This window comes from Mauremys reevesii, linkage group 3 (assembly GCF_016161935.1).
Source record: "Mauremys reevesii isolate NIE-2019 linkage group 3, ASM1616193v1, whole genome shotgun sequence".
Taxonomy (NCBI): domain Eukaryota; kingdom Metazoa; phylum Chordata; order Testudines; family Geoemydidae; genus Mauremys; species Mauremys reevesii.
The window spans coordinates 102,122,609-103,230,476 of NC_052625.1; the positions used below are offsets into that span (position 1 = coordinate 102,122,609).

At 41.7% G+C, this 1,107,868-nt stretch overlaps 4 protein-coding genes, 4 long non-coding RNA genes and 2 other non-coding genes across 24 annotated transcripts; 5 read left to right on the top strand and 5 right to left on the bottom strand.

Moving 5' to 3' along the window:
• Nucleotides 1–31,765: 31,765 nt before the first annotated feature.
• Nucleotides 31,766–64,753, bottom strand: LOC120401579. Its single transcript, XR_005596565.1, has 4 exons — nt 64,593–64,753; nt 50,129–50,287; nt 33,460–33,528; nt 31,766–31,968 (listed from the first exon to the last, which is right to left on the bottom strand). It is a non-coding gene; the product is annotated as an uncharacterized LOC120401579 (long non-coding RNA).
• On the top strand, nt 43,323–53,935 carry LOC120401580. Of its 2 annotated transcripts, none has more exons than XR_005596567.1 (3): nt 43,323–43,784; nt 45,463–45,518; nt 53,495–53,935. It is a non-coding gene; the product is annotated as an uncharacterized LOC120401580 (long non-coding RNA). The 2 variants fall into 2 exon arrangements; XR_005596566.1 differs by having other exon boundaries at nt 43,323–43,583.
• A 260,212-nt stretch (nt 64,754–324,965) lies between the features above and the next one.
• UTRN (utrophin) lies at nt 324,966–901,137 on the bottom strand. Of its 6 annotated transcripts, none has more exons than XM_039528635.1 (77): nt 900,722–901,137; nt 898,863–899,029; nt 811,069–811,130; nt 788,336–788,428; nt 787,459–787,536; nt 780,687–780,779; nt 778,779–778,951; nt 776,681–776,796; nt 775,252–775,412; nt 774,368–774,568; nt 773,152–773,333; nt 772,261–772,411; nt 768,908–769,027; nt 767,528–767,629; nt 761,989–762,096; nt 761,231–761,410; nt 759,691–759,860; nt 756,226–756,349; nt 753,067–753,154; nt 741,143–741,381; nt 740,716–740,896; nt 730,117–730,262; nt 727,723–727,923; nt 720,778–720,891; nt 719,716–719,871; nt 712,232–712,402; nt 709,905–710,084; nt 709,023–709,157; nt 708,366–708,515; nt 706,182–706,343; nt 705,769–705,897; nt 705,098–705,271; nt 704,271–704,426; nt 702,415–702,585; nt 699,699–699,878; nt 696,877–697,005; nt 696,575–696,745; nt 695,361–695,522; nt 694,711–694,848; nt 694,161–694,313; nt 682,066–682,242; nt 677,987–678,175; nt 675,739–675,911; nt 671,873–672,023; nt 670,362–670,537; nt 668,846–668,981; nt 666,690–666,839; nt 665,480–665,564; nt 659,187–659,401; nt 657,819–657,936; nt 649,495–649,700; nt 648,007–648,161; nt 634,124–634,313; nt 521,967–522,139; nt 512,198–512,354; nt 472,513–472,642; nt 462,500–462,768; nt 460,361–460,507; nt 458,888–458,966; nt 454,897–454,957; nt 433,579–433,640; nt 432,094–432,168; nt 423,932–424,133; nt 413,954–414,039; nt 407,707–407,864; nt 401,836–402,002; nt 395,954–396,065; nt 375,185–375,321; nt 373,210–373,248; nt 372,909–372,974; nt 363,844–363,909; nt 349,633–349,791; nt 348,963–349,206; nt 338,977–339,085; nt 337,113–337,199; nt 328,337–328,359; nt 324,966–327,190 (listed from the first exon to the last, which is right to left on the bottom strand). In XM_039528635.1, the coding sequence occupies exons 2-77, from the start codon at nt 898,939–898,941 to the stop codon at nt 327,182–327,184; spliced, it is 10,617 nt and encodes a 3,538-aa protein (XP_039384569.1). In that variant the 5' UTR covers nt 898,942–899,029; nt 900,722–901,137; the 3' UTR covers nt 324,966–327,181. The 6 variants fall into 6 exon arrangements, with proteins under 6 accessions (XP_039384569.1, XP_039384568.1, XP_039384570.1 ...); XM_039528634.1 differs by having other exon boundaries at nt 900,530–901,137; XM_039528636.1 differs by lacking the exon at nt 900,722–901,137 and adding an exon at nt 899,539–899,639.
• LOC120400217 lies at nt 368,772–375,360 on the top strand. Its single transcript, XR_005595608.1, has 2 exons — nt 368,772–369,353; nt 375,131–375,360. It is a non-coding gene; the product is annotated as an uncharacterized LOC120400217 (long non-coding RNA).
• Nucleotides 901,138–901,948: 811 nt separating the features above from the next.
• TRNAL-UAA lies at nt 901,949–902,031 on the top strand. The gene has a single exon. It is a non-coding gene; the product is annotated as a tRNA-Leu (tRNA).
• Nucleotides 902,032–942,146: 40,115 nt separating this feature from the next.
• Nucleotides 942,147–942,229, bottom strand: TRNAL-UAA. Its single transcript has one exon. It is a non-coding gene; the product is annotated as a tRNA-Leu (tRNA).
• A 12,757-nt stretch (nt 942,230–954,986) lies between these two features.
• On the bottom strand, nt 954,987–978,334 carry STX11 (syntaxin 11). 4 transcript variants are annotated; one of them, XM_039532827.1, is made up of 3 exons: nt 977,728–977,863; nt 962,280–962,386; nt 954,987–958,520 (listed from the first exon to the last, which is right to left on the bottom strand). In XM_039532827.1, exon 3 carries the CDS (start codon nt 958,513–958,515, stop codon nt 957,649–957,651), a length of 867 nt encoding a protein of 288 aa, XP_039388761.1. In that variant the 5' UTR covers nt 958,516–958,520; nt 962,280–962,386; nt 977,728–977,863; the 3' UTR covers nt 954,987–957,648. The 4 variants fall into 4 exon arrangements, with proteins under 4 accessions (XP_039388761.1, XP_039388762.1, XP_039388760.1 ...); XM_039532828.1 differs by lacking the exon at nt 977,728–977,863 and adding an exon at nt 977,195–977,329; XM_039532826.1 differs by lacking the exon at nt 962,280–962,386 and having other exon boundaries at nt 977,728–978,334.
• A 33,887-nt stretch (nt 978,335–1,012,221) lies between these two features.
• Nucleotides 1,012,222–1,013,341, top strand: SF3B5 (splicing factor 3b subunit 5). The gene has a single exon (XM_039532931.1). It carries the CDS (start codon nt 1,012,546–1,012,548, stop codon nt 1,012,804–1,012,806), a length of 261 nt encoding a protein of 86 aa, XP_039388865.1. The 5' UTR covers nt 1,012,222–1,012,545; the 3' UTR covers nt 1,012,807–1,013,341.
• Nucleotides 1,013,342–1,022,243: 8,902 nt separating this feature from the next.
• PLAGL1 (PLAG1 like zinc finger 1) lies at nt 1,022,244–1,100,594 on the top strand. Of its 6 annotated transcripts, XM_039529986.1 has the most exons (9): nt 1,022,290–1,022,374; nt 1,023,625–1,023,663; nt 1,049,176–1,049,218; nt 1,086,702–1,086,857; nt 1,088,187–1,088,299; nt 1,090,664–1,090,813; nt 1,096,711–1,096,836; nt 1,097,776–1,098,272; nt 1,098,933–1,100,594. In XM_039529986.1, exons 3-9 carry the CDS (start codon nt 1,049,200–1,049,202, stop codon nt 1,100,197–1,100,199), a joined length of 2,328 nt encoding a protein of 775 aa, XP_039385920.1. In that variant the 5' UTR covers nt 1,022,290–1,022,374; nt 1,023,625–1,023,663; nt 1,049,176–1,049,199; the 3' UTR covers nt 1,100,200–1,100,594. The 6 variants fall into 6 exon arrangements, with proteins under 6 accessions (XP_039385919.1, XP_039385920.1, XP_039385918.1 ...); XM_039529985.1 differs by lacking the exon at nt 1,023,625–1,023,663 and having other exon boundaries at nt 1,022,244–1,022,374; XM_039529984.1 differs by lacking the exons at nt 1,022,290–1,022,374; nt 1,023,625–1,023,663 and adding an exon at nt 1,024,303–1,024,834.
• A 1,520-nt stretch (nt 1,100,595–1,102,114) lies between these two features.
• On the bottom strand, nt 1,102,115–1,103,783 carry LOC120400846. Its single transcript, XR_005596109.1, has 2 exons — nt 1,103,701–1,103,783; nt 1,102,115–1,102,328 (listed from the first exon to the last, which is right to left on the bottom strand). It is a non-coding gene; the product is annotated as an uncharacterized LOC120400846 (long non-coding RNA).
• Nucleotides 1,103,784–1,107,868: the final 4,085 nt, after the last annotated feature.

Below are 1,107,868 nucleotides of genomic sequence, written 5' to 3' on the forward strand. Positions count from 1 at the left end.
CTAGTTTTTCCAGATGCTCTGATCTTTAAAATAAGTGATATCACAACTGACATTTCTTTGTTTAATACTCCTAGGTCCTAACCTTCTCCCATAGATTCAACGATAAAACTCCTATTTTTACCTTGTCCTCCCATTTTGTAGAATCTGCTTCAGGGTACATTTTACCTAAATATTAAATTCCTCCAGCTACAGACTTTTCGGTCTCTCATATTGAGTGTCTTAGGCCCTAAACCCTTTGACTGAATTACAGAAAAGATTTAAGGCTCCCAAATAATGAGATTGCATTACAATATGTCGGATTCAGCAGATTTCATTGACTGTACTAACGGCACATTGATATCTTTTGCCAATAAATAGTCTCACAAAATAACATCCTGTAATAATAGAGAGGATCTTATAAAATCCCCTAATGTTGTGTAGAAATGCATTAGGATTAATTATTCTTCATTCAATAAGAATTGACAGATAAACTAATTCACAGATTAATGCCTTAGAGAAGGAAATTAAACTTCTTCAGGCAGAACACACTAAACCTAGAAAATTGAGTTATCTTTCAAGAACTGTCCTTTAAGAAACTTTCTCTCAATGATCTTTGTACTAAATAGGCATTTCCTTCCAACGTGACAGAAAATTGGGGATAAAGACATTAAGCTGGATGCAAATTAAGCAAGAAGATAGTTCAAGAACACTCCCATCGATCAACAGTCACTGTGTGCAGCACTAGAATATACAACAAAGGAGGAGATAAATAATGAGTAATTGCTATAGGAATTATATGTCTGATATGCATCTAAACAAAACCAAAAACCACGAAAGGAAATTTGGATCATTAACTTTCTGTACTTTTGTGTGAGAGTGTGGGAGAAGCTGACAAAATGATTTTGCATTTGTGATCTCGCTGAACTAGGGTTGAACTTAGTTAAACAGAAATTATAAATGGGCTTTAGGTGAAGTTTCATAAGACCTTGAGTCCCTAAAGGACAGATACTCTGATTAAGATGTATCAAATCATTATTTATTCAGTACAGGACAATTAAGTTCTTCTTGCTATAAATTCAAGTAAAATACTTCATCTTTGATGTTCATATAGATGGAGTTTTCCTTTTCAATGTGAAAATCTTCACTAAAACCAATCTTCAGTCACCCTTCAGCTACAGACCCTATTGCTAAAATATTCAGGATGGTAAGACAGACGTTATAATGAAATCTTTCAACTGCACTGGGCTGTTTGGACCAAATTCATCCCTGCTGTAAATAGACATGTCTCCACTGAAATCAATGGTTCCTTCCACATACTCCAGGGCTGAATTTGGTCTATTTTACATTTATTGGAGAAATCCTCCAAGCATTAATTTAATGCTCTTTCTAGATAAGGAGAAGATTTTTGATGTATTTAGTATTTTAAAATTGCATGATATTAGAAAATGTGAATGTAGGTCTCTGGTTTCTCACATGGCTTACATATGTGGTTCTGTCGCAGTCTCACTCTTTATCATTAGGAACTAGACAAGTGTGTCCTCTCTCATTTGCTATGATGATAGAACCCTTATCTACAGCAGGCAGAGAACAGCTGTCTAGTGATGGGTCACAGTAGGAATAGAGGAATAAAAATATCTCTTTGCCAGAAGATGTTTCATTATTGCAGAACTGGTTTTTTCCCCTAGCATTTTGTCTTGCTGTTGTAGATGGTAGGGTGAAAAAGTGAGAATAATAACCAGGCAATAGCTCTCTTTCTCTGCATAGGGATTAAAATTTCAAGGCATATTATCAATTCATGCACTCTCAGATACGTACAGCTGTGGTTTATTGAATAAAGAGAGTGAAAAATAGAAAAAAAAAGGCTGGATTTACTTCTCTCATTAATCAGAGGAACAAATTGCATTAAGATGTTGATGTTTTTCTGGAACAGGAAACTAATGATTCTGTGAAAGACTTATAGGAAATAATATTGAACCGCTGCAAGTCTTCTACTAACTACCGCCAAGAGCAGCAAACATCAGACATAAATGAATAATCACAAACCGAGTAGAACAGCCATTAGACACAATGATAGAAAACCTCCTTTCACAATCCCTGGCATTAACCTTTCTATGCAATTATAAATTGGCAGAAACAAACAATCGGCTTTGAAACAAGACAAAGAACGATGGGGAAGCCTGACTTGTTGCTGTAAGTGAATGAACCTCTATCTTGCAAAGCCACTTTCAAAAAGTGAATAAATGAGAGCATATTACTTTGTCGCTTGTGCCCTTCAGAAGAATCACTTTAAAAGATCAGCCTACTTTAGATTTCTTCTACTATTAAATCAAGGAAGAGCTACTTGAAGAGCCATTAGAAATGGGTCAAAACAAAAACCTGGGATCTTTGGAATTTTCCCTGACTAGCCAGTCCATCCATTTCCCCTGTTTGGAGAGGATTCTCTCACAGTAACATTTTAAAAAGAAGGAAAGCTGATTGTAAGATCCCAGAAAATTGGCCAGAAGACACAGGGGCAATAGTACCTGAAATTACTTCAAACTATGTTTCAAAAAATTGACTAGATCTCAAGCTGGAAGTGTCCTTTTAAGGTAAGTGCACTCGTTCCAGGCTGTTGCCACAGATGAAGCTTTCATTACAGTCCCCAGGTTGATGAGTTTGGTATTGGTCAATCTTTCTTTCATATCTTTTGGGTTGGGCGGAGAGAATGAGGTGGCATCACTTCTTACAGGTTAACAGCAAGTACACAGTATAATGATGGACTCTGATCCTGATTCTTCTTTCATTTACACCTGTTTTACACAGGTGTAACTCCATTGACTTCAACTGAATTCCTCCTAGTAAGAGGAGAATCAGGCCCTATCTTCTCCCAAGTCATCCCTATTTAACTCATGCTTTCTTTAAACAACCTTTGGCATGGTGTACCATTATTATGTACATTTTGGTAGCACCTAGTGGCCCCGACTGAAACTGGGGACCCACTGTGCTAGGTGCTCTATAGATTCATAGTAAGAGAGAGTGCCTAACCTGTAGGGTTTACAAACTAACTAGAGAAGGAAAGACAAGAGAGGCACAGAGCAGTGAAGTGATTTGCCTAAGGTCACACACGAGGTTAGTGGCAGAGCTGGAAATAGCCCAGTGCCCTACCTGCTAGAGTATATTGCCTCTCAAATGCATGTTGCTGAACTTTGGCAAATAGCAATATTGGACTTTGGGGCTTGCCTGTTTATTCTAAACTTGTTTGAATGTCTGTTTAGCTCTCAGTTATATATGCTGAACCTGTCCCACTGAACATGTATAGGAGCATTTCTGTGATCACCAGTCTAAACTGACTCTGGCTAATCCAAAGCGGAAACTATGGAGAAACAAAAAAAATGTACATATCAGGACTCAGCAAAAGGACCATGAAATCGTAGGAATGCAATTTTATTGTGGTCTTAAACTACCTTGGTTTATTGGAAAGAAAGAAAGACTTTTAATTTAAGTTCTCTGAAAACAGAAGATTGAGCATACCCATAATTTCAGATGAGGGGCAAGCAAATTACATGTTACCATCAAGAACCAGTTGCTCATTGTTGAAATGATGGTGTTGGAAATCTGAAGCTTTAGAGAATTGAATGTATGATTATAAACCTTTCTACCACTCTACCTCTCTACCATAGCAAAGCGTGCAAATCGCTAGGAAAAAGGGACTGTAGGAAAACAAGCTACTGTACTGACCCCCCCTCAGAAGTCAAAAGAGAATAAAAAATTGCTCTACATAATAAAAAAGTGCTCTAAAAATTCCAAATGCATTGTGAGACCTTTCTGCTTATTAGAATCGGCATGTTAATGCCTATGAAGTTAAGAGCCAGTGAGCATTATCATTATAGACCCAAATTGTTAGTAATTTAAACCATTCACTCTAAGATGAGACTTGCTATGAAGTGTCTCAGTTCAGAAACACATTATTTTTTAACCATTTCAAAGAAAAAAAACTCATGTTCTCCCCAGGTAAGTGGATTATTATATTGTAATTGATCCATGCCCTTGGGATTTAACCTCCATTGAGCTTTAATTTTAATAGTTCAATAAGGTTATAAATTGCCCAAATGCTCTTTCACTTCTGTTTGCATTATAATACATTATTTATGGTAAACCCTCAGTCACACCAATTAACTCAGTGGAATAGCACAGGTATAAATGAGGACAGAATTTGGCCTTTAGATACATAAAAATCCTTGTCAAGTAATTACCTCTAGAATGTGGTTTAGATACTCATCGGTATTTTTCGATACCCAAAATACTGAGTTTTAAAAACACAGCAAACTGGCGGACATGAGATCCCCTTTCAACAGAAATGCAATCAATATTTCTACCCAAGAGACCAATTAGTATGATAGACCAAAACAACTCAGACTTGTACAAGCATGTGATAAATGAAGGAGAGAGATAGCTCCCTTTTATGGACACCCGGCCAGCCAGTAGCTATAAAATCCCTCTTAGTGGCTGTTCTCCAATTGCTCTACCTGTAAAGGGGTTAAAAAGTCTCACTGCTATGCATAGGTTAAAGGAAGTGAGTGGGCACCTGGTCAAAAGAGCCAATGGGAACAGGGCCGGCTCCAGACCCCAGCGCGCCAAGCGTGCGCTTGGGGCGGCGTCCTGCGGGGAGGGCGGCAGGCGGCTCCAGTGGACCTCCCGCAGGCATGCCTGCGGAAGGTCCGCTGGTCCCGTGGTTCCGGTGAACCTCCCGCAGACCTGCCTGCGGAGGGGCCTCTGGTCCCGCGGCTTCGGTGGAGTATCCGCAGGCATGCCTGTGGGAGGTCCACCGGAGCCGCGGGACCAGCGGACCCTCTGCAGGCACGTCTGCAGAAGGCCCACCAGAGCCGCAGGACCGACGACCGGCAGAGCGCCCCCCGCAGCGCGCCACCCTGCTTGGGGCAGCGAAATTACTAGAGCCGCCCCTGAATGGGAAGGCTAGAACATTTTAAAAGTGAAAAATGACTTCCCTTTTGTCTGCCTGTTGTTGTTCTCCCGGGGAGAGGCGGACAGGGCAACAGCTATGCTGTTGGCCCAGGTATGAAAAAATCATCAGTATCATACCTAGAAACTACCATTTAAAACCCCAGATATGTAAGTAGATCAGGAAATGTCTAGGAAGACGTGATTAGGTTTATCTCTTTTATTTCTTTACGGTTTGTGGATTCCTCTGTGCTAACCCCAAATGCTTTTGTTTTGCTTGTAACCTTTAAACTAGACCTCAAGAAAGCTATTCTTGGTGCTTAATCCTTACAGTTGCTCTTTTAAAATCTAGCAATGGCCTGGGTTCCCAGATGTATTTTCTTCCTTTTTAAAAAAAATAAAATTTACCTTTTTTAAGAACAGAATTGTTTTTTTGTGTCTTAAGAGGTTTGTGCACATGTTGTTTAATTGACTGGTGGCAACAGTTGATTTCCTTTTTTTCTTTCTCAGCTCTTTCCCAGGGCTGGGGTGGGAGGGAGAAAGGGCTTGAGAGTACCCCACAGGAAGGAATTCCCAAGTGCACCTTCCTGGGCTCTCAAAGGGGTTTTTTACACTTGGGTGGTGGCAGCATCTACCCCTCCAAGGTCAGAGAAAAGCTGTAACCTTGGGAGTTTAATACCAGCCTGGAGTGGCCAGTATTAAATTTTAGAATCCTTGCGGGCCCCCACCTTCTGCACTCTAAGTGCCAGAGTGGGGAATCAGCCTTGACAAAGCATTGGAGTGAATAATATGCATTCTTGAAATTACTTTACGTACCAAACTACATGTTCACCAGATAAGCTATAATGGCTTTAGAAGAAGTTATTACAGACTGTCAGGTTACGTAGTTATCTTCACCCTAACCTCATCTCTAAGCTGGACCAAACACTGTCTTGTTAGCCAAATAAATGGAATCAGAAGATGCCATAAAGTTCTTTGGAAGATGATTGGAAGACGTTATGGGCATTTGTATCAAAGAAATAACCATTCAGTATAATTCTCTCAGAAGAATTCCTCATTTTAAAAAATTGTATCTTGGGCCAAATTTTATGATGGTTTAAAACCAGGCGGTGCCATTGAAGTGAATAAGGTTGCTCAGATTTTATGTTAGCACAGTGGTTCTCAACCAGGGGTGCGTGTACCCCTGGGGGTATGGAGAGGTCTTCCAGGGGCTGCATCAACTCATCTAGATATTTGCCTAGTTTTACAACAGGCTACATAAAAAGCACTAGCCAAGTCAGTACAAACTAAAATTTCATACAGACAATAACTTGTTTATACTATACACTGAAATGTAAGTACACTATTTATATTCCAAATAATTATATGGTAAAAATGAGAAAGTCCGCAATGTTTCAGTAATAGTGGGCTGTGACACTTTTGTATTCCTATGTCTGATTTTTGTAAGCAGGTGGTTTTTAAGTGAGGTGAAACTTGGGATATGCAATACAAATCAGACTCCTAAAAGGGGTACAGTAGCCTGGAAAGGTTGAGAGTCACTGTGTTAGCACACACTTTGACCCTTTCATCTCCAGTTCTGAGGGCAATTCTGTCAATGTCTGAAATAGACAATGAACTATGACGTTCTTGCAACAGTCAGAGCTATAGATAGATTAGAAATAAATAGAAACTGGCATGCAGATTTCCAAGATGACAACCTCTAGGCTTGTGTAGACAAGGAAAAGTTTCTCTGGTGTGAAAAAAGCAACATAATATGCTATTTTCTTACTTGTTCTGTATCTGGAGAGTCCGAGAACAGAGTGCCCAATCCTGCAGTGCTTACTCAGGAGCGTGATCCTGACTCATGTGAGTAGTCCTATTGAAGGGAGGATTGCTTGCCTGAGAAAGGGTTGCAGGCAGTCTGTACTGGGTACAGAGATTAATCTGTAGGTGGGAAAACTGGGAAAATTGTATCCGGTATACATGTGACCTTAACTCTGCCCCTTGTGTGCGTGCATTATGAATCAGTTTTTAATTGAATGATCATGTATTTTTTTCTCAAATAAAATATGCCAGTGTGACATTACCCAGGGTACAATTGGAACCGATGAACAGCTGTGTCCCCTCAGTTCTCCAACCTCGGGTGCCTTTTACACTGCTTCCCTGTGAGAGCCACCACTCCTGGTCTGTTCACACATAGTATCTAGCATGTAAATTATTCCCAGTTGTATGAGTGCTATGGCCTGCCACTCTTGAATTATACTGCAGAGTAACACCAGAAAATTCCCAGTCCCAGACTTTCCTCAAAAATGTACGTCTTTTACTGCCCAGCCCTCTCCTGAACAATGCAAGCTCATATAAACTCCATCATTTTATTAATAGAAAATGATATGCACAAATCCTGTTATCGCAAATGGAATTTCCCAAACATGTCAATCCAAACACATTGGTTTAGATAAAATAATAAAACAAGTTTATTAAGTACAGAAGGATAGATTTTAAGTGATTACAAGTAATGAGGCACAAAAGTCAGAATTTGTTACAAGAAAATAAAAGAAAAACACAACTAATGCCTAAATTAACAAGCTAAGTGAATTCAAAGCAATACTTCTCTCTCACCACATGTTTCAGCAGTCTTACTAGCTGAATTTCTTTCAGTCAAGATCCCTCCCCCAGTCCAATGCTGCTTCCTTGTTCTTCAGGTATTGTCAATGCCATGGGTAGAAAGAAAGGGAGAAATAATTTGAAGCATCTGCTCTCTCATCTTGTAGTTCTTTCCGTTCTTTGAGAACCATCTCCAGCAGAGGTTCAAGAGACAGAAACTCTGTGTGGCCAGGAACCCAAAGCTATTTCTTTGTCAAGATGTAAATTTTTTACTCATACCCTCTTTCCTGCCAAAGAATGGCCACTTAACCAGGTGATGGTCCATTGGATTTTGTTGACACCTGGCTGAGGCGTCAGCTAGCCTTTTGTCTCTGGGGAACTGTTTTGTGTGCTCAAAGCTCGGAAAATATCTTAGGCCTTGTCTACACTACAAGACTATTTCGAATCTATTTAAGTCGAATTTGTGGATTCGACCGTATGAAGTCGAATTTGTGTATCCACACTAAGGACACTAATTCGAATTTCTGAATCCACATTAACAGGGCCGGCATCGATTTTGGAAGCGGTGCACTGTGGGAAGCTATCCCACAGTTCCCGCAGTCCCCGCTGCCCATTGGAATGCTGGGTAGAGCTCCCAATGCCTGCTGGGGGAAAAAATGTGTCGAGGATGGTTTTGGGTAACTGTCGTCATCGAACCGTCAATCACGCCCTCCCTCCCTGAAAGCGCCGGCGGGAAATCTGTTCGCGCACTTTTCTGGTCAGTGACAGCGCCGACGCCACAGCACTGCGATCATGGAGCCCGCTGCGATCATCACTGCACTTATGGCCGTTGTCAACTCCTCGCACCTTATCGTCCACCTCTTCCACGGTCAGCTGCTGAGAAATCGGGCGAGGAGGCTCCGGCAGCGCGGTGAGGAGAGTGGCACAGACCTCTCAGAAAGCAGGGTACACCGGGCAGTGGAGATCATGGTGGCAATGGGTCAAGTTCATGGTGTGGAATGGCGATTCTGGGCCCGGGAAACAAGCACGGACTGGTGGGACCGCATAGTGCTGCAGGTCTGGGATGAAACAGAGTGGCTGCGAAACTTCAGGATGCGTAAGGGCACGTTCCTTGAACTCTGTGACTTGCTGGCCCCTGCCCTGAAGCGGCAGGACACACGGATGCGAGCAGCCCTGAGTGTGCAGAAGCGAGTGGCCATAGCCCTCTGGAAACTTGCCACGCCAGACAGCTACCGGTCAGTAGCGAACCACTTTGGCGTGGGCAAATCTACCGTGGGGGTTGCTGTGATTCAAGTAGCCCACGCAATCGTTGAGCAACTGCTCTCAAAGGTAGTGACTCTCGGAAACGTCCAGGTCATCATAGATGGCTTCGCCGCGATGGGATTCCCAAACTGCGGTGGGGCTATAGATGGGACTCACATCCCTATCCTGGCACCAGCCCACCAGGCCAGCCAGTATATTAACCGAAAGGGCTACTTTTCAATGGTGCTGCAAGCACTGGTGGACCATAGCGGACGTTTTACCAACATCTTCATCGGGTGGGCGGGCAAGGTTCATGATGCGCGTGTGTTCAGGAACTCTGGTCTGTTTAGACGCCTCCAGGCAGGAACTTTCTTCCCGGACCACAAAATAATGGTTGGGGATGTGCAGATGCCTACAGTGATCCTCGGGGACCCAGCCTACCCGCTAATGCCCTGGCTCATGAAGCCCTATACAGGCGCCTTGGACAGTGAGAAGGAACTCTTCAACTACCGGCTGAGCAAGTGCAGAATGGTGGTGGAGTGTGCTTTTGGACGTCTCAAGGGGAGGTGGCGGAGCTTACCGACTCGCTCGGACATCAGCGAAAAGAATATCCCCGTAGTTATTGCTGCTTGCTGTGTGCTCCACAATGTCTGTGAGAGCAAGGGCGAGACCTTTTTGGCCGGATGGGAGGTTGAGGCAAATCGCCTGGCTGCTGTTTACGCTCAGCCAGACACCCGTGCCGAAAGAATATCCCAGCGGGAAGCGCTGTGTATCCGGGAGGCTTTGAAAGCAAGTTTCCTTGGAGAGCAGGCTAACCTATGACTCTCCACTTGATTTTAAGAGACGCTGATCCTGGGCCTGTGTCTCTATGTGTTGAGTGAGATCTGCAGTTACATACCCCGTTCTCCAAGTTTCCCCCACTTCCCAAACACGTTTTAAAACAAATTAAACGGAACAGTTATTGTTAATAAATCTTTCTTTTACTTTGCATTTCTGTTCTGGGTTTGAAACATGGATGCATACTGTGCTGGGTACGGTGTGCACTGATGTACAGACCGCTTGTACAATACAGGACGGGCAGCCTCCTGCTCCTACATAGGTCTCTGGGGTGGGGGACAGTTTCAAGTGGTTGTGCATGTAGGGGTGGGTTTGCTGGAAGGGGCGAGTGGGGCCGTCTTTGGATAGGGATTTGGATGCAGGCTCTGGGCTGTGGGTTTGGGCGTAGGAAGGGGTGATGGGTGTGGGGGAAGGGTGAGTATCTTTCCGTGGATGAGGGCTCTTGTTGGGGCTCAGGGCAGCGGAGAGGATCGCGCCTACGGTGGAAGTGCATGGTAAGGGCAGCATGCCTTAACATTAGGGGGTGGCAGGCGCTAGGACCGTGGACAAGCGTACACATCACAGAATGACCTGGGGCAGCATACACCACACAGAGTGACCCTGGTGACTACTGACTGCAGTCTGTGTGTGCCCTGCAGTTGATCCTGCCCCCGATACTCTGTACCCTGCTAATGTAGGCTATCCCGTGCAATTATAAATCCCCTGCCCCCCCCTACATACACACAGTCTTGTGACACGAAAGACGTGACGGAAAGAGTGAACAACAGCAAACAGCTTTTATTAATCTACTACATAGTGGGGTGATGAAACTTGGATTTTGGACTGGGTGATCCTGTAAGGGAAGCGCTTCTACACAGTTATAGCGTCAGAGGTGTGTGGTACATTAGCGCTCAGCTGTGGTGCAGTGACAGTTCTCACGGCCCCTACCGCCCCTCCGTCTTGTAATTTTAGGTGAGGGGGGGACAGGACTTCTTGGCGTTGGAGGGTGGTTGCAGATACAGTGCAGGGGGGCTCTCTCCTCCTGCCTGCGGTCCTGCAGAACATCAACAAGGCGCCGGAGCGTGTCCGTTTGCTCCCTCATTAGCCCAAGCAGCGTTTGAGTCGCCTGCTGGTCTTCCTGCCGCCACCTGTCCTCCCGTTCACTGTGTGAACGCTGCTGCTGAGAGCGGGTCTCCCTCCAGTGGCTCTGCTGGGCCGCCTCGGCTCTGGAGCAGGCCATCAGTTCCACGAACATCTCGTCCCGAGTCTTTTTCTTTCGCCGCCTAATCTGAGCCAGCCTCTGCGAGGGGGATGCCGGGGCAGTCCGGGAAAGAGCAGAAGCTGTGTGATGGGAAACAGTAAGTGATTTCCTTGAACAGATACATGTTTGCGAACAGTGAACACAGTGTAGTCAGTTTCTCTGAACAAGACCATATAGGGCACCAAGTTCCACGAGATCTCAGGACAAGTTCGTGATTTCGGAATACGCTCTCATTGGCGGCGCCATTACACAGGAGAGCGGACAAGCGGGGAGAGACAGCTGAATCCGTCTTGCAGACAGTCCTGGTAAGCCTTAAAGTAGATAATGCTTATCATTTAGTGGATAGCTGTGCTCTCCTGCTAAAGGCAATCTGTAAAGCAGAAAGGCTGAGCCTTTTCCAGCCCCTCCCGCCAGTGCACGGGAAAGATCAATGTATGTTTGTTCTCTGTGGCCTCCAGCACGTGGCTGTTAAGCGAGGGTCGTTGTTATGCAACCTAATTTAAAACCATTAACAGTAGTAACAATACACTAATTGCCCTACTTAGATGCAGCCTGTCCAGAACGACATCACCCTGAGGCGGGTCACTCGGAGTCAGAGAGAGCGGATGCTAAGGGAAGCCCTGCACAGACCAGGACCATATGCAGCAATGCTGGTGGAGGCGATGGTTCCTATGTACATTAGGATGTCCTGGCGCGGAAGAGTGTGCTTCCACGGAGCACCCAACAAGGCACCTCTCCCCAGGAACCTCCTGCGGAGGCTATTCGAGCTGCTCTCTGAGACCTTTTTTGAACTGTCCCAAGAGGATTATTGCTCTATTCCTATATGTGTGGACCTTTTTGTATAGTTTGAGATTTTAAATTTTTTATATAGTATTTCTATTTTTTATATACCTGTTTTTTAAAAAATAAATGTTTCCCTGTTTGTAGCACTTACCGCCTGATCCTTCCCCTGATTCTGAGTCCGGGTTAACGGGCGGGGAGGGTTGGTAGGGGATCTCTGTGAGGGTGATGAAGAGATCCTGGCTGTCAGGGCAAGCGGTATTGTGTTCGCTGTCGCCTGCGCCGTCCTCCACAAACCCTTCCTCATCTTCCCCATCGGCGAACATCGCCGAGGAACTGTCCAGGTACACTATGCCATCGTCAGAGTCCACGGTCACTGGTGGGGCAGTGGTGGCAGACCCACCGAGAATGGCATGCAGTGCCTCGTAGAAGCGGCATGTCTGGGGCTGTGCTCTGGAGCGTCCGTTTGCCGCTCTGACTTTTTGGTAACCTTGTCTCAGGTCCTTGACTTTCACGCGGCACTGCATCGCATCCCGGCTGTATCCTTTGTCTATCATGGCTTTGGAGACCTTCTCGAAGGTCTTTGCATTCCGCTTGTTGGAGCGCAGCTCCGAGAGCACAGACTCATCGCCCCACACAGCGATCAGATCCATGACTTCCCTGTCAGTCCATGCTGGGGACCTCTTTCTATTCTTGGATTGCCCGGACTCCTCTGCTGGAGAGCTCTGCATCGTTGCAGGTGCTGCGGAGCTCGCCCCGATGTCCAACCAGGACGTCAGATTCAAAGTGCCCAGACAGGAAAAGGAATTCAAATTTTCCCGGGTCGTTTCCTGTGTGGCTGGTCAGAGCATCGAAGCTTGAACTGCTGTCCAGAGCGTCAACAGAGTGGTGCAGTGTGGGATAGCTCCCGGAGCTACTAAGTTCGATTAGCATCCACACCTAGCCTAATTCGAGCTAGCCATGTCGAATTTAGCATTACTCCACCTGTCGGGGTGGAGTACCAAATTCGAACTAAAGAGCCCTCTAGTTCGAATTAAATGGCTTCCTGGTGTGGACGGTTGAGCGGTTAGTTCGAATTAACGCTGCTAAATTCGAATTAAAGTCCTAGTGTAGACCAGGCCTTAGTAGCAGCATACAGTAGAAGCTTATAACTTTACATACAGTGTTGCTACACATATCTTACCAGGACAATAGTGATCAGCAAATGATGAGTTTTCAAATGATACCTCATAAGGCATACTTTGCACAAAATTTACCAAAGGGGTGAACATAGGGGTAGATAGTCACAGCCAGACAATTATTTTCTACAACCTCAGCTACACAGGTAGCATCTAGAATTTTTTGGATACTTATTCTGTCATGCACAGTTTAATTGTCTTAATGGACCAGTATCTTTATGGATATAATTTTTTATTTTGTATGAAGGTTTATGTAGTTAATAATTTTGTCAGCCCACATATGTTGTAATTTAAAAAAAAAAGATAATAAAGGAGTACAGAGATACATCTCTTAGCATTATTGTGTCTCAAAAGCTGGTTCTCAGAGAAAATCAGGTTGCATTAGATATGTTTTTAAACTGTCTTGTTCTATTCTGTTTTTTGTAGAACTTTACCTTATTAAGTTCACCTGAATTATTATTCATTGAAAAAATATTATTTCTCCCAATTACTGGATGTACTGTGTTTAAAGTATCATGAACTTTTTTTTAATTTCATGTAAGAATTTATTATGTACATAATTTATTAGAGTCTAAAGTTGATCTGAAAGATGGCAATATAATAAATAAACAGTACAATTAATCTGAAAATGCAGTTTTCCTTAAATATAAAAATGTCTTTCCATGTGCAAAATATTTTATTGCATTAAGTAGTAGCAGTGTAAGAATTTCCACTGGTAGTGACAGTTATTTTAAAAAATGATGATTGTTATGCTTTTCACTATTACATTTATTATTATACTTTGCTTTATAATATGTTTAAGTACATTTTATGATATACTTTAATAGAAATTACTTATATGGAGTCAGTTTGTCTGAGTGAGCAAAGCCTTAAGCACATACTTAACTTTAAGCCCGTGCTTAAGGGCTTTACTGAAGAGGAATGGAATTGAGCACGGGCTTAAGTCAATTGTTTTGCCAAATTTGGGCCCACCAGAGTAATGCAGTACTACAGATGTATCTAAGCCTGTAGAGAACAAAAATGTTAGGGGAGGTATTTCACTGAAGAACCATCAAAAGTTTATATAAAATTCTTCTTCTTCTTCTCCTTTTTTTTGAGGGGTGGGGGAGAGAAGTAAAAAAGCAGTCAGAATACAAAAAGAAATGCTAACTCCACATCTCAATACAGAGTGTTAGGCTCAAAGGTACTTTAGAATTATCTTTGCATTGTTACAACATTAAACACTGCATTGTGGTTTGTGGGTTTTTGGCAAAGGGACTCCAATCTGCTTTTACTGTCACCACTACACCTTAGTTAAAACACATATTAAAAATTAAATAATTGGCTTTCAAAAGTGAAATAACCATTCATTCTGGGAAAGTTCCCCTTTTTTTCTTATACATTCAGTAAAATCGTTCAGAGGGAAAATGTTTAAATGTTTCTATGTTTCTTACCAGACCTAAGAGTCTTGCTTGGTGGGTGGGAGGAGGAGGGGAGAAAAGCTCAATCATTAGGTGGATTTTGGTTCAAATATTCTGGGTCAGATTATTCCTGCTCTTTAGACAAACACCCATGAGAGGCAAAGAGAAAGGACAGAAAAGAAAAGAAAACTTGTGTGTCTGATACTGGCTTCACTGAGGCACTGCAGGCAGGAAACCAGTGCATTGGGTCAGTCATGAAAAGGTATGCTTTTAACTCTGGACCCCAGCTCAGATTTCTAGTCTGGTGTGACATCTGTTTGGCATTCTCTGGCTTCCTCCCATCACTTCTCCTTCATGCCGTGGCACAGCTCCTTGTGCTGTCTCAGCCTATCATGCTAGTTATGGTGATGACATCATGAATCTGAATTAATTCCCAGCAGAAGTGAAGCCTGGAATTGAACTGAAGACAAAAAGATCGGAAAGAGAGAGAACATAAAATGGGGACAAAGCAAAACACAAGGAAAGGGAATAGCAAGAATGTGAAGGTTGCTTAGGATTCCACTGGCATATTCACAGGTCATTCTGTGATCTAGATATGTTGGAGAATTACCTTGGAGTACATGGATAAAAGTGAGATGGCCTTGAATGTGATCTCCAGATGTGAGGACCCCTAGGAACTCCCCTTTGCCATGTGTCTCTCTCTCTCTAAAATGTAAAGAAAACACATGGTCAATCAACATCTTGTCAACTTGTACAGTCAATGTTTCAGATGCCCCTCTAACATCACGATTTCTTTACAATTCAAGGGATTTCTTCTCCATTGTTGTGCTGTGTTGTGTTGTGACCTCAATAGTCCTTGGAGGTCTATTTCACCATTGCATTTCATCCTAAACATACTAATTTCTTGTAATTACTTTGGCTTCATCTTGTACTTCATCTTGGTTTTTATAAACAATGTTATATGACATCTTTACCGGACAAGATGATCATCTGTTACCTTTCACCCACCTGGTTTCGGCAAGGCATTTGAAAATCTAGCAAATGTTTGAAACCCTCACAATTATAATTTTAACACTCACCCTCAGTCCAGGGAGTTATCTGCTAATTTACAGCACAATCAATACAATTCCTGGCTAGAACCTCTGTTGTGAAACCGAGCCTGTTCTTCTACTCTTGCACTGTAGTTAGCAGTACCTAAGCTCGACTCTGAGAGATTTCCTGTGGGTAGTGAGTTCAGTCCTCTTTATAGGAGGAGAAATACCCCCAATCTTCAGACAACTGAATTAAAATCTCTATTTTTTAAAAAACATCTCCATTGAATTCCTACATGTTGCAAGCAGATCTGCTAATTCATCTCCCCCTTTTAATGCAATAATTCCTTTATTAAAAATACATTTTAATTTAACTAGCAGAACAACAAGACCCACAGCAAAACAGCCACTCAGTTACTAAACTACATTTTCTAAAAAGCCAATATGCTTAAGGTCAAAAGGTCACACCACTTTCCTGAGTATAAAATGTTTCAGCTTCTGCCTGTGTCTCTATTAGATACTGCATATTACTTCAACAAGAACACTATGGGAAAGTAGCAGCTTTTTTATATCCTTAGTTCTTTTGTTGCAGAAGAAATCCTGCAATTTACAAACAAATGAGGGACCTTTAACAGTGTAAATCTCTGCATTATACAACACCTCCTTCTTGGTTGCATAATAGACTACGGTAATTACAAAGTTAGTATTTTTATTTACTTTCCCCCAGAAAGAACAAAACTGTGTCCATGTATAAAATCTTCTTAACGGTTCAGAGCTCTTTAAATACATCTTTTACGTAATACACGCCTTACTACAGGGAAAGACTTGCATATGTCTGGGTTACTTTAGGACATGTCAGAAGGTTAATAAAAAGGCTGCTGACCAAAAAGCAAAAATCATTCAGATCCTTAAAAAAATATAAAAATTAAAGTCTTCTCTATTTTAAAAAAACCCAAACCTCCTACATGTTGCACACAGTTCCAGTAATTCATCTCTTCCTTTTAATTCAATAATTCCTTTATTTAAAGTACATTTTAATTAAACCAACAAAATGACAAGGCCTGCAGCAAAACTGCCACTTGGTTACTAAATTACATTTCCTAAAAGCCTGTACACTTAAGCTTACACCACTCTCCCAGATAGAAACAAAAAAACATTAAAACAAACCCATCCACATATTGGCAGATCCCTGTGTTCCCTTGCTGATTCATTTCTGTATTTCAGGACTGAGGCTTTGGTGCTGTAGAGAGTCACCTTGTCTAATTCCATGTTTCAATTGAGTGTCTATCCCTGCCAAGCTTATATGTCTTGAACTGTTGGTAGAGAAGTAGTTCAGGATTCTTATGAATAAATTTAATTTGAATGTGTCATACACCAGTATCTTAGAGAGATTTGATAATGAGGCATTGGTGTAGTATATCTAATCATTCTCAGGGGGGTAAAATGGCTTTTTTAACATCTGCTGTAAAAGAACTGAGACATGGAGGATTTTGATGTTTTACCTCTCTCTCTTTTTTGTTAATGTTTTTAAAACACAAATTTCTTCTAACTTCATTTATCAACATTAACATACTGTGTGACTTTGAAGGTTCTTCTTCCCTGGCAGACACTTTGTCTGTCATTGCCATTGTGCTGCATTGTCACCAGCATTGAGAACTCATTTGTAGTCCAGACACCAACAAACTTTAGCAGCGTAAGTTCCCTACGGTGAAGCAGTTATTCCATCAGAGGGCTCTTATTGTCCTCATCATGCCATTAATTTCTGTATGATTTAAACATGTATTTGCCAGTATCTGTTAGCTATATCGCACTGACATGCTGGGTGTAATTCTTGAAGAACATCTTAACTTCTGTTTCCAAGTTCTGAATGCTATTAAGCTTATATTCTCAGACCTTCTTTTACAACTGGGGATGATTGTACACTTAGAGGTCAGTTCTTCGGATGTGTATGCATTACCCTCATAACTCCCCATAAAGGAGTTGAAGTATAATGGGAAGTTTCAGGCAACCTGAGTTATAAACAGCGCTGCCAGCTGTAGCTGTACCAGCTGTGCCTATAATTAGGGCATTTCTTGCACACTCAGAACTCTCATTTACCTCAGTGGACACTTTGGATTTGCCAGGAGTGCAGGATTGGGGTCTATATGGGTACAAGGCATAGCCTATTATTTTTGGCCGGAAGAGTTTGCACACTGAGGACAAAAGATTTAAATGACTTTGATTCTAGCCTCATGCTTCAGTTATTCTTTCCATTGATGTCAGTGGGAGTTTTCTGATAAGTGAGGGTTGTAGGATCTGATTGATATTTTGCAAAAAAATATTAACTAGAGTAGTCATTAAGGCTAGATTTTGATATCCTTACTTACATTAAGTAGCAACCTTATTCCACAAGTAGTCCCATTGACTTCAACAAGGGTAGAGCCCTAAATATTTGATCTGAAGATATTTGGCCTGCTAAACCCAGGGTTGTGAGTTCAATCCTTGAGGGGGACACTTAGGGATCTAGGGCAAAATCAGTCCTTGGTCCTGCTAGTGAAGGCAGGGGGCTGGACTCAATGACCCCTCAGGGTCCCTTCCAGTTCTAGGAGATAGAAATATCTCCATTATAAGGAAAAAAAATCTAGTGATGACCTGAGGAGCAAATACTTCAGGCACAAACCATATTTGCATAAACACACCTACTCTGGCGAGGTACTCAGCAGAGGGAGCTGCTTTGCCAAAGTGATCAATTGTGTCTGTGTTGGGTTACAAATCACTTTAATATTGAGTGCAGGGGTAATGAAGCATTGTTATCCCTGTTGTATGAGGAAAGGGCAACAGAGCTGTGCTTAGTCTGCCCTCATTGAGAGGTTCCCCCTAAACAACCTCACTCCCTAAACAGGGGTGGGGATGTCACAGCTCAGTGAAAGAAAGTGAGAGAGTAGGGATGGTTATTCCTACCTGGTTGTGTGGGCTCCGCCTAGGGAATGCTAGACATCATTTGACTCTCCCTCTCCACAGTTTATAGACAGAGCTGATTAGACTCAGTTCAGATTCCTTGTATTGTTCAGTGATCACTAGAGCTGAAATCACTGATAACCAGGTACTGAGCCTGAGATCGGGGTGGGACAGTGTTGCAGTGAAAGAGACTGCAAAACCTGCACTAGTAGTGAGGTTCCCCACTATCCTCTGAAATTACCAAGAGCTGAAATCACTGAGAGCTGGGTGGTCAGACCTCGGTACTTGATGTCACAGCAGCGAGACAGCGGAGTGCGGTGCCAGTGGTAACAGAGTGAATGAAAGCTGGCACAATGGCCAATGGCGGCAGCAGCAGCATGAACAGCAACAGAAGTGGGCAGTGACAGCAGAGTGAATGGTGGCAACTGTGAGGCAGAGGCAGCTGAAGTGATGGTGCATCAGCCAAGGTGTTGCTTGATGCTTCCAATGCCCCCACCACTTGCGTGGGAGGTGAGCTCACGTGAATGCCCCTCAGAATTGTGGGTCTTCGCTGACCAAGAACAGCAACTCTGAGTGGAGTGAGAGAGAAGTGATGTGTTAAAGGAACATTTGTTGTTGGACTTCCACAACTCAAGGTCAGAAACTGAGGCAAAGGGCACTGCCCAGAATACTCTGGGGAGGGTGGTTGCTCATGGTCATATGCTTTCAAATCATGGTTGTGGTATTTTCCCAAATTAATGCTGGGTTCTTTTTCCCTTTCAAAGTTTTCTTTGCTATACACAGACTCAGTATTTGTATTGCCTCTTAGAGGTGCCCCCAGGTGGTGTTAAATTTTTCCAGATTACTGGGTGGGGACTCAAGCCAGTTCTGTTTTGTACTGTTAAGAGGAACCCCGAGATATTGAACTTAGCCCTTGCTGCTGCTGACTCCACTGGGCAGAAGGGTTACAAAGAGAATATTAATAACCAGACAAAATAGTAAATCAAGTGTTTACAAATATAGTATGATGTATCACAGCTCTGCTTTGAAACAAATGTTTATTTCCTTAAGGTCAATTAATATTGCACCAAACGCTAAAAGAAACGTACCAGATTAGAAGTGTCTCACACGTGTTCAGGTCTGTAGGCAATAAATCCAGGCAAATATTAAAGAATGTAGTGCTACTTTCACATGAAGGTACAATGAAAGTGTAGTTTCAAAAGCTTGCTAGTTTATCTAGTCATGTATAAATTCCAAGCAGGACAAAATTATTTTAACTGGTCACAGTTTTCATCTCCCAGAATTATTATTATAGTAATTTATTTGTAGTTTATGTGCACTGAGCTGGACTGACTTTGTTAATAGGAATGAAAAGCAGTTTCTGCAACAGGTAATGAACTGGTAGCAAATAAATTTGGGATGGTCAGTGATAGGCAATGTCAAAAGCACAAGAAGTTTGGTCGCATATTCCAACTGTATACAGACATATCCAAAACACATTGGTTGAAAAACCAGCCTGAAAATGTAATGTAAAGGCTTTCCTGCCAAAATTTAGGGCTTTTTGGTTTCTCTCAGGTTGGAAAGATCACAATAGCTTTTACCTAGTTCAATAGTAGCCTGACTTTCCAAGGAGCTGAGCACCTTTACCCCCGTTGAAGTCAACGGAAATTAAGGGTGTTCAGCACCTCACATAATTGGGCTCTGTGTCTGCCTCTGGACCCAGCCCAAACTAGAAAGTGCAGAGACACATTGGCATTTTAAAAAATGATGATAAAAGAATTTAAGTGCATATTTCAAGCTCAAAGACATTTGGATTGGGTTTCAGGTTTTACAGCAGGTTCAGCTAATTTATTATAATGTTCAAACTAGTTCGTTCTTCCCTGCAGATTCTCTGCTTCTGACAAGAAGCATGAAAAGGGGCCAGCACCATCATAGCAGGAGAATTGTTTGACACAGCTCTCTAGTCAATAAGAAGAATTTCACTTCCTTCCAGAAATGTGTGAAGGTTTAATGGGAAATATCTATATCATGCTTCATGTCACAGTTTTCATGCACTGCTCAGGTTTATGGACAGGATGAGCAGGACAAAATTTTGTACTGGACTATCAGTCTATTTAGATGTTTTCCAAGGGGGAAAAAACCTCTCCCTCTCTCTCCTTCTAATCTTTTCTGTAATATCACTATAGTATCTAAGCACCAGATGAAAGTGGTCTTGTTCTGCTTCAAGATAGATGATAACTACCATTCAGGTAACAGAATAAGGAATTCTGCTTATACATCCTTATTCAATAATCACCTATATTCTTCTATGTAAAGGTTCCTTTTAGGGGCTGGTGTTATCATATTTTTTTCACTTGCAACCTAAAGACACCCACTGTTTTCATTGTTACCTGAGATCTATTATCTGGCCATATATAGCCAAAGTAGGCATTTATATTCAGTGCACGTACACTGGATAATTTATCTTTTAAAAATAAAATAGATTAATAGAATATATTGGATTGTAGGTTAAGTGTACAGCTACGCATTCAATCCAGAGAAGAGGGAATGCAGCTTCCCAGAAAGAAGGAAATTACTGGCCGTGGGAGAAAGAGGAAAAGGGAAGAGAAGCGGAAGGTAGAAGAGGTAGTTCATGGGGTGTTCAGTGAATGAAGAGCATGTGAAGTGGAAGGGTAATAGAGGCTTGCAGCATGCAACGATTGATCACTAGGTGACGGTGATGGGTGAACGCATTCAGGCTCAAGGATATTTTCAGTATGTACTACAGGAATGCAGCTGGTTTACCTCCCTGTGCCACCTTGGATCCTCAGATTGCAGCCCTGCCATTTGTCCTGTAGGTCCAGCACTTTTTCCTGCAGGTCTTTGCTCAGGCCCCCTTGTCGCCTGTGCAGCCCAAGATTAGTCCTCCAAAGCTATATCCAGTCTTCCACCCCTGCCATCCAGCAGTCAGTCACTGCAGGCACAGACCTGCACCCAGAGTTGGTTTCAAGTTAACCATGACTTCTGACATACTTTAAGCCCTGAGAATATTTGCTCCTCATCCTCTTGGCTCATGCCTGGCCAGCTGAGATTCCCTTCTCAATGCAGAGGGCACTATTTGGCTCTACTTTTTCAGCAGACTTTGCTCTGAGATATGTGAGAGGAATTTTTTGACCTCTTTGTGAGCTTTGAAACCTTTTAGAGCACCCTCCATGCTTTGGGGTTAGGATCAATTAAGTAAAATCTTTTTTGTAAGGGCTTGGTGACAAGAATTCAGAATATGGCAGCCATGTGATGCACAAACAATTTCACATTTACAACACAGCATTTTTACATTGTTGTTAAAAATCATGAATTGCATATGCCATGAGGTGATCTATATTCAATAAATCTACTTGCTGCATCTGTTTATATTTGGAAGATGAGCGTAGCAACAAGAAGATTATTATATATACATATAAAATAATAAACTTACTCTGCAGAAAATGTTGTGATCCTCCGTGCTTCCCCACAGTAAACAGCTTAGGCTGAGAACCCCTGTTATAGGAATTAGGCAAAACTAACACAATAATTATATAACAAAAATATCTATTTATGCCAGTGACTACAAAATACTACAGTACTTATATAAGAGTATTGCAAAATCCACAATTTTTATAAAATTCCACTTTGAAATTGAGAACATTCTAATTTTTACAGTGTTGCTTTCCTACTATACCGCACAATTAAACAGTCTGACTGTAGGTCTTTGAAGAACTATTCATCTCTGTGGAATCCTTTAGATTCTGACCCAGGAACTGCACAAACTCTGCAATGTAATAAAAGATGAATGTGAGAGATACTGGATGTTGTACTGGCTACCCGTGATGCCTTACATAAACAATGCCATAGTCGGAGAATGGAGATGTAGACTCAGTGTTACAAATACAAAAAGGATGAAATCAGGAGGAAAGGGTTTGAATCTTTGGGCTTCTGAAAAACTATGACAAACAGTATCATACTTTTAAAACTAGAAATAAGTGCTTGTCTTTGTCCTTTTAATAATGCAGTATTTAGCTTGGCTATTTAATGATCTGTTCCAATCTGTCCTCTATTAAAGACTCTCCATTTGAAGGTGTTTTAATGGCCCAAGGGCTTGCCTTACATAAATATTTAATACCAAATACAATTGAAGTAGAATGTTCGTAATCCCTCATCTTCATACTTAATGTGTATAAGGCACCACTTAAATAAAAGGAAGCACAGGGCTGCAGGGCAATAGTATTAATTAAGACTTCTACTCTCCTTTATATACATGCCTACAGTATTAGGTTTGCCTGTCCTACACTAAGTTTCAAAGCCTGTCATGAGAAGCATATGTTTTACTGTTCGACATCAGTACAGAAAGTTGCTGATTACAAATAACACACAGCAGAGACTGACATGTTCCACCTGCCTAAACCAAAAGATTTCTCTTACTTCCGCAAAGACTTTGGCAAACTGCAGACCTAAAACAAGGAGCAGATGTTGGTATGTGTGCAACACTGATAAAGTAACTAGCCTTGGGGAGGTGAGGGGCTTGGAGGTAGGTTCCTCATTTTCCCAGTAGTATTCCCCCTTTCATGATAGAGTGTTGACTTTCCCATTTTAGCTTCCCAGGCAGTAGGTGATTATAATTTCAAATCAAGAGAAGAACAAGGCCCACCGTAACAGTCTCTGGTTCAAAGCTTGGGCCTTGTGGCGGTACTAGAGGTTCTTATGGTGATGCCATTCTTCAAAAGCAATTTTTATTATGAGGAGCTCCTTGGCCAGTATTTCATAGTTAAGAACATAAGAATGGCCATATTGTGTCAGACCACTGGTCCATCTAGTCCCGTATCCTATCTTCCAACAGTGGCTAGAGCCAGGTGCTTCAGAGGGAATGAATAGAACAGATCAATCCTCAAGTGACCCATCCCCTGTCATCCATTCCCAGCTTCTGGTAACCAGAGGCTAGGGAAACACAGAGTGTGTGGTTGCATCCCTGACCATCTTGGCTAATAACCATTGATGGACCTATCCTCCAGAACTTATCTAATTCTTTTTTGAACCTTGTTATAATTTTGGCCTTCACAACATCCCCTGGCAACTCGTTCCACAGGTTGACTGTGCGTTGTATGAAGAAGTACTTCCTTGTGTTGGTTTAAAACCAGCTGCCTATTAATTTCATCAGGTGATACCTAGGTCTTGTGTTATGTGAAGAAGTAAATAGCATTTCCTTATTCACTTTGTCCACACCATTCACAATTTTTTAGACCTCTATCATATTCCCTCTTAGTCATCTCTTTTTCAAGATGAAAAGTCTGTCTTTTTAATCTCTTCTCAGATGGAAGCTGTTTCACATGCTTAATCATTTTGTTGCCCTTCTGTGTCCCTTTTCCAATTCGAATACATCTTTTGTAGATGGGGTGACCAGAACTGCACACAGTATTCAAGGTGTGGGCATACCATAAGAGCTGCAGGATTGGGCCCTAAGTGATAAATGCTTGATCTGGTTTTGTTGTCAACAATTACCTAGGGGAAAAACCCCTCAATGCCCAGTAAATCTCACAAAATCTTCAAAATGTTCTGTTCAAAACTGTTCAGGCCTGTGTGCTACGAACATCATTAGTAGAAGTCTGGCTAGTACACTGATCATATATGGAGAGAGAGAGAGCGATAGGCCCTGACTTTGCAAACACCCACACCCCTGAATATCTTTCTGCATGTGAGCTGTCTCACTGAGCCCAATTCACCATCGCCCTGTACCACGTGTAGCCATTTACACCAGTGCAAAATAGGTATAAAATGCTCCCAAATCACAGCAGTGGAATCTTGCACTCACTTTACACCAGTGTAAATGACAACATGATGACAGGAGCATGGTGAATCAGGGCCACCAAGTTCAAATGTTTGCAATATGAGGGCCAGAGTTTGTTAAATACCCCAACCTGTGGGTTACGTTTTTTTAATTGATAAAATATTGTCCCATCAACCCTCTTTGTTGGGAGGATTGTGGGTGGATAGGAAGCACAATCCTCCTCTCTCCTCTTCCCCCACCCTGCTGCACTGCTCTGGTGCCTGATTTTACTAAGGTTATCAATTTAGCAGCTTTGAGTTTCAATGATGCAATATACCCTTACGCCTGAGATGTTAAATCAATTCACAGTTCGGCTTCCTGAATGTGCGCTTCCAATTATTTCAGGCAGAACCCTACTGAATTTAAATAAACTCCCTACATAAAACAGTTCCCATCCCAGAAAGAATAGAACACTGAGGCTATACAATCATTTTTGTTTCTAACTCTGCAAAAACAGGACCATTTTTTAAAATTTTATGACATACAAGCTTGTAAATTTTAACAAGAAATAAGGATTGAATTTGGAATATAATTGCTTTCTGTCGTCTCTACATTTGATAGATTGACAGAAATCAGCACTCTAAAAGGGCATGGGGGGAAGTAACTGACAGGCCTTTAAAATTTATTGTGAGCACAGTAGAATTTTGCATACAGGTATAATCACCATCTCTGAATGTTTGTATATAATCTGTCTTTTAAGAAATATAAAAACCCAAGATCCAGGCTTTTTTTAATCATTAAAGATCCTGTGACACTTCCTTCAAGTTAAGTTTTAGCCCTACTGTTCTGGCCAAATTCCAGTTTGACTAATTAATTTGACCTCCCTCTACAATTTCAGCTAGATATAGCATTCTACTTCACTCCCTCTCCTAAACTCTGTGACTCCATATTGTTGCTGTGTGCTGCTAATTAGGTATTTCCAACTCTAGGTACCTCTTCATCCCACAGCTTCCTGCTGCTCTTTATAAGGGAATCAGCTCTTCCATACACAGCTGGGTCTATGAATTAAGCCTCACCCCAGTTGAGGCAGGCAGGGCTAATTGGAGGGGTTGGTCAGACCCAGGTCTCTACCCCTCTACCTTTCCACTCTTTATTATATCTTGGAGTCTACCAGTGGACTGCACAGCCCTCATTGTTAGGTAGTATAGCCTCAGAGTCACTGTAATGTAGGCTCTGCTTCCCAGGGCCTCTACAGAATGTGGGAAACAGAGAACAACAGGAGCATGGCCGGGACAGTTTGTTTACTTGCTGCGTTGGCAGGTTCGTCCGATCACGGCTCCCACTGGCTGTGGTTCGCCGTCCCAGGCCAATGGGGGTGGCAGGAAGTGCCGCGGGCTGAGGGACATACTGGCCACAGCTTCCCGCCACCCCCATTGGCCTGAGAGGGTGAACCGCGGCCAGTGGGAGCCGCGGTTGGCCGAACCTGCCGATGCAGCAGATAAACACTCTGGCCCAGCCCGCTAGCGTGTTTACCCTGGGGAGCCATGTGCCAGAGGTTGCCGACCCCTGTTTTAAACAATGCTCCATATACTAGCTGACAACTTCTTTAAGTAAAAATATAAAACCAAGTTGTTTCCTTGACATATTTCCCCATCTGTAGAAGGAGAGTGCTCAGCCATTGGAAAAAAAGATAGCATAGCCCCCTAGGAGGGCAATCATTATTGGATTTAGTAGCTGTTTACTCTGACTACATGTGTATATTACAACCAGTGTATTTTCCACTGTTCTCCACACCACACTGGTGGAGGTGTGATTTTGAGGGCGATTGAGCACACTCAATTTTTCAAATATATAACAATTATAGAAACATGTGCTAAATTGTGCTGTGCTTAACCAAGGTGAAGATTTACAGTGTTCAATAGCAATCATCATTCCTAATTGCTTAGCTGTGGTCATGTGGGTATAGTCTATTGTAAGCTGCCATGTAACGCAGCACTTTTGTATTTGCTGTATAATTCCATCCTGAATAGAAGGGAAACAGGTTCATTGTAGCTTACATGAAAGTCTTGTTGCTGTTCTTGACATTAGTGTGGTAAAGTGATATTAAATATACTGTGAGTGCTCTATGATGCTCCGGCATTCTGCCCAAGTACACAGATCCCTTCGCTGTGAAGCAGAGTACTGAAATGTAACCGTGTTGTCATGGCCCCCTTCAAGCACCCTTCGTCCTTTCCCAGCTCCTGTACTATAAATACACGGCTCTCCTAATCTTTCTTGTCTTAGAAACAACTTGAAAAAGTTTCAAGTAACAAACAAAAAAAAAATAAGGTGGAGGAGTTACAGTGTCATCACCTTTATTGCTGTGAGTTTCACATATTCTGGAGATGATCCCATGGTAAATGCCATTCTGATTCTATTAAAGTTAAATTTCAAATAGACAGTGAAGGGCAAAGCCAGAGCTGAAATTAATTACAGAGAACAGTGCACATCTGCTTCCTGACACCTGCTTGAAGTCACTGATGCTGACACCAAAACGGGTTAATCCTTCTTCAGAGTCCAGTGAGCAGCTTGAGAGCTGGATGTTGTTAAATGACAAGATAAGTCCATTTTGAAATAGAAGGGTAGGGGTGAGGGAAGAAATTAAAGTACAAATTGTAAATCACGCCTAACAGCACAGAGATTATTCTTCTGTCATCACCCAGTTTCCCGTTGGCTTATAGCAAACAAAATAGCTCAGTACAGATGCACCACAAATTAATGGCCTTGAATAAGGTAGTAAAGAGTGTATAATGAGACACTTATTCTTCTAGTAATTGACATCTAATTTTATCCCTGTGTTGTGGTTTAAACCCTCCCCTCCCCCAGTCTTCATGCTCATGGAAAGCGAAACATTATCAGCCCTCGTCGGTCTCTATGCTTGCATTTATTTTCAAATTTCCAGCCATTGGACTAATATTGGTGCCACTCCATTGATGCTGGGAGTGCTAGTGGAGACAGGTTGCTGGTGTTCTAGCCACAGCACCGCCTAACCTGTTGACCTACACACACGGAAGAGGAGATTTACAAGAATCTCTAGATTTCTATAAAAGGTTCTTTCATGCAAAGGGAAATATCTTGCATATTATTTTACCACTCAATTGATTAATTGCATGGCCGTGATTATCTTTCAAACATAACTGTGGGTTTCTTGCATTATTTTTATAAAGCCATATTCCATCCATGGTACATCTCTGGGCACTCATACAGGCATTGACGGTAGACAATCAAGAGGAAACACTAGTTGCCAATAACCATAACCTCTCTCCAGCAAATCAAAGTAGTCATCTGAAGAACAGGGTGTGAGTGTTCACAGGGTGAAATTAACCCCTTTGCAGTGGTTCAGTTCAAGGCTTCTTCACACAAAAGAAGTGCATTGGTAGCCTTGTGCTGAGGGAGGGAAGGCATGGTTATTGTGGACTTGTAATGGGGCTTCAAAACCCATGATGTGCTAGCAAAGCAGTCTCTCAGCTTGCCCCAAATACATTGGCATGGAGTGTTGCATTTTGGGGGTGGGGAATGTGACTGCAGGGACCACTACATTTATACTTACATAGATCCATAGGTTGGAGACCATCATACACATGTGTAGAGGTAGCAGCTGCTGTATCATAGGCTACAGTAGTGGCCTGTCCTTGGTTAGGATGAATATTTTCCCCATCTATGACCTCACCCTCACAGAATGCATGACTTAAAAAGTTCAACTTTTGTCACTCTGCCATGATTCTAGTGACATTGCAGGTCTGAGGGGGCAAGCAATGGTCAGTTTTTATTAGTGTGTGTGCATGCACCCCATAAGTGAGGTCCATGTGACAAATTATAGATTCATTTAATAAAATCCTTTTATCATTGCCCTTCACCTACTCACTGGCATTCGACCTCATCTTTCCACTTCAACATTCCAAACCTTTGCACAGCTTTTTATTGTAAAAAATGAATGAAAAATCACCCTACTACCATAAAAAAAGTCTCCTTACCCCACTCCCCTTCTCAAATTGCACTGGGCCAGGACCGAGGATGGGGAGTATGCAGTGCTGCCCCAAGGATGTGTTGAAGGTCTTATATATCTGCAGAACTGGGGAAATGGAAGCTCTTTATACCATTGGAAAAGGGATTTTCCAGTCAGATACACACCACTTAGTGCTTCCCCGTGGGACAGGTGCCATGATATTGTACCTTAAATTCACCACATTATTGTTATTAAAAAAGAAGATATTTAGGTCATTTAGAGGTGGTTTAAATTTATTAGCTTTGATTTTCTCTTCTTCAGAGTCTTGTTCATTCGGGCTCATGGTGCTAAGTGACTCATCTCTTTAATGGCAGATAAGACAAACAGCCCCAATATAAATGTTTAAAAACTCTCTCAAACACATTTCTCAAGTAATTTTTCCTCTCTCTATGCAGCATAGGCAGGACACTTGATGGTGCAATGTGGTGTAGAGGTGGTTGTAGTATGAATCTTAGAGCTGTTATGGGGGGGGGCTGCTTAGTGCAAGAGTCTGTAGTGACATCTTGGGATCAGACATTTTGGTTTCACTGCTCAGACTGCTGAGCAGGATCTATTTATATGCCAGACTAAGCTACTGTACTGTACCTGCCACCTCCTGTTTAATCAGCAGGAGAAAGACAAAAGCTTTGCTTTCGAAACATTGCGAAACAACTAATGGAAGCAAACAGGAGGGGAAAAAATCCCATTTAAAATACCTCCTTAACCTAAAAGTGCAGACTTGCCGAAGCCTCTCAATGAAATGCAGTAAAAACACTCTAAAATAAATGTTAATGGGAGAGCTCCCAGGTGTTTTATAATCATATCGCTACTTGTTACTTAATTAGTACAGGTGTTCCGTTGAGTGGGGAGGATGTAACGACCAAATTGTTGCCAAGTGTAGAACTAAACACCAGTGCTTATCAAACTAAGAAAAATGCACCTGGATCTAAAGTCCCTGTAATATGTTTGATTCCTTTAGAAAAACAAGCAAACAACAATGAACACATTTCCTTACACAAAATTTTATATTTATAGTCAAAAGCCAAAACATACAGTAAAAATAATTTCATATCATACCCAGCACTTCCATGATGCTTTTCATCTGAGTATCTCTGGATGCCTTTTTACGTTCATGTCCAACTAATATATGTTATCTCAACTCTCCCCCAACCCCCTTCAGTCAGGAGGTAAGCATTATAATGCAAATCAGCACCGAAAAGAGGATGAGCCGTATAATCCCATAGGCTTCTTCAACTTGTAGTTTCTATATTATCCATTTTATAGATGGGTAAAGTGAGACACTGAGGAGTTTCTGTTTTGCTTAAGTTAATGGATGAGGCAGGAGCAGGTGATGCTGGCTCCCAGTTCTGAGCTTTGACCACTAGATGTCACTCTCGCAAGCGAGAACAATCAGGCACTGGCTTGTAGTCAATGGGTTTGGGTGTGAGCGCAGTGACTTGCAAGATCAGAGGCTGTTTGACTATGAAGTGTGGTTGCCTCCCTCCTTGGTCTGTTTAGGAGGAAACATTTTTCTTTAAATGGGAAAACAAAAGTTTCCATTTCCCCCACTCTCTCCCTTCTCCCTGTGACTGTGCATACCCCTGGGTCTTGAGGGTTTATTGCAAGCGAAGAGGCAATCTTAGATGACAGCCTCTTGTTAAAATATTCACTGTGGATTCATCTGTGGTGATGTCAATATACTGACCGGATACTGCACACGGTGGAGTGAGATTTCCATATGGGCAGATTCTGGTTTATTTCTCTTTTAAAAAGAAGAGATTTCATTTCTGGCAAGAGATGGCATGTGGTACGTAACAGTTCTGTCTGGGGTGCAGGTGTGGGGAGTGAGGGTCTGTGTCATCTGGTGAGAGGCCACTGCCAAGAAAGCAGTGAAGGGTTTGGATATTCTGTCTTTATTTTCTTTTAAATTCTGAAATTCCCTTTTGCTCTCAGGATCCAAACTCCCCTGTTCCTCCCCCTACCCCACCCTGAGTCCCCACCCTAAACAAACACCCTCTGTGACATTCTGCTCATCAGCGCAGATGAGTTTCTCTGGCACCCGACTGACCTAGTTCAAAGTACCCTAAGTGGTTCTGAAATGAACTCAGCACTGGGCCGTGTTTATGCAGCACCACATACTTCATTAGATTTGACCACAAAACTTTTATGGTTTTCATGTGAGATCCATTTCAAGAGGTAATTACTGCTCATTGTGGTCTGTACTGCCAAACACACTGTGTCACGCAGGGCCAGGCACCAGCCGACCAAGCACGTGCTTGGGGTGGCACCTGGGGGCAGGGTGGTGCTTGGGTTTTTTTTTTGTTTTTTTGAGTTTTTTTGGTTCGTCGGGGCAGCGCTGGAGGGTTTTTTTTTGTTTCGGTGGTGTGGCACTTGGGGGGGTGAGGCTTCGGGTGGCGTGGTGCTGGGGGGGCGGGGGCTTCAGGCGGTGCGGCGCTGGGGGGCGGGGGCTTGGAGCGGCACTCGGGGGGGCAGGGGCTTCGGGCGGCGCTCGGAGGTGGGGCAGGGGTTTTGGTGGCGCGGTGCTTACCGGGGGTGGGGGTATGGTGGGCGGCACTCTTCTTTTTTGCTAGGGGTGGCAAAAAAGTTAGACCTGGCCCTGGTGTCATGGCACTGGCAGGCTCAGAGACCTTTTTCCAAAGAAAGCTGCTGCCTTATCAGGTAGGATCATAAGTGAGCCATTGGGTCTGAGCCATTCACTGCTAAAAGTTTAATACCCCTTAGGAAGGGGCACAGCCAGCAGCGGTTAATGGCTGATCTGGAGCTCCTGCTGATCCTACTAAAATCTACCACCATCTGCTATACTGAGCCCACAGGTTTTGTTTCTGGATGCTCGTCCTGCTCCTTAACATGTTAGTAGCAGATGGATCTGGTTTTGAAGTCCCCTGTGTCTCTAGACTCCCCAAAAATCACAAAGAAGCAGAGGCTCTGTGTCAGCCCTGCACATGGCACCACTCAAGCCAAGGCTGGAAACTCACTGACCAAAAACCGATCAATGAATAATTCTCTAAATTCTGCCAATGCTTGTATTTAGAGTAAGATCTCCCCCTCTCCCCTCCCCGATTATCAAATTCTTGAGGAATACAGCCAAAATCTGCATCTCCCTCAGATAACAGAAGAATGACAAATTTGGCTGGATTCCTTGTTACATAGCTCTGAAATTATGGCTGCCTTAGGTGACATGACATTGGGTAAAGCCGCAGGCATAGACTGCTTTCCTGCTAAATTTTATGCCCGATTCAGACACCCTGGGTTCTGAAGTAGACATCGAGGCTTTGAGTAGAGACACTACGGCTGCTTCAGTGAATGAAGCCCTAATCTCAGTCATGCTTAAGTCAGACAAAATTGCCCAAGAATGTGTCATCAACCAATATCAACTCTGATATTAAAGTATTATCTAAAATCCTAGCTGGGCCATTAGAAAAAGTAATGAGGAATACAATACACCCAGACCAGGTGGGTTTTTTACAAAAGAGACATGTCCTACTTTCAAAACTCCTCAGAACCGATGGCTATTTTGTCACTGGACATGGAAAAAGCCTTGACGGAGTTAATTGGAAATATGTATTCCTCATTCTACAAAAATTTGGATTTGGTCCCTCTTTTCATTTCCTGTATTAGGCTTTTCTACTCCAATTCTAGCGCCTGTGTTGTCATTAATAACTAAATCTCCCCTCTGTTCAGTCTTCATCATGGTACTATACAGGCTATCCCCCCCTCCCCATTTTATCTGGCCTTAGAGAAACTGTCAATACAAATCAGACTGATCCAGGGTGCAAAAATAGGATCCCAAGAGATGATAATATGCTTACATGCTGCTGATATACTTTTATTCATTGCCTGCCCCTTCAGGCCATTCCCAACATATTACAAACTATTGAATTGTTTGGAAAAATCTCAGGGTACAAATTAATTGGCACAAGTCGGAGGATCTTAGTATCTCTCAAGGTGTGCATAATGTCACCCTCTTAGATAATACTTTTCGCTTGCAGCAGGTGGAAATCAGGTACTTGATAGTCTTCTTTCCTAGGAATAAAAAAGAAATAGTAAAGATTTATTTCAATCCCCTTCTCACACATAGTTTTGCATTTACATTGATGGCAGGCCTTCCCTTTGTCCCTTTGGGGCAGAGTTAATATATCAAATATGAATGTCCTCCCAAGTCATCTCTTTGTCCTTGACTCCTTGCCAATTTATATTCCCACTTCTGGGGGAGGAGAGTTGTTTCTTCAGAATTAACAACATTTTTCAGACTACCTTCTAGGGTTTGGGTGACAAGCCCAGATTATCCTTTGAAAAATGCAGCTACCTATCAGATCAGGAGGTTTTGGTCTACCCATCATTAGGCTTAAGTATATATCCTCAATCTAGAGCCAAGTGACACAGTGGTTGACCCCAGCACTCAAGTTCTCGGTGCTAACTGTACATGGAGGAAGGAATTGTTGCCCCACTGCTACTAGAATCAGTCCTAAACCCAGACTTCTACTAGAAAAGCCTGCTATCCGGTTGCTTCTAAGTTTAAATTTTATCCTTCATTACATTCAGAGTCTTCAATTTGGGATAATGCAAATTTAAATTGCACATAGACCTGTTCTATGGCCCAGCTGGATTAAGACAGATATTTTGAGCATAAACCACATAATTGAAAATGATTCCTTCAAACCCTTTCCTTGCATTAGGGAGAAATTCCAAATAGACCCAAAGAGGGATCATTTTAAATGTGGTCTGCAACAAAAATTTGGTCCGGATGCCTTTGCAGCACCAGAGCCTCATGACATTTCTGCATAGGCCGTTGTCTAGTCTGTATTCCTACCTATCAGGCAAACTGGCAATCAGCAGTGACAATGTTAGAAAGAAATGGGAACATGAGCTGTCAATTTCACTTACCAACATTCAGTGAAATCAGATTTGTTCCAAGATATAGCATTGCACACTCAATTTGGGAATCCAGCAGAAAATTCTTTTCAGGTCTGGAGCAGCCAGGTCTGACAAGTACTGACACTGGAGTGCTGCTGGAGCTAATTTATATCCTTTGGGATTGCCCTGTGATCCATCCTTTCTGGACAGAGGTAAATATTTGGGCCAATTTCTGTCCTTCCACCAAGGTGGAACTGCAAGCTGGCCACACTGTCTTAAGCCTAACCAATCCATCATGGAAATTCAAATTCTTTGAAAAACTATGGTTTAACAGAGCGCTGATCATAGCCAAACACCCAAATTTACAACATGGAAGTTACAAGTATGCCCATCTATCGAAGAATAGTGCCCTGACTTGGGGAGCCTGGCAGTAATGGGATGAATAATTTTTCACAACAAAAAAAACCCAAATAATTTTTTAGATATATGGTCCCCATTTTTGGAAGAATCAGTTAAATTTCCCATCAGGCAACCTTTCTTTTTCAGTGCCTCCCCCATAGACATCTCCCATCTCCTCCACCCATCTCCTCCCTCTCTACCTTTGCCCCCCGCCCCTCTCTTCGCTGTCCTATCATTCTTCTCCTATCCTCTTTTACTTACCTTTCAGGCTTTTCTTTGGTCCTCTTTTTAAGGTCAATGCTCCTTTGTGTCCTCTACTTATCTCTTTTTCTGAAAGGAAATAATTCTGGAGATTAGTTTATGATCTTACTTTACTAAGAATTTCAGACTAGGGCTGAATCACCAAATGACTATTATTACATAATTGTACAGGCAAATCTCTTTGACCAGTCAAAAATTATCCTTAATAATGAAGATATTTGGTCTAACTTTCCTTGTGAAATCTGATATTGACTCTCTGTTCCAGGTTAGATACTGTTCTTCTCTTTGTTATTTTTTTAATTTCTGTTAGCTATGTTAAAATAAACAATAAAGAATTAAACAAAACAAAGCCCCTCACTTTAGGTTCTGATTCAGGAAAGTTCTTATACATGTGCTTAAAATTATATACATGCTTAAGTCTCACTGAAGTGCTTTCCTGAACCAGGATCTTAGTAAGTGGACAATTTGACACTAATGTCTTGTGCATTTTAATAGTTTTGCCATTCTAACAATTCCAAATGTTATCTAAACCTTCCAACTCTTCCCAATGCTCTATGGAGTATTCTTTAACAATGTCATTTTTTTCCTGTTTAAAAGGGGGCTTTGAAATCAGGGGCTTTTTGAACTTTTCCCATTGTGTGTTTGGCAGCATGAAGTGAATAGAAAGTTTTACATATTAGAAATGGCCATTGATTTTTCGGTGTTGATTTGTGTTCTCACCATGTAGAAATTTGAATGATGAAGGGCAACGTCTTTCAATGTAAGCTCATGAAAAGGAAATGAGTGAAGGTATGATGTTCAAAGAGATGTTAGGTGAAACTAATGAATGAACTCACACATTTGGTCCAATGCCCTTTAGCACAGAGTCTGCTTCTTTGAAAATAAATGCAAAAGATATCTTTCTCTCTTTTCCTCAGCTTCCCCCATGCTTTCTCTGGGTCTCAGTCACATCTTAGAACTACAGTTGCAGTAGTGCCTAGAAGGAAGTTCTATGAAGAAAGCTATTACTGGACATAAGTACAATAGAAGTTTGTAAGTGGTTGATTGATCATGATGCAAGGTGGAAGGGCAGGAAATTTAAATGAGAGAAAAGAAGTCGATTAAAGCTCTGTTGCCTGTAGGATGGTCTCTGTTTAAGGTGTGCCATGAAAATGTTACCTGTCATTACAGGCAACTTCTGAGTGATGTAGAACTACCCAGGAGATGTGATCCACTAATTAAACTGATGTGAAAAATTAGAGAGGACATGTGCTATGAAACATAGTGGCAGGCACAGATACAGCTCTGACAGGGGTACAGCTTCTGGGTACCAGGAAGGGTAGTCCAGAACCACAAGCACACACTGATGACCTGGGCTGACTTCCCATATCATGTCCATTGCTATCCTCTCAAACAGGACTTTGATAATAGGTAGGGGTACTACATGGATCTTTAAATGAGGTCATGGGCTATGCAACCGGCATTCAGGGCAAGAGGTGCAATAGCTCTGAACCTCCATATAGATTCCTGTCCAAAAGAACCTTTGTAGGATTCTATCTAGTGTTTTATCCACCTCTAAAATATCTCTTCAACAAATGACTATGGGGCAAGGTCTAATATTGCCTTTCTGTGTCCTCAGGGTAGTAAAAGCTGGTCCAGTTCTTGCTTTCGAGCCAGACTATTCTATATAATAGGTCCTTTTTAATCACTTCTATACTGATCCCTTCTCTTTTGGCCTCAGGGATCTGGTATGGTTTAACCTTCACCTTTACTCTTGAATCTGTGATGATGTGGTGATGAGCTTCTGTGGCTCTACCTGGCTTCTCTGACGACACATTGTGATTTTGCTCGATCATCTTGAAGACTTTTGTACATTGTTCAGGGGTCAATTCAGGAATTTGTACTTGTCCCTAGTTTATCTTCCTGGAGTGGTGTCTCTAGGGTGACCATATAAGCTCCTCTGTCTTGCCAGGAATTGGTTGATGTGGTAGATTGGCTTCTGCTGTCAATGATCGAGTTGTCAGTTCTTATAGTGAATTTACCCAATGGCCTCTATGACTTCATATGGTCCCTGACATCTGTTCAAGAATTTGTTTTCTGCTATGGACACCAGCACCATTACCCAATCCCCTGGCTGGAGTTCCCAAACCTTCACTTGATGATTATAATAGGCTTGTTGGGCCTGTTGTGCTTTTTTCAGATGTCCCTGCACTAAGAGGGTTACTTGGATGACTCTATCCTGCATCTGTGTCACATACTTAATGACATTCATTCTTGGCTAGGCTCTTCCTTCCAGCCCTCCTTGGCAATGCCCCATATGCTGCCAAAGTGGCGACTATATAGCTACTCAAAGGGGGAAACCCCCATGGAAGCCTGGGGAATATCCCTTATAGCAAACATCAGATAGGGTAGCAAGGTATCCCGATTCTTCCCATTTCGACTCACTACTTTCCATATCACACCCTTCATCATTCTGTTAAAACTTTCAACCAGGCCACCAGTCTGTGGATGGTAAACCGAGGTTCATAGGGTCTGCATTTGAAGCCTCACACACAGGTCCTTCATCAACTTTGACATGAAGGGAGTCACTTGATCCATCAGATTCTCTTGGATATTCCTACCCAAGAGAAAATTTGGATTAACTCCTTTGCTATCATCTACTTAGAAACCCACAGTTTTAGTGAAAGAAAGAGAGAAATAAAGGAGAAATTACCTCTAAGACAGTAATTATGACTTTGTCCCTCCTGTGAGTGACACATTTTTATTTACAGAGTTCCTATGCCCAGGAGCACATACCTATATATAAACCCTGTCTTTAGCAGCATCCATCACCATATTTTCACCTACCAAATATAATTAAAATGTTACCTGTTCAAAAAAAAATGAGGCTATGATTTTTGTGTTTTAAGTGGAATTGTAGCTGTGGCTAGTACCCAGATTAGGTCTGACTTTTGATCCCAGATGTGGTGTTAGAAAGGGCCTTACATCATAATGAAAACATAGTGAAGCATAAACTAAACTTTGTTGAACATGTCTGCACTGTATGAGTATGTGTATAGTGCTACCAAGGCCTTGTCCCAACATGCATTGGGTTCTCTGGGGACACTCTTCTCTGGCAGTTCCAAAGTCCTGGTCTGGAGTTTGGAGGGATTATTCCAAGGATCTTGCAAATACATAACACATTTGAAAGTTTTAACAAAAGCTCTGATTTTGATCACGATCCTTGATGACAAGCTGCTAAGAGACAATGTTGAATCTGCCTTGATAGAAGCTGTCTAAACTATGAGTAATCTGGAAATAAAATAAGCTTCTTGGGAGCTATAGGGATCAAGAATTAGCATCTATCCTGTTGTTCAAGTTTTGAAAATAGCTGATTCTGCAACTGCTGAATGCCAGGGAGAGACATGAGCTTCTCTCAGTTTGCCCTATGATTCTGCTTCCAGTTTTGATGAGCTAACATTTATCTCTTGGTTTTTCAGAAAGCAGCCTCCCCACTCTAACTAAAATGAAGGGTGTTCAGATGCTTTTCTCTGTCACAGACTGTGAAGCCAAGTGGTTCCTTGAAATAAATGGGAGCACAGGGTTGTGATGTCAGTGATAACTTTTACTACGCCTTTTAAAAAGAAATTGGCACCCAACTTCCTTAAAGACTCTAATGGCACCAGGGTAAATAAGCAGCTGTCTCCTCTACTTCAGGAAACTAGGATACTTAACTCTCCTAAGGAAAACGATCCCTTGCTGTGATGAAGCAATACATCTTCTAGCTAAAATGTGTACTTTCAGATTGAAGCAGTTGTTATTATTCTCCTCCTAATCAAGGATGTAGTGCAGACAGGACACATAAAAATGAGCAGCTCCTTCGCAGGACGCCTGCATATTCTTTCATATAATGCTAGCTCTAGAATTGCTAAACTCCTGAGCAGCTGCCAATTTTCATCACACTGCAAAAGCCTTTTCATCACTGCACTGGAAGCATTTATGAGATATGGTCACAAAATTGGCATTGGGCTCCTCATTCTGGGACTGGATCTGATTTTGGTCTGTATGAGAGTGCCTGTCCTGCGGTAGTTATAATTGCTCTCATTTACATAGATATCTCCTCTTTCAACTGGCCCAAAGTCTTTTTATATCTGTTGCTTTTTAAAAGGCCTTTTCATCACCCATCTTCAGCAACACAAATTAGAACTGGTAAGGAGAGTGAACTTTGTTACACGGTCTGCCTGTCTCAGAATCTGAAACTTCTTCTATAGGTGGGTACTGAATATAGGACTTGAGTGAAGAATTATAGAGAGAAGTAATATACTGAGTCATTACAAAGATTGAATCTATTTCCCCATGTTAAGTATCCTCACACTTCTTGTCAACTGTCTGAAATGGGCCATCTTGATTATCACTACAAAAGTTTTTTTTCTCCTGCTGATTATAGCTCATCTTAATTAATTAGCCTTTTAGCGTTGATATGGCTGCTCCCACTTTTTCATGCTCTCTGTATGTATATAAATCTCCTTACTATATGTTCCATTCTGTGCATCTGAAGAAGTGAGCTGTAGCCCATGAAAGCTTATGTTCAAATAAATTTGTTAGTATCTAAGGTGCCACAAGTACTCCTGTTCTCTCTGCCCTATTACTGCCTAACTTTGGCTATAGCTGCAATCTGAGAATATATCTGAGCTCCTTCCAGTAGTGCATTAAGCAACATGACTAACATCTATCATTTGTGGTTCATTCTCTCTCTCTCACCCTCTCCCCGGGGGGAAAACTCTCTCTGTGTGTAGTGTATTGTTATTTTTGGTAAGGTTTTTATTAGAGGGATTTTTATTAAAATGTACACATTGTTGTATGTTTGATAGAGACGGAAGGTTGAAGAAGTAGGCCTTGCACTTGGAGCAGGAGGTGGTGTGATTTTGTGACAGTCTTTAGTTTCTTCAGTTATATGTTCCACGGTCTCAGACTGGTCCTGACAAAGTTCTGCACAGACAAGCTTTATCCTTATAGTAAAAATTCTATTGTGCTTGAGGAGCAGAGTTATTGACCCTGGTCCTTATCCCAGGTGATATTATAGATATGCTTGGCCTAGGCCATTGAGCACCTTCAAGATAAGTACCGAGACTTTAAACTTGGCTTGATATTCTATGGGAAGCAAGAGGAGCGGGCAGAGGACAGGTCTGATATGCTTGTGGTAGCCCATGTTGCTGAGGAGCCCTATGAATATGAGTTCATATTCCCTAGAAAGGGGTATTTTAATTTAACCTTCAAGCTTTTAAATTTTAAAATAAAATCTGCAAACACTGATTTGTATCCTTAAAGAAACTAGCTTTAATTGTCTTGTGCCCCTTTTATGTTCTCGTTTTAAGCTCAAACATTTGCAAAGAGCAAATATCAAATAGTAAAATTAATCAACAAAGCAAATGGTGAATTTCAAAGTTTGTACTCAAATTTGTGATTGAATGTTTTCACTGTTGTTGGTTAGTTGCTCGAAATGGATAAAAAATTTTCACTGATGAAAATTGGCCTTTTGAAGTAACAGAAACTTTAATGAGAATTTACATTTTTGTCAAAATTTTGTGGGTTTTCATCAAAAACTGAAATGGTTTTTTTGGTATTTTTGACAACTGAAAAATCAAAAAAGTTTGGTTTTAGGGTCTGGGGTTTTTGTTGTTGAAAACCCCAAAAACTCCACAGACAATGTGGACAAAAATAATTTTTGTTGTTCAAAATATTTTTACAGTAAATAAAATACATTTTTGACCACCTCTGTTAGTTACACAAGGCTAAATAGTGTTTACTAGACACAGCCCATTGCAATGGGAGGCATTCTATATCAGAGAGCTGGCTGCCTGAGGAGCCCCCTGGCTGTGCTTGGGGAGGCGGGAATAAGAACCTAAGGAGTGTAGCATACTGCCCCCTGCATGGTGAGCCAGTTCCACAGGATGGAGCCATGGTTCTGTCTAGTCCCTCCCTCTTCTTGGCAAGTTACTCCAGGGGCTGTGGGGACAGGAGAAGCAACTCAAAAGCAGTCCCTTCTCTATTCCTCCTCCAAGTGCATGGGTTGTGATTCTGAAGGTACGTCTATACTACCCGCCGCATTGGCGGGTAGTGTTTGATGTATCGGGGATCGATCCCCAAATCGATGCCTGTACACCACCTCAGCAGGAGTAAGCGGAGTCAACAGAGGAGCCGCGGCGGTCGACTCGCCACCGTGAGGACGGCCAGGTAAGTCAAACTAAGATATTTCGACTTGAAGTTGGGTATTTTAGTTTGAACACCCCACCCCCCAACCCCGCTAGTGTAGCCCAGGCCTTACACTGGCTGTGCTACTGAGAGAATGTCCTTACTTCCTGCCCACAATTGCATGGCTATGGAAAGGACAGTCATAATGTGTCTTCTACTCCTCCACTTGGGAAGAGAAACAATACTTATGGTTTATGTAATTAGCCAACACAGCATACATCTTAACCCTTAGCAATGAGCTGCTTGCATGTGATTTGAAGACCAAGGATTATACACTAAGGAAATTTCCAAATAATTTCAAACAATAAATAAAATCAGATAATTTTTCCCATTTGTTTGTGGAAAATTTGCAAATAGAATCAGGAGAAATTGATCAAATACATTTATCCTTTATTATTTGACCAACATTAGTATTTGAAAAAATATGTGTACTTGTTTAAAAATATATGTTGCTGTGCAAATCTTTTCTTCTTTTACCCATATACATTAGGGTTGGAAAAGATTTATTAGCTCACAGGTTTTCAGCCTTGGGATCCTGGACTTCTGCTAGAGGATTGCAAATAGGTTTCCAGAGGTCATGACCATCCTTCTTTTAAGAATATAGGACTGGAGGGCCTTTTAGGTCATCAAGTCTAAACCCTTGATATTTCAGGCATATAATCCCATTCATAAACGTATTAAGCTCCAGCCATCTTAAAACTAGTTAAATGGTTTACCTCATTATTCCTAGTGTGAGGTTGTTCCAGAGCCTCACTCTGATGCTTCTTTCAATTTCCAGATTAAATTTATTCATGGTCAGTTTATACCCATTTGTTCTTTTCTTTATGGTTAGATGTAATGTATGAGAAGATCCTGAGCTTTTTTTTTCTTTTTCTTTTTTTATGGCATGGACCAAAACTTGGGAAAGGCTGAAAAACATTCTTACATCATTTTCCATTATTAATGCAGAATTCTTCCTTACACTATGTTGTTCACCAGTGGTTTATTCAATTTTAAATAGTATAGTTCTCCCCTGAAAGAACATTCATAGACCATATTCATGGACCATATTCATGGACCATATTATGACCTCCTGCATCACACAGGTTATAAAATTTCATCCAGTGATTCCATAGTCTAACACTCTGTCAGAGTGAATAAATCTTGGGTAGAGTTTATTTCTTTATTGACTGGTAAATCTCTTCTGCTCTAACATGGACATTTCAAAGGGCTCTCACCCTGACCTGCCATTTAAATCAATTTTGATAAAATTAGATCAGTCTGTCCGAAATAATTACTCCTTTTCATTTTGAAGGATGACAGCTTGCTTTTATTCTTTGCTTTTAAAAGCTGTGCCAATACCAGCCCTGTGCTTATTTGATTCCTTCATAAAGTTTGGATTCTGAAATTAGAGGAGATTATAGCCTCTTGAATTAGTTGCCTAGACCCCATCCTTCAAAATGTACAAAGCTGGCAAATGAGCCAAAGGTCAGCCTCTGTTTAGCAAATGAGAGGGTGTTGCGGTTCCCTTCACATACACTGGGTATATAGCAATAGTCATAACAAAACTACTCTCTACCCAGTCTTTGCTGCTGAGCAATAAATGTATAGAGTATCAAGATGGTCAATGGATTTTTTACTATAAGAGATACAAACCTTTGTCCCCCTTCTCCACTGAATTTAGACTCCTGCTTATATTCTACCATGATAGGGGCTGCTACTACCTTTTGAACAATGTGAGAGGAAAGGTGGCTGGTGACATCACATACAAATGATTTCTTCTGGCCATAGGAATGTTCAATAAGAGTTCTCTACAGGTAGCATCCTGGTTTTTGTGGTTCTTGTCTCTTGGTGCTTGCAACCACAAAAGAATGTCCTTGTTCCATAGAAAGCATCCCCTGTGCTCTAAGTCCATGTCATATGACCTCTTTTGGAGATCACAGAGCTGCACTTAGCAATCATATTGTGGTTTCCCTGGATCTGTATGGTATTCACTCTCTACTGTATTTCAGGCAAGTGACTGGTTCCTGATGTGATATGAAAGTAGCCGCTTATTTCTTTTCTGCAACATTTCTTTTGCACCCAGCCTGAGCTTGCATAATATGAGTGGAGGGAAGGTTTGTCCATACACATCTGAGTAGCCTTTGCACTTCTGATGTCATAGGTTTCCTGGGTTTGTGGGTTCTTCCTTTACCCAGTGGTCACCACATAGGTGTGGCATGGCTTCCTGCCGAGTATCTGAGGTCCCCACCCAGGATGGAAGTGATGGAATATTTGGTAACAAGTGTTCTGAGTGGTGGCTGGGTAGCATAGCCTCACGTGACAGCTGATTTTGAAAATTCTGTCTCATGAGTGTGTAGCTTGAGCCAGAGTCCCATATTTCCAAAACTCCAGCACTGCCCACCTTATTTTTTTTTTTTTGAAATTTCACTTGTGTCCAGAGCTACTAAAATAGAGCACACAAATTCCCTGCGGTGCACACAGATCATCCCCTTTGAAAATTCCCCTGTACATTTTCCACTCATCTTTTGAAATTACATAGGTATCTTTACACACGATCTGTTAAGTATGTTCATTAAGCAGCATTTCCTATTTAAATTTAAAACACACATTATTACAACAGTATGTGAATATGTAACAGAACTTCCTCTAACACTGGCCCTTATGATTTCAAGGGTGTTGGAGAACTTCAAATATATCCTCTTAGAGAGAGAGAAACTTTCACTTAATTCCTTTCTTCATGCATAAAAAAAGTTTAGAATAGCTTCTAAATCTCCTGATGACTGCATCATATAAAATAGCACTTTAAAATAAAATTACTAAATCACTTATTCCATATTTTCTCTTAACAGGAGAAAATTACTTAATTTTAGCCAACCACAGAAAAAGGAATTTTAGTGGCATGCTTATGTTTTGGCAAATTGTTTCTTAATCTGAAAATATATTTTCCATGAAGCCTTGAAACTATTTCTGGTCGCTGCATCAGGGTTTCAGGCCTGCAATCACCAGTGATATGCATAACATTATTATTAATAAAATACATATTTTATGAACCTCATTCTCCTAATGTATTCAGGCAATACAAAGCAAAACTCCACAATTTCCCTGCTTAAGAAAAATACAGATATTGAGCCATTGTGAAACGTTTCAAAAATAACTAGGTTTGAGGAGCAAATTAGACCCTCGAAAGACTTGAAATGCATTAGCAAGGAAAGCTCTGGATGCTTGTGGTTAAGACACTAGCTGGGGACTCAGGAGGTCCAGTTTCTAGCTCTGTGATAGAGCTCCTGTGTAACCATGGACAAGTCACATAATCTCTGCAATTCACAAATCTATAGGGTCTAATGGGTCTAATCATACTTAATTTTTCCCACTCTTTGTCTTGTCTATCTAAACTGTAAGATTTTTGTGGCAGGTACCGTCTCTTAGTCTGTATGGTGCTTATAGCAATGGGGCTCTGATCTCAGTTGGGGTCTGTAGTGGGGTGCTCACCCCGCTCCGGCCCTGAAGGGGTTAAAGCAGCCTGGAGAGGTCCACAGCTGAGAAAAGGTAGACTGATGGGGAAAGCAGCCACAGCTGTGGCCAGCTTAATCAGGGCCCAGCTGGCCCTTATAAGCGGGTAGTGGGCCAGAACCTAACACAAACTCTTTCTCTAGCTTCTTGAGAGAGAGGGACTGGGCTGCCTGGGAGTTGAGAAGGATACCTGAGGTGGGGCAGTGCTGGGGAAGGACAGAGGGAGCTCCAGCCAGGAAAAACCTCAGGCTGCAGGCCTTGCTAAAAAGGCCAAATCGGTACCGAGGCTGTAGAGGGGCAGCCCAGAGATAGGCAAAGGCAGCAGCTCCTAAACCCCTTGCTGATGATGAGTGGTTTACAGACTGCAGTTGGCCCCAAGGAGCAGGGGACAGATGATGACTGGCAGTAGCCACTGAGTCAAGGTGGGTATAGAGGGTTGGGGGTTCCCCTGGGAGGGGAGACCCAGACAGAGGGGATACTGTGGATGGGCCGAACCTCTGGGCAAAGGGCACCAGGGTCTGGGAGGGACACAGGGCCAGTGGCAGGCAAGACACTGGCCTACAGAGGGTGCCCTGGGCTGGAAGTGCTAATTCCTGAGATGGCCAGCAGGAGGCGCCGTGCTGGTGAGTTGTCACCCTGCCACAGGGTCTCTAGCTGTTACTGTAGTATAAATAATAAATGCTATTTATAACAAACTTTTCTTTTGCAGGGTGGGGTGCATGCAACACACAGGGAGTGTGGCTTCAGAAGGTTACAATAAGTATAGGGGAAGTCTGGAGCAATCCTCAAAGAGTTATGAACCATATCTCAATGCCATATCTGAGACCTATCTCAACCCCAAATGCAAACCAAGTCTTGTTGCTGAACTTTGGGCACTGCACATTATTGGGTGCACTGGTATCCGCACTCTTCCTCGTGGAAGTCTAGGGTTTTAAAGGAGGTTTTGGACAGAATGCTGTTACATTGTGAGGAAGAAGGGAACTTAGCCCAATTAGTTTCTGTTTCCGTCATTGCTGGGCAGGCACATTGTAGGGCTACACATGAGACTTTGTCCTAATAGATGGATTTTAAAAATCCAATACATGACTAGAAAATCAAAAGGAGTGATTTCACTTGAGCTATCCACTCCCTCCCTGTGATGGGGCATATAGACCTCACATGGCGGGAACTCCCAGGGTAAGCCAGACAGACTAAGCCTTACTCAGAAGCCCAGCCAGGGAGACTTCTTGAAACCCACTATGTATGGGAAGCACTGTGGACTTTCCCCCACTTTGAGAGACTCTGTGTTGGGGTTTGTGATTATCATTTTGATCCCCCATCTGGAGAGACTTAAGAAGGCCCACAAAGGGCAGGACCCCCTTGCAAGTAGAAAGGAGCTAGGGCCCTGTTCTGGAGCCACCCAGTGTAAATAATGAGGTGCAGTCAGGTTCTCCCACTATCTGGGGAAAGAACTGCAGGGAACTCTGTTATGCTCCCCAACCACTCTGATTAGACAAAATACAACAAACTTCTGTGTGGGTCCTTCTATCCTCTCAGTGAGCTGTTCACCCTTCTGGGTTCTGGTGTGAAATTTTGTCCCAAAGTTACATGCCTGCCACAGTTGCTTTTTGAGAATGAATTGCTATAGGCTCCCTGTAAGTCTTCAGTGTAGACTCCATCTGCAACCAACTTCATTAAACAAGTGTGGGATTGCTCACTAAAGAGACAACAAATGCCGTACTGTGACACATTCTGATGATCACTGTGTTTTGACTTTGTCGTTTGAGGTTTTTCTCCTGCTCACTGTTCTTACTATTGATTCTCTATCTATAATAAATAACACAAATGTGAATGACCTTTTAAATCTTCTTTTCCTTTTATACTTTTTTGTACATTACATTTCTAACGACCTGCCTAAATGACCTGAATTTAATAAGATAATACTTTAAAAAAGAAGAAAATCATAAAATATTTATGTCCTTGTTCTGCTGATGCCTAAGTGGCCAGTAATCAAATTTACCTTCTATTTCCTTTTATGTGGAAAAAGATACATTTATGTGACTTTCCCATTTAAATGACCCAGCCTAGTTATTCTTCTCTATAAATTAGCACAAGAAACTTGGATAAAGTTACAGTAACATGAGAAATAAGTTCATTGTATAACATCATTTTTTTTCATAGGCAGTTTGTAGTGGTGACCTCTTGCCATGCAACTCTTTGCTGCCTTGCAGTTTTCTGTCATTGGCATTTCATGACATTGATACTCTCAGATACAATTATTACTCCTGGTAAGATTTCAAATTGAATTCTTTCTTTGTATAGGGATCACTATTGTGTGGTGTGGCCTTGATCCTTTCTTTATAACCTCCATTTGAGAGGTAAGTCAAGAAAAATAAAATTAGGAGGATATAAGGCTCTCTCTTTCCTTCTCCCTGTTTGTATTTTTTTCCTCCTCCAAAATATATTACCTGTTGTCATCATGTACATCAGCTGAGCATTCATACTCTATGTACAGCTGTATTCACTGCTTCACAGTTTAAATGGCAGTCTGTTCATTTGCTCAGTGAGCAAGGATATTTAGGGTGTGTCTACGCTACAGACTTACATTGAACTAGGCTAGGTCAACTTTGGGGGGAGGGATAGCTCAGTGGTTTGAGCATTGGCCTGCTAAACCCAGGGTTGTGAGTTCAATCCTTGACGGGGCCACTTAGGGATCTGGGGCAAAAATTGGTCCTGCTAGTGAAGGCAGGGGGCTGGACTCAATGACCTTTCAAGGTCCCTTCCAGTTCTAGGAGATTGGTATATCTCCAATAAAAAAATAAAATAAAAAACAAACAAACAGCCAGTACAGTAATTAGTGGGGTGGTTGATGTCCACACTGCCCTCCTTCTGTTGGTGGTGCACATCCACACCAACAGTGCCTACATCTCCTGAAGAGGGGCAATGTGGAGGGCTGAGAGTCAGGGCTCTCAGCTCTATGCATCTCCCAGTTGGGAGCCCACTACTCTCCGGGCTCTCAGCTCCCCATTCCCAGATGGAGCCATGAAATTGACAAGACAGTCAAAAGCCAACATAAGTAACGCAGTGTCTACACAGATACTAGGTCACTCAAACTACACTGACCTAAGCCCTACACCTCTCATGGAGATGGAGTTATGTCAGTGTTGTAGGGTACATGCATCAGCGAGAGCAGAGTGTACTGCCTTACATTGACCTAACTGTGTAGTGTAGACCAGGCTTTAGAGGATTCAGGGAAAGGATCTTTTCCTCTTTACTGTGTATTCCACCAAAACCCCCTCTCACATTTTATCAGGATATAGCCATAAAAATGGGCTCTTTCAGGAGCAAATGTACAATTCCCAGAGGGAGGGAGATTGTAAAAACTGGTGTGATGGGCTAATTAGACTTTAGGACCCTATCTGTGTCTGAACAATGGCCCTGATTCTGATCTGATCACTTTCACACCACTATGACTTCAGTGGAGTTGTTCATGATTTATGGCAGTGTGAGATCAGAATCAAGCTTCACACCTTCAGAATGACATCATGTCAAATCATAACACATACAAATAGATCATGTGAAAATTAGATTCTATTAAATTTCATATCTTCTTAAAGATACATATATTGAATATGACTCATTAGTTCACATCCTATTTTGAAGCTCCTTTTGCATATACTGTTTGTAACTCTGTAGATAGTCTTGTTGTTAAAGCAGTGGCCTGAGAGTCCTAAAATCTGGCTTCAATTCCTGGCTCTGCTACTTACTTCCTATGTGACTTTTAGCAAGACCATCAGTGAAATAAAGATAACATCTTGTCTATTTAGATTATAAGCTCTTCAGGGCAGGGACTGTCTTTTACTTTAGGTATGTACAGTACCTAGCACAATGGGACCCGCATCTTGGTGGATGCCTGTAGAAGTTACTGTGATTCAAATGACAGAGATAAAAATAAGCTCTTGTGTTCCTATTTTAAGAGACTGGTACATTGACATGGTGGAAATTGCTTCATAACTATCTTATTTATTGTATAACATTAATTACACTGGAGAATTTCACGTAATATGAGAGGAGTTTGTCTCATATAAAGGAAAACACAGATGTTCAAGGAAGAGGTACATGAGGCTGATAGATGCTGTGGGAAGAGAAAGAGACAAGGAAGGCAGACATCGTGTCTCTGATCCTGCAAAGACTTACGTGCTTGCTTAACTTGAAGTCACTTCATTGGGTCTCCTCATAATGCATAAACTTAAGCATGTGCATGAGGCCTATTTTTAAGAGTTTTGTTTACCTATAGTTTATTTTTAAGTGTAGTTTAAAATCGATAGAAACCCAATAAATGGAAAATAAGGGAAGATAGGAAATCACTAAGCTATGGAAGGAATATCTCGTGCTAATGGGAATGAAGTCTCTTCACTTTTGTTTTTGAGGGCAAAATGATTAATAGTTTTTAGGGTGACTGCCTGCCATATTAGTTGGGCATGCACCAGAAAATACTTCTGATTATTTTTGACCTCTCATCACACCACAACATGGCTGAATTGGAGTTCCTCATTTGCACATGTTAGTATGCATTAACAGCCCAAGGAAACCATCTCTAAACATCAAACTCAGAATTTTCCAATATGCTGCATAAGCAAATCACTGCTACAATTAAAAATTTTGCATTTAAATCAGCTATATGCTACCTCCTCTCAGTGAAAAGCTTCTATAACTCCACCTGAATGCATTCAGTAAACTTTTGTATACACACTTACAATATGTTGTGCTGAATATATTTATGAAGTTTCTTTTTATAGAAAAAGTAATTACATTAATTCTCCAAGCTATCACAATATCATTATGACCTGGATTCCCAAGGGGTGTCTTTTGGAATTAAAAGAGATTCTGCCAAAGATTACATGTGGCATAATCTTCCCAACTAAAACTGAGTATGTAAATGTATCTGGGGAATCATAGCCCAACTAATAGCTTCATCATCTTCCTTTTGAAGCGCTATCCCTGGAAGTGTCAGTGCAGAACCTAAAACGGTGAGATGATTCACCAGCATTTCCTTTTGGTCACACCATGCAAAACTTGGCCAGGCCCTCAACTGATGTAAATCAACACTGATGTCGTGGGAGCTGTGCTGACTTATAGTGGCTAAAGGCCTGACCTGTTCTATGCATTTGTTTCTCTGCCAAACCCTCTTCCAACAATATCATGTGCTAGTTGTTTCTTCAAGGAAGAAGCATACCGAGAATGATGAAGTAACCATGTGTAGTATAGTTAATAGCAGACTCTTGGGTGACTGCTACTTCATAAGTAATTGAACATTTTCTGAAGTATGTTTGTATGATCATTAATGTTATATTTACCTCTTCGTATCTTACACTTTTGACTTCTATAGCATGTTCCAGTTCAGGATTTTGAAGTGGTTTACAAACATTAGTAAATTAAACCTCACAATGCTCCAGTGAGGTAGGTAAATTACATTGCCTCAAATTTACAGAACATAAGTGACTTGCCTATGACAAATGGCAGTGATTGCAATAAAATTCAAGTCCTAATTTCCATTCCTCTGTTTGAATGTCAGGGCTATCATTTTCCCCTAAGACATATGGATAGTCCTGTGTGTGTGTGTGTGTGTGTGTGTGTGTGTGTGTGTGTATACACACCCAGTTAATACATTTTTATTTATATTACAGTAGCATCTAGAAGGCTCGATCAGGATCAAGCCCCATTTTGCTAGGTGCTGTCCAAACACATAGAAGATACAGTCCTTGCCCCCAAAGAGATTATTTGATTCTTTTGCAAGCAAATGTGTATACTCTTTAACATTTGCAAATGTTTTAAGATTACAAATAGAATTGCTAGTTCCATTTCCTATCCAGTGACATGGCAGCACACCCCACTTCTCTCAGTTCTGCCTTTTCATATTGTACCATATCAGAAAGCATCATGTGACACCATCACACAATGAAACACAACTGATCCAATTGGAGCTGTGGAGCTAGTTAGAGAGCACTGGATGGAGGTTTCCTGTTAAAGAGGAGTGGGACCATACAACGTACTCCAGTGAAGGCCACATACAGAGGGAGACGTATAGCTTTCCAGAGGCACTTGAATTATTATCAGTATGGAGTTCTCAGGAAACATGAAGTGGCTCAAGCTTCACGCTGTCTTAGGACACAAATATTAAACATCCCACTAGTATTGGTGGAGCATGGCACCCTGAACTGGTGCTGAATCTGACAGCCTACAGCCATCAAAGTCTATGGGTACATCTACCATGCACATGAACTCCAGGCTGTGACTCAGGTTTGAGCCCAAGTCCCACTTCCATCCATACACAAATCAGTCTGACTCAGACCAGCAAGAACTCAGGACCTGGGTCCTAAGACCCGAGTGGGTGAGGGCATGGGTCCTTCTCTGACTTGGGCCCAAGCCTTGTCATTTTGCAGTGGAGATGCAGGTCACGTTGCAGATCCAAGTCAGAAGATTTGCATAGTGCAGTATTGATGCGTTAGCACAGCTGTGTGACCCAGCTCTAGCAACTGTAAACCTAGGTTTGCAATGCTGTGTGGGTGCTCAAGTGTGGGCTTGCAAACACCAAGTCCACAAGCCTGGGTCCCACAGATCCAGGTTTGCAATGCAGTTACTTTATGATATTCCCACTCCTTATAAGCCCGGATTCAAAGTCATTGCAATAGAAGCTACTCCGGTGTCTGTCTGAGACAGACCAAACCTTGTTTAGAAAAGAACTAGTGTGACACTCTTAAGTTTACAGAGCCAGAGTCTACCATCAGATATCTGGCTCTCATTGATTTCAGCAGGAGCACATCTGAGGGCAGAATCTGACCCATATAATTAGCCATTGGACTGCTTATGCTGAGGGTTTTCATTGATTGGCACCTCAGGATGGAACAAGCCTAATTATCTTGTATCATTAACAACAGTGGGAAAACTGCTGCAGGAAACTTTGTAGTATTTCTCCACACAAACACACCTTCAAGTCCCCCTTGTGTTAAATTTTCTTCTCCCATGGCATTTTGCTTGACTGGTATTTATCTTGAGAAGTTATTTTCTTCTGAAGTGCTTTCCAAATACTTTTTCTACCTCACTTAACTGTGTTCCCAATCCTTCCAGTAATCAGAAAATGTCAGGCCTGAAAGTAAAAATGTCAGACATATAAGGAGAAATCCCTCTAAATGACATTGAATTCACTTTGTAGAGCTTCAAAGAGTTTAAAAATAGCTTTTAGATGTATAAATATTCTGCATTCTATCTCTTCTGTTATTCTTAAGGAATTAAATGTTTCCATGTTTTATTTGCTATAGTAGGTCTAATGCTTTTTTTGGTGGTTTGTCTCTAAGACCTGGAGCTTTTAGAAAGTCTTTAGGTTACTTTTTTGCCCAGAATACAATTATCTATGGAAGGCTATAAATGCTTGTGTGATTTCTACCACCCCATAATATCTTATCACAGTTCTGTCTACCTGCTTTTCCCCCTCCACTGGCATCCTCACCTTGGACTTGATGTTACTGTATTCTTAGTGTTTTTTGTTTCATCATTCTCAGTTGCTTGTTTCTCTGTTGGGCTACTCGATCACTGATTCATTTCTTTTCAAAGAATCTAATTTTCTCTGTCTTTCTTTACCACCCACTTTTCTAACTTTGCTTTTTGTAACTCCAGTTCTTTATTTTCAGTATAATGCTCCTTTGGGGCTCTATTACATGTGCTATTCTCCTCCTCCTCCTGAAAACCACCTTAATCATTTCCCACAGCAGGGTTGATGGGATTCCTTTCCTCCCTCTTCTCAATCTATGTAGATTGAAAATACTTTTATATTCCCAGGCTCCTGGATTTTTGCAATATTTATCTGTTAACTTTTGAAGACCAGGTTTGTCTGTTGCTGAATGAGGTTTTCTGATGCAGGGTCATATAAGATTTCACCTATTTATTAACTGGGGAGAAAGACGGGGGAATAATTCCTGGAATAGGAAATGAGGATGTGTCTATATCTCTTCCCATCCCTCCCTTGAACAAGATATTCTCTACTGTTATACTTCTGGCTTTAAACTTCCATTGAATGGTCACCTCAAAATCTGTTTAAATATCTTCAAACTTCCTCTGTCATTGTTAGACATGCTTGTGCTTTTGTCAACGAATCAGTGTATTGTGCAATCACAGCCCCACCATCTCTTCCAAGCCCTACACTGTTGGTTTCTCTAGGAATGTCTTTGTAACTTTCTCAAAGAAAATATTTTTGGAGCATAGCTGTCCCAAGAGGATTTCAGAGTTAGTTTTTGCTCAGAGAGGGTGAAATTCAATCCTGGGTAGAGGGCCACCGCAAGGTCTAAGCAACACTTAAGCCCTATTTTGAATGCTTAAGTGGTACATAGAGCTTGAAGTTATGAATTATTATTGAACATGTTTATTACAGTAGAACCTAAGGACCAACCAGAATAGGGAGCCCATTGTGTTATGCGCCAAACAAACAGTGCCCCGAAGAGCTTGCAATCCAAATAGACACCACAGACAGGGAAGGGGTGTAACGCAGAGAATGAACAATGTGATGGCAGCTAACTGCATATTAATGCCCCATTTTTGAAGGAGAAGGGGGGCTAGGTAGGTGATAAGCTAAAAGGAGAGAAGTGAAAGGAGTGGGGACAGTGATGGGCAGGGGAGAAGAGCATAAGAGGTACAGGTGTGGAGTGAAGCTGAGGTGAAGACAGAGAGAGAAGGGGTTGGAGCAAACAGTCAATCAGCACAAGGCAGAGAAAATCCAGTCCAGACTCTAAAAAGTTCCCTGAATGTCCAAAGGTCCCTGCTTTGGCTGCTTCTGCAGCTGCTCCTACTAGCTGGAGTCTCACTGTTTTACTCTAATGCCACATTAGTCCTGGAGCCTCCAGAGTGTGTGGGAGCTGTCACGCATACACAGTTCTGGATATCAGGGTGGGGATCCAGGCTATAATGGTGGACCCAACTGGCTGGGCCTCAATTTATCCTCTCCTCCTGAGTGGAACAGTCCCTACTGCATTGGGTGTTTCAGCCAGAGCAATTTTCAGCAATATTCTTCTCTCTGTGACCACTTGCCTTAATAAGAATCTGTGCCCAGCAGCACTGCTTGTGAATTTAAATGGCCACCACCCTCTTCCCTCATCCTTTTTTCTCCTGTTTAGTTTTTCAATAAAAAAGGGGCAATCACACAGTTTTAGTCTGAATTGCTTTTATTTTAGATAAAGGGAAAGAAGAATAAACCAACAAAGAACAGTGCATTTCTTCTGATACAGGCTCTGTCAGCTGCCGCACAAGGACAACTGTCTCTGCTGACAGCAAGCTCACAGAGATGTAAAGGTGCAGTACCCAAAACATAAGCACCGTGACTACATGACACACCACGCTTTCCTAGCCCTTCGATGTGTGGAAGCAAAAATCTTGCTGACCCAACCTCTTTACACGTTTCTTGGAGTGAAATGCTACTAGAATAATCAGTGCCTAGCCGATTGACTTCAATTGTAAGCCCAATTGTTGGAAAATGGGGGCAAGTTCATAAAATGTTACAATAACCTGTAACAATGAATACTGATAGAAAAGATATGAAAAGGAAACAGGCTGAATTAGCCCAAATAAAAAGGGTTACTGATGCTACCCAAGCACTGACTGATAAAGCAGAAGAGAACAGGACTAGCAATCATTGGGCCAAAATTAGTTTGTTTGAAAGTTAAGCCTAATCAGTGAACAAAATAAATGTGGGAATGGCCTATGCCAGTGGCTTTCAAAGCTGGTCAGCTGCTTGTGCAGGAAAAGCCCCTGGTGGGCCGGGCCAGTTTGTTTACCTGCCGCGTCCATAGGTTCGGCCGATTGTGGCCACGGTTTGCCGCTCCAGGCCAATGGGGGCTGCAGGAAGGGTGGCCAGCACATCCCTCGGCCTGCGCCACTTCCCGCAGCCCCCATTGGCCTGGAGCAGCGAACCGCAGCCAGTGGGAGCCGCAGTCGGCCGAACCTATGGACGCGGCAGGTAAACAAACCGGCCCGGCCCTCCAGGGGCTTTCCCTGAAGAAGCAGTGGACTGGCTTTGAGAACCACTGGCCTATGCCATTCATCATTCCCCCTTGAAGTTTTAAAGAGAGAAACTTTGGGACCAAAGTGGCCAACAGGGATCTTCATTCCAGAACTTCTGCCATTCACGGGTGAGCCTCAATTATTGGGGTGTCCTGACCCACACTGGTGAGGATGCCTGAAAAATCACGAAATAACCAGTGAGTACGCCAGCCTGATACATGTGAGATCCTGTTGTGTCTTCCATTTCTTCACGTATTCCTTTCTGTCCCCCACTAGTTTTCTCCTGTGTTCTCGTTCTCTCTCTCAGCTTTTCATCTTATCCTAAGACCAACTGCACCACACAGCACCAACAAACCGGAATGAGGCTGCCCATTCAGCTCTGCCCTGTCTGAGAAGGACCAGTGAAAGCGAGGGACCCGACCAGATCAGTCGAGTGGCATCCCACAGCAAGTAATTAAGTCAGGATCCAGAACAACTGTTATCACCAAATTTCCAGCTCACAGTATCCATCCATGATTGACCCAGGGACCTTGTATCCTGAGATCATCAACAAAAGCCATATTTCCCCCCCACCATTACTGTCCTATCTCTTTTCCCTCTTGCATCTCTCTGTTTTGTCAAAAGACAGAAAAAGTAAACACTGTTCTCAGTGATCAGTTCAAAATCCAACAGGGTTAATCCTTTCTTCCCCACTCAGAAGGATTGTGTGACAGAACGGGAGGTCTAACTGGTATCCCCTCTCTCAAAAAGGGACTTGATCTGTTTTGATTGTTTGCTTTGTAGGACAATTTAAGTTTCAGAATGCTTTGTTTTATTGTTGATTCTTTTGCACTTGTGTATCCCAGTCAATATATGTTCAAATTTTGGCATGAATTTTTGTGTTTGTGCCTTGGAACTAACCAGACCAAGATCTCTGTGCTCAAAACCTTGAACCTTGATTAACTGTTGAGTGTTGCATGGTGACAGGGTCATGTTAATACCTTTGATCCTCTGGGCCCATTTAGCCCATCCACATTAACACGACTTTGTTTCCCCTGTCCCTCTTACTGTGATCTTTCCTCTCCTGGTTCTATTGGTGTCCATTTTTAAGGATGTAACTCCGTCAGGCCTTAAGTTGGCCTCCTGCTCCTGGATGAATTTCACCAATTGTGAACAGCTGCTCAACTTGCTGTTCTGATGCTCATCAAGTGCCTCCTCATGTTGTTGCTGGGCCGTCCCCAGTTCCCATTCAGGATACCTGCACCTAGTTTCTGCAGCCTCTCTCTTTTGACATTATTGTGCTCCGTTATAGCCTTTCCTAAACATACATTAATGCCTAGAAGCAGATTACTTCAATTGTAAGGTCTTTGAGGCAAGGACTGTCTTTTTGTTCTGCATTTATTTAAGCTCTGGAACACATTGCCTAGGGAGGTTGTGGAATCTCCGTCATTGGAGGTTTTTAAGACAAATACCTGTCAGAAATGGTCTAGTTATTACATAGTCCTGCCTTGAGTGCAGGGGACTGGACTAGATGATCTACTGAGGTTCTTTTCATTCCTACACTTCTATGATTTGTACAACACCTAGCACAATGGGTCCTAGGGCATCTGGGCACTCCTGTGATATGTATAATAAATAATATGCTACGTTAGGCTCAGCTTCTGAATTACCACCTTGAGTCCTAATGTCTCCAAAAGCCTATGCTCTAAACCCTTTAAGACTTGTAGTCAGGAAAAGGAGGAAGATAAAACCAAGAAGATTCCATCTGAGTGCATTTTGACAATTAAATGGAAATTAACTCAGACTAGATGGCTCTGGAAATTGAGATTGGAGTCGTCAGCATTTCACTTTGAGATCGCTGGTTCAAATTCAGTCCAATTTGTCACTGAATGAAATTCTTTACTATCTAATGACAGCTCAGTGGTTCATGGGAAACGTTGTTTAGCTCAGTCTAGTGCCTCCTAGTGGACAGGAATCTATATCGCAAACACCTATATCACAACTGCTACTACCTGACATCCTGATCAGCAGCCTCAGAGGCCCTAAGGACCAAAGGGCTATTAACACAGAAATACCCACTCACGCCTAGAGGTGCTCCAAGAAGTCTAGGTTTATGGTGTATTGGTAAGACAAAGTGAGGAAGCTTAAGAGTGGTTGCCTTGGTTATATCTGTGCTATGAGCAGAAAACATCAGCCTCCACTGGTCTCCATCTGGCACCTTTTACCAGAATTAAATGCACACTGAGAAAGCAAACTAAAAGCATCCTATTAGGTTAAAACTGGCATAGTGTGTAACTCTAGGAAGTCCTAGTCTTTTTTATTTGTGTGGATACACACATTCAACCAGCGACAGAGAGTCCTGTGGCACCTTGGAGACTAACAGCTGTATTGGAGCATAAGCTTTCGTGGGTGAATACCCACTGCATCAGACAACTGGGTAGAAACAGAGCAATTCCCATCAAGGGACATAACTGGGACTGAGATAAGAGACGTTTCTGGTTGAGAACGTGTTCACAGGCCATTGAATTAAATGGAAAGACTCCCCTTAGATCTCAATGGACTTTAAGGCCTAAATGGAGGGTGGATAAATGAGATTGTATTGTATTTAATGGCCTACCTTTTCTAATATTAGTCCTTGCTCTTCCTTACTACTCTCCCTGGGATATTATTCATGATGTGTCTGTGTAAGCCAGTTCCAATGCATTGTTTCCATTCCACTTGCTGCCTCCCTCTTTAGGTAAGCAATCAAGTTGCTCTGTATGCAGGATTGTAATAGAACTATCATGGGAGGTTTTTGTGCAAGGCAAAATTTTTTGGGGAAAAACCACTGTATAATTTTCCTCATTAGTGTGTAAATTAGTATTTTTCCTCATTATTTTAAAAGAAAATATTCCCAAGAGTAAACAGGAAAAGAAGTTCAATTTTGGATCTATTTACTCTGGCAATATTTTTTTTATGCAAGAAGCATCAATGATTTTGTGTTGCATAGAAGAATGATGTAGAACCACTAATGAAACCCATTAGAACTTTTGTCACAGCTAGAGGGCTTATAAAGTATTTGAGTTAATTAGGATAGAACTGCTTATATTTTTTTTCCAAATCAAAAGATTTAAGAACAGAGAAACAAGGTGCCTAGTGTTATTTCAGGCAATGTAAATAAAGTATAAAGTAAGTGTCAAGAATGTTTCACTTATTGAAAATTTCTGGTCCATCAAAAATAAATTTGGATATTTTAATAATATGGAATCTAAAATATAATGCCAGTTTTATCTACATGTTAAGATGAGGCTGGGGGTTTGTGAATTGATCCCTAGGAGATATTTGATTTCTCTATTCGTGTTGAGAGAATGTGATGTACAATTACTTTTTCAGTAGTAGGGCAATCTTTTTCTCCAACCAAATCTCTATTTCTAGGCCATGTCTACACAAGGGAAACTTTCTAATGATTCACACACTGGCCCACCTCCACCAGCATTACCAACATGGGAAGTCCTAGTGTAGATGGGCTTCCAGATTGGCATTGTTAACAACTGTGTCATGTGACCTTGTTCAGAGTAGAGCTGAGTGATATTTTTTGTTTTGTTTGTTTCAGTAAGAAGCTGAAAAAAATCAGTTTGGGTTCAAAATGAAGCTTTTTTGGGTTCTGCAAACTGAAAAATCAATCTCTAGTTCCAAGTAGTTAGTATTAGAATATAAAAACACTGGTGGCCTATCTACATTATGGTTCCCAATCTTGCTAATTCTGGTGGAGCAGAGCAGCTGTTAGCAGCAATGGGAAATTTTTAGAAAACGTCTGTAGTGCAGACATCACTATAGTTGTGGGAGGATAGCTCTGTCCCCTGACTTCTCTATGTCTTACTATCATTTTCAGCTGTCCCAACCTACTGACTCAGCTCATGTTAGATGTCCTGGTGGTATGGGTAGGGTCTACCAAGTTCCACATACACTTTAACAATTGTGGACTACCTCTCAATCTAACATGGATAGGGGAACCCATGTTTTAGATCACTTATCTAACTCCTACTATACACAAGGCCTCTATTGACAAGCTGCTGATAGTGGTGATGGGTTTTTTGCAATGTGGACAGTAATTCAATATAGTAACCATATGGTAACGACTTTGTCACTGCCAACCTGCCTGCATTTGAACTGGTGAAGTAGAAATGAAAGGTTCTTTATCTCATTACATATTTTTAAAGAACATCAATATCTGCACCAGAAAAATGAAAATGGACTAGTTCTCTACACATTAGTGTCATAGAATTTAAGGCCAGATGGGACTGGCTCATAATTTAGTCTGACCTCCTATATATCATTGGTCAGCCAACAACTGAAATTAGACCAAGGTATTACAACCCACAGGAGACTTACCTATTATGTGCCAGGGGCAGAGAATAGACAGAGTTAAGGTGTACCAGTGCCTAAGGCCCTTGTAATGGGAGAGTATTAATTAAGAGACATATATGCAGATGATCCTGGCAAGCAGCCTGCACCTCATGCTGCATAGGAAGGCAAAAAATCTCCAAGATGACTGCCAACATGATCTGGGGGAAAATTCCCCACATTTGGTCACCAGTTAGACCCTGAGCATGTGAGCAACAACCAGCTAACCAAGCACCCAAGAGAGAATGCTCAGTGCCCCCTCAGACAGGGGCGGCTCTAGCAATTGCGCCGCCCCAAGCAGGGCGGCACCCTGCGGGGGGCGCTCTGCCGGTCACCGGTCCCGTGGCTCCGGTGGACCTCCTGCAGACGTGCCTGTGGAGGGTCTGCTGGTCCCGCGGCTCCGGTGGAGCATCCGCAGGCACGCCTGCGGGAGGTCCACCTGAGCCGCGGGACCAGCGGACCCTCCGCAGGCATGCCTGCGGCAGGTCCACCGGAGCTGCCGGATGACCGGACTCTCCGCAGGCATGCCTGCGGGAGGTCCACCGGAGCAGCCTGCCGCCCTCCCGGCGGCATGCTGCCCCAAGCGCGCACTTGGCGCGCTGGGGTCTAGAGCCGGCTCTGCCCTCAGAGCCCAGACCCACCCCCGTCCAATATCTCATCTCCAGCCATAGCCATCTCTGATGCTTCAGGGGAAGAAGACTAACCCCTTCCCCACCCAGGATACATGGGGGATAAAGGTGGAATCCCTTCCTGACCCTGCATGTGACTGGCTGAAAACCTGAAGCATGAGCTTTTAAGAACATAAGACATAAACCAGAAGTGAGCTCTGGGGCTGTTGAGCCCTGGCCCCTACTATCACAAGCAACCTTGTCATACAATCACACTCATGAATTTATCTAGCTCTCTCTTAAAATTAATTGTTTGCCCCCACGACTTCTACTGAGAGACTGTTCCAGAACCTCACCCACTGATGGTTAGAAACCTTCTTCTAATTTCTAGCCTGAATTTGTTCATGCTTATACCCATTTGTTCTTGGGACAACATTAAATAGCTCCTCATTCTCCCTAGTATTTACCTCTGTGGTGTATTTACAGAGCACAATCATATCCCCTCTCAGCCTTCTTTTTGCTAGACTAATCAAGCTAAGCTCTTCCAGTCTCCTCTCATAAGACAGGCCTTCCATTACCCTGATCATCCTAGTAGCTCTTCTCTGTACCCATTCCAGCTGAAATTCATCTTTCTTGAACAGAACTGAACACTGTTCCAAATGAGATCTAAGCAGTGCCTTGTACAAGAGCATTAACAAACTTCTCTATCTTTACTGGAAATGCCATGCCTGATGCATCTTAGGTTTGCATTTGCCTTTTCAACAGCTGCATCACATTGATGGCTCAGTCATCCTGTTATTGACAAACCCTGATCTCACGCCTTTTCTGTTGCTTCCAACTAATGTGACCCAAGCTTGTAGCAGAAATTCTTATTATTAGACCCCAAGTGGATGATCGTGTACTTTGTACTAATGAATTTCATCCCACTTCTGTCACGCCAGGCTTGAAAGCCATCCAGATCTTCCTCTAGATTATTTCGATCCTTCTTTGTATTGATAATGCCTCTCAACTTTGTATCATTAGCAAACTTCATTAGCACATTCCTACTCTTTGTGTCCAGGTGTGACAGGGTTGGGGAAAACACTGTCCAGTGTGGGGCGAGTGCGCACCGTCACACTCCTAAGCCTAGTCTATATACTCATCCTTCTTATCAGGGGAGTGCGTCCCAATGGCCAGAGTCAATAAATTGGCCCCAGTCAGCAGGGCAGTAAGGCCCAGTGGCTACAGTCAATAAGTTCACCCTAATGAGACAGGGCAATGCGGCCCAATGGCCAGCAACAATAGACTCGCCCCCTTAGTAGGTCTAGTAGCCCTAATCACTACATTCACCCCAGGAAGACAGGGCAGTAAGGCCTAACGGCCAAAGTTCATAGATTCACCCTCCTCGGAAGGGCAATGAGACCTAGTGGCCAAAGTCAGTAAATTCAGCTCGGTTTGCAGGTTTGTGTGGCCCACTGGCCAATGTCAATAGATCTGCCTCAGTTAGCGGGGCTGTAAGGCCTAGCAGCCAAAGTCCATAGATTTGCCTTCTCAGGGGTTAGTGATGCCTAATGGCTAGAGTCCATGTATTCACCCCTAATAGCTAGGCAGTGTGGCCCGATGGCCAAAGTCAATAGGTTTGCTCCTCTTAGAGGGGCAGTGAGACCCAGTAGCCACAATCAGTACATTCGCCTCAGGAAGACAGGGCAGTAAGGCTTAGTGGCCAAAGTCCATAGATTCGCCCTTCTTGGCAGGGCAGGGAGGCCTAGTGGCCAAAGTCAGGAAGGGGGCCACCACACACAAGTGGGGGAGTGGCAGCCCTAGTAGCGGGGTCCAGGCCCTTCCTCTCCACTGGACCCCAACCCAGGGCCCTGGTAGTGGCAGGGGTGTGTGCCACTGAGTCAGCCAGGGGGTTCCGACCGAAACACGCTGACTCAAAATTCCGGTTCACTAACCAAGCCACTATCTAATTCCCCTGGGCTGCTTCCTACTGTAGTTTCCATTGCTGCAGTCTGGGCATCTCTGCTGTCTCTGGGTTCTCCAGTCTGCGCTGTCCCCAGTGACTCCTGATGCAGCGGGGTCTCAGTAGTGTCTGCTTGGGTTGCAGTGTCTCCGGCCTCCACAGCCTCAGGTTTTGGCTGATCCTCAACTAGAACCAGTGGAGCACTTCCTTCCTCCCCAGCAGTCAGTCCCAACTGAGCTGAGCTGCTCTCTTTTATATCAGTGCACCTGAAACATGCCCAGTAGAGTAAAGGGGGGTGGGGGCATGGCTTCGTCAACCCACAATGTAGGGTTAACCCTTCCCCATCCAGTGTGGGATGAGTGTGCCCCATCACACCAGGTCATTAATAAAAATACTAAATAAAATCAGGCTTGTGACTGATCCTTGAGGAACTACACTAGTAACCTCCCTCCAGTCCAATAGTTCAATAGTTTCAAATATCAAAAAAGGGATAAACATCCCAAGGCTGACAAGTAATCAAACAAGTATGTTTGTTCTATCATTAAAGAACAGGGAAGTCACACAACTGTTGATGAGAGAAAAAAGCCCCCCTCCCAATAGTAACTAGTTTTATGCCCCAAATATCAAACATATATAAGGAATATGGAATTAAATATAGAGCACAGTGAATATTAAATCATTTTTTACTGTAATTCTCTCTATAAGACTCAATCTGTAGGTTGATGATTTACAAATCTAGCATTAAAATAAAAAGGACTTGGCATTCACTCCTTGAGATATGGAGATGAGGTCATTGTACTCCCCTGCTCATTAGTGGGAGAACAGACATGTTGTGTTTGATTACTACTCTGCCTTGGGGTTTCTATTCCTTTCTCGTTGATTAAAATGTATAGAGAACCAGCCAGTTTGGTGATGTTTTCCCGGTATGGCAAGCAATATAAGATTGCTAAATCCATGTTTAGCTAAAATATATTACCCTAAAATAAAAGTGTCTATGAGCTCCTCATCAGAGATTGGAACTTCAGTGAACAGTTTCTTCTAACCTTTTATACCCCTCCTTTCTAAAAACTGCTTGAGATAGAGCAGAAAAGTGACTTACAAAGTTCTGAAATTCACTTCAGTGGTTCCTAATATGCTTATGATCTAATCTGTAGTTGGTGCAACACAGTTCATCGCTCTTCTTGTGCTGTATTGGAGTTTTATTAATTAATTTTAGTCTTTCTCCTTCCTCTGTCTTGGGACACTGTTTTTACTATGCAGGATAGAATAACTCTCACTGAAGTCAATGGGATTTTTATATATTCCATTGGGGGTATAATTAGGTACCCAGAAGAAGATGTTGAAAAGTCCAACCCCATCCCAATGCAAGATTCTTCACTACATTACATTCCATAATGCTCTATCCACTAAAGTACATCTACACTACCTGCCAGATCGGCAGGTAGTGATCGATCTATCAGGGATTGATTTATGACATCTAGCGTCGACGCGATAAATTGATCCCTGATTGCTCTGCCATCGACTCCTGTACTCCACTGCAGCAAGAGGCGGAAGCAGAGTCGATGGAGAAGTGGTGGCAGTCGACCCTGCACCATGAGGATGTGAGGTAAGTCGACCTAAAATACGTTGACTTCAGCTACGCTATTCTCGTAGCTGAAGTTGTGTATCTTAAGTCGATTTCCTCCCCCCCTCGTGTAGACCATGCCCAAGTTGAAATGACCCTTGTAATAGTTACCCCCACTTTACAGAAAGGGCTTTCATGTAACAAATTCATAGATCTGATTGGTGACTTATTAGTGAAGTTAACATCTGGGGTTTTTTTTATTTGGGTACTAATATTTAACCTTCACTTTTTCTGCACTAGCTTAACTGGCAATGTCAGTTCTGACCTCACTGGCTGTGCAGAATAATTGAGTCCTGTTCTCTTTGTAACATCCCTTTAGATATTTGTCAACATTATGTTTACTCTGTCATCTTTTCTCCGGACTGAATGTGTCTAGTTCTCAAAATCTTTTTTGAAAGTTCTCACTGTCCAAACTTTTCATCATTTCTCTTACCCTCCAATGATCTTGTTTCAAATTGTTTGCCTGTGTTTGTTCTGGAGTTGCTGATTAATGCTTGCCATCAGCTAAACAATTCTTTAATGAGAATCTTAAAATGAACTATCAGAGAGGAAAGGGAAGAGCGGGATAAGTAAAGGAGAATGGAGGAACAAAAAACACATGAAAAGAAGAGATAAAGAAAAGATAGCCATATTTTAATGGCTTAGCTATTTTGCTAAAGACATCCTCAAATGCCCCTTTTCCTTCATTACAAGTTTCAATTTTTTGTTTTTTTGTTTTTTTGTTTTCATAGATTCCAAGGCCAGAAAGGACCATTGTGACCATCTAGTCTGACCTAGTGTATAACACAAAGCCTAGAACTGCCTTCCCATAATTCCCAGAGCAGCTCTTTCTGAAAAACATCCAGTTTTGATTTTAAAATTGCCAGTGATGGAGAATCTACCATGACCCTTCGTAAATTATTCCAATGATTAATTACTCTCAGTGTCAAAAATGTACACCTTATTTCTTGTCTGAATGTGTCTAGTTTCAACTTCCAGCCTTTGGATCATGTTATAACTTTCTCTGCTACATTTTGAAAAGTCTACTATTAAATGTTTGTTTCCCATCTAGACACTTATAGACTATAATCAAGTCACCCTTTAACCTTCTCTTTGTTAAGATAAATAGATTGAGCTCTGACTGTATCACTATAAGGCATATTTTCTAATCCTTTAGTAGTTCTCACGGCTCTTCTGTGACCCCTCTCCAATTATCACCATCCTTCTTGATATTAAAAGCATTTTAGTGGATTTTTTAAGCTATGGCCATCATCCCAGAATAACTTTGGAGATCAGGGAGGCACAGCAAGCTATTTTTTGTACGGCACAGTTCATGTTTCGTAACTCGTCTTACTTAACCTGCTTGCCCATTTACTAGTTATGATGCTGAGCCTACAAACCCCTAAGCCTCTTTGGGAAAGGGAATAAGAAGGGGCAGAAAAGCAAACAGGGAGATGTAAATGAGGATAGCAAAGAAGGCCCAGTCTGTAGTTAGGTTTAAATCATGATGCTAGCAGTAGCTCTATGCTATCAGTTTGCCTGCCCAGTGGTGGCACAACTGATTGCTTTGTGCAGGGCTGGCTCTGGCTTTTTGGGCACCCCAAGCAAAAAAAACAACAAAAACAACAAAGGGTGGGGCCACCGGAGCAGCAAAGCAGGGGGAAAAAAACCAACCCCCCCCCAAAACGGCACAGCTGGAGCAGCAGAGCGGGCGGGGGTGGGGGGGGAACACTGCGCGGCTGGAGCAGCAAAGCGGGGGGGGGGAGCACGGCGCAGCTGGAGCGGCAAAGCGGGTGTCGGGGGGGAAAACAAAACAAAAAACCCTACAGGGCGGCCGGAGCCAGGGGACTCTCTGTGCTGCAGAGTGCGCGCCCGGTCTAATGCGGGGGAAGGGAGTGGGGGGGAGAGAGAGAAGAGGGGCGGCCAGCGCTTCAGCGGGGCGCTCGCCACGCGTCCCCGACCGCCACGCCACATGCTGGGAGGGCTTCGCTCCGGTCGGCGGGGAGAGAAGGTCGTGGGCTGCCCTGCCAAGTTTGCTGTCCTCCCTGCCAGATTTCAAGTCCTTGCTCCAAAGCATGGGAGCACTAGAGCTTGTCACAAAAAAGGTCACCAGAATTTTTTTTAATGGGCAAAACCCCATATTTTCCCTAGTCTTGTTCTTGAAAATGGCTGAACTGTTTTGGCTGAAGTTTTCCAAAAAATTCTTCATACTCAGGCAGACACCTGGTATGGAAAATGGATAAAGTCTGGCAAAGCTTAAAGTAACTGAAACAGGGTCTTCTAATGGGAAATGTCGAATAGCCTTATTAATAGGTGGTGCTTATACTTTATACATATACAAAAAAACAACCAAATATAGTACAGTACTGTGTATAATGTGAACTACTAAAAAATAAAGAGAGAGCAGCATTTTTCTTCTGCATGGTAAAGTTTCAAGGCTGTATTAAGTCATTGTTCACTTGTAAACTCTTGAAAGAACAGCCACAATGTTTTGTTCAGACATTTCAGATTTACAAACAACTTCTCTCCTCGAGATGTTCGTAACTCTGAGGTTCTACTGTATTTATCTCCTAGCTAAAATGACAGAGTCCCAGGTAAAATATCATGTACACTGGCATTGCAAAATCCTTCTCATTGATTCACCGAGGAGAAATGAAAGAGTGCATAGAGTAAATGCTGGTATAGATGTATAGAGTGAATGCATTGATTAGGTGTGAGTACAACAAAGAGACATTGTGTCTGCAAATTTATGTAAATATACATACATGCATGCCGTGCATATAAATATATAAAATAGTTTAAAATATAAATTAGTAAAATATTTGCTTTTTTTCCATCATAATCATCAGACTGTAGTATCCCAGGAGCAAAAAAAACTTTGTTTCCTTACATGTCTGTCAAATGCTCAGCACCTCTTGATGCTATGTACATAATGATGACAGTAATCAATTATCCTGGTAAAGATGAGCTGAGTAGATTTTGTGCCTGAGTTGGTCATTTCATGATGGTTTGGCTGGGCTGCTACACAGACAGATGCCCTCCTGATGAAATGCCAAGGATGTTCAAACAGGGTTGTCAGTTGGGATAGGCAGTTGATTAGAACCAGGGGTGCTGGAACAATTTGTACATTGGGGGTGCTGAAAGCCATTGAACCAAACTGTAAACCCTGTATCTGATGGAAACCTCTTCAAGACAGGGGGTGCTGCCGCACACTCAGCACCCCTAGTTCCAGCACCTATGATGGGAACCACAAATAAATAGCACACAACCTAAAAAAACACATGACAACTCTCATGACTAAAACATTTACTAACAAAGGACAAGTGGTCTACACCCACAAGGGCTAGAAGCCTCTGTCCACACACAAAACTATTTCATGTGTCCTTCTCCCCTGCCTTGCCACTGTCCCCTTGCAGAAATGAAGATGTAATGTAAACTGTCCTCCTGCCTCACCTAGAAAAGAGGATGTCATAGAGATCTGCTAGGGGGTATTTGTACAAAGTTGGACTTGGTTCTTTTACCACCACAGATAAAGGAATAATACAGAGGTAAGTCCATTGACGCTGATGGAGACACATTGGTGTAACAGTGAGAGAGGAGACTCTCACCCTAAGTATCTTAAGGTTAACTGTACACTCTAGGCTAACTGAGGTTATGTACTATTAGTTAGGAGATAAATCAAGGTAACTAAGCAGATTTCATGAATTTTGAGTCACAGAAATCTCCTGTGTATTTTTTCTTACATTTTATTTATCTAAAATCCCTAAGTTAGACTTGGCCTCCTGCATTGATATCTTAGCTATTAATATAGAGTAACATAGTGTGTTCCTGAGGAAAAGGGATCTGTACACATTCTCTTCAGAGCTAGATTATCTATTACATTCCCCTTGGTGCTAGGTTTAGGGGCAAGAGAGAGGGTGCATTGAGGGATGGGTGGTTTATACTATGGTTGAAACGGTTATGTACCCAAACAGATGTTATTCCACACTCACAAGGTACTTCTCTCTCCCAGAAACTGCTTAGGATAAGGGATAGTGATTGCTTTCTATTGGCATACCCTGCAAAAGAATGTTACTGTGATCTCATTCTCATTACTCTTCTGTAGCTTATTTCACTGTGGTTTCTCTTTCATTCTAACCTCAGTTTCCTCATGATCTCAGAATTCCCCAGAACCCCCCATTTGCCACTTTGAGCCATGGGAATAAAGTGATGATTCTAAAAAGATAAAACAAAAGTAAATTCTCCCACGCAAGTGGTTGCCATGGAACTCACTCCCTGAGTGAAGGAAAAAAGCCTGTGGTAGAGTCCCTTTGTCTGTCCTCATTAATACCCACTGACAGATAGTTGCTCAATTACTCTAATTCTTAATTTTCCTCCTACCCTGCAAAGCTCCAGAACATTCTCTGTTCAGACTTGCCACTCATCACATTTTCAGCCCCTCTAACCACAGCTTTTGCAGCAATTAAAAATCAATGTACTTCTGAGCTGATACCCCAAACTGTGATACTTCTGAAGCCCTCATTTACAGAGCCACAGCTGTGGGTTTCAATACGGACAGCTTTACGTTTTCACCTTTTCCTTTTCTAATTAACTCCTGCTTGCACTATAGTGTACATGAGGATTCTCTTTCACCCTCTTCCTGTTAACAATAAGCTTCTCAGTTTTATAAGAAGTGAGATGAGATTGTAGTCAAGAGAAGTTTCAAAATGGAGATCCACAAAGCAAAAAACGCTGCCATCTTCAAATATTAAACTTTTAGGTCTCCGTAAGATACAGGTCCTACCAAATCTTTATTGTTCCCCTGGACACTTTTGAAAATAACTTGTCTTGCTCTCTTTGCTCTTTGCTGGGAATTGTACCCTCTGACATAACTGGAAAACAGAGGGTTGTACACAATCATTTACCTTTATTTGTCTTCAGGTTCAATATCCTGCCCAGATGCATTATCACACAGACTGTTTTTAAAATTAATTTCAACTAATTGTTGACAGCAGCCTGTAAAATGAAAGGGTTGTTTCTCTGTTCCTGAGTCAGTGGGCCGCCATTAGAGGCTGCTGATTTTGCAATGCATTTGCACAACTTTCTTTAAAATCACACAATATTGTAACAGGCCACAAGCAGATTGCAACAGTTTATGCTCATCTGAAACCAACAGAAATAATGCTTTGCACTTACAATAATAATACTTTAAAATGTACAGTGTGTGGTACAAACAAATTACTTACTAGATGCGGCATCCTGCCTTTAAACATCTCAAAGCACTTTACAAACATTCACCACTCTGTTACAGCAGTTTAATAGAGTGGTGACTCATATCCAATGTTTGTAAAGTGCTTTGAGAATTGACTATTCTTGTAGCTGAAGTTGCGTATCTTAGATCAATTCCGTGTGTCTCCCCCCGCCCCCAGTGTACACCAGGTCTTAGCCTGGCCCTGGGCTTACAGTAGTCATGTTATAAACCATGCTTACCCAGAAGGTACGACTGAGTTCAGATACCTGCAGTTCTTCCCTTTGGGAATGTGTGACTAGTGATATCCAGTGATTATAAAGCCTTCTCGTGACAAAGTACTGTTTATTTTGCAATACGAGCACAGCATTTAGCAAAAAAGGATTTTAAAACAATCAACAGTCTACACACGTCCATCTTCCCGAAAGGCTCACCATTCCCTGATGGTAACCTAAGTAGGCCTAACTTCTTCAGCCCCCCCTATGCCCCACTTCTCAATTAGGGTCTTGTGTCTCAGTCTAGTTCCCCTGAATGACTCTCTCTCTTCCTTGAGAGAATGGTCCTTTTTTAACCTGCCACGGTTCTTTTGATTTCCTGGCCTTTTCCTGTCCTGGCTTCGTCTCTTAACAACACTTCATTGTTTACTGAGGAGGCTGATACTGAGCCACTCTTTTTTTTTCCTGTTTATCTCGACAGCCTCCTATTAAACAAAGCCAATATATTTAAACATTCGAATAAACAGGTCAACAAACACTATTCATAAATTATTACAGAGCAGCTCCAAATTCATCACAGCAGCTTCTTGAGTTTCTTCAATATTATGAACTGATTCTAAATTGAGACTGCACTCTGCAAATAAGATTTTCAGCTGAGAATTACAGCATGACTTCAGATTTATACAGTTTGGGGATAATTTTTATGCAACAGCCACTTGTCATATTTGGATCAATCTGTTTGTGGGATGGTATTGAACAAAAATTCTAGTATAGGTGCATGTAACGTAGCATGAGAGATCATCATTACTAAAAGGAATACCACAAATGAGTAACAGCTGGTTAATATTTAAGCTCCTGTTGTATTCTCTATATAAAAAAAGCATAGAAGGATACTATGTAAATTATGTCTCAATGTCTTCAGAGAAAATGTCCTCACTTTTCTAGTTAAAATAAGTCTGTTCCATCAGTGCTGCAGCCTAACTCTGGAATTGAAGAGTCAAGCTATTCCATTTCAGGCTTGTGCACTATCACTGGGACTAAGGATTTTGCCATAGGAATTTAGTTAAAAATTCTGATAATGATGCACAAACTGGAATAGAATCTGCTTTGTTTTCCTAGAATTGTGATAGCTCTGTGGTGCTCAGGAATGTAAAAGTAGTGAAAAGTTCTTTTTGTTGCAAAGTAAATATGGTTGAAAATATAAATAGGGAGCTGATCTCTGCAATGGTGCCATTTTCACAAACTTTTCTGTCAATGATCTAACTTTAAAATGTAAGGCTTTGATCCTGCAAAGACTTAGGCACATGTGTAACTTTATGCACAGTGAGTAGTCCCAGTGACTTCAGTGAACTACTCCATAGTGTGTATATTTTAACCACATTTAAAGTGTCTGCAGGATCTGGCCCAATGTTTGCACTTGAGGGAGAAATCTTCAAGCTGTTATGGCTGTCAATACTCCATTAGTGGATTGGATGTAGCAGGAGTTTTCAGTGCACTACTGTTCTACAGAAATCAGGCTTCTTTTGGGAAGATTGTGTGGAAAAAATAAGAACAGTATATTTATTATTCTTTCCTCATTTTCATTTTCTACTTTTTTTTTAATCTTTTTAATGTTTCTGTATCTCCTCCCTCCATTTTTCTTCCTTCTCCCCTTTCCCTGTACTTTTTTCTCCCCCTTTCTGTGTTGCAACTAGAAAAGGGGTAGGGGATGGAAGATAAAAAGGGGAGGAAGAAAAACTGATTAAATGAAAAATCCAAAACTTAAATATTATTTTAAAAGGCTACATTGTTTTGAATATTTTTTTAAAAGTCCATGAAAAAATATTTTCAAAATGTTCCAATTCAAATAAAACAATCTGGTCAGCCTTAACTGGGTATCTGGTAAAAAGCCAAAGTAGTTTTGTCATGACCAAAATGAGGTATATCATTCACATTTCCCTGTGCAAGATGCTGGACTATTAAAAGGAAAGTCCTGGGGATGAGATTGACAATAGCACTTCCCCGTTTTCACCATCCTCTATTGGCTATAACAGTACTGGGTTTGTGTACTTGTTTTTTCATTCTTTTTACTGATTTTTCTCACTCACATAAAGGGAATAAATGATTGCTCCAGAAATTTTCACAATCTCATAAAATGCTTCTGTATTATATTGCCCACTACCCTCTGCATGTTCTCAGAGCTCATGTTATATAGGAAAGCTATGAAAAATTTAAAACACAATTGCCATGTAAGCACTCTGTTCTTTTCCTTGGGAGGCATTGCTTCTAGTATTTAGGTCAGGGGACTTGAGTCACACTGTTAAGATCTATTTCCAATTCTGTCAATGACTCAGTCTGTAACTTTTGGCACGACATCTCTGTGTCTCAGGTTTCCCATTTGCAATATGAGGATAAAAATACCTGTCTCTTTGGGAGTATTATGAGGCTTAATTAATTAACACCTGTAGAATGCTGTGACACGCTTGAAGTGCTATAGAAGTGCAAAGTGACTGTGTTGTTTTTCACCCAGTGTATGCACATGGTATGTACAGAATCTTCTGTAAGCCTTATCCTGGGAGCAAGGGGTGGCATAACCTAGGCTATAAATGTGTTTCATGTATTTTCTTTTCTTTTCTAGCAATTGCGTGCACAAGAATAGACAACCATTAGAGTCGAATTAGCTCATTCATGCGGTTTCATAAACAAGTGGAGAATCAAGAAGAGAGAGTGGCCTAATATCACCACCCTAGGCCCCACTTGGTTGGACTCACTTTGTCAAAGCCAGAATATATGGGTTCCCTGCTGAGCCAGCATTGATCCAGTATAATGCTTTGACGGCTCTCCCCTGACTCTGTTAGGAGGAACACTGTTAGTGAAAAGAAGCTTCACACCATGACGCTGTTTTTCTGTGTGACACCCAGCAGGGGTCGGGGGAGGGGGAAGAGAGAATAAAGGACAAATGAAGGGCAAGGGCAAATAGGATTATAGTTCTTTGGCTGCTGTCAGTGCGTTTCATGTGTCTAATATTTTACTGTATAAATGGAGGACATTACTGGTATCACAGAAGCCTTATATCAAAGAAGAAACAAAAGCTGGCTGAAGGGACCTCCAGTGGGATTCATTAAAAGACACCTCAAGTAATCAACTGCCTTTTTCTCAGGCCTATTGGAAAATTAGTTATCTAATAATCTGTAGGTGGTAGCCAAAGACAGCCATCCATCTAGTAGTCTGTCTCTCTCTAGCTAAACCTCCCAGTGCACATGCTGTCAATTATTGCTAGATAACAGCTTCCAGCAGAAATTGCATAAGCATGTTGGAAGTGGTCTGCAGTCTGTGCTAGTGTTATCTGCACACGTAATGGCTATATGTCCTGTCCTTTGAGTTTTACATCATAACTTCATTAGTACTGATTGATGTACGTACATATATGCGTGTGTGTGTATACATACAAACATAAATAAGTGTGTCTGTACATTTATGTGTATTTGTGTAATTTAATCTTATGCATTCAATCTATTGACATGGTAACCTTTGTCAAGGGCAAACATTTCAAGACCTAATTTAGATGATATTCTAAACTAGTACTTTAGCTTGTGTTGCTAAAATCTGGGAAATGCTCATAATTTACCACACTTACTGGGAAGCCTGTGATTTACTCACATTTTGCATGGGATTTACAGCAAATACACATTGCTAGTGTAGGGCTTTTATAGCTTGCCTTCATTATGTCATTGTGACAAAATAAAAGTTCTTAGTTACGCAATTAGATCATATTTTGCTACAGACAGGTACTTTTCCTAATGTATTGCAAATGCCCAAAACTGACCTGATTAAACTAAATGTTTTAAGCAAATCTTAATCCACAAACTGCTGCCAGCTACATTGTGATGCTAGATTTATACATTACACTTCATCAGAGTGCAATTTAGAATACACCTCACCATTTATGTCAGAAACAGTATCCTTTTTTTCTTTTTAAATTTAGGTAAATGATATTATTTGTGAAGATGAAGGCCTGCTAAACTCAGACTAGAACCAAGACAGGGTTTATTTGCTGAAAATTTTTCCAGAAATCTCTGCCAAGACACACCAGTTTTAGCATGCAGAACTTCTATTCCCCTTCTCACAAACATGCTTCCCAGTGGCACGCCATGACAGTTTTAGTAAGTGAGTAGGTGCTCACTTACTAAACCTAGGGTGCTCCATGCGATGCAAGGCCACACAGTGCACACAGTGCAGAGAATGTCATTTTGCGTGAGCGCCAGACAGAATCATCCTGTTGGCCAGATTTGTGCCATTTGGACAATGCACAGCCAGTGAGGTATGCAGGGCATGCAATGCATGCCTTGCATACATAGACTGCACACCACTGATGCTTCCTCAGGCTCCAATGGTGTCTGCTGGTCTCATTCTGCCTCTGCAGGCCCCATTAAAGTCTCCATTCCAATTATTTGCACCCCCAGACACTATTCCTTTCTACAGCCCTGTAAACTCTGCTCTTGCTTATGTTCTCCTATAACATCCTCCTCTGGACTCAGTATTAGTGTCTCTTCTTTGCCTTCAACACCCCTCGAGACACCCCGCTCTCTTCCAGCTCTCTGTAAAATCTACTATTCCCATCAATCTGTCAGAGACCAGACAACTTGAGCATTAATATTTATACACAGAAGTAAACAAAGTGATTAACAGATCATAATGGTCATGCATAATCAATCAAGATTCTACAGGATAAAACAGGTTAAAATGTAAATTTAAAAAGGTCAGAGCTTTGATTAAAAGTTTCAGACAGAGACATCAAATCTGGGTTAAGTTTAAGTTCATCAAAAGTTCAGACTCAACACCATCACTTGCCTCATCACCTCCTACCCCAAAATATGTCAATCATGACAGATATGGCAACTTCCTGCAATATCCTTGGAAGGCATTGTTGTATTAAATGTATGTATCATTGTGAGCCAGGATTGTACATAACCTCTCTAGAGGGGAGATGTGACAGATATTGCAACCCCATGCAGTATCTTTTGGATTCATTGCTCTAAATGAATGGCTTAAATATGATTGTGTTCTACCCCATAGGGGACAACTCCCACAGCTCCTCCAGGAACTAAAAACAGTGGGTGGTGATTAAGGCAAATTAACCTGGTTGCACTCCCCTCCCATCCCCCTGAGGTACCACCTTCTGGAGAGGCTCACATATACTCTCTTGAGACCAACAGACAAAGATAGGACTTTTGGATAGATAGCCTGAGTTTAAACTGGCTCAGGGCCTTCTGTCTGAGCCAGCAAACAGAAATGGGGGCTCCCAACCCTTGCAGCAGGGTTAGAAGGACTTGACCTACTAGGGCTCCATAAGACAGAAGGGTGACCTCTGGTAAGCGATGAGTATGCGTACAAGTTCTTCTATTGTTTTTAAAGTTTTCTCTTGCAATGCTTTCACCTTATGATTTATGAATGAATGTGCTTGAGTATAAGGGACTGTGTGGTAACTGCGGGCAATTGTGCTGTTTCAGAGCCATGGGAGAGAAAGCAAAGTGCAGGGCTGGCCTGTTTGGACAGTCTGGCTCACTGGGGAAATCACAGTGTAAGACAGGGAACTGTGCAGCCTTCAAAACCCTGGTCAGGCGGGACAGAGAGGTGGGTCTCTGCCCAAAAGAGGTGATGGCTGAGAGCTAGAAAGCTACAAGTGGTTGCCCTTGGTGGACCATGGAGGGGTAATACAGGTACAGCTGCCCTGAACAGTGGCAGCGTTCTCTCTCCCACGGGGAAAAAGGAAGAAAACCACAAATCCAGATAGAAAAAGAAAAGTGTACAAAGAGCAGAAATGTTTCTTTCAAACACCAATCTTAAATTCCTCTTACATGTACGGACTGTTACTTAAACTGAGGAAATGAAAAAAAAATCTGATAGTGTTTCATTTGAAATAGCCGACTCCTCACGCTGAAGGAATCTGAAATGAGCCAACATGAGCTTTGCATTCTACTTTCTCTCCTTCTCTTTTTTTTTCAAGAAACTGACATTATTTCAAGCCTGTCATGTCTCATTCTAAATAATTTAAGAATTTGTTCACTGCTGCTGCCAATTTTGTTTGTCTCGACGAGCAGGCCCCTCAGGACAAGGTGTTTATAGGTTAAAAAAATAAATGTTATAACTGAATAAATAATACTTTCAACTGTTCCGCTGGCATTCTCATAGCTGAGGCTTGTGGCCAGTGAAACAGAAGTTGGGAGGCATTGGTGAGCTAAGGGGAGGCAGCAAAAAACAGAAATGGCGAATCTGAGGGCTTTCTTTGAAATATGAAATGCCAGGTAGAAATTCCTCATTTTAGACAAATTTAAGGCAATTCAGCCTCTCATTCCAGTTAAACTCATCTGAAAATAATTATGCTCACTGGACCTATTAAACACCCTCTTCCTCATACACACACTCATGCATCACCATCTCCAGGCATCAGCCATTCTCTCATGGACTCACTTTTGCTTGTTCCCTCTCTCTCATTTCTCTGTCACACAAACATATGCACGCTCATCCTCTCTCAAGTGGAGGGGAGCGGGCAGAAAGCGGGGGAGAGTAGAGGGTGGGGTCCTGTGAGGCAGCATGTGTAAGAGGCACAGGGCAGGGAGTGGGGGAGGGGTGGGAAGGGGCAGAGGATTGTGCAGGGATGAGGTGCAGCGTGGGGTTCTGGAGGAGGGGATTCTCAACACACTTGGTGTGTGGGGCCCACAGGAGAAAGAAGAGCTGTTGGAAGTGGGGCATGAGGTGGAGTCCAGGTGGCAGGCAGTGGGTAGAGTTCCATAAGAGAAGGAGGAGCTGCTGGTTGTTATAGAGGTGGAGCTCCTGGATAACAAGAACATCCAGTTACAATCATAAAAATTTCAAAACACAAAAACATCAACATTTGTAAAAAAATATAAAACCTCATGCATCAGGGTATAAACCAATCTATAATGCAAAGGGTGGGGAATGGTGTTAAGGAGGGGTGCGAGGTAAAAAATGTGCAGACCACTACTGTACAATGTAGGTTGATTTATGTCCTGATGCATGAGGTTTTATATCCTTTACAAAGTTTTTATGGTATTTATTTATTTATTTATTTATACCCTTATGGTTGTAACTGGGCATTTTTGTTATTCATACGAAAATTCAATCCTTTTTTAATCCTGATAAGCTCTTGGCCTTAATGATATCTTGTGGCAATGAATTCCATGACTTAATTATGTATTGTGTGGGAAAATACTTCCTTTCAGTAGTTTTAATTTGCTGCCTTTCAATTTCATGGAGAGTCCCCTTGTTCTTATGTTATTGGCCTATGTGACCAGAAGCTCTCGATTTCCCCTCTCTATTCCATTCATTATTTTGTATGCTTTAATCAGATCTTCTCCATAAGGGAAATATCCCAGTTAGAGCTGGTCAAAATATAGAAATAGTTCTGAAGGAAATTTTGAAGCTCTTTCCAATTTGCAGGGTTCAGAATGGATCCATTTTCCTTTTTGGGTACATTAGCATGACATTTTTATTGATATTTTATTGAAATTGTGTTCCAAATCATTACTGAACATTTTCATTTACCGAAAAATTCGGTTAACAAATATTTTCAACAATGATTTCTGCTGCATCCTTTTTGAGATAAGGTGACAGGAACAATATCTTAGGAGAAGGTGAACTCTCTAATATTTGCAGCATTTTTTGCATCCTTTTCCTTAAGCATCCTAACAACTTGTTTGTTTGAGGACGTTCCTGGGCTGCAGGAGGTGAGTAGGAGGAAATGCTATGGGGCTGAGTGCTCAGAGCAGCATTGTTTGGAAACTCAGAGTGCTGCCATTGAGCTGTTGCCAGCTCAGCCAAGGACAGGGGACGGAGGTCCCATGTAGCAATGGGCCTAACAAGGCCTGTAGCTTAAAGGCACATGCAGTGCAAGGAAGCCCTTTACCAAGGCTTCAGCCAGCCACTTTTTTACATGTGTTACCTGGGGGTTGAGTATACTACCATCCCTCAGGGGAAAGGGGTATAAATTGGAATATCACTGACCACCGTGATATTTTTCTGGTATACTGTTTTATCCTAGTGACAGAAATACTTGTGCAAAACAATTATGTGGTGACCCACTGGGAAAATGCATAGGCTCAAATTTTAAAGAAGTCACTTAAAATTGTACTTCTTTTAGTGTGTAGGTGCTACAATAAAGGCTGAACGCCTGCTTCCTATCAAAATTAAGCTTAGGCTTCTTGTTGGCATACATCCCTCAATGAAAAACATCTCACCCTTAAATCAACAGACCAACTACCTATAGCCTTGCAATCAAGACACAATACCAGAGTCACTTCAATCATGAAGTTCTACCGTATGAGCCCGTGTGGAGAAAAGGCTCTTGTAGGCAAAGGGTTGACTATGAATTCCCATGTGTTTGTCCAACCTCTAAATCAAATTACATTTCTGGAAGAGGTGCATGCCAAGAGACCCAAGTTATAAACACTTGCAAATTGAGATCCAGCAACATCTTATGAGGTGCAATACTGCAAGCTGTGGTTTTCTGATGTTGTCAGCAGCTTTTCAGTTCAGCGCAGCAGCAATCCAATTTAAATGTCCATCAAAGCAGAGCTGAATGCATTAAATGGGTCTCATTAATGTCATATTTAATTTAGTGGTTCAGTGTTGAAGATGTTCATCACTGTCCTTTGCTAAATTCTGAACTTGTGGCCAACAAGCTTTATAAATTATATTTACATCTTAGGCAAGATAAACATTGGACAGTTTACATTTCCAAAACTGCTTCGTGGTCTGTTCTCTTATTATTATTTTTTAAACCTGCTGCAATTGGATGACCAGCTTTACCTTGGTTACTTGTCTAGAGTACCCTAGGAAATCTTGATGGGGAGAAAACTGCAACAAGGCAAATAACACTTACTTAAGAGGTTTTTGTTCTCTCGCTGTCTTGCTGCACAGGACAATCCAGTCTTTTCCCACTCTGTAGACCTCCTGAGATGATTGGGACTTCCCACTAGCCATAGAGATCTGGTAAGACTTGAGAGAGATCAAGGAGACTTGTATTAGAAGTTCTGTGAAGGTAATTCTTTCTCTTCTCAGGGACATGTGAAGTACAGATGGAAGTTCTCACCTATGGGCACTATACAGCTACTTCACCCTTTCCAGAACTGGCCTTTGGGCCCTTGATTTGGGAGATGCAGAAATGTAAATGAGGATCTTAGCTTTCATCTTCTTAAAAATAAAAAGAAGTAAAATTGCTAGTCCTGTTCCTTTTGAGGACAGCCTATATGAACCAATTGCTAGGCTTGAAAAGAACAAGCATCTAGACACTTTATTTCTGCAGCAGGAAGTGGCAGTGGGTTGTGGCAGGGAGAAACCTAAAGGAAATTATGACAATAATCTTTTACTAAGCTTTGAGCCAATCCACATTCCATATGACTGTAATATTAGCCATCAGGATATGTAATATACTAAACAGGAGTATTAGACCCAAAGGGCAAGTGTACACTTTGTGCACTGTTGAACTTTCCAACATATGTCAGAATTGCAAAAAAAAATTGTGCTAAATAATTTCATATTAAAGCCATTCTGAAAATTCAAAATTTAACAGACTGGAAATATTTGGAAGGCAGCAATGCCAAAAGTGGCCTAGAAATGACCGTGGACAGCACAGTAGATAGGATGCAATATGGCAGAAAAAAATTAATATGTGATTTTGAGCTAAATGTGCAAAGGCATCCTCTCCTCATCCTAACACCAAGGAACTGATAACCCTTCTTTATGTGTGGAAGCATAGACCATGCCTAAATAAATGAGTTCAGTTTGTTAACTCAGTACCGGAAAGATGTCCATAAATTGGAGATAATTCAATTTGAAGAACAGCAACAGAAATAATTGTTATATAATGGTTTGAGATATGAGAAAGATAATAAGAATTGATCAAATCATGGCCAATTGTGCATGTGGGAAGGAATAAGATATCCATTTGCAAGTATTTGAAGAGTGGGAATATTAAGGAACAAGAGGTGTTGTTTAACATCAGCAGCACAGGAAAATTTAGGGTGAATATCAGGAAACATCCTAATCTTAAAATGTATTAGATTGTAGAAAAATCACCCAAAGGGTACCTCATTGCTTGAGTCATTTAAAACTAGACTAGGCAAAACATGCTTTTGAAAAATCCTACCTAGAATGTGTAATTGACCATTTTCATTATTAGTGAATTCTTATGGTTATTCAGGTTTGGAAAATACTAAGGGTCAAATCCTGAAAGATGCTGAGCAGCTGCATTTGTAAGTCTGTATCTTCACTAAGAAAGGTGTGGTTTTGATATGAGGTAAAATCTTTGTGAAGACAAGGCAGTTAGTAATTCTCACACAAGTTAGCAGGTCTAGTGAAAGACTGCCTAGTCGCAGGGATTTGTCTGTTTGTGTTTATCTTTAATAGCTAATACAAATCTCACCTATCAAGGGGTGTCTCTGCAATTCAGATTGCAATGGCTGTACAGTTTGAAAGCTTTGGTTCCAGATAACAGGAGGCTCTGGGGAAAACAGAAGAGATGGTGATAACAATAGACAGACACAATGCTGTTCTGACTGACTAATGACAGTAAAGCACAGAAATTCTAATAATAATAACTCAAGAAGACTAAATGTAATATCAAAGAATCTCCCATGATTGAATTTTGAGTGGTATTTCCAAAGGTGGAGAGACTGGGTAACACAAAGATTTTTTTTTTAAATTGCAATGAATTATGAAAATCTTTTTGTTTCAAGTAATTTTAAAGTGACCATGCTGTATACTTACTGGAAACAGTCACAGTAGTACATTAATTTAGCTCCTCCTACAATCCCCAACAGATACAGTCAGAATGATCATCAGTGGAAAAAAATGATAATGCTGAGAAATTTATTGTTAGACTTCAAGGATTACCCCTGTTAAGGTGATTGGGACAGTCCACTCCTCTCTTAAAACTGTTGTTTCAGGTTGTCTGTTTGCAGATTCAAGAGGACAGCATTGCATTAGTTCACATTCAGATGGTTTTCTTCACAATCAGAAGTGCTTATTTTATCTACGGGACTTGAGGATACTCAGCACCTGACGGGAAGCATTCAGCAACTTACCTGATTTGACTCTTCAACAGTAAGCTCTTTGGGAAAGGCACTATGTCTTTCCATATGCTTAGTAAAGTTCTATGCATATCTATGATGGTGAAGAATATTCAGTGACCAAGTGGAATAATAGCATGCAATTTATTCTCTTGTGCAGAAGTGGCTCCTTTTTAGTGATGGGTAAGTGATATCAATACACTTTTTTGTGCAAGTGGATTGGGATCCTTTGGGTCAAAAAGTGCTCTACAAATGTACAAATGAGAAAGAACTGGTTGTGTACACACACCAGAAAGAGTGCAAGTTGAGCTTATTCACAAATGTAGCATTAGAGTTTAGCTTCTTTGGAACAAGAAAAAAGCAAAGTGGTCGGAATGTATTTTGCATATGTAGCAGAGTGCCTGCAGGGCCCTCCTGACTCCTGCCCCCACTGGGCTGAGAAAGTCGCACAGAAACCTTTAGGTGCAGTGCCCACCTGGTGCTTTTATTTACAGGCTGTGCTCCTACCACCTTTCCACCATACAAGTAGTCCCCTTCTTGCAGTCCACCGGCAGGAGAAAGGGGGAAAGCTATCTCTGCTTCCCCTCACTGCCTTTCCTCTACTGCAGCTTTCCTCTTTCCAGTTCCCCCCTGGCTTCCTTCCCCTGGGGCTCTTATTTAGCCCCAGCCTGATGAGGCAGCAGCGGGTCAAGCTTCCCCAATCAGGGCCAGGTAGTCTACCTAGCTCCAATGCACTTCCCTTAATTGGAGCTGGAGTGACAGAGGGTTGGCTAAGCAGTTTTCTGCTTAGCACCCTGTCACGGCATATTAGTGTTGTATATTAATATATGTTATATTTTCTCATCCTTTTTAATTCATCCTGTTATAATGGCATGGGTTGCATTAGTTGGTGCCAGTCTAAGTGCAATGCTTTGATAGAACATGACATGGCATAAGATGGATGTTCAGCTCCATAACATACTTTTTCAAAGCTTGTGTTTTAAATTTTTCAAATAATTGGCTGTTCACAATGAGATTTTGGTGTCCTATCAACATATCTTTGGTGTCTTATGACCTAGTGAACAGAATGCCACAGCAAAACTCAGTATTTTCAGCAACCTCTGGGTATAATGGCAACCACTGCATGAATTAGGTCGTTGTTACAAGAAATAGCTCATATGATTTTGGTTAAGCTCTCACAGTGTGTTGTGTTAATGGAACTATTCATAATGAGAACAATCTTCTGGCAGATTTGAGTTAATGCCATTGGGTGAGTTATGGTTCTATAGTACACCATGTTCTTAGTGCATTTTGAACAATTTAAATATTAGATCATGATTAGTTCTGGTTGGGATAATGTTTTTTTTTGTGGGTTTTTTTTTTTGGTGGAAAATGTGGTTTCTTCAGTCATCAAATTAATACAATTTTGCCACAAAATATTTTCAATTTTCTGCTGGGAAAATTGAAACAAAATGGTTAATTTGGGATTGAGTTGACCTGAATTAAAACCTTTAATTTGGGGTTAATTCACCGTTGATCTGCATCTGCCTGAACCATCTTAGTACTTCATGGGAACTGCCTTTGAGGTGCCTCATCCCCTATTTACTCCTATGGACCAGGCCAGATCTCCATGCTACACCATGGTCTCCCTCTGGCTGACCACTGAGGTGCATCATGGGAACTATAGTCTGGCTGGGAAGCCTGGCCCTTAGGGGAGAATAGGGGCAAGAGGCATCATGACAGAGCAGGCAGATGCAGTTAAATGTTGAACCAACATGTAGCACAACATTTTGATTCGGGAATATCACAACATTTTATTTTGATAGAAAAAGCTGAAATAAAACATTTGGTTATTTCCAAATCAAAATTCTCCCGAACTTTTTGTTTTGTGAAAAATTTTGATATTTCAGCTTTTCAGCAGGATGAAAACAATGTGAAAATATCAGAATTTCCCAGAGCACAGAAATTCTGACCTTTGATCAGCTGTATTCATGAGCCAGATTTCCGAGCTGCCTCACTGGCTTGGAGAGAGGACTGTGGAAAGGAGAAAGAGACCTATTTCAGGGAAGTGGTGGAGGAATTTGGGAGCTCTTCAGAGCTTCTTGTTAAAATTCTGCAGCCAGGTTGAAGGCAAAGGCAGAAAAGATTTTCCTGTGTCTGATTTGAGTCACCTCCTTGCTACACAGAGTTTGATTATCCTTTCCAGATATAACTCTTCTCTCTGAGCTCATAAACTACTTCTGAAGAGCAAACTTTTGCCTTTGGAATACACAAGATTTCATCACATGTAAGCTATGCTTCAGAAATTGTCCTTGTAGAGTATAAGCCTAGTCCCCTATAAGGTCTTCAGCCTTCCAGCACCAATTACTTTTCAGGGTAAATTATAAACATTTTCAATCAGTGCTGCTTAATATAATTTTGTCTGCCTTTTGTGTAGTGGTGCTGCCTGACTGCCTCCTTGCTTGTTGTCATTATGTTTCAGTGGGAAAAGAAGTGAATAGATTCCCCTGCCTCTTTCCCTTCCACTATGCAATCTCAGTGAAGTAGAAGAAAGGGAGACATGAATGAGAGGGCTTTGTCCTCTCTCTGTAAGAGACTGTTGTTAAATATGTCACCTTTGGGCAAGTTTTATCAAATAAATAAGTCTCGTAGTGTTCTCTAAAATTTGTTTGCAGTGTTGCTGTATGAGAGAGACCAAGCTGGTGGAAAAGGTTTTGAACTACACCGAGTTCTTCTCTGCAGAACAGCTTTAAAAGATGAGCCTGGGAACTTAAATTCATAACACTGCTGGACACTAATAGTCATGGACTTAACAGGGACATTGGCTTCATGACTCATTACAATAATCTGTAACATACACCTGCCTGTCAACAGTTAATGGCCCACTTGAAACCCCTTATATGTACCAATCCAATCTTTATTGCCCACTACATCTCAAGTAATGTCCTACAACATATGTTAACCCTTATGCTTAACTATCTGTCCCAACTTGTATTTAGCTCAGACAGACACTCTCATTTCTTTCCCCAGACCTGAAGAAAAACTCCAAGTAGTTCAAAAGCTTGTACCTTACACCAACAGAAGTTGGTCCAGTAAAATATATGACCTTGCCTACCTTGTCTCGCTCTAAAATTTGTCAGACTTCGGATCATTCTAATTTCCTTTAGTAGTTCCTTGTGCCTCAGCCATGAATACTTTATCTCAGGTCTCCTGCATCTCGTCCTGGGCTTGGTTAGCTTTATTGTTCCAGGGGGCATTAGTTAGCTCTATTGTTCCAGAGGAATGCCCTTGTCTTGAGTAATGGATGAAGAATCACTCTCTACAGTAACTATTTCCTGATCTGTTGATGGCTTTGAAGTCAGAAGTGAGCAGCAAGTTGAAAGTGTTGTGCACAGAATTGATTTGCTCTTGGTGGCCTGTCCCACAGGGGAGGCATATCACCATGGTCTGCACCAGCTATCATTGCTGTGTTGTTTCCACCTGTCACTCCAGACATAGTGAATTTATAGCAAAACCATCTGAAATATCGCCAGATCCTTACCCCAAAGGAGGTGAAGACAACATTTCTCACTGTAACCATCTGGGCACCTAGGTTAGTGGTTTAGGTTCACCACAGTTTAGTGAATCACTCTTTTTCCTTCTCTCTTGATGTTGATTCTGAATCAATGATGTTTCCCATCAGTGATTCCCTTCCTATCATTTTTCCCCACTTCCCTTTCAGTAGAGTCCTGGATTCCAGGGCCAGAAGGCACCTTTCAGTAGTCTTTCCTCTCTGTATAACACCACCCAACAATATAACTCAAAATCCTATAATATATAAATTAATATTTAAAAGAATATTTAAAATAAAAAAAAAAAATTGTCACAATGTTAAAGAGAAAAAACCACAAGAAAATTAAAATAAAATTAAAAAAATTAAAATGTCAAATTAAAAATGTTTACATTATGTCTGTCTTTATTCTGTGTATGTCTAGATGTTGGATCATATCATACCTTCATTAGATTCATTGAGATTTATTAAATATTTATTTCCCATGTAGATATGTGTACAGACTGTAATCAGAATCAAGTCACCTTCTAACCTTCTATTTGTTAAACTTATTGAGCTTCTTTTCTTGAATCTATACTATGTTTTTTGTTTTCTAATCTTTTTCATCTTAATCATTCTCTTCTCCTCTTCCTCCAATCTATATCTAATAAATTTTGTTTGTGGGTACAGCAGTGTATTACAGCAGCAGTCACATCATCATCAAACACAGGGGTAAAATAACCTCTCTACACCTACTGGAAATTCCCTTGTTTATGTATCCAAGGATTGGCCACAGTGTCACACTGAGAACTCCACTGTGACTCCCCCTGCCCATTGCAAATCTTTTTTCAGAGTCATTGCGTCTCTGGATAGAGTCCCCCATGCTGAAAGTATGGTCTACATTTTCTGTTCCTATATGTATACATTTACATTTGCCCATATTAAAATGAACATTGTGTGCTTGAGCCCAGCTTACCAAATGATCCACATCGCTCTGTATCAGTGACCCATCCTCATCATTATTTACCACTCCCCCAATTTTTGTATCATCTGCAAACTATATCAGTGATGATTTTATGTTTTCTGCCAGGAATTTAATAAAAATGTTAAATATCATAGTACCAAGAACCAATCCTTGAGGGACCCCACTAGAAACACACCAATTTGATGAAGGTTCCCCATTTAAAATTACATTTTGTGACCTAACAATTATCCAGCTTTTAATTCATTTAATGGATGCCATGTTAATTTTATATCTTTCTAGTTTTCTGATCAAAATGTCACATGCTACCAAGTCAAATGCCTTGCAGAAATCTAAGTATATTACATCAACACTGTTACCTGCAATCTCATAAAAAAGATAAGTTAATTTGATGGGATCCATTTACCATAAACCCATGATGATTGGCATTAATTATGGTACCTTCCTTTAATTCTTTATTAATCAGGTCCCAGTATCATTCATTTGGTGATTTCTTCCAAGCCTGTAATGTATATTTGTTTAAGGCAAAGGTCTTGGAATCAGAAAACCTGAGTTCCATTTTGATGAGTCTGACACACACTTCCAATTTGACCTTTTATTATGCTATACAAAGCACACAGGATCTTTATAGAGGAGAAGGCAAAAGCACTGCATTTATTGAAAATACAACAGTTAGCATATGCTTTTTAGTCACACACACACATACACACACACATACACACACACACACACACAGAGTCCTACCAGTTGATGTTCATAGTTACCAGTCTGTTGTAGCTCGAGTCAATCTAATGGCCAGTTAGATTGAGCACGAGTGAGGAGCTGGGCTCTTGTTGGTCACGATCCGATGCTCCTGGAATGTGGCAAGACGAACCCAAAGCCCCATGGCAGAGCACCCTGTTCTTATAGTCTTTTTTCTCTGTTGAAGTCTATGGATTTTGCTGTGTCAGTTTGTCACTGGGTTACTTCTTAATTGGTGTATCTTTTGATGTTAACATTCCAATACACCTCCGAAAGGGTCATCCTGTCCTGGTTTAGATTTAATCAATTGTCATTAGGGGTGCCAGCCTTCACCTCAGGGTTGTCAATCCGCCCTCTCTTCATTATGGATGCACATTGATGATGTCAAGTTAAGTCTCTTCACTCCTTCTTCCTTGACCATTTGGCTATAACAATGGCCTTCACACCTTACCTTTTCCTGATGCATGCATTTCTCATTCACACAAACAATCTCTTACAGAAATCTTCAAAGGTAAACAAACAGCAGTATTGTATATTTAGCAGAATACATTGTAAATCAAGCCTTGCTAAATCTTATAACTTAAACAATTCACATTGGGGCTTCAGGCCCTCAACATTCCTCTTATCTCCTTAACATAGACACAATACAAGATCATGTCTCTGACTTACTAAAACCTTAAAACAAATGAATGTATATTTAACTAGAGTGCCTAATTTGCAATACATATAGGAAACCATAGTAGACATTATAACTTATCCTAAAACAAAAAGGTGACCATAATCAGTCAGAAGGATTGTTCTGGTCTGTCATTCCTTTCTGCTATTCAAAAAGGGTGGCTGACAGAATAAAATCAAATCATACATTAATTCTCATGGGACATTATAAAATCCTGCTCCTACACTTTGGTAAGTCACTTAACTTCTCTGTGTTTCAGTTTCCTCATCTGTAAAATGGAAATAATATTGCTCACCAATCCTATCTCAGCAAGGAGTTGTGAAGTTAAATCCACTGGCATTTGTAAAGTGTTTAGATATGGTCTGATGGAAGGGGCTGCTAATGTCCAAAGTACTGTATTTTTATTATAAAACTGAAATCACAAGAAAAAGATAAAATATGTTTTAAGTTTTCAAAATTTCATGGCCTGGAAGTGAAGCTGTTCAAACCTTATGAAAATCACACCATTTTTGCCCTCCCAAATGAAGAAGATGACTTCTTGTGCACTTAAATAACTCTCTTTCCTCTGAGGAACTCAAAGCACTTTATAAATATTAATAATAAATTAAGCCCCACAGTGGAATAAATCCATGTGGGCACAGTTACAATAGAGGCCCCCATGGAGCTGGTACTACAAACCTTGTTCTTTCAACTCCAGCATATAACATTAGGAGCTATCTGCTAGTAGTACTAGAAGTAGTAGGTCATTCTATCCCTTATGTTGGCCAAATGCTTGAGACTGACATTATCACACACTTCACCAGTACATTACAACATCACTTAAAGAAAGGCACATATTATAATAATCATTTAACAAATGAGCAAAGTAGGCATGATGGCCCAGATCTTCAAAGGAGTTTATTTAGACTCTTAACTCCCATCTATTACCTTTGAGGATCTGGGCCATTGCACCTACTTTATCCATTTGTGAAATGGTTGTTATATGTGTCATGATTTCAATGGGAGTAAATACCTTTGAGGATTTGGGCCAATGCGCTGAAATGATTTTTTTTCCCCAAGGTCAACCGGAGTCAGTGGCAGAGCCAAGACCAGTATCAAAAAGGCCTGACAGATACTTGGTTGTTCTCACCCCTCACTTTCCCTTTCTGTCTCACACACTTTCTTTTGCAGAGCACATTGAAATGAGAGGGGAGAAGTTATTGTGGCTAGTCACTTTCTAGCCAAATAGTGGTTAAAAAAAAATTCTGTACAAGGGCTGGAACTATGTTTAAATTTATTTTAGATTTCTACATAATTAGTTCCACGGTGCTGAGTCAAGATTTTATATGGAAGACTACGCTGCTACTCCAGAGATAACCAAACCAATGTATGACACTCCTTTCCCAACCAGACTGGCCATCAGCTGTAGCAATTCAGAAAACCACAAGGCAATGTAATTAAACAATAAGCCACAGAATGACATGCATTAGTAAGCTAGTGGAGCAAGCCTCAGATACGCTGCAGGGCACAAAGTCTAATAATGGACATCCAGAAATAGCTGATTACTATTAAAACATGTGTGGAAAACATCATTTGTACCTTATTTTTTCTTAATCATACGATAATTTGGAGGAAATTTATATGGATAATCAGAATATCCAGAGTTATAACAGTAAGAATTAAATATTTGATCCTGTAAGGTGCTAAGCACCCTGGCACTGATCCAGCAAAGCACTTAAGTATGACTAGAAGTTAGTGCATGCATGTGACATTATCAAAAAGATCCCCCCACCCCTGTTCAAAGCCAGTCTCCCACTTTTAACATGAAAAACCTCTTTAATGGGGCACCTATGCATTATCAAATTAAACCCAACTTCCAGAAAGTTTCTACTTGTTAGTCTCAACGGCCTAAACCTACTCAAAATGGGAATAATTATGTATAGTGAGATGCAGCTCGTTTAGAGGTAATTATGGTATATCATATCAATTTATGAATGAGACAATAAATCTCTCCCAAAGGGCTAGTAGCTCTTCAGCCTCTTGGGTTCATGCACTATTGGAAAATGTAATATCTACTCCTCTCCATTATAATTAGAATAATTACTAATGATTCCCTCCAATGTAATTATGGAACTATTTTCCAGTTTTTTTTAAATAAACATGATTAACTATATCATTTCCCATCTTCTCATATAGTAAAGTAGAGAAATACAGCATTTTTTTCAAAGAATTCAGAAATTTTTCAAATAATTTCTTGGTTTAGGGTCCAACCCATGATTTATGGTATTTTACTCTATAAATGTTTCTGCCTTTTTGAAAAGCAGCCTGCTTGCCCGAAAGTTATTTAATTTTGCAAATTATTTTGGTTCTGTTTAATAATGTTCAATCCTGTGTTCTGTAGCACTGAAGTGAAGAACATAAAAACATTTGAAAAGGGAAGAATTACAGCTTTTCTGGAAGCAGAGAAAAAGGCAAAGCCACCTCAGAAACACAGAAGGAAGGGGAACTGCACTGAAGTGTTTGTAGGTTGGGGCAGGAGAACCCAAATAGTGCCATGAGATATTTTTTCACAATTGTTGTGAAATTTCACAACAATGAACATAAATATTTATTTGATGGGCCCAAAGAAACATTGAAGAGAGGTTTACTGAGGTGTCATGCCATGCCTAAATCCTGAATTAATTATATTCTTGGCCTTTGAGTCTTTCATGGGCTAATGTTGTGTCTTGAGGCATCATTCAATCTAGTGACAGACATGGGAAAGGGTTATGCTATACAATATCCAGTAGCTTCCATGTTCTGCCTTCAGCCTTAACTGCAAAACCTGCATAACACAGCTGTAACATATTCCCTAACTTCCCAATAGAAACTGCCTTTTGCAATGACATAATGTTCAGGTGAAGGCATGAAATGATTAAGAATTCAGCAAAAACATGAATTTTCATGAGCAGTATACATTTTTATTTTCTCATAGCTCTTTATCCACCAGGTGCTCAGGGACATTTCTCAAACGCCTGAGGACAGACTATTTAGTGAAAACAAAAGTAACAGGCAAACAAAATGAAAGAGACAACTCAGTTCTGCCCAAAGTACTAAATGCATTAAAAATGTCTACTACTATCACCACCATCATAAATTCATGGATAAGTGCATCAATGACTATTAGTCAAGATGGTCAGGGATGCATCCCCCTGCTCTGGTTATCCCTACGCCTCTGACTGCCAGATACTAGGACTAGACAACAGGGGATGGATTACTCAATAATTGCCCTGTTCTGTTCATTCCCTCTGTCATAAACATACAGCTAAGGGTAGCATAAAATCCCTCTTTACCTTGTAAAGTCAGGGGACAAGGAGCAAGGGGGTTGGGAGTTCTGAGGGGGGCAGTCACTCAGCCCTTTCCCCTGAACCCTGACCCACCCCAACACACACACCATGCCATCTGCCCTGAGCCCCGCACCACCCCCAGGCCTCTACCCTGAGCCCTGTACTCCCTCATACACACCCAGTCCTCAGCTTGACTCCTTCACCCCCCTCAACCCTAACCCTGACTCTGGCACCACCACCCATACCCAGCCCCCCCCCCCCCCTGCCCTGACACCTACACACACCCCCACTCGGTTAGACCTCAGCGAAACCAATATTCCCATCATTATTACTGCTTGCTGTGGGCTCCACAATATCTGTGAGACTAAGGGGGAGATGTTTATGGTGGGGTGGGAGGTTGAGGCAAATCACTTGGCCACTGATTACGCACAGCCAGACACCAGGGCAGTTAGAAAAGCACAGCAGGGCGCGCTGCGCATCAGAGAAGCTTTGAAAACCAGTTTCGTGATTGGCCAGGCTACCGTGTGAAAGTTCTGTTTGATGAAAACCCACCCCTTGGTTCACTCTACTTCCCTGTAAGCCAACCACCCTCCCCTCCCCACTTTGCTCACCACTTGCAGAGGCAATAAAGTCATTGTTGTTTCAAATTCATGCATTCTTTAATAATTCGTCACACAAATGGGGGGATAACTGCCAAGATAGCCTGGGAGGGGTGGTGGAGGAGGGAAGCACTGGGAGGGGTGGTGGAGGAGGGAAGGACAAGGCCACACTGTACTTAAAAACTTATTGAATGCCAGCTTTCTGTTGCTTGGGCAATCTTCCGGGGTGGAGTTCTGATAGCACGGAATCCTCTCCCCATACAGCGATCAGATCCAATACCTCCCGTTCAGTCAATGCTGGAGCTCTTTTGTGATTCTGGGACTCCATGGTCACCTCTGCTGATGAGATCTGCATGGTCACCTCTGAGCTCGCCACACTGGCCAAACAGGAAATGAAATTCAAAAGTTTGCGGAGCTTTTCCTGTCTACCTGGCCAGTTCATCTGAGTTGAGAGTGCTGTCCAGAGCGGTCACAATGGAGCACTCTGGGATAGCTCCCGGAGGCCAATACTGTCAAATTGCGTCCACACTACCCCAAATTCGACCCAGCAAAGTCAATTTCAGCGCTAATCCTCTCATCGGGGAGGAGTACAGAAATCGATTTTAAGAGCCCTTTAAGTCGACAAAATGGCTTCGTCGTGTGGACGAGTGCAGGGTTAAATCGATCTAACACTGCTAAATTGGACCTAAACTCATAGTGTAGACCAGGGCTTACATAGAACTTTAAGATGCATTTCCCATTGGCAAGTTCAGGCAACAGCATTCTAGCACTGTGGGTCACAGTTTAGAGAGCACAATATCAGAGTGTGCTTAAGGAATAAGAACAACCATAATGGGTCAGACATATGGTTCATCTAGCCTAATATCTGGTGTTCTGACAGCGGCCAATGCCGGCCGCTTCAAAGGGAATGAACAGTATAGGGCAACTTATGATACTGGAGTCATCTTGTAGTTTTCAGGACAAAGAAAGCGTCTGGGTGGGAGGGTTTGGATGATTTCTTATTGTATCTGGGATTTATTCTGATTGTGACTGTAATTTCCGGGTTTTTATGTTGAAGCTTTCATTTCAATAAACATGAACAAAGAGTTCATCAGTTCAACAACAATAACAGCAACAGTTCAATAATAAACATGAGTGCAAACAGGAGAATTTCTCAAATAACCTGCTATTAGGAAAGAAAAACAGTAAACAGCCTAGTGAGATGAAGGAACAATATTTAGGGATAGCTAGGAAGTTATATAATACATTTACTTGAAAACTGAATAAACGTTACCAGTTTTCATGACTAAAATGGCTTAAATTAAAGTAGTTTCATTGAATAAATGCTATTAAACTTTTATGTATTCTGCCTCTGAAAATAATATTTTAAGGTGGGAGGAAAAATATGTTAAATAAGTAATCCTGTGGGAATAGTATTTACATTATGATTGCTTTTAATTACAGCAAAGTTGGAAATTATGCACAGAGAGGTTGAGGGCTGATTTAATACTCAGGGCAGTGAGCATAGAATGTAATTTATGAATTAAGGGGATTTGCAGTGATAACTTACTGAAAGAAAAGAGGCAAAAGGAACAAAGTTTACAGCGCAATGGCTGGGAAAGGGAAGTTAGGAAGAGGGGAAATGGGGTGGGAAAGAAAGAGGAAAAAAGCAGCAGGAGGGAAAGTGAAGCAGTGTAAAAGCAAGAAGGGAAGGAGTGGGAAATGGAAGGGGGCAAGGCCCTGAGGCAGCAAGGTGCTTAAGTACATGCCTAACTTTAAACATATGTGGGAGAAAAAGGAGAAGGGGTATTGCCAGGTATGTGAATGAGAGATGCACAGGATTTCTATGTATGGAGCTGGAAACAGTCTATCAATGGAAGGATATTGCTACTCAGGATTTCTGTCTATAATGGGTCAGTTATTCCACAAAATAAATCATGTGTTTTGGGAAAGGAAAAGACAGAATTAATCGGGGGAGAGGGGGTTGATTATGTGGAAATGTTGAACACATAGGGACATGGTGGTGGGTGGGCAGGGAGAACCCAAAGGTTCACCAGGGATGGAGATACACAAAAGGAGATGGGGGGAAACCCCAAACCTTCCCAACTCTCATGATACAGATGAACAGGAGAGAGGTATGGAGGCTCTCTGAGGGATAGAGTGGGGAAGATGCCCCACGACTCCCACCATAACCCTCCTGCTGCAGCTTCCCACATCCTGCCTTCCTCTTAGCATTGTTACAAGAAAATGGTAGTAATGATGCAAACACCAGTTTTTCAAGGGTGTAACTCATTAGAGTTTTTGCTGATTTACAACAGTGTGTCTGACAGGTGACTTGAGCTCAATCTTCCATAAACGTGTGATGGGAGATGCAAGATGAAGACACAAGGTCTTACTGTTTTGAAGCAGATTTAGGGCAAATAATGTCCCTGTCTCATTGGCTGTGGAAGATCTTCTGGCAGTGGAAAATGATGCATCATAGTAAGGGAACACCTGATTTAGGGGAATGCACAGTGGGTATGCATCTACAGTGAGATGCAGGGGTTTGCTTTGCAATGGCTCATTGCACACCATGAGGGTTGGTGTGGGTAGAGCATGTGTGGGAGAAGGCAGGGCTGGAAAATATGCTGCTATGCAGCTCTGCCTCCTGCATAGGAGTGATGTTAAAGACATGATAGCTACTGCAGCTAAAACTGTAGAACAGGTCCCTGCACACTCCATGGCATAGGATCAAAGGATTCCTTTCCTCACTTATCCTCCTAGTCTCAGCTCAAATGCTTGAGTTGGTCACTGTGGAGTGGATTTGCCCCTTATTGGTATTTTAACAAAATGTAACTTGCCATGCTGGCAAGTAGAGAATTCCAAATAAACACCAAGTGGACATTTTTGATGTTGTTGCCATAAATGTTGCGTCTTGAAATGTTTTAAAATGTTCTAAAAAGCTACATATTGCACCTGAAATTTCAAACTGTTCCATCTCTAAGGAAGCTGCTGCCTACTCTGTTAGCAAAAACACATAAATGTGCCTATGGGCTTGCGCAGTACTGGATGTGTGCGCACAAGTACCCGATTGAGTTGCATACACATGTGACTAGATAGCTGTCTAGCTAACCATGTGCCTGGGCAGGCAGAAGATGTGGGTGTACACTTCTAGAAGTGTGTGCACCACACATGACTGCATATACAGTAACTCCTCACTTAACGTTGTAGTTATGTTCCTGAAAAATGTGACTTTAAGCGAAACGATGTTAAGCGAATCCAATTTCCCCATAAGAATTAATGTAAATGAAGGGGTTAGGTTTCAGGGAAATGTTTTTCACTAGACAAAAGACTATATTGTATATATAAGACTATATTGTGTGTGTGTGTATATATATATACACACACACACACACAGTATAAGTTTTAAACAAACAATTTAATACTGGTACACAGTGATGATGATTGTGAAGCTTGGTTGAGGTGGAGGAGTCAGAGGGTGGGATATTTTCCTTACTGCTAAATGATGAACTAGCAATTGGCTGAGCCCTCAACGGTTAACTCTCTCACTCTACAAGGCAGCAGGAATGGAGGGAGATATGTGCATTTCCCCTTTAAGTACACTGCCTTGTTAATTAGATCAGCTTGCTGAGACCGCAGCCCTGGTGTGTCCCCCCTGCTCTATAGAATATGGGGTAAGTGGGGTGCAGGAGCAGGGGGGAGGGGGACACCCTGACATTAGCTCCCCTCTTCCTTCCCTCCCCCCAGCACAGCAAGCAGGAGTCTCGGGGAGCAGCTCCAAGGCAGAGGGCAGGAGCAGCACATGGCAGTGGAGGGAGGGACAGCTGCAGTTGCTAGCCTGCTGGTTGGCCACAGCACAGGGAACTTAGGGTAGCAGGGAGCTGATGGGGGGGCTGCCGGTCCACCCTGGTTCCAAGCCTCCACCAGCCAGCTGCAACGGGCTGCTCTTCCTGCAAGCAGTAGACAAAGCAGGTGGCTGACAAACGACGTTAGAAGGGAGCATTGCACAACTTTAAACGAGCATGTTCCCTAATTGATCAGCAACGTAACAACAAAACAACGTTAACTGGGATGACTTTAAGTGGGGAGTTACTGTACATGCATGGCAATGTGTGCCTACAGATTGACTGAAAAAAGTCCAAGAGACTAAGATAGATTAATAGGCTAAAAGCGATGAGCTCTCTTTATCCACAGATCTGGTGCAGCCTGGGAAATGGCAGTGCAAGATTCCTTATACCGAATCCTTGCACAGAAACTACAACTTGGGTTCTGGGCATGTAAATAACTCATTCTCTGTATTCCTTCAGTCCTTGGCTTCTCTGTCAAATAGAACTAATCATGTTGGTGGATTCAGTGAAGTGGAGTCCTGTCAAATAGGAAATAGATTGAAATCAACCCATTTTACATATGATATCCAACAGCCATCAGATGGTAATGACTTTCTTTCACTACCGAGGTTTAGTGGATTCACACCAGCAACTTAGAGGAGAAGAGTTCTATACCCCATTATCAATCCCCTGAGCAACTCAGTCTACCACTGTTAAATTGTTTTCAAGATGAGTTTTGGCTTCAGAGCAAAATTCAAGTTTCCCCCGCTCTGAGCTGTATTGATTTATGGCACTAGATATTCAATTCTTTACTTGTGACTCAGAAACTGAATTTCCATAAATAAAAAGGGTTAGTGAAATATTGAAATAGATGGCTGTCTGAAAAATGCTTGCAACTCATTTTTCATTATAAAAAAACAAAAGCTCAGCTTGGCTTGCATTTATAGTGGAATGAAGAGAATCTGTAGCCATGTGAAATGGGGTTTCAGGAAAGGTTTTAAGGACCAATTACCTTAAAATAACTTGGCTTTGCTTTAAATGCAGGGATATCAATAACAGACCGAATGTTTTCTCAATGTTGTTGTTCTTGAAGCCAATGATACTGGGGTAATGTAGCTGCAGTGGTGCCTTTCAGCTTTTTGTTCAGCTATAAAAAGCAGCAGGGGCATCAAATATTGAAGAGCACCTCAGGCATCCTTCTGAATTTTTGTATGTTTGCTCAAGGTCTGCAACATTGTAAATACTACTGGGATATCACTCCGGTAAAAGCCTTCAGCACATTCATGTAGGTCAAATTTTAGGGCAGCTTTTACTAAGTAGTCCTAAGGGATTACGGGTACAGAAACACTAGAGGGGACAAGTCCCGTTCTTTTGAGTTTTTTAATGCAGAGATCTCATCACTTTTCCATATCTCTAGGACATCTCAAAATAAGCATTCTGGAGGTAGGGAATAGGGATATCACTGAAGCAGAGTTTTAGGGGCTTAAGTTTTAGAAAGACTTAAGGATGTTAAACAAACAGTAATGTAGGGAGTCACATCATCGTCTTCTGAGGACATCTGTAACACTGAATTGCTTTAAGGTATTATCTCTTCACAGAGGGTTTTGCCATGATATTAATTTAACAGACTTTTCAGGAACTTTGCCCCCAAAGTCCTTTCTTGAAATCTTCAAAGCTCTCTACAACTCAAATCAGATTTAAAGAACTAGATAGAGTCTGATTTTAGAGATAAGGGTTCACTGGGGTGAGTTTATATATAATCTATGTGCCTTCCATTAGAATGCTAGAAATTTCCAGGTTGCCAAGGGAATGAATGCTTTAAAAAGTAGATTTAAACAAGAGGAGATGCTGTATAATATATAAGCCCATACAAAGAAATGTATTAAGGTGAAGTTAAGGTTTTGAGCAAATACCAGCATATTGCATGAGCAGCAAGTTAAAAACATACAGAAATAAAAAAATTACAAACCCAAGCAACTCAGGCTTAAGGTGTACTTCCACAACAAGACACAGACACACTCAAACAACAACTGCACACCTAGCTCATCTCCATTATACTGGTAACCTTGTAGTATTCTCAGAAAGAAGCAGAAAGTATTGTACTATTTTATTTTTTATAGTTAGGTTCAGAAAGTGTATTTTCTTTGAAATTGTAAAAGTGTATTCATTTGAATAACTTTAATTGTGATAATTCAATCTGCCATCTATTAAAAAAGGATGAATAAGCATCCTTTGAACATCCAACTCTTTAAAAAGCAACAAAGCATTTGTCTTTTTGAAAATGGTTTCCTCTATCACCACTATGACAATATAAACCTTGTTTTTGGATTACTGAATGAAAACTGAATTTGTAATGGAATGCATTGAGAAGTTACATTTAACAGAGCCAGTAGCATTGCAAACTCTTTAGCTACCTTTGATGATGACTGTTCCGTGTAATGAAACCCATGCAAATCTGAGACTTTGTTTCTGATGCCTCTACTGATGTGTGGTCTGTAGTAGATGGTGGTTGTGCATCTCTGGGTGGAAGAGTAGAGGATATGCAGAGATAAACAGCTGAACTGGTTTATTTCCTTTGCATTAGATCTCATGGAATGGATAGTCAGCTATTTTCAATGGATCTATGATTATTTACACCAGCTGAGGCTCTGACCTGTTTTGTGCAACCTACCTTAGCTGATGCACAGTGTAGTGTTTTATATATGGACATACATCCGTCCTCAATCTACAAATCATTAAAGTGAAATTATAGTTAGAAAGGTGACTAAAAAGGATATTGCGACATTCTATACTTTTTCTCGTGCTGACTTCCCTATCAGGTACTGTGTGCTTAGTTTACAATGCTTGCAAAGTCTTAATTTTTGTAATGCATCAGCCTAACAAATTCAGCCAGAGACCTAAAGCTCAAATGGTTTTCTGTTTCTTACATCAAAACTTCTGCAATCATAATTTAACTATCAGCCGTGTTAGTCTGGATCTGTAAAAGCAGCAAAGAGTCTTGTGGCACCTTATAGACTAACAGACGTTTGGGAGCATGAGCTTTCATGGGTGAATACCATCAGATGAAGTGGGTATTCACCCACGAAAGCTCATGCTCCCAAACGTCTGTTAGTCTATAAGGTGCCACAAGACTCTTTGCTGCTTTTACATAATTTAACTGAAGGTTTCCTGGATGATTCACAAGATAGTTTAGACTCCAGTTCACATTTGTATACCTTTGTTGGCTCTCTAATACTAAGAGGAGTAAACAGTTAGGGTCAAAATTTTCACACCTGGATGCCTGAAGTTAGGTTGCTAAATGCAAGTGACCTGATGTTGAGCACCCACAAATCCCATTGAAAGAGGCACATGGCTATCTCACCATACACTGTCATTTTATCTCACGTGTGTTTTAAGGTCATGGTTGTTGCAATCAAGATCTCTTCTGAACAAGGCATACTAATGTTCCTTACTTTTACTCATAAAGCCTATTTTTTGACTAGAAATAAACTATGAAACATTATGCATATTATATATATGTATAATATATATAATGCATATTATATATATGTATATATAATATGCACAATGTTTCATAGTTTATTTCTAGTAAAAAAATAACACATTTTTCTCTGTGCAATATCTACATGTCCTGTAAATGGCCCTCTCTCAGGCACAGCCTCCTTTGTTAGCTTTTTTTTTTTTTTTTTTTTTGGTGTATGGAAGAGGGCAGAGTCTGCTTTTGAAAGGTTAGTGACATTACCTTTTGATAAATATTGTTACATTGATTTTTTGTGCTAGTGAGTGGCAAACAGAAACTTCATTTACTGCTTGTCACATCTGTACTTAGAAATCATTTTGCACCTGTAGTATGTCATTCTTCACAATGGGGAAAAATGATGCTTAGAAATAGAGAAATTGAAAGATTTTTGTATTTTTTTTTTGCTTCCTTATGCAACAAGTCCCTAATCTGAATAAGGTTAAAATCACATTGCAGCAGGGCACCAATACTCTGTTTTAAATACCTTATGGCTATTAATGGACTTGAAGTTTACATTTGCTGTTTCTGTTACCTTCACCGAATAAAATCGTAAGTAATCATCATTTGCCCTTCCCTGCCTTTCAATCAAGCATCTCAAAGCACTTGACAAACATTAATTACACCTCAGAGCAAGCAGCTGTGGTAGTTAGTATTATTATGTCTAAGTAGCAAACCTGTTGTCTCCAGTTCTGTGTGCAGCCACTGTTGCATTTTTTTACATTTACCATACTGGCATTTCTCTAGCAGTTAATGACCATATCAGTACCAGTGGGAATGCAGGAGTTCATTCTCAATATTTAGCTGAGGTTTTAATGAAAAAATGTCACATTCAGGAAGAATCCTGGGTAATGATTGGCTGAAAACAGCCATGTGATGACTCTGTAGAAAGTCCATAATCCTAAAGTGTGGAACAATGTTAACCAGTTCAATTTCATATCCAAATGGTTGCAAACAATTGGCTTCAAAGAATTCTGCGAAAACTTAGCACCTAACATTGATCATGGTTTTATGTTGGTGTAGCGCCATTGACTTATTTGGAGCTATTCCTCATTAATCATAGCGCCAAACAAAATCAGGCTGTAAACTTTTTCTGGAGCTCCAGTTTCATCACCCCCTTAGATCATTAGTTTAAAAATAAGCACTTTCCGGAGGTTTACATATCTAGATGGATGTCTAAGCTAGGTGCTTGAATGAATGTAATAATGAGTATATGCAATAACATATACATTGTCTCGCAAAGTAAATTAAACCTCAGTCAGACTTTAGCTTAAAAGGTTAAATCGCTTATCCCAACCTACATAGTGAGTGGGAGAAATAGAATAGAACCCAGGATGCTTCAATTCTTGATCTTTTCCTGCTTATTCCAAAATTATTAAAATGTAGCAGTTATAAATACAATTGAGTATGTATTTTACATTAGCAATGTGACCATATCACCTCTGTTATTTCAGTATTGTGCCATTCTGGAGTATTCTCTATAAAGACAAAGACTGAATGAAGATAATCCTCACTCTTCAAAATTTTCATGTGAGTAACAGCTTTTGTTTGACTGGACTCTTCCGTTTGGATTGCCAAATGGCAGAAGACACAAATACTACATTTGCCTGGATCCAAGAGACTGATTTAAAAAACGAAGCTGAAGATTATGCACTGCATGTCCTAGAAAGTAATTTGTCTTTTGCAGGTGCACTTATGGGAAGAAGTGGTTTCTGGAGTAAGGCAGAGCATGGAGAAGTTTGGTTTAAAATATACATCTGTTTCTACAGATCCAGATTAGTAAAAGCAACAAAGAATCCTGTGGCACCTTATAGACTAACAGATCCAGATTGTATAACTTGGTGAATATCACATTATGGGCATTGCAGTTATTGTACATTTTGTTTTTTAAACAAAGTTTTCTAAGTAAATTTTTAAGGTTGTAAATGAGTACTTTGTTGTCATATGCTTAACGTTTATGTACTTGTCTGGTTTTACTCTTCCAAACATTGATGGGGCCTGATTCTCCACTCCATCTCTCCAATGTAAGACTAGTCTCAGAGAATAGATCTACATTCCAATAAAAGAACCTCAGTACCAAGTCTCAGACACAGGGTCAATTGACTCAGATTCACGGTGCTCAAGCTGCAGAGCTAAAAATGGCAGTGTAGCTATTCGGGCTTGGGTTGGAGCCAACGTCCGAGACCCTCCACCCTTGCAAGGTTTCAGAGGCCAGGCTCCAGATCACATCCCAATATCTACACTGTTATTTTTAGCTCTGCAGCCCAAGCCCCACAAGCCCAACTTAGTTGACCAGGGCTCTGACACTCAGTGATAGAGTGGAGAATTGGGTCCCTGGGGTGGGATTTTTCAAAAGCAAAATTCCCAGTTACATCAATACTAGTCACTGCTGATGTCCACTATTAATTTTCTGTGTTGAATACATGCACTATAAATGAGAAAACAAACTGTTTAACATTCACAAACTTAGAGGAAAGGACAGTGCTATAGAAAACTCAGACAAATAGGTTTGAATAACAATTTCCAGTGATTCTAATAGATATTAACTGCATTATAATGCCTGGAGATGCTTTACATATTGTAACCACCCCATGGCAGAATCTCAGTGTATGTGCTGTGGTATACTAGTCCGCTGTAAGGGTACATCAACATTAGAGCTAGGAGTGTAATTTCCCGCCAGACATATACTAGCTTTGATAAAGACAGCATGCTAAAATACTAGTGTTAGCCACGGTGGTTCAGGTGGAGGAACAGGCTAGCCAACCCAAGTACAATCCCACCAGTACTCTAGGCATATACTCAAGTTGGTTAGCCTGTCCCACTGCCCATGCTGGTGCTGCACTTCTGTGTTTAGCTCGATGAAAGCTAGAATGTGTATGGTCACCTGAGCTGGGAATTATACCCTCAGCTCACATGTAGACATATCCTAGATGTCTGGTGATGTGCTCGGTGTATTATGAGCTCGAAGGCAAACGCTGTAGGTGCTGCAAGCACTAGGCTCTACAGGCTCTAGGCCTCCTATGAATACACACTTTGAGTAAACAAGGACTTCTTTACTACAGCTTCCAGAAACATAAAGTGCAAACACCATAGGCCCAACTGCTTTTAACAGTTACAACAAAAAGATCAACACAGATCATAACCCATCCCTAAGGGCAGCCCAGTACAGGGAGCTAATGACAAACATCTCGCTATCCTCTTGCCACCAACACACTCCACTGTATCCTCTTGCTGCACCTACGGCGAGCTATGGGTGTGGGGGATGTCTGCCAAGTTCTTAGACTGCCTAGTCTTTCCTCCACAGCCAGCTTCTCAAGTCTCTGGCTGATGCTCCTCCTCCAGTGCAGCCTCTGGCTCTCTTGGGCCTGGTCCCTTCTGACCTCAAGGTATATTTCCATTTCCTGTACTCTGGGGATTATGCAATCCTCCACTGGCTGTTGAACTGGGGCATAGCACAGTGCAGGTTCATTATAATACAAGTGCTTCTTAGGTCACAGGATCTCAAAGCACCTGGAGGCCTGGGTCAGGCAGAGTTTGGCTGAGGGAGCCCAGGACTGGTACTGAACCTTTCACTTTCTGTCTCTGCCAGCACACCCACTCCTGTTCCTGCTGCCACCATCGACACAGCCCCCCACTCCGTCATGCTTCTCTGCAGCAGCCAAGGGTGCCCCCAGAAATTTTTCACATGGTACATACATGTAGTACATGAGCCGGGGAGATCCCACAAGTCACCACCAATCCCTGTGGAGTCATCCCCACAGCAGCCACTGGCCCCAGCGCCTCACCCGCCAAGTCCGTGCCATGCTCAGCTCCTGTTGGGTTGGAGGGCAAGCCCGCCATGCACACACCTCACAGTGGGAGCTCCTGGAGACAGGTGTGACCGGGCCAACCTGAATGACACTGCAACCCCCATGCACCAGGTTCCAATGCCACTTGGTGTGGGAGCCTCTCAAACAGGGGTCTAGGGGCAAAGTGCACCTTTTGCTCCCCTCCCCACTCTGAGCATCCCTACTGCCAATGGTACATAATGTGTACGCAGCTGCAGCAGCTGCTACCCCATTCAGATCCAGCAGTGCCTTGAGCATAGCTGGAGGAGAGACAGGTCGCTGTCTGAAGTGAGGCTCCACAGTGGCCTCTACTGGCTGTGAGAGAAACTGCAATTTCTGCCCACAGTATTACCCTCAGTCCCAGCTGCAGGGGTGTGTGACTGATATGTCTGCTACATGTGAGTGTCACACACATTGCATGACACTTGGCAGTCCTGCCATCAAGGGATCCTTTCAAAAGTTTGTCAACTAGTTAGATCATGAAGCTTTAGGCTTTCAGGCCCAGATCCTCGGAGTATTCACTAACGTTAATTGGTTTTAAGTACTTCATGTAGCTAAAGAAAAAGGGCCAGGAGGAAGTGCTGTGCAACTAATAATACCACAGGATCAAAGGCATTGTATTACCTGAACATCTTTAATCTATTCCTGACTAAAGTACCATTGCTATACATAAAGGCCTTTTCAAATGATGTTGGAAGTGCTGTTGTAGCCGTGCTGGCCCCAGGATATTAGCAAGAAAAGATAATATCTTTTACTGGCGCCAGTCTATGGCTCTTGAAAAGAACCCTACAGACAACAATATACAAGAAACCAGGGATCACCACACTTCCCTTCACAGAGCCAGTAACCACCTCAAACACACCAATAAATTTGTAATCTACAGCCATGCCCTCAGATACTACAGAATATGCTTCGAGGAGAAAGTCTGGTATACGTAACTTAAAACCGCCTTCACCAAATAAGTACACTCCGCCAGAGAAATAGATTGCCTCATGGACTGGGCCACCCAAATACCCAGAGAAGCTGCTTCAATTCGGGGCGGGGGAAGACCCACCAACCATAAATGCCTAGTTGTCACCTACCATCCCACAATGTATACTCAGTGAGGACCACAGCCTGAAAGAAATCTTTCCCAGACTCTCTCTTCTGGCCTTTAAACAACCCTCCAACCTTGCCAAGCCAAACATCAGAAGCAAATTACCCACAGACCAGGATGTACCAACACAAAGCGGCACCAGACCCTGCCAGAACAACAGATGCAACTGCTACGATGATCAATATCCCCACAACACACCTGTCAAGATCCCTGGGTCCTACACATGCCTATCACAACAGGTGGTGTATCTCTAGTGCACTAAATGCCCCTATAACAACTGTGTGGATGAAAAAAGACAATCCCTATGCTCTCGAATAAGCTCAATTGGGGTAGGGATCAGGGTCAGCAAAGGGACTCATCATGTGAGTAAGAACTACTCTCATGAGTAAAGATTTGCAAGTGTGAGCCCTCAACTTTGACTCTAATGTTGGAGAGACATAAATTATTAAATCAGACCCATTTACCACAGAAACTGTGTTTTATAAATATACCTCTCCAAGGATGGCATGCTCATCACTGGGATGGACACCATAATCTCCTCCTACATCTATCAACACAGAAAGAGGCTCTGGGTAAGCACTGGGTGGTAATAGGCAGACTGAAAAAATGGCACTCCATTTACTTCTTATGCATCTTGGTATAAGTAACATAGCAAAGAAAAAGCATTAATCCTCAAGATGTGTGCACCAACATCTTCGGCACCCTCACATTACTTTATCGCTGTTGCTTTTCTCCTTCTCTCCCCCCAGTGTTTGTTCACATCCTTCATGCATCTTGACTCTGTAGGCTTGGTAGATGTGTTATGGTAATTACTGAAGCACATTAAATATGAAGCTGTTGTTGGGACTGAGGCCACATCTTTTATTTATCTGTAATGCATAATTTATTGAGCTACAGAAATAATAACAAAATAAATGCTGCAGATGAGTTATGAACATTATTCGTGTACATCGATTATGCAACTCTAACGTGTGTAACCCTTCTGCCAGATGGTATTGGCAACAAGGGGTTTAATATGCAGGGGTTCCTCTTAACCAGGACTGGCCTTACAGGTGGGCGACCGCCCTGGGCGCTGTGGTCAGGAGGCTGCAGAAGGGTTGTGCCCACCCGGAAGGCAAGCGGAGGAGATAAACGGGGCTGCAGTGCGGGAGCCACGCACTCACACACATCCCCACTCCACCCTCCAGGCAGTATGACACCTGCAGCACCATCGCTGCTCCACTTGCTACTGTTCTGCCTGCTGAGTGGCCTCCCGCTGCTCGGGGAGCGGTACTTAAAGGGGGCCAAGGAAAGTTCACCCAGGGTGCCATTTTCCCTAGGGCCAGCCCTGCTCTTAATAGTACAAAACAGAACCAGCTCATGCCCCCAGCCAGAAATCTGGGAAAACTAAACACCACCCCTATGTCTACATGGGGATAAAAACCCACAGCTGTCCTGGGTCAGCAGACTTGAGCTCACAGGGTTTAGGCACTGGGGCTGAAAAATTTCTGTGTAGACATTTGGACTCAGGCACCTGTCATTGCAATCTGCCCCTATACCAGTTCTAAACTTCAGCCCCTGGACTAGCGACTTCAGCCCCAGTAATCACTGAGAAGAAAGGAGAGTTCTTAATTGAGTCTGATCTGCTCTGTCTTTAAACACTGAAAAGAGGAAGGTGACACAGTATGTCAGTCTCTTTAAATAGCAGCCACACCACCACAGAAGTGTACATGTCCCTACCCGCTCTGGCTTTCATTTGGACATGGCATTACTACCCCTGCTTAGCAAGTGAGGTTGAATTTAGGGTTATCCTGCTCACACAAAGTAAAACTAGTTCCCCATGTTTATTCCCTCCCTACAGTTCCTTACATCTCCTTGTCAATTACTGGAAATGGGCCATTTTCATTACCACTACAAACAGTTCTTTTTCTCTCCTGCTGATAATAGCTCACCTTAACTGATCACTCTCCTTATAATGTGTATGGTAACACCCATTGTTCCATGTTCTCTGGAGTATATATATATCTTCCTACTGTATTTTCCGCTACATGCATCCGATGAAGTGGGCTGTAGCCCACGAAAACTTATGCTCAAATAAATTTGTTAGTCTCTAAGGTGCCACAAGTACTCCTGTTCTTTCTGCGGATACAGACTAACACGGCTGCTACTCTGAAACCTGCTTAAATGGGTTATGTTAAGTATAGTTCACCTGCCTTTTAGTCAGATGATAAGGATAACAACATTCCATTACCCCTGCAGCCAAGACTAAAGTGAATTTTAACCCCGAACAGCCAAGATTGATTACTTTCACAAAGCAGCTCTGTCCCATGATCAACTAGGCAAATTATGTGCGTCTATGCAACTACGGTTAGCTCCTGAGGTCTTTCCCTGCCCCTCTGCCCCAGTTCATCAATAGCTGGCAGGGGAGCGCTCATCCAGACCCTGGCTCACACATGTCAGTTTTAGGTAACTGTCTAACCATAACAGGGTGACCAGACAGCAAGTGTGAAAAACCGGGATGGGGGTGGGGAGTAATAGGCACCTATAGAAGAAAAAGCCCCAAATATCGGGACTGTCCCTATAAAATAGGGACATCTGGTCACCCTAAACCGTAACCACACTGGAAGTAAGGCACTGGAACTGTCTATAAGGGTAAAAGTGACCAGAAATTACAGGAGGACAATCTTTAGCTTTATTCCTCATAAGCTGTTACCATCCATATGAATGTTTGTAGTGGGGGCAGTTGCCTCACTTTGGCAGACAAAGGGTTAATAGCAGCTCTTGGAGTAGCTGCGCAGAACCCAGCCAATCAGAGAAGGCTTAGAAGCAGCCAATCAGGGTCAGCTGGGGCCTATAAGAAAGGCTGCAGGGCAGAGAGGAGTGAAGTCTCTCCCTGACAAGTGAGCAGAGCAGAGCAGAGCAGAGCAGAGCAGAGCAGAGCAGAGCAGAGCAGAGCGGAGCGGGGCAGGGCAGGGGGAAAGCTCCAGCTGAGACCCCTGAAAGAAAGGGCTGAGAAGGTTCAAGGCCAAAGGAACGTGGCCCAGGGAGCGTGAGCAGTAGAGGGGAGAGAAGGAGGGCAAGACATAGCTGCTGCCCGAGTGCCACTGGGCCGGGACCCAGAGTAGTAGGTGGGCCTCGGCTCCCCCCTTACACCGCACCTGGCCATGGAGGAGCATGGCCCAATACAGACTGTGGCTTGCCCCTGAGGCAAGGGGCTAGACTCTGGGGCTGCAGTTGGCCACGAGGGCAGGTGCAGACTGAGGACTGCGGATACCCCTGGAAGGGGAGAGAACAGAGTGGGGCACAGCAGGAGGGCTGTGGCCAGAAGAGGACACCACAAACCAGGGAGCAATGTGGGCCTCAGACAGCACAGCAGAGCAGGCAATGGGCAGGACACCAGATAATAATACTTCCTTTGTCTGCTGTGACTACTTAGATTGTAAATTCTTTGGAACCAGGACTGTGTTTTACTAGGTGTATATACGCAATACCTAGCCAAAGAAGGCTCAAGTTTTGGTGGGGTTCTCTAGGTGTTACTCAAATACAAATAATGATGATGTAATAAAATAATAAGCTAAAATATAGAATCCAGAAACGTATTAAACTTTTTTTTAAGGTAATAAAACTTTTTCAAACTGCACAAATATTCTGGGTTTGATTCATTTTGATTTTCATGAGTTGGTTCATTAGATTGAACTGAAGCTACTTTGTTCAATGCTATTTAGAAAATCGCACTAGAGCATGTTTCATTGGGTATCTTTGCTGGTCCTTTCCTGCAAGTATTTAGTAATCTGATTGTTGTCAAGTACTATATGGCAAACTCCATCCAACTTTCCTGATTTAGGTTCCCCCTCCCTCTTTTTTCCCCCCCAGAAAGTACCTAATCTGCTCCAAAGCCAATAGCTGGATAGATAAGCAAATAAGTGAATCTTTATTTTTTCCCTGATGCATGCCATCTCTACAGACCTAGTACCAGCTGACAGAGTGATTAGTAGGTTATGCACAGACTTGATTAGCACCAAGAATATTTTAATAGACAAGTCAAAAGCAATCTGGAAATGTTTATTGATAAAAATAATTGGGAAGATAAATTCAAGCATGACTAGGGAGAACATATGAATATCAAAATTATTCTTCATTTAGTCAGTTTTAAATGAGTTCATTCCAAATACACTTCTGAAACTAATCAGGGCTGAGTAATGCCCAGATCAGGTTTACACGCATGACCTACAAATCCACAGGCACCTACAATAAGTTTAATCCTCTAGTTAGGGGACTGTCATTTGAAAATGCCTGGAGAATGGGAAGTTGGCTGCCTGAAGTAAAGCCTGGTATATAGCTGACAAATTTTTTAGTGCTCCACTGCCTTTGTAAATCTACTCAACTGCATGACAATATAGTTTTGATCTTACTCATTTGCTGTTCAGGCTACTGCTAACTGAACACCAGTCTTACACAACACACTCTCAGAAGTTCCCCAGAGGTAACAGAAAGTGGACCATTGTGTGCTCCAGAAAACCATGCTCTACCCAAGACAGTGAAAATTTACTTCTCAACCTCTGCTAAGCTCCATGTTAATACCTTTGTTGGATCAGGTGCTGTTTGTTCCCCATTTAGGCATTCTTGCAGAGAACAGAATCCACATTTTACAGTCTCTCACTCCCAGGATCCACCATTAGCCTCCCTCCTGTCACCGGGAGTGGGCGGGTAGGTTATATAAAAAGTTCCATTTATAGAGCTGCTTTCAGTTGCTGTTGCAAACTGCTTTACAGTAATTAACAAAGCTTCACAACACCCCTGACTTGTAGGTAAATATTGTTAAAGCCATTCTACAACTGTGAAAACTGAGAAATGACAAGGTTCAGAGACTTGAGGAAGGTCATTCAAACAGCAAATCAGCAGCAGAACTACTCATACAACACAGTGACTAGAGTTTAAAAAATAGGAGACTAAAATTAAGGGTTTAATTCTGTATTTTGGCACCTAAATAAATGACCTGATTTTCAGAGGTGCTGCTGAGGTGCAACTGTTCCTGTTGATTTAAATGGGAGCTGTTGGGCACTCAGCACTTTTGAAAACTCAGGCAGGTACCTAAATAAGAGAGCAACTTTAGCCTCCTGGGCTGGGTTTTGGGTTTTTCATTATTGGGAAGTTCAGGACAAAACAAAACAAAAATACAAGTCTTATCACATGACATTTTTAACTTCCCCTCACCCGCTTCCTTTTTCTGTTTTAAAGAACTGTCTGAAAAGCCAGGAATGGCTGAAAGAATAATCAGGTAGAGATTTGGAAAAAATATCTTTACTTCAGTGTCAAAATGTGGAAAACTACCCTACCACTGGGTGGCACATGGATGCATTAATGTGAGTGTGATATAGCATAGCTTGTACATAATTTATAAAATTGTTTTGGTCAATAACATTGCTGCCAACTTACCCTTTAAAACAGGTGATATTTAAAAAAATTGGTGCTGATTCTTCTCTCGCTTGCATTGGTGTAAATCAGGACTGACTTCACTGAAGTCAATGATGTGACACTGGTGAACGTGAAAGGAGAATTATGCCGGTTGTTCACAGGAATATTTTAGTTAGGGCACCCTGAGAAGAAGCTGGGAGGCATTTCACACTCTAACAAACTCTTCATTAACTACAGCTCTGGAGGCTGTTAATACTTCAGTAAAATATTTTCAGCTGTTTATCTCAGCAGTATTATTTCATTCTGAAAGGAAAAAAGTTATGGCTTTAGGTAAATATATTGTGATCTCCATCTGAATGCGATTACAAAGCGTCTCTAATGGATAAGCTTTCTAGAGGTAAAATAGGAAAGTAAGTAATGACCTATTTAAAACCACTAATCAAAATGAAAAACAATGCGAGTCAAAAGAGAAGAGCACAAGTATTCGTTACATTGTCTGACTTATGAATTGAGTCTATGGATCTATAATTTTTTGCAATATGTCTCATTCAGGCATAGCTCCAGTGGTTCTAAGGACACATCTCTTCCCACACCACAAGAACAAATATCAATTCAAACATCCATTGCTGAGGTAGTGACTGACTATGATTTTTATGTAGAGGTTCCTCATTTCCATTAACCCTCTGAGAGCTGACAGTTGGCAAGTAGCTATCTGGGTTTTCAGGAGCCTGCTTGGGGCCTCTTGATGAGCAGTTGAGAAGAGTTTCCTGAAGCGGTGATATTAGACACACTGGATCTCTTGCAGTCCCAAACTGCTTCTCAGCTCTTGGCTGCTAGCACCTCTCCTTGACCTCCATGTTGCACAGCACACCACATATGCTCACCTCTCCACTGTCGGTTATCAATATGACCCACAAACCAGTGACCAGCAGGGCGGAAAATGGGAGTGCGTACCTGGGGCAAGAGAGACAACCGGCTACAAGCCAGAACAGGTGCCAATGGCAACAGGAAGAGCAGCATGGGTGAGATGGGGAAGTAATGCGAGTGCATACACTGTGGAGAGGGGCTATTATTGTACAGAATCCTATCCTGGGGTGAAGTCTCAAGCGGTCGAAAAGTGCCAGGAAGGTTATTTTAACCAACAAAACCATAAAGCAAAACTCCTGTTGAAAGAAAGCACAGCACCGAACCAAAGGAAAGATGCAAACTGAGTTTAGCCTGAAGGATGAGAACTGATTAGGGTACAGTATTGTTTTAGTAACAGACTACAGTGTCCCTAGGCTGAGAGAAAGTGTGCAAATATGGGCCATTGGAAAATATTCTTGAGTCGTTAAGTTGGACATAGCTTTTCGGGGAGCACGTGGCAACTTCCTCAGAGTGAGGCAGGGAGCTGTGAGCATGGCAGGGCACATTAGTCAGCGTCATCTGGAGCTCAAGCTGTTGGTTTTGACCTATAAAGCCCTAAGGGTGACATTTTCTAAAGCACCTATGTGACTTAGCAGCCTAAGCCCCATTCTTAAAAGTGACGTAGGCAGTTAGGACTGGGCAACTTAAGACACTTCAGCGCTTTTAAAATGTTTACCCCAAATGTAAATCACAAGTGAGGCGAGGCAAAGGAGCATCTGGGTATGTCTACATGGCAAAAAAAAAAAAAACACTGTGGCAGGGAGACTAGAGCCTGGGTCTACAGACTGGGCTCACACTACAGTGCTAAAAATAGCCACAGAGGGTACATCTACTCAGGGATAAAAGCCCAGTGGCATGACTGCAGCTGGCCTTGGTCAGCTGAGTCAGGCTCACAGGGCTAAAAATTGCTGTGTAGATGTTCGGGCTCGGGATGGAGCCTGGGCTCTCAGACCCTCCACCCTTCTAGGGTCCCAGAGCTTGGGCTCCAGCCTGAGCCTAAACATCTACACAGCAATTTTTCAGCCCCAACATCCCAAGCCCTGCGAGCCCAAGTCGGCTGACCCAGGCCAGCCATGGGTTTTTTATCCCCATATAGACATATCCATAGACACCCAGACTTGGGCTCTGAAGCCTGAGAAAGGGGGGAGGTTTCAGACCCCAAGCGCCAGTCTAATCACAAATGTCTACACAGCTGCTTTTAGTGCCATAGCACAAACCCCAAAGCCCAGGTCTGTAGATCCAGGCTCTGGGACTCGCTGCCATGTGGTTTTTGTGTGTGTGTGTGTAGTTTTTTTGGGTTTTTTTTTTTTTGCCTTATAGCTATACCCTCTTGGGTCAGTTGCTAGAACCCACAGCTACAGCATATAGTGGGCACACTCAAAATGTTTACTTTGGTGCTAGAGAGATTATCAGTTGTAGTGTTCTCCATTTTAACTACAAGGAATATTTCTGAAACCTTTTCAGATCTGGCCCTTAGGCACTTTAGAAAATGTTACCTAGATGACCACTGTATTTATTCTGTCAGTGTGTCCATGAACAGAGAGGTAAAGAGTGTGCCACACCATTTAGCATCTGAAGAGACTCAATATGAAGATTCCAAGCTTTCTAGAGGAATCATTTAAATTAAAGAGAGAGAGATTTATTGAAAAGATGTACAGATACGAGTCAGTGCTTATGCAACTGCTTAACAGCAGAGTCAGCAATACAGCTATGGCATAATCTCCTTTGACACATTGTACAGTATATATCATTATCCATGGATAATTAGTAAATCTTTAGTTCCTAAAGAGCTTCTTTTTAATACTTTAATAGTTGTAACTATTTCATAGCTTAGAGAGCAACAATTATTTCTATACAATGAGAACAGAAAATATTACCCATGGGTCTTGAAACAGAAATTTAATTACAAACTAAACAAGTGCATCACTTCATACCTGAAAAAGATAACATTAGGTCTTGTCTACCCACAGATTTTGTACTAATATAGCTATATCTGTGAAGGGTGTGATTTTTCTCATCAAAATAGTTATACCACGACAACTCCTAGTGTCAGTGGAGTTATACAAGTACAAAGTTGCCTTATATCCATGCAGCTTTATCCCTCTTCCCATAAAGGACGAAGTTATACTGGGCTAAGTATCTTTGTACCAATATAACAGTGTAACTAGGGAGATTGTAATGTACTCTACTGGTACACAAGGCATTGTACACAAGGCCTGAATGACACTGGAAAGCAGAATCAAATGGTCTCTGGTAACAAATCAGGGTTTCACTAGTGCAGCTTTTCTGTATATTTAATACCATTTTGTCCGTCATGCTGCAGTTATGGGTCTTAGAGGAGTTTTTTAAATATGGATTTTTCTATTCTGCTGAATTTCAAATAACTATTGTTTGCCAAGGGTCAAAAGTGGAAGGAGAAACTTTATGCTGCTCTTGATCCTTGCCATGCAAAAAGTTATATGGCACATTAGTTCTCATTCAGCCCACAACAGCATGCTATACTGTGTGCTGGGAACTGTGTGAGCCTGTCATCTATTGTGTGCAGGCCAGAGTAAGCATGTGGTCATATTTTTCCCTGCCTGGTGCCTAGTTTCTCATCTGCCTGCAACTGTAACACTGGCAGTGAGGCAAAAGGGGTTGGAAACATATGGGTGCAAACATGTATTCCACTACACTCATTTTGTCTTTATGTGACTGAATATAGTTTGAAGGTTTCTTTCTTGGCCAGAATTAATTCACTGATTCTGTTCTAAGGGAAGGAAGCACAGACTACCTTCCTGTCCATTACCTGTCCATTACTTTTTACCTCCAGAAAGGAGGTGAAGAACTGGTAGGGAAGCTCCACAGACTTTTTCTTCATTTCAGGTATAATGAGAAGATTCCAGAAGACTCGAGAAACACTAACCTTGTTACAATCTTTAAGGAAGGAGATAAGTCAGAGTGTGGAAACTATTGAGGCAGTGTCTTGCGATCTGCAGCAGGGAAAATTCTTGCCTGTATCCCCTTAAACCGATTACTTCCCCTTGCTGGGGAAATATTGCTGAAATCTCAGTGCGGTTTTAGACTATCCCACGGGACAACCAACATGATCTTCGTTGCCGGCCAAATCTAGGAAAAGTCTCAGGAACAAAATCAGGACCTGTACATGGCTTTCATCAATTTGACAAAGGCCTTTGATTCTTTCAATCGCGAAGCCCTGTGGAAGGTGCTGGCCAGATTTGGCTGCCCTCCAAAATTTATTAAGGTCCTAAGGCATCTCCATGATCAGATGACAGCCACGGTTCTCTGTAATGGCCTTGAGACAGAACCTTTCATTATCAAACTGTGGTTAAGCAAGGATGCATTATTGCCCCAACCCTGTTCTCCATCAATTTAGCAGTCATTTTGGTCCCCATTAAAGATCACCTCCCCACGCAGTTGACATTCAATACAGAACGGATGGGCGGCTCTTTAATCTTTGACATCTCCACTCGAAGTCTAAAGTTCTCAGCGCGTCCATTACTGAGCTTCATTATGCTGATGAATTGTGTCATCCTCACGCACACCGAGAATGACCTTCAGTCCACACTTGATTTTTTTGCACAAGCTTACTGAAGCCTAGGACTCTCACTCAATATTGAGAAGACTAAAGTGTTCTATCAACCTGCTTCAGGCCTTGAACATAACCCACCACAAATCACCATTGAGGGTCAGACTTTGGAGACAGTTGAGCACTTTTGCTACCTCAGTGCCAACTGTCTCAAAATGCAAAAATAGATAGTGAGATCCAGCACAGGATCCAGCGTGCAAGTGCTTCCTTTAGGAAATTGCGCCAATGCATTTTCATGGACCGTGACCTATGACAGGACATCAAGATCCAGGTCTATAAGACAATTGTTGTTCCTACACTCCTCTATGGATGTGACCTATCAACAGCACCTCAAGAGTCTGGAGAGGTACCACCAACGATGCTTCTGGAAGATCCTTCACATCAAGTGGCAAGATCACCGCACTAACACCAGCATCCTTGCTGGAGCCAATGTCACCAGCACTGAACCAATGATCCTCATGCACCAACTTCGCTGGGCTGGACATTGTGTGCAGATGCCAGACTCTCACCTCCTCTACTCAGCTCACCCATGGTCAGAGATCCTGTGGAGGTCAGAGGAAACACTACAAAGACACACTCAAAGCACATCTTAATAAAACTGATGTGGATGTCACAAGCTGGGAGGAGCAAGCCACCAACCGACCTCAATGGCACCACATCCTCCATCAGGCAGTGGCTCACTTCGAGGAGAAGTGCCTTGCCTTCGAAGCTCAAAAGAGAGAGAAAGAAGGAAAAAGAAATAACTTTCTCCCAGCAGACCACTGGCCTGCCACAAAATGTCTGTACTACTGTGGGCAGATTTGTGGTTCTAGGCTCGGACTCTTAAGTCATCTCAGGACCCATATGTAAATCTGTGGTAGAGATTATCCTCGAATCAAGGGGTCGGCAATCAATCAATCAATCACTTTTTTTTCCTGAGGTATATGTGCAGGCATTGTGTTGTATGTGAATGACACAACATTCAACAAATTGCAGTTGAGGGTATTAGTTTTCAACTGGATTTTAAATGGTGGTATTACGGAGGCAGTGGAATGCAAACATAGTGTAGCTTACACTTTGCCGGCTCAAGCTGTCACAAATGTTTGTGCAATATATTTGCACAAGAATGACTATTGCACTCAGGTGTGTGCACTATCAGCAACACCCCCATCAAACCCCTCTTGCCAGGAGTAACTTTTTGTATATATGCCACTTGTGACGTTCCTTTGAAAAATCTCAGTTGGCACACACACCACTTATGCCTGTTACTGCATATACTAAAGCCTGATGATGTGCTCCAAACACTTTGAAAAGGTAGCCCACGGGGATGGTTCCATCTTTTAATATCCACTCTTAGATCGTGTCATGGTTTTTTGTATGTGGTTTTGTGGTATGAGGTTTTTTTAAGGGGGAGGGATATGTGTGCATAGGGATTCCATCGACAATCAGACAGCAAACATGTGCACTGGAGGAAAATGTTCATATGTAGCTAGTTCTCATTTGTACAACCTGTTTGTCCAAAAAATTAATAGAATCTTATTTAAACCCTTCAACATTTACTAGCATTGTAGTTAAGTACAACCTAATTCCAGTCTAAGCAAGTGTGCCTCCAGTTTCCAAGCAATAATGTCAGTATGACACAATAGGACAAAAGTGGTGTAAGTCATAGCAGACTCCTTGGTTTAGACTGATTTAGTCAGTACTTACAGCATGCACTAAAAGGATAACTAGGTTCAAAAAGGAATTTGGAAGATAGGTTCATTGATAGCTATTTGGTCAGGGACACAACATGCTCCAGGTATCCCTAAACTTCCACCTGCCAGAAGCTAGGACAGGATGACAGGGGATGGTTCATTCAAAATTGCCCTGTTCTGTACACTCGCTCTGAAGCATCCGGCACTGGCCATTGTCAGAAAGAGGATACTGGGCTAAATAGACCATTGGTCTGACCCAGTATGGCCGTTCTTACGTCCAAAAGGAATATTGAGAGGAAAAGGGCAGGAATAAAATTCTAGAAAGAGAGTATAATAATGCCTGCATCTGTAATTTTCATTCCATGCATCTGAAGAACTGGGGTTTTTACCCACGAAAGCTTATGCCCAAATAAATCTGTTAGTCTTTAAGGGGCCACCGGACTCCTCATTGTTTTTGTGGATACAGACTAACACAGCTACCCTTCTGATTCTAGAAAGAGAAACTCTTTTTGTCTTCAGAGGATATTTCCTATGAGGGTGAAATGCCTAATTTTGCTAATGCTGGCAGGACTATCAGACTCATCCACTTAAACTGAAACCTGGTGCAAGCAATAGCTCACTCAGACACTGGAGTTTCTGAGGTCTGGTTCTGTGCATCTCACTGACTGAGTTGATGTGATATAACGAGGGCATGTTAGATGAGATTCACGTTATTAGAAGTGATGGTCCCCATCACTGGGTGCAGAATTATTATTAGGCACTGACAATGCTATGAAGAACATCTAGATGACGCAAAGCATTCATAAATTCTTTGTCTCCCTCTTCTTTTCTTCTGCTGCGGGATTGAAAGCAGTTTTCTCTGGACCATTTAATTAGCCTGTCAGTATATGTTTGGAGGCCCACTAACTCATGAGCCCATATGACTGATTTACGGTGCGTGATGTCACTACTGCCAGATGGAAGAAGAGAATGAAGAGAAATTTCAAATCAAAATCTCATCATAGTAGAACCATAAGAATGTAAGGCTCGACAGGACCTCTAGTCCTTTACACACACACCCCCACACTGTGGCAAGATTAAATCTATCTAGATCATCCCTGTCAAAATTAATACTGAGATGTTTCTTTGTATAATTTTTTTTACTGTACTGCCATGCTAGTGCGGCTTCTTCATTTTGTACAGGACCAAAAAAAAAAAAAAGCCAAAAGATTGGAGAAAGAATAGAAACCATGCCACTGCCCTGTGATCATAGTACTACAGGTGTCGCCTGCTCTAGTTATAGGTAGAGTTCACAGAATTATTGCAGAATTCTGAGTCAATGAATTTTCATAGAGTCAAAGACATAAAGGTCAAAAGAGGCTATTACAATTATCTACCCTGACTTTCTGCATAACCCAGTCCATAGACTTTCAGCCGGTAATTCCTGCATGGAGAGCTTAACTTCTGGTTGAGCTAAAGCATCGCTTTTAGAAAAAAAACATATATTTTAGTAATCTTTTAATTGGGCCCACACTCTCCCTTGCCAAAAAAGAAATTGCTATTCAAAAAACCCCATTAGCCAAGTTTTGATTTTTAAAACTAGAAGCTAAAGTTGGGCCCCAAAGAGGGAAATCTTCAAAACACCTAAGTGATTTAGGAACCACAGGTGCCAGCTTCCTTCTTGCCCTGAGGGTGCTCAGCCCGTGCTCCACCCAGGCCATGCCCCCACCCCACCCCTTCCCCCAATCCCTCACCCCAGCACCACCTCTTCCCATCCCCTCCCCACCTCTTCCCAGCCAGTTCTGTGTTAGGAACCCAAGACCCACTGAAAGTCAATGGAACTTGCATGCCTCAATTCATTAGACATCTAAAAATCACCCAACATCTAATTTAGGGGTGGGATCTTAACACATGTGTGTGCATGTGCACACACACACACACACAAAGGCTCTTAGCTCACATTAGCTTTCAATGGAAATTGGGTGCCTACTTCCTTTAGGCACTTCTGAAAATCCCACATTAGGCTTCTAAGTGACCTGATTTTCAAAAGTGTTGAGTACCCTAGAGCTCCCATTGAACTCAATAGGTGTTGGAAGTACTGGGCACTTTGGAAAACCAGTCCCCTTATTTAGAAGCCCAACTTCAGGCTCCTATGTTTGGTCACTATGTTTTCCCTGTAAATGGCACTTGCAATAAGTACTTTGTACAAGTGTTTTAACTTTTTGCAATGTGGGGAGCCTAGGTGCTGTGGCTTCTTCCTCATCTACCTTTCCAGTTAGCAAAAGAAACTGTGCCAATAACCTCTGGAGGCACTCCACTCCTGCAGCTGTGTTCTACACACAGGGAATGCAGGAGATTATTTTCCTACAGTTACTGTTTGTTGGCTCTCAGACAATATTCCAGTAAACTGAAGTTTTAGTTTTCCTTTGATATTCCCAGCTCCCTGCCAATCTCGGGGCAAGAGAAGAAGAGACTGGGACCCTCCTACCACTTCCAGCTGAGCTCCCAGGTATTAGGGTCACATTTTCCAAGGGGCAGTGGAAACTCCTTGCCACAGGACGTTGTGAAGCCCAAGACCATAACAGTGTTCAAAAAAGAACTAGATACATTCATGGAGGATAGGTCCATCAAGGGCTATTAGCCAGGATGGGCAGGCATGGTGTCCTTAGCCTCTGTTTGCCAGAAGCTGGGAATGGATCACTTGATGATTACCTGTTCTGTTCATTCCCTCTGGGGCACCTGCACTGGCCACTATCGGAAGACAGTGCTAGATGGACCTTTTGTCTGACCCAGTAGGGCCATTCTTATGTTCTTATGTAAAGAGGACCAATATTATGTAGAACTCCGCATCAGTATGTCTATATATAGCAGATGGGATGAAAGAATACATAGAATTGAATGTGTCAAAATGCCTTTGGTACTTATTTAACAATAAGTTATTAAGGAATCGAGGGACAGGGGCCTGGAGTTGGGGGCTGATAGCACATCAGCTCTTTTTTAGGGTTTACTATACATATTATAAAAATCAGGTGCTGTCTATAATCTTCCCTCAGCTCATTCCTCCTCTCCTGTTTTCAGAAATATTTCCTCACTACTGAGCACCACTGAAAAAACCATGTTCTACTTCCCAAAGAGCAATGGGGCCCAATTATTTTATACACACAGAGAGAGATTCCCCAAAAGGGTAGTCATCTTACCCAGATGATCTGTCAGTCATATGGAAATAAAATGACCTTTTCCAGCTTCCTTTAATTCCACATTATTGAATTGAATGGAATAACTAAAAGTGTTCCTGTATCTGAGTGGCATTCAAAGTTAGGGATGGGTTCTGACACTTACTGAAAGATGGAGTCTGGTTTTATCCAAGATCTTTTACAAAATGGTGAAGTGCACCCTAGTACAGAGCCCATTGTGCTCTTGGATGTTTCTCTAACAGATCTGCTCTAGGAATTATTTTTGGGGTGTTCTATGGCCTGTGTTTACAGGAGGTCAGACTAGATGACCACATTGGTTCCTTCTGGCCTGCCAATCCTCTCTTTTACATTGGGGTGGAGGGAGTTCCAATTTTCTCCCTCCGTAGGGTGCTTAATATTTTCCATGCAGTCCCAGTACATCCAGGAAATGTGCTCATCCATAGGGATGCTTCTGGTACATTCTGATGGAAACTGTGGCCTGAGCACTTACAGAATCCAGCAGGGGACCTGAGGGAAAACAAGGCTTCTTCCTTGGGCATAAATACCTGAATACACTATAAAATTTTCTGAAAAATTCATATCAAATAGTAGAGTTGATAACTGAGAGCCCAGCTTTTAGCATCACATGTGTAGGGCCATTTCACAAGGATTTAACTTCTATTTACAGTGTTTAGGCACAGCAGGTCAGCTCAATTTTATGCCACAGCAACTTTACTCAGTACAGGTGTTCAGCTTTTGTTAAAATTCTGAATCAGTCTGTCCATGTAAAAACCCATTCCATAAAATAATGTCTGGTTAGCATTACATGTACAGTAGCCAAGTAGATGCTGCACTTCAATTATTCAGACCCTCCCCCCCCCCGCCGCCCCTTTTCCCTACATACTATACAAGTCACTATTTTTCCCCATAAGTTTGCCCAACTCAGAAAGGGACAAGAGGTTGTGAAGACACAGCACAATGCTTCACTGTAAAATATGCCACTGAAACAAAAAGTAATTGAAAAAGTGGACAAGTAAAGCAAATGTATCAACTGCAGCAGCCTGAAGATGATTTTATCAGGTCCTCCAGTGCCAATTTTGGAAGTGAGCAGTACTGAATGTTAGGAATACAGTGTATTGTGACATTACTCTGGGTACAATCTGGACTGTTGAACAGCTATGCCCCCTTAATTCTCTGACCTGGGGTGCCCTTTACACTGCTCTGCTGTCAGAATATCCATTTCTGGCTTGCTTAGCTTTCAACATGCAAATTCACTCCCAGCTAAAAACATGAGCACTCTAACCAGTCGTCACTCATGAATTACATACAGAATGACACCCACAAATTCGTAGTCTCAGCCTTGTTCCCCCAGAAATGCGTATCTTGTTCAGTAGTGTGCTGGACAGTACAATGCAAGCTCATAAAAAGTCCATCATTTAGAGGAAAATGAAAATGCACTGGTTTTGTTATCCCAAATTGAGTTTCCCCACAGACTTTAATCCAAATACACTGGTTAAGATAAAACAATAAGATAAGTTTACTAACTACAGAAAGATCGATTTTAAGTGATTACAAGTGATGATGCATGAAAGTCAGGATTGGTTACAAAAGAAAATAAAGAGTAATACACATACTAATACCTAATGTAACAAGCTAAGTGAATTTAAAAGCAAAGGTTTTGCCTCACCATATGCTGCTGTAAATTTCATAGGCTGGCTCTCCTTTGAGCCTGGGACCACTCCCCTTAGTTTAATTTTTTTCAGAGTCCTTGATGTCACGAACAGAGAGAAGGGAAATCAAGTGTTTTCCTCCCTCTTTATAATTCAATTCCTTGTGCTAGAAACATCTGTGTTGAGTCATGGTGAAACACAGTCCATTGTGGACATGAGGTTTGGATTGCCCTTGTGATTAAATGTAAATTTCTTGTTTACACCTTCCCCTGCTGGAGGATGGCCACTTAAGTAGTTAGTGGCCTATTAACACCTGTCTGAGATGCTAGTATGTCTTTGTCTCTGAAAAACTGGTTTGTGGGTATTATCCAGAATTACAACATATTTCAGTAATAATCATACAGTAGAATATTATAACTTCACATACAGTGTTGCTACACATATTTTAACAGGATAATGATATTCAGCAGATTCTGATTTTTCAATAAGGCTGTACAATAAGGCATGCGTCATAGTCTTGTAAAAGGAGTGACCATAATAGTATAGACTGTCACATGTATATTTGGGCTTTGTAGAAGAAGGGAGAGACTGAAAGACTCTTGGCTATTATAGACTCACTTCTGGGAACAATTTGTGTGTGTGGTGTGTGAGAGAGAGAGAGACTAACCATTAGTAATAATAAAAGTCAGATCCTCAGACGATGTATTCTGGCACAGTTCCATAGATTTTAATAGAAGTATGCTCATTTACCCCAGCTGAGAACCTGGCCCTTGGACCTTACATAGCACTGTGGATGCTTTAGATGGGCAAGAATCACTTTTCCACCACTAAAACACAATCACCTGTGGGGCAGGATCTGGCAGTTGTTTCACAGCTCCCGGTAATGTTACAAAATAGTTTAGAGCAGGATATTACAAAAAATATTACATGCCATTGAAACTGCAGTGGAAATTCAGATATAGAATATTCACCTAATAAACTAACCACACTTACTACCAAAGCTTGGCTCTAAAGCTAGGGATGTATGAGCCCGTTGATCAACGAATTGTTGTCTGGTCTCTGACAGATCTCTGAGCCTTATACCAACTCGCGCAAACTCGGTGCTGGAGAGAGGAGTAGGACTTGCTTTTACGATAAACGTTAGTTAGAGGGCTCCTGTCAGACACCCATGGTCAAGGACTAGCGTGTGCTTGAGAGTCCCTGGGGGGATTGTATAAGTTTATGAATGAAGGGAAACTCCCAGTACACACAGGTTAAGAGAGTAAGAGCAGCCAGAAAAAAACCATCCGGGGACAGTGTTACTACTTTTTTTTTTGGGACACAGCAGCAGAGCTGGAAATCTTTAAAAATTATGGCATGTTATTTGGGTGTAAACCACGGCGTGTTTTTTTAACTCGTCAGTTGGTCCCCACTGCCCCTGCCCCTCCTCCACCTCTGGGACTCTCAGAGTGCAGAGGGGAATCTGCAGGACTCAGGATTGGAATCTCTCAGAGGGATAAGAGGAAATGGAGGCACACACACGGAGAGAAGTAATTACTAGCAAAGATCAAGCAGCTGCAGCAGGATGCATACTACTCTTATTTCGTTTTAGGTGAGTCACTTCAGTGTTGGACGTGCTGATTTTGCATGGGGAGAAAAAAAGGAAAGTAAAAAAAAAAGAAAAAGGTAGAATATAAGTTGGGACTACCCCCTGCCACCAGCAGCCAGCCGTTCCTCAGGTCTGGATCAAACTACAGCAACAGCAGCAGCTGCAGCAAACTCAGCCTTCTCAATGACGGTGTGTTTTTTTTTTTTTCCTTAATCTCTTCTCTTTTTCTCTTCTCCCCCTCCCAAGAGCCCTCATCCCCCCCTTTTCAGTCCAGGGCCTGTCTGTCCCTCATTGATACTGAGCTACTTTCTCTCTTTTTTTATCATGCCCCCCCTCTCCCTGGCTATCCTCTGAGGTTAAACTGCAACTGGGGTGGAAGGCAATCCACAGTCTCTGGGACTCACTTTGCCTCTAAATTGTTTCTCTCGTTTTTTTTTTTTTTTTCTTGTGATCCCCCTTTGATGGGGGATTTTTTACTCTAAGCTTGAGGCTACTACTTTAACTGCACCTGAAGGGGTAGGATTATTGATGACAGTGTTAGACCTGACTTGCCTTCAACCCTCTGGGGAATTTTTGACACTGATGTTGGCCTGCTCCTTTCAGCAGAGCCAGTAAGGATTTCAAGTGAAGCCTCCTAGCCCCCCGTCAGTCCCCAATACCCCCGCTTACAGGATCTACTTTTTATTTATAAAGTCCCTCTTCCTCATCATGCAGTAGTTCTGATCCAGCTACTATCATCAGCCAAATGGGGATGCTGCTGAGTTCACTGTTATGACTTAAAAATCAGCCTTTTTCAGCATTCCTGTGCCCCAGCTCTCTCTCTCTCTCTTTGTTTCACCTGGGAGGGGAAAGTTATGTCTGGCAACGACTTCCTCAAGGCTAGAGACAGCCCCCACGATTTTCAGCCAATGCCTATCGATGGTAGGCACTTTTATTATACTACACACCCAGAGGCACAAGGTAGACCCTAACAAGATTCAGTGGGTCTCACAGAAGGTACTGCTAACCTTGCTCCTGACCCTTTGCAGTGTCCCCCCACACCACAATCCAAAGCCTTTCAGTCTCAAGGACAGTGTGGCCTCCTCCATGTCTCTCGCCCCCAATTACAGCAAACCCTTTCACCTTTTACCATTTCCTTGCTTTACTCCCAGCAGATCAAACTCTGTCACTCAACCCCCCCCTGCCTGCACCAGGACTCTGCAGCAGCAGCTGCTGCTGATCAAACAAAAAAGAGCCTGACCCTGGGTCATTTACCACGGTCTGGACCTCTCATGCCTTGTCAGCCAGCAGCTAGGCCGAACTCCTAAAAGACACTGGCACCGATAAGGGGGTTAGGGCATTCAACCCTACTGCCTGTCAATAGTGAAAGCATGCAGCAGCAGCAGCGTATATAAACCTCTCCTCTCTTTACAAAAAATTAAGGGTAAAAGACTCCGCCTGCTGCTCCATTTTTCAACATCTTCAAATTGACTGCAAAATGCAAAGGGCTTTTGGAAAAAAAACACCCTTTTTTTTTTTTGCCCTGACTGACATGGGGTCAAAGCTTTCTACTGCTAAATTGTACTGCTGCCACAGTGGCGAAGATCCTCCTACTTTGGTAATGTTGTGTTGGCCATTTAGAACAAGGACTGGGCTCACACTCCTTTTCATACACCCTACACCCCCAGTCTAGCGGGAAAGTTGAGCGTATGAATTTATCCCCCTGAACTGCTCTATGGACATCCCCCCTTTCAAGGCGGGCGCTACCACGTGCTGGTTTTCCCAGACCGTGCCGCTGGAAGAACAGTGGAAGACGCAATCCTGATCCCACACCTCCCACGTCAAGCCAGCCGTAGTGGACACCAGCTTACCTCTTTCAGACATCATTAGATATTCCCGAGTTAAAATCGTATTTTAGGAAATAGAAGTAATTGCTGGGTATGTACATCTAAAATGGCTAAGAACTACTCTCCTCTGGCAGCCACCCTTATGATTGGTGGGAGCCTTATAGAATTATTGTTGGGGCCCATGGTTCAGTTTTTTTTTTCTTTTCTTCAGCCAGGCCTTACTCTCTCTCGTTGGCCCAGGGCTGAAAAATTAAAGAGCCCTGGGCTCCTTAAAATGGGGTGTAGCTGTTGGTAAATAGTTATCGCTCACCCAATAATAATAACACACTTACTCCAAAGCTTGGCTCTTAAGCTAAGGATGGTGTGAGCCCGTTGATCAACGAATTGTTGTCTGTGCTGGAGAGGTGAGTAGGACTTGCTTTTTACCTAACAATTATAATTATTTCCTGATTGAGATCACCAGCTGCATGGCCATCTTTTATACTATAGTCATGTTGCCAGTCTGCTTCAACCAATATTTGCCTAGCCCCTCAGCCCAACTCTTCTCTCACACTGATTTCACAGATGTATAAATCCACTGAACTCCATCCTGTTTGTGGAAGTAGATCCAAGATCAGTGAGGAGGGTGTCCTGTTAGACACATCATGTCATCTTCCTCAGAAATGAGGAAATGTGATAATCTCACCCCACCCCCGCAACCAGAACACAAAATCCTTCTCAAAAGTAACCAGACAACCATTTAAAAGCCTCCAGAACACATCTCTTTACAAGGGGGAAAAACATTAAAAGAAAAGAAACTGTCAATCACAGTACTAAATTATAACTGGATATAATGCCCCTTGCTTGTTGAAATCCTGTAGTGCACATATTGCATGCACCAAATTAGACTTCTAGGAAAAATCTTAAAAGCATTGTTGTTTCTCTCTATAGAGTCAAGTTGTCCTTCATGATGCTTCTCTTAAGAATGAAGAGTGGTGTTTTGTCAGCTCTTCAGCTCCATCCCATGTACAGGGTGATTCTTTTCTCTCTCTGAGTGGTAGATATAGGAAGATTTTTTTCCCTGTAACAATTTACTTTTAATTAAAATGTGTATTTCTGGACAATCCAGTTAGCTTGGAGTTTTTCCTATGTATGCAAATTAATTTCCTTCACATTTTTAGCCTTTCCAAAAATACACACTGCCTTCTCTATTTCCATTAGCAATAAGAGTAGGGAATCCAGGTCAGGGACAGTGTTAATTTTGTGCCATGTACAAAGCAAAGAGCATTGTCTATGCTTAGCAAACAAACAAACAAACAAACAATTATAATAAATCCTATTCCCTCATTTGATTTCTGGGAATGCAACAAGAATGTGGGCATTGTCAGTGCAGTATGGAACACAATAAGCCCACCCCACACCAATGTATGCTTTTCATTTGGAGCCACACTTCTTCATATTACTCCTTCCAACTCCTGCATTAAAGACTCTCAGCACTGAAACTGTTTCCTCTATCCATCATTCAGAAAAATAGTACAGGTAAGACTGACAAAGAATACAAAATCATTTTATAACCAACTGGAGTTGGAAACCATCTCTAACTAAATTAAAGATTAGCCACTGGGAATCACTCCCATTATTTACAATCTCTAGCTAAATTAAAGTGAGCTGTGGTTTTGCAAGGACCTTCAGCTAACCTGCCATGGGTCTCTTTCCGACTATAAAGCTCAGAATTGTCTTTAGATCTGATGGGGGGCGGGAGGGAGTTAATCTTGAAATAAAGAAGGATTTTTTTGTGCAGGGTGGAGGAAGCATCTGTTACATTTATTAACTGAAGTCTACACTTGTCAATTGAAATGGTTGCAGAATATCTATCCTCACAGCTGGAGAATGTTTACTTTGACAACTTCATCCCCAGAACCAGCTATGCAAATGTTGACTTATTCAAACAATAAGGAGAAAGGGAGACTTACAAAAATCTTAGAGAAAGTCCTCTCCACAGGAAAAACCACACACATTCTAATTACCTCATTTTATAGATCCTCTTCTGGGCCAGCAACCCTTCACAATTTCACCTGCCAGTCTATTCAGCACAGAAGGAAAAGAAAAGCTGTTATCAAAATATAACACTCCTTCAAAAACTAAGGATTTGTCTACTCAGAGGAATTAATTTGGAATTAAGTAGGGTGTGACATTAAAGCAGAATAGTCACCCTTGATCAGCTCCCTGTGTACATGTTCTTATTCCAAAATAAGAGTTCATTGTCCTGAATTAGCTTAATCTACTTCCAAAATGGATTAAACTCATTCAGAAGAAGGCACTTTTATCCCAGAATAAGAATGTCCACACAGGGAGATAATCAGGAATAGTTAATTAGGAACAGCTATTCTGGAATAACTCTCCATGTAGACAATCCTTGCCATGGAATTTACACACCAACCCCTGCACTCGGTATGATGCAGACTGTTCTTTGGAGGCTGCTTCAGAGATTACAGGTGTTGTTGCAGTGTTAAAACATGGGACTATTTTCCCAAAGTTATACATAATTGTACAGACACAGTTTATATACATGTGATGCAATTTTCTTCAGTTTCTTAAGATGTCTCCTAAAAGCAATCCACACAGCAGTGATAGTTGGGATACTGCTGGCATAAGAAATATTAATTCTGCGTTAGTTTCCTTCTCTATGGACACTAACTGTTCCATATAGTACTTAAGGCTGAAGCTAGATTCCCTACAGGATCCATGATGGATTTGGAAAACAAGGATGTGAAAACACTAGCTATAAGCTGACACCCATGTAAAAAAAGTTTTCTGGCCTTTCCCAGAGCCAGCTCCTTAGGGGCAGCATGCTGGAATATTTTCCAAAGAGAAAGTCTTAGATATACACCTCTACCCCAATATAACGCTGTTCTCAGGAGTCAAAAAATCTTACCGCATTATAGGTGAAACCGCGTTATATTGAACATGCTTTGATCTGAGGAGTGTGCAGCGTTCCCGCCCCCCCTCCGGAGCACTAGTTTACCGTATTATATCCAAATTCGCGTTATATCTGGGTAGAGGTGTATTACAATTACTTTTAGCAAGGTTTCCCAAAAGCTAAAGGTTACTTGAACAGATGAGGGAGGGACAGACACCATATGCACAGAGACAGATTTATGTGTTTTTCTTTCTGCCATTCCTCATATTTTGTCATATGCCTTCAATGAAATTTTAGTAACATTTTTCCTCTGCTGGCGAGCTGTAACAATACAGTCCTTGGTACTCTGACATTGTAATTTGTTGCCATGACAATGACAGTGATATAATAAATTAAACTACTGCAAGGTCTCTGTGCCTCCAGACAGAGGTTGCAGGAGAGGGGGGCATAGAAATTTGATTTAAAACTTATGAGAAAATATGATTTCCCCCGCAAAACGAGCAGCAAATATAGAGTAGCTGCTGCTCCCATTGAAATTAATGGCAGTCCTTCCATGTACATCAATAGGAGCAGCATAAGGCAGAGTTTGTCGTGGAGATTATTATGCAGAAACAAGAGCTTGTGAGAAATAAAAACTGCTTTGCAATCCCATATTAAAAATCCTTTCTTGCTTTTGGGATTTTTTCTCTCCATGAAAGTGAGAAGAGTTAAACGTCTGAGCAATGAGACTGGGTGGTAATCTCTAAAGTATAACATTTTGTTTTTTAAAAGGACGTGTTTGGCTATTTTCCTTGCTCAGGGAAGACAACCCCTCCTAAATAGGCTTTGTCAGTGATTATGGACCCAGTGATCACGACACAGTGATACACAAGATGAGTGCCAAGTCAAACTGATCACTTACCAAGCAAAGGCCTTAAGACTGGATCCTTCAGCCCTCACTCACATGCATAGTCTTAAATCACCTGAATAGGTCCATTGAAATCAAGGATTAATATAAGTGAGAACTGGTTCCATGGTTGAGGATTGGGCCCTAAAAGAAACTTATCTCTGTCACCAATTATTTTCCTTTTCCATTATGTTAGTGAAAAGCCACGTCTTTCATTGTTTGTCTAGGTGTGACAGATGGATGGTCTTGGTCCAAATATCAAGAGAATGTCTGAATGATCATCAAAATCATCAAAATCAACACTAATTATCATTCTTCATAGCAGTTTCAGTGGAGGGACTGAAGACTACATATCTAAGGAGACCAAACTACCATTTCATTCTTAGATGTGAGCCCCTCTGTCTCTCCAGTTCAGGATTCAGTCACACTGTCAGGGTGGGTAGAGAAACTTGACCCCTGCGAACTCAAACAACAGCAACATTTTCAAAAGTGCTTAAGAGACATGTAGGCACTTCCAAAAAGTTTTCCATTGCTTGTGTTTGCAGAGCTAGCTGGTTTGTGTCCCTGTAAGCTGAGCACATTTGATATGGAAATAATTGAGGCCCAGATCCACAAAGGTACTTAGGCGCCTAAGTCTCAGTTTTAGGCTTCACTGTGGTCTACAGAACTTCTGTTCAGCTGCTTTCTCATCTTGTAGGCACCTAAACTCACTCAGCAGCTAAATTTTCACATATAAGTTCCTTAAGTGCCTTTGTTTCTGACTCTGGGCATGTGCACTGCTGCCTCTCTCTAGGCACCCAGATGCCCATCTTCTGCCTTAGCCCCAGCACAAACCACAAACTGAGGGAAGATAGGCAGAGAAGCACCTCTCTCACCTGCCGGGCCTGATCTGGTAGGCATGCTCCGAGGCTGCCTACTGCCTCAGACTCCATTCAACATCTGCCTGTGGAAGAGATGGTGGTGATGGTGCCCACCTTATAACTTTTAGTCCTATGGTTAGAGCACTCACCTGGCATATGAGAAAGCCAGGTTTAATTCTCCCCTCTGTCTGATGGGGAGAAAGGAGTCTTGTCACCTCTCAGGAGAGTGCCATAACCTTTAGGATATGTGATATTCTCATGTGAGGTTCCCTCTGTCACTCCTGTTGAAGTTGTTCCACTTTGGATGAATACTTTAACAGCCAGAGAAAAGAATCGGAATCACTCTATGGCCTGATGGTTAAGGCTCCCACCTGGGATGGGGAAGACACAGGGTGTAGTCCCTGTGCTTCAATGGCTCACTAATTAGTTATACAAAGTAGAACAGCTTCAACAGGAAACACTGACAGAGCCTATATCATAGCTCTATAGTTAGAGCACTCCCCTGTAGAGGTGGGAGATCCCTGTTCAAATCCTCTCCTCCCATCAAGCAGGGGGGAATTGAACCTGGCTCTCCCACATCCCTGGTGAGTGATCTAACCACTGGCCACTTTGCATGGAATGGGGCAAGGTGCCTAACTCACTGTTACGAGAAACAACTTAGATGCCTAAGATGTCTTAACTGCAGGTGGCAGATTCCCAGTGGTGGATCATTAAGCAGGATTAGGCTCATCCCCTCAGCCTAGATTTAGGTGCCCAACTCTGTGAGAGAGGCAGGGCTTAGGATACACCCCTCTTGTTGGCATCTCCCTTTGCCTAGCTTAGGCGACTCCCTGCCTAGCATGCTGGCTTTTGTGGATTGCACTTTTGGGCACCTCTCTCTCCCCAAGTACTGTATAGGGAGAAGTGGGGTTGAAAGGGCTAGTTTAAAATTGTGGGATGCCAAATAATTTTATTTAGTCATGGGGATTTTCTTACATACCTCAGGGGACACCATGATCAAAACCAAGCAACAAATCACAATTACTAACCACAGCTATTTTATTATTAAAGAAAGAAAACATTAAACAAAACATGCAAATGACTGAACACAAACAATAAAGGGTTACTTACATTACAATCTCTTCTGTACATGTCTCTATGGAGAGGGCTTTTAACGGGGATTATACCCCTGAGAGAGTGAACTGCCTCGAGACGGGGAGCACTTTTCTCTTGGTAAATCAAGACTAAAGTATATCGTTTCCCAAATTACTGTGAATTCAGTTTTAGAATCTTATCAGACAATTGAAACTCCTTTAAGTATGGGCAAAACAATTTATTTAAGGGCAAGTAAAGTCTGTTTATTATTAATAATAATAATATTCTAAACAGTTGATTGCCTACTTTGCCTGGCTATCTTAACTAAATCCAATGGAATCAAAGAAAATATTTAAACCAGTTTCTTAGAAAAAGCCATTTACAGAACTGTTTTAAAGAACAGGCTTATTATGAATATTAACAATCCTCAATCCAAGTCCCACCTGCTTTCTGTTTCCTGGAGTTTAGCTCTGTCTCTTCTCCAGGAATACATGGTCTGACCACTCGGTGATTAACAGCAGAAACATTTAGTAAATTAAGTTACAACATTCTTTCAATATTCCAGTAGGGGTTTTAAACCTAATTCCCTGGCAGTGTTAGTTAATTTTCTCTCACCAATCCATGTTGAAGCTTAGGCAGAGGTGAAAGTAAGCCGGTCCGGTCCAGTACAGCATACCGGCAAGATCCAGAAGGCTGTGCCGGACTGGACCGGCTTCCACGGCAGTGATTTAAAGGGCCCAGAGCTCCAGCCGCTGCAGGGAGCCCCGGGCCCTTTAAATCCCTGCTGGAGCTCTGGCAGCCAGGCTCGGGCGGGGATTAAAAGGGCCCGGTGCTCTCGCTGCTGCGGGGATCCCCGGGCCCTTTAAATCCCCGCCGGAGCTCCGGCAGCCTGGCTTCTGTGGTTATTTAAAGGGCCCGGAGCTCCGCGGTGGCCAAAGCCCCGGGCCCTTTAATTCACATCGGGGCTCCTAGCCACCTCTGCAGCTGGTAGCTCTGGGGTGATTTAAAGGCCCTGGGGCTCCCAGCCATAGCCGGAGCCCCAGGGCCTTTAAATTTTGAAAGGCCCCCCCTCTTCTGGTTGAGGCCACGCCCCAACTCAGGACTCCGGTGTACCGTTAAGTCCTTTAAGTTACTTTCACCCCTGAGGTTAGGGGAGGTTTTACATGGGCTGGTTTCTTCTGGAGACTTCTGTTTTCTTAGCTGTTTGAGGCAGCTTGCTTCTAGAGTGCTTGTTTAAGCAAGGTAGAGGGTGGGAGGGAAGCAGTGCTCACTTCAGAGTTTTTATGCCCTCTCCTTCCTAGTGTCATGAAATTAAAGAAAAACACACTCCTTCTGGCTTGTTTAGATTCAGAATTGGTTGCTGTCACCCTTTCATTGGCTTTATGCCTTCAGGGTTGGCTTAGGTGACTTCTGAATAAGAAGCTTGTTTAATGAATATGCCACATTTCTTTAATTGCTTTTGTTTTTTCTTGGGGGGCAGGAAAGCATGAGATAAAGAGCTAAAAATAACGTTGAAAGTTCTTTTGTTCATCCATTCTCTGAGATATTCTTTCAATGAATTAGAGTTTGACAGGAAATGAAATTCTGTTTTCAAAGAGTCCAAACAGTCCTGTTCTTTAGAGAAAAGTTCTTAGTTCTCAGAACAGTCTTTTAAAACTAAATAACTCTTACAAAGCCTTTAGCTTAAATAATTAAAATCTTATAACAATTTTTGGAGAGATGATTCTTGCCTTTCGGAGTTGGTTTAGGGCTAGCATGAGCACTGCCAGTAATTAATCAATTTCCTATTAATATACATTTTCTATAATTAAATGGCTACTTACACTAGTAATTAGTTTAGCATCAAATGACCTTGTGCTATTTGTACATAAAACATCTTACTATTCACATAACAATATCAGACAGCTACTATATGAAGACTTGCATTTAGATAAAAATATAAATTTTAAAAGACATTTATGCTATCTTCAGCATTTGAAAAAAACAACGAAGTTTTCAAACTTCAGTGGACACATGAGTTGGAAGTAACCAATGTCTTCTATAAGAGATTTCCCACAATAAATATTCTCCAGGTTTGAATAATGAAGACGTTAGTGTGTTTACAAAAGAAATCAATTTCAATAACATTTCTAGAATCCTTTGGTGAATTTAAACTAAGGTTTCTCTTTGCAAAGATGTGGGCCAGAACCACTTTGATGCTGTGGTTTAGGGGTTTGATAATACATCCTAAGCCTTCCTCCTCTTGGAGTTTTCTAAATAAAAATAAAAACATCTTCACATTTTGACACAACCAGAACTCAAACACAAATAACTTACAAAATCTGTTTGTTTAGACTAAGCTATCCCAATTAGTATAAATATTATCTCTTACAAGAGGGATGTATCCTATCCTTTGATAAGACTGATAGGTTTGGTTGCCTTTTGACCAAATGGTTTCCAGATTTACTACCTAACATTGTAACTATCTTGCAATTTGTAGTTGTCACAGATCAGTGCAACTGCACCTATATTTCCCCTCTATGGTCTCTGGGCTCCCAGTTCCTCAGCTATCACCTCTCTTGATTGAACACCTGTATCTATCTCCCTCCTGACTGGGTTTTTCAGACTGTACAGTTCCCTGGGCCCACACTGTAATATCCTCAGCAAGCCAGGCTGCCTAAACAGGCCAGCGTCTGCACTTTGCTTTCTCTATGAAGAGTATGAACAACTTTTGCCAAATACCACATAGAAAGTACATGTAAGGTGAAATAATTGCAGAGAAAACATTAAAAACAATAACATTTCCTATGTGCATGCTAAAAGCTTATCAGACGTCACTCATCAATCTTATGGTGCCTCAGTAGGCCAAAGTCCTTCCAAGCTGTGATGAGTGGTATGTGTTTCACCTTCCTGTTCTTGTTCTGTTTCCTGCCTCCTGAACTCAGTGTTCCTGATCCTGTTCAAGGCTGTGTGTGAGCATAGCATTGGGTGTGTGCATGAACTCAGGGCCCGCTGCTATGTATCTGCTCTTTGGACTGTTAACATGTTTTGTGCTGACCTACCCAATTCATGGTTATTACATGTTTTGATTGACAACCTACAAGTGCATCTTACTACTTGTGTGTGTTTGGTTTTGGATTACACTCTGATGTACCCCGGAATTGTAACAGAACACTTCCAAGAAGAACTGGGATCCTGTGGGACAAAAGGTCCTGTCCATTTGCTGGAGCAGAAAGAAGGCCCTGAATCAGTTTAAAATTAGGCTACTTATCCAAAAGTCCTTTCCTTATCTGTTGGTCTCTGGAGCATCCAAACTAAACTAGTATATATAAGCCTCTCCAGGTGATGATTCTGGAGGTGTTACAATGTGAGTGAATTTGCCTAATCACCCACACTGTTCTTAGTTCCTGGAAAATCTGTGGTCACCTCCACCTTAGAATTACATGCAGTCCCTGTCCCACAATGATACATTAACTCAATATAGTACAATCTACTACAGATATTGCAGGGAAATTGCCATATCTGTCCCAGTAATTACAAACTCATAATATTCTATACAAAGCACAGATCACAATAACTAACACTTATATACATCTTTCAAAACATAGTATAAAAGAAAGTAGTGTAGAACATTAAAGCAAAACAGGAGTTATAACGTTGGATTCCGAAGTATGTGTAAATTCACTCGGAGGTAATAAAGGCCATAAAGCCATGTTTAACTTTAACATTTGCTTGTTCTTTGAAGAGAAGGTAGAAACCTCCTGAGACTCCTTTGGTTAGCTTGAATATTTCCTATAATTAATCAAATAGATATGCATATGAGGTACTTTCCTCCAAGCATACATATACATATATATGACAGTCATGATAAATATATTGTGAGCTTCAGTAAAGGCACAGTCATGTTTAATGAACTGATATTAAAATTATAATAATTTTATTAATACAATTGTGCTTCAATATTGAAGTATCTCACTGACAGAGCCTAGGTGCCTAACTCAGGCTTTGTTGTTCCAGTGATTTCTGGTTGCCTAGAAGTTAGGCACCACAATGCTGACCACCGCAATCCTTAAGTCCCTTTGTGGACATGGGCCTCAGCCAGTAAACATGGAATCCAAAAAGGCTATTTTTGCAGCCACTTTGCAGAGTTATTTGCACCCAAATCAACTCCTGCTTTTCCCACTAAGTACTGTGAATACACAGAAGTCTATGGAAAAAACATGGATGTTCTACTACAGCATTGGAACAATGACTGTCTGACTGAGTTACAACCTGAAGCCAAGATACTCTGGCTGCATCTACACAATGTTGGATCCAGAACTAGCTGCTCTACATTCCTGTCTTCAGGAGAATCTGGGCAATGGGTTTAGCCCCTGTTCTTTTTGCCAAAAAGAGGGGGACCCTGCACCTATGCTTGGATTATGGGACTCTCAATCAAGTAACTGTCAGAAACCAGAACCCCTCTTGCTCAACCTGGAATTGTTTGGCTATGTGCCAACAGCCCAGGTATTCACTAAGCTTGACTTGCAAGGAGCCTACAACTGGTCAGGCTAGTTGCAGGAATGGAAGATGGCTTTTCAAACCAAGCATGGCCATTATGAATACTTGGTAACACCAGCTGGTCTCACAAATGCCTGCCTTTGAAGTGACGCCACTACCTGAAACAGCCCCAGCACCCAATAAAGCTGTACATGGATCATAAACATTTATGATATCTTCACAAGGCTAAACAACTCTGGGCCCTGTCCTGCACATGTTTTAACTTCACCATCACTTACCATCCCAGAACACAGAACAAGGGCGCCAAGGGTCACTCAGGGTGACTCTTCTACAGATCCACCATGCATAATTATGCCTCGCAATTTTCTGCACAGCACCATTTCCCAGGCCCTCACAAGTCTTTAATCCGATCAGTGAAGGGGGAGGAGCATCCTCCCAGGAATTCGAGGTAGGAAGCAAGAGGTAACATCAGATATGGGATGGCTTCATCTCAGCCTCCAGTCACCTGTATGTTCTGCTAGGACGCCCCCAACTGGAGGTACTGAGACTCAGCCACAACCCCTGCTAGCAGGCTTCAGCCACCTCAAGACCCTTCTCCAGATTGGTGCCCCTGGATGTGTGCAACTGTGCACTCTTAGGTAGATTCTTGCAAGGTATGCACTCATACCAAGAGGCTACACATGAGATCCCTTGGCACTCTGCAAGACCCTTGCTAGACCTTGGGAGGCCATCACCTTCAATTTTATAGTGGAGCTCCCTGTATCTGACAGTTATACCATCATCTTCGCCATGGTCAAACAGTTAACCAAAATGGCCCACTTTGTCCCTGTTGCATACCTGCCCACCAGAGAAGAGATGGCTCAACTCCTGGTGATGCACACTGTCTCCATGGACTCCCCAAACTGGACTGAGGTCTGCAGTTTGTTTTGCAATTCTTGTGCAAAACCCTGTGGTTGCTTGGGGTCTGTGCCTACACATGCTCACCTATTACCCCAGATCATCAGCCAGTCAATCAGGTCTTAGAACAGAATCTATGGCACTTTACAAATTGTCACCAGAATGACTGGTTAAGCTTTCATGCTCCAGGCAGAACTTGCTACAATAATGCTGACCATGTTTCCAGCAGACAGAGTCCATTCTATTTGAACTTCAGGTTCCATCCCCATTTCCATCCACATTTCTGTACCTGCCATGGCTGTACCTGCCATCTCCACAAACCCTGCAACCATCAGCTGGGACTGGCACAACCACAAAGTCCAGGAGGAGCTTAAGATGCAGCTTTAAAATGCAAAGAGGAAGTACTAGTGATACACTGACCAGAAAGGCCCAATGTTTGCAGCTGTACAGAAGGTCTGGCTCTCAGCACAACACATGGACTGGTTTTGTTGCAAACTAGCCAGGTGATCAACCTGAGGCTCCGACTGTCCAGATCCAGCAGGGTTCACTCAGTGTTCCATGTATCACTGCTGAAACTGCATGTCAATAACTCCTTTACTCACTGACAACTGCTCCCTCCTCCAGTACAGGCCCACGGTCATCATGAATATGAGGTCCATGAGATTTTTGGATTCTAAAAAAACCCCAAAAACCATGGTTCCCTCTGCTACCTCATTGATTGGGAAGGTTACAGCCCCAAGGAGCACTTCTGAGAATGGTCATCCAGCTCCATGCACCTGACTTTGTAACAGCCTTCCATGCATTCCCCCCAGTTAAACCTGGCCTGGTATGTATGTGGGGTGCCCCTGGATAAAGGAGTCACATAAAGAATAGCAGGACTCAAACCCAGGTCAGTAGAGCCACAAAGCAACAGGCACCTCCGCACCACTACTTGACAGCAGCAATGCACAAACCACTGCAGATATACACTACAGGAAGTCCCTCCCATGGGACTTGATTAGCAGCTGCCTTGTAGGCTCCCGATTGACCCCTTGACCTCATAAGCTCATGGGGCACACCAGGAAATGTGTAGGCAACAATGTGAATCCATGGTGAATGGTCACAACCAATTCTGCTCCCAAACATCTGGCATCAGCTTTGACTTGGTCTCTGACCCTCTCTCTGGACCTGAAATCTTGACACAAGTTCTAGCCTATGGTACTGACCTCGGCCCAGAAATTTGACCTTGAGCAACTCATGCCCTGACACCTGTTCCAGGACCCTGACAGTCCTTATCCCTTTATACCAATATTCCACCCATGAGATTTAACTCATCAAGTCTCAGTGATGTCAATTAAGTCACAATTTAGCTTGTGTACTAACACTTCCAGTTCTTCCTATTTATTCCCCATGATCCTTGTATTTGTGTATGGACATCTACGATTCCCCGATTTTTGCCTCTTGTTGCTTCTGTGACCCTTGTCATGCTGTCTGGCGTGGCTTACAACTGAGTGTGCCAAAATCAGGTCAAACTGTCAGAAAACAGGGCAGACACTCTAAATTGGTGGTATTTCTATAATTAGATTTTACCAAGCCAGTAACAAATATGTACTCCTGGGTCACTATATTAGTCTTACCAGGAAGTCACAGACAGTCCCGTAGGCTCTCCAGCTCCTCTTTACTGCCCAGACAAACTGAACTTTGTAATGAAAGGTTATTAAAACCAAAAATAATCTCACCATAGGTTACTCCCAACCAAGGGGTGAGTCACTTACCCCAGGTCAGTGGATACTCTGGATCTCACCCCAAAGACAATACTAAGAAAAAGAAAGGCAAGATACTGAGACATTAAACCAGATAAAATACATTAACTGGTGAATCCAAGTTTGTAGGCCCAAAGTGGCGATAGAGATGTAATGATCTGCTAGTTTTCCATAAGTCTCTCAGGGTCACCCAACATAATTTTGGAGTTCTGTCCAATTGCTCATTGTTTCATCCTGTCAGAATCCATCAGTCCAGAGATACAGGATCACTCCCAGGGTTCATTCTTATAGCGGTTTTCCCCAGAAAACAGTCTGGCAAAGGTTCCCACCACACCATGAGTCTCTAGATTTCCCATTGTTGAACACAATGACCTATGTTTGCAGTTAGCATGCTTCTCCATTTACAGTTCTAAGGCTTCAATCCCATTTCATGGGCAATTAGATTACAGATATATGCATAATGCATTTAGTTACAGTAATGATCGTTCATTACTTTTCATGAACAATGTGATAGCCAGAAACTATCCTTCATTAGTTTCCATGCAGTTTTACACATTAAGTAAATTATCATCCCAATACGATCACACACTTTTGATTTGGGGTTATCTAATTACAGGATATACATATATAACAAATTGTAATGCAATAGCATTCAACAATACCATCACATTTCCTTTGAACTATGCCAACACAAAAGTGAAGTGGCCTGATCACATTACAATGCCTTTTTTTATTTCTATTAGCGTGCAAGTGAATTAGCGTGCTGCCTTGATCTGAGCTGGCAACCTGCAAGGCAGCATCACAACCCTATTGTAATTGCCCTCCTAACATGTAGCCCTCTGTTAAGTTTCAGAGTAGCAGCTGTGTTAGGCCTGCTCTACACTAAGGTGGGGGGGGGTCAAACTAGGGTCGTGAATAGCCTAGCTGAATTCGAAGTACCCTAGTTCGACTGACTTACCTGTCCAGACGCGGCGGGGTCGAACTCCGCGGCTCCAAGGTCAACTCCGCCACCACCACGAACGGAGTTCTGGAGTCGACCAGAGCTTTCAGCTCCCCACCCATCTCAGCACTGGTGCCTGTGACATCCACTAGACCTGTTCATCCACATGCCGGTCTTAGCACTCTGGAAACACATTTTGACATGGAGACAGAAATGGGGGTATAGAAGTGGTTGGGTTTGGGGGGCAGAGATGAAGCTCCTTACATTCCCCCACTGCACAGTTCTGACCCCTTCCTTTCTACACTCCTGCACTGCTCTGGCCTCCCCTCTTATCCGAGAAGTAGCACCAACTGGGGGAAGGGTAAGCACCACTTCCCTTTCTTGAAAGGGGAGATGCCCAACTTTCCTCCTTTATGGCTCTGCTCTGTCAGCGCTTTTGAGCTGCCAGCCAGCAAAGGTCCCTTTGGGAATGACTCTATTTGCAGAGGGATCACAGAAAACTACTTATTTTGGAAACCCAACTCTTCATCAAAGCCCTAGTCATCAAACCAGGCTTTCAAAACACAATGGGATGATCTGTCATCAAGGGGTGTGCTGACACCTTAGCAGCTGTGCCAAAGCACAGTCTTAAGGGATGAAGGTTGGCAAAAAGGCAGAGGTCCCACTCTGCACCCTTGCAGCCCCCACACTCTGAACTGCTCCAGCATGTCTTCCCCACCCCATTTCACCCTTACTGCTGTAACACACTCCCCACATTCCCTAGATCTGCTCCAGAAAAGTTATACGAATCTGAAAGTGTTATGAGCAACTCCTGAAAGGGTACATTGTGTTTCCAGAGCCCCTTGACCAAATGATCCAGCCATTTGCTTTCATCTGATCACACTCAGTTCCATTGTTCAGGAAATTACTATAATAATTATGACTCATGCTTTTCATATACCCTAACTACTTACTAGAGTCAGTCATCTTCCCTTTATTTAATTAATGCTGATTTCCATGACAATACTTTTGGTCGTAGGAAACAATTTCTAAAAGCAGCCCCTGTGGAATGTAAGGACCATGTAGAACACATGTTCTCTGAAAGCTGCCAAGAGGAAGGCACGTGAATATAGTTCAGATTCAATGACCACAGCATGTCAACTTGAGCCACCCCAGGCACAGTTACGACAGAGCTTCTGCAAACTTTTTGGCTTCATCAGAGCCCTAATCTTCGCTGCATGTCTACAATTTGTTCTCTTAGTTGCATCAGTTTAACATGTTCTTACCTAGAGTCCCCAACTTTACTCTCAATATCTTTTTGTATATTACTTCCTCAAAGGAGCAATGGGACTGTGCATTAGCGGAGATCAATCCCAAGTGGGTAGCTTACAGTGATAGTATGTGCACAAAAAGTTATAAGAACCAAGTGATTTTGTAAATATATGATTTTTATGAGGGGTTGTTTTCATGGAACGTCTTGCGCAAGTGACCTCACATTGAGCCAACCAACTGTACCCTTCAGCCCCATGAGACACAGCAAATTGCAAGACTATCTGAATCAGCATATGGATTTTAGAGCGCTTAGAATAGTTGTCTTGCATCCGACGAAGTGGGTATTCACCCACGAAAGCTCATGCTCCAAAACGTCTGTTAGTCTATAAGGTGCCACAGGATTCTTTGCTGCTTGTCCTTTACAGTAAGTGATTCTCAACCTGGACCATAGCAGAGCCTCTCTGATATACTACATGCAAATACCATGGATGCCAAAGCATCTCTGCTCCTTCAACCTCCGAAACACTATCAATAATCAAATGCACCATCTTTTGCTACTAAACCACCAGCTCTCCCTTATGAGCTGAAGTAGACAATCCAGTACTAGAGAACTATCATATAAATAGCTCTGAAAAAGTTCCATATATATATTTCAGTAGTGGGCAGTTATGCACATGCACAAACACACACCTACTTCAAGGTGCTCTTTAATGTCTTCATTTTACTACACACTTTCAGATTCATTCATAGAGCAAATTTGTTGCTCTCAGATCTCTATGGCAGTATTCAACTTTGATCTCCCACTCTCCCTAGATCTGTGGCTCTCTGCTTGACGTCAATGGGAGAGCTGCACATGGAATGAAAGCATAATACCAAAGCAGAGCAGTATGCTGTGTAGATCTGAGAGAAGAATTTTGCCTTTATTGTTTTAATCAAGTTACAAGTGAAGATACGTCTCCCAGCTTGTGCAGACAGATACTCTACATAGATTTACAAACCATTTTTCCATTGTCCTGTCCATTTCTCACATTTTATATTTCCATATATCATTCTGATTGCAGTCAAGTTTCTATGCTGCTTGTATTCTTGGAAAGGGTGGAAGAAATTTAAATTTCCTAGAATTAAGGATAGAAGACAGTGACAGGAGAGGAAAAAAAACAAACACTTTTACATGGCAATAGAACCAGCCTTGAAGGAGAGAAAAATTATAACTAATATATTTAGAAACCTCTAAAATGCCTAAAATTGCTTTTCCTTATAAAATAATATTCAACATTTAAAATCCAATATCTTACTGTGTACCTAGATTAGAATCAGATGCCAAATGCTAATATGGAGATAGCCAGAATTCCTCCTGTAAGTATGAAGCTTCCATTTCTAACTCTGATGGCCTTAAAAAAATAAATAAGTATTATATATACAGGATTTAAATTAGGGCTGTCAATTAATCGCAGTTAACTCATGCAATTAACTCAAAAAATTAATTGGGCAATTAATTTCACTGTTAAACAATAATAGAATACTATTTATTTAAATATTTTTGATGTTTTCTACATTTTCAAATATATTGATTTCAATTACAACACAAATACAAAGTGTACAGTGCTCAGTTTATATTTATTTTTGATTACAAGTATTTGCACTGTAAAAAAAACAAAAGAGATAGTATTTTTCAGTTCACCTAGTACAAGTACTGTAGTGCAATCTCTTTAACATGAAAGTTGAATTTACAAATGTAGAATTATGTTAAAAACCTGCATTCAAAAATAAAACAATGTAAACTTTAGAGTCTACAAGTCCACTCAATCCTACTTCAGCCAATCGCTCAGACAAACAAGTGTGGTTAAAATTTGCAGGAGATAATGCTGCCCACTTCTTGTTTACAATGGTCACCTGAAAGTGAGAACAGGCATTCAAATGGCACTTTTGTAACCGGCGTTGCAAGGTATTTACATACCAGATATGCTAAACATTCATATGCCCCTTCATTCTTCGACCACCATTCCAGAGGACATGCTTCCATGCAAATGATGCTCCTTAAAAAAAAAAAGTGTTAATTACATTTGTGACTGAACTCCTTGGGGGAGAATTGTATATCTCCTGTTCTATCTGCATTCTGCCATATATTTCATTTCATAGCGGTCTTGGATGATGACCCAGAATGTGTTCATTTTAAGAACACTTTCACTGCAGATTTGACAAAATGCAAAGACGGTACCAATGTGAGATTTCTAAAGATAGCTACAGCACTCAACCCAAGATTTAAGAATCTGAAGTGCCGTCCAAAATCTGAGAGGGACGAGATGTGGAGCATGTTTTCAGAAGACTTAAATGAGCAACACTCAGATACGGAAACTACAGAACCCAAACCACCAAGAAAGAAAATCAACCTTCTGTTGATGGCATCTGACTCAGATGATGAAAATGAACATGCGCTGGCCTGCTCTGATTTGGATTGTTATCGAGCAGAACCCATCGTCAGCATGGATGCATGTCCTCTGGAATGGTGGTTGAAGCGTGAAGGGACATATGAATCTAGCACATTTGGCACGTAAATATCTTGATCCTCAACTAGTATAAATTGATGTAACATCAGAATGGCCATACTGGGTCAGACCAATGATCCATCTAGCCCAGTATCCAGTCTTCTGACAGTGGCCAATGCCAGATACTTCAGAGGGAAAGAACAGAACAGATAATCATCAAATGATCTATCCCCTGTCGCCCATTCTCAGCTTCTGGCATCTTAAAGGGGTCTGATTTTCTGAGGGCAGGATGCTCAGAACTTTCTAAAAATCAGTCCTCCTTGCAGTATGTCAAATTGGGGATCCATAAACAGAGGCACCACAAATGACGAATCACTTTGGAAAAATTAAGTCCATGCGTAAAACTTTCAAAAGTGCAAAAGTCACTTAGGAGCCAAAGTTCCATTGAAAGTCATTGATTTAGGTGCTGTTAAAAATGGGACTTACGTGCTTTTGACCCCTAGTCTTTTATTTTCCCAAACAAAGGCTATTAGACATATTTCATAGGTTGATGGGGAGGCACAATGTCAAGTGGTTGGAGTAAGAGACTGGGAGTGAGCAGACCTGGGCTCTGTTTCCAGTATTGTTGCTGTCAATAAGAAGTCTGTAAGAGGCTCTGTTTCCAGATTCAGAGCACCTATAAGACCTATGGATACAAGAGGGCAGGGGCCTACCTTGCCAACTCTGTCAAAAAGATACCAGCCAATCTGGAATATCCTGGAATGGGAGAACAGGCCAGTCTTTACATCTGATAATTTAGTGGAGTGAGTGAGATAAAAGAAACTGCACTTTTTTTTTTTAAGAGGAGATGCCTAATGGTAACTGCAGGGGAGGTCAAAGTCTGCTGTGGGGAAGTGTTTGCATGGGAAATGGAGGATGATCAGAGGTGGTTTGGGGGTGGGGAGGACATTCCCAAGGGCCTGTTGAAGGGCAAAGGCAGCTCCCCAGATCCTATATGGGAAAGGGATCTTTTAGGGGGACCAGTGGAGGAAATCACTGGATTTGTATGAAAGCCTTGAGGGCAGAGATAAGGGGAGGCAGGGGTGGCTCCAGGCATTTTGCTGCCCCAAGCACGGCAGGCAGGCTGCCTTCAGCGGCTTGCCTGAGGAGGATCTGCTGGTCCCGCGACTTTGGCGGACCTCCCGCAGGCACGCCTGCGGGAGGTCCGCTGAAGCCACGGAACCAGCAGACCCTCCGCAGGCAAGCCGCCGAAGGAAGCCTGCCTGCCACCCTCATGGCGACCAGCAGAGCGCCCCCAGAGGCTTGCCGCCCCAAGCACGGAGCCTGGAGCTGCCCCTGAGGGGAGGATACTGCTGCTCTTGTGCCGGGAGGATGGAGTAGGAGACCCAAAAGTTCCTGCTTTCCAAGCCCTGTGAAAAAATTCTAGTGAAGAAATGGGCTTTGCCTGCGCTGTAGAAGCCACAAGCAGAGGAATCATTTTACATCTTTAAAAAAAACACCTTTTATCATTCAATAATAGAATAGAATCATAATATCAGGGTTGGAATGTCATCTAGTCCAACCCCCTGCTCAAAGCATCATCCCTGATGTGAATCAAGTAGTCTGTCTGATCGTCATGTATTGCCCACCTTCAGTGCCACCTCTCTTTATCAGAGCCTTTCCCTTTTACTGTGAAAGCCTTTGTGAATCCAGCCAACAAAAACAATAAATATTTTATGCCTTTTCTGTAATAAAAAAAATTCTGCATCTGTCTTAAAATGCTTATTCATGATCAAACTACAGTAGCTACAAGCTCAAAGAATGTGCTCAATGGTGGGACATCTGATGGGTATCCTGATTTTCCAATGGGTCTCTAAATATATTCAGCAATGTGTTTAAATATTCACACTTGTTTGCTTATAAGCAAGCTTTTAATGTATTTAATTTTGGAGGGTACTCAAACTCCGGCACTCTCTCCTGGCCCCCTCAACACCTGTGGTATGCCATTAATGTGTCCTCCTAAGGTATTGTTAGCAGCTCCATGCTGTCATTCTGCAAGATATATTACACAGAGGTAAGTTAATTGTTAGTTAGAATAAAATTTATGATGTGCTGTGAAGTGTCACATGAAGTGTTGCATGGAGCAGCAAAATAAAAAAGCAGGGAGAACAAGTAACTGCTAAGCCTTCAGGCATTACATATACATTTATGAGATCCTCTACAATTCACTTCTCCAGCTTGTTTTCCTAAAGTTGCCATGGGTTTATTTTCAACTAAAATACAAGATAGTACCTCTAACATTCATTTGTTTAGAGTGGACTTCACTCTGTGATTAGTAAAGTACTAACACTGATGCCTATATTTACAAACATGTCCCTCATGGCAAACCCAGACCCATGGTAATGGCTCAGAGCTATCTCAACACTGTTGTAAAAATCTTCTATTTTCAATTCCACACACCCCGATTCAACAGGAACCACATTAAGCCTTTTATTTGACCAAAGTTACTAAGTTTTCCTACTCACTGCCTGGAGATGTTGCCTGAAGTATTATAGGGATTCCTTTGTAAGAGGGAAATGTGTCTCTATAGAAGATTTCAACACTCGCTAGATGTTTTCATGATGTCCATACTTCTCTTCTACAGTATTTTACATGAAGAAAGTGCTATACTAACATTAACTAAGTCGTATAACACCTCTTATAAAGGAAGTAACTGTGCCTCAGTTGTCCCATTTATACAATAGTCATAGCATAGGTAAAAATGACTTACCTAGAGTTAACACTGTGCTTAGAACTCAAGAGTTCTTGACTGTCTAACCCATGCGTATTCCTATTCATCAAAGTTACTCTTATATAGTGACTGTTTGCAAGTGCTGACTTTGATGGTGAGCACTCCCTCTACCAATTTCTAATGTACCCAATTACTGTGTTAATTACCGAGATCCAGCTCCAGGATTATTGCACTATATAAATCAGAACTGCAGATATGCAGCCAGCTTGGTTCAGTGGAAGCTCACAAGAAACGTGCTGAGGATTCTCCTACCCCTTCACAGACTGGATTAAACTGAGGTGAGCAGAAGGATGAAAGAGAAGTTTGCATTTCCTGTGTCAGAAAAACAAAAGTTCTCTTATCTTTTGAGGTGGAGGCCCATTGTCTCAGAGAATCACTGCAACCTTGGCTTTCACAGGCCCCTAGTGATGCCCTTCTGATTGCCTGTAATACAGAATGAAGTGGTAGCCATTATAATAATGAACAGAGGATAAGCTATCTTAGAGTACCATTCCACTATCTGGTTTGCTTTTAGGGCTGGGTTGAGAGTGGTTCAGAATCAACTGAACACTTTTTCCCCAGAGATGAACTCTTCCTCGTTCTGAGGATCTGGAGTGTATATAATTGTTTTCATAACAGGATGTTGCAACAGAAATGTCTAAATAGGGTCTGGCAAAATCAGCTCCCTACATTCAGGTTTGCTGCAGAAGGTTACATAATGTTCTGATTTACTCCCAGTTTGCTGAGCACTATTTTTTTTTTTTTACAAACCACCAGGGCTGAATTACAGAAAACTCATTTTAGAGAAATCATTTTCAGGGTATTGCTCTTTCCTGGGGATTTAAAGTATGGAAATTTGGGCCCTGGCATATGTTATAAGCACAAAGATGTAGGTGAAGAATGGAGAACAAGGCAGAGCTGTCTTCGTAAAGCAAGGGTCCTAGAGTGCAGGCAGGGCTGGGCTGGTAAAATGCTGCCACACCACAAAATTACTTTATTGAGGTAGTTAACAGGAGTAACAGTAACCTGGAAAATTGAGCGGGAGCAGTGCCATCTGTTGGCCATACCTAACATATACCATTTCCCTCAGCATGACTAATGAATCACCATTCAGTAGCCCACCTTGATCATCACTCTATATTCAAACAGCCAATGCACAGCAGTGTTGCTGTCAGTCCACTGGTCTGTGATGAAAGATACTGAAGGGCCAACAGTTCTCAGCAAGCAATTTGTCTAAATTAGCACTTTTTCCTTCATTCCCTAGATTGTGATTTTTACTAATTTGTTCACCACTTGAAATGTTTGACAAAAGTTGTGTGCAAACAAATTCCACCCTGTGGATTTGCTACAAGTATCAATAGTGAAGCTGTGTAATTGTTCATCTAAAACATGGCATTGCGTCTGTTCCCTGACAGCTTTTTCAAGATGGCCTTGTGAGTGCTTCTGTTGTGAATATTTGCACAGATATATATTTGTATGAATGTTCGAAGGATTTTTTCATGGGACATTCTTGCAAATGTAAAGGTATGTTACTTGCATTAATGTTCGTGAGAAGCTAATAAATAAGGATGTAAATTAGTAGAGCTGGTCAAAAATGTGATTCTATTTTCCATGACAAATTTCAAAGAACATAAATTGTTAATTTTAATTGAAATTTGAATATTTTTTGGGTGAACCCCCCCCCCCCCACACACACACACACACACACCAGGGTTTTTGACAATAAAAAATGGAAAGCTGATTTTGTTGTCAGATTTCAAGCCCCTCCCCCTCAATGACTTGTGTGTTCAGTTTTTCAGTAAAAATAAATAAAAACAGAAAAACAGAAAAATTTACAGAAAAGAAGAATGAAGGGGGATGAATCAATTTGAGAAAAAAAGACGTACCTCTAGAGAAATAAGAAAAGAAGGTGCTTACTCAGGAAATGGTAGTAAGCAACAGGCACAAGAATGTCTATGATCTGTTGGGAAAGGAAGGGGTAATTCAGGCAGAGTATTTTGTTTTTAGGTATTTTCTGAAAAAAGGCTGCAAACCATTGGTGGTGGAATAATACAGGTATTCCCAAAGGATTTGTTTCTGTGGGTGATTTTATAAACTGTGAACTGATAGCAGGAGCAAAATTATAAAGAAAGACATTTGGAAAGTGGTGCCTTGGGAGCTACAAACCCCCACTTGCAATGTTACAGAATATGTCCTGAAAAGATTAGACTAGTTCCAGTGTTGCTTTTTTTAATCTGCTCATTTTTATTCCTTTATTTCTCTTTACTACTCAAGGTGACATCATATTCCCAGCAAGAGGGAAAGTTTGCCTAGGGTGCGGCACTTGCCGGCTGCATTGGTATGGGAATTAAACTATGTAATTTCATACCCTGAGAGCCAAATTCTGCTCTCTGTTTCACTGCACACTGGAGTAACTCTGAATTCCAGAGTCACTCTGGATTTACAATGGTACAACTAAGGGGGAAAAAAGTAAGTCCTCAGAAGCCACTGTGAGTAAAGTTCCAAGAGTCCTGACTTTTCACTGGCACGTAAAAAAAATAATCTTTTCTAGCACACTTAAATGTGCAGGGTGATTAGGAGCAAGGAAACAGTCATTTCTTATATTCCCTGAAGACTGTGGGCCTATTCTCCTCTAATGTAAATTGGTGTAAATCAGGAGCAACCCCATTGAAGTCAATGAAACTATCATGGTGTAAAACCAGTGTGCTAAGAGAATCCAGCTCTGTGTTGAATCACATTTTGCTTCATCCTAATAAGATAAAAGAAATTCTTCCTACCATCTCATTTGAGTGCTGTTAAGGGAGATAAAAAATAGGTGCCAACACCCCTTTCTACAAAATGTCTATCTTAAGATACATGTCTTTGATGGTGGGTTTGCGTAGGTGTTGCCACAACCAAAAATAAAACATTCAATTATTGAAATGTAACTTTTTCATTACTTTGGAATGAAAATTTAGCTCAAATGATTTGTTTAGTAGCTCATCCTACTATTAATTTTTAAATAAATTACAAGACCCCTGTCCATAGCTCTAGATGCTGTAGAATAACTGAAGAAAGCAACTTACAAATCTGATTCAAAATACAAACAGAAGGGTGAAATTCACCCCTGTGCCAAGAGCCAGCACAAGGCCAATGCAACTCTTAAAATCTCAAAATAAGCTTACATGGCTTCATGCTGGCCCTCCCCACAGGGGTGAATTTCATCCCAAGTGAAACTTTAAGCCCAATCAAAATCATTCACACTGAAAAACATCACCTTTGAAACTGAATAATAAAATAACCCCTTTGTTATCTAAGAGAAAAAAGGGAGAAGCACCTTGCCACACATCACTGGGAAAAACAGAAGCCACTGCTAGTACCTCTGGGAGTGAAGTCTCCAGGGAGCTATTCAGACAGAAGCTGCCATTGGCCCAAGAGTTACAGTGTCACATGAGCTCAGAGGAAGAAGCCGTGCTCCAAGCTGGAAGCATCTCTTCACATCTCCTTTTTCTGTAATCATGCTGGACTGTCTGAAATGTGATCCATATCTATTCAGTCATTCAATAAAAAAAATTAGAAGTCCCTTTCGAAACAACATCAAATTTGTACCCACTGCAGTTGATTGTGGAAATATTCCTGACAATTTGGTGGAATAATCTGGATTGTGCTTCACCCTAGAGATGCAGATATATAGTCATCTTGCATATTACATCCCAGTTCATCACTGCCTTGAACCTTGTGTAGTCATTTCCATGAGTGTAAAGTGGATGTAAAATAGTATCATTCTGGTCTGATAGCATTTGACATCCCCTTGGCACTGGTATAAATGACTGTACAAGGAACAGGGCAACTGAAAATCAAGCAACTGAGCATCTTAGAAAATAGTATCACTAGATACCAAGGACCAAGTCAAGGCTATGAAACGGGTGTGTCTGTAAATGTTTCATCTTATTTGCGTAGGCATTCAATATTAGTAGCTTGTATCTCCATTTGTGTTTATATGTTTTTCCACAGAAGCTGTTAAGGAGAGAGAGAGAGAAAGATTATGCTTCAGAGGAGATGGGGAGAATTTCTTTATCTGCATCTATTGAATTAGATATATTTTGTGGGGTGGCAGCTGGTTCTATTCAGTGTATATTGGTCATTTTAAAAATAAATTTGAGGTTCTTATAAAGCCATGCTAAGTATATAAATATTAGATCTTTCAATTGGTTCCAAACCTAACTAGAGCTGCTAAAAAATGACATTCTAAGTCAGGACTCAGAATAAGTCTTGTGAATGGGGGGAAGTGGTAGACATGGCATATCTTGACTTTAGTGAAGCTTTTGATACTGTCTCGCATGACCTTCTCATAAACAAACTAGGGAAATACCACCTGGATGGAGCTACTATAAGGTAGGTTCAAAACTGGTTGGAAAACCATTCCCAAAGAGTAGTTATCAATGGTTCAGTGTCATGCTGGAAGGACATAATGAGTGGGGTCCCACAGGGATCAATTCTGGGTCCGGTTCTGTTGACAATCTTCATTAGTTATTTAGATAATGCCATAGAGAGTACACTTATAAAGTTTGCGTATGATACCAAGCTGGGAGGGGTTGCAAGTGCTTTGGAGGATAGGATTAAAATTCAAAATGATCTGGACAAACTGGAGAAATGGTCTGAAGTAAATAGGATGAAATTAAAGGAGGACAAATGCAAAGTACTCCATTTAGGAAGGAACAATCAGTTGCACACATACAAAATGGGAAATGACTGCATAGGAAGGAGTACTGCAGAAAGAGATCTGGGGGTCATAGTGGATCACAAACTAAATATGAGTGAACAATGCAATGCTGTTTCAAAAAAAGCAAACATCATTCTAGGATATATTAGCAGGAGTATTATAAGCAAGACATGAGAAGTAATTCTTCCGCTTTACTCCATGCTGATTAGGCCTCAACTAGAATATTGTGTCCAGCTCTGGGCACAATATTTCAGGAAAGATGTGGACAAATTGAAGAAAGTCCAGAGAAGAGCAACAAAAATGATTAAAGGTCTAGAAAACATGACCTATGAGGGAAGATAAAAAAAAATTGGTTTGTTTAGTCTAGAGAAGAGAAGAAGGCTGAGGGGGGACATGATAACAGTTTTCAAGTACATAAAAGGTTGTTACAAGGAAGAAGGAGAAAAATTGTTCTTAACCTCTGAGGATAGGACAAGAAGCAATTGGCTTAAATTGCAGCAATGAAGGCTTAGGTTGGACATTGGGAAAAGCTTCCTAACTGTCAGGGTGGTTAAGCACTGGAATAAACTGGAGGTTGTGGAATCTCCATTGTTGGAGATTTTTAAGAGCAGTTTAGACAAACACTGTCAGGAATGGTCTAGATCAGTGGTGGGCAACCTGCGGCCCACGGGCCACAGTCCATCCATCAGGGTAATCCGCTGGCAGGCCATGAGACAGTGTTTACATTGACCGTCTGCAAGCAAAGCTGCCTGCAGCTCCCGGTAGCCACGGTTCGCCATTCCCGGCCAATGGGAAGCTCCATGGCTAGTGGGAGCTGCAGACGGCCGTGCCTGCGGACAATCAATATAAACACTGTCTCGCAACCCACCAGCGGATTATCCCGACGGACCATGGGCAGCCCACCACTGGTCTAGACAATACTTAGTCCTGCCATGAGTGCAGGGGACTGGACTAGATGACCTCTCGAGGTCCCTTCCAGTCCTATGATTCTGTGATACTATGTGGGCTTAATTCCATGCTCTGGCATGGATTTCCTGTGTGACCTTGGGCAAGTCTCTTAGCGCTAGACCTACAAAGGGATTTAGGCACCTACTGCCATTTCAGGCCCCTAAGTCCAAAATTTCAATCCTCAAAACCCCTTGTTCATCAACTCTATAGATGCCTAAATTCCCTTGGCAACCAAATTTCTACTGGCAAAGTTCCTATAGCGACTAAACTTTTGCACATGTGCAAAGTTCCCTAAATCCTGATGATGCAGAGCTGCTCAGTGCCTAGCTCATGCCTCAGCCCCAGCAGGATTCACAGATTAGACATTCCCTGAACTATCATGCCTGCAGGTCCCAATCTAGTAGGCGAGCTCTGAAAATGCTTAACTCCATGTGAAAGATAACAATAATAGTACTCCACTTTCCTTTCCCCTGTGTACAATAGCCCGTGATTAGAGCACTCACCCAGGATGTGGGAGAGCCAAATTCAAATCCCCACTCTGCCTGATGTGGAGCAGGGACGTGAACCCTGGTCTCCTAGCAGAGTGCTCTAACCCAGGGGCTATTCTGGTGTGGGTCTCCTTCAATCTCTCCAGCTGAAGCTGTTCCACATTGTATAAATAATTACGTAGTCATTGGAGTAGGTGTACTCTACCCAGAAGGCTACAGTTATTCACTGGCCCAATGATGATTTAAGTATTTCATACGAAGTGGAATGACAACTACACCTGTATTCCCCCTCCGTGATCCCTCAAGGGCACACACTCCATAGCCGTCACGCCTCTTGGGTAGATACACATGTCTCTCTCCCTACTGATAAGGGTTTTTCCAAGCTGCACAGTTCCCTGACTACACTGTGATATCCCCAGCAAGTCGGGCTGCCTAGACAGGCCACTGTCTGAGCTTTGCTTTCTTGCTGAAGGCTATGAACAGCTGAATAGGGCTGTATTAAGGGCAGGCAACTGTGCAGGACTTGGGAGGTACCAGGCTTAAGGGGCTGTTTTTTGTTTTGAGAGACAAAAGGAAAAAGAGAATGATGAAGTAACAAGTTTCAGGTATTCCGTATGTGGATTCATTTTTCACTAAACGCCTAGAATGTTCCGACCTTTTGTAGAAGCTCATGGAACCTTCCAGACTTTGTGAGAACTATATTTTCCTCAGACCTCCTAGAATGTTGCCATCCATGCCCTCATGAATATATAAGGGGCAGGGCATCACTAGTCAGTCAGTGAGATACAAGAATGAATTTAAGTGAAGTGAGAGCCCACATGCGATATTGTGAACCCTATTTTATTGTGTAATTGTGAACATGTACTTGTATTTTAATGAGCTCAGGCTCATTTAAGGATGCTGCAGAAAACCGCCATATCTGTCCAACATACAATGGAAAGATAGATAGATATCCTACTTGTCCCCCCTTCTGACTGCATTTACAGACTGCTGGTACAATCCTCTACATGCTGACAAGGAACATGTTCAGTGGCAAACTATATCGATTATATACCAATGAGTGCAATGTTACATATCTGAGTCTCAATGCTGAGCACTTTTGCTGACAGAGGAAAAGCCAATCTCCAACGGGGATTGCGTACTCAGAGAGACGGAGGAGGAGGAGGAGACCAGCAGCTCAAATGAAACAAAGGTGGCAGCATTAATCACAGCTGTGGTGCAGCATGAACGTTAGGTATTAATAGAAACATGTAAACTATGAGAAATGAAGAGCTTTGAAGTCAGTTCTCGATGGCTGTGTTCAGACCATTAGAAAGAGATCAATAGGATGTGAGATGCATTACCAATCAAGTCAGCAGTCTCAAAGATCTGAAAACTAATGTGTATTTGCCACAAGAGTAAACAGTCTCCACTGTAAAATTAAATATATAGGACTGTGACACAGCAGGGCACATGACTCACCACCTCGGCACCGCCTGCTGGCCATCTTGGGGATTAGCTCTTAGCCCTTCCAGTCCACCTTCAACTAGTGGTGTCACACCTTCATCTTCACTCTTTGGACCACAGCATCCTCTTCAGTCTCTCCCCCTTCTGGGGGACTGGCAATCCTTAGTCCCGCCACTTGCCTCAGCAGCCAACTGCAGTCCAAGGTCCAGCCCTTCACCTCAGGGGCAAACTTCAGTCTGGATACCAGCCGCTCTCCTCATTAGCAAGTGGAGTGTAAGGGGGGGTGGACCCAGGCCCTCCCGCTACTCTGGATCCCAACCGAGGGACCCTATAGCCAGCAGCCACCTACTGCCCGCCTCCAACCCGCTGCCTATTTTCAGGGCTGCCCAGAGTGGGGGGCAAGTGGGGCAATTTGCCCCAGGCCCCAGGTCCTGCAGGGGCCCCCACGAGAATATAGTGTTCTATAGTATTGCAACTTTTTCTTATGGAAGGGGCCCCTGAAATTGCTTTGCCCCAGGCCCCCTACATCCTCTGGACGGCCCTGCCTATTTTCCCTAGGCCACTTCCCCTGTAGCCCTAGCACCCTCTCAGTCCTTGTAGCAAGGCCCCAGCCTGGCAGTGGTCAGCCAGCAGCTCACCTTCACAATCTGCTGCTCCTTTCCAGCATTGCTCTATCTATTGTACATCTTCAGGCAGTCAGTCCTCCTACCTCGCCTTCTAGGGAGAAATTCCCTTCTGTGCTGCTGAGCAGCCCTTTGTATATGGCCCTTGCTGGCCCTGATTTGCTGTTCCAGCAAGCCTTCCTCCTATTGGGTTCTGCGCAGTCTCCCTGGTGCTGCTTTTAACCCCTTCTTCTCTATGTGTGGAGCAGCCACCCCACCACAAGGACCCTTAAAAACACATTCTGGAAGACCTGATTCTTAAAATCAGCCTCCCCACTTTCACCTGTGAATTATGTAGTTGTCTGCCTGCTTCCGATTTTGTCCACAATTATTTCCAAGCAAAAAAAAAAAAAAAAGAGAGAGAGAGGGCCCATAGTGTGTATGAAGTACAATAATGTGCTTCTTAGCTTGGAGACCTGGCTTGTAACAGCTTTGCTACAACAGATAGAAACATAATTGGCTGGCACAAACAAAAAATATCTAGAGCCAGAACAACATAACAATTGTTTATAGCCACTGGGTGAACTTGATATGGTTTAGTGGCTCAAATACCATTGAAAACTGCAAATGCTCATTTGAAACTGGCCCACACTTCTTTATCTGTCACATTATGCCTGGAAATCTCACTAAAACGTGCTCTGTTTTTAGATTTCTGGTATTATGTTGTGCCATGCAGATTAGAAATGCCCCTCTCCTGCAGTGTATTGACACTTCTGTATTCTGTCCTGTCTCATTCTAGGATGTGTAGATGGAAAATCAAAACAGGTGAACAATTTCAGAAGTCAAACTGAGGTCTAGGTTTGGTTTGAGTTAGTTCCTATTTTATCAGAACCAGCTTTCCCCATCCCATTACCACCCAAGGACCTAATGAATTAAGGCCAATTTTTCAAAACCTTTACTTTGTGCATATGTACAATTATTACATTCAACCTGTTGCTTGCTCACTACCATAATTAGCTACAGAGTCACCTGTTCCGCAAACACAAATGTGGGATCTGGGTGTGAATATGTTGCATACAGAAAACAAAGGCCACTTGAAAAGCTGTTCCTAAACGTGAAAAGCAGTGGTTAAACACCAAGCAATGATTATTGCAGCTGGTTGGCAATGTCAGGACATGGTACAATATACCATGGTATGGTGTCAACATCCTAAGAAAGTTAAGCTTTCCTTTGCACTCCTTGCCTCAGAGAACTATGCACAACTTCCATAAATAGGACAGGCAAGAGTACAAAAGCCTCACAAGGAAAAGTGACAGGAGACAGGTCACCTTGCAAAAGGAACTCAAAGTCATGATCTTATATCATGACAGTCTGAGGAACAATATTCATAAGCACTTGACATTTCAATTATGGTGGACACTAGGAATGCCTGAGTGATTAAAAATAAAAGTAAATGGAGTCAAGCACTGCATCCATGCTCTCTATATGAGACCTTAAGCCAAGTGCATCAGTGCACAAGACTGAGCAAGAGACAAGAGGTTTATGAGATGTAGTTTCAGAAAGATGCACCTGAGTGGAGTCCCTCTGCAGCTTCTATTCTGGTTTATAAACTCAGACATCTTTCAGTTTAAATTTTAAAAATTATATAAATTAAAGATTGAAAAGACCTGTTTATTCATCTAGCTCTCACTCATTTTTCATGGAACACAAAATGCACCCCTGGCTTCACCATGACCCATCAAAAGCCCACAAGGATTATTCAGCTGGGGTCACATAGCAAGAACCCCTGGCTGGGTTTGGTTGTGGGGGACTGATGTTTGGTGGGATAATGGTTGGGGGTGGGGCTTCTTCCTTCTCCCTGCCGTCATGGCTCTCAGTGCTGCAGGTAGCACTGGTTGAAGCGGCAGTTTGCTCTTAACCTGCTCTTGCCCAAGCCCCCTAGGTTCTAGTGTCTGTAGTATTCTGTCTCTTCCTCACCACCCCTCCCTGACCCAAACCTGTGGGAGGTAACCTAACAGACATTGCTCACCACCTGCTTGTGGACCATACCATACAGTTTGTCTTATTGCTCTAGTTTTAGTTGTCCCAGGCAGTTTAATGCTAAATACACAACATATTTCTCCCCCTAATAGAACATCCCCTAAATAAAACACACACTAGACTAGAGAAGGAGGTCTTCTGTCTCTAGGTGGATTACGGTGAACCACTGGTGAAACAGATGACTGATTCGATCCTCCTCCTCAGAAGAGGGAAAGTCAGACCCCCTCAACTGCAGATGGGGAGAGGACTGGCATGACCTGGCAACAGCTGATCTACTTCAGAAGATTTCAGCAGATCAAAGCAAGTGCGCAGCTGTCGTCCCATCATTAGAACAAATCTTCAGCTAAATCCATGGTGTGACGGATGATATGTGTGCTGATGTGATGGTGTGTATCCATTTGCTTTCATAAAATTTTGAAACTCCTGAGAGACCAAAAACTAAAAAGAGTCCTCGTTTTTTTTTGAGTACTCTCTGCAGAAGTGGACTGCATTATAGAGACTTCTGGCCATTTAGAAATTCACAGTGACCGGAATGTAGCTGTTCTAACATCTGTGATCTCAGTGGTGGTGGAATAATGCACGTCTCCCCACAACAAACAAACAGATTGATGAGACGAGAGAGGTTTTGAGAGATGTCATGCATCACCAGGTCCATAATGTGGGACAATACTGGGTCAAGATTTCATATGTGTGTGTTAAGTAACAATGCATGCGTTGCATACGCGACTAGCAGCTAATGGGGAATGCCTGTGTAGTCCAAAATTGATGTCAGAGGAGTGATGGTCTGTGAGAAGAGTAAATTTTCGCCCAAACCTAATGCCTCACTTCTGATTTGGGCATAGTTAGTTTTGCTTTGCTTTAGAGTGCGTGAAGAAAGCAAATAGGTCTCTCTTCTCCTGAAGGCATAATCGGATCAAAGCGTTAGGAACTTCAGAATTTAGCAATGCATCCTTAGCTTTGTCAGTCCTTCCAGGGCTTTGTTCTGCCCAAGGAGCTCATGAAGTGGTTTTAGCAGTGTGGCTAACTGTGAGATGAACTTTCCATAATAGTTCAGAGCCTCACAATAGCTTTAACTTTGCAGGGGCCTTATGAAGACCTGCAGAATCAATGATGTGTCCCAAATATTCAACAGAGCTCTTCCAGTCTTTGTAGGGTATCCTCTAAATTCTTTAAGTGATCCTCTTCATTTCTTCCAGTGACCAGGATATCATCCAGATAGCACTGAACTCCTGACAAGCCACACAAGATCTGGTCCATAGCCCTCTGGAAACAGGGCGGAGCAGACTCAGATCAATCTTACTGAACTTTCATCGATGCGGGAAGTGGGTATTGCTCTGCACACCATCTTTCTTCACGATTGGAGCGATGCGGAGGGCCCATGAGCTATGGGTACTGGTATTAGGGGACCATTGGTGACCAGGGCGCTCCAGGTCTGCTTCAACTTTTGGCCTGATGGCATATGCTTTCAGATATTTTGGTGGACTGCCAGGTTTAATGTTCAATGTCACAGTGATTCCCTTCATACTTCCCAAATCATCTCCAAACACTTCTGCCCAGTTCAGTTGAATCTTCCAAGCCAAGACCTACCCATTAAGGCTGATGCTGTAGCTTTCTTTATACACAGTCTCGGAGAGATCAGTGGGGGGCTGCCGGTGTCCCAGTTCCATGCGTATCGTTTGCCATCTGACTCTGCACAGTTTCACTGTACAGGCCACACTAACCTGTCACGCAGGGCATCATGTAACATTTCTTTAAATTCACAGTGTTCTGATTTAGTCTCAGGCGGCACCTTCTTCTTTCTGTAATGTCATTGCAATACCAAAAAGCTCAAAACGCTCAGTATAAACATGCCACTGCTCTGTATTCTCCAATCACTTGAGGCCAGAGAACAGGCAGCTAAAAAAACTCATTTTATTTACATATATACAGAGCTCCTCAACCGGTTGAAACCAGTTGAGCTAACCCATAATAATCTAACTCAGTTGCCATAGCAACAAAACCATGACAACCAAATACACAACAAATGCTCCATCACTTCCCTTGGGAGACTACTCCACAGTCTAGCAATTCACCATCAGACAATCAACTATACCAGGGGTCGGCAACCTTTCAGAAGGTTTTCATTTATTCACTCTAATTTAAGGTTTCGCGTGCCAGTAATACATTTTAACGTTTTTAGAAGGTCTCTTTCTATAAGTCTATAATATAGAACTAAACTATTGTTGTATGTAAAGTAAATAAGGTTTTTTAAGTGTTTAAGAAGCTTCATTTAAAATTAAATTAAAATGCAGAGCCCCCCGGACCGGTGGCCCAGGACCAGCGTGAGTGCCACTGAAAATCAGTTTGCGTGCTGCCTTCGGCACCCGTGCCATAGGTTGCCTACCCCTGAACTATACCAACTGCTTTTTACAAGCTACTGCTGGTTTGGGTATAACCTTCTCAGAAACAATCTCTCTGCTCTCAGATTGCTTTGAGATTAGAAAAGTAAGGAAGAGACTATAGCAGTCTGTATACAAAAAAAATCTTCCTGGGATTCCCATCAGAGGGTAGCCAGATTTACATCTGGAAAAAAGATGTTGTAATTAGAGCTGTGCAAAATGTTCCTGCCAGTACATAAAAGCACCAAAAAAATAGCCCCGGGATTTCATTCAAAACACAAAAAATCAGACTAGGGTGAGTTGATTATAGGTTTGTTACCAAACTGACCACTGGGCAATTGTGTCTGAAGGGGAGAAACCCTGATGAACTGAGTAAATGCTTGTATCATCCTCCTGAGGTTAGCACACTGCATTATATGAAGCTTGAATATCCCAAAACATTGGATGGGAATGTGGAATCTGAACCCAGCTCAGAACTTCAGTTAGCCTCTCTTTTTCTAATGGGATGCATGAAAACCTGGGATTAGAAACACCCCAGTATTGTTCAGGATTAAAAACCTATATCCAAATGCTGGTGCTTGGGTCCATCTCAAGTTACAATAAAGCAGAGTATGTTGCATAAGAAAAGTGATAAAGATGTGAAAATAAATTAATTGAAATATGTCATGTTTGAGATGGTCCATCCCTTCATGGTTCAGGCTTAATGACTTCGGTCCTCAAGATACTCATTACCACTATTATCTTAAAGACAGGAGTTCCTTTCAAATGTCATAGGGCAAAATGGCTCCCTTTTTGTCAAAAAAGGAACCTCTGATAGATTAGTCTTGTTTTGACAACTGAGGTTATTCTGAAGGGTTTTTTACACTTGAAACCAAAGCTGTTTCGCTAGGCTCTGAAAGGGTTGCGACAGCTGTTAGTTATAAACTGTCGTTTGCATTTGCGATTGATATCCCATTTCAATAACTTGCCATTAAACTGGACTAGGAGTTCAATATCTTTTGCTTTTTTCAACTCACTTATCTCCCAACAAGAACTAACCCACTTTGGAGCCCAAACTGTCCTTGATCATTTGGAAAGCCAGGACAATCTGAAGAGATGCACCTGGCTTGTGTTTGACAACTGGTGACCCCGTGCAAGAATAGATGTAATCAGTCAGCAGAACCCCTCCACCACCTGGCATCTGGACTTGCAGTGTGTGTCCATCACATTTCTACAGATACCACTTGAACTGGAACCCTGAAGGTGCATGAGCAGCTTCCAAGCCCACTAGAGGGACGGTATAACACTGATGACATCGCCGCATGTGTTAGAACACCATCAAAGTTTTACTTTGGATGCTAGAGAACCACTCTTTTCACTTGTGTTTTGTTGTCAGTCAATTGACAATGATGCTAATTGCAAGAGAAGTGTTGTCAGATGTATTTATTAATATACTGTGCTTTTAAATGTGGCAGGTTCCCAAGAGCAGCTTTGACTCCCCTTGGCATACACAACCAGCTTCAAGGCTTGTATTTCTATACTATAAGAGATGGCCTCCGCAAGAAAAGTTCACATGAAATTAAATATAAATACTGATCTTGTAGCAAGTTAATAGAGTTCACGAATTAATTATATCATGGTCATTGAGTATTAGCTTTAAATTATGCACAGATACGAATGTTATATTTATTGTCATTTAATCAGACAAAGACACATCTGTTATAACATTAAAAAACTAACAAACTCTTTCCATATAACAAAGAGCCACAGCTAATTTGCAGAATGTAAGGTAATTATTTTCCTTTTTTTTTTAATGAAGGTACAGAAAATTCTGAATGACCACGACATTAACTGCATGCCTAATGCTTTATTTTAGGCCACATTCCAAGCATCACGCAGAATAGTGTGCACAGACCTTAATGATCATAGTTTTGTATTGAACAACTGGCCCCTTGGCACGCATACCTTTCCTGTATGCATGAAAGGTCTTTATCATTTGAGATGCAACATCTTACTCCTGCATCTGCCTACTTACATGGGAATTGAGATGGGAGAAAGCCAAGTGAATTGCCCAAGGTCACAGTGTGAGTCAGTAATAGATCTGAAATTGGAATTCAGGACCTATCCTTCTCCATTGTTCAATTGTCTGCTGTCATCTTTCACAAAAGATGAAATTTAAATAATGTTAGGACTCAGCTACCACCACAAAAGCCCACCATTTCCAAGCAAATCCCAAAACTCCACCTTTAACTCAGCCCATTGTCTGTAAGTATTGTGAAGTCTTAAAGATGAGAGATTTTAAACACCTAACAATACTACTTAGGCATAATCTGGCAGGAGAAACAGGGAAATGGCTGCCTTAACTCTAAACTTCCTTACTTTTGTGTGCATAATTCAAATTCTTATCATGATCTGAACATTTAAATAAGGATTATAGCATCCTGGTTTGCATGTTTATGCATAAAGTTCTGGTACCATTTTAATCAGAATCTCTAAATTCTGAGCTCAACAGAGAAAATTTTTGGCTTGTATCAAACTTGATAGTGCCTGATCACACTAATAGGGACTGGAAATATTTGTATTTATTTGTTATAGATCAAAGGCCTGTTTCTCCTCACTGCTTTACATCATTGTAACCCCGCTGACTTCAATGCAGCTAGTCACAGTTTACATGGGACATGATGGAAAGGGGCCATGACTGGGACACGCTGCAGTGCAGGGTTAAAGTGAAGGAGCTGGGGAGTGTCTATTGCAAAGCCCGCAAGGCAAACTGCTGCTCTGGTGGTGCCCCCGCGACCTGCCGTTTCTACAAAGAGCTAGGCGCGATACTTGGAGGCAACCCCATCTCCATGGACACTGTGGAACAAGGAAGGAGGAGGAGGAGGAGCAAAATGGAAGTGAGGGTATGGAGGAAGACACCCCGCAATCCCTAGATGCGTGGAGCCAGGAGCTGTTCTCAAGCCAGGAGGAAGGTAGCCAGTCGCGGCAGCTGGTGCTTGCGAAAGGACAAACACCAGAGGAGGTTCCCGGTAAGCAGCTTTTATTTTGGGAAGGAAGTTATTCGGTGCAGGCTCTTGGGGCGAGGAGGGTTAGGGCTGCATGCATGCCTAGATGCGGAATAGGGCGTTGATGTGCTCTCTCACATCGTAATAATCTGCCTCAGTGATTTCTTCAAAGGTCTCATCCAGAACTTGGGAAATGCGTTTGTGCAGGTTTCTTGGGAGAGCCACTGTGGTCCTTGTTCCAGTCAGGCTAACTTGTCCGCACCACTGTGCCATGAGGGGCAGGGAGACCATTGCTGCACACAGGCAAGCTGCAGGGTGGAAGCCGCATTGCAGTAAAAGACCCTCCCTTGCTTCTCAGGTCACCCTCAGCAGCAAGATACCTTCCAGGACGAACTCCTGTGGAAAATGTAGGGACAATGTTCAGTATAGAGGGCCCCTGCAGCTGTTAACTCTCCCCAAGGCACAGAAACCCAGAGGACAGTAGAGCCATGAAACAATCAGTCCCCCTTGACCCTGTGCTTACTCACTATTTTGGGGCTCCCGTGGGTTATGTCCTCTCGCTTTGGGATGGGCAAATTATGCTATTGTGTAGACTGTGCATGCCCTTAAGTACAGGGGAATCATTGCTCTGTCTGGTGTGAGCAATGCTGCCTCTGTTAAATGTTGCCTTTTGCCTTTACAGATGCAACCTTGAGTTCTCAGCCATCCATGTAATCACTGGACGGAAGAATTAGGAAGAATGCGGATCGCTGGCTCAAAAGCGCAGAGCTCCGACAGCAAAGCACAGAGCAGCTGATCAGCATTATGGAGCGCCAAGCGGACTCGATCCAGGTGCTCGTAGCCATGCAGACGGAGCACTACTGCCCCCCCCTCCCCTGCAGCCCTTGTCCCAAAACTCTTTCCCTTGTGCCCCCATGTCACCTCCAACCCACTTTCCCCAACATCCGGGTTCTTATCGCCACCAGCTGCCTCCAACACCTGTAGCTTCACCACCCAGCCCTGAAAACTATGACCCTTACCCACTGCACTCAACCCCCATCACCATACTTTATAGCCATCCTGAAGTGCAGCACTCATTACACAGCACTCCAGACAGGACGGCTGAGTATGACATATGCAAATCTGTGATTGTACCGATCACCACCCCACCTCCTTGTCCTTTTCTGTTTCCCAAGCAGTTGTGTTTCTTTTCAATAAATGGATTTTTTGGCTTTGAAAACATTCTTTATTATTGCATAAAGTAAAAGATACCTTAGCCCAGGAAAGCAACAGGCACTGCAAGTCAGCGTAGCAAACACAGGTTCCTACTAACATTGGAACAACTGCATTTCACTACAGTGCAGGGCACCAGACATTACTGGTGGCTTTTGGCCTCAAATTGCTCCCTCAAGGCATCTCTAATCCTTGCAGCCCCATGCTGGGCCCTTCTAATAGCCTCCAGGTGTTGCACCTCCAAGTTCCATGCCTGAGTGAATCTTTCACCCTTCCCTCCACAAATGATATGGAGGGTACAGCATGTGGCTATAACTGCGGGAATGTTGCCATCGGCCAGTTCCAGCTTCCCACACAGAGAGCACCAGCAGCCCTTTAAACTGCCAAAAGCACTCTCCACAGTCATTCTGCTTTATTCTTTTTTCCCTGCTTACCTAGACATTCCTCTTTAATGGATGGCTGGCAACCCATCGGTTGTTCCTATTTCTTCTCCCTCTCCCTTGTAGCAAAGGTCCCTAATACAAATATCTAGACTTCTTATTTGCAGCTGTCTTTATGGCCTTCCCAATAAGTCTTTGCAATTCAGAGCCAGCCTCCCACTACAAACATCCCACAGGACTTTTCTTGGCTTGGCCCATGTATTGTGCTCATGTCTGTTCCAATATGATGCATACTAAATGCTTTCTTTAAGAGTGTGGTTTAACCCATTCAGCATTGCCCATTATAAAACATAATTGCATCTTCTATCTTGAATATTGGATGGTGCTATTTTTACCAAAGAACTGGGAGTGAGGCTTTTTGGAAGTGGAATGTTCTTTTAATCTAATGTAATTTCTAGTTTGGGTCTTCTAATGTTTTGCTTGAGATGGTACCAGAAGTTCAATTTCCCTTGTTTTTTTCTTTTGGTATATTGATTAGCAGAGCCATCCTAGTCCTTACATACCTCAGACTGTATGTTCTATGATATTTAGACATTTACTAAGAAAGTTCTGACATCAATTGGAATTCATTTATTAAAAAAAAAGTAAGAGCAGCAAATGATATTGGTTAGCTGTAGCATTTATTGAAGATAAAAAAGCCATGCTGGAATCAGTGGGCAACAAACAACAGTGTTGTAAAAATAAAGTATTTTACTGTAACAGCATATTGATTTGCCACAATATTTAGTAAGGTATATTGATATCCTATCATGAAACCCCTGCAGTTAGCAACTATTCGCATGCTCAATATATTCAGAGTATTTTGGTTTTGTTTGAGAGAGGAAGCCAGATGAACGAATCCTAAAATGGAAACAAATTTCAATTTTTTAATATATTTTTAATGAATATTTTACTAATGCTTTCAATAATATAAGAAACATACAACTAATCATGGCCAATCCAATCCAGTCTTGAGTGACAGAACATTGAAGAGGCCTAACAAACTGAAGTGTTTGAGACAGAGTTATGCAGCAAGTAATTCGTACTAACCCCCTAATCACTGGATCTAAACACCCCTTTTTCAGCTCTGGGTCAATATATGAATTTTGCATCTGGCCTCTTTATAAAGGTCAAAACCAAAACCTCAAATCCAAACATTCCCAAACTATGGGAAAGTTCAGATCCTAACTATGCAGCTAACGCCCATAACAAATACCAGAGAAAAAAGGCAGACACTGACAGGAAACCTACATTATTCATTACTCTGTCAGATGTTTTGAAGTATTGCTCATATAAATGAACTTCTTTAAATAAAATGGCATGGTGATTTGGTCTTCCCATTAAAGAGTGATAGTGACATTTGGTGGCCATCTGTCCATAGTGCTAAGAAAGAGAAAAATCACTTTTCAACAGAAAATCACCAGAAAAATCTCTGGTGTTTCTCATGTCTCAACTGCATCGGAGAAAAGCCAAAATTTACAATATAGAACTAGAAAAACCAAATCAGTGTATACATGATGGATAGTGATTTGTGATGATTGCAATACAATATTAAGAATTCTTCACAGACTGTCCTATTGGGGCAACTCTTCCATTTCTATTTTTAATAACTATCTATTTAGGAAGCTTTAATAGGCTTACAAATCATTAATATTGTGATGGGGCAAGGCCCCAGGCTAACCAAATCTCTAGGACCATGATAACCAAATGGCAGTTGCTCCAGGTTAATCAAGACACCTGGGGACAATTAAGATCTTTCTAGAAGGCAGTGGAGATAGCTACATTGATTGGGCCACCTGAAGCCAATCAAGGGCTGGCTGGAACTAGTTAAAAGCCTCCCAGTTAGTCAGTGAGATTCGTGTATGAGGAGCTGGGAGGAAGAGGTGCAAGGAGCTGAGAGTGAGAGAGTACTGCTGGAGGACTGAGGAGTACAAGCATTATCAAACACCAGGAGGAAGGTCCTGTGGGGAGGATAAAGAAGGTGTTTGGAGGAGGCCATGGAGAAGTAGCCCAGGGAGTTGTAGCTGTCATGCTACAGGAGACACTATAAAAACAGCCGCGATCCACAGGGCCCTGGGCTGGAACTCGGAGTAGAGGGCAGGTCCGGGTTCCCCCCAAACCTCCCAACTCCTGATCAGACACAGGAGGAGTTGACCCAGACTGTGGGTTCCACCAGAGGGGAAGATCACTGAGGTGAGCAAATCCGCCAATAAGCGCAGGACCCACCAAGGTAGAGGAGGAACTTTGTCACAATATGTAAACATCAGAAATAAAACGTCAGTCATTACAACACTGAGCTTATTTTTTTGTTTGTTTAGAGAAACATTATGCAGTAATCATCAAATTTCTCTGCCTAGCAGGGTGTTATCATATTACAGAGCGAGCCTCTTTACACCACCCAGGATGTGTTCTTTCAGGGGATTTTATTAAATTGAATACTGACTCTGTACATATTTATACAAAAATGTATGTTTATTGAACCATTAATATCAACAAAATTGGGCAGGTGAGCTGGATTCTGTTTTGCAAGTGAAGGTACTTTTGAATATTGAATAAATAATAACCAAATATCTAAGTATCTATTTGTCTTCTGCCTATTTTGCTGGGGAGGTAATTGATGCTTTAATTTTTCCATAACCATCCCCCACCCCCCATATTTTTGGACCATTCCTCTAATTTGGGGCTATTTTTCTTTTTACAATGAGAGGCTATCAATAGCCTAGTTGCTACTAGCAGCTGTGAGATAAATTTTTCAGTTCTTTGCACATGGCCATTTCCACTAAGAAAGCCTAGGAGGATATGACTTACCCATCAGTTTGAAGCAATGGCACACATGCACCCTTTTGACATGAATACTTTCATAGATTGGAACGAGTGTCACAAGCATAAAGATTACACATCATTTTGATCAGGGAGACGTTAACATCAAGAGCCATATTGATGAGTATTCGTCTGCTGTGTGATAAGGAAAGGATCTAGTGGGGGAAGAATTTCTATATTTGATTGTATACATATAATTAGAAATTCTAATCATAAATCCTCATCTGTGATGCCTTCTCCCTGCTGTTGCCCTCTATTTTTACTCCCTGTAAACAAGGTCCTTACAAATCTCAGTATGGGGTAGAATTTTAAATCTTCAGCTCCAATTATTTTCTCTCTTTCTGACACCTCAGCAGGAAACTGGAAACCTTATCAGCAGAGACAGAGGGGAAAAAAACCAAAATAGTTATGCTTCTTTCCTCTGAGAAATACATTGAGTGTGCCTGTGGAATCAATAATCTGTGACTGTAATAGAGAAATGGGGCAATGGACTTTTCACTCCTGAGTCTCAAAGACCACTGAATCCCCAGACAGACTATACTCAGGGAAGAGCATGGCTAGGAAGTCAGAGGGTGAAAATTCAGGCCCCAATCCCATTAAATTTAAAGGGACAACTGACACATGAGTTATTAGGATAGCAGGGCCAAAATATGCATTTTGTATATGCGTTACCATTGGAAGTCAGACCAGTCCCTACAGGATGTGAGAAACATGGATCAGTTTAGGACTTTACATAAGACAACCTCATTGTTCAAGCCTTACCTTAACACTTCTACCGTGTTGCTACAGCAAATCCATTGCTATATTTTTCACTGTGTGGGATATATCATTTTCCAGCCCTAAATCTGAATAGTTTAAGTCACTGATGGATGTCCAAGATTAAATTGTGGTGAACTGGTAGCTATTTAAATGGCTTCTATGAAAATAAATGACTATTGCTAGAAGCCCAGCAATAATCTCAAAGCAGTTTACTAACAATGAATTAAGCCTCTTAAAACCCCAGTGAGATGTTACTTTCTCCATTTTGCAGATGATGACACCAAAGCCCAGAGAGATTTAATTGGCCTTCTCTAGGATACCCAATGAGTCCGGGGCACAGTCCCAAATGTTCTCATTCCCATTTCCATGCATTAACCAGTACACCAGGCCTGCTGTAATTTTCATTTGCACTTCATTTGATTTTCACAAAAAGTTCTCCCAGGTTACTACCTCCTATAGAGAAACAAAAGTATCAAAACTTTAGCCACACTTTTCCTAATGGGAATGACATATTAAAGTGCAAATAGCTAATGCAGCTTCCTCCAGTGTCCCCAAATATATGCTTTGAAAAACATACATTGTGGGAGGGATAGCTTGGTGGTTTGCACATTGGTCTGCTAAACCCAGGGTTGTGAGTTCAATCCTTGAGGGGGCCACTTAGGGATCTGGAGCAAAATCAGTACTTGGTCCTGCTAGTGAAGGCAGGGGACTGGACACAATGACCTTTCAGAGTTCCTTCCAGTTCTATGAGATAGGTATATCTCCATATATTATTATTAATAATGGGGGTGAATAGAAAAAGCTCTTTTTTAACAATGTTTTCTTTAATTCTCACAAGAGAATTAAGTTGAGGTATTGATATTTGAATCCAAGAGCAGTGCCAGCCTCTTCCCAGTGGGGGGTGGGTTGAGGTGGGCTAGACAGAAAATCAGGAGGGCTGTGCTATTCATCTCAAACTGGGTGTAAAATATACTCAGGGGTGGGGAGCATGAGCTGCCCAGCTTTGAAGGCAATACCATGCCATGACAGCTTTACTTCTGTGTAATGTTTGACGTTTGCACTGGCTACAGAAGGGCTAAGGCAAATTTTAGACTGGCTATAGCTCCCACAATCCCTCTCCCTGCCCCTCCTTCCCGCACCACACCTGTTTGAATCTTCTGAAGAATAGATGAGAGAGGGAGTGAGTGGAAGTCACCACATTTGGAAAAGCAGAGAGGGACAAACATTTGCAATAACACCCAAGCTCTTTTCAGCGACTCCTTATCTCCCCAGGTTCAAAGGGACTGAAAAACAGCAGAGCCCCTTTTGTTCTGCCATGTATGAGCATGTAGAAGGGTGGCTGAACCTCTGTCCACAATGGACTTTGCACAACCTGCTCAGCTGTCTCTGGCAGCATAAAGGGTGTGAAGGCAGAGTCAGTGACGTGGCTGGTGGGTCTACACAGAGGGTCTGTACCAGGCCAGTGCTACTACTGCAGTACAGACCAGTGGCTGCATAGCAGTTATGTGCCTGCCAGAGAGGAAGATTTAGTTATCCAATCGAGTAGGTCCCTGCATGAATCCCAGGAACCCTGGTTTTACGTGAGAGATGAAAATTTGGCTGAGTACTCAAATGCAAGTTTAACTATATTTCTTTTTTTAATGATGTCAGTTTAGTCCTGGTGAAAAGTGTCTGATTGGCAGCCCTAGAGACTGAAGCCCTCTGCTTTTTCACAGAACAAGCAGAGGCAGTGAAAGCTTTCCTACACTTCCCAGTCCAGTGCACCATAGCCCGATTTGGAGGAACCCCCTAGAACAGTAGTTCAATTTCCATGCCCCTTTCAGTCTTTGGCCTCTTTAGCAAGCTAAGAAGTCAGCCAACTAACCATGGGTATGTTCGGGGTAGTCAACATTTATGACTTGGAGTCATTTATTGTGCACATGGCTAACCCATGTATCTGCGTGAACTTAATACTGTTACTCTTGGCCTCTTTTCTCCCTCTTCCCATCTATCATGTGTTATGCTCTCTTGTTCTCTCTTAGATTGGCAGCTCTCCAGGGCAAGAATTAGGTCTTCCTCTGTATTTGTACAACACCTAACAAAGGGGGTCCCAATGTTAAGTGGGGCTTGTAGACACTTCTGCAATACCAAATTGCATGTCTTGGCAGCTTAGTGGCCAACATCTTAAGTGCACATGTCATGCAGTTGTCTTCCTCAATAGTTCTAGCCCACTAGGTTACCTTGGAATTCTTCTCTCAGGCCTTGTACCTACAGAACTGGTTCTTTCAGCTGAGCTTGATGACTAGCCAGGCTGGTTAATGAACTCAGCTAGGTTGCATTAGGATGGCCTAATTGGATAGCCTGGCTGATTGGCTGAACGGAGCCTGCAGACCTGCTTTTTAAGCTCAGCAGAAGCAATGTTGCTGATTGTTCCCACCCTGGTCCCTAAGTTTCTGCCTCTGGCTCCTGGCTCCCTCACTCCAGTTCGAACCACTAAGATGGGTCACTGGTGTGTGGGCTCCTGACAAGAAGTAACCTGGGTTCATCTCCCTAACCCTCAAGATTACTTCCTCTTTCTTGCAACCACCACATCACCTGTTCCCTAGAGAATACTCCTGAATTCAGCTACATTTTAAGAAGTTTTGCACAACCAGAGGACCTGTGCAAAGTACAGTAGGAGAAAAGCTCCAGACATGAAAAAAACAATCCACCATCAGTGCCAAGAAATGCTCGCTAGTAAAGAATATTGTTGAAAACAGCAAGAGGATGAATTCTAAATTGTACTGGTTACTGTCAATAGATGAAGAAAGGAAATAGGATGCTCAGTGAAGCAGAGCCAGACCTCCATAACCAGATAGATAATCCAAAAAAATATGAGAGAAGCAGAAATGGTGGGAGTGAGGGAGAAGCCCAAGAAAATGAAAGTTGTTCTTTACAGGCTGCAGGGATGATTAAATGAAAAGTGTGGGGTGGGGGGCGGGGAAGAAGCAACAGTAGCTCTTTGCATCTCCTGAGTGAAGGAAGAAGTGCTTTAACACCCAGAATGCTGGCATTTTTCACACTGCTAGCTAAGTTCACCTAAACCTACCCCAGAAGTTGCTATAAAAATGCATAATCTGTTATTTTTCTCTTTTTGAAGACTTTCTTATGCACTCTAACCTTTCTCAGAAATATTCTGCTACAAAATTGCAGCATGTTCACATAAATTGTCTTAAAACTGTCTCCATCAATATCCAAAGACATTCTGACTATCTACTGACTGAGTCAGTTGATACACGCTGGTACAATCAACATAAACTGAGCTGTTTATTTGCAGGCTGTGTTGCTACATGTCTATAAAAGTATGTAAAGCTATTAAGTAAGTAGTCCACACAACACCCCTGGATGAACTACCAGAAACAAAGGCCTTTTTTCCTAAATGGGTGGGGCTAATCAAATAATGGGGGGAAATATATTTGTGAATAATTATTCCAAAATCCCAAATTAATTGCCATTAATATTTTACACAAAGATTGGGTTGACCAGTTCTAGTTGTGAGTTAAAGCAAGGGATTCTCTTTAAGGATGCCTCTCAGAAAAAGAATAGCAGTACTTCTCGTTCTGACTGACCACTAAATAGCAGAATAAAATACATGCTAAACATCAAGGATATTTTAGTAAATGTAAAAGGTTTACATGGGATCAGTAAATTTTACAGTAACCAAGCAAATGTTAAAAAAAAAGTAAGATTTAAAGGACTTGGCAGAATGAGGCAGGCTAAAAATAACTCTGTTCAACATCATATAGAGAAAGGAATTGTATCATGCAGTTAAAAACACCTCTTTATAAAGTCTATAAAAAACAGAAAAACAACATAATAAACAATACTAGAGGATATAGAGGAAGACAAGTAAAGTAAGGAAAATAGACCATAGTTTTCACAGAAGGTTTGAAGAGTGAAAGATAAATCAAATGAATAAGATAAAGCACAAACAAACATCAAAGGGAGGAGACATAGGTAGCGCAGAGAACTACAGCATAAGCATAGCCATAGGATTAAATGCAATGAAGTTTATAGTGGAAATGAGTGAGGTGGTTGCCTCCTAGCCGTTAGTGGGTGTTTGTCCACCCAGGACAAAGCTGTTAGTCAATTTGACATGATTGGCCAAAGAAGCCTTGAAGCAGAACAACATTCCTGCAGTAGTTTCTTTCTATCGGTGGTTGCTAAACTGGCCCATGGGCTATTAGTGGACAACAAAAAGCTGGCTGGTCACAGCTGTCTGTCTGTCTGGTGCTAACTTTTCCTTTTTTCTAGCTGGTAAATTTAATGAAAAGACAGCTAGAATATGTATTAATTACTTTTCCTAATATTACCTGTCTACATAAGCAATTGCTGTAGTTTCCATAGGGATGTAACAAAAGGGAGAGGAAATGCTCCTCACAGTTGTGAATGAGCTAGGAGGTAGCCTATGTGATTGAAAATGAAAGGGGGCGTGAATCAACAATACAAATATATTACCTTGTGGTCCACACTACAAATAATTTTTTGTGAGGAATTCTTGCTTTTTAGCATTGTATTTAGCAGGGGCGGCTCCAGGCCCCAGCACACCAAGTGCGTGCTTGGGGCGGCAAGCTGCGGGGGGCGCTCTGCCGGTGCCGCGAGGGCGGCAGGCAGGCTGCCCTCGGCGGCGTGCCTGCGGAGGGTCCGCTGGTCCCGCGGCTTCGGTGAACCTCCCGCGGGACTAGCGGACCCTCCGCAGGCAAACCGCCGAAGGCAGCCTGCTTGGGGCGGCAAAAACCCTAGAGCCGCCCCTGGTATTTAGGATGTTGTCAACTGTCTACCAGAATGTCCATTTTAAGCTCCCCTTTTCAAAGGAAAATACATTGGAATCCACTTAATAAGAATTAATGTCCCAATCAATGGCCATTCTTCCCCATTAAGTTAAATTCTCAACTAACAGAATATACTATTTTATACCTTAAATGGTTCTCCATTGCTCCAAAATAGCTTCACTTCACTACATGAGTCTGTTGACTCACTGAAGATTTAAAGGTAATTAGGTCTGTCATTAGGAAAGGCAGAAAGTGATTTTTCCCCATACTGAGCTAAGTGCTATACCAGAGGGATACAATGCCAAGTTTTGGAGAAGGCTTGTGATACTGCTCAGCAGAAAGAAAGAGGGCTTTAAATAGGGCTTTGAAAGGGCCTTTACTGAACTACCACTGCAGAAGTCACTTGAGGAAATCAGAATTTGCATCCAGGTATCTCTCTGAGTCTTACATTATCACACAAATACAGATATAAAAAATAAGAGACAGTATGTCCAGGTTCACTTTCTTGGGGTAGGAAACAGAGTGAGGTAGGAGGAGCAAATATTAGCAGAGAGCAGGAGTTTTAGTTTCATAGGAACTTTATTATGATAATTAAAAATATCCACAGATTTGAATGATTTGATCTTATTATTGCTACTGCTGTTCTCCCCTCCACCTTACCTCCTGTTGTTTGCCATCCTGATTTCTTGCCTCTGCATTGGGACTTGTTGTTTGACTAACCAAGGCTCAGAGCAAGAGAATTTTCAGGTGAGAGCCCCTCCTGTCTGAAACTTACCCTGTCATAAAATTCACAAGAGAATGGGCTTAGAGCAGGCCTGCACAACATGCTTCCCGCGTAGGCTCACTGTGCGGCCCTCAGGGGGGCGTGAGTAGGCAAGCGGCGGGTGAGGGAGGGGGCTGAGGAGGTGAGCGGGCGGGCAGTGGCAGGGGGGCAGGTGAGCCGGCGGCAGAGGAGGGGGGCTGAGGAAGCGAGCGGGGGGGGGGGTAGGTGAACCAGCAGCTGGCCCCAGCTCACTGCCGCTCCGCCTCCATCTCCTCCCCTGAATGCCCTCAGCAGTTTTCTTTGGAGTAATATGGCCCTTGCCGCTTTACGAGTTGTGCAGGCCTGGCTTAGAGTTTCAGGGCACAATGAAGACCTTTATCTAACTATTGTCAGACTCTACAAGTTTTTAATTTAAACAGGTTCATAAACTTATTTGTTATTTTAATCTGCTTCTAAGTTTCCCAGACATCACAGCAATGGGCACTGCACAGAATATGAGACATTTTTAAGAAATGCATAAATGTCAACACTAGACAACACAAGTTGTCAAAATATGTCTTCTCCTATTCTACCAAAGCTTTAGAATAATCAGAGAATGCATCCTGTGGCAGTGGCAGAGGACTGAAATAGAATAAAATATTAGTTTGGTAGTGGCAAGAGCAGCAAATATTTAAAGCTAAGGATATGAAAGTGAATCCACGGTCATTGACATAAGCAAAAAGGCATCATTTGCAAGGCCAGGTCTATGTATAATACTATTGCTGGCATATTTAGGATTTGAACTAGTGACTAGCCGACATAAAAGTCAATAGTTCAATTGAAATAGAGAATGCTTTTTTTCATCTGCTGGTCAGCCGTAACAGTCAGCTGGAAGAGGATAGAAAAGATGCGTTGACAAGACTGTATTATTATTCTTCATTATTTAGTACTGACAATCTGATCAGCACTATGTAATAGACAAAAATAGTCTGCTTGCCTCAAAGAGTGTATAGCATAGACTAAAAGATTAATAGATTCTAGGGCTGGAAGGGATCTCGAGAGGTCATCAAGTCCAGTCCCCTGCCCTCATGGCAGAACCAAATACAGTCTAGACCATCCCTGATAGACATTTATCTAACCTACCCTTAAATATCTCCAGAGATGGAGATTCCACAACCTCCCTAGGCAATTTATTCCAATGTTTAACCACCCTGACAGTTAGGAACTTTTTCCTAATGTCCAACCTAAGCCTCCCTTGCTGCAGTTTAAGCCCATTGCGCTTCTTGTTCTATCCTTAGAGGCTAAGATGAACAAGGTTTCTCCCTCCTCCTTGTGACACCCTTTTAGATACCAGAAAACTGCTATCATGTCCCCTCTCAGTCTTCTCTTTTCCAAACTAAACAAACCCAGTTCTTTCAGCCTTCCTTCATAGGTCATGTTCTCTAGACCTTTAATCATTCTTGTTGCTCTTCTCTGGACCCTCTCCAATTTCTCCACATCTTTCTTGAAATGCGGTGCCCAGAACTGGACACAATATTCCAGCTGAGGCCTAACCAGCACAGAGTAGAACGGAAGAACGACTTCTTGTGTCTTGCTCACAACACACCTGTTAATGTATCCCAGAATCACGTTTGCTTTTTTTGCAACAGCATCACACTGTTGACTCATATTTAGCTTGTGGTCCACTATAACCCCTAGATCCCTTTCTGCCATAATCCTTCCTAGACAGTCTCTTCCCTTTCTGTGTGCATGAAACTGATTGTTCCTTCCTAAGTGGAACACTTTGCATTTGTCTTTATTAAACTTCATCCTGTTTACCTCCGACCATTTCTCCAATTTGTCCAGACTGTTTTGAATTATGACCCTATCCTCCAAAGCAGTTGCAATCCCTCCCAGTTTGATATCATCTGCAAACTTAATAAGTGTACTTTCTATGCCAATATCTAAGTCATTGATGAAGATATTGAACAGAGCCAGTCCCAAAACAGACCCCTGCAGAACCCCACTTGTTATACCTTTCCAGCAGGATTGAGAACCATTAATAATTACTCTTTGTATGGTTATCCAGCCAGTTATGCACCCACCCTATAGTAGCCCCATCTAAGTTGTATTTGCCTAGTTTATTGATAAGAATATCATGCGAGACCGTATGAAATGCCTTACTAAAGTCTAGGTATACCACATCCACCGCTTCTTCCTTATCCACAAGACTCATTATCCTATCAAAGAAAGCTATCAGATTGGTTTGACGTGATTCGTTCTTTACAAATCCATGCTGGCTATTCCCTATCACCTTACCACCTTCCAAGTGTTTGCAGATGATTTCCTTAATCACTTGCTCGATTATCTTCCCTGTCACAGAAGTTAAATTAGCTGGTCTGTAGTTTCTTGGGTTGTTTTTATTTCCCTTTTTATAGAAGGGCACTATATTTGCCCTTTTCCAGTCTTCTGGAATCTCTCCTGTCTCCCATGATTTTCCAAAGATAATAGCTAGAGGCTCAGATACCTCCTCTATTAGTGCCTTGAGTATTCTAGGATGCATTTCATCAGGCCCTGGTGACTTGCAGGCATCTAACTTTTCTAAGTGATTTTTAACTTGTTCCTTTTTTATTTTATCTTCTAAACCTACCCCCTTCCCATTAGCATTCACTATGTTAGGCATTCCTTCAGACTTCTTGTTGAAGACCGAAACAAAGAAGTCATTGAGCATCTCTGCCATTTCCAAGTTTCCTGTTACTGTTTCTTCCTCCTCACTGAGCAGGGGGCCTACCCTGTCCTTGGTCTTCCTCTTGCTTCTAATGTATTAATAAAAAGTCTTCTTGTTTCCCTTTATTCCTGTAGCTAGTTTGAGCTCATTTGTGCATTAGCAGACCCATAGCAGACAGGATGCACTGGAAATTCCACAAATGGGGAAAACTTAACGTTTAACGACAAACTCCCTTCTTGTGAAACAGAGGGCTTTCAAGATTTACCTAATTACAGCTTCATGATTCAAAGGAAAGGAATGAATGACAGTAGCAGAATAAGGACAATAAACTTTAAAAAAGCGGACTCAGATAACTGATATTTAGCTAGGTAGGATGTATTCAAGTTGACAGGGACTGACAAAATTCAAGCTGGGTATGTAAGAAACTAGCTGAGGAAATCTCAAAACCATTAACAATTCTCTTGGAGAACTCATGAGGTCCCAGAGAAGGGCAAACATAGTACCTGTCTTAAAAATGGGGAACAAAGAGGACCCTGGGAATTACAGATCAGTCAGCCTACCGTCAATATCTGGAAAGACACTGGAACAAATTATTAACTAATCAATTGGTAAGCACCCAGAGGACAATAGGGGGATAAATAATAGCCAAAATATAGATTCATAGATTCCAAGGCCAGAAGGTACCACTGTGATCATTTAACCTGACTTCCTGTATAACATAGGCCATAGAACTTCCCCAAAATAATTCCTAGACAGAGCTTTTAGGAAAACATCCAACCTTGATTTAAAAGTTCTCAGCGATGGAGAGAATCCATCATAAACCTAAGTTATTCCAATGGTCAACTACCCTCACTGTTTAAAATGCACACCTTATTTCCAGTCAGGTTTAGTGGTGACTATAGCTAGAAGGAAAAAACTCTTATTACTGAAATGCTTTATTGCTCTCAGAGAGCAGTGGCTAGCCTACCAGCAGCAATCTGACCTTCCATCCCTAATAATGGCACACACACACAGGCAGCTACTTTTACAGGGCATTGGGAACAGTATGTCATGAGTTTCTGAGTAATGAAAGACTTCAAGGGCATTTTATATGAAATGGTGCTATGTACTTTCACTGCCCTAGCAAAGGTCCACTACTTATCACTCTCATCAAGTCAGTGCATTAGTCTTCAAGACGAACTTGCACATTGGCATTCCTGGGAGGCTATGGAATGCACAGGAACAAAAGACAAGAAAGTCTGTACTGTCTGAAGTGTTGTCAATATAATTTACTGTAGGTCTTGCTCTAATATCTAGTATGGCAGCTCACCATAAGATAAATATGTCTCCTCTATTCACCTTGACAGGAAGGTGGGGTATCCTTTTTTCCTTATTGACTAGATGTTCAACTGGTGTAAAATAGCATTGCTTCATTGACTTCAACAGAGCTACAGTGATTTACAAATGTTGATGATCTAGCCTTACCATTATTTTGTTCTTCCTTCACTTAGTTTCCTGTATATATCTAGTGTTTTAATGTCCCATTTCACTGTCACTATCAAAGAATTATCTACTGTTTTATTAAAATTTTAAGTGAACTCAGTGTGGGTGAAAAGTGCCAGATTGACAGCCCTAGAAACTAATTCCTCTAATTCTATCCACGGAGTTACAGCATGGGGAGCAGGAGTATGTGTTTTCCCCCAACAGTACCTTGAAAAACTGCTTCAATCTTTGCCTGGGGTTCTAACTTACAAAGGTTTGAGGGCACTGCAACATCCATGCCCATTCAACGCTTGGCCTCACTGTTGATGCTAATAGTGATGCTCATAATTAATGGGTAATTCTTGGACTGTACATTGTGTTCTGGAAGACACTTGAAGAGTTAATACAAAGCCAGAAGTAGTATTGATTGCCTCTGTCAAGTCCAGTTTTTGGTGATAAAGCAATTACCGCCTTTGCAGCTGTTCTTGTGCTTTTTGATCCTGCCTGCCCCGCAACGGTGACATTGAGTCAGGACTGGCTGGATCCCACAGAGAGAAAACAAAGGGACAGGAAGAAAGGCAGAAAGGGTAAGAAAGAAGAGGCTTTGTTTCCATCACTCTAAAACACAGGAGTAGCTGGATGAAGAGGGTGTGCTGCTAGGCTACATTGAAAGACAGATAGTGGAGAGAGAGCAATTAAAACTGTGGAGGGCAGGAGAAGCAACAGCCAGATGAGAAGGCAAAGAGAAAAGCAACCAGAGCAGAGAAAAATAAGCTCTGCTGTAAGTTTGTGCCTCTCTACATTCCCTGCACTACAAAATGACACATTGTTTATGTGCACTTCATACAGTGCAGCCAACTCGTGCTATTTTATTGAGAGTCTGGCAATAGATCATGTTTTACTTAAAGCCCCAGTTCCTGGAAACAAGTGATTATATGGAAATCTCGGCTTTTATTTTCTGAAAAAAGTACATTTCTAGTCCTCGTGATTGCAGTGGAAAGCTTGAAAATGTGACTGGGTGCACCCAAAAAGCTCAAAAACCAGAAGGCAAATAAAAAGAACCCCACATTTGCTGTTGTTTTTAAATCTCAAGATTGGGAGTGCGGGGGCTAACTCCTGAGCTTTGAACATCTGAGGTTGGCAATACTTTGAAATTTGAGCTGTTTAGATTGGACACAAAATCATACAGTATGTTGCTATTCTGTAATTGGATGAGAACAAATGTTAAAATCTATTTCCTAATATTAATCCTTATGAATGTGAGTTTGAAATATGCTCTTTGTTAACTAGTCTACAATGTTCTTCTAAAATTCACTGTTTTGGTGAATGCTAAACTAATTTGCTCAAATATTGATGGGAAAGCAAAACACAAACAGGACACAGACATGGCTGACGCAAATGTATATAAAAACTTGAACAAGTAATAGAGGAGGAGTTTTGAAGGATTGTCCAAGCAGTAGTCTACTAGATCATGGTAATGATCCTGACTGTCACCGCAAAAGGTTCAATCAGCTACCTGACCACCTAAAATATGTTTGCCAATTTTGTGCTGCTGGCAGCCAAATTCTAAAGTGGACCACTAGTTGGCTATACTCATGGTATGGGCATCAAACCAAGAATCAGCTTTTTTAGAAGAACCAATAGAAATCTTCAATTCTGACTAACCAGAAGGAGTAGTGCAAAACTTTTCTCAGTAGCTCTAGGAAACTTTCCAGTAGGCAGGAGAAAGGAACTGTACATCTGCTGAGAAACATCCTGTGAAAATAAACACATAGCCTATCACCATTAGACAAGCTTTCCACACAAGGGAAAAAAATCTCCTTGGACATTTTCATTCTGCATACTATTACAATCAGAAAACAAAACAATCAACCCTGTAAGCATGAGATGAAAGTATAATTCCAGAAAAAAGTACATTTGAAATAAATCAGCATCATAAAGCTAAACTGCCTAGAATCAAAACATGCACACACACAGAGCTGGAATTGAAAAATCATATGCTTAAGCGAAACCAAATCAAAGCACAGCTTAGTGAGGAAAATCTACAATAATCAGACTGAGGAATATAAACATGAATACCACTAATCAAAAACCTTATACCTGAAATGACTGTCACGTCCACCAGCCACACATTTTTTTTCATATCAGTCAACCCACACTTAAAAATAATGAATACCAATTAAGAACTCTATAATAAAGATAACAATAAAAAAAACGCTGTTACCCACAGTTAAGAAAGGCATGAAGTGAAGGAGCATTTAAACAGAGGTGTTTCCAATAAAAACAAAAGATAAAAAAGAATCTGTTGGGAGTGTAGAGTTGGAAACTGAGCCATATTTCCACCCAATTTAGGGTTAATTGGTTTTTGTCTTTGTTTAATACTTTTCAGACAGAATTATTGTCATTTATAGTGTCTGGACACATATTTATGACAGATGAGTAGTAACACACAAGATGGATTAGGTAAATGGGCCCAAATTACTGTATTCTGAAGTGCCAAGAAGTTCTTTTTTCCTCCACCGTGGTCATCACCTCCCCTCAGCTCCTGGTCTGGTCTTCAGTCTCATTCTTCAGTTTCTGATCTGGGATTTCTCCAGATCAGAGCCCATTTTCACATGTATTCTAATACATTTTCACTTTCTCCATAGGGCTGTCAAGCGATTAAAAAAATTAATCATGCTGTTAAACAATAGAATACCATTTATTTAAATATTTTGGATATTTTCTACATTTTCAAATATATTTATTTCAATTACAACACAGAATACAAAATGTACAGTGCTCACTTTATATTTATTTTTATTACAAATATTTGCCCTGTAAATAAACAAAAAAATTGTATTTTTAAATCCCCCCATCCCAAGTACTGTAGTGCAATCTCTTTATCATGAAAGTTGAACTTACAAATGTAGAATTATGTAAAAAAAAAAAACTAAATAAAAAAAAGCGTAAAACTTTAGAGCCTACAAGTCCACTCATTCCTACTTCTTGTTCAGCCAGTCGCTAAGACAAACAAGTTTGTTTACATTTGCAGGCAATAATGCAGCCTGCTTCTTATTTACAATGTCACTGAAAGAGAGAACAAGTATTTGCATAGCACTGTTGTAGCCAGTGTCACAAGATATTTACGTAACAGATGCGTTAAAGATTCATATGTCCCTTCATGCTTCAACCACCATTTCTGAGGATGTGTGTCCATGCTGATGATGGGTTCTGCTTGATAATTATTCAAAACAGTGCGGACCAATGCATGTTCATTTTCATCGTTTGAATCAGATGCCGCCCACAGAAGACTGATTTTCTTTTTTGATGTTTCGGGTTCTGTAGTTTCTGCATCAGAGTTTTGCTCTTTTAAGACTTTTTTGCAGTTATGTAGCAAAAAAAAAATCTACATTTTAAGTTGCACTTTCACAATAAAGAGATTGCACTTCAATATTTGTATGAGGTGAATTGAAAAATACTATTTCATTTGTAATAAAAATAATAATATAAAGTGAGCACTGTACAATTTGTATTCTGTGTTGTAACTGAAGTCAACATATTTGAAAATGTAGAAAACATCAAAAATATTTAATAAATTTCTATTGGGATTCTATTGTTTAACAGTGCAATTAAAACTGCGATTAATCCGATTCATTTTTTGTTAATCATGAGTTAACTGTGATTAATCAACAGCCCTAATTCTCCATTACCTAATTTTCCTCAAATCACCATTCAACGCATTACCACCCATTGATTTTTACATACCCATACATGATCCATGTACAACTGTTAATCACCTAATGTCTACAATTTTCCTGCCAAATTTACAGTTTCTGGGTTGTATTGCCTGGGTCACCCTGTATCTTAGTTTCCCAGAAACAGGAGAAGGGTGTTTTTAATAATTACATGTCTGTACCTCTTACTTACATCTTCCAACACTTCACATTATTTATATTGCCAACAATATTATTTTAAACAAATCAGCAAATTATATCAAAGAGAAATTAATGAAAATACACTTATGCCAGGCAAACCTTGCCCTGCATGTTATCTTAGCTATACTTACTTAATATCCATAATTACAATTTATTAAAAATATAGTTAACAATGCTTGTAATCTTAGCATTAGCAAGCCTCCATTTTAATGTTATAGATCAGTACATGTTTTTATATTATCCTCCCTTCCCCTCAATCCCCCTCAAAATTAGAAGCGGGATTTTGGAGAGCATACTATGATTGATTCTTTAATGTCAACATTTCTTATGTTCTACAAACACAAATTTGTCAGGGGATTTTTACTCAAAGTCAAAAAAACTTGGTACTTTTGTATAGCTAAATCTCATCAGTATTTTTCATATTAAAAAAATCTTAGGTTTCTGGGTTTTAGGCATCAGTTTTTGCCAGTTTTAATGATTCTTCAACAAGTGGTAGAAAAAATTCCTACCAAAAATTACAAACAGTATTAAAAATAAGCATTTTTATCCAGCCTCAATGGAATTTCCCTAAGAAAACTCAATATGTGTCTATAAAAACTGCTCAGATCAAGTAATGGTGATAGCAAATTTCATAACTTTACCCACAAGCCCGGCATTTTAAAAACCATTATTTTTTTTGGCAGTCACTGCTAATTTAAATGGGCCAAAGATTTTAACATAATCCAGTCACTGTCCAACATTAAACAAGATTAGGTGTTTGGTCTACAGAGACCTCAGCTTGCTTAAGTACCATGGCAAACACACAGTTAAAAATCCTTTTACCTTTTATTAAAATACAAAAAAAGAAGGAAAAACAGTTGAAGCATTTGAAATGTAAGGTATTAAATAAGGTTCTGTGTGACCGTTGTTGCATGGAGGGGCCGCGCTGAGATTGCTCAGACAGGGCAAACTGCAAAAAATGGGGCAAATGATCCCCCAAACTGGTGGTTATTCTAATAAATATTAGAATATTGCACCCAAGTTTCATCTAAATGTTAATATTCCCTTTTGATCTCTGAATCAATAGAACAGGGGTCGGCAACCTACGGCACACGTGCCAAAGGTGGTATGCGAGCTAATTTTTAATGGCACCCTGCTGCCAGCCAAGGTCCTGGACACCGGCTCCGCTCAGCCCACTGCCATCCTGAGTGAAAGAAACCTCAGGCCGGCAGCAGGCTGAGTGGGGCCAGTGGCCGGGACCCCAGGCCAGCAGTGGGCTGAGTGGGGCCAGCGACCGGGACCCCAGAGCGGCGGCGGGCTGAGTGGTTCAGCCTGCTGCGGGTCTGGGGTCCCGGCTGCCAGCCCCACTCAGGCTGCTGCTCTCCAACAGGGAGTTCCCTCAGGAAGGTCAGGCAGCCACCGGCCAGGGATTCTTCCCCGCGGGGCAGCGGAAAGGCACCTTGGTGATCTTGGATGTGAGTTCCGAAGCCTCTACCCACGGGACTCGGGAGCACTGGGGGAACTGAGCTCTGGGAAGCAGCTGCGTTAGGGCTTCCAGATGCTGCATGAGCAGCTTGTGCAACTCTCTCCTGGCCCCTGGACTTTAAAGGGGGAGCCTGGACTGGTGCAAGGTGCCGTGAGTCGCAACTGGCCACCGCTTTGCATGGTCCCGCTGCCGCCTCATGCTCCCACTCTCCTCTCCCCTTCTCTGGCACTGCATCAGCCCAGGAGGGGGCCGTGCCCCTGGCCCCCTGAGCCAGCTGGGCAGTGGTGGGGTTGGAGAGGTTTTGCAGCCTCTGGAAAGAGCAGATGGAGACAGAGAGGCGCTTGCTGTGTCTGTGCATCCTAACACAGTGGCACTTCAGCTCAGGCGAGAGTGGCCCCCAGTCTGGGCAGCTTTCAACCCCCATGAGAGTTCAGGTTTAAAATGCGCAAACTGCAGAGTGATCTGGGTAGGTCTTGCATCACAGGGGATCTGCATCTTAAAGGGGAAGGCAGTGGGGAGCTCAGTGGTCCCTAGAAGTGGCCATATGAGTTTTTTGGGCAGCCGGGACCTGGGTCCTAGGGGCCACTTCTGAGAGCTCCAGTCCCTGCTGTGTCAGTTTCATGTCAGGAGTTGCAGCTGAGCTGCTTCTCTGAGCTATTGGCATCACTGAAAGGGAGAAGCTGAAACTCCCCCAGGCACTGCGTTAATAAGAGTATTCAGTGCACAGGTTCATTTGAAAGAACCTCCTAATGCTCCTTTATGTGGTAGCAGTGTCCCCCATCCCCCTGCCCCCCCCCATTGGTGGTACAGTCACTGCTTTTTCCTCTTAAGTGCATATGCTACCGTCTTCTGAACTTGAAAAGTATCTGGGATGTTTGTGTGGATCAATATTGCAGGGAGAGATGGGAGCCAGAAAGGGTGAAATCTATATGGACTGTCCATTTAGATCAGCGGCACAGGAGCTGATTTTCAGTGGCACTGCCCGGGTCCTGGCCATCGGTCTGGGGGGCTCTGAATTTTAATTTAATTTTAAATGAAGCTTCTTAAACACTTTTAAAACCTTATTTACTTTACATACAACAACAGTTTAGTTATATATTATAGACTTATAGAAAGCGACCTTCTAAAAATGTTAAAATGTATTACTGGCACGCAAAACCTTAAATTAAAGTGAATAAATGAAGACTCAGCACATCACTTCTGAAAGGATGCCAACTCCTGAAATAGAATATAGTAACAGACAGGAACCCTCTGGTTACATGGTTAACATCTAACAAGATATAAGTAAACAGATACCATTAGTATTTACCTCTACTTCTCTAACAATATAGGTTTACATTTCAAAGCGCTAATCTATCTAACGTGGTTTTGTTAGCTATTTATAAGGAATGGCCCTAATTACCATTTATATACTTTTCTACAGGGGCGGCTCTACGTTTTTGGCCGCCCCAAGCAGTCATGCGCGGGAGGCGCCCCGGAGCCGCGGGAGCAGCGGACCTCCCGCAGGCATGACTGCAGAGGGACCGCTGGTCCCGCGTGGCTCGGCTGGACCTCCCGCGGCTGCGGACGGTTTGCGGGTCCGGCGGCTCCGCTTGAGCTGCCGCAGTCATGCCTGCGGCAGGTCCAGCCGAGCCGCGGGACGAGCGCCCCGTCCGCAGTCATGCCTGCGGCAGGTCCACTCGTCCCGGGGCTCCGGTGGACCTCCCGCAGGCATGACTGCGGCAGGTCCGCCGGCCCAGCCTGACGCCCCCCCCCGGCGGCAGGGGACGCCCCCTAGATTTTGCCGCCCTAGGCACCAGCTTGTTTTGCTGGTGCCTAGAGCCGCCCCTGCTTTTCTAATATGTCTTTAAAGGTTGGGTCATTTAGCCCTCTAGTCACCTAAACATTTCTGGCTCAGTGTCATACTTTCATTTTAAGAACATCCTTTATTCCCTTTTCCTTTAGTTGGAGATAGATTTTAGAATAAAGCCCCCTTGTTTGACAATCTCTTAGATGGCATCAAAGATAGCAATAACTGTCCTTTTGGAAAGAAGAGAAAAGTCAGCTGAGATGGCCTAGAGCTGTTGCTGCTATTATTAAAGTCCAATCCCATTTCATTCAGGTGGTTTTTGGGATTCAGCTGAAGCCCGGGTAGGTACCAATGTCATCTGGATCCCTTTTTGCCCAAGTCTGGTCAGAACATCTCTCAGGATCAAGATGATGAAGGCCTAGGGTCCCAAGAGGTGGTGAGGGGACAGCCATAATGGTGAAGCTAGATCATTTTTCTCCATAAAGTCTCTTTCCTTAAGTACCCACAGAGGGTGGGCAGATTAGCATTTTGTCCATAAATTAGGCCTAGTTTTCAACACACCCATTTTGGTTCACTCATTTCTGGTTCCAAACTTTTCTTGTTTATTAGCATGATCTTAATATGACTGTATTGCGTTATATCAGTAGGCCTTCTTGTTTGTTGTAACTCAGTCTGTCTCCCTTTTGTACCTTTTCCCATCAACATTTGTGCTATTACATTATTGTATCATATTACACATTTTCAAATATATTTTACATGAGCTCACAATTAGCGGAAATTTGTAGGCCCAATTACGATGACAAAATCGTAATCTGATTATCTATCTGTTATATCATTTCTATCTCCGTATTATCCTTTTTTACACACACACACACACACACACACACACACACACACACAAAACAAGACAATCAGTCAATTTCATAACAATGAAGTGCAATTAATCCACTTATGTTATGTTGTTTGTTTTGTAATATTGCATAATTTGGGTCCTGATTTAGCTGAATAAAACACTGCATAAGCCCATATTTAACTTTGAGACTAGGTGGCAAATTATGTTTAAAGACAGAAAATAGCACTTTGGTTCAAACAGATATCAGCTGCATATCTATTAGCTATTTTAAAGAGAATAAAAGAAAATTCAGTTTCAAGAGAGAAAAGAAAATGAGAATGAAAATTCTTCTCTATAGTTTTTACACTATAATTTGCCCTTCTTGTGTCCAAAAGGATGTGAAGAAAACCAGAGCATATTGTCTGAGTAACAATGACTAATGAAAATAATAGTAAAGTAGTGACAGCTTTTTCTAATACAAAAAGGACCATTAGTAACAAAAATGCTGCTGCTGCTACTGCTGCTGCACACATTGCTACAGGACTCTGTTTTTTTCATGTGTTTATAATCAGTGGTTGGCTAATACTGCAAAAAGTTTTACATTAATAACCCTATGAAGCAAATTCATTACAAATTTTTAACTGAGTTTAGTGGAAGGAATATCCGATGACATAGCAAAATTTAAGCATATTCAGAATACTGACAGATTTTTTTTTGCACTGAATTATATAATGATGCGATTTGTTTTCAATAACAAGGAAGCATCCGCGCAGTTTCTGCGTGGCAAACAAATGTTTGTCTAAAGTAAATGGTACTATACTCTGTCATGATATCAACTGGCAGTTAAACCAAACAGCCCACCAGGAGAGTCATACATCTCTAGTATGAAATTGCTGCGAGTGTTACCCTCTCACCACCGTTGCTGAATTAGAACAACATTTCTAACAGGTGAGCTAAAGAGAAACTTCCCAATGGCCAAGTCAGTCAGAGCAGACATGAATTTTCTCAGCTTGAAGTCAGTCATATATCACAAAATCCTATTCCTGTAGATTTTAACTTCTTTGTTTTTATCAGATATTCTTACTTGAGTGAGAATTACTGTATTTTTTAATATAAAGGCTGCTGGGAAAGAATTCAAATACTGTTCATTTGCATTATTTTTCTGAATCTTCATAATTGACTGAAGAGGTAATTGACTGCAGCTTGTGCTTAAAATGACATCTGGGCACACCGGTCTCTTTTAGAATACTGAAAACTTCTAAATGTTTGTTACCATTAGCAGAGATCTAATTTTTGACCCTGGGATATGAGGTTTTATTGATGTTATTAGGCCTATACCTGCCAAAATGTTCTGTTGCTGTAGAAATCACTGTGGAACCCTAGAGGTCTTGCTTGCCTGAGCACATCCTGATTCAGCAATCAAAAGATGCTTCTTTTTCCATCCAACCCTGAGCTCAACACATGCCTCTAAATCAAAAGCCTGGACCCATCTCTCTGGGGGTTTGAAATCCATTCCCTACATCCCCACACAGGACAACAGGTTTTACAAATCTTCCTGGTCAGTTTTTTAGCTGTCTTGTGGGCAGAGCAACTACTGACAGCATGTGCTTGCCTTCCTATACAAACGTTCTAAGAAGAAGAAAGAGGATTTACCTGAAGCCTTTGGTGAGCTTTTCAAAGCTGCCTTGGGCACACAATTCCCATTGAATCCCAGTCTTCATTTTGATTCCCTCTGCACCAGATGCAAGTGGAACTTGGAAAACATGGTTGGCCTGCTTTGCTTAGTTGATGTCTTACCCAGTTTCAATGTCAGCTGCAAAAAGCTACTGCTGAGTCTTCTCTTGTCAGGCTGAGGTTAAAGTCCCCATGATTTTCCATTAACTTGTGCTAGGGGCTACAAATATTTGAGATATCCATTCTGGGATGAAGCAATATAATTAAGGCTAATTTCCTGAGCACAAACTGAGGGACAACGGCAATTATTTTGGAATTTCTATTTGTCAGCAGGCTTCTTAAATTCCCTCTTCTGCTTTCTCTCCTTTGTTCCCTCCTGTATTTGCCTATTTAAAAATAGTTTCTCTGAAATACATTCACAATCAGAGTAACCATAATATAGCTGTGATTCGAAAGAAAAAAAGAAAAACATTCTAAAAAATTCAGATTTTTAAAAGAAGACACACACTGTGTTTTTGTTGTACCCTGAAAACTCTGTTCTTGCATACACAAACCAATATTTTTGCACAAACATTGGGTAACTGTGCACTTAATTATTTACATGTGCCAATTACCCAAATTATGAACACAAATACCACTTTGTGCATGCAAATGCAAGTTTTTGATGGTGCAAGGGAAGTGTGTAAATCCATAATCTTTAAGCACTCTGAAAATTTGGACCAAAGTTGCCTCCTGTTTTTCCAAACCCCAGAAGCAGAAATTTCCATTGGTGAGTTTTGAAGATACACCTCTACCCCGATATAACGTGACCCGATATAATATGAATTTGGATATAACACGGTAAAGCAGTGCCCCGGGGGGGCAGGGCTGCCCACTCTGGTGGATCAAAGCAAGTTCGATATAACACGGTTTCACCTATAACGCAGTAAGATTTTTTGGCTCCCGAGGACAGCGTTCTATCGAGGTAGAGGTGTAGTTCGACAAGCCAGGAGATTGGATCTGGAACACCTGATCCAGTTCAGTCACTATCTAGATTAGAAGATGTTTACCTCTTTTTCAAGTCATGTGAATTTCAGGGTTAGTTTAAGTTTGTACAAAGTTTTAGTTCATTTTTCAGTGTTTTAGAATCTGCTCATTTCTAGTCACTAATTGTTAAGTCCTTGGGGCAGCTGGTGTAGGAAGCAATCACTTGAGGCCAGAGAGCAGGCAGCTAACCAAAACCTCCATTTTATTTACAGATATACAGAGAGCTCACTCAGCCGGTTGAAACCGGTTGAGCTAACCCATAATAATCTAACTCAGTTGCCATAGCAACAAAAACCATGACAACCAAATACACAACATATTCCTCCCCCCCTAATAAGAACATCCCCTAAATAAAACACACACTAGACTAGAGAAGGAGGGTAGACTGCCTCCATTCCCGGCTAAACCCTGGGGATTATTTTGCCCCATAACCGTGGGTTCGCCCTAGCTAAAGATCCAGCCGATGAGGAGGCCTTCTGTCTCTAGGTGGATTACGGTGAACTTCTGGTGTTATTGCACCCGAAAGCACCAGGGGCTCAGGGTCGAACAGGTGAGGAGGTGGTATCAGCTCGTGCTGGGCAAGGGGTATCTCAGCTGGAGGAGAACAGTCAGAAACAGGTGACTCGTGATTCGGTCCTCACCAGAAGAGGTGAAGTCAGACCCCTCAACTGCAGATGGGTCCTGAGGACTGGCATGACCTGGCAACAGCTGATCTACATGTCGCCGCCAGGTAAGATTCTCTGCAGTCCGGACTGTGTAGGAAACAGGTCCTGTTTGAGTGATGACTGTGGCCGGAACCCATTTAGCTCTGGAAGTATAATTCTGAGCCAAAACTGGCTGTCCCGGGCTAAAGGTTCGGTCTTTTGCTCTGGGTGCCCGTCTGATGATTTGATATTGCTGCTGATGTTGCACAATTTGTCGGGGTTCAGAAGGTTTCAGCAGATCAAAGCAAGTGCGCAGCTGTCGTCCCATCATTAGAAAGGCCGGAGATGCGTGAGGTGTGTTTCTGTAGGAAAGTAAAGGTATCCAGACGCTTTTGAATGGAGTGTTGTCCCCTTGCTGATTTCAAAGCGTTTTTCATTGTCTGCACAAATCTTTCAGCTAATCCGTTGGTGGACGGACGTGATGTGGTGTATCCCATTTGCCTTCATAAAATTTTGAAACTCCTGAGAAACGAACTGCGGTCCGTTGTTGCTCACAAGTTGTTCTGGCAGACCAAAACGACTAAAGAGTCCTCGTAGTTTTTGGATAGTACTCTCTGCAGAAGTTGACTGCATTATAGAGACTTCTGGCCATTTAGAATGGGCATCTATTGCCACCAAGAACATGCTTCCTTCAGCAAAGTCAACGTGAATACGTTGCCACGGGTTTTCAGGCCAGTCCCATGGGTGACTGGGGTGCATTCCTCACACCCTGACATGACATACAAGCTTTTGCCTTCTCTTCAATAGCGCTGTCCAGTCCAGGCCACCAAACAATTTCCTTCATGCGCACTATTCCACAGTGACCGGAATGTAACTGTTCTAACATCTGTGATCTCAGTGGTGGTGGAATAATGACACGTCTCCCCCACAACAAACAACCAGATTGGACCGATAACTCCGTCCGCTTGGACATGTAGGGAACAAGGTCGGATGAGACCGGAGAGGTTTGTCGAGATTTTCCATGCATCACCAGGTCCATAACGTGGGACAATACTGCGTCTTTATCTGAGTAGCAGTGATGGGTGTATTCTCTACCCGTTCAAAGTAGAAGATTTCCTTTTGGGCACTATCTTGGTGTTTGACCGGCAAAGGCAACCTTGAGAGGCCATCTGCATTGCCGTGCAGAGTGGATTTCCGATATTTGATTTCATATGTGTGTGCTGAAAGTAACAATGCCCAACGTTGCATACGACTAGCAGCTAATGGGGGAATGCCTGTGTAGGGTCCAAAAATTGATGTCAGAGGTCGATGGTCTGTGAGAAGAGTAAATTTTCGCCCAAACAGGTACTGATGAAACTTCTGAATTCCAAAAACAATTCCTAATGCCTCACGTTCGATTTGGGCGTAGTTAGTTTCTGCTTTGCTTAGAGTGCGTGAAGCAAAAGCAATAGGTCTCTCTTCTCCTGAAGGCATAATATGTGACACGACTGCTCCCACTCCATAAGGGGAGGCATCGCAGGCCAATTGCAGTGGTAAGGATGGATCAAATTGCGTTTCAACTTCAGAATTTAGCAGTGCATCCTTAGCTTTGTTAAACGCAACATCACAGGCTTCAGTCCACTTCCAGGCCTTGTTCTGCCCAAGGAGCTCATGAAGTGGTTTTAGCAGTGTGGCTAACTGTGAGATGAACTTTCCATAATAGTTCAGGAGTCCTAGAAACGAGCGCAACTGGCTTGCATTTCGAGGTGGGGGAGCCTCCACAATAGCTTTAACTTTTGCAGGGGCCTTATGAAGACCTGCAGAATCAATGATGTGTCCCAAATATTCAACAGAGGGCTTGAAGAATTCACACTTGTCTTTGCGAACTCGTAGGCCATACTCTTCCAGTCTTTGTAGGGTAGCCTCTAAATTCTTTAAGTGATCCTCTTCATTTCTTCCAGTGACCAGGATATCATCCAGATAGCACTGAACTCCTGACAAGCCACACAAGATCTGGTCCATAGCCCTCTGGAACAGGGCGGGAGCAGATGTTATTCCGAAGGGTAGGCGACAGTATCGATAAAGCCTCTTATGAGTCACAATAGTCAAAAGCTCTTGGGACTTTTCATCGACATGCATCTGTAAATATGCTTGACTCAGATCAATCTTACTGAACTTTTGTCCCCCAGCCAGGCCTGCGAAGAGGTCATCGATGCGGGAAGCGCTCTGCACACAACACTGGGTTGACAGTGACTTTAAAATCACCGCAAATCCGGAGAGAGCCATCTTTCTTCACGATTGGAACGATAGGAGTGGCCCATGAGCTATGGGTAACTGGTATTAGGACTCCATTGGTGACCAGGCGCTCCAGGTCTGCTTCAACTTTTGGCCTGATGGCATATGGCACAGTTCGGGCTTTCAGATATTTTGGTGGACTGTCAGGTTTAATGTTCAATGTCACAGTGATTCCCTTCATACTTCCCAAATCATCTCCAAAAACAGCAGCATGTTTCCTTAGAATAGGGGTTAGACTGGTTTCTTCTTTAGTCATCCGGTGCACTTCTGCCCAGTTCAACTGAATCTTCCCAAGCCAAGACCTACCCATTAAGGCTGGGTAGTCACCTCTCACCACAAACAGTGGCAATTTAGCTGCCTGTCCATTGAGCTCCACCTTAACATCAATAGTGCCCAACATGGGCACAGCTTCACCTGTATACGTCTTCAGAACAGTTTTTGTTGCCTTAAGCGGAAGATGCTGTAGCTTTTCCTTATACACAGTCTCAGGAACCAGCGAGACAGCTGCACCGGTGTCTAGTTCCATGCGTATAGGTTTGCCCTCCAATAAAGGGGTTACCCAGTATTCATGTGAGCCCGCTGCCAAAGACAAAACATGCAGTGGCACTTCCTCTTGTGAGGAGGTGTCACCTTGATCATCCTGGGTCTGCTCTAGGGTATGCAAGGTTCCTCTTTTTGTCGGCCAGACCACAGGCCTCTTTTTCTTTTGTTTACAGGCATACTCAATGTGTCCCTTTTTGCCACAGTGTCGACACACCAGGTCCTTACACCAGCATTCTGATGCCTGGTGACCCAGCTACCACAGCGGTAACATTCTTGACTCTGCACCGTTTTGTGGGTCAGTTCTTGTGACACTTTTTGCACCCTAGGGGATGCACCGATGTATTGTGCCTCCCTTGTAGCCAGTTCCATGGAGACAGCAATATCAACAGCCTTCTGTAATGTAAGCTGAGCCTCTGTCAGTAGGCACTGCTTCACTGCAGAGGCCACACACTAACCTGTCACGCAGGGCATCATTTAACATCTCTTTAAATTCACAGTGTTCTGCTAGCTTTTTAAAATGGCTACAAATTGTACAACTGTTTCATCTTCCTTTGGTCTCTTTTGTGGAACCTATATCTTTCAGCAATTACCAGTGGTTTTGGGGAGAAATGAGACCCCAGGATTTCCACAATGTCACTGTAAGATTTAGTCTCAGGCTTAACAGGGTGCAGGTTTTAGCCCTACAACAGTTAAGAATATTGGCACCTTCTTCGCTTCTGTAATGTCATTTGCAATACCAAAAAGCTCAAAACGCTCAGTATACACATGCCACTGCTCTGTATTCTCATCAAAAGGCTCCAGGGGCCTGGTCAGAGTAGCCATGATTTTTAGTTTCACTTTCACAGTCAGTGCAAACAAGCAGCTTTTTTTGTTTGTTTGTTCTTTACCTTGACTTCTACTTCCTTCTGTTACTGGAGCAGCACCAGGATCCCACCCTCATCGCCAGTGTTAAGTCCTTGGGGCAGCTGGTGTAGGAAGCAATCACTTGAGGCCAGAGAGCAGGCAGCTAACCAAAACCTCCATTTTATTTACAGATATACAGAGAGCTCACTCAGCCGGTTGAAACCGGTTGAGCTAACCCATAATAATCTAACTCAGTTGCCATAGCAACAAAAACCATGACAACCAAATACACAACACTAATGAACTGGACTATCTTCAGATCATGGGTGGAAATCTTAATATAAAAATATAAGTCACCTTCCCCTTGACAAAACAAAAAACTTGAAAGTAAATAACTTGGTGCATTCTTGAGAACATTATAGAAATTATTATCAATTCATCATTCTGCTTCGAAAATGAGAACAGGAGCTAAAGTCATTTTTTATGTAAAATTTCTAATTTGCTTCATCTCTTTCTGAGTTTTGGGTTCTTGTGTGTTATCATTCTGAATGCTAAGAAATAAGAAGTGTTACACTGCAACCTTCCAGCAAGAGTATTTTATGTATTTATCCAAATTCCTTGTGTGTGTGCCAAAAACAAAGGACGTAGAGGTGCTGGGGTGCTGCAGCATCCCATGTTTTATGTAGGGTCCCAGCCACTGGTCTCAGCTCCTGACCCCGCACATGGGCCCAGATGCAGGTCCCACGCCCAGCCCCACACCCGGGATCCTGGCTACCGGCCCCGTGCCCAGGCGTCCCAGCTGCCAGGCCCACATGCAGGGCTCCGCACCTGCCCCCAGCCATGGCCCCAGCCTTGGCCCTCTTACCCCTGTCCGTGTCTCAGCTCTGGGGTGAGGAGGGGGCGTGAGGTAAAAAGTTTGGGGATAGTTTTGCTGACATGTTCATAAATAGAGGTTAAGGATATTACTGTGTAAGGCTCTTTCTGGTAAAAGACCACGCAAACCCACAGAGTGTAAGGTTATACCCTGACTCCTCAGAAAGGTACTGGTGGGTGCCTAAATTAACAGGGTTACACCTTGAGCCCATGGAAGCTCAAGTGTGCAGGTAACAAGGGAGCAAGATATGTCGTTTTAGAGGGATATGTTCAAGAGACTGTTTATGCTTATGAACTAGTCATCACCAAGTTCTCCTACCCAAACCACCAGCCCATTGGTTCCCAGTCCTGTGGCTTCATTTTAACATTATCTTCATGTCCTACAAACAAAAACTCCACAGCTGTGCCCACGTGGGAAAATGAGAACATATATCAGAACAGTCTTCTGCCCAGTTGTCATAAATCAGGAAATGCCTTCATAATCCAGGGCACCAGATGTTAGAGCTGTTTGCCAGTTCCAGGCTGATTGCCAACAGATTGGTAACAGCACAGGGTGATAGCAACATGCACCTGTAGTGGATTTGTCTTTCTCATCTGGATGTTCTGAGGCTCACAAGCTGGGCAAGTTCCTCACACAGCTCCAGGAATGTGGCTTTCCACATTTGATAGTTTTTTGCTGTAACAAACCCACTTTAAAGTCATTCCATGTTTCCATAATGACATGTTCTCACCATTGTGTTTTGCATGGCGGGAGTAGGGAGAGACTACTGTGAAAAATAGCATCAGCTCTGTCCACTCCACCATGTCCTGATCCACTGTTGTAGGGGTGCTGGAACAAGTTGTATAGAATGAATCATAGAATATCAGGGTTGAAAGAGACCTCAGGAGATCATCTAGTCCAACCCTCTGCTCAAAGCAGGACCAATCCTCAACTGAATCAGCCCACTCAGGGCTTTGTCAAGCCTGACCTTAAAAACCTCTAAGGAAGGAGATTCCACCACCTCCCTAGGTAACCCATTCCAGTGCTTCACCACCCTCCTAGTGAAAAAGTTTCTCCTAATATCCAACCTAAACCTCCCCCACTGCAACTTGAGACCGTTACTGCTTGTTCTGTCATCTGCTACCACTGAGAATAGTCTAGATCCATCCTCTTTGGAACCCCTTTCAGGTAGTTGAAAGCAGCTATCAAATTCCCCCACCCCCATTTTTCTCTTCTGCAGACTAAATAATCCCAGTTCCTTCAGCCTCTCCTCATAAGTCATGTGCTTCAGCCCCCTAATCATTTTTGTTGCCCTCCGCTGGACACTTTCCAATTTTTCCACATCCTTCTTGTAGTGTGGGGCCCAAAACTGGACACAGTACTCCAGATGAGGCCTCACCAATGCAGAATAGAGAGGAATGATAATGTCCCTTGATCTGCTGACAATGCCCCTACTTATACAGCCCAAAATGCTATTAGCCTTCTTGACAACAAGGGTATACTGTTGACTCATATCCAGCTTCTCGTCCACTGTAACCCCTAGGTCCTTTTCTGCAGAACTGCTGCCTAGTCATTCGGTCTCTAGTCTGTAGCAGTGCATGGGATTCTTCCATCCTAACTGCAGGACTCTGCACTTGTCCTTGTTGAACCTCATCAGATTTCTTTTGGCTCAATCCTCTAATTTGTCTATGTCCCTCTGTATCCTCTCTCTACCCTCCAGTGAATCTACAACTCCTCCCAGTTTAGTGTCATCTGCAAACTTCCTGAAGGTGCAAGCCACGCCATCCTCCAGATCATTAATGAAGATATTGAACAAAACCGGCCCCAGGACCAACCCTTGGGGCACTCCACTTGATACCAGCTGCCATGGAGCCATTGATCACTACCCACTGAGCCCGACGATCTAGCCAGCTTTCTATCCACCTTATAGTCCATTCATCCAGCCCATACTTATTTAACTTGCTGGCAAGAATACTGTGGGGGTGCTGAGAGCCATTGAACCAAACTGTAAACCCTGTATATAATGGAAACCACATCAATTCAGGGGGGTGTGGCAGAACCCCCGCACCTCTAGTTCCAGCACCGATGCACTGTTGTACTTCCTGTAAGCTGCTGCCTCTGTCTTCTCCAAGCAAAAAGCTGCTCCTGAAACACCTGTCACCATCTCTTGGCAGCAGCTTCTGCAGAGACACATCAAAGAACCATTGCTTGTATAAAGAGCATCCGCCATCAGTCCCAGTAATTAGAATAAGCACAATCCATACCTTCAGCATTAGGAGGTAACAGTACATCATCACACCAGCTTCAATCCTGCCAGAAAAATAAATTCTTGGTCCTAGATCAGTTTCTCCCACAAGTTCTTGTTGGCTACAGGCAATAAAATACATCAGATGGGGAAATATATGTTTCATGTACTTTTCAACAACTCTTCATGATATTTAAAATATTTTTACATACTAGCACATATATGCTAACAAAATTTTGCTGAAATACAGTATATGTAATAAGATGAGGCATTATTATCAAATCTATAATGCTAATACAATTATTTTCTTTCTTCTTTATGAAACCAAATATTTCACTGTCTGATAGAATTGGTCTACTGTTGTAGTTAACCCCGACTATAACTTTACAGAACACAAATATTTCCAGGCTTGTTTGTATTCAGTAAGGTAATTAATTTAACATGTCCCCTTATGTTTGTGAACAATCAGCACTGCCTTGAGAAATATTTTGAGGCATGTATCTGTTATCACTGAAACTGTAAAACATATTGCTTCCTTGAGATTCTGACTAAAGAGTGGAACTCCAAATTATAGAGAATTATTTCAGCAAGGCATCAATTCACCATCCATTTGTATGCATGCAGCTTAGTTCACACAAATCATTGTACACAGTGGTAGAGCCAGGTTTTGCAAACAGGGAGGGTGCCACTTTCAATTATTCATAGATTCTAAGGCCTGAAGGGACCATAATGATCATCTAGTCTGACTGTCTGCATATCACAGGCCATAGAATTTCCCCAAAATAATTCCTAGACCAGATCTTTTAGAAAAACAGCCAATCTTGATTTAAAAATGGTCAGTGATGGAGCATCCACCACAACCCTTGTTACATTGTTCTAGTTACTCTCTCTATTAAAAAAAGTACACCTATTTCAGTCTAATTTGTCTAGCTTTAACTTCTAGCTATTGGATCAGGTTATACATTTCATTGCTACAATGAAGAGTCCATTATTAAATATTTGTTCCCCATGTAGATACTGATAGACTGTGATCAATCATTCTCTAACCTTTATTTGGTTAAGCGAAATTTAGTTTAGCTCCTTGAGTCTATCACTATAAGGCATGTTGTCTAATCCTTTAAACAGTCTCATGGCTTTTCTCTGAATACTCTCCAATTTATCAACATTCTGCTTGAATTTTGGGCACCAGAATTGGACACAGTATTCCACAGCAGCAGTGGTCGCACCACTACCAAATACAGAGGTAAAATTATGTCTCTGCTCCTATTTGATATTCCTGTTTATACATCCCAGGATTGCATTAGCTCTTTTGGCCACAGTGTTACACTGAGAGCTCATGTTCAGCTGATTATCCACCACAACCCTTTTCAGAGTCACTACTTTCCAGGATAGAGTCCCCCATCCTGTAAGTATGGCCCTCTATTCTTTGCTCCTAAATGTATACATTTATATTTAATTATATTAAAGCACATATTGTTATAGCTATCGGCTTGCTAATTTCACACCTTATCATGCCTGTGTATTTTACACATTATCATACCTGGCACTGCAACACCAATCTCAGCCTGGTTTCAAGGGGCAGTCCTGGGGGGAAAAGGGGTTGGAAAGCACGTCCTCCCAGCATACACTTGGCAGCGGCAGCTCCTGTCTCATTTAGTTGCAACACCTTTCAGGTTTGGCCCAGCCAATGGAGGGTCAGACAGGCCAAATTTCAGTGAGTCCCATTGCAACTCAGTTGCACGAGGTCTCAGTGCCACACGACCCCATGCGCCATGTCACAACGCCCATAGTGGGAAGCCAGGGCCAGCTCCATGGGAAACAAGTTACTGCTGCTGGGTGAGTGCAGGGTGGGCTCGATCTTCAGCCCCAGCTGAAAATTTGTGTCATACACCCAGTGCAAGACTGTCTTCTGCCCTCTGCCTTTGCCTCCTCTGCTACCCTTAATTGCCCCTTGGCCTTTACCTGTTAACCCTTGTCTTCTGGCCCTGCCTCCTCCCTTCCCCCAACTGTCCCTGATATACATATACCTTTGGTGTCCTATCTCTTTACACACCAATGACAGATTTACATGAGTGTAGCCCATTTACATGGGTGCATGTAGTAAAATCTACCATTCATGTGCAGCATGATACGGAGCAAGTGACGCGAAGCAACAGATGCACCAAGTGCGGCCATACGTTGACAATTCTGCCCCAAAAGGTAAACTACATATTTTTTATATTTTGGTCTTGTTGTGGTCATTTTTAACTACTCTTTAAGTAGCTTAGCTCGATAGAATGTCTTGATTTGGGAAGTAAATTATCTTCACAGCAGATCAAGCCTGAATTTTCCTTTATATATTTCACCTAGTCTATCTGTTAGTTGAGCATGGATTTAAAAATTGAAGTTAGTGACTTAGTTTGGAGATAAACAAAAAAACTACAGAATTGCATAAGATAAAATAGTAACATAATTGGAGACCCAAATCTGTACCAGCTAATTGGCTCTTAGTGCGTGCAAGAATAAAAAGTTTAAAGATTTTTTATTGACAATGACGATAGACAATACTAAAACATCCATGCATTAAACAAACTACTCCTGAAAACACTTAGAAAGAGCTGTTTCAACATAATATCTTTGCTAAAGAAGTCGAGCACCTAATTAAAAGGAGACCAACTGCATGTCAGAGTTGACAAATCATGTCATCAGCCAATTAGGGGAAGCAGCAATTTCATAGGGAGATTACAAAATCCATGAAGGGGGAGCACAATCGTTTTGATTTAAAGTGGTTTTAACTTTAATCATGAAAGGCACATCTGTCATTAGCTGTATAATGTAAAATGGCTCTTTTTAGTTCCCTTCAGCCACTGTACAAGTAGAGCACAAAACAGTCACTTTGGCTTCTTCTTCAAAAACGTGATGAGGTGATTAAAATGAAGAGAGACCAGTGAGTGCCTTCCTATCCTCTTGGCTGCATTGTTTCCATCTCATTAACACTGTGGGCTAAATCTTCAAAACTTTTCATGCCACATCTCATCTAGCACGCTGAAAGGAGATGGGAGGGGTGAACTTTTCTCTCTGTGCTGACTTTTGAGTTGAAAATTCAAAATTGTTTTCTTTTATCTCTAATTGTATCCAAATGCTGTAGCACTGAGTGCCCTAGGGACTTGATCCTACACAGACCAGGTACAGATTATTTTACCTATAGGGCCAAACCCAACTATGACTGCTTTGTGCCACTGAGGCGAGGCAACTTAAAGTCAGCTTAATCAACTTCCTAAGGATACCTCCTGCACTGGAGGCCTGCCCTTAAGTGGCACAAAGCTACTGAAGCAGTTCCTAGGCCACCACTGGAGTAGGGAGTGTATCTGGGGTGTTCTTATGCTCCAGCAATTTCTGGCAGTTTGAATAGGCCATGAGCAGTTGCTGTATGCTAGCGCTGCCTTCAGACTGCATCAGTTTGCACTGGGCATTCAAGACAGTGCACGTTGGATCCACGACTGTCCAAGTTTGTATATGGCTTGGGTGGGTGCATACTTGACTCATTGTGTTAACACCATGCATAATTACCAGGAGTGCTTGCATTAATGTAAGGTGCAGTGCACCATTAGCAGGTAGCCCCGTATGCCACACACCATTATCCAACACAATGTCTTGTGGGAAATTTTTGCAATGTATTGTGAAATAGCAATTACTTGCCCAGGAATCTTTAGGATTTAGGGATCAAGTACCCAGCATGCAACTTTCTCCATCCCATAATGCCATCCATATCGCATAATTTTTTTAAAAAAATCCCACAAACCCATGTGGCATTTTTCAATGTCCGCCAGCTCTGGCAGAAGAAGGGAACTCATAGAGCCTTGCATTATTCTCATGAATGCTGCCAATACAGGACCCACAATTCTCCTGTATTTGCAAACCCACAGGAAGTATTGCAGCAAAAGGGGACATGATGATTTCTTTGAGGAAAGGTTGCTGAGGGACATAGCAAAAAACAATTCAAGGTGGTTCATGACATTTTATGGAGCAGCTGCAGAAGGCGGAACGCCGCTTCTGGGGCTGAGGACCAAGCACTGACTCTGGGGATTACATTGTAATGCAGGTTTGGGATCACAAGCAGAGGTGGCAAAAGGCCACATTATTGGATCAGTGTGCCAGGCTTGCCCCAGCCCCAGTGGTGGATTACCACATGGGCCGACAGGACCTGTGCCAGGGACCCCAACCAATTTGCCCCCCACCCACAGGAGCACGGGAACTTCCTCCCCCCCCCCACCACCACCACCTGGGGCTCTGCCCCTCCTCTTCCCCCTGAGGCCATCCAGCAATGGTGGGCAACCTGTGAGCTGCATGCAGCCCATCAGGGTAATCTGCTGGCCAGCTGCAAGACAGTTTGTTTACATTTGTACGGCTGCCCGCAGCTCCCATTGGCCGCGGTTCACCGTTCCCGACCAATGGGAACTGCGGGAAGCATCCAGCACCGTGCCACAGAGAAGAGAGACCAAGGATTGCAAAGGGTGGAAAGTCTGGGGCTTTTTGACCTGTAGGCCAACCAGGGTCTGCAGTATTTGGGTTTACTGTCTGAGAACACCCTTTATGTCCTGGTGCATTTCCCTCTACTTGTCCTGTTGTGACTCCTGGGCATTCTTGCTGTCCTCTCTGTCTTTCACCATGCTGTCAGTTATATTGGCCCTCCAAGTCCTTTGTTCATGGTCCAATGCAGCACTGACTTGTAGGATCTCACAGACAACGTCCTCTCTTGCCCTCTTCTTTTTCCTCCTCATCTGGGTCAGGCTTCCTGTGAGCATGGATGAACATACCTCAAGGCCACCATGCCAGAAGTTGTGCATAAAAATAGACAGATGTACCATTGAATTTAAGTCACAATGGAAAGGGAAAGATGCATTTAATATCCTTCCCTTATTCCCATGAACATTTTTAACCAGAAATTCTTATTGACACTTCAACTTTGGAAGGCCTCAGCAAAGCATCGCTCTTCAGCCCCAGCTATGGTGAGGACATCTTGCCAGGCATGAGGGAAGGAAGGATTTTCTGTTGCATTCAGCTATACAATTTCAGTACCTATTCCTTGGGTGCGCACACAGGGCAATGGCTATAACTATTGGCACTATTTCCACAGGTGGTGGTGATTTTTAGCTGATCTCTCACTTCTGAAGGTCACAAGGGCACAGAGAACACAGCTGCTATTGGTGTCACCAAGCTGCCCAGGCCCATATGTTTACTGCAACACCAGCCAAATTCATCACAGAGTGGCATGGGAAAGTGTCCTTGGAGGCAGAAATAAGGCAGCCATCCCTAGAGCCCTCCAGGAGAGGATTGCAGAGTATCTCTCAGAAAGTGACCCACTTTCCCCTGCCCCCCCCCACACACACACTTGTTCAATAGCTGTAAGTTAGCTCCAATAGGGATTTTTTTCTTCTGTTTCTCTCACACACACTTTTTTTTTAGCCAGATTATTTTAAGAGTCCAATTATTTTTTTTACCCATGCTCAGCCTTTCAAAAAAATCATAAAGGGATTTTTACCACAAAAATTACAACTCTGCAGTCTGTTTTTGGAAACAATTGCACAAGCTGTTGCAGTCTTAGAGAGCAGAGCCAATTTTCTTCATGCACGGAAAAGTGTGATTTGGGACTATACTTCTCATACCACATAGTCTTGCCTACACAAACTTATGAAAATTTAGCACCACTCTCTCAGATGTTGTTTACTGCACGCAAGGCAGCAAATTAAGTAGGTACAGTTCAAAGTGTGGCATGGCCATTTACTGTGCAGATATATTATCGGAAATAGGTCTTTGCACTGTTAATCACTCATGCTATAATGAAGGCTGAATGAGAAATTAGATGTCAAACAAGGCAGTATTTCTTTTGTGGAGAACTCACCATATCATAAATGACTATAGAAAATATTCTTGCTCTCTGATATTTTCTTCCTTCCCTTGATTGTTTGGAAATAGCTTTCTTTGTACTTGGATTACCAGTCTCCCAGCATTTCTTTAATGTCTGCACTAAGCAGATTTCAAACAATATAGTGACAGTAAATAATCATGCTGTACTTGACATTATATCTCCTTTATTTCTTGAAATGCAGAACAATATTTGAAGGGAGACCTGGAAACACAGTGCTGAGAAAGCTGAGAGAACAGCGCAACCAGGAGTGTCAGAACATAGATAAAAGACAGGGTCTAGTATCTCTTCAGTTTAATCAGTCATCTCAAAATGTTGATGAAGAAACCAAAGTGACTGTTTTGTGCTCCACTTCCACAGTGAGTGAAAGGAAACAATAAGAACAGTTTTATATGGCACAACTAATGACAGATGTGCCCTTTGTGATTAATGTTAGAACCCTTTTAAATCAAAAAGGATTATGTTCTCCTGGAGTTTGGGGATTTTTTTTACCCTTCCCCACTGCAACTTCATAATCCCTTAATTGGCTGGCTGGCTAATTGTTAGAGTCAGACCTACATCATTCCTTTTAACTAGGCATGCTCTGACTGACAGCTCTCTGGGTGTCATTTATTTTACATCGCCACTTTTTTAAACAAAGATATGTCTAAAGGTTGTATTAAAGACTCTACTTTAAATAATAAAAACTAATTTTTGCATAGGAGTTATTACTGATTTCTTTAATCATAAAATAAAGCCAAGGGTGGAAAGCAGATGTTGCATATAATTTGAATGGAAAGTTGATGTCTTTTGGGGCCTTGCTGCAGCTAAATAGTGACAAAAGCTATGTGCTGAATTTGTGCAAGAAAGGATGCATCAAAGGAACTGCATGGTCCAGGGAACTGGAAATGAGAGAGTAACAATTTCCAGTCACTATCAATCAGGTATTCATTCCAAAATGGTGACTATCTGATTTAGTATGAAATGAAATATTGTGTTAGTCCAGTTCCTAATGTGCAGGTGTCCACATCACAAAACAAACAAAAAAGCTCTGTGGGATTAGCTTGGAATCTTTCTTAGCACTCTCAGTGGTGTGCTATTGAGTGGGCAGAGGGGCTGAATTGTGAAACAATCCCTTCAGTCCAGGACTGGGGAACATTAGCAGGCAGGTGTGTGGGAAAGCTTGCACTGCTGCTGCCTCAGGATGAGAAGACTTCACTCTTCAGGGCTGACATTCCAACATTTTCATCAGCCCTATATTTCCTACCGGAAAAGATGAGAGTAGCTATTCTACCTATGTATCTCTGGGTTTTATACTTCTACCCATCACCACAGTATCTGATCATCTTCAGCATAAAATCAATAGCAATAATGAAGTGCCTAATGGCCTTCATGGAGTCTCTGGCATGTCTCCCTTTTCAGGTCAAAACTCTGCTTGGGATTATGTGTTGGTTGGGAGTTTGGAGTAGAGGGCATGTCAGTATTGTGAATGCCATTCTTGGGGTGGATAGGCTTTCTAAAGAGGAAGGTTTTGGAAGCCTTGCACCCTTGGCTTCAGTGACAACAGGATGAGGCCCTTAAGACCTGATTTTGAGAGGTGCTGAAAACCCAGAAGTCCAATGGGAGCTATGGGTGCTGAGCACCTCTGAACATCAGGACCTTAGTGACTAGAACCTGAACACTAATGTATGTGTGTTCATCCACCTCTAGTTATAACATTTCCTCTACCGCCCCAGCCCTGCCAACACTTGTGCACATGCTTAATCTTATGCACTGTGCATAGTCCCAGTCCTCTACACAATACCACACACCTCATGCTATGGAATAAATGGTAAGAGAGCAGTTGGGGTGAAATATTAGATGGCAGTTTAACCCCTCATGATTAAAAGATTTCTCATTCTAAAACGTATGCAGATTTATATTTAGGATTTTTATTTTCTTTTGACACAACACTAATTCCAGTCATGTTAACATAAAAATGTATGGGCATTCTTCAAAGCCACAGTGAGAGGCCGGGTAATAAGTTATGCATTGGCAAAAAACTAAGTTATGATTACACAGAGGGAAATGAAAACTTGTCTGCCAATTAAAAAGCCCTGAAACGAAACACAAGAGACCCCAGTCACCTAAATTATATCCCCAAATTTGCCGACTATCCTGTAATTGAAAAATATATGATAATAAAGGAGACTGCATTTTACAAAATAGGGAATTTGGCTGGAAGGATATTAACTGCAAAATAACACAGCAGCAACTAAAGGAAGTAATTATTGTTCCTCATAAAGATGATGCCTGCAGGAATACTAACTACCTCGCCAAACCAAATAAAAATGGGATTCTTATAATTTCTATCAGCCATTTATGCCTCAGATGCAATAGAAAGGAGAGAATACATGGACAGAGTCCCATTAGTACAACTCACATTAGACAAAACAATATGCTAAATGCTGCCATAATGGGAGAGGAAATGGAATTTGCTATTTAAAACCCAATGAAGGGAAACCTCCAGGGGAGGATGGCTTGTTATTGAACTTTACACTATAATCCAGGAAGACATTGGACTGTTTCAGCAGCAATTGTAAAATGAGTGTCTCTTTTCAGGTACCTGTTTTATATGATAAGGTTTGCTCTAATAACTTGTGCGCCCAAACAAGGTCAGGAAATGGCCTTCATCATGCACAGAACTGACTCATGTCACTGATAGAGATGGATTCGAAAAAATCCTTGAAAAAGAAAAATCACCCAGACTGGAACAAACCCTGCATAAAATGCACTTAGGCCCTGAGAAGTGGGGAAGTAAGAAGGGTTTTGTAACAGGGAGATTAACTGCTGACAATGTAAAGAAAAACAAATGCAGACAACAATATAATTCAAGTGACATATACATTGCACATTGTTGATGCAGTGTTGTAGCCATGTAGGTTCTAGGAAAGCTTGTCCCTCTCACCAGTTGGTTCAATAAAAATATATTACCTCACCCACCTTGTCTCTGTAATATGCATCTCAGGCCCTTGCAATTGTGGTTTCTATCAATGCACACAAATCCTTTGGCAGGGATGAGTCAGATTATGAATGTATGCAACAGATTAAGCACTCAGAGCCAGAAAATGGTACAGCTAAATGCTGCATGTACAACCTTAACTCTCTTCAGCCCCTTGGGTGCATGCATTACAACAGTTTTTAATTAAATGCATGATTGCACACTATTTCTCAACTAATTCAACAATAATATGTTTTCCTGCAAGCTAAGATACATGTATAACAATACTTTTTTTCATTCTTTTATGCTTGCACTAATTTCATCGTTTAGATAGATAGATACTTTTGAGATGGTAAATTCTCGCCTCTCTAGGGTATATATTTTAACAATTTCTTGCCAGACTGTGGTTGGCCTCTGAGCACGTGTGCATGGTGGTTGGGTACAAGGTACTGCTGTTGGATCATGAAACAATGGAAAAGTTTCACAGAAGGGGATGCTTTCTTCTCACAGTTAAAAAAAAAATTACTAGCACATGGAATATAGTGTCATCCCTAAAGAATGCAAGGACTGCCAGTATGGCTGGCCAAGCATTCTGAATTCTAAAATATCCATCAATAGACACCGACTGGAGATATCTAAGTGGTGGTGATGGATGGGAAGTGAGAAAAATGAAAATCTAGCATGAAATGAAGAGTGATTTGGTTTTCCAGAAATAGGCAGTATAACATAACTCTACAGACATCATGATGTTTTTTATAGGAACTAAAGGAAAATTCCACTGCATTCATTATTTTTCCTCACTAAATATGAAATCAAGCAGGTCTGCAGAATGCTTACATTTCCAAAGAATGTATATATCTGTTTCACTACAAGAGAATCCAGATGTAGAGAATCTTTGCCAACACCAGACAAAGTATGGATCTGTCTGGAGAACACACTGGAACATAGTCGGGAGGACTTTTCCTTTAAGAAGTCAAAACACACCAATATTCTTCACAACCAGATTTTTTCCCCACTCCATATAGATCAAAATCATATTGGGAAATTTAAATGGCCCAGGAGAATTTATTTCAGATAAAGCTGAGCTAAAGATGTCCCATATCTAAAGATTAAATATTGAAATAACTTCTCAGCTCTGTTCAATTTTGCAAGATGTTGACACTGATAAACTGTATGATGAAGTGGGAGTTCAGTTCAAGACAGAAATGATTCCTCCCAGAGGGGATGCGAGAGCTGCTAGTAGTGTGAAGGTGTAAGAGAAAGAAGTTAGAATTAACATAACCAGTTGCATCCTGATACACAGGCATTGGTCGGATAGTACTCCTGTCTGCTTTGGGTAGTTAATGGCATCTTTATGTGTATGAGTGATTGCTGCACAAAAATAATGGAGAGTGGTTTTTTGTAAAACTTCCTTTATGATGTGACCAACCACTGTCACGATATAAACAAGGATTAAATTTAAATAAAAAGAGATTGGAAACAAATAGCTGTTGCCTTGGGGGGTGGGAAGAGATTTTACCCACCAAGAATTTTCCAAATGAAGCAGCCTCTACCACTGCAGCAGTTAGCTCCATGCAAAGAGCTGACATGAAAGAAAGTCATTAGTCTGGAAGCATGTGTAATTCCTTGGGCATATTAGTGATAGAAAGATAAGGGAGCTGGCATTTGATTCATAAAAATTGACAGAATCGTAATTTCAATTATGTCATCCTCTGAGGTGGAGCAGGGGGATTCGCTCCCAGCTCTAGGTTCTCTGGTTGCTGGAAATTTTCATAATACAATATCATAAATGAGTCAAGTTGGGTATCGTTTGAAAGCCCTTTCTTCCATGAACACAATGGTACCAAACATGACAAACCTAGTAGATGACAGATAGATAGGTAGATAGATAGATCGAATTCTATGCCAACAAATTAAAAATTCTGCAACAAAAAAATTAAAATTCTGTGCACAATATTTTAAAATTCTGCTTATTTTATTTCTCAAAATAACATAATATAATCACACCAGTTTCAATTATTTTTGGTAATTTATTGCAAAATACCTGTCAGTAAGTATGTCCATAATAACACAGACAACAAAAGATTCAGGAAATGTTTTTTGACAAATAGATTCCTTACTAGGCATATTAATAGAGAACTCTGAGTAATAATTCATTTAAACTACAATACAGAACTGTATTTCCCTTCCCCCCGCCCCGTGGCCCTGTGCCTCCACTTCCATTCAGCCCCTGACCCAGTCTGTCCTCTCCCACTAGCCCTTATGAGCCCCTGTCTGACCCCCCTTCATTCCCCCCAAGCAGCCCTACACTGTCTGTCTCCCCATATCCCCTGTCTCCTGACTTGGCACTACAGCCGCTGTGAAGAAGGCACTGCAGGTTCTTCCTCTTTCTTAGCTGGCTGGGAGCTGCTGCTCTGTTCTATTGCCACAGCATCCTCTGGTGGACAAAAGGCAGAACTGCACCAACTTTCAAGCTGAAGCTCTTTTCTGCACAAAAAATTAAAAATATGCATGGCACATTAATTATTCACATGCACAGTGGCACAGAATTGCCCCATGAGTATATAGTTTACAAATAAATGTTTGGTTAATTATTAGAGCTGTCAAGCGATTAAAAAAATTAATCGTGATTAATCACACAATTCATTGTGCTATTAAACAATAATAGAATACCATTTAAGTATTTTAGGATGTTTTCTACATTTTCAAATATAATGATTTCAGTTACAATAAAGCTCCTAAACTCAGCATGACTCAGCCATGCCTCCACTGCTACCCATGTTACGGTGGCTATACCGTTGTTTATACCTATGCTAGCTTGATGAGAGCTAGTGCAAGTATGCTTATACTAGCTAACAGTGTAGACATAGGCCCAATCCCCTAGAATGTTTTGAGTATCTGGACTTTAAATTGGATTTTATGTTCAATGGGGAGTCAGTGGTATGAGTGGAGCACCAGGCTGAGGGTTCTCAGTGTCCTGTGCTGCTGAGCAGGCAGGCAGGCTATGTTTTCTATCAGTTGGAGTGTCACAGGGTAGATAAACCCTGTCCTGGGGTGTCAGGTCACATGTGGCCAAAAGAAAAGGCAGAGACGGTACCACAGCTGGTTAGGTCCTATGCCAATGACCCTTGTTATAAAGCATGGTAGTATTGCTTAGTGACTGGAGTCAATAAAGTCGCCCTTCCACACAGGGCTGTGTGGCCCAATGGCCAGTCAATAGAGTGGCCCTTTAATTCAGGGCAGCATAACCTAAAAGCCGGAGTCAATAAAGCGGCCCTTCCACTCAGGGCGGTGTGGCCTAATGGCCACAGTCAGTAAAGCATCCCCTTCCATTCAGGGTAGCATGGCCTAATGGCCAAAGTCAATAAAGTTGCCCACTTCTAGGGTATTTTGTGGCCTATTGGCTCATTGGGGACACCTAGGGGTGTCTGGCACCTAGGGTAGGGGGACTCAGGCCCTCCCTATTCCTCCAATTCCCAGCCCAGGACCCTGGCAGTGGTGGGGGTGCTCACCACCAAGTCAGCGGGGATCCTCCCAAAACACACTGACTGGTTCCCTCACCAGAGAAAAGTCAAAGTCCCCTGGGTAGCTTCCTACCTTTTCTCCCTCAGTGATGCTCCACAGTCCTCCTGGGTCTCTGGGATCCTCAAGTGACATAGCTCCTGCCGTCGTGGTCTCTTCTCTGGGCTCAGCTGGTAGCCTGGAGTCCATCTGGAGCTCTATGTGCTGTGGCTCTGTAGTCAGGGTCTGTAGCAGCTCCCTGGAGAGAGCCTGCAATCTGCATCCGCCCTTTTTCAGCAGCCTGCCCTGACAGGGTTGGGCTGCTTCCTTTTATACTCTGCCTCCCGGCTGAGCATGCCCAGCAGAGTTGGAGGGGTGGGGCTTCCTCAGCCTGCAAAGCACAGTTAACCCTTTCAGGGCTGGTGCTCGGTAGGTACACCCCGTCACATGGAGCTTTTTCTAGGATGCCTGGGAAGTTGAAGTGTATAGTTATTGCTGCCATATCTACTTCAGCACCCAATTGCATTTGTTCCTGGAATTCCCAAATATCTGCGTTATACACATATTTGATTACATTCTGTCTATTTTCATCTATTTATACCTCACTAAGTTATGGGAAAGAGGTAGCTTCCTTCAATATTAATGATGTTAAGCCTAGTTAAACTTGTACTATGCTTCTGTACAACCTGTTTATGCTATTAAAGTTTCAGCTTCTGTTCCACATGTGCCTTAATCTTTATATCTTAAGATCTCGTTCAAAATAATCAATTACAGGAGGTAAATCTTGCTTAAATAGGATCGGGGAAGCAGTAGAATGTTTCACATGAGGGATTTAGAGCGCTCAACTGACACTAGAATTTAAAGTCACAGTTGATTACCAATGATGAAAATAATGTGTAATTATTCTCCTGAAGTAACCAGAACTACCTGTTCTTAAATTTTAAAGCAAATTCTTTTCCCCTGTAGGGCAGGCAACAAGAGTCTTACACAGTCTAGAAAATCCTTCAGGCAATCCATTTTTTCCATTACAATGCACGGTGTCTCTTGCAGAAATGGTATCCTGCCACAGATAAATGTACCACACAGTGGCTGAATACAACTGATCACTAACCCACCATTTATAATAAAATGTTCTCATTAAGCATCTTTTAATGTAAGATCCTTGCTGCAAAATACCATGCTATGACTGCCTGAAAATTCTCACTGCAGGCAGCTGTTCCAGTAGCAACTGCTTATTGATGATGCTTCAGATTTGAGTAGGGTATAAGGAAAAGTCACTCAGGTGATGACTATAACTGTTTGACTTAGGTTGTAAGTTCTTTGAGGCAGCGACTGTTTTTTTGTTTTGTGTTTATACAGCCCCTCGCACAGTGGGGCCTGGTCCATGATTAGTATTACCACAATACAAAAAACAAATAATAATAATAATACAAGAAGAATAAACTGGATACAGTGTGCCCTCAGTGTACCTGAGCAACCATATTTAACTAACTGTAGTCAGTATGGTCTTGTGGGTAAACTGAAGGAAGAATCTGGCCTTTTATTTAACAGTGTAGTAAACTACAGGAACTCCTCACTTAAGGTTTTCGTTATGTTCCTGAAAAATGCAACTTTTAGCAAAATGATGTTAATTGAATCCAATTTCCCCATAAGAATTAATGTAAATGAGGGGGTTAGCTTCCAGGAAAAAAATTTTCACCAGACAAAAGACTATATTTTTTATACACACACACACACACACACACACACACACACAGTATAAGTTTAAAACAAACAATTTAATACTGGTACATAGTGATGATGATTGTGAAGCTTCGTTGAGGTGGAGGAGTCAGAGGGTGGGATATCCCCAAATATGGCGATCAGTTAAACCCTGAGCATGTGGGCAAGACTCACCAGCCAGCACCCAGGAAAGAATTCTCTGTAGTAACTCAGATCCCACCCCATCTAACATCCCATCACAAACCACTGGGCATACTTACTTACTGATAATCAAAGATCAGTTGCCAAATTAATTGCCAAAATTAGGCTATACCCTCATACCATCCCATCCATAAACTTATCTGGCTTTAAGACTAAGCTTGATATGTCTTTTGTCCCCACTACTCCACTTGGAAGGCTGTTCCAGAATTTCACTCCTCTAATGGTTAGAAACCTTCATCTAATTTCAAGTCTAAACTTCCTAGTGTCCAGTTTATATCCATTTGTTCTTGTGTCTACATTGGTACTAAGCTTAAATAATTCCTCTCCCTCCCTAATATTTATCCCTCTGATATATTTATAAAGAGCAATCATATCCCCGCCTCAATCTTCTTTTGGTTAGGCTAAACAAGCCAAGCTCTTTGAGTCTCCTTTCATAAGATAGGTTTTCCATTCCTCGGATCAGCCTAGTAGCCCTTCTCTGTACCTGTTCCAGTTTGAATTCATCCTTCTTAAACATGGGAGACCAGAACTGCACACAGTATTCCAGATGAGGTCTCACCAGTGCCTTGTATAAGGGTACTAACACCTCCTTATCTTTGCTGGAAATACCTCGCCTGATGCATCCTAAAACCGCATTAGCTTTTTTAATGGCCATATCACATTGGCAGTTCATAGTCATCCTGTGATCAACCAATACTTCAAGGTCCTTCTCCTCCTCTGTTACTTCCAACTGATGTGTCCCCAATTTATAACTAAAATTCTTGTTATTACTCCCTAAATGCATGACCTTGCACTTTTCACTATTAAATTTAATCCTATTACTATTACTCCAGTTTACAAGGTCATCCAGATCTTCCTGTATGATATCCCGGTCCTTCTCTGTGTTAGCAATACCTCCCAGCTTTGTGTCATCTGCAAACTCTATTAGCACATTCTCGCTTTTTGTGCCAAGGTCAGTAATAAAAAGATTAAAGTCCCAAAACTGATCCCTGAGGAACTCCACTAGTAACCTCCTTCCAGCCTGACAATTCACCTTTCAGTACGACACATTGTAGTCTCCCCTTTAACCAGTTCCTTATCCACCTTTCAATTTTCATATTGATCCCCATCTTTTCCAATTTAACTTATAATTCCCCATGTGGAACCGTATCAAATGCCTCACTGAAATCGAGGTAAATTAGATCCACTGCATTTCCTTTGTCTAAAAAATCAGTTACCTTCTCAAAGAAGGAGATCAGGTTGGTTTGGCATGATCTACCTTTTGTAAAACCATGTTGTATTTTGTCCCAATTACCATTGACCTCAATGTCCTTAACTACTTTCTCCTTCAACATTTTTTACAAGACCTTACATACTCCAGATTTCAAACTAACAGGCCTATAGTTACTTGGATCACCCTTTTTCCCTTTCTTAAAAATAGGAACTATGTTAGCAATTGTCCAGTCGTACGGTACAACCCCTGAGTTTACTGATTCATTAAAAATTCTTGCTAATGGGCTTGCAATTTCATGTGCCAGTTCCTTTAATATTCTTAGATGAAGATTATCTGGACTCTCCGATTTTGTCCCATTAAGCTGTTCAAGTTTGGCTTCTACCTCGGATGTGGTAATATCTACCTCCATAGCCTCATTCCCATTTGTCATCCTACCATTATCCCTAAGCTCCTCATTAGCCTCATTAAAGACTGAGGCAAAGTATTTGTTTAGATATTGGGCCATGCCTAGATTATCCTTAACCTCCATTCCATCCTCAGTGTTTAGCAGTCCCACTTCTTCTTTCTTTGTTTTCTTCTTATTTATATGGCTATAGAACCTTTTACTATTGGTTTTAATTCCCTTTGTAAGGTCCAACTCCACATGGCTTTTGGCCTTTCTCACTTTATCCCTACATGTTCTAACCTCAATAAGGTAGCTTTCCTTGCAAATCCCTCCCATCTTCCACTCCTTGTGCTTTTTTCTGCTTTTTCTTAATTACCTCTCTAAGATGCTTCTCATCCAGCTTGGTCTACAACTCCTGCCTATGATTTTTTTCCCCCTTTCTTGGGATGCAGGCTTCTGATAGTTTCTGCAACTTTGACTTGAAGTAATTCCAGGCCTCCTCTGCCTTTAGATCCACAAGTGCTTCAGTCCAATTCATTTCCATAACTAATTTCCTTAATTCTTTAAAGTTAGCCCTTTTGAAATAAAAAACCCTAGTCCCAGATCTATTTTTGTTTATCCTTCCATCTAGTTTGAACTGAATTAGCTCATGATCACTCGAACCAAGGTTGTCCCCTACAACCATTTCTTCTATGAGGTCCTCACTACTCACCAAAACCAAATCTAAAATGGCATCCCCTCTTGTTGGTTCTTCAACTACTTGGTGAAGAAATCCATCAGCTATCACATCCAGGAAAATCTGAGCCCTATTATTATTACTAGCACTTGTCCTCCAGTCTATATCTGGGAAGTTAAAGTCTCCCATGATCACACAATTCCCATTAGTGTTTACTTCATTAAAAACATTAAAGAGGTCTCTATCCATATCCAGATTGGATCCCGGAGGTCTGTAGCACACCCCAAGCACTCTCTCAGGAGAGGCTCTAGTAGCTTTCTTTCCCAGTGTGATTTTTGCCCAGACAGACTCTATCTTATCTATTCCATCAGTTCTTATTTCTTTACAGTTAACCTCATCATTGATATACAATGCTACTCCACCACCTTTGCCTTTATTTCTGTCTTTCCTAAACAGCACATAGCCTTCAATACCTGTACTCCAGTTATGACTACTATTCCACCATGTTTCTGTTACCCCTATAATAGCCGGTTTCACTTCCTGCACCAGTAGCTCAAGTGCCTCCATTTTGTTACCTAGGCTCCTCGCATTAGTGTACAAACATCTTAATTTTTGCCGTTTGGTTTCACTGACGTTCTTTACCTGGTTAGGCACAGACATTCTACCACCAGTATCACCAATTGGTATCTATACTACCCTTCCTCCTTATGTTCATTCTCCTGCCCATGGCTGCATCCTCTCTTAGTTTGTTTTCTTCTCTCTCAATGTTGAATTCCGGCGTGGAGATTACCTGGACATCTCCCAACCATCTCCCCCCAAATTCCTAGTTTAAAGCTCTCTTAATCAGTTGTGCCAGCCTCCATCCTAGATGTCTATTTCCCGCCTTACTCAGGTGAAGTCCATCCCGAGAGAACAGTCCTCTGTCCATGAATGCTTCCCAGTGGCCGTACATCCCAAAGCCCTCCTTATAGCACCACTACCTGAGCCATCTGTTGATTGCCATAATCTTGTCACACCTTTGTTGCCCTTCTCTAGTCACTAGATGGGAAGGAGAGACAAACACTTTGCCACTGGACAGAGGACTGTAGAGACTATGGACTCCTGGGTTCAATTCCAGGTTCTGTAGGGGAATGTGCACTAGTAGTTATAGACTCTCTGCCCCGTGCGTCTCTGTCCATTTTTGCTGCTACCTTCCCTTTGCTCATACCTTGTCTCTGGGCCCTTATTATCTCTTTCCCCCAGCTCCTGCCTGCCTTTTGTTCCTGTCCAGCTCCTCAGTTCCTGCCCCCATCCCACTCTGCCCCATCCCCTCCTCCCCATTCCTATCCATCCACACCAGTTCCTGTACTACAGTGTCCTTATAGTCTGGTAATAATTGGAGATATACCAATCTCCTAGAACTGGAAGGGACCTTGAAAGGTCATTGAGTCCAGCCCCCTGCCTTCACTAGCAGGACCAATTTTTGCCCCAGATCCCTAAGTGGCTCCCTCAAGGATTGAACTCACAACCCTGGGTTTAGCAGGCCAATGCTTAAACCACTGAGCTATCCATCCCCCATATTCTAAAGTCACTGTATTCTAAAGTGTAATTGGATCACTTTGTTCTTCAGCTTTAGCAAACAACTTTCTTTACTATTGCAAAAGTAGTTGAAACTACATTGCAGGGTGAGGGGAAGAAAAATGTAGGTTACATACCTGTAAGCTGGAAGTTCTTTAAGATGTGTGGTCCCTGTGTATATTCCACATGTGGGTAGACAAGCACATCGTTCACCTGACATTGGTATTTAGTGTTCATTGGTCTGCACCTACATGTTGCTTTCCTCATGCTCCGAACCAAAGGTGTAAGTTTAAAATAGCAGGGATTTCTACAGATTCTGGAGATGACTGGCTACTTTGCACCAAGGAAGAGAAAATTCTCCATTTAGCCAGGTAACATTTTTCTGGTGAAGTCTTCAACGGTGAATAGATTGAACAGCCTCCCAGCATGAACATTCTAGATATGGTGCCCATCCAAATAGCAGGCCATGAAGTGAAGGGGGCCTGTGTTGGGATGTCTGGTCTTGCCATTCTCCAGAGATAGTAGACCCAGGAAGTGTTGGATGCTGATGGGCAGATGGGTTAGCAGAAGGTCCAGAAACCAGTTGGGTGCTATCGGGTGCATGATGCACATGTGTACCCACGTGTGGAATACACATAGGGAGTAGTACTCGAAGAAGAATCAATTACTTTTTTCACTTGGGGTGCTTTACTGAAAAAAAAGAAAAGCAAATTTAGGCAGTTTCCTCTTCACAAGCACATTTTTTTGCACACTGTGTTTGTAAGATTCATTTCATGCAGTTTCATGGATGCCAACAGGGAACATTCTATCACAAAACCTCTGCGGTTTCACCGGTTGCATCATTTAACTGAATATGGACACAGAGTGAAATGAACAGGCATGGTCTAAAACAGGGTAATAGGAAAAAAACTGTTTCAATAGCATTTGGCAGCCTCATAGCAAAATATTTAAAGTGAGAGCACCATTTAACAATGTGTACCATTCCCCTTACGTATTATGTATTTTCAGTCTTTTCATTATCCTTTTTGATATACATTAGCCTCATCCTAGCACTTTAAACTCATCCTCGGTTATATTTAAATGTGTTACCACTCTCTTGGCAGTTGTGAACCATTAAGTCTAGATAGGTTTAGCTATTATTTACCTGATAAATGAGTCCAATCATCCATCCAGGAGTGCAACTAACCTTACATATAATTGCATGGTTTTAAAGGGAGCAATTTAAGATGTTTGCAGAACAGGGGTTGTATCTAGTTCAATGGCTAAATTTATTCTATAACTAAGGCAAAAAGTGGAATTAGAAAATGTCACCTGGCTGCGTTAAACAATTGTCCATGTGATCACTTTTCACGGCGATGAGGCTCTGCCTTATCTTGGGTTCAAACTACAGAGCACAACAGTGGCAGCAGACACCTCATTTTTGAAAATCACTTGTGATACTTTGCTAGAGTCTTCAGCGATGTATCACAGATGTCTATTTTTCAGGGAAGAATGAAGTGGCCAGCACTGCTGACATTCTTTTTTCATATTATTGCCCTCTGCTGTCAAGTACGGAGAAGGAATCTAGCAAAAGCTAAAGGGCTGTGGGGTTTGGAACATCTGTTAATAATATCATACATGGGAATCTTATAACTTCACATGCCATATGTAACGGTATTCGACTCACCACTGTGGCACCTCCTGCTGGCCATCCTGGGAATTAGCTCTCCTTTCACCAGAGCGCCCTCATCTAGTGGTGTCTCACCCATCATCGCTTTTGCCTCCAGGACCCATGTCACTCCCCAGACTGCGGCATCCTCTTCTGGACACAACCGCCCAGCTGTGCCCCACTAGGTTCTCTCCTCCCTTCCGGGGGACCTGAAAGTCCTCAGTCCAGCCACTTGCCTCAGTGGCAAACTGCAGTCTCTGGTCTAGCTACTCACCTCACTTGAAAACTTCAGTCCATGCACTGGTCACTCCCCTCAGTGGCAAGGCACGAGGTGGGGACCCAGGCCTGCCCGCTACTCCGGGTCCCAGTCCAGGGACCCTATAGCCGGCAGCCACGTACTGCCCCTCCTCCTACTCCACCATCTGTTTCCCTGGGCCACTTCCCCACAGCCCTAGCACCTTCAGGGCCTCAGGGCTTGTCTACACTACTACACGGGGTCGATCTAAGATATGTAACTTCAGCTATGTGAATAGCGTAGCTGAAGTCGATGTACTTAGAGCTACTTACCATGGTGTCTTCACTGTGGTAAGTTGATAGCCCATGCTCTCCCGTCAACTCCGCTTGCGCTCCTTGTTCTGGTGAAGTACCAGAGTCAACGGGAGAGCATTCAGCAGTCAATTTATCATGTCTATACTAGCACAATGGGGTCCTGGTCCATGAGTGGTGCTTCTAGGTACTATGGTACTACACATATTAAATAAATGAAAATACAACTGGATACCACAAATATCACTGATAATCTGAGAGATAAGATAAGTGAGGTAATATTTTAACTACTTGTGTAAATCTTAGGTACTTATATGCCTCTCTCCCTCCCACACACACCGTAGTATCTGATCTCTCAAAATTTAATGTGTTATCATCACAAAAAAACCTTGAGGTAGGGAAGCGCTATTATCCCCCTTTTAAAAATGGAGAACTGAAACACTAAGTGGCTTGACCAAGGTCACAGGATTTTAGTAGCAAAGCATGAAATCGAACTACTTGAGCTAGTTTCCTAACCTCTGGACTGTCACTGCTTCTCTTCATTGCCTGATTTTCAAATTGCAACATTTCCCATTCATTCAGCACTTTCTAAGAGCAGGACATTTATTTAAGCACCTAAAAACAAGATACGAGCCTTCCCCATTTTTAAAAATATTGATCTTCATGTACATTTAGGCCCTTCTCCTAACTGATTAAATTGAGAGGAAGGGATTGCCTGTGTGGAGCAGTTTGCAGGATTGAGATTGTGGCTGTTATTGTTGCAATATATGTCTCTTAGAATTTAGATTTCCATAGTATTATTTTATGTATTTTTATCTTTACATAAATTTTATTCTATATGAAGGTCAACAGCCATATCTAGACCAGCTTTCTGTTAGTGTACCTGACTGGCCCATGCCAGGACTTTCATCTCATACCCATTTGGTTGGGCATCCTTTGCTCACAGGTTTGGTATCTTCTCTCAATCAGCCCTGACAGACTGAAGTCCCATGTTTATTCACCGAAGGGGTATACTGTAAACAGAGAGATGCCCCACACAATCCTGCCAATGTGCATCACTGACTTGGACATACACCGAGGTAAAAGAGTAGGCGGTAGAAAGTTTGTTCAGTCTCTACATTCATTTGGTCCTTGGCATCTCTACCTACAGTGGCGTTAAGTATGTCTCATTTTTGTCATGTGGATGCCTTAATGCTGGATCAAGACGTCTGCCTCTTTTCCAACAAGTATATAAAATTCAGATGGTAGTGGCTGGCTTTTTGTCACTACCATCCTGAGCTTGGTTCAAACAAATGTCAACTAGAACTTTATTTCCCCTTACCAATCCCCCATGCCATACAGCCTCCCCATCCCCTAATTCCACCATATTAGGTAATACATTCATATGGTTTATACACTTGCTGCATAAAGGCCTTGAAAGTGAAGCATAAATGTAGTGCTGAAAGGCAAATCCACCAGAGCCCGGCAGGTCCTAGCAGATTATATTAAAATGATCAGCTTGATGAATGTTCAGGTTCTGCTTCTTTTCTTTTTTAAAAAAAAATCATCTTGTCTCCATTAAGACTTTTTTTATTGTGATTGAAAGATGAAAGAGCCTCATGACCTTTAAGAAATCTTTCCCCCTCCCCTCTGCCCGCTTCCTCCTACAGCACTCTTCCATTAAAGATATAAAAAAAGTTTATACTTTTCTTTTTAATTAAAATGTACTGAACAAGACCAGATCCAGTTCCTGCCAGGCATCACTCTGATTATTGGTACTTGCAATTTATCATCTGAGTCACTTGCTAGCAGGGACAGAAGTCCCTGAAACTGAATTCTCCACAGCAAGCTGGATTTTATTATGTTCCTTTTCTATTAAATATCTGCTTTTAAAGAGTAGAGGAAGAAACTGTGAATACGTCAGACATACCTGTGACGGGTCCCCTCCAGGGTCCACTTGAAACTGGGGTTTCACTGAGCCTGCCTGACCCACCAGCCTGCGCTCCCTTCACACTGTATTTCTGAGGCAAGCCACCCAAGCCCTCCCTCAGGCTTCAGACTGCACTTTACCAGCACACAGACAGGTAGGGACACGCCCAGCTGCAACTTTGCACACAGATGCTGAGATCAGCTCTGCATGGGAAGACTCGGGCTATGTCTATACTACCGTAGTAAGTCGACCTACGCTACACAACTCCAGCAACATGAATAACGTAGCTGGAGTCGACGTACCTTAGGTCGAGTTACTGCGGGGCGTGGACGGGAGAAACTCTCCCATTGACTTACCTTACTCTTCTCATCGGGGGTAGAGTATAGGGGTCAACTGGAGAGCGGTCTGCTGTCAATTTGGCGGGTCTCAGAGCGTCGATCCTGGCTGTAGTGTAGACATAGCCTCAGCTAAAGAATTACTCAAGTGGGTAGACCCAAAATTGTACAGCATAAGCTCATGAAATTCGCCCTCTCCCTCAATGTAGAGCGAGATATGCAACAGCTTTTTGCCTCCCAGTTATGAGTTCCACACATTGGGTTTTAGACAAAACAAAAGCAAGTTTATTAACTACAAAAGATAGGTTTTAAGTGATTATAAGGGATAGCAAACAGATCAAAGCAGATTACCCAGCAAATGAAGCAAAAGCACAATCTAAGTTTAAGATACCAAAGAAACTGGTTACAAGTAGTAATTTCTCATCCTAAATGTTGTTTTAGGCAGATTGCAGAGATTCTGGACTTGCCTGCAGCTTAGAACTTCAGATATTTCATTCACAGGCTAGACAACCTTCCAGCCTGTGCTCAGTCCTTCTCACCTCCTCCAGTCTTTTTCTTAGATTTTTACTGCAGTCATCTTGGGCAGGGATTCAGTGAAGAACAAACCACTATTAAGTCACTCCCCTGCCTTAAATAGGTTTTACATATGGCAGGAATCCTTTGTCTTCCAGTGTGATTCCCACCCCTAGTCAGTGGAAATGTACTAATTTTATCATGGAGTCCAGTATCAGGTGACATGACCACATGACCCTGCAGCCATAACTCAAAGTCTATTTGCAGCTCTAAAGGAAGGCTTTCCAGGAAGGTGGGACATTAACATCTTCAAAGACCTATTGTTTTTCCTAATGGTCCTTTCCAGCCAACCAGCTAGACTGATTGCATTCTGTCTAGTGAGAGTTCCCCAGGTGTAAACACATTTATAATAAGTACATAGACAATATTCCTAACTTAAGATACAAAAATGATACATGCATACAAATATGCTAATCATATTCAGTAAATCATAACCTTTCCAATGATATCTCACATGACTCATCTTGCATAGAATACATCTTAGATATGTTATAATCATATCATAACAATATCTCCATGAAGAATATGGGGCATAGTGACACAATAACTATAAGTTCCCAGGGTCCATTATCACAAGTTGGCTTTTTCCTTTGAAATGCCTAATAAATATTATCATTCCTTATACTTTTGTATTTTTAGCTATTATAAGACTAGATTCGCTCACTCACAGGGAGTAGTCCCATTGAAAGGTAGCTGATCATATTTTGTTACATCAAGTACTAACATTATTATTGCTGTCAAGTATCAGAGGGGTAGCCGTGTTAGTCTGGATCTGTAAAAGCAGCAAAGAATCCTGTGGCACCTTATAGACTAACAGACATTTTGCAGCATGAGCTTTCGTGGGTGAATACCCACTTCTTCGGATGCAAGTAGTGGAAATTTCCAGGGGCAGGTTTATATATGCAAGCAAGAAGCAAGCTAGAGATAACGAGGTTAGTTCAATCAGGGAGGCCCTGTTCTAGCAGTTGAGTGAAAACCAAGGGAGGAGAAATTGGTTCTGTAGTTGGCAAGCCATTCACAGTCTTTGTTTAATCCTGAGCTGATGGTGTCAAATTTGCAGATGAACTGGAGCTCAGCAGTTTCTCTTTGAAGTCTGGTCCTGAAGTTTTTTTGCTGCAGGATGGCCACCTTAAGATCTGCTATTGTGTGGCCAGGGAGGTTGAAGTGTTCTCCTACAGGTTTTTGTATATTGCCATTCCTAATATCTGATTTGTGTCCATTTATCCTTTTCCTTAGAGACTGTCCAGTTTGGCCGATGTACATAGCAGAGGGGCATTGCTGGCATATGATGGCATATATTACATTGGTGGACGTGCAGGTGAATGAACCGGTGATGGTGTGGCTGATCTGGTTAGGTCCTGTGATGGTGTCGCTGGTGTAGATATGTGGGCAGAGTTGGCATCGAGGTTTGTTGCATGGATTGGTTCCTGAGCTAGAGTTACTTGTTGGGAAATATTTTGGAGTATAAAGATGTATGCTGGAGAGAAATAAATGACTTTTGCTGCTAATCAAACTGACTGAAAAGCTTTGTTCATATACGCCTGCGATGCAACAGTTACTATGGTGCGGTGTGCAGTTACTGGTGAGAATATGCTTCAGGTTGGCAGGTTGTCTGTGGGCGAGGACTGGCCTGCCACCCAAGGCCTGTGAAAGTGTGGGATCATTGTCCAGGATGGGTTGTAGATCCCTGATGATGCGCTGGAGGGGTTTTAGCTGGGGACTGTATGTGATGGCCAGTGGAGTTCTGTTGGTTTCTTTCTTGGGTTTGTCTTGCAGTAGGATGCTTCTGGGTACATGTCTGGCTCTGTTGATCTGTCTCCTTATTTCCTCGTGCGGGTACTGTAGTTTTGAGAATGCTTGGTGGAGATTTTGTAGGTGTTGGTCTCTGTCTGTGGGGTTAGAGCAGATGCGGTTGTACCTCATGCTTGGCTGTAGACAATGGATCTTGTGGTGTGCCCGGGATGGAAGCTGGAGGCATGAAGGTAGGCATAGCAGTCGGTAGGTTTTCGGTATAGGGTGGTGTTAATGTGACCATCAATTATTTGCACCGTAGTGTCTAGGAAGTGGACCTCCCATGTAGATTGGTCCAGGCTGAGGTTGATGGTGGGGTGGAAGCCGTTGAAATCGTGGTGGAATTTTTCCAGAGTCTCCTTCCCATGGGTCCAGATGATGAAGATGTCATCAATGTAGCATAGGTAGAGAAGGGGCGTGAGTGGACGGGAGCTGAGGAAGCGTTGTTCCAGGTCAGCCATAAAAATATTGGCATATTGTGGGGCCATGCGGGTGCCCATAGCGGTGCCACTGATCTGGAGATATATATTGTCATCAAATTTGAAATAGTTGTGGGTGAGGATAAAGGCACAGAGCTCAGCAACCAGTTGTGCTGTGGCATCATCAGGGATACTGTTCCTGACAGCTTGTATTCCATCAGCGTGTGGGATGTTTGTGTAGAGAGCCTCTACATCCATGGTGGCCAGGATGGTGTTTTCTGGAAGGTCACCAATGCATTGTAGTTTCCTCAGGAAATCAGTGGTGTCACGGAGATAGCTGGGAGTGCTGGTGGCATAGGGTCTGAGTAGAGAGTCCACATATCCAGACAGTCCTTCAGTGAGAGTTCCAATGCCCGAGATGATGGGGCGTCCAGGATTTCCAGGTTTGTGGATTTTGGGCAGTAGATAGAATAGCCCTGGTCGGGGCTCTAAGGGTATGTTGATTTGTTAAGGTGTTAGTGTAGGGAGTGTCCTGAGTAGATGGTTCCGTTTCTTAGTGTATTCCTCAGTGGGATCTGAGGGAAGTGGCCTGTAGAATTTGGTGTTGGAGAGTTGTCTGGCGGCCTCCTTTTGGTAGTCAGACCTGTTCATGATGACAACAGCACCTCCTTTATCAGCCTCTTTGATTATAATGTCAGGATGGTTTCTGAGACTGTGGATGGCATTGCGTTCTGCACGACTTAGGTTATGAGGCAAGCGATGTTGTTTTTCCACAATTTCTGCCTGTGCACGTCGGCGGAAGCATTCAATGTATAGATCCAGACTGTCATTTCGACCCTCAGGAGGAGTCCATGTGGAGTTCTTCTTCTTGTGCTGTTGGTGGGAGGGTAACTGTGTATCAGTGCGCTGTTCAGTGTTGTCCTGGAAGTATTCTTTGAGTCGGAGACGGCGAAAGTAGGCTTCCAGATCGCCGCAGAACTGTATCATGTTGGTGGGGGTGGCAGGGCAGAAAGAAAGAGAGTCTCCGAGATAGGACAGACTGTTCTTCTGGGCTGAGTGTGTGGTTGGATAGATTGACGATATTGCTGGGTGGGTTAGGGGTACCACGGTTGTGGCCCCATGTGGCAGGTAGGAGTTTAGACAGCTTACAGTCCTTTTTCCTTTGTACAGAGGTGAAGTGAGTGATGTAGATCTCCTGTCTTATTTTAGTGAAGTCCGTTTGTATAGAAGTTTGGTTATTAATGAGAGTCTCCAGGTTGGAGAGCTCTTTTTTGATGTTTTCCTGTTTGCTGTATAGGAGGCTGATCAGGTGGTTCCTCAGTTTCTTTGATAGAGTATGGCATAATCTCTCACTGTGGTCTGTGTAGTATGTAGATAGCAGTGGATTTTTTACCTTTAGTCCATTTGGTATGATGTCCATCCGTTTGCATTTGGAAAAGAAGATGATGTCTGTCTGTATTTGTGCAAGTTTCTTCATGAGGTTGATGGATTTCCACTCCATACGGCTAAATGCAGTGCCTTGCATGGTGTCAAGTATCAGAGGGGTAGCCGTGTTAGTCTGGATCTGTAAAAGCAGCAAAGAATCCTGTGGCACCTTATAGACTAACAGACGTTTTGCAGCATGAGCTTTCGTGGGTGAATACTTCTTGCTTGCATATATAAACCTGCCCCTGGAAATTTCCACTACTTGCATCCGAAGAAGTGGGTATTCACCCACGAAAGCTCATGCTGCAAAACGTCTGTTAGTCTATAAGGTGCCACAGCATTATTATTGCTGTTAATTATTAAGTGTAAATCATGTGAAATATTCCATGCTGACAGTAATAACTGATGATGAGGAAATCTAAATTGATAAAGTACAGGTAGGAACTGAAAAGAAACAGTCAAATGAAAAAGAGTCTCATTCAACTGCATCACTTGAAGACAGACAACTAAATATTGACAAATTTTATACATGCTCGTATACAAATGCCAGATGTCTAAATACTAAGATGGATGAACTTGAGTGCCTGATATTAAATGAGGATATTGGATATAATAAGTATCACAAAAAGTTGGTGGAACTATGATAATTAGTGGGACACAGCAATTCCAGGGTACAAAATATATAGGGATGACAGAATAGATTGTGCTGGTGGGGGAGTGGCACTATATGTGAATGAAAGCATAGAGACAAATATAGTAAAAAATCGTAAATGACTCAAACAGTACCACAGAATCTGAATGGATAGAAATTCCATGCTTGAAACATAAGAGTAGGAATATACAACAGACCACCTGACCACGATGGTGACAGGGATTGTGAAATGCTCAGGGACATTAGAGAGGCTAAAAAACAGAAAACCCAAAATAATGGGGGGATTTCAACTATCCCCATACTGACAGGGTACATGTCACTTCAGGATGGGATACAGAAATAAAATTTCTAGACACCATTAGTGACTGCTTCTTGGAGCACCTAGTCCTGGACCCACAAGGAGAGAGACAATTCTTGATTTGGTTCTAAGTGGAGTCAAGCATCTGCCCAAGACATGAATATAGAGGAACAGCTCGGTAATAGTGACTATAACAGAAACTACATAAAAATGCAGAAGCTAGTTAAAATGGACATTAAAAGGAACAGTCACAAAAACGAAATGCCTGCAAGCTGCCTGCAACTATTTAAAAATGCCATAACAGAGGCTCAAATTAAATGTATACCCCTTATAAAAAAAGGTTGTTTTATTCCTGTTTGTTATTTGTAATACTCCCCCACTATGGCTAAACAACAGAGTAAAAGAGGCAGTTAGAGGCAGAATGGCATTCTTTAAAAACTGGAAGTCAAATCCTAGTGAGAAAAGCAGAAAAGAGCATAAACTCTGGCAAGTCAAGTGTAAAAGTATAATTAGGAGGCCAAGAAAGCATTTGAAGAGCACCTAGTAAAAGGCTTAAAAACTAAGAAAAATATTTTCTCAGTACATCGGAGGCAGGAAGCCTGCCAAACAACCAGTGGGGCAACTAGACAATTGAGTTGCTGCTAAAGAGGCATTCAAGGAAGCCAAAGCCGTTGTGGTTATGCTAAATGAATTATTTGTATCGGTCTTCACTGAGAGGCTGTGGGGGAAATCCCCACACCCAAGCTGTTCTTTTTAGGGGACAAGTCTGAGGAACTGTCCCAGATTGAGGTGTTGCTATAAGAGATTTTTGAACAAATTGATAAATTTAACAGTAATAAGTCACCAGGACCAGACGGTATTTACCCATGTGTTCTGAAGGAACTCAAATGTGAAACTGCAGAACTATACTAACTGTGTTATGTAACCTATCACTTAAAATATGCTTCTGTACCAGATCATAGAACAACAGGGTTGGATGGGATCTCAGGAGGTCATCTAGTCCAACCCCCTGGTCAAAGCAGGACCAATCCCTAACTAAATCCCCAAATCCCTAAATGGCCCCCTCAATGATTGAACTCAGAATCTTGGGTTTAGGAGACCAGCGCTCAAACCACTGAGCTATTCCTCCCCTCAGCAAGTGTAATGCCAATTTTTTTTTAAAAAAAGGTTCCAGATCTGGTCCTGGCAATTACAGGCTAGGAAGACTAACTTCAGTACCAGGCACATTTGTTGAAACTATGGGAAAAAAACAGAATTATCAGACTCACAGAGGAAGTGTCAGCATGGCATTTGTCAAGGGAGAGAATACCTCATCAATCTATTAGAATTCTCTGATGGCATCAACAAGCATGTAGGCAAGAGTGAGCCAGTTGGTATAGGGTATATGGACTTTCAGAAAGTCTTTGACAAGATCTCTCACCAAAAGCTCTCAAGCAAAATAAGCAATACAATGATTAAGGATAAGAGAGAAGGTCCTCTCATGGATAAGTAATTAGTTAAAGGTAGGAAACAAAGGATAGTAATAAGGGGTCGGTTTTCACAGTGGATAGAGGTAAATACCATGGTCCACCAAGGACCTGTACTGGGACCAGTGCTGTTCAACGTATTCATAAATGATCTGGAAAAACACGTACACAGTGAGGTGGCAATGTTTGCAGATGATACAAAATTATTCAAGATAGGTAAGTACAAAGCTAATTGCGAAGATTTAAAATAGGATCTCACAAAACTGGGTTACTGGACAACAGAACGGCATATGAAATTCAATGTTGATAAATGCAAAGTAATGCGCATTGGAAAACATAATCCCAACTATACATACAAAATGATGGGCTGTAAATTAGGTACTACCACTCAAGAAGGAGATCTTGGAGTCATTGTGGATAGTTCTCTGAAAACATCCACTCTATGTGAAGCAGCAGTCAAAAAAAGCTGTTCTAGAAATTTCAGAAGAGTAGGCATGTTTCAGCAATTTTTAGTCATTTCAGCTCAGGAGAAAATAGCAACTCTTGTGGCATTTTGTCATTTCTGTGCCAGGTACCAGCTGGAACTAGGAAGTAGAGCATATAATGAAAAGAGAAAAAATTATATTATAGAGAAAAAAGTTCATTGACATTTTTCAAGTGAATTCTTAATTACCTGAACTGACTCATTAATCCTAATTATATATGTCAAATGTGACAGACTAAACCTTCAAGTCATTAGTCAGGCAAAACTACCACTGAACTGACCCATGGCCATGGAATTCCCTTTCACAAGGATGTCAGAATGGTCATGAATCCTATTACATCTAGGCAAGATAGATATAAGATCCACTTCTTCACCTATAATAAAAATACCAGTCTGAGGGTGAGGGTGAGAGAGTCCATCTATGTATATGCAGAGAAGGAAGAGAGAATCAAAGAGAAAACTATAGGCACAACCTGCAGCAGGTCAGAAAACTGGGCTTTTTACTGTGGAAAGTTTCAGTAAAAATGAAAACATGTTTTCTTCTAAAATTTCCACAGAAAAAATGATTTGTTGACAAAAATGTGAATACCCAAATATTTTAGCTAAAAGCTGAAATACTTTGATTTGGAAATGTTGCTCTGGGACATTTTCCCATTCTCCTCTGTAGCTTTGGATCCCTGGTCAGACTACATTCCCCAGGGTGTACCAAGGTCTCCCCCTCCTGGAAGGGGAGGCAGAACATCATGGTAGTCCCTTGACATAGTGTATGTATCATGGGAGATGTAGACTGGAGGGGCCCGGGCCCCTTTCTTTTTCTTTTTTCTTTCCTTTACACAAAAAATGACATTTTCTGCAGAAGCAGACATTATTCGCAAAAAAAATGTGGTTAGTTGAAAACCCGATTTTCTGTCAAAAACAGTTTTGATAGAAAAATTTCAGATAGCCCTAATAAAACCGGAACAGATTTCCAGACTACCATTTTATACATAACATTGTAAGGCGCTCAGATACCAAGATAACAAGCATGGTATAGATGCCTAGACTGAAAGACTTCATAGGGATTCTTGCTTGAGTAAGGCTTAGGAAATGAGTAAGGACTTGAGCATTTGGCCCCAGGTAATTGTAGCACTATTACTACAAAGCACTGTGTAACCTTGCAGTATATCGTGCAGAGTTTTGCAGGACTCAAATGAGCCTCAGCATCTTAGGCACCATTTTGGATTACTGATCTTTAAAAGCTTTGTTTTCAGTTGTGACAGGGTCCTTGAAAACAGACCATGGTCAAATATTCTCTGCTGGAAATGAAGGCTTTAAAACTAGAAAAGTAAGTGAGGGGCTCACTTCTCAAAGGAGCAAATCTAATTGATGTCTCTGAGTGATACAGCAGGGTTCATTAGTTCCACCATGCAGGTCCTTTTTGACATAATGGAAATGTGTAAAGTAATTGCATGTTCTGTGCTGTACTAGGATATTCCACCGAGCATAGGGTGACCAGATGTCCTGGATTAGAAGGACAGTCCAGTGCCCCAGCTAATTATGTTGAAACTGGTCTTTCACATTTACTACAAAAGATCTTGAAAGATTTATGTCGAAAACTCACAATCTCTTTGTATGCTACTATAATGACTGCTTCCAATTTGTGCTTTATTACTCTCTTGACGTATACCTGAGATTTGTTTGCTTTGCTGATCTTTGCCAGATGATGAGCTGACAGTTTTCAATGTCCACAGCAATCATTTCTAGTCTCATGTGGACCTAATTTTGACCTGTTGAGCATAAAGGCAGCTATACTGCAACATCGCATGATAACTGCTATAACAGGTGTTAAATCACTGTATATTGTATACCTATGTAATTATCAGGGGCAAACTTCACATATAAGTGAACAGCCATTACAAATAAGTCAACTTCTGTGTTAGGACAGTAAGATTTTGCCTCATGTAATTCTATGATAAAAATTATGTAAATAAAGCTTATTTACTGTATTTCTATGCTCTGCAAAACAAAATGTTATAGTCTGTAGAAGTAGAGAGGATATTTGGGATTGTCTTTATTTATACTATTACTGCACTATAACTAATAAGTACCTATGGTAAAGCATAATTGTATATGCCATAAGAATGGCCATATTGGGTCAGATCATTGGTCCATCTAGCCCAGTATCCTGTCTTCCAACGATAGCTGGCACACAATGCATCAGAAAACATGAACAGGACAGATCCATCCCCTGTCATCCAGTCCCAGTTTCTAGCAATCAGAGGTTTAGGGACATCCAGAGCATGTGGTTGTGTCTTTGACCATCTTGGCTAATAGCCATTGATGTTCTGTGCTGTACTAGGATATTCCAAAATATTCCAATATTCCGAAAGTAGGCTTCCAGATCGCCACAGAACTGTATCATGTTGGTGGGGGTGGCAGGGCAGAAAGAGAGTCCCCGAGATAGGACAGACGTTTCTTCTGGGCTGAGTGTGTGGTTGGATAGATTGACGATATTGCTGGGTGGGTTAGGGGTACCACGGATCCTCCATAAACTTATCCAATTCTTTTTTTACCCCAGTTATACTTTTGGTCTTCATAACATCCCCTGGCAACAAGTTCCACAGGTTGACTGTGCATTGTGTAAAGAAGTACTTCCTTATGCTTGATTTAAACCTGATTCCTCTTAATTTCATTGGGTGACCCCTGATTCTTGTGCTATGTGAATGAGTAAATAACACTTCCTTATTCACTTTTTCTACACCATTCATGGTTTTATAGTCCTCTATCATATTGCCCTTTAGTCATCTTTGCTCAAAGCTGAACAGTCCAAGGCTTTTTAATCTCTCCTCACATGTAAGATGTTCCATACCCTTAATCATTTTTGTAGTCCTTCTCTGTACTTTTTCCAATTCTTTCTTGAGATAGGACAACTATAACTGCATGCAGTATTCAGGGGTGTGGATGTACCATGCATTTATATAATGGTGTTATAATATTCTCTCTCTTATTATCTATCCTTTCCTAAGGGTTCCCAACATTCTGTTAGCTTTTTTGACTGCCACAGCACATTGAGCAGATGTTTTCAGAGAACTATCCACAATGACCTGCTTGAGCGGTAGCAGCCAATTTAGAGTGGTAGAGCCATTTTGTATGGATAGTTGGGATTATGTTTTCCAATGTGCATTACTTTCCATTTATCGTCACTGAATTTCATCTGCCATTTTCTTGCCCAGTCACCCAGTTTTGTGAGATACCTTGGTAACTCCTCACAGTCATCTTTGGCCTCAGGGCCCAGACATATAAACAACAAGCTTTTCAGAATTTAATCTCTATACTTATTTTTTCCTCTAGGTGGCCCTGCTAAAATCTGCAGTAAGTAGTTCATTTAACACTAATGATTGCATGGCTTTTGCCAGGTGCTCTCAGAGAGTAGCAGATTAGTTGTTGTCCCTCACAAATCTCACCTAAAGATCAGAGAAATAGTCTGACTCATGTCATGGTCACTGGTGATCCTCAAAAGTGATATGACCAATGATTTGAAGTTGAGTCTTCTATTTTCATTCAGGAAGACAAGAAATAAATGAGGGAGGGGAATTATGTATTCTATTGTTAATTTAATCAAAAATATATTCTAATAAAACAATGAATTGTTGAAAAGATTATTCACAACAGTGAAATTTCAGAAGGGTTATTTTTCTCTAACTTGTCATGATCTTTTTTTATCTAACCTTTTACTGAAAAATGTCAATAGCCATTCTGGTAACATTTTCAATAATATTATTGAATATTGCAATAAAATAATTTTAAAGGCACAAATATTTTTGTAAAAAACAAAAATGTCAATATTTTAAAAAGGTCATTTTTCAGCTAAAAATACTTAGTTTGAAAAATTTTGACCAACTTTATTTACAATATTGGTGAATTTATTTGTGGGAAATTGAGGACCTCTTTGTGGATATTTTGAGATATTTGCTACACATTTTTCAAATCATTTAGGCCTTGTCTACACTGGCGCTTTACAGCGCTGCAACTTTCTCGCTCAGGAGTGTGAAAAAAACACCCCCCTGAGCGCAGAAAGTTACAGCGCTGTAAAGCACCAGTGTAAACAGTGCCCCAGCGCTGGGAGTGTGCGGCTCCCAGCGCTGTAAGCTAATCCCCTCGGGGAGGTGGAGTACCTGCAGCACTGGGAGAGCTCTCTCCCAGCGCTGGCGCCGCGACCACACTTGCACTTCAAAGCACTGCCGCGGGAGCGGCTGCAAGTGTAGCCATACCCTCTGTTAAATGAATAACATCATCCTTTATATAAAACAAACTACATGCCAACTGTCTGAGTCACCTCCCGCTTGGTTTGAAGAACTATAATTATTTGGGATCTCAGCATATTAAATCCATCATCATATTTTCTGATAATACTTATGCAAATATTTTTCAAGTTGCTACTACAGTACTTAGTTTTTTCCTCAGTGGGTGGAAGTTTTCTACTCACATTGCGGTGCCAACTTAAATTAGAAGATTTTGCACCAGCAAAACAGGTGGTGAGATACAGTATCTAGTTTAGTTCCATCTGGATATATCTCAATACCCCAAGCCCTGTTTTATTTTTCACATCAAAAACTTGGCTTAGTTCACTTGTGCATCTCTAAGGACTTAAAAGAAATATAACCTCACAATGCAGCAGTTCTGTTCACAACATATAGCAAATATATGTAAACAGAGTCAGGATGAGCCCTACCCTGACATCTGGTGGTAAATTATGAGGAGTGGGCAAAGGAATTTCAAGAATGTGCATTTGCATTGGTAAACCCACTCCACTTAGCATAACACACAGCAGCCTGGGATGGTTATTTTCACAGCTGTGGGATCCCCAATTTCTTTTTTATTGGGGCAGGAAGAAAAAAAAAGTGCTGTCACCTTAATTATGTGAATGAGGAACTATGAGACTGCTTTATGACAGAAATGACTCAACCTACATTAAATAGTACTTGCTAGACAAGGGACATGGGTTCCAAAACCCAGTGAATGAGAGAGGTTGGGGACTGGTGTGTGTACCTGATGGTATGGGCCCCTTTTGAGGGCCTGGAACACCAATTGCACATCCTCCTCTCTCCACTGTTAAAGAGCAGAGCTAATTTTGAATCCTTTAGGAGGCCATCTAAAGGCTGCTGACCTGAATTCACGTTGGGCCAATGTGGCACTGGGGCTCCCCTACTACAAGCTGAAACCACTAAGAGCTGAAATCACTAAAAGAGCTAAGCTTACTGAGCTGACATCACTGAGTGCTGTGTTAACTAGTGGGGGAGCCTGAAGATCTATCGCTAAGCGGCTGACAGAGCGGAGCAGTTTGCAGCATGTTGGAGCAGCCCATGGAACAGTGAGCGGAGTGGAGCGGTTCACGGGTCGGCTGGAGGAGCGGCACAGCTGGTGGAGTGGAGCCAGTCGTGGTGAAGGCTGCAGCAGAACTCCACTCAGAGGCGGGGCAGTTGGCCCCAGCCCACGTAAGGTGCCCCTTAACACCCTGTGTGTACCCCCCCCATTTCCACCCAGGCTGGGAGGTAAAACTCTGCAGATAAACTTTTGAACTCTGGGGTGGCACTGACCAGAGACAGAGACTTTTGGGTTGTTGGACTTTGGGGTGATTGGACTTAAGACCCTAAGGGGGAAAGGACATTGCCAAACGTACTTGGAGGTGGATTGTTGTTTGGTTTTTTTTGCTTATGGTTTGTGTTATAATCCGGTTTGTGGTGTTTCTCCAATGGTGATGCCACATTGTTTCCCTCCTTTATTAAAAGGATTTTGCTACACTCGGACTCCGTGCTTGCAAGTGGGGAAGTATTGCCTCCTAGAGGCGCCCGTGGGGTGGTATGTAATTGTCCCAGGACACTGGGTGGGGGCTTGAGCCAGTTTTGCATTGTGTTATTGAAACGGAACCCTTGGATACTGAACCCGGCCCTTGTTGCTGCCAACTCAGAGGGGCAGAAGGGTTACATATATAACAAAGTTACTGTAGGCTAATCTGTCAGTGGGAATTTGATTCTCTCTACCATACAGTGGTTTGAGAGAATTCAGCCTCTAGATCAGCTACAGTAGTGAAACTGTCATTAGACTGAGGACTTTGTTTAGCTAATAAAATGTATAACGTTACTAGTCAGATAAAAAGTAGTGAATTGTTTCTCATGTGCTTCTCAAACAATCCCAAACACTATGATGTAGCAAAGGAGATAGAGCCAATACATACTGTCCAGCGCTTGCATTACTCATGTCATCCTTTGTGGGGGCCCCCAAAGTAGGTGCTCCAGGCATGGTCATCAGGTCAGCATGTTCCATTGTATGCCAGAGCACACAGGCTTTTAAAAGGGGGTTACACTATTGCCCACCATGCCTCAATATGTATTCAATAATGATTTCAGCCTCTTTTCCTAATACATACTTCAACACCTCAATAATATTGGGATCCCAAACTTAGAAAGGTCAATTAGCCATTTATGTTATATTCATTAGCATTTATGTCAATTAGTTGCCATGGTATACCTGCAGTTAGTACATGAAAGTTTCAGTTAAACTCAACATCCATTACATTTTCCCTAAAATTCCAACAATATATTCTTGTGGATTTGTACTTCACCTTTTCCCAGGACATAACACTTTTGTTTACAGTCATACTTATCTTGAGACTCAAGGTCACGAGTCAGTTAGTTCCTTATTGCAAACTACTCATGTCGAGCTAGGCTGGGTTATTTTAGGCTAATTGTCAGATAGGCCTGAGGCCTGGTGTTATTATAATATTTATGCCTTATCTATAAAACCTAGATGTGGCTCTTATACAAATGGTTGCTACACTACTTTAGATATTCTGGTGAAAAAGGCAGTGTAAGAACCTATATAGAACTGAATAGAACTAAACTGAAATACTGGTCTTGCTGATGACATGGTTTGCAGGATCTTATCGGATAGTCCTACATAAAATATATGTATGGGACATGAATTCTGCAGTGCTCTAGGTAGCTCTATATGTTATATACAAAAATATATTAAAAGACTTTCAAAGTTACAAAATCAAATACTACATAGTTAGGAATTGCCAGAACATAGGTCATCCATGCAACCTTAATTTGGTCCCTTTGGGCATATGTCTGATAGTCTTACCTCACATCATACAGGGAAGTATGTGGTGGTATCTTAATTTCAATGGAATAAATGGTCTGAGAGAGTCAAAAGTGTTAACATGACCCTGTCACTGCACACATTTAACAGTTTTAAACAAGGTTTGGGGTTCTGGAATACAGAGACATTGGCCAGCTTAATACCATGGCAAACACACCATTAACAATCATTTTAACTGTTTATTAAAGATACAGAAAAAGAAGGGGAAACAGTTAAAGCATTTGAAATGTGAAGTACTAGGTAAGGCTTTCAATATTCCTTCTTCCCTTTAGCTGTAGAATTTTTAGACTGTCTTTGGAGCGGGGCTTGGGGGGGGGGAGGGAACATTAGCTGAGATCATTGTTAAAGTCTAATCCCATTTCCCAAAAGACAAAACAAGACAAAAAACACAAGAGGGGAAAGAACAGAACAGACCAGCAAAGATAGAAAATGCAGCTTTTGTCTCTGCTATTGATTCTGACTTGCAATCTGACTGCTCCTCTCTGGCTATGTCTACACAGCAATGTTAAGTCCAGACTCAGCTTCAGGCTTGAGCCCAAATCCCACTTCCAGCTACACACAAATCTCTCAGACTCAAACTCAGACCCAGGATCCAAGGACTGCATGATGGTGAAAGGTTTGAACCCAAGTCATGCAAGGAGCCAGTGTTCAAACAGTGTAGACGCAGTTCGACTCCCCAGCCAAAAGTATCCCACAATCTCGTGGGCCAATTTCTTTGTCCTCTCTCTCCCAAGAATCACCAATCAACTCTAGGGAAACAAAAGCGACCCCCTTGTTCTAGTACAGCAGACCAGCAAGTTGGTGTTTAACCCTTCCATTTTATTGTGACTGCCAAGCCACAAACACACCTTTAGTGAACTTTCTGCAGTGGACACAGACCAGACGAATTCCTTTCCTAAGTGCTCTATTTCATGGCTGCAGGTGTACAGCCAGATTTTGGTGAATCTCTGGTCTCTGGTTGGTTGGCAATGGCAGTCTGAGTTAGCCAGCTCGCAGATGGTTATAGCCACCCACTTCTGGACTGGCATGACCACCTTCATGCATGTGTCTTCATGCTTGAGGGTCTGGATCAGTTTCTCACAAAGCTCCAGAAATGTAGGTTTCTTCATGTGAAAGTTCTGGACTCACTGCTGGTCATCCCAAGTCTACAAGATGATGTGGTCCCACCAGTCTGTGCTTGTGGCCCTGCTCCAGAAGCACTGGTCTACATAGGGGTATCAGCAGCCATACCAAGTTCCATAAGCAGCATCTGCCAGTTTGAGCATGCCATGTCTGTATCCTCCTGTTTCATCATTAGATGCATCAGTTGCCAGAAAACACCACTGAAATGTCCACTGGTGTCTCACAGAAGCACTGCCCGTTTCCTGGCACAGGAGTGAAAGTGCAAGTGAGAGAAGTTCTCCAAATGGTGCCTCCTCCATGTGGCTGACTCCAGTCACTGGGCATTTACAGACCAAAATAACAGCTCAGCAGGATATGTGGGCAGGCTGTTGAAACTTGCTATAATGTGCAGGGATGGACAGCCAAGTTTTCCCACACTGTCCCATGAATAAAAGTCTAGAATGGTCACATTTCAGCAGGGTGCTAAGAAGTCAGGGATATGGTTGGTTGGAGTACGGTCTGCATACTGCAGTGTGGATGCTGGAGCCCTGGGTTCAGGCCTGGTTTAGAAAATTCTTAACCTAGAGTTGACAGTCAGTATAGATACTCAAGTCCTGGGTTCTCTAACCCAGGGTCTGCCGACTTGAGTTCCACTAACCCTGGGCTTACATCACAGTGTAAACATACCCTCAGAGACCCGGCAAACCTGCACCCACTTCAAGCTGTTTAGGACATTACTGTCATCTGTCACTTTGTTCATAGGGTTACAAACTTAGGGTGTTGCAAAATATACAGTCTTGGCTGGTTAAGCCATACTTTTATTAGAAGAAGGAAAAAGGAGAGGGATAGGAAAAAGAAATAAGATGGGGAAGGGAAAAGACCAACTATGGGATAGGGAGATAACAAAATCTTACATCCAAGGTGGTGTATGGGATTTAGCTAGAACCACTGGAGGTGGAGAAGTTATCTGGGTCCATCTCTTTGGCCCAGATTGTTCTAATTCCAAAAGATGTCCTGACCACTGTATGTGAAAGAAAGCATAGTGGCATTCTCTTCTCTATCGTCTGTCTCCCCCAGGACCATAATTAATCTCAAGTAAACACCTTGGACATACAAAGTGACAACAAGCTGTATTTGCAAAAGAGAAAAAGAATTTACCAGAAAAAAGACTGGTAATCTCTAGACAGACATTGAGAAAGTGAGAAAAACTAACCTATATTCAAGCAAATATAATGAATATTATAGGCTTTAATAGCCTATAAATCATATATATGCACATCATTTAAAATAGCTTGCTCACCAAGTACTCAGAATATTTTGATATATATGTATATCTTCCTTCAAGTCTTTCTAAACCCTTTATTTATCCTTTTGTCAGCTCTCTTATATTTACTGTGAAGGTTCCAGAAACTGACGGAGGGAAACCAACATAAATTTATCCTCCTCAAGATCCACTCGACCCAAGTCCATCAGACAATCATCTGCAAACTCAATCTTGTGAAACATGGATAGAGCATGAAGCAGAAAGCAGTGTGGGCACTACAATACACAATTGTACATATGTATAGATCAAAAGAAGAAAGAACACTAACACTTAAGACAACGAAGAAAAACAGGAGTGAAGGCACTATACAACTGAGTCTGCTGGACCATAAACAAAGATGATGGCCTTCCAGCTATAACCAGCAAAGGCGGATGCTATACATGACATCACTCCTAGGATGAGTCCCCTACAAGTCTGAGTTTGGCAGGATTGCTTCACGACACTGACGTCTCCGACCTCACATTATTCCCAATTTTATTGGCAGTGAGATAATTCATTTATTTAAATAAATTATGAAGGCATAGTCAGAATTTTACGAGTAGCAGCTGGCCAACAAAATGCTGCCTTAGGAGGCTGATAGCAGACTTACTCGTAGAAATACTAATTTTACAAGAGCAATTATCATTTTTTCTCAGCCCTGGCCTCCCGCCTGTCAAAAATGAACAATTAGTGAAGGGTAAAGGTAGGGTAAGACATTTTTATTCAAATATGACAAAAATATACACATTTGGCTACACAAATGCTCTAACAAGGCTCTCTTTGTAATCATACTTCACCCTATTCTCCTCCCACACATACACACACAAAATGCACTTTGACTAATAAAAGTAGTCTGGCCTGAAAATTGCAAGGTTTATCCTGAAGACTAAGGAGAATTTTTCAAACAGATTATGAAACACATCGATTGAAAGGTTTCTGAGTTGCAGCTCATGGAAAAAATTACCCAGTTTGAATATTTAAAAAAAATATAGCTATAAAGATGAAAAACAGCTCTCAAACTTGTGTGTAGCTCAGGGAATCACCAAAAGGAAGGAGAAATAGAAATAACAGGACCTAAATGAGGACTGTTCTTTGTAGGGCAGATAGTGTTGAGCTTCCCAGTATAGTAATTAACCATTGAAATAACTTACCAAAGGTCGTGGTGGATTCTTCATCACTGACAATTTTTTAATCAATATTGGATGTATTTCTAACAGTTATACTCTAGGAATTATCTTGGGGAAGTTGTCTGGCTTGTGTTATACAGGACAGACTAGATTATCACAATAGTCCCATTGGGCTTGGAATCTATGAATCCACAGAAATGACAAAACCCAAATTATTAACCACCAACCAAACCACAATCAGCAAAAAATGATGTGCAAATCACTGAAGCTGTACAGTATATTAAAATTAACCTCGTGATATAACGCGTCTAGTTCTCTACTGTTGTGCACTTTGTGTAGTTATTTACATCTGCAGAAAGTGAGTGTGAAATGCTACCATTGGTGTAAAGTATGGGAGAATTGTGATTTAGCGAGATCTGTGTCTATGTAACTAGATGTGAACTAGGAGCCAAAGCTTCCTATTTTGGGGAAAATGCATGTAGGAGGCAGGAAGGATCATTAATTTCCTTACTACCATCACATCAGGATACAGTTTTCCCCACAGAGGAGCACACAGGGGTTTCAAGCCCCTAAATTGAAGATTTGGAACATCTAGTGAGATCCAGGGCATCCACACAGCCCTTCCCCCATTGGGCCTTTCCCTCTCCCACTACCAACTGGCAGCCAGAGTCTTAAGGTTCAATCTCACAGAACTCTGGCAGAGGATCTTCCAATGTGCCTGCAGGATGGAGGTAGCATGCACCAGAGCATGCAGCACTCAGTGCATTCTGGCCTTAGCTGTCAGGGTAGGCCCCACTACATTCAAGAAAAAGCAGAGAATCTGGTAATTACTTTGTTTGAACCCTGTGGTGCCAGTACAAAAAATATCAATTACATTTTCTCCATCATTTTCAATATGACTTTATTTCACTGCATGGGGCTCCTTTTTCAAAATCAATGATGTTGTGACAATGTAAGTGACAGAAATGCTTTCAAAATCTGTGTGTTTTCATTCAGATTGTGATTAATAGTTTGAGAAAGGGTTCAGTATGATATGGATGAATTAATCATTTCCTCTTAGTTATTCCAGCTTTCTACAATGAACGGAAAAAAAAGTGACATCCTATCAAAGATATTTAACTCTCACAAAAGAACCCAAGTTAAAAGAATAATAATTTAAATTGAGATCTGTTTTAGTAACTAAGCGATTAATATTACAAAATTGGAAATCCTCCTTATTCTAAAAGAGACCCAATTTATGAGAGGATATAAGTGAATTACCAAACAGGAGCAGGAGGAGGAAATTTCAGCCAAAAGTAATGTCTTCTAGGGTACATAGTTCCTACTTATACCATTATTCTGATCGGTTCTGGTGACGCAAATTACGTCAGCATACCACTGCCGCAGTTATGTCGTTCGGGCAGGTGTAGACTTGTCTGATTGCGTCAGTGCTGTGTATGCTCACCAGGAGTGCTTGTGTCAATGTAAAGTGAGGTGCACCATGGGTAGAGATCCCAATGTGCCATGCGCCGTTGTCTAGCACAGTGTCTTTTGGGAAATTTGTGCAATCTGCTGCGGGATCGAAATGACTGGAAACTAGAAGTCAACTTTCTCCATCCCATAATGCCATTCATAGCCCATAATTTTCATGCCTTTTTAAAAATCCTATAAACCTGTGTGGTGCTCTGACAGAACCATGGAGCCTGCAGAGCTATGCGCTATTCTCAAGAATGTTGAAAATACAGGACACATGATTCTCCTGTATTTGCAAACCCCCAGAAAGTAGCACAACAACAGGGGACATGATAGTTTCTTAAAGGAAAGTTTGTTGTGGGACACAGGGGAAAAACAATTCCAGGTTGCTGGTGGTATTCACAGTGGTGCAAATGGTGGGGCACCACTTCTGGGCTGAAGAAACAAGCACTGACTGGTGGGATTGTATCATAATGCAGGTCTGGGAGAATGAGCAGCCGCTGCGGAACTTTCACATGCAAAAGGCCACATTGCTGAATCTGTGTGCTGAGCTCACCCCAGCCCTCAAGCAAGGGAACCAGAATGAGAGCTGCATTGACAGCGAAGAAATAAATGGCAATCACACTGTGGAAGCTTGCAATGCTGGATGGCTACTGGTGAGTGGGAAATCATTTTGGAGTTGGAAAATCCACAGTGGGAGCTGTTGTCTTTAAGTGCATAGGGCCATTAATCATCTTCTGCTATGCAGGACTGTGAGTCTCAGCAAGGTGCAGTGGATGGATTTGGAGCACTGGGTTTCCCAAACTGGGGACGGGGCAGAGACACAGTACGCATATCCCTATTTTGGCACCAGACCACCTTGCCACAGATAGCATCAACAGAAAGGCTTTTTCTATGGTTACTTTTCCACATTGCCTATTTACTGCAATGGTGCCAGCTGAACCCATTGCTGAGTAGAATGGGAAAGTGTCCTACCATGGAGGAAGAAAAAAGGCAGCAATCCCTATAAACATTCAGGAGAAGATTGCGGAGTACCTCCATGAAAGTTTAATCTCTCAGCAGGATAAAAGGGACATCCCTACACACATAAACAAACTGTTCTGTATGCTGCCCATCCCCTGTCCTAACCCAACAGGGGAATGAAAAGCAGGTGCCAGCTCCACCTCTATTTGTTGTATTTCCACTTCTTCTCATGTGAGTAAAACAATGAACAGTTGAAACCTCTCTCTTGTTAACTTAGGGATGGTCCAGGCTCAATCTTTAAACTTAAACATTGTAAGGAAAAATGCATGCACACACTTACCCAAGTTCCCTTCCCCTTTGTCAGGCTCATCTGGGACTGGTTGGACTGTGGCAGTCTTACACAGGTCCTGACTCTCTGCCTGGCTGCAGTCCCTTGCCATGTCTTTCTTCCCCTCCTGTTCTTGGGGGTTGGAGGTGTGACAGAGTCTGTCTTAGACTCCCCTGAGGTATCCAAAGTGGCCTAAAGGGTGCTAGTGGGGTCTTCACCAAGTATGGCACAGATCTCCTTATACAAGCAGCAGGTCTGTGGCAAAGCACTGGATCTATTGTTGCAGTCCCTGGGCCTTGTAGTATTCCTAGAAAAATTCCTTCACATGGCACAGCTTCTGATCCCTGTCATATCCCGTGGCCTGCATCCCCCATGCAATCTGCTCATGGATATCCATGTTTGTACAGCTAGTAGCTGCGATTCCTCAGCCTCTTCTCTTCACAGGTCCTGGACAATCAATAATTCCTGTCTACTCCAGGCAGGAGCAAATCTAGCGTTTGGAGCCAAAATGGTCAACTAGGCAGTTGCACACAACAAGGGTGAGCTGCTAAGTGTGCTCAGCAAGGTAGGCAATCAGGAAAAGCCATTTCAAAAACATGCAGGAGATTTAAAGGAGCAGGTAGCTTCCATTCTCTGTGATCCCTGAGCAGTGGAGTTTAAACTGATGACCAGAGCGTTGTCACAGGGAACAGGGCATTATTATTATGAGACAGCTGCTGGAGGAACGTTAGATTCAACACAGATCATGGAATGTCTACACTCGCGCTGTGTTAACCTTAATAGGTCGACCATGGCTCTATGCCATTCAGGGAGATGGTTTTACTGTGTCATTGTAATGGGGCGCTGTAGGCTGCATGGCCATCCCTTCCGGTCACTCTCTGCGGGGGGGCCATTCCTCCTCGCTCTCGTATACCTGTAGGTGAGCTCAAAGGGGGGAATTAGCTGCACCTAGTTCTCCAGCCCTATAGCCAGGCAGAACAATACAACCGTTTATGAGCCCCGGGACAGCAAACAGGTAGTAGGCTCTGGCCTGCAATCCGGGCAGAGCAGCTAAGCAGTCTATGATCACCAGGCCAGTGGTGAGCTGGAGCCAGTTGGCAAGAACCAGTTGTTAAATTTAGAAGCTGGTATAGAACCGGTTATTAAAGGGGCAGGCGAGTGGACAAACTCCGGTCCGCAGGCCGGATGTGGCCTGCGGGACCGTCCTGTCCGGCCCACTGAGTTCCCAACTGGGGAGGCTCCCTTGCTCCCCGCCCCGCACAGCCCCAGCATGCTGCACCACCAGCACCAGTGCTCTCGGCAGCTCTGCAGCTCCTGCTGCTTTGAGCAGCATGGTAAGTGGGCCAGGCCGGGGCTGGATAAGGGGCAGGGAGCAGTTGGAGGGATGGGAGGTTCTGCGGGGGCAGTCAGAGGATGGGGAATGGGGGGGTTGGGTAGGCATGGGAGTTCCAGGGGTCTGTCAGGGTGGTGGTGGTGGATGGGGGCAGTCAGGGGACAGGGAGCAGGGTGGGTTGGGTAGGGGGTTTGCTCCGGCGGATATTTAAAGGGCTGGGGCAGTAGAAGCAGGGGAGCCCCAGGCCCTTTAAATAGCCCCCAGAGCCCTGGAATAGCGGGGGGCTCCAGGGGCGATTTAAAGGGCCCGGGGCTCCAGCTGCCTCTGCCGCCCCAGACCTTTAAATAGCCGCTGGAGCCCCGCCGCTTTGCCAGGGCTCCCTCGGCTATTTACAGGGCTGAGGCAGTAGAAGCAGGGGATCCCCGGGCCCTTTAAATAGCCCCCGAGCCCCTGGCTGCTGCTGCTGCTGCTACCTCAGTGTGTGTGGGGGAAACTTACCTTACAGGGTGGGCTGGGACTGGCTCTGACTCCCTCAGCCACACCCCTTCCACCCTAGGCCCCGCCCCTTCTGGGGGCCAGAGCTGGCCCCAGCGTACTGGTAAGTCACTAGACTTACTTTCACCCCTGGTCTCGGGAAGGGGTGGTCAGGGACAAGGAGCGGGGGTGGGGGAGTTGATGGGTTGCGGGTTCTGAGGGGGGCAGTTGGGGGCAGGACGTGGGTTGGGTTGGGGTCAGAGGTCGGGGGGAGACAGGCACGTGGGGTTTATACTCACCGCACGGTTCCCTACCGGGTCTTCGGCGGTGGGGTGGGGTCTTCACTCACTCCAGGCTCCGCCTCATCCTGGCTCAGGGCCCTAACAGTGGCCGAGCGGTGCACCACTGGGTCAGCGCAGATCAGCCACTGGGTCAGCAGGGATCCACCCACAACATGCTGACCTTTTATCAGGCCAACATGCAACCAGACAGTCATCTAGTTCCCCATGGCTACTTCCTACCTCCCTGGAGTTTGATATCTCTATATCGTGAGAGTCGTCTGTCATCTCAGGTATCTCTGGCCAGTCCTCAGGAGGCAGTCCCAGCAGCTCTTCTGCAGGCTCCAGCAGCAGACGGGATGCATCTGTCTCCTGTGGCAGCTCCACCCTAACAGAGCTGCAGAGCCTGCCTCTTGTACTTCTGCTTCCCGTCTCATCCTTCTGCTTCCATCGGGGCAGGGGTGGCTCTCCTGGTTCTGTCCACGAGGGGGCTTGTTATGGTCCCTCCCAGTCACTCTCTGAGGTGGGGGGGGAACACCTCCTCGTTACAGGTGCTTATGTCTGTCAGAGACAAATTTTAGTGTACACACACACACACACACACACACACACACACACACACACACACACACACGTCAACTAAAGGTTTCTTTTAGATCATAAACTTCTTTGAGATGGAAGGGTGTGTTCACACATTACCTCTTCCTGACAGTAATGTGACAGTAATCAGAAACCTGCCCACTTAAGACAAAAAGGAGTTGTCTATCTGCCCAGGAGTTTGGACGGAGTGAGCAGAGGGCTTTTGCTGAGTATTGTTAGTGTTTTGAGAAAGAGAGAGAGGCAGAGGCAAAAAACAAGAAAACCAAGAAGTGCATCAAAATAAAAAGACCGCATCAAAGAAAAAAACAGAGTCCATCAATTTCTACTTCCAATTGGAACATCCTCAGGGCCCCAAACTTTGACTAGCCACTCGGGTCAAGAAGGGGCAGCGGGACAGTACTCATTGTGATTTCCCTCGCACAGCCATATAAAAGCAACGATGAGACAACATAGTCCATAGCGATGAGCTACAGCCCTTGTCCCAAGCAGCTTATATAAAGAAACACAACACACATGGTAACATTTCAGTAGACGGAGGATTTGGGGAGTATTGATGAGGAGAAGAAGTGTGGAAGGATTGCATGGGTTTGAAAAAGAGCATGCAAGCTTGGTTGATGAGGACAGGATGATAATTCCAGGAAGAAGAGGCAGTGTTTCAGACAGAATATATCTAGAATGAGGGAGAAATGAGGTCAGGAATAAGGCAAGCTGATTGAGAACAGCAGCTGAGGTGGGAGCAGGTATATTGGGAAATGAGAACAGAGCAGTAGGAAGGACACGATTACAAAACAAGGAGCTTGAGTTTGAAATGTTGTTAGGAACAGGAAGCCAATGGAGGTACAGTATTCAAAGTGGGGTTAATTTTAGATAGATAGATAGATAGATAGATAGATAGATAGATAGATAGATAGATAGATAGATAGATAGATATAGGTGCTGCATATAGAAACATACACATTCATATACAATGTATAAAACACCACACAAGTTGTTTATCTCATATCTGAAGACTGCAAGAGACCAAACATTTTTGTATGTATGAGCTGTTTTTAGATCTATACAAACAGCCTATCCTATGAAAGGAACCTGCAGTCTGCACTGCAACGACAGTATAATGTTTAGTAGAAAATTGTCTCTTTTATATGATACTTATTGATGGCCACAGTATTTGTTTAATGACTGGTTTGCCATTTTTTCGCTGTATTCCTATGACAGCAATTATCTCATAGTTGCAGGTATTGTGACTGGGCATGGTATTTTTGAATAGTGTAATTTCCTTCTGATTACTATATTGTGCCACATGAATGCTGCACTTCATCATGCTATACAATATTATTGCAAGTGCGCGTGGCTGCTGCCTTGCCTGTGGCCCCTGTGGATAAGGAAATGAAATATTACATTGAAGGAAGACTTCTGGTTAAACACAATTATTTGCTTACTGCACTGCACTTACAAATGATCAGTATGCATAAAAGATAGAAGAAAACTGGAAAGAATAAGAAATTACACAATTTATCTTCATCAAGATATTCTAAAAATCATTAAAAAGCAGAAATGAATTCATATAGGTTCCTGTTACTAATGCTGACTTGGCTTTGGAAGCAACCAGAGTAATATCTATTTATTTATATAATGTAATTAATGCAATACTGCATAACTAGGGGTTATTTGTGGTTTATTTGAAGCGTCAAGTTATTTTATTAGTGTTTTTTATTCCACCCTGCATCCCAAATAGCATCATAAAACCACTCATCCATAACCTATTGTACCCTAGCCTGACAAGAATCTAGAAGAGGGATCTCAAACTCAAATCACCACGAGGGCCACATGAGGACTAGTACATTGGCCTGAGGGCTGCATCACTGAAACCTTTTCATACAACGATACAAAAGTATAGTAAAAAATGAAGAGTAATATAGTATGCTATTAAAAGTCAGTATATTCACTTTTTAAAAACTGTAATGTGAAAAGTCAGTGCTAATTTTGACAGTCATTTCATTTTTAGCCACTTATCTGGCAGCGTTAATTTGTTAATTGTACAAGTTAAAAAAATGTCAGTCTGTGATGGGGTGTCCATCCCCCACAAGCCCTGAGTGGGTAAATGTGGGCCAGAAAGGGCCAATTAACCTTATATGTTGCACCTGGAGGGAAGCCAGGGATTGATAAGAACTAATGGAAGATGAAGCCCAGCATGGGGAAGACCTGGGCTAGGATGATAAAGCCAGGAAGTGACAACAGAAAGGAGGTCTGCAGCCACACCCTAGAAGGAAAGGGAATTGGCTAGAGACAAGGAGGTGGTCAGGAGGAGAGTAATCCCTGTGGTTCTGTCCTGGATTAGGGATTCTTGCAAGGGGCCTAAAAGGGTGGAGTACCCACAAGGCGGTGCGCCTGCGGTGAGTGGACCCCTTTACACTATATTCTGCAACTGGAATTTAGGGTCTTGTCTAACTCCCATTGAAATCAATGGAAAGAATGTCATTGACTTCAATGGGGGTTGGATTAGACTCAGTCAAAAGTTCTGTTGATGATGCATAAGCTAGAATAGCATACAGCTCATGCTCCCACTCCCTGCCCCTATTCCAACCCCTTCCCCAAATCCCCGCCCCGGCCCTGCCTCTTCTCCACCTCCTCCCCTTCAGCACACTGCATCCCCATTCCTCCCCCCTCCTTCCTGGAAAGTCCTAAGTGCTGCCAAACAGCTGTTTGGCAGCAGGAAACACTGGGAGGTAGGCAGAGGAGTGGGGATGCGGCATGCTGGGGAGGAGGAGTGGGGGTAGTTGAGGGGCAGAGGAGGGGAGTCGGTGCCTACGGCAGGCCCCAGGAAATAGCTCCACGGGTCGCATGCAGCCCGCATGTTTGAGACCCCTGATCTAGAACATTTTATACACTACATTACACCAGTGCCGTAGGTACAGTAAAGGTAAGTAAGTGATTTATCAGGTAATTATTGTGCTAGTCTCACAGCAGTCTCTTCACTTGATATTGCCTTATTGGACTTACTCCAGATTTTTGCCAGGGTAACATAGCAGAATTTGTCCCTGCGTATTTAACCTTGTAGAGGTGGTGAGATGGGGAGGAAGACATGGATATAAAATCCATTCATTTATTTTCCCTACCTAGGACCTGGAAGAGTTAAAAACAGTTAAATCCCCAGTAATTTTCCTGAGGCCTTGATGTGCTATTGCATGAAGGTTGTGCCCTTTAAACTACAGAATAATTACCTGAGTAATGATTCACTTACTGCAGTGACAGTGCTGCATAATAACAACGTCCTGTGTTCCTCTTGGCCTAGTATGCTGTGAGTCTAGCCTTATGACTTCAGTGAAACTATTCCAGAGTTCCACCAATATAACAGAGTGTGGACCACCCTGCTGTCAAAAAAGAAAGGCACCTTTTTGTTTGACTCTTTAACCTTTGAGGACAGTAAAGCTGACGATGAGCTGCTACGTGTGTGAGCTGCCATGAATGTGTAGGGTTGATTCTTGGAGATTAAAATCATTGAAGGTCACAAAGCTGCTCAAACTTTCAGAGATAATCAGGCAGGTAATGCACTAAAGATTAAAAACGATCTATAGTTTCTAAGACTTGCTGTCCCTCTTTCTGACTCACACAGCTGTTTGAAATGCAGTTGTGTCAGTATCTGATTGCCTGGTGAACTGCTCCAAAAAACTTCCACACGGGAAACTGCTGACCTACAAGTAAATGCTATTTCTGGGAGAACCTCCACTAGGATCTAGTGCTTCCAGCAGTGACAGACAGAAGTATGAGATCACACTCTGAGGACATAGAACGGTACAAGTGTAAAAAACACCTGACCTTTTCACTGATCAAATTATAATTGTGAAAAGATTACACAGCTGTGTGCAAAAGGGCTGACTGTAACTCTCTGATATTTTAAGTTCAAGGAGGGGGGAAATATTAGTTTCTGGCATAAGCAGTTTTGTACAGTTGACTCAGAGAGAGAGGCAGGGTTTTTTTTTTGTTTTTGTTTTTGTTTTTTTACAAAGGAAAATCTGCTCTTGACTTCCTAAAAAAAAAAAGTGAAATATACATCATGGTAAAAACAGAAGCAAGGGACAAAAGTGAAATTCAGCTTGCCACAGGTGCCGACTTTTAGTTTTCCCCAGGGGTTCTCCACCCCGGCTCCGCCCTGAGGCCTTGCCCCCACTCTGCCCCTTCCCCCAAGGCTCTGTCCTGGCTCTGCCTCTTCCCACCCCTGCTCTACCCCCACCCCCAGGGCCCTGCCATCACTCTGCCCACTCTCCCCCAAGGTCCTTCCCCCACTCCGCCCCCTCCCTGATGCTCGCCGCCCTCTCCCAAGCTGCCAAACAGCTGTGGCTGGTGGGTACTGAGTTGTTGTTTTTTTTTTTCTGTGCGTGCTCCAGCATATGCAGCTTGCATTGATATTTGCTCAGGACCACAATGATACCTGTGCTATCACCAGAGACTATAATGACAATGAATAAGGCAGACATGGAAAGAAGGTCTGTCAGAAGTTCCATCCGCTTCTTAAAATTCTTCCACTTTCTATTATATTCTAATTACTGAGTGCAGCCAATTAGCTCCACCGAGGCAATGGAGAAGTAATACATAGAAAGAAAAAAGGGCTCTGAAAAATCAGAAAGGTAAAGTAAAACAAACCAAAATGGAAAACCTAATTAATTAGCTGTGTCAGCAATGAGAGAGATTAAAAAATGTAAGAAATTCCCATTATCTCTGTAAGAAGGAATAAGACAAAGAAGCTATTGCGAAATCTCTTTTCCCATGGTACTTGTGATGGGAATTAAATTGAGTCCAGTTAAAATCCAATAATTACAGTCATAGGTGAGGCTGTTTTGAGACTAGCTCCTAAAGGGGTGATTAATTGACAATCTAAGGGAATAATTAGCCCCTGAAGCATCCACCACTGGGGCATAATATTTCTTAGATCTTCATGCCAGGCCATGTCTACACCCTTTGGATGAACTTCTTATGTGCCCATCATTTCTCTTGCAGAAACAAATGACTCGGAGTGGATTCTTCTGCTTTCAAAGCCCCATCTGAGCTTTGGCCATGAAGACCTAGTAATCCACAATGAGACAGCTTGTAACTGCGAATGGAAAATCCCTGCAGCCAAATAAAACCCAGAAAGTTCAGGATTCTGCAGCACAGTGTCATAAGTGTGACCTCTCTTCCTCTTGCCATAGCTGCTTCCTCCTCAGGGGATTGCGGGGAAAGTGGGAGATTTGCTCAGTGGCAGCCTTGGGCAAGATGTACTATTTTTCAACTGCCCATAAGACTAGCACAGAGATGTGAGGGGCCTGCCACACTTTCTTCACCTTCTGATCCAAAATTAGGGTTCCAGGACATGGGAACCCTATTGGTCAGGTACCTTTTGATTATGACCCCTATAAGATTCCCGGGTTGGTTTTAACAGATGGATACCTTATGTAAAAACAGGGAAAGGTAGGAGTCACTGCCCTGGTCTCCTCTGTAGTGGAAAGACATTTGTCCTTAAAAGAGTCATCTGTGTCAAGCAACAGCCTTCATCAATCCCTGATCCTTAGCCTCCCTCATTCAAGCAGCTGGAATTGTCCAAGTTATGAGAGTCAGGAGCATTGTAAGTGCCCTGGAAAGCACAGATACAGGTTGTGCTAGAGTCCATGGTGTCAGGGGTGTACTGTGCATTGAGGCCACAGCTCCCTGTGCCAGGAGTGCTGGCTCTCAGAGTGCTAACATCAACCTTGATGCAAAAAGCTCTCCAACTGTGCCAAAACATCCTGTGCCTGCTGATACAGGATAAAACGAATGCATCAAAGCTGGTACATTGACCTTCAATGGTAAACTAGCAAGAATCAGACTGATGAGCACCTACTGATATTCAGAATCACCATCTCTCTGTCCTCTTCAAGCACACAAATACAGGGATGAGGAAATCTACTGGCCTCATTTCTAAGCTGCGTGGAGGCAGGCATGTTGGGAAGCTGCTTAACTCTGTCTCTCAGCACCTACTGCCTCAGCCTCTTGTGTGGCGGCTCTGAATCATCTGGTGACTCAGGGTTCAATACCAAAGCTCCCAGTGCATCAAGGAGCCATTGCTTGGTGGAGACCCCTATTTTACTAATCATGCTTCTGGGATTGAGTGTGAGGCCAGGTCTTTATTGACATGAATGATACTGCCACTGAGTCCCAGTGATCAGAGTCTCAAGTTCTATCTTTCGTGGTTTACTGGTCCATTCTTATGCTGGATTTCTAGGAGTCTCCTTGGAGCATGTCTAGGAAGACTAGGAGGTGTACGTACATTGCCTGTTCCAAAAAGGATTGTACATACCATCAGTTCTGGAGGAAGGGGCTGATTGCTGGGCTTCATTAGGAAGTAAGATTTTTAAAATGAAGGTTTTGGAGCATGAGAAACACCTGTGCGCTTTCAGGAAGTAACACACGGGGCTCCAGGCTAAGAGAACTCATTCCTGACGGCTCGGTGCCACGCAGCACTGAGTGGAGCTTAAGCTGTCTTGAGACACATGGGATTCTTGTTGCAGAGTTCCTGGGAGAGCCAGGGATATTTGGCTGAGCATTAACCTCACCAGTGGAACTGAAATAAAACTCTATTTAAGACTTACAATGGAGCTATACATCACTGTTCGAACCACAACCTCGTCCGAACCCCAATGACACTGCCAGGGCTGTCGCAGTGGGAAAATAATAAATAATGTGAGAAAGAGAAGCCCCAAATAGGGGGCAAAGGGGCAGTTTGTTTTTCAAATTGTCTAACAGCTTAGAAATCAATTTGTTTTTCAAATTAGGAAGAAATGCTGGGGGGGATTTAAAGAATGAATGTAATACATACATGAAAAGATAGTAAAATAACATGAAATAAATCAGGATTCATAGGCCAATAAATAAAAAAGGCCTTTAAGGACTGATTTTTTTTTAAAGCACACAAACTTTTAAATAAAACTGTTATCCCTGGCTGAGTCTTTTTCCAATGAGGACTGACTTAGCAAACTGACTGGAGAGCAATCATATGCTTTTAACTGCATATGTACTTTCTACCTGGAGTTCGTGCCTTCCTTCTTACATGATGATTGTTTAAAAGCCACAGTCCTTTGTTGAAGAATGGTATTGCCCCTGCAGTTTTTACAAGCACAAATGATATTCTAGGCAATGCAGTTTAATTTCTACCTTAAGATGGTTTTGAACTGATATGTGAGTTCTGTTTGACATCATTCCAGTTTCAATGGGCTTTGACACACATTCTGCACAGCTCAGAGGAAATGCTCTTTTTCATGAAATGTAGGTGGAAACTGGGCTAGTAACAATATTATTTATTTGTTTTGTGGTAGTGCCAAGAGACCTCAATAAGAGTCAGGGCCACATAGTGCCAAGCACTGTATGCACATGTAATAAAAAACTCAAGAGAGTTTATAATCCATATGCATGATGAGAAACAAGAAGTAGATAAAACAAACAAATGAGGGAGGAAGGGAAGATAAGGTAACTGTTCTTGTGTTCTGTGATGACTAATTGTTTAAGGTGTTTATTCTGCGTCTGATTCCAGCTGGCTTTATTAGAACAACAAGAGTTTCACGGTCTGCGAATTTCAGCCCTCAAAATCACAGTTCCGACAACCGTGAAACAATCATGTCTAATACAAGTAGCAGTCACAGCACACCAGGTTTCTAAGGCCTGGTCTACACTACGATTTTAGGTCTGATTTAGCAGCGTTACCTCAATTTAACACGAGGAGAGGAGTTGGGCTGAAGAGATTAAGTGGCAGGCTGAAGATGATAGGTGGCATCAGCTTGCTGACAGAAGGCAGGAGTCAATGCTCAGGCTGCTGGAGCATCAAACTCAGGAAAGGCAGCAGGAGCACAGACCATCACTACAGTCCCTGTGTAACCAACCACCCTCCTCCCCAAGTTCCATAGCCTCCTCACCCAGACGCCCAAGAACCTGGTGGGTGGGCCTCCGGCCACCCAGCCACTCCACCCTCAGAGGATTGCCCAAGCACCTGAAGGCTGGCATTCAATAAGTTTTAAAGTGCAGTGTGGCCTTGTCCTTCCCTCCTCCTCCAGCCCACCCGGTGCTTCCCTCCTCCCTCACCCCTCCTGGGTTACCTTGGCAGCTATCCCTCTATTTGTGAGATGAATTAAGAAAGAATGCATGAATGTAAAGCAACAATGACTTTATTGCCTCTGCAAGTGGTGATCAAAGGGGGAGGGGAGGGTGGTTATCTTACAGGGAAGTAGAGTGAACCAAGGGGGTGGGGGTTCATCAAGGAGAAACAAACAGAACTTTCACACCATAGCCTAGCCAGTCATGAAACTGGTTTTCAAAGCTTCTCTGATGTGCACCGCACCCTCCTGTACTCTTCTAATCTCCCTGATGTCTGGCTGCACGTAATCAGCAGCCAAGCAATTTGCCTCAACTTCGCACCCTGCCATAAACGTCTCCCCCTTACTCTCACAGAGATTGTGGAGTGCACAGCAAGCAGTAATAACAATGGGAATATTAGTTTCACTGAGGTCTATCCGAGTCAGTAAACTGCGCCAGCGCGCTTTTAAACATCCAAATGCACATTCTACCACCATTCTGCACTTGCTCAGCCTATAATTGAACAGCTCCTGACTACTGTCCAGGCTGCCTGTATTAAGGGGTAGGCTGGGTCCCCAAGGATAACTATAGGCATTTCAACATTCCCAATTGTTATTTTCTGGTCTGGGAAAAAAGTCCCTTCCTGCAGCTTTTGAAACAGACCAGAGTTCCTGAAAATGCGAGCATCATGTACCTTTCCTGGCCATCCCACATTGATGTTGGTGAAACGTCCCTTGTGATCCACCAGTGCTTGCAGCACCACTGAAAAGTACCCCTTTCGGTTTATGTACTCACTGGCTTCGTGCTCCGGTGCCAAGATAGGGATATGAGTTCCGTCTATCGCCCCACCACAGTTAGGGAATCCCATTGCAGCAAAGCCATCCACTATGGCCTGCACATTTCCCAGAGTCACTACCCTTGATATCAACAGCTCTTTGATTGCATTGGCTATTTGGATCACAACTGCCCCCACTGTAGATTTGCCTACTCCAAACTGATGCCCGACTGACTGGTAGCTGTCAAGCTATCACAGGGCTATCGCCACTTGCTTCTCAACTGTGAGGGCTGCTCTCATCTTCGTATTCTGGTGCTTCAGGGCAGGAGAAATCAAGTCACAAAGTTCCATGAAAGTGCCCTTACGCGTGCGAAAGTTTCACAGCCACTGGGAATTGTCCCAGATCCGCAACACTATGTGGTCCCACCAGTCTGTGCTTGTTTCCCAGGCCCAGAATCAGCGTTCGACAGCATGAACCTGCCCCATTAACACCATGATGTGCACGTTGCCGGGGCCCATACTTTCTGAGAAGTCTATGACCATGTCTATGTCCTCATCACTCTCATCAGCACGCTGCCATCGCCTCCTCACCTAGTTTTGTTTTTGAAGGTTCTGGTTCTGCATATACTGCAAAATATTGCACATGGTGTTTACAGTGCTCATAATTGTCACGGTGATCTGAGCGGGCTCCATGTTCCCAGTGCTATGGCATCTGCTGAAAAAAGGCGCTAAATGATTGTCTGCCGTTGCTCTGATGGAGGGAGGGTCGACTGACTACATGGCTTACAGGGAATTAAAATCAACAAAGGGGGTGGCTTTGCATCAAGGAGAAACACAAACAACTGTCACACAGAATGGCCCCTTCAAGGATTGAACTCAAAACCCTGGGTTTAGCAGGCCGTGTATTTCACAGAGGGAGGGGGGAGGAAATCAATACAAAACAAATCTGGTCTATTTCTTGTTTTGATCCACTCCATCTATCTTATACATCTTAGGCTGGCAGCAGATGGTGCAGTACAACTGCTAGCCATCATCATATCCTGGGTGCTTACCAAAAGTAATGCAGTACGACTGGGGAATGACCTGGCTGAGTCACTCCCATGTCTACCCAAGCACCCCTGACCAACTTCACCAAGGTCGGCTAAAAGAGCACCCAAGAATACGACAAGGATGGCTACCAGTCGTAATGCACCATCTGCAGCCAAAAGGCAATGAGCTGCTGCTGTGTAGCAATATAGTCCCATGTCTGCCGGCACCCAGGAGACATACGGTGATGGTGAGCTGAGCGGGCTCCATGCTTGCCGTGGTATGGTGTCTACACAGGTAACCCAGGAAAAAAGGCGTGAAACAATTGTCTGCTGTTGCTTTCACGGAGGGAGGGAGGAAGAGGGGGGCCTGACAACATGTACCCAGAACCATCCATGACACTGTTTTTGCCCCATCAGGCATTGGGATCTCAACCCAGAATTCCAATGGGCAGCAGAGACTGCGGGAACTGTGGGATAGCTACCCACAGCGCAACGCTCCAGAAGTCAATGCTAGCCTCAGTACTGTGGACGCAGTCCGCCGAGTTAATGTACTTAGAGCATTTTGTGTGGGGACACACACACAATCGACTGTATAAAAACGATTTCTAAAAAACATACTTCTATAAATTCGACCTAATTTCGTAGTGTAGACATACCCTAAGTCAGCTGCATAACTAGTCTCTCTTCAACCAGAGCTGAAACAGTTATCACTAGCTTGGTTTCAAGTGCTTCCTGGGCAGGGCCTATATTATTTATTTGTTTATTTACTTCCCTCTGGCTGAAATTACTTTTATGTCAGCTTCATTCCAAGGATCTTTTCTTCTTCCCCTTGTCATGCAATTCAGGCAGGAAAACCGCTTGTAATCCTCACTGAATGGGCCTTTTTCAGTTTGTCTAAAAACAAGCCAAAACAGTGGAAAAGAAAATCACTCACCAGACCTTTGAAAACTAAGCAATATAATTAAAATTAATATTATCTACTTGGACATATTCTTGGCAGGCATGTAATTTTGCCTAATAAAAATAAGTTATTCTATACACACACAAAAAAAGAAGAGTGGAAAGTCCCAAGGAACTTAATGGTGTGCACTTTAATTGTGTTCCATTAGTCTTTTTTCCTTCAGGTGATGCTAAGTGGCCTTAGTAGTAAAAGATTACAGTGACTCAGATTTTTACATTTCAATTAAGGCCTATGATTAATTAATATGTTATCTTAGTATTAATGGACTGGCAGTTTGTGACAAGCTGAGGACATAATGGCTTCCACCATTACTTCTATGATAATATATGTCAGCACTTTAATATTAATATTTCTCACATCACATCAGTGCTGCAGAAATCACCTACTAAATAAGAAATGATTAGAAAAGGGTCTCTAGGGGAAGGACTTTCAGAAAAGAAAATACTCATTAAAGTATAAAGGAGAAAAGGGAGGAAACAGCTGGCAGGCCTCCAGGTTCTATACTTTGCTGAAATTCCTGCTTGCAGCCACTGTTTCTCCATAAACTTGCCTAACTTGTGGAAGGAAGGTGGTACAGGTTTACTGTGACATTTTGGGGTTCACCCAGGCTAGTAATGGGTTCAGTCACTATCTGACCTATAACCCTGGGATTCTTGTGGCTGTGAAGCTTTGGTCCAGAGCTCTGACCCAACAGCCTACCAGCAGCTCACATGCCTCACCCTGGCTTTGCCCAACCTGGGTATTGCTTGCAGGCTGACCTTAGTGCCCTTCCAGCCCTGAATTCACCCCCAAATCATCCTAGTGCAATGAGCAGTCCCTCTCTCTGGACCCTCATAGAGAAAGTCTTAGTTGACTGCCTTTACAGAGACAGAAAACTACTCTAAACCTTCTAGAATCACACACTTTACTGAATTTACCCAGCGCTGATGATCGATAATGAAAGCAAAACAAGTTTATAAACACAGAACCCCACAGAGAGGCAGGGCAGTCGGCCCCGGACCACGTAAGGTGCCCCTTTCTACCCAGACTGGGGTCAGGGGGAGAAACCCTGCAGATAGACTCTTGAACTCTGGGGCTGCACTGACCCGGGACAGAGACTTTTGGGATTGTGGGTGATCTTTGCGTTGCTGGACTCTAGGGACATTTGGGGTATTGGACTTTGGAGTCTTGGGGTGATTTTGGGGTTGCTGGACTCAAGAGCCCAGGGAAGAGGACATGGCCCAATTTCCCGGGGTGAGTCGTTGCTCAGGGTTTGGTCTGTGAACTCTAGTTGAGGTGTTTTCCCAATTTAATACCATGTTGTTTATCTCATGTTATTAAATATTTTCTGCTACACCGAGTCTCTGTGCTTGCGAGAGGGGAAGTATTGCCTCTTCGAGGTGCCCAGGGGTGTGTGTAAGATTTTCTCAGGTCACTGGGTGGGGGCTCGAGCTGGTTTTGCATTACATTGTAGGGAAGGGACCCCTATGTACTGAACCCGGCCCTTGCTGCTATCAATTCGGCCTGGCAGAGGGTTACACAAGAAAAAAAGATAAAGATAGAGATGGTTATAAGCAAATACAAGTGAAAATATGCATCTAAAATTGAATCTAGCAAGATGCAGTCTTTGTTCAAGATGGTTTCTCTCACTCCCAGTCTCCTTTCCAGCTTTTTACTGGCAGGCGTGGCCAGGACCCATCACAGAGATCAAATCACTTGATTTCTTTGTTTCCTAAGGTGAAGGATAAAGATGAAGTCTCTCTCTGTTCCTTATATCCCCAAAGGGGTGTCTGTCTTACCAGTCAGGAAGGCCCCCGAGGATTCTGTCTCCCTCTCTCTCTCTCTGAGATGCAGGAACCATATTAATTCTCTGTCTTTCAAGATCAGGATAACACCCAGCCCCCACCAACCCCCCACCCCGCCAGTTTAGCTCAGTGGCTTTGTTTACTGATAATACATGAATTAAGGTAAACCCAGATTCCTCTGTCTAGGACAGAGCGGTTTCTCTCTTTCTCCTAGGCTAGGCTGCCTGGTCTCAAATATGTTCTAGTAACATCATACATAACTAATAACCTCACACATAACTAACACATGCATTTTACAGTGATATTAGTAACCAGCATGTTGTTAGCTTTCATGTGATACCTCACAAGGCATATTTTGTACAAATATTATTGTGGTAGTGTATAGGGTGTGAATATAGGGATGCCTGGTCACAATCGCTTAGTAACAAACCGCATTGCATTTAATGTCCTTGAGACACTTGCTGCATCAATACTCCGATTCATATTTTAGTAACATTGAGGAACATACTAAAACATATTGTTTTAATTCAGAATCTACATATTTGTATAAGTATCTTATCTTATCCTTTTATACACACCTGCTTGCTCTTTGTGGCTTCCTTTTGATTTATGGACTAACTCAACAGAACAAAAAAAAAACCATGTAGTATCATAGAGAGGAGCCCAGTGGAGGATTAAATCAGCTAAATAGTGACCCTGTTTCTAGGCAACTTCTGTTCATTACATAGGTTCTGTCACATTCAGCAAAACCACTCAAGAAACTCACGCACAGCCAAGTGAGTCACAACAAATCCCCTGAAGAAATTAGACTGGGCTTCTGTTTGTTTCTGGATCTTAGTGACACTTAGGGTATGGCTACACTTACAAATCTGCGGCGCTGGTAGTTTGCAGCGCTGGTCGTCCAGCTGTGCAGGGCCAGCGCTGGTGTGTGGCCACACTCACAGCTACCAGCGCTGCAGTGTGGCCACATTTGCAGCATTTGCAGCGCTGTTGGGAGTGATGAATTATGGGCAGCTATCCCAGCGTTCAAGTGGCAGCAACGTGCTTTTCAAAAGAGGGGGGTGTGGGTCAGTGTGACAGGGACCGGGGGGGGGGGAAGAGAGAGTGGATTTTTTGAACTGACACTGTGCAAAATCAGAAAATTTTCCCACCCCCTTACTGTTAACTGCAAACAGCCTGCATTCAACATACTCTCTTTCCCCTCTCTGCCCGCTCCCCCCGTTTCTCTCAAGCAAAGCAAACACTCAACCCCTGTGAATGACTCCTTTTCTCGCTGCTGGTCAAGCAAAACGCAAACACTCAACCCCTGTGAATCACGCAGGGAGGAGGATCTCATTTGATTGTTCACAGATTGATCACAGCAAACAGGAGCTGATAAGCAGCTCCGGTAGCAACGGCGCTCCGGAGGTTCACAACAAAACAAAGAGAGGCTGCATAACAAAACAAAGGGAGTCATTTAGTTAAAAGCATTCTGGGATACACCCTTATACCCTGGAGGCCAATAACAGCGCTGGTGTGTGGCCACACTTGATGACCAGCGCTGCAGCACCAGCTATTGATAGAAGCCCAAAATGATGTGTCAGGTTTCTAGAACTACTTGTGATCATTCCTGCCTCTCTCATTTTGAATTATTTTAGTACAGAAAGTTGTAATTTTAGCCAAAGCTTTTATGGCTAGTCTTGCAAGATTCCTGAAGATTCCCTTCACCCCCACAGATTTCTACAGAAAGTCCTGTAGATATGGGTACTTTTTCAATAGAGATTTATTTCTAGTTTACAAAATCTGTCCACAATTACCTCTCCTGGGCTACTGGACTAACTAAAGGATTTAAGAAAGGCTTTTGTTTATTATGTTTAGGTAGTTAGTCAGAGAGTGTTTCTTTTCCAACAAATGTACGCCCTCTCTCAACAGAAAAGACATTTACAAAAACAAAAGTCTGTATTAAATTCCCAAGTGCCCACTCTCTTGTAGGTTGTATCCTGCCCATTAAATAAGGCTCTACAAGGAATTTCTTTTAAGAACTGCGCTTTTTGTCCCCCACAAAAATAGCTCAAACTATAAGGATCCCTCTCTGGAACGTTTATAGAAAACCTCACCACTGTTGCAAAATCTTATTGTTATCCACTGCAGCATCTCAATGGTGAAACTGCACCCATATTTTAGTTAACATTACAAATTTTTCCTTCCTCCTTTTAATGTTGCTGGAATTTTCCTGAAATTCCTCTCTCCCCACCCCCTGAAAAACTCAACTTTAAAACCAATGGTTATTTAAAAATGAAAAATTGTTAGATGTAAAAGGTTTTCAGTTCCTGGTATTATATTGAATACAGGTGGTTGAAACAAGGGCCTTGCATATAGATGTTCCATAGCATAGCAGGGAAGAAAGAAAAAAATCAGCTTTGATGAAGATGAGCTAATGCAAATGGGTGTGAACAAGGGTGTTTTTATAAATGAGTGAAGGTGCTGAATGCCAAGTAATGTTATCTCTAAGTGACTAAACATCATGACTGGAGAAACAGAGACCTTTGTTGGCTAAATTAATAATAATAATTCTTTCCTGTGCTTTATATTCAGAAGTGTGATCCAAATTGTCACAAAAGGGTGCTTCTCACCTCAAGGGAGTCTATGATTCAGAAAACCAAAAAACCTCCAGCCAGTAATTTAGGTCCAGGATTGAGATACTCTTACTCATGTTGGGAAGTAACTTTACACCACAAATAGCCACACAGAAGCCAATGGACTACAAAGAGAATAATAAATAAGAACAAGCAAAGAAAAACAATATGGTAGTTCAGCCCAATTACAATCACTCTGTCTCTCTCTTTGAGAACTTCCATCTGAAGTTACACTTTCTAGCAGAAAGAGATCCTCTTCCTGTTGAGGCATGCTCACTAGAAGAGAAGCTGAAATAGATGCTGATTATCCAGAATCAACAGGTTGATCCCATCTGTTTATGACAGACAATCCCAGGCAATTTACTAATGGGCCAAAGATGTTGTGTTCCCCAAAGTCTGATCTTAACTTAAGTCCCATACCCATATGATTACCACCTGTCACACTATCCATACTATTATCAAGAATTATACAAGTGGAAGAATACTTTAATTCTATTTCTTGAAGAAAATATTTAAAGAGTATTCACTTAAGATTTTAGCATGTATTTTTTAACCCATAGAGTTGCTTAAAGACTGGCTTTCAAAAGTCTGGTAAACAGAAATCAGGAGTCAAATTCAAGTTAAATCCCACAAAATCTGTTTTAGCTAAACCAGGGGTTCTCAAGTTAGGCATATTGACACCTAGAAGGACACAAGCAGGTGTCAAGGGGTCATTTCCAACCATACCTTCTCATAGCCCAGAATGAAAGAAGAGTCACACCAGGATTTGGGTATGGAAAAGGGAGTCTCATTATGGAAAAAGTTGAGAATCACCATGACCTAAGTGATCTCCTTGTTTGCTCACCAGGAACATGAATAATGTTCAAGAATTAACATGAGAAACTGCTAATACAATATAAGATCATATGTCATTATCCCCAGTTAAAATCAACTTCAGTACTACTGACCTTTGCCTGAGGCACAGCTTATGCTTTAACTTTAAATGATAAACTCTGCATGCTAGCAATGACACCTTTTTTCGGGGTAACGCCACCTGAAGAATTCTTCAAAATGAAGCTTTCTGCACTTCCTTTCAGAGGGCCTGAATCTTCACTGCCTTGCACTTTGGGAAATCACTTGCACCTTTGCAAATGGCTGTAAAACATAACTATTCAGATTTGGTAGCATGTTTACACCTCTCTTTCGCTCACTGGGCACAGATGTAAATGATTACAAAATTGCAAGGCAGTGGCGAATCCGATCCCGTACATCTCTGGCAAGTCTACACTACAAAATTAAGTCTACGTAAGTTATTTTGACATACAGCCACTGTAGTAATTAAATTGATTGTTTATGTCCACACTACATTCCTTCTGTTGGCAGAGCACATCCTCAAAATGAATGCTTCCTCTGATCTAACTGTCAGTGGGGGTCACTGTGGGGCACTGACAGTCTGCAGAGCCCCACCCCGTGTGGCTGACACCCCAGGCACCTTCTGTTCTAAAAGAGGACTCTAAAGTGCCTTTAAAATTTTATTTTTAAACCTCCTCATATTCAGTTCCGTGTCTGAGATATCATTCTCAGTTCCATGACTGTTTAAAACATAGTTGGTCAAATAATTTTAAAAATTGGAGTTTAAAATGCAAAGATTTGGGCTTTAAGAGCACTCAAAATAAAGATGCTGCATCATTAATTTGGCATCAACCAAATCTACATTTTTCTTTTAACTTACTGTTCTTTGATGGATGAGTGTTGAAAAGGTAAGCAGCAGGGGACAAATTCTCCATTACAGTTAATGGACACTATATGCAGACCATGGGTAGAGAGCGGGAATGGGTAGACAGCTAAAGAACTAATGAGTCAAAATAAATAATGAATAATCAAAACATTTTTTCAGTTCTGAGACTAGCCAAGATTAAATGCAAATAGCATTAAAAGCTGGTAACAATCAATTATGCTGTTTAAATTCCCCTCCTATCTACCCCATAAGCCTATGTTGTACTTTGCAGGTCCTGGAATGATAAATGAAAATTCAGCTGAATGCTTTCATGGCTACCATCATTCTCTGGATGGCAGCCCCTGAACTGCATATTATGCAGCCCACAAAGATTTAGTGGAAATCAACCATTAATATAAATGTACCCAAGATCCCAACAGTCTGGAGGGATGGTTCCCGGCACATATCAACACGCTGCAGCCCAGGTGTATGATGAGGTGATCTGCTTTTCAAAATGAAAAGTGAGCAGAACACTAGAAGTGAGACGTGAGTTTGGAACACTCCAAACACTAAAGTGTAACTCTTCTGCCTGGTGTCAGTCACTAGGGCCCAGTTCAGCAACAGGTCTCAGGGACCTCTCTTCAAATAAATATAATGTATGGCTCAAGTACCCACCTAAAATGTTAGCCACTCCCAAGATTTAGGAATTTAAAAATATGGCATCCCTTCCAGGTGTCTCTTCCCCATTCACAAGTGCACAGGAGTCCTTGGGAATATGAAGCCACAAACACCTTTTATCTGGGAAACACAAAATAACCATATATTTACATAAAAATAAAACTAAGCAAATCCCAATATATCACAAGAATGGCTGACCCCACAGTTACAATTATTAGTTGTCCTGTTTATTGAGGCCTAGAACTCTTATGCACAAGAACGTTCCCACCCACTTACAGACTCATTCGCAAAGCCAAAATGGCATCAAGGTCTCTTTAGACCTAAAATGGTTAGAGTGAAAGAAAGCAGAACCATGAAAGGAACAACTGCTGGAGCCAGTGGTAGTTAGTTGCAGCCTATAACATAATAAAGCTGCATCTGCTACTAAAGCTGAAACTTTCCAGCTGCAGCAAGGGTCAAATACCAGTTTTCTGAATTAAGCTGCATACAGAGGGATGTCCAGGAAAGGATGGAAGAAAAGAAAAAGTCCACAGCTCAGCTAAGAAATATTTACCCCTCTTCCCTCTTTTCATTGCTTTCTTTCCATGTTTATCCTTCACGCTATGACAATGATGTTGTATGGTAATAGCCAACACCAGATGTATACCTAGACAGACGTTTCTGGATGATTTTTCCAGCTACTGAATACCTAAGGTCTGATTCTCCATTGCCCTACATATTGTGTAGCCATTTACTTATGTGCAGAGTGGGTATAAAATGCTACCACCATCACATGAAGGAATGAAGAATTCTGATTTGATAGTATTTTACATCCATTTTGCACAGTTGTAAATACATGACTACACAAAAGGCATGGCAGTGGAAAATTGAGTCCACTAAATTTGGTTGTTGGTTTTGTTTGTTTGTTTGTTGGCGATATAATTTTTTGGGCAGAGTACAAGGAGGGTTGGGTTACCCCAGTATACTGGCACCTTGGCTATCAATGTAAGGATTTCAAGCCCAGGCCAAATCTGATCATAAGCCAAAGAGATGTACTGACAGCTTTAATATAATGGGAATTAGATACCCCATTGGGGTACTGAGATGTTGAGCTACTGAGATTGCAATGTAATTTTTTTTTATCTGACATATCCGTTAGCTGAAGTTCAGACTTATAGCCTTTGACAATAGGATCAATATAAAGCATGAAAATTTTCAAAACTCCAGTATCTATTGCCTGTCTATCTTTATTTTTTTAATAAGTGGCTCGATTTCCCTTAAAGCTGTTAACAATCAAGAGAAACAAATTGTGTTGCCTTTGAAGTGCCTAAAAATGATCACTGTTATTAACATCTCCAAGACATGGACACTTTTAATACCATTTCCCAATTTGTGCCTGAAAGCTTAGGCCTGGTCTACACTGTGGGGGAGGATCGATCTAAGATACGCAACTTCATCTACGAGAATAGCGTAGCTGAAGTTAACGTATCTTAGATCGACTTAGAATCACTTACTTCACGTCCCTATGGCACGGGATCGACGGCCGCTGCTCCACTGTCAACTTTGCTTCCGCCTCTCGCCGAGCTGGAGTTCAGCAGTTGATGGGAGAGCGATCGGGGATCGATTTATCGCGTCTACACTACACGTGATAAATCGATCCCTGATAGATTGATCACTACCCGCTGATCCAGCGTGTACTATAGACGTACTGTGAGTGGTGGTCAGGTATGTGTCAAGGGTGGCTTCTCTCCACTTGTCTTCTCCAGTCCAACAGCAAAGCCCACACTATAGTTTTGTTCCAACATGCATCTACTTGGTCTGGCTCCACCAGCTCAGCTGCTGCCTACTCCAGATGAGGAACTCAACTCCTCCACCACTGGTCCAATCCACAAAGTAATCTGTACATCGGGTTCACAGTCTATGGGAAGGAAACCCAGAGCAAAGAAGAACCCCTAAGGATCTTAGACAGAGTCCTCTTGTCTCCTCTGTTTCTGGCACAGAGGGCTGGGCTGGCTTGGCTCTACCAACTCTGGGGTCTGAGGTGGCTCCTCTCCAACAGGCTCAGAGGGAGGCCAATCTGCCTAACTACACTACACTAACATTCAGTTCATCAAATGGTTCATAAAATATGGCATCTGCTGCTAATTTCCATCATCTTATGCTTATGCTCAGAAAAGAAAATGAAGCTTGGCACAAAAGAATGTAAGATCAAAAGCAAGCTGGTATCAAAATCTCTGTGGACCAGTTGTCAAATGACCTTTAGTGTATCAGTCACTGATAGATATCTCTTGGAGTAATTTACAGTAATAGCATAGAATGTATTTACCTCACAAATCTCTAAAAGCCCCAGATTCATTTAGATCTACAAACCACTATATTCTCTTGATGCTGAATATCTGATTGAGATCTTTAAGCCACCAAATTCTTTAGGTTCTGGATATCTGTTCCCCCCATTAAGAATGACTTCACTTACTTTCATGCATCACTTTGATGGCTTCACCCAGAAGCAGCTTGATCGTGTTGCCATTAGTAGGGACTTGAGAAGATAACTGTTGGACAGCAGGGTGTATACAAATGCTGATGTCAGAAGTGACCACCATCTTGTTCTTGGGACAATCAAAATAAACTAAAGAAGGTGGGTATGTATGATATTAGAAAGTTAGAAGATCCAGCAGTGAAGGTGCACTTCAAACTACAACTAATCAATAAATGTGAAAAATTTAATACATTAATGGATGACATCGAAGAACAATGGCAGTTTTTCAAAGAAGCAAGTGTGGATGCAGCCCAGATTACAGTGGGCGCAAGAATATCTAAGAAAGAAAAATGGCTCCAACCAAACATATGGAGAATTGTGGAAGAGAGGAAAGAATTAAAGAAGAGAATTCAACAAGAACAAGATAGCAGTAAAAAAGCTATTCTGCAGACAAAGACAAGGAAGTTAAAAGATCAGCTAGAAGAAAAGGAGAGAATGGATGGAAAATAAAGAAAGAGAAGTTGAGGAGGTATATAAGACAGGGGATTCTAAAAAGCTCTAGTGTCTAAACAACTGACATCACAATTCTTAAACTACTGTGGCATTGTGAAGGCTTGATATGGTATTATTTTAACCACAGAGGCAGGACATAGAGCCCATTGGATGGAGAATTTCCAGGCTGTGGTTAACCAGCCAGATCCATTAACAACACATTGAGAGTTGTGAAGAAATAGCAGACTTGCCTACATCACTAGAATTAATTGCCTTTGAGGAAATAACTAAAAGGCTATAAGCCATCTGAAGTGAGGTAAAGGATCAGGCTATGATAAGATAGATGTTGAAATGTTAAAGCTGGGGAGGAAGTGATGGTGAGTTACATATACAGTAGTACAGAATTGTTTGTGGAAAGATCTGTCCTAAAGATTAGAAAAGAAGTGTTATTTGCAAAATCCCTAAAAAATGGGGAATCAATTATTTGTGATAACTGGAGAGGTGCGACACTGCTATTGTTACTCTGGGTTTTCTGAACCTGAAACTATGGTAACTAGTCTTTGTGTTCCAGGCAGTATCAGGACATAAATCAATGGGGACACAGCTCCTCCATCTGATGAATGAAAGCACTCGGGTGTACCAATCACCAAAAATCCTTGTTTTTATTGAGTCTACAGCACACATCCAAAATAACAATAGTGTACAACACCCTAGGTATAGTTACCCAAAGTTTGAGATGGTGTTGAGTAGTCAGCAGCAGGTTTCCAGTGGCCTGCCTTCCTCCTAACCACTGAGGAGTTGGATGACAGTCTCCTGGCTCCTCTCCAATTTCTTCTCCAAATTACACAATCTCTTTTATAAATTTCTCAAAACAGAGCACACAACTCACAATACCCCTAGTGGATTAACAATGTCCCTAGCAACAGCAAAAAATAACTACTTATCAGTACAGCAACTCCAAGTAAGAAACTCATAGACCCAGATATCCAGATCCAAGATGAGCTATCTACCTTCCCTTCCCTTCACATGAATATGTCACTTTATCTATTCTTATTAGCAACACTGTGCAGCTGTTTTGTCTGCCTAAGCAAACACCAAATCATTCCTGACTATGTAGTGTCCTCGCTTCCAGCTTACGGTGACAGAGTACACAAAATGGCTGCAGTTATGTCAAGTCCAGGTTACATCAGGTCCAGTTCTCTCATATCACTACCTCTTCCTCTTTGCATTCTCATTTTGAATAGGATGAAAACTGCTATTCATAAAGTACTCAGGGAAGGACAGGCTGGATTTCAGTCTGGTAGGTCATATTATGACCATATTTTCATCTTGAGAAGACTTTTTAGAGAAAAGCTTAAAATACCAGCAGAAGATGGTTTTTAACTTCCTTGATTTTACAAAAGCATTTGATAGTGTCCACAGACAAGCCCTCTGGACAATCTTGAGACACTATGGAATTCCAGCAACGACTGTCAATTTGATAAAAGTTTTATACGGCAAGTCTGTGTGCTGCATTAGGACAGCGAATGGAGACACCGAGGAGTTTAAGATTGTTATTGGTGTAAGGCAAGGTTGAGTATTATCTCTCCCCTTCTCTTCTGCATTGCTATAGACAGTGTGATGAGAAGAGTGACAGCTGCTGCAGAGGACACTGGTATTATTTGGGCAAGAGCTAAGCTTTAAGATTTAGCTTTTGCAGATGGTATAGTCATACTGGATACCTGAGCAAAAAAGCAGAAGTGGACAAAGTGGGTCTTCATATCAGTACACAGAAGACTAAGATCATGGAGACAGAAGAGAATTCTGTCCATAATGCTGAATATCTTGATTGATGGAGAAGAGTATGAAAGAGCTGCGGACTTCATCTATCCTGAAAATACAATAAATGCTAATGGCCAGCACACTTAAAAAAAAATGAAGACAAGCATCGGCAGAGCCAGTGGATCATTTTCCCATTTGTCAAACATTTGGAAGAGTAAAAACATACATCTATACACTAAAATGAGATTTCACAACCCTATTGTCCTCCCAACACTATTTGACAGCTCGGAAATGTGGCACACAACAGAAAGCTGACTGCACTCCAATAGCAGTGTTTAAGAATAAGCATGGGAATTCATTGGAGAGATCATATAACCAATGTGGAAGTGTTGCATTGCAAAGGTCAGCAGACTGCAGACTCAATAATCAGACAGAGACAGCTATTATGGTTTGGCCATGCCATCAGGCTACGACATAGAAGCAGCCCAAGGTGTCACACCCCAGTGGCTCCCTCCCTGTAGGGAGTCCCCCAGGAAGGTAGATCAGCACTGTATATTGCTAATGCTGTTGCAAGCATTGCAAAGCATTTTGGGGAGGGTCAAAAGTGTGTGAGTGGAGGGTTTCTTTGTAGGTCACAAGAGGCTGAAAAGGGGGGGGAGAAGAAAAAAAGAGCAGAGAATGGGTAACTCCACTTCAGATAACAAGCTCAGTTCAAAGCTAAGACTCTGGCCGCCGCCCAAGGACACTGCTCGCAGCTGAGACTGGCTAACAGCCAAGAAAGACGGGGGCCTGAAAGTTGCCCCAGCAGACGTGAAAAACCGACTACACAGACCTGCACCTGCAGGACAGCAAAACCAGCTGAGAGGAAAACAAAGACCAGGGCTGCAGAGGCTGAAAACACAAACAAAACAACAAGAGTAGGAGCCAGCCAGGCTCCTAAAGTTGGGATGTTTTGGGAAAAGGAAAAAGACCGTAGCAAGCATGTTTGGACTAGAACAAAAAGCACCAGGAACAGAGGGCCCTGGATGAAACCACTCCCAAAGGAGCCCAGGACTTAAAATCCTCCTGAAAACTAAAGCAAGTCGGAGATTACAGAAGATCCCCCGGACGACCTGGGCCCAGGGCAAGAATTTCCGTCCACCGCTCCCCCACTCTTCTTACGTTACACCCAGGCCTGGCCAGCTGTGGATCGGGTGTGTGTAAGTATGAAAGTGGGTTAGGGCTTGGGGCTCTAATGCTTTCTTTCTTTCCCTGAGTGATGTGGGAGCATTCCCAGCCCATGCTGCTGTTATTTTATTATTTTATCAATAAAGCTTTAAAATTCAGACACGTGGTGTGCCTCGTCATCTCCTCCCCAAAAAGATCCTGTGGTCCCAGCCTAATCAACTGTGAGCCTAGGCAGATTGGTAACAAAAATCTGTCACACAGGTAGGTCTGAGACTGGATCCCACCTGGAGGGAACAGAAAGCCTGGAGGACAAAAAATGACCTAATCAAAAAGGATGTTGCCATTAGGAAGATAACTTATGAAGTCCAACGTCTTGCTCTGGACAGGGAGCAATGGGAAAAATTGGTTGTCTCATTGCCACTAGGTACAGGAGAGCCTAAAGCTAAAAAGCTTTATTAGGCCTGAACAAATTAATCTCCATGAGCAATCAGGTTCTATTCAACAGCCTTGGCCAAGGGTCCGATAACTGAAGAACCTAAAGTCTCTTCACTCCAGGTATGTTTACATTCATTGCCAAGACTAACAGAAATCACAAAGTGACACATCCCTTCACTCCATGGAAGTTTATACTATTGACGGACACAGCATACTCAAAGAGAAAAGTTTTTAGGAAATAGATTGATCTCACACCCTCAGTCGTTCACTCAAAAAGGAACACACATCTATACTGTGTCTTTTTGACCAGTATGGAAATTAAACTACTGTCACTACCTAGAAGTGTTGCCTCCATGTAAGGTTTAAGGCCTCCTGGTGGGTGGATGAAAGCAGCTTGCATTCCTGCTGCCCACACTGTACTCATTCCGTGGATGTTGTGACATTTTCACAAGCATTAAAATCAGTGCAAAAAATCGTGTCTAATAGAACACTGTACCGCAGCATAGAAAATAATAGAAGTGGCATGCATTAAATATGCTACACAGCCTACAATGGTGACATATCTGCCGATTAGCTTGTTTTACTATGGGTTAAAATTAATTCTCAGTAAAAGTCCTTTGAACATAGTATTTTTCTTGAACTGCTTTTCATCATTTTAAGCCATGTAGATCCCACCATGAATTTGTTTTATCTCCTAACAGTTTACTGAATTGCACCCTGGCACTGTTCTGTCATTTTGCCTTTTTGTGGGGGGTGGGGTGGGGAGGAGGGAGGTTTTGTATGCCCTGCAGAGCATTATCATGGTTCTCAGTGGAAAGCTGCAATCTAATCTTACATAGCGATGAACATCGCATTGAATTCCTGGCACTGTAATACCTACAGTGTTCATTTGCCTAATTTTTATGTTGATCTCAAGCTCATCCTCTTATAAAAAATGAAGAGATCAGCAAATATTCAAGATATTTTTATCAGCATTAAACAGTCATTGTATTCAATTTTCTCTTTCATTATGCATACAGCATTACCCATTTAATCCCAAACAAATACACTCATATATATATACACACATAAGATTTGCCAAGAAGTTATTGTGGAGTGAGAGTTTATGGAGATCCTGAATTTCCTGTACCTACCTATAGAATGCATAATACATCAGGGAGGACATACCAATGAGTGCTTTGTTCTATGGATAAATTACAAGTAGGGATGAGTCTATGCCTGACCCAGACTTGAACATTCCAAAACACTGGGAAATTATCACTGGATGAGGATCCAAATTTTGCATCTGGCCTCTCTGTACAATAGGTGAAATCAGAAGCCCATATCGGAACACCTGAAACTTTGGGAAAGTTGGAATCTAGATCCAGTTCTGAACTTTGCAGAAAGTGCCACTTTCTACTTGGATCCAATAAGCTCCAATTAAATTACCTCACTAAGAGGCTTAAATTAGGCATAAATGTTTTATTACGAGGGACTTTAAAAACTCTCGCTTGTTTTGCTCTTATATTTTAAATCACATCGATTCAAAGGTTGAAATGTTAGAGAACTGAGAATCAATGAATAAGTTATGAAACACACTGAGGAGAAGAAAGTGCAGATATACAAATCAGAATTCCGGTTCTTACTGTGAAGGACATTTCATGTTGCACTCACCCTGTCTCTGCGGATATATTTTAAATAGGCCATCAACACAAGTTTTTCTTAAAAGACTGTTCCCTCCCCCTTTTATCATAACTAAGCATTGAGTTAATATTTTGAGTCCTGTGTTCAAATCCAATTTAAAAAGGTGATTGCCCTGTCAGTTCATTGAGCCTCATTTGTTTAAAAAATTGGCCTTCCCTTGAAGAAAGACAGGCAGGCAGGGGGGCCAGGGACCAGCAATTAGGGATTTGCATCTCTAAGTGGATGCAGTCGGGACAGGCACCCTCCCAAATGCCAGAGTTGCAGAGAAGGAACAGGGAGAGGCAGAGTTGGTTTCATTGCCTCTGTAAATGACTACTTGGGTCTGATCTCCTCCACACCCTTCTTCATTATAAGCAGGACTGCCACCATTATTCTTCTCAATGCTCAGAAAGCCTTTTGAACGACCAAGAGCAGGAGAGGAAACTGGAGCTGTTTCAGGTCAATCGCTCTTTACCCTTTCTGGATCTGGGTGAGCTGCAGTATTGCATCCCCGAAGAATTCAAAAAACACAAGCCTGGTCCCAAAATTAATCAATGGCTGGGATTTTAAATAAATAAATAAATTTGGGACCCTTTTTCTTTGCCTTTTAGCACTGGAGCATTTGGAGTTTACATATGTAAGTTTTTCCTTACAACAGTGATGCTAGAAACTTACATTTATATAGAAAGCTGAACTTTTCAGCTAATCACAGATATGCAAGAGCTGGGGATTAAAGAAATACATCAAATATCATGAAAGTCACAATAAACATGAGAGTTAGCAACACTGGCGCTTAATCTTTTGCTCTGGGATGGGCCAAGGAGTGAGCATCATTTCCGCTACCCTCCAGGAAATTAAGTAAAAGGTTGTCATGTCAGGGAGCAGGGAGCCTGGCAGCAGCTCTATTACAAACTAGAGTTTGTAGAGCAGATCAGAACACAAGGAACTGCTCCCCTGCCTCAACTCCCCGGCATCTGTGGAATTTTGGGATAGTTCTACTCCCCCAACCCCCACAGCTCTCTCTGCCCCTAGCCAGAAAGATCTCTCTGGGGAAGAGCCATTATCTGCTTTCCTACCTGCCTACCTCTGAAGTGAGCCTGTCCTGCCCCCCAATTACTAATGTGACTTGGAATGAAACATAGCTTGGATACTGTTCCCGATCTCCAGCTGCCTGTAGGAATTCCTGGTGCTGTTCCTCTGCCTGATAGTTGCTAAAGAATGTCACTCTTCATCAGCCAGGCTACATTCTCCAGTCTTCCTCCTTGCTGTAGTCACAAGGGCTTAGGATACAGCAACTCTTTAAGGTCATAAGTGAAAATGTATTTGATTGTCCCTCTGTGACGTTCCCCTCTGGTGTTATCGGGACCGATGATCTGCTAGGTCAGTCCAGTCCTTGACTCTGGGAGCCAGCCTTACCCTGCTCTGCTGTGAGAACCCCCACTCCTGGGCTGTTCACGCACAGCCTCTGGCATGTAAGCTGCTCCCAGCTACTTGCAACCGAATGACTCTAGCCAATAGCTCCAGTTCCAGGAACCTCCATCTTGCTGTGTGCAGTTATGCCTGCTGGATGCTGCAAGCTTATGAGTTTGTCAATTTAACAGTGAAATTGATATGCACTAGGCTTGTTATCCCAAGGGGAGTCTCTGACATGCTTGTAACTGCTTCAGATAGAATAAACAAACAGCTAAGGGGGAGGGATAGTTCAGTGGTTTGACCATTAGCCTGCTAAACCCAGGGTTGTGAGTTCAATCCTTGAGGGCGCCATTTAGGAATGTGGGGTAAAAAACAGTCTGGAGATTAGTCCTGCTTTGAGCAGAGGGTTGGACTAGATGACCTTCTGAGGTCCCTTCTAACCCTGATATTATATGATTTATTAACTACAAAGATAGATTTTAAGTGATTATAAGTCAAAGCATAACAAGTCGGATTTGGTCAAATGAAATAAAAGCAAAACGCATTCTAAGCTGATCTTAACACTTTCAGTGCCCTTACAGACTTAGATGCTTCTCACCACAGGCTGGCTGGTTGCCCTTCAGCCAGGCTCTCCCCTTTGATCTGCACTTCAGTTGCTTGGTGGTGATATCTGTAGATGTAGGTGGAAGAGAGAGAGAGCATGGCAAATGTCTCTCCCTTTTATCATGTCTTTTCTACCCTTTTGGCTCCCCCCCTCTCCCCGCTCCCATCAGAGTCAGGTGAGCATTACCTCATTGCAGTCCCAAACTGACCAAAGGAAGGGGGGTGACTCACTCAAGTGTCCAACAGATCATTTGTTGCTGCCTAGGTCAGTGTCCTTTGTTCCTGTGAGGCTGGGTTGGGTTTGTCCCATACATGCCCTGATGAGGTGTGAATTGGCCCTCTGCTTCTGGAGAGTTTTTGCCTGGGCTTGCTTTAAGCCACGAGGACACATTTTCAGCCTCAATACTATATACATGAAATTACAATCTATTACATTATTATAACAACTATTACTATAACATTACCATAACAACAATGCTCAGTACATCATGAGCATTCTGAAGACACCCAACATGACAAACTTTGCATAAGATAGCACACCATCGTATTATAAGGATAAACATGGGGGTGCTGGATGTTCCCCCAAGGTAAAGAACATCACACCCACCCTAATTTAAATATACAATAACACAGACACAACACACACTGCTCCAGAGAGGCAATGGACTGCAGTAATGGACTCCACTGCAGTGAGAGTTGTAGGGGTCAAAACTTGTGAAGTACTTGCTCAAATATTATGCATAGTTCTGGCCAATACTTTCTCACACACTCTCTTTCCTGAGCAAGAAATTCACTGACACATTTTGATAAAAAAAAACAAAAAAAACACAGATTCAGCTGTAAGAAGTAATTTGTCATGGAATCATCACAGCTCCCCAGCTGCAGTTTAAATGTCTCACTTTGAGAGAGGAAAAAAAGCAGCAGCAGCAGTCAGGCTATGAACCCAACATTACTTAAAAGATCATCCCTTTTTAATCTTAATTACAGCATGTTGATATTTCTATGCATCAGCAAGAAAGTACACAAAAAGATTCATGGCCATTAGCATGTTCCCACTTCACCAAAATAACTTATGTTTCAAAACCAAAGCTTATCTTCATTCACAAGTGATACCACAGCAAACAAACGTTAAATAAATGTAATTGATTGGAAACATTTTACATCAGTTACTTTCCCTAATAGAGGAATCTTTTAAGAACACTTTACTAGATGCCCAAAAAGCCACAATTGAGAAACCAACCTGGTTTAGAGGGGAAGTGAAGACAGCTATTAAAAAAATAATATATAACAAAATGGAAGAACGTGGAAGTTGATAGTAATGAATATAAATCAGAAGCTAGGGATTGTAGAAAATTGCATGGGGACACAACGAGAACTCTATAGCCAGTGGAGTTAAGGACAATAAGGAGTTTTAAAAAATATATTAGGAACAAAAAGAATCCTGACAATGGTATTGGTCCAGTGCTAGATGGAAATGGTAGAATTATCAAGAACAATGCAGAAGTATTCAATAAATATTTCTGTTCTGTATTTAGGGAAAAACATGAGAGCGTCTTATCATACGGTGATGACAACACTCTCCATTCTGCTCGTATCTCTGGGGATGTTAAACAGAAACTACTGAAGTTACACATTTTAAAATCAGGAGGTCCAGTTAACTTGCATCCAAGCTCGCTGAGGAGCTGAGGAGCTCGCTGGACCATTATTGCTGGTTTTCAATCAGTCTTGGAGCACTGTGGAAAATCCAGAAGACTGGAAGAAAACTAATGTGCCAATTTTTAAAAGAGTAAATGGGATTACCTGGGTAATTATAGGCCGGTAAACTTGACATTGAATTTTATTCAATGGTACCTTCTGGCCTTGGACTCTATGAACCTATGAAAATTAATATTTTATAAAATGTGTATCGTTTTCCAATTAGGGGGTAAACTTTTCCAAAATTGTATGTCAGCTAGCAAAAGACAAGCCTCAAAAAGTTGAGTTCTGTTCTGATAAGCACCCAGAATTTTGGATCCTTACCTTTCTCTAGGTGTTTTTACCCATCCTATAGAATTTCATAGTGTAGATATAATTCTTTATTAAAGTCAATAGGCTGGCTCAAAAATTCTATAGAATAGTTATTTTGTATGATATTGTAGAGGATTTTCCATAATGGTTGAAGTTTGACCAACTAATTCTCCCATCCCTCAAGTTAAAATGTCAAGTTTTGTGAAGAAATATAAATGACACAATGACAAAGGAAATTGCTAAACATTTCCTGTCTCCCTGATGGCATCACATACAACCTGTGCTGGCAAAGCTAGTCACTCAGTGCTTAGTGGAGGTGTACACAGCCATCTGGCCACTGTGTTTTTTTAAAGCTATTTTTACATGATTACTTCAAATAACGACTCACATCTCCTAAAAGTGAACATCAGTTAGAAAAAGAAAAAAATCTCCCAGCAGATTTAGTAGCATATCACAGATTACTAATGAGGAACCAAAGTTGGCAAGGAGAATGGTCCCATCTCAGAGGTCACTTTTGATAAATAGCTTTAAGTAAAGATGCCTGCAACAGGAACCTCCTGTCTCAGTGAAAACTTAGTTTCTGTGATAATCCAAGCCCTTGATTCCCTTGTAATGAACTAAGAAGCCAATTTCAAATTCTTCACAAAAGACAGTGTCACTGATTATTTCATACCCAAATTTCCCCCATCACTTCATTGTTCAAACATGGATATTTTGCGTCAGATTCTCAGCTGGTGTCAATCAATGTAGCTTCACAACAGTCAACAGAGCTATGCCATTTTATACCAACTGAAGATGTGACCCTTTATTTTTAGATTGTAGGCAGTTTGGAGCAGGGATTACATCTTCTGTGTTTGAAAAACACCTCGCATGTTTTGGGTACTATTGCAATATACATTAAACAACATCATGATGGGAATAAATTTTGGAAAGTAGCTTTTCCCCTTTTTAATGCCTAAAGATCTTGTACACTGTGAAGCCTATTTGTTTAAAAAAAGAATCCCCATGATGTAATACTGATGGATAATAATAATAAATACCATTATAACAACAAAACCAGTTGTGATTTACTAAAAGCTGTATCCATTCCCCTAAGTGTTTTTAAAACACTATTTGTGGGAGCTAAAGAAAATCTATTGTGTTTCCCCTGTGGAATACAGAGAACAATAAAACATGTTTATTTCAGGTTAATAAAACCAGAATTGTGAAGCCTCCCATCTTGTGTGCTTGAGAATGGAAACCGAAGACCCCGGATGACAAGTCAGGATACCTCACCAAGAGTCTGGCAGTGGTCACACAAGAGTTTTATATCAGTGTAACTCCATTGACTATAAGAGTTACTCCTGATTAATACTAGTGCAAGAAAGAAGAAACCTGAACTATTATAGCATAGGGAGTCATCAGTGGCAGCCAGATGGTTGGCGTTTGTGTGTAACTAAGTGATATTCAGAAAGATTGCTGTTACTTAGACTAGTTTTAGTCATCAAAAGAAGGCCAGGATGGAGGCAGACAGCTAGTATAGTTGGAAGAGCTTGCTCTGCCAGTCCTCTAAATGTACCAGACACATCAGATCATTTACATAAACATTCACACAAAAAAAAAAAAAAATTTAAAAAATCAGATTTAATTACATAACAGGAAGGTCTTTACCAAAGAAACGAGATACAACAATCCACTCTTCTACCTGCTTTTATAATAGTACTGAGGTAAAATTACCTTCTGATGGAAGAGGGGCTTTTTATTAAATTGTAAATACACGACACAACAAACACATGTGACAATGAATTAAGAGAGAAAACAGATGAGGAGAAGAGGAAAGATTCTTCATGAATTGTGGGATTCTCATTTCCAGTTAGTCTGTAGAAAGATAAAGCTTAGTAAACGTAAAACTAATACTAAGGATGACAAAGAGAAAAGTAAATATAGCTGGATTGTTAGGAAGGTCTGTATAGATGCATAGATTATACACCAACAATTAACATTCAAACTAAACAGACAAAAAATGCTTATACTCTACAATCTGTTCAATTCAGTCTTTAACTCCTTCCCCCCACCCCCCACCCCCACATCTCTGAACAAAGAAGAGCAATGATTTCAAAAGACCTAAAGATGAGGTAGATGGAGGAGAAAGCCTCCAATCAACATAAGAGAATTTAATAGCAGTGTAGACACACCCGTCATGACTAAAGACTATTGGGAGGCTCCAGCCTGAGCCCAAACATCTACACACAATTTTACAGCCCTGCAGCCCAAGCCCCATGAGCCCAAGTCAGCTGCTGCAGGTGTTTAATTGCAGTGTAGGCACACAAATGGTGGATCCTTTTGTATCAGCGATTCAATGTATTTAGGAAACTCAGACTAAAGAGTTTTTTGCACTATTAATGAACTCATACCCTTCAATTGAGACATACAACGTATTAATCTATAGTTCACTAATTTGAAAATATTAGTGTGAGAAAGGCATTTCAGATTACCTAAGTAAGGCTGAAGATGTCAGTTTCACCAAAAGATAGTGTGTGAGAAGGCATTTCAGATTACCTAAGTAAGGCTGAAGATGTCAGTTTCACCAAAAGACAGAGGAGGAGATAGTCTTTTTAGGAATTAAATAGAGAGTCACATAACAAAGATATGTGACAACTTGGCAGTAATTTCAATAGATTGAAGTGTGACCCCAATTATCCCAAACAAATGAAAAATGCTCCTATACATAATAGCTATACGTATAATAAAACAATACCATGTGTACTAGAGGCTTTATAGACAAATAAAAGGACCAAATCCCTAATTTAGACTAAAGAGAGCAATAAATAACGATGAACAAGTATGTGGATGGGGAAAGAATCAGGAGGACATGGGATATTACGGAATGATCATGAGATATGTTTCTGTTGCATATACTTCATCTCTCAAGCTTCTTGATTCAGCAGCAGTGGAAGGCTTGTCAAAATTCTTGCTGTGACCAGAGTCCTGGTGGGGAGCCAGCTATGATCACTCAATTAGGGTGAACTGCAAAGAATGGGGCAGACAATCCCCATAAAGGTGGTGGATATTCAACTACTTAGAGTCAACAAACCAGTATAAAACAGTTTCTTTATTACCTTACTGGTTACTCAGATGTCCAAACAAGACAGTTCCCTTAAAATGATCCAGCCTCAGGCCTCTATGTCAGCCTACTCATGTCAAATATGATGAAAATTTCTGTAAACCTTATTTCATCATATAAAAGAAAAGGGTCTACCAATCCCAAAGGATCGGACACATTAACTCCCAGGTTAATGAATGTTTCAGATCTTACCCAAATACACGCTACAGCCAGTTCTTATTAACTAAACTAAAATTTATTACAAAACAAAAGAGAGAGGATGGTTAAAAGATCAATATACATACAGACATGAGTACAATCCATTGAGGCTCAGATTCAGAGCAGAGATGGTGAGCTTTGTAGTTGCAAAGAGTTCCTTTAGACTTCAGTTCATAGGTTATAGTCCAATGTCCAAATATCATATTCTCCGTGTACCAGCATAACTGGAACCTCAGTCTTGCGACTCAAACTTCCCCTGATGAAGCCTAAACAGATCTGAGATGACAGAATCAGGACTCAAGGATCTTTTATACAACTTCATGTCTTTTGACACGTTGGGGTTCAAAAGGTAATTAGTACGACTTTGAAGGAGGTCCATCACTGGTACTAAGCTATAGAATTAACATAAGGCAATTTGCTTGTTCCTCCACCATTCACAGATTATTTGCTATACACCTCAAAGAGAGATGAATACAGGGATATCCTGTGTTTACAATTCATTTTTATGATAGGATGTTCTTTTGACCTCTGAATTAACAGAATACAGCATAGATAGGGACTGTTGATTACATTGTTGACCCTATTCATACATACGTAAATACACAAAAACACAAACATTATCTCCCCACATGTCTTTTGAGGGTTATTTATTTTGCAGGATATTTAATCCTTTCTGGCCATTCACCACAGTTGCAAAGGGTTTTGAAGGTGGTAGGAGAAATTGCATGACATACAAGACCAGGGAGGATGTTCCAGGCATAGAAGGCAGCATGAAGAATAGCATATAGTGCTGATACAAAACTGCAAACTGTACCAAGTTCATAAAGCATGGTTGGGCCCATTTACTTATCAGGGTCCCAACGCCTTGCCTATGCCTTCATAGATGTGGGAATTAGAGGTGTTGGGGATGCTGCCAAACCCCTTGGCTTGAAGTGGTTTCTATTATATACGGAGTTTACAGTTCGGTTCAATGCCTCTCAGCACCCTACTATATAGATTTGTTCCAGCACCCTTGCCTTTCTACTGCAATGAAAGGGAATTCACTGACACTGAAGGCCCAATAACCTCCGGCAGTCATATTGTAGCCTAGCAATTCTTGTAGGATGATATACTCACATCATGCAGGAAAGACACAAGGGCTGCACAGAATACCAGGATTGAGGCCAAAAGTTAGTTTGGTGGCCCCAATTAGGGCAGAACCTAAACCTCAATGTGAAATCATACAAGTCTTTCAGAGTAAGCAGAAAGACACAACTCAAAGAACTTTGTCACCTGTAGCCATAGGTGCTGGAACTAGGGGGGCTGCCGCACCCCCTGGCTTGAAGTGGTTTCCATCATATGGTTCACTGGCTCTCAGTACCCCCACTATACAGATTATTCCAGCACCACTGCCTATAACATTAGACTATGACAAAGAATATCCATAGGCTGGCGTGAGAAAGACAGATGTTCCCATCTGGTAACCAATGATCATTTTTATAGATTTTTTAGACATTCTGCTACTCTATTGCCCCCACTGTACAATGGACATAGGAAAACTGAAAGGCATTTTTTTCTTACTGCAACATTGTGGAAGAAAGTCACCCCTCTACGTTACACAATTTTTGGATACAATATGATTTTAATGACATTATTTCCATCCTTCATTATACAGAGAGGAACAGACTGGTGGCGATCTTTGCAACAAAGAGATCCTGCATTAGTTCTGCTGGTGTATAGCGCAATCTCCATATCAGTCATCAGAGCAAACCCAGTTCAGCTGCTTATGAATTGACTGAGCAGAAGTATTGAACACAAGCTGCTGGCATTAGAAGTAGTTACACTCAGAGATCCATCCTACATGGTTGAGTGTGACCAAGGCATTCAGTACAAAGGAAACAGTAAACATCTTCATCAGGCTTCAAACCCAAATTAATTGCTGTGTGACCCTAGTGGCAACAGTGTTTATAGCACAGCCTTAATAAAAAGAGAACTCTTAGTGAAAATAAATCTTTGAAAAGAGTCCTATTTACTGAGTTTATATACTTTTGGGATTTTGATAATCAGATGTGACTCAACTAGGCAAAACCATGCTCAAATGCCAGACGATGACTAGCTCTGGATGAGGATGAAGCTGACGACTCATCTAGATCTATTCATTCTTATTAAAGTATATACAGAAAAAGGAGTGGAGTGGCAGGGCTGGGGAAGGGAGTGAGATAATATTAGGCTAGCTGTTTAACTCTATAGAGCACAAAGCCAGACGGATGCTGGGGACAGTTCTATGCAGAAGATCTAAACTGAATCAGAGAGAGAGGCAAAAAGAGGCAGTGTATCTTCACAAATAATAATGTTTTCTAGAGCTGGTCAAAAATTGGAAAGGAATGTTACAAAAATAATTTAAATTTCTAAAGTTGTTTCAATTTCTCAGGGTTCAAAACAGAATGATTTTCAGTTTTATGCAAAATACATTTTTTGTTATTTCATAATTTTGAATTTTAAATTTTTTCAAATGTCATTGTTTTTCATTTTTCTTCTTTTTGCTACTGAATGCAATAGAAAGAATGATGTCCAGAGGTTTGTTTTTCACTTTTTTTCCCCCTACTCTAACTTTTCAAAAGTTAAAAAGTTAGAGTGGCAAAAGGAAAAATTAAAATTGGGAAATGAGAAATGATCTGGGGATCATTCATTTTGCTACATTTGTGGGTTGGGGGTTCCAAAACAAGACACAAATTTTGAAAATTTCTATTTCAAACAAAGAAAACCCAGAAAACTTCTGGGGGAAAAACAACAACAAAGCTTTTTGGAAAAGATTTTGGTTTTGAAAAAGGTAATTTTCCTTTATAAATAATAAACTGAATGAAAGATTTCAGCCACCTCTACTGTTCACCTTATTCTAATAAAGTTCCTTTTTCAGTGTTAAACTATTAGTGATTCTCTATCACTGTCATAAAACCAGCTATTCCTGTGAATTAAAATAATTATCTAGCATCAATGGTTATGTGTGTGTTTTCTTTAAAAAATACACAGAATAAATTATTTGCATATAATTTTCCAGATAAATTTCCCATGATCTAAGTACAGAGTTTTGTAAAAAAAAAAAAAAAAAACTCCTCTAAATCCCTTATATTTGTAAGTATCTTGTAATTTTCAATATCTTACTAATGCATTCAGAAAACAAAATGGGAGCCCTCCAGTGGGTAATTTAACACCAGTATGTTTGCATGACTTCTTACCAAAGACTATTTCATTTATTAAACAAAGTGCCTCATATTTCAAAGCCATTGAGTTCAAATCCTGTAAGGGTTGTAATTTTTATGAAATATTAATCAGACATTTTCTCTCAGAATTAAATTACTAAAAATTATATCATTAATTAGTTTTATCTTTCAAGTAATATTTGCCACCGAAATTTGGATTATTGTTATTAGCTGTTCCCTAAGGCAGCTTTTAGAATTAACTAAGAAACGTGCTTTTAGGGCTCTTTTAGAGGTTTTATTTAAATTGTATTATTAAAATATTGATATGGTCAGAAAGAGGTCATGCAAAAATGGCATCTTCTTACTCAGCAGATTGGCTCCAAAGATGTACCTTATTACTATACAAATGGATAGAAATCTGGCTAGCTTGTCGGGCTCAACGGGTAGTGATCAACGGCTCGATGTCTAGTTGGCAGCTGGTATCAAGCAGAGTGCCCCAGGGGTCAGTCCTGGGGCCGGTTTTGTTCAACATCTTTATTAATGATCTGGATGATGGGATTAATTGCACCCTCAGCAAGTTCACAGATCACACTAAACTGGCGGGAGAGGTAGATATGCTAGAGGGTAGGGATAGGGTCCAGAGTGACCTAGACAAATTGGAGGATTAGGCCAAAAGAAATCTTATGAGGTTCAACAAGGGGATTACAGTGGACGAGAAGCTCGATATGAGTCAGCAGTGTGCCCTCATTGCCAAGAAGGCCAACTGCATATTGGGCTGTATTAGTAGGAGCATTGCCAGCAGATCAAGAGAAGTGATTATTCCCCTCTATTCAACACTGGTGAGGCCACACCTGGAGTATTGCATTTCGTTTTGGTCCCCCCACTACAGAAGGGATGTGGACAAATTGGAGAGAGACCAGCAGAGGGCAACGAAAATTATTAGGGGGCTGGGACACATGACTTACAAGGAGAGGCTGAGGGAACTGGGCTTATTTAGTCTGCAGAAGAGAAGAGTGAGGGGGGATTTGATAGCAGCCTTCAACTACCTGAAGGGGTTCCATAGAGGATAAAGCGAGGCTGTTCTCAGTGGCGGCAGATGACAGAAGCAGCAGCAATGGTCTCAAGTTGCAGTGGGGGAGGTCTAGGTTGGATATTAGGAAACACTATTTCACTAGGAGGGTGGTGAAGCACTGGAATGGGTTACCTAGGGAGGTGGTGGAATTTCCATCCTCAGAGGTTTTTAAGGCCCAGCTTGACAAAGCCTTGGCTGGGATGATTTAGTTGGTGTTGGTCCTGCTTTGAGCAGGGGATTGGACTAGAGGACCTCCTGAGGTCTCTTCCAACCCTAATATTCTATGATTCTATGAAAAATAAATAAAGTGTACTGCTTTTCACTTATGTTAGCACTGAAAAGCTAATTTAGCTCTGGCAGAGTAAGCTAAATTCTCTTTTGTCTTATGCATCATCAGCAGAATTGTTACATAACTTCCAACTGCAAAATATTTACCACTGGTGATGAAGTGTGAGGTAGAACGAACACAGACTGACTTACAGTTTCTGGGTACAGTTTACAGGACCAGCAATTAGAAAAATAACAGCATCTTTTGACTTGTAAATTGAGCAAATTTTATATGGAGACTCTGAGAGAGAAACACAGAGCATCACAAGTTCATTGTTACAGAGTCACATTTCATTGTAGAACCACATTTCTACTGCATTAGTGGAAAAATATGGGCACCCTCTACTGGTTAAATTAATAAATAAGTCCAGATGAATATTAGCGTTTGCTGCAAAGATACGGTGTGAAATGTTGCCTCTAATTAAGTCAATGGGAATTTTGTCATTGACTTCTGTGGGACCAGGATTATTTATAGAAGAAAACAGTAAGAAATCTATATGCACAATTCAGGCTATTTCCTATGGTTGAGAGGGTACTGCATTCGAACAGAGGCAGAACCCCACTTGCTCTGCTTTGGCTCACTTTCCCTGAGATCCCAGTGAGGTTATGATCCTTCCACTTACAATAGCAGAAGACAATGAAGAAAAAAAAAGGAATTCACACAAATGGAGGGGACATGTTTTGATTGTTAAGACCATTACATAAATTGCTTCAAATAATAAACATTTATTTTATTTGGGACTCAAGTCTTTATTTTTATTTCTATTTATCTGGAAGGATCATTGAACCAAAGGCTAACACGTGGAACACTGGCAGAGTTGGTGTTTTGCTACGTTTGGGCTGGAAACTGAAATCCATCCTCATCCACATGGTGCCCACAGAAAAATCCCCAGACATTCCAGTCTGACGAAGCAATCATGATTAAAAATGAACAATGGGCTTCTGCCCACTCAAGCTGTGATGTTTAGTAAGTATTCAGGAGTTTGTAGAGAAACCACAGCACTTAGGAAGGCAGTGTGGCCTCCAGTGGATAGCATGTTGGCCTGAGACTCAGGAAACCTGGGTTCTAGTACCGGCTCTGCTGCTGGCTGACTTACAGCAAGTCACTTCACTACTTTGTGCCTTCATTTCTCTATCTGTAAAATGGGCTAATGATACTTTGTTCCTTTGTAGAGATTTACTGATATAGAGGACCATATCAGAGTTAGGGATCATTATTATTTATTAACTGCCTGAGTATTCAGATCAGCCTGAGATTGCTTAGAGTCTGGAAACATCTAGTTGCCATGGGTTGTGGTCAGATGCTTAAAAAGGTATTAGCACAGAGAGGAGAAAACAAGCTCTTATAAATCGCATGATTAAGGCTAACTCAAAAAAAGAAAACTCAGTCAGGGCCAGAAGTGAGGCTGCAGCTAATAGCACATGGCTAAATCTCAATATGAGACGCTGAGAACATCTTAGACTCACAAGCTACATTCACTGGCCAGTTTCTGCCAGTTCAAGTTAGCAGAACACAAACTGAAGAGCTGATCACCACAAAGTAGGTGAGCCTAGCCTGGAAAATGTGGATGGGACAGGGACACCCATAAGATGCACTGATTTGGCATAGCCTACCTATAAAATCTTCTCCCAGGGCTGCTAGAGAGACACAGCCAGAGTGTAAAGCTGCTTCGCTGGTGGGACCACTGTAGGAGGGCACTTTTAGCAGATTCTGACTGAGGGTTAAGAGGGAGAAAAAGTCGGGAGTTTTAAAAAGGCAGCAGGTCTTTTCAGTCCTTAAAAAGCTTTTTAGAAAATGCTGGTGGTAGCTTCTCTGATTGAGCTAATCAGAACCATTAAAAAGGTTTACATTGAAAAGAGAGAGCCCCTCTTGCAGGTATCCATATTTACTGCTGCTTTTACAAAACAAACCATTATTTTTAATGCCTCTGATTGGCTCAGTTGGAGGAGTCATAACCACCATTTTGGGAATGAGTCTAGCATCACAGGTGCTCATGGCTTCCATGAGGCAAGATCATGAGGGAGACTGGGCTTCTGTCACAGTATTTCAGCGCTGTATACGGTGGGGGGGAATCAATATTTATAAACTTTTAGTTTTCCACAGATATAGAAATCTGATAATCACTAGCCCTTCTTTGCATTTCAAAAAAAATAAAATAAAGGACAAATAGGCAATGCCTTTCATACATGAATATTTCAAAAGTGAAGCAAAATCTACCCTTTAATCCTTTTGATGACTCCAGTCCAGGGTTTGCTCTGAGTTGCCCCTGAGACTCAATTGGAAGGCTATTTTAAGCCATGCTTCATGTAGATTGAAGCAATAGAGAGAGTAGTCATTACACCAGCTATGAATAGAGATAGCAAGCGAAAGTAGAGGGGATGCTCTCCCATTGCTTTCTGTATATGAAAGGGATTTGCATTCCTTCCTACTCCTCCTTACTCCGACTCCTGACTTTAAGTATATCTTTCTTACTTGGAATACTGCAGTGCTGATTCACTGTCAGCATCACGTTACTCCTCTATAAAAAGGCAAGGCGTGGGTCAGTAGCTCCAGCAGCTGGTTTAAATGATAAAAACTAAATAGAGTATGAGTGCAGTTGCAACACACAAATAAGCTCCTCCCAACGCTGTCTAGGGTGACCAGATGTCCCGATTTTATAGGGACAGTCCTGATTTTGGGGTCTTTTTCTTATATAGGCTCCTATTACCCCTCACCCCCTGCCCCAATTTTTCACATTTGCTGTCTGGTCACCCTAACACTGTCATTGTTATGCCTGAGAGGTGACAAACCTTAAGCAAGCCCAGATTTGCCAAAACCAACACTTTAGTTGGTGCTTTTCCATTCTAACATCACACATCGTCCCAGAAGTATAGTAAATGACAGTTATTTATTCCTAGGAACAAATCAGAATGCTGAATAAGGGCTTATTGGTTGGAGCGGGGGACATCATCTTTGGCTGTGGACAAAGTACATTTGAGAACCAATTGCCACTGAGGCTAATAGAAGAATTCCCATTGGCTTCAATGGAGATGGAATGGGCCAATGATCATCTGCAGGGGCAGCTCCAGGCACCAGCATGCCAAACGCGTGCCTGGGGCGGCAAGCCACAGGGGGCGCTCTGCCAGTCGCCACAAGGGCGGCAGGCAGGTTGCCTTCGGCGGCATGCCTGCAAAGGGTCCGCTGGTCTCGCAGCTTTGGCGGACCTCCTGCAATCAGTTCCCACACAGTACGGTTTTGATCATGAAGAAGGTAACAGTTTCCTACCCCCGGAGATGAAAACCACACATGGATCCTATCTCTGCCTCTTAGGGATATGATCCCTATCATGAACGTCCTCCCTTCCCTCACTGCTCCAGTACAACTGCTTGGCTCCTGCCCCCTCTGCTCCAACTTCCCCAATCCCATGCCTCTTATCCCCCTTCTTTTCTGTGCCTATCAAACCCACCAGTGGTCCTGTCCCCCTAGGGTTGCTGCCACCTCTGAGGTACAAAAAAAACAGATATCCAGGATGACCCATAAGTCTTCTCATGATCATCCCTTTTTTGAGCTGTCCCAGGAAATCTGTAAGTACATCCCTGACACCAGGGCAACACCTTCCTCTCATTCCTCCCCATATTCCAGCAAATTTCAAGTCCCTGCTCCAAAGTATGAAGGAGCAAGAGCTTCTCAAAGTGGTTGTAAGAATTTAATATGGGAGAAACAACCTATTTTCCCTAATCTCATTATCAGAAATGTCTGAACTGTTTTTGCTGAATCTTTCCAAAAAAGCCTTCAGCACAAGGCAGACTCTCAACATAGAAAATTTCAACCCAAACAGCTTAAGTATGACAAAGTCAAAGCAGGGCCTTATAGTGGGAAGTGTCAGGCAACCTTAACTACAGTCAGCAGTTCCAGTTCCAGCTATAGTAGTTGTATTAAAAATATCTACTAGCTCTAATACAAAATTAAATTCTGTACATCTTGAGGAGTCATAACTATTAGGTTTTAAGCTAGGGAATGTCTTTTTTTATTATTGTTATGTGTGTGTACAATACTTGCCAGAATTAGCCTGTAGGGCTGCAATACAAGTAAATATGAATTAATAAACTAATAAACCTCATGATAATGTCATACTATGAACCTATAGACATTGTATCTACGATACACATTTGATGAGGGATAAGGTTCAGGAATTTTTTCCTCCAAAGAAATTGATTCATCCCTAATAAAACTCCAAAGCTCTCTGTAGCTATAGCATTGCTTACTGCACCTCCGCAATGGAGGCTGTTTAAATGAAGATTTTCTTAACAGCACCTGTGGCTGAGATGAGGAAATTAGCTATTGAAAAAGAAATGTGTGTCATTAATGGTATATTGTGCATTCAGGGATGATGGGAGCTATTGCAACCAGAGCTCAGGAAGACAGAAATATCCATTTTTTAAAAAAAGCCTGTTTTAAATTCAACTTATAAAGCCCAAACTGGGTTGACAGTAAAACCAAATCCTACTGAGCTGTTTACCACCTTGGCTCACATGCTGAGCCTCCTAAAGACCACCAGAGATTCAGTCCATAGACTATAAACTTCCTCACTTAGTTTGTCTTGTTTTCCACTTGTTTGACTTCCATTCCTCTGCTGTCTATTTCCTTTCTTGCCCTACTCAGTCTCTACTTAAATTTCAGGATAATGTGATTTGCTTGCTGTATGGTTTAATATAATTGAAAGTGTTTCCAGCCTCAAATGGTCTAAAACCATGACTCAGGTCCCAACAAATCATAAAATTGGCTTAAAGAATCCAAGTTTTTTTCAAAGGATACATTCTAGGTTTTATTTGCTTTGGGGTTTTTTTTTTAGTAGTTAGGGTACACACAGGGCACATTTTCAGGCCCCTCTCTTCAACACTGAGGGCTAGAAACTTACTTTGAAAAAAAAAAAGGAAAACCAAGATTGCCACTTAATCGGAGGATTCCAGGAGCTGGGGCTTTATGATATACATCAAATATCCCAAGATTTATGATAAAAATCCCAAGAGCTGGTGACACTGCTGACATTTCTTTTATGTTCTCTTTAATTATGTCCTTTTTTAGCCTCTTCTTTTTTCTAGCTTCAAAGTCAATTGTATCTGGTTTAGGGCCAGATTATGATCCCTTATTCACACTGAATAGTACCTTACACCACAAACAGTCCCACTGAATTCAGTGCAGTTAGGTATTACTCCATGTGAGTAGGAGAATACTATGTAAGGGAGAGGAATGAAATGATGTTATGGAATGATGATGGTATATAAAGATTTATTAATACTAATAATGCAAGAGACATAACATTCAGGTGAAAAGACAAACATTCAACATGCCAGACCTCTCTGCTAAACTAGGATATGCAACTGGGATTTGTTTTAAGCAGCTGTAAACTTTTCTGACATCTGGTTCCATTGCTACCTCATTGGTATGGCTGCTACTGAATATCAACAGCACAGGCTACCAACACAGGATGAGAGCTGAGTTAAATCTCATCTCGTGAATTTCTGTCCCATTCTACAGTTAGGGAAAGTGAAGCTCTGATTTGCTAATGGCCAGGCAGGAAGTACATAAAAGAGCAGGAACAGAGTCCAGATCTTGTGATTCGTAACCTTAATATTTCTTCATGAGCCCTCAGCAGCTCCGGCATATTGCACAACAATGTCAGCCTTTAAGAGGACTCAGCTAAAGGGAGAGTGTTCTGACACCAGGATGCTGAAATAGTATAGGGAGAGGATTAAAGAAATCTCGGGGGAAAGGGCCTAGAATCAATGACATTGATAGTCATCTATCCTGGGTGTGCTGTTCTTGCAGCAAACAAAGCAAAAGAAAAGAGTCTGTTAACTCCAAAGCACATTTAAAGAAAGTGATTTTGGCCAAACAAGATTAACAGCAAATCATTTGAAGTAATTTAAATTGGTTGCTTACACTTTGAGTTTGGATGATTTCTTTAACTCACCCGAACTTTCACCACTTTCACTCCTAGCTTCAATTAATCTTGTGTTCTCCAAGCATTGCTGGAAATTTAATTTAGAGTACGATATTATGAAGCTTGCACAGCATTCATGCTCTACACATATTTTCCTGGACAGGTTTCACAGCAAACAAGTCATGCTTTGCTGTCCAGTTAATCCTCTTAAAAGAAGTGATTGAGAGCCAGGAGAAACAGCACGTTCAATTTCCTCTTTGTTGTAACAAGTGGCTATACACAGGGGCGGCTCCGCGGGGGGCGCTCTGCCGGCGCCCCGAGGGCGGCAGGCAGGCTACCTCCGGCCGCATGCCTGCGGAGGGTCCGCTGGTCCCGTGGCTTCGGAGGACCCTCCGCTGGCAAACCGCCGGAGGCAGCCTGCCTGCCGTGCTTGGGGCAGCAAAATCCCTAGAGCCGCCCCTGGCTATACAAAGAAACAGCAGAGACCCAGCCCCTTCCCCAAACTCTATACACACTGGGGGAAGTATTTAACTATTTATGGATATATTTTAACATTAGAAGCAAGACAAAAACACATCATATTCTGGGCTTTCCTAGGTCCTGGTCTTTTCATCCACAGGCTGGCAGTTCCGTGTTTGCTACGCAGGCATGTTACTCTGTGCCTGGGGAAACAGAGAAAGGAGCTTCTTTCAACAGTAATAACTCCCCCACATAACTCAAGAATGGTGTTTCTAGATTCATAGATTCCAAGGCCAGAAGGGACCATTAGATTGCCTAGTCTGACCTGTATATCACAGACCATTAAATTCCACCCAGTCACTCCTATATTGAGACCAATAACTTGTATTTGACTAAACATAACTTGTGTTTGGTGAAAACACATCTTCCAGAAAGGCACTCCACCTTGATTTGAAGACATCAAGTGATGGAGAATCCATCACTTTCCTTGGCACTTTCTTCCAATGATTAATCAACCTCACTTTTAAAAAGTTGTACCTTATTTCCAATTAGAATGTGCCAAACTTCAGGTTCCAGCCTGATGGTTCATGTGGTTCACAGGTTCACGTGATGCCTATTATGTTATAATATGATACCTCAGATCATAATATATATCATGTCATAATATAACATATCAGTAGCAGTAGTGCAGATGAGATATCATGGCATAACTTGACATGCAACATGTCATATTATGCACTAATATTACTGACATAAGAACATAAGAATGGCGTAACAGGTCAGACCAATGGCCCATGTATCCCAGTGTCCTGTCTTTAGACACTGGCCAATCCCAGATGCTTCAAAGGGAATGAACAGAACAGGGCAATCATCAAGTGACCCATGCACATCATGAAACAATGTAAAAATAATAAAACATGAAACTGCAAAAATATAAAAAATAAATTTGAAAACAAAAGTTTAGTTTTAAAATAAACATTCAAAATGTTACCAAGACAACATTTCTGAAATGAAATATTTTGGAATTTCCATTGGATGGGAAATTTTAAAAAATATTTGTTTTTGATCGAAATCATAATAAAAACATACTTTGAAATGTGGAAACTTCCCACAAAATGGAGATTCTGAATTGTGACCTGCTCTACACACAGCTTTTCAGGAGCACATAACTGTGAATACATTTTCTAAAACTCATTGTAGATGTCTAACTATAGGAGTTTAAATTGTAAATCTAGCACTTAGATGTCTAAGTAATATAAAATGCACCCAGATTGATTAGTACCTACAAAACTATACTTGCAGTTATTTGTGGATACAAAGATTCAGCCCAATTTGAAAAGTACCAAGTTGAATCTCACATTAAAATCAGGGCCTCGGTCTCCTGAATCAGCAAAATGGGGTGAGTGTACCAGTTTAGAGCCCATGGAGTGTTTGTGTGTGGTAACCAGAAGTCTATTTCCGTTGGAGATTATGGTAAACAGAGACATCAACTGCTATAATACCACTGGATCCAGGAATGCTGCTTTTACTGTAACCAGAGCTCTTAAAGAAAGATCCAGACTCAGGTCTACATTACATGCCAAGTCAGTTGTAAGGCAGGCTTGCAGCCTTTTATTGTGGTGAATGAATGGTAGAGGAAGGACTATGGTGGGAAGTTAGGCATAAGCATCAAGCTGGAGACCACAGGGGAATTCATAAACTAAATTGTGTTCTGGCATCTCAGGTGACTCAGGCAGTTAGTAACACTCTGAAATTTGGTCCGGCCCTGGAGCAATGGACAAGACAGATGAAAGAATCTACTTGATCAAAAAACTGTGGTGAGGCCATGTGATTAAAATTAGTGCATCTTAGTGATTGTGGTCCCAGTTTAGATTAAACAGATTTTTAAAACTATCTTTTTCATTCTATTTCCTCTCCTCTCCATGGAATCACTACATTATTTGAGTGCCTTCACTGTGTATTTTCACACCTCAACATGCTTAGATTTATTTTTATTTAAACCATACTGCTGAATTTCCTGGCTCTATAATACTTGGTTTGGGGAATACATATAATGTTCTTGTGATTTTTTAAAAATCTTTTTAGATACTGATAGGTACCCTCAGCCTTAACTCTTTCGTAGCGTAGTTTTGTGTCCAGTACACGGCGAGCTCTCTCCATCACCAGGGTCACTGCCATGCCAAGTTTGTATGCAAATAGATAGGCTAGAGCCACAACATAGCATGCCTGGTTAGTAGGTAGCTCATCTTCAAACCTGCCAATTATTCCCTTCAAGCACCCTTAGCTTTTCTCCCATCTTTCTTCAGCTCCAGCAGCAGGCTTTTTTCTTCTTCATTTCAAAGTGTTCTCTGCTTTGAGAAAACAGTTTATTCCTTCCCACCATCACAGTGGGTTAATTCTGTTCTGAGAGGATTCTGTGTTAGTAGTGATTAGGGTGACCAGATTCCCTGATTTTATAGGGACAATCCCAATTTTGGGGTCTTTTTCTTATATAGGCTCCTATTACCCCCAGCCCTCGGTCCCGATTTTTCACACTGGCTGTCTGGTTACCCTAGTAGTGATATATGTTGACATATGAGACTTGATAGCATCATTTAATGTGATGTTTCAAACATGCCACTGAATATGCATTGAGACCGTACTGCAGGAAACAACCAGGCTGCTTTGGAATTAGGAGTGGAATATGGGAATCCATAGAGAATGTAGATTCATTACTGGGGGCTTACAGGTTCTCTGTTTGCACTAGAAGATTTCTTGTCAGCTGTCCAGATGTCTGGCTATTTTAACATCCACAGTGTACAGCGCCTTAGAAATGTCTACAAAAAATTAAGAGGTTTTTACTTTTAAATTAAATTATATTTAACATTTAAAAGGCCATATTCATTTAACAAGTCTAAATGGTCCTGGAACACATGCACCTTTATGCTGCAAATGAAGAACACACTTGTATTCTGAGTGATAGCAATTCCCTTTTCCTGAGCCTTCCCACCAACCACTACATACAATATACTCCAGAGCAGTGTGTGTTTGTATAGTGGAACTCTACATGGTTAGGTCAAAAGGCATAAATATGTAAACATGCAGATCTCATTCCCTGATAACAGACCCTGCCCCAGTACACTCCTGCATGGCTTCAGTGTTGGAAGGCCAGTGGAAACTGTGAAGACTGGCAACCAATTTCCACAATGCCCGAATTTGACCTTAAATGTTTTCCCTCATCTCCTTCCCTTCCCAGAGGCAACAAATCTGCTGGGTAGTATTCTTGGGGCGGTACTTATTCCATTGCATGAAATGTGCATTTATAGTTTTTACTAAGTCATTTGTTCTTTACCCCAATCCAAAATTGGCCTTCTGAAACGGGATATTGACATATACACTGAAGTGCAGATATTAGTGACACCCAGCCTATAGCAGACTGGGACCAGGTCAGTCAGAGCCATTTCCAACCTAAACCACATAGCAATGGCAAATATACCAGTTTGTTCATTATTTTCTTCCTAGATACAAGAGAGAGAATGTTAAAGCTAAAAATAAACCCCAACACCTGTACATTTTTCTTGTTTGGAGAACTGGCATCCAACAGATCAAGATGACTAACTAGCCCCTGGTGATGAATATTCCTCCCACAGACAGAAATCTTACCTCACCTGTCTCTCTCCACTGAACTCTGATTGTGCCTGTTCACATCAGGCAAGCATCTGCAGGGCAAGACTGCAGGCTCTGGGAACGTGCTGAGACACCTTATGCATTTTCCTCCAGCTCCTTGTACAGCCATGCAGGTGCAGCCTGAGTTTAAAAATGACACACAACTTTGATGCGTAGCTGTAACTAGATTTTAAAATGCATAATTTGCTACATTAATTTTTATGTTTTTAATCATCATCATCATCTGCTGTTTAGTGCAGCTGCAAAAGTTGCAGGCATCCAAACATAAGTTAATGCTTGATTGCTTTTATAGGAAATAACCTCCCTCCCTCACAACAACTTCCTCTGTTTCATTTATGTTTCAGATGCAACGCTATTTAAATTTCATTGCCAGTTGCATCTCATTTACAAAGGTAACAGAGCAATGGGAGGGGAGTATGAAATCGAGATTGAGTTGGTTGAACTTTATGGCTAGAACCTAGCTCCATATTTCTTCTGTTGTCCCTACTTCTTCTAACAAATAAATGCTCCCATGTAATGCAAAGGAATTAATGTCTTTGTGCACACTCATAGGTGGAGCCAAATGAATTGAAACCAGAAGCAAGCGTGGAATGTTTTATTGTGAGACCCCAGTGTATGGTTTCAGTAATTATCTCGGCCATGGAAAGATCACATTACAGTATCATATTACAGCAGCGGGTGCAATTTTCTGATAGCTAGTGGCATTATTAATGTTGTATTGTGGTCATGCAAGACGTGAAAGCGTCACTTAATATGAAATTTGAGCTGTACCAGCACATATGCATTGAGACCAGGAAAGAAATTAAAGGGAAAAAAGAACCCTACACCTTGCTTTCCTTTTGAGTGTCTAAATGAAACTGGAGTGGTGGACAGAATGTTGGAGGCTGTAGAAATTGGAAGTAAGATGAAGAACAGCACAAGGAAACTTTCAGTTTAACCAGTTCTGTTATTAAATTTAGTTTCACTCATTCTTACACCATCCAGCACCATCAGGAATAAGCTAATCTCCCCATCCTTTGAATTACACAGGTGTGCCTTCCAGTGCACTGCATGTTCCAGAGGTTGTCTGCCTTTAATGACCATGTGAAAGCATAGTGCTGCAGCTGCACACTGTACATTTCAACCAGACAGAAGGTAATGTCCTATCATTTTTTTTCAAGAGTAAAATTTTCCTTCTTACCCAAAGGGGACTCTTCTCTCCAAGATCAGAGGAACATTCACAGGCACATAAAAACTTTCACAATGTGACTTCTTTTGCAACACAGACAAAAAAAAATCCTCCCCAAATGTCATTCTATGATCAGAATAAAAACAAAAGGCTATTCGGTGATCAGGCTGAACTCTGTGTCTGGAAGTTAAGTTACTCACACTCCACTGGGCCCATGCATTATTAGTTCCAGAGATCCTGCCACCCTTCTTGGGATAAAAGAAAAAATGACCACATATCCCCCAGTTTAAAATGTCTATGCCATCAAATCTGGTGAACTAGAGAGTGCCAGCCCATGAGGCCAGCTTAAAAAAACCCCAGCATGCAGAAAAACAGAGAGCTGGACACCTTACTACAATGGAGAAGGAACCATCCTTGAGGAGCCTGCAGGCCATACCTCATGTCCTGCATTACACAGGACATTGTATATTATTATGATGCTACCATACTCCCAAGGTCTTCCTTATTTGCCTCTCCCCCTGTTGTGACATTGCACTCCATATGTTTTATGGAAATATGCTTATGAGTGTGAATATGATGTAACTATAATATGCTTTACGCAAAAGGTCTCTTGTAAGATATCATTACAAAGATTATAACCTACTGAATATATTCCTTCTATTTGTATGCATGTATCATTCTTGTATCTGAAGCTAGAAATATAAAGTATAACTGTGAGGTCCTATTGTAATTATGCAAAGTGTGGGCCATTAATGGTGGTTTAGAATCTTGATGGCTCCCATTGACTAGAACAATTGGTTGTAAATGGTTTATTTACCTGCAAGCCTTCCTGTGTTCATGTGAGCCAGCCCAGGAAGAATGGAGGCTGAGGTCTCACAGGACATGTGAACATGTCACCTCATACTGGAATCCATTTTAAACCTGGTACTTTTCCATTTAGAAGGAGGGATGGGGACCCAGAGAGACAAAAGATTTGCACCTTGTGCCAAAGCTATAAAAGGGAGTGGAACAGAACAAAGGGGGCTGCCAATCATGAGAACACCCCTGCTTTCCACCTAAGATGTCTGCTGGAACTAGCAAGGACTGTACCAGGGGAAAGGATTGGGTCCAGACTAGGAAGGAGTCTAGTTTGTGAAAGAACATCTCTGAGGGTGAGATTTTTTACCTGTAAACAGTTTCTTAATGTATTAGGCTTAGACCTGCATGTTTTTGCTTTATTTTGCTTTGTGACTTACTTTGTTCTCTCTGTTATTACCTGAAACCACTTAAATCCCACTTTTTATTCTTAATAAAATCACTTTTGTTTATTATTGAACCCAAAGTGATTAATACCTGGGGGAGCAAACAGCTGTGCATCTCTCTCTAGCAGTGTCATAGAGGGTGGACAATTTATGCGTTTACCCTGTATGAGCTTTATACAGAGTAAAACGGATTGATTCGGTGTCTGGATCCCATTGGGAACTGGGTGTCTGGGTGCTGGAGATAGGAGACCTGCTGAGCAGTTTTTGGTTTAAGGCTGCAGCTTTGGGGGCATGGACCAAACCTAGGTCTGTGTTGCAGCAGGCTAGTGTGTCTGGCTCAACAAGGCAGGGTTCTGGAATCCCAAGCTGTCAGGAAAAACGGGCTCAGAGATAATCTCAGCATGTCAGGCGACAGTCCCAAAGGGGTCTCTGTGACCGAACCTGTCACACCTATGACTTCAGAGTTTAGGCCACTGTGCGATGTCCCTAATGATGCCCTTCATTTCAGGATCAGCATCCCTCATTGTCACTAATCTTGTGATTTAGTATGTCCCATGTTGTGGCATTATATTTTCATGGCACCTTAGGCAACTGCCTATGTCACCTGTCCCTAAGATTGGCCCTGGGCCTAGGCAGAGCATGGCTCAGAGATCAAAGTATAAGGTTACATACCATGAACACCGCAAATATATAGGCACAAGTTCAGGATGCAGCAAACCTCCAATGTAAGCTCTAAACTCTGAATTCTCCTACTTCCATCACTGTGTGTCAAAATCTCATGTGTAGCTTGGCTTTGTTCATTTTAAAATAAAACATGTTAAAATAATAAAATAATCTGTCAGGGAAAGTGCCTGAGAGTTGACCCAAAAGACTAAAGCAGCTGTAGTGATGGAAGCTGTTCTGCTGTCTCTGGTAAACACATATCAGTACTTAGACCCAGATCATTTCAGATTAATATTATAAGCATTTTGTTTACCAGTTAGACTCTGACCTAAGGACAACCACATTATTTTGTATGCCCAGTAATTACCCATCCATTAACAGTCCTCCAGCTATCCCACTCAATCCAATAAATCCATATGAAAGCACTATCTAAAGCAGGGATCTTTGTTATATAGGCCCAGAAATCCATTTTAAAGCTCTACTGAAGAAAAGCTAAACAAAAATGTATATGTCAAGTGATCATTCAATACTATTCACTAGTATTGTTGGCCTGCCATGGGAGCACTAGTAGATTTAAAAATTGATAGAAACTAACGCCCAAACCCATAGAACCACATAGGAGGTGCCTGCTTCCCCCCCACCCCATCCTTCCAGCCCACAACGTGCCATTCACTCTACATTTAACCTATCCACCAATGGCTGCTATACTATACCTAAGAGTTACTTGTGTGAAACAGAAAATGAAGTCATCAACTAAGTACAACCTCCAACTATCTCTGATTTTAATACTCATTAACCTTGATAAATCACCAACCAGCAGCTCATCTTCGTGTGAATTAGAAAGAAGTGTTGAACATATTTGGAATATGTCCTCCAGATGCCAACACTGACTCCCACATGAAACTGTCACATGGAAATCAACTGGTGTGAGGAAATGTGGGTGTCTACAAGAAACCTTAAGAACCACCCATGGCAGAGAGGGCAGAACAGTCAATCTCCACAGCACAGAGTAATGGAAATAACAGCAAATGACAGAGAGGGATAGAAAAGATTAGTTTCCACCTGTGCACCACAATTAGCTTGAGAAGATGTAATAATAATGCATAATTCCTTCATGGCTTTCCATTGGCTGGCAGGTTGACTCCATAGGCCAGACAGAGAGAAATGCTGTTTATGATATGTATTACTTTCTACCTACTCATCAGTACTAGGGAACACAGAGGGTGACAAGTGGTTGGCATATGCAGCAGCTCACTTTGGCTGGCTCAAGAATGGACCTACTGGCCATTTGGCAGTTATGTCTGCTATCCGAGGGTGGCAGAAAGGGAGAACTTATTTCCACTAGGTTTTCCCAGAAGAAAGCTAAGCATTCCCAAAATTATCCACCCACACTATCCACAGCACAGAAAACAGTAGTAACAACAGACTTTGATCTACAGCTACAATGCATTCCAGAAAAAAATATTGGCCTCAAATGCTACTGCAGCATAATGCACCAAGTTATTCTCTCTGATGCAGAAAGAGCAGTCTGTGTTGTATTATGACAGCTTACTGATCAAAGTAAGACAGGCTCTTGGATGAGTACACTATATGTCTTACACCTTACTAGTGGTATGTGAACAAGCAGCCAAATGAAGACATTCTTTTTCTAACAGGATATTGGGATAGCTCTGGAGACTCAGTGAGCAGGTGGGATTCCTATTTCCTGCATTGCCACTGGGCATTGCACTTCTGCTGTTACCAATACATAGAGGCAGCAGCAAGCAAACACACAAGAAAACAGCTGTGCTCCAAATTGCTCATTTCCCTCATACATGCACAGACCATACAAAAACAGCTGGATTGTCCAGTCACAAAGTATCACACCTGGCTTCTTCACTCGAGGCAATGATAGCCAATGTAAAAAATACTTGGGGATTCTGGTTCACACATCTGCTGCTTCACCTGTTAATTTCATTTGATCATGCAGGATTTTCTTGACAGTGAACAACAGACAACAACCACGCTGGAGCTGGTGTGCAAGATTTGGAACCATTTAAGCCACTCTAAGAATGGTCATGACACTTTTGCCCAAATCCATTATCATTAAAAAGGCACACACCCTTGCAGTGCTTTAGGTAATCAGGCCTGATGCCATGCTACTGTAACACTGACAGAACCCAGTTGAGAGCAGGCAGGATTGAACCTGGAGCCTCTGGAGCTTAGTGCATGAGCCTCTACTGCATGAGCTAAAAGCCAAATCGCTGTTAGTTAAGGCTGCAGAGTAGACTCATTTTCACTCTCTTTCTCTAAGTGGTCTTGGTGCAACTCGATAGGACACACCACCACACCCAGAAGGTGTGTGAGTTACACTACCTCCTACATAATTAAACTACCATCACTGTGCTCTTATAACTCCTGCACTGGGGGTTTGGGGGCCAGGGAAATAAGGCCGCGCACGGGCAGTTGAGTGTAAGGAGTGAATTCAACCTTTGATTGAAATTCAACTCCACCATCAGCTTCTTCTAACATCACTCACACAGAGCTAGTGGAGAACTAGTATCCTATCTGATAACGGTCAGGACAGCTGATAGTATGAGAATAAGTGGCAGTGACGCTGATCTCTAGGGTCATTGAACTAAAACTTAAATAGCTAAAGTGAGCTCCTCATCAACTACCTTAGTGCTCTGTTATTTAATACTGGGATAAAGGATGATCATTCAGTGTTCAAAGAAAAGCATCTGACCAGAACTTGCACCAACCCCCGCTCACTCTTCTTCAATTGCTTCAGTCTCCTGTGGCTCACCTTGGAACACCCTGCCCCAGGACCCCTTGCCATTCTCTCTTCACTTTGGAGAGTTATGCAGCCACTGTGGGATGAGTGCAGGATGGACTTACTTTCCAAGTCCCCCATTCCTTCCCTCTACAGCAGGCTGAGATAGAAACAGCAATCCTCACACATATGCCTGACCACAGGGCCTGACAGGTTTACTCAGCCCCTCTCAAGAATATTTTCACCATCCACCTATGGCCAGAGGTGATGCTGGTGGTCAGAGGAAAGCAATCTGAAGAGTTTGCAGTCACAGGGAAGTCTCATGGGGTTGAAGACACACACTCACAATTGGTCAGTTTGGTCTGTGGTACAAGTGCTCCTAGATACTTCTCGAACACTAAGCTCTTACATAGCAGTAACTGTAAGTAATACAAGGAGACATTGTCCCATCCCAGTGGACAATGACCCAGCCTCAGCTCTTCCAGGTTTCTTCATCTCCCATCTGGTTTCTGGCAATGTGATATACCTCGGTATGAAGATACCATCCCTTAAGAAACTCCAACTAGTATAGTATGCTGTGGTGCAGTGTTCTCAACCAGGGTACATGTACCCCTGGGGGTACACAGAGGTCTTCCAGGGGGTACATCAACTCATCTAGATATTTGCCTAGTTTTACAACAGGCTACATAAAAAGCACAAGCGAAGTCAGTACAAACTAAAATTTTATATGGACAATGACTTGCTTATACTGTGCTATATACTATACCAGTGGTTCTCAAACTGTGGGAGAGTTCATTTCAATGCAGTCGCCAGAGCTAGCAATAGATTCTCTAGGGCCCAGGACAGAAAGCTGAACCCCGAGCCCTGCTGTGCAGTCCGAAAGCCAAAGACTGAGTTTTTAAGTGAGGTGGAACTTGGGGCATGCAAGACAAATCAGACTCCTGAAGGGGCTGTCATAAACAGATAGTTAAGGGCTAACAAGCTCAGTGAACCTGGCAAACACCTGACCAGAGGACCAATCAGGGGACAAGATACTTTCAAACCTCGGTGGAGGGAAGCTTTTGTTTGGGTTCTTTGTTTTGGGGGGTGTTCTCTCTTGGGATTAAGAGAGGCCAGATGTACATCCAGGCTCTCCAAGCTTCCTGAAATATTCTCTTCTATTCAATATAGTAAGTATTAGAAAAGGCGGATTAGTCTTTTAATTGATTTCTGTATTTGCAAATGTGTGTTTGCTGGAGAAATATTTTATTTTTGTTTGCTGTTACTTGTGCTTATGCAAAAAAGGGGTGAGTCCCTTTAGTTTTTATAAGGTGTATACCCTGTAAGCATTTCCATCCTGATTTTACAGAGATAGTTTTACTTTTTCTTTCTTTAATTAAAAGCTTTTCTTTTAAGAACCTGAGTGATTTTTCCCCTTGTTTGAGACCCCAGGGGATTAGTCTGACTCACCAGGAACAGGTGGGGGGGGGGAAAGGAGGGGGAAGGTGAATCCCTCTTTGTTTTAAATTCAAGGAGTTTGAATCAGTGTGGAGCCTTTCAAGGCAACCCAGGGAGGGGAAAGTCAGGGAGGGGAAAGGAGGGGGGAATGGTTAATTTCTCCTTGTGTTAAGATCCAAGGAGTTTGGATCTGTGTTCCCCAGGGAAGGTTTGTGGGAACAGAAAGTGTACCAAAACACTATATTTTGGGTTGGTGGCAGCAGTACCAGATCTAAACTAGGATTTAAGTTTAGAAGGATCCATGCAGGTCCCCATCTTTTGGATGCTAAAGTTCAAAGTGGGGAACAAACCTATGACAGGGGCACAGTAGTCTGGAAAGGTTGAGAGCACTGCTGTAGTCGGGGTGGCTCCAGGCACCAGCGTAGCAAGCATGTGCCTGGGGTGGCAAGCCGTGAGGGGCAGCCTGCCGGTCACTGTGAGGACGGCAGTCACGCAGCCTTCGGCAGCGCTTCTGCCGGAGGTCCACCGGTCCCGCGGCTTCAGCAGCGGGTATGCCGAAGGCGCGGGACCACCACATCACCTGCAGAACCGCCACCGAATCTGCATGACCAGCAGACCTCCTGCAGAAACACTGCTGAAGGCTGCCTGACTGCTGTGCTTGGGGCAGCAAAAAACATAGAGCTGCAACACAGCTCAGCAACACAGGCTACCACAAGCCCAAAAAAAACCTGTCCTCTGATCTCTATACCACTTTCTCATAGAATACTGAATCAACTCAAAATCTTGGTCCTTATCTTTAGAGCCCTCGGCAGATGCAAAAAATTGGATCCGCATCTGATCCGTGTACACGATAAATAACTTGTATCCGACCCATGATCCACACTCCACCTTTTATATGTATCCACATCTGCACCAGCACTGTAAGAGCCCTGCGCAGAAACAAAAATTTGGATCTGCATCTAAACCACAAGCCGCAAAGATGGTAAACAATACGACGGCATCTGTGGATGCAGATATAAAGCAGTTATCCATGGGTTTGCATGGCTCTATTTATCTTCACAGAGTTTAATGGCCTGGGACAAAAATACCTAAAAGATCATCTAAAGCTCAGGATGAAGACCATGGTTGATAACGCCTCTCCTCTGGCACAATGGAATTCTCTACAATGAGGACAAAGCTCATCTGTGCAGGAGACAGAGCTTTCTTGGAGGCTGGTCCAAGAATGCAGAATGAACGCCCAGGAGCTATGGACCACCACAATCCTCACCACCTTCCATTCCAAGTGCAAGATAGATTTTTTTTAACCTTGCCTTCTTTACAATAAACATTTAAAAAAAACATGTATTTAAAAAAAAATCAAAAAGCCTACAAGAACAAAACACTCAATTGCGCATACAATTCTCCCTCAGAGGAGAAGCGAAGAGAGAGAATGAACCACAAATGAATAATAGTAGTCACATCACTTAATGTGCTACTGGAAGGTGCTCAGATACTACAGTGACGAGGGTGGTGTAAGAACCTATATAGACTAGAAATGCTGGAGAGAGAGAGAGAGATCTGTGATTGCAAGTAAAATTATGAGTTAATTGCAAAGATTTTGTACTGCAAATATTTTTCAGAACTGTGTGCTAAATCAGAGACCTGATAAATCTGTACATCCATAGATTTCAAATATGTAAAACAGCTGAAAATCTGTTGCTTCACTTTACTTGCCAAGACCCAAGTGCTGTGTTTGTCCTCCAACAGCTGATGATATCACAATTGCAAAGCTTTGTAATGTTCTGTTTGCTTGGGTGGGTTATAAACTAATCTGTAGGCGGCAGCAGCTGCACCTAACAATTTTTAGTCAGAGGGAGAGAGAAAAAGATTCAGGGGAAGACAGACGTTACTCAGGCTCAGTATCTGAAAGGAAGGGCATCAAAGCCAACGGTAAGTAATTCTGTCAGGCTGAGTTCCTATACATTCAGAGAAACACAAATTAAACCACTATTTGTCATAGCACCTTTTAGTGACACTCAGTGGTTTCAGAAGCCAGCCTGTGAGGTGCATTAATGTTGATGGATGCTCCGGGTGCTCAGCACCTTTTACCAGTCACACAGCATTTTTCAGGATAAGTCCATGAAAGTGCAAGAAGGTTGCAGTGTTGTGTCTTGAAGAGATTATCTGCTGTTGCAGGACAAACACCAGTTCCTGAACTCAGGTCTGGGCAGATCATAGAACCAGGCTGAAGAGGCAGTGTTTTGATCAAAATCATATTAGATTTAGGTGTGGGGATTTAATGACAAATCAGGGGGTGAGGACACTGAAATTTGTTTTGAGGAAATTTTGGTTCAAAATGACAATCTCCTGAGACCAGCTATTCTCCCAAGAGTCCCATGTTCTTGGGCTGAAGACTACTGAGAATATCTGTTCCTGCAAATTTTTGGCTGCATACAAACCAGAACCATATAGTACGTTCCTTCCAGGTCTGAAACCAACCTACAACACTGAAGAAGGAAATTCAGATCCAAGGACTTGAACCTAGGTCTTCCCTGAAATAGGAAGGGGGGTGGATTAGGGGATGCGATTTTGGCCAATCTCAGGCCAAAATTATTTGCAATTTTTAAGTTTACACATGCTGTATATGCCATCAGATGCATGCCCACAGCTCCCATTAACGTCAATGGGAGCTGCATTTTTTCACATATCCTTTTACTTATTTGGGATCTTTACACCTATTAAGTGAACATTGCAGTTTATATTTAAGAATATTTAAGAAATTGGCATGCTGTAAGGGTATGTTAACGTTCTAATTTCCCCAAGAGCAATACATAGATACAATCTTATGGACCAAATGTTAACAATCCTTTGTGGCTGGAAAATGCAATGCAGCTGAAAGGACCTAGCCCAGGAACAACTCGGGAGGCGGGTGAGGGGAAGTGTGAAGATGGTCAGTCCTTATAATAGATTAATTGCATCCCGGCTGTTCACCTGTACCATCCTGTGATAAGGGCATGTTGTTATAATCTTCTGAAAAATAACAACAACTCGACATGCAAAGTAGTTACAGTACTTTCCATGCTGTTTTAATGGGAGTTATGTTCCAAATGGCACATTAGTCACAGATTATTGATAGGACATTAAATTCCAGCAGAGCCAGAGCGAGTTTTCACAGTAAGGTTTACTTCATAACTGTCCCACTGACTGCATGAAGTCAGGATGAAGGGAAGGGGAGCATCACACCAGTGTACTGTTCTTGGCAACTCGATATTATGCAAAACACAATTTATTTCACTGGGTGTTTGCATCAAAAGAGTTCCACTGCTATAACAGGGGATCTGGAGGAGCAGCACAGCAGACAGTGTCAATTGTTTTTCACAGTGCTGGTGTCCAAAGCAGTAATTTTGACTGTGGGAAGTGGTTCCTTTGCACTATCTGTGTATGTCTCATTATGAAGTCATGGAGTGATTTTCCTCCCCTTTGTTTTTTACACTGCAATTAAAAATAAGAAAATCAAATGCCAAATAGTATGTTAAGGGCATTACTTAAAGCAAATAAAGACAAGACAATGGCTCCTTAACTTGTCCCTAATTGTCCATGTTATACCACCTGTGAGGTCTCTCACTCTTCTGAGACTCTAACAGAGCTACTCTGAGATCACAAGGAACTCCCTGCAAACATCAAAAGACAGGCCTTTTCTCCCTCATAAACTAAAGTATACTACAGCCACTTTAATCCCTGCTTCTTTTGAAGTCTAAAAGCCTAGAGCAGATAGTTGACTGCAAAATAAAACTTTCCTTGGCCCCACGTAGTAAGTGAAACACAAAATGACAATCAAATGAATTTCCTGAAGCCTGACATTTACTCGTTCTTTATACAGCACCTAATATCCAAAACCTCAGGGGATGAGGAGTGGAGGAGCATACTTTCAGAAGTCTTAAAAGAGCAACACTCCGATGCAAAAACTACACAATTCAAACCACCAAAACAGAAAATCAAACTTCTGCTGGTGGCATCTGACTCAGATGATGAAAACGAACATGCATCAGTCTATACTGCATATACAGAACCCGTCATCAGCATGGACGCATGTCCTCTGGAACGGTGGTTGAAACATCAAGGGACATATGAATCTTTAGTGAATCTGGCATGTAAATATCTTTCCACGCCGGCTACAACAGTGCCATGCAAACGCCTGTTCTCACTTTCAGGTGACACTGTAAACAAGAAGTAGGCAGTATTATCTTCTGCAAATGTAAACAAACTTGTTTGTCTGAGCGATTGGCTGAACAAGAAGTAGGACTGTTTGGACTTGTAAGCTTTAAAGTTTTACATTGTTTTATTTTTGAATGCAGGTTTTTTTGGTACATAATTCTCCATATGTATGGTTCAACTTTCACGATAAAGAGATTGCACTAAAGTACTTGTATTAGGTGAATTGAAAAATACTACTACTTGTGTTTTTCACAGTGCAAATATTTGTAATAAAAAATAAATATAAAGTGAGCACTGTACTTTGTATTCTGTTGTAATTGAAATCAATATATTTGAAAATGTAGAAAACATCCAAAAATATTTAAATAAATGGTATTCTCTTATTGTTTAGCAGCGTGATTTGACGCCGTTTGTGACGGGAAAGGCCTCTGAAGCTTCTCCGTCATCCAGAACACGAGCCGTCATGCCGTCGTGGAACTGACGTACCATCAGGATGAATCTGTCAGGGCACCCAAACTTCGACATGATGCGCCAGAGACCTTCGCAACTGACAGTGTCAAAAGCCTTGGTAAGATCCACGAAGATGGTATACAGTTCACGATTCTGCTCTTGACACTTCTCTTGGAGCTGTCGAGCTGCGAAGTTCATGTCCACAGTGCCACGCTCTTTGCGGAAGCCGCACTGTGTCTCGGATAGTAAACCCTGTTCCAGGTGGTCAATCAGGCGATTCAGCAACACTCGTGCAAGGATCTTACCTGCGCTAGAAAGCAGTGATATTCCTCTATGATTATCACAGACTTTTCGATTTCCTTTCCTCTTGTAGAGGTGTACGATGGACGTGTCTTTCAATTCCTGAGGCGTGGACCCTTGATTCCAGAAGGACTGGAACAGCTGAGTGAGTTTGTCAACAAGCATTGCACCACCATCCTTATAGATTTCCGCTGGAATCGCATCAGATCCTGAGGCCTTGCCACTAGACAGCTGACTGATGGCCTGTAGAGTTTCAGTCTCTGATGGTGGAATGTCCAGGCTGTAATTAATATCCGCCTGGGGCATTCTGTCAATCGCCTCATTATTGATGGAAGATGGGCGGTTCAGTACGGATTGGAAATGCTCAGCCCAACGCTGTAAAATCAGTCTCTTCTCAGTAATGAAGCTTCAGAGGCCTTTCCCATCACAAACGGCGTCAAGCAAGGGTGTGTGTTGGCACCAACCCTGTTCAGCATAATGTTTTCAGCTATGCTGTCAGACGCCTTTCAGAACAGTTCCTTGGGAATCAGCCTGAGATACAGGACTGATGGGAAACTGTTCAACCTGCGAAGACTCCAGGCTGTCACCAAAATAAAGGAGACTGTGCTAAGAGACCTTCTTTTTGCTGACGACTGTGCCCTGAATGCTGGATCAGAGCAGGAAATGCAAGCTAGCATGGATAAATTTGCAGCAGCATGCGATAACTTCGGCCGCCTCATCAACATAAAGAAAACCGAAGTGATGCACCAGCCAGCTCCGAAAGCCCAACACCAAGAGCCCACCATCATAGTGAAGGGACAAAAGCTGCAAGCAGTGGACCAATTTACATACCTTGGCAGCACCCTTTCTCACGCAGTGACAATTGACATCGAGGTCAACTGCAGAATCGCTAAGACAAGTTCTGCATTTGGCAGACTGTTGACCAACGTGTGGGACCGCCGTGGAATAAGCCTTGCTACAAAGCTTAAAGTCTACCGAGCAGTAGTGCTAACTACCCTGATGTATGCCAGTGAGACTTGGACCGTATACAGGAGGCACGCTAGGCAACTGAACCACTTCCACATGACTTGCCTCCGCAGACTTCTGAGGATCCGGTGGCAGGATAAGGTGCCAGATACAGAAGTCCTCTCCAGAGCAGGCCTGCTGTCAATTTATACTCTGCTTATGAAAGCCCAGACACGCTGGGCAGGCCATGTTGTAAGGATGCCAGACCACCGCATCCCCAAACAGCTCTTTTATGGTGAGCTGTCTCAAGGGAAGCGATCGCACAGGGGACAAAAGAAGCGATACAAAGACACGCTGAAAGCCTCTCTTAAGTCCCTGGATATTGACAATCACCTGCTGGGAAACCCTGCACAAGACCGATCGACATGGCGTATGCTGATCCATCAAGGCTGCCAGACATCTGAAGCCAGAAGGATAACTATAGCACAAGAGAAGCGAGCACTCTGTAAAGCCAGAGCTGTAAATGTAGTAACAGTGGTGCCCACACATGTCTGCCCGACATGTGGCAGAACATTTAGTGCCCATATTGGCCTTATCAGCCACCTGCGGATGCACTGTGGACAGCTCACAACCTGCTAGATGTCAAGGTCTTCTTTGAAAATGATGGACGATCATCATCATCAGCAGCGTGATTAATTACGATTCATTTTTTAAATGGCTTGACAGCCCTAGTTTTTACTCCCACTTATCCTCAGTCTCCCTACATCACAATAACTATCTCTGCAGAGGAGGTGCAGTCACTTCAGTGTAACTGCTGAATCAAAAATGGCTTAATGAGAAACTATGGAGTGACCCAAAGGTACCTTCTGCACTTCAGGGACATAAGAACGGCCGTACCGGGTCAGACCAAAGGTCCATCTAGCCCAGTATCCTGTCTATCTGCAGTGGCCAATGCCAGGTGCCCCAGAGGGAGTGAACCTAACAGGTAATGATCAAGTGATCTCTCTCCTACCATCATCTCCATCCTCTGACAAACAGAGGCTAGAGACACCATTCCTTACCCATCCTGGCTAATAGCCATTTATGGACTTAACCACCATGAATTTATCCAGTTCTCTTTTAAATGCTGTTATAGTCCTAGCCTTCACAACCTCCTCAGGTAAGGAGTTCCACAAGTTGACTGTGCGCTGAGTGAAGAAGAACTTCCTTTTATTTGTTTTAAACCTGCAGCCTATTAATTTCATTTGGTTACCCCTAGTTCTTGTATTATGGGAATAAGTAAATAACTTTTCCTTATCCACTTTCTCCACATCACTCATGATTGTATATACCTCTATCATATCCCCCCTTAGTCTCCTCTTTTCCAAGCTGAAGAGTCCAATTTCTTTAATCTTTCCTCATATGGGACCCTCTCCAAACCCCTAATCATTTTAGTTCCCCTTTTCTGAACCTGCCTCCCGCAGGACTCCTCTTGGACAAAGAGTGAAGGACTGATCATGACACACAGCAATTTATCTCGGCAGTCTTCAAAAAGGGAGAAGAATCAAGTGACTCAGAAGTCTTTGCTTGCTGGTGTGTATTCTTCACATGGCTTAATAGTTATATAGAATGCTGGCAATATTGTTACAATTCAGCATGGTATTTGTGAACCCATGGTTATGTTCATCCTGTCTGTACTGATGTTTGGGATTTATATAACAGGTACAAGAGGAGAAGACCTAACTGGGAATAAAGAAACAGGAAGGTAAGTCCTTGCTGAAAGGAGACAGCCAGGAGACTAAGAACTAGGAATTTGCTCTGTTTGTGTATGTTGTGCTGTGTTTGATTAATCAAACGGGGAGAGGACAATTAATCCTGTTGTATAAAGCAATCTGAAGAGCAGGCTGTCGACACAACTGGTACCATGACTCAGAACACGAGAGGGAAGCTTGTTCTGGTTTCTGATGATGGGGGACATTATATTAAAGCATTCATTTGTGGGAACAAGACCTTCAGTTGTCTGAACAAGACATGTTTACCTCAGGGTAACGGATCTGTTAATTCACTCAAGGTACTTACCACACTTGTAAAAAGCTAGTGTGTTCCAACATGTTTGATACAGGCTATGGATGTAAACCACAAAATTGATAAGCAATTAATGCAAGGCCAAAAATTCTACTGAGGACAAGTGCAGAACTAATGTGAAGAACTATATAATTTACCTTACAAAAAACAAGTAATTATATTGTGAACACTACGAAGTCTCCGAGTTGAAATGGCATCTATTACTCCAAGAATCCCTCACAGACATTATCAAAGACTCCTAGCCATGTCCCCTTTTTGACTCTCTGATTCTATGAATATTCCTTGGCCTTGGCTCTTCAGTGAAGTGTTCTTAATGAACTGGTGCGGCTCTAGTCCCTTCATAGACAGATATTTCTGCTGAAGCAGGTCCCTGATAGCTGCTGACACGTACACACATAATGCAGATTGGTGAAGTTTCCTATTATCTGCTAGTTACATGACAGGAAATCAATTTAACCTCCATTACAATATTAAACCAACAGAAATTACATTTAAATTATCTTACAAAGTCTGACTCAAAGAAATTAAAGCTGAACCTTTAAGTTTGAGTTAAACCTCCACTAAGTTGTTTAAGTCACTATACAGCCATAATAGTGACTCACTCCATGCAAATGCTTTCATCCCGCAAACACTTAAGCACATTGTATTGCCTACCCCAAATGTTCAAAAATCATGAGTCAGATCTCAAAATGTAATGAGAATGGCTTAAAAATAAGATATTTTAAAGTAATAAATTGTGGGGAGGTTACTTGCCTTTTGTTTTTTCAGCCTTTAGAGTTTACATTTTCCAACTTTTCTCTGCTACCATGAAGCCTAGAAACTTTCTTATTTTAAAAATGAAAGCTGAGATTGATTCCCGTGACTCCAGGAGCTGGAGCTTTAAGACCACCATCTAATATCACAAAAGTTGACAACATTTCCCAGGTGAATAGTCCCATTGAACTCAATGGAAATCCCACACATGTAACTGTTTGCAGGATCAATGCCTAAGGCTGCTACTAGCTTTCCATTATAAGTACAATATTTATGCATATATCAACTTCCTTTAAGAAATCTGTTCCACTTTATTTTTCCCATGTCTCCTGCCAGAGATCATGTGTGTAAGAAAACTGAGATTATTTGAAAAACGAAGGTATAGCAGACATGGTAGAATTTTACTTAGTTTTGTTTTTTCAGTTTTACATCTTTCATGTATATTTTAAAATAGAATTGTGTAGAAACTCCAGTTTTGTTTTATTCCTTTGTCTGCAATAAAGACAGTGCCTTTGAGAATTTTAGGAAAGGATTAGTGGTTAATTTCCCAAATATTTCTCTCTAACTCTGCATTATGAACACCGCTGCTCTCAGGTTGATGTATTATAGGTAAGGCTCCATGTTTGTCATGGAGGTCATGGAAGCCACGGATTCCTTGACTTTCCGTGACCTCTGTGACTTCTGCAGCAGCTTGTGTGCCTGGCCCGGGGGCCACCTGAGCAGCTCGGGGAGTCCCCGGGCCAGACGCACCAGCTGCTGCTGGGGCAGTCTCGTCCCACGCTGGCCCCCAGCAGCAGGAGTTTGGGTGTGGGGGAGCTCAGGGCCAGGGATTGGGGTGTGGGGCGGTGCTTACATGTGGGGGGGCTCTCCTCCCTCAGCTCCTAGCTCCACATGCTGCCTCTGCCGGCAGGCACTGCCCCCATAGCTCCCATTGGCCATGGTTCCCAGCCAATGGGAGCTGCAGAACTGGGGCTTGGGATGGAGTAGAGGCAGTATGTGGCGCTCAGGAGCCAGGTAGGGAGCCTGCCCCAGTCCCACCAACCCTCCCCTGGGCTGTGCCCGCACACCTCCCTCCCCCTGCCATCTCGAGTCCTTCCACAAGTTTTAGTCAGGGGTATATAGTAAAAGTCATGGACAGATCACAGGCCATGAATTTTTGATTACTGCCCATGACCTGTCCATGACTTTTACTAAAAATACCCATCACTAAAATGTAGCCTTAACCATAGGACATTTACAGCCACAGACTGCAGGTTCTTAAAATCTATAGATGGACCATCAGGATTAAAATACAAAGAAACTGTGGTTCTACTCTTTAAAAAGACTAAGTGTAGATTATGAAGATTTACATTTGTTGTCTCTCAGTGATGCCTGATCAAATGTGTTTAGTTTACAAATACAAGAAACTTATTATTGGCTTTAAAAATCAACCTGAGTTCTTTCCTTCTTGTATATTGCCAACAACAATAAAGGCCAGATAATGCCCAAGGTTACACATCTGTATCTGTCACTGCATTTCTTCAAATTCTGTCTTCACTGTGAAACTCCATTAGTTTCATTAGGGATAGCTCAGTGGTTTGAGCATTGACCTGCTAAACCCAAGGTTGTGAATTCAATCCTTGAAGTGGCCACTTAGAGATCTGGGGCAAAATCAGTACTTGGTCCTGCTAGTGAAGGCAGGGGGCTGGACTCGATGACCTTTTAAGGTCCCTTCCAGTTCCAGGAGATAGAAATTAATGGAGATATCCTTTCTTTTCTTTACACAGATGTAAAGCACACCGGAGTAGAGCAGAGGTTTCAGAATCTATGGCTTGATTCATAATACCAAAAAAAAAAAAACACCCTGCTAAAATATGCAATTTATCTATTATGAGATTTCCTAGTGGGAACATTCACTGATTTGCTGGACCATCTGTCATGCTGCCTTTCATGCTCAGAAAAAAAGATTATACAGCCAAAGATGCATATAACATTACTACAGGCTCTTTGTAGGGTAAATTGCAAACAGAATAGATCTCCCAAGGAAGTATGAAAAAAAGCGATGAAGTAGTATTGCACACAGGAAAAACATGGGAACTGACTCTGACATTACCATACAGCAATCAAAGGATATAATCTGAGCAGGCCTGTCTGACCTACACTGAACAACCAGGCATCTGGCTCACTAAAATCCCAATCTTCCAATTGGGTCCATGTAGACAGTTCCTTATGCCCAGGCAAAACTCCATTGAAAGGTCTGCCAATGCAGACCTGACTGCAGGGCTGGAACCTAGCAGAGTTGGTAGACTAATATGGTATATTTAATATTTTCCCATCAGTTGCAAATAGATTATTCAATAAAGTATTATTCCCACTATTCAAGCAGCTCGCTAGATAAATACATCAGCAAATACAACTATTCTCTTCTCTAGCCTATTAGCAAATAATATATTCATAAATTATTTCTTTCACTATCCTACCTGCTCTACTGAGTAGTGTTCACAGTGCAATGCACGTAGACAGCATGATTACCACTTAGTGGCCACCAACAGAACTACAGACTTAGAGAATGGAAAAAAATTACCATTTTTTCTAACTATGATAACCTGGCTGAACATGTAGGCCCTGATCCTGTAATTGGCTCCTCATGTGCAGACCCCACTACCTACGTGAAACCTGATTATCAGTGGGGCAGATCCTCAGCTGGTGAAAAAGGTCATAGCTCCATTGAAGATCTGCCCCAATGGATCTCCATGCAGGCTCAGGGTTCATGGGGTCAATTTCGGGATCAGAGCCTTAGAGAGCAATTAAGTTAATAATTTGGCATCTACTATCTTAACAGCATGCAATACATTAACAACAAATTCCATATACACAAAAACGTTTTTAGGTCATGTGCATGAAGGCATGAATTCAAAAGCCCAGTATCAATATTAAGAAGTAGTTTGCTATGCTGGGCTAAGCAGTGATCCATAAATGAACACAGTGGCACTCTCGAAATTAACCTGAAGGACAGTAATAAATAATTCTTCATCATCCCCAACCTCCTGAAATTTCAATAGGGATGCAACAAAATATAACTGACCACATCCTCAGAGGGCTTAATTTCTGGCTTAAATCTCTCTCACACAAACACACACACAGAGACCCACACACACGCCGAGCTATCCTGCACTGAAATCCATGGAGTTATATCACAAGACAACGACCCCGTTTTTTCCCTAGGGTTTCTCTCCCTGTGCAGGGTAGGATTGTGAGCTGCAGTTTCCTGGTCCATTTCCAACTAAGGCAATTATTCTTGGAAAAGTGTTGCTGGGGCTGTTAACTGTCTGATGCATTCTGTCTGAGAGGTGTCTGCCTTTCAACGGTGGCTGAAGCAGTGTCTATATATGATCCATATAGCACTTCACAATCTTTCTGAATGAAAGGTCCTTTACTGGTTGTTTAACCTGTGGGACTGAGTGAAGCCATTTTAAACACTATGTAAGCATGAGGTATTATTAATACTCCCCCTTCCTGCCAGTCTAGGGTAAAATCTCACTTGGGATTATCAGAGATGTTAAAAATTTTCTATTATGGCTTTGTATAGAAGTTCAACGCTTGACTCAAAGTAAAAATAAGTTTGATTTTTAAAAACAGCTTTTGTAGCCTGTGTCTTGGTGAGGTAGTTTTAAAATGTTTAATTACTAATTTCAAAAGGCAAAAGAAGTGGCTATTCCTAAAGTTTACCTCTTTTCTCACTGCTTTCTTCTATCCAGTACTCCACAATACTTAAATGTCTAAAATATACTTTGGAAGAAAAATGTTATCACTTTGAGTAGGGACTCAGTGTTCAGAGATTGAAATTTGATCAGAAACTTTACTGGCAATTGTGTCATTGGTGGTATACTAATCTATGGAGGTATGCTTGTAATTGACAGGGACAAATCCTTCTCACTTAATTCTACAGTGGGAGAGGGGAAAATACCTATTTTCTTTGTAAATTCATATTTTCATGGTTTGATAGAAATGGATATAATCTCCTCCAATTGGAGAAAAGGTACTGGGAGAAATTACAAGAAGCATGCATATTCATGAGTGTCCCTGTATATAAACTGCTCTTGAAAAGTGAATTAAAAGAATCAGACTATACTTCTGTTTAAGAAGTCTGTTGTGTTACCTAAAATACTACATTATTAGCATAAATCCATATGCAATATGACATTGCTGTTCATATTCACTTTACAACTGCTTTAGTAATTGTAATGAAAAGAAATGCAACAACGACAAACCAACAAGCAAAAGTTAGATTCCCAAATAGCTAATCCTGCTTTTATGTTTAGTTTTCTTTGAACCAAATATAAAGCTATCATCATCAGTGTCACCAAGAGGCAACATTCAAGGGAACATTTTTTAATCACTGCAAAAAATGTTGATACTTCATCATCTGGCAAAGTTATTCTTTAAAACAATCTTTTGCCAGCAACTTCCCATACAAACATTACTTTATAAGGCAAAGGAATACTAGGAGTCAATTTATATACCATGGTAGTCACATGCAAGCCAATGGGAATGTCCAGAAGGAAACAATGTCACTAATTGGCCAGGCAGCAGCTGCACTGACCATCTTAAACAAGATTTAGTCATTGAAAATCTACAACTTAAAGACTAAATTATGAAACTTCCATGTAACGGTTATTTCCATTTTAACATATGGATGGGAAAGCTGGAAATCCACCAGATGTTTATACAGGCATTTAAATGCCTTCAAAAGTAAATCCCTTAGGAAAGTACTAGGTGTTAATGAATTTATAACCAATACTGAGCTTCATCAGAGAATTCAATAAACCTGAAGCTCTAATGTTATCCAGAAAAGGAGAGAGAGATATCTTGGATAAGTGTTCAGCATGAAGCCAGAGAACTCTGCTGCCTCTGATTATGTGGGTATTGGTTCATGCTTTTGCTGTGACAATGCACAGGTTCCTCACACCCCAAGTCCTGTATCGAAGATTCACTAACTGGGCAAATCAATTCCGGTGGCTGCCTGGCTACCAGCTGGCAGACAAAACAATAAACCCATTGTGACTCTCAACACTTCATGAAGGCATTTCAAATACTGCACCATGTCAACTCTTTTCCCTTATAAACTTAAAAAAGCCGCCTCTGGGAGGTGAACATCTATGTCACAGCAGTGTGCCTAGAACAGTTCACATTTCAGATTGCTTTCATTAGTCGGAGCTCTGATATGTCTGAGTCTATGCTGAGGAATAATCTTTGAACAAGACTCACACACTGCTGCAAACATTTCCCAGTCTTCTCAGTGACTAGCTGCAGCCTGTGTGCAGCGGGGAGAGCTATGTGAGCCTCATTACTTTCTTCTGGTATTTTTCCACTCCAAAAAGCAATTCACACATGTGATGTTTACCCCTTGAGGAATGCATCTGCTGTATTTCATTGTACACTTTTTAGGGGTGCAGCCATGTAAATATAAAACTTGGTGAAATAACTACTGAAAATAGGTGATATATTTGGAAATTGATATCTGCCCTGATTATTCCAGTAGCTTCTGAGTGCTGAACCTGGGGGTGGGGGGAGTGCTGAGTCTTACACGCCTCAATTATCTATTATGTTACTGCTGTGAAAGACAGGAAAGAGATGCTGAATCTCTATAGAAATATCTAATAAGGCAGAGGTAGGCAACCTATGGCAGCCACCGGTCCGGGGGGCTCTGCATTTTAATTTAATTTTAAATGAAGCTTCTTAAACATTTTTAAAACTTTATTTACTTTACATACAACAATAGTTTAGTTATATATTATAGACTTATAGAAAGAGACCTTCTAAAAACGTTAAAATGTATTACTGGCATGCAAAACCTTAAATTAGAGTGAATAAGAGAAGACTCAGCACACCACTTCTGAAAGGTTGCCGACCCCTGTAATAAACTACTGATCACATTACTATGCCTTAACATTTTTACCAAATGTACTTGATTCATTAAAGCTTTTTGGGTGTGTTTGGGGAGGGATGATCCCTTGATTCCTCCAGGACTTTGAAGAGATGCCCCCTTCATCTACCCTCCTGATGCTCACAAGCATCACGATACCACACATTGAATGCAAACACATTGCAAGTGGCCACAGGGCAGAGGGTAATTTAGCAGAGTTGTTAGATAATGCTTAGTATGAATGTGTGACAGGTTTGTATTCTAGTTACAATGCAACATTGTGACACTAAATTCAATTAGGGTAGTTGTTCAACCCTGAGTAGAGACTGTTCACCTCAGTAAGGGTTTGCAGGGCTGGGGCCTCAAAGGGTGGCTTTTCGAGAGGCTGGCTATGGTCAGGGTTCCTGTTTAATTAAGAAATGGCAATGTGGGTGGGGAGCTTTCTGAGGATATGGAACTGATTCCCCCCTGGTGTGACTCCATTGCCTTCAATCCTGATTTACTCCTGCATAAGTGAAGGCGAATTGGCTCCTATAAATTCCCCACTTCGGCCTCTTGGAGCTCAGTGCTAGAGCTTTCCTTGTGCAAGATGGAATAAAACTGTTCTCTCTTTGATTTTAAATGCTGTTTCTCACCAGCTTTGTTTCAGGGCCCTGCCACAGGTCCTCAATTCATGGAACACAGCTCCAAGCCAGCACAGCCTGCGGTCTTGTGATTGCAATTCGGGAAACAAAATGAATGTACAAAATCAAAAGCGTCCTTCATTCCAGTAAGGCTAATGTTAATTTCAGTTCTTAATCAAGCAGGCTTACTGATCTGTGGAGAAAGAGACTGTCAAACAGATGGATCCCAGGATACCTCTTGTTTGTCTACAAAGCCTGATTCATAATTTTTCATAACAAAATGAAACAATGGTTGATGTTTCCTTTCAACAAGTCTTAGTTTTCAACCTCTGACTGAATGAATTCATTACAGGAACGGGGCCTAGGATTTGGGGGAGGAAGTGACATTCTTATTCAAGTCCATGTTTTATCCAGTCAAGGTTTCATTTGTTCACATCTGTCTTTATGGAAAATTGATAGGGGCTGTAATTACAGCCTGTTGGAAGCAAGTAGGTAAGAACCATACTTGTCATTACCGCGGGGCCACTGGGATTAGCGAGAGGGATAGACATCTGGGCAGAGATTCTTTTTCCCTCTCTCTCTGCCATCTATTAAAACCTCATCACCATCACCCACCAATACACACTAAGAGGCATCTAGCAAAATCAACTGAAGCCTCTCATGTGCCTCAAGGCTTCTGTCAAGAAAAGGGCAACAGATGAGTAGGAGGGGGCTATCTTCTCTTTCAAAGAACTGCCTTGACTGAGTGTTACACTTGTATGCAGAGTCAGGATGAGCTCTACCCTGACATCTGGTGGTGAAGTATGGGGAGTGTGGAAAGGAATTTCAGGTATTTGCATTGGCACACCCACCCCACCTAGCATAGCCCATGGTTATTTTGACAGCTCTGGGATCCCCAATTTCTTTGTTATTGGGGCAGGAGGAATAAAGTGTTGTCACCCTGATTATGTGAATGAGGAACTATGAGACTGCGTTAGGACAAAGATGTCTCACTATCCATTAAGTAGCACTTGCTAGACCAGGGACATGGGTGCCAAAACCCAGTGAATTGAGAGAGGTTGGGGACTGGTGTGTGTACCTGATGGTATGGGCCTGGAACACCAATTGCACTTCCTCCTCTCTCCACTGTTGAAGAGCAGAGCTAATTTTGAATCCTTTAGGAGTCCATCTAAAGGCTGCTGACCTGAATTCACGTTGGGCCAATGGTGCACCAGCACTGGGGCTCCCCTACTACAGCTGAAATCACTAAAAGAGCTAAACTTACTGAGCTGAGATCACTGAGTGCTGTGTTAACTAGTGGGGGAGCCTGAAGATCTATCGCTAAGCGGCTGACAGAGCGGAGCAGTTTGCAGCATGTTGGAGCTGCCCATGGACCAGTGAGCGGAGTGGAGCGGTTCACGGGTCGGCTGGAGGAGCGGCACAGCTGGTGGAGTGGAGCCAGTCGTGGTGAAGGCTGCAGCAGAACTCCACTCAGAGGCAGGGCAGTTGGCCCCAGCCCACGTAAGGTGCCCCTTAACACCCTGTGTGTACCCCCCCCCCATTTCCACCCAGGCTGGGGGGGTAAAACTCTGCAGATAAACTTTTGAACTCTGGGGTGGCACTGACCAGAGACAGAGACTTTTGGGTTGTTGGACTTTGGGGTGATTGGACTTAAGACCCTAAGGGGGAAAGGACATTGCCAAACGTACTTGGAGGTGGATTGTTGGGGTTTTTTTGCTTATGGTTTGTGTTATAATCCGGTTTGTGGTGTTTCTCCAATGGTGGTGCCACATTGTTTCCCTCCTTTATTAAAAGGATTTTGCTACACTCGGACTCCGTGCTTGCGAGTGGGGAAGTATTGCCTCCTAGAGGCGCCCGGGGGGTGGTATGTAATTGTCCCAGGTCACTGGGTGGGGGCTCGAGCCAGTTTTGCATTGTGTTATTGAAACGGAACCCCTGGATACTGAACCCGGCCCTTGTTGCTGCCAACTCAGAGGGGCAGAAGGGTTACATACTAATATTTCAACTCTGCCATGTTGGGAAGGAAAGTTTCCCCAGTGGCTACAGAGAAGCACTTGAGTCTCTTCATGTTCTAGGAAAGTGAGGGGGGGGAGGTTGTTTGACTTATTTGTAACTTAAGATAACATGCCAGCTGTGCACACTACACTCCAGTATACAGACAGGTTACTGAGACAGGCTGGGCTTTGGTTCTTGTATTTTGGGCTGTGATGTCATCATGGTTAGTGCTCTAGTTGGGTGGTGTAACAATGGGGACCACAGCAAGATTTACTACTGACTTGACATGGATGCTCCCTTCAGGCTGCTAGGTTTTGGGTTCAGAGACAGATGATTTCACAGGCTTTCCTGCCACCATCACTTCCTTTTCTACAGCTTGAATTCCTTACTGAAACAAGATACCACAGGGATGAGCACCTTATAAATGAGAACGCTCTATTAGCAGTGCAACAAGGAATCGTTTGTCTGATAGAAATAACCTGACCTTTCTGTAGTAGCTAGTTCTTTCAAAGCTTCATTCATACTAATTTAATTCTTGCCACAAGTTTGGCCATAGGAAATATTATGATGGCTATAAAGCATTCATTTCCCCCCAGTGATAAGAAAGAATTACTAACCTGTTCCCTAATTGTTGTTCTTCAAGAGGTGTTGCCCATGATCATTCCAATTGGAGATTTTTCCCTCACTGGTACCCATCATGGTGGTGTACGTGCCCTCTGCTACCTCACACTACTGCACGATGGGATAAAGGGCAAAGCCAACCCTCGCCCACCCCCAGTCCCTTCTTACCAAACAGACTTCTACACCCAGGGGAAGGAGGGTGGGTTGTGGAATGGACACGTGCAACACATCTCAGATAGGTCAGTAACCGTTCCTTCTTCTCTGAGTGCAAGCACATGCCCATTCTGCTTAAGGTGACTCGGGAGCAGTTTGGTCTCAAGTTGGGATCACAGTTTACCTGAACAAGCAGAATAGTAATGCTCTCCTGACATCCGAAGTCTGGAATCTCTCTTAATCCTTATGAGCATGAGGCTTTGGGTAGAAAGAAGGTAGATATGCTGCCTGCTTGACTGTTAGTGAGACCACATTTGTAAGACATGTCAGAGGGGCCACAGGTGAATCTTGTCATTGAAGAAGGCTGTATATAGAAGTCCATACAATTGAGCACATAGTTCACCTGCTTTCCTGGCTGAGGTGATTGCCACTGTAAAGTCTACATTCATTGAACGATTTAGCAAGTAACAGGTAGATAAAGATAAATAGAACAATTATCAATCAGAGGGTGGGGAGAAGCCAAGATAGCTGCCAGATGGACCTTGATGGAACTAATGACCAGACACTGTTGTTTTAGGAATAAGAGATAGTCCAGAATACAGTGCATTAGAGCCTAGACCAGGGAAACCCTGGGACCAGATGGAAAACCTCTTCTACTTCGCCAGGTCGGTATATCTATATCTAGTAGATATCTTTCTACTTCTTAAAAAGTACATCATGAACTCCCTTTGAACAAACCTCTTCCTGAGAGGTTAGCCATGGAGCATCCAGCTGTCAGGTGGAGGCCCTGCAGGTTGGGGTGGAGTAGGTGATCATGATCCTGTGAGATTAGGGCTGGGTCTGGTGGCAGTGTCAGTGCTCGATTTTCAACAACAATCTAGTTAGGAGTGGAACTGAAGGAAATACATATAGGAACTTGTCTCTTTAGGGCAACAGGAAAGCATCTGAGAGAGGCCCTGGGCTGTGACCTCCTCAAGAACAAAACTGATAACACTTTCTATTGACTTTCATTGCAAACAGGTTATATGGGGAGTCCCCCAGAACTGGAAAACGCATCAGGCCATGTCTGGAAGGAGAGACCACTCATGGTGACTGGTGAAAGATCTGCTAAATTGTTCTGTACGCCCATAAAGTGAGAGGCTTTGAGGTTGATTGAACTGGTGATGCAAAAGTCCCATAGCCTGAATGGCTCTCTGCGTAGCAGAGTCGACCAGGCTCCTCCTTGCCTGTTCACATAGAACATGGCTGCTGTATTGTCTGTAAATACAAGCATATTTCTTCTCTTGAAAAGCCAGTCAACTAGCCCTCAACTCCATTACATTTATCCACATTTAAATACTGTAAAAACAACAAGGAGTCCAGTGGCACCTTAAAGACCAATAGATTTATTTGGGCATAAGCTTTCGTGGGTAAAAATACCTCATTTCTTCAGATGCCTGGAGTGAAAGTTACAGATGCAGGCATTATATAATGACACATGAAGAGAAGGGAGTATTCCTTGTTGTTTTTGTGGATACAGACTAACACAGCTACCCCCTGATATTTAAATACTGTGTAGACCATAAACCTTGTGTCTGTAGGAAACCCAGGTGAGCCCCTCCCCCCCCAACCTAGGGCAGAAGTGTCTGTAAGCAGAGTTAAAGCGGGCTGAGGGGGAGCAAATGGAAACACACACACACACACACACACACACACAGAGGAAGGATTTGTCCACCAGTTTACAGAGGCCAAGATCTGAGTGGGCACTAGCACCACCATTTCTAGAGGATAATGAACTAGAAAGTACACCAAAGCTAGCCACCTGTACCATTTCCTGAGATGGTGCCTGGCATATCAGACAACATAAGTGCATGAAGCCATATGCTCCCAAAGCCTGAGTCAATGCTGTGCTATCATGGTAGGTTAAGCCTTCAGGTCTACAGCAATGGCAAGTATTGTCTGAAATCTTGACTGAGGAATAAAAGCCTTGGTTTCTGTAGAGTCCTATAAACTCTGTGTTTTGTACAGGAGAGACTTCTCTGCGTAGATAAGTTCTAGTGCATTGAAGATGGACTGGAGGAAAGACAGGCTGGACAGCACTTGAGCTTGGATTGGCTTTTCACCAGCCAGTCATCCAAGTAGGTAAACACGTGTATTCCTGACCTCAAGAACATCGCTACAACTCCTATCTACTTTGTGAAAACTCAGGAAGTTATGGACAGTTCAAATGGTAGCATTATGAACTGGTAATGGAATTGATGGACCATGAATATGAGGAATTCTTCAGATGTTTGTTGAGCTGTCACAGGTCTAGTATAAGGACTGAGAGCTCCTTTTGCTTTCGGGATTAGGAAATAGTGGGATTAGAACTCCTTCCCCCTGTATAATGGAGGAACTTTCTCCATGGCTCCCTGCTGGAGGAGAGGTTGCACCTCCCAAAGAACAGCTTAATTGTGAGAGTGGTCCCTGAAAGGGATGAGGAAGGAGGAGTGTGAAGCAGGGATTAAAAATAAATTGAAGGGTGTATCCCAATTCCACTGTGCTTTAGGGCCAACTGGTCTGAAGTGAAGCAGGACCAACCATTTAGGCAGTGGGACAGCCAGCTGGCAAACAGAGTAGGAGGAGAGGCTGGCACCATGGAAGCCGGTATGCTGTCCTTGATAAAGACATCAGAATATTTGTTTTGCACTCCGAGATTGGCGACGAACTAGGAGTTGCAAAAGCAGGAGGGATGGTCTTCTTCTATAACCTCTACTCTTTTTTTTTCCTTGCTAGGTCCTGGTGTCAAGGCATGAAAGTAGGAAAGCAGGGTGGCTGCTGAGGACAGAACGGCTTTTTCCTTTGGGGCAGGTGTATAAATGCCTAGTGACTTTGGCATTACCCTGAACCCCTTCAGCCTATGCAGTTTGTCAGAGCAGACCCCTCAATGGGCAGATCCCATATGGTCTGTTGGACCTCTTGAGGGAAACCTAGTGACTGGAGCCATGAACATCTATGCATTGTAATGGCTGACGCCATGCTGCAGGGTCAGCAGTATCCAGACCTGTCTGAAGTCTTTAACCTCTAGTACAGTTCTAGCCACTAATTTACCCTCATCCCCCGCTGTGAGAAATCTTTGTCTCATGGCCTCTGGCAGTCTGTCCTGTAATATACTGTACTAGAGGCTAAAGTCATAGCGTCCCAGCAACGCCTGCTGGTTAGCAATCCTGAGCTGCAGGCCAGCCATTCAATAAAGCTTTCTGCCAAACTGAGTTTTTTAGCATCCTTTGATTTCAGGCAGATGCCTGATTGACCCCTTGCCCCCCCCACACACACACCCATACACTCTCTCTCTGCTTAGCAGCTGAGACCAACAGCAACCCCAACAGGAGGGGTGTAAAAATGCTCGTACCCCTTCAGAGGGTACAAAATACCTCATTTAATGTGGGTGAAAGGAACACCAGAGTCTGCTATAGTACTACGGTGGGCTCCAGAATAGCTTTATTATTTGGAAGTGCCATCCAAGAAGGTCCTACAGCAGCCAAAATGTCAATCAGACCCACAAATCTCTTCCACCTGGATATCCAAGGTAGAAGTCACCCTCATTGGGGGGAGAGTAACCTTCTGACACCACTGCCTTGTCAGGTGAAGAGGAGGATTGGGTATAGTGGAGCCTCCTTTGGCACAACCAAGGAGGGGATTTAGCGGAGTAACATCCTCCTGTTCAGTACTAAGTGCAGTACTGGGCAAGGGCTTCCCACTGTACTAGATTGGTCTTGACACCTACTTGAGGAAGCAGAGCTGGTAGGACAACATGAAGACGACGACCTGTTGGAAGGCAGAAACCCCCAAAAGGTTCCAAAATAGGCATTGGTAAGGACCCAGAACCCAATTCCTTCAAGACCATAGATCCATAATGGCAAGCCAAGATGGGCCCATCAGTAGATACCATTGGGTTAAGCCCTTGGAGGGGAATGGTGAGGTACAAGACATGACTACAATACATACGGTCCAACCTCCGAGTCCAAAGATGAATCAGCTTCTTCTGATCAATGGAAGGGCTGTTCCTATCAGTGCCAGTGAACAGTGCTGAGAGCCCAGAAAAGACGGCTCGGGAGAGATTGTTGCTGGTTTCCCTCTGGATGGCACCAAATGATGAAGCAATTAAAGATCTGGAAGTGACCACGGTACTGAAAGCTGGGTGGTAGTGATGAGTTGACGGCACCAGGATAGCCGCTTGCTGGTGTGACAACATAGAGAGCACCATTAAATTCAGTGGTACAACTTCAGGGACCTGTTGCAATGGGGTCTGTGCTGGTGCTGGCGCTGGCATCAACAGTCTCACATGAGCAGATGACTGCTACAGGAAGTGCCTCAGCTTTAGTGCGCTCTACTTCCTTTGTCCACATGCTTGCTGGATTTTGGTGACAGGGATCTCCCTCTCCCAGAAGCTGAGTCATTCCAGGACAACTTGTAGTACTTCTTCCTCAGCACTGGAAAAGGAGACTGGTGCTAGGATCCAGCCAACACAGGAGGAGTGCTCCTGAGGGAAGCAGGAGTGCTTGGCAGCCATTCTGAGTAGGAAGACTCTGAACGTGGACACAGAGCTGCCTCCATCTGTAGAAATTTAAAGTCTGGCCTCCATGTCTCTTTTGGGCCATGGTGTAAAGTCCCTACAAATTTACACCAATCCCTGATCAGAGACTCTCAGAAACACTTTAGGCAACTACAGTGAGGGTCACTTACCAGCATTGGCTTTCTGCAGGAATGACAGAGTTTGAAGCCCAGTGACCAGGGCATGCTTCAGCCCTGGTATCAAAACCCAACAAAGGGAACCAAAGTGCATAACAACACTCGGAAAAGGAGACAATACTAAAAACCACCCAACGCTAAAACTATGGCTAAAGCAGTACCAACTATGTACAGAATAGGCAAACCGGGAAAACTTGCGAAGGCAGGACAAGATGCTACAAGAAATGTCACAGACGCTAAGAAGGAACTGAGTGGGGATGGTCTGTCATTTATACAATTGTGCAGTGGCACGAGGTGGGTACATGCACCAACCCAGCTGGTAGTGCAGAAGGAAAAAATCTCCACCATACACACCTGAATGGCATGGACATGTTCAATCACTCGAAGAAGAATTGTTTGCATGTCCATCAGCTGTTCAAATATTTTTAAACAAGTGTGTTGTGATAGTTTATAGTATAGGTGTAACAAGGGTGACTGAGAGGAAGAAAAGAAGGCTCGAAAAGCTGCCTGCCCTAGCGTGTGCATAGTTTATAGTACTCAATGGAACTGACACTGTCACAAACACTTGGAATTCACCAGCTCATGTGTGAATGTGGCATGACGAATTCTTGGCTTCCCATTTATCAAGGGTTATTGGATTCAAGACAAAGTTAAAATGGATCTTTAAAGCGCAATGGGTTAAAAAACATGTAAGTTAAAGTCCAAAGGAATTTCTAAACCTCATGGCTTTGGAAGATGGGCCAGATTCTGGCATTAAACTTAAGTGGTGATTCATGTTCTTATTACTTACTGTGACACTTAATTGCCCTAGCAGATGGTTTCACACACTCCCAGACAGAGCTCTGTCCAGATTAAAAACTACAGATTATTAAAGCAGAAATATTGCCCACCCTAAGCATTTTCAACATGTTCCCCAGTCAGTCTTTGAATTAACTACTGATCAGATCTCATACAGATAGGATAGATATTCTGTTTTACAGAAAATATCTGGCGTGGCTTATTTTAGCAACTTCCTTGTGATTTATTCATTAAATGAAGCATTGAGATCCATCCAAGAAGCTGCCCGGTGATTCACACTTACAGGTGTAAAACCACCAGGCTCAGTGAACTAAGTGTAGCCAGGCCCTTCAAACTGGGAATTGCTCTGTCTTTCTCCTCCTGACACTATCTCAGTTTCAGCTTTCAAATTTCATCTCAGACTGTACCTGTTTGACATGCCATATTCCAAAGCACAATGAAGTCCTAATTTACTTTTCACTGAAGTACCTTGGCATACAGCATCTGGAAGCGGGATGGCTTGATGTGATCCATCTATCTTTGACAGACTGATTCTGTATTAGTAACTTCAAACCTAATGACTTTTATAAAGGTAAACAACAGGAGGAGAAGGTGGAGATATTGATAATACATGGCACTTCTACAGAGTCTTTTACCTAAGAAGCTCAAAGTTCTTAAACAACTGATGGAGCCTCAACACCCTGGTGAAGCAGGCATTATCCTCATTTTGTAGATATGTAAAGTGAAGCAAGAGAAATGATATAAATCACTCAAGGTTAGACAGGGAGTGACTTTCAGACGAGGATTAGAAACCATGGATGAAATCCTGGATCCATTGAAGTCAGAGGGAGTTTTGCCATTGACTTCAGTGCAGCTTGGATTTCATCCCAAACCTCCTGACCCATAGACCCATGAGCTATCCGCTAGGCCATGCTTCCTTCCTCTAATTGAGGAACATTATCTCATCAAGAGCATGTTAAAATGCCTATCTGTTGCATTTTTAAAGGGTCATCCTAATTTTATTGTGGCCTCTTTCAAGTCCAGCAAGCCTAGTTTGCAGGATATCAGAGTATCTCAAAATAAATGTTGGTAAAAGTATGGAAAGAGAGTCATAGGCGAGAGGTGCCAGCCACTTTGTTTAATTCAGTGTTGGAAGATGCTTAGATGTTACACTGATGGGTGTGGTATAAGTAGGTGAACAGAATAAAATCCTAAACTAAGGCTGATAAAACCTTTATATTTCATCACTTATTCTTTCAATAGCCATATATGTAATGATTCTCGCTGACCCTGAACCCTTTAAACCTCCCTCCATTTTTTGCCATCTTACATTGCTTTAGACCTTAGCCGATGTGTTTTCAAATCATAGAATTCAGAGGGACCTCAGACCTCAGAGTAGTCCAACCCAACCAACCCCTGCTGACCAAACACCAACTAAATCATCTCATCCCAGGCCCAGTCAAGCCTGACCTAAAAAAAAAAAAAAAGAAGGAAGGAGATTCCACTACCTCCCTAGGTAACCCATTCCAGTTCTTCACCACCCTACTAGTGAAAAAGTTTTTCCTAATATCCAACCTAAATCAAATTGCAGGAGTTAGCATCTAAGAATCCCATGCCACTTCTCCTCACAAGGCCTTGTTCATCACTTTTAAAAATTTTTGCCCTAAGCTAGTATGGTTCTTAAAATGAAATATCAAAGTGTTGTAGTTTTCTGTTGTTTTAGCTGTTTGATAAAAGATTAGACAAGTCTATTCCTTAGAACACTGATCAACACACACCGAGACTCCCCAGTGAAAACAACCAAAAGATGGCAACTTCTATCTTGTTTTGTTCCCAACATTTAGCAGAATGACTAATCATGTCTCAGTGCTCTGAAAGCTGGGCAAGACTCATTCCTGTATGGTGGGTATTGTCAAATGCAAAGAATTGCAGGGAGAATGGGAGTCTCCCTTCAAACTGTGGATTAATCGATGCAGCTATGACACTGTAAGCTCTGTAGCACAGCCAGAACCCAAGACTGAATCCCATTTGTGAATCTGCCCCAGCTGGTGCATGGGTTGTAATTGGAAGCTAGCCAACTCTCTAAATTCTGCCCCAACACCATGGAATTGCTAGTAGCACCATATATGAGAGAAGCTCATCCCCGCCACCCAGAATGCAGAAGCCAAGGCAGTTTTCAGCTCTGGTAGACTCCATCACTGTGCTTCGTGTGCATGATTTTCTCTGCCAAGGAACTTTTCATATTGCTGATGATTCCTGGGAGCTCTTTGCCTGTGAAACAGACGTGAGCTTTTCAAGCTCTTCACTCCAGGGTGCTTTGCAAAAACTAAAACCATACAGTGAAACATCACCACATACACCAAGGTTACAAATCCAGCCAAGCTTATAAACTGATGCCATTAACATTGCTTTTGTTATTAGGAATGAACATACGCAAATCCCCTGCTTTGTGATTTTGCCCTTTCATCTTTTGATGGTGATAGAGTCAAGATATATTCATTAGCTTTAGCTACATCTCCCTTATGTAGTAGCCCTCTCTGTTCTAGGGCCACTCTGTTTTAAGGTATAAAACAAATAGATATCACCTGCAAAACCTCACCTGCTGCCAACTGGGTGCTTGTGAAGAGAATATCTTCAGGCATCATATACCTCCAGCCCTAAACTGTCATTAATCACAGCACATCAAGGATATGTAACTATAGCTCCTCCTGGGTCTGTCCCTCCTAGGCTTGGACAGGTTCTCGGCTGCTTCACTATGTGAGGGTCTGCTCGCTGTAGCCCTCTTGTCTGGAGCTCAGACAAACACCCCGTCACACTCCTTCTCTCCACATCCCTGGAACAACCAGCGTTTCCTCTTCCCGGAACAATTAGCACGTCCTTCCCCTTAGGACAAGGTTTTAAAGGGGCCATGCTGTACTCTATAAGGGGTTACAAATATACCTATTTCTATTACTGACAAAAACAAAACTGTAGAGAGGATTCCAATTACTGATTCAAGAAGAATTTAGTGCCCACTGGGTCATAGAGGATGGGGATTTCTGAGGTGTGTATATATAGTGTTCACCCTTAGTTGCCATGTCTCTGATGACTTCATGTCAATGCCATCCTGTAGGGCTAAAATCCCAGTAAGTTGAAAGTTAGGAATCAGAAAAAACTTTGTCCAGAGAAAGGCCCCAGAAGATTGCCACCAACTTCATCACCCAGAGCTTTAGGAAGTCTAGCTAAAGTTTGGCTTTCTCCTTTTTAATCCAAAGCAGAAATGCTTCTGTCCTCCAGGACCAGTCATATAAATCAATATTACACCCTGTTTAATACGCACACTGATTTGCTGGTAATGTTTCAGCTCACAGAGCTTTTGTCAAAATGATTTAAGCAGACAAGACATCAGCCGCCCCATCCATAATAGGGTTTTTCATGCTTAGCTTGTCCTAAATGCACATGTATAGGATCAAGGATCTTGCTCCTGGAAACATTGAAATGTTCAGTTGAAAAATGCCAGTCTTTCAATAGTCCATATCCTAGTGCTCTCTCTCTCTCTCTCTCTCTCTCTCTCTCATTGCAATGGGTATGCCAAGTAGGTAAAAGAACAAAACATTTATTTTATATCTTATTTTATAAAATGTGTCCTATTACAAGAAGCCTCAGGGTAAACGTACACAATTGAAAACAATTACTGTTTAAAATCACAAGATTCCACCTCTCTCAATTTAAAAACATAGTTGTACATCCTGCTAAACCTGCCTGCACCCTTCCTCAGGCACAACCTGGGGGCAAGAAGAGATCCACAATGCCTACAAGGTCAGGAAATTAAATTCCAGAGTTGATCAGCCTCCACTAATAGCATCCAATCACCTGCCTCCTTATACTTGGCTCTGGGAATGGAATTGCTTGAGGGCACCATCTGTAGAGCCCTGAGCCAATAAAAATGTATATCCGCAGATGCAGATATCCGCGGATATAAATCGGTATCCACAGAACAGCAGGGTTCTCCCGGAACTGCAGCAGTGAAAGGAGCAGAATGTGGGGCCAGCTCTCCATGTCAGCAGCTCCTCCGGCGCAGCTGTACCACCCCAGCCCTGCCCCACTAGCAGCTGTCCCTGGTTGCGTGCTCGTGTTCAAGTGGCACACACACCCCCAGACAGGAGATGCAGACAGCTGCGTGGAAGGGATGGCAGGGAGAACTGGAGGTGGGGCTGCAGGCGGTACAGGAGGGGGGCTGCACTGGAGGAGTTGCCAGCGTGGGGCACTAGCTCCTGGGAGTGGCAGCCCCACGTTCTGCTCCTTTTGCTGCTGTGGTTCCCGTGAGAGCCCTGAAGTTCCACAGATACCGATTTATATCCACAGATGTATATTTGTATCCACGCCGGGCTCTAACCATCTGAACGCAAATGTCCTGGCAGTACATGAGGAAAGACGTGGTCTCTTAAATAACCAAGACCCATTAAAATCAAAACCTTGAACTGAACATGTAACTGAATAGTAATCCAGAGTCTTTCTGTTGTGATATACTGTTGGCAGCCAGTAACACCAGAGGCTCTAGGGAGGACCCAGACAGAACACATTCCAGTAAGCCAATATGGAGGTCTCAAATGCACGTCACCGTGTTTGCAGAAAATGGTGTGTTCTAGCCTGAGAAAAGGGGAGACAACTATCCTGGGAAGGGGTTGGATGATTTGAAGCAGGTACCCCCAGGAGATAAGAAAGGACTCAAATCCAAAACTGCTTCTCGTTTGTAAACCACCAGCTTGAACTAAAGCACCAGGTCCACTAGCTGGAAGCTGTAACAGGTTTAAAGGTTCATAAGAGAGAGAGAGAGAGAGAGAGTGTGTGTGTGTGTGTGTGTGTGTGTGAGAGTGAGTGAGTGTTTATCCATTGTGTGCTTGCTTGAAGATTACAGTGTGGTCTGTTTTGGGGGCTATGTGCTGAGCCAAGCAGGCTAGGCTGAGAGCTTGCTATCAAGGCTCTCGTCTGCTATACCTTGATCCCTAACCCCTTTAGGATCTCCTGACAAGAGGGCCAGGCTAACTCAGGGAGAAGAGGGGGGTTAAAAAGCCAGCTCCTAAACAACCAGTGGATCAAGAGAGACGTTTTGCAACAGAGTTTAGAGAGGGAGCGTGAGAAGCAGCAAATGTTCTCTAAACTTAGGCCAGTGAACATACCTCACCCCCTCAAAAAAACCAAACAAAAATACCCAAACAAACAAAACCCTGCAAGAGTAAAAATAATGCAGGCAGAAGGCCAGCAGCAGAGTGGGGCTGCTCCAGTTTATTGCACTGAATGCGGCACATATGACTAAGATGTATGTATGCATTTAGTGCTAGTAGCTCATGGCCACAGAGACAGAGTATGGGTTCTTGAGGCCAGAGTGGCTGAATTGGAGGAGCTAAGGGAGACAGAAAGGTACATAGGGGCACAATAGAGCAGTCCCACCCCCAGTCTGACAGCCTCTGTGCTGTTAAGGAGGATGAAAATCTCAAAGGAGAACATCAAGCTGGATCGTAGTGATAAAGTCCCATAGTTGAGACCCTCCTTCCAGATAATGTCATTGTATCCTCTCACACTGAGGATATCCCTCTTAAAGAGGGAATACCAGTTACTAGGAGGAGCAAGGTAATAGTGGTGGGAGATTCAATTATTACAGATACAAATGCTTGAAGTCTTAATACTAACATGGATGACCTAGAGTGCCTGGCATTAAATGAGGAAATTGATATAATAGGCATTACAGAAACTTGTTGGAATGCAGATAATCAATTGGACATGGTAATACCGGAGTACAAATATATAGACATAACAGAGTAGATTGTCTGGTGGGGAAGTGGCAAATACAGTAAAAATCTTAAATGAACCAAACTGTAACATGGACTCTCTATGGATAGAAATTCTCTGCTTGAACAATGAGTATAGCAGTAGGAATATACTACCAATTACCTGACTGGAATGATGATGGTGATTGTGAAATGCTCAGGGAGATTAGAGAGGATACAAAGGCAGAAAACACTATAATAATGGGAGATTTCAAATATCCTCATATTGACTGGATATATCTCATCTCATGAAGGGATGCAGAGATAAAATACTTAGACACTGACTGTTTCTTGAAGCAGGTTGTCCTGGAACCCACAAGGGGAGAGGCAATCCTTGATTTAGTCATAAGTGGAGCACGGGATCTGGTCCAAGAGGTGACTATAGCTGAACCACTTGGTAGCAGAGACCATAATGTAATTCAATGTATCATCTCTGTAGGGGGGGAAATGCCAAAGAAATCCACCACTGTAGCATTTAACTTTAAAAATGGGAACTACATACAAATGAGGAAGCTAGTTAAATGGAAATTAAAAAGAAGTCACAAGGATGAAATGCCTGCAAACTGCATGTAGACTTTGTAAAAATATCATAATAGCAGCTCAAACTATATGTGTACCCACATCAGGGCCGGCTCCAGCTTTTTTGCTGCCCCCAGTGGCTAAGCAAGGGGGGGGCGGAGAAAAAGATAAAGCTGCGATCGGCAGCACTTTGGCGGCAGCTCTACCACACCACTTCATTCTTCAGTGGCAATTTGGCGGCGGGTCCTTCGCTCCAAGAGGAACTGAGGGACCCGCCGCCAAATTGCCACTGAAGACCCGGACGTGCCGCCCCTTTCTATGGGCCGCCCCAAGCACCTGCTTCCTTCGCTGACCCACATGAAAACTAAAAAGCAGTAAGAAGACACCCCCTGCCCCCCAAAAAAGCCACTAGGGCTAAACATCAGATTAAAAGAGGTGGTTAGAGGCAAAAAGGCATCCTTTAAAAATTGGAAGTCAAATTCTACTGAGGAAAAGAAAAAGGAGTAAAAATTCTGGCAAGTCAAGTGTAAAAGTGTAACTAGACAGACTAAGAAAGAAAGTGAAGAGCAACTAGCAAAAGACACAAACTAATAGCAAAATAAATGTTCGTGTAATCTGAAGAAGGAAGCCTGCCAAACAGTCAGTAGGGGCACTGACAACGCCATTGCAGAGAAGCGAAATGAATACTTTGTATCGGTCTTCACGGCAGAGAATATGAGGGAGAGCCACACACCCAAGCCATTCTTTTTAGATGACAATCTGAGAAACCGTCCCAGATTGGTGTTAGGTATCAGAAGGGTAGCCGTGTTAGTCTGTATCCACAAAAACAACAAAGAGTCCAGTGGCACCTTAAAGACTAACAGATTTATTTGGGCATAAGCTTTCGTGGGTAAAAAAACCACTTCTTCAGATGCATGGCATCTGTTTTGTCCCAGATTGAGGTGTAAGTAGAGGTGGTTTTCGAACAAATTAAACAATAAGTCACCAGGACCAGATAGTATTCACCCAAGAGTTCTGAAAGAACTCAAATATGAAATTGCAAAACTATTAACTGTGTTATATAATCTATTGCTTAAATAAGACTGTGTACAAGATGACTAGAGGGTAGCAAAAGTAACATCAATTTTTAAAAAAGGCTCCAGAGACAATCCTTGCAATTAACAAGTCAGTAAGCCTAACTTCAGACCAGGCAAATGGGATGAAACCATAGTAAAGAATGGAATGATCAGAGACACAGATAAAAACAATATTTTGGGGAAGTGTCAACCCAGCTTTTATAACGGGAAATTACATCTCACCAAGTACAATTCTTTGAGGGGGTCACCAAGCATCTGGACAGGGGTGATTCTGTAGATATAGTGTACTTGGACTTTCAGAAAGCCTTTGACAAGGTCCCCTCCCAGGCTCTTAAGTAAAGTAAGCAGTCCTGGAATAAGAGGGAAGGCCCTCTCATAGATCAGTAACTGGTTAAAAGTTAGGAAAAAAGGATCAGAACAAATGGTCAGTTTTCACAATGGAAAGGGGGAAATAGCTGGGGTTCCCCAGAGTTCTGTACAGGGACTTGTGCTGCTCAACAAATTGATAAACAATCTGGAAAAAGGAATAAACAGTTAGGTGGCAATGTTTGCAAACAATATAAAATTAAACAAGATAGTTAAGTTCAAAGCTGACTCTGATCACAGAACAGGGCAACAAAATATCAACATTGATTTTCATCTGCCAAGTGCAAAGTACTGCACATTGGGAAGCATAATTCCAAGTATATTCACAAAATGATGGGAGCCTAAATTAGCTGTTACCCCTCAAGGAAGTGATCTCAGAACCATCATGGATAGCTCTTAAAAACATCCGCTCAATGTGCAATTAGAAACCATTAAGAAAGGGATAGATAATAATAATGTCACTATATAAATTGATACTATGGCCATACCTTGAATAATGTATTCAGGTCTCCTCACATAAAATATATATATTAGAATTGGAAAAGATACAGAGAAGGGCAACAGAAATTATTAGGGGGTATGGAATAGCTTCCATACATGGAGCAATTAAAAAGCCTGGGATCATTCTGCTTTAAAAAGCAATGACTAAGGGAGAATATGATAGAGGTCTATAAAATTATAAATGGTGTGAAGAAAGTATTATTTACCCCTCCACATAACACATGAACTAGGGGGCACCCGATGACATTAAAACAAAAAAGCAGATTTAAAACAAACATAAGGACTTCTTCACACAACTCACACTCAACCTGTGGAACTGGGATGTTGTGAAGGCCAAAAATATAGCTAGGTTTAAAAAAAGAATTAGGTAAGTTCATGGAAGCTAGACCTATCACTGACTATTAGCTAAAATGGTCAGGAATGCAACCCCATGCTCTGGTTGTCCCTAAACCTCTAACTATGAGAAACTGGGTCACTCGAAATTGCTCTGTTCGGTTCATCTGTCACTGGCCACTGTCAGAAGACAGGATACTGGGCTAGATGGACCATTGGTCTCACCCAGTAGGGCTGGTTTTATATTTGCCAGCATTTTGCACATGGGGATGAAAAAAAATGTGAAAAGCTGTTCCTCTCTTCTGAGAAACCTCCCAAAGAAAGTTTGGGTTTAATAATGTTAGATGTCTAACCTCTGAGAAAGGGTGGGTGGGGTGTACTTGGGTGTGTTTTCCTACTGAAAGGGAGTTTTCACTGAAGAAGAGCGATTAGGCTGCCTTTCTGGGAGGCTGGCCTAGCCTGTGGTTTTCTTACCTGGCAAATCCGATAAGGAGGAATTTCAGATTGTCCTGTAATCCTATCCCTTTCATTGGACCCTACCCTTCATTCTAAACTGGGAGAAGAAATCCCACCTCCTTCACCATGTTTTACCCCATAATACTCCATGCACAGGCACACAGTTCAAGATACACACATGCACATTTTCTCTTTTTGACTGCTCCACTTCCCTATCCAGGGTCCTTTTGTAGTGTTGGATTCCATAGGGATCTCTTTCTGCTTTGAGTATGACTCAAGAATTTTTTTTTAGTTGATAGAAAGAGGCTTACTCTTAAAAACAAGTTCAGCAGTTTCTTTTGGGAGACTTAATTTCATGACTCTGAAAATATGCTTCAGCAAACACTTGTAGTCCTCACATGCAACCCAAAGTAATGGGGCCAGAGCCTGCCTCTTTAAGCCAAAGAATACCTCTCCTTTTCCTGGTTCGGAGCCAGAGCCCACTTCGATGGCTACCAAATCCCAAGTTGGTGAAGGGTGAGGGACAGTGCCCATCTTATAGATTTTGTTTCTAGAAAAAGACTGAGTTTGTAGCAAACATGCCCCTGGAAGTAGGTGAGGATGCTAGGAACACATCAGCTTTGTGTGTGTATATGTGCGCGAAGAGGGGAGAATTTTCTGGAAGGAGAGGTAAAGTCAGATTCAGTCACCAGGAAAGGCATCTCAGGAGAATTGTGGGTTTGACCACTGACACCCTTTATCTACAGAAGTCATGACATCTGAGGCTGCTTCATGGAGACTTTTGCCCCCCACAATCTTCTCTCCCCCTTTAGGGAAACCGCATGGACTTGTTTTGTCCATCACAGCTCAAGAACTGCTTCAACCACTGCCTTGCTCTATTGTGGAAAGGGGATTTCATGGTGAAAGCCAAAATGGCCCCACAGGTAAAGGGCTAGTGCAAGAAGCACAGCTATGGTGTTTTTCATTTATTTCCTGACCAACTGAGATATAGAATTGTGTGTTAGTACTGGGATGTGGATACTCTTCCTCAGGAGTGGCGCCAGGGTTTCTGGCGCCCTAGGCAGAATTCGGGGGGCAGCATTTTGAGCGCTTCCCACGGGGCGTGCGGGAGCTTCCAGTTCCACTCCCATCGTGCCGCCGAAGGACCCTCCGCCGAAATGCCGCAGGCAACAGTGTCAGTCATTGAGCTGCTCAATTGCCTGCCGCTGTTTTCCGCAGCACGTCGCCAGAAGGTCCTCCTTCGGCAGCGTGACGGGAGTGGAACCGGAAGCTCCCGTGCGCCCCGTGGGGAGCGCACAAAATGCTGCCCCCCAAATCCTGGCACCCTAGGCGACCGCCTAGGGTCGACTAATGGAAGCGCCGGCCCTGCTCATCCTAGAATGAGCTCTAACACCCTTTTCCTCTTATGAAATGAACATTTATTTTGCATAAGGAATTAGTTATCCTAGGCCAGATTCTCAGCTGATATAACTTGGATTAGCACCACTGACTTCAAAGGAGCTAGACCAATTTATGCCAGCTGAGGATCTGAATGTCACCAAGGAACTAATTAATTTCCTAAAGTCAAGAGGTGATCATCAATGGGCACAGTGTTGGGGAGGAGGGATGGAAGGTTTCTACACCTGGGAAATGGTGCCAGAACTACTCCTTCAGGCCAAGAGCCAGCATAGGAAAGCCAGCCTGCACTGTGCGGTATAAGAACTGACTTGGAACCCAGCGTGGCTCCCCACAGGGAAGCAAAGAAGCAGCATAAGAGAAGGCAGGTTGGGAACATGAAGCCAGCCCACCTGTGGTACATGTTCCAGCACTCAGCAGGAGATTGTAGGGTAGCTTAGCAAAGGGATCCTTTTGCTGAAGGCAGTGGAAAAAAGGCAGAGCTCTTGCTGGAAGGGCTATGGAGAGAGAGGCACTAAAGGGCTAGGCAGGAGAAACATAAAAATAAATACATTTGTCTTTAAAGTGTAAGGGTTAAGTGTGATCTCCAAAGTGTGACTGAGTACACCTAGGGTCTGATTTTCAGAGGTGCTAAGTGCATCTGTAAATCATGTCCTAGACCACTGCTCCAATCTCTCCTATTCCCCTTCCACTCTGCAAACTTACATTATAAAGGCTATGCTTGATTGTGTTTCTTTCTTTAAAATTTTCTAGTAAATGTAGCAATTTTAAAGCAGTTCAATTCCTATTTCAAACAATCACATTTTTTATTGAGTATTGAATCATTTGCAAATAAGTAGATTTTCCCCGTAGTTTGTTTTTTAAATTAAAAAATGTATATAAGTAGTATCAACCAACCATGTTCGGAAACTACAGCAAATTGTTTAAAATATGTTTTTAAAAGAGTCATATCACCTAGGAACTGGTTAACACGACTGTATAACAGCACATTTAAAACCTGAAAGTGATAAAATACCACCAGTTACAAAATATGTGTTTTTTGATTGAATAAACAAGGATGTATTTGAACTGAAGGACTGAATTCCAATGAAACTGGGAAATTAATTTGTGACTCCAATGTTCAACGCGGTATTCACATATTATTTGTAATATATACAGTACACTTTTTTTTTTCCTTATAGCAAGCAGTTAATTGCTTGGTTGTTTAAATGTAAATCTGTCACACAGCAGAGAAGGATTGCATAGTGTCTATGTCACCAAGGAAGGAAAATTGCAGAAGAATATGCACAGATTTGTTATTTTCCCCCCATATGTTGTTTTCATAAATGTACCTTGAAGCCTGAAATGCTATCCCACGGGAATAGTTTTTAAAATGTGGTATACTTCTGAGCTGAGGAATATCAAAGCAATCTTGTGTTAAAATTAATTTTATTCCAAATGAAATGTATAATATGTATCCAGATTAGAAGAGAGAGGTGTGATCATTCTCTATCACAAAACTCAAAAGAATGCCATACTTTTTCTCAATGTTACTGCAATATATTCCTTTTATTTATTATTATGTCAGAGGAAGAATGTTACAATGTAGTGTTTTAAGTAGCTTTTACTTTGCAGCAGAGTAGAGGACATAGCTTGCATACAAACACAGGCAGAAAAACAATTTTATACATAACCTTTCACAGTCAGAACAAAAAAGCCACCAAATTGACTACTGAGACCTTTTCAATTCAGGGAATTTTTTTAAAGGATTTCTTGCTTTGATATGATGTGGCCTGGTAAAAACAAAAATACCTTGGAGAGAACAGAGCATAAAGCTATTTTCAATACTACTCACAAAGATGGGTCTGAGGTAGAAAGGCGGTCATGGCTTTTCCTCTCCTGTAAAACTATTTTCCTTCTCAAAATAACTCTACTAAAATATATTTTTTCCTAGATGAAGGAATCCTATAACAGCCAGTCTCTCCCCTTCCCACCTTGACAATTCCTCCATTCCCCCATCCAAAAATAATAATACTTATTTATATAGCACTTTTAATCTTCAAAGCACTTTATAGACACTAGCTAATTAAGCCTCGCAACACCTCTGAGAGGTAGGTACGTATTATCATCCCATTTTACAGATGGGGAAACTGAGGCAGAATGGTTAAATTCCTTGCCCACGGCTTCAGATAGAATCCACATCAGAGTCAGGATTAGAACCTGTGCTCAGACCATGCCTTAAGCATACACTGGTGAGTGAAAATTATGAATGTAGGACATTCTGGTAGGTACAACCTCAGTGAAGATAATCAGGTATTAACAAATCCTGATGTTTTACCTGCATAACCTCTAGAATCAGTATCAATAGAATTACCCAATTTGTAGGTTTTTCCAAGACCAGAGATTTTTCTTCAACAACATTTTAGGATACGAATTTGTTTCCTCTCATTATATCTGAAAATTGATTATTGCATGCCATTTACCAATCAGATATGTGTTCTGAAATTAAAGCAAGTGTCCATGCAACACTGTAAACTCAACAGTGAAGGCAGCAGAACCCATCACCCAATTACTAATTTGAATATTTGTATCACAAATCAGTGACACAACCTTCCCAAAATTATCCCTACCTTAAGCACATAAATAAATGAACAACAAATTAGCTTTTCAAAAATAAAGAGCAAGACTGAATGAAAATGCCCAGGTGCCCTGAACTGGTTTAAAGAAAATGCTCCAGCCCTGATATTATTGGAGAGGGCTTCTTAATTTATTAGATATTTCCAAAAGGAATAAAAAAAAAAGTGTGTGTACGTTCAGATCTTATGTATAAGATCCCTGGTAACTGGTCTTTACTTTCTAAACTGGAGAATCAAGGCTTTAAAAAAATGTTTGGCACAACTTGGAAGCACAAAGCTTTGTCTCTGGGGGAAAATAAAACTGCATTTAGTTAGAGAGATCTTATTAAAACAACTTAAAATATTGTTAAGTCTTTATGTAGCTATCGCCTGATTTCTGAGTTGAAATAAATCCTAAAAACAAAAAACAAAACAAAAAAGCCCTATTAGACAATATAAAATCTAGAAATGCCCTTTTGGTGCATAGCACTTATTATTGTAATTTTAAAAGAGGGTCTACAATTGTTAAATGGAGCTTAGCCTTCACACGTTGCCAATGTGATTTTTTTTGTTAAATAATAATTGTGAACTTGTTATTTTGCCAATCTTGGAGACAACTGAAGGGTCTTCAGAAATCTATCTGGTTAGATGACTGACACAATTATAAATAACCTGTACAGAACAGCAAGTGTGTCAGAAAATAAATGTTTCTGCAATGTAAATGCAAAGAACTGAAAGGAATGTATAAATGTAACATTTTGCTCCAAACTCTATGCAGTTCTCTTTACTGTTATTAAAAAGAATGTATATAAAGCCCCCCGCCCCCTTTCCCAATGCTATATATTTATACAAATCAATGATAAATGTATAATCATTTCCAAATACTGCACTATTCATTAATTTACAGTTGCATAGAAAGGGAAGAAAAAGAAGAAGAAGAAGAAAAAAAGAACATAATATAAAAACACAACTTCCTCATCTTTGGGTATTCAGTGTTTTACTATTTCAAGTAGAACACACAATCAGAGCTGAACAGCATGTTCCAAGGTCCCATGCAGTCTTCTGACTAAGCAGAACTTGTGATTGGCATTTGTAGAAAAGGGCCATACTGCAGGTCAGGAAGTGTCGGTTGCCTTCCAAATGAGTACTTCACATTGCCTATAGTGATGAGAAATAAATGTCACATACACAGCGCAGTGCCCTGAACACCCATGACAGAGTGCAAATACGAAATTTTGAGGTAATTTAAAATAAATGGAGTATTCCAAGTTTTAGGCTTATAGGCTCTGGATTCAGCAAAACACTTGTCCTGGTTTAACTATAAGCACATGCTAAAAATAAGCCTTTTAAAGTGCTTTGTGCTAAGTTCTTTAACAATTTTAGCAATTTACCATTTAAATTCTTGCTGAATCTCTGAATCTGGGCCAAAGATGGGCCACAGAAAATGTGTGGGCCTCCTGAGTATTAGAACCACAGATGATAATGCTTAGCATTTATACAGGGAAGTGCCTTGTCCAAGCCTTATAGTGAGTCAGTGGCGGAGCTGGAATTAACACAGAGCTTCTAGCTTCATGCTCAATCCACTAGGCTGGGATACTTGCTTCCAAGGTCTGGAGCTAGGCTACTTCCTGTACTCAAGGAATAGCACCCCTTCTCCAATGGGTGTGGAAATTGTGGAGTGACAGATTTGTAAGTCTGGCCATCTTCTTACCATACTGTATCTCTACAAAAACTGGGGGTGTGGAACTTTCATCAGAGAACTCACGGGGCATGTTTAAAGTCCTCCAAAAGCCTGTTAAAAAGTAAGGTTCTTCTATGGAAAACCATGCAAGTTAAACTACGGAGGGGGGGGGGAATTAAAGGGACTGCAGCCCCAAGTTATTTAGTCATTGACTGTAAGTCACAATTTAATTTATCCCCTTCAGAAATGATGATAATTTGGGAGAAGCCATGAAAACTAGACTATTTCTGTTATTTATAGACATATGGTATTACTTTCTCATATATTTAGTATATATATTTACAGCATATGCTATTTTTGTTATGTTTCTGCAATTTATAACAGGAATTACTGAAGTTTTATTAGCAAACATTCCATCCAAGAAAAAAAGTGCCATCTATTTTTGAATTACCTTTTTTGACTTACTGATACAAAAGATCAGTAGCATTTAAATCAAACTAGTTTGCTTTGTTTTTGTCAGCCGAATGTGTATACCTGAAAGCCAATAATTTGTTACAAAACCAAAGGAGCTCTTCTGCCTTTATTACATTAGCACTACTGAAAGACTGCACCATGTACCATACCTGCGGTCTGCCCGTGAGACTTGCTGTGAAAAAAAAAAAAAAGTTAAAATACAAAAGTACAGAATAGTGTGAGAATTAAATATTATTGTATTCAGAGAATATCTGCAACACAAGGAGAGGAAAATTTCATATTTGAACTTCATAAAATATAAAAGAGCTGAATGGCGCTTTGACGGCCAAGGCATAATTTTCTTAGCATCATAATTAGTCTAATTTATCACATCATTGTAAACAATGAGCATCTGAGTTGCTGACAGTTAACACTTTGTGTCATATATCTATACAATATTTAAGATTGCTGCATTACAGTAGTGTGAACGATAAATGTGAGTCATTCTAGAGCAATCTGGATTCAGTTAAGAGTAATAATATAAATATTATAAATATTGTGTTAACTATGTGGATAACTCATAGCTCATTATGAGTGCAACTATAACAACAACTGATGATCATCCCTTAGGAATCAAAGGCTATATGGACTTGTACACTAACTTCCTTAGGGTTATGCTAATGGTATGTTATGCTAATGCTCTCTCTGTTAAGTTCCACAATATTTTTTTCCAATTGATTTTCTTTGGATACATTTTAACAGACGAGCCAGTGCTCTATTTAGCAAGACTTACAAAGCATATTAATGAAGGACAGTGAGAGACTCAACAGCGTAGGAGAAAGAGTAAAGGTCAGGGTGTGGGAGGGAAAGCAGCACACAAACAAACACACAAATAAACACTGTGAAATATCCTTGGCAAATATGCAGTTAGCTATATTCCACGGCTAACCCCAGGTATTTACTTCATTAAACTGAATGCATTTCAGGAAGCCTTTTAGAAATTGCTAGAGAACAAACAGCCAAAATGAAATGGGGTGGGGGGGAGAAATCTCAGTGGTGTTTTCATAAAAACTGTTTAGCAGCACGTCAATAAGGTTACACGTCAAAGGTTAATAAGTAAGCGTCATTAAAATCTCTAGCTACCCCTTTGGCTGTAACATATTGGAACAGACTGTATTCACCAACTTCCCCTCTTTGGTACATGCTAGTAAACTCAAGTGTTAAGCCAGAGGTTGTGGCTAAACTGCACCCTCTTCGGTCTCTTTGTATTTATCTATTTTAAAGATACTGGTCTATCACAGATGTATATACAGGCCTGTGCTCCTGTGTAACACATCAGTGTACTAGTACAGAGCACACTTCATACCAACATGGGCATTTCACAAAACTAGATAGCCAATAAAAACAGAATGCTCTACCAAGAGTGAGGATAGTCCAGTGGTTATGGCACGAGCCTAGGACTTGGGAGACCTGAGGTCAATTCCCTGATCTGCCACAGACTTCCTGGTGATCTTGTGCTAGTTGCTTAGGCTCTCTGTGCCTCAGCTCCCCATTTGTAACACTGGGATAACAGCACTTTCCTATCTCACAGAGGTTTTGTGAAAATAAATGCTATCTCTATACTAGAGAGCTTACAGCAGCACAACTTAACCTATGCTGATGGGTGAGGCAGCAGTGCACATGCCCAGCAGTGGAAATGTAGGCACGTAGGGGACTTTAACAGTGTAAATTTAGGCACCATGGGATTTTTAGGAACATCTAGGGTTAGACAGCAGCTTAGTAGGGGTTTTGAGCATGTCAAGGTATCTAGACTTTGCATCTAGGTACCTAAAGTGAGAATTAGGCCCCTAAATCCTGTGGTTCTGGGCCTAAGGGCCCTCAATTCCCAGTGAAGTTACAGGAAAGTGGTGGCATTGAGCAACTTGTAGGAGATGTTCAATACCTCATAGAAGCAGACTTGGTGGCAGTTAGTGCAGAAGATATTTAATACCCCACATTACTGAAAGGATGGGATTGCTGAAGCATCGTGTACATTCAGTCCACGTAAGCAATGTCGATTCAACTTTGTAAAGCACAAAGGACTTCGAGCTGGGCTAGTAACACACTATTACAAGGCTCCCATTAGTTATAGTAGGTTGGGGAATCTGCTTTAGTCTGGAGGAACTCAATTCTTGCTTGCTGCAATAAATCCTCCAGTAGTGGTCATGGTCTATATACCTTTATGAAATGGTTATTAAAGAGGTATGTTACCTGACATTCTTTTGTCATAAAAAGCCCTCTAACTTGAGCTCTAATTATATGAAACCCGATCCAGGAGACCAAAGAAAAAAATGGTGGTAGAATACACAATAGAACATCTTCCCACCTCTAAAAAACAAAAAAACCTGGATATTTTTATCTGCTTTCAGCAGCAGAGAGCCTCCCTTTCCCAGAGGGAAAACACAGTTATCAGGGCCACCCAGAGGCGGGGGGGAGGGGGAAGAAGTGGGGCAATTTGCCCCAGGTCCTGCAAGGGCCCCCACAAGAATATAGTATTCTATAGTATTGCAACTTTTTTTTTATGGAAGGGGCCCCCAAAATTGCTTTGCCCCAGGCCACTTGAATCCTCTGGGTGGCCCTGCCAGTTACCTATCTTTCTGTTACATGCGATTCTCTCGAGCACTTCAGGCAGCTGCCTTGGAGGTCACTAACAGGCATAGGCCTGTTACAGTCAGCCCGGGGCTTCAAACCAAGAGACCAGGGCATGCCCCGCCTGGCCCCTAACTTACTAATTACAGTGCTTAACAGATACTTCACTAACTAACTACAGTAAACAAAACTATTTACAGCTATAATACACAAAGTGAAGAAGGAAACCGCTGACCACTTGCAGAGCAAGGGAGAGAGGTGCTCTGGGGCAGCAAGAAGGAACTGAAAGGGCGTAGGGCTGGCAGCACCTGATATACTGATGCATGAGTGCAGGACTCCAGAGGACACCACAACCGGCCCTACAGATACTGCTAAGGCAAATGTGCATGTGGGCGCGCACACACCTAGAACTGAATAGATATGAGCAAACACTCGAGGAAGAATTCTTATTTTTCATAGTTAATTTTCCTCCTGTACAGCTAGTCTGGGGAAAAAAACAAAACAAATGTTTTTCTGACTCCAGAAAAAGGTCAAAAGCATTGTATCTGTTGAGGATAATGGACCCTTATTATAGTCCCATGGACCAGTTAATGTCATTACAACATACAAAGCTTTTCCAACAGATTATATTTTGGATTGTAAGATTTCACTACAGAAGGCCTTCTGAGGGACCGTACTTCCATTAGCTGCAGTTTCAAAAAAATAAAACCTATCATGAATTTGCTCCCAGGCTCCTCATTGAGTCTTTAACTCAGGGAAATTACAAATTAAAAACTGGCTGTACTCTAACATTACACTCTTACAAAATGACAGAAGGTTGTCTTATCTCATTCTACAATAGTGCCTCATCTCACATGCTGAAATACTCAGCCACAACAAATTGAGTTAAGGAATGACAACAATACCTGTACTATTAGTAAATATCTTATTTAGGGCTGTCAATTAGTCACAGTTAACTCATACGATTAACTAAAAAAATATTTGAGATTAAAAAATTAATCGCAATTAATCGCACTGTTAAACAATAGAATACTAATTGAAATTTATTAAATATTTGTGGATGCTGTTCTGCATTTTCAAATATATTCATTTCAATTACAACACAGAATACAAAATGTACAGTGATCACTTTATATTATTTTTATTACAAATATTTGCACTGTAAAAATGATAAAATAGTATTTTTCAATTCAGCTCATGCAAGTACTGTAATGCAATCTCTATCATGAAAGTGTAACTTATAAATGTAGATTTTTTTTTTTGGTTACATAACTGCACTCAAAAACAAAACAATGTAAAACTTTAGAGCCTACAATTCCACTCAGTCCTACTTCTTGTTCAGCCAAATTGCTAAGACAAACAAGCAAAGAAAGAAGAATCCTGTGGCAGACTAAGAAGTTTTTTTTTTTGCAGCTGAGTGGGTGTGAATACACTTCTTTTGGATGCAAGCAGTGGCAAAGTTTGTTTACATTTAAAGAGATAATGCTGCCCACTTCTTATTTACAATGTCACCTGAAAGTGAGAACAGGCTTTTGCATGGCACTTTTGTAGCCAGCATTGCAAGGTATTTACGTGCCAGATATGTTAAACATTCATAGGCCCCTTCATGCTTCAGCCACCATTCCAGAGGACATGCTTCTATGGTGATGATGCTCGTTAAAAAAAAAATACATTAATACATTTGTGACTGAACTCCTTGGGGGAGAATTGTATGTCTCTGACTCTATTTTACCTGCATTCTGCCATATATTTCATGTTATAGCAGTCGCAGATGATGACCCCCCACATGTTGTTCGATTTAAGAACACTTTCGCTGCAGATTTAACAAAACGCAAAAAAGGTACCAATGTGAGATTTCTAAAGATACCTTGGGTTGAGTGCTGTAGCTTTAAAAATCTGAAGTGCCTTCCAAAATCGGAGAGGGATGGGGTGTGGAGCATGCTTTCAGAAGTCTTAAAAAGAGCAACACTCCGATGTGGAGACTATAGAACCCGAACTACCAAAAAGAAAATCAACCTTTTGTTGGTGGCATCTGACTCAGATGATGAAAATGAATATACGTCAGTCTGCACTGCTTTGGATTATCATCAAGCAGAACCCATCATCAGCATGGATGCATGTCCTCTGAACGGTGGTCAAAGAATGAAGGGACATATGAATCTTTAGTGCATCTGGCATGTAAATATCTTGTAACATCAGCTACCACAATGCCAGCCGAACGCCTGTTTTTACTTTCAGGTGACACTAAACAAGAGGCGGGCAGCATTATCTCCTGCAAATGTAAACAAACTTGTTTGTCTGAGTGATTGGCTGAACAAGAACTAGAACTGAGTGGACCTCTAGGCGCTAAAGTTTTACATTGTTTTATTTTTGAATGCAGTGTTTTTTGTACATAATTCTATATTTGTAATTTCAACATTCATGATAAAGAGATTGCACTACAGTACTTGTATTAGCAGAACTGAAAAATACTATTTCTTTTGGTTTTTACAGTGCAAATATTTGTAATAAAAAATATAAAGCAAGTGCTGTACACTTTGTATTCTGTGTTGTAACTGAAATCAATATATTTTAAAATGTAGAAAACATCCAAAAATATTTAAATAAATGGTATTCTATTATTGTTTAATATTCGATTAATCTTGATTAATTTTTTAAAATCACTTGATAGCCCTAATCTTAAATCCTAGAAAGTAAGCTCCCTGAGGGAGGTCCTGCTTCCGTGCTAATTGTCTGCACAATGCCTACCACAATGGAGCCCTAATCCATGTTTGGGATTCTTAGAAATTGCCATAACAATAATGAATAAGAAATAATTAGCACTTATATGTTTTGACTGCGAAGTTCAAAGCACTATAAATAACTAATTATATTAATTGCCGGGCAGTTGAAGAGCACAATTAAGGTGTAAGAGGAAAGACAGAGGGGTCCTGGAAGAACAACTACTTTGCTCATTTGGATGCAAGGGAGCAGGGCAAGTGTTCCCCCTCTCCCTTGGGTCCTCCCTCACCAGGATTAGCAAGGGGAGGAAAAGAGGGCATCAGTTCATAATCAATTGAACTGTTATGATTCATAGACAGTTTCACAGCTGACATCCCAACAGAACAGCAAAATAAGCCATTACAGTTCACCCATTGCTGTCATTAATGGCTGTAAGAGACAATGCAACTCATCAAATGTGCACACAGCCCCCATATACTTTTATCATAAGTAGAACTCATCATCCAACATTTATAGCAGAAGTTATTCTGGAACACACACTGAACAACACACATTAGATGTGTTTCAACATTAAATTACCTGCCCTCTTGATCTGACCCCTTCTCCCCCAACTAGCAGAAGAAACCAAACTCCTTAATGAGGATGAATATTTTACTAAGCTTCAATTTTTAAAACTGAACACTACTTTACACTTAGAATGGTCTTAAACCTCTCTCTCCCACAACTTATTTGAATCTGCTCCAAACTTTTTGATTACTCAGTATTTAAGAACCACAACATAACCATTTTGCACTGTTGAGCAAAATAATTAGCGTTTACCTCTCAGAAACCAAATCTTAGCCTGATATACTTTTAAATGAGTGAGATAGAGACCTAAAATAAGGTTTATAAATAAAACAGCAGGTGTAAAGTTTAATGTAAGTGGGGCTACTCTAGCTTCATGAAAGGGGAACATAAAAAGGCACATCTGATTGGGCTGCAGTGAAGGAATTTCTCAAAGTGAATTTCTCAAAGGAAATTCTATTTTGAGCTACCAGCACTAGTTTGCAATGGTTACTGGTGAGACTTTGGCAAAAGTGGCTGACATTACCATTAGTAAAGCCCAGGAGTTATATTGTGACTAACAGCATCCTGCATTTGGGGGAGGGGCGAGGGGGATGTGGGGGACAACAGGAAGGGATCACATCAGCTGGAAGGACTGTGGCTAACTCTGTGAGGAATGCTCTGGTGGTGCTAGGGAAACTCTCATCAGAGGTGGGGCTGAGGGCACCCTTTAATAGGATGCAGAACCACTATTACAAGCTCAGTACCACTCCCCAAGGTAGAAAGGGCATGGAGTTTAGAGTTGCTGTGGGCAGTAGATTCTTCCACTCCTGTTTAGGGAAAGCACAGAGTGGGATTATGGCTGTCTCTAGAACAGGAATGCAAGGGAGCTGAAGAACCTTCCATTCCCTGTGGATCTGAGCATGTCCAACCATGATCTAACCCCATATTGCTTTCACCATTGCATTACAGGCCTTCACAAAATAAAAAACATGGGAGGAGGGGATACTTTTTCTTTGCATTTTCCATTCACTGCAGTGACAAAGAAACAGTCTTATGGCCAAATCTGAGCAGCGCTGAGCACCAGCACTACCGACTGACTTCAGTGAGAGTTCCTGGAGCACAGCACCTCTCAGAATTAGGCCCTTAACATGCACTATAGTGGCCAGGAATCTAGCATTAACTCAGGACCTCAGGGGACTGTTGAAACAAGCCATGTTTTGCAAGATACTAATTTGCTTTCTCAAAAATGTGTAAAATGTATTTTCTCTGATGCAATGCTTCAAAGATACGCAAAGTGTGTAGGAGAGATAAAGGAAGTGTTTTAATAGGGTTCAGTAGAGTTTGGGAAACAGAATACAACAGTGAGCAAATAGCTGACTTCTTTGGCAGGGATAAGAGACAAAAAGCCCTCAATGTTTTTTTTTGTGGACATTAAAAACAAAGCTTTACAAAGACACTATTGAACACCAGAGCTTTCAAGTGTTTATGGATGTTTTTGCTCTTGCTTAGCTAATACTGAAAACAAATTTGTTACATATTATAAACACAAGCTCCCTGCAACATCCCACTGCTAGGAACAATAGCATATACAAAATGCTGGCAGAACCAAAGCGATTCAATCTTGTGTGAATAGAGAATGCATCAACACTCAATAGGAAGAGAGGTCAGCAGATACATGTATTAATTGCTGTAAAGCGCTCACAGATGTCTGAGGTACCTCCAGCTGTATAATCTTTTCTAGGGAGCCTTCACAGCATTGGAAGAGAGAGACCATAATTCTCTCTCCGTCCCCAACCCTTTGTACTTCTCTCCATGGCTGGTCCAGTCTCCATGCCTTTCCTGCATGTCAACAGAGTGTCTTTTCTATGGGCATGGGGGAAGGCATTCCAATAAGGCAACCGAGCCTCACCCCTCGATGCTGAAAAGCCATCCCCAAAGGGTGCTCTCACTGGGTGAATTTAAGTGGGTCAATCTGGTCAGGCTCAGGAGGCAATGCCTGATGTGTGTGTCTCAATATTTTATATAGTTATATTTGATCTATTTGAAGATATTTTAATTGATGCTGGTTATATTTTAATTGCCTGTGAATTAAAGCAGGGAGGTGCTGGGTATTAACATGTTCATTTCTTGTGGGCAAGTACAATGTAAGGTTGGTGTTCCCCTGATCAGGAGGAGTCACTGCCTAGAAAATTGCACAGATTCCTGATCTGGGAGGCAGGGGAGGCTCTAGGATTTCCGCCGCCCCAAGCACGGCGGCACGCCGCGGGGGGCGCTCTAGCGGTCACCGGTCTGGTGGCTCCGGTGGACCTCCCGCAGACGTGCCTGTGGATGCTCCACCGGAGCCGCGGGACCAGAGGCCCCTCCGCAGGCACGTCTGCGGGAGGTCTACCGGAGCCGCAGTCCCAGCGGACCTTCCGCAGGCATGCCTGCGGGAGGTCCGCTGGAGCCGCCTGCCACCCTCCCGCTGGGACGCCGCCCCAAGCGCGCGCTTGGGTCTAGGGCCGGCCCTGCTGGGAGGTCAGTGGTGTGGTGAAGGAGCCAATCCTGCAGCTCCTATTTTCCCCCAACTCTCACTAAATTCAATCACTGGCACCCAGAATTCCAGGGGCTACATTTACTGCTGGTATAAGTGAGCATAACTCTATTTACATCAGCAGAGACTCTCCATTTCTTCTAGACACAAATGAAGATCCTGTTTGAAGCAATGTGCTTTTCTTAAAGTAGGCCACATTAGAGTGAATATTTTTTCTTTTTTAAACACAAGATGACTATGATTTCATTTGGCCTCCATTTTATCACTCGCTATGTATGTTAAACAGTTTCAAAGAACAGGATTACACAGCCATCACATCTTGGGAAACATTCTTATCAGAGTTAAGCTTCATTTTTTGGGGTCAATATTCTGCGTATGACTTATTTGCAAATAAGCTTCAGTCTCATATCTATACTGCTGTGCGTTAAGTTTCCAGAGAACGAAAAGGAGAAAGACACAATGGGAGGTGGGGCAGGGGAGGGAAGAGGGAGACAGATTTCATTATACTTAACACTTACAGCAGCAAGTAGGAAATGTGCTGTTGATTTGTTCCATAACATCTGTTAGATCTGTGCTTGTATCATGAGGTGGGCCTAACAAGTCATCTGCAGATATGAAAACAAGATGAGCAATGAATTTAATAAGGAAAAAAAAAAAAGACAGTAGATTCTGAAAGTCATTCTCATCTAACCTACTGGCTAAATGGACTTTTATATTTAAACTGAAACCCCCTACTTGAAGCATTTGTAATGTAATGTGCAGGAATTGCTCATTAATAATTGCCAGGCTTAGGAGGGGAGGTGGAAGTTCAATTATCAATTAACGATTAATCTCATTTTTCTATTATTAAGGCTTAGCCACTGTTCCTGAGATTTAACCAAAGGAAATTGCTCACATGAAGCAGAATGTAAGAACTTACTGATAAAATAAATAAATTATTCTCTCATCTTGTTAAGCATATTTGGCAGCTGCACATTTGATATTCTGCTCTATTTTCAAACAATTTGTCATGTCATTTCCAAACCAAACAAATCTGAGATTTTTCAAAAAACATTTATCTTCCAGATAGTCTTTGTTCAATATGCATCAGCAAGCCCATCAGTGCAAATGTTTTTCAGGCCATTTGCTTGCTTGTTTCTTAAAGGGCTTGTTAAATTCAGCCAATGAAATGATTAGGGAAATCTGTTTGCTTCACTTTTGGCAGTGTTATTACAAAGCATCATATATAAATCTATCAATTCATGAAAACAGCATGACAAAAGTTCCATATCACATTTACATTTTTATGCCAATACTGAGAGAAAATGCCTTAGTATGAAAAACAAAAATCAATATATTTTTTTAAATCGTTTCCATTGCATTGGAATCAGATTATCCATAGTTCAATGATTTGCACACAAGGAGTGGTGGTTTCTCCCCTCTTAGCAAAGATTTAATCACTGAGGCCTTGAGTCAAGAGTTTAACCCTATTAAGGGCTTTAAGCTCGTGCTTAAGTTCAACTGAAGTCAATGTGAATTTGAATTAAGTGTTGTCCTAGTACTGATGGATTTAAGCATGTGCTTCGGTGCTGTCCTGAACTGGACCCATAGTCCTGTAGTAGTATAGCTCCATTACTTTTACAAAACACTATGTAGTACTACATCTATATAATATTATGGTAATTAAAATGTACATCAACGGTTAAAATACATGAATAAAGTATGTTGATGGAACAAAGTATGATGCATTAGTCTTGTTTTTTAGTGTTTATCTGCAAAGGTTTTCCCAGGCATTGGTGCAAATTACTGAGGTTCCAATAGAGTAAGGTTTAAAATACCCATTTAGGGTAAGATTCACCCCTGTGCAGAGGGCCTGCATATCTTAAGTCCCACTGAAGTCCTAACAAATAAAAGTCTTTTTTCATCAGAATGTCACTATGAGACGAAGAGGTTTATGATGCCCAGAATTGCATTTAGACCCAGGGAATGATACTACTTGCTGTCTTTAAAGAAAGAGTGCTTTGCAGCCGATCCATATAATGTGAGATGCACACCACTGCTATAGGTTCCTTCAGTCCGATGGGATTTAATTCTTCCCTCGGTGCATTAAGGGATTGTGTCAGTAATTCCCCTTCCCAGAAGGGACAGGAGACCAAGTAGTATAGACTGTCATCCATTACTGATAAAAAACCAAGTTCTCTTTCCCCAAATCACACTATATTTTTCTTCTTATGATGCCCAGTTCTGAAAACTCTTACTGTCAATTGCAGTGAGCGTTGCACCCAGCAGTGTTAGCTACAAATTTATAATGGGACTGATATGGCTACTTTAGGCACATATCAGTAAAACTGATTCCAACCATTTGTAGACAAACATGGCATAATATTTGACCAAAGTACTAACCCGTCTGATGAAACTGTGAGCTGGCGTCCTGATCAAGTGAGTAGCTGTGAGCAGAATACTGGGGTGAAGCACAGGAAGAGACTCCATTAACTCTGGAATCCGATTCAGGCTGAAAGAGGTTTAAGAAACAAAAATTCCATCATTATAGTAATGCAGAAATTTATGTAAATTACAGATACCAAGTTTTGTGTGTGTGTGTGTACGTTGCTCCCCTTTTAATCATTGTCATCCATTTTTCTTGCTTTTCTCTTCTCATGTTATTTCTTGTTTCCTTTTAATTCTCCTCCACTCATCTTTGTTCAAATGTGGATTGATCTTAGGAAGATAATAGCTTTTAGGAAAATAATTTATAAAAAAGATTTGACTTTTCAATGTTGTCATAATCAGCCTCCAATTAGCTCCCTCACATTAAGGCAGTGTTTGGCTGTGCATGTGTTCCATAGAGAAACAATCTCCATTACACAAAACAATTCACTCTTCTTGCCCAAACCCGTAGGTCAGGCTAGGAAGGGATAATATAAAAGGATCTTACAAAGGGGTTTGGGTCTTCCATTAGACTATCCTGGAAACCTTATGAGAGGTTAACTCCGAACTGCTCAGTCTCGTATAACTTTATAAAATTCTCCCTATACACCACGTCAAACACACACTAGTTTTCAATAAGAATTATGTCCAAATGAAGTTTCAAACTTCAGCTGCTTGTTATAGCCTGTTCTAAAATGCATGGAGTGTGCATTTTTAAAAATGTGTGTGTGTGTAGATATGAATATAGCTGAACGGCTTAGTAATAGCGACCATAATGTAGTTAAATGTAACCTCTCTGTAGCGGGAGAAATACCATAGAAATTCAAAACAATAGCATTTAACATCAAAAAGGGGAATCACTCAAAAATGAGAAACAAGCTAAATGGAAATTAAAAGGATCAGTCACAAGAATGAAAGGCCTACAATTTGCAGGGAAACATTTTTAAACAATCATCATAGAGGCTCAAACTAAAGATATATTCCAAATTAAAAATACAACAACATTAGGAGGACCAAAAAAATGCCACCATGGCTAAACAGAAGAGTAAAAGAAGCAGTTAGAGACAAAAAGGCATCCTTTAAAAATGGAAGTCATATCCTAGTGAGGAAAATAGGAAGAAGCATAAATCTCTGGCAAGTGTAAAAGTATACTTAGACAGGCCAAAAAAGAATTTGAAGAGCAACTAGCAAAAGACAAAAACTAACAGCAAAAATGTTTTGAAGTACTTCAGAAGCAGGGAGCCTGCCAAGCAATCCGTGGTGGCACTGGACAACTGAGGTGCCAAAGGAGCACTAAAGGAAGACAAGACCATTTGGAGAAGTTAAATGAAGTCTTTGCATCGGTCTTCAATGCAGAGGCTGTAGGGGAGATTTCCCATACCTGAGCCATTCTTTTTAGAGGACAAATCTGAAGAACTGTCCCAGACCGAGGGGTCAACATAGGGTGGTCTTGGAACAAATTGATACATTAAACAGTAATAAATCACCAGCACCTGATGATATTCACCCAAGAGTTCTGAAGGAACTCAAATATGAAATTGCACAACTAACAACTGTGGTATGTAACCTATCGCTTAAAATAGGCCTCTGTATCAGACGCCTCATGCAACTGTCTTCCCTCCAGAGGGAGTTGGCAGGGTTTAGAGGCTAGGACGTGGATAAGAAACACTCTCTTCTTCCCTTGTCAGCTGCTGTTGCTTTTCCACCCACTGGTGGGAAAGACAAGGAGTCACAGGAAACCTCAGCCAGGCATCAGCTTCCTTCTCCTGCACCCACCTCAGCTGTCTCTGCTAGGTACATTCTTACTCCACTATTAAGAGAATGAGGGAAGCTAGCTCTCTGCTTTTAGCAAAAAGAGGGGGAGCTGTACTCTACCCCTGCTCCTCCTTATGGTCTAATCCTGTGCCCAGTGAAGTAACTGGCAAGCTCCCATTGACTTTAATAGTGCAGAATCAGGCTCTGAATGAAACCTCTGTTCAGTAGATTAGTCAAGTAGGAAAGAACCACCACAGATTTGTAATGTCCCTAGTAATAGGGTCTTGTTTTTGTGTGGCATGGAACCTGTAGTTTCTAAAGGAGATGAAGAAGGAAAAGAAAATAGCCTTTTTATTTCTCTTCTTTACAATTAGCATGTTGGTGTCAAAACTGTCACATGCCAGTACTGTTTCACCTCCATGTTTGGCACTATAATCAGACAGACAAACATGACAATGTTGTGTGACAGCTACCAATCGTTTGGGCTTGCTAAAATAAAAACCAGCACGCTCACCTCTGAATTGTGGCCTGGGATCTATATGAGTGATGCATATTTCTGCTACATTTGTTCCCCAAAGAATTTCCTTCAACACTCTCAAATACAGATCAGACTGTTATGGCAGGACGGTTTTTAAGTTTCATTAGTTTTCTCCCCACACATCTGTGTGTAGAGATACTCACTCTGCATCTACTGGAGAAAAAAGTACCAGTGCTTTCATTGACAGGTTATTAACCCAAACAGCGATCACGAGGCTACCCGCTGTAACTAGGCAGCTGAGTGAGAAAAGACAGTCTTGCAGCTGACAGAAGCCAGGAACAAACAGATCATGAGAACTGCCAGTGATGGCAAAAAAAATTACTGTAAATAGGACAGTCTATTTTCAGACTAATACTAGTGATTATTATAAAGAAACATTGTGACAGTCAGCTAACCATCCATCTCATCAGTGGTGAAAAATGATCTCTTAAATCATATATTTTAAAAACAGATTTCTTTAAGGAAGTCAATAAAATTAAAGGAAAAGCAATAAATAAATTTTATTTGGACTTTCAAAAAGCTTTGATAAAATCCCTCACAAGAAAACAAAAAAGGGACTGCGTTGAAGGTAAAGGTTTGTCATGGATTAGAAACTGGCTAAGAGACAGAAAAAGTAGGAATAAATGGTCAGTATGGAAGAAGGTTAATAGTGGGGTGTCCCAAGAATCCACACTAGGATCAGTGGTGATAATCAATGCATTAATGATCTTTCACATAAAACAAAGCAAAGTAATGCGCCCTTGAAAGTACAACTGGAATTATTCATAAACACTGATGTGTTCTAAGTGAATCATCGAGGAAAAAGACCAAGATGTCATTGTAGACAACTCACTAAAAACCACCTGTTTAGTGTGTAGTAGTGGGTAAAAAACCAAAGAAGATATTAGGCGTTTGTTTAGAAAGGCATACCAAAACTATGGAAAATCTAAACCAGTGGTACACCCTCACCTTGAATATGGCACTCAGTTCTGACCACCCCACCTCAAGAAGGCTAAGAGCAGAAAGAGAAATGGTTTGGAAAAGGGCAGCCACGATGATTAGAAGCATCAAATGACTCCCATATGAAGACAGAGGGAATTTAGATCTATTTAGGTCAGAGAAGAGGTGACATGATAGATGAGTTTAAAATAATGAACTGTAGAGTGAAGGTGAATTGTGCTCTTCCATTTACCCAGTCAGAAAGACCCAGGGAGGACACAATAAAATTAAAAGGCAAACCTGCTACAAGTAATTGTTTTTGTTGTTGCACGACACAGAATTCACCTTAACTGCCAAATGATATTATTGAGAAAAAGAGCTTATGAGGATTCCAAAAGGATTACACAATTATATGAAGAAGAAGAATATCCACAGATATATTGGACAGAATAAAGAGTCTTAAGGAATGTAAACCCTCATACTTTATGATGCAGGCTAATTACTAACTATCTGCAATTCAATAGAAATTTCCCTGATGAGCATGTTACTGCACAATCATCTATAAAGGAAGTTTAAAAAAATCTTCCCCTGAAACACCAGGTAATGGCCACTGTCATCTCAAGATACTGGAATAGATGGATCACTGATAGTTGATGGTTACTCACCTTCTCGTAACTGTTATTCTTCGAGATGTGTTGCTCATATCTATTCCAATTAGATGTGCGCGCCATGTGCACAGTCGTCTGAAAGTTTTTCCCCTAGCAGCACCCATTGGGTCAGCTGTGGAGCCCCCTGGAGTGGCACCTCTACGGCACTCAATATATGACCCTGCTGACCTGGCGCTTCCTCAGTTCTTTCTTGCGGGCTACTCCAACAGAGGGGAAGGCGGGTGGGTCTGGAATGGATATGAGCAACACATCTCCAAGAACAACAGAAGTTGAGTAACCGTTTCTTCATCAAGTGCTTGCTCATATCAATTTCAGTTAGGTGACTCCCAAGCCCTACCGAGGAGGTGGGGTTGTAATTATGGAACGACAGACTGGAGCGCACTGCTCTGCCAAAGGCTGCATCGTCTCTAGCATGCTGGGTTATGGCATAATGAGCGGCAAATGTGTGCAATGAGGACCATGTTGCCGCCCTACAAATTTCTTGAATTGGCACAATGCAGAACTCCCACAGCTGAAGGGCTTCCTAACAGAGGGGGAGAAGAATGGGTGTCACCCTGTTTGTTTATGCAAAACATTGCAGTTGTGTTGTCTGTCATGACTCCTGCACATTGACCACTCAAGTGGACCTGGAAGGTCTGTCACGCTAATTGAACCACTCTCAGCTCCTTGATGTTGATGTGGAGTGAGAGCTCATCTTGAGACCAGAAGCCCTGCGTCTGAAGGTCCCCCAGGTGAGGGTCCCACCCCAGCCCCGACATGTCCATTATCAGGGACATGTCTTGTTGGTTGAGCCACCAGCCCATGGATTGGAGGACGTGACCCGGAAGAGTGACCACAGAGTCCAGACTGTCGCATCCTGGGCGATATGCTGATGCAAGCCAAATCTGGAGAGTCTGAGATGCATCCTGGCATGTTGCACCATGTATGTCATGTGACTGAGTAGTCTCAGGCAGGCTCTTGCTGTGGTGGTAGGGTACTGTTGGAAACCTTGAATGGAGTCTGAGAGTTAGAAAACGGGTCTCCGGCAGGAATGCTCCGGCACAACCTGAGTCCAGCACTGCCCTGATAAACTCTACCCTTGGAGTTGATATCAGCATCGACTTGCTCTCATTGAGAAGGCGGCCCAACCTGATGAACGTGGACCTCACGATACGTATCTGCGCTTCTACCTGGTCCCTGGAGTGCCCCCAGAGCAGCCAGTTGTTGAGTTACGGATACACCTGCACCTGCCTCCGATGAAGGAAGGTGGCAACAACTGATATGCACTTGGTGAATACCTGAGGGGCTGTGGACAGGCCGAAGGGGAGAAGCATAAACTGGAAGTGGTTGTTATTGACCACAAACCTGAGGTATTGTCTGTGAGCAGGACGTATGGTTATATGAAACTGCGTGTCCTGGAGATCGAAGGCAGCGAACCAGTCTCCTGGATCCAGAGAGGGGATGATCGAGTTCAGGGAGACAATGCAGAACTCCAGCTTCACCATGAATCTGTTGAGACCCCACAGATCTAGAATGGGTCTGAGACCCCCTTTGGGCTTTGGGGATTGGGAAATAACAGGAGTAGAATCCCTCTGTCCCTTAGCTCCTGAGGAACCTCCTCCACTGCCCCTGCGGCGAGGAGCACCTGCATCTTCTGGATAAGGAGTTGATCGTGAGAAGGGTCGCTGAAGATGGATGGGGAAGGGAGGGGAGAAGCAAAATTGAAGAGAATAGTCCACTTCTACCGTGTGAAGAACCCAGCGGTCTGATGTTATTTGGGAACAAGCACAGTACAAGTGGGATAGATGGTTCAGAAAACACAGAGTTGAGGATCTGGTTCATAGTCTGACATACTGTCCCTGGGCGCACCTTCAAAAGGCCTGCTTGGAGCCCAAAGAGGTGCACACCTGGCCCTGAATGGACGAGAGCTGGGATGGCTTCCGCCTGCCATTCCTCCCGTGCTTCCTAGAAAAATCCTGTCTAGGACAAGGTCGGTAGGGACGTTGAGGGGGCTGTGGTTTAAAATATTTCCTCTGAGTAACCGGGGTGTGCACCCACAGCGACTTCAGCGTAGCCCTTGAGTCTTTTAGGCTATGCAGCCTGGAGTCAGTTTGTGCCTCAAATAATCCCGCCCCATCAAAGGGCAGGTCCTGGAGGGTCTGCTGAAGCTTGGACGGCAGACCCGAGGCCTGCAGCTATGAGCTCCTCCTCATGTCTATGCTGGAGGACAAGGTGCACGCTGCTGAGTCTGCAGTGTCCAGTGAGGCCTGTAAAGAGGTCCATGCCATCGCCTTGCCCTCCTCAACAATAGTCCGAAACTCCTTTCTGGACGCTGAGAAAGAGAACTAGATAAATTCATGGAGGTTAAGGCCATTAATGGTTATTAGACAGGATGGGTAAAGAATGGTGTCCCTAGTCTCTGTTTGTCAGAGGGTGGAGATGGATGGCAGGAGAGAGATCACTTGATCATTACCTGTTAGGTTTACTCCCTCTGGCACCTGGCATTGGCCACTGTAGGTAGACAGGATACTGGGCTGGATAGACCTTTGGTCTGACCCAGTATGGCTGTTATTATGAGGGTGACAGCTCCCTAAATTTTAGTATGGAGTTCCAGGAGTTGAAACTGTACCTGCTCAGGATGCCTACTGATTAGCAATCCTAGTGCTGTAAGCCCCTGGTGGAATAGACCTTCCTGCCGAAAAGGTTGAGATCTTGACCGGTGCCAAGAACGGGACCTCTGTCAAGACGGGGATTGGTGCTGGGATGGTGAGCGGTGCCACGAGACCAACCGGTGCCGCGAGTTCAAGCAGCATGGTAAGATGGATCGGTGCCGCAACTCAGAGTGGTACCTCCTTGTCGATACTGGCGAGCGGTGCCTTGGAGATGCAGGCGGACACAACATCGCCAGCTTGCCTTGGGATGGTGCTGCCTTTAGTGGCACTGGAGGCTTGTCGTGGAGGGCCAGGGACCATGGTGCCATCACGGCAATGAGATCCCTCGCGGCCTCAAAGATGTCTGGTAGCCCCACCTCTGCCATCACATGGCTTGGGAAGTCCCATGGCACCGGACTCAACAGTCCCGCCAATGTTGACGGTGCTGGCTTCAAAGCTCTCAGTGCCAGGTGCTCCTCTCTGGGACACGCCCCATTGGCCAGCTCTGAAGGAGTGGGTCTCGAAGGCGGAGATCTGCTCCTACCCTGCTTCCATGGCGCCAGGGAATGGGACCGGTGCCAGACAGTTCCCACTGACTTTGGCACTGGAGAGTGGCGGTGCCACTGGTCTCTGTGCCCAGCATCTTTCCATGGTGCTGCTTCTGCCACGGAAGCTGGAGCACTATGCACCAATTAACTTTGTGCTGGGTCTTGCTGCGCCGAGGTGGATTGCAGTCTCAGCGCCGCCTCCATAAGGAGCTGCTTTAAATGGAAGTCCTGCTCCTTTTTTGTTCTAGGGCAAAATCCTTTACAAATCCTGCACCTATTGGGCTTGGTGCGCCTCCCCCAGACACTTTAGACAAGCGTCGTGGGGGTCGTCCAGTGGCTTGGGCTTACTGCAGGACTTGCAGGGTTTCAGCCCTTGGGACTGAGGCTTGCCCAGAGTCCCCAAGGGGAGATAAGCAGTCGGGGTGGAGGGGAAAACCCCATTCCCAACAGCTAAACTCTATAACACCAATAACTAACTAGAACTACAACTAACACTAAAACTACAGTATCAGAGGGGTAGCCCTGTTAGTCTGGATCTGTAAAAGCAGCAGAGAGTCCTGTGGCACCTTACAGACTAACAGACGTATTGGAGCATGAGCTTTCGTGGGTGAATATCCACTTCGTCGGATGCATGTAGTGGAAATATCCAGGGGCAGGTATACATATATGCAAGCAAGAAGCAGGCTAGAGATAACGAGGTTCGTTCAATCAGGGAGGATGAGGCCCTCTTCTAGCAGTTGAGGGGTGTGAAAACCAAGGGAGGAGAAATTGCTTTTGTAGTTGGCTAGCCATTCACAGTCTTTGAGCTGATGGTGTCAAATTTGCAGATGAACTGGAGCTCAGCAGTTTCTCTTTGAAGTCTGGTTCTGAAGTTTTTTTGCAGCAGGATGGCTACCTTTAAATCTGCTATTGTGTGTCCAGGGAGGTTGAAGTGTTCTCCTACAGGTTTTTGTATATTGCCATTCCTAATATCTGATTTGTGTCTATTTATCCTTTTCCGTAGGGACTGTCTGATTTGGCCAATGTACATAGCAGAGGGGCATTGCTGAAATATGATGGTGTACATTACAGCAAACTGAAAGGCTAGGAGAATGAGAGGAGAACTTGCTAAGCAAGCCACCACAGTTTCAATGACCATCACTGGCAGCAAGAAGTAACTGAGGCAGCGCCGGGTCGGCATGGTCATATATTGAGTGCCATAGAGGCACCACTGCAAGGGGCTCCACAGCCGACCTGATGGGTGCTGCTAGGGGGAAAAACCTTCTGATGACAGTGCACACAGTGTGCACACACCTAACTGGAATCGATATGAGCAATCACTCGAAGAAGAACCACTGTATCAATTCCCATTTTCCTATCTAAATATTTAAGTCACTTGAGTCTTGGTGAAAAATGCCCAAATAATAGCAACAGCGAATGAAGCTGTAACAGTAAATGGAGTTTACCCACTTCTCAGTTGGGGAATATGCACTGTCCAGCCTGGAATACCAAAAAGTTAAGTTTACCCACTTTTTTTTTTTACCACTACACCACTGAACTGAAGTCCTCTGCTAGCAGAATAGATACACCACTGTGGCAGGTGCATCCTAATACTGTTCTGCCAGGACTACCTGCAGAGATGAGAGAGTTCAGTCTTTGGAACTGTTCATTTCTTGACCTTTCTTCTAGGACTGCCAACAAGGGTACGAATTAGTGCTTAGGTGCTGACAATAGAATAGAATAGAATAGAATAGAATGCCAAGTGTGATGTCTGTTTTATCTGATGTGGCCAACTGGTTCATTTGGAATGGGACTAAGACCACTCACTAGGCCCACCTAGGCCAGGGAATATTTGTCACATGGAACTAGGATTGATCTGAACTGGTTATCTAGAAGGGAAAGGTGATGTATCGTCTCTGCAAGTTTCTTAAGTCTCCAGATCCAAAACAGTGCAATCAAAACAATGCTTAAAAGCTTTTACAGCTTTTTCTGTACCTAGACAAGACTTGCAATCCATAGAAGCTGTGTGCACACATTTCAAGAATCAAAAAACCCATCCCATAGTTATTGGCACTTTTAAGAAAGTGGTAGGTTTCTGTACTGCAACATTCAGTTGTAGCTACACCATCATTTTACTACACATACCAGATGTATATATGTGCTACTCAAAAGAGCTAGTGAAGGAATTGTCTAGTTTTCCCCACTTTCCTTAGGAATTAATTTCTTCACTGCCTGTGAAACAAATCTCTTGGTCCTCTCTATCATTGTAATTCTGAGCAATGGTGCAGTGCCCAACTTTAACAGCCAGACCAAGAATCGGGGAAAGGAGTGATAAGGATAAGAGAGAGAAGGGCTAGGCAGGTGCATTGTGTGGCTAGGGCCCACTGGCTGGAGGGGGAGAGGGATATTTTTTCCTCACTTTTTATTTGTTTTGAGAAAATTGCTGCACTTATTTTTGTTATTTAAGTAGTTCTGAAACATTCATAGATGTCAAAAGTGCCTTGAGCTCTTGGAAAGACATTGTAAATCGATCAATCAAGCCAGCCAGCCATATTATTAGCATGTTGAACATGCCGGATTATTATGTGGCTATTGGCAGGAGGGTGCCAAAACTGGCAGTTTTAGGGATAGAAAATGTTTTATTTGCCTCATGTGACAGGCTTCATCGATGGGGGATTTTTGAAGCATCATTTTGCTTCAAGTTTTGTTTTTTGCTATAGCGAATATATTTATAACTGAAGGTAGAAAAATATACACCCTTTTCCACCCCATCAATAAAACTGAAGGCAACAGAGTAAGATAATTAAGAGAGAAAAGTCCACAAAACATTCAATGCATTTGCATTTGATGCAAAAAAATTCAACGCTGACATGAATGCCACCTCACAAGCATGAGAGTTGCGGAAGGGCACTGCTACTTATTGTACCTGCTCAAGCAGCTGTCGTAGCCGGTGAAGCTGAGACTCCAGCTGTTTATTGTGATCTTCCAATATTTGCATTCTGGCCTCCAAACGACCTTTGTGCTGCCTTAGGAGTTTGGCCTCAGCAATGAGCTCAGCATCTTCAGAAGTGTGCTGGGGAGATACAATAGAGTCTGGAGGGGAGGCAAGAGGGTTTATTCCTCTCCGAAGATGCTGTTCCTTTAGCTGCTCATATTCCACCTGGAGGCTCCTAATACAATTATAAAGAGAAAAAGGAGATTACATTTTATGACAGCATACATGACAACATAATTTAATATAGTTCCCCTAATTCAGTGAATCTTTTCATTATCTATATCTGTGGAGTCTAACTACCCTACACCAAGATAAAGTCTATGCTCCAAGTGTATGATAAATTAGACAGCTGCAGCACAAACAAGTAGGAGTGAAATTGCTACTTTGTTAGACTGTCTGATCACAGGCCCAACAACTTAACTTACAAAGGGCCATTGTGAAGAGCTAACGCTCTGATCCAGTTTTCACCAGAAACTGACTCCAGTGCCCATTTTAGGCCCTTTTCTCATTTTGTCCGAACAACGATTATGCAGTATGGTGCATGATTAAAACACAGTTAATGAAATGCCAGTTCAGACGCTGCATGGGAAGATGACAAAACCTTTGCTCTTCCTCGAGGTCGGCAATGATGCGCTCCAACTCTCCCCGTTCTTCCTTTTCCACTGACTTCAGGATTTGTGCAGGACTCTGCGGTTGACTCACAGGTGATTCTCCTCCCAGAGTTTGACAGTACTGCTGGATGAGGGCATGTTCATCCTCTCTAGAGTAACAAAGCAACACAGATGGAAATAGCTCATGTAAATGTACTTGATACTACTGGAAATATAAATTAGCCAATGATCTAACAGCTTTGCTAAGTGTATCTTTTAAAAAAAGGCTTGCACAGAGGTAAGTTAGTCTCCAAGAGTTTGGGACAGAGCTGTCAGTTATGTGTGGGTGAACTATACATATCAATATTTGTTCTGACTTGCTCCTGGCATAAATATCCTGCAGGATTAAAAAATCCACATGAAAAAGAAAGATGTTCTCTATTAGTGTAAGGCCAGTTTATTTTAAATGCACACACACAGCACAATGGCTGGTGATACCTCTAAAAGAAACCAAAAATCCAAGAAGCTGAAATGGTGTAAGTCAGTAATGACTGATTTCAAGTACTTTTTTTTTTTGTTTAAAAAAAAATCAGCTACTACCTGGTGTCTTTTGCAGCAGTTGTGCATTTTCAGAACAAACACCTGACATTTAGTGTACTTTGAGAGATGGGAGAGAAAATGCTAGACATTCATTTTACATGCTCAATACACCTAGTAAAAATTATACATGGGAATGTTCACAGATATCTTAGCATGGTCATAGGTTTAACAAAATCAGAGATACAGAAAGATCAGTATGCTTAACAAAGTGGATTGCTTGTGACATTAAAGAGGAAACATGTTCTGCTTATAAAAGATTCCGTGAAGTTTTTTTAAGTATAACACACACAGGTTACAAATTGGTCTTTTTGCCCATTTCTTAAGATTGTGGTTCTCACATAGGCAACGTGCTTAGGTTCTTTGAGGGAAGTAGCTAGATTCTTCTGGCCAGAGCAGAAATTATCTTGTGGTAGGAGGTATCGAGGACCTGAGGGATCCAGTAATGGCTATTACTGTTCAGCTGAACCTGCTTTTCTAGACGCATCATCCTTTCCCACCCCTTTCTGAGTCTATTAAATGATCCTGCCTTTTCTCCCTAACAGTCTTCAGATGGATAGGAGGTAGAAGATACAGTCTCTAAATTCATTCTCTTCTTTAAAGAGAAACTGCTGAATCACAACAGCTGGAATGCTAGAGAACATTCTTGATAAATTCCAATCTTTACGCATCTGCTTACAAACAAAAGCTGCAATACTTTATTCTGTACAGCATCTGTCAGACAAACTGTACCCCAAAATGCTCTAGAATTAAAGAATGAATAATCACATAGGGAGAAACACATTAACAGTTACAGATATGTTGTGAGATAACATTTGGCAAAGTCAAAGTGAGTGAAAGAGAGAGATGGAAAGAAAATTCTAGATGGGAACTAATCACAGAGGAGAGAGTTCCTGCACCAGATGTTCTGAGAATGTGGGAGGGTACAGTGCTAGATGTTGAATAGGAAGAAGAAAGAGAAGGGACAGGGAACAAGAGAGGACAAGACTTGTGAGGTAGGCTGGATCTAATCTGACAGTGGATGGAAAGAGGGCTGTTTTGACACTAGGCATGAAAGCCTAGCCCATTGAAGTCAATGAGTACTTTGCCACTTCAGTGGGGCCTAGGATTTCATGCTAGGAGGATAGTTTGGAATCAGCAGAGGGTGTTCTTTGTTTGCTTGTTTTGGTGTTCTTCCATGAGAATGGGAGTGATACGGCTAACTTCTTTGTACATGGGAGAAGATGGGCAGCAGCAAAAAGATATGATGACAGTTCTGTGTGTGAAAATAAAAACCAATTCCTTTAAAAATAATCCATACTTCTAAAAGATAAAAAGATAATCCATAAACTATTTAGTATTGAATTTATAGCCATCTCCTTCCGTTATCCATGTCTCCAACATTCTTTAGTTTAAAGGTTGCATTTTGGACATTTATTAGGAATAATAAATTCTCTGCCTTTTTTTTTTATTGAAACAGTTAAAATTCACCCAGCATAACTCTACAGCTGGGAGTATTCTTATGCTAATATCTGTCTTAGGCTATTACACAAAAACCTCTGCAAAATGTTCCTAGTATTGACCTCTGCCTTCCCAAAGAGGGAAGTCCTTGTCCCACTCAGACACCTATTTTGGAATAAACTTACTGGAAGTCTTTTCATGAAACAATAAAAATACTAATTGGAGTTAAAACAGATATTTGCTGTTCTGAGGAACTTGGAAGTTTTCTTTTCTTAAAAATGAACATACAACTTTGTTGGGTTTAATTTAGATAAACAGTAGCATCCTGATACACAAACTATTTCTCATCTATAATGTTTATCTCTTGTTCTGACTTTTTCGTCAACGAACTAACCAATAACTCCTTGATCCAATCAATGGTGCAATGAACTTAACCAAAAGTAACCTGAGCCAGTGCCCTATAATGGACAGACTTAACATGACAACTGGTTATATGGAAAATATTTATTTTTGAAATCAAATGTAATGGAACATTTGAAGAGGCCTTTTTTACAGAATATGGCAAATAAACACCACACTTACTTATGTAACATCATTCATCCCAGAATATTCAAATGTACAGTCACATTTTAATGATTTGAAAAAATAGCTGCTTAAAAGCAAACTGCTTTGATGAGAGACAAACTACAGTTGTGGTGGTTGGTAATCAAGAGGTGTTAAACACTCATATATGTGAATTACAAGCCACCTTTATGGATAGCAATAACTTCTCAAAGATACATTAAGTCATCATCATGAAAGGCATCCTCTATTCTTACCAATGCATTTTGGTAATGTATATAAGTGCTAATGAGAATTGCGAACATAAATTGAGTGTGTATGTATGTTAAATCTTTTTCAACTGGGTACACTGCTGAGGCAAGGGCGTTTCTTGATAGCTCACTGCATACGCAGCAAAATCTGTACAAAAGACCATTGCTATTAGGTAACCTCCTAGAGACAATGCCAAAATATCCACAAACATATGCAGTAGTTTTCTGCTCTTTATTAGAGGATCGCTTCTACTAAGAACTAACTGGTGTAAGCTTATTGAATAGTTGCTTCCAGCACCTCTTCGGGCACACTGGCTCCTATGTTAGAGTAAAATGGAAATATCTCCGATATTTCTTTGCTTGAGTATAAGTAAACTACTCACTATAAACCCCGTTACGCGGGCTTCCACTTCTTGACTCTAGCTTGATTTACTCCTTGTTGATAAGATATGAAAGTCTGGGGTTTTTAATCAAATACTTTTATGTCAAGTAACACAAAGTGAAAAACCACCAATTCCACCTATATCATGTGACAGTCCTGGCCACTGTTTCAATTCATGCTGTTTCTGTCCACATGCAGTCATTTACCTTACAAGAATTAAAAACTGAGTAGAGATGAGAAACTCCTCCACGCTCCTGTTTTGTGTAACAGTCTCTCAGCAGGTGCAGGGATGCCCCAAAGCTCTTGAACATTGTGGGCAGCGGGGCCCCCAGGAGCTCCCAGCTGCTGCGGGTGGCAGGGGTGCCCCGGAACTTGGAGCCGCCATGGGTGGCGACAGTGCCCTGAGCTCGACCCACGGGTGGTGGGGGGACCCTGCAAGCTCAGAGCCGGGGCCCCTGGGGTGGTGTGGGGACCCCACAGTTCTCCATTTTGTCCCCCATATTTGTAGTAAAAGTCACAGATAGTTCACAGGGTCCAGTGAATTTTTCTTTATTGCTCATGACCTGTATTGTCCGTGACTTAGCCTTATTGATGAATAGTGCTGTCAGGTGTAGAAAGAGATCAATGTGCAGGTTGTTTTTTCTTTCTCTTATACCAACAAAAACAAGCCTCTCGCTCCTTTCTGCTCCAGCTACTCTCTCTCTCAGTGAAACTCATAATTGCTTGTTTTTCAGTAGCCTAGTTACAAACTAAAGGCCTGATTCAAAAACCAGTAGGAATCTTTCTATTGACCTCAATAGGGCATCAGATCCTAAAACATTAGTGAAAAACTGCAGTAACTTGCCCATGTTCTTCCTTTATCCACCTTAAAAATATTCTCTAGTTATAACTAAGATTATTGCTTAAGTATATTTCAAATTATGATGTTGCATAAAGCCCTAGAATATTTGTAGGGCTTCTTAAAATCCTGGAAGCCATACAGAATCACCCCCACTCAAACCGACATGTTCTTGGACATGCTGAGAAATATTGGCAATTCTAGCCTCAGACCTCAAGTGAGCAGTGAGTGCCACAAGACAGCACTGAACCAGACCGAAGAGACAGAACATTGTGAAATCAGGTTTGGGGTTTTTTTAAAAAAGATTGTCTAAAATATTCATTTAACTGATAAGTGCAACATTTAACTGATAAGTGTGAACAAATGGCATCATTTTGAAGTGCAGAGATATCCTTATGGTAAGAGAGAGACATTTTTGTGAAAAGTTCAGGTGATACACTAAGTCAAATATTTCCATTTGGCTACTTTAATTAGTTTTAAATAAATAGATATCAAAAAGGCACTGTCTAAATTACAAGTTTATTCATTAAGCACTGACATCTAAATTAGAACTTTTAAAAAAAGTGCTTCCAAAGTTGAGTTTTTATACGTTAAAGTCCTGTTCTGTCATTTCTGGTATGACTTGATAATCTGTGTAATCTGTGAATTTTTACATAACATTTATAAGACACTGAAAAATGAAATTTAAAAATGATAATTGTTGACAGAACCCTCACAGTACTGCTACTAGCTGGTGTGACTGCAACAGATAAACACAAACTGGCCAAAAAAAAAAAATCTAGTAGTTTTTTTATTTCAAACTCCACAATCATATTCATTCAGGACAGAGGAGATTTGCTCCACTTCTCTCTCACTGTGGCTACTCCACACGGAATATAGAGGACAAAGATTGGAAGTATTGATTTGTCCATTATAAGCAGCATACTCTTACAGATAACATTCCTGTTCAATGAACACCAGACAAAGGAAGAAATCTAGTTAAGGAAAAGATGAATCTTTGCTATGTATCTCTCCCTCAACCTTCTGTCTGCCTTGCTAAATTATTGGTCTGAAAGGCAGGACCTTGTGTCTGCACTAACAAATCTCCTGACAGTAATTAAGATAGATCTATTAGTGGCACTGGAGTTTTAATTCAGGGTTTCATGATGACAGAATGGCCTACAAGACAAGGAAGCAGCAAATGCACTCTGGCAAACAAACCTTTTGATATTGAGAATCCATTCCACTTTCCTCTCCAGAACTGATAGGGGATGGTAGGCAACAACCAGAATAAAAGCAAAGCATCAAAATTAACTCCTCGGCCTTTTTCAGTAGTTATTCCACTGAAGATTTTCAGCTTACTTTGATTCAAAATCAGGATCATGAAGATGGAGAAGTTATCAGACTGCACTGTAATTTTAGTGCCTGCGCCATTTAGCAGAATGACAGCACTAAGATGTAAAAATGAGCTGCAGGAAGGTCAAACTTAAGAGAGGTGCATCTCACATAACAAGCCATGGAAATCTGCACTTGAAACATGCTATTCTCTGTGTGTGTGTGTGTGTATCAATGTCTTTAAATAGGTATGTATAAGTATATGGAGAATAAGGGGCAAATGGGTGTAGTTTCCCATGTCTTTCAGAGCATTCAGTCTAAGCTCTAAAAAAAGATCAAGTCTTTCTGACAGAATCATTCTGAGCTCTGGTGTATTCATGATTCTATTTGATTGAGAAAACCAGATAATAAATTAAATCTTATGCACTAACCTGAATGTGCTGTTGATAATTATATTTTCCCCTTTGACCTAGCATTGCTGTGAGAAATAGTAAAATCCTGAAGGTTCAAAAGCATTGTCAAAAATTTTCTCTCCTTCTTTCACTGTTTGAGCAATTGGCTGAACAAAGAAGTAGGACTGATTGGACTTGTAGGCTCTAAAGTTTTATATTGTTTTATTTTTGAATGTAGAATTATGTACAAAAAAACCCCTGCATTCAAAAATAAAATAATGGAAAATTTTAGAGCCTACAAGTCCAATCAGTCCTACTTCTTTGTTCAGCCAATCGCTCAAACAAACAAGTTAGTTTGCATTTCCAGAAGACAATGCTGCCTGCTACTTGTTTACAATGGCACCTGAAAGTGAGAACAGGCATTTGCATGGCACTGTTGTAGCTGGCATCGCAAGATATTTACATGCCAGATGTGCTAAAGATTCATATGTCTCTTGATGCTTCCACCATTCCAGAGGACGTGCCCATGCCGATGACAGGTTCTGCTAGATAACGATCCAAAGCAGTGCGGACTGATGCATGTTCATTTTCATTATTTGAGTCAGATGCCACCAGCAGAAGGTTGATGTTCTTTTTCTGGCAGTTTGGGTTCTGTAATTTCTGCATCAGAGTGTTGCTCTTTTAAGACTTCTCCACTCCTCATCCCTCTCAGATTTTGGAAGGCACTTCAGATTCTTAACTCGTGGGTCAAGTGCTGTAGCTATCTTTTGAAATTTTACATTGGTATCTTCTTTGCATTTTGTCAAATTTACAGTGAAAATGTTCTTAAAACAAACAACATGTACTGGGTCACCATCTGAGACTGCTATAACATGAAATATATGGCAGAATGTGGTAAAAAAGAGCAGGAGACATACAATTCTCCCCTAAGGAGTTCAGTCACAAATTTAATAACACATTTTTTTTAATGAGTGTCATCAGCATGGAGGCATGTCCTCTGGAACAACGTCCAAAGCATGAAGTGGCATATGAATTTTTAGCGCATCTGGTACGTAAATATCTTGGGATGTCAGCTACAACAGTGCCACGTGAATGCCTGTTCTCACTTTCAGATGACATTCTAATTAAGAAGTGGGCAGCATTATCTCCCGTAAATGTAAACAAACTTGTTTCGCTTAGCTATTGGCTTAACAAGCAGTAGGACTCAGTGGTCTTGTAGGCTCTAAAGATTTACATTGTTTTGTTTTTGAGTGCAGTTATGTAACAAAAAATGATATTTGTAAGTTGCACTTTCATGATAAAGAGATTGCACTACAGTATTCGTAGGAGGTGAATTGAAATTTGATACAATTTATCATTTTTACAGTGCAAATATTTGTAATAAAAATAATATAAAGAGTACTGTATGCTTTGGATTCTGTGTTGTAATTGAAATCAATATATTTGAAAATGTAGAAAAACATCCAAAAATATTTAATACATTTCAATTGGTATTCTATTGTTTAACAGTGTGATTAATTGTGATTAATTTTTCTCACTGCAATTAATTTTTTTTAATCACATGAATTAACTGTGATTAATCGACAGCCCTAGCTAAAACCAAATTAACCTAGAAGAAAAATTAACAGGACCCCCTTGTCCAAATGCTTAGAATATTCTTCCAGAATGTACTGTAGCAAAGGCTATGAAGGAAAAAAATTCTCCTCTCCTTTACATCAGGAAGATCCTAATATTTTGCTTGTTTTAGGGACACTTTGGACGCTCTGTACTGGACACTTTCCATGCTTTCTAAAACTTTCTAATATGGCTTTAAATGAGGAAAATGTTTATATTTTAGTGAACTTCATGTTATATTGTCAGGTTATGAGAACTGAGTTTCAGGCAAAAGAGAAATTATAGTGAAGTCCAGGATAAGACAGAGAAGAAAAAGCAAATTCTCTGAAAAATGACCTCTGAACCATACAACATGTTCCAGAATTTTCCAATGTTAAAAGTGACTTTGCCCCTATTACAAGTTTGCAATAAACTGAAGGACTCTCAGGGACCAATAAAATAATATCAAAGAACAGAGCTCTGATTATGAGAAGTACAGAATTTGATTTACAAATCAGTAATTATCTCCTGAGGCCCAGCAGAATGCACTAAGATAGAGAGATTTTGCCCAGATATGTTTATATTAGATGAGCCTGAGATGAAAATTTTTTACCTAAATTTCAGCCACCCCATAAAGTTCAGGTTATTCACATCCAGAGATTTCGTTTCTATGGTATATTGTAACTAAAAAAAACCTACAGATGGGCCTGAACCAAAATTCCAGGTATTACAGAAGTTCAGGACATGAACTGGGGTCTGGAGCTGAATTTCACAGACGTCTTCTATATCTACAATGGGCCTGCGACAGAGGCCCATTCACCACTCTGTGTCATCAAGTCTTGTCAAGCCTGACATACTCACTATACCCAACACACTATTGTCATAATCTGAATCTAAAAGATTTCATATAAGGTATCATATAAAAACTGGTTAAGATGCTGATACTGATAATCATTGAGTGGTATATGTATGGGGTGTGTACAAAGAGTAATAAACATGTACTAGGATTATGTTCTTAAAATGTGTTTGGAAAGCAATGCACAAGCCCAATCTGCCTTAGACAAAGGGAGGGTACAAGGCACCGACTCCACGCACTTCAACCGTCCACACACCACCTCCGAATTTGCTAAATTTAGAGGGCTGTGGAGGACTACTTAGCAACGCTCCAGCTCATGCCCTAGCACTTAGTAGCCCGGCAGCCATCTAGGCTTGGTGTGGATGCTGGAGTGCTCTGGCTAAAGGAGATTCTGGCCAGATCCCTGGGAAAACCTGATTCCTGACAGCACGATCATTTTGAGCTCTCTGGCCAGCCACACAGATGCACCACCCGTTGAAATCAAAATTCGGTGACAGAATCTGGATTCTCTGAATGCCCACAACGAATCGCAGCTTCCGCGAATCCCGCGAGCACTCCAGAGAGGGAAGCTCTTGGATCTGATCGCGGCCAGGGGCCAGGAGTCTGTGGAGAGAGAGGAGTCTGCAAGCCGGGACTGCGCTCACCAAGCCGAAGGTCCAACCAGGAGCGCAGGAAGAGAAGCCATGAAAGGAAAAGGGAACGCGAAGGATGGGGGAGGTAAGAGCGTGCAAAAGAGTGCAAAGTGACAAAAGAGAAGCAAAAAGTCAGAGCGACATGATGCCGGAGAAACGCGGCAACCCATGCCAGACCCGGGGTTCACGCCGCCCGGCCCCCCATGCCCCCTGGCGCTTCCTCGCGCAGTGTGGGTCCACCAGAGGACGGTCCTAGCCCGTGGGTGGGATGTGAGTGGACACTCAGGACGGAGGTGGAGCAGGACAGTTCCTCTCCTAGGGGGGCGAGTTCGAGCGAAACCCCCACCTGAGACCCACTCTGACATCGAACCCACTCAGGATCACCCTGCTCACCTCCGGAGATCGGGAAGCCATAAATCCCCTCCAACCGGACATCACTCATCAGGGTAAGACTCAGGATGACTGGAAAAAGAGGAAACATTATATAAATAATTTTTAAAATAGAAATAGTAATAAATATAAAAGAAATCACATATATAAAAAATTAAAAACCTATCAAATATAAACAAAAAAATAGTCTAGAGCAGCTGGAATGGAAAGCTCTAAGACCTGGGAAAGGAGCTGGAAAAGCCTCAGAAAAGGGTTACTGGGAGGTCTGGAAAGAGCAGCTGGCAGAGGTGCTTTAGAGGTGCCCTTCTCAGCGCACTCGGTCCATCCGCCTCCATGCCTGCGCTGCAGGACCACTCGCCTCTAGGGCTCTGTGGCACATTCCTGGCGGGCCATCCGCTCTCTGTGTGCCCATCCGCCTCTCAGGGTTTATGCCTGTGGATTAAGTGTGATGATGTAGTAGTGGATGTCTAATTAGTTTACTTAGCATAAGAATACTTTACTTTTTGGTTACTTTACTTCACTTTTACTTTTACTAAAGAATTTTTTACTTTTGACTTAAGAATTTGCAGTTAATTTTTTTTTTTATAAGAATTTTTACTTTGCATAAGAATGACCTTGCTCAGACAGCCACATAAAGCAGGAGAGACCTTTTCACGCCTCACTGGCAGGCCTCAGACTTCAGCATACAGAGTCTTTTCACCTTGCAACTTGAGATGCCGCTCGTGCGGGAGCTGGACTGATAGCCAGCTTGTTCTGTAACAGCTGCACAGCTAAGCTCGCCACAGTAAGCAGCAGTACTGTTTATGCAGCTATTGCGCTTGTGCTTACCAGCAATGGCGCTTCTCTGCATCTCTCGCGCTTCTAAAGTTCAATGGCTCTTCTTGACTTATCTCCTCTCCTTCCTGTTGGTCTTGTTCCCTGGACTGTAGTGTCTCTGTTCTGTTCACTGAAACAAACATTCTGTCACCAACTGGACTGCCTTTTATCACTGTTGGCCCTACTCAAGGCTTTCCACGCCACTTCGCTTCGCCCTCGGAATGACATATCCCCGAAGAGGCAAGACACGATTTACAACTGCGGATTAAGAGGGCCAGAGAAGAGATGGAGAGAGCCAGCAGGCGACAGGCAGAGGAGAGGGCAGAGCAGCAGCACGCACAGGGGGAGAGAGGGAGAGCACCTGGAACCACAGGATAGGCGGAGGCTAGCAAGCGCAGCAGGCTTGTCTAATGAGGAGCAAACGGACACGCGATGATGTTTGAGCCAGCAGGGGAGCAAGTCGCGAGGAGAGAGAGCCCCTTCTTGCAGGAGAGCCCCCTGCAGTGCATCTGCAACCGCCTGACCGCCCCACCAAGGTGACCAACGCCCTGAAGGGCGGTCAGAAGGAGTCCAGGGTAAAGAACTGCACCGCTGCCTGTCGGTACGACAAGAACCAACTGCTACTGTAAATTTGTACACGCTCTTGTTTTTACAAGCATCAGCAGCTCCAAGTTCAAACCAAACCCCTCCGTACATTAACTAATCACACAATTTTGGTGTGGTCTTTTACTTTGGTGTTACTGACTGTTGTCAGAAGACTTTCTGTGTGGTTTTGGGTGGGTGTCACTGTGTCTGCACAGACTGGTGTCAGTGCCATGCTACAGACTTCTGCTACAGTCACACTGCACACACTGCAGCAGTCAGGGTCACCATAGGACACACACAGACTGCAGTCACTAGGCACTGACAGTATGCTGCCCAGGGTGTGCTTGTGCAGTTCCTTGAGGTGTAAATTTCTGCAGGGTCTTTGTGGCTTGACACAGGCACAAAGTCAGGCTCCCCCCCCTCCCCAAAGCCCCGAGCCCTCATCCAGGGAGATCATCCAGACTCCCCACACCACCCCCCCCCCACAACGCCCACCCCCCACCACCCCACTCCCCCCACCCTACCCTCCCCCCCCCCCCACGCCCCTGCCGCCCAAACCCCATCATCAGTGCAACCCCCACACACACCTGCAACCCTTCCTCAGTGCACTCTTCAACCAGCACAGAATGCTTCAATGTTTCATAAACAGAAATAAAAAGTCATATTAATTTTTTTTTTTATTTCCTTAAAAAAACCTGGGAGTTTGGTTTATGATCAGGCTCTCTTAAAATCAGTTTTAAAGATCAGGCTTACCCTGCTCTGTGGAAGGAAGGAGTCAAGGAACTCTGAAAAAGCTGTCGCTTCGCGCTTTCAAAGCCTCTGCAGATCGCTGGCTGATGCACTGGGATAACAGCAGCACCACGGGTATTTGACTCTCCTCAGCCAGCCCTCCCTAACTTGCTCTCACTCTAGAGATGGCAGGCACAGCAAGCAGCAAGCAGCTAGGGATAAGCCATATTCATTCTTTCGCTGATGTCCGATATTCTTTCGCTGATGTCCCCACGGTCAGTAAAGTCGTCTCTCCATCACCAGACGTCACACTCCAGCACCCTCAGGCATTCTGCACTTGCTCAGCGGAAGTGTCCCTTTTTCCTGTCCAGTGTCGCGCGTGGTATTAAACTTCAGGAGCCAGGGCATTTGTAGGGTGAGCCGGGTCCCTGCACATCCTGTGAGCATCGTTCACATCCCCCCCGCCTGGAAAGTGAAGAGAGCAGCTGCCCTGAGGCGCCCCTGAAACAGGAAAGTTCCTGAACACACCTGCCTTGGCGCCCACCCCACGTTGCCCAAACGCCGTATGTTCCCCGCCACCCCCCTATGGTCAGCACCATTGAAAACCTGGCTTCGGTACCGTGGTGCGCTGGCCTGTGCGGCTGGTGCCAGGATAGGTGGTATAGGGATAGGGCCCCCCGCCATCCCCTATTTATCGCGGCGGAATCCATCGGCGATGATCTGGACATTGGCCTGGACATTTCCGACAGTTGAGAGCAGTTGAGACGTTGATAGGTATACTTGAATGACAGCAATCCCCACTGAACCGCCCCACGCCAGCGGCCCCCGCCAAAGTGGGCCCGCAAGTTCGGTGTGGGGCCTGGAGCGTAGGGCACTGGGCCACTTGGCAGTCAGGGCTGCTGCTGCGCTGTGTCCTGGCGCTTCAGGGCAGGGGAGGGCAAGTCACACACACAGTTCGGCAAAAAACACAGTCCTTGAAGTTTGATGAGCCACTGTGAAGTCCCCCACTGTGTGCAGCATGATGCGTCCCCACCAGTCTGTGCCCAGAAGTTTCCCCAGATCGCCTCTCCACACCATGAACTTGACCATTGCCCACCTTGACCTCCTGCTGCCAGGCTCTCTGCACGGCGTACCCTGTCTGCTGAGAGGTCCTCACTCTCTCGCCTCCTCCTGAGCCTCCGCCTGCTCTGACTCCCTGACTGGTGGACGATAATGTGCGGAGTTGACAGTGGAGCCATAAGCAGCGATGTGATGCAGCGCGGGCTCCATGCTCAGGCGTGCTCGGCATGCGCTCCACGGCGTCCCACGCTGAAACCAGACAGAGCAGATTTTCGGGCTGGCGCAAGGAAGACAGGAGAGGAGGCGATGACGGTTCAATGAGACACATTTTTTCCCATCAGCATGCATTGGAAACTCACAATCAAATGGGCAGGCGGGAGTGCGGTGAACTGTGGGATAGGTTCCCGCTGCACACGCCAAGTCTCGTTGCTGGTGTGAATGAATGTGGAGAAAAGTTCAATTTAGTATTTAGTATGGGATACACACAAATTTATTAAGGTCGAATCCACAAATTCGACTTAAGTAGATTCGAAATAGTCCTGTAGTGTAGACAAGCCCAAAGAATGTGCTCTTGCTTGTCAGTGGAGACAATGAAGGTACATTTACGTAGAAGGTAAATAAAGCTAGCAAGTGGGGAAGAAGACAGCATGCTGCTCATACCCCAGCAAAAGAGAGAAACTTTATCTGGGGAAATGCTACAGAAGAATACATTTCAAAGGTTTACAGGGCTATACAAAGAGGGTCTGAATCTCAAATGATAAGCAATTGAATCAACTAATTGTATATTATATTACTGTATTATAAAAGTGTATTCAGTAAACCTGTGACACACTGTTGATTAATACCATTGTGAAATATATGCATTAACATTATATAATGAGAGTGAGAGAGCGCCAAGCATGCAGGAGTATGGAGAAGACGTCAAGTTAAACTTAAATGTTTCTTTGAAACAAACTTTTTGCAATCTCTAATCACTAATGAAATTCATACTTAAACTTAATACATGATTAGGTTTTAAAATAATAAATACATTAATTTTAAAAATAAAAGAGCTTTCTACCTAATGAAAATCGAACAACAAAGATCTGTTTGCCCTGCAAGAGCTCATAATATCACAAATACCTAAAAAGAGCCAGGATCTATCTTCCTATGCTTGAATAGTTCACAAAGCTCACAATTTGGGTCTTGGCAAAGACATACATTTTTCAAATATTTTTGCTTAACAATGAAAAATTATTCACATTTAAGCTATCGGGAATTTGGTATCTTTCTTTTTTATTCAGCACATCAGTTCATCTCAATTAAAACATTTCACAAGCAAAATATCCCATAATGCTAATAACAACGTGGTCTTTTTAGTAAGTATGTCTACATGTAGATGAGCCAATAGCCAGCAAAATCAATATAATTGTTCTGCATAGGTAACAACACTGTTCTAGCACTGTATATTCTTCAAGTGAATAACTTTTTTCTTTTAAATTAATGGGCCAAGCTAGGAAAGAGACAAACTAGAATGAATTTTTATGTGCCTTTCAGCTGAAATGACCCAATTTCTTGAGGCAGAACCACTTCACTAAATGACACATCAAGCTAAACAAACACTGCCAATTTATACCATTACTGTTTGGAAGCATGAAATTTATGCAGGCTTTTCTGGGTCCCATTTATTATCTACTTTGATTGGGACTAAAATTCAGCACTGCAACCAATGAAGATTATATTAATTAGACATTTATAATCAAATGAGTTGGCCTTTCCCAGTAGCTCTAATTGCATGATTTACTTACACACTTCCTGTGGTGGAGCTGCTGTCCGTCAACAAGGAGCCATTGGTCCTTTCCATTTGAGCCAGCCTGAAAGAAAAGAGAAATGTGACTTTGGGAGACCATGCGGAGAAATCATACTGGGATCATTCTATCTGGGAGTATGTCAGATATGCCAATTCTTGCAGGTGCTGAGGGTTGAACCTCTAAACTGCTGGCAATTCATAGAAAAGACAATATGGATGGATGGATGGATAACAAAAACATACTCTAGTAACTAAGGTGTTCCAAGTATTTTAACGTAACTAGAAAATATGGTGACGTTATAGGTTTATCCACAGAAAATGGAGCTCAGTGGTCTGGAACCACTGATATGGATGGACTTTTATGAGAAAACTTTATGAGAATTAACAAATTTTACCTGCCCACTCATCTGCATCAAGTACATTTTTTGGCAATCCAGTAGAAGACCATTAGATTTTCCTTAGTATTATCACAATTTGGGGGGGAGGGATAGCTCAGTGGTTTGAGCATTGGCCTGCTAAACCCAGGATTGTGAGTTCAATCCTTGAGGAGGCCACTTAGGGATCTGGGGCAAAAATTGGTCCTGCTAGTGAAGGCAGGGGGCTGGACTCAATGACCTTTCAAGGTCCCTTCCAGTTCTAGGAGATTGGTATATCTCCAATTATTACTTATTACTTACTTTACACAATCATTGTGCAACCTCTGAAGCTATACTCAAATAAATACTATTGCACAATGGACAAACTGACCTATAAAGTATTAACAGACATATTCCTGGGAAAATCATAAATTAATATAGAATAACTGTGGGGAGCCATTGCCTGTATTTCCCATTTTAATGGAATTAATCTAAAAGGTTTGGGTATTACATTTTTATAAATTATGAATATAAAATGTTTTTGTCATGCTATCTTGCAGATATGTTATCTTGTTATTGTATAGTTTGCACAGCATTATGGAAAGAATAAGATAAAGAACACAGTATGAATCATTTAAATTGAATGCTCATGGAGCAAACATCTTAGTAATTTGTTTCTTTAAAGATGCGTTAGAAATTGTTTCACATCTATTCAGTAGTTTTCACTGCATAAAAGGAATACAAGACATTCTAGAAACATGTAATGGTGTGTGTATATCAGTGGGTGACACAGACAACTCCACTTATTACTCTACTGAATATTTCTATAGAACCATCCTGTTGGAGTCTACAAAACTGTAAGGATGTCTCTTAACATTTTCAAATCCAATAACTGACTGAAAATAATGAAAGAAATCACTGAAGTTTAAAATAGAAGACAAGAAGAATTTCCAGCACTGGATATATACACCTGAAGTTGAAGGAGTTCAACCTGGTTACAAGAGATTTACTGAGTTAATGTTGGAAATAAAGATGACTGTAGTGGGCAATAAACAAAATAAACAGCAGCAGTAACAATCGAAAAATCAAATATCTTTCATAAGAACATAAGAATGGCCATACTGGGTCAGACCAAAGGTCCATCCAGCCCAGTATCTTGTCTACCGACAGTGGCCAATGCCAGGTGTCCCAGAGGAGTGCACCTAACAGGTAATGATCAAGTGATCTCTCTCCTGCCATCCATCTCCACCCGCTGACAAACAGAGGCTAGGGACACCATTCTTTACCCATCCTGGCTAATAGCCATTAATGGACTTAACCTCCATGAATTTATCTAGTTCTCTTTTAAACCCTGGTATAGTCCTAGCCTTCACAACCTCCTCAGGCAAGGAATTCCACAGGTTGACTGTGCGCTTGTGAAGAAGAACTTCCTTTTATTGTTTTAATTTCATTTGGTGGCCCCTACTTCTTATATTATGGGAACAAGTAAATAACTTTTCCTTATTCACTTTTTCCTCACCACTCATCATTTTATATACCTCTATCATATCCCCCCTTAGTCTTCTCTTTTCCAAGCTGAAAAGTCCTAGCTTTTTTAATCTCTCCTCATATGGGACCAGTTCCAAACCCCTAATCATTTTAGTTGCCCTTCTCTGAACCTTTTCTAATGTCAGTATATCTTTTTTTAGATGAGGAGACCACATCCGTACTCGGTATTCAAGATGTGGGTGTACCATGGATTTATATAAGGGCAATAAGATATTCTCCATCTTATTCTCTATCCCTTTTTGAATGATTCCTAACATCCTGTTTGCTTTTTCTGATTAGCTGTAGCTAAATTAGCTCCCATCATATTGTATGCATAGTTGGGGTTATTTTTTCTAATGTGCATTACTTTAAATTTATCCACATTAAAATTTCATTTGCCATTTTGTTGCCCAATCACTTAGTTTTGTGAGATCTTTTTGAAGTTCTTCACAGTCTGCTTTGGTCTTAATTATCTTGAACAGTTTAGTATCGTCTGCAAATTTTGCCGTCTCACTGTTTACCCCTTTCTCCAGATCATTTATGAATAAATTGAATAGGATTGGTCCTAGGACTGACCCTTGGGCAACACCACTAGTTACCCTTCTCCATTCTGAAAATTTACCATTTTTTCCTACCCTTTGTTCCCTGTCTTTTAACCAGTTCTCAATCCATGAAAGGATCCTTCCATCTTATCCCATGACAACTTAATTTACGTAAGAGCCTTTGGTGAGGGACCTTGTCAAAGGCTTTCTGGAAATTTAAGTACACTACATCCACTGGATCCCCCTTGTCCACATGTTTGTTGACCCCTTCAAAGAACTCTAATAGATTAGTAAAACATGATTTCCCTTTACAGAAAGCATGTTGACTTTTGCCCAACAAGTTGTGTTCTTCTATGTGTCTGACAATTTAATTCTTTACTATTGTTTCTTACTATTGCCCGGTACTGATGTTAGACTTACTGGTCTGTAATTGCTGGGATCACTTCTAGAGCCCTTTTTAAATATTGGCGTTACATTAGCTATCTTCCAGCCATTGGGTACAGAAGTTAATAGTTCCACAATTTCACATTTGAGTTCTTTCATAATTCTTGGGTGAATGCCATCTGGTCCCGCTGACTTGTTACTGTTAAGTTTATCAATTAATTCCAAAATCTCCTCTAGTGACACTTTAATCTGTGACAATTCCTCAGATGCGTCACCTACAAAGGACGGCTCAGGTTTGGGAATCTCCCTAACATCCTCAGCTGTGAAGACTGAAGCAAAGAATTCATTTAGTGTGTCTGCAATGACTTTACCGTCTTTCAGTGCTCCTTTTGTATCTTGATCATCAAGCAGGCTTCATCAAACTTATACTGACCTGAGGAAAGTGAAATTCCCTCCTCATGCCAGGAGTACTGCCTGTTCAGAGATCAGTATGATGTACAATTTGGCTTACCTGAAACCTGAACTACCTCTGTCCCCAAGGAGTTGGACCAAATAACCTTTCTTTTCCTTTTCTAATTTTTAGGATCCTAGGCAAGCTACTATGGCATTCACTATAAAGAAGAATTACCACTTACATTATATAGACATCTTTGAGCTGAAGAAAAAAATAGTGCGCACTGCCCCATGGGCTCATTTTTGTTAGTTTTCTTTTTTGTCTGAGAGCAAGTTATTTAATCTGTAAACGAATTAGCCTTCTTTGTAAAGATTAGAGGCAATGAAGGAAAACCTATTATGAGATAAAAGACTCTTGATATTCTTGGGCACCTTATTCCACTGAAGTGGAGGCATGATATAGTATGTGATGGAATAGCACTATCTAGACTGGATTGTGTATTTGGAAGTCAAGTTTTTAACTGATAGGTTGGCATTCAGATAATCCTCTATTTCTAGAAGATCTCCTGTAGATCTTCAGCATAAGCTAACACTGAATAAGCCTACAGTAATAATAATGCTAGTGACCTTCTGTAACGTTTCCCATGTAAGCATCTCTATGGCCTTGACAAAAAATTATAAATTTAACTTCAAAACACCCTTGTAAAATAGAGAAGTGGCATAACTATCACTATTTCACAGATGGGCAAGCTGAGGCACAGAGTGATTTAGTGACTTGCCCAAGGTGTCTCAGCAACTCTGTAGCAAAATTAGGAATAGACCCAGATCCTCTGACTCCCAGGCCTGTGCTCTACATCATACTTTCTCCCCTCAGTTATTTTAGTCCTGTGAAGACGTGTTTGGAACAGTTGTCAACAGCACATAAAGTCTATCATTACAGTTTACAAAACTCCTCAAATAGACATAATGGGCGAAAATATGAGGATAGTTGTGGAAAAAGTGAACTAATGAGGTGGCAATGGTCACATGGCAGAGGAAGTGACATAATGCGAGAGAAAAGCAGATAGATAAATAAGGGCAGCGTTGCAAAGAGCCTTGAAAGTGAGGACAAGAAATTTGAACCTGATGTGATGGAAAAATGGGGGAGTCGGAGGAGAGATTCAAAAGGAAGAGGGAGGGGACATACAGTGATAGACAGGGGAAATTATATTTGTGGCTGTGTGTTGGAGGAGGATTTTGGGAAATGATGAGGACAAGAGTTTTAGCTTTGTTGACAGGAAGAAATTATTCTTACAGATGTTCGGATATGGTCTCCATGTTTGGGAGAAGGGACAGGGAACAGTCGAAGAGTCTCCCAGATTCTGGACCGGAGAGACAGGGAGGACATTGATACTTACTAAAAAGCCTTGATAAAACAAATGTCTACATGACTTTAAGAAAGTATCCCCAAGTTTTCAAAACATATGAATGGAAATTCTAGTTCAATGCAACTCCCATAAATATCTATCTATACTGTCTGGCTACATGGGCCCATGGATACCATGCCCCACCCATATTCTGGGGCTGCACTGGCGCTGGCACCCCCCTCCCCCCAGAGAAGAAAGTTGCCATGCCAGCATTCAAGCTGTGCCAGAACAGAGTCCTGGAACTTCCTTTTGGAGCCAGAAAATCATTCTAGAACTTCTGATCCAGCTCCCCATTCCAGAATGAGTCATGATGGCTTGGTAACCTGGGAAGACCCCGGGGAACCCAGATTACCAAACTGCCATCTCTCCTTCTGGAGCAGACCTAGAAGCAGAAGAGGTGGAGGAGGGTGCCACCTCTTCATGCTGTCTCCTCTACATCTGCTTCTGGGCCTGCTCCAGAATGAGTGATGATGGCCTGGTAACTAGGCTGCCCAAGTTACTGAACTACCATTTCTCCTTCTGGAGTGGGGGTCCTCCTGGGCTCTGCCCCAGTTATTGAGCTGCCATCTTTCCATCTGGAGTGGGGAGTTGAGTCCAGAGATTATTTTAAATTTTATCTCTTCCCTAGGGGATCATCATCCCCCAGACACTCAAGTATGGGGGCTCCACCCCCTTCATCACTGCTGGGGGATTCACCCCTTGATCCCCACCAAAAGTTTTACAAATCTGGCTTTTATGTAAAGGTCAGTGGTCAACAAATGGCTAAAACTTGAGCAGCTCTGAAACTTTAAGGTCTGATCCAAAGAGCAGAAATTAATTGATGTCAATGGGTTTTGGACCAGACCCTTTACTGCTTTAGATTATACCCCTGTTCCGATACGCAGCCACCACTGATAAATGGTGAGTATTAAAGGGAAAGACAATACCCAGAGTTCTGTTTAAGATCATTAAAATTCTAACAATTATTTGGTGTAATGCAGGAGACACTAGAAGATATAAATAAGATAAATATCTCCTTTTATAACATCTTGGCACTGATATTTTTAGAGTTATGATGTGCAGAATTATTGATGCCAGTCAGCAGAAGAAGATAGTCTAGGAACAGGGGCTGGCAACCTTTCAGAAGTGATGTGCCAAGTCTTCATTTATTCACTGTAATATAAGGTTTCATGTGCCAGTAATACATTTTAATGTTTTTAGAAGGTCTCTTTCTATAAGTCTATATTATATCTAAACTATTGTTGTATGTAAAGTAAATAAGGTTTTTAAAATGTTTAAGAAGCTTCATTTAAAATTAAATTAAAACACAGATCTTCTCAATTTAGTGTGATCCAATTAAATTTCACTGGCAGGGACGTCCAGCAGGTCAGAATAGAGGTCCGACGATCTCTCTCAGTAGCTTCAAGTGCACTCTGCAGATCTACAAACTTTGATGCCCACAATTCTAAGCTTTTTAACTGAATGAACTGCATTTCAAAATTTTCAACATCCATCCATTGAAATACAGACAAATCCAAGTCGATTTCATTGAACTTTTCAGGTTTAATTAGAAAAGAAAGCATTGGGCCAAATTGCTGGAAATCTTGAAATCTGTCAGAAAATTCTGTACATTCCAACCTCATCGACACTGACAGTGCAATGTGTTGTTAGCTCTTTTGTGTGTTGGAAGTAGCAGAAAGTAGACGTTTGAATATCCCGAGGAAAAACTGCTAGTTTTACAACAAATGCCTACCAGGCTTCATAAAGATCCAGAACCATTTGCCCTGCACCCTGGAGACAGAGGTTGAGTTTGTTTAGGTGAGCGGCGAAGTCAGTTAGAAACATGAGCTTATACAGCCATTTGTCATCATCCAGTTCAGGGTAGTTTTGTCCTTTTTCCGACAAAAAGGCCTTGATTGCATCAAAACAGTTTACAAAGCGCACCAAAACCCTTCTGTTTTCCAACTAGGGCAGGAGCATCATCTGTTGTCACACCAAATATTTTTCTGATGTCAATTTCTCGTTCTTCAAAATGGTTTACAAAACTTTCCACTATATCTTCCCCCTTTGTTATGCCATGCAGGGGTTTTCGGCAAGAAAATTCCTCTTGGATTTCATCGGAAGCACAATATCTTGCAACAACTGCCAAACGTGGAACATCGTTTATATTCATGCTCTCATCAACTGCAATGCTAAACACTGCTGTGTTTTAATGCAGTCGTCTGCTTTTCCTTAATGTTTTCTGCCATTTCGCTTATGCATCTCTCAACTGTTCTGGCAGAGACAGGCAGTTCTTTTATTCTAGATACTATCACATCTTTATTTGGCAAATCATTGAACAAAACCTCTGAACTTCTGAGAAAAACGTCTTTCATATAAAAACAACAAGGAGTCCCGTGGCAGACTAACAGATTTATTTGGGCGTAAGCTTTCGTGGGTAAGTGAGGTTTTTTTACCCATGAAAGCTTATCCCCAAATAAATCTGTTAGTCTTTAAGGTGCCACTGGACTCCTTGTTGTTTTTGTGGATACTGACTAACACGGCTACCTCACAATAACTGACACCATGCAAATCATTCTGTTATATATTTCCCATCTGTAAACAGCTTTCCGTTTTTTGCAAGGCACTGTGCAATCTTGTAACTTCCTTTTGTAGCTTGATTTTTACTAACACTTAAGCTTTTAAAAACACTGCTTTGCTTCTCATATCCTGCTACTGCCTTTTTGATTGATTCAGTCTTGTCTGCTTCATCAAGAAAGGTTTTCTCATACTTCGTTTCAAAATGTTGAACACTTGATGTGTGAGAAAACGCTTTCACAACAGAAAGCACAAACAGCACCGTCCTTCTTTTGAATAAATCCAAATGTGTCTGTCGAAGAAGGCTGAAATGAACGGACATCTAATTTTGTTTTCTAAGGAGCTGCCATTTTGTCAAATGTTCCCCTCAACTGTCAGTGGGAAAAAAAATGGTGAAAGAGGGCAAGCACAGTGGTGAGCTGGAGCAGGTTCCCACAGGTTCCCAAGAACCCGTTGCTAAAATTAGATCTCCAAGCCCAGCTCAGCCCACTGCCGGCCTGGGATTCCGTTCATCCGGGCCGGCAGCGGGCTGAGCGGGGCTGGCAGCCGGGACCCCGGCTGGCAGCAGGGTGCCACTAAAAATCAGCTCACGTGCTGCCTTTGGCACGCGTGCCGCAGGTTGCTGACTCCTGGTCTAGAATTATGCTCTCTTGGTTGCTATTTATTTGTATGCTTCTCTGCTCCAGAAATTCTTAGCCCTTATCCTTGGGATATTGTGTTGGTCCTTAATTGCTGAATGTATGTTGTTATGTTTATTAAACTGAGTTTTCTTTTCTGTTCAGGTAAACTAGAATCATGCTCAGGTTGCCGCATTGCACCCGACAGTCTATTTTTAACAATTTGTTCATCTGATGTAGAGTGAACATTCACTATTTACAACTGGAGCTGCAAATACAAATTTACAAATACAGCTGTAGCCTCAAGTGAAAGGAGGGGAAGTTTACAAAATGGATCTGAGGTTTCTTTGCAGAACATCATTTATGCTCCAAGGATTATGACTTATTCAATGAAAACTTTCTTTGGGAAAATAATATATTGTATAGTAACTAAACAAGAAAATTTTATGTTAGGTCAGCAACTCTTTCCCAAAAAGGAGTTAATATGCACAATGCAGAAATCTCTAAGAATCTCAGGACACCAGAGATGAACAAGACCCAACCAATCCCTAAGTCCTCCTTCCCAAATGATATAAGATTGTTCCCTAAGGAACTGTTAAGAGTTTTGTCCCATCTACTTTTTTACTGTTAAAGCAGCAAAGAGTCCTGTGGCACTTTATAGACTAACAAACGTATTTTTTAGTGTTATGACTCAAATCACAGAGCTGCCACCATATTGCTTGGGAGACTATTCTACAATCAAATATACTATTCTATCATACCCTAAAAGTGGATGGAAGTAAATGCAATACTTCCTCAGCTTGTTTCAGAAGCAAATTAAATGGCAGTTTATTCCTTACTTATTTGCAATTAGCAGCGATGACAAAATGAGTAATACCAGTATCTCAAAAACCTGAAGGAGAAATTATCTCTCTTTCCATGCTGGGTCTTAATTTATGAAGACTAGACATATCAGAAGGTAAGAAGTGGAGAGCAGAGGGGAAAGAAACTAACATTTGCAGAAACATCCCACAGTAATTCTGCAACACTATCCATTCTATACTGATCAACGACAATTTTCATCTATGTATTTCATTAAATATCATTACATTTTAGTTAGGATAACTCCCCAACTCTTGGGGTGGAAAAATTTAACTTATCTCTGGTTATTAAAAAGTCACGTGACTTAGTCATGCCTTTTTAATAAATACTGTCCATTAAATATAACATACATTTCACACCGCAGGAATCAATCCCAAAATGACTAGGTACAATTAAAATAAGAAATCTGTGTGTTTCTTACCTGGTGGCATACTGCTCTATCCTGGAGTGTGTGTCATCATGAAATAGCTGTGGAGACTGGGAGGGACTATTAAAAGAAAATAAGCACAAAAATGTTAGTAGTATCTAACGTAATTAATTACAGAGACAAGATAGGGTTTTTTAAAAAGTTTAGACTGATGAAATTGTCAAAAAATAGGCTGTTATGTGGGCTTTTGGGTAGGTGCGTATAACAGGTCATACAAATAGGTAAGCAACTAGTCAACATTAAGAAAACAATCAGCATATTCAGCTTTCTAGACACAAGAGTTATGCATACTCACTCATATTGCTCTGGCCACATACTGATGAGTGTGATAGGACTGCAAAGAAGAAAAAAAAAAGAGAAGGAAACCACAGAACAAAATCTTTAGTGCAATTAAGCAAGAATAAGGTGTAAAAGCACAAACTATCTACCAATCAGCCTGCCCAGATGATTTACATTAGCAACATCTACTGTAAAAGCAGTAGCAACAGAGACTGCAGTGTGCCATATGGAAGATAGGACAGTAATTGAAGCATTTTTTTTAAAAAGGGAGTTTTAAAAAAATTCACAAACACGTCACACATTGAATTAATCATCTAAAACCATGTCTGGCTTGTTTAAATTTGGAATTTCTTCCATTTAATTGCTGGAACTTTTCTATAAAGTCACCTGTGAAACTGAACTTATAACAACTTATTTGTAGAAAAATTAAAAGGCTAAAATCAAGGCCATTACTACAATATTTTTCTATTACATAGCAAATAATAAACAAAAATGCTATAAGGGAGGGGATTTTTTTTAAAAGACAAAATACTTACAGCTGTTTTATTGCTTATGGAAGGGAAGCACTGATAACATGGGCTACCAACCACCCTTTACAGACAGGCTATATGATGCTTCCCTCATAGCTTGACAATACACCTTTATCTTGACCTGATGAAATATCCCTGCTATTCTAATCCTTATCCCTGCTATTCTAATCCTTGGCCACTCCTGACCATGGACTACCAATCGTGGCAGATGATATGCCACATTGTTCCTTGGTTTTGTTTTTAAAATGTGGACTACTGAGAGACTATTTTAAACAGGCAATATACACCTCTACCCTGATATACCACCACCCAATACAACACGAATTCGGATATAAAGCGGTAAACAGGAGCGGCGCCAGGGTTTTTAGCGCCCTAGGCGGGGGGGTCCTTCCGTGCTCCTGGTCGTTGGCAGCAATTCTGCGGCGGGGGTGGGGGAGGGTCCTTCCGCGCTCCCAGTCTTCGAGGCACTTCGGCGGCGGGTCCCGGAGCGAGTGAAGGACCCGCGGCAGAATTGCCGCCGAAGACCCGGAGTGCGGAAGGACCCCCCGCCGCCGAATTGCTGCCCCCCCCCAAATCCTGGCGCCCTAGGCGTCCGCCTAGGTCGCCTAAATGGAAGCGCCGGCCCTGGTGGTAAAGCAGTGCTCCGGGGAAGGGGGCTGCATGCTCTGGCGGATCAAATCAAGTTCGATATATCGCTGTTTCACCTATAAAATGGTAAGATTTTTTGGCTCCCGAGGACAGCGTTATATCAAGGTAGAGGTGTATTCACATCTGAAACCAGGGATCAGATTAAACCCTGATGTATATTTCAGGTCCTCAGCAACCCTGAAATCTGGCCATTTGATCTTGTTTCTTAACCTCTTATGCTCAGTCTTTTATTAACTATTATTATGTGTTAAAAATACAGAGTACTATACTGGTTATGAAAGTAAATGATCAATAATGGCTACAGACACCATATTCAGGAAAACTATGCATATACGTTTTGCTATACAGAATGGTTTCATTCACTTTAAGACAAGTATTATGTTTATAGCACTTGAAATTCCAGGAAATAAAGGAAAGTCAATTAATGGAACTATTCTCATTGCCTCTCTAAGGCATCTTAATTTTGTTCTACTAAAAGGGGCCTCTCTTGACAAGTAGTTAAAAACAAAAACAAAAAAACTGTTCTCCATGAGAAAAGTAAAAAAAAAAGAAAAAGAAAAAGAAAAAATTCCAACATCACTACTTGCTGAATTCCATGACATTATGGCAACATATTTATACAACCAAAGTATAAAATTATTTCTAGAAAACAAGCAAGGAAATTAAAATAAAACAAAACAGAATTCACAGAAAATATTCCCTCACTGAGGTTCTGATACTGTTGCTTCACATTAATTTTGTTTTTGATGTTTTTTTAAGGGTGGAAGAGGCTTGTGAACCACATGGCAGAGATCATGCTTTATTCAAACTTACGCCTCCAAGTTATCGCCTTCAAGAACTGTTTGCACAGGAAGGTAGCCAAGTCGTGGGTGCTTAGCAAAATACTTCTTTGACCGGAACTTGTTCTTCAGCACCTTAGTGAAGTCACGTACATCTTCTCCAGATGTTGTCTAGAACAGTAGAGAAATAAAATTAAACATTTCTAATTGGCACTGGTTTATATCTTAAAGAACGCTGGAAGGGGACATATGGGGGAAACTTCTAAAAGCTGGTGATTTTATACTCTATGAATGGCCTGAAATGTACATTAGCAACAGTGAAAAAAATGCATCTCCAAGATTTGTTAAGCTGGCTTGAAAACCCAGTGCTTAAACTTGTTAACAATGAATACACAAGGTTTCTTTATATTTTATGAAATGACAGATAATAAAAACTAGAATAGTTACAAGCCTAAAAAGGCATCAAATTATAATCAAAACTATAAAAAGTAACAAGCTATTTTGCTTAGAAACAATTAAAGTCAATTCTACTCACAAAAAAGTATTGTATTCTTTTAACTATATAAAGCAGTTATGATGATGTGTTCTATAGCACTTGCTTCTCTAACCCTTCTCCCCATTTACATGTCTGAATGCTGGTAGGGTAGGAAAGTCTCTTATGTGACCCTGTTGATAAAGTATATGCAAAAGTGCCATAGAGCATTGAATGACCTCTCCATTGTATGATTGAACTGAAGAGAGCAACCCAAGCAGTAGATTGCCTGCTCAGATTCCATGCTGGGTCACTGATTTAATACTGCCTTTAAAAAAAAAAAAAGGTACTATCTGCTCAATCGTAAGAACTCCCCTGCCTGCAACACCTGAGTTTTCCTTGGATGCTTCCTAGTCAAGTTACCAGAACTAATCCTACTTCTCCTTATTTCTATAACAGTAGCTCCTAGAGGCTCAGACTAAAACTAAGGCTCCATTACACGAGGCTGTATAAAGACCTAGTAAGAGGCAGTCCCTGACCTGAAGAGCTTACATTCTAAGCGCATGTCCACACTGCAGTATAACAGCCGTGGCTGGCCCACATCAGCTGACTCGGGCTAGCGGAGCTTGGGCTGAGGGGCTATCAACCTGCAGTGTAGATGCTGAAGCTCAGGCTGGATAGAGCCCAGACTCTGAGACCTCATGAGGTGGGAGGGTCCCAGGCTCCAGCCGGAGCCCAGAAGTCTATACTGCAACTTTATGCAATTTACAGAAGCTCCACAAGCCCAAGTCAATTGACATTGGCCAGCCACAGCTGTGTTATTGCAGTGTAGACATACCCAAAGACAGGCAAAGGTGGACAGGAAAAAAGACAGAACAGTGAAGTGATTTGCCCAAGGTCACACGATAGGTCTGAACCAGTAATATAACCCTGGTGTCTTATGACTTCCAGTCTAGAGCCCTATTCACCAGACCCCAAGAGCCTAAACATACAAGATTACAGCCATCAATACTCTCAGAAGCTTTTTATTTGTCCCTGTTCATGCTGTCCTTTTCAAATTGGCACACATTCATTTTGCATCTGTGTTTGGAATGACTGCTTTTAATAACATTATCTATATCGATTTTAATTTGAATGATGATGGCAACATCTCTTTCATCATAGAGTTCAGTACCTTCTGCTAAAGAAACAGCAGAAAGCGTATAAAACATGTTGATGGGTCTATATGAAAGTGACTTAAAAAAAACCGCAGGAAGGGAGTTGTATTTTTTTTAAATGTACACTTAAAATGAATAGATCTGTTCCCATCTATTCTAGCTATAACATCTTCAGCATGCTTCTAATTGCAGTACCAAAACTCAAAACCAACCTAACAAAAAAAAGATGATTTCCTTCCAAAAGCAGGTGTTCATTGAAGATCACAATGGAATCCATTGGTTTACATACAAAAGTACTCTTTCCAAATGGTTCTAGGTGTTTTCTCCTCACTACAACTTATAAAATTACATGAAACACCATATGATATGTTTCAGAGTAGCAGCTGTGCTGAACTTGAATTAATATGCAAACTAGATACCATTAACTTCAGCTTGAATAGAGACTGGGAATGGCTGAGTCATTACACAGATTGAATCTATTTCCCCATGTTAAGTATCCTCACACCTCTTGTCAACCGTTTAAAATGGGCCATCTTGATTATCACTACAAAAGTTTTTTTTCTCCTGCTGATAATTGCTCATCTTAATTAATTAGCCTCTTAGAGTTGATGTGGCTACGTACGTGTGTGTGTGTGTGTGTGTGTGTGTGTGTCTATATCTCCTTACTATATGTTCCATTCTATGCATTGGAAGAAGTGGGCTGTAGCCCACAAAAGCTTATGCTCAAATAAATTTGTTAGTCTCTAAGGTGCCACAAGTACTCCTGTTTCATATGATATGGTGCCGCTGAACTACAGAAAATTCTATTTTGGGAGCAGCTCAGCTACATAAAGTGTTGTTAAAGCTAGGTAGAAATCCATAGTGAAAGCAGAGCTATTAACATTTTTCAGAGTTGTAAATTTTTTTCCCCATTAACTATTATAACAACCTCAGATTTAATAAGCCAAGCCTTTCCTGCCTTTTATTTCCTATTGTGAAAATAGATCTCTCTCATCCCACATGTTTAAGTATTTAATGTAAATAGACCTGAGTATTTCATTATATCTTTTTATGCAAACTGAACTGCCTTCAGTAACAGTAAATGATTAAGTGTATGTGATTACTGTCTGTTGGAAACAGTTTCTTAAATCTGGTTGAGAAGCGTTTGAAGAGCAGTGTAGAATACAATGAGCAACAAGGTAAAAAAGCTAGAATGGAATTCACGGGTCCTTTAAGCTCCAGAAGATATAACCAGGTGGGCTCCCAGGGAACAGCCTCACAAGATCAGTCCCAGAAAACATCTATTAGACTCTCAGATGATCAAAAAAATGAACATGGAGCCCAATGGGTTTGCCTACTTTCATGCAAAATAACCTGAACAGATGGAACTCTGACACAAGGCCAATAAACTAAACTTCTAATTCTTGCAAACTATAAAAACAAATGCCTTTTAATCTGCCAAAATGTTTCTCTGGGTTACAGTTTACGTGGTATGACAGCCTGACCTAACTGCTTAAAAGGACCAATTTGATTAAGGAAGGAGAAACAGAACACACTAAGCGCTGATATATTAATATTGAGGGAATATTTTATCTATGTTAAATGTGTATAAATCAGAGCTTACAAGAATGAAAGGAGAAAGGAATGCACCCAAACAAATCATCATGTAATTAATTACATGTCAAGTGCTAGTCATGGGTGTGCATGTAGCTGGTGTTGCAAGGTATTCTAGGGTTGCCAACTTTCCATTTGCAGAAAACTGAACACTCTTGCCCTGCCCAGTGTTTTCCCCAGGCATTGAGATTGGGGGGCGGGGGGAAATCAGGGCCAATGAGGGGTGAGACCATGAGGCTAAAGGTGGGCTGAATGGCACCATAGTAAAAACTCAAAACTGTTTCATGACCATTTTATTAGATTTAACTCATGTTTTGAAATAATCACACAATCATCACACAAAATAACCCCAAACATCACTCTGAAGACTATAATGTTGAAGCAATGGAAACAGCTACAAGCATGGTTGAGAGCTCTTTTTGTTTACACTATCACCAAATTCAATCATCACTGGCATTTGTGGTCTGTTATTATCCAATTCTGAAGCCATTTTCAACCCCCCCCCCTTTTTTTTTTTAAGGCACAACTTTATGAAGAATACCCAGGTGACAGGAAAAGGCTTTCAGCTACAAGTTATTTACATTAAAGTAGTACCCAAGACTCCAAACACTTGACTGTGCTAAGTGTCGTACAGAGTAAAAGATTGTAATCAGAGACTGTATTGTAATGCATGTGCACATGAAACAAAGTTGTATGTTAGTTAGGATGGCCTTATTATTACTCACAAATGGTGAAGCTATTATTGAATTATGCAGGCAACCCTAAACAAGTGCCAGGAAAGCTTTTGCAACACACCACACCATCAATTATTCTCCAACAATTCATACATTCTACAGGAAATGTTTTAGTGAGTTTTAAATCACTCTGCCTGCAAAGTCAGGATGACTCTGTATCATGAGTCCAACTGTACTGTACGAAGAAAATTCATAAGTACTAGAAAAGTTATCTAAAATAGATTTTACATATACATGGGTGTTGTAGTTTTAAGGTGAGACAACTCTGGATCTTAAATGGCTATAAGCTACCTTTTGGAAAGCTGGGAAACTCTCCAATCCAATGATACAAAATGTGTCAGTTCCTTGCCCTGAAAATTCATAATACGTTGGAGATTAAGACCCTGATTTAGCAAAGCACTTAAGTATGTGCTTAACTTTAAGGATCTGTTTAAATCCATCCTTATCCAGCAAAACACTTAGGCACATGTTTAAATTAAGTAATTTTTTTCTGTTAGTGAGTAGTAAGATGGGTTAGTAGGTATAGTATAAATGATGTTTGCAAAGGTGCATCACAAATGAACTTATTGTATGGCTATCACTAACAAGTAAGTGGAGTTTGCATGCCACTGCAGAAGCACTGTGAAGATTCCTCTCCTGGAGATGATGGTTTTGGAATTCTAAAGCTACAGGAATTCTTCGCCTGTCCCACAGTAAGAGTACAAATCCAAGAGTTCATTACATCTTGTACCTTTGGAAAAATAATATTTAAAAGAACAGATCACACAAAAATTGATCTTTCTGCAATTTCAAGAGTAATCATCTGATTTTAGAATTTAGCAAACTGGAGGGAAAATGGCTGCCAAATGTCAGTACAACAATTATACAAGCAGTGCTAGAGACAGGAAGCAATATTCATTTTGATACAACTGTTTGGATTCAGACTATTCTGATCAGCTGTCCAATCTTCTAAGGGCATGGATTAATCTCTGAACTCTACAGCTGAAAATAACGTTCTGCATTTGAAATAGCCAGATTCATCTTCTTTCAGCACACTTGTTATTTTCCTTCTTCTTCATAGAACAAAGTAATTCAGATAAAAACAAAGTGATAAGTTTCAGAGTAGCAGCCGTGTTAGTCTGTATCCGCAAAAAGAACAGGAGTACTTTATGGCACCTTAGAGACTAACAAATTTATTTCAGCATAAGCTTTCGTGGGCTACAGCTCACTTCTTCGGATGCATCGAATGGAACATGATGAGTGATAAGCTTGAAGGGGGTGAAGGCATCGTAAAGTGGCACTTCCCTGTGCCAATTTGTTGCTTACAAAATACTCAAACATGCTGCTTAAATGCTCAAGAAAGCAACTGCCTTCTCAAAGTGTCAGCAATAATTACGTTTTTGGGGTGTTGCAACTATGCCTCTTAAGAACCCTGCTATAGGGCAAGTAAGCTTTATTGTGTTTGAAGCATATTTTTCCCTGAGGTCAAACCATCGGTCGGACTAATAATTTCTGACATCTTGCCTATCATGTTATGAGTTTCTTCAGGGAAATACTATATTGGTCAGCTTCCTTCCAAGGTAAGGTGTCAAGAATAATTATAACAACAAAGGAGCAATCCTCAGGGAAATTTGCATTTCAGATTTGAAACATTACCACAAGAAATTCTAGAAAGGAGACAACCCTTCCTATTTCTTGCATCACTTTTGACAGCTCAGCTTACCATGAAGAAGCTAACCAGCGATAGAAGTTGTAAATCATATATTGTAGAGAGAGTAATGAAAGAGTAAAGAAATTAGTAGTGTCCTAACAGGAGCAGGATGGCAGGAGGTACCATGAGCTGAAGGAAAGAACAAAAGGATCTCAATAATAATAAGAGACCCCAAGCATTATCCATTAATCTGCCTCAACAATAATGTCCATCTTGCTTTAGAGAGACACGGTGGGTGAGGCAATATCTTTTTTTGCATCAGCTTTTGTTGCTGAGAGAGACAAGCTTTCAAGCTTACACAGAGTTCTTCTTCAGGTCTGGGAAATGTGTCACAGCTAAATACAAGGTGGAACAGATTGTATAGCATAAACAGTTAACATGTATTTCAAGGGACCATTCAAGGTGAAGTGGCCCATTAATACCTCTCCAGTGATAGGGTGAGTGGGGGTAAAGAGGTGTTTAAAAAAAAAAGGCTTGGTGGTTTAAGTGGGTTATAGATTGTTGTAATAAGCTATACATCCAGAGTATCTATTCAGTCCATGATTTTTAATATCTAACAAAATTATGAATTTAAGCTCCCAGGCTCGTCTTTTGAAATACACCAAGAAATCTGTTATCTACAGCCAGGCACTTGGGTACCACAGAATATACTCCATGGAGAAAGTCCTGGATATACATCATAACACACTTAAAACTGGCTTCATCAAACAAGGACACTCCATCAGAGAAGTAGATCGCATCATGGAACAGGCCACTCAAATATCCCAAGAAAACTTGCTTCAATACAGAAATAAACCCCCCTCCAACCACACACCCCTAGTTGTCACCTACCATTCCACCTGAACCTATGCAGGTATTATAAAAAGTTACAACCCATACTTGATGGGGACTGCACCCCCTCTTCCGGCCTTCAAATAACCCCCAACCTCGCCAAGCTCATCATCAAAAGGAAGCTCCCCCCAGACCAGAACCCACCAATTCAAAGTGGCACCAGACCCTGCCAGAACAGATGCAAAAATGGTAGACATATCTTCACAGCTACAATGTCCAACACACCTTTCAAGATTCATGGGTCCTACACATGCCTATCACAACTTGTGGTGTACCTCATCCCATGCACTAAATGCCCCCAACAACGATGGGGGTGAAACAAGACACTCGTTATGGTCTCAAATGAACTCACACAGAAAAATGATAAAAGACAAAAACACCACACCATGGGTGGGTGAACACTTTTCACAAAGTGATCACTCCATTTCGGTCTTTCCATACTCGTCCTCAAAGGAAACCTGCATACTGCCTTCAAAAGACGAGCTTAAATTCATAACTTTCTTAGACACTAAAAATCATGGAATGAATAGACACACTGGATGTATAGCTTATTACAACAACCTATAACCTACTTAAACCACCAAGCCCTTTTTTTTTTAAACCTCTTTTCCTCCTTCACCCTTTGACTGTAGAGGTATTAATGGGCCACTTCATCTTGAATGGTCCCTTGAAATGTGTGTTAACTACTTATGCTAAACAATCTGTTCTACCTTGTATTCAGCTGTGACACATTGAGTACATTTCCCAAACCTGAAGATGAGCTCTGTATAAGCTCAAAAACGTCTCTGTCTCACCACCAAAAGTTGGTCCAATGAAAGATATTACCCTCAGCCATCTTGTCTTACTAAGGGGAGTACTTTTCAAACATTGCTGTAGTTGAGTTTCATATACAGACTATAGCACCTTTATCATACTGCACAGCAGATAAAGCTGCTTGAGAGTTTTCTAGACGCACATGATGGTTGCTCACTCGAAAGCAGTAACAGCTTTGCAGATTTATTTTTGGATACTTAACACTTAATACAGTATATCCTACCTCTTAGAACCAAGGTAGGAACACAAAGAGAGACAGAAGCAAAAGCAACCTCTGTAGAGCAGTAAAAACACATATGACTTTTGAGAGAGGTCTGTGGCCCTAACTCCACAAACCCTTAAGCATGTATTTAAGTGCTTTCCTGAATCGGGCTTATGTTCTGAACAGTGGAAAAGGCCTTGAAAAATGTTACCTGTCTCAGCAAAATTATTTAAGTATGAATCATTATATTAAGTAGTATTTCTGCTTGCACATTTTGAGACTGTGACAATCACATGTCCATCCCACCTCCTGGGCCTGTACAACTTCCTCCTCCTCTCCGTTCTCCCAACTCTCTTTCCTCACTGCACCTTCCCTACTCCAGCAACCTCATCTCCTCCTTTTTCTCATTCTCTCTTTTCATCCCATCATCCCCACCAAAATTACACAGGATGAATTTGTATATAAACTTTCACCCTGACCTCTTGTTTATATGCTGTACCTCTTTTCCCTATTTTTTTTTTAATGTTTGGGCTTTTTAGACAGTAAGCTCTTTGGGGTGGGAGTGAAAACTGTCTTTCTACACGTTTGCATAGCATGTAGCACAACATGATCCTGATCCCAACTGGGACCATGAGGCAGCGGTGTAAACACTGTGACGATTACTTCTAATGTGAATACCACAAATATTTGTTTCTGTCACATATCAAATTCCTTGTTTCATGCTAAAACTTTAAGATGTCAGGCAGGAATTTTTCACAGCCCGTATTTAGAGAACTGCATATACATAGCTAAGTGCACTATGCTTTTTCCCTTGCCTCCCCAACATATATTTGACTAGCACAGCAGGAAAGGATATCTTATTACATGGATCAGTGGTCCCATCTGGTATGGCAAACAATGTGTTTTGTTCTTACATTTGAATTTTCCACATATTTCAAATATTAACAAATACAAAGGTTACCATGTTAGAAGCTGAAAAGGGGGAACTGGAGAACCTCTCCACTCCAGGTGTTGGTGCGTCCCTGCACCTCTGCTCGGAGATTTTGACAACAGTACTCGTAGCAGTCGTGCACGCGCAGAGCCTGCCCCATGTGCTGAGTGTGCTTTAATAGTAAGTGTGCGTGACCGGTCTCCTCATTCTTTCTCTACAAGAGAGGCTACCCCAACTCCGAAGTAGAGGGGAGGAGAATGGGTAGTGGAACACCCACGGGGACACTCATCTCGAAGAACATCAATTACTTCACAGGTGAGTAACCACCTCTTCTAGAGTGAGAGATGTCCTTGTGGGTGATCCACTCCAGGAGACTTAAAAGCAGTGCATCTCAAGGAGCTAGGGACTTTGGATCTGGTAGGAATGTGGTAGATAATACAGCTCTGCCCAATCGTGTATCAGTGAGAGAGCCTTGAGTAAGGGCAGAAGGCTTAACAAATGTGTGTTCAGAGGTCCAAGTGGCCACTTTACAGATGTCGGCCAGGGGAACTCGGCATAGAAAAGCCACAGAGGTAGCTACAGATCTAGTGGAGTGAGTCCTGATGCAGGCTGGAGGAACTGTCTCCTTTAATTGATAGCATAGACGGATACAAGCAGAGATCAAGTTGGAAAGTCTCTGGGTGGAAACAGGCGACTCCTTGAATCGTTCTGCAATGGAGACAGAGTCTGGAAGAGGTTCTAAAGGGTCTGGTTCTATCCAAATAAAAGGACAAAGCCTGGCGTACAGCCAGTGTATGCATTGTGGATTCAAAGGACTTTGCATGTGGTTTAGGAAAGAAGGTTGGTAGGTGTACAGGGACTTTGGATCTGGTAGGAATGTGGTAGATAATACAGCTGGTTCATTGATGTGGAATGACGAATGTACCTTTGGAAGAAATTTGGGGTGTAGTTGAAGGGTAAACTTGTCCTTAAAAAATATTGTGTAGGGTGGGTCCGCCATGAGAGCCGCTATTTCTCCTGCACGTCTGGCAGAGGTGATTGCCACTAAGAATGCTGTTTTCATAGAGAGGTGTAAGAGGGAGCAAGTGGCTAGGGGCTCAAAAGTTCGTTGCATTAAATAGGCTAATACTAAGTGAAGGTCTCATGGAGAAGTAGGAGGTTTAATGTCTGGGTATAAGGATTGGAGCCCTTTAAGAAAGTGCTTGGTGATTGGATGAGCAAAAACAGAAGTACCATCGAGGATGTGAAAAGTTGTAATAGCAGCTAAGTGGACTTTGATGGAGCTGAAAGAAAGGCTGGATTGCTTAAGGTCTACTAGGTAATCAAGGATGGCCAGAAGAGGTGCAGAAATGGGAAGAATTTGGTTGTTTGAGCACCAATGTGTGAATCGTTTCCACTTTTGGAGATATGTGGTGCAAGTAGATTGTGTTCTGCTATGTAAGAGTACTCTTTGAACCTATTTAGAGCATGCTAGTTCTCTTTGTGAGAAACATGGAGCAACCAAACTTTGAGGTGAAGCATGGATAGATTGGGGTGAAGAAATCAGTCGTGTTGCTGGGATAGGAGGTTCGGTGTGAGAGGCAACAAAATCGGTGGACGAATTGACATCCTGGTGAGGAACGGATACCATGGTTGTCTGGGCCACGATGGGACAATCAAAATTACCGTGGCACAATCTGTTTGTATCTTTGTCAGAATTCTGTGGAAAACCGGTATCAGGGGGAAAGCATACATTAAGTGTTGAGCCCATAAGATCAGGAACGCATCTCCTAGGGAATGTTTGCCCAACCCCACTCTGTAGCAAAATTCAGGACATTTCTTGATCTTCGTAATTGTGAAGAGGTCCAGGGTGCGGGGAGGGATAGCTCAGTGGTTTGAGCATTGGCCCACTAAACCCAAGGTTGTGAGTTCAATCCTTGAAGGCGGCCGTTTAGGGAACTGGGGTAAAAATCTGTCTGGTCCTGCTTTGAGCAGGGGGTTGACTAGATGACCTCCTGAGGTCCCTTCCAACCCTACAATTCTATGATAAAAATGTGGAATATGTTGTGTATGATCATGTCGTTTATCTCCCATTCGTGATCCCAGTGAAAACATCTTCTTAGTTCATCCGCAGTGGGATTCAGGGCCCTGGGAAGATAGGCGGCTGATATCTGGATGTTGTTCATGAGGCACCAATTCCAGAGCTTCATGGCTTCTGTGCAAAGCAAGTGAGATCAAGCCCCTCCGTGCCTGTTGATATAGAACATGCATGCAATGTTGTCTGTCATTATCCGAACATGTTGGTTCCGAATGAATGGGAGGAAGTACGGCAGGTGTTGTGTATGGCTCGCAGTTCTAGGACATTTTATGTGTAGGGAGGCTTCGGTGGCAGACCATAGCCCCTGGGCTTTGTGGTCGGACATGTGCACTCCCCATCCCATGAGGGATGCATCGGTAGTCATTATGAGTGATGGAGCATCCTGGAGAAAAGGGACTCCTGAGCAGAGATTGGAGGGAACTGTCCACCATCGGAGGGAGTCTGACTCTGAAGGGTATGGATAGAGGCTTGTTTAGAGCATGTATGTTCTGTCTGTAAACCGTGGCCAACCAAGTTTGGAAGCACCTCATGTATAGGCATGCATTTTTGACCACAAAAGTACACAAGGTCATGTGGCCTAATAGTTGCAGGCAGTCTCATGCAGTGGCCTGGGGACTGTTGCAAAGTTTTGTAGCCAGAAGTTTTATGGTGTTGAAATGATCAAGCGAGAGAGATGCTATTCGTGTTTGGGAATCGAAGTGTGCTCCTATGAACTCCAGTAATTTGTTAGGAGATAAGGTGGATTTGTTTTTGTTTATTTGTAGGCCAACGGAAAGGAAGCAAGCGACGGTAAGCTGCGTGGATTGAAGAGCTTCATCGAGCTTTGAGGAGACAATGATCAAGGGAAGGAAATATTATAACCCCCTGTTTCCTGAGGTGGGCAGTGACCACCGCTAGGAGTTTGGAGAAAACTCAGGGGATGGTAGATAGGCTGAAGGGCAACACTTTGTTTTGAAAAAGTGTCAAACCGAGGGTAAAACGAAGAAAACTTCTCTGGGCTGGGTAAATAGTCACATGAAAATAGGCATCCTGTAGGTCGAGGGCTGAAAACCAATCGCCCTGCTCCAGCGCTGGGATTATGGTGGTGAGGGTAACCATTCTGAACTTTTGCTTTTTGATAAATTTATTTAGCCACCTGAAGTTGAGGATCAGTCACTATCCCCTTGTTTTCTTTTCTGTTAAGAAGTAATGGGAATAGAAACCTTTCACTCTGTGTTGTTCGGGCATGACTTCCACTGCTCCCAATTGAAGGAGACGATGTACTTCTTGGAGAAGCGGTTGCTCATGAGAGGGGTCCCTGAAGAGGGACGTGGAGGGTGGGTGGGAGGGAGGCAGGGAGAGGAAAGGGATAGAATAGCCAACTATGACAACCTCTAAAGCCCCCTTGTTGGTGGTAATATTTCACCATTGATGGGAAAATGTGCATAGGTGGTGACCAAAAATAGGGGGAAGCAGTGTAAGCGCTGAGGTGGGAATATTGCAAGGGTCGGCAACCTTTCAGAAGTGCTGTGCCGAGTCTTCGTTTATTCACTCTAATTTAAGGTTTCGCGTGCCGGTAATACATTTTAACATTTTTAGAAGGTCTCTTTCTATAAGTCTATAATATATAACTAAACTATTGTTGTATGTAAAATAAATAAAAGGTTTTTAAAATGTTTTAGAAGCTTCATTTAAAATTAAATTAAAATGCAGAGTCCTCCAGACCGGTGGCCAGTACCCGGGCAGTGTGAGTGCCACTGATAATCAGCTCGAGTGCCGTCTTCAGCACACGTGCCATAGGTTGCCTACCCCTGGAATATTGTTTTCTGTACCCTCAACCACGGCTTCGAATTTGTTTATTGGTTGGAGGAGGTTGAGACGCTGCCAAGGAGTTGGAATGGCGGCATGGGTATCTGGGTCTCTGGCATTGCTGTTGTTGCTGTTTCTTGTGAGATCTATGGAATTGTAGGGTGTATGTGGGGTAGTGTGGTCGCTGGTAAGGCTGGTATCTAAATTGTCGCCTTCTGGTCATTGGGGTTTGAATTCCCAGAGACCAGAGAGTTGCCCTGGAGTCTTTCATGGAGTAGAGTACATCATTCGTAGTGGAGGCGAATAGTTTCTCACCGTCAAAGGGGAGATCCTCAATGGTACTCTGGACCTCCTGGGGAAAGGAAGAGGATGAGAGCCATGAACCTTGGTGTATCACAACTGCTGCGGCAGTGGACTATGTCACAAGTATTGGCCGCATCAAGGGCGGCTTGAAGAGCGGTGTGGGAGATGATTTGTCCCTCGGAAGCTATGGCTGTAAATTGTTGTTTCTATTTTTCTGGAATGTTATCAATAAAGTCCATGAATTTATTGTAATTTTTGTGGTCATATTTTGCTAGAACAGCTGTATAATTAGCAATGCGAAATTGCAATGGGTAAGAAGCGTATACCTTAAATCTGAGCAGATCTAATCGCTTACTGTCCTTGTTGGAAGGGATGGAGTGGGGAAACTGGTGTTTGTTCTTTTGGTTGACTGCATCTACTACCAGTGAGTTTGGCGCTGGGTGAGTGAAAAGGAATTCTGAGGCCTTGGAAGGAATAAAGTACTTCCGGTCCACTCATTTACAGGTAGGCAGGCTTGTAGCCGGAGTTTGCCAGATGGCCTTGGCAGGTTCTAGAAGGGCTGCGTTGATAGGTAATGCAATTCTAGAAGAAGAGGACTGCAGGATGTCAGTTAGCTCATGCTGCTGTTCAGGGACTTCCATCAGGTTAATTTGTAGCTCATTGGCAACTCTTTTAAAGAGGTCCTGAAATTTTGAGAAGTTGTTCGAAAACATCGGGGTAGGAGGAAGCACTGCTGCATCAGGCGGAACAACTGGTTCTACCGGGTTAGAGGCAGGCCATGATTACTCTTGCGGTTGTGACAGGGCTGCCTGGTGTCTGGAGCCAGTAGCAGGGTCGTCAGCTGGTGGTACCGAGCAGGTCTCACACCTGGCTGCAGTGGTATAATGTGGTGGTCCTGAGCATAAGGAGCCCAATATTGCCACTGTGGCGGGAAGGGCATGGGTGCCATCCAGGGGTTTATGCACCATGGGGGGGGGGGTTTATGCACCCTCGGACTAGGTAGCTTTTCTATGATCTCTTGATTGGCATCTGTGTATGGGAGATCTGCTAAGGTGAAAATTCTCCCTGCAGCCCAGATTCCTCATCACTGGAGGAAAGCTGTGCAGACCTTGCCTGTGTCCGGAGAGAAGTAGGTGTTAAGTAGGGGTGACTGCAAGATAGGTGACACAAGCAGGTCCCTTGACTGTGTGAACTGTGGTACTGCAGTGCCTCTGTGTGGCGAGGGCTGCACGAGAGGAATTTGTTGTGAAGGGGGTTCCTCTGCACCAGTGTCCTGAGCCTTCTGTCACTGCTGGCTAACTCAAAGGCTGACAGTGCTGGGACAGGGAGAGGAGTCTGTGGGGGGTTAGGCAAGCTAGTATGCATCGGCACAGCTTCCATTGTGGTGCTGAACAGTTCCGTGTGAGAGACAGGCAACTGAAAGCCTGAAGCCTCGGCACCGGAGGCTGGCGTGACCGCTACGAGTACTGCTGTAAAAACCTCCGAGCGAAGGCGCAGGGACACACCAACACTTGGAGTGGAGCACCCACAGGGACATCTCTCGAAGAAGAATGCAGAGCTCCTTGTCCTCATTACAGTGTACAGTAAAAAAATCTTTCCTTGAAACTAGGCACACTTAACATAAGTTGGCTTATGTCAGACCTGGAACACAGAACAGAGAAAACCAAGAACTGAGGTATGTGAAAATACGATAGACCAAAATGAGACTGTAACCAACCACAGATTTTAAAACAAGATTGTTTTTTAGAGCAAAAATTAGAAATTCAGGAGAAGAAAATGTATATCTGAAATGTTCCAATTTTAGGGATCCCTGATGAAGAGGAAGCAACTTTTCTTACATTATGTATTTGCAAATTAATCCTGCAACTGCTAAGACTTAATGTTATGGATGGCTACGGGAAGGCATCTTAAACCAGATCCTCCAGGGCACTAAGATGCTGATTTCAGGGCATTGATTTCAATGAAAGTTAGATGCCTAAAATACCTTTGAGGATCTGGATTCCTGTTACTAGTATGGGGTGACCGCAAATAAAACAATGCAAGGTTAGGATGAGCTTGACTATACCAAGACTTATGATTAAACATCTGAGTATGCCCAGCAAGAAGTAGAGCTGATGTCAACTGATCTAAGTACTGGTGTGACGGCTGTTACCTTGGCTGACATACTGAGCACAGAACAGGGGACTTCCAAGTTCCAGAGCTGAAAGCATGCTACAGCTTGAGATAATAAACCAAGACACTTTAGCTGGGGTTGTAACAGACTCAAGCCCTCAGAAGCCTGGGCACAGAGGCAGTACCTGTAACACACACAGCAGCACTTCATAAAAGTATCAGGCCAGATCTTGGGAAATGTGACTTCTGAGGTTTCATCAAATGTTTTACTGTGTTAGAAGTTATATCACACCAAAGGAGGAACAATTATTTCCTTCAGTTCCTCTCAATTTTCAAATGAATCTTATAGGAAAATTCTGCCAATTTAAGCAAAAGTTGAATTTTTTCTAATTGCCATGGGGGCTGCAGAGGAAAGCACTAAAATCAGGTGATGGTGCTTTCCCACATGATGGGCCCAGCGGCACTGCAAATTGCTTTTATATGGGAGGAGGAAGGAGAAAAAAGGTTTTGGCACAGATTATAGATAAATGTGAAAGATATGCTAATGCAAGGATGTTAATTATGAGCTGGGATATTTTACTCTTATGAAACTGACAAAGCTCAGACGAATTTGGGGACTATACAATTCCTTAGTGACTTCTATGTGAAACATAAAATGGCCATAGAGGCAGACTCCGTTGCAGAAAGTTGATGTAGTGTTGACCCAAACCACATCGATATATGAAGAACCAATCAAAGAGTTGAAATGTAGGCTCAGATTTCAAGTGATTTGACAGAGAAAGAAAAGACTGAAACTAGATGTAAAAGAAAACAATGAGCAATTAAAATAAAAATGGAAGGTTAAAAGATGTTATTGATTAGATGAGGTCACATAAACCAAGAAGTTGGCTGAATATGCCAAAATGCAACTTTCCCCCCCAAACTATGTCATAGAGCTAAAGCCAAGAGCATCTACATGAATGGAGAACAGCACAGAAATATCACATCTCTCTCTGTAGGTTCAGTGTCTGCAGCACAAACAGCTATATTTGCCAAAGTGAAGCAATTTGTTAGTGTCAGAGTTCTGGCCTGTAAATTGGATAGTACAGTATAATCCAACGTTATCACAAGGAAAATATAAACATGATAGTTAAGGAAAGGGTACTGAAATATAAAGTAAACCTTGTTTCATATCTGGGATATAAAATACCAGCAGAAGGATAAGTTGTTATTATAACTTGTTTAGAGGTTAGTAAACAGACCTCATTTGTTGAGCACTGGAAAAGAAACCCACCCCCATATGGAATACCCTGGAGAATATTAATGGCAACAGTCACAGAATTAACAGATGCACACATTCAACAGCAGAAAGGAAAGAAACAGGAGGTAAAATAAAGATTAAATAGTTTAAACATTTTGAAATATTTACATGTTAATATTTAATAAAAGTTTTTAAAATGCAGGGGTCATTACTGCAGTGCTGGCTTCAGTTTTCTGAGTTTAAATGTTGATTTTCTTTTAAAATGTTTTGAGGTTTTGTATGTAAAACATGCAGTTGTGAACACAAAATGCATAACTGCACATGCAATTTCTGCTGGTTTACTTTGCAGTTCTGTGCACAGTTACTTATTTTGTATATGCAACACGTTTTTCTGATATATAATTTTCAAAATATAGGTCTCAGTCAGGCAATTAACTGCTAGGGAAGATGAGAGGGGAAAAATGAGAATGTAAAGAAAAAACTAATTACAGAATATGGAAAAAACTAGAAGTGACTTAACAACAAAAGTGTGATATAACATGAATATCAGCTTTCCTCAGAGTAGTTTCATTTATACAGCTGCAGTATCTGGCATGCTAATTTACCTGCCCAATCCTACCATTCAAGTTTACAAAATTAATGAACTGAAATGTAATGCAACGCATATCTAGACCGGATTATAATGAACCACTAATGCTACTCAAGATCATTTGAATTCTGCTAATAGAGATGTGCAACATGCAAGAGAATGTTATACTAATAAGCCCACCTACTGCAGTAATGGAAAACAACCAAATAATTTCTCTAATGCTTTCTCACTCTGAGGAGTCTCCATAGGGTTCATGCACCACTATAAGAAATGAATGAAAGAAGGTCAGATTCAAACCTGAATTTTGTTCTTTGGGCTGTATATTCAAGGTATAGATGTTTGAACAGTTGTACTTAAGAGGCAAATCAAAACACTATATCCTTTATTTTTGGTTAGTTGAGAGTTCACACAGTTCACATATCAAAAAAAAAAAAAAGCAAACTTTAGAAAACAAAAACACCAAAAATGATACTACCATCCTCGTACCAGGAAAATAAGAGGTTACTCACCTTCTGAAAAAACTGATTCTTTTAGATGTATTTTCCCCTATGGGTACTCCCCTTCAGGTGTACATATGCCTCTTGAGCACATGATTGGAGACTTTCCATTAGCCGTGTCCATTTGGCCCACACATGCGCCCTATAACTCCTCATGCTAGACACCGAAATTGTATAGGGATGCATAGGCAAACTGCTCTCAGTTCCTTCTCCACCTGAACATCCCACAGAGAACTGTCGAAAGCACAGGGGAAGAAGGGTGGGTAATGGAGTACCCATCCAGGCACACATCTAAAAAAAATGCAGTTACTGCATGAGATGAGTAACCTCTTCTTTTCTGAGCAGTGTCCCTATGGGTGCTCCACTTCAGGAGGCTTCCGAGCAGTACCCGTGGGAGGAGGGAGCCTCATAATTGAGTCTAGAACTGAAGATAGGTGCTTGGTACTACGGTACGATCAGAACTGGAAGCATGGATCAATGCACAATGTTTAGAAAATGCATGTATTGATATCCATATAGTAGCCCTACATGTCTCAGACACTGCCATGTTCTTGAGTAATGCTGCAAACGTTACTTGTGAACAAGTACAATGTGCTATTGCCCTTTGGGTGGATGAACACTGGCTGCATCATAACAAGTGGTAATACACCCAGATATCCATCTCAACAGTCTCTGAGCAGAGATTGTGACCCCTTTGGAGCTATCTGTGAAAGGAAATAAAAAGTTTAGGTGAACTTTCAAAATTGTTTTGTTCTATCTAAGTACAAAGCAAATGCCCTTCTAACATCAAAGATATGAAAACAGGTCTCCTGAAGACAGTTATGTGGTTTTGGAAAAAATGCTGGTAGATGAATAGATTGGTTAAGAGGAAACTCTGATAGTCCCTTAGGTAAGAATTTAGGGTGCAGGCGTAAAGAGAGTTTGCTGTTGTAGAACAGTGTAAAGGGGATGGGATCTGCCATCAAGGCTCCAAACTCCCCGACCCAGGGGCGGCACCAGCACGCCAAGCGCGTGCTTGGGGCGGCAAGCCACGGCGGGGGGGCGCTCTGACGGTCACCACGAGGGTGGCAGGCAGGCTGCCTTCGGCGGCATGCCTGCAGAGGGTCCGCTGGTCCTGCGGCTTTGGCGGACCTCCCGCAGGCTGCCGCCGAATCCGCGGGACCAGGAACCTCCTGCAGGCAAGCCGCCGAAGGCAGCCTGCCTGCCATGCTTGTGGCGGCAAAATACCTAGAGCCGCCCCTGCCCCGACCCTACAGGCTGATGTGATGGCTACTAAAAAGGCCATCTTAATAGATAAATGGAGCAGAGAGCAGGTTGCCATTGGTTCAAATGGAGCTCTCATTAGGTATTTAAATAGCAGGTTGGGGTCTCTAATCTGGGGCAAGAGAGTCCCCAAGCACTTAATAAACCAAGATGACATCAGGTGGGCAAATATGGAGAACTCTTTACTAGGGAATGAAAGGCTGATATTGTGGCCAAATGGACCTTAATTGAACAGACAACCTTATTTCTTTAGATCCAACAGGTAATCCAGGATGACAGAGTGGCACAGATTCAGGCAGACACCACCGATAGAAGAATCTTTTCATTTCTGCAGGAAAATAATACGGGTTGACTCGTTTCCGTTGTTCAGACCAGTAGGATCCTAATCCTGTGAACCATGGAGGAACCATAACCTAAGGTGGAGAACCTTTAAGTGGGGGGAAGCACATGACCTGCATCCTGGGAGAGGAGATAAGGAATGGTCAGAAGCTTGAACATCAGTTGAACGCATAGATGAAGCAGGTAAGGGTACCTAGCATGTACCAAGGGTACCAGCCAGATTGGCACTATAAGGATAACTTTGCCCTTGTCCTGTCTGAATTTGTTTATCACCCTTAGCATTAGCGGTGTTGGAGGAAATGTAAAACAGACCCTTCTTCCAAGGCAGGTGTTTCCCAAAGAGTGGTGTCCCAGACCTCTCTTGAGAACAACAGAGGGCACTTCTTGTTCCTGGAGGTGGCGAAGAGATCCACTTCTGGAAGTATCTCTCTCTGTGGAGAATTTGAGAGTCTAGCTTCCATTTATAGTCGTGCTTAGAATATCGACTGTGGTGTTCCGACTACCTGAAATTTGGATCTGATGAGCTAACGCACTAGTTCCATAGTTTCGTGGCTTGTTGATACAGAACATGCAGGATATATTGTCTGTCATGACCCAGACTGATTTCCATTGATGAGAGGTAGGAAATGAAAGCAGACGTTCCTGACTTCCCTGAGTTCTAACAGATTGATGTGGAAACTGTTTTCCTGAAGTATCCAACTGTCCTGAGTCATGAGTCATTGAGGTGAGCTCCTCAACCCAACAGTGATGTGTTTGTTGTCATAGTTACTCATGGAACAGAGTGACAGAAAGAAATGCCTTCACAGACACTGAGTTAATCTTTCCACCAGTCTGGGGAGTTCCTCACTCGGAGAAGAACTGTCATAGGCTTGTCCATGGAGTCTCTGTCTGTAGAACAGGTTGTTCTAAGCCAACCCAAGAAACAGCAGTTGAAGGTGTATATACCTTGCCCCCACCAGGGATTGTAAAGTAGCCTTAGAGTCCTTTAGTGTGTACAAGGACCCATCAGTGGTCTCCAAGAAAAGCTTATGATCACTGAAGGGGCGGTGATCCTCAACAGTGTTCTAGTCTTCTTTCAAAAACCTTGAGGGTTGGAGTCATGACACCTTGCACGTAACTACAGTGGTGGAGATGGACTTGGCAGCAGCATCCAAGGATGCCTGAAGAGTGGCTCTGGCCAATAACTGGCCCTCTGAAATGATGGACTGGATAACCCTAAACAAACTATTGTAGAAACTGTAAACAAAATAGCTAACGCATGCTCAAGGTGAACATGTTAAGGCTCTGTCTCATGCCGAGGTGGTTGAAAAGGGCAGCTCACCTGTGCATCACTATATAGCCTTGGCATTCAGCACAAAGGCACAGAGCACATGGGCTGAACAGACACTGCTAACAAAATCTCTGATCAAGGGCACAAGAGGCACATGCACACCTGAAGTGGAGCACCTATAGGGACACTATGCGAAGAATTACCAGTTACTTTAGTTAAGTTTCACAGAAAAAACCTCTTAGAAACAGTCTTAATTGAGAATACCATGACTACTTACATCAGCAAGAAGATGCACAGTTGTGGAAATTAATGGTTGTTAGCTACTGCAAGAGGACTTTTCACATTGTTTTTTGGGGTGTCCTTATAAAAAATAAGCTATTTTGTTTTCATTTCTCAGCAATGATCTAATTAAAAAATCCAAATAAATATTATGAATTCAGGGGAACGGCTGGCATATTTCCAAACCAGATTTTGATAAAGTAGGCCAACTACTGAGCCTGGACAAATTTATCATGTACCTTGAAAAATACTGAAGTTTATTATGTGTACACAAACCTTTATAATGCAGTAGTAGCAAAGTGTATTAATTTAATCTAACATCTCTTCCATGCAAATGCTGTATGTATATTTTAGGTTTCTTCAATACAGTACATTTGTTTTACAAAAGAAAAAACTATCTATATTAGAGCTATATATTGCCACCCCCTATCTGAGCGCCTTCCATGTAAAATCAATATCAAGACAAAGTCCCTAGCGGATTTCATGGAGAAATGCAGCAACACAAGCCATGGTAGAGTCTATACCAAAAAGAGGCAGCCTATTTAGGTGTTAAAGACTGTGAAAGAAAAACTAGACTAATGCAAAAATAATCTACTGGAAACAGTTAGTAAATCAGCACTCACAGGTATACAATACTCCACCATTGGGTAATTTAATTTATGGCCCTTAGCTGTACGGCCAGAAAAGAAACAGCTCTGGCAGACATCATAGTTGAAATGTTTCAGGCTCCGGTACCTGTGGAGACATTAAGCAGAGTGATTAAGTCGTTTACCTGAGCTTCCTAAATTTAAATTTTATTGTTTGCTTGCTATTAAATCTCACAAGGTAAATTAGCTCTCTCTCTCTCTCTCTCTCTCTCTCTCTCTCTCTCGTGTTCTTAAAAAAGTGGAGAGGAAGTTCCTCTTTGAAATGGTGGCAGCTCATTTGACTCGGATGCTCTGCAGCAACAGCAATGCAAGGGGGACACTGAGTTTGTGAAGCTAAGCTTAGAAACCACTGTTTGTCTGTCTTTATATATTAAATTGTGGGAGCATGGCTCATCTGGTTAAGGCACATCAGTTTCATAGCCAACAGCAGACCAGGGAGTGATGCTGCCAGCATCACATCCAACTGCCTTTGATTGCCCTAACCTGATAGATCAGGTACCCGTTGTGCAGCTGGATGAACTGGAGGCGATCTTTCCGTGTGAGATCAAGCAAGGCTTGAATCCACGATCTTCAGGACTGTAGTCAAGCGCCTACCACTGAACCACTGCATCTCTATAATAGTGACTGCAGGATGTAGCCCCATGTCTGTGTATCTATGACACTTCAGAACAGAAAACCTTGCAGAGCATGAATTCATATGCGGGGAGTAGGGGTTGGCTCGGGAGGTATAATGTGAAAAAGCAGAGTTTATAATTCTACCATTTAAATCCACTTTTAAAACTCTATATTTCTTTAGTAACAACACATTTTTACAAAAATATGCCCCAGCAATCCTTCTGTGAACATCCACAATTTACCACCTTCCTTTGCATAGTAGAGATCTTCACCTATGTAGCAGCATAGCATAGAAACAACAGTTAGTAGAGACAGAAAAACATAGCTGATGTGTAAACCGCACCACTCTATAATATAGGAAGACACCTCTGACCCACAATTTCTTCCCCCACTTTCTACTTACTTAGGGGGATCATATTTGCTATTGACCTATACTAAAAGCAAACTGCAATGCCCCCCTCCACATGATACCAAGCCAGCTGCACTGCCCAGCAAATGTGGTGGTGAAACTAAGGGTGCACAGCATGCACTCACTCCTGCATGCCTAGACCTAAGATCCAGGTAGCCCACATAGGAGTGTAAGGGGGTTCTTAGCCTTACACCTCTGTGCAGGTGTGCAGCCTGGCTCAGATCTAGCCCCAGTTAGAGAAAGCAAATAAAAACAACCCCCCTAAAATATGTTGCATGTTTCTAAAATGCACTTGCACATATGATATGGTATGTCTTGATTTCAGCTATCAGAACCCAGCAGGGGCTGCTTATGAGTGAGCCAATTCAGGCTTGCTTTGTGTGGCTTTGGTCTAAAGAAGCCATGATGTTTTGTTGGAGGGATTTATCATTGTTTTCTTTTTTACTTCTATCTCAATTCTCAGAAGACTTCCAATTTGCCAGAAGTTAAGCCTGTAGCAGTAAAGGTTGCCTGATCTTTTGGCCCAGGTTCCAAGAAATTAAAGGGAGCAGTGGAGCTGGAATCTGCGCTGTTATGATTTTAGGGTAGTGACTTCCAGTAGCTACGCAGATTTAACTAAAAACGTCAAGTTACTGTGTACCAACACATAAGAGAAAAACAGAATTATCCTCTAAGAAACTTAATGCAGTAGAAAGTAGAATGACAGACAGTAGTGCAGTGACACCTGGGTGCTGATGCTGAACAATGATAAAAAGGTGTTATAAACAAGCTGCCTTGAGTTGCTTCTGCAATAGCTCAGAGACCTAGATGGAATGGAGAATGAAAATTTCTAGTTTAAAAAAAAATAGCTTAGCTGACTTTTCCCTGGAGTTTGTTTATTTATTAATTAGAGTTTTATGAGTTTATGGTGGGGTTGCTTGTGGGGCAGGGCTCACCTTCTGGTTTACATCTTATGTTCCTGAAAGCTCATGCTTCAGGGCTTTAGCCAAACACCTACATGGGTCAGGAAGGGATTCTCCCCTTATATCCCATGTATTCTGGTGGGGAAAGGTTTTGCTCTCCTTGGCCAGGGCTCTGAGGAGGCACCAAGCATCCTCTCTCTCAGATGCTTGGCTAGCTGTTTCTTGCTCACATGCTCAAGGTCTCTCTGATCACCATATCAGAGTTTGAGAAGGAATTTTCCCCCAGGTCAGATTGGCAGGGACCTTGGGGATTTTTTTTGTTTTTTTGTCTTTTTCTGCAGTGTGAGTGTGCAGGGTCACTTGCCAAGATTATCTGGGTGCACTGCACTTAATCATTCCCCTGCCACTGCAAGGGGCCAGCATCTGGATCTGGGCCAGGATGAGCTGCTGTGGCTCCATGGGTGACCTGTCCCTGAGATCAGATGCTGTGCAGCTGTTGGATCTAGATGAGATGATTCTGTGCTGACTTCATTTTTCATATAATTTTCCAACACAATTTTTAAAAAAAAAAAATTATATTATTTGCATCATTCTGTCTAACCAGTTTAATAATCTCGCCTAGGGCACCAGAAATCCTAAGGATGGCCCTGCAAGGGGCTCAGGCATTGGGGCACCTCAGTCCCTCCTATTCTCTTCCAGTGGCACATTACAGCCTAGTCTCCTTTGGTCTGTAATACTTGCATCTAATTTCAGTTGCTGGGTTTAGTGTGCAGGTGGTGTTGGTGGCCTGTGATATACAGGAGTCAGACTAGGTGATCTAGTGGTTCCTTCTGGCCTTAAACTCTACTAGCGCTGCTGCTGTCTCTGCTCCCCTCTCCTGTGGGAATGGGGACAGCGCTGGGAGCTGCCGCTCCCAGCGGGGAGCCCGCACCCCAGCGCTGGGGGGCTTTTGACCACACCACGCGCGCGCAGCGCTTTGCAGCGCGCTGGAGAGGTGTGTTTTTCACACTGCTGCCTGCGCTGCAAATTTGTAAGTGTAGCCAAGCCCTATGACTCTGACTCTGCTCCCATGCGTTTGTCCAGGTCTTTGGGGGGGGGGGGGCTATTGCCCCTCTCTAAGGGAATCTGAGCTACCTCCCTCATATGAGGTGTGATATGGGGCCTTGCTTTGCACTGCTGGGGGTGTCTGGAACACCTAACACAATGACTGCCCCTGGATGTATGCAAATAATGCCCACTGGCTACCACCAGATTCAAGTGAACAGAGGGAAGGCAGCATTAGGCAGCCTTTGCTTTTTTATTATTAGCATTAGAATGGACTCCTATGGGGAGTGTGAAGGGGTTGTAAAAGAAGGTGAATGGCTCCTACATTTCAGCAACTGTCAAGTTGGCAGAACAAAGGTATGTGTGGTAATGGGGCATACTGGGGCACGGCTGAAAGGGGGTGAGTGGCATTTCCTGGTTTTCAGACATTTGGATTTTGCTCAACTCAATGTTCACCAAGTGACCTTAACACTGCATTAATGTAGTTTTTTAGCCTTTGCACAGTATATACCTTTGTTACAACTAACAGCTCAGACAGACTAAAAGGCACTTGCCCTCAGCAAGACCAATGAGGTTCAACAAATTCATTTAGGGTTAATAGGCCAAGCCAGGGATTTTTTCAGAAAGTCAACAACAGGGAATTTTAAAAGAACACCTCCTTATGCATCCTGGCCACAAAATTTAAAAGCTCATAGTATATATATCTATAGTATAGTATAGTCATAGTCTAACTTTTTCTAAAGCTGGACAGGAAAACATGTCTTCTAAAACATGTCAGATAGATTTAAATCTGCAACTGAGTGATTTAAATCTGCAACTGAGTGATTGCTTTAGTCACCTTACAGAGATTTTAATCCTCCTAGTTTTGGCAATATTAAATGGAGAGAAAACATAGGTGTTTTTTGTTTTGTGATGAATAAGAATGTGTGTGTATAATTTATAGATTTACTTTTAAGGTACACTGATGCAGCTGTTTATATGATTTATGCAGGGCCCCACATAAAATATGGCCAGTTAGATCACTCTTTGCCATGATGTTATATAAACCTCTGGCTGTGTTGCATAAATTGCATAAAAATAGCTATTCTCCTACCATCTTCCTGCTCTCAGCTTGTCTGTCTGTCTTTTCCACCTCTGTTTTGTTTCTGTGTTTTTCCCATAGAGGGAGTTGAGTAAGACTCCTGCATTTGGGCCCTTTATTGTTGCCCTTAAAAGGATAGAGGGAGGGGCAAAAAGAGGAGATTCTTTATAGTTCAAATGAGCACAAAAATCACCTGTCCCACCAGACCCACTCTCGGAATGGGCTGAATTGTCTGAAGGGGACATGAGGGACAGTTCTAAGAGGCAGAACCTGTCTTCTTTAGCTCTTAAATGTCACAGGTTACCTTCATGCGCACAGCAAGGTGAAGAGGAAGTGATAAGAAGATTCTAAACTTTGCTCTGCTCTAGTATGCTTTTATATGGGATCTGCATATATGTATTCGTTAATTAGTTGTAACAGAAGTTTCAAGTGTCACCAGCCTATCCAGATCATATTATTTTTGGGACTAAGTTGGAGAATGTTCACTGTCTTTTTCTTTTAAAATTTCCCAGGCTTCTTTTGGACAGACATGGGAAGAGAGACCCAAGTTAGACTGTGTTTAGTACTTTTGGAGAGAGATCGTACAGAAGACTCATCATAGCAATGTATTAATGCTAGAGCCAAAACGAAGAGATTGCAGCTTTAGGGTATTTTAATATTGGCTAGTGTCCATTACTTTGGCATGATTCGCTGGAGAGCATAATGCCAGACTCAGTGTAAAGTATAAACATGAATATATATATATATATATATATATATACACATAAATAAATAAACTTTCCTGCTGCTCAGTTCTGTTTCTGATGTCTACAGAGCACATAAGCTTATTTATACTTCATTCACTGCCTATTTGCCTCCACTGATGCAAAGACACCTCTGTGATAGCATTTCTGGTACACTGGTCAATCACAGAGTCCTTTAGAGCCTATCAGCACCATTTCCAGGAGGCAGAAAAATAAACTAATTCTGGGGACACAGCAATGAAATCCAGATTCTGAGCAGCCTGAGGAGAGCAAGAGGAACTCAATAGTCAGAAGGGAGGGCAGTGGCAAGACAAAGAAGGGCAAGTAAATTGGTGGGAAGATATAATCTGTTATATTATTAAGAAAAAACCCATAACGAGGGCCCTACCAAATTCATGGTCCATTATGGTAAATTTCATGGCCATAGGATTTTAAAATTGATAAATTTCACATTTTCAGATGTTTAAATATGAAATTTCACGGTGTTGTAAACGTGGGGGTCCCAACCCTAAAGGAGATGGGGGGAAGGGGTGTCACAAACCTGTTGTAGGGGGGTCATGAGATTGCCACCCTCACTTCTGTGCTACCTTCAGAGCTGGACAGAGTGGGGATGAGGGGATGCAGAGCTATCGGTAGCCGGGAGAGATACCTAAGAGCAGCCCTGCAGGGAAAGAGCAAGTCCTGTCCTGCCCCAGCCCTGTCCAGACTAGCAGCTAAGAGCCCCTTTCCTGGGGCACTCCCAGCAGCACAGGGAAGATTGGATCCAGCTCCAAACACCTCCTCCAGCTTCAGGAAACTCTGGGGCTGCTGCCCAGTCCAGAGTGTCCTGCAGCAGGTGGAGGCACCCGGAGGTAGGTCTAGTCTCCCCCACCCTCCCGAGCGGCTGTGCAGGGGGATGTCCCTCTCCAGCCCAGCCGGAGCTAGGGGCCCCCTTTGCTGGGGTGCTCCTAGGAACAAGGGGACATCTGATTTCATGGGGAAGGGCTTATTTCATGGTCCTTTCACGGCCACGAAACTGGTAGGGCTCTGTCCATAAAACTCTGTACCAATTCCACTCTTCTTACCTAAAGCCAACAATTGGACATTCCTTGCAGATGTTGCACTTGGCCTGGTGTTTTGCTGTTTCTGCAGCTGCCACTCGGTGCAGAACTGGTAGCCATACCATAGACTGCGGCTCCAAACGCATCCAGTCTATAAACTGCTTTACGCTAATTTCCGGCTTATTGTGATTCTGGTGAAGGAAAACCAAAACATAACAACAATAAAAACTTAAACACAAGATTTTTTTTCCCAATCACTCTATTTTAAAACCCAAAATCAACCTAGTTGTAGGCACTGCACAAAATATCCAACAATATAATTATAAATATGAGATGTAAGCCACAGCCTTCCTTAAATTACAAGCAAAGGTGAACTAATAAGGTGAGCCTGTAAAAAAGGAGGAAGAAAGCTGAGAAGGTAATACATTCGGAGCTAACAGTAATCCATACTAAAATTATCTTTGGGTATATCTACACTACAAAATTAAGTCGATTTTTTAGAAATCGATTTGATACAGTCGATTGTGTGTCCCCCCACTAAGCGCATTAAGTTGGCGGTGTGCGTCCACAGTACTGAGGCTAGCATCGACTTTCAGAGCGTTGCACTGTGGTAGCTATCCCACAGTTCCCACAGTCTCAGCTGCCTATTGGAATTCTGGGTTGAGCTCCCAATGCCTGATGGGGCAAAAACATTGTCGTGGATGGTGCTGGGTACATGTTGTCAGGTCCCCCCTCCCTCCCTCTGTGAAAGCAATGGCAAAAAATCATTTATCGCCTTTTTTCCTGGGTTACCCATGCAGACAACATACCACGGCAAGCATGGAGCCCACTCAGCTCACTGTCACCGTATGTCTCCTGGGGGATGCTGGTAGACGCGGTACTGCAGTGCTACACAGCTGTATTCCCTTGCCATGCCTTGCAGACGGCGCAATACAACTGCTAACCGTCGTCATCGTCCCGGGGGTGCTCCTGGCCGACCTCGGTTAGGTTGGCCGGGGGTGCCTGGGCAGACATGGGTGCTTCTGGCCGGCCTTGGTGAGGTCGGTCGGGGGCGCCTGGACAAAAATGGGAATGACTCCAGGTCATTCTCTTCTTTAAGTTTCGTCTAATGGAGGAGATTCAGTACTGCCTGGAATATCATGCTAGCTGGGGGCTTCTGCCTCATGCGGTCGCACCTACCCTTTGCTCCCATGGCTCATGAAGCCTGGACAATAATAAGGAGCAGTTCAACATAGGCAGATCAAGTGCATAATGGTGGTAGAATGTGCCTTTGGACGTTTAAAAGCTCACTGGCACAGTTTACAAACTCAGCAAAACCGATATTCCCATTGTTATTACCGCTTGCTGTGTGTTCCACAATATCTGGGAGAGTAAGGGGGAAACGTTTATGGTGGGGTGGGAAGTTGAGGCAAATCGCCTGGTCACTGATTACGTGCAGCCAGACACCAGGGCAGTTAGAAGAGTGCAGTAGGGCGCGCTGTGCATCAGAGAAGCTTTGAAAGCCAGTTTCATGACTAGTCAGGGGGCTACAGTGTGAAAGTTCTGTTTGTTTCTCTTTGATGAAAACCCACCCCCTTGGTTCACTCTACTTCCCTGTAAGCCAACTGCCCTCCCCCTCCAATCTCCGCTTCCAGAAGCAATAAAGTCATTGTTGTTTCAAATTCATGCATTCTTTATTTATTCATCACACAAATGGGGGGATAACTGCCAAGGTAGCCTGGGAGGGGTGGGGGAGGAGGGAAGCACAGGGGTGGGGTAGTTGTGGAGGCACCCCCTAGAATGGCATGCAGCTTATCATAGAAGCGGCATGTCTGGGGCTCTGACCCAGAGCGGCCATTTGCCTCTCTGGTTCTTTGGTAGGCTTGCCTGAGGGGGAGGGATAGCATTGGCCTGCTAAACCCAGGGTTGTGAGTTCAATCCTTGAGGGGGCTACTTAGGGATCTGGTGCAAAATCAGTACTCGGTCCTGCTAGTAAAGGCAGGGGGCTAGACTCAATGACCCATCAGGGTCCCTTCCAGTTCTAGGAGACAGGTATATCTCCAATTATTATTATAAGTTTCATGCAGCACTGCTGCAGGTCCCTGTTATAACCTCTGTCCTTCATGCCCTTGGAGATTTTTTCAAATATTCTGGCATTTCGTCTTTTGTAATGGAGTTTGGATAGCATGGATTTGTCTCCCCATGCAGCAATCAGATGCAGTACCTCCTGTTCAGTCCATGCTGGAGCTCTTTTGTGATTCTGGGACTCCATGGTCACCTGTGCTGAAGAGCTCTGCATGGTCACCTGTGCTGATGAGCTTGCCACGCTGGCCAAACAGGAAATGAAATTCAAAAGTTCACTGGGCTTTTCCTGTCTACCTGGCCAGTGTATCTGAGTTGAGTGTGCTGTCCAGAGCAGTCACAATTGAGCACTGTGGGATAGCTCCCGGAGGCCAATACCGTCAAATTGTACCCACACTACCCCAAATTTGACCCAGCAGGGTCGATTTCAGTGCTAATCCCCTCATCGGGGAGGAGTACAGAAGTTGATTTTAAGAGCCCTTTAAGTCAACAAAAATGGCTTTGTCATGTGGACGGGTGCAAGGTTAAATCGATCTAACACTACTAAATTTGACCTAAACTTGTAGTGTAGACCAGGGCTTTGAAATAAACGTTTTTTTAGAAGGAATTGGAAAGTCAAGGGAAAGCAAGATCTGCACTGAAAGGCTACCTTTAGAAAAGGCACACTTGCCTGCTGATGTAAGACGTGGCGACAGGCCACCTAAAAAGCATAAAGTATTTGAGTCTAATTACTCATCATGGTGAGGCTAAAGGAAGTGATCTACAATGTTTAGGACTTTTTAAAAAAACAGCCAACATTGTTAATTTAAACTAACATGTAAAAAATCTAATATAAATAATAATTTAAAGTAAATCTATAGGCAGCCAAAATATTATCACACTTGTTCCAGGTGGCAAGCAAACATGCTTGTGAAGTCTGAATATGTTGAAATCAGTGGAGAAACCTTGATAAAATGGAAATATATTAATCATATTTTATGATCATATGGACCTGTGCTGTTGTTCTGAGTTCATGGCAAGATAAATCAGACACAGCCTAAAAAACATCAATGGTAAGTAATAATGCATGACCAAAGTGACTCCAAGATTTTTAACCTTCTCATTGCCCAAATGAATCCCTCTCAGTAAGTGGGAACACCAAGGAAGACAGTAATAATGAGCTCTACCCATCGGTAAGGACAAGATAGCTCTGACACATCCAGCGGAAAATATCATCCAAGTACTTCTCTGGAGGAGAGGCTTAACTGGCAGGGTCCACCCAACAAGAGAGATGTAACTTTATCATCAACAACATAATGATACCCTAGTGTGTGTTTAAAGATTATCTTGCCAGGAGGTATTATGCCTACACTGAAAATCATGGAATATGAGATTGATCCTTGAGGGACAGCACATCAAATCCCTTAGTGGTGACACACAAAAAGTCCATCACCACCAATTGAATCCTCTCTTCTAGAGAGGACTTGAACCACTTGAGGCCAGTAACAGACACACTAGCAATATCTCCTATTTACTGAAGCAGTACTATGAAAGCTTAGAAGAGGTCCATGGGGGCCAACCTGCGAACTGATCTTGATCTTAATCAACAGATTACTCATGAAACTAATTCATAGATTCCAAAGCCAGAAGGGACCATTGCTATCTAGTCTGACCTGTATAACTCAGGCAATAGAACCTCCCCAAAATAATTCCTAATCAACTGGTCTTAATTCCAAAGGAAGACCAGAACCCACATTGGAATCTACCACTTATCTCTTATAAAACAGTTTATACCACTCAATCTTTCTAAGCTCTGAACTAGTAACAAGGGACTAAAGCACAAAAATGACTGAAAAAAAAAATCCCAGAAGCTGCAATAAGGAAAAGTAAAAGAAGAGATGTTGCCTCTCTTCCAACAAAGTCTTCTAACATTTTCTTTTGTAGGATTTAATAAAGTCACAATACTATTAAATGTCTGACATTTCACTTATGGAGATTGATTTATATACAGCATAGTGACTTCTTAATCCCTATCTGAGTCTTAGCATTGCTCAAAGACAGCCACATTCTCAAAAATAATAAATGCAACCAACATAATTATCACTACAAAACAGCTAGAGCCTTGGGCATCCTTTACAAATTCAAAATGTGGTTGTGTTCCATTAGAACGTCTTCTCTTTCCTCCTCTCTTCCCTAAAAAGACAGACATCCTCTGCAGCCTAATCAACATCCTGCATGCAGCTGAACTGCAGTCCTGTACCATGATCTGTCTGTTGTATAAAGACTCCAGACATATAAATGATTATGTTGCAAACATTGTGAAATTGCCCGCTCCCTTGTCAAAAAACTAGCACTAAGTCATCTCCTGATGTGTAGGGTCAAAATTACTAATAACATTGCTCCCCTGAACTGCTGAGATGAAGCCTTGTTCCAGCAGAAGAAAGAGTGTTGTTCCCACAATATAAGGCTGCCCAGAAAATGTAATGCAGGGTAACTGCTACCATAAGTTTTAACAGGGCTGAAGGCTGCCAAGACTGCCATAAGACTAAGGGTTTTAAGATATATTCAGATGCACTCAGTATAATTTTGTGGATCTTTTCCTGCACTGATAAGTAATTCACTGGAGTTACCTTTTAACAAAATCCTCAGCTCCTTGTTTTCTAGAGCATGCAGGTCTCTGAATAAAACTTAACTGATGAATCTGTTTTTGAACACCCATCTGTCTACTTTGTATATGCCTTTTAAAAGTGGAGATCAGGAGCATACTGTACTTCTGAGAGGAAGGATTGTCCAGTGGTCAGGGCACTAGCCTAGGATTTGGGAGACAGAGTTCAATGCCCTTCTCTGCAACAGACTCTGGGATTCTGGGTGAGTGACTAAGCTTCTCTATGCCTCAATTCCCCATCTGCAAAACTGGGATAATAGTACTTCCCTATCTCTGAAGGGTGGTGTGAGGATAAATACATTAAAGACATAAGTGCTTTGAGATCTACTGATGAAAATTACTATATAAGAGGTATTATTATTATTTTCAGTATGGCCATTATCCAAATACAGCCTCAGTCAATAATTTGACTCATTTTCCATACAACCCACGAAGAGAAAACAAAAACCTTTTAAAGACATTTCAGATGTCTTAGATGGTTTAGACACAACAAATCCTGCATCTTGGCAGGGGGTTAGACTAGTTGACCCTTGTGGTCTCTTCTTACTCTGATGTTCTATGATTTGTGCGAAAGACAGACAGAGAAGAGTCGTGGTTACCACCTTAAAATGGGTTTTAAATGTGTTATTATGGACTGGGCTTACTCTGTCTTTTTTCTTTACTACAAAAACAACCCTTACATTGTAGTTTTGCCATTAATCAGAGCTATAGGTGTTACTGAAAATCCCACCACTTATTAAAGTATGTAACTGTGGATTCAGGTGTCTGCCTTTACAAATCCAAGTTTAAAATTTTTGGCCCATAGCTGAATTACTTTAGAGAAAATAAAAATGTGTAACATTATTTTTTCACATCTGTAATAGGTATTTCTCAATATAGCTCTAATGCATAATTCTTTTTTGTTTTCCAGGGTGATCCAGTCTATACCTTGAAACCAGTGACATATTTTAATTCTTGATCTTCCTTCTGTTGGTCTTCCATGAAAGAGCTTCATTTAATACTCATTCTAATTACATATTTGGATGAAATATACTGTGTGCCTTTTATTTTTACACTTTACTATGAAGAGACTGTCTGCTAATTCCACAGCTGATTTTGACCTAAATAAAGTTTGTGAATATATAAAGAGGTATAAAACAAAAAGATACAGCTGACACATTTCATACATAAAGAATGGTTGATGATCTTACCTGCTGGAAGCAACTACGGACACTGGGTTCAATATTACTGCCACCAAAAGCTGCTACTTCTCCAAGCTGCCGGGGGATCTGGATGGCATCATGAAGCAGAAGGCCAAGCTGCCTCTGGTCACACATTTCTGTAGGCCCTGCCACTTCCTTAAAGAGATCTGCAATACAGACAACAGTCGATGGCTCATATGGGAAAGTCATTTTAGTCTCAGTCTGCTCTTTTTTCTTTTCCCACTTCAGCTCTATGGGTTTAATGAATATTTCCTATTCTAAATGTAATTACAATGGGTCTGATTCTCCCATGGCTTACAACCGTTTTATCCTAGTGTAAATCAACTTCAATAGTATTTTTCCTGATTTACACTGGTGTAAATGAGGACAGAATCAGACCCAGTAAGTGTAGTTTATGCTGTTTATTTTAATATTCTTTAAACAAGAAGTGGAATAAGCACTACCGTATTATATCTCCCAACTTACAATCAATCAACTATTTGATAAAAATGTGGGAAATACCACAAAACAAAATAATATAGTCAGGGGTGGCTCTAGGCATTTTGCCACCCCAAGCACGGCAGGCAGGCTGCCTTCGGTGGCTTGCCTGCGGAGGGTCCGTTGGTGACCGGCAGAGCACCTCCAGTGGCTTGCCACCAAAGGCTCTTACGTAAATTAAGCTGTCATGGGATAAAAGGGAAGGTCCTTTCATGGATTGAGAACTGGTTAAAAGGCAGGGAACAAAGGGTAGGAATTAATGGTAAATTCTCAGAATGGAGAGGGGCAACTAGTGGTGTTCCCCAAGGGTCAGTCCTAGGACCAATCCTATTCAAATTATTCATAAATGATCTGGAGAAAGGGGTAAACAGTGAGGTGGCAAAGTTTGCAGATGATACTAAACTGCTGAAGATAGTTAAGACCAAAGCAGACTGTGAAGCACTTCAAAAAGATCTCACAAAACTAAGTGATTGGGCAACAAAATGGCAAATGAAATTTAATGTGGATAAATGTAAAGTAATGCACATTGGAAAAAATAACCCCAACTATACATACAATATGATGGAGGCTAATTTAGCTACAATAAGTCAGGAAAAAGATCTTGGAGTCAATGTGGATAGTTCTCTGAAGATGTCCATGCAGTGTGCAGAGACGGTCAAAAAAGCAAACAGGATGTTAGGAATCATTAAAAAGGGGATAGAGAATATATATTATTGCCCTTATATAAATCCATGGTACGCCCACATCTCGAATACTGTGTACAGATGTGGTCTCCTCACCTCAAAAAACATATTCTAGCACTAGAAAAGGTTCAGAAAAGGGCAACTAAAATGATTAGGGGTTTGGAGAGGGTCCCATACGAGGAAAGATTAAAGAGGCTAGGACTCTTCAGCTTGGAAAAGAGGAGACTAAGGGGGGGATATGATAGAGGCATATAAAATCATGAGTGATGTGGAGAAAGTGGATAAGGAAAACTTATTTACTTATTCCCATAATACAAGAACTAGGGGTCACCAAATGAAATTAATAGGCAGCAGGTTTAAAACAAATAAAAGGAAGTTCTTCTTCACGCAGCACACAGTCAACTTGTGGAACTCCTTACCTGAGGAGGTTGTGAAGGCTAGGACTATAACAATGTTTAAAAGGGAACTGGATAAATTCATGGTGGCTAAGTCCATAAATGGCTATTAGCCAGGATGGGTGAAGAATGGTGTTCCTAGCCTCTGTTCATCAGAGGATGGAGAAGGATGGCAGGAGAGAGATCACTTGATCATTGCCTTAGGTTCACTCCCTCTGGGACACCTGGCATTGGCCACTGTCGGTAGATAGATACTGGGCTAGATGGACCTTTGGTCTGACCCGGTACGGCTGTTCTTATGTTCTTAAGAGTGGGTAGGGGGAGAGAAAGGTGATCAGACAATGGTGATATAGGTAAGAGATTAATTTTTTGCAAACTGGATTTGTTTAAATCATTCACAATCCCTCCCTGTGAATGACTAACCCAGGGAGACTGACAGTGCTGGGGCCAAGTGTAGAGAGAAGTCAGGGGTACACAGCACCAGCAGCTGGTCTGTGCTCTGCTGGGGAAAGGAACCTCCTTAATCAAGAATACAATAAGCCAAAGCTCTAGCACTTTCTGACCAAACTGACTTCAGCTAGCCTAGAAACAGGAACCTTGGCAGGTGAAGATGCTGGCAGTGGTTCTGGTACTGAGTGGGGGCAGCAGGGGACAGCAAGTTGATAGTAGTTCTGATGGGGAACACCCTGTGTCTGTTACTGTAGTAGATGAACCCATCAATCACTCTCTGAGGATTCCACAACCCATAGACTCCAAGAGATTGTGTGTAGGCTGAAACCAGTAAGTAGTTTAAACTGGAAAAAAAAAAGGTTCCCCTTCATCAAGATGGGCAGGAAAGGTGAGATGGGGGAGCTGAGAGCTTAGACATATTAGAGGTATGGGGGAACCTAATCTAATACTCTCAAATTCCTGAGAATGCACACACAATGTTCTGATTAATACAATTCTGACCTAGCTTGGAAGAAGAGTCTTTGAAGAACTATGACCATAGGTCGGTAACTACAGTGCACACTAGGCAGTGCAAGAAAGTTTGTTCAACAGTTTATCATTCCCAGTAAAAATTCCACCACAAGCGTGTTGTCTGTGTCTTTTGCTGGCAAAGATTGTGGAGCCATCAAATTACATATTTAGCACTGTCAAATCACAGCCATTCAAGCAGCTGCAAAAGAGCCCAGTGACAGAGACTCCACAATTACAACGAAATATGGCCTTCAGTAGAAGCATAAACAGAGAAAAATGTATTTAAGACTAATTTAATTTGTTCATTCTGAACCAAAAGCAGAGATCTTTCAATGAACAGCCTTCCTTGTGGCATCCCAAATCCTACAGTTCCTGAGCACTGCATGGCATCGTCCCAAAAGCCAAGGAAACAGTAATTTTCAGATTTTTCTGTCAGTTTCTAAACTTGTTTTAATTGCCATTCACACTAAGCCTCATATCCTGGGGATGAGTTCCAGATTCAGTACCAGAGTTCAATAAATAATTAACAACATATCATTTATTCAAGTAAATTTACCTTTGTTTTCTGCTCATGAATTATAAGCAAGCAGAATGTGCTTTTTTTTAAAATGTATTTGTTATTTGAATTTTGCTGATTATTTTCAATTGTGGATTGAGTGCAAACAATTTTCTGTGACTACCTGATAATCAGTCTTCAAGTTATGTTTCTTAGTTGTGACAGGTCAGATAAGTCACGTAGTGTTGCTTCTGTTTCCTGTCTGGATGAGTGTGAAAGAACTCAGTCATAAAAAACTACATGTGAATTTAAGCTTTGGTTTCTGTGAATACTTACATACGACTTTGAAATTTGCTTTCCAAGAGTATTTGTGCCAGTAGAACTAAACAACTCATAAATGGCCTATTTTTTCTGCAGTACAAATGATGTTATGTAAATAACTGATAGTAATAATAGTAATGATACTATATAAAATAACTGATTGTAATAATAGTAATTAATAGCAGGCATTTTGTTTATCCTGTTCTTAATATTTCAGAATTAGACTAGGTTATATAGTTATTAAAGCAACTAATAAACATTTTAACACATTCATTAACTCTTTGTTTGCTGTATACCTCTAGTCTCCAGCTCAGGAAAGCACTTAAGCATGTTCTTAACTCTACCTCTATTCAAGAAACCACACAGGCAAGTGCTTAAAGTTAAGCATAAGGATTTTCCTGAAAATGGATGCTTTTTTGAACTGGGGCTTTAATTGTGTACTCTTTTTTCTTAATACAACTAGGAATTTTATTTGATAAAGCTTATATCACCTACACAAATCCACAGTCTTTAAGACTAACAGATGTATTGGAGCATAAGCTTTCGTGGGTGAATACCCACTTCATCAGACGCATGTAATGAAAATTTCCAGAGGCAGGTATAAATATGCAGGCAAGAATCAGTCTGGAGATAACGAGGTTAGTTCAATCAGGAAGAGGGAGGTCCAGACTGATTCTTGCCTGCATATTTATACCTGCCTCTGGAAATTTCCATTACATGCGTCTGATGAAGTGGGTATTCACCCATGAAAGCTTATGCTACATCTGTTAGTCTTAAAGGTGCCACAGGACACTCTGTTGCTTTTTACAGATCCAGATCCAAACGGCTACCCCTCTGAGTCTTGCAAAGAAGACTGGGAAGCAGTTTAATTATATCAGGAATTGCTACACCAAAACATATTTTCAGAATGCATCTGAGTCAAAGCATTCTTAACTGTATGGGACATGAACTTGGCTCTATGTGGTTGATAGATAAATAATAAACTAATAACGTAAATGGAAGAGTAGCCCAGGGGAAATTGTTCTTTATTTCCCATAAAACCAACTTCCCAAAAACAGAGCAACAGAGGAAGATGCTACCAACAATCTGTGTGGATCAGTTGCTTTGAGACAATTTGACCACATTAGATAACGCTTCCACCCCTCTAAAGAAAAGTCTTGTATTGTGACAAGCTCTGGAGGTTCATCAGGAAGCGGACACTAAAGCTGACAATTATGAATTGTCAAAACCCGACATACTGAAAAAGAATATGGAAATTAAAATATAAAAAGATATTTTATGTTAAGTAACAGAGTATCTGTTGAAGTCCTAAAAAACCAGATCAGGAAGCTATTTAGATATCTAAAGTCTCTTTGATATGATGAGTTTTAGAATTGAACTTGTGATTGTCTTAGTACACAAATCTTCTGAGACAAGTAAGCTAACCTTTTGTGCCCCCAAAATACCAGAACTCTTCACTTTAATTTGTTTCTGAAGAATGCTGTAAAAGTGTAAGTCAATTATGCAAATATGTACTGGTGGTCAATTGCCACTTTTGTTTTGTATTAGAAATAATTGCTGAAATTTACCTTCACCTAGGCCAATTTACTATTCAACTTAAATGTTCGTACTTAGTCTCAATGGGAATATTTGATCAACAAGGTCTATTTTACATTGTTGAAGGCAATTTTGAGTTTGGAAAAAAAAATCAACCTCTATTCTAGTCTTTTGGTTAGCTCTTACCATTTTATCACAGGAATCTAACCCTTAGATACTACAATCAGCTTTTCATTTTTCACAAATCCCATTCTGCTGCCTTATTATGAATTTTGATTTGTTGTATATGGACTCAGCCCTCCCCCTTGTTCATGAAAACAAAGACCAATTCATATGAACTAAACTATGCTAGGGAATTAAAAAAAATGTACAACATGCTGGGGAGAGACTACGACTGTACAAAATCACAGACGTTGAAACTGGTCCCAGTGTACAAGATTTTTGCTAATGTAGACATAGTAATCAACAGTTTACATGAAAGTGCTCTTTAAAAAAGCAAGGAATATATTCCCAAGGAGCTCCACAGTTTTCTGTGAAAGGTATAACAAATATTCTCTCGATATACTTTTACTTACTTCTGCTTCTGTGAAATGTGTCGGACCGCTACTCCCATAAAAACTAATTTTAAGTTCCATAAGTCCATACTGTATTATTAGCCTTCCCCTAGGATTGCACTAATCCTTTGTTCTGAATTACTTATAAATACTATACAATAGAATGTCACTCCATGTTTCTGCAACTATTTTTGCTACATGTTGCTAATTTACTAAATGTTTTCAAAATATTCAACATCCTCAGAAATTTCAAAATATCTAAATCAATATAACTTCATGCCTTTTGTTGGATTACATTGGGCAAGGTTTTGGCAGGAAGTTCAGATGATAGAGCAGTATCTGCAAAGTGACAGTCATCCTTCCGCAAACAGACACATTTAATGTAGCTGCTGTATTTTGGTATATTTCCTTGCAGTAGTTTATCAAACCTATGCACCTGTTCCTATCAACTCTGACTTGTTTGATTTTTCCATAAACTGAACATATGAATGTTGCACTATTTTGTTAAACGGGCAAAGTACATAAAACAAGACATTTTTCTGGCTTCTCCATAGAAACCACGTACAACCACTTAATCCTGCTTTACCATATGTCGTAACTGCATAATTTACAAGTTACGGCATAAAATCTACTTGCCCACATTTTATCACTATGACTGATGACAGTGCAAAAGCTAATGTTAATCTACTATCGCATCAAGAAATATTTCTTATCCTGGGCAAGAGAATAATTATGATTTTTGTTTAAATCATGTCTGTCTTTTAATATAAAAAGTACAGATTCACACATTTTATGGAATAAGTTCTTACTTACATCTGTACTTTTCTTCTAGAAGACCCTTGGAAAGAGACATCAACCCAATCTTCAGGGACTGCACTCTGATTTTTCCAGTCCGCCCCCTGAAATTGCACGAAGCTATTAGAGAGCTTAAAACACAGTTAATATTATAATATAGGTTCATTCCAAATTCAAAACACCTGGCAAGTTATACAAACTATACCTAAATTCTTTAAACAAGATACTTCAGGTCTTTAGAACTGATAATCACAATAAGAAATTCTCCTTCACAAAAACCCCTCAACTTGGGTATGCGTCGTCTTAACATTTCACATTACCCCCAAAATGATGAAATTTAGCACTATAAAATCATAGCATTATTTGCTAAATGTGATTTACAGAGCAAAATGTACACACCAGCAGACAGCTGGGAAGCACACTGCACAGTGAGAGATGGGGTCTGTAAAATGAGGCCAAGCTCTGATACTGTACAGATTCATTAATGTTTTTCACCCCCTGTGCTTCATCTCTCTTTTAAAAACATTTTGGTGTATAGGTGCACCAGTACATAAACAGCTGAATGTATATGCTAATTAGAGAATGTGGAGCTGTTCGCAATATGACTTCAGACTCATGCTGTTTAAAAAAAATATCAGGATACACACTGGGCTCCAAATGATAGAATTTTAAACCTATACGCAAAATGCTGTTCATAATTGATACTGATGTGATAAAATCAGGAAATGGAGAGAAGGCACTAATTAAGGACTTGCTGATTTTTGCCTTTACTAATGACCTTTCCAAGACTGAAAAATATGCACATGCTTTTCCTTCATTTTTGACATGGTGTGCATGAGAGGAGGTGTTAAAGCAACACACACTACACACACTTTTTGTTTATTTGAAAACAAAACCTTGTTTTGAACCAAAAAGTGAAACAATGGGAAATTTGTCAAAACCGATCCTTTCCCATGAACAGTTCTTATTTTGATAAATTGTCACTTTCTACTTCAAAAAATGTTGTCAAAAAATTCTGGACTAATTCCAGTCTCAATCTCCCACTCCAGGCTCCTAGTCCAATTTCAGAATCCCCCATCCACCCCAATTCCTTGTCCTCACCCCTGTTGCTAACCAATGCCAGTTCTTCCCCCTATATCCCAGCTCCTTGTCAGACCCACCTTCCCTTCCCCAGCAATTCCTTCCCTCCTGCCTTACTGGTTCTCTGTCCCAGCCTTTTTGCCCAGCCAGATCAAATGTTTCTCTTGGCTCCTCATCCAGTCTCAGTCTCCTCGCCACCTACTGGCTCACATTCCCATACAGCGCATTTTCCTCCCCAGATCCCGGTCCCCTTGACCAACCAGTCTTAGCCTTACTTCCTGCTGTTAATCTTAATCTCTGCCGACCCAAATCCCCAAGATCAGTTTCTCTCTCCCTTTGTCTTGCCAGCCTCCAATCCTAGTCCCCCTATCCGGGCTCCTTGTCTCAATCTACTCCTTCCAAACCCCAAATGTGCTTATTGCTTTAATCTACTCACACAGGCCCTCACAGACAGGATGGAAGAGGAAGCTGCCTGATTTGAATGCAGAGGGAGAAAGAACCTCTCTTTTACAAAGGCCTATAAATTGGCCATATTTGGGTGTATTTTTACAGGAATAGGAAAACAAACATCCCTAACACCAAGGCCACAACTCTTCACCTTCAAGTCCCTGCTCCAAAGCATGGAGATGATAGAACTTTTCATAGAAAAAGATCACCAGAATTTTTTAGCCTGGACAAAACAATGTACTGTGACAAAGTTCCTCCTCTACCTTGGTGGGTCTTATTGGTGGATTTGCTCGCCTCACAGATTCACCCTGTGGGTCGGGAAACAGCCCAGAGACCTTCCGCTCTGGTAGAAGCCACAGTCCAGGTCAATTCCTCCTGTGTTTGATCAGGAGTTAGGAGGTTTGGGGGGAACCCGGGCCCACCCTCTACTCAGGGTTCCAGCCCAGGGCCCTGTGGACTGCAGCTGTCTAGAGTGCCTCCTGATACAGTTGCGTGACAGCTACAACTCCCTGGGCTACTTCCCCATGGTCTCCTCCCTACACCTTCTTTTTCCTCACCACCAGACCTTCCTCCTGATGTCTGATAATGCTTATACTTCTCAGTCCTCCAGCAGCATGTCTACTCACTCTCAGCTTCTTGCATGCCTCTTGCTCCCAGTTTCTCGCATGCACTTCCTCTCCTTTGGCTCCCTGGCTCCCTTTGGCCTGACTGGAGTGAGCCCTTTTATAGCATCAGAGGGGCCTTAATTAGAGTCAGGTGCTTAACAGCCTCACCTGATTCTTAGCAGGTTAATTGGAGTCAGGTGTTCTCATTAGCCTGGAGCAGCCCCTGATCTGGTCACTCAGGGAACAGAAAACTGCTTATCCAGTGGCCAGTATATCTCCCTTCTACTACTCTACTGTTCCCAACTGGCCTGGGTCTATCACATTATTTTTCCCTAGCCTCATTTTCTGAGAAACAGCTGAACCATTTTCACTGTTATTTTCAAAAAAATTCACACATGGAAAATTTTAGCCCAAATAGTTAAAGTTTTGACAAAGTTATAAACAGCTGAAAACAGGGTTCTATAACGAGAAGTGGATAATCTTAATAAGGTGCAGTGCTAGCAGCCTGACCTATAATTTGAACCCAACACTCCTGAGTCCAACGTCACTATATTGATCTAACAACATTTGGTATGACACAACTCAAATGCATCATCGTAAAGATTACTTGGACAACGCAATGTAATTTATTGTGCACCTATCACTGGAGCAACTTTGTTTATTACATCACTGTGGGATCCTAATGGGGAAAAAGTCCATAAAACTACTGTAAGATATGTTGGAGCAAAGTTGCCAGTTCTTGATTAAAAGAGCACAATAAGTGAGCCAGCACAAAGACTGGAATTCGCTGCCATTTGACCTAATTTCAAGTAAAAAATTGGGACAAGATAAAAAATTACAGTAAATACAACATCTATGAATGGATCATTGATAATTTTAGAACAAAGCCATGATTCTTTGTAGGAAGAGCGAACCACAAAAGAAAGATAATGAGGTAGCTCTAGGAGAACAGCTTTGAGTCTTACAGAAAAGCTTGGGTATAGAACATTGCCTAGCATACACATCCCAGAGAACTGGACATACAGAATGCAAGAAAAAAGCACACCCAGCCTTTCAAACAGGCATTCATACAGAAAGGACCCCTCACTTCAGGGACATTTGAAAAGATTAAATTTCCCTCCAAAATACAACAACCTGATAAAGTAGTTACAAAACCAGCAGAAAACCCATACAAGTTTCCTTATGGCTACTATGTGGTTCATTTAGGGTTCTTTGAATTACTTTCAGATAATAAGAATGGGTCACTGACCACCATAGGGAAACATACTATACACCAGGCATTGTGTACACCTTAACACATGTGAAGCAACTGCTTCAGGGGGTACTATAGCTGGTTAGCCCATTTCCATATAAGTGACACATATATTTCCCAAGATTGGACAATATATGATATCCATAAGAGAAAATCTATTTAATTACTTACATGTGCTTTCAGATTAATTAAATTTATGCAAGTGTCCTAGTGTAATAATCTACCTGTGAGATTTATTAAAAAACCCATACGAAGTACTTGACTTCTCACACACACACTTATCTTACCTCAGTAAGACATTTAAGACCATTTCACATTGTACCTATAAGTTATATTTTCAATACTGTATTTTTAAAGGTGTTCTGGACTAGCCAAAAAAAGTTTAAGGCTGAAACGTATTTACAGGCAGATGCTAATCAACAAAATAACCTTTTGGGTCCTTGAGAATGTAAAGGTTGCAGGGAGTCTGCTCCTTTTTTCTATCTAGCTTGAAGAATTAATAATTCTCAATGTGTCAGAAAATACCAAACACAACAGACTTCATTGTTGTCAACTGTCTCTAAAAATAAATTGCTTTTTAAATGGCCACATACATCAGTAGGTGAGTTTTATTACAAACTGGGAAGTTGTTCAATCTGCAAACCACTAATTAAATCTCAGGTTGATAGCAGATGACAAACAGATGCTTTTGTAGGAAGTTTAATGATTTGAAACACTGTATATATGTATAACACCAACGCAATCAACAAAGGAAATGTCAGGAGACAAATTATTTCCTTCCTAAAGGACATTTCAAAAACAGCAATTTAAAATGATTTCCCAATCTTTAATATTTTTGGCGGTGGAGAGTGAGGGGGGTGAAGATGGAAAGAGAGAGAATATTTACACTCTAACTGTGAGAGTAAGAAATCTAATATTTTTCATATTTTGTACCCTAAGACTTCTTTAATCAGTCTAAAGAGTTTAGAGACATCATCTCAACACTTTCAACACAATAACCAAATAATGTTCCAATGATAAATACATAGGAATCAGAAGCTAATATTCTCCTTTGACACTATTTTCTGATACTAAGCATGCAACAGCTTCCAAGTCAAGGACTGTATCTGAACCTGCCCCTCTCTCTGTTTTCCACTGATACATTTGTGATGAACTGGAAAAAAATGTCTGCACTGTTTCTTATGAATATTGTGTGTGTCTCAGTTTCCCTGTTCAATTGTGTATTGCTGCCTGCCTGAATGCATAGAGTTAGATCGAAGGAAGCTGTTAAGGGAATGATGAGAGGCCCAGAAGGAAAGTTAAATAGTGACATGATAAAAAAGCCAGGTACTCAGCTTCAAGGGAGTTAAAATAACAATGGCTGGGCCATCAATTGAGGGGAGAAGTCACCTAGCTGGGTCCATCCAGGCTAGGATATCCTGTAGATGACTCTGGAGCTGTGGGATTATTCCACTTTGCAGAGTCCTAGAGCCCAGGCACAAGCTTGAGCTCAAATGTCGGTACCAGAATTAAACAGCCTCCTTAGCCCAAGCCTTGTGAGGCTGGGTCAGCTGTCACAGGCCAGCCACAGGTGTCTAATTGCAGCAAGGCCGCCCAGAGGATTCAGGGGCCCTGGGGAAATGCAATTTCAGGGGTCCCTTCCATAATAAAAAGTTGCAATACTATAGAATACTATATTCTCATGGAGGCCCTGAATTGCAGTGTAGACATACCCTCAGAGACAAGAGAAGGCTGGAAGGAGCCTGGACTTTTTCTCCCAGCTCAGAGATGGAGAATAAACCAGACTTGCACCAGCGATGAATAGAGAGGTTAAACTTAGGTAAGAGAACATGCACATAGGTCTCTGTTATTTTAAATCCACTTCTCTAAGCACTGTGCATCTTTTGTTTTAAAGAAGCTGTCTCTTACTGCAAATGTATGCTGTCACAGGCTCCCAAAGAGAAACCCCATGGTGTGGATGGTGTTTTAGAGACCTTGGAAGGGAGGACTGAAATTCTCTTATTTCTCCACAAGCAAGGCAGCGTTGTCAGCATAATCTTGGTCCGTGGTACCCATCGGGCTGCAACCAAAGACTTGATCTGAGGCGGGGCAAACTGTGGATGCCACCCCAGGAGAGGAAAAGGCCTGAGGCTTGAAGTTTGAGGGGGTGCACTCAGAAAGACCATTAGTGAACCTAGGCTGGTAATAGTCACATTCTTATCTTAGGGCACAGCTTTCAGACACTTCTATGGCTCCCCTTCCCCTAAGAACTTCACAAGATAAATACATGGTAGGTAAAGTCCCTCCCTAATTTATAACTGCTGGTTGGTCAATCAAAATGTAAATGAACCTAAGAGGGGTGAGGGAGGAAATTCTCCTCAGTAGGTCGGAAGAAAGGAACTTGGCACTCGGGAAGATGGGAATTCCTCATCTCTCAGAGGCCCACTCTGCTGGGGGTCAATCCTTCTGGGCCCACCCCAACTAATCATAAGTTTTTGGGTGACAAGAGCATATGGAGAGAGTTCATGTGCTCCCCATATGTATCCCTTCCTGGGGGATCATGAGGAAGGAGATCTGTAACAATGTGTATAGAAACTGATTAGTAATGTTTTAATGAAAACTGTGTATTGGTGTGATTTTGGGACTGTTTTACTGTATGAAGTTTAAACCAATAAGATGTAATAGCAGATGCTCTATTTTGCAGTGTATGTGGGGTTGCAGGGAAGGGAAGGGAGTACTTGGGAGATGCCTCTGCTCTGTTCGTCTTGAAGTGGGAAGAGATATGTGACGACTTGGGGAATCTGTCTACGTACAACATATGAATTCTGACTGATTTTAGGAAATCTACGAATTAACCTACAGTGTGTATTAAAATCTGCCATGCTCTGGCCGGGATCATATCAGATATCACATACCCTATCTGGAAACAGCTACAGGACAATCAAAGCAGTCATTTACACGGAATGACTCTGCCTGGCAATACAGTAAAATTGGCCAAGCTGCAGGGAACTGGTTTTCTGTCCAGTTTATCTGCAGGGAGGAGGGTTGGAGAAGTGGAAATGCTGCAGCAGCAAAAAAGCAACAAAGAAATAATGTGTTGGAACTGACTTTGAAAAATTCAAACTCTGAGGTCCATGAAACACAGAGACATACTTTCAATCATCAGATCTGCTAGAGGGAGCTTGTTACAGGGGCTGAGAGAATGAACCTGAAAGCTGATCAGGAGAAGTGGAGAGTCTGAGGACCCTGAAACAACTGAACAAACACTCAGTGAGCACTCAATGTAGTGGGGATACTGGAAAGAGGGATTTTATGGGCAGATGTTATTTTTGTATGGATCCTTGCTTTCTCTATGAATGAAGTGCGTAAGTGAATGAGTGAGTGAGAGCGTGCGTGCATGTGTGTGTAAGAACATATTTTGCAAAGACTCTGGGCTCCCTGCTAAAACTGGCATATGTCCCTGAAGGATTAAATGTGTACCCATGAGGGTGGAGCTCTGGGAAAGGGTGTGCTTAACTTACCGGGGAGACCTGGGGTTCAGCACTGGTCTTGGGGACTAGGGCAGCTAAATCATGGGACTCTACTTCTCAGAAGGGGTACTAGGACAAGGAATCTGCACCCTGGGAGTGAGCCTAAGAGGCTAGAGCCAGAGACGCAGCCTGGATGCTGCTCAGACTCAGTGCGCTGAATGAGAAACACATGGGGATCAGTGTTAGGAGCCAAACAGGTGAGTGTCCAGCAGGGGGAGCTCAACCAAGTCTGTGACAGAAATGTAAGCTTGTAAGACTTTGATTTAAGGGAGAGTAAACATTTCACTGTATAAACACAAACCACAGAAAAATATTTCCATTGATAAGCAGTAAAATTTACAGATAGACAAAGCGAGAAACTGCTGCTTAAGAACTTAGAGTCCCATCTTAATGTGTATATAAAACGTGTTGTAATGAAGGCTGCATAAAGCACGTATTTACAACTCTGTTAAAAAGAATTATGGTCTGACCCCTCTCCCCTGAATTTTCTGCAACTGTGAACATTTAAAATTATGATAATTGAAAAAGTGGTTAAAATAATCAATATTATACATCAAAATTATAAAAAAAAATGAGACTCAGATTCTGACAAGCCTACAGATAAATAACTCATTAGACCATAAATAAATAACAGATGTTCTCTGTTGTAGTCCTAGAATTGTGGAGTTATTTAGACAGAGTAACTGAATAAAAAAATTCTGAGACACAAAGTGAGTGAGGTAATATCTTTTATCAGATCAACTTCTATTGGTGGAAGGTACAAGCTTTAGAGCTACCCAGAATTCTTCTTCAGATTGGGGAAGGAAGAAGAGTGTCTGAGCTAAACACAAGTTGAGATAAGATTGTTAAGAAGAAGGGGTAACATATGGTAGGCAGTCACTTGAAATGAAGTGGGCAATAGTGGTTTAGATTGCTATGCATAAAGGGTTTGAAGTGGGCAATTAAGGGTAGAAGGCAGTGTGGCATGTTACAAATTGTTGTAATGAGCCATAAAACCCTGGTGAAGGCCATAGCTTTTGATGTCTAGCAGAGTTATGAATTTAAGTTCCTAGGCTTGCCTTTTGAAGGTGTTTTGCAAGTTTCCCTTGAGGACAAGTATTGAATAGAGTGATCACTTTGTGAAAAGTGTTCTCTCACGGTTGATATGGTGTTTTTGTCTTTTATCATTTTCCTGTGAGAGTTCATTCAAGAACGTAGTGATTGTCTTGTTTCACCCACTTAGTTGCTATTGGGGCATTTGATGCACTGAATGAGGTACACCACGTGTAGGATAAGCATGTGTAAGACGCATGAATCTTGAAAGGTGTGTTGTGGAGTATACTGATCATTGTAGCAGTGGAGAGATACCTACAGGTTTTCCATCTGTTGTTCTGGCAGGATCTGGTGCACTCTGAATTGATGTGTCCTGGTTTATGGGGAATTTGCTTCTGATGGTGAGCTTGGCAAGATTTGGGGTGTGGGGAGATTTGGGTTGTCTAAAGACCAGAAGAGGGGCTTCCTGAACTATTTCTTTCGGGATATTGTCCCCATGAAATGTGTGTTATAATTGATTGATGATACTTGTATGGGTTCCAGTGTGGAGTGGGAGGTGACAATTATGGAGAGTGCGGTCAGTGGGTTTCTTTTTCCTACAGTGAAATGAGTTCTCCTGGGGTATTTGAGTGGCCCTTTCCATGATGTAATCTACTCTTCTGGTGCAGCATCCTTGTTTGGTGAAGGAGGTTTTAAGTGTGTTAGGTATGTAACTTGGAGCAAATTCTGTGGTATCTGAGTGCCTGGCTGTAGATAACAGAATTCTTGGTGCGTCCGGGATGGTTTGCAGCATTTTTAAGCTGATCATGGTGTCCAGTTGATGCTGGTGTGGGAGTGGTCTAAAGAGATTTTGATGGATGGTGGTGGTTGTTGAAGTTGTGGTGCAGGTCCCTGAGGGAGTTTAGTTCATGTGTCCAGAGGATGAAAATATCATCTATGTATCATTGGTTTTGTGGTACATTTTTCTAGACATTCCTCCTCAAGATGGCCCATGATGAGGTTGACAAATTGGGGAGCCGTCCTAGTACACATGGCTGCAAAGTGTTTGTTATTAATTGTGAAATGGTTGCGGATAATGATGAAATGGATGAGTTTGGTGATGTGTTTTGGGTGGATTTCTGAGCATTGTGCATGACCTTGTGTGTGTTTGAGGCAAGCAGTGATGCAGTCATAGTGAGGGATATTGGTGTATAGGGAAGTGATAGTCATGACAACGATGGTGTCCTGAGGGCAGGGGGGCAGCTCTACAGGAGCCCTGCTGGCAGTGACACCAAGGCAGCCGTACCAGGCACTGCCACGGGTGGAGGAACCCTAGCTGGGATGGGTGCAGCCCTTGGGCGGCTTTGAGGTTCTTGAGAGTGGGGCTGTAGGAGATCATGAGGAGATCAGGCATGCTGCTGTGTAGGGGTGGGGTTCCAATCCTGGAAACCGTGTGGTAAGGTCACACCTGCACAGTGTGGCTCTGCGTGCTGGAAGATGGTGCTCATCAAGGGAATTATGAGTCAGGGCTGGGGACCACCGGGCGGGCAGAGCGGGGCAAGCCCATGACCCTGCTCTCTGGTGGGAGCTCGAGGGCCCGGTAAAAATGTTTGATAGGCAGGAAGTGGCACACCTCCTTCAACCTTTTTATGCTTCTAGGGTAGCATATGTAGCTATATTACACACACACATATACATATATATGCTTGTATTCCAGGGGTTTTTGAGTAGGTGGGATAAGAAACAGGCCATTTTAAGTACCCGTAGTATCACCAGTGAATCAAACAAACTCATAGTATCACCAGTGACTCAGACAGAAGCTTTATCAATAGGAACAAATGCATGTTTTTCACTGGAGTATTAAAGTTTTGCTATCACAGCTTCTCTCTCACCACGCCACCCTTCTCAAAAAGAAAATCATTAAAAAAAATCAGACAAATCTAATCTAGAGTGCTATGCTCTAGTATTTTCTTTTGTACACACATCATGCCAAGTACAACCCCACTGAACTCACTGTACACATGGTATACATTTTGAGTACACCACATTGAAATAATGAGCTACATGCTGTAAATAAGAACACATTACTTACGTATCATACACGTTGAGCAGCCAGTTGAGACACATATCTACACAGAGAGGAACATTCACCAGGTCCTTGTGCTTCTCTTCAAGTCCAGTGTAAATAGTAGTGAGACAACTGATCACATCCTGGACACAGAGGAGCTGGTCGTTTTGGCTCAACTTGTGCTCTTTGAAAACTTCATTTGTTCTGGTCAAATCCAACAGGTCCACTAACAACATAATAAAAAACAAAACAAATAATAATGATGCCTCATCACTGTATTCAGTGTTTGCCTCCTGAATCCTCATGTCATTATAGCATTAATTACAGGCAGGTTAGCTGAAGCAGTGGCTTAGCTGTACTAACACTGATGAAGCACTCCTATTAAGCAGGAAGCTAGAGCTTTGGCTGTTTTTGTTTCTTGTTCGTTTTCTGGGTTAATTTGGGTTTTTTAATCTTACAAGCAAACAACAAAGACACTATGCTACTCAGCATACTGTTTAAAAACAGCTTACGAGAACTGTATGATCAGAGAATTCTGCCCTCAGCTGCAGAATTCAGATGGGATTCCACTCACTTTACTGAGAGTCTTCTGCATAGCTCAGAAGGCAGAATTTGGCCTTGACTGCTAAGGTATCAAACTAGCATTGAAGGGCTCTAATAGTGTAAAGCTGTGCAAATTCTTTGATAGTAATATTTGACAGTAATGTGCACTAGGGATGCAATGAGGACTGATTAACTGAATAGTAGATGCAGAATTATGAAGATTTAAAAGAAACTAAGGGGTAGCAGCTTGATGTAATTTTCCAGAAAAATATGTAATTTTCATCTTATATTTTTATCCTATTACTCAAGGTGATAACATGCATAGTCATGCAAAATCTTCAGGCTCCCCCCATAAAAGAACACACTTCTGCTATGAATTTCTGATAGATATCAAGGAGTGCTGATACCAAAAAGCACACTCAAATGTAATACACCTCTACCCCGATATAATGCTGCCCTCGGGAGCCAAAAAATCTTATTGCGTTATAGGTGAAACCGCGTTATATCGAACTTGCTTTGATCCGCCAGAGTGCGCAGCCCCCCCCCCCCCGAGCACTGCTTTACTGCATTAAATTCGAATTTGTGTTATATCGGGTCGCGTTATATCAGGGTAGAAATGTAGTGATCATGAAAATCTAATTATTGGCTGGATGATGAGAAAGAAAAGAAGGCTTTTATTGAATTCTTCCAAGTCACTTTATGTAATGAAAAGAGGCATATCTTTGTCTAAAAGGAAGGAAGGACAGTAAAAGCCAAATGGTGGCATAATTCTCAGTGACATCTTTAACTACACAAGTTGGAATTTTAGCAAGAAGTAGTGGCAGTTTCCTGGCATCTTTTCCCATAGTAACTACAGTATCTACAGCATGAATTTGAAACTCCATCATTCAAAACTGTTTCTTTGTGGGCAGAGTTAGTAGTGCATTAGCAGTATAGATGACATTTCTCAATGGAAATAAGTCTTGACAGTTTTAGGATGAGTTATAAATTGCTGTATATCAGTATAAAATAAGGACCCCAGAAGGGTGTAAGTCTTTGTGTAGCATGGGATGTAGCATCAGATTGGTTCAGCATGGCCTGTAAAATGAGATACACAGAAAACAGACACCATAATGGCAAAAACTAGAATGTTACTAGATGGCTAGCTATCTTTCTTCTGCCTATGAGTAATTCAGTTGAACCTCAATGTTTTCTTCTACTACATTGTTTAAAGAAGCCTACCTTCCCGATCCCCATTTTTTCCAATCCATTTTCCTACACGTCTTTGTAAAAATGAGACTAAGGCAATAAAGATTTCCTGTACATTCCTTGCTTTTCCCTTTCCGCACACATGCATATTGTACTCTGACATTACAGCACTCATCCATATAGAGGTTAGATTCTTGTAGATTGTTTCTGAAGGAGAAGTTATTGTCAGATCTCTCAGGCTTGGAAAAAAACACTACACATGCACAAGCTGGATAGGGGAGGACTCTAACTATAGCAAACCATTTGTTCGCATGGAAGCTGCTATCCTTTGCAGTATCAGGGTAACATTATACAGTAGTTGGAATGCATGAAATACACTCCAAATGGCACACAAGAAAATTAGAATTCAATGATTGAAACATACACAGTACAATAAATCTTTTATTTCATATTTTGGGGAGTCAGAAGCGAGACTATAAAGTACTATCAATCTTCAAACATATCAAGTCCAAGAGGGTTGAAGAGTATGTCATTTTCTTCACACCCAGTGTGTGTGTGTGAAATACAGGAGAGAACTCACAATTGTAAGACTGTCATAACTGGTGTCATCATAAATTGTTTTATTATTCTTTCTGTGTTGGTAACTGCAGCTTCCCCAGTATTAAAATAGAATGTCTTCATCCTTGTTAGTTTATTTCATTAACGCAATGGGAACTTCCCACCCCTTTTGAATGCTAAAAAGGAAGTAACGTTGTCTGGAACTGGATGTTCCTACCACAGTGGCCTTTGCAATGAAAACCTCTGTGCAAACAAATAACGGAGCTACTCTGTTGACTGTAGGACTTGACGTGTTATACTTATGAAGATCTTCTATTAACAGCAGCGCTTAAGATCTTGGAGGAATTCAGCTTTTAGCTTTATATCTCACAATACATGAAAGAACTGAACACACTTTAAGAGCAGTATATTTAGAGCACTTAAAGGAAATATTTTATAGTTACGTAAATTAAACTAATAAATTAATGTAAGTGTAATAATGTCTTGTGTAAGACTAATTGCTTGTGGAGGAAAGAAAGAATTTACCCTATTCCAATGTACAATACTGCTCATCTGGCTAATTGAATATGGACATAGGAGGTAATCATACAAAGCATTAGGTACATACATCAGAGACAGTATACTGAATTCTATAGACTGGTGGTCGCAACACCACTCACCCACGTGAGTGAAGTTCTTTCAGTTCACGTGCAAATCTACACCAGTGGATGAGTGGACAGAGATCATCTTTCTCCATGGCTGAATTCACTCTGCCATTCCCAACAGAGCCAAGGAGAGAGGACAACAAGGGGAAGGAAGCAGTTTCCTTACCCAAACAGGCTGGGATGGGAATTTACTGCAATGGCACATTGAAGGAACATCACTGAAGTGTATTTTTTCCCCTTCTTTCCACTTATGGGCTGTTTGTTTTGATTCATTAAAAGGTAAGGTCTCAGTATGTTTGTCTAAGGCCCAGTGATGGGTTAATCCAGCCCTGGCATCCACCCCACATAACATGTGAGAGAGAAAGAGCATGTCCACATGTAACCTTTTGCAGACAATCTTTATTTATGGTTTACTGTTCTTTATTTACTACAAAAATCAATCTATGGCAGAATCTACCTTTCAAAGAATAGACTAGAATGAAAAAAAATTATTATTCTGCTTGCTTACTATTAAAAGAACACAGCAAAGAGTCCTGTGGAACCTTCTAGACTAACAGACGTATTGAAGCATGAGCTTTTGTGGGTGAATACCTACTTCGTTGTCACATGTACCCACGAAAGCTCATGCTCCATTATGTCTGTTAGTCTAGAAGGTACCACAGGACTCTCTGCTGCTTTTACAGATCCAGACTAACACGGCTACCCCTCTGGTACTAAAAGAAAAAAATTCTTTCTTCTCAAAAGGTCAACTTTTTAAACACCACAAGAGCAAGTAAGTTAGGGGGACAATTTTGTGACATACTCCATCAGATTCATGTAAATTAACTAGGTCTTTCTCTGGCTGCTGTACATGGCTACTGATAATTATATTTTGCACTGAAATAGCACCTTACATGCAAAGATCTGAAAACACTTTACTAGTATATTGTACTAGTTTCAGAGATGGATTAATATCACAGAGAAGTTAAGTTTCTTGCTCAAAGTTGCATAGTGAATCAGTGGCAGAATAGGAGAATAGAACCCAGGAAGCCCTATCTCCACTAATCTGCTCTTACCATTAAAATTCTATCTTCCCGTTGAGTGGACAGAGACTGTTAACAACAGCCCAAAACCTGGATTCCAGCAGGGTCCTGAAATTATGTATTAATTAATTGGGTTATGCAGCTCTACTACTGTGTTACCAATTTACACTGCAAAGTCGAAGTCCATCAAGTGTCAGTAGGATTAACACTCCTGCTTCAGCTTTGCCTTTGCATTCTTCTCAAAAATGCCTTTTCAGTAATACACTCGGCAGCTGTGACAGCAAATTGGCACATTTTACAATCTACGATGACCCTATATGTAGTGATTCAATTTGACATTTTCTTTGCCCTAGTGCATAAGCCAGACAAAAGCCTTTCTGAAGTGTTCTACATTCAGACACCTTTAAAGACATTCCACATTTCAATTATGAGAAATGATTTTTTTTCCAATGGAAGGCAAATGACAACTTGGTCCAAGGGATGAATGAGAAAGAGGCACAGCAGACATGTCCACACTCTTCCTAAAAAAACCCAAAATCAAAAGTAGAATTATAGATTTCTCATTTTGACTCTCTTTATATATAAGCTACCCTGAAGTATATGCTAATGGAGTGCTCTGAATATCTCAGTAGTAATCTTAAGAACAGAAATGTTCTAATTACTGTGCTCACAAGGAATCAAACTGCAGCCTGTAACTTTGGCTGGATGTTAGGTATTCATTTGTAAGCAAACAGTGTCAGAAAGAAGCACAGATTTTTCAAAGCGTTTATAAAATCAGGATAGCAAATATAGAGTTTGAGTAAAGGAGGCAAGAAAGTGTGTTTGGAAGCTGAACATTTCTCAGAGTAGTTTGCTGTGAGGTGCAAACAGCAATGTGTTTCTCAGAGATCCGTATGCCTCCTGAGCCCTCCTCCTGTATAAATAAATCCATTTTCCAAAACACATGTACAATTAAGTTAGCAGATTTCTTTGTCTCTCTCTCCTTTCTTCAACTTGACAGCTACATTCTCACACAAGAGACAATGAGATTCAGGAGATAAGAGTTCTATTCATGGCTCTGTTGCTGGTCAGCTTGGTGACCGTGGGAAAATAACTTCCTCTCTCATTGCCTCAGTTTTCCCATCTGTAAAATGGTAATAATACTTACACCTCCTCTGGAAAGCACTTTGAGGTCTATATAAGAGCTAGGCAGGGCTTTGGAGCTGTGCTCTGGCTCTGCTCCAGGCAAAAACCTGCAGCTCCACTGCTCCGGAGCTGCTCCGCACTCCAGCTCCGGGCTACACTCCAAAGCCCTGGAACTAAGTACTGTTATTACTTCATCTTCCCATTTTGAAATAGGGGAGGAGGGAAAGGGAAGGCGGTTCTTCCCCAAAACAAGCACCATGAATTAAGATGGATGGTTAGTATCTCCACTTCAATTTTGCAGAGGTCAGGCTGAAAGTCAGCACTGCGTTTGGATTTTGAGAGACAAATTCTGTAAAGTGACATTTTTCAGCTGAGTCATTTGTAGTCATTTTGCACTTCATTAGGTCTGTGGAGACGTGTAGTAACCAGTCAGCTGGATCCTGGGCATGCAGCTAAGGTTAAAGAGCTGGAACAAAAATAAAAGTGCTACTACTAACCCACTGAGCAGAGTCTGAATATTCTTTTTGCACCTAACACATTTTAATTTCTGCTTCCTTCTGACAACTGCCTTTCAAATGGCTGCTGTAACCCCTCTTTCCAAAAGCTCCAGAAATGAAAGCTTTGTGGTGTGAGAGACATCCCAAGCCTTGCAGTCCTGTTGTCAGAGGTGGGAGACTGGCCCAGTCTACAAGCAGTGAATCTGCAAGCAGGAGTCCTAACCAATCGTTTGCTCCATTTGTACGTCAGCCTGGCTCTCACTTCTTCCCACATACTCTACAGCAGTGGTTCCCAACTTTAACAATCTGTGAACCCCTTTCACTAAAATGTCAAATCTCGTGAACCCCCTCCTAAAAATGAATATTTCCAGAGATTTTCTCCTTTACCGGAGTATAAATTATAAAAGCAGTGATCTTGGAAGTATAAAATTTGTTTTGATAACATGCTTATTACACACTATTATTATTATTTATCATTACAGTATTTTTATTACATTATGAAAATGGCAACACTCTTCCAAGATCTCACTTTCATAGCTTGTATCACTTTGAATAAGCCTGTTGTAAGACAAGGCTGCTATGTTTCGTCAAGGAGTATCAGATGTGAAACCAGCATGAAGGTATTTAAGAAGCCAACTCAGAATTCCTCCTACACAAGCATTCAGGTCTTGAGCAGTCCAGGCAAACAATGCACATTACAACAAAGCTTAAACTTGTTCTTCATAATTTTAAAAACTATACTAGCTGCCTATTTAATTTTAAAAACAGCAAAAAATATCCATCTCCCTTTCCATTTCTTATAAGGAGTCTTGAATGTTAAATCTCCTCAGTGTGACAGATATCCTTGCTTTGATCTGCTTAGCTCTTGGAAGTCCAGGGGCTCCGCCCCATGGTGCCTGGGGTCCAGGTCCCTAGGGACAGCTCTGTCCGCCATTAGGGATTTTTTTCCCCAAGAACCCCCTGTAACTTTTCGTGAACCCCCAAGGGTTCACGAACCCCAGTTTGTGAACCACTGCTCTACAGGCTACTGTACTGTAGAAACATGACAGTTGTTTATTCCATTTATAATACAAAAGTCCAATTCCTAAGTTCAAATCAGAGGATCTACAAAATTCACACAATTTTTTTAAGCCAGTTGTTGCCAAGTTTATGACAGATCCAAGTCTTGGCCCCCTCAATACCACACACTGGCATGGTTCCCATACCACTCCTGTTTTTATCCACTCTCTCCCCCTTACTGCTGTTCTCTCTTAACTCCTGTCTTTCTTCCTTTTCTATGTATTTAGTGGCTTTTCCTTTCAATTTTTATTCTTTATTTTACCTTTAGCTGTGTCTCCCCCAGACCCCTCCTCATTTCCTCATCCTCCTTTTACCTCCAGTTTCCACTTCTTCCCTCGTCCACTTCTCTCTATGTTTCTTCCCCATCTGCATCTCCCCTCCCCTTCAGCCTTCTCCCTCATAAATTTAAAAAAAAACAAAAAAAACCCCATCAAAGCACTACTCATCATTTTCCACTGAAACCTACCTGCCTAAGAACAAAAGACACCAGTCCAAAGCCAAGTTATCTGCCAACACAGGATTTTTCTGTTTTTCCTTACCCTGACTATTTGTAAGAATTCAGGGGAAATGCTGAGTGAAAGGATGAATCTCAAAGAAAGCTAAGGCCCTGAGCAGATGAGAATTTGGGATGTCTTGTTTTGAGGATGAGGAAGCAACTGACAGTTTTAAATCAGGAGGACAGTTCTAAAAATCAACCAAACAAAATTCCCAGACATGCTACTTCTAAGGCTACCAAAACTATACATGTCAACCTTAAAAACAAGCCTTTAAACAACACTATAATAATGAAATAACACAAAAGGACTTCTCAAAATACTGTGCAATACGGCACATGTGCAATGTACTCCTGCTTTCTGGATACCTCAGAGAAAAAACACTATATCAAGTGAAAACTATTGTCATTAGTAGTGTATTTGTTTTCCACAACTTTCCTTTATTTGTAAGGAATGTTTACAGCAAACCCATTGAATAAAGTTAGAAAATGGACTAAAGTAAACTTATAGACGTGATGACCTTTACCTGCACCCCAACTCTGAGCAGTTTACATCCATCTCTATTTGAAGTTCACACAAAAAGAGTCATTTTCTATAAGGGCAAATATTTTTGTGTTATACTTAACAGTTATAAAAGATGATAAAATAGCCCAGTATTGGACTTGATGATCAGAGCTCAGCTTCTTGACAAGAATCATTTCCTACTGTATAGTATCACTTCACACTATGGATTGTGTATATATGACGCACATTTTCAATTTTTTTCCCAATTTGCTTTTCAAAAAATAACCAGGGGAGAAAGCATGTTAGCATAGCTCATTCCACTGATCCGCCTTCCTTTGTATTCATTAACTTTATTAATTCATAACAGTGACATGGGCCACAGGCAATTAATGTCATTTTGCGGTGTGAATGACAAACTATCAAGGAGACATCTGACCCCCTCACCTTTTTCCTCTCTTTTTATTGCTGTTAGTATCTTTAGGATCAGGCCCACCCTGCTTCCCCCCCAAGTACTCTGCAGAGTGATTAATTCATTTTGAAGGATAAACTTACAGCATAATGCTTTTTGCAATCTTCGGATTTTGATGGCTGTACGGTATGCAGAGAAACGTACGTTGTTCAAGTCAGCTGAAATATTACAGAGCAGAAATATTAGCTGTTTCTAAATATGCACCAATACCAAGAAATCCACAAGTCTTCCTTGACAAACAATATCCTAAATAATCATATATCAGTAAAGTTTGAGGTTAATTTCATTTAAAAAAGCTGGAGAGCAGGAGGGAATATAATTTCAAATCAAAATACAAAGACAACCATGGAGTTAGGACCTGATCTAAAACCCCTTAAAGTCAACGGAAAGACCTCTGGACTTCAGTGGGTCAGGCCCTTAGCACACCGTTGTCAGTGTAATAATGTCTAAGTATTTTCCAGACAAGATGAGGAAAAGGTCCATCTCCCAAAGAGCTCACAATCTAAAAACAGACAATATACAGATGAAGGATAGGGGATATGATGCAACAAATGTCATAGTGATTGAGTGGTGAAGTTTAGCAAGAGTCTTACTAGCTATGATTTCCATAATGTCATGATTTTGTTAACAACTCTGAGATGGGAACATGGGTGGATGGACAGGTAGATGGGCAGTCAGAAAGAGATATATACTATCAATTTTACAAACTGTTAAATATATTCATATCTTTTCCTATTTAATAACATTTTATACTTGCATTTTTCAGACAGAGGGCATTTCAGAGTAAATGCAGATGTTTACATGGGCATGCTGCTGAACCAGCCCTACCCTAACATCATAAACTAGGCTTTATTGCTCTGAGTCATTGCAAACCATAGCATTCTACAGGCTATGCATCCTTGCTTAAATGCACAGGGAGTCTGAGTCCTATGATCATCTGAGAATAGCGATATAATTGCTATTTAAAATTAAATAAATAAACAAACTACTACATAACAAGGCAGAGTCACAGAAAACATTCTTGAATTAAAGTTGTTTACTGAACAACAATACAGATTGTATGATTAAAATATCAAGTTTCCTAGCTCCAAGTCTTCAGTCACGTAGCAAAGTATGCTTAGTCAAATTCACAACAGCTCAGTCATGGTCAGCAGACAAAGAGAGTTTCAGTCAACCTGTCAGAAGTGGTCCCCAAACTTTTCTGGCTCGCGCCCCCTTACTCCTGTCTGCACACTGCCCATCAACTGGGGCTGGGAGCGGGGCTGCGGCTCGAAGGGAAGAGAGGAGATGTGGACGGGGGTAAGGGGGCCAAGGTCGAGGCCAGGAGCAGAGCCCTGGCTGGGGGTTGAAGCCAGGAGCCGGGGCCCCAAGCCAGCAGTTGGGGCCAGCAGTTAAGAGCAGAGGAGGGTGGTGCTCCCTCCCTGCCTCCCAGGGGGGCTGGCTCAGGTCCCAGCCGCACCCTCGTGAACAGTCCTCAGTGCCTCCATAGGAGGGCATGCCCCACAATTTGGGGACCTCTGTGTTAGATGAATTCCATAAAATTGTTTATGTAAAGGAAGTATACTCACCTAGGGACTGGAAGAGTTCAGACATTTTAGGATGATCCCAACAGGTTGTTTGTGTCTGGTGACTATAAGAGAATGAAAAAAGCAAAGTTTGAGGAAAAAAATAGAAAACAAAACACATTTTGTGGCACATACAGATTAAACTCTTTGGTTATAAGCAAAACAGAAAAATTCCTCAGCTCTTATATCAAATTACAAGGTTTGTATCATCCAGTTGCTTGAAGCATTTGACCAAACTATTAACTTGTAAGATAATCATCCCATATTTAGCATCCACAAGACTGATTTATTTCTGATCCTTTTTCACTCCTACTTTTGTCTGTTCTTTCTCATTGTACCAGTTGGACTCTGTTTCTGAAACCAAGACGACAACTAATAAGATAAAGATGCAAATTCCCTGCTGGCACAGCATACCAAACTCATTTTTAAATTTTTGAAATGTTTTTACAAAAAGGGAGGCTTTTATTTCATAGTCTTCATTATATATTTGCAATTAGTCAATATCAGAATACAAATAGTGATCTTGAGACTTATCCATAACACTTTTAATGAAGCGCATAATACACTTTCCCACATGCATATCTGTAGCTACCTAATGTCACAGGATGACTTTTTGCATTTATGCTCTCAGAACATAAAAATACAATGAGCATCACTTTTTAACAGCACTGGTTAATCTATTAAAGTATCATGTATCCAACCATCTGAATAAAATGCAGTTTATCTCATGCTCAATGAAATCTCAATTTTTTCATCAGTGATGTTTTGGTTCTATTTCTCTATGTTAATTGTTGGAAAGGTTACACACACACAGGCATTTAAATTTAAATCAGATTAATTAGATAATTAATATACTGGATGTTATACTAAAAAGACCACAACATTCCTACTAAAAATTAACTAGTTAATACTGTAAAATGAAATGATCCCAGGTTAGCAAATTAAGCAATATTTAATGAAGCAGAAAAACCTACTGTCTTTAATCTTTTTTTTCATTTGAACTTGTCAGCAAGCAGACACAGAGATAAGCATAAACAAATGTTTTCATAAAATTACTTAATTTCTGAATGAATAAAAATGTTACCATGTGTGAGAAAATGTGCTAATTGTAGCTTTATTAAAAGAGGACAGTAATTTGAGGACTCTATATATTTTTCATACTCTTACAAAAAGGAGAGGTATTTATTTGAACTTGTCAGTAAGCAGACACACGGATAAGCATAAACAAATGTACAGAATAAATATTAAGAACCGGCTACATTTTAACTCTTGACAGTTTTGATTTTTAAAAGGTTCTCTGCTTGTTGTACTTTTTTGGTAGACGTTATTTAGCATATTATAATAACAAAACAAGGTGGGATGGTACTGTGACCAGGATTTACCAAAGAAGTGAGGGGGGAAACAAGAAAGATGTCAAGGTTTGAGAAGCATCCAGGGATTCAAACTTTTTTTTTTTTTTTAAATCTGGACTGAAAGTCTCATGAAAATAAACTTTCTTGGGACATTTCTGACATTCAGAAGAACTAGGTTTCTTATAAAAGAGTATCCAAATATTTCAGAACCTTAAAGCAGAGAAAGTTTGTTTCAAATGTGGCTGTCAAAACTTCCTGGGCAGAGGGAGGCACTTAATTTGCCCATACATAGATGCTTTTGTTCTTAACTCAATTACAAGATGGTATTTTGCCATTGAACTCCGTGGGCCGTATCTTCAGCAGGTGTAAATGGGTGTACCTCCCGACTGATAGCAACTGAGAATCTGGCCTAGTCATACCTTCAACCACTACTGTAGAGAGAGGAAGCATTTGTTCTTTTTTACTAAGTATTTCTAGACAGACACTTGAAGGCAAAAAATAGCAGCATACCCAAGTGACAGGACTCTACCCAACCTACGGATTAGTCTGTTGGACCTGAATTCAGGAAAGAATTAAGCATCTGCTTAAACTTTATCCATCTCTATTCAGGAAAGCAATTAAACATGTTCTTAACTTTAAACAAATGCTTAAAGTTACTGATATGCTTAAATGTGAAATTTCCTGAACAGGGACAACTTTCTAAACTGCAACCTTAGAAAGGTTTTGGTTTCATAATAAAATTATGTGAACTGAACAACAACAAAAAAAAAGTCAAAGCCTTGATATCCTGGACTAGAAAATACTGCCAGTGCCAAAAGAAACACATCCAATCATCAAAGTTTTACAACTTCTAAAAGGAAGCCTTAAAAATGCCACTAACGTATGTCCTTGTCTACAACAAAGTCACCTGAAAGAAAACAGTAACATTTCTAGACTTGACAGTTATTCCCTGTCAGACAAACTAATAAATCAGCAGTGAAACCAACTCAGAAAGAAAGAAAACCTGTGTTTCTTGGTCCACTGTTGGCACAGGGCTACGGTGATTTACTGTGCTGCATTCTGAATGATTCTAGTGCAGCAATAAATTAAGATTCCTATGCCAGGGTAAGGGGCCTGTATAGCTTCAGTAAATGAGAATGGAAAATGTACTAAATTGGCTGATCAATGCAGACCATTAAAGTAATCTGAGAACTAGTGTCTCAGCTACTCTCTCACTGAGGATGTAGGAGGCTGATATTGCCAAGTGTCTCCAATACAGCCTTAAGTGAAATGCTGTCATTATCACCTCAACTGTTTATCACTGGCCTACATTACTAGCATCAGTTGTATCCATCAAACCATATGGTCACATCTAAAATAAGGGCCATTAGTAAAGCTCATTTAGGAACTCTCATTTGAAGCAGTAATGAGTCTCTCTCTCTCTCTCAAAAAAGTGGCTGGTGATTTACTTGTCAACATCATAAGTGAAAAGTATTATCTGGCACAGTCTGCATTAGGGTCTGGATTTGATCTGACAGATGTGCAAATCTCTAAATTACAAGCATAAGTGGAATACAGTAGTTTGAGAAACACTTTTAAATACTGTTTATATCAGTTTTTTAAAATTAACATTTCAAATTATTTAAAAGCTCAGATATCTTATAGTCCAATCCCCAGATGGCAGTGCATGTAATAGATCACTCTTTGTTTCCCAAACCCTGTTTATCTGACCGTCTTCAATGGGACTATTAACACACTTAAATTTAGGCATGTGCTTAAGTACTTTGCTGAATCAGGGCCTCTGTACCTCTGTCAACTCATCTGTAAAATAGGTACTATGAAACTTGACTACCATTTGTGAGGTGCTTTGAGAACCTCAGCTGAAAGCTGCTATAAAAGTGCAAAATTTTAGTATTAGCTCCTATTACCTAACAAAAATAATGATGAAATTATATTGCCAATGATGGCTCTAAATTTCTCCTCCCCAACACAAAATTGTTATATTCTACAAGGCCCAAAGGACCGGCATTTTTCTCCTTATTTAAGAACTACTGTATAGACAATTCAGTTCAGTATATTTATGACAAAGGGGGAAGGAATCTAAAACAACGTTTACATAGAAAAAATAATCACTTCAGAACATCTTATTAACACTTACTGTGGAATGCCAGGACATTTTAGCTGGCATAATCATAGGCAATCTGGACACCTGGTCCTGTAGGATTAACATCCTCAAAATTGGATAACTAAGTATTAAGAACAGTCTGGGATCCCTGGATAATTTTTCTTTTAATGAATAATAATTATATCATTATTATTAAAATTACATATATACTTTTCCGTGGCACTCTAAGTGAAAATCTCAAAGGGCTTCACAAGTGTTATTTTAGCCTAACCATATGCCACATGAAGTGTTATTTTCCTATTTTACATATGATTAAAAAAGAGAGACAGGGTTTAAGTGAATCGGCCCATGTGACTTAGCCCAAAGATAGAGTAAGGATTAGTATCCAGGAACACTCTCTCCCAATGCTCTGTACTTTGCACTACACCTCACTACCTCCCTGTAATGTGATAACCACCTGGACAGCTGAATTTCCCCTTTGACATGAAAAGACAAAGAATATCAATATAGGATCTGTGCTAATAATGCAAATATCTTCCCAGAACACTGCCATTTTCAACAATTATCCCTATAACTCTACAAAGATCCCTTATTTTACACCAGTTGGAGTAGAGCATTCTGAACATGCCTGTTCATAGACTAATGGATTTTTAAAGCTCTCTCTCTCACTCCTTTCATACCGGTATGCTTTTGGTCAAATGCCATTCCATCTGTTAGTAAACTGTATGAGAAAGGCGACCCGATGACCCATAGAATTGAAAATGGGATATGGAACTTTTTCCCTCTAGGTCACTGATTCAATATAGCCCTGTTTGCTAGTGACCAAAAAGTTATTACTATTGGATAGCTGGCAGGTGTTTACATGACATGAATTTGGTTGTCTAAGTCTTATCCCCAGAGGACAAAGCTTTAAATCATAAAATCACCACTCACAGTTTCCAGTCTTGTTGGCAGGTTTAGCAGAGAGGCTTGCTCCCAGGCACAATGTAGACGTTCCCTGAATGAACCAAGCATTGGAGGTGATCCATTCAGGTGAAAGCAGCAATGCATTGTCACTGCTGCTGCTAGTGGTGTCACTGTTCATGTTCTATCTATTCTGTGGATTACAGACAGCAGTTTCCAAGCCAGTAAAGCTGGCACCTTTCATACACACCATAGCCAAACACAAAAAAGCTATATGAAAACTGCAAATGAAGGCATATTGGTAAAAACGTAGGTAAAACGCTACGATAGCTTCATATTAATAAGGAGTTAAAAAGGAACCAATCTCAATGTTGCTATTTCTCACTACAAAATTGTGTTTGATGACAATTTCATAACACACAGGGACTTTTTATGTGCACACAAATCGAATTCACAGGAAGAATGAATTGATGTGCAGGTATCCTTAACATGCAACAAATAAGAACGTCAGTTAAAGAGTTATTTTAAGGGTTTCAAAATAGGAGGCAAACAAGATACACCAATTTGTGTGGATTTGGTTTATAAAGCAGCCCTCTGAAATGAGACCCATCTTTCTGTGCTGTAGACACATTAAGCTTTTGTGCTACTGATGCATGACTAATGCAAATAGACCAACCTATAAAAACTGTGCTTAAAAAGTAAAGAGGCTCATAATGCTGGATAGACTCCTGCACAGATGACGTGGACTTGCAGAGACTGGGGGGAGGACTCTTTTGCTGTGTCCTGACACCTCTTTTATACATGCTCAAGCCATAGTGATCAATATTGGTTACGACTGCCCAGCAGGGATATCCTCCAGGCACAGTAAGGAGCCATTGGATGCTTCTTTCTTTTATGCTATCCTGGTTAATACGGGAGTAAACATGCAGAAAAGAAACTATTTTGATAACAAAGAAAACCAAGAAAAACTGTAGTAAAATTAAGACTACATTTTTCCTTAAAACATTAAAAACAAACAAACAAAAACCTTGTAAAGGGTGTTGTACTGACAGCCTCAGGGACCAAAAATAGCTACAGCAGGGTAATGACAGTGCAACCTTCTCACTATCCTGCCAATGGGCTTCAACCTTTTTCTGAAAGTTCTCCCTGATCAGAGAGGTAGTGACAATTGGGGGGCGGGGTAGAGGGGAGGAGAATAGATTTCAGTCTCCATTCCCATTTAGGCCCCAACCCCCACTGAGACCATGCAAGGATAACATTTAGGGCAAAGTGTCATGATGGTTTTCGCCACACAGCTACTACAGTCAATCCTTAGAAAATTCAGTTACTAGCAAGGTGTGCGCTCTAAATGTGGGGAAGCTGAATTATGGTCTTCAAGCAATTCAAACTGGGCAATATTTAGTTCTGTCTAAATGATTTAAACTCTGATTATCTCCCAAATGGCAGAGCTAGAAACAGGAAATGTATATTATAGGAAAGGGGAGATTTCTAGTTTTCCATCTTAGGATGCACAGCACTTGATCTTAGCTCTAGAAATTCCAAGAAATCTCACTTCACATTTGTAACATTTTCAGGCATAGAAAAGCTATTTTATGTATTTTTAGAGGTGTTTTAGATTTCTTCATTTTAAATTTTGCCCCTGTTTGAGCCCTGTACAATTGGACTCATGGCAGTTACAGTGCCTGAATTTGTAGAACTGTCTCAATACAAGCTTTTAAAACTCTGACACATTTCTAAACGTGCATCTTTAGTTTATACCGCATATGCTGAATACACGTATTAGCATGAGTGTTGTAATCGAGACACGAGAGGTAGTTCTTCTGCTCTACTCCATGCTCATTAGGTCTTAACTGGAGAATTGGGTCCACTTCTGGGCACTGCACTTCAAGAAAGATGTGGACAAATTAGAAAAAGTCCAGAGAAGAGCAATAAAATGATTAAAGGTCTAGAAAACATGACCTATGAGGGAAGACTGAAAAAACTGGGTTACAAGGAGAGGGAGAAAAGCTGTTCTCCTTAACTTCTGAGACTAGGACTAGAAGCAATGGGCTTAAATTGCAGCAAGGACCGTTCAGGTTGGACATTAGGAAAAACTTCCTGTCAGGGTAGTTAATCATTGGAATAAATTGCCTAGGGAGGTTGTGGAATCTCAATCGTTGGAGATTTTTCAAAGCAGGTTAGATAAACACCTCTAGATAATACTTAGTCCTGCCATGAGTGCAGATCCCTTCTAGTCCTACGATTCTATGATGGAGACATGGTGGAGGTAAGGTTTAATGGACATTGGGATAATTGTTAACTTTGAACTGTAAACAATATGGAACAGGGTTTGTCTGTTTTTTCTATTTTGTATAACACCCAACACAATGGAGACTCAATCCCTTTTGAGTGCTAGCATAACAATATTTACTGCCACCTCTCTCAATAACTTTCTTGAAGCTTTGGCACTCATGAATAGCTCAGTCATCCCAAAGCCTGTATACCATACCACCTTGTACTGTATTAATTAAAATATTGCATTACACATAAATCCTTGGGTGAAAAAATAAAAATGAGTAATTGGGGGTTTGACATACCGGACCCAACAACACCATTACTATGCCAAAGTGATCTATAATGGCAGTATATGCAAGGAGAACCTACTCACATTTGGCAACTGGATAGAAGGAGGAAAACTATTTTTTCCCACTGTTTTCCTTCTGATGTTACCACTAGCTGACTCATTAGACAGAGATACCAGTGTTAGTGGGAGGCAGGGGAAGAAAAAAAATATTGTCTTCATTTTCAAAATATACTGGAAGACACTATAGTATGTATAATGTAATGAATCCTACTTGCTGCAACTAGATTATTGTATAAAAAAACCCAACACAACATAAAGCAACCTACTATACAATCTAGATGAATTAAAAAGAGGTATGAAGATCAGATTTATGTTTAGTCTGCAACTGGGCTTCAGATTCAACTCGGCTGAAATCTCAGCCAAAAACATCAATACAGTTCTTATAGTATGATGTGATATTTATTATGTAATTATAATTTTATTATATGTGGTTTGTTTTTCTTTTGTGCAATTGTGCAGTGTTGTTGGGGTTGTGTTGATCCCAGGGTGTTAGGAGAGATACGGTGGGTGAGGTAATATCTTGTATTAGACCAACTTCTATTGGGGAAAGAGACAAGCTTTCAGGCTTACACAGAGGTGAAGAAGGGCTTGGTCCTTTCACCAACAAAAGTTGGTCCAATAAACGAAGTTACCTCAGCCATCTCATCTTTTCATTGGTTCACAGAAATAGCTAAATACATTTAAGAGTCAGATCTTGATAGGCAGTCAATAAAGACTCAAGAGTCAAATATCTCAATTACCACCTGGAGATGAAAGACAACTGTTCTATAATGGATGTATTGTACTAAAATGGCATAAATATGTTGAGACTGTGATGTGGTGGAGTTTCACAAGAGCAGCTGGTCTACCAATTTGGACTGAAACCTCATAACAATCTCTCAGGAAATTTTAAGAAGCTTCCCAACCTGAACCAGAAAATAGGATCTGATTCAGAACTGAAGCCAAAGTAGTAGATTTGGATCTAGACATTTGACTCTGAACTCTCCCACTTCAAAAAACTCAAAGGTTCCACCAGCACGTATTTCCCCCCCACACTCTCACACACACACACACACACACACACACACACACACGGTTCAACGGTGCTATCAACCTCAACACACACCAACGAACTGAAAAGCTATTGCAACATACAATCCTAATATAATCTGTTTTATTTATCATGCAAACTATTAGACCCAATTCTACTGCCTTACCCATGTTGAATAGCACCTTACTCCACAAGAAGATGAGTGATTTCAATGAGACTACTTGTGGAATAATACATTACTCAATTTGATTGAGAGGCGCGAATCAGGCCTATTATGAATACGCCTTGGAAACAGATCTGTTTGAGGGGCAGTGGGCAAGTAGGCTTTACAAGGTCTGTAGGAGGGTCCAGAAAGACGTTCCCAACCTGCGGCCCATAAGAGGGAAAAAGGAGGTGAGTTCTTCTCTTGTGGAATTTAGGAAGTCTGCAGGAGAGCAATTCCACTGCTACAGACATGGCAAGCTCCAGGGGATCCCAGAGAATCTGTGTGGGAGTGGGTCCTTTCTTATAGCTCAGCCAGAAAAACAGTGAACTGTTTCACTGACTGCCACAAGGCAGTATTTTTTATACTGAATTCTTTTTCTGTTGGTTTCACATATGTGACTCATTCAGCAAAAAGTATGTTGTACATCTCATTCTCTGACAAAAATTATTGACAATATAAAATCATAATCTACAATATTCCCAGTAAGATACAGTTCATGAGAAATTTGATGCCTCCTCCAAAATAAGACCAACATCACAGCATGAATGGATTTATGTATAAATAAAAATAAATAGAACTGGTTACAACTAATAGTGTTATAACTTAAAAATCTGAAAATTAATAAACTGAAAAAATAACCCATGCCTTCGATTTTAGAATAAACTGGAAGCAACATCGAAGTTTTTGTCCTCAACTCTTTTAGACACTAAAGTTTCAGATGCCAAATGTATTATCGTATAACCCATGTGTTATCAAATCCATTTGATGATAAACTTTCTAATAATTCCCTTTGTCAATTAATACATTTTTAACATTTGCTGGATATATCTGTTAAAATGATAAGTAGTGAAATAGTTAACAGTGTTGCCATTTAAATTGTGATTAATAGGTATAAGTATTGACCATTCAACTGAGTTGAATGGGACAGTTCACACATTTCAGAGCTTTTGTTTTAGGCTGCCTGCAGACTCAGGAAGACAACACCCTCTAGTCATGTTATCAAGGTTTTCTTCATAACAATTAAGGTTAGAGGTGGGAATTATTTTTGTAAAATTCCCTAGCATAGACAAGGCTAGAGTCAGTTCTAATACTGACTGGCTCACAAAAAATATACCCTGGCATTGTAAGCGGCATTGTATTTCTGAAGATGAAGTCTTTTGGATGGGATGCAAAACTGAAGTTATGATCTCTAATAGTCATTAACAATTCCATGGCACTTTACTGGAATTGTTGTCCTGGCTAAATTGGAGGAATTACTTCCTGCCTAGTATCAGAGGGGTAGCCGTGTTAGTCTGGATCTGTAAAAAGCGACAGAGTCCTGTGGTACCTTACAGACTAAAAGAAGTATTGGAGCATAAGCTTTCCTGGGTGAATACCCACTTCCTGCCTGTCTAAACTCCTGCCTGTCTAAGCTCATCTGGATACAGCATATTAACTTCCTTTCTTAAACTATTGCAAAACTGTGCCGTAAAACAGCTGGCATGCTGTTGTAAGGGGAGCTGCATTTCAATAGTGGGTGGAGTAATTTCTGTACGTATACTTTGAACTCCCTCAGGACAAAAAGCACTACATGTTATTCTTAATTAGAAAATGAAGGTTAGTGGTAACTAAGGAAATAATCTCAAAATTAAAACCTATATCACATTTGGAGGCAATTTTATTATTATTTTCCCTTCAGCTCATACAGAAGATGGTATTATGAATGTGGCCAGGAGGAAGAAAAAGATTTACTTCTAGAGTCAGTGGATTTTTTTCTCTCCCCCAAACTAATGGTACAACTAAGATCAGAAGAGAAAGAATTGTTGTTCTGAAGGAAGACTTGAAAAGTACAGCCGCAAGATTCCTTACCCTGGAGAGTTAAATGTGCTATAGAAGGGGATAAAGTAGCTTTTAAAATGTTTTTGATGATGCTAGGTCCTTTTCAAGAGCGTTCAGAAGTATGTGATTATGGATCTTGAAATTGAGTAGCTTGATGATGATGATTGCTGAGACATCACTACCCTTAAGTAAAATGCCTTCTCCAATATAAAATTTGCTTTGATCTCTCTCATTTCCTTTTGAGTTCTTCTGGACAGTACAAATACCTAATACATCACAAATGTAGAAAGACATAACTGTTATATAGTTAGTTATAGTTAACTGAATAACACTGAGAAATGCTAGGGTAATTATTTCTTTCTTCCATTCCTTTCACCTGATGACATATTCATCAAATTTATTTACAGACTGTGAATTTTAATGGCTGTATATTTCAATGTCATTTTTTAAAAAAATGAGTGGATGTACATTTCTGTAGTTTTTTAAAATTTTTGTATGAATATATATTTTCCTAAGTTTTATTTTTGCATCATCTGTATTTTTGCATCATCTGTATGCCTTCTTTGCATCAAATGGTTATAAATAAAAAGTTGTAGAGAATGTCCATTAAAGCCCACATATCTTTGCAGCACAGCCAATTAAAAATGCATTCAATTTAATGCTTGCTCAAAGAAATCAATTTTTGCCTCTCGTAACCATTTCTCCAAACTTATCACAAACAACAGTGGATTAGTAAATACTGAGAGACCTATGTTCTATCCTTCTCCATATGGCTCATTAGTCCCAGTCTCTTGGACACGTTCTTGTCAAAAAGTTCAAAAAGAACTTTCCTCAAGAGCATTTAGATTCTACAGACGTAGAGCTCAGTCACATCCTCAGTTTCAAACACCATCCCCTGAATTCTACTGCAATAATTAACCCAAAATGACAGAACTATAGAACTATTTGGTAATATTTTGCTTTAAGAAGAGATAAAATAGAAGTCAAATAGGACCAAGAAAAGTCTCAAAAGCCACTTGGCAACTTATTTTATATAATAAAAGATTTGAACGGAAGGAAACAAAGTAACAGACTAAATTGTATATGTAAACAAACATGTATGTTCAATTCAACCAAATATTTTCACTGTGTGGAGAGCATAGACGCATAAACAGCTTCATAAATCTGGGCTCTAGAGAATGAATCTCACTTCCAAGGAAACAGAACTTTCGCTCCCCTTCAAAGTACTCCGCTGGTTACCCACTTGCTCAAGTAACAGGGGGCCAAAAGGGTTTTGTGCAAACCTCTCTTAGGCACATTACTTGAGTAACTATATGACATCAGAACCAGAATGCACATCAAAATTAGAAAACAGGTAGGGGGAAACTAGCCTGCAATAGAACCCTCTTTTTCTTTGAGACATTCCTGTCTGGGCACGTAAAAGCCTGTTACCATGGGCATCAGGCAGGAGACAGAACAAATGCTACTGATCTCAAAATACAGACGTTTTAAATCATTTTGACACTATCCTTACTTACAGATCCATTGAAGGCTAAAACACACCTTCCCATCTTCTGAGAGAGAGTTTCCTAATTTGTGAAAGACACTTCCCTTGTTTGTGTTATAAAACTGGTGAGGATGTAGTACATTTTCAAAAAATCATCGTCCTAACAGGTGTACCTCTGCAGTATCCCAATTCAAAGATGAGATTATCTGCAACTCACCTAGCACATTCTCACTCTCTGAATACCTCTGACAGATGTCAAACATCGTATCTTACGCTTTGTAAGAGGGTGACTTGCTCTTAAGGGCTGAATGCCTGGGGCCAGACAACCCTGATAACTGAAGAGGCACACCTGAGAGAGATCAGGTGATTCCTCTATAAAGGAGCAGCAGGTCACTGCAGTGGAGAGGGTCTGGTTTAGGGAGATCAGACCAGAGAAAATTGGACATAGGCTGCTGGGAGTGAGTAGGCTCCCGCAGAAGACCTTGGGAATGGAAAATGAGACTATAGGCAAGAAAGGCCTGGGAGTGACCCAATAAGAGGGTAAAGAGATAGAAAATAAAACTCAGCGTCCCAAAACATAGTCTATGAATAAAACCAGACCCCAAAAAGGGGAGTTATGAATGGCACCCCAAAAGGATGTGTAGTATATATTTAAGAAGCCCTTTGCGGGGGAAACTGAGGCAAGGAGACACTTACAGGACTTACAGTCCGAAGGCCACCAGGGGACACCAGGAGGTGGCAATTCATGGATGCTCTTATTCTCCTCTTTTTCCGGTTCATTTTTATCCCTCAATTCAGACAAAAGAATATCCAGTTTATTAAGCCTCACCTCTCTACATAAAACCCCAACTGTAAAAATGGCAGATGCAGCATGCCTTAGGATATCTCCTTGAGACCATTAATCTTAAATATAACTATTCTTGGAAGATGTGGGATGCTGAAAGATATCACTGACTAGACTTCAGGGCAGCCCTGCTTCTTTTTCAGCTTAAGTTATGCCTTAGATCACCTCCAGGTTTACACTTCATTTAAAGACCAGACCTTGGCCTAAGAAACCAGAGGAGCCTGCGAACAGAAGCAGCTAAAAGGGAGTTTTGCAAAGGAGTTTGGAGAGTGTAAGGGGGGGCTAGACAGGGCCTCCCAGAGGATTCAGGGGACCTGGGGTCTTCGGCGGCGGGGGGCCCCCGCTTCGGAGGTAATTCGGCAGCGGGGGGTCCTTCCACTCCGGGACCCACGGCAGGGGCCCCCCGCCACCGAAGACCCGGCACTTTGGCAGCGGGTCCCGGGGCAGAAGGACCCCCCGCCACCGAAGTGCCGCCGAAGACCCGGAGCGGAAGAAGCTCTGGGGGCCTGGGCCCTGCAAGAGTTTTCCGGGGCCCCGCGAGAGTTTTCCGGGGCCCCCGGAGCAAGTGAAGGGTGAACTAGAGTGCCTCATATTAAATAAGAATATTCATATACTAAGCATCACAGAAGCTTGGTGGAATGAGGATAATCGGTGGGACACAGTAATGCCAGGGTACAAAATATATTGGAAGACCAGAACAGGTCATATTGGTGGGGGAGTGGCACTATACGTGAAAGAAAGTGTAGAATCAAATGAAATAAAAATCTTAAATGAACCAAACTGTACCAATCTCATTGGACAGTAATTCCATGCTCGAAAAGTATGAATATAACAGTAGGGATATATTACCGGCCACCTGACCATGATGGAGATAGTGACTGTGAAATGCTCAGGGAGATTATAGAGGCTATAAAAATAAAAAAACTCAATAATAATGCGGTACTTCAACTATCCCCATATTGAATGAGTACATGTCACCTCAGGATGGGATGCAAAGAAAGTTTCTTGACACTTTAAATCAGCGGTCCTGAATGCGGTGCCCGCGGGCGCTGCAGCACCTGCCGGGGTGTCTAAGTGCGTCTGTATACTGGCCAGCAGACGAGCATCCACCAAAATGCCGCCAACAAGCTGTGTCATCCGGAAGCATCACCGCCGAAATGCCACAGATTTTCGGTGGCAATGCCTCTAGATGATGTTGCTTGTCGGCGGCATTTCGGCGGATGCTCGTCCGCTGCCACGGTGTAGGAGCTGGATTTTATAATGTACTATAAGAATTAACGTATGATTTTATTTCATCCTGCTAGGCACCCCTTTTTGAATAGCAGAAAGGAATGACAGACCAGAACAATACTTCTGACTGATTATGGTCACCTTTTGTTTTAGGATGTGTTATAATGTCTACTATGGTTTCCTATATATATTACAAAGTAGGCACTCTAGTTATGTATACATTTCTTTGTTTTAAGGTTTAGCAAGTAAGAGACAGGATTCTCTATTGTGTCTATGTTAAGTAGATTAGAGAAACATTGAAGGCAAGGTTTAATTTCAATGCCTTTCTGCTCGATATAAAATACTACTGTTTGTAGTCTCAATCTGTTTGTGTGAATGAGGATGTATGCATCAGGAAAAGATAAGGTGTGAAGGCCATTGTTATAGCCAGAGTCAAGGAAGAAAAAATAAAGAGACTTAAAGGACATCAAAGAATCATCAACGCGCATCCATAATGAAGGGCAGATTGATGACCCTGAGGTAAAGGCTGGCACCCCTGAGGACAATTAACTAAATCAAACAAAGGACAGGATGACCTCGCGGAGGTGTATGGAATGTTTACACCAATTCACAAACTGACACAGCAAAATCCATAGACTTCAACACACACACACAAAAAAAAAAAATCTATAAGAACCAGGGTGCTTGGTAATGGGATGTTGGGTTCGTCTTGCCACACTCCAGGAGCATCGGATCACGACCGAGAAGAGCCCAGCTCCACACTCAGGCTCAATCTAACTGGCCATTAGATTGACTTGAGCTACAACAGACTGGTAACTATGAACAGCACTGGCATATGAGAGAGAGAGAGAGTGTGTGTGGCATATGCTAACTGTTGTATTCTCAATAAGTGCTGTGTATTTACCTTCCTCTATAAAGATCCCATGTGCTTTGTATGAGCATAACAACGGTCCTCCACAAGATTGGGGACCACTGCCGTAAATGACTGCTTCTTGGAGCAGCTAGTCCTGGAACCTACAAGAGGAGAGGCAATTCTTGATTTAGTCCTAAGTGGAGCACACAATCTGGTCCAAGAGGTGAATATAGCTGGATCGCTTGGTAATAGGGACCATAATATAATTAAATTTAACATCCCTGTGGCAGGGAAAACACCACAGCGGCCCAACACAGTAGCATTTAATTTCAGAAAAGGAGAACTACACCAAAATCAGGAAGTTAAGCAGAAATTAAAAGGTACAGTGCCAAAAGTGAAATCCCTGAAAGCTGCATGGAAGCTTTTTAAAGACACCATAATAGAGGCTCAACTTAAATGTATACCCCCAATTAACAAACATAGCAAGAGAACCAAAAAAGAGCCACCATGGCTAAACAACAAAGTAAAAGAAGCAGTGAGAGGCAAAAAGGCATCCTTTAAAAAGAGGAAATTAAATCCTAGTGAGGAAAATAGAAAGGAGCATAAATTCTCACAAGTGTAAAAACACAATTAGGAAGGCCAAAAAAAAAAAATGTAAAGAATAGCTTGCCAAAGACTCAAAAAGTAATAGCAAAAGATGCTTAAAGTACATCAGAAACAAGAAGCCTGCTCAACAACCAGTGGGGTGACTCGATGATCGAGATGCTAAAGGAGCACTCAAGGATGATAAGGCCATTGCGGAGAAACTAAATGAATTCCTTGCATCAGTCTTCACGGCTAAGGACGTGAGGAAAATTCCCAAACCTGAGCATTCTTTTTAGGTGAAAAATCTGAGGAACTGTACCAGATTGAGGTGTCATTAGAGGAAGTTTTAGAACAAACTGATAAATTAAACAGTAATAAGTCACCCAAAAGAATTCTGAAGGAACTCAAATGTTAAATTGCAGAAATACTAACTGTGGTTTGTAACCTATCATATAAATCAGCTTCTGTACCAAATGACTGGCAGATAGCTAATGTAATGCCAATTTTTAAAAAGGGGTCTAGAGGTGATCCCGGCAATTACAGGCCGGAAAGCCTGACTTCAGTACCTGGCAAATTGGTTGAAACTATAGTAAAGAACAGAATTGTCAGACATATAGATGGACATGAGTTGTTGGGGGAAGAATCAACATGGGTTTTGTAAAGGGAAATCATGCCTCATCAATCTACCAGAATTCTTTGAGGGAGTCAACAAGCATGTGGACAAGGCAGATCCAGTGGATATAGTGTACTTAGATTTTCAGAAAGCCTTTCACAAGGTTCCTCACCAAAGGCTCTTAAGCAAAGTAAGCTGTCATGGGATAAGAGGGAAGGTCCTCTCATGGACTGACAACTGGTTAAAAGATAGGAAACAATGGGTAAGAATAAATGGTCAGTTTTCAAAATGGAGAGAGGTAAATAGTGGTGACCCTCAGGGGTCTGTACTGGGACCAGTACTATTGAACATATTCATAAATGATCTGGATAAAGGGGTAAACAGTGAGATGGCAAAAATTGCAGATGATACAAAACTACTCAAGATAGTTAAGACCACAGCAGACTGTAAATAGCTTCAAAAGGATCTCTCAAAACTTGGTGACTGGGCAACAAAATGGCAGATGAAATTTAATGTTGATAAATGCAAAGTAATGCATATTGGAAAACATAATCCCAACTATACACATAAAATGATGGGGTCTAAATTAGCTGTTACCAATCAAGAAAGAGATCTTGGCATTGCTGTGGATAGTTCTCTGAAAACATCCATTGAATGTGCAGCGGCATTCAAAAAAGCTAACAGAATGTTGGGAATCATTAAGAAACACAGAAAATATCATATTGCCTCTATATAAATCCATGGTATGCCCACATCTTGCATACTGCATGCAGATGTGGTCACCCCTTCTCAAAAAAGAGATATTGGAATAGGTTCAGAAAAGGGCAACAAAAATGATTAGGAGTATGGAACGGCTTCCATATGAGGAGAGATTAATAAGATTGGGACTTTTCAGCTTCAAAAAGAGACGACTAAGGGGGAATATGGTAGAGGTCTATAAAATCATGATTGATGTGGAGAATGTAAACAAGGAAGTGTTATTTTTTTACTCCTCATAACACATGAACTGGGGGTCACCAAACGAAATTAATAGGCAGCAGGTTTAAAACAAACAAAAGGAAATATTTCTTCACCCAATGCAGTGTCAACCTGTGGAACTCTTTGACAGAGGATGTTATGAAGGTCAAGTCTATAACAGGGTTAAAAAAAGAACTAGATATATTCATGGAGGCTAGGTCTATCAATGGCTATTAGCCAAGATGGGCAGGGATGGTGCCCCTAGCCTGTTTGCCAGAAGCTGGGAAAGGGCAACAGGGGATGGATCACTAGATGATTACCTGCTCTGTTCATTCCCTTTGGGGCACCTGGCATTGGCGACTGTTGGAAGACAGGATACTGGGCTAGATGGACCTTTGGTCTGACCCAGTATGGCCGTTCTTATGTTGAATCCAGAAAAATCCTTACGAAAATTAAGTGACAAGCTAATCTGTACAACTGTCCAATAACTGGTTCTTTGTATAAAGGGTAAATATTGCAGATGTATGATTTCTCTCTTGAATTGTACTGTCAAAGCACACTAATTGTTCACTTAAATACCTTTTCAATTATGGCATTATTTTTTCCTCTCTTCTCCTAACTAGGTCTGAAGGTAGGGAATAGACATAGTTTACAAAAATATATACATTTAAATCTGGATAAAATGCCTCAGCCTGATATTGCCCCAAAAGACACAATTAAGAATCAGCTTTTTTCTGACTTTTTTTGGCTCTATTTTCCATAACTCAGTACTTCCCTTACCTGCTACTGGCAAGTGTGAAGTTTGGAGACAGTATGCAACAAGAAAATAAGGCAACTGCCAAGGAAAGCTGGCCTGGCAGATTGTGAAGCTATAAATATTTAGCATTCTTCAGCTTGCTTTTAAAAAATAAATAAAATCTGCCGATTAAATATCAGATTGTTCTACTTTTCTTTCAAGGCATAAATATCAAGGCAGTTTGCATCAAGCTGATAGTATAGAAAAAGCTCTGCAAAAGCCTTCTTGTGGAGGCAGCAGGTGAATTTTCTACTTCAATTGCTTTGGCCTTGTTTATTAAAACCAACCTTTATAAAAATAGACAAATGATGAATAAAAGCTAGTGGGGCCATCAAAAGACTCTTCCACTCATTGCCCACACTTGACCATTTTCCCCTTTTATAATGCTGTCTTAATGATTATTGAATGATGCTAGTGCACTGTCTAAAAATCCTGACTGGACACATTCACAACTCCAATTATGTCCACAGATCTGTGGGGCTGCCAGATTAGAGTAACTGTTTTGCCTGCTTTGCGAGCATCCTTGTTGAATTTAAAAAAAATTCCTCTGCTTTATTATCTAAAATCACGTGTTTTATGTATTTCAGCTAAATCTCATTAGCAAACTCTTCTCTTTGGCCAGCTCTGAAAATTTTATTCTCTTTTTATGTTGTTTTCCACCAAGGTTATTAACAAGATATGATCGGAAAGACTCAATACTCCTCTCAATTTCTTAAGCAAGGATCTACATAGTTGGCCCAGTCTCAAATAACGTATAGCCTACTTTTGCAATATATATGCTACATATGTTTAAATTGTTTCTCTTTGGCAATCAAAAAAGTGCATTAAAATTGCAAAGCGATGCACTCAAAGGCAGGAAATGGCAAAGATCATGTTGCTAATGCAACGGTATCTTGCTGCTCTCACCCCTCGGTATGTATGCATTATTATACATTAACTATAATATAAGCTTTCATGTGAGAGGCCTGCTTCATTCAGTGAGCAGGCTGGATGTGTTGTCTTTCTTCCTCAACTGACTCTTGCTCCTCTGTAGTCCCTCAGTAATCATGATTCAGGCTTTTTCCAGGATTCAAAGGTCCTAATGGAATAAGAGCCTGGAATGTATGGGAGACTACAAGTAGGGAAACTCAGTATGTTGGGTGTTACTGGAGATGGTACTGGAGTGCGATTGGTGTGCCCTTCATATCTGGTTACAGAAGACGGCACTGACAATGATTTTGGCCTGGCCTCTGTTTTGGAGGCTCTGAATCTGATGCCAGTGCCACTCTAGGTTCTTTACCTAATGGCTTCTTAGTATGCACCATGGTCTTCTAAGCTAGTGCCATGGTCTCAGTTTTGGAGGGGATGGGAACTTGCTATCCCTATGGGACATGCAGTCTCCTGAGACCCATTCTGGAGAAAAGGGTCTTTTCTCTTTTGAGGGTCTAGATGGCTCTGAAGGGCCCTCAGGGTCTTTGCTTACTGTCACAGCAAAGACTGTTGCCAAGGCTCTCAGATCAACTGGATCCAAGGTACAGGTGTGTGACTTGATCCTGCAGGTCTCAGGGAGTGTTCCAGAAACAGGAAATTTAGCCTGTTTCCCCTCAGTTGCTTAGATCTGCTTTTAATAAATGAGCAGATCTTACATTTGGAGGGGATGTGTGACTTTTCCAGGCTGTGGAGGCAACCTGAATGTTCTTAACTGTGAGGGGAAGACTAATGGCAGGTCTGGCAGGATTTGAAACCTGGGTGGTGACCATGACCCATACCTGAGGCCATGGATCAAGGTCCTCCCCAAAGGTCCAAATAAGGCAACAGAAGGAGAGGGGGAACCCCCAAAATGCATAGTGTACTAAATAACAAAAAAAGAAAAGAAAAGATTAAGGGAGAGAGGTAGCAAGCTGTGTAGTTAGCTAACAGACACCACCATGCTCTGTCACAAGCTGCAGACGTGTTGAGAAGGAACTGGAGAGGCAACAGGTATACCTTTGCCCCAGAACACAATGGGGTCGAGGGTGCAGGCACGGACCTGCAGAACTGGTAATGAAAATCTCCAATTAAGGGGGCATGAGTTTGCAGACATCCTGATGTGGAGCAGCCATAGGGACATTATGTTAATTTTTGTGAGGGGGGGACCCATGATGTTGCTATCATGATTGAGAGTGAGCCCCACAGTGCTCCTTTCTGTCAAAAGAAGGGGATGAGGCTTACAAAACAGCCCAGATGATGTAGCTGTGACGTACAAGGAGCCTCTACAGGGCTCTCATAGCTGCTGGTGTCGCAGAGGATCAAGCGCCACAAATTCAGGCATTAATTGTAGGTTGGAAGAAGATGCACCAGTGACTTCTCCCCCTCCTACCCAAGGATACAAAGCAGTGAAGAAGGGAGCAAACACACCCAGAATGAGAGAGGCAATTTGGGAGGTGCTGGGGGGGGGGGGAAGAAGTGAATCCCCACCCCCCACAAATATGCGTAGCTTGGCAGAACCTCTATCAGTACTAATACCTCTTTACCCCCAAAGGCTCCAGCCATCGGAGGATGAGTCAGTGTGAGCAAGAGTGAGCAAGGACAGTAGCAGCCAAACTCACTTCCTCAAGCATTTAACTTCCCTGTACACCCACCACTGCAGACATGGTTGCAGCTGCCTGAAGCAGGGTGGCCTTTTGAAGCACTGCAGGAAGGGAGAAGAGCTATAGACTATGTTTTTTTCAGTCCCCTCCTTCTCACCTCTGCTCCTCTCCCCCATCCTGGGCACGAAGGAAGGAATCGCCTATGCTAAGGAAGAGTAGGAACGGCTGGGCAAACACAGGCACAGAGACAAGAAATAGTATCATTAACTTCATATTTAGAACCCCCAATATTTCTAAAGTAGTTTTTAATGAGACACTGAACATGAGCGCTACAGATAAATGACAGTGTCATGTACTATAGCATAAAGGTTTTGATGGCACTAGTTCGGGATTACCTACGATGCTCACTCATAGATGCGCTACACTGAAGAGTAATATGGCCCTTCCAAACAGATGCTGACAACATTTAAAATGGACTTTCCCTCCTCAGAACTAAAACAAACAAATACAGGTTTGGTTTAAAATGACTGTGCATTGGATATTCCAAAATAGCATTTATCCCTTTTGCAAACAGCTGCTGGTTTCCTGATAGAGCCGTGATCTTTGTCCTTCTAACATAAGGGAGAAAGTACAGGTATATAAACATAATTATATAAGAAAACTGATACAGTTAATGATTGTGGATGATTTTTTCCATTAGAACACACTGAATGTCTCCACGAAGAACTATTTCCATTATTTACAATTTATTCAGCAAATGATTAATTTTATGCCAGGTCGGTATTTCAAAAGCAAAGAAAAAAATCAGGAGAACAGGAAAAGCAGAAGGATCAGCCAGATGGCTATGCATACAGGAGCTCTGAACAAAAAGAAAAACAACAGATTTTCAGCTGTAAATCATTTACTTTTTCTTTGTAAAAATTAGTCACTACAAAAATGCTTCTCAACTATGGACTTTGTCATTAAATGATTGAGAGTTGATATACCATGTATTCAGGCTATAACAGAAAAACAATCTGTTCCCTCCCCCCCTCCCCTTTTTTTCTCTGTGGGTTAGGCTTTGAATGAACAAGGTTCTTAAATATGTGCCTAACTTTAAGCACATAAGTAGCCCTATTGGCTTCAATGGCACTACTCATGTGCTTAAATAACCTTGCTGAATCAGAGCATCTATGCTGGATGATTTGTATATATTTGTAAACGAGTGCTCATATTGTAGAAAAAATATATAGCACATACAGCATGATAGACTAAGCAGTGAGTATGCTGGTAACATTTCTACTAATATTGTAACATTAGGTATGTATCAGGCTTAGCTCAGAAAACCCTTCGCTTTCTTTAGTGCAACTCAATGAGAATCAAGGCCAACTTACTTGATGTAATAGGGCACTTTGTTATGTGAAACAGATCTCTGCCATGGAAGCTGAACTGAAGCTGCGGGGGGAAAAACACAGGAGATGGTGATTAGACAGCACCTATCTTAAAAACAAGATTCCTTTTTACAATTAAACCCACTTATAATAAATTCAGTGGAAACAGCTCTAATTTTCCAGTCAGGCTTTCAGTAATTCAGCTGGAGAAAACCATGGTAATATATCAGGGTGGTGTTATCCATCTATTTGATGCCAAGCAAGAAATAAAATAAACAAATATGGTAATTCCATTTCAAAGAAGGATAATAAATTGTAGCTTAGTAAGCCATCCACTCAGAGGCAGGCTAAGGGGGTATTTAAAAACTTTTTCCTATCTCTAGCAATGGGTTCCAGAAAATACAAGCAATTTAAGCTTTGGCAATATGGGCCTCCACTACCATAATCAATACATTACAATATAATGAAAAATAAAAATAATAACTACACTATTATTAGTTATTTTCCTCAGCTCCTATTTGCAATCCAAATTAATATTGATTAATATTCTGTGAAATACACAGAACATTAGACCCCATTCCCATGCTCCTGGAGATAGTAATATGTGCAAAATTTATGTAAATCTGACAGCAAAAGAGATAATCTGTAAAGTCAGGTTGCCCTATAACACATCCACACATAAGAGATGCAAAACTTACAAGACAGTATAACTCTGTTTAATCTAAAAATCTCGGGAGACACCAGAAATCTTTAGATGAAGAGTGAAGAGGATATCTGACAGATTATCTTTGAAGTGGCCACATGCTGGGCATCCCTGTATACATATTCTATACCTTTCCCAGGCCACATGCTTTATACCTCCCCAGAGGACATAACCAAATTGGTGTTTGGTTAAACAGTTTCTACTGTATAGGAAATTCACTTCATCATATTCACTGTGGAAGCAAATGATATTTGTTCTTGAAAGAATAAGCAGGAATAATTAAGCAGCACCATGAGACAAATTTATATTCAACACACAAGCCAACGTTAGATCCAGAAAGTTAGGCATCAAATGCCATATTTAAACATCTAGGCAAGTGGGATGAAAATGCTGTTCACATTGTACAGAGTTAATAAATTAATTTACTAAACAACAGATTAACTGTGTAGTACTTTGTGGAAAAATATATGAATTTATGAAAAAGGTCTACATTTTTATCTGGTATTGAAAGAATGAAGCAAAAATTTTGTGCCACCCTTCAAGGAGAAAAAAAGGTATCCATATTTTAATAAGTGTTGCTAATTTGTAAGAAAAAAAGTTCCATGACCAAACAATCATTTTATTTTCCCATAATTTTAAACAAAGAGAATAGTAGGGCTTGTATTTTAGAGATTTGTACTGTGGAGGAGAGAAAGACTGAAATCACACAGATGGGCCAAGATAGCAGACAACTTTAGAAATATGCTGCTTTCAGACCTTCATTTCCTAATAGTGTTAGTCATTGCCATTGGTTTCTGTGGTACTATTATTTGAATGATGTTAACTAACTGAGAAGATTAGCTCCCTCTGAGTTTTGCTCAGATTTGACTTATTAGTTATGAGTGATTGCAGATATTCTGCACTTGCAAGCAGATAGTCTTGATAACATAATAGATTTATCTCTAATTCCTGTGGATCAAGTGATACTGTACTTATTTAGAACCATACTCAGTAAAAAACATTGTCCATTTTCTGTGCTGCATGAACCTGTGCAAAGATGAAATTCTTTTTTCAAAAATCATTATTTATGGGTGGAAGATGAACAGACTAATTATTGATTCTGGCACCCAGTACGAATACTGCAGATATTAATAAAAGGTTGGATGCAGTTGAGGGAGGCATTGAAGAGGGTGGCTGAAGGCTTTGGTTGAAGAGTACAGCAGGCTGAGAGACAGAGCATATGAAGATAACAACTGATTGACACTAATCTCTTCTCGTAAGAATACAAAAGATGAACTGCAGAGTTGTGGAACTGTGGACATGTAAAATAAATTAAAATGAGCAAAAAATCAAGCTAGTATTTCTGAAAGCTTTGAGACAGTAGCATGGGGTTTTTTTTAGGGGAATTATGGATTATAAAATATTCTGAGGTTGGATTATTTTGTACCCATCTACATTAGGGATGGATAAACTTTGCCAACATGAGGGTAAGCTGTAAGGAGCCCAAGGTTTCCAAGTTGAGAAAGGATGCAATTAGATTGCAGCTGTCTTCCTGCTAATAAAATGTTGGTGGGATAACAGAAATAGATCAGGGAAGAGTTGGAGCATGGGTTGTGGCAATCGATTGACATTGCTTCAAGTTGTCCTCTGTCTCCGGTTGTTCTTTGTAGAACAGGAGTGACTAGTGTTCCAGGATTGACTGCCAATCCCCCCGTAAGGGACGTTCCTCAAGAACAAAGCTGAGGGATGCTGGTAAGGCAGCATGAGGATGCTTCTTCAGCTGTACTAATTCTAAGACTAAACAGAGCCCTCAAGTTTCCCAGGCATTCCCCGATACTATTGATGCATTTTATTTACGTATTTGTGCAAAAAGGGCATTAAGTGGCTCAGTTCTCAAGGTCACTGTTGAAGTAACTGGCAGGACTCAGAGGTTCCAGCTGGTCTGCAAATAGGTTCCATTTTGGAGGAATTGCTCTAAAAAACTGTCCTATGTATGACCTGTATTTTTTAATTAAATGTATGACGCTGCACCTCTTTCACCAGGCTCTTTATTTTGAACATAATTGTGGGTTTGAAATGAGAATATCGCTGTTACATTTCCTGAAAAGGGGACAATAGGTATGTAGGGCTTTTGAAATTATTTTAGGGTATTTGGTTTGTCAGCTGGCAAGATGCTCCGAGCATTATGCATACAATACATTGAGATCTATGGAATCAAAAGTGGAATATAGGAGTTAAGTCATTCATATGACACTATCCACCCATCTCAAAGCACCTGAGGAGAATACATGACAAAGAGCTATGATTATTATTGCAGTGTTCATCTAAAAACTAGAGACAGGCCTGAATTAACACCGTGTATATGAACATACTTGAACTTTGGGGGGTGCTGGTGGGTGAGAGAAAGATTCAGAAACTGAACATGGATCTTTATTCCACAGTTCCATTATGTTTCAATAATGGGTCAAATGTCGGCCATGGATCTGAAAATCTCAAATACTTGGAGGTTCCAGATCAAAATTTCTAAAAACTCAGTACATGGCAATAAATAAATAAAATTGTCTCTCCAAAGAAGGAAATTTTGTTGGACTTTTCCTCTCATTTGAAATTCTGAAAACACAGAGCAGGTCGTACAATGAAACTTTTGATTAGTATGGGTTTTTTTTAAAAAGAAGTTTGACCAGCTCTTGTCTTGTATCAATTTGGTAGCAAGGCCAGAGGTAAAGATAATTTGAATGAAAAGACGACAGATATCAGAGGACAAAAGGACAAGAACTGACATGTGTGACACACACACACACACTCTCTCTCTCTCTCTCTCTCTATATATATATATATCATGATTTAATATATATATATTAAAAAAACGATGCTTGGTGCAGAAAAGCAGCAAAACCTGCAAACAAAGAATGAGTGATCAGATAGGTGATCCATGAGGATGGAATACTATAGAGAGAGATGAAGTGAAATGAAGAATCATAGAATATTAGGGTTGGAAGGGACCTCAGGAGGTCATCTAGTCCAACCCGCTGCTCAAAGCAGGACCAATCCCCAGATTTTTAGTCCAGTTCCCTAAATGGCCCCCTCAGGGATTGAACTCACAACCCTGGGTTTAGCAAGCCAATGCTCGAACCCCTGAGCTATCCCTCCCTGAGGAGGAAGAGGGAATCAACCCAGCTGAAAGAATGATGTAGTTAACTACAAGGAAGAGACACTTCCTGATGTTACAGGTCAGTTAAGGGTATCATCATGTGAGAGGTGACTGGAGAGAAGGCTACTGTCTCAAATTTATCAATTATTACTAGCACTTACTGGAGAGAAAATGTTGAGATTCAGGGCCAAAATCCTGGTGTGCTTCCTGTAGCAGTTTAAGGCGATCCTCTACAGATACCTATACACAAACAAAATAACAAGGTTTCTTTTTTATTTTGTAAAGCAGGAGTCACAATAAAAACATTGGTTTGCATTCAATTCCAAACAATTTTTGTGTATCTTTTACATTTATTTACTCTCAGTTCATTACACCCACTGTTTTTCTTTTTCAGTTCAAGGTAACGTTGCGCTTGTGTAAGCAATGCAGATCAATAATGAACAACCGAAGTTTCATGGTGACTAAAGCTGTCCATTGAAATGTCTGTTTTATTTCTCCCCATTTCTCTTGTCCAACTGTCTGTAGTCAGCAGGCCTCACTTTGATCATATCAATCTTACAGCTGCCTTTACAAGATGGGACCATTCTGGAGCTGACAGGATGGCCAGACTTCCTTCTGGTTTACTAATTAAACTGCACTAAGCACGTGCAGCAGGGGCTTGGCTGCTTAGCTAATTCTCTTTAAGGCAGAAAATCATTCCAACACCAAATTACATTTTGAGAGACAAAGAGGGATGCTTCAGAAATGTTAATAACTTTGCCTCCCAGCTTGTTCTGAGCCTAGTAGCCCAACAGCTTACATCCAAACTCTGCAGGTTCCCAGCAACAAAGGTAAAGGAGACATATTTTTTCCCCTCTTTCACAACATTTTGATTTCCCCAATTCCTTCTGTGTGTGACAGGAGAGAGAGTCTGAGATTTGGGGAAATCAAAATTAATAGAAGTGGATTGACAAAAAAATATATACCATAAAAGATAGTGGGGGGTGGGGGGCAGAAATGAAAAGATTGGTAAACTGATAAATAAATGAAGAATCCTCATTATTTAATTCGGCATGAAACCGTAAATCACCTAAATAGATACACAGGTTCTGCTTTATCAGTCCTAGACCACTGAAGCACTAGTCAAATATAAGCCATATGAATCCACTCCAGACCCCTCAAGCATGTTTTCTTCTCCTAAACCTTCCCATGGTCCCAGACCTATTGGTATTCACATTATTCATGAAAAATTCCCTATGGAAATTGGACATTTAAAAAAAAATCAACTTTTGTACGGGTGGCCACACAGCAGAAACATATGTTCAAACTTACAAAAGTTTCAATAACTATGATTTATGGAGTTATTTCAGTGCTTACAAATTGGTACAAATATTGCTATCACACAGGTGAAACGAAAATAAGATCTAGTCTGTAAAGATTAACGCAGTCCCTTGAGTGAGTGAACTGCTGAGAGAGCAGAAAAGGGAGGCTATCAGTCAAGACAGTGAAGGAAAGACAGTTCCTTTCATTGCTTTTTGCCACTATGGTAACAGAGTCAAGAGAGCAATAAGGGAAAAATAGTAATTTACTTTGTAAGAGAAAAAGAAGAGTACTGCTGAAGCACTTCCCCATTCAGGGAAAGGAGGAGGGCATACCTGTAAAAGTTTCCAGCGCATATTAAGGTCATCCAGCTGGCGAGACATCTTTAAAGATGGATGAAGGTCAAGTGGAGACAGCTGACTAGATAAATCATTCACTGTTTTAACTTTCAAGTTGATTGGTGCAATCTCTTCTCTGAAAGCCTGATAGGAAAAAGAAGACACACACTTGGCTTGACCACCATCTTACAGAACAGAATGAAAGCTTGCATACCATATAAAAAACAGTTACGTTTGGTTGACACTGACATGGCAGTATAGATATGCTAAACAAGAGCGTACAAAGGAGGTAATTAGCATTCTCTATGGAGGAAAGCCTATTTACTTAAATATAGTCTGACTGTAAAGGATTCTACCCTGTTGTATTATTTGACTTTAAATCCACTCCTGTACACAGGGCCCATATAAAGCCTACTTACATCCCACTTAAACTATCAAAATAGGCCTTAAATAAGTTTTCCAGGGTATATAGGGCTTGTGTGGTCATTCTGCACAGGGGTGGATTTCATCCAATACTGCAATATTCTACAGTGAGTTTTAGTAATACTGGTTCACACCAAGGATTCTTAAACCAAAGTTATTGAATAAGGCTGACTGTTGTTCCCTGATCAAAAGCTGCTGGCAAAATCTTTATTCAAATACCTCATTACTGAATTAGCAAACATGAGGCAATGCATCTTCCAAGGAAAAGGAACAGAATACTTTATGGGATTCTGACTGGACAGTTAAAACTATTATGATTTAAAAAGAAGAAAGGTTTTCTGAACCAAACAAAACTAAATATAACATTAAAAAGTAAAAGTTTTAGTTATGGTTGAAAATATGCACTAAATGTCTTTCTTGCTGTGAGCAGGTAAAGGTAGTTGTTTGATGCTGTGAACAAGCCAACAACTAGAGAAAGAGAAGGGGTTTTTTTGGACAATCCAACTATTCCCTACCTTCCTTGAAACTATCCCTAATCAGTCCCATTCACAGGAGACATCTACAGGCAAAAGGGGAAATTTTGATTTGTGGGCTGCCAACAGTCCCCCACAATTCTAGCAGATCTTTCTGCTTTCTACAGCAATGAAAATTTAATAGACTTTGCTTTACCCTCCGTTGCAGAAATGACATCAAGATATGACAAACTGTTTCTTAACACAAGAACAAAGAGATATTCCCTGCAGCATACGAGAGCTTGGTTTACTGTCTATACTAAAATGGAAAAGGGGGAGGAATGTATGCATTACTCTTAAATCAACTGCGGTCTGGATATAAATCTGCTTTGACTGTGTTTGACTCAAAGTTTCTAGGTTCCATTGAACCTGAATAGTCTGAGTAAAACTTCAGGGGACAGAAGTGTAAAGCCCTACTCATTTATGTATGAACAACAGTGAAGTGAAGCAGTCAGATATACTACTTACATAGTACCATACATGCAAATAATTATTTGCAATACATATAAAGATGGAATCTTTCTTGCAAATGTTTACAATCCAAGATAGTCGATCCTTTCATGAGTAACTTTAGATGCTAAGGTCAGAGGTAAACCTGTGCCTTTAGCATGGCTTTGATCAGTGTGTATTGTGCGTGCTTGTATGTTGGAACTGAAAGAGATTATACTGTGGAGCTGAAGAGTCTGAGTGTTTCTGGGTATGACATCATTTGAGTACTAAGGAATATAAAATAAAGTTAGTGACAATCATAGATGTTGCCTTAAATAGCAATTTCCTTGAAGTTTAATAATGGTGTTGATAGGAAATGCCCTGGAGCAAACATAACTATAAAGGCCTATAGGCAGCATGTAGGGTATGTGTAACTAGTGTAAGCAGCCTGTGTCCACACTGCAGCATGTAGCTACATATGGCAATGAAAGGCTCTGGCAGGGGGAGACAGCAAGGAAAGGCTTCGACAGCTCCCTGCTACTAGAGCCTTTCACTGTGGTAAGAAAAGACTGTGGCAGAGGGGAGGCAGTGAGGAAGGGCTTTAGCTGTGAGGAGCTGCCAGAGCATTTCCCTGCTGCCAACCCACCACCAGAGCCTTCCCTTACTGCTGGAGCCTTTCCCTATAGTAGGGAAAGGTTCTGGCTCTGGGGAGGCAGTAGGTCACTACACTGCTAAAAACAGTTGTTATATTCACAAAGAATGTCATGCTTACTGTAGTTTTCTCAATGTGTTCCTGCAATGAGTCAATCAGTAAATCTCCTACTGGTTTCCAGCCATTTCGCACATTCTCAGCCTCTTTCAAGTCAGCATCAAGGTCGTCCATGGCACACTGCAAGTCTTTCAGTTTCTCTAACGCTTTGTCCACTTGCTTCTGCCAGTTGTGGGCACTGGCATTCAGGCTCTCCCATTTCTCTTTCACCTCTGAAGACTGCTTGCGCATAGCTTTGGCAATTCTCTGTGCTTTCTCCTCTGGGGTCAACTCTGCAGTGAAAAGGTGGTTTCAGAGTTTAGGTGGGTTTTTTTTCCCTTGTTCTTTTTTTTTTTTTTTAAGCTGCTGTTCATTTTTGGTTGAACAGATTTAATTCTGTACGAGGAGCAATTCAATAAGACTCTATCAGATAAGACGCCCAGCCAATTCAGAGATCATCATAACTCAGCAGATTTTTCTTTAAATAAATCAACAAGAAAAGTCCATGTTGACAAATAACATAAAATGAAAAACAAAACTGTATTCTTAAAGAACAACATGGCTAGGATAACTGCTAAGAAATTCATCCTCATTTCCATACATTACAAAAAGCAAGAGCCTAGGACTGGCTATTGGTGTTTGTGGTACCTCTGGAATCTGCAAGAGTAATCTGCAAGGTGTGCTACCTCACTTTTCCAGTTCATGAACCTCTGCCCCAACCCACATTTTTTTTCTCTTTTAACTCTCTTTAATTCAGGTTAAAGTGGATCATGTTTTCTCAGTACCACACCTTAAATATTTCTGCAGCTCAACAATAGTGATTTTAATGTTAATTCCCCACTTAAACAGTCATATAAATGGAGTACTGCAAAGCTTAGAACTGCACAACAAAACCGAAAACAAAACCAGGATTGCTAACCAAAATGACAGAGTTGAGATTTAGATGCACATTCCTCATTAATTTCAATGTCGAATTCCCCTAAGCGGCTTTGAAAATTGCACCGGGGATCCCCAGAAAAATTCCATTTATGTCAATGGATAGCTGTTACAACTGAGCAAACAAAGCTGAAGGTAGGATAAATATGGCAAGGATGGGTGCCTCAGGGCTGGTCTACACTGGGGGGGGGGGGAGAGATCGATCTAAGATACGCAACTTCAGCTACGTGAATAGCGTAGCTGAAGTCGAAGTATCTCAGATCGATTTACCTTGGGTCCTCACGGTGCGGGATCAACGTCTGCGGCTCCCCCGTCGACTCCGCTACCACCATTCACGCTGGTGGAGTTCCGGAGTCGACGGGGAACGCGTTTGGGGATCGATATAATCGCGTCTAGATGAGACGCGATATATCGATCCCTGAGAAATCGATCACTACCCACCGATAAGGCGGGTAGTCTGGACGTACCCTTAGTCTTAAGGAGATAGTTTGTATGATGACACTGATTATGTCTGGAAGTTTTTGTTTAAATCCCACTTAGAGTCAAGACCTGAGCATGCATAGCATTATTTGACATTACTGTAACTTACAAACACACTGGCTAAAGTTTCACTCTCTGACAGTATGTGTTAAGTACACATATGCCGGATCTCTTCCTTGTTATAAACAATTCGTGGGAGCCTGATAAGAAGTTACCATTTCCATAACTGGTGTTCTTTGAGATGTGTTGCTCACGTCTATTCCACAATAGGTGTGTGTGCTCGCCATGTGCACTGGTGCTGGAAGTTTTTTCCCTTAGCGAACCCTGGAGTGTCGCCTCTGTGGCACGGTATAAGGGGCACTGCACGCTCCCCCCACCCTCAGTTTCGTCTTGCCAGACAACTTCGACAAAGGGGAAGGAGGGCAGGATGTGGAACGGACATGAGCAACATCTCGAAGAACACCAGTTATGGAAAAGGTAACTGTCTTTTCTTCTTTGAGTGATTGCTCATGTATATTCCACAATAGGTGATTCCAAGCTATATCTGTTGGAGGTGGGAAGGAGTTCACAAATTTTTGGGATGGAGAATGGCCCTGCCGAATGCGGCGTCCTCCCTGGTCTGAGAGACAATCGCATAATGTGAGGTGAATGTGTGAACTGAAGACCATGTGGCAGCCCTACAAATGTCCTGAATGGGGGGGACATGGGCCAAAAAGACAGCCAAAGAGGCCTGCGCCCTAGTCAAGTGCGCCTTCACAATTGGTGATGGAGGGATTCCCGCCAGGTCATAACAGGTATGGATGCACGAGGTGATCCAGTTGGAGAACCGCTGGGTGGAGATCAGCCGACTTTTCACACTCTTGGCTGAGGCAATGAACAGTTGTGAGGACTTTCTGAAAGGCTTAGTCCACTCCAGATAAAAGGCCAGTGCCCGTCTCACATCCAGCGTGTGGAGGCGGCGCTCCTCACTGGACGCATGGGGCTTGGGGCAGAGGACTGGCTGACCCATGGGATAGGCGGAGACCACCTTTGGAAGGAACGAAGGATGTGGGCAGAGTTGGACCTTATCTTTATGAAACACCATATGGGGGGCTCGGAGGTCAGGGTCCTGAGTTCTGATACCCGCCTAGCTGATGTGATCGGAACCAGGAAGGCCACCTTCCACAAGAGGTGTGACCAGGAGCACGTGGCTAGCAGCTCAAACGGGGGCCCTGTGAGATGGGCCAACACCAGGTTTAGGTCCCACTGCGGGACTGAGGGCGTAACATATGGGAAAAGATGATCCAACCCCTTAAGGAATCAGCCAGTCATAGTATGGGAAAATACCGTGTGGCCCTGCACCGGCAGATGAAAGGCCAATAATGCCACCAGGTGCACCTTGACTGACGAAGGTGCCAGGCCCTGGACTACAAGGTGAAGGAGGTAGTCCAGAATAAGCTGGATCGGGGCGGCCAACAGGGAACCGCCCAGCTCATCCACCCATCTGGAAAACCAAGACCACTTTGCCAAGTAGGCTTGGCGTATGGAGGGCCGCCTGCTTTCTAGGAGGACACGCTGAACCCCTTCTGAACACGTCCTTTCCTCCCTACCTAACCCTTGAGCAGCGACGCCATGAGGTGGAGTACCGCGGAGATCCCAGCAGTGGCGTGCCTCTGGAGTGCGGGGCTAACATCGGTGGTGCTCCTGGTAATGGCATGAACATAACATACCGGGCCGCCTGCAGGGCCTCCGGTGTGGAGGCCATCCAGACATCTGAAGAGGCCTGCTCCGAATGGGCCTAGCTACTCTGCTCAACCTGAGTCAGAGGCCTAGACGCCGGTGGGGATCGAGGATTGCCCAGCATGGGTCTAACCTCTGTCCCGGGTTTACTCCAGTGCCGCAGCAGAGTCTTCTTCCTAGCCTTCTTGGCGTGCCCACTAGTCGACTGCGCCGAAGGGTCAACGCACACTGACACTGCGGTGCCTGGTGCTGACTCGGAGCGGTGCGCTGGTGCCAGGGTCAGTGCCGACTCCATCAGAATAGCCCAGAGCCTAATGTCCCTTTCTCTCTTGATCCAAGGCTTAAATGACCTGCAAATCTTGCAGCGATCGCCAAGATGGGTTTCCCCCAAACAGTGTAAACAGTCCGCACATGGATCACTCACTGGTATAGATCGCCTATGAGTGTTGCACAACTTAAAACCCGGGGCACGGGGCATGTCCCGGCCCGGGAGCTCTAGCTAAACTAAACTAATTAAACTAACTAACTACAGGTACCATACACTGAACGAACAAGCAGTTTTGGGGACGAGCTACAGCAAAACTGGAGCAGAGCAGTTCCGAAACACCTTCACTGGTGGCAAGAAGGAACTGAGGGTAGGGGGAGCACACAGGTGCCACTCCAGGGGTTGCTAGGGCGCTCCCCTACGGGTGCTGCTGGGGAAAAACTTCTGGCACCAGTGCACATGGCGAGCTCACACACCTACGGTGGAATACACATGAGCAATCACTTGAAGAAGAATTGTGGTCTACTAGCAGCATGATGTGCTGACATACAGGAGTTCCAGACTTGGGACTGAGCAATGGATCTCGTTTTCTAGAACAGGGACCGAGAATCCACTGAGCTTGTAAAGAGAAGGGAAAGCTCCATTTCACATTCAAGCAAGACCTTTTCTGGCACTCAGAGTGGCCTCAATGACCTCTGGAAACAGCTTCATCCAGCCTATTTCTTCTGAGGGAATGTTGCTGTCACAGTGACTGAAACAAAAAGTAACTCCCAGAGGACTCCTCTTTCATGCAAGAGACCCCCCCCACCCACACACACAATGTTGCATGCACATAAAAATAAGCTAAATGGTATTACACTCATTTCTATGTATAGAAAAGTAGCAGCATTTTAGGAACATTTCATTTATGCAGTTTTAACCATTAAAAGTGAATGTTGTCTATAAATATAAGAATGACATTCATGAAAAAAGATGAAAGCGGCATTTTTATTGGAAGAGATCAAATGAGTCAAATAACCTTCCCATTTAGTGGTGGGTAGCCATTAAAAATATCTTTATAATGGACTTGGCTTATCAATCAGCCATCTGTAAAAAAGGAACAAAGGTAACAAGTTTTTCCTTCTTTGGAAGACACAATGTTATAGTCAAAAGTATATTATCGTGATGGCAGAAATATATGCTATTAATATGCTTCTAATGAAGATGAATACTAATCAGTTTCTTAGCCCCTGGTCTCTAACACTGCAACCTTGCTGGGGATAATTAACATAAAAGAAACTTGTAAAAATATTCAAGTTCGTACTATTCATATTTTAGCTGAGAAAATCAGTCATCCTTAACAAGGGGTAAGCGTGGATGGAAGGACCTGGTTTAGATTAAAAAAGGAATTGCTATTAGCCCATTGTGTGAAGTTTAAAAAATGTATTTATTTATTGCGAGACCCTGACCCTCTTCGTTTTGGTACACACAAGAATGGAAATACCATCAGCGTCTATTTGATGACAGCTGAAGGCAGAAGTACTTTAAGTTTCGTGAAAACCCCTGTTTCCCCATGATTTTTTTTTTTTTAATAAAATGCCACGACAAAGCCTTGTTGGAAACCGCAAAGCCACTTGCAAGAAATTTTATTGCTGACTACGTAAACCAAACAAGTAAGTGAGCTAAAAAAATTTAACAGAACATGCACAACAGTGGAGCCAGAGGCTAATATGCAGACTGGAAATAAGGTGTAAATTTTTAACAGGAAGGGTGTGACAGACTGTACCCCTGTATTCATCCCTTGTACACTATTGTAATAATTTTTGTACAAAGTATGCCTTGTGAGGTATCATTTGAAAACTATAATTTTCTGACCATTATCATCTTGGTAAATTATATATGGTAACATTAGATGTAAAGTTATAAGATTTCACTGTGTGGTGTTACTTAAACATTTTCCAAGTCTGGGGAGTGGCCAAACCAGTTCCTCAGAGACAACGAGCAAGCTAACGCCTCAGCCAGGTCTAAACAAGGTCAATGGGCCATTACCTGCTAAAGTGCCATTTTTTGGCAGGAAAGGCGGCATGGGTGAGAATTTGCATTTTAGCAAAGAAACAGCATGGGGTTCCTGTCCATGCAGACTTTTTGTCTCCTGAATCTCATCTGGAAATGCCTCTCAAAAGGAGAGGAAGGACTATAAAAAGGAGATGCCACAAGAGCCCGCCTTCCTCCTCTCTGTCTCTCTGTCCATCTATTCACTGCAGCAGAGGGAGGGCGCTGCCATTACACAGATACTGGATGGATCACTTGATGATTGCCTGTTCTGTTCATTCCCTATGAAGTACCTAGCATTGGCCACAGTCGGCAAACAGGATACTATTAATGGGCTAAATAGACCATTGGTCTGACCCAGTATGGCCAATCTTATGAGTCCTGGGCTAAGAAGTTTGGCCAGTAATCCTGTTAAGAACTTGTGGTGAGAAAAACATTGCATTGAATTTAACAGTTTGTTAAATTAGGCACTAGTTGTGTTTTAAATTTATTTTTCTTGTAACTATTTCTGACTTTTATGCCTCATTACTTGTATTTACTTAAAATCTATTACTTTATAGTTAATAAACTTGTTTTATTGTTTTTATCTAAACCAGTGTGTTTGGGATAACAGGATTTGTGCAGATCATTTCTATTAATAAAATGATGGACTTTATATGAGCTAGGAAGTACAAGACATACATTTCTGAGGAAAAGTCGGGAACTGGGAGTGTGCTGGAGTCACCCTGCCCCCTCCCCACACACACTCTAATAAGGTGACCCTGAGAAGATGGCGGCGATGGCAAGTGTTGGGGAAGAGAAGAAGGAAGATTCTTTTACTTGGTTTGTCCTTCTAGCTAACACCAAACTGAAGCACATGTGACAGATGTTAGTCACATCCCTTACTGTGTGGAAGGCACCTAGAGTCCATGGTGACAGGTGTGGTATAAGAATCAGAACTGAACAGAAATAAAAATAGAAACATTCTCCTGAAGCTGTTGAAAGGCATGTACAAGTTATTTGTTAATTCACTGTCATTCTGCAAACATGACTATTGCATTTTATTTGAAAAAATACTAGTTGTATTAATGTGTTGAGATTGTTTTATTTAACTTTATAGAACCCTTGGGGGTGCTTATCAACTTGCTTTAAAAAGGCATTTACTATGGAAATAAAACCAGATAATTAGTTTTATGAGTATAAAATCGTTTAACTTTTATTCACTTAAGAGACAAATTCATCTTGCATAACAATGTTTGCAATTGTCATTAACACGAAACCTCTTATTTTTTAAAGCAGAGAACACATTTGCAGTGACTTTGGTTGCATAGTTTAGAACTGTAGACCTGATTTCATAAAAGATGATTTAACAGTGACAATTTTCCTTGGGTTAGGAAATCTTTTCATCAGTCCATCATTAAGCAAGCTGGCACAGGGATACACAACTCCTTTATACTGTGACAAAAACACTGTACACTAGCTGTTGCTTTTTTTGTCTTCACTTAGTATGAAATCTTCTGATTGATCAGTCTCTTTTTTTATGGTACTTATTACATTATCTCCACTTCAGCAGCTGCTCAGAAAGTAAGAAAAGCTCTATAATCAGACCATCTGGTTACCAGAGAGGAAAAATATTAACTGACCTTGGAATCAGGGAGAGAAAAAAATCCACTGCTCTGGTTGCAACTGCTTCATTTCAATAAGCATCTTTTGTCACAAAGTGATGAAAATAGCAAAAAAAAATTCTCAATGTCTAGTGGAGGTAAACTGCAATGGGATGTGAACTTTTAAAACTGAGGTTTAGAACTCTTACTTTGAGTACTAAGCAAACAGATTCCAAGGAGTGGTCAATATGTTAAAAAGAAAATATTATGTATGAACAGTGTGTTGCTTATTATCAGAGGGGTAGCCGTGTTAGTCTGGATCTGTAAAAGCAACAAAGAATCCTGTGGCACCTTATAGACTAACAGACGTTTTGCAGCATGAGCTTTCGTGGGTGAATACCCACTTCTTCGGATGCAAGTGTGTTGCTTGTTTACACATTTATTTTAGATAACTTAAGCTGCTCCTAGTTCCACCAGTTCTTGGTTTTTTAAGCACTTATTCTTGTTCATTCCTCAATCTATAGAAAAAGTGCTATTTTAGGGCCTGACTGCAGCTAGTGTTCTTTCTCTGCCTAGCCATAGTTATATGTTCTTTAAACAGCATAGAAGAACTGAAGCTGATTTAATGTCCATTCCCCCAATTATACAGAACATGTTCTCTTTTCCACGGTTCAGTGAGTCTTTGGAGCAGAAAGTGAGGGTGCAAATGACACTGTCATCATTATGAGCACTTTCAGAGCATTTAAACAGGCATAATGAGATACTGTCAAGCTCAAAATCGGAAGAATCCAACAGTATTGTCATCACAAAATTATGTCTTTAGCATCACTCCAATGAAAAGTGTTCTTCAAGCTTCTAATAACCCTGGCAGAAAACTTGCTTACAACAAAAAGTACTACAGAAACAAGAAGTTTAGATAATAAGCAGCAACTGGGTACCACAAAATGTAGCAATTAGGCAAATTTAAAGCAGCCATCCATGCAGGCATAACACAGCAGATTCTGCCACACCTACTCCTGTAGAATAGTACTTTAATCAATGGGACTATTTTCATCTTTAATAAAGTGGAGAAAGGCCTAACAAAAACCTGTGTCTGGAAACTGAAGCCAGACAAATTCAAATTAGAAATCAGGCAGAAATTTAAGTGAGGGTGATTAAGCAGGGGAACAAACTCCCAAGGCAAGAGATGGAGAATCCACCACTTCATGTCTTCACATCAAGACTGGGTGCCTTTCTGGAAGATACGTTTTAGCCAAACACAAGTTATTGGTCTCCATACAGGGGTAACCTGGGAGAACCAAATTGTCTATGACATACAGGAGGTCAAACTAGACGATGAAATGGTCCCTTTCTGGACTCACACTCTATGAATCTATCTACAGTAAGGTACTGTTTTTGCAATATGCTATGTGGACAGGAGATATTCATAAGACACTCACAGACCACCTGCCTGCCAATTATCATTTGGCAGTTTACCATGGTCACCCAACCTCCTAGTCTGTCCCCACCACCTTTTGAATATTACAAGATACTATGTTTTCATAACATTGCACTGCGAAAATTTAACATATGTAGCGTCATCTAAAGATCACTCTCTTGTTTTCATTCAACATTGAACAAAAATCAAGTCCTGACAAATATTGCTGAATAAAAAGCACTTGGCACTAGTAGCGTGTTATGATTTGGCACAGACTGATTTGGGTGCTTTTACACATTTTGAGATGTAAGTTATAAAATTTGCTGAGGTCATGACTGGCTGAATGAGCAAAGCTAAAATCAGAATATATTATTTTCATCTTCATGATACTTCATGCAATGTTGGCCAAACAGCACATTTATTATATATGCAACATATCAAATAAGATGCAAAACTACTGAATTTTGCATAACATACTCTTGATTTTTCAAAATAGCAGGAGATAAGATCTAATATAACAACCAAGAAGTAAGTATTAGTCAATAAAAAAAAATGTTCATTTGTTTTAACCGGCAGGTTAAACTATGCAATGCAAAGCCAAAGAAGGGAATCAGAAACGAGGAAAATAAATTCGTTGTGGTAGAAAATTACACAAAAGTAATGTCAGATTGCTACAACATTAATTGTTTTTAATTAACATTAACTTGAAAAGTAGTCTAGGAAGGCTCTACAGGATGTATGAAATCAGGAGAATGAATATTAACACAGGACAGAAATAATCATATAATGACTTTGCAAATTGTATAGAGTACTAAATGATATGCATCTGCACGGTAATTCAGATTTCTGCAGATTACTCCATAATAATTTAAATTACTAGTTTATTTATTTCTAGTACAATTACCATGCAATATTCAGCAGTAAGATTTCATGATAACAGAAGAGATACAATTATGAATTTACTCTACAGCTACATGATACTTACTGTATGTACTTATACAATTATTATATATTTTTTTCTTTTGAGCAATTATGAATAGACTTGCTACTTTTTCTCAGGTTCCTGAAAATAGCTAAATATGAGTCAACTCTTGCAGTCACTAAGGGTTAAAAGACTACCGATCTAGAACAGCTGTATTGCATTATTCATCAGGCAATTCCAGAATCTAATTTGGTTAATATTTTACAAAAAGAGTAATATATGCAGATTTTAATGGCTTATGTTCCAATATTCTTCACAATCATATTTCAGGTGCATAGCTTTGTTATTGAAGCAAGAATTTACAAAATTGCACTGATGTTATCCATATTTTGAGTTTATAATGAAAGGTGAAAAATTCCAGATATGCCTCCTCAAAATGTTTTTAATATAAAATATAGCCTTCTGTGATTTATTTGTACATTTCCTCCTTCCATCATTGAACACTGGATATTTACAAAGCAATTATGGTTATACTTGATCAATTTAAAGGAAGTGAAATGCCCAATTGCTTTAGAAATTCTAGGCTACATAAATGATGAGCTATAAAATGTATACTGGGACCTAAATATTGATGTTGCAACATTCATTTTACATGTTCCAAATATGAAGAAAACAGTAACTGACCAGTTTTTGAGTGCAGGTTTTTTCTTGGTTCTTCAGGGCCCTCAATTGGTTGGTCGGCAAGGAAAACTCGTGCCTGGTCTACAGCATTCAGAATGGTTTGCTCTTTATCCTTCAGTTCACGCCTCAGTGCCTTATGCAAGGGAAAATGAGAGTTGCATTTGTAACTTAATGTTTTGTACAACAGGCAATGTAGCAACCGCTCCATTTTCATCCCTCTGACCCGTATCGTGAGTGACTAATAGTCAACATTTAATTCATGTTGCAAGACAAAATGTAAATTTTGCAAAAGAGAGATGGGAAGAAAATGAATTTAGACTGCAGAGGTGATTTTTGCAGAACTAACTTAAATATGTGAATACAAGAAATATGATGTGTTTAAAATATTCACGAAAAGGAAATTATTATACTTGAACTTACATAAAAACATACTTTGAAGCCTTCATTACTATCTGAAGGATTCATAGGATATAATAGACTGCTCTGACGTGTGTGTGTGTGTGTGTGTGTGTGTGTGTGTGTGTGTGTGTGTGTGTGTGTGTGTGTGTGTGTGTGTGTGTGTGTGTGAGTGAGTGAGTGAGTGACAGACAGACAGACAGACAGACCAAAAAAAAATACATTCAATGGAACACAAGAAGATAATTTCACTACTGGTAATGAGAACTGCAGAAGTATTTTAAATTCTTCAGAATATGTTATGTTAAAAATTATGAAAATTAAGAAACAGAAACAAATTCAACTACACAAAATCAAAACTTAACCAAAGAGAACATATTATGAAAAGACAGTCTCCAATTAGCCTAAAATATTTTCAGCCTGTTACACCAAGGCAATTGCAATTTTTCTCTCAGAGGTTTTTCATGCAAATGTAAATTAATCTCATCAAACTTTATTCTATAGTGCTTTTGTTATTTTATTTATAAAGGGGTGGGGGAGAATTTAACCTTTCTCCTTTGGAGTCTTGTGTTTATGAGCACAGTCTGCTCCAATATTCTCTCCTAAAAAACATTTAGTTCCATATAAACTTTTAAAATATCCTTCTCAGAAATAATTTTTATGAAACATTTACATGTTACTACCACTGTAAATACACAATAGCATACTTTTAATGCTATGTATTATGGTTTTCTGCTTTTAAATGAATATTTTAAACATCTCTAATTAAAAATAAATGTTAATTTTACTGCAAAAGTCCAGTCACTCCCCAATGCCCACAAGAAACAGCATAGTACTCCAGGCACTATATAACAGAACACGCATCTTTTCCCTATAGAAAAGAGTTCCTAGTGGAAGGATAAGAGCAGAAAGTAGGAAAGTGTCTTACTGTATTTTCTCCAGATATTTACATAGGGGGTGACGCATACTAAGGCCTCAATTATGCAACTGGATCTACATGTGGGAAGACCCAGTGGGACTCCATATGGACACAATGGTCTGCTGCATGGATCTGATTGTGGAATCAGACTTGATTTTGTTTTGCAGCTACATTTTAATTCTAATCCTCCTCCACATTCTCTCCCCAAATTTTCTTCACAGCAATGAACACGTGAAAATAACAGTTTTTCCTTTGAGAACACACATGGCTATTCCTCAGAACAAACACAGGGTATAGAGCATCATACTGAAATTCTCCTGCACATCTGACATTAGAGAGGATATGTCAAAAGCACAACATTTGTAACACCAAGGCTTGACCCCAATAGGACTACTCATATGAGCAAAGACAATAATGTATATATTTGTGCATCAGATCCTAAACTTTAAATAAGCCTTACTGAGCAGCATACCCTGATTTAAAACTCTACCCCCACTTTAGAGGGCATTTTCATTAGAGATAGTATAGTATACTGGATATGTTATTTTAAAAGTCTGAAAGACTATTAAAGCCGGATAATCTTTCATTGATTTTCCACCCAGTTTACTTTCTAATTTCTTACTTGCACACAAATATTACATGTACATTTTAGCAGTAGTGAGGCAGAGGGGAATGGTACTGTACTCATTTCACAGCCCTTCCATTGTTATTAGATATTCGTAGTACATCAAAACAGTTCCATTAAGCAATTAACTTCAGCATGAAACAGAAACACGCACACACAGAGTAAATTAAAAGACTTTTATAATAATACAATATTTATTTTATCATCATCTAGTCAAGTAGACTCTACATAAGTAACTAGAATAAAAACATCAATACGGGTATATAAGATCACATGACAACTAGTTCAAAGTCAGAAAAATTCTCAATATTTTTTAAACTAATTGGCCCATAACATTTCAATATAGAGCACAAAGCTAAAATATAAAACTTGTACATCACCAACTGCTGTCTGGAATTCCTTTCCTCCAGTTCTATCCAATTCCCACCTCCCCCCCACCCCTCAACCCCCCGTCTGAATTCCGTCTTCCACACTCCACTGAAATTGTTCTTGTCAAAGTCACTAATAACCTCTTCATGGTCAACTCACAGAGCCTGTACTCCATCTTCCTCTTCTTTGACACTGTCAACCATGCTCTTCTTCTATCCTCCCGTAGCCTTTCTGGTTTCTCCTCCTCCTGCTGAACTGTATCTTCAGAGATACAGTTAGTGGTCATCCTTTTCTTCTTTCAAATTTCTGGTGCAGGTCACACAGGGCTCTGTCCTTTCTTTTCTCCCTATATATCACACATCACTAGACAATCTTATTTACTTGCACAACTTTACCGGTTGTCTTTTTGCTGATGACTCAAATCTCTCTCTCCATTCCAGACCTGCTTTCCTCCATACAAACCCACATCTCTATCCATCTTTCTGAAATCAATTCCTGAATAGAGGGGCGGGGGTTGATCTAAATTATGCAACTTCAACTACGTGAATAACGTAGCTGAAGTCGATGTACTTAGATTTACTTACCATGGTGTCTTCTCTGAGGTAGGTCGACTGCTGAAGCTCCCCTGTCGACTCCGCTTGCGATTCTCGCTGTGGTGGAATACCGGAGTCAACGGGAGAGCGCTCGGTGGTCAATTTATCAGGTCTTCACTAGACACGATAAATCGTCCCCTGCTGGATTGATCACTCCGGAGGTAAGTGTAGACATGCCGTTAAAGTCAACATGGCCAAACATGACCTCTTGGTTACTCCTCTTTGCCTTGCTTCATCACCATGGATAACAATATCTTCTTCTCAGTCACTCACACCTATAATCTGGGTGCCATCATTGAGTCAGCCCTAGCTTTAGAGACATACATCCAAGCAGAAATCTCATGGCTTCTTCTTACACGACCTCTCCAGGATTCAGTCCTCCTTCTGGCCATTCCATTAAAACTGTCATGTATTGATTCCTGACAACTTACTTTCCCCAAATCCATTCAAAATTCTGCTGCTATAATCATCATCTTCTTGGCTTGTTGCTCAGACCACGTGAATCTGCTCTTTAAATCTCTCCCTCTAGCTCTGCATCAAAGCTTTGTATCTTTACCTTTATGGACATTCACAGCTCTACCCTGCTCCACTCCAGTTAACTGATCATGTAACTTAACCTCTCATTTACCACTGACAATACTCCATCAGCTTCCCCAGACTTTACTCCCCACCATGCTGCTTCTGCCTCAAGCACCCCTGGCGCACACTCAAACCAACACTTACGCATCAAAAATACTCTCCATAAAATTCTATACTGACTCTCCTTATTCTTCTTCAGATGCATCCGTTAGTCTCATTATAATGCATGCAAAATCCAGCCTCCTGACTTAGGCAGGTGATGAACCACAATTATTTAAGCCCTACAAATCAAGTCAGTCCACATCAATATTTAAATTACACACAGAACAGATTACAATAAACCTTTTAGGAATCACCTACACATTACCAAGTAAGAGACCAGTCCTGAAAGCACTCTGTATGCAGGAACTGAGACTAGATAAGGAAGTAAGGCAGGAGACCAGTATCACCAGCATATGCATAAGTTTCCTTGGGTGAGCCTTGGATGCTAGTCTCTACTTCTAAAGTTTGTTGTTTGCGTATCATTAAAATAGAACCTTAGCTTTAAAATTTACAGGATAATATTTTTGTGCAAAAAATATATTTTAAAAGGTTTATGGGCTGGTTTGTTTTTTTTACCCTCTGAAGTTCCTTCAATGTTAACTCCAAATTAATGAAGATTTTCACATAAGGGTTTCCATAGGATTTTTTAATCCCTGAATTTTTCAGAAGTGTTCAGAGAAAGGAGTCCATGTGGAATCTGTGCAGAAATTCCAGCTAAGCTTTGAAACTCTATAGGGATGGATCTCCCCATCTTCCTGTCTCCTCCTTGCCTGCCTCCAGTTTACAATCTCAAACACTAATGAGACTCTTCCCTCATAGCTCTCATTTAAATTCTCTCCATGGCTCCTCCTTTGGTTCTCTGCCTACCATGGCCTCCGTTAAGTATGCATTAAGTATGCATAGGGGCATGTATACTTCCTTACTTCCACATCATCAGTGGAATTCCTCATCATTAATTCCCCCCTACTGAGAGATCCTTCAGCATGAAAGGTACTTTACAGATGAAAAATTAATATTCAAATAGCAATAATTTGAGAGTAAAAATTAATATCTTATTCATGCAACATGGCCTAGTAGTTTACATATACCGAAATCTACTTCAAAAATAGCTGCTCCAACCCAGCCTCCTTATTCCTTATTTCTTTAGCAGTACTTAATTTCCTAGTCTGTTTTTGTGCCAGTAAAAAAGAATAGCAAAGAGAATATATGATGTAGTAATAACTAAACCTATCAGTAATATCCTACATTTCCTTCCAGACAAACTTTTCTGCAGTGTACAGATAATGAAAAACAAAAATCCACTTGTAAGTCTACTCCTTTGCTCAAATTTCATTAGTCTGGAGTGGATTGAGGACAGGATTTGACTGGAAATTCGGATCTATAAGAACACTATGGAGAATAAAAATAACACATAAAAAACCTATTGAGAATCATAAAGAAGGCTGTAATAATAAATTTTACTACTATATTAAAGATTTTGGTATAATACTTACGAAATGCATGAACACATTTCTAGGTTTTATTTAGTTTTGCAATGGCCTCATGGACTAAATTAGTTAAGGCATGCACACACAGTGCTGGCCCATAACTGGCAGCTTTGAATGCAGTCTGGGTTGCCGTTTACAGTGGCTGACTAGGTGATGCTGCAGAGATATGGGGAAATTTTGGCTTACCCTGTGCACATCTATGGTCATTATACAGATATACATTGTTAAGCTAAAGTTACATTCCTTAAGCAGTGGTCACATTTATTTATATTGTTGCAACTTTATGGCAGTTGTCTTTGCCCTGTTCTGGGATCAGACTGGTTAACTGAGATAAGGTGCTAACTTCACTGGATGGGAGGACTTTCAGCACTGGACACAGGTATAAAGAACTGTCCCCAGGAGTACAAGACCAGCACAGAAAATGTGGGACCATTCGCCAAATGAATCTCAGTATGGGAGCTTGGGTATTTTTTTCCCCATCTCCTCTGAAGCATAGGGTGAGAATGCTTGCTAGGATCATCTGGGCACATCTCACCTAAAACTATTGCCTGCCATTGCAGGGGCCTCGAGCATTGGTGATACCTCAGTCTCTCCTCCTCTCTGCCTGTGGGCCACCACAATTTATTGTCCTGAGGACTGAAACACTTTGGTTTAACTGAAGTCATTGGGCTCAACACAGGGAATTTGAGTGAATTTAATGGCCTGCAATATGCAGGACATCAGACTAAATGTCTGATCGTACCTCATTTTCACTGGCACTCACTATGTTAGACATCCAATATAGTGAATACCAGTGAAAATGAGATAGGATCAGAGGCTATAATAGGGAAAGAACAAGTTAAAAATTACTTAGACAAGTTAGATGTCTTCAAGTCACCAGGGCCTGATAAAATACCTCCTAAAATACTCAAGGAACTGACTGAGAAGATATCTGAGCCATTAGTGATTATCGTCAAAAAGTCATGGAAGACAGGAAAGAAATTAGACGACGGGACTAGTGCCAATCTATAAAAATGGAAATAACGACAATCTGGGGAATTACAGATCAGTCATCTTAACTTCAGTACTTGGAAAGATAGTCAAGCAAATAATTAAGCAATCAATTTGCAAACACCTAGATAATAACGTGGTAAGTAACAGTCAGCATGGATTTGTCAAGAACAAATCGTGTCAAACCAACCTGACACAAACCAACCTGACAACTTTTTTTTTACAGGGTAATAAGCCTTGTGGATGGGGGGGGGGGGGAGAGAGGGAGAAGGCAAAGTAGATGTGGTATATTTCGACTTTAGTAAGACTTTTGATACTGTCTCACATGACCTTCTCATAAAAAAGTAGGGAAATACAACCTAGATGGACCTACTATAAGGTGAGTGCATAACTGGTTGGAAAACCATTCCCAGAGAGTCATTATCAGTGATTCACAGTCAAGCTGGAAGGGCATATTGAGTGGGATCCTGCAGGAATCAGTTCTGGGTCTGGGTCTGTTCATTATCATTATCAGTGATTTACGTAATGGCACAGAAAGTACACTTATAAAGTTGGTGGATGATACCAAGATGGGAGGGGCTGCAACTGCTTTGAAGGATAGGATTTAAATTCCAAATGAGCTGGACAAACTGGAGAAATGGGCTGAAGTAAATAGGATGAAATTCAATACGGACAAATGCAAAGCACTCCACTTCGGAAGGAACAACCAGTTACATATATACAAAATGGGAAATGACTACCAAGAAAGGAGTACCGCAGAAAGGGATCTGGGGGTCATAGTGGATCACAAGCTAAATATGAGTCAACCGGGTAACACTGTTGCAAAAAAACAAATAAAAAACAAAAAAACTCCATTATTCTGGGATGTATTAGCAATAAGCAATACTCCAAGCTGATTAGGCCTCAACTGGTGTGGCATCCAGAACAGGACACAATACATTTCAGGAAAGATGTGGACAAATTGGAGAAAGTCCAAAGAAGAGCAACAAAAATTATTAAAGGTCTAGAAAACATGACCTATGAGGGAAGACTGAAAAAAATGGGTTTGTTCAGTCTGGAGAAGAGAAGACAGAGAGGGGACATGATAACAGTTTTCAAGTATGTAAAACTTACAAGGAGAGAGAAAAATTGTACTCCTTTACTTCTGAAGATTGGACAAGAAGCAATGGGATTAACTTGCAGCAAGAGTAGTTAAGCACTGAAATAAATTGCCTAGGGAGGGTGTGGAATCTCCATCACCGGAGATTTTTAAGAGCAGGTTAGACAAACACCTGTCATGGATGGTCCACAAAATACTCAGTCCTGCCATAAGTTCAGGGGACTGGACTAGACCTCTCAAGATCACTTCCAACCCTACGATTCTATGATCTAATGGTCCCTTCTAGCTTTAAATACTCCGTTAAGTCTGATCCCAGAACAGGAATGCAGGGCAAAGACAACTGCTACAAATTGCAACAATATAAACAAATGTCACTGCGGCTTAATGAATGTAACTATGAAACTCCTTTCAGAATGCTTTATTATTTCCCATGGGAGAAAACCAGATAAAACTTGGAGTGTGATAAATAAGCCTTCTGAAATTCATATTACAAGCATACTGGTACAGGGACTTGGACTGTGCTGAAGGAATTTGGACTACTTTGTAATAGTTTTACTTATAGGTTACAGTTTTGCTAACTGAAGTGGCAGCTAGAGGCATTTACTACATTTTGTTCCAGTCCTGAGTCTTTTGGATAGGAGACGTACTGAACCTAAACTCATTTTTCTCTAATAGGATATGGTAAACCAAGTTTCATATTTTAAAGGCTCCTGTAGTAAAAGTCATCTGGTTAAAGATTCCACTGAATCTTACAAAGGACAATAGGAAGAGGAAACAAGAGCACAAGATCGGACTGTCACAGTCTAGTAAAAATAACCCACTCTTTAATCCTGAGTTTAAACAGCATTGATCAATAACACAACTGTTCTCCACTTAGTCTTTAAAGACCTACCACAATGCAACATTGCCGTCTACTGTTACATTTTATGCAAACTCTTGGAAAGCAACAATAGACCAATGACAGCATTAATTTCACAGGGATGAGGGACATCCTTCTGATGGCTTGAAAATGACACGGTAATCCCTAACCTACTATACACAAGTCTTCTGTCATCTAATATTGGTTCTCTGAGGTCATGGAATAAACCAAAACATTAGACACCTGATTTAGTAAAATCATTATCCTATGATTTGCTGTCTATTTTGATTCATTCTTCCTTCAATAACTCTGAAGGGTATGATTGACCAGTTCTAATTTCGGATTTCATGTCTATTCCATTATACCAGGGCAATCCAAGAGTATATGTGCCATCTCTTCAAGGGAGATTGTGATGGGGCTTCCGGCCCACACGGCTCCATAAGGAGTTAATAGAGCCCTAGGGAGGCTGCACAGGAGGCAGCCAATTAGAAAAGGTCTGCAAGGAGCAGCCAATCAGGGCCGGGCTGGCCCATATAAGAAGGGCTGCAAAGCAGAGCAGTTTCAGTTGCTTCCTGGAGCTCAAGGAGGAAGGACTGGCTGTCTTTTAGGAGGAACTTGGACAGAGCAGTGCTGGGCAGGATCCAGGGAGTGAGAACGAGCTCCTGGCTGACTGCTGGCATGCTGAGGCCCCGAGTCAAGGGCGGAGAAGGTACTAGGGCTGTGAGGAAGTGGCCCAGGGAAGTAGACGGAGGGGTTGGAGGGGACACAGCACATGGCTGCCATCTATAGGGTCCCTGGGCCGGGACCTGGAGTAGTGGGCAGGCCCAGGTCCTCCTCTGCCCCCACTCGCCACTGAGGAAGTGGCTGGACTAAGGGACTGTGACATTCCCCTGGAAGTGGGGGAGCACATAGTATGGCACAGCTGGAGAGCTCTGTCATGGAGAGGATGCCACGGTCCTGGGAGACGCCACCAGAAGAGGGTTCACTGGCTAGCAGAGCTTATCCCTGGGGCATCCAGCAGGGGGTGCAGCAGTGGTGAGTCACACCCCATCACAGAGCTATTTATGACTAGATGTGACTTCTCATATTAAATAACACTATTTGAAAGCTAACATTTTCTAAAACCTTCTTCAAACAAAAGAATCTATTGAACTGAGGACTTCCAAGATTTCTGATGGGAATGCTTTATACCAGAAGTGTTTCCCCTCTTGAGGAATTACATTGTCATGAAAACTTTCACTATTAATGATTTTTATGTTATATGGTAGCACAAACTTCTTTCAGAGTTAACTTCTTAAAATTTTTAGCTTAATGAGTGGGCTTCTGAAATTAGGTGCTACTGATTTATAGTCCTTCATTCTTTTTTTGTTGCACAGGCTTGCATAGAATAACTCAAAGAGCAGGTCTGCTTAGAGGCTCTGAAGACAAAGCTAATTTCAATGACAACACGAGATATTTCTTAAAAACAGAACACATTTAAATCAGGATTCATTATGCACCCCTTTCAGCGAAATAAAGACACACATTACTGGAACTCAAAACTGTTTGCCACATTGTGGCTTTATATAACAATCAGCTCCGCTGGCGTTTAATTACCTAGTCATTCTTCACCAGGTGTTGGAGAAACTACACTTTCTTTTATGTATTGAATGGAAATAAAAAATAATTGAGCACTGAGAAGTGTTGGGGAGAAGCTGCCTCTATAGATCACAGAGAAATCAAGTTTGTCACTGGTAGCTGTGGTATAATACTAAATATGTCTGCATCATGAAAGCATGAACTTGATCAAATAAAAATAGAAAAGATAAATATAATAATGTGTATTGACTGTTCCTCCATGTCAGTCAATGCATCATCTTGCTGTTTCATATGAAGTCCCTAGAAAAAAAATTTCTAGTCTGTGTGTGAGAAAAACCAGGTATAAAACAATTACCCCCAGGTGATAAAACTATGCTCACAAGCCAATAATAATATTTTTGTCATAAGAGGCAGGTTTCATATTACATTCTCTCTCAAACATCAGCACTCATCAACAAAACAATAAACAACTCTGACATATTCTAAATGATACATTTTATTCTGTGTTTAACTACTGCATTCAGTTGTTACTTCAGACTTCATCTACATAGGCTCACTGATATTTATTCTCATTTATACATCCCTGAAAGCATGCCTGGTGCTTCACAGAAAAATATAAGACAGCATCCCTACTAACAATCTAAACTAAGGCCTTGTCTACACTAATGTGGTAAGTCAACCTAAATTATACTATGTGAATAACATTAACTGGAGTCGATGTAGCTTAGGTCTATACTGCACTATGTTGACGGGAGACACTCTCCCATCAACTTACCTTATTCTTCTCATTCTGGTGGAATACCGGAGTTGACTGGAGAGCACTCTGCCGTCAATTAGTGGGTCTTCACTGCATCAATTGCAGAAGCGCAAGTCTACCAGTAATGTAGACATGGCCTCAGAGAAGACATAAGAGATGGTGATAAACCACTGGAGTGGGGAAGGTGGGGAAGGGGGTAAAAGTAACCAACTTATCCAAAATACACACACACACAAAAGGTAAGATTCAGAAAAATTGCAATCTAGTCTCTTTTAGTTTACCATATGCTGCCTGGATAACTAATACTACACACAAAATTAAAGTGATAACCCTTAGCTCATGTAACATAAGAAGGGGGATAGGAGTTGCTCATAAGCCACAACAAGTGCTGTGCAGTACAACAGCCCTTCAGAACGTTCTCTGACTTATAGGGAAGGTCAGTCAGAATTTATTATCATAATTCTGAGTAAGGGAGAGAATTAGACTATGTATGCTGATGATCTCTTACTAGAAGGCCATAAATGTTAGCTTACCTAGGCCTTTCCCTTTAATTTATTGAAAATGATATTCACACCAAGTACAAAAGGTATGGAATTAACAAAAAGAATGCTAAACATCATCATTCTGTTAGATTACTTTGCATACCTTTCTTGTTCCCTATCCACCCTGCAAATACCACCGAGTATGGTGCTTCCCGACATGACAAATCCTATTCAGTTTAATGTGACTACTTATAATATTAAGCACAATATCTGAGAGTAAGTGTGTACAGAAGGCGGCTATTAGAACATAAGCTCATTGAAGCAGAGGCATTGTCTTCAGATATGTTTGTGAAGCACCTAGAAAAGTGATGACACTACAGACATAAAAATGAAAAGGCAATAATATTCTATTTCTGATTCTGAATTTGTTTCTTGTAAGTGCCATTAATTTGTCTGGTACGCACATTAGATTTATTATATAAAATCTGAGACTAGGGGTATTCTTCATGGAAAACATCAGTTCCTTAATGACATTTGTCATCATTGGAATATCTGTGGTTACAGCCCACACAACTATTGGCTTTCACCTCAGTATTCATACTTTTTGCATGCTGTATATACAACTCATCTGAGGTGTCTAATAGTCTTTGCAGTCTTGTAGTTTAGAATCACACATGGCAGGTGCTTATAATTACTCCTTAACATCTATAGATCAATCAGTCAAAGTTTGTAAAGAGCCATGAAGTTATAAAGAACTATACAATAGAATAAATATTAATATTTCTATAAATACAGTAAATTGAAATTCTCCACCTATACTTATCGGGGTACTTTTGTGGTGCCTCAAAACTAATTTAAAAAGTAAACAGGCTCTCATTCCTCACCCCTTTCTTCTTCACCTGTAGGGGGTAGTTTCAAAGGTGGAAAGTTATTTTCTTCTTCTTAACATAAGAATTTTAGAGCCACAATTAACAACGTTCACGTACGGAGATAATGAAAGATTCCAGAAAAAATGTATTTCTTCCAGGGACTAAAAGGAACTGGATATTCATTACATCATAATTATAGATAAAGGCACACTTTTAATATGGATGGCATTGACGCAACTGTATTGCATTTTTACGTCTCTACTGGAAAAATTAACATAGGGTTAATATTTTTAAGAAAAAGATTTAAACCTGTAGTTAACCACTCATCAAAAGGGAACAGTCTGTCTCTTACTGAAGAAGAGCTGCAGTAAGCCTTTCCACCCCCATGAACATGACAGAGTCTGAGTATGTCTAGGAATGAGCCAAGGCACTGCTTAATTGAGTAAAGGCTACTAAGTAGAAGGCATAATGATGTTCATTAATAAGTCTTCCACTGACAGTAATTTTACATAACTGGACCTCATAATTCTGAGTCCTCTGAAATTAGACTTTTATTGTTTGCACTTCTAGGTCAATGATTGTTTCAGCTGAGGAAAGAGCCTGGGTTATGTTGCTAACAAAATTTGAAGGGCCCTGCAGAACACACAGTCTTCTCCTCAGCCACTGGAAAGTTTGAATGATTATGAAATTAGGTTTTGAGAGGAAAAACCCTGCTAAAATGTTACACGGTATGACCCTAAAAGGCTAGCTGGTGCCAGAGTGCCCACTGTCTTGGGGCCAGTTTTGTTAAACATTGAGGTCTTTGTTGTCACATAAAAGTAACCTGAAAGATTAAGACTGCACTGCAGCAGTGCCCTGTCTCCGGCCCTCAGGGTTCCATCCACTCTGAATTTCTCAGGTAGCGTGAATTCAGGGCCTCAGTTTTGGCAGGTCCACTGTGCATCTTGTGTATTCACTGCATTTGGGGAGTTTGTATTTTTGTCTTCAAGAGAATCATCTAATATTCAATATCTGCTTTATATTTGGCAGCATGTTTGAGTCAAGTCTGGGCTCCTCCTTCCTGACTCTCTCGTACTTTAGCCTCACTCTCTTATCAATGACAATTTTGGCATAGAACAGTAAATGGGGCAGCAAGCTTGTTTTCCTTCAATGAAATATGTGCCTATTCTTTAATGGAGAGAGCAAGCAGAATGAAATTTAAAAAAGATAATGTAACAAGATCTATTAGAATACAATTCTTTTTTGCTCATCCCCTGGTTTCAAAGCTAAATCAGCTTATACTATTTTAAGGCCGTTACAATATGACAGCTAAAGAAGGGCAGAAGAATCATTATATTTGATAGCACTAATAAAACTACACAAAAGAAGTGGATGAATGCAGACTTACTTTAGATTGGTATGCGTGGGCTATAACAAAAAAAATTCTTACAGTGCTTTAAAAAAAATTATCTGGTTAAGATCCCTAAATGAACATTTAATATGAAAATTCATATTGGTTCCACCCCAGTAACAGCAAAAATGATGTGTCTGAGTTAGAATGCGTCATGTGCATGCTAACAACTGGGAAAGAGACCTCTACGGTCTCTCAGCAGGTAGTAAATCATGTCCTCAGTGGGATTTTGAAAAACACACACAGAGGAAGGGAGGAAGAGCCATGATGACTTCTGCTTCTTCCATCTCTTAATACTGTTCTATTTTCATTAGACTGTAAACAGGACAGTGTCTGATGCTTCTCTCTTAGATGAAAAACAGACCCAGTATTTTTCTCAACTTTCAAGATGGTGCTTTACAGTGGTGCTAGCTTTAGTACTTATTTTAAAATAGCTATATAAACTCCTTCCAATTATACAGATGCTTTTATGCCAAAAGATTACGTGTTTTATTAATAGGGTTAATTCTCTAATTCCAATAGAGAATTAACCTTATTATCCTGGAATGCAGCCACCCTCTGGAGTAGAAACATAGCAGCCATCCTCTACTAGCAATACTACAAGGGCTGAATTTTTTTTTTTTGTGTGTGGGATCTAATAGGGGATAGGACACAGTAACTTACCCATGGAAAATTTGGAACACAAGATTAAATAGTTTACACTTGAAAGTACAACTAGTACTTGGGAGCTAACCAAGGATTCTTGCAGAAGAAAATGTCATAACCAGAGGAGATCAGACCCACTAAAAAGAGAGCACTTCCAAAACATAACGACTGCTAACACCATGCCAAAAAGATTGGAGTGCCATCTACTGAACCATTACCACTATGGCCTGTAGAAACTAAGTTTTCCTTGGGCTTTCCAATAAGTAAGTACACGTGTGTAGTTATGTAAAACAGAGCCGGGCTGTCTCTCAATCGCCATGAGTTATATGTTATAATACAATTGATAAAGAAAGAATACTATATCCCTTATGATTCCCCCTTTCCAAACTCATTACATATACACTGGAAATATGCAGTGTTGTTGTAGCTATGCCAGTTCCAGGATATTAGAGATACAAGGTGAGCGAGTTAATATTTTTTATTAGACCAACTTCTGTTGGTCCAACTGCTTCTGTTTTACCAACAGAAGTTGGTGCAATAAAAGATATTACCTCACCCACCTTTTCTCACTAATACACTGGAGATAAGTTTTAAGCACACTTGTGCATTTCAGGAAGTTAATAGTCCGCATCAGTGAAGAAACAACATATTTAATGTATTGATGTACTCGATGGTTCATCCAGGTAGCAGCAATTAAGTGCTATTGACGTCAGCTGCTGAAAGTCTGAATAAGACTGGAAGTGTCAATATTGGTTTTGAGAAGCTGCTTACTAGAAACATTCCTATATGAACACAATGTATTGTTCACAGTAAATTAATGTTAATTTAACACACAAACAACTAATAAAAAGTAACAAAAACCCATAATAATTAAGTTTCCAACTTCTTATATGCATTTATGCATTCATGTTTTTGTCATAAACTATGGGTACGACTACACTTTGAGCTAGGGTTATAATTTCCAGTTCAAAGAGACATACCTGCACTAGTGCTAGCCCACTAAAAACAGAGTTCAACCACAGCAGCGTAAGTGGTGGGAGGGGCTTGCAACCCCTCCTCCCCCCCCGCATGTACCCATCCAAAGTGCTAGATATGTTCTTGGTGCGGATAGCCCCTCCTGCTGTTCACTCTGCTGTGGCTGTTCTCTATTTTTAGCTTGCTATCTCAATCAGAACTAGCGCATATATGTTTCCTCGAGCTGGAAATTTCACCCGCAGCTCAAAGTGAAGACATACCCTATATATCAGGAGACTGGGAAGAAGGCAAGTTCTTTAGTCATTTTTATTATATTTTGAAATTTAGTAATTTACATACTTTTATTGCTAGATTAATTGATTGGACCAGATTATGAGCTAAACCCAACTCCGTAGTTTGAGCAGGATCTGTGAGCACTTGTAAAGGGGGTTTCTTTCTCATTGACGAGTCACTGGATGATGCAGGGACCACTTTAAAAAAAATTCCACAAGAATGGATACCAGTGTCTCTATCCTAGATAGAACTGTGGACAGCCGAGGAACCCGACTGTCAAATGCACTTAGACAAGAACATAAGAACATAAGAATAACATACTGGGTAAGATCAATAGTCCATCTAGTCCAATATCCCATCTTCCAACAGTGACCAGTGCCAGGTGCTTCAGAGGGAATGAACAGAACAGGCAATATCGAGCGATCCATCCCCTGTTGTGCAGTCCCAGCTTCTGGCAATCAGAGGCTAGAGACACCCAGAGCAGGGGGTTGCATCCCTGACCATCTTGGCTAATAGCCATTCATGGACCTATCCTCCAAGAACTTATCTAATTATTTTTGAACCCCATTATAGTTTTGGTCTTCACAACATCCCCTGGCAACAAGTTCCACAGGTTGATTGTGCATTGTGTGAAGAAATACTTCCTTTTTGTTTGTTTTAAATCTCCTGCCTATTGATTTCATTGGGTGGCCCCAGGTTCTTGTGTTATGTGAAGGAGTAAATAACACTTCCTTATTCACTTTCTACACACCATTCACAATTGTATAGACTTCAATCAATCTCTTTTCATCGTCTTTTTTCGAAGCTGAAAGGTCCCCGTCTTTTTAATCTCTCCTCATATGGAAGCTGTTCTATATCCTTAATGATTTTGTTGCCTTTTTCTGTACCTTTTCCAATTCTAATACATCTTTTTTGAGATGAAGTGACCAGAACTGCATGCAGTATTCAAGGTGTGGGCGTACAGTCCTTCTACTAGTAGTAGAGGAAGAAGGGGATTTATTATAAAGAGATCTAAAATGAAAACTCAGAGATCACCTAATAATCTGACCCAAGCTTCAGACAATAGAATCCGGTTGAGAAAAATCCTTAAACGTGCCTACATGACTTAAGAGCTTAAGCCCCATTGAAGGCACTTTGGAAAAATTTTACCCATTGAGTAATGGCTTGTCCTACAAATCCCAGCTAGCACCACATTCCTCCATCTTTCAAACAGGAGTGTCTGTCTAGAAAAGGTTGCTCCTTTCCTATGTTCCCCCAAAGGGCTCCAACAGGAAATTATAACAGACCCTAAAAAAGTTTGTCTAAAAAGGGCGAAATATTCCACAGCTTGCCCTTTTTATTTATTTTTTTTAAAATTACATTCTAGAAGCATAAGAGACTTGTCATTGCCCTCCTATGACCCAACTCTATGTGAAAGGTTTTTAAATAGTTTCGATTAAATGTAACAATGGAAAAAATTGATCAGCCAAATGGAGCACATTTGATATATATATGCCAAAAAGTAATAATGAAGAACAATCCATGGTTCTTAAACATTTCCTCAGAAGAATGAAAAACTGCTATAATTTCTGATATTATAAAATATCTTGTTTGTGCTGAGCACTGCCAGACTATATAAACCAAAGACATCTTCCAAAATAGCAGAAAGCAAATGTGATTTGATAATACCTATGTAATTGCCATGAGAATTAATTATACTGCCAATTATTGCAATCTCTAGATATGTGGTATTTGAATAACTCCAAGTATGGCACCGCAGATCAAACAGATCGTTATTTTAATTAAGTATCCTTCTTCAAACTAGAAGATTCACTTTCTGCAAAGGACGCTTCAAATATAGCACTGTAATAATTTGATCTGTATTTACATGGGACTAGCTGTCCAGACATAACAGAGTGAGGGCTACTCTACATTAGAAAATTGAATCAACCCAACTACTTTGCTCAAAGGTATGAAAAATCCACACCCCTCCCCTTAAGCAATGTAGTCTAAATCCCCATTGAGACAGCGCTAGATCAATGGAATAATTCTTCTGTAGACCTAACTATCTCTCTGGGAGATGGATTACTTATGGGGATGGATGGAGAACTTCTCCCGTCAGCATAGATAGTGTATATGCTAAAGCGCTACAGTGGTGCACCTTCAGTGCCGCAGCTGTGCTGCTGTACTGTTCCGAGTGAAGACAAGTCCTGATATAATGAAGTCATAGAGTTTAAGGCCAGAACAGAACACAAACCATTTAGTCTGACCTCCTGTATATCACAGGCCAATACCACCTCTCAGCACTCACATGTTAAACTCAACAATTGAAATCAGACCAAAGTTTAACAGCCCAGAGGAGACTAGACTATGATGTGCCACAGGCAGAGAATAGGCAGGACTAAAGAGTACCAATTCCCGACGCCCCCACCATGGCAGGGAAATGATTGTGAGATATATCCATATAATCCTAGCAAGTGACCCACACCCACACACTGCAGAGGAAGGTGAAAAACCCTTTAGGTCACTGCCAGTCTAACCTGGGAAATTCGTTCCTGACATCACATATGGTGATCAATTAGATCCTAAGCATGAGAGTGAGAGAATGCCACTTCAGAGCCCTGGCCTACCCCACCCAGTGTCCCATCTCCAGCCATGGCCATCCCTGATGCTCCAGAGAAAGGGAATTAAAAACAAAACACACAAAACAAAATCCCTTCCTGACCCCTGCTGGTGGCCAGCTGCAACCATGAAGCTTGAGCTTTTAGGAACATAAGACTTAAACCGGAAGTGAGCCCCCAGACTGCTGAGCTCTGCCTCTTACCATCACAAGCAACTCCGTCATACACATGCACTCAAATTTGCCCAGCTCTCATAACGCCTTAAGTTGTTTGCCCTCACAATTTCTATTGGAAGGCTGTTCCAGAACCTCAGTCTTCTGATGGTTAGGAACCTGCTTCTAAATCACAACCTGAATTTGTTCATGTCCCATTTATACCATCCATTCTTAGATCAACTCTGTCCTTTAGCTTAAACAGTTCTTCACCCTCTCTGGTATTTACTCCCCTGATGTATTTATAGAGAGCAATCATGTCTTTTCTCAGCTTTCTCTCTGCTAGACTAAACAAGCCATGCTCTTCCAGTCTCCTTTCATAAGGTAGGCCCTCCATACTCCTAATCATCCTAGTAGTTCTTTGTACCTGTTCCAGCTTAAATTCAAATGATCAAGAAAACAGCAATATAGGACTTAAAATTCTGTCCTCTGTGAAAAAGGCAACACATTATGGTGAATAGTAGTGAAACATCAAAATGCTGTGTCTCTCTCAAAAATATTTCAAGAGATGACATCCTCAAGGATCAACCTTCAAAATGAGGAAGCGACCCATTCTCTTGAGATGAATTGCCACAGCTGACCTATCTGCAAGATCGTCCGAGCAGATAATGCAATTTCCTCATCATAAGGCAAGAGTTCCTGGATTTATGAGGCTACCTTCTTTGCAGAAGGAAAAGGAAGAAAATTTGTGTGTTCCACACTGACCCTGATTAGCGTCAGACTGTAAAACTGCACAATATACAGCATACATTAACATAGCCTGGTACAAATTTTATGTCTGAGTTATATAAACCCTTAAACAGGTTTTATAATGGAAATGTTGACAATCTCAAATGCAGCAGCCATGGTTTGCAGGCAGTGATTGCTACAAGTTCTGGCTTTCATTATTCTATTTTTTTGAATTAGTAAATTTTATATATTGTAAACAAACATTAGATTTCTTCAATCTGATATATTTATGTTCATGTTCAAGAAGACACCTGATACCATTTGGAGTGTGCCACTTAATTATCATCATCACTCAAACATTCTCTGTCAGAGCCAACACCACTATATCTACCTAGATTTACTGACACCCATCACCACATAGTAGCATCTGAGTGCCTTTCCAGCAAACAATTGTCTCTCTCCTTTCCTTGTTTGCCATCTTAGGTTTTTGGGTTTTTTTAAATGATTATGGAGTATAAAAGAGTGGAAGTGTTGGTATGAGTAAGAGTAGTGGGCTAGAATGATGTGGTTTCAAATCCCAAGATTTAGCCTCATATCTAGTGCTGACAATGGAGTGCAGTAATGTAGGATGTTGCATTGTCATTCTGATGATATATTAAACTCCTGCTTCTTTCTACTCTTTCTTTGAGGTTGTATTGATAGTGGAAGTTAAAAGTACCATTGCTTAAAAAAACAACAAAAACAAAAAAAAAAACCCACTCAAACAACAAACTCATTAAATGAGGTCCTAAAACAGGTTTTAAATAAACGTGTGAGCACCTGTTGAGGGTATAGGGAGTTACGGCGTTTGCCTTCACAGTCACTGCATTACCTGTGTGATATATATTATACTACTGTAAAATTTGGAATATTCTTTAGAGAGCATGATGCATATTGGAAATATTTAAGAGTATCTGAAAGATATATAAGATTATTATGTATACATTGGTTTTAAGATTGAAAGAGTAGCCAAATCTTCTTTTTCTCTGCAGTGACAAACCAGGACAATACATACAACAATGGACTGCAAAGGTAACAGCAGTGAAATACTACCCTAAGAGAAAACCCTAAGATTGTAGCATTGGTACAACATACACAATCAAGGGGGGGGGAAACGGTTACCTACCTTTCCGTAACTGTTGTTCTTCGAGATGTGTTATTCACGTCCATTCCACATTAGGTGTGTGCGCGCCCCACACCCTTGGCTGTTGGAGTGCTGGAGGCCGAGGTCTGCCATATAGTCTTATAGTGCAATTGTATGGTCTTAATGAGCAGAAGCACTATTCTGGATGGACCTTCTGGGCTCACAATGTCCACCATGAGGTCCTCCTGCTCAACCATCTCCTTGGCCTGCAACCCCAAGTTATGAGCAACCTTACGCAGCAGTTCTTGGTGGGCTCAGTGGTCTATTGGCGGAGGCCCTGATACCGTTGTGCCTGCCACCGCTTGATCCAAGGATGATGAGGTGGTCAGCAGCTGCTCGGCTTCCTCCTACTGGTCCCCTTGGTCCCCCTCCCCTGAGGGAGGGGCTTCTGCCTTGGGCTAGGACAGCTGACTTTGGGGAAGCACCAGACTCGGTGCCGGTTTCCTCTGGTGTCTCGCTTGGCGAAGGTGTAGGTGGTCTGGACACCTTAGCTTCCCGCACAGAGGAGCGTCGGTGCAGGGACCGGGACCAGTGCACCGAGTAGCTGGCCCTGGAGGGAGCCCCATGCTGCTGGTGGTAGGCCCAAGGGGTCCAGAAGGGCCAGTGTCCTTGCAGTCCCCACTGGGCTTGCCACCCAGCCTGGTGTTCTCTGTTGTTCGGTGCCCGGTGCAGGTAACTGTATCAGCCCAACTCGGCGCCGGACTCCGGTGACGCTGAACGTGAAGGCCACGGAGGTGCCGTCGATCTGTGCCGGTGGGAGGTCGATGAATGGCTTCTTGCAGATTGGGAATGTGAATGGTACCACTGATCACAGGACTGGGACCGGTATCGGTGCTCCCGAGACCTGGACCGGGACCGGTGACTTCTGGAAGCCTTCGGCGATGACTGGCTCACCTTTTCCTGGTGCCGGTCTCGGGGATTGGTGCCGGAGAACAGTGGGTCCCGTGCACTAAACCCATGTGCAGACTTGCCTCCGGTACTGAGACTTCCCTGTGTGTCAGGGTTAACTGAGAGTCCACAGACTCGAAGCTTGACCAGGACCAACACCGGGAGCAATGCCAAGACAGTGTCCTTGAACAGCGCACCATTCCTGGCTTTCCTCTCGACGGCACCCTGAGCCCAGGTGCCGGAGGCTTCTCCCAATGAGGTCCTTCGCTGCCTCAAAGGAGTCAGGCGTGGAAGGCTGATCTATTAACCCCTCAAGCCCATTGTCCTCACTGAGTTCCCTTAGGGCTGGACTCAGTGGGACTTGTGGCACCAGTGCCGGTACAGCGTCCATCACGCTCTTCCCGGTGTCTGGGCCCTTAAATGGCTCCGGTCTCCTTTGTGGGGAACGTCCGCGCCCTTCCTTTGATTTAGCCTTGGCCGCACTGGGAAGGATGAGTAGTGCCGGGGCCTACTTCGCTCCAAGGCCAACGGCTTGCGGTGCTTATCCGGCACCGGGTCTCTTGACGACTCCGGGGCACTCTGGACCGAGGCGGCTAGAGCCAGTGTCGGGTACTCCAAGCCCAAAGGCTGCAGCATGGCCTCCATCAACAACTGCTTCAAATGAAAGTCTCTCTCTTTCTTAGTTCTAGGCTTAAACGCCTTGCAAATCTTACACCTCTCTGTTTGGTGGGCTTCCCCCAAGCAACGTAGACAGGAGTCATGGGGGTCACTAACCGGCACAGGTTTGTGGCACGTGGCACACATCTTAAACCCGTGAGCTTGTGGCATGCCCCACAGCCTGGGGCAGGTGCTGGAGGCCTCCAAGCACCTAATCTATTAAGCGTCCACAACAAGGGAATGCTAACAAACTGATAGCAATTAAGTACTCTAAAGCTAAGGGATTGCTTCCCGTATGAGAGCAAGAGGTTGTTCCAACGCCACCACGGACGGTAAGAAGGAACTGAAAGGGGTCGGGCCAGCGGGGATATATATGCATGGCACAGTGGTGCCACTCAGGCAGGGGCCCCACCGGCCTGACGGGTGCCGCTAAGGGAAAAGTTTCTGACGCTCATGCACGCGGTCTGCGCACACCTAATGTGGAATGGACATGAACAAGCACTCGAAGAACTATTTTTTACCTGTCTAGGGGCAATTCAACTGCATTTGCCTCAGCAGCCATTCAATGTTTATTTTTCTACACACCTGATTTTTATCTCTCTGATCACTACTACAATCATCTCTCCCATCATTCCTAGGTCCCCAAGATCAGTCTGTGTCTCTTTCTCCCGCTTCTTTACCCCAATCTTTCAGAAGCCTCTTGTTTTTTCAGAGACAAAGTGGGTGAGAATCGCTTTTATGTGACCAACTTCTGTTAGTGAGAGGGACATGCTTTCAAGTTTATACAGAGCTCTTCTTCAGGTCTAGGAAACAGTGTGTCACAGCTAAATACAAGGTGGAACAGACTGTTTAGCATAAGCAGTTAATACATATTCCAAGGTACCATTCAAGGTGAAGTGACCAATTAACACCCCTCCAGACTTGGAGGGAAGGAAGTCAGGTGGGGGGGAGGCAGTTGGGGGAGGGAGTTGTTATTGGGTTGTAGATTATTGTAATAAACCGTAAATCTGCTGTCTCTATTCAGTTTGATTTTTAGTGTCTAGCAAAGTTTTTCAAACAAACATTCTTATAGCTGACAAAAATCTAAGGAATCTAATAAATACATTTAGACCACATATAGTGGTGATGTCAATGTGATTCATTATATTTATTTTACACCTCTGACTGCCTCACCTATTAATCTCTCTCTGCCAAAACTACTACTAATATTTCAAACATCTGATCGGTTTTAAAACAAAAAAAGAATAAAAAATTGCCATAAATGTGTTTCCTTCTTTCACTGCAATGTAGAATTTCCTCCCAAAATTATACAAGGATTATAAATTTGGGCAACTACAGCTTAAATTCCAATATTTCAAGCACCATCAGATCTGGAAAGACCATTAGGGAGATGGAAATCTCCCCTTTCAAATAGGATACAGGACATGATTCTGATATCATCATCTTAGCTGGTCCTCCACCCTAGTTGCACCATAGGTTGTGAGATCTTGGAGATAAAGGATTTGGTATAGAGCCCAGTGCCCAGAGGGCCCGATTACATAAAAAAATAAGTTGGAGAAAACCTGGGAGTGAAAACTCACATTCTCCATCAGTGCTGCAGGAGACATCAATACGGTAGTTAAAAAAAATCTGGGGAGTAAAGGGGTGGATCTTGTCCCCCTCTTTCCTTATTGGTAACTGCACCTATGACAATTCTAGTGGTAGAACCAGAGTTCACGCATCCCTGCATTTTTCTGTCCCTTCCTGGAATATGTCTGTGTGTATAATATATAACAACTGCCTGTGTGAAATCCTCTGCCTTGCTTTATTACTTCCAGTTCTCTCCAGAACCCAAACTTGCCAAAGACAGTGGCCTTGGCACCATGTACATAAAATTTTCAATGTCTGAAAAAATTACATTTCACTAAAAACAAAACAGGAAGGGTCTGAAAACCACACCAAATGGATAAGTAAAAACAAAAAGTGTGAAATTACACCTGTAATTTATTGCCAGTTTCACTCAGCCATAGCAACAGGCATAAAACAGTAGCGGACACAGAACGTATTTATTTTATAAATATTGGTGAAACCAGGGTGAAGACACTAAATTAAATTTTAAATTGACTGTGATAAATCATCAGATTTCATACACACAAATAAGTTTGTCACTGATTATTTTACTTTACCTGGGATTTTCTAAGGAAAAAAAATCAAAATTAATTAGCCCGGGAGAGGCATTTAAAAAACATTTTAATGCTAAGTGAAATCATCTTCCCATTTTGCCCCATGTCCTTGTTTCCCATAACAGCTGTTCACACAAACCATGCACCTAGATCAAAAACATGCAATCATATAATATAGTTCACTGTAAACTTGAAGGAAAAAACCCACTTGCACCATCCTGCAGTAATTAGCATTAACTGCTGTTTGGAGTACAACACAATGATTTTCTATTGACATATAACAGGAAATCATGTAACATGAACTGATATTAAATTGGCTCAGTTGTACTGAAATAGTGTGAAATGGGTTGGTGCTTGGAAAATACATTTCCATTAAGTAAGCTGATACTAAGTGGGCTTGACTGTACAGGTAAATTTGCACAAGAGGTTGCTCCATCAGACAGTCTTGCAATGCATTTATAATGTAAGTTTAAATACTTCACTTCCTTTCCCTGCTTTGTTTGTAAAGTGTGCAAAGGTTATTTATTTATTTTTGTTATTACTCAGGCAACAAACCAGCATCTTTTCCACAGTGAACCCATAATGTAATTTAAATGAGGCTGCTCTTTTTAAGGTAATATATTATAAGAATTTGAAGCATAGCATACATCTCACACACACACCCCTTAGCTCTGCCCACTACACAACACTGCCTTGCATTACATGGATGTATTTTACTTTTTCCACAGGGCCCCTCACCAACACTGGTCAATGAACAAGGCCACTGTTCAGTATTTCTTCCTATCATCATTGTTCAGAGTGTGGTTCATGCCTCAAACAGTGAGTGCCATTTAAATTTTGCCCTAAATAAGGAACTTTTTTCTTCCCTATAGACTTTTCCACAAGGCTCACCAATTTAGTATCTGAGTGTCTCAAACACATTAATGAATTTACCCTCAAAACACTCCTGTGAAGTTGAGAAACAATGCTAGTCCCCATGTTACAAATGGGGAATTAAGACCATGAGTGATTAGATGATTTTTTCCCCCAAGGTCACAGTCTGTGACAGAGCCTAGAGCAGAGGTCGCCAACTGGTCGATCACAATCAATTGGTCGATCCTAGATGATCTCCCAGTCCATCATGAACTCCAGCGGTGCAGCTTGGCTGCCGCTAAGGCAGGTGCCTACCCCAGCTGCAAGCCACTCCCAGAAGTGCCCAGTGTGGCCTCATGGCCTTGGGGGTGGGGGTCTCCCTCCACGTGCTGTTCCTGCCTGCAAGCACCACCCCCGCAGCTCCCATTGGCCAGGAACGGGGAGCTGTGGCCAATGGGAGCTGCAGGGGTGGTGCTTGCAGAGAGGGGCAGCATGCGGAACCACATACAGGGGCCGGGGCAGACAGGGAACCGGCCTTAGCCTCGCTTCGCTGCCAACAAGGAGCTGCCCAAGGTATGTGCTGCCCGGCGGGAGGCCACACACCAACCCCCAGCCCCCTCCAGGAGCCAGCACCCATACCCCCTCCTACACCTTAAGCCCCAGCCCGGAGCAGCTCTCCCGATAGCGTATGTGCTGTATGTGGGGACAAACCCTCAGGCTTCAGCCTCAGATTAGTTGGCCCAGGTTACAAAGGCACACCTAGCAAACTCAAGTGTTATAACTTCTATAGTATTGGCAAGTTGCTGTGCAGTGTTATTGCCTACTAAATTTCTCAGTACAATCCTAAAATCATTAGTGGTTCTCAGCTACACATTTTTACCAAAGCATGATAGATTTTGTAGTTTAAACATTAAAACAGTAGTTGTTGAGTCAACCATGATGAATTTACTAGTTTCCCTTTTCTGTACAAAAAGCTTTCGAAGAAATGAATTGTCAAATGAGCAGACAGATCAATAGTTCTTTTTACCAAAGTCCCTGACGTTGCCTGTTCTAATTTCTAAAGCCTAACAGCCCTCTAGATCCAATATTAAAATATTATATATATAGTCCCAAGTTCCCGTCAGGACTATCAAACACCAAACCTAGAAAAACCTAATAAAATAGATACAGTATTAAATTATAGCTTTTCAGTAATAACGGATTTCTATTCCTGATTTAAAGTGCACTCTTTATTTACTGAAGCAGAAAAAAAAATGTAGCTCAAACGCCACTTCTTAGTTGGTTTTTAAGAGCACAGAGCATGCAGGATCAAGCCCCAAAACATGTATTATTTGATCCCTAAAACTATCACTTTGGCAGATCAGTTTTCCTCATTTTCTCTCTCCTTCAGAACATGAGAATATTACCATTATTATACCTGTCGAGTGATATTATTGTTTAATAACTGGAATCTGGATCTTCTATACTTTTGGGGGCTCAGCTGTAATCTTCCAGTCTAGCTTCAAAAACAGCTCATTGCTCAAAAAATAAGGGATACCAAGAAAAAGGAGGAAACATACTATTAAAAAACTGCCTGATTAATATCCAGGTGAACGAGTACAAAGTGTATGAATAGAGCCTTGCAAATCTGTGGATATCGGCTTTATATCTGCAAATATTGACAGACCGTGTTTGCAGATCGCAGATGGATGCAGATTGAAATTTTATATCTAAAGCACTGCAAATCTGAGGACCATGTTTGTAGATCACGGATCGGATGCGGATCAGGGCTCTATGTATAAAATATGAACTAGACATTTTGAAGGAAAAGAACAAAAATGAGAAAAGATAACTGATGTAACTGAAAAATCATTTATTCTAATAACTTCCTTTAAACCATGTCATTTGGTATTCTCGCTCTCTACTGCTAATTTGACATTCCCATTGATCCACTCTATTGACTTAAAGAGAATTTACTGTTAACTATGAGGATTTAATTCAATGTCCAAAGCGCTTGGTTGTATAGGAAATCCAATTTACAGCTAAATGTGTAACAGATCAGTACGTGAGTATAGTTACTTTTTCACTACTATTTATGAAGTAGTAACATAGCATTTTCATAAATCAAAATGTCTAACTTTGTTCTTTTGGAAACCACCTTCAACCATGTAAAATGATGAGTCAGCTCTATATTCCTCTATTTTTTAAGAATATATGAGAACTACTTCTTCATATTAGTATTATAGGTTTCTAAGAGGTCATAATTTTAGCAATGTATAATCCTATTTCAGGTTAATTAATTTTATAAAACAATCTTGTTATTTGAATCCCTACTGACTGGTTTATTTTCCTTTTTAAATCGTACGTTTATTTAGAAAAGTAAACTTGCTAACCACAATGCTATGAACCTTATGGAATCAATTTATTGATACAATCTTACATTGCACAAGTTTAGAATAAATAATTCTTTCCTTACTTCCACCAAAAATATCGAAAGAATTAACCTCAGGTATTCAGGTAGTAATGTATGCCTTTACATCCATTGAAACTGCTCTCGCCAAAGTCTCTACTGCCTCTTCCTAGCCAAAAGTTCAGAACCACTATTCCACCATCATCCCTCTTGACTGTCAGCCGTCTTTGACACATTCAACCATGCTTTCCTTGAAATCTTGTCCTCCCTTGGCTTCCACGATTCTGTTTTCTCCTGGGTCTCCTTCTACCCCTCTAATATCTAATCCTCTGGAGAGTCTGCCTCATCCCACCTCCAGTTTTCTAGGAATTCCTCAGAGCTCTGTCCTTGCTCCTCTTCTCTTTTCCCTTGACACCTTTTCTCGGGGTAATGTCATCTGCAAACACAAATTCCATTACTATCTGCATGCGGGTGACTCACAGATCTACCTCTCTACTCCAGACCTGTCTCCTTCTGTCCAAACTAAAACCTTAGTCTGTCTCTTTGCCAGCTCCTTGTGGTTATCTGGCCGTCAGCTCATGCTCAAATTGGTAAAAGTTCTTAATCTTCCAAGCTTTCCACACTCTCCTCCTCATGCTCTACGGGACCTTTCCCTCTCGTGAATAGATAGAGCATTAACTTACATGGATGGAATTGGGGAAGAGAAACTCCAGACAGATTGTAGACAGAGTGTTCAACGATCTTAGAGATGAAAAAGAGAAAGGCTGGTATTTGGAAAGGCAAAGGTCAGGTTTTTTTTAAAAAATAGGAGAGAACAAAGTATGTTTGCATTGTTGAGGAAAGATATGTAGGAGAGTGAGATGTTAAGGAGAAGAGTAAGGAAGGGAATGAGAATGGACACAAGGGAGATCAAGGGATGGGATGGATCACTGGAGCAAGTGCAGGGAGTTTTAAGACAAGAGCAGATGAGAAACTTCTGCGTCTATGATAGGGCAGAAAGAGGAGAGGGGAGGGAAAGGCAAGCTGAGGGAAGAGGTCATGACATTTTATCATTTTTTTTTGGAAAATATCTACAGAGTGGGATGTGGAGGCAGGAGGAAGAGAGGTTTTGAGCAGTGAGTAAAAGATAGCAAAAAGGAAGCTGAAATTGCAGGCACAATTAAGTTGGAAGCAGAATCTAGGGAGATGGCAGAACTGAAGAAAGAGAACAAATTTGCAATGGAGGAAAGTCAGACTGGTCATGGGATTTCCGCTACAGACACTCCGCAGTTAGAAAGTAGGAGTGCACGAAGCAGATATTTGGAGTGAGCCAAGGCAAGGGTTTGGCATAACCTCATTTTCTAGAGAAGATAAGGTGTTTGCGTTGTGGTGTTCAGCATGGGAGATAAGGAGCTGAGAGGGAGGTAATGCTCATACTGTGTTCACAGGATTCTGGGATAGATGTGAAATTTTTTAATATGCTATTTCTGCACTGTAAACTGGTCTTCATTCACATATATTTTCCTCCAGGGTAATAAAGGCCTAAAACAGCAAAAAGGGCATTCTAACAATGAAGACTCTCCAAAACAGGTTTTATTCAGTGGGTTCAAATAGACCAGCTTAATAATGGAGCCCTTGATACAAATGGATACTGGATCCTGAGAAAAGAAATTTTAGACAAATGTCTATGGCAACAGGTTAATATTTAAATGACAATTTTCCTGAAGTCTTTCTTTTTATTGTATTGAAAGGATTTTTCTGCTGAGATGCCTATGAATAAGGGATGATTATAGCTATTGGTCTCAGCATTGCAAAACAAGTTATTGTACTTGGCACTGTTAACAGCATGCTTATTTCTTTTACTGTCCCAGTGGTGTATTATTTTAAGTACTAAACCCATGCAATTTTCCACACTTATCATAAGAAACTGCATTTTTGGGAACAGTCAAAGGCAAATTTTCCTTTTAAAGTTAAAAATATACTTCACTGAAATCCTAATTTAAAATTTTATTCTTTGTGACACTTATTTTTACACCATCCTTTTGGAGAAATTGTTAATGAAAGAGGAAAATAATGAACATTAAGAGGAAAAATATAAACTTAAATCATTACAAGTAACATACAAATCAATTCAAGCAGTTCCCAATGAACAGTGGTTCTAAGCTTTTTATATCAGACGGGTCCACTCCACTCTCACAATAGTAGAGTAGAATAGGGGTTACCAGACACTCCCTTTCCTTCTCTCTGACCAAAATATCCGCACAAAGTCCCTTCCTCCCATTTCTAACCATAGCAAAAAAAAAAGTTTAGGCTTCACCTCAGTTAAAACTAAATAAAATTGCACTCTCTTCTGAATATGTTGTTACTTTCTCACCAGCCAACACTCAGAAACACTTTAATGCTATAAGAGTCTCTTAAGCAGCTCTCAGAATGCTTAGGAATGCTGACGCACTAGTGAAGAGGCCATTTTTCCTCCTGATTGAATGTACAATTTTTTTTTAAGGAGCAACCTTGCTTTTAAAAGCTACTTAGCATGTGCTGTAGTGGGGAAAAGGACTTTACTCTACAGCGATCACAGGCTAAGGGATCAGATTGTAGTTCGTTCTTCAAATCAAAGATGTTGTTGCCCTACTCCATCAGTCTGCTGGCCTTCCTGATTTTCTGTCCCCCCACACTTACCCCATAAGCCTCACTCATGGACATCATTTCAGCATCCTCATTATATGCAGGAACTGACAGGGAATGTTCTCTGAGCAGCTTCTACAGCATTGTCTTTTTTGAACTGTTGCACCCTTTAGCCTGTATAAGCCTGGCTCTAACACTTCCTGGGGAACAGCTCACCACAGTACAACTGCCCGACTGAAGAACAGCCAGTGCTGTGCTCCCCCTTACCTTGATAATGCTGCATCTTGGGTCTTTTTGTGAAAAAAGACACTAAAACGGATTCTGAGTCTAACCCTCTTAATACTATAGGGTACATTTGGTGACAACTGACACAAAGCAAACACAAAGTAATAAAGCATTTGTAGAGAATAATTGAAGGCATTCAGAAAGGTAGCAATTCATGCCTAGGAGAACACTTAATCTCTGTCTAGGAATGATACATTATAATTATAGGCTTCAGTCCGGTGGTTCATGAACTCTAATATCACTGAATTCTATAAATTTCCCTTTGTAAAAACGGAGATAAAATACTGCAAAATAAGACAGCTCCAAAAGAAATTACATCAACTGCTAAACACAGTAGGCAATTACCTGCCAGTCAGAAGGCTACAGGAGCTAGGATTAGAAGAACATTTTCTCTCAAATTTTTCCTGCTGGTTAAGAAAGCTCAAATGGAACTGCAGCCTCCCTGTGAGAAATTAGCTGCAAAGTTTTTGGTGGGCTGAGCTACCATTCTTGATAATCTGGGACTGGCTCAATCAATCAGGGACTCAGGAAAAAAATCCCATATAACTTTCACCATATGACCCACTTCCAGAAAACAATCTAAACAAGAAATATTCTGAAAGCAGTCTGAAAAAAGTTTGATTATCCAAAAGAAGAAGAAAAAATTGCAGAAAATCTTCGTGTGTGTGGTTTTAATGAAACACTTACTGGTTCTTCCCCCATCCAGTTTGAACTTGAATGAGGCAAGATTTTATCATTTCTGTGAATCAAGATGAATGTTCTGTTCAGCACTAGCTAGACCTTTGTTCAGCTACACATCTAGGTGTCATCAAAAATTTATAATTTATAAATTTATAAAGTACTCCATCCTCAAAGCTCTTAGCACAAATTAAGAAGCTATTCCACAAGACAGCCTTATGAGACTGATAAGTATTAACTTCCTTTTATAGATTGAGAAACTGATTCAGAAAAGTAGAGTGATTTGTCCCAGGCCATAGATGGAGCCTACATCAGGAACTAGAAGCATCTTCTGATGTGATCATTGTAATTTATCAGAATTTTTATACAAAAGTGCTATTACCATATAACTCTTTGAAAACCTAAAATGAACTGTTACAAGGAAGCCTAGGAAAGAGCCAAGAGGGTGAAAGAGAAATCAGACTTGAAACAGATTGGCATTAATGAGAAATATGGAAATATGGAGTAGTAAAATAGGGATTAAAAAGGGAGTTGCCTTCATTCCAACACTTCTTTCTGGCACAGCAAATAACCCCCTAAGAGAAGAATTAAGTTAATCTGAGTTTTCAATAGTATGTGAAGCTGAATGTAATCTTTGCCTTAGGTATATTTTATACTGCTCATTTGTATTTACTTTGAATTTCTCTCAAATTAGACTCATAGACTTTAAGGTCAGAAGGGACCGTTATGATCATCTAGTCTGACCTCCTGCACAATGCAGGCCACAGAATCTCACCCGCCCACTCCTGTAACAAACCCCTAACCTACGTCTGAGTTACTGAAGTCCTCAAATTGTGGTTTAAAGACCTCAAGCTGCAGAGAATCCTCCAGCAAGTGACCTGTGCCCCATGCTGCAGAGGAAGGCGAAAAATCTCCAGGGCCTCTGCCAATCTGCCCTGGAGGAAAATTCCTTCCCGACCCCAGATATGGAGATCAGTTAAACCCGGAGCATGTGGGCAAGACTCACCAGCCAGCACCCAGGAAAGAATTCTCTGTAGTAACTCAGATCCCACCCCATCTGACATCCCATCACAGACCATTGGGCATATTTACCTGCTAATAATCAAAGATCAATTAATTGCCAAAATTTGGCTATCCCATCATACCATCCCCTCCATAAACTTATCAAGCTTAGTCTTGAAGCCAGATGTGTCTTTTGCCTCCACTACTCCCCCTGGAAGGCTGTTCCAGAACTTCACTCCTCTCATGTTTAGAAACATTAGTCTAACTTCAAGTCTAAATTTCCTAATGTCCAGTTTATATCCATTTGTTCTTGTGTCCACATTGATACTAAGCTTAAATAATTCCTCTCCTTCCCTGATATTTATCCCTTGGATATATTTATAAAGAGCAATCATATCCCCCCTCAACCTTCTTTTGGTTAGGCTAAACAAGCCAAGCTCTTTGAGTCTCCTTTCATAAGACAGGTTTTCCATTCCTCAGATCATCCTAGTAGCCTTTCTCTATACCTGTTCCAGTTTGAATTCATCCTTCTTAAACATGGGAGACCAGAACTGCACACAATATTCCAGATGAGGACTCACCAGTGCCTTGTATAACGGTACTAACACCTCCTTATCTTTACTGGAAATATGTCGCCTAATGCATCCGAAGACCGCATTAGCTTTTTTAACGGCCATATCACATTGGCGGCTCATAGTCATCCTGTGATCAATCAATACTCCGAGATCCTTCTCTTCCTCTGTTACTTCCAACTGATGTGTCCCCAATTTATAATCAAAATTCTTGTTATTAATCCCTAACTGCATGACCTTGCACTTTTCACTATTAAATTTCATCCTATTACTATTACTCCAGTTTACTAATACATTTTTCTTTACTTAAAGTATTTTTGGGAATATTCACCTGGGGCTATTCTGAAAGAAGCAAAATGAACTTATGGACACTGGGGCAACACATTACTACACTTGTAAAAGGTTCCTGTTCATTCAAGTAATTTGGTCTTGATCTTGCAGCCCTTACTCCTGGGAGTGATACCAGTATGAATTCTCTTTGAACGTAATCCTTCTTCAGAAAAAATAACATGATCACTGTTATCAAAATCAAAAGCCAAATTTATAATTAATTTGCAATTCATTTATTTCCACCCACCCTAACACTTCTCAGTAGCACACAAATAAATCAAGCAAACAAACATTTAAAATTACATTATATTGTACTTCTATATAGTGCCTTTGAACCTGAGCACTGGGGAATGCTAACAGAAGGAGAGAGCAATAAAGCAAATTGCATTAAACAGGAACAAACAAATTAACAACAGGCATTTTGGAATGAGAACAAAATATTAGGTTTACAAGAAGGAAGAGGGTATCAAATCATTAGAAGTAGCAACACTAAAATGAGGAAAAGATTCAGGACTTATTAAAATGAAGTGAAAGAAGATGATATTTACAAAGAGCTAAATGTGGATAAAGTCTGAGGTGAAATCCTGTCCCCATTAAATTAACTGGCAAAACTCCCTCTGACTTCCTGGTATTTTTAAATGGCAGTGGCAGAATGAGTTGTGGTAAACTGGCTGAGTGAATATGAGTGAAAGAAGAAAACAGGAAGGCAGGGAGAAGTGGGAATAAAAAAGGGAGGAAATACTGACCAGTTTGGACGATGGCATTAAATGCTAGAATGACAATTTCAAATCAACCACCTCAGCAGTAGAAGCTAATGAATCGAAAAGAGTGGTAGCACATGAAAATAAGGCAAAGCAAAAAGTAGACTGCTGTATGATTTTGGGCTAATCTGCAGTTGCTGAAGAGAGACTTTTGGAAGACCAGCAAGGAGAGCATTGCAAATAGCAGGGCATGGAACAACCACCATGAGGTTGAGGATTTTAGTAGTATTAAAAGTAAATTTAGTAGTTTAAAAGTAAATCTTGCAGATATGTGAAACGTTTAGAAGAGTTGACAATCTGAGACGTAGGAGGTCAAAAATGATGTGAGGGTTCCCAGTGCTTACAAGTGGCATGAAGGGAGTATCTTTGAAAAGTAATTTTCTCTTGGTCAGATTTAGAGAAATTTGATTGGCTTGTTTCACCAAAGAGAAAAGAAAATCAAAAGAGGGGCCGAAGGAAATCAATTGTTCTGTAGCATGCATCAATAAATATGGGAAATCTAGTTGAATGGTTTCATTTAAAGATTGCTAATAAACAAAGAATATTTACTCTAATTTGTACGTTTACAATATTTATGGTGACAACTAAAACATAATTCTAAACTAAATGCCCATGACCCTCACTATATCACAATGAACAGAACCAATCACTGAACATATGTCAGAGAATACTAAATATCAAATACCTGGCATCTGGAAGAACAAGGTTCAAATCCTGGGTGCTTTGCTCTGTAAATCGAGAGTGGTACTGTGGAAAGATAATTAGCCCCAGAGAAAGGGGAAAGCATGCCACACAGCTTTGCACTGAGAACCCTCTAGCCAATTAAGGATTGGCACTGATGGAATCTAAAAGGAGACCCATCATGTCATCCTTAACTGGAAGGCAAGTGATCCCAACATTAGGACTTGAACATGAGTGATAAAATAGAATCCCTTGGTGTTCATTTACAAAAGCAGACATTTGGTGCAAGAGGTGGGAACATCAGTTACTGCACAGGGTGAGTAACTTTCTCTTCTTCATTCAGTAGTGTCCCTACGGGTGCTCCACTTCAGGTGACTGTAGGGCAAAACCCCGAGTTGATAGGCTGGGGCTTCAGAGTTATATTTGTTAAAGAGCATAGGGTGGTTCCTCCTAGTATAGTATCCAACGCTGAGTTTTGGGTGATTGCATAATGTTGTACGAACATGGCCACTGACGCTCAGTTGTTATACTGGTGTCAATGTTGATTTTAATGTGTTTATTTCAAGGCCTAGTCTTGTGAAAAGGTCCATTGTTCTTCATATGTCTTCAAGCGCGTCAGCTCAAGAGGGAGCTTTGATTAGACAATTGTCTAGGTATGGGAATATTATAATTCCCTGTTTAAAAAGGTGTGTTGCTACCACTGTTAAACCTTAGAGAACACTTGGGTGCTGTGGAAAGGCCAAAGGGTAGCATTTTGTACTGATTATGTTCCAACTCCAGGACAAATCTTGGAATCTCCTATGAGAAGGGTGTATGGTGATGTGGAAATATGCGCCGTGGAGGTTGAGGGCCGAGAACCAGTCCCCCGTTCCACTGCTGGAATTATTGTTGATAACATAACCATCCTGAACCGTGGTTGTTTGACAAACTTGTTGCGGTTTCTCAAATCTAGGATCAATCTCCACCTGCTATTTTGATTTTGCATAATGAAGTGTTTGGAATAAAATCCTTTCCCTCTGTGTCAAAACGGGACTCGTTCTATGGCACCCAACCATAGGAGGTTGATTTATTTAGTTTCACAGATGGTGCTTGTGGGAAGAGTTCCTGAAGAGGGAGCAGGAGAGGAAGTTGGTAGGCAGGAAGGAGAGGAACAGAATCAAGTACCCATTGCTGATGATCTCCAACACCCACTTGTGAAAGGTGATCTTCTGCCATAGAAGTGGGTCATACGGTTACCAAACAAATGGAGTATTTTCGATGGATGCAGCACATGGTCCGGGGGGAGGCGTCTCGGGACCCCAACCAAATTTTCAAAACTGTTGATTTGAGGTAGATGGGTGAGGTGTGGATGACTATCTTGAGGTCTGTCTATACTGGGGACATAGTCCTTCTTGTCCACTTTCTTACACAAATGAGGTATGAGTGCTGAGGTCTGCCAGATCACTTTGGCTGAGTCCAATAAGGCCTCACTGACCGGGAGTGAGATTTTAGCCGATGTGGAAATCTGCAATATATCCAACAACTAGTGCTGTAATTCTTGCACTTCCTCCAGGGGGACGTGAAGAGAGTCTGCTATTCTACTAAACAGTTCTTGAAACGGTTTAAAATATTCACCAGATGTTGGAGGTAGTGGCATAATTGCCCCTTCTGGCAAGGACAAAGATGTTCCTACAGTTTTTCCTCATGCTCCTCTAAAGGTTCTACCTCAGGTTTGGGAGGCCTGGATAAAGATGAATATGGAGAGTGCCGGTGTCGATCCCTCTGATTAATGGGTGGTTTGTGAAAGTGTTGCCTGTGCATAGCACAAGTGTCCCAATAGGGCCAGTGTGGAGGGATAGGCATGTAGGGTGGCATCCACGAGGTGCCTGTACCAAGATCCTGGGTTGGTTCCAGTTTCCTGATACTGAGGGCACGTATATGGTTCATGTTGTGCAGTCCCCTGGGGGTAGAGGAAGTGCATGGTGTAAGCCTCTTCACCAGGGGTTCTCAGACTTTTGTACTGGTGACCCCTTTCACACAGCAAGCCTCTCAGTGCGACCCCCCACCCCCATACGTTAAAAACACTTTTTTATATATTTAACACCATTATAAATGCTGGAGGCAAAGTGGGGTTTGGGGTGGAGGCTGACAGCTCATGACCCCCCTTGCAATAACCTCACAACCCCCTAAGAGGTCCCGACCCCCAGTTTGAGAACCCCTGTTCTTCACCCTCCTCTTCCTCCTCACTGGGGAAGAGGCCTAGATGGTGAAGGAGATCAGTGTGATACCAGTTGCCTCTCCAAAGGAGAGATGTGTACCGCTGGCAGCTCGGTATGGAGTGGCAACTCCGGGGTTTCAGAGACAATAAGGTCTCTCAGGAATGGAATTCTCATGGTACTGACAGCAGCAGCATTGGTACCATGGACTGTGCTTGCATTGGTGCCGTGGAAGATGTAAGTCCAGAGGTGGCTAAACTGTGGCTTTTTTACAGTTGCACAGCTCCCCATTCTCCACCTACCAGACCGGGACAGGAGGAGTTCAGGGCTTTTGCCCTACAGCAGGGTGTGGGGGTGCTAAGTCTCCTGCCTGTGAGAAGGGGGGGTCTTGGGGCTTCAGCCCCATGGGAGGTGCTTGCTGGGGCTCAGGGCCCCAGCAGACACACCTTGCAGGGCTGAAGCCCTGAGCCCCAGCAGGCACACCAGGCTCTCAAACTTCTGAAGACTGTTGTATATGGCTCAGAGGGTCAGTAAGTTTGGCCGCCCCGATCTAGGCATTGGTGAGGAGAATGCCCACGGTGCAAAACTTAGTCTGCATTTTCCCAACTGACCAGTAGGTGGCACCGAAGGCTTTATCGTGCCAAAGCACTTGGTGCCACATGTTTAGTCAGAGCAGCCAGTACCACCTGTTCAGCTTTGGGCCTGTCTTTGCTAGTACTGTCTTCCGTGGTCCTGCACTCTTAGGGTTCTTGGACTTATCAGTAGTGACTGTACCAGAGTCCCCAGGTGGTCACTAGAGCTGAGTCTCACTGAGGAAGATGTTGAGGCTACCGACCTTGTGGGGGGACACTTTCTCCTAGGATAGCTCCTTGATAGGAGAGCTCAAGGTCCATTTCCTGCCGTCTTTAAGAGAGTCTGTGGCTTTTCTTTTTACAGTGCATGTCGAGTGTGGAGCGGCAGATGACAGTGCCGGCAGTGACCCCTGTGAAGGAGAGATATTGGGGCTACAGTCTGAGTCTGACTGCAGTGCACTCACCAGCATAAAGTTTTTTAATTTCAGCTCCCAGTTCTTTTGGGTCCAAGTCTGTAAGTTGAGGACGTTGGTGCATTTCTGTGGTATATGTCCCTCTCCCAAGCAATGAATGCGCCGTGAATGCCTGTTGCTTACGGGGATGGCCTCATGGCAGGAGTAGCACATCTTAAACCTGGAGGATCCAGGCATAACCCCATGTGATAAAGAAAAAAAAAATATTATCCTAGCCTAAGGAGTAACAGAGAGGAAAACAAATTTAAAAGGCGTGGCAGGAAAATGTAAGAAACGGAAACAACGACCAACTATAAACCTTTAACAGAAACACTAACGTTGCTAAAGGCAGTAAAGACTCTCCCATCAAGGGCTCTGCTAGACATTCCGTACCACATCAAGAGCAATTGAGAAGGAGCTGAGGGCAGCTGGACTGCACAGCGCTATGCAGTCGCCGCTCGTATGTGCGGCCCATGTGGGCACTGCTACTGAAGATGTTGCATCCTTGTGTGTAGTATTGATGTGCACCTAAAGTGGACCCATATGGACACTACTTGAGGAAGAAAGGAGAAATGCCACCTGCATAAGCCTTTAAGAGTTGATCAAAAGCGATCCTCTTCATTCCAAGTCCTAAGTAGGGACAATTCAAATATGTTGGAGGAAGAGAATCAGCAAAAAGATCTTTTTCAGTTTTCATAGAAGACAGCAATTGCTCTGTTTGATGTAATACTGGTAAACTACATATCAAGTGAAGTAACATACAGTGCCTATTAAATATAGGAAAACGTAAGTGTTGCCATAGAGAATCAAATCACTTGGTGCGTCTCGTCTAGATTTCTCCCTCTGGCAGTAACCAATCGACAATGCTACAGAGGAAGGTGAAACACCACATCCGAATAGTTCACACTTGGGTAGATGCAATGACATACATGTAGGATGAGAAGAGAGGATGGTAAGTAAAGGATCTCTTCATCCGAGCTAAGATAAGTGTTAAAAAATAGTGGTTCAACTTACAACTCAAAATTATTTATTTATACATATACACATCATACATACACACACAAGAAATCTGTTCATTTCATTTTGTTGGGTGGTGTGATAAAATGCTCAGAATCAAATCTAAAACCAGACATTGTTCTTGGATATCATATTTCAGCTGACAGGGTCAAATTCTACATGTCTGTCCGTGCCTGGAACTCCTATTTAACCCAAACAGCAGTATACTAGGGAACTTTTACTGCTCAGCAGCTGTGTCTGGCAACAGGGTGCATGGCAACAGGGTCCACATGGACAGTTAGTGCACGGCTTGCTGGAGTGCGGCAGGTTTACACTGAACCTTGCCACATACTAACTGTTCATCTAGACATGCCCTCAGACGCTGCACATCTGCATTTAAAAACGGTATTTGGACCACAGCAGGGGTTTGTTGTCATTTTAAATGATCATTTAAATTCTGGAAAATGAACAATCGTGTAATAATCTGTAAGGATGCTCCAAAACCCCATCTCTATACAGATGTACTTGGTTTGCTCCATAGTCTAAACCTAGCTTCACCCTCTTCCATAATGTGAAAGTTACTCCTTAAGCAGAGGATAGGGAATATGGAGTCTTGATGTTTTCTCCTTCATGTTGCCATTATCTCACTAGTACCTGGGGATGAATCACCTAACTTCTTTGTTCCTCAGTTTTCCTATCTCTGGGTATAACTCCCATTTTTGTAAAGCACTTAAGATCGTTAAATGTCATATTGAAGGTTTGCTTTCTATGTAGCACTAGCATACAGTATGTGCTAATGTTCATTTGAAGACCAAGTAACACCTGTTTGACAGAGACTTTAAAATACAGTTGCTCTCCAGGTTACGCAAACCCGACTTACAGAAATCCGGACTTATGGGAAAAGTTCCGTAAGCTTTTTTGGGGCGGGGGAGGAGGATACTTGTCGGAGTTCCTGACTTACGCAAAATTCAACTTATGGGAGCTCCTGTATATATTTATGTGCTCCAGTCTTTTATTGCGTATCTGATCTTAAAAAACTTTGTTTGATCACCATAAAGTATTCAGAGAAGTTATGCCTGCAACAGAGCATGATTATTTTATTTCTCTTTCTTTTTTTGACCAGGTGGTGGGGGGAGAGAAGATGAACTGTTATGAAAAAAGATCCTGTATTTATGGAAATATCCTTATTAAAAATGAATGAATGAAGAGAAATATATGGTACCAAAGCAGATTTTTTTAAAGTTGTCCTATTAGGATTTAGCAACTCTAAGTCACCCCAAAAAACATTACTAAGGCAAAGCATCTTTCTATTGATCAAAAAATTGAATGTGAAAAATATTTACATCTCCATTAAACATAGTCATAGAAAAGAAACCAGTGTGTTATTGTGCAGAACTACTCAATGTGACAAGTTATATACATTATGATTAAAGTTATAATGCTCGCTACTAGGATTCATTTGGTTTAATAAGTATATTTACCTTGGGGGCTTTGGTTTGTCTATATTTTAATGTACACCAAGATATTTTAGGATTCACTAAACACCACATTTAGAAGAGCCAGATGACAAAATGTGAGGCCTAACTAGTTTTGTTTGAGTGCTTGTAAGCAATTCTGAGTCTTTGTAAACAAACTATCCACTAAACAGAAAAAAAAATACTGGCCATTTAACAGTATGTGGAGAACCCTTAAGATAATTCTACTAAATTTAGAATCAACATTTAGCTCTCATTTTTATAGGGTCTTGATCAGTTCCATTCACAGAATGACAGACTTACCTGTTAGAAGGTGAAGAACACCAGGAAATGGACCAAGTTTTTCTTCAGTAAAAATATATAAATCGAAACCATTCTGATGTAATTTTAAATAGAGTTTCTAAATTACTCTTATCTGGTAAGAAAACGTGGCCATGATTTTAAAAAAGGTACACTTCTCAAGATTTATCATTAAGGGAAATTCAAATCTATTTCTGCTTATTCCTTTATTTTAATATATTTATTTGCTAAATGCAGCCAACTCACTTTACAGTGGTCATACTGTTGCTGTAAAGTTGGAACATCCCCTCCAATGGGCATCCGCTTTTTCAGCTCTTCATCTTTCACATTCAGCCATTTGATTAGCTCTTCCAGTGATGTCAACAGTCTGTTCCATTTTTCTGCACTTGCCTCCAAGTGGGCCCTGCAAAAAGATATAACAGTGTCCTACTCAGAGGCTTGCCCTACATTCAAAATCTGCTATATTTTATTTGAAGAAACTTATTTCTGTTAGTACAGGAACACTTCCTTAACACCTAAATGCAAAATAACTGCTCAAACGTGCATTAAAAGTCACCACTTTAAATCATTTTGCACTGCAAATGCAAATTAGTCTGAGACAACAGAATGTGGATGAATGTCTGTCTGTGTGAACCTGTCTCAAACAATGCAGACTGCATATTTGAGAGGGATGAAAGAAAATCCCCACTCTATTATGAATCTGAACTTGTAGTGTACAAATTACATACATCAAATCTTTGCACCGAAATAAAGTATTTCTGGACTTTAGAGGCAAACTTAAATCTTTGATGCCAGGAGCATGAATCTCCAAGGCTGAAAGAAATGATGCACACCAGCAATCATCAGAACTAAGAGATTAATTCTGAATGGCTGAAAACTAGGGCTGTCAAGTGATTAAAAAATTAATCATGATTAATCATGCTGTTGATAATAGAATGTCATTTATTTAAATATTTTTGGATGTTTTCTACATTTTCAAATATACTGATTTCAATTACAACACAGAATACAAAGTGTACAGTGCTCACTTTATATTTAATTATAAATACTTGCATTGTAAAAATAAAAAATAGTATTTTTCAATTAACTGAATACAAGTACTGTAGTGCAATCTCTTTATAAGAACATAAGAACGGCCGTACCGGGTCAGACCAAAGGTCCATCTATCCCAGTATCTGTCTACGGACAGTGGCCAATGCCAGGTACCCCAGAGGGAGTGAACCTAACAGGCAATGATCAAGTGATCTCTCTCCTGCCATCCATCTCCATCCTCTGACAGACAGAGGCTAGGAACACCATTCCTTACCCATCCTGGCTAATAGCCATTTATGGACTTAACCACCATGAATTTATCCAGTTCTCTTTTAAACGCTGTTATAATCCTAGACTTCACAACCTCCTCAGGTAAGGAGTTCCACAAGTTGACTGTGAGCTGAGTGAAGAAGAACTTCCTTTTATTGGTTTTAAACCTGCTGCCTATTAATTTCATTTGGTGATCCCTAGTTCTTGTATTACGGGAGTAAGTAAATAACTTTTCCTTATCCACTTTCTCCACATCACTCATGATTTTATATACCTCTATCATATCCTCCCTTAGTCTTCTCTTTTCCAAGCTGAAGAGTCCCAGCCTCTAATCTTTCCTCATATGGGACCCTCTCTAAACCCCTAATCATTTTAGTTGCCCTTTTCTAGTGCCAGTATATCTTTTTTGAGGTGAGAAGACCACATCTGTATACTGTATTCGAGATGTGGGCGTACCATGGATTTATATAAGGGCAATAATATATTCTCAGTCTTATTCTCTATCCCCTTTTTAATGATTCCTAACATCCTGTTTGCTTTTTAGACCGTCTCTGCACACTGCGTGGACATCTTCAGAGAACTATCCACATTGACTCCAAGATCTTTTTCCTGACTTATTGTAGCTAAATTAGCCTCCATCATATTGTATGTATAGTTGGGGTTATTTTTTCCAATGTGCATTACTTTACATTTATCCACATTAAATTTCATTTGCCATTTTGTTGCCCAATCACTTAGTTTTGTGAGATCTTTTTGAAGTGCTTCCCAATCTGCTTTGGTCTTAACTATCTTCAGCAGTTTAGTATCATCTGCAAACTTTGCCACCTCACTGTTTACCCCTTTCTCCAGATCATTTATGAATAATTTGAATAGGATTGGTCCTAGGACTGACCCTTGGGGAACACCACTAGTTGCCCCTCTCCATTCTGAGAATTTACCATTAATTCCTACCCTTTGTTCCCTGCCTTTTAACCAGTTCTCAATCCATGAAAGGACCTTCCCTTTTATCCCATGACAGCTTAATTTACATAACAGCCTTTGGTGAGGGACCTTGTTGAAGGCTTTCTGGAAATCTAAGTACACTATGTCCACTGGATCCCCTGTGTCCACATGTTTGTTGAGCCCTTCAAAGAACTCTAATAGATTAGTGAGACACGATTTCCCTTTACAGAAACCATGTTGACTATTGCTCAACAGTTTATGTTTTTTTATGTGTCTGACAATTTTATTCTTAAACTATTGTTTCGACTAATTTGCCCAGTACTGACGTTAGACTTACCGGTCTGTAATTGCCGGGATCACCTCTAGAGTCTTTTTTAAATATTGGTGTTACATTAGCTAACTTCCAGTCATTGGGTACCGAAGCCAATTTAAAGGACAGGTTACAAACCTTAGTTAATAGTTCTGCAACTTCATATTTGAGTTCTTTCAGAACTCTTGGGTGAATCCCATCTGGTCCCGGTGACTTGTTAATGTTGAGTTTATCAATTAATTCCAAAACCTCTTCTAGTGACACTTCAATCTGTGACAGTTCCTCAGATTTGTCACCTACAAAAGCCGGCTCAGGTTTGGGAATCTCCCTAACATCCTCAGTCATGAAGACTGAAGCAAAGAATCCATTTAGTTTCTCTGCAATGACTATCATCTTTAAGCGCTCCTTTTGTATCTCAATCATCAAGGGGCCCCACTGGTTGTTTAGCAGGCTTCCTGCTTCTGATGTACTTAAAAAACATTTTGTTATTACCTTTGGAGTTTTTGGCTAGCCGTTCTTCAAACTCCTCTTTAGCTTTTCTTATTACACTCTTGCACTTAATTTGGCAGTGTTTATGCTCCTTTCTATTTGCCTCACTAGGATTTGACTTCCACTTTTTAAAGGAAGTCTTTTTATCTCTCACTGCTTCTTTTACATGGTTGTTAAGCCACGGTGCTTCTTTATAATGAAAGTTGAATTTACAAATGTAGAATTATGTACAAAAAATAACTGCGTTCAAAAATAAAACAATGTAAAACTTTAGAGCCTACAAGTCCACTTCAAATCTTCAGTGAAAGTGCTCTTAAAACAAACAACATGCTGAGTCATCATCTGAGACTGCTACAATATGAAATATATAGCAGAATGTGGGTGAAACACTCCCCCAAGCAGTTCAGTCACAAGCTTAATTAACACACTTTTTTTTTTTAACAAGTGTCATCAGCATGAAATCATGGCCTTTGGAATGGTGGCCAAAGCATGAAGGAGCATACAAATGCTTAGCATATCTAGCACATAAACACCTTGCAATGCCAGCTACAAAAGTGCCATGTGAATGTCTGTTCTCACTTTCAGATGATATTATAAATAAGAAGCAGTAGCATTATCTCCCATAAATGTAAAAAAACATTTCTCTTAGCAACTGACTGTACAAGGAGGAGGACTGAGTGGACATGTAAGCTCTAAAGTTTTACATTGTTTTCTTTTTGAGTGCAGTTAGGTACCCAAAGAAAGCTACATTTGTACATTGCAGATTCATGATAAAGAGATTGCACTACGGTACTTGTATGAGGCGAACTGAAAAATACTATTTCTTTTATCATTTTTACAGTGCAAATATTTGTAATAAAAATAATATGAAGTGGGCATTGAACACTTCGTATTCTGTGCTGTAACCTAAATCAATATATTTGGAAATGTAGAAAAACATCCAAAATATTTAATAAATATCAATTGGTATTCAATTGTTTAACAGTGCAATTAAAACTGCAATTATCACAATTAATTTTTTGAGTTAATCACGTGAGTTAATTGCAATTAATCAACAGCCCTACTGAAAACACAGTGGTTATTTACTACATTAAGTCTGAGTCAGTGATTAGTTACTGCAGTATTGTGCAGTAATGCAATTAAAGCATGCCCTCATGTAATTTCTCTTGATAATGGTAGACACATTCCTATTTCCTTTGTTCCCCCACCCCTCTGCTCCATTCCAAGCTATCCTGACATGGGACCTTCAACCAAGCCTAACACTTAAAAGGCAGTTGTGTAATCTCATACCACTGACTTTCTACTGTATCACAAATATACGTAGTATTTTCTATTCTCTAGCTGGCTTCCCTACATTGTCAAGACAATTGTAGTGATGTCCCGCTGCTCCACTTTAATTCCGGTCATTCTGTGCTTTTGTCAATTAATTTTGAACCCAACATATAATTACTTACACTTGTAAACAATAATTTCATTTGCCACATGTCAGCCAGGTTACAGAGCAGAACTAAATCCTTTTCAATTTAACTTGCTGCTAGCTCCATGGTCTCTGCTTTTCTGTTATCAACAAGCAGTATTATATATATTTGGTTTCTGCCTTTTTTTTTTAAATACCTCCTATTTCAATTTTTTTAATCCATGTTAGCTGTTACTCAAACCTTAACTCTTTCAAAGCTACACTATTTCACCTGCCTTCTCCTGTGCTGTCATCTTAAATAGCAGTTCCAATGAATGCCCAATATTACAGGTACTAATCTGGCAGTACTTGGAGGTACATATGAAATATGCTGGAAGGTCTACTTCAAGAGGATCGCTTTGGTGGGGTTGTGATACTTAGGAGGGGTGTGGTTCTGAAGTGAGGGATACAAGGTGGATGAATTGGGAAGCACTTGTCATTGGGATTAGATGGAAGCAAGATTAATTTGTAGAGGGAAGGTGTCTCCATGAAGGTTAAACTAGGAGGATTTAGGGAGAGGAATTTGTTCTCCCTTCACCCTGATCCATGAAAGCACTTAAGCGCCTACTTTGTTTTTAGCAAGTACTTAAATGTTTTCCTAACAGAGATGCACTTAACCAGGTGATTTCCTAAATTGGTGTTCCTAAACTCTCAGTTTCCCCACCATTCCTCTCTCAATGCTGAATTCAAGCCAGCTGTCTATATGCTGAGACTGAACATACAGCCAGCTTGCAGCCAGCCCACACTGGCTTGTGAATGAGGTACTGCAACGGAGTACAGAGCATGATGTCAGGATCCACATAGTGCCTTGCTCCACAGAATCTTCTAATTCAAAAGGGAGAAAGCAAACAGACAGGTAAGTGGCACACTTGAACCTAGTAAGGCCTGAACCCAGCTTTAAGGTAGAGAGGGAAAATAAGGGACTTCAGTTGAATGGCAAAACCCTAGTTTCAGCAGAAAGGTCTGAGACCCCAGGACTGCTAACTCAAAATAATCTCGTAAATAAGCATCCACTGCCATCCAGTAAACCACATGCACAATCAGTGCCAAACAATACATTTTCAGTGTCCACTATTTTATATCTAATAAAGATTATGTTCCCCTTATATCAAGATACTGCACTGTGCCTACAAACTTCAACCAAATCTATTTGAAACATTTCACCCCAGAGGCGACTGTGTTTCAAAGCAATATGAAGAGATTCATGTGCACAGTTTGTATTTACATATTTTAATTTAAACTGACTTTTTGACCATACGCCCCTCTTAAAAAATAATAAATTCAGGGAACTCCAGGATTCTCAACACTCTGCCGTCCCCTTAATCACTGCATTGCACCAGCCCTCCTTACAGTAGATGGAAACTGTATTATGCTTTCTCCCGCATGTGTTATTGCTCTCTTTTGCACCTTTTAGGAAAGACCACCATGCTTTGAGTTCACTGCTTTGCTGCTGAAACAACAGACTGGCCTTTTTATAAATAAAAGAAAATCTCTAACCGCAATGATTTACTTGTACTGAAATGAGACATTTGTGGAGATTTTTAGGACAAATAATTACATTTTTTTAAAAACAACACAACTATCCATCTAAGTTGCTCTCACCTGTAAAAGCTGGTATTGCCTGAGGTTTTACAATTCTGCTCCAGTTATTTAGCAGACTTCCCATATGCAAAATGAATTGGAACTTTCAGATGAAAAAAATATGTCACTAGTCAGATAATTAAAGGAAACTAACAGTGGTTCACTGTTAATTTAACATTCCCTGCAATAACATTATCATAAATGAACTCATTTGGTATTAATGTGAATTTTGTGGTATACAATACTAGATTAAATTCACTATAATTTACCATTAATGAGTGTCCACTTGTGTGCCAGATTAATGACAGTAGCAGAACATTACCAGCATATGGTTTCGAAGTCTGGTGGAAAAAGCCAGTTAAGTAATATAAAAGTACCTTCTGCTTAGTAATGAAAATGAGGAAGTATCTCACCAGAAACATTTTAAAGAGATAAAAGAAATGCACATTTAATGTGAGTATCATTGTTTATTTTAACCCAACATTCCTGCTTTTATTTTCAATATTATTCCTTATAGAGGTGTGATATATAGCTGCGGCAGACGAGTAGACACATGCTCAAATCTACAAAGGAACAATTAGGCTTTTGAGGGAATTCTGCTCATGGTATGTGCTAAGCAGGAGTGTGGGGGGAAAACCAGCATCAGGTTTGGGTTTCAGTCACAAGGTTCAGTGAACCCATTTTGTAACCTCATCTATATTTGAGATGCAGGCATCAGTAATGGAAGAGCTAGAACCTGCGGAAAACTATGTGGGTCTGGAAGGCATCTTGAGTTTTGGGGACTTTTTGCTTTTCTTTTGTGCCTCATGGAGAAAAGATTTTTGTTCCTGTTTGGAGACTAGTCCCACCCTAGACAGTGCTTCCTTTGGGAACTTAGTTTGCAAGGAAAGCTTTGACTCTGTGCCCCGGTCACTGGATTCATACACGAGAACTTCCCTGAGGAGGCCATTTGAAGCAGACTGGGTCAAGGGATTTGGGGGTAGGGGCAGCAGTGACTGAGGGATTTATTCCAAAAGCATGACATGTTGGTGAGGAAGGATGTGCCTGCTGGATCCCAAGCACTGAACTAGGCTGATATCCCTTCTGGTGATGTCCCTATTGGATTCTTGTCTGGAAGGGAGGAAGGCAGAGGCTCCAAAAAGCACGCCAGACTCAGAGTCCCTGCAGGCTGAGAGCAACTGTGATAGAACTCCCTTTCTATGGACCCTGAGAGGTTCTTCTCACAGCTGGAGCAACTCTTGGCCTTTTGGCTTGCTCTGTTTGGATAACTCCATCACACTAGGGGACAATGGAACAAATGGAGGAAAGAAGTTCAGTGGGTGGTCTCATTCAGGGAATCACTCTTCCTCTCCCATGCTTCCTCCTCTCACCCTGCAAAAAACGTTTTGTCCCCTACATGAAAAGGGCAGAAGGGGAAAAAACACCAATCACTGATGCCCCAAAATTTTGCTTTAAAAAGACAGGCCTCTAATGTACAAGACAAGAAAATGCTGAGCTGCTGCTGTTTGTGTTGTAGACGGCAGAGAATCCAGACTGAAAGTGGAATAGGTGTGGTCAACTCTAAAATTCCTCCAGTATTAGCAAGAAGAGAGATGCAAATCCAGGTATCTGAGATTGTGGGCAAGGACACAATTGCCAGAATTGTAAGTTCTGAAGTAGATTCTGGATTGTATCTGAAAGTACACCTCTAAATGCTGGCATCCTTTTCAAACTAAAACACATAGCAACAAGCAAGAAAACTAATCACTCTGGATAAAATCGACTCCTGTAAACAGGGCTAGCACTAGGCTCGATGTACCATTAGAGTCTCACTTCAGCTTGATGTTAAGGGTTTAAACTGGATTTAAGTGGTGCATGGGGTCTTGTGCTAGCCATTTGCATACGGTGAATTATACTCGGGGTGCCTATTTCAACAAGGACTAAAGCCCAGATACGAAACTGCGCATGATTGGAAATTTTATTCTGCAAAAGAAATGGAATAATCCTAATCTGGCCACAGTACAAAAACTGAACACAAAAATCACAGCAAAATCAGACTTCTCAAACATCAATACTAGCCTATAAAATATGATTTGTGGTTCTTCCCAGACCTATCCTACACTTCACTTATAGTTCACCTCTCAATCCAGGCACAACAAGAAAACAGAAGCATTAAAGGCAAACAATTAGAGAAACACAGTCTTCACACTAATAGTATTTATCATTTCTGTCTCTCAGATTTTTTCATTATTATTTTATTCCTGGATTTAGACAATACAACTATAAGAGAAGCATGGGGCTGAATGGGCAGAATCACAAACATTTCAGTTTCAATGGATATTAGAAAAGATTAATCTGTTTCGCATGTGTTACTCCAGTTTGTCAGCAAACTCTTCCCAGACTGTTTTTCAGTTCTAGTTCATATTCAGAGCGACACACTGTTCAGCAGCACAGTGGATGTCAACAATAATCACACCCACGCTGCTAACATTAATGATGTTCTGTGGACAGCATGTTCCATGTATACGTAGAAATTAAAAATAGTTTTATATCAAAAAAGAAAGTATTTCCACAAATTTCCCTTTTATAATAGCAATCACAGTTTTGTGCATAGCCTCTTTCCTGGGAATTAATGACTGACTGGGGTAAATGGCTCGAGGGCAATTTGGACCATTAATTTCTCCCAAATGATCATTAATCCCCAGGAAAGGTCAAGTAACTCAGCTGTTATTGCTGGAACTCTTCAGCTGTTGATTAAACTGTAACATACGAACATCTTTTAATCTCCCTCTTTTGGTTTTATTAATTTAATTGGTGAGTGAAGCTCATGTAAGTCCAAGTTTAAAGAGACTTGCTTCAACTAATCATAGAACAGGTCAGTCTCTGCAAGCTCCCTTCCAAACTCTGCTAGAGCCCTCAAATTTCAAAATATGCTATTCTGGCTGTGGGTTGAGCAGAGGCTGCCCCTTGCGCTGGTCTGTGTAGCAGTTCAGTGATATGGTTAAGTGGAGTCTAAAATTAAATGACTCAGTCATTTCTACACTTAGTTTATAATTTAAACTGTTGTGCCAAAATTCAAGTCTTGATTGAATTTTCTGGCCTTTGGAGAATTAATACAGATACTTAACATTACTGGAATAGAATACAGTATAGTTTGCTTTAATCAATAGCAAAGTAATAGCTATTAAAACCTCTGTAAAGGCATTTACAACTAATTAACTTTAATATGGGATTCAGTTTACTCCCTACAATAACTATAAGATGTATCTTCTTACAAATGATATTTTAAAGATTTTAATGGAGACTATTGTACAACACTGGATTGGACGGTCTAAAAGATATACTTTGGGAATTATTTTGGGGAAGTTCTATGGCCTATATTATATAGGAGGTCAGACTAGATGATCACAATGGTCCCTTCAGGCCTTGGAATCTATGAATCTGAGCATCTGAAAAGGCAGTGTTTTTTTCATTATTAGGTTCAAAATAAAATAAATGAACACTCCTTTTGCCTATCTACTCATTTTTAAACAATTTTTTATAAACCATCATTTGCAAAGATCTTCCACAACACACACACAAAAATACAACTCCACATATCCAGGATAAGAACCCTATAGAAGTACTAACTTCAGTTAAAAATATAGATTCTCCTTACACCAGATGCAACTTACAGAGAGCTTCTGATTTGCAACACAGAGAGGAGAACCAGGCCCACTTTCAGCAGACCTTAATAGCACGTGCAGTTGTAACCTGCCAGTTTGTACACCACTGAAGAGACTTACTTAAGTAGTTAAACCTCCATGGTTAGCAAGTGCCCAGAATTCTTATATCTGAGCTCAAAAGTCTTTTAAAAAAGATAATTGAATTCTCTCTTTTACAGTACAGCAATATTTTAGAATAGCAATGAAAGCAAGACATTGTCCCATTCTTACTTTGATGCTTCTGTTACTAACCTGATGCCAGCTGACTTTGCTTTCAGGTCATTCCAGCGCTGGTTCATGTCATCAAGTCGGTGCTGGAGCAGTGCCGCTTCCTCAGAGTTTCCCAAGGCTTTTACCATTTTCTGTCTGTTTCCATCAATGCTCTTGAAGATGTCATTGTGGGCATCAATCTCAGCCTGGATGTCCTAGAAAAACAAAGAGAAAAAAACTCAGGCATGTTAGTTCTGTAACTAGAGCAGAAGAGATATATTTGTTACGAGCCTCCTCTTCCTCCCGAATGAAATTTGCCAGTTATCAAGATTGGAACACTGGAGCTATTTTGCAACATTTTCTACTAAATAGAAATTTTGCCACTATCTGGACGTTTACAGAAAAGAGAGCCACATTTGCATGAAATCTGTACTTGTGAAATTTCAAAGAGTTGCCAAAGGAGGAAGTAACTCAAGCCCAGGCTGTCTAGATGACTGACCACACAGCTAGGAGCTCTGTTTCCACCACCAATTAGCCTTAATAGTACTTTGCAATTGTATAGCACTTTACCACCATTAACCCTCAAAACATATAGGTAATTATCATTATCCCTATTTTACAACTGGGGAAATGTGAGTTATAGATATTAAGTGGGTTGTTCAAGACTACACAGCAAGCCAATGTGGGAACTAAATCTCCTGAATTCTAATCCTATCCTAAAGCCTTCAGACAGCATCCCCCAAAGCAGGTGACTTGACCTTTCTGGCTGGCACTTTCAAAAGAGCTAAAGGGAGAAAAGAACTCAACTCCCATTGACATTGCATTGCTATTATTAATTTTTTATTTTATAATTGGAGATATACCAATCTCCTAGAACTGGAAGGGACCTTGAAAGGTCATTGAGTCCAGCCCCCTGCCTTCACTAGCAGGACCAATTTTTGCCCCAGATCCCTAAGTGGCCCCCTCAAGGATTGAACTCACAACCCTGGGTTTAGCAGGCCAATGCTCAAACCACTGAGCTATCCCTCCCCCCAATAAATAATAAAAATAGCAGTTAGGTTCCTCACTGTCCTTTATGCCTTTGAAAATCTCCCCACCTGACACCTGTCTATGTGGCTGCAGAAATGAAGTCCCCGACCTCTTCAGATGTCATTTAAGGTGACTACTAGTATCCTCTTTTTCCTGCACTATACAACATTTACAAATGCACTCCCAAATCTTGACAGGCAAAAAGTATGTAATCTCAAGCTTCATCACACTCACTTGCCCCTTAGCTCTTTAAAATAAAATACAGCAGGAATTTCATGTATGTATCCAATGAGATCCACTCACCCTACAGTGCTTTAGGCTACATATTCTAGTTAGAAACATTCACAGTGTATTTCTGCACATTAGAACTAACTTTACTGATTCTACTACAGCAATCACTAAAAATCTTTTTCCAGTTCAACTACTGTACACTAGCTTTTGCTATATATGAGAGGGCAGTATCTACAATAGATACTACCACTGGAAAAAAAAACCAATTAACGTAAAAAGTTCTTCATTTCCCAACCCTCCAAATGAAATGGAGTATATTCTCTGATCTCACATCTGCCCCAAAAGACATTACTGTAGTCCATCAAACCAAGCACTTCCCAACCTTCATTAAAATAAAATGCAACAGCACTGACTGACATTGAAAGAAGCTCCAGTGTGATTGGCAACTGTTTTGTAACATCTGTGTATGAATGTATAAACAGACAAATGTAAATGAATGAAAGAGCCCTGGGATGCGCCCTGCAAATCTCAACGAGATCAATCAACAAAGATCATTACAGAAACCTGGTACAGATACAAACAAAATCTTTCTTTTTCAGGGGGGGAACAAATTCAGCAAGTATGAAATCCCCTAAAGGTTTAATTCTTCCAAACTCTCTTCAACACAGGCTGTCCTTCCCCAGTGGGCTTTTAAACACACCCCCAAGTGGGTGGTGCTGCAGCTAAAAATGGCTGCTACGCATACAACAGACATTTGAGAATGCACTGAATGTTGATGTTCATTTGAGATGCTGTGAAACTTATAATTATACTCCTTCAAAAAATCAAATGAACAGCTGAAAAATGAAATATTTGGGGGAGGCAGAAATCATGGACTGCAAAAACATGTATATATCTGCTCCTTCACAGGGCAAGGCAAGTAAATTACTCCCTGTGCCGGTGAACATGGCACAGTAACTGCGCCTGGCACTGCCACTGAACTGCCGTGTGGCTTTGGGCAAATCACTTTGCTATTCTGTGCCTCAGCTTCATCCATGTAATATAGGGAAAATGATACTTGTTCTGCTTTGAAGAGCTAGATCATATTATATTTCTCATCATGCTGAGAACAAACCTTATGAAAGGGGTATTACCGGAAAGAACTTGCACTGCAGTACTGGAACCTGAATTAGGCAGCAGCGTCATCACATTCCAACAACTCTCTGTGGGTCTGATCCTTCAAGTTCATACATGCAGGCAGATCCCTGCAAATGTGTAGACACCTTAACATCAACTAGACTGTCAACTAGACTCTGCACAGTTGCAAAGGGCTGATCTTGTAAGAATGAGTGACTGGGTAAGATGTTCATAGATAATAGAGTGGTGTTGACAATGAACTATGTATTTCACAGACCTAACCATACCTCCATTTCCAATCTTACCTCTCCCTCACCTAAGTTGCAAATCCAAGGTTGCCAAACTGATTTCTAATTTTACGACAAGAATATTTATTTTGGGCTATTTAGAACCTCAATGCAAAATTTCAGCCTTTATTTCATTTAAAAGAGATACTGGTTATTATGTACACTTAGAAGGTCAAAAATAATGTTTCTTTCAAAACGGTTTTCATTCTTGTATTTGAAAAATGCCATGTTATGTTGAACAAGGCACTATGAATTTGTTGTGTTTGCGTTCGCGTTCCTGTTGATATGATGCATTTATGATGCCCATTCTACTGACAGCACAGTTCACTGAATAAGCTTTATTAATTAACTTGTCTTTCTATTGTTGACCTTCTCCGGTTAGACAGAAACAAATACTACCAGTTGCTACATAAATAAACACAAAGTGATATATGGTGTATGAGTTTCCACAAGAGCAGAGACCTGCCTCAACAGAGCTTATGAAGACAATCAGAACAGGGGCTCCCCTGCTACAGACATCAGAAAGCCCATGGCACAGATCGCTGATGGGCATGGGCCATTTACAACGATCGCATAGTTTAAAGCCACCCCCTGGCTCACTCCATCCGCCCCTCCCTCTGTCGCTCACTCTCCCCCACCCTCACTCACTCACTTTCACTGGGCTGGGGCAGAAGATTGGGGTACAGGATGGTGAGGACTCTGGTTGCAGCCAGAGATGAAGGGTTTGGGGTGCAGGAAGGGCTCTGGGCTGGGGCCGAGGGGCTTGGGGTGCAGGGTGGAGCTCCAGGCTGGGGGTGCGAGCTCTGGGGTGAGGCTGGGGATGAGGAGTTTGGGGTGCAGAAAGGAAGTAGCTGGCTAGGGCAGGGAGTTGGGGCACGGGAGAGGGTTGGGGTTAGGGTTAGGCTTGTGGGCTCCGGGAGAAAGTTTAGGTGTGGGAGGGGGCTCAGGGCTGGGGCCAGAAATGAGGAGTTCAGGGTGCAGGAGGGGGCTTTGGGCTGGGGCACAGAGAGGGTGAGTGATACGGCTGGGGGTGCGAGCTCTGGGGTGGGGCTGGAGATGAGGGGTTTGGAGTGGAGAAAGGAGGTAGTGGGCTAGGGCAGGGAGTTGGGGTGCAGGAGGTTGGGTTTAGGGTTGTGGGCTCTGGGAGGGAAGGGGCTCAGTGCTGGGGCAGGGGGTTAGGGTGCAGAAGGCAGTGATGGATGTGGGCTCTGGGAGGGAGTTTGGGTGCAGGAGGGGGCTGAGGCAGGGGTGCAGGAGGGGGTGCCAGCTCTGGGAGGGAGTTTGGGTGTGGGAGAGGACTCAGGGCTGGGGTGCGGGAGGATGTTCAGGGTGTGGGTTCTGGGCGGCACTTACCTCAGGTGACTCCCGGAAGCAGCCAGCATGCCCAGCTCTAGGTGGAAGGACCAGGGGCTCTATGCACTGCAGTAGCACAGACTGTGCCACTATAATTACTGCCACTCATGTTTTTGTTTAGATTTTGCTTGTTTATTTATATACGTGTTTCCGCAATGTTACATGCAGAACTACAATATTTTCCTCTGAAAAAGGTCTTCAGCGCCCACCCTCCACTAATGGTAAAAATATGGCAGGTTGGAGAAAACTCCTTATTCCCAGCCTGTGGTTTAAGCAGAACAAACAATGACTTTTACTTTTTAAGTAAAAGGTAAAATCTCACTCTTCTATTCTTAAGAAACTGGAACCCCAGAATATTGCAGTTATTTGGTAATAGGTACTAATGCACAGAAGTTATTTTATTAGCCACTGTGGATAAAAAGATGCATGTCAGGCTTCCATAAATAGCTTGTTAAAGGTATACAAACCCATATTAAATAATAATATAGTTTAATAGTTGAAATCCATTATGGAAGAGTCCTATACAATTTAATACAAAATTATAATCTTTCTATAGGTTTCTTTGTAACAACTGCATATAATTTAATAAATATTTTTCTTCTCCTGTAAAAATTCTATAGGGTTTTACCGAATTTCTATAGAACGCCATTAAAGTTCTATAAAAAGCTATTGCTTTCATTCCCAGCAAACTCAATAAGAGTTTCCCATAAAGCAGAGACTATAGTAAAGTTTTAAGAGTGAAAATCCCCAGAGGACAATACCCCCAGGCTACTTCACCATTGTGGCTTTATTTTGTCACTCTCTCCATCTGCCACCCTCTAACTCCTGACCTCTGAGGGTTATGAGTGCTCCACAAGGAAACTCAAATGCCATGGAAAGCTCTTTCAATTGGAATAACCCATGAGTGTCAATTGCAACCAAATGGAACAGCATCATGCCAGACAGACATCAGCCAGGACATCTCTATTTGGTCAATACTAAGGAGGGCCCACAGTGGGTAGCAAGGTAGTAGAGGCTCCTTAGGGCAGACTACTTGCTCTGTTTTGAATCAGATACATTATTATATTTACCTTCTACTGCTGTAAATTGCCTGTGAGCGCACTTGTAAGTCAGATTCAACGTTCACTAGCCTCCATTGCAGCAACGGCTACACATTTCTTATGAGGAAGAATACACATTAATTATGTGCTTTTCTTCACCCCCACCCCCCCAAAAAAAACCTGCCACCAAAGAGAGACAATTAAGAAATAGAGGAGGATAGCCTCAAGAGGTACTTTCTTCTGGCCTCAGAAGATAATTCTGACTTTTGAAGAATTCCTCCCATCTCCCATGCCACAGAAGCCTGCAGTTGTCTGCTTTTAGGCAATCAATTCAGAAGGAATTCACACAGAGAAAAGCAGCACACATGTACACACAAACCCTTGGGTAGAACTGCCACCATCATAAATCCAGTACTGGCAGAACTACACATTAAAGAAAGACATTAAACCTTCTAAAATGTCACACAGACAGCACTGCCTATTCATTATATCTATTGTGATTACTGTGTAAGTAGGTCAAAGCAGTCTACAAAAGCAATTGACTCAAGTATGACAGTAACTTAATTACTGTTTAAACTCTCTGACAATTTCTAAAAACGTTTCAAAGAAAAAAACCCTCTGGATAATATTTTTCATGTCTTTATTTTCGATGCTCAGATTATCAAAAGTCTTGCATTGTAGCTTTGGGTTTGCAAGAAGCTGACTCAACTCTCAATCAAACCTGTCGAAAAGCTTAACAGGGGACATGACACATGGTTAAGGATTCTTTTAACTATTTGTTTTCTAAGATTTTAAAGAGTGTTGATATGTTTTAATTTACTTGATATTGGAAAACTTCTGCAGCCTAGTTATGAGCAGTGACTGAACATCTGAAGGGCGGCATAAATCTAGTTCTACTAATTCCAGAAGTTACATCTTTGGGATTGAATAAAGCCAAAGCAGCACAACCCTCTTCAGTGTAATGTGACTCTGCTTTTGCATATGGTTTGCTCAAGCTTTGGGAATGCCATCTGGTTTCTGCATTACCACCACAGTAATAGCACTTGTAATTCTCTCCTTACAACATATAGTCATGCTTCCAGAAAGTTAGAAGTAGCTGCAAAGCAGGACCTCTCATGATTCTAGTATTCCTGGCAGCAAACCATTCTGCCAAAGGATAAACATGACGTGTGCATGTGTTTATTGATGTCATGATGGGAAAGGCACACGAGGAAAAGTTGTTCTGAAAATACATGTTTAAATTTCTGATCACAGTTCAAGTAGTGAATGTTGAACGGATATTAACATTCTTCTGCAGTACTTAGTTATTCTCCTATACCATATTAGAAAACCCAACACAAAAGATAAAAGGATTCAGCAAGCTGTAGGCAAAAAAGCATAGAAAGACAAGAGATTTGTAAATTCTGCCTTTTGTCTAAAACTGCCACAATCAATTCTTTTAACACGAATAAGACACTGGATGTCTTTCACTGACGCATTCAAAAACCCAAAGGAGGATGTGAAATGTGCAGAAACCAGGGCTCTATGTGGTACAAAAGAAATACATAGTGCTAGTACCACAGCTACTTCCTAAACATGTCATTAAATGGCCCAAAGGCACCTAGAAGAATGAAGCTTACTAAACATCTGGTGTCTGACCTAAGCTTTTAAGACTAACAGCAGCAATTACAGCACAAATGTCCAGATATTGCCTACAATTACTGACTCTCAGAGAGGTTAAGTGTAGCAAATGATTCGTGTTACATGTACTATATACTTATTAAGAAAAAGCACATGTACACACAAACTAACAGACCATTTTGTTGTCATAAACTTCGTCACCTGCTGTTACCAGCTGTCACTGGAAGACACTTTTTCATTCATAATGGTGGACCTGCAGTACAGTACCCATCTCACTGTCTCTGCAAACTAGCTGCTCAGTCGCAGATGAAACTGCAGTTGAAGATACTGCAGAAAGCTAACACCTATCAATCTTTTCAGAACAGTGGTACTACTGATTTTGAAATAAAATGAAATCATTAAACAAACCATTCCTCCTATGAGAAGAATAAAAAACCTTCACTGTATTCAACAAATAGTCTGAGTTCAGTTTCCATCAGGGACTACATTGGTAATGTCTCTTTTAGAGTTGTTTAGGTGACAAGTGTTTATTTGCAACAAAAATTGCATACAGGGTGTGAACAGTTTTTAGGATTTTAGGGCATAGGTGTGTGGCTGTCTCCCTTTCCTACCAAATCTTGCAATAACCTACAATTATTTTAAAAGCTGAACGCTTAGGAAAAATAACATTTATTCACCCTCCCAGCTGTGGCTCTGTATAACACCAGCAGATTTACTGTGTATTTTCCATGGAAAAAAAAGACTGCATGAAAACACAGTAAGTGGAGCCAAACTAAAGATTCTGTTACATGAACACACACTACTGGTCTCAAAAGAGCTGACACTTAGGTGAAAGTGATACATTTTAGATGAGTCCAAGTACCATAAACTCTAATCAGTGTAATTGCTAAACAACCAAGCATCCTGCCTCACAACATTACTGTTATCAGGGTTTTAGATAAGGGAAAGGCTAACTAGCTTGGGATGAAGAAGAGGTGATGAAGGTGTGGGGAGAGTAGTATTCCTATTTGATGAAGTCATTCTACTGTTAAATTCAATCAGATCTTTTAGTTTCACAAAAATAATTTTCAGTTAAATTAACAGCAAGTGATGGAGCACTCTCTCCGGATGTCAAATTCCATGAAATCACAAGTACCATGAAAAGCACCCTTGTACTCAAGGCTGAGCGATGCTGAATATTTCTGTGACTTATTTTATGAAAGAGAGAGGTGATTGGCAGAGTAAATGCTACAACAATACCTTTACAGGCTGTGAAGGAAGAAAGAGAGAGGGAGTACTACTTTTCAATATTTGGGAGTTGACATTTAAAGACCTAGACAAACAGAAAATGAAGTTGGGAAAATTAGAATGACCTGCCCTTTTGTTTCTTTATTTGTTTGAAAAAATAATAAATACTTGAAACTTGTCTCCTCGTACCTTTTCAAATTTTGTCAGCAACTCCCGTAAGCTGAAGTTCAGGCCAATCATGGTTAAGTGTTCCTTTGAGCCTACATCTTTCTGATAAAGATCCTCCAGTCAAGTCTATAGCCGCCAAAAAGTTTTGTTTTTTTCCAACTATACCTCCTTTAAACCCTTAGGAAAATCCTGAGCACGTACCTCCCTTGCACTGTACTCCTTCGGTGGCAGCTGATATTGTATCAACATTTTAGTGTTCCCACTGTACCCACTTGTTCTTATGGGCTGGGCAGTTCAGAGTGAATGGAATCGATGCTATTTGTTCTGTTAACCAGGTTCCATGATGCTGGCATGTTCTCCTCGTCTCTCTAGACGACCCAGGATTCCCTTTTGTTCACCCCTCTAATGACCTGCAGGTCCCAACTGTTTTCTGCTGGGCCCCAAGCTCAACGTTTGGTCTCAATTACACACAGCATAAGGAGCTATATCCTCGTGGTGTGCAGAAAGAAAAAAGCAAACTATTCCAATCTCGCTCCATTCAGGAGATTTTTCCCAAAAACACATTTTTGGGTAGAGAAACCAAAAGCCATCTTCTTTAGAGGGATTAAAATAGGGTGAAGTAAACTTCGGTCTGAAGAAAAAGAAGAGATCACCAAAACGCTGGACAGGAGGCACCCCTTCTCTCACTCTCTTTCAGCCACCAGCAGATGTGTTGCTATGGTAATGACCAAGCTAGTTTCAGTCAATTTCCTTCTGTCGGCCTAGTGTAGGGGATGCTGTAGAGCAACAGAATTAAGGCCCAGTTAAAAAAAAAAAAAAAAAAAGTTGCTTTCCCTACTTAAGCAAAACCTCCAACAAAGGATCACACTGTAACCTCTAAAACCTTTGCTGGGGATTTCATCTATAGATTCCCTTGCTGCTCTGACAGCAGTGTGCTAATCTATTCCCCAGCATTTGTTTATTGTTTTACTCAGCATCCTCCCTTCCACCACCCCCCATGCTGCTCAGCAGCTAAGCTCACTCCCACTTCCTGGAGGCCTCCCTTGCTGCAAAACATTAATAATTCTAAGAAGTGCAAAACTCCTAGACCATCAGCCCCCCACTTCTCTACTTACTCATCACACTTCCCTCTCCTCAAGAGGAAACTGTGATATTTAATTGTTAAATAGTTTTTTTTAAACTATTATAGTAGCTGTAATATTGCAACAAAAGCCCCCCCCCCACACACACACGTACGTTTTATTACTTCATATGCAGATTGTTTTCATCTGAGGCCTTTGCTCTCATTTCAGCAAGAAACCTGACACCTGAAGTTTGGATACTAGGAAATCTCAATTTAAAATAATTTCCATTTGAAACAGTAAACATGTGCGTGGCGCCCTGTTATAGCTATCAATGTTTTCTGTACATCACTTATTATTCAATTGGCAAGTGCTTCAATATGCTTTCCAGCAAGTGAAAAATATAGTAATAGTTTAAAAACAACCCTAACAGTCACAAAATCTCTCTGTTATGGCTATCACTCACATCACCCTTCTGTGAGCCATGAGATGGTTTCACTTTTTTTCCTTATTCATTATGTCACTATTTAGAGGGTCAAGAAAATTATTATATGACAAAACTGCTTAAGAGACAGATTGTTCACTGTCTGTGGTATAGTCTCTGGGGACTGGGGGATGTTTTTAAGATGAACATGTTTTGTAAAATACATTAACATGAGCAGGATTTTACTGCAATTATTGGTCTTTATTTTGTTTACACGTATATGTATAAATATGTTACACACATGAACACACCCAAACAAACTAGACAAATGTTCTACAGAAATTAAATTATATTTATAATATTATGTGATAAAATTAGAATAATTTAGCTATAGAGTTGCCAATTTCCTAATTGCAGAAAGCCAAACACCCTTGCCCTACCCCGCCGCTCACTCACTCCATCCCTCCCCCTCCATCGCTTGCTCTCCCCCACCCTTGCTCATTTTCATTGGGCTGAGGAATGGGGTGGGGGTGCATGAGGGGGCAAGGGCTCTGGCTGGGGGTATGGGCTCCAGGGTGGGGCTGGGGATGAGGGGTTTGCAGTGCAGCAGGGGGCTCTGGGCTGGGAGGTGAGGCTGAGGGGTTCAGAGTGTGGGAGGGGGCTCTGGGCTGGGGAATGGGATTGCAGTGTGGGAGAGGGCTCAAGGCTGGAGCAGATGTGCGGGAGGGGGTATGGGCTGTGGGGTTCCGAGTGCGGAAGGGGTCTCCGGGCTGGGGCCAGAAATGAGCGGTTCGGAGTGCGGAAGGAGTCCAGGCTGAGGCAAGTGGTTGAGGTGCGGGAGTGGGCCCAGGAGACGCTGACTTCAGGCGGCTCCCGGGAAGCGGTGACATGTCCTTCCAGTTTCTAGGTGGAAGGGGAGCCAGGAGACTCTGTATGTGCCCACAGGCATTGCCCCTGCGGCTCTCATAGGCGGCGGTTCCCGGCCAATAGGAGCAGCAGAGCTGGCGCTCAGAGCAGCGCCCGCAGGCAGGGGCAGCGCATAGAGCCTCCCTGGCCACCCCTTCACCTAGGAGCCGGAGGGACATGTCGCCGTTTCCCAGGATCCATGCGGAGCCAGGCAGGAAACTGGGCAGGGAGCCTGTCTGCCCTGCTGAGCCGCCAACCAGACTTTTCATGGCCTGGTCAGCAGTGCTGACCAGAGCAGTCGGAGTCCCTTTTCGACCGGGTGTTGTGGTCGAAAACCAGACACCTGACAACCCTATTTAGCTAACCAAATTCATAGACAGGGAATCAGGAATTGTTTATATTCGTTCAATTTTTTTTTTATGGAAAGCAATAAACTATCAATACGTTACTAGTGAAAAGTGAGTTCAACTACTTCTGACTATATCTGTATTCTGCAAAGACTCTTCTCCTCTTTTGTAGTCTGTATTTCCCTTAAATTAAATTTCTTTTCATAAACTCTATAAAACTCCTAAATAGTTAAAGAAACATGACTCAAATTGAATCCTGATCCCTGAAAACCTGCATTTTACCTCCATAACAAAGGCTGCCAGATGGCTTGTAGGATTGGTAGTTCACATAGAGCTTTCACCTGAGGTGGCTGGTTTCAAATTTGCATAAGGAGAGTTACTAAATAATAGTTGTTCTCCAACAGACTTGCTGGTGGCCTCTGTGCAGTTCAATCCACACCACAAGACAAACACATTGGCACTTACTGGCCCCATTGACATTTAAGCACATACATTAAGGAACAAATGGACACGGAGACTGAACTACGTGCTTAAGGTTCGCTCACACTGGCACATCGTTTTGGGGTTATATGCAAGGCTGCTGCAGTGTTGTTGTGCTCCAATGACAGAGGAATGCAATCACCAAAGCTGTCCATCTATCACATTTTACCAGCACTAAAAATGCACTTTTAGAAAATACATTTTAAACAAAATGAGTTTATTCCCAAGGGTGACCATCAGGTACTGGATTTAAACATACAAGGATCTTTGGCAAATCCTCAGTTGATGAAATTGACATAGCTCCACTGAAGTCAAGGGAGACATAAAATTTACAACAGCTGAAGATCTGCCCCCTATGAGCAGTTCAGAGAGTAGGATTCTTTACCTGCTCACCAGAACAGATAGGTAAAGTAAGGGGGTTGTGCACCCTCCAACCAACTCACAACATATAAAGTCTTGTTAAAGGCCCATTAGTTTTGATGGTGCCCCATCAAAGTCAGTGAAGAAAGCAAGTGTTAAAATGTTAAGCTACCAAGTCAATTTTTTTTTATTATATTAAGAGTTTTCCTCTTTTTATATAAAGGCTCATTTTAAACTCCCTAATCTTCTATAATGGAGCCTGCTAAGATCTGAAATATAGACTAGTCTGACTGAGCACAGTTAATATGTCTAAAACCAATTTTCTTCTTTTCTAAATTAACAATTTACTGAAAAATCTGAAAATATAGAGTGTCAGGGCCTTAAGACTGTATCTGCCCTGCACGGGGATTCCAGTGAATTCCTGTTTCAACAAAACCCCACTTCTTTCCTGCAGGACACAGAAATTTTAGGCCTGATTCTTATTGACACTAAGGTCCCTTTCCATTGCACTGGCAGCGTAAAGGGGTTGGCTTTAAAGTTGGCATAAATTACATTTATACCCACTTCAGAGGTGTCTTTACCCTAGGGGAGTTTTAGTGTAAATGAGAATAAGGCCCATGACCTGTACACAAAGTGCATACGTCAATTTCTGTTTGACAGGCACACTCTTACGTTGCATAGTTGGAGACCGTAATGGGCAGCTCCCAGCTACCTATCCTATCATTCAAAAATCATACATTCCAAAACAAGATACATCTTACATGAGATGTAGAAAGGTAAGTAGAGTGAGGTGGAAATGTATTGAACTGTTCTGTAGAATTCTGTGAAAAATGTTCCAATACACAATGTACTATTAGACAAACATTTTCTGTAAATTGACTCTTCAATCTGAACTGTAAAAGTAGCAATAAAAGAGTGTTCTTGATGCCCCTTCACATGAAATGAAAATAGACTAATATTCACAAAAGTCTCCATTTGTAAAAGAAAAAAAATCCTCACTCATTTAGCTAGATTCTATTTTGCCAAATACTTACTATAGCCTTTGTGGGAAAATAATTCTGTAGACATTGAATGGTGGTGTTGGGTATGAGAGGTACCAACCATGCTATATATATACACACACACACCATAAAAAGTTACACTATTTATTTCATATTTACTGTTTAAATTTTCATGATCAGCATCGTCATATTGTTAACATCTATTGTTGATAACAAAAATGGAATAGTATAATGAAAGGTACAGCTCACACAAAAGTTTTAATAATTCAATACCAGAGTTCTAAGAAGCTGACATTCTGCCAGTTTAAACCTTCATGCAAATACCTCTGTGCTAATCTTCTAGGGATGAAACAAGCTTACCACTAACAGTACAATAACTTACTCCTGGGGGAATTCTGCGTCACCGCACATGCGCAGAATTCATGTGCCCCACAGACTTCTTTGCTTCCTTGCAGAAAAATGACTTCTGAAAGGGAAGCAAAGGGAAGCTGCAAGAGCAGTCACATGTCCCTCCCCGGCAGTGAAGGCAGGTTGGTTCAGGTGAGCGGAGCAGCCAGTATTCCTGACTAAATCACCAGAGTGGGAAAGCTGGGCACTCAGGTATGTGTGTGTGTGTGTATGAGTGTGAGAGAGAGAAAAATACTGTCCCTCTCGCTCGCTATTGCGGCACGCTCGGTGTGGAGGGACAGGGCTTCAGGAAGGCATGGGACAGGCTCTGTCCCCTCAAGCAGAGCAGAATGTAGCAGCCTGCCTGCTTAGTGAATTGTTCCCATTGTCTTTGTGAATTCCCCCAGAAGTATAAAACAAGTGTAAAAGTTTTAAGGCACCTTTACATTGCTAGAGAGGTGTAAAGGTCAGTATGGCCTTATAAATGCTTCATTGATTAGAACTGGTCTCACTTTTTGGACTGAAAAAATTTCCTATCAAAATGTGCTCCACAAACTATTTGCTACTTCCTTTTCTGGAGATGGTTAGTAGCCCATATAAATTGTGAGTTTGATTCCCCAGTCTTCACTTGCCTATGATACAACACTGAGCATATGGCTGCATGTATTTGTTGACTAATAACTAGCAATAAAGGGTGAAACCTATCTACATTGCTATTTGGCAAGGGGCTTTGGGGGATTTCCTCCAATGCTCCCCACTTCCATTCTCCATGCATTGTATTGTAGTTTAAATAAATTACTGAAATAATTGAAACCGGAGTGATTATATTGTATTATTTTGACAAATAAAATATGCAGAATTTTAAAACATTGTGCCCAGAATTTTTATTTTTTTCCTGCAAAATTCTTAATTTTTTGGCACAGAATTCCCCCAGGAGTACCAGTAATAGAACTTAATTGCACGTATCATTTTCACAAACAAAATTCACAAAGGGATTTCCAACAGGTATTGGGAATGTTCTAATACATTTAGCACATTGTTCCTGAAGAATGTTATCACACACATTAAAATTGTTGTATATAATTATACTAGTTTTTCTTGGTTCATTTTAAATAATATTGCACACATTACAAAGGAGTAACAGAGCATTTTTAGCATGGACTTCAGTGGAATTACTAATGATTTATTCTGTATCTAAAAGGACAATCAGTTCCAAAGCATTTATTCCTTGGTCTAAATAAAGTGGCCAACACTGCAAATAGTTATTACAGTGCATATCCATAATCACATGCAGAATCCATTAAGTCCATGCTAGATTTAAATCTGCAGGATTTAGCCCAAAATTGTATGCTTGGGGAAACAAAAACAAAAAGAGCGAGAGAGAGAAAAAAAAAACACTACTTCTACTATAGTCTAAATTTGGCAAGATCTAATGCAGGAATTCTATGGATAATAGCAGAATGGAATGTCTGAATGTTTAGGGCTCTAAAAAGAGAGTCACCACTAAAAAGCAATTTTATCAAACAATGATGCAGTAGCCACAAGTAACTGAAAGCTGGACAACTACAGATTACTAGTGCAAGTGAACCAGTGGAATCAATAAAATTGCATATTTCATAGCCACAAGAAGGAAAAATGTCTGATTGATTTTCACAAGATCCCTACAACACTAAGGTTGATTCACAGTACAGTTGCAGCCTTAAGTTTACAGGAATATCTTTCAAATAAGACTGTGCACTGAACTTCTCTTTGTACACAATAATAAAGTAAGTGTTGGGACACATCAACACACTCAAAACAGTTTGCTTAGTATTCAAGGCCATGTGCAAAACAATGAACAATGTCAAAAACATTACCACCACCTGACTTCAAAACCTAACAAAAAGTGTCTTCCAAGAGGAATTCAACTACGATTTTTTATTTCAACAAAAGCTAAAGTCCAAGAATTTATGAAGCAGGTTTATACAGAATTCCTACCTGTATGATTCACAACAACAAACAACAACAACAAAAAGATAAAACTAACAGTGTTTCTCAGAAGAAACAGAAGTAAACCATATGGAGGTCAATAGGTGGTTACAGCAAATCAATACATCATGGCTTTGCTCAGAATGTATGGCTTTGGGCAGGGGAGGAAGATTCACTTGTTCAAAAGCCATCCTGGTATTTTTCTCCCCACGTAAAACAATTTGTGATGGCAATTTGATCCAAACTGAAAAAGTCAAATCTACACTCCCCTCTAACTCCTCTGTTAGATCAGAGTTTACAGTATGAAATTAAATAGCTCCAAGAAGGCTCTTATTATGTGGCATTAAATTCATTATGTATTAACGAAAACACCTCAGTTCCATTAACAAGACTCTACCAGTATGAAACATGTCTCCCAGCTAACCTCAGCCAGCAGCCGAGTCAGCTGCAACATTTGAAGTGATATACATCCCAAAAGGTCATTGAGAATCTGCCAATAAATGGGGGGAAATTCCACCATGGTGGGGATGAGTCAATAAAAAAAAATAATACTTTATAATGTGATAGCCTCAATAATCTCTTATTTTGATAACTGCTCTAATAGAGAAACTATGAGAATATTTAAATTGCAACAAGCTGCATGGAAAGGTTTATAGGCCCCTTTCACATATCAGCAATTTAGAGCCAAAAAATTCTGTAATATTTTTTTTTTCAAACGAAACACAAAAAAAGCTCTCATTCCTCTTTGCTACTTGATATTTAGATGAATCGACCAGCCAGGTGCAACCCTGTGCAACCTCTGAAGTACCTAACAACAAAGACAATCTTTATTAGGTGAATAGAGATAACATAAGTACTGATAACAAAGACAAGTTAATGTTTCATAATGGTGACCTTCTTCAGAAAATGAAGTATCAGACAAGACATAAAATCTCAAGAGGACAATAGGTGAAAATTCCAGATGGGACACTGAAAATACAAGTCTTTGGAAAAGGCAATAAAATGTCACCAATAGTAAAGTTTTTTGGGGGAAGTGGGGTGTGTGTGTGATTTTTTCCAATTCTCTGAATCACCCATACATTTCAAATCTATATATCCATATTAAAATATTATTGGTATTGGATATGGAACTTTCAAGTTATTTTTATTTCTTTTGACGTCTTAGAAGCACCTATCCCCAATGGCTCTTGGTTGTTGTATACATTTCAAACATACACAGACCACAAAAACCCAGAAGAGAAGACAGGCTTGGTCCAACTGAGACGACGGATGGGATGGGGTGGGGGAAATTGATTTTAAGCCACCATTGTGCTTATTCCACCCTAGAGTCACTGATGGCCAAAGCACACCTCAAGGTAACTTGGAGCAGCCTAATGGCTGCTCTAAATTGTGCATTCTGGAGGACTAGCCAGAGAACCATGCACTCTGTCCCCACCCCTTCCATTTCCTTCCTATCCCCTCTCTGTTCTACATGGGAGGAAGTGAAAGTGGGTAGGGAACAGCTGGCTTTATTGCCACACAGGGCGGGATAATGCACTCTATGGGGGTGTGATTTCTAAAGCACACTAACATGTTGCAAGTTAATTGGTTCATGTAGATCCTGCTGGTGAGCACTAGGAGTTCCCTGGTCCAACAGTCTACAACCTCTAAAAGTTAAGCAAGAAAATAATACTTCTTTAAGAATATATTTGATTATATACGCTTATCCTCTCCTGGTCTTGGCACAGAACTAGAAGTCGTGAAACACTTGCGTTCACATGCACAGATCCCACTGGAAATTATCAGGAGCTAAACAAAGCAGTTTGCATGCAAATCCACCAATACTATATTTAGCTGTGCTCTCTTTCTCTTTGCATGGAAAGTGTTTACACTTGTATGTATGTAAGTTTCCCACTCTAATCAAAATGTTTAAAATGAACCAAGGTGACAGTCTAGTGGGACTGAAACAAGATTTCATCCTAACCACAGTGGCACTCCAAACACAAAACTGACATTGTGGTATCTCCGGAGCTCTCAAGTGCCTTGAGTGAGGCAAGTGTCACAGGTTGTTTTCCAGCTACTCCTCCACCTGACTGAAAGATGTTTGACCAGCTCTGGATGGGGCTGTGTTAAGCCTTTCATTTGGAGGCAAGATTTCTGCATCATGGAACCTTTTGGGGCATAGGGTAAGATGAGGACAAATCTATGGTTCTCATAGTTCCTGTTCCCCAATTCCCAGAATAAAAGTTACCTTAATTAAAATTTGGGATTTTTAAATCCAAGGCAACACTGAAAATAGAGCTTAACATCTCGCATTTTCCTGCCATAACTAAAGATATTTTCTATCCTCCTGGCAGATTAAAGACATACCATATGACAAAAAATGAAATATCTGTCTTTAAAAAGATTTGCTAATCTGCAAAAAGTGGCAATTGATTTCTATTTTATTAAACCACAGAGGATTACCAATCTCTCAAGAATTAGAATTGACCCATCAAAAGATGATTAGCAATTTAGCAAAACATTGTTTTGTTGACAAGTTCCCAATCCCTCCAGTATGAAGGATATGAAGCATCATACTTAAATTACAATGGTCTTCATAAATCACTGAAATACTACCTTAAATTCCTTGACACTGGTGTTGACTTCTGGCCAGCTCAATACCTATGGATCTATAATTCATTCGAATAACATACTGTAGTTTTCTCTGAGTTTACCTTCAAGCAATGGCATTTATACTCAAGTCCCTGACAAGGAGACCAAGCCATTCCTTCTGTACAGCATCATTCATCATATTGCCACATTGCAAGGGTACGCGGACTGATACATACTATTGACTGGGTCTTTCTGTATTTTAGAACTTGCTGTATCTTGTCTTATATTTTCAATCAATTAAATGTTCATATCTCAGGAAGAACACTTTTCGGTGAAGATCACATTGGCTCTAGTCACTTTTCAAACAGGTATTATTCTCTCAATTTACTGTGAACTCAAGCCACATAAGAAGCAAGAGTGTTGATTCTAGTCAGAACTGAAACTTTCGCTAGGGCGGCTTTTTTAATGTCAAAAGATTGTAGTTTCAGATCAGCCATCCTGGCACCCATAACCTTTCATAAGATGATCTTTCCTATTTGAAAAGAGACTCAATATGTATTGATTTATTCTAAACCGTGTTTTTTTCTTTTTGAAAATCTATTCTGTGGTATTTCTTCCAGCATGAAAGCCAGCCTGTTCTTCAGCGATGATATTGTCTGCTTGTGGCTTCAATCTGTTCAATATGACTTTCAACGTTACTTTGCTGGGATAGCTAATTAAGCTTATGGTCCGGTAATTTTGACACAGTTGCAGGTTGCCTTTCTTTGGCAAAGTGATGATTAGTGACTGTGTCCATGTGGAGGGCCACTCACCAGTCTGCCAGATCTTGTTGCACATCTTGGTGAGTACATCCACTACTATTTCTCCTCCAAATTTCATCAATTTGGCTGGGATGTTGTAAATACCTGTAGCCTTTCCGTTCTTGAGTGATTTCACAGCTGTTTCCACTTCATGTAGTATTTGGAAAGTCATCCTTCTCTGTTGAATCTGGGCTGTCTAGGACACTAGGATTTCCATTAGTCTGGTGCTTGTATAGATCAGAGCAGTAGTTTGTCCACCTATTGATGATGTCCCTTTCTTCTGTAAGATTGTTCCCTTCTTTGTCTTGAATTGCGTTAGTTTTAGTCCATCTTTCCTTTGTCAGATCTTGTACAACCTGGAATGCTCGTTTGCTATTTTTATTACTGATACATTCTTCAATTTTAGAGCATTGTTTTTCAATCCATATCTCCTTGGCCACCTTCATTCCTTTCTTAATCTTTCTGCCAATCGCTTTGTATTTATCAGCTCCCTCCGTGCTGTTCTTGTCTTCCAAGTTCTCTTCTAATGTCACACATTTGTAGTATTTCATATGTGACCTATGGTTTTGTCTTCTTACGCTGTTTCCCAAGGATGTCTATTGCTGCCTCATTCATTACAGCATTGAAATTGTTGGTCATTGTTTCTATGTCTTCCTCTAGAGCAAGCAGTGGGGCAAATTTTTCGCCAATCATTACTCAGAATGACTCTACAACGTTTTGGTCTCTGAATCTTTCTACGTCAAACTTGGTTCTGGTGAACTTTGGTCTGACGGTTTTCCTTAGCCGCAGCCAAAAATTTAGCATCACAAAGTCGTGATCACTTCCAATATCAGCACCAGAGAAGCTTCTTGTTTTAGCTCTGTTAATCCCAGAACGAAATCGGTTTTGCACCATGATTTAGTCAATCTGGCTGTGATGTAGACCATTAAATGTGTGCCATGTTGATCGTCTCAATGCCTTATGTGCGCCTAATGTGTTTGCAAGAACCAGATTATTATAGCCGGAAAACTCAGAAGTCTCAATCCTCTCTTATTGGTTACTGCATTACAGAAAGGGCCACAATAAATCTCACCAATTTGCCTGTGCATCAGTACCCACTTTAGCATTCCAATCTCCTTGTACAATCAGGATATCTTTCTTGTGTACCTTATCAATGATGTCTTGGAGCAGATTGTTAATATCTTCAATTTGGTCATCGTCATAGTCTGTTGCAGGGGCATAGACTTGTACCACTGTGATATTAAATGGTACTGCCTTTAGACAGATGTCCAGCAGGCTTAATACTGAATTCTTGATATCTTTATGCACAAGAAATCCTAGACTGTTGACATGTTTGTCCTCTCCACTGTAATAGAGTACATGGCCTTCTTATGTTAGTACCTCTCCAAAGTTCTTCCATCTGACCTCAGAGATTCCTAGGAGGTGCCAGATGTATTGTTCCATTTCGTATGTGAGTTCTTTGAACCTCCCTATTTGTCTCAATGTCCTTACATTCCATGTGGCTATGGTGATGTTATCTCTTTATTGGGGTTATGCCAATAGTATACTTGTTGCATCTGCCCTTGTGGGAGACAGATGGCGTGGTCATTATTAACCCAGGCTGAGATCAATCTGGTATGGACATCGTTGACTTGCTCCCTCACTCTCACAGATCTTGGGAGACAGGCCAGTCCTCGCTTATAGACAGCCTCCCAACCTGAAGCAAATACTCACCAGCAACCACACACCATACAACATAAACACTAACCCAGGAACCTGTCCTTGGAACAAAGCCCGATGCCAGCTCTGTCCACATATCTATTCAAGTGACACCATCATAGGACCTAATCACATCAGCCACGCCATCAGGGGCTCGTTCACCTGTACATCTACCAACGTGATATATGCCATCATGTGCCAGCAATGCCCCTCTGCAATGTACATTGGCCAAACTGGATAGTATCTATGCAAAAGAATAAATGGACACAAATCTGACATCAGGAATCATAACATTCAAAAACCAGTGGGAGAACACTTCAACCTCTCTAACCACTCAGTGACAGACTTGAAGGTGGCAATTTTGCAACAAAAAAACTTCAAAAGCAGACTCCAAAGAGAGACTGAACTCGAATTAATATGCAAATTAGATACAATTAACTCTGGCCTAAACAGAGACTGGGAATGGTTGGGTCATTACACTAATTGAATCTATTTCCCTATGTTAAATTCTGCTCACACCTTCTATGGGTCATCTTAATTATCACTTCAAAAGTTTTTTTTTCTCCTGCTGATGATAGCTCATCTCAATTGATTAGACTCTTCCTGTTGGTATGCATACTTCCACCTTTTCATGTTCTCTGTATGTATAAATATCTCCTGTCTGTATGTTCCATTCTATGCATCCGAAGAAGTGAGCTGTAGCTCACGAAAGCTCATGCTGAAATAAATTTGTTAGTCTCTAAGGTGCCACAAGTACTCCTCTTCTTTTTGCGGATACAGACTAACACAGCTGCTACTCTGAAACCTGTCATCATATGGTGTGTCTTGGGTAAATTTCTAACCTGGCGGAGCCCATCTTTCTTCAGGCAGCCCCCTTTTAGTCGCCTCTTATGACATGCAGGAGGAGCATTGGGCCTATTCTGTCCCCGGATCCACAGGACATCTTTATGTCAAAAAAAGAAACCCTCTCACTTTCATATCACACATCCAATGCAGAAGGTCACAAACATGGTCACCACTGAGAGCAATAATTATTTCCATGACAAGGACAAAGAGGCAAGTTAATATTTGGCCTTCATTAATTAAGTTGCCATCTAGTAATTAGACCATCAAGCTTTCCTTTCCTTAGTGGCCAGAAACTGAAGTTACTATGATAGGACTTAATTGCTCCGAAAATAACTCCTCTTTTTTTCTTGGTAACTTTGTTTATTCTTTTTGCTGATGCACTAAAAACTGTTTCTTTCTAATGGATCAAAACACCTCCAAACTGTTGCTGAACCTAGGTTAAAAGGCCTTCAAATCAGATTTGGCTCTATTGATATATCGTACAAGGCAATAACATTTGGCTCTAGTTACATAACACACTATCATTAACACTTCAAATACACTCCCAAAAACAAAGACTTGACTGAGAAACACATGGTTTATGAATTTTAGGACATTCACGTTGCCATTTTGATCATGAAGCCTTCTCCGTAATTGCTTGTTCCTGCAGAAGTGCTAATTCAAACCTTTTCTTCTACCTCTAGCTCAAGAAATTAAAGGTGATCTTGTAGCCCAAATATACTCTAAATGTGCTTTTATTTTTAACCTGTTAATTATTTTCTGGTTCATTTGCTGCCACATACCTTTTATTTACAAATCAGCTACCTGAACCCTGAAATCAGAGATTCATTATTAAAAAAAAAAAAAAGGTGAAAAGTCAGAAGACATCTCTAAAAGAAACATGTCTGTCAACAGAAGAATTAAAAGTCACACATGAAATGGATGGCCTTATTAACTAAAATATAATTAATAGCCATAAATAATATTACAGGAATAATTTCTGATAACTGGCCAAGATTAAGGAGTGAAAGCAATCCTAAATTAGCAGCTCAATAATAAGAACAGCATTTTTCTCTGTCAGCTAAGCTTTGCAACAAGTAATTTTCAAGTTTGTCATGTAGCTAACTGGCAAAGGAAGCAAGCTTTAAAATGTTTCTGATCTGCTGACAGGCAGAAGAACTCTGTCAATTACCTTGAGCAACAGGAGAAAAATAAATTACCAGGTTCTTCTGAAAGTTGTATTTAAAAACTCTTATTTTTCTGTTGTACTTTTCTATTTTATATCATTTCTTCACATCCATCCCTCTATTACCCATGAAAGATGAAGGATTCATCTACTTCTTGCATCTTAGTCAGTGATTTATTGAAATATAAGATTATAAGTGCATAAATATCCAGTATGAAGGCATGTATTTCCCAACTATTATAATGTAAAAAACCTACGTCTCAGTTAAATTTAAAGCACACAAAACAAATGAATTAAAAACTGTTGAGACATTGGTAGCTCCTAAACTAGTCTACTTTATAATTCATACAAAAATATGGCACAACTTCATTTATGTTCACTGATTAGAACACACAAATTTAAGGAAGAAGGGTGAGATTTTTCAAAGGCAAAAATGGAAGTTCTATTATTAATATCTTGTAACTTCACTTACCAAAGAAAACTAGCTATAACTGTAGTCAGAGATAAATCATCCCTGAAATAATAAAGCACTAGATAATTCACAAAAATCATCTTAAATTAAGAAGTGAGAGTTCAAGTTCCATGATGGCTTTCAAAGTGTTATTGATCTTAAAGGAAAATCAATGTAATGTAGATAACAAATGAAATTTACTTAGCGTTTATTGTCGATAAAATCTCTAAAATGTAAAAGCAAGCACAGCAGGTAAAAAGGTTCCTCCATGCATTTCAGAAGGTATCATGAATCAGCGCACTATATTATTGTTCTTTTTTAAAACTTATCTCTATACAGTAACCTTCCAATAGCAATAACTAACAGTGACTAGTGGATTAACGGTATGCCCCTTAATATATAGCACCCGGTCAAGATCAGCCTTTGATGTCTTCCAGATCATTCTGATAACTCTTACAGAAAGAGCTGGTTTATTATGCAATGGGATGCCCAAAAGGCTGTTCTGTGGGCACTACTCAGGAGCAGGGATTTTAAAATAAAAATGTTTGTTCAGTTATTAAAGGTGTGCAATTATTAAGGCTGAAAACTGTACCTTGTAGCCAAAGTGATGAATGCCTATTTAGCCACAGCTCCCAAAGCCATGCCACTATGAATCCCAAATACACTTTCCTATAGTGTAAGTGTTTCTACCGTATTTTTGTGCAGATAATATAGAATGATGCTTTTATATTAGCAGCATTTAGGCACTAAATTGTAATATTAAATGGAAAAGTAATAACTAAGCATTTGTTCTTCCTTCTCTTTATCTTCTACAGTATAACTTAGCATCTATTCATTCATCTTTCAGTGTGTACTCATTCTGTCTCATTTTTCTGTAATATATAAGGAAACACACAGAAAGGGTAAGTACCAAGCGCCACTCCCAGTTACACCAATAAGACACTAATAAACTCAGAAGGGATTGAATGGATATGCCAGAGCACAGAATCTCACACTAAGGAACCTGCTCAAGATGGCAGAGGCAGTCAGTGTCAATGCTCAGATTAGAACAGCGCGCTCAGTCCTATAGAATATATGTCTAGTGGATTAAATAATCAATTTATTGGACTCAAACTCCGGCCAGAGGTTATTCCACAAAGAACCCAGGACAACTGAGGCAGCTTGCTGGAAGATTCTGGTGGTTGCAGTACCATCAGTGTCAGCCCAAGAACAAATGCCAACTTCCAGCCCCTTTTGCCTTGGGTTTGACAGATCCCCAAGGCTAATTCCCAGGAGTTTGCAGCTTTATGTGGTGGGGAAGGAAGACCAAGAAGAACCTGTGATCCTGAACAAAAATCAGTGACATTCACTTCAACAACTTGTTTACATTAATAAATGTTTTCAAGGCTATATCCACAAAGAAAAGGGTTAGAAACTTATGTTTTCAAAACAGAAAAAAGAAAAAAGAAAAAAAAAGAGTATAACAGCTGAAATTAACCTTTAACTTGTCCCCAAAACTACAGTGAAGCAGAAATGCCCATATGGTGCCGCAACTGTGCATTTTGTGGGTCTCTAGACTGGCTCAAAATATTGCGTTAATAAATGCTCCCAATCTTGTCTGCTTTCATCTTACAGACTGTTGGGAATCCTTAGTTAGAGATAGGCAAAAACTATCAAATGGGTCTCTGTTGAGCTGCCCACAGGGCAAGTCATCAATATAAAAAGAGAGGTTGTCTTGAGCTGTTAATATATAAAATAAGATTCCATCCCATAAAATCCTCGTTAAGATCAGTCAAGCCAGGAATCCGATTCCCTTTAAGGTTTATGTCTTTTATATATATTTTAAAAGCAGCGCTTGTCACGTGATTTGTAAATACCCAGACAGCAACCACACTCCTCTTTTGCTGAAATTTCCAACCCGAGTGAAGTTATTACACACTGAGCTAAAGATCGTCATGGTAGCATGTTTCTTATTAGCTTTCAGTATGCAGAGCTATTGTGTCAGCTAAGTGGTTCACATGCAGATTTTAGCATTGGTCTGTTGAAAACAGAACATCTACATTTGAAATTATGAATACATCATCTTTACTCCTGAAATAAAATGTAAGCTGCATTATCTATAACTGTGAATCTCGCACTGACCTGAACGAAGAGCTTATTTAAATAGAGGAAGCCTAGGGCTCTCTCCTCCCCCAATAGTACTTCCAGTTATCTTTCTGGGAACAAATAGATTAACATGAATAACTTTTTATAACATTAGGGCAGGAGATACATTCCCACTGTAACATCTTTTCAGAACCTCATGAAGTCAAGAAAACAACTCACTCCTCTAAAACAGTGGTCCTCAACCAGGGGGGTACTCATACTCCTGGGGGTACACCAAGGTCTTCCAGGGCATACACCAACTCATCTAGATACCTGCCTAGTTTTACAACAGGCTACATAAAAAAGCACTAGCGAACTCAGTAATACTTATTCATACTGCTCTATATACTACTCACTGAAATGTAAGTAAAATATTGATATTCCAATTGATTTATTTTATAATATTGTAAAAATGAGAAAGTAAGCCATTTTTCAGGAATAGTGTGCTGTGACTTTTGTATTTTTAGGTCTGATTTTGTAAGCAAGTGGTTTCTAAGGGAGGTGAAGCTTGGGGGTACACAAGACAAATCATACTCCTGAAAGGGGTACAGTATTCTGGAAAGGTTGAGAGCCATTGCCCTAAAATGTCAAATCTGGTGTGTTGGGAGACAAAGGCTGAACATTCGCAGATAAAAAGATAACATGAAGAAAGAGTCAGTTTCTCCACAAGCATGTTAGGTCATCTTACATTATTTACAACTCAACCAACATAAGGTGTAATGAACAGCTTTAATAACAGAAGTACTGGAAACTTTCTTTAAAAAAGCTTCAGGAAACTGCTAGCACCAAACAGTGACCATTTATTACTGGTACCCAACAGTACAACTTACGGAAAGTAGCACAGCAGCGTAAGAAAAATATCAGTTTGCATTCACATTTGTTAATTTTTAAAGCCATTAACCACTACACTAAGGAGCAATGTCTGCAAAAGAAGAGAGAGTACACCAGCTGACTGTTGAGAAAGGCTCAGTTTAAAGTTATTGAATCTCACATATGCAGCAAACTCTTCCCACGAGTTATTTGTCCCTCCTAGATGCTCCCACAACTGACAGCATAATGTCAACCAGTTAAGTGAATGTGAGTGGCTGCTCTTACCTTACACAGCAGTAAACATCAAAAACACATAGAAAAGCAATACGGAAAGGTGGGTGGGGGAATGTGAGAGTCAGAGTACAAGTGCCAGGGGCTGATCATGATGAGACACCACTTTATCTGACCTGATTTGATGCATTCCAAAGCACATCTGAACCAGTCACTGCAAAACTACGCTTTGGAGAGTTTGCATAGTTTCTGATAAATGTTCATTTTATACTTGCTTTTACAAGAGTGCAGTGGCTGCATTTAAAACCTTTCCAATTTTGTGATAAAGATAGCACTTCAGTTCTTTGCAGTGTTGTCTTTATTGACTGTAGGGAACCTTTTACAGAATACTATGAACTGCTGATCATAGTTTAGGCAGGACCACATGTACTGTACAATCTGCCCTAATCAAATCCTCTATAGATCATTTTAATAAAAAGTTATTTTTATAGTTCATAGTCATTTCTTTAAAAAAGCATATTTTAAGGGATCCCTAAAACACTTCATTCCTCAGAAATATAAGGTGGGATTTCTAATACAAGAATTAAATCATTTTAACGTAACATGGTTATGCAGCTGAAAATACACTAAACCATTTTCAAAAACCGTTATTTATTCTTAGTTTGAACCAAATTTTAATAAGCACTGTCTATATTGTATATACTGTCCTGAACATGTTGTTGGCACCCAATATAAATGAAACAGAAAACACATTCAGCCAAACAAAAGTAAAGTGCTCTTTTCAGTTCCTGTGCAAAAAAGGAACTGAAAAGCTATTGGGGAACAAAATGGGATTTGGGATAAACCTGAAACAATTATTATACACATGCCTAAAGCACTCGTCAGCATACCTAGGTGCTTTTACATAAATCTTTCTTATACAAGGGATGACCACACACACACACACCCCTCTTTAACGGGTGCACAATGCCTGGTGTTCTTTGATCTCAGGTGATAAGGCTGATCATTGGTTAATCAGAGGCTGTATTTTAGTCATCAATAATAAAATATCAATTTTGGTTCCAAGTTCAAAAATTTAGTTTACCCACACTTAATCTTTACTTACACAGAGAAATAATGAAATGATTAATAGATTTTATGTACAGTGGTTTTGAACATGCTCTTATGATCACTAGTTTGGCCAGCAAGTTTGTTCTTGGCACTGATCTATTACAGCACTTTTCTCTTGACACCACCACCACATTGAGCAGTAAAAGATGGCCACATTTTCATATTTGTGTTTTTTCATTCCCACAATGTTCTCTCTCAACATAAAGATATAAAGAAGATTATATAGAAGACTTAAAATAAAAGGAACATACTTGTTAAAATAACATTGGACCTATTTTCAGAGGTGCTGAGTAGTTGCAGCTTCTGTTGAGGACAGATGAAGCTGCAGATACTCAGAACCTCTGAAAAAATCAAGTTTTATATGTTTTAATCATTAAGATCAACTGAAATACAGTAAAAGCCAGCTTGTGAGGAAATAAAGTCAATCAAAAGATGGCAGGGCACCAAAAGGCATTGCCAATAGATGAAACGACTGTTTTCATTGTGTCAAATGTACTTCAGAAAACAAGAGAGTCATTATTATTTTTGTAAAAAAGCATCTGTTTAAGGAACATATTTCCCATAATGGTACTAGTTTGTATATTTAACATGTTTCTGTAGCAACTGGCAAAATCATGTTGTATCTTCACTGAGGGAAGTGAAGAAGCAGTGTTTCATTTAAGGAACATATGCAAATACCATATATTTATTTTTAAAAATCAAGGTTACTATTACTAAGCTTCTAAAATAATGACAGCAATATGGTATGATTCACAATTAGCTTCACAGGAAAATGAACCAGAACAATAGTTTGACTGCTGTTTTTTAAATATTATTATTCTGGTAAATAAGAGATGGACCATATGGCTAGACATTCTCATTAACACATTCATACAATCCTCAGCCTCTGAGATCTGCATTAAAATGCTGTCAAATCTGGCATACTACAAAAAGTATAAAATATCTCCATCAGTACATATTGCAAGATAGCCTCAAGATAGATCTTTTTGACTGTTCAGTAGAGTTCTAGACTATGGCAGACAGAAAGAAGCTGAGTGATGTTCAAACCAAGAAAAACAAACATTTTTTTCATACTGGAGACTGGGGAACGGAAGCCACTAATCTAAAATGTTTCCCAGAAAGGGTATGAGTTTTAAGAATCCCACACACAGAACCAGAGGGCAGAATAAGAGGCATCACTCATGGCTAGTATATGTTTAAGTTTATTTCCTTTGTGAAACTATACGTCTGGTTAAAGAGGAGAGCAGCATTAGCAATTCTAAACGGGTCTTTGCGGAAGGTGCCTGTGCCCTACTTTGACAACAGCAGCCACTGAGGCAAATGAGGTCTCTGACAGGAATAAAATGAAGTTCCACTCTTAGAACAAAAGAACTCATTGATTTTGGCCTCTTTCAGCTGACGTAAATAATCAAGTAACCATAAATTTGACAAGGAACAATTGCTGTGTTGTCCCTTATATGTGCATCCTGAAAGGCATTTAAAATTGCCTTGAGTAAAGAGAAGAGTAGATGGGAAATGGACCAGTGTCAGTTCTTTTGAGCTATTATACATATAGCAATTCACTCTGTGCTACAATACAACCTGTAGCCACAATCATCTATCAATGAAAAAAGGATGGCTTAGTGGTCTAAGCATCAGTTTAGAATTCCTCACAGGTCTGAATTGCTACAAGGTTGACTAAGCCCTTCATCCTTCCAAACAAGCTGTATTAAGTTCCATGCAGTTTATAAATATGATCATTTCAAAAATACCAAACCACAGAACTACTCTGTGCTGCATGGACATTAATGTTCCAGTGGCATTTGTCATGAAAACAGGGGTTTGCCATAGTAACCTTGACCAAAATTTTCTTTAATCTTCCATCCCTTTGATCTGCCACATTTCCATGCTAGTGTGATGGCTCTCCTCTTGGCTGATAGGCCAGGGATTGAACTGGGAACCTCCTGAGATAAAAGCATGAGCTGCTATAGCTCAAGCTAAAAGGTCAAACCTATGTAACAGAGCTATAACAACTCTTATCCTCTGAGCTGGGTAGAGAGGGAGACCTATAAAACATACTCACCAGTGGGTTATACGAGCACTTGTTGATTTTCATGTTTGGACTCAATATTAAAAGGAGGGTGGACAGAATGTATTCTGTATTCTCTAAATTAAGTTCCTCCCTCAAGCTTGTTGAAAGTTCTTAATGTGCCCTTAGTTTGACAAAATGGTTCCCAATCCACACTGACAGCACTATGCAAGGAAAAAAATAGCCCGCTAAAGAAATACACCATAAGCACTATTTCTTATCTTAGCCCTCTTACAGCTTGCAAGTCATTTTTCCCACAGCCATATCTGACATCTTAACTCGGCTTAACTCTCACTCAATGACAAACTAATTTTTCCTAAACACACGTGCAACAGAATAAAAAATTGTTGCTAATTTTCTCTCTGCAGATTAATACCTGAATTTCTACTATCAGTCCCTGAGCAATCAGATTCTCAATGAATCTACATCATGTCAGCCACCACTCACGAAGGACCATAATCGTAAAAAATGTTTTTTAAAAAAAGTAGCTGGGTTCCACTTAGCTGAGCTCAATAAAAGTCCACAAAATTGCTTCCAACTGATTAAATACACCACTACATGTGAGGAAAATGGTAGCTATGGCATTAATATACCTAAAAGTTAGTTTTGAATTGTTTTACTTAATATAGCAACACTAATTCCTGTCAGAGATAAAGTGTAGTGACAACCAGCATCATTTTAAGAAAAGCTTTCAGAGTTTTCATTGTAGTGCAGTTAGAGATCAGTTTAAGCTTTCCGTAGAACATCACCTTTCTTCATGTAGTTAGAGCTTGGTTGGTGTCAAATGGCACCAGTTATATTCATATTTTAATTTCTCTCTTTCCTTAAAATTCTACAAAAATTCAAAAAAGAAAAGGGGGCATGACTGTAGCGATTTCAGACTTCTCTGAGCAGTTCAAGAAATAAAATAATCACAATAGTAAGAAATACAAATTAGTCTTTAAGATGGCTTTGGTTTAAAAGCAAAAGAGGTGTTGCAAGCTTGAACAGACGTAGAGCTCCCTTCAGTTTCCAATTCTGCCAACGTATTACTGTGTGACCTCAGGCACTCTCTAGGCCAAATGACAAATAAGAACACTTGGCTGTAAGATTTTAATTACCGGTAATTAATGTTTACAAAACACTTTGAGATCAGGGAGGGAAGGTGTTAGAAAATAAGATATTACTACTGTTACTTAGAGGGAGGCAAAAAAGGGGATGAGCAAGATGTTCACGAAGGCTGAAGCTCAATCTGGTGCCACGCTCAGGAGTTTCACCAAACTGGATTCTCCTTGTATCTGAAAAGGTTCCCCTATATTCTGGAGGTTTATAACTTGAGAAGTAGTGCCAAAGGCAGCAGCATGGGGCTCAGAGAAATCTAACACTGAGGCAAAGGGTTAACAAACAAAAAAACCACAAGGAGGCTATACATTGGCATAACACAGCGCTGGAAAAATCCCTGAAAATGCTAATGCTGATCACCATATAAATTATAGCATAGAAGAGAACTATTAGAATTCTACTATGTGCCTCCCTCTCACACACTGATACTAGAGTATCTGTAAATAATGAGAGAGCCATGAGTGAGTTAAGAAAGGAGCTGAAGGCTTAATTCTATTTCCTTGCTTTTTGGAGTAAAAATCATAGAAATATAGGGATGGAAGGGACCTTAAGAGGTCCTCAAGTCCAGCCCCTTGAGCTGAGGCATGGTCAAGTAAACATAAACCATCCCTGACAGGTGTTTGTCCAACGTGTTCTTAAAAACCTTCAGTGAGGGGAATTCCACAATGTCCTTTGGAAGCCTAACCCAGAACTTAATTTATAATTAGAAAGTTTTTCCTAATATCTAACCTAAATCTCCCTTGCTGCAGATTAACACCATTACTTTTCACCTACTTCCAGTGGACATGGAGAACAAGTGATCACAGTTATCTTCATAACAGCCCTTATCACGCACCCTTGCCCCTGTCGCCTTTTCTAAAGACTAAACGTGCCCAGTTTTTTAACCTTTCCTCCTAGGTCAGGTTTTCTAAATCTTTAATCATTTTTGTTACTCTCCTCGGGACTCTCTCCAATTTGTCCATGTTTCCTAAAGCCCAGCATTGAACATGGTACTCCAGGTGGGGCCTCTACAGTGCCAACTAATGTGGGACATTTACCTTCCACATCTTATGTACAACACTCCTGTTAATATACCCCAGAACAATATTAGCCATTTTCACAAGCGTATCCCATAGATGACTCTCATTCGAGATGCACTATTCCTCCCCCCAATCCTATGTAGCAGTGCTACCACATAGCCAGATATTCCCCATTTTCTAGTTATGAATTTGATTTTTTCTTCCTAAGTACTAGTCTTTATTGAATATCATCTTGTTGATTTCAGACCAATTCTCCATTTGTCAAGGTTATTTTGAATTCTAATCCAGTTTCACAAAGAGCTTGCAACCGGGCCAATTTTGTAAGCATACACTCTACTTCATTATTCAAATCATCAATGAAAATATTGGCTAGTACCAGACCCAGGTCAGACCACTGCAGCACCCACTAGATACATCCTCCTAACTACTCTGAGTAAGGTTTTGTAACCAGTTGCACACCTCATTTAGACCACACTTCCCTAGTTTGCTTTTAAGAATGTCATGTGGGTCTGTGTCAAAAGCCTGTTGTGGCAACTGGGCCTTCAAATTTACCCTAATTGCAAGCTAAACCGTAAAAAGTATGTGAAAGTCCATAAAATGTCACAATAACCTATAACAACAAATGTTGATGGGAAAAGATATGATAGGAAGATAGCCTGAATCAGTCCAAACAAAAAGGCCTATTGATATAATTCAAAACCTGTATTAAGATCATGTCTGTAAACAAGAAATGTGTGGAACCAGAAATCAGTGACCCCAAATTGGTATGTCAAAAACTAGGCCTAATTGTTGGACAAAATAATGAGGGAATAGTAGGTGGAATAGGCTTTGTGGCTACTGGAGCAACCTATGGTTGCTATCCCCACTGACTCTGGGAACCCCAGGCCTTTGTCATCCTGATCCTGAGAAATGTTCTGATGAGACACAAATCCAGATATCTCCCTCTACCGGCTCCAGCTGAAGCTCAACCATCACTTAAAGTCTGATCCCAACTAACATCTCTTCTTCCCAAAAGGACAGTTATTACCATCTTTGATAGTATTAAAGAGACTCTCAAACAAGGAGGGTTTTCCTTCTAAAACCTCTCTCTAGCTAAAGGGAAAAGGAACAGTCTTTTTTAATACTTTACATTTCAAAAGCTTTAACTGTTTTTCCTTCTTTTTCTTTATCTTTAATAAAAGGTTAAAAGGATTTGTAATGATGTCTTTGCCATGGTGCTAAGCAGGCTGAGGTCCCTGTATAGCAAACCCTGAACCTTGTTTAACAATGTATGATGTTGGACGTTGACTAACTTATGTTAACATCTTTTGCCCATATATCCAATCTAAATTAATACAAGCCTTACTAAAACCAAGACACTGTGTCTAGAGCTTCCCCCTATCCACTAGCCAGTAACTCTGTCACAAAGGAGGAAATTCAGTTTGGACTGGCATGATTTTTCTTGATAAATCCATGTTGGCTATTACTTATTATTCTAGTATCCTCCGGATGGTTACAAACGGATTGTTTAACAATTTGTACCAGTATCTTTCCAGATATCAAAGTTAGGCTGACTAGTCTATAATTCCTAGGGTCCTCTTTGTTCCCCTTTTTAAAGATAGGTACATTTGCCCTTCTCCAGTCTCTAGGACCTCACCCATCTCCATGAGCTCTCAAAGATAATCACTACTGGTTCCAAAATTCAAGTATCAGAGGGGTTGCCGTCTGGATCTGTAAAAGCAGCAAAGAGTCCTCTGGCACCTTATAGACTAACAGACGTATTGGAGCATGAGCTTTCATGGGTGAATACCCACTTTGTCGGATGCAAATACCCACTTCGTCAGTTCCAAAATTGTTTCAGTTAATTCCTTAAATCAAACCCTTATTCTGATCTGAGATTTTTTTATTTGCATGTAACTTTAAGGAAAAAACAACTTACACCCATTTAGATATACTGAAGCTGGGAGGACTGTTGCAGTGGAGCAAATACTCAAATAGCAAATTATCAAATATTCAAACAGGAGCCTATGGTTATCAACTAAGTTAACAATAGCACATGGTTCATTCTAAAGTAGGAATGTGACTATTTGTTTTCTTCACCGCCCCTAAAAGCAGGACATACATATCATTTCCATCAGAAAGTGGATTCAGCTCCAGATAGCTAGAGATAGTCCTGTGCTGCAATTGTTAACAGTAGCTTATACTAACATAATGTCTTACAGAGACTACCAGGTTAGCTACTGTTATAAATAGAAATGCCAAGCATAATAGACAGTTCAACAAACTGGTCTGCCTAGATTAAGTCCAGAACTTGTCCCTAGCACAAATATTGCCAAATAAAAGTAAAGTATTAATATCCATTTGATAATGTTAATTCTGTAGTAAGTTATACTTGTTCAGTCTCCACAAGCCACTTCACTCTAAAGATAGGATCGTCCTTAATACAGCAATACTGCAAATGCCTGTCCCCCTGTGCTTTCTCCTCCTGACAGAGAGAGACAACCCCACCACCCCACCCCAGAATGCAGCCAGGGAGAGAGATTATAAAGAGCTGCAACCAGACAACGACATACTCCATAACTGCTAATCTTCCAGAACGCCAATTCTACCAGAAAGACTGCAGATTGGATTTGGAGAATGAGTGAATGAAGAAGACACCAAGAATACAAAGTGCTGCAGTGTGCCAAGCTTGACATAGATGTTTATAAGCACACTGGAGCAGATTTCACAGATCACCTGCAATTCACCTCACAGCACACCTGCAGCATACTACCTCCAAGTTAAAATAATAAAATAAATATATATATAAAAAGATGGGAAGCAAGGGGACCAAAATGCATCCATAGCCCAAGAACATTGAGTGTATCCGGACTGTTTAGCATTCCTAGTGGGTACGGCGGCTTTTTAGGATTTTTTTTCTCTTTTTTGAGGGAAATGAGGAGGGGGGTTTGGTGTGCATGAGAATTTAACTCTGGTCTTTCTGACTAGTTTATCTATATAAGGAAAAGAGATTTTTCCAAAGCACTAGTTTTGTCCTAATTCTGCTCCAATTAAGTCTATCTAAAACTCCCAATACTATGTGATTTAGAAAATCCTAGCCAACAAGTGTAGATGTACAGTACTGAATATAGGAAGCTTGGATTGATGCAATTCTCATATATTGAAACCTTAATTTATTATCAGATATTCCTGTTTTGGGGGAGGGAGATACCAACAAATCCAAACATTTAGTACTTCAGTGTTTTAATTGTTCCCAGTATTCATCACATGCCTAACCAGCCTTAGCTGTAGGAAGCTCTTCCATTTAATTCAAAGTTCTGCTATTTTAAAGAATTATATTATAAAGAAATGCTTTAGCTAACCCAAGCATCATAAAAATAAATATTGACTGAACTGTTAAATATCAATAGCTGTGTTTAATCACAGATCGGCTATTAGCCATTACTGATCAGGATTCTGTGGATTATTATTGAACAGTTTATTTTTCAGGATGGAAAGGCAGGTTTATACAATATTCAGCTGTCATGCCAGTGTGAAAATGGTGAAAAACACCAAACAAGCACCACACCCACACTACATAAACTTCATATTCCATATGTCACCACCTGTTGAACTAATGGATGGAGGAAAGCATCCAGTGGCTATAGATAAGCATTTGGCATTTTCAAAAACAGTATTTTTAAAAACAGCCCTAAAAATTATCAACTAGAAAAAGGTCCTTGGGAACAACAGCAACAAAGATAAAGTCTGCAATCTATATATACACACACACAAATGTGAAAATGGAAAGCAGTACCAAGCATAGCCTGTTGTGGATATGTTCACAATGTTAAGCTAACCCAGTTCAAAATTATCCAGACCTAATTTTCCCTGGATTCATCTGAAGGAAAAGAGCATGCATGGTATGATGATTTCTTGATGAAAGGTGAACCTGTTGTGTGGAAAACCTGTAAGAAACTCATCCATCTTGGGGTTTCAGCAACTGAAATTATATGGGTATGAGGCCAAAATTGCAAGTATCTCAAATCCTCAGGAAAATGCATCTTCCGGTCTCTTTCCAAACACCAGAGTTGGGTAATTGAATACTAAAATAAGAAAAGTATTCAACCAACACAAGTTTGCTATTTTGGTAATAAACTAGCTATACGACCTTGTACCTCTGAGAAGCTCAATTATTGCACTGATGGCATGCACAAAATTCTTAACAAAATTCATAACAAAAGAGACTGAACAACCTCTGATTGGCTTGGTTTTGAGTATTTCAGACTGAAAAACTACTCTTGTTGAAATGATTAATAGCCTCTCAAAGCTCTGCAAAAAGATTCCAGAAACCAGACACAATATTACTGGCACATCACTTAAAAGGATGTTGTGAGAATAAATTAATTTTTATGCAGTGCTTTGAAGATACAAAACCATGTAAATGTTTATCGTCATCATTATTTAATAAGAAATTATATGGCTGTTCAAGTCTGTATTCTACAGCTCACAGGAAGGGGCATCTACAGTTAACGTTGCAGAAGAAAGCATTCAGTGCTTTCCTTCACTTGCTCGTAAATTTCCAAAACAACCTCATTAGAGCTAAAATTTCTTATGTTTGATCCCTACCCAAATGAGACCTTGTTGATGGTTTTTAGTTTTGTTTTGTTTTTCAGTTTGTGCAAAATGCATTCAACCATTTCTGAGGCCTGCTGTATACACAAATGTGCACTGGTTTAATTAAAGCAGTACAAACCCTTAGGCAGACTCTCTTACCTTGGCATATTGTGGCTTAATTTAAACCTGTTCCTAATCAATTTAAGCTAAACCAAATAAGCCTAGTTTGAACCAAAATAAGTGTGTCCACATCGTTCTTTTGCACTGGTGTGATTAAATCAGTTTAAAATTGCAAGTTACGAGTGCAATTCTGTACACAGATAAGACCTGAGTTATGAGAGAGTGGGAAAAAAAAATCTGCTTTCTATTGCAAAACAGTTCTAACCTCAATATTTTTGAGTGCAACAGCTAAAACAGTTAACTTTCAAACTGGGAACTTGATAGTATTTTGTCTCTATACTGACGACTAATGGTTTTGTTTATTTTGAAAATTATATACATTTTCCTTTACTGGGCAATAATATTTGAAATTTGAGTACTGAGCATTTGCAGCAGAAAGCGTCCTCACATATACCACATATATGCCGTGCTTCTGTGCACCTGCAGTTTTCTTTTTTTCTATTATTTTAAAGTTCCAAAAACAGTAACTGCAAAAGGATGCCATACCACAATCTTTAGCATAGGTTCTGCCATCAATATTAAATAGGCCTTGTTATACATAAGTATTTCCAATATCTGTCTTTCTGGTTAAATAGGTATCTTTACTTAGTACTTTTATGTTGTAAAATATATAATAAACTTAGGGCTTGTCTACATGGTAGGGTAATGTGCACTACAGGGGTGTAATTTCTAATGGTCGTTAAGATGCTGAACATTAATTGTCCCATGAAGACCCTTCTGGTGCACCTTAAAGAACTCTCAGGGAGCTGTTAACATAGTACTTTTTAGGTCCTTCGTGAGTGCATTTTCATACCTTTACACATTTTGATTTAAGTTTTTAACCTTAACTCTGAAATTCCTGGGTTTATAACTGTTTTGGGGTAATTATTATATCCTTGCAATTTACTTTATCCTCCTGACGCTGTTTGGAATATGTGGAACACTTTATGATATTGTTGATACCAATATTATAAAACTGCAAGAAATCTGACCAGATATGCTGTGTGAGGTATCTGCGAAAATGTTATAAATTGCCAAGTATGATAATCTTTTTTTATATGTTTGTATCATCTTTGTATTATAAAAGTTATAGATATGTATGGTATATCTGTATTTCAGAACTTACTTTGTGTTTCTGGGTGACACCCCCAGACAGATTGGCATCAGCACTGCCTAGTCTGTTCGATGGCCCATTAAGGGTCATCAGCTGTACAATGAACTCATGAAAAGGTGCCAGGGGATACACTTTATGATTCAACAAAGCATATAGGGACATACCTAGGTACAAAACTCTAAGGCTTTTCCATGTCCATGTGCTGTGAAGCTTGTGTTTGGGACAAACGAAGTACAAGCTACATGGCAAAAGGAATATAAAGGGCAGATGCATCTTCTCCATTTTGTCTTCATTCCTGCTTCTTACCTCTGGAGTAACTTTTCTACAAATGAAGCTCTGAACAAAGGACTGAATGACTCATCCAAGCTGTGGATATGTTCCAGAGGGACTTTACAAGCAGCAAACTCACCAATACTGCTAAGAACCTGATACATGGACTTTGAAGTCTCTGTATGTATCTGACTGCTTTACCATTTAACAACACTTGTTCTTTTTTCTTTATAATAAACCTTTCATTTTAAACACTAAAACAGTGGTCCCCAACCTTTTTTTGCCTGGTGGGCACCAGACAACGAGCCACGGAGGACCGTGGTGGCGGATGAGCATCCGCTGAAATGCCACCGACAAGTAGCAGCGTCAATAGGCATCGCCACCGACAAGCATCATCATCCAGTGAGGGCTACCCAAGGCACCTCTGGTCACAACTGTAAATTACTGACATGTGCTCTTCAGTTTTAACTCTATTTTAACATAGCATGCCAGAGAATATATACAAAATACAGGTTTGAATATCTGAAAAATCTGTCTTGTCAGCAGAGCCTGGTGCCTAAAACTTTCTCTTTCAGAAATACTCACGAAGAACAGCTGTCTATGAATGGCCACCACCTCCCACTGTTCCCAAAGAGAGTGAAACCAAGGAATGTGGTGGGGCTTGTGCTGTCAGAAAGCAGAGATTAACATACAGTCCTAGTGAAAGCAATCAGAGAGAAATGTTTTTCTCAAAGTGGGCACCTTCAGTTCCATTAAGGAGGATTGGAGATGCCTGCCATTTTGAAAGAAATCTCTGTAAAAGAACGTTACTCTTCAGCTCCTACTAAACAAGAAACTTTCAGATGTGAATAACTTAAACTCATTGATCTTAAAAAAAATCTTCAAATGTAATCTATGTAGAAAGTTTAAATGAGTTTGAAGCTTCTGCATTATTCTATTAAAATAATTCAGAACAAAATTAAAGTGTGAAACCAGTTACTAAATTTCCTAAATACTTAATTTTTAAACTAATTTTAACTCCTAAGCTACACAATATATTTACTTGTAAATACTCAAACTCATTCATACTCAGAATAAGTGCAAAACTCAAGCCAACCTTAACTATGCAGCCACAATTGGGATCTCCATATTTTAGTCCATAAAAGCCCTATCAGTCTTATAAAGGCACTTTAAAGAGCTTTAAAATGCACTGAAACATTTGCTGGTACTCTTTTCTAGATTACTCTTAGCCTGGTAAAGGATAAATGTGAGACACTGGTCCTTTAAAATCATAGAATCGTAGAATATTAGGGTTGGAGGAGACCTCAGGAGGTCATCTAGTCCAATCCCCCGCTCAAAGCAGGACCAACACCAACTAAATCATCCCAGCCAGGGATTTTTAAGCCAGACCTTAAACATCTGTAAGGATCGAGATTCCACCACCTCCCTAGGTAACCTATTCCAATGCTTCACCACCCTCCTAGTGAAATAGTGTGTCCTAATATCCAACCTAGATCTCTCCCATTGCAACTTTGCTTTTGTTCTGTCATCTGCCACCACTGAGAACAGCCTAGCTCCATCCTCTTTGGACCCCTTCTTCAGGTAGTTGAAGGATGCTATCAAATCCCACCTCGCTCTTCTCTTCTGCAGATTAAATAAACCCAGTTCCCTCAGCCTCTCCTCATAAATCATGTGCCCCAGACCCTTAATCATTTTTGTTGCCCTCCGCTGGACACTCTCTCTAATTAATCCACAACCCTTCTGTACTGGGGGACCAAAACTGGGCACAATACTCCAGGTGTGGCCTCACCAGTGTCGAACAGAGGGGAATAATCACTTCCCTCAATCTGCTGGCAATGCTCCTACAATTACAGCCCAATATGCCGTTGGCCTTCTTCGCAACGACAGCACGCTGCTGACTCATACCCAGTTTCTCGTCCACTGTAATCCCCTTTCCTGCAGAACTGCTCCTTAGCCAGTCGGTCCCCAGTCTGTAGAGGTGCATGGGATTCCTTCTTCCTAAGTGCAGGACTCTGCACTTGTCCTTGTTGAACCTCATCAGATTTCTTTTGGCCCAATCCTCCGATTTGTCTAGGTCACTCTGGACCCTGTCCCTACTCTCCAGCGTATTTACCTCTCCCCGCAGCCCAGTGTCATCTGCAAACTTGCTGAGGGTGCAACTAATCCCATCATCCAGATAATTAATAAAGATGTTGAACAAAATGTATAGTTATAACTGAAAAAGTTGTTTGAAGCAAAGGAGAAAAAAATATTTTTAACCTGGATGAAATCTATGATGTTTCCACATTCATATTCCAACTAATGGTAAAATTCACAGTATTTTGAGGGCATCTGTGTGGAATAGCAGCAGGTCAGAACTGAAATAAATCTGAGAATAAAAAACTGAGCAAAGGCTGATACAGATTCAGAGATTCTAGGGCCAGAAGCGAGCATCTAGTCTGACCTTCGGTATAGCACAGGCCATAGATCTTTGCTCCTACTTGAGATTCCTCTTTTTATACAACCCAGGATCATAGCGTCACACTCGGAGCTCATATTCAGCTGATTATTCACCATGATCCCCATATTTTTTCAGGGTCTCCTATCCTGTAAGTATGACCTACATTCTTTGTTCCTAAATGCATACATTTACATTGAGTTCTATTAAAACACATACTGTTTGCTTGTGCCCAGTTTACCAAATGATCTAGGTCACTCTGAATCCATGACCTGTCTTCTTCATTATCTATCTCTCCTAATTTTTGTGTCAACTGAAAACTTTATCAGTGATGATTTCATGTTTTCTTCCAGGTCACTGATAAAGATGTTAAATAGCATAGGGCCAAGAACCGATCCCTGCAGGACTCCACTGGAAACAGACCCGCTCAATGACAATTCCGCATTTACAATTACATTTCAAGACCTTATCAGTTTTAAGACCTTTTAATTAATTTAATGTGTGCCATGTTAATGCTATAGTTTTTTAATCAAAATGTCACGTGTACCAAGTCAAATGCCTTACAAAAGTCTATTACATAAACATTAACTTTATCAACCAAATTTGTAATCTCATCAAAAAAATCAAGTTAGTTTGACAAGATCTACTTTCCATAAAACCATGTTGATTGGCATTAATTACATTACCCTCCTTTAATTCTTTATTAACTGAGTCCCACATCAGCTGCTTCATTATCTTGTCCAGGATTGATGTGTGACTCACATGCCTATAATTACCTGGGTCATCCCATTTACTCTTTTTAAAAGTTGGCACAACATTAGCTTCCGTCTAGTTGTTTGCAACTTCTCTAGAGTTCCAAGACTTATTGAAAATCAACATAAGTGATCCAGCAAACTCCTCAGCCAGCTCTATTAAAACTCTTAGAAGCAAATTATCTGGACTTCCTGATTTAAAAATGTCTAACTTTAGCAGCTTCTGTTTAACTCTTGAGGGAGCACAAGGGATAGCTCAGTGGTTTGAGCATTGGCCTGCTAAACCCAGGGTTGAGAGTTCAATCCTTGAGGGGGGCCATTTGGGGATTGGTCCTGCTTTGAGCAGGGAGGTGGACTAGATGATCTCCTGAGGTCCCCTCCAACCCTAATAATCTATGATTCTATGAATCTAACATCCTCCAGACATACTAGTGACATTTAAAGCATTATCACCATATGATGAGACAGCATCAGAATTTTTTATTGAACACCTCTGCCTTTTCTGCTCTATTATTTATACTACCATTTTCATCCAGTAATGGACCAATATCATTGACAAGATAATTTTTGTTTCTAACATATTTTAAAAACTCTTCCTCATTGTCCTTACCTCTGCTGGCTGTAGATATCTCCATGTGTCCCCCTTGGTTTCCCTGATGAATTTTCTACAATTCCTAACTTCTGATTTATATTCATTAACAACTTCCTCTTTCTTCCATTTGCTTTATGAACATTATATATATATTAATTACAGTTGCCTTCATTTCCTCTCTAAAGCAGGTTGTTGTTTTTTTAAACCAGCACCACCTTCTTTCACAGTTGTGGGATTGTGGCTTTTGGAGCATCTTGCAAAAGTATTCTTAAATTATTGCCAATTATTATTCACATTTTTCTGATTAAATTCTTCCTCTCAGCTGATCTGGCTCATAATTGCTTTCAGCTTTGTGAAATCAACCCTATTAAATCACCCAATATCTATTACTGGTCTAGACTTTATTTTGCTTGCACATTGCAAATGTGATTGAGACTTAATCACTTACCTAACTTACCATTAACTTTTAGTTCTGTGATCAGTTCCTCTTTATTTGTTAGAGCAAGGTCTAATACAGAAGTCTCCCATATTGGTTGCAAGACTTTGAGGTAGGAAATTGTTGGCTATAATGTTTACAAATTTCAATGGTGTCTGAGACCTCCAGCATATGTCACTCAAATTGAAGCCCCCCTTGATAACACAGAGGTTTTTTCCTTACACTTGTAGATAGGTGCATAAAGAAGTAGTCATCCTGTTTCCTGGTGTGATTTGGTGGTCTATAGCAGACACCAACTAGTACTCATATTGTGCTTTATCTGCTAAGACACTGAGCTATAAGCATTCAAGATCATTTTCTTCCGAGTTATCACTGACTCAGAAACAGGTAATGCCATTTTTGAGAGTCCCATTCAACGTAATTCTTTTTTGCCCATTCAATCATTTCTAAATAGGTTATACCCATTGACTGTAACATACCAATTGTACAAATCATCCCACCAGATTTTGGTAATACCAGCTAGGTTGAGTTTATACTCACAAATGAGAAATTCCATTTCCTTTTATTCATTACTCAGGCTCCTAGCATTGGTGTTCTAGGAAATTAAAGAACTTATCCTCTTAATGTACTTCGGTTCCTTGATTAATTTTGTTCTCAACATCTCAATTTTGTGCTGAGTGCTCTTATCTTTTTTCCTCTTTTTCCTCTCCTTGCCTGCTATTAGTTTAAAGCCCTTCTGGACGCCTCACAATGCAATAGGGAATGATTTCTTTTAACGACTGAAGGATATAGAGCTGAATAAATGGTACATATGAATCAGTTCTCTTAAGCTCAGAACAATTAATGAAATGAGAAACACTTGCCTCTCTCACCAGCTTCTAATTAAAGCCTTGTTTTTCAGGCTCAAAGTCTTAATCACCCAGGTACACTTGACTTTTTCATTGTTTTGTCATTCAGTGATTGGTGCTGTGGGGACAGAGACCAAGCAGAATTTGAGGAACGACAATGTTGCCAACTATCATGATTTTGTCATGAGTCTCAGGATAATTATTGTTTTCTTTAAATCCTCAGCTCCTGGAGTCGAGTGGATATGTGATTATTTCAGCCTTCATTCTTAAAGAAAAAGTAAGTTTCTAGCCCTAGTGGCTATGAAGAAAGCTTCAAAATGTGACACACACACACACCCGCCCCTTAAAGGCTCAAAAAGTGGAAGGCAAACAAAAATCACCAAGTCTGTTTTTACATAATCTCATGATTTAAAAGCCAATTTTATGATTTTTGGTGAGCCTAACTCATAACTGCCAACCCTAAGTGTTCAAAAATACTGGAATGTTATCACTGATCCCATGATGGAGCACAAATATCTCTTTAGCAGTAACAACATGAGTCATATTTAAACTGAGTCAGAATCACAATTGAGTGGATCTACTGTAGTTTATTGCAGTGCCATCATGCAGCATGGATTCAAAAAGTGACCTAAACTCTCACAGTTTGTGGCTGATAAAGACAAAGAGCAATGAAGATGGCATGAAATCAATATTACACAGGAGGAAGCAACAGCCTAGTGTTATCAACAGCAACACTATTTTCTGAAGAATAATGTTCCACTCTTTCAACTAGAGGGAAGGGTTATCTGAAATTGTTTGGACAAGGGTTGTTTGGGGAGGGGGGGGGGGTGAAAATCACAGATTCCAAACTGAAGAGATGGCTTTGCCAGCACTCCAGTGACTATAGTGAACAAAAACAAAATTAAGAAAGGGAACGTACAACAGTGAAATTGGGAGAAAGAATTATTCATGTATTGAAATAACTAAAACTTTTTCAAAGGAGGCTACAAAGAGTGTGGCACCCATATCCCATTACATTTCAATAGGATTTAAGTCCTTAATGTTATAAAACAAGAAAGCCTCACACAATAAATACTACTCTCTGGGATCAATACTACCCTTTGGGGGCATGTGAAGTAGGTTTGGGGGAGGAGGGGAAGAAGCAATTCATGCTACTTCACAGAAGGGGAAAAACATTTCCATCTGACAGCTCCAGCCACACAACAGTCTCAAAAAAAACAGGAGTACTTGTGGCACCTTAAAGACTAACAAATTTATTGTAGCATGAGCTTTCGTGAGCTAAAGCTCACTTCTTCGGATGCATAGAATCCACTGGGATTTTTGCTATTATTGCTGCAGTATCTGCAAGGCATTCTGATGAAAATTCTACTGCACAAGTAATTTCCCCATGAAATTCATTGGTGAACAATAGAAGCAGGAGCAACTTTAAAATTTTGCAATTACAAATGAGGGGCTACAGGAAGAATATATTCTTTGCTTTTGCCGATAAGCCTCTTAGCCTGAGTAATTGATGTGCACGATGATGGCAGAAGTAAATAACAAGGCAATTAAAGAAGAGCTGTGATGCTTGTTAAAGAAAAATTTTAAAACAAGTTATGTAAACCTTATCTGCAATTTTAGAATAAATACATTTAAGAGACAATACATAGACAAATCAGGGAAGAGTATGGAGACAACTTCATTTTAGCAACAGATTCTTCAGTGTTACACATCTACTTACTATCTAGTCTGACTTTTTTTTTATTGTTGTTAACATTAGGGTTGTATGAAATAGAAATCATCTATTAAAATCTCCACATTTTGTATGAAGTTATATTTAATCCGGTTATGTTTTCTAGTCAAAGCCATAAGGCATGAGATACTGAGACCTCACAGGGACCAGGGCCGGCTTTAGGCCAGTTCCCCTGATTCCCATGCCAGGGCCCCACGCCTTAGGCACCTTTTTAAATTATTTTTTTTTTCACTCACCCGGCAGCAGTCCACTCCAGGGGTCTTCAGTGGCATTTCAGCGGCGGGGAGGGGGGGTCTTTCGGTGCCACGGAAGACCCGGAGCGGACCCCCCGCTGCCGAAGTGCCGCCGAAGCCCAGGACCACCGCCGCATATTCAAATTGGACCCCACAGTCCATAAAGCCAGCCCTGTCAGGGACTACTGATGACTTATATCTAGAGTTCCTTCACTCTGTGGCATGTGGACAAAGAACTACAGCATCTTCTCTCATAGAACCGACAGTCTACTTTCCAGCGTGCCATCAAGGCAGTCCAGCCAATACATAGGGAAGGGAAAAAGAAAGAAGAAAATGGGAACAGTACAAATGAAGAGATGCAAAGCAAATAGAACACAGCTAGTACAACACTTTTTGGATTAAGGGCCAATGAGACAGAGGAAGGAGAGAATCCAAAAAATATAGGAGAGGTAAAAAAGGGAGAGAATTCTGTTTATTTTCTAGCTAGTTAAGAAAAAATACACAAGCTATCATAAAATGTTACATTACAAATGACTATGAGCCCAAGTTATTGTGTTGGGGAAGCTATAAAAATGTATCAAAATGGCTAGAAATATTAAGAAAAAAATACATTCCCGCTGTAGCATGTTTTTTTTTCCTTTTATTACCTTCATCATTACTGGTAATTTTTGTTATAGCGCCTGGTTAGAGGTAGTGAATTTCCAGTAGCCAAAGCAAGAGCAACTCTGTAGCACACATCAGCATTTGAAATTATACAACTATACAAATTAAAAGCGAAAATACAAAAGTGCAAGATAATCACCAGGGCAAGAGAAAATCAGATCAAATAATTACTGTAGCCCCAAAGAGGGCAAGTCTCCCCATGTACATTTCTTATGGAAATTTAAAGAACCATCCATATCTGATAGGTTGAAAGGAATACAATCAACTTAAACTTTTTAAACTGTTATTGTTACGGTACATACAATTATTAGCTAAAAAGAGGAGAGAAATATATTCCCAGTTTACTTTGTGCATTTGGCAACCTTGTAGTGTAATCAATTTCACTGTTAGCCTTGTAGAGTCCTCACATACCCTAACTGTGTGTGGGGGCTTTTCACACACCAAAAAGAGGAGAGAGAAAAATTTAAATATAGGAGAATCTGGCTGTAAAATTCCAAAGAGTGGCTGGGGGACCAAGAGGCAGGTGTGCTACGTGAAAGTACTTTTAACTCCGCCGCCGCCCCCCCCAAATTGACTAGATTTAAAAGGCTTTAATGTGTGCTAAGGATAAGTTAATTGTTGTGAGGAAATCAGCCCAACCTTTGAGTGATGTTCTTACTAAAGTGAGTACCAAAGAAAATCAGTTGTTACAGACATAGTCAACTAATTTAAACTGAAAATCTGACATTCCTGCAAACTGTTACATAAAGGCAGTGTCATGACCCACAAGCCTCGAACCTGGGTTCACAGAAGTAGCCACGCTTCAACTCTCCACTTGGTAGTCTGCTGACAACTGCTGACCCAGAACCAGGACCAGGGCCAGCCTTAGGGGTGGGCCACCCGGTGACAGCTCAGGGACACTATAGTCAAAGGGGTGCTGTGGGGCAGTGCAGAGGTGCACACTGCCTGCCTAGAGTCAGAAACCACTGCTGGCTGGCAGGGGAGCGCCGCATTGGGGGCATGCAGATTTCTCCTCACTCCCTCCTTGCAGAGGGGCATGGGGGAGGCAAGCGGTGACACACAAAAACTGCTCTCCTCTCAACGTTCCTCTGCGCACCATTGGGGAGGCTGTGAGGAGCAACACCAAGTGCTCCATGTGTCCAGGTCACTTTCTCCACCTGGGCTGTGCTATGAGGCAAGTATCAGAGCTGCTGCTCTCCTGCCCTCCCCTTACGCAGCCCAGGTGGGGAAAGTGACTGGCTCCAGGGAGCCCTGACATTGCTCCCATCTCCAGCCCACTAGGGGACACAGAGGGGCAGTGTTCCAGAGGTGGGGGGGAGGGTAATGAGCAGCAATGCCAGCTGCTCCGTGCATCCAGGTCAGTTTTCCCATATGGGCACAGGAAGGGGGCGCAGGGATTAGGGGGCACAGGAGAGAGGCAGGAGGGAGTGCAGGGGTTAGGAGGGTGCAGGGGTTGGGGTGAAGCGGGCACCGTGCAAGGATTAGGGACATTGGCGGGGGGAGCACACAGGGGTGCCAAAATACAAGTTTGCCCAGGGTGCCATTTTCCCTAAGGCTGGCCCTTCCAGGACCCATGAAGCCCTGCCCCAGTTTAAGGCTCCACCCTTGATATCCTAGCGGTGACTCCCAGAGCAGCTGATTGGCCTGCTGGCTTTACTTAAGCCCGGCACAGCAAGCTGTCTGAACAACTGGGATCCAACTGCTCTAGACTGCATACCTTGTGCCTCCTGCTCTTCCAGATTGACTTCCTGGCATCCCGACCTGGCTTGGCACCTGATCTCTAATGTTCAGTCCTGATCTCTGGTTTGTGTCCTGCCTCTGACCCCCTCGTATCCTGACCCGGCCTGACTCTGGTGTTGTATCAACTAGGCAAGGTACTAACAAACTTCAACAGGACTTTAAAAATAAAGTGGAAACCTCTTTACCAAGCTGCTGCTACACCCTCTGCAACTCCTCCCTGCTCCTTCCTGTTTCCTGTCCTTTCAGACTCCCAACAGCCAGTGCTCCCAGTTCTAATAATCACAAGCAACATCTAAATACCACATCTGGTTACCCACTCGTGGTTCCGATCCCAAATTTGTCTACTACTTCTGATCTCCCAGTACCCGGACCCAGCTGACTCTCAACTCCTGACTGTGGATTCCAGCTCTGAACATTAGGTATGGCTGCCCATGACCCAGCCTTGTGGGGCGGTGAAAAAAGCATTTCAAATTTGAAAATTAACCACTCTGTCACTGCAACATTATGAAAACAGAAACAAATGTTACTGCTTAAGTAAGCCTACAAAGGAGAACGCCCTGCTGCTGCAGAAGCAGCCATCCAGCCCAAAGGAGTACCGGCTCATTTTTGGCGTATGCTCCTGAAGTTGTGCTGACATTGCTGATAATATCAAGGGAACCAAGAAGAACGTAACCAATAAAGATTGTATTGGCTCTTCCCTAAAAAGCAACAAGTAGAGGAGCAAGGCAGGAACACAATTTTTGCCAACCAGAAATAGTCTAAACTAATAAGGGGTGAAAGTATATTACTTCTCCAGGGACAGCAATACAGAAGAGAAGTAAAAGAACATTTTAAAAGTTTCTAATGATCGCAGCTGCTGACAGTAGCTTGAAAGACTGTATTGGTTTGTTCAGTACATGCCTTGAACACACTGGCTGTGTCTACACTTGACTGAGCCACAGCTGATTCCATATTAATGTGGTTCTGGCTGAATTAAGAAATTGTTGATTAAGAATAATCAAGTGGCCAGAATTGAGAAATACTGTTCAAGTTAAAAGTTGACCTGAAAAGAATCAAGTGTTAAAATTAATAAGCCAATGCTCCTGCCTCCCAGGACTCAATACAAAGAGGTTATCCTATCAGATTCCATTCTACACTGATTTTAACACTTATTCTATTGACAAGCCTACTTTGTTAGATTTCAGCGTTCAAGCTTTCGATATCTAACTAGCACCTGAACAAATTCATAAATATGGACACCCTTTCATGCCAGGGGCACCAGAACCGGAGGGGTCAGGGGGGCCATGCCTGCCCAGTTTTTAACATGGGCATAGTTTGGGGGCCGGGAGTCGCGTTGCAGGCATGCAGTGATCCCGGCAGGGGCTGCGCTTCATGGTGGGGGAGCTGATAAGGTGATCAGCATCCCCCACTGCAAAGTGCAGTCCCTATCAGTGGTGCCAGACTCTTCCTGGTGGGGAGGCTCAGGTGGGCTCTCACCCCCCACTCCTGACCACGAGGCCCAACCCCACTCAGTGGCCCCTCCCCTGCTGCTCCTCTTCTCCCCCATAGCCCCACCCTCTGGGTCAGGCCAGAAGCCGGAGCCAAGCCATGGTAACAACCAGCCAGTGAGCTGAAGCCGCTGTGGGGAGCCCTGGACCGTCCACCTGCCCCAGGCAGTGCACCCCAGGGGATGGGGACATGGGCTGGAAGCTGCTCTCAGCCATCCTGGCACCCATCCAGGCAGATGGAGGGTCCTGGGCTGCCCACAATGGCCCAGGCTCTCTGGGCAGCTCTTACAACAGCCTGTCTCTGGCTTCCACCCTGGCCAGGGACAGAGCCTTGGGGAAAAGAGGAGTAGGGACAGGGCTAACAGGAGCATCTCAGCTCTTAATTTCCTTTCAGTCTTCCATGTAGATTTTAAATAAAACATTTTAGGGTGCAAAACAAATTAAATATCAAAGTCAAAGATGTAAAACAATAAATAAATAAGCTGTCCCATCCCTATATGCAGGTCGTGATACTGTACCAGAGAGGACATGTATTTGGTATTAAATAGATACTACACCATTTTTAATTACCACAATTTCTTCCTTTACATTATTAAACTCAATCTGAGTCAAACAAAAAGTCAGAATTAAAACAGAAAAGCTGAACTGATGTGCATTATGCAGAAGCAAACAAGCATCACATGACAAGTGTATCTTCCAAGTATGCCTGACTGGGAAGTATGTTGTTTTTCCATTTCTAAATTCCCTTCCATCCCCATGTAACTAATATTGCATCACATGTGTCAAAACAAGTGGGTATTCACCCACGAAAACTTATGCTCCAATACGTCTATTAGTCTATAACAGCGGTAGGCAACCTATGGCATGCGTGCCAAAGGCGGCACTCTCACTGCCCGGGTCCTGGCCACCAGTCTGGGGGGCTCTGCATTTTAATTTAATTTTAAATGAAGCTTCTTAAACATTTTAAAAACCTTATTTATTTTACATACATCAATAGTTTAGTTATATATTATAGACTTATAGAAAGAGACCTTCTAAAAATATTAAAATGTATTACTAGCACGCAGAACCTTAAATTAGAGTGAATAAACGAAGACTCGGCACAGCACTTAGGTTGCTGACCCCTGGTCTATAAGGTGCCACGGGACTCTTTTTTGCTTTTTACTGATCTAGACTAACACGGCTACCCCTCTGATAATTACATCATTGATTATTCCTCAGAATTACTTATCAGAGATACTGAATCATGGAAATTAAGTTACAGACAACTTCATTTTAATTTAAAAACTGAATCTCATTCTAGTTCAAGCTTCCTCCATGACTGCTTGGTGTCTTCTAATCTAGAGGCTGCTGCCACACATCGGGGGCTTGGTACACTGTGAGCTATCTATGCTTCAATACAAAAGCAGATTTACCGGTATTTCATTTTTCTAAAAAGTCATGCTGGTTTCTGCTATATACTGCACTTAATCTTAGCACACCAGTGCTAACAGATGAGTTTCTGAAGGGTGAGTTATTTTGGGCCCTATAGAAGCAACAAATCTTTTTTGAAAGTAGTAGGTTCCAGTAGCAGTATCCATTTCTCCTTCAGCTCACTAGAGTAAAAGGACATGAAAATCATACATTTTGTTACTCCCACTACGGTAGTATTGATCATCATGTAAAGTACTGCAAGTCTACGCTCTGCTAGGCAGACAAAAATTCTATAGAAACACTGCACATTGCATTTCCAAATGATTTTTATTAACAGGTCTGACTTTCCGTTGCCCGTATCAGCTATCCCCCAGCCATCTCCTCAGACAGTACCTTCCTAAAGGATCTTTCATTTAAACGGGAGTGAATGGAGACAAGAGGAAGAAAGTCTGAGCAATCTAGAATGACACTTTACCATACAGCTAACAAGTTATTTGCAGATTAACAGCCATTGGTGCTTTCGTAACTCATTCTTTTCCCAGACCCGGATCCTATGAATTTAAAATCTTAAGTTGGTTTGCACCATAAATGGATTAGAGTGACCACAGTATGTATATGAGTATGTAGACATGGAAAAATAGTAAAACCTCCAAATCCCATTTCACTATTGACAATGAATAATGTTTATCTTATCTGTTTACATTCTCTGGAGTGGGAACAACACAAAGCTCATCACACCATCACCACAAGGTCCTGGCCTCTGTCAAGCAAGACACCAGCCTCCTGCTGGACATCAGTACTTGTACTAATGGTAGGTATGCCCCAGTGTCAAAGGCAAGAGATGCCTGAGCATGATCTGTAACTCAGATGGCAACCAATGGAAAGACTACTAAACTGCAATGGGAGTTGCACTGGACAAATCACATAGGAACCTAAACCTGAAGAAAAAGCCTTTTTTCCACCTCTATTAAATGGTAAAAATGAATTCTCTTCAATTTAGAAGGCATGGAGACAGATCCTCAGCTAGTGCAAACTATGATTTCCCATTGAAGTCAATGAGGTTATACAATGATCTCAAAAGGCAGAAATTATCACCATTGACTCTGATAGGTAAAATTCACACATTTAAAACAAATGTCCTGTCCTCCCCTCCCTCCCCCCCCCCCACACTCCCCTAGGGTCTTGTATCCTTTTGCCATGATTAACATTACATCTCCCCAAAATTTATTCAATGAATTTACAAAAGCTATTCAAAGATTCCTATGGTCAAATCAAAAACCAAGAATAAAACAGAACGGCTAGATCACCCAGTTGAGGTGGGATACCTGGCACTACTAGACTTCAAAAGATACTATACAGCGGTACACATTAGACTGGTACTGGAATGGATCACTAATAGAGAGAATCCATCATGGATACAGATGGAATAGAAACTAGCAAACCTAATCTCATTATACAGTTGTGTGCTAGATTCATATCCCAACATTCCAGCATTCATGAACATCACCCACTGCTTCCTAATTGGGCATACATAAGGCATTTGCCCAAACAAGAAGAGCAGGTCTTGGTAATATCAAAAACAAAAAATAATAGTGCTTTCAGACCCGAGCTGAACAGTTTTTAGATGTTGGGGGAAACATCACTATAGCCTGGTCTACACTAGGCGTTTAAACCGGTTTTAGGAGCGTAAAACCGATTTAACGCCACAACCGTCCACACTAGGAGGCACCTTATATCGATTTTAATGGCTCTTTAAACCGGTTTCTGTACTCCTCCCTAACGAGAGGAGTAACGCTAGTATCGGTATTAACATGTCGGATTAGGGTTAGTGTGGACGCTGATCGACGGCATTGGCCTCCGGGAGCTATCCCACAGTGCACCAGTGACCGCTCTGGACCGCAATCTGAACTCGGATGCAGTGGTCAGGTAGACAGGAAAAGCCCCGCGAACTTTTGAATATTTCCTGTTTGCCCAGCGTGGAGCTCCGATCAGCACGGGTGGCGATGCAGTCCGAAATCAAAATAAAAAAAGAGCTCCAGCACGGACCATGCGGATGTGATCGCTGTAAGGGCAGGCAAATCCGTTCTATCAGCGCTCCGTTACAGAAGATGAAATTCAGAATCCTTTTTTAAAAATCTCCAGACAGACGCCATAGCAGGGACTCAGCGCACTGCAGCGTGACAAGCGTAACGGAAAGCCAAAGAATCAAATGGACGCTCATGGACTGGAGGACTGAAGCTATCCCACAGTTCCTGCAGCCTCCGAAAAGTATTTGCATTCTTGGCTGAGCTCCAAATGCTTCTAGGGTCAAACACAGTGTCCGCGGTGGGTCAGGGCATAGCTTGGCAATCTACTCACCCCCCACACACACCCCCAGAAGCGAAAGGGAAAACAATCCTCTGACTCTTTTACATGTCACCCTATCTTTACTGAATGCTGCAGATAGACACGATGCTGCAGCCGTCAACACCAACATCATCACTCCCCCCCTGCCATGGGTGGCTGATGGTACAAAAGGACTGGTAACCGTCCTCGTCATCAGCCTATTGGCACATGGGGCAGTAACCATGCTGACTAGCATCCGTCAGGTCGATCAAGGGCGCCTGGCCCTAATTTTTTCTGGTGGTGGATGGTGCAATATGGCTGGTAACCATCGTCATCATAGCAACAGGGGGCTGAGCTCCATCAGCCCCCACCCTTCATGTGTAAAGAAAAGATTCAGTTGCCCCTGGACTAGCAGAGGGATGCTGGGCTTCTCTCCTACACACTGCTTAATGTCCTGTCTGGACTATCATAGCAGCTGGAGGCTGCCTTCCACTCATTTCTCACTAACAAGTCACCATGTCTTATTCCTACATTCTTTATTACTTCATCACACAAGTGGGGGGACAATGGTATGGTAGCCCAGGAAGGCTGGGGTAAGAACGGAATGAACAGGTGGTGGTGTTACAGGAGCACCCCCTGTGAATAGCATACAGATCATAATTTCTGCAGGATCTGACACAGAGCAGCTGTGCTCTCTGGTTCTATGATACAGTGGTTATCTAGTACACTTGCCTATATTCTAGGCAGGACTGATTCTATTTTTAGATACCAAAAAGGAGAGATTGACTCAGGGAGTCATTCCCAATTTTGGCTTTTGCGCCCCTGGCTAAGAGCAGCCAGGGGCACTTATGACAGCAGCAAATGGTACAAAAGGACTGGTAGCCATGATCATCTTAGTTCCAATTTATGGAAGGATTTGGATGGTGCAATATGGCTGGTAACCATCTCTGCTGTCATGCAAAAGCAAAAGCATGCTTCTGTGTAGCGCTGCTGAATCGCCTCTGTGAGCGGCATCTAGTACACATACGGTGAGAGTCACAAAAGGCAAAACAAGCTCCATGATTGCCATGCTATGGCATCTGCCAGGGCAATCCAGGGGAAAAAGGCGCGAAATGCTTGTCTGCCGTTGCTTTCCCAGAGGAAGGAGTGACTAACGACATTTACCCAGAACCACTCGCGACAATGATTTTTGCCCCATCAGGCACTGGGATCTCAACCTGGAAGTTCCAAGGGGCGGCGGGGGAGGCTGCGGGAACTATGGGATAGCTAGGGAATAGCTACCCACAGTGCAACGCTCCAGAAGCCGACGCTAGCCTCTGACCGCGGACGCACACCACCGAATTAATGTGCTTAGTGTGGCCGCACGCAATCGATTTTATAAAATCTGTTTTACAAAACCGGTTTATGCAAATTCGGAGTAGTCCCGTAGTGTAGACGTACCCTATGATAAGTAGAAGGATTTCCTTAGGGATGGTTATCGCTTTAAACCAACAGATGTAGCTGACATATTAAAAAAAGAATGTGTAATATGAGTTTATACAAATTGCTTACTTTATTCAAAACACTTTCAGAGAAGAAAGGAACAAACAAAGCTATCTGTATTACAAAATTTTATACATGGGTTGAAGTTTCAGCAATCAAGATTATGTCTAGAACATATCATCTCATGACTGTTTTTCAAGAACAATCTGCAAAAAGCTATTAAGTTGTGGAGTGCAGACTCTAAATATGAAATAACAGCAAAAGAATGAAATGTGATAATGCAGATGATAAATATGGGCTCTGATACTAACCAAATAATGCAAGTTCAGTATTAATTCACAGAAAGTATGTTTCTTCATCTCTGTATGACGAAATACATAATTGGAAACCCATCTCAAAAGAAATTTAAAAAAATAGAGATAGAACTTGAACAGGACTCAGCCTTCTGTTGGGAGTTAGCCTGTTAAAAAGATTCAAACCTGACTAAGGAATCTCCTCCTATTTTCTCTCTTTACAGGGAAAAATAAAAAAAAAAGCCGTTTGAAATTTGTGGACCCAGGCAGTGATTCGTACCGTACATGTAAAAATAATAATAATCTTATAATGAAAGACTTAAATTTAACAACAGTACCAGGCAGATTCACAGAAAAATTGATTAAAATAATAGTATACCCTGCACAGGAAAACAGTACAATAGAAATACTGACATGATTAAGATGTTTTGATATAGATACAGTAATCCTATACTAATAGGACAGTCAAGAAGACTATACACAGAGGATAATAATTGACGTGCATCCCCCTTAGCTTTTCTTTCTTTTTGTTCCCTTGAAATGCTTCCCCCTTCCACCCAGAAAACATTGTTTCCCAAACAAACAAAAAGAAAAAGTTGACATGAATATTTTTATAACACTCCCCCCACCTACCCACTCCTCCACACACACACACACTCTCCCTAATATGTTTACGTTTAAATAATTTTCAAAAAAGGGAAATGTTAATACAGAATTAACAGTATTACGCAACATCTTGTATATTGATCATATATTTTGATATCAAGGTATGTACCCTATGTGCATCCAGAAAATATAATTGTAATATCTTATTGTAAATGATCCAATTATTTTTGTTTTGTCTGTTTTAGTTTTTTAAACATCTTCCTTTAATCTGACACCACAGATCGGAGGTCATAGCTTACTTACAGGAGTGGCCGATTGGCCATCCATTGGTTCACTCCTTCCATTCAGAGAGCACAGAAGCTGGAGATTACGCTTGGTTCAACAGGGTGTTTCCTTTTTATTACTCCTCCTGTCCAGTGTGTGGGGCCAGCAGGCCAATGTGTCTAGGAATCACTGTGCAGGTGACGTTCATCTCCGTCTCTTTTTCATCAAACCCAGATTCTACAGGTTTGTCTACGTTCGAGATCTAGATGAGGAGAGCCAAGTTACAACTTTATCCACACAAAGTGAAATAATGCTTGTGAGCAGAAGGAAGTACCTAAAAGCGTGGGCTGTGGACAAATTTTTGCAAAATGGTTCACAACCTCCAAGACTCATTGCGGCTCTTGGATACGCAGGTGGTGGCAGCAGCAGCAGCGACTTGTACTGCATTTGTCTCCTTGTAACTGGCTAGGAGACTGCTAATTCCCTTCTTCTCTCATTTGGACCAGGTCACCGTGGTTTCAGAGTAGCAGCCATGTTAGTCTGTATCCGCAAAAAGAACAGGAGTACTTGTGGCACCTTAGAGACTAACAAATTTATTTGAGCATAAGCTTTTGTGGGCTACAGCCCACTTCATCGGACTGTGGTTGCTGGTGAGTATTTGCTTCAGGTCGAGGGGCTGTCTGTAAGTAAGGACTGGCCTCCCTCCGAAGATCTGAGAGTGATGGATCGTCCTTTAGGATAGGTTGTAGATCCTTGATGATGCACTTGAGAGGTTTTAGTTGGGGGCTGAAGGTGATGGCTAGTAGCGTTCTGTTACTTTCTTTGTTGGGTCTGTTCTGCAGTAGGTGACTTCTGGGTACTCTTATGGCTCTGTCAATCTGTTTCTTCACTTCAGCAGGTGGGTATTGTAGTTGTAAGAACACTTGATAGAGATCTTGTAGGTGTTTGTCTCTGTCTAAGGCGTTGGAGCAAATGCTATTGTATCGTAGAGCTTGGCTGTAGACAATGGATCGTGTGGTGTGGTCTGCATGAAAGCTGGAGGCATGTAGGTAAGTATAGCGGTCAGTAGGTTTCCGGTATAGGGTGGTGTTTATGTGACCATTGCTTATTAGCACTGTAGTGTCCAGGAAGTGGATCTCTTGTGTGGACTGGTTCAGGCTGAGGTTGAAGGTCGGGTGGAAATTGTTGAAATCATGGTGGAGTTCCTCAAGGGCTTCTTTTCCATGGGTCCAGATGATGAAGATGTCATCAATGTAGCACAAGTAGAGCAGGGGCATTAGGGGACGAGAGCTGAGGAAGCGTTGTTCTAAGACAGCCATAAAAATGTTGGCATACTGTGGGGCCATGCAGGTATCCATAGCAGTGCTGCTGATTTGAAGGTATATGTTGTACCCAAATGTGAAATAGTTATGAGTGAGGACAAAGTCACAAAGTTCTGCCACAGGTTTGCCGTGACGTTATCGGGGATATGGTTCCTGATGGCTTGTAGTCCATCTTTGTGTGGAATGTTGGTGTAGAGGGCTTCTACATCCATAGTGGGTAGGATGGTGTTTTCTGGAAGACCACCAATGGACTGTAGTTTCCTCAGGAAGTCAGTGGTGTCTCGAAGATAGCTAGGAGTGCTGGTAGCGTAGGGCCTGACGAGGGAGTCTACATAGCCAGACAATCCTGCTGTCAGGGTGCCAATGAGATGATGGGGCGTCCAGGATTTCCAGGTTTAAAATCAATTTTAGAAGGCTTTATCCAGATGCTCATGAAATGTTTTTGTATTTACTGTGCCTTATGCTGCCATAGCAATAAGCACTACCATAACTATACAAAACAAAAGTCTCATTGGGCTGCTGACTCATCTAATTCTCAGTCAATGCACTACTCCACAATTTCACCTTTTACTTTGTGGCTTATCAATTAAACTGTACCGGTCCTGAGGCCACAAGGAATCACAAGAATGATGGACACACCATAGAAATCCAAACATACTGCTTTTACTTTACTTATGGCTACAAAACAATACATGGAATTAGAGTCCAGATACCACTATGGTGGGCACTAGATGCATAAGTGAGGGGAGAATTAATTTGCCCATGACCAATGGTCAGATTTTCCTTCACTGTAGCAGGCGGAATACTGCACAAAAGCTTAATGGTGTGAACTGTTTGTTAACAGGAGGGGAGAGAAACAATTACAGAACAATTCAATGACTTTTTCTACTGGAAGTAAAAGCTATCGTGTTTGTCAATTAAAAAGTCAGTCAGCAAATCATTTTAAAATAATTCCAGCACCCAAAATTCTCTGCATTTTGGAGTTCACAAAACCCATGCAGTTGGGATTTATCCCTATGGTAATGTACATTGTAAACACTGCTACAGAAACATTCTTCACACCAATAAAGTGCAAGGAATCTGCCCGGCATCCCATACCACTTTGCCATCTCTTTAAGGTTGTCACACATCACCTCCATATTGGTGCACATAAAATTAATTCCACACATGGATGTAAAAAATTAGAACACTGCACACAGCCCACACATATTAGAACCCATATAATGTGAGAAAACTTCTGGTGAAACTTCTGCAAGCCTGCAGAGAACCTGCTGCTTTTTAGGATTCTGTGTGTTCTATTTTCTTCTGTTCCCTCAGTCCTCCTGCCATACAGGCATTCCTGTCCAGGTTCCATCAGCGACAGTCAGCCAGGATGTGTAACGGAGAGAAGTGACACTGATGGTTCAAGAGAAATACTCTGACAACTCTATTTTGTCTAATACTTAATAAGTATATCACTTTAAAAGCAGACGAGCATTTCAAAAAATGTCTTCCTATCCAAATGCATAAGCAGTTACAATCCTTCACTTCTTTTTAAGAACAGAAGCAACTAAAAGTGGTTTTGGCAGTTTTTTTTGGAAGAATGCAGCTAACCAGTGCTGTAGATTTCTAGCAATGTGCCCCTCAAATACATTAATTTAATATCACATTTTAAGTTGCTGTGTTGGTTGGTCTCATCACAGTAGTTTAAGTATGTATAATATTTGCAATGTCTATGGAAGTTAGACAATATTACACACACACACACACACACACACACACACACTCTCTCTCTCAAGCAGCACTGGCCATTAGCTGCTAGCTGTAGTTTATAAATATATAGTATCAAAGGTCGATTTTATTATATAATTTCTGTGTTTTGGTTTCTATGTAGACTGTGTGGACTCGGGTGTCTAGACACCGATGTTCATTAGGTAAACACAAACTCAAAATAATTCAATCAAAAATTAAACAGAAGATGTCTCTGAAAACAGTACCTCATCTCCCAATATGTTCTATCAAGCTACTGTAGCAGTGTTTATTACAACAAGTACTGTACCATTAACAAGTATCAACAAGCGAAAGCCATGGAACATGGCATTTAAAAGATATGCTATCTTCTACCAAAAAAAAAAAAAGTCCTGTGCAAGTCAGCTAAAAAGAAAATTACCTGCAGCTTGGAACTCTGCAGTAATATAGTATCCTCACTCTTTGTAATTGCCAATGTGGGGGGAAATTGCTCAATTTGTGAATCCAGCATGTCTTGGCTTGTCGTCTTAAGATTTCAAAACTGTACAAACCATATCTTTTCAAGTAACAATGTATTAAGCTGCAAATTAGGTGGCTTTACTCTACATCTTGGGAGAGCGATTGCAAACAATTTAAACATATAATAATCTGGTATTTGCAGCGAATTAAAAACCAGTTCATTACATTTTAGAATCATTGTGGTTTAGTATCTGAGAAAATAATTTTCATTAACTCTTAATTAAATGGAATTTGTTTTTCTACTGAACAATAAAATATTTATATATAAGTTTTCGCAATGAAAAAAGATATTCCCCAGTGAACCTTAATTGTATCTGCATTACTCACTACATGACTTTTTCCTCTTAGAATTAGCTGGCAAAAGCCACCAATGGCCATGAATCAGAACAAGCATCAACTTATTTTTAAGATGTCTATGTTATATGAAAAGCACTATATAGGACCAAGTCTTGGTCAGTTCTCTAGGCAACAATAAAATCAAATGGAAACTAATTAATAAAATATATAATGTACAACTGAGAATTAAACAGTTATTTTGAAAAGAAATTCAGACTTTTAAATTATAAGTAAATAATTCTGAAGAAATTACCTCTTCCCCTCAACCTCTCTCCTGTGGAATTATAAAGCAGAGTGGACTCATGATCCTGTCCTATATTACATTAGAAATTAGAAACCCAAGATCTTTCAGCTTCTTACAAAGTCTTTTTGGGTGCAAGTACAATAAATGGTCCATATGCATTCATTATTTTTATTTTCATGTGGTGGTGAAGAGCTTATCTAATTAAGCAACATACAAACAAAAGAGTGAAAGAAGGAATCAATAAAAAGAAGCATGGCACATCTCTTGTTAGTTTCACATTGTTTTTTAATGTAAGGTTTGTGAACATGGCCCTGAGGAGAAAATTACTATTTGAAGATTTGGCAAAAGAAGTTTGCTTAAAGGAGAAATTTGAAGGAGGAGAAAAGTGATGACAATGGCAGACCAGATCAAGAGGGGGGGGGGGGGACTCCACAGCAAGCAAAGCTTGTAGCTGTTTGGTGACAGACTTCTTGCACTTCTCTGAACTACAGGTTAAATCTTCACCAAAATAAAGGTGCAGGAACACAGATCCTGAGCTGGAATGTAAAAATGTCTATAGTGCATCAACCCACATTTTGAATCATGAACCACCTCATCTGTCACAGGTTGTCCATGTACTATAGTTACCTGGATCCATTCCTCATTAGGGCAGGATTTTTGAAAGCACGCAGTGTTGGCTCAACAAAGCAGAGTATTATATACAGTGTATAAAAAGAAAACTTGGCTTATATGGATTTGGGTCACTTATTTCCCTTATACCTAGGGTGACCAGATGTCCCGTTTTTAAAGGGACAGTCCCTTTTTTGGAATTTTTTCTTATATAGGTGCTTATTACCCCCAACCCCTGTCCTGTTTTTTCCACAGTTGCTATCTGGTCACCCTACTTATGCCTCTGAGGAAAAACCTACACACACACTCTTCCAGGTATCAATAGTTTTTGGTATCAAAAGGTATTTTGGATGCCTACTCACTGGATATGACTGGGTTATATTACTCTGACAGCTACACTGAAATTATTTTCAGTGCAAGAAACAAGCACATGCAAGAGAACAGAGACCAGACAGCTATTTTAATTTTAAAATTTCTTCTTGATAAAGTATCCTCCTTTTCTCCACACAGGACAAACATGATCAGTAGCTCTTGCCACTTCATCAGACTATTCTCTGGAGGGATATCACAATTTGATATCCACAGAAGGGAAATCACTAAAGAAAGGAGCCTCCACTTATCTACCCGCCTCAGCATAGCTCCAGACTTTAAAGGGTTACTCAGCTACAGTCTCTCCCCACTCCAAAAGAAACTCCAAATTAGAAGACAAAACACCACACCGCCTGTGGGGGAACACTTTTCACAAAGTGATCAATCTATATCTGACCTATCAGTCCTCATCTTCAAAGGAAACCTGGCACAACACTGTCAAAAGACGAGCCTATGAGCTTAAAGTCGTAACATTGCTAGACACGAAAAATCATGAACTGAATAGAGACACTGGATTTATGCTTATTACAACAATCTAGAACTCGCTAAGAAGCCCCTGCCACCTCCTCACCACACTCCCTCTTTCCTTCCTCACTATGACTGCAGGGGTGTTAAATGGGCCACTTCACCTTGAATGGTCCATGAAGCCGAGTTAACTACTTATGCAAACAATCGGCTTCACCTGTATTTAGATGTGACATTCTAAATAAGTTTCCCAGACCTGAAGAAGAGCTGTGTAAGCTCAAAAGCTTGTCTCCCTCACCAACAGAAGTTGGTCCCATAAAAGATATTACCTGATCCACTTTGTCTCATTAACATATGTCATTCTCATATTGGTTATTCCCTTCTTTCCTTCAACTATATTAGAAAATCTTTTTCTAGATCAGTCCCTTCTGATTTGATTTACTTGGACACAGAATTAAAATGAATGGTGTCCACTCAGGGTTGTTTTATTCCCCCTTCCTTAATAAAACTCTCTGAGGCTTTGTCTACACTCTCCTGCCAACAAAGCCGCTGCCACTTGTGGGGGTGGGGATGGAAGTTTTTTCTCGGTAGAAGAGAGCTCTCCTGCAGACAAATAGCAGCTACACTATGTGCCCTTTAGTGGCACAGCTGTAGCGGCACAGCCATGTTGCTAAAAGCCTCGGACCATAGCCATAGCCTGAATCACAATGAAATCAGTCCTAATTATCTTTGGAAGAAGAGAAATATCTTTGATCAGTGGTAAAAACCAGTGTCGTTTCACAGTACATTAAAGGAATGTGTGAAAAGTCTTTATATTGTTTAATTGGACCACTGCTTGAAACATTCATATTGCATCAGTTTTCTAATAAAAATAAATGCAAATGTGACTAAGTTCCAAACTAGCCCTTAGAGAGTTGTAACTAATACTCCATCCATTAGGCATCTGTTCCCCTACATGATACCGACCTCCTGATTATAGCAACATTAATAATTTTCTGCAGACAGAAATGTACATGGATTTCTATAATGAAACCATTATGCACAGTGCTACCCTCACTGACTCATCTGGCCTTTACCTTCCTAAAAAGGTAAATTAAATTTGGCGAAAATATTTAAATTTGAATAAACATTCTAATTGGGGGGGGGGAGGACGTGAGGCTTACAGCTTCATTAGGTGATGATCATGAGATATTTTTGTGAGGTGTCACCTTGTCAGCCCTTGTCTCCTGCTTCACAAAGATCTCCTCTACTGGTGCTGGTAGGTGAGGAGGGAGTGAAGGCATGAGACATGCTCTCTAAGGGAGGCAGTCAGAGCCCTTAGAAGTTTACGACGGAACAGGCCACGGGGACCCAATAAAGCCACTGAGGAGGACCATAGGGCATAAAAAGAGGTAGCCACTATTGGTTATCCCAGCCAGCTGAAGGTGAAGGATGTTCATTCATCCTCCCTTCTTACAGCATGCAGAGGCAAGTAACATCTCCTTGAATAGACAGGAGATCTTTGAACTGAAAGCTATGAGTCCAAGTCAGTGTCGTCCTATACATATTTTAAAAGAAATACATGGTCTTCATGGATGATGGAGGTACGGGAAGTAGAGGGTCTCAACAAAATAAGAGTAGTAGATGACCCAGAAGATCTCAGTACCGAGAAATGCACAATACTAGTAAACAATGGAGACTCCAGTTCATTACAGATGAAGAGATAGAGCATCTGAGCTGTTACAGTATTGAAAGAACATTGGAGGTTGGTGTCAGTACCGAGGTAAGAACCTGCATAGCCAACATTGAGGAATGAGCATGCCCAGGTGCAGATTCAGATGTAGCAATCCAGGAGGTCAAAATAGATATTGAGGATACTGAAGAATCTAATTGCACTGATCAATGTCTTGCTAGAGTGGACATGACTGCCGAAAGCAGAGGTGGTCTTCAGTACCAGGTCATTTTTAGTAGAGGCATGAAATTTAGAAGCAGACATCTTCATGGTACCAGAAACGCTTGGAACTTCAGTAGTGCTCCTTCTGGGGCTTGAGGTATCTGGTGATCGAGGCCTCTTAGAAGGAGATTCAACTCTCCTGCTTTTCTTATCCATGGCCATCGGCATGGAGCGTGAGGCTCTTGGTACCACAGACACACAGAGACCCCTCCCTGAAGGCTTTCAGTGACTGAGATCTCAAAGTGGCTAAGGTAGACCATCTTCTCTCTTAGGTCTTGTCTCCACTGGCACACTAAATTGGGCCACTGTGATCAATGCAGCAGCACTGATTTAGCAGGGTTGATGAAGATGCAATAAGTCAATGATAGAGCACTCTCCTGTCGACTTCAGTACTCTACCTCCCTGAGAGTTGGAAGGTAAGTCGGCGGGACAGCACCTCCTGATGACATAGCGTAGTGTGCACACCGCATTAAGTCTATGTAAGCTAAGTCGCTCAGGAGGGTGATTTTTTTCACAACCCTGAGCGACACAACTTACATTGACCTAAAACTCCTTGGTGACTGAGAGCCTGACAACTGGGTATCAGAAATCTTACCCCTTGAAGCTCCCAATGACCTGGACTTGAAGGTAGATGGGTTATCAGGTTCTCTTTTGCCTCTTGAAACTCTGGGAGGCCAAGATCCAGAGGGAGATGGGGCAGTATGTACAGGGGTCCTACTCTGAAGCCAGTTTTAAGGCTTGCTCCATCACAAGGAGCCTGAACTTCATCACCGTGGTCTTATGAGATCTGCTTTAAAACAAAGTCAGATCTTATACTTTGAGGGAATACATGTACGTCCCAAAACTTCAGACAAGAAGAGTGTGTGTCACTAACTGCAACAGATTCCTCGCAGGAAAAATGTTTAAACCCGGAGATACTCACATATCCCAGAAACAAAAAAACCAAAATGACCCCACAAATGAAGTAAAAAGGAACTATTTACAATTATATTATCATCTAACTTCATTAAGGCACTCAGCAGACGCAGACATGCTAGAGGCTCCATCTCAGGTGGAAGGCACTTGAGAAGGAACTAAGGACAGTTCACCCATGCAGCTCTATATTGCCCTCAGTACAGGGCACAAGGATATATAGAGTGCACATGCAAGTCAAAAGGGACACTGCTACCAAACATCTCCAATCAAATGTGCTGAGGAGCATGTGGACCTGAAGTGGAACACTCTTAGCGACATTACTCTACAAGTTAAAGCTTTATATACTGTTAAAACACAAATTGTCAACAGCACATGTCAAAATATACGAAGTAAATATTCTTAAATCAACAAATTGTACCTGTTTTTACTATTCATTTGCTAGTCCATTTGTAACATGCCTAATTCAGAAGTCTAAATCACTGGCTGCATTTTTCTAACTTTGCGTATCTGTGGATTTCAGTTATTGATGGAAATATTTTTTCATCAGTTTATGTGTACAATGAAACCTATATGTTTTTCTGACATTTATCAATAAAAATCCAATCCTTCCAAGCCTAATTAAATGCACACTCACAGGCTCTTATCCAGCTTAAAGTGCCCGTAAATCTAGCAGCTCATCCAAATCCAAGGAGCAAGTTGTTTCACAAGACTAAAGAGAGAAAGCACAATGCCCAACTGCCATGTTCCACAATTTCCTATTCTGTGCCTGTTCATCTCTTCATTCCGCTGTTCCCCTAGAGTTTTTGGAGCAGTCATGCAGGGACGGAAAGTTTCAGAATACTTTCCTGTATGACTCATCAAACCTCTCTACATTAGGATTTTGAGTATACTCACTGCACCCCCCCCACCAAGTCTCCCAGTATTATTCCTAGACTCTATGACTCCTCCCCTTCCACCCTCCTCGAGAAGCAGGCAAGTTTAAGCAACCACATAGTGGTGATCATATGACCACGCAGGACATAAGTGAGATTAAACACAAACCCCTGCCACATCTTCATCACGGCTCAGACAGAATGCAGCAATGCAATATATCTAGGCATGAAGCTTTCAGCTTAGGGAACTTCAACTGGTACAGAATCCTGCACCATGTCTCCTCAGCATCTTCTCAGCAACACAGGTTACCACAAATACATCAAACCTGTCTTCTGCTCGCTATACTGGCTTCCCATAGAATATCGAATCAAGTTTATAGGTAAGAACCTATATAGAATAGACTAGAACAAAACTTCCCTAGACTTTGAATGTTAGTGCACAGAAGTAAACAGACTGTGTCTCTGCTACTTTTCACCTCACAGTGCAGCATGCAAGAGGGGCAAAGAGTGGGTGGGACCTGTTTTCCCACCATTCCAGCCAGAGCAACTGAGCCAGTGCAGAGGATGGAAGGGATAATAATCACAACTGGCCGGGGCCAGTAGCAGATTGTTTTTCCTTTGGACCAAGGGGAAATTAGAGAAGGAATCTCAGCTGCAGGCTGTCCGTTACATAGGCTAATATTGTATATGCACAGTCTAGTCTTTAGGCATTATATGGCCACTCTTAAGAATAAAATAGGACCAGCCTCCATGGTAACATAGCCAAGGAGCTGTCATGGCTTAAACAGATGCTGAAACTGTTTTACTTTGGAAAGCGCACTGAGCAGGCAATCATCACTTGAAATGTGCTTTACATAGTAGCTTTGGGACGTCCATATTTGTATTAATGCAGACACTATAGATAAGCTTTTGAGTCACAAAGGTTCTTTTATCAGGTCCTGGAAGTTTAATCATTACCCTGTAGAGTAATGACAATCTTGTCTGAGGACACCATTAAAGACAGGAAAAACATAGGTCTGTCTGAAGGATAACTGCATATTTATTGCTTTCTGTTACACTGCTGCTTCAGTGATTCTTTTCACAGAGGCATCCATCTCTTCCCTCCCCTTTAGTCAATAACTGATTTTCTACAGCCTACAGTCTTAGACCTAGGTTTGAAAAAGTATCACTTATGCATGACAGGATTTTCAAAATCATTAGCAATAACTGAATATTCTCTCATTAGTAAATGTTTTTCAGATACTTCAGAAACATCTTAGTGTAAAGGAGAAATGAAATCCATTGATTCTAGAAAACAACAACAGAGGCCAATAGCACAGCATTTACAAAATACTAACTTCATGGCAATGGTATCAATTTGTTCCAACACCTCTTCTACTAACACCTCAATCTAGGACAGTTCCTCAGATTTAGTCTGCAGAAGAGAAGAATGAGGGGGGATTTGACAGCTGCTTTCAACTACCTGAAAGGGGGTTCCAAAGAGGATGGATCTAGACTGTTCTCAGTGGTACCAGATGACAGAACAAGGAGTAACGGTCTCAAGTTGCATTGGGGGAGGTTTAGGTTGGATATTAGGAAAAACTTTTTCACTAGGAGGGTGGTGAAGCACTGGAATGGGTTACCTAGGGAGGTGGTGGAATCTCCTTCCTTAGATGTTTTTAATGTCAGGCTTGACAAAGCCCTGGCTGGGATGATTTAGTTGGGGATTGGTTCTGTTTTGAGCAGGGCATTGGACTAGATGACCTCCTGAGGTCCCTTCCAACCCTGATATTCTATGATTCTATTGCTGCTGATAGCAGTCTGCTGTTTCCATTGAGGAAAAGACAGAATAGAGGAAACATGCTAACAAAGATTAATAATCAAAAGATGGGAGAAGTCTTTTAGAACACAACACAATTCTATAGCAGTGGTTCTCAAACTTCTGTACTGGTGACCCCTTTCACATAGCAAGCCTCTGAGTGTTCTTATAAATTAAGAACACTTTAAAATATATTTAACACCATTATAAATGGTGGAGGCAAAGCAACTTGCGACCTCCCGCAGGCAATAACCTCGCAACCCCGAAGGGTCCCGACCCCCAGTTTGAGAACCACTGTTCTATAGTATCATAGTTTTGACACTTCCTATTGAAAGTATCGTATTAGGGCAAGAATAGTGTGTGCGTGCGCAAGAGAGAATATGAAGCACCTGTCAGACAATTCCTGAGTTATTGCCAACAAAGGTATCACCTCACTGGAGTCTTGCAAAAGTGTTATCAGTCTAAAGATAAATGTTCTTGTGATTCAGTTTATTATAAAAGCTCAATTTTCCAATATTGGCAACGGTGAACAACAAAGCCAACGAAGTCAGGAACAGGATATGAAAATCATGGCATTTTAAGAGGCTCAAAATAACAATAGCCAAATAAGATAACAATTAGTTCTTAACTACTATGTGTTTTTTAAAGCTTTGTGTTTCACCCAGATGTAAACTACAAGATTCCAAATATTCAAGGTTTAATCATATTCCTTGAAGCCTTCCCCACACTGGTCCCTGTATAGTCAGTAATGAAATTAGATGGAGAAAGCCCCTGGAGGGGATGTCTCTCTATTTATAATCACTGTCACAGTCTAGTAGGGATGATTAATGTCAGCTAAAGTCATTTAATAATTTGGGAGTCTACAGTGCAAGACATGCAATTTCTTACTGCAATAATTAAACATTCAACTCCTTTTTTTCTGTTGACCCCTGAACAGCTCGAAGGACAAAACAGAATTGCACTGTCAACCAAAACTACTGTACCTACTGTACAACTCTAATATTCTAGCTGCTACACAATGAAATAACTGTTCTGCAGTTCTAGGTTTTTAATGACTCCAGTGACATCCTTCCTGGTTTGTGCTATCTGAGGACACTGGTAATTCAAGAGGGATCATGCTCTTCTACTTGCTGTAGCAAAAATCTTGTGTGTTACAGGAGTTTGTGTAGAGCTCAGCCTTGATTCTGAATTTTAGCTATAGGTATTCATGAGTATTTCAGAGGTAAGATACCAACTCGAAGTACTCATACTCATTAACCTGTAAATATCCTTCTATCATATTAATCAGTTTCACATTAAAAAAACCAATTTAGAATTACTACATTAACATCTCAAATCCCAGGCTGCATGTATAAGCAGATTTACATTCTATAGCGTATGTAAGGCAAGCTAACAACATCTACTCCTTTATTTTTAAGGACTTCCCACTTTTTTTCAATTGTATATATACATCCACACTTCACACACACACACACACACTCACAAATAAATACTATCCTGTAAATTAGCATACTTCATATTTTAACATAGCACTTAATATAGTTCCCAGTCATTTTGTAACTGGCAAAATATGATGTCTACATGATCTCCTACTATTGCATAAAGTATATTAGCAGAATGTGTGTTTTCTTAACTGGATTTACAAGGTCACGCCATCTATTTTTTAAAAATTAGAACAAATAATGAACTGCTTTCTTGCAAGAGAACATGCCTGCAAAGTGATAATTGTTACTTACCCTTTAGGAAAAGCTTCTTTAGAATCATTTATAAAAATTAATCACAGGCTACTGTCAAATGTAACACGAAATATATTTATAAGCAATTTCTAGTCCATTTATAGGTTAACAGGTTGACATACTCATTATCCCTTTCTATTATATTTGATCCACCATTAGTTCCGAGGGGGGTAAAATAAAAAGCACAGTATTTGATTTTAAAGGAGCTAATTCATCAATTAGCAAAGGCATGTTTGTTTTTCTTTTAAAATATTCCAGGTTTTTATTTAAAAAAGTCTTAGTGCCTTGACGATGTTAGAAAAAAGCAATAATAGTGGTATTTTAAGCTTTTTAGAATGGTATTGTAAGTTTTCCCTCTCTACATTAAAGATTGAGTCTGCTGCCATAAAAGTCAGTGGCAAGACCCTGCACTGAATGAAGGCAATGGAAGTTCTCTCTTATTTGCTTAGGTCACAAGTGCCCAAACCTTTTGAGCAACTCTACCAGTTTCATACACTAAGGGCCAAATCCTGCTCATCCTACTCAGGTAAGCAAATATATTGTCACATTCAGTGGGACTGCTTGTGTGAATAAGACAAGCAGGATTTTGCCATAAAACCTTGACTGTAACAGCTAATCTTTCTGCCAGAGTGCTCCTCTATATTTCCCATTCATTTATGATTCTTCCAACCCATAATGAAGCTTGGGCTCTCCAACACCTTAGAACATAAGAATGGCCATATCTGGTGAGGCCAAAAGCCCATCTAGACCGGCATCCTGTCTTCTGACTGTGGCCAAAGCCAGGTGCCCAGGAGGGAATGAACAGAACCGGTAATCATCAAGTGATACATCCCGTCATCCGATCCCAGCATCTGGCGCAAACAGCCTAGGAACACCATCCCTGACCATCCTGGCTAACAGCCATTGATGGTCCTATCCACCATGAACTTATCTAGTCCTTGAAAGAGCACATACAATTGACTGAGCAACCAGTTATCTAAACTATGTTAATAAAATACCATTTTACACTTTCATCTAACAGATAAACCATTAATCATAAGGAGCTCTTTCCTGAATAGGACACCCCTAAACTTTCAATGCAATTGCAAAAAAAGAAGCAAAAAAAGAGTATGAAAATTCCTACAGCCATCATGAAGATAAAAAGGAGGAAAATAATAGAATTAAAAAGTAGTAGCCACAGTTTCTCTGTATTTTTCATTTAAGCGTTACAAGCTTTAGCTGTACAAGATGACCAACACTGAATGATTCTACCCGTCTCCTCCTCTAGGCCCAGTCCCTCTGCTGCCTCTTCTTAACAACACCCCCCAGGCCCAGGGATAGTTTTTAAATGAATGGCAAGTTTCAAACTAAGTAGTGTTTGACTTCTGGTTCCAAAGTTAAAGTTTAGTTAAGAGCGTAGCATAAAGATATGTTGTATGAACTGCTTAATTGTTCTTATAATTGATTTATTAAAAAGATAATTTAAAATGTTGAGCCAGATTCTAAAGTCAATAAGCTGTACCATTACACTGGGTAATTTATTGTGCTTCTTAGGCGGCTGACAACATTTGGTGTAAGTTTTTAAAACATGACTAATAATTTTGCATGATTTGGGTGCCCAACTTAAGATTCTTTAAAAAAGGCTTAATTTTCAAAAAGTACTGGGATACCTGCACTCTGAAAACCAGGCCCTTTTAAGACGTCTCAAGTTGGACATCCAAAAATTGAGACACTCAAAATCATGTCACTTTTGAAAATCGTTTTTTGGCCTTATGTTCACAATGTAATATATGTCTATATCAGCAGCCTGCTAAAAGACACCATGCTGTAGCTTGTGACTATATTAAAATACAAAATTTCCCCCACAAAAAAAGTGTAATTTTCCTCTTACAGAACAAATAAGAAACTTTTAATCAAACTGCAGTACTACAACCTTGGAGAGTACCTTTTACATATGTAGACCCAGCAATTACAGTCACAAACCACTCTGGTCACTGATATAAGGAGCTATTTTCTAAATGTCGACAAAATCAAACAGCTGTATTTGAAGTGACAGACAGGTTTAATTAAAGCTTTGAGCTCGTTAGATTTCCCCATTCCAAGATAAAAGTTTTCGTCTCAAAGAAAAAAAAATAGTTGTTTTGTTAACAATATGAAATCTGTAGAATGCTGAATATAGAAATTTTATTACTAGACAACTAGTCATTGCTCTTGGACTCCAGAGTGCTAAGAAAAACCTTTTTTAAAATGACTGAAGTACCTAGAGAGCTTCTTCTTCTTCCTCTTATTCACTCCCAGTGGAGCATAAGGCGTCAACCATTCTCCTCCATTCATTTCGTTCTTGAGCGAGGCAGCAAATTTCATCCCACTTCATTCCCATGCCTTTCATTTCCTCTTCAATGGTCCTTCGCCACGTCCCCAATGGTCTACCTCTCCTCCTTCTTCCTTGTGGTGTCCATCGTAGGGCAATATGAGGGTTTTTGGTTGCTTGGTCCCAAGCCCAAGATGTGAAAGGAGGAGGGTTGTGTGTTGGGTTGGCAACCCACCACGTAAAAAAAAACAAACAAAAAACAAGTGCCACAGAAACGTCAATCAAATCTCCAGAAACGTCAATCAAGTCACCTAGAGAGCTACAGCTCTAAAAACAGTTCATATTGGTGATAATTTGACATGCAGTAAATGTCTTCTGCATCTCCCGATGATAAAGATAAAGGAGCCATTTTCCACAAGGGACTTTACTTGGTTAGTTGCATGGAGCCTTTGAATGCTGCTAATGTTCTTACACTACCCAGCAGTCCCTGCTACAGATTGCTGAACCGCTTCCAAACACGTTTTACTTGTTTTAAAAATGTAATGTGTGTCCAGTGCAAATGATTCCTGGAAACACATGACTGTTCCAAACAAAACCAACCAAAACAAAAAATTCCACTGTAATAAGCATTCCAAAGTATCATCTTTCGGAAACTGTGTGAGTTACAACTAGTTTCCATGATCCACATTTTTAATTGCCCAATACACCCCTCCCTGAACTTTCTTCAGGGCTCTGGCTTTTTATATGGTAATATGTACATACACATTTAAAAAGTGAAGTTTGTGTCTGTTAGTTGCTAATTAATATAAAAGATGGTTATTTGGCTGATGAAGTACAACACTGACACACCTCTAAACTTAAGTGAAACTCCAGTCCTGAATAATATTAAGTTAAAAATCTTCATGATTATTCAAATTCCTTTTGTACAATTTTAGAAACTTACAAAAGCAAAATGCGCACAAAAAATGAGTTAAGAATGCTGTAGTGAATATTTACTAATATCACACTATGTGTTACAGTTACCTATGTCTACTATAATTATAGGTTTTTCCTATAATTTAAAATTCCAAAGTTTCCAGTCGATTCTCTGCATCCAGAGAATATTCCAGGTCATGTATATACTGACTGCTATTCTTTCTCTGCCTATTCATACAGTAATTGTTATTGATCATACAATGTCCTTTAAGCCATTAGCGACTAATAATTTCTTAGATGTTACCACAAAGGCTTCTTGGTATTCAATTATTCTGATATACCATGCAAGAAAATTCTATACCTAGTCCGGTAAAAATTCAGTATGAGACTTAGCAAGATAAACAGCAGGACAATGGCTCACGACCTCCAGCTAATACTAGTTTCTCTATTGTCCCATGTGAGAAAACTGAGTACATAATGAGAAATTGGAATGAAGAGAGTGTGAGTGAAAGCCTTGCCCTATTTAAATCAATGGGTATTCTGACATTGAGTTCAAAGGGGCCAAGATTTTACCCAGGGAATAAAGTTGTGTCCTTTGAAAGAACTGGCATATGCCATCTCACCTGATACTGATTACTGTGACAGTGGTAAGTATGAAAACCTAAGTTAGCATTCTGTGCACAGCAGCTCCAATCAGGCAATGCAGATTGGAGCTGACTAGGCAGAGCTATGCCTAATTGGTGGGTGAGGCAGGGCAGAAAGGCTAATTAAGCCATAAGCCAGAGCCCACAAATAGGCACAGGAAAGAAGTAAAAAGGGAGGAAAACAGGCAGTGAGAGGGAGAGAGAGATTCATAGAAGATTAGGGTTGGAAGAGACCTTAGGAGGTTATCTAGTCCAACCCCCCACTCAATGCAGGACCATCACCAACTAAAGCATCCCAGCCAGCACTTTGTCAAGCCAGGCCTTAAAAACCTTTAAGGATGGAAATTCCACTGCCTCCCTAGGTAACCCATTCCAGTGCTTCACTACCCTCTTAGTGAAATAGTGTTTCCTAATATCCAACCTAGACCTCTCCTACTGCAACTTGAGACCATTGCTCCTTATTCTGTCATTGCCACCACTGAGAACAGCAGAGCTCCAACCTCTTTGGAAACCCCTTTCAGGTAGTTGAAGGCTGCTATCAAATCCCCTCTCACTCTTCTCTACTGCAGACTAAATAAGCCCAGTTCCCTCAGCCTCTCCTCGTAAGTCATGTGCCCCAGCCCCCTAATCATTTTTGTTGCTCTCTGCTAGACTCTCTCCAATTTGTCCACATACATTCTGTAGTGGGAGGCCCAAAACTAGCCCAATAGTCCTGGCGTGGCCTCACCAGTGCCAAATACAGGGGAATAATCATTTCCCTCAATCTGCTAGCAATGCTCCTACTAATGTAGCCCAATATGCCATTAACCTTCTTGGCAACAAGGGCACACAGTTGACTCATATCCAGCTTCTCGTCCACTGTAATCCCCAGATCCTTTTCTGCAGAACTGCCGCTCTAGCCATTTGGTCCCTAGCCTGTAACGGTGCATGGGATTCTTCCATCCTAAGTGCAGGACTTTGCACTTGTCCTTGTTGAACCTCATCAGATTTCTTTTGGCCCAATCCTCCAATTTGTCTAGGTCACTCTGGACCCTATCCCTACCCTCCAGCATATCTACCTCTCCCCCCAGTTTAGTGTAATCCGCGAACTTGCTGAGGGTACAATCCATCCCATCATCCAGATCATTAATAAAGACGTTGAATAAAACATGCTTTATCTGATGAGATCGTAAGAAAGATTCACTTTTTTCTACTCGTTACTTTTCTATTAGTGCCATCTACTTTTGTCCTCTTGTTCACAGTGGAAAAATTCAGCTAACAAGTTGCATTTAGCTAAAAACAATTACACACTCTAACACTCCATCTTTTCTCTATTTTTATAATTATTTCCTCCTTTTGTCTAGTTTAGGTTGTGAGTTCCACTGGACTTTTTTTTTTATTTGTGTAAAATGCCATGCTTTCATATAGTACTGGATAAATTCTATGCAATAGTAATAAAAATAATCTGCTGCCAACAGAAAATTGCAGCTGAATTAAATTAAATGTTTTCTAAATATCCTCATCTGTTGATTTTGCTGGAAGATGGTAATATTTAAGATGCCTGTGGTATTTATGGATTTGATTTGCTTATCCCCACAGATTGAAAGTTCTCAGTGCTTTGTTCCTCATCATGATCAATCAATATTTCCAAAATGGAAATATCTTTGAAGGAGAACTTTATGACAGAGAAATACAAACCGGTGGATTAAGCAAAATATCTTCAAACAAAAGTGTTTTCTCGTGCAATTTTCTATAGACAGATTTTTATAAGCAATGACCACCAATATCATCTGGTGCAGCTGCCTCACAACAAAACACGCTTGTATATACACCTCAGTGTTTTTGATACCTGTCTGGAGATCTAATGGCAACACTAGTACTTTTGGGCAATAGCAATTTCTCTACAGATAAATAATTCTATTGGCAAAGGTTTCAAAAGCTCAATTTTAAAAACTGTCTGATTTTTAACAGTCCCTGTCCAGCTTCAAAAGTGAGCACCCGCCAGACCCTGAGGCTCAATATCAGCTTACCATGTTGGCTACCCAAGCACAGGTGCAGCCCAAGGGACTGCACTCATTGCTTGGAGAATCAACTGCGAAAGTCACAACCACAAACAAAAAGCCAATGAGCCCTGAGGATGACAATAATATTTTGTTGCTGCTGCCAGTCATTAAACCTGTTCTAACAAACTTCATGGCAGACTCTTATTGAGTCATTTTTCATTCAAACCTGTCAATTCTGTACAGAAAACTTTTAATCCCTTTAGTTACAAGCTACCAAAGAGCCAGAAGAAAAGACAGAGAGACCAATTGCACCGTTTGTCTGTTGAACTCGCCAGGTCCCAGGTGTGCTTGCTTACATTTATCTTCACACCAACGTATGTACAAACTTCACTATCTTTATTTACCTCTAACTGAAAAGACAGAATTTTATTGCACATTTAACTCAGCCTGACATGAAAACTTAACAACCCAGTCATAAAAACTAAACAATAATGAAGAGAAAATTAATTTTACTTGACCATTAAAATAAAATACTTACCATGGACAAGCAGATTTACCTAGGGGCATAGAATCCTAAAAATATATTGTTAGCTTCCTGAGAGATAAGGGAGAGAGGTCTAGAATGAGGAAGTAACATTAAATATTTCACACATTAAACAGAATTTCTCTTTGTTTTAACTCCATGATAAATCCCATGTTTAATCTCAGGTGGGTATACAATAACGGCCGACAATTCAATGAGACAAAAAAATAGATGAGATCATATCTTTTATTGGACCAATTTTTGTTGGGAGAAAAAGACCTGCTTTCAAGCTCACACAGAGCTTCTTCCTCAGATCTGGAAACATAATCACAGTGTTACAGCTAAATACAAGGTCAAACAAATTGCTTAGTTTAAGTATTCACCACACATTTCAATAGACAATTCAAGGTGAGGTGGCCCATTGACACCCCTCCAGTAATAGGGCAGAATGGAAGACAGATCATTTTAATAAGCTATAAATCCAGTGTGTCTATTCAGTGCATAATTTTTAGTGTCTAGCAACATTATGAATTTAAGCTCCCAGGCTCGTTTTTTGAAAGTGCTGTGCAGGTTTCCTTTGAGTATGAGGACAGAGGTCAGATAAAGAGTGATCGCTTTGTGAAGAGGTGATGTGGCGATTTTGTCTTTTATTTCCCTATGTGAGTTCATTCAAGAGCGTAGTGATTGCTTGATTTCACCGATATAGTTGCTACTTGGGGATGTAGCATACTGGTTGAAATACAACACACACTGTGATAGGCAGGTGTAGGACCTATGTGTTGCACTCTGTACCTCAAAGTAGCACCCTGGAACCTCCATATTCACCAGAGTCATAAATTATGATATGTTGTACAAAGTATGCCTTGTGAGGTATCACTTTAAAAATCTTAATCTGTTGAACATTAATATCCTGTTGGATTGTATGTGCTATCTTTATATGTGGAGTTATGAAGTATTGCTATATGTATCACTGAAATACGTTGTGAGGTTGGGAAACACCCACCACCAGCCTTTCAGTTACAACAAAGGAGTAACTATTGGTAGCCAGATGGTCATTAAGGGCTAATTAACACACTATTCACTATTCTCCTTAAGAGAAGGCACATACTCAAAGGAAACTGCTTGATCAACAGGGACTGTCTGACCCTGTCACAGCAAGGATCTTTCTAGCAGATGGAAGAAAATATAAAAAGAGAGAGAGTGACATCATCGCTTAGCCTCTCTCTTTCTCCCCCAACTCAACATCTAGAAGAACATCTGGGGGACAAAGATTTTGAACTAGGGAAGTTTAGCCCCAGGCTGAAAGTTAGTCCCAGTCAGTGTACTGAGGAACCAACCTGCTTGTTATCATCTGTCAGGGTGAGAAAAGTGGTTTGATTCAACACTTGCTTAGACTAAAAGTTTAGGATTTAGAATGCGTGTTTCGATTTTTATTTCTTAAGGTAGCTATCTATGACCTTTATGAATACCACTTATAATCTATCTTTCTGTAGTAGTTAAAGATAAAACAATAAAATAAGTTTAACAAGTTTGTCTAAAGTGCTTGGGAAATCTGCTCAGGTTACAAAGGTTGGTGCATGTCCACTTTCCTATGAAGAAGTGGTGAACTAAGTAATGAACTTACATTGGTCAGGCTTATGGTACAGTTCAGGGGTGCAAGACTGGGAAGCTGGGGGGAACTGGCTAGAGCATCTCCATTGGCAAAGTGGCTGGGAGATCATTCATGTCCCTGCCCATGGATCTCTGTTTAAGTGCAGTGCCTATCAGAAGTTTGTAACTTGACATCAGCAGCACAGTGTGAGAGGCAGCCCAGGTTGGTGGATTTAGAAGTCTCAGAAGGCCCACAGTCCAGGTTGCACCCCGGGGACCCAATCACACCATGGATCTTGAAAGGTGTGTTGTAGGGGGGTGCTGATCATTGCAATAGTGAAGATATGTCTGCAGATTTTGTGCCTGCTGTTCTGGCAGGGTCTGGTGCCACCTGTTGGTGTGTCCTGGTCTGTGGGCAGCTTGCTTCTGATGATGAGCTTGGGGCATTGTTTGAAGGCAAGAACAGTGGGTTCAGGAAAGATTACTTTCAAGATGGGGTACCCTATGAGTATGGGTTGTACTTGTTTGACACCCCATGTGGGTTCCAGTGTGGTGTAGTAGGTGACAATTTGGGATGGATATTCAAAGGCAATTTTATTTCTATATTAAAACAGGTTTTCTATGGGTTAGTGGGCTAATTTGTGCTTGGATTCCCACAAACAAATGCCACTGAAATCAATGAGAGTTGTCAGAATGCATCCAGGAAGAGAAATTGTCTTGTGAAGTATATTGTTTTGCTGGGGCAGTACAGTACACTGAGTCATGCAAACCAAAACATTACCTAAGCCAATGGTTCTCAAGCATTTCCCATATCACAAGCCCCTTTTCCATACGTGACCACCCTCCACAAGCTTGGTTGGGACCCCTTTCCCATTTGGCAATGTGGGAAAGGGAAGGCAGTCATGACTTCCTAACATTTGTTCATGAACATCCTCTTTGCTGCCACAGCCTCCCGGTGAACTAAACAATGTGTCATAATAGCTTGGTAGAACACACTGGATTCTAGTCAGAAGGCTGCTGTGTGGTTTTGGTCAGGCATTATCGGTGTCAATATCAATACAGCAATGTCAATCCAACCCAGCTGCAACATTATTGTCAGGAAGCTTCAAAGATTTTTTCCCCCCTTGCGGCATATCCTGTCAGTGGAGAGCAAAATATGGTTCCTTCCCCTTCATATTGATCCAATAATAAAAATTTGACAGAAGAATATATATCTGTAGTTTCACTCCGTTTTGTTGAGAAGTATTACCTCCCTTTAACACTTCTGAATGGGTGATCCCAAACATCTGTAGCCATGTTGTGAACTTGTTAGCTAACTGCAGGAATTGCTGAGCCATTGACAGCAGCAGATCCCACCTTAACTTTAACAACATCCACGGTGCATGGATGGAGGGGCGTACACATGCAGTCAATGTTTCCCTAGTAAGGAAACGCTTTTCAGTAAACAGTGACACCAAGTACAATTTCATGTTTACAGCATTGCCATTTAATGAAACAGCCTTCTGATTTTGTAAACCCATAGGCATATGCTTGAGAAATGCCATTGGTTTCCTCTGTGAAGGTGGATGTTAGGTCTCCAAATGGCTCAGCGCTCCTTCCTTTAAAAAGCCATATGCATGCCCTAGTATCCTTTGCCAGCTACCAGTGACAACTCCTTTGAAGGGAGGTTGCAGCCACTTTGCTGTTTGGCTCATGGGACAGTGCAGGGAAATGTATTGTACTCCAATTTAGAAGAAAGCGAGAGAGCAAGAGGCAGCTGCAGGCCTGTCCCAGCAGGGCAGGGAGACAAGACAAAATGCTGAGTGCCTGGCTGCAGCAAAATGGTGGATTCCATGGCAAAAATGCTGAATTATCTGAGGTTCTCCTTACAGTCAGGGGTGCTGAAACTAGGGGCTCTGGGGTACAGCAGCACCCCTGGCTTGAAGTAGTTTCAATCGTATACAGGTTTTATAGTTTTGTTCAAAGGCTTTTAGCACCCACACTATAAAAATTGTTCCAACATCACTGCCTACAGCCATTAGGATTAGAAACATTTATTTTAAATAAAAAGGAAACAGATTGAGAATCCTTGATCTAAGACACATACTACTCAGGAACAAATTAATGTTTTTTTCCAGAATATTTATAGGAGATGCAGGAAATCCACCTGATTCCTAAGAGTGCATTAGCACCCATGTTACTTAGAAGCAAAAACAGGTCAAGCCCAGGAGCAGAATTAATAAACGCAATGTAACAACTGACCAAAATAAAATAGGAGAAAATAAGATTTACCAACAGCATTTTTCATTTTAAAATGTAACTTTACTGAACTGAGAGCAAACAAGCTTTTGTTTGAAGACACACTGGTGCTGCTGCAAGCCTTTCAAGAAATGTGATGGTAAATGAATAAATTATGCGGTTCCAACTGTATCCAGCTCACTGAGCTGTAGAACCAGATCATTACTGTGAGCTACAGGAAGTGTAATAGACGGAAGGAGTTAGGGTACATCTACACTACCCGCCGGATCGACGGGTAGTGGTCAATCTATCAGGGATCGATTTATTGTGACCAGTGTAAATGCAATAAAATTGATCCCCGATCGCTCTGCTGTCAACTCCGGAACTCCACCGCGGTGACAGGTGGACGTGGAGTTGATGGAGGAGTGGCAGTGATCGACTCGCCGCCATCCTCATGGCCAGGTAAATCGACCCAAGATATGCGGACTTCAGCTACGTGATTTGCATAGCTGAAGTTGCATATCTTAGGTTGACCTCCCCTCCCCCAGCATAGACCTAGCCTTAGCATAAGAGACATCAGGTTAGTCTACTATTTCCAGGACAAGATATGGAAATATAAAAAGTGCAGTGAAGATCTGCTAAATCGATGGCAGAGCGCTCTCCGGTCAACCAAGGTACTCCAGCTCTCAGAGAACAGTAAAGAAAGTCAACTGGAGAGCATCTCCCATTCACTCAGCACCGTGAAGATGCCAGGGTAAATCAAGCTAAGCTACCTATGGGCAGGGAGACAAGACAAAATGTTGAGTGTCTGGCTGCAGCAAAATGGTGGATTCCATGGCAAAAATGCTGAATTATCTGAGGTTCTCCTTACAGCCAAAGGTGCTGCTCACATAGCTGGAGTAGCATAATTTAGGTCAACTTACACCCACCCCACCCCACCCTGTAGTGAAGACAAGCCCTCAGAGTATCACACCTAAATACAAAGTCAAACAGATAGATTAGCATAAGCAGTTAGCGCATATTTTAATGGATCATTCAACGTGAAGTGGCCTGTTAACATGGTCTTCTGGACAGAGAACTTAAACTCCCGCATAGATTTCCACCACAACTTCAACCCATCCATTAAAAACTCTCTCTCATACTCCCACTCTAACATTAACTTCCTAAACGCCAGTATTAGCTTCAGCAATAGAACCCTACAGACAACTATCTACAAGAAACCCAAAGATTACCACACCTATCTTTGTAAATCCAGTAACAACCCCAAACACACCAAGAAATCGATTATCTAAAGCCAGACACCCAGATACCACAGAAAATCTGGGATATATGCCTCAACACACTTAAATCTGCCTTCACAAAACAAGAACTCCACCAGAGAAGACTGCATCATGGAATGGGCCACTCAACTACACCGAGAGAACCTGCTTCATTGGGGGAGGGATAACTCAGTGGTTTGAGTTCAATCCTTGAGGGGGCCATTTGGGGCAAAAAAAAAAAAATCTGTCAGGGACAGTACTTAGTCCTGCTAGTGAAGGCAGGGGACTGGACTCAACGACCTTTCAAGGTCCCTTCCAGCTCTATGAGAGATGTAACACCCCAAATGGTTGGAGGTATCAAACAACTACAACTCATACTGCATGGGGACCACATCCTGACAGAAATCTTTCCTGAACCCCCTCTTCTGGCTTCAAACAACACCCCAGCCTCTCCAAGCTACCCACAGATCAGGACAAAACAACTCAAAGCAGCACCAGAGTCTGCCAGAGCAACAAATGCAAAACCTGCAGACATATTTCCACTGCTACAATGATCAACACTCCTCACAACACACCTTTCAAAATCCATGAGTCGTACAAATGCCTAGCACAACATGTGGTGTTCCTAATCCAATGCACTAAATACCTCAATAGCAACTATGTGGGTGAAACCAGACAATCCCTATGCTCTCAAATGAACTCACACAGGAAAATGCTAAGACAAAACACCATATTGTATGTTGAACACTTTTCACAGGAGATCACTCTTTCTGTCCTCTCAGCCCTCATTCTCAAAGGAAACCTGGCACAGTACTTTCAGAAGTCAAGCCTAGTAGGTTAAATTCATAATTTTGCTAGACACTAAAAAAATCCTGCTCCTAATAAAGACACTAGATTTATAACTTATTACAACAATCTATAACCCATTAACCCGCATTTTTGCCCTATGACAGGGTGTTAACAGGCCACTTCACCTTGAATGGTCCCTTAGAATGTGTTACCTACTTATGCTAATCAATCTGTTTGACCTTGTATTTGGCTATGACACACTGAATACCTACACTGAGATCAATCTATGCCATATGTTCTAACAATGTAGAAAAAACAATTATTCAATAATAACTCTTACCCCAACCTTAAATCACTGTCCCTGTACTTATTGGTAATGGCACACATAATGTGTGTTACATATTGTTCTATGTTCCAAGTCAACCTGGCAAAAGAGTCAAGGATCATGCTGGCAGCATGACTGAGTTGGGCAAAGAAACGCTAGTTAAGCTTAGCCCCTTCCACCAAAAAGATTTTTGGCAGGGCCCCAATCCATATTGCAGTCATCCAACAGCACACCATTCTTACTGGTAATTCTACAGGTATTTAAGCACTTCACCTTTTTTTCCCCAGATTTTTTTTAAAGTAAAGGGTGGAAAAAGAAAAGAAGGAATATGCCAAGAGTTGACAAAGATGGAAATTAGAGTTCATCACAAGAAGAAATGCTGAGCCTTTGATAGGATATAAGAAGAATGACATAGTTCAAAAGTCCTATCCACTCTGAAAAATCAGGGAGACAGTAAATTTAGGCTTGGAATTTATTTCCTTGTGTTATTTTATGTTAGAAATGTAATGATATTTCAACTGATTATGGCAATATTTTTTTTAAGAAGGGAAACACACACCAAGGGTGTCATTCTTACCTTCCACCCCAGCGAGAAGTCAATATGTGTTAAGTGTGCTATGCATAAGTGCCTCCTCACTGCATTCACACAGCACAGCTTGAAATAAAACACTACAGTGGAAAGCACTGCACATCATCATAGCAGCACCTGCAGAGCTGACCCATCATAAGAACTGTAGTGTTAACATACATGCAGTGCAAAATCTATACAAAGCAATTGTGAAAATAGTCCCTATGCATGTAGAATAAATTATTTTCAAACAATTTAAAAGCCAACAGTCATGAACAAAGCACCGTACATCCTCTTTTCCCCAAAAATGTGGGAGGAGAGAAGACAAATCAGATAAACTACTTTCCCCTGCAGCAAGAGGATTGCTTGAATACAAAGACTATCATTAATGCTAATAATGATGGGTTTATTTTAAATGTAGTTTATGTGATTTTTTTTTTAAACTTTAAATTAACACATTTTAAACTGGTTGCATACTGCTAAACCAAACAAGGGCATGCTGGTGGGAGACTAAACACGTTTCTTAATATAAAGTCTCACTGATTTAAAACAATGATAAAAAAAGAGGGACAAGGAAACTGCAATTTAAAGTTGAAGGATTCCTGGATCAATGCTGTAGAAATCATAAGACTGCAAGAAACTCCTTTGAGCCAAGTAATTGATAGGCTCATTCTTACCATTTTTTTTAAATCAAATCAAAGAGTAAAGTCTATATGGAAAATAAAAACAGTTGTGGAGTTATTGATGAAATTATTATGGAATTATTTAACTTGTAAACTCCCCTAAGCACGGACATTCTCTTCTTACTTGCCTAAAATAACTAGTACATTTTTGGTGCAATGCAAGTACTTCAAATTACAAAGAGGTTGACTAAGATTGTATCAGCATCTTCATTATAAACTTCTATTTCCTCTAGAGAGTCTATGATTCAATAGGTGATTCTCTAAATCAGAACAGAAGCATCAGCATGGTATTAAAAGATATTGTGCTATCAAAAGACCCAACTTTCAGATGACGGGTAAAAAAAAAAAAACACCCTAATGCAAGCGGTCAAAGATTCCATGTCATTTTCTTAGTAATAGGAACTACCTCAGTGCTTTGATCTAATTCTACCCTGAGCTAGTGCATTTCACTTACCCAATTTCACCTATTGCTTTAAAGGGTCAAGGTGATCAAGACTTTTTCTCCTTAAATAGCTTTGCTATGTTGCTGAGACAGAATAGCTGCCACATTCCACCTTTCCTCCCATTTGGAATGTATGGTCTGTAATTCTGGAAAGGCTTGCAAACGATGCCATATAAATAAGTAATGTTACTTAAGGCATAACAAAAACTACTTTGGTCATTTGTTTGGAAACCAACAATATTAACTAAATGCTGGATGGGGATAAAATGGTTTATAACGTAGCCAGACCTGGTCTAACAGCAAATTTTTACATTTTGCATCTACAACTAAAGAACAAAAGGGATACAGGGTTCAGAGGGAGGCAAAGAACACTCAGCATTGACCATATTTGATTAAACCAGAACCTGAACCACTCTGGTGACTAGCAACAACACTGTATTTTATTTATGTTTGTTCATTACATGATGCTAACATTTTCCTCCTATCCCACCCCTCTTTAAAATTTAGCATCACAAAAAGAATTCAGCACCTGTAACTATATATAACAGGACCATGAAGAAACAGATGTCAGTTGAAGGGCAGCCTTAATTTCTCCAATTTGCTTCTTTGGACAATTTTTCATGCTGCTCACTATGCTCCAAACAGCCTTCTTGATTCAGCATGCCTAGCCATTTTATGTTCCTCATTCAACTCCCTCCCTAACAGCCTCTCTGTTTTCCAAGGCTCTCAAGAACTGGGTGGGATTGTAGATTTAAGAGGGATGGCATTTAATAATTGTGAGAAGTTGATGATGAGCAGAGTTCCTCTTTTTTTTATTTTTAGTATTTGGGGAGGAAGAACACTAAGGAAAGAAAAACAAAAACAGCAGAACAAAACAGTTTAAGAAAATTGGGGTTGTAAAGCTTACAGAATATGTTTTATCACTGTCTGAAGTTATGCCTTAAATGATCTGCACCACATAAGCCTAATGGGACAAATAGACATTGAATTGCCTCGTTTTTGTCACTTAGTCTCATATCATATTTTTAACTCAGCCTTGTGTACCAACAAAAATACTGTGTGCCTACATATTTATCTTTCCAAAACACATTATTCCTTTCACTCTGGAAAGAACATTATTTTTATGTTGATTGAAAAAATATTTCTTTAACAGTGGAACTATTTCAGTAGTAGGTCAAAAGAGAAATTAAATGATTCACACTGCATTAAAAATTCCAAGTTCTGATAACAGTGTAACAGATTTTAAGCAAACAAACCTAGTATGTACACAGAGGTTCCGCAAAAAAAAAAAAATCCAAAACAGCTGTACAGCTTTCTATTCAAAGTTCATAGGATTCCCCACTACCAATGTCCAAATATCATAAACTAAACATCAGAAATGGAAGTGTAAACATTCAATATATATGTTAAGCCCTATAAAAATCATGGAATCCCTTTGATTTTGAAGATGTGCCGGACACTAGTTCTACAGCTCTCCAGGGGATCAGTACTTCTAACGGAACACTTTCAAATCACTGTCTACTTTGACCCAATATGATTACCACTGTTGCCACTGCAACTTTTGGAGGGAATTCCCTTTATGCAGATTCCATGAATAGCCAAAAAGATAGTTTTCAAAGATTGTAGAGTAGGTTATAAATTATCCTAATTAGTGAGACCTAAGTAGTAAAACCAAGCAGTTGAACAGTGTTTAAAGTGTAAAGTGGCTCTATAAATATATTCAGTAATATAACAAAATAGCTAAAAGTGGGAACAGGTAGGAGATATATGGGAAATTTAAAAATCTTATCCTTTTTAATTTTTTTAATTACAATACTTCTTATGATAACTGATTCTGTATGTGGGTGTGGCATGTGTGGATAGGTTTTGCTGAATATCTGTCTTTAACTCCATCTATGATTCTAAAACCTGCATGAGAAAATGGCTAAACAATACTAATTTTCAGACTGATATGCCAACTACTGTTTTTTAATCTGGTCAACTACCTTTATTAATCTTCATAATAATTCTAAAATTATCAGTCGTTTCATAGGAATCCTATTGACTTTAAAGAACTATTAAAATGATGGTGTCCTCTTCCTTAAGAGGATATACTCTACTGAGAAAACATGTCAAATATTAAAACACTTCCTCTGAGCCAAAAGGCCTGATGTATTATGGTTGGAGCCAACTGGGGGAAAAAATTCCAATTAATATTTTTTAACTAAACTGGGTATTTCCTATGGACCGCCACATTTTTCATTTATGAAAAAACTGAACCCTAACTTCTGAAAGGTTTAGGTTACATTTTTATTAGTTATTCAACAAAAGCACACACATTTCTACCTTATGGGACATTGAACAATTTTATATAAGGTACATTTGACTAACCAGACACTAAATTGTTGACCTCTGCTGTAATTCAGGAACATCTCAAAAATAGAAATAAACCAAGCACTTGCCTAGGAAGTTCTCTCTCCATATATTTATCATGTAACAGATTTTCAAGGTATACAGCATGCCAAAGGATACTCTGTTGTTTTTGACAAGCCGTGTTACTACACACAAAGAATGTTACTTAAGAGATAAATTACAATCACTTCTCTTTTGTTTTTTAACCATTTTAATTTTTATATGTGCTGTGGAAATGACTTCTGTTGGGAAAATGAGAGCTGATCATCTCTGTAACTTTCCACACTGGGGTCATTATTGTTGCATGTTGGTTTATTTAAGTTAATCAGAAGAGTTAACAGTCCTGAATTTCAAGTCAACTGGAAGCGCCGAAACCAACTTAGAAAATTTGGTGGAGGGGACAGATGATTTTCAGCAGGAGTTGGGAAGAAATATTATTTGTCCCAATGTGGGTTTGCAGAAACCCACAACCCTTTTCAACCATCCAGAAGAATATGCCAGTATATGCACACATGCATGTGTATACATAACAAATGGTAGCTTTCAGAGGAGGGTAATCCCATGAAGACCAGGATGGGACACAGACAAGAAAGGCAGTTTTCTGAAGAGTCAAGGAGAGGAGACATTTATAGATTTGTCTGGTACCACTCATTTCTTGGAATCCAAAACCTTTTACTACAGTACGCTAAGCTTTCTGAGCCAGCAGCTTCATTAAACAAATGTGCCAATAAACCTAACAAAATTTCTTCAAATGTTTCTGTATTGAACAAAAGATCTGTATCTGTATTGAAATAAAGACAAGAAAGTACCAGTCTACTGTTTTCTTAAGAGGAATTTGCAACTTATTGCCTGGCATCGAGTAAAGAAACACAATAGAAAAATTAAAAAGTGGCACAGCAGTCTTTTGCAGCAAATGCAATTAAGGTATAAGCACATATGGTTCAGTAATTTCTTAAGAGTAAAATCTACTTTGCTTCTGGTAAATAAGAACTGCCCTCCCGCAATATGAATATTGCCATAGTTTTCCTGCAGCACTGAACCTGATAAACTTTTGTACTAGAATGTATGAGTTTGAAATGTGCAAAGACAGATTTTGTCCGTAAAGGAACTGGCAATACTAAAGGCCTTAACATGCAGTTTATTTTAAAGATAAAATGACAACTCTAAGTCTTTAAACTAAGCTAAGAGAATCAAACATTCAACCCCTGTGAATATTTTATCACTGCTTAAAGCAACAGGTTTTTAATTCTGTCTCAGCCTTTAGACAAAAAATGTAAGCAAGGCACACATAAATGATGCCGTTTACTAACCATTTGTAATTCCTACCAGTTTAATTTGCTGTGCTTTAAGTGATCAGCCTGGAGTTATTATTTTGCATACTACTTTATTTTCCATAGAGCGTTCACTGCTTAGACCCATGGCTCTAACCTTTCCAGACTTCCCATACTTTCAGGAGTCTGATTTGTCACATACCCTAAGTTTCACCTCACTTAAAAACTACCTGCTTACAAAATCAGACATAAAAAATACACAAAAGTGTCATAGCACACTATTACTGAAAAAATGCTTACTTTCTCTTTTTACCATATAAAATAAATCAACTGGAATATAAATATTGTACTTACATTTCAGTGTATAGTATACAAAGCAATATAAACAAATCACTGTATGAAATTTTAGTTTGCACTGGCTTCGCTAGTGCTTTTTATGTAGCCTAATGTAAAACTAGGCAAATATCTAGATGAGTTGATGTATCCCCTAGAAGACCTCTGCGTACCCCCAGGGGTACGCATACCTCTGGTTGAGAATCATTGGCTTCTACGTACTATCTGTAGTTTGCTCCATTTCTGATAAACCAGAAGAAAACAATGAGCTCCTAGAAAGTTCTAAAATCATCCTTCTACGTTTGCAGTCCCTTTGTTGATGGAATACATACATATAATGCCTATTTACTTTCCAGTGCCTACGGGAAATTGCACAATAATTTCTGTGTAATGAGGTCTATGCAACAGTCCTAGTACCCATCAACCTTTCTTCAAAGGGTAACAGATAAAGTCTCAATCCCATTAATGATAATTAATCTCTAGTTTATTTACAAGTAAAATGACACTGCCAATGTTTTAATGAAGGCATTTGGGCATAAAACACGGGTGTTTTTTGTTTCAGTAGGTTTCTGATTTCTGACTCCTACCAAGTCATTCTTGGTACTTCAAAGAGTGATACATTTCAATACAAGTGTTTCACATATTCTCCAGTCCCACCATCAGTGAAAATTTTTTTATGCTACAGTACGACAGCAGGACATGTGCACTTCTTAGCAAATAAATCAAGTTAAACTGTTTGGTGGTTTTATGCAATTTAATAAAATAATTTTTATTTCTTGTGGTGTCTTATATGGCAAGAAGGAATTTAAACCAAACAAGAACATTCTTAATCATTAGAATATTAGACTAAGTCACACCATGTAAGTAGTAAACTAAGATATTCTGCTCCCATTCCTTATCTCCTCTTCCTACCCACTTTCAGCCCCTGTACCTTGTTTCGAGGAATTCAAAGTTATATATGGAAGATTTTTCCAAGCATACTTTAAAACAAATATTTATATCTGTGTGCGCACACACACACACAGAGAGCACGGGGTGGCCAAACTGTGGCTCACGAGCCACCTGCAGCTCTTTTACTGTTAAAGTGCTGCTCGCGGCGCCCCCACATCAGTGTTCCCTCAAAATTCATTCCCCACATGGGTGGGAAAAATTAGTTATGTGCACCAATATGGAGGTCACATGTAACAAATCACCTCCACATTGGTGCATATAACAAAATTCATGTGACGAGGGAGGGGGCTCAGGACTGGGGCCAGGATGCGGGAGGGGGAGGTGAGGGCTCTGGCTGGGAGTGGGGCTGGGGATGAGGGGTTTGGGGTATGGGAGAAAGCTCAATGCTGGGGCAGAGGGTTGAGGTGGGGAGGGCTCTGGAGTGGAACCAGGGATGAGGGGTTTGGGGTGCAGGCTGCCCCAGGGCTATGGTGGGGAGAGAAGAGGGCCTCTCTCCACCACAGCAGCTCCAGGACTGGGGCTGCGGGATAGGCACTTCTCCCATGGCTGCAGCAGGTCTAGGCCAGGGCTGAGTTGGGGACGCAGAAGAGGCGCCTCTCCCATGGCTGGGCTGGGCTGGGCTGAGGCACATCTCCCATGACCGTGGCAGGTCCAGGCCAGGCTGGGTTGGGACCGGAGGAAGAGGACTCTCTCCCCACCGCAGCCCTGAGCGGCTGCACAGTGCTTAATAGGCTGCTGCGCGGCCATGCAGCCTAGAGGGAACTTAGCCCCACACTCCCACCCAATTCTCCACCTACCAGACTGGGCGGCGTAGAGCTCAGGACCTCTGCCTTGCAGTGGGGTGATAGGGTAGGAGCTTCTGCCCAATGGGGAGGGAGGTGTCAGGGTTTCTGCCCTGAGGGGAGGAGGGGCTCAGGCTGAAGCCTGAAGCCCTGAGCCCCATCAGGCTCTTCTTGCAGCGCTGAAGCCCTGAGCCCTGGCCCCCTGCAGGTGTGCCCTCGCTCTCAAACTTCTGAAGATTTGTCCTATGGGGCTCAGAGGGCCAGTAAGTTTGACTACACTGATATACAGTTCATTCCTGCATATAAAACTCACTGGAAGAGGAAATCTTCTAACCTTAAAAAATAACTTTATTGACTTCTCATGCGCTGGTTAATAATAATGCCTATAACATATTGCACACTTCACTATTAAATACTGTGATTAAGAAGAAACTTGTTGCAACCTGATCATGCCCTTGGATCCCGTGGGTGGACCACTACAAATATGCAGAGCAGTACTGGCTGGAGGTCTGCCCAAACAGCTCTAATTGTCGATTGAGTCCTACATATGAATCTTGTTGTTGTCATACATACGAGACTTTTTAATGCAGGAACACACACACACTATATTTTTAGGGTGAACAAAATGCTCCGAAATTTCAGCAAAAAGGGGAAGGAACATTTGAGTGTACAACAATATAAAATCTACATGCTATAGACTAAGTCACAAGAAGAGCTGCGTGCAAGTTCTACTAGAAGGTACTTGATGAGAAGAACATAAAAAGGATTATGGTGTACTTAGCAACTTCTATGAATGCCTATTCTATGCATGCCCAGCTGCTTCAGCTCTCCACATACTAGTTAGTAATGTTGGTTCTGTTTGCAACTTTGAAATTCCTTCCGAATCTGCAGGACAAATGATTTATCTCAAGAGAACTACAGTCTCTCTCTCTTATTTTAAAGCAAGTCTATTTACATCACTCAAGCTGAAATATGTAGCTGACCTTATCCACATGCCCACAAAAGTGGACAGCATAAGATAGATAGCATAGGTAAGTAACAGAACATGCACAGCTCCATTGTGATCACACTGGAAATACAGCAGTTCAGTTCTGTGTGCTCAATGGAGTGAGTAGAATAAGCTTTAATTATAGTAGTGACTAGCTGTTTGGATATTATGTACAGCAATCTTTTCTAAAACAGCATTTGATCAAGCTGGGCTATGGAAAATTTGAAGGATTTGGCTACTATGGAGAAAAGAAAGAAGGAAAGAAGGCAAGCTTGGATGATTTTCTAAATGGTTCATTAAATTTCAGATTGCTGACAACTAAATTTCCTCATGGTGCTTCTGGCTGGGACTGTTCTGGAAAGTGCTCAAGGTGGTTTTATTCCAGCAGCAGCTCCCAAGCTTTGTGAGTTCATGTACCACCTGCTGAAAAATTGTTGTGAAGTGAATTGATGGGACATCAAACACAAGTACGGCCATTTGGGATCCTATGCTCTAAGGTACATAAAGCAATTTTGTCATTTTAGAAGACACAATATGGTTTTTGAATACAGAAGCAGCATTTTCCACTAACCCATAATCTTGGCTAGGGAGAGCGTTAGAAAGCATGCTTGAATAAAAGTAAACATACAGACAGTTGAACTCTCACATAAGAAAATATGACAGACTGCTGGCATGCCTAACCATGATCATCTCAGAAGTATGGTACCTTTGGGGAGCTCAAAAAGAAAGTAGGACCATGAATGATTGGCATTATAGATTGTGCTTACCTAATCAGAGATTTGTGAGCAGATCTCTTGCAAGAAATCTAGTTCCTCTAGAAAACTCAAGTTTTCTGTTGTCCAATTTAATTCTGCATCAGATTACCTAAAAAGGTTGTAAAATACTTATCATTGTAGGTTTTTAATAACAGGTTAGACAAACACCTGTTGGAGATGGTCTAGGTATACTTAATCCTGCCTCAAAGCATGGCCATGGATTTCAGGTCCCTTCTAGCCTTGTATTTCTATGGATTTATAGATTCAAGGCCAATAGGATCCATTGGGATCATGTACAATACAAGCCATAGAATTTCCCCAAAATAATTCCAAGACCATATCTTTCAGAAAAACGTCCAATCTTGATTTAAATATGGTCAGTGATGGAGAATCCATTATGACCTTTGGTAAATTGTTTGAATGGTTAATTACTCTCCCCGTTAAAAATTTATGCTTCATTTACAGTCTGACTTTGTCTAGACTCAACTTCCAGCCACTGCATCATGTTATATCTTTCTTTGCTAGACTGAAGAGTCCAAGATTAAATATTTGTTGTCCACATAGACTAATCAAGTCACCCCTTAACTTCCTCTTGAGCAGTGAGAGAACTTCTCACATAGCCATATACACCATAAGAAATAAAAACCTCCCAAATAAAAGTAGACTAATTAGGAAACTGATGTTCTAATATGCTGTAGATACATGGACTTTAGTCCCATAAGAGCAGTTTGCTGGTCCACATGTCCCAGCTCAGTTGGCCGATATCCATTGTAAAGAGCTTGTAAATCCAGAATTTGCAGCAAAGTTCATCCCATCACAGAACTCCTGTTTTTCCACCATCTGCATGACTGGGTAACCCAATGGAGAACAATGACTCAGGCTTTGTCTGCTATGTGAGGAGTGATTCCTGAATTAGAGATATCTGTGGCAGTCTCTCTGCTGCCTTGGTGATTGCTTGCTCTTGAATGCAGGTTTCAAATTGTACTTGTGGGATTTTCAGGAGCTGGCAGAATATTTAATTTGAGAGCTAACTCCTGACTTACAATGGCAGAGTCTTCAGGTGGGGAAATACTGGGGGATTATACTGCAGACTGGGCCTCTGCTGGATATGCTCTGTTAGGAGTTCTTGTGCTTTCCTAAGGAGTCTCTACTTCATCTTCATCCTCCTAAGACTCAGAGCATCGTGTTTGAATGATGGTTGAATGCTGCCAGCAGGCATGGCAAAATTCCCCTCCTGTGACAGGTAACAAAGCTACCTCCAAAACTGGGTACTTCCTGGACTTGGCGTGGTAATGCTCAATTGCTCCACCATGTCATGGGCCCTTGGGCAAAGATCATGGTAAATTCCTTCAGGGACCACTCAGAAGAATGAAGTGCACAAACTGCCACATAGGTGTATGCTTATACTGCAGCTGGAATCATGCCTCCCAATTTGGGTTAACAGCTCTAACCAATGCACTGCAAACAGCAGTGTAGACATTGTGGGACAGACAGCAACTTGAGCTAGCCATCTAAGCTTGGATCCAGGGGGCAGAGTGGGCTGGGACTCAAGCAGCTAGAATGAACCTCAGCCTGTGCCACAACATCGACCCTGCTATTTTTAGTGCACTAGCTCACAAGAAACTAGCACAAGTCTGTCTACTGAGCTGTGCAGACATCTAGATTAGAGAGTTGCTTTTCACTTCCCTAACTCATCCCACCCCAGAATTAAATGTGTAAAAGTAATAAATATAAGTATCAAGAAATTAAATACCAAACCAGCAGGTGGAAGAGAGATTATGGAAAATAAAAAACTGGGGTGTGTAGGTGTGTAAATATAAATAAAACTGACAAAGAATCATCTTCTGCACAGATGTTGGGACAGTAACAAACAGAAATGGATGTCTAAACATATCAAAATCAGTTTAAACAAGACAAATCATCATATATAGCTTTATGCCATAGGCTTTTTAAGGGACTCGAAATCACAGTCCTCTTCCACATTCTGTAGATAATTGGACTTAAGTCTGGAAAGAATAAAGTTTAAAGCCTTCCTATACCAGTTTTCTATTTAACTGCCTGTTGCATTCTGTCCCAGAGTTGTGTTTCAGACAGTTTCACAACAGAAAATAAATCTGCTCATTAACTTCTCTTTTTGGTCCTCATGTGGATACGATACAAACATTTGATATATATGCAGTCTTCCATTTTGATAAATTCCAAAGGTTTTAGCATAATTCTGTATACACATTTCACGTTACCATTATCCTTCCTGTCAGGAAGTTTTCCGCTTTCATCAGCATAGCAAATTTTACAAGTTATGGCCTCATTTCAATAGCTGCATATTGTTCTGGCAAAGTTGTGGGGGAAGGGGGTGATCTGTTTCCCCTTCTTTTGCAACCCAAAAATTCCATAAGATCCATCTGTTTTTACTCTGTCTAGTCCCCACTCTTGGTAATTTACCTTTACCACAGGAGAAGCTTGTATATTGTTTATTTTTAGATCAGTAGGGAATCCAGTAGTTCTTTTATGGGTAGAGCACTAGCAGTCTGACAATTTCGTTCCCTCTGATATTTTTTCATTTTCCAAATCTAACCAATCAACAGCTGAGACTAATAATAATGGATCCTCTAAAAATCAGCTATGAGTGGCATAATAAATAGCTTACTGGAGTATATAGTAATTTGCTTTTAAATTGCACACCTTTCATCTCAAAAGTTTAAGTGCTCTCTTTTTATCCTTTTGACTTTCCAAGAGAAAGACATTAAGCTCAAGAGTGCAGTGGAGTAGTTGGGAACAGAACTCAGGACATTCGTTCTAGCCACTAGAAAAACACTGCCTCATTTTTCAGCTGAACAGCTGAGCTACAATTGCTAGCACTGTCATTCAAAGGACTAATGCCCACACTTTCAAGGCCTCATTCTCTGCTGCAAAACCTCAGTTTAAATCATACAGTCACATTTTTTCTAAGCATTTCAAACAATATCATCAGATCTTGATTTTGCTGGTTGGGTAAAAATCTCTGTTCTATTAGGGAGGCTGGTTTCCTGCTCCTGGGAAGGAAAGGGGAAAAATAAGTCTGCATTGCAAAAAATACATGAATGTCATGCTCTGAACATTACATGCTGTGTTGAGTGCCGTGGAATCTTGCAGCTCATCATTTCTGTCACTACCAAAGAGTTTTTCCCTATAGCATAGAACTACAGTTTAGGCACCAGGGAGGATAAGGGGGAAATGAAATGTACGCACGCATTTTAAAAAAAAAATGTTGACAACATTAGAATTGTATGTAGGGACAAAAAGTTCGAGAAAATAATCTGATTCCAGGAATCAGGTTAATTTAAAGGACTGTAAAACCTTGATTTTCACTGAGGTACAGTTCCAAATTTTACTGCACAGGCCCATTACTAATCAAGTCGCTATCTTTCTATTTCTTTTTACACATGCTCCTACACAAAGGAGAGATTTTATCACTTTATTTTAAAGAATCACAACTCTGACACAATCCATATTATTTGCCTCAAGACAAATCACCACACTTCTCTCAGACTATTAATTTTTTGAAGAAAGAAAAGGAAGCAATTCAGAGCTGATTGTTTTGTGACACTATTAGACTATACACAGTGAAAGATCAGACTGAAAGGAGATTTTCTTTTTAGTGAAAATACCTGAGGGAGTCTGCATGTTTCTGCTGTTAAGCTACCAGTGTTTGGCAAATACATAGTGGCCCAGCAAATACCATTAGGAACCATAAAGATCTTTTTATGGACAAGGGAGGGGGAAAGTGTTGCCTCCTAAGAGAGAAATAGGGAAGGGTAAGCGTGGGACATGGGGAGTTTTTTGGAAGGTCTGTCAGTTTCGGGGAGGCGTGGGGGGGGGGGAATTGTGGGCTCTCTCGATTCTGTAATGTTGGATGCTGTAGCCACTGAGTAATTCTTTTGCATCACAGAGCGAACCAGAGTGAGAGTGGTTGAACTGGAACATTTGAAACAGAACACGAAAGATGATTGGTTGGCTCAGTGGGCTAATACTGTGTCCTTCCTCTCAAATATGGTTCAAACTGAGACCAAGATGGCAATGATAGAAAGTGACCTCAGGTGACTGTTCAGGGACCAAACAACAAAGCCCACCACAATTAGCACTAATTGGCACATTAGTTGTCATCCTCAGCCAAAGAGGCAAGAACTGAACAAGCATTGAGGCTGAAGTACCCGTCCCTCCATTAGAGCATGGTGTTTCCGGGTCAGGGATTTGGCATGCTGCTGGGACAATGTGGAAAAGCTTGTACTCCCCTGCCAGTGCAGTACCTAGTCTGCAGATTCAGTGGTCACCACTGCACAATTAACATTTACAGCATCCTAGTATTTTTATTTGTCACTGTATTTGCAATAATACATATAAGCAACAAAGAATCCTGTGGCACCTTATAGACTAACAGACGTTCTGCAGCATGAGCTTCTTCTTGCATCTGAAGAAGTGGGTATTCACCCACGAAAGCTCATGCTGCAGAACGTCTGTTAGTCTATAAGGTGCCACAGGATTCTTTGTTGCTTTTATAGATCCAGACTAACACGGCTACCCCTCTAATAATACATATACTTATTGTAGAATAGAACATACCACCATAAGGTACCAATGGCACCACAAATCATTTTTCTTTAGTGACAACTAATATAAACATACATCAGTCTCAGGACGGTCACCCTCACCTTTCACCAACAGTAACTTTACACTCACACATCATATAGCAAAAATTATTTGTTTTCTGGTAAAAAGCTTTGTAGCAAACTATGATACGAGTTGTATGTTAAGTGAATATGGGACAGTGCCGCATAAAACCAAAGCAAGTCTGCAGTTATTAGCTCAGCAAACTTTAATGTGAGATATTCAGTTTCACATGTGACCTGAGGACATTTGGTCTCCTCACTCTCTGCACCAGTTAAGAAAGGGAGGGTAAGAGGTGATAGGAGTTCACATTCCATCATTCTTTCAGAGTTCCTAATGACTGGGATGGCACTACAACTTCAAAAGAGGTTGCTTACTTTTCTAGTTGGTCAGCAAGTGCAGTGTCCATGCTATTAGTTCTGGTGATCTGTGTGAAACAGAATTATGTTATATTTGGAGAAGACAGGCAGTTTTGGAGGAAAGAGTTGGTGAATCATTATAATCCTTCCTTGGAGCCATTCGGAAATGCTAAGTACTGCTTGAGGTAGACATTATGAAACAGTACATCACATACGACTTTTATGCAGGAGTATGGGATTTGGGCTGAGGCAAGCTCACAGTTGGATCCTAGTGGGACAGAAAAGAGTTCATGCACTGCAAAAAGAGTAGCAATCAAAAAGCGCTGTGTAAAATACTATTATAGAGGACATCATATATCAAATATCGATCCAGCTCCTGTGAACACACGAAGTTCAAGGAAGTCAATTTTCCCATTAATCCCACACTCAGTCCTTAATAAATCTACCCTATATTCTGTCTTCATTTTCGTTCTTTCTGCATTGGCCAAGTTGTTTTCAGTTCAACAAGCCAAACACACAACTAAACACTTTTTTTAAAAATACTGCTTTTAAAACATTATTTAAAAAAAAAATACAGAGTATATGGCCTTGTCTTGTTTCCATTTTGCTTAAGTTTATTTTACTTGCTAAAAAGAATGACTGATGGGGAAGTTAAAATATTAAACCTGAATTTCTTTGTGCTTGCTCCCATTTTGTTTCTCCTCATTCTCTTTTTCAAACAAAAGACTGGCACCTCCAGATGTCTATGTTATGCACTGAGCACTAGCAAGCATGATCTACTTTAATACACAAATCCTGTTTATAAATTTTATAGACTTCCAACAAATTAAAATTAGAGAAGGGGCTATGAAAAGAAACAAAGTAGTTAGTTTCAGCCTATCTTCCTTTTCAATTATTTGAGCTCCTGCTCATAATAATTTCCAAGAGGATGAGCAACCTCACTTGAAAAGAAGCTCCTAGCCATAGAAAGCGGGTGACATATAATATACCTCCTTTTAGAGGATTAAAAGCCAGGCCTGAAAATGCACTAGGAATACCAAAAAATAAAGAACAAGTTGAGAAAAAGCAGAATCACCTGAGGTCACAGGTAAGTTATACAGAATATTAAACTGTCTTCCTATTAGAATCAGAATTTAGAAACTGAAGGCTTGTCTACAGTACCACTTAAGTCGATGTAACTTACTTGAGTTGGGGTGTGAAAAAGCCACCCCCCTGAGTGACACAAGTTACATTGACCCACACCAGTCGGCAGGAGACGCTTCTCCCACAGACACAGCTTCCGCCTCTCATTGAGGTGGAGTAATTACGCCGATGGGAGAGCACTCTCATGTTGGCATAGCACATCTTCACCAGACATGCTACAGCAGCACAGCCGCGTCAGTGCACTGGCACCGATGTAGCGCAACAGTGTAGACTAGCCCTAAAAGAACAAAATGTCTCAGGTCATCCAGTCTTAACATCAGGTTTCACACAATTGTTCCCTATTATAGATCCACAAGAATTTTGTCCAGTTTAGTCTCAAAATGGGACAGATGTTGAGGGCTCTAACGAACTACACCCCTTGGGAAGTCACAGGGTGCTAGTTCTTACTGTCAAAAACTTTTCCATATATTTAGTCTATATAACTTATTTTATTTCATTCTAGTACTCTGAATTATTACCCCTTATATATAAATAATGTATATCTTTGGTAAGTGGTTACACTCTTCAAATATTTGGAAATGGCTATGTGACATCCCAACACTCCAATACTGGCCAAACTCTACATCTTTAGCACTTTTCATCTGTCTTTATAAATAAATTCCTCTAGTCCCCAACCATTTTATGCTCTTCTCTCATCTTCCTCCAATTTATCACTCTCTCTTTTGCTACAGATGCTCAAACCCCAACATCACATTTGACATGTGGATGGTTATCTCCCTGTCCCATGACATAATGCCTGTGTAAATGCAGCCCTAGTTGCCCTGGCCTTTTATTTACCACCCCTCCACCACCACACACACACCCCAAATCAAGTCTAATTTGATGTCAATAAAGATTTAAAGTGTGACAGCAGACATTACTGCTTTCTAAATTTTTTCCTCCCATTGAGTATTAGTGTTTCAGGTTACTTTTCCCTACCTTCATTTTTCAAATTTCTATTTCATTTCAGGAAAGATGTGGACAAATTGGAGAAAGTCCAGCGAAGAGCAACAAAAAAATTGGGTTTCTTTAGTCTGGAAAAGAGAAGACTGAGAGGGGACATGATAACAGTTTTCAAGTGCATAAAAGGTTGTTACAAGGAGGAAGGAGAAAAATGGTTTTCCTTAACCTCTGAGGATAGGACAAGAAGCAATGGGCTTAAATTGCAGCAAGGGAGGTTTAGGTTGGACATTAGGAAAAGCTTCCTAACTGTCAGGGTGGTTAAGCATTGGAATAAATTGCCTAGAGAGGTTGTGGAATCTCCATAATTGGAGATTTTTAAAAGCAAGTTAGACACACACCTGTCAGGAATGGTCTAGATAATATAGTCCTGCCATGAGTGCCGGGGACTGGACTAGAGGACCTCTCAAGGTCCCTTCCAGTCCTATGATTTATATTTTTGCCTACATTCTTAATCTTTACCTGTCTCTGAGTTATTTCCCTGTTCTCAATGATGTTCAAAACTCCTTCTAATTTAGAATTAATGTGCTGTTTACCTCACCTCTAGATCATCAACTTGAAAAGAATATTAAGACCAACCAGACCTAATGCAGACACTGATGGAATCACACTAACCACCATGTCCTAACTAAATACACACAGGCTTATGATGAATTGCAGTGTAATACACTAGAGCCAGTTTTCAATCCAACCAAGACAAGGCTCATTCCAAAGCAATATCAGTTATAATTTTCTCAATCAGACTGAGATATACAATATCAAATGTTTTGCTGAAATCCAAATAGATTGATCCCACTGTTTTCCCTTCATCCAAAATTTCATAATTCTAACAAAAAGCAATCAATTACTTTTTGTCAGTATCTATTTATAAACTCTTCTCTCATTTCTCGTCTCTGTTTTTCTATAGATTTTTAATTATTTTCTCTCTCAATATTCCTTCCATATTTTTACTAGGGAGAGGGGATAGACAGAGGACAGTAGTCTCCAAGATGACTTTCTTTCTTTGAAGATCAGTACTAATATGCTTTTTTCCCCCAAAGTCTTTCCCAGTACCTCATTAAGTTTTTTAAATGTAAATTCAGCAAAGAGTCCTGTGACACCTTATAGACTAACAGATGTATTGGAGCATGAGCTTTTGTGGGTGAACACCCACTTCGTTGGATGCATGCATGCATGTATTCACCCACGAAAGCTCATGCTCCAATATGTCCGTTAGTCTATAAGGTGCCACAGGAATCTTTGCTGCTTTTACAGATCCAAACTAACACGGCTACCCCTCTGATACTTAAATGTAAATTATCAGTTCCTTAAATACTCTATATTGCATGTAAACTGAGCCAGTTGAAACAATGAGGAGTCCTTGTGGCATCTTAGAGACAAACAGATTTATTTAGGCATAAGCTTTCATGGGCTAGAATCCACTTCATCATCCCACGAAAGCTTATGCACAAATAAATCTGCTGGTCTAAGGTGCCACAAGGACTCCTCATTGTTTTTACTGATACAGATTAACACAGCTACCACTCTGAAACCTGAGCCAGTTGAGTTGCAGATGTTCATATTTTCAAGTATTACATTGCCTGTTTTTTTGCCGACAGTGTTTTTTATAGGATCTTTCAGACTTCATAGTTGTCTACATTTCTTTATTTTGCTTGTTGGAGACAGATTCCAGACAGGACTTCAGTGTTCATTTTCAATAATCATTCATTTAATCCCACTCTTAATTTATTAATTTCTCTCTAGCAATCCTTTCTTCTCAATTCTTATAAATCCTTTAGTGTCTCTCACTAGTATTCCACCAACCTACTTTTGCTGCTCTTAATTGCCCCATGTAAACCGTTCCTCTTTGGGTTGCCTTCAATTTACAGTGCAGATGTTTTAAAAACAACCTTCAGATCTTTGAGTGGTACTTTATAAAAGCCTTTTGGCCACTAATTGTTCTTTGCTTTCGTATTTTTCAACATTAATAGTGTGTTGTCTTTCAATTATCATACTTCCGTCAGGCTTCTTCCAGAAAGGGGGATCTTAATACTGCCTCTCATCAGATATTACTCACTTGAGTCCTCAATTCCTCAAAATTCACTCTCCTGAAATCTAATATCCTTATGCTAAAGCATTCTTTAAGCTCATTCCTTATTCAAATTGCTCATGTTCCCCAGGTTTGCTTTTGTTCTTACATTTGTCAACATGTTCTCTGGTGGCAGATCTTCGTAGATGGAGTATCTGAGTCTTGTGGCTTGTTTGCATGGCAAGTTACTGAGCAGCAAGCTAGGGTGTGAATCTACAGCACACCAGCTTGCTGTCTGTCCAATGTGGACACTGCTACAGCACAGTTAAATTCCCAAGTGCAGCAGCCATACTCTGGGACTTTCACTGTGTTGTTAATGCGACTAGGCAGCTCTGGGATTGTGAAGGGACCTTAAAAGGGCATAAATTACATTTACTCTCACTTTAAGGTCTCTTCACACTGACAGAGCAATATAAAGCAGCCGTACTATAAATGAGAATTAGCTCCAGAGTTCCTACTATTGAGATCATAAATTTGTCTTATACATAGTTCAGGAATGTCTCTGATGATGTACATATGGCTGTACTTGTCACTCATCAAATATTAGGTAGTTAAACAATGCCACAGGTACAGTATCCTGCGGTTTTGACCACCCCAAGAGTTGCTTCAGGAAATTCTTGTTCTCTCTCCCCGCAGTGTCCTTTTACTCTGCTACGGTTTCTCCTTTTGCCCCCAATTGATTGCCACTACGTTATCAGCTTGAACACATGTCAATACTTTACCAAGTTCAGACCATTTAAATATTAAGGGTGGAAGTCAATGGAAAAACCTGCATTGACTTCAGTGGGCCACAATTTTACTCTAGCCTTTTGCCACAAGGATCCCTTTATTTATTTTTTTTGGTCTTATTCCCAGGTCATGTTTTTCAAACTTCCATAAGAAGACTGTAGCACTGTGTACCTCAAAGCAACACCCTGGAGCCCCCATATTCACCCATCATATAATTATGATATATTTCATACAAAATATGCCATGTAAGATATCATATGAAAGGTCATAATCTGCTGAAACAGATTCTTCTGTCAAAATATGTATTGCATTAGTGTGTATGAAGTTATGAGACACTACTGCTAGAGGAGACAGGCTGTGTATTAAAACAGTAACCTGGCTGCAACATCCAGTGAGGTAAGAACAACTGCTTGATCCAAATACTGCTTAGTCTAATAAGGTTTAAGATTTAGACTGTGTGCTTACCTTTTATTTTCTTTGGTAACTATCTCTGACCTTTTTGCAACCACTTATAATCACTTAAAATCTTTCTGTGGTTAATAAGTTTGTTTTATATTTTAGCTAAAACTATATTTTGGTTGAAATGCATGGGAAATCTCAGCTCAGTTTAGAAAGGCTAGTGTGTATCCTCTCCACATCCAGGGAGGGGCAGACTGGGTAATAAACTTACACTGGTCAGGCTTCTGACCAGGGCAAGACGGCACAGTTCTGGGGTACAAGGCTGGGAGCATTTGGATGGTGCCTTTTTCAATGTGATTCATGAGTGGCTCAGGGAGCATTCATGCAATCTAGCTGGGACCCCACATGCTGTTGTACTGAGTGATAACAGGGACTGAAGGACTTTGGTGCTTGTCAGTAGCAAAGCACCGTGAGAGACAGCTCAGGCTGGAGAGTAAAGGGGGCACAGCAGCCCAGTTCCAGGTTTTACCCCAGAGATCCCATCACAAAGACCTCTAGTTATTGCTACTTTCAAAATTTGAGGACATCACCGACGTCACGTGACAGGTGACTTTGAGTACCTTAGTGTTCATTATACCCATTTTATTCAATATCTTCTTACATGTTTTGGATAATGGCATAGAGAGTTCACTTATAAAGTCTGCAGATGATACCAAACTTAGAGGGTTGCAAATCCAAAATGATCTTGACAAACTGGAGAAATGGTCTGAATTAAATAGGATGAAATTCAATAAGGACAAATGTGAACAACTACAATTAGGAAGAATTAATCAGTTACACAAATACAAAATGGGCAATTACTGCCTAGGAAGGAGTACTGCAGAAAACGATCTGGATAGAAGATCACAAACTAAATATGAGCCAACAATGTAACAGTGTCACAAAAAAAGTGATCATTTGGGATGTATTAGCAGGAGTATTGTAAGCAAAACACGAGAAGTAATTCTTCCACTCTACTCAACACTGATAAGGCCTCAACTGGAGTACTGTATCCAGTTTGGGGACCACACTTCAGAAAAGATTTGGACAAATTGGAGAAAGTCTAGAGGAGAGAAACAAACCTGATTAAAAGGTTTAGAATACATGACCATGGAGGAAAGATTGAAAAAAGTGGGTTTCCTTAGTCTGGAGAAGAAAACAGAGGTATGACATGATAACACTCTTCAAGTATGTAAAAGGCTGTTATAAAGAAAAGGGTGACAAACTGTCCTCTGACCACTGAGGACAGGACAGGACAAGTAATAATGGGCTTATATTGCAGTAAGGGAGATTTAGGTTAGACATTAGGAAAAACTTCCTAATTGTATGGGTAGATAAGCAAATTACCTAGGGAGGTTGTGGATTCTCCACTATGAGAAATTTTCAAGAACAGGTTAGACAAATACCTATCAGGAATGGTCTAGATAATACTTAGTCCTGCCTCAGTGCAGGGGACTGGATTAAATGAACTGTCAAGGTCCTTTCAGTCCTACATTTCTATGGTTCAAAACTTGTAATGTTACTATGTCTTAGAATATTCAATAACAGTAGTGAAAATAAATAGCAGAAAAGGACGAACATCTTTAAAATATGAATTTATACATATTTTATAATAATTTTTTAATGAACACATTTTTTCAGAAGAATATTCTCTCTCTCAAATACCAGCTCTTTCCCATTCTCTCTTTCAATTGGTCTGCATACGTGCTAATAGTGTGTTGTAATTCTCCAACAACATAATGCATATTTCAAAGTGTTCCCTACATTTACCTGCTTGAGCTATAAAACATTTTATCATTTTTGTTACAAGCATTCATAAAAGCTTTCTAATCTCATATGCTGTTTTCATAAGTAATGTTGCAGTTTTCGCTTCAGGGGAAAAATCAGTTTTATACCTTCTCATGAAGCAACTTTTCTAGTCTTCAATGATAACCTCATCCACTCCCAAAATACCTGAAACCACTTTGGACATAACAGTAGAAAATGTGCTCTTTGAACAATTTTGCATTGGATAATTGGCCTTTTAGGTTATTCCATCTCTTACTTCTGAATTTTATGATGCAATAAACTATTTTTAAAAAATTGTGTCTGACAAATAAGGCAAAGTTAACCATTGAATGATGACATTCTAGTATGTTCTGGTACAACGTAACTGTTGTGCTGCTACAAATACTAGTTATGTCCTCAAGTGATTTCAACGTACAACAGTTATGTAGCAGGTTCAGTGGAGGATTATCAGAAAAAGAGTAAAGCATTTATCATTGTGTACATCTGGAGAAATCCGAGGAGGAAAAAGGAATTCCTCACATATGAAATATTAACCTGAACTTAGAATTTCCTATGATCTTCCATTTCAGCAAACCCAGAAAGGGCTGGGTTTTGTTTCTGCTTTTAACAAATTTACAGTCTGAAGACTCTGAGTTTTAAGTTATTACTTTACCATGCTACTACATTAGAAGAAAAGCAATTTTGAGTACAATTTGAGGATCATGCCTGTTTTTGTTCATGATGCTCTTAATTAGATAAGTACCCTGTTCGTCTGAGCATTCATATTGTTGATGCTAATTTCTTTGCCGTTGCTGACTTTCGCACTAACCACAGAAGGGGCTTCTTTTACATGGAATGTAATTAGTATTTGCTAGGTTATGCAACAAGAAAAAAAATGAGGCATCAATTTGTTCATTCAAAACCCTAATAATGATTATGTAACTTCTCATGCAGAATTTAACTGTTAACGCTATATTTCCACAAATATACAAGAGAAGTAGATACCACATTTTTTTTTCAAAGGTTTGAGGAGGTGGAGACAACAACTTGAGTGTAAATAATGATTTCCTTAAAAGCTGTTTTCAATTTGTAATTTAATTCTCAGAAGCAAAAAAGGAATGAAACGTTCCATCATCAGTCTCACATATCACTGCCTTACACTGACACCTGCTGGAAGTGGCTGGGTTTGTAAATATTTCCTTTTCTATCAGTAGCTGATTTAGCAGGGCAGGACAAGTCAAACTCCAGTTTAATCACCAGGCTATCTTTAAGAGCACTAAAGCAAAGCTTTTTAAAGAAAAACGTACAATATATAATCACAAATTTCCCAGAGCTTACCATTCAGTCAGAAAATGTGTTTTAAGTAACAGCTTCTTTAAGATTTTTAGTATCCCTTGGGTAGATTTAAAGTCAGAAAACTATATACATGATTAGTGTCTAGACTTCCACTTAGTAGACAATTACTGTTGCTATTACCTCCCATCTATAGGATTCATTGAGTACTTACTACCTGGTTGACAAACAAACATTCTGTTACAAGGTAGTTTATCTACAAACATAAAAATGACTAAAAAGATGCTTTTATGTATTCATAATTACTAGTAATTTTGCAAAAGAAAGTGAGAATGAATGTTTTCTTTTCCATTAATAAAAAATTGCTTTATTTGCATAACAAATGTTCTTTATCAAACCAAATTATTCATTGTTAAAATGAAAAACAAAAAGTACTGAAGCAGACGTGCTTAAATAACTTGCATTTACACAACAAACTAGCTATCCTCAATTATTCATTTCTGTGAACTGAAACACCACTTAACTACATTAGGTAAACGGGACAATTTCAAATGTATATACAAAGGGAGTACGATCATCCTGACATGCCAAAACTCTACCCCTGCTAACTTACATTCTGTTAAACAATCATCACTTTATGGTCAAGTTTGGAAGTAATGAAAAAGACAATGAAAGAATATAAAGCATTTGGGCAATGCCTTTGTAGCTTATTTCACCTCCAAATTTCCCCCAACAGAAATTCTCTCACATTGATGCAAAACTTCATGATTAGCTAGCAGCATGCCATTTTCCAATCTAATAAAAAATGAACACTGAGAACTTTTCAGTTTACCTTCAGGCGTGCATTGGTTTACATACCTCATATGCAATTTGTGTGTACTTTCAGTATGAAACAACGATGTTTTTAAACTTCTTAAGCACCGATAACCAACAATGGCTTCAAAAACAGCCAATGGATTTCATGGTAATGTCAAAATACCCTTTTTCTCATGGGCATGCACCTCTCCCAATAATTGTACTGTCAAAAGTCATAAAAGATAATCCACCTGTTAGGCTCCAATAATCCATGATAGCATGACTGACTATGTCAGGTTATGTTAACTGCCTAAGAAATTACTTCCGAAATACAGCACAAACTTGCATTCAAAAGTCTCACATCCATGAAGTGACCATCCTTTAAAAAAAAAAAAAAAAAACTGACTTCAAGTGGGCTGCTTGGGATACTTTCACAGCAACAAAGTTGTCCAGCTGTACCTGTGCAATGTATGGAACAATACTACAGTCCTGCTGGAATCTGAACATTCAGTCTCAAGGAATGAGATAATAGTTCTATTCAAACAAAAAGCTGTCAAATCTATCAACATGACTTTCATCTAACTTTTTTTAAAAATTTTTAGAACATTAAAAAAAATAGAATAGGAAAATAGAAGTGTTATCACTGTTTACTAACCTGCTGAAAACATATGCTTGCTTAAAGTTTGTTTCAACTCAAAAACAAACAAAAAAATAGGATTTTAAGAAAGCTTAAGTATCCTGGATAATGACTAAATAGGAGTTAAAGAACTGTAAGACATTTGCCAGAACCTAACCATCGTCCAAAAAAAAAAAAAAAATTAGATTTCTAGGGAAGGTAATTGAATGTTAACAGTTCCTTCACAGAAATCCTTAAATGTTAGCCAAAAACATTTTATCCAAAAAAAAAAAAAAAAAAAAGGGAAACAAACCCCACCACCTCAGCAAGTGCATTTAAAGCAATATATTTCACATTCGTGAATAACTCACATGTATATACGTACAACAGAATATAACAGGCTTTCAAAATTTACTTTCTAGAGTCAGATGCCTTCTTGCTACCCCATTCTATTTGTTGGCTTTTTGAGATAAAAGTAAGGTCTACAGACTCCCAAAGATCTGTTTTTTCCCCATTTTTTACTCACCTTACAAAGCTTTTGGTAACGTGGGGAAGAAACTGCCATCCTCTGCAAGCGATGCAACAAGACCACAACTTTCTGCAGAGATGTTCTCACCACAGCCATCATTTTAAGTTTGCCACACTTCTGAAGACACCTCAGAATTTGCATTATAAATGAAGAGCAACTATCATTTCCTCCTGGTCACTGGACAACGATTTGCCAGCTCTCTGAGCATGCTCGCTTCCAGGATTGCTTTTGAGAGCTACAAAGCTTTATATGTCTCAAAGGCAAAGAAGGTTGATACAACATAAGTTTCTCTGAATTAAAAATAAAAACCAAGAAAATAAAACCCTTCACAGATCCTCCTAGCCAGTATTTGCTCAGCTCAGCATGCACAGAGAAAGAATGAAGTTGTTGAGCAGCCGAATGTCTGCTACCATACTGGAATGCACTAAATAGCAGAGAAGATTATTAACTGAAACATTAAAGCTGCAGAAACAAAACAGAATTCCCTTAGGAAGACAGCTCCAACATATCCCAACAGTTCTTCCCATATAGCTGTTTTATACTGAGAAAAAGAGAGAGAACGGCATTCACTCCCTCACTCTGGAGAAGGGTGTTCTCCCTCTCAGACTAAATGCAGCTCTGGCAGAGCTGTGGAGTGAGTGAATAACAGACCGTGTTATCAATCTTGAGAGAAGAGCAGAGGGATACCTGCCCTAATTATATCAGCCATATGTTAAGGGCTAATAAATCACATACAGGCACATCTCAAAGCTAGATTATTAATACAAAAGGAAAAACTGCTGGGGACAAATCTCTTTCATGTGAAAACTCTTCTAAAGCTAATTCATCCAAAGGGCTCCCAAACGAATAATTTCCACGCCAGCAAGCATGAATATTTTTAAGATGCCATTTCCAATTAGAATCTTTTCCTGAATGACTCATTAAGAAATGGAAACAACAAGAGTGAGAATATGATTTGGGCAAACTGAACATCTGAAATCACGATCCCTAGACAGGGTCTCCACTGCTTTGAATCCTCAGAGGCAACACTTTGATGTATATTCACCATAAAGCAATATTATTTAAGCAAGCTATCTAACAGCAGAAATAAGACACTACAATGTGGGAATTTTTTTTCTACTTATAACATACTCCAGGTGTAATCAAACCAACATACATAGCCATATTACAGCACCACCACATGCCGCCATGTCTTATTCCTTAGAGATGTGAGTCAATAAAGACATTTTCATTTCTATTACAGGTGCTGCCAGAACAAACATCCAAAAACATCAACACAGCAGGAAGCAAAACAGCTAGAGTTTTGGACAACACTGGACAACATCACTGCCTTAAAACAGAGATGTTTATAGCAGGCGAGGCAATCAATGCAAACTGGTTAAAAAAAAGTGTTCTAGAAACCCATCGAAAAACAGTGCACAGGGAAGAAAGAACACCCAATGAGCAAAACCCTTTTGAATTATTTTTACGTTCATGTACATGGCTTCCACTATCTCGGCATCCTAAAAATTCTCCAAATTAAGGGAGGAAAAAAACACATAGCTGATAACCACATCTCCAAAAGAAAAGGAAATGCACTTATACAACACATATCAAAACAGAACAGAAAAAATATTAAATTAACGTATTAATTAGAATTTTGGGTCTCAACCTGGGGGGGGGTCAAGTCCCCAAGGGGAGTTACCAACATGTCCTGGGGCTCTTGACCACCTTTTCTGTCTTTATGGATAGATAGTTTCTGGACATCTCTCTGCTTGCCTGTGGGAATTAAGAACATAAGAGCTTCCATACTGGATCAGACTACGGTCCACCTTGCCCACTGTCCTGACTCCAGCAGTGACCCATGGCAGAGATTCAAAGGGAGTATAGAGAAAAGGACAACTATGGAGTGATCCACCTCTTGTTTTTTACTCCCAGTTTATGGCAGTCAGAAGTTTAGGTTCACCTGAGCAGGGGGTTGCATCCCTGCCCAGCCTGGCTAATAGCCATTGATGGACCTATCCTCCATGAACTTACCTAGTTCTTTTTTTAACCCCGTTATGCTTTTGGCCATCTCAACATCCCCTAGCAATGAATTCCACAGATTAGTTTTGCATTATGTGAAAAAGTACTTCCTCTTGTTTATATTCCACCTGCTGACTATTAATTTCATCGGGTGACCCCTGGTTCTTGTATTGTGTGAAAGGATAACACTTCTCTACTCATTTTTTTACACCATTCATGATTTTACAGACCTCTTTCATATCCCTCATTAGTTGTCTCTTTTCTAAGATGAACAGCCTTAATCTTTTTACTCTTCCGTTGTATGAAAGATGTTTCATATCCTAGATTATATCTGTTGCCCTTCTCTGAATCTTTACAAGTTCCACCATATCTCTTTTGAGATGGGGCAACCAGAACTGCACGTAACATTCAAGCTGTGGGTGCCCCAGAGGTCTGATATAGGGACATTATGATATTTTCTAAAAGTTCCTAACATAGTTAGCCTTTTTGACTGCTGCTGTGCATTGAGTGGATGTTTTCAGAGAACTATTCATGGCAATTTCAAGATCTCTTTCTTGGATAGTAACAGCTAATTTAGAACCCATCACTGTATAATTATAATTGGGATTATTTTTTCCAATGTGCATTACTTTCCACTTAATAATGTTGGCTTTCATCTGCCATTCTGTTACTTAGTCACCCAGTTTTGTGAGATCCCTCTAACTCCTCACATTCCGCTTTGGATTTAACTATTTTGAACAATTTTATATCATCTGCAAACTTTTCCACTTCAGTGTTCACCACTTTTTCTAGATCATGTATGAATATATGTTGAACAGCACTGATTTTGGTACAGATCCATAGTGGGCCCCGCGGTTCACTTCTCTCCATTGTGAAAATGACCATTTATTCTGATCCTTTGTTTCCCATCTTTCAACCAGTTACTGATCCATGGGAGGACCATCCCTCTTCATCCTATGGCTAGTTTCCTTAATAGCCTTTGATGATGAGAGAGCAAGTCAAAGGCTTTCTGAAAATCCAAATATAACTATACCAAATGGATCACCCTTATCCACATGCTTGAAGAATTCTAATAGATTAGTGAGGCATGACTTCCCTTTATAAAAGCAGTATTGACTCTTCCCCCACCAATCATGTTTATCTGCTAGGTGTCAGATAATTCTGTTCTTGACTATAATTTCTACCAATTTGCCCAGTACTGAAGTTAGGCTCACTGGACAGTAATTTACAGGATCTCCTCTGAAGCCCTTTATAAAAAAATCAGTATTACATTATCTATCCTCCAGTCATCTAGTACAGAGGCTGATTTCAGTGTTAGATAACATACCACAGTTAGTAGTTCTGCAATTTGAGTTCCTTCAGAACTCTGGGGGTGAATACCATCCACTCATGGTGACTTATTAGTGTTGAGTTTGTCAATTTGTTCTAAAACCTCTTCTACTAACACATCAATTTGGGACAGTACTTCAGATTGGTTGCCCAAAGAGAATCTCTCTGATGTAGGGATCTGTTCTGTAGTGAAGACCAATGCAAAGTATTAATTTAGCTTTCCTGCAAGTGCTCCTTTGTCATTATTGGCCCCACTGTCCCTTTGGCAAGCTTTGTGCTTCTGATGTACTTAAATATTTTTTTTTCTGTTAGTTTTTGCATCTTTAGCAAGTTGCTTCTCAAATTTTTTCTTGGCCTGCCTCATTATATTTTAACATTTTATTCACCAGAGTTTGTGCTCTTTCCTATTTCCTGCATTAGGATTTGTCTTTCAAATTTTTAATGGATGCCTTTTTGGCTCTAATGACATCCATTAATCTGCTGTTTAGCCATGGTGGCATTCTTTTGGTCCTCCTACCGTCTTTTTTTATATGGAGTATACATTTATATCCCAAATTAAAGGATTAAAACTTTTCTTTGTAATGTGGGGTCACAGCATACAAGAGGTTTGAGCCACTGAATTAGGATATGAGACCTGGTACACAGCACAGGATGAAGATAAGAATCACAGAAGATTAGGGTTGGAAGGGACCTCAGAAGGTCATCTAGTCCAACCCCCTGCTCAAAACAGGACTGATCCCCAGACAGATTTTTACCCCAGTTCCCTAAATGGCCCCCTCAAGGATTGAACTCACAACCCTGGGTTTAGCAGGCCAATGCTCAAACCACTGAGCTATCTGTCCCCCGTTGCAGAATGGACACTGCAACTGCTCAAGTTTTTTTTCTTTTTGTTTTTTTTTTTTAAGACTGCAGAGTTAGATATATTCTACAAAGCTAGAATACAATTTACCTGTTCACTTAGAAGATGCATACTTATTTTCAATGTCTAGCCTGAATGAATAGCCAATGTCTGATTTCAGGTTTAGTTTGAAAAATCTGAAAGAATTAATACATCTACTATTAATCTGCATATTATCTATGTGAACATCTCCATACATCTTTCTACTGCATCAGTCAGAAGCACCAATTAAAAGTAACATTAAGGGTCTGACGAATTCACAGAACCTCAGGTATTGCATAGCTTTGAAGCATACGCTTTATACATTGCTCAATTATAAATGTTTCAAGTGCTGGCATACTCTCTTTCAAACAGATGTGATCAGCTTGAAGAAGATTCTACGTCCTCTGCCTTGGTTCCCTCAGTTCTCCCCCTTCTGAATACTCCCTTTTCTGAGAAATATGACAGCAGATAGGAATATGGGAAAACTAAACACTTACCGTCCTTAAACTGGCTTTACTTGCTTTTGTGTTTTTCATTTCTTTATTCTCTGCTCACACTCTCGCGCTCTTCCCATTTCATTCTTTTATCTCCAAATTTAATAGTATACATTTTCTCCATCTCTGTAATTATTTTCTCTCCTCTTCTTGTCTGCTCATCATTTTCCCATTCCCAGGCTCCATCACTACACACGTCCCCCTCTTCCAGATCTCCTATGCACACTTCCCCCTCCTTATACCTGTGCTAATGCCGGCCTGCTGTTCTGTACCCTGTGTTCAGGATGGGATAATCCCTATTGCATGGAGTCTGACCAGAGCCAGCCTTCTTCATTTAAGTAGATTCTTCTGCCCAACACCAATGCATAGGCTGTGGTAGAGGAAGCTGGATTGGGTGGTCTCCTGACCATAGGTTCTTCCTCGAACAATTTACAAATAGATTTCCCAGCTAGCCTTTTTTTTCCCACCTGATTTGACTTTCACTGCTGAATCAACTCTTCTACTCACCAAAATGGCCACTCCTCAAACTCATCTTCACTAAACACTGACAATGGAAATATCATACAAGAGTAATTTCCTTATCACCAATCACCACCTCATTTCCAGGGCATAGCCCACCTATCCTTCCATCCAGTCTTTTTGTAAGCTCCCAGCCATCAAGTACCCTTGACTTCCACACCACACTCTGTCCCCTTCTCTCACCTCCTCTGCCTCCATTCAGTCCTTCCCCCAAGGCAGGATTATAGTAGTGCATTCTACTCACTCCATTTTGACTCTTTTGCCCCTCTCATCCACCACAAAGTCTGTTCCTTCAACCCCCTACCCTGACTTACATTCAATATCTGATGCCACTTCTTCCCTTCCCATGCCACTGAACACTTCTGGAGTTCCCATGGCCAAATAGATTTCCTCCACTGCAAATCTGCCCTCTCCTCTTTCAACTGTGCCATTTTCTTTGTCACCCTTTCATCCAATACACATAAGGAATTAGATCACCAATAACAAGGTTGATGACTAGTTGAATTCATTTTACGTATTTAAAAAAAATTACTAGTGATTTGGAACCACCAAATTATGCAACAGCTAACCTGTCGGAATCTAATCACATCAGTATAGTCCTCTCTTCTATTATTTGTTAAACCCTTACTTGTGCCTTGTTTCAAATTAGATGAGTCACAGTCTGAACCCCTTGTAAAGTGCTATTCAATCAGTGTATAGTTCTCCTATAGTTTCTCATAAGAGCAAGGACAGTATGAGCACAGCACATGTTTTATAATCAATTTGATTTAGGAAATACAATTTTTTGTACATGTAAACACATGAAATGGTGAGATAAATACAGTTTCATGTTACTGTATATACCACAGCACCAGGGGAAAAAATATTTTTAATGTGAACAGATATTGTGGGTCTGAATCTGGAGTAATTTTATTTTCCTTTCCTGTAAGTCTAACAAGAAAGACTAACTGCACAGTGCTGAAATCAACACAAGACAAAAAACAAATGTCTGAAAACACAGAAATACACTTGGAATTATTACATAAATACAATAATATGAACATCTATACTTTTAGAAGACTAATGCTCATCAGAAAGTTAAAGTGACCTTGAAAGTTGGGGGGGAAGGGGAAAATTTATTTCAAAAGTCACTGAGTTATGAAAGCCTTTGATATGGGCTATAGCTAAACCTTTCATATTTGAAAGGGAACTTAAAATTATGTGTTGACTCATGGGCAGGTTAGGAGACTATGCTCCCTCTGCTGTGCAGTGTAGAAGAGAACACAGTACTGGGAAAGAAAGAAAACAACAGTAAAGGGTGCTGAACTAAGGGAGGTGGACAGGTGACTGTGCTTTAGCTTTCTTAGCCCGAAGCAGTCACCTCTAGCTTCTTGGTGGCCACAACACAAGAACTCTGCTTCTTGCGGATGGTTTGTAGCCACGGGTAGCAGGAAGAGCTAGTGTACAACCACTCCACTAGCACGCAAAAGTCATATCTGTGCTCCCCCACAAAAGATCTCTGTTATTTTAAAAATGGAAACTTTGTACAACTATGGAGAGCTGATCACGCCTCGTGACACGGAGGCCAAAATAAGGGTTTCCTTCTACAAACTTGGGGCTGGATTGTGTGGCTGACCTACCTATTGTGCTTTCTTTCCCACCAGAAAGAAAATACATTATATTAGATGAAGTAAACTTTCTCCTTCAGTTATAAAATATTTTAAAAATTAGGAAGAAAGGGGGATAGCTGTGAAGGGAATTCACATGATGTCAACAGGGCAACCAAAGAATCCATATTTCTTCAGAAATCATTTAAACCATTTATCTTCTAGCACAAATGCAAAACATGGAAAATTATTTTAATATAGTGGAATCCAATCTTTGCAGCCTGAGGCCCAAACATGGCATTACAAAGAGGTCAAGTGTCTCCAATCAACCCTTTGGTACATATTCTCTGCCCTGCTCTTCTCCAATTGTACCCCTAAGGCAGAGCCTGTGTCGCCGTTCCCACACATCCCAATAAAGAGGCATGTTGGGTATGGAGAGGGGGAGTAGCTGGAGTGTGCTGACCCTAGGGGGAGTCTCCTCTCCTCCCCCATCTCTTCTCACTCCCATGTAATGCAGCTGGTTACCAGCAGGGGAACTGCTGAGTAACAATAAAGAGATAGCCAGGAGTGCTTTGAGCAGTTGCTAACAGCAGTTCGGCTGCTGCGGCTGCAGGGAAAGTGCCTAAGAGGAGGGGGAGTGTGGGAGGCAGCTGAGGAGGGATACCTGTGCTCCCTAGCAGCAGGACAGAGTCAAGCACTTAAGTTAAATAATAACTGGGTGTAGCTCAGGGAGCACATTTTCAATTCATAATATACATTTTCTTCTTAACACAGCTACCCACAAGGGTCACAATTTAGAACCTGAAGGATACAAATTTCCCAGGACACAGGCTGGACACCCTTGCTTTAATCTCAAGTAAGGATTCTTATATCTCATTAAATCAATAACTCCCTCCATGCCTGTTGCCATTTTAAAATATTGTTTTCATGAATAAGATGCAGGACTTCCAGTTTATTAGGTGCCTTTTCCTAGTCAGGTTCACAATAGTGGAGAAGCAGAAAACAAAACAACAAACAACAATATTCTCTCATGCTCTTACTTGCATCTGTTTTTTCAGTTCCCCAATACAGGCACTGTCCTCCAAAGCATTTTCCCGCTGGGATGCATCTGCAAGGACATTAACTGTAGTTTCTGCCTCTTGCATCCATTTGAGGAAGCCCTCTAGATCCTTGAGTAAGGCTTCCACTATCTTCAGTTCAACCTCCCAGGCATTCTGCCTATCACCAGCTCTGAAAGTACAAATGAGACAGGCATCTCAATTTTTCCCTCCAGAATGACATACCATATTGTGTGAATCATAAATGAAGATACTGTAAGATGATCTGAAGATTCATTATGATAAAACACGAAGAAAACTGTATAGTCTGTTCTCATTTGTTTTCTTGTATGTTAGGTCATTGGTTCCTGGAACGTTGCATCTGTATCTATTATTCTGTACTGGATATATGTATTACACCCAAACCCCTGAGGAGTGTGAGCAGGATACAAATTATTCAGTAAAACCTAGCATTTCCCTCTATGTGTTACCATAATGGGTTTGTGACATTTCAGGTGTGAGAAACTGTTATTTCCACACTTTGAATGTTTTTCTCACTGCTGTTATCAGCAACCACCATCTGAAGAGAGAGCAGTACTGTCTGTTGCTGTGAATGGAAACCATTTCCCTAAAATTGTATACACTTTACACATTACAGCATTGTGGAAAATGCAAGAGATGTACTTCATTTGCACTTGTTTAGGAGGGCCAAATGACTTCCATACCCTAAAAATACAGGGCTTCCACAAACATAAAAGGTATTTGCCTTTATGTGACAGTGTTTACTTAACACTAGCTGACAACAGCCCCCATTAGTGTGGAAACAACTAGCTGTATCAACGCCTCTTGTCTTTGATAATTTTCTTGGTGAAAATCATTGAAATGTTGCAAAACCAGTTATCACTGATTACCTTAATTTCTCCAAAATGGTGGCCTTATGCCCAGCATGACAACCTCACACTGGAAGTTAAAATAACGTTTGCAATTCCCTATACCGATGACCTTTTGGTACCCTAGGAAAGAAGTGTCATATTTAACATCTATGCGTTTTTCTTTTCTCCCTGTGATCAGGAGTCCACACCTAAAGAATGTGCCATATTTCAAAACTATAACCCCAAAAAGACACTGGTTACAAGATTCTAGCTCAAAAGGCCATGTGAACAGTAAATCCACTGATAACTTTCTAGTGATATTTGACAGAAATGTCAATGGTCAAATCTGAGATTTCCCCCGTAGAAAGCAGCTCATAAGTAATAAGCCAAATTTAAATATTATGATTAAAAAGACACAAATGACTGAAATTGCATTAAATAGACTTGAAGTTTTGCTAACACTCAGTGGACAGATCAAACAGTCAAATTTGGGGGAACTGGCTCAGGCCCATCTCTCATAAAGAGCAAGATTTTGCCAGCCTCACTCATGCTGAATATTAGCTTTGTACCAAAGAGTAAACTCAAGTAGTAGAATACCTGAATAAGGCTGGCAGAATCTAGACCAAAACAGACATACAGAAAGGGGAATTCCAATGTGTCGTTTCCAACTGTATAACCACACACACTTGTGATCTTATACTGATGTGCTCTGGCAACATCATCATAAATCACAAGGGATAGTTTCAAAAGGCTGCAGAGCAGAGGTTCTCAAACTGTGGTCCATGCACCCCCAGTGGTCTGCGAGCTCCATTCAGGTGGTTCGCGGATAGTTCCCTCTAAGGTGCATGTCTGGGCAGCCGCATATGAGAGAATGAAGGGCCACCCAACTAATTAGTGGAGCCACGCAGGCGTGGCTCTAGTAATTAGGTGCCTGGACCCTGGAAAAGATACACATGTAAGGTGAGGTGGTGGCCTTGGGGGGGAATAAGTGGTAGATGGGAGGGAGGAGTGGGGTGAGAAAGAGTGGGGGGAATTTGGGACATGCAGGACTGCAGAGGCCAGAGAAAGAGGTGACTTTCCCCAGCTCCAGGGCTGCAGCTGCCAAGGAGAGACGGCTCTCTCCCCTGCTGCGGCAGCCACAGAGCTGGGGTTGGGAAGAAAAGAGGGAGAAACCCCCCTCCTTCCAAGCCCCAGCTCGGAGGCTGCCATGGTGGGAGAGAGAGGGCACATCCATCGCATTAGAAGGGTAAGACTACTGATGTTAAACTATGAGTTGTGTGCTTTCATTTGTAGAATAAAAAATAAGTTTTTTTTATATAGTGCTTTTATCCAAACCGCTTTACAATAGTTAGCTAACAGTACAAACAACATTTGGAAAGATCATTAAGTGGTCCACTGAGACCCTCAGCAATTTTCAAGTGGTCCGCGAAAAAAAAAATTGATAACCACTGCTGTAGAGGTTGTTATAACATGTTTAAGTAGTCTCCTTCATATTATTCCTACAAAGGATCAGAATAAAACTCTGTGATAGAACAACTTTATTACAGAAATGTAACAATTCAAAATTGTTAGTTAATATTTTTTAAAAATCATTTAACCATTACCAGTTATACATAGAATCATAGACTATCAGGGTTGGAAGAGACCTCAGGAGGTCATCTAGTCCAATCCCCTGCTCAAAGCAGGACCAACACAAACTAAATCAACACAGCCAGGGCTTTGTCAAGCTGGGCCTTAAAGATCTCTGAGGAACGAGATTCCACAACCTCCCTAGGTAACCCATTTCAGCGCTTCACCACCCTCCTAGTGAAAAAGTGTTTCTTAATATCCAACCTAGACCTCCCCCACTGCAACTTGAGACCATTGCTGCTTCTTCTGTCACCTGCCACCACTGAGAACAGCCGAGCTCCATCCTCTTTGGAATCTCCCGTCAGGCAGTTGAAGGCAGCTATCAAATCCCCCCTCACTCTTCTCTTCTGCAAACTAAATAAGCCCAGTTCCCTCAGCCTCTCTGAATAGGTCATGTGCCCCAGCCCCCTAAACATTTTCATTGCCCTCCACTGGACTCTCTCCAGTTTGTCCATATCCCTGGGGGGGGGGGAGGGGGGAGGGAAGGACCAAAACGGGACACAATACTCCAAGTGGAACACTCGCCAGTGCTGGATAAAGAGGAATAATCACTTCCCTTGATCTGCTGGCAATGGTCCTAGTAATACAGCCCAATATGCCGTTGGCCTTCTTGGCAAGAAGGGCAAACTGCTGACTCATTTCCTGCTTCTTATCTACTCTAATGCCAGGTCCTTTTCTGCAGAACGGCTGCTTAGCCAGTTGGTCCCCAACTTGTAGCGGTGCATGGGATTCTTCCTTCCTAAGCGCAGGACTCTGCACAGTATGAAACTGAATTTGATTTTTTTTCCAAAATATAGACAAAATAAAAGTGAGTTCTTTCAGTAGCAGTCTTTCATTTTATAGGCACATCCACCAGTAGCTGCTATCCGAAATGCTGCTACTAATTCAGTAAACTGTCTCTTCTCTCCAAGTCAGAACTAAAGTAACACTCTCATATGCTGTCAATGGTGAAGTGTTTATGAAGATGCTGCTGTTTAGAGGAGACAAAAAAGCAAACTCCTCACAACTTGTCATTTTTGTATGTGTAGGAGCTTCCCAGGAATTTTGGCCAAAATTCTAACCTTGTACATTTACATTCAACCTCCTTACATTTTAAATGAAGGAATTAATTTTCTTTCCCCCCTTCCTGTCATACTGTACTGTGCAGTGTTTCCTCAATAGTATTAAACAGTTGCTGTGTTTGAAGCTACAGGTGGCTGAATTTCAGTAGTGGCTGAAATGATCCATAGATTTCAGAATCAAAAGAAGTTGCAGGTGACCAGTTCCCCTCAGGATCAAGCCCATGGTTTGTACGTTAGTTTATTGGCACTCTGGAAAAGCATTGTATCAATGCAAAATAACTGTCATTCAAGCGCAATAAGTCTAATGTCATCTTTACAACTATTCTGATCAAAGAAATATTGCTTGAATAATTCCCATCTTTTTTAACCTAAGTAGTTCCTACACACTCCGAATTCTGGATACTGCCATATAAACTACTGACAGAGCAGAACCCTTTAATTTATCACTGCATCTATGGCTTGATGGTTCCGGCTTTAGATTTGGTGGGAACATGCCTCATCATTTATCCTCCTATTGAGGAAATAGTAACGGAATGGTAATTCGAAGGATAGGGCACTTGATAAATATGTTGTCTAACGACAACACAAAACACCTTCTAAAATTAAAGCAATGTAACTCAGCAAAGAGAGTACGAAATAAAGACGTTAAAGCAGCTAGGAAGTCTTGACTTCAAAATCATTTCCTTCTGTAAGGATTTCCTTCACAAGCAAGGGAGTAAGTTTAAAGGTGAAACAGCAATGAGAACAGAAAGAACAGGCTAGAAACAAAGGTGGCTTTCAAAGAAACAGACAAGCGTCAAAGTATACCTTGACTTTAGCAAAGCTTTTGATACTGTCTCCTACAGTATTCTTGACAGTAAGTTAAAGTAGTATAGATTGGATGAATGGACTATAAGGTGGATAGAAAACTCGCTAGATCGTTGGGCTCAACAGGTAATGATCAGCGGCTTGATGTCTAGCTGACAGCCAGTATCAAGCGGAGTGCTCCAGGGATCGGTCCTGGGGCCAGTTTTGTTCAACATCTTCATTAATGATCTGGATGATGGGATGGATTGCACCTTCAGTGGATGACACTAATCTGGGGGGAGAGGCAGATACTCCGGACCCTATCCCTACCCTCCAGCATGATGTATACAAATTGGAGGATTGGGCCAAAAGAAATCTGATGAGGTTCAACAAGGACAAGTGCAAAGTCCTGCACTTAGGATGGAAGAATCCCATGCACTACTACAGGCTAGGGACCAAATGGCTAGAGCGGCAGTTCTGCAGAAAAGGACCTGGGGATTACAGCGGACAAGAAATTGGATATGAGTCAACAGTGTGCCCTGTGTCCAGTTTTGGGCCCCCCACTACAGAAAGGAGGTGGACAAATTGGAGAGAATTGAGCAGAGGGCAACGAAAATAATTGGGGGACTGGGGCACATGAGTTATGAGGCGAGGCTGAGGGAACTGGGCTTATTTAGTCTGCAGAAGAGAAGAGTGTATGTGTGTGTGTGGGGGGGGGGGGATTTGATAGCAGTCTTCAACTACCTGACGGGGGGTTCCAAAGAGAATGGAGCTAGGCTGTTCTCAGTGGTGGCAGGTGACAGAACAAAAAGTAATGGTCTCAAGTTGCACTGGGGGAGGTCTAGGCTGGATAGTAGGAAAAACAATTTCACTAGGAGGGTGGTGAAGCACTGGAATGGGTTACCTAGGGATGTTGTGGAATCTCCATCCTTAGAGATTTTTAAGGCCCGGCTTGACAAAGTCCTGGCTGGGATGATTTAGTTGGGGTTGGTCCTGCTTTGAGCAGGGGGTTGGACTAGATGACCTCCTGAAGTCTCTTCCAACCCTAATCTTCTATGATTCTATGAATCAAGACAATTGACCCAGATCCGTAAGCCTAAGAACTGATGCACTGGACAGGAGAACGAGCTGAACTTTTTACCTAATTTCATTATGTCAGGAATGATGGCTCCTGCACTAAGTTTTAATATCTCAAAACTTTCTGCTTAGTTGAAATTGAGAGAAAGAATGCAAGCCTGTTATAGTCCTAACACTTTCATGGTATTTGAACTAAAGCTGAAAACATGCTATTAAGTATGCTCTTCATATTCCAGCAGCATGATTACTATATCAAATGGTTTGAGAGTGATGATGTGGGTAAACTGGGAATTTTCCATTTTTCAGTTAGAAGAAAAACTAGGCCTTATGTGATGGCCTAGTGGTGATCGATCCACATTGTTATAGAAAAGACTTAGATACTTTCATTTCATTCTCGTAGAGACTGCAAATCCAAAAGGAAAAGAGAGCACACACTACACTGTGCCGTAACCACCTTTCATGACAATAAAGCAAGTGCAGTCAGACTCCAAGAGGAGTCCAAATCTAGTCATGACAGGATAGAGACTCTGACCAGTGTCTTCCAAGGTTGTGGAGTCCATATCTGAATGAGCTTCAGACTTCCGTAAAACTGCAGAAGTTACACTGGACTCAAGGAGTGCATAGGAAAAAAGTATGTGAATTCTATTAATAAAGCCATGATCAAGAACAAGAATATCATTCCCCTTTTAATTTTAGACTCTTCCCAGCCCAGTCTGAACACTAAATTCCATCAACTTGTTTTTCAGATGCAAACTAAAAATCTATACTCTGTGGTATGAAGAAATGTGAGCGCAGGGGGGAGAATGTGTCAGGAAGAAACAACTGGTCTGCTGAAGACATGGAATGTAATCCATTATTGAGGCTGTGACGAAACTGATGAATTACCTTAGTTTTAGCCTTTGAGTATAAAAATGTTATTAGCCACCGTACAGCATATCCAATTTACACCACATCAAATTGGAGGGCTAAATCTCTTTAATGTCAATAGTTTTAAAATGAGCTGTTGAAAACTTAAAATTCTGCTGAAATTATGTTTTATAGCTGTATTGTGATGCTATTCAGAAGCATGAGTCTTCCAGCTAAAGTAACTAAAGAGAGTCTTCCTGGTTTCTCCATGCATGGATACTGCAGAACAGTCGATGTACACTTCACTTGCATCTGAAGAAGTGGGTATTCACCCACGAAAGCTCATGCTGCAGAACGTCTGTTAGTCTATAAGGTGCCACAGGATTCTTTGTTACTTCTAAAATGATATTATAAGCATAAATCTTTATTTAAAAGTGTAAGTGACAGAACTAAACTTTGTGCACCAAACAATCTCTCCCCCACAGATGCCCCACGTGAAGTAAGCCTCAGATTGTATGGGATATATGGCTTATGTTGCCAATCACATACACAAACTCAGATTTTTACCTCCATTCTTTTTTCATTTAGGCAATTATAGTAATGGCTATAGGGATGACCCGAAACCTCAAACCTGAACACGAATGGATGATCAAGAAAGGAACTGATCCATGAGACGTCCTCAACACTATGAAGTGGTCCACACTATGGAAAAAACTGGTCCACACTGTGGAAAAAACTTGGTCATAAACCAAAGCCTTTTTCCACAATTTGCCTGGAGCCACAGGGGGTTAGGTGCCCAAATCCCAGTGAACTTCAATGGGTTTTCAAACTCCTTTGAAAATTCCAGCCTATATCTCAAGACACATCTAAAGAGAGATATATTTTTGTTCTCTCTCTCTCTCAAAGCATCACATAGGATGAGCTACAAAGTTTTATGCCATTTCAGTTGTCATCTCTGGAAATAACCAGGAAAGCATTTGTATATACCCCTTGCCACATCAAAAGTGCAAACTACTACTAAGGTAGAGGTCTCCCTCCCAGGAAGAGTAATAAGATTCTATACACTGCTTCCTTAATTACCTCTGACACTTACTGCATGCCACTGCAGTAACCTCCTCCTCTCCTCCCCAGGACATAATGCCACTTACACAACCTTCATTATCCATCTCTCTCTTCTCATTTACTTTCAGCTACAAAAGCAGTTTCATTGGTTGTCGTTATTTAAAAAGACTTTTTAAAACACACTGAATTTTTCCCCTAATAAAGGACAGTTACCTGTTCCATAACTGGCGTTCTTCAAGATGTGTTGCTCAGGTGTATTCCACAGTAGGTGTGTATGCTCACCATGTGCACCGGTGCCTTAAGTTTTTCCCCTTAGCAGTACCCGTACTGAGGGAGTGCCGCTGCAACCCCTAGAGTGGCGCCTCTGAACCATGCTATAAGGGGAGCCGTGCATGCCCCCACCCTCAGTTCTTTCTTGCTGGACAACTCCAACAGAGGGGAAGGAGGGTGGGATGTGGAATACACCTGAGCAACACATCTCGAAGAACGCCAGTTACGGAACAGGTAACTGTCCTTTCTTCTTCGAGTGATTGCTCCTATGTATTCCACAGTAGGTGATTCCAAGCTATCCCTGGTGGAGGTGGGTAGGAGTTCATGATAGACCGGGATGGAGTATACCATCCTGCCAAACCTGCCGTCATCCCTAGACTGGGAGACGATCGCGTAATGCGAAGTAAACGTGTGAACTGAGGCCCAAGTGGCTGCTCTACAAATGTCTTGGATAGGGACATGGGCTACGAAGGCAGCCGATGAGGCCTGAGCCCTCGTTGAGTGTGCCCTAACGACTGGTGGCAGGGGAACCCCTGCCAGGTCTTAGCATGTGCATATACACAAAGTAATCCAGCAGGAAAGACGTTGGGTGGAGACTGGTTGCCCCTTTACCCACTCAGCCAAGGCAACAAAAAGCTGCGAGGACTTCCGGAACAGTTTGGTCCGATGTAGGTAAAATGCCAGCGCTCTACGTACACTGAACGTGTGGAGGCAGCGTTCCACACTGGAGGAATGGGGCTTAGGACAGAGCACTGAGAGAAAGATGCTCTGATCCATATGGAAGGCGGAGACCACCTTTGGGAGGAAAGCCGGGTGTGAGCGAAGCTGGACCTTATCCCTGTGGAACACCGTATAGGGGGTTCCGAGGTCAAGGCCCTGAGTTCTGAGACACAGCAGGCTGACATGATTGCTACAAGGAAGGCCACCTTCCATGAGAGATGAGACCAGGAACATGTGGCCAGGGGTTCAAAGGGAGGATCCATGAGTCATGACAAAACCAGGTTCAGGTCCCATGTGGCACTGGGGGTCTAGCATATGGGAACGAATAGTGAAGGCCCTTCAGGAAGCAGGAGGTCAGAGTGGGAAAAGACCAAGTGCCCTTGCCATATGGCCGCCAGGTGTACCCTGACCGAGGCAATTGCCAGTCCTTGGGTCCTAAGGGACAGGAGGTAGTCCAGGATAAGCTGGAGAGGTGCGGGGAGGAGGGGAGACACCCCGCTCACTCACTTACTTGGAGAACCTGGACCACTTTGTCATGTATGTACGGCGCGTGGATGGTTTCCTACTTTCCAGGAGGACCTGCCTTACCTGCTCCCAACACCTGCTCTCCTCCTCGTCTAGCTATGGAGCAACCACGCGGTCAGGTGGAGGGCAGCTAGATTGGGATGGAGGAGGCGGCCCCCATCCTGGGAGAGGAGGGCCGAGTGAAGCGGCAGTGTCCTGGGGGGGAGGGGGAGATGAGTCGCCAAGAGGCGAAGGAGGGTTCCGTACCAGTGTTGGCAGGCCCACGGCGGAGCTATGAGGATGACTCTCGCCTTGTCCGCTTTTACCTTTTGCAGGACTTTGTCGATGAGGGGGAACTGTGGGAAAGCGTAGAGGAGCCAGCCCGACCACCACAAGAGGAATGCATCCCTCTCCAGGAGCAGAACCGGGGGCAACGCCAGTTCTGGTGGGTTGCAAAGAGGTCGGCCTGGGGAACTCCCCACTCTCGGAAGAGCCGGTGTGCAACCTCCAAATGGAGCGACCACTCATACTTGGGGGGGAAGACCCTGCTGAGGCAATCTGCTTGCATATTGCGGACGCCTGGGAGTTGTACGGCCCTCAGGGAGATATCGTGGGCTATACAGAACTCCCATAGGCTCAGAGATTCCCCGACAGAGGGCTAGAGAGCGAGTCCCACCTTGCCTGTTGATGTAGTACATGGCGGCAGTATTATCTGTGAGGACCCTGATCAGCCTGCCACGAAGGTGCTTGTCAAAGGCCACGCACGCCAACCGAACTTCCCTGAGCTCTTTGACATTTATGTGAAGGGACAAGTCCGGGATCGACCATGTCCCTTGGGTTTGCAGGTTTCCTGTATGGGCTCCCCAACCCAGGACCGATGCGTCGGTCGCCAGGTCTACAGATGGGCTGGCATCCCGAAAGGGAACCCCTTGCAGCATATTGCTCGGGCAAGACCACCATTGAAGGGAAGCCAGTATCAGGGACGGAACCGTGAAAACCTTGTCCAGCCCATCCCCGGCCTGAGAGAATTGGGAGGCTAGCCAGAGTTGGAGGGGCCTCATTCGGAGTCCGCCATGGCGGACCATGTACGTACATGCCGCCATATGGCCCAGAATTCGAAGGCACGCTCTCACCGTTGTCACCGGCAAAGCCGTGACCGAGGCGATGCGATCTCTCAGGGCCTCGAACCGGTCTAGGGGGTGAGAGGCTGTGGCCCTCCAAGAGTCCAGCAGCACCCCAAAGAACTCTATGCACTGAACTGGAGCTAAGGTTGATTTGGTCTCGTTCACCACTAGGCCGAGACCAGCGCATGTCAAGAGGAGCAGCTCCACGTGGGTCTTTACCTCTGAATGCGATTCGCCCTTGAGAAGCCAATCGTCCAGGTATGGAAAGATCTGTACCGCCTCCCGCCTGAGGTAGGCCGCTGCCACAGTCATACACTTTGTGAAAACCCTGGGTGCCGTGGATAGGTCAAACGGAAGGACCGCAAACTGGTAGTGGTCCATTCCCACTAGGAAGCAAAGGAAGCGCCTGTGCCCCTCGAAAATATGAATGTGGAAGTATGCGTCCTAGAGGTCCAGGGACACATATCAGTCCCCCGGGTCCAGGGAGAGGATAATAGAGGCCAGGGACACCATGGGGAAGTTGGAGCAGGCCAGAAAACTGTTTAGGCCCCAGAGGTCCAGGATGGGCCTGAGGCCCCCTTTAGCCTTCAGGATCAGGAAGCAACAGGAGTAGAACCCTTTTCCCTGGAATTCTACTGGTACTCTTTCCACCGTCCCCAGGTGCAGTAAATGGTCCACCTCCTGCCCTAGAAGGTGGGCATGCTCTGGGTCCCCCGAGTCCACCAGGGAGGGTGGGTGGTTTGGAGCGGGTGAGGTGAATTGCAACATGTAGCCCTTGGAAATGGTGCTGAGGACCCACATCATGCAGAAGGCAGACAAACAGTTGCAGAACACAACCTTTATTAATCAGGGGGGTCTCCCTGGCAACTGGCCCGGTGCCCCTTGCAAATAGTCAAAACCTCCTCTTTCCCTGCCTCTTGCCCTTAGAGGGCCCAGGCTGCGGAGCGGAGTAGGACTGTTACTGAGACCGGCATTTTTGGTCCCTCGGTCTCTTATATGGGGGCTCGTATCTGCTCCTCACAGGTTGAGCCGACGGTTGCGGTTTGGCTTTGTCCTTAGCTGGAGGGATGTAGAGGCCCAAGGTCTGCAGGGTGGTACAGGAGTCCTTCATCCCATGCAGCCTGACATCCGCCTGGTCCGCGAAGAGCGCTTTCCCATCAAATGGGAGGTCCTGCATAAGGGATTGGGCCCCCGTCAACAGTCCAGACAGGAGGAGCCACAACGCCCTGCACATGGAAATTGCTGAAGCCATCGAGCGGGCCGAGGGGGACAACATGTTAAAGAGGGAATCGGAAGTGCCCTCCATTTCCTTGGCCTACAGCTGGAGGCTGGATGCCACCCTCTTCAGCAGGTCTTGGTGCGCCTTAAAGTCCTCCTGAGGGACTGATGGCGGGGGCACCGTTATGGTGTTGTCCGGTGCCAGGGAAAGGGCCAGCACAGAGCCATGGGCCTCGGCCAGTACCAGCAGGTCGAGCCCCAGATCAGAGTCCGGATGCGGGTCTCTTAGACGGCCAGATGATGCTGATGGGGCCTGAGACACTCCGGCAACCGAGCGGGCCCCCGTCTGGGCAGCCATCGGCGGCCATCGTGCCCAATGGCACCACTGTCCCTGCCACGGGGCGCCTCGCCACTGACCCAGCTGAGGGCCCAGTGGTGGTAGTTGTCCTGGCTGGGCCGTGCACATCGGGGATGGGCAGCTGGATGCCAAGGTCACCGTCGAGTGCACGGTCTCACGGGAACAGTATGAGTGGCGGTGCCTGCGATGTCACCTCCCTCAGGACCTGAACCTCAACATTGAGGACCGGTACCCGCCCAAAGTGCTACTTCGGTACCCATGATGGAGGCAGGAGCTCCGGTGCCGAGTCATCGCAAGGGGAATCCCGAGCACGATGTCTAGTTGAGCGGGAACTGGAACGAGAACAACGACGCCTATCCTGTCGAGACAGGTTGCAGTAGTCGCGTCGCAAAGGGAAACGTTCCCGGCACCTATCTTGGTGCCTGTGCTCACTGGCAGGCAGCCTAGAGGGTCCCCGAGACTCCTGTGCAGACGGTGACCGGGATGGCCTGGTCGGCGTCCAGGGAGGGCGCGAGCTGCTGAACGATCGGTCGCTGCACACTGAACGGTGCGGTGACCAGTCTTCGGAGTAGGAACTGCGACCCGCAGGAGAGGTCTGATGGGCACCCAATGGAGGCTTGCCCCGAGACCGGGGAGCTGTCACCGGCTGCACGCCTGGAACCGGCAGACTCATAATGTCTTTCGAAGCCTGCATCGCCTCCGGCGTTGATGGCATCTGTACCGGCAGAGATGGAGGCCTTGAGCCCCGGGGCGGGGGGGGGGGGGGGGGAACCACAGGCTGCCTTACGTGGGACCAGCCTCCCCTCTTTCCTTGTCTCGCCGCCACTGCAAGGTATGGCCCTTTCCCTGTTTCCTGGAGGGGGGAGTGGTGCCGGCTAGTAGAGAGGGCCTCGCTACACACCAATGATGCGGTGGTGGGTGCTGAGTCCGCCTGGCGTGCCGGAGTTGGGGCCCAACACCGATTCCATGAGAGCATGGAGTCTAATGTGTCTCTCCTTCTTGGTCCGCGGCTTGAATGACCTGCAGATCTTACAATATTTGCTGATGTGAGTCTCACCCAAGCACCGGAGGCACTCAGCATGCAGGTCACTCCTAGGCACTGAACGGCGACAGGAGTCGCACAACTTTAAGCCTGGGGCACGGGGCATGCCCCGAGCCTACTCTAACAACTGAAGTAACAATCCCAGGAATGGTACCACTAAGGTCAAGTAGAAAGGCTGCAGCAGAGCAGGAGCACAAAGTTCCGACTACCTTCACTGGCAGCAAGAAGGAACTGAGGGTGGGGAAAGTGCGCAGCTCCCCTTATAGTGCAGTATAGAGGCGCCACTCTAGGGGTGGCAGTGGCGCTCCCCCAGTACGGGTACTGCTAAGGGAAAAACTTCCAGCACCAGTGCACGTGGCGAGCATGCACACCTACTGTGGAATACACATAAGCAATCACTCGAAGAAGAAGAAGGAGTCTCCCTTCTGAAGCATCATTAAATTATTGGGTAAGACAACTATTGTCTTTTAAAGCTTTTGATATTCAAAAAATATCAGTCATATACTATTCTTGTATCATGTGTCTGTCAGCTACTAAAAAAAATATAAAACAGGATTTGAATGAAGATTTGATTACCTTCCAGGCAATAATACTATGCACATATACATGTCTGGGACCACATTTTTATTGAAAGACTTTCAGCACTCAAGTAACTACATCTTTTTCAATTAGTGTAAATAAGTAAATTTCCTAGCAGAGAATAATTTACTGTTCTTACAGCTCCTCAAGTTAGATACTCAGGTTGAAAAATAAAAGGTACCACATATGGGACCCACAAAAAAATGACAAACTGGAGGCAGTTCAGGAAAAGAATCACCAAGATACGAAGAGGCTCATAGGAACTAACATATATGTCAGCAGACTGAACTGAATACGTATAGACTCACAAAAAGGAAACTCAGAAACAATCTACAAATATCCAAAGGTGCTGATTTCAAAGAAGGGAAAGAATTGTTCCAAATGCTGCAGAGAGAAATGGCTAGAGGCAAAGAAATGAGACTGAACCAAGGAAAAATTGTGACTCAACATCAGAATTATTTATTTATTAAACAAGATGATCAGTAAGTATATGGAAAAAGTCTTCTAGGGTCAGTTATGGGAGTTCCCATCATGGGAAATACTCACAAATAGACTCACTCTGATATATGTGACCATTGAACAGTGATAACCCTGCATGCTACAGAAAATGAATGGGATTAGATGACCTATGAGGGCCTCTCATTTCCACGAGTTTATAACCAATATTTTGACTATTTAAAACAGCAAGATTAGATTTACCATGTGCAATATTTACACTCAACAGAGCCTTGAAGTTACCTTTGATTCAGGTTTATCCAAGATGTGTTTAAGTGGTCAGTGATTTCTTTCACCTTCCTTGTGTCATCATCACTGTAGTCCAGAAGAAGTTTATTAGAGAGGTTATTGAATGCAGCCATAGTTATGTCCCCTTTACGCAGTTCTTGTATTAACAGCTAAGGAGAAATTTCAGAACAAGTCAAGTCAGTAAAAAATAAACAAGGCACCAGCGCAAACTTAAAATCAAAGTCTGATTTCTCATATTTTGAATTTTGTTAAATTATTGCACGCACCGACTATAAAACATGTGTATATGCATATTTTCTTGTCTGATATAAATCCCCTATTATTAAGGCACTATAAATTTCAATATATGCTAATGAACTATTCAAATAGAAATGAGAGAGAAAAAACTTGCCAAAGAGAACAAGGGACTACACAAATTCTGTTCTGCATTTCATTGCCCATCTTGCTAGATAGTAAGCAAAATACAGAGTAAAAATAAAGGCGAACTTCAAATTAGAAATATTCTTCAAAAAGTCTGTTTCATACAATTTTTCTAGCACAGTTTTCCAAGTAAAACCTCTAAAATATTATGAGACATAAACCTCCTGCCATTAACAATGGGAGGAGTTGGAATTTTTCTTCAGGATCTGTAGGCATGCTCTCTTTACAGGGGATGATATGCCATACTTGGCAAACAAAGCTCAGAAGTGCATGTCTGTTTACAAACAGATAATATGCAGCTGTGCATTACAGATTAACGTTAACCTCACCTAACTTTAACTTTAGTTCATCTTGTCCTACTCCTCCCCTAGACCACTCTACCCTTCCTTGCGTCGGAGAGGCATGGCTCATCTCTGAGAATCTCTCATGTCCTAGCAAGGCAGCAGTCAGCCTGGAGGCAGTTGGACTTGCTGATGCACTATAACGAATTTATTGGAATACCAAAAGCAGGGAGCCTCATGAGGTATGGAGGATACATTTATTCCAAGCAGTTCATAATAAGAGGTCCTTAAAGGCCCTTGCACTCTGCATTTGGGGTGACAATTCAGGTCAATTTTGGAATCAGTTGGCCCATCTCTAATAATTACTTCCACTGTCTCCAGTAGGGCTAATAAGTTGCTGTGAAGTAACATGCACTATATTCAGTGACTGTATGATAAGCTTGCGTCAGCACATTTCATTAATTCTGTGCTTAAGTAAGGGAATTTATTAGATGGAGATATTAAGTGAATGTGATATAAATATATTGGTTATATAAATACATACAGACACACACCAAAAACTCACTACTTTTCACCAAACATGAGGCTCAGGAATTCTCATGGCTATTTAGAATATATAATTACATACATACAAAGGTATATATTCAAACAAGCACAGAGAACCTGTCAAAGGATGTTATCAATAGTGAATCATACACTTCTAAATCAGAGAAGACCCTATGCTGACCCAATTAAGTCATACAGCCGGAGGAAGGAATTAGAAAGTATGAACAAATCTTACTTTGCTTTCAGAGATCTGTTTGATAAGTGTCTCTTTAGGAGCCTGCAGAAGCATGTGCAGACGGATATCATACTGTTCTATGAGCTGTTCCATTTCTTGCCTCTGCTGATCCCATTGCACGCTGTCAGAAAGCATGTATTTTAGCTGCTGCTGCCGTACTTCCACACCATGCTGAGTATTGTCCCACTGGTTCTTGACCTTCTCTACTGCAGAGGAGAATGCAGGAAGTTATAACCTGAAGTTCACATCCACTAGCCATGACTTCATTATCTATTGTTCCCTATGATCACCAGAAATGGAGTAAACTATCTGTATACAGAGCTGCTGCAAGACCCATAAAAATATTTCTGCTGCATATCAGTATTCATACTCGCAGAGGCAAGAAAAAAGGGCAAGTGGTTATACAGATTAGCCAATGGATAAACAATAATGAATAGGGTTAGGAAGACTGTTTTTATTAATGCGTATATAGTCAGTCCACCACAGTTCAATTACAGTGAGACACAAAGTAATAAAGTGTGGGTTTAAGGCCACATCTACACTAGAAAAGGTTTGCCAGGATAGCCATTGATAGCTGGCTAACCCTCATAGCGAAGACACAGCTTACAACTGCAGAAAAGTGCTTATGCCAGTATAGCTTATACTGGCCTCTTGACTGCAATAAGCTATACTGGTCAGCATATTTTTATGCTGGTATAACTGCCTCTACACTAAGACTTTTTCCAATACAGAAATGTCACCCAAAAGAAAAAATAATCACATCCCTAATCTGTATTAATATACCAAAAACAGTTTCTAGTGTAGACCTAAGTAGCATTTACAATAATATACAATAATCATGTATTACAATGTATTTCCTTCAAATATTACCAGTTCAAGAGGTGTCAAGAAGACTTAGCTCTGTTGAAAGTTAGGGTACGTCTACACTACAAGACTATTTCGAATTAACTTAATTCGAATTTGTGGAATCGACCTTATGAAGTCGAATTTGTGTATCCACACTAAGGACACTAATTCGACTTTGTGCGTCCACAGTAATGGGGCCAGCGTCGACTTTGGAAGCGTTGCACTGTGGGAAGCTATCCCACAGTTCCCGCAGTCCCCGCTGCCCATTGGAATGCTGGGTAGAGCCCCCAATGCCTGCTGGGGAAAAAAATGTGTCGAGGGTGGTTTTGGGTAACTGTCGTCATTGAACCGTCAATCACGCCCTCCCTCCCTGAAAGCGCCGGCGGGAAATCTGTTCGCGCCCTTCTCTGATCGGTTACAGCGCAGACGCCACAGCACTGCGAGCATGGAGCCCGCTGCGATCATCGCTGCACTTATGGCCGTTGTCAACTCCTCGCACCTTATCGTCCACCTCTTCCACAGTCAGCTGCTGAGAAATCGGGCGAGGAGGCTCCGGCAGCGCAGTGAGGAGAGTGGCGCAGACCTCTCACAAAGCAGGGTACACCGCGCAGTGGAGATCATGGTGGCAATGGGTCAAGTTCATGGTGTGGAACGGCGATTCTGGGCCCGGGAAACAAGCACGGACTGGTGGGACCGCATAGTGCTGCAGGTCTGGGATGAATCACAGTGGCTGCAAAACTTCAGGATGCGTAAGGGCACTTTCCTTGAACTCTGTGACTTGCTGGCCCCTGCCCTGAAGCGACAGGACACCCGGATGCGAGCAGCCCTGACTGTGCAGAAGCAAGTGGCCATAGCCCTCTGGAAACTTGCAACGCCAGACAGCTACCGGTCAGTAGCGAACCACTTTGGCGTGGGCAAATCTACCGTGGGGGTTGCTGTGATTCAAGTAGCCCACGCAATCGTTGAGCAACTGCTCTCAAAGGTAGTGACTCTAGGAAACGTCGAGGTCGTCAGAGATGGCTTCGCCGCGATGGGATTCCCAAACTGCGGTGGGGCTATAGATGGGACTCACATCCCTATCCTGGGACCAGCCCACCAGGCCAGCCACTACATTAACCGAAAGGGCTACTTTTCTATGGTGCTGCAAGCACTGGTGGACCATAGGGGACGTTTTACCAACATCTACGTCGGGTGGCCGGGCAAGGTTCATGACGCGCGTGTGTTCAGGAACTCTGGTCTGTTTAGACGCCTCCAGGCAGGTAGTTTCTTCCCGGACCACAAAATAACGGTTGGGGATGTGCAGATGCCTACAGTGATCCTCGGGGACCCAGCCTACCCGCTAATGCCCTGGCTCATGAAGCCCTATACAGGCGCCTTGGACAGTGACAAGGAGCTCTTCAACTACCGGCTGAGCAAGTGCAGAATGGTGGTGGAGTGTGCTTTCGGACGTCTCAAGGGGAGATGGCGGAGCTTACTCACTCGTTCGGACCTCAGCGAAAAAAATATCCCCGTTGTTATTGCAGCTTGCTGTGTGCTCCACAATCTCTGTGAGAGCAAGGGGGAGACCTTTATGGCAGGATGGGAGGTTGAGGCAAATCGCCTGGCTGCTGATTACGCTCAGCCAGACAGCCGTGCCGATAGAAGATCCCAGCGGGAAGTGCTGTGCATCCGGGAGGCTTTGAAAGCTAGGTTCCTCGGAGAGCAGGGTAACCTATGACTGTCCACTTGACTTACAGAGAAGCTGAACCTGAGCCTGTTTTAGTGACTGTTGACTTCGATCTGCGGTTACATACCCCGTTCTCCAGGTTTCCCCCCTTCTAACACACGTTTTAAAATAAAGTTAATTGAACACTGATTATTAACAAAGTTTTCTTTAATTATGAATTCCTGTTCTAGGGTTGAAACATGGATGCAGACTGTGGTGGGTACGGTGTGCACTGATGTACAGACCGCTTCTACACTAGAGGAATGACAGGCTCCTGCTCCTACAGCGGTCTCTGCGGGGAGGACGGTTGCGGGTGGGTGTGCAGGAAGGGGTGGGTTTGCAGGAAGGGGTGAGGGGTGCCGTCTTTGGGACGGAGTTTGGATGCAGGCTCTGGGCTGGGGCGTAGTAAGGGGTGAGGGGTGTGTGGGAAGGGTGAGTATGTGTCCGTGGATGAGGGCTCTTGCTGGGGCTCAGGGCATCGGAGAGGCTCGTGGCTAGGGTGGAAGGGCATGGTAAGGGCAGCCTGCCTTGCCGTTTGTTGATGGCAGGCGCTAGGACCCTGGGGCAGCATACACCTCACAGACTGACCCGGGGCAGCATACACCTCACAGACTGACCCTGGTGCCTAGTGACTGCAGTCTGTGTGTGTCCTGCTGTTGATCCTGCCCCCAAGTCTGTACCCTGGTAATGGAGGCTGTCCTATGCGATTAAAAAACCCATCCCCCCCCCTTCACACAAAGTCTTCTGACAAGAAAAACGGGACGGAAACAGTGAATAACAACAAACCACTTTTAATACTCAACTACACAGTGGGGGGATGAAACTTGGATTTGGGACTGGGTGATGCAGGAAGGGAAGCACTTCTCAAAGTTTATGGCATCAGAGCGGTGTGGTACATGAGCGCTCTGCTGGGGTGCTGTGCCAGTTTTCACGGCCCCTAGCGCCCCTCCTTCTTGTTATTTTGGGTGAGGGGGGGACAGGACTTTGTGGCGGGGGATTGCGGTTGCAGATACAGTGCAGGGGGGCTCTCTCCTCCTGCCTGCGGTCCTGCAGAACATCTACAAGGCGCCGGACTGTGTCCATTTGCTCCCTCATTAGCCCAAGCAGGGTTTGAGTCGCCTGCTGGTCTTCCTGCCGCCACCTGTCCTCCCATTCGATGTGTGAGCGCTGGTGGTGACATAGGGTCTCCCTCCACCGTCTCTGCTCAGCCGCCTCGGCTCTGGAGCAGGCCATCAGTTCCGAGAACATGTCGTCCCTAGTCTTTTTCTTTCGCCGCCTAATCTGCGCCAGCCTCTGTGAGGGGGATGGCGGGGCAGTTCGTGAAAGAGCCGCAGCTGTGTGATGGGAAAAAGGAAGTGATTTCCTTGAAAGGATACATGTTTGCGAACACTGAACACAGTCTACTCAGTTTCTGTGAACAAGACCATACAGGGCACCTAATCTCATGAGCTCTCAGGACAAGTTCGAGATTTCGGAATACGTTTTCAGTGGCTGTGGTCTTGCACCGGAGATCGGACAAGCGGGGCGGTACAGCTGAATCCGTTTATCTACCAGGCCTGGTAAGCCCTAGACTATAGGCTGCTTAACAGTTAATGGATAGCTGTGCCCTCCCGCAGAAGGCAATCAGGAAAGCAGAAAGTCTGACCCCGTTCCAGCCCCTCACGGCTGTGCCCGGGAAAGATCACTGTATGCTTTTCCTGTGCGGCCTCCAGCACGTGGCTGTTAAACGAAGGTCTTTGCTATGCAAAGTAAAACTCAAGCATTCACAGTAGTAACAGTACACTAATTGCCCTACTTAGATGCAGTAGTCGCCGAACGACATTACCCTGAGGCGGGTCACTCGGGCAGAGAGAGAGAGGATGCTGAGAGACTCCCTGCACAGACCAGGACCGTATGCAGCCATGCTGGTCGAGGCAATGATTCCTTTCTACTTGAGGATGGCCTGGCGCGGAAGAGTGTGCTTCAACGGAGCACCACATAAGGCACCTCTCCCCAGGAACCTCCTGCGGAGGCTTTTCGAGTACCTGTACGATAGCTTCGTGGAACTGTCCCAAGAGGATTTCTGTTCAATCCCTATGTGTGTGGACCTTCTTTTTATATAGTTTTATATGGACAACTTTTTAGCTAGTTTTTATATAGTATATATTCCTGTTGTTTAATAATGAAATGTTTCCATGTTTATAACACTTACCGACTGATCCTTCCCCTGATTCTGAGTCCGTGTTAACGGCCGGGGAGGGTTGGTAGGGGATCTCTGTGAGGGTGATGAAGAGATCCTGGCTGTCGGGGAAAGCGGTATTGTAAGCGCTATCGCCTGCGCCGTCCTCCACAACCCTTCCTCATCTTCCCCATCGGCGAACAACGCCGAGGAACTGCCCGTCGACACTATGCCATCCTCAAGGTCCACTGTCACTGGTGGGGCAGTGGTGGCAGACCCACCTAGAATGGCATGCTGTGCCTCGTAGAAGCGGCATGTCTGGGGCTGGACTCCGGAGCGTCCGTTTGCCGCTCTGACTTTTTGGTAGCCTTGTCTCAGGTCCTTGATTTTCACGTGGCACTGCTTTGTATCCCGGCTGTATCCTCTGAGTGCCATGGCTTTGGAGACCTTCTCGTAGGTCTTTGCATTCCGTTTGTTGGAGTGCAGCTCCGAAAGCACAGACTCATCGCCCCACACAGCGATCAGATCCTGGACTTCCCGGTCTGTCCATGCTGGGGACCTCTTTCTACTCTGGGATTGCATGGACTCCTCTGCTGGAGAGCTCTGCATCGTTGCAGGTGCTGCTGAGCTCGCCCCGATGTCCAACCAGGAATTGAGATTCAAACTGGCCAGACAGGAAAAGGAATTCAAATTTTCCCGGGTCGTTTCCTGTGTGGCTGGTCAGAGAATCCAAGCTTGGACTGCTGTCCAGAGCGTCAACAGAGTGGTGCAGTGTGGGATAGCTCCCGGAGCTAGTAAGTTCGATTTGCATCCACACCTAGCCTAATTCGACATAGCCATGTCGAATTTAGCGCTACTCCCCTCGTCGGGGTGGAGTACCGAATTCGAACTAAAGAGCCCTCTAGGTCGAATTAAATGGCTTCCTGGTGTGGACGAGTGCACGGTTAATTCGAATTAACGCTGCTAAATTCGAATTAAAGTCCTAGTGTAGACCAGGCCTTAGAAGTGGTAGTAACAAACTATTCTGTTACTAGAACTAGAGGTAAACTAAGAAATTTAAGATTTTCTGACTGCGGAATTATAAAATGACCTATTACTCTAGAATTTTGACCAATTTTCATCATACTTTGAAGAAATATTTTCCTTTGCATTTAGAGTAAAGCTAGGCAATGTTCAGCACTAGCCAATTATACCAGCCTAAGTTACAGAAGTGGCTCTAGGTTCATAGAGAACTTGGTAGCAGCCTTAACAATGAGACCACACATCTCTCCTGAATAGATTTAAATCCTGCCCACCCTGCTCACACAAATAACTCTCTTAAAGTCAATTTAAGTAATAATTACCAACGAGTTATGTAAATACAGCCTATAGTCAGGAACATATTGCTCCACTGAATTTTTAAGTAGAATTTTGCAAAGAAATCTATGGAGAGTTTCACTTCTATACTGATGGTATGATATGAGTCTCTGTTATTTATCTTCATGAGACATATTTTATTATTTTAAAAATCTAATTTCTTTCAAAATCAATTAGGGCTTCTGTGGACAGATTTAGAAACTTTCTGTGTATGGATAAGAAAACCACTGTCAAAGCCAACCAAACAGATTGCTTAAAGTTTGGCAGTTTCAGCATTAATTCTAAATGACATGGCAATTCTATTACGTCCCTTGCCGTTTTCCTTCAGTACTGTTACTTCCATCACCTATGATAGTATTGATTACATTGTTCTAGTATATATCACACTCTGGAGCACATCCTGAGTACGGCTTTTATAGAAAAGATTCTCACTTATAATAATAGTGCCTCATGTACATTGGACAGGTTTTTTTTAAAACAGAAAAATCTTGTGTACTTATTTCCTTTCTATTTCTAATGCTACCTATCTATTTTAGGTACTTACAGACCCCAGCTACCATAGTATCTGAGCAACTCACAATCTTTACTGTATTTACCTTACAATACCTCGATCACCTTTGTTCTGATCTGTGGAAAATGGCCTGTGTTCAATACAGATAATAAATAATACTAAGTATGCTTGATTCTAATTTATATTTATCAGCTCCAGAGATATTTATTTTGCTGTTAAACAGATATAAGTGGGTATCAAATACACTTGGGTACTCAAGTCATTTTATTTTCCACATCTGAACAAAGGCAAAGAAAAGGGCCATATTTAATTTAATGGCACTTATATGAATTCCAATCCCCTGTAAATGATTTCAAAGTATTCTAAGCCTTAAGAGTTCTCTTATCTGCATGAGGGCCTCTTTACTCAGCCTTCGCCAGTAAGAAATGCTACACTCAGCTTCACAACTCTCTCACTGAAGAATACTGACAATGACTTATAACAGAAAAGCTATTGTATTGATACATAAAATGTACTAGAGTCATCAACTGCAACCTGAGAGTAGCTTCAGGATGATTTCAGGCATGACTTCAGTAGTGCTAAATTAGAGCTATGAAGAAAGAGCTCCAGCACTCCTAACAGAAAATAGAAAAATGGTACTACACTGAATAAATGTTCGGTTCAAAAGCCAACAGCGGATGCTGGTGAAAAATCAGTGATTTCATTAAAACAGCAAAAGTGAAAACAATAGGAGTGAAAATGGTGTAACATTCTGCACTGGCTAATGACCTGAAGAGGAGAATCTCCAGAGCATTCAGGTCTCCTCTGCAAAGCTGGACGAAAAAAAACTCCTGAGACAACTACCTACAGTGGCTATCCATTTAAACTAGGACTCAGATTTTTTAAAGTATTTAGGCATTGCGGCACTTATCGGTGCAATGCTTAACTGACTTAGACAACTAAATCTCATTTTCAAGAAGGACTGCCAATGGGATTTAGGTTACTAAGTGCCTAACTCCCTTTTGAAAATGAGATTTAGTCTCTTAAGTCAGTTAAGCATTGAAACACCGAGTGCAGCAATGCCTAAATAGCTTTAAAAATCTAAACCCAACTCACTATCTCTGAAGTTTTTATGGCATATTATTATTATTATTACAAATACGAAATATCCTTTCCGTATTACAGATCAAGACTTCCCCCACCCTCATTATATGCTCAATTTAACCCTCAACTCTTCATCTCTATCAAAGATTTTTTCCCACTTTCAACACACAACTCAATTATCTTGGCTTTTTCTTTTTTTCCTCCTATTCCCCAAACCCAACAAACAGGGACAAACACTAGCAAAGTCTTTATTGCCCTCAATTAGGAAGTGTTGAGAATAGAGCAGTTCATAATGAAATAAACAATACATTCTTTCTTTTATACCACCGAATAGGATGAACAGAATAAGCAGGAAATTTTGCAAGCAGTTCTCAAGCCTTTCATGAGCTACTCTATACTGAGCTACCCAAGATATCGCCCCACCTCCCCCCATACTTAAGAAATGGACAGTGAAGAAGCACCAACATTTTAATTAGTGATGAGTGTTTTTAAACAACACCGGGAAACTGAAAGTCACTTGACTGTTCTGACTGCTAAGTCCTAGAGCATACAAGTTAGTCTGCTATAATAGGGGAAATGTGCATAGTTTACCAGGAAAGAAAATAATAGTTTATTTTAGTACAATGGAAAACTGATTATGCTTGCAAAAAAGAGGGAGAACTTACATTTCTCTGTGATCACTGTCCTAACATCTGAACTGGAAGTTTTATTTTTCAAATTTTGAGCCAAAGTAAAAACAGAATCCAGCTGAGGATGGCGCTGTTCTAAATCCTCCTTTGTTATCTGTAAGAATCAATATTAGATTTTTTTTAAATTAGAAAATGCAAATTTTAACATTATAAAAACATTTTCTGGACTATGTGTAGTTATGAACCTAAGACCGATTGTGCTTGTGGACAGCTGTTATCTCTATTTTACAAGTATAACATACTTTCGGTGTCACGGTATCATAATGCTACTTTATTTTGATTGGCTATTATTGAAGATTCTGAAGTGCAGATTAATCTATGTGAACTACACATTAATTGGAAGTGCTGCACAATATTTTGGCTGCCTCTTTATTCTCTTTTGTAAATTAGTTTCTCACTATAAAACCTAACAAGGCTATTACTAAACAGTAATCATTATTAAAGGGGAAAAAGAAAATCAGCCTGTTTGATACAATCAGAAATGTGAGTATCACATGATTTTGGCAAAGTGCTGACTAATTACTATACCCACATTTAACGAATGCTATGAAGTTAAAAAAAAAACTTCTCTAAATCTACCACACACTGAACTCTTCTTTGAAAAATTCTGACATTAGAAGTCACAATACAAACAGTTTCTTAGGGTTTGCCTAGACTACAGTTTTTGGTCATGCTGTAACTCATGTTGATTAATTTACAATTAACATAAGTAAAATGATCATAAATGCTAATGTAGACACTCACAGACATCTATGCCTAGTCCTGGCTCAGCCTCAGATGGACTCTGATCAGGAACAAACATTTGTGAATGTCTAACATTAGCATTTACAATTGTTTTTCTAATTTAAAATTAAATGGAAATAAATTAACTTGCATTATAATACAGCCTAAAATACACTTATATTGCATAGATAAAAGCATAGCTTTCTAAACTGACCAAAAGCTGATGTACTGACTTTCAACAAAAGGCATATACCAGCAAAGGATATTGGTAATGCCCCTAACACATATACACTCCACATACAGCACTTTTTCTCCAAATCTAAAGGTCTAGGCGTAAAAACAGTATGGCCCTGGAGATGTAGGACTAAGGGCTTAACAGGGGAAAGAAGAACAACAATTTTAGAACTACGATATCTACATCTATATCTCTATATATCTATCGATAGATATAGATAAAAGATGCTTATTTCTCAGTCATTTTCAAATAACTCTGTACTAGCTGCAGTAAGGTACAATGATTTTCTCTGTTTCTTCCCTCACAGAATATATAGAAATTTGAAAAAAAAAATATTGAAGTTGTTGTGGCACATCAAGATTATTAGCTTCTCCAGTGAGACATACTTTCATTCGTGTAATTGTCCGATTGATCTCTTCTGCATTTCCCACAGTGACTATGTTTGACTTGAGCATCTGGTCAATCAACACCAGCCAATCAGCTAGTTCAGTTGTAGTTTTATCCAGATCAGCAGGTGCAGAAAGTTCCAAAGCCTGCTGAGTCTGTACAGGAGCTTCAAAGGGAGAGGATACTAGCACCACGTTTTGGACAGCAGGATAAGCTGAAACAATAAATATAGTCAGCATTTAAAAAAATATTCTTCCCTAATATTTAAAAATATCAAGTCCAAAGTGACACTGGTGAGAACTACAAAAAACATGACATTTTCTGTAAGATCTACAAATTCATGCCAGTGTCTACAGCGAAAGAATAGCAATGATATTTGAAGCACCTTGACAACAGCGCGCGCACACGCACATATCAGAGGAAACAAAATGCATGGCGCTTGATTTTATGCCAATAAAGAGTGACCCAATGATTCACATTCATTAGAAAACAACAACGGCTCCCAAAGAAGAAAACGTTGCAAAAATAAAACTTGAATCATGATTTCTAGATATATAATAACTTGCTGAACTAAAAATATCAGGTCCAAAGAAAAGTGCATATGCCCTGGATATATAGATCTTGTTTCCAGTTGGGTAGGAAAGGGAACTACTGAACCACTCTCTGAAAGAGAAAAGTTACTTACCTTATAATAACTGGAAGTTCTTTGAGATGTTTAGGCCCTATCTGTATTCCTCTGTAGGTAGGCATGCACTCCATGCATCTGGAGTTGAGAACTTTGAAAGCAGGACATTGGTCCACACATACACCCTGACTCAAGTAGACCAACCACCTCAAGTTCTTTCTCCAACATGAATCACAGAAGATCTGCAGCAGTGGGGAAGGAGGGTGAGTAGTGGAATAGAGATATGGTCCACACATCTTGAAGAACCTCCAGTTACTATAAGGTAGGTAACTTTCTCTTCTACTTCGAGTGCTGGTCCCTGGGTGTATTCCACTGTGGATGACTGACAAGTAGTACTCGAACAGAAGGAGGGTGTGAGGTTGCAGATGGCAGAGCCAAATGAAGGAGTGTTGTTCCAAAAGATGCATCAGCAGATGAGCCTCGTACCAAGGCATAGCGTCTAACAAAGACTGAGCTTCACAGAGCTGTCTTACAAGTATCAAGTAGAGGCACTTCTTGAATCCACGCCATAAATGTTGCTTAAATTCTTGTGGAATGAGCTCTTATCCCATGAGGAGGAGGAGGAGGAAGATTAAAAAACTGATAGAGAAAAATATGTCCAGAGATCCATTCTGAGATTGCTTGAGAGGATACAGTCTGACCCCGACACTTTCCACTATGGTGACAAAAAGTTTAGGGAATTTCCTGATTCTTTTCATTCTCTGCTGATAAAAGGCTAGGGCTCGCCCAATGTTGAGGGAATGGAGCCTCCTTTCTTCTAAGGATGCATGAAGTTTCGGGAAGAATACATGTAAATGGATAGACTGGTTCAGATGAAACTCAGACTACTCTGGGGTTGAATTTAGAGGGCAAACATAATGAAACCTCATCCTTATGGCAGGATTGGCCATCAACACACCCTGATCACCAACCCTCCTGGCTCAGGTGATTACTACGAGGAACGAGACCTTCATGGACAGGAGAGACATGGAGCAAGAAAGCTCATGTTTCAAAAGGAGGCTTAGGGCATACTGAGAGAACAAGATTCAAGTTCCGTTGAGGAATAGACTTTTTTTTTTTTTTTAAAATAGACGGAGGGGTTCTGATTTGGTCCTTCCAGAATCTGCTAGTGGAATCCTTCCTACTATTAGAAAGGATGTTCTGTACAGCTTCAGTGCACAATTACTCTAAGGACGATGCTCATTCAGGCTCTGAAATGTAGTGGACACAAGTTGGGTTGCCTGATCTTGCCATTCCACTGAGTAAGGAGATTGGGAAACAGGAATAATGATTAGTGCCTGAGATGACATGCATAGGAATGTTTGGGAACCAAAACTGTCTGGGCCAGTTGAGGGCAATAAGAATAACTCATGCCCTGTCCTGCCAAATCTTGCACAAAATTTGACGCTGTAGTGGAGGGAAGGCATAGTTCATATGATCTGACCATGGAAGATGTAGAGCACTGTCCTGTGAGTGGCAACCCAGGGTTCTTCTAGAACAGTTGCATTTCCTATTTGTTTGGGAGGCAGATTGGTGGGGGACCCCCCCAGAGTGAAAATATTGTTTACCACAGAGCTGTGAAGCACCCATTCATGATTGGACCACAAAGTGTCAGCTGAGAGTCCGCTAGCACATTTTGGTTTCCTGGGAGGAGGACTGCTAACAGGGCAATCTGATTATCAATACACCAGTTCCACAGACTCACCGCTTCTGTGCACAGAAGGGTGGATCTCGCTTCAACTTTTTGTTGATGTAAAAGACAGTTGTGATACTGTCTGACATTATGCAGGGATGGTGACCTTGAACAAACGGGGGAAAATTTTTTTGCAAGCCCTTCAAACTGCTTGTAGCTCATGCACTCTTGAAACATCCAGGTGCCTTGCACTGCACTGTTGTTCATGTGCGCTCCTATTAGGGATGTGTTGTTAATGATTGTCCTGTCCCATGTGGAGGCAAGGAAGGGAATGTCAATGCATAGCTGGAGGGGATTCTTCCACCATGACAAGGATGACATCACTTTGCTGGGAACAGTCACTATGGCGATCATGGACTGTTGGTTTGGCAAGTACATAGTTTGAAGCCACGCTTATAGACGAAACAAAGGTGGAGTCTAGCAAAAGGTGTCACGTACGTGCATGCGACCATAAGTTGTGGGGGGGAGGGGGAGCGGTCTTGACAGGCACTCTGTGGCTGGTTATTATTGAGGCTATGAATCAGTCATGGAAACCACGGATTCTGCAATTTTACAAGATCTCTGTGACTTCTTGAAAATGCCAATAATTCAATCCGGGGCAGCGGGGCTTGGACTCCATCTTCAACAAATCTGTGATTTATTGTTTACTGCCTGTGTCCTGTCCTTGACTTTTAATAAAAATACCCATGACAAAATCGTAGCCTTAGTTATGATCTAGACCAGGGGTGGCCAATCTGTAGCTTCTTAATATGCAGCTCTTTACCTAGGCGCTGATTCCGGGGCTGGAGATATAGATGCTAACTTTCCAATGTGCTTGGGGGTTCTCACTTCTCGACCCCCTGCTCTGCCCCAAGCCCTGCCCCCACTCCACCTCTTCCCCCAAGGCCCTTTCCCCTTCGCCTGCCATGCCCTCGCTCCTCCCCCCACATAGTCTCCTGCGCACGTGAAACAGCTGATTTCAGGGGCAGGGGAGAGTAGGAGCTGATCGGTGGGGGCTGCAGACAGGCACTGGGGAGCAGATGGAGGGCTGCTGACATATTACTGTGGCTCTTTGACAATGTACATTGGTAAATTCTGGCTCCTTCTCAGGTTGGCCACCCCTGATCTAGTCTATGATAAAGTTCATAGCCTGAAACAGCTCTGTCCTGCTATGGGAGACTGTCAGTAAAATCCACAAATTTTCAACAATTCAACTTACCCTGTAGTGCTTGGTAACTGGCTATCCTGAACCAGAGGCTAGAAGAAGAAAAGACCTTCCTTCCCAATAAGTTGGGGTAGATCAGGGTTGTTGCCTAGATCGCTCTGCAGTGGCTGAAGAACTAGGAGTAGGGTGAAGAGAACAGGAATTCTGTCTCTTTGACAAGGATATAATACCGTTTTTCTGCCCCTTTAGGGATGGGGATTCAGGTAGCTTGGATATTCTAGACCACCCAAGCTGGTTCCAGGATGGCTTCATTAACTGGGAGGGCTATTGTACCGGAGCATGTCCACGAGCTTGGGTTAAGGATCCTGAACCTCCTCAACAGGAATCTGCAGCTCCTGGAATTGATTATAGTCGTCAGGGGGAAGATGGAAAAAAAGTCGCCACCATGTCTGGCACTTAAGATGGCAATCTCATCAGATCTGATGGAAACACTGGATCTGGCGCATACTCCTCCTCCTCAGTAGGGTTCAGGGGCCGCTCCAGTTGTCCCTTCAAAGGGGAGGGAAGAGTTGACTCCCTAGCAGACCAGACCAACAAGATGGCACTGGTCCGATGGACCCCAGTATGGCCAAAAGGATGGATCAAATGGGGGTCAGGGTGGTCAACAATTCTGACGTAGATGGTAAGGTGAAGGTAGGTCACAAGTTGGCCCAGGGTCTTCTGACTGGGTTGGAGGATGACGACATATAGGTTCATTGGGCAGTTCAGAAACTCCCAATGAAGAAAAAAAAAATCGATTCCAGTTCCAAAAGCAGTGCCCATGGTGCTGCTGGAGGGAAATAGTAGCCCAGAAATGGAATGGGAGACAAACTCCTTCCAAAGGCCAGCTTCTGTGGTGGAGTTGTAACCTCTCTCAAAAGGGAGGGGATCCAAAGAAGTGGGAGACTCTGGGTCTGGGAGAGCAAAGATATCCTCAGGAATAGAGTAGGCCTCAGCTCTTCCCAGAGTGAGAGGATTCCTGTCTGTCTGAACCACTGGAGCCGCAGTAAAGAAAGTCTGTGCCACAACCATTGCAGATGGTACTATGGGTGACAAATGCTCTCAGCGATCGGTCTTCATCAGTGCTGGAGGATCTTGAGTTTGTGCTTGGGAGGTACTGGAGACACCAGTACCACCAGACTGTGATCCACTGCCAGTGAAGGCCTTGTGAGCTCTCTTAGCAAGCCTCTGAGACTTAGTATGTTCTAAGTTCTCTTGGGCTGAGCTAATACTCAGTTTAGGCAAGATTGGATCCAACTTCTTCTAAGTGGATTTGAAGGAAGATTTAGTCTCAAGTTTATGAGAATGTTCCCTCTTCTCTCAACAAGACCCTACCAAAGGCTCTGTGGAAGCACACTCCCTCGCTCCTGATTTGGCACACTTTGCTTAGCCTGGCTGATGCATAGGAAGTGGGGTTGGGAGTTCCCTAGCCGTGGTCATATTGGGCCTCATGGCCTTTTCCATCAGGAGGCAAAGTTCCCACCCTTCCCACCTTGCTGCAATGTGGGTTTCCTCAAGGTGTACAAGGAGCATTGGAGGTCGTCACTGACCGAGAAGGATCGTGGGCAGGAAGCACAAGTTTTGAAGCCCGAGTTCTGGGCATAGCCTAGTAACCAACCCAGACCACGCAGCAGTGAGAAGGAACAGCAGAGGCTGTCAGTCTACCCTGCCCTTTGTCTCTTCAGACAGAGGCACCAGATGAGCCAGGGTGCACATGTGGACCAACAGACACTGATTTCAAAATTCTCTGGTTCCTGACCCATGTCTACCCACAGTGGAATACACATACATACCAGCACTCAAAGAAGATCTGAAGTATTTCTTCCATTATGACTAGGTCCAAAACTAATACTATTGATGGAAAACCACAAGATCTTTAAAATTCTCAACACAGAGCTCACCTCAGACACAAACAACTTAAGCTACAGCTTGAGGCCTTACACAGATTTAGCAATTCACAGCTTAGCCTGATGTCTGGTTGGATGGAGCAGGAACAATAACACTTCTAGTCTGGTCCTTATCCCTTCCTTCAACACTCAAACCTGGTTACACTGAGAGCTCCCAATCTTAAAGTCAGATGGCTTGGGATGTGTATATTTTAAAACAAACACACATTTCAACGCATCACCAGATCACCTTCCAAAAACACCACAAATTACAACTGCACAGATAAATTAATCAAGCAGGAGTTCAAATCATGGACATTTGCCTTCCAGTAATAAAAAATATGAACCATTGTTCACTTAACAGTCTTGATTTCAACTCAAGTCAATACAGACCCTTGACAGGCTGAGATTAAAACACAGAATTATTTGCTACATTTAAATTTTCCTGGGTGAGGAATTTTGAAAAACATTATGAATCCATTTACTTAATTTCAGATTGTAATCTCTTTCAGGCAGGGACTGTATTTGTTCTGTGGTTGTACAGCACCTGGTTTTCTGGTCTATGATTGGGGTGCCTAAGCACTATGGTAATACAAATAATAAAGAACAAATGGTTTTATTCATCAATATTCAATTCTCAAGCAATAACAAAAAACTGTAACTTGTCCTTTTCCCCAATTAAGTGTTCCAGTGTTGCAAATAATATAAAATCAGTCCTAAATATAAGGATGCAAAATCTTCATATTATAATCTCCACTTCACCCAAGTTAGTACAATTTTTTTTTTTTTTTTTTTTTTTACTGCAAACAGGATTAAACTCAATTGAATTAGACATGACTATAAAATGTTTTCTGATCATCACTCACCAGAAGGCTTTGCCTTTGTCACAAGATGGAGCTGCTGAACATATGCCTCGAGTTCTCTCACTCTGTCAGGTACCTCTTTGAACAACTATAGCACAGCATGGAAGGGCAAAAAAACATAAGGCTGTTTGCTTTTTAACAGCTACAAAGAAATGAAGATTTCTTCAGACAGCAAACAAAGTGCTATAAACACCTATAATTTAATAACCGCAAGCAATGTCACCCTGTGCTCAGATAAGAGTTTTATTTCTATCTATATACAGCGTAGTGTTTTATATACGTGTGCACGCCTGAGTTAAGTTTGCGTCAAACAGAACAGCATTTAGACACAGGTCGGACAATCTTTTCTGCCCAAGTACCCAAGCTGTGATGCATTCCCTACTAGCTGAGATATTAGCAGAGGCACACAAGGTGTACCAAAATATGAGGTGAGGTTTTTAAAAAATATATAAAAATTATCCGACTACTAGAGACAATCAAATTTAGTTACACTATTATTTTGGGGAAAGGAAAGGAAGAGGGTTACTTGGCTTGAGGAGGCAGTGAGAGAGATACAGGCATCTTTTTTCCTCCCCACAGCTACCAAATCCCTCTTCCCCTTAGCAAATATTCAGATTCCTGACCCACAATCAAACTGTCCCATCAATCTTCACACATAACCTCAATCACACTACTCCAGTCTCTGGTATTCTCTTATCTTCATCAGGTCATCAAGCCAAAGAGGTCACATTTCATTAGAATTTCTAATTCCTACTATCTAAAAGGAAAGAGAATCCAGGTAAGACATGACCCACCACACTTCCAAACTCAAGTTACATGGGGTTTTATTTAATATTTGCTATGATAATTGCAAACATTCAATTTCTTATTAAAAATATCTTTTGAAATGTCAATTTCTAATTGATGCTTTACAGCTTGTTTAAAAAAAAAAACTGTCTCATTCTAGCGCTTTGAAGGAAAACAAGTTCAACCAGAAAGATCTAAGCCAAAGGAGAATTCATACTGATTGAACAATTTTTACATGAGCTTAGCACTTAGACATGGAACAGTACTTACGCTCTACACTTTGGAGTCTAGCCTTCCCTTGATGTGCATGGACAGCTTCCAAAAGCATTAGTGGGAGTCACACATGTATGGAAAGGAGGACAGATCTCTATCTAATAAACTAGTAGTCATGCTGACTATACATAATTAATATGGAGAAAATACACACCTTGTTCCACTTCATATTGATAGTCCTTAAGGTGTCAGAAATTCTCTCTTTTTCCTGAAAACCAACGATTTTATCTGAAAGTACCTCAGATTCAGTTCTGTTCAACCATTTCAGTTTTTCTCCTTGTACTTCCATTTCCTCAGTTAAGACCTACAGGGAGCAAGAGAGAACTTTAGTTTGAAGATGGCTGTGCGTGTGAATGCACGCGCGCCCACACACATGCAAATAAATGTTTAGTTAACTGAAGAATGTGACATTTGGAGAGTTGATTAGGAAAAATTAACCAAATCAAACAGCATGTAAACTAGAGATCTAGTAACTAAAGCCCTGCGTGGATATTTGTATCCGCATCCAATCTACAATCCACAAACATGGTCTACAGATATCCGCAGATTTGCAGGGCTCTACTAACAACATCCCAAACAACAGAAAACATTCAGAGTATTTAAAAGCTTTACTTGATTATCAAAGTTTATTTTCTTCCTGCGTAAAACACAAAAATCTGAGGAACTGAAACTAAAAGAGAATAGCAAAGGGATCTGCTTTTATACATTACTCATGAAAGCTACTCAACTGCTATATGCATACTTTGGTTTGGTTACCTTTTGGTGTGGCCAATATATTTAAATTATAAAGCACTGATTATCTGTCTCCCCACCTCAGTTAAAACTACAGTCTGTACCAGTTTTCAAGTCTTTAAAAACTAAGGCCGCAATCCTGCAACAAGCTCCATACAAGCAGACACGGCGGGGAGAGGGGGAAATAGAGGTTAAGAGGAAATTTTAAAGTTACCTTTTAAAAAACCTCATATCTTATTTTGACCCCTGAATCTTCCCCCATTATGCACTCTTGCCTGTGTTAATGTTACATCCAGCAAAAAGTTTGTCCTGTGTGTAGTCCTCAACTGACGTCAATGGGATTATACATGGGGAAAACTGTGTGTATTCAGGGCCTTAAACTGTAAGCACTGCACAACAGGGACCAGGTTGTCTATTTGTCTGTAAAGCACCTAACGCAACTAGATAAATAATTACATTGTTAACAACAAGGAGAACACGTATGCAACCATTTATCCATCCACATTTTTATATATTGACGCCCCTCATCAGAATATCTGAGTGCCTATAATAATCATTAGTAATACTTTCCTAGCCGGGTTCTGGCTCCAAGTGTGAGCAGGGAGAATATAATGATCAGGAAATGATAAGATTAGCTTTGATAACTGCTGGTTGGGCACTATACAATAAACTGCACTTGAATTAATAATTGATGTAATTTTAATCAATTTACTTCATTTAAACAGATTTGAAGGAAGTTTGATTTTTGTATTCTATTTGGGACTATTAGTTGAAATTTCAACCAAGTAGCATTGCCAGACAGACTGATCTGTTCCGTTCTATTCAGGTCCTGATAGCATTTTCTTATTATCATGCTCACAGATACAACAGTATTATGTTATCAATGTTTAACACTGATAAAATTTAAAACACAACCAAAAGTATTCCATGCTGACTAAAGGACTATTAAAGAAATATTCAGCTTCCCAGTAACAGGACACAGGTGTCATTATTTACAAGTATTTTAATTGATTATTTACTTGCTTATCTTCCTTAAAGTGCAATAAAACATTGACACACATTGGATAACTTTATAGTAATCAAATGCATTGTGATATTAATTATAACTTCCTACATTTCAATCTCAAAAATGTTAATACAACTCACTTTGACAAGTAAAAACATCACTTTAAACAAATTATAATTTCACGCCTTTGTTATAATTTTTATGGTATTCAGTCTGTTTAGTCGCATGAAGATATATGATGTTCTGCAATTGCCCTTACTACATTTCATGTGCCACAAATTCTTTTTCTGAAGTGCCAGCTGTTTTTGAACTGAGAATGTAACAAAAACACACATAAGTGTGTGCTGACTTACTGCATCCAATGGCACCTTCTCCTACCTCATACGCAACTCTCAACTGGCCCTCAGTAAAAGCTGTCCCTTATTTTGGTAATTAATCCCATGTCACTTTATGCAATATTATTTTTCTTGTGCCTCTCCTCATTTTTGGATATTTGTCCCACATTTGGACATGGCAGATTCAGAATTAGTGAAAGACACACATGCACTCATACACATTTTAATCTATCTTGCCTTTAATTCTTGCAGGTTTTCTTCATGGTTGAATGTAGGTCTCATTTCCAGGGAATTTTCTACATTTTCCAACCAGCAACTAAACTCATCCAGCTTCTTCCTGTAGTCCATTAGTTGCTGATTCTCTCCTTTCAGTCTAAAAAACACAAATCCGACAGCAGATAACAGACCAAAATGAAGCAAATCAATATACATGATCAAATGGAGACAACTTGATTAAAGTGGAAAATACATATTTATTGAGAAAAACACTTGCAGCAAATCTAATGTTTGCAAAATTTCACGTTCAAATACTAAAGCCTGTTGAGGTGTGAGATATGTTGCCGTAGCTGCTAACAGTATGTACTATTCCCAGACTACCTCCAATATGACATGCAGCTCTCTGTTTTACACTAATGACAGTTACCAAAAGAGTTGGTTTTGCTGATCAAAGGATTCTTTCCTCAACCATAAAAAAGCAAATCACATTCAAATAACTATGGCTTAAACTTTACTTTAAAAATCTCCAAATAGGTTTTTCCAAAAATCTGTATAAAATATTAATTTAAGAAGTTCACATGAACCAAGACATCAGAAAGCCAAGTTTCAGAAATTACTAGGGCCTAATTGCTATAAGCCACTAAAAGTCCATTGTTTGTGAAAATATTCAGGAGAGCCTCTAAACATGCAAACATTGGGAAGGACAATTTTTTGTAGCACATGAAAACTTACTCAGGTTTTGCCTAATAAAATAATCAAGAAGATTTTATTTATTTTCTATATGCAGCAGCGAAGACTTAAAATTAGATTTGTTTCAGAAAACACAAAAATAGTATTATGGGGATTTAGCTTCACAATTTCCACTAAAATTAATGACACATGGGGATTTCATATCCCACATAGAAATACTGAAAATGTGCACATTTATCTCAGACTGCCCTTGAACTTTGATCTTTTACAAAAAATTTACAGTAATAAATGGATTCTGATCTTTATATTCTCTGATTATATTCTCTCCTTCAAAACGGATTCTGATCTTATTTATAAACTGTCCATTCAGATAAACAAACGATTGTGTATGAAGCTTTCAACTCTTACAAACAATATATTTTCTTTTTGTGTCCTCTATTACTTCATTTTTGGATTTCAGACAATATGTTCAGGTTAATGCAATGTAAAGATCAGCAGAAATGTACTTACAGCTAATTCCTCTGGGTGAGGTTGAACTGAATGTAGCAGTGGTCCCTCCAAATAATCTGATTTTGCAGTGAAGCCATTTTAAACAGAGAAAACTGCAGGGAGGGGGAAGAGGTGGGCTTGTGTTTGTTCGTGTTAACAGCAATCTGAGTAGTCAATTGCTGATGCTTTTATGAGAAAGTGGTTCTATGAGGCAGTTTGAAAACGGGGTCTAAATGTCAGGAAAATTCAGCCTAATGAATAGTGTGCAATAGAAACCTATACCTCCTCTGGAGTCTTCTAAATGAGATTCTCCCCATCATATCTGCTCAGACACCCAAATTTCTGATTAACTTATTACCTCTTTTGTCTATCCATGATCTCAGCAGTAATTGCTTTCCAGCGTTTATTTAACCCCGCCAGTTTTTCCTGCAGGAAGCTCCCATCTGTAGTGGAGAGTTTCTGTATGATTCCTTCCCCAGTTCTGTTCAGTGTTGAAAAGCTGGTCTGATGACTGCTGACTCCTTCTTCAAGTTCCTGTCACAAGTATGAAAACCACGCAGAATTTTATTACTGACCTAAACTGACTTTGATTTATGGCTTATAACATTGAGAATGCATCCTGGCTGCATATTATTTTACCAAAAAGAGCATTTTAAACTACTTTGCATCAACAATCTGCAGCTTTAAAAGAATGATTAAATGCTTGTTATTAAGTCTAGGCCAACTTACAAATAAATATAATTTTAAAAAGACTGATGCACAATTGGCTATTGACTACAACTGAATATAAAGGAACTGGCTTTTAAATGGCTAGCATTAGCATCTACATTCATGCCTGATGTTTAAGTGCTACATTTTTTATTATTTTTTTTTTTAAGATTGCCCACAGATTGTGACCTTTTCACCAGTTCTTCTCCGAACTTGTGTGCACACTGTAGTTGTAACCTTACAACACTTTAGCTAGGATAATTTTGGCAATGCTGCCATGATCTGCAGATATCACAAAAAATCCAGGCAACTTAAGCTTACATTATTAGTATAGATCTCTTTGCAACTAGAACAAAACTGATGATGATTCAAGGAAGAGAAAGGAAATGCCCTAAAAGAAAACTCCCAATAGCACTAAAAACAAGAATAAAATACAAGCAATACTCAGTGGATCATAAATTTCTCCTGTAAAAAACAGCTATTTAACATTTGGATTTCTAAAATATAGATAGCTGCACATTGCTAAGGTATTGTTTTGTTTTGGGTTTATTTTAAAGTTATGCTTTAGCCTCTTGCTTTTACAAAATTAAATAAAGATTTTAGCTAAACAGAAAAATTGCTTCCCCTTTATGATGATACATGAGAAGAACCAGGAAAACAAAATTTGAAGAGGTAAAACTAAAGCAAATAATATTACATTTTTCTTTTTTTCTGGAGTCTTTATACAAAACAGTTGTGCTTTCTACTCAGAATGGGAAACTAAATCCCGCAATGGACAATTATAGATATAACTATTTTTAAAAGTATACCCAATTACGGAGTACAGTACACATTAATTCTAATATATTTAAAAATGTAGCCAACTGAACCTTCATGGGGGGGGGGGGGGGGAAGAAATAGAAGACAGAAAATAAGGCTTATGTCCCTAACTCCTAATTAAAACTTTTACATTTATAATCTAATTTAAAACAAAAAATTAACTGAAATTACAACCAGAAAAACAAATTTCAAGTTATACACAGACATATTTTCCTGCACAACTTTAGAGGACCACCACAATTTCAAGTATATATTTTTATTCATGGGCAGATTTGAATTTTTGGCTCAAATCCATGCTAAACTTTTGTCAGCTTTCCTGTCCTCTGACTGAATGCCACATACCTGCTGATGCATCCCAGCGATCTCCAAATCCAGGCTACCGTCTGGAGCGTGGGCATCAGCCAGTAACCCTTCAGCTTCTGTTATCCACTGTGTGAGGTCATTGAGATCACAATGGAACTGCCTCCAGTCTTCAACTGCTCTGTCAAAACAACTGTTGGGGAACAAGAAAGGGTTTCAAAATTACCTGGACTGTTTCAGGGAAAAGAGATGGGCTGACCTGTTTATATTTAATCTTGAGAGTAGTTAATTCAAAACAACTTGCCCTGCAAAACAGAAAGGCCTGATATATTACAGTTAAGTAAGTCTGGTACACTAAACAGTTCCTGTCATTGCACTGACTGCGAAAGCCAACCACGCAAACCTTCTAAATTGAAGGAGCTGAGGGCAGGGCCAAGGAATATTTGGTTTCTACTACTGGGGAAATAAAGATTAATTAGCTGCAGCAAAACTGGTCTGCAGAACAATTTTTTTAAATGGTTCATACATCAGAGGGCATGAAAAATTAAATATGATGAATAGCTCAGCTTGGGTTTTTTGCTCACAAAACCATGATTTCCTGCTGCCAGAAGACTTAAAGAGTGAAGCTGATCTTCATCACACTGCACTGATTGAGAGTGTTACCACTCCACTTCAACTGGATCAGAAAAAGGCCTGCATGCAGTAGGTCCCACAGAACTTATTACACAATAAGTTTCAATATATTTTACTTTTGCAGCATCATATTAGTGCTAAGTTTAACTTAACAGGCAAACATTTTCTCTGGCATGCAAAAGGTCAAGTAAGTCGTAGTATAAACAACATGTTTTCATACTAGCTAAATGGACAGTGACAGTAGGCTGACAAATAAATAAATAAATAAATAAATTCCTTTAACAAAACCAAGAATATACTCTTTGGAAAAGCATCTTAGACAGGCACATGACTTTTATAATTTGGTGAGTGCTGACAGTATTTCTGCACTGTACAGTAGATAAGACCTCTATCCCCAAAGGATTTACAGTCCATGTAAGACAGACAATACAGAAGAGATACATAACACACTGATGGACTAGATCATGTCCCACTTCAAAATAGTGCCTTTTGTTTGCCTTTATAAAATATAAAACAGAGGGCAGATATCTTCAGCTGACGGAAATCTGCATAGCTACATTAATGGATCTGAAGTTGAAGATCTGGTATGAGTTTACGAAGGCAGTTCATTTTTAAAGAGAGAAATTAAGCCATGGTACTAGTTTGCACAGTAGGAGCGTGAACCATTTTTCCATAAACTTCAATAGGAGTTGGATCTGGAGTTCCACTAGAGAGGAAAACCTCATAATTCTTATGTATATAATGATGTTTAATAAGAAATAAGTTTCACTTGTCTTTAAGTCATGAGATACCAAACCCTACAGATGTGAACCAATTTCAAACTGCGAACACATAGCATCTTTTTACCAATCTCAAATTTTTCTTTGGTTTCACACACTAATATATATTTAATTCATCCTTATATGTTTGAATTCATTGATTCTGACTGGCCATCTTTGTAGGCAGATTTGGAGTTCCTGTATAAGCTCAGATAGGGCTTGATTTAATTGCGTCCCATCAGGAAATACCAAATCTAAGTTTAACGAGCGAGTCTCATGACCACTGTGCTTCAGTTATTTACTTGCAGTGATTTAAAAAAAGTTTCAATTTCAGTTGTTGCTGATTGAGATAGATCTAATCTTTGCCAAGACTCATGCATATTTCCTAGCCTAGATTTTTTTTTTAAAATGTTTGTTTTACTTTGTTTGTATGACTTAGTTTTAACTATCAAGGTCAGTTAAATTGAGTTGGCTTACATCTTACAATGGTGGAAGGAGGGGCTTCAGCTTGTAAACATGAATGTTCTCTCAAATCGAAATCTGTACAACCTATTTAGAAAATGAGCAGCATTTCATTTACATACAACTTTAATCTAAAAAGTTTGCTTTAGACTAGATCAGTGGTTCTCAACCTATTTACCCCTGGGGGATGCATATGCAGCTTTGTGTGTGTCATGTGGGCAGCATCTACATCATATATATACTACCTGTATGGCCCTGAGGCTGTCACATGGGCTGCTGCTCTGTGCTAATTGAGCCACAAGAAGCCTGCAGGTTTATGAACCATTGAACTAGGTAGAAGCGTTTTTTCTTCAGAGATCACGGTTTATTGTTCATCTTTTAAAAGCCAGTGAATGAGAATGCAACACCTTCTGATTTCTTCAAATAAACTGTTATAATATCCTGACAGTGATATTTTAAGAACCAGGGGCCTGGTCAGCTTTTCCAAATGGCTCCTTCACATTAGTATATATAGTGAATTTTACATTTAATTTATTCATCATATAAAAAAAAATACCCCCCCCCCCAATCAAGAAACACATACATTGGCAAAGTTTCTTTTTTCACTAATTCCTAATATCTGCTTTGACTTCCCACATATACCTTAAGAAATTAACCCAGTAAAATGATCCCTACAACTAAATGGGAAAACTAGTTCTCTTTTATTGCCAATGTGCTTTTTGGAGGCTTAGAAAATGAACACATTGGTCAGAGGATATTATTACTTCATGTAATACTTAGTTTACTTACTATTTAAATGGTTATTCAAACAATACCGTGTTATTTTAAAATACCTTTTTGCCTCATAAATAAGTGACATTCATTATTTGTTTGCATGACTTTTTTAAAACCTTATCAACCTTTAAAACTTCCATTAATGAATATAATCTGTCTCATGAGTAGCCAGTTTTGCTTTTATTCTCCTTCCTTTGCAAAAATTATACCCATCTATAACTCATGGGCAGACCAGAGATTTCCATAAACTGTTTTGTAACAGAACACACTTAATGCTTCTATATAAATAAGAATTTAATGAGCTCCCGTATTTTAACACTCTCATTTTGTATTAACTCTTCAGTTACACCAACATTTGGACTGTCCAGAAAAAGGTTTACAGAGCTTTGTGAACACACCAAAATTTTCACCCTGCTCTGAACAGAATACATATAGCTAGTATATAGTCCAAACCTAGTCTAACGGAATTTGCTTTTGCAAGTAGTTGAAACAACTTAAGTCCAAGCCCAGGCTCTCTCACTAAACTTGGTTGTTGCTAAGTTTCCGTGCAGGAAAAGCCCAGTTACCTATACAATAGCTATTGTTCTTCAAGATGTGTTGAGTACATATGCATTCCACTGCAGGTTTTCGTGTCACGTTGGAGACTTTTGACAGCAGTACCACTAAGTGGTGCATGATGCGCCCCTGCTCTCCTCATGCTCCAAGTTTAAGGCATGTCTGCCTCCTCCCTTTCTGTTCCTTCAGCCCACTGCAATGTGCGTAGTAGAAGGGAAAGTGGGAGGGTTGTGGAATATATACGTGCACAACGTACCTCAAAGAACTGCAGTTACTGTACTAGTAACCATTTTTTCTGAGAATTCAACCCCATGCCATGAAGTAGAGAGATTGGAATTTGGGATGCAAAGATTTGGCCTGATTCTGAGACAGGAGATTCTTGACCAAAGATAAAGTTATCAGTGACCAAACGGAGAGCTGATGTAGGTCCATGAACCAATATTGTCTTGGCCACACCTGGACCATGAGGATTAATGTTACTTTGTCTCTTTTCAGTTTCCTGAGTATCCTTGGAATGAGAGGAACTAGAGGAATGCACAAAAAGATGACAAATGACTGGACTTTGGTCCCAGCGTGACCAATAAGCTTGTGCCTGCAGCTGACCGAGACGGACCCCCAGACTTTGGAAGATACATCTGTTACCAGAGTTACAGCTGGTTCTGGGGAGAGAAATGGAACTCCTTTGCACTCGCATTAAAATATTCCTACAAAATCAAACAGACTTACCACTTCTGATCATTGTACATCCTATTAATTCTGTCCCACTCTGCATTCAGCTGTGTTAGTGCATCTCCTATTTGAATTGCTTCAGGTCCAGATGCTTCCAGTATAACATCAGGTTGTTTCTCATGAATGACTGCAATCTGGTCCCCAAGTTTGTCCAAAACATCTTTTATATTCTACAAGCACAATGATGGCACCAACCCATTAGTAAAGTCAACACCAGCAGGAAACAAGAATAGTCAATAGCCCCATCAAAAAACATTGTGAATATTGCCAGTTGAACACCCAGAAATGGAAGTCGCTGGCTATCATGGGAAGATCACTAACAGTTGATAAATCAACAGAGAAAAACTGTTTTCAGTTGCACATGTTTAATCTTCTATTCTTTCCACAAGCTTAAGAGGAGAACATATATATTTACAGCCAAGCAGTTTTTAACTTAAAGGAACAGAAGTATTAGAGTGAACTTCACTTTTTCTCTTCTTCTGTTGAGCAAAGATTGCACTCGCAATACACTAAAGGTTAATTTTTCTCTTTCTTCCTCATCTCATCAAAACTTCCTTTGAAGTCTCATAAGAAAAGTGGTAGTTTAAATTACTCCCCGCACAATTTCTGACATACCCAGAACTGCATTAAAAGTAATGTGAACATTTTAACTTTAAAGGACAAAAAGATTTCAGAGTTAATACTGCCAATTCCAAAACATATTGCAGTATTGTGTCTAGGTGTTCCAGAACCTTACAGAGTTCTGGCACTATTCTGAGACTTCTCCATGATCTAGACACAATGGCATATGGGTGAAATAGCAGACTGTATCAATTGTAATTTCCATAAATTCCATACACTTCTGCATGCTATTTGTCTTCCAAAATGTATTTTAAATAATGTGAGATTGTCAAAAAGAAAAATGTATGGGACATTATTACCTAAAACTATGATGAGCCTTTTTAAACCCATGCAGTATTACCATTATCACTGGAATTCCTCCTCTGTGGGTGCACATATACAGCAAGGAGGGAATAGGGACTGAAAACAGCATGATCATCAAAATGGATCAAAACACCCCACCCTGACAAGGCATAATGTTATAGTTATGTATGCGTTTGAAAACCTTTGGGTGAGCAATAGTAATTGCTTTTCTCAGTGAAACAGTTCAGCTATTTTAATTCTCCCTTGCTCCAAAAACTAAGAAATAGTACTAGTCCAGGGGTCCTCAGACTGTGGTCTGTAGAGAGCTGGTGAGTCACATGTTGCTAGCTCTTTCTCCTTGTTTCCAGCTGCTTTTATAACACTTTGCAAAGAAATTACAAAGAAGCACCGAGACATGTATACAAGCAGCAGGCAACAAGCAAAAGTAGCAGTCAGCCTAGCTACCTCTGTTAGGGGACATCGCTACAAAGGAAAGCTTATGCAGGGAATGGGAAACATCAGAAGGCAAAGAAACATGCATGGAACAGAGACATAGATGTGGAATGAGGAATGAAATGAAAAATAAAAGGAGACCAGGTATAAGCTTCAAAAACTTTCGAAGTAAATGGGACTTAGATCTCCTGAGTATCTAATTCACTTCTGAAAATGGACTTAGGTGCTTTGGAAAATTTTACCCAGCAAGTTACTTTTTCAAAAACAAACATTAATGATGTGAGTAGTCCCATTGACTTCAATTGGGATGAGTTATGTGCTTAGGTGCTGAATTGGAACAGGAGTATTTTCATGCTTAAAGTTAAACATGTGGTTTGCTTACTCAAACCTTATTTGTAGTAAGCTCAGCTATGAACAAATACTTTCCTAATACTTTTCCAAATAAGTAATGGCTGCGGTTACTATAGGGATACATGTATGAAATCACGGTTGAGACAGTGGAAGGGAAGTTGACCCATTAGGCTCTCTCTCTTTAAATAAGGTGTTGATCACACTATGAAAAAAATTGTAATCCTTGTAGCAGTCAATATTTATAACAGACAACTATAAAATTTAACTGAAAGAAGAAAACCACTTCTCATGTCTCTACTTTCCATTTCAAACTTGAGTGTTTCAAATTGAGAAAGAGAAAATATGCACTGACACGTGACAGTTACCAATAACAGCTACAGTGGGAAGGACACAAGTAGGATTTATTTATTATTTTCCACATGATGTATATATTGAACCACTATACTACACAAGCTGAAAATGTAACCACTGAATCATTTCATGGTTTTCATCCCTTTTTGTTGCTCTTTTAGCAATACAGCACTTCAATTTGCAATACCTTCAATGAATCTTCCTGCGTAGAGAAGTCCTCATAGACACCAGTGTTTAGCTCTGGTGCATTCAGCAACAGTTCAACATCAGCCATGGCCAGCAAAACTCTGTTAATTTCAACAAGGTATTCAGTAGGGAAGGGAGAGGCCCTAATTCCTGATGGATAGTTGCCTTTTAATCTCAGGACTGGAATTGCCTAAAGAAGCACAAAAAGTCATTTAATTATTCATTCTTCTCAATTTAATACATTTTGGAAAAAGAGAAATTCTAAACAAAAGGCTACTGTTAAAAATGAAAAATTTCTACTATATTCAGAGTAGGCATTTTCTAAATTAAAAACAAAAAACATCAGAGTTCTTTCTATCCTTTTCAAAATTACCCAGTCCCACAGAGGGCCATCAGGATTATACCAGCAATTAATTTATTTTTTTAAATCCTTTTTTAATAAAAGGAATCAATCTTTTAGTTCTCCCACCTTCATTTTTATACCTCATGCCAAAAGGTACAACACTTTTTCTCCATGAACTCATATTTACAGGAAACAAATGGAAACAAAAGATAGTGTCTGCTTTCCTGGTTGTCAGTGCTTTACTGAAGACAAAACAGAGTTGTAAATTTACTCCAGCACATCCCACCACTTTGCCTCCCCCAGTCTTCTTAGCACTTTTTGCTCCCAAAAGTATTTTTAAATATCCTCTCATAAGTCTTGAGCTTTGCATGGGATGACTAAGACCCTACAAAGATTTAAAAGCATGTGAGCACTTTTCCAGCAATATTCTTGCTGAAAGGTGCTTACATGGTTTCCACTGTCATAGTTGGTGCCTCACTTTCCCTCATAATGCCAAAAAACTGTGCAATTGAGTTCCATGTTTGTATGCATACAGTATCTACTGTATCCATTTTGCAGCCACAAGAAATTAGCAACTTCTTGGGCCTCTGGAATCGTCTGATGTGGTTCTATAGACCACAATCTATATGGGTGAGTTCCCAGTTAATAGAGAGGGAAGCACTGGAGGTGGTAAAATGTGGCTTTCTTCTATGGCATATGATATAGATGACATAAGTGCACTGGAGAGTTCCTGGAAATTAGCTCCACGTAGCCTAAGTTGCATTGTTGCCATATCTGACAAAGACAGTAGTTACAGGTATACAAAACAGATTTTCTGTGGGCTGAAACATCCTGGAAATAGTTTCCTGTTTCAAAAGCTTGTTAATGGACAGAGGACACTGTGTTGCCATCACTGAAAACACCAGAGCTTTAACATCAACCGTAAAAATTAAAATCTAGCAATGAACATTCTCTGCTTCACCTGGTGTATGTATAACACACTATTATGGTTACAAGAAGCAAATGAGTTGAGAACACTGCATGATGGCACAATGAGTATCAGAACTCTATATTATTTGCAAGTTCATTTGTGTTTTGAGCAAATGACTTAGTAAGGAAATTGGAGAGGAAATGAAAGTTCTCTCTTATAGGTAAGAGGTTGTACCAGTTTACTGAAGTGCCTACAGAACCAGTGTCCTATTTGGACTCCAAGTCAATGCCAAATCTACTTGTACCTTTTAAAATATATAACAGTCCCACACTATACTTTGGGAGCAGTAGGGGAGATAGAGGGTGAAGTGAGGCTGAGTGTAATCTTCTAAAAACTGTTCTTTTTAATGACAGCAGTAAGAACATTGGTAACTTCAATGCCTTTAATTAATCACCTCCACTGAATTTTGTAGACAGTGAATAGATCACTCTTAGTACCAACATTAAGTGTTGCTGCCAGTTAGCATGATGGTAGAAACACATATCCGAAGAATTAATCTAAATTTGCATCCTGAGTCTAACACTCTATATAGAAACCATGAGAAAAATTCCAAGTTACTCTAAAATTCATGATTGGGTTTTTTGGTAAGCTCACTTTAGGTGTTCAGCGACCAAAGCAGGGTAATTAACTACATCAGTAACAGCACGAAGTGGCATTTTTTCTTTCGTTAAGCTATTAAAAGTGATTTTCAAAAAATGCCTCTACTTACAAAAGGTCTCTTCTGCAGTTGGGTCTGCAATCCTTAGAACAGTAAAGAGTCTTGTGGCACCTTATAGACTAACAGACGTTTTGGAGCATGAGCTTTCGTGGGTGAATACCCACTTCGTCGGATGCATCCGACGAAGTGGGTATTCACCCACGAAAGCTCATGCTCCAAAACGTCTGTTAGTCTATAAGGTGCCACAAGACTCTTTGCTGCTTTTACAGATCCAGACTAACACGGCTTCCCCTCTGATACTTCAATCCTTAGAACAGCATTGAGGAAGATCAGCTTTTTGTGCTCCACTGCAAATGGACAGCCCAGTTCTTCAATCACAGGAAGATTGAAGGAAAATTGGCAACTTTTGCAATTGATAGCTGCTGTTCATCGGTGATATTTTGCATTTTCTTCCTCCCATTGTGCTGCTAAACCTCTTACAGTTGCCAAATCACTCAAGCAACATCTGGCCTAGTCATCATACACTACCCAAATGTACTTCAATTGTCAGTGAGACAAACAGCTCTCCTTCTCCCTTGAGATAATAATTCTGTGTTTGATCAATAGCAGTGGCTGAGAAAACACACTTGGTTCTTTCACTCTATGAACTTGTAAAGCTTAAAGTTGTATTCAATGTCTGGATGTTTCTGGGCACCTTAAACATGTTGTTCAAATTAATTAGAATCCAGTGGGCATAATTTGTGTGGTCAAGAGTAAAAGAACCACAGAAGAAGCTCAAGTCAGGGCATCTAGCTGTTGAATGAAGTTTATCTCAGGTACTGAACACTTCTAAGAAAGGATGCCAAATTGCAGTGCTAGCACTGTACTGAAACTGGAAACATCTGGGTGCTGCCATGAGACTACTAATTCATATGTTATGTCTCAGCCATTTATCATGCACACACAAAAATCATGATGTACAAGCACAAAATTGGCGCTAATGCAATTGAGAGCATAATTAGAACACAGGGGCTTAAAATAATCATAAGAACGGCCATACTGGGTCAGACCAAAGGTCCATCTAGCCCAATATCTTGTCTTCTGACAGTGGCCAATGCCAGGTGCTCCAGAGGGAATGAACAAAACAGGTTATCACCAAGGGACCCATCCCCTGTCACTCATTCCCAGCTTCTGGCAAACAGAGGCAAGGGATGCCCCTTCCTGGCTAATAGCCATTGATGGACCTATCCTCCATGAATTTATCTAGTTCTTTTTTAACCCTGTTATAGTCTTGGCCTTCACAACATACTCTGGCAAAGAGTTCCACAGGTTGACTGTGCATGTGTGAAGAGATACTTCCTTTCATTTGTTTTAAATCTGCTGCCTATTAATTTCATTTGGTGACCCTAGTTCTTGTGTTATGAGAAGCAATAAATAACACTTCCTTTTTTACTTTCTCCACACCAGTCATGATTTTATAGACCTATCATATATCAATGACGACTTCTGATGCAATATTACAATAGTGCATAGGCACTATTAGAAAAAACTCACAACATTTGTGCATATGCTGATGCGCAATTCTGTCTGTCATGACAGACAGATCTAGAAAATGTATAACCAGTACATGGGCATGCTACTATTTTCAGGGTATCCCTATATGTTCACTTCGCCAACTTTAGTGATTTCATTCTGAAGACATAAATCCAGCTCTCTTCTGCAGCCATGCAGGCCTCCCTGGCCTTGGAACCAGTGTGTTTCTGCTGCAGAAGGAGAGGCAGTCTCTTTGCATCATCTGCAAAACTCAGAGCCTTGCTCTCTGCAGGCTCTTTCCTCAGCAGTGCACAAGGGGTGGGAGAAGACTGGGAATGGACAAATGCCTAAAAGTCATGTAGGACCACTAAGGTGCAGTAACCCCCATGCTGTGGTTCTGCAGCTACTTCCATGGCAGAGGATGAAGGATGCTACAAATTATTGCAGCTGCATGCCAGTATGCACTGGCCAAATGCAAGACTCTGGATGTCATTCAAATAGATAGTTCTTTTGATTTATCTTCCTGTCCTGCTGCATTATAACATACAATTGTTTACCGTCGGGGGTGGGGGGAGGAGGGGGGAGACGCACACTTACGTAGGGTTTGAACTGCATCTGTTGACATGCAGCAAACTGGGTTTCAACTTGTTGCCAGCGCTGACACACACTGGTGTGCTCTGCTTCCTCAACTGGGCCATACTGGGACAGGTTGCTGCTCTTCTTCTGCAAAGCAGTGAATTCCTCACGGTGCTGTTCAAGCTCCTGAAGCAGTTCCTGCAGAGTACACCTAATTACAGCTGTCTGCAATCACTGAAAAGTTATTTCCCCCTTTTCACACATCATTCGATGGGTAAACACACCAGAGTGGTGTATGTGTATTAGTACAGTACTGCTTTATAAATTCAGCTTTTCTCCTCCTTAAATGTGGAGATGCAGAACAAACAAGGCCAGGGGAGGAAAAAACGGTTACTCACCTTTCTGTAACTGTTGTTCTTTGAGATATTTTGCTCATATCTATTCCCGTTAGGTGCTTACGCCGCGTGCACGAATGTCGGAAACTTTTACCTTAGCAGCTACCCGTCAGGTCGGCTGGGGAGCCCCCTGGAGTGGCGCCGATATGGCGTTCTAAGACCCTGCCGGCCTGACCCCCCTTCAGTTCCTTCTTGCCGGCTACTCTGAGAGAGGGGAAGGTGGGTGGGAATGGAAGATATGAGCAACACATCTCAAAGAACAACAGTTACAGAAAGGTGAGTAACCATTTTCTCTTCTTTGAGTGATTGCTCATATTAATCCCAGTATGGTGACTCCCAAGCCTTACCTCGGAGGTGGGGTCGGAGTCAAGGAACCGCAGATTGGAGGATTGCTCTGCCAAAGGCCACATCATCCCAAGAGTGCTGGACGATGGTATAGTGGGACGTGAAGGTGTGAACGGAGGCCCACGTGGCAGCCCTGCAGATTTCCTGGAGAGGAATGTGTGCCAGGAAGGCAGCTGATGACGCCTGAGCTCTCATGGAGTGAGGCTTAAGAGCAGGCGGAGGGACGTTTGCCAACTGCATCTGCAAGCACGAATGCACCCGGTGATCCACAAAGATATTCGTTGAGAGGAAACCAGGGCGCCTTTCATCCGCTCTGCAATGGCGACAAACAACTGGGTTGTTTTACGAAAGTGCTTTGTCCAGTCTATATAGAAGGTGAGTGCCCTTCGAACATCAAGAGAATGGAGACGTTCACGAAGGTCAGCATACGGTTTTGGGTAGGAAGATATCCTGGCTCACATGGAAGCGAGACACGACCTTTGGTAGGAAGGCCGGGTGAGGTCTTAGTTGAACTTTATGAAAGACGTTATAGGGCAGCTCACACATGATAGCCTGTAGTTCAGACACCCGACATGGGGAAGTGATGGCCACTAGAAAGGCGACCTTCCAGGAGAGACAGAGAAGTGAGCAGGAGGGCAGCGGCTCAAAAGGAGGGCCCATAAGGCAAGAGAGGACCAAGTTAAGGTCCCATGCAGGCAAGGGTGACTTCGTTGGAGGATGGACTTTCTCCAGGCCTTTAAGGAAACGCCACACAACCAGATGTGCAAACACAGAGCGCCCAGCAGCACCTTGGTGAAACGCAGAGATGGCTGCGAGGTGGACCTTAAGGGATCCAAAGGCTAGGTGCTGGTCCTTTAGGAATATCAGGTAGTCCAAGACGCACGGAATTGGAGCCTGAAGCGGGGGCAGCTGGAAAACCTTTTCCGCTTGGCTTCATAGGTAAGCCTAGTTGACAGCTTGCGACTTTCGAGAAGCGTTCAGCCTGGTTTAGCCACAGATCCTTCAGGCCATGAAGTGGAGCGACTGAAGGTCCTGGTGCAGGAGACGACCGTGGTTTTGAGAGATGAGGTCGGCACTGAGAGGGAGACGCAGGGGAGCCTGGATTGACAGGTCCAGCAGGAACACTGACACAGCCAGGCAGGGGCTACCAGAATGACATCTGCCTTGTCCCAGCGGTCCTTGAGGAGCATCTTGTGTACCAACAGAAACAGAGGAAATGCATAAAGCAACTGACCCAACCACGTGATCTGGAACACGTCTGCTATCAAGCCCGGGCTGTGACCCCGGAAGGAACAGAAGACCGGGCACTTCCTGTTGAACAAGTCGATTCGGGGAAACCCCTAGGTGTGGAAAATGGAATGAATAATATCCGGACATATCAACCATTCGTGAGTAAGAAAATGCCTGCTCAAGCTGTCCGCCAGAATGTTCTGGACACCTGGCAGGTAAGAGACCTGAAGGTTGATGGAGTAGGCTAAGCAGAAGTCCCACCAGAAGGAGGGCTTCTTGACAGAGCAGCGATGACCGGGCTCTGCCTTGCTTGTTCAGGTAGAACATGGCCATGGTGTTGTCCGTTAGGACTGCTATGCAGTGGCCCTGCAAGTGGAGGAGAAAGGCTTGGCATGCAAGGCGAATCGCTCTGAGCTGTTTGATGTTGATGTGCAATGACAGCTTGCTCTCGTGCCATAAGCCCTGTGTTGTCAGGCTCCCGAGGTGGGCCCCCCATCCCAGGGCAGATGTGTCTGTGACCAGGGTAAGGGTGGGTTGTGGGGGATGGAACGGGACCCCGGCACCCACCATCCAAGGATCGAGCCACCACTGTAGGGAGTCAAGTGTGCACTTCGGAACCATGAGGACCCTTTCTAGACTGTCGCATCCAGGTCAGTAGGCTGAAGCCAACCACGTCTGTAGCGGCCTGAGTCTTAGTCTGGTGTGCTGCACCATTTAGGTACAGGACGCCATGTGACCCAGCAACCTGAGGCACTGCCTTGCTGTGGTGGTGGGAAACTCGCAGAGGCTGGTAATTATGCTTGCTATAGCCAGGCGCCGTACTTCCGGAAGGAAAGCCCTCGCTTGGTTTGCGTCCAGGACTCTATTGTTTGAGTAGGTGCGACGATGGATTTGCTGACATTTATCATGATACCCAAGCGAGTGAACGTTTCCGTGATTAGATGTACCTGAGACTGGAGGGCTGTGAACTGATAGTGGATCTTGCTCACCACAAAGCAGAGGAAATATCTGTGAGGTAGAGTAATTGAAATGTGAAAGCACGCATCTTTCATATCGAGGGCGGCAGACCAGTCTCCCCAATACAGTGAGGGAATGATAGTGGCTAAGGAGACCAGACAGAACTTCAGGTTGACGATGTACTTGTTGAGCTCCCTGAGGGCCAGAATAGGCCTTAGGCCTCCCTTTGACTTGAGGACATGGAAATAGCGGGAATAGAAATCCTTGCCCCGGAGCTCCTGAGGAATTTCCTCCACTGCCCCTAGGGCAAGGAGGGATTGAACCTCCTGAATGAGGAGTTGTTTGTGAGAAAGGTCCCTGAAGAGGGATGGGGAAGGGAGGTGGGAGGGCGGAATGGTATGGAAATGGATAGAATATCCTGTCTGCACCGTGTGGAGGACCCAGTGGTCCGATGTGATATGAGACCAGGCATGGTAGAAACGGAATAGATGGTTCAGAAAGGGATAGCTATCTGGGGTAAGAGCTGGTATTCCGTCCTCTGGAGCACCTTCAAATGGGTGCTTAAGGCCCGGGGGTGGCTTGTACTGTGCTTAACCTTGCTCGGAGTGGGGGGCAAGACAGTCTACATTGAGAGTATCTACTTCTTCGACAAGAAAAGTCCTGCCACAGTCTAGGAGGGAAAGGGCGTTGCTGGGTGGTCTGGGGTTTAAATGGCTTCCTTTGGTTAGCTGGGGTATGCATTCCTAAGGGTTTAATAGTATTCCTCGTATCCTTTAAGGTATGCAGGCGGGAATCAGTTTGTTCTGTAAACAAGCCCTGACCATCAAAGGGGAGGTCCTGGATAGTGTGCTGAACCTCAGGCGGGAGTCCTGAAGACTGAAGCCAGGCATTCCGCCGCATGGCGATACCTGATGCCAGAGTGTGTGCGGCCGCGTCCGCAGCATCGAGAGAAACTTGGAGGGAAGTCCAAGCAACCAATTTACCTTCCTCAGCAATGGCCCTCCGTTCTATATAAGCCTCTACTGGGAGAAGCTCTTGAAATTTGAGGACCGCAGACCAAGAGTTAAAAGTGTACCCACTGAGGATCGCTAGCTGGTTAGCAATCCGCAGTGAGAGACCACCAGTAGAATATTTTTTCTCCCAAAAACGTGCAGCCGCTTAGCGTCCTTTGACTTGGCAGCAGGCTCTTGTTGGCCCTGCCTTTCCTTGGCGTTCACCGCGTCCACCACAAGCGAGCATGGGGCGGGGTGGGTAAAAAGATATTCATAACCCCTCGTGGGGACAAAGTACTTTCTTTCTACTTCCTTAGCTGTGGGAGGGATAGAGGCCAGGGTTTGCCAGAGAGACTTGGCATTGTTCTGGATGGTTTTATTCATGGGGAGGGCCACCCTGGAAGGCCCCTCCGGGCCTAGAATGTCCACCATAGGGTCCTCCTCCTCCTCCACAACCTCCTCAATTTGGAGGTTCATATTAAGGGCCATGCGCCTCAATAGTTCTTGAAGGACCCTAAAGTCCATCGGGGGTGGACCAGACGTGGACATGTCAGCCACAGCCTCATCAGGGGAGGACGAAGATGACTCCATTGGAAGGGCTGGTGCAGAGATAGTCTCCTGGTTGGGCATGGGTGGTTCCTCCTGGGCACCTGGGGTAGCCACTACCACGGGTGCTGGCTCCGCAGGGTGGTCCGGGTCCAGAGGGGGGCAGCTGAGAGTTGCCTCAGGGAACTGGGCACTCAATTCAGATGGTGGCCGGGCAACTGGGGGGGCTCCCTGGGCCCGGTGATATGCCCAGGGGGTCCAAAATTGCCACTTGGGCTACCAGTTGGGTGCTGGAGGATCTTGGCCGAGGCTCCCCGGGCCCAACTGGGGAATATCCAAGAACCCTGAAGCTCTCTCCGACCTGCTGGAAGGGGACCGAGATCGCGACGGCCAAGGAGGAGCAGTGCACGAGTGAAGCAAAGGTGGCACTGAGTCCCTTGGTAGGTGCGGGTCATGCAGGGATCGGTGCCGGGAAGCTGATCACGACCATGACCGGTGCCACGCTGAAGAGTGGCGCCGCGATAGAGAGCGATGCCGCTCTGCTGACCGGTGCTGCGATGGAGTGCAGTGGTGGGCCAAGGGCCGGTGCGACAGTTGATGCGGGAATTATAGTTCCACACTGCATCGGTCCAAACAGTGCCGCGAGGTCGCTGATCGTGACCTGGATATGGAGTGGGACCATGACCCAGCAATCGATGATAACCTTGAGCGGGAATGGCTCTGAGGATCGGTACTGCGAGACCAGCACCGTGAGTCAGACCGGTACCGGGACTCGGAATGGCACCAGGACTCCGAGTGGCGTGGAGATGCTGGTCTGAGGGCTGCCATTCCAAACATTGCCGGTTTACCCTTGGACAGTACCGGGACTTGGGTTGGGGCAGGTGCTGAGGCCAGAAGCACCGGAGCCATTATTTTGATGAACCCTCTGGCGGCCTCGAAGGTATATGGTGTGGAAGGTAATGTGATCTCTTCCACTTGCACTGTCCCTTGTGCAGGGCTGGGATGAGCAGATCTGGGCCTGGCAGCCTTGTCCTGCTTAGAGGCCTGGTTAGAGTCTTGCTCAGTCGGGACTGGGACAACTGCTTTGGCCCTAACAGGGGGCCCTTCCAAGGCTTGCTTCTTCCCAGCAACCCGGGAATGGGAGCGGTGCAGAGGCGGGTGTTTTTGGGGCCCGGGAGACTGCAGGTCCTGAGATGATGCCGGGATCTTCCACGGTGCTGAAGACAGTACCGCATGAGGGGCACTCCGCACCAAAGCACTTGGGCCCACGTCTTGAGAGGGCCGCAAAGTGGACTCCATCAGGAGTTGCTTGAGTCGAATCTCCCTCTCTTTTCATGTATGGGGCTTGAACGCCTTACAGATTCTACAGTTGTCCGCCTGATGGCGCTCCCCCAGACACCTGAGACAAGAATCGTGGGGGTCGCCCGTAGGCATGGGCTTGTCGCAAGAGTTGCAAGGCTTGAAGCCTTGGGACGGCATGCCCCAGAGCTCCGTAAGGCAGTCATTGATGGGACTGCAGTCAACTACTAAACGATGCTTAATACTATAGGAAACACTTAATGCTAACTAATAACAATTAATCGACAATCAAGATAAGAGAAGCTAAGGATAAGTGGAGCACTTGATGAGACAAGAGACCACTGTTCCAACAACGGTCACAGGTGGTAAAAAGGAACTGAAGGAGGTCGGGCTAGCAGGGTCTTAGATGGAACGTCATATTGGCGCCACTCCAGGGGGCTCCCCAGCTGGCCCAACGGGTAGCTGCTAGGGAAAAAGTTTCCGACATCCGTGCACACAGCGCGCACACACCTAACGAATTGATATGAGCAATCACTTGAAGAAGAACAGTAATTTCTGCCTCACGTAATTATGACCCTTAGAACTTGGCTCACTCCAACTAAATCTCATATAAGTCTGGTGTTTTTCTTTTAAAAAAATCATAAGCATGGAAGTTTGGCACCAAAAGATAAAAAGTAAATCAAAGATCAAGTGGTAGAGCTATTGCCTTGGGAGACGTGACTGGATGAGCTAATTGCCTTTTCCATCACTAATTTCCTGCTGAAAGGGCAGGTTTATTAAACATTCTGACCCATATCCTCAATGATATCTAAGGAGTCTAACCCTTATCTCCCTTGATAGCAATAAGCACCTAAATACCTTTGAGGATCTGGGCATCTCTCTTTACAAAATACACATCTTCAATATGAATGGGGAATACGCACTCAGAGCATATATTTGATACAATAAAGGTACCTCTGTTCATCAAGCTTCCACTGTATTCCCATCTTTGCAAATAAACATCCTGTTGGTCAGGGAAATCCAGGATTTCAAACCACACTTGCCATACACACTGAATTCTGGAAACAGACTTTCATTTGAGTATTGAAATTGCTGTGTCAGTTTTACCTGCTCATTTGAATTAAATCAGTGCAGTCAGTGAGTGCACAAATTTGCCACTTAACTACTGCAAAAGAAATTGCTCACATTTACGAAATCCTGAGGTCTTTTTAAGTAAGATGAATAACAAATACAGAGTAAGAGGAAAAATAGAGAGCTTTACTTAACTATGAGAGAATATTACTTAAGAGCCTCTAGTGGTTGTGTTCTGACCCAATTAAATGTCAACACCAGTTTATCAGGAAGAGAACAGCATGGGTACCAGCAGCAAATTCCCTTCCAATCTGTAAAATAAACATTTGTTCATGTCAAATAATTTTCTAAAGCTTGGGGGTGAGTGAGGGGAGTAACTAGTTTGAGATCTATGTTTACTTGGTCCTACCATAGTGGGTGCTAGACTTGATGATGTTTCAAGGTCCCTTCCAGCCCTACAATTCTATGATCTCTGGAAGGGTAGCCAGACTGGATTTGTTTTGAAGTACATTAAAATGCAGCCTTGTTTGTCTGTATAACGTCTTGAGATTTTGTGGGAAATTACATTTCTCGGCACTGAGTGGAAGCAGTTCTTCATCCCACAAGGAGACATGAGACTGTTGGTTTACGCTTTTGGGGCTTGCTTCCTCTCAGAGATTCTGTGTCAGGAATGCACAGTATAGAAGAATCCAGAGAACTGGAAGGAACTCTTGGGTGAATGGTGAAGATCTGAAATCTGTGCCGAGAGGCCCCTACTGTCTTTCCTGTCCAAACCCATTTGGACTCAGTGTCCGAAAGGGATATGGGCAAGGTGAAAGATTACAATGGCTCACCTCAAGATTAGACAACTTCAGGAGTTCCCTTTAGCTATTAGATTTGTCCTTTGTTTAATGGAAGCCTTAAGAGGCTCTTTGTAGAGTATGAGCACTGTCTGATATGCAGGGAGATCTCAAGCACACCATGAAGTAAATCTAGTCCCATTTTAAGAAAGCTTGTCTCAGGGTGCCTGCCTCCTGGTGCAGCAGTAAATCCAGATGTGTTATGCACATAGGCAGGAGTGATTAATGAAGTACCTGATAGAGCAACCAGATGCAGGTTCGGCAAACTTAGAGTCCATCATTAACAGCCCAATGATTCCACAGGTACACAATAGAAGCTTAATGATTTAAAAGGTCCATCTAAAGGGGATTACCATTAATCATAGAATCATAGATTATTAGGGTTGGAAGGGACCTCAAGAGATCATCTAGTCCAACCCCCTGCTCAAAGCAGGACCAATCACCAAATGGCCCCCTCAAGGATTGAACTCACAACCCTGGGTTTAGCAGGCCAATGTTCAAACCACTGAGCTATCCCCCCCCTGAAGGGGACCCTGAAGCCTTAATGTAGCTATCAGGATATGCAAAGTAGCTAAGGACAGCAGACCAGCTCTTATAACCTTATTGCATCAGCCACCTATGACAGCCATGGAGCACTGTAACTCTAAATGACATGTATCACATACATATTTTATGCTGTATAGGTCTGTGGCAGGGTAGCGGTAAAACCCCCTTTAAAGCCCTGCCAAAATGCTGGCTGCAGCCTGCTCTCTGGCAGGAGGCCAGGTGTAGAAATGCAGGTACTCAGCAGGTAGCCCAGCTGCAAGCCCTAACGAGGGCTGGCTCGGAGGAACATACTGAGCTAAGTAGTGACAGCTGGGCTGGAGCAGGAGAGGGCTATAAAAGCCCTGGGCAAACCTCAGTGAGGAGGATAGCCTGGGAGGAGACAGGAGGGCAGTAGCTCTGTCTCCTTACCAACAAGGAAGCCTCAAGGGCCAGGAGATCCTGGGGAGGGTCTGTGGGGCACTAACTGTTGGGAGATCTGGGAACTGCATGAGTGTTGCAGTAAATAAAGACACTTGGGTGATCCAACCAAAGAAGGAGTGAACACTCTTTATTATACTAGCCTAAACACAGGCTGCAGGCACAAAAGTGGGAGAGCCTGCATGGGATCCTGTGACAAGGTCTCATTCGGAGCATGAACATTCCCCATCTCCCTCTTTAATTGGTCCTGGGTTTAAGAAGTTACAAAACAGTCAAAAAGAGATTGATTGGTTTTAATTATGAAGCTTCATAACCGGAAATTCAGAACTAACTTCACAGATTGCCTAACCCCCAAGCTTGTCCAAGAAATTACTTACTGCTTTTCACAGTTATTGCATAAAATATTAAATTAATTGTCATGGCAGCCAAACTATCTTGGTAGGATAAAAAGGAGAAATAGAAAAAGAAAAGTAAGGAATTTGTATCCTCAGCATCTAAAAACATGGATTTCTGGACAGAAACTAAATCAATAAATAGTGTCTAAGGAGAAAGTCCTTTCAAATTAGTTGGGAACTTCTAGCTGTTTGGGACTCTAACTATGACACACAATGTAACTCTCAAATAATATTTCACCGTTTGTAGTTAAATATTAATTCTCAGACAAAAATTATCTTTTAAGAAGTATGAGGTTACAAAATGAAGTACTCGGAAGTTTGGACATGACAAAGTGAAAGTTGCTTATGAAACCTTAACTACTCTCTCTTTTGCATGTGCCTTGATAGTCCGTGTTTTTTACATGATCACATACTAGTATTCAAATAATACAAGGCATCAGAATTATACTATTTTATACTACCTTGAGTACACGTGTGTATAATTTTATGCATAATGTAAACAAAATTAGTATTCTCAAAGTATAGGAGAAATGATTTCATATGCTTACTATCTACGTTTAATTTTTATATTCCACTGAATTACAGAATATATGACATGCATCCGACGAAGTGGGTATTCACCCACGAAAGCTCATGCTCCAATATGTCTGTTAGTCTATAAGGTGCCACAGGACTCTTTGCTGCTTTTACAGATCCAGACTAACACGGCTACCCCTCTGATACTTGACAGACTATATCATTTTTCTGTAGAAAACTAGCACACAATCCAGCAAAGATGTATGCACCTGCTTAACTTTACACACATTAAGTAGCCCCACAAACTTCAATGAGACTTTATATTGTGTAAAGTTAAGCACACGTGTAAGTCTTTGCATGATTAGGGCCTGACATATTAACATTTGTTTAAAAAAAAAAGAGGAGAAACCTAAGAAAAATCTTATTCATATTTCCAAGTTTAAATGAACAGAAAATGAAGTTATGGGGATTTAGTATGTAATTACTTCTTTAGACAGAAATTTATTCTTAATTGTGTACAAATGTGTCCCCCCACCAAAATTGATGGTATCATGTTCCCCTGTACTTTTAATGGTTTGTTTCCTTTTTCCAGTATTTGGTGTGAATGTTGTGAGTTCAGTATTTGGCGTGACTGTACCCTTCATATTCTATTTATGTTGCACGCACACATTTTTAACACCATTTATACATGGCTGCATAGAATCCTGATACTGCAAAGAGTTCCCCATGCCAGCAGCCCCATTAACTTCAGTAAGCCATTTATATGCAGCTCATTGGAAAATTTAGACTACATTTACATTTTATAATAATAATAATAAATGGAGATATACCTATCTCATAGAACTGGAAGGGACCCCAAAAGGTCATTGAGTCCAGCCCCCTGCCTTAACTAGCAGGACCAAGTACTGATTTTCCCCAGATCCCTAAGTGGACTCCTCAAGGATTGAATTCACAACCCTTGATTTATTTAGCAGGCCAATGCTCAAACCACTGAGCTATCCCTCCTATATATAGTAAAGCTATTACACTGTAATAGGATTTAAACAGGACCACCCAAACCCAATCAATTCAGTAGCTCTGGTATACAGAGTATAATTCAAATCTATGAAGATGACCATAATAAAATACAATAAAAAATAGATAAGGTAATATAAAAATCTCTCTAAATACATATATTTAAAATTTTAAGATACATTTGTATGTGTATATTAAAATTGAATGCAATTAGACCTAATGGGCACCACTGAAGAGTGGTGGACACACAGCTTTACAGCTCTCTTCCTCACTTCCTACAATCCACGATCAGCAGCAACTGGACTGCTTTTTTTTTCCCCCCCATCTAACATTCAACAGATATTATTCTACAACTCTTTTAATACGATTATGGATGCTGCGCCATCTCCAGACATGCTAAGAAATCCTAAAAGGCCGAAGCTGTCAGATTACCCTCTGTGACAAAGTTCCTCCTCTACCTTGGTGGGTCCTGCACTTATTGGCAGATTTGCTCACCTCAGTGATCTTCCCCACAGTCTGGGTCAACTCCTCCTGTGTCTGATCAGGAGTTGGTAGGTTTGGGTGGAACCCAGGCCCGCCCTCTACTCCGGGTTCCAGCCCAGGGCCCTGTGGATTGCAGCTGTCTATGGTGCCTCCTGTAACAGCTGCATGACAGCTACAACTCGCTGGGCTACTTCCCCATGGCCTCCTCCAAACACCTTCTTTATCCTCACCACAGGACCTTCTTCCTGGTGTCTGATAACACTTGTACTCCTTAGTCCTCCAGCAGCACACCCTCTCACTCTCAGCTCCTTGTGCCTCTTGCTCCCAACTCCTCACACGCACTTCCTCGCTTCTAGCTCCCCCTCGCCTGACTGGAGTCAGCTCCTTTTTAAACCCATGTGCCCTGATTAGCCTGCCTTAATTGGCTGCAGGTGTCCTACTCAGCCTGTCTACCTTAATTGGTTCTAGGTGCAGCCCCTGCTCTGGTCACTCAGGGAACAGAAAACTACTCATCCAGCGACCAGTATATTTGCCCTCTACCAGACTCCTGTACCCCACTGATTTGGGTCTGTCACAGCTCCTAGGAGCCAAGATGGCCACAGGGAAAGGCTTCCCTTCTGAGACTAGATGAAATTGAGACTTACTTTTAGCCAGTTCATAAGTGAACAAACTATCTTGAGAAAAATATCTGAAAATGTAACGGATCAAAAATATTACTAGTATACATCAAGCTAATTTGCAAAGTTTGGCATCAAGATTAGAGGAAGCTGAGAACCTTAACTAGAGGCAGCACTAAACACTTGCCTATAATAAATATTGTGTACACAAAATAACAGATTTAAAAGAAAGTTAGACATGGTTGCCACTGCTCCCCCAATAATAAGGCAATACTCCAGGCTAATCCAAGACTGACACAAGCCGATGAAACACAGTGGAAAAATTAATACAACCCTTCTGGACACATTCCTTACCACGGTAGCATCAAAAGAATATCCCCGAGCCCCAGAACACAATTCTAATATGAAGTCATTTATTATCTCCACTCTTAATTTTTTGAACATCTGTGTTTACCTGTAGTTTTTGTTCATCTTCCTCTCCTTGCAGTCCTGACAGACGGCGCTGTGTCTCGTTCAGCCAGTTCAATAGACTGTCCTTTTCTCTCTTATATTGTGAAAACGCAGGAGAGAGCTCCACCACCTGCCTCCTTTGAAAAGACTTCAGTTCCTATAACAAAATAGTCATCGGGGGGATACGCAGTTTGAGAAAAATAAATTGGGGGATGGATTTTACTTATTTATTTTAAATCAAGCTCAGATTCTGTTTAGTGGGATGTGGGGACTAACTAATTATAGCAAGTTCTGATTGGCTCGGGGGACAAATTTAAACATTCAGGAAAATCAAACTGCAGAAAAACAAAACTAACTTTGGAGAATATTTTTGAATTTGGGATCACTGAGGTTCAATCAGTCATTTTTTCTGTATGTACACTAAATATCCTGAAGGCTTTCAGTCTCCTAAACCATGCTATTAAGTAGTCACAATCAGATTTCAAATAAGCTTCCAGAAGTCCACCACGTAGACTGCACCAGAAGTCAGTCATATTAAAACTCTGAAGTCACACCTTTACATTGTTGTGCCTTGTCTGCAGAAGCAACAGCTGTAAGCGGATCTTCTCCCTCTTGTTGTCTTCCATGGGCCGCTGTAACAATTGCTCTCCACTCTGTAAAACCTCCTCAATCTGGGCTCTCTCTTCATCCATCTAAAATTATAGAAGCCTATGGTCATTTACAGAAAGCCATGTTAGAGTATTCAAAATGGAGTTGCTGACTGCCTAAATGCTAACAAAATTAACACTTCAGTACTGTTAAGCATCCCACTGTCACCCAAAATAAACTGGAGCTGAGAAATTCCAATTCTCCACAAGCATCAAAGACTAAAGGACATATAAAGCCAGAGTTAAAATAGATTGAGACAGGATGAGGAGTTCTCACTGCACCAGCCAAAGAGCAGAGTGAGCTAGGTAGAGAGCACAGCTTATCCATGCTATGGTGAGGAGGAGAAGCTATTCTACTCACCCCCTCATTCTGCCCCAGCCGCTCTACTTTACTGACAATTTAAGGTGGTTTTCAGTAAAACTGTGATATTACATATTCATAGAGAGATATTAACAATTTCCTTTTCACAGAGATCAGTTCAGTTAAAAGACACTGCTGAATTACAGAAACAAAGAAGAGGTGATGAAGCTGTTTAATTCATCCATTCCTCACAAACCTTTTCATCTTCATCACTTGATTCCATGTGCTTTTCCACAACTTTTAACATGTTTTGTAAATCACTCTCAAATTTGTCAAGGTCTGCAGAAGCCACTCCAGGTTCCTGGGGTTCTGGCTCAACAGGAAATTTATAAGGCAAGGGTTCCTGACCAACAAGTATCTGCAACACAAAAGCAAAACAAAAACCACACAAATTAAGGGATCAATCCTGCAAGTACTGAAGTAATTCATGTAAATGTGACTCTCTGTGTAAGTAGGTATCAATCCACATGCCTGTCTCAAGGATCAGGCCATAAAACTGTATATTGAACTATTTATTTTCAGAAAAGAAAGCTAACCCACTCCCTGCCCAAACAAACAGTACTGCTCATCCCAGGATTCAAAAATCCTGAATGAGGTTTCCCCAAAATCATGAGATTTTAAAAATAATTAATTTGGAGTGTTTTCATTTGCATTCTGGTATTTGAGCCTTTAAGGTTCATAATTTCAAGCTATTTTCCACAACCAAAAGGGCAAGAAGCTTGGCTTTCTTTAAAAAGAAAACTGAGATTCTCATTATATACATGATCATGACAGAAAAACACCAAAATATCATGGGACTTGTAATGAAATCGCAGGAGTTGCCTCGCTACAATAACTAGAGATAGCTAGGTAGAATACTGGTACATGCCAGAGAGTTTCCGCCAATGAATTTCAGCCTGCAGGCCTCTGGCTAGCCTAATCCTGCGGTCCCCTCTCTAACAGAGGCTGACAATCATGCCAAGATATGGATTTACTTTATGGTCTACATAAATGACTATTAGATAATAGATTGGTGCCACTTAGGGTGACCGGATAGAAAGTGTGAAAAATCAGGACAGAGGGTAAGAGGTAATAGGCACCTAAATAAGAAAAAGCCCCCAATATTGAGACTGTCCCTATAAAATTGTGACATCTGGTCACCCTAGTGCCACTACACCCTTTCATCTATGATCCAATTCAGGATTCATACCCTGCTGATCGGTAGGTGTGACTGGCTACTTACTGAATCCATTAATTTTCGCATATAGAGAAATTATTTACATAGATTTACATAGAAAAAAATATCTTTGTATATTAAAATGAAGTTATCCCTATTAAGCCATTATTAGTAGTATACACACAAAAAACCATTTGAATAATGTGTGTGTAATATAAATTAACTTCCTGGTTTTGTGACTCTTTCTTGCTCACCTTAGCACTTTTGATGTGCTGTGATACCTTCTCAAAGTTCCGGTTCAGTTCAGACAGCTTCGGTTCTACCAGTTCACGGCATGACACGCCACGACTGTTCATTAAGATAACAGCTTGGTCCCGCACGTTATCCACTCGGAGACTCACACCATCCAATTCTGATGTCAAACGCTGAGAAGCAAAAGCAGCAGAAAGTTACTGTAGTGTAAAGAAAAATCAACCAGAAAAGGTGGTAATCTCACATGGAATCAAAAAGTGCTATTGTTTTATAACTCCTTGCTTTAAAAGATTAAGTTTGCAACCTTCACAGTTTCTTCCTTTTTGCTCACTGGCTTTTTCTCAGTCTCATCCAGCAGGGCTTCAGCTTGATAGAGCCAAGTACTTATGTGGGCAACATTCTCATCAAAGATCTCCAGCTGGCTCTGATGATTCTGAAAAGGGAAGCAAAAAATATATCCAAGCAGGAGAAACAAAAATATTTTTAAAATGTCCCAGGTAGGAAAAGCCTAATGATATATAAAAATGCTACACATGCTTTAGGAAGAAAAACATTGAACATTTTATAGCATTTTTCACCTTCAATCAACTTTATAAACATGGCTCTACACTCTGAGGATGTAGGTAAGAGTAAGTGTAAAAGAGTAAATGGAAAAAGGTAAGTAAGATGTTTTCCACAAGACCACACAATTCTGTAGCATAAACAGGATTAGAATTCAAGAATTCCTGTTTTACATCACAATTTCATCACTAGTCCACCATGACTATCAGAAAGTGGTACATTTTCCCTTTTTAAAAAGATTTTTTTTCTCCCCCTGTAGCTGTGTAAGAGACCTACACAAACAAAAAAGTGACTGATTCTACAGGAGAAATACTGAAATGGACTGTCAGATTCACTAAGAAAAAACATGACAAAAACAGAATATTTCCTCTAATCTCTATCAATTATAGTAATCTTAGATGTTTCATACAACAATACTCGGTAAAAACAATTACAAACAAAAATCACATTTTATTCTGAAGTTGAAGAAATACCTTTTTGTATATAGCTTTCAGTGTTTGGTGTGGTTTTGATATTTTGTTGCCATTTATTCAATTCCTGTACTCTGATTCATCACATCTCATATGCATTTCTCACTTCACAGAGAAATAGTCATACAATGAATATACTAATCCTTCTCCTCTGATTGGCTCACATATTCAGAATTTTTAAACTGTGTGCTAGCAACAGAGACACATGCATCTCTGCACTCCCTCTGTCTGATGCGCCAAAATTCCCATTGGAGAAACATAGGATAGTTATTTTCAGAGAAGAGGCTTGTACATTATAAAGAAAGAACAGGTGAGGAAAGGGGCAAAAGGGGACAGATAAGCAGGAGAGGGGGCCAAAAGACATTTCTTTTAAAATTTAAGATACAGATATTGGCCCCAACTCAGGAAAGCATCTCTATTCAGGACAGCACTTAAATTTAGGCATATGTTTAAGAGCTGTCCTGAGTAGAGATGGACTTAAGCAGGTTCCTGTGTGCCTTCCTGAACTGGAAACAGAAACCACCCTCCAAATATCAATATATTACACAATCACAAGCTAAGCCACCAGGAGCTGGGGGTGCCACCCATACATTGCATTCAGCCTCCCACAGGCTGCGGGGAAAGCAGTATTTTGTACTGCTCAACAAAGATTCTTGCAAGCTGATTAAGCAGCAGCACTGGCAGACTTCACAGGGCGAGCAATCGATCTATCTTTGCTTGTTTCTTTTCTTTACAATGCAATGATGCTAACCACAAGCAATATAGCAACTTACTTAGAAAAGGTTACATGGAACTATATGCCACCCAGAAAGTCATCAAATCAATGATTCATTACTTATGTTTTATTTATTTGTATTGTGATAGCACCGAGAGGGCTGCAATCAGAATTGGGAGCACACTATGGCAAGAGCTGTAGGAAAGCATAAGACAAAGACTTTGTCCCAAAAGGCTTGCAGACTGATCTGAGGTGGTCACAGATGAGTATGATTGTAATGAGGACAAAAAAGGGATGAGGGAAGGTTCCTGAAAATACCAAAACTAGTCGGGGGGGGGGGGGGGTTGAGGGAGAGGGGTGAGGCAGGGGTTGCTTTGTTATTTTGGTTTATTTTATTCTATTCCATAAAATCAACTATCCCCAACTAATGACTAAACCATTACAGGATACATAATTTCTTATAGGTGTCACAACAGAGATGGGTCTTGAGGTGACATTTTGATAAGAAGGTAGTGACCTTCCATCCAGATGAATTCATGGGAGAGCGCTGCATGTATAAGGAGGGCTGTAGAGGACAGTATGGAGACAGTTATGGGATTAGCTAACAAATGGGTGGACAAGACTGGCATCACTGGTGGATCAGAAGAGGCAGGGAGGTGTCACAATAAGGGACTAGAGAGGACAAGTAGGGCAGAGCAGAGCTACGATAGACCATGAAAGTAAAGACAAGAAGCTAGAACTTAAGTGGTGAAATAGAAGATGCCAGTGTAGGGTTTTAAAAAGGGAAGTAATGAGATCCATGGAATGAGCAAACTTGATGATGCTGGCAAGGTGAATTTTGAATGTATTGGAGTGGAGTGGAATGTGTGATGGGGTGACTAGCAAGAAAGAAGTTGCAGTAAGTCAGACTGGAGAAGATGAGGACCTGGACAAGAATTCTACTAGTGCAGCCAGAAAGAAAAGCCTGAATGTTGAAATAAAGATATATCAATGTTTTTATTCATTATGACTAAGCATCACTTCCAATGTAGTGAGTTAAAAATGACAACTTGTCTGTTTGCCTCAGGAATTTATGTAACTCCATCACTGTAGCAAGTAGCAATGTGCATTCCATTCCCAAAGACCTTGTGGGGGCCCAACGTCTGTCAGCTAGTCTGAAACACATACCACCTCAAAAGAATTTCCCAGCTTCCTCATTTCATAGATCTTCATAACTTCGCTCTCTCTGTCTGCACAGCAAGTGGGCTGCCAAAAATCTAACCCCCACTTCCTTTAAGACAATTTGCATGGTGGAAGCTTTACTGTCAATGTAGAAAGAGGACTCTAAACTGCAAATGTTTCCAGGGGGTGAGAGAACCACACATTTTATTCACAATTTACCAACAAGGTGTTGCACCAGTCTTCAGTCCAGGTCCGAACTCGACTCCAGCCTGCATTAAGAACACAGAGCTTCTCCTCCAGGGAAATCTCACTGCCTTCCACTAAGGCCTGGAGCACTGCACTGCTCTCTGTGATGGTGTTCAGATCAGCTTTCCTTCTTTCCAGCTCTCTCAGTACATTCTGAAACAAGAGAAACACTTAATAGCACACCACCACCTTCGGTGGATCACAAAAGCAAGGTGGCAGTTAGTTTATTTTTTTTAAAATGGTTTATTGCTTTTCACCTAAGAAAGGATGTGCATTCTGGAGGCCGGTTCTAGAGCTTAACTACTATCCTAGTTAGAAAGTTTTTCTTAATATCTAACCTAAATCTACCTTGCTGCAGATTAAGCCCACTTTCTTCTTGTCCTACCTTCAGTGGGCATGGAGAACAACTGAGCATCATCCTCTTGATAACATATTGGAAGACAGGTTCTCCCCCCCCCCCCCCCCAGTCTTCTTTTCTCAAGACTAAACATGCCCAGGTCCTCTAAACCTTCCCTCATTTTTGTTGTTATCCTCTGGATTCTCTTCAAGTTGTCCACATCTTTCCTAAAGTGTGGGGCCCAGAACTTGACTCAGTACTCCAGTGCCAAGTACAGTGGGAATTACCTCCCACATATTACATACAACACTCCTGTTAATACACCCCAGAATGATATTAGCCTTTTTCGCAAATTCATCACATTTTTGGCTCATATTCTAACTAACACCCAGATCCTTTTCAGCAGTACTACTCCCTAGCAAGCTATTACACATACTATATTTGTGCATTTGATTTTTCCTTCCAAAGTACTTGGCGCTCATCCTTATAAAGATTTCATCTTATTGAATTCAGACCAATTCTCCAATTTGTCAAGGACATTTTGAATGCTAATCCTGTCTTCCAAATTGCTTGCAACCCATCCCAGTTGGTGTCATCTGCAAATTTTATAAGACACACTCCATTCCATTACCAAGTCACTAATGAAAATATTAAAAACAGTACCAAACCTCAGACTGACCCTTGTGCGATCCCACTAGATATACTCTCCCAGTTTGACATGAATCATTGATGACTACTCTTTGACTATCGTCTTTTAGCCAGTTGTGCACCCACCTTATAGTAATTTCATCTAGAACATATTTCCCTAGTTTGCTTACGAAAATGTCATATGGGACAGAGTCAAAAGCCTTACTAAAATCAAGATCTCTCACATCTACTGCTTCCCCCATCCGCTACATCAGTAACACTATCAAAGAAGGAACTTAGGGTTATAAGAAATGATTTGTGAAGGCAAATCATGCCAAACCAACCTATTATCTTCAAGGGGCTTACAAATTGAGTGTACCAGTATATTTCCATATATATAAAATATAACTTTATATAAAATATATAAATAAAATATTATTGCACTACACACACACACACACAGTGTAGTACTTTGAGGTACTCAGCCTTCCTTCAGTTCATTAGGTGAATAATTATTTATTGATTAACCTCTATGTTCTCTAACTACAGCAACAAATAATGAAACACAAATAAGCAATAGTTAGAAAAATATGTTGAGTTAATGGAAAACCTGACTGCTGAATAACTATTGCATCAGATATAACATGACTGTATTCTTGCCAATGTAATATTGCAGTTGCGAACAAATCAAGGAACCTCAAATAAATTTCCATGCGTCAGTGTGATGCTATAAATCCTTTAATTTAAAATAAATTGAGCTTGTCAGAACTTGTTCCCCCCTTTGTGGAAAACTTCAATCTATCATTGAAAAACCAAAACCTGAAAGATTTTTGCAAAATTCTAAAATTCTTCAGTTTTTCTAACAAAAATCAAAATTTTCCATAGAAAGCAGACCAAAAAAACTGAAAACTGAACTTTCCACTGAAAACCCAATTTTCCACCTAGAACAGTTTTGATGGAAACTTTCTGAACAGACCGGTTGCTATGATAGTAATATTAGTGTGTGCATTGATTAACACCGTATTTATTAAGGATTAAGAACTATGTAGGAGACATTATAAGATAGTTAGACATTATTAAACAGCTAATTCTTAACATTTTTAATATTGTACTGGCATTTATACAGATTAAATACGCTCACAGTTTAAGACATTTGTGATACCACAGATCTGATTCCGCAATGGTCAACTCCAGTAAGAACTAAGCATCTAACAGGCTTGGGAACAAATGGATGCCAAATTATTAGTTATTCCCAGAGTTAATGCAATAAAAATAATAATTAATCTAGGAATTATAATTATGGCTGTCAATTGCAGTTGACTGAAGCAATTCACTCAAAACAAATTAACTTTTTTAGAAAATTAATCAGAATTTAAATTGCACTGTTAAACAATTATAAACATTTTTGGATGTTTTTCTACATTTTCAAATATATTGATTTAAATTACAACACAATACAAAGTGTACACTGCTCACTTTATATTATTTTTATTACAAATATGTGCACTATAAGAAAGATAAACAAAAGAAATAGTATTTTTCAAATCACTTCATACAAGTGAATATTTTTGAAAATGTAGAAAACATCCAAAAATATTAATAGAATACCATTTATTTAAACAGTGTGATTAAAAAAAAAATCACAATTGCAGTTTTAATGTCCTAATTAATTGAGATTAACTTTTTTAATAGTTGGAAAGCCCCATTATAATATAGCTTGCTTACTTTAGCCCAGCCAATTTCTGTATCCAGATCAGCAAGCGAACTCTCTGAAGTGGACTTCTGTACTAATTCAGTCTCTGTAAGGGCTAGCCATTCTGACAAAGAGGCAATTTCTTTCTTCATTTTGCATGCCAGCTGCAATGCACGTTCCAGGTCTTGTTTCCCTTCAGTCACCTGCAGAAAGAAGCCAGCAATTAAAACTCACTTGAACACAAAATCATGGCATTGTCAAGTTGTCTTGTATTGCAAAGTACCCTGAAAAGAATATTACGTTCTTTACAACTGTTACATCTTACTAGAAAGAACAAAATAACCAATTTCCTCTTGCTAACTGATCAACAGTTGAAACTACATAATACACTTACAAACAGATCAGAATAAAGAAATGGGCATGTCACTTCTTTATAGCTACTGACAAATGTAACCATTGACTAGGTGATCACTAACTGACTGAAGCTTAAAACTAAATGAACTCCAATGTAATAGGTTTCAGTGGTAGCCGTATTAGTCTGAATCTGCAAAAAAAACAAGGAGTCCTTGTGGCACCTTGGAGGCTAACAAATGTATTTGGGCATAAGCTTTCGTGATCCTGCAACTGATTATGAATGGGTGCAGCAGTTTGCCTACACACTGTCAGTTCACAGACTCATAGACTTGAAGGCCGGAAGGGACCATCATAATCATCTAATCTGATCTCCAGCACATTGCAGGCCACAAAACCTTGCCCACCCACTCCGATCAGATCCATAATATCTGGTTGAGTTGAGGAATTCAGTAAATCATGTTTTAAAGATTTCAAGTTACACAGAATTTGCCATTTACACTAGTTTAAACCTGCAAGTGACCGATGCCCCGAGCTCCAGAGGAAGGCAAAAAATTTTTAAAAAAAAATTAATAAAAACCAGGTCTCTGCCAATCTGACCTGGGGGGGGAAATCCCTTCCCGACCCCAAATATGATGGTCAGTTGGACCCTGAGCATTTTGGCAAGATTCAATGGTCACCTGGGAAAGAATTCTCTCTAGTAACTGAGAGCCCTCCCCATGTAGTGTCCAGTCTCTGACCATTGGGTATATTTTCTACTAGCAGTTTTATCATATCATCCCATTAATAAAATTATCTAGCTCAGTCTTGAAGACAATTAAGTTTTTTGACCTCACCCCTCCCATTGGAAGGCTGCTCCAGAACTTCACTCCTCTGATGGTTAGAATCCATCTAATTTCAAGCCTACACTTGTTGAAGTCCAGTTTACATCAGTTTGTTCTTGTGTCCACAATAGTGCTCAACTTCAATAACTCCTCTGCCTCCCTGGTATTTATCCCTCTGATGTATTTATAGAGAGCAATCATATTTCCCCTCAGCCTTCTTTTGGTTAGGCTAAACAGGCCAAGCTGAGTCTCCTCTGAGAAGGTAGGTTTTCCATTTCTCCGACCATCCTAGTAGCCCTTCTCTGCACTTGTGCAGTTTGAATTCATCTTTCTTAAACATGGGAGACCAAAACTGGACACAGTATTCCAGATGAGGTCTTACCAGTGCCTTGTACAATGGTACTAAGACTTCCCTGTCAACTGAAAATACCTTGCCTGATGCAGCCTAGGATTACACTAGCCAGTTGCAAGAACACAACCTTAATTTGAAACTCTGAAACCAAAACTACCACTGCTCCTACATGAGTATTTAAGAAAAGGAAGAAGATATGCGTTCTAGATTATATGCAAAAAGAACAGGAGTACTTGTGGCACCTTAGAGACTAACAAATTTATTTCAGCATAAGTTTTTGGGGGCTACAGCTCACTTCTTCGGATGTATAGAATGGAACACACAGACAGGTTATATGGTATATATTTGTCACTCTTCTTACCTGTGCACCCAGATCATTATAAAGAAATTTTAGCGCTGTGAGCTGTTCATCCATTCCTTTGGGATTGTCTGTTTGCTGTTTCTGTACAATTTGTCTTCCTGTCTTGATTACAGTCTCCACCTCAAGCTTCACTTCACTTAGAGTTTTATACAGTTTCTGAAACCAGAGAAAAATACATTTTAGCAACATTTTAGATTTTGTAGGTAACTGTTCCCTGGGACTGTTAAGAACTTGGACATCACAATGCATATAAATGCTGTGTATCATCTTCTTTATGTCAAATAGTAAGAAGCAAAATGTTTGATCACAGATCAATTCTCAAATTTGAGATATTCCATTTTCTGCTTTATTATTAAACCTAATATTCATAAAATTTACTCAATTTCATAATTTACAGTATATCACCACCAAAAGAGTTGGTAGAGATTTCCCATGATCCATGCTTTTTTTTTACATAAGGTATTAGAAATTAAGCTAAAATGAAGAGCCAAGTAAACACTTGTCTCTAAATTGCATGTTGCCTCCAGAACATGAGCAATAGCCAGAGTGGGGAATTTTGATAAGTGTTGTACCACTTATATCCTGTAATTAACAATGCATTACCCTTATGACTACATATTTTCCACTCAAAACTAGTACAACTTTTATCCAAGCCTTTACCTAGTAACAGTTCTGTTTGTATACTGTGGCAAGTTATACTAGCATTTACTTTAATCGGGATACAGAACTAAGCAAAAAATCCTAAGCACGTCATTTTAGAGAAAGAGAATGTTATATATGGGTTAAAAATAAAAATTTGGAAAAAATCCACCAATAAAAGTCATTACCATACACTTGTCCAAGTGACCCTGAATTACATCGGGGTCAGTATCCTTCACATCCAAAACATGGAGTTCTGCCTTTACACTATCCAGTACCCGCTTACAGTCCAACATACGCTGCTCAAAATTGGCTGGTTTCTGGAAAAGTTGATACTTTGTGGATACCTCCCGGAGTTTCCTCTGTTTAATAAGAGCACCAAAAAGGATCATTTTACATTAATATCTGAGGTTTTATATTAATATCTGAAACAATGTTTAAAGCTTCTCCCTTCAGATTCCATTTCATTTTTCTTTTATCATAATTAAATAATCCAATGCATGAGTATGCCATTTTCTGAGTACAATTTAACAACATTACATTATCAATCCTTAATTATCTTTCTTCTGCAGCACAACAGGCCTCAGACTCTACCACACATACATCCAAAGTAACCATTCCAATTAAAAGAAAAAAAATCCCTTCTGGCTCTGTGCATTCCAGTCTATGAAACTTAAGGAATTAACTTATTTGTTAACCCCTCCCCCTGGTACTTTCAGCTCCCCATTTAGACCATATAAACGCATCCATCATTTATTTTTAAAACCTGGTTGACTGCACAAAGTGATTTGCAGGCAGACAAAAGTGGTTTACAACTGGAAGCTGACTAAGCCTAAATTCACGGCTGGGATTTCTTTACCTGCAGGGCATCCAGCTGAGTTCCACCACGAGGGGACCTGCATTCAGAGGAACCTGCAGACAGTGACCGTGCATTTTTCTTGAGCTCCTCCAAGGTGGATTCATGAACTGTGATTTCTGCTTGAATTTTCTACCAATATGTAAAAAAAAAGGGGGGGGATAAAGGATACAAAACCCTTAGGATATGTCAGATAACAAACAGTAAATCCATTCTGAAGAAGTGTATCGTAAATATTATGACGTCTATGCTGACTTTGATGCCTGCTTGCTAGGTTGAATACCATTATGGCCATTACAATAGCTATTCTAATGCATCCTTCCCACACAAAACCAGAATATGCTACTCCAAGGAGCAATCTACCATCATCATACATCAGAAAAATCTTATGCAGTGAAAAAGCTCTGCTGGAATACCTGGGCCTCCTGTGGCATCTGGAAGGCATCTATTCTATCAGTCAAGTATGAGGCCAACTGTCTATCCAGCTCTGCTAAGTTTTCCTGCAAGACCTGCAGCATGTGGTCATTTTCCCTCATGGTCTGAAGCTGCTGTTCCAAGGCAATCTGCCTGCTCACTGCCTAAAGGGGAGAGAAGTATAAGGAGGAGTTGTTCTGTACAAATATTTTTAAGCTTTGCCTCAGAATATGAAAAATAAATTCACACGCAGAATAGTCATGAAAAGGAACTCTACACAGCACTGCCTTCTGAAACCTGGTGTGCGATTTATACCACTAAATTGATAATAAAACAAAAAAAGAGTAACACAGAAGGGAAACGCATGTTATGTCTGAGTTATTGAGAAAGTCTTCTTTTAATCATCTCAGTAAACAGAAGCAAAGTAGTTTCATACAGCTGTGTTTCATAAATTGGATAGTACAGGATGTGGGGGAGTTTGTAACATGCATCAAAACACATTTCTCCTTGACTAGAATACAAACATATATTTCCTTTGTGAATAATAAACTCTCTTCCAAATTCTTTTTCCATCTGTTCAAGAACAAAAAGGGAATGTTACCTGTAGAATCACTTCTCACAAACGAATGGCAGTTCCCCTACCACCAGCATACATGCACACAAGAAACAAACACCTACCTAACTTCCAAGTGACCACACTAGAAAGTATCATCAATGCAGCTACCAGGAAAGAGGGTTATTTGGAAACCAATTACCAAAGTGAAGAAAAAAAATTTAATAATAATATTGACACACAAATTTTTTAAAAAAGCACATCCCCACACACCATTCCAAGATAGGGCAGCCAATTATCCAAATACACTGGACTCAGACTTTACTTCTGTGTCCTCACCCTTCAAGTAGGAGCCTGGGTTACATGATTATGATGAGTAATTTTAATAACCTGAGATGCAGCTACCATTTCACTGCCCATTATATCTATATCACATATTTCAAGACTAGAAGGGACCATTGTGATCATCTAGTCTGATCACCTCTATAACACAGGCCTTTATAACACAGAGCTTCACCAACATAATTCCTACACGCATATATTTTAGAAAAGCATCCAGTCTTGATTTAAAAATTGCCAGTGAAAAAGGATCTACCACAACATTCAGCAAATTGTTCCAATAGTTAACTACCTTCATTGTTAAAAATGTACACCTTATCCAGTCTGAATCTATCTAGCTTCAACTTTCAGCCATTCGCTTGTGTTATACCTTTCTCTGCAAAACTAAAGAGTCAATATTATCAAACATTTGTTCCCCACGTAGATACTTTTGGGTAACCAAGTCACCATTTAACCTTCTCTTTGATAAACAGATTGAGCTCCTTAAGTCTAATACTATAAGGCACGTTTTCTAACCCTTTAGTTATCCTCATGGCTCTTCTCCAACTTACCAACATCATTTTTGAATTGTGGACACAAGAACTGAACACAGTATTCAAGCAGTGGTCACACTAGTGTAAAATACAGAGGTAAAATAACCTCTCTACTCCTACTCAAGAGTCACCTGTTTACGCATCCAAAGACTGCATTAGTCCTTTTGGCCACATGACACAAAAGACAAGGAGGAGAAAAAGAAAGACTCAGACTTCAAGATCAGTCTGACCTCCTGCAATGGCTTCCTCACATACTTTATTTCAGTTTGACTTTGTTCTAATCATATTCAAGAATAAAAATGGCAATCATTCATGTTCTTTCAATGTTAAGGAAAATGTGCACTGTAGTGCCAGAAGCATCTCTCTTTTGCTAGAATATAGGATACCGGAAGAGGAAAATTAATCTGGAGTACTGGGATGAATTCCATTTCAAAGAGCATTTTAAGTTTTGAGGATGAAATGTCTTCCATTTTGTCACAACTATTTGGAAAATTAGGTAAAAAGATACTGTAGCTTTTCCAAATAATAATGAATTAATAGAAACATAAATGATCGTGTATCTGAGTCTTATGGCGATTTTCTAAATTAAGTATTCCCGACTCCATTGTGAACACTTTTCTGTATTAGTGCCTTTCAGTCTTGTGTCCATGATTTGAATGGCCTAACCATAATATCATCAGCTTTTGTTCAAACCCATTTGAGTGCACTAAGCTGACTGTGACACTAAAAGGCTTCCTCCCACCACGCCTCCAAATACTTACCAAGTGACTTAATTCTTCATAGCGGGCATTGAAAGCCTCCAATTTTTCACTGATGATGTCATCAAGAATCCCTCCATCAATCAACGTCTGACCAAGCTCCCGAATCTGGGTTCGATTATCAGCTGGATGACGCAGGACAGATTCCAGGGACTAAACAATGGAGAAAGACAACAACTGTTAGGATGCTGAATTTTGCTTTGTTTTTAAAATTCAAATTTTGGCTGTATGCACAGCACCTTTTATACTCCAAATGTCCTCTAACAGAATGAGTTAGGTACTGCTAGTGCAGTGACTGTAGAGGGCAAGTTCAACAATCATTTTTTTCAACAGATAAGTCACAGCACTTATTTTCTATTCACAACCATCCCAAAATGAAGGCTACTGGGAAGATTTAGCAATTTATAGGGGGCAGAAAATAACATGCAACTGTATCTCTAAATGATACAAAGTACAATACAGTTACCAGGAAGGCTAAAGTTTATCTTTTCACTGGTTATCTTTACAATTATCTGTCCTGTAGATTTAAATAAATGATGTATCCATTTGACATAGGAAATGAAAAGTCCAATATACATTTTTGTCTTCAACTGAGGTTTATTTAGACATTTCTTAACAGAGCTATATAAAAAGTCACCAACCCAATAGCATGACTAATACCTCAAGAGCTTCATTGACAGCATTCAATTTATCAGGCAGATTTTCTGTGCTTTGCACCCTTTCCTCCAAAGAGTTTAGCCAAGCAGTTTCTAGGTCCAGATACTGAAGCAGCTCAACCCAACAGGACCATACCTCCTAAAGGTAATAGAAAAACTGAAATTAGCCTGAAGAGCATATATTCAGATGCCTATGAGCATTCTAAGTGTGAACAGATTTGCCTACGATACTAGAACAATGAGCACTATTATTCATAAATGCAATAAAATTCAAAACACACATTACAGGTTCTGTAAATTGGGTTCTGGAGTTGGATTTTTTTTTTTAATTGGTTCCTGGACACAAGAATTTAAAAAAAAAAAAAAGTGTTTCATAACGTAAAGAATCTAGATATCTGCAAATCACATAATGCAACATATGAAATTTACCTGCAGAATTACTATGTACACTCAGATTATCACACCATACCACTCATCTTTCCTTTGTAAAAATGACCACATTTACTCCTATCCCACATGAAGCTATACTTATTTCAGTTTTATTATTAGAGTTACATGAAAAGGGATAAATAATAATGTTGCTCTGGAGATTCTTTTTGCCATTTTGGAAGCAGTGGCGATAGATAACAGAGCTGTGTGACAGCACTCCTTGGCTAGAGAAATGTTTATTGTAATACAATCTGTGGGGCTAGTTACTGGACAGAGTATAAAAGCAAAACAAGGTGGTTCCATGTGGATTCCAGTAAGAAGAAAAAAAGTGATAGCAAACTCCGTGTACACAAAGGATATTGGATTTAATGCTGAAACCTCACATTTTAAGTGTCCATCACCATCTTTTTCTTGTGCCTTTTTCCTGAGTTATTAATTTGAGAGCTATCAATCATACCTCTAAAGTGTGGCATTTCCCCCGGATCCGATTGCACAGTAGTTGGTAGTTCTCTAACACAATGTTAAGTTCGGATGTCAAGTGCTGACCACCAGATGGCACTTTTGCAGCTAACACCTTGATATTGTCTTTCAAAATCTTCACGCGCACTTCTTTCTGCAACACATCCTCTTTCGCTCTCTAGTCAAAAAGATGTATTACTTGATCAGCCTCTGCTTAAGTACTAGTGGGAAACACTGAGTTAACATAAAACAAACCAAAACAATTTACTAATCTGATAACTAACCATTAAATATTATTCTAATTATAGGCTTAAAAGGCTCATCCTTATATTGCTATGCTTACGTATGAATGGACCAAATTCTGACTTGTACACATTTTGACTGAAGGCCACGTGTCTGTGTGTGTTTGTACATATTTTACATACACACACGGATGGTAAACAAATACATACAGAATGGTCTACTGAGAGAGCAGGGAGCTTCCCAAGACATCTGAGCAGTGGAAGACTACACACATATGCTGTTGATATATGGACCTGAACTTGGCTGGCAGAACTTAATTCCAACAGAATTTAGACCCCAAAAGACCCATGGGCAATAAGGGATAGGAGAGAGAAGCACACAGTGAAGTCAGTGGAGATTCAGGTGGGAAAGGGATTGCTGGCTCAAGCTATCTTACATTACATCTTGTGCTGAAATTTACCACACTGCAATATTATGGCTCAGAAGACACCACATAATGCAAGCAGAGTAGCATGCTAAATATAAGTTAAATGGCAGCAAATGGCAGGAGGGGAGCACACACATCAAGCCAAGGACTGAGGCAGTGTGGTCCATAAGAGAGTGACAACATAAAATGACAGCCTCCTTACCAGAAAAGATATTATCCCTCTGGGTCAGAAAAGGTAAAGGTAGTTTAGAGACCTACAAAAAAACGCTGCCCTTGGGGTCCTTTTCTCATCTTTCTCTGTAGGCCCTCACCTCCCCAGTTTGGACTATAGGCACACGGTTCTATTCATGAATTCTTTTAGGATGGGATTTTCAAAAGCACTTATCATTGGTTTAATTCTGCTCCCACTGAAGACAATGGGAATTTTACTATCAATTTCAATGACAATGGAATTAGGCTTTTGAAAATCCTTGAAAAGATAGAGATTTCTTTTCCTTTCAAATATTCAGTTCAATCCCAAAATAATACTTAATAACTAACCAAACGCTTCTGTTTTTGATAAAGGGTATCTGATGAAACTATGGTTAACCATCTAGATTACTACAATGTCCTTATCACATTAAGTAGTATAGGGTATGAATCTGGACACAGACTGCACTCAGATTTCTCAGACATTTATTCTACTGAAAAGATGCGAGGAGGTCCTCTGGCCTGTGTTATTCAGGATGTCAGATTAGAAGATCATAATAGTCTCTTGTGGTCTTGACATCTATGAAAAACCCTTGCTGAAAACTGCTTCACGAAGACCCCTTGAGAAAAGCAATTTACAACTATGAATGTAGATATGTCAGTATAGTAGAAAGTAAAAATAGACCCTATATTTAGTATTCCACTGGATAAGCTGGGTCTATAATTGTTTTGATCCAGACAAAAATGCTCGTCAGTTCTGTACCGCCACCAAAAAGATTCTATCATATAGCCATCTGTTGGCTCAATTATCTATATTCAACTAGAATAGATATTTTAAATTTGGGACTACTGGCCTGAAAGTTGAAAGGAGCAGGGACAGGGCTGCTTTTAGAACTACTGAAGTCACAGATTTGTCTTGGTTCCAAAATACAAAGCACATTTGTTTCAATTTTTTTCGCCACATGGAGACACCATATTTATTCAAGGACATATGGGACTCTGACCCAATTGCTGTAAGCGGATGGAACAGTTTCTAGAATTGCTAATTTACTAAGTATACCACCACATTTTCTCTTTTTTTTCCCCCCCTCAATTTTCGGCTCCTGCAATCAGTTTCTATTGTTCTCACTTTTCACATCCTTCCTTCTCCCCACCTCCACCCCCAACCCAATTTTCTACAGACACCAACCCTGCTTGTCGGTCAGGTGGGCAGCCTTTCGTTATGGAACTCTTGCTGCTCTTTGCCCAATGAGAAAAATCTGCTTATTCAGTCTGTGCTTTAAAAATTAAAATTCCGTAAAGTGTAGTTGAAGAATAGCACTAATTTTATCATGAGCAGGACTCCCTTCCATGTAAGTAATCATCATATAAAACTCAAGGTAAACCCCCAGACAAAAAGTGTTAAGTGTTGTGTTTTATTTGTTTTGTGCGTGACCAGGTCTTTGTAATGATCTAGTATTTCTGACCTTCATTTCCTCTACAGCATTCTCTAGTTCTTCTGGAGATTTGTACTCAAAATCTCTCTCCAAATACTCCTCTTCAGCCTGCGTCATCCATTCTTGCATCTCTGCCAAATCCTTCTTCAAGTTTACAGTTTTTTCTTGACTTTCAGACAATCGATTTTTCTGACTAACAATCTAGAAACGCCAACAAGAAAAGTTAAGGTGGTTTCACTATTTGAAGTTGTTCACATCATTTGAAAAGCATTTTAATATAGGCTCAAAGTCAAGTGCAACTAATTAATTTCCCTCAACCAAAAAATTTTTACAGTTCTCTTTTTAGATAAAAAGATTCAGAAATTCACAACTAATCATTAGAACTATTTTAAGCAGATCAAGCCACCTGCTTCCATGGAGGAAGACCAAGATCTGGAGGGGACAAAAGGTATCTTTCCTCTCCGAGTATAGGCTGGTGACACTCCCTGAGATACTAGAGCAGGAGGAGGCACCCTATGGCACGTGTGCCAAAGGTGTCACGCAAGCTGATTTTAAGTGGGACTCACACGCCCAGGTCCTGGCCTCCAATCCAGGGGGCTCTGCATTTTAATTTAATTTTAAATGAAGTTTCTTAAACATTTTTAAAATCTTATTTACATTACATACAACAATAGTTTAGTTATATATTATAGACTTATAGAAAGAGATCTTCTAAAAACTTTAAAATGTATTATTGGCATGCAAAACCTTAAATCAGAGTGAATAAATGAAGACTTAGCACACCACTTCTGAAAGGTTGCCGACCCCTGTACTAGAGAGTATCAAGTACTCATTTATTAATACTTATAAACTAAAAAGATAAGTATCAGAGAGGTAGCAGTGTTAGTCTGGATCTGTAAGATGCGACAAAGAGTCCTGTGGCACCTTATAGACTAACAGACGTATTGGAGCATAAGCTTTCGTGGGTGAATAAGTAAGTAGTCACTTAAGAAATTCACAGGTGTCCCTATGTTGCTCACCATAGCCACTCAAAACACAGATTCTCCTGCTCCAAAAGTACATGTCCCTGCCACTTTAGTTAAAGGAAAAGTCACTAGAAACAAGCAGTATAGGGCATATGGCACATGGATGTGTAGTTCTTTTTCTATCCAGGAGAAGTACAAACACACATTCTGATTAATGCGTAGACCAAACACTGGAGAGGGAGGGTCAGAACTGGAAAACTAACAGGGAAAAAAATTGTTTTCGGGAAGGTTTTGAAGGATGGGTCAAAAGTTGGGTGGCACACAGTGTCACAGGCAACTTGAGAAAAGGCCTACAACTGCCTGTTAGGGAAAGAGAAGAAGATGAGCAACAGGCAAGTTGACTTGGTAAATCAGATAATCTTTAAACTACAAACAATTAAAAAATGAACAGGAAAAAGACCTAAAGCAACAATACCCATTAGATGTGGGAATAATGCATTTGAACTTTTAGTGCATTTGTCAGAGGATTTACTGGGCCAGGGTTGAGCTTTCAGCCATTTTAACAGTGAAATATATAAGGTGTACTGTAATTTAGAACACAGAAGCTTTGTTTTAGGAAACAAAAACATTATTTTTACCAGCAGTGAGGAATTACCAGTCACTCTAGAGAACAGATATTTTTAAACTCCATTAGGCCTGGTCTACACTAGGACTTTAATTCGAATTTATCAGCGTTAATTCGAACTAACCGCTCAACCGTCCACACCAGGAAGCCATTTAATTCGAAATAGAGGGCTCTTCTCCACCCGGCAGGTGGAGTCGCACTTGCTAGCTCGAATTAGGCTTGGTGTGGATGCTAATCGAACTTAGCAGCTCCGGGAGCTATCCCACAGTGCACCACTCTGTTGACGCTCTGGACAGCAGTCCGAGCTTGGATTCTCTGGCCAGCCACACAGGAAATGACCCGCGAAAATTTGAATTCATTTTCCTGTCTGGGCGGTTTGAATCTGACGTTCTGGTTGCACATCGGGGCGAGCTCCGCAGCACCTGCAACGATGCAGAGCTCTCCAGCAGAGGAGTCCGGGCAATCCCAGACTAGAAAGAGGTCCCCAGCATGGACTGACCGGGAAGTCCAGGATCTGATCGCTGTGTGGGGCGAGAGTCTGTGCTCTCGGAGCTGCGCTCCAACAAGCGGAACGAAGACCTTCGAGAAGGTCTCTAAAGCCATGAAAGACAAAGGATACAGCCGGGATGCGATGCAGTGCGCGTGAAAGTGAAGGACCTAAGACAAGGGTATCAAAAAGTCAGAGCGGCAAGCGGACGCCCAGCCCCAGACATGCCGCTTCTACGAGGCACTGCATGCCATTCTAGGTGGGTCTGCCACCAGTGCCCCACCAGTGACGGTGGACTCCGAGGACGGAATAGTGTACGGGACAGTTCCCCCTCCCTGTTCGCCGATGGGGAAGATGAGGAAGGGTCTTTTGAGGACGGCGCAGGCGACATCGAACCCACTCCCGCTTTCCCTGACAGCCAGGATCTCTTCATCACCCTCACAGAGATCCCCTACCAACCGTCCCGCCCGTTAACCAGGACTCGGAATCAGGGAAGGATCATAAGTGCTACAAACAGGGAAACATTTATTATTTTAAGAAACAGGGATTTATATAAAAATAGAAATACTATATAAACATTTTTAAATATGAAACTAAACAAACAGCAGGTCTACACAAACAGCAATGGAGCAATAGTCCTCTGGGGATATTTCAAAAAGCTCTCAGAGAGCAGCTGGAAAAGCCTCAGCAAGAGGTTTCTTGGGAGAGGTGCTTTATTGGGTGCTCCGTTGAAGCACACTCTTCGCGCCATGCCATCCTCAGGTAGAGGGGACCATCGCCTCACGAGCATGGCAGCGTAGGGTCCTGGTCTGTGCAGGGCTTCTATTAACATCCGCTCTCTGTGTGCGCCTGACACGCCTCAGGGTGATGTCGTTGTGGAAGTGCTGCATCTAATTAGTGGAATTAGTGTACTGTTACTATTGTGCATGGTAGACTTTTACTTTGCATAAGAAAGACAACAGAGTTTTACTTTGCATAAGAATGACCAACAGAGTTTTACTTTGCATAAGAATGACCTCGCTTAACAGCCACGTGTTGCAGGCCTCAGAGGAAAACCATACAGGGTCTTCTCACTGGCGGGAGATGCCGCATAACGCTCATCTTTTCTGCTTTGCACATTGCCTCCAGCAGGAGAGCACAGCTAAGCACTATCTGATAAGCAGTCTGTACTGTAAGGCTTACCAGGACTTTGTGCAAGAGGATGCAGCTGTCTCTTGCGCTATCCAGTGCAATCGCGCCGCCAATGAGAGCGTATTCAAATCTCGGACTAGTTCCGAGATCTCCTGAGACTTGGTTCCCTGTTTGGTCTTCTTAACTGAGAATGACTAGACTGTGTTTACTGTTGGCAAACATGTATTTGTTCAAGGAAATCACCTACTTTTTCGCATCACACAGCTTGGCTCCTTCACGGACTGCCCGCCATCCCCTGCAGAGGCTGGCTCAGATTAGACGCCGAAAGAAAAAGACAAGGGACGACATGTTCCAGGAACTGATGGCCAGCTCCAGAGCGAGGCGGCAGAGCAGAGACAGTCGAGGAGAGCCTGTGTCAGCAGCATCGCACACATGGAACGGGAGGATAGGTGGCGGCAGGAAGACCAGCAGGCGACTCAAACGCTGCTTGGTCTCATGAGGAGCAAGCGGACACGCTCCGGCGCCTTGTAGATGTTCTGCAAGACCACAGGCAGGAGGAGAGCCCCTGCAGTGCATCTGCAACCGCCCTCCAACGCCAAGAAGTCCTGTCCCCCTCACCCAAAGTGACAAGAAGGAGGCGGTAGGGGCCGTGAGAACTGTCACTGCACGCAGCAGAGCGCTAATGTACAAGACACCTCTCGCTGTAAATTTGTAGAAGTTCTTCCCTTACAGGATCACCCAGTCCCAAATCCAAGTTTCAACCCCCACTGTGTATAACATTATTAAAAGCGGTTTGCTGTTACTCTCTGTTTCTCGTGTCAGAAGACTTTGTGGGGATTTTTAATTACAGTGCATAGCCCACATTACCAGGGTACAGACTTGGGGCAGGGTCAACTGCAGGGCACACACAGACTGCAGTCACTAGGCACCAGGGACAGTGTGTGTGGTGTATGCTGCCCGGGTCTTTCCTTGATGTGTAGGGTCCTGGTGCCTGACATCCCGAATGTAAAGGCAGGCTTCCCTTCACATGCATTTGGACCGTAGTCACGATCCTCCCGGTGCCCCGAGCCCCAAAGAGACCTCATCCAGGGGCAGATACTCACCCTTCCCCACACCCCTCACCTTCCAACGCCCAAACCCACAGCCGTCATGGTAACCCCTATCCAAGGACGGCACCTTCCTGCAAACCCACCCATCAGTGCACACCTTAACCAGCACAGAATGCGTCCATGTTTCAACGAAGAAACAGAAATGCAAAGTCAACGAAAGATTTATTATTAATTACTAAAACATGTCCTTAGTTTTAAAACGTCCTTGGGAAGTGGGGAAAACTTGGTTTATGATCAGGCTCTCTTAAAATCAAGTGGACAGTCACAGGTTACCCTGCTCTGCGAGGCAAAGCCTCCCTGATGCATATCGCTTCCCGCTGGGATATTCTCTCAGCACGGGTGTCTGGCTGATCATAAACAGCAGCCAGGCGATTTGCCTCAACCTCCCAAGCGGCCAAAAGGTCTCGCCCTTGCTCTCACAGAGATTGTGGAGCACACAGCAAGCAGCAATAACTACGGGGATATTCTTCTCGCTGATGTCCGAGCGAGTCAGTAAGGTCCGCCATCTCCCTTGAGACGTCGCACACTCCACCACCATTCTGCACTTGCTCAGCCGGTAGTTGAAGAGTTCCTTTTCAGTGTCCAAGGCGCCTGTATAGGGCTTCATGAGCCAGGGCATTAGCGGGTAGGCCGGGTCCCGAGGATCACTGTAGGCATCTGCACATCCCCAACCGTTATTTTGTGGTCCGGGAAGAAAGTGCCTGCCTGGGCGTCTAAACAGACCAGAGTTCCTGAACACATGAACCTTGCCCGCCCACCCAACGTTGATGTTGGTAAACGTCCCCTATGGTCCACCACAGCTTGCAGCACCATTGAAAAGTAGCCCTTTCGGTTAATGTACTCGCTGGCCTGGTGGGCTGGTGCCAGGATAGGGATGTGAGTCCCATCTATAGCCCCACCGCAGTTTGGGAATCCCATCGCGAAGCCATCTATGATGACCTGGACATTTCCGACAGTCACTACCTTTGAGAGCAGTTGCTCAACGATTGCGTGGGCTACTTGAATGACAGCAATCCCACGGTAGATTTGCCCACGCCAAAGTGGTTCGCTACTGACCGGTAGCTGTCTGGCGTGGCAAGTTTCCAGAGGGCTATGGCCACTCGCTTCTGCACAGTCAGGGCTGCTCGCATCCTTGTGTCCTGGCGCCTCAGGGCAGGGGACAGCAAGTCACACAGTTCAAGGAAAGTGTCCTTACGCATCCTGAAGTTTCGCAGCCACTCTGTGTCATCCCAGACCTGCAGCACTATGCGGTCCCACCAGTCTGTGCTTGTTTCCGGGCCCAGAATCGCCGTTCCACACCATGAACTTGACCCATTGCCACCATGATCTCCACTGCCCGGTGTACCCTGCTTTGTGAGAGGTCTGCGCCACTCTCCTCACCGTGCTGCGGAGCCTGGTTTCTCAGCATCTGACTGTGGAAGAGGTGGGCGATAACGTGCGAGGAGTTGACAACGGCCATAAGTGCAGCGATGATCGCAGCGGGCTCCATGCTCGCAGTGCTGTGGCGTCCGCTGTAACCGACCAGACAAGGGCGCGAACAGATTTCCGCTTTCAAGGAAGAGAGGGAGGCGGGATTGACGGTTCAATGGCGACACATTTTTCCCCAGCATGCATTGGAAATCCCTAATTCAATGGGCAGCGGGAGTGCGGGAACTGTGGGATAGCTTCCCACAGTGCACCGCTTCCAAAGTCGCTGGCCCGTGAATGTGGACTCAAGTTCGAATTTGTGTATTTAGTATGGATACACAAATTCGAATTATTAAGGTCGAATCCACAAATTCGACTTAAGTAGATTCGAAATAGTCCTGTAGTGTAGACAAGCCCTTAGGGGGACATTATAACACAAAAGAATGCTACTATTTTCCTTTTAGGATAAAATTTTAAATTTGGGCTTGTCAATCGCAAACCTCTTCCCTTTTGTAAGCCACTTTCCAGACATGCCTGAGATAACACTTCCTAATATGGTTTTCCACTCAATACAGTTGAACGCCAATGGACCAGTTTGAACAATGCACTAAACTAAAAATCAACCAAAATTTAAATTAACTGGATCTTTGATCATTTATTGTAAAATGAAATACTGATTTGACAAAGTACTATATTATATATATATAAAACTATATTTCCTGTGACAGAGTGCTGGGAATCAGCAACTTAACCAGCAGTCTGGTCACTGTTTAGCCAGTTAGGCCCTGGGCAGGGCCTGATTAAGAAGAGGAGTTTTGATTATTAGTTCAGATTGGGGTTGTGAAGCTAATGAGCCCATTAACAAGGAGACTGTATAAAAGAACACAGGAAGGAAATGCAGGTGACAGAAGGAAACAGACAGACAAAACTAGCAGGACCTGACAAAAGGCAGTTCTCTGGGAGGAGAAACTTCCCACACACACACACGCTTTGAAACGAGTAGTAGTAAAGCTACATAATATTGTAAACATTGTGACTGCACTAGTATGTAAAAGCTGGTGGAGTGACACACTGTAAATAAACTACATGGTGGTATCTACAGAAAGGAAGGTCTCTGTGCAGTCTGTGCAAAACAAAAAGAGGACAAGAGCAATGGGACCCTGTCACATACCTGTTTCTTCCATTTATTCTCATTAAAAAGGATCTCAATATATTACTTTTAAAATGTAAACTAAGGGTCATCTATCTCCCAGAGCCACAAATGCAACTCCAAATGAAGTCAATAGGAGGGTGTTCTAAGACTTCTGACAATAGAGCATGTGTGCTGCAGGCTGTTCTGCTCAATAGAACCAAAAAGGCACATCACAAGATGTAAAAATGTGACTTAAACATACTTAATAAAATAAAACACATGCGCTGGTAAAAGAACTATTCTTGATCAGTCATCTTTTCTTTTGATTTACCATTGTATCAACAACTTTTTGAAATTATAAGCATTTAAAAATTAGAAACAGACATTTCCCTCAAAAAGTACAGTGCCAAAGTAAAGCATTAATTCCTTGAACAAGCCCATCATACCATTTTTTCCTAGCAGGCTACAATATCTTAAAACTACAAATTTCCTTTTTAAACAGATTTTATAAATGGGATATTACATCTAAAGGCTTGACTATTCTATTGTTACACTACTACCCGTCTAGCCCATTAACACTATAGAGTGAAAAAGGAATTAACTATTACAGTACCAGATAAGATAAAACAAGTAAGTAGTAATGCTATCAGTTACTGACCTGTTTGCTCAGTTTCTCCCATTGTGCCTGGCAGTCTAATAGCCTAGATTTTATCCAGGTATCAACTCCTACAACAGGCTGGCTTCTTAAAGTGGACTCTACTTCTTTCATCTCTTTCAAAGACAGCTCAGTCTTTTCCATTTCATTAACAAACATCTAAACATGTATCAGAGAAAGAACGTGTTAATCTCTATTATGAGAGTACACTAATTATGCGTTCATTTTTGTAAGACATCTGTATGATATGCATTCTTGTCACTTTAAATTTTCCCAAATACATTTGTATTAAAGGCAATTAGACACCAAGATCAATATCAATCCTATCCATATATCAGTCAGCAGAGTGTGTACCAAATCAATGTGCCTAAGGCATAATAGACACAACATAACTATAGCCCACCTGACTCAATCATGACATCATTCAAATTAATATTCCAAAAATGCCAACTGCCTGTATCATCCCCTTGGAATGCCATGGGTTTGAAGAGGATGCACAAGTGTTTTGGACATTTCCAAATTTCCAGCAAGCAGGGAAAGTCACACAAACTGACTACATATCAGGGTTTATTCACATGCTCTCAGCCAAAATTCATAACCATTGAGGGATAACATTACAAGCCATTGGTTGGGAAGAAAGGTTGAGTGATTTCAGAACTGGGGAATTGGGAGATTTGAATGTGATTCTTGACTCTGAGCAGGACTTCCTTTATTACCAAGGGAAGTCACTTTTTCCTCTGCCCCAGTTCCCTCATCCATAAAATGTAGGAAACACTTACCCATCTATCATGGCAGCTGTGAAGCTAAATTATACTAGAAATTTGTAAGCATGCTAGGAGATTTGGAAGAAGCTCTCTGAAGTGTAATGTATTATTAGGGTCAAATGGATTGAAGGGCTAATTGAAAAATACTACCTGGACAAAAAAAGATGAAGACAAAGGGAAAGAATATTTTGGCATGCTTTACTGTATGTAGCGTCACACACTCTGTTTAATAATAGCAGCAAAATAATAAAGATGAGAAAAACCACTATTGCAGAAGATTCCTTATATCAGCAGAACTCACTGTGCATTGGTCAAGCTGTCTTTGAAGCCCTTCAGAATCTCCCTGGATAGCCTGTTCTTTCATTAAGAAGTCCTTCACACCATCCATCCACTTCTGAATGATTTTTGAATCAGCCTGAATTGAACACAGTAATTCCATGATGAACAGCCAATAACTACAGCATTTCAACAACTATCAGCAACAAGGGAGGGCAATTTTAAAAGCTGCTAGCATGGCTTCAATTTCTGTTCTGTTTGAGAGATTTGTTTCCAACCCTCAGACTTGTATGAATGATTGTAAAGTATTACATGCACGTAACAGAACTTCTAAATACAGGCTGTACTCTTCCTGGCCACTAAACAGGTGCACGGAGAGGGGGGTGAGTATAAGGTTAAGGAGTTTCTGCCCACACCCTACTATAAAGGCCTCTGTGAAGACCAGGCACAACTATAGGCCACTTTTTAGACAGGAGTGCAGGGACTGCCCCCACCATATTCCCCAGGAATGCACTATGCCCAAGGAGGTGGAGACACGAATCGTTTCCCTCCCCATTGCACTGCACTGACACAGGTAGGAAGGGTGCACACTGTATCTCTTTAAATGGTGCAGTAGCAAGGATGCTCCTCCTCCATGTCTGCTGGGGACCACTGGGAGGCATTTTGCCTTTCTGAGGAACACAGATGTGCAGAAAATGCCATACTTGATCACAACAATGATCCACTAAATCTAATAGCTTGACAGTGGCCATTACCAGATATAGGGAAGTCTCTTAACTCTTATCAGTTAGCTTATGCCCTGAAGAATGAAGATATGTATCCCTGCTAACAAAAAAGTTTTATCCTGTCTAATGTAATTGTGGATGTGTAATATTGTTATTTAAGCCTAATATTTTAAAACCCCTGCTATACTCTCTGTTTCGATTATATTTGGGATAAAGAGGTCCTTGGGTTAGCTACACTTCGCAGGAAAAAAGTCTTCATTTTCTCATTCTTCAATTTATTGTCCTTCAGTTTCACTTTATGCTGACGCAACCATCCCAATACAGAGCCGTGCCTTAAAAGCTACAATTGAGCCTTATAAAGTATATATTCCATACTGCATTCCAAAGCTGAAGAAACATATACCTTACTTCATTGGAACCTGGTAACAATAATACTTTCAGGATCCAAATATTACACTGCCAATTTCTAAAAAAAATCTCTACATTGGAAGCCCATTAAAACGCTGCAGTACTTATTTTTGTCCCAAACCCACTATTGGAAAGATAGATTTATGGTTATATACTGTACATTTTTTTGTTCCTCCTCCAGCTTTTGTAATTTTCTGCAGCTGATTTGAAAACTGATTTCACAAACCAGTCTAAACAGACCATAGGAAGCTCCAACAGTGAAACAACAGTTCAGTGTGAAATATGTATTCATTAAGACGAAGATTTAACAATTTACTTAAGCATGTGCTCAACTTTAAGCACATAACTAGTCACACCAAATGCAATGGGATTATTCACATGCTTTAGAGTTAGGTATGTGCTTAAGTACCTTGCTTTCGGATGTTCTTATTCGAAAAAAACAGAACATTAAGACTGTTGGCAATGGTGCTGTAGACATGTTGGTCCCAGAATATAGAGATACAGTGGGTGAGATAGTGTCTTTGACTGGACCAGCTCCTGTCAGTGAGAGAGCCAGTCTTTTGAGCTTAAGTAGAGCTCTTCTTCAGGACTTGGAGATGTAGCTGTGATGCCGAGTACCGCTCTGACACCTGACAGGGAGCTCTGCGTGGGCTCTAAGGCTTGTGTTTCACCAACAGGAGTTGGTCCAATAGGAGATATTACTTCACCTACCCTTGTGTCTGAGACAGTTGAGATGAAATGTAATTAAGATGAAACCCCATGCTCTGGGTCCCTAAACCTCTGACTACCAGATGCTGCAACTAGATGACAGGGGATGGATCACTTGATAATTGCCCTGTTCCGTTCATTCCCTCTGAAGCATCTGGCACTGACCACTGTCAGAAGACAGGATACTGAGCTAGATGGACCATTGGTCTGACCCAGTATGGGTCTTATGTTCTAGGTTTAGTGAAGTAAATACTTACACATCATGCAGAGAGAGAGAGAGAGAATGAGAATGAGTCAGCCAAATGCATAAAGCAGGGGGGTGTTGTTGTTTTTTTAATTATACTCTAAATTTGGGATGAGCTCAATAATAGGACAATTTCCCAATTTCATCCCAACTGGAAACAAAGATTACATGTACTGAGTATCAACATGAGCCCCTATAAGAAGCATGTGCAATATTTCTTTGCAGTAGGTTAAAGAAAAATGAAAACAAGAGTATGCAAACAAGAGAACCAAATATTACAATATGGTGGAGGTATGATAATCTAGAAAAGAATTTGAGGAGGGGAGATACTTATCAGCATTCCTTTTAAAGCAACTCATGGGACAAAGACATATAATACAACATATATTAAAACTCGGGGCCAGATCATATCACTTATGTTCTCACATGTGGGGTGGTTCTCTCAATGCAGATATGAAGCATTTTGCACAAAACGGGAGCTCACACACTTATTTGGCACTGCCCCCACCCCTGCTGAGGGCCCCTCTGCTGTCCACTTTCCATGTGGAGAAAAGGAGTGGAGATGGTGAAGGCCGGGGGACATATATGGTAAGACCCTTAGAAGCCCCTTCAGAACTCTACCTAAAAAAACAGGACAAACTTGTCTGTATTCTTTCTCCCCGGTGAGTCCCTGCAAGGAGGAACCCAGGGGCAGCTGCAACCACAGAACAGGAGAGATCCCTGGCCATTCTGTTCCATTACTAGCTGTGTTGCCTGGGAGATATAAGAGGCCAGAGCCATTGCAGAAAGCTGAGGAGATCTGTCAGATTTTGGTTCCTTCATGACAGCGAGGCAAACCCTGCCATCCATGGACAAGATGCTGAGGAGGAATCCTTCTGGATATTTCTACACAAACTCCTTCCCACAGCTATCAATCCAGAGGCTGTGCGAGTGTGATGGTCTCTTTAGAGTGGGATCATTTGCCCAACAGTATTTTCCACAATATTTTCCACTAAAATTTGTAAAGCTGTGCACCATTTAACAAAACTGAACAAAATGAATATGATTCCTCTCTCATTTCCCAAAATGAAATCTAAAAACACATTTTAGTCCATGTGCCACTGATGACACACAGAATTCGCTTCCCACAATTAAGGGGAAATTCCATGGTCCCTTGTATCACAGTCCAGTGGACAGGGCACTGGACTGGAAGTCAGGATTTCTATAAGTGGCTCTGCCACTGACCTGCTGTAGGATTTTTGATAAATCACTTTGCTCTCTTTGTCTCTGTTGCCTAAATGTAAAATGGGGATAATGATATTTGGCAGGTGTAGATCTCAGAACTAAGTGTTCATATTACTGGAAAATGTACGTTTAAAAACATGAGAAAATTGATTAAAAACAAAACAAAAATCCTTACGTAAATGCAAACTAACTTCCTATGTGCGATCACATCTTCATCAGGGATCTCACTTGCTTCAACTCATGTTGCTTCCCATGTCTCTTGTCTACCCACTCATCTATCTGTTTTACTAAGTTTGGGTATGGCTGTAAAATATAATCAACCCATCCAGTTTGGTATCATGTCTCCAACAGTAGCCAGCAGCTGCTGAGTGGTATAGAATATCTATGCAAATACAACTAGTTTATAGATTAGATCCTCCCACCCCCTGCAATGCAAACTTCACTCTGATCTGCTCAGTCCTAACCATGAAGTTTTTGTTTCAATCTTCATCTTCAAACTATGATGGTTTTACAGCATCCCGGGATATCACCACCAATGTATGTACTAACAAAGCTCCTCAAAGGAAATAGGAAGCTACAAATATGCAGCTTTATGTAGGTTTGTTCATTTATTGATAGCTTTACAAAGCATTCAGGAAATGCTAGGAAAAACTATCGGAAAAAATTTCAATATATTAAAAAACACCCACATTTAAGCCCTTTGAAGTACGTCTCCTCAGGCACCACCACTGCAAATTTCAGAATACTTCAGTACGGTCTCCTCCTGTGGTTTTCTTAAGCTTTTCCCCTCCACTAAAACTATGTACTGGTATCTAGTTCCCCGCTGGGGAAAAAATTCTGTTCTTAGATCTGCACAGTAGAACTCAACTTCAGCATTCTGTTCTCCCTATGCCTCCGGAACACCTATTGACATCAGTGGAATATCAGTAGCCTTGACATCAAGGGGTGACCCAAACACACAGTGAAAGCAGTACACTAACATTGAGTACTACTGTGAAGATCAGAAAGGAGAATTTTGCCCTCAGCTTGTAGCTGCATCACATCTCTGAGATAATTCTGATACAATAACTGAGTACACTACCTTGTTCTCTTGCTCTCATGTATATGCAAAAGGGAGCATTTCCATTTTCAGTGCCCAATCCTGCACAGGATAAGCATGTTTAAGTGGGTGAAAACGGAGATTATTCAAATGACTGCAGTAAATGCTGAATTTGATGTGCAACTAGTTACAAGAAAGATATTGCAATGACAAGAAATTAGAGAGTTCTGAAAAGAACTGCAAAACTGAATCAGGAGCTGAGGCAATATTTAAAAAGTTAAGGATATATAGCTAAGCAAACTGAGAACTAAGAGGGAACCATTGTAAGTCTATTAGTATTTGGACGATGTGAACACATGGAAGAAGAGGAGTTATTTAGCATGATGAAGGGCAATACAACTAGGAAGAATGGGGTGAGATTAAGAAAGGACAACTGTAGGCTTAACATCAAGCTAAACCTCTTAAAAGAATAATCACCAAAGATTTTGGCTGAAATTCCATTACTTGGCATGTTTAAAACTAGCCATACTATTAACAGCCTCAACTTAGACAAATGTAGGTCTCCACTTGACGAGTTCTTAGTACCAGGGTTGGCCACCACCCAAGCACCCCCTTGTGCCCAGATGTGCCTCTGCAGTACTCCGCTCCTGTAGTCTCCTTCACCTGGGTCCTCAAAAATCAAGACAGCGCAAAAGAAATTAAAACATTCCTAGCCTGAGGTCCATTTTATTCAGTCCTCAGGTATACAAGGGCCCTTCAGGCCCCAACCCCAGTTCAGCATCTCTCTCCCCTCCATTACAGGGCTAACTCCTTTTTCCCAGAGCTGGGCACAGTTCAATGTCTCAGCAAGAGTCAAATCTCTCTCGCTACTGCAAGTTAGCTCCTCTGACTTGTGTATCCTGAGCATTCCCCAGCTAACTGCAGCCACTTGCTGCCATTTATAGGGAATTTCCTGATCCCGCTATGATGAAGCTCAACCTGTAATCAGCGCTGACTTAGCCAGAGGCTCAGCAGTCCCTGGAACGAAACACCCTATTACATCCTTGTCCAAATCAAAATTTATTTTTAAGCTTGTATGTGTTCTCCAAGTAAAATGTACATTCTACCCCCTGCCCCCACCCCAAAAGTAGTGGAATCAGAAGAGGAAAACTAAGACACCCCCACACACACTGGTTTCCCCTCTCCCCTTCCTCTGAATCTTATGCCCCCAAAAAATGAGGTTCAATAAGAAAATTTGCATGTATGTGGACTGTAAAAAACATATATTCTTCAAATGGAAGAGAATATAGAGATAATTCAAGGTATTCAAAGATGTTTAATGCATATAAAAAAATCTCCAAATAAGGCAGATTCTTGAAGTGGAAATATAATTCAGACAGCAGTTCAATTTGAGCATCTCCCTTGTCAGCAATTTTCTAGCTGAAAAACAGGGGTAAAGGAAACTTTATATTCAGAATCTGGAACTACCATAAATGGTCTAATGAGGGATAGATGAGTAGATCTCCCAGACACACATTTTTTACTTTCTAGATTTTAAAATAAAAAAGGAAGAGGAAGCCCAGAACTGAAATGTATTCAAAATGTCTGCTTAAGCACTACACTAATCACATTAGACACATCAATGACTTCATATTAACAGACAGGCTGTTTTTTAATCTGCTCTGATTGGCACACACTCTCCACTTCATAATTACAAATGATGGTTAGTACCATATTTTTTAAGCTACATTTTGAAATCAAGTTATAATGCACTGGATTTGCACGGTTTTGCCTCCCCATAAAGATAGCACAGATTAATAAACTGAGACTGGGATGGCAACCCAGAAGTTAATTTAAATCCCTTTTACACAATGAATCTGTGTGACACAGAGCAAGTAATCCCTCCCATTCTAAAGTGAGGATATTTCCTTTCCTGCCTCAGAGGGCTGTTGGTGAGGATTGTTTGTATAATATTTTTAAAAAGGATGAAGCACCATATACTGTAAATGCTAATTATTCTTAATAACCATTACCCACCTTCCTGACATTTCAAAGACTAGTTTTTGGAACTGGAAAACCATTCCTGTATATCACCCTCCTTTTTCCCTTACTCTTTGAAGGCACTGTGCCAATCCAGTATTACACTTAATACAAACTCAACTTCAAGGGACTCAGGTTCAGGACCAGAAATGTGATTCTTACTTTTCAGACGCAGAAAAGCAAAGCATTTAGAGCTGTATCCTGTAAGGTGCTTAACATCCCTGAGAGGTGCTGAATGCTTTCAGCTTCCACTGACATCAATGAGAGTTGAGGGCACTCAGCACCTAGCAGGAGTAAATTCCTAATGATACACTTGACCCTTGCCATTCCAGGAACAGAATGTAAAGGAGGAATTTTTTTTTTTAAAGTAAAAACAATTCTATCAGATGATCAAAAAGTACATCAGAGGTTTTAAAATGGAGAGACTCATGACAACACTACAGTATACTTCAGCATTCCCTGTAATAAGATTTTTATATTCTACTTAAATCTGTGGCCAATACATATTTAATGTCAAAGTCAAACATCAGCTGGATTCATGCTTGCACAGGAAGAAGAAAACGGACTCTTAACGGATATAAACCCAAATATTTTTCACTTTACCTCAAATATTCTCAGTTTAGAGACAATTTCCTCCAGTAGGTGAACATCTTTAGAAAACTTGTCCCATTGCTCACGTATACACTTGAACTCTTGCTTGTAGATCTTTGCTATATCAGAGGAACCATGTTTTTCCAAAGCTTTTGTTTCTGCAGCAAGTTTATCTATTGTGGGTTTCTGGTCTTCTATTGTTTCACAAACAGTCTGCAGGGAGAAAACAGAAAAAAAAATGTACATATGGGTAAGTACTTTTAGGGTTACCATATTTCAAGTTCCCAAATAGAGGACACCACCAGAAGGGGAGAGTTGTGGGGGGAAGAGGGGTACAGCAGCTGCCACGCTCTGGCCACCCAGCTCTGAAGGCAGCACCATTGCCAGCAGCAGTGGCAGAAGGGTGGCAGTACCAAATCACGGACACTTGGTCATATTTCAAAAATCGGCCCAGATGGAGACTGGAAAACCAAAACATGTCATTTCCAGGAAAACCCAGACATATGGTAACTCTAAATACTGTGGTATACACAGTATGTGCACACATGCAAATAGTCTACATTAAGACATTTGAAACAGAAAATGGAGCTAACTCTCCCTTCATCCTCAGTGTTCCATAAATTTTGCATATATCACATAAATCAAAGTACGTTACAGTAAGCACAATGGAAGCAATGGCTACCTTGGCTCTTAGTGCTGCTATACTAGCTGTAATATAGGAAGATTATAGTAATAACAATAGGCATCATGCATTTTTAAAGTTCTAAAGAATCACAGGGATAGGCCAAATACCTAATTTTCAAATATTAAATTACAAAGAAAACCCTCACATCCTTTGAGACAGAAATCTAAAATAAGAACCAAGATCACCACAGTTTTACTTAAATCAATCATTTTTGTTAGTGTTCTGAAGTTTGGTTTTTTAAAAGAACCCCACAAAAATACTAATATCTGTACCCATTGCTGACTTGTGATTATCTCTGTCTGATTACACATACTGTAATGGGGAAGTTTTCTCCTCTATGAACATTTTAACATTTTCAAATTCACCATGTAATTAGTGAGAAAAGAGACACAGGGAACTTATTTTGTGCTTCCTCATGACTGGGACTTGCTTATCAGTCTGTACAAACTGCAAAGTGTCCATCTGATAAGTCTTTTTTCAGGCAAATGTTTCTGGAAAAAAGATGCACTTTCTGTAAAGAGTCTGGTCACTGAGTGGTATAATGATACCAAACTCAATCCTAACACAAGGTCTATGCCACAGGCACTTATGGCTCTTTGTAAGTGTGAGGGAAGAGAGCAGACAGAATAAGGTTCCTCCTACTCAACATCACTCTGAAATCTTTGTTACCCTCCACTATAACTCTCACGTGTCTCATTCTTATACTATCATACATCTGCACAGTATGTCCCTTCAGGTCAATTCGTCACAGAGGTGGAGTGGAATTCTTAAACAGAAGTCCAGTCAGACAGATCCCCAGAGACTATTTAAAAAAAAAAAAGTCACATTCATGATTTCCAACAGCTCATGTATTAAAGGCTTCTGCCAACTTTAAACTACATAGCAGCATTAGAAGATCAAGCTATAGAATTCCTGCCATATCGTAATCGGCTGTCTATAAAGTAAAGCACTGATATCCTCACTTACTAGGACATTAACATCCCCAACTAACCCCCCTCAAAAAAAAAAAAAAAAAAAAAAAAAAAGGAAAAAAAATAACCAGTGATTAGTCTTCAGCAGAGTTCCTCCAGATTCATCCCCGCACTCCTACACTAACGCATAGAAAAAGGTTTCTCCATTACACAATGTGGTTACAAAAAGGAGTGAGGAGGGGAGAACAGTTAATTTGTGGGGATTTTTTTTTAATTTAACTATTTGGAGATATGTGTATATATTTAACTATTTGGAAATATGTGTGTGTGTGTGTATATACATACACACAGATAAATGAAGTGGGAGGTTCATACATTTATATAACAGCTTTTGACAAAGATATTTACTTACTATTGCACGTATATAAAGTGAAGTCTCACTTCTCTAGCTACAGATGTTTTAAAGCAATTTTCTCCATGGTACCAAAGGGCCAGTACTCCTTGCTTCTGAAAAGCAGCCTGAAAGGCAGGTCTTTCAATAGCTCACAGCTATACTTCTTCATGGTTTAGGATAAAAAAAGATACATCCCTTACTCAACTGAAATTCCAAGGTGATGCAAGGAAAAAGTTTAAATTATATCTCTGCATTTGGCTAGGGTACACCAAGCACCTCTACTCTCAGATAATCTGGCTAAAACATTGGGATATGGGATGGGGAAAAGCAGCTGCCAGCTGCATTAATGCTTCTTTTGGGTAAGTAAATTATCAAGACAGCCAAGTTTCTAGATGCAAAAGTGAAAATAAACTTACCTTTGTCTGCTGCAAGGCTCTCTCAACCTTACTCGGGTCACTCACAGCGCTCATGATAGATTGTACTTTACTCTCCAATTCATTCAATGTATCCTTCAGTCTCTTCAAAGTGTCCAAGTAATCCTGGCTAGGCTGGCATTCTAGCTCTGTTTTTGATAAAAAGGTTGCTATTTTTAAGAGGGAGGAAATGGGCACACAGTGCTTTTATTTCTAAAAGGAAGTAAGCTATATTTCATATATTTGAATGAATGCTAGAACACAAACTCCTGGAGCCATAATACTGAGTATCGTGCTAGCCAGTGATGAGCTCCCAAAATCCTAAAAACTGGTTCCCTACCGGGTCCTCGGCGACACTTTGGCAGCAGCGGTGATGGGGTCTTCACTCGCTCTGGGTTTTCGGCAGCATTTCGGCGGTGGGTCCTTCACCCACAGCAGGTGAAGGGCCTGCCTTCAAAGTGCCGCCGAAGACCCGGTAGGGAACCATGTGGTGAGTACAAGCCCCATGTGCCTACCCCCCACCCCCCCCATCCAACTCCAACCCACGCCCTGCTCCTGACTGCCACCCCTCAGGACCCAAAACCCATCAACACCCGCCCCCGCTCCTGTCCCCTGACCACCCTCTCTCGAGATCCCCCCCACCCTAACTGCCCCCCCGTTCCCCACCCCTTACCCAACTCGCCGCGCTCTCTGTCCCCCAACTGCCCTGACCCCATCCACCACCACCCCGACAGAACCCCGGAACTCCCACGCCTACCCAACACCCCCCCCCGTTCTCCATCCTGACTGCCCCCCCACACCTCTGCCCCATCTAACACCCCCCCCAGCTCCCTGCCCCCGGAACTCCCTGCCCCTTATCCAACCCCCCCAGCCCCTTAAGATGCCACTTACCCCACCCTTCCCCACTCTCCCGGAGCCTCAGCGCACCACATCCAGGAGCGGCCCTGGACAGCGCTGCAGCGGCATGGCTCCAGCGGGGCATGAGCTCCCGCCAGTCGGCCTGGAGCTCGCAGCCCCACCCCCTTACCACCGGCTCTGAGCGAGAGGAGCTCAGGCTCTGCTGGAGCCATGCTGCTTTAGCTCTATCCAGAGCCGCTCCTGGACGTGGCGCGCTGAGGCCCTGGGAGAGGGGGAAGGCGGGGGTAAGAAGCATGGTAAGGGGCGGGGGGAGTGGTTGTTGGCTAAGGGGCAGGGAACAGGGGTGTGTGGATGGAGCAGAGGTTCTAGGGGGGCTCTGAAGGGGGGGAAAGTCAGGAGGGTAGGCAGGGAGGAAGACAGAGGCGGGGCCCGGGGGGGAGCCTCAGAGATTCTCGTGGGGGCCCCTGCAGGACCTGGGGCAAGGGGCAAATTGCCCCACTTGCCCCCCCCGGGCGGCCCTGCCAACCCCTTCTCCCAGCCCCAGCCCAGCCCCCTTACCATGCCACTCAAAGCAGCAGGAGCTGCAGAGCTCAGCACACTATGGCTCTGCGAGGGCGGGAGGGAAGCAGGGGAGGGGCCGGGGGAGCCTCCCCAGCTGGGAGCTCAGGCAGGCTCGACAGGACGGTCCCATAGGCCAGATGTGGCCCGCGGACCAGAGTTTGTCCACCCGCCCGCCCCTTTAGCAATCGGTTCTACACCGGTTTATAAATTTAACCACCGGTTCTTGCGAACCAGCTCCAGCTCACCACTGGTGCTAGCAATACAGGCCAAAATATGCAAAGTGCTAGGACTTCATAGTGGTGGTGGTTTTTCTGTAGGTGTCGTTGCTGGTGTTTTTACATAATGAAGTATCAGAGGGGTAGCCGTGTCAGTGTGTGTCCACAAAAAGAACGAGGAGTCTGGTGACACCTTAAAGACTAACTGATTTATTGGGCATAAGCTTTCATGGGTGAAAAACCCACTTCTTCAGATGCATGGAAACATAATGAAAAAAATTTACATAATGAAGAATCAGTAGGGAGGAGGAGGCCTCTTTCTTGCTGCTGTTTTTAATTATAAGGCATCTTTAATATCTATAGCATACATTAGAGCCTTAAAAGGATAATAGGTAACATTACCAAAAATGCCTAAGTGACTCGAGTTGAAATCCCAGTTTTAAAAGTGACTTAGGCACTTAGTAGCCTGAGTCTCATTGAAAGCCAAAAAGACTTAAGACACTTTAAGACCCTTTTTGAACATGGAACTTAGTTCTGAAAAATTTAGCCTACATCTAATATTCCTGAAGTAATGACAGGGAGTGAATTCATTCTCGCAATACATTAAATGTTATTTGGAAACACTGAGGAGCAGCCTAAAACTAGGGACCTTGGGACCAATGAATCAGCAGGTTAGTATGTGTTGTGGACTGTTTGCACATCTTCATTTGTTTTTAGGCTTGGCAGAATTCTTTTTTATATAATTTTGATGGATAATATCAGTTATTTTAATCAATTTTTTTTTCAATTTTTATTGATTTAAATTTTCAGTTGTGGGAAATCAGGGGGCATCAGACCATTATTTAAAAGGACAGTAGATGCTGAGATTCAAAAAATAAAAGTTTTATAATGGTTAAAACATTATGTGGATAATTTGTATATCAAAATAAACAAAGTATATAGTCGTAAGTCAAACTCTAATAAGCTCTCAAAGTAGCATTTTTCTAAATTTCCCTGTCTCGAAATTTCAATCATCAAAGGAAATATTTTTTCATCAGTTTGTGTGTGAGGTGAAATCAACGTTTATTAACATTTACCGATAAAAATCTAATCCTTGCAAGCCTATTTATTTTTAATTAGGTTTCCTGCTTCTGACTTCTTTGGAATCTCAAAGGATTTGTTTGGCACATTAGTTTGTGAGATTCAGAAACTATCAACAAAATATTTAATTTAAAATCAGCACTGAACACGATGGTGGCTATCAAAATAGTACTGCAGTATGTGTATTCTCTGGCCTTGGATACATATGCAAATTCTTCACTGACACCACCAAAAATTAATCAAAAGGCTCACTTTCAACAATGGATTGTTAAAACTATCAGTGCCAGGGCCGCCCAAAGGATTCCGGGGGCCTGGGGTCTTCGGTGGCGGGGGGCCCGCGCTTCGGCGGTAATTCGGCAGCGGGGGGGCCCCTTCCGTTCCGGGACCCGCCGCCAAAGTGCCCCGAAGACCCATGGCAGGGGCCCCCTGCTGCCGAAGTGGGACCCACCGCCAAAATGCAGCCGGGTCTTTGGTGGTAATTCAGCGGTGGGAGCGCCCGCCGCGGGTCTTCAGGGCACTTCAGCGGCAGGTCCCAGAACAGAAGGGGCCCCCCGCCACCGAATTACCGCCGAAGACCCGGCTGCATTTCAGCGGCGGGTCCCACTTCGGTGGTAATTCGCCGGCGGGGGGTCCTTCCACCCCGGAGCGGAAGGACCCCCCGCCAGCAAAGACCGGGAGCGGAAGAAGCTCCGGGGGCCCGGGCCCCACAAGAGTTTTCCGGGCCCCCCAGAGCGAGTGAAGGATCCCGCTCCAGGGGCCCCGAAAAACTCTCGTGGGGGCCCCGGCGGGACCCGGGGCAAATTGCCCCTCTTGCCCCCCCCCCCCCCGGGTGGCCCTGATCAGTGCTACTTCATACCATTTCTAATTGAATAATAGAGTGAACACTTCTAGAGACAATTAGACCTATCCAGCAGCACCATTTCTCAAAGGAAGCCATATCAGTTTTAAGAGGAAAGCTTTCATTGTATAGCAAGTAGGAGCAGTTGTTTTAATCAGTGAAACCTGCTGATAAGGAACTTGCAATGAAATTCCACCCCTATTTGAAATAAAATTCAAGTTGCAATTCTCAACAATATTCCTATGGAGCTGTACAGGCTTATAAACTCTGCAGACTCCCAGCACCAGTACTTCTCACCATTGTAGGAGCTTATAAATGCTGAAGGTCCCTTCTATTTGCAAGCAATTCAGCTTATGTTAAATGGCAAAAAACACACTATACTGCACTAATCATGATCCGTGGGAAAGTTTTCTGACAATGTGACTTGAAGAGGTCGTTCCTTATGTGATGCATTAAATAGTTGCCCTAATAGCATAGCATTTTAATCTTATTTTTTATTGCACTGGAAAGACAGCTTTTCTCCTCCCCCAATTGGAGCCAGCATAAAACACTTCATCCAACCTCTTCAATGCATAAAACAAAAGACTATAGGGGTGAGGAATCTACTTATAGATCAGTGCACTTAATATTGGGCTGTAAAATATTAAAAGCTACATATTTGTGCACTACATTTAAAATCTCTCCGAAGCCAGTATGCCTGGCTTGAATGTTAATAGTGAAGCTTTAATGATACAGTGAGGCAAGGAGAATGTTCCTGAGAAGCAGGTCAAACTCCTAAAAGCTTCAAAGATGGAATTCTTCTTCAGACAAGTATTTCCAAAAAGAATTATGTATGACTAATATGCTCGACAAAGCTGAAAGAAAATAAATTTCTTATGCACATTTCAATTTCACAGTGTTCTCTATCTTCCATTCTTCAGTGGCATGTGGTTGGCTAATTTACCCTACACCAAAGTATTATTTATTTCTATAGTGCCACAGGCATACCTAGTTCTTTATCCTGTATCATATACTTCAAATATGTTTTGCTAATTAAATTTAATTTAATTTCAGGAATGCAGCATCCTTGCATAATCACTTTTCACATTAGGGAAGAACATATTTAGCAAGGTGCATGGAGGAGGTAATCTGGCACTCCAATTTTCTGTTACATTAAACAGGCCTGATCAAATGGCCCACTGATGTCAATGGAAAGACTCCTGGGAAATTCAGTAGGCTCTGAATCAGGCCCTATACAAATAACTATTTAAATGTAATCATCAGTACATAGAAAAAGCAATTCTTTAATCCAATTATGAACTATCCTGCTTGCACCTTTCTACCAAATAACAGTAAGTAGCTGTTTCAAGGGGTTTTGAGCTCCCACTTTAGACATGGTAATGATATTAGAAGCCCACCATTTTAATCTGCTAAAATAATTACACACCGTGACCTTTCAGTATTTTTAAAAGTTGTTCTTTCATGTACAAGTTTTAGATAGTGACACTGATGAAAAAAAAATTTTTTAAATTAATATTTGAAGGCCTGATCCAAAGCCCACTCAAGGCAATGCAAGCATTTCCAATAACATGAGTGGACTTTGAATCAGGCCCTTGCCCAGAAATGCCCAGAAAGTTAAGGCTTTGCGTGTACATCTTACACTTTAGTCTATGCAGTTACATATTACACTCCTGGGGGGAATTCTGTGCCAAAAAATTAAAAAAATTCTGCACCAAAAATTTAAAAATTCTGCAAATTTTATTTGTCAAAGCAACACTATATAATCACACCCGTTTGAAATAAATTACCAAACTATTTGAAAATACCTGTGAGCAAGTATGTCTGTAACAATACAGGCACACACAAAAAATTACCCCCAGAAGTAGAGAGTAAAAGACAACCTCTATGACAACTCAGTGCCTGTTTCTCTGCCCCCTCCCCTACAGAGCCCAGCTGGGGAGCCAGACATCCCCTCCTCCAGAGCCAAGCCATGCCTCCCCCCCCCCCCCCCACAGAGGCCAGCTGTGGCCTCCCCAGTCCAGACACTCTCACCCCTACCCCCCAGAGGCCAGCTGCGGGGCCCCTTCAGACCAGACACTCTCACCTCCTATTCTCCTACAGCCCAGGGTCCCAGAGGGAGAAACATCCTGATGCTGGGTCCCAGGCTTGCACAGAGTTTCCGCAGGGGCATTCTGGGAACTACAGCTGGGAACTCCCCCCAGCCTTGTCTTCTATTTGTGAGCTAGGCTCTGCTGGGTCCAGCAGACCCTAGGGGCAGCCAACATCTCTGCAGCCCATTTCTGAGGGGGAGGGAGGAGGAAATTCTGCATGCACAATATTAATTTCTGCAAAATTCTGCATTGCACAGTGGTGCAGAATCCCCCCAAGAGTAATATTATTTATTCTGAAGGGCCCCTGTCTTATTTTATGTCAGAGTGAATGATGAGACTAGAGACCCCCTCACCTCATTCAGTGAGAATGATGTGCACTGCATGAGGTTTAAAACGTTGTAAAGTGAAGCATTTAGCAGTCAAAAAATTCCAAAGTTAAGGATGTCTGTGGAATCTTAACTCTTTGCTACCAATACCAACATTGGCTGTATTATGTTCTAGTCTTGAATGATACGGTCACATCCCATTTTTCTCCACAGGATCACTGCCTTGTTCAACTCACAAAATGGTTTGAGAGTAGAAAATGAGGTATATGTTCAATACATTTCAATGTAGCCTAAACTCATAGCACTGAAAGTCAATGATCCAACAGACTATGAAATATCAAACAGCACATAGATCACACTACATTTAAATATAGTTCAAGTAGATACTGAAACATAGTTCACATTACTTATGATTTATTTCATGCAGAAGAATGCTACTTTTTTGGGTACATAAAAGGTACATATATCCCCAGATTATCATTTACTAAGTTTAAAACTGGCTAAAAATTAAAAATACATTAGAAATTTTAATAGTTTTGCTTAAATGGAAAAGTAGCTGGACATCTTTGGTTTACAGGCATATATGGTAATACAGATATAGGTCAGTCTGGCAGGAGTCCATTCAAAAATTCTGCATCAGTGGAAATGCTAGAAGTATATGAAATGTTAATAAAAGACTTAAATGAGATTCCCTAACAGATCATTACCATATATGTGTTTGTGCGTTTACCATTTATATATTTGCTACAGTTAATTACAAAAATAGCTCCATTAAGAGGTTATGGTAGTACATGAAGTTACTGATTGACTCCATGAAACAAATATCATATTTCACTGAAACCTTGCATATATTCAATAGTGTACTGTCAGACTACAATACCTGGAGTACCTTCAACTCCCCTTCACTTCACAATGGCAACTGAGGGCACTCACAGCCTTGCAAGATAAAGCCCATAGCCAGATAAGATCCCTCTACATTTGTGTCCTAAACAATAACTGTTACTATCACCTATTTTTTCTGCTTGACAGAACCAGTTACTGAGATTCAGAAGATAAATTCAACAGCACAGAGGCTACTTTTGGTACCCAGAGCTACTTCCATTACAGTAGTTGCACAGGTGAACTAAAAGGCCATTTCAGCCCTAGAAGCCAATATTCAAGTACTGATCCATGCACCCACATTAAAAAAGGGTATATGATTTCACATCATCCTGCTACACACACCACACCTCAATTTAAGTAGTCATGAAGGATGCAAAAAGATATTGGGATTTTGTGAGATTTAGTTGGTCAGATGAATCCTCTAGAACCGTGGTCCTCAAACTGGGGTCACCCGGGCTTGCGTTAGAATTGCTGGGGCCCAGGACCCAGACCCAAACCCAAGCCCCATCGCCCAGGGCAAAAGCCTTCAGACCAAGGCTATCAGCCCTGGCTGATGGGGCTTCAGGTTTGCCCCCACCCACAACCAGGCTCGGGCTTTGGTTTCAGCCCACCCCCAGCCAGGGGTGGCGGGGCTGGCCAGGCCCAGGCTTTGGTCCCCCATCCTGGGGTAGTGTAGTAATTTTTGTTGTCAGGAGGGGGTTGCAGTGCAATAAAGTTGGAGAACCCCTGCTCTAGAAACTCTCTAGACAGTCACAACTAATGAGGTCTTACAGTCATAGCCTTTCAGCAATACCAAATCTTTCATGGATCATATACAAGACAGCAGCAGATAGGACTGAAACCTGCTTTGTAACCTATCTTTAAAGTCATTTTTATGTATTTTACAGGTTTCCCATCTCCTTTTTTTGTCAAATATTCTTCTTTCCCTCAAAATTAATTTTAATCATGTTCCCTTACCAGCCATTCCTCCAGAGTTCCCTCGTATATCTGCTACACAGCAGTGTTTCTCAACCTTTTTGTTACCATGGACAGGCTTGTTGCCTTCCTAAATTGTGTCAGGGAGACTTCAGCAACTGGCGCTGGTCAATGGACCAGTCATTGAGAAACACTGGTATACCGGAACTGAAGTCTGTTAGAAACTCTTTCTTTGCTTAAGGTTTCTTCTATGTAATTTCAACCAAAATTTGCAGACACCACCAAAATCATAGAGGTAAACAACATATAGAACAGAACCTATCTGCAAAGTAACCAGCAAAAGGTGAGAGCAGTCAAGTTTGCAGGCAACAAGAGGAGGAGACGATGTTAAAAAAGTTGTACACTGAGGAAGAAATAAATAAATAGCAGGCACGAGATGAGAAGATGTACCTAACCAGTTGCACTATGTCACTACGTTATTTTCATCTTGTCTGTATCTCCTTAATACAATCCTGATACTAATTTTTATTATATACAGCTATATAGTTGTTGCAGGAAATGTGGGAGATCAGATTGGGAATTCAAAATGGAAGTTTCCTCAAGAGTTACTTCAAGTGTGGTTCTATTCTGAAAAGTGCCTATGTATAAATAGGACACAGCAGATCAGTTGTGTGTGTCTATTTAGAAGCCTATAAGTTCAGCAACTAAATCAGTTTCCACTACTTTTTACTCCAATTGGCACCAGAGAACCAACACAGCTTTTTGTGCACCAAGAGAAATGCTTGTTAATTTTCCCATCAGTCACACCCGCATGGAGGGCAGAGAGCACAGATGACACTGCAGGCCTAATTACTATAGATATGTAAGCAGCTATCTTGACTTTCATGGGGCACAGGGGGAAACTACAGAGAGGAACTAGCCAGAGATTGCAGCTGGTAGGGGCAGAAGTAGCCAAAGCAGGGACCTCTGGACAATCAGAACTTTTTACAGTTTTAACTGGGGCTGATTGGCTGTTCACTCCATTCACCCTCTTCCCTCAAGCCTCTTCTCCTTAAGCTTCACTCCAAACCTTCTCCTCTTACCGCTCCTCCTCTGCCCTGCCCCCTTCACCCTCTATTTAACTTAACCCCTTCCTAACAAAAACCACCCACAAAAAAAAGTGATACGAATATGTCGTTTGCTGCCATCACACGGTTCTCTTTGTTTGTTAAGACCCTGTGTCTGTCCCATCTATTTGGCTTGTAAGTAAGGCTATAATTTTGTCAGACATTTTTAGTAAAAGTCAGGGACAGATCACAGGCAATTAACAAAAATTCATGGAAGCTGTGACCTGTCCCTGATTTTTACTAAGAATATCCATGACAAAATGAGGAGGGTCCAGCACCCTACCCTGCTGTGGATTCCCCTCCCCACTCCCACACAACTGCCAATAGGGGTACCCCGCAGCTCCTGGCCACCAGGGGAGGTGGGGGTACCCTGCAGCTCCCAGCAGCTGTGGGGTGAAGTCATGGAGGTCTGTGATTCTGTGACTTCTGTGACCAAATCATAACCTTACTTATAAGCTCTTCAGAGCAGGGTCCATGTGTTTCTTCGGTGCCTAGCATAATGGGGCTTCCACAGTAGGTTGGCCCTTAGTCACAACTAACATCAGAAACATGATTAATAATAGATCAAAGGCTAGCAGAGCTAGCAATTAGGACTTGTTTTTTAAACTTGTAAATTGAACACATTTGATAAGGAAATCAGAGACACGATAAACATGGAACCTTACTATTATTATATGTATTATTAATTATTTTGATTGCTGTAGTGCCAAAGGGTAGCAATCAGGGCTCCATTATGCTAAGCACCCAAGAATCATGTGAGATGGTTCCTGTCCCAGTAAGCTGACAATTTAAGTATAAGACAAGAGACAACAGGTAGATACAAAAACAGACAACAGAAATACAAGGTAATACTGAGACAGATAACCTTATGAAGGCACTTTACCGACTTTTAGAAGAGAAATGTATTTTAGACATGGTCCACAAAATAGGAAAGTTTGAGAACTGTGGCCTAACCAACCAACCAACCAACCATCATAAGAGAACTAAGTTTCTTGGCAGCACAGCAATTTATCCCATAATTTTAATATATACAATTCATAAAAGCATAAATTTTTTCCTTTCTTAGACTATAATTGGCTGGTGCTGGGCCTGGTCCTACAGTCTGTATGTCAGAAAAATTCCCACTGTGGTCAATAGGAATAGTGCCAGAATGAAGGATTACAGAACCAGACTGATAAATGCATCACTTTTTAAATTTATTATATATCGTTCCAACAGTGTACTATGCATCTTCCTAAGGGGTGAACTGTCCTTGACAAAAATAGTTGCAAGAGGTTTCTTTAAAATGTTACATATTATACTGAGCACTATTATAAACATATCAAGAAAAATAATCTGTCTTTATATTACCTTTCAGACATTCTAATCATTCCTTTCAGCACTTTCCATCATTTTCTGAAACTCTCTCTGGATATCACTGACTTATAATGTAACCTACACGAAGAACTGGAAACCTTTTTTACAACAGACTGTCATATTGTGAATAAAAGAGGAAAATGGAAAAGCTACTTTTATATTTCTACACAGCTACAAATTCTACATGGCACTTGCAGTGTGTCAATGAAGACACAAGACAATCATGCATATTATACAGTGCAGCAGCAGTTCTTTGCAGGCTCGGAGTTCATCAGACTATGCACCAAAAGAGTATGTATCAAAATCTGATTTTTAAGAAGGACAGAATCAAGAGAGGCATCAATGTGATTTAAATAGAAGAAATGGAATATTTACCTTTCTTCAGCTGCTGATGTCGTTCTTCCAATTTGTGTCGTACAGATCTGAAGCAATCAGTAATACTGCTCAAGCTGTCTTGGATGAAATTTGGAGCATCAGGCTGGGATGTGAGCACCTTACAGGTAGCAGTCTGATGTTCTATTTGAGGGCACAGACTTAACAGATGAGTGAGCTCCCGCTGTGAAAAATTAACAAAAACAAAACAAGATACACATTTAAACCATTTGTATAAATACTTGTGCTATGACTATTCAACAGATTTGGGATAAAGTTTTCAAAAGCATCTAAATCCCATTAATTTTAAATGAGACTTGAGTGCTTTTGAGATGATTACCCTTACACTGTTGACACAAGCTAAACTAATCTGGGGTATTCCATTCTTCTAGAAGTTTAATACCAAAGTAAACCAGGTTGCCAACCTTACCTGACATGACTCTTTTAGGGTTGTTAAAGGTGGCTGTTGTGATGCTGAAGTGGCATTTTTTAGCCACACCTCCTTCTCATTTACAATCTTCTCAAGTTCACCCATTTCCCTAAAGTATGTGTTTATTTCATCCTGGTATTGTATCTTTCTTGCCAGTTCCTCCAGGTGCATGATCACCTCTTTCCACTCTGTCAGTATCTTCTCCAGGGCATTTTTCACATCCTCAGTAAAAAGTCCCTCTGAGTCAATGAAGGAAATAAACCATTGTGGTTACAGAAACTGCAACACATCTTGATTTACAAATATCTAATCATTTCATTTTTCAGATATACTAATGCAAACATATACATGTTTCATCTATAATCACACAGGTTTTTGGTTTGTTTTTTTTTACTTCCAAGTCAGCCTTCCTTGAAACTATGTCTAATAGTGGTAACAAGCATTTTGGCTTTTAATTTCAAGCTTATATTATAAGTAAAACTTAGGGTATGTCTACATAGGGATAAAAAAACGTGACTAGACTAACTCAGCTGATTCGGGCTCATGGAATCCAAAAATTACTGTGTACATGTTCCGGCTTGGGCTCCAGCCCAAGCTCCAGGATCCTCCACCCTCGCATGGTCCCCCGTGTCATGTTGCACTCTATATGATTTTATGAAAATAGGCTACTGTAACTGAAATATGCTTTATGCAAAAGGTCTCTTGTAAGGTATCATTACAAAGCTTATAATCTGAGTGCGATCATCCTATTTGTATATATGTACCACTCTTGTATCTGAAACTAGAAATATGAAATATAACTCTGAGGGCCTACTGTAATTATGCAAAGTGTGGGCCATTAATGGTGATTTGGAATCTTGATGACTCCTATTAACCAAGACAATTGACTGCAGATGGGTCTGTTTTACCTGCAAGTCTTCTTTTATACCTGTGTGCTGGCAAGTGAGTAATGAGGTCTTACAGTGACATGTGATCATGTCACCTGAACTGGAATCTATCTTTAACCTGGTGTCTTTCCATTGAGAAGGGGGTGGGAACCCAGAGAGGAACAAAAGATTCCCACCTTATGCAAAAGATATATAAATGGGTGGAACAGAATAAAGGGAGGAGCCATCATGAAGAATCCCCTAGCTACCACCTGAGCTGGAACAAGGGCTGTACCAGGGGAAAAGGATTGTTCCCAGACTAGGAAGGCGTCCAGTCTGTGAAAGAAACGTATTGAAACATCGCTGAGGGTGAGATCTTATCTGTATTCAGTTTCTTACTGTATTAGATATAGACTTGTGTGTTTTGTTTTATTTTGCTTGGTAATTCACTTTGTTCTGTGTTACTACTTGGAACCACTTAAATCCTACTTTCTGTATTTAATAAAATCACTTTTTACTTATTAATTAACCCAGACTATGTATTAATACCTGGGCGGGAGGGGGCAAACTGCTGTGCATACCTCTCTATCAGTGTTATAAAGGGCGAACAATTTATGAGTTTATCTTGCATAAGCCTTACACAGGGTAAAAGGGATTTACCATATTTGGGTTTTAGACCCCACTGGGAGTTGGGCATCTGAGTGTTAAAGACAAGAACGCTTCTGTTAGCTGCTTTCAGTCAAGTCTGCAGCTTTGAGGGCAAGTAATTCAGACCCTGGGTCTGTGTTGGAGCAGACAGGCGTGTTTGGCTCAACAAGACAGGGTGCTGGGGTCCCGAACTGGCAGGGAAAGCAGGGGCAAAAGTAGTGTTGGCACATCAGGTGGCAGCTCCAAAGGGAGGTTCTGTGATCCAACCCATCGCACCCCGAATGTCTACACAGCAATTTTTAGCCCTGCAGCCTGAGCCCCACAAACCCAAATCAGTTGACCCAGGCCGACCACAGCTGTGAGTGCCACACTTCAACCTCCCTAGTCACTCAATTACAGACCTAAAAGTCGCAATTCTCCAACAAAAAACTTCAAAAACAGACTCCAATGAGAAACTGCAGAACTGGAATTAATCTGCAAATTGGATACTATTAAATTAGGCTTGAATAAAGACTGGGAATGGATGGGTCATTAAACAAAGTAAAAATTATTTCCCCATGCTAATTTTTCTCCTACTGTTACTCACACCACCTTGTCAACTGTTTGAAATGGACCATCCTTTGCAGCCACAGAGGAGAGCTGAGCCAGGGCTGGCCAGCAGGGAGGTAGGGGGAGGCGCCACAGGAGAGGAGAGCAGGGGAGGCGGCCCAGGGCCCCAGCAAGAGAACAGAGCCGAGAGCAGGCAGCAGGCAGCAGCCAGCAGCCAGCAGCAGGAGCAGCCAAGGAGGGGAGCCCCAGCAGCAGGCAGCAGCAGCAGCCTGGAAGCCAGAGCAGCCCTGACCAGTACTAGCCATGAGCCAATGACCAGAGCAGCTGCGAGCTGCTAAGTCCAGTGCTAGAGCTGCAGAGCCAAAGGTCCAGGGAGAGGAGAAGAATAGAGAAGAGAAGAGAGAGGGGATGGAAAGATCCATGGCAGAAGAGAGCAAGTAGCCCAGGGGGGAGAGAATAGGAGGGGAGGAGAGGGAGGGGGAGAGCCCAAGAGCAGGAGGAAGGAGGGGGAGGGGCGGGGGAAGGAAGAAGGAGGAGGAGAGAGGAAGAGGGGAGGGAAGGAGAGGAGGAGAGGAGTGAGAAGAAAGAGTTGGAGAATGAGGAAGGAGAAAGGGAGAAAGATGACAGCAGTGAGGGGGTGATTGAAAAGAGAGAGCCACAGAGTCCCATAGTGAGAGAGAGAGAAGGGAGGAAGGGTCGGAGAGATGACAGGGAAAAGAAGAAAAGAAAAGAAGAAGGGCCAGAGGGAGGAGATAAGGGAGGGAAGAGGAAGAGGAGGAGGGGAAGGAGGGGAGAAGGGAGGATCCCAGAGAGGAGCCAGGGGGAGGCAGGAAGGGTGGTAGGAGCTCCGAAGGTTACGGAGGCAGGGAACAGGGGAGGCCAGGGGAGGCCAGAAGAGAGGCAGGAGAGGCAGGTGTCTAGGGTAGAACGGTGTGGTGTTGGGGGGAAAGGGACCTGAGGATGAAAAGTAAGAAGGACTAAGACATCCTTCAGTCAGGTATCTAGAGGAACGAACCAAAGGTTGAAATGGTGAGAGGATCAAAGAAGAACTGATAGGAAGGGGGAAGAGGACCTTGGTCAATGCTCATCAGGGGAAGAAGATGGGAGATTTTCTACCTATCCCTATCAAAAAGGACTGAGAGGAGGAGGATAAGAGTGAGAGGAAATTGAGGATGGTTGAGGAGTGGGGCTTTGGGATGTTAGGGGAGGGGGAGGCTTTTGGGGGTGAGGGGATGTTCTGGGTGGGTGGGTGGAGTGGGGGCCCACAGGGAAGGGGGATGGGAAGTAGGAAGGGAGGGGGGGCTGGGGATTGAATAAGGAGAAGGGGAAGACTACTGAGAGGAAGACGAGAGGGAGAGGTGCTTTCTAGAGGGGAGGAAATTTTGGGGATGGGACAACAAGATAACAGATATAGCGGGGGGGGGAGAGGGAGACAGAGTGGCAGAGGGGGGAAATGTAAGGAAGAGTGGGATATAGACAAGAAAAGTAAAATTCAGTTACCTAAGGAGTTGAGTAGGGAGAAAGGTAAAAAGAGGATGAGGGAGCCCCAAGGGAAAAACTTCACCAATGAAAGACAAGGAACTGGAGAGGATGGTCATGGAATTGAAACCGATATCGGAAGGAAGGAAAAAGGAATTGAAGAAAGGTAACATGGAAACACAGGTCGGAAAGGTGAATGATGTGCTGGGGAGGAAAGACCGTAGCAAAGAAGGTGGTGGAAAAAGTAGCAGGTATAAATAATGGGAAGTAAAAAAAAATGATAAAAAAGGCTGATGGACAATACAGAGTAATGTTGGGCAAATGTCATATTGGCAGAAAAAATACAGAGAGCCTCATCCAGGATAGTGATGGGGGGTGCTTGGTTATTGGTAGTAGCTTGCAGATGGATAGAAGCTTAGAGATTTATTTTAGCTGAGGAGGTTTTTAATACTAGAGGACTAATACTTTAACCTTTAGAGATGGGGAGGGAATTTAGAGAGAATACAAAATAGAAAAAAAAGCTTTATGCTGACTTATGGCTCAGCTAATTCTTTCCATAAGAAATGATAGCAAAAATTCGTCAGGGGTTTGGGATTTGATGATTTGATTTAAGATTTTAACGATTTTTTTTGTTGAGGACATTGTTTTGGGGGAGACATTTTGATTTGATTTTTAATGGTTTTCCAAATAATGAGGAGGATTTTCAATAAAAAGGGAAATAAGGAGGTAATCAGATTCATGACTGCTAAATTACTTCAATTATAAAGCTAATTTAGGCTAGTTTTGACGGATTACTAAGGGCTAATTTTAAGGCTAAATTTTACTTGTTGGGCTAAGGGTTTGAAGAAGGTACAGTTGTTGTCAGAGGCAAGGCAGTTGTGGCCTGGGGGAAAGGGCAGAGTTAGTTGCAGCAGAGTTGCAGCTTTGAGGAGAAAGAGGATGAGGGGCAATTTTAGAAAGGGGAAAGAGAAAAGGAGTGGGTGAGGGAGGGATGGAAAATGGGAGGGACCTTATGAAGAGTACCAGAGGAGAGGAAGAGAGGAAGAAAGGCAAAGGAGATGGTGGAGATGAGTGGAGATGGATCTAGCGAGAGCAAAAAAAAATAACTTTTAGTTTTAGAAAATATAAATAAAAAAAAAAAAGAAGAAGAAGATAAATAGGAAAAAAGAGAAAGAGAAGGGGATGGAATGGGGAAATCTTGGAAAATGGCAATAATACTTTGTCTCTTGAACTTAAATGATAATCTGAATAAGGAGAGAATAGAAGGAAGGGAATGAATGGGAATGGGGATATGGGAGTAGACATGTATAGAGCTGAGGGGAAGGTAGATATGGGGGGAACTTATTAAAGGGGGGGCGAATGTAAATATAATCTATGAGAGGATAGGGAATAATTATAGGAAGTTACAGTCTGAGGATATTAATAGCCTTGGAAAATATTAAATTCTAGGAAATCCTAAATTCGGGATTGTACTAATATTGTTGATCCTGCTATCAAGAAGGGAAAAAAAGACCCGGGGATTTAAGAAGGGGAAAAAAGTAGACCTGTTAGTCATCCATCTGTGGTAAAAATCTCAAAAGAGAAAGTGGTTAAGAGATGAGGCCTCGATGGCAGGGGGAGCAGGGAGCATGATGGATTTACAGCATGGAGGATAAATTACAACCAGATTTCCTTTCTTGAACTTGTAACAGATTTTTAGTTTTTGGAGAACAGAAATCTGGTGGATCTCAATGCGGTGGATCTCATATTGATACGGTACTGCATGAAATTTGATTGATTGAAAAATGGAAAAGATGGGGAGTTAAGTGAAAATCCATGGGTGGAGGAGGGAAATTGAGAAGGGGCAGAGAGAGAGGAGGAGGGAACTGGAGGGTAGGAGGGTGAGGGGGGAGGGGTCGAGTTGGGGGGGAGGTCGTATTTTATTGGTTCCTATTATTTCTGGTGGGATTTTAATTTAGGAGGGCTAGCAGGAGACTGAACCAAGTTAAGATGAGACCTGAGATAGTTGGGATGATGATTCGATTGGGGGGGGATATAGGAGGAGAAGAGATTCGGAGATTTAGTGGACCTTTATGTACAGGAGTAAATTAACAGGATAGTGATCAATAGTAGATTTATTAACAAGAACTTTAGTTATAATGTCTAAGAAGAACTTTGGGGACGCTGGGGGAGGGGAGAGGGGGAAGGGGGAGGAGGAGAAGGACCTAGGAGTGATGATTGATCGCAGATGACGTGAAATGTATATGATAAAGGCAATGCAAAATTGGTTAAATTTCTATTAGGATTAAGGAGGGTATAGTAGATAGGTAGGGATAGTAGCCGTTGGTATAAGGCGCTATATAAGGTATTTGGTTTATTTCATTTGGTTTTGTTCCCATGTTATGAAGGATTGAGAGAAACTGAACAAACACACAGAAGAAGAGAAAGAAGGAAATGGAATGGGAAGGTGGAAGAAGGAGGAAGAGAAAGGAGACTTGAGGGTTTTGTTTAACCAAAAGAAGGATGAGAAGAGAAGGATGAGAGGAGATTATATATATCAGAGGATATATACCAGGAGGGAAAAAGGAGAATCAGCTCAGCTCAGGACACGTGGTGCTACGGTGACACGGAGGATAACAGGTCATAAAAGGAAATTCAGGAAATTCAGCTTGAAATTAGGGTTAAGGTTCATCAGAGGAGTGCAATACTGGAACAGAGGAAGTAGGAAAGGGGGGCGAAGGACCTCCAAGACTTTTAGATTAAATGAGAAGTTTATGATGGGATGGGGGATAGGGATAATGGGCTTAGTCAATAGGTCAATTATATTATGGTATGACCTAACCTTTTTTTTTTTTTTGGAGAGAGTGGAGAGTCTTGCCCTGGGCTCATGCTCGGGTTCAGCTGACCGGGGGGGGGGGGAAGGAATTTTTTCCAAGGGAAGATGGGCTATGGCTTTTTTTTTTTTTCGCCGAAGCATGGGGGGGCAGTCACTTGCTAAGGAGTGGGTGGATCGGCTTATGTGGCCTGCATCTTGCAGGAGGTCAGACTAGATGATCATAATGGTCCCTTCTGATCTTGAATTCTATGATTCTATGATCCTGATCATCACTAACAAGTTTTTTTTTTCTCCTGCTGATAATAGTGCACCTTAATTTATTAGTCTTGTTAGAGTTTGTATGACAACACCCATTTTTTCGTGTGTGTGTGTGTGTGTGTGTGTGTGTGTGTGTGTGTGTGTGTGTGTCTTCCTACTGTATTTTCCACTGCATGCATCCGATGAAGTGGGTTTTAGCCCATGAAAGCTTATGCCCAAATACATTTGTTTATCTCTAAGGTGCCATAAGTACTCCTCATTCTTTTCACTCCCTCTGACAAACAAATTCACAGTTTACAATGATGAGCAGTCACCCATTTTTTATTTTAAATACTGAATTATATTTTGGAAGTCAATATTTAAACATCTTAAATCATTAAATAAAATTAACTTCATTAAACAATGGGCTTTTTTATGAAGTTTTCCCTGAGCGCTCTAGAGTTACTGTTGAAAAAGACAAGCAGCAAACTACCAAGCATCAGTCAGTAACTGCATACTGGGGTCAGTAAATTTGTCTAAAGGGTGGATGTCAGGCTGGGAAAGAGGAAGAACAGTACCAAATGTTACATTGCAGACAGATGTGATTAACCACTAGATATTAATATGAATAGCAGCTGCAAAACACAACATTGCCAGCCCAGAGACTGCTTGAAGAATTTTTCTCTCTCTACTAGCTCACACACACTTTCTTACAAAAGAGACTGAATACATTTGAATAACCAGTACAATACATGCCTTGAAGATATAACATTGTAACATGAACAGACTTCACCCACACACTTTTCTCACTGTGTTTGTATTTTTTTTTCCCCTTGTGGTGAGTAAGTTATTGGGGATTTTGTCTACACTAAAAAGTTCTATATATGCTTGTCTTCATCACACTGCCTTGAAACTTGCAATTACTTTCAGTGCTGGTAACACCACAATTTGTAGTAGAAACTGTGGCTTGTGGCAACATAACTAATATATCATCTTATAGATATTTTCCAGATTCATAACCTTCATCCCTGCAGCACCATTATTAATAAGCTATTTGGATATTCAGGTATATGAAGAATCTGTAACTTTAATTAACAAAGCTGTAATATCTAATATTCTAATGATTGAGGTACTCTGAATTACAGCCTAAAGTAATCAATAATTCAGATTCTTAAAAGTACTCTTTATATCTTGCAGTTGCATGTTTGTGTTGCTATTTCCATTTCAAGTTGCCAATTCTTTATACAAGGTGTATTTGAATGAGGCCTTATGAAGTATATTCACTGGATGAAGAAGTCAAAAATTTTAAGAGAGAAATCTACATATTTTGTCTAGCTTGACATTATATATCTTCCCCTTGACAGAAAAGTTAAGCAATACTTCTATAATATCCTATTGTTAAGTGGCACTAGCCAAATTTTGAAACATGTTTTGCATTATAATCAATACTGTAGTTCTTGTTAAGGCCAAAGACTTTCATAATTTAGAGAAGAATAGATTCCTCCCCAAAAGAGGTTTGAAACCTAGAAACAATTACAAAAGCAGCATAAGTTTTTACTGTCTCACTTTACACTGAATTAGTTGGCTCATCAGTTTGAGAGAGATTATGACCCATTGTAACAGAGATCCAGGTGCGACATTAAACATCCTTGTATTCTCACACTATACACTATTGTAATAATCTTTGTACAAAATGTGTCTTGTGAGGTATCATTTGAAGACTAAACTCAACTGAATCAATTGATTGTATATAATATTACTGTATTATAAAAGTGTATAAAGTAAGGTCTTCTCTGAAAGCTAATGACACACTGGTGACTAACATCATTGTAAGATTATGTATTAACACTATATAAGGAATTACAGATACTCATTTATATTAGGCTGTACTGTCTGCTGAGACAGGAGAGGATGTCACAGCTACCTACCAGTCTCCTATGTAAATTAAGCATGGTGGAATCAGAAACAATGGAAGCTCCATTACAAAGAAATTATACTGGGGATGGGAAGCCCACAGGAAGGGAAGAAGAGCATGAAGTCACTCTGCCTCTTGAAACAAAGGCCACATCTAACTTACAGACCTATCGGTATAATTACATTGCTCAGAGGTGTGGATTTTTCACACCCTCAACATGGGTTATACTGAGATAACCCCCTATGCCAACAGGAGAGCTTTTCCCATCAACATAATTATCACCTCTCAGGTAGGTAGATTAACTACACCGACAGGGAGAAGCTCTCCCATTGGCAAACTAGCATCTTCACTTAAGCACTGCAGTTGTGCAAATGCAGCATTTTAAGTATAGACCTGCCCCAAATCATTGAATTTTGGAACATATAAGTAAGGACAGAAGCTGTCTTTGCCATCCATCACTAGACAACACAAGAGGCCAGAATTCTTGCAAGCTGAGAGGATGTCCTTCAACCAAGTGGTGGTTGAAATCTCTGGAACCAAACACAGGTGAGTAACCTTCTTAGGCAAGGATCTTTCACCTAAGACGACAAGGGAAGCTAGCACCTTGTACTTTTGTGCAAGGTCCTTACTGAGGGAAAGTCAGCCGTGGCTGGGAAGAAGAATGGCTGGCAAGAGAAACCATCTTGAACAAAGCCTGTACCTTGCTAGATTAAGATTTAGACTTTTAGAAGCATATTTTATTTTGTTTTCCTTATAACTATCTTCATTCCTTAAATTTTAACTCACTTAAAGTCCGGGATACACACCTTAACACACTTAAAGCCGCTTTCTCCCAACAAGGACAATCCACCAGGGAAGTATGTCAAATCATGGAACAAGCCACCCAAATACCCTGGAAGAACCATCCAACCGCACACCCCTAGTTATCACCTGCCACCCCACACTTGAACCAATATGGGGTATCAAACAACAACAACCCATACTCAATAAGGACCCCATCCCGAAGAAAATCTTTCCTGAATTCCACTTCTGGCCTTCAAACACCACCCTTTGCCTCTCCAAACTCCTCATCAGAAGCAAGCTCCCCACAGACCAGGACACACTAACAAAGTGGCACCAGATGCAAAATTTGAAGACATATCTTCACCACCACAAAGATCAAAACTCCCCATAACACTTTTCAAGATCCACAGATCCTATGCATGCCTATCAAGATGTGGTCAGTGCACTAAATGCCCCAACAACTATGTGGATGAAACCAGACAAGCCCTATGCTCTTTAATGAACTCACACAGGGAAAATGATAAAAGACAAAAAAACACCCTTATCACCTGTGGATGAACACTCTTCATAAAGTGATCAACCTATTTCTGACCTATCAATCCTCATCCTCAAAGAAACCTACACAACACTTTCAAAAGATGAGTCTGGCAGCTTAAATTCATAGCTCTGCTAGATACTAAAAATCATGGACCCCTCTTTTTGTCCTGTGACTGCAGAGACATTAATGAGCTACTCAACCTTGAATGGTCCCTTAGAACGTGTGCTAACTACTTATGCTAAACAATCTATTCCATCTTGCGTTTAGCCATGATGCTTGGAGTATCTTTCTTAGACCTGAAGAAGAGCTCTGTGTGGTTTCAAAGCTTGTCTCTCTATCAGAAGTTGATCCAATAAAAGATATTGCCCCACCCACCTTGTTTCTATTAATCCTAATTTTGTTTAAAAATTTATTTCACTTTACCATAAACCAACTCAGTATTGTGTTTAAATAAAAAGGTGTATTCACCCCAATTAATAAGCTGTGATGTGTTTGTGTGTCTTTAAATTAACCATATTTCTCTGAACTACCCAGGAGAGGGTTGGACATGGCAGAATACATGGTTTTGGGAAAATCTGGGCCTGGGAGTGTGTTGGAGTCACCCTGCAAGTAGCAACCATGGCTAGTGGAATCTAGAGTAGGAACATGGACCGGCTGCTGGGGTCAGTGCTGCTGAACCAGGGCTGTCTAGCACACAGACACTCAGGGTTCAATCTGTATGCTGGCAGGCTGGTTGTGAACAGCCCAGGTCGGGAGCGACAACAGCAAAGCATTGAGAGACACCGAAGGTACAGGGACAGACAATGACAACCCCTCACTGGTCTGGACTGCACCCCAGAACGTGACACCAGGTCACTGACAAAATTAGAGATTTCACCCCTAGCAGGAAAAGAATCATCTGGCTAGAGACTCCTAGCAAATGAGGCTTTCTGAGTGGGAAAAGCCCAACTGTTGGGTAGCCTGGCAGAAGTTTTACTAAGTCTGTCAGAAAAAATGGTCAACACCAGCGGAGTGCATGCACCATGACACTTTTAGTAAGGAATGCAACTCTACACGTGTATGTGAGGTCATGACCTTGTATGTGCAAAGGATCTCATTTTGTAGAACATGTGGCATGACCTCTTGTGTGTGAGGTCACATGGTGTGGAGGATGCCACCTGGTTCTACAAAATGATGTCCTCCATGAGTGTTCAGAGACAAGACAGAATCATCCTGTGAGCACAGCCAATCCTTGGGCATGTAATGCACATGTGGCATACACAGACACCACCCCTTTGACTAGCTGAGGACTCTGCTAATTGTAACTATGGTACCAGGGTGCAATTGTGGACTAGACCTCAGAGCAACAAACATTCTGTCTCCAGAGTATGTGAAGAGCTGCTTTACAGGAGAATGAGACATGCTTTACTGACAGCATTTCATTGTATTTATTGGAATTATTATCTAGCAATCCTTTGGCATGGCTAAAAGATTCAGTTTTCACTGATGTTAATTGTAAGTTTTCAGAAGTTGGGGTTTTAACAATCATTCACTCAGATTATGGCTCAAGCTATGATCATCTCTTTTGCCTTTGTACCATGGGTAGTGACTGTATTACCAAAACACATTGAAAAGAATTTTTACACAGAATCACAAACATGCATAAAGCAGACAAATATTCAGAGATAGATACACTTATATTTGTCCAATCCAAACTTTGCTCTAAAACAGCAGGCCAATAACATATAAAAGTCTTGAAGACAAATTGTGTGTGTAAGATTCCAAAAGAACAATACATAATTTTAACGTTGCCTTTTTCAACATCTTCAGATGAATGGAAATAAAACAGAAGCCCTAAGAGGAAGTGAATGGACACATGCTACTTTAGAGAAATGTTTTCAGAGCTGATCTTTCATAAGTTTGGTTAACATTCACATGCATTGTGTTCATAAACACCAATTAAGACCCATTCAGCTCTCTCTAGAAGATAAGAGTTGAAGAAAGGCTTAATCTGGAAAAAGTACCTTCAATAAATGTCTCTGCTTCCACTCTATCAAGTGCTTAAATCACTTGCCTCCACCAAAACAAAATGAAAGAACTTTAAAGATCTCTTACCTTTTCCCATTTGATCCAACAGATTCTGTCCACTTTGGCTCAGATCATCTAACCTCTGGCTTTTCTCGGCCATTTCATTTTCTAGGGCCTGCGAATCAAATCCCAACAAAGAACATTGTTTCAAAGATGGGCATTTGAATTGACATAGAAACTTTTTCAGTACAGCACATAATACATACTTCTCTACCACTCCCCAGGTAATTCAGGATTTGTTGCAGGAGATTCCAGTTGCAAACAGCAACACATCTTTGAGTGTTTGCTAGTTACGTTCACTTCAGAAACTAATGCCAAACTGTATTACACAGTAATACTTACTGGTCACAAAAAAGCTTAATCATAGTATCATGATACCAAAAATGAAAGGTGACCAAAACAGTCTGGTTGGCCAGTGATGATGAAATGTGGAACCTTTCATATATAAATTCCAATTCAAACCTGAAACATGCTGCATGTGACTAACTATTCGGCAGTCATTCAGCACCCCATGGGAAAGTGACTTTTCAGTTAAATTTGTATTAAAAAATACAGTAAAAATAACCACCTTCATTGGAAATCTCAGAAGAAAACAATGAGGTGACGGTAACATCCCACTTACTCAGTAACACGGGCCAGCAAGAGCACACCACACTACACACTCTGTACTGGCTCCCCATAGAATATTTTGTTCCCTGCATTTAAAGCCAACACAAGCATTTTCTCCCAGTGCCGGTTGCAAGAAGTTGATAAAACACTGCAATTTTATTCCTAGTGTTATTGTAGCACTCTTGGTTTTTTGTTTGATCCATGTTTATTATGTTTACTCCAAGTCAAATTCAGACAATAGGTAAAATTTCCTGGCCTTTTATTCTTGAATGCTTGACTCCCATGTTCTTTCCAGTTCATTGTGTGTGCCTTAAAGAGCCTCATTTTGGTCTCCTAAATGTCACTGGCAAACTTTCATAAATTCACAGGAGTAGGATTGGTCCCCAAATTAACAGTAAGTGGACAGCGTTATCCACTGAGTAGAGCTAACTGCAGTAATTTACATTGCGAGCTGCAGAGCTGGCCCTGCAGGTGTATGTAATTCTGTTAAAGAATGCATCGAATCCTGTGAAATCTGAAGTTTCCAATTCGCCTAGAAAGCACATATTGCAGATGCAAGCTTCTCCAGCTTGCCCTGCCTATATGTTTTTAATTTGTTGTTTTGGGAATGCTCTGATGCTTGCAAGATCAGGGCTCCAGGCATTTTTTTTTCCCCCCTTCATACTACACTCATCATGAGAACTGGAAGTGTTAATTCTTTCAAATAACTGAAGCTTCTTTTCCCTCCTACCATTTCCCCAAAAAAGCTTTTTTTTTTTAAATAATTGAGTAATGAGGGAAATCTGAGTCAAATTAACGAGCTTTCAAATGTGGTGCGAAGGCAGAGAGAGTCACGGTCATTTTGATGCAGACTTCACTCCCAGAATGTAACAGTGGGCTGGAGGCCTAGAAACCTGTCCTCTGTACTAATGGGTGTATTGCTCCAGTGTGACTGTGTAGAGGGAGATGGTTCCTCAGATAACCTGTGCCAGCCTTGTGGAGAGCCCTGAATACTAACACCCCAACCTTGAATTGAATTTCTTAATCAAAACTGTCAAAATCATTTCCCTTCTTCCTTCCTTTTTAAATTGGGGGCCTGGGGGAAATTATTGGTTCAGATTGGCTTCTTTAACTTATTAGTAAATATAGGTCCGTCATTTTGAAACTGGAGTGGCTCCATCTTCCTTCTTAGCTCTTCTCTCCTTTTCATTCCTCAACATGTCTATTTTGCTCAGGTCAAGCAGCTCAGCTGAATAACCCTTCACATCCTTTACCCACATTTCACTGTTGTTTTTTTTTGTTTTTTTTTAAATCACACACATGCCAGGAAGCCCCTGGCTACTCCCTCTTCTGCCATGCATCTACCCCTCCTTCCGGTTCCCCCTCAAAATGCATCTCTTCAAGGAGATATACAAGCCACAGTCTAAAGTTAATTTATTTTTTTTAAGTATAAGCCCCCTTGATACATGCCAGTGATCTCAAACTTATTGTTTGCACACTCATCCTTTTCTCCATTAACTCTTCTCCATGTATGTCACCCTCTTCTACTCTTGTCCTAACAGAGGCTCCAAGCCTGCAACTGACAGACAGGTGAACTGCTATACTTCCCTGGAACACTTACTTACTTAAATGGGGCTCCACAGAGGAGCATGCTGTCTGTGTGTTGTAAATTACAGAATTGGGATCAGACTGTAAACTCTTCTGGGCAGGGACTCTGTTTTGTGAAGAGCCTTGCACATTTATGGAGCTTTATAAATAATGATTAAAAATAATAGCAGCAGCTACAACATCCTTCCATATAGCCTCAATGTCATCTTTTTGCACTGGAGCCTACTCAGAAGTGAGCCTCCTTCTGGAGACTTAAATATGTATATTAAGATTCCACAAGCAGATTCAAGTGCTGCTAATATTCCAGTAAGCTTTTGCAAACACAATGCTTATTTAAAAAAAAAAAAAATCACAAGGATTCACTCCTCCGGTGGCATGAATCCAAGACAGAGTAGGCATAGCTCCCAGAGGGTCTTGTAAATTCTACACTGTCTCACAGGTTGGTGACAGTTTTATAGCAACAGTATTGTATAAAGGGTATAATTACAGGGACTCTGACCTATGCTAAGATTCTAAGTAGTAAGATTCCAATTACTTTAGCAATAAAACACTTCAGGCTCTTCTGAGGGACCGGGTGGGCCAAGGGTCAATATATGCCTCCAGGGGATTGTGTGTAGAGACTGCCCACAGCTCTATACTTTCCCAAGGTTACTTAAGTGTTTTCAAATCAGTCCCCCTCTCCAGTTGTCAACCATGAGGCTAAAATAAGTAGCTCACTAGAAAACACAATAATCCTCAAGAAATGCACTTCCTATTACTACACTGAAGGCGGATATTAGCAAGAAAAAAGAAAAAAAAACTCCTCCCAGTAAATCAGTACGCATGACCCACAGCCAATCAGAGAGTTCAACGTTTGTCCAGCATTCCAGAGCCATTTACCAATGGGACTTAATCCACAGAAAGCTCTCAGATCAGACTGTACCTCTAGCTGATAGCAAGCGAAAACTGACAAACTATTCACTGAAACATCCTTCCATCTTCTTAGTTTACCTTCAACTTTTCTTTCATGTTTGCAGTCTCTCTCATCTTCTTGTATTCTTTGATCTCTATGACCTGAATGGCAGCTTTTGATTTCAAAATCCAGTTCAACAGCTCAGCATTTTCAGCATCAAACCTGGTTTAAAAGGTCAGATAATATTTTTCATCATTTTTTTCTTCCCATTCAGTCATTGTGTCTTTTATTAAGTTCCGCACGTTCCTCCATCAATACTGAGAAAGCAAGGCGGCACACATGCATTCATGTATTTTCACATTACTGCCCTACCACAAGCGAGTAGCGACAAATCTCACTGCTTACAGACTCTTCATCAAACTGCCACAGTGAAAACCATTTCATTATCATCAATTTCCCTTGCATGAACTTTGATGCAATGGTACCTTTTGCTTTCTCATTTTACAGATACCTTACAACACATGATTACTATTTCTATTAACATACGGTCTTTATAGGATGCATCTTACAAGGCTGTAAGCATAAGGTTTCCCTAAAAAAACAAAATTAAAAATATGAATGACACACAACTAAGGACTATATTTTTGTTCCAAACTCTGCAAAAATTTGTAAAATTAGCTTAAATGAAGAACCTGCTGCTAAAGAATTACATAACAATAACTCGGAGCAGCTAGCAAAGGCATTAGAAATGATCAGCTGATTGAGAAATAGCTTATAATCAGAGCCACTCAGAGGATTCAGGGGGCCTGGGGCAAAGCGGGGGAGCTGCGGCGCTTGTACTCACCTGGCAGCGGTCCGGGTCTTCGGCAGCATTTCGGCGGCGGGGACCCTTCAGTCGCTCTGTGTCTTCGGCAGCAGTGAAGGCCCCCCCCGCCGCCGAAATGCCGCCGAAGACCTGGAGCAACTGAAGGGCCCCCCGCCACCAAAATGCCGCTGAAGACCCGGACTGTCGCCAGGCCAGGGCTCGCGGGGGCCCCTGCGGGACCCGAGGCCTGGGGCAAATTGCCCCACTTCCCCCCCCCTCCCCTCCGGGCAGCTCTGCTTATAATCAGGCTCTTCAGCTACACTAAGGGCTGGTCTACACAGGAAAGCTAAGCCAATATCAGCTAAGATGTGAATTTAAACCAACATATTTATACCAGAATAGCTCACCGTGAGAGTGGCTTTTTTAGTTTATACCATTTCCAAAGTGACAAATTAAACAAGAAAAAATAAAACAAACACTCTTATAAGGTTATGTATGAGCACTATACAAGTCTAACTATATTGGTTTAAAGTCACACTTATTACTTTCCCACGCAGACAAACCCTAATGCAGAACAACAGCCTGTAATTAACCCAGTGAGAAACTAATTCCAGCAAAAAGAACAGGAGTACTTGTGGCACCTTAGAGACTAACAAATGTATTTGAGCAAGTTACTGTTAAGTCAGTCAAACTGTTCATGGGAGAATTTGCAGGTTTCCTGCCATTGTTCACTTATTGGCTCAAACTTGTGTTATAGGGAAGTGGCAAAAAAAGCAACTGAAAGTTTAACCTGTTTTTTCCGACTTCATTCTCTGATACAGCTTTAACACTAGTAAAGGGAAATGGTAAAATGAGGCAGGATCAATCACTTTCTTAAAAAGCAAAAAAAAAAAGTTTATACAGCATCATGAACCTCTAATTCAAGAACTGTAAACAGAGAATGATGATATTATGGTTATGGCATCAGACTGGGACTAAGGTGCTCTGGGTTCAATCAGACACTGTGCTACAGACTTGTCAGGTGACTTCATGCAAGTTCCTTTCTCTCTCTGTGCTTTAGTTCTCCATCTTTAAAATGGGGATATTTTAAGCTCTAAAAGATACAGCTATTTCCCATTATGTGAATGAACAGCACCTAGCACAGTAAAGCCCTGCTCTTGGCTCAGGCCTCTAATATTAATGAAGTACAGAAGCCAAGCCACTGGTGAAATAAATTCTTGAATTTTTCAAAATGGAGAGTAAATGGAAAATGGCAAGGGTAAGACATATGCATGTACAGCATTTACTCTGTTCATTTATCTTGACCATAGTAATTTAGTTTTAGTTACAATATTTTATAAAGGACACTATAGTACCTTTTGCTTTTAAAAAAAGGTATGGTGAGTTCGTAGCAATGAGACCTCAATACATTAAATATATAGGAAGGCTGGGGGCAGACCACCAGTTTTTCTGTCCAGATAGTTGCAACAATGTATTTTAACACAATTAGAAGTAAATAATAAATTAATATGTTATATATTACTAAATAAAATAAATATTACTTGGCATTTGGATGGTGCTTTTCATTTAAAGATCTAAAAGTGCTTTACAAAGGAAATTCTCTCCATTTTTCAATAGGGAAACTGAGGCACAGAGGGGCTGAGCACCACATTTTTCAGCAGTCTTGAGCACCCAGAACTCCATTTGAAGTTAATGGGATCTGCAGGTGTTCTGTAGCTCTGAAAACCAGATAGTGAATGACTTCCACAAAAGCCACATGGTACAGCAGTCACCGAGCTACAAACAGAACTCAGGTCTATGAGAAAATGCCTTCTTAATAATAATAATAATATGGAGATACATAGAATCAAAGAATATTAGGAGTAGAAGAGATTTCAGGAAGTCATCTAGTCCAATACGCTGCTCAAAGCAGGACCAACACCAACTAAATCATCCCAGCCAGGGCTTTCTCATGCCGGGCCTTAAAAACCTTGAAGAATATAGATTCTACCACCTCCTTAGGTAACCCATTCCAGTGCTTCACCACCCTCATAGTGAAATAGTGTTTCCTAACATCCTCTTTGGAACCCCCCTTCAGGTAGTTGAAAGCTGCTATCAAATCCCCCCCACTCTTCTCTTCTGCAGACTAAATAACCCCAGTTCCCTCAGCCTCTCCTTCACTTTTTGTGGAAAAATTCATGATTATTTGTTGCACACCAATTTCCAGAATATTTTGTGTAACCTTTGCACAAATAGAAACGCAACGCAGAGCACATGTCACTGTCAGAGGAGGGGACCAACCAAGCATAATTGGGGCCCCCAGTTATGTGCCAATTAGGAGACAATATGTGAAAATAAAAAAAAATAAAAATCTGTTAATCACTGGCCGTTCGGGGAGGGAGGGGAGCGGAAGAATCTAAAAACAATAGTTGAGTCAACCTGACACAAAATTTTTGGCAAATCAAGAAGTTGGGGGGGGGGGGAAGACTTTTAAAATCTACAGATTTTTTTAACTACTACTTAAAAAAATTTAAAGTGAATTTCAAAATTAAGTCATTCTGAATCAAAAAACAAACAATTCTACAAGTATGCAAAATGTTTTGGTCAACCCAAACTTGCATTTTTTGTTTAAAAAAAGTTTTGGCTGAAAAATTTCACCGAGCACTAGAGGTTATAGATATTTCTTACTTGCATTGAGACAATTTCATATATAATGACTAAGGAAAATAAGTTTAAAATATTATCTAGTGAGTAACAAATACCAATAATGTATTCTTACCTTTTTTTTGCAGCAATATCCACGGGTATCTGCCTTTTCTTTGGTGGTGGAGGTGGTGGTAGTTCCTGTCTGTATTGTTTTACCATTAGCTGCTCCTTTACAGAAATCATTTCTGTATCTGTCTTCTGTGACACTTGGGACACTCCTATATTTCCCACAGCCTGTGTTACCTACACAAAATGATTTAGCAAAGAGTTTATTCTTTACGGGACAAATGATCTGTGCTTTTTTTCAATCAATTACATTTACATGTCATTCAAACCCATTTAACAATAAAAACAACTCGTCACACATTTAGCCCTTCTCATCCGTAGATAGAAGTAACATTATCCTAATTCTTCCAGATGGGGAAACTAAGCATCAAAACTCTCAAATTGACTGAAAGTTTGTAGCAGATTGAGTAAATATAACCAACAAAGCCAATGACAGATTTTCATTCACCAGTAAAAACCAACCACTGAAGGAGGGAAGGGGAGACAGTTGAAGGAGTTGGTTTTTTTTGAAGTATAACACAAAACTTTATAAATGCTTATGCTGCCAGTTCATCACAACTAGACTCCAACTATGCAAAAATTGACACGCAATCCGAAGGCCCATTACCATCAATGGGAGTCTACTGACTTTACAGAACTTTGAACTGGACTCATGGGAGTGCTCTAGACAGTCAAAGTCAAGCACATGATTGAGTCTTTTTCAGAAATGTGGCCTAGCTTACTCAGCACTCCTTACTGAATGGGAGTTTTGTGCAAGTAAGAAATACTAACTAGAGCCCTAAATAGTAAGATATGGTGTAAACACGCAAGCTTTGTTCTTATTCTTGCATGCCAATATGAATATTTATGTCTACAATTTCAATATATCATGGTAAATCTGTACCATATTGAGACAAATCACACTGGTCTAAATTCAACCTTAGTATGATTCCATGTACTTATTTATTCTGACTTCTACAGTATCACCAATTTAGCCAATCTCAGCACCCTTACAACAACATAATCAATAAAATTCCAAACAATATAAAATAAACTATTTTGTCCACCAGTAAAAGATAAAAATATTAATGAGGCCCCCTTCCAGGGCAGGCTCCAGCTTCTCTGCCACCCCAAGCAGCAAAAAAGACAAGTGATGGCACTTGGGCGGCAGCTCAATTGCGCGGCTTCTTCGGCAGCAGGTCCTCCCTCTCTTCCTCTTTGACGGCAGCTCAAAGAGGAAGAAAGGAAATGAGGAACCCGCCACCAGATTCCCTCCAAAGACCTGAACATGCCGCCCCTTTGAATTGGCAGCCCCAAGCACCTGCTTCCTACGCTGGTGCCTGGAGCCGGCCCTGCCCCCATCCTCCCACCACCTGAGTGGAAGAAATTGGGCCTCACACAGCTGTGTCCAAAAGGGTAACAAATTTGTGCTCTGACAGACCAAGGGAAGTCCACAGAATTACATTATGGATTAATTTAGGCATAAGTAATTGCATGAACTTTCCTTTACCAAAGCTGGTGCCAAAGGACACATCAAGGATTGAAAGAATTTAATATTGTTTGCTTACCTGATTAGAGAAGTCCTCAAGCTTCTGAACTAAGCTGTCCCACCTCTGAGTTAGTTCCTCCAGATCACTGTCAATTTTCTTTGAAGCCCTGTTATTCCCAAGGAGCTGTGCTACATCCTGACCAACCTCACTTAACTGATCTAGCATTTGACGCTTCATTCCCATATCTTCCTTCAAAATCTGTCATTTAAAAAAAAAATCCATTAACTGTTTTCACTTAAAGATCCTAAATATTTCCCCACCACTTCCCAGATTTTACTCAAAAATTTTCTCTTAATTCCATAGACAAACTATGTGTTTTAAAAACACAATTCTTTATCATGCAACAAGAGAGAAAGACATTTTTAAAAAGAATCAGCCCCAGAATCAGCTATTATATTGTAGAGTATTCGAGAGTACATTTACTACAAAATTTAGCAGGTCTTAGCTAGCACTGGGAACTATGGAAAGTGTCTTTTACTGACAGACAGTCTTCAGTGAAATAATGGGAACTGTTGACCACAGAGGCAACTGGTCATAATGCAGCACAGAGAACCAGAGTTTGCCACAATAAGTTAAATACTCAAAACAGATGTCATTTTACAAAGAAAGAACTCCATGAAGGACTTTGACAAACATAAGGAGGGAACGTGTGGCTTGATTTTCAAAGATGCCGAATGTTCACAGCTCCTACTGATGTCAAATGAAGTCAGGCCAACAACATGTTACTTACTCATGTTGTTTAGATTGACAGGGAAGACCAGAACAGGAATACTCACTGCTAGTTTTCGAACATTCACACTCAGCTCTGTTTGATCTTTGAAGTTCCTTGTTTGGACTTTATTTAAAGCCTCCTCTTTGTCAGTTAACCAAGCTTTCAACAAGCACTGCAGAGGAAAAAGAATACAGCACTTCTTAAACATACTACCGTGTCAAACAACTAATGGCAAATTCCTAACAGGAAGATCTGAAAGGAGATCACACCACCACTGTTCTGCAATCCTTACATGCATCAAACTCCTACTGGCATTAATGAGAGCAGCACACATGCAGGGATAAAAGAATACCAGATTAGATATCTGCCACAAATTCAGCGTACATTTACAAATTATTATACCAGAGTGAAATGGAGTGAAATATTTAGAATAATCAATTTTCCTTCTCATCACTAGCAGGCCTAGTGCTCCAAAAAGCTTGCTTTCAGGACCTTTCAGTGTTTCTAGCCTTGGCAGTTTGTCACAACCAACTTTCAAATCATGACATTCTAATTACCATCCTTGAATCTTTCTCAACTTCAGCTGCAACACAGCTTTAGCAGGCAATGCCTCACAAAATGCTAGAGACAGAGACTAACACTGTAAGGATACACCATGGTCGAACAACACAAAGGAGGAGTGCTCTAACTTTTTCATAGTGTGGAGAAACTGTCTCATGGCTTCTCCACCCATCTCATCTGGAATAGTGAAGACCACTGTCCTTCCTCATTAGTGGTCAAATACCATTGCTGTAGCAACCACAACGCTTTATGTGAAAAAATGTTAGTACTGTATAGTAGCTTCTTTTAATATAATTTAACAGCTGGAAGCAATGAGAAGCTGCCCATGTCCCATCCAACACTCCATAGACCACAGTTTAAGAACCACAGAGACATAAGGGTTTTTTTTGTTTGTTTGAAAGCAGCCCTAGCAGTTCACTGGACATTAGACTATAGAACTGTCACTAGATCCTCAATCTAGTTGTGCAGTTTTGACATTGGCCCAGGACTGATTAGCAACTCCTGGACCTAAGACTACTTTAGTTTTCCCTTCCCATATAACCTGAGTACATAAATGTATAGACATGAAAATATAAGGGTGATGAAAATGCCATAAAGTATGAAAGAACAAGGCCACAACACCACATATTCATTGGAAAAATTAAGCTGATGTTCCAGCCAACACATTTTATATAGCTGAGTTAAGAAGCTCTTCAACGTGAATGATTAATCTCTGCTAATTTAGCTGACCATGATAACCCACTCCAGGAAACTGAAACATTATAATTATTACAGTGCTAAGAAATAAATATCAATGACTGACTAATTTGTTTCCTGAGTGGTAAGAATTATGCTGACTAGGCAGGTAGGCTTCCAAAGATTCTTTAGGCAGTCATAAAAAGACTGATGCATCTCTGTTCATTCTTCCAGTTGACTGGTGAAATGGCAGAAGTGACAGCAGCTGAATGATCTAAAATATTTTTCTCAATGAACACAGCTATTTTCCTAGAACTTGAAATTAGTTCTAATTTCAGAATTTCTAGTTAACTTAATTTTCCTGAAACATAGGGACTGATGAATTAAGCTTGGTAGTATAGATGACTGATCCTGAGCCAGTACCTCAAACTGAAACAATGGTTCCTTTAAACCATTCAGGGCCGGGGCAAGGAGGGAGGGGGGGGAGGCAGGCCGCCCCCGCAGGCCCCCCCCCCCCCCCCCCCGGGGCTGGGGCCTGGTTTTCAGCCCAAGCTCCGCTTGAGGTCAGGCATGGCAGCCGCCGGAGCCCCGGACCCGGTGGAACTGCAGCGAGGGCGCCGCGGGAGGCGCGGCGGGCCGGCCGCGGGCTGGACCTCCCGAGGCATGACTGCGGGTCAGGCAGGCGCAGCGGACGACCACGGCACCCGCGCGCCGCCGTTCCGGCTCGGGCTCGACCTGCCTGCGCATGCTGGCGGAGCTCAACCAACCAAGCCAGCGCCGCCCCAGGTCTTGCGCGCGGTCTAGGTCTAGAGAGCTGAGGCCCCCCCCCCCCGCGACCCCCGGGCCCCCGGAATTCTCTGGGCGGCCCTGAAACCATTTAATTATTTCTTCAGATGAAAGGACATTTCGGTAAAACACTGACATTTCCACATCATCACACTCACTATATTTAAAATACACAGTAAAAAACCTTCAAGGATTTTTTATTTTCAGAGTCACACAGTTCATGTACATTATGTAAAATACCTGCACATGAAGAGACTCCTGTGTAAGACGCACTCATTTCCATTGATTAAGCTGTCCCCATTTCCTGGTTAGCAAGCAGTCCTCCTGAATGCACATCTGATAAGAACTGCACTTGCAGTTGTGTAAGGATCAGAAGCACATTCACATAAGCTACTTTGACATGGGAGTAGTTGAGGGCCTGTACCCTGACCTAGAGTGGGATTAGTGGCTCCTCTGTTCATCTCCTTGACTCAGATATAAACCCTCACCACACAAAAACTGCCATACAATTTTGCTGTAAGTTTCTCTGACTATACAAGAATATATGTATGACATTTGAGAGACCAGTTTCTAAAACCTGGTCCACACTAGCAGCAGAGCCATGCTAATGACAACCAGGATTACTGGTAGTCTATAGAAAACATTACTATAACATGGTTCTCAGGCCTGGTATATACTATAGAGGTTAGGTCAACATAAGGCAGTTTATGTCAACCTAGCTCTGTAAGCATCTACACTAAAGTGTAGTTCCTACCGATAGTTGCCCACTATCTCAACTTAACTCCACCTCCAGGAGAGGCATTGCGTTATGATTGATGTAGTTAGGGCAATGCAGTGTCTGTGTAAGCACTGTGTTACTTACATCACCTGGTGGCCGTCAGCCCTGGGCAGGGCTCACAGATTTGTGTAGATTTGCTCTCGGTCATGGAAGCCAGGCTGGAACCCTGCTAGCTACAACGGGATAGGTACCACTGTTCTACACCCAGGATCCATAGGACCCAAACAGATTTTATTTTTCATATACGTGAAAAAATATATGTTTATTGTTTATAGCATTTCATGTCACTATTTAAGAATGCCAAGCTGCCAAAGTACTGCCCAACTACTGCTATTAAGCAGGACTACAGAATAAGCACTAGCTCTCAAACAACGGCTCTGACTAGCACAGCTGAAGAAAGCACCCAGTGTGGCTGTTTATGCTATGACCTAAATACGTTTATTTGCACAGCAAGTTAAAAATAAAGTGTAGTGTCACATCAAGTAGGCTTCAACTCACATTAATTTTGAGATACAAAGATGGCAATGTTTAAATCAGCAAATATTGAGATAGGGCACGTATCTCATTCTATTAAACTGCCTGTTTTATTTTAGATCCATAATTGTAAAAATATTAGTCATAGGATTGATTAGTTGGCTGGAAAAAGATGTGTGTTTGTTCATGTTGGCAGCACGTACAGCACATTTGGGAAAGATTCTAGAATTACCAGGCTGCCAATTACTTAGTGATTCACTGTTACTTCGCTCTCAGAGTCAATGACCAACAGTTTCCATTTTACTCCATTCTTTACTGGTCTTAACCCAAATAAAACAATCTGTTATTTAAATACTGTTTTACAGTTTGAATATAAATCAGATACAAATCCTTTAACTGTCTCACCATTACACAGACAAACATGCACTCATGGGCAGCGGGTATAATAGGCAAGGGGAGGGTAAGCCTGCCCGAACCCAGGCCACGGCCCCACCCATGCTCCACCCTGAGGCCTCTTTCTCCCTCTCCTGCTCCCCCAAAGTGGCCTGGAGCTTGGGGCTTGGCTGGCCAGTGGCAAGCTCAGGCATACCGGTTTGCCCGAGTCCTCGGGCCGGCCAGCGACCCAGGAGAGCTGGTGCGGGTGGACTGTGCCCAGCTCAGCTCCTCCAGCCGTAATGGGGGGAGGAGTGGCAGAAGGGGTGTGGCTAGCCTCCCTGAAGGGGGTTTCATGCACCAACCATGTATGCATGGTTAACTAACAAGACAGGAGAGTCCAATGACCATGGGGTTCAAAGTTGATAAATTATCCTCAACACTCCACAGATATTGATCCTGCAAGATGAGAGGCTCAGAACTGCATTGGATGCAATTACTTCTATATTAAAGTCACTGGGAATGAACACTGATATTATTACGAATAAGAAGTAAGGATTATTTATTTTAATAATGCAAGAAAAATGAAACTGAAATGCAAAAACGTGCAACTGTTAAAGTTTTAGTTTCTGCAACACTTCATCTGTGGAACACACTGACACAACATATTACTAAGGAAAAACAATTAGGATTTTTTAAGGAATTATATATCGTATATACTCGTTCATTAGCCCGTTCATTTATAAGCCGACTCCCCCAAGTTGGTTAGGTAAAAATAGCAAAAACTGTATAACCCTTTCATAAGCCGACCCTATATTTCAGGGGTTGGCAACTTTGGCTCCCGGACATCAGGATAAGCAGCTGATGGGTTGGGATGTTTTGTTTACTTGGAGCATCTGCAGGCATGGAGCTGAGGGGCTCTGTGCCTGCAGACACTCCAGGTAAACAAAACAACAATGTAGCAGATATTCAATTCAATGATTTCACAGAGTTTAAAATCATCAAATTTTGGTGTAGACCCGTTTATAAGCCAACCCCCGCTCTTTGACATGTCACTTTTTTACCAAAAATATTCGGCTTATGAATGAGTATATACGGTATTTTCACAGTTATGAAACCACTACATTGGACAGGATAAAAATGTGAAAGCTCTCATGCCTAGGCTTAAGAAACTTCTTCCTCAGAGGCTTGAATAAAAGGGTCACTATGCTCAGGAACTCAAACCAAAATGACAACAAAATCCAGCTCCACAGGGCTGTTTTCTCCCTGAGAGCAGTTAGTCTCTCACAGAAATCCGTCATCAGAAAAACAAAACAAGCTGCTGCAGAGTTGCCACATAGCCCAAATCCTCCTCTGTATCAAGTGGAGGAAGAAGAGTAACCTGGTCCCTTTCACCAGGCCCCAGTCCAATCCTCTGCATTGGAGATGAAGCTCCGCTCATCTCTCACTAGCATCCCCTCTCCACCCTGACTCATTGAAAACCTGAGATACTTAATGGCTTCTCTTTCATAAGGCATAGCTCTTTCCTCCAATCTTCAAACTTCTTATTAGTTCCCAGGTCCCTTTATTTAGTTCTGAAACCTCAAGCAGTTCCTACTACTTGGACTTTTGATCTCAACAGAGCAAAGGGATTTAATTACTTCATGATTCAGCTGCCAACAGGGTATTGCATCCTACCACATCACATTATTGCATAATTGTTCATTATAAGGGTTTTTAAGTTTCCTCAGGAACATGGTAGAGACAGGGTACTGGACAAGATTGGTCTGATCCACTACAGTTATTCCTATATTACTGTCATGTACAGGTTGGCAGGTCCCAAGGAGAAGAGATTAATTTTGCATCTTGTGGCAAATAATTTTACAGATGAAAATTTTACAGTTTGACAAATGTTTTTGGTAGCTACAATTGTAATGAGTTAAAATCAGAATTTTTGGATAGTTGCACAGCTTCCTACCTGCTCTTCCACCAACTCCTGCCACAGTATCTGAATGTCTTGCAGCTTCATCCAACGTTCCTCAGTCCAATGACAAACTGCTGTCCAACGCTCGCCAAGTCTCTACAACAGCAAGAAACATTAATGAACATTTACAGTCACACTTTGAAATGCATAAAAAGCCAGATATTCAAACACATGATTATTTTCTCTAAATCACTATAACCTCTTTCTAAAATAAAAATTATCCAAATCTAGAATTGCAATTATTGTTTTGCAGAAAGTCAAAGGAGGGAACTTTTAAGAGTCCTCAACAGGTGGACTAATTCCAATTTGCTTTTGAAAACCCCACGCTTTATCATCTCTTGTTTTAAACCAAGTAGTAGTCCTTTTAATGTAGAACATTTTTGGGGAAATACTTTAGAACTACAAGAAGTTATTTAGGTAGAACATAAAAAGGTCAACTCTTCAAACAGCAATATACTTTACAACCAAATTTCACATGTACATCTCAATCAAAATTATTTATACAAAAGAGAAGGTAAAAAAAACTCTACTGTAAATCATCCCCTTACTTTTGTATAGTTCCACAAATGAAATTGCATTAAGGGTAAAATTTTCAAAAAAAAGTGTCTCTGTCTCTTAAGAGTACAAGTCCAACAGACTATCAATTATCCTCTGTAACTGGATTTGTCCCCCAAAGTGACTTTGGCACTCTTAAAAATGGGAATTAGGACTTAATAAAATTGCTTAAGGTAAAATTTTCTAAATTCTTTATGTTATAAGAAACCAAGAGCAATCTCTCAGGGATAGTGATTTAATAATAATTTGTTTACAGCACAAAAATTTGTCCATTTTTAAAATTCCATTAAAACTGATGTGTGTGGTATTATCTGTATTCAGGCAATGACAAATTAACTTATTTTTGGGCCTGTGAGCCCCAGGTTTTTCAGCAAACACCTTTCCATACTTCAATTCTAATATTTTATTTCAGAGGAATAAAGCATAAGATAACAAATCATAGGTGTCAAAATACACTAGTGACTTAACTTGGAGAAAAATTGTGAATTAAGCTAGTTTACAATTAAGAGGTACACCTCTACCTCGAGGTATAACGCTGTCCTCGGGAGCCAAAAAATCTTACCGCGTTATAGGTGAAACCTTGTTATATCAAACTTGCTTTGATCCACCGAAGTGCGCAGCCCCACCCCCCCGGAGCGCTGCTTTACCGTGTTATATCCGAATTTGTGTTATATCGGATCGCATTATATCGGGGTAGAGGTGTACTATATTTACAGCAGCTTCACAATTAACTATCAGATAACAAATGTACAAAAACCAAGCCATCTTACATAGTTTATATGTAATGTAGTACAATAAACAACAGTACAAAACATTTACCTGCAGTTGTTCCTCTAGTACAGCTGTGGCACTCTCACCACTGTTTTCATCTACAATCACCACCATGTGGGTCAGTGAGTTTACCTTAACCTGCTCTATCTCAAGATCATCCTGTAGCCCCTGGAAGAACAAATCAATGGTTACAGAAACTAGATATGGGTAAAGAGCCAGCTTTTTGGCCATAGCAGTTAAAATTCTTGCTGTGGCAAAGTGCTAAAGACTCAACAATTAAGCAAATGTTTTATTAAGGGGAGACAAATACATAATGTAACTAAGTACTGGGAAAAGGCAACTAGAAAGTGTAATGAACCTAAAATACATTATTTCAGATGATGGAAGATACCAGGCAATAAGAAAAGTTATATATTTAGATTTTACCAGCTTTCTGTTCTCATTTACCAAAAAAAAAAAAAAAAAAGTACTGTGTGTTCTTCAACAAATAAAAAGGGATGTCCAAACATTCAACTGTTTGGCTCTGAACAGCAAATGACATTCTGAATCTCTAATAATTCATGTAAGAAAGGGTTTCTATAAAATGTGTTGCTATACATAATAAAGTACAATATTGCGAGTATAAAAGCAGATTAAATTGCTTACTATGCACATGTCTTAATAGGTTTTGATGGAACAATAATGACAACTGTACAGTTTTGATGATATATATTGTACACTATGTTCAGAGACAATACTACACAACAACTACAAAGAAAATGTAGGAGAGGAGAGATACTCCTGTTATTTAGCAATATAGAAGTGTAGTTATTGTAAATATCTATTGTAAATATCACATCACCAGAGTAACTCTGCCCCAGAAATATAGTTTTACATTTTCTATAACATCCTTTATCCCAAAGAATCTTTCGACCAGTAGATACAACATCGGTGTAGAACATGGGAGGCCTCGGTTCTATTCCCAGCTCTGCTATTTGCCTGCTGGGTGACCATGAGCTAGTGACTTCATCTCACTGTGCCTCACCCAATCTTCAAAATGAAGATAATGATACTGTCCTCTGCAACGCACTCTGAGATCCACTAATGAAGAACACTATATAAGAGCTACACATTATTCTTCAAAATCTATATACCTCAAGCCTCACTGAAATGTAGACCCTGCTCAAGATGGAGGAAGGAAACAAACACTGCACTCACCTCACAAAAGTTTGAGGGGAGGGAAAATTTTGACCAATGAGTCAAGGACAAAGCCTACTCTTGTGGCAGTTTTTATAGGATCTCTAATGCCCTTTTCCCTTAAGATACGTACCTTACTGGGAAACAGGAAGGTGGTCAATAAGCTGCCTCCACATCAGAATGAATGTTCTTTTTAACACTTACCACAGAATGCTGTAAGAGTAATGAGCATCCAAAAGCCCTCTCCAATCTAAAAGCACCTGGGGCAGAAGGCAAGACTCATCCCCAGAAACTTGGCTTAGAGCCACACCACTAGGGGAGTGCTGTACAAATGAAAGAGCAATTTCTTCTTGGCTTAGTATCAGAGGGGTAGCCGTGTTAGTCTGGATCTGTAAAAGCCGCAAAGAGCCCTGTGGCACCTTATAGACTAACAGATGTATTGGAGCATGAGCTTTCGTGGGTGAATACATGCATCCAACGAAGTGGGTATTCACCCACGAAAGCTCATGCTCCAATACATCTGTTAGTCTATAAGGTGCCACAGGACTCTTTGCTTCTTGGTTTAGTGGTTTGTTGTTGGGGTTTTTGGGGGGGTTTTTTGGAGGGGGTGGGGGGAGATTGATTGTTTTGTAAGTAGCAAGAGGTACAGTGCACTTGAGCGCACTCTTCTCTTCATTATGGGTAAATTATTTGTTATTTTTCAGCCCCTCCCCTACATAGGCAATTTAATGAAGAATTTTTTATGTAGCAAACAAGACAAGATATGCATGTGATGGTGCCCCCCCATAAGGCTTTATGGAATATGCTTATGAATGTGTATATGACATAACTAGAATATGTTTTATTCTACATATGCTATGTAACATATCTCTGTAAAGGTTATGATCTACTGAAACTATTAATCCTATTTGTATGCATGTATCATTTTTGTACTTGAAGTTAGGAATACTGGCTGTATACTTGCTTGATTTCTATTGAGAAAGGAATGTGCAAATTAAATGCCCAGTCAAGAACTACTTAAGCCAACAATGAACTTGAAGACACCAATCCACACTGGAGCTTTCCCAGGAATGTGGCTTGGCTGGTAAAAACTGAGTCATGTATGGACATGTGGCTTGATCATGTGACTCCAAAACTCCATCTTGGAGCTGGACTTTGCATAGGAGAGAGGAGGGGGTCTCCACCCACAAGAAAAAGTCTATTTAAACCCCTGGGAGACCACTCCATTTTGTCTTCAGCTGGCTAAAGGGATAGCCTCTCCACCCCCAAGGATACCTGAAAGAAACTGGAACAAAAGGACAGTAACTACAGGAGGTGAGTTACTGCTAGACAGTAGTTACTGCTGGACCCAGACTAGCAGGAGACTAGTCTGTAAAAGGAAGCTTACTGGAACTGGTGAGGTTTTATCTGTATTCAGTTTTATTACTGTAGTAAGCTTAGATTTGCGTGTTTTATTTTATTTTACTTGGTAATTCACTTTGTTGTGTCTGTTACTACTTGGAACAACTTAAATCCTACTTCCTGAATTTAATAAAATCACTTTTTACTTATTAATTAACCCAGAGTATGCATTAATACCTGGGGGAGTAAACAGCTGTGCATCTCTCTCTATCAGTGTTATAGAGGTCAAACAATTTATGAATTTACCCAGTATAAGCTTTATACAGGGTAAAACGGGTTTATTTGGGGTTTACACCCTCTTGGGAGTTGGGCATCTGAGTGTTAAAGACAGGAACACTTCTGTAAACTGCTTTCAGGTTAAGTCTGCAGCTTTGGGGCACGTGGTTCAGACCCTGGGTCTGCGTTGAATCAGACTGGCACGTCTGGCTCAATAAGACAGGGTGCTGGAGTCCTAAGCTGCCAGGGCAGGGAAAGCAGGGGCAGCAGTAGTCTTGGCACATCAGTTGGCAGTTCCCAAGGGGGTTTCTGCGATCCAACCTTGTCACAATGCAACTTCCACTAAAGGTGCTTTACTCAGTTAGTAAACAAAGTGCTTTCAAAACTGTCCAGTCTCTTCCTTTCCATTACCATCCCCTTCCACATCAAAACTATCAAGCATATTCCCTCAGTGTACAACCAGATCTGAATCTTGCCTAAAAAAGAGAGGACCGTGAAGTGGCTGCCACAATTGAGTTTCTCCATTGTAGCAGTCACTAAGTTATTAGAGCATCTGGGTATTTTTTTCCATATCATGTGTATTACAGAACAGGCAAAAAGGCATTTACTTTATGTACTTCCATCTGCTTTTGAAGCGACTCTAAATCTTCAGCAAAGGCCTGAGATTCCATCTTTTGAATGCGCACTTCTGTGACAGTCAGCCAGTCAGACAACTGCTGCAATTGCTTCTTCTGCAGTTCCATCAACACATCATGCAGGCTGCAAACGGGAGAACACGAAAGCAGAATAATTGCAGAAAGGCTTTTGCAAGTAAAAAGCATAAGATCTAGTTATAAACAAGAGGAAAGCCATATAGCCAGATCTAAGCCATTTATGTCTAAATAAATTGTTCAGCATTTAATTCTAAAACTAAAGAAAACAGTTAAATATCGGTTTACTACTCAAAAGCTAGTGAAATATGCCACCAGCATACATAGAAATACGCTCACAATTTCTAACAGCTTAATTGTTTCTTGCATCAAATGTTCCTTCTTAACAACAATATCAAGAGCAGCAATGAAATGCAGTTTCTCCCTTAATGACTGTAATAAAACATAGCAGGAAAAAAATCCTTCAGATAGTCCTTTGTATTATATAAATACCACTCTTTACAATGATTGAAGGCTTTTATTTGTTTAAGAACTTAAATTATTACAACAATTTTAAGACTATTTCCTATTAGTAGAAGCAGTACACTGCATTTTCAGTCTGGCACCTTCTATATTATATACATATAAATATTTGCATTAAAGTAGCCAAGAACACAGATTTTTTTTTCCCCCTCCTTCTTGCTTTGCTCCAGATGGGTTACTGAGAGACAAACAGGATGGATTTAATGCTACAAAATGACAAGTTCATTCTGAAAAATCTGATATTAGGCCTCAAAATCAGGCCAAAGACACAGGGATTTCCATTAACTAGTTCTCCAGCTATACAAGAAGTTTTAGAGCGCAACTCACCGAGCCTGCCTGTCCATGCTGTCCACTCTGAGAGCTTCCCATCGAGAGTTTAGCAGTTTCATTTGTTCCTGGATCTCTTCCTCCTCTTCCTCTGATAGATTGCCCTGTGCTATCAATTGGTTCCCAGCCTGCAGTACACTACCCACACTACTCTGGTGCGCAGTCAGCTCCATCATAAAAGCCTGGAAAATGTACAACGAACCATCTTGATTTGTGAGCTGCCATCAGGAGTTTATGGATTTGTAACAGTCTTAGTAAACTGATAATGTTCAAACCACAATGCTGCAGAATAAAGCTGGTATCATCAAAAGCACAAGCACAGCAGACCTTAACCCACTGGTCTCTACATCAGAAAATTTCAAAAGAACTGTAAGTATTTGTTTCGGTAAAACAAAAAAAAGAGGTGGCAAAGGAATAAAAATAGACCTTTCCTAAAAGAAGAGGTTGCTGGTTAGGAGACAACCTTTACAAATAAATGCACTAAGAAACATATTAATTGGAAACATTGAAAACCAAAACCAAAACATACCGCAAAGAAAGCAGATAAATACGTTTTCAACTATGGAAATAAAAATTGGGGTTTTTTTAACAAAAAGTCCAAAAATGTGCACATGGAAGGGGTCTTTTCTCTTCTCTATATATGGTTATACAGCTCCTACACATGGAGAAGGGCAACTATTGTGAAGGTAGTTCTATTTTCTGATTAGATGTGATTGTATATTTTACATTGACAGTAAGATTAAAGTATCAAACAGAATTTTTCCAACTCTAGCACCTACAGCTTTTAGCAACATTACCCTTACAACCAGAAACCTCACACTAATAAATTGGGAAACAGCAGAACCAGTTCCTCCACTGGTATACATCAGCATAGCACCATTGGATCTGGCCCAAAAATCATGAAAGTCTATAAAATTCCCATCAAACAACGTAGAAGTTGAGGAATGAGGATAAACAGTGCACTAAAAGTAATGTTCTAATAATCAATTATTTCTATTATTAAAAAAAAAAAAAAAAAACCCCAAAGAGTTAAAACTCAAAATCTAATGCGCAAAACAAAGCATGATGCAAATGTCACAAGCCTTAAAATATCCTACAAACCTTCAGTATAAATTTAGCAAAAGCAACACAAATGAAACAGAATGATGTTTTTATAGTATCAAGAACTAACAATTTTAGGAACGGGCTGGAAAAAGATCTGCCAACACAAACTTACTTCATGGGTAGCAAACTGCTCCTTGACTTCTTCAACATCACCAGATATGTTATCCTGCTGATATGTATCTTCAGCTGAAAGCAACCACGTGAGGACCTCTTCCAGAGCTTCTTGGTAGCTGTCCAAGTCCATATCCACTTCAGTCACAGTGCTAGGGGTTTCTGCTCTGGAACCTTCATGCTCCTCTTCAGGTGTTGCACTCTACATAGCAAAGAGGAACATAACATTTCTTAGAAACGTAGAGATGTGGTTTCCATAATCGGCACCAAACCCAGATTGTTTAAGATCCCTTGAGTACTTCAGTGATGTGACAATGTGTTTGTTATGCCATCTTTTAACATATTAAAATATGATAGTTGGCTACTTTGTAGACTAGAGGGGACAACTGTCAGATCTGATTATTTTCCTTCCTCCCTCTGGCGAATATAGAATCTAGAGGTCATCACTAAGAAATAAAATCACCCTCAGTAGTGTTTATTAAATTAAGTCAGCGGGTGACACTGAAGTAGAGCAGAGGAGTACCAGAGAAGAACAAAAACTCTCCCAACGCAAATTCAATTCAGGATCAGGAGCCATCCTGTCCAGCACACCAAGATGAATGAGAAAGATGGGCAGAAGCAGGAAGCTTAAAGCATCTGAAACTTTCCAGGACACGTAGACAATTATCAGTGTAGGGAGGGGGAAAAAAAAGGGGCGGGGGGAGGAGGAGAAGGAAAGGCAATGCTAGAGTGAAGATGAGAGACAGAACCAGGAGGCAGATTGTCAGGGTGCGATTTTAGTATCCTCCCATGGATTTTGCAAGGGGTGGGGAGGGCTACCAGTATACTTAAACAGGTGAAAATTATAGCCAAGAGGCTTCCAGACCTGGATGGACAGAAACGTACTTGCTGTATATTAAACACTCCTTCACATTCCTTTTTGTATCGTCTTGGAAGAGTCTCCACCTCGCGGATGTCTTCCATGGTGACTTGCTGAGGAAGGACCTCAAACAAAGAGGTCAAATACATGATGATAGATTTCTTGTCAGGCAGCTGTACAGCAACATCTACACAGGAAATTTAAAAGAAATGAAGCGAGACTGCTTTTCTAGAAAATCTCCTAGATAGCTACAGTGTGGTCTGTATACCAGAAAGTGTCAGGGTCTCAAATATTATCAAAAAGTTTTACGCCAAAAGGTCAGGCCTTCCCTCCCCAATGCATCTGGAATGGTTAATAGATCAGAGCAGCTCCAGCAATGGAAAATGCAAATAATAATGGAACAACCCTTTTACTTCTTGAAATGCTAGAATATTTTTGGTAAGAGGTTGAGGAGATTCTGCCCCAACTTTTAACTTCATGTTTTAAAGCTGATCCTTAACTTTTCAGCACAAAGAGGCTCCTGAAATCAAGGATTTTAGTTTGGAAAGTCTTGGGCAACTCGGTGTTTACAAAAGCTGAGCAAAGAACAAAAATGGAAAGTCCACGTTCTGTTAGTCCCTACACAGTATAGACAGTGCAGCAGAAGCTACCAAATCCTGTAAATGAACATACCAGGTTCCTCAGAGCTGCACCAAAACTGTACAGTCCAGTCCTTTCCCAATGGAGAGTCAGGCCCCATTATTCTCACTTGTGACAGATACACTGGGTGATGGGTTTCAAGAGTTTTCTCTAGACTGAATCTTACCTCTGTACCTGCACCTCTAGGACTGATCACCTAATGCTGTAGAGGCCATCTGCTGATCTATTATGCAGGACATACCTTTGGGAAGCCCAGAGTCCACTCAGAGGGGAGGGGGTTCAACAGAAGTCATAAAAGCTTGCTGGCAAGTGTTCCCACAGGTGAAGTACTTAAGCAGTTAATAAGTGGCTACTGCTGTTCAGTGGGCATAGAAAGCAAAGCGGGTTTCTGTATGAGAAGAGCTACCCAGTATATGGTATTTTATGTTTTACATGAGCCTGAATGCTTAGTTATTTATAGTTTTAACTCCTACACTTTTTGACATGTACAGTTATAATCAACTCATATTTCATTAAAAAAATAATTGCAAACCAGTTTTTGCTTTTTTCTTCCTTAACCAACGATCATTTGTTGCATCATTTAATTTTAAATAAAAAAATCAGTGAAGATAGATGTCACTTTTACACACACACACACACACACACACACACACCTTATAACTAGATCTCTCTTCCAAGAGAATAGCTGAAGACAAAAAGAAGTTACAACTGGAAAACAACTTGACTCTGTATTTACATTAAAAGTAAATGGAAGTAAATTCTGAACACTTATCTCAAAAATGAATTTATAATCAAGAGCAAAAACAAACATTTTACCTTCAGGATCTAACAATTTTTCTATTCTCAGGTGGTTTTTGGCTATGGTAAAAGCATGTTCTAGTCTCTCCGTTGGGGTCAACTTCGTAACTTTATCCCAACTGAAGAGCTCAGGTCTGAAAGAATAAGGAAAACAAAATCAAACAGGGGGTGGTGGAGAGAAATAAAAGACTTCACACACATCAGACAATGTTACAGTGCAATTACAGATTTTAAAAAGTGTCACTGAGATTCCAAGCAGAAAATTATAGTATGTGCACACTAATACTAACAAAATTCTGAACATATTTGAATCACTAACTCTATATCTATATGACTGCAGTCATATTCTCATCCCATGTCACATAATATACGCTACAACTACTATTTCTGTAGTAACATTTAAAGAAATATAGTCAACTTTAAAAATGTACAAATCTATTATTAAAATATTTATTTTTCAACATTACTGCTGAGTATTTACTTTTTGTATTGCACTCAGTTTGGATAACGAAAGAAAAAAAAAGTCAGTTTCACTTTTCTTTCTAGTCATTTTGCTTCCAAGTTCAGAGCACTATGATTAGCACAGTGCTGCAGTGTTTGAACTGCACACGTCACGGAGACATGAATAATCATTTTCAATTTTTTTTTTTAATACAGAAGTCATGAAAAAAAATGGCTATTTGTAAGATTTCTAAAACTTGGTGGGGGAGGGAAGGGGTGGGCACTTGCATGCAACTGGAATGAATATAGAGCTGGGGAACAAGACTGAATAGGGAGTTAAAGGTTCTGACATGTTGGAAAAGGTTAAAAAGTTCTAACATTAACATAAATAGGATAAGTTGCAACTAATAGGATTTTAATAATTGACTACACATATTTGAAGGGTTTAAACAGGAGTATTCGAAAGGATTTACAAAATGATACCTCTGTGTGTAATGGAATAAAGTAAAGAGAAGGAATATTTAAAATAAAATATTCCTAGCAGCCTAATGGATAGTGTGTGTGGGTTTAAAAAGAAAAAAACACCCCCACACACTATCCATTAAGCAGCTAGGAAACTGCAATTTTTGCTGATAAGAATTTCACACCTCCTATTATTTTTGTTACCCTGTCTCCCGTGAACCTCATCCCAACCTGTTTGTTCATCCCATCCAAATGTTATGTCTTGTGTTTTGGATTAGCAGATCACTGAGGCAGGGACTGTCATTTTCTATAGGTCAGTACAGCACCTGACAGAGTGGAGCTGTGATCTGGTTGGCCCCCAGGTGCTATAACTATAAATTTTAAATGAATAATTATAAATTATACTGTGGAATAGCCCATTCTGGGAAACGATGGATCCTGAAATATTTGTGAAATTTAAAATTACACTGGACTGACCAAAAGCAGAAATATCTGATGAAAGTCATTTTTTTTTAAATTAGAGATGATTATATCTACAGACTCCCAAACACACCTCCCAAAACAAAGAATATGTGATCTTTGCACAGAGCAGCTTAAACAATATCTCTTAGAAAAAGGGCCCAGGGAGAATAAAACACCGCACTATAGAAACAAAGAATTGTATTATCCTTTGATTCTTCTGTTAAGTAACGTATGCCAACTCTGTGAGAATAATTACTGTGTGTCTCAAATCACACTTACTCAAAACTAAGAGGGAGCCATGGTGCCTGTATTATTTGTTGCTTTGTTTCAAAGTGTTCCTTTATCTACTCACTAGAGATGCTACAAAAAACAAGCTGGACTGGAGCCTTTTTTTCAAGTGTTTTCAGTTTGGGGGAAAAGGAGTAAGATGATCTAACAGCCAAGATATCCTCTCTGTAAAGACGTATTCAGCTGACTTTGTAGTCAAGGCATGTCAATTGCGATTTAAAATAATCTCAAGTATTTTACTTTTTTGGTAATTGAAAAGTGAGCAAAGGAATAGTGGGAGTTACAATGTAGCCCTGGCTTTGCCCTCTGCAAGTAAGTGCTGGATTGGCAAATTTCCCTCCATTGTTAATGTAACCACACCAACAAAACAAAAAAAGAAATCCCAAAACCCACCACCAGTACTCCAAGATGAAGAGGCAAAAGCTGCTTATTTGTGCAGCTAACGATCTAATATGTCACTTACTTGTGTCTGTGGATCACAGCATTAAAGGCAAGTCCATCAGTCCAGCTTGTGGTAAAGTTCAGAACATTGATCTGACTGTAAGGCCTTGTGGATTGCCGAACCCAGCTCAGTAAGATTTTCTCACTGTTTGTCTGCTGCAAGTTTGACATGATGTCCTTCATGACATCTTTCACCTGCAGAAAGCAAATAATCAGTAACAACTACAATTTTACATGTGTGTTAACTGTTGATCTGCCAAACCAGCACTTAAGCGGAGTTGTTGCACCAACTGGTATCGGAGTTCAAAACACTGTTTTCACTAAACACAACAGGTCAGCTGCAGATGGTGCAGCTGAGGAAGGGAGCCTTTAAGACACTTTGCACCCTCCTGATCAAGGGCAGCTGTGTGGGCAGAATGGGACCCTAGTGTAACAGTCCAGGACTGTTCTAAGTTAGAACAGCATCCCCAGTTGTCAAGGTTCCTCCCCCACTCTGAACTTTAGGGTACAGATGTGGGAACCTGCATTGACACTTCTAAGCTTAATTACTAGCTTAGATCTGGTAACATTGCCACCATTCAGAAATTTCAGTGTCTGGATCACTTTCTGTCCCGCCAAAACCTTCCCCTCCCTAGGCAGCCTTGAGAGGCTTTCACACCAAGGTCCTGGTGAACACCGATCCAACCCCTTGGATCTTAACACAAGGAGAATTTAACCATCCCCCCTCCCTTCCCCCACCAATTCCTGGTGAGTCCAGATCCAATCCCCTTGGATCTTAACACAAGAAAAAAAACCAATTAGGTTCTTTAAAAGAAAGCTTTTAATTAAAGAAAAAGGTAAAAATTATTTCTGTAAAATCAGGATGGAAAATACTTTACAGGATAATCAGATTCATATAGCCCAGAGGAACCCCCTCTAGCCTTAGGTTCAAAGTTACAGCAAACAGAGGTAAAATCCTCTCAGCAAAAACATTTACAAGTTGAGAAAACAAACATAAGACTAACACGCCTTGCCTGGCTATTACTTACAAGTTTGAAACATGAGAGACTGATTCAGAAAGATTTGGAGAGCCTGGATTGATGTCTGGTCCCTCTTAGTCCCAAGAGTGAACAACCCCCAAAACAAAGAGCACAAACAAAAGACTTCCCTCCACCAAGATTTGAAAGTATCTTGTCCCCTTATTGGTCCTCTGGTCAGGTGTCAGCCAGGTTTACTGAGCTTCTTAACCCTTTACAGGTAAAAGAGACATTAACCCTTAACTATCTGTTTATGACACCAGTGCTGCCCAGGCTTGCATGACATGGCATACACTATGGCTCTGCCGCCTCCTGTCCTTGGTTCTAGCCCAAGCATATCCCCCTATACTGGGCCTTGTAGGGGGGCAATCATTCCACATGGGGAATTCTCCTGAGCCTCTTGCACACCATTTGCTGTTTTTATATGATGCCTAAGGAGGGGCCAAAGTCCCTCCCAAAGTATCCAATTCTCCTCTCACTCATGTTGGTGTAAATCATGAGTAACTGCATAAAAGTCAGTGGAGGTACTTTGGTGAGACACTGAAACCAGGCCACAATTACAGTATCAAGGCCATTCTGCCAGAACACTTTAAAAATACCTTGCAAGTAGATCTGTACAAAAAGCTTGTGAAAAGAATAAAAAAGTAATTCTTTAGTCTTCATTTAAAATGTTTGTGTGGTAACAACACAAGGAACAGAACCAGCTGACTGAGCACAACTGGACACACAATTAGGAAGTGCATTGTGGGATTCAGCCAACAGAAATGGTCAGAAACTAAACTCTGACCTACACCAATTACAAACTCAAAAGACAAGCGATGTTTTCCACACTAGAGGACAAAGGTTTGTAAGAATTCAAAAAGATCAATGTGGAAATTCCTGGAAAGAGACTGACCTCCCTAAAGTTTCCTTACCTGCCAGTGCAAGATGATACTCCACAGTAATCCCAGTGTCAGTTTGTGATTTCCATCAACAATGTCAGTCCCTCCTATATTCACCAATTCCACCTGGAGACATTAAATCAACTAAGTCAATCAACATTTCTCACCAAGGATTTGAGTGTCCTCCCATTTTCTTATCTACCAACCAGACACTAGCAAATGAACAGATGCATTTAATTTTGTGGAAATTTCCAAGCAGAGATTTCTGCAGAGAGCAACTTACCTGAATTTGTCATGAAGGCAATTAGAAGCAAAATACATAGGCAACAGAGTAAGGGTTCAGTCCCAACCAGCAATATAGGGGGATACAAAAAAATCAACCAATACACAGGCAAACATGCAGTAACTGGTCTGTTTTGCAAGGTAAGAGGTAATCTAAATACTATATGGCATTATAGAGAGCCATGAAAGTGTCATAATTAGAAACAACTTTCGTTTTCAGACTGACCCAGGAGCCACACATGACAAGCTTTGTATGTGGTAAAAAAGAGTCCGGGGAGAATCAGTTTGCATTAGTTTTAAATGAAGAAGTTTAACGAGGGCTCAATTCAACAGAAATTATATGTATGGAGTGTTGGTGGGGTTTATGTAATTTTTCAGGACGGGCTGCAAGGGGGAAGATGACATTGGTTTTATCTTCCTTTTTAAATTTCTTTATTCACTAATGAGCTCTGCTTTTTCTTGAAATTTCCTCTCTTATTTTAACTTGACCATCACTTATGGAAGCTTTTGAACTCATCTTCATTTCCATTTTACACGGTGAAACGTAAAGCTTTTGAAACAAACTCAGCTCCAACTGCCTCAGACCTAGAAAGCTGTGTGTAATGCCAAGGTAGCGTTATCTTTTAAAGTTCAGCAGTCCATAAACTACATCTGTAAGATGTCTTAATGGGAAGAAATCTGAATTGATAACTTTAATGTAGGGAAGCCAGAACTAGAGACTGGAAATTTTTGTTCTGGGTTATGAGCTCTCCAAATCCAAAATGGACAATGGGATAGCCTACCTACAGCAGCAAATCTAGAGCTATAGAAGAAAGGCATGGTTCTATTCCCAAAGGCAACAACACATCCACTGCAATATCAAGCACTCAGTGGAAGAACTCAGATTACGCCTGGGTTGAAGCACTTCATAAAGCACATATACATATATGTCAGGTGCAGCAGCAATTTTTTCCTCAGTGCAGAATGGGGGTCATTAAGCTGGCAGAATGAATGTGAAAAGAGAAGGAAAACAAATTCCATTCTGCCTTACATGGTTACTCTGATACAACAGGTTTCAGAGTAGCAGCCGTGTTAGTCTGTATCCGCAAAAAGAACAGGAGTACTTGTGGCACCTTAGAGACTAACAAATTTATTTCAGCATGAGCTTTTGTGAGCTACAGCTCACTTCTTTGGATGCATAGAATGGAACACACATACAGGAGATATTTTATACATACAGAGAACATGAAAAGGTGGAAGTATGCATACCAACAGGAAGAGTCTAATCAACTGAGATGAGCCATCATCAGCAGGAGAGCTGTAGCTCACGAAAGCTCATGCTGAAATAAATTTGTTAGTCTCTAAGGTGCCACAAGTACTCCTGTTCTTTTTTTCTGATACAACAGTGAATCTCTTTCCTACTATCTCATCAGATAAAGCATGTTTTGTTCAACATCTTTATTAATGATCTGGATGATGGGATGGATTGCACCCTCAGCAAGTTTGTAGGTGACACTAAGCTGGGGGGAAAGAGGTAGATACACTGGAGGGTAGGGATAGGGTCCAGAGTGCAGGGCCGCCCAGAGGATTCAGGGGGCCTAAGGCAAAGTGGGGGAGCTGCAGCGCTTGTACTCACCCGGCGGCGGTCCGGGTCTTCGACGGCATTTCGGCAGTGGGGGGCCCTTCAGTCGCTCTGTGTCTTCATCAGCACTGAAGGAGCCCTGCCGCCAAAATGCCACCGAAGACCTGGACCGCCGCTGGGCCCCTGCGGGGCCCGGGGCAAATTGCCCCACTTGCCCCCCCTCCCCCCCTCTGGGCAGCCCTGCCAGAGTGACCTAGACAAATTGGAGGATTGGGCCAAAAGAAATCTGATGAGGTTCAACAAGGTCAAGTGCAGAGTCCTGCACTTAGGATGGAAGAATCCCATGCACCGCTACAGGCTGGGGACCGACTGGCTAAGCAGCAGTTCTGCAGAAAGGACATGAGGATTAGAGTGAATAAGAAGCTGGGTATGAGTCAGCAGTGTGCCCTTGTTGCCAAGAAGGCTAACAGCATATTGGGCTGCATTAGTAGGAGCATTGCCAGCAGATTGAGGGAAGTGATTATTATAGGCCACATCTGGAATATTGCGTCCAGGTTTCGGGCCTCCACTACAGAAAGGATGTGGACAAATTGGATGTGAACAAAAATTATCAGGGGGCTGGGGCACATAATTTACGACGATAGGCTGAGGGAACTGGGCTTGTTTAGTCTGCAGAAGAGAAGAGTGAGGGGGGGATTTGATAGCAGCCTTCAACTACCTGAAGGGGGGTTCCAAAAGACGATGGAGTTCAGCTGTTCTCAGTGGTGGTAGATGACAGAACAAGGACTAATGGTCTCAAGTTGCAGTGGGGAAGGTCTAGGTTGGATATTAGGAAAAACTTTTTCACTAGGAGGGTGGTGAAGCACCAGAATGGGTTACCTAGGGAGGTGGTGGAATCTCCTTCCTTAGAGGTTTTTAAGGCCCATCTTGACAAAGCCCTAGCTGGGATAATTTAGTTGGTGTTTTGTCCTGATTTGAGCAGATGGTTGTTCTAGCTGATCGCCTGAGGTGTCTTCCAACCCTAATCTTCTATGGTAAGATGGGGTACTAGTTGGTGTCAGTTTTGGGCCCCACACTACAAGAAGGATGTGGATAAATTGGAGAGAGTCCAGCAGAGGGCAACAAAAATGATTAGGGGGCTGGAGCACATGACTTATGAGGAGAGGCTGAGGGAACTGGGATTGTTTAGTCTGCAGAAGAGAAGAATGAGGGGGGATTTGATAGCTGCTTTCAACTACCTGAAAGGGGGTTCCAAAGAGGATGGATCTAGACTATTCTCAGTGGTAGAAGATGACAGAACAAGGAGTAATGGTCTCAAGTTGCAGAGGGGAAGGTTTAGGTTGGACATTAGGAAAAACTTTTTCACTAGTAGGGTGGTGAAGAACTGGAATGGGTTACCTAGGGAGGTGGTGGAATCTCCTTCCTTAGAGGTTTTTAAGGTCAGGCTTGACAAAGCCCTGGCTGGGATGATTTAGTTGGGTTTGGTCCTGCTTTGAGCAGGGGGTTGGACTAGATGACCTCCTGAAGTCCCTTCCAACCCTGAGATTCTATGATTCTATAAATCGCACTAGAGAACCAGCTCCTTATGCTCCTATCTAGAATGTGTAGGGAATAAAAAGCTGCATGAACATGTGGGACAGGACTTCAAGTTAAGTGACATGTGCTGGAGGGTAATATAATTTATGCCAATGATTAAAGGATTAGAAAACATGATTTATAGTGACAGACTCAAGGAGGGCAATCTATTTAGCTCAATAAAGAGACGGTTAAAGGGGTGATTTGATTACAGTGTATAACTACCTATTTGGGAAACAAATTTGTTAATGGGCTCTTCAATCTCCAATCCAATGGCTGGAAGTTGAAGCTAGACAAATTCAGGATGGAAATAAGGTGTACATTTTTAAAGGTGGGGGTAATTAATCATTGGAACAATTTACTAAGGACCATGACAGATTGTCCATCACTGGCAATTTTTAAATCAAGAATGGATGTTTTCCTAAAATATATGTTCTAGGAATTATTTTGGAGAAGCTCTATGGCCTATGTTACACAGGAGGTCAGACTAAATTATCAGAATAGTCCCTTCTGCCCTTGCAATCTCTGAATAATCACCAATAATAAAGATTCTGTAGTCTACCCGTGTAACTCCACTGAATTCAACTAGTGCCGAGTGTCACCTTTTCAACCGATCTTTTTATTTGTTAGAAGAATGGAATCACTGGGACAGACATGGAATCCCACAATCCAGAGTCACTTTTCAGGTAGACACACATTTTAAAGCAGCGGAAACATATGTTTTTGGAGAGACGGTAAGGAAGGCAATGGGATGGGAAAGGATCCTCTTCCAATCTCTACAGTAAAACATACAGAATCTTATTATGGCATAGTCTGTAAATGCTGGGCATATGTTCTCTCAAGACTCACAAAAGTTACACAGGGAGGGAAGAAGGGAGAGAGAAAAAATAGTCACCAACACAGATCATTTAACCATAACACTGGAAAGAAAAGTAAGATGCAAACACATTATAATGGAAGTACTCCAAGTGCAGTCTGCTGAAAATTATTTTGCAAAAGGTGTGATTTAATCTGAGTGGAGAAGGAAAGGCCCTGAGAACACACAACAGAAATGCTTATGGTTTTGGAACCTGTGTGATTATAGACAACTCTTTCTATATCCTCTCTGTATCTGTACTAAATCCTACATCCAACCCTGTAACTACACAGTATGAAAACCACTCCATGTTCTGATCTTCAAATAGCCTTTTTGATCATCATAATCTAAACTATTCTGCTCACGTAAGCGAACTGAAGTCACAGCAATCAATCACTGTAAATTTTGGCACCTAGTACTCACCTGTTCCTTAGAACATATATTTTTTTAAATGCTCAATACTAATTCTTTCAAAAGTTATTGATATTTTATAGCCCCTAAGCTCCCAGATAAGAGGGAAGTAATCACATTCAATTGCACTCCTTCCTCCTTTATCTTAAATTCTTAATATTTCTGAGCACCCGGTGTAAACCATGTGCAGAATCTTCAGCAGTCAGCAGACTAATGCTATCCGCACATTTCCAAAACTACAGATCTTGGCAGGTCAAGGAAGAACCAATAAATCACTCAGTAGTTTAACTCAATCCCCTTACTTTCATAAAATAAACCAAATTAATTTCAGGCTAGAAAGGCTCATTACTTATCCTTAAAAAACCAAATAAGTGTGTGCACAGTATGTCAGAGAAGAATAAATCTTTGCTTGCTTCAAGTCACTTCTTAGTAATATGATTTCAGTCCAGCAATACAAAAGGGGAAAGTGCTCAGTAATATACAGCAGTTTCACAACATTGTTTGATCAGCAGTATATAAATACACTGGAACCTAATTACAATAAACTCAGACACACTGTAGTGAAACACAGTGAAGCTGACTGTTATTCTGAATTATTTCAATCCTGCCACATGCAAAACAGCAATTCTGATTAGAAAAAAAAAGCATGCTTATGAAACTGTTCTGTGAAAAATAAATACAACTGCTTCACTAGAAGATTACAGTATAATTTTAAAAAATCTTGTTTTCATTAAAGCTGTACTGTTCATTTTTGATCAGCTACTGAACATTTATAAGCCTGGGACAACTAATTAAGGACCTGAACCAAAACTCATGTAGTCAATGGAAAGATTCCTATGGGCACTTTGGGTCAGGCCTTGAAGCAGGGGTTCTCAACTTTTTACAAATCAAGCCCCACTTAGGAGGTTTTTAGGATTTTGTAAACTTGAAGCCCCACCCCAAAAAATCTGAGTGAGTGGCATTGCAACCTGGTGCACAGGGTCACAACGCCACTAAAATTTGACCCTCCAAGCTAAATGTGAGTGAGTGGTACTGCAACCCCACGCATAAGGTCACAATGCCACTCACTCAAATTTGGCCTGTACGCCCCTTCGTGATGAGTGGCGTTGCGACTTGGCATTTGCCCTTCTCTACCCCTTTTACTGTAAGTACTGATTTACTGGAAGGCTTGCTGTGCTTCCCTCCCTCCCCCAAAAGTTTGACACTCCCTCAACCCTGAGAATCTCTGCCCTAAAGGGATAAATATAGATTCCTGCTGCATCTTCATTGGAGGAGCCTTCTGTTTATCCTATTTATCCTTTGGTTTGTTGAGTTAGGAATTTTTGCAACAAATGTTTTAACAGATGTTCTCTAAAATTACTATCTAAAAGTATTGTATGTATTGCAGCAATGAAAAGAGCAGAGCTGTACTGTGCTAGGAACTGCACAAATTATAGAAGCATACTCCCTGCTCCAGAGAATTAACAATCAAAGGCTCCAATCCCACAAACATTCAAGCATGTGCTTAAATTTAATATATTGTATTTTTAATTTTAAGTAATATCTACCATGTGTTATTTCTAAGGTCTGATGGCATTAGATCAATTGAGGATTGATCAAACTACTCTTCAGAACACTTTTACTGGCTGAATCACAGAGATTTCTAAAGAAGCCATATATGGCTTATATGCCAAAGGTTTGGTAAAGTAGTGCTCAAATACTATCATGAGTGCATCTAAGAAACTAGATTAGATTAAATAATATTGATTTAATAACATACATCAACTAGAAGTGATAGTGACTTACAAGTGGCAAATAACGAGAGGTGAAAATGCAAAACAGTTTAACCCACACCGAGAACAAATGCCTATAACCAAAGCATTCAGTTCCTCTTCATCAAAATCTCATCCAAAACTATATCATTTTGGTAACATATTGCTTGCATTTATGTATTTCACAAAAACATCAGACAGTTGAAAACACTGACCACATGAATTGCTCATCGTTTTCACTGTCTGCTGGCATTTTTATTTGCTGTGTGCAGTAGGTTTATGATCTGCAATTCCAAGTCACTTATCTTAGAAGACTCAGTAAACCAAACTGACCGCAAAAAAATATTTTAAGTTGCAATATAAGCTTACACTGTTCTGATGTAAAACTTGCAGTACTCTGTTGACATTATTTAGGGCGTGTACTCTTGTGGAACCACGTTCTTTGGGCTAAAAATAAAAATACAAAGTTACATTTTGTTCATGTCAAAACACTTGACGACAGTTGAAAACAAAATAAACAGAGAAAAAACAGGAAATTTATCATTTTATAGTGTTATTTTTATAAAGAAAAACAGAAAAATAAGGAAGACTACAGAAATTAAAGAGGTTTTTTACTGGATTAACTATGTAAAAGAGTAACAATACAATATTCCTTATATGTTGAAAAAAACCTCAGTTTCAGAATGTTTCAAATTTATCTTACACAAACTCCACAATTTTTTATTTTTCAGTGTGCTGCAGAATTTTGTAGTGACAACGTAACTGCCTTGCGGAAGTTCCCAAGGGGAAAGGTGAAGCTTTTGGAAGTTTGACAGAGCAGCTGGAGTTATTGGCTCCTAGAAAGGAACAAGAGGCAATTTGTTGTTTTGGCACCCAGAAGACAACTGAGGCCTTGAGCACTGGGGATAGGCCGCACTTCCTCTTTTTTCATGCCCTACTTTGGGTAGGAGCAGAGAGAACTTAAAATTCAAAGCAATCCTTTACAACATTGGCCACTCCATTTCTCCTGACCTATCACAGTCTGACTCATGCAGCAGATCCAATTGCAGGATCATAAAGCTTAACATGGAGTGCCACAAGTGGGTATCAAAGCATGAAAACTCTCCCTTTTGTGATGCCTTACAACTTCAATGGGCTTTAGATCAGGCCCAAAGTTACATGCACTACATACTGGGATGTTTGTATTTAGGAAGCAGAGGTCAAATGATTAGCTTCCTTCACCATCACTAATTAATACTTTTCTTACCAATGGATTTCCTGTGAGCCCTTCTAGAAGATCCAAGAGCTTCCTTCCATCTTTCAGCTCTGTGAACATATCCTTAATTGGTGGCTTCCCACTCTACAGGAAAAAAATAATATGGAAACAAAATGAGAGTCTATTTCAGTAACAGAAGCCTCTTTAAAATTAGAGAAATTTTAATTTTGCATCATATTTTCAATTCACACAGTTATTGTAATAAAGGAAAAAAGAAGAGTCCCACAACTATGTGTTATGACCATCCTCCACAGATGAAAATTCTTTCCTCACCGTTTTGCTTTCTCCTTCACTGTAAATCAACAGCCAAGTATCGACACTCTCTGAGCACCTACAGCTCCTCCTAACTTTAATGTAGGTGCTTCAACATCCCAAGGAAAAGAAAAAAAAACAAAAAAACAAAAACCACACATGCTATACTTTTGGAGATTTCTTTGAGAAGGAATGTTCTGTTCTGGCTATACCTAAGGCAGAACCAAGATTACGGACATATTAAAGGAGAGAGGGAAACAGATTCTCAACAACAAGATTCTTGGCTAAATTCTCTTGGTGGTGTTGCTTTTCATTCTGGGGCTGATGCAAAGCTCACTGACGTCACTGGGAGTCTTACTGTTGTCTTCAGTGGGCTTTGAATTGAGTCCTTAGAAAGGAACGACAACACTTCTGTCCAGATTAGCAGACTAGAACATGCAGAAATTGAGATTTCCATTAATATTTTGAAACTGCTCCCTTATTTTCCCCAGCCATGTATTCATTTCCATGGGGAAAAAAGTACAGGAACAGAATTGCCCAAGCTCAACTCCCAGTAAACATTTCTATTGAAATGAGCACATAATTGCTGTAAATTAGGTAGCAGCATGGTAATATCAATCCTTTCCTATACCTCCCTTTAGTCTTATTATCCATGGATCCAATCACAGATTCTATGGAACTGGGACTGGAAAAAACACAGGCAGCCAGTAGCCAGATTAGTGGATTACATTCATTTACTGGATGTGTGATACGCAGTCAGTTGAGTGCCAGATTGGAGAACAAAGTAATTCCAAAAGGTTCCTAATGTCCACAGCATTTCAGAATTTCACTACACTATCCCCTTAACTACATGCCACTTTTTCAGAAAGCAAAACTGGTCAATTTACACAGTTATGTCAAGTAGTTGTGCTATTACAACCCTCACTATCCTGGCTCCTCTTTCCCTAATGACAGTTTTATAATGAGACAAGAATTGCCGAGTTCTGCTAACATATTAAAACAGAAAAAGCAGAAGTCACATTTTGTAACGTCAACACAATTGCAAAATGGGATTATTTCCATGCTACCCAATGTAGCCAATTTTTTAAATAATGTTTATTGTTTCGAAGCTACCTTTTGGTTTTGAAACTTAAAACCTTAGTTAGAGCAACAGCTGCCAGAAAGGTCTGATACTATTAAAAGAATTAATATAGAATCAAAGTTAAGCTATTTCAGTCACTGAACCACATTGTGATCTCATTTACATCAGCATAATTTGAATCAAAGCGCAGCTCCCAGTTTTAACTGAAACCATCTGAACAAAAATGGTAAGGATGCTCATGTAACTGACACCACTCAATGTTCCCCCCCCTCCTTTTTTTAAAAGAATAAAGTAGCAACCATCCAAGGTTTCTGACATTAAATTAATGCAATAAACTTTTCTGGCAGAAGGGTTACCAGTCAATTACTGGTCACAATCTATAAAAAAGTGTGTACAGAGTGTATATGTACACACAAGTCTAGGATAGAGAGAGCAATGCAATTGACAGACTATAATTCCAAACAGAGTAATTATGAGATAATGTGCACAAATTAGAGTTTATAGAATCACAGAATATCAGGGTTGGAAGGGACCTCAGGACGTCATCTAGTCCAACCCCCTGCTCAAAGCAGGCCCAATCCCCAGACAGATTTTTGCCCCAGATCCCTAAATGGCCCCATCAAGGATTGAACTCATAACCCTGGGTTTAGCAGGCCAATGCATAAACCTTTATAAGCAGGAACATTACATATCACTATTTAATAAGTGTAACAATACCCTTCCAAGCATGGTAAAAACAGCACATATTCACACTATTCCCATATGCTTTTCAGGTGATGTAGATATCCTACAGTTCAACCCCAACCTTTAAACCTGGCCTGGGATGGCAGAATGGGAGAAAGGAGAAGCTGGAATTTCTTGGGTACTGCCACACAATGTGGTGTGCCATGGGAGCAGCTGAGCCATCACAAATTACCTTTGTTATGAATACCAACATGCAAGCCAACTTAATTTGGGACTGGATCAAGGGATAGGTGATAGGTCATGGCAATTAAAGTGCACGAGTCACTGACCACGAGGGGCCAATTGAAGCTTGACTAATTGGCGGAAGCCCTAAGACCTCAGTATAAAAGCAAGTACCTGCTGATGTGTGTGTAAATGGTTGGGCTAGGGGGCTACTACAGAGTCTACCCTTGCCCAGGTGCTAAATGGCAAAACCTAAGGTGCCAGATTTGTGGCCACGGGGAAAGGAAGAGGATAGGAAGGTTCACATTCTAAAAGTCCAAGGATTTCTTTCCCTTAGGAATCTGTTGTCGTTAGTTTGACGTACCAATAAAAGTTTCCTACAACCCTGCCAAACGTCTTACAGAAAGGAGAACAAGTATTCTATTTTGTGTCCACAGTTATAGGCTTGAGCTATGGGTGCATCACCCAAGAATTGCATTCCTCTTCATATTAGTGGCTACCAAACACATGTAGAGATTCACAGAGATCTATAAAATGTGCAGAGACTGAAAATACCAGTATCAAATATCCTGACATGGATTTTGATAAGTAGACCACAAGCAACTTTTCTGTCTCTGCTGTAGGATTGTAGCAATTTTGTTGGAGAGGATAAAAAGATCTTCATGGTGCTATATTACATTTAGGAGGTTTGGAACATATACCACCTGATTTTTTTTTCCACTTGGATGTTTTATTTCTCATTTTAAGTATATGAAAATAAACCTGATGATTTCCTGCTCTGAGACATTTTGTTGTGCAGGTCATGATATTTTCCATGTACATGTAACATTTCATGTACTGTACTGCTGGAAAAAGTTTTGATCTGCTTTCTCAAGAGAATGGTTTTATTTCACTGGCATCGGAGCAACACTTTCTTCTGCCAGTTTAAACAGCCATCAAAAGAGCTTTAGATTATTTCTGAAATTTAAACTACTCATTTCTACTTTATTACAGCATTCATTATCCTCAAAACAGAGACAGATAAAGCAATGTTAAAAATACACTGTGTTTGTAGAAACCTTCCAGAGAAAACAATGCACATGAGAGTTAGGGTCAGATTATAAAATAATAAAGGTTTGTAAGTACTTTGTTAGGTTTCCATCCAATATGCCTTGGGAAATTTTTCTTTTCCCCCAAAAAATACATATAGTCATAGATCCAAGTTTCTGATATAATTCACCATTCTGTAAATTTTGCTGAGCACTTTGGATCCTTGTAGGAAGTGAACTACATAAATGTTATTTTTATGGCAATGTGTTAATGGCCAGATACAAAGCTCCAGGAAATCAATAGAATAACTGTCTCCCAATTACTTCAATGGACTTCAGATATGCAATCTTACCATTCTGAACTGGTGTATTTTATATTCACTTTTCTTGGGTGTAAGTAACTACACAAGGGCAAAGCAATGGAGGCCCATTGTCTACTGATATCCCATAAAACAGTCATTTTATCACTGAAGAGATCTGATCAAAACTGAGGTACTAAACACTATTAAAGTGACAATCAGACAAATTATACCAGGACCTGAACCAAGAGGCAAGGGCAAACATCATCAGGCCATCAGCCAGGAAGTGAGAGAAAATAAAAGGAAGAAGAGGAGACCATAAGAAACAAATTTAACAGATTATAAAATGAAAACTGGTTACTCACCAAACAGAATCAGATGAGAAGTTTTACAGGGACACTAAAGCTACTTAGACAAAAATTAGTAGATTCAGCTACTACATTTAGGGTGACCAGATGTCCCAAAATTTTACCCTTTGTCCCGCATCCCGATTGATGTACGATCAGGATGCAGTTTGTCACAATCTTCAGATAAGGAGGCGAGCAGCAGGCTGGGGAGGAGGCGAGTGGCAGGCAGGCAGGGGGGTGAGGAGGCAGGCTGGACGTGGGGGTTTCACGGCAGGTGTGGGGCGGGGGGCTCTGGCGAAGGAGTGAGGAGGCAAGCAGCAGGCAGGTATGAGAATGAGGAGGCTGGCGGGGGATCTCCCTCCCCCCCCCCACCCAGCATACTCCCAGAGTGCCGACTCCTGGCTATCGCTGAGCAGAGTTGGAGACATGGGAAAGGCATGTCCTTCCTTGAGGATGAGAAAAAAAAGTCGAACTTCAGTTCAGCTGTCACCTGCCAGCTGTGCTAGATTCAAACCAGCTCTTGGCGAACAAGCTTTGGGATCCGATCCAAAGTGAACTGAAGTCCCCCATTTATTTTAAGGGGCAGGGGCAGCACCCCCAGAAATCTCTGCCATCAGGAAGACTCACTTTGTGGCGGCAACAGAGAGGAAAACCCACCCCAGCCAACTGAGCCCGGAGGGCTGCTGACCCCTGGCCCAGCCCCCGGGCTGGAGTGTTCCAATGGCTCTCGGCACCCAGGGCTGAGTGACAGCCCTGGAGCAGGACCCATCTGCACTCAGGGTGCCCCAAGAAGTGCTGGGCAGGGCAGCTCACACCCAGAGCCAGGCAGGGGCTGCCTCCGTGGATGCAGTGGAAGGGCTAGAACCACTGGCTCTGAACATGGAGCCACGTCTCATTTCAATCGGGGAGGCTGCCAGAAGCCATTTCCAAGCTTTTCTTTCCCCACTGTTTTTGCATGGGGGGGGGGGGGTGAAGATGCCCCACAGAGGTAATAGCTGCATCCCTACTGGCAGGGTGCGCAGACTGGCCCACCTAACTCACCACGGAACCTGGGAGAAGAGGCGACCAACCACACTGGGGGCAGGGCTGCAGAGGCTGCTGCTGCAGCCCTGCATGTGCTGATTCCACCCAGGGCAGGCCTCAAGCTGCTGCCCAGGTCACTTACCCACACTGGCTAGCAGAGCTGCACTGGGGGGGGGGCGTGCACCTGACTCAGCACAGCGCGAGCGCCTCGCACACAGCCGCCTGTTAGCCCCAACTCCCCGACCCCAGCCATTCCTAAGGCACACAAATCGCATGGCCTCGACTCCTCCAATGGGGATCCAGACACTGCCTCTCTGGGCACACACGGCTGCTCTAAAGGGAGCCAGAGTTTTCCGAAATGAGCCCTGTCCCTAGAATTATTTTACTGCAACAGGAGACTCCAGACTCACAACTGACCAGCAAACTCCTGCTGTCTCCTTCTGAATGCTGCATTCCAGAGGGAGGGCTCCAAGGGTGCTTCAGTTACTGCCCTGGCCTCAGTGGAATCACTCCAGATTTGCACTGGTAAACGAGGGTAGAATCTGAAGTTTCAGGGCTGGATGCTGCCTCAGGGTATGGCTACACTTGAGAGTTGCAGCACTGGTGGAGGCTTTCCAGCACTGCAATTAGTAACTGTCCACACCTGCAGGGCACATCCAGTGCTGCAACTCCCTGGCTGCAGCGCTGGCTGTACACCTGGGTCTGCTTGGGGTATAACGATTGCAGCGCTGGTGCTGCAGCGCTGCTCGTAAAGTGTGGCCACACACCAGTGCTGTTATTGGCCTCCAGGGTATTAGGAGATATCCCAGAATGCTTTTAACTAAATTACTCTCTTTGTTTTGTTATGATGCCTCTCTTTGTTTTGCTGTGAACTCGGGGCTCCGGGAGCTGCTTATCTAAAAAACAAACACAACTCCTGTTTGCTGTGATCAATCTGTAACTGAGTGTGAACAATCAATTGAGATAACCCACTACCTTGCTGTGAATGAGGCAGGCAGGGGGATGAGTGTTTGCTTGAGGAGAGAAACAGGGGGGGGCGGGGGGGAGAAAGGGAGTCCGTTGGAGCAGCTGCTTATCTGGTCTGCAGGCTGTTTGCAGTTAAGAGTAAATGAGGGGTCAGGGAAATTTTCAGATTTTGCAAGGCAGGGAGCTGATACGCAGTGTCGGCTCCAAAAATCCACTCTCTCTCTCTCTCCCGCTCCCTGTCACACTCCACCCCACCCCCCTCTTTTGAAAAGCACCTTGCTGCCACTTGAACGCTGGGATAGCTGCCCATAATGCATCACTCCCAACAGCGCTGCAAATGCTGCAAAAGTGGCCACACTGCAGCGCTGGTAGCTGTCAGTGTGGCCACACACCAGTGCTTTCCCTACACAGCTGTACGAAGACAGCTGTAACTCCCAGCGCTGCACAGCTGCAAGTGTAGCCATACCCTCAGCCTCTAGTTCAGAGGTAGGCAACCTATGGCACAGGTGTCGAAGGCGGCACGGGAGCTGATTTTCAATGGCACTCACACTGCCAGGGTCCTGGCCACTGGTCCAGGGGGATCTGCATTTTAATTTAATTTTAAATGAAGCTTCTTAAACATTTTTTAAACCTTATTTACTTTACATACAACACTAGTTTAGTTAGATATTATAGACTTAGAGAAAGAGACCTTCTAAAAACCTTAAAATGTGTTACTGGCACGCGAAACCTTAAATCAGAGTGAATAAATGAAGACTCGGCACAGCACTTCTGAAAGGTTGCCAACCCCTGCTCTAGTTAATTCCCCAGCCTAGGCGGAACGCGGGGTTTGTGATGAAAGACAAATCACCACACTGAAGAGGTGAGCTCAGAAGTTACAAGTGGAGGTGTCCTTACCGACTCCTAGAAAGTCCTCCCCAGTGAAGGTAAATATTTCTAACACACTGCCCGGACCTCTGGGCACAGGCTGGGATGTGACTGTCGACAGTAGGGGATTTGCTCTGTGGGTCTGGCTTGTGCAACTGACTCAAGATATTTAGGGCCAAATCCTGATACTACCTAAGGGAAGATTGTGTAACCTGATACCATGATTAGGTTCCCAGAGTATACTGTGATTTGGAAACAATATAGCAGAGGTGGCCAAACTGTGGCTTGTGAGCCATCTGTGGCTCTTTTAACATTAAAGTGTAGCTCACACAGCCCTCCCAACAACTCCTCTGCCCCATTTTCCCCTACCAGACTCGAGGTGGTGCTCAGGACCTCAGTCTTGCAGCTGGGTGGTGGGGTAGGGGCTTCTCCTCATCAGGGAGCAGGGGCTTGGGGCTTCTACCCAGTGGTGAGCTCCAGCCGGTTCGCAGCGGTTCGCAAGAACCAGTTGTTAAATTTAGAAGCCTTTTTAGAACCGGTTGTTCCAGGACAACCGGTTCTAAAAAGGCTTCTAAATTTAACAAAGGCTCGGGCAGCTGTCCACCCGGCCCCAGCTCACCTCCCCCTCTCCCCTGAATGCTCTGCCCTCCTTCTCCCCACCTTCCCCTGCCTGAAAAAAGCAGCAGGCAGGTAAGCCGGGCGTGGGGGGGGGAGCAGCGGCGGAACGGCTTCCCCTGGCCCCGGCCGAGCGCCCCAGCCCGGTCCCAGGCAAGCACCCCCAGCTTGGACCTGGCCCGGCTGCGCGGCTCGGACCTGGCCCAGCTCAAGCATCAGTTTCATGCATACCAGTGAGACTGTTCCCTGTTGAGAGTTGGGAAGTAGGCAGTAGTCTTTGAAAGAAGCCTTCTCTCTCTGTGAGCAGCAAGCCCAGATGCTCTTGGCCATCATTCACCAGCCAGAGCGGATGTGGGTCAGTGTCAGATAGTGAATCAAATTTCCTTCAGTGTATCTAGGATTATTTGTTGTGCAAATGGGTTGAATTTTCTAAAGGAGGGTGTTCACTAGATCATTAGATCACTGTGGAGCTATGCTAAGTGTTCCTCATCCCTGAAATTTATATGATATAAAATAAGATCTGGCCCACTAAAAATTACGTCATCTTATACTACTAACAGCTCTCAGATAATCCACTTACAACCATAAGCTTCTGCTGCTAGCTTGCAAATCTGTGCAGTTTTATTAGAACAAGTGACATTTGTTGTATTTTGCAATTAAACATCCTTAAGTTTCCATTTATTACTAATAGAGAAATATTTCAAATTCAATTATGATAAAATAAGAAGGTTCACGAATTCTCATTAAGAGATTTGCTTTTTCTTGGTTCTTGCTTAGTTTATTTTATGTTACAGGCACTGTGCAATTTATTCTGTTTTTACAACCTCAACTGTTTGCACTCTGTGTTTTACTTGTAATGCATGTTAGTTTAAAAACAAAATCAACCCAGAATCATGAAAATCTGTAAAAAAAAGCCATTTTAATATATTGGATAAGTAGTGCCTGGTGACTTTTAGCAGAATTACTTGTCGCAGAGAACTTAACATGCTCTCCCTTTCTCATTAAATGAATTGAGGATAGCCTATAATAAAACTATTTTAGTAAGAGTGTCAACATGGCGGGTAAGGAGGCCTGCAGAAATCCAGACTATTAAAATCCTATGCTTACAGAAACATTCACAAGAATAGCAGCAACAGAATGAAAGAGTCATGATCCCTGTCAGCTTCACACTGATGCACCTTAGGGGGCACCAGGGAAATGGTATATGCTGGAAAAGCAAAGGTATAATTCTCCACTAGCCGTGGGGGAGACTCAAAAGAGGTTCCACTGTTTAAAGCAGTGCTGGCAAGAACTATAATAAGCATTAGGTCATCCACAGCCTCATGAAGACCAGTCATTTAGTCATTTTCCCAGATATCCTAAGTTACATTGTGAAAAGGTTGGGGATTTTTTAACCTGCAATATTGTCAAGTTTGAGCACCCTATAAGATGCTAAGTAGTTAAGTCAAAATTGGGACATTCCCATAAAATTATGGCCATGTGTCAACTCTAGTCTTGGAGCCATGGAGGTTAAATCAGAGGAAAAGAGATCAATGTAGTTAATTGAAGTAACTAGAACACAAGCTATTTATTTTGTTTTAACTTTAGCATAAACTCTTTGGGAAAAACATAATGAACTTTGCAATTTAGTTGCACGCCTCAATAATATCGGCACCAAATAAAAAGCAAAGATAACTTGATCATGCCCAATGCCAAATCACGAGTCCTGTACATGGGAACTCGACGTGGGAAACAGTTCAGAAAGTGAAAAGGTCACTGTACAACTTCAACTATTGCATCAACAAATACAATCTGTTGCAGCTTCCCAATTTCTAAGCTTAGACCACAACTTTAATTTACAGAAATATTTTAAAGATAGAAATGAAAAAGAACTTTTCTCCTATTAGTCCTCAAAATATACATACACATACACACATATAAAAAGGACAATAGGGCCCAACATACATGAACAAAAACAGAATACATTTTTCAGGCCCCAATGTAATAAAGGTAATAATTGGAGATATACCAATCTCCTAGAACTGGAAGGGACCTTGAAAGGTCATCTAGTCCAGCTCCTGCCTTCACTAGCAGGACCAATTTTTTCCCCAGATCCCTAAGTGGCCTCCTCAAGGATTGAACTCACAACCCTGGGTTTAGCAGGCCAATGCTCAAACCACTGAGCTATCCCTCCCGCAACGTAGCAAAATATGTATGCATGTGATTCATTTAAGCATATGCTTAAGTCTTATTCTCTTTAAAAGGACATAAGCCCATGCTTAAGTCCCCTGTTAAATATACTTAAGTCCTTTGTGGAACTGGCAACTCATTGCCAGCAGCCAAAATCTTCTGGGCTTCTTACCAAAAATCAACTTTTAATGCTGATGCTTTTTAAAAAATGAAAACAATCAAATAACCAACCAAGTCTCCAGAAGACAGGTGAAAAGAAAAGCAAGAAGATTCATCGTTGAGCTACAGTGCAAAGTTTAAACAAACAAGATATAGATGACAGATATAGGTTAAACTATTTGTAGAACTGAAATAGGGAGGTTACTTACCCGTAATTGGAGGTTCTACAAGATGTGTGATCCCTATTTGTATTTCACTGAGGGTTACGTATGCGCACCATGCTGGAGAAGTTGAAAGTAGCATCAGTTGGTCAGCGTGCGCACACTGGCTCACCTCATGCCTCAGTCCGAAGGAATAAAGGGCAGGGCAGACCAACTACCTCTCCACAGTTCCTTCTGTACCACGAATCAGGTAAGATCCAAAGCAGAGGGGGAAGAAGGCAGGTAGTGGAATACAGATAAGGATCACACATTTCGGAGAACCTCCCATTACCGCCCCTTCTTCTTTGAGTGATCTTCCCTAACATATTCCACTGACAAGCAGTACCTAGGTAGGAAGAGGGTGTGAGGATATAGATCAGGGGTGGCCAAACCGCGGCTTGTAAGCCATATGCAACTCTTACAATTAAAATGTAGCTTGCAGAGCCCCCTACACTGCCACTCCATTCTTCACCTACAAGACTGAGGTGGGGGAGCTCAGGGCTTCTGCCATGAAGCAGAATAGTCGGGCTAAGGGCTTCTGCCCTGCAGGGAAGAGGGTCTTGGGGCTTCTGCCCTGTAAGAAGCGGCTGCCCAGGCTTGGGGCTTCAGCAGGAGTGGGGCTAAAGCCCCCAGCTCTGGCTGACATGCCCAGCTCTCGAACTGCTGAAAATTATCATATGCAGCTCAGAGGGTCAGTTTAGCCACCCCGATATAGATGGTAGGGCTGAGTGGAGTATCACCATCCCAAAGGAGGCATCTGCAGAAGAGTCCTGCACCAGGGCATAGTGTCTTGGAAACATACAAATGAAGTGCCATGTGGCTGCATTACAGATTTCCAGGAGGGGCACCTCCTGAAGAGATGCCATAGTAGTTGCTTGCACTCTGGTGGAATGAGCTCTTACCCCATTGAGGGATAGAGCGGAGGGAAAGTTCAATCGCTAATACAGTAGAATGAAGCCTGAGATCCATTTGGAGATTCTCTGGGTAGAGATGATGTGCCCTCTCACTCTTTCCGCTACAGCGATGAATAATCTCAGGGATCTTTTTAATTGGTTTTGTTCTCTGCAGATAAAGGCCAAGAAGACCTGTCGAACATTGACGGAATGGAGTCTTCGTTTCTCTGCTGAAGCATGTGGTTTTGAGAACACTGAACTTTTAAAACTATTTACAAACTAGATCATTCTTATTTTGTAGAGCGAAGCCAAAGCTGTGGACACTAAAGGTTCTAACCCAAACTATGCAGCAGTGAGAAGGAACTGGAGAGGCAGTCAGTCGGCCCTGCCCTTCATCCCCTTGGACAAAGGCACAAGGTGAGCCAGAGCGCATGCGTGGACCAACGGACACTTTTCAAATTCTCCATCTCTGGACGCATGTTACGCATGCATAACTCTGAGTGGAATACAATAGCAATCACCACTCATAAAAGATAAAAGATAAAGATACCACCACTGTACTCACAGAACACTAGAAACACTATTGACAGTATGTTGAAGAGAGAAAAAAGCAAACAAAATATGAAAGCAAACCTCAAACCTAACAAGCAGGTAAGACAAACATGTTGCATCAGAAAAATCAATGATTTATCTGGACACCTGCAAATTTACTGAGCCTGGTCTCACTGAAAGTAAAAAAGATACCTTATTAATTCTTGCTCATTTTTCTTGCCTGGGTTCATGCATGTATGCTACAGACAAAGATCCTTCCTTTCTTCACCCTCTTGAACTGGATTTTTAAAGATTACATAAGAACAGCCCTACTGGGTCAGACCAAAGGTCCATCTAGCCCAGTATCCTGCCTTCCTACAGTGGCCAGTACCAGGTTCCCCAGAGGGAATGAACAGAACAGGTAATCATCAAGTGATCCATCCCCTGTCGCTCATTCCCAGCTTCTGGCAAACAGAGACTAGGGACACCATTCCTGCCCATCCTGGCTAATAGCCATTGATAGACCTATCCTCCATGAATTTACCTAGTTCTTTTTTTAATCCTCTTATGGTCTTGGCCTTCACAACATCCTCTGGAAAGGAGTTCCACAGGTTGACTGTGTGTTGTGTGAAGAAATACTTCCTTTTATTTGTTTTAAACATGCTGCCTATTAATTTCATATGGTGACCCCTAGTTCTTGTATTATGAGAAGCAGTAAACATTTCCTTATCTACTTTCTCTACACCAATCATGATTTTATAGACCTCTGTCATATCTCACTTTAGCGTCCGTTTTCCAAGCTGAAAAGTCCCAGTCTTATCAATCTCTCCTCATACGGAAGCCATTCCATACCCCTAATAATTTTTGCTGCCCTTTTCCAAACCTTTTCCCATTCCAATATTTCTTTCTTAAGATGGGCGACCACATCTGCACACAGTATTCAAGATGTGGGCATGCCGTGAATTTATACAGAGGCAATATGGTATTTTCTGTCCTATTATCTAGCATTCTGTTTGCTTTTTTGACTACTGCTGCACACTGAGTGGATGTTTTCAGAGAACTATGCACAATGACTCCAAGAGCTCTTTCTTGAGTGATAACAGCTAATTTAGACATTTTATATGTATAGTTGGGATTATGTTTTCCAATATGCATACTTTGCATTTATCAACACTAAATTTCATCTGCCATTTTGTTGCCCTGTCACACAATTTTGAGAGATCCTTTTGTAGCTCTTTGCAGTCTGCCTGGGTCTTAACTATCTTTAGTAATTTTGTAACATCTGCAAATTTTGCCGCTTCCCTGTTTACCCCTTTTTCCAGATCATTTATGAATATGTTGAATAGGACTGGTCCCAGAACAGACCCCTGGGGGACACCACTATTCACCTCTCTCCATTCTGAAAACTGACCATTTATACCTACCCTTTGTTTCCCATCTTTTAACCAGTTACCAATCCATGAGAGCACCTTGCCTCTTCCGTGGCAGCTTACACTGCGTAAGAGCCTATGGTGAGGGACCTTGTCAAAGGCTTTCTGAAAATGTAAGTATATCCACTGGATCCCCTTGGTCCACATGCTTGTTGACCCCCTCAAAGAATTCTAGTAGATCGGAGAGGCATGATTTCCCTTTACTAAAGCCATGCTGACTCTTCCTCAACAAATTATGTTCATCTATGTGTCTGACAATATTGTTCTTTATTATAGTTTCAACCAGTTTGCCCAGTACTGAAGTCAGGCTTACAGGCCTGTAATTGGCATGATCACCTCTGGAGCCCTTTTTAAAAATTGGCATTGCATTAGCTATCCTCCAGTCATCTGGTACAGAAGCTGACTTAAATGATAGGTTACACATTAAAGTTAGTAGTTCTGCAATTTCACATTTGAGTTCCTTCAGAACTCTTGAGTGAATACCATCTGGACCTGGTGACTTATTATTGTTTAGTTTATCAATTTGTTCCAAAACCTCCTCTAATGACACCTCAATCTGGGACAGTTCCTCAGATCTGTCACCTAAAAAGAATGGCTCAGACTTGGGAATCTCCCTCACATCCTCAGCTGTGAAGACCGATGCAAAGAATTCATTTAGTTTCTCCACAGTGGCCTTATTGTCCTTGAATGCTCCTTTAGCACCTCGATGGTCCAGTGGCCCCACTGGTTGTTTAGCAGGCTTCCTGCTTCTGATGTACTTAATTTTATTTTTTTTTGCTATTACTTTTTGAGTCTTTGGCTAATTGTTCCTCAAATTCTTTTTTGGCCTTCCTAATTCTATTTGTCCATGCTCCATTCTATTTTCCTCACTAGGATTTCACTTCCACTTTTTAAAGGATGCCTTTTTGACTCTCACTGCTTCTTTTACTTTGTTGTTTAGCCACATTAGCTCTTTTTGGTTCTCTGTGTTTTTTAATTTGGGGTATACATTTAAGTTGCGCCTCTATTATGGTGCCTTTAAAAAGTTTCCAAGCAGCTTGCAGAGATTTCACTTTTGGTATTGTACCCTTTAATTTCTGTTTAACTAACCTCCTCATTTTTGTGTAGTTCCCCTTTCTGAAATTAAATGCTACCATGTTGGGCTGCTGTGGTGTTTTCCCCACCATAGAGATGTTAAATTTAATTATATTATGGTCACTATTACCAAGCGATCCAGCTATATTGACCTCTTGGACCAGATCCTGTGCTCCACTTAGGACAAAATCAAGAATTGCCTCTCCTCTGGTGGGTTCCAGGACCAGCTGCTCCAAGAAAAAGTCATTTAAGGTGTCAAATAACTATCTCTGCATCCCATCCTGAGGTGACATGTACTCAGTCAATATGGGGACAATTGAACTCCCAAATTATTATTAATTATTATTATTATTATTGAGTTTTTTATTTTAATAGCCTCTCTAATCTCCCTGAGCATTTCACAGTCACTATCACCATCCTGGTCAGGTGGTCAGTAATATATCCCTACCACTATATTCTTATTATTAGAGCATGGAATTTCTATCCATAGTCTATAGTACAGTTTGATTCATTAACAATTTTTACTTCATTTGATTCTACGCTTTCTTTCACATATAGTGCCACTCCCCCACCAACAAGACCTGTTCTATCCTTCCGATACAGTAATACCAGGGTACAAAATATATCCCATTGATTATCCTCATTCCACCGAGTTTCTCTGATGCCTATTATATCAATGTCCTCATTTAATATGAGGCGCTCTAGTTCACCCATTTTATTATTTGGACTTCTAGCATTGGTATATAAGCACTTTAAAAACTTGTCTCCTTTTAGCTGTCTGCCATTATACGATTGAATGGGATTCTTTATTTGACAGTTTCTGATCAGACCCTGCCTGTATTTTATCATTTTCCATCTTCTCGTTCCTCACTAGGACATAGAGATTCTCTATTAATAGATCCTCCCCTAAGGGATGTCCGAACCATGTGCTCCTCCGACCTGTCAGCTTTCCCCTGGCTCTTAACATTAAAAAGGTTGTAGATCAGTTTTTAAACTAAGTGCCAACAATCTGGTTCCATTTCGGTTTAGGTGAAGCCCATGCTTCCTGTATAGGCTCCCCTTTCCCAAAAGTTTCCCCAGTTCCTAATAAATCTAAACCCCTCCTCCCTACACCAACGTCTACATTTTGAATCTCTATTCTGTTTATTTTTTTTCCTTAACTAAGTGAAAATATTTCAGTTCAAAATTAAACATATTAAAATCATACTGAATGGGCAGACTATTACTTTCATTTCTAGCTCCTGACTTAGAGGCAAACTAATTGATTCCTATTACTTTTATGCCAAATGCCATTTAGCCTCAGACTATATCATACAACATATTAAAATTAAAAATTAGGATATGTTTGCATATCAGGATTACTTTACAAAAAAAATCAGATGAGAGCACTATTCTGAGCTCTGTTAAGAAGTAGGTAAAAGTAGTAGAAGAAATAAAAACAGACGCAAACACTGAACCCAAATGTTTTCAAAGGTTTAGATCAGTTCAGATAGATAAATACTGTTTATGCCAATACATGAAATGTTCTGTCCCCAAATTGATGCTGATATTCCACCAATCTGCCAGGCTCAAGCTATCTTGCTGAGCCAGGTTACATCTTTCAGGGTAAATGGAATGCAATTTAGCAAAGGAAAATCTAGACTGAATTTTGAAAAATGTTTCCTACTGCAATAGTAACAATTAGGTTATAGAATATTCTACAAAGGAAATGAAAGAAGCTTCTTAACTTGGAGCCGCTCAAAAATTAAACTGGAGAAAGTACTACAGATACCTTGGATGATATTTCCTTGGACAGACAACATGACTTAACAGATCATTATGATCTCTATTTTTGCCTGATCCATACACTGCACATTCCATGATCTCCCTTAATCAGACACATGTAATCTCTTTTGCAATGTCTTTGGCCTAGAGAATCCCGAAATCACGTGAAATTGTAGACAACGGCAGGCCCAAGCAACATAATTACACAGATTTATCAGACTTGCCAAGATGCTGCAGTGCATTTGGCAAAATGTCAAAAAGGTAAGGGGCCCAGAGTTTGTTGTGTGGTAAAACAAACCTTAGCTTGGAAAGGAGAAAACCACAAAGCAGTAATGCTGAAAGAGACCTAGAACTGACTGCAGAAAGAAGATTTCACGTGACTTTTCAGTCTCACAACAAAATTAATGCCTGATAAGTATGGCAGAAAAAATGTAAAAGGCCAGTGTGATTTTAAGGTGCATTTTAAGACACAAGGGAATAATCTCACAAAACTGGGATCTAAACAGTCCCTCTCTAATAACCCCAATTCAGCAAAGTGCTTTAGCATATAAACAGCTCTTTAGGAGTGGGACTGATTTGTGTATGTTTTTTCAGTGTTTAACACAACTGGGTGTTAATACAAATATATATAAAAATAATAATAGTTGATAATGTTATTATAGGCAGGGGCTGATAGCACCATCTATTACAGCTGCCCGCCACTTCCGATTGTAAGAACATGGGGTTTCAATTACTTATAACTTAGCCAAACTTTGACCATTTGAGCTGAATTCTTCCATGACAGGTGTCTGTCTCAGGTTGACTATTTCTGAGAAGATGACTAAGGAAAATGTGTGTCATCCATGTTAAACAATTCTGGAAACATTCTCTTTTAGAAGCTCTAAACACCCCTATGCTTTGAAGCAGGAAATTGAAATTTGCCAAGATGACGGCCTTTGCATCCAGGATGTGCCTTTTGCTATGCATGTGAAAATCCATCCCCCTTCCCCACCTACAGGGTTCAAACCCAGGGCCGTTATCTCTTGCAAGGTCGCTCAGAGGCCCTCACCTGCCATAAGGGGTTTCCTCCCCATCAGCATTCCATCTTGGCACCAGCAGAGGGGACAGATGGCAGAAAAGGGGTGGGAGGTTCCCTCTCAGGCCTCCTTAGTAAGGGACTCTGAGGGGGCCAGCACCAACCCCCACTGCTGCCAGAGGCTGCTCAGCCAGCTTCACCCACTGAACTTTATCAGGAGGTACAGAAGCAGGCCTAGTCGCTGTCCTCCTAGATTACTTTTACAGGACGCCTAGTTCGAGGAGGGAGAGATGCTGTGCCCACGATTTGCGGAGGCTTTCCCCCTGGTTACAGGTGCTTTCCCCCAGTAACCAGTACGCAGTCCTCCGTGGTGTTGATGGAGGGCTAGCCAGAGGGGTTGGGTCCAGGGGGCAATGGGATCGGGACTGAGGGGGGAGGGGGTGAAGATGGGCAACAGATACAGGGCTGTTCTTCTCCAGAGATAGGACCCAGATGTCACAGCAACCTCCTCTTCCACAGACACCTCCTAATGGCTTTTATCAGCAGCAGGATCTGTCCGCTCAGCTGGATGCGAGGATGGGACCATCCCCGGCACCCAAGCGAGACTGTCAACTGGTGCTGGTGGAGGAGGGGGAACTGGGCAGGTAGGATCGCCAGCGGAGGCAAGGCCAGCATCCCTCCAGACATGCCCCAAAGCCCAGCAGGGGGAGCACTGTGCCTTTCCCTGATGAGAAGTGGACCCAACAGGGCATCCTAGATGGGAACCAGGAAGGATGTTCCAAGCTCCCCATGCACCGCCGCCAGTAACTGAATGGGGACTTGCTGGCAGAAGAGAAGCCATGCCTCCTGGTCAGGGTGGGGAAGAGGCAGCAGTAGCGGGTGCGGGGACCACAGCAGATGATATTGGGATGGCAGGTGGAACCACAGCCACCTGCGCGTTGGCCCTGCGTGCTGAGTAGCCAATGCCCCTAGAGCTGGTGGGTGACAGGGGGCTGCAACCAATGGCAGGGCTGCGGCAGTAGTGGGTGCTGCCACGGAAGGAGCCTTCTGGGCGGGGTTCTTGCCCTTTTTCCTGTCCTGGCCCTTTCTGCCAGCTATGGGGGCTCCCTTGATGGCAATGGGAGTTTTGGCAGTACTGTCCCTTCTTCTGCCTGCTGCTGCCACTCCCCCGCAGCGGTGCTGATGGCATCAGCAGTGGTGCTAGTGGTGGTTGCCACAGGGGCAGATAGGGAAGAAAGCACCATGGATTTGATTTAAATCACTAGTCAGGAAGACTCAATTTAATCATGGATTTCGACATAAAAGTGCATTCTGGAATATGCTGCTCAAACAGTTTCACTTTTGTTTCTACTGCCTGTCCCTCCCTTCTCACATTTAACTCCAGACTTCTTGTCCAAATCTATTCTGCCCCCAACAATCTTCTATTCATTAAACTTTTTGAAACTATGCACTTTTAGAGAAAGGTAAGGGATTGACTCTATGCACACAAATTTGCAGAGGGACAATAGGGTTGAGGTCTGTTATTTCTCACCTCTCTATATTATTTATTTATTTAAAAACATTTTTGCTGTTAACAAGCATGTTCTCTCTGGAAACACAAATCCACACAGTTTGAGAACTGCAAAACTAAGCATCGCTGATGGTATCTTCTAGACTGAGCACTGAGTCCCATTGGGTAGATAGAAAGATTTACCTAAATAATCCATACAGAAGCCTGTGGAACCCCATAAAATTGGGTCCCTAATCCATGAACTATTGGAACTCATTTACATAACGTTTCTTAAACATTACATGAATATATTATCTCATACTATAGAATTAGAATTTATAATCCCTATTCCATGATGAGATATCTTTGAGCTATAATGTATCTTAATTAAAACTATCTTTAGATCGATTGCTTTGATCAAATGCTTTTTGAGGTAAAAAAGCATTTAAATCAAAAAAACCCTATTTAAATAAAAAATCCAATTTTTTTTTTAAATCGTTGATTTTTATTCACCCTGGGATGGCCAAGATGGGGCAACAACAAAGGTCAGGGATCCCCTCCCTCAGCCCCCCGCCCCACCCAACACAAAGCTGCTAGAGAGGACAACTTGCACATGGCCTGCTCAGAGTCCACCTTCAAAGTCAGATGATGGGAACAGCCAACCAGTGGAGAGAAAGAAATAAAGGGAAACATGGGGGGCAGAGAAATAGAGGCTGACCGCTCCTCCCCACTAGGCTGTATAGGATGCAGGAGATGGGAGGGCACAAACCAAACAGGAAAGGTTAACAGAACAAAGGAAGGAGGGCGAGGGGCACAATAGGCAGTGTGTGGGGGAGCACCAGCTCCTTCAGGAGAGGGGCAGCAGTGAAGGGGGGATGAAATGAAAGTGCAGAAAGTGCGCAAGTGCATGGGGAGTAGCAGCCGTGTTAGTCTGTATCCGCAAAAAGAACAGGAGTACTTGTGGCACCTTAGAGACTAACACATTTATTTCAGCATGAGCTTTTGTGAGCTAGAGCTCACTTCTTCGGATGCATAGACTGGAACACACAGACAGAAGATATTTATACATACAGAGAACATGAAAAGGTGGAAGTACTCATACCAACAGGAAGAGTCTAATCAATTGAGATGAGCTATCATCAGCAGGAGGAAAAAAAAACACACACACAATCTCACAGGGGTATAGTGAAAATAAATTCATTAACATGTGTGAAGCACTCAGATTCTAATGAATGCCAGAGAAAAGTCCATTAGGAAATTAATAATTTAGTCTTCAGAACAGAGTTTGAATACGGTGCAGTAAACAACTGGGGCCACACACGGAACAAAATATTCAATAGCTGCTCATTAACTGAGCATCATTTATTTTGCGTACTGCATGAGACAAGGATCCTGTGGAAAAAACAGTATGTGATCATGTAATTAAAGACTGTATCATAATGCATACACACAGGGGAGGGGGAATTAATGTGGCACAGGTAATCTTAATTCTGGCATTTCCTAATTTCTGAGTGCTTAACTTTGCAACCCTAATAATGTTCTTTTAATGTAGTTTTTTCATGTGTTAATTATAAGTATAGATTAAATTAGAGGTGACAGAGGGAAAAGGGGGAAGGACAGGATAGGAGGTAACAATTGTTTGAAGAGCACACATTTCAAGAACAAACATTTACACACAAGTATAACTCTGAGTAGCAGTAGGCTATTAAAAAAATAAACATTTTTCAGATATTCACTGTAAACCTTCCTGACAATTAGTTACATTATTTTGTGGAATAGTCTCTTTAGGAAAGTGGCAGAAGTCCTATAACCTGTCTAGATTGGACAACACAATAGAAAGTGAATATTAAAGGGCAAATTCCCCTGGCTTAGTTGTGTTGGTTTGCAGCTTTCCAGCATTTTTGCAATTTATAATTGTTTGCATATTTAGCTTTTATATTGGGTACATACTAATACGGGGGGGGGGGTATTTTTCTTACAGTACCTGTAAGCAAGTATATAGATTTTTAAAATTAGTTGGATGATCTTCCTATTGTGCCAGCTTCATAGACTTGCTGAAGTCAGATGAAGCTGAGCATACTACAGCTTTCAATAGGTTGAGGCTTAGCAAAGTAAATTAACTGCCACCTTTACCACTTAAACTATTGGCAAATAGTTTTACCAATTAAACTATTTGCACATAAACTATTTTAAAGTAACTTGCCTTTTTATAAAAAGGCAAGTTACTTTAAAATAGTTTATGTGCAACTGGGGTGTTATTAAACTGCCAATGGAATTCTTAGAGTGACTGACAAGACACGAGAACGACATAGTCTAAGAATCTTCTGTACAGTATAGAACAATGTCCAATTGGTTTAATTAAAGTTCAAGCAATTTTTAAAGTGCATGAAATTATAGCAGCTATGAAACAGCGATATATAATATTTTCTTTCTCTGTACATTAAATTGTGTTATACAGCAAGCACAGCATAAACTATTTTCCACTCATTTATACATTCAAATGAAGGGCAATTACAGTACAATTAATGTTCAAGTTCCTAGAGCCTGAACTTAGAAATTCTTTATAAATGGATATAAAACTAAGAAATTGCTTATTTTCTGTGATATAAGCTACATAAACCTACCCAATTTCTCTCATCTTCATTTCTCTATCATGAGAGGTGTCCCAATTAACCCAACTGTGACTCGTAGAAATTACATTTTAAGCAGCCAAAATGATTTCATAAACACATTTTGATGAGACTGCTTTCAACTACTAAGTATTCCTGTTTAATTTCCTTAGGTTTTTAAAACTATAAGGAACTAGGCTTTCTAATATTATATTATCTTTCTACCTACACCTTTTATCATGCTCATCACCACTGTATCCAAGTGCATTAATCTTCCTAAGCCAGTGCCCTTCCTGTGCAAAGTAGTGCTTGAGCTGAACATGAAAAAAAAAATTAGAAGTGTATCATACAGGTGATCACTTTACGCCCTAGAGTACAAATCTTCTAACCATTAACTTAGCTTGCATAACTTCATGTGTTATTAATGAATGGGTCACGAAATTGCCCAGATCTTTCTAAATCCAGCCATAGTATTAGACTACTTCCCGTGAAAGAGAATCCAACAGGTAGAATGTGTGTTGTGTGAAGTGCATTAATATATATAAAAAGCCCTTAATTTCACTGCTTGAAACTTTAAGTTGTACTTGCCAATGTCAGAACAAAAATTGTATCTCGAGATGAATAAATAGAAAACTCTTGACCTTTCACTTGAATTGTGATATGCTAATGCAATAACATTGTCAGTTTTTCTATTTACATGCTGATTGGGGCCCAAAGTAGGGAGAAAAATAACATCAGGCTTCAAGTTTCTCTCAATTTGTTTTTGCTTTTTCAGAACATTTTTCCCTTTGTTCATTAAGCAGCATTGAGAAGGATGTGTCTGGCATGATCAGCTTATACACACTTCTCCCCAAACTAAAACACTGGCCAAGACTATCTTGGCTAAAAGCTAAGACTCTCAGCTATCCAGCAAAATGAACCGTCAAGTCAAAATGAATAAAATCATGCCAACTTTGCATTTAAACAATATACTGTAATTTGGAGAGCCAAGGGGAGGGAAATCAAATCTCTACGTTCTGCAGACCAAGCTATAGCTTTGAGAAGTCTATAATAATATCATTTCCCACAAGAGCGTCACAAATGTTTTTAAAATTTGTCTCCTCGTACTTGTCCTCAAACATTGGACTTCACATGCATGTACCTTTCCATTAAGTGAGGCACCCACTTAATTTCTGTTCTATTTTCAGTAGCCTTTCTGGCCCAGAAAGATATGTTCTTAACTTTAGGCTACCCAGGGTTCCTCTCTTCATGCTATTAACTAGGAAATAATCCCATGGCCATTGTGTTTATGGACAAGGTTCCATCTTCAGTAATCAGCAGAGTGGCATAAAGGGAGGTTTAAAATAGCTATTTTTCTTCCCTGTGCGATGCTACAACTTCTTTTCCCAGCCCACAATAAGAAGCAATGTCCTCAATAGGTTTTAAGTCACAGGAAAGTTAGAGTGTGAAAGCACAGGAGTGTGCAAAAATGAATGAACAGTTATCCACCAGTTTATAACCAAGACTCAAACTGGAAGCACTTTGTGGACCAGACTGAAGGTTCACTGAACATTGTGTATGAGCAGAATTGACTTAGCATCAACATAGTGGAGGCTAGTTATTAGAATCCACTCTAATGCACTCAAGCAAGATATTGTATGCAGAGTAAACTCCAGCAGGACAACTATGAACCGAACAGACACTGCCTGCAGAAAACTGTAGTTCTTAACACCTGTTGAATATAAGTGTCTCTCACAAACTAACAAGAGTACAGTGGTGCAATATTTTTGAGGGGATACAGTGTGTTTAGTTGCCGGGGGGGGCGGGGAGAGGAGAAGAGGAGACACATTACCAATATTTTACTTAAAACATATTTTGTCATTATACACTTTACTATGTTTTTGAGACAGTTCTTCAAAATTTTGATCCAAGTACATTTAGTAAGTGCTAAAAGCCCTGAAACAAAATATGGTACCTAGAGCTGACATTTATTTGGTTCCTACTGGAATTTTTGAAAATTATTTCTACCTTGGAAAAGCGAGCATTTATCCATTTTGTAAAGGTCTTCTTCTGTACATCATTGTGTTCATCTAGAGAGAAAAGAGGGGAGAGGGAAAGACAATGAGTGAACATTTATTCTTTAAATTCTGCAAATAAGAATACCACCTCAATCCTGGGATGTTTGAGAGATAGCATTTCAAACAAAACAATCCCAGCCTCACTGTGAAGAACTTGCTGGCTACTTTGCAAATAGAATTGCTCAGATTCAGACCAAACCTCCTGCATCCAGGATACAGGGCAACGTCATGACTATAAGACAGCAATTGTGGAATCTACTGTGTTCAAGTTACAACCAGTGACAGTGTATTTCTGGAAGTGGTGGGGGCACTTTGAGCCTCTACCTATGCATTTAACTCACATCCCTCCTGGCTGCTAGGAAGAGTAACCTTGTGTTTCAGATTCAGACTTTTTACACTTATCCATGTCTTTGTCACCACAAGTTCAGACTAACACCACACTATTTTGAGCTACACATTGAGACTATTCAGAAGATTAAATTCATCCAAAGCATAGCAGCCTTTTAAAACATAACAGTCTCACACTGGAGGCAGAACCCTGGTGATGCAAAAGCTGCACTGGCTGCCTATCAACATCTGAGTGGAGTTTAAGGTGTTGGTTTAGATCCGTTAAAGCCTTAAATGTTTGGGGACCTAATTACTTAAAACACCATCCCTCTCCCCATGCCACATTGCCACAGTTCTGGTTAATACAGCCACTTGAAATGACACTCCCGGGACATTACAGAGAAGAGGAAGCTGCCAGCCTGGCATTCTTCACCAGGGTCCCTTGACTCAAAAACGTCTTTCCCCTACGGTCCTCCAAGGCCCAGACATACTGACAAAGCTTATCTATTTTTCAGACATTTGCTGAGAGGATAGAATAAGGGTTGGATGAGGTTATTTATTAGCATGAGATAATTAAGTTTGGGGGCCGGAACTGATAGTGACTGTATGGGTTTAAGCATTTCATATTAATTTTTCGGATTAATATGAATGTAAAGCCTTGTAGGGGTGCCAAGATATTGGGATGGACACTTCTATAATCGGTGTTTAATAACACAAAAATAAATAGATAAATAATAGATTAGATGAAGACTGAAATATTGAGCATCATTCACTAATCTCCATCCCCCTACAAAGACCCCCTCGATATGCATGAAGAACACATCTTTTCATGGGCTTGATCTGTCTTTTTGCATTCCTAAGCCTTTGAGAGAACCAACACGAGTAATTTAAACCAATATTTGTAGTTTTAATGTTAATTTGGTTACCACTGAAAAATAATAATGCAGGTTTATTAATAACGTTTGCAAAAATAAAAGTCTCAATGATCATGTAAACCAACAAATTAAGAAACAACTGAAACTGCATTTGCAGTGAACTGTGATCTGACCTTCACCACCATAACCCCATGCACGCATGGGCACACTCTGACACCTCACCAGGAGTTTACTATTAGTGCTATCCCAGCAAAGCTTTGCTCTATAGTTTGTTTTCCCCTTTTCTCCCCCCCCCCAGTTTTCAGACCCAAAGGCTGAGTACTATCTAGGCATTTATACCACATTCATCGCTGTGGCATCTGGGGCAAGGATTGTGTTGACAACACAAGCATCTGTCGATGCAAGCTACTGGACTAGCAGACTATTTCATTTTACTTTAAATGGGAACCCCTTATTTTTTCAGCCTCTGACAAAGTGCCAAAAATGCACACTCTCACTCCAATCCTTTGTTTTAGGTATTTTCTACCTACCCATCAAGGAATTTATGTGACCCCATCAATTTAACAACTAAGCATTCTTGCAACATAAAAAGTCACATTTACTTTAAGATTTTCCAAAGCATCCTGCTCACTTTCAGAACCTGTGAATGTTATTTCCCATCCAGGCCACACTTTTATATTTGATTTATAAAGCTCAAATTAACGTTTTAGTAATTAGGGATTATAATTAATATGAGGTTGCATCTACCGTTCAGTTATAAATCCCCAGGAAGAGAATTTCACATCTGAAAGACTGATGTACTATTAACTAGAGCAGGGGTCGGCAACCTTTCAGAAGTGGTGTGCCGAGTCTTCATTTATTCACTCTGATTTAAGTTTTGCGTACCAGTAATACATCTTAACGTTTTTAGAAGGTCTCTTTCTATAAGTCTATAATATATAACTGAACTATTGTTGTATGTAAAAGTAAATAAGGTTTTTAAAATGTTTAAGAAGCTTAATTTAAAATTAAATTAAAATGCAGAGTCCCCCCAGACCGGTGGCCAGGACCCAGGCAGTGTGAATGCCACCGAAAATCAGCTCACGTGCCGCCTTCAGCACCTGTGCCATAGTTTCCTACCCCTGAACTAGAGCAACATACACAATGCCCAATTAATTTTATGTGGATTTCTCCCTGTCTGTAAAGGTAACTACCAGAGACTGACATTATGACACAGATGACAAACTGTCTATGTTAGACCATATAAAATATTACCATTCAGGGAAGTGCATGACAAAATTAAGATTTTCAGCCACAGACCAAAAAAATTCTCTTTCAAAAAGATACTGAAATAAGTAAACATTATGAACCAAAATGATGTTCTCAGTTATACATGCGCAACCCCAAACTCAATGGGGTTGCATAAAGACAGTACAGAATCTGGCACATAACTCACACCATTATTACACAAACCATTCCCTCAGTTAGTTTCTTACTTGTTAGCCCTGCCCTTAGTCATTTAATGAACTTTCCTTTCAACAGTGAGTGGCGGACGTTAACCAGAGGCTCTCAACGGGGGGTCCGCAGCCCACTCAGCCCTTTCAAGGGTCCACAGAACCCTGTAGCTGAAACCCAGAGCCACAGCACCCCCCACAGGGATATAAACAGGAGCTGCATGGCTGAATCCTGGAGCCTCAACGCTCCTTGCGGGGCAGAAGCCCTGAGCCCACAGGGTGGAGTACAGGGGACACAGGGAGAGCTGACTCCCCAAACTGCAGTGCCTTACCCATAGAGGAGCAGGTTCCACACACATACCTCCTCCTCTCCTTCTGCCCCCAAGGCCCTGCCCCGTGTCCAGGTTGGAGGTGGGGAGCTAGGAAGTGCAGGCAGCTGCTGCTCTGCCTGGTGCCATGGAGTGGGCAGCCGCAGCATCCCCCCTCCCCCGCATCTCCTGCTAGTGCCTGGGCTTGCAGCTCCTCCTCAGATCCCAGCCCCCTTTGACTGCTCATGCAGCCAGTAAGAGGAGAGCTGCCCAGGCAGTGGCCCTGGCCCCAAGGCCAGCAGAGCCCTCAGGGAGCAGCGACCACAGCGGGGGCCCCCTCCCAGCACACAGCCCCTAGCTACTGCCTCCCTGCACCCTGACCTACCCGCCTGCCAACACACAGTCCTAGATACCCCTCTCCCTGCACCGAGTTACCTCCTGCCTGCACGCTGAGCTACCTTCCCGCCCGCACACAGCCACAGCTATCCTGCACTCTGAGCTACCTCTCTGTCTGCGCACAGCCCCTAACTACCCCCTGCCTGCACCCTGCATGGTTTCCAAACTTCTTGAGCTGAGTCCCCTCCCCCACTTTCAGTTACAATTTTTGCTTCTGTCCCCCATCTCCCACAACCCAGACAGGCTGGGTGGCCTGCTGAGGTGAGTCAGAGTGTGGAGATGGCACGCTCTCCCTGGACACCACTGTGCAAAGCCGGCCCGAGCCCTGACAGCCCCTGCCCCCACCCAAACAGAAATAAAACTGTGCCCCGTCCCCTGCTGGGCCCTTGAGTGTTTGGGGGGGGGGGAGAAAAAGGTTGAAAACCCCCACCGTTAACAATAGTAAAAAGCATTCTCTCACAACAAAGAGAAAAGAAAAAAGGATTTTCTAGCACATTGTTTGTTGTCTCTTGTACCATGTTGTGTAACTGGAGTATGTTTGTGTCACTTGAGTGCACTCATAACAAATGGCTCTTGAGATCAAATGCCAGAGCTTCATTCTGGTGTTTAATCACCTACAGAAGTCACTGGCAGCCTTGCATATTCCTCCACCATGAACATTATCCTTTCAGTTGATCAGGACTTTTTCATACTCCAGTTCTGTTCCAGTTTTCAGCTTTATGCCTCCTTTTTGTTCCTGAACACACTATTCATACTGATATACATATAAGGGGAGACTTCACTGAGTTGTGGTTTGCCCTTCGCTTACGCTCTGTTTCTAGTAATCATCTTTAAAACCAGCCTCCTCCTTTTACCACTGACATTACACTTGCACTATACAGGGTTTTTTTACTTAACAAATACCTTTTGTCTTTCAGGATTTAAGGGATAGTTGGAAAAGCACATTTTTGTCATGAAAAGGGCACTGGGGAGGTTTTATGGGCCAGATCAGACAGTCCCACTGCTTTGTGTGTCAACCAGTCCAGCAAGAGTGAGCAAGGGTCAACGTTCATCTAAGTCGGCCTTAAATTTGCTTTGCTCCCTTTGTTTAAACTTCTAATTTTCTACAAAGAAGGAATTTAGAAATAAAATAAGGAATTAGCCTCTGGGTTTTCAATTATGGTACTAGGAATGTAACAAAATTAGAAATGCCTACTTGTCTAGCCTTGGGGTATGTACACTGTATTTATGATAAATATCTCCCCACATCACACCCAGTTTACAGAAGAAAGGGAAAAAGTGCTCAGTTTTTCTGAACAGAAAAAGCATTTAGCATTTATAATTTAAGTGTACTTAAAAATAGAGATTTACTCACATATAAAATCTGAGTATATTATTTACAAACAGACACCACTTAAGTGTTTACTTTCAATTAATGGAGTAATAAAAGTCAAAATAAAAATGCTGTAAGTACAGTAGGATTTCATACAGTGGCTAGCACAAGCAACCCTGATGCTGATGAAGGCCTCTAGGCATTACCATAATATAATTATTAAATAATCATCTTAATGACTGTCACTGTTTAAAAAGATAAACTTAAGATTGTTAAGCAGATCCCCTCCCTTCTCAAATATGACCGACATTAACAGGAATCTGGGAGGAGTGAATGGCTCAAGGCATATGTAATAGTATTTGTAACCTTTCACCTCCATATTGCAAGTCTGCATTTCACCCAGGTCAATGACCACAAGTCTTATCACCTTCTGACGCTTTGATTGTCCATGTGAAAAGAGCTGGGGGTCTCAGTCCAGGTCTTAAGGTACAAGTATCTACATGCCAAAACTAGCATCCTTGTTGGCAGTGTCATTAGAGAAGGCAAGAATCAGTTGAGGATGAATACTAACTCCCGACACGTTGAGGTGGTCAGTGCAGGTTAGGGAAGAGAAATATGGTTGGGGCATGAGGGGAGGAGGCTGATAGGAAAGGAAGAAGTAATGGTCAATTGACAAGAATTTAAATTTTTAGGTGGTCAGCCAGCACTGTGGTTCTTTAATAACATGGGCCAAATCCCACCTCACAATGAAGACAAACTTTGGTCATTGACTTCAATGGGACCTGTGTCTGGCCCCTTATCTCTCCGTAAGGCCTTGTCTATATTGGGAATCTGCCCCAAAATTCAGTCATCAGTGGCTAGCCACTAATGTAGTTGCACTGGTACACTCTACTACTGAAATAAGGCAAAACTAAAAGGTAGGGTAATAACTCCACCAGTGCAAGTAACGATGGTGCCTGTCTGCACTGGGGCTTGCACCAACACAGCTACATCAATTACTGTAATCGTGATAAAACCTCCGTGTAGGCAAGGCTAAGGAATACAGGATACGTCATCTTGAAACAAAATTACACCTCACTTCTTAACTGTTTCTTGGGGTAGATGACATCAGAAGAAACACCTGAGAGGAGTCATCAAGGACCCCTGTGACTCTCATGAGAGCATGCTGCAAGCCTCTGAGCTAATAGTATTTGCTTGGCAAGATACAAAGCTTACCTGGAAACCGGTGTCCCAACTGCTAAAAAGATACTAAAATAGCTGTTTCCATACCTCCCAGCAAAAATATTCTGACACACCATGTTGCCCATCTCCACACATAAAAATGAAATTTAAAAAGAAACTGAAGAGCGCGCAAGGCTCGCAGACACACAAATGATACTGTGATATCAGACAATAGGCCCTTTTCAGACACCTACACATATCAGTCAGTTAATGCACTGTTTTTACACAATGACAATGCAGAACAAAAAATTCCAGGCACAGGGTCATAACACTGACAAAGTACCCACTGTAGGTGGCAGTCTCAAGGGTTATGGTTAGGAATCCAGGGCTGTTCTATTGACTTATGTAGAGCCCGGTGCTAAATTCCTGCATTACGATTCCAGATTGTTACATAGGTTCAAAGAGGAGCAGGGAGAACAAGCAAGAGACACAGATGAAGGTTAGAGTACACGGAAGGTCCAGTGATTAGGGCACTAGATTAAGACTTGAGAGAGCTGGGCTAAAATTATTGATCTTCCTGTGTGATCTTCGGCAAGTCACTTGACCCTCTCAGTGCTGAGGTTGAGAAGGGGACAATTAACTGGCTACAGAGATATGAAAAAGGTAACTATGAATTAGATTTGCATAATGGACAGAGAAGAAGGTGTTTACATTTCTGAGGGAGGTTACATTAATATTATAATTGTTTTCCACATATTCAGGTGGGCCATGTGCTACCTTTTTCCCTTTTTAATCTCTCTAATCTAGGAATTATTTGGCTCACTTGCATTCATGGAGATGACTCACCAGTTTTAAGATCAGAAGGGATGATAATCACCTAGTCTACTCTCCTGCATAACACAAGCCTTTAAAATTTCACCATGTAACTCCCACATAAAGACCACCTGTGTACCAGAATGAGAAGACATCCAACGGATGTTTATTAAGAGCTGAGAAAAATATAGCAGTAGAGATATTGTTAAGGGGCAGAGGAAGGTCAGATAGGCAAATGAGGACTATAATTTGTAGATTTCCCAATACATCTCAGCTGTCAGTAAGATGTCCAGGTGAAAAACTATCAGTTATGGCAACAAAAAAAGTTACAAATCCAGTGGACAATATCAAGAACCACCAATGATCCAGGCACTCAATAGACTGTTCATCATTTCAAGGGGGAAAAGGACTGGAGATATGTGGATTCCCATATCTCCATTTATTCTGCAATCTTTACTACATCTTGTATCTTTTTAAAAAGTAAATTTTGTAAAGGCTATAACTGCTGATTTGATACCAGAATTGATACAAGGTGGAAGGAGACATTTTGGTATTCCATAGCAGAGGTGCAATTTCCTGCTTGAGAGAGTTGTGCCGAGAAAGGCACAAGGCTAAATGCACACAACAACTGGAGTCAAACAACTTGAACACCAGATTTAAGCAATAACCAAGCTTCAAGAGCATGGCAAATAGCACTAGACTACTGTTTGCAGACAGGAAGCTACATACATCCGTCTTCCATTTAGCTTACTACAGAAGCCAAATTGCCTGGGTTCATTTCATGATCTTACAACTAGGATTCAGAGTCTTAAGAAGCAAATCACCGTACTTTTCGTTCACAATGCTGGGATTAAGGTAAAACTGACCAACTCTGAGTTCTGAATTAAAAGCAAGCAATTAATTAGGAAAAACAGTCTACTATCCCAGTTGGAATGCAATGATAGGATAGATTCAAATTCTTGGACCGCACCGATCGCTCTTGGCATAAAACTCACAAGTTTAGTTCAGAAGAGATTATAGTCAAACTAGAAAGGGTCCAAAGAGGGCTCACTATTTTAAAGTGTCCCAATTGTCAGTTTATAATTCATTTGTGAACCCGCAGCCAATTTATATTTATTGTTGCAAATCTTGATGTATGTGGGAGATCTGTTGATAGTAAAGAACTTTAAATTTAGCATGAAAGACTAGAGAGAAAACTTTCCTGAATAGTAATTTGTGTTAAATATCCAAGGAGAAACACTATCACACGACTGACATTTAATAGCTACAAATTTGAGACAGATCAGAATACCGGTGATAAAACAACGTACAGTCTGTCTAGAATTTACCGTAATTATTTTCTATGTGCCTCAGAGACAAAAAGTTTCTCAAGAGATCACGCAACAAATATTAGAAAACACTTCAAACAAAACAGAAATATTCTTCTCACCTGCAAAGATATTCATGTTGACAGGGGTATTTCAGTAAGATAAAAGGAAAGATGGTGAAGTTGTTATGTACACTACGGATAATTCAGAAGTCAAAAAGATGTCATGGAGGTTAAACATGCTCCAGTCTAGGTTAGCATGGCTAATGTTTAACGTAATGGTACAGAAGTGAAATGTTAGTGTAATACTAAAAGCCATGCAACTATTTGTACCCCTCTGCTGAACTCTTTAGTAACAGCCTAATCCTGCAAGTGCTTGGTTTCTCCTGAGTGTTGAGGGAACTCACAGGAGACGTTGAGTACTTCACACGATTGGATCCTATCATCATAACCCTATGACACCAACAACATCTTCCCCCCTTCCCCAGTCATGTGTGAACTTTATAATCACATTTGTGCTGATGTCAGGGCACTAACCTTTCACACACAAACAAAAATAGACTCCGATAGATGAAAAACATTGAGGGGGGTATAAAATAAAAATATTTAACTGTATTTAAATAAATTAATGCTGCTTAGACATGCCAACCCTCTTTGTAAACTAAATACCATACAACACAGGCACCGTAGCCACCATTCCAGTTTATTTCATCAGCAAATTAACTAGGGTTATTTAAAAACAAATGGAATTTATACTAGGCTGTTAAGAAAGATGGAGAGTTCACCACAACCCTTGTTAAATTGTTCCAATGCTTAATTATCATCAGCATTAAATATTTGCACTAGCAGAACCTTAGAGTTACGAACACCAGAGTTACGGACTGACTGGTCAACCACACACGTCATTTGGAATTGGAAGTACACAACTGGGCAGCAGCACAGACAAAAAAAAGTAAATACAGTACACTACTGTGTTATAAAGTACACTACTACAGAAATAAAGGTAAAGTTTAAAAAAAGATTTGACAAAGTAAGGAAACTTTCTGTGCTTGCTTCGTTTAAATTAAGATGGTTAAAAGCAGCATTTTTCTGCTGCATAGTAAAGTTTCAAAGCTTTAAGTCAATGTCCAGTTGTAAACTTTCAGAAGAACAACCGTAACGTTTAGTTCAACTTCCATTGCCAAGGTGTTCGTAACTGAGGTTCTACTGTACCTTTGCCTGTATTGAAACCCAGATTATTTGCTTGTGCCAAGCTTACGAAGCAACCCAGATCACTCTTAATTAATGATGGTCATCTTCATTATTTACCCCTCACCCAATTTTGGGTCATCTGCAAACTTTATCAGTGAGGATTTTATGGTTTCTTCCAGACTATTGATAAAATAGCGTATGGCCAAGAACAGAACCCTGAGGAACTCCACTGGAAACACTCCCACTCAATGGTTCCCCATTTAGTGTCACATTTTGAAATACATCAACCAGTTTTAAATCCATTCAAGGTGTGCAATGTTTATTTTGTATCTTAATCAAAATGTCATGTGATACCAACAAATACCTTACAGAAGTCTAAGTCTATTACCTCAACGATATTACCTGTATCAACCAAACCTGTAATCTCATGAAAAAAAGATATGCAGTTAGTATGCCAAGAGATATTTTTCCATAATCCATGTTGATTGCCATTAACTGTATCACATTCCTTTAATCCTTTACTGAGTCCCATATCAGCCATTTCATCATTTTACCTGGGATCAGCATCAAGGGGATACACCTATAATTACCCAACGTTGTTCTGTTTACCCCTTTTAAGAAAGAAATTCATGAAGATGATTGTGGGACAAGTAGGTGTCAGAGGCTAGCATTAGTGGGGCACAGGGCAATTAAAATCCCATTATTAGTTGAAAGAGACTGGGTTAAAAATCTTAACTTCAATCCACGCAATGCTCTAGGAAAGCCAGTACAAAAAAATCCCACAAAAAACAAAGTTATCCAAAGTATGCCCTCACACTATAGTTTGAGCCAAGAAATATCTGAAGTGGGGAAAAGGAATCCACACTTCCTTAGACAAAAAGGCATACTACTCTCTTTAGTAATGCCCTTTCACTTGCCTTGCTGCCAGGGAAATGTGTTCTGCGCGGTCATGAGCAACAGACCCTTGCACAATAACATCTGATTACATAAAGCTACAATGGTTGAGCATATGCAAAAACTACCTTTCTGAATGGGAATATAGCAGCTTTTTATCAAATATATTTCTTTATTGCTGCAATTTGAGGAGGAATGAGGAGACGATAAATGGGGCATTGGAGTAAAATGCCTTCTCTCATAAAGGGTCCCTTCTTATGGCTTCTGGCACAGGTTACAGAATTTTTGTTTCTTGCAGTTTGAACAGGATAACAACAGGCCTACACATGGCTGGCCCTACAGAACTAGTTTTCAAACTTTTTGAGCTGAGCCCCCTCTCCCCAGATTTTTGGTTTTGCCCCCCCAACCCGGCCAATTATGATGAGTGTCAGCTGGAGGTGGCACTCTCTCCCCAAGCCCTGCTGCACTGGACTGAAGCCCAAGCCGCCTGGCGTCACCGTGCCCCCCCCAAACACTCCTCTGCGCCCTTCTAGAGGGAGTGTGCCCCACTGTATGAAAACCTCTGCCCTATATCCTAATTAAGTGCCCATTACCTTCAACAGAATAGTTATCTAAGCCAATTTACCCCCCCATGTTGATTACCCTGCCTGATTAACGGCCTTGAGGGTTTGTAAATTCAGTCCTACCTAGTAAAGGAAAGAGTAACTATCTAGCATGCACTGAAACACAGGTTTTTATACAATTACCACCACCAATGAATATCAAATTGGTATAACCCACGTTATATACAGTTAACCCTATACTTTGCAGAGCTTATTGTAGCTCACCAGGATAACAATAGTTCGCTGTCAAACTGGGAGGATGCATGTAGAGGGGTCACACAGCAGTCAGTCCTAGGTCCAGTACTAATCAATATTTTTTATTAATTGGATAATGGAGTGGAGAATATGCTTGTAAAACTTGCAGATGACACCAAGGTGAGTGGGGTTGCAAGCATTTTGGAGGACAGGATTAAAATTCAAAATGATCATAATAAACTGAAAAATTGGTCTGAAATCAACAAGATGAAATTAAATAAAGACAAGTGCCAAGTACTACAATCAAAAAGAAAAAAAAATATCAAATGCACAACTACAAAATGGAGAACAGCTGTAGTACTGTTGAAAAGGATCTGGGGGTTTTAGCAGATCACATACTGAATATGAGCCACCAATGTGATGCCTTTGCAAAAAAAGCTAACAACATTCTGGGGTGTATTAACAAGATTGTCATAGGCAAGACAGAGGAGGTAATGGTCCTACTCTACTCAGCACTGGTAAGGCCTCAGCTGGAGTACTGTGTCCAATTCCAGGCACCACACTTTCAGAAAGAGATGGACAAACTGGAGAGAATCCAGAGGACAGCAACAAAAATGAGAGAAGGTTTAGAAACCATGACCTAAGGAGGAAAGGTTAAATAACTGGGCATGGTAAGTCTTGAGAAAAGAAGAATGAGGGGTGATTGGATAAAAGTCTTCAGATATGTTAAGGACTGTGATCAGTTCCTCATCTCCACAGAAAATAGGACAAGCAGTAATGGGTTTAATCTGTAGCAAGGAAAATTCAGCATAGATATTAGGGAAAAAAAACTTTCTAGCTATCAGAATAGTTAAGCACTGGAATAAGGAGGCTGTGGAATCATCATCAATGGAGGTTTTTAAAAACAGGTTAGACAAACCTGTCAGCGATGGTCTAGGTACACTTGATCCTCTCTTGGTACAGGAGGCTGGACTAGATGACCTCAAGATCCCTTCCAGCCCTACATTTCTATGATACTATAAAATTTCCCAGAGATAAACTCTACCTAAATGGAGTATCAAAAGAAATAAGAGAATACAGAAATGGAATTTGTAGTCAAAGGGAAGCCAATCCTAGATTGTCAGAGCATATCAGGACTTTCAGAGAACTCCAAGCCAAGGGATTTCAGCAGACAGTTGCTCGGGTAAGTAATTTTGTACACACATTCCACTCCCCATGTTTTACTTAGTTATTTAATGGGACTGTGGTAAAGATAAGTCAGTATGATCTGGATTTCAAAACACTGTTATTCTCACATACTAAAAGGTTTTTCTGATGGAACTACAGCATTGGAAATGTGGAAATCAGCATCCCATTTTGTCCATATAGAAAAAAGGGGTTATCTAATTAATGCAGAAGACTGGAAGTCAGACAACCCTCCTGCAGCTTCTGGTGACACCTTGTCTAAGTCAGTTAGGTCCCCAAAGACAGTGCACACTGGAGAAATTTTCTGAGCAGTTTTAAAACATCTTCAGAAATTTTAAAACCAGTTAAAACCATACTGTAGATTCAGTTTTAGGTGGTTTAAGGATGCCTGAAACACTTCTACTGAACCAGTCTGAAAACTAAGGGAATGTCTACAGTAAGTCTCCAACCTGTGTTGACAGACTCTGGCTTGCGGGTTTCAAACTACCATGCTAAAAACAGCTATGTAGACATAGAAGCTCGGGTTGGTTCTGAAGCCTAGAGGTGGGATGGGCTCCAGAGCCCAAGCCACAACTTCAAAGCTCTGTCTACACAGCTATTTTTAGTGCAACAACATGAGCCTGAGTCTGCTGACCCAGGTTAGGAGGCTCACTGCTGCAGGCTGCCACAGGCTATGTAGGTGTGCCATTAGCCGACTAAAGTAAAAGCTGACTTGAAACTAGTTCAGTATGTATGTATCAATAAAAAAGTCAAGGCCACATTAAATGGCCTAAAACTAGGTCCGCACTATGGCTTTAACTAGACATAAAACCGAATAGTACAATTTTAAAACTGGTTACAATGTTTCTCCACTAGGGGACAAGCTCTATGTACTTTGGCATGCACAGCTTTTAAAAAATTAATACTAACTGCCTCACAGGAGCACTGTGAAGATTGTGCCATAGAGTTCTGAGATCACTGAATAGAAGTGTAATACAACATGTTAAAAGTTTTCCACCTCCCCAGTCCTTGCTGTGGATGTGTTGGGGACTCGAACCCCAACAGCGAAGTTTGTTGTTTGACCGCAGTTGAGACAGGCAACACCAGCAAGGTCCGATCAAAAGTTCTTTATTGACAAGTGCACGTATTAGTAAAGAACAGCTTGTATTCAAAAAGAACCAGCCCCCCCCTTTACAGCTTAGTATTAGCTTATATAGACAGTTTTATTACGTCATAAATTATTCACTTCACACAACCCATATCCCACCCCCCTTTGGTTAGTAACAAACCCTAATAACAAAGCACATCTGTCTTTATTCAGGCCTAACAGATGTAGGATGTTCGCCCTGAAATGCTGATGAATAACTATTGATGTCCATCAGGTGCAGTACTAGGTTAAATTAACATGGTGATGGAATTCAAATAAACTGAAGGATTGCTGGACAATACCATCATTGATGGGTCACACGTCTGCTCCTTTGACAGGGCAGGGGGGGGGTTATGTGGTATCCGCATCTTTCCCTTTAAGAATGACAAATCTAGTTGTAAGCAATGAGGATCAAAGGCTCTTACTAAACACAATTAGAACCAAACTTGTACTACTGGCTTCCCTCTTTGACAAAAGAGAAATATGGCTTAAAGAGTAGTTAATTTTTAAGGGTTGTGTCTTTATGAGAAATAGGTACATCAGGAACTGCAGAATCAACATGTCAACTTCTACACATGGCAAAAGAGTCTGCAACAACATTGGTCATTGTCTGCTTGCCCAGAATTAAGGTGACTAGATGTCCCGATTTTATAGGGACAGTCTCAATTTTCAGAGCTTTTTCTTATATAGGCACCTATTACCACCTCCACCCCCCATCTCCTGTCCAAATATTTTTCCACTTGCTACCTGGTCACCCTACCCAGAATTGAGATAGGGTCATCTACAAGGCTAAAGAAATGAGGAACTAAAATAAAAACCAGATACCTGCATTTATTCTGGGAAGTGCAGCTTTAAAAAAAACCTCACACAAAAAAAAAACAAAAAAAAAAACCCTGCATTGTGCATAGTTTTCTAACTCAAAAAGCCACTCTGAACCATTTGAAGATTAGCTTATTAAAACACTAGTAAACTACCCTTATGGTGGGGGAAAGCCCTATATGCTGGCTCCACGCTCCAGAATACTCCGGTGGTTGATGTGACATCACAATACAGAGCAGCACACTGGAGAAGCAGACAGTGATCTGAGTAGTGCCTGAACACTGTTGAACTTAAAAACGTGTTTCCTCCTACTTAGGATCATTAGGTAAATTACCTTTCATCTAGGTACTGGAGCCATTCAGCACTCACACTGCTAAAGTTTATTACATTTTGACAATTCCTTTTGCAGCGAGGCAGAAAAGCCCCATACTAAAACATAGCAATGAGTACTACAATTGTGCTTGCTTAAACATAAGACATCATATAGAGAGAATGACTGTGCTTCAAAAATGGGAAATACTATTAAGTGGGGTCCCTCAGGGGTCACTGGAGATTTACTTTTTTCTCTCACACTGACTCTATAAACTAGCAAGATGGAGAAACCTACTAAAAATTAGTTGAATTCATTTTATACACATTTCCAGGAGCAATAAATATGAAGTGATTTGTACACACTCTGGGCAGGCTATGAAGTTCAATGGTAAAATAAATAAATATACTTCTCGTTGGCTGAAGTACATAAATAGAAGCATCAAATGAATAGAAATAAAACTAAAGCAAGAACATTATTATTTCTAAAGTACTAGAATATCACTGCACACCTCTAGAGAAAGGTCTCAAAATGTTAGCAATATGCTGAAACATTACTGTATCGTAATAGCCACAGGACAATCTGCTGAAACATTATTATTTGGCCAGCACAGACCTTGATAGAAATACTTAGCTTAGTTTTGTTCACTACCTTAAAAAGAAACAACATCACTATAATAAAGGCATGGCATACAGGGGCGGCTCTAGGCACCAGCGGGCCAAGCGCCCACTTGGGGCGGCATCCTGGGGAGGGCGTCATTTGGCTCCGGTGGAGCTCCCGCCGGCATGCCTGCGGCAGGTCCACCGGAGCCCGGGACGAGCGGACCTGCCGCAGTCATGCCTGCGGCAGGTCCCGTCTTCCCGCGGCTCCGGTTGAGCTCCCGCAGGCATGACTGCGGCAGGTCCGCTCGTCCCGGGCTCCGGTGGACCTGCCGCAGGCATAACGGCGGGAGCTCAACCGGAGCCAAATGCCGCCCTTCCCAGGATGCCGGAGCCGCGGGAAGAGGGGACCCGCCGCGGGACTGGGGAAGGGCGGCGCAGCGCTCCGCGCTGCTTGGGGCAGCCTACTTTGTAGAGCCGCCCCTGATGGCATATCTGACCTAGGATTTAAATGGTATTTTTACTGGTCTTCATGGCTCCATTGATATAATTTAGGAAGGCAAAACAATTTAAAATAAAACATTACATAGCCAGGGCTATTATAAGCAACTCCAGCCCTATTGTCAATCATCTCTGTGTCATGGAAGGCAAAACTAGGAACATTTTAACTGTCTGCTAAATTTTACCAACAGGCTATATAAAATAAAATCACTTTCCTTCTTGTAGTAGCTCACCAAATTGTTGGCTGGTCACTGCAGTTTACACACAAAAGTTATTGAATCACTATACTTTTTTTAAATATGAAAGTCTTAGTATGTGGCTCTATTTATATTCTATATGGTATTGTGGTAATAATGGTTACTCCATCCAATGTCTGTGTTATACGTTAGACCCAAGCTGTGCAGCAAAGACCCTTGCAACACTACTTCCTCCCCTCCCCCCCCCCCCGCCCCGCCCCGCAATCAAGTAGTCTCCTCTCTCCAAGTCCCCAGTGCTGTACAATGAATCCTGTGTGTCATATTTCATTTGGCATTAAATTAAACTTATTTCACTTTGTCAAAGTTTTCAGAGCACTACATATTTTTGCATTGCAACACAGACCTGAATTGTGGAAGTTGTCCAGATTTGGCAGCTGAGCAGGGAACAGATGGGGCTCCTGCTACTCAGGACAACATGGGAGGAAGTTTTGGTGTTTGAAAAGTATAAACAACAAAATCCTCAACTGCCTCCTGTCTGCCAAATACTTATGAGATTTATCACATCCTCCTTAGTCAGAATTTAGTCAACTCCATTTTCCATATGTAGCTCTTAAATCTTCCCACTTAATTAAATCACTCAAGCTCCTTACTAATCTTAATTCTTCTACAATTTTGCTGCAGTTTTTAGTCATCTTTCTGGTACTGAGTAGCACAGAAGAAATCACAGAATTATAGATGAGATCCAATCAAAGCCATTTAGAAAATGTCACCTCCTTGGTCCATGATATGATGCACCTGCATGAATAATATTTACCACCATATCAAATTGAAAGCTTCTACCCAATTTGCTGTTATCTACCACCCCTTAGATCTTTCCATAGCATTACTGCTTTCCAAACCTGTTCTTCTAAAATTGTACATTATGCATAACATGCATTACAGAAAGCAGAAAAAACTTAATCAGCTATAAAGGGGGGGGAATACAATGATGTAATAAGGAGCATACTTCATCATTTGCACCCTGTTTAAAACGTCATGAATACAAGCAGCAACACTCACTAGTCTTGACAAATGTGAGAGGCCTGTGACACAAGTGGCAAGATTCTGTAATGTCCCTGGGACTTACCACTTCATGGTCACTGAGGAAGGAATTCTTGTGACTTCACTTTTAATCTTTATGCGCTTGCGCATCTGGCAAGAAGACACGTTAAAATCAGTCACTTCGCTGCTATTTTTTTTTAAATTCATATTAAAGTAGGAAAATACTTCTGATATCAGTCATTCACAGTTCAGTACTTCTGGAAATCTAAGTGCATGTTTATACTTGGAGCTGGTGGGGGTGATTCCCAGCACAGGAACAAAATACCTGCACCACCTCCGACTGAGCTAGCATGCTAAAGATAGCACACCCATGGCAGCACAAGTGGCAGGAGGAGTTACTGCACCATGTCTGATGGGCATTCCTGACAGGCCCACAGTCAGGGTGGCTAGCCCCCACCACCACCTGCACTGCCATGGCTATGCACTATTTTTAGTATCCTAGCTCTGATTTAGCTAGCACAGATATGTGTCCTTGAGCTGGTAATCATAATCCCAGCTCCAAGTGTAGACATACCCAAAGAGCAGGACTCTGTTTGAAAAGTCCCTCAGTGGCAAGTAACCAGTAATCCTTCATTTACTGCACTGTTATGTAATAAGGTAATAATTGGAGATATACCAATCTCCTAGAACTGGAAGGGACCTTGAAAGGTCATTGAGTCCAGCCCCCTGCCTTCACTAGCAGGACCAATTTTTGCCCCAGATCCCTAAGTGGCCTCCTCAAGGATTGAACTCACAACCCTGGGTTTAGCAGGCCAATGCTCAAACCACTGAGCTATCCCTCCCCGCACTGTAGAAAACTCTGGTTCAATTTCCTGTCAGAATCTCAATGCCCAGGCCACTGGGGCTTTGGGAGGGGTACAAAGGCAGTGTATTCAGAAGGCAGACCGGCAACAGATATTGACAGGCTTCGTATGGAGACTCTGGAAAACCTCTCCTGAAGAAGAGAGACCCCCAGCCTTTGGGACTGCAATAAAAAAAAGACAGCTGACCTGGGTCAGCTGACTCTGGTTCAGGAAGGGTTTCAGAGCCTGGGCTCCAGCTGAAATTTGACAGCCCAGCAGCCCCAGCTCAAGTCAGCTGACCCAGGTGCTGAGACTTGGTGACCATGGTTTTTTTATTGCAGTGTAAACACACCTTAAGATGACAGTCAAAGTCAGAAGAAGAAAAGGGGAAGAAAACTCTGCAAATACCCAGAGAAGAGAAGATCCTAAGGCAGTTTGTAGGAGGAGGAATGCTCTAGAAAGTATTAGTGTGCCCAAGCATTGTCTCTAGCAGATTATACTGGTTAGCAATTTGTTTGTATTTAATTACAACCTTTTCCATCAAAGAGGTTTGCTTTCAATCACACAGAGAGCAACACAATGGAAAAAAAATAGATCACTTGCCAAAGGAATAAATAAGAGCTCCAAAGCCTCAGTTGTGTCTATAATCAGAGTTGTTCTACTCTTTCAATTCATGTCACTCTGGGCCATTATTACTCCTCAAGCCTTTATGTGGCTGTGGAAGAAGAGAAAGAATAAAGGATGACTACTAAGCTTTTTATCCTTAAAATCTATAAACTAATTTGGGTTCATTAAGTGAGCATTAAAAGATAACACACACAGATTCCAGCTGCCAAACTGTAGTAAGTGCTATGTAAAAAGCAAAGATAGATTGTGACAGTGTGTTTTTATCTGTTCTACTCTCTTACTTGTGTATAGTTGAACAGTAGTCATGGAATAAACCGATGCAATTGAGAAGCGATTCTCATTCAGAACAAAGAGTTTGGAATAAAGGTGAACTGACATCATAAAAAAATCATATTTCTTTACATTACCAATACATATTCAGTTGCATCATCTGGCTCCCAAGAAAGCATCATTCTGCAATGTCACAAGCTCTATGCACCTACCATGAAGCATGGAGCATTTAGGCAGCAGGGGAGAACTGATATGAGGCAGTAGTTTTGTATACTGCATGCTTCTCATTTTATTTTTTGGGGGTAGAGTAATTTTATATTCCTTTGGATAGTGTTCAAACAGCTGGGGAAATGACTATTCTCTGACTCTAGCTCAATCTACCCCTTTTTCTAGACGCTGCTAAAGCAGCCATGGCTAATAAAGGTTCTCAAAAAGCAAATTTTATCTTTGGACTGTACCAAATTACCTAATTTTTGCTGATGACATTGTTCTGCTTAGATCAGTATAGCTCCTAATGGAAGAAACAACAAGGGAAAATATATGGCTATCAGAACAGACAGAGAAATACTAGAAGTAGCAAGTTATTTTACCTCTCTACGGAGTGAGGTGTGCAACGATGGTGACACCATGTTAGATGTCAACCAACGAACATCAAAAGCAGCTAACAACTTTTCCCAATCTTTTCAAGTTTATGAAAGTAGCACGACTGGAAAAGATACAAAAATACACATTTTTAACACCAGCATCATGCCTGTCTTCGTTTATGGAGAAGAGTCATGAAAATCTACGACAGAAATTGATAGCTAGGTCATTCCAAAAGTAAATGCCTGCAGAAGATCCTCAGAGAGTTAATTAGACTTTCTTGCAACATCAGAAAGTCTAAGTAGAGCAAACAAATCTAAAGTATCAAACATGGAGAGAAGAGGATGATGGATACATTTAGAACATGCTATAAGGATGCCACCACCACAACTTCCAGTTCAAGTGATAATATGGACACCACCTGAGAAGTGAAAAAGAGGGCAATGTAGAGAAACATTACATTGAACAATAGAGAAAGAAGCCAAATACCTTAACGTGACACTCAGAGAAGTTTGAACAGACCAGCACAAGAACAAAACAAGTGGTGGAAACAGCTGGACACCCTATGCACTTGAAGGTGCAGGAGAATAACGAGAAAAGAAGAAAGAAATGACGTGCAAATAGTGTCTTGGGAGAAGATATCCCTGGATCATGGACTTACGCACTCCCACCCATCTTGCAAATTAATCAGTTCAAACACTGCTTTTGGAGTTCCTTGCTTCAAAGAACCAGAAAACATACATTCTGTTGCTCATGTATTGACTGTTCCTCATTGACTGGACAGTGGGGCAACTCAGGAGCTACTCCTAAAGAAAGTGGATTTTTTTAAAAATAATTTACAGTTCACCTTTCCACGAAACTGTTACTCAACTTGTTTGTCACTCATGCCAGTCAAACAGGCAAAGGTAGCTATTCAGGAGGAGGGCTAATACTGTAGCATAGCAGTGAGCGCAGCAGAAAGGGATTCTCAGCCAGTGGACTAAGAATGATTGCCAGATGACAGAGCTGTCATCCCTGGCAGTCAGAGGAATCCTAAGCCACCTATTTCAGTCACTACTTTCTCTACACAACCCAAAGGGATCCAAGGGTATGTCTTCACTACACTGTTAAGCTGGGCTCTTAACCAGATTCTCCTCACACAAAAACATCTGCCCTGTGTTTGGAGAGGAGTTAAGACCAGGCTAGTTTACACAGTTGAGAGGGCAGGTTAGAGTCCAGCTTTAACTCAGTTTGGAATCTGCTCACTTTGCAGTGAGAACATAAGCAAAAATATCATTAGAGTGCTGATAGTCTTCAAATACTCTTCCCACAATTGCCCCAAAGGACAGACTAGTTCTCTCACAGTTGACACAACTGACCAGAAAAAGATACCTACAGCATCTCAGCACAAAGAACCATGGGATACACCCCCAGACACACATGGGTAAATGCAGAAACAGTGAGGACATAGTAAAGGGCTTTGCTGAAGAAATGTGCATACCCAGTAAGCTAATCCAGGTGCTCAAACTCAGGTTAACTGTAAAGTGAAGTAGGGCCAGGGAACTGGCCCATGGTCTACATTTCCTTTAAAAAAATTCTCTTCTACTGTTAATATGAATTTAGATGTCTGACAGTATTGAAACAAAACAAATTTCATCATCAGAGATGAAAATTGTTGGGATTAGTGTCTGCTGGGCCCTTAAATACCTTCCTATACATATCCACCCCCTCATCCTATAATGATTTTCTTCACAGATTTTCTTCTTTTGTCAGTTGTGTTAATACACAAGTGACAAAAGAGAAAGAGGGGAAAATCTTAAGGAAAACAGCAACAAAGTACTTAGGTCACTGAGCGACATACATTTTCAATTAGTTTTGCCCATTGAATAAGCCTGGTAGCAAGGAAAAGCAGTCAGGTTTTGTTAAATGTTAAATCAATTAAGAATCCTGCATTATAAAAGTTTGTGGAAGTTATACAAGTTTTGAGGAAGACTTATTTAGGGACAAAAAGGAGAAAACCCACACAAACTGAGGCTGTGTTTTAAGTGTAGGCATAACAGCCACTCAGCTCTGGCAATGCAGTTGTGTCACTGTAGCTCTTCAGTTTAAACATTCACTACATCTACAGTCGGGAGGGGTTCTCCCATTGCTGTAGCTAAGCCACTTCCTCAAGAGGTGGTAGCTAGGTTGAGGGAAGACTTCTTCTGTCAACCTAGTGCTGTCTACATCAGGGCCGGCTTTAGGCCAATTCCCCTGAATCAGACCCCACCCCTAAGAGGGCCCCGCGCCCAAGAGCCGGTGCGCTGTATCGGGGTGGCCCGGCTTCCCCAGAGGGCAATTTAAAGGGCCTGGGGCTCCCAGCAGGGGCTGGAGCCCCAAGCCCCTTAAATTGCCACCAGAGCCCCACTGCTGGAGCCCTGGGGTAGGACTGCAGGGCTCTGGGGGCTATTTAAAAAAGTCCGGGGCTCCCGTTGCTTCTACTGTCCCCGCCCTTTAAATAGCCACCGGAGTCCCACCTCTTCCCCAGGGCTCCCGTGGCTATTTAAAGTGCCGGGGCAGTAGAATCAGGGGAGCCCCAGGGCCCTTTAAATAGCCCCCAAACCCCAGGCTGCTGCTGTTACCCTGGCGGGAGAGGGAAGTGGAGGGACACTCACCGTACAGGGTGGGCTGTACCCCCTGTACCTGCACCCCCCCTGCCCTGCCCGCAGCCAGCCCCTCACCCCCTGCCCTGCCCGCAGCCAGCCCTGCCTCCAGCCAGCCCCGCACCCCCTGCCCTGTATCCAGCCAGCCAGTCTCCAGCCAGCCCCTGCCGCACCCCCTGCCCTGCCCGCACCAGCCCCGCACCCCCTGCCCTGTCTCCAGACAACCCCTGCCGCACCCCCCTGCCTGAAGCCAGCCAGTCCCGCACTCCTGTCTCCATCCCTGCCAACCCATCCCGCACCCCCCTGTGACCCTGCCTGAAGCCAGACAGCCCACCCTACACCCCTCTGCCTCCAGCCAGCCCCTACCTCCAGTCAGCCCCTGCCCTGCCTCAAGCCAGCCCCATGTCCACTGGTGCCCTGCAGTTCCCAGGGCAGTAACCCTGCACACCTGCTTCAATGAGGGGGGCAGGGAGCAGCTGGGACCCACACATGTGCACACCCTAGGGTGACCAGACAGCACGTGTGAAAAATCAGGATGGGGGGTGTAATAGGAACCTATATAAGAAAGACCCAAAAATCGGGACTGTCCCTATAAAATCGGGACATCTGGTCACCCTAGCACACCCCCAGGGAATGGCGGGACCCAGACATGTAAAATGGAGCTCATTTCCAGTTCAGGTCCATCTTTTTAAAAAAAAACTTTAGGTAGGGTTAACATACATATGTATTTTCCCGGACACGTCAGGCTTTTTGGTTCTTAAATCGCCATCCGGGAGGAAAATATGGACATATGGTAACCCTATTGGTACAAAAAATACACACTCAGGCACATACCTTAAATAAGAACTTTTTATAGGGAACCGTTTGCTAAGAAAAGAAAGGATTTTTTTTACATTTTTTTTTGTAGTCATCCCTGCCGGGGCCCCGCCAAAAATGTTTGAATTGGGCCCCACACTTCCTAAAGCTGGCCCTGGTCTACACCAGGGTATTAGGTCAGCTTAACTACGTTGCTCAGTGACATGGATTTTTTTACACCCCCAAGTAATGTAACTGAGTAGCCCTAATTTTTCCACATAGGCCAGCTATGGTTGCCAATTTTGGTTGGATGTATTCCTGGAGATTTCATCATATGGCATAATCTTTAATTAAAGATCACTCTTAAATTCCTGGTGACTCCAGGACAATCCTGGAGGCTTGGCAACCCTAAGGCCAGCCCTGAGAAACTACCTGTGAAAGGATATTAAAAAAGTCTGCAGGGGAACAGCAGAAATTCAAATAAGAAATCAAAGGACTTGGGAAGGGTGGCTCCATGTAATAAAAAGAAAAGGCTAACCAAAAGGAGTAGTCCCTGCTAACCTACAGATAAACCAAGTGATACTTGAGAAAGAAGATAAAACAAACACAGCCTAGCCACTTCTTGTTTTTCAATCTCACTGAAAGCACACAAACATACAAGAACTTTGTTCACCCATTTCAGAACATTACATCCCAAATTTTTCTGTACTATTTGGTTTGGGATTGTTTACAGAAGTAAGAGTCCGGAAATGCAGATCCATTTGCAGGGTAAGGTCTTAAATGAGAATACAAAGAAAGATGACAAAGCGCTGAAATAATGCCTCCGAAACACAGAAAATAACCTTGCATGACAACAGGTACGTCTTCACTAGCAACGCCAGCGCTTTAACTGCGCTGTGCAGTCGCGGCACCAGCACTGGGAGAAAGCTCTCCAAACGCGCTATATATCTATATATCTATATATCTATATCTATATATCTATATATATCTACACACACACACACACACACCCCTCCATGAGAGGAGTAGCTACCAGTGCTGGGAGTGCTGAAACTTGCAGTGCTGGGAGGGGGGGGGGGGGTGTTCACACCCCTGAGCAAGAAAGTTGCAGCGCTGTAAAGTAGCAGTGTGGACAAGACCTAAGATTCAGGAGAGACATCTCTAATTAAATTCTGAACTTCTGCGCTGCACTATCTCCTGTTCATTTTAATAGAAGTCAGGCTACTAACAATCTGCAGCTCAAGGTCTATTGCCTGCACACTTAACCAAACATAAGGCAAAGCACCTTGTAAAAGTACAATGCTACATATTATGGTTATTATTACCAATAATAATAATAATAGCGCAGATGTCAGCCTGGTGATATAGTGGTTCCCCCTTGCCCACTTCCTCCTGAATTTTTCTTGTGGGGGAACACAAGGCTGTCAAATAGTTTCTACTGGAAGTCCAGTGTGTCCCAAATGCTGCAGGTAATCTTGCAGGCAGGTTGTTGTCAGTGTTATCTCTGCAACGCTCTAATGGATTTCAGTATGGAAAATAACATACCACCAAGAATTACTCCTACTGTAGCATTAAATTAGTAACCGATATAGGATCAGTGACTGATTGAAGGGGTTTTGCGTAAACAGAACTTCTCAACTGATGAAGAAGTCAGCAGAAGGAATAAAAGTATTTATCAAAGCCCTTTAAACACTAATGTTATGTTTTTATGCATAAAAAACAAAATTTAAATGGCTCCTTAAATAATCAAACTCATCACATGGCTCAGGGTTTCCTTATTTCACAGATGGAGACACTCAAGTAGTAGCTGATTATTTACTGGTGCATGCTTCTGCTCTGTAAAATGATTGAGGATACTTAATAGGACAGTGTTGTTATCATTTGAAACACAAAGCTCTGGTAAATTTGCCTTGATTTGCTTCCTATCATATTTGAATGCAGTTGGTCACATGTACATGGGTTTGTGTGGGATGTGATGGTCTGAAGAGGTAAGAGCAGGAGAAGCCAAGTAGTTAGATTTCAACAAAACACTTGGAAAATGTCTGACTCCTTCCTCTGAGTTATCGTATACCAAGTGACTATAACATATGGTTAAATCAGTGTTATTTCTCCTATATATTACCTTAGTGTAAGCCAGTAAAACACACACACACACCAATTTAACCACAGAAGGACTGCACTATTGGAATACTCTCTACATTTAGCAGAGAAAACAGCTGTGCAATATGTGTTTTCAAGATCCTTCAGACAGTCTAGGAAAAAACTTTGCCAACCTCAGTAATGGAAATTCAAATACCGAACACAAATCAAAGCCATGGGGCTGGTCTACACTGGCAACTTACATAGGCATAGCTACATGTCTCATGGTGTGAGAAATCCACACCCCTGACAGAGAGTTATCCCAACCTAACCTGCCCCTCCTTTCCCCTCTGTAGCCCACGGTAGGTAAGCAGAACGCTTCTTCTGTCAACCTAGTTACCATCTCTTGGAGAGGTGAATTACCTACGCCAACAGCCAAATGCCTCCCATTGACATAGACAGTAGTGGTTTAAACAGACCCTCAGGCTTGGTCTGGACTGAAATGTTTTATCTGTATAGCTACATTGGGCAGTGGTGTGAAAAAAGAAAGAGCCAGAGGCCTCTGTGGTGCCTCCCAAGCAGCCATATGACTTGTGTCTCATTGTTCCTCCTGGCAAGTCCTTTCCCGCAGGGATCCATCAGTAGGGAGCAAACAGGCAGCAGCCACAAGAGCAGGGACTGAAGGTGAGGAGGGCCAAGTGCCACCCCATCTCCCCCCTCAGCAACGAGTTACAGCATCCAGTCAGGTCCCAGCTCCCACCCAGCTGCCCTCAAATTCCCCCACAAACCCAGCTATACTTTTCTCCTCCAGGTTATCCAGCTATGCCTCTCCCCAAACCTAACTATTCTTCAGCCTTACATCTCCTCCCAACCATCCTCCTTTCTGGACATCCCAAACCCAGCTTCCCTCAGCCACTCCCTCAGCCCACTCACCCCCCACTTTTCACTCAGACAGCCCCACAAAGACAGCTGCTCTTGCTTCTCCCCACTCCCAACCCCCGACAGCCGCCTCCTACTTCCCAAATACCCTTGAGCACATACTAATTTGTCACAGCTACCAAGTTTTGTGCTGCTCCATTTCTACCCCTGCCACTGCTTGAGGCAGGGCATATGGAACTTAACCGAGGTTTGTGGTCATTTGCAAATAAGTTGCATATTAGCAAATATTTGGCATAGAATGTCACATATGAAGCTGCATGAGACTTGGCCATTCTGTACAGCGTAAAATACACAAAGAGGCAACAGTTACTCTTCTTTCCAGGAAGCTCTCAACTTTCACTAATGTCCACAACAGAAACAATTGTTACTCAGACAAAGGCTAAGAATTAGATGCTAAGATTATCAGGTGTTACAAAAATTAACTTTTCCTTTGTTTCTAATGCACTTGATAATCATCTATCCCGACGCCCCAGTACTCCCATTTGCAGTCTCATTATTAAGTTCAGGTATTTAATTGTTCCTTCCAAAAGGGATACATACATAGGCTCACGGTTACATTTCTCACTTTTCATAGGCTGCCCTGAAAGCAGGATTTCCACTGACATTTCATGAGGATAACCCTTCATATGTCAGAATCAAAGCAATGGGTTAATCTGGTATGGTAAAATCTGTGCATTAGTGAAAGGGGAGGTTGTTTTGTTTTTTGTCGCTAACTTTCATTCTTACATCACATGCTTACTAAGCAGAATGCTCCCGTGATCAGCACAAGATATGCTCCTACAGGCTTATACAGAGTAAATAGGACACTGAACTGTCAAACAGGGCTACATTTGCCTGCTGGCCAATATCAAGAAGCTGCGGCAAGCAGGCGAATACACTCAAGCCTTGTTCACACACTCAAATTTAAGATCCAGATTCAAATACATCTCTACGCAGATACAACTCTGTCCTCGGGAGCCAAAAAAAATAATCTTACCACGTTATATAGAACTTGCTTTGATCCGTCAGAGTGCGCAGCCCCCGCTCCCCACACACACACACCCCTGAGCGCTGCTTTACCGCGTTATATCGGAATTTGTGTTATATCGGGTCACGTTATATCAGGGTAGAGGTGTATCCTTAAAGACTGGTAAACACAACTCTTGCTAAAACTCACAAAATTTAAGGGCTACCCAGCATTCACAGGGCCAATAGCTCTATAATGTTAATACAGTCTCCACAAGGTTAATTCTTCCTTGACTTCAGTGGAACCCTGGTACTAGATCCCTTCAAAATGAAATGCGCTCTAAACTGCTTCAAAAAGATCCTGAGCCTTCATGAGGTGATTCCTCAAGATTCAGACCCAAATATTACCATTTTAAATGTGAGACTTTTAAGTTAATTCCAAATAAAGTCTCACCTAAATTTGCATAGTAATGTAAACTCCTAGTTATATTACCCAGCAAAATCAGGAAATTCCATATTTCTATCTCCTAGACTACTGTCCAAACCAATAGGGCTAGCAAAGAGTCAATTATCCTGCACTAGACTGGTCACCTATAAGCAACCAGCTTTAAACCTTCTTGGTCCAGGACTATCCCTTCAGCATCTCCACAGGCACCCAACTCCACACAGTCTTCAATGGCAATGGTATAGTGCCACTGGATAAGGCATGGGTAAGAACTCATCTGGAATATAAAACTTGATAATTTTTTCACATCTTAGCTCAGAGCCAAGATGTGAAAAAAAAATTATCTTGAATACTACATGCAGTGCTGATCTCCCATGTTTAAAAAAGATGGAACAGGTATAGAGAAAAGCTAATAGGATGATCAGAAGAATCTGTCTTACGAGAGGAGATTTAAGAAGTTTGTTTTGTTAGGATAAAACAAGCCAAAGGAGGAGGGGAGATCTGATTGTCTCTCTAAATACATCAGAGGGATGAATGCTAGGTAAGGAGACGAGTTATTTAAGTTAAGGGCCAATGTGGGCACAAGAAAAAATGGATATAAACTGGCCACCCATAAGTTTAGGCTTGAAATTAGATGAAGGTGTCTAGCCATCAGAGGAGTGAAGTTCTGGAACAGCCTTCCAAGGGGAGTAGACGGGGCAAAAAAACCCAAACTTGTTTCAAGACTGAGCTTGATATGTTTAGGGAGGGGACAGTATGATATTCCCCACAACAGCATATGGCCCATCTGCGACTGCTATCAGCAAATATTTCCAACAGCCTGAGATTGGTCTCTAGATGGGGAGAGCTCTGAGTAACTACTGAGAATTCTCTCTCAGGTATCTGGCTGGTGGGTCGTGCTCACATGCTCAGGGTCTAACTGATCGCCATATTTGGGTCTGGGAAGAAATTTTCCCACAGGTCAGATTGACAGAGATTGGGGGGGGGGGGGGGGTCACCTTCCTCTGCAGTATGGGGAGCTGGTCACTTGCTGGTTTGAACTAGAATAAATGGTGGATTCTCTGTAACTAAGTCTTTAAATCAAGATTTGAGGACTTCAGCCAGAGGTCATGGGACTACTACAGGAGTGACAGGGTGAGGTTCTGTGAACTGTACTGTGTAGAAGGTCAGACTAGATAATCATGAAAGTCCCTTTTGGCCTTAAACTCTATGAGATAGTTCAACCAGGGCCCTCAATTTCCTCCTTATTTCAGGAAATTTTAGAATTTTGTCGAGCCTCTCAAAACTCTTGCATCATAGCTGTCCCCTCCCCCATTTTTCCTCAATCTCTCTCCATTTATGTCCAGCAAACATGACAAAGAATCTATATGAAGAATTACATCTTCTAATTATCCCATGGGACTCCCAGAGACCCACCAGCCCCTGAATCCCACGGCCAGGAATAGAACCTCCCTTTCAAGGCCCTATCTTCACCTCATTCAGGGGTATGGGAATGGCAGTACAGTTCCTTAAAGTAAGCATACAACTCAATGAATGAAACTTAATCAGCTCAATTTAGAACATTCTTATAATTGTTCAAACACAAATACCAGTTCTTAAGATTAAGCCTACCACTCTTATCAGTAAGCACTTTAGGGGCTGGGACGTAGCCCTCTTTTGTGTTTGTGCAGTTCCTAGTGCATTGTGGTCGCTACTAGAATCAAACAATTCATAATAGCATTTCTGTAATATCAATAGCAGAAGAGCTCTGCAATTCTTGATGACATTCCTGTCTTAGCTTCAGAACAAAAGTTATATACAGATTTCCCTGCAAGTCAAGATCTGAAAAAAGTTGTCTGAACTTTCACCATCATTTAGTAGTATAGGCCCCAATTCTGCAAAGACGAACTTGCTGAATTTTACTCACTGTGGAGTACAGGAACTCCCCACTCAAAGTCGTCCCAGTTAACATTGTTTTGATGTTAAGTTGCTGGCCAATTAGGGAACATGCTCGTTTAAAGTTGTGAAATGCTCCGTTCTAATGTTGTTTGGCAGCCGCCTATTTTGTCCATTGCTTGCAGGAAGAGCAGCTTGCTGGTGAGTGGTTGGAACCAGGGTGGACCAGCAGCCCCCTTATCAGCTCCCCGCTCCCCTAAATTCCCTATGCAGCAGCTGTCCCTCCCCCCACTGCCACGTGCTACTCCTGCCCTCTGCCTTGGAGCTGCTCCCAGAGACTCCTGCTTGCTGTACGGGGGCAGAGGGGGAGCTAATGTCAGGGTGTCTCCCCCTCCCCCCTGCTCCTGCACCCCGCTTACCCCATCCTCCATAGAGCGGGGGGGGGGACACACAACAGAGGGAGGGAGCTTCTAGGCAGTAGCTGCAGGTCTCAGGTCTCAGCAAGCTGATTTAATTAACAAGGCAGTGTTAATTAAAGCCTGGGGTCAGCTACTTAAATGGGAAATGCACATTTTTCCCCCTCACACACAGGGTGTGTGTCTCTGTCTGCCCACCCTCCTTTCCTGTTGCCTTGTAGAGTGTTGTGAGAGTTAACCCTTGAGGGTTCAGTCAATTGCTAGTTCATTTAGCAGTAAGGCATTCCCTGGGAAATATCCCATCCTCTGACTCCTCCACCTCAGCCAAGCTTCACAATCATCATCAGTGTGTACCAGTATTAAACTGTTTAAAACTTATACTGTGTGAGTGAGAGCGTCTTTTGTCTGGTGAAAACAATTTCCCTGGAACCTAACCCCCTCATTTACATTAATTTTTATGGGGCAACTGGATTCACTTAACATCATTTCGCTTAACGTCGCATTTTTCAGGAACATAACCACAACGTTAAGTGAGGAGTTACTGTATTCTTGGTGATTTCAATGAGGCTCCACTGAGCAGGGTCTCCCCTCACTAAGCAGCTTGCAGGGTCAGGAGTCTTCAATACATAAGCAACTCTATGGATTCCTTCAGAACATTGATTATGCAAGGTGGATTTTACCTTTTAAATATTTTTCTCAGCACTAGACTGCAAATCCTCATCTTATGGATTCCATGATTTTCTTTTAGTATTTTGCACCCCAATCCTGCAACAGAGCCCCATTCAACTTTATGCAACCACATGTGGGTGTTAGGACGCACCCACATGAATACCTGGGGTGGATTGAGTCCTTAATTAGTATAGTCATGGATTCAAGAATCTTGTATCATGTGATTAACAGTCTCATGACAACCTACTTTTACAAACTGCATTTAGATTTCTTTTCCCCCCTTCCATTTACAACTTGTGATGTCTCACAAGATGCAAATTATATATAATCTAAATGACTTCTCAAAGAACTCCTTTGTTTCCATTCTTGTGGATAAAATAAACAGAAAGATGTGGAAAAATTGTAGATCAGTAGCTGCTGTTTTAATTTAAAAAACCCACTACATGCATTTAAAAATGATGTCCCAGTACATAATAAACAACTTTTGTATACTTTTAAAAAAAGAAATCATCTCCGTTTTGCTTATATCCTCTGAGAAGCTACAAAACATTTGCTCTACTAGTTTTGTCCTATATTATTTAGCAACCTTGGATTTTATCTGCATTATTTTTGACTCTACTGTTTAGGTTCAGAGTAATGGAATGATCCATTTATCAGTATAATTGCATCTGGCAATTTCTGGGATTGAGGTTTGTTAGCTAGCTTGTGCCTTTTCTTAATGTACAATGCAGCAAGGCAAAATTTCAAGAATCAACCAATGCCTTTTTGTTGATTTTCTTAAAGAAATTACCTTAACAATTAAAAATCACTTTTTAAATGTCTAAACAATAAAAAGGATCTTTTTTAAACAAATAATTCAAATTAGCAGGACCTTTTCCCTCCAGCTGATTTAAAACATTCCAAAACACATTATAGGAAGACCTTGTAAAACATTCTTCTATCTCAAGTTATTTCTCAGGCAGAATAAACCAAATGAGCAAAACCCACTTAACAAGCCTACATTGCTATTTATGATTAGCTTCTTTTACAGAGCATCAAAAATCACCAAAAAGTAAAAAAAAAAATTAAAAAAAACAAACACCAATCACACCACTAGAAGTCTGCAACACCAGCAACACAGATTTATTTACATTTAGCCTCAAGCACAGACCTAGAATAGGAAAAGGACCTTTGTTTTAATTCACTTAGCTGTAAAAGAATATGTGAATCACATTCCTGGATTAGATCAGGATGCTATGGATACTTTGACCTGGAAGCCACATTCTCTACATTTCTCACATTATGATTCACTCAAGCTTCAATGTAAATACCTTTGATACTTAAAGAAGATTTGAAAGGACTTTTTAAAAACAAAAAATTGTGCTTGTACTATTTTTTACTCCTTTATACCGTATGACGAAGTCCTGAAAATACTGGTTTTCTTTGAGGGTGGTTTTGGTTTTTTACCTTAGACACATCAGCAGTGTCAAGTCTTGTCTTCTCTTGTTTTGATGGCGATTCTTCTGGGTGTCACAAGACATCTCCACAACAGCCCTAAGGCAACCTATGTTAGGCTGACTTACACTATACCTTTCTTCCATTGGTGGTACATGTCCTCACCAGGAGCACTTCCACCAACTGAAGAGGGGCAGTGTGGGGGGCAGCCACCAGAGCTTCTCACCTCTGGGAGTGGGGAGCCTCTGCATAGCAGCCCAGCTGGAAGTGGAGAGCCAAGAGCACCCCTGCTCTAGAAGCCAGGCTTTCTTGTCAATTTCACAGCTCAGCCTGGAGCCCTGAAATTGACAAGACAGCCAACAGCCCAGGTAAGTAATGTAGGGTCTACACAGACACTGCATCACCCTAGCTACACCGACACATGCTACACCTCTCTCGGAGGTGGTGTTATTACATCAGTGTAGTAGAGCACTTACATCGGCGGGACAAGGCTATATCGTCTGTACACTGATGTAATTAGGTCAACATAAGTTGCTTTAAATTGACCTAAATATGTAGTATATACCAGGTGACAGACAACGTGTCATGTGAGCTCTCACTTTTTATCCACATGTAGCCTACATCATTACTCACCACGGAAGTTATAGAAATGTGACATCTCCCATCCCCCTTAGCAGTCTGCCTAAAAATCTCTGCCATTCTCAACTGCTCAGCCTTCATTCGCTTGATTCTTGTGATACTATCATTTCACTAGTTCTACAGTCAAAGGGTTTATATAAACTTGGAAAAGTGGTTGGACTTAGATCAGGATTAAGTAACCCTAACCCCTACCCACCCCCAACAGATGCAGGTTTAACCACTTTTACCTTGATGTAACCAGTTGAGGTTTACCCTAGAAAGGAGCCTGGTGAGATCATAGAGGTAAAATGTGTTGACCTTTTTCCCTAGTCTAAATGCAGTTTAGAGTTAAGGTAAGGTTAATTAAAAAGCATTAGCTAAGCCCTACCTAACCTTGAATACTTTTCCTTGGGTACATCTACACCACAGATAAAGGTGCAATTGCCGCGCTGGTAGGTATACCCACCCCACACTAACTTGGGCAGCACAGATAATCATGGCAGTGAGGATGTGGTGGCGGAGCCTAGCTGTCCTGGTACAAACCTGCCAGGAAATCAGGGTATGTACTCTGGTTGCTGGCCTTCACCAGGGTGCTATTATTTCCTGCACTAGCTCAGTTAAAGCTAGCACAAGTATACCTGCCTGCACAGCAACTGTACCTTCACTGGTGGTGTAGACGTAACCCATAGTCTTCCAGCCAAGTGTGTGTGGGAGAGACAGACTCCTGTATTCTTTGTAAATCAAAAAGAAGCAAAAATGGGCATAAGCCCAGTTTTTCTCTTCCTTGGAAGTTCATCCAATATCAACAACTTATCTCTTATCATGACACTCTCTCTTCTCTTTCCTTCTTCTAACCCCCAAGTCTACCACAACCTCTGGGCCTGCATGGAGCCTTTTGTAGGACCAGGGCTCATATAGGTGAAAAGAAGCACTCAGAAGAGACTAGCCTGTACTTCCTGGCAACAGTCACATGACACGGCTCAGGATTATAAGCAGTTATAACCCTTCCACATGACAGGGGCCCAATATCCAATGACCCAGGAGCTGCTCTTATATCTTCCTCATTAAAAAACCCAAAGCAAAGAAAAATAAGCACCACAAACGAACACAGCCAATTAACAAAATACACAAATATATCCAGGATGACGATCTGACCCCTGACAGAAGAGAGGGCTATTCTATTTGCTATCTGTCAATAACTACTATCCCTGAATCTCTAGAACTTTCTGATCAAACTGCCAATGTTGTTCTGAAAAGTTTTGTCTGCTGTGGTGAATCTACCACCTGAACCCTGTGTTTGCTACTCGTCATGTGTTTCAATGTCAGTCAACTGGTGGGCAATATGTTACTTCTGCCAGCCCACAAGCATGGTCAGTAACTTGGGATGCCTTCAAGGGAAAACAAATAAACAAAGGGTTCTACTGTCCTCTATCCTTTTGTCTAGATATCTTCTGTTACTCCTGTAGGACAGACCCTCAGGAGCATTGCTGAAGTCTGGTCTGTGTGTGGCAGGTTGCCAGCCACTTTCTGTTTGGAATCTAACATTCTCTCTCATTCACAATCTGAAAAGCTGCTTGGACTAAGGCATTTGCTGGTGTGTAGAGCGTGCATTTTCTGCAGAATCCAAATATTTCTACTGTGTAACATTTTTATGAAGCATCACATCACATAAGGAAATACAAGGTATAATATATGACATTCTTCCCGGAGAAGAAAAGAAAAATCTACCCTTTTCCAGGGGCAAACGTAATTTACCTTTGCTTGTTTTACCTGATTGCTATCCGTCTCCCCACCTATGCTGAAAATGAGCTGTACAGATTGGCTCGTTTTCAGCATCTTCCCACAGTTACCCTCAGCTGCACTATAGCAGCAAGCTCTCTCACAGCAGTGCTGTGCTTGCCACAAGTCAATGGCTGAGAGGTTAACGACTCACTTTTGAATCCCAAATGTAATTCCAGCCTGATTCTCTTGTATGAAATGCACCGATCAACAAATCAAGAAAGGATGATGAAGCCACATTAGTTATCTATCCCATTATATATGATGCATGCAGTTAAGGCACATTAATTATTTCTTCTCAAAGTTATAGTGTCATGGTTGAGAACAGATGAACGCTCTCTTTCACAGAGTTTACTAGGGCACGTATAAATGCTTGAAATCTACTTCATAAATTTCAGTTATATGAAGCCATCTTTAGCAGTATATTCACAGTTTTCATGTCTGCTCTAACCTATGCCATTTTGTACTGACACAAAAACACAGCCTAACATTCTATCTACAGTATTAAAACCTAGCATGCTCCAGTACCTGATTACAAACTGGTAGTGCTCAAAATGGTTAAAAAGCAGTTTAATCTCACTTGTCTAGAGTAACTGAACTGCATCTTACCGAAGGATTCTACAGCCTGGCACTCCAACACTTGTGTGGTTCAGTAAGATGGTTAAAACATAACCTGGTCATATCTGCACAGGCAATCCTACACAATGTTTTAACTGTCAAGCATTGCCAAATTATCACTGGTTTTGCTTACATCATAGATTTTACTAGTGCAGACAGGGTGGATAGATGTCTACTTGAACAGAAAACAGAATCCATTCTGTAAAGGAACCAACTTCAAAAACGTATCTCCCTTCCTCTCAGCATTCTCTCTCTCTCTCACACACACACACACACTATTTGTTATCAGATGAAAGTTACTTTACTCAAAAGGTATTTTCCCCTCCACTCAGTTAAATCTCATCTTACAATTTAAAATTTTTTTGTCAAACATTTGACTAAACTTCAAGAAAATTCAAAGTTTCCAAAACTACACAGAGGTTTATACCTAACATATTTTGTTATAAATTATTTAATTTTGTGGAGGTGTTTCCATAATCTAATCCATATGGACACCAAACCAACTCATTTGTTACAACCTACATTTTTAAGCAGAAACTTCAATCACTTTCTCCATCGCTCCTTTAAGATTTATAAAAATTTAAAAAAATCCATTTCACCACATCTTGAGGGTTGAACCATGATTCATCTACTTCCCCTCCAAAACAATTACACTTTTAATTCAATGGAAGGATAGTCCGGGAGTTAGACCAACTCACTTTTTTAAGTACTTGCTTAGTAAGATTTACAAAACACTCCATCCAGCAATACAATTCACAAACCAGGTCACATAACAGACTGTATTTTCAGCCATTCTTGTAGTCATAGCTGACTAGAACAGGAAGCATATGGTGCCCTTCAATTAAGGGTCAGAGCATTTCAGTGGAAATACATGAAAGTGACAACATCAAATTCATGGTCAGTCTAGGGAGGATCCCAATTTCCCACAATGCTGCAAGTACAAAAGGGTTGTTCTTTATTTTTTGCAGAGGTTTTTTTTGTTGTTGTTTGTGTTTTGGAGTGGGGGAGGAGATTGTTTATCTTTTTACCTCTCATTGTTACAAAAATTACTCTGAGTATAGAGAAAAATATTTCTGTTTTTCATTTGTTTACTCTGAGTTTAATAACACTTAAGGGATAGTCAGCATCAACACCTGCCATCATTATTAGTCAGTTTCCTGTGTTGCTCATGTAGGTCCTTTTATACAGCAATGGCAGAGAGAAAAGGGTTAGAAAAAATTCCTTGAAAAGCCATGAAAGTTGACAAAAGGGCTCAAGGAGAAGTATACAACCTGAAACTACTTACAATTTTATTCTTACAAATCGATTAGGTATCAAGTTGACTGTATCCCTTTAATGTATAAGATAAAAGGTTAAACTGCAGAGTTGTTGCCAATAGGAAATAACTGAATGCATACCATTTTTAAATGTGTTTCTAAATAGAAAAAAACAAAAAATTAAATGATTGAAACAATTAAGTCACACACTTATAAAAGGCTACCAGTGTCATGGGATGGCACAGAGCAGGAAACGGTTTGAACAGTTGGAGGAGGCAGGACCACCATTCTTTCTCCCAGTTAAGGTCCAAACTTAGAAAATCCAAGGCCTCTCTAGCTGGACCAAGTCACTGGAATCAAACCAGCTGAATTTAAGGTCAAATTGTATAATTGAGCACCACATCCAGAGCTCTGAATGAGGCAACAAACCTATTCCTAAGTATACAGAGCTTGTACTGCATGATCCTATTTAGCATCAAGATGTATAGAAAAAGAGACACAAGAAAGACATTGCAAGATTAAACCTTCTTCCCTGAGTGGGTTTATTTCTGACTTCCCCGATGCAAGACCATCTCATACCCAATAGATTCTATTTATGCATTCAACTGAAAACTCCTTACACAGAGAAACAGTTTGTGCATTTGCCTGAACAGCCAGTACATAACTCATCGCTCCTAAAAAGGTTTTGGATAAGTAGAATGCAAAAGTAACTGTAGAAAAATTAAATATTTTACATAACCCAACTTATGCGTATATCACCCTACCAGTAGATATCATAGAATCCAAGAGCTTAGAAAGAGTCAAAAGAAGCTTCAATCTTCATAAATGTAATGAGACTATCCCATTCAATCAGATAAAAAAAATTAGTGTGGCAATAAACCCCCCATGTTTCAAGGCAAAAGACAGCCCCTAATTAGAAACATCCACTATAGAGAAGTTATTCCATAATTTCCCACTATAGTGTTTCTTACACTTTTCTGAAACATCTAGTACTGGCTCTTGTCAGACATGGGGCACTGGACTAGACACACATCTGGTTTGAACTTTTACATACTGTTGTATGTAGTGGATCACAGGTATGTAGCATGAGCACCCTAGGGCATAGGTCAGACTCAGCTGGGCCTTGCAACAAATGCACAAATACAATTTCATGGCTAACCCAAGACACCACCCGTGCCACTGTGACCACATTGCTATTTTTAGCATGCTAGCTTGAGCACAAGTAGCACGCATCTGTCTAGCCAAACTGAGAAACACACTCTCAGGTGCAGTTGTAGACATGTCCTTGGAGAAAAAAGAGTCTTCCTAACCGTTTTTTTTTGTTGTTGTTTTTTAATATTTGGGTTTAATACAATGAATTGGCAAAAGGTTTAGTCTAGGTTTTTTTCTTCTTCTTCTTCCTAAAACAGTTTAATCCAGCCCTAGCTCATTTTGTCAAGTATCAGCTTTTTTCAGAAAAAAATTAGGGTGATCTACAGCAGTGGCTCTCAATCAGGGGCACACGTACCCCTGGAGGGTACACCAAGGTCTTCTAGGGAGTATATCAACTCATCTAGATATTTGCCTAGTTTTACAATAGGCTACAGAAAGGCACTAGCGAACTCAGTACAAACTAAAATTTAATACAGACTGACAGTGTCACCCATGAGGCTTTATGGAAATATGCTTATGTATGTACATATATAACATAACTAGAATGTGTTTTATGCTACATATGCCATGTAACATATCACTGTAAAGGTTATGATCTACTGAATCTATTAATCCTATTTGTATGCATGTATCATTTTTTATTCTAAGTTATGAATACTGGCTGCATACTTATTCTATGTAGGCTGTAGTGAAGCAGTTGGTCAGCTTCCTGAGAAAAGACTATTTGCAGTAAGTGCCCCATCAAGAAACACTTCAGCCAACAATGAACTTGGAGACTTCCAATCCACATCTGGACTTTCCCAGGAATGTGGCTTGGCTGGTAAGGAACCCAGTCATGCATGGACATGTGACTTGCCCAGGTTACTCAAATACTCCATTTTGTAGCTGGACTTTGCATAGGAGAGAGCAGGGGGTCTCCACCCACAAGAGAAAGTCTATTTAAGCCCAGGGGAGACCCCTCCATTTGGTCTTCAGCTGGCTAAAAACAGAGCCTTTCCACCCCACAGGATACCTGAAAGAAACTGGAACAAAGGACAGTGACTGCAAGGGGTGCGAGTGATTGCTGGACCCAGACTAAAAGGAGATTAGTCTGTAAAAGGAAGCATCCTGGAACTGGTGAGGATCTTATCCATATTCAGTTTCTTACTGTATTAGACATAGACTTGTGTGTTTTAATTTTATTTTACTGGGTAATTCACTTTGTTCTATCTGTCACTACTTGGAAACACTTAAATCCTACTTTCTGTATTTAATAAAATCACTTTTTACTTATTAATTAATCCAGAGTATGTATTAATACCGTGGGGGGGGGGGGAATGGCTGTGCATCTCTCTATCAGTGTTATAAAGGGCGAAAAATTTATGAGAGTTTACCCTGTATACGCTTTATACAGGGTAAAATGGATTTATTTGGGTTTAGACCCCACTGGGAGTTGGGCATCTGAGTGTTAAAGACAAGAACATTTCTGTTAGCTGCTTTCAGGTAACCCTACAGCTGTTAGGGGACGTGATTCTGACCTGGGTCTGGGTTTGCAGCAGGCTAGCAAGTCTGGCTCAAACCAGGCAGGGCACTGAAGTCCTAAGATGATGGGGGCAGGAAGGAGGGGCAGAGGTAGTCTTGGTACATCAGGTGGCAGCTCCCAAGAGGTTTTCTGTGATCCAACCCGTCACACAGACAATGACTTGTTTATATTGCTCTATATCAGTGTTTCTCAAACTGTGGGTTGGGACCCCAAAGTGGGTCACGACCCCATTTTAATGGGGTAACCAGGGATCACTTAGACTTGCTAGGGCTCGGGGTTGAAGTCCAAGCCCCACTGCCCAGGCCAAAGCCTGAGGGATTCAGCCCTAGGTAGCGGGCAGGGCTCCGGTTACAAGCCCTTGGGCTTCAGCTTTGACCCCTACCCCACCTGGGGCAGTGGGAATCAGGCAGACTCAGGCTTCAGGCCTCCCCCTTCCTGGAGTCATGTAGTAATTTTTGTTGTCAGAAGGGGTCGCAGTGCAGTGAAGTTTTAGAACCCTTTTTCTCTATACACTGAAATGTGCATACGATATTTATATTCCAATTGATTTTATAATTATATGGTAAAAATGAGAAAGTAAACAATTTTTATTAATAGTGCGCTGTGACACTTCTATTTTTATGTCTGATTTTGTAAGCAAGTAGTTCCTAAGTGAGGTGTAACTTGGGGTATGCAAGACAAATCAGACCCCTGAAAGGGGTATAGTAGTTGGGAGGGGTTGAGAGCCACTGATCTATAGTACCCAAAAGGGAGTCAAAGCCTGGAAAATTTACAGATCTGTGCATTTGCTACAGTCAAACCACCATTAAAGCATTAGTCAAATGCATTACAAACTGCAGCTTTCTATACACGACTCTGAAAAAGATTTGGGGGTTGTGGTGGATAATCATCTGAACATGAGCTTCCAATGCAACGCTGTGACCAAAAAGACTAATGCAATCCTTGACTGCATAAGTAGAAGAATCATGAGTGGGGTAGAGAGATTATTTTACCTCTGTATTTGGCACTGCTGCTGGAATACTGTGTCCAGTTCTAGTGCCCACAATTCAAGAAGGATGTTGAGAAATTGGGGATGGCTCAGAGGAGAGCAACAAGAATGATTAAAATCAAGATTGGATGTTTTTCTTAAGAATATAGTCTAGCATGTGGAGGGGAAGCAGGGAGAGTTCTGTGGCCTGTGTTATACAGGAAGTCAGATTAGTTGATCACAATGGTCCTTACTGGCCTTGGAATCTATGAATTTCTGCTAAAAAGATCTCTCCCTGCCCCAGGGGTGACTCTAGGTATTTTGCCGCCCCAAGCATGGCAGGCAGGCTGCCTTCGGCGGCTTGCCTGCAGGAGGTCCCCGGTCCCGCGGATTCGGTGGCATGCCTGCGGGAGGTTCACCGAAGCCGCGGGACCAGCAGACCCTCCACAGGCATGCCACCGAAGGCAACCGGCAGAGCGCCCCCCGTGGCTTGCCGCCCCAGGCACGCGCTTGGCGTGCTAGTGCCTGGAGCCGCCCCTGAGCAAATCTCATTCATTCGTCTCAAAACATTAAAAAAAAAGGTGCCTTTTTTCAACTTTGATTTTTTTTTAAATCATTTTAACTGTGCTGAAATGTGAAGAGGGATAAAGTTGTTAAAAGGAAGTATGTACAATCCAATATACTCAAATCACAATAAGCAGAACTTTATTATATATGCATAATTGGATGATCAAATCCTAAAGATCTAGTGTTTCTCTCATCTAACAGGAAATATCAGCAAGACTTTCCGATTTTGTCTATGCTCATTTTTCATACTTTAAAATGTATTTTCAAGGAAGTCAGTCAGTGAAAGAGTCGACATAGTTTTAATAACTTTCTTCACCAAGTTAACACTTTAAATTAAAAAATATATACATCAGTGCCAAAGGTGTTATGTGACAACTGTCTAGCAGCAAACGTTAAACAGCCACAATTCACAGTGCTTGCAGCGGAGTTCTGCCACAAGACAGCAAATTGTAAACTATGCTTCCCTTGGACTGTTTCCTGCCATGCCTTTAATGACACAATGCTATTAGACTAAGCAAACAAACTGTGTTAAAAAAAATGGCTAGTAAATTTTTGTATTATCTCCACTCTTGGAAATATATTTGAAACTTAAATATGTACTCACCTGGCAGAAGAGAATAAGCCTGGATATCTGTATGCCCAAGAAAAGAAAACGTATACTTTTTCCACTGAACTCTTTTGACTGTCTGAATGCTCATGATCAAGCTTAAATGTTTAAAAACAGGAAAAGTGAAGATGCAGAGGAAGTGCACACCAATAACAGCATGAGAACTGCATGCTGGGATTTTTGGAGGGGGAGTAGAGGAGAGAATTGGTTTTTCTATGAAAGAACTGGACTTAAACTCAACCACAACATAAACCACTCAGGAAACACGTAAGCCTTTTATAGTTGAAGAACGTATGCAAACAATGTAGATGAACTAATTAAAGGTGCCCCCGTGCAACAATTTGTGTTCTTCACAAAAATAAACTTTGTCTTTCTGCTTTCCAAGCAGTTCTACATACTGAAAGTAGCAAAGAATCTGTGGCAATTCTCCTATGCTGTTCTAGAGACTGTTGAAATTTCATGGAACATCCTTTAAAGGCTATACAAATATACTTTTTAGCATTTAATTTGCAAACAGCTGTAATAATAATAAAATAATACTTCTCACGGACATGGCACTTTTCTTCTTAATTCTTTACAGCAACACTCCTGTAAGGCAAGTACCAGTAAGTACTTTCATCAGGTGTGTCAAAGCAGTGCAGGAGATTTAGGCATAAATCTTCCATTAAAATTAATAGAAGATGTACAGCTAAAATGATCTGAAAATCATCTCTGTAATGTAGGCATAAACAGAAGTTGAAATCCTCAATATGTAGAAACGTCAGACAGACATAGGCAAGAATAGTAATGTTCAGTTTTAATAAGGCAAAGTAATATTAGCACCACACAGTTAACAATAAGTTAAAAATCATATTTGTATACACAAATACCCCAGGTGTTGCTTCAAGAAGCACAGGGCACAGAACTCCCTGTCCTCCCTTTGGTGTTCTGAAATCAACAAGCAAAAAGAGAGCTCTGGAATTAGCTAATTAAATGTCTTTCAGTTTAATTACAAATATATTTGTAATTCAAGGCTACATATTTTAGGATATTAATCTGTGTTTATGTATTCACAGGGAAGGTAACAACAGGTACGTGATTTAAGATGAGGAGTATATTAAGATGAGGACCAGAGGGGAATCTCTGAACAGAAAACAAAGGGATTCCAAAAAGGATGCCATGAAACTTACTCTAGGTACTTGTATTAAAAGTATATTTTAGGAATGGTGCTCACACAGCAATGTAGTGGATTTCTTTAATACGTCAGGCTGATGAGCTTCTCCCAAACAAATTTTACCAAGACATATCTCATCCTGATCAATTTTTTAATAAAAGAAAAATTACTTAAAACTAGGGCTGTCGATTAATCGCTGTTAACTCACACGATTAACTCAAAAAAAATTAATTGGTTAATCACACTGTTAAACATAGAATACCTATTGAAATTTATTAAATATTTTTGGATATTTTTCTACATTTTTTAATATATTGATCTCTATTACAACACAGAATGCAAAGTGTACAGTGCTCACTTTGTAATAAAATATAAATATTTGCACTGTAAAAATGATAATAGTATTTTTCAATTCACCTCATACAAGTACTGTAGTGCAATCTCTGTCATGAAAGTTGAACTTATAAATGTAGAATTATGTACAAAAAATAACTGCATTGTTTTATTTTTTAATGTAAAACTGTAGAGCCTATACGGGCACTCAGTCCTACTTCAGCCAATCACTCAGACAAACAAGTTTGGTTACAATTTACAGGAGGTAATGCTGCCTGCTTCTCGTTTACCATGTCATCTGAAAGTGAGAAAAGACGTTCGCACGGCACTGTTGTAGCTGGCGTCGCAAGATATTTACATGCCAGATGCGCTAAAGACTCATATGTCCCTTCAGGCTTTAACCACCATTCCAGAGGACATGCATCCATGCTGATGATGGGTTCTGCTCAATAATGATCCACAGCAGAGTGGACCAACACGTTCATTTTCATTATCTGAGTCAGATGCCACCAGCAGAAGGTTGATTTTCTTTTTTGTTGGTTTGGGTTCTGTCGTTTCTGCATCGGAGTGTTGCTCTTTTAAGACTTCTGAAAGTATTCTCCACCTTTTGTCCCTCTCAGATTTTGGAAGACACTTCAGATTCTTAAATCTTGCGTCGAGTGCTGTAGCTATCCTTAGAAATCTCATATTTGTACATACTCTGAGTTTTGTCAAATCTGCAGTGAAAGTGTTTTTAAAATAAACATGCTCTGGGTCATAATCTGAGACCCCTAGAACATGAAATATATGGCAGAATGTGGGTAAAACAGAGCAGAAGACATACAATTCTCCCCCAAGGAGTTCAGTCACAAATTTAATTAATGCATTTAAAAATAAATAAATAAAATAAACGAGCAGCATCAGCATGGAAGCATATCCTCTGGAACAGTGACTCAAGCGTGAAGGGGCATAGGAATATTTAGCATATCTGGCATGTAAATACCTTGCAACGCCGGCTATAGAAGTGCCATGTGAATGCCTGTTCTCACTTTTAGGTGACATAAATGAGAAGCTGGCTGCATTATCTCCTGTAAATGTAAGCAAACTTGTTTGTCTTAGAAGCTGGATGAACAAGAAGTAGGACTGAGTGGACTTGTAGGCTCTAAAGTTTTACATTGTTTTGTTTGAGTGAAGTTATGTAACAAAAAACACAACATTTGCAAGTTACACTTTCACAATAAAGATTTCACTACAGTACTTGTATGACGTGAATTGAAAAATCTCGTTTTTTACAGTGCAAATATTTGTAATAAAAAATATAAAGTGAGTACTGTACACTTTGTATTCTGTGCTGTAATTGAAATAAATATATTTGAAAATGTAGAAAATATCCAAAAATATTTAAATAAATGGTATTCTATTTTTAACAGCACAATTAATCACGATTAATTTGTTTAATCGCTTGACAGCCCTACTTAAAACTCAAGGTCCATTACTGCTAACGATTACACACAGATGCAGGACCAATCAGCTCCCATTCATCAAGATATTGACATAGTTAAATGTTTGCAAAGTCAGGCCCTAAATTTGAATCTAAGTAATGATGCTCACTGATGTAAAACTAAACTGTGTTAGATGTGATTTGCAAAGGAGTCACTTATAGAATTAGTAGGTTGCAGGAACAATAAGGCATTAAAATAATCTAAAGTCAAAATGAAGCTAGAACCTCTGCCAAAATATAACATACTGGATGTGAAACACATACATCAACTGCAAGAGTTGGTAATCAAGAGAGGGACATGCTGAGTTTTGGGAAGTTGCCTTAATACAAGAGCTAGGGGATTGTTTAAAAACAAAATCCTAAGTGTTCAACACATGCATTCTAGCTACAAGTTACTTCATTCATTCTAATAAGATGGTCTCATTCCTACTACTACAGAATTCAATAGACCATTTATTTAACAACTATTTGTCTAGGGTATGCAGTCTCTTTTATTCATTCTGGTGCTGACAGCAGTAATCAAATTTTGTACATACCACTGGCTCTATTATAGCCCAACAGTCACTGGCTGGCTGCCTAATTTTTTTTATCATCCCACAAGATTTAAAAAAGCCCAAGGAGACCAGCTGAAACTATAGAGGAGTGAGGGTGTAAGAAGTGGAGCAAAGGCATTTGGTTCTCCCACAAGCAGAAACTAAAAGTCTTTGACATACAGCTACCTATTACCAGGCAAGAAGATGATATTCAAACAAGGCCAGACTGACACCAGCACAAAGCAAAGCACCTTTAATAAATAGTTTTGACAGGAATATAGTCTTGAGGCACATTTGAGTAGGGATTATTTTCCTTTAGGAAACCTCAACTCCACACTTAAACAACAGAGTCTACATCCACCAGCTCAGACCACAGCAGCAGGAAACAGAAAAGGAGGGGAAAGGGAGAATGGGTTGGGTTTTTTTTGTTTGTTTGTTTTTTAAAAGGAGGAGGAGAGAGAAAGAGAAAACATACAGGTCTGTCGCATCTTAGCCGGGGGATCCGTTCCGCGGTTATCGCGTAAAGCAAAAACCGTGTATAGTCAGAACCCCAAGCCCTTTAAATCCCACCCGCAGCTCCGGCGGGCTCCTCTGGGTTCCCCACCAGGGCAGGAAGCCTGGTGGAGCCCTTTAAATGACACACACCCCCCCGTCCCGCAGGATTTAAAGGGCTCCGCCAGGCTTCCCGCCCTGGTGCGGAACCCAGAGGAGCCCTTTAACTCCCGCCCGCAGCTCCAGCGGCAGGACAGGGGGTAGGGGGGCATTTAAAGGGCCCGAAGCTCCACTTAGGCTAGAGCCTCGGGCCCTTTAATTCACACCAGGGGCTACCAGCCACGCCCCCTCCGGGACTCCAGGCCTTTCAGCATAAAGCTGAAATCGCGCATGTTAAATGCGCGTAAGTTATGAGAGACCTGTACCGCATCCTGTTATTCTAAGGCAGGGGTGCCCAAACTATGGCCCATGGGCCATACTTGGTCCGCCAGAGCATTTCATAAGGCCAGCAGCCTGCCTCAACACAGTATGCTAACGGCCAATTCCTTAGCCTTTTGTCATGTTTACATCATTTTAGTTTACACAAGTGTGTACGTAGACAATGCCGTACATAGAAACAATCTAAATACATATGAAACAAGCTGAACTTAAATATAAATCAATACAGGTGACTTTAAATCATACTGAAATATGTAGAATCTGTTAATCCTAAGCACAACCTTGTGTGGGCCAATGATTACCCAGGAGGGCCAAAGGATGGGCAGCACTGTTTGAAGGCACACAAGCATTTAAAAATAGGATGAAATTTAATAGTGACAAGGGCAAAGTCATGCATTTAGGGATTAAAAGCCGTGGCGGGGGGAGGGAGGGTTCGCCTTCCTCTGCAGCGTGGTGCATAGGTCACTTGCTGGAGGATTCTCTGTACCTTGAAGTCTTTAAACCATGATCTGAGGACTTCAACAGCTCAGATGTAGGTTAGAGGTTTATTACAGGAGTGGGTGGGTGAGATTCTGTGGCCTGTGTTGTGCAGGAGGTCAGACTAGAAGATCATAATGGTCCTTTCTGACCTTAAAGTCTATGACTCTAAGCACCATCACCAATCTCCATCATGGCCCCAACATCTATGGGGTCAGGACAGGAGGTTCTTCTGCCTGGTCCAAAAATAAAATTAAAAGTGAAAAACTACAAACTAAGAGAATGGGTGTGCAGGGGAACAGAGTCCTTAACTTACACAGTCTCTTCAAAAGCATCACAGTCTTCTTTAAGACCATTTTCTAGTTCCCGGCCTTCTGGCTCTGGGAGCTTCCGGAGTCTGTTTGCTGCCTGGGCTAGGAGGAAGGAGTTCCATTCTCTCTCCTGGCACTTCTTTTTAGCCCTGTTCTACCATTTTCTATCTATCTTATTGCGGGGTACATACATCTGATCACAAGCACTTTACATTTATCATTGCACTTTACATTTACCATTACAGTTGCCCACACTAACACTCCCTTCTCTTCCACATCAAAAAGCAAGTCAGTAAAGGATGGCTTGCTTTATATGTGGGGTGGGAAGAAAAGAGGAACAACTTGACTTTCTTATAAGCAATACAGCTAAATGGCTAGGTAGCCAATTCTTCCTTTTTTGGTGATGCGGGGTCAGAAATTTCTTGCGCCAGTAGGAGTAATATGAGCATTTTACTCGTTCCCTGGGGTCACTGTCCCAGTCTTCCTTTGCCTCCTTTATGTCCCTGCTCTAATAAACTCCTAGTTAACCCCTTCCTTCCCTGTCCTGTTTTTCTGTGTGGTATTAACATGGCATCCATCACAAGCTCTTTTTATTATACCATTTTAATTCACCAAAATACTAAGACCACCCTTGGTCAACAAGGCCAATCAAACAAGACATTGAATAACTAGGCTAAGCAATTTTGGAGCTGTGATGAGCCAGAAAAAAAAGTTAAGTGAAATGCTGAAAATGGATGGAGAGGAATTTAATTATTTTAAACACCTTAGCTTTAAATCTCCTGCCCATCCCCAAAACAAACTTGCATAAAAATTCTACCCTGGTTTGACATGCAACACGTGATGTTTCAGAATAACTGGTTTCATTTTGGGGGACGTTGAGAATTCATAATAAGGTTTAAAGTTGGGAAGCAAGCTCACCTTTAAATTATAGAACTGTTAATTCCACTGCATAGTAAGAGGATTTCTAATATCTCTTTTGAAACTTTTATTCAAACACCAGAATTTTGTGCCAATATAAAATACCCTGCTCGATACTAAAATAAAATGAATCAGGCAATACGATGTTCAGGTGCACAGGTAAAAGAAACAACTTCACTTTTTTTTCCTCCTCAGAATAGCATTGCAGATAGGGGAGGCTCCAGGCACCAGCACAGCAAGCGCATGCCTGGTGTGGCAAGCCGTGGGGGTGGCCTGCTGGTCGCTGTGAGGGCGGGAGGCAGGTGGCTTTTGGCAGTACTCCTGTGGGAGGTTCTCCGGTTCCAGCAATTTGGCAGTGGGCACGCCGATGGCGCAGCACCGGTGGACCTCCCGCAGGCATGCTGCCAAATCCGTGTGACCAGCGGACCACCCGCAGGCGCCCCGCCAAAAGCCGCCTGACTGACGTGCTTGGGGCAGCAAAAAACATAAAGCCGCCCCTGATTGCGGAGAGAATATGTGATGGGATTCCCAGGGTACCAACCTGGACCGTGGGACCGCTTAACCCTCCGTCCACCAACCTGGGCTGCGTCTCGCACTGTGATGCTGTTGGCAAGCTACAAACCTCTGGCAGGTACTGCACTTACACAACCATCCACAGTCTGTGACACACCCAACTGAGTGACATTTTGCACTCATGAACCAACAATAGAGAAGCTCCAGCCAATTCCCCTCAAGCCCCCAGCTTTGTATCCTAGAACTGTATCATCTTGCCCTGGTCAGAAACCTGACCAGTGTGTAAATTCATTACCCAGTCCACCCCTCCCATGATGTGGAGAGGACTCATGCTAGCCTTTGTAACCTGAGTGGAGATTTCCCCAAGCACTTCAACCAATACACATAGTTTTAGATAAAGTATAGAACCGATTTTTTAACTACAGAAAGATAGATTTTAAGTGATTATAAGAAGTAGGCACAAAAGATAGGAGATAGTTACCAAAAAAAATAAAAGGCAAGCACACAGTCTAAATCCTAAGCCATACTGTACAGTCTAATATTTGGATCGAGCAGTTTCTCTCACCCTACTGGATGTTGCAGGTAGGTTACAGTCCTTAATACACAGGTTTCCACTTTAAGCCTGGAACCAGTCTCCTCAGTTCAAGTTTTTGTCTTCCCAGCGTTCTTGTGGCTTCCAGCATAGTTGGGGGAGGGGAAAGGAGACTGTGGCATCATACCTTTATCTATTTTATATCCTTAGTCCATGTGCCTGGAAAACACTAGCCCAGACATGTCCTGGTGTGCTTTGCTGTGTCCCAGAGTTGAGCAATCCCCATTGTGTGATGCTTGCACAACTCTTTCAGAATTGTAAATCTCTTGTTTATAACATTCCTGCTGATTAATGGTCATTTAACGGACGTCTGGCTGTGGATCACCTCCTTTGTTGTCATTGGAGAACTAGCAGTGGACGACTCCCAAACTCTCACCACATTTCAACAATAACCATACAGAAAAGTCTCATAACTTCATAGACGCTAATGATATACATATTTTGACAGAACAATGCTTTTGAGCAGATTATGACCTTTCACATGATCTCTTACATGGAATGCTTTGTATGAAATATCACAATCTTTTATGAATGATGAATATGGGGGTTACGGGCTCTACTTTGAGGTACAGTGTGTCACTGTGTAGTCAACCTGGAAGAAATTTATTATTTTCATGGGCACTAAAAGGACAAATAGCTTCTACTATGAAAAGAGAAGAGGCGATGGTATCAATCATTTTTAGAGCTCTAATAAAAGTATGCTTCTGCCAACTGATTCAGTTTTATTAATAACAGCACCGATGTGGCTGTTCAATAATAACTAGTCAATTGACTCATTTTGCAAAATAAGAGGTAATTATAGATTACAAAATCTTAAATCTTTCAAGAATCCACAGTTTCTTTCATTCGTTCTGAAAAGTGTTCCTAACTGATGACATTAAGAGAAGCCATATTTTGGTCCTTTTCAAATATCAGAGAGAAAAATATTTCAGAGACAGTATCACAGAACATCTGGAAAACCGTAAATATTTAGGAATAAGTTATTATTTATATTGTAGGTGCATCTACAGTCATTGATCAGGACCCCCACTGTACAAAGCACTGTATAAAAAGGACAGGCTGTAATCTCTTAGGGGCAGAGATTACGGCCTAAGTACAAGACAAGGGACAAAACAGGAGGAACACAAGATAATAAGACAATAGTAATTACCATGACATTTGTTTCAGCACACCAACTGCCCAACCATAGTTACGTTTTTTCTAGGCATCACAACAGAATAGAATTTTAAAGGAGGGATTTGAGGAAGGCCAATAACTTCGCTTTGCAGACGTTTATGAGGAGCCCTCACGTGCAAGTGGCAGCATGGGAGAAAGCACAAAAAGCATCTTTGAAATGTTACCAAATGGGTGACGTATACTGACGTCATACGCAGACTGGAGATGGGGTTTGACATCTCAATAGCTTCCTGGGAGTAGTTTAACAGTGAGTGCTTAGTAAGCACTCATTCAGGCTCATCAGGAGAGCATCCACAACACCCACATTAACTGCATGTGCAGCCAGCTCTATCAGAGACTCTTCAAGCTTCTGGAAGCCTCTAGTTCAGGGGCTCTCAAACTTCATTGCACTGCAACCTCCTTCTGACCAAAAAAATTACTACATGACCCCAGGAGGGGGGACTGAAGCCTGTGCCCTACCACCCCAGGCAGGGGGGCTACAGCCAAAGCCCAAGGACTTCAGCTCCGGGTTGGGGACCTGAAACCTGAGCCCCGCTGCCCAGGGCTCACACCGAAGCCTGAGCCCTGCCACCCAGGGGTGAAGCCCTTTGGCTTCAGCACCAAGTGGTGGGGCTCAGGCTTTGGCCTCAAGCCCAACAAGTCTAATGCCAGCCCCATTAAAACAGGGTCCCGACCCACAGTTTGAGAACCACTGCTATAGTTCACACAAGGATGCTCACAGGTTCGTTCAGACACTAGTATAGACATTTACATAATACATATCCTTACGGTTATGAGTCAGTGGTTTCTTTTAGAACACAAGCGTTTATCGCTAACATTGATCAAGAAAGCTATGTCAATTTTTTTTTTTAAATCATCACAGGGGTAAGTGTAGGATTTACAGTATGTTTGCTTATTGTTGAAATAAATTAAGTTTAAATGGAAAGAAGACCAAAAAACCAGCAGAAGTTTGTCCAGGTCTTCTTTCCTGTGAAGATTTTGTTCAAACACATTCTTATCCAGATCTGCCATTCCATTATGGTTTAGGCCACCTCAACACCATCTCCTAGCTGGAACATGGGACCTAGGGCTGGAGACAACTCTTTTCAACAAGCGCTCTGGCATGGATAGAGACTTATTTTTATGTGGTGCAGGAGGTAGCCCGTTATTGAGGGTGGGCAGCCGGCTGGAGTTTTGTGGCATGATGCTTGGAAGTAAATACTTACCGAGGGGAGAACACATACATTTTTATGGGGAGAGAAACACCATTTTATAAATGGTGAGACACTATAAACATGGAACACAACAATACCATCTTCACAAAGTCCCTTCTCAGAACAGAATCACACTAAGACAAAGCTTAAAAAATAAACTTGAACAAATAAAATAAACTGCTTTTAGTACAGACTAGGTACAGACTCTTTACCTGAATCGAGAAAGCTAAAGTGTATTATCAAAAAATGGTATTCCCAACCCAATAAATAGGTTAGAGTAAGCCTATGAAATATTAATGAAGCTACTACAGATGTAGGGAAAAAAAGGAATGGCACTGCATTACTTTACCCTAGAGGCGACTCGCAACTGTTGATAGTGGAGAGGGCACATATTATGAAACCACTCCTCACAAATTACATTATACATATTAAACAAAAACCCTGGCAGAAATCTCAGGGGGCAGCAAGCCCACATGTGTTTCCCCCGCAATGTCGCCTCTGTAAAGTAGGATAAACCAAACTGGGGATATGAGGTTGTTCCAGTTTTATTTCCACTGGAGTCCTGCACCTGCTGTTAGCTTCTCACTGTACAGTATATGTTACTTCTACAAGATAGGAACAGCTACTATATACTTCCTCTTTCCTCTCCAAGTCCATATCCTTGGGGGATAGCGAGTTGGGTTTGTAACTGATCTGAAGACCAGCTGCTCTTGCTGGGCTGTTTATAAGCTTAAAAATATAAGCTGCCTTAGTAGCGTGTACTATGCTGATGATGGAGGACAGATTCAGGAGTCTGAGACTGATCTGTCAGCAGACTGACTGTGTCAGAAGTGGTGGGTTTTCCCCAACAGTGGCTGCTAGCTAAAACTTGCAGCAATGTCACTATTAAGGAACAAGTAATGCTGTCACTGTTACATAGCTATTAGATGAGTAATAGGAAAACCATTCCATTACTACCTAGATACATATCTCTGGTGATGAGAGCACTCTGCCTAGGCAGACCCACCCTGAGGAAAACAAATATGAAATTCCTTTTGTTTCGCCTGACACAGATGTGAAAAACAGTGATGTGACAAAACCTGATTTGGACTTGGTTCACAGAGCTATTCTATCAAACTTACATTTGTTAAATCTGCAGAGGCATGAGTTAATTGAATCTCTTGCCAAACACACGTATATCATGACATATTATATATAAAAATCTAAGACAATCAATCAGTTATAGAAAGAGACCTGAGACTATACACTAATCTATGTACAAATCTAAGAACAGAAAGTATCACTTATATCAGACAGTTCCTACAGTTCAGTCATATTGGGTAAAACTTTCAAAAATGTTTAAGTGATGTAGGAGTCTGAGTCTCACTGAAAGAATAGCCACCTCCAAAAATAATAGAAATTTACTGGCCTTCAGTTATACGGGAAGGAGTTAACAGCTTTCTAAAGCTAAAGTTATGGCCATAGACGTGTTGTTGCTGGATTTGTATACTTAGGCACCTTAAATTTTATATAAATAGTTTTAAGTATCCTCTCTAATTGTACTTTATGTAGGTGTTACATTTTTTATTTTTAAAAGACCAAGCACACACACAAGAGTATTACTTGCCCTGCATCTAAAATATCTATGGTGAGCTGCTTCACTGAGCCCAAGAACCTTGATCCACATGCGGAACTGAGATACTCTTCACTGTACACAGACAAACTAACCATAAAATAATACCAACAATGATAAAATTTACAGAAAAACAAAATAAGAAACATGCTGCTTGAGAACATATTAGTTTGATTTAAGAATATTTGTGTGTGTATTTTGACGTGATGCTCACAATTTGTATTTCAATGGTTATAAAAAGCTTTAATGTTTTGAATCTCAACATCTCATCATTAGTCTGTCTCCCCGCGGAGCCGAACACTGCCCCGTGGGAGCATGCAGCCCTGGCCCCCAGAGGGCTCCAGGGGAGGAGGGAAGGCAGGGGAGGGGCCAGAAGCTTGCTGTGCTCAGCCGGGCGCTCCGGCCCAGGAGCGCGGACCCCACAGCTTGCCGCGCCGGGAGAATGGGGCCATTTGCCCACCCCGTGCGCACGCCTATGCTTCTGCTCCCTGCCCCCACGGGGGGAGCGAAGGGCAGAGGAGAGCAGGCCGGTCTGGGCAGGATTTTTAATGGCATGCTGGAGTCCCAGCAGGCAGCAGCGTGCCATTAAAAATCGGCTCGCGTGCCATCTTTGGCATGCATGCCATAGGTTGCCGACCCCAGCTCTAGCGGTTTAGAACGACTCTGTCAAAATTCCTTTTATGCTAAAATACATTTGACACTCTCCTTATTTCCATGCCCAATAAATGTATAATATTTTTCAAATACACATTTCCATACAAGTATTAACAGGACCCAAGTACATATTAATACAGTACAATCAAATCAAAAGACCTGCTTTACTAATGTCTCCACAATATTGGCTGACATAACATGCTGCATCAAAGATAGAGATAATATCTTGGTGTTATCTACTGAGCCACCACTCTTATTCAGGCTGTCATGAGTCTTTCAATCTATATTGATTCAAGGAAGTGGCAACAGCCACATGTTGCCATACTCCAACATGAGTAAGTGAAAACAGAGGTGTCCGACAGCTAAGTAGTAAGTTATATCTAAACTTGAAATGAACATTTCAATAATCCTTTAAATTATATGCATTGCATATATGCATAATAATGCTTATCCTCCAATTGCTGCCTATAAGCAACCTTGCACTCAAGGCCAGGCAAATTCACTTGGCCAATAAACCAGAAGAGAGACAAGAGTTTACGGCTTTGTCTATACTAGAAAAGGCTCCAGTACAGCTATCCCAGCAAATTCTCCTAGAGTAGATGCCACTGATTCCAATAAGAGTATGCCTTGTCAGCATAGCTTATACTGGTTCTCCAAACAAATTAAGTTATAATGGCAAACACACTCTTGCCAATATAACTGCACATACACTAGGGCTATTGACAGCCTAGAAGTGTTGTTTGTTTTTTTTAAAAGAAAGAAAAAAACCCACCCCTATTCAACATTGCAATACTGGCAAAAAAATCCTAGTCTCATTTTCAGGATTAGCTGTTTTGTTACAAAACCAGAGGGCAAAATTGGAGCCAAAGGATCTCTTGCAGTCCTTAATTTAACACCTTGCATATTAAATGCAAATATATCAGGGTTCTTCATTACCAAGGCACACAGAGCAAATCAATGACATAGCTCTAACTTTGATTTTTTTTTTTTAATATACTACCTAATTCAGTAACATGTCAACCAGCATCTCGCACCAGAACTGCCTATTACTATCTATTCCCTACCCCTCTTTGTCTGTGGTTCCTCGCCCCTTTTATACTCTAATGAACTGGGAAATATGTGTTTTCTTATTTATGAATACATGCCTCTGTGTTTATGGTGAGTTACATCAAAAGGTTTGTTAGATTGTTAAAGAAACCAAGCAAGAAGGGTGTTGAGGCTGATTCCCCACTCTGGCACTTCAAGTGCAGAAGGTGGGGGCCTGCAAGGATTCTAAAAATTAATACTGGCCACTCCAGGCTTGTATTAAACTCCCAAGGTTACAGCTTTTTTCTGACCTTGGATGGGTAGATGCTGCCACCACCCAAGTGCAAAAACCCCTTTGAGAACCCAGGAAGACACCCCCTCCAGGGAAGAGCTGAGAAAGAAAAACAAAGGAAATCAGCTGTTGCCACCAGCTAGTTAAAGAACATGCACAAACCTCTTAGGGACACAACAATCCAATCCTGTTCTTAAAAAAGGTAAATTTTATTAAAAACAAAAAAGAAAGAAAATACATCTGGAATTTAGGCTTTTTGCTAGATTTAAAAAACAAACAAACTACAAAGGATTAAGCATCAAGATCACTCTCTTAAGGTCCAGTTTAAAGGTTACAAGCAAAACAAAAACCCCTGGGGTTAGCACAGGAGTTGTCCACAAGCCATAAAGAAATAAAAGAGATAAACCTAATCACATCTTCCTAGACATTTCCTGATCTACTTACATATCTGGGGTTTCAAATTAGTAGTTTCTAGGTATGAGCTGATTTTCATACCTGGCCCAAGCTCTTACAGTATAGCTGCAGCACCTCTCTCCGGGAGAACGACAGACAGACAAAAGGGGAAATTTTTTACCCAATTTTAAAAAATTCTAGCTTTCCCCTTGTCTCTTTTGGTCAGGTGCCCACTCCCTTCCTGTTACCTATGGACTTCTTAACCCTTTACAGGTAAAGCAAGTAGAGAACAACTACTAACAGGGATTTTATAGCTAACTGGATGGCTGGGTGTCCATAAAAGGGAGCTTCCCCCCCCCCCACTTTATCTATCACAAAAGGCAAAACAATGGCCCAGATAAGAAGTATTCCTGCAAAACATTCAAACACAATGGCCAGGTTTCTAGCCATGACAGGAAAATAGAGGGCAAAGCAAACAAAAATTATAGGCCGGGGGCTCAGAAAAGAAAAAGGGGGGAGGGTGAAGTTTTGACCAATTTGGGAGCAGCTGCCCAAGGGATGTCAGTCAAAAGCTGAAAGACGGACTCACCAAGAGACATAGTCAGAGGGAGGTTTCCTACAAGCCTGACGTCCATGGTCGAAGACAGGGGTGAGAATATTATGCTTTGCTTTACCTTTTTAACCCACTATACGGTATCCCTGTTGTCTCAGAATGATGCCCTCTTTTGAAAGGCTGTCCCTTTGTCACTGCCAACATTTTCCAGCTATCCTCTACCTCTTTGTCACTGCCAACATTTTCCTTCATAGCTATCAAGCGGAGAATGCATCCAATGGGGGTCCAAGCTCCTTTGGACCTACTGAAGATCCTCACTGAGAAACAGAGGTACTGAAGGCAGGGACCACGTCTCGGAGTAAGGGAGTCATGGGGCTCCCCCTTGAGAAAAATGGAGGGCCAGGGATTATCAGTAGCATGAATACACTCTCTGAAAGACTGTTTAAAAGGTCAAAGGCACAGCATATCCTGTGGGACCTTGACTCTTTCATATAACTTCTCATTCATATACAGTTCCATATATTCTAACTGAAGTACACTGTAAGAGTTGTATGAATGATAAGTTACAGAATTGTATTGCACTGTACTGCTTTGCTTTTTTCAGCTTCTGGCACAACCACAGCATTACTCTGAAGTTGTTTTTTAATTTGTTTGTTTCTTTGTCATCACAGCACTTTTGACCTTTCAGCACATTAACATCCCATTAAAGGGATGTTACTCTTTAAAATAACTATTTATTATTTGTATTACAGGAATGCCTAAAGGCCCCAACCAAGATCAAAGTCCCATTGTGCTAAGCACTGAACAAAACAGTGTGAGAGAGTCCCTGCCACAAAGACCTTACTGTCTAAACCAGTGATTCTCAGCCTATTTACCATTGTGGGCTGCATATGCTGCTCTGTGTGTATTATGTGGACTGCATCCACACAATATCAATATCAATATCTATATCTACACACACACACACACACACACACACCCTGTATGGCCCTGAAGATGTCACATGGGCCGCAGCTGTGTTCTGATTGGGCTGTGAGTTGAGAACCCCTGATCTACACAGATAGGACAACGCATGGGACGGAAGAGGAAAAAAGGGGCATGAAGAGGTGAAATGACTTTCTCAAGGACAAACCTAATCAGTGGCAATGCTGGGAGCAGTCCAGAGCTCATTATCCATTAGAAACACTGTCTCTCCAATGCCCTATTTATGGTGGGTTATAGTCTAGGATGGTAGCTGAAACCCAGGTTCAAGCTGCAGCGCAAACTTTTTCTGCCTGAGTGAGGCTTAGGCCTTGCATGAATAAGAAAAAAAGTTACACCTGCTTAACCAAAAACTGTTATTTTTAAACCAGTGTAATTAAACCAGTGCAAACCTATTTGTTGACACTCTTATTTCAGTTTAAAAGTAGCACATATCAGTTTAGTGTAAACTAATTCCTCATCAACTTAACTTGAAATATAATTTTAGTTAAAATTAGAGGTGTTTTTTAAAAAAAAAATCACACTCAGAGGTAAACTGGTACAATTTTGTGTAGACAAGGCCATAGGCAATGGTGGCAGAGTTCTAGGGAGCACACAGCCAAAAGAGCACAGGAGGAATATGACAAGAGATTCCCCTGCAAAAAAAAAGAATTCAGGTTCAAAGGTGTTTCAATGAAGTTCAGCTAACAGCTCCTTCCCGTCTATGCCCATCCCCTCCACATACACACACACGATCATTCTTTGTTTACATAAATTCTACATTTTTTTAAAATTGCTGAAAGGTCTGGAAGTGAACAGTTAAGGAATCCAGCCAATATCTCACCACATAACCCTTCATCAGTCACTGTCACTCCAACACTAGCCGCTCCACTGTAATTAATTTTTCCTCCCTTATTTCATTCTGTAATTTAAATGTATAGTCAGTACTGTGTAGAAAAAAAGGTGACCATGCTTTTGTTCACCACTGGTGCACAACTGTGATAAATCTTGTACAAAGTATGTCTTGTAAGGTATTACTGGAAAAATTATAATCTGTTGAACAAAATCCTGTGTGTATATTATCACTGTATATCAAGTTATTGATCTTTGCTATGTTTGTATCCCAAACATATTGTGTTCCACCCACAAGACAGAATTACATCAAGACCAGCCAGGGTCAATGGGTCATTGAGGAGAGTCAACTTCCAGTGGGACCCTCCTGAGGACATCTCAGAAAGCATATAGACAATGGAGGCCCAATGACTCAGCAGGGCCTGACTCCATGTTTGAGACACCAACTTTCCATGCACATGGACTGGGAGGTATAAATTGGAGACTAACAATGCCTTCTTGCCTCTTTCCTGTTCCACATCTCTGGACTATGATTTCTAACAGGGAAACTTTGAACAATAGACTGAGGACCCCCAATCTTCTGGGTGATCCAGAGACTTGCTATAAGCTAGCAGATTTAACAGCACTGCTTTTATCCTGATCTATAGGCTCTGAAATCAACTGTAATGTACATGATTCACTTTAACCATTTAATAATTCTCCCTGTCTTTTTTTAATTAATAAATATTTAAGTTAGTTTACTAAAGACTGGCTAAAAGTGCAGTGTTTGGGTAAGATCAAGAAGTACATATTGAACGACAAACAGCAGCTACACTATGTGCCTTTTAGCGGCATGGCTGTGTTGCTAAAAGCTTCATAGTGTAGCCAGAGCCTTAGTTTTTATAACTTGTCCATCAATCAAATGAAAGATGTTATAATGCAAAGTATTGTTCTTAGGAACAAATTAATTACAATAATCCACATAAGATGTAATTAAACCATACTGTCTGCCAACATTGTCAGTTTAAAAAAGTCCCCAGGATGGTTCTGTAACAGCCTGAGTAGCTAGTTTTGTTTTTTTTTTAAATATATATTATACATAAAATGAGCATACAAACACACGCACACACGCACACACTTACTTTACTTGCAAATCTATAATGCACAACACTGTAATCTAAGCACTTCCCAAGTAAGCGAGATCTGCAAACTGACGACCCTATTGGACTCCATAAAGTCTTCTGTTCTTCTCCCTTCCTTGCTACTAGCAACAAATGAGCAGAAACTACTCAGTGTACACATGCATGTGTCTAAACATACATGCACTTATTAAGAGACTGGTCACCCTTGCCTAGCCTGATAGCATGTGTGAAAAAACAGGACACTTTTTCAGAAGGTGAGGGGCTATAGTTGCGTATATAAAAGACACAGACCCCATATTACTGGGACGTCTGATCATCCTGGGCTAGGTAGATATGTAAACTAGAAAAAAAACTAATTTTTATACTAAAAAGTGATTCCCCAACCCGAGTAGGTCTTATGAACAACAAATGCAGAACACACAAGCCGTAGCACTTCAGTGTAGACACTACCTATGCCAATGGGAGGGGTTCTCCCATTGGCATAGATAATCCACCTCCCCAAGAGGCAGTAGCTAGGTTGAAAGACAAATTCTTCCATTGACCTAATACTGTCTACACTAGGGGTTAAGTCGTAATAGCTGCACCTCTCTAGGGTGACCATATTTCCCTATGCTGAATACAGGACACCTGGTAAAATTACTCATATTCAAGCGAGTTCAACAGCAATCAATCATACTAACGTTCAAATAAACATCAAGTTGACTAAGCCCATTAAAAAGAAACACTGCATAGTTGGATTCTTTTTATTTACCTTATTTTTAAGGCTTTAGGGTTCACACTGGGAGGGGTGACACACACACACACACACACACAGGGAGGGGTCTCTCTCTCTTTCACACACACACAGCCCCAGGACAGACCTGCCTCTCCTGGTACCACACCTTCCCGAGGCAACATAGGGGGTCCCCAGATTTCTGCCAGGGTTCACACCAGAATGGGGCCAGTAGCAGCCTTTCAACACTACGTGGGAGGGAAGGGATGGGAGCTGTTTCAAGCTGTGGGGCAGGGAGGACCTGGCCCGTGTCTTTACACAGCTCATCTCTTCCCCGCATTGCCACCCATAACCCCCGTGTGCCACTGCTGTGCAGGACTTTGGCTCATGCAGGGCTCGGCTCCTCCTGGCCAGCACCCCAGGCCAGAGGGTCTTGGGCTTTCCTGGGGTGCCAACCCAGCCAGAGGCAGCGGGGGAAGAATGGAGCCTGCTGGTGAGCTCAGTACGGACGATGATGACAGAAAAAGAAAATACTGGACAATTTGCCTGTTTTTAAGAAAAAAATCAGAAGAGCTGTAGGGGAACTTAAATACGTAACTGTCTCTTTAGAAATGGGACATCTGGTCACCCTATATCTCTTGGGGTTAAAAAAAAATCCACAAAAGCGATGTCGCTATGCCAATATAAGTTCCCAGTGTAGACCAACCTAAAATAAAAACACAAAGCAATTCCTCCCTTGGCTGAGAAGGAGCACATAACGTTCAGATAGCAAATAAAGTCAAAGATCAAAAAGAAAGCCATATACAGCACATCTGGAAGTTAAATTAGGTTTTCATTTTAAATAAGTCAAGCTCAAGAAAGCCAGCCAACTGCTGCTACCCCCACGGAACTGTGCATGCTTATTTGTGGCTGCCCAACTGGGTGGGGACCTTTTCATGTTGATGCACAATTGTAAGATTTTCCAGCATATTCATGAAATTGCAAGCCTCCCCCTACTTGTTCATTCTAGCAGCTCAACCACAGTTTTCAACTTTTTATATGTATACAAACTTATAAATATAAATATAAACCAGACAAAGATATGTAAACAAACCCCGGAAGAGGTAGGAAAGAGAAATGTAAAGGGGCTATAGAAAGAACAGCTAGAAAACCCAAGCAGGGATTTTCAAATTCAGAGTCAGATCCAGAGCCCAAGAAGAGATGTGTGTGTATTAAATGTGTCATAGAAATACCATAAAGAAGGGCAAGAGGTTAGTAGGCTGATGACCCTTAGTCATTTGTCCAGGATGCACTCTCTCATACCCATTTATCTTATGCACATAGATTTAGTCTAGCTATATTTTGACTTTTTAAACAAATACGGAATGACAAGAAAGGTGTATGTATTTTCACTGCCTGGTATTTCATTCATTCTTGAGAATGAATTCTGTTTACAATAAGACAGCTGCTATTCAAGGCCATAGATTGTAATCCATGCAACTTATTTGGGCAAGGAGAGCCTTTAGGTCTTGCAAAATCACAGGTTCCCTGACTTTTCAGATATTAAATACTAAAGAATATAAGAATGACCGTACTGGGTCAGACCAATTCTCCATCTAGCCCACTATCCCGTCTTCCAACAGTTAACGCTGCCAGATGCTTCAGAGGGAATGAAAAGAACAGGGCAATTGTCGAGTGATCCATCCCGTCTTCCAGTCCCAGCTTCAGGCATTTAGAGGTTTAGGGAACCCCCATCCAATAGCCCTAAGCCGCAGACAGCCAATATGAGGAGAGGCAGAAGCCAGATCCTAGAGTCCATTTACACAAATGAAGAGTGTGAGGATTTTCAAGGCAAAAGAGCTGTGAACGGAAGAACCTGTAATACTCCACTATCCTTTTCAAGCATTAGGAAAGGCCATTTTAAGAGAGGACTCCTGATGAAAGTCTCCAAGATCCATCACTCTGTACTCACCAGGGTGTAAAGAGATTATTAACTTTACCCAATCAGTTAACTCAAGGGAATCTCACATCTTCTGAATGGGATTCCCCCATCCCCCCCACCCCCAAATTCCTTTTACTTCTTAAAAGTGATCTAGAAAGAAAGGGAAAATGGTGTTTGTGCCCCCTTTTTACTTTATTTCTCTGTGTACCAAAAAGCTCTGAAGATATTTTTTGTTTGTTTGCTAATAGAGGAGTAAAGGGAGTGGGTTGTTTTTGTTTTGTTCTTGTTAGGGAAAAATGCTTTACTTTTTAGACTTAGACTTTAAAGGTCAGAAGGGACCATTATGATCTTCTAGTCTGACCTCCTGCACAATGCAGGCCACAGAATCTCACCCATTCACTCCTGTAACAAACCCCCTGACCTATGTCTGGGCTACTGAAGTCCTCAAATCATGGTTTAAAGACTTCAAGCTACAGAGAATCCTCCAGCAAGTGACCCATGCCACACGCTGCAGAAGAAGGCGAAAAAACCCAGGACCTCTGCCAATCTGCCCTGGAGGAAAATTCCTTCCCAACCCCAAATATGGCGATCAGCTAAACCCTGAGTATGTGGGCAAGACTCACCAGCCAGACACCCAGGAACGAATTCTCTGTAGTAACTCAGATCCCACCCTATCTAGTGTCCCATCACAGGCCATTGGGCATATTTACTGCTAACAGTCAAAGATCAATTGCCAAAATTAGGCTATCCCATCATACCATCCCTTCCACAAACGTATCAAGCTTAGTCTTGAAGCCAGATATGTCTTTTGCCTCCACCGCTCCCCTTGCAAGGCTGTTCCAGAACTTTACGCTTCAGATGGTTAGAAATCTTGGTCTAATTTCAAGTCTAAACTTCCTGATGGCCAGTTTATATCCATTTGTTCTTGTGTTCACGTTGGTACCGAGTTTAAATAATTCCTCTCCCTCCCTGATATTTATTCCTCTGATATATTTATAGAGAGCAAACATCTTCCCTCAGCCTTCTTTTGGTTAGGCTAAACAAGCCAAGCTCTTTGAGTCTCCTTTCATAAGATAGGTTTTCCATTCCTTGGATCATCCTAGTAGCCTTAAAAAAAAAAAAAAAAAAAAAAAGTGTGTCAAACCCCAAGGCTGGTCTTCCCTGTTTTTGCTGGTTTCCTCATGTCAGGCATCTGAGACCATGTCACACTACAGAACTTACAGCGGCATAGCTGTACCACTGCAACTGTGCTGCTGTAAGGTCTCCCGTGTTGCTGCTCTGTGCTGGCAGGAGAGAGCATCTCCTGTCAGCATAATTAAACCACCCCAGCAACAGTAGTGGTCACATCCCTGACTGACAAAAGTTTTAACTGACAGAAGTGCTAGTGTAGACAAAGCCTGAGTTACAGAGAGCCTGCCTGCCTACCTACCACGCATTAGTCATGCCACAGCCAGTGATTATCTGTAAGCAGATGAAGTAGGAGAAGGAAACGCATTTCACAGTTTTACCTCTCGATTAAGAGAGGAAAGCTTTTCTACAATATAAACAAGAAGAAAAATCTCAATTGCACACGAAACCTGAAAACAATTCTTTAAAAATAAATCAATGACTGTTAGTAAAGAATAATTGTGTTTCCCAGAGATACTGTCTTAATGTAAACAGGTCTTTGGTGATTCAAATTTAAGTGGGATTAATACCACAAATGATACCCTTCATTCACCAGAATAAAATCAACACTCTCCCACTTCATGGCTCATTTAGATACTGCCTAATGAAACAGACAGCAAGTAGAACAAATGAAGTTAAAGATAGTGAATCAAGTAAATCTTAAGGCTTGTCTACATTACCCGCTGGATCCACGGGCAGCGATCGATCCACCGGGGGCTGATTTATCGCATCTAGTCTAGATGTGATAGATCGACTGCTGAGCACTCTCCCATTGACTCTGCTATTCCACTAGGGTGAGAGGCGCAGACAAAGTCGACGGGAGAGCGTCAGCCGTCGACGTACTGCAGCGAAGACACCACGGTAAGTAGATCTAAATACATTGACTTCAGCTATGTTCTTCACATAACTGAAGTTGCATAACTTAAATCAACCCACCCCCGCCCTCCCCAGTGTAGACCAGGCCTTAGTAGCCCTAAACATATTGGTGTCTCCCACTGACAAACATACACCAGTGCTTGAGAGTGAACTACTGCAGTTAGTCAGCCATATTGAAAGATTACATCTAAATTTCTTGGACTGTTGAACTGCTTTAAAAAGATTCCTGTTTCAAGCAATCAATAGACATTTTAAAGTTACAAGAATTACAAAACCTTTGATATGCCAGGCAAAGTCTCCAGCTACAGGAAAACCACAAAAGCCTTATCCCATTATCAGCAGAAACAACTCAGGAGTCTGAAGAAAAGAAAGATATGAAAAATAAGATAGGGTGAGTAGCAAAAAAATAAAATAAAATAAAAAAATAACCACACCCTCAACCCACACACACAGGAGGAAGGAGATCAGAATCCAAGGGGCAGGGTAACTACAATCCACGTCACAGATTACAACAAGGGAATATTTTTAAGTATCCTGATGGTTAATTTATCAATTTATATTCTTCCAAGACACCTTAAAGGCAATTCCAAAAGGGATATTAGATGATCTGCCAAAGCTGATTAAAATTCATTATCTTTAAGAAAAAGACAACAGGAAAACATACAAACCACATCTAACCTAACTACACCACCTTCTAGGACACAACTAGAGAAGAAGTGTATAAACTGATTACACAAAACATTTGTTAAACCAGTGTCATTGCCAAACAAACGCTGGATCCATGATCAACTTGCTTGAGGTTTACTATACAGAAAGTTAGTGCATCGTTATCAGCCATATGGAGTTTCCTTAGCTATATTAAGCTGGAAAAGGTTTCTAATGTATTCCAAGGTACTGCCCACTTTCATAGACCCAGGCTGATTTGTGGTGACTGAAAGGCTTGTCTATAACAAGTCATTAATGTGATCTGTTAAATTTTTACTTCAAGTAATTTTTGGCTAGGTCTGGTTAATGAAGAAACTACTGACAGAGGGTATAGTGTCCTGATCTTTTACATCATGAATTTTCATTACCTAGAACAGACAGTAAAATTTACCTAGCTTTCCACCTGAACAAAGCTGCATAAATAATTTATTTCTCTCCACACTACACAAGGCAAGTCAAGAGTGACTCCTTTTTCATTCAGCCTATTGTTTTGCCCATTGTTTGCCTGCCACACGTCCTGTATCCAGTTTAAGTAGAGCAGGTGGGTCAAGTGTGACACAGGCATAGTGTAACTGGGTGTGCATATTAGGGGGGAACTGTCTTGTAGATACTAAGCTACTCAAGAACCATGTCTACCACTATTTCAGTCACTACAAATCAAGCCATTTTAACAACCAGCTCTATTCTTCTGATTTTTATGGTCTCTGTCCTTCCAGATTTGTTAAACTTTCTTCTTCAAAGTGAATATATTTTTCATTCCTAACACTGGCTCCCTTCAGTCTGGGCAGGCTGCCACAAAAGAACAATGGCCTTTCTGAAAAGAAAGTCAGCTTGAAAAGATTAAAGGAAAGAAAGTGAATATTCTTCAAATCTTTCCACTAAAGTGAAATTCCTCATTTTATTGGAAAAAAGAATTCCGCCCTATTCAAAGAATGAACTGTACAACAGCCCAGAATACAGTAGAATGGAGAGGTGTCAATCCCCAGGCCAATCTGACATTTTCTGTAAAAGTTAAAACTCACTCAAAAAGAAAATCAGACAAAATATCACCATTAAAATTTGAAATCAAGTTGAAACAACTGTTGGGGCGGGGGGGAAGGCTACAAGATATTTCCCACACACACACTTAAAGTTAAAAAAAATCTGAATGAACAAAAATTACCGTCTGTCAGAAAGTTAATGTATTGTACTTTCTGGAGTAGCAAACTGGCAGATTTGATTCCAATTTTTTTTTTTTTTTAAACTTTACTAATAGCATTTTGTGCTTAAAATAGATTATCTGCAAATAAACTGTTGACTTCACCTGGAGCAGCTTGAGATACCCTGAAAGATTTTCTGCCATTCTTATAACACAGATCAGGTTTGACTCAGGCCCTGATTCTGCAATTGGATCAATGCAGTGCAGGCCCCAGGGCCATGTCAAATCCCATTTATTTCACTGGGGCTTCACACAGGTGCAGTCACACTGATCCACTTGAGAAGACTGAGCCCTAAGAATTGTAGGAAATTCTCCCACCAGTGGTGCAGCTATGTAAGTCTGAGCAGCAACAGGAACACTACCGTAGGCCAGCCCATAGCATTTTTACCAATATTAACTAAGGGTATGTCTACACTACCCGCTGCAGCAGCGGGTAGCGATCGATCTATCAGGGAATCGATTTATCGCGTGTAGTGTAGATGCAATAAATCGATTGCCAATCGCTCTCCCGTCGACTGCTGAACTCCAGCTCTGCGAGAGGCGGAAGCAAAGTCGACAGGGGAGCGGCGGCTGTCGATCCCGCGCCACGAGGACACAAAGTGATTCTAAGTCGATCTAAGATACATCATCAACTTCAACTACGAGAATAGCATAGCTGAAGTCGACGTATCTTAGATCGATCCCCCGCCCCTAGTGCAGACCAGGCCTAAGTAACTAGAGCAATCAGAGAATTCCCCCAAAATTCTCAGGCTAGACGCAACAGAGATGCATAAGCACTGGGGCATGCAAGTCTGCTATGCTTTAAAACAGGCCTTAAAAAAAAAAAAAAAACCAAGACAGAATTAGAGTCTATAAAAATAATTGTGATGGGCCTGGGGAGAACTGGCACTATTCTTTGGAAGGCTTTAGGTGTTACACAAAAACTTTGTATTGCGGCTAGAACACTCTTCACTGGATTTACCAATAAATTGACCAAAAAGCACAGAATATTACCTCCACACAGCTGGTGTCCATCAAGTCTCTCAGCTAAACAAGGAAAGCTATGTGAGGTTGAAAGAATCATCTCCAGGCTCCATTGCTAATGGCCAGATCACAAACACTAGACATCCCTGCATTAAGCTAAAAAGTTTGGGTACTAAGAAGCATTTCCATTTGGGGAGGCATTCTGTACAATCATTATGGTTTGGGAGGGGGTCGGGAAGAAAAAAGGAAAATGGAAGGATCAGACAAAATCTCTTTTCTGGTCAGCAGCATCTTTCATCCAAGGATTAGTTATGTCTATCAACACCCTGGTATTATTTCCATTTTACATATGGGGAAACTGAGGCAAAGTTCTTAGCCATCCCATTTCTTTCCACCATTATTTCATCTTGTTCTACATTCAATTTATTTATTCCTTTTAAAAACGCCATTTTAAAATCCTGAATAAAATCTCTGCTACATCTGTATTCTTATTTGAAGACATATTGAAGATATTGATCTTTTTCAAAATTAAATGTGTGGTTATGCAAATTACACTTAGTTATTTATTCCACACATAAAGGGAACCCTGAAATGGACTTTAGAAATTACTTAAACCTGAGCAGACTTGACAAACTAGTTATATGTTACTATGGAAAAAGGTAAATTGTAATTACAGGATCAGCTCTCATTAAACTATTAGAAAAGAAAAAACCCATTCACCTTTTCCCACCACAAACACTCTCCATTATGAAGTATAATTATTTTGTAATGAGATTGCAAAGCTTTTTGTATTGCAATTGTTTAGCAGTAAGATGCTGAAATACTGACATTTGGACAAATAACAGCTAATTATTTGTAAAATGAAATGACAGATTTGGAAAATTTGAGATTTGACACACCCACACCCCAAAGGAAAAAAGTGGGAAAAGAAGAAAAGAATCAAAGACTACTAGAAAATATAGTATTTGTACAGTAAGTTAGAGGCAGTTCCTTTTAATAAAGGTACATTGGTTAACCAGAGATAATTATTTTGATTTGGAAGCCTTTTGAAATTTATACTAACCATTGCATATTTTAATCTGAATACTTTGTATTATTCCTCTGACAGATGAGGGGACCCCACAACAATATAGTGGTTAAGAAAGCCAAAACTCAAGCCATTGTAGCGACAACCCGTACACTTCCATGTCTATTACATCCACATCCTTGTCCTAATATTCTAGTTTTGTTGTCTTTAAAAAGCAAGTCACTATGGTCAGTCAAATAGATTTTGTAGCCATTTTACAATATGCCCATCTTGTATATCAATTACAAACGCCGTACCTCATGTCATTTCCACAGAAATGAGGCTTCAGAACTGGCTGGGCTTTATTTAAGCCCTGACAAGACTTGGAGTCCTTCTATAGTGAAGTACATCGACTGTACGCCCAGAGGGCTCCAACCCAGTTTGATATATGCAATTCCTTCATTCACAAAGAAACGAAAAAGAATGATATTTTTCTAAGTGTTCCACAAGAAGAAAAATTAAGTTACACAATGTCTTAGTAACAAAAATGATTCACCTTCAGCTATATTCTACCTGCACAAATCCAGACCAAAGTCAGACTACATCAGCCATCGAGTATAACCAGATTAAACAGAATTAACTCTTCTCTTAATACCAGAGAGCACTAAAACATCAATCATTATTCAAAATACTTCTATTAAAAAAAAAAATCAGAACTACAAACTCATCTAGATCCTCAGTGGGTGAAATCAGAGTTTTGCATTTGCTTTTCAGTGCTTGGGTTTTATAAGTTATGAGATAGGTAAGAATACTTGCCAACCGCAACCATTTTTTTTTGTTTAATTGATTCAAGTTTTCAAACTTAGCCTTTCATAGCTAAGCATTTATTTAAAAAAAAGTCACCTACTTCTTAACCCAGTCAGACGTTATTTGATAAATCTACACAAAAACTGTGAGAAAAAGCAAACAGGATTCACTGCTACGGTAAACTTGTGTATGAAATACCAAATCTGTAGTGGACTCAAAGTCGTTTTAAGTTGCAGTGTATGGTGGCCAATGCATTTAAAAATACCCCATGCTGCAGCCCAAAGGCATAATGCTAAAATAAACTGACAGGGTGTGGGATATAGACACAGAAGGGTGGTCAGATTAATTTAAATCAGCCTGGCACTAAGACCAACGTATCCCTTCCTTCAAAAACATAACTGTCCTTTGATTACAAAAGACTTTAAAAGCACTTCAACAGGTGTTGCTACGTGGAAGACCTGAAGGCAGGAACAAGCTGGGGCATTCCTTTTCACTGGGCCTGTGAACAGCAAGTGCATTACACAAACAACAAACAAATGAGAAGGTGAGTTATGACCTGACCTCTCACTACTGCAATAGCTTTAAAAAGCCAATCCTGCAGGAGGATCATCATTCAAAAACAAAAATTACTAACTTTCAGGAAGCTGGGGAATAAAGGTAAAAAATCTGAGGAAAGTTAGACACTGATAAGGGCTTGAACTTTACACAACTTTAGATATCTGATGTTTGCTAGCTTCAACCCCTCTGACCCGGCTGTTTCCAGGCCAGGAGGTGGTAACAGGCAGGCATTCAACTAGTATCATACTCCTTCCAAAGCTGTCAGAGCAGAGTCTAGCGGCACATGCCAGCTTTTGTGCATTTCATGTCTCCAATTAACTTCTAATACATAACTTCTCAAATTTCAGCCCATAAGCCACCAGTCTTAAAACAGTGACGCTTCCTGCTTCTGTCTGTAAGCCACATCCATTGTCTTTGGTGTAAATTCACTCACGGAAAAGCAACCCTGGCTATGGAACAGAAAACGGCAATGGGGCAGATTAGAACAATTGAAGCTTCAGTACCAACCAACCAAGTCCTACACCCAAAGAGAGGATGTGACCAACAAAATGGTAAAATGGGGGAAGATCATGGACATATCCCCTCTTTGATATTGCTTGGATATCTCCTACCTCCTGATGCCTCTGGGAAAACAAAAGGGGGGGGGGGAGAGAGAGAGAGAGAGAGAGAAAGACACCACCCTCTTTGGAAACAACTCTGTCTCTAAGCCTTGTTCTCCCTTCCCCCACCACCACCAACCCTTTTATCCACTTATTTCATTAAACTAGAATTTTAATTTAAATATCTACTTGCACTTCATTCTCCACTGAAAGTCACATATTCTGTATGTGTAATCATATGAACACCTGCAGCAACAAACTGCAACATCTCTAACAGAAGGTGACTTCAGGAAAAAGAGCAGGAGGAGCAGGCAAACCCTTGAGAAACAAAAATTATGATTTCATACAAGTGCTTAATACTAAACTTGGAAGGATTAGATTTTTAAATCTGTAAGTGTCAGAAAAACCCAATTTCGCCATATACACACAAACCAATGAAAAAAAATCTATCAAAATTTACAGTTAAAAGAAAAAAAATGCTGCTAGAGACATTAGATTTACAGATATTTACTTTGTATTTTTGCCATCTGATGTTGAATTTGTGTTTTAATAGTTAAAGCTTTAACCTTTTGAATCTCAATGTCCACGGTCATTAAATAATCATCTGATCCCTGCCTCATAATTTTCCACAATTGTGAAAATTTAAAATAAAAATTGCTTTTAAAAATAAACAAAAATAAAAAAGAAACTGAATTCTGCCAAGCTTACCTGACGGGGAAGAAACATAAGAACCTGGGGAGAGGGACTGTCTTTCTGTTCTGTGTTTGTACAGTTCCTAGCACAATGGATTTCAAGTCCAATAGTGCGGATCTGGGGCACTATGGTAATACAAAAACAATTTTTACAGTGAGGCTGGCAATACTGTTTCAGACTAAAAAAAAGCTTTACTAAGTTGTCCACAAGGCTCCATTGGATTTCTGAGAGTAGTTACCGGATTGATCTGTTTGTCTGTCCACTGCATGGACGATCCTGCATAGAGAATATAATTTCAGGTTCCAAGCAGCCCAAGCATTGCCATGTCATACAGAGAGACAGAGTTTGGATCCTTGCCCCCCTGTACCAGCAGAGAAGAGAACTGCTATGTAATTTTTTTTTTTCATCCTGAGGTGAGGGAGGGGAAAGAACAGTGGGGAAAGGGCACCTCCTGTGGCTTGAATGATCCTACCCAGGCCACAGGGACAGTTACCAAGATAGCCACAATAAAGCCTCCTCTAAGCCCAAAGGGTTGCCATGAAGTTGAACCATTTAAGGGGGAAAGTACTGAGATTAGAATAAAACAGACATTTGAAGGTGGATGGGAGGAAGGTTCACTAATCCGTTTCCCTCCCCTATTGAGTAAAAGGACAGGAAGCCTGATAAAGTACTTCACAATTTTCATTTATATTGCATTTACTTTCTGTGCAAAACTGAAATTAGCAACACGGGCTGACTGCATCTGTCCACTACACCATATCACATTCAAGATGACAGGTTTCAAATTATGTTCCTCTGAACTTGTAGGCTTAGTTCCAATATAGATTTTTGTCAGTCTGTCGTAACACACTGAATATACCCAGTGCTAGGATTAGCATTGCTATTCTGCTCTGTACTTCAAGTGCTTATAATGTGTTTTTATAACCCAGTGACTGGAACTGAAACATTTTATATTATACCCCAGCTTCATTCCACTCCACAACTTGGCAGTCAGCTGGCCTCACTGCAATGAGAGCTGGAGGGACATACCACTAGCAAGGAGTCTTAGAATTCTGGGAGGGGGAGGAAGAGTTTCTGCTTTAGTTCAATCCTTTTTCCTCCCCCATATGGTATATATTACTGCTAATATTACATTTCACTTCATGAATCACATCATTTAGACCACAGGACTAAGGCTTTGTCGACATTACACAGCTTTTAGCAACACAGCCGTGTCGCTAAAAGTCGGGCACTTTTGCCAACAAATACTTTCACCCCCAACAAGTGGTATTCGCGTTGTCGACAGGAGAACACTCCTGCTGGCAACGCGCTGTTCACACTGACACTTGCCTTTCAGGTACGGTGCAGGGGGGTTAGCACCTCTGAACAACTAAAGTTTTGTTGATCAATTTCCAGTGTAGACATAGCCTAAGTCTCTTTATTTTCCCCTCAGTTTGCCTCTGGCACCAAGTTTGTTGCTCCTCCCTACAACTTATCTTGGAGGGAGTGAAGTGCTAATTCAGATTTGTACAGGGAAGTTGTCCGTGGTGATAGTCCAAACAAGTCCCATAGCAAATGATACTGCCCCTACTCTTTACATTATCGCCTTTGATAAGAATACCAATATTTATTTTAATCAACATATTAATTCTTTACAATTCTGGAACTCATTGGCATGGAGCTGCTACAGGGTTTAGCCATGCACAACTGTGTCATACATTTATTCAAAAACTGACTGGTTTTGACTGAATGGTTTAAGTGAACGCCATTTGGGATTTTTCGTTAGTTGGAAATTGTTCAAGTCAAAGAAAGCAAAGAATAGATCTCGTGTCTTTTTTATGGAGATAAAAATCCACATTAGCACCCTTGTTTAGTATTATTACCCTATATAAAGTGATAACTATATAGCTCTGCCTCCTGATAAAAGGAGTGATAAGAATATATTAACATAAACCCCTTTCTCTCAAATTACTGGGAGAAAAGAGGTCAAAGAACTGCTGAGAAATCTTTGCTCACAAAGATCTGAAAAGATAGGTCACTGGGGCTGTTTATCATGGATATTATTTCGAAGAAAAAAGAAAAGAAACCTACAGTTCACATGGAATTCATTAACATTATGCGTCTAAACCCATTTCCTTCAATATTTCATGACTAAATAAGCACATTTCTCAACGGTTGATCCAGGCAAACAAAGTCTGAAGCTTAGCTGTTCTCAGCTTTAATTGTGTCCACACCCTTACGCTCCCTCTGGAAAAAGAAAGGAAAAAAAAAAAGACTGTATAAAGATGTGAGAGGGGCCTGTCCAGCATTCTTGTGTAAGGGAAGGCACTGCCATGTGTAAAGGAAGTTGGGAGGAACATCAGAGTTCAATTCTCCTCCTCAGGTCATAAGAAAGGAGACATGGCAGGCACTGTACTGAACCTAGGGAAATAAAAGAGATTTCATTCAACTATGAAGTGGCCTCCTCTAGCTAACTAATGGCTGGTCTCCAAAGGGAGACATGTCTAGCCCACCTCAGCCCCAGGGCAAAAACTACCACTTTTTTTGTTTTGTGGCTTTTACACACACACACACACACACACACACACACACACACACACACACACACACACACACACACACACACTCTATGAGGCTTTGGAGAGAACAGAGGGGAATAAAAGGAATAATGGATAGGATCTTGAGGGAGCCCAAACCTTCTTATTAGGAGCAAGGAGGATAGAAAAGGAAGTCACATGTAATAAAAATAAAATAAAACACAACACACTATAAATGTAACTAGTTTTTTGACCTTTACTCTTCCAAGTATGCGAACAAGAGAATCTCAGCAGCGGGGGGAGGGGTTGTAGGGAAATTGATAGAGGCCGTGTTTATACTATTGCCACTACAGCAGCACAGCTCTGGTACCACATCTGTGCTGCTGTAGCACCCATAACGTAGATGTTTCCTACAGCAGTAGGAGGGTTTTTCATTGCCGTTGGCAATCCCCCATCCCAAATGGCAGTAAGTAAGTCCCAGCGTTAGGTCTGCAAAGCTTTGGTTCTCAGGAGCATGCATTTTTTTTTTTTTAAAACACAACTGAACACTGTAGCTATGTTGATATAACTTAAGAACAGCCCTACTGGGTCAGACCAAAGGTCCATCTAGCCCAGTATCCTGCCTTCCAACAGTGGCCAATGCCAAGTGCCCTCGGAGGAAATTAACAGAACAGGTAATCATCAAGTGATCCATCCCCTGTCACCCAGTCCCAGTTTATGGCAAACAGAGGCTAGGAACACCATCCCTGCCCATCCTGGCTAATAGCCATTGATGGACCTCTCCTCCATGAACTTATCGAGTTTTTTTTTTGAACCATGTTATAGTCTTGGCCTTCACAACATCCTCTGGCAAGGAGTTCCACAGGTTGACTGTGCATAGTGTGAAAAAATACTTCCCGTTTGTTTTAAACCTGCTGCTGATTTATTTCATTTGGTGGCCCCTAGTTCTTGTGTTATGACAAGGAGTAAAACAACACTTCCTTGTTTACTTTCTCCACACCAGTCATGATTTGATAGACCTCTATTATATTCCCCCTTAGTCATCTCTTTTTCAAGCTGAAAAGTCCCAATCTTATTAAACTCTCCTCATACGGAAGCCGTACCATACCCCTACTCATTTTTGTTGCCCTTTTCTGTACCTTTCCCAAGTCCAATATTTTGAGATGGGGCGACCACATCTGCACACAGTATTCAAGATGTGGGCGTACCATGGATTTATATAGAGGCAATATGATATTTTCTGTCATATTATCTATCCCTTTCTTAATTATTCCCAACATTCTGTTGGCTTTTTTGACTGCTGCTGCACACTGAGTGGATGTTTTCAGAGAACTATCCACAATGACTCCAAGATCTCTTCCTGAAGTGGTAACAGCTAATTTAGACCCCATCATTTTATATGTATAGTTGGGATTATGTTTTCCAATTTGCATTACTTTGCATTGATCAACACTGAATTTCATCTGTCATTTTGTTGCCCAGTCACACAGTTTTGAGAGATTCTTTTGTAGCTCTTTGCAGTCTACCTGGGACTTAATTATCTTGAGTAGTTTTGTATCATCTGCAAATTTTGCCACCTCACTGTTACCCCTTTTTCCAAATCATATATGAATATGTTGAATAGGACTGGGCCCAGAACAGACTCCTGGGGGACACCACTATTTACCTCTCTCCATTCTGACCATTTATTCCTGCCCTTTGTTTCCTATCTTTTAACCAGTTATCAATCCATGAGAGAACCTTCTCTCTTATCCCATGACTGCTTACTTTGCTTAGGAGCCTTTGGTGAGGGACCCTGTCAAAGTCTTTCTGAAAATCTAAATACGCTGTATCCACTGGATTCCCCTTGTCCACATGCTTGTTGATCCCCTCAAAGAATTCTAGTAGACTGGTGAGGCATGGATTTCCCTTTACAAAAACCATGTTGACTATTCCCCAACAAATGATGTTCATCTATGTGTCTGACAATTTTATTCTTTACTACAGTTTCAACCACGTTGCCCAGTACTGAAGTCAGGTTTACCAGCCAGCAATTGCCAGGGTCTCCTCTGGAGCCCTTTTTAAAAATTGGCATCATATTAGCTATCCCCCTGTCATTTGGTACAGAAGCTGATTTAAATGATAGGTTACAGATGACAGTTAGTAGTCCTGCAATTTCACATTTAAGTTCCTTCAGAACTCTTGGGTGAATACCATCTGGTCCTGGTAAATTATTACTGTTTAGTTTATCAGTTTGTTCCAAAACCTCCTCTAATGACACCTCACTCTGGGACAGTTACTCAGATTTGTCACCTAAAAAGAATGGCTCAGGTTTAGGAATCTTCCTTCACATCCTCAACCATGAAGACTGATGCAAAGAATTCATTTAGTTTCTCCGCAACGGCCTTACTGTCCTTGAGAATCTCAATCACCCAGTGGCCCCCCCAGTAGCAGGCTTCCTGCTTCTGACGTACTTAAAAAAATGTTTGCTATTATTTTTTTGAGTCTTTGGTTAGCTGTTCTTCAAATTCTGTTTTTGCCTTCTTAATTCTATTTTTACACTTCATTTGCTAGAGTTTATGCTCCATCATATTTTCCTCACTAGGATTTAACTTCCACTTTTTAAAGGAGGCCTTTTTGCCTCTCACTGCTACCATGTTGGGCTGCTTTGGTGTTTTCCCCACCATAGAGATGTTAAATTTAATTATATTATGGTCACTATTACCAAGCGGTCGAGCTATTGGACCTCTTGGACCAGATCCTGTGCTCCACTTAGGACTAAATCAAGAATTGCCTCTCCTCTTGTGGGTTCCAGGGCTAGCTGGTCCAAGCAGCAGTCATTTAACGTGGCAAGAAACTTTATCTCTGAATCCCTTCCTGAAGTGATATGTACCCAGTCAATATGGAGATAGTTGAAACCCCCCATTGTTTATTATTATTGAGTTTTTTTATTTTAATAGCCTCTATAATCTCCCTGAGCATTTCACAGTCATTATCACCATCCTGGTCAGATGGTCTGCAATATATCTCTACTGCTATATTCTTTCTTATTAAAGCATGGAATCTCCATGGACAGCAATTCCATGGTACAGTTTGGTTCATTTAAGATTTTTACTTTATTTGAGTCTACACTTTTTCACATATAGTGCCACTCCCCCAGCAGCACGACCTGTTATGGCCTTCAGATATATTTTGTACCCTGGTATTACTGTGTCCCATTGATTATCCTCATTCCACCAAGTTTCTGTGATGCCTATTATATTAATAGTCTAGTTTAATACGAGGCACTCTACTTCACCCATCTTATTATTTACCAATGCTAGACGTCTATATAAGCACTTTAAAAACTTGTCACTTTTTAGCTGCCTGCAATTACATGACATAATTGAATGAGCCTTTTTTTCCCATTTGACTGTTTCTCATCAGATCCTACCTTTATTTTATCATCATCCATCCTCTCCTCCTTATTAGGACATAGGGAATCTCCATTTATAGATCCTCCCCTAAGGGATGTCCAAACCACATGCTCCTCCACACCTGTCGGCTTTTCCCAGCCCTTAGTTTAAGAACTGCTCTAACTTAGACCAAGACAGAGTATATGTTCCATGATCCCAATTCTATTCAACTTTCACAATTTTTAACAGCATAGCTCATCTTCATGGGGGGAAGGGAACCTACTCCAGACACCCCAAGCAGCAGAAGATGACATCAGTCAAATGGCCTGCATTTCATCAAGGAGCCTAGCAACTGCAGTGGAAGACTGAGAGGAACTCTGAAAAGGTAGGCGTAAGTGTAGCAAAGAAGGGCTGGAGGCACGGACAACAATCAGGAGCAGCCACTGGTCACAGTTTTCTTTAAAACTAAATTTATTTTCCAGCAGCCCAATAATTTGTACATGGTTAATTATGAAACAACTCTGTTTTCTTGCTGAAAGTTAATGAAGCGTTTGAACTTGTATAAGATGCACTGACTTCAAAGAAGGTGGAGGGAGGGGAAATGAACTAGTGTGACAGCAGCTACTAGTGAGTCTTATTCCCCCTTCCCTCTGCTCAATTAGGGAAGCCCCGGTTGTGGTTCTATAATTAAAGTAGAGTTTGAAATACAAAACCCAACAAGATTATAGTGCATCCTCCCCAAAAATTACAGCACTCTCTCTTTTAGGATGGAATGAATTTTTTGAGAATTTATAAGTGAACCCATTAATTAGCTTAGGAGTTAGAATGAATTAGAAATGGCTCCTCTAAGAAATGTATTGCCTTGCATCAGGCCATTCTTTTGTCCCGAATGATCTTAATAAAATAATGCCAACTCTTCCAACTTGAGAAGAAGGAAAACAACAAAAATGGTGACAACTGGAAGGAGAAAATACACATACACACACACACACTTTGAAGCACTTACTGGAACGCTGACAACTGAGATACCCAACCACTAATCAGAAGGATTCCTCTCTGCTCCTGGACACAAACAGTAGCAGAATGGAACATTCTCTACCACCTTCATGAGCCCAGAAAGCACATCCCTTCTTCTCCAACGAAGTCCTTGGCACTGTGATAGTCTAGCCCAGGAGTCGGCAACCCTTCAGAAGTGGTGTGCCGAGTCTTCATTTATTCACTCTAATTTAAGGTTTCGTGTGCCAGTAATACATTTTAATGTTTTTAGAAGGTCTCTTTCTATAAGTCTATAATATATAACTAAACTATTGTTGTATATAAAGTAAATAAGGTTTTTAAAATGTTTAAGAAGCTTCATTTAAAATTAAATTAAAATGCAGAGCCCCCTGGGCCGGTGGCTAGGACCCGGGCAGTGTGAGTGCCACTGAAAATCAGCTTGTGTGCCGCCTTCGGCACGTGTGCCATAGGTTGCCTACCCCTGGTCTAGCCTTCATTACCAACCAGGCTAGACAGCTGCAATTCCTTCTGTCCTGGGCTGAAGACAGACTCTCACATCACCCAGCAGCTGATTTATTGAGCAACAAAGTCCAGAGAGAACACATCACTCCTGTGCTCTGTGACTCTTGATGACTCCATATTAATTCACCGATTGAGTTTAAAGTTTTACTCCTAATCTACAACGCTTTGAATGGGCTACAACCAGGCTATATAAGAACTTGTCTATGTGAGCATTTAGTTCCTGGAAAGTTGGGGTGAAAATTTACTCCCCACTAGTCTGCCAAGGACCAGTCATCCACATTGACCCTGCTAACATGCATTAACAGTTTGTTAATATGCTTTGATCTAGTCCTCCTTGAAATAAAACTAGAGCAAAGCACATTAACAAACTATTAATGGGCATTAGCAGGATCCACACAGACAGTCCGCAGACACATCCCAGTTTGCCATGGATTAAAGGCACGGCTACACTAGAGCATTTATTTAACTATTCCCCCACCAACATAGCACTGTCCACACTGGCACTTATGTCAGTGTAACTTATGTCACTTGGGGGGGGGGCACAATGATTTAGTCACACCCCTGAGCAACACAAAATTATGCCAACATAAGCTGTAGCGTAGACATAGCCTTAATGTTCACATATACAAGCCTGAAGAGACCACTTATCAATCCCCAAACAAACAAGTTGGGGGACACTCTAAAAGGGACACTATAGCTAAGCCCCATATAAAAATTCCTGAGCACAGGCGCAACAGCGAAAGCAGGAGAAATCTGAATGTGTAATGCCGTCCCAGAAGCCATCAGACCAAACCAGACAGTTTTCAGAGTATAACTGCAAGTTCCATCACTTCAGGACAGCCTTTCCCCAGCAAAGGGCCTTCCCCCACTACTGAAATCTGTTCCCATGGAGTCCCAGGAGGAAAAGAGGAGCAGCGCATATTTCTGGAAAGTCAAGACAGAGAGTTGGGGCTCCCTTTGTGAGTGATTTATGCTAACCCTAGTTGTTGCTCTATGCCAGATTATATCAGATAGATGTCTCAGAAGAATTTAAGATAAAAAGGGTGGATCTGTTGTGGCATTTAAATACCACTTCACCCAAACTCATTTTATGTAACAGCTTTTACATAGCTGTGTTTTAGTTCGAGACCAGAGATGTGCATGCTAGTCCCAACACGCACCTAACTGCCCAAATAAATTCATCTATGCAGTACGCCTTTGCGCATCCAAAATTGTTTGCTTTTCGTTTTCTTGCTATTATATACACCATACAAAATATTTAGCATTTTATCCATAACACTTTTTCCTTCTCGATAATTTGTGACAATATTTTAGGGGCGTATTCCTTCTTAAAATTCCCTCCTTTGACACTTCAAACGGGGTAGAGGAGGAGGGAACTACACACTACATTTTTTTTCTAAATCAAAAGGGAGTACAGGGAGATTAACAAAAACTATTTGTTAAATGTATTGTGAAAAATTTTCCAAAATATTTTGTTCCAAGACTCAAAACCTCACATTTCTCCCAAGATAGCTGCATAAGCCAGCATCTGCCCTTAACTGTATACCTGTCCAATTCCATATCATTCTTAACTGAATTACTTTGTTACACCTCCACCAGGTCTCGTATAACTAGCACATTTTTAAGGCCAGAAAGAAACACTCGGACTGCCTAGTCTAAACTTCCTGCACAACACAGTCCATAACTTCTGGGTGATTAGAACAAATTGTCACATGTTCCTTCTCAGTATCCCACAGAAAAAATATTTTTTTCAACTATATACATCCTAAATTCCAATCCATGTGTCACTCAGTCACAATTTCTTTCACTCACAAGCACCCAACATTTTTAAATACACAAGTTACTAATTTGTCCGCATAAATATGCCACATTCTATCAGCACAATACAAGTGCCAATCAGCAGTTTTCCCACAGTTCTTCCTCAGGTCAGACGACAAATTTTAACCCGCTCAAACCTGAAAGAAAACCTAGAGCACAACAGGTATATTGCTTAATTTTCAGAGGTGCTCAGCACCTGCTCCAAATGAAGTCATAGATATACGTGTTGGCAGAACCTCTGAAATCGGACAAATGTGCTAAATGGGATGAAGGTATTAGTTAGCAATAATATTACTGTACAAGGAAACAATGAGACAATACTGGTCAGCATAACAAACAGTGATCTCAGCACATCAGCAGCCTTGCAATCATCAAGTTTTTTTGTATGCGTAACTGAAGGGGAGTTTTAAGGAAGGATTTATATTTTAAAATCCTAATAATAATAAGGGGGTGGAGGTGTAAAGCTTTTTCTAGACTGTACAGTGAATACTTTCTAATGACATCACCACTATAGTCCATGCTATGCCCTTTTACTTAACAGCCCCTCTTATGCTACTGAGGCCCACATTCAGAATTGCTCTGCCAATCAGAAAGGAGTATATTGTGCAGGAGTACTCTGAACCTCACACTAATAGGATTTCTGGACACTAGAGGAAACTGCAGCTGTAGTACAATTTCTGTAGATATTTTTCTGCCATGATTTCCAGTTTTGGAATATCCTTTTCTAGGTACAATGAGTTAGATTCTCAAACCCGCTCTGTTCCCTTTGTATTGCAAAGGAGAGAAACTGTCTGTAGTCAGCTGAGGACATCCATACCTCTACCCCAGCATGGGAGAGGCCCCACAGGCATAGAACTGGCTCTGACACCTTCTACTTTGCAGCCTCTATCTCAGGGAGTGTGGAAAGATGTGTTGCAGGAGGGACCAGAGTTCAGTTGGAGCCCCCTAGCTACTCTAACCCAGGGGGGAAGGGGTGCCCTGAGGACAGTAATCAGCTCCCCAACAGCCCCTCATTCTGCCAAGCCTAGCAAATGCACAAGGTAATTGACCCAGTAAGTGTTGCTGAGGAAGTGGGAGGTGTGCTTCTTCTCTCTCTCCCCCCACCCCCCACCCTCTTTATTGCTTTGTGTAGATCTGTTTGGCATTTCCTCATTTTGGCTTGTTTTCTGACTTTTGTTTTTTACTTGACTTTTGTGTCCCGTCCCCCCCCCAACTCTCACACACACACACCCCTCAACATTAGCTAAGCTTCTGTATATGCCTTCCTCAAGTCCAAGTCAGTTATGCATATGACTTCCTCAGGTCAATCACTGTATCAGATTTCTTGACCGCCCCTTAAAAATAACTCAGACGTGTCCTAAGCAAATCGCAGTTTTCACATTCATGATGGTCCCCTTCTGGCCTATGATTTAGTCTGACCTCCTGTATAACATGGACCATAGAACTTCCCCCAAAATAATTCCTAGAGCAGATCTTTTAGAAAAAAAGTCAACCTCAATTTAAAAATAGTTAGTGATGACGAATCCACCATGAGCCTTCGTAAATTCTTCCAATGGTTTTTTACTCGCACTGTCAAAAATGTACCCCTTATTTTGAGCCTGAATGTGTCTAGGTTCAACTTTCAGCCATCGGCTAATGTTATACCTTTCTCTCCAAAGTGTTTAAGTGTTCCTTTATTCTGTCTCCATTCAGAGTTTCCACTGCCGCCACAGCTGTTCCGCCTTGTATTTAGCTGTGACAGTACATTTCCCAAGCCAAAGGAGAGCTCTGTACAAGTCTGAAAGCTTGTCTCTCTCACCAACAGAAGTTCATCCAATAAAAGATATTACCTCACCCACCTTGTAGCTGTATTGGTCCCAAGATATTAAAAGAGACAACTACACTGCATTTTGCAGCTGCTGGCATTTATAAATCTGCAGTTTCTTGAATAATCCCATGGTCTTGACTTGTGTGGAACCATTTCCATTATTCTCTCTCTAGTCCCACAGAGGTTTATTTATTTATCTGCCCAGTTACTTGTGCAGATACTTGTAAAATTCCCTTCCTTCACTTTGAATAAAATAATCACTTTCTGAAATTCTAGTTCATTTGTGTCCCTTCTTAATTCCAGAAATTTACAGAGAAAACCAGACTCGACATGCGCTGACAATTATGTTCTTTCCACCAACATAAGTCCACCAATGGAAACCACAGCCCCACGCCGAAGGAAAAACAAAAAGTGCAACTCTCCCCTGCACTGAGCTGGGAGCATTTCAGTATGCAGGAGGGAAAACAGCTGTTCTCTTCTGACTTTTGAATTTCCATCAAGGGAGGGGTACTGTCCAACACAATGAAGGCAGAATAACTTATTCAAAATATGCATAATCTTTACAGCTATAGATATTTCACAGCAGAGCATCTGTATCAGCTGAAGGATGGTCACAGTCAATTTGTTCTGCCTCTGTTCCCCACCCTCACCCCCCCCATAACACACTCTGAATTATATTTTCCCAGGCTCTTTGCCAGTCCTCCAAAACCAAAAGTGTTAGTTAAATATTGCCTTGCTCCTCTCTATTCATAGACGTGCGACACACTGTGCTTGCTCTACTAGGAGGAGTTTTCAATGAGAGAAAAAGTAATTAAGTAATTTTATGAAAGATGCCAGTAATGACATAGCTAAGCCTTGCTAAATGGCTTGAATATATACTAAGTACAGTACTACAATCTTTAAGAACATTATATATAGGATAGAGTAGAATTAAGAGGTTTCCACCTTAGATTAGACTCATCACCTCCCCACCCCACTCAAACTTGTGAATGCTAAAATCTTCCCCAAAAGAATGTGCATTTGTATTAGGGGGTAGGGTTGACAAAGAATGTCAGCGGTCTGTCCAAGCATGTTACCTATACTTGTGTTTTCACTTTCCTCTGAATCTGTCTGTCATAAATATGGGAAATATGTTTGCTTGATTCCAGGAACTAAAGAAGCTAGACATGAAGATTCACGGCTTGCAAACACAGTGGTAAAAACACTGTAGCCATGAAAGACAGAAGAAGATGTGAAGATACTGCCATCATATTGATGGGAAACAAAAATAGGTTAAGAATTTGAGGAAGAGGGACCCTCCCTGTTCCCACCTCAAACCTCTCAGTGGCTGCAATTCTAGTGCAATGATACGGTGGGGCTTGTTTGGTTGTTGTCTCTCCATCACAGTACTCTTGCATGGGGAGTTCAATTTGTTAATGCACTGACAGTTATTTATTTGTATTACCATAATGCCAGTCATAGACCAGAACCACTCAGAGCCCACCAGTACCCATGGCTCTTCCACTCATTCCAGGCAATCAGGTCAGGTTTGGAAATAGGAAATCCTGCTCAGAGAGGTGAAATCAGACCAGACTGTGCCTTCCCCAAGGAGTTTACAATCTAAATATAAGGCAAATCACAGCAGATGGATACAGGGGAGTAACACGAAACAATGAGACGATATTAGCGACAGGTCATGACAGCTACCAAGACAGGTAACAAAAGTATTTCTGCTCCCCTGTTTATGTTTAGTTTAAATACAACGCTCTCTTTCCTACCTTGATATAACGCTGGCCTTGGGAAAAAAAAAATCTCCAAAAAAAAAAAAATACCACCATTGATTGGACTTTCAACCACCAACTCACTTCACCCACCCGCCCCACACCACACCACCCCACCACCAAATTTGTGTTATATTAGTTATATTCGCGTTATATATATAAGTAGGTATATATAAAGTATATACAATATAAAAAAAAAAAAAAAAAAAAAAAGTTTTTTTTTTTTGAGTTTGGTTTTGATATTTATTATATAATTAAATTTTCTTTTGTTTTTTTTTTTTTCACAAATACACAAATTTTAAGAGAGAGAGCTAGACATTAACAAGCAAAAAAAAAAAAAAAAAACCCAGAAGCCTCAGTGAGAAAAGGCCTCATCCAAAGCAGCCATGAAATCAATGATGAGAGTCTGTGAGAGTTAGTAGCCTTTTTCAGCCCAATTTTCTCTAGTCCATTCTTTTTATTAATGTTTATTTTTTTTGTTGATTGTGCTACAATGGCACATATGTACAAAAGCAAAACCATCACCCAACCCTTTCTACATCACTAGTTCACCCAGTAGTGCTTCACCTAAGGGCCCAGGCAGGGGCCAGGCACCAGCACAGCAAGCAGGGGAGGAGGGAGGGGGGGGGGGCAGCACCGGCATCTTTCTTGGCGGGTCCTCAGTCCCTCTCGGGGGGGAGGGACTGCCGAAGAAGGAAGCGCAGCAGTGAGAGCCTGCCCGCTGTGCTTTCTCCCCGCGCTTGGGGCAGCAAAAACCATGGAGCCGGCCCTGTGCTTCACCTGGCAATTTTTGCACTTAAAAAAAATAGATTATTAGGACATGTGTTGCATACAATATATTTAACACTCACTGTTTTATGGGCCATCATCCAAGAACTATGGAATGAACAAGTCTCCTTCTCAAAGCATGTCCCAGGGCAGGGAGATATCTTAGCAAAACAGAGCCGTTGACTATCTAAATATCCTCACAAAGCAGTCATACTTCTCTACAAACAACAGTGTCAACTCCCAAAAGTGATCCTCATGAAAGAGCTCTCAAAATAAAAGTACAATTTATAGATCAGTTCTTCCAAGACCCTGTCCACCACATTTAATTTAATTAAAAATGAATGCTAGATCAGGAGAATTAAGGTCCTACCAATCTACTCTTGTACCTTAAAATGCATCTGAGGCACTCAGTAATATTCCAGAAATGTTTTGCCTGTCATGGCTTACTGTTTAATTATATACATTGTCGTTAAAACTATCATGACAGATTTCAAGTGGGGCTTTTTCCTCAGTGTTTCATAATTAATCACAGCAAAAGTTCATCTGTTCTTCAAAACACATTGATGACAGACTGTTTTTCTCACCCACTATAAAGAAAGCATCCCCCTGCATTCCTTCTTGAAAGCTTCTTTTCAAAACAAAACATAAAAGCACTTATTTCCCCAAAAGGATCTTTTTTTAAAAAGGTACATTCTAGATTACATATAAAAATAGTTTTTGTTATGGAAAACATGCCCATGAAAATGATTTTTAAGGAATAATACAGACATATGTAAAGTTTGACCTATACCCATTTAATGTCTCCAGATGCATGGAATACCCTATATAACAGGGGTAGGCAACCTGTGGCACACGAGCTGATTTTCAGCGGCACTCACACTGCCCGGGCCCTGGCCACCAGTCCAGGGGGCTCTGCATTTTAATTTAATTTTAAATGAAGCTTCTTAAACATTTTAAAAACCTTATTTACTTTACATACAACAACAGTTTAGTTATATATTATAGACTTATAGAAAGAGACCTTCTAAAAACATTAAAATGTATTACCGGCACGCGAACCCTTAAATTAGAGTGAATAAATGAAGACTCGGCACACCACTTCTGAAAGATTGCCAACCCCTGCTATATAAGATGGTAAATATTTTACTTAAAACCCTAATATAACCATTCAATTAACAGATATGCTATAGTTTTTCCAAAAAAAAAAAAAAAAAAAACACTAATATTTGTGCACTAAGAAGAGAGGCTAACAGTAAATACAGTTCTTCTGCAAACCTTGGGTTGGCTTCCATGTAATTGCCAGGATTAAAATAATTATTACACAATATAGTTTTGGTCACAATCATATGTTATTCTAAACATTTAATAGGTTTTTAAAAATAAAATACATCATTATGCAATACAGCTTTAACACACTGTCTAATCAGAGTATGTGCCTATATTTGTCTACTATAAGTAGAGTATCTTCCAACATTTGATAACTAATAAATCCTAATCAGATATACTTAAAAAAACTCCTCACACCCTCAAAAGACTCTTCTTTAGTACTATGCTTTACAAGAAAGGTTACTGAATGAAACCAAATGTGTTTATGATTAGTCAAACCAACCAGGGTATTCTCAAGCATTTATGACTTACGAAGGCCACAGAAGTGCATCACTGTCTTGGAATATGCTTTCTTACTGATCACTGAAGATGACAGAATTGGTAATGCATTCAAAAATGTGTTTAGAGCAGAGGTGGGGCAGGGGTCCGGGAGTGGGGGCGCATCAGAAATGACAGGAGGGGTTGGATGGGACGGCGGGGGGCAGTCAGGGAACAGGGCAGGTTGGGTGAGGCAGGAGTCCCCCTGGGAAAGGGGGGTTGGGCCACGACCCCCTCCTCTAACCGGTCATTCATACAGTTTCCAAAACCCGATGCAGCCCTCAGGCCAAAAAAAGTTTGCCCGCCCCAGTTTAGAGCCATTTACGCACTGGGTAACTCTTACTAATTTAAAAAAAAAAAAAAAAAAAGGAATGATGTACCACCCTCACCCAATCTGAGCATACAAGAACTCCCACACATGGTGAATTTAATCTTTGAATGACAGAACTAGATCTTGAACCAAAACTTTTCTATAAACGTTAATATTTTTCCAAATATTCTTAAGATACAGTTTTGAAGACATTAATGTTTTATTTTAAAAAGGTAGGCATATAAAAGATTCATCCCCCTGCAAATTGGTCATGAAATTGTGTAACCCAGGATTCTTTTTCTTTGTGTAAATGATGTTTTTAAGTTGTTTCAACGTTTTTTTTTTGGGGTGTTTTTTGTACTTTTATAGCAAATACCATATTCTTTAAAATTAATGGTATTTTTAAATTAAGTTATAGTTCATTTTTAATTCCATAAAATTGAGAAATAACAGAAGACAAATGCAATGCAACACATGCTACATATCCTAGGAGATCTGTAAGGCCTGATATACACCTCTACCCCGATATAACGTTACCGGATATAACACAAATTGGGATATAACACGGTAAAGCAGTGCTCCGGGGGAGGATGTGCACTCCGACAGATCAAAGCAAGTTCAATATAACGTGGTTTCACCTATAACGCGGTAAGATTTTTTGGCTCCCGAGGACAGCATTATATCGGGGTAAAGGTGTATTTTAATAAAATTACCATGAGTAAATACCATTTTAGCTCAACACAAGTTTCTATCAATGGTTTCATCAATTAAAATAGCTATTTCTATAATTTTCTATGCATTCATACTATCTGCTACTGAATTTTCCAAAGCCAGCTAATTAAAGCATCAAATCTTACAAAGATTGGTCATACACTCAGTTTGAATGGTCTTCTTAGGTTTATATTATATATTCTTTCCCTGTTGCCCCTTTTTTTAAATTCTGACATTCTACTGAACGCAAGTTATTATTTTACTGCTGAATTTTGCTCCCTAAATTATTAAAATAATCCAGGCATCTTAAACAACATCTTGTTTGGCAGCTTTGTTTATTTAGAAAAAGAACAAATAATTAATGGAAGAAAAGTTGGAAAAAAGTTAAATGTTTTGAATCTCAGGGTCTACGGTTATTTATTATTGTCTGGCTCCTACCCCCAACACTTTTCCACAACAGTGAAAATGTAAATTGATAAAAATGCTTAAAAGTACATACTGATGTGTCAAAATTATTTTTAAAAAATTGAAAGGCTGAATTCAGCCAAGCCTATTTATAAGTGGCACTATATTACCCTCCCACAGAGGACTCAAATTAGCTGCTTTTTTATAATCCCTACTATTTAAAAAAAAAAAAAAAAAAAAACCTGCACCACAGTAATGAGACATTTTAAACAAATATTCTGACAATTTAAATTGACGTGTAAATAAAATTTGACAAGCAGCTGTTTTCTTGCTTCCACTAATAATGAAAAGTTGTGCGTGCATACTTACATCTCAGAAGCAAAAACAATAAAAAGACCCTCCCTCACCATATAAGAAAATCAAAATAAAAGACTCCTTATTCTGTCCCATCCCATATCCTCCCAAAAATATATTTGTGAAATCAGCTGTTAAAAATAATGTGGGAGCATTTTATGAGAAGTGAATTATTTTATATTAATATTTTTGTTGGACTCTGACCATTTGTATCTCTAGCATGAACAGCAACCCAAACTGAAAATACAAATGATTAATGGAAAGCAACCCAGTGTTCCATTTAAGTGCCAACATGAATATCCATTTAACTTAGCTTTTTTTTCTCTCTCTCTCTCTCTCTCTTTCAGTGGGTTAAGAGGAGGGGGAAAGTATGCAAAATATATATTTTAGACCTGGCAATTAGCCTTTAATTTGTTGCTGTCTATGCTTAGATACATTATGTCCCTTTCATTAAAAAAATCCCTCCCACAGGCTTAGTTATAGGGGCTGGTTCAGATCTCAGCTATGTAGTGTAATAATTAACTTTAAAATATGTAGTGATGCATGCTACATACTTGAGATCCAAATTTAGTTCTTAGGAGTTTTGAAAATGGGATTAAAAAAAATTCAATTTTCAATTTAGGCTAAAGAGTTGAATTAAGTCATTCCTGATTTTAGTATAAAAATATCTTAAATATAATTAATTTATGAAATGAGAAAAGTAAGAAGGACTACTGTAGATAGGTGTAGGTCCATATCAGAACAATGGAAACTACAGCACATTCTGTTTATACAGAGGACTTATCAAATACAGCAATGATTCCGCAAAATGCCTGCAAAAGTTACAGTATTTGTAACACACAAAAACAGGTGCTCACCAACCCAGAGTCCTTGGCATATAGTAGACATTTCCAACCAGGTCAAATATGGTCCAGAACTTCAAAAACAAAATATGAATGAAACCACAAATATTGTTTCACAAACTGTGCTTCCAGAAGTTAAGAAAAGCTTTCCACCCTCTGAACTCATGAACACAGCTTTTAGGAATCTCCATTTTTAGTGCATCAAAGGCCTGATGCAAAGACATCTGAAAAATCAATTGAAAGATTGCCACTGACTTCAATGGGCTTTGGATCTGATCCCAAATTTGTATCCTACTTAATTTGATATATAACCTGATTATACTAATTGCATATACATAATTTTGAGTCTTATCTACCTGCATTTACACTAGGAAACAAATATATTTTGTAATTACAAAGCCATTTTGTTACTATTGTAGTAAATGATTGGAAAAGTTCCAATTTGTTACACTGTGGATAACAAATACCCTGCCTTTAGGATAAAGCACTGAATTAGGAATCGGAGTGTGTTCAGTTTTTGTCTCTGCAAAAAGATTTCCTGGGTGCCCTTAAGCAAGTCATTTCACCTTTTTGTGGCACCGATCTGTAAAACGGGGTAACAGTTCCCTACTTATTGTAAGAATAACTTCATTAATGTTTGTGAAGCACTCACATACAACAGTGATAGGAACTACAGAAAGGCCCATAAGCAGAACATTTAAAAATAATTCCGAAAAGAACATTATCCAGAAACTGTTTCTTTGACACAAATGTTTTTGGTACAGGACATGTCCGTAGTGCTAACGTCAGACAGTAGTATGTCAAAAAAAGTAGATTCATTTTACAGCACACTAACAAACATATAAAGCACCTTACAGTGTTGCAACCTGTAGTAGCCATTTTCCACAGCTCGAAATAAACACAGAAGCAGCCGCCAAAACCTGGTTGCGTAAGCACTTATTTAAACACGTGCTTATTTACAAAACCAGAGGTAATTATAATGCAGGAGGTGGATCTTAAATAAAAAGATTTGGTTACCAATATAGAGATATTCAATTATTATTTTTATACACACACACACACACACTTTAGTTGTATCAAGAAGCCCCAGTTAGAATCAGGGCCTCCTAGTGCTAGATACTATATGAATGTATAAAAAGACAAAAAAGTTGCAAGAACTTAAGAACGGGCCCCACTGGGTCAGATCAAAGGTGCATCTAGCCCAGTATCCTGTCTTCCAACAGTGGCCAATGCCTGTGCCCCAGAGGGAATCAACAGAACAGGTAATCATCAAGTAATCCATCCCCTGTGGCTAATTCCCAGCTTCTGGCAAACAGAGGCTAGGAATTTGTCAATTAAATGGCAGTTTGCATCACATAATTTGACATTTTCATCATCGATGATCTATAAAGAAAGATATACAACTTTGTTTTTCTGCAACCTACCAGATCTGGACTTAATGATATCACTGAATTCATTGTGTTCTCCACCAGGTCCTTCCTCTTGATCTGAAACCTTGGCCATCCTTTTACAGTCTTGAAATTCTTCTCTGGTATAATCTTAACCCTTCCAAAAACAGTTTCGATGTACAGGATTAGTTCAGCAACAATACCTAAAATATACAAGGAAAAAAGTAAAGTGCTCATTCCCTGTATTAAACCAGAAATTATTAAAATCTATGCATGTGAACAATGGTACATGCTTGACATTCATACATGTTTTCAGTGCATATCAAGTATTATAAATATCACTGTCATTAAAAATGTCTGTTCCTTTTCCAATTAAAGAGCATTTTAACACAACTCACGAAGAAAAAAAGATTAAAATTTGTTTTCTACTCTGATTACAATTCACACAGAAAAAACACAGCCAAGGAAACTGCTTAATGTTAGTATACTGGGAAGTGCAAAATATACAAGTGAAATGAAAATGAAGTCATTACACTTTAAATCTAGGTGGGACATCAAAGAGACTTTGGGGCAAAGATCAAGAATTATGAAGCTTGTCATAACTGGAATATCAACATTGTATACCTAACTTTGAAATCTTAGGTATTTGGAAATCAGTTCCACCTTTCTTCCAATGCAACACTAATCAAACCACTATTAAGATTTTCCTCACCACTTGCTAGTCACGCTCCACAGAACAGAAACAAACTGGGACTGGCTGGATTAACCCTTACTAATTGTGAAGGAAGTTGTTTGCCCACTACCCCAGAGCCTGGATCAGTTCCCAAACTTTATATATACACTCCTCACAAAGTTATATAGGGGGTTCAGTGACTTGTCTCCTACGGAGTTTAGTCATATAACATGAAAGAGGAGCGTGACTTTTTCTTCTTAATCATCCCATCTTTCCCCACCCCCGACACACACACCTGTTTTCATCTACATGACACCCGCAGAAAGGTAGAGCCGGGGGAGAAGAGAGAAAGAAGTAGCCTCAAGATGTTATGTGGTGAGAAACAACTGTAACAAATTGGGTGGGAGAAGGGGAAAGTGACCAAACAAGAGGTCAGATCACTAGAGCAATAACAAGGCGGGCTGCAAGTTGGATTCAGCTGGCACACCACCATCTCCCCCCTCTCCGCCCCCGAGTGACCCAGAGCAACCCTTCCACCTATGGTCTCAATCTGGATCATCCCCACCGGCGGCGGGGCAGCGCTAGAGCGGACACAGCCCGCAAGGCCCCTGAGCCGCGAGGGGCTGCACCCCCTTGGGTCCAGGCGTCGCCCTGGCCCCTCCCTCGGGACCTGCTGCCAACCCCACAGGCGGTTACCAGCAGCAGCAGGCAGACACCACCTTACGGGCATTGCTCTTCCCACGCGCGCCCCAGCCCCGCGCGAGGGGCGGGAAAGGCACCTGCAGCCCCGCACGAGCCGCCCGCGGCCCCACACGCGGGCCGGGAGCCCTGGCTCCCCTCGGAAGGGTCTGGCTCAGGCTGAACCCCCCGCCCCGTTCGTGCCGGGGGCTCCTCCACCCGCCCCCCACGCGGGGAGAGAGCAAGCAAGTCCCGCAGGGGGAGCTCTCAGGCAGGACCCTCCGGAGCAGCGCACAACTCCCCTGCCCCACGGGGGCGCCGGCATCCCGCCCCCGGACTAGCGCTTACTCACCGGCTCACCTACGGCGCTGCGTGCCCGGCCCCGCTGCACCCCGGGACCAGAGAGCTCCAGCTTCACGTGAAGCGCCCCGGGCGGCAGCGCCTCTCCCCTGCGCCCGCCCGCCCGGCCTTCCCACCGCCGCGGCCGGGACAAGCGGCTGCAGAAGCCGCCCCAAACAAGCGGCAGCGGGTGCAAAACACTCACTCGATTATAAAAAAAAAAAACCAAAAGGAAGCGTTTCCAGCTGAAGAAGTCCTGCTTAATCTTCCCACCCCCCGGACACCTTCCTCCGCCCGCTCGCCGCGTCCTTCGGGAGTAGGAAGCGGCTCCAGCTGCCCCCTTTGCAGGCGGGCTCCCAGCAACTTTTTGTACAAGCTGTTGCTGTTGCTCCCGCTGCTGCGTTGGCCCCCGGGATTTCCCCTTTGTCTGTAGGTGAGACAGGACGGGGCTGAGGCTCTGGGCAGGGCTGGCGCTAACCGCGCGCCTGCTTCCCTCCGGCCAAGCGAGCGAGAGGTGGCAGAACAGGCAGCGTCCGGGCTACGCGTGCTCCCTGCTGCTGCTGCGCCGGGAACTTTGTTTGTTCCCAGATTCTCCCCTCCCCGCCCTCGGGCTAGAGCAGTGGCTGCTCCTGCACGCTGGCTATGGGAAAGTGGCGTGGCAGCATCATGTGACCGCCTGCCCTGTCAATCAGCCCTCGGAGATCCTCGGCGCGGGACGCCAGACGCCTCTCCCCAGCCCAGCCTCAGGTTGTCCTTCTGTGTGGGGTGCCCGCTCTTCCCCCTGCAGCGTGGGTGAAGATTACAGGCCGTGTTTGCCAGCAGGGAAGGTAGTGCTCTGTGGGTGGTTCAGGGAGAGCTTTCCAGACTCCACATTGTCCCAGCCCAGCTCCAAGTTGTTCACTAGCTGGGACTGAGCTACTTGAAGGAAGAGGAAGGTAGGGAAAGGATCTTGCACACTGAAGGAATGAGCTCGAGCAACCTGCATATTCAGAGACCCCCATCCAAACCACATATTTGCATGTACAAATGGGATAATGGTGCACACTTTTTCACCAGTTTATACATGCAACTGACAGGCAGCATAGAAATGCAAGACTTTGTGGGCACACCAGATGTGTCTAGCTTGAAAAAGGTGGCCCTCTCTGTAGTCCGAGTTCAAATATTTTCCAGTCTAGGGGTTTTCTCCTCCTCTATATATTTGCTGACACTTTTCATTATCCTTTGCTAAATATATATCAATTCTCTATTTACCTCATTCTTCCACCTCAAGATCTTTCTGTGGATTCCTTTTCTCTTTAAATTTAACACATATATCTCTGCCAATTGGTAATAGCAGGAGAGGAGACTGGAGGAGTTTGCACTGGACATTTGTTCTGTGGAATAACACTACTGAGGGGCAAAATAAAATGCAAGGGAGATGCTATAAATATGCACCAGGATGGCCGAGTGGTTAAGGTGTTGGACTTAAAATCCAATGGATGCATGTCTGCGTGGGTTCAAACCCCACTTCTGGTAGCACTGTATAGGACAGGGGTATGCAACCTATGGCATGTATGCCACAGGCAGCATACAAGCTGATTTTCAATGGCACTCACACTGCCCAGGTCTAGGGGGCTCTGCAATTTAATTTTAAAAGAAGCTTCTTAAACATTTAAAAAACCTTATTTACTTTACATACAACAATACTTTCATTATATATTATAGACATAGAAAGAGACCTTCTAAAAATGTGAAAATGTATTACCAGCACGCGAAACCTTAAATTAGAGTAAATAAATGAAGACTCAGCACGCCACTTCTGAAAGGTTGCTGACCCTTGGTATAGGACAAGGACTGTGTCTTACTATGTTTGTTGAGCATCTAGTACCAGGGTGTCCTGATTTGGGGCCTTTAGGTACTAGTGTAATACAAATAATTAAAAAAAATTATTATATAAATGCCAGTTGACATTGAGAAATTGGATAAATTCATACTTACCCTGGTAGAGTCTCATTGCCAAAAGCAAAACCACTAAATAACAGTGGTAGATTTCAGGTCAGAAGGATGTTAGGTACTTTGCCACCACAGTGAATGAGTCTATTGGCGCTAATGTAGTAATGTAGTCTCTTTGACCCTTCATCCCTAGACAATGAAGTGAGACACAATGTTTTCTTGCATGTGAAACATTTGTTAGGCAGATCAAAGAAGAGACACACACACACACACACACGAATGATTAAAATTAGTCTGTCCACAATACTGGAAGATCACTGGACATAGTAGGGAATCGTGCAGAAATTGAGAGCACTGGTTCTATCATCTACATCCGTGATGTAAATAAAATCTCAGACAGTGGAGGCTCAGAATTTGCATGCCAAAGAAATATTGCACTAGTCTTACAGTAAGCACACAGGACTCAGAGGCAGAAGGTAATTTAAGAAAAATAATTTCTCAGAACAGGGAGTCAGTCTTTTTGTTCTGAGTTTGTACAATGATCTTTGATTGGGGCCCCTACTGCAGTATAAATCTCTCTGTGCCCCAGTATCCCTACCTCTAAAACAGAGATAATAATACTAAACTACATCCCTACAGTTTTATGATTATTCATGTTTTGAAGCACTTTGATAGCCTCAGATCTGAAATTACAGGCACTATAGAAATGCAATGTTTTATTTATGTTAAAATCTAATTATGTAATCTATAACACACCTCTATATGTGTTGTTTGATAACTTGTTTGGGGGTTTTGTTTGTTTGTTGTCTATTATATGTTACTGTGATAGATCAGTAATAAAAAATAACTTGCATATATACAGAAACACATTTTGCTGCTTGCATTCTGCTTTATTATTCTTAAATGAACAACTGTTTGTATACATATTATATTGTAATTCCACTATTATCCCAGAAATTCCCAGTACATACCAAATATCTATACTTCAGTGCCTGAACAATAGCATGAAATAACACAACAGTAAGATTCCAGAATCCTGCTATAACTGAGCTTCCATAAATTAATATCTGAAGGTGACAAACACATGTATCTCTATGACTCAATACTTATCCAAGAGCAAGGAGTATCCAAGCAAGCTGGGGATGAAAAAGAAGTAATTTCTCACTGCTGTTGCTACCTAGAGGTCTAGGATTAGCAATGAGTCTAGCAATTCTTGAGTCTGCTTTAATGTATGTAGGGGAATCTTCAGTAAAAGGATGGAAAAAGAAGTCTGTCTTTTGGAAACTGGAATGACATGATCAGAATCATTTCACACAGGTTACCAAAGAGCCATGGGACGGTAATAACCTTCAGTCATTATACTCTGGTCTAGATTCAAAGGCTCTATATCCCATTACAAATTCTCTCAACATCCAGTTACAAAATCCTGACTTTCATAAACTGACACCCACAGTATCTTCACAGATCCAGTAACCACCCCCAAACACACCAAGAAATCTATAGCCAGGCATTCAGATACCACAGAATATGCTTCAAGTAGAAAGTCGGGGGTATACAGTTTAATACACTTAAAACCACCTTCACCAAAAAAGAACACTCCACCAGAGAAGTAGATTGCATCATTGAATGGGCCAACCAAATATCCCAAGAGAATCTGCTTCAGTATGGAAATAAACTCCCCTCCAACTGCACACCCATATAGGGTATCATGAAATACTTACAACCCATACTCAAAGGGGACCACATCCTGAATGAAGGCTAGAAGAGGACGTTCAGTAAATATTTCAAACAACCATCCAGCCTCTCCAAGCTCATCATCAGAAGCAAGCTCCCCACAGACCAGAACACACCAACTCAAAGCAGCACCAGACCCTTCCAGAACAATAGATGCAAAACCTTCAACATATCTCCACTGCTACAATGATCAACACCCCCCAACCCCACAACCAGTGTCTGATTAGCCACTGGGCTAACTGGGCCAATGCCCAGGGGCACCAGCCAACTAAAGGGCCCTTGTAAAAAATCTGCAACCAGGCGGCGGAAGCCTGGAGCCCCGGCTGCCAGGTGAGCAGGGTTGGGGAAAACCCCAAGGCCCAACCTGGCTCCCTGGCAGCAGCACTGGGTGGCGGGATGGGGGAAGCCCCCCTCCAGTGGCCCCCGTCCCCGGCAGAAGCCATGGGATGGGGGACCCCCAACAGCCTCCTTCCACAGCAGAAGCCCCCAGGCAGGGGAAGCCCCAGTGCCCCTCACACGTCCACAGCAGAAGCCACAGGATGGCACAGGAAACCCGGGTGCCCAACCCTACTCTTTCACAGAAGTGCCGGGTGGGTGGAGTGGGAGAAGCCCCAGTGCCCCGACCCTGGTCCCCCACAGAAGCATGGAAGGTGCAGAGGGGAAGCCAAACCCCCATTGTGGCCCTGGGACTGGAGGAGCTGTCACTCCCCACTGTGCCCCAGGGCTGTGGCATGAGGACAGAGCTTCTCCAGTCTTGGGGTCATAGTGAGGGGGTGGCAGAAAGGAGCAAAGGGGGTTGCAGGGCTACAGTAGGGGGCAGAATGGGAGGGACCCTGGGTGGAAGAGGAGCAGGTCCCAGCCCCAGGGAAGGGGCAGAAAGAGATGGGGCTGTGGCTGCGGGCTGCAGGCAAAAGGGTTGTGGGAGGGGCCTCCTACTTGGTCTGGCCCAGGACCCCAGGAAACCTTAATCCACCTCTGCCCACAACACACCTTTCAAGATCCATGGATCTTACATATGCTTATTACAACATGTGATGTATCTCATCCAGTACACTAAGTGTCCCAATAACAACTATGTGGATGAAACTAGACAACCACTACTCTTTTGAACAAACTCACACAGGAAAATGATAAAAGACAAAAGCACCCAGTCACCGATGGGTGAACACTTTTCACAAAGTGATCACTCTGTATCTGACCTCTCTGCCCTTATCCTCAAAGGCAATCTGAACAACACTTTCAAAAGATGAGCCTAGAGCTTACATTCATAACTTTACTGGATGTTAAAAATCATGGACTGAACAGAGACACTGGATTTATAGCTTATTACAACAATCTCTAACCCTTCCCCCCCTTCATTGCCCCCTATGACTGGAAGGGTGTTAACAAGCAACTTCACCTTGCATGATCCCTTGAAATATGTGCTAACTCCTTACGCTAAACTATCTATTCTGCCTTGTATTTAGCTATGATACTCTGAGGGTTTGTCTACACTTAAAACCCTCTCTGACCACACACACCCATAGTTGTCCTTCCACACTGGAATCCATAATGGGTATCATTAAATAACCTATACTCAATGGGACCCCAGCCTGAATGATATCTTTCCTGAACCTCCCCTTCTGGCCTTCAAACAACCCACTCCCCAACCTTGCCAACCTAATCATCAGATGCAAGTTCCCCACAAACCAGGATTCACCAACTCAAAGTGACACCAGATCCTGCCAGAACAGATGCAAAAAATTCTTCCATTGACCTAGCTGTGATCTACATCAGGGGTTAGGTTGGTATAACTATGTCTCTCAGGCAGTGTGGATTTTTCACACACCTGAGAGACGTAGTTATACCAGAGTAAATTCCTAGTGTTGACCCAGCCTAAGTACATTTCCCAGACCCAGAGAAGAGCCCTATGTAGCTTGAAAGCTTTTCTTTTTCCCAACAGAAGTTGGTCCAAAAAAAACATATTACCTCACCCAGCTTCTCTCTCTAATAAACTGATTCTGACAGTTACTTAAAAAGAAGTTAAAGCATTAAACCTTTCCTGTAAATCAATTAATTTTGGTTTAATCAGGTGGGATCTTTTTCCTCTTTAAATTTTAAGAACTATTTTTAGTGTTTTACAAAGAAGGAGCATCATTCCAGGGCAGGACTGTCTACTACTCTATTTGTACAGTGCCTACCACAATGGGGGCTCTGATTCTTGGTTGCTCCTTATGCCGCACTGTAATAAACACAGTAGCATTTTCTTCTCTGACCTGCACAGTGCCAATGGAAGGTCAGTAGAATACCTAAGATAAGTATTGCCGTGTGAATGTGGGAAGAGAATTTTGTCCTAAGGTTTTAAACATGCCTCTGTTCAGACAAGTGATCAAACTCTGGGTATTCACCCTTTAGTTTATTTAGACTGTAAATAAGGCATAAGCAGAGAATTTCTTTTTACAATGTGCTTATACAGTGGCTTGCACAATGGGGTGCCAATCTTATTGGGCTTTCTAGGTACTTCTGTCATGTAAATAATTATAATAATGTATATTCTACACATATGTATATTTTAGGGCTTTGGATTGTAATGATCAGCACAACTGGGAAAGTAATCTATAGCACAACAGTGTATTAATTCAAGCATAAAAAGGGCTCCACAAGAGTATTTGTCTAAAATACTTCAACAAGACCCCTTGATTGCTGTGGGACGTTAAGATTACATCATGTGACATGGTCTAAATTTCTGAACAATGTAAAAGAAATTAAGAAAAATACATGAAAAGCTGAGAAAGCCTCCAGGGAAAGGGAAGGAAGGAAAAGCATCAGAAAGCATGAAGAAATTGGCTGAAATGAAATGTATCCCTCCAATTTTGGCCCACATCACTAAATACTTTTTTCCTACCCACTAAAACAATGTAACTGTTCTACCCTCAGCTAGTCTTACCTTGTCTTCTTTTGTTTCCTTTGCTCTCGTTACCGCTATTTTTAGGATGCACTCATGATTGATAGGATTACAATATAACAAAGAACTCTGTGTGTCAGTAGCTGGTGATAGACTGCTATAATAATATATGTACCCATTCATCAATGTTTTGTCATTATTTCAGAAAACCATTCTATATTAAGAAAGACATTAGATACCATATGGATTGCTGTGTAAATAGAACAGCTTCATTGTCCCTACCTGCAGATCACATCATGTTGTCATTCTCAGTTAATGTATTAGGTAGACTGTAACTTGGCAGGCATTTATTCTTCAGCACTTGTATCTTTAGCTCAGATAATAGTTATACAGTGCTTCCATGTTGATATATTATACAAATCTGTAGATAAAAGCCTCTTATTATTTTTGAATCTCATTTTCTCAGAAGACAATACATAAACAACAAACGTTATCTGTAAACTTAGAAATATATTCCATTGTATATATATATGAACACAGGAGTATCAATATTATGTGTGATCATGCTGTCCATTCACAAACCCTTGTCAAGTCCCTCGGAAGGTACTTACAGTTGTTTCTAATCTCGACTAGCCAGATTATTTTGGTTTATTTGTACATTTTGCTCCTCATTGGCCATCCATTTTCATGATTTCATAAATACATTAAATAATCCTGGTTCTTGTATGAGCATTAGGGGTACCTCCTGTTAACTGTTTGCCATTTTGAAAATTCACCATTTATTTCTACTGTTTGTTTTTGTCTCTCTTAGCCAGTTTCTGATCTATGACAAAACTTTACCTAACTTTTCCATAATAACCTCTTGTGAGGTACTTGATCAAAGGTCATCGAAAAGTCCAGGAGAATGATATCTACTAGTTTATCTTTATTTACTCCTTTAGGGACATGCTCAAAGAATTCTAGTAGCTTGCACAGGCACAGTTTTCCTTTACCCTATCACATTATTTCATCTAAGTGTTTTGTAGCTTTTTTCCCTTTAATTATTTTTCAGCCAGTTGCCCAGTACTGAAACACAGCTCACTGGTCTGCAATAACTAGGAGACGCTCTAGCGCCATTTTTAAAAATAGGTACTACAACATTTGCTACCCTCCAGCCCTCCGTTAGAGTAGCTGAACGTAATGAGAGACTGCATATTTTGTTAATAGCTCAGCTATTTCTGTGCTTAAATTCCTTCAGAACTCTTACATGTATATCATCCAATCCTGATGACTTGTTGCTATTTAATTTATATTTTGTTCCAGCACCTCTTCCTCATTTCCTGACAGTGTCTCACCCTTATTACCAGAAAAGAGGAAGTCCAGGGTAGGAACCTCAACAACATCTTCTGCAGTGGAGACTGATGCAAAGAAATTATCTAGCTTCTCTGCAATGTCCTTATTCTCCTTCATTGTTCCCTTCACATGTCCTTAGCACAGCAGGCTCTCACCCAGGCTTTCTGCTTCTGATATACTTTAAACTGTAATGACTAAGATCGGGCCACCTTTAGAACCATTCTCACACACAGATCTTGCCTCTTTTGCATGGAATTAGAGATTCAGGTGTGTCTGCAGTACCACACCATCCCCAGGTCCTGTAGATAGGGTGGAGTCAGGGTAGGGCTGGGGAGCTGCACTTTGTGCTCTCTCATCTGACAGAAGTTGCCTCCTGTCTCATATATAGACTCATACTACCCTGATTTTTCCACAGGTCCCTCTGCCTCGAGGCAGTACAGCAAGAGCAGCCTATCTCTGCTGGAAGTTCCAGAGAGCAGAGTAGAAGAAGCACCAGAGACCAGAACTGCTACAAGGGTACAAGGCCTCTGCAGAGATGATCTTGGCCTTCTTCCATGGATCAACAAAGGTCTGTACAGAATCTTGTTCCGGCATAACATATGACCACCTCTGGAGCTAAAGTTACACATTATTTAATTATGATTATTTATTATCTGCATTTCTGTAGCTTCCACAGGCCCCAATCAGGGTCCCAGTAGGCTAGGCCAGTGCTCGTCACTATTTTTTAAATGGGGCCCACTTTAGCAAAAAACCTTCAAAGTGAGAGCCACATCCACTACTAAATTAACACATTGCTTACTACTACTTAATGATGTAATGTTACAGAGCCACTCGTGTAACTAAAACAACGTCTACTTGTATAATAAAACGATACTCCTTTTATAAAATAATAACCAGGAAAATATATGGAATTAAAAAGGCACCTATGCAAATAAACCTTTTCAGAGCAGAATAATGCAAAACTTACTTTAAAAACTGGATGAGCGAAAGTGTGCCTGTTCCTCCTTGACTTTGTTCATGTAGTATTTGTAATCTGACATCGTAATCCTAGTAAGGCAGTCCAAATGTTCGTTAGTCAATTTGTTCCTCTGTTTTCCTTTCAAAATATTCATTGTTGAAAATGTAGATTCACAGGTATTCATACTGACAAAATATGACAGCATTTTTGCACACAGTGTTTCAGAGATGGGTATTGTGTACAGGGCCGGCTCTAGGCACCAGGAAACCAAGCATGTGCTTGGGGCGGCACATTTTCAGGGGGCATTCCGTCCACCCTTTTTTTTTTTTTTGGCTTCGGGCGGCAAAAGCCTAGAGCCAGCCCTGGCTGCAGCAGTGCGTCGTGCGCGAGGGATACCCTGGAGTCACTGCGGTTCGCGCCGCAGGGGAGCAGCGCCCGCACCTTGTGGCTGGACTGGGCAGGCTCTGAACAGGGGACACTCGGGCTGGGGGCTGTCCCCCAGCGCTGCAGCCGGGGATGAGTGAAGTGGCCTGAGCCACCCAGAGACTGTGGCAGGGTGGCCAGAAGCAGCAACGGGGCTATAGAGGGCGGGGAGGTGCCTTGCGGGGCCCACGTCCCGCTCTCTGGGGCTCCGCTCCCTCTGGGGCTACCCTGACCCAGCTCCTCAGCCCCCTGCTGGGTCCGTCCCCCACCTCTGCCCTCCCAGGTCCCGGCCAGTCCTGGAGGCAGGAGCCCTGGCTGGAGGGACCCTGGGCTGAGGTGCGGCCCAGGGCCCCCACTGCTTACCCCGACCCTGCCAGCGCCAGACCGGCTGGAGGCGAGGGGGAGTGGGCGGAGTCGGCACTGGTGGGGAGGAGCCCAGGGCTGGGGCAGCAGGGGGTGCAGGTGGGGTAGGAGGAGAGCCCAGCGCTGGAGCAGCAGGGGATGCGAGTGGGGGGGGAGAGAGAGCCCAGGGCTGGGGCGGCAGGGGGTGCAGGTGGGGGAGGGCACTGGTGGGGCGGGTGAGAGCCCAGGGCTGGGGTGGGGGGCAGCCAAAAATGTTTTGCTTGGGGCAGCAAAAAACCTAGAGCCAGCCCTGATTGTGTATCAGGGACCATGTTCCAGAAATGATAAACACCTTTCTTAAGTTCAGACTTCTTGTCATTTGTCTGAAGTTCCACAATTTCACTCTCCAGTTTAGCACAGTTATTACAAATGTCTGTGATAACTGGTGACAGAGATGTCACTGATAAATGGAAGGGGTTCTCAATTAAATTAAAAAACTCCTTGTACTCCATTACGTCTTTGAATCAAGACTTGAATTCCACCCTCAATTGTTCCAATACTTGTACAAATGAATTGTAATTGAAGGAGAGATTAAAGAGGCTAGGACTTTTCAGCTTGGAAAAGAGGAGACTAAGGGGGGATATGATAGAGGTATATAAAATTATGAGTGATGTGGAGAAAGTGAATAAGGAAAAGTATAAGAACTAGGGGGTTACCAAATGAAATCAATGGGCAGCAGGTTTAAAACAAATAAAAGGAAGTTCTTCTTCACAGAGCGCACAGTCAGCTTGTGGAACTCCTTGCCTGAGGAGGTTGTGAAAACTAGGACTATAACAAGGTTTAAAAGAGAACTGGATACATTCATGGAGGTTAGGTCCACTAATGGCTATTAGCCAGGATGGGTAAGGAATGGTGTCCCTAGGATCTGTTTGTCAGAGGGTGGTGATGGACGGCAGGAGAGAGATCACTTGATTTTAGGTTCACTCCCTCTGGGGCACCTGGCATTGGCCACTGTTGGTAGACAGGATACTGGGCTGGATGGACCTTTGGTCTGACCCAGTACGGCCATTCTTATGTTCTAAATGTTTCAAAAGCTTGGGATTTTCTGAGGTGACTGCTCTGAGTTTTGGAAAGTGAACAAACTGCGTGACAGGAATGAATAATGTCATAATCTTGTTTTGAAAAGCAGTTACGACATGCAGCTTGTTACTAGGAAGTTTCTGTTTCTCTTGCAACTGGAGATTTAGTGCATTCAAATGGCAAGTGATGTCAGTCAAAAATGCCAGCTTAATTATCCACTCTGGATTTCCTAAGCCTTTCTCCTTCTTCCCCTTGCTTTTAAGGAATTCACAAATCTCAGGAAGGAGACCAAAAAATCTTTCAAGGACCTTGCCATGAGATAACCATCTCACTTGATTGTGCATCACTAGGTCGCCATACTCTGTCTCGTATTCTTCCAGTAATACTCGAAACTGTCAGCGATTCATCGCTCTTGAGAATAAAATTGACCACCTTTACAACCAACTGCATAACACTTGGCATTTCACTATTTTTTAGTTTACCCACAATTGGTTCTTGGTGTATAATGCAATGAAACTCGGCAAATTTGGGTATTTCCTTTCGTTTCCTCATCAGGACAATCAATCCCTTCTCCTTCCCTCGGATATTTGGAGCACCGTCTGTATACACAGAAGTTAGCTTTGTCCAGGCCAAGTTATTCTCAGCAAAAAAAATCGAGTAGGGCAGTCAAAATATTTCCCCCTTTTGTTTCACCTTTCGAAGGTATTAAACACAACACTTCTTCCTGGAATAATTCTTCTTTGGGGAAACGAACCCAGACACACAATTGTGAGATGTCACATATATCTGTACTTTCATCCACCGCTGTGCTAAAACACGGTGCTGCCAAAATATCTGCAGTTAACAGTTGTCAGATTCTTTTCCGATTTCCTCCACCCTTCTCATTATGTATGCTTAAGGATTGCATTTTTGTTATTGAAATCAGCATACAGGATTTCTGCAGAAGCCAGAAAACACTCTTTAATGATCTCTGTGTCAGTAAATGCCTTTTTATGTCTTGCTAAAATCCATGCAATTACAAAAAATATTTCTGTCAAACATTCTGCAACAGACCTTGATCTCTGTATTATTTTTTGCTGGCCTTTTAGTGAAGCAGCAAGTTGTTCAATTTTACTTTTTCTTAGGTTACTTCTAGGCGGGTAATTTTTGCTGAAACTTGCATGTACTGTTGTGTAATGGCATTCTAAATTGCTGCGCTTAAAAGCAGAACACGTCTGCTGACAAATTAAACAAACAGGTTTCATGCATGTTTCATTAAGCACAAAGAAAAACTCATCAGTCCACTTCTCTTGAAACTTTCAGTTTACATCTTCCAAAGCACATACCTTTCTCTTTTTTTTTTTTTTTTGGCTGGCTCTGGGAGGGGGCTCAGGGCTGGGGCAGGGACTTGGGCTGCAGGAGGGAGTATGGGGGGCTGGCCCTGAGAGGCTGCAGGTTGGGTGGTGGAAGAGAAATGCTTGTCCAGCATAGCTGGGACTGCTGTACTCATGCTACTCCTGGTCTTAATGCTGCAGAACTATTCAGAACCTGCCCATTGAAGGGGGCGGCACTTACTTCAGGCAGCCCTGGTCCCACACCGCTTCCGGAAGGGGCCAACGCACCCCTGTGGCCCCTGGGGGGACATGTGGCTCTGCACACTGCCCTCTCTGAAGGCACCACCCCCACAACTCCCATTAGCAACAGTTCCCTGTTCCCGGCCAATGGGAGCTGCGGGGCCATGCTTGCAGGCAGGAGCAGTGCACTGAGACCTCTGCTCCCCTTCCTTACCCTGCAAGGGCCGTGGGGACGTGCTGACCGCTTCCGGGAGCGGTGTGGGGCTGGGGCAGGCAAGGAGCCTGCCTTAGCAGCAGCCTCACTACACCAACAGAGATCGCCAGAGATCGCAATCGACAGGGAGCCACACTTAGGGTCTATAGGAGCCGCCTCTGGCTCACGGGCCTAGCAGTAAAGAACACTGGGCTAGGCACTGTAAAACATAATACACAAGACTGTCCTTGCCCCACAGAGTTTACACTCTAAACAGATGACAAGAGACAACAGGTGGAGAAAAACAGAGAGATGGAGTCGGAGGACAAGTGAACAGTGAAACAATCATATTGAATACAGTGAGCAGCAAAAACAACGTGCTCACCACCTATTACAGCTTTATTAGATTTGGTTGCTTCTTTGATCTCAATCAACATGGTTATCTCTATGCAGAAACTTTTATCTCATTAGATTCAATGGAATTATATATATAAAATACACACACACACACACACATAGAGAGATACAAACACAAACACACAAATATATATATTTTCGCTATAATATATATATGTGTGTGTGTGTGTGTGTGTGTGTGTGTGTGTGTGTGTGTGTGTTTGTGTCTGTGTTGGAACCTTGTGTATAAAGTTTCAGCCTGCAGCAAATTTTTATGGCTTAGTTATAGAACCCTGGAAATTGTGTTTATAATAGAGATGCTGACATTCCCTTAACTATGACACCAGTCAAAGCTACTATAATTTATCATCATTTAGAAGATAACCACCTTAAGAACATTACATAAATGTTACATTAATGAACAATTGTAGCCATCAATTTACCTTCCTGGTTTGATTTTCTTCACTGAACTAGACAATTAAAAACAGCAACAACAACAACAAAGTATCTTTGCAAGGAAGCTTTAGGTTAATAAAATGGTGTATTCATATTATGGGCAGATGTAAATTGTTACTCAAAGTCATGTTTGATACAGATTGTTTTCCATTTTATTTATTTATTTTTATTCCATTTGTTTCCAAGTTGTTCTTATTTTATCAGTCTGAGTTGTAGAATTGGCTTGTGCTTGACTGCTGGCTAGACATATAATACACAATGGTTGGGCAGACAAATTGTAACTTCTTTCTTTTTAAAGAGAGTGTCATTTAGTAGTTAGAACAGGGAACTAGGTTCTTCCCACTGGCTTACTATATAAATTTCAAAAATTCCCTGAACCTCTCTGTCGCTCAGTTTACTCATCTGTAAAATAGGGATAAGAATTCCTTCAAAGAAGCTTCAATCAGGGGCAGCTCTATGTATTTTGCCGCCCCAGGCACAGCAGTCAGGTGGCTTTCGGTGGCATGCCTGCGGGAGGTCCACTGGTAATGTGGATTCGGCGGCATGCCTGTGGGAAGTCTGCCAGTCCCGCACCTTCGACGTACCCGCCGCCGAATTGCCACTGAAACCGCAGGACCTGTGGACCTCCAACAGGCATGCTGCCGAAGGCCTCACGGCCTCATGGTGACAGGCAGCCCCCTCCGCCCCCCCATGGCTTGCCGCCCCAGGCATGCGCTTGGTGCGCTGGTGCCTGGAGCTGCCCCTGGCTTCAATAACTCATGTTTGTAAAATAAAGCACACTGAAAGATGATACAGAAATGTATTTTACAAATTAATGGTCCCACATTGCTGAAAATATTCATAATCTAGAGGGTCTGAAAGATAGGGTGGGTTTTTTGGGGGGGTCTGTTTTGGGGGGGAGGGTGTAACACTTAATGGACTCAGTCCCCAAATCCACCTTTTTACTCCCCTGATCCTGAGTCAACCAAATGCCCCCAGCACAGGATGAATTATAAGCATGGTTTAAAAAATAATCAAAGAAAATCCATTTAAATTAAACTGATTTGTTTAATTTAGATCAATGTTGGAAAATTTGCTAGTTCTTTATTTTCTTCCCACTGTAGAGTCTTAAATAGGTAATATACCAATCTCCTAGAACTGGAAGGGATCTTGAAAGGTCATCAAGTCCAGCCCCTTGCCTTCACTAGAAGGACCAATTTTTGCCTGAGATCCCTACGTGGACTCCTCAAGTATCAAACTCACAACCCTGGGTTTAGTAGGCCAATGCTCAAATCACTGAGCCATCCCTTCCTCAAGGGGTGTTTTGTACTTGTTCCTTTATACAGTTTCCTAATTGTTAGAATTTCAGATTTCATATAGAATGTTGTAGACTCTTAAAATGCACAGCTATGATGAAAAAGACAAGCCAAGGGCCTCATTACTATCCTTACTGGGAGAACACCACAAACTTAAACATAAAATCAACAAGCAAACAGACGGCGCTCTCTTTACAACCTGCTCTATTTCCCCTATATTGAACACTTCCACTATACTCCTCCACCAGGGTCTACAGTCTGAAGTCAATGGGACTTGTGCTCCTAGGTCACATGTAGGGTGCTCTCACTGCAATCAGTAGTATCATTGCAGCTTGGATAAGTACACCTGTGCTGGCTTTAATCTAGCTAGCGCAGCTAAAAATGTCAATGAAGACACAGCAGCGCAGGCTTCAGCGGCTGCTGTGTGAGGCTGCCCAGGACCCCAAGTTTGTACTTGTGTTGCTAGGTCACGCTGAAGCTTGTGCTGCCATGTCTTCACTGCTCCTTTTAGTCGCACTAGCTCTCTGTGATGACACCTTCGATTGCAAGACAGACATACTCTGAGATGTTTTTGAAGCCCCATCCATACGTGCCTAACTTTAGGCTCTGAGCTTTGAAGAATTTCAGTGCATTAATAACGTTCAGTAACGTTATTAATGGATTGAAAGTCTAAATCACTTTTCATTATCAACACTGAATCAATTGTGTTTTAAAGTGGCAAAGATTTGATGCTTCTAAGTGAAAACCTTGTAATAAAAATACAATTTTAGTCCCTAATGATGCAAACATTTATGCACATGCTCAACTTTAAGCCAGTACATCTGTGCAGTCTGCGCCCCTCCCGCAGCTCCCATTGGCTGGAAACGGTGAACCGCAGCCACCGTTTAATCTGTGCCTGCGGATGGTCAATGTAAACAAACTGTCTCACAGCCCGCCAGCGGATTACCCTGACGGGCCGCAGGTTGCTCACCACTCCTACACATGCTGAAGTCACACCTCCCAGTTGCAGTGCAGACATACCCTTTCAGCATCCTTTAGGCTAGCCCTGCCTACAGCAAGATCATGTGCTCTGCTCTCCTCCCTTCCACCCTCCCTATGCTGAGGTGGGTGGTATAGATCTGGCCATGCCAGTTTTGCGGCTTCTGAGGATTCCTCTGTGTCAGAGGAAAATCTTGGCTGCCCCTTTAAGGCAGCTTTCCAGCTGCTTTTGTGTTGCTGGAACTAAGACTGAGAACTGAGCCCAACAGATGTTGTGGTTTTGAACAATGTATAAGTCTAATTTATATTCTTGGGACTATTTTCAATGTGCATGCAGGGCTGGATTTCCACTAGTGATGAGCACCCACAATTCCAGACAAAATCAGTTGGAACCTGCGTGAGTTTAGCACCTCTGCAAATCAGGCCTATGAATTGTATTCTTGGTCTTTATATACTTGGTGTAATGGGAAAAATTCTGCATTCAGACTCCAATGGGAATTGCATGCATGCGTGTGAGAGCAGAATTTTGCCCAATGTATGTAATTCCTTAGAAAATGAGACATTTTCCAATAAGACTTTTTTTTTTTTGCTGGCTATTTAAATAATTTTGAAGCCAGTTATTTAACTGCTGTGCTAGAATTTCTGCATGTAATCATTCCTACTCCATTTTCTTCCATGAAGCAGACCTGAACCCCTGCCAGGCAAACTGCCTTAAAATCACAGCAGACAGAGAGGGAACTTTTGAACATCATTTACTTTGGACATTCTAAACCAAAGCCAAAAATGATCTTCCAGTCCAGACAGGAACTTAAATAAGTCCAGCCTTGCCAAGTACTTTATCATTGTAATGCAAAGAGACAGAGACCACAGAACCATCTGAAAAGATTATTGAAGCCATTTTGATGTTCAAGGGAAAAAACAGTTATGCCTTTTTGAAGGTATTATTGGACAGATTGAGAAGAGGAGGGGGAAATGGAAAAAGACACATTTAGAAAATCAGTGAAGTCTGTAAACTGGAGTTGGATGCTGATGCGCAAGTGAAAATGAAATGTTATAATCAGTTCTTCCTAGCAAAGAAGTCATAGCAACATTCCTCATTTCAGAAAATAAGTTTGCCACTGAACAGAGAGAGGGTTTGCCAAGCATACAGGGATGAGATTCTTTCTAGAGGAACTAGTATGCTAGCACAATATTAATTTAAAATATAATATTCAAGCACTGTACAATCTTAGGGACTGATCCTGCGAACATTAACTACCAAGAGTAGTGCTTAGTACAGTACAGTAGTGCTGAAAGCTCCAACTGAGATGTGCATGCCATCATGCTAGACACCACAAAGACACATAGGAAGACAGTCCCTGCCCCAAAATGCCTGTTAAGACTAGGATAAAAGCTGTATTTTAAAACTGAAGTGTAGACAGGGCAAGTTAAAATATTTTATCTATCGTGTTTTAAAAATACACTTTTTAATCCTAGTCAAGACAAACCCAAAGAGTTTATAATCTAATCAGAAACATGATGCAGTAAGTGTAATAAACAATAAGTGAAGTAGGATAGGAGAAACAATAGGAGAAAGAGAAGATGAGGATAACAATAATAAATCATAGGGTTATAAAGTTTAGCTTTGGGTAGAATTTGAGGTTTTTAAATCATTTGAAATTAAAAATAATAATAAAATCAGCTATCCTTACACAACTGAGCAATCAACAGTTTTTTGTAGGTATCGCAGCAGAAATGGTTTGAAGGAGAGATTTGAATGAGGAAAAGGTAGTGGCATGACAGAGCTCAGGGAGGGTGTTCCATTGATAAGCAAAGCAGAGAGATATTTGTGGGAGCGGCTTCGCTGAAGTCCCTGGGGACACTCTAAGTAATTAGAACGATGCTCAGTAGTAAGTGGGATCAAACCCTAATCTTCACCATGATACTTGTTTCTTAATTGTATTGATTTAATTCACTTAAGACACAAAAAGCATCTTCTCCAAACTCCATGTGCCTTGACAAATAATTAAAACCACAATCCTTAACGAGAAACAAACAAAGCAAAGCAAAACAAACAAACAAACAAACAAAAAAACCCCAACAACATCAGCAGGAGAACAGCAGCAAATCCCACCCAACAGCCAATAAATATTCATAAGAAGCCTGTGAAGTACCCACTGGGTAGAGGGTTGGGCAGCAGTATTTGCTGTGCTACTTCAGGGTGCGGTTGCCCCTGGCAACATGATCCTCAGTTCCAGCACGCTCCAGCCAGTAGCATGTGATAAGGGCCCCTGTTCAGGGTTATAAGCAAAGGCTAATAACAGACCCAGCAGAGAAGGCAAATGATGGTGAAGGCGGATGAGCTATGACCTGCTCATCTGCTTCCTGGTGTTCCCAAACAAAATCCCAAACAAAATCACCACTCTACATCTCCCCTATCCCAAGGAGATAGAGCGAATCAAGAGGCATCTGATAAAACATGGTCCACACTTTAGACCGAACTCCATAATGCCTATGGCATCCCTGACTGATCTGAGAAAATACACCAGGTTTGCCGCCTGGAATGTACTAACCCTAAATAAGGTTGGGAACCAGGTTTCATTAGTCCAAGATACAAAAAGGTACAATGTTGCAGTCGCTGGGATAACCAAGGTGAGACTCATGAAAAATGGTTAACATTCTGTGGAGGATGCAAGTCTACTGTACTCTGGAGGAACCAGCCATACAACTGGGGTAGCACTTGTCCACCCTTTACTAAATCACTTACAATGTGGCACCCTATTTCTGATTGACTGCTATATGCTATATGGGCTTTGCTGCTGGGTGATTTGCAATGGACGCTATACTTGATTTTTGTCTTTTATCTGAGACCTGTCATGAATTCAATCGTCTTTTGACAGCAGCATATGTAGACGTAAAGGTAGCCTTAAATTCTGTCAATAGAGCTGCCCTGTAGAAGGCATTCCCAACACCCTTCTGAGGTTAATTCAAACTGTACATAATGACTCAGGGGCAGGGTGTGATGGAGGACCCATAGACTCAATAGGTTTTACACTAGATCCGGGGTGAAGCTGGGATGATGTATCCTGATCCCAGCCCTGTTCTACCACGCAACAGATTGGCTCACTGAAGAGATCTCCACCAATACCGGTATAACTGTAGATTCAATTTCTTTTACTGACTGGGAATATATGGATGATGTCATCCTCTTCAGCCAGAACGCAAATGACCTTAAAGATGTAATAGAGAGCTTCTAGCACATGGTAGCTGCCCGTGGGCTAAGGGTTTCTTGGGCAAAACCAAAAATCCAGAGTGGCAGCTCAAAAGTTGTGATACAAGACCTCTGTGCTGATGGACAAACCATGGAAGTAGTGGAAGATTTAATCTATCTAGGCAATAAATTGTCACCAAATGAGAGCAGCCAGTGAGACATCCTAAGGAGTATCAGTTTAGCAGCCTCAGACATGAAGGGTCTGTGTAGAGTCTAGAGCCCCAAAAAGGTGAAATTATATACAAAAGTACAGATTTATCAAACCTGTGTACTTCTGATCCTCTTATGCAGATCTGAAACATGGATGTTGCTTAAACAAGAGAGCAGGAGGCTGGAGGTGTTTCATATGTGTTGCCTTGCCAGAAGCAACTACTGGGCATAAGCTGGTTTGATTTTATCAGTAATAGGTATATATTATTGAAAACTGGCCTCAAGAGGATTAAAGTCATCATTGGTGCACCTCTGGCTGGTACTTTTTGGTTACATAGCTTGCCTCAGAGAGAAAGTCCCTGCACATCTAGCCCTGAAGATCAGACTTTGGGTCAGCAGGGAATGTTGCCTGGCCATAGACTGGGAACGGCCACGAATGCAGTCATCCGTGATTAACCTGTCAGCACCAGATTCAGTAATAATCCCGTGGAGCTTTTGGATGCCTGGAATAAAGCTGTATAATGAGGCCAGAGACATTCGGTGATATGGATCCTCGCTGTCTAAGCGTGTCATTGTATGAAATATCGACAGTGAAATATTCTTTTCAAGGCTCTATTACCATTTGTTGTTATTAGTGTTAAATAAATAAAAGCTAATGTAAAACCATAGTTGGGATCAGCAATGGGCTGCAGTTTTCCAGGTAGTTAAGGCTACTTTGCACCACCATCTCTTCCTCCACAGGGGAATGCTCAGCTAGCAGAGATGGCTCAACTATCTTCTATGCCAACCATCCCGCTACCTCAGCAGCCACCACCTTTACTTCAGTATAATGAGAGGAGGGAGCATGTTGGGACTGTGCCAGAGTCAGAGAGTGGGCGGGATGAATATAGGAGGGATCAGGGCAGAGCTCAGCTCTACTCTGCCTAGTCCTCCACTGACTTAAGTTGGAGTGGCCCATCTGAAGCCTTAACTTGCACTGAGGGACAGACAGCCCTGAATCAGGGTGCTGCAAATGTCTTCTTACAAGCCCTCTTTATTCATCCAAGCTGCACTCAGAGGGAGTGAAGAATAAAACCCAATGTGTTTATTGTTTTGCTGTTGAATTAAAAAAAAAAAACCCAAAAGATCAATTCCTAGTATTTGAAGGACATAAGCCTTTACAGCAGGGGTTCTCAAACTGGGGGTCATGACCCCTTCAGGGGGTCATAAGGTTATTACATGGGGTGTCACAAGCTGTCAGCATCTACCCCCAAACCCCACTTTGCCTCCAACATTTATAATAGTGTTAAATACAAAAAAAGTGTTTTTAAATGTATAAGGGCGGGTGGTCACACGCATAGGTTTGCTGTGTGAAAGGGGTCACCAATAGAAAAGTTTGAGAAACACTGCTTTACAGGCAGAAAACAAAAATATTCAGCACCATTGATGAGGTTTCTCAGCTATGCCACCACAACCATGGGATTAGAGTTTCACTTGTTTATGTGTTCTCCCTCCGACTGCCCTCTGCCATTTATTCTTAGTTCAGCTGGTGGCCTAGAGGTTTCCCTGGAGGAATTAACCTTTCTGATAGTGAAGATAATTCAAGAGAATAAACATTGCAGATGTGGCTGGAAATGGAGCTTCTTAGGCCTGGGAGGATGCAGTGAACGTAGACCTTGGGACCATGGCCTTTTGGGAAATGTAGGTTAGCAATTAAGTGGTCATTTTGTTGCAGGCATTGTTGATTGGTTAATTTGGAACATAGGATGTTACAACAGGACTCTTTCTATTAAAGGTCAAGGGTGATTTACCTATTCTGTTTGCACCATATGTAAAGTAAAGGGGGGGGGTCTTTTGAACAGAGAGGAAGATTTAGGTGGTTGGGTTATGAGCATTTTTCCTCCTCTAGGCCCCTGTGCTGCTAAGAGAATCATACAGATATATCCCTCTGCCTCCAAGGAACCTTCAGTGGGTGCCTGGGTCTGTTCATATGGTTCTTTTTGGAGAATAGGGTCCAAATAGCTTTGCAAAAATAATCACTGAAGCCTTAATTATGTGTTATTAAAACAATGTGCAATAATCTGCAGAGGAGGTGTTATGGGCACACAGTCACAGGTTTCTAAAATATAAAGCAGGATGGCCAGAAGAAGCACATATAGAAGTTTAGATTACTGTGCTTCTTGTTTATACCTCCTTGGATATAAATAGTTGGTATAGCTGACCAAAGAAACATACAAAAACATTTTAAAAATTGCTGTTTGGGTTTGTGTTTTTTTTAAATTTTCTGCCCAACTCAAATAATAGATTATTTATTTGTGAAAAGAAATTATTTATTACATTCCTAGTGGGCCAAAGGTCTCAGAGCAGTATACTGAAATAAATAATGTGTTGTGCAAATGATCATGCAGCCACCCCCAACCCCACCAAAAGATATAGAATGCAGCCGAAGGATAAATACAACTGGCTGATTATTTTGAGTTTCAAAACAGATAATATAGAGGATTTTCTTTGGCTTCCTCCATTCTTATTACAAATAAATCACTGAATAACTATTTTAAAAATAGCTGTTTGACCCATTCATAACATTATCAAATGCTACAAATCTTCCAAGGGACTTTCTCTCTTTTCCCACTGAATATCTTTTCCCATGAATGTCTATTTAAACCTGGATTTTTCTGGAAGGATAGCAACAAATAAACAGAAGCAGAGTAACAGCAGCAACGGGAAAGAAATGTTAACAAGTTCGAATATGAAAATAAAATAAAAAATCCTTTCAGTGCTTTTGAGTAAGCCTGCAAATCCCTAGAGTTGGCTCAAGCATCTTGCTAATCCAAAGCCTTACACCTCCAAGACACACATTCAAATCCAGCCAAAGTTGTCACTGACTGAAAATTTCTGTAACATGATAATGGCTTTTTGGCAGCCTCACCTATTTGAAATAAGAAGAATAATGATCCTGGATTTATTTAATAATTAAAATCCTCCATTTTATTTAAATCATCATTTCATTGGTGGGCAAAATGATCCTATTATACAATCAATCACTTTGATTTGACACACAGACTCTAATAATATCTAGCTTATACAGCACTTTTGACCTGTAGATCTCAAAGCGCTTTACGAAGGAGGTCAGTATCATTATCCCCATTTTACAATGGGGAAAACAAAGAGTTACCCAAGATCACTCAACAGGTTAGTAGAGGAGCCAGGAATAGAACCAGGTCACCTGAGGGCTAGGCCAGTGTCCTAGCCACTAGGCCACACCACCTATTGTAGAATGATATGTACGTATAATAGGATCATTTTACCCACCACTGCCACACAGCTACCTCTCTGATGAGTAACAACTGTTCGAGGCCCTGAGCCTGCAATAGTCATGCCAGGGACTAAGGAGGATGAAGTTACTTGCATGTGTAACTAGGGCCTAAGACTACACAGGAAAACTGCACATTTCAACACAGAACGCAAAGGCTACTCTGTCAATTTGAAATAAACTAGAATATAGGTAAATGGAATGTAATTACACATGTGAGCATTTAGCCAGGAAATCAGGGTTAACACCTGTACTCTTATCAGAAGAGATGTAGGATGCTGCCACCTCCATTTTAACTCCCAGCCAAAGCATGGGACCCCTAAGAGCAAAGCAATTTTCTAATACCACTGTAGGGCCATTGGCTAAGTAATGACTAAAGGTATGTGTAGACTGAGCTCATGGAATATGACTGCAGCTTGAGCCAGCACACCCCCGCTAGGTTTAATCGAGTTTGCTCGGGTACCAGAACAGTAAAGCTTCAGCACCGTGTGCCAGCCCCACGAGTAATTGCCCAGGGTTCCAGGAAGGTCTGTATAGCCTGTGCTGCAACAACTTCACTGATCCAGGATCTGGACTTTTAATCACCCAGTGATTGCAGTCTGGCTATAACTTAGGAGAGAAAAGTGCCACCTACTGAAAAGTGCCCCCAACACCTTTCTGCAGCTCCCTGTGTTTTCCTTAAGCAGCCTCCCAGCCAAATACTAATTGCTTCGGTTATGAGCTCTGACAAGACCATATGAGATGGCAACTAGGCAAATGTCTAATTGCACAAACACCTCTGCCCTACCCCACCCCTGCCCCAAGGCCACACCCCTCCCCTGCTCCTTCTCTGAGGCCCCACCCCCACTCATTCCAGCCCGCCTCCCTCGGTTGCTCACTCCCCCCCTTCACTCACTTTCACTAGTCTGGGGCAGGGGGGTGGGGTGCAGAAGGTGGTGCAGGCTCTGGGAGGGAGTTTGGGTGTGGGAAGGAACTGCAGGCTGAGTCTGGGGCAGAGGGTTGGGGTGCGGAAGGAGGTGATTGGTGCTGGCTCCTGGAGGGAGTTTGGGTGCAGGAGGGGGCTCAGGGCTGGGGCAGGGTGTTGGGGTAAAGGAGGGGGTTTGGGGTGCAGATTCTGGGAGGGAGTTTGTGTGTGGAAGGGGGCTAGGGGTGCAGGCTCCAGACAGGAGGTGCTTACCTCAGGTGGCTCTCGGAAGCAGCAGCGGCTCCTAGGTTCAGGGGCAGCCAGGCAGCTCTGCACACTGCCCCCACCCACAGGCACTGCCCCCACAGCTCCCATTGGCCATGGTTCCCCGTTCCCAGCCAATGGGAGCTGTGGAGTTGGTATTCGGGGTAGTACTCCCTCTGTGCTTAGGGCTTCCGGGAGTGGCATGGAGCCAGGGGAGGTAGGGAGCCTGCCTTAGCCCTGATGCACCCCCAGACTTTTAGCAGCCTAAAAATCTCCCGGATTGGCTTCAGTAGCCTCCAGGAGATCGAGCCCAATTCTGGCACACTCCCAGCCAAATAGGGAGGGTTGGCAACCGAGTGGCAGCACTGAATTACCAAGGATTCAGTCTCTTGTGTACCTGAGCTCCACTTAGCACAGAGGAGAAAGGGACCATCAGGAAGCCAATTAAGAGCCCTGATTCAGTGCTGGCCTGTCCCTGGCATTACTGAGGGATTAACTTTAACTTGCAGTAGTGAGGAACTGGCATAATGGAGCCCAACTCTGCAACATCCCCAGTGCACCATGCCTGTGTCAGGCTCTATCCCATTCCACCTCTCGTACACCAGACTCGAGTGAGGGCCTGCTCCACCGGTTCTGCTGGTTTTTTGCCAGCACGGAGTTCCACTCTGCAAGGAGAATTTTCCATTAACCTTTTCCAGCTGGAATCCATGCTCTTTGTGTCACCTGACTGGCAGAAAGGCTAGAGCAGATTGGAGCCCCAAACATTTATGTAGTACATTAGATTTCAAAGTGCTGTCCACATAGCCTTGCAAACTTCCCAACACCCATAAGCTTTGGAGTATGACGAGATCTCAGAATTACCAGTGAAGCAGGCAATCCCTTAACAGGAAAGTGGCAAAGGCTCTACCCACACTATTTCTAACCAGCTGAGGGGGTTGTTTGTAATAGCAGCACCCATAATTCTGCTATCTGAGCACTCTCTGGGTTATTTGGATTGGCCCAGAGAAGTCCTCAGTAGGGTTCATGTGATCTTCAGCTCTTCTCCCTTTTGGTATCTGGAAGTTCTGTTTGAGGTGTGTTTTTGGTTTAGGGAGTTTCATAGTGGTGAGAGGATAGAATCATAGAATATCAGGGTTGGAAGGGACCTCTGAAGGTCATCTAGTCCAACTCCCTGCTCAAAGCAGGACCAATCCCCAGACAGATTTTTGCTCCAGATCCCTAAATGGCCCCCCTCAAGGATTGAACTCACAACTCTGGGGGGGTTAGTGGGCCAATGCTCAAACCACTGAGCTATCCCTCCCTCCTCTATAATGATAGAAAAGTTTTATCAAAGAGGAAGGTCTTGCAGCACAGCCTAAAAGTGGTATATTTTTGATTAGTCTAATCTCCTCTGGGAATTTATTCTGCAGTGCATCCACTTGACTGAGAATGCTTTGTCTCTTATCTTATTTGCTTTGACCTGGGCTTTGTGATTTGCATTGCCTCAGAAGGATACAATTGTTCAGGCATTTCACAGATGAAGATTCATTCTCTAATGTAGCTGGGACCTTATCAATTAATGGCTTTGAAGGTCAATTTAGATGTGGAGTGGGAGCTAGAGGACTGTCCGGAGCAGAGGGGTAATGTGATCAGAACAGGTAACCCGACTGAGGAGGCCGCATTCTGCTCATGCCTTTGCATTGTTTTCACATACAGTTTCAGAAAATGATATGATGTCTGGACTCACAGCAGGCCAGAAGTCTGTGTGGTTTCCCAAACAACTTCCTGGGCCGCCCTCTAGAGTTAAATTGTGAGCACAGACCAATCAGAGTATCACGCTGGACCCTTTGGTGTGGGGATGTGGGAATGTCAGCTGGCCCAGGCTCTGTAGATCCAGCTTCTAATCCTATGGATCCTTATATATATATGGATTACAAGGGCCAGGCCCTCATCCAGAATGAAGGGGCAAATCTTCCTAGTAAGCAAGAGCTGGATTAAGGTACTTTCTGACACTACCTGACCATCCTAGGCACAGTGCCAGCATGGGTGATGCTGGGTGGGGAAGGAATCTCTACTTGTCAAGGAACAATAACCGAGGAACCTCTGTTGCCGTGAGTAGTATTGCCACCCCTACCATGGATGTGTGGATTCAGGGGGAAAGAAAGTAAAAGACTGTCAAGGAAACAAGTCTGACTAGTTTGTTGTATCACGCTGAGAGCCCCCTACTGCAGACAAATAACGTGGGTTTTGTTTTATCTTGCACTGCTTTTTCAAGCAGATGTTTACAAAAAGTGGGCATGAAAGAGATGTTGGTTCAACATAAGGTTGTATCATATGGCTTTTCTGGCCCACAGGCTTGTGCATGTGCCCATATACAACATGTTTAGTCTAAGCCATCATGCTAGTTCCTGTTATAGCAGAACCAGCCTCCTGTTCAGCTGCTCAATGGGACTTGTCTGACTCAGCTACCACAAAATAATATCAGTCCTCTAGAAGTCAAAGTCCAATACAAAATAAACTGCTTCTCGCAACTGGCACTCACATTGAGCAACCAAAAGGTTATAAAGCTTCGTACAGACAGAATCTTAACAAGTTAAGAAAAGCTTCTGGCACCAGAATTTCTCAGGCTCCATTGTCTCAAGTACAGTATGCTCATTTTCCACTTCAACTCATAAGTAAGTCTTTCCCCTGTCCCTTCCTGATGAAGGAGAATGCTCATTAGCTGAGACCAGCCTCATTTTGTCACTCAACACAACAGAAAGGGTTCTCTCCATTTGCTACAGAGAAGGCAGATACCAGTCATTTCCTTGATCTTGAGCAGGTTTTTAATAATCTCTCCACTAGACTCAGAACTGGGTCTAGCCACTCCATCATACAACTTTATCCACTTTCACTGATTTTTGAGACATTATTACCAAAACAACTAAACTCTGCAGGAAATGAAGATACCAGATTAATAGAACAACATTGATTCCGTGTCACCTATCCCAATTATTCTAACACATTAGGGAGACAAAAGAATAGGATCCCATTAAAGCAAAAAATAATATCCATTCATTTTAGGGTGAGAAAAGCTATCTGACGATTATGATCAAACAAAAAAAGTCCCACATTATCCTGATAGATAGTCCAGTGCTTTTATGGAATATAGTACAGTCAAATTTATTATTATATTGATACTATTTTAGAGCAGTGCTGTTATCATGCCAGGATTATTTGTAGCTGTGATTGTAAGCCTTAAATTAAAATTTATATATACAAAATTAAAAATTGCACTAAAGAAATTTATTCTTCATTTGACTTAAATTGTAATTAAGAGACCATTTTGCCTAATGCAGGTCAAATTTCTATTTTACTTAAGATAAAGTGTACCTTTATATGCTAGATTTGATTTTATTGTAGTGACAGAATTATGTATTACATTTTCACAGCAAATCAAAATAACATATCTCTTCTGCTTAATGAAGGCCTGAACATCTGGCTTTTATTATAATTATGCAAACTTTGGTTTTGTCATAATAAAATAGAGATTGTTAGTATTTTGGAAGGGGGAAATAATTAAAAAATCCAAGGCAGAGTTGCTGATAGTTCCAAAGCTCATTTAGTTTACAGATTAGAAGTCATTCTGAAACTGAGGTTGAACTGGGTGAAACAGTGTTACAAGTGTTTAAAACATGAGAACAGTATTCTTAATATAGCTGTGTGCAACTAACACAGTGGGAGGAATTCCCAAAGGAAACCAGTAAATACTCTTACCGTATGTTAAAATAATTTCACTTTAAAACCCTGAAAGCTGTAATCATATTGATATGAATGTGCTGGAAGAACTGAAATACATTTTGGCTCAAGAAGCGAATGTTTTGATGACAGATTCTTCACAGCAACAGGCACCAAATGCTAACAGCAGCAGTACAAAAAAAAGGCAAAAGAGTGTTATAAAGAGGGAGGGGGCAAGAAGTTGAAGAATGCAAAGTAGAGCCATGCAAAGTAGAGCCATGCAATGTACAGAAATGCAAATGAAAGTCTGTCCCTTTAACACAGACAGCAGGGTCTTTCCCTATACCCCATCCCCATCTGTAGTGTGTGCACATGAATGGAATACAAAAGGCTTTATCTAAGAATGCCAAATACCCTAAAACACCAGGCCTTTGACCTTATTCTGACCTCAAGAGGCAACAGTAAAATGTCTCTAGCTGCAACAGAACACTTGAGATATTACAAGCTATGCAAAAAGCTGGGCAAGTACAAGGTTAGGTTTGAGATTTTAATTGCACAGTAGTCAGGATATTCAGTGGTGGGTCCCACAGCAAATTTAACTTTTCCTCTTTTTGCATATGCACTACAAGAAAGCCTTTTGGTTTTTTACATGATCTGCCCTTAAACAGTAATTTTTATGAAGTAATACAGTGTTACATATGTATGTTTAAGGTGCTGTTTAAAGTACTATTTAGTGGGAGTGCAGTACTAAAAATCATTTGATGAGCAAATACAATATGGCACCCATTCTTGACATGCGGGGTGCATTAGGTATGCACATTCTAGGTAGACTGCAATGGGTGCTGCACACTGAGAAAAAAAGAGATCATATTTTATAAAGCTAAACTATAAATAGGCAAACAAACAAGCCCTGGCTTCTTTGGCCACTGGTACTACCTGGCCCGTAGTGCCATTAATTTCAGAATGTAAAGGAAAGGGAAGCTCTGTTCCTTATCCTCCCACTTTCTCTGATTGACCAGATGTCTCAGGAGAGTGGCAGGGGCCAAAAAACAGAAAACAAGGGGCAGAGAGCACTAAAGAAGGTGAGAACAATGGTGCTGTCATGCCCTGGGTCTGCTTCCATTTCCTGCTCATGCCAGAAAGCAAGGGATATAGCAGACAGCTCTGTGGTTCACGCACCTGTAGCTTGCTCCTGCGTGGACTCAACTCCCAGAGCAGCACAGAGCCCTATAGTGGGTTGAGAGAGAAGGAGGGCAGATAGGGTGACCAGATGTCCCGATTTTATAGGGGCAGTCCCAATATTTGGGGCTTTTTCTTATATAGGCTCCTATTACACCCCACCCCTGTCCCGATTTTTCACACTTGCTGTCTAGTTACCCTAAGGGATGAGCTCCAGAAAGATACAGAGAATCCCCTGAGGGAAAACAATGGGACAATGAAACTGAGAGAGCAGTATTTAATTGTGGTCCAATGGAGCAAGGTCTGGGGCCGCAGAGAACCAGAAACAGTGTCCACCAATCAAAAATGAAAACAGAAAATTTTTCACAAATGTTTCCATTTTTGTTTGGATTGGGTCTCATGATTTGTTCCAGCCCACTGGATCGCTCTCTGGTCATGTGGACGCTATCTCATGCATTCTTATGCATGCCTGAAGCTTGGAATGTTCACTGAATGCAGCATCAGTAATCTCAATACAGAGCCAATGCAGAGCCTTTGGAACCTGTGAAGCATGCCCATACCCCCTACCTCCCCTTAATCTTGGGGAATGGGAAATGTCAGGACTAATCTCAATTTTTAAAAAATCCAGGGCTGCCGGGGGGGTGGGAGGGGGGCAAGTGGGGCAATTTGCCCCAGGCCCCGGGCTCTGCAGGGGCCCCCACAAGAATGGCTGAGGATCCCTCCCCGGCCCCACCCGACCCAACCCCGCCTCTGCCCCTCTCTCGGAGCCTCAGCGCATCCAGCAGCGTCCTGGACAGCTGCAGTGTGGCTCCGGCGGGGGCCCTGAGCTCCGCCCTGCTCAGAGCCACATGGTGAGGGGGCGGGGCTGCGAGCTCCAGGCTGAGAGGAGGGAGCTGAGCTCAGCCTGGAGCTCGCAGCCCCGCCCCCTTACCATGCGGCTCTGAGTGGGGAGGGGCTCAGGCCCTGCTGGAGCCACGCTGCAGCTGTCCAGGGATGCTGCTGGATGCACTGAGGCTCCGGGAGATGGGGGAGCCGGGGGAAAGGGGGAAAGGGGCCGGGGGTGGGCTATGGGGCAGGAAGGCCCGGGGACAGTCAGGGCACAGGGAGGGGGCAGAGGCTAGGGGAGGCAGTCAGGGGACAGGGAATGGGGGGGTTGGATTGTGGGCATTCCGGGGGTCTGTCAGGACTCAGCAGGGGGGTGGATAGGGGTCAGGGCAGTCAGGGAACAGGGGTGGGGTCCCAAGGTGGTGGTGGGGGTGGGGGTCTCTGGGGGACAGTGAGGGGACAAGGAGCAGGATGGGTCAGGGATTCTGAGAGGGGGCGGGCAGTCGGAGGGCAGGCAGTGGGTGAGGGTCAGATGGAGGCACAGCCTTCCTTACCCTAAAGCTCATTCAGCAGTTTGAGGCTTGCAGAAGAGCCAAGCTGTTAGCTTTTCCATTAGGGCTACCATCCCTTTCATTTCTCAAATGCCAAATTATAGTCTACATTTAATTTCAGTGCCATAGGGAGATTCATGTCAGGGGAGGGTAGCTTCATTTAAAATTAGCCACTGGGGGAGGGATCACTTTAGAAGAGCAATATCCTTCCCAACCCTACCAAAGGAGGCCCCCCCTCTCCCCTACATTTCCTGAGGCTCCAGAGGGGTTAATTCAGTGGTTCTCAAACTTTTATACTGGTGACCCCTTTCACATAGCAAACCTCTGAGTGTGACCCCCTCCCCTTATAAATTAAAAACATTGTTTTATATATTTATCACTATTATAAATGCTGGAGGCAAAGTGGGGTTTTAGATGGAGGCTGACAGCTCGCAACCCCCAGTAATAACCTCATGACCCCCTGAGGTGTCCCGACCCCCAGTTTGAGAACCCCTGGGTTAATTTAATTTTAGCACCCTGTGTCCATTCACATGCATGTTCTATTTTGAGCATTTCAGTTTTCACAACATAGGCTCATCCCAGATTCTGGAACAAGCTCAAATGCTCAGTTCGTGGAGTATGTACATAAGCTATACTAAAGACAAACCCACAGTAACTGTCTCCAGTTTGTGAGGGACCCCCTGGAGCCAGTCTCTAGGAAACAGATAAATGCATGGAGGTTAAGTCCATTAATGGCTATTAGCCAAGATGGGTAAGGAATGGTGTCCCTAGCCTCTGTCTGTCAGAGGGTGGAGATGGATGGCAAGAGAGAGATCACTTGATCATTACCTGTTAGGTTTACTCCCTCTGGGGCACTTGGCATTGGCCATTGCCAGTAGACAGGATACTGGGCTGGATGGACCTTTGGTTTGACCCAGTATGGCTGTTCTTATGTTCTAACCTAAATGAACCCAAAGTTATGGAGACAGATATGAGTCAAGGAAGCCAGCAGAGTATCAGAAACCTGGAAAAATCTCTGACTGGATGGGCTCAGGTGTTTGGTCACAAGCTGAGGTGGTTCAAAAGTTTTGGATTTTTTTTTAAGCAGAATTTTTTTATTGTTTTTTTAAACAATCAAACACAGCAAGCAGCAAATATTTGGCCACACACTTCTGAAACCTCAAACCATATTCAGGTTTTGGCAGACTAATTTCAGCTTTTCAATTAAAAAAACACAACAAATTTTGAAGGAAAGCAGATGATGTCCGTGATTTTTTTTTCTGCTTTTTAAAAACCCCTAGTTTTCGATCCAGAAAAAGTTTTGACGGAAAATATTTGTCCAACCCTTTTAATGAGCTTTAGTGCCTTTTAGCACTAGCTGATGCTGAGAGCCAGTGATACCCTGTAAAGAAGTTTTCTCAAAACTGGGTTTGTGCTGAGATGCAGAAGGTTTATTTTTCCCAGGGCCGCCCATGGGAGGGGAGCAAGTGGGGCAATTTGTGCCGGACCCCGCATGGGCCCCCACGAGAATATAGTATTGTATAGTATTGCAATTTTTTTTATGGAAGGGGACCTCAAAATTGCTTTGCCCCATGCCCCCTGAATCCTCTGGGCGGCCCTGAAAAAATCTAGCCCTTCTCCTTGTGAAGTATCTTGAAAATGTGAACTGATCACTAGGATTGAAAGGCTGTCATTGATTTCTCCTAATGTGTGCTTATTTGAATGGTTCTGTTAAAATCCATGCTCTTAGCTCCCTTGGTTTTTGAGAGCAGTTCAGACTAACTTTGTGGCTGTGTGCAGAAGGAACACGTCAAGCTCCTTCTCAGTCAACTACCTCCTCTACTGATTAGCCAGCATAGCTTCTGATCACAAGAAGGAGCAGCTCAACAGCATGAGAAGCAACATGGTCCAGTAAATGAAGTCCTGATTCTGCACCACTGAAATCAATGGGACTCTGCTATTTACTTCAATAGGATCAGGATCAACCTCTATATGTAGAACTGGTAGCAAGGGACATCTCTTTTCTAACCCCAGCTCTGATGCTGCCTTGTCTGGAAAGTAGGTCTGTCAAGCGATTAAAAAAATTAATCACAATTAATCCACAATTTAAAAAAAAATCATGATTAATTGCATGATATTTAAATATTTTTGGATGTTTTCTACATTTTCGAATATATTGATTTCAATTACAACACAGAATGCAAAGTGTACAGTGCTCACTTTATATTTATTTTTATTACAAATATTTGCACTGTACAAAAACAAAAAAATAGTATTTTTCAATTCACCTCATACAAGTACTGTAGTGCAATCTCCTTATCATTAAAGCTGAATTTACAAATGTAGAATTATGTAAAAAAAAAAAACCTGCATTAAAAAATAAAACAATGTAAAATTTTAGAGCCTGAAAGCCCACTCAGTCCTACTTCTTATTCAGCCAATTGCTCAGAAAAACAAGCTTGTTTATATTTGCAGGAGATAATGCTGCCCACTTCTTGTTTACAATGTCACCTGAAAGTGAGAACAGGCGTTCTCATGGCACTGTTGTAGCCAGTGTCGCAAGATATTTACGTGCTAGATGTGCTAAAGATTTATATGTCCCTTCATGCTTCATCCACCATTCCAGGGGACATGCGTCCATACTGATGATGGGTTCTACTCAATAACAATCCAAAGCAGTGCGGATGGATGCATGTTCATTTTCATCATCTGAGTCAGATGCCACCAGCAGAAGGTTGATTTTCTTTTTTGGTGGTTCGGGTTCTATAGTTTCCACATTGGAGTGTTGCTTTTTTAAGACTTCTGAAAGCATGCTCCACACCTCATCCCTCTCAGATTTTGGAAGGCACTTCAGATTCTTAAACCTTGGGTCGAGTGCTGTAGCTATCTTTAGAAGTCTCACATTGGTATCTTCTTTGTGTTTTGTCAAATCTGCAGTGAAAGTGTTCTTAAAATGAACAACATATTGTGGGTCATCATCCGAGACTGCTATAACATGAAATATATGGCAGAATGCAGGTAAAACAGAACAAGGGACATACAATTCTCCCCCAAGGAGTTCAGTCACAAATTTAATTAACTATTTTAATTAACTATTTAATTATTTTTTTAACAAGCGTCATCAGCATGGAAGCATGGCCTCTGGAATGATGGCCGAAGCATGAAGGGGCATACGAATGTTTAGCATATCTGGCATGTAAATACCTTGCAATGCCGGCTATTAAAGTGCCATGCAAATGCCTGTTCTCACTTTTTGGTGACATTATAAATAAGAAGAGGGCAACATTATCTCCTGTAAATGTAAACAAACTTGTTTGTCTGAGCAATTGGCTGAACAAGAAGTAGGACTGAGTGGACTTGTAGGCTCTGAAGTTTTACATTCTTTTATTTTTGAGTGCAGTTATGTAACAAAAACATCTACATTTGTAAATTGCACTTTCATGATAAAGACATTGCACTACAGTACTTGTATGAGATTAATTGAAAAACACTATTTCTTTTGTTTATAATTTTTACAGTGCAAATATTTGTAATAAAAAATAATATATACTTTGATTTTAATTACAACACAAAATACAATATGTATGAAAATGTAGAAAAACATCCAAAATATTTCATAAACTTCAATTGGTTTAACAATATTGTTTAACAATGGGATTAAAACAGTGATTACTTTTTAAAATCATGATTAATTTTTTTGAGTTAATCACGTGGGTTAACTGCAATTAATTGACAGTCCTATTGGAAAGCTCTCTCCAAATCTGCTAGCCAAGCCCTCACTAATATCCTGGGGGGTATGGATCAGCATTCATGTCGCACTCCCCGTCAGTACCTGGCCCAAGCTAGGGAAGCTAATGAGCCAACCAGCAGACCAAATTTGGTGAGGAATCCTAGTCATGTGCCAGTTGAGGCATGTTGCACATATGCTAAGACGAAGACTCACATCCTCCTAAAAACTTGCTTCTGCCATTTAGCTCAGAAGAAGTGAGATGGTGGAAATGTTCATCAAAAACAAAAAATGGTATTATAACTTACTGAGCTTACTGAGATGCATAACCATATCCTCAGGCCTGTCTGTCCTTTCCCCTTGCCCCCTTTTTTGTCCGCTTATGACCTTCACTTTGTTGTCTCTTGTCAAATTCAGACCATACACACTTCTGGCCAGGGGCTATTTTAGTTTGTTTATGTGAGGTGCCTAGCATATTTTGGGTGTTCAGAAAAGAACAAGTAAATAATTATCAAAGTCTCGATCCTGCACCCTCTTGAGCATTAGAGATGGGTAGGAAACATTTGTCCCATTCTGTGAAAATGTTTCAGATTTCAAAATATTTCCCATTGCACTATGGGACAAAACAGATCTTTTAAATGTTTTTGCATACACATGCATGTACATGCGCATGCACACACAATAGGCTTGTAGTCAGAGCACTCACCTGTGATGTAGGAGACCCTAGTTAAAGTCCTTGCTCCAGATCAGGGACTTGAACCCAAGTCTCCCATGTCAGTCCTCTAACCACACAACCCTTTCCTGAAAAAAGTTTGGTTCGGCAAATCAGGAGTGCTGTGATAATGAATTAGTTAATGGTTGTGAAGCACTATGTAACTGCTAACATTCACCAAATACACACAACCCCTCCTGCATCTACTAGAGGCTCCAAGGCCTCCAGTTTCAGTGTTGAGAACTATGCATTGACCCTGGCACAAGCAGCTGGGTTCTACTTCTCATACAGCCGGAGGCTGGTGGTAACCTGAAGATTACCTGCCTCCTTTTTATATAAAATAACTCAGGTTTGGGGGAGGAGGAGCTGGTGATGTCTGATGGGCAGAACAAGCAAACAAACAATCATTCACCTCTCTTAGCCCACCCCAGGATCCTCAGGCTGACCTTGTACATAGTGGTGTTGTCCCAAGGACAGGAGTTGGCCAAATCTGAGGAGCAAGAAAAATAGTTGGTAGCAAGTTGATTAGTTCCTTTCATCAGGTGAAGGGGGTTAGGGAGCAGCAATTATAGTCTTAGCCCAGGGTATCAGGAAGGATAGCTCTATCACTGGACGTACTGAAAGCATAAATTTGGGATCAAAGGTGAAGGGCATTTATTTAAAAATGTTAGAGGCTATGAAAATGCTACGTACTATGTGCATCTTCGTTTTACATTATGCTCTGAACTTTTTCTCACTGATTTTAGTCAGTCCTCTAATTACTAACATTTGTCTCTGTTTGCATGCATCAAACTGCATGGATTCTGTAATTAATTCAGAGGGAAGAGCACCACCTACTGGCTCACAGATGCCACTTCCTGTGCTTTTCTTGGTTGGAGGTTTCTTGAGAAGAACTTTTAAATAGTTGTCACTATTTTGGGATTTCAGCTGTCAGGGTAGGATGCAGCTGTCTTGCTACAGTACAACCCATCTGGTTTTTCCAGTTTATTTCTTTCCTTGATAGGGATCAGGTTGATAAAGTCTGTGCTGTATTTCCTGGGAGACACAATACAGAAGGTGAGGCCCAGAACCAGGGGAGGCAAAGCAGGTTTTACACCGTCGTGCATTGCCTGGATTCTGGGATGTTGCAGGAATCAAAATGACCCAGATGAGTATAAATTTGAGCAGCAAACTGATTGCCTATGGGTGGCTCTGCAATCCAGAACTGCCATAGCATTATTACAAGTTCACCCTCTCCAACTCCTTCCCTGGCCCCTCTATACATGCCCCTACAGCAGGGACGGCAAAGGAGTGCAGCATGAGGCTGTGCACATGAACCCTATGCTACACTCAGACCATTGCCTTCCCTTTATAAGCAGAGCAGTGTATAGGACCTGGAGAAGGGGCCATAATCTGACCCAAGATCTTTTGTGTTCACTATAAGAACACAAACAATAAAATAAATACTTCCCCAATACAAACTATTGGGGATAAAAGCAACAGGAAAATATCATGGCCTACCTGATGACTCTGTAGTGAATAACCCACTTTAAATCTCCATTTCATGCAAGTAATTCAGGATTACAGGTTTTTGCTAATATTAGACACAAGCTCAGACGCTCCCTTTTAAACAGCTTTGTCAGTTACCTCTGCAGCATGTTAGGAAATATTTCTAAAAATGCTCTGACAGTTATTGTCAAAGCCAGCCCTGAGGTATCACTGTTTCAAATATATGTAAACGAGATTTGTCTGGGAAATAAATAAAATATTCTTCAGAGCAGAATTAAATACATTAGCCTCAATTCCGAAAAGTTTTAATCCCTGAAACTTTTTTTAAATGTGTGCACTACATACAGAAAATGGATTACATAGCCAAAGCAATAACTTGAGATACTTCCATTTTTAGTGATATACATAAAGAGTTAACAAGTGAAGACACGACTTCAAGAAGAGGAGCATGGTCAACTGTGTCAAAGCTGGCTGACAGAATAAGGAGGATGAAGATGGAGTACTGGTTCTGACATTTGCCAAAGAAGACGGCTCTAGAGACTTTGGTGAGAGCAGTTTCAATTGAGTGCAAGGGTCAGAAGCTAGATTGGGGAGGGTCTAGGATGTAATTTGAGGAGAGGAATTTCAGAGAGTGATTGTAAACAGCACACAATAAGATTAGAAGATTAAAGGGAGATGGCACAGTAGTTGAAGAGGCAAATGGGGCTCTGGTCACTGACTAGTGCTCCTAGACACTGTAGAATAAATAAATAATTAATAATAATAATAATGGCTCTTTGATGCTAGTCCTTCAACGAGGGGTGAAACACCTTAACTGGCCAGGTGAATGCAGTACAGTAGGTTGTCTTTGGTTGATTTCACTCAGAGTACAACACGGAGTTCATACTTTGACACAAATATAGCCCGCTTAGTCACAGTTATATCCGTATAAACAGTGTATATAGACCAGGCCTAAAATGGTGGATAAGGTTTAAATAGAAATCAAACCCCAAAGTGGACTAATGTCCTGAGATACCAGCTGAGTCGGTAACTAGAATGAGGGAGGACCTCTTGCCTATAATCTGCTGATCCATTTTGGCCAACACCTAGGAATGGGGTTGATAAATTCTGAAGGGAAGAGCATATAGCCCTCCACAGGCAGAGGAAGGTCATCATAACACAGAATTCTTGAGGGTGGCAAAGAAGGAATCCAAGAAAACAAAGGAATCCTGTAGGATGTACTCTACTCCTAAAAATGCCGTGATAGTTACACCCCATTTAAGAGAAAGGAAGACAGTTTAACAAATTCCTATTGAAGAAAACAAACTGCAGCAGATATTACATTTGTCTGCTGCCTCCGGTCAAAAGCCCTGTCTTGAGAGGCAAAAAGAGTGTGTTTTTCAATCCTTTTAGCTCAGACAGATTACTTTAACACAACCAAAAAGGCCCAGTAAGATGCAGGCTAACCTGTTTGAAGCCATGTTGTCTGACCCTGTTGGAGTCTAGGCAACAATACAGCTAGCCATGTTTTCACATTTCTTAGCCTGCTTCTTAGAGAAGTTTTTCAACCCTGTTAAGCTAAAGACATTGACCCAATGTGATTGGAAAAAAAAAAACATCCTTTTTTGCCTCTCAAGACAAGCCGAAGAGTAATGGGATTAAGTAGTAAAATTCTTAAAAGGTCTGTTTAGAGACTAGTGTTATATATGGATTTGGAGTAGGAAGTAGACAAAGAATTAATGAAGTCTGGTTGACAACACTCAATTGTTGCAGCTATTAAATCCCATAGACGATTGGGTAAACTCCACGTAGAATTATGACAGGTTCCAGAGTAGCAGCCATGTTAGTCTGTATCTGCAAAAAGAACAGGAATACTTGTAGCACCTTAGAGACTAACAAATTTATTTGAGCATAAGCTTTCCTGGGCTACAGCCCACTTCTTTAGATGCACAGAATGGAACATATAGTAAGGAAATATATATGCCCACAAGTACTCCTGTTCTTTTCACATAGAATTAGACACATTGGAGGGATTGAGTAACACTACAGATATTGAAATGAATTTTAGATAAATGCAAGATTATATACATTGGTAAAAAATAGTCTAAACTCGAGTACCGGTGGTCTCTGCACAGGTATCCTGCAAGGGAAAGAATTAGGCATCAGTATTGGTAGCTTAATGAAGATCTCAGCTCTTTGTGCAGCAGCAGAAAAATGAAAATAGGAGGCTAGGGTGCATTTCAAGTGATAGAAACTAATGCATAATCTAATAACAATGACATGCATCCCTGTCGAGTTGTGAGTTTGAGTTTAGTCAAGTGATAATGAAGAGATCTATAGAAGGGAACTGGCGGTGATTATCGTTAAAGCAGGGTTCACACACAATGGCAAGTGATCCAAAGAAGGATTAGTTTGCAATGAAAAGGGAAGAGTTCCATGGGATATGATAAATTTATTGAACATTTTCAATAGTGTAAAAATTGATCAGTCCCTTTTTTTCTTTTAAAACAGTCCCATAATATGAGAACAATTGAATGAGAGTAAATTTAAAAGTAATTATAGGAAATACTTCTTTACACATTGTGCAGTCAGCCTGTAAAGTTCATTGCAGCACTAGGGTCGCAGAGTCAGGAGGAATTATTTTTCCTCCCATTACACAACTGACCAGATAGCTCATAAGGTGTGGTTTTTGGGGTTTTTTTGGTACCTTTCATTTTAGTATCAAATATTGGTAACCAGGGGTACAGCTATACTTCAACAAAAAACCCACAGCACCAAGTCTCAGAGCCCACGTCAACTGACTCAGGCTTGTGAGACCTGAGCTGCTAAAAATTGCAGCATAGACAGTTGCAGTTATAAATTCATCAGAGCTTCAGCTCAGAACAAGCACACAGTCTTATGAGGTCTTGGTAGGCCAAGTCCTTCCAATCAACACCTAAGGATTGGAGATCTCCATAGATCAGAGGTCCTGTCCATTTACAGGGTCAGGAAGAAGGCCCTGAGTCAGCTTAAAACCCAAGCTTTTACCCAAAAGTCTTTTCATTTGTTTGTTGGTCTCTGGAGAATCAAGTTTGAACTAGTATAGGTATATCTTCCCAGGAGTGGGGTTTCAAAGGTGGATAACTAAGGACATTCATTAGCATCTCCCCTCCCTACTTGAGAAGGTACATACAATGCCACAACACATACACAGTTGCATTTGTAATACAATAGACCCTCAAAGATATTAACCCTAATTCAATGAGGTTTAACTTAATTCAATACAGTTTATCTTAATTCCATAAGGTTTATTCAGGATATTGTCAGCCTGGCATAGTTTTAACCTGTAAGAACTGCTGTTGTGTTTTTAAATTTTGGAGTTTGACCTCAGTGACGGTCAAATGATGAATAATTAAACCATGTCGGTAGATACTCATATTCCCTAGAAGTTTACCAACAGGATATGTTCGCCTCCTTAATTTCATCTAAACAATCAAACATATGTAGTCATGTCTGTGATATCTGAGCACGTTGTATGGTACACAATAAAGAATGACTGTATGAAATAAAATATCTTTATTTTTATACTACATTGAGTCTTTCGTTGTCCTTTGAGTTTCAGTGCTGACCAAGTTGAGTTTTTTAAACATTTTCAACTCTACACCACAGTTTTAGACCGAAAGCTTAAAATCACATATCCAAGTCAAACTACAGGAGAAAATTTCAGAAGGATCAACTGTAATTACCTCAGCTGGAATTAGACCTGAATATTCTGGCTAAACTCATAGTAAAGGTTGCCCATCCCAGTTATAGTGGGGCATTCTTGATTTGCATTTGGCTAGCCCAACATATTCTTTGGGGCTAGCATAATATTGTCATTCCATGATTTTTATGCCCCCCCCCACCATCATAAAGCACTATCATGATGTGGTAATTCAAACACCTCAAAAATCATGGCACGATGACTGGAATCATAGTGGGTTATGCTGAATTGTACCGCTGCACTTTTAGAGTATTCTTTGTGATGTAGTTTAAAGTTATGTCGAGGGCACATGTAGCTTGTGTATAGTAGCTCTCTAAATCTAAGGAATAAAATTAAAATAAAAGTCAGTTCCTGCTCCTGTTGAAGTCAATGGCAAAATTCCCATTGACTTCTGTAATGGGGAACATATTTCTTGAGTGTCTCCTAATGGAGGAATGTGCAGCCTTTTCCTGCAGTCTTTTTCTCAACTCTGGCACCCCCTGCAGGTTGCCAGCCAACCTTGGTGTGTCCTCAGCAGCTTGACCCTCTGGCCACTTCACAAAGTCCAAATGCACCCCCACCAGAGCAAGAAAGAGTCTAGCAAACAGACTATTTGCCCTCCCTAGGGTCTTCAGCTCTGAGTCCTTTCAATTCAGCCACTTGTTCAGGATCCCAAATAGGGTGACCAGACAGCAAATGTGAAAAATTGGGTTGGGGGGTAATAGCAGCCTATATAAGAAAAAGACCCCAAAATCGGGACTGTCCCTATAAAATCGGGACATCTGGTCACCCTACTCCCAAATAAGGCCTGTTCCCCTCTTAGAGTTTATGCCCCTTTACCTGTGGCCTGTGGGGAAACCCGGGCCTGCCCACTACTGCAGTGTCCATCCCAGGGACCCTCTACACAGCAGTCATGCACTGCTGACTCCAATCTATTGCTGCTATATCCCTGAGTCTCTTCTTACCAGGCCCCTTTTATCTCCAAGCCTATCTCAGGGGCAGGTCCCCAGGTTCTGCTCAATTGCCAGGCCAGAGAGCAGCTTCCCTCCCACCCCCACCCCCGATCCCAGCCACAAACTAGGCTCTGGCTATGTTCCTTGCCCTGCATTTCTTAAGGAACATCATTATATGTTCTTCTAGATCAGTGGTTCTCAAACTTTTGTACGGTGACCCCTTTCACATGGCAGGCCCCTTATAAATTAAAACACCTTTTTATATATTTAACACCATTATAAGTGCTGGAGGCAAAGCGGGGTTTAGGGTGGAGGCTGACAGCTCACGATCCCCCCATAGAATAACCTCACAACCCCCTGAGGGGTCCTGACCCCCCAGTTTGAGAACCCCTGTTCTAGATCCCCCAACCTTGGGAAAAACAGGCCACCCACTGTCTCCTCTGAACTGGGTCGGGGCCACCTTCTTGGGCCATTTCTTCCACACTTTAGCTTTAACAGCCTTTCTGCTGCTGCCTCCCCAGGTGCTTTGGGCCTGGAATCTCCTCTCCGCATGTCTTTCATGTCTCAATACATATGTTTCCGACTGAGTCTTTGTCTCCATTTGGTCTCCTGTCTGTCCCTGTATTTTTCTGTCTCTTTCTACATGTGTATATTACTGCATGTTCTTGTGTCTCTGGCCCTCTGCGTAAAGTCTTCACATGCATACCTGTGTCTGTGACCGCCTGTCTGTCTTTTCCTGCTTGTGCATCTGTCGCTGTATGTTTCCTGGCATTTTCAGACTGTGTTTGTCTCTCTCACTCTTGCTGTGTGTTTGTGGCTGCCTGTGTGTGCAGGTCTTTACTTCTGTCGTGGCATGCCTGTGTATCTGTTTCTGCATGTCTGTGCATCTCCAAGCATCTCTCCCTATGTGTTTGCATGCTTGTCCCTACATGTCTGGGTCTCTAGAAGTCTGTGTGTCGGTCTCTGCATGTTTCTCTGCCTGTCCATATGTCTGTGTGTAAGTTTTTGCATGCGTCTCTGTGTGTGCATGTCTGTCAATCTCTGCATGTATGTGTGTGTTTCAGTCTCAGCGTCTGTGTACCTATTCCCGTGTATCAGTCCCTGTATGTCTGCATCTGGCATATCTGCCCCTGTTTGTGTGCAGAGACCATGTCTGAAGCCATGTTTACTCTGTGGTGACACTGGGGGTGCTGTGATCGCAGAAGATTTTTCTTTAGACAGTTCTGCCCAGTCCCTGTCCCAATGTGCAAGCAGTAGCCACAGCTCAGTTACATGCCACTCCTCCTGCTGTTAGTTGGGTGACAGGCAGAGGCTGGGAGTCTCCCCGGAGCATGACTGGGGTTTCGGCGTTTGTTACATTCCCTCCTTGTTAATTTAACAGACCAGGGGAAAAAAAACAGCAGCTACCAGGAGTGGGGTTCGAACCCACGCGGACATGCGTCCATTGGATCTTAAGTCCAACGCCTTAACCACTCGGCCATCCTGGTGCAGGTGCAGGAATGGCACCCAGACGCTGCTACATAGCTCATGCCGCCGCCAAGCCCGGCCTGCCCCATCCATGGGAGGAGAACGGGGCTGTGACCCCCCAGCGGGGCCCCCGCAGCTTGTCATCGTCAGCGCGGGAGGGCGCAGAACGCAGAGCAGCGAGCGGCGCCCGCCGGCAGGAGCAGGGCGGGCCGCGGCCGCGCGGGGAGAGGCGGGCGGGAGATTTGGTGTGAGAACAGCGGGGGTCGCTGCCTCCGCCTGGCAGCGCCGGGTCACGGCCTCCCCCCCGCGCGAGAGGGGAGCGCCTGGACCTGCCCCCTCCCCGCAGCGCCCCGCTCCGCCCTGGGCCCCACATCCAGGCCGAGGCTCGGTGCCCCCGCAGCGCCCCCCCTCCACACCGCCCTGCAGCCCCCCATCCACACCCCACGTGGCACCCCACTCCACACTGTTCCCCCATACTGCACCCCCCACACTGTACCCCTGCTCCACCCCTCCCTGCACCCCACACTCCATCCCCAATCCACACCCCACGTGGCACCCCACTCCACACTGTTCCCCATACTGCACCCCACACTGTACCCCTGCTCCACCCCTCCCCTGCACCCCCCACACTCCATCCCCAATCCACACCCCACGTGGCCCCCCCCTCCACACTGTTCCCCCATACTGCACCCCCCACACTGTACCCCTGCTCCACCCCTCCCCTGCACCCCCACACTCCATCCCCAATCCACACCCCACGTGGCACCCCCCTCCACACTGTTCCGCCATACTGCACCCCACACTGTACCCCTGCTCCACCCCTCCCCTGCACCCCCCACACTCCATCCCCAATCCACACCCCACGTGGCACCCCACTCCACACTGTTCCCCCCATACTGCACCCTCCACACTGTACCCCCTGCTCCACCCCTCCCCTGCACTCCAATTATTACCCTCCACACTCCATCCCCAATCCACTCCCACTCCACACTGTTCCCCCATACTGCACCCTCCAGCCGCACCCCCCACATTGTAACCCACCTCCTGCACTCCTTTACTAAATTAACCCACACCCACTGCACCCCTATATGCAGCCCCGCTTACACAACACCCCCACATCACATCCCACATGCCTCTGCACCCACTATGCCCCTCACTGCTCCTCCCCATACACCTGCACCCCATACACACCATTACATTCTCCATACACAAACACTTGCACTACTGTACCCCCTCCCCAATTCACTAACACACTCCCCTCCCTCACAAACAGCCAGACAGAGAACATGGAAACTTCTGCCTGGCTAAAGGGTAAATTTTTCTGAAAAGTTGCAATTTGCGGAGTTTAGAAGTGCTTCCACCCCCATCATTCCAGTGCCCTTGTTAGGTCACCAAATGAAATTAATAGTCAGCAGGTTTAAAACAAACAAAAGGAAGTATTTCTTCACAGCACACACAATCAACCTGTGGAACTCTTTGCCAGAGGATGTTGTGAAGGCCAAAACCATAACAGGGTTCAAAAAAGAACTAGATACATTCATGGAGTATAGGTCCATCAATGGCTAATAGCCAGGATGGGCAGGAATGGTGTCCCTAGCCTCTGTTTGCCAGAAGCTGGGAATGGGCGACAGGGGATGGATCACTTGATGATTACCTGTTCTGTTCATTCCCTCTGGGGCACCTGGCATTGACCACTGTCGGTAGACAGGATACTGGGTTAGATGGACCTTTGGTCTGACCCGGTATGGCCATTCTTATGGTCTTGTGGTGCCAGGGGCGGCTCTAGAGCCCAGCGGGGCAAGCACCCGCCTGGGGCGGCAGGCTGGGCTGGTGGACCTGCCGCAGTCATGCCTGCGGGAGGTCCACCGGAGCCCGGGGACGACCGGACCTGCCGCAGGCATGACTGCGGACGGTTCGCTGGTCCCGCGGCTCGGCTGGACCTTCCGCAGGCATGACTGCGGCAGCTCAACCGGAGCCGCCGGACCCGCGAACCGTCCGCAGCTGCGGGAGGTCCAGCTGAGCCGCGCGACCAGCGGACCCTCCGCAGTCATGCCCGCGGCAGTTCCGCTGCTCCCGCGGCTCGGGGGCGCCTCCCGGGCATGATTGCTTGGGGCGGCCAAATTTGTAGAGCCGCCCCTGTGTGGTGCTGTGTCATGAAAGTGCCACTCTTAAGAACCATAACAGGCTACTGACTTGCTCCATTTTGCCCAAAGCCAGCAAGAAGCAGGTATCATGGCTGAAATGCTGCTCCTCGTTTTCTGTTTAATTTATGTAATAAAGGCTGTTTTAGACGTCTACCCTTTCCCCTTAGTCCTGCATGTGAAACTGGCCCTTGGGCCTACATGAAACTGAAAACAAATCCTTCCTGCTCTATTTCACACTTAGGCTATGGCTACACTTGCACTTCAAAGCGCTGCCGCGGCAGCGCTTTGAAGCGCTAAGTGTAGTCAAAGCGCCAGCTCTCCCAGCGCTGTCCGTACTCCACCTCCCTGTGGGGAATAACGGACAGCGCTGGGAGCCGTGCTCCCAGCGCTGGGGCTTTGACCACACTGGCGCTTTGCAGCGCCACAATTTGCAGCGCTGGAGAGGGTGTGTTTTCACAGCCTGCTGCAGCGCTGCAAATTTGCAAGTGTAGCCAAGGCCTTAGGGAACAAATGACATTTTGTTTGTTCTTTGGCCATTTAATTAATGCTCTGAAAACGAGATTAAATTGGCAAAACAGTCACATTCTATGGCAGTGAAACCTTATGGTGCAAAGCATTTCCTGGCAAAACTGGGGTTTCCTTAAGGAAATGAAGAACTGTTTAGAAAAAGTCCCAATCAATTGTGATAATGAAGAGAGCATCAGCCTACCAAAAAGGAAAGAAAGAGTAGAAAACAGACACTAACTTTATTATTTACTGACATTTTACTTATTCCCATTTAATTATATGCTGGAACATACCTGCCCTGGCTGATAGAAACAGGCTTCTCTAGTTAAACAGGTTTCTTTAGGGGGGGAAATGTTACTCCTGGAATTGTACCGTGTCACCACACCTTTCCCTTCAAAGGCATATTTTCTGTATGTAATAACTACAGGCAAAAGCAGGATTTGACCATTAAAAATGTTTCATGTCTTTCAGTTCCTCTTTTTCTGTAAATATATAGGACACTATATTGAGGTTCCATTTATAAATAGCATTTATTAACTCTTTAACAAATCATTAATCAGTTGCTAGTATTGCACAGGTCAATACATTGCTTCTAACCATCTATAACTCCTTTAGCTGATGTTCTTAGAATTCTATAACATATGCTATTTATATTAATGGATCCTAAGGTCACTGCAGTGCTGGATTTACAGTGGTGCCATGGAGCCGGGCCCATGCTTAGAAGGGGTCTCGTCCTGCTCTGTTTACACTATGCCCCGAGACCCCGCCAGCCTACTCCCTCACCCCACTCCCACCACTTGCTCTTCTCCACCCTCTGGCCCCACCTACCAGCTCCTCTCTGCCCCCTGGATGGACCCCAATGTACCTCAGGCTCCAGGCAGTCTCTGCTTCCTACCACCTGTGCTTCCCACCCTACCTGTCTCCCCGGAGCTGAGCCACCTGGGACTGGTGCAGAAGCCTGGCCAGTCTTGGCCAGTTGCGGGAGATAGTGTGGGTGGCTTGGCTGGACTCCTCCAGGCAAATGGGTCTGAGGGAGCGTGGCCAGAGCAGGCCCTGGCCTGGCTGATTGCACCATTCCCAAGAGATGGAGCGATTCCCCGCCCTGGGACTAGCCCTGGCTGCACTGGTGGCTCAGCCCAGCAGACACAGTCGCCTCCCAGCAGGGCCAGTGAATACGGCCAGGAGGCAGGGAGTGGGGGAGTTGGTCTCTGAGGGGTGTTCTGGGCTGTGAGGGGGCAGGGAAGATCTGTGTGTGTTGGGGCACTAGGGATTGGGGGTTCTGTGTGGGGTGCTGGGCAGTTGAGGTGGGGCTGTGGGCTGGGGGGCCCTGTGCAGGGGTGGTGTGCAGGGCGCTGTGCATTTGTGTGAGGGGGTGGAAGCTGGGCATAGCGGGTCCAGGGGGCTCTGGCCATAGGGAGTCAGGAGAGTGTTGCAGAGGTGCCGACTTTCTGGTTTCCCTGGAGGTGCTTGACCCCTGCTTTCCCCTGGCCCTGCCCCCACTCTACCCTTTCCCCACCCTGCCTCTTCCTGCCCCACCCTGCCTCTTCCTGCCCCATTCTGCACCCTTCCCCAAGCACCCCCCAGCCTCGCTTCACCTCTTCCTGCCCTGCCCCCCCCCAGAAACAAACAAAAAAACAACCCCCTCTGCCCCATTTATATTATACATAAGAGAGAGAGAGAGAGACTCACTCAGATCTGGTCTACACTACAAAGTTAGGTTGACATAACACCTTCCGTTAACCTAGTTGTGCATATGACTATACTTAAATTTTTCTCCCATTAATGTATGTGCCCCATTACGCTGTCATAGTAACATCAGCTCCCTGAGCAGCACTGAGCCATGGACCATGTACGGAGATCGACACAGCACGAGTGTAGACCCTATGTTACCTATGTCAACCCTAACAGTCCTCCAGCTGCTGTTCCACAACGCCCAGCACTGACCAGTCTGTTCACAATTGTGAATTCCACTGCCCAGGTGTCACACATACTTGGAGCGCCTCCCTCCATCCATAAAACCCCCACAAATGTTTGAAATGTCGTCTTCTGGTTGTTGAGCGTGGTGAGCACACTTCTATCTGCTCTCTGTTGTTCTGAGCAACTGCCCAATTGACCGTACCAGCTACATACTCCAGACATGCTCTGGCTTGGAGTAGACAGAAGATTTTAGATCTTCTGGGCCTGTGGGGAGAAGACGCTGTGCAAGCACAGTTCCAAACCAGCTGTAGAAATGTTGACATCTCTGAGCAGATTGCTTGGGGAGTGCAGCAGATTGGGTATGACGGGGACTAGCAGCAGTGTCACATGAAAGCCAAGAAACTGCAACAGGCACAGCAGAAGTCCAAGGAGGCCAACAATTGATCCAGTGCCAAGCCACAGACCTGCCACTTTTACAAAGAACTGTGTGCCATACTTGGAGAAGACTCTACCACCACCTTGCAGACCACCGTGAATACCTCCAAGGAGCTTGAGTCACAGGCCCTCGCCATGAACTGCAAGGAGGAGGAGGAAGAGTTTGGGGGCTGGGTGACCAGGGAGTCCAGCTGTGAGCCAGGACCTGTTTTTGACTGCACCAGATTCAGCCAGTCCCTGCAGTCGAGCATGGATGATCCTAATAGAGGAGAAGGAACTTTGGGTAAATGTGTAAATACATTTCTCATTATAGTGATGGTGCCCCCCTCCCTCCCCAACTTAGTTGTTATCTGCTTTTCATTCCCCTCTAGAGTTAGGCGGGAGGGGCACGCATAGCAGTTTGTTTCTGTAAATATGGATGTTGCTTGAATCCTCCTGAGAGATCTCAATGAAACTTCCCTGGAGGTACACGCTATAATCCTCTCCTGAAGGTTTCTGGGGATGGCAGCCTTATTTCTTCCTCCACTGTAGGACACTTCCCATGTCAGTCAGTGATAACTCCAGCAGGCACCATTGCAGTAAACAAGCTAATGGCATACGGACCTCATTGATTTTAGGATGCCAGAAGCAGCTGTGCTCTCTCTGCCAGTGTTACCCTCAGGAGTTAGATATCAACTAGAACCACTGCCTGTGGAAAATGGTGCCAGTATTCATAGCCAGTGTCCTATACTAATAGTTTAATGGAACTAAGCAATTCTGTCCTCATTTCCCTTACCCTGGTGGGTCATACTCACCATGGCTTGAGATGAGAGTGGTACCAGCACAAGCACTCAAAGTAGAAGTGTCAATAAGCACGTCTTGTTTAACACTTTAGGGGAGCAAGGGAAGGGGGGAGTTCTGAATGTTATGTTTTGCTTTCCATGATTATACTAACAATGGGGCACCTGGCATTGGCCACTGTCAGTAGACAGGATACTGGGCTAGATGGATCTTTGGTCTGACCCAGTATGGCTGTTCTTATGTTCTAATATTTTTATGTTCTTAACAATAGTACTTCTGTGAGTTTTATCTGTAGCTGTGGCCTTGAGAGGGTCCCCTTCCCCACCAGTGGAACAACTAACCCAGATAAGGAGGGGAAAAAAAGAGGACATGGTAGGACATGTTCTCTGAGATTCTGGATGCCAGTGCAGCATCAGACCTCGAAAGAGAGCATGGAGGGTGAATGTTGCAGACTGTATGGAGAGGAAAAGAGAAGACAGGAAAAGGAGAGCGGGATACACCAGGACATACCTAATGGGTCCTCTCCATCAGCAAACTCAGATGCTGTAGTGTAGACTCCTGTGGACCTCCAGGTTCCACAATCTCATTGTAGTCTGTGGAGAACTGCAGCATAGTAGTTCCCTACAGCACTCCCCTGCCCCCGCCCAGTATTCCACATGGCCTCAGGTCCTTCACAGCTGCTTCCACACTGTGCTGGGAGAAAGCATGGACAATCCCCGCTTCATCTACACTGACTTGTGAGAACCATGGTAGCTACAATGGACATCAGTGTTCCTTCTTCTGCTTTATTTATTAAGGTTCCTAAAAAAAATTAAGTTAAAATGTATTTACTTTTAAATTCTTCAGGAAAATTTTGAGTTGTTTTCATAAGTGAATAAAACTCTTTTGTTTTGAAAGTGAGTCATCTTTATTAGTTTACAGCACATGGTGTATAATGCCTGCTGGCAGTGAAAGTAATGGTCTTGTATACTCACAACCCATAGGATCAATGACAGTGTAGTCATAAATGTATAGCAAGCCCCCACCATTAATAAGTGCACTGTCAGTGATACATGCACTGCAGCGCCATGTTGAGCCTAAACACCACAGCACATTAACAGTGAGCCACAGTAAAGTGCTCTTTCAAAGCCTTCCTGAGCTATATAGATCCGCGCTGCGTTCATCTGATAGCCCTTGTGTCTGGCTGTTCAAACACAGCAGACAACCGCTCACTCTCCAACCCTGCAACAAGTTTTCCTCCCTTGCTTAACAAATATTATGCAGGACACAACAGGCAGCTATACCCATTGCAATATTCTTTCCGATCTGGTGAGGAAGCACCACCACTGTCCCTTCAATCTACCAAAAGCACATTCAACTGTCATTCTGCACCTGCTGAGCCTGTAGTTGACTCTCTCATTCGTGCTGTCGAGGTGGCCAGTGTATGGCTTCATGAGACAGGGACTAAGGCAGGGGTTGGCAGCCTTTCAGAAGTGGTGTGCTGAGTCTTCATTTATTCACTCTAATTTAAGGTTTCGCGTGCCAGTAATACATTTTAACATTTTTAGAAGGTCTCTTTCTCCAAGTCTATAATATATAACTAAACTATTGTTGTATGTAAAGTAAAGGTTTTTAAGGTTTTTAAAATGTTTAAGAAACTTCATTTAAAATTAAATTAAAATGCAGAGCCCCCCGGACCAGTGGCCAGGACCCAGGCAGTGTGAGTGCCACTGAAAATCAGCTCGCGTGCTGCCTTTGGCACACGTGCCATAGGTGGCCTACCCCTGGACTAAGGGATAGGCTGGGTCCCCCAGGATCACTATTGGCATTTCAGCATTGCCAATGGTAATCCGCTGGTCAGGAAAGAATGTCCCTGCTTGTAGCTTTCTGAACAGTTCTGTGTTCTTAAAGATGCACGTGTCATATACCTTTCATGAGCAGCGCACACTGATGTTGGCAAAGCGCTTGCACGACCATGTAGCCCATTCTGCTGTTGTACTCTGGGGCCAAAATAGGGATGTGCATGCCTCTATTGCGCCACTGCAGTTTGGGAACCCCATAGCTGCAAAGGTAGCCACTGTGTCCTGCATGTTGCCGAGAGTTGAAATCCTGTTTGGTGGGAGATAATTAATGGCCCTGGGCACTTGCATGAAAATGGCCTCCACTGTGGCTCTTCCCACTCCAAAATGATGTCTCACTGACTGGTAGCAAAATGGTGTGTAAGTTTCCACAGCATGATAGCCACTTGTTTCTCCACTGCCAGTGCAGCTGTCAGTTTGGTGTCCCTGTGTTGGAGGGCTGGGGAAAGCTCGGTACACTGATCCAGGAATGTGGCCTTGTGCATCTGAAAGTTCTGCAGCTACTGCTCATCATCCCAAGCCTGCATTACGTTGCAAACCCACCAGTCAGTGCTTGTTTCTTGAGCCCAGAAGTAGTGCTCCGCTATTTGCAGCTCCTCAATTAATGCCACCAATAACCTTGAATTGATTCTCGCAATGACCCACAGCAAACTGACCACCAGGAAATCATGATGTTCCCCATAGTTCTTCTTGCGGCTCTGCAAATACCAGAGGCTCATGCGTCCTGTGCTTGCAATGCTTATAACAATAGCGCAGAGATGTGCAGACTACAAGTCCCATGTGGGCTCATGGGAAATTGAAAATAGGCACAAAAATTATGGGATAGAGATGATATAATGAGATGAAGAACAATGCATTATGGAAAGTTGACCCCTTTTTCCCAGTTATCTCCGGGGCAACTTGTTTCTGCCCCAACAATCATTGTCACAACTTTCCAAAAGTTAGTGTGCTTATGGTGGCAGGTTGCAAACTGAAATACCTACCTATGGTGCACCACACTGTCCATCAGCGCAAGCCCTCCTAGTGAGTACATGCAGCACTGATGCAAGGAATCAAGTATGCACACGCCCAAGTGATATGTTAAATGTGGCAGCTATATGCTGATGTAACTTGCAGCAGGACAACTTTGTAGTGTAGACATAGCCTCAGTTTGAGTCACCCAAATTTGGGCTCTTCCCTCATACATATATCAGGAACCTTCACTGACTTCAATAGAAATGTACAGGACTTTATAACAAAAAAAGTGTTAAAATGGCTAGATCCAATAATCACTGTCCATCTTCTTTTTTGGTTAAAAATAAATGTTCTTGGTTGCTAGGCAACAGAACTAATCTTGATAATCATCTTTCTTTTACAAATTGCAAAATCATTAAGATAATGATTAGGAGAGAAGTGAGGAGCTGGATAAGTAATATAATTAAGATTTCCTTAGCATTATGGATATGTGGCCAGGTTAAAAGTCACATACAACAGTTTCCTAAGAGAGAGTGGTTCTTCCTTATAGTGCAATGAAATGCTGACATCTTTCAGAGACATTTTGCTCCTAGATGAACAAATCACAGGCCTATGCAAAACTAGGATTGAAACAGCTTGGGTGTGTGCACCTGTGAATATGTTTGCACTGAATATAATGTCTCATTAAGTAACATTCAGTCACTATTTGAACAATGGGGTATTAATATTTTAATTTGTCAATTGATAAAAATAAATATTTCAGTCATTAGCCCACCCCAATTAAACACTATTTCAATTATTGTAATTCTTAATCTAAAATATCCATTCATTTTCCACCTCGCCCCTTCATTACTATTTTAATTAAGATCACTCATTTTATCAGACTAAAATTACCTCTCCGTTCTCAAGAACTGAATTATAGTGAATGTTTATAGCTGTCTATTATTGAAGGGAAACTCTATATTTTACAGTTTGTGCCACAGCAACATATATTGTATGTATAAATTCCAATCCTTAAAAGTAACCTTTTTAGCTAACAGAAAATGACTGATGATAATAAAAGTTGAGAGGCTACAAGATAAATATTTTTAAGAACATTTTCACTCTTCTGCAATTTCCTGACAAGCTAAGATCTTTTAAGCATTTCAGATCAGAGCATCTACAAGAACCTGAATGCTGAAAAGCTTCCCTATAGATGGGTACCCAAGCACTGCACTTCACAGCTGTTTACAATTACATATCACCTTCTGTAATAACATCCAAGGGAGTGAGGATTCCACCAGTGTGTGGTTTTAGAAGCACTGAAGTTTTCTGCAACTTCACACTTTTAAGTAGCCTCTGCTAACCCTGTTCTGAAATTACAGAAACAGCAGACAGCAAGCTCCATTTTAAGTTCCTTCTATTTCTAAATGAACCCAAATACTACAACAATTATTGTCATCTAAATTATACAGTTGTAGAGATGCTTCAGTATTCTCTGGGAATTCCATGTTGGCACCTGCAAACTGGTAAATCTCAAATTTGCTGGCACGGCCCTTTTAAGATTGAGTGTTTTGTGTTGACCTTCGTCTTTTGTGTGTGGGCTCCAATTTCTTGCAGGTACTCTCCTTGAACCAACAATTATTTGCATGGTGAGACTGTTTCTCACAATTAAAACACACGTTTGAGTGTTCTCCATGTTGTGCTTTATGCTTGATTCTAATATGTGTGTTGCTGTTTTCTTCATACTGTTGCAACTTTCCGGCATCTTTAGTAGAAGTCTCCATTGCTGCAGGTGGTAAAACAGTAGCACAATAGTGAGATTTGGGGCTTATAACTGGGGAACCCACTTGCATGGCTTTGCAGAGGACCCCTAACTTTGTAAAATATCCCTGCTCTTCCATATCCCTGCTCTTCCACAGCATAGGTTCAATATACATAAGACCTACAATGAAACTGGTAAATGGAATGTGTAAAACTATCTCTTCAGTACACTCTCATTATTGTATATTTCCCAGTGTGTTTGCAAAACCATCCTATTTGTGCACAGTGTGCACCTATAGCACTACAGTTAAATATCTGAATTTTGTCAGCACATTTAAAAAACAGGGTGGTAATTGAGAATAGGGCACAGTGGCTGCTTATTACATTTCTGAAGAAAAAGAAGTATTAGGTTCACATGAAAAATCACATTGTGTTTTATCTGCTTTAGAGGTAGTCATGTAAACTGTCTATAAAATGATAGTTCGTTTCCTGTCATGGTCATATCCTTTTCATTTTTAGAGAGATATGAAGCATCAAGTCTTGCAATTTTGCCCATCTCATTTATCTTCCAGTTGTTACCGGCTTTCTGACAGGGCTGGAAAGTTTATTCAAATTTCTAAAATGTAACTAAATGTAAAATTAATGCAACAGTCTGGTGTGCTGGCCACAAATCCCATAAATTAAATATCACAAAGTAAATAGAGGGCTGCCAATAAATACTTTCCATTCAGCCCAACCTCTCCTCAGTAGCTTTAGAGAAGAGAGGAAAAAAGTTGGGCCCAATGACTATTTTTATTGTTTAATTGGGGGGAGAGGGGAAGGAGAAGAACACAGCACCTAGAAGCTGTACAAGATTTTTTCCTAGACGATTCTCTCAAAACAAGTGCCATAGAGACGCCCCCTAGACTGCTGCAGTTCTTGGGAAGGCTGGAACCCTCCACGCTGAAGTTACAATTTATGAGTTCTACCCTAATAACTCAAAGCAAATTTTATACAACGTAACAAACATTGAACCCCCAAAGGTGCTATGGAGTAACCACTAACACATAGCATTGAATATTCCTCATCTATTAGTGAGCGCCTGGTATGAGTAATACAATTTTTTCTTCAATGCCAAGCGTATAATTTTAGAGGAAGGGTGGCACTGTGTTAGGGCTTATCTGGTTTTCAGTTCCCCTCTGCCAGTATCAAGAGGATACTGTCACTGTCACCAATTTCCTCATGAAGCTTCTGTCATTCCCATCACTTCCTCTTTCACATTAACTGCCTCCTCCCCAACCCCCAAAACCAAAACACCTTCTTTCTTTAATGCCATTGCTCCTGTGTCCAATCCTATGGATTAGAAGGTACTGCTGTGTCATAGGGAAAAGGAGGGTACATGCAATCAAACTGTTTGCATCTCCCTCAGCATGGCTCTAGATTTACTAGTAGCTCATTTTTCCCCATGATTGCTTCCATTGCCTAGCTTGTTTTATAAATGCACTGACACGCTATCAAGCCCCTTTTATCTTCTTCCCCCACTCATCCTACAAGGACATGACATTGGGTTTCATTCTCTGTACTGACAGTGAAATCCCTCCTTTCCAAAATACTATGCAAGGACAAGGCAAGGTCACAGATGGGTAAAGTCAAAAAGCACAGCATTAAGCAATACTTAGTTACACGAAACAGAACTCAATTCCTGAAAGTAGTTCCCTATTTAACATGTGGTTCTACAACAAAAATGGAACTCATGTTAACTTGGAGAAATTCCACACTGGTGTTTCTGTAACTTCCAGCTCTGGTTGCCACCATCTGGAAGCTAAACAATGTTCTCTTCTCTGCCTCATCCCAACTCCCCAAGATTTGAAGATCAAGCTCTCTGTATGGGTTTTGTACTCAAATGCTTTTTAGCTCAAACATCACCATGACAGACAAGTAGAGTCAAATTTGGACAACAGTTACACATGTCCAACTCCATTGTTTGCTGTAGTGCTTATATGAGTGTTAATGGCCAAACCTGGCCCTCCAACTAGTAATTTGTTAAGAGTTTTATTGATGATGCACACATCTGAATAGATGCTAGCTCACTCTCCCAGGCCTGTATTGACTCTACAATGCGCATTCAGACAGACTACAGTACTCAGAAGAGATTTAATATTGTTTGTTGCTGAAGGAGTTTAAAAAGCAACTTTGCAAGCTTTAGCTTTCTTAAGAATATATTTTACAAGCTATATACTATAAAATTAATATGCCTCTCCATTATATACTAGCCAAGGTAGAAAAACTATATAATTGGGGATTGCCAATCAGAGCCTGTTAGGATGCATGCAAGCCTTAACTATTTTCACAACATAACTGTTATTTTCTTGTTTCAAAATCGGTTTCTTCTTCTTGCTTATCTCAGTTCCTTTTCCTGTGTGCCACTGAAGATGCAGCATTAGAATGGATATTCACAATGTGATGTTTTAAATATGATCTTAAGAATCTCTCAGAACTGCTAGATTTAATTTGTACTTCCTGCAATGGATGAATGTTTAAGATCTTCTGAAAAAACATAGTGTGAATTACAGTGGAAGGGAACAATAGAACTTTTTTCACATTAATGTTTCAGGCACACGTGTGAGTTGATGAAAGAGGAATAGTTTGGTAATGTGACTTTTTCCAAGTTCTACAGAACATCAGTGTGCAAGAAACTATTTGGACCTGCTGATTCAAGGTGTGACTATGTATCTTCACCATTATGCTGAGATACTTTTATTGCATTTCTAGATACATACATGTACAGAAAACAATTAGAACATTTACATAACTATCATAAAAGGTGGTGGAAAAAGCTACAATATACAGAGCAAATAGATTGAGGTTTTTGTGGCCTGTTAAGTCCAGATTCTGATATCCTCATGCACATGTACATGTACCTTTCTTCAGGAACAGTCTCACTGACGTGATTGGGACTACTTATGGAGTAAGGTGCTACTTAACATGACAACAGCTCTTAATTAGTAATGGGTGCCAGCCAGTGCATTTTACATCCCATTCTCTTCCCCCTTGCAGTTCAGATTTGAATTGTTTGAATTGTTTGAATTTCCCCAAGCAAATCTAACACTGATGGCTTTAAGACTTCACTGTATACCACAAACACCCTCTTGTTTGAGGCTCATTCGTCCCCTACATAAATTCTAACTAATGAACACATGAAAATACAGACATAGGTGCTTCTTATAATATTTAGTTCAAAGCAAAGTGACTTTCAACTTGAGAAAAAAAAAGTTCTTGTCCACAGTTCATTTAACTCTCTCATCCTCCATGTGGCAAGCCTGACCATCAAGAAACATGTTTTTGCTAGGCAAAGAAAGCTTAGAAGTGAGTATCAATTTGTTTTTACAAGGCCTTATTGTTTTATAAGTAATTAAAAAGAATGTTGCAATATACATTTAGTGTGCAAAAGACAGAAACACTTTTCATTATGAAGGGTGCAAAAGGATAGCTGGGTGCATCTAGGCAGGAAATCACCAAAATACAAATGTGAAATGTTAAAATATATTATTAAAAGGACAAAAAAGGGGGATAAGTTAACCAAACAGAAGATCTTTGAAGTCACTAACTTCTGGAAAAAAAAGTCTTGTATGAGTTCAAAGTACCAATAAATCACAATGTAGCAGAAAGCTGCTCAGAAATACTGTAGTTGGAATATTGTGCATATTCAAAAGGAAGGGCCAAATTCTTCATCTCTCAATCAAGTGAAACCAATGGGAACTGTAATCAATTAAGGACTGCAAAATTTGGCTTTAAATTTCTCTCTTCCTCCCTTTTTGTCCAAACCTAATGTGGTCAGAGAAGGTTTTAGAAGGAGGAGGGAAAACTTTTCAAATCCAATAAAAGGAAGTCATTTTGACTCCCAAATGTTGGCTCATACAGAAGTATTGAATAAAGGGGTCTATTCTCTTTTCAATGTGCAGTTGTCCCAGAGGCACAAGGCAGCCCCATCAGTCTTCATATACTAACCAGAGTAAACATTGTTATTAATACCTTCATGTTAACATATACAAACACAATAGATCAATACATTTTCTTACAAAAATAAGCATCTATTTACAAGGTAAATCTGTCACTACAACTTCAAATTTGTGTGCATGTGAATCTCTAAAATGTTGCATTTGCCCTCCATCACATTTGAGAGGAGATAGTTGAATTAATTTTATTTACAGGGCTAAAAACCTTTGAAAAGTTTGCCATGACCATTTTCAGTCCTCCAGCAGACTACATTACAAACTTTAAATACTCTATTTAATGTTCTTTAATGACTAAAGTAAAGAATCAGTTGGAGACGTCTTAATTTTTCAGTGTTTCCTGTGACCTGGTCAAAATTCTGGTGTGTTCATGATGAAAGGGATTTGGGGTGGGGGGGGGGGAGAAGAGAAGGAATGACCACTTCTTGGGACCAAGTTTGATCTTATCTACACTGGAATAGATCAAAATTCACTTCATTCATTTCAAAGGAGTTCCAGTGGTGTAAAACCAATGTGAGATCAGAATCAAGCTCCTTGTGTAAAAAAGGTTTAAGAAACTAATTCTATATTTTCTGTTAATAGTTTAACAGACTTCTGTTTCTTCAAATGAATGTGGCAATGAATTGCTCAAGGATTGCATCATGTGTGCTCCAAGTTTCCTAAAGGTAGGCAAACTTACAAAGCACCACAGAATTACTTCACTACAGCAATAGAGCTGTACCCCAGGCAGTCTCACTGTGGAAGATAGAAAATAGCTTCCTGAATGAAGGATGAGTGTTGGTGTACCACGAGGTGGCTATGAGCCTTTCATTCATTCTTTAAATTAGGTGGTGTCAGATTGGAGCATGTATCATTTTATGAGGCTCTCTTAAGCACTCTAGCCTTGATTACAGTCAAATAGGTTAGGTTTGATTTTTTTTAAGATAATAAAAAAGTGATTGGAAAGCAACATTTGGCTTTTATTAGCACATAAATGTGCTTAAGGCATCTCCGTCTAAGACAAGGGGTAACCACCCCAACCTCCCACAACCAACCCTGTTCCAAAGAGTAGCCCATTTTAAAAGCACTATTTCAACTGTACATTCTTAGGGCACATTCAAGTTGGTCTGTAATGGCTTGAGTAGGAGAATCATCTTTTGCAGCATGAAAAGCAACAGCAGAGGAGTGTTCGACAAGGGTGTTTCCTCCTGTATTCCAGAGCTTTCCTCACCTGACATTTAGCCTCTCCGACATAGTCCTCAACTTTTTCCACATTCAGTTGAATGATGTCAAAGGTGTCAGCCTGTTGCTCCACCAGTAGTGCCACCTGCAGAAAGAGCTCATGAACCTCCCTGATGCGAGTCTCCAACTTCATCAACTCTTTGTGTCGCGTCTCTATCTCATTCAATGCTGCACGAGCCCCTCTGACATCAGACAGGAGATTCTCAGAGAAAACATCCCACTTGCCTTGCTCGATCATGTCTTCAATCTGGTTTCCGGAAACATCCTTGCCCATAATCTCCAGCTGTCTCTGGATCCGAATCTTGCAGTTCTCCCGCTGGTTCATCTCTGCCTCATTGTACTCAAACATGGCTTCCTGAAAGGCATGCATGAGGTCAACATAGTGATTCTTCGATACACGGGTTATGACAGACATCGTGCCATGTTTTGTTTCTGCATCTTCGTTGAAGTCTTTCATTGTCTGGAGTTTCCTGTGGATGCCTTCTCCACGGGCCTTGATGTCTTTGGCGATGCTGTTAGTATCTCGTTTGATACTACTAAGACGCCGCATGGAGGTAAGAAAGCGATTATTTTGTTTACCTAGCCGTCTGACATCCTCTTTCAGGTGGAGGTTGTCCGTTCTGATACTCTGGATATCTTTGTAAAGAGCTGCGAGGGCATAATCAGTCTCAAACAGGAGGGTTTCATGAGGTAAACTCTCATCATCCTCATTGTTAGGAAACTGTTGGTTATAAAGCCTAGCTAACTCATACAGTTCACTTAACCGGTCTTTCATCCTGCCTGTAGGCAAAGAGGGTTGGGGAGAAGGGGAAAAAAACACACAGAATAATTAAAGAATGTATTAAAAAATTTAAGTTTCACATTTAAAGTATCTTTGCATAAAACATCACAAAATACCATCCTCTCTTAACTTCCCTGCATTGCTTGACACAGGTCCCTGGATTAGAGGTGCTAAGACACTGGCACCTGAGTCCCCTTCTGGTGGCAATAGGGCTCAGTAATATTCCCCCCCCCCGCCTTTTTAATAATGCACTATTGAAAGCTGTACATCAAAAAACTTGTCAATAGTTAAAATAAAAAACATTGCCATGATTCTTGTAAACAAATAATTAAGGCTTAATAAGAAGCTTGCAGTCATTACTGCTGTGTGTAGAACACCACACATCTAATTGGAAAAGAACCTCAAGACTTCTCTGCACCTAGATGCCTTCTAGACCCTGACCCTTTACTGAATCACTAACCCTCAATGATCAGAAACCTTAGAATTCTGCCTTTTCAGTTTTTGCAAACCTATCAACATGTTTGCAGAGTACAAACACACGCACACACAAAAAAAATGTAGCAGGGAAAGAACTAGTTACAAGGATTGATATGGAAAGGTTCAGGCTGGGATTCTAGGAAAGGAGCAGAGCACCTAAGGGGATCCATGTCAGTTAAAGCCCAATTCTGGCATCATTCAACGCACTGAACTTCTGTTAAATTCAGTGAGCACTAAATGTGGAGCAGACGCAGAACCAACTCTTCATAGAGCTAAATAAAAACTAAACCTAAACATCAGATTATCCTAGTGGCACGTCTCTTCCATTATTGGAGCACTGTATGTTTATTTTCAAATTCTTGGTACTTGAGACAAAACTATCGACAAAAAATACAAGAGATCAAATTTACTAAAGCAAGGTTTCTGTGGCACTGCAATTTAGAAGCTGGAATTCCATGACAGAGCCATTTAAATTAGAGAGTGATTACTGAATTAAATACGTACATGAATAATACAATAAGCATGCTATGTCTTGTGTTCTATGTTTTGACACTAAACCAAATATTACATTTTCATTTTTCAAGGGCATGTCCACACTAGCCTTTACAAAGGTGTTAACTACCATGAATTAATTTAGTGTCAACTACTTAAAAAAATCTTAGTGCAGACATGGCCAAAGGGTATAGGTGTGGACCCAGTGACAGTCAAAAAAAATGCAGATTTATGATCTGTTGCATAGTTTTTAAAACTTAAGGAACAAAAACAAAATCCTAATTGCAGCCCCTCACACAGTAACTACCCTCTGACACACATACCTTAAAGTTTTGTAGAACAGGCTTAGCACGACTCTTGCTAGGGATTTTAAAGAGCTTTTAAGCCACAATTCTGCAAATGCTCATGCATACACTTAGGGTTATTCATGGAACATGAATAACCCTATTTAAAGACACTGGACATATGCAAGTGTTTGCAGGATTGGGGCCTTAGGGCTTGTCCCCAAGGCAAAATTTACCAGTGAAACCAATAAAGTTATAGTCGTATAGCCCTGGGGTAGACACTCTTACCTTGGCATAATAGTGGCTTTTTGGGTTTAGCTTTATTCCCTTCCAGGCAATAAGCTAACCTACAAAAAACCCACCCACATTCTTTACACCTGTATAAGGCTATGTCTACACTGGCAATTGAATGACACTTCTGTCTTTCAGAAGTGTTAACCACCTGCCCCCTGCCCCGCCCAAGGCAAAAGTTTTGCCACAACAAGCGCCAATGTGAATAGTGTGTTGGCAGGAGCGCTATCCTGTCGACAATGCAAATGTCACTCTTTGGGGGTGGAAGTTTTTTGTCAGCAGAACTGACAAACAGTGGCTACACTGCACACTTTCTATACTACAGACAGCTAATAGCATCAAGGTGTTTGTGGTGATTTAAAAACACACTACAGTAGCAGAAATGAGCTAAGGCACATAAACCTCTATCATATTTTGAGGCCAAAACAGTTTTTAATTTGTTAATTTAAATGCAGTGTTGCACGAGACATCCCTCCCCACCCACCCAACACCAAAAAGAAAAAGGAAAAGATGGTTTTGGTCCTGTTAAGACATAGAATTCAGTCTTCCACAAAAAGCTTGTGACAAATTAAAAACAGGGACCTAGCATGAGATTGTGTTCCTGGGATATTTTTTGCCTCTTTCTGCTTTAAAAGCAGGCCCAGAGCACCTTCTCATGAAACAGAATGATTTACTCCTAACGATTTCAGAGAGGATGTTTGTCTTCCTGTTCTCATGGTCAGGTTTTATAACCAAGTTTTACATGCCACCCTTAATGAAATGGAAGATGTGAAATAATATGAAATTGACTTGGGCACTGTTGTGAAGTACTGGAGAGGCAGACTATGGATTCAGCCACGCTAAAGGCTCAAACTGCCCATGGAGTACTACAGTAGTCTAAATCCAAGATGAAAATAATTGAAAATGAATTCCCTACTCTTAACAGGATCTGAAGATTTTTTAAACTGCAAGAATATTTTTAGAGAATCTGAACTGTGCTTCACCATGTGCACCATTTGTTTATTTTCTGTATTTCATTCAGTTTAGAGGAATCACAAACAGGACAGTTTAGATAAATTTGTAAGCAAAACTGTTTCCTTTTTCAGTTATCATGCACTAGCACAATGCTAAAGTGTTTGGTGATAGCCAGCACAGGAGACCATTCGACAAAAAAACCCACAAACAGCAACTGAATTTAAAAAATAAATACATAAAAAGTAAAACAGGCATTTGTGTTACAGAAATACAAATAGCTATACCCACTTCTCTCTTTAGTGAGAACTAACCCCTAAAAATGTGTGTCTCTTTAAAGGCTGTTTGTGCTCTCAATAAGACAGCATAGCTTTGGGTTTTGTCAGGTTACCTTTGCACCCCTAAGTACCACCAACTAAAAGTCCAACGGAGATGTCTGTAGGCAAGCTGTAATAGGCGAAAGTGCCTTCACCACTAGTTTCACACCTTAGTATGTAGAATGGACTTAAAGGAACATTGTCAACTTATGACCACACTTCTTTACCTATGTTACTAATATCTAAAAATCACTAGAAGTGTTTGTCACTGCTTGTTGGAGGGTGTGTGTGTGTACACACATGAGCGCATGCATGATTTTCATTGTCAAAACAGAGAACTTGAATGCAATGAGGTCAGTTTCATGTTTGTTTAGACTGACTTTTGGGTCCTCCATGCTGTAATAATTGCATTCCCAATATTGCTGGGGAATGATTATTTTAATTAAAACGTAATTGGATTTGTGCTTTTTTTTTAAATATAAGCTGTTTTTGCAAAATGTAAAGAGGTGAAAACAAACCACATTCATCTCAATCAAGTGTCATCACTGTAACTATGCTGTCATTTTAGCAGCAATAATTCCAGTATGGTTGTATACTGGAGTCCAGTGGTGCAAAAAAAAATCTTGTACTGCAGATCTAGCCTATACTCAATTTAAAAAAATGTCAAATATATAGTGATGCTAGTTTGCTTTCACTAGATCTAAAATAAATAAAAGCACTATTAATGGTAAGCTAATTCTCTGGGTGAGGTGCAAAGGCACTAAACCAGTGTCAGTTGAGAAAGATGTTCCCATTTAAAATCCCTTAGTGAATAAGAGGCAATTTGAAGCACATGCAGACATAGGGGCTTCAATCGGACCACTGCTCCAACTTTAATGAATTAGCTTAACACCACCCTTTTGAGATAAGGAAGTTATTTTATACATTAGAAAGCTAATACACACACCTTCTCTACAAGAGCACTGTTTTTGAAAGGTATTCACTTCACAACCATCAATATGGCTCCAACATTGCTATCAAAGTATCTTCAAGAAATGCTCCAAGATTTAATTCCTTTAAAAGAGAGCAAAGAGAATTATATAGCTAGATTTATTTACATTGAGATTCTCACGTTTATAGTGTGGACCACAATTCTAGAGAGACTGCCTTGTGGATCACCTCCCTCCCATTCAGTCAGTCATCATGACATCCCTGTAGTAACTAGAGAAGTTACTGTACTTGCATTAAAAAAGAAGTCAAGCAAGGAGTGTATTTTTAGTAGTCTTTTAATATGATTTAGCAGTTGGAAGTTATGAAAGCCTGCACTATGCGACTAGCCAACTCTTTACACACACACACACACACACACACACACACACACACACAGTGTTTGATAGAGGGTTGCAGTTCTGGTCCATATAGTGAGTGCTCCCCAAATTAGGTAAATAAGAGGAAAGCTAATCAAACCCAAATTCTAGACACAGAGGCAAAGAGAACTGGATATGGGTCTATATGCACAGGCTGATCATCATAATTGTACAGCTCAAAAATTAGTCTAGGGCAAGATGTTCAGTGCCTATTTAGGTGCCTAAAGATGCAGATAGGTGCCTAGTGAGATTTTTCAAAAGTACCTAACTTCCCTAAATCTGGTGTTCACATGCTGATTAACAGACCAAACAAACAAACAAACCCACCCTACCTGGTGATGGTCAAAACCTCCTGTTACAGCCCAGTAACTAGTGTTGTCAATTTAAGAAGGGGAAAAAATATTTACAAAAAGTTGTGTGAAAAACAGCTGAGCAGGCAAGAGATATAGTTCATAATTCTACACTTATTGTAACGCCACAGTCAACTGAAGATGACTTGGAATATCATGTCAGAGTGGTTGATGCCAATTCACACTTATGGAGACAGCATGTAATATGAAACTATTGTACCGAAACTCCTTCCTGGCAAGCCTGTAGAATCCTGGTTAAAGTGCCATTGTCATGTTAACATACAGAAAAAACTATATTCAGATATGTTAAAGTTGCAAAGTCAAGCATTAAAAAATAAACCTGGGAAATGCCAAGATGATGGTTGTCTGTGCAACCTTCGTTTGCTCCCCTCTTGTGCATATAGCATTGTGATCCAGTCTTTAATTATATGATCACATAATACTCCCCCCGCCACACACAGCCCCTGCCACATTCACTGAACAGGATGGACAGTGCTCACCGAATGAGTAGCTATTCGATATTTTATACACTCCATGTATGACCCCAGGTTTTATTTATTGCACACCATTTGAGCCATGCACTGAGTATAGTATTATTAATTTCCTCATGGGCTTTTCCACGGTACTCATTGTAATAGCTGAGGGTTCAAAAACATTAATAATTTATCTTCAGAATAACTGTGGGGAAAGCTGTTAATCCTCATCTATAAAAGGGCAATAAGGCACAGAGATTAAGGGCAAAACTCATTGGTCCACTAGTTTTGGGCGCCCAATTTGAGATGCCTAGGGCCTGATTTTTCAGATAATTGCTTTTGTAGTACTTCACATATTTGAAGCACAGCTCCTACTGACTTCAGATGCAGCAGTGAACATTCAATACTTCTGTGAATCTGACCCCAAGGTCTCAAGTTGGGCACAAGTTAATGAGGAACACACAATTAGTGGCTACACACAAAGTTTAGTTTAAGAGATTTGCTCAGCATCTCAGAGCAACTCTGTGGCAGAGGCAGGAACAGAATCCAGTTCAGAACAGTATGTGATCATGTAATTAAAAACTGGATCATAATACACATGCACAAAGGAGCTGAATTAAGGCTGCACAGGCAACGTCAATCCTGGCATTTCCTAACTTTTGACTGCTTGATTTTAGCAACCATAATGTTCTTTGAATATAGTTTTGGTTTGGTTTTTTTGGCGCAATTTTGTAGGTCATCACAGATCCACAGAACAGACCTCTTCCACTTCAGTTAATGGGTCAACTGGTAGCATTAAGAGGCTGTTATGCACTGTTTGGGTAAGCCACTAGAGGAGGACGACACATACTGTCACTTTACTGCTACTGACTGACAACAAAGAACTGTTGGGACTAGGGAATTCTGGGTTCTATTCCAGATTCTGAAAGAGCATGTTCTATTGGTTGCAGACAGCTGCCCCATATCACCCAGTCTGACCCTGCCATTCCTGCCCCATCTGTCCACCTTCCTCTGCTCCAATCCTCCCTTTTCTCCCTCTGTTCCCAGAACGCATCCTCCATCCTGCCTGTCTGTCTGCTCCCCCACTACACCCCTATATGTTCAAGCACGTCAGGATGTTCCCCTTTCACTACACTACCTGGGCACTACCAGGAGATATGCAGAGCACAAGACAGTATTCCTGCTCTCAGTTCTGGTACCTGAAACCACACCAGCCTGTAGCTATAAGGAGCAGCAGTTGCAAGAAAAGTCCTGCTTGGCCCCCCCAACGGCTCTGGGATGGAACATTCTCAGTCACTTTGTATGGCTGGCACATGCAGAGTCTAATCAGCAGACAAGAGTTGTCAGGGGCTGGAGCATGCACACTGCAGCTGGAATTTTGAGGAAATTTTGCCACCAACATCTAACAAATCTCTACTGAGCATGTATGTGTAAATTACTATTTACAAAGGCTTATAACTTGGTCAAAGTTGGGTGGATTTTCACATCAATTGCAAGAGGCACATCCCCCAACACCAGGGCAACCCAGCTGCCATATTTCAAATTCCTGCTCCAAGTCAGAGGCACTAGAGTTTCTCAGCAAAATGGCTATGAATGCTTTTAACATTGTTTTACCAATGCATTTCCCCCCAATCTCACTCTCAGAAATAGCCGAACCATTTTAGCTAATAAGCAACTGAAAGCAGTGTCTTAAAATGGAGAGTATTGGGAAACCTTAGCTATGGGTGGCGTCATTATAATTAAATAGCACTAGGACATTAATTATTCCTTGACAAGTACAAGCAATAGAATTTGGTCCAGTAAAAGATCTCACCCAGCTCGTCTCTAATATCCTTGGACCGACAGTGCTAGTCATACTGCATACATAAGTATTGGCCTAAACATTCACCCTTTGAAATCAGTGGTAACACTCCAACTGATTTCATTGAGCCCTATGTGAACAGGTGAATATTTTGCACGCTAGCATAAAGACTCACTTAGGGATATTCAATACTGTCCAATGCTGTGATATTGTGAAGATCAAGCACAATGGGGGAGAGATTCCAGAAGACTGGAAATGGGCAAATATAGTGCCAATCTATAAAAAGGGAAATAAGGACAACCCAGGGAATTACAGACCAGTCAACTTAACTTCTGTACCCAGAAAGATAATGAAGCAAATCAATTTGCAAACATCTAGAAGATAATAAGGTGATAAATAACAGTCAGCATGGATTTGTCAAAAACAAATCATGTCAAACCAACCCTGATAGCTTTCTTTGACAGGGTGAGCCTTGTGGATGGGAGAGAAGTGGTAGATGTGGTATATCTTGACTTTACTAAAGTTTTTGATACTGTCTTGCATGGCCTTCTCATAAACAAACTAGGAAAACCCAACCTAGATTGAGCTACTATAAGGTGGGTGAAAAATTGTTCCCAGAGAGTAGTTATCAGTGGTTCACAGTCATGCTGGAAAGACATGAGTGGGGTCCCACAGGGATCAGTTCTGGGTCCGGTTCTGTCCAATATCTTCAGTGATTTAGATAATGGCAGACAGAGTACTTTTATAAAGTTTGTGGACAATATCAAACTGGGAGGGGTTGCAAGTGCTTTGGAGGATGAGATTAAAATTCAAATTATCTGGACAAAATCAGATAAATGGTCTGAAGTACTGTAAATAGGATGAAATTCAATAAGGACAAATGCAAAGTACTCCATTTAGGAAGGAACAATCAGTTGCACACTTACAAAATGGGAAATGACTGCCTAGGAAGGAGTACTATGGAAAGGGATCTGAGGGTCATAGTGGACCACAAGCTAAATGAGTCAACAGGGTAACGCTGCTCCAAAAAAGTGAACATCCTTCTGGATGTATTAGCAGGCGTGTTGTAAGCAAGACAAGAAGTAATTCTCTCTCTCTCTACTCAAGCCTCAACTGGAGTATTGTGTCCAGTTCTGGGCATCACATTTCAGGAAGGATGTGGACAAATTGCAGTCCAGAAAAGAGCAAAAGTTATTAGATGTCTAGAAAACATGACTTATGAGGGAAGATTGAAAAAAAATTGGGTTAGTTTAGTCTGGAAAAGAGAAGACTGTGGGGGGACATAACAGTTTTCAAGTACATGAAAGGTTGTTACAAGGAGAAGGAAGAAAAGTTCTCAACCTCCGAGGATAGGACAAGAAGCAATGGGCTTAAATCACAGCAAGGGAGGTTTAGGTTGGCATTAGGAAAAGCTTCCTAACTGTCAGGGTGGTTAAGCACTGGAATAAATTGCCTAAGGAGGTGGTGGAATCTCCATCATTGGAGATTTTTAAGAGCAGATTAGACAAACACCTGTCAGGAATGGTCTAGATAATACTTAGTCCTGCCACCAGTGCAGAGGACTGGACTAGATGACCTCTCGAGGTCCCTTCCAATTCTATAGAAAAACCTGACTGAAAGTGTCCTGGTTTAGCCTTCATTTTTTATATGCAATTTTTAATATCTATTTTGAAATGTACACTTTCAGCAAGTCTGTCCCTGTAAAGAGTATTTTCCTTTTGCAATTCAACTGTACACACACACACACACACACACACACACACTGTAGGCTACTGTGTGTAACAGTCAGGTTAGGTGCCTGAAGCTAGATCCTCTCCTGGTGTAAATTTTACATTTAGCCACCTGAGAATCTGTCCCATAGTGATCTTCCCATGACAGAATGAAACTACTGTCTATTAACAACCACAAAGTTTTCCCATGATGCACAGGAGGGTTACAAATTCTTGATGTGGTATGTGTTGCAATAAGATTGCAACTATGTTTAGCTCTCTGAAATGCCTGGTTATTGAGTGGCTTGGGCAGAGCACACTTTACGTACAAGCAAAAGCTGTGTCAGATAATGAGGGCTCTGAATTGATGCAATTTAAAATTCCTGTCAAAACAAGATATTTGCAACAATGGAATTCAGTGGCACAGGTGACCTATTATTCACAGTGCTGCAAACATTCATTTCTACTATTGCTCCAGTGTTACACATCATGCTGCTTCAGTAGTTATCCCACCTCCAAGCAGCATTCACCCTCCAAATTTAAAAAGGCAAAAAACAAAACAATTGTCTCTATAACGGCAAAGAACTAGTTTCAGTTTAGGAAGAGTTATTACTGCTTGATTCAGGCAGTCAACTAAACCCTGATGTGTATCATAGCAGGCCAGATCTTGGATGGTAGATAGCACCAAAAAGTTAATTGATAACCGGAACTTACACATGCAAACAAAAAACACCTTTGTTTAAGTTTTAAGATGTACATGTCCAATGCCCTTGACTTTTGAGAAGGAAAATTAGTGAAATTTCCAGAGCCTTCAATGCTCCATACATCACAAACAGCACTGGGGAAATTCAGTGTATGTTTGTTCCTTTTTTGTAGCATTAATAAATTAATCCACAGAGTAATATTAATGAGAATTGGTATTTACTTCCTCAAGTACTGGTGAAAATCTTAATACTAAAATGGATGTGGATATAGCAACATGATATATGGAAACAAAGTGTCAGTTGCCATCTAAAAAGATAAAATACAAACATTTGTAAAATGCATTGAGACAATATACATTCTTCTTTCATCTGTAACTTCTTCAAAGAAGCCAAGAGCTAATACATATGGTAACATAAGAATTGCCATATTCGATCAGACCAGTGGTCTGTTTACTCTAGTATCCTGTCTCTAGCAATAGCCAGTACCCAATGCGTCAGAGTAAGATGTAAGAAACCCTGCTGTGGACAACTATGAAATAATCTGGTCACAAGGGAAGTTTCTTTATAATCCATCTCAGTAATTTCAGTAGTTTTCCCACACTGTTTGTGGACAATTCAGTGCTGATGGGCTTTCACCCAGTTAGATCATTTGATTGTCCAAGCATTCCTTTATGTATATATGCACTGTTGTTGTAGCTGTGTTGGTCCCAGAATATTAGAGAGACAAGGTGGGTGAAGTAGTATCTTTTATTGGACCAACTTCTGTTGGTGAGAGATGAGTTTTCCTTTGTCTGGCAGTAGATTAGAATGCAGTCACAAGACAACAGTCTCTCACTGTTCCTTCAATTATTCTAATTTTACATGAGAAACAATATAACTGAAGTGTTCATTTTAAAAAAAGACGTTGACACTGACCTCGTGACAATTTTCTAGTGACTTATTTCTGTTATGAAAGTAGTACTTATTTGTACAGTAGATTTAATAATTTGTCTGGTGGATGTTAATCTTGTATCACACTCTTGCATTAACTTGGAGAACAGATAACAAATCCATGTTGTAAAAGCTAAGATGGCTTTCACAGGAAAATGATGATCAGTCATCTCTCCAAAGGTATCACAATGTTGAGTAGAGTGCATATTGTATATTTTAAAAAGTCACTGTGCACAGTAAGTAGTAGCTGATAGTGAAGTTAGTTCTTGAGATCACAGTACACACTAAATCAAATGTTTTGAAATTATGGCCTTTTAATTATAGGAATAAAAGAAGATCACTAGCTATTGAACTATTTCTTTAGCATTTTTAGATCTTAACAGTAGCAGGGAAAGGAAGGGGAATATAAGCAGGGAAGCAAGGGCTGCTTAGAGAAAGCATCCTGTACTTCTGAAATTATCACAACTCTGCCAGCTCCCAAAACATCACTCCCTGACAGTCTAGGGAAGCAATTTCTCCACCATAGCCAGCAGCTTGTGGAATTACAGATTCCCATCCCTCAAGCCACTTAGCTAGTTTTGGGGAGAGAGGAAAAACAGATCTGGACAGTGCTACATATACATAGGCAAAGTCATACCCTAGTAATTGGGACTCTGCCTGTCTGCCCCGGAGCAGTTCTAAGATCTCTTGCTCATAACAGAGTAGAACATTACAGTCTCTAAAACCAGGAAGTGGAGGATTTTATCTAAACATTGAGAATTAAGAAAACTTTAATCATCTCATTCTCCCCAAATTTCAAGATGTAAGTGTATCTTGGGGTGAAAAAAAGTCATCCTTTAACACTAACATTTAGAGACCTACAGAAATCTCATACAACTATCAAAAATTCATCAACAGAATATTGCAGGTTATCCATTTCACGTTACAGCTATGACCTGCTTCCTTTCCTCTCTGATAGAGAGAGAGAGCGCACTCATCCTGCCTATCCACCCCTATGTTTTAAGTTACTCTACCTGGGAGTGTGTCCAGTTGATGAGGTCATAGGCCAGTTCTCTTTTAAAGACTTGCTCTCACACTTCTCTTTTCCCTTTCTTAACATTTAATTAAGTTTTTCCAGGATAAGCTTGCTTCCCCACACCCCATGGAATAGTTAAATAGCAAAGTTCTTGAATACTGACTCCCATCTCAGAGCATGATGTCATCCCAGACCAAGTTAATTACCCATGTCTAATGCCATATCTAATTCCCTGGACATGTTATCTTTCAATGATGCTTCCAACCTTTGTTGGCTGTGTTTATCCAGTAGTCAATCTTCAGGATGTCTATTGTCTTCCCCAGGTGACAAGAAGAACTAGGAATCAAAAACAATTAACATTCAAATGGTTGGTGCCTCTAGCACTATGAAATGAGGCACTAACCACTTGAATGTTAATTGCCTTTGAGTGTCCTGTTTGACTAGTCCACATTTCTGTAATAGTGTTCAACAACTTCAGAGTAAGGTTGTATTGCACCTCCTGAGTAACACTTTCCAGGTCTTTCTATTCATCTCATATTTCCCAAGCTTATTCCATGACCCTGTCTATCTTGATATTTCCAACGTACCATTTATCATGTTATCTGGATGCCAATATTAATGAGTCCCTTACAGGTGGTACCAGCCATCTTTTGCAAGGAAAAAGTTTTATTGGACCTTTTATCCAGAAGGCTTGCAGTAAATGGGGGCTGGGAACAGGTGAAGATATAGATATACATGTATAATTGCTTTGTTTCCTTCCTTGATGTATTTATATGCCAGCAGTGGGCAAGAATTTGAAATTAAAGTATTTTTTATTGTTTGTTTTCTAGTAGCACCACAACATGCAAGTCAACATAGTTCCCAGCATAGGCACCAACTTTATCTGGCACTGGTGGGTGCCCATGCCCCCTGCCCCAGCCTCATTCCAACCCTGTCCCCAAAGTCCCTGCCCTAACTCCGCCCCCTGACCCTATTGGATCCCTTCCCCAAATCCCCCCTGGCCCCGCCTCTTCCCCCAGCATACAATGTTCCCCCTCCTCCCCGCCCCGCAAACCAGCTGTTTCACAGTGCAAGCACTGGGAGGGAGGGGGAGAAACAGGATGCAGCGGCGCACTCATGGAGGAGGTAGAGGTAAGATGGAGCAGGGTGGGAAGCTGCCAGTGGGTGCTGAGCACCCACCAATTTTTTTTCCCCCCATGGGTGGCTCCATCCCTGGAGCACCCACAGAGTGGGCGCCTATGGTTCCCAGCTAGTCAGAGTAGAAAGCCTGTTTTATGGCACTCAGCTAGGATTCAAATCTCTTCAAGAGTTAATGAGACCATAAATTCATTTTTCCAAGTTCTCTGTGGGAGAATTCTGTACAGCTCGTGTATCACTACTGACCAGTTTCCAACATCCTATGACAGTCTTCTGACCTGGATTAGTAGTAAGAGTCCCTTGGTCATCTTGGTATACAAATATGGGAAAGAGGGTATGAATAGTGGAGTCTAGCATGCTGGAAGTCACTCTCTGAATTTGACTGATTACAGCTAAGTAAGTTTGGTTTTTGAGTGTCTTATACTAGGGCTGTGATGACTGAGGGAAAAAAAAGTTTTATTCACCCTCACTATAAGGCCCATGAAACAGAGTTAACCTTAGCATTTTTGTTCCCTCCCCCGATATTGCTGATTCCTTTCGACTGAAGATAATACATCTATGCCAAAAGCATTCTAAGGATTTGGGTAAGGGTTGGGGAGAGGATAAATTAATTGGGTGCCCTTGGGTGTACAGGAAAGTAATTCTACAGGCTTGTACTGGAGACTGTGCATGTCTACCAACTTTTAAAATGGTTTTTCAAGAGGCAATTATCAGAAACATTGAAGGCTTGGGGCTAGTGGACCCATTCTAGTAAAATTTTAGCATTTGTATGGCACTTTATAAAAAAAAAATCTATTCATCACAGAACTCCTATTTCTTCAATGTTTTAAAAATACAACTATAGCTACCCATGCAGTGTTCTGGCTCTTACCCTACACTTTTTTTTTTTAAATCTCAAAATATATTTTTATCTTTATATCCATTTTGGCAATTACGTAAAATAGAGCAGAGGAGTTAAGTGACTTGAATAGAGTCACAGAAATCATGCTTTATGCAAATCATACAGTAACACTTACATACATACCACTAATACAAGCAATAAGACACAGCCATCCATGCATTTCTGGGCAATTACTATACTTCTTGGGCTCACTATGAGTCATTAGGCAAGGTATTAATACTAAGCACTTACGCATACTGTAATGCACATAATGTAATGTTGCTGCAATGCTTAGAACATATAATCACCATGATATCCCTATATGAAAGACAGGATCGAGTGACTGTACCCATGTGAAAGAATCAGGGTTCCGACACACCAAGGAGACAATGGATCCCAAAGAATAAGCAATTGAATCAACTGTTTGTATATACTGTTACTGTGTATATAATAAAATTAAAAAAAGAGTCAGGCAAGATCTTTTATGAAAGCTTATAATGTCCTGAACTTAATGGTCATTAGGATGCATGCTCACACACAGATTGTTATAAATGTATGCAGAAAATTGTAACTATAGTACATCTAGAACATCATCTCACAGCAGTGTGGTGAGGCAATCAGGCAGGAAAGACATCTCCCAGGCCAGGTGTTTATACAAAACCAGCTCCAAGCACCTACATTGTCCACCCAGTGGTCCACCATTGTCTCTTACTATGGGAATACACAAACAATTTGAAACCTGAAAGGAAAATCCCAGTCTGGGAAACCCCCTGCTCTGTGTCACCATGAATTACCACACTGAGAAAAAGGGAAGGGGGAGGAGGAGAAGAACGAATAAACTGCAAACCCTGTTAAAAGGAAAGGGATTTGAAGTGAAGGCTATCCAGAAACTGAGGGCCAGCAAGAAAGTGGGATACTGTCTGGGAAGCACTGGATCCCCTCTAGGACCAAGGGCATACTGGGAAACTGTTCTGAGGCAATAGGTAACCTATATTCCCTTTTCTAATACAAAAGTGTAAAGCCTGAGATTACATCTTTATTTTCTGTGCAACTCAGATCCATTTGCTTTTCCTTATTATTTTATCTTTGAATCCAAGAATTTTTCTACTAAATAAACTTTAATTTTTACCCCAAGCAGATCTCTATTGTGCAAACTGTATGGAGTGTGTGTGCCAAAGTGAACTAATAATTGGGGGCAGGTTTCACATCTTTGAGGGTGATGAACTAGAGGGGAAATGCCGAGTGTCTGATAGTTGACAACTTGGGGAAGATGGATTTGGAGGGGAGGAACTCGGACCAAAAGGGATTGTTGAGGTTGCCATGCAACGAGGCTGGTGGAAGCCAGAGTGGGACTTTATGCTTGTAAGTTGGCTACTGGTGTCAGAGCACTGAACCACAGCAGCACAGTATTAAGATACCCAAACTTACAAAGCAGACGTGACAGAACCCTTTATTGGTCTGGGTGGTCCCCCAAACATCACATAAGTACAATATGATCATAGAAATGCTATTTCTATTATGAAATACAATTTATAAATAAAAACAAGCAAGAGGACATTAAACATACATCGGAGTAGTAAAATGAGGTTGTCAGTGGTTACCAGTTAGATTATCTTAAACCCATTTATACTGAGTATTCTAGACAATTCTGAACAGTCTAAGCCCATAAGACCATACTCATTACACCAGGATGCAAGTTTGAGGATAGGAGTGGAGGAAATTTTTAAGTTTCAAATAAATCATAGAATTTAGAATGCACATATTGGAATATCATGGGGGGCACAATGGGGAAGTTTGCATTCTATATAGTTATGCTGCTGATCTGACAGCATTTTTAAAAACCATCGCCAACCAACATATTGTGTTACAACAGATTATTGTTCAATAATATTAATCTAAGTTAGTGCCTTGATACAGTTAGGGGCCAATTTTGGGGTTTACTGCAACCTCTACAGCAGCTCAAAAGCTATAAAGGGTCCAAAAAGCCAGCTTAACTGACCCCAGGAGATACCCCCAGCAATTACACCCTCACCCTGAGAACTCAGCACAGGGACATGCCAATAGCTGGAATGCTTTGTACTGATTATTCTGTAGTGCATACCCCTGTAACAAGAGAGAATCCTGGAAGTGAAAATCCACTTTTGCAATGCTAGCCTTCTCTTCCCACCCCACACTTTTCTACACATGCCCTATTACACTTGGGGAGAGAGCACAGATCCTGACCTTTAGTCTATAGCTGCAAAATACTGACAAGAATTCTACTCCAAATACAGAAAGTGTAACTACTCCTGCTTTGGGTCCAATTCTGCACTTCTTCCCAAGGCAAGCCCCTGGCTAAAATTAACAGCAATCATGCCTGGGAGCCCAGGAGTGAGTCCATAAATTGTTCTCTCTGTGGCAGGATCATGTTGTCCCTACATCATTTGTGTCTTCAATGCATATCTACTCTTCTAGAGTAGATTTTTTTGAGAAGTAAACTGAAACTAATTTGAAGCAGAGGGTTGATCTTACACTCTAGTTCATTTCAGTCCAGCCATGTGCAAGATGCATAGTCACCCCCCATTGTCCCCTCAGCCTGCAATTTGACAAAACGGAAAGCCACCACCACGAGGAAGTTAACCTCTACATCTTCTTGTACATTTAAAGCAGTAGCTTGTAATCTGCCTTGGCCACTTGTCATATACAGAGTTGTGTAAAGGCAAGTCAAAGATTAAAATCACCAGCACTGATTAATGAGATCATCCTTCACAAGAAAGAATACCACCCCCCCCCCCATTTAGGGAAATCTATTATATACTCCTGGGACACCAGCATTGTTGACAATGGTGCAAAAGCCTAACTAGGAATATTATGGCATATGGTGCTTAAAATGTCCTTTCCTGATCAAGCATATATAACCTCACAGAGTGTTTTTCTTGTTTGTATTTACAAATTGACTTCTAATGCACAACTGCAGCCACACAAGTCAGTATCATAAAAGGCTCTGCAGTGCTGATGATGTTAGGTCTATTAGCAGTCATTGATCTATGGATAATGAGGCACTGATTTGTAGAAGTATATGGGGCTGCCCCTGGTAATTTGTTTCTTTCTTTCCTTCCTTCCAATAGATTCTAGAGGGTTATTTTCGGTACTTTCCTGTTCTAGATGTATGAAAAAGACTTAGCAAGGAGGCATGGACTGAAGTGTTTTCAGAATGACTGCAACATTCATCAGCTTTATCGCGGGCCTGGAGAGCGTAGTTGAGTGTCTCTTGTGGTTCAGGCGAGATTGAGGAATGGATAACAGTGAGCTGGTTCAGACCTGAGCCAAATAAGACTCGGATGATTATGGTGGAGGGGGAGGGAAGTAATTATTAGTTCTGCTTTCATTCAGGCAGGCCACAGGTCTGTTTGTTAAAAGAATTTCACAAATTGAAGAGTTGGTCAGATTTCCAGATGATTTCAGACAATCAAATACCATTAGTGACCAGGGCTACTTCCCTCCCCTGCCTTTGTGTGTGGTCTCAGTTTGCAAACTTCTCTTTCAAATACAAACATTCAGTGAAACAATCCAATACTCAGTGGTAGCGAAAGAGATGGCTGGAACCATCCTGCAAAACATTTTGACTTTTCGTTTAAAAAAAGTTTGGCAATTGCAAATGAAAATATTTTCATTTTTTGGGCAACCATTTTCAATTAAAAAAAGTTGAGGAAAGCAGACACCACATTTTTTTAATAGTTGAAAATGTTTGATAGAAAGTTGTAGTGAACTTAAGCATGTATGCTACCAGGCTGCCACTCTATTATTCTGTACCCTGGTACAGAACATGGCTTTAAATCTCCTAGTAGATCCTGCCTGCAGTGTGGAACCCTATTCATGCTGCTCCAACACCACAAACCCACAGGAAATTCCTCTTGCTCTCTCTCCCCCCCCCCCGCCTTCCCCTCCTTTCATTCTGAGTCAGGTACAACACATGTGCCTGTCTATAGTTGTAATGTACTATAGTACTGTCCCCCCCACCACTCCCCACACACTAGTTTACGCCATAAACATGCAAAGAAACTATTACCATAAAGCAATTAGTGACTTTGACTAATGTTAAATTAGTGTTACATTTCTGTCAAATAGAGGTCCTCTCCTTCTCACATTCTGCCCCCCAGACATGTAAGTATAGGTCTAGACTTCGCAGCACTATAAAAATAGCAGTTTATTATTTACCATTAAAAGTACAGCAGTAAATCTAACCAAATTACATAGTTAACCTTCATGACAGCATGGTATGGCATGTGATTTTGTATGCTATTCTGTTGCAGTTATTTGCAATGACCAGAAGCTACTATTACCACAGAAAATGATAATCTGAAACATTAGACACATTATCCACAAGATGTTGTGTCTCACCCCTCTATTAATCAAAACCTAACCCTAACACTTGTTACCTTACCATTTTAGACTAAAGGAAAAAACACAAAACATGGAGACCAGCTGGCTAAATCCATTGTTTGGTTCATAAACACACCTGCCATATTTAACTAGGCACTCAATAGTCTGTGAGCAGTAGCTAATCTCAAGCCTTAAGCAGAAAAGTGACAATTATTCATAGGTGGAGGGCACCATAAGAAAAAGTAACCAAAGGCTCAGCCTCAGCTTCTCAATCTGCATAAGAATACTTTTTACCACCTATCATACAGGAGCATCACGCTTGCACAGCCCTTTGAAAATTTAAAGTGCAAGTAACAGTATTATCAGAAAATCATGCCACAGTTTAAGTTCTCCTCAAATAGTTCGTCCATGTATAAAAGCCACTGATTTTCCTTCTTCAATGTCTGAAGACTTAAAAAAATTAAAAAAAAAAGAAAAGAAAGCCTCACAATTCTAATTCCTACTATCACAATTCAAGATTAGGAACAGGAAGTTTAAATTACCATTTTCAGGCCAATGCCAGTCTCTAATCACTTCCTGTCCCACTATCATACAGTTTGTATTACAAAAGGCCATCCCAAATATATGGAGGTACTTATTCATTTCATCAAGAACATCAATTCTAATCAGTTAGTAGGAAGAGCCAAAGAAAGGTAACTTGTTCAGTCAGTTAATCATGGGTCATTCTGGGGGGGCTAAGGGGAGAGTAAATTGGCTTTTTATATTCTGGATCTAAAGGCAAATACACATATTAGCTGGGTTTGGACTGTAATACACAATCAGAATTGTTAATGAAGTTAGCATTTGTTAGGTTACATAAACTGGAGGAGTAGGGAGATCCTGATTTTGTTCTTCTTAGTGACAGGAAGAAGAAATACAGCTGAATATTTTTTTTTCCAAAAAGGATTTAAAATAGCTTTCAGACAGATATAAATTCACCTTACACCTTCCAAACCTGGTACTTTCTTGAAAAACAGACACACTGCATCTCTTTTCCCAATTTTTTTTTTAAAAGACTATTTCAAAGCACCCCCACATTCACAACACTAGCTGGTTACTATACCCTAATATAGTTTTCTCTTTTGCTTCTGTTTGAAAGGGCCATGGTACTTTACCTGCGTCTCAAGCACTTCTCCGGCGAGATGGAAAGAAGTTAGTTTTAATATTTCTCCTGAGGTTTCCAAATGTGGCACAATTTGAAGGGAACCTGAACGTGTCTAGTTTCTTACTGGCTGATGATCTACCAATTAAAACCACCATCTGTCCCGGGCGCCCCAAGCCCCCTTCCTAGCCCGGTGTGCGGACTGTTCCCTTAGTCCCCTGCCACCCACCCCTCCGCCCCTCCCCGGCAGGGACCGCATCGGCCTGTTCGGCAAAGTGCAGATGCTACAACTCCCCCCGAGGCGAGCGGCGCGGCTCACGCCCACCCCACCCACCCCGCCCAGCCCAGCCCAGCCGAGAGAGGAGCGCGCCCCGACCCCGGAGGCCGAGAGGAGACAGGAAGACTCCGGGCTCCCACGAGCAGCCGGACGAGACGGGGGCTTTAGAGCGGGGAGGGGCGCACGCCGCCAAACCCGCCATCCCCAGAGGGGCCGGGGGAGGCTCGCTCTGCCCGAGCCGCGCGGCAAAGGGCCCCGGCGGAACTCACCGCTCCAGGAAGCTGGGCCAGAGGCTGAGTCCCCGCTGCTGGCTCCAGCCGCGTCCTCCCGCGGAAACGCGCCGCTGCCTCCAGCGAGCCTGTCAAGCCGGGCTGGGCGCGGGGAGTTTCCCCAGCCCCTCACGCGCCCCGCCCAGGCTCCTCCCCCGTCCGGGCCCAGGGGCCGCAGCTCCAGGCCGGGGCGGTGACCGGCCGCGGGATGCTGCGCTGCGGGGCGCTGGGGGTTTCCAGGGCCTGGGAGCCCGCGGGGGGAGGGGTCTCCCGGTGGCTGCCGCGGCATGGTGGGGAAGCCCCGGCGGTCGGAGGTGCGCCGGGCTCGCCCAGCGTCTGCTGCGAGAGCCGTGGATGATTTGGGGAGCGACGGGTGCAGTCCCCTCCTACTCCCCCCGGGTCTGCTTCAGGGGAGAGGTTGGCGGTGGGTCACAGCCGAGAACAAGCCGAGGGGGTTTCCCCAGCTGCTAGGAAGTGAGGGTGGCTCTGGCTGTAGCCAGCTGCTGTGCCCTGACTGCGGCTTGCTACCCCCTTCCTGGTGCTCCGGCTCAGAAGGGGCCTTTTGCCGCAGGTGGGCGCTTAGTGTAAGGGGTCAGCACAAGCGCCCGTAAGCGGCTCTTTTAACCCTGCTCTGTTCTGCTGATACTCACACCTGCTTGTCAGCTGTTTGCAATGGGCCACCTTGATTGCTTTGGCCTCATTAGCACTACAAAAGTGATTTCCCCTCCCTCGGTATTCACGCCTTCTTGGCAACTGTTGCGGAGAGGCCACTTCTTAATTGAATGGTCTCGTTAGCACTGACCCCTTCTCTCCCCCACCCCCCGCGTAAGGCAACTCATCTTTTCATGTGCTGTGTAATTATACCTGCCTAATGCATTTTCCACTCCATGCATCTCATGAAGTGGGTTCTAGCCCATGAAAGTTTATGCCAAAATAAATTTGTTAGTCTCTAAGGTGGCACAAGGACTCCTTGTTGTTAGTGCAGTTAGAGCAGGTTGGGGAGCTAAATAACAGTGTGTGGAGCAGAGGGTGCACGGGAGGGGAATGAAAGGAGAGGAGATGATTGAGAATGGAGTATCAGAGCAGGAAGCAGCAGGGTGCGTGGGGGGAGATATGAAGGAGTGAGGGGGTGAAGATTAAAGTTACGGGCAGGGTAGAGGAACAGGAGTTCCTGGGGACCAGAGTGGGTGGGGATGGATCAGAGCATGGGCTATCGGGAGCAGTGGTGTAGCTAAGATGGGACATTTGGATGGGCAGGCAATGATGGGGGGCCTCCACACTCCCTCCAGCTAGCCTTGCAGGGGGCAATGGATGCTCTGGCCAGGGTCTCCTGGGGCCCCAGGCGCGCACCCAGCTCCGGGAGAAGAAGCCACTCTCCAGCGGCAACGGCTCCCATCCCAGTCCCACACCGGTCCTGGCTCCCCAAGTGGCAGGACTACCTTTTTTGAGGATTCCTCTGCTACCACTGGTTCGCCTGAAGCTTACCCTCCTCCCAGTGGCAGATTAGTCACTGGGCCAAAGGGGCATGCCCAGGGCCACCAGCCAATTGTTGGCCCCGGGAAAAATGGGCATCCTGCCTGCTCTACCTCCCCATCTGGTGCTCCTGCCGGGGAGCGGGGTCAAGGCATGAGAGCTTGCCTTGCTCCGCCTGCTCCCTGGCTTGAGAGCAGGGCAAGCCTCCACACCCCGACTCTGCTCCCCAGCTGGAGCACCGGGCAGGCGGAGAAAACTCCCACATCACAACCCCGCTCCCCAGCTGAAGCACCAGGCGGGCAGAACTGGGCAAGCCCCCAACCCTGCTCCCCAGCCTGAGCAGCGGGTGGATGGAGTGGGATAAGCTGGAGCTGAAGCAGAGCCAGGGCTGGGCCTGGATGCTAAGTGGGTGGCATGGCTATGCCCCTGATTGCTCCTGTGCAGAATGATACAGGAGAAGGGAGGTAAGTGATAGACTGAGAATTGTGGATGAAACAGATGCTGCTTCAGTGAATGTGAACAACCACCAGGAGCAACAGAAATGGCAGAAAGTCAGACTACAGTTTTTTGGGCCCTGTTCATGTTATAACTTGTAATCAGTTGCTGGCATATTTGGCTGTACACATGGCTTGTGTTTGAATACAACAAGGTTAAAACTCTGTGTCTGTGGTAAGTATACTAACTGGGTTGAGCTAACCATATTTTGCTATGCCAAAGGCCTAGGGGTAGACAAAGCATCACGTTGTAACAAGTTCAGCTCTTTTGCCGTGTGGACTAGACATCCTAACTAAATTTGTATAACCAGTTTGGCTAGTCCTTCTTCACTGCTCTGTGTGAAGTACAAAGCCCACACATTGCCCCACATGTTGCTGATACTAATCTGTCAGTGTGCATATCCTCCAGTTGCTTTTTCCCTTTCTGAGGTCCTGATTCAGAAAAGTATTTAAATGTGAATAGTGTCATTGGCTTCAATGGGACAACTCCGGTGCTAACACCAGACATGCTTGAATACCTTTACTGATCAGGGGCCTGAGGCACTATGGGATAGTTGTCCAGATTTTCCCAGAATTCACTAATACAAACATGGCAGGGCAGATACGCAAACACAGTATGATGGCAGAAAAACTGCTGGGAATACAAACTGTACCCCATTACTTGTAATCATTTATCAAATAAAGATGAAAAAGTATTGCATGGACAGTGCCCCAAAGAGTTGGGGCCAAATTCAGTTGTGAGTTGATTAGAGTAATTTATTCAGTCAGAAGAATTGTACTAACATACTCTGCCTTAAATTGGGTCTTTACTGAAGAAAACTTCCCCCAAATTCTAACCAGCTTTAAAACCTCTTTAAGCTAAACACTGTTGGTATTGCCACGTCTTCAGTGACTGGTAGGGGAACCTGGGCCCATCCTCTACTCTGGGTTCCAGCTCAGGGGCCCTCCAGTTAGCAGCCAAGGCCTGCACTGCTATTCTTTGCTGCTATGCCCCGAGCCTTCTCCTACCTTCGTGTCTCCCCACTCTCTGGTCTTGCCAGCATCCCAACTCCCTCCTCCCAGGGAGAAACTGTGGATCACCCTCTATAGTCTTAACACACCACCCTCCTCCCAGGGAGTGACTGCTGCCTGCTTTCCTGCAGCCCTCTTCTGTTGTCTGCTCCCTGGCTTTATGAAAGTCCTGCTTGTTCCTGCCCCGCTGAGCCTGCTCCCAATACACCCCCTGCTCTCTGGCTCCTCCTCCAGGTGCAGCCAGTGGAGTTAATCGGCCTGCCTGGCCATCTTAATCCTTTCCAGTCTTGTGTGGGTAGACATCCCATCACAGTAGGCCTGGGGTGGCCAACCTGTGACTCCGGAGCCACATGTGGCTCTTCAGAAGTTAATATGTGGCTCCTTGTATAGGCACCGACTCTGGAGCTACAGACGCCAACTTTCCAATGTGCCAGGGGGTACTCGCTGCTCAACCCCTGGCTCTGCCCCCACTCCACCCCTTCCCACCTTCCCCGAGCCTCAAAACAGCTGATCAGGAGGTGCGGTGGGAGGTGCTGGGAGCAGGGAGCTGGTGGGGGGCTGCTGATTTTGGTATGCATACTTCCACCTTTTCATGTTCTCTGTATGTATAAATATCTCCTGTCTGTGTGTTCCATTCTATGCATCCGAAGAAGTGAGCTGTAGCTCACGAAAGCTCATGCTGAAATAAATTTGTTAGTCTCTAAGGTGCCACAAGTACTCCTGTTTTTTTTTGATTTATTACTGTGGCTCTTTGGCAATGTCCATTGGTAAATCCTGGCTCCTTCTCAGGCTCAGGTTGGCCACCCCTGCAGTAGGCGATGAGAATGACACTGCAACAAGAGCCAGGGTAGGGAACAGATAGGACTGGGAGAGGAATAGATTAGAGGGGATGGACAGAAGGGGTCAGGCTTTGGAGGAAACAGGCAGAAGAGCCTGTGCCCAATACAGCACACTCCTTGCAGAGCCTGGACTGGAACCCAAGACTCACCCTTCCTCTGCGGTCAGAAAACCCACTGGCAAAGTGTGTGTCTCCTCTCCCTTAAGTGCTGGTCCACATGGATGATGACAATTTACTACTGCTATCTGCAGGGCCGGCTTTAGGGCAATTCAGCCGATTCCCCAAAATCAGGCCCTGTGCCCCTAAGAGGGCCCCACAACGTCCCGAAGGAGCTGCTGCCGAAGTCCCGCCACTGCCTTCGGCGGCAGCTCAATCGTTGCCACTGTCTCTGGTGGCATTTTGGCGGAGGGGCCTTCCTCCGCGGCAGCGATTAAGCTGCCGCCGAAGATAGCAGCGGGGCTTCGGCAGCAGCTCCTTCAAATCAGCCCCGCGGTGCCTAAAGCCAGCCCTGGCTATCTGTTACTACCTTAGCTCAAGTGACTGAGGTATGTGCAGTGGATCTAAAGGTTCCAGACACATGGCTGCACCATGTGGGTGTCCACATGATGCCACAGGATGTAATTTCTGTTTTTGTTAGCTTTTTAAAAAACCCTAAGAAATACTACATGATCATGTAATTAAAGACTATTGTTATGCTATCCACCAGGGGCCAAATTAAGATTGAACAGGCAACCTTAGTTCTATCATTTTCTAACGCGTGAGTGCTTCACTTTGCAACATTAATGTTCTTTTAATGTAGCTTTGTGTGCGTAAGAACTGATATAGGCTTATAATTTATATTTTTATGCTTACTTTTATAGTAAATAAGGGGGGGTCATATTTTTTATGTATGTAATAGAATTAAGATATAAACTATGACTGAATTTGAATATTTATATATCTTCCCTTGGCTGTTCATTCCTTGACACACATACCCTACCAACAGAACTGAAAGCCAAGTCAGTTCACATACACAAAAATTGTTAACAGGAGTTTTGACTGAATAAAGACTTAAAGATTTGGGGCCAGATCCTGCAGCCCTTACTCACATTCAATATGAGTACAAGCTATAGAATTGGATCTTTGGCCCTCTTAGTCACATAACTGACAGCACAATGTGTAGATATTGCATCAGTAATCTTATGTAATATGTTCCAATGCTGACCCTATTTAAATTGGTACATTTACTCAATATCTAGTTCTCAAAACCCTTTTTTGCACCATGTGACAGTTTCAGATAAGGAACTGATAAAAGAATGAAGTGCAAAAAGAACAACTTGAAGTCAAAGCCAGAATCAAGCTGTGAAAGAAACAAAGTTTTACTGAGGAAGATTTTTCCAGTGATATTCAAAGGCCTAGTTAAAGCTCTCTCTCTCTCACACACACACATTATATTATTCACTCTTGGAGAGAATTACTTTCCATTTGACATGATGTAGTTGGGGCTTTCTTCTGATTTCGCAAACTTAAATAAATTTTAGTTAAAATTATTTAAAAGTTTATATTAAAGAAGTAATTTCATACATTATATGACCTCTTCTCTTATCCTCTAAATCTCTCTCCAAAATTACTGCTTTTATAATCTTCCTATGTTAATCTCCCTCCCTATTCATGAAATCTTTCTGCAGCAGTTCTCAAACTATGGGTTGGGACTCCAAAGTGGGTCATAACCCTGTTTTAATGAGTTGCCAGGGCTGGTGTTAGACTTGCTGGGCTTCGGTCCCCCTGCCTGTAGTGGGAGGGCTCAGGCTTGGCCCCCGCTCCTGGGATCCTGTAGTAATTTTTGTTGTCAGAAGAGATCGCAGTGCATTGAAGTTTGAGGACCCCGGTAGAGTATTCCATTTATTGGGTGAAATCCTGGGCCAAGTGAGGTCAATGAGAAAACTTCCAAAGACTTCAAAGGGGCCAGGATTTCACCCGTTACATTTTTCTGAATCAGAGTGGGAGGGACCATAGGTTTATTGCATGTGAAGCAAAGTGTACACTTTGAAAACATTCTATACATAATATTAAGCAGCCATAAAAGAAAACCCTACATTTCTGAATACAAGATTTGTTCCTCCTCTTCCCTCTCTTTTTCACATCCATCTAGATCCAGCTCTTTGGTAGTACTGATCAGTTAGGCCTGGATCCCAGCATCCATTTAAGGCTATCTGCAGGATCACAGGATTGGATACTTTCTTGCTTTCCCTCTGTAGGGATATTAAAGAAGGTACTAACAGTGATTTCCCCAAGTGACAGTGACCCCCCCAGTTTCACCAAGTACAAAAATCTTTTAGTTCTTCTGTTAAAACTTGTAAGCTCCTGTCTGCAGAAGACATTGATTGTATCTCTCCTGTGAAAGATACTCTATTACTATGTAAAACTTACAAACAAGCTAATTGACTTTGTTCTTGAAGTAGACACTATGTTACCACCCTGCTGTGAGCCTTAAGCCGTTAATTGACTCTGCCTAAGATATGGAATGTATGTTGATGAATGCTTAATGTACGTGAATGGTTAGGGAGGTGCCAGCCTAGAAAGGATCCATCCGCAGAAGAATGTGTCAAGTGGACCACCAGACAACCTCTCCCCCCCCCTCCCCCCGAGGGTAAACTGGGATCCACCCCAAACACCTGGAATGAATGTGCCACTTTAGACTGTGGAGCCACCAGGAATGTGCCATCTGCTGATTGAGTCAGCAACAGCAGGATGAAACAGCTCCCATAGACTAACATAGGAATTAATTCCTATAAGAATGAACTCCAAAAACTGAGGACTTTGAGTCTCTGGTTCTGCTGCCAGCCTCCAGGAGCATCAGGTGCATCTGACACAGACTCGGCTCCATCCTCATGACCAAGATACCTGGCCAGTAACTTGGCATGAGCAACTTCTAGGCTGGTAACTATAACACCTATACAGAACTTAAATGAATGAGTGAGAGTGAGAGTGTGTGTGTGTGTGTGTGTGTGTGTGTGTAAGGAATAAGCAGTAATAAAAATGAATCAAACAACGTTGTTTACTTTTGTCTTTTGCTTTATTATTATATTTACAATAAATGTGGCATCTTTGCCTTATCCCTCTTAATAAGATCCTGCTGGTTTTTATTATATTGGTATAACACCTCTTCAAACATAGTGTTCCTTCAAGCTGACTACATCACAAGATTTTAGGGACACAGCTTTCTCCTTTACACTGGACTGAAGAAACTAAATGAAACAATTTAGAAAATAAAAACCAATATAGCCAACATCTAGAAATAAAATTGCTTGTTAATGTAACTGCATGGGTAATCAAGGATATATTCTGGCTGGTATAACATAAAACATTGATTGAGAATTAAGTAAACCCGTAGGCTGTTCCAGCAAAACTGCAGTTAACAATGCACTGTGTGACAGGCCAGTTGACCGAAAGAGGAATGAAATGCTCATCCAGAAACATTTGCTGCCTGCAACATCATTGGTGGAGACTGTTACCTGCACACATTAGGGCACCCCATCTTTTCCTAGGCCCTAGGGCTCCAGGCGTAACCCGGTAAATTTAGGCACCCCCACCTTTTCCTAATTCGTAGGACTCCAGGTGTATACTACTACTGCAGGTCTGCAGGACCTTTTACCAGTGAAAGAGCCTTACACAGTAATATACTACATAACCTCTATTTATTAACAATTGCCAAAAACAGATTGCACTTGCTACACATACAGTGCTCACCACTCCCAATAAGCCAGATGAACTTTTCTTGATGGTCAGTCAGGATCAGGTCCATCTGGGGAACTCCAGTTTCTGCATGGTGTCATTAGCAGAGTGTTGAGGTCTGGCAGCTCTGATCTTTGGGGCTGTGTCCTGGAGTAGAACTTCCTTTTGGACCCCAGTTTATATAGTGAAACTTAAGTCCTGCTTAGCTGTACCTTAACCAATCATTATACTGAAATCTATCTAACCAATCCTAACATAGTGTAACAAAATTCTCTAATCAATTCTACCCCACCACCTTCATTAATTTACACCTAGCAACATTAATTATGTAACAGACAGAAACAATTAAAGAACCATAGAGAGACCATACAGATAAACAATAGGGAAGTGGGGACCATAATGACAAAACAATAAAGAAATGAGGGCTTCACAACCACAACTATTGATAAGTGATTTCTTGCCAGACAGAATGGTATCAAACTAAGTTTTCTTTAGCCATCTTAAGATTTGTTTCTTTATCTGGTGATAGTGGGTGCTATTAGGACAGGGTCTCCTTCTTAACAGCCTGATATTACATTGTTTTAATGTAACTTAGATGGAATGTGAGGATCAGGATGTGACTTCCTGCTTCTCAGGTAATGGCTGCTGCTCAGCTGCTCTTTTAATCTGGCTGCCGACGAAGGCTTTAGGCCTTACCATATAGCTGCAGACAAAGGCCTTAGCCTTACAGAGACGGTATGGAAGATCAGATGGGTCAGGACTGAGGCTCCTCCTGGGCTCTTGTCTCTCTCATGATCTATGCAATTTTTATTATCTCCTCAATAGATTTGCAGCAATGCTGTATTACTGTTACTAATTAATGTTTTAGAAAAGGGAATGAACAGTGAGATGCCATAATTAGCAGAAAATAAAATCATTTAAATTAGTAAAGACTAAAGAAGACGGTGTGGAATTTCAGAGGGAACTACACAAGCCATCTGAATGGTCAGTGTGGGAACATCCACCAGAAAATTGGTGTGGGAAAGAGCAGCTACGCTCTGCACCTCCAAGCTGGGAGGAGGTGGAAGCGGAACAGAAAGGATGCCCGTTGGCTCCTGTGGTGACCACAGTTACACAATTTGAAAACACTAGGCAATCCCCCTTGGTAAAACATGGAAGTAAAACTCTTACACCAGAGCACGCTAGAGCCATGGGAAAGCACATGGGCCCTTGCGGCCGAGATACAGTGCTTAACTGGTTAGCCAAATTATCTGTTACACCACATTTGACTCAAGATGACGTGATACGTATACTAAGGGAATGTATGTCTATGATGATTTTGCAACTCTTCCTTATAAGGTATTAATTGATGCAAATAATGAACCATCTACTATCTATTCATTTGTATTTCGATTGCTTTATCCACGTGATAATGTAATGGGCAAGGCATATTCAGAAAAGCAGAGTGTAGATGAAAGGCCAGAAAAATATTTTCTGAGGAAAAAATTGTTATTCTGCTTGGCTATACTAGGGGTGAACTGAAATGGGGTAATCACTTATGATACACCAGAGTTAAGAGAACTTTATGTGCAGGGTTTATCTCCTAGCATATGACTAGCTTGCTTCTAGTAAAGACAGTCGGCTGCCTTTACTAGAAGCAAGAGCATGGGAGATTTTTAAACTCCAGCAATTAGTCCATCAAGGAACATCAGCAAAAATGAAGGTAGCTGCATATAATAGTAAGGAAACAACAAATGGTAAAAGCGGCCACATAGGACAAAGTTCCGCCACTACTAAACCCCTGGACAACAGAAATGTTATGTTTAGAGGAACTGGAGATGAGATAAGGATTTTTAAAAAGCTTATGCTAAAAAGACTGTCTCAGTATGAGCCATGGGACAAGCTAAATAAGCAGAGACTGTCAGCAGAGGACATATTTCTAAAATTGGCTAAATATGAATCTGGGCAAAAGGCTGGAGGGCCAAGTTCCGACGCTCCTGTAGAGTCTGTCTCCACTAGCAGTACTTACTGAGGAGGCCGAGCTTCCCGAGCCCCTGTAGTTAACGACGAATGGGGCAGGCCTACAGTAAAAATTAAAATAATGGGAAGCTTTGGAACAATAGAACAATCAATGCTGGTGGATAAAGGGACCTCCACTAGTTTATGTCATGTCTCAAGGGAAGTCCTACAGCTAAGAATTTGCCAGTAAGAGAACTGAAATCTTTGGTCTCATATAATGGTAAAGAAAATGTCATTCCTTTTACTTATGAAGTTACATGCCATATTGGGTCTTTATCTACACAGGCCTCACTTGGACTGCAAAAATTGGATGGTACAGGCATATTAGGAATAAATCTGTTGCAATGATTGGATATAACTATTGACTTACCTGATAGGATGTTGATTCAAACTGAACACGGAGAAGCAGGTATTCTAATCCCTGCAACACACTGCATCTGTGCTGCCAAGGCTCCAGAAGAATTGCAGCTTCCTGTATGGGAGACAGAAATCCAACAAGTTACCAAAAAAACACAAGGAAGTATTTGCTCCTAACAAACTAATTTGCAGAAAGGTTCAAGCCTCAATAAAGGTAGAAGTCCTGATCCAAAGCCTATACATCAATACCGGTATTCTGCAGAGGCGAAGGAGGAGATTTGACCCACAATAGAGGCATTATTGAATCAACAAGTGCTGATACCTTGTCAAAGTGTCTGAAATTCTCCTATCTGGCTGGTTAGAAAGGCTGATGGAAGCTCCTGGAGGTTAACCGTGGACTATAGGGGATTAAGCAAGGTGACACTCAGGTTGGCCCCCGTTGTTGCTAAATTTCCAGAGGTGATTAATTTAATCACTGAAGGTGCATGCTGGTACAGCGTCCTAGACATCTCTAATGCCTTCTTCTCCATACAACTCCATCCCTCCTACTACTATAAATTTGCCTTCACTTATGAAGAACAAGTCACCTTTACAAGGGTTCCCCAAGGGTATCACAATGCTCCGAGTTTATGTCATTGCATCGTAGCAGCATTATGGAAAACCACCTCCTACTGTGACAACATTGTCAGTTATGTAGATGATATACTGATAGCTACAAAACCAAGTAAGACAACATCAAAGCTCTAGATGAAGTACTAGGAATTCTGAAAACAGCAGGTTCCTAGTAAACCCAACCAAAGCCCAGCTAGTTCAACAACAAGTAGTCTACTTAGGGGTGCAACTGGGCCCTGCCAGGAGGAAACCTGATACCAGTCAAATAGAGCTAATATCTAAACTGCCTGCTCCAACAGATGATATCACACTCAGGTCCTTCCTAGGCCTGGTTGGTTTTTCCAGAGAAGGTTATAGTGAGAAGGCAAGGCCACTTTGCCAGCTACTTAGGAAAGGCCAACTATGGAAGAGGGGAGAGGAAGAGCAAAGAGCTGTACAATAGCTGAAGCAAGCCTTAATGGAAGCATCTGCACTGGCATTTCTGCAGGTAAACAAACCCTTTCACCTCTAACTAGCAACCACTAACACAGCAATCACTGCTATCCTACTGCAACATCATGGAACTTCCTTGAAGCCCATAGCATATAGGTCCAGAGTGTTATCAGCAGTGGAACAGCAATTCACTGAATGTGAACGAGAGGTATTGGCTCTTGTATGGGCGTATATTGGGAGTATATAGTGGGCATGGCTCCTATAGTGTTAAAGACCCTGCACACTCCTGTGAAGTATGTGCTGACTGAGAGAGCCAACTCTGGAAGAATAAGCCACCCTCGTCTAGCTAACTGGACCTTAGCTTTGATCAACAAAGAAATACAGGTAGAAAAGGTTGCACGTCCCAGCCTGGCACCATTCACACTTTGCGTTCCTGCACCAAAAGAGCCCCTGATAAATCATGAGTGTCCTCTTCCCGAAAACATGAATCCTGAGATCATATCACCTTTCAAGTTAGAATCAGTGTTTGAAGAAGCTAAAACTTATAACCGAGACCTGTGGGTTGTGGATGGAAGCAGCATGTACATCAATGGAAAAGCAGCCACAGGGTTTGTGGATTTACATGTTGCATCTGACAAAGCATTCAAAGGAACCATTGCACACAACTCAGCCCAGGCTGCAGAAATAGTAGCAATCATTGTAGCCTTGGAAAACGCTGAATCTTCCACAGATATTACCATCTGCACAGATTCTGATTGGACAATGAGGGCATTGCTGGACTGGATGGTTATTTGGAAAATGAGAGAAATGAGAACAGCAGATAACCAGTCAGTTGCTTATGTCCGATATCTGCAATATGCATGGCAGTTAGCTGAGTCCAGGATGGGTGACACTTTCTTGTTTAAGATTAAGGCCCATCGAAAGAATAATTCAGAAATCACTCTACTGAATAGCAAGGTGGATCGACTGTCAAAACAAGCTGCAAGCTTGGGACCAGAGTTCAGATGGGATAAGGTAAAAGCAACCATTGATGTCTTAACATCAACAGACCCACTGATTATCAGGACATCATCAGGACATCATAAGGTTACAATCACAAGACCCAGAAATTAAGCAGCTAGTAAAGGATGGCAAATCCTATACCTATCCTATACCAAATACAAATCCTATACCATTAAACATCATTCATCTGATTTAATTATGGCAACTAAAAACAAGGTTGGAGACCAGGAATCTACAGAAGGTGGTATCCCATTGCTTGTAATCCAAACTGTGCTTCAACAAGAACTGATACAACTGGCACATAGACAGGGTCATTTTGGAGTCCAGAAAACACTATGTAAGTTGGCTACTGTGGCCTGGTGGCCAGAGATTGCAAGAGATACAGAGCATTATATCAACAACTGCCTGAGATGTGCTCAAAATAACCCAGACACCAAAATCACCAAAGGACCTCTTCTCTATCAACCAGTGGATGGTCCATGGCTAAGGTGCAAATTGATTATATTGGTCCCCTACCTCGAACAAATAGGGGAAATCAATATTGTTTAGTGTGCATTGACCCCTTCTCAAAGTGGATCAAGGCTTATTCAGCATGTAATTGTACAGCTCAAACTACGGTCAAGTTATTGCTGGAAAATGCATTCAGTCGGTTTGGTCTACCAAGAGTCATCGATTCTGATCAGGGTCCTCATTTCACCGGGAAAAGAACCAAACAACTCTCTATAGCCCTGGGGTGCATCAAAGATACCATGTAGCAGGCCACCCTCAAGCATCTGGCCTTGTAGAAAGATCAAATAGACCTCTGAAGACTGCACTCTGGAAAGTCATCGATTTCTCAGGCAAAAACTGGGATTGATACCTCCCATTAATTCTCATGGCAATGAGATCCACCATAGGATCCCATGGTTTCACTCCTCAAATGTTGTTATTTGGACGACCTATGGTAACGCTGGAACAATGGTGGGTGCCAGGAGGGGTACCCCCTGATGAATATTGACCAAGAGCAATAACAGACCAATATATAAAATCCATGCTAAGGGTCATCACTGGTGTGCAATGGGCAGTAGCTGTCACCCTAAAAGCCAATTGTAGGAAGATGGACCAAAGGCTCAATAATAACCTTAAATTCATTGAATAGAATGTGAGTGATCAAGTTCTATTCAAGTATTATTCAGAATAAAACCATCCACTCAGTCCTAGATGGGTTGGTCCTGTTACCATTATAAACAAAGCAAGTCCGACTACTTGCCAGCTGGAATAAAGTCTGGGAAGAAACGAGTCACCAAATGGTTTCACAGTGCACAACTCAGAGCGTGGAAGGGAAACATCTGCCCAGATAACACTGTAAAGGAAAAAGGGAGGAAAAATAATCAGAAACCACCTTAGGAAAAATTAATATTTTCATGTTTTCTTTTATAGGATACTGAAGAAAGCATGAACACTCCTGGAAAATATCTGATGTTTATAGTTATGGCATAGTTATGCCTATGGATTTGTCAAAGTCCAATAGTTCAAGAAAACGAGCATTGGTTTTGTAAAGTGAATGAGAGTCTACTCTACAAATGTGATCTATTGTTTCAGGGCATGACCCTGAAAAGTTTGAGGACCACTGGACTAAGAGAAACTGTTGAAAAAGAATGGACTGTTGAAAGATCTACAGATCTCCAATGTTAGAGACTTTTCTCTTGTTTATTTAGGAATGGAGGTAGCATTCTTTTTCAATTACACCTGAAAAGCATTTGAAACAAACTTCTGAATTCCTTGTGAACCACAACTTTGCATCCATGCATGGCTTTTTAGGTTCATTGCATCTACATGGATTCTTAATAGCTGCAGAGCCAGTTAAGATTGTATCAAATGCCAGATTGGATTAATTTTGTGTCTTGTGTTGACACAGAAGAGATGGCATGTGCCAGCATGTTTGACTAACCTAATAGCTGAGTAAATAGAAATTCAAAGTATTTTCCGATAATGGGCTAGTAATAAACAATTGGATTTTTGCACGGTTTCCATTAGCTTTTGGATGGAGAATAAAATCCTTGTATGTGTGATAAGGATACGCTTTTGTTTGAGTGAACATTTTATTTTTATTAAAGGTATTTATCCACCACCTATCACCATAGTACAATACAAGTAAGTTACCATAACTACCATCACAGTATATCTGCATGCACATAATATGGCTTACATTACAAACAATAAAACTTTCAAAGTATAAGGAGCACAACCCTTTGTGACACTGCAGCTTTAAAGAGTAGAGATGGGAAAACCTTGCCAATGGTCTCAATATTAGAGATACCAGAGCCAGAAGATAGCAAAAATCCTGATCAGAGAGGTGCAGCTCAAACAAGTTCCTGAATGCAGCCTGGCTCAGGCTTAGGTGTATTTCTGGCAGTACTGAATTCCATACCATGAGCACTGGGCCTGGAGGATGAACTGTGTGGACAACCTGGAGAAGGAGCGAGTGGAGAAGAAAGACTCAGGAGTCCCAGCAGGACAAGGAGATGGAGATGCACCAGGACATAATGGGGGTTCTCAGGCAGCAAACACAGATCCTGCAGATTCTGGTGCAGGTTTAACAATCTCAGGCTCACGCCTCTCTGCAGCCCATTGAGAGCCCAACATTAGGACCTTTCTACACCCCCCTGTCAACATTCCATGCGGTATCAGGGGTCACTGCAGTACCCTTGCCACTCCACCCGTGGGCACATGGAAAAACAATCACAGCTTTACATACACTGACCCGTGACAGCTACAGTCGGTGTATTTGTAGCTGAAATGGGCATGAATGTTTTTTCCCCTTCACAAGTTCTGTTCTCTTAATAAATTCAGTTTTGTTCCATTTTTAATGGAATTGTTTTGAAATTGCACAGGTTCTTTTTGCACTGAATTTGTTACAGAATAAAATTCTATTATTTGTAAAAAAAAAAAAAAAAAAAGTACTGAATTCCAGAGGAAAGTTCCTGCTACCAAGAATGCCCTGCCTCTAGTCCCCTCAATTGTCACCCTTAGGAAAGTGATTGGGCAGATTGCCTGGCAGATCAGAAGGGAGAGGTACCATGGGGGTAGCTGTGTCCTAGACTTTTCTATCAAGGAAACAAATAAAAATCAATGGTACATATTGAGGTGCAGGGATATATGTCAAACAAGTCATGACCCTGATCTGAGGAAAACAGGGGTTTGTGTTTTATTTTTTGAAACCTAGCTGTAGAAAGTTGTGGCTATTTAAAAGATGCTGCGAATAGTTTTTCAGCCGCAGTCAAGCACTCAGAGTACAGAAAGTGAAGAATTACTGGCACTGAATAGTTATAAATGTCCTTTAAAAGTTTCATTGAAAGTCAGTGGAGCTATGGTGATTTACACCAGCTAGGGAACTGGCTCACCATTTATAAATGAAAATGAGTGGGGTGGCAAGTGGGAGGGCAACTGTATGACAGTATCAATACAAGGACCAGTAATTTCTAGTGAGTGCAACCCCACAGGTGGTGGCTCAAAGTAAAGTTAGTCAGCAGGGTCATCTCAATTATCACTTCAAAGGTTTTTTTTCTCCTGCTGATGATAGCTCATCTCAATTGATTGGACTCTTCCAGTTGGTATGGGTACTTCCACCTTTTCATGTTCTCTGTATGTATAAATATCTCCTGTCTGTGTGTTCCATTCTATGCATCCGATGAACTGGGCTGTAGCCCACGAAAGCTTATGCTGAAATAAATTTGTTAGTCTCTAAGGTGCCACAAGTACTCCTGTTCTTTTTAAAAATACATTAGTCGACCTCAGCCTTGGCTACATTATACCATCCACCAACGGATCTGTACCCATTGGGAATTGCAGATAAAAAAAAAAAATCCGGATGTAGCCAAGGTCTGTACAGGGCTTGTCTACACATGGAGTTATTCCTGATTATCTCCATGTGTGGACTCGCTTATTCCAGAATAAGAATATCCACACAGAGTTGATCAGAATTTTGTTTTTTACCTGCAAGGGATAACGTCTACTATATATGTATGATGAGAAAAGACTATTTTTAGAGGCAATGAATTTCACATTATTAATATAAAGCTACATATTAGAGCTACAACAGAAAATTCAAATGACTGAACTTTGTTTCTGGGGAGTATTTTTGTACAATCTTTTTACTCTTACTTTTTTCCTTTACTCAAAGGAAGCTCTTGGGGGCAGGAACTGTCAGTGGCTAGCACACTGAGCCTCCCTTCTTGGTTGAGGCATTATAATAGTGTAAATAATACAGTAACTCCTCACTTAACATTGTAGTCATGTTCCTGAAAAATGCGACTTTAAGTGAAACGATGTTAAGCGAATCCAATTTCCCCATAAGAATGAATGTAAATAGGGGGGTTAGGTTCCAGGGAAATATTTTTTTTGCCATATACTGTACAGTACTATAGTTGGGAGGTGCCCCTGCCTTACCCCACACAGGCACAGCCCACGGACACTGCAGACAATGAGGCAGGCAAGGAGGCTGAAGGTGCTGTAGGCTAGGAGAAGCATGTTGTGCAGCAGCAGCTTCCCCTACTCTGCAAGCACTGGGGCGGGGGGCTCAACCCTCAGCCAACCCACGCCACCCCTTCCCAAGCCCCCACTATTAACCTGCCTCTTCTTCCCCCCGCTCCTTCCCCTTTACTCTGCACGCGGTGTCTTCGCTCCTCCCCCCTCCTTCCCCTGCCTCCTGCCCGTGGCAATCAGCTGGCTTGCAGCGTTCAGGAGGCAGGAGGGAGAAGCGAGGACATGGCACGCAGGCTCCCTCTCCCTGCCCTGCCTCCTGAACACTGCAAGCCAGCTGGTTGCTGCGGGCAGGAGGCGGGGAGGGAGGGGCAAGGTGCGCTGCATCATCATTCCTCCCCCCTCCCTCCTGCCCGCAGCAATCAGCTGGCTTGCGACATTCAGGGGGCAGGAAGGAGGAATGAGGACTTGGCATGCAGGCTCCCCCCCATCTCCTGCCCGCGGCAATCAGCTGGTTTGCGATTTTCGGGAGGCAAGGGAAGCCTGTGCACTGAGTCCTCGCTCCTCCCTGCACCCTCCTGCCTCCAAAATGCCGCAAGCCAGCTGATTGCCACGGGGGGAGGAGGGGTAGGCGCTGAAACACGGAGTCTACTGGAGGTGCTGTGTGGGGGGGGAGGCGTAGGATAGCTGATAGGGGGGCTGCCAGCTGTGGACAAAGCAGGCAGCCAAACGACATTATAGCAAAGCATTACACAACTTTAAATGGAGCATGTTCTGTAATTGAGCAGGGATGTAAGATCAAAACAATGTTAAGCGAGAGGACCTTAAGTGGGGAGTTACTGTACACAGGAAACATCCACCACAAGACAAAATACAATCTAAACTAACTGTACGGAGTCATGCAGAGTAATTCCAGACAAATAGAGAATACAATAAAAGTGCTTTGTGACACATTGGTAGGAAAAAAGCTATACAAAGTTTGCGAAACAAACTTTCCTCCTTATGGAATAATGCTTGTAAGGACTGACAAAAAAATAAATTATTTCTTTGCTGTTATGGAAATATGCTCCTCTATACAAGATGTATGAGTTTATGTAAATAATATTTTAATATACTATGTTCAAATTTAGCATGTGAACACCATTCCTAGAGTCAGAGTGGATGTGCTATATATTTTTCATAATTTGTCATGTCATCGGATGTATAATCTGTCTCCTGGAGAGGCGGTAGCTAGGTCAACATAAGGATTCTTCTATTGACCTAGTACTCTCTACATGGGGACTTAGGTCATCTTAACTACATGACTCGGAGTGTGGATTTTTCACACCCCTGAGTGACATAGTTATGCTAGTGTAGGTCAGGCGTTAATTTAAAATGTAAACGGAAAAGTGCTTTAAATGTTACTTTCATGAGTAAACAATGCTCACTATTCAGCTAGAGATGCTAAAAGTGTCTACTTACTCCTGTTCAAAATAATGCATCAAATACTTGGACACTCAACAGACACATAGATCACCCCTTCATACACAGATCTTCCTTCTTCACCAAAGAATGAGGTTCAGCTGCCTTGGCAGCACTGCCTTCCCCCCCATTCAGACCCTGTGGAGGATATCAGGAAGAGAGACTGGACAGCGCTAGGGAAATCCTCACCTCCCTTCCAGCTCTGTGTAGCCTATCCTAAGGCTGTATTATCTTTTCTCCAGAGCCCCTCCATGGGGGCTGGAGCCTCTAGGCAGAGAGAGGATTCCTGGGAATTCAGCAGGTTTTGAGGCAAGCTTTGCAATATTTTTCATGGTGGGGTAGGTTCACCTCTGAGTCAGAATTGCTCCACTGCTTCAACCTTATTCCTGAGGAAAAGTAATTTACTGTGGGGCTATACCTCCTGCATAATGGCTCAGCTACTCTGGCCACTGAGAGTGTGTATGCACATTGGGGAGAGGAAACAGGGGTGAAGCCACACTGTGCCCATTCTTTGTTCTCTCCCACCCACTTGCTCAGGGGAGGGAGTAAGTAGCTGAGTAGCCTCCCTTACCCTAGATCCAACTACCCACGGAGCATTTTAGAAGTTTACAACCATATCTGAATGTTGTGGTTGGCGCCCGTATTTGGGTGCATTAGAGCCAAAATCCTGGCTCTAATGCACCCAAATTTTGAAGAAATTTCACTTCAGATCTGAATCCAAACTCAGTGACTCCCACCACTACCAGATAAACAAATACAGTACTAGTAGAATAAATAATATTTTGCACTTAAAGAGCATCTTCGCCCAAGCAACTCAAAGCATTTCAGCATTCATCAGCACCAATGTACTCTTCAGTATTTTAAGATATACATGTGTTGTTTGTACAAGGTACATTGATGGTACTGCTTTAAAAGTGTATTCATATGGGCTTGATGCTGACTAATTGAGGTTCTGACAAGGAAGTGACAGTTTCTCATTTTGCTGTAGAAGTGTTAGAATTTACTGGGGTTAAACACTTGACTGGCTTTGCATACCTATCTTAGGTTGCAAAGAAGTTGTAATGCTTAAAAGTGTGAAGGGTAAGAAATGTGTCAGTGACAGTGTGGGTTCAGCTTAATGACTACTTGAGAATGTAGGAGGAAACAGAATCTTAACTGATAATGAATTTTTCCATAGGGCTAATTTACAAACAGCAAGTAGTTATATTTTGTGGTCATGTTTTTGCTTGTAGTCATAAGCAAAGCTTATCTGGACATTATTTACTGTGCTTGGGCATTTAGCTTTTGTGACTCACAAGAAAATAGATGGGCTAGACTGGGGAAGCATAGTCAGATGATTAGCACAGGAGAATGGGAATCAGAGGATCTGGGTTCTATGCCTGATCTATGCCTAACTCACTTTGGGCAAGTCACTTAAATGCTCTCTACCTCAGTTTCCTATTCCATAAAACAGGGCTAATAATACTTCCTTGCCTCACAAAGGGGTTGGGAGTGTTAATGAACTAATGTTTTTAAAGCATTTTGAGATCATTGGATGAAAAGTACTATTAAAGTTATTCATTTGCATTATAAGGAAGTGGTGTGTAATTGCCTGGCTGGTGGTTACCCTTCATATGTTTTTTGCCAGACGTAAGGCTCCATGACTCTTTAATCATACTTTAGTCGCTATTGTTTCTTTGTTTGGAGAAACATTCCACATACTAATTTTCCTTAGTGTAAAGAAGTTTCTCCCTAATTTTCCTTTGCCCTCTAGACCGTCTGAATTAAAAGCTAAATTCTGCTTTCAGGTATTCATATTAGCTACCACATTTGGCTCTCGGTTTCCATTCCATCATTTAAAAACTTTACATCAAATCAGATATTCCATCCTATTTTCTAGATCTTACTTATAAGTGAACATATGATTCTGTCTGTGCCCTTTTACATTTACTCTTTTCTAATGGAGTATAAGTTTAGTATTTCTACTCCTGTTCAGAAAGTCCAAAAATGCAGCAAACAAATGCAAATGAGAGGTGGGTGGGTTTTATTAAAGACATTTTCCAATTACCATTTTCTTTCTACAAAGAGTCACCATGAAAACATTAGTTTCTCAGCTCCTCCTAAAATATGTAACGGTATCTTATTGAAAAAGCAAATGCTTAGGTAGTCCAGTAATCACAATCTATATTTGATGGATTTAGGGGCCAGATTATCCCATATCTGCCTATTGCAAGGCTTAGAACATAAGAATGGCCATACTAAGTCAGATCAATGGTCCATCTAGTCCTGTATTGTCTCCAACAGTAGCCAGTGCCAGATGCTTCAGAGGGAATGAACAGGACAGGGCAACTTCAAATGATCTATTCCTGTCATCCAGTCCCAATTTCTATCAGTTGGAGATTTAGGGACATTGGGAGCATGGGGTTGTTTCTTGTACATTCCTCTGAAACATCTAGTGCTGGTCACTGTTGGAGACATGAAACCAAACAAAAAGGACCATGGGTCTGATCCAGTATGACAAGTCCTATTTTCCTGACTGCATGATCAAACTGTGTACCTGAAGTCATAAATCATGCCTTGTTTAGCAGAAATTTGGACAGAAGAGCATATCTGAAGTAAACGTGTCACTGCAATGGTTCATGTTGTAATTAAATCTGATCTCCACTTCAGGTTACAGGTGTGCGTGCATGTGTGAAAGACTGTGATATCCAGCTGAGTCACTGGACGAGCTTGTTTTATTCTTTTAAATTATGTAAGTAAGTTTATGACTCAGAAATCTGTGCAAGATTCCATTATCCATTTACAATATAAATCAATTCTGCAGTAAAGAGTCATTCAGAAAGAACCTTTTAACGGTGATGCATGTACAAGAGAGCCAAGGGATGGAAACAACTGTGGCTGATGTAACTGACTAGTTAACTAGCATAGGACAGGACAAATACTTTTTAGAGAATGGTAACCTCCTCACCTGCCACTACCCCCGCAAATAATTGTAATTGTTATGTATGGAAAGAAAGGAACTGTAACAGAATTTGATTGGACTGATCAGTGCTTGTGCTGTATGTGATATATGGATTAAATATACTTTTATAAAGCCATTTCCAACTGATGCTGATGTGCACTTGTCCCTTGTTTATATAGAGTGAGTGGTGTATGACTGTAAAGAAAGTTCTTTAATTGTCTTTGTTTTTTCCCCAAAAGGCAGGAAATAAATTTCACATCTTTTAGTGTGCCACGTGGATTCAAATGTCAATGTTAAACCATGTGTGAGCGTCAATTGGAATAGCTATCATTCTGTTCTTGCAATAGTGATTTTGTTTCTGGCACATCGGGGAATAACATTTCAACCTTCTTTACAATTAGAGTTTGATCCTGCAAAGTACTGAGTGTAGTTGATTGGGGTCAGTGTGCTCCGCATCTTGCAATACCGAGCCCCTAGTGAACAGTGACCACATGTTTAGGCCCAATCTGGAGTAGAAAACTGGAGAACACCCTAGAACAGGGGTCGACAACCTTTCAGAAGTGGTGTGCCGAGTCTTCATGTATTCACTCTAATTTAAGGTTTCGCGTGCCAGTAATACATTTTAACATTTTTAGAAGGTCTCTTACTATAAGTCTATAATATATAACTAAACTATTATTGTATGTAAAGTAAATAAGGTTTTTAAAATGTTTAAGAAGCTTCATTTAAAACTAAATTAAAATGCAGAGCCCCCCCAGGCCAGTGGCCCTGAAAATCAGCTTGCGTGCCGCCTTCAAATAGAATAGAATATTTCAGACCCTAACAATCGTAGGGTCTGTCCTAGAAATATGCTTGTGATAATTTTCCATTACTTCCTTCTCCCTCTCTACAAAAACATACATTCCTATTTAATTAAAAAATTAAATGTATCTAGTGTTGACAGATGCCTGTGCTGGCCCTCTGCACAGAGGTAAATTTTACCAATATCCACATTATTATTTTTATTGCAATAGTGCCTAGGGGCCTCACTGTGGTAGGCTCTATACAAAGCAGAATTAGAGCCAGTCTTTGTCCCTGAGAGATTGAAATCAAAATGTTTAAGACAGACAAAGTTAGTGAAAAAGCAAAGAGCACACAGAGAACGATAGTTTACAATCACCATGAATCAGTTCTGTAGGGGCTTTTCTGTATGGCTTAAATACCAAGGTGGATGAAGCAACTGCTGTACATGAACATGCAAGGAAACTATTTTTCACATGGATTTTTTGACTGCCTTACTGGTCTTACGACAGTGTTGCCAACACTCACAATAATGGGTGTTTTTCTTAAAGCTTGAGCTCCTGGAATCATCTGAATAAATGAGAATCTCAGCTTTATTTTTTTCCAAAAATGTAAGTTTCTAGCCCTCATGGTAGAGGAAAAAACCAAATGTGACTCAGTGAAATCTAATGGCTCAAAATACAGAAGACAAAAAGAATCGCAATTTTTAAAAACCTCATTATTTTTAACCCAATTTACGATTGTTAGGGTCTGAATGATGAATTTTGAATGTTTGGGGTTGGCAACACTGTGCACAGTAGTCTGTACCATATATTCTAGTGCAGTGTTTCTCAACCAACGGGTCATGATGACCCCTTGCAGAACTGAAATGATTATTACAATCTAAAGCAAGGGGTTCTCAAACACCACTGCACCGCGACCCCCTTCTGACAATAAAAATTACTACAGGACCCCAGGAGGGGAGATTGAAGCCTGAGCCTGTCCAAGCCCTGCTGCCCAGGGCTGGGGTGGAGGGAGGCAGTGCAAAGCCTGAGGCCTTCAGTCCCAGATGGGAGGCCCTGTAACCTGACCCCTGCCACCCAGGGCTGAAGCCTTTGGACTCGGGCTTCGGCCCCAGGTAGTGGGGTCGGGCTTCAGCCCCAGACCCTGGGAAGTCTAACTCCCCATTAAAACAGAGTCCCGACCCACAGTTTGAGAACCGCTGATCTAAAGCATAGAAATTCTCACTACCCCACTCCCTGCCTGCCCTTACCCTTTAAAGTCAAGTATTCTCTGACAAGCTCTCAAAGCACACACAAAAACTATAGGCAAGACTGCTAACACTGCCTATTATTAAGGTTGCCTGACACTTCACATTATAAAACCCTGTTTTCAATTGCTTATAACTTTGCCATAGTTTAACCATTTGGGGGAAAAAAATCTATGCTGGTGTCTTCCTCAGGCTGAAGTTTTCAGCCAAAACAGTATAGCCATTTCCAAGAATGAGATTAGGAAAAAATACTTTGCTTTACTAATGTTAAAAAATATATATATCTGGTGACCTTTTCTTTGAATAGCTCTAGTGCCCCCAGGTTTGGAGCAGGGATGTGAAATTTGGCAGCCAGGTGACTTGTGCTGTCCCCTATTATAATTCACCCAAACTTGGCCAATTTAAAAGCCTTTGCAAAAACTGCAGATCGCACATGCTCAGTAGAGACTTCAGAGATTGTAGCTACTGAAATCTCTGAAGATTCTGTTAGCGTAATCCAGTCTGGAACTGAGCAGGATTTTCCCAGCAATTGCAGCTTTGGGCTGCTACTGGCTGGGCCAGGTCTAGATTCAGGCACTTCAACGGATAGCAGGAAGACTGTCTCTCCTGTGCTCTCAAATGTCATCTGGAGGAGCCCACGTACCATGGACAAGGAATCTGCCTGATACATAAAGCAAAGGAGAGGTCAAACTAAGGTTCCACAGGCAACCTTAAAAATGTTCTTTTAATGTAGTTTGTGTGTGTCTGTGTGTGTGTGCGCGCATATTAACTTATACAGGCTTATCATTCTTATCACTGATACATTTACTATAAAAGTAAGCTAAAACCATAAGGGGGTAATGAACATTTTTGCTTTTGAATAAGAGGTTGCCAATCTCAGAAGGTTGTAAAGCACTGGTCTGGTTAACAGTCTCTTCTGTTATCGATACCCCAGAACCAAGTAACACAAAGATGAACCAGTTCTATTATATTGTTCAACTTATCCTGAGGTTAAACTTTCCGAAATATCTATTCCCATGATCAACCACAATTATTTCTGTGTATCCATTATTGTCTGTCATGTCAGTAATCCTCAGATAAAAACTCCAGAAAATAAATTAGTACAATGCATTTACAACAGCATCAAATGATCCATTTTGGTCAGTCATGTTAGCGATTCAGAGATATCAACATCTCTGCACTTCTACTGAAAGTATTTTTTGTACTTTCTCAAATGTCTTATCTATTGACTCAGTGTGTTTACAGATGAGTTTTAGACTTGTGTGGAATAGAAACGTTAGAGTTCTGTCAAGATAAGGATTATGACACCACTGTTCTAGTATCTAATTGAAATGATAAACATTACTGTTTTTTAAGTAGATAGGCTTCTTTGTGGAAAGTTATTTTAAAATAGTTTCTTTAAAAAATACATCTTTAAAAAACATGAACAAGATGACTGCAGTATTAAGCAGTTTTTAAGGGTCAGACTTAAAGAAGGGAGAATGAGAGTTTTCTTCTTCTCTGTCCTAACTTGCCCTATTGCACAGAAACATTGTAGTGGATACTGAATATTGGTCATTGTTCTGATCAGCTCCTTCTATTTTAGGCTGACCATAAAAAGTTAAACTGGGGGTTTTCTGTTAATGGTGATTTAAATGTGTTTATGCTACCATATAAACTCACTTATTCAGGGCAGACTGTTGTATCCCTCAGCTCTGTATTAGCTGTGATACTTTACCTGGGATTAATGACATAAAAAGGTCCTGGAAGAAAGGTGAGACAGATGAAGGAAAGGAGAAATCAGAGCACGGCTGCCTACATAACTGCTGATTACTGGTTCTTGATTTTAAGATCCATTTTATTTACAATTTGTGAATTTTTAAAAATTATCCTTCAGTAATTATAAACAGTTTAAATTCACCGGACAGACTGACTGCTCTATTTTTAGCTTTAGCAGAAACTCAGCACATTTGTTTAGAGAGGCTTTTATTTTCAAAATAAAGGAATACAGAGCTCCTCTCCAAATATCAAGTGATAGTTATCTCTTTCTGAGACATTTGATGTGTTCTTTAAACAGATGCTCTCTCTGTTTGTTTCATGTTTCTTAAATTGCTCTATTTCAAGTTTTTGTCCATAGATGCTGTGCTAGTGAAACTCTAGTGTGAAACTTCCTTTAAATGCTCCTGAATGCTATGGAATAGATTATCAATCAGTTTCTAAATTAAACTAAACTAACCTAGTGTTAAATATTGATTTAGGGTATTTATTTATTATTATTATTATTACATAATCCATTACATATGTATTACGTAATGCTGGGAACTGGACTAAAGCTGTCATCAGTATGACAGTTTATTACTAACTGTATTAGTCACATTTTGTGAAACTATGACTGCATTACCCAGGTCATTGCAGATAACCTTTAGCCTCTGTTCTGTAAACTGCTCCACCTGAGTGGATCCTTCTGTCTATGCAGAGCTGTAGTGAAGTCGATGAGGCTCAGCATTGGTGTAGGAGCCTGTGGAAAGCAGCCTGCAGGATCAGGGCTCAGGGCCATCTGATACCAATCAGCTCTTGGGGAACCAGGGTGCAGTATCCAGCCTGTCTGACTCATGAAAGATACCTTCCACCAGCCTCTGCTTAAACCAAAACCCATCTGAGAAAAGACTTGCAGAGAGCAATGAAGGGCGGATGGGAGACACACCTAAACCCTTCCTGACAAGGGTGACAAGATTAAGACATCTGCATTAGCATACAGAATGAAGAACAGAGACAACTCCCCTAGCCGCATCTGCATGAAAGATGGGACAGGGAGACATACAGAATGAAGAACAGAGAACCACACTGAACTCTGGGACCAGAAAAGCAGGGAAACACTGCATTATGGGAATCTCTGCTTCAGATGTTAATGAACCTATGCCTGCCCACACCCAACTCAGCAGTTATCAGACCAATTCTAGTAATGAATCCTTGATTGATATCCAAAATACTGAAGCAGCCTAGTTGCATTGTGAGCTCTCTGGACGAAAACACCACCCATAGCCTGAGTGATCAGCTCCTATTGTCTAGCGTAAAGAAAACCTTTGAGTCACCAGTTTACCTATAAACAAATCTAGTGTTCTCCCTTGAACCATTGTATTTTCTCTACAAAAATCCCTAATCACACTCCAGTCAATGTTCTGATGCTTAGATCCAAACTATGCATCAGTTCCACTGGGACTCCATCTTCTCCTGACTGATTGTGCTGGGGGATCTGCCTGTCTCCAGCACTCAGGACCCTGAGCTACCACCATCACCTGGGAACCCCGACCAATTCAAGCCTCATGGAGTGGGTAAGATCCCCTTCTTTCTCTCTGTTTTCCTTTCTAACTTAGGTATTAACCTTTAATAATGTATGTTATGTTGGTTTAGGCTCCTTGTGTAGTTATCACTATTATTCAATAAATAACTTGTATGGTTAAGCTGGTTGCTTCTCTCTCTCTTGCTGAACTTTACTCTTTTGTGTTTTTAGTTTCCCCCATTCACTCTACAGCAATGCTTCTTTTACCTAAGCTAAAGATCCCTGCGGTGCCCAAAATACTGTGGGGTTTGCTCATCAAGTAGGTTATTGCCTGTACAATTGTGAGTGGGGATAGGGACGTGCTGAATCTGGGATACATAAGGGTGACAGCTTAAAAGTGCTACTTGACCCAGTCCATGGAGCCCATGGGGCATATGAGGTGGGGGGGGCGGAGGCTTGAAAGTGCTGCTTCATCCAGCCCAGTGAGTCCAGAGATGTATAAGGGGTCAGCTTGAAAGTGCTGATTGGCCCGGTTTGCTCAGACTTGCTCTGTTAATGCACGTGTGGGTGCGTGTGTGTTCATCTGGTTCTGGGGCTGGAGAAACCCAGCCCTAGGGAACCTAGGTCCTCCAGGATAGCTCCATTGGGAGGGGACTTGCAGCTCAGGGAGAAGTAGAGCTCCATATGACAACACAAGTAGTACATTGATAGAATTACAGAACCCAACCCTCCTCCCAAGTAACCCGAATAAATGAGCATACCCCAAAATAACGGCCAAATCTGGTAACACGTCCTTAGGCATATGGAGCAAATTGGCTGCGTAGGGCACCCGAAAATTTGGGGCACCCCTGGTCTTAGTGTCCACTCTCCCACCTCTTCCTATCACTGTTCTGACCCTTTCTGCAGGCTCCCACCACAGCTGGCTGTTGCAGCCTGATGAGTCTTCCTCTGGAGGGGATCTAGTACTTGAAAGTGAAAAAGTTCCAGCCTGCCAGACCTATTAGCACAACACTGAAACTGTTAGAGAGCCATTCAAGTTGTAATGAAGCCATTTAACAGGCATTTGCCAACCCCCAGGTATATACTGACAGGCCTGGTCTACACTACGAGTTTATACCGAATTTAGCAGTGTTAAACCAAATTAACTCTGCACCCGTCCACACAACGAAGCCCTTTATATTGATATAAAGGGCTCTTAATACCGGTATCAGTAATCCTCCATGACGAGGGGAGTAGCGCTGAAATCGGTATTGCCATGTCGGATTAGGGTTAGTGTGGCCGCAATTCGACGGTATTGGCCTCCGGGCGCTATCCCACAGTGCACCACTGTGACCGCTCTGAACAGCAATCTGAACTCGGATGCACTGGCCAGGTAGACAGGAAAAGCCCCGCAAACTTTTGAATTTCATTTCCTGTTTGCCCAGCGTGGCGTGCCGATCAGCACAGGTGACCATGCAGTCCCAGAAACCAAAAAGAGCTCCAGCATGGACCGTACGGGAGATACTGGATCTGATCGCTGTATGGGGAGACAAAACTGTTCTATCAGAACTCCGTTCCAAAAGATGAAATGCTAAAGCATTTGAAAAAATCTCCAAGGCTATGATAGGCAGAGGCCACAGCAGGGACTCAGCACAGTGCTGCGTGACAAGCGTAACAGAAAGCCAAAGATTCAAATGCACGCTCACGGAGAGAGGGAGGGGGGACTGAGGACTCGAGCTATCCCACAGTTCCCGCAGTCTCCGAAAACCATTTGCATTCTTGGCTGAGCTTCCAATGCCTGAAGGGTCAAAAACATTGTCGCGGATGGTTCAGGGTATATGTTGTCAATTCCCTCCTCCCTCCCCCCGGTGAAAGAAAAGGGAAAAAAATAGTTTTTCACCTTTTTTCAATGTCACCGTATGTCTACTGGATGCTGTTGGTAGACGCGGTGCTGCAGCGCTAAACAGCAGCATCCCCTCCTCTCCTCTCTGTGATGGCAGACGGTGCAATAGGACTGATAACCGTTGTCGTCATCCCGTGAGTGCTCCTGGCTGGTCTCACTGAGGTCAGCCGGGGGCGCCTGGGCAAAAATGGGAATGACTCCCGGTCATTCCCTTCTTTAAGCTTTGTCTCCTGGAGATTCAGTCCTGCCTGGAATATCATAGCAGCTGGAGGCTGCCTCCCCCTCATTTTATCTCAATAAAGTCAGTGTTTCTTATTCATGCATTCTTTATTACTTCATCACACAAATGGGGGGATAACTGCCACAGTAGCCCAGACGGGGTGGGGGAGGAGGGAAGCAATGGGTGGGGTTGTTGCAGGGGCACCCCCTAGAATGGCATGCAGCTCATCATTTCTGCGGTATGTCTGGGGCTCTGACCCGGAGCGGCTGTCCTCTCTGGTTCTTTAGTAGGCTTGCCCCATATTCTAGGCAGGACTGACTCTACTTTTAGACAAAACGTAAAGAAGGGAATGACCTGGGGAGTCATTCCCATTTTTGTCCATGCGCCCCCGGCCGACCTCAGCGAGGCCAGCCAGGAGCACCCATGACAGCAGCAGACGGTACAATAGGACTGGTAATCGTCATTGCCAATTTCCAAAGCAGCAGACGGTGCAATAGGGCTGATAACCGTCTCTGCTACCTTGCAAAGGTAAGTGAATGCTGCTGTGTAGCACTGCAGTACCGCATCAGTCAGCAGCATCCAATACACATACGGTGAGAGTGAAAAAAGGCTAATCAGGCTCCATGGTTGCCATGCTATGGTGTCTGCCAGGGCAATCCAGGGAAAAGGGCGCAAAATAATTGTCTGCTGTTGCTTTCATGGAGGAATGATTGAGTGACAACATTTACCCAGGATCACCCACGACACTGCTTTTGCCCGATCATGCATTGGGATCTCAACCCAGAATTCCAGTGGGCGGGGGAGACTGTGGGAACTATGGGATAGCTGTAGGATAGCTACCCACAGTGCAACGCTCCGGAAATTGATGCTAGCCTCGGTACATGGACGCACACCACCAAATTAATGTGCTTAGTGTGGCCGCGTGCACTCGACTTTATACAATCTGTTTCCAAATACTGGTTTATGTAAAATCGGAATAATCCCATAGTGTAGACATACCCACAGTTTCTGAATTTATTGACAAAAACAGTTCTGAATAAATATTACAGTAATGCACAACATGTTAGTCTACGGGACCTTAGTTTAAAATTTGCTTTAAAAAATCTCTCATTAGTGTGTTGCTGTAGATTATAAAAATCACATCTCTAAAAAATCCTTGCATAGATTTTTAGATGCACAATCTGAGTACTCATCTTTAGCGTTAAATGCTTGGATCTTCAGACATATAGTTTTTTAAATAAATCCTTCAAAAGACCACCCTTATCTAAAATACACGTGAACCCGGGCTGCCATAGGGCATAGGGGCACCAGTTTAATTATACTGCATCGGGCCCCATAAATCCTGAGGATGGCCCTGTCAGGGCCTTTATCCCCCTCTATGCCATAATATACATACCACATATGTTATAGAAAAACTACTTTAAAAATGCTTCAGAGAGTTTTGATAAGGGCAGGTGTGTACATCCAGCAGCTGCAGAGGAAAAATAAACATTGAAATAACATGTTAAACCTCTCTACAAATTTCCTTTAAAAAGCTCAAAATTTTTAAATCTAATATTTCAGGCCCTTCCAGGGTTATAAGCTGGGAATCTCTTCATTCCACTGTACAAAGTTTCTGTCACTAGTTGGGATGCATTGCTAAATATCAAACCTTAAACATGTCACTGGCCCAGTTCTGGATAGTGCTTGCCCTGGGCTTCAGGCCAATGTAATATTTTGGGAGTGGATGCTAAATTTAGACAAAGGAGAAAACATTTTAGTTGCAGGTTGATTTAAAAAGCCAGACGCATACTTGAAGCATATGCCTTGAAGTGGTAGCACATGGTATTTTATTGCTTTTATCCCTTGTTTTTAATAATTTTCTTACTATGTACAGCTTTGGCACAATCCCGTTCTAAGATTATTTTTTTTAAACACCATTAAATCACAGATTCAAAACAATAAATAAAGCAAGATTTCTAGGGAATAATTTAAATTTTTTTTTACCATGGCTTCCTTATTTTTATGCTAAGATATATCATAAGCAATTCACTTATTGGAAAGGAATCAAGATTTGGATAGCAAGAATGAGAAATGGGGAGAGAGGGAAGGAGAAGTCTAGTTTGTGGAAAGAGCTTTACATAGAGAAGAAAAGAGATCTTCCAGCTGATACTCACTGGGCCAATTTATGCACATTCTGCGGTTATGAGTTGTAAATCATCACAGTACTTGGCCTATTATGTGCATATAAAAAGGTATGTACAACGTATCTGACACCGTGGGACATCTCGGGGAAAAAAGACCACAGAATTAACAAGAGAGAGGTTTTATTAGCCTAGCATGACAGAGGTGATAGGATCTGTGCAAGTAATTGTCCAAGAATCCTGTTAGTCAGGAGCCAGAGAGGCTTCTGACTAGTAAGTGTCAGAAAATTAGCTAAGTGCATTTTGTAATGTTTCCAGGTGCATGCCAAATATAACAATGCTCATATAACAATGCCCTTCTTTCTGGGTTGATTTGTCCCTATGATTCAATTGTACTGTCAAACATAGCATGCGTGGGCTCTCCTGTTAGGACAAATGGGAGGCTTAAAAGCTCAGGTAAACCTTGAGGTAGAAAATCACAGTGTCTGTCTTTCTCCATTGAACTAGATGTCTCACATGAGAACAGTCCCACTGACTTTTGCAGCAGCAACTCATACTGATTATTATAAAAAACAACGAGGAGTACTTGTGGCACCTTAGAGACTAACAAATTTATTTGGGCATAAGCTTTTGTGGGCTAAAACCCACTTCATCAGATGCATGGAGTGAAAAATACAGTAGGCAGATATATATATATACACATATATATACACACATGAAAAGATGGGAATTGCCTTACCAAGTGGGGGGTCAGTTCTAATGAGACAATTCAATTAAAGTGGAAGTGCACAATCAACAGGAGGAAAACTCACTTTTGTAGTGGTAATCAGGGTGGCCCATTTCAAACAGTTGACAAGAAGATGTGAGTAACAGTAGGGGAAAATAAGCATGGGGAAATTAGTTTTTAGTTTTTGTAGTGACCCGCCTACTCCCAGTCTTTATTCAGGTCTAATTTGATAGCGGCCAGTTTGCAAATTAATTCCACTTCTGCAGTTTCTCATTGGAGTCTGTTTTTGAAGTTTTTTTGTTGAAGAACTGCCACTTTTAAAAGTCTGTTATTGAGTGTCCAGGGACGTTGAAGTGTTCTCCAACTGGTTTTTGAATGTTACAGTATAATTCTTGATGTCTGATTTGTGTCCATTTATTCTTTTGCGTAGAGACTATACGGTTTGGCCAATCTACATAGCAGAGGGACACTGCTGGCACATGATGGCATATATCACAATGGTAGATCTGCAGGTTAGCAAGCCCCTGGTGGTGTGGCTGATGTGGTTAGCTCCTATGATGGTGTCTCTTGCATAGATATGTGGACAGAGTTGGCAATGGGGTTTGTTGCAGGGATAGTTTCCCGGGTTAGTGTTTTTGTTTTGTGGTGTGTAGTTACTGGTATTTGTTTCAGGTTGGGGGGGCTCTCTGTAAGCAAGGACTGGCCTGTCTCCCAAGGTCTGAGAGAGTGAGGGATCATCCTTCAGGATAGGGTGTATATCTTTGATGTTGCACTGGAGAGGTTTTAGTTGGGGCTGAAGGTGACGGCTAGTGGCATTCTGTTACTTTCTTTGTTGGGCCTGTCCTGTAGTAGGTGACTTCTGGGTACCCTTCTGGCTCTGTCAATCTGTTTCTTCACTTCACATCAGGTGGGTATTGTAGTTTTAACAATGCTTGAGAGAGATCCTGTAGGTGTTTGTCTCTGTCTGAGGGACTGGATCAAATGCGGTTGTATCTTAGAGCTTGGCTGTAGACAACGGATCATGTGATGTGGTCTGGATGAAAGGTAATAATTGGAGATATACCAATCTCCTAGAACTGGAAAGGACCTTGAAAGGTCATTGAGTCCAGCCCCGTGCCTTCACTAGCAGGACCAATTTTTGCCCCAGATCCCTAAGTGGCCTCCTCAAGGATTGAACTCACAACCCTGGGTTTAGCAGGCCAATGCTCAAACCACTGAGCTATCCCTCCCCCCTGAGGATAGGAGGCTGGAGGCATGTAGGTAAGTATAGCGGTCAGTAGGTTTCCAGTATAGAGTGGTTATGTAACCATCACTTATTTGCACTGTAGTGTCCATGAAGTGGATCTCTTGTGTGGACTGGTCCAGGCTGAGGTTGATGGTGGGGTGGAAATTGTTGAAATCGTGGTGGAATTCCTCAAGGACCTCTTTCCCATGGGTCCAGATGATGAAGATGTCATCAATGTAGCACAAGTAGAGTAGGGGTGTTAAGGGACAAGAGCTGAGGAAGTGTTGTTCTAAGTCAGCCATAAAAATGTTGGCATACTGTGGGGCCATGTGGGTACCCATCGCAGTGCCAGTGACTTGAAGGTATACAGTGTCCCCGAATCTGAAATAGTTGTGGTTGAGGACAAAGTCATAAAGTTCAGTCACCAGGTATGCAGTGACATTATTGGGGATACTGTTCCTGATGGTTTGTACTACATCTTTTTGGAATGTTGGTGAAGAGAGCGTCTACATCCATAGTGGCTAGGACGGTGTTTTCTGGAAGACCACCAATGGACTGTAATTTCCTCAGGAAGTCAGTGGTGTTTTGAAGAGAGACAGCGCTGGAGGAGAGAATCTATATAGCCAGACTATTATTGTATTCAAGTACAGGACAACTCTGACATCCAATGGCCAGTTAGAGTCACTGCAAGTGCAGATTTCTTCTGGTTACTGCATCTCCTAACAACTTGGAATGATACAACTTTTACTCTTAATGAATTTCAGCAAATAATAAACAATTTCCAAGTGTTTTTATTGTTTACATCAACATATTTTTGCAAGTAAAAACACTAGTTACTTTAGAGAAGCCAAGTATGGAGAAACTGTAAACCCTTAATTATTCAATATTCATCATAAATCTTGTATAAAATCATTTACTGAAGCTTTAATTGAAAATTCTAACAGTGAGCCAACTGACAACTGGTATAGGCCAATACCTTTAATACATTATTATTGTGAAATATATGCCTGAAGATTGTAATTCAGGATCTCATATACCCAAACTAATAAGTCAATAACAAAGGTCTCGTTGACCTCCATGGATGTAAGCTCAAGCATCAAGTAGTTCTGGGAAGAGAAGATGTGGATTTGATAATGCAGGTATTACATAATTCACCTATCTGAGAATCAGATAAGCACCATATTATAAAACTAGGCTAGAGACTATCTGGGGAATTGCATAGGATAGGTTGGTTCCACAACCATGGGTCCTCTCCCACCCCACAAAAAAAACAACAAACAAACAAACAAACAAAAACCCGTCTATTTTTTTCAGGCAAACTATTTAAACATAGTTGTGTAATGAGTGTGGTTTTGCTCCCACACTACCTTAAAGCTAGTGTTATAGGGCACAGCCTATTCCAGCTCTTGAGGTTATCTTTAGATAAGCAGAATCTCATTCCTGCTCTATAAATAAGCACCCCAGGAAGTCTCACATTGAAGAGACAGGACTGTACCGAAAATAGCCAGGCTGTGGTGCAGCTGGGAGGGAAGTAAAACCTCTTTTCTAAAGTGTTCTGTTTTCTAACCATTTCCTCTGTTCAGAGGCACGTCTCCATTCCGTGCTAGTAACCCCGAGACGAGAGTAAAACGACAGACACGTGCACAGCAGCAGACCGATGCACTCCACTCTGTGTTCAACTCTGTCCCTAGGCCTAGGTCTCGCTCCGCCAGCAGCGCCGCTCCCGCTGCAGGGACCCTGCTCAGCTCTACGCGCTCAGGGCGCAGGGCTCAGACAAGCAGCGGAGGCTCAGGACGGAGCCGCACTGAGCAGAGCCGGGGCGGGAACGTTGCACGGGGGCTGCTGACGCTCTGCCCGGCGCCCCGCGGTTTGCCCCGCTGCACTGCCCGCACTTGGCTGGGGGGAACCCGTCTGACCGGCCAACGGCGGCTGGGCCGAACAGTTAAACCCGTTACAGACACGCCCCAGCCTCGGGGCTGCCCAGGAGCGCGGTGAGGGGCCGGGTGGCCGGTCCTAGGCTGGGCGTGTCTGTGGCACACGGGGCGGGCGGCGCTCCACTCCCCCCGTGCCCGGGGCTCAGAGACCGCGGCACGAGGCTCCCCGAGAGCGCGGAGTCCGGAGGGAAAGCCCGCGTGACGCCCAGTGGCCATTTGTGAAAAGAAAGACACAGCTCGCTCCCGTCAACGGAACCAACCCTCCCCCAGAACTACAGCTCCCAGCATGCCGTTGGAGCCGCGCTAGTACATCAGCGCATACACCGCCCAGAGGCGGGTGCATTTACCTCGTTCCTCAAGGGGGCGCGATCCCGTCATGCCTCTGGGCGACGCGAGCCACAGTTTCTTTTTTCTCCTCACAGTTTTGTGGCGGATGGTGGTAAAGCTGGTCCGGTGACTCATCGACGCGGTATTGCTCGAGGGGAAGAAGGGCTGGACGCAGGGAACATTACGCATTTCCTCCCAAACGTCACTTCCGGCCGCCATTTTGTGCCTGAGCCGGGTGAAGTCTGGAAGCGGTTGGGGCTCGGTGGTTTCGAGAGAGGCCTTCGTTGCTGCCGCTGCCATGACGGATCGTTACACCATCCACAGCCAGCTGGAGCACCTGCAGTCCAAGTACATCGGCACGGGCCACGCGGACACCACCAAGTGGGAGTGGCTGGTGAACCAGCACCGCGACTCGTACTGCTCCTACATGGGCCACTTCGACCTGCTCAACTACTTCGCCATCGCCGAGAACGAGAGCAAAGCGCGCGTGCGCTTCAACCTCATGGAGAAGATGCTGCAGCCCTGCGGCCCGCCCGCCGACAAGCCCGAGGAGTCCTAGCACCGCCCCGCCCTCCGCCTGCCAGGGGACACGCGCCCTCCCGCCCGCCACAAACGTTTGGACCCGGCCCGGATTCCTCAGAACTCGCCTGACCTTAGGGGAGCGAAGCCGGGATGGACTCGGGGCGGGAGCGGCTCTGGGGAGGAGCGAGACGAAGTTGCCTCGCCGCCGCCGCGGGTGGGAGCTTGGGCTGGCCGCGCTGGACCCTGTTACTCCCCCACCCCCGCTGTCGATCACGACCGAGCCCGGCAAACGCATTGATCCGTCGTCCCGTCTCCAGCCGTGGCCTGTGAGGGAGCCGGGACCCCCGCTTCCCGATATGGGGCCCAACTACGAGGAAAGCACGTGTCGTCGGGGTCAGCCACTGTGTGGCCCGCTGCTCCTGAGGGGACTTGACCTGGACTGGAGGGACTTAGCCGTTAGGCCTTTCCTGTGGGGTAGCACTGTTTGCAGTCCTACGCCATCCTTTGTTTAGCTGTAGGGTTTTTGTTTTTTTAAAATATGTGAAATAAAAATGCGTTGAGTGCTTTCAAATGTTGCTCTTGGTGAACTGCCCCTGGGGTAACTAATGGCTTGGTAGGAAAACCAGGGACCAGTCAAGTATCAGAGGGGTAGTGGTGTTAGTCTGTAGCCACAAAAATAATGAGGAGTCCGGTGGCACCTTAAAGACCAGCTGATTTATTGGGCGTAAGCTTTCATGGATTAAAAACCCCACTTCTTCAGATGCATGGAGTGAAAATTACAGATGCAGGCATTATACTGACCAATAATGCCTGCATCTGTAGTTTTCACTCCATGCATCTGAAGAAGTGGGGTTTTTAACCCATGAAAGTTTATGCCCCATAAATCAGTTAGTTTTTAAGGTGCCACCGGGCTCCTTGTTTCTATGTAACAATAGTATTGTGTGTTTGCAGGGTTTTTGGGTGCATTTGTTTCTGAAGCATGAATTGTGACTTCCATAACTGCAGCTATTTCCCCATCCTGCATTCCATGCATTTACTTACCAAAATTCAAACAACCTGTAGATTTTTATGGCGCTCCAAGGGATTAATTGGAGTCATCAGTGTAGTGTGCTAGTAAAATGTGCAACACAGCCACCCTATACAATAAGTAATTTGATGCTCCCTGGCCCTGAATTACTATGTGGGATACTGTTCACTAATTATTTTCTCTAGTATCCTATTTGCTCTTGTCTCTGTTTCCTCTGGGCGCTGCTGGCTTTTCTAAACCTCCCCTCTTTGTGTGGTGTGTGTCTTCTCTTCCTCTGGTTTCTCCTTTTGTCACTTTCACTCTTTTCTTTCCTTACAGGGTATATAGTTCTGTTGCCTCTTCTATTTTGACCATTGTACTAACAGCAAAGTGGAACTTCATCTCCTAAATGTTGAATGCATACAGCAACTGAGTAAAACACTGCAGGAAGTCTGGGAAAGATGAAATAACTTTTGCTGAAAGACTTCTCCTCTATTAATAGTTTATTACATAAACTTTTACCCATTTCCACAACAAGCAAAAATCTTTTTTTTTTTCCTGTGCAGATGTCCTTTTAATAATGTTCATGTTTCTATCCTGGAAGAGTTAAGTATGTAAAACCCTAGTGTAGGAGTGTTGGGCAGAGTGATGAAATGCTGGGGCAACAACTTGCAACTACAGTTAACTTGACTGGCAGAGTGGATTCTGCTGCTCTTGGCTTGTTTCTAACTTGAAACTATCATACTGTTTGCTTGCAAAACCAAATACTTTGAATTTTGGGAGGTAGAACCGTATAACATTTATGGAGCTCTTATTTTGGGAACTGGATAGTAATGGCCACCGTCTTTTATTTTTTAGTTCCAAATTGAAGTGTTGGTTTGTCTTTCTAGTTCAGGAAGTGGAGGTTTAGTACTGTGTGCAGTTTGGAGCTGCATTGTCACCTCCCTCCTACAAAAGTGTTTCCAAAATTATAACCCTTTCCATATGAGATGAAGGGCAATCTATTAATTGAACTATTTAGTAGGGCAAAATCTTAGCGCGGTCTAGGTGAAACCACATTATATCGAACTTGCTTTGATCCCCTGGAGTGTGCAGCCCCGCCCCCCGGAACACTGCTTTACCGTGTTATATCCAAATTTGTGTTATATCGGGTCATTTTATATTGGGGTAGAGGTGTATCTGGATATAAAGTTTGTCGTTTTAAACCAACAGTTTTAAATTTGGGGTAGACAGATTACTTTTCTGTGCTGCCTATTCTTTTATTAAGGCCTTGCTTTCATGAGTTACCAGTTATATCACTTTGAATCCCCCTGTGTTGATACCATATGAGTGACTTTGGTTTAGCGTAAATCCTTTCTCCAGTAACAAGCTAAACCAAAAAACAAACCCTCTAGCTTTTAATACTATAGGTGGCCACAGTGGGGAGGTTTTTGTATAACTCCATCACTTTTAAATTCACAGCTTTAGGTTATACTGAACCTTTCCCATGTAGACCAGGCCTTAAATAGAGATCCTGTTCTAGAAGTACCAGTGATTAGCCAATATTTGCTCTGTTAGCATTTGACCTTTAGTACATTGAATGTATAGAGGTAAAAATCAACAGAGTGCCGTGGCACCTTATAGACTAACAGATGTATTGTAGCATAAGCTTCCACAAAAGCTTATGCTCCCTTACGTCTGTTAGGCTATAAGGTGCCACAGGACTCTTATTCTGGATCTGTAAAAAGCAACAAACACGGCTACCCCTCTAATACTAGATGTAAAAATGGTGCTTGAGGCTGATACAGCTTTACACAAATAATGCTTGCAGTTCCTGTCTGAAGACAAAGTACATGGTGTAACAAGTGACTAAGTTTAAAATAGTTTATTTTTTTAAAAATTGATGGTGTTCTTGAAAGTGTGGTTATTTGTACCAGATGATGCACAAATATGTAGAGCCCACAGCTTGAAGGATAAAAGCACTGTTGGTAACTTGGACCTTCAATGGCAAGACTCAACAACTAGCAGATGGGTAGAGTGAGGGTGAGGAAGCTCCTGGAGGGGCAGACAGGAAACCAGGAAAGTCCTGCAATCCTATGGGCTGAAAATGGCAGGTAGGTTGAATCTCTTAAAATGAAAGAAGAATCCAAAGGCTCCACCTTGCCCACTATTAAATCCATTCCTGAAGAAACCTTATGAAATGTTTTATGGGGAAGCTTTATTAATTGGCTTATCTAGTGCAACAATGCATGTTCCTGTCCATATTACATTAAAAATGGAATTTAGGGCAGTGCAGTAGGGAACTTAATGTGCATCAGCAGTGTCTACATCAGTGGTGGGCAATCTGCAGGCTGCATGCAGTCCATCATGGTAATCTGATTGTGGGCTGTGAGACATTTTGCTGATACTGACCATCCACAGGCACAGCTCCCTGCAGCTCCCAGTGGCTGTGGTTCGCCACTGGTATTCTGTTGTTCAGTGTGATTAAAACTGCAATTAATTTTTTTAATTGCGATTAATTTTTGAGTTAATCACATGAGTTAACTGACATTAATCAACAGCCCTAAATTTAATACAATATTCTATTGTATAATGCTACAAGGATTTGTTTTAAAAGACAAAAATATAATTTGAATGTATATACTCTAGACAATTTAAAGATTTGAATTAAAAAAAACAACCCCTCAGATCTTTCATAGGGTTCAAAACTAGTTAAGCTATTATACAAGAAATGCACCAGAGAAATTAGGACTCAGGTTATCCTAACTCATTTTTGTTTGACCACTCAATATTCAGGTCTCACATTATAAGGGATATGCTTTGATATGAATGTTTGAATAGCTAGTAAACAGTGATGCTATGACACCTAATTTGCCAGAGGCTAATTAAAAATGCCTCTCGTCCAAAAGCCACCGCTTTGTTTAAAGGTCTGTAAAGGTATTATGAGAAAATGCTGGACTTCTAAGGCTATGAATACTCCAGAAGTAACAACATCTCATTTTGCAAAAGCTCAAATTTGTTATAAATTGAAGGCCCAACCCTGCAAGCCTTCATTCACATGAGAATTCCTACTGAAGTATTCCCAGTGAAACACGTGGGACTTCTCATGTGGGTAAGGATTACAAAACAAAGAATAAGTGATGCAAATTTGCAGTGTTAACCTTTTTTCTGTCAAAAAAAAAAAGGCAAAGGATTTTTAGTAGGTTTGTTGCTCTACTTGTGAAACATTTGAGGTCAAAATAGTTTAATGTTTAAAAATTATAAAGGAGCTTTTATAATGGGTGAATAGATGACTGCGCTTCTCATTAGCACTCCAGCTCATCCCTCCTGGTATGGCCGACATCTGGTGATGTGCAAATTTGCAGTGTTAACCTTTTTTCTGTCAAAAAAAAAAGGCAAAGGATTTTTAGTAGGTTTGTTGCTCTACTTGTGAAACATTTGAGGTCAAAATAGTTTAATGTTTAAAAATTTTAAAGGAGCTTTTATAATGGGTGAATAGATGACTGCGCTTCTCATTAGCACTCCAGCTCATCCCTCCTGGTATGGCCGACATCTGGTGATGTGTTCTATGTAGATGTTCCTCGACCACCTGATGGCGTCGGACACCATGAGGTTCCGCATCAGCAGAGCAATGACCAATTCCGCATTCTCTCAGCACTCTTGTTACTGGAGTCCCATGCGCCCAAGGCTCTGACAATCAGTGCGTGTCTGAACCTGATAACCCTTAGCTTTCAAGGGTCCAGAGGAGTGTATTTCTCTACCTTTTGAGCTCAGGCATCGTGGAAGGCCAGAGTCCTGTTCTTGAAGGGCACTGGGACGTCCACCATGATGATCTTCTGGTCCTCGGTGATGACAATGTCTGGTTGCAGTAGTGGTTACTCTGAATGTAAAATACCTGCTTTCTTATATTAATTACTTTGCTGTTAAAACCAAAACCAACCAGTTTACATTGCATTACATTGTTTGCAGTAATGACAGCCATCCAATACAAAAAGTGGAACCAACTACAACAACTCCACAACCCATGGAACTTCATCTCCAGAATAAACCATGGCACTGGGTCCCACCACATGGACACTGCATGACATCCCACCATCATCAATTTATCAATAGTGCCCCAACAAGCTGAACTGGCTGTACTCCTCAAGAGACTGAACTTCTGCTCCACCACGGAACTTGATACTATACTAACACAAAAAACTAGAAAATTCTCACTGACTCCGCCTCAAAAAATTCTTTCACAATAATGACACCACCCACCACTACCACAAGAAAACAATCAGACTGGACACCCTACAATAGATGAAGCCACACACTTAATCATTAGGTTGATTGCTTCGGAAAAAAAATTGACTGAAATCTGTAAACATCACATCCTCTGCAATCTCTCCGCAGCTGAGAAGATTGGTGATAGCTATACATTCCCTGAAATGCAGAGAGTGATCATGCTAGCAGACAAAGGGGGTACTATAGTCAGTCAACTGGCCTCATTGATGATGTCACAGTTGACAATTCTGACACCGCTCAAAGACGACCCCACATTGCAAATCACTGAGAATTTAAAGATATCATCAAATCCTTCCTCAAACTTAAAAAAAACCCTCAAAACCACTACCCCCCCAACCCATCCCAGTGATAATCTACATTCTTCCCAAGCTACCCAAACAAGGGAACCCAGGCAGACCCATTATATTTGGCTTTGGCACTCTTATTGAAGGAATATCAGGATTCAGAGAAACCATCCTCAAACCACTTACCATGCAAAGGGACAGCTTTCTCCATGACAACTAATTTCCTTCAGAAAGTCCACAACATGTCACCTCTCTATATACTCTCATCCTTTACAATCACTGCCCGGTTCGAACATCTACAAGACAATGGACAGTGCCAGGGTGGATTTGATTTAATTCACTAGTCAGGAAGACTTGATTTAATCATGGATTTCTACATAAAAGTGCATTCTTGTTGGTTGTTATAACCTTAATACATATTCTTCACAACTCGGAGATAGATGTAAGTTTCATTTTTAGAAGGTACACACTATACATTTTTAAAGTGATTTATTTTGAAAACTTCAGATTAATTTTATAGCTATATGAGAAAATGAATGAGTGGGAGGTGAACTATTGCATTTACCTTTGGTAAATGAAATAACCAATGACTTCATAATTATCTTCAATTCAACAGGTTAATTATTAATATTTGGAGGATTTTCTTGCCATGCTATATTAGGAGAACATCACCAGACAGACATTTAAATTGTTTTATTTAACTAAAACAACAATGTTATGTATTCTGGATTTTTTTCTTCCAGAGCAATCATATAATATTTTAACAAAATAAGCATGTGAATTTTTGAATTTAGTTAAACATTCAAGTTTTTTAAAATCAGGTTTGTTTTTTGTTAAAATTGTTAAATTAAATATTAAAAAAAACAACAACAAATCGACTGTCAGCCAGTCCAACCTGAGAAACTTAAAATATTGGCTTCTGCAGCTAACTCAGTTGTCTTCATCTTCATTTTCCTGTTTGTTCATAATCTGGAAAAGAAAAACAAACTTTCCTGCTTTTTCAGGTCCCAAACGATTTCTCAATTTGGAATGAATTAGTCCATAGGAAGAAAATATTCTTCCTACACTGGCAGTTGTTGAGAAACACTGACTTAGAGGACACATATCTCAGTGACCTCCTTACTGTGTTATAACATAGCTTAGTCTTGGCTATAAAAATGACAGTAAGCCATGTTTTAACTATATTACTAAGTTGCATTGCAACAGAGCTGACGTTGGTTCAGCCAGGAATCACTGTGACACAGTATCCCTAATTGTAAAATTGGTCAGAATGCCTTGTTCGCAGTGATGAAGCTTAATTGTTTGAAAAGCCCATACATGACACTCATATGACACTTACTTGAAAAGTTAAGTAATGCATTTCTACCTTACATTATATATATATATATATACAGCAATATATAAAATAAATAGAAATTACCAATAAAAAGTTAAAATAACATTTAGATAGCAAAGTCACACACTTGAAAGTTAGGAAATTACGTGTACAGTTGCCCTGTAACATTAATTCTGCTCTCTAGTCTACCTATCTACAGGTAGGGTCATGTGAAAAAAAATGGTATGTGATCAAGTTATTAAACACTTACCATAATGCATACACATGAGAAGGCAGAATTAAGATTGGACATGAAATTATAAATCTGGCATTTCCCAACTTTCAAGTACTTGACTTTCCAATCTAAATAATGTTCTTTTAATATTAGGGTTATTTTAAAATGTAATTACCTAGGGTTTTTTTTTAACAGAAAAAAGGTATAAAAAATTCTGTTCCCCTCACCAACAAATAAATCATGCATTCTCAGCTCATTTTGAACCCTGAACCTTCAGTGTTGCAGCACAAACTTACACCACTTATTACTTGAGGTACAGAATTTACAATATTAGATTCAGAGATAAGCCCAAGAAGGGACCACTTTGATCATTTAGTCTGATCTGTATGAATGTCTAGCTTCTTCTTCCTGCCACTGGATCTTGTTATGACTTTGCCTTTTTGAATGAAAAGACCATTATAAAATTTTAGTTCCCTAGGTAGGTATTTACTGGCAGTGATCAAGTCACCCCTTCACCTTCTCTTTGATAAATAAAATTAGCTCCTTGAGTCCATCTCCATAAGGCATGTTTTACAATCCTTTAATCATTCTCATGGCTCTTCTCGGTATCCTTTCCAATTAATCAACATCCTTATTGAATGGTGGACACCAGAACTGGATACAGTATTCCTGTAGATGTCACATTAGTGCCAAAAACAAAGATAATACTGTGACCACATGCCTGGGATGGGAAACACTGAGAATACCATATTCAGAACAGACTGACTGCCATATTTCTTGCAATCTCCCCCAAACTGATGGTTTATTCTATAATTAGATTCACCAATCCAGTAACAAAAGAGCTTCTGCAGCACCACACTGGTTAACTGGAAGCCCAACACAGTCCTCTTTAGGTATTGAAACCCTTGGCTCCCATCCAGACAACCCAATCTAATGTAATATATTGAAAACCCATGTCACCATATGTGAGATTCATTCTAATCCCAAAGGATCAGATGCATACCCTCAGGTAAATATGAATCTCAGATTTTACCCAAATATCACACTGGCAGCCAATCCTTAGTAACCTACTTCAAGATTTATTAATAAAATAAGAGTTATAAATGGTTAATAGAACATATACATACAAATGTTTACATCTATTGTTCTCATTAATGGTACTGCTTACCCATGGGGGAAAAAACCCAAAACCCGACAATTCCCCCCAAACGCCAGTGCCACCATCACCCACTACAAGTTTGGAATATGGTTCCTTGGCTTTAAGATTATTTCCTGGCTGATTGACCTTCCATCCATTCATTAGCTAGGGCCACCCAGAGGATTCAGGGGGCCTGGGGCAAAGCGGGGGAGCTGTGGTGCTTGTATTCATCCAGCAGCGGTCCGGGTCTTTGGTGACATTTCGGCAGCGGGGGCCCCTTCAATCACTCCGTGTCTTCGGCAGCACTGAAGGGCCCCCCTCTGCCGAAATGCTGCCAAAGACCCAGACCACTGCCGTGCCAGGGCTCATGGGGCATTTCGGTGGCAGGGGCCCCTTCAATCACTCCGTGTCTTTGGCAGCATTGAAGGCTCCCCCCTCCCCGCCGCTGAAATGCTGCCAAAGACCCGGACTGCCGCTGGGCCAGGGCTCGTGGGGCCCCTGCGGGGCCTGGGGCAAATTGCTCCACTTGCCCCCCTGCGGCCCCCTCCCCCGGGGAGGCCTTGTCATTAGCCAGGGACAGAATTTTGTCTGTGCCAGAATTTTGCCATTACTTCATCAATGCTACCCTCTTCCCATGAAGTTAGGGAAGAACATGCATCTTAACAGTGGTTAAAGTAGATTTAACAATGACAGGCAGCTCTTTATGCCCCAGGTAAGGAAGAGGGTGAGCTGTGGGAAGAGCCCTGTTTACCCAAAACAGGTTGAGGAGAGGAACCTCCTCTCTCATTTTAGCACAGGAAGCCGCACTCCTCTGCCATTTCCACATTCTCCTTACTTTAACCTCAGCACTTAAGTTAAAATGTTTGGGGCCACTGTGAGCATTTTCAATGGCTTCCCTTTGACACATGGTCCAGCACTTGATTGCAATACTGTATGGTGAATGGAATCAGGTACTGGGGTGGGGTAATAGACAATGTTAAAGCAGTGTTGCATGACTTTCAAAGATCAGAGGGGAAATCCATTTTGTCTACAAAATTAGGATTAGCCTGCACAGCAGAATTCAGCAAAATATCTATGGACCAGAAGTAACAGGAACTAATTACTTTTCCTGGCAATGTTTCAAAAATAAATTTTAATTCCATGGCATATTTGACAAAAGAAATTTAATGGAAGAAGAAATTGACAGTAATTTAGATATTCCCAGTGCTATTATTTCCTTTCCTTTCACAACCAACTTCTCTCCAACTCTTTCTCTGTTTGATCCTTATCTCCTGACTTTAGATTAGTCTGTTGCCAGGAGAATTAGCTTGATATGAAAATTCATCATAATTGTGACTTCACAGAAGTTTCAATTACAGCAGGTGAGGACTGTTAAGGAAATAAACATTATATATAAATATTTTGGTAAGCTGTATAAATGGCAAGGCTATGAGAAATTAAAAATGGAGTTTTAAGTAGTTTTAAAATTTTCCTAGTTTGGCAGTCCTTCACCTTGAACACATAAAAAGACACAGTGGCATAAGATTAATAGAAATAGCTAAGTCTCACATGAAAAGATGGATTTTAGAAATAAGAATTTGAGAACTACTACAAATGAGTTTCTTGCAGTCTTGTTTTGAAACTAGAGTAAATAACTTAAACCTCAGTGGGAGCTTTGCTTACCCAGAAGTCTGCGGGATTGGGCCACTAAAGATCTTCCTGAGACAAAGATTAAATTGATCATTTGAGTTTAAAATAATTCAGAATATTTTGCATATGAAAACAGTTTGAAAATAATCATGTTGCTTTTTACAGCTGCCTACTATATAATAATATGCCGTTGTCAGTCATAAATTAAAATATCTCAAGGTTTAAGTGGTTAAAATGTTTATTTTTTTGATATTGTGGGATGGTGGTTTCTTTCACCCTAATTGACAGAAAATGTAGATGTAAGCATGGGGCTGAAATTGTATGAGAGAGAAATGTAAAGAAATTGCTGCAATGGGACTTAATTTGATCCTGCAATCCCTATTCAGACAAAGTTTACCATTAAAAATCAACTGATGGCAAAATTTTGCTCAGTTGTAAGCATTATTGGATCCCATATTGGGAAGTAAAATTATTTGCATTTGAAACATTTCATTTTAGTATGGTAGTGTTGGAGGGTACAGAGTGAAACAGGTTACAGAGAACCACAAAGAACTTGTTTAAATGTGTGGGAGCATTAGTAGACTAGGTGCCAGCATTTTAATCATGGTATAATGTAGCTCTGTTTCAAGCAGGGGTAGACAACACCCTAGTTGGTGTTGGTCCTACTTTGAGCAGGGGGTTGGACTAGATGACCTGCTAAGGTTTCTTCCAACCCTAATCTTCTATGATTCTTCTTCTGTGAACACAGTGCTTAAAATACCTATAACTGCCTGAAGCCCTGTTTATGTATACAGAATTTGAAGATTTTATATAGATTAAGGTTAATATTGTAATAACAACTCTTAACCAGCCAAGGCCCAAAGGTGGGCCATTGGCCATAATGTGTGACAAAGACCCAAAATAAGGTACACAAAAAAGGATTCATTAAGGAAAGTTAAAATGTTTTAAAATGTGTACCACAGGACTCTGTTGCTTTTTACAGATCCAGACTAACAGGGCTACCCCTCTGATACTTAAAATGGTGTGTGATTCCTTCCTTCAGTGCAAAGAACCCCTTCTACAATCTCGTGTTCATGATTTTGAATTTGTTAAATAATTTTCTGCAATAAGAGTGAGGGAACACCACATTTGTGGTGAATATAGGCTGCATCACCAATTCTTGCAATTTTATCATGTCAAGTGATTTTGGAGGTTTTTTTAAAGTTCCCAACTGCTGGAGCTGAGTCTCAGTTGTCCTTGCCTAATAAAGTCAGTTTCTAGTCTGCAGAGAAAAGCTGGAAAAACCTCCAGCGTCAAAAGACAAATGGAAAATAATCCAGTAGTTATTTCTGAAATCGCATGAGTCTTTCACAATCAAAGCTAATCTCACGATTTTGAAGGCTTGGAGTTGGTGAAACCACATGGGTAATTTTGGAGTTGAAACAAGAGGCACTGAAGAATTAGGGCTGGGGCCAGCTAGAGCAGTAGACCAGCATTAACCACCGTTGTGCCAACAGTCTCAGGCCCCGATCTTACCAACGGTACCCAGCTGTGCACCAGGACTTCAGCGGGGCTGCTCACTGGCCCAATGCTAAGCATGTGTTAGCAGCAAAGAATCCTGTGGCACCTTATAGACTAACAGAAGTTTTGCAGCATGAGCTTTCGTGGGTGAATACCCACTTCTTCGGATGCAAGCAGACCGGGGCTTTGTAGCGCTGTGCTCCAGGCGCATCCCTCTCCCGGGGCCGGCAAGCATCCGCTCGCCCGCCCGTCCTCACTCCGGCTCCGCCAGGAAGTGACTCCGCAGTTACACCGCGAGGAGGCAGAACCGATTCACCCCCCAGGCTGCTTCGCCACCCACCTCGCCCCCAAACCAGCCCTGCGGCTTGTCCTGCGCGCGGAGCGGGGGCTGCTCCGCCCGGGCAGAGCGGGAGGCGGGGGCAGGGCCGGCCGGCCGAGCGGCCATACAACGCAGAGGCGCCCGCCCACCGTGCCTGGGCAAGTCCCCCGCCCGCCGCAGCGGCAGCAGCTGTCCCGGCGCCCGCCCGCCCGCCCGGGGCTGAGCTCCGCGCCGCAGCGCAGCCTTCCCCCGGATCTGCATCGCGCGCCAGCCCTGGGCAGAGGAGGCAGCGGCGGCGCAGAGGCGGCTCAGCCCCAGCGCTTGGAGCGGGCGGCCGGCCCCAGCGGAGCCGGGAGATGAGCGAGAGTTGCGGGTGAGTGGCAGCCGCTGCTGGGGAGCCTGGGGGCTGAGGGAGGCGGCTGTTTGCGGGCCAGCGCCAGGTGAGCCGGGCGGGGGCGCTGCCCTCACGCTCCCCTGGAGGGGCTGCCTGGGCTGGGGGCAGAGAGATTTCCTCGCCCCTGCTCCCCAGTGTTGATAGCGGGTACCCAGGACACGCTCCCTGTCCCTAGGCGCTTACAGGCTAAGTAGCCAGGCGGCAAGAATGGGACCCGCATAGGCACTGGGAGTCTTATGTCTACGCTGCAGTCAGGCCAGGGTTAGTAGAACTGGAGTTAGCAGACCCTGGGTTTGTTAACCTAGGGCTTGAGTGTCTACATTCATTTGTAACCCCAGGTTAGGACTTGTTGAACCGTTGGTCCCAACCAGCAGCGCCAGCATCAGCACTGCACTGGGGGGGCCTGAGTTCAACCACCCCTATCCAGGGCTGCCGAGAGCGGGTTTGGCCCCGGTGAAAAAAAAATTTCAGGTCCCCCCAGCAAGGGCGGACCAGCTAAACAGGGCCGGGGAAGCCGGACCCCAGGCCACCTTCCGGACCTCTGGGCCCCAGTAATTTGTACAGGCTTCCCCCCCCCAATCCCAGACTTCCTAGCACCCTCCCAAAAAGGGGCTGCTCTAGCCCTTTGTCCATGGTGCAGTGTGGGAACACTTGACTGTCCCAAGGACAAAGAATGACAAGCTGTGGAATTGTGGGATACTTTTGGTGAGTCCGTAGGGTTGCATTTACAGTACAAAGCAAGTGTCCCAGCTTGCTCCCCCACCCACGCCTCCATGGACTCCTGGGACCCTGGTATGGATGCCAACTTCAGTTGGATGAATTCCTGGAGGTTTCATCACATGACATTATCCTTAATTAAAGATTAATCTTTCATTCTTGGAGACTCCAGGACAATCCTGGACAGTTGGCAACCGTAGACCCTGGGTCGGCATTATTTGTGTGTGGACAAAAGAGAGGTTACCCTTGAGCCTGAGTTCAAACCCCGTGCTTACATTGCAGTGTAGACATATAGGCTTTAGGGTTTGTCTACACTGCAATAAAACACTCAGGGCTGGCCCCTGTCAGTTGACTCAGGCTTGTGGGTCTTGGGCTGTGGGGCTAAAAAATTGCACTGTGTACATTTGGACTTGGGCTGGAGCCCAGGCTCGGACCCCACCGGGGTTCCAGTTTGAGCATCTACATTGCAATTTTATAGCTCTGCAGCCTGAGCCCATCAGTCGACACATCCAGCCACAAGTGTTTTATTGCACTGTAGGCATATGTTGTGAGATGCATATGGGTGACAGCATGTTTATTGATACGTAGTTAGCAACTTACTTTGAGTGCGGGAGGGGAAAGATGCTCTAGTGTCAGCACCTGTTAGCCTCACAGATTTAAAGGAGATACACATGATAGTTCTGTTTGTTACTGCTTTCCCTGAGACTTTATCCCTCCCGCCCCCTTCTCTATTGCCACCTTCTTGGGCTAAAGAGGAAGCTGCTGCTGCCATTTGTAAAGTATTGTGTATTGAACTGGACTGAGGACAATGATGTACAAAATGTTTTTTCTTCCCCTGCAAAGTATTCTGAGAAAGTAGATTCTCCCTTGTTGAATGAAGTGAGAAGTGGGAAGGGATTACAAGGTGTGTGTAAGGGGTGGTGATTTTGATTTTTACATGCACAGGCATTTCCTTGTTGTCAGTCTTGAAATGAGTAAAGAGCTGCACAATCAGATCAAGTTTCAGAGTGAGGGGCAGGGGATGCAGAGGGGAAGAACAACATATGCCCACTATTAGAATAAAGAAATACAAAGGATTGGACAAAGTGACATTCCTCAAAACCTACAAAGGTCCAAATGGGGGATGCAGTGTATGACAAAGACAAGAATTATTCATGCAGGAAATTTAGAATACCGGGGGATTCCCTCCTTCCATGTAAATAACTTTCTGTAACTTCAGTTAATGATTTAATATTTCTGATGTAAATATTTTTCAACATTTAAAAAGTAGGGGACACTATACATTTGTGTAGAACAGTGGCTCTCAACCTTTCCAGGTTACTGTACCCCTTTCAGGAGTGTGCTTTGACTTGTGTACCCCCAAGTTACACCTCACTTAAAAAGCTACTTGCTTACAAACTCAGACATAAAAAATACAAGTGTCATAGCACACTAGTACTTGAAAAATGGCTTACTTTCTAATTTTTACCATATAATTATAAAATACATCAATTGGAATATAAATAGTATACTTATATTTCAGTGTATAGTATATAGAGCAGTATAAACAAGTCATTGTCTGTATGAAATTTTAGTTTGTACTGACTTGGCTAGTGCTTTTTGTGTAGCCTGTTGTAAAACTCAGCAAATATCTAGATGAGTTTATGTACTCCCTGGAAGATCTGTGTGTACCCCTAGGGGTACACGTACCTCTGGTTGAGAACCACTGGTGTAGAACATAGGTAACATTAAGGCTAAAACAAATGATGTGCTTCAAAATTTGGGGGCAGTTAAGAGGTATGGGGGACAAAGTGAGATATCTTCATGTTATATGTGATATGCCCTTACCAGGGTCCTGGAGCACCATTGAGTGCTGTGCAGCTACAGACATATACAGCCTCCTTCCTTTTCCAGGCGGTAGAACCACTTTCTGTGTAATCACAAGTGCCTTCTGAGGCACGGGAAACTCCACTGAGTAACAGGAAAGCAAATTACTGCACATGCATCTGCCTCCAAAAGATTTTTTTTCTTCTTTTCCAAATGTTTTTATCCACAAGCCTCAACCTCTGCCCTCAGTGGAATGCAAATCCAACCACAAGCCAGGTTTTCCCACTTGTCTTTCTTCTTTGCTTTTTACAAAAGCCTGAGGATGGGCTGATGGTGTTTGGGCCCGATACAACTTCTATTGACTTTATGAACAAAAAGGCTACAGAATTTTTTTTTGTTCATCTATACCTAGTTCTTGCCAGTTTATATTTTGCCATGGTAATTGTGTTGTAAGAGAGTCTGTGGACGTGAAGTAACTAACTGTGTTTTGACACATTCTGTAGCATCTATGCAGTGTGAAATTTCATGTTTCGACATGAGAGCTTTATGTTTTCCTTAAAAAAACCCTTCTGTGGGCCAACTATTGCAACCACCACTCAAAACATGCCCATTGACTAACACAGTCATACTACAACTTAAGGAATGTGGAATTATCCTTCTATAAAAATACTGTATAGAGACGAACATCTCACTTCAAATAGTGGAGTCAGTTTTGATCCTGAATGTCTTTGGCTCTCATTGACTTCTAAGGGAGCCCTGTGCACGTATCTTAGGGGAGAATTTGCCTCATGATATTCTGGATTTTTTTAGACTGTTCAGTTAGAATTTAAGCTCTGTTACAAAGACAGAAAACAAAAAGTTAACTTTTTTGGGAAGGTGCAGCCAGGAGACCTAATTTCTAGTCCAAGTAGTGCTGCTTCCTGCATGCCATATGTATATCACCTGTGTATCTCAATTTCTCCATTTGCAAAGGGGGGCAAATAATGCAAATAACTTTTGTAGAGTACTTTGAAATCATTTGGTGAAAGACACTATAAGTGTAAATTATTACTATTTTTAGTGTGGAGGGTTAATATAAACTTATGTTTCACAGGATGAATATTTTATTTAGATTTATAAAATAAATCTATAGATACCCATCCTATGCTTTGGGTACCAATTACTTAAATTAAAAAATACATAGCACAATATACAAGACTATGCATCTCACCTTGACGCACACACATCTACGTTAGTAAACCCAAAACCATTTAGCCCACCTCACGTCAAACACCCAGGGGAAGAGAGGCACAGAGAAAACAATATGCTTCACAGCATAACCAAAAAGCTGACATCCAGGCTCAGCTCCAGCAGTTGGGAACTTTAAGAAACTCCACTTAATAAGTCAGTTGCCATATTAGTAGTTTCTGAACGGTCTCAAGGTCTTGCTTTAGCTTTTAAACCAGAACTAGTTCTTCTAGACCATATTTTTATATATAAAATAAACTTAGGGCCACAACTGACAGAAAAAATGAGAGGGAAGGGTATGTAGTTTTTCCAAACAGGTTTTTAAGGACAGCAGGTCATCTAATCCTGGGGTAGTCAACAGGCAGACTGTGGGCTAAATCTAGATTGCCAGATGCTCTTGAATGGACCCCAAAATCTTTTATTTACTTTTTTTTTTTAATTATTTTTTCTGGAGTCTGGACCTTGACTATATCTTGGCCAAGAAATTTGGACCTTAACAAAAAATAATTTAGAACCCTGATCTAATTGAGAGTTTGACCAGGTAGAGTGTCCATAGAGCCCACATAATAACTATGTAGTTTTAAATAATACGGAGTTTGAGTATTTTAAAATCAGTGATGGAAGGTTAATATGTCCTCTCTGTATTATCTATTTATAAACTAACATTTTTAGTGGGGAGATGTTTCATATGCACCTTATTTTTCAAAAATACACCCTAATCCACCAATAGGGCACAGATTCATTCTTCTGAACTAAAGACAATCTTTAGCTCTCTTTGAATTCAGTAATCTTCTCTATAGTCCTGAATCCCCCAAGCATTGAGTGTCACAAGCACATGCATTCCAGCCTACCCGTCTACACCACAGTCTATGAGAGGGGAAGCAGTGTAAGGTTGCTTATGTCAGTCTTATACTGCTGCTGCATGGGGGGATGAGGGGGAGAATCCACTCCTAGCCTTTTATGACAACTTTACACCACCAAAGTGTAAAGTAATAGGGGTAGAATCTAACCCCCCCATTAAAAAAAAAAAGACAATTACTGTCTTAAATTCTTTACAGTGGTAGATATAGGCCCCCAATCCTGCAAACACTTATGCACATGTTTGCTGCTTCTTCTTAGTGTATACGCAACATGCCTCAGGTGGCACGTGACCTGAATTAATCACCAAATTTGGTCTGTTGGTTGGATCATTAGCTTCCCCAGCTTGGGCTGGGTACTGAAGGGAAGTGCAATGTGAATGCTGATCCATGTCCCCCATGTTTAGCTTTACAGATATCAGTAGTATCCATGACTTCACTAGAGGTACTCCTGTGCATGAAATGTTTGTGGGATCAGGGCCATATTTATTAAAGCACACATTGTCAGGTAATTCCCCAGTGGTCCCACATCAATTTTATTTATATTAAGATGTTCTCATTTGGAATAGCCTCATTTGATTCACCTCTAATTTTCACAAGAGTTTTAAATGGACAGCAGTCTTACACTCATACTCCAGCATATGGCAGTGTAGTACAAAATATAGTTTAGTCAAGTCACTAAAATAGCAAAGACTATTTTGGTTCTATTTTGCCAGTGCAAAAAAAAAAAAGTGCTTTTCAACTTCACACGGGTAGATAAATGTACCAAAAAAAAGTAGTCCAGGAAACACCTCAAGGATACTGCTATTTTCCCGATAACTTTTCTTACTTGTTGCTTGTTAAGACAGGAGGAAGGTTAGTCTGCTTTGAAATCAGTACAGGTAGCCCTGGAGTTCAGCTACTAAATTTAATGACATATATAACCAAAAAAAAAAAAATCAGGTAAATATTTTGTTTTCAATTTTATTTTATTGCTTGATTGTATCCAGGAATTTCAAGTGGAGAAAGAAAACTCTGTGGGCTTGTCTACATGTACAGCGCTGCAGACTCAGGCAGACATTAGTTATACTTAATTCACATTTTCATACTTTTAACTGCCGCAAGGGCTAGAAACATACTTTTCTGTTAATAAATGCTTAGATTCTGACACCATAACGTGATTCTGGTAGCTGGTCTAAGCTGTCTCCATCCTAATACAGCCCAAAGTCGTATCTGAGCTTGCTCCCTCCCACTGTGAAGGGACCAGCAGAGCTTGCATATTAGATTTTGAACATCTGCACCATCAGTAGTGCTGGTATCTCATTTGGGCAGAGCTTGAACATACCACCACATTCTTCAATTCGAGTCCTACTTCACCAGCTACCGTGCCTTAAACAGAGCACTTTCAAAGGGTGCATAGGGGGTTTGATGCTTCTCTCTCTTGTTTTAATGGGAATTGAGCTTCCAAAAATCTCTTAGACAGTTCTGAAAACCTTGGCCTAAAACTCCCTATTGGTTCCTAGGAGCTATTTTGATACAGCTAGTAACTCCCAACTCAATGTAGTTTTCAGGTCCTGAATGTGTGTATACAAAAGTATGATAGGACCAATTTAACTTAAATTTATTCTGCTCTCTCACACATTTGTTAGCTTAAAAACATAGTCTGCATTACTGCTCCATGTAGACAAGACTTTGGGCAAGTATCCATTTCTGGTGTTCAGTGGATAAACACCATTTTTTTTTGTATTGGGATATTTAATCAATGTTTATTGATTAAAAGTAAAAAAAAAATGGGAAGCTGTCAGGACCCTAGGGGAGGGAGGAGCAGCAGATCAAGGCCAGGGGCTGGTTGGAGCAGACATGAGAATGTGGTCTGAGTTCAGTCTACAGGGTCATGGCCAGAAGCAGCAGTCAATCCCAATGTTGTGCCACAGCATCAAGTCATAGTCGAGGTTGATGAGCTGTAGCAGGTCAGAGCCAAGTGAACCAGCTGAAGTAGGGACAGAGGCATGGCAAAAAGTGAGGAGTGGAGCTGGGAGCCAGGAACTGAGGGAACGCTAGGCATCAGGAGCAGAGCTAGGGGGCAAGAATCAGGAACCAGGATCAGGATCAGGCCAGGCAGCAAGGCAAGGCTTCAGGAGTGCAGAGCAAGGTCTGTTTGCAGCAGCAAGCCAGGTATCTGCCTAATTGCACAGACAGGCTGCAGGTGTTTGGCCCAGGCACACTATTTAAGACCTCGGGAAATCAGGAAACACAGTAGGCTCTACGAGTCAGAACCTCTATGGGCAGGACATCCCATGTTGCTTGAACCTATAGGGATCATAGGCTGCTGTTTTCTGTTTCAACAGAGGTGGCAGTGTGGACACAGCAACTGCCTAGGAGCTTGCAGATTCAGGTTCCAGACCAGCAGATCCTCACAAAAGCCCTGTACATAATTGTGATCTAGGGCTTGGCTACACTTGAGAGTTGCAGCGCTGGTGGAGGCTTTCCAGCGCTGCAACTTAGTAACTGTCCACACCTGCAAGGCACATCCAGCGCTGCAACTCCCTGGCTGCAGCGCTGGCTGAACACTTGGTCTGCTTGGGGTGTAGCGAGTGCAGCGCTGGTGATCCAGCGCTGCCCGTCAAGTGTGGACACACACCAGCGCTGTTATTGGCCTCCAGGGTATTAGGAGATATCCCAGAATTCCTGTTCAGCCACTCTGCTCATCAGTTTGCACTCTACTGCCCTGGCCTCAGGTGACCCGCCCTTTAAATGCCCCGGGAATTTTAAAAATCCCCTTCCTGTTTGCTCAGCCAGATGTGGAGTGCAATCAGTGAATCTTTCCAGCTGACCATGCCTCCACGTGGCAAACGAGCCCCAGCATGGAGCAATGGAGAGTTGCTGGATCTCATTAGTGTTTGGGGGGAGGAAGCTGTGCAGGCACAGCTGCGCTCTAGCCGTAAGAATTATGATACCTTTGCCCAGGTATCAAGGGACATGCTGGAAAGGGGCCATGACCGGGACGCGCTGCAATGCAGGGTTAAAGTAAAGGAGCTGCGGAGTGCTTATTACAAAGCCCACGAGGGAAACCGCCGCTCCGGCGCTGCCTCCACGACCTGCCGTTTTTACAGGGAGATGGACGTGATACTTGGGGGTGACCCCACTGCCAATCCGACGACCACGATGGACACTTCTGAGCCGGGTTGGGGACAGGAGGAGGAGGGGGGTGGTGGAGGAAACCGCGAGTGAAGCTACTGGGGTGGGGGAAGACACACCAGAGTCCCAGGAGGCATGCAGCCAGGAGCTCTTCTCAAGCCAGGAGGAAGGTAGCCAATCGCAGCAGCCAGCACTTGGTGAAGGACAAGCAGAGGAGCGGGTTACCGGTAAGCGGCTTTTATTTTCAGCATGGAAATGTTTCGGGAGAGGAGTGGGGGTTAAGGCTGCATGCATGCATGCCTAGATGTGGAATAGCCCATTGATGTGGTCTATCACGTCGCAGTAATCGGCTGCAGTAATCTCCTCAAAAGTTTCAGCCGGAGTGTGGGCAATGCGCCTGCGCAAGTTTATAGGGAGAGCCATTGTGGTCCTTGTCCCAGTCAGGCTAACGCATCCGCGCCACTGTGCCGCGAGGGGTGGGGGGACCATTGCTGCACACAGGCAAGCTGCATAGGGTCCAGGGCGGAATCCGCATTGCTGTAGAAGACCTTCCCGCTCTTCCCTGGTGACCCGCAGCAGCGAGATATCTTCCAGGATTAACTCCTGTGGAAAATGTTGGGAGACTGTTCAGTGCAGATGCCCCCAGTAGCTGTTTGCTGTCCCCAACTCACAGAAACCCCTGCACACCCCTGAAGCAATCAGTCCCCCTTACTCACCATTTCGTGGCTCCTGTTGGGTTATGTGTGCTCTGTTTGGTTTGGGAAAAGTATGCTAAAGTGAAGACTGTAAACTCCTTCAGTGTGTGGGAATTACTGTCTGGATGAGATTATGAACAATGCTACCCCTGTTAACTGTTGCCATTTTTCCCTTTCCAAAAGCGACCTTGACTGCTGGACTGCCTGTCTCCACGACTGCACAGAGACTACAAAATCTCAGGAAGAAGCCGCGAAAAACAAAGGAAGACATGCTGAAAACAGTTATTGAACACTCTGCTACAGAGAGTAAAAACCTGCAGGACTGGAGAGAAAGGGAAAGCAGGATCCCCCAGAGAAATGCAGTGGCCAGGAGGAAAAGCACAAAGCAGCTGCTAAGCATCCTGGCGCGCCAAGCGGACTCTATCCAGTCACTTGTAGCCATGCAGGCAGAGCACTACCGTGCTACCCCCCCACCCCCCCCGTCCAAAAGCTTTTTCCCTTGTGCCCCAATGTCAGCTCCAAACCCCCTTCCCCAGCATCCAGGTTCTTACCTCCACCAGCTGCCTCCAACACCTGTACGTTCACCAACCAGCCCTGAGAACTACGACCCTTACCCTCTGCACTCAACCCCCATCACCATGCAGTATATGCACCCTGAAGTGCAGCAGTCATTGCACAGCACTCCAGACAGGACATGTGCAAATCTGTGACTGTACAGTTCACCAACCCACCCCGCTGCCCTAGGTTCCTGAAATGTTGTGTGTCTGTCAAGGAAGTTATTTTCTTTTCAATAAAAGAATTCTTGGCTTTGAAAACAGTCTTTATCATTGCAGAAAGTGAAAGATACCGTAGCCCAGTAAAGAAACAGGCACTGCCAATCATTTTAGGGAAAATTGAATCCTACTAACAGTGTAACCACTGCACTTCACTCCCGTGCAAGGCAGCAAACATTACTGTTGGCTTTCCGCCTCAAATTCTTCCCTTAAGGCATCCCTAATCCTTGTAGCCCTGTGCTGGGCCTCTCTAGTAGCCCTGCTCTCTGGCTGTGCAAATTCAGCCTCCAGGACTTGAACCTCGGTGGTCCATGCCTGACTGAATGTTTCACCCTTCCCTTCACAAATATTATGGAGGGTACAGCAAGCGGATATAACCGCGGGGATGCTGCTTTCCCCCCAAGTCTAGCTTCCCATACAGAGACCTCCAGCGCGCTTTTAAACGGCCAAAAGCACACTCCACAGTCATTTGGCACCGGCTCAGCCTGTAGTTGAACCAGTCCTTGCTCCTGTCAAGCTTCCTTGTATAGGGTTTCATGAGCCAAGGCAGTAACGGGTAAGCGGGGTCTGCAAGGATCATAATGGGCATTTCGACATCCCCTACTGTGATCTTCCTGTCTGGGAAAAAAGTCCCTGCCTGCATCTTCCTGAATAGGCCACTGTTCCGAAAGATGCGTGCATCATGCACCTTTCCAGGCCAGCCTGTGTAAATGTCAATGAAACGCCCACGGTGATCCACAAGTGCCTGGAGAACCATAGAGAAATACCCCTTCCGATTAATGTACTCTGATGCTAGGTGGGGGGGTGCCAGAATAGGAATATGCATCCCATCTATCGCCCCTCCACAGTTAGGGAAACCCATTTGTGCAAAGCCATCCACAATGTTCTGCATGTTCCCCAGAGTCACGGTTCTTCTTAGCAGGACACGATTAATGGCTCTGCAAACCTGCATCAAAATGATTCCAACGGTCGACTTTCCCACTCCAAACTGGTTCCCGACTGACCGGTAGCTGTCTGGAGTTGTCAGCTTCCAGATTGCAATAGCCACTCGCTTTTCCACCGGCAGGGCAGCTCTCAATCTCGTGTCCTTGCGCCGCAGGGTGGGGGCGAGCTCAGCACACAGTCCCATGAAAGTGGCTTTTCTCATCCGAAAGTTCTGCAGCCACTGCTCATCATCCCAGACTTCCATGACGATGTGATCCCACCACTCAGTGCTTGTTTCCCGAGCCCAAAAGCGGCGTTCCACGGTGCTGAGCAGTTCCGTGAATGCCACAAGCAATTTAGTGTCACATGCGGCAGGCGACTCGATATCATCGTTGGACTCCTCACTGTCACTTTGGAGCTGAAGGAATAGCTCAACTGCCAAACGTGATGTGCTGGCGACAGTCATCAGCACAGTCCTCGGCAGCTCGGGCTCCATTTCCCACAGAAATCGCGCTTCACACAGAGAGAGTAAAACACAGCAAGAGACTCACAATGGCGCCAAACGTGGCCGGAAAAACTGTGACTGCTGGGATGTGAAGCGATGCACCACGGGGCGTTGGGACAGGAAGCGGAATGACCCGCACCTTTCCGTCCCCTTCCCACAACCCACAGCGCCAAAATGGGACAAGGTGCTCTGTGGGATAGCTGCCTACAATGCACCTCTCAATACAGCGCTGCAAATGCTGCAAGTGTGGCCACACTGCAGTGCTGGTAGCTGTCAGTGTGGCCACACACCAGCGCTGTTCCTACACAGCTGGATGACCAGCGCTGTAACTCTCAAGTGTAGCCAAGCCCCTAGAATCTGATTATTAAATAATAATTCTTCAGCCCTTTATTGAATGGGTTCATATTTTGAAGGTTATTTTCCCTAAAAATAATCTCTTCAGGTTCTCTGCAAATTCCAGCAACAATAGCATTGAGATAAGCTTGAATTGCATCTCCCATTTCTCACAAAGGAGTGAGAATTCCGAAACTGACATTTACATTATTGCTAATATGATTAAGTATTTCACTGTTGACTATTTAATATTGTTATATATTAACAGATATTGGAGATGAAAGTGGGTGGAGAGAGAACTCACCACTAAAGTGCCTCCTCGTAGCTGAATGTGGCATAGCAGGCTCTCGCCTCTCTAGTGCCCCTGCTATGTTCTCTCTTCCCATAACTCAGCCCTCTAGACTGGCAACAGTTTAGACCCACCCCTCTTGGGGTACAAAATCCAATAAAATAAAAGGCTATGTCCTTACAAAAGATCCTCAACCCCCTCCTCTCAGCCATTCTTATTTCCTTCCTAAGCCTCGTGCCGCTAAGGGAACCCACACCCTCTCACTCCACTGGGCTCCAGTCCAGGGAATCTGTGACCAACAGCCAAGGTCTGCTCCATTCAACTGCTTGCTGCTGCCTTCCTGGACTCTTTCCTACCATAGCCTTCCTCAGGACTTCTCCTCTACAGCTCTTCTACGTTCACCCTACTTTCAAGGCTACCCAGGGCCCTCCCCTGGAATCCAACAACATCCCAAACCAACAAATATAAACTTAAACCCACTTCCACCCTGCTTAGGCTTGACTTGGTTCCTTGTCTTGTTTCTCTTGCTTTATTCCCCATGCAAATCCCAGGGCTCACTGTCTGGAAGTCTGCTTCTTGTCCTTCTTTCAGGGTGTATGCACCATCAGAGCCTGTGCCACCTACTGGCCTCTCTGTCTTGCTCCTGGCGTCCTGCCAGCCGTCTCTGCTCAGGTGAGGATCTCAGCATTTGCTCTTCCCCTGGGGAAACAAGGAGAATAAAGCTCACTTTAGTCCCACAGAGTGAATACAGAATTTCTTCTTCTCCTCCCTACAGCCTTTTTTGCTCTAGGCTTCCTGCATTTATAGTCACAACCCAGCTGGGCTTCATCTCTAATTAAGCCTGTCCCACTCTCCAGATGCAACCTTGTACCCTAATTGGCATCTCAGGCTTACATTAACTCTTTTGGAGCCTGTGTGAGGTATATACCCCATCAGAGGGTGTAGTAGAGCAGTCAGTAGCTATCAAAAATTGTTGGAGTAGAGAACAAGGAATTCCCCACAAAACCTTCAAATTTAACTTGATTTTTGTCCTTGCCCAAGAAGGGGAGGGAAGGATACAACATTCTCTCTCCAGTGCCAAAAGCCTCAGTTACCTTCTAGATACCAAAACATCAAAGCTGGTTCCACACCTTACTGCATGCCAGCATCCCCAATTGTAACAATTGGTTAGAGAACAATCTTCAGTTTTCCTCTTGGTAAGTTCTACAGTGTAGTTACATATTTCCAAAGCAACCATCTGCAGCAGATTGAAAGTTTGGTAGCAGCATAACATTTTAGAAAGCCAATATAAAAACATTACACAATGGATAGTTTCCTGTGCAGTGCATGTTATTAATCAGTTGATAGAAGTCCATTTTTTTAGTGGATTGAACAATCAACATCACACACTTGCTCACTGCTGACAATTTTCTTAGTTTAAGTCTCTTAAATGCTCTACAGCTGTTGCCCTTAGATGACCTTAATTTCTCCAAATTGGAGACATCAAACCAAACATGACCACCTCGCAGAGGGAATGTTGTAAATTAGAGTGACCTTTTGGTGACTAGGGATAGAAATGTCAAATGCCAGTTCTTTCATGACACAGTGGCCCATACTGAATGTATCGAATGTCAAGTTGGGAGCTAAAAAGGGCACATGATTGGTTGAAATCTAATAAGAAAGACTGATGATCTTTTGGTGACCTCTTATTGAAAGGTCAAAGTTCAAATTTAGGGTTTTTTAAAATTCTTTTTGCAAGCTTTTCCTCTTTTGGAGTTTCTTTTCCATTATGAATTATATACATCCTGGGTTCTTTCTCTCTCCAGTGCTGGAAAAGTAGCATGTGAATTAAATAAAATCAAGATTATACCTGAAAAGGGGTATATAAATAGGTGAATCCCATAAGAATGACTTTTGATCTTTCAGTGACCTCTGAAGGAATGGTCATAGTTGAGATTCTGCTGTACTTAACATTTGAATAATGAATGAGTGAACCAAATTTCAAGATTCAACAGAGACATGGAAAATAACTGTCTGTTGCTTGTACTCTTATTTCTCAGAGCTCCTTCATTCTATGATGGTATTTCTTTCCCCTTCTGCCTCCCTACAGAGCTCTTGAGCCATGGGCCTTGTTATTCTAATACAGGGTGACTCAGATTTCACTATTCCTTCCGCATTCCCCAGTACTTAAGAGAACCTTGCACAGAAAAGAGCCAACCTTCTTTTATCTAACCGAGCTTCAGGTTTGTTTGCATCATTCAAGAGAAGAGCTATATTACTATGAAAGATGAAATAGCAAGGACTAATATTTTTACGTAACCAAACTAGCATGATGAGTATTGTAGACTTAGTTCTACATTTTGGCTTCCTGTTTGAACAAAGGTGCAAGGAGCCTCTTCTTACCAGTGCAAAAGCCAGGCAGAATGTTGATATTACTAACAGTCTCTTAACTAACAATTCAAACCAGCACTCAAGATGAGAAAGGGTCTGGTTATGTCTCTATAACTAGTCTTCAAGTCAGGGAGGCGGACAAACTCCCCATTTTGAACTCTCTATCTGAGAAACAGATAATTATATTGACTCTTCACCCAGTGGCAGTATCTGTTCAGCAGTTACTCATGAGCCATACTTCTCATTCTGTTATCATAGTGCTGCGTGGTTGATTTATCTAATAGAAGAAATAAGAAGAAAGGGAAGAAAATAGCCAAAGGACTTTGGTAAATGTGTAATATTCTTGATGGTCAGGGATATATGCAGTCTTGGGAAATGAGGATTTTTCTGTCACACCAAATACTCCCCAGAAAGGATGTCCCTAAAATTAGAAATTGTATTTTATTTCTTTTTGCTTAGAAGAAAAATAAACTCACTCCACAAATTGTAATTCACTCTTGAACTATTATTTAAACTTAAAGGGACTAATTCTATAAGTTCAATAAAGTAGTTTTAACATATGTCCCCTGCTTCCGTGACCTATAAGTTCAGTGACGGGCTGGGTCTCCATTAGCATATTTCAGGAAGTCTCCCACTGTTGCAGTTCCACTCGTGGCAACATTTGTGAGAATGTTGGTTTAGACAGTGTTTTCACTGCTGGGTTGGCCATCATGGCTCACTGCAAGTCTAGATGACATGGTGGTAAAAATACATGCCCCATTCCTACGCTAGTACTTCTACTGTTGCTAGCACCAGGGCAGTGCTAGTGTAGTGATTGGAGACTTCCTGAAAAATGCTAGCATAGATAAGGCTAGAGAGAGTTAAATGTTAACACCTGATCTATGGCACATTCAAATGGGTGTTTACTGTGATCTTAAATTGGTCTTTTTACATCTGGGACCAAAGGACACGAAGGATCCGAACATTTGTGTATGAGAGTACTGCATGTGAAAAAGTGTCTCATCACTGACAACCCCCCTTGTAGCTAGATGTAACACACTCTCTCTTCTCTCGCACCCCCTGCCGACAGTCTCTCCCACCAGACAGTGGTCTCTCTTTCCATAACCTGGCCCTCCAATCAGATCAGATTAAGTTCACTGCTTTCAGGGTAATAGAAAGTCCAACAGAACAAGAGTCCTGGTGTTCTTACAAAAAGGTCTTCAGCCCTATCTCTGGGCAGCATGGTCCTCACATCCTTCTCTTAGAGCTCCCAGTCATCCTTATCCCCGTGTCTGGGTCTTCAGATCACCTTCTCTGGTGGCTGGTAGGGGAACTCAGGCTTTCCCACTACATCAGGTTCTAGCTCATGGACTGCTCCACACAACTCCTTGTTGTTGGATCCTTAGACTGCTCTCCATCCAGCATTTTTCAGGCTCTCCCCTTCCGAGGCTAAACCTTCATTCAGGGCCAGGGCTTTCACGCTCCTACCAAACTCCCAAACCGTAAAATATAAACATAACCCACTTCTCATCCCAACTTGGACTCAACCTTACATCCCTCTCCACTTTTTCTTGCTCTGTTCCCTAATGGAATGCCTCCCAGGGCTCTCTCCATACAGTTTCAGTTCCTGACCCTTTTGTTAGGGCTTCCTACCAAAGCCTGCTCCACGTCTCTCCTAGCTGCCTACCAGACCTCTCGACTTAGGAGAGGATCCCAGAACCAACACTTTTGCCCTTGGGCTTCCTCCTTAACCCTCCTGGTGACTACACGCTCTAATCCCAGAGAGTGACTGGAAAGTTCTTCACACTCCCTCTGCAGCACCCTTCTGCTCTCTGCTGCCTCAGTGAAGCTTGACCTACCCTCCAGGTGCAGCTCAGTATGCCTCTCAGGCCCAACTAATGCTTTCAGAGCCTGTGTGGAGTACACACCCCATCATATCACACCCTAATTAGTAGTGGAACTGGGAAACTAAGCCTCTCCTGAAAACCGGTCCTACAGGTGTTGAAGAATTTACATACTGAAACATATCCCCTTCAATAGTCAATGTATCAGCACAGGCATGATTGAAAGCAGAAGCCTTAATACCTCTGTGAATTGTGAGAAAATGGAAAGACTCAGAAAAGCACTGAGACATATAATGGAAACCAGTTACCCTAAGTAGGATCCACTGTTAAGGATCCCAATATTTAATAATAAATCAACGGTCCTGTTGCTCCTCATTTCTATATGTTAAATTCTTTATGTCTAGGTAGAAGTCTTTGCTTAGCAATAGTCCTGGATTAGTCCCAGTTCTGGGCACCACATTTCTGGAAAGATGAGGACAAATTGGAAACAGTCCAGAGAAGAGCAACAAAAATGATTAAAGGTCTAGAAAACATGACCTATGAGGGAAGATTAAAAAAAAAATGTTTTTTTTTTAGTCTGGAAAAGAGAAGACAGAGGGGACATGATAACAGTTTTCAAGTACATAAAAGGTTGTTACAAGGAGGAGGGAGAAAAATTGTTTTTCTTAACCTCTGAGGATAAGACAAGAAGCAATGGGCTTAAATCGCAGCAAGGGAGGTTTAGGTTGGACATTAGGAAAAACTTCCTAACTGTCAGAATGGTTAAGCACTGGAAGAAATTGCCTAGGGAGGTTGTGGAATCTCTATCATCGAAGATTTTTAAGAGCAGGTTAGACAAACACCTGTCAGAGATGGTCTAGATAATACTTGGTCCTGCCATGACTGCAGGGGACTGGACTAGATGACTTCTTGAGGTCCCTTCCAGTCCTATGATTCTATGATTAAGAAGCATTAGAAGGTGGCATTATCTATGTGTTTCCTGTGGCAGAGTGTAACTTCATTCATGTCCCTTGGGTGCTTGTCTACATCTGGGGCCTGCTACAAGCTGATGTAAAGAGCTGCAAAAAGGAAGCTAGTTGCTGCAGACAACCAGAAGTTTTATTGATCCTACAAAATTTAGGAAACAATGCTGCATATTCTTGAGCGCCATCTACTGGCATTTTATCTATCACTGTCTACCTATATACCGGGGTGGGCAAACTACGGCCTGCAGGCCACATCCAGCCCACCAGCTGATCTAATCCGGTCCTCGAGCTCCCACTGGGGAGTGGGGTCAGGGGCTTGACCCGCTCCTGTGCTCCAGCCAGGCAGCGGGGTTGGGGGCCGCTTCATGCACATGTGCCTCGGCTTCGCAAGGCTCCCGGAAGCAGCAGCATGTCCCCTCTCTGGCTTCTATGCGTAGGGGAAGCCAGAGGACTGCATGCTGCCCCAGCCCGAAGTGCTGCCCCTGCAGTTCCCATTGGCCGGGAACTGTGGCCAATGGGAGCTGCAGAGGCGGCACCTGTGAATGGGGCAGCGCACAGAGCCACCTGGCTGCACCTCTGCATAGGAGCTGGAGGGGAGACATGCCGCTGTTTCCGGGAGCTGCTTGAGGTAAGTGCCGCCCAGAGCTTGCACCCCTGAGCCCCTCCCGTGCCCTGGCCCCAGCCCTAATCCCCCTTTTGCCTTCCAAACCCCTTGTTCGTAGCCCAGAGCACCCTCCTGCACCCTAAACCCCTCATCTCCAGACGCACCCCAGAGCCTGAATCTCCAGCTGGAGCCCTCCCCCCTGACACCCCAACACCCTGTCCCAGCCTGGAACCCTCTCCCACACCCTGAGCTCCTTTCTGGCCCCACCCTAGAGCACGGACCTCCAGCCAGAGCCCTCACCCCCTCCCGCACCCCAATCCCAATTTTGTGAGTGTTCATAGCCCGCCATACAAACTCCATGCCCAGATGTGGCCCTTGGGCCAAAAAGTTTGCCTACCTCTGCTATATACAGATCTCTCTTTTGTGTAACAGTCTTGTAACAGGCCAAAGAGAGACAGCCTTCTCCTCAACCCCTACAGGTCACCTTTAAGAGTGTATGACAGATCTTAAAAAATATATGCAAATAACCTGTGAAGATATCAAGACTCCGATCCTGAAGTCCTTATTCGGGCAAAACTTCCATAGGAAGTGAATAGTCCCTTTGCAGAACTGGAGTCTAAATCAGTAAAAAGATATGTGCGTAGGTTTAAAAATGACAAACTATTGTAATTTTAACAAAATCTTATGGCATAGCTCACTAAGTTTAGACTTCGCTTTTTCATACTTAACAATGACAAAACAAGTACATAAAACAGGGCAGGAAATGCATTTATGTGCGCTGTGCTAGGTATTTGCAATATCAGTAGCGAGTATATGAAACTGAGGGATTCTAAAATAATTTAAGCAAGATGTGAAATTAGCATGTTGGTTTACATAAGTCAAATCTATTTTTATGATTTATTTCTGCTACTGAAATGGTTGTTACATATGACTAGATCCCCACCCCACCCCTTTTTTCGGGGGGGGAAGAGGGAAGGGGAGTTTCAAGGCATAATTGGTCTATGTCAGGGGTAGGCCACCTATGGCATGCGTGCCAAAGGCGGCACGCGAGCTGATTTTCAGTGGCACTCACACTGCCTGGATCCTGGCCACCGTCCGGGGGGCTCTGCATTTTAATTTAATTTTAAATGAAGCTTCTTAAACATTTTAAAAACCTTATTACTTTACATACAACAATCGTTTAGTTATATATTATAGACTTATAGAAAGAGACCTTCTAAAAATGTTAAAATGTATTATTGGCACTCAAAACCTTAAATCAGAGTGAATAAATGAAGACTCGGCACACCACTTCTGAAAGGTTGCCGACCCCTGGCCTATGTGGTAGGATGCAGGCATATCTCTCTCTTCTTTACTATAGCTTGAATCCTCATGTTTGGAAACTTGGCAGCCTGTAGTGTTTGATTTCTTCAGTGAGCTGTGTAGGAAAATGAAAGAAGACAGTGTTAGAGCCAAGTCTTTTGTAAAACCACTGTTTAGCTCCAGAAGGCTTGTTTGCCTTTTCTGATAGTTTGTTGCAAGGGAGCACAATGCTTCAGAGAGACAAAACAACCCCCCCCTTTTTTTCCCCTGTGTTGTCAAATAGGTTGAGTAAAGTTGTGATGAGTGTTCCTCCTGCTATCCTAAAATGCATATTCAGCTTCAAATCCAAACCACTGAAAATAGTTTAGTTGATATCCTGAGGAAGGACGTAACATGAGAAAATCCTTTTTCACATGATTTCATGTGAATGGGTTTCTCATGTGCTTTATTCTAGCTAAATCCAGAATTTGAACTGGTGATCCAATATTGTTTATGCAGGCACACTGAAATGGAGATTTCCTTACCCTCTGCTTTGGAATATATATTATTTTAGAAATGTGTCTTGGTCTTTTAGAGGGACAAGGTGGGTGAGGGGATATCTTTTATTGGACCAACTTCTGTTGGGGAGAGACAAGCTTTTGAGCTACACATAACTCTTCTTCTAGTGTTCTAGGTCACTTGTCATTTAAAAACTCTCACTTTTATGAATTTTTAGTTTTAGTTTCATTGATTCCTATAACAGCTATCTGCATGTAATACCTTCTCTGTGGGACTTGGTCATGAACATCTTGGCCCTGATCCAGCACATGCTTATCTTTAACACAAAGTAATCCCACTGAAGTAAATGATCACAGGTTAAATTAATAGTGTGCATAAATGCTTTGCTGGATCAGGATCAGAGGGCTCAGTACGTTGCAGGATCAAACCCTGGGACTGTATTTGGGCTGTATAAGCAGGGGTATTGCCAGCAGATCGAGGGACGTGATCATTCCCCTCTATTTGGCATTGGTGAGGCCTCATCTGGAGTACTGTGTCCAGTTTTGGGCCCCACACTACAAGGGTGTGGAAAAATTGGAAAGAGTCCAGCGGAGGGCAACAAAAATGATTAGGGGGCTGGAGCACAGGACTTATGAGGAGAGGCTGAGGGAACTGGGATTGTTTAGTCTGCAGAAGAGAAGAATGAGGGCGGTATTTGATAGCTGCTTTCAACTACCTGAAAGGGGGTTCCAAAGAGGATGGATCTAGACTGTTCTCAGTGGTACCTGATGACAGAACAAGGAGTAATGATCTCAAGTTGCAGTGGGGGAGGTTTAGGTTGGATATTAGGAAAAACTTTTTCACTAGGAGGGTGGTGAAGCACTGGAATGGGTTACCTAGTGAGGTGGTGGAATCTCCTTCCTTAGAAATTTTTAAGGTCAGGCTTGACAAAGCCCTTGCTGGGATGATTTAGCTGGCAATTGGTCCTGCTTTGAGCAGGGGGTTGGACTAGATGACCTCCTGAGGTCCCTTCCAACCCTGATATTTTATGATTCTATGATTCTATGTTTCTGCAGTTTTGTCTGAGTAAGGCATGTGGGGTCAGTCCCTATGGGTATGTCTGTACAAAAACTGGGAGCATGTTTCCCAGTGCAAATAGACAGACGCTAGCTCTGCTCAAGCTAGCATGCTAAAAATAGCAGTGTGGCTGCAGCAGCACGAGTGGTGGCTTGGGTATGTACTCGGGTAGCTACTGTCCGTGTTGCTGTGGCCATACTGCTATTTTTAGCACGCTAACTCAAGCTGAGCTAGCATGTGTCTGTCAACTGCTGGGAGCCATGCTCCCAACTGCATATAACCACACCCTAATTGTCTTTGTATGCTATACTTAACAGCAATTTCATGAAGTTCTGTTTTTACTGTCCAAATACAAAATTTAAAATGGTCTTATGATTATTGCAGAGACTCCTCCTGCTGTATCCTGTTATTCGTTACCCAGTATATTATCAACTTAAAAAAATTATTACTATTACATATTACAGTAGCAGCTAGAGGCTTCATCCAAGATCAGGGCCCCACTGTGCTAGGTGATGTACACACATACATAAATAGACACAGCCGCTGCCCCAATGAATTTACAGATTAAATAAACAAGACAGACAAAGGGTGGGAGAAATGAAGTGTTGTTATTTCTCTTTTACAAGTGGGGAACTGAGGCACAGAGAGCCTGCCTAAGGTCTGTGGCAAAAGTGGGAATTGGACCCAGATATCCTGAGTCCTAGTCCTTAACCACAAGTCTGTGCTTCTTTTAATATCTTATGAATTTAGGCAGCTGGTGTTTTTAGCATAGAAGCTTAAAAGTTGGAGGGAAATAATCAAACTGATAGTTATTTGTTTTGTCAGTCAGATTTTTACACTTCCTTTTTTTCCTTTGGCTTGCTGGCTGCTAGATTATAACTTTATATTGAGGTTCTCTCAGATATTCTTGCAATTTAATTGGATTTTAATATAACTTTTTAAAAAATTTATTCTATAGAGCTTCTGCCTTCCTTAATGCAGTAAGGATGAGCAAGGACCCTGCTTGGTACATCTACTGCCATGGAGACCTTGCTGGTCAGGGCAGAATACCATTAAGCAATCCAAAGGGCATAATGGTGGGAAAACCATGGTGAGAGTCCCAACGCTGCATCTCAGGACAAGGAAGCTTGTGTATGTGACAAGAGTGCAGTAATGGACAGGACCTTGGCCACTGAGTTTTGTGTTTTTTAGCTAAAATAAGACTTTGATAGGGCTTGCTCAGAAGCAGAATATATTTGTCAGTATTTTGAGATTATTGCGAACTTGTGGATATGTGTACTGGTTAGTGCAGGGGATGGCTGGGTTTTATTTCCAACTCTGCCACTCTATGTAAGCTTGGGCAAAACATAGGTCATTGATCTAAGCTCACTGAAGTCAATGGGAGTCTCCTAGTCTGAATGATCTTTGAGATCAGTGAATAATGAGGGTGCTCATCACTATTTGAAAATCAAGCCATAATAACCTTTAGAGGTGCCTTTTAAAAATTAGTTATAAAGAAAAGTATTCCTCAGAAGCCATGTTATTTGTTTTAAAAGAATACCACAAAACTATAAAAAACTATGCACAACACATTAGAGAAACTGAATCCTGAACTGCTTCACTACTTTCTACCCACACCATTTACCTAGTGATTTCATGTTTTCCTTTGTTGTTTATCTGTGCGATCCTGTATGGAAGAGATGCATTCCTCCCATGACATTTGAAATTCTTTAGCTTTGTTGCTTATAAATAAGATTTCCACATCAGGAAACTTCTGCTATGTTAACAAGCCAACCTTCTGAAATTGGGATACAAGGTTTTCTGTCTGCTAAGAATCAACCAGAGGAAATTGCAGTCTCTTTTCAAAAATATTTTGTAGTCCCATATACTGAAGAAAAATCCTTTTGCAAATATAATAGCCTCTTCCAGTAACTTAAGATTCCATGTTTAGTGTTTGCTGTTCTATGCTATATACGACAGACCCAAAATACACACAAATATTCAGGAAGATTCACTCATAGAAAATCCTGATGTGTTATTCTTAACTTGGGCCAAATCCTAACCTTGGACACACATGTGAAGCTTCCTTTAACTTCAATGGAGCTATGCATGTGTCTCCAAAGTTAAAATTTGGTCTTGTATATTAGTCTCTTCCCATTAGGACTCTGTTAATACTTAAACAATTTCTACTTTACTATGATATTCTTCCCCTTTTATGAATTAAAGACAGCAGAAACTGTATAGGAAGAAATACAGACAAGCAAACACAAAAGTGTCAGTGATAGTTAAAAGAGAAAAAACAAGCATGGAGAATCATATGGCTTAGGACAATCAACAAATACCTACAATATGGAAGGAAGATAGGGATTATGGCATCCCAACTTCCCTTACGAGAACAAAATTTATTATTTATTATTATTTTTATTTTTAAAACCAAATACGTTTTGTTGCTGAGGAGAGAGTTGGGGTCTAGCTACACAGCATATGCGTTAGTATACACTTTTTATTATTCTGACCATTATATGAAACAATACAAACTAGTCTATGGCCTGCTTACACAGTCTGTAAGAAGTGGGTAAGCTCCCACTGGCTGTTCAGCAGGGTGCAGGCAGAAGGGGATGCAGAGGTCACCTGGTCTGTGGGGGATGCAGTCCTGCATGGTGGGGTGGAGACCGCCTGTAAATGAAGTTCTTGTGCCAATTTGAGCACCAGCCAGTGGATCCTGTTCCTCTTCTCTTCCTTTGCTGCCTACCCTAAGTCTGCAGTTATCCCTCATGTAGTTGCCCTACAGGGGAAATGGTAGGGTGAGTAGAATTATTAAATGCTACCTTTTTGCAGAGAAGATGTGTGCATGTGTATGGGGGAAAGGAAGACACATTTCCTCTCTTATTACCCACCACCTCCAATCGCCATGTGGAGGGGTTCTTTACCCGGACGATGACTTGTCCTCACATAATTTCAGGGCTGTCAGCAGGGGATGCTTGCTTCAGTCAGAAATCTCTGCTGTTGTCAGCCAACCTGGGAGAAATGCCCTTTCCCAAGATGTCAGGAGAACACTGCCTTGTCTGGCATCACCGTCAGTTCCCTGGAGCCAGGGGTAAGAGGCAGAGCCATGGGCTTCCAACAACAGTGTAATGACTGCCAGCCGCAACCTTTCTGTGCTAGTGTTAATACAACTGACATGTTACTGATTTTTCTGCCTCACCATGCCTTGCAGCTACTGAACTTACCACTTCTTTCTCTCCTCTTGGGCCTAATTCCTGCCCCCCTGCTCATGCTCTTTTTCCACCCATCCTTCCAAACATCCTCTTCCTCTGTCACTTCCTCTGTCTCAAACCAATGTCATCAGTCCCCATACCTAACCCCAAAATGTCTCCGTTAGAAGCATCTTATTAACAGCTCATTTATTTTTAAAAGTGAGGATGAAATCCTGGATCAATTTAATTCAATGGCATAATCCTACTGATTTCAGCGGGGGCAGGATTTCACACTTGATTTTTAACAATTGTGTCTCTGTACCCTCATCCACTGCCTGAAACCTTTAAGGGTAGGGCTACACAGCAACTAGACACCTGTGGCTGGCCCATACCGGCCGACTTGGGCTCGCGGGGCTCTGGCTGTGGGTCTGTTTCATTGCTGTGTAGTGTTGTCTTATTATTATTTGTATTACACAGCTCTAGGCATCCCATCCAAGCATCAGGGACCCATTGTGCTAGGCACCGGACAGACAAATAACAAAGGAAACAGCCTGTGCCCCAGAGTGCTTGCAATCTAGGTGTTAGGGTACGACAGGTGGATGAAACAGATAATTAGGGTGGGTGGGAGTATGAAATAACATGAATAGAGTTTAGCAGAAAAACAGAAGTCCCCAGAAGACTTACAAAATTGCTAACACAGAACCTGATTCTGCTGTCCTTGACTCAGTCAAAACTTCTTTTGGCTTAACCAGTGTAAGGACTCCAAGATCAGGCCCAGAAATAATAGATTCAGAGACAAAAATGGCAGTTAAGGACATAAAAGTTGAGGCATCAGGAGGTGCTCTTTTTATGCCAAATATTAACAAAGGATGGCTTATTCTGAATAGCATTGGGTTCATTAAAAAGAAACAATTTTTGTTGACCTTTTGGGAGTGTTTGTGAATTAAAGAGGGAATCCTTTCTACTAAATTAAGATTTTTACTCCTTTTTTGGTCTCCAAAGTATGATATTCTTTCTTTATTAAACCTCTGCAGATAAGATCCCTCTGACTTATAAAGGAACTGAACAACTATTTAAGGGTCACTTCAAATTGCCCGTGCTGATCCTTGCATTGTCAGACTCTTCCAACTGCAACAAAATTGACACATGAGGATGTATCCATGTGTCTGTAGCTTATAATATTATGATTCTGTAGTCAGCTCTACATATGATTGTCTTTTTCATGGTTAAACATGAACACTTCCACTATAGAAAACTAAACTTTTCCATTTCCTTTATTTTAGGTTTCCTTTACCTGATCTGTAAACATGTCCATGGATCTGCTATGTAAGTAAACTTCCCTCCTAATAAATGTTAGTACCACATGGCTTTATTAGAATGGTCAGGTGTGCTCAGGACTGATGTTTCATTTTAAACTGAAGAACTGTTTTTATGTTTGTGTATTTTGTGAGACATCTGTGGAACACTATTGTTAGTGAGTGAGACTACTCTTGGAATAAGGTACTACTCGCCGTGATTAAAGTTGTGAAAATCAGTTGAAGAACAGGCACAAATTAATTATGACACCATCAACTTAAAAATCACACTTCTGTCTAAAAGTGTTTTATCTGCCTTTGTTGCAAGTGAACCTAAGATTACAATAAGCTTCTTTCTTTCTTTCTTTCTTTCTTTCTTCATTTGACAGCATGTTTTGTATTAATTGTTTCATTATTGTCAGTTTTCTTTGTTGCATACCTGCCTTTCACACAGCGACAGAAGGGAGACAAGAAGAAAAATAGAATTGTTAAACCACAATATGTGGAGAAATTGGAGAGGGTCCAGAGAAGAGCAACAAGAATGATTAAAGGTCTTGAGAACATGACCTATGAAGGAAGGCTGAAAGAATTGGGTTTGTTTAGTTTGAAAAAGAGAAGACTGAGAGGGGACATGATAGCAGTTTTCAGGTATCTAAAAGGGTGTCATAAGGAGGTGGGAGAAAACTTGTTCATCTTAGCCTCTAAGGATACAACAAGAAGCAATAGGCTTAAAGTGCAGCAAGGGAGGCTTAGGTTGGACGTTAGGAAAAAGTTCCTAACTGTCAGGGTAGTTAAACACTGGAATAAATTGCCTAGGGAGGTTGTGGAATCTCCATCTCTGGAGATATTTAAGAGTAGGTTAGATAAATGTCTATCAGGGATGGTCTAGACAGTATTTGGTCCTGCCGTGAGGGCAGAGGACTGGACTCGATGACCTCTCAAGGTCCCTTCCAGTCCTAGAATCTATCAATAATTGTCAGAGAAGCTCAAGGAAGGTGAGACTATTTTTTTAAGCACATTATTTTAGGCTGACTAGATTTCAAGTTGATGGTGTCCCTTTACTTGATTCAAAGGGAAGAACATTGCCTGGCGGCAAACAAGCTAGTACTTACTGTATATACTCATTCATAAGCTGAATTTTTTTAGTAAGAAAGGGAAGCACCAGAGAAGGGGGTCAGCTTAGGAATGGGTATAGAGAGGGAGAGATCCTCCCCCCAACAGAGGGAGCAAGGAGAGGCAGCAGAGCCAGAAGGGAAGAGGCGGGGCCAGAGTCTCTCCACTTCTGGCCACGCGGCTCTCTTCCCGGCCTCCAAAGCAGCTGCAGCTCCGGGGCTGGCAGGCTGCAGCCATACCGCTCGGCCCTGCTCCCAAGAGCAGACTGTGGCTGTGCCACCCGGCCCAGCCCGCTGGAACATGGTGCGGACATGCCGCCCGGTCTGGCCTGCCGGAGCAGGCTGCAGCCACACTGCCCAGCCTGCCGGAGCAGCTCCAGCCAGACCAGAGACATCCTCCCCTGGCCCTCCCCAGATAAAGTGGGAAGGGATGGGAGGGGAGAGTGTGGGGGTCCCGGGCTAGGGGTGCGGTCATGTGGGGGGTGGTCACAGGGGTTACTCCCAGCTTCTTCCCCCCCAAAAAATTTCCCCACCGGTTGCGGTCCCGGCCCGTCAGGGTAAGCAGTTGGAGCGCTGGGACACTTGGTGTACTTAGGTTTACCTCCGTGCCTGTGGACGCTCAAGGTAAACAAGCCATCTCGGCCCACCAGCGGCTTATCCTGATGGTGGAGGAGCCAAAGTTTGCTGACCCCTGAATTATAGGGTCGGCTTATGAACGGGTCATAACAAATTTCCATTTTTACTTATCCATCTTGTGGGGGGGTCAGCTTATAAATGAACCGGCTCATGATTGAGTATATACGGTATATATTCCTGAAGATCACAAAATTATCTGCTGAGGACTGAGCTGTATGAGTGTGTCATTGTTGGGGCATGTGATTACATTATAATTGTGTGTTAACATGGTTAAAGCAAAACTGTTCTGTTTTGTGCTATATACAGCATTAGCTCTCAATCTTTCCAGACTACTGTACCCCTTTCAGGAGGCTGATTTGTTTTGCATACCCCAAGATTTATCTCACTTAAAAACTACCTTCTCTTTGAATTGCTCCACTGCATCAAGTTCAAGCTTCTTGGCATTGCCTTCAAGTCCCTACACAACTCCATTCCGGCCTGACTTTTTTGACTTGTCCAAGTATTAGATTACTTTTATTGTGACGCACCCTGCCGTCTCACTCTACCAGTGGTGGGCTGTCTACATCTCCAGTAAACATCTACTTTTTCTTCCACAAAGCCCTTTCTGAGGTGGTATGCAAAATCACTCTTCTCTCCTTTACATTCTCCTGCAAACCCACTTCATCTGTGATGCCTATGATTTTCTACTTAGTTTTTATATTCTATCCATTTATCTCACGCAAACAATAAAATACCGTCTGTCTGTCTGTCTATGTGTGCTTAGTTATCTGCCTTTCCATATTTAGGTGAAACACGCAGGGCCGGCTCCAGACCCCAGCGCGCCAAGCAGGTGCGTGGGGCGGCATTGTCCCGGCAGGGCGGCATTTGGCTCCGGCGGACTTTCTGCAGTCATGCCTGCGGGAGGTCCACCGGAGCTCCGGGACGAGCGGACCTGCCGCAGGCATGACTGCGGAGGGTCCCCTCTTCCCGCGGCTCGGACGGAGCTCCCGCAGGCATGCCTGCGGATGCTCCACCGGAGCCGGGACCAGCGCACCCGCCGCAGACACTTCTGCCCTGGCCGCGGGACCGGGGAAGGGCGGCGAGCAGGCCGCCCTGCTTGGGGCGGCGTAATTTCTAGAGCCGCCCCTGGAAACACGGTCACTAAAGAAATGAACTGTGGAAAAAAGGGGATGTGACCTGTAAGGGAGGGAAGAATCAGAAATGTATTGTATCAGATGTCAGTGATTTCCATAAAAAGAATAAAGGAAAATTTATATTTTTCTTGCGAATTGAAATCAGATAATAGCTGTATATAGGCTAACAGTTGGCAGATAGCAACTGATCTTGGAGGTGATATACCTGCTTTAACACAGTTATTTGAGAGAGTACATTTTATGCACGCAGCAACTAATTGGAGACATTGGTGGATGATTTAGTGCTCTTTAGCAAGTATAGGAAAACTTCAGACATAAAGATTTATAATGTATGTATATACTTGGCGATATGGTGTGTAACAAGGAAAACTCCCGGTTTTGGACTCCTAGCATCTTGTTTTTCTGATTTGTAATTGACATCATAATGCTGCTGCTTTTGCTTCTGCTCCAAAGATTGTTTTCCTGGAAGCAGAGACTTTTGTTTGTGTCATGATAGGCTGGCACAAATAGTGGTCCGTGTTTGGAGCATTAGTTCTAAACCAGATCTGCCACGGGGCAGAGAGCTTGCCAACATGTATTGCTCAATTGTTGACACATAGTTCCCAGTCACAGCTAAGTATAATGAGTAATAAAAGCATGACTAATCTGTTTGCCCCCAATTCAACTGTGCTAACCCTTATCATATGTATTATAATTACATTATTATTATTTGTATTGCCAGAGCGCCTAAGAACCCTACTCTTCTAATGAACAAAATTGGAAGGTTTGCTCAAGAAACCTCCTGGATTAGACTTGTCCACGGTGATCCATACATTCATGATCTCGAGGCCTCATTCTTGTAATATACTGTACCTAGGACTTAAATTGCTAACTTAGAAAGTTTCAGCTGGTTCAGAACACAACAGATTCTTTCTCAGCAGCACATGCACATTACTTCAGTTCTCTACTCTTTTCTGTGTATTTATATGACCTTCATCACAGTAATATCTAAATGCCTTTCTGTCATTAAGGTAGTTATCCTCCCAACACCTCTGTGAGGTAGGGAAGTGCTATTCTCCCCAGTTTGTAGATGGGGAATTGAGGCACACAGACACTAAGTGGCTTGCCCAAGATCATACAGGACTTTTATGACAGAGCAGGGACTAGAACCTGGATTTTTGGTGTTCTAGGCCCACCCCGCTTAACACCAAGGCCATCCTTTCCTAGCTTCTTAGGGTATGTCTTCACTAGCCATGTTAAACGTGGCTGTGTAGTCGCGGCACCAGCACTGGGAGAGAGCTCTCCCAGCGCTGTAAGAAAACCACCCACATGAGGGGAGCAGCTACCAGTGCTGTAGCACTGTCTACAGTGCCATGTAGTGCTGAAACTTGCAGCGCTCAGGGGGTGTTTTTTCACACCCCTGAGTGAAAAAGTTGCAGCACTGTAAAGTGCCAGTGTAGACAAGCCCTTAGTGAGTATCACGTCAAATTCAAGGTTCCTTTCCTCTTTTTCTAAGCCCATTATGGGACTGGCCCCAGCTTTCTGAGGGTGTGGCTACTCTACATGATCATAGGGCTCCAGTCCATTGGGGCAATGGCAGGGGTGAAAGTAACTTAAAGGACTTACCGGTACGCTGGAGTCCTGAGCAGGGCGTGGCCTCAACTGGAAGGGGCGGGGCCTTTCAATATTTAACGGCCCTGGGGCTCCGGTTATGGCTGGGAGTCCCAGGGCCTTTAAATCACCCTGGAGCTAACAGCTGCAGAGGCGGCTGGGAGCCCCGGGGCTCAGGGGTGAATTAAAGGGCCTGGGGCTCTGGCTACCGCAGAGCTCTGGGCCCTTTAAATCACCGCGGGAGCCCTGCTGCCACTACCCTGGGGTGACAGGGCTAGGGCTAGGATAGTGGCGGCAGGGCTCTGGAGGCGATTTAAAGGGCCCGGGGCTCCAGCTGCTGCGGGGAGCCCTGGGCCCTTTAAATCGCCTCCGGAGCCCTGTTGCCACTGGGGTAGCGGCGGTAGGGCTCCCACAGTCATTTAAAGGTCCCGGGGCTCCGTCCACTGCGGGGAGCCCCGGGCCCTTTAAAGTGCCGCCAGAGCTCTAGGAGCGGGGCTCGGGCAGCACTTTAAAGGCCCAGGGCTCCCCACAGGGGCCGGAGCTCCGGGACCTTTAAATCCCCACCCGAGCCCAGCTGCTGGAGCTCTGGCGGTAATTTAAAGGGCCCGGGGCTCCCCGCAATGGCTGGAGCCCTGGGCCCTTTAAATCACCACCGAAGAAGCCGTACCGGCTTACTTTCACCTCTGGGCAATGGAACTGTCAAGTTCAGCAGTGAAACTTGCATGTGCAGGAGAAAGCTTTCTCTGCCGCTGGTTCACCACTATGGAGTTATCTCCAAAAGAGATCAGGAAGACCGTGAACCTCACACCAAGCCTTTCTTATGTAACTCAACAAAATTCATATTAAATACATGTGCATGCGCACATATGCACATCCTCTAAAACAATGGGGTGCAAAGAGAAAGACACATTCTTCTCGTAGTCACTTTAATAAGTTTGTGAGACACTCAGATGACACAGTGATGGGCATAGCATAAGAATCTAGATAGGTATATACAGAACTTGAAAAAATCCACTCCCCTGGATGAGTAGGAAGCTTCCCTGAGTGAGAGCCATCAGCGTTTGCAGAATCTAAGTTTTAATTAAAATGGTTGCGAAGATAACTGTCTTAGAGAGAACTGAATATAAAACAATGCTCTGCTGTCTTCCTAAGCCTGCTGACTGACAGTGCTCTTCTTGTGCTTCTGTCTTTCACATACTGCAGCAGAGTGAAATTAACAAGATGAGTCAATTTCATCACTGTTATTTGACACCCTAGGGGCTGCAGGGAGACTATCAAGAACCAGGGCAATTTTCACTGGGAACACTGCATTTTCAGGGTAGGATGCTTGCCTCTGCAGCTTTCTGGCAGCAAAGATCAGGATGAATCTTGCCACATGTAGGGAATGCTATAGGAAAGAGAGTAGTTGAAGGACCCAGTGACAGTACATTGATATCTTTTTAAATAAAAGGTATACAAAACAGAAGGTGATGCTAATGGGTGAGGGTAACATCATTCGTTACACCAATATGTATATGGTGCATCAAGTTGGATCCAAATTCTGCTGCACAGTCCCCTGAGTTCTGCAACACTCTGGTGCAGTGAACTGAAAGTTCTGCAGCAGCTTAAATAAAAACTAGAGATTTCTTGAAATATTAAATATGAAAATGAATAAGAAACAGTGTAGTAGCCTCATGTATTTTGATATTAAATTACATGTATTTTACATTTTCCACATTTTCAGATTTTGATATGATACTGATGTTTGTATTGACATCATAACATTGGTAGCACTGGCATTTATCAGTGGGGAGACAGGAGGATTTGGCCACTGGTCAGGGGACAATTTCGGGTTTGAGGCTTCGATGGAGGCATTTTGGGTTAAGTGAATTAGCTGGATGGTTCTGCTAAAATGATTAGCAGTAAAAATAGTTCAGTTGATGTATTAAGATGTTTCCTTTAGGTTCCAGAATGACACAGTTCACATCTCTTGGGGCTTGTTTCATGTTGTGTGCAGAGTCCAGTCACATTTTCAAGGTTATCCTCCTAAACGTGATGACTAGAAACATAATAATAAAGAAGAAATCTCAAGTTCTTAGAAATCTTAGAACACAAATCTGCTGCAAGGGGTGTATTCTACAGAAAATTTCACAGACACATAATACAGACGAACATGCCCACAGCTCGAACATCAGTAACAGTGTCAACAAACTTTGGGAAGTAAACTGAAAACCAAGGTCATAATGAAATTTTAATATGATAAATTAACAAGACAGCAAATAACTCTGACTAGTAGCCTTAACCTGGGAAATTAAGAAAAGAGATAGTTTATTTATGAAATGTCAGACACTTATTGAAGTTTGACTGACCAGGGAAGTAAGTAACTTCCCTTGGAGCTTGTTTTTCTTTCTTACCTTGGATGAACTAGTGGGCAGTATGTTATGCTGTCTGAATGTGTGAGTTTGTCACGGTTAGCATTCTGCACTGTCACTGGAATGTAGGAAGCAGATGAATTTGAATGAACCCTGAGGTGGTCTGTAGGGCCCTTTCCTTGTCTTGAGGAAACCTGTCGCTGTTCATCTGGGCCAGGCCTAGTGAAAACAATGAAGGAGAAGAGGTGGGTCTTTGATCTCTTTGTATCGGCTCCTTGGGAACTCTCTGCAATGAATGCCCTGTTTTCCTGAAAAACCGAATGGCTATGCCTAACTAGCTTCGTGAAGCCCTGGGGAATTCGCTGCTTCTGTTTATTGACAGCTGAAAAGGAGCACATGGTACTGAATGGGTCCTCTTGTGAAAACAAGGCAGAGCAAAGTTAGACTTTAGTTTAACATGGGGGTATTTGGAAAATAGTGCTGAAGGAGAATGATATGTTTCCTGCCATCTTGCACTAGAGTAATTCTGTCTAAAAATAGAATTTGCAATCTGGTAAGAGCTGTTTCAGTTTTACTACACATAATAGGCTTGTGAAGTATTTATACTGTATTATTCTTAAATGCAAAAAGTTTGATCTCACTATATTCTTTCCCGTGGAACATATAAATGACACTAGCTTGTTTCTTAGCTTTTCTTTTAAACAAAAACAGAAATAACGAGAACTTTTAATGAAAGTAAAAAGGTAATAACTAGAAATAGAATGAAAGATTTTCCTTTGATTAACATTTAAGGCTCTCTCTCTAAATTAAGTCCTTACCCTTCATTCATTTCTGTAGGTTGTAGTATTTATATGCAGTTCTTTACATGTATGAGAATTAATTGAACTGCATGGGATCTTTCAGTGACCAGTGTATATCACAACCTTAATATTCACAGATAGGACAGTTGATTAATAGGCCTATTTAGCAGGAAACCTAGAATCCTCAGAACATAAGTATTGTTTGTAAAGAAACCTCTCTACCTTTGCTTTTCCATTTAGGTGCACCAAAGACAAGAGTAGGGTTTGCCATCACTGATAATTTTTGATGACTTTGGGGTGCCAGTTGTTTTCTGTAAAAATATAAGGAAGAAGATAACCAAGGACCAATGTTTTTTCTGTTTACGTGTTCAAAGTTATTGTCAGAGGAAAGGAATTCCCCAAGTAATTGAAATGTAAATTTACTAATAAAACAGTAAAAAACAAAACCCGACAGTATTTTTATTAGTTTCATTGGTGACCAAAGTAAAAGGCTTTTGGTTCATGAAACTACACCTTTCAGATATTACAGCTGGACTGACCGAAGGCAAAAAGCTATACAACCTACCAGTAGTCTCCTTATATACCAACTTAAATCCAAGTGCAAACTTGAGATGAAATGATAGTTATCATGATGCCTACTAGTTACAGTGGGAAGCGGCAGTCAGGATTCATGCATTATGGCCCTGATTCAGCAGTGTGCGGTACTTAAATATGTGTGTAACTTTAGTGCACATGAATAATCCCATAGACTTTGTTGGAACTGCTCACATATTTAAAGTTATGCATAAGCTTAAGGAACTTGTTCAATCTGGGTCTATATTCCCATCTCTGGCACTGGTTTGCTGTAGGACCTTGAGTAAGTAACTTTCCTGTTTTTTGCCTCAGTATCCTCTTCTGTAGAACGGATAACTCTTACCTACTTATCTCTCAGAGGTGTTGAGATTTAATTTACTAATGCTTGTAAAATGCTTTGAAATCCTGTGAATGAAATAATGGTATTGCAGAGTATATGTATGTAAGTTTGCAGGTTTTGCTTTTATATCCCCAACATTTTCAGGACCCTCCCGAAAAAAACAAACCAACCCCAAAAAAACCCCAAAACCAAACAAACCAACCAACAACAAAAAACAACAACTATGTACATGATTTAGGCAGAGAAGTAAAAATCTGCACCTCAGGCAGAGTGGTTGCTATATTTGTTGACCCAACATTTATTTAAAAAAAATAATGCACCCAGGTCACCACTTGCTCTAGTTCTATTTGTACAGTGGATGCAAGTGTAGCAATAAGTTAGGCAGGAATGGGACATTGGGAACAAAGGCATACATCCTCAGAGGTATTTAAGTGCCTAATTCCAACTGGAATTTAGGTGCCCAAACACCTTTGAGGATCTGGGCCAAAGTGACTAGAAAGCTATATCTTTTCACTAACCGGATACTGTATTCTTCACTTTGTTTTATTTCATTTTCAGATGTTTCCTAATGAAAGAATTAACAGGGCTTTATAGTGAAATGGCACTCTAAACTCAGATTACAGTATATCTACGGGAAGAAGAAAACAAAGTCTTTATTAAAACCAAAGGTGTATGCGTACGTGACTCTCAAACTCACAGACATCTACTCAAAAATCCTCTTCTACCCAAAAAGGATAATTCTTATATGGAGTCATTGCACATTATGACCAAATCCAAGCCCTGAGGAATTCAGTCACTGCTAATTTATTTTGGTCTCCTGACCAATCATGCTATTTATTAGAAAAACTGGTTGCCAGTTTTTTAGCAACCTAGCTGGCAAGGCATTAGATTTAGAGTATTTTCTTATGAACCTGCTATGATCTGTGAAGCTGTCAGAAATGTAATTCCTTAGAAGTTTATTCTGGACCTGTAATGATGACTGTCTAGAAGTACAATAAGACAAGTAAATGGAAACACAGCTCCTTGGTTGGAAAGACAGGATTGCTGCTTTATGTATTTATGAACTGGACTTCTCAATTTTATTTAATGTATAACACAACTTCTCCACTCCAAAACTAAAATAAAAAACTCTGCCTATGCTTCCATTTGGATGTACAGCAAATGTTTAAAGTTCTTGTGAACAAAGTAAAATACACGTGTAAATGTTTCCAGGGCTGGTATCTTAGGGAGCTGATCAGTGAAACAAGGCATGCAATAGGAATAAACAGAAAACAGAGACTTATCCAGGATAGAGCTGAGAGATGCCAAGTCTGAGTTAAAACTAAAACACATAGTAAAAAAGACCCTCCTTATTATATAAATTAGGCATTTCTTAGTCTAACTGAAAATATTTGTTGGGAGGGAATGTTTTTGTTTTATCCATTAGTTATAGCCTCTTTGACCTCACTAATGATGTAATAAAGGTCAAAGCTACACTGTTGGGCCAAGTAATGACCTTCACTTATAAGAAGAACTTTATGAAAAGAGGCTCTGTCTGATCAAGATTGTCCAGACATGTGTGAGTATCCTATCCAAACATACACTTTGGAAATAATTTAAAACATGCCTGTTTTTTTCTTTTGAGTGAATTTAGTGCTGGTAACAGGTGTCAGACTTTCTACTCCGGAGGCTGAAGTTTTCTAATCAGAAAATAAATACAATCTTCTCCTCATGTCATCACGCCAACTCCCTGAATCACCATTAGAGAGAGGATAGTTCACTCTCCAAACCTACTCAGTCCTTTACCCCTCTACTGATCCTGCCAACATGTGGCAATTGGGATGGCTGGCTTTTTAAAAATATACTGTGGAGACTTGTATAGTAGGAACTGGAGTGAGATCACCAACTTAATTTCATTTAGGTCATCTAGTTGTCAGCTGGTAATAATTTTCAGTCACTAATGATCTATTGTTTCGACCCAGAAGAGAAAGCTTCAGTATTTCCCATTATAAAAGTTTCTTCACAAAGAAAAGCATGAAACATTTTTTTTCAATGGAAGTTTTGATTCTACAACATAATTTTGTAGCAAGTGGAGGATTCCATAGCAAATTTGGGGGATATAGAATACCTAAGGCCCTGCTTCTAACAGTTATTTTGCCAACTTCTTCCCAGTGTTGTCATTAAATGCTGATATTAATATTTATTTGTTCTGTCTCTGTGTCTAGGAAATTTATAGGTGTAATTCTGAGGCATCTTAAGACAGCATATGCCCAGCATTTACAGAGTGGACCTTATAAGATTGCAGATCTCCCAACTGTCTTGGGGTTTGCAGAAAATGTCTCATTTTGACTCCCTGTCCCAGTTAAAGGAGAACATTTGCCACATGGAGTGGGGTGGGGGGGGAGAAAGAGGGACAGATTTGCTCCAGGGACCTTATTTGAGAGGGCTCCCAAACCCAGTAGTGTTGCAACCTGGCACATGGGGTTGCAGCGCCATGCAGGTTTGACCTGGCTGCCCTTCTGTAGAAGGAGGGGTGCCTGCTCTAAATCTGAGTGGTGCTGTGTCCCATTTTAGCCACTTTAAATGCTTGGAGGTATGAAATTAAGCACCCAAAAATTAAAGTACTCACTGAAGCACTAGTTATTTTTGCAAAACTTTACCAAAACTTTTGATCCTGTATTTCTGTGCCTTATGCTGAGAGAGAAATGGAAAACAACAATTACAGCTATGTTCAGCACGTTCAAGCTTGTACTTAAATTGCTGTACCCCCAAAAGAACTCTGGGCCAGGTCCTTGCTCAGTGTGGGACCTGAGGGGAGGTGGAGAGTCCTAATCAAACTCCCCCAGTCCCAGGGGTGGCCAGGATCTAATTCAGCCCCAGTATGTTACAACAGGCTGTTCCAGCTATTCCATGATCTCAGGATCACTGAAGCGTAGAGTTCTGGCTACCCCTGGACTCCTATTCCCATGCATCTTAGCACTGAGGTAGAGGATCTGGCCCCATTTTCAGTATTGCCAACCTTAAAGTAATCAAAAGTCATGCGTCCCAGACCCTGGAAAATCATGAGTTTAAAAATAAAAACATTGAATGTTTTTCAGTCTGTCCCTTGACTTTTAAACTCCCCACTTCTTCTCTGCCAGTGTGTGCGCGTGAGAGAATTTCAAGTTAAAAAGTCAACTTTTAATCTACATAGAAATGCATGCCTCTCCCTGGCTGCTCAGATGGAGGCTCTGCTTACCCTCATCTCACCCGAAAGATAGGGAAATTGTCATCTGTTTTCTATTATTGCCTTGACTCCACCCCTTCCTGGTTTATTTCCTTTGATAAAAGAGGGCTGTGTTGGTGAATAGTTTCAAAACCACTGACCTAATTAATGCACATGATTCACACCTACACATAGAACTTGTATTACTTTTTAGGGTTGAGGAGTTACAGATCTACATATTAAATAACCTATACAAATTATCCATATATGTGATAACATCACATTGTAAAAAACAATATGGGATTGGGTTAGTCTTTTGCAAGAAGCAACGCTTCTCTGGACCCCCCTCCCCCACTTCTCTGTCCAAAACTAGGTAATGATGTCCTGACTCCCACTCCTACCCCGTGTCCTGCTGCCTGCTCCAGACCTTCCCCCCTCTTCAACAGCCCTTCCCACCCCACTCTTGCTGTCTCCCCCTACTCCAGAGGATCCCCCACCCCGCACTCCCTTCTCGCCATCTGTGCCCCACCTCTCCTTGCCCCAGACCCTCTCCACCAAGTGGTTCCAGCTCAGAATTTTTTTTGGAGAGGAAGACAACATATACCCCAACAACCTTCCACCAGCCACCTACAAAGTCAGGTACTAAGCAAATCCTGGGTGGCTAACACTGGTGTTTTGTGTCTCTGCACCTCACTTTTCAGCATGCAGGCTTGAACTCAGAGTGTTGACACCAAAATCATGGACCATCCATAAGTAAAACTGCCAGCTTTGTTAAAACTCTGGATGCTGTGCACATTTGGCTGGGTCAACGCTGGAAAATGCCAGTGTTCTGTAGGGTTTTTTTTGTGTAAGTATCATTCACTAGGAGATTTGGCAAGAAAAACAAACAACCTGCAAAAAGTCTCCCTAAAGAGAATTGCATAGTGGCTGAGACCTAGGGTGACCAGATGTTAAGGGGAAAAATCGGGACCACCACGGGGGAGGGCGGGGTTTACACGCACCCGTCCGGGACTTTGGTGGCAATTCGGCAGAGAGTCCTTCAGTTGCGGACGGTCTTCGGCGGTATTTCGGCGGCTGGTAATAAACCTTGCTGCCAAAATACCACTGAAGACTGTCAGCGACCAAAGGTCTCTCCTCCGAATTGCCGCCAAAGACCAGGAAACAAAATATCGGGACAAATGGCGTCCCAACCGTACTCCGGTCGGGATGTGGGACAAACTCCTCAAAATTGGGACAGTCCCGATTTTATCGGGATGTCTGGTCACCCTGCTGAGACCAGCAGAAGATTAGCTTTGCAATAAGGCAATAAACTGTTTTTCAACCAAATTGGCGATCATTTTTCTGACTGCTGCTAACTTCCCCCACTATTTCTGGAAGTAATTTTATGTGACTTCATGCCAAACCATTGTGGGAAGGAAGGAGAAAAGCTGAAAACAAGTCAAACTATTTTTCAATTTGATTTTTTTGAAATGGGTTCAACTTTCAGCAATGAGGGAAGTATCTTTGCTCATGCTTATTAGAAACTATTACATGTAGACTACAGGAATTGAGTTCATTTGAACTATACCTATTATGCATATGAATTCTGATAGCAACCAAAAAACACTGTGGCCTATCATAAGTCTGACACATATATCTTAGCCTTGAGAATAATCAGAAAAGGATGATTTTTTACTTACCCTTCAAACAACTGAAAATTCAATTTCAATTCATTTTCAACAGGAGAAAAATGCTGAAAATTTGGATAAAGTATTTGGTTTGAAAGAAGCAGAAAAATTAAACTTGATATGCCTTCCAATATCTGAAATCACCTCTCTTTTTATAAATGTCACCACAATATGCTATTTTTGTATTTTTCATAAAAATGGAAAATTTGCTGAATTCACCATCTAGGTTGATTTCACCATTGTAAAGTTGGTGGGTGAGTGAATGAGTGTCGAGAGGGAAAATTGAATTTTTTTTATTATTATTTTTGATGCATATTTTTGTTTTTATTCCTATACTGCACGCATATATATGAAAAGAGAAATCGCAGAATTATACTTGTTGAATTGAAAAGGCTACTTACGAGATATATCAACGGAAAGATTTGCTTTAAAAAACATTAACTTTTTGAATGTTATTGTCTACTGCCATTAAATAATTGTCTGACCCCTCCTCCATAATAATAGTGAAAATTGAAATAGATAAAATCAAAAATATGCTTAAAACCCATAATTTTGCACACTGGTGAAAATTTAAATAAATGAAAAACTCTTTAATGTCCATATTATCTGTTGAAATTATATATATTTTTAAAAAAAAAGCAAATTCTGCCAAGCCTATGTATAACAGATATCCAAAGCAATCTGAAAGAACAACTTCATAGAGTTCGATTTGATAACTTTTTCCATAAAGTGAACACTTCAAGTTTTTGATTACAATTGTAAGGTAAGCTGTCGCCAGATTTAAATATTGGAAAAATCATAGAATCATAGAATTCAAGATCAGAAGGGACCATTATGATCATCTAGTCTGACCTCCTGCTAGATGCAGGCCGGTTATATCATATCATTGACCCATTGTACTATTTACCAGTGAATTTCAAGCCCTGAATGACTGACTGATTTATTATATATATCTGTCCTCGTGTCCACATTAGCACTGAGCTGAATAATTTCCTCTCCTTCCCTGGTATTTATCCTCTGATATATTTAAAGCTTAAACTAAAATTCTGTTAGTCATCCCTAAAAATGCACCTTACACTTCTCACTATTTGATTTTCATCCTGTTACTAATACTCCAGTTTACAAGGTCATCCAAATCTCCCAATAAATAGATAAAAAAAAATCGGACCCAAAAACCGAACCTGAGGACACTGGTAACCCTCCCTCCAACCAGTTCCCCCCCCTTCAATACCTCTGAAGTCTCCCCCTTTAACCAGCTCCTTATCCACCTCTGGATTTTCATTTCGATCCCCATTTTTCCAATTTAACCAGTAATTCTTCATGCATGACTTTGCATACTACAGATGTTAAACTAACAAATTTATTAAAAATTATCGCTAAACGGGGGCTAGCAATATCACTCCAATATCCCTTAATATTCTAGGATGAAGATTATCCGGCCCTATCTCAGATGCACTATTGATTATCCTCCCATTTATTTTGGGTGAGGCATCCATTGCATTGCTAGTTATCTCATTACATTTCACCTCATTATTGATATACAATGCTACTCTGGCTATCTGTTGTTATCTTGTTGTAAAAATAATAAAAAAATAAAAACTAATAGAAATATTACTGTATTTAAAAACAAATCAGAACAATTGTTTTAAGATAAACGTTCCCTTGCAGTGTTTGAAATCTAAACACAGAAGCAAGGATGACCTGAAAATGAAAATGTCCATTTAAAAAATAAGAAAGGGATTTCATTTATTTCCATTGATTACTTTTTGTGTCTTAGCTTGGATGTAGTGCATAAATAGCAAATTGGAATTTTAAGATGACTGACTTTTAATAAAGGAAAGCATTATTAGTAATATAAATGTGTTAACTTATGCAATTAAAGAGACAAAACCTTAAAATCATTATTATTTCTGATGGCGCCTCCTAAATCAGATGCTCACACTGGGTCCGGTCACAGCCCTCACTCTGGCTGCTGAAAGGCAGCTAGGAAGGCAGCAGAACCAGCTCCCTAAATCCTCTGTTAGTGCAGGGTTGCTGTAGCAGTTCCTATGCCAGCTCCCAATGTAGAGGGCATAGCTGGGAGAAAGCGGCATGGCTGGGAAGTCTTGGTGACCTCCAAGCTGCCAAACTCCTAAGTGTAAAATACAAGCAGTCTTTTGACTTTTGTCTCTTTTAGGAATGACTTTAGAATTATGTGGCAGATTGGCAGGTGGGATGTGTGTGCAGGTCAATTATGTGTAAGCACACACCCTCCCCTCCACCTAAATTTGATTACATTTTAAAACAGAATTTAAACTGTTATATATAAGTGAGTGTGCAGAAGTGAACCCCACTCCAGTGCACCTTAGGAGCTCCAAAACTGAAGGTAGGTTTCATGGCTTTCCCTCAGCTGTGGGAGAATCTATTAGAAGACACCCACTCAGGAACACCTTAAGGCCGTGGCTCTCAACCTTTCCAGACTACTGTACCCCCTTTCTGTTGTCTGATTTGTCTTGCGTATCCCCAAGTTTCATCTCACTTAAAAATTACTTGCTTACAAAATCACACAAAAATATAGAAGTGTCAGAGCACACTATTACTGAAAAATTGCTTACTTTCTCATTTTTACCATACAATTATCAAATAAAATCAATTGGAATATAAATATTGTACTTACGTTTCAGTGTGATACCTGAGCCTGTTTTTCAGTTGTGAGCTTTGTCATTCTGGGAGGCAGTGAAACAACAGCAACAATTAAGTTATTCTCCACCTTGAGACTACTTCTACTCTTTGTTTTTGATGGCAGTCATAGCAGAAAATGATACTTCACAAAGAGATATTGACCCAAAAGGTGTAACAACATCCAAAACATGGTTCCCAAGGTCAGTGTACTCTTTCTGTACTAAACACCAGAACTGGGTTAGTGTGGAGTCATTAAACTTCATTTGCAAACTAGGTCTGAGGACAGCTTAAGAAGATTGCTGATTGGCAGAATGCTGCTAACATCTAACAAAATGAATGTGTTTCTTACTCAGTCGAGCTGAGCTGGGTAGTGTTGAATGTTGTGGAAATGTGACTTGAACTCAGATGTCAAATGGGCCAAATGATCTTTATTTGAAGCTTCAAGTGATTTTGTAGAAATAGTTGAAGCTTTTTTCATTTTAAGCTGGCAAGTCTGGAACTCATAAAACTTTCTTTGAAAAAATTCTACTGGCTTACCCTTATGCATAGGGTGTTTTATCTTCAAATGTCATTGCAAATGCGCCAGCTTTATACTATTAGTTGATAGAGTTTCTCCGCAAAAGAAACACAAAGCTTGAGGTGGATCAGTATTTGTAGATGTGAATTCAAAAGCAATATATTCCTTGCAGAACTGACAATGGGTTGATTTTTTTTTCCCCCGGTCATTTTCAATTTCTTAAAATTTTCACTGTTGCCACTACCGCTTCCTCATTTTAAACATCTATCCATTTTTACATTGCAAGTGCATGCACATCATGACAACTGCAACATCATTAACATGCTTGCATGCATCAGTAAATGACATAAAACACATGTGTAATACTGGACGTATATGCACTTTATGTTACCATATAATATAACATAAAAAGTCATTGTATGAAATTTTAGTTGGTATGGATTTTGCTAGTGCTTTTTATGTAGCCTGTTGTAAAACTAGGCAAATATCTAGATGAGGTGATGTTCCCCCAGAAGACCTCTGCATACCCCTGGTTGAGAACCACTGCCGTGAAGGTTTCACAACTGGGGAAGAAAGTCTTTGTGCCTTCCCCAGCAGGATGTGGCAGACATGTGGGCTACATGGATGTGAGATGTCTAGTTAATTAGTTCCAAATTATGGAATTTTCATTCACTATTTGAAATTTATTGAAAGGCATCCGAGTTTTAAAGTGCTGAAGACTAAAGCCCTTTCTTTCTATATGTTTTTCTGGATCTATGATTATGGAAAATAGTGTGCCATACCATTTATCTAATAATACAATGTGTGATGTATATTAAAGATTGTAGCTTAGTGCAGTCATACAAGTGGGCAGAGTTAAGGTTATGCATTCACAACTTTCATTTGGTCATTTCCTGACTTAAGTGCTTAACTGTACAATAATAAAAATAACAGTACTTAGCTCTTCTGTAGCACTTTTCATGAGCCCAACCAGAATGCTCTTTCAATGTAAGACTATTTGTATGGCATAGAAAAATTAAGGCTACATAAGACTAAAATAAGGAATGAAGTCATGGAGAATTTGAAAAAACATTCTGCAGTCTTCTTGTTAGATAAGGAATCAGTTACTATAGCTAAACATTGAAATTCAATAATTACACGAAATTTTAGAATAAAAAATTATAGACTAATTAAAATACTTCAAATAAAGTTCTTGGCCTCATAATTCTATAATTGTAGTTGATGTGCTATTCTACCACAATATAAACTGAATTTGTTATTAATCAGTTCAGAGCTTCAGATACTTTACATATAAATGCACTGTGCACGCAAAGCTTAGAATATTGAATGTTTCTTTCACAAACACATTTTCTACAATGGAAATGTGTGGCTGTGGGCCAAGGTAAAGGGAAAACTACTTGGGATTAACTGTTCACTAATTGAGTACTTTGAATTTCTGCCAAGGAAATTACATTCTGAAACAAGCTTTTCAAGCTCTCCAACAGTGAACTCTTCAGAACAAACATAAAGCAAGAAAACCTCGTGTACTCTTAAGTAAGGAGAGCCAAGACTTGCATCCATTAGTGTTGCTGCTATGTTCTTCTTAAGTATCTGGTAATTTTAGAATAGGATTTGTTCATACTATTGCATTCCATCAGATGAAATATTGTGAGTCACAATATAATAGAAAACAAATCTGATGTAATATGTACTGCAATTATAGTGTATGTTAGACAAATAAATTCTCCCAGGATGTTTTTTTCTTCAGCCAACAAAAAGCCTTCCACTACATAAAAACTAAATGATAATAGGACAGAACAGTTTACTCTGGGATAAATTACTTGTGTTTGTTATGCAAATCTTACAATTGCGGTTAAACCAAGATTGGGAGTACTGTATATCTTGATCTTTGTTCATTGGTTACATTTAACATCTACTTCTACTTTTCATCTGCAGAACAAAGTAAAAGTTTAAATACAGCTCATCTGGACAACATTTTGCCACAGAAACCTATTTAGAGGTTAGATTATTGCAGTTAGACATTCTAAAAGGAGTGCTTTTTCTCTACATTCAATGTGCTCATACATTATTTTGTAATAATTGTGTGAACAATTGCTTTTGGCCTTTCAAAGAATTGAACTGGTCACTTGAAGGTGGAGGACACAGAAAATGTAAAAAGACATGGCTATAGTAGAATTTCCTGTCTTTATGGTAGTTGAAATGAATTTGTTCAAAGGGTTTTTGCTCTCAGTTGTATTGTATAATATTTCTAGGCAACACATGGATTTAGTTTGGCTTATACTACAAAAGCAGACAGCCAGGCTCTCAAAATGGATAAGACAGAAGACAAAGCTAAGAAGCCTGAGTGGACCTCATCTGCCTATGCAACTTCCCTCCAGTCATTTATTTGGTGAGAAGGGGTGAATTTTTGCTATTTCGCTAAACTGGGCTCCAGACTCTTCTTTCAGCAGGAAATTAGGCACTGGAATAGGCCAGCATCTCATGGTTAAGTCAGACCTCCCCAACATCATCTCCGATTATGAGTGATGCTGAGAAATAATTTAGCTTTTTCGCAACGTTCTGCCCTTCCTCAATTGTGCCTTGGGTTGCCTAGTGATCGGGTAGATCTATTGATTCTCATGTAGGCTTTCTGCTTCTGCTATACTTAAATAATTGCTTTTGTTTTTATGCTTTTGGCTAACTATGGTTCACATTCTCTCCTAACCATATCCAGTTATGGACCTTCTTTTCTACTCCTGTTAGGTGGTAGACCTTTGGGTCATTCTAAGACAAAGATTCCTAAAGGGAAGAAAAAATTCACTGGCCATTTGTAGGTTCTTTTTTTTAGGGAAGGCCTCCACAAAGAGGTGTATCTTGTGTTGTGCTTGCAAAGAGACAAGCCACAAACTCATCCTGATCTCTTGTGTTAGGGAATTCCACAGCTGTAGGCCTGTTGCTGACAATGCTAGGTATTTGATGCCTGACAGTTTTACCCAGGGCTCAGTCAGCTGAAAAAGTGCAAGTAATTATAGTATTCACAGTGGGGTGCAAAAAGAAAGTGACAGCCCCTGAGGTAGTCAGCTTAAGTCCATTGAGTGGTTACAAAAGGAGAGCTCTGGGACCTTAAACCAGATCCATAACTGGATGAGGGAGCCACTGTAGTGAAAACTGTACAGGTGAGCTGTACTCTCAATGATCCATCCCATTTGGGAACTTAGCTGTTGTATTTTGGATCAGCTAAAAGTTGTACATGCCTTTGTGGTCAGCCCTTAGTAGTGGATTGTAGGAGTCCAGCATAGAGTGATCTACCATGGCTAAGTCCTTTGGTAGGAAAAGACCCCATTTTTTTGCTAGCCAAAAGATAGCAACAATGGCCAGAAACAGTTTTTCTGTTTGGATGTCAGAAGTATGAACTGATGTGTTTGGCTTCACATATCCCTCACCCTGGCCAATGCCGAATTTAGCAAAATATCAGAAAATTCTTCCAAGGGGCAAGATCTGTTGGGCTATTTATAAGCTTCCAAGGGAACACACAGAAGCCACATCATCTGGGACATTTAAAAATAGAGTGGACAAAGCACTAACAAAAATACAGCGGGACAATCTTGTACTAACCAGTGCAGGGATATACTAAGTGACATGGCAAGTCTCTGCAGTTTCTGTGCTTTTTCTGACATGCTTACACATTGTCAAATGGTCCTGTAAACTTGAAATGGAATCCATTAATTTTGTTTACATACACTTAATAATTTAAGGGGATAATGGCATGGAACAATATGTTAAAGTTACTATTAAAATTGGGAAATAATTTTTGGCAGAATATTTTTTCTGTCAAAACACATTTCCTTCTCACTCCCAACAACTAACACTCTGTAAAGTACACAGCATGGCCATGTCTGTTTCCTGTAACAAAATGTTCTGTATTGCAGAAACAACTGAATTATCCATTTTTTACTTGAACAGCACAGTTAAAAGGATATATAGAACTGGTGTAAATTGTCACCAGGAAGCTGGTGCCATATTGGGACTGCGTAACTTACATGCTTCTTTCCTGGCAATGTTTTTAATTCAGTGTATACCTACTTGCAATAAGTTATGACTTCTCATGTAATTTTCTTCAGAGAATAAATTTAAGATTGACATATTTCAGAATTTTTGGAAGAAAATGGTGGAGGGCACCCTCACATGCTAATTCCTGAAAAGGTAGACGTTCTAAACAATCCGATTATATTTTCCTACATGGGCCCAAACTTCTATTCCTGGCACAACCAATGTTCAGCAGAAGCAGGTGGGGAATTTTTGGTGCACAAGGTATCAAGGATCAGGTTTCTAATATGTGAACAAAAGGATTGTAAATATTGTCTACAAACTTAGCACCAGCGGTCTGACTGTTACATAGCTAAATGATCAAGTATTCGCCAGATAATAAAGTGCAGAAAATACTGGGAAAAATAAACATTAGCTCACTTTGTGAAACCAACACTAGCATTCCTTAAGCTTTATGGCTCACCTAATGCCCATTGTTCCCTACTGCAATTGTCTTCCTAGATTTTTGGGAGTGTGCCTCTAGAGTTCACTTACTCTTCTGAACAACTGCCTAGGCCAGGGATGGGCAAACTTTTTGGCCCGAGGGTCACATCTGGGTATGGAAATTGTATGGCGGGTCATGAATGCCCGGTGGGGGAGGGGGACTCTATGGGGTGTAGCATGGGGGGGCGGGGGCTCTATAAGGGATGTTACCGAGGTGGGGGGACTCATGAGGTGTGGCACAGGGGTGTGTGTGGCTCTACAGGGGCAGTACCGGGGACTCCTAGGGACCCTGCCGGCAGTGACACCAAAGCGGCTGTACCAGGCATCGCCATGGGCGGAGGCACCCTAGCTGGGACAGGTGTGGTCCCTGGACGGTTTCGAGGCTCTTGAGGATGGGGCCGTAGGAGACTGGGAGAATTGTGAGTCAGGGGCTGGTGGAGCAGGGCAAGCTCCCGACCCCACTCCCTGGTGGGAGCTTGAGGGACGGATAAAAATGACTGACAGGCCAGAAGCAGCCCACGGGGTGTAGTTTGCTCACCCCTGGCCTAGGGTCATACTGCATGCCTGACTTGGCATCATTGAGACTGGAGATCAGGTTCCTTCCCTTGGAAATGTGTACTGTGCCTGCCCCCAACCAAAGTCTCTGCCATGAATTCCAGATATCTAACAAGTTATTATGCACAGGATTAAAAATAAGAGAGAAAAAAAATCACAATAAATAATAAGTAGGTAAAATCATGGCTAGGCTAGCACTATAGTAATCATAGGTAGACTCTTCAATTAAAATATCAAAATATGATGAACAGTCTTCCAGTGTATCAAGTCCTTCCATGAGTGGCAGTTTGCTCAGACGTCTTCCCCGCAACTAGAGTGTCATGTCTCATCTAGTCCTCTTTCTGTGGCCAATCTTCTTAAGCCATGTCTACATTACAAACTTTCATTGACTCAAGTTATGTCAGCATATAGCAGCCGCAGTTAGTGTATTGCTTGTGTGAATACATACTTGGCTCTTTGTCGGCAGTGTGTGTATTAGGTAGGAGTGCTTGTATTAATGCAGAGTGCAGTGGACTGTGGGTAGGGATCCCACTGTACAACTTACCGCTGTCCAATGCGCAGTCTTTTGGGAAATTTTGGCAATGCATGATGGAGTTGAAATGAGTCCATGCAGGGATGACTGGGAGCATGGGGTCAACTTCCCAGTTTGCAACTGTCTCCATCCCATAATGTTAAATGTATCCCATAATTTTTGTGCCTTTTAAAAAAAAATTTCAAAATCCCACAAACCCATGCAGGACGTGTCACTGTCCACCATCTCTGACAGAAGCATGGAGTCTACACAGCTCTGCCCTATTGTCATGAGTGTTGCAAACACAGGGCACGTGATCATGGAGTATTTGCAGAGCTGCAAGAACCGAATAAATGGGGAACATGATGATTCCTTGGAGGACAGATTGCTGTGGGATATAGTGAGAACCAATTCTAGGTAGTTAGTGGCATTCACGGAGCAGCTGCAGATGGTGAAGTGCTGCTTCTGGGACCAAGAAACAAGCACTGATTGGTGGAATTGCATTGTGATGCAGGTTTGGGATGATGAGCAGTGGCTGCAGAACTTTTGGAGGCACAAGGCCATGTTCCTGGATCTGTGCACTGAGCTCGCTGTGGCCCAAAATGAGAGCTGCACTGACAGCGGAGAAGTGAGTGTTGATCACCCTGTGGAAACTTGCAATGCCAGATTGCTACCGATCAGTCAGAAATCTATTTGGAGTTGGGACATCCACCGCAGAGGCTGTTGTGTTGCAAATTATCTCTTGCTACTGTGACTCTTGGCAGTGTGCAGGACATAATGGATGAATTTTCGACAACAGGGTTTCCAAACTGCAGAGGAGCAACGGACAGCATGCATATCCCGATTTTTGGCACCAGACCACCTTGCTACAGAGTACATCAATAGAAAGGGCTGCTTTTCTATGGTTATGTAATTATTGGTGGATCACCAGGATGCTTCAATGACATCAGTGTGAGGTAGTCATGGAGGGTGCATGACGCTCACATTTTTTAAGAGCACAAGACTGTTCAGAAAGCTACAAGCAGGGACTTTATTTTCCAAATGGCATATTACCATTGAGAATGTTGAAATGCCAATAGTGATCCTGTAGGACCCAGCCTACCCATTGCTCCCCTGGCTTATGAAGCCATACACAAGCCACCTTGACAGCACCAAGGAACGATTGCACTACCAGCTCAGCAGATGCAGAATGACAGTTGAATGTGCTTTTGGTTGTTTGAAGGGTCGCTAGTGCTGTTTACTCACAAGATTGGACCTTAGTGAGAAAAATATCCCAATGGTTATAGCTGTCTGATGTGTCCTGCATAATATACGTGATGCAAAAGTTTCCAGTGGGGTGGAGAGCGGAGGTAGTATGCTGAATTTGGATATCCAGATACAAAGCCTATTAGAAGAGCTCAACACAGAACTATATAGCTCAGGGAGCCTTTGAAAGATAATTTTACCAGTGAACCAGAGTAGTGTGTATGTTGTTGTGGTGTGCTCTATCTGGTCCTGCTCTTTTGTGACCTGGTAGGAATCGTGTAGTGATTGATGTACATGTAGAAATACAGCATTGTCAATGCACGAATTAATTTCGTTTGTGAATTATCCTATTAGTTGTGTGACATTGTGCAGTAACAGGTGATGGGTTGCTTTCAGAACTGCTGAGCCCTCACAGCATATTTAGTGAAATAATAAAGGTGAATTACGTTCCAAATAATATAATTTTATTCTGTAACAAAATCATGGAGAAAGAAATAAGGCTGTTTATCCCTACAACTATTCAGGAATGGATTGCAGAGTACCTCCATGAAAGTTTCATCAAGATCTCTCAGGAAGATTCAAGGGACATACCTGTGTACATGAACAAATTGTTTTGCCTGCCTCCTCCTCACCCACCGCGTAACTGTACAGGGGAATGAAAAGCAAATAAACTCTGCCTCTCTTTGTTGTACTGCTACATCTTGTAGTAGAAGTAAATTAATAAAAAGTTGATAGTTGTGTCCATATAAGTTGGAGGCATCATCACTATAATGGAAAATAAATGTGCACACTTTACCTGAGGTTCCTTCCCCTACATTAGGCTCACATGTGCTTGACTGTTAGGATTGACAGGACTGCAGTGGAGTCTCAAACAGGTCATGCGGCATAACTGGACACATTTCCCCTCAGTCGCATGTCCCCCATCCTCCTCCTCTTCCTCACTGTTCACACCATGGTCCTGTGACTTGGTATCCACAGTGATGCACAGAGTGGTGGTGGGGTCTCTGCCAAGTATGGCATGCAGCTCTTTGTAAAAGCAGCAGGTCTGCAGCTCAGCACTGGATCAATTGTTGGCCTCCCTGGCCTTCTAATATGCCTGCTGTAGTTCCTTTGTTTTTATGGGGCGTTGCTGCTGATCCCTGTCGTACACCACCACCTGCATCCCCTGTGCAATCTGCATATAGATGTTCATGTTTCTGTGGCTGGTTTGTAGCTGTGCTTGCACATCCTCTTCTTCCCACAGACCCAGGAGCTCCAATATCTCCTGTCTACTCCAGGCAGGAATGCATTTCGCGCATGTAGCTGGCAGGGTCAGCAGGGCAGTTGCACACAACCATGGAGAGCTGCTGGATGTGCTTGCCAAGCTGGGCAATTAGGAAAAGCTATTTTAAAAATTCGCAGGGCTTCAAAGGGGGTGAGTCAGGTATTTGTGTCCCCTGGGCAGTGGAGTTCACAATTGTGACTAGAGCAGTCAGTGTCAGGCATTGTGGGACAGCAGCTGGAGCACTGTTTGGCTATGTCAACACTACAAAGTTAAGGTGAGTTAAGTTACATTGACGTCCAGCCACTGCTGTAATTAAACTGTTGTTGCATGTCCACGCTATGCTCCTATGTCAGTGGAGCACATCCACAGAAGCAGCTCTTGCATCGACACAGAGAGCAGTGCACTGTGGGTAGCTATCCCACTGTGCAACTGGCCGCAGGGTGCTTTGAGAAGGGTTTGCAATGCCTCATGGGGGTAGGGTCAGCATCACATGATGAAGGTTCCATGGGCATCCTACTAGGTTTCCCAGCTGCTTTTCAACTGTCCTGGTAACCAGCGAGCCAGCTATCTGTGTCAGAAAGCATGGGTCCTGCACTGCTCTTCAATATCATGCTGTGCGTTATGAACACAGGGCTGTGAGAGGAGCTCAATGGGGAAGGGGGAGTGGGGGCTATTCACCACCACCCTGACCCCAGACTAGTCCTTGTTACAAGTGGCATGTCTGTGGCTGCACACCAGAGGTATTTGCCTCCCTCGCCTTCTGCTATACTTGCCACAGCTCTGAATTTTACCCAGCACCGCTGCGTGTCTCTATCATAGCCCTTTCCCTCCATGCCCCAAGCAAATTCCTGCAGCTGAACTGGAGCTGTGCCTGCACAGCCTCCTTTCTCCACAGACCCAGGAGATCCACCATCTCCCGTGTACTCCAGGCAGGAGCACGTTTGCTGCATGGAACTGGCCTGCTTAGCTGGGCAGTTGCTATGTGAGCTCTCCCCATCGAGCAAACAGGAAGAGCAAGTTCAAAACTTCCTGGGGCTTTAACAGGGGAGGGGCGTTCACCTGTGTACCTGGAGTTCAAAATGGTGACCAAAGCGGTCATGGTGAGCATTGTGGGATACCTCCTGGAGGCCACTTAGGGTGATGTAAGCAATACAGTGTTTACAATGACACTGCGTTGCTCTAACTTTGTTGCCCTAAGCTCTACTCCTTTCACTGAGGCAGTTTAATATCGGCATAGCAGGTAAGTTAAAGTGGCGGGAGGAGCATTGCAGTGTGTACACCCCCATCGTAAGGTCGATGTAAGCTGCCTTAGGTCGACAAAACTGTGTAGTGTAGACATGGCTTTAGGATCGATATAAGTAACACAGTGTTTATATTCATGCTCCACTGACCTCAGTACATAGACGATGCCTCAACACTGATCAAGGGGATGGTGTTACTGTGTTGGCATAATGGAGAGCTTTCATTGGTGGGAGAGAAATTTAAGTGTAGACATGCACAGCCAAGGCAGCTTAATCAACCTAACTTTGTAGATAAGATAGTTATGCAATTTCCCTCCCTATTTTAAGTTCTTCTAACTTTCCAAAGTTTGGTCTGAAATTTCTCATGCTTGTTTTCAGAGAGCCTAAAGGTGATTTTTGTCATTGTTGTTGAGACTTTTGGGTGAAGCCAAGTGGATTTTTTTTTTTTTTAGGATACTATGTAGGAGCAAGAAAAATGCTTTACAAGTTTGAATGTTTTGCCTAAGATTTTTTTTTTTTGGTGTCTTACTTTAAACATTCAAATTTGGCGTGTTCATAAGTGTCCAAGGAGAAACATAATCTTTACTAAGATGCTACATTAGAAAATGTTTCATTAAGAAATAGTGAAGTTAAAGGTGATAAAAAATTGCTTACTGTGATTACACACACAAATAAATTGCCTGTGAAGTGAAGTTTCTAGTTCCATATAGACTTGTAGGCACTTTTAGTCTGCTTGTAGGGAAGACGCTTTATTTGCATACTGACAAAGATATTTATGGTAGTATATAGAACAGCAACACACACATAATGATCAACCTCTACCTATGTTGGAATGGTGGTTGGGAAATAGAACCAAAGACAGAACTTTGATTAGATTTCTGGTAGAATTTACGGGGACTGAATTTTCAGAAGTGCTGAGTATCAGCAGCTCCTACTGACTTCAACTAGTGTTCTGGTAACTCAATTTTGAAATTCAGGCCAACAGATTTTAGTAACATGCTCAGATACCATGGCAATCTCAGGACAGACAAATAAAACCCCCATGGATTTTACAATCTAATTTATATAGAAACATGAGTAATGATCAGCACCACATTAATATTAGTGGGGTGATCAAACAGGAGAATAGAGAAAGAAGTGCTTAGGAAAGCCCTTTATAATGTGACTGTTAGAGAGAGAGTGTGTGTGTGGAAATTTTAGGCTGCAAGCATTTTAGTTATGCTACATTCACTTGGTTAAAATAAAGTCAGGCACTTGATTGGCAATGGGGTGCTTGAGTGGAGATTATGATGTGATATGTTGCTAGTTAGTTAGGAGTAATGAATTTGAGGAGGCATTCAAAGGAGATAAATTGCTCTCGTCTTTCCACCTTCTCCCGTTTCCCCCTTCCCAGGACCTCCTCCCCCCACCCACTGCCTTCTCACTAGCCCTAGAGGTGTCAGCTTCCCGCTCTGGTGGTTGTACCCCTGACACTATTAAAAGTTGCACTCTGCTGCGATTCTTCCTGTCACCTACAGTCCTACAGGGGGAGGAGTCAGCAAGGCCATTTACATAGCAGCTAACTCTTTAAAGGGCAAATACCTGGGGACTGGTAAAAGGGTTGTTCAAGAGTTCACAGTTTTGATGAATCACAGAGGAATGACATGGATTGATAAGGTCACTGACTCTGTGATTAGATACATCCTCCTTATAACAGCAGTTCTTTGTCTCTTTTCTGCTTTTGGCAGTGTTTTTCAGTGGTTTGCACAAAACAAAGCCCACAGTCTCTTTTCTAGCAGTGGCCTTACAATCTGAAACAAAAGCCCCCATTATTCCACCTTAGCTCAGGAAGCCAAACTAGGACCCCTAACACTTTTGCTGGCCTCAGAAGACGTACAGACTGTTGGTGATTTATTTTAATGCCTCTAACGTTAAATCACAAAGAGAGAGATGCTTTCTTGAAGCCCAGCTATATGGAAGTTTCAAATACATAAAACAATGTATAGCAAGAAAAAATCTGTTTTGCAGCTAAATTTTGTGGGCTTTTTAAGTGAGGTTAATTTGTATGCCTTTGGAATTAAATGTACTTGATCAGTATCACTAATAAAAAAAAATCAATTTCAACTATTGGCAGTGTGACCGCACAGCCAAGGAGTAATAACAAAAAAAGTAACTTTTTGCCCTATGGAAATAGTTCCCAATTTTTTTGTAGAACCTGAGCCACTGCAGTGCTTCAAACTCTGGCTGGTTTCCTAACTTTGCTACAAATATTTTACATTTATTTATCAATCAAGATTGATGAATCTGGGCAATGTTACCTTTTAAAAAATATTGTTAGGTGATAGCCTTTTGCTGACATCTCCCCTTTTTCAATTACCATATATACTTGCCAATATGCTGAACTGCCTATAAATCTACTTCCTCATTTAGTCTGATCCAGAGCCCAATGAAGTCAACAGGAATCTTCTTATGGACTTCAGTGGGTTTTGGATCAGGCCCATAGACCCCAGATTCAGCAGAACATTTAAATGTGTGTAAATGCTTTGACAAATGAGGGATTACCTGTTGTTGGAACTAACAGTGAATACCTGCATATATGCTACCAGTCCCTTTCCTTAAAAAACCTGCTCTCTGTTGCAGTGGCCCTCAGTGTCTCCCCAGCACCATAAGGCTTTCCCTGACCTGAGCTTAGCTGTTGGCCCATGATGGTTGTGACCCACAGAGCCACTGGAGGTCCTTCCTTCCAGCCTTCTCTCTAGTCTCCCACAGCCCTTTTGGCCTCATATGGCATCTTTCCCATCCTCTCTCCTCATCTATCTTTCCTGCTCACTGTGTCATTGGATTACTGCAATTTACTTGATTAAAGGTTTTCCTATAAACTTTATGGAAATAAAACATAGATGACCAACATCAGCTTCACATTTGAAGTCAGCCATGAAGAGCTGTATTCTCTCTGGTTCAGACATTGGTGTCTAGGAAAAGGTGGTTGTTGTTATTGTTTTGTCCAGATGGATAGCCAGAGTGTGTTAGAGCTGCTGGGAACTTTTTCCACACTCCCAACCTCAGCTCCCCTGGCTCTTCTCTGACTAAGTCCAGGAAGCTCCTGTCACGGAGCCACCACTGCATTGACAGCCAATCTGAGAGAGACGGTATCAAAAAGTATAGGTCTAAGAAGTGTAGTAATGCTGGAATTCGTAGACATTAGTTTCCCCATCAATGCCCTCTCTGACTGGGTCAGTTATATAGCCTTTCAGATGCCATCCCTATGGAATAATGGCAGGGAGACTCCCGAGTATACTCTGTAGAGTACTTCTGACATTGTCAGTTGCATTGGCCATACATGATTGTCTGGGTGGTTGGAAATAGAAGAACTCATTGCACCAGTTGTTTGTTTGAATGACAACTCTGAGGCTCCAATCTTGCATTGAGAACTGCATGCGCAGACCCCTGAATCCACACACAGCCCCACTACCCTCCCTGGAACTCTGCACAGTCTTCCTTGTAGTTTCAGGACCTCACTGTGCAGTTTGTATACATCTTGGACATGGTACACAAGAGTACGTACTTAAACTCATCTTGCACTAATCCTAGTTCCCATTAGCACTACTCACAGTGCTTACAATTAAGCATGCATATAAGTCTTTGGAGGATATGGGCCTATTTAGCTGTATTTACACAAGTATGGGTGCAAAATTCAGTGGTTCTGTTTCAAAAGCCTTAATCTTCAGATTAAAACAGACAATATATTATCACCACCTTATGCAGAGAGACAGATGCTTGAAAGGAAAATGGCAGTGGTTACTTATCATAGGTAAATTATTAAATAAGATGAGTTTTAAACAGAGGGTATGTCTACACTACGGGATTATTCCGATTTTACAGAAACCGGGTTTTTAAAACAGATTGTATAAAGTTGAGTGCACGCGGCCACACTAAGCACATTAATTCAGCGGTGTGCATCCATGTACCGAGGCTAGTGTCGATTTCCGGAGCGTTGCACTGTGGGTAGCTATCCCATAGTTCCCGCAGTCTCCCCTTCCCATTGGAATTCTGGGTTGAGATCCCAGTGCCTGATGGGGCAAAAAACATTGTCGCGGGTGGTTCTGGGTACAGCCTCACCCCTCCCTCCATACAAGTAGCAGACAACCGTTTCACGCCTTTTTCCCTGGGTGAAATGTGCAGACGTCATAGCATGGCAAGCATGGACCCTGCTCAGCTCAAGACAGCAATCGTGGAGGTTTTAAACACCTCGCGCATTCTCGTGCAGTCTATGCTGAACCAGGACCTGCAAAGCCAGGTGAGGAGGAGGCGGATACGGCAGCACGGCGATGAGAATGATGAGGACATGGACACAGAATTCTCTCAAACCACGGGCCCCTGCGCTTTGGAGATCATGCTGGTAATGGGGCAGGTTCTAGCCAATGAACGCCGATTTTGGGCCCGGGAAACAAGCACAGACTGGTGGGACCGCATAGTGTTGCAGGTGTGGGACGATTCCCAGTGGCTGCGAAACTTTCGCATGCGTAAGGGCACTTTCTTGGAACTTTGTGACTTGCTTTCCCCTGCCCTGAAACGCCAGAATACAAAGATGAGAGCAGCCCTCACAGTTGAGAAGTGAGTGACGATAGCCCTCTGGCTGGAAGCTTGCAACGCCAGACAGCTACCGGTCAGTCGGGAATCAATTTGGAGTGGGCAAATCTACTGTGGGGGCTGCTGTGATGCAAGAAGCCAAAGCAATCATTAAGCTGCTGCTACGAAAGGTTGTGACTCTGGGAAATGTCGAGATCATAGTGGATGGCTTTGCTGCAATGGGATTCCCTAACTGTGGTGGGGCGATAGATGGAACCCATATCCCTATCTTGGCACCGGAGCACCAGGGCACCCAGTACATAAACCGCAAGGGGTGCTTTTCCATGGTGCTGCATGCACTGGTGGATCACAAGGGACGTTTCACCAACATCCACATGGGATGGCCAGGAAGGGTTCATGACGCTCGCGTCTTCAGGAACACTACTCTGTTTAAATGACTGCAGCAAGGGAATTACTTCCCAGACCAGAAATTAACAGTTGGGGATGTTAAAATGCCTGTAGTTATCCTGGGGGACCCAGCCTACCCTTTGATGCCATGGCTCATGAAGCCATACACAGGCAGCCTGGACAGTAGTCAGGAGCTGTTCAACTACAGGCTGAGCAAGTGCAGAGTGGTGGTAGAGTGTGCATTTGGCCGTTTAAAGGCGTGCTGGCGCACATTACTGACTTGATCAGACCTCAGCCAAACCAATGTCCCCTTTGTTATTGCTGCTTGCTGTGTGCTCCACAATCTCTATGAGAGTAAGGGGGAGACCTTTATGGCAGGGTGGGAGGCTGAGGCAAATCACCTGGCCACTGATTATGCGCAGCCAGACACCAGGGCGATTAGAAGAGCACACCAGGAAGTGGTGCGCATCAGAGAAGCTTTGAAAACAAGTTTCATCACGGGCCAGGGTATGCTGTGACTGCTGTGTTTGTTTGCCCTTGATGACCCCCCCCCCCGCTTGATTGACTCATTCCCTGTAAGCCACCCACCCTCCCCCTTCGATTACCACTTGCTTCCTAAGGAAATAAAATCACTCTTGTTTAAAAATCATGTATTCTTTATTAATTAATTATAAAAAGAGGGCGAGAACTGACAAGGTAGGCCGGGTCGGGTTTGGGAGGAGGATAGGAGGGAAGGAAAAGGCCCCTAAAAAAATTTCAAAATAATGACAGCCTTTTGGTTGGGCTGTCCACTGGGGTGGAATGGACGGGTGCACGGAGCCTCCCCCCATGCGTTCTTAGTTGTCTGGTGGGTGAGGAGGCTAAGGAACATGGTGAGGGGGGAGGGCGGTTATACAGGGGCTGCAGCGGCACACTGTGATCCTGCTGCCGTTCCTGAAGCTCCACCAGATGCCGGAGCATGTCAGTTTGATCACGCAGCAACCCCAGAGTTGCATCCCGCCACCACTGATCTTCCTGCCGTCACCTCTCATCTCGAGCGTCTCTCCTCTCCTTATGTTCGTCCCTCCTATCCTCACATTGGTCCCTCCTGTCCTCACGGTCACTGGCATCTTTCCTGTACTTTGATACCACATCCTTCCACTCATTCAGATAAGCTCTTTCATTGTGGGTCACTTCCATGATTTTTGAGAACATTTAGTCTCGTGTCTTTTTTTTCCGCCGCCTTATCTGAGATAGACTTTGGGATGGAGGAGAGAGACTTGAAAAATTTGCAGCTGCAGGAGGGAGGGAAAAAAGGGAGAGAAGTATTTTAAAATATACATTTTACAGAACAATGGTTATACTCTTTCACTGTGAACAACACTATTCACCTTACAGAGCACATGTGATCTCACTACAAGGTCGCATTTTGCATCTTAATATTGAGTGCCTACGGCTTTGGTGTTAGAGATCACAGACGCAGGTCCGGGCCTCAGAATTCGGCTTGCATGTGGCCATGGTAAGCCATTGTCTTTCGGCTTCCGCAGCCTTCATATATCCAGCGCCCTCCTTTTCCAAATAGCAAGCAAAGCCCGTTGAGTACTGCTTCTTTCCTGTTAACGTGCAACACCAGAACCGCCCCCATCCAAATCTCTGGGATGATCGCTTTACCCCTCCCCCCACCACGTGGCTGGTATCATGGAAGATCGCTGCTAGCCACCCTCCCCACCACCGCGTGGCTGGTAGCAGGGAAGATCCCAGCTAGCCAAACACGAAAAAGCTCAGTGCCAATCACCGCCTCTCCCCCCTCCCCCCCCCCCCCGCTTGGCTAAATGCAGGGAAGGACTTCTTTTATGCCACAGGCAAACAGCCCAACCATCTCTGTCCCCTTAATTAAATTCCTGAATTTCAACCAGGTTACCATGAACGATATCACTCTCCTGAGGATAACACAGCCAGATAAAGAACGGATGTTGCTTGAATGCCAGCAAACACTGGGACCATACGCAGCTAGGCTTTGTCATGCAATGATACCAGATTACTTGCTACATGCATGGCGTGGTCAAGTGTCCTACCATAGAGGACGGAATAAGGCTGCCCTGTCCTTCTGCAAAGGCTTTTGGAGTACCTCCAGGAGAGCTTCATGGAGATGTCCCTGGAGGATTTCCGCTCCATCCCCAGACATGTTAACAGACTTTTCCAGTAACTTTACTGGCCGCGAATGCATTCCAAGTCCTCAGGGCAAATTAATCATTAAAAAACGCTTGCTTTTAAACCATGTTTTATATTTACAAAGGTACACTCACCAGAGGTCCCTTCCATGGCTTCATTGTCTGGGATAGTGGCTTGGGAGGGCTGGGAGGGTAATTCCGTCAGGGTGAGAAAAAGCTCCTGGCTGTTGGGGAGAACGGAGTGCTGTGTGCTCTCTGCAAGCTCGTCCTCCTCTTCCTCCTCATCTTCTCCGTCCGCAGAATCCTAAGGCATGGCTGAGATTACCACCCTCACCTCGGAATCCACGGACGGGGTGGGGTAGTGGTGGCGGACCCCCCTAGAATTGCATGCAGCTCAGCGTAGAAGCGGCATGTTTTTGGCCCTGCCCCGGACCTTCTGTTTGCTTCTTTGGTTTTCTGGTAGGCTTATCTGAGCTCCTTAACTTTCACACGGCACTGTACTGAGTCCCTGGTGTGGCCTCTCTGCATCATGGCCTTGGAAATTTTTTCAAATGTTTTTTCATTTCGTCTTTTGGAACGGAGTTCTGTTAGCACTGAATCCTCTCCCCATACAGCGATCAGATCCAGTAGCTCCCGTGCAGTCCATGCTGGAGCTCTTTTTCGATTCTCAGGAGACTGCATTGTTACCTGTGCTGATGAGCTCTGCGTGGTCACCTGTGCTGGTGAGTGCTCCACGCTGGCCAAACAGGAAATGAAATTCAAAAGTTTGCGGGGCTTTTCCTGTCTACCTGGCCAGTGCATCTGAGTTCAGATGGCTTTCCAGAGTGGTCACAATGGTGCACTGTGGGATACCGCCCAGAGGCCAATACCGTCGAATTGCGGCCACACTAACGCTAATCCGACATGGCAATACCGATTTGAGCGCTACTCCCCTTGTCGGGGAGGAGTACAGAAATCGGTTTTAAGAGCCCTTTATATCGATATAAAGGGCTTCGTTGTGTCGACGGGTGCAGGGTTAAATCGGTTTAACGCTGCTAAATTAGGTATAAACGCGTAGTGTAGACCAGGCCAGACTTACAGACACTTGCCACGGTTTCATTTAGCTTTAATGTTCATCTTTACCAAGAACTGCGATCTTGCTGATACTTCTCAGGCTGCTCTGATGACTCATTCTTAGATGCAGGAAGGACAGCACAGGAAAGTCAGAGAGGCAAGAAGAGGCTTTTTGTGTTGTTGTAAAACGAAATTAATTATCTGGTTTCGTTTATGGGTTCCCCCCCCCCCTTCCCAGTGCTTTAGTATCCACTGAAAGTTTTTTTTTTACCTGTCTCATGCTGATTTACCACTTCTTACCTCCCCAACTATGGTTATTTGGTTGTCCAAATAGTGGCTTCCTAAATTTAGGTCAGCATTTTCAAATCTAGTGCCAAAGGATAGGCCCTAAAGGCCATACTTAGGTACCTGAATAAAAATGGCTGAATTTCACTTGCTAACACTTGTGATTTTTATTACAAGTCTCATGATTTTTGATAATTTTTCTGTAGCTCAAGCTTCTGGAATAATTGAATACGTGAGAATTTCAGCTTTCATTTAAAATACAAAAGAAAAGTAGGTTTCTAGCCCTCAATAATGCCAAAACTAACAGGAAAATATGAACCTTGAAAGTTTAAACATCATGAGGGAAATTTAAAAAGATCCCAGTTTGTTATTTATTAAAGTCTAATGATTTTTTTTAGCCAGTCATGGTTTATGGTTTTTGAATGCTTGGGATTGGCAATACTGTAAATTTCAGAGATATTGAATTCCCACGGAAATAAATTGGAGTTTTGGGGACTCAGAACCTCAAAAAAGTCATGCTGTCTGGGGGGGAAAAAAGAGTGAAAATAGTCTTTTGTGCTGCATAAGAACACAGGCATTATACTGATTTGAGCATTCATCCGTGTGCCTCGATAAGATTTTGTAGCTCCTTAAAAAAGGACAGTTTTATTCATTGTAAGAATCATTCTCACCTGAATTCTAGAGTCCTTGGTAGTAAGCTTGTTTCTGTGGTATTAACTAAGGGCCCATTTCTCAACTGGTGCGCAGTCATTCAGCCACACGTTTCCTGCTGATCTTGATATGTTAGAGCTTAACAGCTATACACTGCACTGAAAATTTGATTTATACTCATTAGTATAAACTATTAAACATGGACCTCACTTACAAATTTTAAGAACATGTGTATATATAGCTTTTGTGCAGTTCCTTTGAAGTTTGGCATTCCAAACATGTAAACAATTTTTTTGAGAATTCTGTGTGCATATATATTTCCCATCAACATGCAACACCTACATTTTTTTTTCAAATACTTTGGCAAATAAAATTGCATACCCACTTAAACCCATGCACAGACAATTATTTGAACCCTGTATCAAGTGTCTTTGCTAATGTCTTTAATTTCAGCACTCGGAGAAACTAATTGTCTTTCACATCAAACTGCATTCATGTTCTAGAATAATAGATTTATCATTTTCATTCTGTCTCTCTGGAAAGCAACATAAACAAAGGCAGACAAGTGCTAAACAGGTCTAAATAAATGTCTTGATTAATCTGCTTTGATTTTTTGATGTCAGTTACCTGTTTCTGATGAAGTTGAGTATTCAAAATACCCAATCTTTTGAGGAGACATATGTTCCAAAGTACCCCCAAAATCTTTTCTAAACCACTTTAGTCTAACTGTAATTTTATAGTCCAAAAAAAGGATCAGCAAAGAATCCTGTGGCACCTTATAGACTAACAGACGTTTTGCAGCATGAGCTTGCTGCAAAACGTCTGTTAGTCTATAAGGTGCCACAGGATTCTTTGCTGCTTCTACAGAACCAGACTAACACGGCTACCCCTCTGATACAAAAAAAGGATGTTTTCTGTGAATTACATGCCAAAATATGATAGCAATACTATGCAGTAAGACACCCTAAACTGGGGAAACAATCATATCCATAAAGGTACAAGCATTAAAAAATCCAAAAATAGCACAACATTTTCCAAAATAGTTTGATTTAATTAGTTCTCATTTTAGGTATAGTTTTTATGAGCGGTAAGAAGGAGACATGAAGCTGTATTATGTTAATATGCAGTATAACTATTTTGTGCTAAGATCTCTCAAGCCAAGCAAGTGGTCAGGCTGGGTCCTGAAGCCAAGTGCTTCAGGGAAATTTGTTGGTGATGGAGCAGGCGGCACATTTCCTTCTTAGTCATGACCGAAAGAGCCAGCAGGGTGAAGAATCCTTATATGCACACACAGGTTGGGCAGGTAAGGGGATGGGTGAAATTCTCTCCCAGTTTTTCTATGCAACTGCTAATGCAGAGGAAATGTATTTGTTATGAGATAGGACCCTGCAGCATTAGAGGTTGGGACAGAGATCCCCAAAGTGTGGGACGCGCCCCCTTAGGGTGACATGAAGAACCATTGGGGAGGTGCTGCAGGGCCCGGGCCAGCCCCAATGGGGTCGAGAAAGGAGCACCACACAGCCCTTTCCCCTGTCCCCTGCTCTGCTCCATTTCGGCCCCTAGCCGTGTTCCTGGCCCGGTGCGCGGCTCTCCCTGTTCCCATCATCAGCCGCTGGGCATGGCTCCATTCCCGAACTGGGGCTCAGGCTTGGGGGCAAGGCCGGGAGTGGAACCACACCTGGCCACAGGGCCGGACTGCTGGCCCCCACCACAGCCAGCTGTGGCTCCACCCCCACCTCCAGCCACAGCCCTGGCTGCGTCTCTGGCCCCAGCCCTACCCCTAGCTGCAGCCCCAGCCTGGGCCTCTTTAACCCTGTCTGCATTCCGCCCCCCCCCCAGCCATGGCCCCACTCCTGACCCCAGCTCAGGGGCAGTGGGGGGCATAGACCTCAAAAGTTTGGGGACCGCTGGGTTAGGAGCAGTACTTTGATCAGTGCTGGCCTGTACTCCTTTTGCATGAGCTCAGGTAGTGGGAACGTAGTACTGATTAGCATGATTTCCCTGCTCTGCTTTGGCATGTGAGGGTGTGTCTACACTGCAATAAAAAAAGCCCAGTCAGCTGATCTCAGCTTGTGGTCCCAGAGCCTGGGCTCCAGCCTGAGCCTGAACACGGACATTGCAATTTTATAACCTCACAGCCTGAACCTGAGTCGGCTGGCATGGCCAGCCACGGGTGTTTTATTGCAGTGTAGACGTATGCTGAGAGTGAAAGGAGGGGATAGATGTGACAAGTTTCATGGCAGCAGAAAATTCTGCAGCAAGGGGCAAATTCTGTGTCCATGGAAATGCAGAATTTTTTTTGCAGTACGCCTCTCCTGAGGTGGCTGTATTTCACTTGAGGGTGAAGTGAGCCGTGTATTTAGCGAGTGTATCAGTTTAAGTCTGCAAAGGGCTTTGGGATCCTCCAGTATGAAGGGTGCTATAAGAGTAAGATGTTATTTTGCAGTCTCCTTTTCATTCAAACTTTTTGGGCCTAGGGGGAGGATAGTACATTACTTTTGTAATTGGGAACTTTCTTCTTGGCTTATAGGGTGTGAGGACTGCAGCAAAAGCCTTATAGGAGAATGCAGACTCCATGGACCACTCTTCAGGGTTAAAGACAGGGTTATTCCCAGTCGAGCCCGCCTTACCCTACCTCACTACCTCACTTTGCGAGTGCTGGAGCTGCGAGCTGGGAACCAACAGAGTAAGTATCGTAGCTCTTTCGGCTATGGCTTGGGAAAGAAGCGACAAAAAGGTACTAACACTGTTTGTTTTCAGAAGTAACTTAGAAGTGGTATTTTGTTCAGATAGTTCTAAACAGCCTATCTTAATTTTCGGTTGAGCACAGCTAAATCCCAGAACCCACCACTGATGGAGACGGAGGGGCAGACAGACCAAACCTGAGCAGTGCTGTGACCCCGTGCACCTGGTGACAATGTCACTTTGTTTGGGGGTCCTCATCAAATGTATTTCTACAGCCATTTCTAAGATTTCATAGATGTTATTCAAATTCATGATTTGTGACCTCCATATTGTAGCCCTACCTATAGGTACTTCAGTTAATTGTGACATAGGCGTGCAAAGGGGGAAAGAGGTTCAATAAACAAAGTAGCAATGAAAGAAACAAAATTCAGACGGCATATGAAGGTTCAGTACAATTCACCTTTTCAGCATCTAAAGTCAGCATTGTAGAAAGATTGTATTGTTTCTTTCAGGCCACATGGTAGTTCATTGGAGTTTGGAGAGAGGGGGGGAATTACAAACTCCTTGCTAATATTCCCCAATGATTGTTATATAACTCTAATTCTGCCTAGATAGTACTGCAGAAAATGAAGGTCTTCTGTGCAGTACTATCACTGTTAATATGGGGGAATAATGGAACATGTAAGATAGCTTACTTTGTACTTTCATAGCTATACACACTGATTGCTGGAGAGGACAGCCTTGTCAAACGTGCCAAGATGCAGAACCCTGGGGAAGTGATATTTAGTAGTTTACAGTAGCCCTGCTAACGCTCATGTCATTCTGACTGATCCATACTTCTAGCCCCACAATTTAATATGGAAAATTGGCAATTCATCGTGAATTAGGAGGTTTTGGAAATGTTACCCAAGTCCCATTTTAAAAGTGACAGAAAATTTTACCCATTAGAGCAGAGGTTCTCAAACTTTTGTATTGGTGACCCCTTTCTCACAGAAAGCCTCTGAGTTCGACCCCATTTATAAATTAAAAACACTTTTTATATTTAATATTATTAAAAATGCTGGAGGTGAAGTGATGTTTTAGGGTGGAGGCTGACAGCTCAAGACGCCCCATATAATAACCTTGTGATCCCCTGAGGGGTCAGGATCCCCAAATTGAGAACCCCTGCATTAGAAGTACTTGCCTGATTTATTCCTCAGCTTGAGTCTAGGAGAGGAATTCCATGTGTCCATCCTATGTTACATTTGTTCATTTCCCTCAGTTGAAGATATTTGGGATTTAGATCATGATGTGCATATTCTTCTTAGACTGGTCTTATTTTTATTCACAGTCCTTGGAGTGTTTGCTAAGAAAGTTATACAGAAGAGAACACAATTTGGTCCTTATGTTGGGAAACTATCTACAAAACTTACCCACTATGATGACAACAGGCTAGTTCTTCAGGTAATAAACTCAGAGGTTCAGGCGGGCTTTGGAGGATTTTCTTTGCTGGGTTCTAAACTATTGCAGCAGGATTTATATTTCAATTATTTATTTATTTATTTTTTAAGTGGCATAAGCATCTCTCTTTTTCCTATTCAAGTTTCATATGCAAGAGTATTCATACTGCACATGCAGTCATGTCTAAAGTTTCATGATTTTCAGGTCAGTGTAACTTTAATTGCCAACTGGTTTTCCAATTTTGATCTAGTGATGCATAATTTGATACAAACATAATATATGATGCAGACCAATTTGATCTTCTAGTGTAATGCTGAGGGGTGCTGACTTGGATTTGCCCAATCTATTTTTAAAATGTCGATAGCCGGGGGTTCTGCTAGTTCAATGGGAGTGTTATTCCTCAGTCATCGCTGTTAGGAAATTTTCCAGAGGGTTAGAAAGAGCAGGCAGAGCTTTGGCAAAGTCTGTCCTTTTATATTTTCACTAACCAGTAATCCAGGCACCATTTGACTTTATAAAAAAACAACCCACTCACACCAAAGATTAATCTTTTTCTATGGCTGACTCAGCAATAGTGGCAGCAACTGGTTAAGGCACCTGTTCATTGAGGAAAACAGGATAATGGGGGCACATATTTTTTTCAATGTAAACCACAAGAGAGACAACCTTTGACATATTGCTTATATCATTGTTGTTGTCTGTTTCTTTTGGTTATAAGCTATTTAGCCATGTCTTCCTATGAGTTTGTACTGTGCCCAGCACAATGATGAGAGCTTTTGGGCACTTCCACAATGCAAATAAATAATATGCATCTTAAAAGTTGCGTACAGTTGTATCTAGGTATACCATCCTAATCAAGCACACCTTTGTTTAAATTTAAAAAATACTGGTTTACAGTTATTAGCCTTGATTCCCTTCTGGATTACACTATCCACTGCTAGCCTAGCCATCTGCCTAGGGAAGGTTGCATTGGCATAGGACACTCGCTACCCCCACTGTGCAGGCAGGCCCATGGACAACCAGTGCGGCCTTGAAAGTGACCGGCAATAGCTGATACAATGCACCTGGTAGGAACCCCACTAGCAAAGGCTGCCTATAGCCTCTGCCAGCAAGTTAAAGCTGTCCTCCGATGGAACCCCTTTGGGAGGTTGACAGTGCAAACAACACCCACCGCTGCCCCCCTCCATGCACAGCAACTTGTACTGGGGCAGGGAGTATAATTTATAACAACTATGCCAGTTTGAGTGAATCAAACACTCGTTAATTTCCTCCTCTTAGCTGCCTTTTAACCAAGCTTTACACAATTCCCCCATCCCCATTCCTCTGTCAGTCCCTCTATCCCCTTCAATATCTTAAGATTTATATTCTAAATGGCTGATGAGTTACCTCACGAGATGGAGAGAATGGCTGAATTTCTTTCACAACAGCAGGAGCTTTGCCTTCTGTCTGCCAGAATCCTGAGTGTGACTGAGATCAGCATTTATGCAGCAGAAATGTATTTTCATCAGCAACTACAATGCTAGATGGAAAGCTCCCAAAGGCAATGGAAATGTAGAGTGTTTCACATAATTGCTTCTTAACTCTCAAGAGCTTTCAGATGACCAGTGGAGCAGATAAATGGCATATTTGTGCATGAAGCGTCAACATACTGAAAATGGACATACTGCTACAGCAAGACAATCCATCTTTCAGTGTATGTCACTGAAGGGTGACATCCTGGCAGCAGATCTGAAGCCTCTTGCCCAACACATTCCTTTCTTTTTCCATCTAAAAGGAATCCAGAAGGAATAAAGTGAAGCAGAGAGAATGAGAGACTTTCCAGGCATTGTCATTCATTAGTATGATGTCCTTATTGTTATGGGAATACAGCATGTGGTCAGTCAAGAGGGATGAGCGTTGACGTATCAATATACTGGATGTTATCCCATTAGACTTATTATATTATTGTTCCATACAAAACAAAACTTCAGCACAGCACTGAAGGTTGAGATACCAAGCACTTAAGAAATGCATTACAGTTCAAAGCTTATCTTTCTCCATCTGCTTACACTTAAACCGTAAAATATCTTTTTACATCATTCTAAAAATCATTTGACAAATAATATAACCTGTAATTACATATTTCAAACAAATACATGGTTATTTCTGTGCCTGGGCCCCTCAGAAATTGTACAGTCTTAACCTTTTTTTTTTTAGTTGGCTCATTTAAGTGTCACTTATTTTGTTTTTAAAAACATCTGTGTATGAATGAAATATATAAAAAGCACTGTCCCTGACTCAAATTCAACAAAAAAGGTTAGTGTGTTCCTTTCCACAGCTCTGTTGTAACTCATCCCTTCTTCTATAACCTCTCTCCTTTTTCTTCAGGTATTGAAAGATGGCGGAAAGTACTTTCTGGATGCTCCCAATGAAGACTGTGGTAACTGGATGATGTTTGTCCGACTTGCCCGGAACCAGGAAGAACAGACCCTTGTAGCCTATCAGTACGCTGGAGAAGTCTACTTCACAACTGTTAAGGTAGTTAAGGCTACACCACCGCCATGACTACCACTCAAATGATAGCTTACTGTACCCAAAAACTGAGGAGACTGGCTCACCTCATCACAGATGAGAGGCTGATTATGGTTAAGTAACCTCCTCTCCATTAAATACATCCCTTCATAACACTTAATGTTCAATCAATCAAACAGGCTGCTTACTGGGCCTTCTGCCTAGACCAGGGGTTCTCAAACTGGGGGTTGGGAGGTTATTATATGGGGGGGTCGCAAGCTGTCAGTCTCCACCCCAAACCCTGCTTTGCCTCCAGCATTTATAATTGTGTTAAATATATAAAAATGTGTTTTTAATTTATAAGGGAGGTCTCACTCAGAGGCTTGCTATGTGAAAGGGGTCACCAGTACAAAAGTCTGAGAACCACTGGACTACACCTAATGTGGCATGGAAGCTACTGCAAAGGATAGGAAAGACAATGATGGTGGTGGTAAAAAAAAAACCCAACTCAAATAGCATGGTTGATAACTGTAGTTTAAGCATGGCTGTTATAAAAATATTCTTTTTTAAATCTGCATTGACTTGTGATGAGTTTGCTCTAGCACAGCTTTGCTCCGGAAAGGACAAACGGTACCTTTCTTTTCTTAGATATATATTGAAACAACTTTTTGGAGACCAGTTGCTCAGAAACTGGATACTAAACAGAAAACTTTGAAAGCTCTACAGTACTGAATACTATACTCGAGAACAGTGATTTAGTTAGAGACTTACTTTTCAGAATTTCTAGCACTGTGATCCTGTTGCAAGGTGACCAGTTTCTGAGAGATTCTCTGGATTATTATTTTTCTGAGAGAAACTCTGTATTTATAGGTGGAAATGAAACATAGCAACTTGCTTCTTGGGTTTGTTTGTTTTGACCACTATAAAGTGGATCCTAAGACTACAGCAGCTGTAAATCTTTGTTTACTATAAGACTATGCAATTTTATTCTTTTACCATCTCACAAAGCTGAAGCTTTTCTAGTATTGGAGTAAATGTGCCAAATTTTTCTTGTTTTGCTATTTTTATTAAACCATATTTTACTTGAGCTACTGTATATCTTCTCTAAAGTAGGACTTTTTTAGAGGCTTAGGAGTTAGGAACTCACAGTATCTAATACCAGCTCTGCCCCATATTTTCTGTGTGACTTTAGGCAAGTTATTTAACTGATTTCTCTCCATTTCTCCATCTGTAAAATGGGAATAATACCTACTTCACAGGAGTGTTGCAAGAATTAGTTAATGGTTGTAAAGTGCTTTTAAGATATACAGTGCAATAGAAGTATTAGTAGTACTTGGCTACGTAAGAAAGTTAGTGTAAAAAGTGACAGGTGGTAACGTAACATATTGTCACAGTGTCTTGTAGAGGTGAATAGATCTGTATTCAGGATTCTGGAGCAATCCACAGTACTTTTGTGATTTTATACAAAATATGATTACATCTATACTGTATAAGTAAAACTGCTAGTAGTAGTATTTGGAAAGCACAAACAAATGCTTTTTAGGACTGTCAGGCGATTAAAAAAATTAATTGCAATTAATCGCACTGTTAAACAATAATAGAATACCACTTATTTAAATATTTTTGGATTTTTCTACATTTTCAAATATACTGATTTCAATTACAACACAGAATACAAAGTATACAGGGCTCACTTTATATTTATTATTTATTACAAATATTTGCATTGTAAAAAACAAAATAAATAGTATTTTTCAGTTCACCTAATACAAGTACTGTAGTGCAATCTCTTTATAATGAAAGTTGAATTTACAAATGTAGAATTATGTACAAAATATAACTGCATTCAAAAATAAAACAATGTAAAAATTTAGAGCCTACAAGTACACTCAGTCCTACTTCACCCAATTGTTCAGACAAACAAGTTTGATTACAATTTGCAGGAGATAATGCTGCCCATATCTTGTTTACAATGTCACCTGAAAGTGAGAACAGGCGTTCACAAGGCACTGTTGTAGCCGGCATCGCAAGATAGTTACGTGCCAGATGTGCTAAAGATTCATATGTCCCTTCATGCTTCAACCTTCATTCCAGCAGACATGTGTCCATACTGATGATGGGTTCTGCTTGATAACGATCCAAAGCAGAGCGGACCGACGCATGTTCATTTTCATCATCGAAGTTAGATGCCACTGGTAGAAAGTTGATTTTCTTTTTTGGTGGTTTGGGTTCTGTAGTTTCCATATCCGAGTGTTGCTCTTTTAATACACCTGAAAGCATTTTCCACACCTCGTCCCTCTCAAATTTTGGAAGGCACTTCAGATTCTTAAACCTTGGGTTGAGTGCTGCATCTATCCTTAGAAATCTTACATTGGTACCTTCTTTGTGTTTTGTCAAATCTGCTGTGAAAGTGTTCTTAAAACAAACCTGAGCTGAGTCATCACCCAAGGCTGTTATAACATGAAATACATTCTGCCATATATGTAAAACAGGAGACATACAATTCTCTCCCAAGGAGTTCAGTCTTCATTATTTTTTAACAATCATCATCAGCATTGAAGCATGTCCTCTGGAATGGTGGCCGATGCATGAAGGGGCATACAAATGTTTAGCATATCTGGCACGTAAATACCTTGCAACGCCAGCTACAAAAGTGCCATGTGAATACCTGGTCTCACTTTCAGGTGACATAAATAAGAAGCAGTTAGCAGTATTCCCTGTAAATGTAAACAAACGTGTTTGTCTTAGCAGTTGGCTTAACAAGAAGTAGGACTAAGTGGACTTATGGGCTATAATGTTTTACATTGTTTTGTTTTTGAGTGCAGTTATGTAACAAACAAAAAAATCTACATTTGTAAGTTATACTTTCACAAAAAAGAGATTGCACTACAATACTTGTATGAGGTGAATTGAGAAATACTATTTATCATCATTTTTACAGTGCAAATATTTGTAATAAAAATTATATGAAGTGAGCATTGTACACTTTGTATTCTGTGTTGTAACCTTGGGTTGAAGTCAATATATTTGAAAATGTAGAAAAACATCCAAAAAAAATAAATACATTTCAATGGGTATTTATTGTTTAACAGTGCGATTCATCGTGATTAATTTTTTTAATCAGTTAATTTTTTGTAATTAATCGCATCAGTTAACTGTGATTAATCAACAGCCCTAATGCTTTCTCTTCAAGGTTGTGATAATGAGTTAGTCAATCTATATTTTCTTGCATAATTTAAATGTTACAGGTCAAACTCTTTGCAGGTGTAAATGAGTGCTGTTCTATGGCCTTCAATGGAGCTGTGCTCATTTATTCCAGCAGCAAATTTGGTCACACATATCTAACATGAAGAACAGGGTATGGTGGATCGAGTCTTACCAGCCTGGGTGTATTCTGCATCATATGAGAGGCTGGTTCAATAGTGACCTTGCTCCTCTCATTCCTGAGGAAAAGCATTGCTCACTGTATTGTGGGAGTATGATGAACTGTTCCTGGGGGAGAGAGAGGGCCACTTGCTATACTAAAGCACACCCTGCTGTTTGCTTCACAGAGTAGCCATGGAGTTGGTCACAGAGAAAGCTATTTCCTACAGGCAGGAGAAAGAACACCATAAAAAAAAATCTGTTAAGACTGGTAAAAAGTGGCGACACCTCCTCTCCCCTTTATAATACAGAGATGAAGATCCTTAAGATTCAGTTTGGAACAAAGAAAGGAAACTGCAATGAGACAAATAAAAATGACATGTACATTTTGTAGCAGCAGTTTTAAGTGACACTTATTTAGCTCTCATTTGCCTATTGAGTGACTAGAGGACACTGTTAGAGAATTTGGTGGAATACTACTGCAAATGACAAATCGCTACAACACACATTTTAAAAACAAAAATCCCACAGTATACAAGTGAGTAAGCATCATCCATGCTCAAAGTCCATCTGGCCACTTAAGAATTTGTGAGTATTACCCCATCATTCCCATGTTAAACATGGATGCTAGGAAAGAACAAAATTATTGATGCAAAGATGTCACACATTGTAGCACAAGACCCAGCCATTGATCATCTTTGCTGTTTCCTCCACAGCAGCATGGAAATAATTTAACAAAGTATGTAAGAGTGAGATGCTAATGTATTTACTGCTGCTCACTCTGTATTTTTCTGTAATTTGCATTATTATTGGCTAAAGATATTATGATATAGTATTTACCTTAGTCTTAACCTCAATGACCTTTGTTAAATTTCCTCCTCCCTGTCTTTAGGAATTGTACAAATAAATAACTGATTTTTCAACTCACATTGAACAGTTCTTAAAAAAAGAAAAAGTTGAATTTTGAAACTAAGCTGTGAACCAAGGTACCTAGAGTAGCTCACATTGAAAATGCCAAGACCAGGTCAGGCTGCTAAAAGGAGAGCAGATTCTCCCACAACTGTGTGACTGGTTGATTAATCTAACTAAACTGTGCTCCTGACCCCACACTGGTTATCAGGAAGCTAAAAAAAAAAAAAAAAAAGAAATCACTCAGGTCCCTTTGAATTCCAGTCTCTGGCTCCCAAACAGCAAATAGGTCCAGTAATGTGAGAAGTTATTTAAAACCCTAGTCACTATACAAAATGTTCTTCTGATCCCCCAAAGGGCCACCCACATAACCAGCTCAATATTAGGTTAGATCTTACCCAAAATACCACCCTGCCAGACAATCCTTTAGTATCTAAAACCAAAGGTTTATTAGAAAAGAATGAGAATAGAGTCATTAAATGGTGAAAGCAATTGTATACATACATAAGATTTCAAAGTCCATATATCAGGTTCTTAGCAGCACTGGTGAGTTTGCTGGCTTGTGGAGTCCCTCTGGAACACATCCAAAGCTTGGATGGGTCTATCAGTCCTTTGTTCAAAGCTTCAGTTTGTAGAGAAGTTTCTCCAGAGGTGAGAAGCAGAATTGAAGACAAAATGGAGAAGATGCAGCTGCCTTTCAATATCCTTTGCCATGTGGCCTGTACATCTTCTGTCCCAAACCCAAGCTCACGGGCATGGAAGAGCTCTTGTAATCCCCTGTCCACAGGCATGTCCCTACATGTCTTGCTGACTCATAGGCAGGGCCAGCTCTACAGTTTTCGCCGCCCCAAGCAGCGTACCGAATTGCCGTCGTGGACAGCGGGGGCAGTCCGTGTGCCCTTAGGGCGGCAGCGCGTTTCCGCGGTGACGGCAATTCGGCAGCAGCTTCTATTTTTAGCTGAAGCCACCGCTGACAGCTAAATATAGAAGCTGCTGCCGAATTGCCACCGCCGCGGAAACGCGCCTGCCGCCCTAAGGGCGCACGCACTGCCCCCGCTGTCTGCGGCGGCAGTTCGGCGCGCTGCTTGGGGGCAAAACAACAGGGACTGCCGCTCCTTGCAGATTGCTGCCCCAAGCACCTGCTTGGAATGCTGGTGCCTGGAGCCGGCCCTGCTCATAGGCATAGCTCCTGGCTTCTCTCAATAGGTTCATTGTAGAGCTGATTGCCCTTGATTGGCCATCCAACAGGCTAGATAGTTCCAGACAGACTGGCCTCAGCAATGTCATCCAGAAACAGCACAGGTTGGAGATGCAGTTATCATACATATTAATAACTCATGATACAAAGATGATACATGCATATAAACAAAACCACTATACTTAGCAAATCAGAACTTTTCCACTAATACCTTACATGGCTCATCTTGTAAGATTCATTGCAATTTTATAATATTGGTATCAATATTATAATAAATGGTCACCCATATTCCATACAGCATCACATAAGCTATCAAGGGTTTAAGCAGATATGAAGAAAACAGTTGCTGTAAAGGCAACAACTAGACTACCATCTGTTTTAAATAAGATGTAAACGTTTCCTATAGAAACAAAGACAATACAAGTAAATACTGGGGATTTTTTTCCATTCACAGCCAATTGAACCCCACACAGAATTAAAAGTGTGGTATGCTGCAGATTACGCCAAGTTTATGGAAGCTTCTGCAGTTGTCATCAAAGAAGAATCTGATATCTGTGCTTTATCACCAGTTTTAACAACAGTAAGTGTCCAAGGACTGCATCCAAGCCAACACCTTGCCCCAGTTCACATGACAGAAAATGATTGTCAACTAGTCTAACATTGAATTAACAGTTTCAATCAAATAGCAAAAGAAAAGTATCTGGAGCGCTGTTACTTTGTATACTGTACTTGTACTCTAAACAGAGCACAATACAGTGTTGGCATGTAATGGTAAACTCTGGAAAGACTAACATGCTGGCATACATTCTTGGGAAACTGAGTACACCAGTCCTTAAAATTCACCCGTTCACTGCTCTAGCTTGTTATGTCCTAATTCTTTGGCATACATGTTACAGCATGTTGCAGCGCCCACCCCCTTCCCCCCCCAGTGTTAAAGCACAAAAGCTATTACATCTCATTATTTTCTTCTTTCTCCATGTCTCTATGGAGAGAGAGAGAGAGAGAGAGACACACACACACACACACACACACATATATATATATATACCCTGCATTGTTGGCAGAATAATCCCACAGGCCCATGACTTCTGTACAGCTGCAGTATCACAGAATGCTCTCAGTCTAAAATTAAGTGGAAAACTTGACTCAGTCTTAACTATGGAACTGTGACTAGCGCTTCCATAATAAGAACAAGCACAGACACACTGAAAAAAAAAAGGGGGGGGGCAAAATCACCAAAGGATCAGCAAGAGCTAGAATAGCAATAAACATCAGACAACAACATGGAAATAATCATTTACCAATCATTTGTTTTCATGCTTGTACACAGCTAAGTTTAATATGTCTCCAACTCAACAGCAGTCTGGGTGGGACAGTTATGTGCTGTGCCTGCGCCTGTCACTGAGGGAAATGAGAGGCCTTGGGACGACCAAAGACAACATAGGGCTGGTGAGAAGAATGTGACCTCTCTCTCTTTGTAATGGTTAATCTGAGGGAACTGTTTCTGTTCTCATTGCAGAGAGAGTGTGCCGACGCCTGGATATGCTCCAATTGTAGTAACGTTTTTGGGACTTTAGCTCTGCTGGAATCTCACCAATGCATCAGTAAAGACAAAGCACTTCTCACCAGCTTCAGACCAGCAAATAAATTAGAACCTCTGAAAGCAAAGGGCAAAACCAAAGGCAAACTGAGTGAAACTGGCATGGGCGCAAGCATTGTCCAGTGCTATGGGGCCATTTCCTGTTCCCCTAGTGCAAAGTCTACCTGTGCCAGCTCAGGAAGTGTTTGCGGTTCCATTGTGAGATTTGTGCCTACATGGAGAAATGGTCAGTCTTCACTACTAAAGGAAAGAGAAGTGAAGCAGCCAGACAGTTATCACTGCCAACTCTGCGGGAAGATATTTGTTTCTGTTGAAAAGCTCACAGCCCACACTTATGCCCACACAGGAGAGCGTCCCTACAGGTGTTCCCAGCAGGGATGCACGAAAGCTTTCATTTCCAAATACAAACTGATAAGGTACATCTCCTGAAGGGATAGCAGCCCTTCCAAGTGGGGGTGTGGGGAGGAAAAGATGTCTTTTCTTGGCATGCACTAGTGACAACTACTCGCTAAACTCCATTGGTCATATTTCTATATAAGATGTTAAGATTTAAATAAATGCTGTTCAAGGTGTGTGAATAAAACAGATTCACTGCCATATGTTGCTTATAACTATCCTTTCTGATAGCGTGTGCATACACCTGAGCCCTAAGTCAGGTGGGCTTATATATGGGTCCTTTCTTCTAAGGAACCTGAGCACTTCACAAACATTAAATTGATTACGTCTCACCTCACTTCTGAGAGTAAGTGTTATACCTCTTTTACAGATGAGAGAACAGGCACAGGGAGGATGAATGAGTGGCAGGACAATAGGTATTCCGACTCCCAGTCCTCTGTTTTCGGCACTAGCCATTCTCTGCCTCTCAAGTACAATTATAATTGCTATTCAAAAGGTGTTTCTTGCAGTAATGTTCATCTAGCTCTACAGACTATAAAAAACCCACTAGTTTGCTATTTAATAGAGTCTGGCTTTTTGAAAACGGTTACCCTAGAGAGCGCAAATGCCTTCACATTTTGAAGCTGTATCCCACTTGTGTGCATGAGTTCTGTAAAAATGTTGTTATTCTTCTGTCTTAGGCACTCGGCCACCCACTCTCCACAGAAATCTCACCAATGTGGTTACTGTGAAAAGACCTTCCACAGAAAGGACCATCTGAAAAATCACCTTCAGACTCATGACCCCAACAAAATGGCCTTCAAGTGTGAAGAGTGTGGCAAGAAGTACAACACCAAGCTGGGTTACAAACGACACCTGGCTCTTCATGCAGCCACCAGTGGTGACCTTACCTGCAGGGTGTGTTCCCAAGAGTTTGGTGGCACTGAAGTGTTGTTAGAACACCTCAAAACTCATGCAGGGAAGCCAGGCAGCAGCACCAAGGAAAAGAAACATAAGTGTGACCATTGTGAACACTATTTCTATACACGCAAAGATGTGCGGCGTCACATGGTGGTTCACACAGGCTGCAAGGACTTCTTGTGCCAGTTTTGTGCCCAGAGATTTGGGCGCAAGGACCACTTGACTCGCCACGTGAAGAAAACACATCCACAAGAGCTGCTGAAGGGCAGGTTGCAGAATGGTGACTTGCAGGGTCTCTTTGCCCCTTTCTCTCCATTCAGACTGAAGGAAGATGCCAGTATCCTGTCCTCTTTTCCTGAGAGGCCTTCTATGCAGCATGGGCTTCCGAACACATTAGAAGCAGAAGAGTACAGCAGCCCACATATTCACTGTCAACAAAGCCTCCAGTCTACTCATCCCTTTGAACCTCCTCATTTGCTAAGGATGAGCTGTGTAGATAGTCTCTCAGCCACTCATTCTAAACCATCTCCACCATCAATTCCTACCAACCAGAATCTTCATCGGCACAACAAATATGAACTGAGTACTACCTCATTTGCACCAACATCCCTCAAAAACCTACCCATGGAAGTGGATGTTAAAGCTCATAATGTGAATTTACTCGAGGACCTGCCTTTACCAGAACCTCACAAAGTCAATCTGGAAGAAGCTTCCTCGGGGGCTGCAGGTGATGCTGGCAAGTACATATTGCACAAGGAGACTGTGACAACAGTTGAATCTATTAGCATGCCCTCCATGGATCTTACTCATATACTGGGTTTCTGGCAGTTCCCTCAGAGTGATATCCAGAATAACAGTGGGGACATCACAATGGCATTTGGTCAGGAGGAAGCACCACACAGGCTGAGCTGCCTCAGCCAACAGCAAGGCGCACAGCTAGCTCTGGGTGGAGTGGCCCTAAATCAGCTTCATCATGTCCCTCATTCTTTTCCATCTACTAGTACAAATTCTGTAACATTGCCTCATTTTCACCATGCATTCAGATAACTACCACCTTTTTTAGGGCTCCTTTTCAACCCAGATTTGCAAAGGAGGAAAGCCCTAAACCATCTCGAACTTTTAAAAAGGACATTATAAACATTGTAGAATGTTCCAGGAAGTAACAGAATGAATAGATGTATTTTATATAATACTTTACTAGTTTCGTAGCATATGACACTTTCAACAATGCCATATTTTCCCCTCAATACCCTCCATGTTTTTACAATTAAACCAAATAGTTGAACTAGTGTTCTTCAGTGGAAATACAAATGTATCTATAACAGGCACAAAACATGATGGCTGCTATGGGGGTGAGGGTGGGAAACATAACTTTTTAAATGAGCCATGACTTGCAGTAATTTTATACCAGGGGTCGGCAACCTTTTGGAAGTGGTGTGCCGAGTCTTCATTTAGTCACTCTAATTTAAGGTTTCGCATGCCAGTGATACATTTTAACATTTTTAGAAGATCTCTTTCTATAAGTCTATAATATATAACTAAACTATTGATGTATGTAAAGTAAATAAGATTTTTAAAATGTTTAAGAAGATTCATTTAAAATTAAATTAAAATGCAGAGCCCCCCGGACCGGTGGCCAGGACCTGGGCAGTGTGAGTGTCACTGAAAATCAGCTTGCGTGCCGCCTTCGGCACCTGTGCCATAGGTTGCCTACCCCTGTTTTATACAAATGACTTGAACATTGTTCATATGTAGAATCTAGGAGGGTCCAGTAGGTTTTTATGGCAAGCACTTAATCACTGAGCTTTAAGAATTTTTAATTTAAGTTATGACTTCACTTATTTTATCTCCTCTCACTTTTCTAAAAACAAAACATGGCTGTGGTGATTAAGTTGAACTAGAATTTGTTTTTTTGAAGTGCACTTCCGCTGTGTGTGGAGATATGGTGTTTTCTCCAGGGCTGGAAATAACTACCACCGTCGTAGCCTAAGAATAGATGTCTTGTATAAATGGCTTTTTCTGAAGAGGAAGTATGTGGTTAAGACAATACATTAATTTTAATTTAGACCTTGATCCTGCAAGATGCTAGGCATTCTGGACCTAATCCAAGAAAGCACTTAAGCCTATACTTAGCTTTAAGCACAAGTAGTCCCATTGACTCAGCCCCTTGCACAATCTAGCTCTCAGGCTATGTCTACACTAGCACTTTTGTTGGCAAAACTACACCCCGACCAACAAAAGTTTCACTGACAAACACGCTGGTGTGGACAGCACTATGTCAGCGGGAGATGCTCTCCCACTGCCATATCTACCATTGCTTGTTGGAGGTGTTTTAATTATGCCGGCAGGAGAGCTCTCCTCCTCTGGCATAGAGTGACTACACAGGAGACCTTACAGCGGTGCAGCTGCAGCAATACAGCTATGCTACTGTACAGTCCATAGTGTAGACATAGCCTCAGTAAAGATTATGTTCCCCATCCAAGCAAGCTCTGTTCACTTTTGGTTGATAATTATGGCCTTTGTTTCAGCCAGGAAAGCGATTATTCATTGTAAAAACAACAAGGAGTCTGGTGACATACAGACTAACATGCTACCCCTCTGATACTTATTCAGTGTAACAATCTGTAGCACAAATGTTCTTTGGCAGCTAAACTACACTAGCAACATAAGCTTAATGTTACAGTCCTCAGCATATGCATGGTAGTTTTTGTTACAGTCAATGACTGGTCTGCATCCAGAAGGGCTGCAAGATCAGACAAGGTCCCATGGTGTGCCTTCCACAGCTACATACAGTGTCTAACCCCCACTAAAGTTGGATGAATATATAGCAGGTATGAAAATGTTAAGTAATTTTATATTTATGGTTTCAGCACAGTAATATTTAACAGGTTATATCTAGCCATTAAGTTACATTCATATGTATAAACCAAAACAGAAATATGCTCTTTTTTGTTTTTGTAAGTTGTCTGTATATAGTTCCTTTCTAAAAGTCTTCAGGTGTCAAAGTGCCATCAACTGACAAGGTATGGTGAACTCATGCAAATTGCAAAAGATACCACACTTTTTTTTTTTTTTAAAGACAGTTTGTAAAGAAAACCAGGGTCCATCCATCTCCCATAAACCACTTCACAAAGATCCTGTGTTTTTAGTTTGCTGCTGTTGCTGATTAGGTTCTTCTGCATCAAAAGAAAACATAGAAATGTAAAGTCCAAATCCCACTAGGTGCTCTCTGCCCTCAAGTCCCATTGTTTAAAAATAGATTGATTTATTAATGAACTACTAAAAAAGCCCATCTCTGAAAAATTAGAGAATGATAATGTATGCCTGTTGTGCATTAAATTATTCTAGGACGTTATGGATAAAGCTTTAAAAATTTGTTGTGTGGGTGTAGATTTAGATGAATTCATTTACTGTGTTGTCCTTTCTAATCTTGCCTATTGTAGTCACTTTTGTGTCTCTGTTGTAGTCAATATTGTATCTTTTTAACAATATGGATGTTTATAGGCATTGTCTAAACATATAATATTAATGAGCATTTTATCAGCTTGGTTTGAACTTCTGCAAAGAGGTCTAACTAAATATTTAAATAATATTCCTTCACTTAAAGGTCATAGTTAAAAGAAAATGAAACACAGATATTGAGCAAGAATCATGACCATGCTCCGAATGGAAATGTTCAGATTTATGATCCATCAAGAGAACCTGTGCCCATACCTGCTTTCAAGCTATTTTGAAATACAGCATTGTGCCTTCTAGAGGGGTGCTAGTCTTCTGTAGTTAATGAAGAGTGCTTCAAATTCAAATAAAAAGTAACATGAATCACTGTGTTACTAGAGCTTCTAGATAGCATGAGGTAATGGTGATTAAAACATTCTAATGAAAAAGGTAATTGGTTATTTTAATCCTGGCAATAAATTCAAATTCTAACATTCCTGAAAGCTTAAATGTAGGGGAAGCCTGAACACAGGCCCTGTTTTGTATTGAATCATTAAGGGCAGCACAGGACATGTGTCCAGTAAGAATTTTTATCTTTAGAATCTCAGAACACTACAAATACTAAAGATGTGTCACTTATTTTAAAGTAGGAGTTTGGGGCAGGGGGAGATTTTCTTTTCTGTAAATTTAGTGTTCTTAAGAAGGCCTCCACTGAGAGCCCTGGAGAATGTGTGTCCATCCATAGGACAAGAACAAGGCACACAGTAGCTTCCTCCATACTTTTATGCAAAGACTGCAGTGACTGAGCTGCTTTAGGAGCGAGCCCTCATGTCAGTGAAAGGAAAATGTTGATATGTGAAATGACATTATTATGCTGGGGGGTGTTTGAAACATCTGAGCTTGGGCCACCAGTCTGGAAACCAAGAACTCACAAATTGTTATCCCAGCAGTGTCACTTCACCTATCTGGCTCCATTTCCCAGTCTGTAAAATGAGGATAGTGATACTTACCTACTTCACAGGTTTGTGTGAACATTCATTGCTACATAGCTTTGAATATGTAAAGTACTATATAAGTGTGAAGCAGTAGTCTGTACAGTATAGAGCCCCATACCTGTGTATTTTTTCTGTAAACAGGATTATTCTTTTTCTAGATTATTTGACAACTCCATTGTGAAGGTTTCATTTATGCCTAAATGCAAAACAGAAGTATGGATTAGTGTAGATTATCCTATACCAGCACAGCAGAATTGCTTACCTTAACACAAAGTTGCAGAAGTCATGCATACATTTATGCATTTGGTTCTGCACAGTTGTAAATTTGGGTGCCCATTGTGAGTATTAATATTATTTCACCAAGTCAGGGGCACTTTGTAAACTCAGCAAGATGATCAAGTTATAATAGCATCCTGGGCAAAATTTTCAAAAGTGCCTAAATGATTGATGGGAAAAATCAAGAGGATGTAAGCTCCTAAAAGCTACTCTGCCCCAGGTAGACTCCTAACAAAGGAGTTGATTTAAATCACATTAAGCTACCTCAGCATACAAATCAAGCTACCTCTACAACAGTTTTCCAACACAATTTTGTCATTTCACTTCACACCACCACTCCTTATATCCTTTATCTTAGTGGAGTCTGTAATAAAGTCTCAAACAAATTTAGAACAGAAAAGTGAAGTTGCATTACTGTAGTGATAAGTGTATCTCTCAGAACTCCTCTGGTTCAATAACCAAGAATGAGTTACACATTGTCACTATGCTGGTTAATACAAAGCCAGTATTAGCACACCATAAACTGTGCTTCCAATGGCAGGGATTAGTGGGAAGGAAAGAGAGGGAGACAGCTGGGGATGACACCCATTAGAACAAGGATGATCTTAAAATCAGCGCTCAGCATCATGTAACTGTTCTTCTCCGCAACTTGAGTACTGAAGCAGCTGACTTTTTCTTGTATCTGATGCACACAACTACTGCAAAAATAGAGCACTCTTATATTGTCAGCTTCCCAAGATGGCGGTGCTGCTGATGTTTACCCTTCGTGTAAACCAAAACCACAAAGGGTACATCAGTACTGCGATCATGGGGTGTGGTTACAGCTCAAATAGACACACGTGAGCTAGCTTAAAATCTAGTTAGTTTGGGTACCGGAGCAATGAAGCCGTGGCAGGGTGTGCTATAGTGTGGGCTGTACCAGCTCGCCCAGAACCCTAATTGCTCATGGAGCTGATGCTCACTGCTGCAGTTTCAGTACTTGTGGACCCAAGCTAGCTAGATTAAAGTTAGCTCAGGTATGTCTACTCAAGCTGCAATCACACCTCATGGTTGCAAAGTAGATGTACACTAAGTTTTACATATCCTGCTCTTTTTTTCAGGAACTGGTAGGATAAGTTACCTAATTAGGCCTGAGAGACAAGGTGGGTGAGGGAATATCTTTTATTGGACCAACTTCTGGTGGTGAATGAGACAAGTTTTCAAGCTACACCATGGTCTTCTTCAGGCCTGGGCATTTTCTTGCTGGTTTGGTGAATCCATCTGGTTTCCTGGAGATAACCTCTATCACGGCTGACACTTAGGATTGAACTAGTGACCTCAAGTGCTGTTACATTCATCCCTACAACTAGAGTTAAAGAGGCAGGCTCTATAGCAAACCCATGTCCTCTGTGGAATGAGCATATAGGGAGAGACACCACACAGTGATCAGTGGGTTACACCATCATATCACTTTAATATCAAATGTGTCCTATACTGCAAGACTAGTTTTTGTGCTTGGAGTAGACAATGATCTAATCACTCTTTTCTATCTCTAATATGTCACTTTAAAGCAATACAGTACAACAGGGCAAAATACCTCAATGTCTGTCCCCTAAAGTCTAAAATAGTTTCTCTGTGTAATATTTCCATGTAGTTTATAAACAACTTTTATATTGTAATAAAATAAGCTATGTAGAGCAGAATTATTTTAATGTGTAGTGCTTACTATGTTAATCAGCGGCTACTAACTGAAAGCCTGTGGTGACAGCATGAGAGAGACCAGGCAAGTGGTAGAACCTCAGATCTTACATGATGTGATGGCTTTGACTCTTTCTAACAAAGATTTGAGTGCAAATCAGGAATATAGCTATCAGGCATGGAAAGTGGGTCTTTTGGAGCCTGCTCTGTGGAAGTCAGTGAGAGTTTTGCATTTGAAATCAATGTGTGCAAATCAAGTAGGATGAAATACTATATGTTATATTTATATAAAATTAGCAAAACAGTATTCTATTCACTCATTGAGTGGGGCAGGGGGAGAACCTTTTCAGAGGCAGTGTGGCCCACTGGATCGGGCCTTGGGCTAGACAACAGAAGGACTTGAATTCTAGGCTCAGCTCTGCCATTGACCTACTATGTGATCTTGAACAAGTTATTTCACCTTTCAGCACTTCACTATCTATAACACAGGAATGACAATACTTCCCTCCTATGCACACTATAGATAAAATGTGCTATATAACAGCTAATTAATAGAATAACCAACAACAAGCAGAGATTAGAAAATATAATGGAGAAAATTGTGTGACTTGATTGCCATATATTAAAGGTGTATTCTTGGAAAGGTATGATGGAAACTATGGAACCTTAGCACTCCAAGAGGTTTGTTTCTCTATCATTTTTTCTGGTTTCATTTCAGGTACTGTTCTTGTTTAGATTCTCTCTCTTCTTAACCAACTTACTGCTGCTAATTCTCAAGAGTGTTTTTTGAAGTCAGTCTGAAATATTTTGACAAGTTTCATATGTTACTGCTTTATTCATTTTTTGTTAACAGGGAATTTTATTTTAAATATACTGTTTTCTAATGTAACTGAGCTAAAATTATCCTTGCTCTATACCCCTGAAAGTCAATGGAGTTACACTAGTTTGAATTTGGCCACGTGTCTTATTTTAACCTGTCATAACTGACAAACTTAACTCTGACTAGTTTACTTAAACTGTATATAGTCTGTATTACTCTACCACTGTTGTATCCTAGTAGGCATTATTTGAGAATTATTTCTGGTCTTTCATTTACTGTATAAACATTTTATATGGAAGCAGCAGCACCTTCAGGTTTTTTGTTTTTAATTAAGGACAACTCTTGGAAATCACTGTGCTGAAATTAGTGTATTACAAACAGAATGATGGAAGGTACCCTCCTTTTCCTATATATACTATTGAACAATTTGTAATAATGATAACCCCTTCATAAAAAAAAGTGTAACATTTGTGTATCCAGAAAACGAAATCAACTTGAGAATTAATCAGGCAACATGTAGAGCATTGAAGTTGAGAGACAAGATAGAGTTTACACCTCTCTCTCTCTCTCTATTGGAAGAAGAATGAGACTATTAAAAATATGAATTGGATTCACAGTTCATACCCACGTCATTAAACTAATGAACCTCTCCTATCTTGTCTAAACAAAATGAATCACTAGTAATTGAACTGGTGGGATGCTACTGCTGTAAGTTATCAACAGGGCAGTATGCTCACACTGGCCAGGCTGTTTTCAGTTTCAGTTTTTGTCTCCATTTCCTGATCCAGCTCCCTAAAACAGTGGATTTGGGGAGATTTCAAAGACTTGGGAAACTAGAAATTTTCTGAGAATATAGCAACTATCATAATACCCCAGAAGTCCTGGTACCACCATTTCCTAGACTTTCTCAAAATGAAGGGTGAACATTCAGCTCTCAACCTCAGGTCTTGCTTAGTTAAAAAAGGTTTCTGCTGGAGTTTTTAAAACAGTCAAGAAGTGACTACATATGCCCTAGCTCTACCTTCAGAGAAACAGATGGAGGAGATATACAGAGATCTGAGAGTCAGGCTTAAAAGCTGCCCCTCTTGCATGAGGAAAGAGGGCGGCCTTTGAGAGCAGAGAATGGCAAAGCAGTGGGACAAATGGACACTTGCACCTACATGAGGCTCTATCTGTACCTTTGCAGATACTAAAAGCAGTACTCATAAGAACTTGGAAAACTCTTCCTATTGGCCCTGCAAAATCAACTCTCACAAGTACAACTTACAAAAAAAAAAAAAAAAAAAGCTACATATCTGCAGTAGGGGCTCCTGATTCCAGATGCCTCCTCCTCCCAAGCTGATTCAGGTATCATCATTCATCTATGCTTCTGGGTTGGGATCCCGGATCCACTAAATTGATTCTGAGATCCCAAGAATACATCAGGCATCTCCTGGTCCATGGAACAACTGTTTTTCCTCCTCTGCATCCCTCACAATTAAGCCTCAAGATGCTTCTGCACAGTATCTACCAG

Bases quoted from the DNA above. Each gene is read 5' to 3' on its own strand.
- UTRN (XM_039528633.1), bottom strand. From the start codon at position 851,425: ATGAGCATTCAGACAGTCAAAAGAGTTCAGTGGAAAAAGTATACGTTT. The intron at 719,872-720,777 runs GTGAGTTCTGCT...ATACATGTTTAG, and splicing joins GACAGCTTGACCAATGCACA to ATGTTTGTTAATGAAATGGA. The intron at 666,840-668,845 runs GCAAGATAGATT...TGCTCCCTGTAG, and splicing joins AAAACCTGCAAGAATTAAAG to GTCTTAACTGAGGAAATGGA.
- STX11 (XM_039532826.1), bottom strand. From the start codon at position 978,016: ATGCCGCGGCAGCCACCGGGAGACCCCTCCCCCCGCGGGCTCCCAGGC. The intron at 958,521-977,727 runs GTGAGTTCCGCC...CTTTGCCTACAG, and splicing joins TGGCCCAGCTTCCTGGAGCG to GCAGGATGAAAGACCGGTTA.
- SF3B5 (XM_039532931.1), top strand. From the start codon at position 1,012,546: ATGACGGATCGTTACACCATCCACAGCCAGCTGGAGCACCTGCAGTCC.
- PLAGL1 (XM_039529981.1), top strand. From the start codon at position 1,086,581: ATGAAGGGTGCTATAAGAGTAAGATGTTATTTTGCAGTCTCCTTTTCA. The intron at 1,090,814-1,096,710 runs GTAGTTAAGGCT...TTCCATTCACAG, and splicing joins TCTACTTCACAACTGTTAAG to CCAATTGAACCCCACACAGA. The intron at 1,098,273-1,098,932 runs GTACATCTCCTG...CTTCTGTCTTAG, and splicing joins TCCAAATACAAACTGATAAG to GCACTCGGCCACCCACTCTC.